This window comes from Microtus oregoni, unplaced genomic scaffold, assembly GCF_018167655.1.
Source record: "Microtus oregoni isolate MIOR12 unplaced genomic scaffold, Mior012 000004F_ref0000308, whole genome shotgun sequence".
Taxonomy (NCBI): domain Eukaryota; kingdom Metazoa; phylum Chordata; class Mammalia; order Rodentia; family Cricetidae; genus Microtus; species Microtus oregoni.
Genome location: NW_024543063.1, coordinates 26328772 through 27482204, shown reverse-complemented (window position 1 = coordinate 27482204; position 1153433 = coordinate 26328772). Strand labels below are relative to the sequence as shown.

Genomic DNA, 1153433 nt, shown 5'->3' with positions numbered 1-1153433 from the left:
TCCTCTCTTGTCCCCTCCCTCTCATCGCCTTTCTCTGGCTCTCCTAACTTCCATCTCCCTCTCTCTCCATGCCTGCATGCCCCTCCCTCCTCCTGTCTCCTCTGCATGCTCCCAAGCCTCCTCCTAAGCACCTCTGATTTAAGAGCCCAATCTTCTGGTTTCTTTCCTGTGCACATGCCCATCCCCACTCTGAGGCTGACCAGCACGGCCTCCCTCTGGGTGCCCCCTTTTCTTCAGACTCTCAGGAGTGCACTGGACCATCTGCTTGGTATGTCAGGTAGAATGTGTGTGAAGGAGTCCATGTCCAGCCCCCTAGTCTGTGCATCCCTGGGATGGGCAGCTCCGTTTTCCCACTGGTGGCAGACATCACTTTTCAACGCCCAACCTTGATCTGTTGGCAAATATTATTGACTGTATCTGCAAAAGAGATCCACACTTGACCCTGCTTCCACCCTGACCAGAGCCAACTTCTGCTTTGCCTGAATTGTTTCTCCAGTTCTGGGATCCACATCCCTGCTGCCATCACGTCCACTCCCCTCAGCCATGCAGCCAGAGGACGCTGCTAACGCTGGAATAGTGTCACATCTCCACGTAAGAGATGGCTGCCACCTCCGCCCAAGGAAGACCAAGGGCTCAGGATGGCTTCTGTCTTAATCCCTGTCCTGTTGCTAGGGAGAGACATCATGACCAAGGCAACATTTGATTGGGAGCATTTGATTGGGAGCCTTTTTACAGTTTCGGGAGCTTAGTCCATTGTCATCACGCTGGGGAACCTGGCAGCAGGCAGGCATGGTGCTGGAGAAGCAGTGAAGAGCATCATGCTGATCCATAGGCAGAGAGAGAGAGAGAGAGAGAGAGAGAGAGAGAGAGAGAGAGAGAGTCTGGCAAGGGCTTCTAAAACCTCAAAGCACACTCACCGCAATGACACATTTTTTCCAACAAGCTCACACCTCCTAATCCTTCTCAAATAGTGCCGCTCCCTGATGAGCAAACATTCCAATGTACGAGCCATTCTTACGCAACCTCCACAGCCTCCGTGGCATTGGCGACGTCCCTTACCTTCCTCCTCTGCCTGTTTCTCCTCCTCTTGGTTCCCTCCATCTCCAGCCGCTGGCCTGGCCCGGGCCTTTCCCCAGAAGTCTGCTGGACTGGATCTCTTTTTTGCCTTCAGGCTTTGGCTAAGCATCTTGTCTGCAGGTATTGCCTGTCTCACCCAGAGGGGAGGCTCTATGATTGCAGCCGTGTGTGCCAAGCACTGGTGTTCCCTCTCTGTTTACTGTCTGCTGTTGGAAATAGCTGTCCTCTGTCACCTGCTTCCTCCATCGTGATGTCAACTGCTCAGTCGCACCTCGCTGTGATGGACCTGTCTTCCAATGGTCTTTCCCCCACGGCCTCCACATGTACCGGTTCACGCTGCTTCCTGTCCTTTGGGTTCCATCTTACTTCCCTGAGTCTCTTCTCACCAGCTCAGCATGCTTATGAAACACACATGGGGTCCTCCCTGCAAGCCTCAGAGCACATAATGATGTCACTGATTGCAATGTCCCCTCCAAACGGTTGATTAGTTGTCTGATTATGATGCCTGAGCTCACCCTTCTGGATGAGGATGGATCTTCTACCCAATGCATGATAACGAAGACTGAGATGGGAAGGAGGGGACAGAGGGTCAAGGATTGTCAAGGAGCACTGGGTGGAGGCAGGAAGATGCTCCCCCAGCACTTTTGGAAGGGGTGTGGTCCTGTGACAGACTGGATTACCAGGCTCCAGAAAGATAGAGAATAAATACGTATTGTGATGTCATCCGGTTTGTTACAAATTCCTGCACTAGGTTTGGGAAACCACATGCAGCTTGAGAGAGACAGGCTTGCCCTCTGGGGTCTTCACAGCTCCCTAAAGACCCCAGGCCACACCTTGTACTGTTGCCGCCTTCCCTACCGCTCAGGCTCAGAGTCCCGCTCTAAGACTGGTTTGTCCCTGCTTCTTGGAAAGCACCTTCAGGACTGATTCAAAAATAAAGAAACAAGCGGTGAGTCCTGCGCTCAGCCCATTTAAAGCAAACTGCCAGCTCCAGCTCCAACAACCAACTGGAAGCTGCTTGGGTCTTAGTGACCCCAGTAGAACCTCCATGCACACACAGGCTGTCAGCCAGCTGTGGCGATCCCCCAACACATGGCTAGAGTGTTCTACATGCTCACCCGGTGGCTGCCTCCCCAACACATTGTCCCAGATGGGAACAGAACTGCCCAGTGTCAGACTGTGGTGCCCAAGCTGCTTTGTGGTAAAGATTAGTATCTTGGCAAGTAGGCAGGATCCGTTTGAACCTGAGGTGACTTCTATCCAGAAATCCCCAACCACTGGTTCTACCTGGGCTGAGGTGTCTGCGGAGCCTTCCAGTATCTTTTCAGGGAAGTGGGCATACAGGGCACTGGGCATACAGAGTCCATGGAGAGCTGAGATCTGGGAATAGAGCAGAAGGCTGTGCCTGTCTGGGGCTCAGCAGGAGCCAGGAGATTCTTTTAGTTCGTCGTTGGAATGGTGTCTTCAGTGGCCTTGGAAGATTGGCAGCCTGATACTTTGCTCACTCCTCTCCTCTCCTGTCCCCTTCCCTCCCCCTCTCCGTTATGCTCTTTCTTCTCTCCTTGTAGGGAGCTGTGAATCCCCCAGATCCTGAATGTCTGGTAAACAACTTGTAATGCTTGCAGTTGCTCTGAGCATGAGACCCTCAGGAGTTCTTGATGGCAGGAGAGTGGTTTCTGGTGTGTTTGGCTGGGGCGTGGCTGTTCCTATATACACTGCCCCTGGACACAATAAAGGGGGCATTTCTGTTTCAAGGATGACCCGTGTCTCTGTCTGTGTGTCTTTGTGTGTTTCAATCTCCAGCCCCTTGCCTGGCTCACAAACTGTACGGCAGTGCATAGAGTGCGGACAGGCGTGGTGCACTACATCACCCCTCCCTCCCCTTCCTTCCTTTCTTTTCCCTTTCCCCCCTTTTCTTCCAGAAAAGATCTTTCTATACAGCCTAGGATAGCTTTGAACTTACTTGGTACCCTCAGCTGGCCTCAAAGTTGAAATTCCCCTGCCTCAGAGCAAGTCCTGGAATTACAGATGTGTACTGCCATGTCTGTCTCACTTATCACACACGCTGAACCCATTCTTCATGAACAGTCATCAAGATAGGGAAGAAGGGATGGGTGGGCAAAAACAAATACCAGGCAGTGAGGGGGAGGGGCTTGGGGAGTGGGCGGGGCCAGACCGGGAGGAGCTTTGCTCCACACTTGGATTTTAAGTACATACTAAGGGAAATTACAAAGGGGGTTCAGTGGAGCGTGGAGGCGTATAGATAAGACACCTCTTCCCCCTCTTCTCCCTCTCATCTTCTATCTTCCGTCCCCCTCCCCTCTCCATCTCTTCTTCTCTTCCTCCTCCTTTTGTGGGTAGGAGCACATGTGGGGGGCTGTACCTGTGCACGCATGTGCACACATGTACACATATGTGTAGAGTCCAGAAGTAGACTTTAGATGTCTTCTCAATTTCTGTCCACCTTATTTTCTGACACTGAAGTCCATGCTGGTTAGACAAACTAGCGAACAAGACCCCAGGCTCTGTCTCTTTTCCCAATTCAGCTCTGTGGTTATTGGCGCACACCATAATGCCTGACTTCTACATGGATACTGGAAAGTAGCCTTCATGCTTACAAGCCAATCACTTTACCCACTGATCCACCTCCCCAGCCCCTCCAACCCTCCCTTTCCTCACTTCCTTCTCCCTTCCCCTCTTCTCTCTTCTTTTCCTACAACCCCCTACCTACACAGCTTGGTGGAGAGCCGACTACAGGTTGGGGGTGAGGTCTCATATGATAGGGCCACCTCTTCATCTTGTGATGACCAGGGAACAGTCAGTCCCTAATGGCTGGGATCTCCACAGGATGGACAGCTCTCAGGGCAGTGAGTACATGGTGGTGGTGGTGGGGGACCCAAGCCCTGACTGCAGCACGTGGCATTTCTGTGCCATAAACTCTCCCACCATGGCCGCCTTCCAAGCTGGCAACTGTGAATAGGCTTTGGAGTTGTGGTTGGTTAATAAAGTCAGTGTGAGACAAGGTCTCAAGAGGCTGAACCATCTCTCTAGTTCAGCTCCTCAGCCTGCATGGCCGCCCAGTTCAAAGCAGAGTACTCCCTTCTGGAAACACAGCTAAGGATTGGGACAATCCTCCCTGATTCGCCACCTGCTCAAGTGTCTGGGTACAGTAACCTCAAAGCTGAGTCTCGACACAAGCAGCTTCCCTACTGACCAGGGAGGCCAGCTGTCGAGACATCCCTAGGAGGAGATTGGGGGAGTAGGTAGAAAGCCAGGAATCTGGAAGTGTCTCTGGCTCTGCTACTAATTGGTTCAGTGACCTCAGGAAGTCTACCTGATGTCCCTGGGTCTCTCAAGATGAGGAGTGGATGACCTGACCTCCACTCCTCAGGAATCAGTTGGTTAGCAGGCTGCAAACTGGATGCACCCCCATGATTCCTGGAGAACAGGCTTCAGGCTGGGCACTGGTGCAGGGAAGCTGGTCGCTGTGACAGAAATATATCTCTGCTAAGCTAGAGCCAGCCGTCACTTGGCTCCTCTCCCTACACCATGACTCAGCTGGAATTCATGGGCACAGAGGAGAGGTGGACAGAGAGAATTCCAGAAAAACTGTGACAGTCAGTGGTGGGTGGGCCCAGACCCAAGGAATCGAGATGTCTGCCAGAGCCATGTCAATACCTCAGTTTACCACCGCATGGAAGGAAGGCTCTTTTTGGGTTCCTCTGGTCAATAAAACTGTGTTCAACGGCTGTAGAGTCTATGCCTTGCGGAGGTGCTGAAGAACTTCCTTGAGTGTCCCCCAGTGCCTCTCCCATGGGAAGTTCCAACACAGTTCTGTGACTTTGCCTGCAGAAGCTGGGTATGTCTAATACTTCAGACCACGTAGCATGAGAGGTCAAGAACGTAGTCTTTACCCAAGATGCTAGACCCTACACTTGCAGGTGAACAAGCCTGCCTTTCTTCGTTCTCCCCGCCCCCCGAGATGCCTTCCCTGACCTGTAGGCAGCATCCTCACATTCTATTTTATGGCATGTCTTCCTTCTATTGGGAGTCAGAGGCCAGGCAGGGTACTGGAGATATTGAAATGCCAGAGGCTAGGGAGCAGACTCTGTAGGTAAAAATGCCTACTGTACAAGTACAAGATCCCCAACATCCACGGAAAAGCTAGGCATGGCAGCACACATCTGTAATCCCAGCCGTGTGGGCAAAGGCAGGTGGATCCCAGGGCATCGTGGTGGGTGAGTCCGGTGTAGGCTTGATGAGAGACGTTGCCTCAAAAATAAGGTGGAGAAACAACTGAGAGAAAAGAAAGACATGTGATGTATGTGGACACCTGGCCTCCACATTCACATGTATGGGCAAGCACAGCTGTGTACACATGTGCACACACATACCATAGATCACACACTGCTACTACTACTAATTAATAATAATAACATTTAAATACCAGGCAACAAAAATTTCCGTCCTCCCTCCTTCCTTCCTCCTTCCTCCCTCCTTCCTTTCTCAGTCTGTCCTCCCTCCTTCCCTTCCTTCTCCTGGTGTTCTTTGGCACATACAAGAAACATGAGGTGTGGACACACGAACTACTCAGGTTCCTTTGTTCATGCCCTTGGCACCATATTTGGGTGAATACACCTTTTCTTTCTTTTTTATAAAATTTATTTAGAATATGCTTTTTGACGCCGAGAACTTCTGATTCATTTTTAAATAAAAAAATATGAAAATTTCCCCAAACAGAAAGGCATACTGAGAGTAATCTATAAACACAGCTTAAGCTGAGAAGAGAACCCAGACCTGAGGAGTCCCATAGAGAAGCTTGGCTTCCGTGAGACATTATTAAGACATGGGGCCCTGGGAGGTGACTGGCAAGGGGCCCAGCTGGCATGGCAGGGCACAGGAGGGGGTCATGCTCAGTGCAAACATCCTCTGGCATCCAGCATTTGTCCCCACAGGCCAGGATTCCAATTTGTTTCCTGTTTCCAGCTCTCCTAGGAACACATCTAGAAGACATTTTGTTTCCCTCTCCCACCTCAAAAAGCACAGATTTACAAGAGAGTCTTCCCCGAGAGAGGGACCCAGGCAGACCCAAGATCCACAGGAAGGAGCAAACATCCTCACCGGGAATTTTCCATCACCGCTCCCAGGATAAATGGGATTTTTACTTACAAGAATGAGGGCTCCATCCCCACCTCCCCCACCCCTGAATACTTTTAGGTGCTGCCAAGGAAGCAAGAAAATTGATTGTGCATCTGGCCAGCTGATCCAGCCTCAGAAGTCACCTGACCTCATCGTGAAAAGGCCCTCATTTTTCTCTCCTTTACCCAGCCTGCCATCTCCTCTTCCTGGTAGCCTTCCACACAGGTGGGGCAGGAATGGCAGACATGCAAATAGCCGGAGATGCCGGAAGATGCGGATGCAGGTGGCACTGTTTCTCCGACTGCCTTCTGGGAGGGGACCTGGAAGGGTCCCTACTCCTGGACAGGACTCCTGGGAAGGAAAGACATTTATTTAGGAGCCTGTGTCCAAGGCACTAAAGAAACAAAACAAAGCAGTACACTATAGCACAGATTTTCATATTTTTGCTTGTGTGTATACATCAAAAGACCGGCTTCTCAGAGGCATCTGGATGGTGCCTGCGAAGTTTATCCAAGTGAAAGCATTCTCACGTGCTTCACAGATGCCTCTATTTCTTCCTTCATGAGAGAGAGAGAGAGAGAGAGAGAGAGAGAGAGAGAGAGAGAGAGAGAGAGACTGTGGAGGTAGACCATATCAGCAGCTCCCTTCCTGAGGGTGAATCACAGCCCTCAGGCTAAACCAGGCAGGTGCTGTGAAATCTGACTGACAGGTCAAACCCAAGGTGATGAGCCTGCTGAGTCTCCTCTCACGCGGCTGGTGCCGCTGAGGTAAGTAATTATGACTAAGTGTGTAAGCAGGGGGGTCTGCACATTGTAATTACTCCTGAGCAAGCTCTTGCAGAGCCCGGGAGTTCCCCCAGAGGCCTGTTTGGGCCATCTCAGGAGGGGGCAAGTCAAGGTGGGTCTTCTCGATGAGGTCAACCCAGAAGAAACTGAATCAGAACTTGTGCAACCGCGTGGACAATTTTGGCGGGAAGACTCAAGTGAAAGTTCTCAGGATCTTAAACTATTATAAAAAACCATTTGAAATGTTCAGCACATCTGTAAACGCCTCAAAATATACAAAGCACCCTTACCTTAGAGCAATCCCTGTGTGTGTGTGTGTGTGTGTGTGTGTGTGTGTGTGTGTGTACTTGCATCCATATGCAGGTGTGTGTAAATGGGTGTGGAAGTCACAGGTCAATCCCAGATACTCCCAAGCCTGGGACTGACCCCATAGGGAAGGCTGGCTGGCCAGCAAGCACTGGGGAATTCTCCTGCCTCCACTCTTCCAGCTCTGTAGTCACAGAAGCACACAGCTCTGCCGGGTTTTTTCATGTGGATTCTGAGGATTGAATTTGGAGCCTCATGCTCACGTGGCAAACATCTTATGACTGAGCTATCTGCCTGGCTCTCAGTGTTTTCCCACAGAAATACAGCATGAACCACACGTGTCCGCTAAGATTTTCTAGAGGTTGCACTGGGAAAAGAGACATGTGAGGTTAGATGTCATGATATAGGTAGCCCAGCTGACCTCAAATATAGGACTTCATCAGTCGATCAATATAAAGGTTATTAGTTCTTTAAGTTTATTTCATTTGTATTAGAGATATTTTGCGTGTGTGTGTGTGTGTGTGTGTGTGTGTGTGTTTCCAGGGTCTTCTAGATCTGGGTGGGTATCACGCACAAACTGGTTGTGATTCCAAGGCTAGGAGCCACAGGCCAAGTGTGTGAGACACAGTGTAGCCCCGGAGGCCCAAGTTCCCCTTCGTATGTGTCGAAGCGTGTCTGGGACAAGGTTGGGTTCTCAGAAGTATGTCTGATGGACTGAACTTGTGCTATGGGAAGTTTGTTTGGATTTAAAGTTCTCGGCTGGATATGATGGTGTACACCTAGAATACTAGCTTGGGAGGTGGAGGCAGGAAGATGAAGAATAGGCTACATGGAGAGACCTTGTCAAAAAAAAAAAGAAAAATATAATGTTTTTCATAACATAAAATTTCCAAAAATGTTTTTAATTTTCTATGACATTTATTTATGTGCAGGGTGTGCATGTCACACCACGCAAGTGAAAGTCGGAAGACAACTTGTAGGAGTTAGTGCTTTCCTTCCACCATGGAGTTCCTGGGGACCAAGGTAAAATTACCAAACTTGGCAGCACATGCTGTTACTCCCTAGCCTTCTGGTTGCCCACCCCCCAAATTGCTTTCAAGTGGTCCCAGGTAGGTGTAAAGCCTAGACAAGGTGGGTGCTAAGGTGCTCTCAGCAGCACCCAAAACATCCTGACTTAGGTTAATAATTTATTGCCTCCCACAGTGGAAAAACAAATAAGATGAGATTCTGGTCCTGTTTGGGTCTGCTCCGCCCTTTAGGTCGTTCACCTCGGCGTGGGCGAGCATACCTGTGGTCCTGTGCACTCCACTCTGGGCACAAATACTGCCCTCAAGAACAGAATAGCCTGGTGACAGCCAAGGGGATAAAAGCCTCTGAGGCAGTGTGGACAAGGATGCTTCCTGCATGGGAGGCACTAGCCCTGGGTCCTGAAGAGTGGTCGTGAGCCCCTGAGAGAGTGGTAGCATGGCACAGTGGGTAGAGACGCCTGCAGCTGCCTGCAAGCAGGGAGACCTGGGAGATTAGAACCGCCTTCAGCAGGCCACACACTGGGAAGGAACCCTGCCACTGGAGACAGATGCCACGCTGCGCTGTCCAGATGAAATACTACACTAATCACATAGATGGCATTTTCTAGTAGCCATGTTTATAAAGGTCAAAGCACACAGGTGCAATTTATTTTTAGATCATATCTTATTGAATACGTTTCCTCCAGAATATTATTGTTTCAACAGGTGAGAGTGCTCACTATTTTTTTTTTTCTTTTAGGAACTCTTCGAAATCCATCCCACGGCTGGCACAGTTGTCGGGCTCCATTCGGCACAGCTGTGATTCAACTGCTCCGAGTCACATGGGTTTGAGGCCGCCACGTCTGGCTGCACAGGCCCATATGTGGGTGTACGTCATGAATAGTAACCTCTGCTCCAGCTCTGGGTCCAGAAGAGAGGGCGGGCCAATGGAACGGGAAGGGGCTGAAGATCAACAAAGGAGGCAAAGCTGCCCACTTCCTCCGAGGGACTGGAGATTGGGCAACTGGGTCCTCTAACCAGGGCAGGGCGGGAAGCAGAGACAGCAGTGCCCCTTCCCCCATGGTCCCAAGGGTGTCAGTGTGAATAGTGTAACCAAGAGAGAGAGCCCTGGGAAACATTTGCTAAATTCTGCCAAGTGCCTGGACACCAGATCACAAGGCTGACCCAGAAAAAGAGCAATTGTACCTGCAGGGGAGGCAGGGCTGGCAAGGCCACCCCAGGTCAGCAGGCGCCTCCCCCCCCCCCCCCGCCAGGGAGGCTCGCAGGTGGCCTAATGTGGAAATGTTTGAATGTGGGGCAGAGAGGCACTTGGGCTGGCGGGAGTCAGCCAGGGTGACAGGAACCAGTTCCACTGGGGCGGGACGGTGGAGGACGCTTGCCAAGACCCCGACAACATCTTTCCTAATAAGTCTGGCAGGCTCCAGGCCCCAGTCCCCCTCTGAACGACCTCTCCCCTCCACTCCAGTCTTCTCCAAGGAGGAAGGAAGGCCAGCCAAACAGAGCAGGAATTTGGACCCAGGCCTGTTTTCCCCCTAGCCTGGGCTCTGCGGCAGCTCTGCCAATTGCACGAGGGGGTTTTTTTCCACAATGCTACTCTGAACACTTGGCTGTGCTGGCCACAGTCCATCTGTTATCCTGGGTCTAACTGCTGCATCCCCATACCTGGAGAGACCTTGTGGGTGTACGCCTCCTCTCCCTCATCTCCCTCCTCCCCCTCCTCTCCCTCCTCCCTGTCCTCTTCCTCCTCCCCCTCTTCCCTCTCCTTTCCCTCCTCCCCCTCCTCCCCTTCCTTCTCCCCCTCCTCCTCTTCTTCTTTTGCTCCTTGGACAGAAGCCACCCCTTCGTTTTAGAAGGAGGTCACCTCACTGCAGTGGGAGCCTGGAATCACTGTGTCTAGAGCCACCCTGCTGGCTGTGGCTCCTGGCTTGTAGGCCTGCTTGCTCAGGAGAGGCTTCCTAAGTAGGATGTCCCAGCCCCACTCTGAAGGACAGGCACAATGACAACACATATGTGTTTGGGCTGGGACACTTTGAACTATGACTCCCAGAAAGAACAGCTTGTACAGTCACTATGAGTCTCCCAGCAACAAAGAATGTACCGTAGATTAGGCCTGGCTTGCAAAACATTTTTTTTTTAAAGAGGCACAGCCCAGTCCTTTTATAGGGTCCTGAAGCAACGGTGGCTAGGTTAAAAAGTACAGAACGCCAGCGTCACCCGCTGTTCAACAGTTGGTGACCTTTGGTGTCTCATGAGTTCTGTTCCTAAGGTTGGCTTTTTCGGCTCTCTAGACCCAGGTGTTGGTGGAGGTCAGCTGCTGTGGGGTGGAACCCTCAGGGGGAGCTTACCAAAGCTGGGAGATGATTAATACGGTTCTGGTAAGCAGAGTTAATCTTTGCTCGGAGCACCCTTTGATAACGGACGGCAACGAGAAAATGAACGTGTTAACCATTAATCATGGGAAACACCATGAAAATCGGGGTGGACAACAGTGGACTGGGAGAGGGATTCGGAGACTGGAGGGGTCAGCCAGAGAAGCCTGACCAGAAAAGGAGGAGGACAGGAAGCTAGGTGGACAGCTTTAATGTTCATGCGTGTCAGAGCTAAGGGGCGAGCACGTGCATTTGTGTGCTGGGGCACTCGCATGTGTGCACGTGTGTGGGAACACATACGTGTGTGAGCACATATGTGTGTGCTCAAGCACGTGTATGTGTGCTGCTGATGTTTGTTTTTCTTTCTTTGCCCCAGTTTCATTGCTCTGTGAAAATCCACTGGGAAAAACAGCATTAGAAGCATGGTTCATTGCAAGAAAAACTGATTTTGTTGGCCTTTTTGCTCCAGTTTCCCACAGCCGAGCCCAGGACTCATTCCTGTATAGGTGGTACTCTTTGGCTCCTCTGGAAAGCAGGGGGATCCCAGGCTGGAGGAGGTCACTGTTAACAGAGGTCACCTTGAGGCTGCTCTGCTGGGCCTGAGCACAGCCCCCTGGTTTCCACCCAATCACCTGCCAGGCTCCAGGGCTGCCCCTCCTCCAGGTTCTATTTGCTGTCCTGGAGAAATTCATCAGCACCTCAACCCCTAGCTTCCTGAAGCCAGTCCAAGAGTCAGGGGCAAAACTCCTGCCTGTTGTAGACAGTCCCTAGACTCCACCAGGGTGGCTTTATGATAACCATGGCTGGCACCACTGAGAGTCTCTGCAGGGCAGAGAGAAGCCTAGCTTGACAAAGGGCATCCCTGAATAGGCACACATTCTTCTTATATGCATAGCAATATGAAGAACTGACAGGGCCTGGAGGCTGAATCCTGTTCTCAGGGGGCTTATAGGCCATTGTGGAGGAAGAGGGGAAGTTTGTAATAGTACTAGAAATGTAGCAGAAACAAGAATTTTCAAAGTTGAGAGGACTCACAGTACCACTGATGGCTGAAGGGGTTCACAGGAAGGGTCTGTCACATCAGGGACTGACTCTGAGGCCAGGTTGGGGTTTTGCCAAGGACAGGTCTAAGTCATCTGGGATGACCTTGAACTCATTCTGCAGCCCAGGCAGGTCTTGGAGTTTTGGTCCTCTGCTTCAGCCCCCTAGGTAGTTGGAGATGGCCCAGACATGGCGACCTCCTTGGTGCAGAGACAGGAAGAAGTTGACAAGATCCTGATGAGGGAACCCAAAAGCCTGAACCAGGAGGGTAGCGTGGGGCAAGAGGAGAGACAAGCTGCCATGTACTCATGGCCTGGCCCAAAGGCTCTGCTGCGGCGGTCCATGGCAGGAGACGCCTGCCAGGCAGAGAGCGTCCATCTCTGAGGGGAAATGTCCCAAAGTGACCTCTGAAACTCTCTAGTACCCCAGAAATGAGATTCCTGGAGAGGAAGCTTACAGTGGTCCTGTCCAGGTGAACTCTCCCTTCTCCCAAAGTGTTTGTAAGTGCTTCAAACTGGAGATCTAGTCTGAGTTCCCTGACCCCACAGAAGACCACACAGTAGGGTTTGTGGACTGGCACCAAATGCCTGACCTGCTTGGTGGACTTGGGGACAGGACTGAACTCTCCAAGCTCCTGATGGGACAGGTGAGGTCTTCCTTTCCATGGGGTCAGAGGTTCTTGTTTTGACCGGAAGTAGGGTGAGGATCAGAAAAGCAGCAAGGCTGCTGCCCAGAAAACTCCCAATCCTGAAAGTTACCTGCAGGCAGTGACTATCTCAGCAGGACACCACTCGGCCTGGTTTGTAAAATAAGAAAGAATCAGAATAGAAATGACCCCGTGGTCCTGACTTCTGTTTCTGGGGATGACAGAGTTCCCCCAGCCTTTCCCACTTCTGCATTTCAAGGCTGGCGTTGGAAGCAGGGGCTTGGTGGGGCTGAGCACAGCCGGCATTTCAGCTGGCTTTAACAGTTCCCAGCCTGATCCACCCAAACATAGAGTCAGAGGTCCCCCCAAAGCAGGGGGAAGGGGCCTAGCTAACAAAGCCTCTGCCACTGTACCCCAGGATACCATAACAGGGACTCGGACCTACTGGGCTGTTACACCAACCAATGAGGCCTCTTCCAACTTCCAAGTTCTTGCATCCTGTGACTTTGGGGAACGGTAGGAAGACCCAGGTCTGCATCTCTGAGAAGACTGGGGAAAGCTGGGCAGATTGGTGCACACCTGGAATCCCTAGGGAGCCACAGGCAGGAGGAACCCAAGTTCAAACCATTCTTAGCTACCTATCAAGTTCAAAACCATCTGGGACCACCTGAGACCCTTTCTCAAAGAAATGCAAAACCTAAAAAAGGAGGGAGGATATGCCTCTAATCCCAGCATAGGGAAATATGTAGCCTTGCTGTGTAGTGAGCTCAAGGCCAGCCTGGACCACATAGTGAGGCTGTGTCTCAATCTGCCATGCTCAGGCTAACCCAATCACAGGGCAGAAGGTGGCCGTTTGGAGGCGGAAAAACGTAAGTGGTCCCCAGTGGTTTCAAGGTACAGTAACGACCTTCACTGGGCAGACGTGGCTGAAGTTCCTGTTGGGTCTGACTCCACCCTAAGGACTTTCGCAGCCAAAGCGATACAAAGTTGCCACATGATGAGTATGAGAGGCGCTCGCATAAAAGTCGTTTTATGACTTTGGCCTGGGTTTGTAAGCTGAGCAAATAGAAAAATCTCAGGAATAAAAGGGGCAATAAAATAATTACATAACACTTTGAACTCACTCTAAATACCACTTTTATTTCAAGGCTCTCCATGTGTTTTACAGGCAAGTTTAGAACTGTAGACCTGTCCCCCCTTTTTTATATAGCAGTGAGGAAACTGAGTCACTGGAAAAGTTGGGGATCTTACTGGGTTTGCATCCATGGAGAACTCTGGGAAAGCCACTCCAGAATACTTAAGGGAAGGGTCAGCTAAAGACTCTTCCAACTGCACCTCCTCCCTGTCCCACCCAGCCGGAGCCATATCTGGGTGGCTAGATTAGCAATAAGAATACCAGACAGAACCTTCCAGGTTTATTTTCCTGGTGGTGGCAGTGGTAGTGGTGGTGGTGGTGGTGGTGGTGGTGGTAGTGGTGGTGGTGGTGGTGGTGGTGGTGGTGGTAGTGGTGGTGGTGGTGGTGGTGGTGGTGGCAGTGGTAGTGGTGGTGGTGGCGGCGGCGGTGGTGGTAGTGGTGGTGGTGGTGGTGGTGGTGTGTACATGTGTGAAGTGTATGTGTGTTTTGTCCGACACATGTTAGAGCTGCATGCACACGCACACATGTGAAGGTCAGAAGATAACCTCAGGTATCCTTTTTGCTAGAGTCAACCACCATTTTGGTTTTCTGAGACAGGGTACTTCACTAGCTTGGATCTCATCAAGCAGGCTAGGCTTGGCGAGGCCTGTCTTTGTCTCCTCAGGACTGGCGTTACGGATGTGTGCCACAGCACAGACAACTTATTTTTAACGTGGGTTCTAAGGGTTAAGCTCAAGCCTTTGAGGCAAAGCAAGTACTTTACCAACTGTGCCTTCTGCTTCTTCTCCTGGCTAGCCAGCAGGCTCTGGTCCCCTGCACCTCACAGGGCCCTCTCTGTGGTTGGCATCATTGTCCTCACCCTGTGATGTGGAGAGTGAAACAAAAGAGGGAGCAATGCAGCGTTGCTTCTTAATTGGTTTTCACTATTCAGAATTTGAAAGCTAGTCTCTTGAATGTGCTTGCATGGGTCCAAGGTTGCACACCACCAGCCTGTCAGAGCTATGTGCTTGGCTTGTGTGGCACTCGGTCACCCCTTAGAATTGTCTACAGCGCCCCTAGCTCAAAGGAAGCTTGAATAGCTGTTTCCCAGTCCCCTGGGTCAGCCTAGCTCCACTCTGTCACCTCCATGAAGCTCACTGTTGCCTGGGGAAGGAGTGTTGGCCAATGGCATGCATCTAACCAAGGTGCATCCTACTGAGCTTCCAGGGCAGATCTTCGCTGTTGGCATTGGGTATCAGCACCCAGGACAACCTCAAGGACACATCTAGAAGATGGCAGACCCTCTGTCAGCCTGGACTCCAGGGGATGTATAGAGCCCCTCCCCCAGGTCAGGGCACTGACAAACCCAATGTGATGGATTTTGACACAGGTAGGGAATCTGATCCCTGGGGTAGCAGCTCAACATTTAACTACCTATAAAAAGTCAATCACAGTACAGATCCACTGGCGGTTGAATGTCACAAAATGTATAGCAACAGGCATTACCTTAACCGTTAGTAGCTAGAATACACCTTCTCCAAGCAAAGAGCACAGAGGCTCACAGTCACCCCCAACACCTAGTAGAATGAAACCCGAAGCCCAGAAATGCCCCCATCTTCTCCCTTATTAGTAGCCTGACATGAAGCTCGGCTCCTGTGAGCCTCTTCCTGGATTCTCTAGGCTGGGGGGTGACGGCTGATACTGACTTGAAGCCACCACCCACTGACTGGCCTTGGCTGCATACTGAGCACTCTGAAGCTACGTCAGCTTAGCAGGAAGCAGCATCATGATGGGCGGGTCTTCCCTGTCGAGTACACAGGGTGGGCATAGAGGGCTCTCCCCGAGCTTAGTCCACCATGTTGCCAGATGCCTACTACAGGGCAAGTCTTAGCCTCCCTTGGGATGCTGGCAGATCATCCAGGATCAGCCTCTTTATAGGTGGGATCCCAGAAATTCTGCAACTTTACCATTTTTTTTTTCATGGAATGTCACTGCACACTCACTGCCCCCCTGGGAATCACCCAGCATGAGCCTATTCTGATACTGTTGAAACTGACAGAAAATATGAGCTCAAAGTGTAACCCTTGGGGCTGGTGGCTGAGATAAGTCACCTCCCTTTAGTATCTTATATGCAAATTAGGTGTCACCCATGGCATCCTCTTCACAGGACATTAGGAAGACCAGATCAAATGCTATGGCATGTGTGGAAGGTCAGAGGACAACAGCAGGTGCCAGTCCTCCCCTGCCCCCTTCTTTGATGCAGGGTCTCTTATCTACCGCTGCACAGGCTAGGCTAGCTGGTCCATGAGTTTCTGAAGCTCTCTGGACAGATCTCCACTGTCTTCACCTCCCATCTCATGATAGGAGTGCTGGTCTTACAGAAGTGTGAGCTGCTATGTCCCGCTGTATGTGGGCTCTGGAGATCCAAATTCAGGTCCTCAGGCTTACGTGGAAAGTGTTTTATCAAAGCAAACCAATGAGCAGCATGCTTCCGTGGTCTCTGCTTCAGTTCCTGCCTCCTGCCTTGAGTTCCTCTCCTGACTTTTCTCAGTGATGGGTTGTGATGTGGACATGTAAGCATAATAAACCCTTTACTCCCTGCTCCCACAAAATGAAGTATCTTTCCCACCGTGCCATCTCCTGGGATTAAGGACGTCATCTTTCATCATCTCTATGAGATGCTTCATCTGAAGCTACTGGCAAAGGTACAGATCCTGTTCCCTTAATTAGTGTCCAGTACCGTGACCGGCACCATTCCTGCCTCTGCAGTATGGCGGTCAACAAAGGGCAGGGCCTCACTTTGTAATGACTGACACAGGAATTGGGGCTCCACTTCAAGTCCAAGCTGGGGAAGGAACCTGGATGGGAACCAAGGTGCTAAGAGGGGCCTGGGAGAGACGGGGGATGAAGCATGCTGTTGCTGTTTTGGCCATAACCATGAAGCCACCGTGTCTGGGATGGTGATACCATTGTGATGCAGGTACATGGTCGTGTTGTGATGGGGAAGCTGGCAAGCATCTCCCGGACCTTTCTCAAGTACCCTCCAGCCTCTCCAGCCATTCTAATGATGTAGTTGTCAACTCCGTGTCTGGCTCTGAAGACTCTCCAGGTAGTATGATGAGAGAAATGGGAAAAGGAACCCAACTTTGTGCCCTGTCTGATTACCACTTCTAGATAAACCAGCAGCTATTCTGACTCATGGCTAATACCAGAAAGGGGATTATCTTAGTTAGGGTTTCTATTGCTGTGAAGAGACACCATGACCACGGCAACTCTCATAAAGAAAACTATTTCACTGAGGAGGAGGCTTACAGCTTTAGAGGTTTACTCCATTATTATCATGTCATAGTGGAGAACATGACAGCTGGGAGTTATGGCAGGGTACAAACAGACATGGTTCTGGAGAACTCGACATCTTGTTCCAAAGGCAAGAGGAAGTGAACTGAGACATTGGGTGTGTCTTGAACATATATGAGACTTCAAAGCCCTCCTCCACATATTTCCTCCAACAAAACCACACCTCCTAACAGTGCCATCTTTTTTGCGGGGGGGGGGGGGGCGGCATTTTCTTTCAAACCACCACAGGAGTAAATTGAAATGGTTGCTGTAAACTCACAACTCAACTCAGGACTTTCTAATAATGAGAAAGTAAGCCAAGCAGGCTGGGGCACTACAGCCAAGGTCATGGGCAGGAGCAACCTGGGAACAAGATGGCTCTCTGAGACCCTGACTCAGGAGTCACCCTGTGTTCCCACAGGACCCTTGCTAACCAGAATAGCATGCTGACACCTCCACCCCATCCCCCAGAATCAGTGAGTTCCTATGCTGCTTCTTGTCATCACCCCCCACCACCCAGAGGTACAGGAGGGCTTTCCACCCGGCGGAGCTTGGGTTCTAGGCTTACAGTCTCCTGGAACAGAGGCTAAGGAAGCAGACAGCCTCTTCCATTTCATGTGAGTAGTAGAGCTCCATGTAAGAAAGTCGGAGGGCTGGGGAGATAGCTTGGCAGTTAAGGGCACTTGTTGCTCTTGCAGAGGACCAGAGTTCAGTTCCCAGCACCCACATTTCATGGTTCACAACCACTGACAATTCCAGCTCTAGGTGACCTGACGCCCTCTTCTAGCCTCTGGGCACCTGTTCTCACATGCACATACACACTCAGAGATACACGCAAACACATTCATAAAAACAAAACTTTTCAAAAAGAAAAACAAGTGAATAAGAGTGATGTGTTTACTGGAATCTGCTAACAGATTATTCTGAGTTGTTCTACGCACAGAAAAGCTGAGCTCCAGTCTCTTCTCAGTGTGTGTCTTTCCACAAGCCACTCTAGCTAGGCCCTGGAGCATGCAGCTGAGGAGAGAAAGCTGCAGGCAGATGATGGGCATCTGCTCAGCTGCTTCTTCAAAGCGGAGTCTTTGACCTTGAAGTGTGGGTTCCTGGAAACCAGGGGACCTCAGTCAATCCCAAGGAACCAAGTGAAGGGTTTCCCACAGAACCCAGTGACTGTGGGGATCTGGCCATAGGAGCCTAGATATGTCTGATCCAGCACATTCTATGGAACAGCTCACCCACTGAGGAGCCTGGAAGTCTGAGCTCCAGCTCAGGCCCTGCCCCTGCCCCTGGCATGACTTTGAGCAGATCTTTCAACTTTCGTGACTCAGTTTACTCACCTGCCAAATGGAGATAATCACGCAGGCCTCAAAGGATTCTTGTATGACTCTAATGAGTATTTATAAAGTGTTTGCAGGAGTTTATGGTTATTTGAGCTGGGAAAGGATTTACAAATTATTCAGAAGTAAACAGTATTTAGAGTCTGGGTTTCCAACAGCCAGCAGGTTCTCCTAAATGTTTACAAGACGGTTGTAACAGGACACGCCGAGGTCCCCCCACTCCCTGCCTGTCCTGGTTCCCTTCGCTAACTCCATGACCTGCAGAGTGTGGCTCAGGAGTCCGACAGGATGACTGGGCTCAGACTGTAAACCAGATGCTCCGAGTTTGTTTAACATTTCTTTCAGGGTTCAGGAATGAAGAATTCAGGCTTGGGGAATTGTTTTGAAAGCCTGGTAAACTCCATCTCTCCCCAACTCCCCTTTCCCAGATTTATGTCTGATGTCTGCTGCGTTCATCCAAGGGACTCTGTGTTGCATGTGAGAGTAGCAAACCCTCGTGTACAAAGGGATGGACATTCCTCACAGGAGTTCCGAGAGAAACACAAGAAAGACTAGTGTGCCGGGTGAGCCATCGTGCCGTGTTTCTCCTCATGGAAAAAGACAAAGGAGCAACCAGTGCTCAGGTACAGCGACTTCACGCTGTAACTGTGAAACTCAGGAGGCCGAGGCAGGAGAATGCTGCACATTTGAGGGCCAATGGGACCATGCAGGGGTCCCAGGCCAGCCGGGACAGAGTGAGATTCTGCCTCAGAACAAAACAAAGAAAAGATATGCAAAACAAAAGCAGGGACTGAGACTTGGTCAGTAAAGCATTTGCCATGCAAGAATGAAGACCTAATGTGATTTTAGAACCTGTGTAAAAAGCCATGTACAGTGACCTTCACTTGTAACTCAAGGGCTGGAGAGGCAGAGACAGGATTCCTGGGCTTGCTCACCAGTCAGTGGACCCTACTTGGCGAGTTCCAGGCTGGTGAGGGATACTGTCTCAAAACGAAGTGCACACTTTCAGAGTAAGCTTGGGTGACCTGGCGAAGGAGGGAGCTGTGGACAGAGCAAAGCTCCCTGGGCTGTGATATTAGTGGAATTCATCTCTGGTCTTTAGTCTGCTCTGAAAAGTGATTGCTGTTGGGGTGAATAGGAGCAGGGAAATCGGAGCCCTGGACTCTTCAGCATCCCCCTCCAATCATCTCGAAGGGATGCTGCCATGCCAAACTCAGAGAGTTGGAGCTTCTGAAACCAGAGAGGGGGTGTCAGCAGGAGGAGTGGGTTGCAAAGAGCTTCCCACAAAACTCCGCCAGGGGATGTCTGCCGAGCCACAGGTCTGCTCAGACTTACCCCCACCAGCATCTACTTGGAATCCCCGCCATATGGGTGTGGGACAGGATGTGAGGGAACCCAGCCAGCCTCCTGGAAATAATGATCTAGAGGGGAAATGGAAAATGACAGTCATTCCAGAGCGCCGCTCGGAGCACGGGATGAATAAAGAGCTCCGCAGAATGCTCACAGCCTCGCTCACTAACAGGACTCTGCCAGGCTCAGATGAGCACCACAGGTGTTCTGCTCCAGGCCAGGCAGCTCCGCCTAGAATGTCCTCCCTCTCAGTCCCCAGTGCTGAAGTCTCCTCTGCGGCAAACCACAGCCAACACCCCTGCTCCCAGAAGCCCCTCTGTCTTTGTTGCACTTCACACTCTTAGCTAGGCGCTCCTCCCTGGCACCTTGGATCCCGCCACCAGTTAACTTCCGTATTCCCGACCTTGCGCTGCCCCTCGCATGAGAGTGAGGGGTATATCCTGCACCCGGTAAGAGCTGTGCGGGTTCAATCTGTAGGGGTTAATTAAATCCAACTAAAAAATGTTATCAGTCAAAATAATGAAAGTATGCAGTTGTGTTTGCTGGCATGGAAGGAAGGGGTCCTAGAGCAATGGCAGCCACTCAGGAAGCTCACAGGGGATCAAAAGCTTGAGACCAGCCTGGGCCACTTAGGCAGACCAGATGTCTAAACGAAAATAATAAAAAGAGGAAGACAGGTGAGAAGGTGGGTAACAGCCGAGCCTGATAAGCTGATGTCGTCCCCAGGACCCTCGTGATGAAGGGAGAGAAGAGACTCAGGCCAGTTGTCCCCTGACCTCTACACAGGTGTGACAACACACACACACACACACACACACACACACACACACACGTTTTATAAATACACATGCAGAAAATAAATTTTAAAAAGTGAAAATAATAGCCGGGAGGGGTGTTGCTCAGTGGTAGCACGCACACGTGGTATGGGGGGGCAAGCTTCAGTTCTTAGTGCTGAGAACTACAAGGATCATGTCACGGAAATGATCAGTGTTAAAAAGCAGGCTGTGACCTAGAACGTGCCGGAAGGACTATTTGTGTCACTGCGGATGTGTCTGTTCCCATGACAGTCTGGACAGGAAGCACAAGCTCATCCAAACAGTCCATTGAAAGGTGTTTAGGTGAAAGGGGGCCACTTTATGAGCAGTGGCAGAGGGGACGGGCTGATGACAAACTTGCAAAGTAGGGTCCCACAGGCAAAAAGAACAAAAGGCAAGAGTGTTTCCAGGCCACACACAGGCTTGGATCCTTCTGCAGAGACCGAAGCCAGGACGAGCCATCCCTGCGGTTGTAACTCAGGGAGGCTCTTCTGAGCTCTTCCTGCCCCGCCTTCCATGCAGGACATACAGAGAGGCAGGCACTGGGACCACAGAGAGGTCATCTCTTGGGAGACCGGAGCAGACGGAACTTGGAAATAGGGACCTCAGAAGGACGCGTTCTACAAGGTCATGGAGAAGTGACTGGGAGAACCACTCGGTTCGCTCATTGCCCTTTCCACTTTGTTTTCTTTTCACAACGAGTGGATGCTATTTCTATAACCAGGGAGAAGGGAAATAGGCATTCCTCTTAGTTCTCTGACTCCCCAGAAAATCCACTCAGGGGAAACACAGCCTAACAGTGCCCCTTCACGTGTTTCTGCCTGCAACCTGCAAGGTTAAACAACTGTCCTGTTGACTGAACTCTTTGGGGCACATTCTAGGCAAGACCCCAGATGTGAAGCTGTTAGCTAATGAGACAGATGCAGGCATGGACCCCACAAAGCCTAAAATCCGGCAGAAAGCTCAGACACAGGTCAGGGTATCGCACGGCAGAGGGGAAAGACTGCGAGGGACAAAGAGGTAGAGTTCAAGGGTATCCTAACCCCCAGCGAGCGTGGCCTCTTCCCTCTGCTGAGAGGAGTCTGGAACTTTTGCTAACATTAGAATAGAGGTGTCACATTTCCCACCGGACAGACAGACCCACAAATAAGCCAAACCCTCCATTTAGTCCTCCAACTGAAGGCTGGGAAACGGAGGATGAGACTCAGCGGAAGAGCACTTGCCTACACACTTGAGGCCCCTGGCCTTCAGACCCAGCACCACAAAGAAAAAAGAAAAAAGAAAAATGAAAGAAAACAAGCAGGGACTAAAGAACATGAACATAAGTTTTGGTTAAGTTTCAGTCTAAAGACTCAGCCAACTGAATGAGTGTTTCATTCCCCGCCATGGTTCTGAGTTCTTCTATGCAAATCGGCCAAATGGCTTTGTATCCTTGACTATACCGCCATGTGGAGATGTGCCTTGAATTCTGCATAGCTTCAACTGTGGCTTTCTTCTGTATGAATGGCCTCCACATTCTCAGCTATGGGGATCTTTTTATGACCAGCCCCAAATATGGCAGACTCCCAAGTATCAATGGCTTTTGCTGTAATATTCCTCTAGACCGAGCAGAAGAGATGTCCAGGGGATAAAATGCTTGCTGCACTAGTCTGAGGACTGGAGTTCGGATCTCCAGCACCCACATAAAACTGGACATGGTAGCATGTGTTTGCAGTCTTAGTTCCTATGAAAACAGAGGCGGGAGAATCCCCGGAAACTCACAGGTCAGCTACCCCGGCATCCCTAGCAGCACTGAGACCCTGTATTTAATGAGGTGGAAGACAAGGACCAATGCCAAGGCTGTTCTCTGACCTTCACACATGTGTCTTAGCGCGCACACACACACACACACACACACACACACACACACACACACAGAGACATATCATCCGCATGCAAAGATTTTAAAAGTACATAGATGAGGACCTATAATGAATTTAGCTCTGTACTGAAATAAATATGCATTTTATTAATTATAGCCATCTGCAAATATTTAAAATAATAGCTCACATGAGTGGGAGGTGTTGCTTATTTAGTTTATACAAACAGTGCACAGTCTCATCTACCAGAGATGAGAGATCTACCCACTCTACCCAATCCAAGTGACTGGGTGGCCTGCCTAGGAATCTGCAAGAAGCCGGATCTTGAGTGAATTGAAGGAAAGCAGACCATCTGTCTAGAAGTTACCACAGGGCACACCAGTGATCTAGATCAAGACGAATGGAAACAGCTAGTCACTGCTTGACCCTCCTGGGTGTGTGCTTAGGCAAAAGTCGCCATCATAGCAAAACTGGCAAGGTTTGAATGGTGGGGTGGACATCTTAGCTCTGCATCCCTGGAGAACAGCTAGGGCTCTGCCTTCTGCCTTCTCACCCCCAGGCCATCAGAACTCATCATTTATACTCTTTGCCCAAGTGGTTGTCTAGGAAATGTCATGAAGGAGGATGCAAAGCAAGGATCTTGAGTCTTGGCCTTTTCTGAGTGACATTTCAGTGCGAACTGGGTCACCCGTGTTCTCAGCTTTGAAGGGCTGAAGTCACTTACCCTTGGTATCTGTTGAGTAGTATACAGGGCAGAAGGGAAAGTCAGTTGTGAGCTCCGTGTGGAGAGAACACAGACACCACAGGGCCCCGGTGATAATAGGGGAGCCGTCCTGACCCGAGAATGAGGTCCCTGTTCTATGTGGAAGCTGCAGTCTTCAGAGTGTATGTTTGTTTACACAGGTAAACATGCAAATTGTTTCTTGGTTCAAAATGTCTGCTGCAGGAAGGAAGCAACCAAATGCATTCAGGGGCTGGGGAGCCTTCTGCTTCTGAGGGAAAACTGGCTTCTTGGAAGTGTGGCAGGTTGGATGGAGTGTGGACACATCCCTGTCTGTGACAGAGAGGATTTGAATCAACACAGCAGGATATAAAGGATTCAGCAGACTCCACGAGAGTCACCCCCTCCCCAGGCCCCAGGAAGATGCTGGTTTGGATTCTGAGCATGAGCCAAGTGTGTTCTACGTTGATTGTCTGTATCAGTCAGGACAGTTAGATGCCTGCTGCTTCCTCTGTAAAAGAAGGCAGCCAGGGGCTAAGGACCTTGCTCAGTGGGAAATAGAACTTGTTGTGCAAGTAGGAGAACCTGGGTTCAAATCCCCAGTACCCATTATTAATAAAAATCAGGTGTGGCCACCTCTGCATGCCTGTAATAGCGGTGATGTTGGAGGAAGAGATACGAGAATTCCTGAGGCTTGTGGGTCACCAGCCCAGATCTGGGTTCAGGAAGAGACCCAGCCCCGTGGGAATAAGAGAGACCTCTGACATCCTCCTCGGGCCTCTGTGTGCACTTAGGCTCATGGACCTGCACGTGTACACATCCACAGACTTACACAGAAAAACAATAAAGGAATCAATAAAAATGAAGGCAGTGAGCACTGGAGCACAACCTTCGTGGTGTTAAGATCTGGAAGGGCAGCACCTTGCCTGTCTGTGCCCCTAAATCCACATTCTGAGTTTCTGTGTGATAACACAGGGTAACCCACTACCACTAACTGCAGTGTTGGCCTCAGCCTCACGTGGAGTCAAAGGGAAAAGATGCTGAAATGAACATAAAGGCATGTTTTGGGCCGGCAAGAGAGAAGGGAGGGAAGAGATGCTTGCCACCAAGAATAGTAACCTGAGCCCAATCCCAGGAATCCACACACTAGCACAAGAGAAAGAACTCCCATAAGTTATCCTCTGACCGTGGTACATGCATACACCTGTGTGCGTGCAAGGGCATGCTGTGTGTGTGTGCACGTGTGTGTATGCACGCACACCTCCTCCTTCTACACACATACACAATAAATACAATTTTAAAGTACATTCTCGCTCTAAGATATACAGCAATGCTTGAAGTGTAGCCAAGAAGGAGGACACATGTGAGTGAAGTGCTTACGAGACTGCTGACCCCATGTGGAAACGTGGCCCAGTGGGATCCCGTAACACAGCCCGTCCTCCGCCCACCAAGGTGTTAGGTGTCAGCATCTCCTCGTTGTAAGTAATTGCAAAGCCACCAAGATTCCCAAATTTCCACTAGGACTGCCAAGGACGCCAAACGCATATCCAAGTACTTCTGGATCCATCTCCCATAATCTGTCCTCTGCGCCCAAGCCAAAAAGGAAACCTATTCACAGACCTAGCAGGGATTTTTAGAAACTAGGTAACTACGCACCAAGGAGACATTGAGTGCGTTCGGCCTGCCTGAGAAATAACTGTGACAGAAAGGAATCAATTATGGCCCATCTGCAGTTCGTTAATACGATCTGTTGAAAAAGAGGCCAAATTCACCAAGTCAACCCAAACGTCTAAAAATAGGACCAGTGTGAGCCTGGCCCTGAGCATATTAGGCAATAAAAAGATCCCTACATCTGCAGGAGCGAGAGTCCCCGGACACTTCCTTGCTCTTTACGACTTCTCCACAGAGGTAATTGGGAGTGGAGACATTTTATTTTTCTTCCAGAAAAAGAGAAAAACATTCCATGAGGATCGTCGTGGCCAAAAATAGCATCCTGTGTTCATGAAGCCTCAGCTCAGAGACAGAGTTCACTCGCACAAGTCTGACGTGTTCCGGAGATCGCCAGCATCTCCTCTTAAATCACGCACAGAGCGTGTGTCCTCAGAGAGAAGCAGAAGGTTCTAGGGCAGCCATTCCCGAAGTGGGACAGAAGTACTGGCTTTAGGAGGTCCATCAACAGACACCCGCTCTGGGGGAGGGTGGCGGGTGTTGTCAAGAGTGTCAGAATGAAGCCTAACTGGCTCCCCAACCTGTGACTCCAAGTCACTCTTCAGGGTGACAACAGATCTAAGACACATTATGGTTTTCTGTGTGCAAGCTGTTCTCATTTTGTAGTGTGGGGGGATGGGGGAGAGCAGCGAGAGGGGAAGAGAGGCAGCGGGAGAGGGAGAGCCAGTGCACACGCGGAGGAGGGGACTGTCAGTGTCCTGTTCTGGCACTCTCCTCTTTATTCTCTTGAGACAGGGTCTCTCGCTGATCTAGATCCAGGACGGCAGCCAGCCAACTCTGGGATCCTCCCATCTTCTCACCCCATAGGTCGACCTAAGTATGCAGCTACGCCTCACTTTTTATACGGCTGCTAGAGACTTGAGCTCGGGTCTTCATTCTTGGTCAGCAGGTACTCTTACCATCGAGCCATCTCCTTGCAGTTTTCCAAACATACTGATAGATGTTTAGCTGGTAGGCAGAGATGCTAAACAGGATATCGGAAGGTGGCCCACACATAGTTAAAAGTTGGACAACTCTATTCAGGACTGAAACCCTAGGGTTCCTATGGCTCGGAGCATGGCAAATTCACCTTTGCAGACCAAATGCCCTCATAGCAAGGAGCTGGCAAGGATTTGCACACAAGTTAACCGAGGAAGAGCTTAGCTGTGTCTTGGGAGCTGTGTCTCCTGACACAGTGCTCCTTCAGGGTTACGGTGAAGCTCTGATAGGTGCTTCTTGATACATCTGAGACTAGAGCACCAGGGACAACGTGGACGATAAGTGTCTGCGTCCTCAGAAGTTGTGGCATCAATGCAATACCACTTGCATTGGGATTTTGACATCCCCTTCTTGTGGAGGTCATGGGGGAAAAGCTACTGTAGAAAGATACTCTGTTCAGCCTGATTTGGGGAGGAAAGAAGTTCACCTTGTCGTGATCAGGACACCACCCCTCATAATATCCACTAAAAACTTCTTTTAGGTCCACGAGACAGGAAGGGACAGCCCATCCTTCTCTCTGTGTTCCCTTCTCCCTCCTCTCTTCTCCCTTCCCTCTGAAATGTTTGAAATAAACTTCTTACATTGGTTGTGTCTCTTGACCCAAGTCTTAGTCATCGTCCTACAGCTGTGAAGAGACACCATGACCAAGGCGACTCTTAAGCAAAGCATTTAATTGGAGACTTGCTTACAGTTTCAGAGGATTAGTTCATTATCATAGCAGGGATCAAGGCAGTAAGCATGGAAGGCGTGGTGCCGGAGAAGTAGTTGAGAGCTACATCCTGATCTGCAGGGAGAGAGAGAGAGAGAGAGAGAGAGAGAGAGAGAGAGAGAAGAATAGAGGGATGAAAAGAGGGAAGGAGGGAAAGAGTTCAAGTGTCTGGGTCAAGCATAGGCTTTTGAAACCTCAAAGCCCACCCCCAGTAACACACTTCATCCAGCAAGGATACACCTAGCCCTAATCTTTCAAATAGTTCGACTCTTGGTGACTAAGTATTCAGATATATGAACCTATGGCAGGCCGTTCTTATTCAAACCATCACTACTGAATTATTTCCTTCAAAAGAACAGGAGAGTGTCCCCCCCCCACACACACACTAAAAAAATAGTAATAGTATTTGGCTAAAGCCTTTTGATGTTGCACAAGCCATGGATTTTTGCCATGTTGGGAGTCTAAACCTGAATAGACTCCACCCCAAAAGGAACGGCAACCATGTCCTTGAAGGGGAGCCAAGCATCTCTGGTGCCCTGTTCCTCCAGGGAGCTGAGGCTACAAGCACAGGATAGGGCTGTGTGACCCCTTGCTTGGTTCCTCCCATGACCTCACCTTTCAAATATACAGGGGCTTTGACACCACGCTTGTCCACTTTTTGGAACAACAGGGGTCTGATGAGAGGCAAGCAAGCTCTTCTCACCAACTCTGCGGTTTGTATGTACCTGAGAGAGGGCAGGGGCAGGTTCAAGGAGCACCCGTTTAGCCCACAGAGGAAAGGAGCAATCTGGCACCTTGGTAATGATCCTTAAACATCCTCGCTTCTGGGGAGAAAGAGTGCAGCCGTCCCCATCGTGGGTTTCTGCGTGGCTGTTAAAAATACCAAATTAGCCCAGACACCAAAATAGTGGAAAAGGAAAAGAAGTCAAAATAACATTTCAGTATGATTTGCTTTTGTGCAAAGCAGAGGCATTTATATAGCTTGTGTCTGAGCGTGGAATATTTCTGGGAAGATTTAGCCAGACTGTTCACAATGGTTACTTATCCAAGCAGGATGGAGGGCAGGGAAGTGGCTTCTAAATCCCACTTTATTGCCATCTGTGTGTTGGCCGTTTTTGCCATGACCTATATTACTTTTATAACAAAAGATATTTTGAACAATGGCAAACAATGAGGGCCACGTTTAAAAGCTTGGGTCACTGCCCCAGCAAGACTGAGTCTATGAGACACGTGTCTGAGTGAGCTATTCATTTGCATATACATAATAATCACAATAGATAACACATATCGCACTGTAATCACTATGAAATAGGCTTGCATTAGCATAATAATCAAAACACAGAATGCATATTGCATAATGGCCATTATGAGGCCTATTTAGGCAGAAGCGAGGCGTGGATACAGAGCTGAAAGCAGTTGGGGTGGGGTGTATCTGGGCTCCCCTGGCTCCAGATGGTGAGAGAGCCCCTCTCTCTCTCCCTTGAATGTCACGCCTACACATTGATTGTGGATCACCAGGACCTCCACACAGTAGCGCTGGAGCTCCCAGGAACCCCCAGAAGCAGACTCATCCATGTCCTCCATTGGACGGATGCAGAGGCTGAGGCTATGGAGGTTCACGACACTGTCACGGCGAGGAGGCTAGCTGTCCAGGCACACCCCACATAGCCCTTTACAGAGTGCAAAACTGTCAAGAGGTTCTATCTCCCTATCAGTCTGAGATGAGATAGCAATATGGACCACCTCTATCAGGTCCCACCTCTAGGCAGAGGTCTCTAAAGGTGTAGGGAGTGCAGAGCCACCATATAAAAGGAGCCTGGGCTCTTGAGCATCCTCCTAGCTAGACAAGGTACGCACACCATGCCATGAATCTGATGTAAAGTCTTGTACCTGATGTTTCCCTAAACAATGCAACAGGCAAAATGCTATGCTATTAGATCTGTTAGATTGTAAGAGCCAAAAAGTACCACTGAACATGGGGCTATTGCATTTCTATTGTGGAAGCTCATGTTTACAAACAAGACCATGTATCTCTTGTTTATTTATGGCCCCAGCTCCGGGTGGGACCCTGGAGCAAAGTCAAGTGTAGGAACAAGCAGAACATGGGCGCAGATGGCACCTGTCCCCCGTGTTTTCTCCTCAGACACCCTCCTTTTCACAGGGTATGAGCTGAAGGTGAGGAGGGCTCCCAGCCAGTCCAGTCTGTCATAGCCTGCAGTGACCAGTTTTGTCACCAGGCATCTCTGGGCCAGGGAGTACTGCGTGCCCTGGTTTCCCCTAGGAGTCCTCTACCACCTACCTGGGCAACTGATCAACCTGGGCTGACCTAACCCACAAAACACAAACCTTACTCTACCCAAACTACTTGCACGAACTTTTGGCTTACTGGTGACATCCTGCTTGCCTGACACAGTGGCTGAGGTTCGCTAAGCTCCACCCCACAGAGATGCCTACCCCATGTCCCGGCTCTAGCTCCATTGCCACCAATGGAGGATGTGAGGAGAAATTGGGTGGCCCGAGAAGGTGAGTGTCTATGAGAAAGTAGCTGAAGATGGGTGGCCAGGGGTCAGGACTGTAAAAACGGCCCACACTGGTCCCAGTTCAGAGAGCAATGCTGTCTTAAGACAACCAGGAGCAGTAGAGGAAGACAGTCAGACACGAGAGGAGCCTCTGACCTCTCCACACACTCCCCAGGCACCTACGATGCCCTGCACCACTCCCAGGGTCTCATACCTATGACCCTGTCAGATGGAGAGATTGGATCTGACAAAAGATTAACTAACCCAAAGTACTGTGATCAATCTCTAATCCCCTGTGGGTGTAGGGGGTGTAGAAATATCCCCTGTGGAACTGAGAGCCTGGCTCAGGAGATGAGAAACTTGTTGTAGAAGAAGCACAAAGACCAGAGTTCTGGTCTCCACTCTATATAAATGCACATGGTATGGCTTCCCAACTGTAACCCCAAACACAAGGGCATGTGGCCTTCCTTCTACCTGTAACCCCAAACACACAGACCCCCAAGGACCCAGTGTTAACCTCTGCTCTCCACAAGCATACATACCATACATCACACACACGTGCACGTACATACACATACACATGCATGAGCATACGTACACGCATACACACATACACATACACACTTATGCACACACACACATGCGCACACATGCACGCACATACGTACACACGCATACACACATATGCATACACACATACAATGCACACACATACACGCATACACTCCTTGGGACCAGATGTGGGATCTGTTTGTTCATCCTGCTGACCCCAGACCCTAGCACCTTCCTAAACTTTGCAGTGTGGAAATCAATTCTGTCAAGGAAAGGGTCCTCTTAGAGAGCCAGGAACAAGTGGACAGCCATCATCTTATACTTGAGGCTCCTAAAACAGCAAAACTCAAATGGAGAAAGCAGAAAGGTGATTGCCAGGGGCAAGGAGGATGAGCCCAAAACTTTGTTACAACTATGGATAGGTACAGTCTCACTAATCTGATTGGGTACAGAGTCTGAGAATTAAAAGACTTGTTTGGCTATGCCTGAAAATCCTTGGGAGGGGACCAGGAGTGAGATTTCGAGCGTCCTAGATGAGCAAGCATCAGCCTTTGGGTTTCCCATTGATTCCTGGTCTGATGACTGTCGCAGCACCCCAACACCGTCTCAGAGGTATTGGTGGTCGGTGCCACATCTACCCAAGGCCTCCAAAGGGTCAGTGAGAACCTTGTCATTGCCCACTGATGGCTCTGGTGAAGACAGCATGACTGGCAAGTATTAAAATACAGAAGTGAACCCGAGCCCCAGGGTAAATGAGGAACTGGCCGGTTGGCGCCAAGAATGGGCCGTTGGAGGATGAAAACCATGCACTTGTGTGGTAAGCCTGGAGGGGTATCTTTGCTGATGTTGTCCACGACCAAATGCCTACGCAAGAGAGTGTTACAGAGAAGCCTCTGACAGCAGGGCTTCACCAAGTTCTGACAGTTTGTAGAGAAATATCTGTTGGTGGGAACCAGTGAACTCAAGAATCAGGGAGGGGGCGTGGGTCATGTGATCTGGCTCCTTTCAATTGCAATTTCTTGGTTGATGCATTCATAAGACTATAGGAGACACACAGAGGCCTGCAGAAGAAAGGTTTTTCAGAAACATTATTTTGAGACAAAACAATGAATTAAATTGGCTGAGAGGAAAAGATGGACATGGCATCCCGAAGGGCACGTCTTGATTAAGTGGAATGAGGAGCTTCGTTAGTGGCGTCAGCTTTTGGTTTCCAGCCTAACTTTGTTCCATTCATTCATCCAAAGCTGTTGGCTTGCTCACTCCTCCACCAAATGTGGACGTTTGCCCCGGGTCCTGGACTCCTCCAGAGCCTGAGGATATAATGGTGAACACATAGTACTCATGCAGCTTACACTCCAGTGTGACGGGGGCGAACCCAAAGCACAGAGCTTCTGTGTTCACAACTCAGTGCAAGACGCTTATCTGCTGAGCCACACAGGCTAAAATCTACACTTCAGAGGGCAGAAATACAGTTAGAGTGTTCTTTCTGACTTCAGAATATTCCTTGATCCTGGTAGAGTGAGTCAAGACATTCACCTCCCAGCCCAGGGCAGATGTCAAATCCAGCAGGAGACTGGAAAGCTACTGGCAATGTATTGCCCTTTAGGGGTAAGGAGCTGTGGAGCCCCAAAGAAAGGTTTTTGCCAGCCCAGGTCTGTTCACATGTCTAAAGGGGATCTTTGGCGCCTGGGCTTCTTGAAGCACAGGACGGCGGGAAGAGCAGGGTACTGTCGGGATCTACAGAGAAAGGCCTCGCTTTACAAAGCCCCATAGTTAATCCTTTCTGTGAGTCTCCTATTTCATCGCCCTGACACACACCACAGAAGCAGGGGAGGACCCTCAAAAACAGCATTTATTCTCATGACCACACAATTGATAGACATCACAATACTGTGGCCAAGCCTTCCAAGACCCTTTCAGAAGGGCTGTACTATTGCCAAGATGAAAGCTGAGGAGAGTCAACCAGGTTTTCCTGGCCAAGCCAAGAAGGGAATCTGTCAGAATGCAAGGTCAGGACTACAAAAATGGCCTACTGCTTGCCAGTACTGGGAGGCAGAACCGGATCCCTGGGGCATGCTGGGCAGCCAGTTTTTTCCAGAGAAATGCTGTCTTAAAAAAAATAAGGTAGAGAGAAATAGAGAAAGATATTCAGACATGATGTGTATCTCTGGCCTCTACATGCACACTCTGTAGTGAGTGTACACACACATACACACACATACATACATCACACACACACACACACACACATACACACACATACATACATCACACACACACACACACACACACCTCACGTCACTCCCCCAAGATAAAGGATGAAAAACGCATCACAGATGAACCTCTTCAATGGTGCCTATGTGCTTAAATGTCACCTCTCTGGAATAAAGGAGTCCACACCAGGAGGTCTTGCAGTCCCCAGAGGGAAACAGGAACCATCGACAGTGGTTACAACTCTAACGTCCTTTTCCTGGGTACCTCCTTCCTGCAGGGTGAGGCAGGAAGTGGCCTCCAGCTGCCTTCCCTGCCGACTCAGCTGTGCAGCCTTCTGTAGTCCGACATCCTCACTTCCCCACTGTCCTTTGGGTGAAGGTGTTCTCCTTTCCTGGTAAAGCAGACATTTAAGGGGCAGGAAACTCAAGAGCACAAGAGAGGAACAGCAGAGCGGCCTGCGGGCATGGCCGGAGGCAGAGTGAGGGCAAGATACAGGGAACCGAAATGTCCCCTCCTTCTGCTTTCTTGTCACCGATGAGCAACACCCTCCGTGTCCACAAAACCCTCAGTGTTTGTTTTTGTAACCTCTCGCATTTCGTGCTGAATTAGTACGGCCACCGCACCCCACCATTTTTAGCAAGGGTACGCGGGCTGTTTCCTTTGCAGAACAGAAGCCAAGTTTCATCTCTACGAAAGCTGCACACAGAGAGAGATGGCATTTCCTGATCAGACCAGAAGAACTGCCATGAGCTTAGACAGGGCCTCTGGCTGACTCCCTAAGAAGTCTGCAGCAGCTAGGCAGATCTCAAAATACGCCATTACAGCAGGATCAGACATTCAGGAGAATTGTCGTCTGCGGACCTGCTGTGGGGGGAACAGAAACCCCTGGCTGTAAAAGAACCAGCTTTAGCATCAGGATAATAAATGTGGCTCTGAAGGTGCAGTTGGCATGAAGGGTGTGCTTGCGGGTAGTGAGCACAGATCACGGTGAGTACCAGAGGCTTTGGAGATTGCATGGGAAGTGCTGAAGGGAATGGGTTTGAAGCTTAAATTTACTCATGTGTACAGTTTAGACAAACCCCAAGCCAGTTAACAAAGAGTCTCAATCTGGTAACGCCACAAGGCACTTGGTAGCAAATGGAAAAACCCGCTGTAAAAACCAATTCTCAACCTATGCACACAAGATTCCCAAGGTGAGCCGTTTCTGAAATATTAGCTCTTAACTCAAATCTACAAAACACGAGTCCTCGATAAACAAGTCAGCAGACGCCAGGGCATAGCTCAGTGGTAGAGCAGTTACCCAGCTTCCACAAAGCCCTGGGTTCAACCCTCAACACTACCCCATCCCCTAAGTCATCAAAGAGAGCAGGACTGGAAGGAAGCTCCAGAGCAATCAAATACATCATATGATCATCCAACCATCAGAAAGAGGCCGCGAATTGTGATCGAAATATTAGAACTATAAAGGGGGGAACTAAAATTATGGGAAAAGGGGGCTGAGTCGGTAAAGTGCCCACCACAGCATGAGAACTTGAGTTTGGATCTCAAGAAGCCACGTAAAAGTTGGGTGAGGTCACTCATGTAGGTAGTGCCAGTGCTGGGTCAAGGAAGGCCAAGATAAGTGGATCATGGGAACTCATTGACCGGCCAGCCCAGGTGAAAGAAAGAGCTCAGATTCAGAGAGATACCCTGACTCAAAAATTACAGTGGAAATCAATCAAGGAGGACACCTGACGGGGACTGTTGGCCTCCACAAGCACATGCTCAGAACACATACATGCCCAGCCACCCATACACACCCCTACATGATCGTGTACCTACAGCACATGCGAAGCAAAACATTATAAGAAAATAATTAAATTCTTTTTAAAACACCAGAAATGTTTTTAAAGGGACCATACATAATTTCTAGAAGTGAAATATGTGCCAATTGAACGTTTAATATATAGGTAAAAGGTCAGATTAGGACTCTTAAGAGAATATGGGCTGGCTCGGAAGACTACCTGGAATGAAGCACAAAAAACCAGAGAGATCACTGAGACGGAAGGGAACCTCGGTGTGCTTTACACAGGAGCTCAAGAAAGGACACAGGGATCAGAGTCAGTATTTCCAAAGCTACTGCCTGAGAACTTTCTAGAACAGGGAGAAAAAAGAAATTAGGGAAGCATGGTTATCAAAGGAAAACATGAAAATCTGGACACATTGTAGGAAAAAAAGCTGCCAATGGCAAAACTCAAAAAAGAAAAGCAGAGGAGAAAGAAAGATGAAAAGAGACAGCAGTTCACTCAACGGCAGACTTTTCAGTCCCAACAAAAGGAGTCAGAAGTCAGTGGAACATGGAGGCTTGCAGAATGACCTCATCCACTTTACAAGCTAAAAATAGTGAGGAAACAAATAAAGGCTAAGCCAAAGAGCTTGCCTAGGGGCTACTCCTACGTAAGGGAGACAGGAAGAGCTGGACGCACAGGGTTGTGACCCAGGCAGTGACTCGGAGACACTTCTAATCCAACACTCTGATGTCACCAATTTGAGACTTTAATTTTTGAACAAGAGGTCCCATGGCTGTTTTTCACTGGGTCTTCCAAATCAGGTAGGCAGTCCTATATGTAAGGTCTGAGAAACTGGTTCAACTCGGGAGGGAGCGAGCACTTCTGTGCAGTGTGTGGGTGAATGCAGCAAACAGAGCAATTGTGCAGAAAATTAAAGACAAGCTTACGCAAACATGCTTGATGGGCTTTTCCAGTGGACGGTGCTTAGACCCTCGGTGCACAGGAAGGGGGAGCACGCCAAACACCTTTAGGGACAATGCCAGGAAGAAGTGAGAGTCACCCAGAGACCCAGAGCTCACATCTGCTAAGCCAGATGTCATCCACAGTGCTCCAAAGACCTGAGCATCAAAGAAAAGGCAGAGTCACCAGGAAGACAAACGTCTGTCTCAGGCGTGTTGACACACTCTCGCCATTGGTGTCCCTGTGGTGTCTGAATGTTAGTGTCTGTCAGGCAGCTAGAGACACACAAACACCAGCAGAAAAACATCCATAGGAAACCACCCTTGTGGTGCTTCAGATGGGACAAGGAGCTGGCGATAGGTACTGCAAGGAAAAGCTGAAGCAAGAACTTCAGTGGTGGGGCCTGAGATGGCTCAGTGTGTAAAAGGCTGCTGTACAAGCCTGAGGGCCTGGGTTCGGATCCCCAGCAGTGCAGGGGGTCCAGGGGTGCAGGGGCACGAGCTTGCAATCCCAGTAGTGGGAGAAAGAGACAGGGCTCAGGAGCCAGCAAGTCAAGCCGACCAGTGAGCTCCAGGTTCAGTTTTACCAAATGAATCTGGTAATACCGAGAAGGTGTCTTTAGAAACAGTATCTATATAAAGCTATCTTATTTATTATTTTTTCTAAAGATTCAATTTAATCTTAAATGGTAATGGGGCTGATTCACTAAAGCATTTTCTCACTATTGCCCTGACTTATAATGCATGGATAGTTAACGGATCCAGTTGTATTACGTTTGTGGATGTCTAGGTCCATCAGGCAAAAGGAAGTATTTACACTCAGGGAGTGAGCGTCATTTTTTTTGGACAAACCATTCTGAGCCATAAAATAGCCTTTTACTATGAAGGTTACAACAGAAACCTCTCACCTTCGGTTTCTGTGACTGTGCGGGGAGCGAGGAGAGCGGGTGGTCGGTTAAGACCCAGTGAAAGAGAGAGACAGAGACAAAGTGTGAGGGTCTCCGGGCTGTGCTTGGTGTCAGGGTCCCATTTGCTGCAGCTCTGCAAACAGATCTTCTTAGAACAACCCACAGAGCCCCATCGAGAGGGAAAGTGGAGACTTCCTAGCGAATTTAAGTACAACAAAACGGTAATTTATAAACAGAGGAGTTGGGCCGGGGACACAGCTCCGTTGGCAGTGTGCTGGCTTTATGATCACAGGGGCCTGAGTCTGAGCCTCTGAGCCTCAGAACCCAGGAGGAGAAGCTGGGGATGATGATGAGGGGTGCCGGAATCCCTGCAAAGTGGGTGGTGCCTTTGGACCAACACCCCAGGTTAACATCTGGTCTTTACATGCATGCGTGCACACAAGCACACACACATGCACACACATATACACCACACACATATACATACACACACATACACATATATACCATACATACATACATACATACACACCATACACACACATACATACCACACACATATACATACATACACACATATACCACACACACACATACATACATACACACCACACACACACATACACACACATACACACCGCACACACATACCCGCTCTTGCCAGTAGTAATGTGAGTCTATTTTGCACATGCAAGCAGGACCTCTTCCTTGAAAATCTATTAAAATAAATTCCCCCAGTAAACCGAGAGTGCCTTTTCTCAGTCAGGACATGAATGAGGTGCAGATGGAAGGGAGATGTTCAGAAAACCATCTTCAAATTTAGCTTTGCATGAGCACGGCCTGAGCCCTGTTCTCCTTCCTCTGCTTGTTCCTCACTCTCGTCACTGTGGTGACATCCTCTGACCACCTCTCTCCTGCCAGAACCAGCTGTGGTTCTCAGAGGTGAAGATACACGGAATGTTTCAGTAAGGGGCCGAGGTGTGGAACTTGCTAAGACAGAAGAACGGCCTTTGCCTCCGCTCCCCTCCGGGGTCCTCCAAGTCTTCTTCCTTAGAGGACCCCTTCGTGTTGGCTCTGATGGTCACGTGCCCACTCTCTCTCCCTTTAGGCTTTGCTCGGCATCTCAGTGTGCAATGACGCTCCTTCCCAGCAGTTTCTCCCAGTGTTTTTGACATGCACTCTTCGGGGAAATAAAAAAGAGAACAAACCTCTTTCTTTCCTCTGCTTCCCAGGAGAGGAGGCTGACCACAGAGGCTGGCGGGTTGGCTGGGACCCAATGCTCTGGATGAACCACATGGATGATTGTTCCCTCCATTTCCAGGAAACTGAACCCCATGAAACAGCCGTCATGCTTTAGACACGCTAGGCAAGCAATGGGCCTTGCAGACTGCAAAGAAAGAGGGGACCAGGGGGAGCCCTTCTGGAGCCCTGACTGCTGCCCGTGGGAAAGACCCGTGTCTCCTGCACTTCACACGGGGTCCAAATTTCCCAAGTGAAGACCTTCACATTCAGCTGGGAGATAGACTCACTGGACAGGGAGGTCAATTCTCCAGGTGAGACAGACGTTGGCTAGGCTGGGACATCTCCAGGTGATTACAGTAAACTAATCAGAGAGCAATTTTTCTCTTGCACCCACAGCTTGTTTCTACTCTGGGCACACCTGACTGGGAATGCTCACATCCAGGGTCATATCTGCGGGAGGAATGGTCATTGATTTGTATTATTTACTTAATTTGAATCAGAGTCACATGTAACCCAGGCTGGCCTCTCACTCACTGTGTAACCAGTAATAAGCTTGACCTTCTGATTCCCCTGTCTCCGAGAGCTGAGATTATGGATAAGGCCCACTGAGTCTGGTTTCCTTGGTGCTGGGAATGAAGCCCAGGGATGCTTCCTGTATGTTGGGTAAGCATTCCACCAACTGACCTACGCCTCAGCCTGGTTCTTTTTCTTTTTTTTTTTTTTTTAAGTAGAGGAAAGTTTCTGCTATTGGATCTGAAGTCAACCCCACGTTGTTTTAGGAGATGGTAAACTATAAATACAAAAGCAGAGACTTAACCCTAGTACGGGGCCCTCCTGGACGTGGATGTGTGACCACAGAGACACACGGTACTGCCTGCAGGACCTTGTGGAAGAGACTTCTGAGAACCCTGGCTCCTTCTGCTCCAGCTGTCCCCACTCTCTGAGCAGGCTCCTTGGAGAAGCTTCTCCTTGAGAAATCTGCACATGACTTTTTTATCCCAAAGTGGCTGCTGAGGGCTGGACATCACACAAGACTGTGGATATGCTGCCTCTGAAATTTCACACCTGACTCTCGGGTGCCTGTAAAGGCTGGAGCTGTTGGGGCTTCCAGTGTGAGGTAATGTTCCCACCCAGCACATACAAGTTGGTAAATGCCGGTCAGTGCACCTTATAATCCCCAGGCACTGAACATCGCAGCCTGAAGGCTGACAATAGGGCTTAGTGGTAGAGTGCACAGGGTTCTGAGTTCGAGTTCAAGAACTGTCAGCGATCAGGACATGAAGAGGAGGGAAAGAGAAGGGAGATGGTGGGGGGGGGGAGAAAAGAAGAAAGAAGAAGGGGCGGGGAGGACCTAATTATAATCCAAAACTCTCATTCATGTGTGGGAGTGGGATGTTCCTTCATGGTCAGTCAAGCCACACCCTACCCCTGGCCAGTGTCCCTCTGGTGAGGAGCACGCACGTTGCTCTAGCTGGAGAACCCGAGGGAACTTCACCTTCCCTCAACCCCTGATCACAATGCAAAAACCAGTTTCCAAACACCCAGAGGAGCAGCAGAACGGTGGGAAGACACACATTCTCTCAGCAGAGAACCAGTCGCCAGCCGGCCTTCCATCTTCATTTAAAGCTCAGTGTGATCTCGATGTTCATATAAACTCAGTCTGAAGGCACAGGCAAGGGCTGAAGAGGGCGCTCAGTGGATAAAGCCCTTGCCATGCAAACATAAGGACCAGAGTTTAAATCTAGAACCCATGAAAGGGCGCAGTGGGCATGGCCGCTTCTCTGTAGTCCCAGCACATAGGATGCAGAGGAAGAGATATGTGATCCCACAAGGAAGGTGGCCAGCCAGAGTTCTGGGTTCAGTCAGACACCCTGTTTCAATAGATAACATAGAAAACAATCAAGAAAGACTCCTCATATCAACCACATGCACTTACACACTTACACACATACACACACACACACACACACACACACACACCGAGGGGGGGGGAGAGGAGGGAAGGTGGTTTTAAATTTTATGCAAAAAATGAAGCAAGCATCAATACCCAGGACACTGATCACAATGGCTAAGACACAGCATCAGCCTCAGTGTCCAGCAGAAAATGGATAAATGAGAAGGATGTGGGAGGGGCTCAGGAGATGACTCAGAAGGCAAAGTGCTTGTTGTGCAAGCCTGAGTTTGGATCCTCAGAACCTGCATAAATGGCGCAGTGATGGATGCCGGCAGCCCCAGTGCTGGTGGGAGATGGTTAGAGAAAGGCAGAACCGTAGAGCTTACTGACTAACCAGGGCCGCCAAACCCATAATCTGCAGGTTCAGTGAGGGACCCTGCCTGAAAAAATAAAACAGGGAGCGTTGAGAAAGACATCTTTCATGGGCTTTTAGCCTCCACACACTCATGAGCACACACACGTGCTCACACACTCGTGCATGCACACACACATGCACTATTATTATACTATGCCACCTGGTTGTTTTTTTTTAAAAAGATTTACTTACTTATTATGTATACAACATTCTGCCTCAATGTATTCTTGCACGCCAGAGGAGGGTGCCAGATCTCAGTACAGATGGTTGTGAGCCACCATGTGGTTGCTGGGAATTGAACTCAGGACCTCTGGAAGAGCAGCCAGTGCTCTTAACCTCTGAGCCATCTCTCCAGCCCCCCCCCCACACCTGATTGTTTAAATACATACACACACAAACATAAACAACAGCCCCCAACAAAGAGCACTGTGGATCAGCTCACACCATTGAGAACCCAACCTTCCATAACATTTAAAGAGGACCCAGAAAATGTTAAGAAAAAAGTTCAAAGACCACTATGCAAGTTTAGTTGAGATGGGCAAAAGATACTGGGACAGCTCACAGTAAAGAGAAAAATAACACACACACACACACACACACACACACACACACACACACACACACTGAAACAGAGCCCCATCTTACTGAAGAAGTATAATGCAAATCTAAATTGTGATGAGTCCAAGCGGTGAGAGGACAGAGGGCTGGGCATAGCATATGACTCCCCCTGGGGTATCTGGCAACCTTATCAAAATATAAACACACTTCCCTTTTGCCCTAATTATCCTGCTTACTGGAATTTGTCCTTCAGTCGCAGTAGCAGCGTGGACGATCTGCCCTGGTTTACAGTTTGCGGTAGGAAAAGATAGGAAGCAAACCAAACACCTACGGGTAACCGGCGCTGGGCAAGATCAATTTATTGCGTGGCCGTAAATAAGATACTCGAAGGCTGTAAAGATGAGTGAGGACATCTTTATGTGCTGTGCTGATTTGAAAGATGTCCAGGATAGGCGGCTCAGTGAAAAGAGCAAAGTCCCCCAGCATTCTTCACAGAACGCTCGCTGGTGTCAGCCTTGACGCTGGTGACTCCATTATGGTCCCCACGTGCACTTCTCTGAGCGCTGCGAGACTGAGCCTCCTTCCATTATCCTAAGAGTCAGTGAGTCTCTCCATTTCTGTCAAAAAGAGGAGTCTCGAGAAGATCTCTCTCTCTCTCTCTCTCTCTCTCTCTCTCTCACACACACACACACACACACACACACATGTGTCTTGCCTATATTTAATAAAGGTATCCAAAAACCTACCACAAGAAACCCTGTTAGGTCAGAGCTGATAGGAGCAAAGATAAAATCCATGTTTCCTATCATTTTGAGCTATGAAATGAAAAAGATGAGTTATTGGTTCAAAACCAAAACTGAACTAAATTAAGCCACCCACCCCCCCTCCGTTTCTCACAGTAAGCACAGCATTACTTGTCCAGTACCCGTCCCTGGACTCCACAACTAACCCTGGGGAAAGGAGGCTGAGGTCAAGGAAAACCATGCAGACAAGGAGGCCCAAGAGATTCAGAAGGCTCCCCACACATGGACCAACTTCTGCTCGATTACAAGACACGAGGCCCTCAGAGGGACGGCTGTTCTTCCTTAACCATGGCCCATGCCCACTTCCAAATGACACTGGCCACTAGCAGGACCATTTATTCAAACCAGCTTTAACAGATAGCAGGTCCCTGTGATTGGCTGAGGAAACACAAGACCTCAGGCCCTAGACGATTTCTCTCCAACCGCCAGTGTGACAGCTGAGTCCACTCTAACTTGCCTTCCTTGTGGGCTGAGCTTTCCCCTGCGTTATAATGGCTTCCTTCCATCTTCTGTGGCTCTCTCAGCCTCAGAACTTAGACGTTTCACCCAAGGGCCCTCTGGCCAGAGCTTTGCTTCTCCCTCTGCAGAAGAGCAATGCTGGCCTAGACACTGCAAAACAAGAGAATGCCCCATCTGAAAGCCACAGAAAAAAAAGCAGCCACTGTCCCAGCAGTCCTGTGAGCTTGTAGCGTCTCCCTGGGATTCTTACAATGCTACCAACTCAGAGCACGTGTTGGAAGTTAGCAAGCAGCTGTCTCAGGAAGAACACGTGGACCATTGCTGCTGACTTAAAGGGGAGAGCTTAGATAGCATCATGGGGTGTAGGGAACAGGCACCAGGCCTCCGTGGAGCCTTCAGTTCCAACCAGCCTGAGCTCTCCTGGAGGCAGCAAGCTGAGTCGGTTTGATGACACTCCAGGTCCAGGGCTCTTGTAGTGACCTGGGGACAGTGAGTTTGTCTCAGTTGGCAGAGGCCTTGGGGTTCTGTCTCTTGTCCCAGCCTGCAATGCAGAACCTAAGCAAGGACCACTGTCCCAGGGACCCTGGCAGCATTACTGCCCCTTGGAAACGCTTCATGATAAAGAACTACAGGATCAACATGCCGGTGACATCACAGAGTCATCTCCTATGTGCGCAGGGAACATCTGGAATCCTTCCATGACAGCGTCTCGGCTTGCACTTCTACAAGGCCACTTTTTTTTTTTTTTTTTACAATTAAGAACTTCAGAAGAAATGACCCAGGTGTGACTCACAAGCTCAATGACCAAGAAAAGGATGAGATGAGTGGACCTCTGGCATTGGTGACTCACGCCCTTCCCAGGAGCGCCAGGGCTCTGTGATGTTTCCCTGATCTTTTGAAAATGTTAAATGTCCATTATATCAAGGAAGACCTTGCCATTTAGAGCAGCCAGACTGCACACAGAAGTCACAGTGAGCCTGCCGGAGGGCAGGACAGTCCCTCACCCGACACACTTGACATTCTACTCCAGGACCACAATAGAACACAGCCTCCACAGAGACCAGAGCCACTCCAAGAGGAACAGCTGGTCCCATACATGAGGCCCCTCCCGAGAACCACGTCCTGCCCTGAAACTAGCAATGTCCTCCTTCGGGTGGAGTTCACCTGTGTCCACCCAGGCCCCTTCTACCTCCTCAGTGCCTTGAACCAAAAAAGGGGAGCTAAATCCTTCTAAGCCAGGAATACGCGGCTGGTGACATCAGGCAGGACGTGCCTGCAAGTCCCCACTGTAGAGTGCCAGTCTCCCCTCCTTCAGCTCATTGCACAAATCCAAAGTTCCCCATCAGCCCTGGCCCCCACCCCTGAGGCCTGCTACACTTGCCCCGTGCAACTGAGTTAGAATCCTAGGATACCCTCACCTGCCAGTCCTCCAATCAGAGCAGAAGGAAAGAGACGCCTACTGTCTGGGTTCAACTGATGCACACACACACACACACCCGCTGGGTGTCAGGTCACGTCACCGCACAATGACCGTCCAGTAGCTCTCGAGCATAGTATGGCTCTGCTAGTTCCCACGGCCCACTGGCCCATCCATCTCTCCCACGGGGAAGCCTGAAACTCGAGAACCCCCACTTGTGACTGTTGAGACCTGCTTCTCATGGGTCTTAGATGAAGCCCCCCTCAAAAAAGATCCCCAAGGAAGGGAAGTCCCGTGCGACAGTTTCAGCCTGAGATACGCTTGACGGATGTCTTGGGGGCTCAGTGGCCAGCGGTGATAGCTAATATTGATTGCCAGCCTGATAGATCTGGATTTACCTAGGAGACAAGCTCTGGGCAGACATGTGAGGGATTATTTAGAGTATGTTAACCGAGGTAGGAAGAGCCACCCCAAATATGAGTGGCACATTGCCAGGGCTGAGGTCCTGGACTACATGAAAAGGAAAAGCAAGGGACGGTGAGATGGTCCCTGTGGGGAAAGGTCCTTCCTGTGCGATCCTGAGCACCGAGTTCAAGCCCCAGAACACAGGCGACGCTGACAGGAGAAAAAACGGCTCCGTGAGTCTGTCCTCAGACCTCCACATGTACCACGGAGGGGGCTGGCACAGTATGTGTGAGTGTGCTTGGGAGTGGGCGCGTACAGTGACAATTACAGTGATAACAACAATAGCAGTAATCGCAACAGCCGCAACAAGACGCACTGAAAGGGGGAGGTGCACTGAGCACCAGCATTCATCTCTCCCAGCTTCCTGACTGCAGATCCCCGGTGACCAGCTATCTCAAGCTCCCACTGCCATGGCTTGCCCTCCATGATGCCCCTGCACTGCAAGCCCAACTAAACCCTTGCTGCTTTAGGTTGTTTTTCTAGGTACTTTGTTGCAACAATGAGAAGTAGCTACTACACCAGCCGATGGGCTCTGGGGAAGAAATTCAAAGACTCTGACCTAATCAGTGGTCCATCCCTTCCTGGGTTTATAATTTGATGATACTGTTGGATGGTGCTAGAAAGTAGGAGGTGGGGTCTATTGGAGGACATACGTCCCTGGGATGTGTCCCCTGTCCTCTTCTCTCTGCTTCCTGCTGGTCACGAGGTGAGCAATGTCCCTCCACTAGATCCTTCTGCCACTCTGCTTACCCTATGCACACAGCCGAAAGCGATGAAGCTGGCTGTGGACTTTCATCCGTGAAACCATGACCCAAAATAAACTCCTTTCTAATTCTGTCTCAGGCATTTGTCACGGAGTCAAAGGCTAACGCCTCAGACAGAGACAATGAGACTCCGGAAGCCCATGTGCTGATGTGTATCCTCCTGGCAGCCTGCTGCCCCACTCTGCCCAGTGCCCATAGTGAGCATCCACTGCCAGAGGGCCCTGGGGGGTCCGCCAGCTTTTACGCTGCTCCAGTGGGCACTTCAGAGCCTGGGAACGAGCACCCCAGGTCCCTGTGATGACTCAGGTGGGAGGGATGGCCAGGCATTGAGTGCCTCTGTATGCCTGCTTGCCCACGCCAGCGTCCCAGGAGAGACACTGGATACAGCACAAGTGGGGTGAAGGCCCGGCAGGTGAGAACTGCAGCTGCGTCCAGGCTGAGTTGTGCCTTCTAGAGTAGCGTGGCTGGGTAGTGCGGACTCAGACTCTTCCGTGTGCTGCTGTGAGTCAAGGGTACCCTCATCTCAAGGCTTGACTGGGCCTGGAGGATCCACACCCAAGAGGCCTTCACGGTTGCCCACCTGACAGGTTGGCGCTAGCCCCTGGCAAGGGACTTTAAGTCCCTCCTACACTGGACTGTCCTTGTGGCGGATGGAGTGTCCTGCTGAGGCAGCAGCTAGCTTCCTCCGCAGTGACCCAAGCACACAGAGCGGAAGATACCACGTCGACATGACTCAGAGGTCACACATGGTCATTTCCAGAGTATCTTGTTGTTTACCAGGGTCACCCCTCCTCCATGTGGGAGGGGACTCATCATCTCAGTTCTAAGAAGCAAGAGCCTCTGGGGCCATCTCGGAAGTACTAGCTACCGTGGAATGTACTAGAATGAAGACCTTAGGCCAGCCAGCAATCATTCCACCAGGACCTTGTAGTTCCCACACTGCTCTGCTTCCTTATCTGTGGCTTTCCTTGTGCAACTCAGAAGTTATCAAGTGGTTGTCAAGGGACTCAATAGTCTGCTCAGGAGAGGAGTGGCGTCGGCCGAGTATTAAAGAATAATGGGTCCAACGTTCGCTTCTTCAAATAGATCAAACAGCACCACAGAGGGCCAAAGGTTACCTGCAGCCCAGCCTTTCTCCTTCCCTCTCCAAGGGCCCATTGCAATGCTCAAGCTTAATATAGACATGGTGGCCATGGTGACCAATTATCAGAGGGATGGGACAACTCAGGATATAAAAATGCTGGGGATTTCTCCACGTATTCTTTCAACCTGACCGCTTAGTCTTAGTCCTGAACTTGAGTAGCCCCAGGAAAATCAAAGGAAACAGGATGAGAGTGGATGGCAATAACTAGCCTACGTGATAAACCTGCATACGCAGCCTAGAGACCACAGGCCCCATGCCATCATTGTGTAAGGCACTGTGACAAAATGCCTGGCAAAAGCAACTTAGAGAAGGAAAGGTTCTCTTGGCTCACAGTTCCAGGAGACACAGTCCATCATGGAGGAGAAGGCAGTGGGGGTAGGGGGCTAGGGGAAGCAAGAGGGGATTGGTCACATGGCAACCATAGTCAGGAAGCAGAGGCAGACAGGTGCTGGCACTCAGATCGCTCTCTCCTCTTATTTAGTCTGAGACCCCTGTCCCAGCCCAATGGTGCCACCCACATGCGAAGTGGGTCCTCACACCTCAAGAAACCTACTCTAATCCTTCACAGACAAGCTCAGAGCCTTGTTTCCATGGTGACTCCTGTCAAGTTGATGATCAAGATTAATCACCACCAATGGACTCAGTGGCTGCCCATGGCCCAGGGCTAGGAGCTCTGGTTGGGTATATCCATGCACTTGGCCTCACAGAGGCTTCAAATCTATCGTTAGCTAAGGGACTCCCAGCTGAGAAGGGAAACAGTATTTCACAGAATTCCTTAGAGCCACAACTACTGTTGACTCATCCAACACCAGAGACCCTTCCTTCCTGGATCTCCATGTCCCCCAAAAGACCTTTCTACACGCCCCCACACAGGCTGCCCACAGCTGATCCCAGCAGCCCCAGCCTCTCCATCTCTCTTGGCCTCGTAGGCTGATGACTTACACCTATAGACACGCATCGGACTGTTTCCTCAGGGTAGGGGCTATTTTTTGTCCAGCCTTCCTTAGTCTCTGATCATGTGACTATACCCTCCACCTGGACTCACGTATCTCGGCTTCCCTCTCTCCCAGCAACTGAGAAATCCTCTCACCCTGAAGTAAATGACTTCTAAAACTCCATCCCAGTCCCACCTGGCTTAGAAGTGCCAAATCCTGACCCCAGCTCTGATGTCCACGAGCCCAGCTTCCCCGGCCTCTGAAAGGACCGCAGTGTGCTTTCCACATTGGCCTTGGCCTGCTCCTTCCTGTACCCCTCATCCCACCCAACCATCTTTTCATGCACAGGGGGCCCAGTCCATCATGGAGGAGAAGGCAGTAGGGGTGCGGGGTTAGGGGGAGCAGCAAGGGATTGATCACACAGCAGCCCCAGACAGGAAGTCACAACCAAACTCTAACACTGGCGTTTAAATATAAGATGTCTGTCAGGGGCTCCTGTTTTAAACACCAGGTTCCCAGCTGTCAGGGCTGTTGTGAGAACGGTACAGAACCTTTAAGAGGTGGGACCCAGCTGATGGAGGTAGGTCACCAGTGAAGAGGCATTGAGGGCCATAGCTTCCAATCTCTTCTCTGTCTCCTGGGCAGCTACCTTCATCTCCCGCTAACACAAGCCCCAGCCGCCATGCCTTCCCCACCATGGTGGCCTAAAATGTCCTAAAACCCTGAGCTAAAATAAACCTGGCATTACTGCAGCTGTGAGAAAAGTTACAAAGACATAGCAACAGCCTTTTCCTCTTCTCTTCCCTGTTTGGGGCAGAGTGCCTCGTGATTCACACCCCCCAAATCATGTGACACTCACAGCAACCCTGGGCTGGGCCAACAGTTCACAGCTCTATAGATTCATGACCCAGCTCCACAGATAAGGAAACGGAAGCCCAGGGTGGCTACGTAAGTCACCTTAAGCTGTACAGCCAGCGGTGGAGTTCACATTCAACCCAAGGCTATAGGCCAAGGCCTCGGAGGACAAACAAGCCTATGTGTGCAATTATCCGTTCTGTTCGTTAGCATTACCAAACTGTCTCATTGTGAGGATTTTGTAGCATAATTCCTTGGGGGGGGGGGGGGAGTTTTCTGACTGACCTTGGAGCCTGGGAGGGAAGATGAAACATTAAGTCATCCTGCCATTAAAATTAAGTTCAATCACCCCTAATGGAATGTCACCTCCAAGACAGCCATTAAAGACACTGGCCTAACCAACTGGCAGGTCCTGCGTATATCACCATTATCCCGTCCCTGTAACAGCCATTTGTCAGAGGCTGAGAGAGCCCCAGGAGATGCTAAGTGCTGCCGTCAATGTCGTGTGGAGGAGAGACATCTGCCATTTCCTCCCGTGTTCCATCCGGGCAGCCAGGGACGTGGCAGGAAGGCACAGTGCACTGACACAGATGTCACAGGCTTTGACCTTGGGCCACCAGGATAGGGAAATCGGGGCAAAAGAGGCTACGTCATGGTGTGCTGTGCACTTATGTGGCTCTCACAGATGCTACACCAGCCACCCAGCTATCAGCCCCTGCTGCTCTCCAAAGGCGATGGCTCCCGCCTGCCTGCGCTTGTCTGGCCCTGTGTCTGGGGTTTGAGGTGGGATCCCTACTAACCATCTTGCTCTGAGGAGCTCTTGCCTCTGTCCACGTCAACCTGGCATTGACATGGGTTCTGGGGACTCGAACTATGGTCTAAGGCAGCAAGTGCTTTAAATGCTGAGCCATCTCCCCAGTCCCCGTGATTGACTTTGATTGACCTTTTTCTAAGCTAGCAAGCACGAAATGACTTTCATTGTGACATTTGGGTGTGTTTACATCATCATATTGTGTTCTTTGCTTTATTGGTTTGACGCAGGTAGCTCAGGCTGTCCGTGAGCTCTTTGTTACCAAGGATGACCTTGAGCTGATCCTCCTGCTCCCGTGTCCTACGTGTTGGGATTACAGGTTCATGCTACCACATCCAGCTTATATTTTGTTCCTCTTTGCCCCTCCACTGCCCCACCATCTGGCTAATGCCTTTATTCCCCCAAAGAGCCCTCCTTCTGCTCCCATGCCATATAAATCCCATTCCCCTCTCCTGTCGCCCCTTGCCCCTCCTCATCTCTCCTCTCCCAGTCCCCTTTCTACTTCAATCCTGCACATCTAGAGAGTGCACATGAGAAAAACACGCCCTACAGCTTCCTGGTTTCCTTTGCAGGCCCTTACACCTTTAAAGCCCGGACTTTGTCCTCTAATGTAAATAGACAGGGAAGCTGAGACTCTACTAGGCTGAAGGAAGAGGCCATAAGCACACCTGCCAGCCACCAGAGGCAAGGCTAAGAAAAGCTGGCTTTCTCCTCACCACGGTGTGCTCAGACGACCACTCTTCGGCAGATTGCTTTCCCTCAGTGGACCCCCCCTCACCCACTAGCTAGAAACTCTGTGTCCCTAACACTACCTCCTCCTCTGAAGTAGGGTTTGTAAGAATTTAAGAGTCTAGTGTTGGACCGTGGGGATGTCTCACAGATAAAGGTGCTTGCCTCTAAGTCTAACAACCCGGATTCAGTCCCTGAGACCCGCTTTGGAAAATGAGACAACCAACTCCTGAATGCTGACCCCTGACCTTCACATGCAAACAGTGGCACACACAGCTCCTTCTGTGTCTGATGTAAGAGCATGTCTTTATGTAATGGAAGGTGAGTGTTGTCGGGGGGACACTGGGTGTCTCCCCCGAGAGTCTATGACGACCATTCTACACCTTCTTCCCTTTGAGCAGATTATTTAACGTCTATGGAGCATTGTTTTATAAGAATCACTTGTAGGGTACGCATTACCTGACCTGTCTCTGGGGATATGGCGGCCATGTTCTTCCCTCTTCCAGAAAACTCCTGTGTACTCTTCAAGATCTGGGGTAGAAGCCACCTCTTCTGGGCAGCACCCTGGCTCCCTAGCTGTGTGAGATGGATGTTCTTCTGTCCCCTGTAACCCTGGGTACTAATGGCGTGTCTCTGTAATTCAGTGGTGATTCTTCTGGCCACAGGGTGCGTCTTGGGCTCCTAGCTCTTGGGCAAGGTCTAACCCAAGGTAGAGTCTCAAAAAAATAAATAAATAAATAACCTCATTGGACAAATAAACCACAAAGCCAAATTTTGCTTGCGCTTCACAATATAGCGTATAGATTTTGCTTGCCCTTCACAGTATAACATATAGATTACGCCTCTGAAAATTAACTGAAAGATGACAAGGTTGAGAGTGAGCTGAGAAAGTGAATCACAGGGCAGGAGCAGTGGCATCCTGCCCTTCTTTGCCCTGCCCTGCCCTGCCCTACCCTGCCCTGCTTCAACCGCCTCACTCAATGACGCACCAAACTGGAGAGAGGAGGGCAGGCCTCCTACCCCAGCCAAGTCGTAAAATGTAACGGCTAGAAGCCTTGCCCTGCCTTCATGTCATATAAATCCCCACTGGGCCATGCCAGTTGGTGGACTTCGAGCAGAAATATCAATAAGCCTAGGAAAAAAACAGAGGGCAAAGGTGATGTCTACTGTAAGCCAGGTCCTGAGTGTCCAAATTACAGCATCAGGATGGGTGTCAAAGGTCATCTGGTCTACCCTCTGCTCTGTATACAATGCCTCCAGTTCCAGCAGTGACTTCCAGGCACCAAGGGGTTCAAACTCTTAAGGCCTGTGGTTTTAAGTGGCAAAGTCAAAATTTGCTCTGTGATCCCACTCAGGAAGTCATGCTATCAAGTTCAGAGGCGTGATACACCACCTTGTAGACCACAGAGGTTATTCGTGCTTCAGAAAGCCCATGCTCTGTTCCGGAGGAGTGGCAAACCTATTCTACAGTGGGTACAATTAAGGGCCCTTATAATAAAATGCTCTTCTGGCCAACAAAGTAGTTCTCAGCCATCTTTGGACTCCCAGATGTTAGGCGAGGCCTAGCTCAGGGTAGAGTCTCAAAACTGGCTTGCTGAACAAATAAACCATAAAGCAGAATTATAAGAGCGTAGATGAGAGGCCAGAGCCACACACAAGGAGTGGCCCAGGAAAACTGACCCTGGTCTTCAGTGGAATCCGACCATGAACTCGCTCCCAAACAAACAGTCATGAGAAATGACTGGGACAATTGGGTTTTGTTCTGCTCAGGTTTGTGATGTGCAATCATGTGTCCATGTTCAACGGGTGTCCTACCACTGAGCTACATCCCAAGTCTTTGTGTGTACGTGTGTGTGTGTGTGTGTGTGTGTGTGTGTGTGTGAGAGAGAGAGAGAGAGAGAGAGAGAGAGAGAGAGAGAGAGAGAAAGAGAGAGAGAGAGTCAAACAATACAGCCCAGGCTGGGCTCAAACGCTTGCCTCCGTCTCCTGAGGGTTACATAGTCACAACTGCCTGAGGATCTTCAGTGTGTACTGAGTGTTAGATAATAGCAAGGAATTGTGGTGATTTGGGGACCCTAATGACTATCAAACCTCTGTCTGTGAAATACGGAATACAGAAACAGACATGATGTTTTCAAAGGCTTTGGGGGAGGCAGACAGATACAGGTGACGCTGGACAGTAATACCCGGATGGCGTGGCCTGGCGGGGGCACACTGCTTTCCACTCCTGAGAACCTCTGGGGAGCTCATTAAGTAGAGAAGCTGAGAAACGCAATGTGGGGTGGCAGACAGGAGAGGAGGCCTTTCTATCTGGTCTTGGAAGCCAGCAAGATCTCAAGACATGGAAAGCCGGGAACGTCATGGAGTTCCCTAGACCCACAGAGGCCTAGGAGCAGGATGGGCCAGTCGTGGCTCAGAAACCCCAGTCAGACATCCAAACAGGTGCCCTGTGGAGACTGAGAGCCACCTGTGATGCTGACCTGTTTCTCAGGGATGTGGAAAGTGCCGACAGCCAAGATCCTGGCAGAGGACTCATGGGTACTGGGTACTTCGTGCAGGCCGTGGGCGGGTACTGCACAACCTCCCCAAACAATCTATTTGTTCTTGTTCCAGCAAGCCCTGACTCAAGGACAGACCCTTGTCCACTTCTGGCCTTGCACACAACCTTCTTCAAGCTCTGTGTTCCTCCAGAGAAGCCCCCTCCAGGAGGGGCAGCACTGTCCCTCTCTGGGCACTATGGTCATCTTGGGGTTGTCATTCCTATTGTCTTCTTCAAGACCCTCTGCTTATGAAGAGAAGGCAAGTCGGAGGAGGCCAGTCCAGAGTGGACCCTGAGACCCCCTGCCCAGTGGAGAATCCACCTGCCTCTCTCCAAGCCCCTCCTACCCATAACCTGAACCTCTCTTTTCCTAGCACTGTCTATGGAATAAAGTGGGGTTCCTGGGGAGTTAGCCTTTGCTACTGCCTTCTTAATGTGGGTGACTCACCCCAGTTCATCTTCCCAGAGCCCACCAGGGCCCTTTGCTAGGTGAGGGTGGGGCCTGAGAGCCTGCCACACCATACAACCACTCACTCATCTCTAGGACTTTAGCTTCTCATTTACCTCCTGAGATCATGGGGAAAAATGAACCTGACCTAAGCTACAGCACAGCCTTGGCCTTCACCTCTGGTGGATGACCAATGAAGGCCTAGAATCACTCAGTAATTGCCATGGCAACATTGGGTGAGGTGGGCGGTTCCCCTCCCACAAGCTTATCTCTCTCTACTCAGCAGTCCTGGTAACTCACGGCTCAGCATTGCAAAATCAGACAGAAAATATTTACAATGAGAGTTGATCCAAAAAAAGACTTCCATGACATCAACTTGACCTGACCTCCTCCAGGTGAGATGACTTCAGACAGGGGATACAATCTGTTCACGCCTTAGGGAGTCAGGGCAGAAGTGGGTAGGGCTTAGAAGGTGCAAAGAGCAGTAGCCTTGAAGTCATACCTGGGCCTGAATTCAAATCCTCCCATGCCCAACCCCACCCCTCTTGCCTGGATATTGGAATACAGAGTTCACCTCAGTTTGTGTTTTCACGTCATACCGTTCTACAGACTATAAGGGAACTCCTGGGCGGTGCTTCTCAAATGACCGTCTGACCTTTCAGGTTGGGGACAGGGGCTCTTGTGAACTTGACTTGGGAGGTAAGAGCCCTTGGACAGACACGGGGTACAACGGTGACTCCAAGGCAGGCTTCTGGGAAGTGCCCTCCCCTGGTCCCCAAGTTCCTACTGTCCTCCTGATGCACCCAGGTAGATGACACTCATTGTCTCAGCTCACTGTCAGCTCGACACAGCTTAGAGAGACCCGAAAGGAGAAGCCTCAACGCTCAGATTATGTAGGTCTGTGCGAGATCGTCTTTATGATGAACTGATGTAAGAGGGCCTAGCCCACTGTGGGTGACAACATGTCTCATGCAGATGGGACAAGGCTGTATGAGAAAACCAGCTAAGCACAAGCCAGTGAGGGGGGCGGAAAGCTGAGCCCCTGCATGATTTCTGCTTCAAGCTGGCTCTGGCTTGAGCGTCTGCTCTGACCCTCCCCAAGGGTGAACTGGGACATGGAAGCTTCCCTAGGTGGCTTTTGGTTATGATATCTGTCCCAGCAAGAAAATAAGACTAAACTGATCACGAATGCTGGAATTCTTTGTAGTGGTCAATAAAACATAACAAAGTGGTCAGCCAGCTTTCCGTGGGGAGCCAGTACATATCCTGTCCCCTGACACATTCTTATCGCCTCTAGGGTGTCTTCACGTTCCCTTTCCCCAGTTGACTAGCCCGAGCACCATGAATGATAGGATAGCCTTCTTCCGTCCCCAGGTGCAGCCTTCACAAGAGTGCTTGTGGTCACTGCGTGCCTAGGCCAAGTGGCCTCACTGCCGGACTGCCAGCTGAACATGCTGCATCACTGTGGACTGAGGATTTTTCAAGAAGTGTGGGACGCTTTAGACTTCAACTAATTTGAGCAGGTGTGACCCTATATTTCTAGTGGGAATAGCTTTCAAGATGACATTGCTAAAGTGGTCAAGAACCTGAGACTAGATAGGTCAGGAGATTACAAAGAAACCTAATATTACTATCCTGATAAAGGAATATAGCAACAAAACAACTCTTAATGCCATACAGATATAACCATAAATCAGGGCCTTGTTCCATATTCATCAGAGAAGCATCTTCTTGCCAGAGGTGGAAACCAACACAGACCCACAACTGGGCAGTGTGCAGAGAGTGAGAGACTGGGAGCACACCGTCCTACATGGGACATCTGCATCAACGCCCTCCCCTCAAGACTCGAGGATTTGTGGGTAAGAGGAGAAAGTTTTTAAGAGCCAGAGGTGATGGATGACACTAAGTCTTCCAGCTGCAACAGGACTGACGCGCGCAGACAGGAGCAACACACACAGGGCCTGCACAGGTTCAGGAGAGATGGGGTTCCAGCACTGAGAGGGGGGATGTGGACATGGGTTCCAAACCCTAACCAGGAAGATATCTGCAAGCAACACCTGTTGGCAAAGAAAAACATTGGTTTTCCATAATGGAGTCTCACTGGGCATTTCGACCACCCTCCAGGTTGATACACACCAGGAGTAACTGGCCAACACAAAACAAAGTCAATGATCATTTTCGTGAAATTTTTGGCTCATTTTGTTTGGACATTTTTGTCTTCTTGGTCTTTTGTTTATTTTAGTTTTATGTGTGTGTGGGGAGGGTTCTTGCTTTTCCTGTTGTTTTGTTTTGTTTGTTTTAAAGATAGAGGGGACACATGAAGTTGAGTGGGAAGGGATGTGGGAAGGACCAGGAAGGAGTTAGGAAGGAGAAAACATGATCAAAAAGTGCTGTATAATTTTTTCAATTTATAATTTTTTTTTCAATTTTGATGGGGGCTGTTCTTTGAGACAGGGTTTCTCTGTGTGTAGCCCTGGCTGTCCTGGCTGTCTACTTATCTGTAGATCAGGCTGGCCTCGAACTCAGAGATCTGCTTGCCTCTACCTCCCAAAGAGTGGGGTTAAAGTCCTGAGCCACCACACATGGCAAAAATCTTGGTTGTTGCTGGGTACTATATTATTATTATTAATTATTATTATTATTATCATTATTATTATTGTGGTGCCTGGATGAATGACAAGCTGAGCAAATGTTCTGGAACATTCTGGATATGTGACTTCATTGGGCAAGGGAACACAGCATGGAAACACTGTGCACGTCTATGGCCGTACCACCCTGAACGCGCCCGATCTCGTCTGATCTCGGAAGCTAAGCAGGGTCAGGCCTGGTTAGTGCTTGGATGGGAAACACTGTGCACATGCTCTTCAGCCCGCCCTTGTGGGCCATGCACAGGGGAAAGCCTCTTGTGCATGCTCAGAGGGGCCCAGTACTGGCAAAGATGCCAGAACAAACAGGTCTGTGGACACATGAAGCCTGGAGCCTGGCTCTGCTCTGCACTCCCCCCAGGGCTGGGGGAATAGTCAGTCTGCACGGAAGAGAAAGGCAAGAGCAGGTCCAGTAGGGCCCTTTCCACTTCCTCCACGCAGCCCTGAGAGCCCTGGCTGATGAGGTCAGACTTGCCATTTCACAGCCCTTGAATGCTTGAGTTAGCAGTTTGCGCATCACAAGACCTCATGGGACAGAGACCCCACCAGAGAGCCCTACTTCCTAGCCCAAGAAACTAGTGTGATTCTTCACTAACCTGAAGCCTCCTGCTGCTCTCCCCCCCCCCCCCCCCACCCCCCCCCCCCCCCCGCCACCAGGCACTAGCCCATGACTCTCAGGCCACCTGCCCTGAGCACTTTCCCTGGCTCCCGAGAAGCCCTCACATCTTCAGCCTTCAGCTAGTGAGTGACCTGTGACTGATTCCCCGTCTGCTCTTCCCTCTAGCTTTTCAGCTTCCTGCAGAGACTGCCTCTCCTACCCTTTGACTCCTTTCTCTACTCTAACCCTAACACAGAGGCTGGCTATGTGATCGTCACTGGCCACAGGTATGTAGACAAAGGGCCAGCCCTTCCACTCCGGCCGGGACAAAGCCTGACTAGTCTTACACGCTCTATTATTTTTCCCTTTGTTTGTTTGTTTTCTGAGACAGGATCTCATATAGCCAAGGCTGACCTTGGCTTTCAGCTCCTACTCTTCCTGCCTCCACCTCCCAAGTGCTGTGATTGCAGGCTTACCTGCAGATCTACAGAAGTACCCATTGGCTATGCCTGCTGCTGCCGCCATATTTGTAGCTATGCTGATAGCCAATGAGTGACCCAACCCCAGGTCTGGGACTGATCTTCCATTCTGGGAGCTACAAGAGACAGGGGGATACTGAGTCACCTTTGTTCCCCATCCTCCTTATTTCTTTCTTTAGGAGTGGGGGCAGGTTGTGTACATCTGTGCGCCAGTGCACATACGTGTGTGTGCAAGCGCGTGTACATGTGTGCACGTGCACTTGTAAGCCAGGGGACAATCATAGGTCTCATCCCTTGGTTATGTGTGTGAGGCAGGGTGGCCAGCGAGCCTGGGGATCTTCCTGTCTCCACCCCTGCTGACGTTACAAGCTGCACCCCCACCCCTGGCTTCGTGCATGAGCTCTGGGAATAAGACTGTGTCCTTGCCCTTTACCACCTGAGCTATCTCCTCTGCACTCTTACCTTCTTGCAACAGCTCAACTCAGGGCTCTCACCTGGGCCACTTTTCCTGAACATCTGAGAACACACAGATGGCTGGTGCATACTTCGAGTACTGTAGGAACCAGACCCACTTCCAGGGCCTCCAGTTCAAGGATGGCTGGCCACAGACACACTGGAGATGCCTCCTGGCACCCCAAGCAGAGGTACATCTAACGATCTGGCCTGTTCTCCACAATGCAGGCAGGTCAGGCAATGCACCCGGGACTGCTAGCCATCCTTCTGAGCGTGGCTCTAGCCCCCCTCCCTTCAGAGACGAGCAGCCTCTCTCAGAGACTGTCCACCATCATCAGCTGCCTCTTGGGCACCCCAAATCATTTTCAGTCTTTGAGACTGGCCTTTGAAGAGAGGCCTCGGTCACATGGACTTTTCTAGCAGAGTGGCAAGTGTTCTGAGAGAGCTGCATTGGCCAAAAGCAACAGAAAGCAAGAAAACCAGCGGAGAAGCAGAATTGCTGGCCAGCCAGCCATGCATTTGACATCTGGGCATACCCAGCCTCTATACCTCTTAGGGTGGGGAAAAGCTGAATACTTCCTGCCTTGGGGCTCTTCAGTCAGGGGGTCCATGGTACAGAACATGCGGTCCCTAGAAGGGACTGGCTAGCATGGTATAGGGGGGAAGGGGGACCTGCTGGGGGCCAGACCTTAGCTAAGGTCGGCCGCTCAGTTCCAGAGCAAGGTGGGTGGGCTCTGCCTGGAGCAGAGGGCAGCAGGGGCTTCCTTCTCCTTCTGTGACCCTCTGGGAGCCCATTCGCCATGAGAAGCCAGGAGAGCATAGTCCTGGCCGCCTCACACTGAACATCTGGGGCTCTTACAGGAGTCAAGGCCACTTCTCTAGAGAGTCACAAGAGATGTGATGGCCTGAGTTGCTGGTCCCCACTGCCTACTCAGGGAGAGCACCACGTTCTGAAGCTCAGAAATAAGAAGACCTTGACTCTTGGAGATAGCCCCACTATTTTGAAGTAGTTTAAAAAGAGAGATTGTGAATTACCTTTTACAATTGAAGGCCCTCTCTAGACCTCTCCAAGGAGGCTATGAAATAACCTTGGCAGACTGAAGACTCCTGGCTGCTTGGGCTCTCTCTTTCTCTCTCTCTCTCTCTCTCTCTCTCTCTCTCTCTCTCTCTCTCTCTGTGTGTGTGTATGTGTGTGTGTGTGTGTCTATCTCTCCTCTGTGTGTGCATGTGTGCAGTTATGTGTGTATACTTGCATACATGTAAGGAGCTGTGTCTAGAGAGATCAATGTTAGATGTCACCCTCAATTGCTTTCTACTTTCTCTTTTGAAACACAGCCTCTCCCTGAACCTGGGCCTCACTGCTTCAGTTAGAATCACTGGCCAGTAAGCCGCAGGGCTCCTTCTCTCTCAGCCCGTTACCATTCTATCCCCAGGACCGGCCTTACAGACACAGTCACCTCTCCAGCTTCTATGTAGGTCCCGGGGATTGAACTCAGGTCCTCATGTTTACACAGCAGCCACCTCACCCGACAGAGCTGTCTCCCCAGCCCCTGTGTCTGGTTTCTAAGGCAACAAACTGCACAGCATCCAATGTGTGTAAGGATGGCCTGGGCTTGTCTTAAATTATGAACTAAGCAGACGGCTCTGTGCAGTGTGGCTACTCAGTCCTTCAGGCAGCTGAATGCAAAACACACCATCTTGTTGGGTAATGCAAAAGGCTGTTGACTTAAACTGACTGCCTCCCACAGCCTGGATAGAAATGGAGGCACAGACCCACCCTGCAGAGACACAGAGCGTGAATTGGGCCTTACTGCAAGGGTGGCCTCCTCCCACCACGCTGGCTTCTCCACTGAAAGGCCCTAGCTGGGCTGTGGGTTTCAGAGAACAAGCCCCGAGGGTGAGTCTCCTGGGCATCTGGTTCATCCCATTCACCGAGAACCCCGAGGCCACCCCGAGCTTGGAGGGACATATTCCTTTTTGTTTTGATGCCGAGTTCCAGACACTGGGAACCAAATGACGTCATGTGAGGACAAGATCCAAGCCCTTCTTACCCGCTGGCCTGTGTCGTGCGGCAGATGTTAGCCTGATGACGTCATCCACCAGAGAGTTATGGAGAAGGCTATCATCTCTTGGAACCACGGGATGATCTGTCCCAAGGGGGCACACATAGCAAGTGCAAATGAAAAGCCGGGTGACATTTCGATTTAAAGCTCCAGTAATTTGCAGGTGATGTTTGAAGGATGTTTGGCACACGTAGAGGCCGGAGCGACGATACGATGGAGATTAACCCCTCAGCCTCCACGCTCGGTTAGCCATGACCTTCTCTGTTCCAACTGGCAGCAGAAGGCACCTGAAAGGGGGGTGTGAGGCCTTCCTTGCTCTGTGATCCAAGATGAGGTTCAGTCACACACATTTATGAACATCTTGTATGGTGTATCTCTTCTTTTAATCTTCTGTGCAATAAATATTGAGATGATTATTTGAAGAAAACATGAACAAGCATAGCGGTCTCATGCTGGGCTTATTTGAGGTCCTCAAGAGACTTCTGGTGGACAAGACAAAACAGACACACTCAGAGCAGAGCAACAAGGACAGAGGAAGCAGCATCTCTGCGAGGGAGCCTGGGAGGGTTATGAGGCCTAGTCTATTGCCCTCATGTTGTCCCTCCTCCCATTAAGAAGCTTAAGGCACACCCAGCCACATCATGCTTCTGACTGTCCTAAGATGCTCATGTGTACGGGTGGCCCAGCCTCAGCACACCGTGGCGGCCAGGACACTTCACACTGTACTGAGCTAGAATGTTATAGAAGGTTGTAACCCTGGGTTTAGGAGAGCTGAGGGTAAGGACACAGGACCTTTGTCCCCTCATCTATAAGGCTTATGTGCATTACTTTCCTTGTCACTATGGTAACGGACCTAACAGTAACATTTTAGAGGAGAGAGGCTTATTTCGGGCCATGGTTTCAGAGGGACTTCAGCCCATCACATTGGTGGAGACGTGGCAGAGGGAGCGTCCCGGTCTGTCTGTGTGTGTCCACATGACAGCTTGACCATGAAGCAGATACGAACTCAGAGAGGCCAACTTCTGTCAGCCAGGCCCTGCTTCCTAAAGACACCACAACTTTCCGAACACTACCACAAGCTGGGAACCCCGCACTTAAGATCTGAGCCGGTGGGGGGACATTTCAGAGTCAAACCATAAGAAGTGTATATGTCTCAAAATTCCCGGTGAACACTGAAAGCCTTGACTCATACCAAACCTTGTATCGAGGAGGCCCCTTTCTTATGTAAACATCCCTGTCAGTGTAGGGGTTAACAGCAAGCGCTGAGAGCGAAACAAGACAAATGTAACAATACTCTTTCAGATTCCTTCACGGGCGCTCCTCTTCTTTCTTCATGTGCACCAAGGGGACAAGCCCACAAAAGGAACAAAACAAGATGGTGGCACAGGTACGTTGCTGTAGAGCTGGGCTAAAATCAGCTTCAGCACAAACACTGTAAAACGGCAGCTATCGATCTGATACCCAACATGGCTACCGAAGGGCGAGTGGGCAGGCGGTGTCCTGTGTGGGAACACTGTATGAAGGGATGATGTGTGTGCCAAGTGGGGCGGCGTGGGACAGCCCAGGATTTCATCATGCCATTCAGAACACCGTGCAACTTAAAAACATATGAACTGTTTGTCTCTGGAATTTTCCACGGGATATTTGTGAACTCTAGCTGATTTGGGGTAGCCAGAACCACAGAGATCAAAAACACAAGTCAAGGCGACAACTACTGTCCTCAGAAAGCTCTGGGTGGAACAGGCGTTATGAGAAGGTCAGTGTGGTGGGGGCGGTGAGAAAGAGCTTTGAAGAAAACCTAGGAAAGACCCTGAAGGGCTGGGCTCTAACCAAACCCCAAAACAGCTCACTCTCCAGCTGGCCCTCCTCTCAATCCGGTTCACTTGACTTTGATAATACCTTTTCTTCGGTTATGTTCCATGTGGTGAGTGTGACAGTTGTCAGGACGAAGTGGGGTCTATTCACCCTCCCCATGGGTAGAAAATGGTCCATAAGTACTGGAGAGATGGCTCAGCAGTTAAGACGATTGGCTTTTTTTTCCCAGAGGACCCAGACTGGATTCCCAGAACCCACAGGGTACTCATAACAAGCTGTAACTTGAGTTTAAGGAGATTTTATGCCCTCTTCTGGCTTCACTGGGAACAGCATGCATGCGATGTACATGCAGACAAAACATTTAAAAAGACATAAAGAATATATTAAAAAAAAAAAGGAAGGAAGAAGTTGGTGGTAGCATTCTAAAAAACAAACAGGAAAAGAAAGTGGCCAATGGTGGTGCAGGCACGGGCCACAGTCCCACTGTGTGTTAGTCTTCCTGTCGTGACTCTCAGACCCTGTGCTGACTGAATCCAGAAGCAGAGCTCTCTGAGTCTTCAATCTTTCTGAGACGACTGACCCAAGATGTCAAAATACTCCCCAGATCAAATTGTCTTTTCATCCAGTTCTATGACCTTCTACAGAGGGGACCCGAGATGGCCCCTTGCCTGTGAGAAGGGTGTTACCCAGGGTCAGCCAGAATGTCCTGACTGAGGAGCTCAGCACTCTGCCAGCCTTGACTGCTGCCATCCCAAGGCCTTGCTTCCAACATAAGAGGTAAAATAAGCTGGGCCTACAGGGACGCCAGACTTTAAGATGGGGTTAAAAGGCATACTTCCCACTGTTTCCTCCTGAAGCCATATTCTCTCAGAAGCTACAAGGATGAATCTACAGAAGGACCCGAACTCAGACTGGGGGCTAGAGGGGACCCCAGAGAATCCAGTCTAGGCTGGGAAGATGGATTGGTCAGCTGGCATGAGGGCCTGAGGTTGATCCACTGACTGTGGTACTGCAGGGTTGTGGTTGTAGCTCTGAGAGCAGAGACAGATATATTCCTGGGCAGGCGGAACGGAGTGTCACTGGCCAGATAGTCTAGCTCAATCAGTGAACTGAAGGCAAACAAACTAAAATAAACAAACAAGCAAAACCAAGACAGATATCACCTTAGAAATAATACCTGCAAGACAGTGTGTGTGTGTGTGTGTGTGTGTGTGTGTGAGAGAGAGAGAGAGAGAGAGAGAGAGAGAGAACCAAAAGATACATACAGTATTTGCCCATCTGCCCAGGTTGCTCTTTCCCTGGTTTCTCTGGGAATGAGATGCTTTATAGATGGGTCCTCCCTCTGTGAAGACCTGCTTATTTAAATACAGCTCACATGACCTGCACCATTCTCAAACTGCATCAGAAGCAGTTGGTCAAATGTCCTTGTTCTGAAGGGAGAGCCGTCGGTCCCATTGATCAACTTGGTGACATCAGTAAACATGGATTCAAAGAAGTCAGCGCCAAGGTTGCTGGGTTGGGAATCATCCTGCCAAGGACCTATCCTCCAGGATGCTGAGGCGGAAGGACTCACAAAGAACAAACGTGGCCACAGCAATAAATCAAGAAACAGGAGCGACTTCAGACACCAGCGTCCTTCCAAGAGGCTGTCTCTAAGGCCTGCTTTCACGGGGCTGCAGAGGAGGGATGCTCAGATGGAGGGATGCTCAGACGGAGGGATGCTCAGATGGAGGGATGCTCAGATGGAGGGATGCTCAGATGATGGAGGGATGCTCGGATGATAGAGGGATGCTCAGATTCCCCATGTAGCAGCAAGAAAGCCAAGACCTCACAGACCAGTGAGTGCAGACGACAGAAGCCAAAGAAAAATCATGTGTGCCATCCACATGGGTTATAGAATGCAGCCAGAAGCATGACACACCCTGAGGGACTGATTTCCAGCGGGCTACCATTCTAGCACCTTTCTAGGCACCCCCAAAGTGTGGTCAGAGTATCTCTGTTGTTGGATATGTATCTATTTGGGGCTTGAGGCAACCCCATGACCATCAGCCATTTGAAACCTGAAGAAACTGAGACCTTGGGAGAGCACACAGACCACATAGCTGATGGTCATTGGGCCTGCTTACTGCCAGGGGCCCTTCCGGGACATGGTGCCTGGTGGTCTTCGCGCCTCATGGAATACCTGGTGTAAACAGTGATAGCCCCCGGGAAATAGAAGCATCTATAGGAGGTGCTACCTCGCCACCAGAGGCTTAGGTGGTCCCGACCCGTCACGTTCCTACTGCCACGGCACCCCACCAGAGACTGGGTCTCAACCCGTTCAGGGGCCCACCCCGAAGGACACCACAAAACCAGTCGCGTGCCACATGGAAAGCACCTCTGACTTACAAGTTACTTTACATCCATTTTCTCGCTGGAGCTTGGCAGCCGGGCCAGAAGTGATTAACCCTGTCTTATTGGTGAATAAAATGAAGACAGGCAGTGACACAGCAGGGCTAGCTGGCAGCCTTGGTCACCTCAGGGGAAGAGCATGTAAAGCTTAAAGTAAGGGCCTTGCCACCCCGTCCTAAGGGAAAAGTCAGATGTTATGAAAGCATGCCCACCCTGGGGTGGCCACATTCTGTTGTGCCCACCCTTCTGGGGTGGCCACATTCTGTCATGCCCACCCTTCTGGGGTGGTGGCCAAATTCTGTCATGCCCACCCTTCTGGGGTGACCACTTTCTGTTTCTCTGAAGTGGTCTCTGTCTTCCTACTGTCCCACCACACTGAGTCTCTGTGGAAATCTGCAGGCTGGGGGCCACAGTCCGGATTTTGAGAAAGCTAATCTGATGTGAGGGGCTTCTACACACAGCACTGGCCTGAGAGTGAAGTCAGTGTCCCTGAAGACATCACACAGGGACATAAAGGACAGGTGACCAGCCCTGGCTGCCTTGTGACACTTCCCAGACCTCCACACAGCTGTGTCAACAGCAGCCTAGGAAGAAGCAAGAGCCTGGGCGAGGGGACCCGCAGAGCTGAGCCTCCCTCAGCCGCCTTGGAAGGGAGCCACTTCTCACATCTACGACGAACAATGCTGCCATGTTTCTTTGTTTACGTGGAGGTTTCCAGTGAAGAACAACTGTCAACGACTCAGGAGGGCTCCCAAGTCCCATCCAAGGCTTTCTTCTTCACAAGTGGGCTTTTATAAACAGTCTATTGCTCATTTCACCAAGGTCAAAAAATTAAGGCATGAAGAAATATTCCAAAGATATTTCCACATGTGCCTCTGTGCTATAGTGAAGTCCAAAAGGCCAAACAGAGGTCTTATATCAAGGATAAAGCATCTTCAAACGCTAATATATTGCTAGAGTAGGGACGTAAGGAAAGACTTCCGTTACCACGGGCTTCAGGATGTAGTCTCCCATGGGGGCTGATAATGTGCCCCCAAGGTCAATGTGTTTGAACACTGGGTCTCCAGTAGACGGTGCTGTTTGGGGGGAGGGTTGTAGAAACTTTCTGAGATATGCCTCTGGAGGAAAGTGGGCCACTGTCGGGGAGGGCAGGACTTGAGGGCGTGAACTGTGGCCCCACTTCCTGATCTGAGCTCTCTCTTTCCAGGTTGACAGCATGGAGCAAGACTTACTCCCCCACCATCCCTGCCTCCCCACTGCGAAGGACTGTGTCCCCTGAACTGTGAGCCACAGCCAGGCCTTCCCCCCTTCTGTCGTGTCAGCCAGGTGTGCCGCCGCAGCCACTGGAAACATCAGGGCACAGCTTCTGAGTTTCAGCACAGACAGATGAAGAGTTTCGCTCAGTGGTGAGCATACAGAGCTGCAGAGTGTGTGCTCCCATCACAGAGCTGCACACCACAACTACAGCAGTTAAGGGGAAGGTTTCACAATGTATGTACTTTACCATGATCACAGAGAGGCAAAAAAGCTTCAATAGTTTTATTTATTTTTTTAATCTCATCAGCATGTTGAGAACCTAAAAGATTTTGTAAATTTATCCTGTTTTCTTTTTTTTCTGTTTAATACTGAGAAATAGCCTATCTGATTCTACCTGAAGTGTGAGCTCTGTATTCAGAGGGCCTGGTTTGCCCCCCACTCTTAGAAACGTCAGGCATGAGGATTGCTGTGGCTCACGTACCTGCTGGGGCAGGTCTTATAAGGGTCTGAATCATCCTCTCTCTGCTCCCTTCCCACTCTTCTTGGACTGTGCACAACACTCTGTGGTACGATCTCTGCTCCGTGCCCTGCCCCCTTGCTACTGTAGAGCCTGCGCAGAGTATTCTAGTGACCCACCTATGAGATCATATGGAAAAGCCAAGACCGGTTCTGGGTTTTGACTCATGATCCAAAGCTCTCAGGGATGTCAGTCAGCTGGTTCCAGACAAATGGTTCTTCAGCAAAAAAACGTTTGGCACAGTCCTCCAACATGCTGAGCAGTCCTATGGGCTGGGTGAAAGGCTGAGCAATTTCTCCAGGACACCGTAGCTGGGCCCTCCATCCCTCACTCACCCTCTGAGACTCATTGGTGTATATATAACTCGGCGTGGAGTATGAAACCAAAGTCCCCGCAGTTGCTGGAAGGGCCTCTGCTTTCTATTTCTGGAAGCTTCCATTAACGAGTGTGAATCACCCCTCCAGATACTCTCATGGGATCTTTACGATGTGTTGTCTTACTCAGAGGCAAACCCCAAAACAGTAACGAGCTAATGGATGCTTTTCACATGCCAGGCACCCAGCTATCCCATCTTGCATCCCAAGAGCCCTGCAAACTTTCCTTGGTCTCCTCGTGAGAGGAAGGAACTGAAGGCATCAGTGCTAAGCAATCTTGCCCAGACCACAGTGAGCATCAGAACCAGACTATGCCCTCCTACCCCAAAATCTCACTTTCTCCACAGAGGTGGGAAATAGAGACGCCTCATGTTGGCATTGAAGACACAGTTTGCAGCCACCCTCTCTCTAACTGCTCTGAGTCTCGGGTTCAGAACAGATTACGAAAACTTCTGGTCCAGGAACTGAACCTCCTGGCTCAGCGGTTAAGAGGACTTGCTGCCCTTCCAGAAGACACGGGTTAAAACTCTAGTTCCAGGGGATCTGATGGCCTCCGAGGACTCTGCACACGCGTGGTACACTGACATACATGCAGGCAAAACACCCATACACATTAAATAAGTTCCTATTTTAAAAAGAAACCTCTGGCCGGGCGATGGTGGCGCACGCCTTTAATCCCAGCACTCGGGAGGCAGAGGCAGGCGGATCTCTGTGAGTTTGAGGCCAGCCTGGTCTACAGAGCTAGTTCCAGGACAGGCTCCAAAGCCACAGTGAAACCCTGTCTCGAAAAACCAAAAAAATAAAAAAGAAAGAAACCTCTGATCCAGCTCTCCCATCAGAATCCACAATGTGCCTGCCCAATGAATGACGGTCAGCCCAAACACAAGACTCCATCCTTTAGGGGTCAATAGGAGATTGACCTGGTGGGTAGAAACTCCACCACCTCCTAAAGGGCTCTCTCTTGTACACAAGATCCTTAATCACCCACTGATGAGATAAGACCTATTAGAGATGGCTTGAGGTAAGCTGTGACCAGAGACAGATAAAAGACTCCCACCCTCCCCCACCTGCTCCCCTTCCTTGACCCCAGCAGGTGCTTTGCAGCTGAAAAGCCAGCTCCCAGAAGCACCTGTCAGGTAACCAGAGATGGAACTCAGCTTCACTTAACTTGTAAGGCCGAGGAGCTCAGTGTCACAAAGGCTGATCCAGGTGTAGTATATGTAGACAACTCTGCTTGAGCCCCAACCCCGGACACACCTTCATCTGCAGGTCTCAAGTCCCTGGGAGAGACAACCTTCCCTGGTACAAAAGTGCATTGTGCCAGTCTGTGCAGACAGCCCTGGCTTCTGGATCCCTCTCTGCCACCCTGTCTCAGGCAAATCTTTTCACAGGTGGGGCTTGAAAACTGTCCCCAGCACTTCATCTTTGTAGCACACTTGTCATCAAAGCAGTGAGTGTGTATGTCTGTGTGTGTGTCTGTGTGTGTCTGTGTATGTCTGTGTGTGTGTCTGTGTGTGTGTCTGTGTCTCTGTGTGTCTCTGTGTGTGTCTGTGTGTATGTCTGTGTGTGTCTGTGTGTATGTCTGTGTGTCTGTGTGTGTGTCTGTGTGTGTGTCTGTGTGTGTCTGTGTGTGTGTCTGTGTGTGTGTCTCTGTGTGTGTCTGTGTGTGTGTCTGTGTGTGTGTCTCTGTGTGTGTCTGTGTGTGTGTCTGTGTGTGTGTGTCTGTGTGTGTCTGTGTGTGTGTCTGTGTGTGTCTCTGTGTGTGTCTGTGTGTGTCTCTGTGTGTGTCTGTGTGTGTGTGTCTCTGTGTGTGTCTGTGTGTGTCTGTGTGTGTGTGTGTGTGTGTCTGTGTGTGTGTCTGTGTGTGTGTCTCTGTGTGTGTGTCTCTGTGTGTGTGTCTGTGTGTGTCTGTGTGTGTGTCTGTCTGTGTGTGTCTCTGTGTGTGTCTGTGTGTGTCTCTGTGTGTGTCTGTGTGTGTCTTTGTGTCTGCGTGTATGTGTGTCTGTGTGTGTGTATGCCTCTGTGTGTGTGTATGTATGCATCACTCATCAGATAACATCCGCCTGTTTTTTGTGACAGAGTTTCTCATTAGGACCTGGTTGGCACGCACCAAATTGGCTAGGCTGGCTGGCTGCTTGTTTTCACCTGTGAAATGCTGGGATTACAAGCACGTGCCACCAATTCTGGCTTTCAAGCCCAGAGAAGCTCTTGAGGGTTCATCAGTGAGAACTTCAAGCCCTACCTGAGAAATAACCTCACCAAATACCAGAAAGCCAAATATTTTGCTGCCATGGCCGAGTGAGAGCCTCCTCCTAAGTCCTGCCGCAGCTCATTGGTTCAGGGCGAGACGTGGTCTTATTCCCCACCATGACCTTCTGGTAGGAATATCTGCGAGACTAAATAACGGACTACAGCGCACGGCTGGGGAAGACGTCGCCCTCCCTGAGGCTGCCATCTCCCGCAGCCCAGTGTTGTGTCTGGCCCCTTCTGATAACAAGATGCTGTGTGTCTCCACGTAAACGCAAGCTCGGGCAGCATATGGCTTTGACGCACCGTCTCCGACTGCTAATGGGCACCAGCCTCTCGCTCCACCAGGGTGCAGTCATGGGGGTCCACCTTCCCCTCACCCTCAATCTGTCTGCCTCAGCCGTCACTAATGGAAGCGAATCGCGCGTCCCAGCATGCAGTGCTGCACAGACTTGAGCAATCATCCCCCGTGAAACGTGGGATGGAAATAAACCTGCTGTCTCTCGGAGATGTTTTCGGCTAAGGCCTTTTAAAAGTCAAATCCAATCAAAACATCTGCAAAACCAGAGGTGCGGATGTCCTTGGGAACGATCCTACCCCAGAGCAATTTAAATATATTCTGGAGGTGATTTTAGACTCACCTAGTTCTCCTGGGTAGCAGGCTCTATTTATGGAGATCAGTGAACCGTGTCGTAGCCACATTCATACACAGAGACCTTGGGACAGCCTTCCTCCCTGCAGGTAGCGTATAATGTTCTCTGGCGGAATCTCAGTGACAATGGACAGCCACCTGATGTGCCTCACCACCAACCACAATTGTGTGTGTGCGCGTGCACATGTGTGTGTGCTCACTTGTGTGGTGTATGTGTACACATATTTGAGTGGTTGTGTATGCCTGTGCATGTGCTGTGGAAGTCAGAGGGCAATGCTGGGCATAGTCTCCCCCCCCATATACATACATACATACATACATACATACATACATACATACATACATACAGCATAGTCTCTCACAGAACTTGCTACTCTCTGATCAGCTAGGCCGGATTAGTCAGCAAGCTCCAGGAATCCATCTTTCTCCTCTCCTCCAAGGCAGGGGTTACGGGTGTGCACCGCCCTGCCTGGTTTTTCACACCGGTGCCAGGGATCTGAACTTGGACACTTGGGCTTGCACGTCAAGCCCTTTACCCAGCTAACCATCCCCTCAGCCTGACTTTCCTAAATTATGTGTACATGCAGGCATCACACACACATGCATGTGAGCGCCGGTCCAGAGGCCAGAAGACGGCATCAGATCCCTGGGAGCTGGAGTTACAAGCGGTTGTGAGCTGCCCAGCGTGGGTGCTGGGAACTGAACTGTTTCGTCTTGGCAGCCCATTGACCCTTTTTAAAATAATATTTTACATTTTGAGTGTGCACTCATTGTATATGTGACTATCTCTTCGCATCAGATTCTTAGGAACCAGACTCCAGGGCCTCAGGTCTGTTTCTCTTGCCCGATCTCTCCATTGAGCAAAGACAAGAAGCACCTGTGCCAGCCACAATCACAAGAGAATCAAGAGTCCAGGGAGGTTATCAGGTGAGCTGACTGATGGATGGATGACGCAGGATGTAGAGAAAAGAAAGAAGAGGAAGGACAGGGACGCAGGCAGGAAGGCAAGTTCAGCATGGCTCAGACTTCATCAGGACCAAGACTGGCCTCCAGACAAAGGTAGCAGTCTCCCTGAGGGGTGAGTGAGTGTGCCGGGGGCCTGCATCCAAGGATTTAGCGGGCTATCGGAGGACACACTGCCTCATGGCCCAAGAACCAGACAGGACAGAATAAGCCGTGGAACAGGCCATGCCTCTGGAACAGATCCTTCTGAACCAAGCAGGGTACTGGTTCAGACCCAAGCCCTGGCTGAGCCAGGACAAATCAGCTACCAGAAGCCAAAAGGGTCACCTAGTGGGAAGTCTTCACTGGGACATTGTTCCTGACACTGTCAGCGTATCAGAAGACCTGAGCTGAAGGGACTATCACCATGTACTTTGTGGGTCAGACAACTCCACACTCAAACATGCACACACACACATGAAACTTCATCAGTGTCCACAGAACCCTGTCGGCACGTGGGATCCAAGCTCTGGTGTAGGCAAAGCATGAACACCCACTTCCCTAAGCACCACCTCCCAGGCCCAGGGGAACATTTCTCTGTATTCTCCTCAATGTTTTTCTTTTATCAGGGAGGGGGTGGCTGGGAACGGTGATTCCAAAGCCACGGAAAGTCTGAGTATTGTCCTACGTTTACCGTCAGAGGAGCTGGCATTCCGGGATGAGGGAAGGCCGGACGCAGCACAATGAAGCTTTTGCTCCATGCCATAGATGAACAGATGAGTCCTGCGTGGCCCGTGCCAGCGGGCCCGCCCCTCGGCCTGCATGCTGCCCTTCCTCTTCAGACTTCTGCTCATGGCGACGCCCAAGGAACAAGGGGGCTCCTGCAGCCACTCTACCCAGCAGCGGGGAACAGTGTGCTGTACTCAAGAAACCCCGTTGTCCTTGAACTGGTCTCTGTGATCTAAACGTGACTCACAGGTTGTAGATCCGGGTCCTGCCTTGCCAGCCAGGTGGGAGAGGAACGCTGGAAGCGTGAGCTGATTGCAGGATATTTAGCCAGATTTATTTAATTCTTACAAAACTAAATTTAAAACTCAGGTGCACCTAAAGAGTTCTCATTTACCACTTGGCATCTACGAGTTCTAATTTGTAGTGTTGCCTCCTGCTTCAGTTTCATATTTTATAAAGATTTGCTTTGAAAAAATACTTTTATATATACATATACCTTAAATTTTTTATTTATGTGTGTGTGTGTATGGTATGTGGGGGGGAGAGGTCTTGTGTGACACGATGTGAGTGTGTGTGTGTATGTGTGTGTGTGAGTGTGTGTGTATGTGTATGTGTGTGTGTATGTGTGTGTGTGTGCTAGAAGACAGTTTGTGGAATTGTCTCTCCTTTCACCTCTTCATGGGTTCCAGGGATTAAGATCAGGTATCCGGGCTCATACAGCAAGCACCTTTACCCACTGAGCCACCTGCCAGCCCCAGGGTATATATTTTTAACAGTGCTAGAAACTGAATACCAGTGCTTCACACGTACACACAAGGCAAGTGCTCAATTACTGAGGTTATCCTCACACCAGAGCCCAGGGCTTTTGGATGCTTTTATGACTTTTTACATAATTTTTTATGAAAATATATTCAAAATTTGCATAATTCAAAACCATTTACATTTTTAAAAATTCTTTAGATCATTTCTATAAATGCAATAAAATCATGTGGAAATGTTCATTGTCATGACAGAATTTTTGATCATGAAGTAATAAAGGAAAAATCAACTTAGTGAAATATAAAATAATTATAAATTCAATGTGTCTTTGCTTTGTTAGTCATTCAAGCAGATCCAAAATAATCCATTTAAACATATTCTATAATGATTAATTCAGTCATCTTTGTCATCTGCCAATTTTTAGTCTATGTTTTTCAATCTTGCTTTTAAAATATATGAATATATAAAAATATGAGTATGTATTTTTTAAAGTATGGGAACAGGGTAGACTTTGTTTAACTGTCTGCATGCTTAAACAAATTTCCAGTAGATGAAGAAGGTTCGCTTGTCCTCCTACCCAGGCCATCAGATGTGAGGGACAGATGCTCGCCCGCATGGTGTGAATCGGAAATGTCCCCGCTGTCCTCAGCTTGTGCTGCTTGAATCCTGCAGAACCTTAAGGCGACTCCTGGTTCAGAAGTGGGTCCCTAAGGATGGACCTTTGGGGTGATACCAGCCCTCCCCTCCTGAGAGCCCCACTCAGCTTCCTGTCTGCTGCCATCGTCTTCCTCCCACTGTCATGGAAAAAACTGTTCCCTCATGCCTTCCTGGCTATGACGGAGTGGAACTCCCAAAAACTGAGCCAGAATAATTTTGTGCTCCCTTATGGTGTTCCGGTCAGATATTTGATCACAGACACAAAACACAAACTGAAGTTTCATCTTCATAGGAAGGGCACTATCACACTGTACCTTAATAGTTTCCAGTCACCCTCGGTTCTTGCTTATACAAGTTTCTCCTGGACTTGGTGGAAACCCTTCTTTACTTTCAAGTCCTGTGCCCAGCACCCCGAAACAGAAGCAACCGAGTCAGCATTTTTGATAGACTTCACTTTAAAAAGAAAACTCCAAGTTTGTGCCAAGCACAGCCCGTAACCCTCACCCACACACACTGCCCTTGTAGGACTTCTCCTGTCTGGCACAGGAAGAGAACACAGACCCTTAGCATCATATTAGACACCTGAGCAGGTAGTGCCGACCACGTGGGAGTCACGCTGCCGTCAGTTACACAAGCTACTCTTTGGATGTGGTTTTTTGTTGTTTTTGTTTATTTGTGTTTATACTTTGAAATGACCAATTGGCAATTTAGAGAAAAATAAAATGGCAGTGTTTAAAAAATATTGCTTGAATGTAGCAAAAATATGTCATGCAAGAAACAAAAAATTATGAACAGTGGCATTGGGTCTTGAAATTTTTACCACCTCACAGAATTTCCAAGAAAGACAGAATGGAAGGAATTTGTCCTGCTTTTCCAGTTTGTCCTCAGCTGATATTACAGAATTGCTTTCTGTTCCTTTTAGAGAACTCTGTTCATGTATGAAGCATGTCTATGTACACGCACACACACACGCACATGTGGGTCACTTATTAAAATATTTTAAGTGATTTCCGTGTGGTAGCACACACCTCAAATCCCAACACTCAGGAGGCAGAGGCAGGCAGAACTCTGTGAATTCCAGGTTAGCCTGGTCTACATAGTGAGTTCTAGGACAGCAATAGCTACACAGAGAGACCCTGTCTCAAAATAATAATAATAATAATAAATGTTTTGCTCATTGCTTTGTTTGGCATTATTAGATTGTATGCTGTGTGTTATATTGTAATTCACATTAATGCATGTTGATCCTCCTCACTCCTACTCATGGTTGTATCATGTTCCATTCAGTTGCCACACATTTTCAGCTTTGGCGTGTGCGTACGATGTGTGCGTGCATCATTTGTGTGTGAGGGAGGGAGCACACTCACCACAGCACACATGTGGCAATCACAGGTGTCACTCCTCATCATCAGACTTCCCACTCTTCGTCCCTGAGAAAGGCAGGCTAGCTGGGCTACGACCTTCCAGAGAGCCATTAAAACTCCACAAACTCCAGCAGTCTGTTTGCCAGGGGAGGACCATTTTACCACAGACATCCCCTGTGTCCTGTGATGATAATTCATAGATTCGGTGTTAGGTTGGTTTTATTCTTGTTTTTAAAGCCTCTGCACCTATCGTTCCCTGGCCTCACCCCGTCTCAGTCATCACCACTCTTCTCAGAATTCATGGTGCAGGCTCCACCTCTGCAATGGTGTGGGCCGAATGGATTGTGGATGATTTGATCTGAAACCAGTCCACGTCTTCACTCTGCTTCCTCTACTCCAGCCCCTCAGTGTATGTTCTAGAAGCCAAAAAAAAAAATGTTTTATTAGCCTCATGGATGCAACCAGAGACTTGACTAAAGCAACTTCAAGAAGGCTCTGGCTCACCGTTTCAGGAAACACAGTCATGGCGGGAAAGGTGTGGTGACAAGGTCCTGGGCATAGACAAGAAGTTGACAACATTCCCATTTCCCAAGCAAGAAAGTTGAGACTCCAAGAGACGGAATAAATTGCCCCTGATTCAGATCCTCCAGCCCAGGCATCTCAGAGCCAGGATTAATCATGAAATCTCAACATCCTAGAATACATTTGTTCATTGACACTGTTGGATTTCCTTTCTTCCTTGGGAGATGTAAGGGGCCAACAGCAAAGACCTATCAGGAAAGGGGATTTTTCTTCCTTCTCCTGCCAGCCCCACTAAGAATGAGTCACAGGTTCGGGAGCTAGCTTAGTCAGTAAAGAGCTTGCGGGTAGGCAAGAGGTCTCCAGTGTGATCCCCCAAACCATCTAAAAACAGACTTTATGACTCACAATTATAATCCCAGCACTGGGGAAGGAGAGCCAGACAGATCCCTGGGGGTCTCTAGGGAGCAGTGGCCTTTTTTACATGGTGAACTCCCGTTAGTGAGAGACCTTGTGCTTAGAAAAAGTTGATGGTGTCTGAGGAACAACCCTTGACCTCCACACACACATGCTTGAGCACACACATACATACATACACACATACATACATACACACGTACACACATATACACACATACATACCAACATACATACACACACATACATACATACACACATATATACACATACACACATATACACACACAAACACACAAACAAAGAGTGAATCAGACAGAGAAGCCAGGAAATCACAAGAGCCCACGTGGCTTCCTCACCCGGGGGTGAATATGACATGTGCCTTTACTAGACGCTGTTGAACATCATCTTTACACCAAACGACCCTTTAGGGAACTTCTTGTTTCCGCTCTGGACGGCACTGCCAAGGAAAACGTCCCCATGGGAAGCCTGGGACATGGCTGGCAAACCCTGGGCCTTTAAGGACTAGGAGTCTACATGGAAAAACATCTGGCTACTCCTACCAGCTGAGGGAACGTAAGGAACTTGCTCCGATGACATGATTCCTCCCTGAGAATTCATTTTCCACCAAGGATGTACTTGGCCCTGGTGTTGGCTCGTTTGGTTCAGTGTTAGCCTGGTGGTTGTTATTCAGCAAGGTGTGGCCCTGACCGAACACGCTTCTTTCCTGAGCAGTTCTCACCCCAAAGCCTAGCCTCTTCCAGAAAACCTGGAAGCTCCCCCAAGCAGACCACAGCAGGTCTCTAACTGCTGTGGACCAGGTTCTCAAACTGCGTGGCCGCTGCTTTCATTGCTCCCTGAACCCCCTTGATCCCAGTCATTGCCACTTTGAGCTCCGCAGCCCGGACATGCTCCCCTTCCTAACTGGTCTCTGGCTTCTCCTCTCACCACAGTGTCCTTGGCAGGAATGGCCCACATCTTTTACGAGCAGATCATTGCATGGAAAGTTACGTGGCAAACCATGGCAACTGGTCACCTGGGTAAGTACAGGCCAAACACCCACTTGGGTCTGAGGTACTGGAAAATGGAGACTATAAAGCAGTTTGGGGACTTTGTACTTCCCCTCTTCCTCTGTCAGGGTAGTTTTATTTCAGCTTGACACACACCAAAGTCATCTGAGAGGAGGGAGCCTCCATTCAGAAAATGCCTCCATAAGATCAGGTTGTAGGTCATCCTGAGATACCTTCTCATGATCCATGCTATGGCCATGACTGCCCCTGACTGTCCCTCAGATAAGTGGACATGAACTGATAGCTTCATACACCCTATTTCCTGGATCTCCAGGTGTCAGGTAAAACTGGAGTCGGCGGTGTGTATCTGGATTCAGAGTACTTCTGCCGGGAGATGGAGGCGGAATTCCAAGAAGTGCATGGCCAACTAGCCTGGTGTCCACAGTGACCAATAACAAAGGAATTCTGCATCACAGAAGGCAGACAGTCAGGACCAACACACAGGTTGTTCTCCGACCTCCTCACAAAAGTCAGGGCACACTTAAGCTTGTGTGTGCTCCATGTACACACACATACCACCACCTCTCTATCTTATACTCACACACCCAAGCTCTCTCTTCCCCTCTTTTTACATACACACACACACACAGAGGAGGCAGGATTAGAAAAAGAAGAGTTGGGTGTGATGGAGCACGCCTTTAATCCCAGAACTCAGGAGGCAGAGACAGGTGGATCTCTGATGTGGGAGTGTCATATATCAATCTGTTGATTTCATTGGTTAAGGAATAAAGAAACTGCCTAGGCCCCTTGATAGGCCAACCCTTAGGTGGGTGGAGTAAACAGAACAGAAGGCTGGGAGAAAGAAGCTGAGTGAGGGAGTCGCCATGATTCTCCCACTCCAGACAGACACAGGTTAAGATCTTTCCTGGTAAGCCAGCTCGTGGGCTACACAGATTATAAGAATTGGGCTAGTCCAGGTGCGAGAGTTAACCGAGAAAAGGCTAGATATAATGGGCCAAGCGGTGTTTAAAAGAATACAGTTTCCGTGTAATTATTTCGGGGCATAAGCTAAGCTAGCCATGTGGGTGGCCGGGTGCTGGGGACGCAGCCCCGCCGCTCCTATTACTACAGATCTCTGTGTGTTTGTGGCCAGCCTGATCTACAGAATGAGTTCCAGGACAGCCAGGGCTACAAAAGAATCCCTGTCTTAAAAAAAGAAAAAGAAAGAAAGAGAGGAGGGGGGAGAGAGAGAGACCAAGAAAAAAAGAAATGAGGCTCCAAAGAGCCCAGACAGACCAGAGAAGGCTGGTCATGGAGCAAACCGTGAACAGATGGAGACTTGGTGCTGTGAAAGAGTCAGGACCAGACAGGAGGCCAAGGAGTGATGTCTAGCCATCAGTGGACCTGGTTGGAAAGCCTGCCCCACAGCTTGGACTGCCATTTGGGGGAAGTTTTGGAAACTTAGAGGATGGGGAAGTAAGTCTCTAGGTGTGGGTAGTCAAGAGTTCTCTCTTTCCTTCTCTATCTCCCTCTCTCTCCCCTCCCACCCCACTTCCTGGTCAACCACAAACCGTTCTCCTCGCCGCACATTTCCACCACCACGGTGTTCAAGTCCATCGAGGCATCAAGAGACCAGGTACCGAAGCCATGAGCAAAATAAATCTGTCCTTTCTTAAGTCTCCCTGTCCAATATATTAGTAACAGGGACAAGGAAAGCAAGAAATACAGAGGAGCAAAGAGAATCCAAGGCTTCTCCTTCCTGTTACCCCAAGGCATGGCTATGGCGAAGGCTTCAGGTGGTCAGATGCAGCCTGCACACTGGTCTCCATGGTAGCGGCGTGTTCACCTGGGCACATGGCCATGCAGAATGGAGAGGCATCCTCAGCCTCCTTTGCAGCTACGTAGCAGGTTCTAGTTAGTGGAGATCCATTGAGGCAATCCGTGACTCCACATCCCTTCCTCTGTCTAAAGCAAGGGTGCGAGCATCTTGGGACACTAGGATGAGATCTCTCCTACGCGGGGTGGAACAGTATGTTGGAGGAGACTGGAGCTCTAGAGGACTGAGCCGCTTCCTTTCCGTCTCTGCGAGAGATGTAAGCATCCACGGTGCTTTATTTATTTAGTTATTTATTTATATTTTCTGTGTTGGGTTGGCTATACGTTAGACCTGACCTGTCACCTTCATTACAACAGCTCTGTCCCCAAACAGAGTTACCTTGAAGATGGCTGGATTCAAGCAGCTCTAAGTCGCCAAGATCCAGCTACACAGACATCATCAATGCCAAAGCCTGGAAGCTCATGCCATCATGGCTGCCGGGGGCTTCTCTGGAAAGCCAAGGTACCATTTACCCATCAGTCCACACTGTCCTTAGTGGCAGACACTGAAAAGGACCCTAGCGATGAATCCACAGTGGATTTCCTATGAATTGCACTGCCCTCCCTGGGAGCACCCTCATCCTCACCGTCCGAGATGGTGGTACCCACAACTCAGAAAGAGAAAGTAGGAAGGGCAAACAGGAAACCTGAAATGTAGACACAGGTCCTTCGTGGGTCCTCACTATCTTGAGCCTCCTTACAAGGGTTCATCTTTCAGGGGGAAGCTGAGACCCCCCAGGAGTAAACACAAGACAGGCAGAGGCAATGAAGTGGGGGTGGGGCTCATGGAGACCTGTAGAAGCACAGTGTGGAGACACAGGCTGGTTGGGCTTCCATGTCTGTGCCAGCCCCTTCCCAAAGGGAAGCTTACAAGTACACTGCCTACCGGCCTTGCCCTCATGGGAAGGCGGAATGTTTATAGACTATACAAGTCAATAAGGCCAGCTGGAGGACTCGTGCGTGAGACCGGGAGGGCAGACATGGAGCGGTTTGCAGAAAGGCCTCTCCGTGACTCACCTGCTGTCACTGTATGCTTCATCACCTCTTTGTTGAGAGCAGAGGCTGCTCTCAGAGCCTCCTCTCCAAACTCACGGTACCTGTGTGGTGAAGGCCGCCGTTATCTCCTACCCATGAGAGAGGGACAGTCACAGCCACTGTGCCTCCGTGGGTACCACTTTGCCCTTAAATGCTCACCCAACTGCTATCTGCTGACCTGTAGATGCTACAGACTAACAGCTGAACAAGGCCCTAACCCTGCCTGGCCATCTTCACGAGGACCAACACTTGGCTCTGATCCCCAGCAATGTTCCTCTGAACTTGACCTGAAGATCTTCCAGGAGCTTCTCACATCCATCCCTTCCTGCTTTGGGTCTGAGACTGTTCTACCTCTCCTTGAAGGTCCTGACTCATCCCAGCATCCATGCTGTGAAATTTCAAGACCAGCTATAGATATCTTTAGATCTTAAAAGGCTACAGAAACTGCCGCAGTAAACGAAACAGGTGGTCCTGCACACCTGGCTAGATGTGACGATGAGTCTCCTATGCGACCGTTGCTAAAGCTTCTTAGGCTGCAGCACTGATGGTCCCACCTAACCATAACCTAGCAGCCAAAAGCCACACCAGAGGCAGGAAGGAGAAGGCCCCTTACACATCACAATGGACTGGACATGCTGTGCCTTTTGCTATTCTTGCAACTTTTCTGAGATGCGCATCTTAATTTATTCTTTCCACCAAAATAAATAAATAAATAAAATAATAAAAGGAAAGGAAAGAAAGCAGCAAGTGTATCTCAGCTGGTAGACAGGTGACTTAACAGGCAAGGAGCTCTGGGTTCGATCCCCTCACTTTGCGAATCTGAAGCAAGACTGTCCTAGCCCCAGGGAGTAAAGTCAAGAGGATCAGGAGTTCAAGGCCACCCTAGGCTACATTAGACGCTGTTTCAAGAAAGGTAGAGGGAAGAAAAAGAATATGCACAAAGCTTTGGAAGCCTAAGAAGGCACCCAGCACAGATAAGGGCACAGGAGGAGCAGCTGTGAGGACAGTGTGGACTCTTGAGGGCCCCTGAGAAGGTGAATCACTGTAGGGAAGTGGCCGGTGTTGGTTATCCCCAAGGCAGGGGGCAGAGAGAGCCCCATGGGCTCCTCAGACCGCGGTGACAAGCTTGTTGATTTGGTCTACAGAGCAGCCACTTCCCCATGAAAAGCCCCAATACCTTCCAGGAACTGCCTCTTCCCACTTCCCTTTGCCACAGGCATTCTGCAGCCTTGCCTATCTGACTTCATCCACAGGTCTTTGCAGGCACTTGCGACCCTGTTTCTGAGGAGCTGACCTCCCCCTGCTGTGAATGCTGATGACCCACAGTGGGCAAAGTGAAGGCTCTGGAAGGGGTAACACTGGTTTTAGCCTGTAGTGGAGGGATCCCAGGTGAAGACATGGAGGAGGGGAGGACCAAGGCTCCCCACTTCTGCCAGAAGCCCTGGGAATTGGTAGAAGAAACACATAGGATCTGCAGGCTATCAGGATGTTGAGTATGACCTTCACCGAGTGGTCACTGTCACTGGGCAGGCACACTTCTGACACCGTTAGGGCTTTTGGGCCCCGGAGACTTCACCCCCCTTTAATATTTATTGAATTGGCATACTTACTGTATGTATTTATGAGACATAGCATGTGGCTGTACCTGTATACATGGTGTAATGACACACCAGGCCACGGGCCCACTTATCACACAAAGTATTTTTTATTTCTATGCAACAGGACTCTTCCAAAACCCTCTTTTTAAAGCTATTTTTAAATGTCCAACACATTGTTTTCAACCATGGTCCCCTTACCACTCTACAAAACATTAGAAGTAATTTCTGCTACCAGCTACACCCTAACCTGGTTAACCACCCTCTGCTACCCTGACCCCACCCCCATTTCCCCAGCTGACCATAATGATCTTCCTACGCTCGATGTCCTTGAGAAGATGTGGTAGTCCTGACACTCATCTTTTGGACCTGATGTATAATTTGCCAGTCTGCTAGGACGGCTATAACAAATATCCCTGGAGCCCAGTAGCTTAAACAACATGAGGAGCTTATCCTTCATGGTCCTAGATAGCGAGCCCAAGACCACAGAGCCGGCTGATGCTGTTCCCAGCAAAGGCCTTGCCCCTGGCTTGCAGAAGCACCTGGTTGTTGTGTCGTTGTGTGTCGACCAAAAGAACGACTGCTCCTTGGCTGAGGACCTGGATGTGCTGGACGGGATGTCGGCCCTGGGAGCTCTTCACTGTCAACTGAGGATCCTGAGGGCCTGGCCCAGGCTCCCCACCCTCCCACGTGAATGCCATTCAGGTTTTTTGTTGTTGTTCATTGTTGCCTGCCGGACAACTGGAAGTGTTTTCTTTGGAAAGCCCAGCGATCCGGCACGCTACCCTTCCTCTGTACTGAACAAGTGTTGTTTAAACGGGCAGCCTCGATTGTTTTGGAGATAGGCGCCTTTTCGAGGGAGGAGGAGGTCTGTGCGCCTTGATTACTTTGGCGGCCTTCCTTTATTTTTTCTGGAAACTCCTCTCTGCGTATGAAGATGGTAGGTTTCACGGACCTGTAACAAACACTCACTTAGCGTGCAAGACCCTGGCCCTGGGCAGCCTAGGAAGACTCATACTAAGGTTCCTGAGGAGGCCCAGAAAGGGGGAGGTGGAGGCTGCAGGGCCTGGGAAAGTCACACCCCCTAGTGTGAGCTGAGCTTGCTGACTGTTTGGGACCTGCAGACAGAGGCCTGAAAATTCCAAACACAGTCCACAGCCCTTTGGCTTTCCTCAGGCCCCTTCCTTCCTGTCCTTCAGCCTGACCCTCCCCTCCTGGCAGGCCCTTCCTGTTTCGCAGAAGGTCAGCCTGTGGCAGAAGAATGGCCATTGTTCCTCCCTCCCCTGGTCCCTGCTCACATCCGGCCCCTAGTCTCTAAGTTCCCCTTCAGAACAGCCAGACTTTCCTTCTCCTGCAACCTGAGAGACTAGGGCGTTTCCTGCCTGGCCACCCTGGTTCCCACCTTCCGCTGCCTGCAGGCCTGCGGGACATCAGACTCTGCTTTTCTAGGTCCCACAGCTCTAACCTGTGACTGAACTTGGCAGCTCTGGGCCCTCTTTCCTCATCTTCACGCTCCACCTGCTCCAGGACGTATTTACTTGGGACCTCATGGGGAAAAACACAGGGCGAATCCAGTCACCCACACCTTCATCCTTCCAGGCAGGCATCATCCTGTTCACAGATCAGAGATGCCTCGCCTGCCTGAGGCCTGGGGGCTCTCTTCCGTGACTCCATAGCCAAGTGAGCTCCAGGCCTTTCTGACTCAGTGCTCTCTGAGCCACCTACTTGCCTGCAGCTGCTTCTGCTTGGGGGAGCCCTTTCTTTTGGCTCCTTACAGTAGGGACAGATCCAGGTCCCCTCTGTACTACTTGGGGACCCTCTTTTGGTACTCCCTTTAGTGCTCAGCCCTCTTCCTCCACTCATTTCTGCCACCGGCCACCCATCCACAACTCACAAAGAGACAGGATCCTCCCCAGTGTGGCCCGAGTGACCAGAGTCCCAGGAGATATCTCTGAGCCAATCCCCAATTCCATGATTTATTCAGAATTAGTCCCCTGAGCAGCTCATTTAGGAGATATTCCCCCCACAAATCTGTGTGAGCCCCTTTACATATGGTTGACACCATCTCCCTAAGATGGAGTGTCCCTGGAAAAGTAAAGAAACAGGCAGGAGTCCCAAGGGTCACATGAAGTCGGGGAGAAGATTTATTTGTGGTGGATCAGTGAGTCCCTTCTGCTGCTATTAGGGGCACGTACATGGTCACATACGTCACCTATGTAACCACAGAGGTCAGGATGGTTCTTCCCAGGCCTGCGGATGCTGGAGTCACTTATGACGACATGCATCAGGGGTTACAGCATACTCTACTGCACCATGAACCTTCACCAGCACACACACACATACACACACACACACACACACACACACAAACACGTCAGCCTTCCGCTTAGGACCAACGTCTAACAAAAATATTGTCTCTCTGGCTGCAGTGCGGATAAGTCAAGAGACGTGTTGACTGGCGTGATGGAGCACACAGATGTACTGTGAACACAGCCACTGCAGAGTCCAAAGTGCCCCATTGCTATTATTAGGCCGTGACCAGATGCAAAGCCAGGAAAAGTGACCTGGCTCAGAGGACCTCAACCTCTGAACGAATGTCGTCATCTCGCTGAGTTCCTGAATTCACCGCCACTAGGTTGGGACATTCTCTTCAAGAGCCAGCTCCACGGTCAGATTGTAGGGCATTGTGTAATCCGTGAAGTTCACTGGCAGGGGTGACTTGCGTCTTTTGCACATTGACCCTCAAGTTCCTGGAAGCTAAAAGCGATGAACGTTCTGTTCTTCCCCCTCCCCCACCCCACTCCTTTCTGTTCTCTGTCCTTCAATCAAACTATGTGACACCCACAGTGCCCAGGGGACCTGGCCAGAACCCAGCTAGCACTCACGTGTCCCTAGAGCCCGCACACATACAACTTGGGGGCTCTTTCCTTTTAAAACCATATACATGACCATTCTCTGTCAGAACGGCAGAAGCCAGAAGCCTAGCGATTAAGACTCAGGCCAGAAAACACACTGGCTGAACGATTCCTCAGGGACAAATGAACTGGTATCCCAAGGCTGGGAGGGAATGGGGACCACCCTTCCAGTATCTTCGGGAGATGCTGTTGAATGGCTAGGAATACGCTTCTCTGTAGATCCAGGGCAAAGTAGGCTGGATATGTACACTAGCCTGCACTAGATGTAGGGGTCACAGGATCACGATGGGCGCTGGTAACAGCCCGAAGGCGGCATGTGGCACACAGGGGTGGGCACAGGAGAGAAGTTCTAGGAAACAGCTCTGTAATGAAGGCCACTCAGCACTGTTGTGGCCTGTGGCTTCCTCAGTAAAATCTGTTTGAGAGAATGGAGCTGCACTTTCTCAAAGTGGCCCCGCTTCGTCCCCTCTGGCTACTCCCCTTTGGCTCACAATCTTTGTTAGCTTTCGGCCCCTAAATGAGAAACTGTCCAGATTTTTTTATTTTGCTTTGTTTTGAAGCTCTGCTGTGCCTACGCCCACTGGCCAAGCCCCTGACGACAAACTTCATCAAAACAACGTGCATGTGTTACAACCTCTGTCCTAGAAGCAGGCATCACTGGGGCCTGTGTGTGTTTGCAGAATGGTTTCCAAATTTGACCTGTGTCCCCAAAGCTGAGATCGCCATCGAGAGCTGTTATTACATCTCTGTCTTGCCTCAGGAGATACACAAAGGCCAGAACGCTGTGTACTGGGAGTCGTGCCATCCCCGATGCTCCTTTTGCCTTTGGGATCAATGCCCCCCAAAAACATGTGGTCGTTGGACACCAGAAACACAACATCCTCGTGTGTTACTGCTGGAGAGAAAAGAAACTGGGGAGGATGGCTGCTGAGATCTGCCTCTAGGCCCTGTCCACAAAGCCCTTCCCACCGAGATGAGACCTTCCTCCTTCAGGGGACTGACCTGACACTCTGGTGCAGGCCACCTCCATGGCAGGGTTCCTCAGTGTCTTTGCTGCTTCCCCACCACAACCTAAGATGGCTTCCTTGGCCTCAGTTAATTCTCTAGTCCACCTCGTCCATTTTTCACTGTTCTTACAAAATACCAGAGCCAGGGTACTTTATAATAATAATAATAATAAAAGTTTATTTCACGGTATTGCGAGTTCAAGAACGTGGTGTCAGCTCCGGAAAAGGCTCCCTGAGCCTGCCAGATCATGGCAGATTGCATTGTGTGACGATCACATGGGAGACAGTAAGTCAGGAAGAAGTGTGGGGGAGGGACCAGTCTTTCTCCTTTATCAAAAACCATCTCTCATGAACCAAGCAGGCTCTCAGGAGAAAGCCTCTAACCCCTCCCCCAGCAAGCACATTACAGACAGCTCACCTCGTGTGTGTTAGGTCAGGTCTGCAGGCTTGGACAGTGGGTGCGTCTGGGGTGAGGAAGAGAAGCCTGTAAGAACTGAAGTTGCGGGAGGACAAATAGTCTGCACTGAGCTCATCGGGACACATTCCGGCCATCATCATCATCTTGACTCTTCTGTATTGGTTCATTTTGTCCCCCAGCCTGCACTCTTCAATGACCCCCCCCCCATGCCAGCTTCACCTTCATCCTCCTCCTCCCTCCTCTCCCTTGGGTCCACCTGGCTCTGTGTATCAGGGTTGGGAGGGGCGCTTGTCTCCTCTCATGGACGCCTGCCTGGTCCACAGCAACTCAGGTTGAGATCTGTCTACAGCTAGAAGATCACTCGGCACCTGTTGCTGGGGCTGTCTGTGAGTCACGCAGGCCTCGGCTGGACGAAGGAGCAAGAATGCATTCCCACCCTGTAGAAGCTCGGAGGAAAAAATTTAGGCAGTTGAAAATATGGGCCAAATGGGGCCATCATCTGTTTTTGTACACAGAGTTTTACTGGGACACAGCCACACCACTCACCCAGGCTGTGTCACCACACAGAGAACACACTGGACAGTTGGGACCAGAAATATGATCTGCAAGTCAGAAAACACTTACTACGTGGTCCTACACAAAAAACCACCTGTAATGAGTCTTTCTCTGTACCACCAGTTAGCTCACATATGACATGGAGAGTTATTATTAATTATGAAAGCTCAGTCTATAGCTTAGGTTTGTTCCTAACTAGTTCTTGTAACTTAGATTAACCCACTTCTATTAATCTATGTTCTACCACATAGCGCGTGGCTGTTACTCTCCTCCTGCATATCTCACTTGCTCTGCATCTCCTGGTGTCTCTCTCCTAGGCCTCAATTCCTCCTCCTCCTTCCTCTCTCTGCCAGGAAGTCCCACCTACACCTCCTGTCTCGCTATTGGCCACTCAGCTCTTTATTAAACCAATCACAGAAATATATCTTCACACAGTGTACAAACAACCTGTCTGTCTGCTCTGCCCCATTTAGGGCGCTCCAGAAGATGGGCCCTTTGTCTTGTTGATGTCCCAGGGACTGCCACCCATACATCCCCAGCAGACAAACTCTCAAGGCCTGGAGACAGGTTCTCTGGATGGTAAACCCAAGGCACCTGAAAAGGAGAGGAGAGCTGGGCTGAAACTCAGTCAGTAGAAGGTTTGCTTAGCACACTTGAAGCCCTGGGTTCCATTCCTAGCATTGCATAAGCCATATATGGTGGTTCATGCTTCTAATCCCAGCACTTGGGCAGTGAAGGCAGGAACATCAGAAGTTCAAGGCCATCCTTGGCTATATAGTGAAGTCAGCCTGGGCTACCCGAGACTATGTTTCAAAAGGACAGCAACAACAAAATTGAAATGAGGCAGGTTGCATAGCATCTGCACCATCCTGTCAACACTGGGCTCTATTGCTAAATTACCTTAAATCAAAACTTCTATCCGAAACCACATCGCCATCCCCAGGACAGTGAAAGCCTCCTGTGTTGACAGGAGTCAGCAATTGTCTCGAGATGACCTCAAAGACCTTTTGTTCTCCTGTTCCAGGCATTGAGAGCTCACCGTAGAAACTGAAACATGAAGAAAAGGTCCTGGACAGGATAGCCCTAGACAGTCACACAACTGTGCAGGATGCATGCATATCTTCCGGAACTCTGCCTGGCGACTGCCCCACTCCCCTCCACCCCTGCCGTGTCCTGCCTACCCCACTCTAAAACGAAGACAGTTGCTCCCAGAATGACTACACAGCATACTGAGCCCAAACCCCGAAAGACTACACAGCATACTGAGCCCAAACTCCTCCATGGTTTTCTTTGTTCACACAAAGGATGTGACTGGTCTCTTGGCAGAGATGGCGGATGCAGAGAAGGGAAAAGGGGTCCTCAGGCTCAGTTCCTGTCTGCTACTCGGAAAGGTTTTGTTTCCACTGTACTTCTTGTGTGCGTGAAAGCCCCCTGAAAACCAAAACCTGCATTGAGAACCCCCACCACACCCCACCACACCCCACCACACCCATGACACAGGAGCACAGCTGTACCTGTGTCTGTTCCACCTCTGAATGATACTTCTCTGCTGCCCTGGTACGCTTCTCCTGAGCCCCTGCTCTGATCCCCTCTCCAAACACCTCTCCACCCCAGAGAAGCCACCCACTGGCAGCCGCCCCTGGCCAGGGTCACTCTGCACAAACAGCCCCTTTCCACACACCCCAGTCTGTCCTAAGGCCAGCTGTGTGGAGGCTGTCACTCCTCACCCCCACAAAGGCTCAGCCACGCAGCTCAACAAGGTGTCCCCCCCCCCCCCCCGGCCTCCTGGGTCTGCTGCTATCTGATCAGCTTTCATCTGACTCAAGGCCTCGATGTCCCTGAGATGTCTCAGGGCCCATTTATTCACCTTCAGAAGGTCTCCTCCCACAAGCCTCGCTGGTGGGGATGTGGAATGCTCCAGCCACTATGGAAGTAGGTATGGAGGGTTCTCGAAAACCAAAAAACAGGACTACCATGTGACCAGCTACATCACTCGGGAGGAGTCACCCAGAATGTGTTCTAAGTTAACACATCACAGAGACACCTGCACATCCATGTTTGCTGTGGTACGGCTTCACAGCAGCTAACTTAGCCAACAACGGAGAACTGAATAATAAAAATGCCGTACATTAAAATTCAGTACTTAAACCATAAACAGGCAGGCAGTTGACCCTTGAGTGACAGGGCGTACGTGCAAAAAGTTCATTACCGCAGCGGGTTGTGTCTACTAAAGTTGTTTCAAGTCTGACCTTGAATCAACAATAAACACCTGGGAATTCAAAAAGGAAAAAGGAAAAATGTCATATATACACAAGAGAGCTTTTTTATCCATGAAGAAGAGCAAAGCCCTATCATTCATGGGAAAAGAGAAGACCCTGGAGACAATAGGATAAGTCAGTCTCAGAAACACAGAAGCTATGTTTTTCTCTCGTATGTGACCTCTCCATCCTATATGACCGCATCTAGCCATGTGTGTATGTGTTAAATGAAAGCAGATATGAAATTGTAAGGAGATAGTGAAGGGAGAATGAGGGGTCAGGGCGGGGCAGAATAGACCCAACATATCACACATACCTGTAAGAAAATTTAGAATAACTAGGAGGCTGGAGAGATGGCTCAGTGGTTAAGAGCACTGGCTGCCCTTGCAGAGGACCCAGGTTCAGTTTCCAGCACCCACCTCGTGGCTCACAGCCATCTGTAACTCCAGTTCCAGGGAATCTGATGCCCTCTTCTGGCCTTCACAGACATTGCATGCATATGGTGTACAGACACACATGTAGGCCAAACACTCATACAAACAAAATAAATAAACATTGTAATAAACAAAGAGAAAACGTCTTCTTTCCCATGCCCAGGGCCAACTGCATGCCAGGCTCTGTTCTGGCATCTGTCCCTGTCCTCCTGAGCCTCACTGTCCCCTCTTCCTTCTGGAAGGCAGATCCCACCTTAGGGAGCCCATCACCCCCTCTGGACCACCCCCTGCCAGGCCTTCCAGGACTCTCACCTACCCAACCCCCTCCTAACCTTCCTTCCTGTTGCACTCCAGCAGGAAGTCTGGATGCCCGTAGACTGCCCCCACCCCTGTGACCATGTGCCCCTCCCACCTTCATGCCAGCTGTGCTCCCCTTGCTTGTCCCTCTCCTCTGCCCAGGCAGCACCTCCTCTCAGTCAAGCCCAGGTCAGTTCCTGCTGTCAGCCTTCCAGACTCACCAGCAGGACTGTCCTCCCCCCTCTGCTCCGCATCCCGTCAGCCCATCGTTCTGTGATGACATCTTCAGGCGCGAAGATGTGGCAGTACCCATTACCAAGGCCTCCCCGCTTGCTCATATGCTAACTCAGAACACGTTTCTCTTCCTTCAAAGCACCGCCTCTCCGATTAGTGCCCCAGTAGACACGCACATTTGTGATGCTAGGGATGAATGTGACCTCCAACACGGGGAGTGCCGACCTGTATGCATCCCGCCCCCATGATTTAAGTGACAGCATCGTTTCCTACACCAGCTCTCTGGGAGACCATGGGCCTGGCATTTGTCCTCTAGGCTGTCACCTGACTCTGCGCAAGCCAGCTGCTTCTCTGTGCATCCCTTTACCTCTCTGAGCCACTTTCTTCATTAATGAAAGGGGAAGAGGGGTGCTGCCTCGGTGGCCAGCTTCTGCGGAACAAGTGACGTGGCAGAGATGTGCCTCGCAGATGTGGGCATCGGTGTCCGTTCCGCTGGGGATGAAATGTAAGAGCGTCTTCCAAATTCCCGTATTGAGACCCAAACCCTCAAGGTGAGGGGAGGAGGAGGAGGCCTTTGGGCATGGTTAGGTTATGGGGGTGAGGCCCTAATGAGCGAGATTGAGTGTTCTGTGAGAGGAGCTAGAGAGAGGGACCCCACTCTGTTCCCACCATGTGGGGCCACAGCTGGGGGCTAGCATGTCGAAGATGCCCGCACAGAGCTGATCTATGCTGGCACACTGGTTCTTAGACATCCAGCTTCCAAACTTTGGGAAATAATGTCTTTTTTTCCCCCCACTTTCAGGTTTGCAGGACTTCATTACAATTGGGCTGAGACTGTCTGCCCGCTTGAGCAGGGACGGGGGAAATTGAAAGTCTGGGAGACTGGTAAGGTTCTATCTTCAATACACTACATTCTCAGGTGCTGGCTTGGGGGTTCCCAGAGCCCTTTGGTTCCTCCCCCAGTGCCTTGCCAGCTGTCTGACGGCACATGTTCTCACAAAGCATGACTCTCTAGCCCAGCCCCGCCGTCGTGAGTACAGTAACTCCAAAGCAAGTCTGCCGGCTGTGCCTATCTGGGTCCTCCACATACGCATTCATGTAAGAAGAGCCTGGAGTCAGGATGCTGACTCAGAGCTATTCCAGCCCCCGCTGGGAGGAAGGAAGTGTCCGACTCATACCAGGTCCCAGGGCTTGAGATGTGATCTCAAAGCATGACTGCCCCAGTCCACCCTGTTCCTCTAGCCATTGCTCTCCTCCGGGCAGGACTTCCTCCTCCATGGTCCTCTGCTCCTGTGTTTGTGACAGCAAAGCCAGGGTGACAGCAGCCTACACACCTTTGAGGTGGCTTTCACGTCATCGTGGGTAGACAGACAGGAGGGAGAAACAGGAGAGCCCTAAACACTTGCAAGTCAGTTAGCTTAGGATATGCAGCGCCAAAGGGACCCTGCTTTAAACACTGACACCCAAGGGTGTCCTATGACCTACACAAGAAGACCTTGGCAGCCCACCCACATGTACCATGCCCACAAATATTAAAAAAAAAAGAAAGAAAAAATGAAAGAGAGAGGGGGGACAGCCCCTTCCTCAGTCACTCAGCTGGAATGTTTCCACCCAAGACAAGTGAGGAGGAACCTTCCTGCAGAGACTGGAGGCCTCCGCAGAGCAGCTCCCCCTTTCTAAAGTTGCTAAGCGATGGTTCCCATCCATCAAAGAGAAGGTGTGCAGCGAAAGAGAAGAGACAAGAGAGGTGGCTGTGATTGCTACAACAGGAGCCTGAATCTTTCTGTGCTTCTGCATACAGCTTCATACAGGGGAGGACGTCAGCCTGCGTCACCACTGTCACCTAACCCCTCATGGATGCAAATGTCGTGTTCCCAAAGGAACAGAGCTGAGGATGTGTCTCCAGAGACACAGGCGAGCCCCGGGGAGGCCATGGAGCTGTGCTGGCCCGTTCAGGGAGCTCTTAGGGGAAAAAGACCTGTGTTAGAGGCTCCCATGTGCCTCCTCCCTGCTCTGTCTCTCATCCTGCAATCTGGAGCATTTGAACCCAGAACACTATGAGTCATCTGGAGACTCCAACTTCCAGAAAGTGAAGGCAGGCACGAAAGTCATCTTCCAGCCTGGGGGGGGGGGGGGGGGGGAGGGGTGGTGGTGGTGAAAGAATTAGAACTTTAGCCTTGTGGGTGGAGAGAGACCAGCATGAGGAAGTCCAGCCCCCACATAACCTTCATGGCCAGCTGACCTTGCCGAGTAAGTCAGCTCCGGGGAAAGACCCTGTCTCAAAAAGTAAGATGGAACCGGCCAGATGGTTCATCGGGTAGGGTGCTGGCCTCCAAGCGTGGATGACCTGAGTCTGTTCCTTGGTACTCATATAGTAAAAGGATAGAACTAACTCCTACAGACTGTCCCCTGATCTGCATACATGTCTCCCCTGCTCCACATACATACATGAAAAATAAATAAAACACAATTAAAAATGAAGAATGATTGAGGAGGGCCCTGATACTGACCTCTGGCCTTCATGTTCCACGTGTGCAGCTACACATATGTGTTCGTCCATGTGTGTGTGCACACACAGAACCTTCGCCTCTCAGAGAAGCTTGTGTTTACTAACATTAACCCTGAGCTAAATGGAACTCATGTTAGTTGAGTTACAGTCTTGGCGACTAAACTCTGCTTTGGATGATAGAAAACAGAAGATCCTGTGTACATGGCATCCACAGGGCATCCCAAAGAGGAAGGATGAATGAGTCCAGCAACTTCCACACACCTAGAGAGCAGGAGCTGGCCTCTGAAACCTGGGCTCCTACTCACCGAGCCGGACCCATCACCCTTAACCAGTGATCATCCCCAGGTCTCTCAAAGCTAACATTACGTCAAAGCCACTTCTATTTTTAACTCATGAAACCAAATGATGATTTTAAAGTCTCCCCCTTGATAGCAGGACCGTATGAGAGGTTTCCAGAGTGTGAGGAACACGCAGGCATCCTTGTGAGTCACGCTGTCACCCACAGTGGCCCGAGGCTGGCTTCAGTATTTTGATCTTCACTCTACAGTGCATAGCCTGCATGCTAGCTGGAGACCGAGGAATAACAGCGTGGACGGTGAAATACAAGTGCCCAGCTGTGCATGGAGGGGAGGGGCTTCTGCAAACTTCTCTCCAGGCTGCTTCCGCTAGAGCCTACATTTCTAGGACTTCACAGAAGGAATGAGGCTCGGTAGAGCAGGCAGGCCTGTAATCCTAGTACTGGAGAAGCGGGGCAAGAGGAGCACAAGTTGGAGGCTAGCCAGGGCTACATACTGTCATCCTGTCTCAAAACAGTAGCCAAAAAACAAAATGGAAAGAAATCGGTGTATATTGCTAGTTATAAACGGATTTGACTCTTTTTTTCTTACTAGTAAAAATTTTAAAATGCAATTATCACAACACAGGTTTCAAAAAAAACAAAATCTCTTGGCTTCTCTTGGCTACCGGGAACAAAATATCGAAAATTGTTATGAAGATATGATTGCTCTCATACCTGTCATCCAATACTCCAAGAGACGGTGGCAGGAGGTTTGCCAGTAAGAATTCAGGGCAGACCTGTTTCAAAAAAAAATCTTTTTTTATAATAGGCCAGTTTGAGTGTAAGATTTTAAGATTCTTAATGCCAGGAAAATAAAATGAGATATACCTCTTTTTTTATTATAAAATTATGAAGTACCGTATTCACTGAAAGTCATTCTATGTAACTGTATTGTGTCTCAGACTGGTAAACTCTGACATGCTATTTCTGCTCACTGAGGAGCTGGCTCTGGAAGCAGGGTAGACACCTCCCCATTTCAGACCCAAGAGTCTTTGTCTCAAAGTGTCCTCTGAGGCCCATGTTTGGGTAGAACTGGTCCCCTAACTCTGTGAGATCAAGAAAACAGCCCCCAAAGTAAAAACACCGCATCCTTGAGGACAGCCAGAAGGAAGCTATTTCCAGGAGAGGGAACTAGTGTTTATCCCACACGATAAAGACGCCCACAGTGGGAAGGAGAAGTTGGACACTCACCCGTGAAGAGGAAGTGTATCCAGGGATCCTCAGCTTCCCTAGTTGGTTTCTGCTGGATATTTTGAGCCTTAAATCAGATGATGTTTTCCTGTCTATTTGTCTCTTTAACTATTGAGGACACAGCAGCACTTGGGAGGTGGAGGCAAGAGGATCTCTGTGAGTGAGTTCAAGGCCAGCCTGGTCTACACGTCAAGTTCCAGATCAGCCAGTGCTACAGAATAGAGAAGTCTGTCTCAAAACAAAACAAAGACCCGCCCCCCCCAAAAAAAACACAAAGCAAAACAATAACAATGAAAAAATAAAAACTACTGGTAGCTATTTATTCTTTTTCTTTGTTTTTCCATAGACGTAATAAGCTCACTGGCTCAAATCTGGAAGCATAGCTATTGTAGACCATTCTCTGGCCCCTACAGATTAGCCGCGCTTCAGTTTAGTGGAATGTGTCATTCAAGAGAGGCAAAAGGCAAAGGTCGTGACTAGTCTAGACATAGCACAGAAAGAAACTCTCAGGAAAAGAATAATCTAGGACCTGTTTCACTCAAAAGTCACTTTTTTTTGAGACAGGGTTTCACTGGCTTCAAACTCTCTAAGTAGCTGGGGTGACCTTGAACTCTTGACCCACTGAAGGGCTGCGATTGTTGCCACACCCAGCTCAAAATCATACCTAAAAAAGAAAGCATGATTCTGGTTCATGGGAAGTTTTAAGAAACTTTGAGTAAGTCTGGGGCTGTGGTACAATGACAGTGGACGTCATGCCTTGGCTTTGAGAGATTGTGTAGAGGCTTTCCCTAAAAGCAGGAGAAAATTGACCTTAGGAAGACTCTCCAGATCCCAGTCCCAGTCTTATCTTCTCTAATCCAATTTGTGATTTTGTATGTATTTATGTATGCATGTATGTATGTATGTGCATGGAGACGCCAGAAGACATCCTTGGGTGTCATTCCTCAGGTTCCACCTCCATACTGTTTTGAGGCAGGGTCTCTCACTGTTCTACCTATAAGCTAGAATGGCCACTGATTTCAGTGATCTCTAGGTTTCCACTCTTTTATACGAGGGTTCTGGGCTTGAACTTAGCTCCTTGTGCTTGCACAAGTACTCCACAGTTGAGCTGTCTGCCCAGTCCTGCCTTGTGATTTATTCTCAAACAGTGTTATTTTTGGGGGTGGGGTGGGAGGCTTTTTTGAAACAGGGTTTCTCTGTGGAACAGTCCTGGGTGTCCTGGAACTCGCTCTATAGACCAGGCTGGTCTCTAACTCATAGAGATCCTCCTGCCTCTGCCTTCCACGTGCCAGGATTAAAGGCGTGCCCTAGCACACCCAGATAAATAGTTCTATTTTTAAGGACTGATATTACTTAACTTCTGTTCTTCCTTCAAATTTTTCCAAAGATGGAAAAAAAGAGCACGCCTTTAATCCCAACACTCGGGAGGCAGAGGCAGGCGGATCTCTGTGAGTTCGAGGCCAGCCTGGTCTACAGAGCGAGTTCCAGGACAGGCTCCAAAGCCACAGAGAAACTCTGTCTCGAAAAACAAAAACAAAAAAAAAAAAACAAACAACAAAAAAGATTTTGTTACTTATTTTTACTACAGTAGAACTCACTCGACATTATTAGCACTACATGCATCCATTAGACCCTTTTACATACCCAAGTTACTGTTAAGGGTCTTGGGTTCTTATTTTTCCTATACCTAGGGACAGTTTTGCTGTTTCATCTTGAATTAATTATATCATGATTATTGCCGATGATACTAAAAGAAAGAATGACAGAATGCCCTAGACTTGGATGCAATAGTGAACTACACCACCATGACCACATCATTCTTTACTTTCCTATTGCCTTGGCAGCATGGGGCACCATCTTTAAGAGGGTGTGAATGAAGAGTGGAGAGACTGTCTTTGTAGTGATCGTTAGCCTAGGTGACGTGGGTGGTCATTCAGAGAGAACCCTTTGTTTTTAGTCTATCGTTTTAAGGACAAAAAGGTAGAAGATGTTTCAAAGTCTTAAATGAATCAGAAAATGGACTCAGAGAGACGGCATGTCTCTATATACCCCCCCAAAACATTATTCTGTGATCTTCTCAGCTCTTCTATGGGATGCCACCTCGTGTACTCGTTCCTCTCCTCGTTTATTCTTCCCTGAAAGGACTTTCCTAAAGGAGGATCGTGGAAAAGGAGGGAAAGAGGAAACACACCGTAGATGCCAGACACCATCTGACAAGAGAAAGAGGAAGTGGGTGGGCCAAGGTATGGCCAGGTGGTCTACACTCAGCTGAGAGAAGAAATGAATTACCCAATTGCCAGAGAACCAGCTGAATGTCTTTAGCTGTGTCCAATGGGCCACGAGGGAGGCAAGGGCTTGGTGTGTCCCCAAGAGCACACAGGCACATTGGGCCTGATGCATGCTGGGAAGAGGGCTGCTTTCCAGCTGAGGGCTAGTTTTTGCGGACAACAATAGCTGGCATTCCCTACCTGTAAGACCAAAGAGGAGGAAGTAGGTCTAAACAAAAGTGACAGTAGGGGTAGACCAGATGGCTGCCTGGAACCCAAGAGACTGTTCAGTAGAGATCGGGAGGAGTGAAGAGTTGAAGCAGTGGCCTAGATCGATTAAGCAAAAATAAAAGGAGGTGATGGGAGCTGGTGACCCAGGACAACTAACTGGCCATTAAACCGCCAGACAGTTAACCAGACGGCCCAGCTTGTGGGAAAGCAACAGCAAGCTAAGACTGAGTGGGTTTAGAAACCCATGATTATTTCTCCCTTCTTAGCAGCCATTGGCTATGAAGTCAAGCCATTCAACCAGGTAAAAATAAAACAAGAGCATCGAATTAGCGGCCACTTGTTATCAGGAGGCATTAAATAGGACAAGACTGGCTGGGCTTAACCTTTCCCTTAGTAGACACAATGATGGCATTGGATATGAAATTAGGAAAATTATGCTGTATTCATTCATTCATTTGATCACTAGTCAGTGGTACTTGGGCTATATTGGTTAACTAGAATTGAGTCTTGCTCTTAAGGAGATTACATTCTGAAACAACATTTTCATTCATGAGCTGGGCATGGTAGACCATGCCTGAAATCCCAGCTCTCAGGAGACTGAGGAAAAAAAAAATAATGATTACTGTGAACTTGAGGCTAGCCTGTACTATATAGAAGACACTATCTCCAATATGTAGTGTGTATATTTGTAAATCATTTAATCCCATCAAAAACTGGTGAGTTAGCAAGTGTTGCACCCATTTTACGGCTGAGAAAAACCACATTCAGGATATGTGAGGGTTGTGTGTAGTGTCTGATGGGCCTCGACAGAACCTAGATTTGACCCATGTCTCTCACTACTGAAATACACTTTTTTTTCCTATATCCCTTTTTTAAGGTTTTGTTTTGTTTTTTAGAAAGAGACATTTGAATGCAAAGTCTATGGGAACGAAGAAACAGATATTAAAGGAAAAGTACCTGATATGGGGGGCAAAATGAGTGCAGGAATGTATCGTGATATTCACATGGGGGGGGCGGATTACAAGAAAGAGGAAGTTTGTGGGTGGAAACTATGAAATCAACCTTAAGAATAATTTTGAAGGGCTTCTAGGACACACCAAAGAAACAAACAGCGGTCACTGAGACACGTAAAAGTGGAACCCTACTGAGTGGCCTTGGCCAGAAAGCTGGTTCTGGGCATCAAAAGGAATGATGAAGTCACCATTAACAAAGGCAAGGAGTCCACAAACAGAAATGGGAAGAGAGGCCAAAGAACTTTAGGAAGCTCTCCCTCCCCTTAGAAAAGAAGCAGAAAGTGTAGTGGAACAAGTATTTGGAAGATCCTAGAGTCTCAAATTTCCCAGCACCCAGGAAAGGAGCAACGAGAGAGAGAGAGAGAGAGAGGGAGAGAGAGAGAAAGAGAGAGAGAGAGAGAGAGAGAGAGAGACATAAAGCCATTGCAAAGTCTTCAAAGGACTGGACCAGGTACGAACCAAGAGAAGCCTGTTGTAGGACTGAAACTGGCTTACATAGAGCCCCAGGTTCAATCCCCAGCACCTCATAAACCAGGCGTGGTGGAGAATGCTTGTAATCCCAATACTTGGAAGGTAGAGGTAGGAGGATCAGAAGTTCAAGATCACCCTCAGCTACGTAAGGAACTTGAAGGCCACCCTGAGCTACTTGAGACCCTGTTCTGTTTTGGTTTGTTTTTTTAAAGCCCTGTGTGGGTAAGTCGGGTGGTTCTCACACCCTTTAAATCCAAGTGTGTGCTTGAGTAATGGAGACAGCAGGGCTGGGTTGCCCAGTCAGATACTCTGGCAATAAAAGGGAGGAAAGAGGAGGAGCCAGGAGAAAGTTTTTATGGAAAGTTCCGGGCTGGGCTGCATAATTTCAAACATTATAAACCTCTTCCTGTGTCTCTATTTTTTCCATCCTCGCTCCCTCTTCACGCTTCTCCAGTGATGTGTAAACTTGTCCTGGCCAAGCTAATCCGTCAAGACAGGAACACTTAGGAGCACTGGTCTAAGCGAGCCTGCCAGTGTGGATCTGGAGTGGGGAAACAAAGCTGATAAACTGTTCCAGCAAGAACTTTTACCAAAAATAGCACCATCTAGATTAGTGATTACAGAAGGTGAAAGGCCATAGGGGGAAAAGTTGGCTGTGTTTGTATAGAAGACAGCTGAACATGTTTGTAGGAAAGGTTCTAGTGTCCAGGGATAAACTGAAGATTGTTTATAATTCTAGACAAGAATGAAGGCAAAGATAACCAGGCCATGACAGGAAGGGCCTGTTTGAGAGAGAAGCAGACCTTCTCTCCCCTGAAGGCTAAAGAAAACGAAGGCGATAAGTCTGTCCAAGAGAAACTTGAGACAGAAAACAGCAGACTGGGCATCTCGCACCAATCATACAAGTAGCACAAAATATAAACAGCATCCTCTGAGGTTGTAAAGTTGGTTCCGTGGGTAAGAGAGTTTGCTGCACAAGCTTGAGGATCTGAGTTCGAATACCCAGCACCCCTGTAAGAAGCCTAGCATGATTTACTCACCTATAATTCCCACACGGTAGAGGGAAGAAAGAGGAAGACCACTGAAGCTTGCCAGCTGCCAGTCTTGCTTGCTTCACTTTCAGTGAGAAAGCCTGTCTCGGGGTCATAAGCTAGAGAGTAACATACTCTGGGCCTCTACACTCACCCACGTGGGTGTTCGCACCCACACATGCTGACACCTCCACCCCCGTCTCATCTCCTTAGATGACTCACATAAGAGTGAAGGATTTAACCAGTTAGAATCTGGGGAAGGGAGAACCAGGAGGTCAAAGTATGAAGTCATGAGTCTTTCCAGGTGGCAATCAAGTTGTCTACGTTCAGGTTTCCATAGCTGTGATGAAACACCATGACCAAAAGGCAAAGGGTTTATTCAGCTTATGGTGCCACAGCATTGTCTGTCATTGGCAGAAGCCAGGACAGGACTCAAAAAGGGTGGACACCCGGAAAATAGAGGCTGATGCAGAGGCTGTGAAGGGTACTGCTTGCTGACTTGCTTGCCTTGGCTTGCCCAGGACCACCAGCCCAGGGATGGCCCCACCCACAATGAACTGGGTCCTCCCCAACTGACCACTGATTAAGAAAACACCTTACAGCTGGATCTTATGGAGGCATCTTCTCAACTGAGGTTCTGATGTGGGATTTCCCTCTGTATGCTGTAATTACCATTGGTTAATATAATAAAGAAACTATCTTGGGCCTGCGCAGGGAACAGAGCTAGGTGGGGAAAACCAAACAGAATGCTGGGAGGAAGAAGGCAGAGTCAGGGAGAAGCCATGGAGCTGCCGGAGACAGATGATGGGAACTTTACCTGGTAAGCCACAGCCATGTGGCAATACACAGATTAATAGAAATGGATTAAATATAAGAGTTAGCCAATAAGAAGCTAAAACTAATGAACCAAGCAGTGATTTAATTAAAACAGTTTCTGTGTGATTATTTTGGATCTAAGCTAGCCAGGCAGCTGGGAACCAAGCCGCCCTTCTCCAACAAGGTTCTCTCCTTTTAGATGACTCTAGCTTGTGTGTTAAGTTCACATAAGACCCGCCAGCACATTGAGACTGGGCAGCACTTCCTGAAGTGTCTATGACAAGAGGGACGGGTACTGGAGTCCAGGACTCACCAAAATGAACGCCCCGAGAAAACCAGGTTGTGAATTTAGATGAGAAGAAGGCCGGCTTCTGAGGCCAATGACCTTCAAATCACCTCAACCCATAAAACTGGTTTAAATTCATCTCAGGTTGCTAGTGTGCCCTGCCTAAAAAGAAAAGCAAATCTTTCTAAAGGAGAATGAAATCTTCTGAGGCCTCCAACTCTTCCCACTATTAGCTTTGTGAGCTTCTCCAAACCAGGAAGAAAGGCTTGCAAGACTTGTCAGAGCAATGGCCAACAGAACAAGAATAGACTCTATAAACTCCAAACAGAAAGCTATCAGAGACAGACTTTAAAGACATGCAATCTTTAATGCAAGAAGATTTGGGGGCCAAGGAGGAGAAATTCAGAAGGTATTTAGAGGGCTGGAGAGAAGTCTTAGCACTGGCTACTCTTTCAGAGGACCCAGGTTTAGGTCTCAGGACCCTCATGGTGGCTCATAACTAGTTCCAAGGGATCTAATGCCTCTTCTGACCTCTGTGGGCCTCAGCTTGCACGTGGTGCACCTACTTAGGCACAAACACATACACACATGTACACACACGCATGCACAATAAAGCAAATAAATATTTTGAAAAGGAAGATATGTAGAAAGCAGGAACAGGAACCAAGTGGAGATTCTTCAAACCAAAAACTAACAAATAAATATAACGTCACAGACGGCATCCAAAAGAGAGGAACTCGGGGTACAGCAAATCCATGGTGAAGCACAAATGAATGAAAGGGATGGAAAAGACAGAGGGGAGAGAGAGCAGCAAGGGAGCTGATTGGAGCTGGAGAGGTAGGTCAAAGGTTAGCAGCAGTTGCTGCTCTTCCAAGGGACCTGAGCTCAGATTCCCAGCACCCACACGAGGGGCCCCACAGCATCTATAACTCCGGCCCCAGGGGACCCGATGCTCTCTGCTGGCCTCCAGGGGACCTGACACTCTCTGCTGGCCTCCATCAGCACCACCCTTCCGTGGGCATACTCACACAGAGATGCGTGTGGACATGGAAAATAACTCTTTTAAAAGTAAAGCAAAATAATAACTCAGTGAATACAAAGCCAAGGCATTAACTAGGAACAAAGAACATTTCTTAGTCATAAAAATTCAATGTAGAATTATAAAATCGAACAGATTTACCTTGAAAATGTAGAAAACAAATAGCGATGAATCTACCCATAGATAACCCCACAGTCGCCGTAGGAGACACCAGCTAATCTCTTTCGATATTGACCATGACGCACAATCAAGTCAGCATGACCGGAAGGATTCCAACATGGCCAGCAGCCAGAAGCTAGCGGCCCATAGAGGCTCCCAAGCATCGGTTAGGAATAAAGCCGCAATGGGAATCTACTTATGTATTTATGTTCCTATTTTAATGGCAAAACAATATAGGAAATCAAGGGCATTTTCCTCTGGAGTTGGGATGGTGATATCTGCTGGGATGAAAGGTGGGACACTCAGGGAAGACAGTCCTAATTCTTGACCCAGTTGATAAGGACACAAGAGGTCATTATCTCTAGAGAGATCTCGGAGGAAGTACCGAGGACACCTGGCCTCAACTCCTTTCAATGGTGCATGAGGCAAGGCCTCCAATGAGATAAAGAACTTGAGAGCCCTGGGCTAGATATAGAATGACCCATGGGAACCATGGCGGGCTACCAGTCCACTAGAGGTGGGAAATGATTGCCAGGAGGTCTCTACCTTATCCACAGCAGAAACTAAAACGCTTCGCGGGAAGGGTCAGACACTCAGCCTGTAAGGTAGGTTAGAGGGTGAGGAGGGATAAGCCCACTAGGTAGTGTCTAATCCCCAGTTACAACGTCTAGCCAGACGTTCTTGGACGTAGTCATGGTGCAGCGTGGATAGCATGCTATGCAGGGGTGCTACCTCTTTGTGCCAGCCAATGGACACCCCCAAAGCAAGCAGTTACCCAATGGTGCTGCAAGGCAAGCTAAAAATGAATTGAGGAAAATTGAAGCCCATTTTATGGCCCAGGCGAGTTCTGTGAGGATGCTAGGTGAGACAGGAGGAATGGTGTGGAGTGTGTCCCTTCAGGCTGGACCTTTTCAGTAGCCACACCAGCATTCAGTATCAAATTTGCGGCATGAAAGGGGAAAAGAGGATCCAAAACTATAGGAAGGATCACTCCAATGTCTAGGACGGCATAAGGACCCAGGGTCCCCAGATGTAGTTTCTATGGAAACAAAAAGAAGCCAAGAGAGACAGGAAGGATAAGGAAGAAAGCTGGGAGCTGGTAAGGTGACTCAGCTAGTAAAGGGACTTGCTAACAAACCAGTTCAATCACTGGGACTCAGTGGGGGGAACTGATCCCCATGGTTGCCCTTACACACACACACACTACGCACACACACAACATACATGGCATATACACAATGAATAAATGTAATAAAAGTTAAAAGAAAGAAAAGAAGGAAAAGGAGAAAGAGGAAGAAGAGAAAGAAGAAGAGAAGGAGGAACAGGAGAAGGAGGATGACGAGGAGGAGAGGATGAGAAAGAAGAGAAGGAAGAACAAGAGAAAAAGGAGGAGGAGGAGGAGGAAGAAGAAGAGGAATATCTGAAGAAAGAGTTTCAGAACAAAAGGCTCCATAAATAAACCATTCTTTGTTACTATTGGTCTTCACTTTTATTACTGTCAACTCTCTCTGTATCTGTGTGTGTCTCTCTGTGTCTCTCTCTCTGTCTCTGTCTCTCTCTAACATTCTGCAAGGAACTTCAAGTGTGAGTCAAGCAGAGCTACCCTGGAGCCCTGGAACCACGCTGCTCATTCATGCTCGCCCCAGTGACTCCAAAAGTACCAAGCTCATCCATGAGTCTTTCTGGATACGTTGGTGGTGAGGTCAAGCCCAGCAGGTCACGGCCAGCATAGGACTCATATTCCATCTGCCTGGCCCCATATGGCTACCTTCCAAGAAGTGGGTGCTAGAGCTGAGGAAGCAGAGAGAGGTGTGGGGAGACTGGCCAACAGTCGAGCAGCTGGAGGGAGGCGGGCTGGGGAGCAAACAGCATACCTCAGGGAAATTAGGCTTTGGCTGAGCAAAGTTCAGTCTTGTTTTCTCAGAAAGCAGAGCTGGGCTGAGCCACCCTAAAGAACAGGGAAAAGAGCAATCGAGCTGAATATTGGCTTCCACGCTTCCCCGGCATGACAGGCTTGGCCACCCAACAGTGACCAGGGCTGTTGCTGGCAATGGCTCTGGGTGAATGGGAAGAAGGACAAGCAACCAAAACAAGACCAACCAGTTGGGGGATGGCTCGGTGGATTGCCATCCAATCATAATGGCCTGAGTTCTGATCCCCACTTAAACAATCAGCATGGTGGTGAGCATCAGTCAACAGCCCTAAGCAGGGAGAGAGTAGGCCAACCCTGAGAACTCAAGGGCCAACCAGTGTAGCGGATCAGGGAGCTTCAGATACAGCAAGACACCCTGTTTCAAAAGCCGAGGTGGAGATCCTGAAAATGACTGAGCAAAGATGCGTGACACCACACACTGAACCTGATTCCCGGGACCCACGGGGTGGGAGACAGCTGACTCCCACAGCATGACTTGCACTCCCTCCCCCAGTCCCAGCAGTTCTGGGGTTCCTTTGCTTTCCTCTCCCATGCTGGGATTACAGGTTGCCTTCTTCCACACCTCCTTCCTGTGTGAATTCTGGAGCCCCAAAGGCAGGTCCTCAGGTTTGCACAGGAAGCAGCCAGCACTTTACCCACTGAGCCAGCAGCCATGGCTCCAGCCCCCAGGGCTGTCTATTTTCAAGTGTTGTGTGTAGTAGGTTCAGTAGATGAAAACTCCAACGAGACAGGACAGCATGGCCTATTCCCCACTGGGTGTGCACAGCCCACCTCCACAGCTGCCTCTGTTACTCGCCCAGGCCTTAAACCCCATGGCATCCCCTCCCCCAACCCCTAAATCACGCCTGGACCCTTTGTTCCTCCCCTACAGCTGCTCAGCAAATTCCTTGATTTGAAATTATGATCACAGGTTGGAGAGCTACTTAAAATAATTTTGCCAAATGTTCCGTCTCTGCATTGATGAATATAATGGAGGAGGAATTTTGAAGAGGAAAAAAAAATTAAGAATTCACTTTGTTCAGAAAAAAAAACCACAGCTTACAGCACAATATTAGCAATATTAGCTCACATCTAAGGATTTTTTCCCCCCAGGAAGTTGGTTGTATGCTGACCTTTGGTGAGTCGGTGAGCCCTGTGCCAGCAAAGGTGAGAGAGGGAGCTGCTGGTGGGTAAGGCCTGCTGCAGACGCAGGGAGCAAAGGTCGGGGGTGTGTTTGGTTTGTCTAAGCATGAGTCAGAGGAGTGGGGGGTCGATCCCAGGTCTCCGATTTCCAATTTCCTGTGCAAGCCACTGAACGCATAGTGCCCCGTCCCAGCAGGATTTTCTGCTGCCACTCTTTGGAACAAAGGTAGATACTGTACGAGGCCACACGCACAAATAACCCAGTCAGGTCAGCGCTTCCTTCTCTAAGGGAGACATCTGTGGAACCCAGAGTCAGCAAGGAAACAAACTCTAAGGGGGACAGGGGGGAAGCCGAACACTGTCTGGCTTCTTGGTCATCAGAGGCCCAAAGCATTCCCTCCCTACTTGCTATTCCGTAGGAGGCCTGGGGCTAGCCATTCCTTCAGGACAGCCCTGCAGCTCAGGCTCCAGGCTGGAGGACACAGGGACTGACCGTGAGTCAGAACAAGGCTCCTAGGTCACTGCCTGCTCTCCTGCAGCAGCCTGGCCCATGAAGGACCTTCCCCCCATTTTCCTGGAGTTTCCTCAAGGCTTGGACTAAACCCCCAGAAAGAGTGGGTCTATACCTCAGTAGCTCCCTGGGAACAAGGAGGCACTAGGAAGAGTGGAGGCCAGCTTCCAGCAGGATCTGGGAAGCAGAGGGTCACCTTAGACAGACATTGTCCTAGGAGGCTCTGTCTGCCAAGCACACAGCCAGTGAAGCCCTGCCCTCTGAAGAGAGCGTCATCTCTAAAGGGTCTCTGCCAGTCTGGAGGGGCACACTTTGGGGTGTCCCATAGACTCAGTCAGGGTTATGCTGAATACACTCAGCTGGTCCAATGAGTGTGGGAGTGGGACCCTGTGCTCCCCCTAAATGACAGGGGAAACAACTCGTGCCACCTCGCTCAGCAGGTGTCACCCAGAAACTCCAGGGCCTTCGAGCCTCAGAGACCACAGACTCAGGGACTAAACGAGTCCACGATTCTTCTCTTCTGCTTCCAGAACAGAAAAGGTCGTTGGCCCTTGTTTGAGCCTCTGTTTCCCCATCTGTGGAATGGGCACAGCTCCAACCACCTCACCAGCTGATTGGGAGGATGAGACAAACCTGCCTCACGGGTCAGCACCAGTCTGCAGGAGAATAGCTCTGGAAGGGGCCCAAAAACACTGGATTGGGAGTGGGGTGGGCGGAAGAGATGAGCGTGGGCCTGGGTGGGGGAATGACGTCCTTCCAGGCAGGGACAGGGCTGTCTGCCACAGGTCTGCTAGCCAGCTTCCCTCCGAGGGGACCTGGTCTCAGCCCCAAGGCAGGCTCCAAATCCCTCCCCCTCCCTCTTCCTCTTTCTCATGGGACTCTTTGACCCCGGGAACCCCTGAGCACCTGTCTCCTCCAGTCTCTGCTGCTGGAGACAGGAAACAACTTAGATTCCTCTGTCTCTGGGCCTTTGCCCCCACTCACCCCTGTGCCCTGAGAGGGGCAAAAGGGCCAGCTGCCCAGAGGAGATTTATCACTAACATTGTTTGGAATGTCTAGTGCTTGGCAGTCTGAAGTCTAAAGTGCAGCGTGGCCTTGAGCCTGGGTTGTCATCATCTTCTGGACTCTGGGGGACAACATGGGTCTCATCTGCCCACCATGTCCACCTCTGTGGTTCTCCTAGGTGACCCCTCCCCTCTCTTCTAATGCCCTAGGCACAGGAGGTGATTGGCTCTCCTGCTCACGTCTCCGTGAGTCACCCTTAGTGCGTGGCAAGGGTCCTCGGGCCTGCTTTCTTCTCACGGTTTCTTCTGTTTTTGCAGAGGACTGGATTTAATGAGGAAGTGCTGTCAGCAGAAGAGAAAAGAAAGCCTTAGCCAACACCCCCTCCAGGCAACCAGTCCCAAATCCTTTCCCTGGGAGGTGTGAGGCCAGGGAGTGCAGACCGGTCACCTTAGCTCTTCCAGAAGAGCTGAAGTAGGAGGATACTGAGTTCAAAGACAAGAAAAAGCCTTGTCTCAGAATTAAAATAATAATAATAATAGTTACAGACACACACACACTCACAGAGACACATACACACACAGAGACACACAGACACACACTTCTTTGGTTCTAGTCCTTAAAAGTCCTTGAAGGTCCTGTTTTTCATCAGTCCCCAGTAATACACACACACACACACACACACACACACACACACACAGAGTTGGGGGTGCTCTTCGACTCTGGCTCTTGAAGGGAGACTGTAAATTTCTAGAAAGAAGAGGCGGAGGCTATATTGCACACCACATTAATGGCTTGTGACACCAATCCTGACGGCAGGCTGCTCCAGGCTCTATTGCACACCTATCCACACCAGCCCCTCTCATCCGCTCCCTTGGTTGGATATTAAAGCAACCTACGAGCTTGGTTTGTTTGGATTTTTTTATCTACTCTTATTTCACAGCCGAGGAAACTGAGGCCAGAGACATCTGAGGTCAGAGCCACTGATCTCCCATCCTCCACCCCAGAGGTGCTCACTGGGCCTTATGCCAGCCATGATGCCTTCCTACTTAGGATGTCACCACACCTAGTCGGCGAAGAACTGCCACCTGCTCGGACACGGGGAGACCGGCCCTTTGAACGCAAGCCCGCATCCAAACTCGGGGTTAATGATAAAGCCGACTAACGTAAGGACTGGCCTGCCCTCCCCTCTTTATCAACATGTGACTTAGATTTGAGTGCCAAGCCAACCCTCTCCAGAGCCACATCCTCGGCAGTGACTTGTTAAAGAGTAAATCAAAGTTTGCTGGAAGGGAAGAGTAAATACCCACACTCCGCATGCCAGGCTGGTCCTGAGCCCACTTCCTGGTTCCACTGTTGACTTGGGCTGTAATCCTAGATTAGTGAATATATTCACTGCCCTGGGCCTGGGGAGAGAGGCCAGGACGGAGCCTGCCCCCACCCCTTACACACACACACACACACACACACACACACACACACACACACCTGGCAAGATGCCGGCTCTCGTGGTTTGCCTCGGAGAGGAAAACCTCAGACAAAAGCCAGGCAGGTGCAGAGCTCCGCAGACAGCCGCTTGTCCTTGTGCCTGTGACTGTGGAGAAGTGGGTCACATCACCAATAGAACCCGACCATCCTTTGGCTCTGAGCTCACCGATAATTAGCGGGACCGAGGAGAGAAGAGCTGCACTTTGGGCCTCAGATGGCGAAAGAATCAGAGCAATGCTGACAAGAGTCAACTGTAATCACACAGTGAGCATGTTCAAAGAAACAAATAAAAATAGCCATAAGTGGGTCAGCATTTACAGGAAGGTCGCAGGCAGGAAACTGGGACAGACTTCAAGTCCCGCGTGGAGGGACAGAAGTTGTGTTTTGTGAATACAAACTTGTGCTATCTTTGGGTTCTCGCCCCCCCAGTGCTGCTTCCCCCTTCCCTGTCTTCTGACAGAAAGCAGAAGAAAGTCACCCATCCTGAGTGGTCTACTTGGGTCCCAGAAGGCTGAATTTGGATCTCTTCAGGGCACTATTCACACCAAGACCATGAAGTACCTGTATTCATGCATGTACACATTTACAGACGACCAGTGCCTCCTGTCATTGCTTCTCAGGTCTGTCGCATCTAGTGTGCTACACACACAGGAAGCATGCAAGAATGCGTATATACATATGAAGCTCACATAGCACACACAAGCAAAGCACATGCATATAGTACACCTTCCTACATGTTCTGAATACATGCTCATGTATGCATACAGGGGCACCCAGTGGACACAGGCAGTTGCAGTATTAGGCACAGTATCTCTTCGCACACGTGGTAAGTGTGCATTCATGCCATGTAAACACATTAAGCCCATGTACACATATCCAATATAGTTAGGACTCTGTAAGTTCTTTGGCCATGGAATTAACCAACTTCAAATGGGGAGATAGTTATGTCTTTACTACAGGCTTTTTTCTCTTGCTGCAATTCCTAAAACAATATAGTATAATAGCCATTACTTAGCATTTACACTGTTGGGCGCAGTAAAACTAGAGGTGATTGGTTTGCCAAAGGATATGACTATCATATGCAAATATACCATTTTATATCAGAGACAAGAATCTGTAGAACTGGTCTCCTGTGGGTCCCAGAAGCCCCTATACTCCTGAGCATGCTCAGTGTGCATCATGGACCCTATCTGCAAACACAGTAGGCCTGCATCCCTCCCGCCCTCTTTGTAACCTTAAGACTCTGGCAGTTGTTAACTTTCGCTCTTGGCAGGATTGCACTTCCTGGTGGCCTTGGTGATGGGAAGGGTCAGACTGATCAGGCACATGTGGGAGGGGCATGCAATCATCCAAGCTCTGGGTTTCAGGTTCCGGGTCCTCAGGACCAGCATGGAGGAGCTGGCAGTATGGCGTGCTTTGGTGAGAGCTAGGCATGCTCTTGGTACTTTTCTGGAGTCTTGAAATACACACCACTTCCAAATGTTGCCTTTAAAAGGAGTTCTGGAGCTATGCCCAGCAGCATAAAGAACACATATGTGCATGGAACAAAGCATGCAGACACCATGAATGCAGAGGGCTGGGGTGTGGAAGCTCTCTGTCCTTCCACTATCTCCTTCATGCAGAGAAGAGGGACAGTCACCCAGAGGCAGGTTCACGGGCTGTCTATGGGTCACAGGAGAAGCAGCCTCTCTCTGGGGATTAACTGAGCTGCAAAATGTCTGGGGCGCTCAGGCAGTCCCACACCTCTACCCAACAGAGCCTTCCTTGCTGCGGTGAGGGGGTTCCAGCCCAGGAATAGGGCCTGTTTCCAGTTATCCTGAAACTCCAGAGGCCCTGGAGCATTTGCCCTCAGGGGGAGAAGATGGAGGTTCCAGAAAGGCATGATGGGCTTCCCTTGTGCCCTCAGCCTCAGACCCCAGTGATGGCGTGGAGGTGTCGGAGGACGTCTTTAAAATATTGCATCATTTAAAAAGATTTACTTCTTTATACGTCTAGCCTGAGGAGCAGATTAACCAAACACAGACCCATGTGGGAGTAGGGTAAGTGTCTACAGGAATTTGTGTTTTTGTCTTTAAGTTTGGGTTTTCAGAGGGCAGGATTCGGGGGGGTGGGGGGAGCGAAAGGAAGCTACATGGGCCAGATAAACTTAAAACCGTAAGCAAAATTCCCTTTTAGCTTTTCAAAAAATGACAAAGTCACACCAGAGAGGAAATGAAAAGGGAAATTTTTAGACTTCTCATCTGTCCAGAAAGCCCCGGCTGGGTTTCAGAACCCAGTAGGGTAACTGTCGGGCCTGCGGTCACACAGCAATCCCAGGAGGCCTTGCGTCAGCAGCCATTATATCAATAAGGAAATACAATCAGCAAACCACAGCCCTGCTTTTTTTTTTTTTTTTTTGCCTAAGCCCACATGTTGCTTTAGGAGGGTTTTAAAACAAGAGACTTTCCTGTTGTCGAAACCTGTGAACCCACAGCTCTTCCAGGTTACTTAAATTATCCTACCCCTTACAGCTGCCACACAGTGGATTTCAGAACTTTCTCCTCCCCCTCCCCTGGCCGGCAGAAGCCCTGGACTCCCTGGAACCCTCCTGTCCCAAACCGTGTGGCTAACTGCTGACACAGGAGGAAACACTCGTTGCATATTAAGTTCTGCAGCAAAGCAGCCTTGCCAGAGGCTGTTCCGATGCATTTACTCACTGACCTGAAGGGGGACAGCCACAGGAAAAGAGGATTCTGCAGAAACGGCCCTGTGGTCACGGCCGCGGTGCTCAGCACAGCCAGGCTGTTTTTCTACACACACGCACACGCTGGCTTACAAACGTAAGCTATCACAGGAGGCTGTTGTTTATCATAGGACGTGCAATCAATCTGCTGGAAAGTTTGAACTACAACCTAAAGGCAGCCCCGACCGCTTTACGAGGCTGCTTGCCTGAGTTGCTGGGAAAAGCCAAGTAGGAAAGCGTAGGTGCAGGGCTCGGCAGGGGCCCTGGGTGAGCAACGTCAGCTCTTCAGGACTGGGCCTTTGTGCGCGCAAGATTTGTTTTTCCCTCGAGCCAATAGGAAGACACAAATGAAAGACTGCATTGTAGAGCCATGAGCCAAATCCACGGAGAAATCTCTCTCTTTCCTGCTCAGCTCAGCAAAGAGTGATTGTGCCAGACCCAACAACTGCGCTTGATAGCCGTCTCCCAACCTTAACTTCTGGCCTGGACAGGGGCCACTTGACGCTGCTCAAGCATTGCCTGTAAACAGCATCCATGAACCCTCGCCTGGCCTGAAGCATCGGTCCTTGTGAGTCAGGCCTGCAGCTAACACAGGGCTTCCCGAAGGTAACTCGTCCACTTCTGGAGCCAACGGTCCTGAGGATAACTGAGGGCGAACTTTATTCGGCAGCCACGAGCGGCTCCATCTTTCCGCCCCCTCCTGTCTCCACGCTGAGGCTTGAATCCACCCGGCAGTTACCTAACCTCACACTGTCAGCCTTTTTGGGTTAGAATCAACACTTAGCTCATCAGAAACACACACACATACACACACACACACACACACACACACACACACATCTTCCAAAAGAGAATCTGCTCTCAGTTTGAGCACATTGGGTGTTCTGTTTATTTTCTTTTATTTATTTATTTTTCTTCATCCCGATATATCTGCCAGAGCTGGAATGCTAGAACAGTTCTTCGGCCCGTGGCTCCAATGAACAGCACCAGAACGTCTCCCAATTTGCTTTCTGTTTTGTTTCTCACATTTTTTTTTCTGTTTTAAATTATTTTTTAAAAACCCCACATGGAAAAACAAATTCTTAAGGAGACAGCAAGACAACTCAGTGGGTAAAGACGCTCGCCACCAAACTCGCCAGCTTGAGTGTGTGAGCCGCAGGAACCACACGGCCAAGAGAGCTCAGGGATTCCCATAAGCTGTTCCCCACCCTCCTCACACTAGCCAAAGCACATACACCACACACACAAACATATAAATGCAATTTAATCTTTTTAAGATTGTGTTTTATGTGTCTGTATGTATATGCGCCATGTGTATATGTGCCATGTGTATGCCCAGTGTGTAGGGAGGCCAGAAGAGGCATTGGATCTCCTAGCACTGGAGCTACAGGCAGTTGTAAGCCATTGTGTGGGTGCTGGGAACTGAGCCTGGCTCATCTGAAATAGAAGTATGCTCCATTGCCCTACCGCAGCCCAGGTCTGAGTCCACAGCCGGGCTCCTGCTGCGGTCGCGGGCTGTGTGGTGGCCTGGAGTCTGGTCAGTCACCTGAGACTATGTTGATGTCTGAGGGCCTTACTGCAGTCCAGGCCATGCAGATCTGAGAGACTCGCACTGTCCCGAGAGCCGTGGTGCCGTCCATGCCCAGCTACTGCTGACAGTCATGCCTGGGTCGGTGGTCCTGCTGCAGCAGGGGTCTGTGTTGATGTCTGTGGCCTGTGTTAGCATGGGGGAGGGGGACATAACATGTATGTGTGATGAAGTCAGAGGGCCATGCTGAGCTAGCCCTACCTTCCCATGGCCCTGGGAGAGCTGACCCTATCCCTAGATGCTCACTGCAGCAGGAGAGCTGGCCAGACCTCACAGAAGAGCTGCCTCTGCCCCGCCCCCCACTCAGCACTCAGGAGAGGCTGCTCCACCCCTCACCACAGGTGTGGAAGAATTGGCCCTGACGTCCTGGGCTAGAAGAGCTCGCTCTGCCCCTCCACTGAGAAGGGTGGTCCCAGTGGCCAGAAATAACCAGCTCAGCTGCCACCCAGCCCCACATCCGAGACCATAGGTTGGCCCACCCTAATGTCTCCCTATCTTTAACCCGCTGGAGTGTGCAAAGGGACTGGTTCTACGGAGCAGAGCTATGCCAGCAGGATCTCCTTGCCTCAGGGCAGCCATGAGGTATCAGAGAGGAGTCTAAGCGAGTCTCGTGGTGATGATGTGCCGGAGGCCGCGAGCCCGACCAGTGGAGACTCATCGCAGAGAATGTTTTTGATAGGACAAAAGGGAACCCACCCGAAATGTGGGTTGGAGTCCTCAGAATGGATAAAAAGGAGAGAGGGAGCTGAGCCCCAGCCTTCATAGCTCTCTGCTTCCTGGCTGCAGACTCCATCTGAGTATCCACCTCATGCTTCCACCACTGAAGCTGGAGCCACCGCTATCACCCCACCTTTCCCATCATGATGGACTGTACCCCAACATCCTGAGCCAAAATAAACCCTACCTTCTTGAAGTTTCTCTTATCAGGAAACAAGAAAAGTAACTTTTTTTCCTTCTTTTCTTTCTTTCTTTTTTTTTTTTTTTTTTTTTGGTTTTTGGAGACAGGGTTTCTCTTCTTTTTTTTTTTTTTTAGCAATAGGAAAATAACTCACCAAGCCCCATGCCATTTTTCTCCTTCACACTTTCTCATACAACCTTAGCATGAGTGAGCATTTCCTGGTGCAGCCACACCTCACAAAGGTCCCTTTCCAAAGCAATGCAAGAAGATGCCCACTGTGGAAACCCCAAATACAGCAGGACTGTGGGGGCGGGGCTGAGACAACCCTTCTAGTGGCCACAGTGCACAGACCCTAAGAGTACTACATCTCAAAGACAGTGGGCAGAAGGATGAGGATGTGGTCTAGAAGACTGCATTGGGTCACTTAAAAGGAAGCCGGAAAGACTGGGGATTCACTTAGTGGCAGAGTATTTGCCTGGCCCTTAAGAGACCCTGTATTTGGACCCTAACACCACACATGCAAGCCGCTAGAGTAATAGAGGATCTGAATAGCAAGTGCAAACTAAGGCATATTAAAAAAAAAAAATAAGCGGGGGCTGGAGAGATGGCTCAGCGGTTAAGAACATTGCCTGCTCTTCCAAAGGTCCTGAGTTCAATTCCCAGCAACCACATGGTGGCTCACAACCATCTGTAATGAGGTCTGGTGCCCTCTTCTGGCCTGTAGGAATACACACAGACAGAATATTGTATACATAATAAATAAATAAATATTTTAAAAAAATAAGCATATTCATACATGTGTGCAAAATACACTTGATAATAAGAAATTTGACTATGTCACTTACATCTTCAAAAATGTAGACATTCAGGGGCCACTGATATGGCTCAGTGGGTAAAGAGCTTGCTGCCAACCTGGAAGACCTGAGTTCAATCCCTGAGACCCACATAGTAGAGGAGAGCTGATTCATACACACACACGCACACAAATAAATAAATAAATAAAACTTTTTAAAAGTTATATATTCATGCTAGCCCCCCAAAAAGACAGAACATTGAAAACTACTCATTGGGAAACAGGTCATTGCCTCATATTTGGGGTTTCATGCAGAACCTCCCACCCTTTGCCTACTGGGCCCAGCCGAGAAGACACCCTTGTGAGGGTCCACTAGATGCCAGGCAGACAGCTGGGCCCAAAAATAGACATCCTTAGGTACCCATGAGCCTTGGGAAGGACCCCCCCCCCCCCCCAGTGTTTCTCAGGGTGAAATCTGAGGCTGCAAAAAGGTGAATTATCTTCCCAAGGAGACAAAGACAGGGCACGGTCTGGGTTTATTTTGCCTGGTGCCCCCGCCGCTCTCTCAGTCCGCCTGCCCCAGAGGAACTGCTCAGATCTGCCCTCCATCATGTGGTGACCTCAGGTTCTGTTATGTACTTCAACTAAGGAGCGCTGAGAGGCCGGAGCACGGTCTAGTGTCTCATGATTGCACACAACCCTGGCTCCATTTCATCACGGCCAAATGGTGTCCCTGGCTGGAATAATTTAGTGATAAACAATAGGTGACATTGTCAGTGGGGGCTCCAATCCTGCCAAAAACAAAACCAGCTGAAGTCTAAAAAAAAAGGCTGATCCGTGGGACCAGTGACGCCCTTGAGTCCAATCACATACTTGGTGCTGTCTGACAGCACATCTTCCCGGCCAAAATTCCCATCTCCACTCGACAGCTGCTCTCATCACCTCCTCTCTTACCAGCCCACTATAAAACAAGGGGAAGAAGCCCAAGAGATCCTCTCTACCCAGAGAAGTTAATCCCACATGTGTAGGTTGGCAGGGGTTTCTTATAAAGGCGGAAAAATCAAATAAAATCCTTTTTGCCCCATTCAGCAGCAGCCTGGGTCTCTGTGTTGCCGGGTGACCCCCTAGCAAACCCTGTGGCTTAGCTGCACTTCCCTTATCATTCAGATGCGCTGTGCAAAGGCCGTAGCACAAAGGGCCAAATGGCATTCTGCAATTAAGGTGGAAACCATCACATAAATGCGGCCGGGGCCAAGGCTTAAACAGCCACATATGGTCTCCCCAAACGTACTCTGGAACATCAGACAGCAGTAAAAACACACAGGAGGGAGATGGCCTGGCTGGAAATGAGCTGCAAATTGATAAACATGTACTTGTTAATGCGGTGTTTATTATTTTTTTACTGGGATAAAAATTAGCTTGTGCAGCCTTGGCCAGCCAGCAGCTTGAACTCTACCATCTGGGTGGTGGGACAAGCTTGTTTCTGGAGCTCCAGGTTACAGGTTACTCTTGCCAGACTGCATTTGTGGACAGGCCCTGTATATCCAGACAGCAGAACTGAGAGAAACTTTACTGTAGCACCCGCCAGGGCAGCGGAGAGGACTCCCAGGAGGGAGCCGCTCTCACAGTGAGAAGAATGCTACTTCGAGTTCTGAATTTGTGTATGAACGTGTGTGTGTGTGTGTGTGTGTGTGTGTGTGAGTGTGTGTGTGAGTGTGTGAGTGTGTGTGTGAGTGTGTGTGTGAGTGTGTGTGAGTGTGTGTGAGTGTGTGTGTGAGTGTGTGTGAGTGTGTGTGTGAGTGTGTGTGAGTGTGTGTGAGTGTGTGTGTGTGAGTGTGTGTGTGTGCGTGTGTGTGTGCGTGTGTGTGTGCGTGTGCGTGTGTGTGTGAGTGTGTGTGTGAGAGTGTGTGTGTGTGAGTGTGTGTGTGAGTGTGTGTGCGTGTGTGTGAGTGTGTGTGTGTGTGTGTGTGTGTGTGTGTGTGTGTGTGTGTGTATGGGGAGGATGGAGGTCAACCTTGGCTGTCATCCCTCAGGAGACAATCATCCTGCCTTTTGGGCCTCTCTCACTGGCCAACAAACTCCAAAGATGAGCCTGTCTCCACCCCCCAGCGCTGGGGTTATAAACACAGGCCATGCACCTAGTCTTATGCGTATGAGAGTGGCACACTCCCCAGTACTCATTCTACATTTCAAGCCAACTTCCTGGAAAATCACCTTCGCTTCATGAAAAGAACCCGGCTACAAGGTGGCCTGCAAGGGATGTCTCGTGGAGGCTGTGGGAGAGGATGCAGCGAGATCATGAGGGCACTGGGGGCAAGCCTAAGCAAGTACAGCCAGTCATGTGACAACCTCAGCAGCTGCCCCAGCTGCAGAGCCTAGCTCTCTGTCCCCAGGGGCCCTCTTCCATCAGCTGGATCAATTTACGTTAGCTTCAGCGCCCTGCACAAGCAGGGACTGAATTATGAGTCATGGAAATCCCCTCTGTGTCCAGGAACCAGGTAGCTTTCAAACTCCCAACAATTAATGGCCCCTTTGGTCAAAGGAGAGTAGGGGGCGGGGAGGGACAGCCGGCAACACTATTGGTTTCCAAACAGGCTATTTGGTTTCTAGTAAATTAGGAGTGGGTGGTGGAGGGACCAGTAATGTTACCCTGTAGCATGTGGTCTTCTTTGACGTCAGCAAGATGTTTCCCTCCCTTTCTCCTCTTGCCCTCCTTTCTCTCTCCTTTCTCTTCTGGCATCCCTCTCTCCTTCCTCCCTTTCTACATTATGGAGGCAGGCCAAAAACAGCTCAGGAGTTTTGCAACACGGTACAGAAGAGTCCCTACACTGACACCAGAGTGGTGCGGAACAAGCACAGGCTGTGGCGGGAGGCGGGCAAGTCGGAAGACAAGCAGGAAAGTTCAGTGGCTCAGAGCAGGGAGCAGGACGTGCGCCGGGAGGAGGCGGGCACCACCACAGCATTCCTGCCTCCCCCCCCCCCCACCGAGAGAGCATTCCTCTGTGTCAAGAACACACTCTGGCCCCAGGCAGTCCTGAAATAGTATCTTGGAGAGCATGTGCCCTGTTCTGTGGTCACTCAGCCTGGCACCCTGCCTGGTTTCCTGGCTGCTCCTCCTGTTTCTTCCACCAGGATACGTTCTCCACTCACCAAAGACGTCACAGCTGCCCTCTTGTCAGCACAGAGAGTAGGACCACGAGGCTAGGCAAGTGCTTGAGGCCCAGCCTGGAAATGCTGTTATGTTTCCCTTAACCGCACTTGTGTGTGCTCTTACATGCATATATGCACGTGAGCACACATGTACATATGCGTGCACACCCACACATATATAGTTACATGATTGCACATGCACACCCATGCACACATGCATGACTGCCTCGACCTAGACATTCTGTGGATATTGGAATGGGCCACTTCCTGGCTGGCAAATCTTCGCGAGGCTACTTGGTCTCTGGGGTAAAATGACTGTGTGGCATTTTCCTGCCAGCGGCTTCTCTGAAGTTGGAATAGATAGGGAGGGAGTGGGGGAAGATAGAACATCACACATCTTCTCTCATATATGGAATGAGATTTAGGTATGTTCCCTATACACGGCATGAAAGCAGGGAGCCACTGAAAGGAGGGATCAGGACACAGGAAGGGGAACAAATACAAAATACACGTAAGAAAACGCCATCATGAAATCTGTTGTTTTGTATACTAAAAAATAATGTGATTGACTTTAAAATAAATAGTTTTAAAAAGACGGACAGATGTATGGGACAAGATCTCTACCCCATGGATTTGCCCTGCTAGTAACAAATGAGGTTCCAAGTGGGGAGGGGGGCAAAGGCAGAGAACAGGCCTGGGTGTGCTCCATCCTCTGAGCTGGAAAGGCCTCCGAACAGGGAGACTTTGAAAGCCAGCACCCCAGCTTCCCTCTACAGGCATGAGGTCGTGGGAAAAAACACATGCACAGAAAGAAGAGAGAGGATCTCTTCCAAAATTAGATGGGGAACGGGATGAGATGCGTGTACATATGCATCCTCGGTCTCAGGGAGCAGGGACTGCATGAAATTATCATGTATGAGGAACATGATGAGATGCGTATGTGTGTGTCCTCGGTCTCAGGAAGCAGGGACTGCATGGAACTGTCATGCATGGGGAACATGATGAGATGCGTGTGTGTGTGTCCTCGGTCTCAGGGAGCAGGGACTGCATGGAACTGTCATGCATGGGGAACATGATGAGATGCGTGTGTGTGTGTCCTCGGTCTCAGGGAGCAGGGACTGCATGAGACTGTCACGAGCAGATAAATCCATTCAGTAAGAGCTCAGGCCAAACTCAGTGAAGAAATATTTAATGTAGGGGATGAATGGATGGACAGACAGCTGAACAAAGAGGAAAGGATTGTCCTAGAAAACAAAGAAAGTAAGCATGGCTCTAATCCTCCTGGAGGGGCTGGACAACAAAGTGTGAATTAGCAATGAAGAACATTCTAGACCCTCTATCTTGAGGTGGATGGAAGTGGGTGTGTCTAACCAAAGGCAAATCTGTATGCCTTCTACACAGGTACAGTGGGCTCTTATGTGGTCCTGTGCCAGAGCCTCACCCCTGCTGTTATGACACCCCATTGGCTGTTGGGAGAGCATGGCTACCCCACTGCTCACCCACAATACAAAGACTCAGAGAGAACAGAGGACTGTAAGAGGCAGAGCTCTGAGGCAGGAAGTTAAAGCCAAGCTCCTCCCTCTGATCCTCCCTTCCTTAATTGGAAAAAGGGAGACACAAAGGGAGCTAGGAGGGTCTGTCCACCACCTGTGTTTACCCCTCCCATACAGCCCGAGAGCCCTGCATCCCTGGGGTGCACATGGATAGCTCAGTTGACAGCCGGGAAGTAGATGTCCTGGACGGAAGCAACCCACCAGAGGCTCTGATTTCTTCCCTATATCCTCACGAGAGTTTCTTCCTCACAGGGGACACAGCTACCTGTTTTGGGACCACTCCAGAGGTGCTTCACAGTCTGCCTCATAGCTCTGTGGGGCTCCTCTGCTTCCTTCCAAATACATCCGTACTGTGGCAATTTCCTCTAAATTCAACCATTTCATCTTGGAGGGAACTTAAGACTCAGAAAGCAAATGAAGACTTCAGAGCTCCAGAAATAAAAGGAAATCGCAAGTCTCACGAAGCTCCTAAAACTTACAGGATACACAGGAGGTATGAGCAGGAATATTTACTGGGGAGAAGAGACTCTCCCCCAGCCAAGCTGTCTGCAAATGGTGTGAGAAGCTCCAGAGAGGGCTTTTGGGAACCATCACCCACACTGGGATGACATTTCCAGGGCTGCAGCTGCCTCTGAGGCAGCCGTGATCCTATAAGTAACCCTTCCACACCTGCTCATTGCTTCACCTAGTTGGACTTCAGGAAATTGTTACTTTGGTCTGTCATTGGTACCCTACTCAGGGTGAATTTGTCCACATCGCTCTAGCAAAAGTCAGCACAACATACTAATGTCCTGACCCACAGATATGCACTAGGCAGCATGTTCCTGCCAGGGCATGTGTTCCCAACTCGTGTAGACATTTTCCTGCAGGAGGACGACACCGTGAGGGACCCACACAGAGATCCCGAATGGACAGCCTATCCCACAAACCACAGGGACAGAAGTCTCGATGCTTCCCACATCCCATGCAGCTCAACATACTGACTCTGCCCACCCACCTGTCCCAGTAACTCTTAGCAGTCGCGACACCCGCCATGAACTTCACAGGTATGCCATTCCCTGAATGGGGACCGGACACTCAGCTGCTGGCGGGTGTTAGAATGAGGGGTCCACAAAGCTGTCCGCCAACAACACGTGGACCAGTCTGTGTCTTTGTGATATGGGTATATATGAAAGCAGATGTTTCCATGGTCACCTGGCCCGGTTCATTGTCAACCTTACTCGCACAGAGACATGACTTAGAGTGTCTCTGCAAAGCAGCACCAATGACAGCCACATGCTGTGTGGCTCTGATCCTGGATGGAAGGAGTGGAGATGCTGGGCTTGTCCTCTGTCCAGTGAGGGTGATCATAGCTCTCTGACAGGCTAGCGCAACACGTGGAGAATTCACGGCTTGCAGCAGACCCTTAATAACTGGAGTCCATTTTTATTGCTAACAACCACGGTGTTCCCTGTGGTTTGGCCCTGAATAACTAACTAAATTCAATGAACAGATTTTATGAACCAAGGATACTAGGTACGTGTTCTCTACCCACACCGACTTGCACGGTGGGCGCTATGGTCTCCACCTCACAAAGGAAAAGTCTGAAACTCAAAGTAAGTAATAGGCCAGAGTCACACAGGTAACTGGTGACAAAGGGACAGCTTACAGTAAAGTTAACACAAGTCTTCTTTCTAAAAAGACAGGCCAGCATAAGCAGAGGAAGGTATCTACTGTAGGGGGATACAGAGTGGATATGCCACGGGCTGGCTGCTTGTGTGTGTCTGTGTGTGTGCCTGTGTATATGTGTGTGAAGGGTGTGTGTGTGTGTGCCTGTGTGTACCTGTGTGTGTGCGCTGTGTGTGTGTGTGTGTGGTGTGTATGTATGTATGTGTGTGGTGTGTGTATGTGTGTGGCATGTGCCTGTGTGTGTATGTGTGCCTGTGTGTGTACCTGTGTGTGTGGTGTGTATGTATGTATGTATGTGTGTGGTGTGTATATGTGTGTGGTATGTGCCTGTGTGTGTACCTATGTGTGTGTGCCTGTGTGTGTGCGTGTGTGTGTATGTGTGCCTGTGTGTATGTATGTGTTGTGTGTATGTGTGTGTGCCTGTGTGTGTACCTGTGTGTGCGTGTGTGTGTGTGTGTGTGTGTACACATGTGCGCTCTCCTTCATCCTTGAACTGTGCGTTTGGCTAGCATATTCATCTACCCAAGGCCCACAATCAATCCCCATCTACTAAACTGTTACCCTGAGGGGCCTGAAGGCATTGTCATTTGCCCCAGCACTCAGAAGAAAGAAGCACCTAGATCTTTATGAGTTGGAGACCAACTTGGTCTACACAGAGAGTTCCAGGCCAGCATAAGACATAAACCAGGGCCAGCGCAGTCATGAGGAGCATGATTCACGTGGTAAGTTACTTCAAAGAAAGAGTTCAACAGACAACCAAGGCCGTTGGAAAGCACCAGCAGAGAGATCTGGGTGAGGAAAAATTCATTCTGAGTCATTACAAATGGAGATCAAGGCAAGGGGCTGCCGAGGTAGCTCAATTGGGTAGTAATTGTCTTGCACATTTGAGGACCTGAGCTTGTCATCCCAGCACCGGGGAGGCGGCAATAGCAAACGCAAACCCCTGGAGCTCACTCTGGTTAGCCAGTCTTGCCTGTTTGGTGAGTTCCAAACTAGTGAAGAATGCTGTCTCAAAAAAAAAAAAAAAAAAAAAAAAACAAGTGAGAGGGAGTCAGTCAAAATCGTTGCTGGTCCTTCACACACATGCCAACACACGGATGCACACATACACGTACACACATGCCAACACACGGATGTACACATACACGTACACACATGCCAACACACGGATACACACATACACGTGCACACATGCCAACACATGGATGCACACATACACACGCACACATGCCAACACACGGATACACACATACACACGCACACATGCCAACACACGGATGCACACATACACGTACACACATGCCAACACACGGATACACACATACACACGCACACATGGAAAGGAAAGGAAAGAAGTGAGGGAAGAAAGATGGAAAAGAGAAAGGAAGGAAGGAAGGAGGGAGGGAGGGAGGGAGGGAGGGAAGACAGGAAACCAGGAAGACGCATGCTTCCATGGAGTGGGAACCCTTTCATTCCTTTCTCTGAGCCCAGCTGGAAAGCCCAAAAGTCAGCCCAGGAGGATCTCAAGCAACTATAGTTGAACTGCCGTCAAAATGGCTGTCGGGAAGTGTCCTTCTGCTATGTAAACTTGGTGTGCTCATGAATGCTACCTCAGTTATATCCATAGAGAACTCTCCACCCTCTGAAAGGAGACCCCCATGTTGCTTTCCCTTCTTGGCGAAGCCATCCCTGTGAAAGTCAGTATCTTAGAACCCAGATACCATCGTTACTGCAGGCCCAACTTCCTATCAGATAGTCAGCCGTGAGTCACACACAAGTAACCAAGGCCCTGGAAGGAAGCGAGACCATGGGGTGGTGTTTATCAATGGTGTAATCTCAGAAAATATGGATCATTTCCTGATCACTGGTCATGTTCCCAGGCAGCTCCTTCCAGACCGTTGCTGAAGCCTCTCTCAGAATGGTTTCTAAGTATCATTTTTATTGGAAGCAGGCACCTAGCAACCCAGGCAAATGGATGGGTTGTCTTTAAGGCTGACTCATGCCAAACAAAGCCTTTCGGCTAAGAGTTACTTCCTTGAGTCCTCACCAGACAGGGGAAGCTTGTGTGACACCCACATTAGATGAAGAAGTGCCACTCACTACACCTCGAGAAGACCGTGTTTAGTGGGAGGGAAAAGGGATTGCGCTATGCAAACCCCACCCCTAGCGTGCACACCGAGGCTGCCGGCAGCCCCACGGGCAGGCCTGTCGCTTTGGGACCCCAGAACTACACAACCCAGGACTGCTTAGTCAACAGAGCACCTGGGATCTCAGCTCCCTTTAAAATCAATGAGCTAAGTGAGCGTTGCGGAAGAGGCCCCTGAGAAGACACCTTCAAACCGAGCAGTGTGATGAAACTGTCTGCGGTCCAAGGTTGGAGATAATGCACGACAAAGCTTATGAGGATGTCCATAGTGAGTATGCTTCTAGATAGGCCAGCTTCTTCACAGACAGGACAGGCCCCAAGTGGAGAAATGTTCACAGAGATGGCCCTGCGATGAAATGAGCTCATGGTTCCCATCAACAGAAACCAAGGGACAAATTCGTGACAGAAAGAGCTGTTCTGACGTGGCCCTGCCAGCTGCAGCATAGTGCCACTGAGGCCCCTTTCCTAGATTTCCAGGCAACACACACCCTTGGTCACTCCTAGGGGCCATGCATATCTTCCGGCCCTGTACATGTGAGCTGGGGAGCCTGCAGGGAAAAGAAAGGAAGGCCCCCGACTCTGTGTTTAAGAGTTTCCATCTTATTCCAGAGCTTCTGTGGGGTGTTCCCAATGGGGGGCCTTGGGTTTTATCCCCTACCCACCCCCTGGTTTCTGCTTTTCACTGGGAATGGGGTGAAGAGAAGCTAACAAAGAAGGGGCTTGGAAGGAGAAATCGGAAAAAGGACGATGGACCGATTCCTGTTCCTCTTTCCTTTACTTCCCTTCTTTTGTCTCCAGATGTTTTAGAACACCTGACACTGGTCACGTGTTGGTGACCTATTGAGAGATGACTCTTCCCTCTTTTTAAGTATCGATTTTGTTTTTAAGTGTGTGCATGCGTGCTCACACACAAGTGCAGGCGCCCAAAGAGGCATCAGATCCTCCGAAGGTGACGTTGCAGGCTTTTGCTAGCAGCTTGTCATCGGTGCTGAAAACTGAACTGGGGTCCTCCGCGAGAGCAGTCCTCGCTCCTGGCTGCTGAGCCAGATCTTTAGCACAGCCTGACCTAGCTCTTCTTACAAAGACACCAGCTGGACTGCATGAGGGCTCCCTCCGAGGACCCTGTTACCTTGATCACCTCTCTCAAGACCTAGGAAGGCCACACTCTGAGGTTCTGGGGTCAGGGTTTGCACCTCCAACAAGAGAAAAGTCGGAAGACAGGTTCCTATTCACTGCAGAGCCCCTGCTCCCAGGTCAGCGCTATGCTGGGCAATAGAGACCAAACAAGCGGTCAGCTCTCGCTGTGGCTGAGGAAACACCTCTCCAGAGGCAGTGCGTGTCAAGCTGAAGGGTTATCCTGAAAAGCTTGACGCTGCCTCCAGGCTTGAGATAGTTCACCAGACTTGAACTAGAGGAGCTGGGTGCGGCAGTGCCCACTGGCAATCCCAGCACTAAGAGGTGGAGGCAGGGGACAGGAGTTGAAAAATTGTCTTTGGCTACTTAATGTGTTCCAGGCCAGTCCAAGCTACCTGGGACCTTGTTTAAACACGCACGTGCACACACACACGCCCACACACACACACACCATGGATCCCTAGCTGCTCAAAGCCACAGAGCAGAACCGAAAGCTCCCACAAACTCCATCCCAGGTAACTCTGCAGGCAGAGCTGCCAGCCACAGGCCGCACACAGCTGCTGCAGGGGACAGCAGAGTTCTATCCTTGGGATGTTGCTGCCTCCAGAAACAACAGTGAAAGTCACCACATCCTCCACTCCATCCCCTAGAGCAGTCTCTGAACCAGGCCCCAGTGAGGAAGCCCCTGAGGGGAACAGAAAGTCTGACGCTTGGCAGTCCGCTACATAGGTGCTCACTCTCCTTGCTTCAGATAACCAAGTGACATCACTCCGCCCTTATCTACACTGTGAGCGCTTACTTAATCTTCAAAGAGAGTTCCAGACTGGTATCTGGTGGCTGAGTGGAGGTCAGAGTTCCTCTGACATCAGGCGTACCCACAGGGGAAGGCCCGGTGACAGTTGCCAGTTCTCGGTGACCATGTGCAGATGCAGACTTTGAGCCTAGCGCCTCTCTCTCAGGCTCCTCACACGCCCTGGCCACGAGACGGCCTCCCGATGGCCACCAGTCACCACGCAAGCACAAACACACATGGGTGCTGCCGCTTATTGTTTTCCAGAACATCCTCTCTCAGGCCCAAACATTGCCACATCACCACCACCACCTCTTGCCAAAGCTGCCCTTTATGACCCAGCCCAGGCACCAAAGGCATCAGGCTGGTATTTCCTCTGCCCCGGAGGGATTTTTATGGGGCTTTTATTTGGTTTCGTTTTTGCTACACTTCTGAGAATTCTTCTTTTGTTCTTCCGTTTGGTTGTGACGTCCTCTCTCCAAGGAATTCTGCTCAGAAAAATCACACAGCTGTTACCTGAAGCATAGACCTCCAGAAAGAGAGCTGTACCCACCACCGCTACCACCACCACATCCTCCCGGGAAATAATGGCTCAAATGTCAAAATAAGTCCATCCTCGTTGCTGGGCTTGGGTAAGCCGAACAGAGGCAGAAAAGCTGCAACTTCATGCTGGGACTCAGGGAGAGCCTGGCTGTCTGGATTAGTGGCCCTAGCAACTGCTTGCTTGATGCAAGGATCTGTCTGCTCATCACACAGCCAGAACACAGGTGATTATTAGATCATCAGACCCCATGCCACCATCATGGAAGGGTCACTGACACTTGCCTGGCCCAAGCAGAGGCCATCAAGGCCATGTCTGGGACTTTGAACTCTTAGTCACTCCCTGGCAGTAAAGCCAGGGGCGATTCCAAAAGCTGCCATCTTGTGCATCACCTACCTAGGTGGAGGAAGTTTCTCAAAGACAAGTGATTGAAATCAGAGTTCAGAGGAAGCTGGAATGAGAGAGAAGGGAATCCCTGACCTGTCTGTAGTGGCAGGTGGCCTGGGTCACACAAAATCCCCATTAGAAACACCAGCTGCATCAACTCACACACTCTTGTGTGCGGCTACATACCCCTGCTAACTATGGGGTGACCAGGGTTAGTCTGAGGTGGTCCAACTGACCATCTGCCTTGTGTGCATATGGGAGGAAGAAAGGAGTGAGCGGAATGAGCTGTAAGAACACAACGCCATCTAAGATGATGGTGGGCGGACACCAAGGCCCAAAGCCACAGAAGCCTTTTGTAGAGGGTTCCAGGTCTCTGTCGGGTGGGTAATCTTAACACCAGGTGCCATTGGGCAGAGGCAATTAGCACCTGGACAGGCTGAATGCTCTTGAGACAGGTTTTAGATGACAGAAGTGATAGAAGCCCACTATGGTCAGCACTGGAGAGGCCTTGTCTGAGATTGTCCTAACCATGCATGTATCCTCCTAGTCCTGTATCATCAACCTAAGAGTTAAGTGAAGTCTGGGGATGGGGGTGACTTCAACTACATCCTCTGTCATTCGGAAGGGGCCCTCAAACCCAGCTGCCCCCCCAGAGCACGAAGATGTCCCGAACTGAGCACGGCCCCAGAAACCCAGCACTGCACTGTCTGTCCGCTGACCACAGGAAAGGCTCCCTTGAGTCAGAGGGGTGTCTGGCTAGAGGCAGGGCTGGAGAATCCAGTTTAATCCCCTTACTCATCTGAAAGGTCACAGGAGGGTCAGCAGCCTTCGCGGGCAGAGAATCCGCAGAAGGCCACACAGTGCCCCCTGGCTCCAACCTCAGAAATGGAGCTGGTCCTGACTCAGAAAGGAAACAAACGCTGACTCACACCCCCCCCTTCCTCCTCCAGCCCAGCTCAGCCAACACTGGAAGCTGCTTCCAGGACACACAGGTGACCATGACTTGGAAAGCAAGGCGGGGAGCAAGGGCCCACTTTGCCACAGACCCTCAGACCTCGTTTTCCTATGGCCCTCACCCTCGGTATTTTCTAAACACTGCCTAGCTTCTGACAACCCTGTCCTGTCCTGCCTTGACCTTGGCTGGGTTATTTTTCACTTCCTTGTTCAGAGCACAGCCACACTTTCCAAACATCATGAATCATCAACACGAAGCAACGGCCACTTAGTAAGGCAGGAAACCGCTGCACGCCAGGCCTGGACGGAGCAGGCCCCTGCTCTGGCCTCTCCTGCTGCCTGCTCACTCTCCTGCATACTCAGCCCCTCCACCATCGGCCCTCACACTGGGTGGCACTGGGCAGCATCTTCTGAGTTCAGCCTCCCCTGCCTGAGCCGTCTAAGGTGGAGCTGGTATCCCCCAGTCCCAGAGGGAGAGAAACAGGTCAGTTCATTCAAAACCCAGGCTGTTAGGATGACTGGATCCAGCAGACAGCAGAGCCATCAAGTGGGCATGGGCTTCCTCTTGCAGCCTTGCTGTTACGAACAGAAGTCACCTCTGTCATCCACGTTCCCCAAAAGTGAAACCCATCAATCAATCAATCAGCTAGTACTAGGGAGATGGCTTAGTTAGTAACAGGAATGACAAGCGTAAGAACCTGAGTCCAATCCCCAGAACCCACACAAGAAGCAAGTGTAGCTCTGGGCAGGCAGAGACTAGAAGATACTGACATCTAGTCTCTCCGATGTGAGCTTGAAGCTCAGCGAGAGACCCTGTCTCCAAAATAAGACGGAAGTGATTGAGGAAGAAACACCAATATTGGGCCCTGTCTTCCCCACACATATGCACACATCCCATCGTGTTAAAAAAAAAAAAAGCAACATGGATTTGACGTTTCTCTGACAGATCATATCTGTCATAGATAGGCTTTGAGTGTTCTCTGTCCCTGTGGTCTAAGCTCTGGTATTTTTTTTCTGAGTTCTAATGGATAAGTTACCCATGTGACTCATCTTAAGTCACCCCCATGTGGCAGCTAGAAGGATCAGGACAGACGGCCAGGGTCAAGAGTGTAGACAGGCACAGCAGAACTTTCTCCTCAAATGCCAAATATCCAACGTGGTAATCAAATCCCAGATTCCAGACATTGGAGAAATAACTAGATTAAGCACCACAGACCACTGTTCTGGGTAGCCAAGCAGATCCAGATGTCCTAAAAACATATAAATCACAACGCTCTAGCTCTTCAAGTCCGGAAACGAATTTTAGAGCCTCAAAGATAATAGAAGCATCTCCTGAAAACAAAACAGAAAACAGCCTGTCCCTGGGGTTGGCGCGATAACTCGGTGGTTAAGAGCACTGGCTGCTCTTGTAGAAGACCCAAATCTGGTTCCCAGGACCTACACAGAGGTCCACAAGCATCTACAACACCAGTTCCAGGGAATCCAATGCTTTCTTCTGGCTTCCAAGGTCACCAGGTATGCATGTGGTGCACTTACACACGTGCAGACCAAAACCCAAAACAAAACACAAAACCAAATAAAACCTCATCCACATAAGATAAAATAATTCTTAAAACAAAAATAAATAAATAAATAAGAAACAAGAACTATCCTGATATCCCATCAGACAGCAGGGAGAGCCAGGGTTCAGGGAAGTAAAATGACTTGCCGAAGGTCACATAACTTAAAGCAACAGAGCCAAGAGAGCTCACACTCTCTGGCTGGTGATTCAAGGTTGTTTGTATTTATCATAACTGTCCTTGCAGTGGGTAGGTGTGGAGTCAAAGCAGATGTCCTTCACGCCCTCTAAAGCTACTGTCCTGACGATCTAGAATATTCCCCATCAGTCCAAGCCTGTGGGAGAGTCTACACAGTGTCTGACATTCTTAGTCAGGAGGTCACACATTTCTTCGATAGGAATTTTGCATATATAGCTACAACCATATTTTCAAAGAAGTTCTTTATATATGAAAAGCAAAGAATCAGAGAATGGCTCTCTCTCTCTCTCTCTCTCTCTCTCTCTCACACACACACACACACACACACACACACACACACATCATCCACGGAGCAAATCTGAGAGAAGGGGGACTTTGGATGTGCCAGCCAGACACTCAGTTCTGCCCTTACACTGTGAAAACAGTATTGAATATATACAAGCACATACAGTCTGTGCCAATAAAACTTTATTAACAACATAGTGTGGGCTCAACCTAATCCAGGCAATTGTTTGTCCTGAACCGAAGTGTATGATCGGCTTTCTTCCCACGACATCAGATCCTGTAGGTATCAGAGAACAAATGGCCCCTAGGTTCCTGCCATAGGTGCAGCCCTCATCCAGGACCAACGGAGGATGAGACATGACAAAGAATTCGTTTCGTTTTACCATTAAACAATGACAAGTTCTTTGAATCTCTAATTGGAAACTTTCACACATCACTTGAGGTTGCTGCAACTTACTTCCTGCCACCCGCTTACTGTGTATTTTGAGCAAAACTGTGGGGAAGGCTGAGGCTGCCCTTTGGCCTCTGGCGGTTGTCTGGAGTGCACTGTCCCGACTCACGGGTGCACAGACCTCAGGAGAGCTGCTGCTATGTTCATCCCTCATGGCATAAAGCTCTGATTGCATTCACAACTGGGCTCTAAACTAAGATCTTGAGACCAAACGCAGCTCGGAAGGAACTGCAACTCTTCCCTCCTTTCTGGGTTAGGAGTTTGAACCCAGCCGTAGGGCATTTGTTCTGATCTTGGCTTCCTTCTTGTGGGAATCCCTACCCCCAAAAGTTGCTCCCTGCTCCCACAGACCTTTGGCCATCTATGCTTCTGACAAGTCATCCATTCTTGACTGAAGAGAGGGAAAGTGACAGCTCGGACTCTCTTGAGCTCCACCCACCTGGCGTCAGTGGCAGAGAGGCCATGGTCCGTTCCTCACACTGAGTGTGGATGTGAGTCCTTCTGTGGCTGGCATTCTGAATCTTCCCCTAGAGACCCCACTTCTGATATGGCTGCTTTTCTGTGTTATTGCACACCTACATTCTCACAGAAGCACCGGGGCATTGATGAACACAAATCTCCCAGTGTCCTCCCAGGAAAACAGGATGCAGGGAGATGAAGCAGGACGCTGAGGCCGTGGGCTACAGGCTATGTTTCCCCACCACGTCTCCTAGCACAGAGCTTCTGAAGAACCAGAACCTTCCTTTTTCTTCCTCTCTTCCTTTTTCTTGTTCTATCAGGATGCCTTTCTCAGCCTTCCCATGGAAAAATCTCAGAGCAGGCCACTTCCTGTTTTTGTTTTGTTTTCCTGCCCTACTGCTGTGCCCTTCGACCTTCTGTCCTGCATCAAGATCCTTGTCCTGGACTGAGAACAAGGCACAGGCATGTGTCCCAGCACCAAGGAGCTGGCTCAGCAGCTGGAAAGACCCAGTAGGCCCTGCTCATTCCTGCCTGCATGCCTGTGGGTTGAGACAATGGCTTCTCCCAAGTCCTGAGTCATTGCCTAAAAAAGGGGGGTTTATGGGGAAGGGTGTAGGAACCCAGACGGATCTGTAGGCAGTTAGTGGCTGCTTCAATAGTACAGCCACTGGTTAGCAGCCCATGCTCCTGAAAGCAACCCTAACGAAACTCTGCCTCCCACCAAATAAAAAGATGGGAAAGGAGAAAGGGGCTCAGTGGGAAGGGAGGGGGTGACCGTGATCAAAATAACATCATGTACATATATGAAAATATTTTATACGGGGCTGGAGAGATTGTTCCACAGTCACGCATATTGCTCTTGTAGAGGACCAGAGTTCTGTTCCCAGCGCCACACAGTTGACAACTCTCTCTCTCTAGTCCAAGGAATCTGGCGCCCTCTTGTGGCCTCTTGGAGGACTGCATTCACACTGCCTCACAGTCTATTCCCCAGGTAGATTAAAAATAAATAAATCTTTGAAAGGTAAACTAAGAAAATGTTGTCATGAAACCAATTAAAGTAGGAAATTAATATATGCTAATTCTAAAAACATTTTCAAAAGTCAGACAAGAATATAAAGATTTGGTTTTGGGCGTACCCCCCCCCCCACACACACACACACTAGACGCCAACGTAAAGTGAATGTTTGTTTTTGAGTCCTGACCCTTCTTGACTGGCTCACATTTGGTACTGTGCAATCTCTTTTCCTTGGCTGTCCCCACTGGCTCAGCTAGGAGCGTGTACATTCCTTCTTTTCTATGGCACTTGTCCATTCTTGGCATGCTTGGAACCTGCAGGCGCTGACCGGGGATCACTTCTGGAGACTGCTGAGGCTGCATTCTTTGCTTCATCTCTTCCACACCTGCCCCAGGCACAGCCCCGATGCAGATAGGACCGCAGAAAACACTCCAGCAGAACCCACAGAGGAATACCCCCTCCCCCCCAGGCAGCAACTCTTGCTAAGTTGGCTGGGAAATCCCAGAGGGAGCATGTAAAACAGCCCTCGGTGGGTTATACAGGGAGTTTCCATAATTTACACCAACCAGGAAAGAGAGCAGACAGGCCACCAAACTCTGAAGCCCTGCAGTTTGGGAAGGGTCTGCCAAGGGAAGCAGCAGAGGGAGGCCGAGCTTAGCTGCTGGCGGTGTCTGCAAGCATTTCCCTGCTGGAGACAGCCTGTCCGGTTCTTCCCTTCACATGGAAAGCTCCCGTTTTTGCTCATCATCTCCTGCGGTGGCTCTCAATAACACACTTAAACATCTAGGGGAAGAGAGGGTCAGTGCTCTTGGGAGGCACCAGGATCAGCTGCAGAGCCACCAACAGGGGACGCTCCTGGCCTCAGAAACCATGGCGACACCCTGTGTTGAGTGGACCTTTTCAGAAACAGGTCAGGCCTGCGGATACCCCTCAGAGAGACAGTGTCAGGTTCCCATAGGGGAAAGAGACCGATTTGTTCTGTGAATAAGAGCGAAGGCCTTAGTTTTCCACCTTGAACTGTGTAAACGTCCCCAGGAAGAAAAACAAACCAAACCAAAACAAAACATTATCTTTGGTTGAAAACATTGTCAGCCTTTTTTAAAAAAAAGTCAACTGGAGATAAAACAGACAGCCCTCTGGACAAACCTCTCTGAGCGCCACACCTTGAGATATCTGATACTGGCCTTCCTCTGCGAACTCCTCCCCAGCCTTCGCTTGCCGGAAAGAGTGGCTAGGAACAGAAAGCGCAGGAGGAATGACCTCAGCCCTTCTAGGTTTCTGGTGCTAGTGACCAGATCAAAGTAGTGCACCGAGAAAGACAAGGACGAAAAGAGAACTCATCTGAGGGGGATGGAGAGAGGGCTCAGTACGAAAGAGCACTGGCTGCCCTTGCAGAGGACCAGGGCTTGAGTCCCAGCCTCCACACGGCAGTTCACAAGCATCTGTACCTCCAGTTCCAGAGGCTCTGACACTCGGCTTTGGCCTCCGTGGGCTCCGCACACATGTGGTGCACAGACAGAGACAAAACACCCAAACACCTAAAATATTAATAAATAATGAATAAACAAAATTATGTTTTTGAAAGAATGCATTTAAGTGTAAAATTCACACAGTATAAATTCAGGGCTCTGGTTTCTTTCATTGGTTTCACACTGCAACTCGATCAATGTCCTCTTTGGAGGAGCGGGCAAACCAAAGACAGGTGGACATCCGCAGGCATCCTGTCTGGCCCTCTAACGCAAAGATGCCTGGCACCTGCTGCAGCGTGGATGGACACGGGAGACATTGTCCTGAGTGAAATAAGCCAGACCCAAAGGAAGAGAGTGATGCGATTCTGCTTACACCAGGGACCAAAAATAGTCAAATTCGTGGAGACAGAGAGAAGAGAGGCGATTTCCTGGGCTGGCGGGGGCTGGGGGAGGTTGTTTCATGGGTGAAGGTTTTCGGTTTTGCAAAATGAAAAGGTTTAGAGATGATTGGTGGGGACGAATGTGAATGTGTTTAACCCTTCCTAACTGTACCCTGAGAAATGCTGACCATGGTAAATTTTGTCTCTTCTGCATCTTACCACAATTAAGAATAACTATAGATTACAATTTTTGAACCATCTTGGGATAAAGAATGATGGAGGACTAGGTCTTGCCCTTCTGCAGTCACGGGGATCAGCACTGATACCCACTGGCAGTGCTGGCATTCAGAGCCTAACTGGGGTCTCGAAGCCACACTCCAGCTTTTCTGCTTCGGCGGTGTGATGCTGGGGCTCCTCTGTCTCCACTTCCATGGGGACTGGGGAACAGCTCTCTGTGCTGGGGGAGCAGCTCTCAACACTGTCTGACTGTCCCAACAGCTAAAGGTATGGAGGACAAGGAAGCAGCTCAAAGATTCAGGGTTAACAGACTCTGCTCTCTGTCTAAAGCTCCTGGTAGACTGGAGCATTCTGACCTCTGCATGTGGACGAGGCTGGGGGCTCTGCCAGTCCTCACAGGCGCTCACAGAGAGGATCTTACTGCTTCTTTGACCTCTGACTGGAGGTCCTGCAGGTGCTGACCTTGGACAGAACCAAGGTCATTGTTCCTCCTTTTCACAAGCAGCGACACCATTCACTCAGGCTGGAAGGGAAAGTGCCAACCAGAGCTAAAATGTAGGTGTTTCTACTCATTTCAGCTGAGGCCGTCTCGGCTTAAATCTCTCTGGGGCTTGAGGCAAGTCAGCAGGCTTCGGTGGGGTAGCATCCGCGTTTGTTCCTACCACGGTGCCTTTGTACAAATTCTTCACTATGTTCTTCACCTCAGCTGCAATCTCCTAGGTCTCAGAAGCAACCAACCCTTTCCATACCTGGATCTTGGACTTTCAGTCTCCAGACCTGAGACGGCAAATGTCTGTTGTTTAAGAAATGAATACTGGGAGGTGCTGAGATCTGTGGGTGGCGGCTGGTGCAGTGCCAGTGTCTAGCTCACATCGACTTTAGACTTCACTTGAATTGACAAGGCTTGGGATTTTTAATGGAGGTGAGGCTCAGATTCCCCCTAGGACCAGGAGGAACGGCCTTGCTGCTCATGGAGAGGAGGGACAATGACCTTGGTTCTGTTGGCCTGTGCTGAGAGAACAGCACCTGCAGAACCTCTAGTCCCAGGTCAAAGGAGAGCAGTGAAGCCCCCCTCTGTGAGGACTGACTGAGTGGAGGACACCCACCCCGAATGGCGGGTGGCGCCATTCCACAAACTGAGGGCCTGGAACAGAGGGAAGAGGAAGTCATTTCACAGGTGTTCTTTCTCTCTCTCTGCTTCCTGGTCACCACACGAGCTGTTCTACTTCTACTCCCCATGTCCTTGTCACCATGATGTGTGGAAATCTCTGGATCTGTGAAGTAAAATGACCCCTTCTCTCTTCAGTTGTTCAGTCAGCTCCTCCTGTCACGGTGACAAAGTCTGACTTAATGCGGTCCTGGGATCTGGGACTAAGATACCTTAAAGACGAGCCTAGCAAAGGACTCTTAGTGTGCGCTGAAAGGATGCAGCGTTTAAAAGAAGAACAAAACAAACAACTTAGAGAAGAGAAGTATTCCATCCTCAGTCACCTGTCCCTTTCCTTACGGCTTCCTCTTCCCACACTGCATTCCCTCCTGCTATCCTTGGTGGTGACATCTGTGACATTTCTGTTCCTTCATTTGTCCTCCACACTGTCCCCGCAGACTAGAAGGGAGACTGACCTCTGATCGAGGACCCTAGGATCCATGTCCTGTTCTTATTCATAACGTGGCTGAAGGGGCAATATGTCACCCACATGGAGTAAAACTCTGAGCGGGCTGGTGGGCAGACACATTGCAGAAACTCACAGGGAGATTTGGGGGACCTAGTAGAGTGGCTCCATGGGGGACAAGAGTTACCTGGGTGACTGACAAATCAACATCCCCCTCAGGCCAACATTGCTGGCATTCCAAAGATGACCAGGGTCCAGCTGTCCCTCTGCAGTTGTCCCCACAGAAGTGACATTGTAGGGATCAGCTGTCTCAAAGCCGGTATATATCCCGATCTTCAGAACCAAGGGGCCCTGGACCCTGCAGGCTGGCGCCTGGCTGCCCTGTGTTGTGTCCCGGGGTCTCATGTCCTGCCTCCTCCACTTCCTGGGTATTGCAAGTAAAGGGCTCTCTGGATGAGGTCAGGAGATGGAGATGCTCCAGATACTGTCACCATGTGTCAGCTTTTGTTTGCACCATAGAATATCCTGGCCTGTTACATTCTTCTCCCCAGCACCTTTAGTCCCCCACCCTGATGAAGTGAATTGCCGTGAAGTCTCTGCAGCTCCCAATATCCATAAAACCACAGCTTCCTCCCACCCAAAGGGTTACCTTCCAGCCTTGCCTTTGATCCCAGGCTGCCAGGACTCAGGAGAGTCTCTGAGGCTCACCTTGGCTTACAAGGTAACAAATGGGAAGTTGAAACCTCTGAGTCCCTTTCTGGATCTGCTCCCTTGGGCCTTGGTTCTTGGTGTGGAAGTCCAGACTTACAGCTCCCCCACCTACCTTCCAGGTAACACAGACCTATCACCCCAGTATTCAGGAAACTAAGGCAAGAGAATCAAGTTCAGGACTCAGGTTCAAGGTTAGCGTCACGCATTGAATGAAAATGGTTCCCAGGGGCTCACAGGGAATGACACTCTTAGGAGATGTGGCATTGGTGAAGGAAGTGTGTCACTGGAGTGGGCTTTGGGATTTCAGAAGCCTAAGCCAGGTCCAGTGTCACTGTCTCTTCCTGCTGCCTGCCAGTTCAGAAGTAGAACTCTTGGCTCCTTCTCCAACACCATGTCTACCTGTGTACTGCCATGCTTCTGGCCATGATGACAATGGACTAAGTCACTGAACTGTAAGCCACCTGAGTTAAAAGTTTTCCTTTAGAAGAGGTGCTGTGGTCATGGTGTCTCTTCACAACAATAGAAATTCTAATTAAGCCAAAAAAAAAAAAGAAAGAAAGAAAAAGAAAAAAAAGTAAGAAAAGAAAAAAAAGAAAGAAAACTGAAAAGCCAGGTGTTGGTGGTACACACTTTTAATCCCAGCACTCAGGAGGCAGGTGGGTCTCTGTGAGTTTAAGGCCAACCTGGTCTACAACAGCTAGTTCTAGGGCTACAGAGAAAGAAACCCTGTCTTGAAAAAAAGAAGAAGAAGAAGAAGAAGAAGAAGAAGAGAAGGAAGAAGGGAAGGAAGAAAGAGAGAGAGAGGGAGGGAGGGAAGGAGGGAGGGAAGGGAAGGAAGAGGGAAGGGAAGTGAAGGGAAGAAGGGAAGGGAAGGGAAGGGAAGAAGGGAAGGGAAGAAGGGAAGGGAAGAAGGGAAGGGAAGAAGGGAAGGGAAGAAGGGAAGGGAAAGCAAGGCTAACTCTCTTGGGCTACATAGTGAAACTCTGTTACAAAAGCAACAAAAATAACCTTACAAAAAGTAACCCAATGTAACCAGGTATTAACCAATCAGTCTGTAAGGTCTTTTTAATTATTAAGTGTGGACAGCTAGCAGGAGTCAGCTCTCTCCTTTCCCCCAGGGGAGTCCCAGGAATCAAACCCAATTCTTTAGCCTTAGTGACAAGTGTCTTGCCCACGACACCATCTCATTGACCCCCTACTAGTTTTTCAGTTGAGCAGGATGGTTTGTGCATATAATCCCAGCATTCTGGATGCTGAGGCAGGAGGACCACTTCCAGTTAGGTCCAGCCTGAGCTATATAGTAAGTTTGAGGCTAGTTTAGGCTACATGGTGAGATCCTGTCTCATAAAATAAAAAAGGGAAACTATCCTTTCTCTTTGAATGAACTGTGAGCTCCTTGCCCCCAAGTGGTTCACGTTCCTGGTCTGCAGAGTCTCCACAAGGGCCCTCCAGGATGCTCCAAGGGCCCAGGATCTCTCTTCACAACCCCCCTCCCGTGGGCTCCATCTCCTTCTCTGCCCACTGCAATTGTCTTTGCTGAGTTTCCTGCAGCTCTGACACACTCACAGCCTGGGCAAATGCTGTTCTCATTGCCAGATGAGCTCTGGGCCCTGCTTACCCTTCATACGAGGCCCCAGATGAAACTCCCTCCCTCCGAGGCGGCCTTCACGCTTTCCTAGCGTCTCCGGTTCACAGCCACCCCCTCACTGGAGCCTCTCCAGACCTTGATGACGTGGGCCACACCACAGGATGGTCAACCCATGGGGATAGCGAAGAGTGCCAGAAGCCACAGAGCTAATGGACAGCAGACAGCTCTCCCAGAGCCTGGCCTCTTGTGTCTGAGGCCATCACTCTGTTCTGCAGCTCATACTTCCACCGTGTCGGTCTACACGGCTGTGAGCACCGCTGCCCGCAGCAGTCAGAGGGTGTGGAGGGGACTGGCGGAGGCACCCAAGAGTTAGGAAGGCAGGAGAGCCTGCTCTTCATCCAGCCAGCTCATGGGGTAGCTGGATTATGGCATAGCCAGCTGCTGTGTCTTGAATGACAAATGTCCCCCATGGGCTCATGCATTCGAGCACTTAGATGCCGCTAGTGGTGATGTCTTGTGAGCTTGTGGGGCCTTTGGGAGCTGGGGCTTAGCAGAGGAACCAGGTCACCGGGGTGGGCCTTGAGGTTAGGAACCCAACTCAGCTACCCCACTCAGGGTCCACCGAGACGTGAGCAAGCAACCTGAAGCTCCTACTTCCATATGCCTTGATAGAGCACAACCTCAAACCAGGAGTCAAAACTAATTCTTCCCCCATCCTGTGACTTCAAGCAACAGAAAGAGGGGCTGACAGCACAGCTTCTGGGAACCTCCGTACTATCTATGCTCCTCTGTCCCCTCTGGCTTCTGCCCAGGGATCTGATGGCTGCAGGATGCTACTCATTCAGGTTGGACTGACAAGGTTTTGTATTGGCAGGGGGACCTGACAGCACCTTCTCATACTCCTGTCTCCACCTCCAGAGGCAGTACAGCTATTGTAATAGCATAAGATGTAGCAAGGGTGTGAGCCAGGGGCTTCCTCCAGCCGCTCGGCATACACACGGTGAGCCAGAGTCAGAGAGCCGAGGCATCCCCAGTGGTGGCCGAAGGTGACAGGCGATGTCTCCAGGGAGGGGCTCAGACGTCCACATCAATGCTAGCAACTGCCCTCATCAGCAGCGTACATTGTCACCCATCACTCCCGGGGGCCTTGTCTCTGCTGTGGCTCATATCCTGAAACCTACACACATCTCAAAACACTGGCATCTCTGCCACACAGAAATCCACGCAGTATCTGCTGCCAGAGGGCACAGGTTTTCTTTACTTAGGAGAACCAAAAGAGGGCCCAGAGCAGTCTTGACAAATTAATCTGCCTTGCCGAGTATTATTTAGAGAGAGAAATGAGATGAGGGGAGGGGAGAATCACAAAGAACAGAAGGGGGAAAGGGTGGGAAAGGCAGAAACATTGTTCGCCCACTTGTGTTTCTTGGCTTTCGGGAACACTCTTTGTGTCTGTCGTATAACTTAACGCGTGGTGACTTTCAGCTGGAGCTTAATGGAATGAAACGGGGTGTGTGGGGAGAAAGCTGTGCAAGTTTGAGGACCTGAGGTTGATCCCCAGAACCCACTTAGAAAAGGCAGTGGTGGCAGCAAGCATCTGTAATCCCAGCACTAAGTAGGTGGGCACAGGCAGATCCCCAGGGCTTTCTGACCAGGCAGCCTGATGTAATCAGTGGACTGAGATTTCCCCAAAACCACGAGCCAAAAGGCATTCTTCTCTTGAGTGTTTCTGCGAGTATCTGCCTACCACAGTGACAAGACCAACTCATACATCTTGCTGCAAGGTCTAAATCCTTGTGCATTGTTGGTGGGACGTGAGCTAACATAATCACTATAGAAAACAGTGCGGGCCAGAGTATGGTGTCCCATGGCTGTAATTCCAGCATTTGAGAGGCAGAGGCAGGAGGGACAGGAGTTCAGGACCATCTTCAGCTATACTGAGGGGTTCCAGGCCAGCCTGGGCTGCATGAGAGCCAATGGGAGATGTTTTATGTTGTATATTTTACCCTAGTTTAATTTATTATTATTATTATTATTATTATTATTATTATTATTATTATTATTATTATTGTGTGTATGGTGTGTATGTGTGTGGGCACATGTGCCACAGCATACATGTGGAGGTCAGGGGACAACTGTGGAGTCAATTCTCTTTCCACCTTTACAGGGATTCGGGGATCAAGTTGAGTCCACCAGGCTTATGCAACAAGCACCTTTAACAGCTGAGCCATTTTATTTAAATCAGGCCTTTACATTTTTTTTTCCTCTAATTCTTTACTTGATAACACCCAGGAAACCTCTTCATGTAATACGGTAACATCCATACCCTACACACACACACACACACACACACACACACACAGGACCTTGCAAGAAACACACACTACTCTCCCTAGACAAGCATAAGTTTATTACTTCCAGCCTTGCTGCTCTGTTTTGTTCCCTGTTTCACCCTAAACCCTAACAAACACCTGCGCAGATATCCGCGAAAGGAGAGGCAGGCGCTGATATCCACACCCCACACAGAGGCCTCAGATCCAAGTGGGCAGGAACCTGGGCTGTGCTCCAGAGAGCCCCTCATCAGGGGCCCTCACAGGGAGGAGGCTCTGGAGACAGCTGGTCCTGGGAGGGTAGCCACCTGCCACCTCCCACTCCTCCTCTGTGGGTCAGTTTTGCTGATCTACGAATTTGCTGATCTACCAATTGAACATGAATTTCTGGCTATTCCTGACATGAATTTTTACAAACACAGTGACATCATTAAGCGTGGTGGCAAAAGCCTTTAGTCCTAGAACTCGGGAGTTCAAGGCCAGCCAGGGGTACATGGTGAAATCCTGTTTCAAAACAAACAGCAAAAATCCCCAGAAAATTCTGAGCTGGGAATTTATTTTATTTATTTGTGTTTAGACTGTGAGTGTGTGTGTGTGTGTATGTGTGTGTGTGTGTGTGTGTGTGTGGTATATATGTGCCTGTTGTGTGTGTAGTGTGGGGAGGGTGTAGGGAGTGTTTGTATGTTTATGTATGTGCCAGGGCACTCATGTTGAGGATGACTTGCAGGAGTTAATTCTCTTCTCCCTCTAGTACAGTGGTTCTCAACCTTCCTAATGCTGAGACTCTTTAATACAGCTCCTCATGTTGTGTTGATCCCCAATTAGAAAATGATTTTGCTGCTACTTCCTGTCACTATGCTACTGTTATGAGTCATAATGTAAATATCTGCTATGCAGGATATCCAGTGTAGGACCCGCAGAGGGGCCATGACCCACAGATTGAGAACTGCTGCATCCATCCCTGGGCCGGCAGTCCAGTAGTTAGGCTCCACAGCAAGCACATCTATGCTAAGCCAGGTCTCCAGCTCTGAGCTGAGACGTCTAGTTATCATCCCCACTTTACAGGTGAGAAAGCCCAAATCACAGACACAGCACATCCCTTTATTGAGGTCATGTAGCCATACAGAGAAGAGCCTGGATTTGAACCCAGGCACCCTGGCTCCTGCTGGTCAATATTCATATTGCTTCTCTTTTTAACAAAACCCCAACTCCAAAGCTGACAGCAAAAGCCCTAAAAACTACTTGCTGGATAAGTTTTCCACAGTGCTGGGTGGTAGGAAAGGGGCCAAGCAACACAGTTAAAATCCCTGAGACATAGAGCCCCGGGTATGCAGCTCCCCAAAACTGTGACAGTTGATTATAAGACGCAACTGATTGGTAAGAACACATCAGATAATGACACGTGTTTCCAAAGCCGCCCAGGTGTTACTCCAGTAGTCTGGTTCCAGTCCACAGGGGCAGATCACCCAGCAGGAGCAGCACCTGAGGACTATTGGTGGGGAAGCACTTGGGAGGCTCGCTTGGGGAGAACCATCTAGAAACCAGTGACAGAGAAGGAGGGAGGAAGTTGGGGAAGCTGGAGCCTCGGACCTAGAGAAGATCAGAATCCTGTCCAGGGCTCAGGGACACATGAGAGGTGAGGACCAAGAGGAACCATGCCGAAAGGTACCCCAAAGTGTTCCAAAGATGTTCTCACTAGATGCTGGCTGCGCTCGGTGCTGGTAGCCCAGGAAGACTCTAGACACAGAGCAAAGATGGGACACAAAGGCTGAACTGCAGAGGTCTTTCCTGGTGGCAGACTATGTGTCCAAGCCCACCCTGTCTGTAAGAGCTCCTGGCCACCAGGGCTTAGGTAGGAGGGAGCTGCTGCAGAGTGTGAGTCCCCAGGGTGGGGTCCAGCCAGCACCACACCTTGGAGGGAAAGACCATCGTGAAACAGAAGTTTAGAACGACATACCGCAGATATCAAGTTACAAAGGGTGAGAATAAATGGCGGTTTCTTGACTGTCCCTGAGACAACGGGTTAGGGTTCTCTGGACTTGTATCCATGTCAGACTTGGCTGGGTCATCCTTTGGAATGCGTGGAGTTTATGTGTGTGTGCACGTTCATGTGTGAACATATGTGAGAAGGAGCACGGGTCCTCTCGTGTGTGGAGCTCAGAGGTTGACATTGGATGTCTTCCCCAATTGCTGTCCACCTTGCTATTCAAGACAGTCCCTCACTGATCCCGGATCTCATCAGCTGGATAGACTGAACTAGCTGACTAGCAATCTCCGGGCATTCTCCTGCCTCAGCCTCCCCAGCATGAGGATCGCAGACAGGTGTGTGCACACAGCTCTTTTTACGCGAACCCTGGGGAGCTGATCTCAGGCCCTCGCACCTGTACAGCAAACACTTCGCTGAGAATCTTCCCAGCCCATCTTGACCAATGTTTCTACTGCAACAAAACGTGGAAAAGATAAAACACTTACTTAAGAGAAAATATACCTTCTCGCCCATTGTGGAGAAAACTGTCTTCGACAGTAGGCGATACATATTGCTGCAGCACCGTCTCCGTAAAACAACCAGTCTCTCCCTCCAGCTGATGCCATTCACTCCCTTGACAATATACCTGTCCCAGCCCTGAAGTTTCTAGCTAAGAGCTTTTTTTAAGAACCCAAGATTTAATCAGGCAAGGTAGCTTACACCTGTAATCTCAGCTTTGAGAGGTAGGGAAGAGTAGGGCAAGTTTGAGGCCAGCCTGAGCTACATAGTGAAACTTTGTCTCAAAAGAAATATCAAATTAAATTAAATTTCAAATAAAGATGCTACGGAGATAGTTTATAAACTGTTTGCTATGCAAGAAGGAGGACCTGAGTTTGATCCCCAGAATCCAAACTTAAAAGCTGGGCATGGTGGCTCACACTTGGAAGCTTTGCTCTGGGAAGGAACCAACAGCTGGACCCCTGGGACTCTCTAGCCGGCCAGACTAGCCTTCTCGGTAAGGTCCAGCCTAGTGAAAGATCCTGTCTCAAAATAAGGTGGCCAGCACCCAAGGGATGGCGTTCTAGATTGGCCTCTGGTCCCTGACTTGCATGCACACATGTGTGCACTCAGAAACAGGAATGGTCACATACATGTACACAGACAAAAATAAGAATGAACAAACTATTTAAAGATGGCCTCAGCCGGGGCCTCTGCCCCGAAGAATGCTTACTGCAGCATTTTCCTGTGCTCTTTCTTTCTTTCTTTTCTCGAGTAAAAAGACAGAGGATGTCCAATGCATTGTTCCCCAAACCAGTAAGAGTGTGGGTGTCTCACAGAAAGCAGGAGGTTTTGGTGTAGTCCCATGGGTGACTGGGGTTCCCCCACCCCTGCCCTCTGCTTTTCCTCTCTCACCCCCTCCACATCCCTCCCTTAGTGAACAGGAGGCCTCTTTACTTTGCAGTCTGAAGGAAGGGCCCCCCATCTCTGTATCTCAAGTCTAGAAAAAGCTCCTGAGGAGCCCCCATGAGTCCACACTCGGGGATTCAGAGTGAAGACTGCAGGACGCCCCCTCACGCAGCAGCAGCAGCCCTGCTTTGAGTCCACGGCCCAGTGCCAGCATGCACGATTCTCTTCAGGCCCCTCTGAAGCCCTTGTCTGCACCTGCCGGCTTTCCAGACAGAAGTGACACTGTACCGTGAAGCATAGAAAACAGAAAGCCGTTAACCCCCAGTGAATGTTATTTTTAATGAAAGTGGTACGTTTTGAGTCACCGCGTTGAAACCAGGTCAGGAATGAATCATCAGAGAATCGACCACAAAGTCCCCTGGAGGTGATCTGCAGATGACTGCCCTGTCACCGGCTCTGCACACGCCTCCCTCAGACGCTGTCACACTGAAGCCAGCATGGGGCCACTGGGTGCCACACCAGCTCAAATGATGCTCTGTTGTCACCAGTGGGATTCCCCGGCCTGGTGACGCGGTGGTCCCACCCACACAAGGAAGCCGCCATCATCCTGGTATACCTCTGATTGCATCATTCTACTTCCAGGTAGTGAGTCTCAGATGCTGGAAAGAGATAGAAGGACCTGCTCCTCCCTGACCCGGACTCATCCTCCTGTCTTTGGAGAGGCAGCCCTGCTCCTCCCTGACCCAGACTCATCCTCCTGTCTTTGGAGAGGCAGCCCAGGGGCAGGGAGGTGGCTCAGTCAGTAACGTGTTTGCTACACAAGCATGAAAACCTGAGTTTGATCCTCGACACCTGAACAAAAAAAGCCAGGTACGGTGGCATGTGCTTGTAATCCCAGCACCGGAGAAGCAGAGATGGGCAGAAGCGGGGGTAGGGAGATCCCTGGGGTCAACAGTTTAGCCTAGTAGGCAAGCCTACGCCTTTGAGACACCCGGCCTCAATAAACAAGCAGAGAATCCCCTGAAAAGCAACACTCAAGGTCCAAACATGCATGCACACATATGCAGGGACACGAACGCTTACAGGACACCCACGTGAACACGCACACACACACACAGACTCACACTGCAGCAGCAGCATCAGCTCAGAATGGGCTACTGTACTGACTAATTTTATGTCAACTTGACATAAGCTAGAGTCATCTGAGACAACGGAACCCCAACTGAGAAAATGCCTTCATAAGATTGGGCTGTAAGCAAGCCTGAAGAGCATTTTCTTAATTAGTGATTGATGTGGGAGGGGTCAGCTCATTGTGGATGAGATCTTCCCAGGCTGGTGGTCCTGGGTTCTACAAGAAAGCAGGCTAGCCAGGTGGTGGAGCATGCCTTTAATCCCAGCACTTGGGAGGCAGAGGCAGGCGGATCTCTGTGAGTTCAAGGCCAGCCTGGTCTACAAGAGCTAGTTCCAGGACAGGCTCTAAAACTACAGCAAAACCCTTTTTCGGAAGAGAGAGAGAAAGCGCGATTGCGCAGGCTAAACAAGCTATGGGGAGCAGGCCAGTTGCATTCCCCCACGGCCTCTGCATCAACTCCTGCCTCCCCATTCTTGTGCTGTTTGAATCCCTGCCCTGACTCCCATCAGTGATGGGCTATGGATGTGGACATGTTAGTCAAATAAACCCTTTCCTCCCCAACTTGCTTTGGGCCATAGTATTTCATCATAGCAAGACAGAAATTGGTACCAGGGGAGTGGGACATTGCTGTGACACACCTGACCACGCTGTTTGGGGGAGATTATGGAAAGACTTTGCAGCTTTGTGGTAGACAAACCATTGAGTGTTGAGAGCTCAGCGGGCTGTTTTTTAGGAGCTTAAAAGATAAAGAGTGTTGAAAGCAATGCAAACAATGGTGGTTGGGCTGGTGAAGTTTCAGGGGGAAGCAAAGATTCTACCAGACCCTCTGTGTAACAAACAGTGGCTGTTGGGCTGGTGAAGTCTCAGGGGGAAGCAAAGACTCTACCGGACCCTCTGTGTAACAAATCTGTGGCGTCTGGTCTGCTGAGGCTGGAGAATCAGCTGTGATTAAAGAGGCCAGCATCAGTAATAGTGACCCAAACTAAGACAGCTGCAGGGAAGAGAACAGTTGAAAGCTGGAAGACCTGAGCTGAGGCCCAGGAACCTGGCAAAGCACAGGACAGAGACAGCATTACTTGTCCCTCCCTGGGGATACTGGGGTTATAGGAACAGCAACAGAGACCAGAGGGTTAATCCACACAAGTGCACCTGTCTGTCAACGCTACCAAGGACTGACCTGCTGCTGTGGGCTGCTTTAGGGTCCTCTACTGGGAGCTGAGGCCATCTGGTGAGAGGAGGGGGTCTTCTTGCTTCTGGGAAGGGCCCGAAACTGAATCCACTGGATCAGGAACCAGAAGAAGGGGAAAAATACCCTGACAGCACAGGGACAGGAGGGCCAGCCTAGCAGGACAGTGAGCTGTTGGCCCATCTAGCAACCTGGCCACCTGGAAACTCTGGGCTTTGAGGGTGAGAGCCGCTGGGAGGAAGCCATCTCCTGTGCAGGGAAAGGCTCCGCAGTGTGAGCTAAGGCATATGGCGAAATATTTCCCACAGAAGGCAATGAGCTCATGAAGTCTGAGCTTTTTGCCAGGTCTGGAGATGCAGGACCACCAGCTACTTGGGAGGCTGAGGCAGGAGGATAGCAACTCCAAAGTCAGTGTGAGCAAGTTAGTGTTACAAAACAAAAGGTGTAAAGGGGACTGGGGGTGTAGTGCAGTGGCAGAGGGCTTGCTTGGCATGGGAGAGGCCCTGGGTTCAATCCCTAGAAGCACAGCGGGGAAGGAGTGCTGTTTAGAAAAGTCCCACAGATGCAGCTTCTGTATGTCAGTTATGTGACCAGGCCCAGCAGTCAAAAGGAAAAGAAAAGCAAAAACAGAGCGAATATGTTGTTTTTCTGTCCTCTTAGTGGCCATACCTGAGTCTACTGATATTTTAACTACCATCGGTTCCCTCAGCCCCCACAGGCAGCACCCCTCTGCTCAACTGCAGCCTGGCAGGATTTCCAGTCCCACCCACACTGGCTCAGCCGTGGCCACCAAATGTAGGCTTTAACCAAGTCTCCATAGTTCTATTTACCAAGAAAGACTCAAGAGTCAGATGCTGGGGTGAAAACCTGCTAGATCAGAGAAGAAGAGAAGCGACCAGTTGAGCTAGCTTTTTTGGCCAGAGATCCAGAAAGAGAAGTGTCTCTCCATTCATTCCAAACCAAGAAGACCTCAAATCTCTAAGTCCCCTACTCCTTCCTGTGAGTCTCTCTGCCATATTCCTGGCTCCTCTGTTCTCTCTATGGCTAATTCCGGTCAACTGGTCGCTGGTTCCACCCCTTGATTCAAGGCTGATTTTATTAACATGGTCTGGCAGTTTCACAATGAGATTAACTACCCCGCAACACGAACAGGCTAGAGATATGACTCAGTGGCTTTCCCCTGCAAGCATGAGGACCTGAGTGTGAATGCCTACAAATCAAGCCAGGATTGGCAGCGGCATACATCTGTAATGCCAGTGCACTTATTACACAGTGGGGAGGTAGAGACAGGGTAATCCCCAGAAGTTCATGGCCCAGCTAGCCTGGCCTATGCAATGGCAAACAACAAAGAGACCCGGTTTCAAACAAAGTAGAAGGTGAGAACTGGCGCCCAAGGTCATCTTCTGAGCTCCATATATGAGTTGTAGCATGGACTTGCCAGCACACACACACACAAGCAGCCTCTGCCCTCGGGTTTCAAGTCCTTAGATAGGCAGAACATTGTCCCTGGCCACTGCTGCTTCAAATATCTCCTCCTAGGACCACACCAAGGGTCAAGTGGAACCCGCCGCACAGACAACCTAAGAGTTAGCTCCCTTCTGGAGGAGCTGCCACAAGTTACTCCTTGTGGCGAGCTGGCCGCTGGCACTCTCGGCAAGGACTGAAGGTTCTTTTGTGGACCTCTTTGAATTGGAGCCAGCCTGTGAGTTGCTGTGGATGAAGAAATTCCATAGAAATAACCCTGCTAGGAGTTGATGTGACAGCACCTGCCTGTAATCTCAACATTCAGGAAGTTGAGGAGGAGGACCGGATACTGGAGACCTTGAAGGCTACATAGAAAGACCCTGTCTCAAAAGAATGAATAAGGAACGATGCGGTAGAGCTACGAGACTTCTAAACCCTTACAGCTTCTGCCTGCGCCCTCCTAGAATGCTGCCTTGGGCCACCAGAAGGAAGCTAGGCAGGAAGCTGGCCTGGCTGTGGAGAAGTGGGTACCCTCAACCTACCTGCCAACACCAGCTCCACCACAGATAGGTCTATCCACCCCCAAATCTCTACCTGCCACAGCCCCAAGTGAGTGCCGAGAGAACAGGAAGTACCCAGAACAGCAGTTCTCAACCTGTGGGTCTCGACCTCTTTGGGGTGCAGCGACCCTTCCACAGGGATTGCATATCAGAAATCCTCCATGAAAAAAATGACAGTTATGAAGTAGCAATGAAGATAATGTTATGGTTGGGGCCACCACAACATGAGGAACTGTGTTAAAGGGTCACAGCTCTCGGAAGGTTGAGAACCACTGACCTAGAGGAAGCACAGAATCACAGTGAACAATACAGCACCTTCCGTTGATCCAGCAGGCAGCAAATTCCTCCAGAGACCCACAGGAAACACCCTCTCCAGTCTGGGGTGCTGTGCAGTCCTTGAGTACCTGACTGGGATGTGGAAGGCTCTAGGCTTCCTCCCTGGCACTGCAAAGAATAATAAATAGGAAGATCACAGTCCAGCTGGCCTTGGTGAGCTCCCCGTAGATCAGCTCCACTGTCTCAGTGGGTGGATGCACGCCTCGTGGTCCCGAATTCTTTGCTCATGTTCTCCCTCCTTCTGCTCCTCCTTGGGACCTTGGGAGCTCAGTCCAGTGCTCCTGTGTGGGTCTCTGTGACCAAAAAAGCATGGGATAAAACCAGACTCTCTGAACATGGTGAACAATGAGGGCTGATGAGACACCAAGGACAATGGCAGGGGGTTTTGATCCTACTTAATGTGCTGGCTTTGTGGGAGCCTAGCCAGTCTGGATGTTCACCTTCCTAGATATGGACGGAGGGGGGAGGACCTAGGACTTACCACAGGGCAGGGAACCCGGACTGCTCTGTGGACTGGAGAGGGAGGGGGGGGAGAGGAGTGGGGGGGAGGGGGAGAAGGGTGGGAGGAGGGGGAGAAGGGTGGGAGGAGGGGGAGAAGGGTGGGAGGAGGGGAAGGGAAATGGGAGGCTGGGAGGAGGTGGAAACTTGTTTTTTTGTTTATGTTTTTTTTTCTTCTTTTCGCAATAAAAAAAAATTAAAAAAAAGAACATTTGACACCTAAAATTATTAATAAATTTTTCTGAAATTAATAAAAAAAATAATAAATAAATAAATAAATAAATAGGAAGAAAAACTTCCTCTCCCTCTTGACAGTTGAGTTTCCCCTACCCCAGCCATAAAGACCTGCAGGTCAGCTACTTAAGATCAAACACGAAGGAGAATGGATGGGGCAGGTGCCATATAGGGGTGATAGCCACCGTCCCTCAACCAAACCAGCAACGTCTCCCAGCCTGGGCTGCTACTTGTGGTCTGCCCACGCTACCTTTGTCGAGGTCACAAATCCTGCCATTTAGCACAATTCCAGTACCCTCTCTAGGTTATGTTTCTCTCCTAACTCACTTCCCTGCTCCATTTCCTTCCCACCATCCTTCCTTCTCCCCGGTCAACCCAGAGGGTTTGATTTTAAAATACATGCCTACTGAAGTTGACATTCTGATTCACATTTGAAAAATCAGTGATTAGAATATGTGATAAAAGCTGAGAGCGAAAAAAAAGTAGAGCAGAAAAAGTAGGGAGCGGGGAATGAAGACAAGCAGGTAGGGCAACCCCAGAAGGTTCTAGAGATGGCAAACCAAGAAGGCACTTACAGCACCACCAGTGGGGCTATAGGTGCTATAGGGGGGCTATAGGTGCTATAGGGGGCTACAGGGGATATAGGGGACATACTCCCCGAGACAAAGCCTCTGCTGGAGTACTTCAGGAGAGCATGGAGGCCCGTGGGCTGAGACCTGATCAGCAAGGGGGTCACACGATATAAAACGAGTTAAACAAGAATCAGGGGTGGAGAGAAGCGCAGAGGGCAGTCAGAGGAGACGCAGTTCTGCCCAGAGGGATGAAGCCACAAGAATCACAAGAAGAGCACCACAGGATCTGACGTAGGCTTTTAAAGGACCGTTCTCACTAACACATTGAATACAGACTGAAGAGTATTCTGGGATGATGACCTATAGCATCGTTTTTAACATCTCCTAATTTCAACCAAAACATAGTACAACTAATAGAGACTAGCGAAAGCAAAACTTCATAGATGATATGCACTACATAACTAGCAGACGCGGGCAGATGAAAGGGCTGAGAGGGGTAGAGGCGCTTGCCACCAAGCCTAACGACCCAAGTTCAATCCCCAGCAACCAATGGCAAAAGGAAAGAACAAACTCCTCAAAATAAAATCTCCACACATAAAACATGTTGTACTCACCTGTATGTATCCAAATAAATAAACTGATATTAAAGTAATTAAAAAGAGTTCTTTACATTAAAAAACAACTTTAAACAACCAACAAGGGAAAGGCACGGTGGAGCACACCTGTAGTCCCAGCACTTGCCACACAGAAGCAGAAGAGTGGGAAGCTCAAGCCTGACCTGGGCTACCTAGCAAGACACTGCATCAAAGCTCTGAGGCCTAGGGACCTGGGTGAGGCTCAGGGGTAGCACACTTGACTTGCATGAGTGAAGCCCCAAGGAAGGGAGGGGAGACATCATAAATGACAGAAAAACTCAGAAGTAAATTTACAGAATCCAAGAAAGTATTAAGAATAAAGGGATAATAATATCCAAAAATAAGGATTAAGTTTTAAAAAGGAGAGTAAATCCAGAAGATGTTGACGTCAGATGAGCAGGAAGTATAAACATAGCAAATGGCAGGAAGAAAGGGAACTAAGAGGGATTTGAGAGAAAGGCCACATATAGACGATGGGCAGAAAAGAGCCAGGAGTCCCCCAAACAGAAAACTAAGCAAAGAGCAGAACAAATCTAAAACCACTCTGGGAACCCTTGGGGAAGAAATGCCCTAACTGTATAAAACTATGGATAGAAAGTAAAAATAAACACACCAGAATATTCTCTGGTAAAACTTTTAGATTTCAGAGAAAATAATGAAGCCACTTACATATGCAGGGATGTTTGGAGGACATATCTAGGCTAGAAATTTATAACTAGAAATGATCTGGGGAGGCAGAAACAGGTGGATTCCTAGGGAACTAGCCAGCAAGACTAGCCTGCTTGATGAGTTCTGGGCCAGTGAGAGTCCCTGTCTCAAAAAAACAAGATGGGTGGAGCATTAAAATTGACACCTGAGGTTGATCTCTTGCCTCCACACATGTGTGTACATGAACATACATACACATACACATGAAGAATTCAGACAGGATATAGCAGGGAGGGCTGGTATCTGACCACATATCTGGGCCTCAGTAGGGTAGGCTCAAAAGCCAGGCTGACTCCATAGATGGGGTTTGGAGTCAACTGGATACCCGACCTCTCAGGCATCTGGAACCTGGACTCCGCTGACTCAGAGGAGGCCTCATGTGGCTTCTCCATGTGCCTCAGCTTCCTCCCAGCACAGCCACAGCAGGGTGGTCAAACTTCCCTAGTTACAGAGACCGAGAAGTAAGCGATCCCAAAAACAAAACAGAAGCCATATGGCCTCATGAGGCCCTGCTTCGAATACCACATGATGTCACAGGCCCCTTATTTATTGATGAAACTCATCTCTGGTAGATGAAAAGGGGCATAGACCTCATCTCATAGGGGGAAAAGAAGCAAGAAGCCTTGAGACGATGCCCTGCACATGGCCAAGGACGCATGTCCCCACGCTGTGATGTGCTTGCCAACCCTGCCTGTTGTGGGGATCACCCCCTTCCTTCGTGTCCCTCTGTTGACCCATGCATATCTGGCTCTCACAGTCTTCTGCTTCCCTCCAGAGGGTTCTGGATTCTCAGTTGCTGGGGTAGATATGGAGTCTTTGGTGGATATGTTTAATGGCTACTCTTTATTGCCAAACTGATGGGAATTTTGAGTCACCTAGGAGGCGCATCTCTGGGCATGTTTATGAGGCCGTTTCCAGAGAGGCTTACCTTGGAATGGAAGACACACCTGGAAAGGGGATGGTCACCTCCCATGGGCTAGGACCCCAGCATAGAAACAACAAGGGGGAAAGAAGCTAAGCCGCAGCATTCACCTCTCTCTGGCTCCTGACTATGGGTGCGGTGCAAGCAACTCCCTGCTCACACTGTGTGTGCCCCTTCCACCATGAACCGTGGCCCGTCCACCATGAAGGACTGCTCCTTCAAGACAACCCCGCCTTTCCTTGAGTTGCTTCCCTCGGGCATTTTGTCACCGCAATGGGAAAAGTGTCTGAGACAGTTTCTAAGCCTGTCAGCCATCCCTCCGCCATGATGGATGGTCCACCCCTGTTTTGCAATCTGGTTCCTGTTAAGTCTCTACTGCTCCTTGTCAGGACTCTTGAAAGGGATAAATATATATTTCTGAACATTGAAAAACACACAAACACGCAAGCAGGGAGCTATAAAGCAAGTTCACAGTAGCTTTCTCACAATGCTACTTGATTGAAAATAATTGGACAAAGAAAATGATTTCCAGACCAAACAGAGTAGTTATTTTCCTACATGGAAAGACGTTCTTCTCCTCCCACCATCAAAGCCCCTACAAATGCCACTGAGGGTGTTGACTAATGCCCACTTGGGACAGTAACTGTATGACTTTACCCTACAGACTCACACCTTTGGCCTGAGCTTGCTGGACAGAGGATAGCAAGCTCCTGAGGTGTGATACACAAATTCTAGAAGCTTCGTGTGTCACTGGCAACAAGAAATTCTCTTGGATCAAGCCTGACGCTGGGCATGGAATTATACAAAAAAATAAAATAAAATAAAAGAGGCAGTCCCACATCCCAGAGGGAGACCAAACCAAGCTAAACAAAGCAAAAGAAAGGCCAGACCCAAACCCAGATCCCACCCACAGCTCAAATGTGATTCCGGCTGTCTGGAAGCAGTTCTCAGACAGGACCTCGGGCGATGAATCAGTTTCCTCGGACACTGAGGGGATAAAGCCACCGCTGTGGAGATGGAGTGGGCTAGTCGGGGGAAGGGCTGTGAGAATCCAGCAAAGCCGCGGTGGGGGCGGGGGTGGAATGCGCAGCGAGAAAAGCCACCGTGAATCCCCAGTCTAGACAGTGAGCCCAGAATGCCCGAAGAAAAGCAAAGGAGAAGAATGAAAAGGACAGGTTCAGAGGAGCCAGCTGGATGCACCTCCAAAATGGGGTGGGGGTGGGGGCATAGGCAAGACAGCTGTGCAGTCACGTTGCTCAAAAGCACAGAGAAGGGGCTGGGGAGATGGGTGGGCTTCTAGAGTGCTTGCCTTACAAGCATGGGGCCCTGAGTTAGACACACCTAGAACCCACATAAAACAAAAGCCATGGGTGGTAGCATATGCTTCTAATACCAGCCCCGGGGAGGTAGAGACAGGTAACTCCCTGCAGGTCTCTGGCCAGCCGGGCTAATCTGAGCAGCCCCAGGATCTAAGAAGAGGCCCCACCTAGAAAAAATTAGAAAAAGATGGCTCCACACCCATATATGTGGGAGAGTAAGTATCAGTGGGATCCCGGAGTAGGGGAGCAGGAAGGCTTTGGGTTGGATATGATAGAGATACATTGTCTACATGTACAATTGTCTAAGAATAGATTTTAAAACTCTGAAAAACTAAAACTAGGTCCTGTAGCGCTAGTTCAGCTCTTAAGAGCACTAGCTGCTCTTCCAGAGGACACAGGTTTCTATTCCCAGCTCCCATGTAGCAGTTTACAATTGTCTGTAACCCCAGTCCCAGGGGATCTGATTCCCTCTTCTGGCCTCAGAGGCAACAGGCATGCATGTGGTGCACAGACATTCAGGTAGGCAAACCACCCATGCACATAAAATAAAAATAAATAAATCTTTTTAAAAGATTGACTTTTAAAAACAAGGTGGACAGCATTTGAGGAATAACATCAAAGTTGCCCTACGGCCTCCACATGGCAAGCACACACATGCACATACACACATACACACAGAAAGATCACAGGACAAACTCGAGACAATAAAAAAAATAGAGAAACACACATCTCCTTCTCCATCCTGTAATCAAATCTACGTTCGTACAGAGGAAGATTTCCAAGCAAGTCTTCTATACCAAACTGTGCAGTGTTGTCAAAGCTCCAAAGCAAGGCTTAGACATACTTTGTCTAGCTCGGGGGGATGGTTTTGGGATTGACAGGACTTGGAGCTAAGAGGTTAAGGACTGACCCCCATGTTTCCTTATGCACTTCTAGGGTTGGAGGGGAATGATTGTCGTCAGATAGAAAACCTTCCCGACTAGGAGTGTGAGTACAGCAGCTTCTCTGTCCCCCTACCCAGGAAATGAGGGAATGACTCTTCAGAAGAAAGCAATCAGGAAAGTTCCTGAGCTAAAGGAGCAAATGGGAGTCTCGGGGGCTTATACCACCTGAGGTGGGGGGGTACAGTCCAATGGTCCATGTTGGCAAGCAGGCATAGGCCCCAGCAAGATGGACTGTTCTTCTGGGTCCGAGAATGTGAGTTCGGTGGCAGAAGTGGGGGGTGTGAGCTGAAGATCAGAAGCAGATGCTGGACTGGAGGGGGTGCTCAGCATGGAGAGTGCTTGCTACACATGTATGAGAACCCAAGTTGAGATACCCAGCACCCACGCAGAAGCCAGATGTGGCAGCTTGTATCTGTAATCCAAGTACTTGGGATGGAGACACGAGGATCCCAGGGGCTCACTAGCCATCCAGCCTGGCTAAATCAGTGAGCTCCCAGGTTCAGTGAGAAATCCTGTCTGGAAAAATAAGGTGAAGGGCAATAAACGGTAGCCTGTATCAACCTCCACACGAGGACAGACTCTGTGCTCGAGGCTGCAAGATCAGGAATAACACGGTGATGTCCTGGAAGGCCTTGAAACAAGTAAGAGCAGCAGAGGGCTTAGAAGAGTCCCCTGGGTGATGGGTAATTACCACCCCAGAACAGCAGGCTCATTGGTCAGGCTGGCTGCTATCCAAGTCCTAAGGGCTCCTGAGTCAGCTGCCCCTTCCTCCAGGAGCCTTTGGCCTATGGCCCCACGGGCACTGGGGTTTATGTAACAGCCCTCTTGACATGGTGAGAATCAAGTCTTTTCTCCAGTCCTTGGAAGTCACTGGAAGCCATCTGAAGTTTTCATGGGTCCCTAAATCAGAATGTTAGCCATGCAAGGTAGCTCAGAAATGGCCAAGGAGTTTGTTCTCCCTTCCCTTGTTCCTATTGTTCTGCACAGCTCCTCTTCAGTCGTACCTACTCGTGTGTGTTGCCAACACCCGAGCCTCCAGTGTGGCTCCTTACAGTATGAGATGGCTCTGGGGACTGAGGCCAGGGCAGGAAGCCACTGTCCAATCTGGAAGGCTGACCCTGGGACTGGATGCAGGTTATTTTTACAACAGCCTCTGCCCCTAGACACCCTGCCAACTCCTCTTACACCCCCTCCTCCCTATGCACTGCCCCCACCTGTGGGCTCTGTGTCACTGTCAGTCTCTGAGTGTCCCATGTCCTTCATGACGGGCTCCCTGTCCCTCAGCTGCTCACGGCTGAAAGTCAGCTGGCAAGATGACTATGGAATGTTCTCTTAACCTCTGTGGAATCTTTGCAGTGTACAGAAAAGTCCCCAGGGCCACTACCGGAGATCCCGGAGTAATGGCTTCTGAGGGCCAAAATAAGAACTGTGTGCAAGTGTTTTAGACATTGGCCCTGTGCCTTAATGGTCCCATTCAGCGTTTCAGCAGCCTGAACCATGGCTCTGCAGAATTCCCAATGCTGAGGTCATAGCCGAGCACCTCAGAGAGGGTCTACATTTAGAGGTGGGGTCTTCAACTCAGTGACTAAGTTTAAATGAGGTCATGAAGGTGGGTCCCCTGTCTATGTGAGTGTGGTAGGGACTCTTGTCTATAGAGATGGTGGCTGGGGGCGTAGCTTAGGCTTTGTCCTTTCCCCAGTAGAGAGATAGAGAGAGAGAGAGAGAGAGAGAGAGAGAGAGAGACTCATTGAAAGAAGCTAAAGAATAAAAATACCACCAGAAGTCTTAGTCAAGGACAGCGGGGAAGGGCAGATGTCAGGGCCACAGGGTAGGGTGACACCTCGCCTGCTGTGCCACCCCCTCCGTGCACTCTGAGGACAGGGACTAGGACCCCAGGAATCCTCGGCGGTAGTTGTTTTAGAAATACCTTGTTTTAAGCCTGACCTGGGGAAACAGGTTTGTCCACTACCCAGGAAGCTGAGCAGGAGGCTTTAAAGAGTAAAGATTGCCTAAGCTACAAGAGTGATTTCAAGGCCAGCCTGGGCAATTTAGTGAGAATCTACCTCAAAAAATATAAACAAAGAAAGGAGAAAAGACATCTAAAAAGGGCTGGGTAGCACAGTAGCCGAGTGCTCGGCGGCAGGGGTCTCTGCAACCTCCTGGGCCAGCGGAGAGATGCTCCCACGGAGGCGAAGAGGCAGATCAGCTCCACACAGCTCAGTAGCCAGTGCTGGTTCAAGCTTCTGGAGTCTGACGGTGAGTGGTTTATTTTAGGTATATTTGAGCAAAGCACAAGGGGCTGGAGAGATAGCTCAGTGGTTAAGAGGACTGGCTGTTCTTCCACAGGTCGTGAGTTCAATTCCCAGCAACCACATGGTGGGTCACAACCATCTGTAATGAGATCTGGCGCCCTCTTCTGGTGTGTCAGCATACATGGAGGCAGAATGTTGTATACATAATAAATAAATCTAAAAAAAAAAAAACACAATTTGATGAAAACTTTCCTGGTGATAATCAGCTCGCTACACTGTGTACAATAAAGCAGGCATAAACATCCCTGAGGAACAAAGCAAGCTCAATAAAGATTAGACCCGACTACATCAAAGCTCTTTGTAAAGTCCACGTGGACACCTTCCAAAAAGATGGCTTCTACAGACTGAGAGAAAAAGAAGAAGAAAACAAGCTTACTATAAGTGTCTAAGGGAGGATCTGGCGTGGTCTCCCACCACACAGATAGTACAAAGGTCACCAGGCTATTAACCATGTCTGTCCCCGTCTACTGGGCAGAAAACAGGTTATGCATTCCTTCCTTTGAAGGAGCAGCACGGTGTGTTTAAAATTCGATGTACCCCAGTGCTTATCTATGAGCATAAGAACCTCTGGGCCCCCACACTTGTCTCAGATGTTTGAGGCCTTAGCTCAAAGCCCGGTACATTGGGGTGAAGGGAACCCGCAGACAAGAAAGCCAGCCAGAAATTAAGAACAACAGGAACCCTGTTGAAAGATTCTAAAGGAGCACAATATGAGGAGAGATGTCACGAGCCTGCATTAGAAGACTCGATATTGCAAAACCTTTGTGTTATCTCCAAATAAATCTGCATGGCTTGAACAGGAGTTCGGAACAAGGGTGGGGGGCTGAGCTGCAGCCTTAGCTTTAGGGAGGTAAAGGAGCTGGAGGGAACTTTTAGAAAAACCCAAGGAAATGAGTGTGACTCCTCCCTCATTTTCTCTGAAGGTGTCCATTTCTAGGTGATTTCTTAGGTGCTTTTTGTCTCCAGGGTCCTGTGTTTTTGCTGGCGTCTTTTTCTCACCTTGGCATTGTGTGGTTTCTGGCAGAGTTGACCTCTCTCCAGGTATCACCTCTGCCTGAAAGCACAGCAGACTCCGGGACAAGACAGAGACCCCTACACTCAGGAAAGGTGGGAATTAGTTTCCATACGAGGCATCCTCTTCTGTGAGGCTCCCATGCTGAATCAGCGAAGATGTGTTTCCCCGCAACTCCAGAGACTGGAAGGCTGAGGCCAAAGTTTCTGCAAGGCTCCTTTCTCCCAAGGCTTCTCCCTGTGGCTTACAGACGACTGTCTTCCCCTCTCGTCTTTACACAGTGGTCCCTGTTTGTGTCTTTGTCCTATTCTCGTGTGTATGTGGCGAGGTGTGTCATGTTGGTGTGAGTGTGTGCACCTATGCATGCAAGTATCTGTGTACATGCGTTCACATGCATGTGGTGGCCAGAGGACAGTGGCAGATGTCTTCCTCAGTTGCTTGCCACGTCACTTTTAATACAGATGTATTTTTGTTGTTCAAGTGTGTGTGTGTGTGTGGTGTCTGTGCACATGTGTGTGTATGCACTCTCACATGTGAGTGCATGGGTCACAGAATCCAAAAGGGGGTGTCCAGGACACCTAGAGCTGGAGCTCGCGGGGGATGGTGAGCAGCCATTGGGAGCTGGGAACTGAATTCAGGTCATCTGATGAAGCAGGAGTGGCTCTAAGTGCTGAGTCAGCTCTCCAGCCCCGCTTTGGTTTTTGAGACGAGGTCCCTCACTGAACCTGGCACTCATCAGTCCAGATAGACCATGAGCTCCAGCTGGTCAGTGAGCTCCAGAGATCCACCCGTCTCTGCTCATCCCTTCCCCTCAGTGCTGGAGTTAGAAACACATGCTGCCTTCCCCAGTTTTTATGCGGGTGCTGGGAATTCAAACTCAAGGCACCTCCCAACTTCTAAACTCATTTCTTCTAAGGACAGCAGTCAGGTTGGGTTAGGAGGAACCGAATTTCAATGTGATCACTTCTTCAAGGCCCCATCTCAGCCCGGTCACACACTGAGACAGCAAGTGTGGGTTTAGACTCCTTACCCTTCTGGTCCTGAAGCCAAGCACATCACAAAGCAAGTTTTAGCAAAGAGGGGTTCGTTTTGGCTCATGCCCTACGGGAGGGCACACAGTCCATCATGACAGGGGAAGCATCAGATGGGAACTCCTCACATTCCATCAGAGCAGGACTCAGAGGTCTAGAGCAGGGCAGGGCTGGGTCTGCCCAGTGGCGCACTTTCTGCTGGTAGAGCCCACCTCCTAGAACAATGACGCCAGGTAGGGGCCAAGTATTCAAAAGTCTGAACCTATGGGGACAGTTCACATTCGAGTCACATAGCAGAGCTCATGAGTGTTGAGGGTGGGATTGGGGACAATCTAGACCCTGGCCCTTGAGAGCCCCAGACGTGAGCTTCACTGCGGAACTGCTCTGGTGCACCCTGCGGAAGGAGGAGGCACAGTGTCCTTCCCACTCAAAGGAATCTCGTTCTTCCGTGACTTTTGTTCCTCTGCCACTCCCCAGGCTGATTCCTGTGCCAGCTGGAGTCAGGATCAATGCTGCCCGTCCCCGTGAGCCTCCTCCGAACTTTCTAGATTCGCCTCTCCTTCACCTTCTGCGGAAGCGTCTTTCCGGTGCGCGCGGTGCGTGCCGAGGACAACTCAGGGCAAAGGAGCCCTAACGGTGCACTGGACCGAGAACGGGAAGGAACGTCTAGGGTTGACACGGCGTGGGCATATGACCCCCGGGGCTTTATTTTTAGCTAGCTTGTGACATGACCCCTTTCTCTGCCTCCCACCCTCTCTCGGCACCTCACAAGGCGTAGTCATCTGGCTTCAGCAAACAGTGGGTCCAACGGAAAAAGTGCAGGCTGAGGGACCCGCCCTGGGGTGACTCACCTCTCTGCTGTTTGCTAGTGTGTAGCCTTAATGAGCTTGCCTAATCTCTGTGAGCCTTGGTTTTATCGTCTATATCTATATAGATATAGATATGTGATATCTATATAGATACAGGTATATAGATATCTATATAGATACAGGTATATAGATATCTATATAGATACAGATATATATAGGTACATATATATATAGATATCATACACCTATATAGATATCTGTATCTATATACAGATATGTGTGTGTGTGTATGTGTGTGTGTGTGGACAATGTGGTCTAGCTCAGTATCACTAAAAGGAATACTTGAAATCACTATGTTAAATGTCTTGCCTGGTGTTAGAGTAGAATCATGTCCCCACCGAATTCCCATATTAATGTTCTGGACAATACCTAAGAGGTAATTAGGATTCAGTATGGATGGGCATGGTAGCACATGCCCATAATCCCAGCATTAAGGAGGCCGAGGCAGAAGGATCATGAGTTTGAGGCCACCCTGGGCTACGTAGTAAGACCATCTCAAAATGAGAAAAAAAAAAAAAACAAAAACAAAAACAAAGGGTTCAACATAGTGAACGTAATGAGGCCTCATTAAATCCGACCACCGTCCTCACAGAAAAAGGACACTAGGACATGACAGTACACAGAGACCAGATGAGGACACAGGGACACCACAGCTACTACCAAGCCAAAAGGAGAGGCCTCAAGAGAAACCAGCTCTGCCCACAAGTATAAGAGAATATAAATATTGTTTTTTTTTTAAATGGTTGTTGTTATTTCTAATGATGTGTTGATGTGTCTGTCTGTCTGTGGACATCAGTTCAGGGTCCAGGATGCTCACAGACGTCCCGTGGAGCTGGATTATAGGCCGCTGTGAAGGGATTGACATCAGGTTCTCTGCGAGAGCAGTATGCATTTTTAATCTCTGAGCCGTCAATGCTGTTTTTTTAAGTCACCTAGTCTATTCGGTCTTTCTTTAGCAGCCTCACTCCTAATCCAGTCTGACCCACTGAAGAAAATCTCCCCAAACCTTCCTCAGTTTCCCCCAGGATTACCCAAATAGGAGAGGTGTGGGCCCACTTAGACCAGACCCTCATTTAAGCCAATGGTATAATGCCTCAGAGATCCAGGAATAAGATGAGGGCTGGGGAGACAGCTTGGTTGGTAAGGTTCTTGTCATGCAATCATGAGGAAGTGAGTTCAATTCCAAGTACTCATGTTTAAAAAAAAAAAGTTGGGCATGGTAGCACATGTCTTTAATCACACCACTTGGGAGGCAGACGCAGGAAGACCTCTGTGAGTTCGAGCCAGTCTGGTCTACAGAGTGAGTTCCAGGTCAACCAAAAATGCACAGAAAAACCCTGTCTCAAAAAACAAAAACAAAAAACAAGGAGCTAGAACAATGGCTCAGCGGTTAAGAGCACTGACTCCTCTTCCAGAGGACCCTGGTTCAATTCCCAGCACCCACATGGCAATTAACAACTGTCTATAACTCCAAGATCTGACAACCTCACACAGACATACACACAAGCAAAACATCAATGTACATAAAATGAAAATAAATAAATTAAAAAACAAAACAACAACAACGAACCAACTGGGTCCAATGACGATGCATTCTTGTGATCCCCATGCTGGGGTGGTGGAGATCAGCCTAGCCCAGAGGCTCTCTGGCCAATATGCCTAACCTGCAGGGTGGTTCTCAGGCCAGTGAGAAACCCTGTCTCAAAACAAAAAGGCGGCCGGTGTCTGAGGGATAACACCTGGGGCCATCCTCTGGCCTGTGCACGCACACACACACAAAAGGTAAAACGAGTGTCAAGAGACTAGAAGAAGACTTGAAGTTCCTTTTCGAGCCATTGGTAGGTATCTATTGAGGTGACAGAAATAGCTCAAGAAAATAATAATCCAGGCATACTGCAAGCCCCTTGAGTGAGCTCTCTTTGACGACTGTCACTGGGAACGTCTCTGACGCTTCTCAGGTCCTCCTCTATGCGCTGCAGATTTCCCACAGAACCCTGGGGACAAAGGGCGCCCCGTCCACCAGTGTACCCAAGCGTTTAGGAATTTAGCTCAAGTCCGGTGTTTTTTCATCCCTCCTCCAGCAGTCCAGGGACTCATTTCCACTGCTAAGGTGGAAGAGGAGATAAAAGGATTTATTATCTGAGCATTCCAGGGCCTTCCAAATAAATCTGTTCCTCCCTCTACCCGTCCCCCCCCCCCCAAAAAAAAATGCTGGACTGAAGTCTGAAAGATAAGTGCCTTTTTTCTCAGGCCAGCTTGTCCATCTCTGTGGCACGCTCATCCACGCACAACCTCCTTATCAAACACTGTCTGCTAACTCACAGAGCAGCAGGGTTCTGGTTCAACACACCTCATGAACCGCAAGTCCCAAGAAGGATGCCTGCCTCGCTTGCCACTAGTGTCCCGTGATCACAGGGCACTGTCTGCATCCTCCAACGACTGGCAAAGAAAACAGAATGAGGTCAGCCACGAGATTGGTGAGAGATCAAGACATGTAGCTCAAGGAACCCAAAAATGCAGGCCTGCAAACTTAAGGGCCGGGCTTGTTGGGGAAGATGTGGCTGATCACAGCCCTCAGTGGCCCCTCTCTGGATTCCCTAGGGTTGGCTACAGTGTGCACAGCTGTAAAGGTTACAAGCTTGCCCTATCATCCGTCGCTAATATCCCCACAGTAAAGGTGACAGACTGGAGGCCATGATGCTTGCAGCATGGTAGGAAAGGATCTAGAACCTCAAACCTCCGTGCACCTTCCCCCTCCCTCGTACATGGAAGGTGTTGGCTGCTGGGGGGTCAGAGTTGAGGAGAGAATCTTCTGAGCAATAAATCTGTGGAGAAATCCATGCCCCCTGAAAGGAAGTGGGGACTGGCTTTGCTCCTCAGAATGTGACAGAGCTTACCCTGGGATGCCCTTTAGCTGAGAGCAGAGAGGAGTAGGCCTTTGCCAGCTAGGACTTCAGAGAGTCTAAATTGGGTTGCGGTAGGCTGGCAGAATCCCCCAAAGATGCCAGGTTCATTCCCCGATGCCTATAAATGTGAGGGGTTTGGTGGATTTTTGTTTGTTTGGTTGGTTTTGTCTTTAGGAAAATGGATCTTTGCAATATGATTAAGGACTGTGAGGTGCAGCAGTTATCTCAGAGGATCCAAAGCTGAGAAGGCAAAAGCCCTAAATACAATGACCTGTGTCCTTAGGAGACAGAAGCCGAGTGCACAGATCACTTCACTCATCGCTGTGACTAAGCACCTCATGAAAGTGGCTTCAGGAAGAGAAGGTTTACTCTGGAGTCCAGTTGAGAGAACGCAGTCCACCACAGCGGGGAAAGAAAGCGGGGTGGCAGAAATGGCTTGTCACTGTGGGATCACAGCATGGCCATGTCTCAGGGGCAGTCAGGGGGCACCGAAAAGACAGAGAGGAGGGGCCCGTTCCTAAAACGCAGTGTCCACCCAATCCCCCGCTCCCAACAACCCACTTCCTTCCTCCAGCTGGGCTAGACCTTCCAATGTTCTCACACTTCCCAAATAGTGCCATCGGCAGGGGACCAAGCGTTCAAGCGCGTGGGTCTATGGAGAGCATTTTACATCCAAGTCCTCACACGGCCATGGTGGAGGTGATGAGGCCACAAGTGAAGTAATGGCAGACCCCATGCCAGCTGGACCAGATCAAAAGTGGCTCCCTCCCTGGAGGAAACGCAGTTCCGTGGACACAGCCAAAGGAAAGTGATGTCAGACTTCTGTCCTCCAGAGCCGTGAGAGAATAGTTTGAAGACCTCAAGCTTGTGTCTGTCTTTCTGTCACAGCAGTCATGGGGACGTTGTGTCTTTCTGTCACAGCAGTTATGGGGACGTTGTACACAAGTCGACTGCTCTCTGTGTTAGTGTTAGAACCAGGAGCAAGTGTTGGGCCAATTTTCTGCCTCAGAGCTGTCAGGACAAGCAATTTAAGAGGGTCAGAGACAGTCCAGGTCCAGGTCAAGAGGCAGGCAGCTAGTGTGGGCTACTGAATGCCTGACTGATGGAGCTACCAGAAGGGGCAGAAACCCCACAGGGAGGAGCTATAGGTAAGCCACATCAAGGAACTCAGGCCTACCATCCCGGCTACTCGGGAGGATGAGGCAGGAGAATCATGGATTCGAAGCCTGCTGGGGCTACAGAGTGAGTTCCAGACCAGCCCAATGAGACCTTGTTTCAAAAGTGAAAGGAGGCTGGGAATTCAGGCCAGTGAAAGAGCCTGTTCCTAGGATGGTCAAGGCTTGGGTTCTAGTCCCAGGACAGGAAGAAGCTGAAGACAGACCGGAGGAAATAAAGTCTCAAGAGACCACATGGAGGGGGGTCAGAGAAGGGCCAAGGGCAGGTATCTACTTCAGCCAGGCTGAGACTGAAACTCTCTCCAATGCCCCATTCCCTAGGATTGCCCTGGCCCCTTGGCGCCCTGCCTACCTCCAACCTTACAAGCAGGGAAGTGGGAAACAGAGCCAGACGGGAAAGGGGGAGCAGCCAACCTCGCCCCTTTCCCATGCAGGCTTCCAGCCCCAAGCCGGCTCAGTTGGACCGGGTAAGGGAATGAGATGTTACAATTTCGAGTTTTGACTAACATTTTGGCCCAAACACTGAAATTCCAAATTGGGACTGTTTTCCATTTAAAGTGACCATTGGCCAGGCTGTTCCCTAAGAGTTGCAGAAAAGTGTGAGCCTGCCAGGGTTTCCAGCCCCGGGCCAGGGAACACGAATTTGGCTGGCGGACTCTTAAAGGAAAATGAAGAACAAAAGCGGAGGTGGCCTTCCAAACGTTTGGTGACTGGGGCTTGTTCAGCCTGCTGGCTGCACAGAACCCAGTGAAAACATCTCAGCGGCTCAGTGGCGCAGAGAGTAGCTGAGTTCCTGTGAAGGAAAAAAAAAATGCAAATGTGTCTTTAGTATCACTTCCAAGTTTCCCGAGTGGAGCCCTTGGCCTGGCATGGCTTGCATTGACGTCAGCCGAGTTCACCATATCAAGACAGCTGTAGCTCCTGCCTGGCGGAGGCCCCAGGGACAGAAAACACATTGGCTTTGTTTCATGGGAGATTAAAAACATTTGCTGCCTGGGTCATAATTCACAAGCCCTGTTATCACCAGGGCCAGGAATGCTGAACAGAAAAATAAAAAGAAATTTTTTTAAAAAAAGTACCACTCCACATCAAAACCAATGGGAGGCAGACCAGGTAGCATAGATCTGTCATCCTTGCCACTTGGGAGGCTGAGGCAGGAAGGTCATGAGTTCAAGGCCTGGCTGGGCAGTGTGCAGAATGGGGTCTCAGTCAGCTTAAACAGCTCGTGGAGACAAAACAGAAGGTAGGAACGGTGGTGAGCCTTTGACTCCAGTCATAGAGACCTGGATTCAACCTCAGAGTCACAAAAGGAGGGCAGGACACCAGGGAGGCTTCAGAGACAGAGGTCATGGCCAGACCTGGGTATTTTATCCTTGCCTGCTCTCCTGGAAGGCGACGTGAAAGAATCTAGGCTGCGCATGCCAGGGAGCTTGAGACTCATCTGATCCCAGTCTCATGCACAGCACTGCCCCGTCTTCTGACTTAGGCCAGGTGAACCCCCAGCCTCTGGACTCCCAGGGAAGGGTCAACAAGGAGGGACAAAAGGGTTGGATGGTGGCAACACTGACTGTCACGTGGCCTGTCCTGTGTCATCCACAACAGAGCCCCTCCACCTACTTTGAACTTGGAGCAAGTGTGTGTGTGTGTGCACATGTGTGTGTGCACATGTGTGTGTGCGCATGTGTGCAGGTGCATAGAGCCCTGCGTGTGTACATGAAGGCCAGAGGCTGACATCTGTGTCCTTCTCTGTAACTCTCCCACACTGTTATTTTAAGACAAGGTCTTAAACAACCTGGAGCTCACCCTGTCAGCTAGAATGGCTATCCAGCGAGCCCGGGGAATCTGTTCATCTCTGGCTCTAAGTCCTGGGGTTACTGTCAGACCCAGGTTTTCCCGTGGGTGCTGAGGACCCAAACTCAAGTCCTCCTAGTCACTTACCCACAGTGAACTCTCCCCATCCCTCCAGTGCCTTCTCGAGAGACCCTGGTAGGTAAAGCCCAACTAGGACATCAAAAACAAGTAATGGGGGCTGAAGAGATAGCTCACTGGTTAAGAACACTTGCTGATTTTATAGGAGACCCAGGTTCAGTCCCCAGCACTGACAGGGCAGCCCACAGCCATCTATAGCTCCAGTTTCAGAGGACTCAATGCCTTCTTCTGACCTTCACAGATACCAGGCACACCTGGACGTGTAGGCAAAACGAACAAGCATATAAAATAAAAATTAACTTTTTAAATATTTATTTATTTTGGTTTTTTGAGACAGGGTCTCTCTCTGCAGCCCTGGTTGTGCTAGCACCCAGCATGTAGACCAGATTGGCCTCAGATTCACAGAGATGCGCCTACTTCTGCCTCCTGGATGCTGGGATTAAAGGTATGCAAAAAAAAAATAGCTTTTTAAAAATTAAAAAACAAACAACAAAAAGGTAAAATCTAGCTGCTATGTATAGCTGTGCACACATACATAACTTTAATTCCAGATCTTGGGAGGCAGAGACAGGAGGATCTCTGTGAGTTTGATGCCAGCCTGGTCTACAGAGTGAGTTCCAGGAGAGCCAGGAACTTAAAAACTTAAAAAAAATAAATAAATAAATAAAAAAACAAAATCAAACACTCATACCCCAAGGTTGTGAAGATCTGTGGTAAATTATTGTTATTAACCCCTGAAGTGCCTAATTTGTAAACTAAACTCTCATGGGTGTGTGTGGAGAGGAAAACATACTCTAAGAGGCAGGTTGATCATACTATGCAGTTCGAGACATCCACGGGGTCTCCGTCTCCAGGGGATCAGGGGACTCCCGTATTCTTGCTATTTCTGCTGCACTGTGTTTAGCGGGGGTAATTCTATTCACCCCACTTCCCTTTCTGCAGTCTGAGGAAATCAGTTAGGTTGTGAATGGGGACTTTCCTTGGGGAAGACAGACCATGGAGAAAGAGCTGTTTTGCTGTTGTTACTGTGTGTGTGTGTGTGTGTGTGTGTGTGTGTGTGTGTGTGTCTGTGTGTCTGTGTGTGTGGTGTGTCTGTGTTGTATGGTGTGTGTGTATGTGTGTGCAGTATGTGTGTGCGTGGCGTGTACGGTGTGTGTGTTTCACATGCACACATATGTGCAGGTACATGCATGTGAGATAGACGAGGATGTCAGGTGTCCTGTTCTACCACTCCATCGCTCTCCGTAGTCCCATGACACAGGGTATCTCAGTGAACCCAGAGCTGTGCTGGTGTCCTGCCAGGCCCTGAGCTCCTCTCGTGTCCACCAGCAGCAGTTGGGTTTACAGACTCGAGTGGCCACACCCAGCTTGTTTATGTGGGTGCTGCGGATTCAAGCATCACAAGCGCTCTCGCCCACTGGGCCGTCTCCCCAGCTCTGCCAATGTTTCTCTCACCGCATCATTTAGGCTCAGCTCTAAAGCCTCGCTTAACTGTGGATCAACCACAAGATTTGGGGGTTTTGTTTGTTTGCTTTTTCGAAACAGGGTTTTCTCTTTGCAGTCCCAGCTGTCCTGGAACTCCCTCCATAGACCAGGCTGGCCTCAAACTCAGAAATCAGCCTGCCTCTCCCATTAAAGGCGTGCATCACCACACCCAGCTTCCGTAAGAATTGTTTTAATGCTAATAAATGCACGCCGGATGACCAAAGAGCAATCTGCACACTGAGCTAAGCACAAGTGGCCCGCGCTCAGCCCCAGGTAAAGCTCTGGTGGTAACCAAGAAGAGGGACTCTGAGGAAATCCTGCCACAACCATCAGCACGCAGCACAATACCGCAATGATTCGCATAAGACGGCAGCACATGCCAAAGCCCAAGGCGGCATCGCTGTTTACAAATGTCCACTGAATCTATTTATTCCATAAGTCAGGCTGCCTTTATAAATGGGGTACGCTGGCTGCACCCTGGAGTTCCCAGCCTCCAAAGGACAGACACTGTCACGCCACACTAAACAAAGAACGTTCAACCAGGCCTGCAGGAGGAGCTGTGCACAGAATCCATGCTGCTACAGGGCCTCGTGTGGCCAGAGCAGACACCACCTTACCTGTATATGACCCTTCAACAATGATACCATCTATGCCTCCTATATTGTCTCACCCCCAATCTTGAGTTTCATGGAGCCCAGGTCAGCGTACAAATCGCTGTGTAGCTGAGGAGGACCATGAACTTCTGACCCTCCTGCTTTTCCCTCCTGAGAGTTAGATTACAGGCAGCTCCCACCGCACCCGATTTTATGCAGTATGGAGCATGGAAGCCAGGGCTTCCCAGGCGTTCGGTAAACACTCTCCCTCTGGGCCACATCTCAGCCACTGTGTTAGTTACTGTTCCCTGACAGAGCCACTTAAGGGAGGAAGGGTTTTCCTGGGTGTCCCAGCTTAAGGGGACACAGTTTGTCACAGAAGGGGGGGGGGTGTGTGGAAGCTGGGCTGCTTGCTCTCCATGATGCTGGGAGCTCTCTAAAGACTTAGTTAGCCACACACACCTCCATCTATCAGGAAGCAATGGGAGAGGCCAGAGCCAGGAGCAACCTGGCCAGGCAATAACCCTCGAAGACCACCTATCCTCATCCTGCTTCCTCCAACTGAGTGATTATGAGGTAGAAAAGTCAAATGTGACATATGACTAAGTGACCAACTTGGGCCATTATGGAAAGGAAGTAATACGTTGGTATGTGTGTAAGAGGGTGTGTGTGTGAGAGAGAGACAGACAGAGAGACAGAGAGAGAGACTGAGTCCCACCCTATAGCCCAGCATAGCCTCAAACTCAATATGTAGCCCAACTGGCCTTGAATTCACAGCAATCCTCCTGTCTCGGTGTCTCAGATATTACTATTACAGGCATAAACCATGCTCAGCTTTTTTGTTCTTTGGGGGAGATGGAAAGTGTGTGTGTGTTTCATGTGTAGGCCCTTAGAAACCAGAAGGGAGCATCTAGTCCCCAGGAACTTGAGTTAAAGACAGCTGTGAGCTGTCATGTGGGTGCTTAGCATAAGACTCCAGTCCTCTGGAAGAGCAACAGTCTCTAAGCCATCTCTTCAGGCCCCAGAAAACGTTTTCTGAGAAAACAGTAAAGATGTTAGACTCGCCAGGCCACACTGTTTCTGTGGTGCCCACTAAACGTTCATTGCAACACAAAGCAGCCTTTGACAACACACAAAAAAAGCTCTAGAAAACCTTGACGTATGGAACAGGCTTCGGGTCAGATATGGCAGGTGGGTGAGATTTTACCTATCCCTGTTTCGGACAAAAAAAAAAAAAATCTGCCCTCCTGCTCCGCTCTTCACACCCTCCTCGTCTATACGCACAAACAGATCCTTCCCTCCGGCCCCAAAGCCCTCGGCTATTGAAAGCTCTCTGGTAACATCAGGGCTTCCCTTCATCTGATCTCCGGGGACTAGGAAGAGCACAGAGAATTTTCTCAGCTGAGTGAGAAAGACTTTGCTCAACAGCCAAGGATTTTAGTAATCAATCAGTCAGTCAGTCAGAGAGATGGCTTCTCAAGCACATGGTGATGCTACCCTAGAGCATTTGGGGGCTGGCTCCTCACCAAGAGCACGTAGGTGGGTGAGAAACCCCCTCCTCCCTGCTGCCCGGGTCCCAGTCTCAGTTTTACCCAGCTTCAGCTGTGTTTAATCCTTGAGAGTCACATTTTCCATTTGTCAATCTGAGCAATGAGGAAACTCTGCTAAGTGGCAGCATCTGTGTGTGCACCAGCAAGCATCTGAGCCAGGGCTTCTAGGAGACATTCAGAAGAAAGCCACGGGCATGAGGACTAGCCTTAGGGTCAGTCTGACTGTAGAAGAAAGGTAACCCACATGGTGACCAATGAACAGATAGGAAGGGGCATCCCTGAGAGAGAAACAGAGGGGACAGTTGAGTGCAGACTCTTGGTATTTTTGCTATTGTTACAAGAAGGGGATGATCCGGTGTGTGGTGAAATCAGAAGAGGTGATAGATTAGAGTCGGCTGGGGCTGAACTAGGAGAAGTGAGTCAGGGACTGGGGTTGCCACCAGGTGATATCCACTGGACTAGCAGGCCAGCGCAAACACCTGAGGGTTCTGGGACTCAGCTGACAGTACTGCTATCAAGTCTCAAGGGCAAATGTCAGACAACCAAAGCAAGGCTCAGTGGTTAAGAGTGCTTGCTGCTTTTCCAAGGACCCAAGTTTGACTCTTACACATTGGGAAGCTTACAGCCACCTGTAACTCCAGATCCAGAAGATCCAAAGTCCGCTTCTGGGTTCTGTGGACATCCACACACATGGCATACACACACACACACACATACACACATTTTTTTTTTAAAGAACACCAGGAACTAACCCAGACACCTGTTGCCAATAATCCCAACAAGCAACACTTGGCAGGTGGGGCCAAGGGGATCTCCAGTTGAAGACCAGCCTGCCCTGCATAGGAAGACCCTATAAGTTTGTTACTTTGAGGGGTAACACACTTGGGAGAGGCAACTTAAGGGGTGATTTTACTCTGGGTCACAGTCTCAGGGCACACAGTCCACAAAGGTCACCAAGGCAGCTTCAGTGGTGGTGGTGGCAGCTTGCTGCACAGCTTTGTCACTTCTCGGAGGATCAAGAAGCAGACAGATCCGCCTGGAACCAGAGGCGGACATCGCCTTCGAGGCCCACCTCCAATGACACACTTCTACCAGCTAGACCACAATGCCAAATGTTCCACAATATCTCAGCACCACCAGTTGGGGACCAAGTACCAGTACATATGAGCCTGTTGTGGGAGACCCTTCACGTTCAGATCATAATACACAAGATGAGGCAGAAACTAGAAATTCTAGATTTGTGTGTGAAGGTTCCTGATCTGTTTTGACGATCGAAAACGTCTTTAAATTTTTTTGAAATTTTAATATAATTTAATAATATAATTTTACACAATTACCTCCCTCCAAACCCTCCATAAGCTCTTCCCCATTCTAATTCAAATCCATGGCCCCTTTTTATTGTTATTGCATGCACATATGTGCATTATGTGTATCTACATAAATATTTCTGAATATAACCTGTTCTGTCTGTATAATGTTACCTGTATCGTGTTTTCAGGGCTGACGTTCTGACACTGGACAGCCGATTGGTGTGCTCGTCCCTAGAAGGACCATCTCTCCCACTTTCAGCTTTCCTCCATTGTCTAGAGTTTCTCATGTAAGGTTGAGGCCTCAAGAACTTTTCCCCAACCAGTTTGTTGTGTTTGTTGGTATCATCCTTGTTTAGATCATATTTATGCAGTCATGTTGGTGAGACCTTATGGGTGTAGCTTCTGACATTGCTAGGAGAAACAGTTCTCCAGCAAACTCCCTGGTCCTCTGGCTCTTACAAACCTTTCTTCCTGTCTTTCTCAGCGTTCCCTGAGCCTTAGGTCCCGGGAGTTGTGTTGTGGGTGTATCCACTGGGACTGAGCTCCCAGATCTGTGTTTTGACTGGCTAGGGACTTTGTAATTAAAATCATGTCAGTCAAAAACACAGCTGGCCAGATTCTACTGAGGGTGGAGTTGCCAATTTCAGGATGGGTTTCTGAGCTTCTGGGCAAAGCCCACTCCAGGGTCCTGCAAAGCCCGCTCTGGGGTCCTGCAAAGCCCACTCCAGGGTCCTGCAAAGCCCACTTCCGGGGTCCTGCAAAGCCCACTCCGGGGTCCTGCAAAGCCCACTCCGGGGTCCTACAAAGCCCACTCCGGGGTCCTGTTCAGCCAACGAAGCCTCCTACAGCATTTGGTCAGTTTCAGATTCACCTGGAACTACAAAAAAGTGCTCAGTGAGATTCGAATTTCAGCCAATAAATACTTTCTCAGTATAAATATATTAAATATTGTATTTTTTAAGATTTATTTATTTATTTATTTGTACAGTATCCTGCCTGTAGGCCAGAAGAGGGCACCAGATCTCGTTATAGGTGGTTGTGAGCCACCATATGGTTGCTGGGAATTGAACTCTGGACCTCTGGAAGATCAGTCAGTGCTCTTAACCGCTGAGTCATCTCTCCAGCCCCAAATATTGTATTTATTATATAAATATATTCCAGTGATCATACAGGACAAACTTTTATCCTCCCGAAAATGTTAGTTTTATATGAAATTCAATTCTAATTTATCTAGGCATCTTGCACTTTTAGTACTGTGACTGGGGAGGATTTGTACCATAGCACATGTATGGGGAACAGACCACAACTTTGTGGTGTTGACTCCCTCTCTCTGCCTTTATATGGGTTCCAGGGATGGAACTTCCATCCCCAGGCTTGCACAGCGAGCGCTTTGCCCACTGAGCCATCTCACCGCTTCATCTTGCTTGTTTATTGATCAAATCCTGTGCTCCTCTCCAGAACCACCGCTAGGCTCCAACAGGCTGCTGGCTCCTCTCAGGGCAGCAAGATCCCCCTTCAGAGACGCAGACAGATCAACGATACAGATGCAAAGAATAAAGAAGGCAGCTCACACCTCTGAGCATCTACTGGGTGGGTCCGAGCCACTATGTAGCCATGACAACTTGACGTCACCATCTACAAAGTTAACACTGGAGAACCACCCAAGCTAGCTGGGTAGACAGCTCAGGGGAGAGCTCTTCCTGCTCAAGCGTGAAGACTTGAATTCAGGGCCCCAACAACCCACCCAAAAGTGAGGTGCCATAGGGTGCTCCTTGTAATCACTGTACTCCTATAGCAAGACTACGGTAACTAGAAACAGGAGACTTCCCAGAACTTCATGAGCTAGCTAGCTGGATACACAGCAGCTAACAAGAAACTCTGTCTCAAACAAAATGGTAGACAAAGACCAATATCCCAGGTTTTCCTCCAACCTCTACACACATACATATTGCATACACACAACATACATACACACGCATACACACCAGATCATATATACAAAGATAAAAAAAGAACCTCATGCCAGGCGTTAGTGATGCACGTCTTTAATCCCAGCACTCGGGAGGCAGAGGCAGGTGGATCTCTGTGAGTTCAAGGCCAGCCCAGTCTACAGAGTGAGTTCCAGGACAGGCTCCAAAGCTACAGAGAGAAACACTGTCTCAAAAAACAAACAAACAAACAAACAAATAACCTCATAATTGAGTCAATAGAATCACAAAAATATAATAAATTACATGATAATATTTTAAGTAAATGTTAAGATGTCTTGGTCTGCCTACATAGCTACCTTCAGCTGCCTGTGGCCCTCTGGCCCTGGGTTAGAACTACCTGAAATCATCCTTGTCACTCTCTCAGAGACTCGTCACACTCTCCTTGATGTCTAAGGAAAGAGCCATTCTGGGGCTGGAGAGATGGCTCAGTGGTTAAGAGCATTGCCTGCTCTTCCAAAGGTCCTGAGTTCAATTCCTGGCATGGTAGCTCACAATCATCTGTAATGAGGTCTGGTGCCCTCTTCTGGCCTGCAGACATACGCACAGACAGAATATTGTAAAATAAATAAATAAATAAGAAATAGCCATTCTGCAGCCATCTCAACCACTTCCTGATTGTAGATTCTTTTTCTCGCTGAGTCTCCATTTCTTCATCTCCTGAATGGACAATGGGTTGCCCCAAATGCCCCAAGGCAGCTGGGTCACTGTGTGTGATTGATAGCTGATCCAAGGGAGCCCGTATCATCGCTGTTGGTGTGGAGGAAACCTGCAGCTTGGGGTCTTCCATCTGGAAAGAGTGGGTTTAGCCAGCAGGCTTCACCAGGCCTGTCTGTACCTGTAGGAAAACAGATGGGGACTCACTGCAATCCGTGTCTATGGATGCTGATCTGCCCATGTGTTCTCATGCCTGCGGAGGCCAGAGGTCAGCCTCAAGTATATTTCTTCATCACTCAAACCATGTCTCTAGCTCAGGGCTCATCGATTCAGCCAGGTTGGCCACCAGTGACATCCAGATATCCTCCTGTCTTCAGCTCCAGCCCTGAGAGTGTAGGTACACACACCATCGCATCCGACTTTGTATATGGGTACTGAGGATCTGGCCTGCGGTCCTTATGCCTGCATGACTGACATTTTGCCAACTGAGCCACCTCCATGGCCCCTTCTAAGTCTTTGAAGCAAGGAGGATCCGTCATCTTGTAGCTGCATTTCAGGAAGGTGCACCTATGGCCCCACCCAGGAAGACCACTGTGGGTCACTCAGTGAGCCGGAAGCAGCAGGAGATCGGTAGGCTAGATGGGTCCTAGAGGAGGGAGAAGATAAAGCCCTACCCTAAGGAGGTCTGACAAAGAGGCCATGGGCCTTCAGTCAGCTCTCTGCCCAAACAGGCTGGCACTATAGCCACCTGGGCGGGAGGGAAGCCATTCTGAAGACTCACCTGTACACCTGCTTCCTTTTGGCTAATAGGCTCTTTAAAGAGGCTCCCCAGGGAGTTGAGATTTACTCAGGTACCTCATACTGAGAAAAGGAAAAAGCTGAAGGCCAGGACCAGCCAGAGAGGGAACTTAGGTCTCCAGAGAGATTCCATACGGTCCTCAGGAGACCACCTTACAGGACAGGCTGGCTTGGCTGTGAATTAACTCTTGCCCGCCTCTATTTAAACCTGGACCTCAAATCTTCACCACGCGATGTCTTTGCTCCTCTTCCCATCAGGGCCTCATTGGATAAGTCTACTTTCTTCCCTTTTCGCTTAGTTTTGCCTCTCTGGATTGGCCTGCTTGAGGACAGCAGCCAAACCTGGACTTGGCGGGGCTGCCAGGAGCCAGACTTCAGCCTTACCAACACCAGTATACAGGCCCTGTTATCACCTGCATTCACGGAATCGCAATCCTCTGCCTGATGGCCTGATGGCTGAATCCAGGACTTGTTTATTTAATGATATTAGTTGGAACTGAACACACTCTGAAAAGCACGTCAGAGAGAGAGGGAGAGAGAGAGAGAGAGAGAGAGAGAGAGAGAGAGAGAGAGTGTTAACCTCCCCCGAGCTGCCGGCATCCGCCTCCTGAAAGTACACGGCCCTACAAGGTGCTTCAGGGTTAATTACTGCTGCAGAGGAAATCACAATTATCCGCATCAGCAGTGATGCCCGTCTGTCCTTCCTGCAGGAGCCAATCTGGTGCGGCCTGCGGCCCCCACTGCTTCCAGACGAGGACTCCGAGTTACAGGCTGCCTCCCCGCCCCCACTGATGACGCCTGCTCCCCTGGGTAATTGATCCCCCACAGTGACTCAGCGGCCTTGAAGCACCTGTAACAATCCAATTACCCTGTTCTGTACTGCACCCAGCTGATATAGTCCGAGCCTCTCACCTTCCCCTCCCGAGAGAGGCTGTGCCAGCAGGAGCGTCAGCAGAGGTGGTGGCTGCAGCTTGGGACCCCGTATTCAGTATGGCTCTTGGAGAAGTCCCATGTGTGTGGTGAACTCTCCCACTGCTATTAAAGCCACCTTTCCTCAATGTGACGCAAACAAGCAAACACGGCAGCTACGCGCTCCACAAGCACCTTTTGGGGCAGAACATATAGTAACGTCGTCTTTCCCGGGCTAGAATGGAACGGTTTCTGGAGGGGACATGCCGGGGTAGACACTTGCTGCCAGGGCTGGCCACCTCCTCAGGTGAGGATGAGACACATCCTCAGGCCCCAACTCCCAAAAGCTGTGGTCGGACAGAAGCCCCCTTCACAAAGGGCCTGGTCGGTGGTTGACAGCATCCTTTGGTGAGAAAGGCAGGATCCTCCCTTGCCCAGGCAAGGCGAAGACATCCTGAAACAAGGACAAATCCTGTCCTACAGCCTCAAAAGGCTCCGTGGCCTGAAACCAGTAGGTGCAAAGAAACAACACACCTGAAGAGATTCCGGAAGGAGACCATCAAAGACCCAGAACCCACTTTTCCTGTAGACGCCTATGGACTCTCATTGCTAGACCCGTTCAATTCCCGAGTTCTGATTTAGAAAGAGTGGCATTTTCTTTCCTGTTCTTCCTAAACCTGCCTGCCCTCTCAATCTCTCTCCTTCCCTCCCTCCTTCCTTCCCTCCCTCTCTCTCTCCCTCCTTTCCACAGCAGCTGCTTGGAGGCTTCCATTGCTTAACGAGCTTACTTTCCTGACCTCAAACTCAGAAAAGTACGAACTTTCTCTTTTTCCTCTTCTCCTCAAGGCAGCTGCTGGCCCTGCTGGGTGCCTGTCTATAATGCCAATAAAATTGTTCCTGAGATTTCTTTTGAATCCATTTTAAATTCTTTTATCTGTATGACTAAGACCCAAGATAAAACCCTTGAGTTACAAACCTGGCTTCAGGAGAGACAGGGCCCCTGCGCATGCCCGAAGCCGGGTCATCTGGGAAGGAGGGCAAGCAAAGCATGCCTTGCGACAACTGCAACAGACAGCGCTGGACCAGCATGGCCTTGGCCTCAGGCCTGAGGACTCCCAGGCCTCGGTTCCCAGGTTGCACAGGGTTGGAGGGTTCCCTAGATGTTTGTACACCTGTGTGAGTTAACAGGGCGCTGGCTTGTTCCCAGAAGGAAAACGTCTGTAATCCACACATTGATATGCAAATGGATGTTTACTCAGGTGGGGACCTTGCGGGACAGGCCTGGAAGAGTCCCCCTCTTTAGGTCACTTTATGCCAATGTTCCCATTTCTCTGAACCACTCAAGGGCTTTAAAGAGGACTTCTGGGCCTGAACCCCAGTGGAACACACACACACAAAATTAATTGGAAGAAAGGAAGGGGAAAAGGAGAAGTAGGGGAAGGAGGACGAGAGAGAGAATGAACTAGTTCTGGGTTCAGTGTCTAGCTAGAACACACAGAGAGTAGTAAGAGGAAAGTCCTGGGCTTGCTGTGCCTGGCCTGGAGAATCTCCCTCTAGGACAGTGGTTCTCAACTTTCCTAAGGCTTCGACACTTTGATAACTCATGTTGTGTAGAGCCCCTAGCCCCGCCCACCCCCCCACACATACCATAAAGTATTGCTACTTCATGACTGTAATTTTGCTACTGTTATAAATTCCTCCGAGGCTCCAGCACTCACATGCACCCCCACACACATATTTATACACACACACATACATATACACACACATATACACACACACACAATTTAAGATAATAAAAGTAATCCTTAAAAAGCAAACCTTTCACTAAGTCATTTTAGCACAAGCTATGATTACGTTTGCGTTAAGCAGGCATGAAAGATCATTGCATCTTTGTTTGCCTTTTGTTTTTGTTTTTTCAGTACTGTGGTGTGAATGCAGGGTCTTGCATGGGCTAGGCCAGCACTCTACTGAGTGACATCCCCAGGCCTTTTTCTAAAATCTGAACTTCAACGCAGGGTATCACCAGGGTACCCAGAGCACAGAACACAGAATTTGCACATCCACCTGAGTGGCTGAGATTACAGGCATGTGCCATCGGGCAGGGCGCTGAGCCTTGTGTCCAGGCAGCACCTGTCTGGGAGGAGCCCCTTGGTGCTTCACATTGGTATACTAAATACGTCCTATTGATTGATGACCGTCTGGATGAAGGCACACTTTCCCTAGGAAAGATACTGAGCAGCCCCTGTGGGCTCACATTGCCTAGAAAGTTCTCCTTGCTCTGCTAGTACAGGGCACTTAGCACCACCCAGGCTTGCTTATAAACCTCCAGTTGTTTTAACACCCCTAGACTTAGCAGAGTGCCTGACTTGGGAGGGGCTCGGTGACTTTTGAGGTGGGAGGTGGCTGGATGGGCCGAGGTACTAAGTTCACCCCTGGATAAAGCGAGGCTTGGGAACAGAGGCTACCACCACCGGCTGCAGCATTTAGGCAGGGGCACTTCCTGGAGGAGGTCAGCCTTTGAACCACCTCAATATGCAAAATACAGTCATGGACCTGCAAAGGAATTTGACACCAAACATGTGGCATATCGCATGACCTGTTTATAGGGATTGTTCTGGAAAACGGGAAAGACTCGGGAGGTGTCAGCAATGACTAACCCTGTCGGCTAGGGGGAGGAGTTACCCAACCTGGCTTTGGGGCAGTCAGGCCACCCACAAGTACTGTGGAGCCTGGCAGCTGTGCAGAATCAGGTCTTTTTTTGCCGAATGTCCAGGGCTACACTAATCCCATTCATTGCACAGGTAGTGACCACAAGATCTTAAGGAGTTGACATACCATTGGCTATGCTGTGACTTCAACAGCCATACCCAGGCTTCCTTTTGTCAGGGGTGGTGTTACTCCATAGTGCATTCCCAAGCCCCTCCCACTACCCAGCAGCTGCTGACTGACCAACTGGGCCAAAACAGAGCTCACTCCAAAGCCCTATAATATGTCCAACCTGAGACAGCACCAGAACAATATTCCAGTAGGAACACCTTTGACCATGACCCATGAAGGACACAGCCTTCTGGACATCATAATTTGTGTATACGTGTTTGTGCTCATGAGGACAGGTGTGTGAAACATGTATGTGTATGTCCGTGGAGGCCCGTGAGGGTGTCAGTTCCTCAGGTACCATCCACCTTATTTTTTGAGGCGGGGTCTCTCACTAGTTCGGAACTCACTCAGTCGGCCAGGTCAGGCTGGCTAGTGAGGCCCAGGAACGTGCCTGCCTACACCTCCCCAGCGCTGAGATTACACCGTTCCTGACTCCCCCACCTTGCTCCTGTGGGTTCTTGAAGACCAAGTTCTGGTCCTCATGCTTTTGTGGCAAGCACTTCTCCAATGAGTGGACTATCTCCCCAAACCCTGGTTTGTTTTTAAAAACAGTGTGTGCAGACCCAGGGCCCTACCCACTCCACACAGGCATGTCACACACCTGCACGTGGTGGGGAACAAGCTGGAAGAGAGCCCTGGAGTTCCAATGGTCAGCTGGGCTACTACAAAGCAAGTTCCAGGACAGCTAGGGCAGTTATACAGAGAAACCCTGTTTCAAAAAACAAAACAAAACAACATAAAATTCAAAAGCCAGTATAGCCCCCTAACACAAAAGTAGCTCCAACCACATGAAGCCAAGCGAAATTGCTTCTGGAGACAGACATCTGAGATCTTTTGAAGAATTTCAAGCCTGAAAACTCAAGAGGCAGCCGGGCGATGGTGGCGCACGCCTTTAATCCCAGCACTCGGGAGGCAGAGGTAGGCGGATCTCTGTGAATTCGAGACCAGCCTGGTCTACAGAGCTAGTTCCAGGACAGGCTCCAAAGCCACAGAGAAACCCTGTCTCGAAAAACCAAAAAAAAAAAAAAAAAAAAAAAAAAAAAAAAAACTCAAGAGGCAAGGAGACATAAACACATCCAGGATTTTAAAGACTCAGGAAACAGCCAAGCTTGGTAACAAACACCTTTAATCCCAGCACTTGGGAAACAGAGGCGGGAGAATCTCTGAGATCGAAGCCAGCCTGGTCTACAGTACGAATTCCAAGAAAGTCAGAGATACATGGAGTCAAAAGAAAAGAAAAAAATAAGAAAAGAAAAGAAGACTCAGTAATCCAGCTGCTCATCTGACCACTCGGGAAGTACAGAAGCATCAGCTGGCAGGTTGAATTCAACACGGCGAGGGGGTGAGCGTGGGATGATGGGTGTACTTTTAACCCATTGCACCATCAGTTCCCAGGGATATGGCCCCCCCTTCTGGCCTCTGTGGGTAATGCCTACACATGGTGCACATGTATGTGGGCAAATGTACCACACAAAAATAAAAAAATAAAATTTGAAAGAAGACATCAGCTGTGCCCATCAAACCCCCACCTGCAGAGTGAGGCAGACACACTACCCTAAACGGAGGGACCTCTCGACATCCAGGCTTGTGCTGGAGACAGATTACAGACCAGTGACAGGGTGATGTGTACCATCAATGCTGCGGCACATGGGCTGACAGCGCTTAGCCTAGACGCTTGTGGAGAATGGTCCAATCTACACACACACACACGCATGTACACACACACGCATGTACACACACGCATGTACACACACATGTACACACACGCATGTACACACATGTACACACACACGCATGTACACACACACACACACGCACACACACACACACACACACGGAACCTGTGCAAGAGGCAGAGCTTGAAAGGTGGGAGGGACTGGCAGAAGCTCAAGGATTAAGTGGGAAAGATGCCAGCTTGCAGAGGAGTAGAGGAAGTCCTTCCTTGCCTGGATTTTCTCTAATAGAGCACACAAAAGAAAAGCCTGCAGTATACGAACTTGGGAGAATCGGGTGCTATGAAAATGACCTAAGGAGGGTCGGGGTGATGCAGCCCAGAATTTTCTGGGCTCTTTCCTCAACTCAACACCCTACTCCCGTTCTTTTCTTTCCCTTCTTTTTTTCCTTCCTTTCTTCCTGCTTATTTATTTTAATTTTTCGAGGCAGTCTCACTGTGAAACTTCGGCTAGCTGGGAGCTCATTATGTAAAGCAAGCTGACCTTGAACTCACAGAGATCTGCCTCTTCTGTCTTTCTTTCTTTAAAAAAATCTTTCAAGATTGATTTGTTTTTGTGTGCATGGGTGTTTTGCCTGTGAGTATATCTGTGCACTAGCATACAGTGCCAGAAGAGGCCAGAAGAGGGCACCAGTTACCCTGGAACTGGAGTGGCAGATGGAGGCATGTCACCCTGTGACTGTTAGGAATCAAACCATCCTCCATTGGAGAGAAGTCAGTGCTCTTAACCACTGAGCCATTTCTCCCACCCTCTGCTTTTTCTTTCTTTCTTTTTTAATAAACTGTCTTTGTTTCTGTTTCTAACCATGTGTCCCTGGTGCAATCCTTTGCTCTCAGACACACGAGTCTGGAACTCGGTTCCTCTGAACTCAGCTCTTCAAAGCATGCATCCCCAATGCTCAGAACATCCCCCATTTCTCTGACCTCCAAACTGCAAAGGCCTGACTCTCCATCTCCCTTCTCCCCGGCCACTGCCAGGATTTTAAGTTTGCTTCTCCTCTTGTTTTCCTCTCAGGCTTTAACAAAACTGTTCTGAGTTCATCTTCGAATACTTTAAAAACATTTTTCATTACGTTCTCAGATTCATGTGCATGTGTGTGGGCCCACAGGTGGAGAGCAGGAGAGAACTTTTACCACTGGGGTCCTCAAGGCTGAACTCGGGTTGTCAGGCATAGAAGTAAGGGCCTTTACCACCGGGTCACCTCACCAGCCTTACAAAATCCTCCAAGAATCCCAAAGAGAGAACCCCAGTTTCCTAGTAACCAAGGGGCCTGCATATCACTTGGTATCAGGGATAAACTGGTCAGTGAGAGTCAAGACTAGGAGTCACACAAGCCTTTAGGTTTTGATTAAAATGTGTGAAGAATATCGATTCAGGCTTCTGTGGAGCGCTTAACAACTGTGTCCGGAGAGCTGCAGGGGAGGTGGGGTCTCTATGCAGTGGCAGAGCCTGGCTGCAGGGGTCTCAGAAAACATGGCTTCTTTGCAGGGCAGCTGGGGAGAGGGAAGGAAGAAGACATGGCCCTGACAGCCTTGGAGGGTGAAACTGTGGGGAACCAGAAGCTAATAAGGCAGGAAGAGCTATGGGAGCCAAAGCTGGGAGTGGAAAGTCCAGCCTCCAGGTCCCGGTTCCCTTCTGCTGTAGAAGACAATTCCTGCATCTTAGGACAAGGGAGACCTGGGCAGAGGGAAGTTGTCCCATGCAGACAGCACACTTGTCCGAACAAGCCACTCACTGGAGCACCTGGCAGGGAAGGGCCAGGAGCCCAGGCTCTTACCACAGTCCCCAGAGTAACTCCCCACTCTGAGTCAGGGCGCGAGCATCCTCACTCTTACCCGCGCTCCACCTCTACCAAAACAAGGCACGCTCTTCTCATTCCCACGCTCCTGGGTCTGGAAGCAGGTGTGGTCCAGCGGGACAGGTTGACATCAGTGCAAAACACATTCCTGGCTCCTCCATTTCTATGACACATGCAGTTTCTGAGACTGGGCTACTCCTGACCTCTTGGCCGGCCTTGTTTACTCACCCGCAAATCCCACTCCCTTGCCAGACCACAGCAGAGCCCTCAAGAGGTGCCTTCTGCTCAGCCTCAGGAGGAGTCTGCCCCCATAGGGGTTTCAGCTGCCCCTCTGCGAGAGAAACCTTAGGCAGCATCTACTCATGAGTGGTCTGTACCTGGGTCCATCTCCACCCCAGCTGCTTCCTCACACCCATGCATTGATGCCTTCATCCAAAGGATAGAGAGATGTTCTCTGTCCCCAAGATGTGACCCTATAACCTGGATCAGGCAAGATTCTGTCTCTCATGGAATGTGCCTTTCTGTGAGAAGAAACACTAGAAGCGAGCAACCCAATCAACACGCCAGGTCATATTAGCGTGATATCAGTGGATATCAGCAAGAATGGGGGCAGGGGAAGCTGACAGGTGGGAATGATGTGAGGATCACAGGAACAGCTCAGGGCTGAGGATGAGAGCCCGGGGGCAGCCATGATGGAGAACCTGGGTTGCTGGCGGGAAGTGTGGTCCTAGCCCGCTGGCCTGAGTGTGGGCAGCGTATCCTCTAGGAGTGGTCTGTGAGGGTTCTTCTGAGCCTGAGCACTCTGGCGTGCAGCTCCTATGGCATACCCTCTAGGAGTGGTCTGTGAGGGTTCTTCTGAGCCTGAGCACTCTGACGTGTAGCTCCTATGGCGTACCCTCTAGGAGTGGTCTGTGAGGGTTCTTCTGAGCCTGAGCACTCTGACGCGGAGCTCCTGTGCGCGGTGACAGGAACAAGAGGCAGCTTGTTCCGTCTTGGGAAATCAGGGAAGTAGAGGGCTGGATGGAATGCAAGGCTGGCCTGTAACCTTTGAGCTGACCTCTGGCAGCCTATACCTTCTGGTCCTTAAGTCCCACAGGTCCTGCAATGCCACACTTGCAGGGAGGGACCGAGTGTGTACATACATGAACCTGGGGGACATTTCACGTCCAAACTGTGCCAATAGGCCTGCCAAGCTAGGGAGAGAGGCCAGGTCTGAGGATTCTCCAGAAGCTCAGTGTTAACCTATTCTCAGGTAGCCCCTGTCTCAGTGTCCAGGAGCCCTTAGTCTGGGATGGTCACCAGCCAGCACCTGACAAAGCCCCCGTGGCTGCAGCAGGCACAGTTAGGTCCCCTGGCTCCGGCTCCTGACCTGGCCACCTTGCACATTCTTCTTTCTGGAAATATCCCTGCTTCCTGCCACATGGGATAAGCACCAGACCACACTGAGGTCTGGACTCAGATGTAGGTGCCTCCCTTCTCTCCCCAGTGTCACAGCTCCCCATGCTCCTATGATGACAAATGACCTTGATTCATACTGGTGAAGTAATGGTTGTTGGTCTCAACCCTCTCACCCATTAGTCACGTCGCAACACAGCCCCGTGAGCACAGAGCTGGTTCCCAGGAGCTCAGAGAGCGGCGGCACCTCCCAGCTTACCAAACTCCCGGTCACACAGTCTGTCCAGGTGCCCGGAACCACTCTGGCCTACTGCCACCAAAGGCCTGACAAGGGAGGCCTGGGAAAGCCTGAAGGCAGAAGCTGAGGATTGGGCTAATTCGCAGGTGTCCCTGTGCTGCGTGACTCTGGATTTACTCTCTGCTCACTCCTGCGAGTAGACACTGCCTATAATAATAGGAGGTACTAACAGAATGTCTCACTCTTTCTCTCTCCTTTTCTCTCTCTGTGTGGTGTTGGGATTGGACCCCTGCACCTGCCAGGCAAGCTCACTAACACGGAGCAACACCCTGCGCCTTCTGAGGTACAGAGTGGAACAAATGAGGATGTGATCATGGAAGCTATAAAGCCCTGTACACAGAGAAACAGGTCTGCGCCATCGACAGAGAAGGAATCTCTGGGTCTTTATTCACCACAGCCAGCTCCTAACTGCATTTTCTCGGTCTGTCAGCAAGCAAACCTCTGCACCAAATTGTGCAGCTTTCCACCAAGACACTGGGAGAACACACATATGCACGCACACACACACACACACACACACACACACACACACACACATCTCCCGCCCCCAATTCATGTCCTGGAGGAGCGACTTGGAAGAAATGTACAATGCAGGAGGGCTCTGAGCTGACCCTCAGCAGCGAGACAGGGCAGGCCAGCCACTAGGTGGGCCATGGGCACTTTTCTGAGGCAGTTCTTTTTTGACACAATGTCACTTGTCACTCAGACTGGCCTCAAGTTTGTGGTCCCCCTGCCTCAGTCTCCCAGTTGCTCCCATGGCAGGTGTTGCCGCGCCACATCCTGCTGCCTAGAATCTACACAGTGCAGAACGCCACCTGTGTGGTCGAGAGGAGCCTCTTAGATCCGTGCTGTTCACATTCACACAGGCACACACTCTTCTAGATGACTCTTTCCATAAGAAGCTGCTCCAGGTTTTGTGTGTGGGTACACGGGGGTACACACATGGGGGTATGTATGTGAATATACATGTGCATATATGAAGGCTAAAATACAATTTTGGGTGTCAATCCTCAAAAGCCACCCACCTTGTTTTGTATTGTTTTTGAGACAGGGGCTCTCACTGGCCTGGAATCCAACAAGTAGGTGAACCTGACTGATGAGCTCCGGGGATCCTCCTGCCCCTCCCTTCCCAGGGCTATACATGCACATCGCCATACCTAGCTTTTGTTTTATGGGTTCTGGGGGATCGAACTCGGGTCCTTTTACCTGCAGGGTAAGCACTGTACTGAAAACCCATATCCCATATCCTCCAGCCTCCCCTGCCCCTGCAGTCACGATCATACACACCCATGTCACCAGGTTCTCTCTGCTTTACCAAGGCCCTGCTCACAGTCCTCGGGTCATCTCTCACCACCATCTAAGAATAGAGATTCCCCTGCCTTTGGACAGGCTACCCTATTTCTTTCTGAGAACTCCTGCACCTGCCGCTCCCCCCACCCCCAAGCCTGTTTCCCGGGTCTGGCCCACCTCGTCCTTCTCTGAGCCTCTATCTGAAGTTTCAATCCTTTGCTCTTCCCTCTGCTCCCAGATGTAGGAGAGACCGTGTGTGTGTGTGTGTGTGTGTGTGTGTGTGTGTGTGTGTGAGTATAGGGAGGGTGGAAGCTTAGTGTGTGTGATAGTGTGGTATATATGCATGGTATATGTACACTTGGGTGTCGGGGTGCAGAAACCACAGGAGGACACTGGGTGTCCTGCTACGTCTTCACCTTCCTCTCTTGAAACAGGGTCTCTCATTAGAACGAGGCAGGCAGCCTGCCTACAGCTCCAGTAATCCTCCTGTCCTAGCCCTCCACAGCAATGGGGTTATAGACACGCATAACCACCCATGGCTCTCTACATGGGTACATGGGATTTGAACTTAGGCCCTCTTAAACAGCAAGCACTCTCACAACTGAGCCATCTCCCCAGCCCTGTCTTATTCCTTTGAATCATCCTTACGACACAAGCAACTCTCTGAAATGATTGCGCCATGATTTTACATCAGCTGGGATGCCAGTGGGCGCTGTAGTGGCAAAGTCATACATGACCCATTCACTATTGTGTCCCCCGTGCTGGGAATCATTCCTGAGACACGGGGAGGCACCCGAAAGGTCACTGGTAACCCCAGGAGCTTCGAGCAATCCAAGCAGGCCAGGGTATTCTGCTATCTCCCATTGTCACCAATAGCCAACATCAACACCGAGGGCCACAGGGTCCAGGAAGAGATTCCGCCACCGCTTCTGATGCAAAGAGAGGAGCCTGCCTTTCTTACCTCTCGCCTCCTTCCTCATACACCCTGTTCCTCCCTGCAGGAACTGGTGACTGGGCACAGTTGGCCCAGTCCTCCGGACTCCAGAGCCTAGGGCGGGACAGTGCCTTCTCCCTCCCTTGGCCTCCCCACCAGGCTAGGCAAGCTTTCCAAAGACAGGGACAAAGACACCCTTGTTACCCCACCTACTTCTCACGGTGTGAGGAAACAAGTGTTTGCTCAGAAAGCACTTTGGGCAACTTGGGGAAAGGTGCTTAGGGCTCCGATGACGCCGGCTGCATTTGATTCAGGCCAGAGAAGGCCAGGCCAGCCAGCCGTATGGTTACCACTGCAGGCCTGCCCCAGGGAGGACACCAAGCCCGTTGACCCAGCTCTCATCCCAGAAGCTGCCCATAGAGCTGGGCATGCACTCATGCTTTCAACAGGAAGCACGCTCTTCGCGGCTGGACAGTGGTCCCCAGCTGGTCAGTCTCCCCTCTCATCAGGCAGAGGAGCTTCAGGCTGCCTGAGTGACATGCGGGAGGGCCTACCCTTCCACGCCAGCCTCTCCAGCAGGGACCTGGCAACAAAGGCAGTTGGTCTTGGCTGCCAGCCTGGGACAGACAGATCTGACCTGCAGGTACACAGGTGCCCCTCATAGCCCCGAGGCTCAGGGCCAGCAGTAATAGCAGGAGCCAGCAGTAATGGCCCTGGCCGCCTCGTTACTATCAACTGTACTCTGGCCCCGAGAGGAACTGGCCCCAGCATGAACCACACGTATCCCAGGGATCCCTGGCACACAGGGGAAACTGAGGCTCAGGCAGCACCAAGACTGATAAGCATATCTGCCCCTTGGTCCTTGGAACAGCTTCAAAATAAAAGTCACTCCTGCAGGTGCCCACACACAGTCAGCAGACATCTGAACTGCAGGGTAGGAGAGTCAGCTCAGCTTGTTACTAATTATATTTTACAGTCAAATGAGAAGGGGAGGGGGAGTCCTCTGAAGATGAGTCAGGAAAACATCCTTTCTTGTTATGATGGTGGAAGTATTGTCTCCCGGGGGAGCCTGTGGAGTGACCACCGCCTGCCAGCGCAGAACCTGAGGTATAGACGGCCACGGGTAAACGCTGGCCTGGTGTCTCTTTGAGTTGGTGCCTGGATCGCACATAAGTCACAATCAATAGGAAGTGTATTCTCCAACAGAGGGAGGAGACTCTGGCCTCAGAGCCCAGCTGAGCGCTGTGTCCTGCACAGGGATGGCGGCCAGCGGCTGCTGCCACCTTAATGGGAGGGGCGGCCACACAGCAGAAGCTTTTTCCTCATGGACAGCAATGTTCTCCGCCCGGATAAGTGAACTAGAGAGCTTCATCCCCAGCCTCTGTACTGCCAGACAAGTTTTTAATAACAACCCCTTCCAACATCACAAATCACACTCAAACACCTAGAAGCCCCAAAGAGTCACCCCATGTAGGCCAATGTGTCTAGCCCGTGGAGAGGTGCTGACCACTTGCAGGTGGATGGGCCTCTGGCACACGGATGTAGATCCTTCACACAGCTCCCTCAGGACCTCCCCTGCCGCTTCCTACGGGACCCATGGCCGCCCTGCTTCTCTTCACATCCTCCTAGGAGGGGCTTCCTGAGCCCAGCATGCAGACCAGGCTCTTTAGTCTGTTTGAAGGCAGTCACCTTCTTTTGTTTTGTCTCCTCCAGGAAGGCATCTCTAGCTTGGAAGAGGAAGAAGAGGGAATTTTTTAAATTCTAGTTCATTTCCTGAGTGTTTTCAAATCATCAGGACCTACTGTCTGAGGAGAGAGAGGTCTTGGGCAGACTGCGTGCCAAATGGAAATTAGCGCCTGTCCCCCCACGCCTGTTCCATGCAAGCCGTCTGCAGGAAAGCTGACTTAGCAATCAGACAGTACTGAGGGATTCAGACAGCAGCGTCCACCCCTTCTCACCCCACCCCATCCTTTAAAAAAATGTTATAGTTGCTTTTTGTTCTTGGTCTTGTTCTACACAGCACAGACTGGCCTTGAACTCCTCCCACTGTGGCCCAGGCAGGCCTTGAACTCTCGTTGTAGCCCAGGCTGGCCTCAAACTCGGGCTCTAGTCTGCTGCCTCAGCCTTCAGAGTTCTGGGATTCCAGGTGTGCACCCAGCACAAATTTTTTGTTTGCTTGTTTTTCGAGATGTGATTTCTCGGTGTGGCCTTGGCTGTCCTGGAACTTGTTCTGTAGACCAGGCAGGCCTCAAACTCACAGAGATCTGCCTGCCTCTGCTTCCTGAGGTGTGCACCACCACCTCTAGGCTCGAAACAATATTTTTAAGGCCAGTTTGGGATGTGGGTTTCCCAGGGTGTTTGTTTTGGGACTGGATTATTAAATCAGGTTAGTCAAGCCACGCATGCCAGCACATACCAGAGCTCAGGGGACCAAGGCAGAAGGATTGCCATGAGTTTGAGGCTAGCCTGGGTTTCAGAGCAAGACCCTGTTTTTCAGTACAGACATCAGTATTCAGTATGGAGGTTCTTCAAAAAGCTAAGTTAGCTCTACATGTGGCTCAGATCGTCTACCCCCAGATGATCTGCCCAAAGCACTCCAGGCCAGCACACCTCTTAATCAACATTTGCTGTGCACTCGTCACAACTGGCAAGCTCAGAACCCATGTAGACATTCAACTGCAGAGGAACGGATAAAGAAAATCTGGCTAGTGTACATGGCAGAATTGTCCCTGGACATCATGAACACACAGCCCACAGGAAGAGGAAAAGTTACACCATCTGCAGGCAAACAGATGCAACCAGATAATCATATTAGGCAGATACATGTTCTGGCTTATAGTTTCTGGATGTACACAGAAACATAAACTCACGTATGTAAATGTGACGTGAAAACTGAGGCGAGATGGTTGAGGGGAACGGTGGGATTACGTGAGACACATGCTCAATGTGCAGTCTGTACGTGCATAGAAATATTCTCGCGTGACACTATACCACGTACATGGTGAAAATTTTTTAATTTAGAAATCAACCAACGAACAAATAAATCAGCTTATCAAAGAGAGAAAGCAGAACCAGACCCAGGAGCGGGATGAACAGGCACAGCCCAGAAGCCCCAAGGTTGTCACACTTCTCCCTGGCTCTTCAGGAAAACCCTGACAGCATCCCATGCAGCCCACTACACTGACACTGCAGACCCAATGGTGCTCTCAAAGTCGGCTCTCCTTGGGGTCTGTGTCACCCACGCACCGCGGCCGTAATTCTGTCCATCGCCTGCCCACTGCTGCCTGTATGATGGAGCACATACTTGGTGAGCTTTTTATTATCTTCTAGGTGCATGTGTGGGTGGTACATGTGAACATGCATGTGGAGGCCAGAAGTTGGTGCCCAGTGTCTTCCTTTAGCATTCTCCATGTTTTTGCTTTTGTTTTTGAGGAAGAGCCTCACACTGAACCTGGAGTTTACCAATCCAGCTAGGCTAGCCATCCAGCCCCAGGTATCCTTTCTCTGCCTCCATGTTGGGTGTCAGCTTTTACAAGAGTTGCTGGGACTGAACTCGGGTCCTGGTGCTTGGTCAGTAGTATTTCACTGAAAGACGTCTCTCCCAGGCTGGCCTCAAATTTTCTGTTCAGCCTCAACCTCCTCTTGGATACTAAGATTACAGTCATGTTCCACCTGATACATTTGAAAACTGACACTACGTGCCTCTCTGGTCTGAGCCAGCCATGTCTGGAAAGCCTGGCTCCTGGGCAGCTCGGGAAGTCCTCGCCACATTTTCCACCAAAGCATGGCGTGGGTGGTCAGGAAGTCGATCCTCTCATGTACCAAGTGTGGGGAGCCCGAGCCCCTTTGGACAGAGAGAGCATCTAGAACAAAGTGGGTGGTCTTATGGTGCCGTCAGCTCAGCAACTGGGGCAGAATTTGGGCCTGGACACACCAGTGCCGCCCTTAATGCCGGATCCAAAACAACAATCGAGCTTCCGGAGCAGCCATTCCAGTTCTGGCTCTGCTCACAGAGATTACTCCAGGCCAAGGGCTTGGGGACCTGGCCACCAAGAAAACCTTCCTTTCTCCCTGCCTTCCCCTGCAACCCTCAGCACCCCCCCCCCCCGTGGGGGTGGGGTGGGGAGAATAGTAAGAAGCGGGAGAGAGGTTGGAAAGAGGTGAGACCGTCCTCCAGCCTGGTGGTTGACTGAGCTCAGGCACCCTGCTGGGCTTTGGATTTTCCTGGTTGTTCCTAAGGCACAGGCATTTATAATGTCTGTTTGTCGTGTTCTCCGAGTTGACTGTTATTGAACCTGCTCGAGGAGATCCCAGTCTTCCAGGCCAGCCTCCAGTCTTCCAGGCCAGCAAAATGGCCAACCTGCTAGTCTCAAAGCTACGTGGCCCCTACTATTCCTGGCTTTTCAGCTCTTCCAAACGAGGGAGGAAGTCAGGCCTCAACAAATCCAGCCACTCTCTTTTGGCCCCTTGCTTGCTGCTCTGCAGGGCAGGGGTTGTGATATCGAAATCTTGCAGGAGGCTGCCCTACATGGCGCCCACTCTGTTTCTGGGCCACATGGAGCAAACCATGACAGCTTGGTGCATCATTGCCTCTTTCCTGTCAGGGAGGCCCTTCGGGAACGTCCTAGGCCAAAACTCCTGAGTGCAGGCCCACTCTAGAGCGCAGTGTGCAACACATACCACAAAGCACATGGGTTCGGTTCAGGGATGAAGGGGTATCTCCCTCCCACCAGGGCGGCTCTCCAGAGGCTTTCTGACACAGCCTACCATATGACTCTCCTTCTAGAGTTACATTTTGACTGTAGAGTTTAACAGCAACAGTGACTTCTGGCCTTCTGAAGTTGGCAGCAGGGAAATGAACTGGAGAAGTAACAGGCGGGAACCACTCTGTGAAGACATTCTGTATCCTGCACAATTTCTGTTTGTTGTTGGCTGGTTTTGTTTTTTCTTCTTCCTTCTATCCTTTTCCGAGCATGTGCATGTGTGTGCATTTGTGTGTGTGTATGTGTATGTGTGTGTTTTCAAATGGCAGAAGATATTTTCCGAATACACTGTGCTGGCACTGCCAAGCACATGCTGACGCCAAGGTTATAAAAAGCAGCTGCAGAGAGGCTTGATGGAAAGGCTTGTCCCTATCTGGCTTCCAGGACACAAACTTACCTTTAAGACTCTCGCTTTCTTTACCAGGCACCCCAGAGGGACACACGTGCAGCCAGTGTGCGGCTCCACCTCTTACTCTTCTAGGTTTCGCAATGGTGATGCACGAGGCACTTGAGCGGCAGGTCCTTATCATCCCAGAAGTCCCCTGGAGCCTCATGCTCAACTGGATTTGATGACGCACACCTGGTATCCCAGCGCTTGGGAGGTGGAGGCAGGAGGATCAAGAGTTCAAGATCATCCCAGACTACAGAACAAGTTCGAAACCAGCCTAGGAGATATGAAATCCTGTCTCCAAAGTTCCTCCCCGCCCCACCCCCAAAAGAATCTCTCTCACACATACACCCCAAAAACTGTTCTAAGATTTATGCTACAGATGCCTGGAAGGCTCAACGGGGCAGAGTAAGACTGGACTGCAATAGTGAGATCATGGTGGCCCCCATGGGTCAGTTATCCTGCCAACCTCTTCCTTCCCGCATGGTGTGTGTGTGAGTGTGTGTGTGTGTGTGTGTGTTCATCTCTGTGTGTATGGCTGGAAGTCAGACATTGACTCCAGGGCTCTCCCTCTATTGCTGACCACCTTATTTTTTAAGAAAGGCCTCTCATTGGACCTAGACTGTGCTGCTTTGGCTTGACTGGCTGAACAGAGAGCCCCAAAGTTCTCCCTGCTTCCATGGCCCCACCCCAACTCTAGGGTCACAGGCAGCTGACCCAAAAGTCCAACTTTTTATATGGGTGGGGGAGAGGTCCAAACTCAGGTCCTTACACTAGCTCAGCGGGAACTTTACCTGGTGAGCCACCTCCCTAGTCACAATAAAGACATTCTTCGCATGGAACCAAGACTCCCAGTCTGTAACCTCCCCCAGGTGTCACTCATTCCCATCCAGTGATCAGCTCCAGCTTCACACTGGGGATCTTGTCTCCTCCTGCCCGTCCTGAATCGTGGGACATCCTACACTGACTATACACACTTCCACTGATGCTTCTGGCCTGCAGGGATCCTCCTCGCTCCCCTCCCCCAGCTCAGGTCTAGTGAAGACAATGGTAACCTGTACTGTGGTTCCCTGGGGGTGACTAATTGGTTAATCCTAGGAAGGCCCTTTGAAGATGAAACACCGGTGTTACTCATAGGCTGAAGGTAAGCACCTGCCCTAGGCCAGGCCTGAGTCAGCTGAGAATGGCTTCCCACCTGTATACAGGCTGGGCCAGCCAGCCTAGGTCCTGCTCAAGGTCAAGACTGTCCCACAGGAGGGCACAGCAGTACCAACTAAGGGGGATGGAGAGGTCTTGGGGGCCTGTGTGGGGTAGGCTGTTCTGAGCCTGAAAACTCGGCCCTACTGAAATTCACATGGTGCGTGCGGAAGCCCTCAGAGCACGCTGCCAAGGAGACAGCGCATGCAGCAAATCTTGATCAAGACAGTATTTCCTGGCCATTGTTTGGGAAAACCATTTTTCCCACAGCAAATTCCTCGTGAGCCACGACCCATCTCTCTCTCTCTCTCCTACATCCTTAGCCATCGCTGGTGAACTGGAAGAAGAGCTGCCAGCCTAAGACTGGGGGAAGAGATACGGGCGGATTGTGCATTTCCTTGACTGTCCCACAGCTCTTAACGAGGGCAGAGATGATGGCTGAGACAGGGTCTCACTATTAACACCAGGTGGGCCCTTGAACTCACTGTCTAGCCCAGGCTAACCTTTCACAATCCACTTGCTTCAGGCTCCTGGGATGCCTGGCCATCCCATCTGTCTGTGGGAGACTCAGAAGCTAGGCCAAGCATGATGGTGGATGCCTATCATCCCAGCACCCAGGAGGGAGAGGCAGAAAAACCAGGAGATCAAGGGCTACATGAAACCCTGTTTCAAAAAAAGAAGCAGGAGGAAGGAGGAAGGAAGGAAGGAAGGAAGGAAGGAAGGAAGGAAGGAACGCAGGCAGGCAGGCCGGTAGGCTGGGTTAGAAGTTAGAGACCACAACAGAGATGGAAGGAGGGGAAGGCCCTTGTGACCATGCTCTGCATGCACCCTCGACCCTTCCAGGATTCTGACACCACATCTGGAAGCCAAGAACAGACCGCCTTTAAGATGCACCCCAGCATCAGATTCCCCACCTCCTGCCCGCCTGCACATTCCTATAGTGTCCTAGTGTCCCCTCTCCTCTCTGCACCCCTGCCCCACCTTCCCTCTGCCCTCTCACCCCTCCAACCCCACAACCCCCACTATGTCCTTCTTTCAGAAAACAACCCCAGGGCCAGAAGGATTTCAGGCACATCTGCATTTTCTTCTAAAGCCACAAGTTCCTAATAACTTATTCTGCACCTCTTCCCTCATGCCGACTGCTTGGGGGCCCAGAGACTCTGAGACACTGGGATTGTCACAGTTTAACAAATAAACAGCTGGATGTCCTGGTGCTTGTCAATCCCGTGCTCACTCAGGAGGCTGAGGCAGGTGGATCCCTGTCAGTTCAAGGTCAGCCTGGTCTACACAGTGAGTTCAGGGCCACAGAGTGAGATTCTGACTCCAGATTAAATTAAAATTAAAACAAATAAAAATCCACAATAAACCAGGAGGGACTGTTGGGAGCTTGACAGCGGGGGAGGGAGGAGGCAGAGGAGAGGGGGTGACTGAAGGCTTGTGTCAGGCCAAGGGGCAGGGCACAGCAGGGGACTGAGCTGAGAAGCCTTCTGTGTGTTCAGGGTTGCTGCAGAGGTGGAAGCAGCAATTTGAAACGCTGTCAGAGAGGAGCCTCTTTTCCCAATTCTTACACTGCCATCAAGTGGCCCAGCGAGGCAGTGCAGGAGGCCTAAGGCAGCCTAAGGCACCCGGAGGAAGAAAAGGGGTGGGGCCTTCTTTACCTAGGGGCCTAGAAGGACCCCTCAGGAACTGAGGAGCAGCCTAGAGCACTGAGCAGTGTGGTAAATGGCAATCCCTAGCAGCATCTGCAGAGATGTGTACAAGGCCTTTCCGGGCATATGCAGTGTGTCTGCTAGGCACATCCTGTGGACTTCCTGCCAGATGTGGAGACATCTCTGGATGCATCAGTACAAAAGCCACTGTCTCAGCTGGGCATGGTGACGTAAACCAATGATCTCAGTAGGCAGAGGAATCTTTTATGTTTACTGTATGGGTATTTTATGAGGCTTTTGCCTGCATCTATATCTGTGCACCATATGTGTGTTCATGGTAACAGGAAGGAGAAATCAGGTCCTCTGGAACTGGAGAGCAGACGGCTGTGAGCTGCCCTGTGGTGCTGGGAATGGAACCAGCCATCTCTCCAACCCCACAGGCAGGAAGATCTTGATCACAAGTTCAAGGCCAGCCTGACCTGTGTAACAAACCCTGTCTCAAAAATGAAAGGGAGGGGATAAGATGGCTCAGCAGGTGAACCACTTGCTGCACAAGCATGAGGACCTGAGTCCAGGTCCCCAGCACCCATGTTAAGGGTGTTTTGAAATGTCTTAATTTCAAAACACTAGGCAAGCCAGGTTGGCACACACTTATAATCCCAACACTTACTTAAGAGGTTGAGGCTGGTGGATCTCCATGTGTTCAAGGTCAGCCTGGTCTACATAGTGACTTCCAGCTCAGGCAGAGGTACAAAATGAGACCTTGCCTCAAACTAACAAAACACTAGGCAGACTGTCCTAAAGGTCTTCCCAGCTCTAAGGCATTAGATCCACCTGATCACACACAGTACACCTCATTTTCCAAGGCCACATTCTATTTCAGAAAATATAGGGTCCTTCCTAAAGAGACTGCAGTCTTATGAACTATAATGCTGAACACAGAACAGCACATAAAGTGTCAGCAAGTATGACTAATTGTTAGCTCTACCTTTTCAATCACTGTTCTCTGGGATGTCAGTTTTATCTCACACCCTGCTGATTACACCAATGCCTTTCTTCAGATTTATCTGTTTCCCCAAGATGAATGAGGCTAGCCAACACCCTGCCGTGGAGGGGAGAGGGGCTCATGGGACTGCACCCCGCCTCCCATGATTCTAGGATGCTAACAATGCTGGGGTGCTGATGCAGAGACTAACGAGGTTCTTATGCTCCTGTAAACAGCCCTGATGGCCTACAGAACACACATAAGACACGGAGGTAGAAGCGGACTAGCTGCGGAGAGGACCAGGAGTCAGAAGGGGACAAGAAAGGGTGATGGATGTTGAATCTGATCAAATATACTATGTAAGCATATTAAAATGTCACTATGTATAATTAATAATGTCCTAATAAAGCATTAAACACCTGTCTGTCCTAAACTTTTCACCCAAGGAAGTAAAGGTCTGTAAATGGGGGTGGTGAAATGGCTCAGTCGGCACAGGAAGCTGCTGCTGAATTGATCCCTGTTTGATGCCTGGAAGGAGAGAAATGACACCGGAAAGCTGTCCTCTGACCTCCACACTCAAGCCGTAGCATGTTCCCCGCTTCACATGCAAATAAATAAACATTCAAAAAAACTTAACTAGGGCTGGAGAGGTGGCTCAGAGGTTAAGAGCATTGGCGGCTCTTCCAGAGGTCCTGAGTTCAATTCCCAGCAACCACAGGGCAGCTCACAACCACCTATAATGAGATCTGGTGCCCTCTTCTGGCCTGCAGGTGTACACGCAGGCAGAGACTGTATGTGTAATAAATGACTATAAATGGCTCATTAGTATGACCATTTATCTATTTTTTCCTCTCATTTCACTGTTTATTTATTCATTTATAGTGTGTACGGGGCAGGGGTAACTTTAGGAGCTGGCTCTCTCCTTCCACCATGTGGGTTCTGGGGCTGAATTCAAGATTGCTTGGCAGCAAGAACCTCTTCACTCATGACCTAGCTCACCGACTCCTTTTCTTTTCTTATTTATTTATTTAAAGAAAAGATCTCATATTGCCCAGGTTAAATTCAAATTTTCTTTTTTTTTTTTAAACATTTATTTATTATGTATAGTGTTTTGTCTGTCTGTATGCTTGCTGGCCAGAAGAGGGCACCAGATCTTATTACAGATGGCTGTGAGCCACCATGTGATTGCTGGAAATTGAACTCAGGACCTCTGGAAGAGCAGTCAGTGCTCTTAACCTCTGAGCCATCTCTCCAGCCCGGATTCAAATTTTCTATGTATCTAAAGCTGGCCCAGGACTGAAGACGTGAGCAACCAAGTTTCGATTTCTCTACTCAGATGCTCTGGATTTATCAAAGAAATAGAAAATATTTGCCTGTTCATGCTAGTGCTCCCGTGGAACTGGACAGAGGGAGCTACCCAGAAGCCACTGCTCCTTCTAGCTCACAGGTCACGAAGGGGCACCAGGCATTGTCTGGGTGTTCCCTAACATGACAGTAGTGGCCTCTAGTAGTAATGGCCATGTCTAGGCAACAACAGAGAATTTATTTGAAAAATGTTTTGGTTTTGTTTACTAGACTCAAAATAACCATTTTATTTAACATTTAATGTTTTGTTGTTGTTGTTTTGAGACAAGGTCTTGATAAGTAGCCCTGACTGGCCTGAAGTTTGCTATGTAAACCAGGCTGTTCTTCAGAGATCACCTGTCTCTGCTGGGATTAAAGTTATATGCCACCATGTCTGTTTTGTACATATATGTGGTACATATGTGCTGTGGGATTCCTCACTGTATGCTGTGAATACCATTGGTGAATAAAGAAACTGTCTTGGCCTGTTGATAGGGCAGAACTTGGCCAAGTGGGGAAAATGAAACTGAACGCTGGGAAAAAGAAGGCGGAGTCAGGAGAAGTCATGTATCCTGACAGAGACAGATGCCAGAACTTTACCCAGTAAGCCACAGACTCGTGGCAATACACAGATTAATAGAAATGGGTTAATTTAAGATGTAAGAGTTAACCAGTAGGGGCTGGAGAAGTGGCTCAGGGGTTAAGAGCACTGCCTGCTCTTCCAAAGGTCCTGAGTTCAATTTCCAGCAACCACATGGTGGCTCACAACCATCTGTAATGGGGTCTGGTGCCCTCTTCTGGCTGCAGGCATACATGCAGACAGAATACTGACAATACTGTATACATAATAAGTAAATGAATCTTAAAATAAAAGAGCAACTCTAAAAAAAAAAAGGTTAACCAATAACAAGCTACAGCTAATGGGCCAAGCAATGATTTAATTAATACAGTACCTCTGTGGTTATTTCAGGAATCTGAGTGGCCGGGAAATGAATAAGCAGCCTCCTACTACATGTATGTTTGTATATACAGATATATACATATGCATGTGGAAGCCAGGGGACCACCTCAGGGGTCGTTCCTCGGGTGCTCTACTCTTTTATTTTTCACTGAGACCTCTCAGTGGCCTGAGACTTTGGAAGCAGGCTGGGCTGGCTGACCTGTGAGCAGTTTCCCAGACAACTCATTGTGCCGTGCTTAGGGCTGTCTTTGGCATGGCATAGAGTGGGTCCTGCTGTTCACGGCATGTAGAAGCCAAGAGCAGCCCTTCCTGGATGTAATATGAGTATCTGCCACCAGGTGGTGGTGGCTCACGCTTTAATCGGAACACTGGGGAGGCGGTGGCAGGCAGAGTTCTGTGAGTTCGAGACCAGCCTGATCTACAAGTGCTAGTTCCAGGACAGGCTCCAAAACTACATGGAGAAATCGTGTCTCAAAATCAATCAATAAATAAATAAATAAATCGTGTTTGCCATGAACAGGAACCCTAGATGACTACCACACATAGTCGGGCCTGGACAGGACTATCTGGCTAGAGTTACTCACTCACGGGTCTGGATGGAGCAGCCCCTCCAGGCACCCAGTGACGCTTTGATAGATCTCTGCTTGCCAGGACTATCTTCTGCTAGCTTCTCTTCCTACCATTATTCTGTCATTAAAATGTTTTGTACCAGGCTTGGTGGTACGGCAAAATGAGGTTTGAAAGCAAAGCTTTTCTGGGCTTTAACATAAACTCGAGACTAGCCTCGACTACATTTAGCAAGACCATCTCAAGTAAGTAAATAAATGGAAAAGTAATCGGGTATGGTGGCAAATGCCTTTAATACTGGGGATGTAGCTCAGTGTTTTCCTAGCTAAGTGAAGCTCAGGGTTCAGTCCCCAGGACCCTGGAGCAGTGGTATGTGCGTGTGTTGATATAATTTGGTTAGGTTGTGAGAGTGATGGGCCCCCTTGTTTCATGTCTTTGTGAAGCCAAATAAGATCAGTAACTATACCTCCTCTGCACTTTTCCTTTTTTTACCACATGTGGGGAGCAGCTAATACACGCAAGGTCAATAGAATCTTGTCCAACAGAAGGACCTTGTCAAATCTGGCGCCCTCTAAAGCAAAGGGGGAGCACCCATGCTGTGACCCCAGCACGTGGATATGAGACAGAATTAATTCAATGTGATCCTTAGCTATATAGCAAGCTTGAGGCCAACTTGAGTTATGTAAGATACTATCCCAGAAAGAAAAAAGGGCTAGAGATGTAGGGGAATGTGGTACAGTAGTGGTGATGGGATATCCTGACTTATCGAGAAGCCAGGATATACTCAGAGCCGTGATAGGAGAGCTCTAGAGGCTGGAGCTGCAATGGGACGGCTCAGCCCTGGAGGAAAGGTGTCCTGACTATCGGGAAGCTAGGCTACCTGAAGCTGGTATGTGGTGGGGGATGGTCTTCCCGAAGGATATATGGATCCTGTTCCTCTCCTGGAGAGCTGCTACAGCTGATTTCTGCTCTGTTCCTTTGGGGAGCATCTTAGCAGAGTTATCTGCTTCTTCTCCGGCCCAAGATGCTTCTTCTGCTAACTCTCTGCTAAAGAGAAGCCCCTGCAGAAATGTAGCAATCTCCTCCAGCTCAGGCGTCCTAGCAAGGATCTTCTGTTCTGCTCCACCTTACTGAGGCCCCCACTAGGGATCATCTCAACAAGGTTTTTCAGCTCGGTCCCCTAAAGGATGTCCCAGCCAGGTTCTCACCCAAGACTCTTGAGAAAGAGATTTGGGAAGAAATTCAGGAGGGTGGCTGCCTCTGCCAGGGAGGGATTAACCGCAGCTCTTAACTGAAGGGGTGGAGAGGCTTATATAGGGTTTCTTAGGGGTGGAGTTTTCCCAGGGAGAAGGGGGATTGGTCAGGGGCAGAGATGGCTCTGACCTCATGGTCAAACTGTTTCTTTTACTGGTCCTTTTTAGCTTTTTGAGTCTAATCTTAGGACCAGGACATATTTCTGATGTGGGAGTAATTTCTTATTAATAAAGAAACTGCCTAGACCCATTTGATAGGCCAACCCTTAGGTAGGCGGAGTAAACAGAACAGAATGCTGGGAGAAAGAAGCTGAGTCAAGGAGTCGCCATGATTCTCCCACTCCAGGCAGACGCAGGTTAAGATCATTCCTGGTAAGTCAGCTCGTGGGCTACACAGATTATTAGAAATGGGTTAGATCGATATTTAAGAGCTAGCCAATAAGAAACTGAAACTAATGGGCCAGGCAGTGTTTAAAAGAATACAGTTTCCGTGTAATTATTTCAGGTAAAGCTAGCCGTGCGGGCGGCCGGGTGCCGGGGACGCAGCCCACCGCTCCTATTACAACATATTTCTTTCACTGGCTCCAACTCTAGGGACAAAGTGTGTTTCTTTGACAATAGTTTCAGAGCCAGGGCTCATGTCTTTAGTTCTGGGTTCGGGGATAAAGATCTTTCTCTCCCTGGCCCAGGTCTCAAATACAGGGTGTTTCTTTCACTGGCTCTGGGTTCTGAGCCAGGGTGCTCAGTGATTAGTTGGTTTCCTGCTCCAGTTGTCTCTTTTACCCTACAAGAGAGGTGACCCAGTTGTTAGGTGCACTTCCTGATCCTACGGAGAACCAGGTTCCCGGCATCTACACCAGGATGCTCACAATTGCCTGTACCTCCAGTTTCAGAGGACCTCTAAGTGTGCCTGTACATGCATAAGTGTCCCTTTAAAGGAAGGATGCAGGAGGCGGCAGAGCATTTGGAGGGGCCTTACTGGATCCAGTAGCCCAGGCTCAAGTCCTAGACTGCATCAGTGAAACCCCCTGAATTCAGAACCAATCATTAGGTGTCTGTGGGCCCACCATGTACTTGGAAAACTTCAATGGCTGAACATGCCGGGCATGGAATCTTGAGGAAATGGACTCCATGTTTCTGCATAGGAAGTAAAAAGGCACACCTCACTGCAAGTCTTTGTCCCACCAGCCAGTTCCCAAATCACGACATGGAGACTTATAATTATGAAAGTTTGGCCTTAGGGTGGGCTTGTTTCTAACTAGCTAGCTAAATTTAACCCATTTTTGTTAACTTACCTTCTGTCTCCTTATTACCTCATCTCCGTAGTGCCCATCCTGATGGATCTAGTTCCTCGCGACTCCTCCGCATCCTGTGCCTGGAAATCCTGCCTAACTACTGGCTGTTCAGCTTTTTATTAAACCACAGCACACCCTTGTGGCTGCAGATCAAATACACCAAGCTTTGTCTTCTCTGACATCTGACAAACCCTGCCTGTCACACAGTGTGGCTAAGAGATGTTCCCTAAATAGATGGTGTTAATGATTCTGGGAGAAGGATGGGAGTGCCTGGTGCAAGGATAATTTGAGGAAGCCAGGGACAGTGGTACACACCAGCACTCATGATGCAACTACACACACACACACACATGAAGCCAGCAGCTTCTGGGCCTTGCTCAGCCACCAACCACCACAAAGGCCATGACCCATGTTTCCGTGCCCTGGGATTCTTAGCATTCCAGAGCCCTGCACACAATGGCAGTGTTTGTGGCAACTCAGAGCATGCTGGGAAACTTTTAAATGTCTAAATGGATTATGTGGAAAGATGAGGCAAGAAAACGAAGCCAAGAGGCAGAAGTGGGGTGAGGGCAGCCACCTGGGACTCTGCTGTCCTTTAACAAAGGGTTACTCCAAGCCCAAACATCAGAAGCTGTCAGAAGCTGAGAGTGGGTAAGAATCTGCAGACTCAGGAAGTCACAGCAGGAAGGCTAGATGTGGACTCTTGGTTTCATTCAGGAGCTCCCTAGCACTGGCTGGAGGATGTTGCCTGCTCAGCCCAGCTTAGCTGGTCAAGGAATCCCTAGAAACCAAGAAGTTTCCACACCGAAGGCCATGCCTGTCGTGAATGCCCTGGTTCTGTGGTTCCCTGAAGAGGAACAGTCCTCCCCAGCTCTTCCTCTGTGCTGCTACACTCATGGTACTTGCATTCTGTGTTGGATTCAGGAAGCTGTGGCATGCTCCCAGACCCTGACTTCCATCTGTCTGGAGCAGGGGACAGATATGATCCCACCCCCCTTGGATGGCAAGAGAGCAGCACCCCGGCTGGGGATGTAACTCAGGAGTAGAGCCTAGGACACAAGGCTTGGTTAATAAGCCAGAACAGTCGGGAAGGAGAGGCAAGAGGAACAAAAGACTAAGGCCATCCTCTCTTCCACATGGCAAGTTCAAGACTAGTCCGAGCTACAGAAGAGTCTTAAAAATAGATAAATAAAGGAAGCTCCATTTTGTGGTAAAGAAACTGAGTCCAAGAGGCAAATAGCAAGCTCTTATAGTGACTTTAGCGGCTGACTGTAAGGAAGGCCATCTTGAAGAGGGACAGGTAAAGAGTAGCCTACCCCACCAGCACGGAGGACCTCAAGCCAATCTGCCTGCCCCTTAGCACCCACCCCTTCTGTGACTTCTGTAGCCTGTGACATTGTTTCCAGCTCCTTTACCTTGAAGTACAGCGCCTGGACCCTTGAGTTGGTTCTGCTTCAAATCCTACCCCCACCGTCCATCTAAATTCCTGCATTTTATCTGCCCTAGTTCAGCCCTTCTGAGGCGGGACAACTGCTGGATAGCTTCATCCCAAACACGGATTACTTCCTAGGCCAGTCCCATCCCAGCCTTCCCCTTCCCTTAGCAGCCTGTCCTGGTAAGTGCAGGGCAGGGAACAGAGAAACGAGACACCGTCGTCCTCCCATGCCACTCTACCATGCACAAACCAGCAGTCCCAGCGCTCCTCTCCCTCCTGCCTGGTACAGCAGGGTCTGGTCACCTCCCAACACCCCGCCTTCTAAAACACCAGACCTTTGTCCCTTGTTTGATTGAAGCTTATGAGTGCAGGGCTGTCCCTTAGAAAGATGCTTTTGCCCAGGGCTACGGCCAGTCCCAAGCTCACAGCCTGGAACACAGCAAACAAGCAACAGGAACCACCTATCAGTCCCCCATCCTGGATCACCTTCTTCGCTCCTCATCGGTCTTGGCCCTGTCCTTGCACAGCTGGAATTAGCTTTTTTTCTGTCTCTAACTGTGTGGAGGGGCTGGGGGGGGGGGGGGGCGGGGGAACAGGACAAGGGGATGGGACACGAGACGACACAGCCCAATCGTCCACGAGACGACACAGCCCAATCGTCTGTGTGTCTGCTGCAATGTCCTGTGCATAGGAAGCTCTGTTAGGTAACTGAATAAAAAACAAAAGGTGCACCGAAATATGGACACCCACTATGTGTTTAGGTGTCCCTAAGGGATGGTAGGGAGGCGGGAAGGCCAGCACCCTGCAGTTCCTACAGGTGACACTAGGTGGCACAAAAGCACAAAGAATGTGTTGCAAGAAAGGCTTGTCATTTCCGTAGAGGGTTTAAAAATGGCTGTCAGCAGGACACAGTGTAATCACTAAGTTTTCCAGAGACAAACCCCGTGGGACATTCACTCATGCAGGTCCAGATCCGAGTGCCCAAAAGAAGGTGGGGCCTTCTAAACAGTGCAACCTGGCTTAGGGAGCTCTCTTTTTTCTCTATGCAGGCCTTCACTGGGTTGGATGAAATCCATCCACACTATGGAACAATCGGCTTCACTGTGCATGGCCAACCCAGTGAGATTCTCATGCAAGGACACTCTCCAGTGTGAGCAACTTTCACACTCACACCGGAGCTGAGAGGCCATGTCTTCTGCCTTCCCCTCTCCCAGCAGCACGAGGTCAGGTGTGCGCCGTGGCCTTGCACTTCCCTCATCTGCCCAGCAGATCAGTGGCCAGTCTCTTTCCCCTTTTCTCACTAATCACTGAGTGGGCAAGGCAGAGAGACCCAAGGGTAGCCTAAAGTGAACCTTTCTTAATTTATCTTATCAAGACAGTCTCACTGCTGGCCTGAAAATTGGGGTAATCCTCCTGCCTCGGTTCCAGTCAGAAACGACAGCTGCACACCATCACAGCCCACTAGGCAGAATTATCAAGGGTGCTATCCTGACCTGTGAAGATTCTGTACTTGGCAGTTTCAGTATTTTAAAATATTCAAGGTCTGTGAATGGAGGTAAGAGGTTTAGCTGAAGGAGAGGAAGCAGGTGTCGAAACTGCATTCCACCCTCCCAGCAAAAGACAGTGCTGCAGGCAGGAAACAGATAGGCAAATCTGCAGGCAGGAGTCACATTTACTTATACAGAAGCTTAACTTCCCACTGGCAAACCTGTTAACCCAAGAAATTTCTACATGACCCCAGGTACTGGGTCCATGAAAGACAAATTAAACATTACTGGTAATAAATCATAAAGGCATTTATTTCAAAACGATGAGGTGCATATGAATGAGATGAATGTGCTCTTACATTATATAATTTTAGGCAAGTATCATCTGATCCTGCAGAGCGCCTTTAGAATTTCACAGCTGGTCAGTATTCCAATTTTATAATTAGTTCAGAACACTCTACATAAACACAGCATGACATGGAAGAAGTGTTTAGGATCATTCCAAAAGTGCCGGAAATTCTGCTGTAACATCAAGTCAAAAACAAGTTTTTTCATGAAACTCAAAACTCTTGAAAAGCAAAGCATAGAGGCAAATAAATGCCTGTGGTCCCAGCCTTGGAAGTTACAGCCTCTTCGAGCTACTCAAAGCTAGCTATCTCAGGACCAAGACAAGATCCAGACCCATCAGTGACAGGGTCTGATCCTGGGGCTGACACTGAGCACTTGGGGGGAGGGGGCAGGGGAAACGACACAGGCATCTGGATCTACGTACTGGACTCCGTTTTAAATAAACAGGCATGGAAGCACACACCTGTAAACCAAGCATTCCATAGATGAACACAAGAGGATCAGCGTGAAAGTTATTTGAAAAAGAAAACAAATTAGTGAAACAACCCAGCTCCCTTCCAATGAGCTCAGCCTCATCAATTTATTCTAATTCAAATCCTTAACCTTCCAGCCTCCACAGGGTCCAAAGCTGGCCTCAAACTCACAATTCTGTCACCCAGATGATGGGAGCACAAGTGGCCCCCCCACGACAGATGGCTGCAAGGGGGCTGTTCTACTATGACCATGCACTAATAGGCAGAGTGATACATTCAGCAACTCCAGCACTTGAGAGGCTAAGGCAGGAGAGAAAGTGGAGACTGAAAAGGGGTTACTCTGCCAGTGGAGCCCTAACACAGGAAACGGAGGGCCTTAAGGAATATGATCCGGACAGCATCGCCAGCACACACTGTGCCAACCCTAGCCTCTGCAAGGCTTTATCCCCCTGGGGTTAAGTGTCATCCCCTAAACTGCTTTGAGGTGAACTCATCAAAGCCTGCAACATGGCCTGTACCCCAGCGAGGCCCAGTAAGTCCGTCTCCACTACGTTCAGATCGCACCTGCACATACCAGGCCCACCTACCCACCCCCTAACGAAGGCCTGCTAAACCATCCTCCAGAGTTCCAGCCCCCCTGCTTCTTGGTAAAATTTGACTCTGGCAGTTTTTGCATGAAGCCTCACCATGCCGCCAGGATCCTAATGTACTAAAACGGCCTGAAAAGGTTCATTTCACAATGCCGTCACTCTAACTTTTTGTGTGTGCCCCACCACCCCCACACACGCACAGACATAAGACAGTACCTTACTTGTATTGGTAGCAGTAAAATTACACAATTCTTGCGTCCCAAAGCAGAAAAAGAAACTGCTTAGTGCGATTTTGTAAATAAATCCATCAAGTTGAGCTATAGAAGTTTTTTTTAAATATTTCAAAAATGCTACTGAGTTGTTATGGTCCGGACTTTCAACAGTAACTAGGCATTGTCATCAAGTATCTGGTGTCTCGGTCACCAGGAAACATGGTCCCTTTTAGAGACAGCAGTCTAATAACTACTATCACTCTGGCTGCCAGACACCGCCCCCACCCCAGACTACACAGAAGCCCTCACCTACTGACATTAAGGCAGAGCTTCCTTGGAATTTGGATACTTTCCACACTGGAAGAAGTCGGGGAGTAATGGGCTTTTGAGGGGTAGGAGCGGGTGAGGGCACACAGCTTTTCCAAAAGAACGCTAACCTAAAAGGCTGGTGTGCTTTCTAGTCACCAAAATCAACCGCATTCAGCTCTGCAAATACATGCCAAGCCACATGCTCTCCAAACCCTTTAATACAGCTGAGTCACAAGCAATAAACACTTTCTCTGTTAGAAGGGAGATTCGTTGTCATGATCACACACCAAATTCCCCATTTCTTCAGCAGGAACACTGAAGTGGATGTTCTGGTCCACAGGTTGACTCAAGGTCATAAAGGCAGGTGGACAATGAGATAAAAGGAACACCAACACCTGGATTTTGCCTAAGTGTGCACACTAAGGGCATTTACACCACCTTCCAGGCAGTTCTATTTAAAATGCTTTTAGTTATGGAATAACAGGGGCACCCAACAATACACCTTTGCCCAAGGCAGCATGCCAACATGCTGTGACATGCTCATACCCAACTACCCCCGGCAACGCTCGAGCTGCAGTTCTAATACTACTTGTGTATCACTGCCTAGCACCAAGGCTTTCTGGCTCGAGAATAGTGTTCAACACTTGCTTCTGTAGAGGAAAGCAGTCCTTCACACACAGCTAGTGTTCAAAGGCGACAACGCTGATGCCCCACATCCATTATTTAAAAAAAAAAAAAAGGCCGCATCTCTACCCTCTCCACTGTCATTGCAGAGGAGCCAGCCCACCCAACACACACTGTAGGACACCTCTCCAGCAGTGCCCTACCAGTCCCATTCCCACCCCACCCTTCCCTTATCTGGGCTGATGCAGGACAATGTCTTGACCAGTCACCATTATGATGCTCATCCCTGGGGTGGCTCTATACCCTACCAGCGTACATGTCTACCTAGAAAGCACTGTTTTAAAAGGTTCAGGATCAAAGGCCTGGCAAGGGCTTATAGACAGGCTCAAATGTGTGCCTCTGGGCCTGGCATTCCACCAGAAACTACTAGAGCAAGGTTCTTACATGAAGGGAGTTGTCCAAAGTTGTTATGTACACGCCAACCAGAGGCAGAAACTAGTTAAGCTGAATGAGCGGACAGCAGGCAAAGCTACCTGCAGCCAGGTGCTTGGAATACTAGGAGTTAGTGCCCAAAAGACATTAAGCCACAGATGCAGACTAAGTTTTTAAGGAAACACGGGGAGGAATGGGATCGCTAACAGCACATCAGCACACTTCACATGTTCAAGAGTAAACAGAAAGAAACGGTCTCTGTAAGATTTTAATGCTCAGTTTTCACAAACACATGTTTCTATCCAATTTTATGACTTACAGTAGTAAAATGTACTAGTCTTTAAAAATGGGCATTATTCAACTATCCTTCTTACTCTCTTCCAATCTTTCAAAATTCATCACTGGGCGTTTTTATCTCAGTAATACACTACTTACTGTATTTACATTTGAATTCCATGTCATAAGAATAAACGAAATCCATGATATTTTGGTTAACTCAGTGTATTTATAAAATGAAAAGTCCTATCAAAATACTTTTCACTGGAAAAAATAAATAGAACAGACAATGGATCTACTCAAAGCACACATTCACTTTGGTAGACTTCAGTGTAGGACAGTTCATGACAAGCACATTTGCCCTTATTCCCCCAGAGCTGAGCAGCTTCCAAGCTAATGGTTAAATCATTTTTAACAAATTTTATAGTGTTGATATCTGGCTCATTCCACATCATCTTCAGCCAAGCTCTGAGCACTTACAATTCTCTGTAAAGAAAAAGAAAATTAATTGAGAAGTGTCTAACTTCAGCTTACACTAACCCTTGCTCGAGAGTTCCCCCATCCTGACACAGACCCCACACTTCACACACTGCTATCTGAGACAAGACCAGCTGGGCATGGAGACAGCCCTGCAATCTCAGCGCCAGGGCTGCTGAGGGGAGGGGACTGGTGGTGGTGTTGGGGTGTCACCACACAAGCTTCAGTTTCACACCAGAATCCAAGTGAATAGATGAAGTACAAGGCAGAATGCTCTGTCAATTATGTAGTAATCTACAGACTTTTCACCCCACACAAACCAAGGACAGCAGCTGGCGCTCTTACCAAGCTGTAAGGTCATTTCCTTTCCAGCCCCCAGCCATTACAAGAAGCAATACTGCATTCCAAAATTAACACCCTCCCCCTCAAATCTACATTTAACTGACAAAAACAGGTAATAGAGTAATACACCTGTTGAGAATTTAGATGCTAACCAGGCAAACCTACAACATTCTTCTAGGCTGCTTTGGCCTGGACTTTCTTTGTTCTCAACAGTCCCTGGACTGGAAGCTCAGGCGCCAGTGTGGTAGTACTGAGAATCTGGGATGGTAAGGCCTAGGGGACAGTGATGAGATCTGCCATGTACCGCTCTCCAACTCAGTTCCTGAATGAACAGTTAACCCAATTCCCAGCTCTTCACTGCCCACTCCACACCGGGCTGGTTCCCCTTCCAATTCTGTGTCACACTGTGACACAGCCAGGTGGCTCCTGGACTGATGTACAACAGCTAAATCCATGTCCAGAACGGGCTTTGATTACAGCATCACAAACTACAGAAGTTACCCCTTCAACAGCACGTAACGTTAACTGGGGTGTGGACAGAATGGAACCATATTCATCTAAATTTAAAACTTAGTTCAAGGGCTGGAGAGATGGCTCAGTGGTTAAGAGCATTGACTGTTCTTCCAGAGGACCTGAGTTCTATTCCCAGCAACCACATGGTGGCTCACAACATCTGTAATGAGATCTGGTGCCCTCTTCTGGCCTGCAGGCATACATGGAGGAAGAATGTTGTATACATGATAAATAAATAAAAATCTTTAATTAAAAAAAAACTTTAAGTTCTTGTAATCAGTTTTTTGTTTTGTTTTTCAAGACAGCGTAAGACAGGGTTTCTCTGTGTAACAGCCCTGGCTGTCCTGGAACTCACTATGTAGACCAGGCTAGCCTCGAACTCACAGAGATCCACCTGTGTCTGCCTCCCAGAAGGCTGGGATTAAAGGCGTACACAACCACTGCTGGGTGTAGTTCAAGTTCCTGGTATTCTAAATCTTCTGGAAATCTTGGGGAAATTTAATTTCTCCCCAGGCCTCTTCCAACCTAGCTGAGTTAACAATCGGTGCAAAGGAGCTACAACTGTGACTCAATGGTGAAGCCTGCGCCTAACTTGAGTAAGGCACAAAACCATGAAAGAAAAAAGTTGGAAAACTATTAAGTTACTGAAAAGCCTTGTGAAAACTTGCTTGCCATCATCACTTTGCTAACTCTGATCCATATGGAACTAGCAATCAGCACATGCAGTAGCTGATCTGAGACTCATTTTGGTCTCCTTAGAAAGAATGCATGGTAATGAAAGTTTAGCCAATTTGTACTTAATGTTTTGAAACAAAATCTCACTAAATAGCCATGGCTCAAACCCCAAAAGTGCTGGGATGACAGGTGTGTGCTCACACTCAGCTGTATTAACAGTTAATACATGCCCTTTGTCCCTCCCAGGAGAAATTGAGGAATGTATGTCACACAGCACCAATTCAAAGCCCACAGCAGCAGGAGGCAGACAGTACCAAGCCTGACACATGGAACCAGGATGGCCCAGGTTATGCAATCTTGACTTTCTGTATCCCCTATGTTAACTAAAAGCTTGATACGATGTCTGACAAGCGTGCCCAGAGCCTTGAGTACAATGGGCGAGGGCTCCAAAGCGCACTGCATCCCGAGCACGAGCCAGCTGGCCTGAACTTAGGGACTCAAATGTAAAGGCCTCACACTCAACACCAATCATGTACACTTATGAATCACATCTGATACAGGTCTGGATCTTATGCTACTCACCTGCTTAATGTATCATTAGGAAAACCATTTCCAGGTCTGGCATATCCAATATTATAATATGCTCAGTAGACTTGCCCCTGAGCATCTAGTCCTCAGACCAATCAATTCATGGGCTACTCTGAGGCACTTACCTGACTAATGGTTGGAAGCTTGGTCAGAAGCATCTGGAACACTGGTGGTGGGAGAGTCTGCTGTAACACTTGCAGCAGCTGCTGAGGCTGCCCACACACAGCAATCGCATTTGTCAGGTGGTCTACACCGTTCTCGTAGTCACCTGCAAGAGTGTACAGAACCACATGTTATCTGGGGCCGTCAAAACGTAGTCACCAACAGATCAAATCGGGGACAAGTAAAACAACCGGCACTGAATTTCCCTGCACCCACGGAATGGACGTATTTCACCAGCTGCCTGCTGTGGAGAGTGGGGCACCAGCACCTAGCGCTTCAGAACCTCAAGCATGGTCAGAAATAGCTCAGTCTCTGCCCTCGTGGGAATTATGGTTATCCCACCCGTACAATCAGGACACCAGCTGACTGCAGCCACCACTCTGACGTGCGAGACCAGTTCCTTTCCTAGGGCATGAGAAGATGTAATGGTGCCCATCAGGAGACCCTACGCAGGGCCAGGCCCCGAGACCGTGGGACGTAGAGCTGAAGCTGACTGGCTTACTCAGTTCCTACTCCAGCACACACCAGGCCTCTTCTGGACCAGTTCTGGCAATAACCTTTTCTGCCCATTTGTCAGTGCTGAAATTGCAGCTGGCCAGACCAGAGGAACTAATTCACTCCAGGCTGAAGCACCACCATGTTGCAAAGAACACACAGTGCCTGGGCCTCCCTAGGGCACCTTGGGAAAATCTATTCTTCTAAGTTTTCCTACTCAAATTGGTTTTAATCTAGGAAAAGTCTGGAAATAAGTTTGCTAGTTACTTGAATACAAACAAGAACATCTCTTGACTTTTGGTGAAATCTTCTCTTAGGAAAAAAATCTAAGAAGTTGTGGTCCGTGAGGTGGCTCAGCAAGTAAAACTAAAGTAAGCCTGGATACCTTAGTTCAATTCCCAGCCTCACCTAAGGGTGGAAGAGGACTGTTTCCAAGTTTTTCTCTGACCCTACACCAACACGTGGAACTCACATGCATCTCCCACAAACACATTGAATTTTAAAGGGGTTAAGATGATTGCCACCATAAACTCTCATAAAACACAATAACACATTATCATGAAATTCAACTCTAACCGAATCCAGTATAAAATTTGAAATTTTATTAATGACAGCAACAACTTCAAAAAGTTTTGAATAGGAACCATCCTTGTAGCATGAATAATAAAAACCCAGAGACAGATACTGGAGCTCAACCCGAAGATCAGAGGAGCAAAGCAGCCAACCACTAGAGACACCTTTTACCTCTACCAAATATTTAGACAGAAAGGGTGAGGTCCTGTCTCTTCCCCTTTATATTTCTTTCTCCACCCAGCCATATAATTTGTCTCCACCTCCCTAGTGCCAGGATTCAAAGTGTGAGCCACCAACACCTAGATCTGTTTCTGGATTGATCTTGTGTAGCCCAGGGTGGCCTTGAACTCAGAGATCCATCTGCCTCTGTCCCCCGAGTCGTGGGCCTAAACGTGTGTGCCACCGCTCCCTGGCTTCTAGTGACTTAGCTTTGCACTCTGACCTTCAGGCAAGTTGTATTTATACAAATAAAATATCACTACACATCCTATAGTATAGAACAAAATGTTACCCAATTAAGATATTTAGTAGCTGGGCATGGTAACAAATGCCTTTTAATCCTAGCACTCGGGAGGCAGAGGTAGGCTGGCTTACAAATTGAATTCCAGGATAGTCAGAGCTGCCACACAAAAGAAACCCTGTCTCAGAAAGGAAAAAAAATAAAGATATAGATAAGGATGAAAAATAAAACCAAACAACAAAAACAAACCTTCTGATTGAGTAAGTGGGCAAAAGTAATTAAGTATCTAAATTCTGGACCATGTAACTGATCAGATCTGAACCGAGATGCTAGGAAAACCTGGTATGATGACTAATCCTGGCTGTTAACTCGACTAATTGGAAAATTAACTGAAATCCAAGTAGCTGGGCACATCTGAGTTATTTTTCTTGGTGGGACTATCTAAGGTTGGAAACCCACCCTAAATCCTGGCCACACTTCCTGGAGGCAGCCTACAGACATGACAGAAAGCTGTGTCTGCTTGCCCTCACTCTCACCGGCAAATTCAGCTCTCCCAGGTCTTTTGACAGTGTTAGAATATACTTCATGATCACAACGTGGACTGAAAACCGGCAGCTCTCTAGGACAGATCCTTGGCCTTTCTGTGACGAGATGCCAGTGTTGGGACTAGTCAGACCATAACTGTTCCTGATGACTAGGTGCGTGCTGGCAAACTGGGATCACATTCAGTCACTATTTACACTGCACTACGGATGGGCGCCGGTGTGCGTGCGCGCACACACACACACACACACTCTAAATGACTTCAGAGTCACCTGTAAAAATGAAGCTCTCACCTAGCTCCACTCAACTCTTGCCTCATCCTCCACTTGCTCTGTGACAGAGCACGCGAGCCTAAGACGCGCATAAAACCCAGTGCTGAACAATGGCAGCCTATGGTCTGTCTTTCCGGAGTCAGCCTTAGTAAAAAGCACCAAGAAACTCACCTTGAAATGTTTAGAATCCTTTTTCTAACATCAACTATGCAAGAAAATCCTGTCATAAATTTTTATCAATATGAATAATTCACTCTACTTTCTCAATCCTGGAATGACTATTACCTTGTGCTAATAACTCTTCACCAAGCTGTATCTCCTCAAGGAAGAACTTCTGAACAGCTTCAGCATCCTTTAAGTCAGGTAACTGGAAAAGGAATATTTAGAAATTAAACCGAGAATACAACCCACACGGAAAGCCAATAAAATTTAAAAATGACAGTGGTAGCACAACAAATGAGCACCAATTCTAAGAACAAAAACTTAGTCAAAAAAAAAAGCTAAGAAATCTAAAAAGTACAAATATCCATATTGTCTATACCATCTTTACAAACCTCTATTACCTATATCTATCTCTGTCATCTATACGATGCTTTTTTGTAGCCATTATAGATAAACACTATCATCCATTCATTTGCTGGTTGGACTTAAGGCCAAACCCAGGGCCCCTTGCATACTAGAAAAGCGCTCTATTACTGAGCTACATTCCCAGTCCTCTTTATATTTGACAGCATCTTACCAGGGTGGCCACAAAGCTTCAAACCTCCGGCCTCAGGGAGCCCCAGGTCACCAGACACACCTCTGAGGGATGAGGGCAGACTCACTGTGCATTTGCTGGTCATCTCAGTTCTTTTTTTTTTAACCCCGCCCCCAAAATCTTTTTTTTTTTTGTTTTTTCGAGACAGGGTTTCTCTGTAGCTTTGGAGCCTGTCCTGGAACTCCCTATGTAGACCAGGCTGGCCTCGAACTCAGAGATCCACCTGCCTCTGCCTCCCGAGTGCTGGGATTAAAGGCGTGCGCCACCACCGCCCAGCTGGTCATCTCAGTTCTTATAATGAACCATAAGCAACTGACAGGGAAAGGGCAGAGCTCAGTGGTAGAGCGCGCCAGGCAGACAATGCCCAGCTCCACCTCTCCATTCTTAACCAACACTTCTCCCATCAGCCCCACACACTTACACACAATCTCAAGTTACCTCCCCATCTGTATCCCACAGATTGGAAAAGTAGTCTGGACGTAGCAGGAAAACAGCTCTCAGCTTCTATTTGCTAGAACCATATGCTAGCAGCTATGCTGATCACTTATCTGGTTCAAAATAACAAAGTCTAACACTTTTTGATCACATTTTCCCTGCCTGAATGATTCGTGATCCAACAGTTCACGTTCTACAAAGAAGTAATGTCAGCAAGAAGGAAAGCGACATGTAGCTGAACTAGCATTTGCTCAGTTCACTGACACAGCCCAGGTGAGTTTTAATCAAGTAGATTAAAAAAAAATCTTGGGGGCTGGAGAGATGGCTCAGAGGTTAAGAGCATTGCCTGCTCTTCCAAAGGTCCTGAGTTCAATTCCCAGCAACCACATGGTGGCTCACAACCATCTGTAATGAGGTCTGGTGCCCTCTTCTGGCCTGCAGGCATAGACACAGACAGAATAGTGTATACATAATAAATAAATAAATATTTAAAAAAAAATCTTGCGTAGTCATTAAAATTTAGTAACACGGGACCCAAAATGAAATTATATTCTACAAGTTACGATTTTTTTTTAAATCCATCAGAATCTGGTACAGTTCTGGTCCATAGGTTTAAAAACTTTAAAGAGCCTTGGGATTAATACACAGAGCTCCCTTTGCCACAGCAGAGGGTCCACTGGGCTGCCCAGGATGCCTGGCCTGTGAATTCCTCTCTCCACACTAGGGTTCCAGGTGTGGCTCTTTCCAAGGACACCAGAGGAAGGACTCAAATGCTGCATTTTAACCATTCTTTTTTTTTTTTTTTAAATATTTATTTATTTATTATGTATACAATGTTCTGCAGGCCAGAAGAGGGCACCAGACCTCATTCCAGATGGTTGTGAGCCACCATGTGGTTGCTGGGAATTGAACTCAGGACCTTTGGAAGAGCAGGCAATGCTCTTAACCACTGAGCCATCTCTCCAGCCCCATTTTAACCATTCTTAAGTGGCTGAGAACACAACTCTTGGCGCCCACATCTCTAGAGACCCCCATCTTGCTGCTTCTTTAGTAAGATATTTGTTGTCACCACCACCAAAGAAAATCTAGCAGGCTAGATAACCTGCTCTTACAAACACAAAGACCACGTTATTACCTTTGAAAGCCCAGCTCTCTCCTTAGCAAGCTTCTGTTTCTTTCTTCCTACAAAATAAATAAATAAATAAATAAATAAATAAAATTTCGCTTGGCTATCGTCAAAAGGATCAACACATCTGACTACTCAGCAATCATTAATTCACAAACCGTCCTGACCCTAGAACCCCTGCCTCGCTGGTCCATGGTGAGTGAACCGGCATTTCTGGACAGCAGCTCCCCCCCCATCACCAGGTCTAGCAATGCACAGGACAGAGACAGTTCCAACAGCTGCCCCCCAGCAGAACAAAGCTCCCTTTTCAAGGTAAAAGAATTAAGCATTTATTACTGAGTTATACTAGATTCTAGCTTTACTATTAAGCAGCATGATTTTGTAAAAATAAAATATTTGACTTCACTGGGTTTTTTTTTTTGAGACAAGTTCTGTGAATCCAGGTTGATCTGATCTGTTACAGTGGAGGCTCCTAACCTCTAGATCCTTCTGCTCCAGCTCAAGTGCAGGGATTACAGGTATGCAACAAGGTACCAAGGTCCCAGTAGCATTTATGTTTGGTCATAAAAGAAAGGGGTAAGAGGTCATGCTCCAAAATGCATTCTGCTGCCTATGGCTGCTTATTTAAAAATGACCTCAAGCCGGGCAGTGGTGGCGCACGCCTTTAATCCCAGCACTCGGGAGGCAGAGGCAGGCGGATCTCTGTGAGTTCGAGACCAGCCTGGTCTACAAGAGCTAGTTCCAGGACAGGCTCCAAAACCACAGAGAAACCCTGTCTCGAAAAACAAAAATAAATAAATAAATAAAAATGACCTCACTGCTCTGTAATGGTGTGCTCCATAAGAAAAGGCACTGGTGGGCTGGAGAGATGGCTCAGTGGTTAAAGATGCTGACTATTCTTCCAGAGGTCCTGAGTTCAAGTCCCAGCAAACACATGGTGGCTCACAACCATCTACAATGAGATATGGTGCCCTGCAGTCATACATGGGGGCAGCACATTGTATTGTATACATAATTAAAAAAAAAAAAAGAAAGGGCACTGGTGTGTTGAGATCACAGCCCTTTTTGTACTGACCTACACTAAAGTAAGGTACAATAACCTGGCACTCATTCAAACTGATCTAATAATAGTATCTCCATAATTATGGGGCTTCCACCAGGCTTGTGAGTTAACAGATGCAAACACCTGACAAGAGTGCCTGGGCTCATATTCTGCCCTTGGCACCTCAGTTAAATATTCAAACCTAGAAAGTAACAATCAACTCAATACTATGACCTGGACAATAACTAGGTGGCCCAAGTGAAGGGCTCTCTATGCACTAACTGGGTAAATTATAAATTAGAAAAATCTAACTTCAGCCGGGTGGTGGCGGCATACGCCTTTAATTCCAGCACTTGGGAGGCAAAGGTGAGGGGATCTCTGAAAGTTCAAGGCCAGCCTGGCCCAGAAAAGCTAGTTCCAGGACAGTCTCCAAAGCTACACAGAGAAACCCTATCTCCAACACCCCCCCCCCGAAAGAAAAAGAAAAGAAAGAAAATAAAAAAAGCCTCTAAAAACCTTAAAGTACTCTATGAATCCAGGACAACACATGACTACAGGACCTGTTGGTCAATTCCTACGATGTGAAAGCAGCTGTTCAAGATCTCCTGCCCTCAGACACTGTACAGACACACACCAGACAAAAAGTACCTTGAAAACAAAGCAAAACTGTGTAATAATGCAATGTTCTAAACCAGAATTTTGAGAAAATAAAAAGACTATGAACTCCATTAGTTTTCCACAGCCATCTGACTAACATGTGCATGGGCGTGGTTTCATACAAGGGTCTCTGTGACACAGGGAAAAACACATCAGGTACACATCCAATCAGCAGAATCAGGCCTTGCTTTTTACTTGCTGATATTAATCTCAAATGGCACTTGTAAACTTGCGGTAACTATATCCACTGGGTGCTGGGTGGCAGAGGTGGTGCACTCCTGCACTCCCAGCGCTGGGGAGGAGGAAGGATAGGGAGTTCAAGGACAGCTGGTATTAGAGACCTTGTCTCAAAACAAACAAACAAACAAACAAACACAACAACAACAAAAAAAACCCGTGCAAAATATAAGTTCAGACACACCCCAAATCCAAGACACCTAACTAAGTCGCCTCTCTAACACATTCCTCAATGGAGCATCTTTCACACCGTTTAGATGCCCGATCGAGCCGGGCGGTGGTGGCGCACGCCTTTAATCCCAGCACAGGGAGGCAGAGGCAGGTGGATCTCTGTGAGTTCGAGACCAGCCTGGTCTACAAGAGCTAGTTCCAGGACAGGCTCCAAAGCCACAGAGAAACCCTGTCTCCAAAAACCAAAATAAATAAATAAATAAATAAATAAATAAATTAGATGCCCGATCGAGCCTCTGGGGCGAGGAGTGAGGATCAGCTGCTTACAGAAGCATTAGTCTGGGTTAAGACACCTAATCCAATTTCAAACACTCAATTTAAGCTCCTTTTCATTAAATATCAAAAAGAAAACGACGGGAGAAACTAGTCTTTTACTGCAGATGTAAATGAGTCAAAACCAACTATTCAGATTCCTAAGGCTCACTCAACTGCAGACGGCTTTAAAGAGACTGGAACTACTCGCTATTTGTTTGCAAAAATTTAAGAAATTCTGGCATTCATTAATAGCGTTGTCGGCAGCAGTACTAGAGATCCGAAAGTGTGGATTCGTTCCTGCCTTTTATGCCACAGCTACAGTTACTAATTCACTTAGGTCCTGACTAAAGTTAGGAGGAAAAAACAGAACAAAACCAAAAAAACCCACCAACAACACAAAGCGGATAGAACAGATCGTGTAGGTACAGGCAGTGGTGGAAGACCGAGTCTGAAAAAGGCCGTGGATTCAATCGCCAGAAGGGCTAAAAGGAAATGCCGGAAAGGTTATTCTGAAAACAAGGCTAGCAGGCTCTGTGCCCCAAGCCTTTAATGTCAGCACTTGAGTCCGAGGCAGGTTGATCTCTTGACTCTGAGGCCACACTGGTCTACAGATGGAAAACCAGGTTCAAAACAAAAAACCCCAAACAACCCAAATTTCCCCGAAACGACAATTTACGATTTCTTCAACCAAAAACTATTTTCTTAAGATTTCCAAAGGAATTAACCCGCTTAGCTATCTCCATCCGGCAAACCCCCTAAAAGATGTCGCAGGTATGAAATAAGGCTGAACCACGTGAAGAGCGCAGCCCTTTGGACTCCCCCGCACTTTCTCTAGCATTCACTCATATCTTGGAAGCACCGGAGCAAAGCCGCCAAGAGGGTTTAAGAATGCAAGGATGATCCCGCAGAGTCTGCGGATTGAGGCTCTAGCGAACGATTGCGCACACAAGAGGCTACCATTTCGGGGTAAGGATTGGATTAGCCATGTGGTGGCGCCCGTCTGTAAAGCCAGCAATGGGAGGCACCACGAGTTCGAAGCCAGCCTCCAAACTGCAGCAAACACACGGGAACAATCTCTTCCAACAGTGAAGCAGGAACGATGGTTCGTGCCTGTTAGCACAGCCCTCGAGGAGCTGAAGGACGGCGGCTGCGCCACGAGGTCGAGGCTAGCCTGGGCTAGTGATTCAAGCCAGCCTCAACGACACGGCAGGCCCCGGTTTCAAACACGCACACACCGCCCACAAGTCTAATGGAGGCTGGGCGAGGTGGCTCATGCCTGGGACAATACCTGGAAGGCGAAGGCGGGAGGACTGCCATGACCTCCAGCCCATCCAGGACTAAAGACCCATCTTAAAAAGAAAAAAATTACAGACGGGTGGGAGGGGACACGGTTCCCCTCCCGGGAGCCAAGCGTGCCTCCATCCCGTCGCCTGCAAGATGGAGCCCAGGTCGCCTCCAAGATGGAGGCCCGCGGGCACGGGCGGGACCCCGGGCGCAGCGCGCGGCCGGGGCGGCCTGCGGAGGTCGCGTCGGGCGTCGGGAAGCGGGGTCGCGCGGGCCCACTCACGTTCTCGCAGCCTGTTCTTGAAGTTGGGGTCGCTCCGCCTTTTGCGGTCGAAGTAGATGCAGTAGCCGATGAAGAGGGCGCCGCACACGCCCGCGGCGATGGCACTGTTGCGGCCCACCATCTTCGCTCGTCCGCTCGCTCGCTCGGCGGGGGCGCGCGCGGGCCGGGGCCGGGGCCGCCGAGGGCCGCCAGGCAGCGCTTCGCTCCGAGCGCTCGGAGCACGCCAGCCGCTCGCCGCCCCGCGTCCGGACGGAAGAGGCCCGGCGCCAGCGCTTCCGGCGCGCGAGGACCCGCCCCCCTCCCCCCTCTCTCCCTACCCCGCCCCTCCCGGGGGCGTCCGCGGCGGTGCCTGCGCGGAAGCGCCTGGTGCGCAAGCGCAGACGGCGTCGCCCGCGCCGGCCTCGCTGGGGGAGGGGCGCGCACTGCGGAAGGGTTCGTGCGTCATCACGCGCTTCCTTCCACGAAGACCCGTGGCTTCGTGGCTGCACGTGGTGGTGGCGCGCTGAGTCAGGATCCTTTGTCCGCCATCGTCTCTGGTGAAGGACAGAGGTGCGAGCCTGCTAGCACAGCACCCCACCCCACCGTGCCGGTCAGGAAGCCCACGACGTGAAGAGCGTGCCTTCCCTTTTTCCATTTTTTGAGCCCGGCTCTCCCCTTGTGACTTAGCCAGGCCTGGGACTTGCAGTGTTGTCTGTCTGCCCTGGCCTGAAACCTGCAACCCTCCCACCTCGGCCTGCACTACTCGGCTTGGCTGCATTTGTTTTTTGAGCTGTGGCCGAACTTGGACACAGCAATTGATTTCAAAATAATTTTAGGGTGTAGCCCCATCTTAATTCGTAGGGAAGAAAAATGGAGTGATTCTTCAAAAAGCAAAACAAAAGTTAACCTTGAAGGAAGTAGAAAGGCAGAAAAAAAAACAGTATGGGGGCGGTTGCTCTTTGTGCCCTTGGGCTGTCATTAATTGTCATTAATCCAAGAGTAGCAATTCTTTGACGTTTTAAGTGAAATTAAATAATAATGGGGAAAGCCCCAAACCCAGGCTACCTATCTGTACTGCAGGGACCCACGCCTTCCCTGGGAGCTGGACCTGAGCTGAGCGCTATTGAATATTGTGTAGCTGTGTTAAACGCTATTCGAATGGGTGTTTCTGTGCGGACTTTTAAGTGAGTCTTAGTTGTAGACACCGTTCTGGGACTTTCTGTCAACGAAGCGAAGCCACCCGCACGCTCTAAACACAACCCTGCTACCCGTAGTACACACTGTAGCTGCTTGTTGCTGAAGACCGACTCAGCACCGGGAGGCTCTGTTTTAGAGCAATTGTACCGATCTTTTTACTATCCAAGAGCCAGAGGGGACTCTGGATGACTTCCCACCAAGGCTAGGGTGAGAAGCGTCCCTTCGTGTTCCAGAGTTAGTGCAAAGCACAAAGCTTCTTTTGCATGAAGAGTTATGATTGGTGCAAGCACTCACTTCATCCCTTTTCCTCTCCCACAACCAGGTTGTGTTTTTTAAATGTATGTGCAGAGAAACCAGGGGCTCAGCTGACCAGCCACCCCATGAAGCTGGGGCTGGCGTTTTCTCTAATCAGCCAGCAAGCCCCAGCAGTCTCCACTTGCTGCGGTTCCGGGTCTGCACCAGGCACCCACCCGACAGCTCCATTTTTTAGTCAGCCAGGAGATGCTGCCTTGTATTGGTGCCTAGTATTGCAACATTAGACCCGATAAAAAGGTTATTCCCAACTGATTTCTTTTAGCTAGCAACTAGAGGGGTGGCAGTAGAGAGTGACAGCGGTGACCATGCCCACACCACCACCCTTCTGTGGCAGTAGCAGCAAGCGAGAAATAGGATGACAGAGCAGAAGGTAGAAGGTTGTGGAGAGATGAAGGTGCTGCCTCTGGTCATTGCCAGAGTTCCAGGAAACACCCACACCTTACAGACAAGGATCCTGACACCCGAGACCCCAGAGCTGTAACACTGCATGAGGATGAGGGTCCCAAGGTCTGAGGTCCTCCCAGGGGTAATAAAAGGTGTTGCCGCCTCACTAGCCCTGGGCTGCTGGCAATCAGAAGTCAGAGCTATCTGGTTTGCAAGGCCTGAAACCCTAAATCTCCAGTTCTTGGGACTTGGAACTAGAAGCCTCTGGATCAGTAAGCCCCAGCTAAGAAGCTGTCTGCACTTCAGGGCTCAGAACTACCAACTCCACAGAAGCTATTCCTTGCCTAGTGGATTTCCATCTGAGCAAAAGAATGCCAGCCAGTTCATTAGCAATGGTGAGGCCCACACACCACACACTGGCTAGCGTTTGAAGGAAAGGCAATCTGGTCGAACACTGCACCCTTCCCTTATGACACTTGGTCTGAGTAGTTGGTAGACAATACCGGAAGATGTCACTGGAGGACCCAACACAGCCTGGGAAAGCCCTCCACCAGAACAGGAATTAGCCCTGAAGGTATGTGTGGGGGAAAGGTAGGGGGTAAGGATAGAGAAGTGCAGATACAGCAGAACCAAGGACCCAGACAAGACACATACAACAGAGCAGGAGCGCGGCTTTCTTATACCCAGCACACATTGTGATTTTCCTCATCCCTAAAACTACCTGTGAGCCTCAGCCGCCTGAGCCTTGGGTACACAGAACAGAAACCAGCTACTCAAATCCATGAAGTTGGCATGCGAGGCCTTGAACAAGGGACAGTAGGTCGTCTTTGTAGCTCTGACAGTGGGTTCCGGATGACTTGAATGGAAACCAGTTTAACTTGTGGTACTGTGGATTAAAGGAGGAGTGGCAGGCACGCTAGGTTGGTGCTCTGCCACATTACTGGTTTTTAAATTAAATGTCTGCAACACATACAGCCATGTGAAAAGTTCATTTTGGTTAAATGTGTCCATAATTATTAGTGAATTCTGCAAACTGAAGGTAATTCCATCAGACTCCACATCCAATCTCTTACATCAACCAACGGAGGGAGGGAGGTATTCACAGGGAAGTTGGGAGACGTGCTTAATGTTAGAGTCACTGACCTAGGTCACACTCCAGCTCTGCTGCCCTCACTCAGAATTGTCCGCAGTGACAAGGGTAGGCGGCCAGAGCTTCCCCACGCCTCTTATCCTGAGAACTCCTTAATGTGTAAGCCCAGCAGAAAGCATTTGAGGAAAAGTTAGGGAAAAACTGTTCATGAGGGGGAAAAAGTGACTAATTCTCATGATTAAAAAGCATGTATCCAGTATTTTTATTATAACTAAAAACCAACTTCTAACCGCTGTTGGCCACTCATAGTCTTGTGGCTGTAAGTATTTACCCAGATATAACAAGGCAAGTATTTGTCCAGGTTGAAAGAAGAGTTACAGAGCGTCTAAGGAAAATGTTCTACAAAATCTTTTTTTTTTCATGTTTTAAACAGTAAGTACCACACACATATTCTGTTTGTGAAAGGAGAGTTCAGTAAGTACACAGTAACAAATTCCGGAACACCTGGGCCTGTGAGCTGGCTGTGAATAGAAGTGCACGCTGTGGGAGAGAGCTCGAGTTCTCAGAGCTCTGTGCAAGCTGTGCACGCATGCACCTGCGTCCACGTGATGCAGGCCCATTTTCACCTTGTCTGACCGTCAGAGTCTGGAGATCGACAGGCCATAGTTGTCTGTCCCAACTCAGGATGTGATTGCTTGGTTCTCTTGAAATTAAGATAGCTCCATGCCACCCTGACAGGTGGTCAGGATATGCAAGTGTAGTTTCTGCTCCTTCTTTGCAACTATGAGGTCACCTGGGGAAAGGTAGTTGTCAGCATATGCGACCTAGAGCACCTTTGCTACCTAGACAACAGAATGCTGATTGGATGTCTCAGAGTGATAAAGCCATTGGCTGTGTGAGTTATCCTTTGTATCATGTTAATAAAGTCCTTTGTTACCTGCTTCCCCCACCCCCATTTATGTTAGGTATAAAAACTGAAAAAATAAACACGGAGGATTTCAGTCACTGGAATGCCCTCCCAACACTTTCTGTCTTATTATTTTTATGCAGCTTCATATTCTTTACTTACATTTCTTCAATTCTCACGCCCCTACCCTGGCAAGAGGTATTTTTGTCGAGGCCAGTCCTCTACAATATATGTATATACAATATCTACTATGCTTTAAGCTGTTCACTCACAGGAGTCAAAGTATGCATGTATGCACACAGATCATATATGAACACACAATCTATCTTTTTTTAAAATATTTATTTATTCATTATGTGTTGTAATAGGAGCGGCCGCCTGCTAGCTTATGCCCCAAAATAATTACACAGACACTGTATTCTTTTAAAACACTGTTGGCCCATTATATCTAGCCTCTTCTCGGCTAACTCTTGCACCTGGACTAGCCCCTTTCTAATAATGTGTAGCACCGAGGTGCGCTTACAGGGAAGATTCTAGCCTACGTCCAGTCCATCCTGGGTTGGAGCTTCATCGCGTGTCTCAGAGAGCAGAGCTATCACGTCTACCCGGGAGAGGGGAGCATGGCGTCTCTCTGAGGCGTCTGCTCCCGAGAGGAGAGCTGTGGAGTCTGAGCTCACTTCCTCTTCCAGCGTTCTGTTCTGTTTACTCCTCCCACCTATCTTCTAACCAATAAAATGGGCCAAGGCAGTTCCTTTATTAGCCAATGACCTTCCTCCATCAATTATGGATACAATATTCTGTCTGTGTGTATGTCTGCAGGCCAGAAGAGGGTACTAGAACTCATTACAGATGGTTGTGAGCCACCATGTGGTTGCCGGGAATTGAACTCAGGACCTCTGGAAGAGCAGGCAATGCTCTTAACCACTGAGCCATCTCTCCAGCCCCAATCTAATATATCTTTATATAATTTAGGCAGAAAGCTTAAAATGATCAAGTAACATTGCTGAGATTTAACTGAAAGGGTAAGGGAAACAAAGCATAAACTATCCAGACTTGGCCACAGGAAATGGAGCTTTCTCTGCTAAGAACTACACTTTTAACTGTATGTATATGTCTGTGCAGTTATATGCAGTTGTGAACTACTTGAGGTGGGTGCTAGGAATTGAACTCGGGTTCTCTGGAAGCGTGAGCACTGCATGCTCTTAACCAAGAAGCCATCTCCCCAGCCTCTAGAGCTATGTTCTGACACCCCATTAGATTTTCTACATGGCATTGTCCAAAGACAGAATTCTGAAAACTAAACGAGTGTCTACCTAAGTGATAGAGTGTGTTTTCTGTAGACAGCCACCTTGGCTTACACCTCCCCACAGTTCTCCATCCTGGACCCAGCCTCGGCTTGGTGACATCTGCATCATTGCTGTAACCAGGCCAAGCCCCTAGAGGATGCAGCCCGTGTTGTCCTATCATTCACCTTTAAAATTTGTGATTCAATTACCATAATTCATTGGGAAATATTGTCTTTAAACTTTCTGGGAGGACTGGAGAGATGGCTCAGAGGTTAAGAGCATTGCCTGCTCTTCCAAAGGTCCTGAGTTCAATTCCCAGCAACCACATGGTGGCTCACAACCATCTGTAAAGAGGTCTGGCGCCCTCTTCTGGCCTTCAGGCATACAGACAGAATATTGTATACATAATAAATAAATAAATATTTTTAAAAAAAACTTTCTGGGACAGCCATTTCATTCTGAGCGACAGTAAACCAGCTTTATAGCCAGCCTGTCAAGGACATTAATAATCAACCACGTTAGTTGCTGGCCATGGCCTAGAAGTCAGTCACACTTCTGGGTGTTCTTATTGGTTAGCAATTCTGAGATGGCTGGAATGAGATAGGAAGAGATGGGCGTCTATTATTGACAGCTCACAGTCTGTCTTCACGACCACATCTGGAATCGGTGTTCCCACAGTAATCAGTATTAATGTTTATTATTTTCTGTAAATTCATATCTAAGAATATGCTATTTTAAAAAAAAAAAGCCTTACATATGAGTACAAAACACCACTGTGTGAGTCTCCACATTTTCCACACAATTCGTAAAAAACCCAGACACTCATTCCAAGTGTTCAGCATAGAAACGAAGGAGGCAGCTTCTGTCTTTACTGCTGATTTTTTGGTTTCTTTGCTTTTACTTTTTTCTTTTGTCCTTTCTTCTTTTTCGTGAGAACTGCCTTTTCTCCAATAAATGCATTTTTGGAACATCCTGCATTTTTGGAAGAAAAAGTAACTTTTTGCTTAGGTTTACTGGCATTCTTCAAGCTTGGGTTTGAACTTGGTTGTTTTAGTTTTTCTTTATTAACAGAACGCATGACTCTCAATTTTCTTCCCATTAGCTCAGAATTATTTAACTTCAAAGCAAGATGAACAGCATCTGTATTCTGTAAGAACAAAAATAATAATAAAAAAACCCATTAATTTCCACCAGAAACTCATATGTAACGAGATCAGTAAAGTCTGAGTTCAATGGTATATGAAGACCTTCTACTCTGTGGTTTCCCAGCCCTGTGTGAGCCCCTGCTGCTCATGTCACACTCAGGTCACCTCCCCAAACGCTAACAGCCACAACCACGGGCTCACTTCTGTCATCATAGGTTTCTTTAAAACAGAAAACAGTTCAGAAGCCAACTTTCTGTAAAATTTCTGTTGTAAGTGGAAGACATGAAACTCTCCTATAGTCCCTAAGATGTGGGACTAGAGGCTCTAGAACGTTCTGTGAGTCCAAACTCCTATTCCAGCACAGAATGACTAATACTATTTTGAATGCTGAGATGCTGAAAGAACTCTACAGACTTCTCAAAGAGGTGAGTTACATCTAGACAGAGTAACAAGGTCAGTGCAGTAGAGCAACACAGACCTCACACACAAGACTTCTAACATCTCCCAGGGATACTTGCCAAGAGTCAGAGAGCCTGGGCACTGGACGGATGTCTCACTCAGTAGTTAAGAGTAAAGACTGCTCTTAAGGAGAATTGGAGTTCAGTTCCAGGCACCCAAGCCAAGTGGCTCATGACCACCAGTAACTCCAGCTCGTGGGGCACCCCCTATGCATGGCATGGGTATCTATACTCACATACACATTAAAAATAGTAACAATAAATCCACATACTATCCAGCAGAGGTATCCTCTACTGCTTAGGAATGTCAGGAGACAGACTAGTAGTCACTGAACTCAATGCAGGAAGCTTGTGTTTGCTCCATCTTACAGAAGGTAAGGTTCCTCTAACACCCAGCATCTAGAGTATTATACAGTACTGCTAGCATGCACAAACAAGGATGCTTGGAGAGCTGTAGCCATGGCATTCTGTTGTGGTGGTTATGAATTGAGCTTTCCTGAGTCAGAAGCCGGGAATTCGAATCACGACACAGCACTGACGACCTCTCCGGGGCACAGGCTTTCATTCCCAAGAGCAGCAGTGCTCTCTCTGGTCCCCGTACCTCAAAGAGCACATAGCCAAACCCTCTACCGACGCCTGTGAGGGGGTTTCTCAAGATCCGCACTGCCACAATGCTCCCACAGTCCAGAAAGTGTTTCTCCAAAGCAGCATCTTCAATTTCTACAAACAAATCCAAGCACAAATGAGGTGAACGTGTGGACTGTCCTTGTGTGATAATGCTTAGCGAAGCCCACGAGAACACAGCACTATACAGCCTGCCTCTAAAAGCTGTCCTAAGCAATCCTCACATTACTCGAGCTTTGTTTCTATGGTTCTGCTGTAAGGGAAGGGAACACAAAGCCGCACGAGCACCAGGGAGGAGCTCTGCCACTGAGCAACACCTTCAGCTCTTCCTAAATTTTCCCCAGAGGCAGCTAAAGTTGGCCTTCGTTTTCCAGTCTTCCTGCCTTGGCCTCAACTAGATGGGATTAAAGACACTCACTATGGCACCACATCCATATTACTCAATTTCCTTTTGTTCTCAACTACTGTACTTGTTACTGCTCTCAGGCATGTAGGTAAGCCCCTGGCCACGGAACTACATCCCGCTCCTTTCCCTATCATGTAGTAACAACAATACTTTTGTTAAAGCACACTTACTGTAAGGAAGGTTCCCCACAAACACCGATCTCTTGTCCCTCTGAAACAGCGATGAACAGAAACAGTCAGTACACTAGAAAACAGGAGCTAGCCCACCCCGCCCACCGCCGCATCCCCTCCACAGGCTGAGGGTCTCCACTCCCTGATTTGATCATACCCTGCCCTTGTCTGTTCCTATGTTCCTGCTACATAGTATGTGAGAACCAGGAGAGACCTGATCACAGCAGCACTCACAGGCAGTGGTTCTCAACCTGTGGGTCGTGACCCCTTGGGTAGTCAAATGATCCTTCACAGGGATGACTAAAACCATCAGCAAACAGATATTTATGATACATAACAGTAGCAAAATTACAGTTATGAAGTAGCAATGAAGATAATCTATGGTTGAGGGTCACCACAGCATGAGGAACTGCATTAAAAGCCGCAGCATTAGGGAGGTGGAGAACCACTCAGACTTAGAGCTTAAGGGCTACATGATCTCCACTGCAACTTCTCATCCGGCTTTATTTATTTATTTATTATGTATACAATATTCTATCTGTGTGTATGCCAGAAGAGGGCACCAGACCCCATTACAGATGGTTGTGAGCCACCATGTGGTTGCTGGGAATTGAACTCAGGACCTTCGGAAGAACAGGCAATGCTCTTAACCTCTGAGCCATCCTCTCCAGCCCTGCAGTTAAATTTATTAACAGATATGGCCCAAGCACCACAGCTTGCTGACCCTCTGTGGTCCAGCTAGAGGTTTGACTCTGACTGTTGCTCTCTCTCATCTAAGAGAAGCACACTTCTGCAGGCTAACTCTACAGTTGATGCAGCTGTCATGTGCAGTCTGGTCACATTGCTCCAGCACTGAAATGTTGAATGCTCCTGAACCCACACTGGACAAGACCCAGACACTGCATGAAGTGAGGCAAAGCAGGGTTTCATAGTCTGCCTGCCAACCTCTCTACCCTGCAGCTCTCTTAGCTACCGTACACCCACTGACCACACAAAGCTCTTGCCATACACACCCCTGATGTGGGGAGTCCTTCTATATATGTGCTGTTGTTATAAGTTAATGAATAAACAAACTGCTTTGAGCCTGTAGCAGGGCAAGACAGAGCTAGGTGGGGAAAACAAAATTGAATGCTGGGAGAAAGAAGGCAGAGTCAGAGAGAAGCCAAGTAGCTGCCAGAAGGGAAAGAGGTGAGCTGCCAGCTGGAACCTTGCTGGTGGGTCATGAGCCTCGTGGTAAAATATAAAATAATAAAAATGGGTTAAGCAAAGATATAAGAGCTAGCTAGCAATATGCTTAAGTGACTGGCCAAGCAGTGATTTAAATACAGTTTCTGTGTGATTAATTCAGTTCTGGGTAGCCGGCAGCAAACAAGCGGCCTCCCATAACACCTCACAGATATTGCCACTGTGCTTTGAGAATACTTTCCTGCCCAGGTAAATCTTTCAAGACTCGGCCGGGTGGTGGTGGCACACGCCTTTAATCCCAGCACTTGGGAGGCAGAGGCAGGCGGATCTCTGTGAGTTCGAGGCCAGCCTGGTCTACAAAGGGAGTTCCAGGACAGGCTCCAAAGCTACAGAGAAACCCTGTCTCGAAAAACCAAAAAAAAAAAAAAAAAAAAAAAAAAAAAAAATCTTTCAAGACTCATTGAATCTGTTCTCCTGCAAACGGTTCTTGTCCTTTCCTGTCGAACTGTCCCAGGGGCACCACTCTGAGTGGACAAAGCCCCCTGTGCAGATGACAGCACTTACCATAAAACAGAGCCACAGCCTGGCCCTCTGTGTCTCCAGCAACATACCAGGCACACAGAGTCTTCAGACTGCTCCTTACCTCTAACAAATAACAACTCTGCTTTTGGTTTCTGAGACGGGGTCTCACTGTACAGCCCAGCATTGCCCAAAACATGTGCTGCTCTTGCCTCTGCCTCCCCAGCTCCGACACAGGTATGAGCAAGCAGCCTAAGTGAGTAACAACTTTCCTGACTTTAGTCTCTGGTGACCTCTTACTTTCTCTAAAGAGCTGGTCATGGGAGAGTATCTTCAAATGGAAAGTGGCCTATTTGTGAAGATAATGTTCACCTGAGTCCTGTGACCCCCCTGGACACCAATACCGTGTCCCTAAAGAACAAAGGTTCCTTTTTCCCATTCTCCCCCTGCTCCCTCCATTGATCTACCTTTTCACAAGGCTCATGAAGATCTTTTTGTTGTTGCCTTGTTTTCTTTTCCACTTCTTTGGGACAGTCTCACACTGTCATGCCAGGTGAGCCTGTAATTCCTGTCACCCTCCTGATGCAGGAATGACAGGCATGAGCTACCACATCTAGCTGTCTTGTTAAGATCCTTAAACAAATCACATTCTACTTACAGAGGTGGTTTCAGAGGCGAGATCAACTCGAATACGAAATCCTTCTGCAATCTCGGCCCCGTTTCTAATAAAAGACAAGTGGGGGTGGCTGTTGAAAATCAGCACTTAGCTATGGGGCGTCTGCCGTAATGAAGCCCATGTAAAGCCCTCTCGGGAAGAGGCCAGCACCGCCCCGTCCCCCTGTCCCCGGCAGGGTCACCTCTGCAGCGCCTTTGCAGCAGCGTTCTCTTCCTTGAACACTACATACGCGTTAATGCTTTTCTGGTCAGGGTGAAATTTACGTCTGCAGAGAGAACAGAAGGAAAAACAGATCATGTAAAACTTGCTAACCTCAAACTCAGGAGAAAAATCTAGTTTTGTTTTCTATAACCAATACATGATAAAATTTGCAGACTGGAAGTTCCACATTTTCAAGAAAAGATCCAGTAGTTTGAAAAGGAACAGAGATATATAAAGATAGCAAAAGGAGCAACGAGCCCACATCATCTCAGGAGTCATCACTGTGAGGGAATGGTGAGAACAGGACTCCCACAAGTGTCAGCTAGAACAATGGAAGAAGGATCAGCAATGTCATCCTGGCTCCAACTCTGAACCTAGAAAAACTCTTCCTTTTCACTGTAGGATACACACCTAGGAAGTGCACATCGACAAACAGCTCAGCGCAGAAGTAAAAGCCCTAGCAGCCACCAGCCATCCTGCTGATGGGCACCACCATCCCGACTTCCACACGGATTGCTTCTCTCTCACGATACAGCCCTATCTACTGCTATCCATTACGCTTCACTTGTCCATTCAAACAAATCTGTTGGAACCTGCATTATTTCCAACAGCCTGAATGTGCTGTTGTGAGAAAACAGTCTTACGTGCGCCTCTGTCTTCTGTACCTGGTAAACTTGCTACTGGGTCTAAAGGTTTGATCTGGCCCAGACACGGCCCCTATGTCAGGACCACAGTAAGTGTCGAGGCTATTCTTTCTAAGCAAGACATGTAAGAGCTGCTCTTCACTTTTGTGTGTGTGTGTGTGCTTACACATACGTGCATGTATGTGTGGAGGCCAGAGTCAACCTCATCTGTCATCCCTCCAGTGCTGTCTACCATTTTTGTGTGTATTTTTAAAACACGTGTTTAGTTGTAGGTAGGGGAGCACAAACACTCATGTGGAGGCAGGGACAACTCACAGGAGTCAATCCTTCCCTTCCACTATGTGGGTTCCAGGGACTGAACCGAGGTCACTGACCTTGGAAGCAGGCACTTTTCCTTGCTGAGCCATCTTGCAGGTACTATCTACATTTTGAGACAGGGTTTCTCATGCCTAGGTCTCACCACACAGGCTAGACTGCATGGTCATTGTCTTACCTCTCCAGCACAGGAATTACAAGTGTGCCAACCACTATGCCCGGCTTTTTTACAAGGGATCAAGCTTAAGTCCTCATGCTTGCAAGACAACCACTTAACTGAGCCATTTCCCCAGGCTGGCTTTTCACCTTTAGTGATTATGGCTGCTGCTGCCCAAGACCTACACTTGCAAAAGGTAATATAATATGGATGCGATTCAGTAGAAAATAGCTACTAATGATAGTGGTAAGACAGACGAGGGCTGAGGAGATGGCTCAGTGGCTAAGAACACTTGTTGCTCTTGAAGGGGACCTGGGTCAATTCCCAGCACTCACAAGGCAGCTCACAACCATCTGCAACTCTAGTTCCGGAGATCTGTCATCCTTTCTGGTCTCCTCTGACACCACATACACAGTGCACATATACACATGCAAGCAAAACAATCAAATATATAAAAAATAAAAATAAATAAATCTTAGACAAAACAGTAAAATAGACTTAGTAATGATCACTGGTCCTTGCCTAAAGATGCCAGCCTGCTGCTGAGGTCATCAAAGGCAAAAACACGAATAGAACTGTTGGGAAGACACCCCAGTGAGCAGGGCCAGGCATGAACACAGCGTGCTGCAGCACACTGGAGTCTTTTCTTTCTTGTTGTTGAAAAAAATTATTTTTCAAGCTAGGTATGGTGGCACACACCTTTAATCCCAGCACTCAAGAAGCAGAGGCAGGAGGATCTCTGTGGGTTTGAAGCCAGCCTGGTCTACAGAGCAAGTTCCAAGACAGCCGGGACTTATACATCCTCCCCACCCATCCAACTCCATGCCTTTTCTCTCTCTCTTTCTCTCTCTCTCTCTCTCTCTCTCTCTCTCTCTCTGGAAAACAAACAGGCAAAAATAGATAAGTAAAGGCTGGGCAGTGGTGGCGCACGCCTGTAATCCCAGCACTCGGGAGGCAGAGGCAGGTGGATCTCTGTGAGTTCGAGGCCAGCCTGGTCTACAAAGGGAGTTCCAGGACAGGCTCCAAAGCTACAGAGAAACCCTGTCTCGAAAAAAAAAAAAATAGATAAGTAAAGCAAAACAGAAAAAAGAAAGAAAGAAAGCACGAGAGATGTGTAGAAACTATAATATATAAGCAAAAGACCAGTAAGGTAAAAAAATGCCCAAACAAAATAGAGACAAAAAAAATCTTCAAAGTACCACTGAGTTTGTTTTGTGTTAGCCACAGGCTCTCACTTAAATGTGGTATATCCAGTGAGACACCATTGGAAAAAAAAACAATTTTTCCTTTGTGACCAGCTGACCATAGACAGCTTCTGGGTTAGAGACGGGGCGCATGCCCGTTCTCCACCTCAGCACTGTCATGGTTTCTGTGACTTCCTATGCACAATCTGATACCTTCCTATTGAGGAAAACAGCTAGACACAAAACACTGCCCAGCACTAACCTAGACCTTTCACCTGGCGTGGGTGTTGTTTTCTGACTTCATGATGAAGAAACTGAGGTCTGAGAAGTGTTGATGGTGGTCAAAAAGCTGACAAGCTATAGGACAGACACTCAGTCAGTGCTCTCCAGCACCTAACTCGACCTACAGGACACAGCTGCCAACAAAGCCAACGCTGACCCCAGCAACACAGAACAGAAAGATCTTTGCCCCATGAATACGAGCGGCAAGCAGGTGGGTCTACTTCAGTGGACTTTTACATCAGACTAAAGGGGACTATGGACAGCTCATGTCAGGTAATGTTCTGTCTCCACTACAGCACAGAAGCCAGAAAGACCATCTCTCCTGTCCTTAGCAGCTAATCCACAGCATCACAACTGGTGGAACCCAGAGAGCAAGAGTCTTGGAGGAAAGCACCTGGACACTAAGGCCAGGCTCCTCTCTCCAAAGAGAGACAATACCCGCATGGTTCAGTCTCACTGATGCTGCAAGGGGACCATCTATGGGTGTACTCAGATCTGAGCTGGCATCCACAGAAGATGGAACCTGGACATGAGCCCCAGAGAACATCTACGCTGACAACAGGCTAGAGGAGAGTGTGCAAGCCCACCTGGATTCTCCTCCAGGTGAAGGAAAAGGTGAAGATGCTGCGGGGAGGAACAGTCAGCCTGCCACTGGGGCAGAGCCAAGACTCCAGGGCTAGAAGAGGAAAGGGAACCTCCTGTCAGCAACACGGTACGGGACATTAAGACCCATCAAAGGCAAAAGGCCAAGTCTAGCCTAAAAGATGGCTTGGTGGGAAAAGATGCCGGCCACCAAGACTGACAAGCTGAGTTTGGTCTCCAGTACCACTTGGTGGTAGAGAGCAGCTCCCACACACACACTGCACATGCACGCCCATACACACATTACAAATAAACATTACAGCAGGGGAGCCTGGGGACACAGCACAGCCTGGCGTCCTCATTCCCACTACACTACAGCTCACTAACAATGGCAGCCCTCCACACTGGATCCTCAATAAGATGTGAAATTTCTTATCCTTTTGATCCTTTAAAAGACACCAAAGCTTTTGCATGCAGAATATGTAACTCTCCCCCACGCCGTCCATCTCTCTCTCCCTCAGAAACAAGGGAAAGAAGACAGCAGTAAACAGGTGAAGTTTTCCAGTACTTGACCAAACAGTAAAAACCCAGTAAGTACATAAAAAGACGTTTGCTATCTTACAAAAGCATAGCAAGGAGTCTTCAGAAAGGCTGACACTAGTGTCCTGCGGCTGCGGAGGACACAGACATGTGGTGTTCTCACCGAGTGCTGGTGGAATGAAAACCATGCAAGACGATGGGCAGTAGGGGGCCACCTTTTAGGAAGCTAAAACACACTGACTGTACGGCAAAGACATTCTCCCTCAGGGACTTTATCAGGAGACATTACCTGTCCACAAATGGTTTTAGTCCTTTATGCATGAAAGGTAAAATCTGGAATCACTGAATGCTAAAGGGCTAGTGAATGACCAAGTTTAATGCTCACTTTCCACACGAGGAAACAGTATTGACAAAGAACAGATCACTGATGTACATAGCACAGATCTCAAAACTCTGCTGAGGAAAGTCAGACCAGGACGGAATGGGCTGGAGTGTGCTTAGAGGTAGTGTGAGTGCTTAGGGCAAACCAGGCCCCACGTGCCATCCCCAGAATCAAGGAGGAGCATCATGAAGTGTGGGGTCTGCTCACAAACACACTAGCACACGTAGCTCAGAAAGTAGGCGAGAGAGCACTGCCTACAGCAGAGGCAGACGCACTGCACAGGCACACCAGCAGACTGGGCTAAGGAGGCATTCAGGATGCAGACTGTGGCAATGTTTTCGCCAGGGTCAAATGTCACAGTCCTAAAAGTGGCCAGATGTGTGGTGCTCCCCTATATGCTCAGCACCCATAAACAAAGGCAGAAGAATCAGGAGTTCCATGCCTACTGAGTTACATAGCAAGACACTGTCTTAAAAACGTAAGGCCTGGCTGGGCCCGGTAGTGCATACCTTTAATTTCAGCACTTGGGAGGCACAGATAGGCAGATCTCTGTAAGCTCAAAGTCAGTCAGTCAGTCAGGGCTACATAATAGACCTTGTCTCAAAAAACCAAACCAAACCATTCCTTCACTCCACTTATTTATGACCACAAGATGAAAACAAACAAACTAGCCACGAGCAGGTATACTGAAATAAATCAGGGTAGATCTTATAGAACACTAGGATAGTCTAAAAAAAGAAAATAATCTAATTATAAACTTACTTTATTGCAGCCAATTTTTTGGTTAGTGTTCCCTCTGCTGGCATCTTTTAAGAAGAAAAAAAAAACATTACAAATTTGATTTTGGAGTATTTTTCAAACTGGTTAACACTTTTATTCCTCCCCTTTCTCAGGGCTGGAGACTGCACTCAGGACTTCATACATGTCAACATGTGGTCTACCTCTGCTACACCTCCAGCCACGTAAGTTACATTTTAGTAAAAGCCAAACTATGTAGCTAACCACATGTAGCTCAAAACACCTTAGGGAAATTGAATCAGAGACAATCATTCTAATGCGTGTGAGCCAGGAGCTGCGGCACACTCTACAGTCCTGTAATCCTGGCTCTGAGACAAGAAGATGAGGAATACAGCTACCCTCCTGAGCTGCACAGGGATACAGGAAGCCCTATCTCAGACAGAAGGGAGAAGAGACAAGGAATTCCCAGACAGCCTCACAGTCCACAGCTACTCGCAGACAACACAGCACAAGCACAGACACTGGGTGCCCAGACTGCAGGATGACTCCACACAGCGAAGAGTCACGAGAAACAGGATGAAAACAGTTTTATAAAGCAAATGGGGGGGGGGGGGGGGCACGACAGCATTTATAAATTAAACCTTCCTCTCCGCTCTATGTATTTAAAACGTCTGAACTGGTTAGGAGGAGATGTGATTTCCTTCGCATCTAAGAGATTATATATCCACCGGGCCCCCAAAATATTTTGGAGTCTTTATTTGTTTTAGACAGGGCCTTTGTAGCCCAGGCAAGCCGTGGACTCAGTGTGTATTGAGGATGATCTTGGTCCTGGGAACACAGTCCCAGAGACCCAGCAGCACAGCAATAAGCCAAGTGACAAGGGAGCAGCTCAACAGAACAAGTGGCTTCAGCTCAGGGCAGGAAGTGGTGCAGAGAGACGAGGCTGAAGAACCCACAGGGTGACCACTCATGCGGTAGACCATGTTGATACTCATGCGGTATCAACAAAGGAAGATTGAAGGGAGAGCCACAGCATGGTCAGCTGTTCTAACATGAGGAAATAGAATCGGTAAGATGGCTGCAGAGATGGCTCGGCAGTAAAGAACACTCACTACTTTTCCAGAGGACCCAGGCTGGTCTCCCAACACAAGCATGAGCCCTGGATCCCAGTTACTGCCAGGGGATCTGCTGCCCTCTTTTGGCCTCTACGAGCACTGCATGCATATAACTGAAGGTAAAACACCAACCCGCCCATACACATAAATCTTAAAGAGATTCCCAATAAAAATAAAAAATTTAAAAAGAAGCAATGAGTAGAGATAGGCCAGGAGAAAAGAAAGGAATGACTCAACGATGGAAAAACCCCAGGAGTTGTGGAACACTACAACTGTGTATTGCTCTCATTGGCTTATGAAAGCTGAACAAGGCCAGGAAAAACAAACAGGTGGCAGGAACAAACTGAGAATACGGGAGAAAGAAGGTGGAGTTATAGAGAGCTCCAGCCAGCTGCTGAGGGAACAAGAGATGCTAGAGGACAGGTAAAGCCACAAGCCATGTGGCACTATACTGATTAAAAGAAGTGGGTTAATTTAAATGTAAGAGTTAGCTAGTAATAAGCCTGAGCTATTGGCCAAGCATTTATAAATAATACTAAGTTTGCCGGGCGGTGGTGGCGCACGCCTTTAATCCCAGCACTCGGGAGGCAGAGGCAGGCGGATCTCTGTGAGTTCAAGACCAGCCTGGTCAACAAGAGCTAGTTCCAAAACAGGCTCCAAAACCACAGAGAAACCCTGTCTCGAAAAAACAAACAAACAAACAAACAAACAAAAAAACCCAAAAAACTAAGTTTCTGTGTGGTAATTTGGAAGTGGCTGCTGGGATGGGAAACTCTGCCTACATATGGCACTTCAAGATGGGACTGGAATTCCACATAAGACCTAACAAAGCTCCAAAAACAATCTTAAACACACAGAAACAGAGCCTGGAGCGACGCCTTAGCCTTGTAATTCTCATGCCTGCTGCAGTAGAGAGACACAGCTCCTGGTAACTGCCAGCTCACCCTGAGCTAAGTCGCATGGCCGATTTCCACAGGCCCACACAGGCTGTGGTACAGAGAGGCGTCTCCCAGCTGTGCACTGCCTGGCTGGCTTAGGGTTTCTGCTCATGCAGACAGAAAAGGTTACAGAGTTACAGATACACAATAAGGACAGACTCAGACAAAAAGATCCTCTAACCAATCTATTATGTGTTTATCAATGTGCATAGGCTTGGAAGGGAGAAGAAGAATATATACAGTCTTGGATTAAAAATATATTGTTTTGGGTGGTGGTAGCACATGCCTTTAATCCCAGCACTCAGGAGGAAGAGGCAAGCAAATCTCTGTGAGTTCGAGGCCAGCCTGGTCTACAAGAGCTAGTTTCAGGACAGGCCCCAATGCTACGGAGAAACCCTGTCTTGAAAAACAAAAGCAAAAACAAAGAAAAAGTTTTAAAATAAAGTCCTTAATAGAATTAGAGTAATAAAAAATATAAACCATGTAAATATGGGAAATACACAAAGTCTGGATCTGTATGCTACTGTGTTGTCATTAGCTTTTTTGACTGTTAATGAGCAAATAACTGCTAAAAGAGACTTGATTATGAAAACCAGTCTATATATTTTAAAATTATCTTGACTTCAAAATTTAAGTCAAAAGATATGTTGTTTTCAAGGAGAGGTTATACTTTTGTTTGTACAGGGAAAGAAAGGTTATGGATTTGTTCCAGGTTTAAAAGAAAAAAAATCAGGTTTGACCAAGAAAGACTCCCTGAAAAATCTCCAATGGGAGCAAATGGCCCAGAGAGCCTCTGATACAGCTCCCAGATTCAACGTCCACGACAGCTTCAAGGCCACTAGCTGAGATGATCCAGCTACACAAAATACTACAATCAGCACTTGATCATAACCCTAAATTTTCTCAGTGTCCCTCAGTGCCCCCAAAAGAACAGAAAGTAGTTTGGAGAATAATGCCAACATCCCTCAAAAATGAATTATGGGTATTTGTCATTGTTTAGGGGGTTTGGTTACAAATTGTTATGGGTCATAGTCAGGAAAAAAGCTAAACAAAGGAGTTAAAATTAAAGATCTCTTTCTAAAGGAAAAGGGGGCTAGGATATAGAAAAGATGAGATAAAACAGTAGATTAATAAATCTACTTTAATGCAAAAAACAACTGTTAATCTCAAAGTATTTCACATTATTATGGATTTTAGTTTATTAATAGTAACTATTATTATTAATTTAGTTATTTGTGTTATGTTTCTACTCTTGTTTGGACTATTGTATTTATATAGCTCATTTAAAAATGTAATGTATAATTTAAAAAATACCAGTTAGTAGTTAGTCACTTATTACAATCAAATGTAGTCAGGTGTGTTTTCAAGGTCAAACATACATTTTAGATGAGATAGGTGGTCTTCAAACACTTCAAAGACCTACAGAATATGGCATTTAAAATGTTCTAATAACCTAAGGCTTTCATGACAATGAGTCACCTCTGCTCCTAACAGCACGCATTTACTTCAAAGAAAGATGATGGGCACTGAAGAAATTCTGTATGACGTTTGTTTTGTTTCTGTCAAAACCTAGTCACATGGGCAAAGAAACTGCCCTTGCCTCAATGCTATAACAGTCACTGTTGAAACAGGACCAGCAGGACACCAAAAAGGCGACTGCCAAACTTTGCCAAGACACAGTTGGAGAGTCCTTCAAAGTTCCCTGCTTCACAGGAAAGTTTGTCAGATACGCTAGGCCTGTAGGCCAAAGCTGGCTACCCCACCATCTTCTGGGGTCTTTGACAGAATTGAAGATTGTCAGTTATAGTTTTTCTTAGTTATAATAAAAAATAAATTAGATATAAAACTTAAGACTCACCAAGATAAAATAGATAATAGAGTATTTTCTCTAATTTGCCAAATACAAATAAATAGATCGGATATTACTGTAATTCTTGCTTAATAACTGTTTTTTTTAAATATTTATTTTATTTATTTATTATGTATACAATATTCTGTCTGTGTGTATGCCTGCAGGCCAGAAGAGAGCACCAGACCTCTTTACAGATGGTTGTGAGCCACCATGTGGTTGCCAGGAATTGAACTCAGGACCTTTGGAAGAGCAGGCAATGCTCTTAACCACTGAGCCATCTCTCCAGCCCAATAACTGTTTTTATTATATAGTTTTACTATGTTAAAGTTAAAACCTCCCTTAATTAGACGAAAACAGGGAAATGCAGTGGAACAACCCTTTTCTACACTACTGATATGTATTACTCTCAGTGGCTTATAAAAGCTGATTGGCTAATGCCAGGCAAAATGTATAGGGGGGGTAATCAAACTGAGAATACAGAGAGAAAGAAGGATGGAGTCAGAGAGAGACTCCAGGCAGCTGCCAAAAGAGCAAGAGATGCTATAGGAGAGGGAAAGCCACAAGCCATGTGGCAATACAAAGATTAATAGAAATAGGTTAATTTAAATGTAAGAGATAGCTAGTAATAAGCCTGAGCTATTGGCCAAGTATTTATACATAATGCTAAGTCTCTGTGTGGTAATTTGGAAGCAGCTGCTAAGATGGGAAAACTCTAACTATACTCATGTGAAAAGCAAACAGAGTAAGTAACAGGCCAGGTGGTTCAAAGAAGTTAAAGGCAATGCCACATCTTGGAGGCTAAAAACAGGCATCCCATAACTAGAGTGTGGGCCAAGACACCCCAGTTAGTGGGTCAGATAAGACCTCCATATTGGGAAATGGAGCTCAGAAGAGCAGATAAAATAGGTGATAATAACTGTGGGGGGAAAAAAACACATCAACAGAAATGATGAGGACTGTCAAAATCTTAGACAATGTCTACTTTATTTATTTATTTTTTTTCATTTTTTTAGAGACAAGGTTTCCCTGTGTAGCTTTGACTGTCCTGGAACTAACTCTGTAGACCAGGCTGGCCTCAAACTCACAGAGATCTGCTTAACTCTGCCTCCCAAATGCTGGGATTAAAGATGGGCACTCTGCTCATGAAAATGTATACTTTTAAAGAAGCCAGTTTTTTCCCATGGGACACTTGGCATCCTTCAGGGATGCCTTTGTTGGATGGGGCAAGACTGCAGGCATTTAAAGATCATCCCAGGCAGCAAAAGGCAGCAGCAACAAAACTACCCAGCTCACACCTTGACAGTGGAGACTAAGAAACCACAGATGCTAGACAAGCCTCCCACTGCTGATCTACACTTTCAGCCCTGAGAAGCCCTGAGAGAATCGTGTAAGAAAGAATAACTAGAAAGAAGGTAAACACTACCTGTGCATGCTAACTACACTGGAAATATTAAAATACATATTACTGTTTGTGATGACTTACAGTTTTAATTTCAGCACTTTCTAGACCAGCCTGGTCTATGTAGTTAGAGTTCCAGGACAGAAGGGAGGAAGCAAACAGAAACAGAAACTATACTGTGTATTTCATCCTGAGAACGCTAGCATAATTGGTTGAGAATGAAAGAAGATACCAATGCCTTCTACAAGTGCCTAAGCATTGCCTATAACAGTCACACTCATCTACCGCACACTATTTTGGATTAATTTTTTTGTAAGTCTGTGAAGATATGTCTTTGCCAAGGTGCCTTCTGATTGGATTAATAAGAAATGACTGGCTGATAGCTAGGCAGAAAGATGTCAGGCAGGACGGCCAAATTGAGAGGACTCTGGGAAGAAGGATGGAGTTGCCAGAAGATGCATAGAGAGGCAAGATGAATATGCTGGGCTGAAAAAAAAGGTACCACCATGTGGCAGAGAATAAATTAAAAATATGGGGTAAGTTGTCAGGGTGGTTAGTAACAAGACTTAACTACTGGTCAAGCATTTATGATTAATAATAAGTCACATGGCTATCGGAAAGTTGGTGGTCCCGACAAAAATCTCTGGTTACACGACACAAGTCAGGCTAGCTGCAGTTTGAAGGAGACTGCCTGGTGAGGAGCAACCTTTCTGTCTACTTTACTGACAGCAGAGACAATCATCTGAATGTAGCAGACACTGGGCACCATGAGGCCATCAGTTTTGATTTACAGATAAAGCGCAGTGACATGCATTTTTCAGGGGGAGAAGACACTTACCACAGAACGAAATCGTACGGATTCTATCTGTCCATACTCTTTAAAGAATGACTTCAGCTTCTAAAATAAACAATAAACACATACATGTTAGTTAATACCTTGAACATCTGTGTTCACTGCTACACTTTAAGAACATTCCAGAACCAACTATAGTAGTCTACGTCTCTTATCCCAGCACTAGAAACACAAAGTGGAAGCGAGATTAGTGTTCACATCCGGCATCTAAAATCCAAGGAGCACATCAGAAAAGCAGGTGACTACTCAGCGGGATGGACAAGAAGAGTTTACAGAAACTTGGGGAGAAGAACACAACTGAGGTTGACATTAGCATCTACTCATGGTCGGTGCTAGCTGTAGGCTCCAGTGCTTACAGTCTGTGAGACACTTAAACTGAGGTCAGACTTGTGTCTTACACACATTTTCGGATCTTTTTACACTGGCTAACCCAAACTGCCTTTTAATGACGCCAACCCACAGGGAAATCTGCCAACTGTTTACTTCAGAACACTACTTCAAGAGAATCCCAGTCTCAAGAACATACATTGATGTGGGAGTGATTTCTTATTAATAAAGAAACTGCCTAGACCCATTTGATAGGCCAACCCTTAGGTAGGCGGAGTAAACAGAACGGAATGCTGGGAGAAAGAAGCTGAGTCAGGGAGTCGCCATGATTCTCCCACTCCAGACAGACGCAGGTTAAGATCATTCCTGGTAAGCCAGCTCGTGGGCTACACAGATGAATAGAAATGGGTTAGATCAATATGTAAAAGCTAGCCAATAAGAAACTGAAACTAATGGGTCAGGCAGTGTTTAAAAGAATACAGTTTCCGTGTAATTATTTCGGGTAAAGCTAGCCGGGTGGCGGGACACAGCCCGCTGCTCCATATTTCAACAATACATTTTTAAGGGGTAGGATAATAATCTCTATAACTAATTCTAACTTAAACCGTAGGAATATTTTTGCAGAGTACCTTTCCTTTGAGTTCTTATGACATAAAGGGGAGATCATAACCAACAGCAAAATGTATATAGGAGGCTAAGACAGAATGCCTGAGATCTCAAGGCTGGACCAGGGTACACAGGGTGACTCAGGGAGATGCGTACCCAACTGACAAAAAAACGACTGGGCCGGTGTCTCACCCTAGCACTTTGGGGGTGGAGGCAGAAGGACTGCCATGAGTTAGAAGCCAGAGTGAAGACATAAAGACATCTTGTCTCACAAACAGAAAGGAGGACTGGGGAAATGACTCAGTGGTTAAGAGCCCTTGCTACTCTTACAGGGGACCTGGGTTTGACTCCCAGCACCCAAATGGCAGCTCACAATCATGTTACTCCACCTTTCGGGGGATCTGATTATTACTTCTTTGACCACCACAGGCACATATTAGTACACATACATACACAAAATATTCATACACATGAAACAAATCTAAAAAGATTTTTTTAAAAGATAGTACATGATATCTTTATGAATCAAACACTAGGGGACAGAATAAAAGTCAGTGTTTCCTAGGCTGCTTTTAAGGAAGGAGACTATAAACCCATCCTTCCAAAGGTGAGCAGGATTTGGGCCTGAGGATTGCTCAGGCAGTGACGACCAACCACATGTTCATAGAAGGCAAAGGTACGGCTTCAGTGCAGCCTGCAGCACAAAAGGCACCTGGGTGCTCACTCTTCCACACAGCAGACATCACTGAGCCTGTGCTGTGTCAGGCGTCCTCTCCTGTGCTCCACAGAGCAGTGAAGAGAACGATCCAGTTTACATTCTAGAGGCGTTAACAGGAAGGAAGCAGAAGAGAAAAAAGCCAGGAAAAGCTACTGCTGCTTCAAACATGAATTAGACCACACACATACACAAACACACAGCCCAGATTGTGTCTGTGACTCTAGGATCAAGGAGGTGTCGGCACCATAACCATCTATGGTGTGGTGAGCAGGAAGCACGGCGAAGCTACAGCAGCGAGTTATCAATGATTAGCTCAATAAAAAAGTGACCTCAGCCGACAACTCCCCTAGGTTTAAACTGCCCCTCCCGCTCACCTTCTTATTACACGTCACAGGCAAGTTGCCGACAAACACAGTCCTCTCGTTTTTCAACCGCTCTTCTTCAGGGTTGAGTGGGATTTTTCTTCTTTGGTCTCTATCGTGGCTGAGGTTCACACCAAGTGTTTCTCCACCTGCGGCTTTACCATGAGACTGAGACCTTCTCCTTTCCTGCCCCTGATCCTGATGAAGCTCTTCTTCTAGGTCAGCACTTGCTAGGGCACTCTCCCTAGTTTTTAAGGAACAACCAAAGAAAAGAGTCAAAAACAAAACAACAAACCAAAAACAACAGCAGCTGACAAAGCCAGTCCTGCAACCACATGGTGGCTCACAAGCACCTGTAATGAGAACTGGTGCCCTCTTCTGGCCAGCAGGCACACATGCAGACAGAGCACTGTATACATAACAAATAAATCTTAAAAGAAAAGAAAAAGGAAGAAAGGAAGGAAACCCCTGCCCTAACTCACCTCCCCAAAACAGCAAGAAACAATAACTGGAAAAGTAGTACTGGTGTAGCTATCTGGATACTAACTCAAATATTCTATAAAAAAAAGTTTAAGCTAATGATGGAAATCTGGTTTCCACATGAAAAACCAAATTCATGTTTGATAGCCACCTGAAACACTGAAGACATAAAACACAGGGTTACAGTCATGGGGGTAAAGACCTACCAAGGATGGCCCAGACATAACAAGAGGCAGAGATGGAAAGGAAAGACCTGAAAGGCTGTTCACTTTGGATAAACGGGGTCTTTGTATTTTTTAACTATCTATGAGACTTTATATAATGTATTTTTTTAATTTGAGAACTATGCAATAAGAAAAAATTAAGATGAACATTAATTTTTCAAAACCGCCTGATGTTGTTAACCCAGTAAGGAGAACTTCACCAACCTGTTTGCCAGCCTCTCCTCTGCATCAGAGAGTTTCTTCACTTTCATCCTTTTGGCAGGGGTTGGCACAACTGGCCTTTTAATCTGGGATGTACTTTCTTCTTCATCATCGGGTTTTCTTTTCTTAGGGGTTTCCTTTCAAGAGTTTCAAGTCACACTTAATACGTCAAGCTCTTAAGAATTCAGGCCCTATGACTGTGTTGTGGCTTATGCCGCTAACTCCAGCAATCAGGATGTGGAGGCGGTAGGAGCTATGCCAGGCCAACCAGGGCTACATAGCAAAGTCCTCGTCTCCAAATCCCTGAGCAACACTGTGCTCTTTCTAGATTGATACTTCTTCTTCCTCACTGGTTAAAGAGAAGCAGAGGATTCTTGACATTCATTAGTCGTGAACCCAGATTTAATGGGCTTGGTCACACACACACCTGTGATTCCACTTTTCAGTGCAAAGTTGAGGCAGCAGTATGGCATCTGGGCTACAGTGTGTGCTAAAGGTCAATCTGGGCAACTAGTGAGACCCTTTCTCAAACTAAAAAGTAAAGTCAGATATGATGGAGCTGTCCTGTAATCTAAGCACAAGAAGCTGGAGGACGACCGTCCTCGGGTACATTACAGAATCTGAGGCCTAAACAGCTACAAGAGACCCTGTCAACCAATAAACAGGGCTGGGGGTGAAAGGCTTGTCTTGCTCCAGGGGCGGACAGACAGCTGTCTGTCAGGCGAGTTACCCTCTACACCTAGCTCTAAGGGGACACTCAAGCCGCAGTCCGGGGACTCACCTGGGGCACAGGCACAAACACGGGTGCAGCCTGTGACTCCGCGGCGCTGAAGAGAGCTGCCAGCCGCCCCGTCGAGCCTTCGGAAAGTCTCTGGCCGCCCCGCAGGCTGTCGGCGACCTGTCCCACCTGGTAGCTGGCGGCCGCGTCCCCCACGCCATCTTCAGGGCTCTGTCTGCAAACACAGGCACAGTCTCTTCCAGGCCGCGAGCCACTCGCCACCCCGCACCCACGCCAACACCGCCCTCCGCTCACCTCCGCTCCTGGCCCTTCTTCCTCTTGGGTGCCTTCCCACCCAAAGCCATGCTGAGACCTGAGCTTCCGGAACGACCGTAGAGTTAGTCCGCACTTCCGGGCTCCGGCTAGTCCCGCGTTCTCACTGGTCCCCGTTCCGGCCGCCTCCGAGTTCCCGCTACTTCCGTTCTGGGGCCTTGCTTTTCCGCTCAGGACCTTGCCCCTTCCTCTCCGAGCGATTTGCGGCTGCGCAAGAGATCTACGCGGCTTAGTATTGAGGATCTGTGGACCTGAGGGTTTAGGAGGAGACTTTGTCCCGTTTACTTCAGCTAAGGAGTGCACTCAGTCTAAAGAGCAGCCGAGTCCTCGAGTGTGAATGAGAGCCAGCTGAGGCTAGGCATGATGGCTGATGTCGTCTTCAATCCCAGCATGTGGGGGCCGAGGCAGCCGGATTGCTAGGAGTTCCAGGCTCGCCTAAATTGTACAGCTCCAGGGTAGCTTTGGCTACAGAGTGAGACCTCGTCTCAAACAAAACAAAACGCCCTGGTTAGGTTTGGTGTTCCACAGTTCACTGAGTTGAGGCTGCAGGGGTGTGTGTCGGCAGTCTGGGATCGGTGTGAAGGGCAATGAGTGCTCAGGCGGGGAGAAGGGTCTTGACGCTTTTTCTGAAATTTTACATTTCAAAGTAGGCAAAAACAAGAAGTTGGGAGCACAGCTCTAACCGGTCACATCCCTGTACTGTTCCCTTTTCAAAGCTGTCCAGCCATTCTTGCAATAAATACTTGGTACTTAAAATCTCTAATGGTGGCTCGTACTTGTAATCTCTATGCTCCAGGGCTTTGGCCAGAGAATGGCCTTGAGTTTGAGGCCAGTCTGGGCAACGTGGTCTAAGCCCCTCTGGACTGCAATGAGACCCCGTCTCAAGCTCTTCGCACCTATGCAAGCTGTCACAGTTGGCCCTATCTTCAGGGCTCCTGCTCCTTAACTTCCCCCCTTCAAGCACATTTTCTGACTTAGAGAAATGGTTATTTGGCAGCTGTGGGAATGAGAGGGGTAAATGGGTGAAGATGATCAAAATGTCTTATATACATGTACGAAATTGTAGGTCAATAAATCACAAGGTAACTACTTGCAGTAGGAACACAAATCCAAGTCCTGGCCGTCTTTACCACGATTGTCCTGTGTCTTAGGGTTGTTAGTCTCTTTAGACATAAAGGCTTGGAAAGGCACAAGGCTGCTTTTTCTAGTCAAAGCTCAGCTACCTGCCCTGGGGAAGCCACAAGCCCTTGGCCATCTCCTTGAGGGTAGACTGTGGGCAAATTGACACATGCACATCCTTACCAATTGCTATACGGTACACCCAGGTGTGTGTGTATTACCCCTAGCCTGTTCCAGCTGATTCTCACAGGTCTCAAGTTTGTGTGCTGGGTGTGATGAAGTTCAGCAGGTGTCAGGCGTGGGGCTCCGTGCAGTGGAACCGCTTGATCAGGTACATGCTTCCTATCCTGATTTCTTGGGCTGTCTTCACACAAGCCACATTCCTGGTTTTATCAGCCACCAGCATTGTGTGCAGTTGGAAAAATGAGTCCTGAAGAGGGAGAACAGGAGCCCTGCAGGACCTAGGTGAGACCACCCTTTGTAGGCCCTTCTTTCTTACTTGTTCAAGATGAACAGGCTGAGCTCTGGAGTTCCGGACTCTTCTGGGCCTGGATGTCAGCGGCATCTCATTGGTGCCAGTTGGCCACCTAGGCTTGCACTTTCTCATGCCTGCTGTAACCCGATGTCACCAGGGGTGGCCTGGGCACACCCGTTTACAGTCAGGCATCGTCCTGGCACTGTCACGTGGCGTTGAGAGAATGCCTGCTCATATGCCTTTCATGTCCCCATGCCACCACTTGGTGGCCTGAACATTCATGTTTGCATTCCTGCCACGTCTCTGCACCACGGTTCACAAACACGCAGCGTCTCAACATTGCAACACGCTGGCTTGGTTGCAGCTGTTTGCACACTCATGCCCCACCACCAAATACAGTTCAGGACACGGTGCTTGTACAGGGTCCTGGACTCCATCTTCAGCACCAAGACTGATGATGTAACTGCTCCAAGTTATGGGTAGCAGAAGGTGTTGTCCTTTCTTTCTTTTTTGGTTTCTCGAGACAGGGTTTCTCTGTGTAACAGTCCTAGATGTCCTGGAACTAGTTCTTATAGACCAGGCTGGCCTCGAACTCACAGAGATCCGCCTGCCTCTACCTCCTGAGTGCTGGGATTAAAGGCATGCGCCACCACTGCCCAGCAAGCAGGTTCTTTTATTGTAGATATGAAGATGAAAACATCCAGATGCATCTGGAAGAGTCCAGAGCAGAGAAAGTAGTAGATAAGATGGGGGTGCAACATGGTTATAAACATGAAAGAAAGACATGATCGCCATTCCTGGGACAGGCACGCAGAGCCATTTGTAGTTAAGGTGTGGCCCGGCCCTGGGGACTCACGCCTTTAATCCCGGCACTTTAATCCAGGCAGAGGCGCGAGAATCTCTGTAAATTCAAGGCCAACCTGGTCAACCTGGTCAACCTGGTCAACCGGTCTACAAGAGTGAGTTTTAGGACAGCCACAGCAGTTACACAGAGAAACCCTGTCTTGAGAAACTGAAGAAAAAGTTACAGGCAGAACATAGTTCTATCTTTGAGAAAGAGGGGTTTAATCATAAGCAGGCATGAACCTAGTTTGTCTTTACAATTAGATGACTTTTAAGCCTAAAATGGAAACAGTCTGGTTCTTCATTTCCTCGTTGTCTTATGTATCCCTGGCAAACCCTTGATAGGGTCTAAGCATTCTTTATTTGGGGGGAAACAAAAAATGCATCAAAAGATGCATTGCTCATCTGCAAATTGCACCTTTTGGTTGGCATAAAAAGAACAAATGTTAAGGCCTCAAAATCTTGGTATACTTAGAGCTAGCCATTTTGTCCCCTTGACCAGAAAATTTCCTTAGACCTAATATTCCAGCCCTTTGTTGAGGACAAGGGGTGATGTATTCTCCTCTGTAACTACCTCCGGCTGAAATTAGGATGGCTTTTTCAGGGCCCAGGAATGCTGGAATATCAGCCAACAACCAGGAGGGGATGTGGGCAATGGGGCATTCATCAGAAGCCTCTGGTTTGCTGACCCAGCTGAAGAGACAGGGAGCAACCACATGGACTAGACTGGCTTGCATCAGCTTTCAGGAAGTTTAGGGTTCCAGTTTCATAGGACTACCTGGGCGATGTAGATCGCATTTGGAGGTGTTGGTAGTTCGCAGGTGATTTCTGGATGGTGTCTGCCAGCTTAGTGGAACTCTGCAAGACAGATCTACGCAGGGACAGCAGTGAAAGTGAATGAATTAAAGGGAAACTTGGATGTGGAGTTTCCCCACCGCTGGAATCGGCAAGAAGCAGGGAACCTTAGACTTTTGATTGACAGGGCATTTATCTGGAGTCCATTCGACCTGTGAGAGGTGGATCCAAGTCTTATGGGTTTTTTTTTTAAGATTTATTTATTTATTATGTATACAGTATTCTGTCTGCTTGGATGCCTACAGTCAGGAAGAGGGCACCAGATCTCATTACAGATGGTTGTGAGCCACCATGTGGTTGCTGGGAATTGAACTCAGGACCTCTGGAAGAGCAGCCAGTGCTCTTAACCTCTGAGCCATCTCCCCAACCTGGGTTTTTTTTTTTTCACTCCATGAAGCTTACAATACCATTGTTTTTTTTTTGGTTTTTTTTTTTTTTTTGGTTTTTCCGAGACAGGGTTTCTCTGTGGCTTTGGAGCCTGTCCTGGAACTAGCTCTTGTAGACCAGGCTGGTCTCGAACTCACAGAGATCTGCCTGCCTCTGCCTCCCGAGTGCTGGGATTAAAGGCATGCACCACCATCGCCCGGCCCATTGTTTTGCTTTTTGTTTGTGTTTTGTGGGAGGGAGGAGTAGGTTATTTATTTATTTATTTATTTTCTGAGACAGGTTTTTCTCTGTGTAACAAAGTCCTGGAACTCACTCTGTAGACCAAACTGGCCTCGAACTCATAGAGATCCGTCTGCTTCTGGCTCCCAAGTGCTGAGATTAAGGGCATGTGCCATCATGTCCTGCTTCAATGCCATTGTTTTAACAGTATTTGCAAAATAAATTCCTTAAATAGTAAAAGTTATATCTGAAACCTCTTTGCCTTTAATATGGAGCCTGGTAGTAAGGCAAAGCTGTCTGAGAGTTTTCCTTTTTTATCAAGTGACCTAAAAGCTCTAGGAAAGTAAGGCCTTTTTTTTTTTTTTAAATGTGTGACAGTTGCTGCATTGATGAAGCTATAGTTAGCCATCAACCCAACCAAAGAACTGAAAAGGCTAAATTGTGGCAGGAACCATACTCTGACTGGCCTGTGTATCAGTTAAATCAACAGAGACCCTTTACCTACATGGTTGCCTTAGACTCGGGTGGTCTTGATGGCCCCATTGGGGTCAGTGGTTGTAGGACTTTTGCTGTCATATGGGACAACATTAAATCTTCAGCTACCACATAGGACAGTGTTGGCCTTTGGTGGCCAGACGTGGTCTGTGAAGAGGCCTAACTTATCATCAGTGAGGCCATGACAGGCTGCAGGCTGACCACACTTGGACCAGGCCTCACCGTTACAACAACCAGGAAAACCACAGACTGTACTCTGCAGGGAGCCAATCAGAAGTGAGACAGACAGGTACTATATGCTCCAGAACATTAAGAATAGCTTATCTAACTTCCCTAGGACTCAGGGAGGACCAAATGGGGAAGACATAAGCCCATTTGTGCTGTTCTCAGCCCCTGCCTGTTTCAGAGTCCTCCTGGATGGCATTCCCTGTCCTCTACCCTAAACTTCCCCTGCCCAGGGGCTGGGTTGCCCTCCCCTCAGATGCTCTTCCCTATATAACAAAAACATTTTGGCTACTCGGCCTTTTTGCTCTCTGACCGTCTTGGCTGCTGCTCCTGGTTCCCTCTCTCCCTTTCCCGCTCCCTGTCTCCTGGCATGGTCCGGCTCAGTTAGCCAGTCCTGTTCACTGTGAACTCTTCCAGATTCCTCTGCCTCTGTCTGTTTTCTTCCTCGTATCTATAATAAACCTTCACTTTCACCCCTTCGGAGTAATCATGTCCTCCCTTTTATTTTAGTCTCGTCATTCAGCTGGTTTGATAATTCACATTCTTTAGCCTCAGCCAGTAAGCTTAACCATTTGACCTCAAGTTCTTTGAGCTCCTGTTTTCCCAACCGTCTTCAAGCCTCTTATTGCCTAGGAAGGCATGACTGCCACCTAGTGGTGATCAATGCAAAAAACAAGCTGTACAATAGAAAAAAAAAGGCTTCTCTTTGCCTAAAATTTACGTATTACACACATATTTTAAAAATAGCATATTATTTGGCAGGGGAGACACCATGATCACAAAGGAGGTTTTCCCACGGCTAGGCTTATCCATTGCACTCTGGATGTGTTGACCCCTGCGATTTTCCAAAATGCGGGAGAAATGGCTCAGTGGTTAAGAGTGCTGGCTGCTCTTCCAGAGGACTCCGGTTCAATTCCCAGCAACCACATGGCGGTTCACAACTGTCAAACTATGGCACCAAGGGATTCGACACCCTCACATAGGCATGAATTCAGACAAAACACTAACGCATATAAAAGAAAATTAAATAAAATTTATAAAGAATAGCACTATAAAATATCCCGTGCACAGTGGCACATTCTTGTAATACCAGTACTCAGGAGGCTCACCAAACGTCCAAGAGTTAATGGGCCAAGAACTGATTTAATTACTACAGTTTCAATGTGGTTATTTTGGGACTGAGCAGCCGGGAACCAACAAGCAGCCCCCTTCAACAGTCTAAACCCCACTTACTTTCCACGTTTCCAGAAAACATTCCCATTATTGTCATGAGGCAGGTGTGCAGAGAGCGTAGTTAAAAGTGCCTACACACCTGACTTAGAGTCTAGTGAAAATGACCACACAGAATGCCAAGCACAGAAGAAACAGAAAGAAGCAGCAGGAAGATTTAAGAAATGAATATAGGAACACACACACATACACACTCACACTCTCTCACACACACACACACTCACACACACACACAAAGATAAAAAAAATGCTGACTGAACGGAACACACATTTAGAAGGAATTAAATTTAACAGGCCCGATCTCTTAAAACTATTCTAATTCTATTTGAAACATAGTATAGAAACTGCAGCGTTTTAAAGCAGGATTAAGACAATGAATGGGAAGTAAGGCTTTTCAGTGGGTAACCCTGGAAAAGAAAGTGGTCGGCCTTCCTGACTGTGTGTAGCATAGAAATATCATAATACGAGCATTCTGCAGAGCCTTTAAATTGTCCAGGGCATTTTGAATGGGCATCAAATCCATATGGCCAAAGTCCAAAGGAGGCAAATGCAAATTTAGAGAGAGTGAAGTATCTCTTTCCAACCCCATCCCCAAAACACAAATGCACTTTTGATTCTTCGCCTGCCTTGATAAATTAATTTCTAATTAGGAAATAATGACCTCTTGAACACTCATGTCTCACAGCTTAGCAGCTGGATTTTTCAGAAGTTCAACCAAGGCAACGTTTTCAAGAGAAGAACAGGCACACTGAAGGGGCTCGGGGTTGGCACAGAACACACTCCAGACACCAGATTCTCAGCATGAAGGAGATTTTATTATACTGGAGGGAGGGGGAGGATGATGCCATGCTGCCTGGGTGAGGGGTGGGGGGTGGGGAGTGGGGGATGCAGTGCTGCCTCTGGGTGATCAGAGACAGCAGCAGGTGTCTCGCAAAAGCAGGATTTGGGGGGGGGGGTTTAAGGATTAACTTCCAGAAGACAAAGTTAATCGCTCAAGTAATCGAGTAAGCAGGAGCTCACAACACCAAACCCCTGTCTGACCCCAGAGCTCTGTGATCTGCTACACTTTCCTGATTGCCAGGACGACTAACACACCATGACACCGATGACCATCATTCAGACTTGGTGACCAATGTATCAGCCGGTTTCAGCCATTCTACATTCCCCGGAAAACAATTTGATACCTCCAACCTAATGACGACCGCAGCCCAACATGGAAGACTCACATGTACAATTTGCCTGGAAAACTCAGAGACCATCACAATGGTTAGCGTTCTGTTCACTGTTAGGAGACTCAGAGACCATCACAATGGTTAGCGTTCTGTTCGCTGTTAGGAGACTCAGAGACCATCACAATGGTTAGCGTTCTGTTCGCTGTTAGGAGACTCAGAGACCATCACGATGGTTAGTGTTGAGGCCAGCCAGGATTACCCAGTGAATTCTAAATCAGTGAGGACTACACAGAGAGATCCAAACCACTAGATAGCAAGAAGTAATAAAGATAAAAGCAGAAATTAACAGATATTGAAGAAATCTTAGATGAAATGGTGGAAAACCAAAGGAGGTGTTTGGACATCCTCTTCCAAAACACGGATCATCATGCATTTGTCCTGAGGAAATGAGGAGACACATAGGAGACTGGTGTGTCACCTGCTGTCCATCCTTTTTGTTAAATGCCATCAGTTGCTTTAAGAAAGAGAGAGAGAGAGAGAGAGAGAGAGAGAGAGAGAGAAAGGGTAGATATAGATCCCAGTTCCAACCAAGATCCAAAAATCATTCCCTCAACAGAAAACTCGGAGTTTACCCAACCAGAGCCACAGAATGGCAGAATTATGCAGAATTATGCAGCCAATAAGAAGTACTCACAGCCTGACGCCACAGAAATGCCCTCATTTACGAAATAAGAATTGCTTGTTGGGAAACTGTTTGCCGTCATTCACCCTGACCTAAGAGGACTTACTCTTCCTGTATAAATAACCATAAAACCAACTAGACTGGAGTCTGTTTTTCCTTCTTCTGTGGTGGTGTGCGTCCTTGATTTGGGAGAAAGGCTTCAGGAGGCTGGTGTCTGTTTGTGGCCTGATGAATCCATGATGTAGTTCTCTCCTCAGATGTGACGATGAAGTTAAATCATCATCCTGATTCCCATGAAGGAATGACATGTGCTGTGAGCAGCTAGTAAGAGCTGCCTCATTTGTGCTTGTGGACACCAAGAAACACTCTACCTGGCATGGCAGTGCACATCTCTAGTTCCAGCCCTTGAGGGGGAGGGCAGGGGCAAGCAGATCTTTGGGAGACAGAGGCCATGTACTGTTGGTGTCTTAAGACACATGTAACCATGCTGTCAATAATGGGAACATGTTAATGTCTTTATATAGGAAGATATTGGGGTAGATGTATACAGTTGTTTCTTAGCAGAATGGGGCAATTTTATAATTTTTTTTTTTTCGAGACAGGGTTTCTCTGTGGCTTTGGAGCCTGTCCTGGAACTAGCTCTTATAGACCAGGCTGGTCTCGAACTCACAGAGATCCGCCTGCCTCTGCCTCCCGAGTGCTGGGATTAAAGGTGTGCGTCACCATCGCCCGGTTTATAATTTTCTTATTCCTCCTCATATTATTATAAATTCTATTAATGTGGCCCACAGAGTGCTGCATCTAAAACCATCAGTTTGTGGCCTTGACACTTTTGTATTAGTACTTTAGCCAATTCCCGTTAAAGTAGGTTATAACTGATTTCTGGGAATGTTCTTTGGCTCTGTCTGAAGCATGTTGTTGCTAGGCTTCCGAATTCGTTAAGAATCTTCTCTTGAAGCCGGGCGGTGGTGGTGCACGCCTTTAATCCCAGCACTTGGGAGGCAGAGGCAGGCGGATCTCTGTGAGTTCGAGACCAGCCTGGTCTACAGAGCTAGTTCCAGGACAGGCTCCAAAAACCACAGAGAAACCCTGTCTCCAAAAACCAAAAAAAAAAAAAAAAAAAAAAAAAAAATCTTCTCTTGGCATGATGAAGTTCGGCCTTACACTCTGCACCCAGAGCTCTTCATGATGTCTGCGTGACAAACTCGCCTGTGGTGCCACTTTACTGAAGAAGACTCTCCGGGACAGAGGGAGCTTGTTTCTGTTTGTGTTTCTGTTTAGAAGATGGAATCTTACTATGGCTGGCCTGGACCTCTTTATGTAAACCAGGGCTGGCCTCTGTCTCCCAAAGATCTGGTTGCCCTGCCCTCCTCCTCAAGGGCTGGGACTAGAGATGTGCACTGTCATGCCAGGTAGAGTGTTTCTTGGTGTCCACAACCACTGATTACAACACATGTCATTCCTTCATGGGAATCAGGATGATGATTTAATTTCATCATGCTATCCGATGAGAGAACTTTTAACTGGGCATTTGGGGGCCAATGTCCCATTGGACTATGTGCTGGCTAGTTTTATGTCAACTTGACCTAAGTTATAGCCATCCGAGAGGAGGGAACTCCACGGAGAAAATACCTCCAGAAGATCAGGCTGTAAGCAGACAAGCTGGTAGGTCGTTTTCTTAATTAGTGATTGATCAGAGAAGGCCTGGCCCCATTGTGGAAGGGGGTAACCCCTAGGCTGGTGGTCCTGGGCTCTATAAGAAAGCAGGTTGAGCAAGCCATGAGGAACCATGAGGAACAACGCAGTAAGCAGCGCCCCTTCATGGCCGGTGCATCAGTTCCTGCCTCCAGGTTCCCGCCCTGCTCCAGTTCCTGTCCCGACCACCTTCAAACGAACAGTGATGTAGATGTGAGCCAAATAAACCCTTTCCTCTCCAATTTGCTTTGGCTATGTTTCTTCACGGCAACAGTAACCCTAACGAAGGCAGATTAGACAGAAGACACTGGCCCGCCTGAGTTCTCCAATGACATTGGCACCCTGGGGTTCTGTAGCCGTGTCATGGGACTTTCGTCAAGGGGAGAGGTGAGTGTGGCTCTCGCTGGAGAGGGAGTGCATTCTTCTTGCCTGGCTAGCTCTGGATTTCCTCTTCCCCAGATACTTCCCACTGAGGTGGAGAGAGAAGAACTGTGTTTGTGTTGAGGGTAACCCATGTCCACCCTGGCTGCCGGTTTTGGAAAGACCAGGGTAACTATGGAAAAAGACGCCGCTGAGGTGCACTACACTCTTACTTCCACAAGGTGGCGTACCATACCTGCAATGCACATCTCATTCCCCCAGGACAAACCTTTCGCCAGAAGAGGTCGCAGAAACACCGTCTTTCGTTTCGCCGCCTGTTGACTGGGAACCTACACAGCACAGAACTGCAGTCAGAATGGAGGAAGCCCTGTGACTCTTCATGAATTAGAACTCAGCATGTGGCCCTCGTCTATCTCATAGAGTTACAGTGGAGGTTTTAGCCAGTTCTCCCTGATACAGAGACATACAAACAGACAAGATAAATCATTTTTATGTGCAGATGGTATGAGAGGTAATGTTTCTGAGAAGTACGGGTCATCAGTGAGAAAGCCATTATCAACACTTAGAAAAAGTCCCAAGCTGGTTGATCATTGATTAATATATATGAATTAACAGGCATTTTTAAAAAAGCATGAACATATCCTAATGAATCTCAAAAGACTGTTTGTATCTTTATTTTTAAATTTATTTTAATTTGTGTGTATGTGTGTGTGTGCATGTGCACGCTGGCACCTGTGGAAGTCAGAAGAGGGTGTTACGTCCCCTGGAATTGGAGGTACAGATGTGGATGCTGGAAACTGAGCCCAGGTCCTCTGCAAGAGCAACAAGTGCTCTCACTGACGGAGCCATCTCCTCAGCTCCCCAGTTCTAAATTTTAAACCACAGGAAGTATACACTTTGGAACCCCTCTTTCAGTCCCCACGCTTTTCCCTTGCATCTTTCCCTAGCCTGGGGACTGTGTGGCTTCTTCCTAGGACCTCCTGCCGTCATTTCACAGACCCAAGCCGAGCTGCAATGACCTGCATCCCAGCCTCTCTTTACAGGTGACAGCCCCCTACGATCACTCTGGGCTCCTTCCTTGGTCACGGATGCTGTCTCAGAACAGCCCTCTTACCTGCCTCTGCTTTGACAGTGTGCGTGATGAGGGAAGAGGAGAGTCGCTTTTAGAGGAAGACCCTCTCCCAGGTCCAGCAAGTCTGTTTCTGTACATGCTTCCCAGCCTGATGATGCTGGACCTGGGGAGGGGTCATCCTGACACTAGCATCCCACACTACCCTGTCCTGTGCCCTGGTGTGGGTTTCCAGCGAGCCAGGAACAGCTCTTCGTTCTATGCCTGTGAGTCACAACGTAGAGCAGAGGCATGTGTGGAGATGGAGAAATAAGAGTGTGCATTGCTGGTGGGAGGGAAAACGGTTGTAGTCACTGTGGAGATCAGTGTGGTATTTCCCTAGGAAGCCGGGAATAGAGCTGCCTCAAGATCCAGCCGTAGCACTCTGGGGCAGATGCACAGAGGACTCTAGATCCTCCTACAGAGATACGTGGTCATCCATGTTCATTGCTGCTCTATGCTTAATAGCCACAAATTAGAAACAGCCTAGATGTCTGTTAATTGAGGAATGGATAATGAAAATGTGGTACATTTACAGAATGGAATATTGCTCAGCTGTTCAAAAAATTACCATGAAATCTACAGGTAAATGGATGAAATGAGAAAAAAATCATGCTGAGTAACTCAGACCCGGAGGACATATATAGTCAGTACTCACTTACATGTGGATATTATCTGTAAAGTCTTCTATAAGCAGGTTACAATCCATATAACCGTGGAGGTTAGCTATACGGTAAGAGACTAGGGAGCAGGGAAGGGAAGGGAGACAGAACACTAAGGGCCACCTGAGGGGTCATATGGAAGCCCACTACTGTAGAAGCTTCTTAAAATATATACACATGCAAAGAAAATCTTTATTTTGTTTTGTTTTGTTTTTTGGTTTTTCAAGACAGGGTTTCTCCATGGCTTTGGAGCCTGTCCTGGAACTAGCTCTTCTAGACCAGGCTGACCTCAAACTAACAGAGATCCACCTGCCTCTGCCTCCTGAGTGCTGGGATTAAAGGCGTGCTTCACCACTGCCTGGCTGTGCAAAGGAAATATAAATGAAGTCACCAAATAATTGGGAAAACAATGCCCTAATTAGACATCTTTTATCACCAGAATCAACCTCCAGTGCCTCTCCATGGGCTCTGCATCAGCTCCCACATCCCAGTTCCTACTCTGCTTGCATTCCTATCCTCGTTCTGTTTGATGATGAACTGTTTTATGACACTACGAGTGAATAAACCTTTTTCTCCCCAAGCTGCTTCTGATCATGGTGTTTCATTCCAGCATTAGGAACCCTACCTAAAAGAGTCCTGTTTTGAAAGACAATACTCAAGACCTGGGGAAGCACAGGTTGTCAGCAAGGACACTCCAGCCCCTGGCAAAGCTAAAAGCCTCAGCCCCGAAGACTTCGGAGGCTCTTCAGTTAGAGAACAGTGAGGGAAGAGGAGTCAGACAAATTCCCTGACAGGCAGGCAGATAGGCAGAGGCGACATGTCTGGGGAACAAAGATGGCAGGCTTCCAAGGTGGCCGGCTGCTTCCTCCCGAGGCAGGAGCCTGGCAGTGCTGGAAAGCAAAGGTCCGGCAGGCTTCTCTCCCACCGGTAGGGCTCATCTGCTCATGGACCAGCCAGAGGTGTTCAAGACAGCACCAGGTCATGTTTGCATCACTGTATGAGCCGACCTGAGTCTGTTTAGACTGACCCTAGTTTGCGAGAAGATCCTTCAACGACTTAAAAACAAAAATAGCGTCAGCAGCAACAACAGAAACAAAACCCAACCCTTGAGAAGAGTCTGGATCTTAGGGCCACCAAGTTTTCCCTCTACTTTGTGTAGGGTCTTTCTGTCTTTGTGTCCTGCGCTCTCTCTCTCTCTCTCTCTCTCTGTGTGTGTGTGTGTGTGTGTTCTTACCTCTAATAAAGCGCTGTCTTCACTGTCTAATTCTGCTCGCTGTGCCCGATATTTTCTCCACGCTAACTGTCACACTCTGATTTGCTCCTTTTAATTCTGGTACTGGCTAGACCCAGAAACTCTCACACGTGACAGTTTAGTTATGACATGGCTTGGAGCATGGCGTCGGGGAGGGGGGGGGGCACGACAGCTGACCACAGAGAAAACAAGAAACCTAGGTTAAGCACTGGGAAATGACAAAGACTTGAAACCCTGAGCCACGTTTTCAACACCAGAGCTCCAAACTATTCTGGGGAGGAGTGTGAGCCGTGGGCTGTCTGGATAATTCGCTCCCCCATTACCTGTTTGGATATTTTTAATGATATATTGTAAATACCTCGCGCTGAAAAGGCTAATGCTAGATGACAAGGAGAAAGGGAACACAAACGTGGATCTGTAGTCTCCTGCCGGACACCAAGGAGGCATAATGAGTGTCAGCATCCTTTGGCACAATGGTATGCTGCATAGCTAGGAAGTTCCTTTCTGGTACAGATCGTGGGCCCTCCCAAGTCTGAAGAACCAGCGAGGCAGGAATGAAAACACAGTGACATCCTCTGACTCTCTTTAGAAATGGCCTGGCCCCTGGTCGGTGGGGTCCTTAGACGAAGACAGCGCGAGCTTCCCTTGCCTGGGCAGGGTCAAAGACCTCCTGCGATAGGAAAAAAAAAAATTCTGTGTAACATCTTGAAGGGAACAGCTGGGAGCCAGACAGGGAATGGAAACATGATATACCTGAAGAGGTAACGGAGGATGGCAGGGAAAACGATCCCCTTAAAGAGAGATGACTTATATAACCCAGGGGTCCCTTCCGCCATGCAGGTGCTGACTACACCTGCCGGGCCTGACCACTTCCCGCCTCAGAAAGCATAAATTTTCTACTGTCCTTTCTGTGTGTCCCTTTTGTGGACACCAGGGAAAGCCCAAGTCCACTGGTGCAGCTCTTCTCCCCGTCTTCCATCTCTGTGGAAACGAGGGCTGTTTCCATTTCCGGGCTATGATGGCTAGGGCGGGCGTGAACGTAGCGGAGTGAGTGTCTGTGAAGCAGGATGTGGAGGTCTCCGCGCAGTCCGAGAGTGGCGTGGCAGGGTCGTATGGCAGACCTGTTAGCTTTCTCAGAATTCTTCACATCGACTTCTAGAGGAGCCGAACCAGCTTGCAGCTCCACTCGCGGTGAACGAGGGTTCTATTTTCTCTACGTTTCCTCTGGCATTTGCTGTTGGTTGTTTTGTTGATCTCAACTATTCTGAGACATAAGTCGTCTGCTAATCGTTGGAATAAAGAGTGGTGTCTCAAAGGCTCGCAAGTATCCAATAGGAAAAAAATGCATCCTGGAGTGGGAGCAATCGTCTCTTAAAGTTACTCCGTGCCCTCAAGCCGCAGGACTGGAGTTGCGGGGAGGGGCAAAGAGAAAGCTTCTGGACGGAGTTCTTGCCCTTAGAAACTTAATGTCCCAAAATAAAAACTCATGCTTATTGGCTATTTCTATTTGATTTATCAATGTGGTCAATTGGTTAAACATACCCTTTTTGTATTTTGTTATTGTTTTGTTCCTTAAAATTTTAGGGTTTTGTGTGTGTGTGTGTGTGTGTGTGTGTGTGTTGAGACAAGGTTTCTCTGTAGCTTTAGAGCCTGTCCTAGAACTCATACTGGCATCAAACTCACAGAGATTCCCCTGCCTCTGACTCCCAAGTGCTGGGGTTAAAGGCATGCGCAACACTGAGTGACAAAATTTTAGTTTTATTGTGAGCCAAAAGGAAGCTGGGCCAAGTTAACAACCTGAATTTACTGAATTTACAAGTCAGTGTGGTACTAACTACATTATGTTTTTAAAAAATGTTTAAACATGTTGTTTTTAAACATCTAAAACAACATATAAACAGTTTTTATATGCATAATCATTCATAAGATATATTTTATAAGCCAAGATTTTGAATAGTATTGTTTGTTGAGATATTTTCTATAACCCTCATCATGAATAGGAAACAATGTATAGATTTTTCATGACTATATATGCATTTATTAATTTGTATATAGAATAGTGTTAATTTTAAAAACCTTATATTTAATAGTTTTATATTAAGAATTGTTGAAAAACTATGACTTTACATTATCCATTATCTGAAAGACATAAAAATTTATGTTAAGTATATATATTTAGAATCTTTTTTTGGAAGGAATTCCTCAGAAAAATCTCTATATATGTTAGATTAAATTTTAAAGCTTAATAAAATCTTATGACTCTAATGAATATTGCTTTATATAAACAATTAGCATTTTAAAGTTTTATGACATATTTTACAGACTCAAACATACCTTTTTGATAGATTTTAAGATGTTTAGACTGTCCAAATTTATATGATGGTGTGTGCCTATCATTTCTTTTAGTGAATGATCACCATAGCTAAATTTATAAATCATACACATTTTAATTGGACCTGACAAAAATCTTTTAGTACAAAACAATAATGAATTTAAGGATGAGAGAAATAATGTGCCCACGGTTTGTTAAGAAGAAGTTTTGGCGCAAAGAACATACGAACAACCAAAAGCAAATAAAAACAACTGTAGACTTGTGTGTATAATGCCACAATTATATGACATTAGGCATATTTTAGAAAAAAAAGGGAGAAAGTTTGCATCCATATCTCTTTAAAATGTAAGAAAGGCTTGGAGTAAAAGATGAAAAGGTGAATTTGTCCAGCAGACACTGCCTCCCCAATCACTCACCCCACCAGCTGCTCCTGCTCTACCCTTGACCTCGGACTAAAGCTGAAAGAGAAGTCCTTTTTCCCATCGCGTCTCTAAGAGACTGTTCTAGGCTATGTGAGGAAGTGGGTTCTATGATGCTGTTTTCTAGGAAAAAGTACGGGCTATGACATTATGACCCAGGAACGGAGTACGGACAGGCCTAGGAACTGTTTTTTCCTGGTGTCAGGAAAAATCCTTTAGTGAGTCTCTGGTTAGAAACACAGGAGGAAAGGAACACAGAAGCCATGTTTAAGCAAGATGGATCAGCCAAATGACAGATATGAACACTCACCAACAACGTGTGGAGATGAAGTCCCAGCACAAGTCCCTAGGGGAGCTGGCGAGGGGACAGACAGCTTGGTCATCTTTAACAGCAAGGTCAGAGAAAGATGAAGGTAAGAAGATATTTACAATTTATCTTCGGTTTTGATATAAACTAAAAACTTTGAAATCACTTATTTCATCTCATCCTAACTCGCCTGTGGCTTTTATTTAGAGCTCTTTATTGTTATGAATTGCTGATTTTATCAGTTTTTTAGTAGATCATTTTACATTCATTAAACCAGGTTGCCTATTCATGATTGACTTTTTTTTTTTTTTTTAAAACATTGTATTGCCCGAGGCTTTGTCAAGCACAAAGAACGAGCCAGTCTGGAGATAGTAAATGCTCCTGGTTGAAGGACAGGAACAGAGCAAGGTTGGTTTTAGGTGGAGCTCCCGGTTTTCCAGGATGCTTGCAAGTGGAAAGTCAGGAATGTCACACACACAAAGCAGGCTAGGGTGGCAGCTGGGAGCTGAACTCCAGACACCCCATCCATTCTGGAAAACTTTTCCCAAGTTTTTTCTTTTTCTTTTTCCTTTTTCCTGAAACATTACTTGCGTGTGCATGTGTTTGGGGCTTGGGTCTATGTGTTGCTTTTGGAATGGACTTCCTCAATTTTCACATCTTCTCCCACTGACTCTCAGGACTATTTTGCATCCTTATGGAAATGTGAGGATGATCAGACACTGGGTGATCAACCCCTCATCCATCTATCTATCTATCTATCTATCTATCTATCTATCTATCCATCTATCTATCTTCCCAATAAAGTTCCTTCTGACCCAGTGAGGGACAAGGGCTTCAAGAGATTCCCTGATAGGCAGAGAGATGAGGGGAGGGGCTGTGACTGGATGATAAAGACAGTGAACTTCCAAGATGGCTGCTTCTTCATTTTCCTGACCTAAGACAAAAGCTGGGCAGCTTAAAACAGGCCTTGTGGGCTTTTTCTCCCACCAGCAGGGCTTCCTGACTTTGGACCTTAATGACAAGGCCAAAGCCACACCAGAATGTTTATCCCAAACTTGGCTACCTGTCAACCTCCTGGTCTTTGTTGACACTGTCCAATCCTAAATTGGGGGAGGAAGACCCCCTCCAAGATTCTGCAGCCCCCCCCCCCAAGTTCTCAAGGAGAAGCTGTGCCCTGAGGAGGGTCTTTTCTCCCTGTGCGTCTTGTTGTGTGTGTTTCCTCACCCCCAATAAAAGCCTTGTCTTACTGCCTGATCACAAAACCACTTAGTCTAACTTAAAGAGAATTTAGGGATTTTGTTCTAGATGTTACTCAAAGATGAAGATCTTTTAAAAAATTTTCTCAGATCTTAGATAAAGAAAAGCAACTCCGGTCTTGTAAATGAAGGGCAGGCGCACATCTCTTTGTCAAAGTGCTTCTGTCTGATATTCCTGTTTTCCTAAAAGCTGGATAATGTACTGACGTGCAATTATAAAATCTGATTTCTTCTGACCATCAAACTTCTCTCCCTGAAAGCAAGACAATATTATAGAAGATGCCAAGATTTTGAATAGTATTGTTTGTTGAGATATTTCCTGTAACCCTCATCATGACACATGGTAAATGTGATAACTACTGGAGATTTTAATTTCTGAAGTATTCTATATAAATTTGAGTAACAGAAGGTATTTTGTTTAAAGCAGTCACTGCTTTTGGATAAGTCTAAAATACACCAAATTTTACGTCTGAAATAAGCTAGCTTACATAACACCCAAATGGGACAATTTTATGTCTGATCTGGCCATCCCTACAGCTCTACACTCTGGTTTTGGGAGAAATGCGGTGGTTCTCAACCTGTGGGTCGTGACCCTTTTGGGGCCAAATCAGGGTCACATATCAGATGTCCTGATTATCAGATACTTACATTACAATTCATAACACTAGCTAAATTACAGTTACGAAGTAGCAATGAAAATAATTTTCTGGTTGGGGTCCCCACACCATGAGGAACCGTATTAAAGGGTCGCAGCATTAGGAAGTTGAGAACCACTGCTGTAAGGTGTTAATTATGCTACAGGACAGCACCACAAACTTGCAAACTGTCGGCGCTCTATTACAGCCCTCAGCGGGTCATTATTTTTATGGTGGCTGCTTCTCATTCATTAGAAGAGCAGTAAATTTTATGATCATGAGTGCATTTTTGTAAGGTAATTCATCTCTGATCCCAGGTTCTAGGTTCAACACTTAGTTATCCACTGATAACTAAGATCATACAAAATGGCTCAAAATCACCAAGGTGTTTCCCTTCGCTCTCTGGGCGCCTCCGGTCTAGGAGCCCTTTAGGTGAGTGGTTTTGATTTAGTCTTTCACGGGCGGAGTTCAAATGTTAATCACAATGTAATCTCTTACCTGAGCTGCTGAAATTCCTTCCCAAGAGGAGGTGCAAATATCATCTAAGGTCCCAGGGACAAAGGAAGGCGCCATTCCACCAAAGTGCAGTTTGGGGAACCAGTGAGTTTATTGGGCTTCCTTGCAGAGCATAGCCAAGGGGTTTCTTAGGGGCTGTGGGAGCTCCTCCCCAAAAAGCCACACTGAAAAGCCTCTACCCGTCAGGGGTGAGGTCTTCCCAGTAGTCACCTAAATGGACCTCCTACCCCAGCCTGTACCCTCTGCTCCCTCCCAGATATCACATGCAATTAAGGCTAAGTTGAATCCCACAGGTAGTAGGGGTATGTGGGTATAATCCCAGCTTGAACAGAGTGATGTTACTCTTTCCTTCATCATAACCCATTTGTTTGTTTGTTTGAGGCAGTGTCTCTCTACGTAGTCCTGGTTGTTGTGGACTCCCTATGTGCATCAGGCTGTCCTTGAACTCATAGACATCTTCACAAGTCTGCCTCTAGATTAAAGGTGTACATCACAGATAACCTGTTTAAAACATCTAAAAGCAATTTTGATTGTGCACCATGAGCTTGTTGGTCTGGCCATCGTTAGGGCTTCCCCTTACGTCACCAGGCAGTGGCACCAACACTCACACAGGACGCTGTCATCTCATTGGCCAAGGGCTCTCACTCACTCTTTAGCCCTTTTGTGATATGGGTGGTCTCTTGCTCACTGATTAGTATTCTGTTGAGATTGGATGGTTTGGGAGACACCTATTAGGAGAGGCAAGAAATAAGGAAGCCAGGCTCACTGGGCTATTCCGCACCCTGTCCGGAATCGGAAGTCAGCTAGGAGCAGGAGACTGTGGGCAGTGTGGCATGGCCCTTAGAGTCCTAAGGAGAACAGGCTGTGTGCGCACTCTAGGACCCTGTGGCCCCCGAGTCCCCTGCTGGTGCTGCCACTTAGGCTCTTCTATGGTGCTGGGTTCCTCTGCTTTCAGAACCTCCACGTGGGTGCAGGGGTGCACGAAGGGAGAGGCCTCTCTCTGGCCCTCACTCTACCCATAGTAGGAGGCACTGTGGGCGGGGTTGTTGCCGCTGCTAGCGGTGGCCCAGACTTTGGCCACTCTCCCCAGTGCTGAGAGCTGCAGGTGGGTGCCAGGGGCTTGTCTTTGCACTGTCTTCCTGGGGATGCAGAGAAAAAGAAGAAGAAGAATAATTGGGAATGATGTAGGCTTTTGAAACCTCAAAGACCATCCCCAGTGACACACCTATTCCAACAAGGTCACACCTCCTAATTTTTCCCAAACAGTTCCACCAACTGTTGAACAAGCATTCACACATATGAGCCTATGGGGGTATTCTCATCTAACCCACACAAGCGGGGTCTGTCTGGAAGTATGGACATGTTTTGAGAGAACTGCCAGATGTCTAGAGGAGACACTGAGTAGCACATCAGGAGTGGAGGTGTCAGCTATTAACTGCACAGGCAACCCGGCTACTGCTATGGGTGATGCAACTCAGCAGTCTGAGGCCGAGAGGGCCATCCAGGGGGAAGCTGCGGGGATAATGGGAGAATTGCAACAAGAAAGGGCTTTGAGGTTGGGAACTTCAGCATTGGCCTCTGACCTAGTGGGTAAACTGGACAAAATGGAATGGGAACTTGAAGTGTTGCTTTGCCATTTTTCTCGGACAAAATAAACTCAAGTGAAATGAAAACTAATTCAGTTGCAACATCAACTTTGTTTTAAGCTGCTAAATGCCAGAGGTTTACCTGCCATTAGGGAGAGAGCAAATCTGTGCAAGGAGACAAATACTCTACACTGTCCTCAGCTAAGGGTTACTGTATCCATGTGCCAAGGCCAGCCCACAGTCATGACAGGTAGCTGACTCGTTGGGGAGTCTTGTTCATTCTCAGCTCCACTTCTGCAGCCCCAGGAAACCATCACAGCAGGGACTCGCCCCTCCCACCGTCTTGCAGCTCTTTGTGGCTCGGAGGCACACAGAAGCTTTGGTCCAGTTCGACTCATAGTGCCTCTTCGTTTATGTTTTGCAGGACCAGAGCCGTTCCCATGACCTGCGGTTCACCCAGGCAGAGGTCCACTAAGCAAACAGAGCTGGGCTAAAGCTTCTGAGCCACAGCACCAACTGCTGGTCCCTGGAGCTCTTGGTCTTGGTGCGCTCTCCTCTCTCCGACCATTCCTCCTTGCAGTTCCAAGTGGCCTGAGGGGGTCGCTCTGGCAGCTGGCCTTTCCCGGCTGGCTGCATTTTCAGAAACCATAGCTGTGAACTAAACACAGATGTCAGACTCACAAACTGCTCCAGAACTAGCCGGGCAGTTCCGCCTCCGTAATTTCTTGTTTCCATCAATGGGCGTCTCTGGGAACCGTCCACCTCAGCTGAGTAGGCAACCACATATCTAGAGAGCCAATCAGTCAGCAAGCCCACCTCAATAAAGAGACAATGAATAAGCGAGAGCTACCAGGTGCTGTCACAGGAGGCAATGAAAAGGCGTTTAATTAAGAACAGCAGACCCAACAAGACCCAGGCTTGGAACTGAAATTGCCCTTAGATATTTTGAACAGGTTGCAATGAAGAACAAGGCAGCATCATGGCGTCTACCCTGTGACTGCATACAGTCCAAGATCACTGTGAGTGCAACTTGGGAACAAAATGTCCCAGGAGGAACTTGCATCTTCAGCTGATACTGTTGCAAGACCAAATGACTGATTGGAATTTCAATGATCATGGATAGGTTAGAATGTTGCCGGTCTGGAGCCTAATGACAGATTATTGGGGTGATCTGTAGATCTCTTAATAGCCATTTCTTGCCCTCTGTTCCTGGCCTTACAGCTTTGTGACCATTGTGCAAGTCATTTGGAATGTGCAGTTGGTTTTACAACCAACTGAAAAGCTAGGACTGCCATCAGCATCTCAGAACCGCCAGTTTCCATTTCTGCCCTAGCTCACCTACTTAATGTTCCCACCAACTTACTTAAAAGGTGCCTTGATTTATGATGTCCTTGTTGTATTAATGAATAAACATCATCAAAGCTCATTGCAATGTGAAATTTGGGGTGGCTTATGTCTGTGATCCTAGGACACTGTCACTCAGATTTGGCTTCAGAATAAACTTTTTTCTCAACTTTGAGGTGAGAGTTTTCAGACAATGCAAAACTGTAAACTAGAGTTTTAGCTTGTTTGTTTGTTTTGTTGTTGGTAACTTGATTTTTGTGGGTATCAGTGTCATGTGACTATGTAAAAAAGTTGAACATGTCTGTTTGCCATATACAACCAGATACAACTGTCAAATAAAAGAAGTGGTGTAAGCCATGCTTTCTTTCCTGATGTGACCTGCCCCATATTCAACACCTTTACTCTAGAAGTTTCCTGGACTGAACAGAGATGGGAAATTGATATTGCTTTTGTTGTTTTGTTTGTTAGACAGGGTCCCACTCTGTAGCTTTTGCTGGAATCTCATTGGGTGGGTCAGGCTGGTCCCAAATGTGTGGCAATCTTCCTGTTTCAACCTTTGGAGTCCTGGGATGACAGACATGAGCCAAGAGCCCAGTTTAGGATCTTCGTGTTCATGGATCGGTGCAGCAGGGTACAGCATATTTAAATGCTGTTTCTTCTGTGAAGTATTAGATAGAATGAACCCAGATCCCCAGTAATGCCTAAGTGATCGTTGTGACAGATAACACCATTTGTCTCAGTTAGGGTTTTTATTGCTGTGGTAAAATGCCATGGCAGAAAAAGCAGTTTGAGGGAGGGAAAGATTTATTTGGCTGGCACTTCCATATCACTGTTCATCACTGAAGAAAGTCAGGATAGGAATTCACACAGAGCTGGGAGCTGAAGGCAAGAGCTGATGCAGCACTTGCTCATCGTGGCTTGCTCAGCCTGCTTTCTTATAGATCACAGAACTATCAGCCCAGGGATGGCCTTACCCACAGAGGGATGAGTCTCCCCCATCAATCACTAATTAAGAAAATGCCCTACAGGCTTGTCTATAACCCAATCTTATGGAGGCATTTTCTTAATTGAAGCTGCCTCCTCTCTGATGACTCTAGCTTGTGTCAAATTGACATGAAACTAGATAGGACGCCTTGGATTGTTAAAGAAACTTACTGATCATTTTAATCCTGGCTATATTTTCCCAGTGGGTGTTCAAGACCATGTAGGTAGCCAAAATTAATTTTTGTTTTTGAACCGTTAAGGCCAGTTGAGGATCCAGTCCTCAGTGGCCACTTGGACTTCAGAGGGACCTCTGGCTCCTCTGGTCTTTCTTTTGCCAATTAGTCGATCTATGTGAGGCTATCTTATGTTATGGTACAGATGCTACCCCACTTGCATAGCGTGGTCCAAGGACACACATTGTTATCAAATGGATGCTTTATGTTCTGGACCTTTGCTGTCTGTTAAGTTTTATTGTGGCCTATTACATCAGCCTGTTGTTTTTCCACTGGTTTATTGCTGCACCCGAATCTTTTGGTATTTTAACTACAGGCTGTGACTCCGTGACTCCGCAGTCCGTGCCCCACTGTTCAGGGTGCTGCCTGGCGCGACTTCTGGTTCAGCGGCACCTTCCCTGCTGCTGCTTCTGCTGCCAAATGTAGTGTTTAACCAAGTCTCTATCATTCTATTCACCAATAAAGACTCGGGAGTCAGTTGTTGGAATGAAAACCTGCTAGCTCAGAGAGGCGGAGAAGCAGCCAGCTGACCTTTGTGGCCAGAGACACAGAGCGAGAGCATCTCTCCAGACAGCCCAAACCAAAAAGACTGAAACTCCAAGGCCTTTACTCCTTCCTCTGCCTCTCTCCATCCATCTTCCTGGCTCCTTCCAAACTCTGGATGGCTAATTCCTGTCAACTAGCTGCTGGCTCCACCCCCTGATCCAAGGTTGATTTTGTTACAACAGTCTCCGGTTTCACAGCGCAATCGAATACTCCGTGACGTCAACCCTCTCCCGAGCAGCGCTAATGGCTGCCCCTTCGACTTCACCCCTTTGGTTAGCTTGGAAGAAATTAGCAGGGGCTCTGCTCCCAAACCCCTGCCAGCAGTTGGGTGACCTCTGAGAGGAGGCGGTGAGAGACTAGGAGTTAGACAGAGTCCCTGGTAGGCGGACAGGTAAGAGGAGTAGACTAGATAACTTCCAAGATGGCTGGCTTTTGGCTCACCCTCCGGACCTGAGACCAAGGCTTGAAACAGAGTCCTGATGGGCTTTTTCCCCCACCAGCAGGCTCCCTGCCTTACACCAGGGTGTGTTTATCCCAAATTTGTGGACCTGCTCAAACTGACAAATCTGAAATTAAGGGAGGAGGACCCCCTCAAAGATTCTGCAAACCCCCAGTTCTCAAGGAGAGACTGGGTCCCAGCTTCCCGAGTCCCCCACCTCCTCTGCATGGGGTCTTTCTCTCTGTACCACATTGTGTTTCCTCACCCTGATAAAAGCCTCAAACCCAATTGATTCTGCTACCGTTTGCTGTGCCTGAGGTTTCCCTCTACTGCTCCCCACTGCATTCAAGACTTTTCCTGCCTTTTAATTCTTTAACTGGCAGACAAAACCCAGTCACAACCCCCTGTATGGTGACAAGCCAATGCACTTATAATAAATTATGAATTGATTCTTGGTAACAGCTGCAAGTAATGACTGCTAAAGCTTTACAAAGAAACTTTAATATTATCAGAGATATAAATATTTAAAAAATTAAATCTCCTTTGCACATTTTAAATTTGTTAATGTTGTATTGATAACTTCATAAAACAGACAATTGTCTTGTTAATGTAACTAAAACTTTTATCTTTTTCTTTTTGGCCAACTTTAGGAAATTCATGTCTCTCATGGCATTCCTCATAACCCCCAGCAGCAGGACATTTATTGCTCAAGTTCATTACTACCTGAGCAAGCTCATTTATTACTCAAAAGTCAAACATATAGCTGGGTGTGGTGGCGCATGCCTTTAATCCCAGCACTTGAGAGACAGAGGCAGGTGGTGGATCTGTGAGTCTGAGGACAGCCTGGTCTGCAAAGTGAGATCCAGGGCATCCAGGGAATCCAGGGATACACAGAGAAACCCTGTCTCAAAAAAAAAAAAAAAAAAAAAAACAACCAAAAAACAAAAAACAAACAGAAAAGTGAAACCCAGAGCAAAGGGAGAATGACGGCTTAGAACTAGCAACTTTCCTCGGCAACTTTTACTTTAAAACTTAAAAGATGTTTCTTTAAATTTTCTCCTTTGATGACCTATAAAAAGAAATATAACACAAGGAGCAAGAAGTTTTAGCGAAAGTCTTGGTTTTCTCTAAACGTTCCTCGATGGTCTTCCCAATGTCTGGGTCTGGTTCCCCCAGAACTCAGAGCCTGGTCCCCAGACCTGTGCTTTCAGCAGCAGGCGTTCTCCAGATTCCAACAGGGCTGACACAGCTACGTCAGGATGACACCCAAGAGGGATTTCTTTTCCTGGACGTCCTGACGTTCAGCCCCACGTCACGTTTACTCTCCTCCCCTTGACCGCACTTCCTCTAATATCACTGTAATCCTGTCTCCCGCTCTCATTCTGAGACAAGAAGTCCGTGCCTGGATTCCTGTTCCTATGACTCAGCCGTGGCATGGAGAATGCACTTTTAAAACAACTCACGCTCTTGAATATGTGCGCAAAAATTCACAGGAGTCATTATTCCAGCTATCATGGCTGCCGCAGTTCTCACTGCCGTGGCAGCAGTAGCTTAGCTCAGCCTTTTCAAACCGCTGGTGTGTGGTCTATGCAATCACCAAGGCCAGCAGAGCAGTGATCCTCTAGGAAGCCAGCGTTGGTTCGAACACTGTGGGTCTGACCCAGAGTAGTTTACTGTAGGCATATTTAAGCACAGCATAATTTGGTCAGACTCTCCTGGTGACAATCAACTCAATCCCATGTGCACAACAAAGCATAAAGTAAACTAAATAAAGATCAGATGAGAAACTAGCTCTGTACTCTGTAGTACCAGGCTGGTCTCGAACTCACAGAGATCCGCCTGCCTCTGCCTCCCAAGTGCTGGGATTAAAGGCATGCGCCACCATCGCCCGGCTTCAAAACTCTTTGTAAAGTACATAGGACACCTTCCATAAAGATGGGTTCTATAGATTGTTCTAGAAAAACAAGCTTACAATAAAGGTCTGGGGGAGGATCCAGTGTGGTCTTGGCCACACAAACAGTGCAAATTTCATCAGTCTTTTAACCATATTTGCTCTGATCCTTCTGGGTGGATGACAGGTTCTGCATCCCTTCCTTGGAAGGAACAACCCTGTGGGTTAACATTCCAGGTTCCCAAGTGCTTATCTGTGAACACAAGAGCCCTGTGCCTTCTATACTGCAGCAACTATAAAGCTCTATTTTCAGAATAAACACTTTTAAATGGTGTGGTAGTTTGAATGTAATTGACCTCCACAAGCTCATTGGGAGTGGCACTCTCGAGGGAGATATGACCTTGTTGGAGGAAGTGTGTCACGGTGGGGGCAGGCATTGACGTTGCCTATGCTCAAGATCACTTCCTGTTGCCTGCAGGTCAAGATGTAAGACTCGTAGCTCCTTCTTCAGTACCATGTCTGCCTGCACGCCACCACGTCCCACTACGATGATAATGGACTAAACCTCTGAAAATGTAATCCATCCAATGTAATGCTTTTTTTCCTTTATAAGAGGTGCTGTGGTCATGGTGTATCTGGCCTAATGTAGGCTGGAGGTATATCAGGATGTATGCTTGCCCCTGATTGGAAATGCAATGAATTATGGGTTTTCCTTCTTAAGCTGCTGCAAACTGTGATTCTGGGGCCATATCCCAGGAACCTGGGTATGAACCTAGCCTGAGCCCATCCATCTGGAGAGTGTTTAATTAAAGCTTGCTTCCAATTTGGCTTTAAACTGTGGTAGTGGTCTTTTTCTCACTCAATGGGATTAATAATAGCTGCCCAGGAGAGCTGCTAATGGAAAGGAACCAGCCCAAGAGAAAGAAGTGGGGGGGAAGATAACAGTTGAAAGGAGTTGGAGATCTGAAGGTCATTGGGACATCAGACGTGGAGATACAGAATCTGGAGTTTATCCAGCTGGTTTTCAGTCTTGCTTTGGTCCAGTATTTCCTCACTATGCTCTCTTTCTTAAGTTTTGGAATGGTCATGTATATCCTGTGCCATTTTATATTGGAAGTATGTGATCTGTTTTTTGATTTGGATTTTATTTTATAGGGGGATTACAGTTAAGGGATTACATAAATCTCAGGTGAAACTTTGATCTTTAAGACATTTTTGAGACTGTGATAGATTATGGGACTTCTGAAGTTGGACTAAGTGTATTTTGCATTATGATATTGTTATAAGCTTATAGGGGCCAGGGAGTGGAATATGGTAGTTTAAATGTAATTGGCCTCCAAAAGCCCATTGGAAGTGGTACTATTAGGAGATTTGGCTCTGTTGGAGGAAGTGTGTCCTTGTGGAGGTGGGCTTTGAGGTCGCCTATGCTCAGTGTATGCCCAATGTCTCAGACCACTTCCTGTTGCCTATGGTCAAGATGTGAGACTCGCAGCTCCTTCTCCAGCACCATGTCTGTTTGCACGCTGCTACGTCCCACCATGATGATAATGGATGTTTAAACCTCTGAAAATGTAAGCCACCCTAGTGTTATTTCTTTAAAAGAGTCACTGCAGTCATGGTGTCTCCTCATGGCAATAGAAATTTTAACTAAGACAAACACTGTTTCATAATTAGCTGGATAAACCTTTCTAATTTGTTTTCAGGATTAAATATTATTATTATTATTATTTGTTTTATGGGACAAGCTTTCTCTGTGTAGCTTTGGAGCTGTCCTGGAACTCGCTCTGTAGACCAGGGTGTCCTTGAACTCACAGAGACCTACCTGCCTCTGCCTCCCAAGTGCTGGGATCAATGACACATCCCACTACACCTGGCTCGTTGTGAGCTTCTCAAGAAGGACCATCTAGAACAAAGTGGGGTCCTACAGTACACCGTTTGTTCGCCAGTGAGCACAGCCAGTGATGTGTTTCTTCTCTAATAGAATAAAAAGGAGGAATTGTGGCAAAGCATTATGATAAAAATGATTGCTTACGTCTTAGGAGACCGGAACTTCCGCTGAGCCCACAGCCAGAGTTAATACACCTTGAGATTACTTAGCACAGGGCTCTGCCATCCTGTTGAGTACTCAGCCTGTTTGTCTAACCCGCTTCTAAGAGAGAAAACTGTGACAACCGACGTTGCTTGCCCTGCATTTCCCACATCATCAACTTTTACAACTTACTATTGAAAAGCTGTAATCTTTTTTTTTTTTTGGTTTTTCGAGACAGGGTTTCTCTGTGGTTTTGGAGCCTGTCCTGGAACTAGCTCTTGTAGACCAGGCTGGTCTCGAACTCACAGAGATCCGCCTGCCTCTGCCTCCCAAGTGCTGGGATTAAAGGCGTGCGCCACCACCGCCCGGCTGAAAAGCTGTAATCTTAAATTGTGTAATTTTCCATGCCTTGAGTTGTGCATGTGTGTTTGTACATGTGTGATGATAATCATTTTCTGGAGCAGCAAATAGGCTAAAAGTAATATCACAAAGCAAATATTCATAAGCGTTGAAGACACTCTACGGATATTGTCTGATAAACAGGGATGTTTGTGCTACTGTCACTGGGTCAGCTGGGGTAAGTTGGAGCTAATTCTTAGACAACAAGCCCATGCCTGGATTCCTGCTACTATGACTCAGTGAGTGATGTAACTCCTTGTAAAACTCTGCTAGGATTTCTGTGGAGTGTTTCTCATTACTTCCACATGCTGCTTTCTGTGTTGTTCAACAAAAGAGCGAGCAAAGCTTTTTGGTATGGATACGTATGGACAGACACAGGAAAAGAGTTATCAGATGGCCCATAGACAGGCAAAGACTCAGACTCATACAAGAGACAGACAGGGACACAGAAGATACAGGGAGAGTGAGGTAAAGAATTCAAATCTGGATTCACTCCAGGTTAAATAAACGCCAAGAGGAAGTCCTTTGATTTTTGTAATAATCAATGTGACACCCAAGCCTTTTCAATGACATAGAACTTTACTAATAATGCATTCAAACCCTAAACCTATTTCTACCCCTACCCCAACGACAATGCTACCCAAGTTTTAAACTTAACTCTAACCCTAAAGGTAACCCTAACCCCAAATAAAATTTACTTCTACTCCAAACTGAATGTTCAGCATAGTCATAATGCTTACTCTAATCCTAATACTAAGACCTAATCTTACACAAAGACCCAACCCTAATCCCAGCCATAACCTAAACTGAACAAAAGGCAAACCTTATCTATAAACCTAAACCAAATCCTCACCTTAACCAGAGCCAAACACGAACCCTTCCCATATCCATAAAACAAATTACAAGACCTACCATGACTTTTACAGAAGATCAAACTCTAACACTAACCCCAAACCTAACCCCAGCCCTAGCCCTAACACTAACATATTAGCCCTAGCTCTGGCCCTAACCCTAACCCACTCCTAAACTAATTCTAACAGCAGCACTGCCTTTAATCCTAACCCTAACCCTAAACATAACATTCCTCCTACCCTATCACATGCCATAACCCTAAAGAGAATCCTAAACCTAATTCTAAAACCCTGAAAGGAGACATAATCCTGTGCAAGGTCTGACCCAACTCAAACACTAACGCTAGCCATATGCCTAGCTCTGACCCTGACCCAGTCTAAGCCTGCTCCTAGATACACCACGAGTCTTAACTTAACCCTCCCCCTAACTCTGACCCTAAACCCACCATGCCACTCCCCTTTAGAATAACCCTAACCCCAGCCTAACCCTAAATCTAGCCCTAACTTAATGCTAGATGTAGACCTATCCTTACTAATAAAACCTACACCTAATACCAACCATAGCCCTAAGAGTAGGGTCCTCCTTACCTAGCATTAACCATAAAACTGAACCTAACCCCCTCTTAATCACTAAGAAAATGCCCTACTGGTTTTCCAACAGCCAGATTTGTGGAAGCATCTCTCTCTGGAGCTCCCTCCTCTCAGAAGACTAATTTGTGTCAAGTTGACCCAAATCAGCCAGCACCTTGACTTTAACCCTAAACTAGTACTAACCTAATAGCTACTGTAGCTACAGACCTAACCCTAAATCTAGCCCTAACACTGTCCCTTATCCCATTCCTAGTACCAGACATGAACATCCTGGTCTTAACCCTAGTCAAACTAGCGCTAACATTAACCTAAACCTAACCTTAAACATACGCTAGACAAACCTTAACCCCCAAATTACTGAGCACCATAAATCTAATCCCATACTCACTATCTCTAAAACTAACTGAAACCTAGCCATAGCCCTATAGCTAGTACTACCAGTAACCTTAAACTAGAGCTAGTCAAAATTCTAACCTTAAATTGGGCAGTAGTGGCCCAGGCCTTTAATCCAAATATTTGGGAGGCAGAGACAGGTGGATCTCGAGTTCAAGGCCAGCCTGGTCTGTAGAGTAAGTTCCAGGACATCTAGGGCTACCTAGAGAAATCCTGTCGCAAAAAAACAAACAAAACAAAACAAATGAACAAAATATTCTAACCATAATGCTATCCCTAACCATAACTAGTCCTTCCTCTAACACACACCTAGTCCAAGTATTGACACACTCCTAGCTCAGACGTAACATTAATGCTGAGATTGGCACTAACAAAAGACTAACCCTAAGGCTAAACCTAACCATAATTTTTGTTTTATAATTATCCTTAGACCATGAAACAAGCCCTACCCTTAACCATTGTATCAGCTCTAACCATAATCCTAAACCATATCATAGCCTTCACTATAACCCTACCTAGAGCAGTGACCCCAACCAAACAAGAGGTCCTAATCATACCCTACCCCAATCCTAAACCCCAAACTACCCCTAAATCTACAGCCATTCCATTCTTATTCCTGATCAAAAACCTGGCCCATGCCAAAACCCTAACCTTAGTTGTATTTGTAGTTATAACCATAACATAGCTTACAGCTTGTTCTAGTATTTAATACTAGGTACAGCTCAAACCAAACCTAGCTCTAACACCAAACCCTAGCCCATACCAAACCTAGCCCACACCAAACCTAGCTATAACTCCAAAACCTTAGCCCACACCAAACCTTAGTCCACACCAAACCTTAGCCCAAGACCTAAACTTAAACTTAACCATAACCCTATCTCTCACCACAAAACTAAGCCGTGCCTCAACCCTAATAAAAGCTCTCCACCTAACCCTTATGTATCGTTAAAACAAATAGTCAATACAGGCCTAATATTAACCCAAGCATTAAACTTAACTGTAACCCTAAAACTCACATCACCCCAACCCTAGCACAGACCCTTGCCACAACACTAACTACAGAGTCAAACGTTCTAACCAAGTCAGTTCTAAACCCAATCCAAACCCTAATACTAACCGTGTCCCTAACTGTGTCCCTAACTTCTAACCATAACACTAAACCTTCCTGTGACCAATCCTAAACCTACTGTCCTTACCCCTAACACTGACCTAATTTTACACCTATTCGCTACCATAATCTTCATGTTAGCCTAAACCCTAACCACAGCACAAACCTTAAAATAACCGTATTCTTATCTCTACCCCTAAAAATAATTCTTGCCCTAAAGATTAATATATGGCCAACCCTAATCCAGTACCTAAACATAGCCCTAAATAAAATTTAGCCCTAAAACTAAAGCTAGACCATGCCATAACCCTACCATTTGACCAAGTCCTAGCCCCTACTATAGCTCTACCTGGATGCTACCCCAGTGTTAAAAGTAGCCTTGACCCTAAATCTAGAATTATCCCTAACCTTAACTCTAAACCTAAACATAATCCTAACCCTGACCCTAAACCTAGCCCATGCCAGAACACTAACACAGGCCTTGAACTTAAACTTAACCATAGCCCTAACGCTAGCCCAAACCCTCCCTACAGCTTGAAACTTATGACTAACACCAGGCCTGACTCTAAACCTGTCTGTATCCCCAGTCCTAGCCACAAGATCAACCCACACTGTAGCCACAGACATACAACGAACCCCAGCCTTACCCATAAACTTAACCTCATTTTTAGTTCTGTCCCTAATCCTGGCCCCAGACTCAACCCCTACCCCTAACTGTAACTCTGATTCTAACCCTAGCACTATCCCTACCCCCAGTCCATGCAATTATAATAACACTTTCTAAGCCAGGATCCTAACCCTACCCCTAGAACCGATGCTAATGATGCTAACTAACCACAGCTCTAAACTGAACTCCAGCCTGACGGGTTTGCAGCGTGCAGTCCCTTCCTCTTCCCACCCCCTTCCCGAACCCCCACAAATCTCCCTATTATTCTCTCAATGAAACATGAGATTTACGGCTTTGCATTTATGCAATTTGAAACTACCCTCTGATTTCTGTGTCTAACTGGTAGGACCTGCCACACCAGTTTGGAGTGAAGATTGATTCAGAATGCTTTACTCTTCATGTAGGAGCTGGCTCCGGCTTCCTCTTGCCAGGACCTTCTTTCTTGTCCTGGGCTCTCCTCCTTCTATCAAAGAGCCAAGGTACTTGGAGGTATAAGCTCACCTGGAAGGAGCCAGTCCTCTTCCTGTGGTTGCTTTCCACAGGTTGTTTGGGACAGGGTCTCATATAGCCCAGGCTAGCCTCCAGCTCTCTATGTAGCCTGTGATGGCAATCTCATTATCTTGATATATTTGACAAGAGTGAGATCTCCACCCTGTTTTTGAACTGCTCCTGCGTCCTGTGTTAGTAGGCACTGTACTCTGTCTGTGATGGGACTGCTCCTGAGTCCTGTGTTGTTGGTAGGCACTGTGCTAGGTCTGTGAGGGGTCACTATCCCTTGCTCCTTTACCTTGGGTTGGTCCAGAGCTCAGTGTGAAGTTCCTAGTTCTTCGTGGGTGGAGCAACAACCTGGCCAGCAAGGAAATGAAGACACATTCATATATTCATATATGTGGCTTAGGAGTACTTCTTATTTTATTTTATTTTATTTTTGTTTTTTTGAGGCAGGGTTTCTCCATAGCCCTGGCTGTCCTGGAAATCACTCTGTACACCAAGCTGGCCTCAGGTTCAGAGATCTACCTGCCTTTGACTAACAAGTGCTGGGATAAAGGTCTGTGCCACCAAGCCTGCCACAACTTCTCTTTAATTGGAAGAAAATTACACTTGCTCCCAAATAACTGAGGCCTTTCCTTGCTATAAACTGGAAGAATGGGGATGAAGAGATGGCTCCGTGGTTAAGGTCCCATGTTTCCATTATAGGGGACTCGGGTTTAGTTTCCACCCCCTTCAGAAGGCTTACAACTGCCTCCTGCTCTAGTCCTAGGGCACCCGGAAACCTGTTCCGGCCCCCTTAGACCCCAGGCATGCATGCATGCACACAGGTGCAGACACTCATACATACAACAACAACCTGTTCTGGCCCCCTTAGACCCCAGGCATGCATGCGTGCACAGAGGTGCAGACACTCATACATACACAACAACCTGTTCTGGCCCCCCTTAGACCCCAGGCATGCATGCATGCACAGAGGTGCAGACACTCATACATACACATAAAATTAAAATAATAATACATGAACTCTTTAGAACATTAACTACAAGAAAACATTTATACAGAAGCTCACTTCAGATTAATAAAGTAATTATTTCCATCTTTGTAGTACTTAGCAACTACAGTCTCCCTTCCTGGTTTGAGCCTCTATAAATCTGGGACTTTCCAGCTTGACTAGCAGATAGAGAGTGTTTAGTATTCAATGTATTTATTTAATAAATATTCATTGGATGGCCAACTGGGTTACTAGCCCTTATATCAGTGTACAAGAGCTCAAGGAGGCTAACATCTGCAGATCTACTAATTCTATTAAAATCTCATCACCTGTGGAGGAGCTCGTGTCTGTATCTGTGCAACTACACAGACATCTTTTTCTTTCAGTTTAGAAAACAGCCTTTTCCTTTGAAGTTTTGGAGAAATCTCAGACATTAAAATAGTAGAGGAAAGTGATACAAAAACATCAGGAAACTTACCATAAAATTGAAGAATAAAACGGAAATGAAGTAATTGGAGCTGTCGGGGAGCCACTCTCCCAACTTCCTTCCCACCACGGGTAGCCGTCGTCCTATCTGTGCAGATGTGCACAGTGCCTGATCTTGCCAGTTCCCCTCAAGTTACCATGATTAGCACATGCATGACAGAAGTGTCAGGTTCCTCCCGGGACTGAGAATTGAGGGCTTGAGCTAAGTTGCTGTGATGAGAACAGCAAACAGCTCACACACGTTTTAAGCCTCAGACATTTTGCAGGTGGCCATCATGGTCTGCGTGGAGGAACCCCGGAGATAAGATGAAGCTGAAGGTGTGCACAGAGGAGACAGAAAGGATAAAAGAGAGAAACAGATCAGGGAGCAGGGGAGGTGTGAAGTAGAAAAGAAAGAGGCTGAGTTTTCCTCTTTATTTCCACCCTAGCCCGCTAAGCCCGAATCATTTTCCTGCTTTTGGTTTGTGAAGGTTTATTGCTGTGCTTTGCTTGAATGCCCGTTCTTGCCTTTATTCCTGTTCATTCACTTTGGAATTGTGTCTCCACATCATCCTCTCACCTCCATTCAGGTGTGCTGATTATACTTAAACATCATGGTGCTAACCTTTCCAGCTACCCTGTCTAAACAAGATCAGGTTAGCATGTAGCTTGGAAGGAAAGAATAACGGGAGAGGGGAGTAAGATGCAAAAAAGAAAGAATTACTTTGTTCAAATATCGTGGCACATAACCATAGTCTCATCTATTCAAGAGACCGAGGCATGGGAATCACTGACCTCAGAAGCTTGGGAGTCAGCTAGGACAGCATAGTGAGACCTTGTCTTAAAAATAAATACAACCGAATAAATAAATAAACAAGCATCCAACAGCCACCTTGCTTCTATCTTGTATTTGCTTCGCATACTGTGTCGTGTATCTTTATACAGAATGTAGATGCCAATAGACACACAGAGGGTGGGTTTGTTTATTTACCCCTCTTAGATCATGAGCCCCGTGAGGGCCCAGGCCTTGTCTGTTTTCTTCTCTGCTATGCCAGTCCTTTCTAGAACAATGGCAGCCGCTCAGTGCATATTTGGAAACAGGATGAAGGAAACAGGCCAGGGGAGGAGAGAGGTCTGGTGTAGCCGAGGCACAGCCATCCCCTGACGCATCTCTTCAATCTCTCTTTGTCTCTTGCTGGCTGGGTGATACTCTGTCCTTGTGTCTTGGACAGTAATATCAGTCCCCACAGGCTGTGAGAAAACTCTAGTGGTGTTCTGTGGAGTCCCACCTAAATACTTAGCCCAGTGGCTCCGTGTCGGAGAAGAACCCAGGGACAGTAACTGTGAGGATCGTGAGTGATACTGGCGGGGCAGGGGAGAGGTAAAGCCAGCTCGGGCTGTTCTGAGGAAGCCAGTCCTTCTCAAAGAAGAAGTGGTGGGTGGTTGGGAGCTGGGGTGGGTGATGTTCTGACCCAGGAGGTGCTGGCTGGCAGGTGTCAAGCTGGGTGCACTTTGAGGAAGACACTGGGTGATGGCCTAGGACAAATTCTTCTCTGAAAATCTGTTCTTTACCTCTTGATCCCATAGGGTCTTTCTGAGGATCGAAAGAAACTTCTCCCTACACTATGAAAAGCTACCTTCTTCTCCTCCTCTTCCTTCTTCTTCTGCTTTTTGTTTGTTTGTTTGTTTGTTTGTTTGAGTCAGGCTTTCTCTGTGTAACAATCAGCTGTGGCTGTCCTGGAACTCTTGGCCTCTGTCTGCCTCCAGAGAGTCGGGGTTAAAGGTGTGTGTCACCTTGCTGAAAACTTCTCAAGGAATACACACCTGGTTTCTATTCTCTAAAAGTAGTGGCCTCAGGGGTAGATAAGAATAAACATCCCTGGCCGTGAACTTAAGGCTCTGCTAAGAGGCCCAGTTCCCCACAAGTTTATCTTGTGTTATTTCCACACCGGCTTTTTTTGTTTACTGTGCAGTGCTAGGGACAGAGTCTATCGGCTTCATGCATGCTAGCAAAGACTCAACACTAAGATGTAGCCCAGCTTCTTTGTCTTTTTGTTGTTGTTTTGAGAGAGAGAGATTCACTATATATATTCTTGGCTGACCTGGAGATCACAGAAAACTCTCTGACTCAGCCTCCCAAACGCTAGAATTAAAGGCACATGCTATCACACCTGACTGTCTATTTCATATGGATGCAGAGTAAATCAAATGTACTCTTACCAATTGTCATTGCTTTAAGAGCTGCAGCAGTCAAGGTTCTCTACTGGAACAGAGTTGATAGGACAATTCTCTCTATATGTATACAAATATATATAAAGGTGATTTATCAGAATGGCTTGCAGGCTGTGGTCCAGCTAGTCCAACAATGACTGTCTACAATGAAAGGTCCAAGAATCCAAGAGTTGTTCAGTCCATGAGGCTGAATGCCTCAGCTAGTCTTTAGTGCATTTCTGGAATCCTGAAGAAGCAGGCTGTAATGCCAGTGATGGAACGGACTTACTAGCAAGTCCTTCCTTCTTCCATGACTTCTATAGAGGCTGCTAGCAGAAGGTGTAGTCTGGATTAAATGTGTATCTTCCCACCTCAAAGATCTAGATCAAAAGTACATTTTCCCAGTTCAAATGATTTAATTAAGTAAAGTCTATCACAGGTCTGCCCAGCCACCCAGTTGGTTCCACATGTAGTCAAGTAGACAACCAAGAATAGCCATGACATATACTTTTTGGAAAATTCTAGATTTTTCTGGCATAAGCATTACATTGATCTTTGTTGAAATGACCTCTATATTACGTTCTTTAGGTTATCTGGGGCTTTGTTGTCATTGCTAGGTTTTTGTTTGTATAGTTATTTGGTTTTGTTCTTTGAGACAAAGTCTCAGTATGCATCCCAGACTGGACTAGAGTCTGTGTCCTCCTGTTTTAGCTTCCCCAATACTGGGATTACAGGCAAATGCCACCACACATACCACACACACACACACACACACACACACACACACTCACGTGCACACACACTCACACACGCACATACGCGCACACACACATGCGCATACACATGCACACACACACACGCACTCACGTGCGCACACACACATGCGCACACACATACACATGCACGCACTCACGCGCACTCATGTGCACACACATGCATGTGCACACACACATGCACACTCACTCACATAAGCACACACCACTTTGGCTCACTTCTGTCCCCGTCATCCCTCCTTCAGTCTTTCCAAAATGACCATGACATTAATTTGGGAAGTCTGTAGCCACAGTTTCTTTTAATAATTTCTGTCTGTGAACATGTGCTGAGGATTTGGTCTGTGCCAAGTGCTATTGCATCAGGATAATTCAGCAAGCTAAAGATTTAGGAAGAATTTGGATGAGAGTCAAGCAGTGACAGAATGGCTTTAACTGTCCTCATGAGGCTCACAGAGAAGAAGACCTCTTCCTAAAGACTTGAATTACAGAACAGGCCTAGTGTCCTTGGGAAGCGCACATCAGGAAATGGAAACCGCACATTCAGAGACCCTGCAGAGTAAGTTTAATGATGACAACAACCAAAAGGAGTGGAGTGAGGGCCAACAGTAGGAAAGCAGGGGAGATATATACCTAGAAAGACAAGTACTTATATGAAGAGAAAAGCAAGAAACAAAAGCACCATATTATAGAAAACCATTTTATAAGAGTAAATTATTATTATCTTATAGAAAAAAAAAATAAGCGATTTACCTAAGTAGCTAACTCTACCAGGCCATCTGCTGCCTTCCGTGGGGTGTTTGTCAGCTCCATGTTGTTGTCCCCCAAGCCTTCATGCCTGGGACACCAGGTGGCACTTGATGTAGCAGGGAACATCTTTTCAGATGGATCTAAGGTGTCTCCTGCGGGAGTAATGTTTTCTTTTGTCCTTCCCAGCAAGAGAAGTGCCTTGTTCCCTGGCGACAGATGCGCAGCCTTCTGTCAGGCCTGTTTCCTGGGCATTGGGCATTGTGTTTTGTGCCTTTCCTTAACACATTTGTTTTTGTTTTGTTTTGAGATAAGGAAGTCAAGGATGGCACACACTGGGCTGTCAGACTGCCCATAATCGTGGTGTAGATAGCAACAAATCCATAAATCATAAGACTGGTTGTGCATGATGGGGTGTTGTCCACATGCTGATATCCCTTACACCCTACAGCTGCCTTGAAGAGAGCCAGGAAATTCTAACTCCCACCCTGACCCAAAGAAATATAAGTGATACAACTACATTGACCCGGGGCAAGTATGATCCTTAGAAATTGGAAACAGGAAAAGCAAAAAGAAAAAAACCAGCTCAACATGCCTTTGTCTTTTTTCCGTTTTGCTTTGCACTCTTGGCACACTTTTATTGTTGTGGCTGCTTATGGCAAACTTGAATCACAACAGTTATGAAAAATAGAACGGACAACTATTCACAATGCCCACCTGAGTTCCCTTGAGCCGTTGTGAGGAGAAGGCCACCAGGCGCCCTCCACTGCCACATTATCACTTGGTAACTATTTTTTTTTTTTTTAATTTTCAGACAGGATCTCACTGTGTGCTTACTCCTGTGTAGTCTGGAACTTGCTATGTAGATCATCCTGATCATCTCGCTGAGATCAAACTGCCTCTATCCTGAGTGCTAGGATTAAAGGTGCATGATTTTTTTTAAAAAAAACAGAGTTTTACACATCCCAAGCTGACCTAAGACTCAGTGTGTAGCTGAGGATAGCCTTGAATTCCTCATCTTCCTGCCTTCCCCCTCAAAGTGCTAAGCTGCTGTCCAGCCTCAGTTTTTGTTATGAGACTCTTGCTATCCAGCCCAGACTGGTCCCCAACTCTGGGTCTCTCTGCTTCAGCCTTCTAAATACTGGGATGATAGGTGTGTGCCCCCAGACCTGGTAAACTTGGCCATGATGCACAAATTCTCTGAAGCTCAATTTCTTCTCTCATAGTCTCTATCATTTCTGACTTTCCCTTAGGGTTACTGTGAAGCCAGCACTTCCAGCAGAGGTGGAAAGAGGGACTCACAACTGGGTCCCTCATAGAACCTCGCAGGGATGCCAGGGATTTTGCTGAGAACTGACCATGGAAAGGTACTGGAACCTTCTAGCATGCCTATCTACCCTGCTTCCAGTCTCCAAACCCCTCTTTATTACAGAAAACAGTGAGCCTCCCAGTGAAGGCCTTGAATACACTACCAAGAGATAGGACAAACCAGAATTAATCAGCACCTCAGTGGATTCAACAACTCAATAATAGTTGAATTGTCTAAATGACATTTATTTTCTTTCTTTCAAAATATTTATTTGAAGTTGGATGGTGGTGGCGCACGCCTTTAATCCCAGCACTCAGGAGGCAGAGGCAGGAGGATCTCTGTTGAGTTCAAGGCCAGCCTGGTCTACAGAGTAGGCTCCAGGACAGCCAGGGCTGTTACAAGGAGAAAGATATGTGTGTGCACACATGTGCACATGTTTGTAACATGTGTGTCTACTACATGCACACATGGAGGACAGAAGAGGATGTTGCATGTCCTGTCCTCTTGTGCTTATTTCACTGAGATAGATCTCTTACTGAATCTGGAACTAGACTGGCAGCCAGCGAGCCCCTGGGATCCTCTCCTCTCTGCCCCGACAGCACTGGGGTTGCAAGCCTGTGTGGCCATGCCTGGCTTTTTCCATGGGTCCTGGGGGGTTACTGGACTCAGGTTCTCAGGTTTGCATGGCATCCCCAGGGCCCACACATTCATTTCTCAACCTTATAAACTAATGTGTTCCCCTTTGCTACCACAGTCGAAACTGCAAACCAAATTTAACAGCCTGAAGATAACCAAAGGACTCAATAAAATCGTACCTCTCCATTGTCAGACAGCTCCCCAACCTGAGAATTACCATCTTTCATCCGACGGCAATAAAGAGTTTGGGGAACTCCTCCTCTTCAGAGCTGTGTGATTACTGTAATCCCAGGGACCTCTTGAACCGAGAGTCTCCTGCTTCTCACACTCTCCTGTCCGTATCTTATTAGTAATAACTATCTTGTGGTTTTGCTGTCCCAGTCAGAAGGCTGTGATGAGGGAAACACTGAACCCACAGTACACATGCCTAGGTTTTGCTTTTGTTTTTACTTCTGTATTTGCAGTACTGGGTCTGGGTCCTGGGACCTCACACGTGTTAAGAAAGTTGAACTGTTATTCAGCTTCCACATCCTTACACTTAGAAAAGCAACAATGACCAACTCGGAGCAAGATGTGGTGGCTCATATCTATCATAGCAGTCCTCAGGACTGATTGAGGGGCCAACCTGAGCTACAGAGTATGCCCTTGTCTCAATAGAACAAAACAGCAGAATACCTTTGGCTATTTAGTTAGAAGTGAGAATTTTAACATTTGTTATAATTTTTTTTTGAGACAGTTTGATGTAGCCTGGGCTGGCCTGAATTCCCTATATTTCAGACAATGACCTTGACCTTCGAGCCCCCTGCTTCCAGCTCTTAAGTGCTGGGGTTGAGAGTGTATCATTGCACCCAGTTTAGGCCGGGCTGGGAATGAAACCCAGGGAGTGCTTCATGCATTCAGGATTATATCTAGTCCCTGCCCCTTAGTCCCTGCCATTAGATTGTATTTTTGATTTATTTTGTTTTATGTTTCCGAGGGTTTTGCTTATATGTGTGTACCACATGCATGCCCAATACCCACAGAGGTCAGAAGAGAGAGTTGGAGTACCTGGAACTGGAATATGGATGGTTGAGAGCCACCACGTGAGCGCTGGGAATAGAACCTGTGTTCTCTGCAAGAGCTCCTAACCACCGCGCCATCTCTCCTGCCCCCCAACCCCCTAGATGTTTGCTTGTTTGCTTGGCTGTGTCAGGTCCTAAAGAAACCCTGGATACAGCTCACTGTGATGCCCGTTAGTGTACCCAAGCACATTCTGGCTTCCAGGAGCTCTCAGCAAGTGCCTGCTACAGAGCCCATCTGGTACCTGCCTCCTGTCAGTTCTTTCCACTCCACCCCCTACCTTAAACTCCTCCGGTCCACGGTTATCACTTCTCCCAGCTTCTCATTCCTGTATAACCGTGCCGTTTAGGCCATGTGTCCCTTGCTTTGCTTGTTCCTCTCTCCATCTCCTTTACTCCCTCTCTCTTCTCATCTTCTCTTGATCCCCAGCCCCCTTCAGGGCCCAGTTCAGTCTACTGATCATGCTTAGTCTACGACTTTCTCTCCAATCTCTTCCAGATGCTGCTGGCTGTACCCTTCCTCGTAGCTACAATAAAAACCTCCACCTCAACCACAGCATGGAGTGGTCATGTCCTCATTTCGTTCAGGTTGTTTCTGTCAGGCTAGTCTACTAGAGACTCGATCTTCCTGTGACGTACTCCCAGGCCCAGAAACAAGCCAAGTCCTAATGACACAGCAGCCATAAAGGTCCATTAAGGGATGGCTTTCCTTCTGGCCAGCAGAATAAAATCTCTGGCCTGGGTAGAGATCTAACATAGCAGTTGGACCAATGGACAATCCTCAGGAAGGCAGGGCAACCCCCCGAGAAGGTGGGTTAACCGTAACCCATGCTAATGAGATAGGCAGAATGATTATACCTTTAATGAGATAATGTACTTCCTTCCCAGAATTCTCACCCCCTATTGCAGGGGGCCAAAGCCAAGGAGCTTCATAAATCTTCCCAGTTTGCTGATGTCTTCAGAAAAATATAACTTTATATTTCTCTCTATCTTTTATCCAGCCATGCTTTTCCTGACACATTGGGCCTTGCCCTTTCAAATGCTCCCTTCTCTGTCATACGGCTGGCTTCCTATCACCATGTGACTGGCACCATAGGGCTGGCTTCCTGTCACCATGTGGCTGACACTATCCATACTGGTACAACTCCCCTCCACAGATTGTCCTCCCTTCTCTTCTTCATCTTCCTCCTCCAGGCAGGCACAGATTTTACAGGTTGCCAGCCCTGGGTTTTTCTTTTAAGCTCGAATAAACTTGTTCCGAAGCTTACATTTAAGTCAGTCCTTAAATTCTTTTACTAATGAGACTGAGAACCCCAATGGGAAAGTCTGACCTCCCGGTGTCATTAACCAGTTCTCCACTTTAATGTGCCACCTCTTCTCTGTCCCGGCTCTGCAAAACTCAGGCACTTTGGGATTGCATGCCGTGTAGCTGCATGATGAAGAGCATCCGAAGATTCGTGAGCTCTTGTGCATCCACACTTTGGCCTTTCACCAGAAAGTGCTTCCCTCAGGCTTTTCCTTGGTAGCTTCCTTCTCAAGGCTTTTCCTGTGTATTCATTCAGAACTGCCCTTTGTGTCTGAGGGACCTCCTGAATCTGTATCCTAAGTGCCATTTATGGAAGGTGAGGCTTCCCAGTGAAGACCAGACCATTGTTGCCCCTGTGGCTTTTAGGCAGGAAACTGCCCTTATTTTGCCGATAGATCCTGACAGAGATTAGATTTACATTCTGATGTAGAGGGCAGATATGCCAGGATACACCCCTCATTACATTTACAGGTGCACTACTTCAGAAAAGGTATTGATTTGGCTGACCCTCCAGAAGCCATCCTTAACAAAAAAGGATCCCTTGTAGCTCCTGGGAATCCCAGACAAATGTGAGGTAGACAAGGACCTTGGACTTCCGCCCCTGCTGGGATTGCTGCCCAGAACCCATCTCCTTGGCATCTCAAACTGCCTCTTAAAACACTTAACTGTTTACTAGAAAATAGGGTGTCACTCACAGCCCCGAGCTTTTTTTTTTAAAAAAAATTATTTATTTATTATGTATATAATGTTCTGTCTGTGTATATGCCTGAAGGTCAGAAGAGAGAACCAGACCTCATTACAGATGGTTGAGCCACCATGTGCTTGCTAGGAACTGAACTCAGGACCTTTGGAAGAGCAGGCAATGCTCTTAACCACTGAGCCATCTCTCCAGCCCCCGAGCTTTCTTTTCTACCTGATTATTCCAGGTTACTTTCATGGTTTCTGAAGCCATGCATCCTAATTGGTACTGTACTGCTCTTGAGATTTTGGCAGACAGTTTTTTCTTTTTCTGTTTAATAAGACATTTTATTAAATATTTTAGTTAATAGTCACACATTCACATGATGTAGTTGGATCCGATCTACCTCCAATTCCCTTCCCTCCAATTTCTCCCTATCCTCTCATCTCCCCTCCCAACTTCATGTGATCTTTAAAAAAAATTAATAGACACTGAGTCCATTTAGAGGTGGCTGCATGAGCATGGTATGGACCATAAGCATGGAGGTCTCTCAGGGGCCCACCCCCCTGAAGGAAAGGTACCTACCTCTCCAAGTCACCACCAACTGTTAGTGTCTCCTCATGCAGGAGTGTGACGCCATGAGCATCTAGGATGTCATGTTGATTGGCTTGATCTTGCTTCCTCATGCAGGAGTATGACATCATGTGCATCTGGGATTTCGACCGGCTTGATCTTGTGCAGGTCTTGTGCAAGTTGTCTGAGCTGCTGTGAATTCACGTGTACATGTGTGTTGTTTGGAAAGCAGTGTCCTGTTATGGTCAGACACTTCCTTTGGCTGCGATGATCCCTTTGTTTCGGGAGAAGGATGTGTGATACAGATGTCCCATTCAGAGCTAAGCACTCCTTGGTCTCTTACTCCTTCACATGGACTGGCTGTTGATCTCTGTATTAATCACCATCTACTGAAAAACAAACAAAAAAATTCTCTGGTGTAGCTGGGCAGTGGTGGCACACACCCTCAAGCCCAGCATTCAGGAAGCAGAGGCGGGTGCATCTCTGTGAGTTCGAGGCCAGCCTGGTCTACAAGAGCTAGTTCCAGGACAGGCTCCAAAGCTACAGAGAAACTCTGTCTCAAAAAATAGAAAGTTATTCTCTAGGTTTTTTTGTTTTGTTTTGTTTTTTTGTTATTTTGACCCAATTAATAGTATCAGGCATGGGAACAATCCTATGGAGCAGGCTTTAAATCCAATCGGAGAGTGATTGGCTACTCCCATAAGATGTATGCCATTATTGTACCCATGGGAATATTTTGCTAGGTAAGTGGCTATTGTAGCTCTCGGTTTACATGGGGGCACAACCGATGCTTTTCTTTCCCAGTAGTGTGCACAGAACCGTCAAACCTTGTGAAAGCTAACCAATAGAAATGCAGCTTCCAAATCAGTACCTAATTGGTTTCTCCATGCCCTGTGACTCAGATAGATTATATTCTCAACAATAGGTCCTTTTGTTGTTAGTTATTTATTAGTTATCAGTTACTTTGTTTTTGAAACAGGGTTCACTATGTAGCCCTGGTTTGCTTGGAACTGGCTAAGCAAGCCAGGTTGGCTTTGAACTCAGAGATCTGCCTACCTCTGCCTTCTTATTGCTAGGGCTGAAGGTGTATGCCATCACACCTGGCAGAAATAGGGTCTTATAATCAAGTTCTGCAGGGTAACCAGAGCAATGGCTAAACCCTGTAGTGTTTGGGAGGGGGCATGTGGGATCCCACTGAGCAACAATGCAAAAAGAAATAACCCATACCTGGCATCAGGCTTCTTATTTGATGGCAAGCGCGTGTGGGGGAGAGGTAGTATCTTCCCATTAAAGGATAACTCCTAATTTAATATATTAGGACTCTTCTACAGCAGTAAGTTTCCGTATGACACTTCCAAAGGTTTTTAATGTTACTGATCCTTCCCCACACTCCTGCTTCTATCCTGCACTCCCATCCTGAACCCCTCCTAATCACCTATAATCTCCTTTCCTTGAACTCTGCCTTCACAGCCCCTTCCTAGTTTTCTGTCTTCTGTGGGTACTCCAGCTTAAAGACACACACTAAAGATTCAAAGCCAACATTAACTATGAGAGACAATGTACAGTGTTTGCCTTTCTGGGTCTGGGTTATCTCACTCAAAATCATTTCCAGTTCTATCTATCCATTTAGTGTCAAATTTCATTTTTTCCCTTCACAGCTGCATTTTTCTAAACATCCCCTTGTTCCCCATTATAGCATCAAATGTCCCCCCAAGAAGTTCTTTATCAACATACAAACTTCTCTCCTCCCCAAGCCCCCAGCTTAGAAAACTTTTCCCTCAGTGGTTAGAGGGTAGGAACGGCACTTCATCTCTTTTCATTGAGTTCCCAGGTGTCACAGACCTTGTGGCTGTAATCTGAATGCAATAGTCGGAATTCTGGACCACTGGAGCATCCCAGGATGCTGCAGGTTCCTTCCCACCCTGAACACATCCTCTCTCTTGGGAAGCAGAACTTCCTCTCTCAGATGCCCAAGGCCATGTCACATGGCCCACCAGTGAAGCCTTCCTTAGTGGACTGTCTGTCACAGCTCATTTTCATCCGTGGGGCCTATTGTCTTCTCTTTCAGATTTTAAATTCTCTAAAGGATCCCAAACTGGATTTTGCAATTGTTATAGATTTGTCGGATGGATTTTTCTCGTTTGTTTCTTGTACAAGGCTTCGGCAGTTTGGTGTCTAACAAATGAAAAGTGACTTCCAAAGTGTCTTCAGCCCCCATTTAAAGCAAAGACATCACATTTCAGAATAGATGAGGATGACTTATCTCTGCTCCTAAAATAACTCACTTTCATAGGGAGCTGAGTACTTGCTATTTGACAGTCTTACAGAATGTCATGCTGATTATAACCCCTTCACATTACCAAGAGGGAAAAGCAGCTTACATTTAAAAAGAGGGGGAGGCTGTTTTTCTGCCTATGATCCCAGTACTCAGGAAGTGGGGCAAGAGGATCAGGTATTCAAGGTCATCTTCAACTACAAGGCAAGTTTAGGCTATCCTGGGCTACAAGAGACCCTATCTCAAAGAAACAAAACAAAACAAAACAAAAAATAGTAAGAAAACAGTAAAAAACAAAGACAACAGTGGGGTACCAGTCAAACACAATTCTCAAAAGGTTTAGCTGAGCCAGTAAATTAGGAGATGAAGGACACCAAAACTTAAAAACAGGGTTATGATATGAATCCAAGAACTTCTGGCATCAAATTTTATTAAGACATTAAGGCTCCATTTTGAGCCTGAGCCTAAAGGAATGTGTTTCTTCTCCTGTTAAATTCTGAAGGATGGATGAAAACGTAAGAACTTTCAGAGGACAGAGAGGAGTCAGAGGGGGAGCCAACAGAGTGCATGCAGCCCACCAGAAAGAACTGTTGAGGGCTGGAGAAAGGAAGTGGTGGTTAAAGGAAAGGCTAGACCAAGGCTACAGCTCAGTTGGTGGAGCATTTGCCCAGCGTGTTCCATCCCTAACACCACACAAAACTGGGTCGACATGCCTATAAGCCCAGCACTCAAAAGGTGGAGGCAGGAGCATCAAAAGTTCAAGGTCATTCTCAGGCTAGTTAGAGAGCTTGAGACCAGGCTGGGCTACCTGAGACCCTGCCTCAAAGCAGAAAAATGAAAGGAACTGCTAGGAAAGGTCCAAATTTCTTCTTTTCTATTTTCCTCTCTTCCATTAGCCTGTCTTTGTTCTTATAGTTAAACTCCATGTTCCTAAGGAAGATTTCAAAGCTGTGTGGAAACATATCGAGTCAGACAATACCAGATGACAAGTAGCAACTTAATTCAGAGCTTTTTATTAGAGGAGCAGAGTGGGGAGGAGGAGCAGACAGAGAGGCTCTTTAAAGTCATGCTGTGCATGAGGCCAAACAGGGGTTGCTGGAGCTCTTAGAGAAATTATTTTAATGTTCTCATTAATTCTCCAGTTCATTTCACTGGCTTCATGGGCATCAAAGATGTTTTCTCTGCAGCAAACATTTGCGCAGGAGTTCTGCTGTGTCAACAGTGAGAGACTCTGGATTTCAACAAATTGGCTGGTGCCTCTCGGGGCATGTAAAAGCTGAAGGCAGGGCTTGCCACACCCTTGAGAAGGAAGCCAGCCCCTCTGTAGCTCTCCAGACAAGTCAAGTGGGTACTTTCTGCTGTGAAGATGCAGGACACAAGGCCTGGGGATGTGGCTCCGAAAGCAGAGCACTTCCTTAGTAATGGCGAGGAAGCCATGGATTCCATTTCTGAGTGGGGAGAGAAGAGGGTGTTGTTGGGGGCATCATAGAAATAATTTCAGGTGATAATAAATATGGTCTATAGGGGATTAGCCAGAGCTGAACTGTTGATGTTGTTATTAGAACTTTAACACCCCCTCCACTGTGGAAACCGCTGAGGTCTTAGATCTTCATCCTAGCTTGGTCCCTTATGAGGACTCCTGAGACTCAGATCAAGTCCAGACTAGAGTCTACTAACTTGAATCATCACTGGGAGTGTCTACCAAGGGAACTAAATATAAAGAGTGCAGGTACATGCAGTGGAGTGAAATGTGGGATCTGCGCAGTATGCCTCATGGAGATCCTCAACATCTGGGCAGTGTGTAACACCAACATCTGGGCAGTATGCATCATGGAGACCATCAACATCTGGGCAGTATGTTGATATAGGATTTCTCCTCTGTGTGCTGTGAATGTTTTATTACCATTGGTTAATAAAGAAGCTGCTTTGACCTGTGGGGGGGGGGCGGAATAGAGATAGGTGGGAAAACTAAACTGAATGCTGGGAGAAAGAAGGCAGAGTCACAGAGATGCCATGTAGCAGTCGAAGGAGAGAGATGCCCTAGAACTTTACTGGTAGGCCATAGCCATGTGGCAATACATAGAATAGTAAAAACAGGTTAATTTAAGACATAAGAGCTAATTAATAAGAAACCCAAGCTAATAGGCCAAATAGTGTTTTAATTAATAGAGTTTCTGGTGTGATTATTTCAGGTCTGGACGGTCGGGAAACGAATGAGCAGCCTCCAACTACAGTAACACGGAGACCATAAGCACAACAATCCAGATCTTCCCTTTTAGGTCCCCGTGTGAATCCAGAGTGTTGACTAGGCCTTTGCTTCTAGTCCCACACTATTGATAAGCAAATCTGCATTGTTCTAGTTACAGGAAGAAACACTGAGCCCTTGGGACAATTGGTGCCCATTTTCAGGGCTGTCTGTCTCCCCAAGAGTTTTATGAGGAGTTAGTCAGCCTTGTCAGCCTCTGAGCTCCCTACACTCTAGGTTTGAAGCCCTAACAGTATTAGGAGTGGGGGTGTGGGCACATGTACACATGCATCCCTACGGTGGCCAGAGATTCGCGCCTGGCACCTTTCAATAGTTCTCCACCTTATGTTTCGAAACAAGTTCTCTCCCTGAACCTAACCAGTAAGTACCAGTGATCATCCTGCATCTGTTCCCCAGATCCAGAACTGCAGGTGCACACCATCACATTCAGATTTTATATGGGTTCTGGGCATCAAACTCATATCCTTGTGTTTTACATGGCAAATACTTTACCAATTAAGCCATGTTTTCCAGTCATGGATAGTTTAAGGAAGATTAAAGACTTGCATTCTAGATGCTTGGGACTTAGCATCATGGGGTTAAATAAACTCATATACATATACATATATATATATATACACACACACATATATATTCATATATATATGAACAACACTTCACATGATCTTGTCTCATAGTGAGCATTAAATACATTTAATATTAATGTATCAGTGTCTTAGAGCTTCTATTGCTGTGACAAAACATCATAACCAAAAGCCACTTGGGGTTGAAAGTTTGTTTTTTTCCCCCCAATTCATTTATACTTGTACATCATAGTCCAGCACTGAAGGAAGTTGGGCCCGGAACTTAAGCAGGGCAGGAACCTGGAGGCAGGAAATAATACAGAGGACATGGAAGAGTAATGCTTATTGCTTTCCCTCACGGCTTGCTCAGCCTGACTCCTAACACCACTCAGGACCACAAAACATGGCTGGCACCATCCTCTGGCTGTGGCATGGGTTTACCCACATCAGCCACGCCCATCGCATCGCAGACTTTCCCACAGGACAATCTGGTGAGGGCATTTTCTCAGCTGTGGCTCCTCTTCCCAAATGACTCTAGCCTGGCTCGAGCTGACGTAAAAAACGGTCAGCATCAATATTATTTGCTTGTGATAAAACCTGAGACCTCTTTGTGTTTTATCCCTCAGTTAAGGACCACCCACCAAAACCGAAACTGCCCACGGTGGACTGGGCCCGCCCCATTAATCATTAATTTAAAAAAATGCTCTACAAATTTGCCACCGGCGATCTGTGTGGAAGCATTTTCTCGACTGTGGTTCCGCCACCTAGATCACCCCAGCTTTTGTCAAGGTGACAAAAAAATAATGTCAACCAGATGTAAAATCGGGACAGAGTCCACACCAGCACCAAAGAACTGTACCGCTGCGCCTTCCGACACCCAGCAGACAGGAGGAGAACATTGTAAACTCAACCACAGTGGTCATCGCCCTTTCTTACTGGATTGAGAAACCCCATCTGAACACATTCTACACGAATCACAAGACTGCTTTGATGGTGGCCAGGGTGTTGTTTTCTTAAGCTCTCATTTAGAAGTCTGTTTTTTCAGCTGGCTGGATTTGTCTTGGGCACCCTGGAGGTAGAAAGTGACATTCTGTTCCTCATTGAAAGCCTTTTGGTTAATACAGAAGAGTAACTGAGATTTCCGCTTACCCTTCTTTAACTCCGGCCGTCCCGATGTGCTGCGAGGACAGCTGGCTCCGCACTTTGTTTTTTAAAACGAGCTTTTCAGTCTCCAGGGCTGGAAGGATTCTGTTTAAAGCATGTACACTGTGGATCACAGTTTCAAAGGAAAACGACAAATACAGATCTCAGCCAAGCAATCTATAAGGCTGGATGGCTGACACAACTCCAGGAAACAGCAGAAATACAACCAAAGCAAAACCAGGGTCAAGTGCCTTGACATCACCCAAAGTGATGCAAAGACTGAACCCGGTCAGAGAGCAGGATGCAGAGGGGGAGTTGCTTTTGACTGAGAGGAGTCCAGATGTGTCTTGTGGGAGTCTGAGTGAGGAATGTTCCTTCCCATAGGCTTAGGTACTTGAATATGTGATTGCCGTGATTGCCAGTTGGTTTTATGGTTCCTCCTGCTTTGATAAAATATCATGAACAAAGCAACCTGGGGAGGGAAAAGTTTATTTCAGTTAACACTTTTGCATCACAGTTGAGCACCAACGAAAGTCAGGGCAGGGACTCAAGACAGAAACTTAGGGGCAGAAACTGGTGCAGACGCCATGAAGGAGTGCTGCTCACCGGCTTGCTCACCATGGCTTGCTCAGCCTGCTTCTATACCCCAAGACGGTGTGCCCGGCAATGGTACCGCCCACAGTGAGCTGGGTCCTCCTACGTCAATAATTAAGAAAATGCCCTATAGGCTTGCCTACACAGCCTGATCTTATGGAGGCGTTTTCTCAATCAAGGCTCCTTCTTCTCCAGTGACTCTTGCTTGTGTCAGATTGACATAAAAGCTAACCAGTGGGGTGATGCCGCTTGGGGAGGTTGAGTGACTTTTTTTTTTTTTTTTTTTTTTTTTTTTTTTTTTTTTTTACTGGTAGAAGCATTTCATTGGAGTTGGGCATTAAGTGTTTGTAGTCTTGCCCCATTGAATGAGAATGGCCCCATAGGCCCATAGATTTGAATAATTGGTCACCGGGAAAGCGTACTATTTGAAATGACTAGGGGGTGTGTCCTTGTTGGAGGAAGTGTGTCACTGTGGATAGGCTTTGAGGTTTTGAAAAGTCCATTCCAAGGCCTGGGTCTCTTACTGTGTATCAGCATGTTCAAAAGTTCTCAGCTATTGCTCCAGGGTCTGCCTGCATGCTGCCACGCTTCCTGCCATGATGCTAATGGACTAAACCTCTGAAACTGTCAGCCAGCCCCAATCAAATGCTTTCCTTTATTAGAGTTGCCTTGGTCATGCTGGCTCTTCACAGCAATAGAACTCTGACCAAGACACCCCACTTCCCGTTCACTCTGTTTGATGGTTGAGGACGTGAACTCTCAACTTCCCGCCCTGGCCACCATCCCTGCCACTTGCTGCCATGTTTTACCGACATGATACGTTCTTACTCTCCCGGAACCATGAGTCAAAACAACAACAACAACAACCACCAACACAGCCTCTTCTTTCTCCCATAACCTGCTTTGGTTACGGTGGTTTATGACAGCATCAGCAAAGTGATTCCTGCAGGTCTGAACAAGCAAGCGCCAAAGCTCTTCAGAACTGCTTGGTTTCCCCCGAGGAAGCCAGTTCTACACAAAAGCTGGTTACTTTTAGTAACACAAACCCACAAATTCCCTTGGCTCCTCTCGTGTATTTGATGACCCTTTACTTCTCTTTTATAGAAAAAAAAAAAAAAAAAAGAAAACTCAGACAAGGTCTCATAGGCCCAGGCGGCTAGCCCTGGACTCTGTGTAGGTAAGGGTGACCTTCAATTTTTAATTCTCCACCTTGGCAGTGCTGGAATTACAAGAATTCTCCACTCCTGCTTTCTGTGGTGGTAGGAATTGAACCCAGAGAGTCGTGCACACTAGTCAAGCCCTCTACCAATTGAACCATATCTTTGCCTTTTATGATCTTTTTATTTCATTAGTCACATAAAAACATCTGGCCCTTTTTGAGCTCCTGGCTTCAGAATGTATCCGTCGTGCTTCTGACTGGAGCCGTGTTCCCGCAGGCTGGCGTTGTGTACGTCTGTTCTAGTCACAGAGTTACACACCACAAGCACCTCCACTATTACAGCACCTACCAGGTGCCCATTACACGTTTGGTGAGCAAACACACACACTAACAAGTGCCTGCTCACACTAGTCAGGTACTCGGGGTGCTTCTGATTCATTCACCATCTTCCCAATCCCACGAGAAGGGCATTTATCATTGGGTCTGTTTTACCCCCGAGCAAGCTGTGTCCCAACAGAGTGAATTCATCTGGTCAAGGGTACCCAGCAGAGTCCACACACCCAAGCACTCTGGGTCTTAAGTCCACTTCTGATTCTGAGTTCTTCACCATCAGCCTTTAAACTTCAGGTGCACCTTGGCGGTGTTTCCCTGGTCACCTGCCTTTCCTGTCCTGGAGCAGCCTTCTGATGGACCAAAGCTTGTTATACAGAAATCTAAACGCAAAAGGAAGTCACTGCCTTATTTTGTTATTTATTTCAGGACAGGATTCTTTGTAATCAGGTTGACTTGGAACTCTTGGTCCTCCTGCTTCATCCTCCTGAAGGCTGGGATTTCAGGAGCAAACCACCTGGCCTTATTTCATTTTGCTCTTTTTATTCTTTTTTTAAAATATCATAATTAAATTTTTTTTAAATTTAGTCTTCTCTAATACAATAGATCCCGACCAAAATTTTCCCTTCTTCCACTCCTCCCAGCAGTCCCCCAATCCTCTATGCTGCCCCCCACAATAAAGAGCAGGCTTCCCAGGGACATCACCTGAACACAATACAGCAAGATGCAATAAGATAAAGAACAAACCCCTCACATCAAGGCTAGGCGAGGCAACTCAGTAGGAGGAAAGGGGTCACAAGAGCAGGCACAAGAATCTGGACACCCCCGTTCCCACTGTCTCCTCAAAACACCAAGTCAACAGTCGTAATATACGCAGAGGACCTAACACAGACCCGTGCAGGGTTGCTGCTTCAGTCTCTGTGAGCCCCCATTATCCCTGTTTAGTTGATTGGAGGCGGGGCATGCTCTTCTGATTCCCTTGACCCCTCCTTAATCCCACAATTCCTCCTCCTCTTCTGCTCTGCCCCCATCCCCACACCCAGTTCCAAGCAGGAGGTACCCGATGGAGACCTCCAACTTGGGCTCTTTCTGTGTAAAAACATTGTCATTTTAAAAATTTAGATGTATTTACTTTATGTTTAGTGTTTCACCTGTGTGTAAGCATGTGCCCTCACTTGCATGTCTGCATAGAGCAGAAGGTGATCAATATCCTGGGACTGGAGTTGCAGGCAGTTGTTAGTCACCACTGGGTTTGGGGATCTGAAGCTGGGTCCTCCGTTAAAGCAGCGAGTGCTCTTAATTGCTGAGTCATCCCTCCGGCCCCTCTGTGCTCTTTTAAAAACACCCGTTAAGCAATATTCTTATTGCTTATACCAAAGGACCTTGAATTGACTTAGCCGTTGAAAAGAAGCTAAGGCTGGAGAATGGAAATATTACTTCAAAGAGAATCATTAAATTTACATCTCCTTCCAATAAATGGTAAGTCATTACAGAGTTTTCATAAAAATTTATGCTCAAAAATTTACCATGTGGTAGCATAAAAAAATCATTTTTCTTTTCTTTATTTTCCTCCCTTTTCCCCTAAAACCATTTTGAAGAAGTAGGAATGAGGAACAGCTGCCCAGCCCACCAAATTATAAATGTCTTTTAACCCTTAAATTTCTAATCCAGGTCTCTATAGCTTTGGGCTTTAGGGGAGGACAATGAAGCTCCCCAGGCTTTAAGGAATATTTCCCAGTGTCTACACAGAATTGCGAGTAACGGGGCCTTTCCAAGGGTGGTCTCCATCCCCCAAGAGGACATCTTCTCTGATCCATGATCAGTTTCCTTCTATAGTACCCACTGATCTTCCAGCTTCTTTTTAGGTTCTTCCTCCTCCTCCTCCTCCTCCTCCTCCTTTTCTACTTCTTCTTCCTCTCTCTCTCTCTCTCTCTCTCTCTCTCTCTCTCTCTCTGTCTCTCTCTCTCTCTGTCTCCAATTTTGCTTCTTTTGAGACAGGGTTTCTGTGTGGAGCCCAGACTGCTCTAAAACTTAGAGATCTGCCTGCCTCTGGTTCCCAAGTACTGGGTTTTAAGGTGTTCTCCATCACACATGGCCTGTCTCATTTTTTAACATGAAAATCGCACAAATTGGAGTCCATGGGACATCAAAGTAAAAACAAAAAATAAGAGAAGACAAAGTTGGTGGGTAATGAGGAGGGCTAGATCTAGGAGGAGTTAAGGGGAGGAGTTGAGGGTGCATATGATCAAAATACACTGAGTGAAATTTCTCAAGCAATTAATATATTTTTTTAATGAAAAAACTTCAATACTTCGCAGACCAGTGAGATGGCCCAGCAAGTGAAGGTGCTCACCAGCAAGTCTGAATTTGCTGTCTTGACCCACATGGCAGAAGGTGAGTTCCAACCCCCACGAGTTGTTCTTCGAACTCCATACGTGTGCAGTGGAAACACATGCATGAGCACGGTTTAAAGTTTTAAAGATTAAATACCTCAGAGCTGAGGAAATAGCAAGTAAGAACACTGTGCAGGCATGAGGATCTGAGTTTAGTTCCACAGTACCAGCTGCAAGTGCTGGGCATGACTGTCAGTGCCTATCACACTAGCTTTACGAGGGGTGGAGACAGGAGGATGGACAGTTTGAAGGCTAGTAGCCTAACTTCAGATTCAATGAGAAACCCTGTCTCAAGGGAACATGGTAAATGAGAGAACAGAACACCCATCATCTTTCTCTGTCCCCATGAAGGAATAAGTATACCACATACAAATACATCATTCAATGTGTTTAATTAATTAAAGGGAGAGGGTACAGCAGGCCAAGTGCTTCCTATGCAAGCACGAGCCCTGGAGATCATACACAGAATGTAAGAGCTGTGTGGGTGTGGCAGCCCACTTTTAATCCCAGGGAGTGGGAACCCTTGGAGCCAGCTTTCTAGCCAGACCAGCCCAACCGCAAGCAAGGTCCAGGTTCATTCAGAGGTTCTGCCTCAGTATAGAAAGTGGAAACCCACCAAAGATGACACCCTACTTTAACTTCAGACACCACACCATGTAGGCATGCATATGCACACACACACACGTACACACACACACACATGCGCACACAACCACAAAACCCTGCATTCAAACACATGCAAATGCATATACACATGAATACATACCACACCTGCATATCTATGTAAAAACAGGAAATAAAATATACATTTTGTGCAACAATTTTCTCCAAAATAAAACCATCCATCTTGGAAGTAAGCTCCTTCCCTAAGAAGTCACCCTATGAAAACTTTTTGATTCACCAAGTTGGACTTTGATGGTATCTGCACTCTGTTCTGTTGTTGGCTCCATATCTGGGGTGAGTGGTTGGTTGTTTACAGTTCCCCGGGAATAGTATCACACAGCAATACACAACCTCAATAGTACGAATCCCCTCCAGTCCCTTTAACAAGCTCTAAGCTGCCTGATGTCAATCACAAAGTCCTAAAAGGAGGCCCCGTAGCAACACAATGACAACACCGCTTTTTATTTCACAAAACCCTTGGGGAAGTGACTCTGCACACTCACACTTAGCAGATATTATACTTTGGAAACACATAGCACATAGACAGGGGACACTGTCAACCCCACTCACGAAAGGTCATGAACATAAAGGAACAGAATTATCGGATCTCATTCTATACAGGCTCATGTTCTATCTAGGTCAAAACAAATCAAGTCTACCAGTCTGTCTCTATTACATATTTAATTTAAGTTGTTTTCTTTTAATAGTCCTAGGTGAGAACACTGTCTGCCACCAGACAGAATCCAAGAGTAACATTTTCCCCTCTCTCTCATCAACGAAAAACATGCTTGTGTGTCCTCGGTACCGCTGAAGAAATGTGGAAGAATTTCCACACTAATAACTAACTCCTTAAATCCCCAGGCTCGAACTGGTATCTTAAAACTAATTTCCACTGAATTATCACACTGTCTCCCTGGAGTAAGCAAGGACCCTGCAGGTTAATCCAGTCCTACAAGACTGCCCATGCTTTAGAGTCCAGTCTTTATCTGGCCATGCTGTGTATTTCCAACTGATTGGCTGCAGAGTAGGAGTTACTGTGCCCTCCCTTCATAACTGAACGTTTATAGCTGTGGCTCGTAAACTCGGGGAAACACTGGTCCTTATTGGTTTGTGGGAAGGTATGTCAAAAGGAGCCACATGACTGGCGGATGAGTAGACACACAGGGTGAGGTCCAGCAGGGCGCCAAGTGCAGAAACATCATCTACGAGATGATAAGAGCACTCCCGTCCTGTGAGCCATGGCCACGCCATTTTGCAAAGCTCCTTCATTTTGAATGGTGACAACTCCCTTAACTACAGCTGGGTTCCAGAACCAAAGTGACTTGTTTCTCTGGGCTCTCGCTGTCCCTGCCCCATGACCCTCAGTCATGGCCACCACGAGAGATGGCTATCTATGACCTGACATTGACTCACTGGTTATTCCCAGCCATGGCAACTCTTGGCCAAAAGGAGCTTTGCACCTCCTTTTATACTCCCCACTTCTGTCCTGTAGTGTGTACCTTGGTGTGTAGAGAAATGACAGGCTGATTCTTACGGCAGTTCCTCGGCATGTTTTCTCCAAAACAAAGGCATTGGCAAGTCACCTATCACCCAGGGGTTTTGTGGAGACTTCTTCACATAGATAATTGTTATGGTTTGGATGTTCATTGTTTTCTAAGTCTGTGTAGTGGAGGCTTGATTACTTGCTTGTGGTTCTATTGGAACCTTTAGAGGGCGGAGCCTTGTGATGGAAGGGAGTTGACTGGGGAGTAACCATGAAAGGGATATCAAGACTCTGACATTCTCTACTTCTTTCTCCTTCTATTCCCCAACCCCATTTCCCAGTCACATGTCAGGGGGCAGTTTTGTTCTGCCTCACACTTCTCTCTGGCCACTGAGCTCCTGCACAGGCTGCAGAACAACAGAACCAAACAGCAATGGACTGGAACGCCCGAACCAAGAGCCAAGACAGATCTTCCCTTCATATGAGTTGTTTGAAGAATTATGTCAGAGCATGGAAGTCTGGGAGTCTGAGTAGCTGAGGGTGGCTGATGAAATTATTGGCCACTGGTGACTGAACTCGGTCTCCAGTCTGTCTCTCTGCCCTTCAGATTAGGAGTCAGACTGAACATTTCAATCCTTCAGTCACATAATTGGTTCCTCTGTCAACTGGACCCATCTTGAAGCTACCTGGACCTCAGCCACCTGATAGCTCATTAACATACAAAGAGACAGCCACTGCGCTGGAGACTGTAAGGCCCCTGGAAGCTACTGGCCAATTAGCATTGTACTAAGCCAATATGAGTGACAAACTTTTTTTTTTTTTTTTTTTTGATTTTCCGAGACAGGGTTTCTCCGTAGCTTTTGGTTCCTGTCCTGGAACTAGCTCTTGTAGACCAGGCTGGCCTCGAACTCACAGATATCCGCCTGCCTCTGCCTCCTGAGTGCTGGGATTAAAGGCGTGCGCCACCACCGCCCGGCGAGTGACAAACTTTTACAGTGTCCCACAGTACTTTGCTTTTTTTCTTTTCAAAATAAGATGCTGAATCTAATCTCCTTTGTTTAGCTTTTTTTTTTTTCATGACCATTATCCATAACAACCTGTAACCAACACACTAAACAAAGACAAACATCCATAATCTATTTTTTGGGAATGTAGGTGTAGTTTTCCAGGCTACTTCCTGCTGATTGAGGACATTGATAATCTTATGGAGACCCAAAGAAAATTTAGGATTATGGTCAAATCCTGACCGGAGTATCCTGTGAGGCTGGATCATCTCAGCCAGCAGCCTTGAAGCTGTTCTGGATGTAGAACTCAGAAGAAACTGCAACAGAGGTGTTCTGAAATATCACTACAGCTTGGCATTCCTGGGTTGACTTTCTTTTCTTTTTTCTTTCTTTTTCTTTTCTTTTTTTTTTGTTTTTGGTTTTTCGAGACAGGGTTTCTCTGTGGTTTTGGAGCCTGTCCTGGAACTAGCTCTTGTAGACCAGGCTGGTCTCGAACTCACAGAGATTCGCCTGCCTCTGATGGATTGACTTTCTTAATCAGATTATTTGAAGCAGGAAGACCCAACTAGATGCTGGTGGCACCTTCTGGTGGCAGCCCAGGCAAAAGGACATGGATGAAGAAAACTTTGTTTATTGATTTTGCCTGATTGCCCTCAGTCTTGCTGGCAGCTCCACCTACCCTGTCGCTGTGGTTTCTTCACCAACCTTAGGACCTAATCCGGATTTCCATAGACTGAAGACCAGCAGCTCTCCAGGAATTCTCCAGGCCTCAGATCAGAATTGGACTGTTCAGACCTCCAGGCTTGGGAACTGAACAGTTTCAGGATTCTCTTCCTCTCCAGGGTGAGGCAGCCACTGTTGGCTTACCTGAATTGTATCCTGTAAGCCGGTCTAGCAAGCCCCCCTTTGATATTGTTGTCCTTCAGTTCTGTTCCTTTAGAGGCTCCCACGAGTACGCTCCTTTTATGTTGTCTTCATTTGATCAGCTTTGCAAACACCACTGTTGTAACCAGAACTCACCTAGCCGGTCACCAGAAAGGCTCCTCAGCTTTGCCGTCAGTGGGTGACGTCTTTCCCACGGTCAGCATGCAGTTGGGGCTATAGTCACTGCTCAGCTTGCATCTATCACCCATTCTCCGGAAGTGGACATTGTGTGGTGCTCCTGGTATTAGTTGCTTGAAGCAGGTGCTGGTTACTCATTCTACTCCAATCCAGGCTTCATGGACTCTTTTCTCCTGGTGTAGGCTCTTTGATGGACCTGGGGTGCTGGGAGCTTATTTGTATAGAAGAGATAGCATTCATTCAATTTAAGCAACAAATAATTCTGATCATCTACAGTCTTCTATCTGGAGAAATAAGAAGTTGGAACTCTGTAATTAATTTATTGATGTTATTATGGTCTAGCTATCAAAACTATAAAGATCAGTGTGAAAAAAAGCAAATTGCCACCCCATCTTATCTTACCTTTATGGATGCAAAAGTCCCAAACAAGGTGAAAGGGGACACTATAAATGTGATTAATACATTCACTAGATTAATGGATCAAAAGCCTAAGTCTACCCATATAGCTGCAGAAAATAGATTTGTGAACTACAACATCCATTCATGATTAAAAACAAGTACTTAGCAGCTGGGCTGCCACCCAGTTGGCAGAGGGCTGGCCTAGCATGCCCAACTTAATCCCCAGCACCTCAGAAATCAGTCATGGAAGAGCACACCCACAGTCCCTGTGTGTGAGGGCAGACGCAGCAAGATCAGGGGTTCAAGATCAACGTCAACTACACACAGAGGCCAGCCTTGGCTACATGGACTTCTGTCTCAAAACAACCAAAGCAAACAACCCTTAAAACCTAAACTCACAAATATCCAGTAAACCAGGAAACGCAGAGAACTTCCTTCAAGAGCAAAGTTAATTCCTACTATCAGCAGATTTCAAGCATTAACTTCAAGATCAGGATCAAACCACACAAATCCATTGTTGTTTCTAGTGACGTTCTCTAAAATTCCTGGCCAGGGAGGAATGAAAGTGACGGAAGGGAGAAAGCTACACAGAGAAACCTGTCTTGAAAAATAAAAAAAGCCGGGCGGTGGTGGCGCACGCCTTTAATCCCAGCACTCGGGAGGCAGAGGCAGGCGGATCTCTGTGAGTTTGAGACCAGCCTGGTCTACAAGAGCTAGTTCCAGGACAGGCTCCAAAACCACAGAGAAACCCTGTCTCAAAAAACCAAAATAAATAAATAAATAAATAAATAAATAAAAATAAAAAATAAAAAATAAATAAATAAAAACAAAACAAAACAAAAAGACAGTTATAGTAGCAGCAGACGTATAGGCTAACTAGGAAGAAATACTCCAAAATGAGCAAGCTCTACAGAAAAGCATTTTAAAGCGCCATGGGTTGGAAAAAGGATCAAATTCATGGATGGAAAACAATATATTGATGGTTTCTAAGTTGATCAGTTTGTTTGACTCAAGGGTCCTCCTTTGCTCTTCCCTACTTAGGGACTGACAGACTCTTTTCCAGATGTGTGTGGAGATCGAAGAACAAAGATTCCAGCTGGAGTAGTGACCTACACCTATGATCTCTGCCCTGAAAGGTGGAGGCAGTAGAACCAGGGTTTCAAGGTCATTGTCGTCTACTTAGAGAGTTCAAGGCCAGCCCGCACTACCTGAGACCCTGTTTAAAAACGCAAACAAAACCAACAGACAAAAACAAATAAAAACAATGTATAGCCTAAAAATTCCAGAGGAAGAATATTTGTTGGCTAATGTGGAAGTCATGCGACTGAACTGTGAAGACGGGATTATGATCTCACAGATCTGAGAGGGAAGAGGCCCGTCATCAGCCTCTGCTCTGGTGGGACGGTGCTGCTTTCTAAGTGGAAGATGCTCACTCTTGTTTATCATTGCTCAAGATATGAGATTTAGCCCTTTGTATCCTAACAGGAAATGACTGAACAGGGAGAAAAATCCTGATGAAAAGTTTGAGATGAAACCAGATAAGAAACGGAGCTTGGGCTACTGACAAGAAGCGACTGAAAATTCATCCTGAAGCCTTTGAAGTCATTCTACAGAATACATGTTAGTAGTCAGAATGGCTATGCAGAACCAGACATTTCTACTAAGCACACGGTGTAATCAAAGACTCGGCGGTTTTATTTGCCTTACTGAGACAACACCTAGATGACTATATAGAGTATATTTATTTGTTTACAGCTTTTACAAACGAGGAAGCGAGGCTTCCTGAGTTTAATTAACTCCACAAGTGCTCGCTCTGATTCACACGAAACTCGTGGATGTCAAAGGGCACAGACTCCCATGTAGCAACTTTCCTGTAGATGATTCTTCATGCTACGCTCCTCCTGAGACGTGCCGGCTGACAGCCTATGGGAGAGCCCGCCTCACTGCCCTCTTCGGAGGCTCGCAGCTCCATTTCCCATTGGAATCACCACATTCTCTCTCTATTTAAAATCATCGGCCCGGCCGACAAACCTGCTCTTTTCAGATGTTACCCGCTGCCTGAAAGAAAAGAGAAGGTCCTGTGGGAATAAACCTGGTCTATCCAGGACGAAGCCATGTGTCAGGTTATTTATCTTTCCTGTTCATGCTTATTTGAAGGTCACAGGTAACTGCACGTGTGTTCACGCTGTGATCTGCTCGGGAACATATAGTATGCATGGCCCTGTCTTAAATCTTTTTTATTTATCCCAAGACCTTGGTACACAGTAATAGTGCCCAAACAGGGGAACATCTGTGTGTTCACGGACACTGTTATAGGAAGCTCAGAGTCTTACTGTGTTTCCTCCTATCTGGGTCATGAAGTCCTCCTGGGAGTAAGAACGTTATTGTGCTGAGATGCTGACAGGAAAGGCCTTCCTTCTACTTTTAATACCAACTGGGGCTAATCAATGGCCAAACCTGAACAGTTCATTTGTCTTTGTGCATCTGTGCCATGTACGAGACCTGACGACCTGAGGGTACAAAGGTATTTTTCTGAATTCGCCTCCCTCTAGTGGGACATGTTATAGTAATTTTGAAAATACTTTATTGGAATTCATCTGGAAATCTGAAACTGAAAATATGAAAAATAATCTTTGACATTACTTCATTGATCATTCTTTAAGCATTTCCTCTGAAGATGGGTTTACTCTATTCCGTATGTGTGCACACCCTGATGGCATCGGTGTTTGCATGCTGTGCAGGTGCCCAGGTGCCCACACGATGCCAGGCGACACCAAGTTTGTGCTGAGTCTGAACCTAGGCTCTCTACAGGAGCAACAAGGGCTCAGAACCACCGAGCCAATCCTCCAACTCCGTAATTATTTCTTTATTTTTGCTTTGTGAGACAGGGTTTCTCTGTGTAGCCCTGGCTATGCTGGAACTCGCTCTGTAGACCAGGCTGGCCTTGAACTCACAGAGACCCACTTACCTTTGCCTCCTGAGTGCTGGGATCAAAGGTGTGCACCACCACTGCCCAGCTCCTAATTATTCTTTTCCTTAGACCACCCTAGCCTTGAACTCACTATGTAGTTGAACTTTTACATTTCTATTTAGGAAAATTGTAGTAAGAGGATACAAATACGATTTACAAAATAGTTTTTGTTTCATGGTTTATTTGACGATGTTATTCTAAAAATGAAATGTGTTTAAGAAATATCATCTAGTTGGATAGGTTTTCCCAAGGGCCTTTTCTGACCCATTAATTGTCAAGTTGCTCTCCCTGCCCCGCCACCCACGACAGGTTCTCGCTGTGCATCTCTGGCTGTTCCAGAGCTCACTTCCTAGACCAGGCTGGCTCTACCTCACAGATCTCCAACCCCCTCAGTGCGCCATCACCACACCCAGCTCTAACTGTTTTCTGAAGCACCTCTCTTGTAGAATTCCTTTTCTCTTCTGTTTCCCTTTCCTCTTACAAACAGGGAAGCCTCGGCCTCTAGGCAAGTGTTCCAGCTGCACCCAGCTCAATGCTCCTCCATTTTAAACACCCACAGGTCCTGACTTGTCTGTGGCTCCTGCTCTGACAGAACAGATCTTGTCAGAGGTAAGGTCCCCACGCAAATCACGGAGCTGCGGTCTGTTTATTTGTTCTGGATGCTCATGACCCCTGACAATCAGGTAATGAACTATCAGGACACAAGCAAACCATGAGTACAGAGAACACACAGAGAGCAGTTATAACCACCGTCTGGGTGCGTGCATGTGTGCATGTGTGTGTTTTATTTAAAAGGGTGTCCTCTGGAATTCATCTAGAAAAGTGCAACTGAAAATGTGGACAACTTAAAAGTTCTTTAAAAATATTGTGCTTAAGTAACAAGTTAATTTTTTTTTGTTTGTTTTTTGTTTTTTCGAGACAGGGTTTCTCTGTGGCTTTGTAACCTGTCCTGGAACTAGCTCTGTAGACCACGCTGGTCTCGAACTCACAGAGATCCGCCTGCCTCTGCCTCCTGAGTGCTGGGATTAAAGACGTGCGCCACCATCGCCCGGCTAACAAGTTAAAATTTTTATAAATAATGGGCATGGTGGTGCACATCTTTGGTCTCTGTGAGTTTGAGGCCAGCCTGGTCTACAGAGTGAGTTCTAGAACAGCCAGAGCTGTTACACAGAGAAACCCTGGCTCAAACAACAAACAAACAAACAAACAGGCCTACCTAGGATCCCTACCTTCAACAGTCTAGCTGGCAAACACGTCTGTGGCCCAGACAGAACAGTGTGGATGCGCGACACAGACGTCTCCACTTATCACCCACTCTGTGGTCACTTTATTTCCAACCACTTCCGCTCATGGTTACTTTACTTCCTTTTTAACTTGTTGCTCAGAGATGAGACTCAGGCGGGATGCCGGGGTCAGATTTCAGTCTCAGGTTCCATCTGCAGAACCACAGTGTCAGGAGAGGCCCGCGGAGGTCCATTCTGTTGATTGGCAGCCTCAATGACTGAGCACTGGGGCACAGGGCTTGAGGAGGAACCTGAGAAGGCCGAGGATGTTAATCGCAGCTCAAGCTCTGAATTGTGTAGCTGTGTTAGTTTTCCAGTGTGTGGATGAATGACCACACACCTAGTGGCTTGCAATAATACCTATTTCTCGTCACAGTCGTTGTGGGTCACGACTCCATGTCTCACAAACACTTACGTACGGTACTGACACAGAGAACACTGGCTTCTCCTCTACTGTGAGCAAACGCCGCCGTCCTAGTTTCTCAGAGGCCACCCCTGGTTCCTGCTCACGATCCCCTCCCACGGTCAGTTGACAGCGTGGTGCTTCTGGCCTGCTGTTGTAGAACCTTCCATCAGGGAACACAGTCACAGCAGTGACACCCTGCTGCAGTTTTCAATTCCACTGTGTATCAGTCAGGGCTCTCTAAAGGAACAGAGTGGGTAGAACGAACGTAGAGATTAAAAGGAGTTAAGTAAGCTTGCTTACAGGACAGGGCCTGGGTCATTGAACGACGACTCTTCTTTTCTGTGGAAAAGAAGAGAATAACACAGCCATTCAGCTCAGGAGGGTGGATGTCTGGCAGTGGAGTCCTGGAGAGCGGCCGGTCTTCAGTCCGGGTTGGAACCCTAAGGAAGTGGGATTTAATATTGCCAGCGACAGGATAGATGACCTTTGGAAGGAGAATGAGAGAGAGCAGCAGGGCCCAGGGTTAGGGAGTGTCCAACAGCTTGGGTTCTCATTGGTTCCAGATGTGGTCGAGTTGACCCAAATCAGGCACCTCGTATTGATTGGAGTTCAGCCCCAGGTTCTGTCCATCCAGGATGAGAGGAGCTGCATAGGTCCGCCATTGGGATCTCCCTACCACAACTGATAAAGACATGGAGGCTTATATCATTTTATGGTGGAGATCCCAAGGTTGGGGAGGAAGTCAAAGGAAGACACACTTCTCGCTTCCAAGGACTAAAGGAAATATTCCTTCTACCCTTTACAGTGTCTCACCTTAAACAAAAACAACAAAAGAGTTTGTATGCATATGTGTTGGGAGCCTGGGGGTGGGGAACAGTCTTCTCTCTAATATTTGGGTTCCGTGGACAGAACCCAGACTGTCAGGCTTGGTGACAAGTGCATTTACCCACGGAGCCATCTTGCAGCCCTGCCTTTACTTTTCAATCACTATGCCCTGCTCTAAGCTGGAGACCTGGAAACATCTGCCGCAAATGGTTGGAAAGATTTATGTTTCATAGACCATCTGCTCTTTGCTGTGAGTGTTCATCTGACGATGTATCGCACAATCAGCCAAGACAAGAAAAAATGAGCACACCATGTCCCAGCTAGCACTTATCTGCAACATGAGAATTGCATGCAAATTTCACATCACAAATTATTGTTGCTGTGACTTTTACACAGCCACTTGAAAGGGATAAAAACAAAAACAGAACAACAACAACAAAATCCACATTCTGATGCGGACTTCAGGCTGCAGCTGACCAACCCCTCTCTCGGCGGACAACTGCTGCACATGCTGCTGGCTTTCACTATTTTTAAAATAGCAACAACTGGGCCTGGAGAGATGGCTCAGCCACTAGGTACACCCGCTGCTCTTCCAGAGGAGCCAGGCTCCATTCCTAGCGCTCACAGGACAGTCCCAGGGGATCCAGCACTCTCTTCCGCCCCCTGCAGGCACTGCAGCCTGTGGTGCACAGATAGACAAGACAGGCAAAACACACTGTGTTTTTCCATTTGAAAATAGAAAATAAAATCAAATAACAATACTGTAGGTGTCATAATGGGGGCGGCTTAACAGAGCTGTTCTCCGAAGCAAAGGGAATGCCAGGATTCACTAGGCAAGAATGCTTCCGAGTGACAAACAAGACGGTCATCACAGGTGAGTGTGGGGTGTGTGTGCATTGTGTGCGTGGGTGTGCATGAAGGAGGTCAACCTCACGTATTTCTCAGGAGACATTGAACTTGTTTCTTGAGATCCGACCTCTCACTGGCCTGGAATTCTCCGCAGACTCCAAGAGTTTTCCGGCCTCCGCCTCTCCATTACTGGGATCACAAGCATGGACTAACATGCCTAGTGGTGTGTGTGTGTGTGTGTGTGTGTGTGTGTGTGCATGTGTGTGTTCTGGAGATATAACTCGGGTCTGCGAGAAACAACAGTCCCCCTTTCATAATGAGAGTTCTAGAGAAGCAGTTTTCCTTACAGCTTTGCAAGGCTGGTTGTCAAGACTTACAATGGCGGGGACAGTGAGTACAGAGGACAGTTTCTAAACCCTAACACCAGGCCCTTCCTCTTTCTATTTAACAACCAGAAGGGTCCAATATTATACATCTTCTAGGTCTTACTTCCTCTGTGTTGTTTAGTACGCTCTTTTCTTAACAACAACAGCAACAACAACAACAACATCAAGTGTGGCTTCGTTGCTACCATTTTACATCCTGTTCACTGTAGAACTTGTCAGGCAGATAACCTTACAGGTTAGCTTGCTATGAGTAATTTTCTACTCTACATTTCTAGATATGTGTGCGTGTTGTGTGTGTGTGTGTGTGTGTGTGTGTGTGTACGTGTTGGATAGCTGGGCTTGAAGGCATTAAGTGGAGTCTAGTCTTTTATATTCAGCAGCAACTGGACCTAAACTGGCTGGAGGCATCTTTGAAAATGAGCTTCCATATGTAATTTCTAACAGGTCCTCACGCTTATATAGCAAACATTTAACCTACTGATATCTTCTCAGTGCCATCAAGTCCTTTGTGTCTGAGGTTTGATTGTTGTGAACTTAGCAACTCAGGCACTACAGCAGTGAACAAAACAGATGAGATCTCTTCTCTCGCGGTTGCCGGCTTTTTGGAGACACATATAGCGAATTAATAGCCACCTAGATATTAAAGGGTGGTGAGTGCTAAGGAGCAGAATAAAATGACAGGCCTTGAGAGAGACAGGGAGAATTTACTATAGGTAGGAGGTCAAGAAATACGAAAATGATATTGAGTAGATGCCTGAAGGACATGGAACTAAGAACATTCTGGAATTTGGGAACAGCAAATGCGAAGGCCCCGAAACAAGAGTCCACTCAGTTTGGCTAGAGACCAGCACGAAAACTAAGTAAGGGCATAATGAACAGGGAGCTGGGGAGAAAGGAGTGGGAAATGGAGCATGGATCACCTGGGCCCCTGGGAATCACTGTGAGGATAGGGGTTCTGTTTTGGAATGGGGTACACAGTTTTGAATGGCTCTGAGAAGAAAAGTGACATTGCCTACTGTCTTAATTACTTTTCTATTGCTTTGATAAGACATCATGACAGAAACGATTTTAGAAGGAAGGGTTTAATGGAGTTTACAGTTCTTAGGGTTGGAGTTCATGACGGCAGAACCAAAGCGTGCTGGCACGAACAGCTAAAACATCTAAAATCCACACACAGAGGCAGTATGCACAGTAGGACTGGAAGAGGTCTTTTGAAACCTCACAGTCTTTCCCAAATGATACACCTTCAACAAGACAACACTGCCCAAATCTTTGCAAATGTTTCCACCAACTGGGGACCAAATAGTCAAACATATGAGCCTACGGGAGTCAGTCTTGTTCAAGCCGACACACTTGGCCTGCAAACTGGCCAATGGGAAAAGGGGACTGGGCCATAACAGGGAGATCTGTTTGCGGGTTCAACGATTACTTGCTGTTGGTTCTGGATCTCTGATGAGAAGTCTGCTGTATGATGTTCCCCCCAAGGATACCTTCATCTGAGAAAGCATGGAGTCTTTGATTGGGTACCGACTTCCCAAATCGAGAGATCCATGACAGCAAGCTTTGAACTCAGCAGGGTAGCTATCAGAGGAAGACAAACGAGTGTCTGACACTACATAGTGGTCATCCATAGGCTGGATGTACCCAGGTCCAGCTGTCAGGATCACTGCACAAGGTGCACTGGACTCCCTGGGACTGGAGTAACAGGTGGTCGTGAGCCTCACTACCTTATGGTTGTTGGGAATCCAACTTGGGTCCTAGGCAAGAGCAGCCTGTGTTCTTAACCGCTGAGCCATCTCTCCAGCCCCTAGTCAGCCACCTTTAATACATCATGTTTTACATGTATTGTGTGTATTTGCAAACATATACAGCATATATGTAGAGGTCACAGTACAATTTGTAGGAATTAGTGCTCTCTTTTTAGCATGTGGGTCCCTGTGATTAAGATTGGTCATCCAGCTTGGCGCTCTCTCTCTCTCTCTCTCTCTCTCTCTCTCTCTCCCTCTCTCTCGTGGTTGGTGGTGTTTTGAGATAGGGTTTCACTGTTTAACTCTGGCTGTTCTGGAACTCACTTTGTAGCCCAGGCTGGCCTCAAACTCAATGTGTAGTTGAGGACAACCATTGCATGTTTATTTTTATGTGTGTTGCTGTTTTGTCTGCATGTCTGACTGTGAGGAGTTACAGACAGTTGTGAGCAGCTGAGTTAGTGCTGGGAATTGAACTCAGGTCCTCCGAGAGAATAGCCTGTGCTCTTAACTGCTGAACCATCTCTCCAGCCCCTGACAATCTTGAGCTTCCAGTCTCCTTGTCTGAGATTATAAGTATGTGTCATTATGCTTAGTTTATGCGGAACCGTGGATCAAATCTAGGCAGGGCTTTGTACACGCTAGGCAAGCGCTCTGACAGCTGAGCTCCTGGCCCAGCCCCATCCTTGCTTGTTATATTCTGCACTGCTGTGCAATTTGCATGTCAGGATGACACTTGTCACCCACCCCTTCATATTCAGTCACTCACACACCCTCATCCAGTCACGAAGAATGAACTGAGCCCTCCTGGTGAAAAACAGTTTCTGTCTCAAGGAGTCCAATCCATTTGTGAGTCTCTTCTTTGACGTCACGCTGTGTCTGGGCTACTAGTGGCCCTGAACTCCAGAGCTATGCTGTCCAAGATGGCACCCACTGACCACAGGTCGCTGCTGAGCTCTGGAAATGTGCTCCACATCGAGCTGTGCCATGGGCATTAGTCACACACAGCATCAACATGATCTAGCCGAGAGATATGAATGCAGAGACTTACTAAACTGTACTCGGGCAACTGCAGCACTCCGAGGCTGGGGGATTGCAAGTTTGAGGCAACCCTGGGAATGCATTCGACTATAAAGCAAGACCCCATCTCATTAATGCTTCTATACATTGAGATGGCAATATTTGGTATCTTTCAGTGGGATCACTGTGAGTTTCTCTCCATTTAGTTTGATGTTGGCTGTTGGCTTGCTGTATATTGCCTTAATTATGTTTAGGTATGTTCCTTGTATCCCTGCTCACTCCAAGACCTTTATCATGAAGTGATGTTGTATTTTGTTGAAAGCTTTTTCATTATCTAATGAGATGATCTTGTTGGTTTTATTTTTCAGTTTATTTATATGGTGGATTACATTGACAGATTTTCATATGTTGAACCATCCCTGCATCTGTGGGATGAAGCCGACTTGATCATGGTGGGTGTTGGTTCTGATATGTTCTTGTGTTCGATTTGCCGGTATTTTATTTAGTATTCTTGCATCAATGTTCATTAGTGAGATAGGTCTGTAATTCTCTTTCTTAGTAATGTCTTTCTGTGGTTTGGGTATCAGGGTAATTGTAGCCTCATAAAAAGAGTTTGGCAATGTTCCTTCTGTTTCTATTGTATGAAACAATTTGAGGAGTATTGGTATTATTTCTTTGAAAATCTTTTTGAATTCTGATGACTGTTTCTATTTCTTCAGCAGCTATAGGTCTGTTTAATTTGCTTATCTGGTCTTGATTTAATTTTGGTAAGTGATATTTATCTAAGAAAGTTGCTCATTTCCTTTAAGTTTTCCAACTTTGTGGAGTACAGGTTTTCGAAATATGACCTGATGATTCTCTGGATTTTTTTCATGTCTGTTGTTATGTTCCCTCTTTCCTTTCTGATTTTGTTAGTTTGGATAGTCTCTCTATCTCTATGCCTTTGGTTACTTTGGATAAAGGTTTGTCTATTTTCTTGATTTTCTACATGCGTATAAAGCAAGACCCCCATTTCATTAATGTTTCTATAAGTCAAGATAGCAATATTTAGTATCTTTGGTTAAATAAACTACATTGTGATCATTTTATTTGTGGCCATTTGTTACTTTTAACACATAAATATTGTTACAGTGTATTTCTCTTCGAGGAAATTAGAAGGCCATTTCTGTCTCTGTTCGAGGGAGTGAGTAGTTTCTTTGATACCACCATAGTTGCTACTGTATAGCAGGCAGTCATATTTCAGTTGCTCTTCATTCCTTTCTGAAATTTTCACCAGACTGGGCTCCTCTTGAGGAAGAACCTTGTAAAGGTGTAGTTTAGGGCTTGATATAAAACGCATCATTGTTGCTACTCAATGAGCATGATGTATCTGTCAGATCCAACTCATGGGAGTCCAGGCATTTGTTTTTGGATATGTAATCTAAATGTAAGCATTGCATTGTATGAAATGCCTTGGAAATAATAATCTTCGCAGGATGATAGCATTTCAAAAATCTTTTACACCCTGTCTTTATTCTTTATGCGTGTTCATATTTGTTTGTATACATGTGAGTGTGTGCATGTGCACGTAGAAGCCAGATCAGCTCTGGATGTCACACACACACACACACACACACACACACTTTTTTTCGAGACAAGCACTCTCCAAGTAGGTCAGTAAGCTCCAGGGATCCACATGTCTCCTCCTCATCACTGATTAGGCACTGGGATTACAAGTACACTACAAAACCTGCCTCCTCCCAAACCCCACCAGATTTCTGGGAATTGAACTGAGCCATCTTCCCATCCCCCACCTCCCTTATTTTCAATTATTAACTTTCTATTAGCAAGCTGCTTGGTACAGTGATTTTCCTACACATGTGGAGTGCGTGAGCGTAGCTGGATAGCACTGACCTTATGTTCCGTGTGGTCATATGTGCCCACCCATACCTAGGCACAAAGCCCAGACAAAACCTAATTAATTCCTCAGAACCCCCTTGGGTGTTCATAACCCATTGAATCAATTAACTGTGAAACAGAAATACAGACAAAGGCCATGATTATTTTTTACCTAGAAACTCTAGAATTTAAGAAAGTAAGTAAATCTACTTTAAGATATTTACACAACATTTGACCCCTGACTTTGATAATTTTGCTTCTCTAGGAGACTGGGTTGCTTTAATGCTTACCTCAGACTAGAAGCTATTTGTTGAGCTGAATATTTTATTGACTTGAAGGTGGCTTGGCTATGATCCATCTTGATGGTTAGATGTTATCTGAGCAATATAGTGGTGAAAATAAATTAATTATTTGCCATAGAATTTTATGAATTTTTTTTAAAGACAGAAAAGGTCTGGTATCTAAAATTACAAAGCATTATTCTCATCAATTTTTAATATAAAGAAATTCACTGCATACACACACACACACACACACACACACACACACACACATGGGGCTAATGATATAGCTGAGTTGGTAATGTGCTTAGTCAGAATGCATGAAGCCCTACATTCTACCACAGCTTTGCATAAACCAAGGGTGGTGGCGCATGCTTGTAAATCCCGAACTCTGGAGGTAGAGGAATGGGATTCAGAAGTTCAAGGTCACTCTCCACACTGAGACACAAGGCTGTACCTCATTCATGGGAGTTCAATTCCATTTGGAGGTACTGAGGCTGCTGCAGGCAAAGCTCTAAGATGCTATAGAACTGCACAGGTGAGTTATGGAAAGGTTAGAATAAGATAAATACTCCAGTAGTTATATTTTAAATTGCTACTGCATCAAGACCTCAAGTTGAAGGTATCAGTATTTATGACTGTATTAGGGAGGGAAGCATGCTTTCAAGAGTGATAATCTCTTGATTGACATATATTTAGTTGCTAATCAAAGCTTGGGACATTTTCAGACATAAAATTAATGACAATCACATTCCTATTTAACTAGCCAGATAAAGTCTTAAAGTCTTACTCTCTCTCTTTTTCTCTCTCTTATCTGTCTGTCTGTCTGTCTGTCTGTCTATGTATGTATGTATGTATCTATCTATCTATCTATCTATCATCTATCTGTTTGTCTATCTCTCTCTCTCTCTCTCTCTACCTACCTATTTAACAATACACGGTCTCTTGTAGCCCAGGTTGTTTTGGAACTTGTTATATATTTGCAAATCACTTGCTACGTGCTGGGATTGCAGGTGTGGACTACCATACCCAGCTTTTATGTAGCGTTAGGGATCAAACCCAGGGCTTTGGACCCTAGACAAGCCTTCTCCTAGCTCTATCCCCAGCCCTTGTCCAGTTATTTCTCCAGCTTTGAGCTTCCCTCGCTTATTCCTCCCAGTCATTTGCTACCCAGTCTAGGTTTGGTTTCCTCATGGTCCACAGACTCTGCAATGTTATTACATGCTCCACACAGCAGCATGGATCAAGACTTTTAATACAGAATTAGTTTGATTTTCACACCTTATGGAATGAATCTCGTCGATTTCTTTCCTCAGCTGGTAAAGGCGAGGCTGGGGAGAGTGGGAACATCATACTCGAAGGCACTAGTGCTGAAACTTGGACCTGAACCAGCTCAGTGCCACGTTTACATTTTTGCTTTTTGACAAACCCACTCTCTACTTTATGAAACACCATCTCTACCTAATTATCCATAATTATTGTGGGCTCAAGTATTGTTTATTATTACTACTACTACTACTATTATTATTTATTATTATTATGTGTGTGTGCACACGCACGTGCGTGGATGTTGGAGGACAACTTGCAGGGGCAGTTCTCTTTCCACTATTGGGTTCTGGGGTTGGAATTTATGTAGTCTTGGTGGCAGGTTCCCTGGTGGGCTGAGCTATCTTGTTGGCCCATGGACGCAGGTATTGATAATGTCGGAAGCAATGTATCCTCAGCAGGAATTACTGGCATAGTCACTGGTAGACAAGTTCAACAATGTCGCCATATTGAGGTAATATGAGTCTTTCCCAGGGCTGTGCTCATTCAAGCATTCTCTTGTGGACTTGGGGGGGGGGAGTGACTTCTTGATGGACATCGGAGGGGAGGACACATGATGGCACCCTTTGCTGGAACCGGGATTCATCGGGTGGGTTGAGAGCCGCCAGAAAGGAGGAAACACGATGCTTCCTCTGACCTAGAGACACAAAGCCAAGGAGAATGTGCACGATTCTGAAAAGCCAAGGAACTTCTTTGTTTTATTTATTATTTTAAAAAGGGAGGAGGAATAGATGGACGACTCCCAGAATTGGCTTTAAGTGCTCAAGTTCTTCTGGGGCTCACAGGCTCTTTAACGGGTTCAAGGGAGTCCTGCAAATTACGAACAAATCCTGCCAAAATGAACTTTCTATATAGTGACAGACAAGCAGGCCAACAGCGGCTCTCTTGAAGTTTGCCATTCTTTGAAGACAATGGTACACATTTATTTAGGAACATCTTATAAGTCGGAGGCCAGCTTCAGTCACTTTTCTAGACTTGGTCCACGTAGTTTTTTAAACGTCTTAGAGTCTGCATGTCACCCACTCCCTAGGGAGCTGGGGGTGTGTCAGTGCCTGCCTGAGTTATGAGCCGTGAGCCAGCCTGGTGAGGGAATATCCTAGAACGGTTTTCCTCTGAGAGCATTTGGGCTTTATTTTTCAGAGGGTTTGTTAAGTTGCTTAGATTGAAGAATTTTCAAGAAACAAATGTATTTGAACTGGGTTTTAAGTCCTACTTATTTAAACAAGTGGCTCACCAAAAAACTTTAAGGTAAATAGTGGCCTCAAGAGGAAGTACCAGGGCGTCCAAGCGTCTCCAGCCTCTCTCGGGACCAGCCAATTAATCTCTGCTACAGAACAGCGCCGCCCGGCCCTGCACCGGAGCCAGGCACTTAGGACTGAGAGCCTGCCTGCCTCGCTGCGGACAGAAAGAGACTTGGTGCTTCCTCCGCAGTCGGGTCCCTATCCTCTCCGGGGCTACTCGGTGGCTGCTGGGCTCTAGGGGCGTCTCCAAGCCTAAACTGCTTTCTCCCAGGAAGGGGATTAAAAGTCACAAAGAAAGGGAGGGGACCTCGGTAGAGCCCTTGGGGGCGTGGGTGGGGCGTCCCCGAGTGGGCCTAACGCCACAGCTCTAGAGCAAGCGGGTTGGAGGAGGAGGACGCGCCCTGCCCAGCGCCGGCCCAAACCCAGCGCCGCGGGCTGCGATGCGCATCGCCGCGCGGTGACCCAAGCGGCCGGGCAGCGGCCGAGGCCTCCCGGGCGCCCCGCCCTGCGCCTCCTCCAGCCGCCTGCGCGCGGTGCTGTGCGCCCGGCCCGCCGCCGCTCCGCTCCTCCTCCCCGCCTCGCGGTCCCCTCCTCGGAGTCCTGACTGAGCGCGAGCGCCACACGGCCCCGGGCCGCCGCCGAGCGCGCCAAGACGCCAAGCCACCGAACAGGTGGCCGGAGGCTGCAGGCGCCCAGGCTGAGGCGAGGCGAGGCGAGGCCAGGCCAAGGCGGCCGGGCTGGACATGGTAGCCAGGCGGCTCCGTGCCGCCGCCTGCTCGCGCCCCTAGCCGCCGGCGCGCCGGCGCAGCGGCCCCACCGCGCCCTGCGTGCAGCAGTCGCCGGGCCCAGTGCCTCTCCGGCCGGGGCCAGCGAGGGACGGCGGCATGAAAGTGACCGTGTGCTTCGGGAGGACCCGGGTGGTCGTGCCGTGCGGAGACGGCCGCATGAAAGTTTTCAGTCTCATCCAGCAGGCGGTGACCCGCTACCGGAAGGCCGTGGCCAAGGTGAGTGGCCTGGGGCGCGCGGCGGGGAGCGGACGGGGAAGGCGCGGGGATCAATATGGCGCTTCCTGGAGACGGAGGAGAGAGACCGGGAGGCGGGGAAAGGGAAAGTGCGGCAGCCCGGCGGCCTTGTCTGCGCCCCCGGCCCGGACCCTGCGACCGCAAAGTTCTCGGCGCGCTCGGGCTGGGCCGAGATCGCCACCCGCACAGTCCCTGGACACGGTCTGGGTCCTCGGGGCTTAGGAGTGGGCGGCTCGGCGACCGGAGCCGGTACCGGGCGAGGCTGAGTGCGGCACGCGGGAGGCGCGGCGTTGCCTGGCGGGGCGCCTCTGCCCGGCCGACCGCGGGCCCTGGCAATCCAGCTCCAGGCCTCTCCTCGAGCAGGCCTGCCGCGGAGGGTTGGCCACGGAACTTTGGGGGGTGTGGAAAGAGTTGGGTGATCCCGTACACGCGGGAGCCACAGCCGGTCCAGGAACCTTCTGTGTTCTTGCGGGATCTCCAGGTCGCACAGGCAGCCCAGGTTGGGTCGACCTGGACTCATGGACTCCGGTGGGGGCGATGGAGTGGTTCCGACCGATGTTAGGCTCCTTGAAACATCTCAATTTGGACTCGCTTCTGGAGTCGGAGCTCCCTCCTGACCTCTACCCTTACCTCGCTGCAGAGGGCCTGGGGTCGGGGGAGCGTCGTTTCTCTGTTTTCCTGCTGGAGTAACATTGTCTCCCTTAAACCGCATTCCTCCATTGTGGGGCAGAAGTGGAAGGGCGTTTTGTTAGACTGTTTTACCCACTCTGCTTGACAACAGCCCACGCTGAAGTTTCGCTCCAGCACCTGAGGATATTTCCTTTGTACTAGAGTGGAATGTGTTCCCTTTGGTATTTCCCGTCTGCTGTCTGTTCAGCAGTGGAGTGGCCTGCCTTCTGTGACTTCGGAACAAGCGAGAGGGGGAAGGTGGCTTTGTCTGCCTAAGTCGCCCAACGCTCAGGGGCCACCCTCCATTTTTCTCTGAAATTAAGGAAGGGCAAAATGGTCACATTTTTGTTTTATTTTGCTTTTACTCTGTGTTGGAAAAAATAACAAAATCGTCCCTTTAAGGCAACTTTGGGGGGATGGTTAGGAATCTGATACAGGGATAGGAGATGCTGAGTTCAACAGCTGTGTTCTTCCAGTTGGTCGAATTCATTGAAAAATCAAACAACGTTTGTGGAAATTGGGCACCTGTTTATCTTGTAAAGCTGACAAGAGGGGAAATCCTCTGTAACTTCACACTTAAGTGTTTTAAGCATCCTTTCTGATTGACAGTTCGTGATTTAATGTTGTAATGTTGTCTTTGTACTCTGCAGACCAACATTGGTAGCTGTGGAAAAAGAGAAAAGAAAAATGGCAGTAACATATAGTGCAAAGAAGTGTGCCTAATTCCAGAGCAGAACGCATGGTGCCGTTGCTCTCTGCTGATTTTGTTTGTAAAACTAGCCGTGTTTCATCTTGCACACCACAAGTTGAAATGGTCAACTTGGTCAAATTGCCTGTTATGGGAATACACAGTGACTGACTGACTGGCTGAATTATTAATTTTTCCATAGAAATTTAAGCATTTACTATCCTAGGTCAAACTAAGCATTTATTGTGTTGTGGGTGCTAGGCATTTAAGGGACTGGTAGGCTTCTTCCTAGAAGAGGGATAGTGAAAATCTAAAGCAAGATTCCTGTGGCTCCTCAGTGGAGACAGCCATGGAGTGGCTTGTTTGTGCTGTGGGAAGAAGATGTCTCTGGGATGTTGGATGGAGGGAGTGGAACACCCTTGTTGATAGATGTGGCCTGTTCTTCACTGCCAGCAGTGGCTGCTCCGTGGTGAAGGGGCTGGGTGGGGAAGAGGTCATAAAAAGAGCAGGAGTAATTGTGAGATGACCAGGTGGGAGAAAGCAAGAAAGGGAGAGGGATTGCAGGAGATAAGAGAGTCAAGGGTGATTCACTGGTTTCCAGAAAAGCTCAGTTTAGGAGGTGGTGTGTGTGTGTGTGTGTGTGTGTGTGTGTGTGTGTGTGTTTAGAGATCAGAGGTATTTGTTGTGTGTCTTTCTCGGTCTCTCTGCACTTTCTGTTTTGAGACAGTCTTTCTGAACCTAGAATTTAAGGCCAGCCAGGGCACTTGCTCCCCCACCCACATAGTTGTTTTTTTTTTTTTATAGTATTCGGAGTTTAACCATTGGATCACAAGTTGACTCCTAAGTGTACAAAGGGTTGGACTTGGTGACACATAGTTTTATCCCAGAACTCGGAGGCAGAGGCAGGTCAGTCTCTGTGAATTCAAGGCTAGCTTCATCTGTAGAGTGAGCTCCAGGCCACCCAAGGCTAAAGAATGAGATCCTGCCTAAAAGAAAAAAAAATCCCCAAACAAACCAAAAACCAAAACCAATCAAGCAAGGGCTAGGTCAGCAACTAAGTGCTGCTCTTCCAGAGGACCTGGGTTGAATTCTCAACACTCTCATGGTGGCTGCTCACAACCATGTATAACTCCAGTCCCAGGGGATTTAATGCTGTTCTGGTCTCAGCAAGCGCTACATGAATGTGGTACCCATATATGCAGACGAACATCCATACACATAAAGTAAACAAATTAACTTAAAAGCTGTTTCATCCATTTGTTTTTCCTCTTGGATGGTTAGGCGATGGCTGAGATTCATCTTTAGGCTTTCACACTTCTCCCTTCTGTAACATGAAGGCCGGGCTGTTGGGGCTTCTGTCCTGCCCGGTACCCCACAGCGGCAAGACCCAAAAAAAATCACACAGAGGTCTCCATAAGATTATAAACTGATTGGCCCCTTAGCTCAGGCTACTTATTAGTTCTTGTAGCTTATATTAACCCATTATTCTTATCTATGTTAGCCACATGGCTCAGTACCTTTCTCAGAGGGGCAGCTCACATCTTGCTTCTTCAGTGGTCTGGGCAGAACTGTGGAGGGAGCTTCCTGCTTCCCAGAATACTCCTGTTCTTGTTGCCCCACCTCTATTTCCTGTCTTGTTGACCCACCTATACTTCCTGCCTGGCCAATCAGCTTTTATTTAAAACATGATTGACAGAATACAGACAATTCTATACCACCCTTCCCATTTAAGGTCATTAAGGAGCAAACATATTAAGGCTGTGAGTGTTGAGACTTCTGTTCTCTTATTTCTTTTGCTTAATAAGACAGGGTAGATCCTGTATGAAGAACTGGGTATCCAGGTCGTGGTAAAATCTTGCTTAGGTTGCTAGGTGACATGAGACATGATGAGCTCCCACCTGCTGGGGAAAAGTGTGGGCAGGCAGTGCGTGTTCAATGGATGCAAACCCATGAAGCAGAAGAAAAGGAGAAGGAAAAGAGCTGGCAAAGAAAAACCAGTCAAGTTTTCTGTGCACTAAGCACTTTGTGGTGTGGTGGGGTGAATTCTCTGGCATGTTGTTTGTGTTGTTTGAGCTGTTTTCTCTGTAGCTTGGACAAATCAACTTACGACCAGGAAAATACCTTGTCTTAGTACCAGAAATGTCCTTAAAAAGTCAGTATTAGATAGCTTACTCTTAGTCATATGCAATCTCCCTCCGTCCCTCTCTCCCTCTTCCCTCCCCCCCCCCCCCCCTCTCTCTCACACACACACACACAAATCTATCGGTTTTTCAAGACAGGCTCTCTCTGTGTAACAACTCTGACTGTCCTGGAACTCACTCTATAGACCAAGCTGGCCTAGAACTTAGAGATATACCTGCCTCTGCCTCCTGAGTGCTGCTGAGATTAAAGGTGTGAGCCACCCCCCCCCGCTGTAATCTATATTTTTACTCTAGTGTACACTAGCTGTCCTCATTTACCTACCATTATCAAGACCCAGTTTGAGCAGATGCTGTGCGTAGACAGGTTATGTGTATACTTCACCGAGTGTGTCCAATTGGAGGACCATTTGTGGCTCTGTGTGTGTTCAGAGCCTAACTTACCATTTCTGGCATGCACAGAACCTTAGCTTTAAGCATGGGGTTTATTGAAGGAAAGCTTTTTACTAAATGCCCTGCTCTGGACTTCACAGAAGGAGCCACCATTATGTAGTGGCAGGTGGTGGGTATCTTGTAGTCATTAGGGTTTGCAGTGGGCTTGGTGGGCGGGATGGCTAGCCATGTTTAGGTCCCTGCTTTCTAACTGAGAGTCTGAGTGACCTCAGAAAGCACCTTACTTGCAGTGGGAGAGTTCTGGGTCTGCAGGGCTGCAGTGGGGTCATGGTGTGGGAGCCTAGAGAGCATGTTGCTGTCCTCAAAGTGTGAGCGAGTGCACTGTGAGAACAGAAACTTTGGGGTTTTGGAGCACCGATGTTAGAATCTGGCTGTGGATGACAGGAAATGCCAGGGAGAGACTCTGGGATGTCTTGTGGTCTGGTGACAGCAAAGACAGGACACGGAGTTGATTGGATGAGCCTGGCTTAGTGGAAAGAAGAGCTCCTGTAGACAGGAGAAGGGATTGAAGACAAGAGTGCTGCAACCCCTTGGCTCACCTCCCTTCTCCTTAGAGCCTTGTTTTGGCGACAATGTTGGGAACCTCACTGTGTTAGCTATTTAACCTTGGGCAAGCTAACCCTCACTTTCGTCATCTCTTGCAGAGAGTGCGTGTTGAACTTGATGAATATGACTTCTTCTGAACTAGATCTAGTCTGTAGAAGCTGCTAGGTAAAGATTGAATCACTGATACATTTCACCTGCAGAACATGTTCAACTTTCCTCTATCCCGTAGTTCCTGCTTAGCTTTTGCTTCTTTTGTTTAGAGTGTTAGTTAATTGAAGAGTTGGTTGATTTCAAACCTGCTCATGCAATGGTGCAATCAGAAGGGCAGATTGATTCAGTAAGCCTAGGGAGCAGAGAATGCCAAGAGTGCTCTAAGTGTTTCAGATGGGCTGACTGGGTTTCTGCTTCCCAAACCAGTCTCCTAAGGGTGACCTAGTAGCAACTTGTTGTTTAGATACAATTTAAAGAGGAGGGGATGTGGGACATACCCACAATCCTGCAGTTCAAGCAATGGGAGTGAGAGGCAGGAGGACTGGTCACAAGTTCCAGGCCAGCTTGGTCTGAATAGTGAGTTCCAGGCCAGTTAATGTTTCAAAGAACAATGAATGAATGAATGAATAAAAAAAAATAAATAAAAACAATGTATGCTCATGAACATTCAAAAAATTACTTTCTTTTGGGATATTGTTAATTATTAAACTTATGAATCAGGGATTTTAGGAAATGCCTGGTAGTTGGTATGTTTTTTTCTTTTTTTTTTTCTTGTATGTGAATGAATGCATGGTAACATTTTGCCACACAGTTGCAAACTTACTGAAAACTTAATGGAAGTTACATTATAGCCGTAATTGAGAGAAGATATAGGCAAGACTAAAAAAGAACTAGTGGAGTAAAGGCATTTGTTATTATTTGCAACATTTTCTGTTGCAAAATAGAAAAAGGGAAAAGGAAACATAGTTAAACAAACATACTTCAAAATTCAGCTCTCTGGTGTCCTCCTCTCTCAGAGGTCCAAGGGTCTCTAGAGATCTCTTGCTTTCTTCTCTGGACTCCTTAGCCCATAACCCAGCCCCTTGGAATTCCCTGCACTTCCCTGCCTCTGCTCTGTCTTTCCCGATTTTCCTTCCTAGGATGCTTGTTCCCTCTTTGCAGGTTTTCTTTGACCCTCAGCTCAGGCCTCTTTGGGAGTGGGCTGTGTGTACTTGGCTGTTTTAGGCCCTCTTTTCTTTGTGCGTCTCCTGAGGACTTCCTATACCTCTTGTACCGTGTAGGACTCAAGGCTATGAAGGATGGAGCTGTGATTCTCCTCCAGGTGAGGTGCTGGTACAGATGCCTCACTTCAGTCTGGCTTGTTCAGCAAATGTCTGTCACATAGCCATCATAAAGGATGAGTAAACACATCACACAAATAGCACATGGGAAGGACCTTCTGAGAAGGCACTGATTCCCTCCTGCTAGTTAGAAGGAGCCTAAGGCCTGTGTGTTTGTCATGTGGCACACACAGCGTACAATCAGAACTAAGACTGAGAGAGTTTGGACAACATGGAAGGTTCTCTTTCATGTTAGCTATTTTCAAGGAGGCTAGTCTGCCTATGAGACCAAACAGTGCTTAGTCCTGGAGTTTGCGCTGGGTCAGGTTCAAGGCATGTGGCCAAAGCAGTGTGGGAATCTGGCCCTGACTCTACTTAGGCTCGGTCTAGTGCCTCCATGTCTTTCAGTGTGAATCCTTGGGGCTGGGCCAGAAGTGAACGCAAGTGTTTAGGATTTGAGCTTCACAGGATGAATCTGGCTGAGGAGAAGCTCTGCTTGGCTTATGGTGTTTTCAGTTCTTCATGGATGAGTTACTTGTTGAAGGTAATGTTTAAAGTCCCACATGGGCCATTAACCTGCAGACAGATCTTCCATCTGTCCTGGAAGGGTCTTACCTTCCTGTGGTGTTGGATGCATGTTTGTGAAGGCAGACGCTCAACAGATGACACACACACACACACACACACACACACACACTGTTTTCCTCTTTTCAAGGTTGGAAAGAAATGGGAGACAATTAGGTCAGTGGGTTCTTTCCATAGGTTATTTTCCACTGGGTGGAGCTGGCATTTTAGGCACACACAGCATCCTCCCTCCTCCATAGCCATCAATTCCACATTCCTGTCTAGACCTAGATCAGTAGCAGTAGAGCCTGAGGTCAGTATGCCAAATCTTTTTGGTGCCTTTTTTGTTTGACACAGAAAATAGAATATCTTTTCTTTTTTTTTCTTTTTCTTTTTTCTTTCTTTCTTTCTTTTCTTTTCTTTTTTTTTTTTTTGAGTTCCTGCTTTACTCTGCAGCTCAGGGTGCCTCAAACTTGTAGTGATCTCCTGCCTTTGGTTACATATGTGTACCACCATGGCATGTTAGAAAATCCATCCATCTTTTCTTCATTCCTTCTTTCCTGTTTTTCCTCCCCCTCCCTCTCTCCTTCCCTCTCTCCCACCGTCCTTTTCTCCCTCCCTTTCTTTCTTTTCAATAGGGCCTTCGTGGGTAGCTCTGACTGCCTTGGAACTTAATATGTAGACCACCTTGAGCTTGAACACACAGTGTTCTCTCTGCCTCTGTCTCCTAACTACTGTCTCCTAAGTGCCCGGATTAAAGGCCTGCTTTGCTTGCCTGCTTTCAGAGTCAAATTCTAATGAAAAGAAATTTAATGCTTAGTGACTAAAGGAGGAGAGGGTCTGCTATTTTTCCTCAGTTATTGTTTATTTTCTTTTCTTTAATTCTTTGATATATAGATAAGAGAAATAAAACATTTATATAAAAACTTAGACATAAATGTTCGTCGTGACACCAAATAGTCATGATCATGGGTGTGGGTCACCCAACCCTGCTTTCGCACGGGTGGGCGGGCAGGGACTGAGGGCCGCATGCTGTGTGCAAGCACATAACTGAATGCACACTATCTTTCTAACCCCAATTGTATACTTTAAATGGGTGAATTTTATGGTTTGTGATTATATCTCAATAAAGATGTTAAAAATAGATTACATAAGCCAGTATGAATAGGATTCCATTTTTAGGTATTTTATAGTTCCGAGAGTCCCATAAAACATGTCATTGTGTATCAGAGATAACCAGATACCCCAATTGGAAACAATTTTTTTAAGGGATTTTAAATACAATGGACTAAATTAACCCTTCTTCCTTGGGCCAGTGCAGTCTATGATGTTTGCCTGGGGAGCTCTCATCCGATGAACCTCTGCATCCTGTATGCTGTTGCCATACCCCCTTGGAAGACTTCTCAGCTGTTAAACAGATCCCTCAGCCTCGCTCCCCAGCTGCCTTTGCTAAATGGAGACTTGACTGGGATGCTGCAAAGATGCCTAGTGAAAAGAGTTTTATGTGTGTTTGCTTTTGGCTCTCTGCACTCTCCCCCCACCCTTCATGCTGTCTCACCACATTTGAGGGCTCGGCAGCTCCAGTTCCAGCCCTTGAGCTCTACCAGCATACCTAGTCTGCAGGTCACCATGCTGCTGGATTACCAGCATACCTAGTCTGCAGGATCACCAGCATGTCTACTCTGCAGGTCACCATATTGCCATGCAAGTGTGACATGCATGGGCTTTACCAGGGAACAGACGGGGTCCTGGATCTCTTTCTACTCACCTGTGTAGTAAGAGTCTGTTGCCTCTCTTAGTGGCCCTCTTGGACACATGCTGGTGGGAGTCAGGGTAAACGTAGTTTAGGGTAGCCTCAGAGTTCACTGTTTGAGGACATGCGTCTTTGAAGATAATCTTATGCTCAGAGATGATTTCCTCACTGTTCCCTTTGTGAGTTTTAACTAATATTTGCTCTGACCTGGTGCTAAATGGATGTCATATGTGTCCATACGTGTATGTGTATATGGAGGCAGCATTTTCATGGTTTATAACTATCAGTAGTTTTAGCAATGTCAGGGCAGTCATTTTTCTCACTTTCTGTGTTCTGTATTCAGTTATTGCAGAGTTGAGTTTTGGGCCTGTTGCATCTTTTCAGAATAGAAAACCAGAGTATGTTACAGGTATTGTGGTTCAGAAGATAGCCTGTGCTAAACATGAATGTTTTGGTACACCTGACAAAATAGCACACTGTCCATCCTGCAGAACAAAAATGGCCAGCTTGCCAAAATGTGGCCGGATTAAGAGATGAAAGCCTTGGATCAGAAAGTGCTGGTCTTGTGTAGGTGGTTGAGAGAACCGTAGGCTTTGTGTTGTACTTTTTTAATGTTTAAAATAAATGGAAATTGGCAACTCTTGCATGCAGGTGTTTTAATTGTCATTCTGTGTCCAATATTAAACCTACTTTTTGATGCAAGTTCTTCTCTAGGAAATATTTTCTCATACTACAAAGGCATTTCAGATAAATAATGTATAATTCTGAAACCCAGTGTGCAGCAGTGTCGTTGTGAGGGATGGCGAGAGGATTTCTGCCCAGCGGGGTATTCTTCAGTGAAGAATTCTCTTACAGCCTAGGGGAGAGTTAGAGGGGGCAGGGTGTGGGTTCCTGGTGGAGTGTGCAGAGTGTGACTAACCACTAAATCCACTGACGCTGGATGCAGGATTTGGGATCTTCACCACTTGATTGAAGTTCCAGAAAAATCTAGAGGCTTCGTTGTGAGAGTGCATCACATGGTCTGCTCACCATGGAAACAGTTGGGCTTGGAAGCTGGGCCATTCCAGTGTTCAAGTCTTGAAGAACATATTTCGTTAACGAAGGCACATCCTCAAAGGTTTTTATTTTTTTTTTCAAGGAAACTTGGAATGCTAATTAACCGCTAAGCATTCTAAGATGTTAGTTTTATGGCCCATGTTTTATGATCTTCTGATGACAACACAGATGTCTGCACAAACACATCCAGATTCAGCTACAGAACTGAACATCCAGGAGGAGGTGGTTTCTTCATTAAGCAGCAGACATGTCGGAGTGAGAAAAGGTTGAGGATGATCTGGGTATCCCAATCTTACTGGGCTGTTGCCAGGGATCAAAGGTAATGATTTTTGTTGTCGTTGTTAGATTGTGTGTTGGGCGTTGAACCCAGTACACACTCGTTAGGAGACTAGACTACTAAAGCTGTTTCCAAACAGAGGAAGGGTGAAGGCACTGGGAAGCAAATGTTGGTGGAGTTACCTGTAACCACTGCTCAGTTTTGCTTGGGTTGTCATTGGAAAGGACCATTCGCATAGACTTCTGTTTCTTCTCAGCCCGGTTGGAAATGGCCCTGGGTGTGGGCCATTGGGTGGGCTATATAAGCAGCCTTTCCTTTTAAACTGTTCTAAGAGACATTTTATGTCTCACTGGTCAACTGGAGGCTCCAGAGATGTTCGTCGAGGAAGTTCCCACTTTTGGCTCTGTGGGGCCCCTCTTACCAGCAGTGAAGTTTTCTCTTCTGTGCCTGGGATGCTGTCTTTCTTGGGCTTTCATGATGAGTTAGTGATTATGTATCATCTCCTTTCTGTGTGATAGAGTCTTAGTCCTCTTGAACCTTTTCTTCCTCCTCCGGTTTTAATTATTGGCTAGACCCACTTTTACTGACTAGTTTATTAATCAGGTCAATTTTTATCTTATTTATTATATCAGGTGTTGTTTTTCAAGATGGTTTGCTAAAGAATCACTCTTTCTTCTAAGACGTTTTATAGAAATTCAAGTTTGGTATATAAATCATCGGAAAAAGGAGAAAAACAATTCTAGGCCCCACAGTGTATAAACGCCAGTAGGTGCAGTGGGTCAGAGGTGACGATCTGCTCCTTGGTCTAACCTGTCTTCTGTTTTCATTTTCGCACGAGGCACCTGGGGCTAGATAGAGCGCAGTGGCCTGTCCACTTCCATGCTGTGCCCGCACTGTGCTGGGACTTACACACCCGTGGCCCTGTGATGGGTTTTCCATTAATCCTTGCTATTTTCTACAGCGATGGAAGCTGCCATACTGCACTGATAAAGGAAATTGACGGATGTGTTGTCCAAGGTGGCTTTCTGAGATAAAACACTGGCCAAAAAAGCCAAAACAAAATGAAACAACAACAACAAAACCAAACCAAAACACCAAGCAAGGGATTTATTTTCAGTTTTCAGGTTGCAGTCCATCATTACGGGAAGCACCTTAGGATTTCACCTGTAGAGGATGTGGCAAGCTTTCCCCAGGTGCCTGATCTTCAAGACTCCTACAGGGCCACTTACTGCTGCAGACCCTAGGACAGAGTAGGAAGGCACGGAGTCAGGGCTCACTCAGCTTCTGAGATCACTCAGGCTGTGGCCAGCTCCAGTTCCTTGTACCTGACCTCAGTGGGACTGGTAGGGCCGGTAGCAGGGCTCTGTGTAGGTTTTCAGATGTCTCTAGCCCTGTGGCTCATTCCGAGGCATGAGCTGAAGCACAGACCACAGAGGAGTGAGGCTTACTGACTTCTCCACATCTTGCTCAACTTGTTTTCTTACATAATACAGGACCACCTGCCCAGGGGAGGTACCGCCCACAAAAGGGCTGGGCCCTCCCACATCAATCATTCATCAAGAAAGTGCCTGACAGCCATGACATGCCACAAGCCAATCTGATGGAGGTAGTTCCTGTTCCCAGGAGACTGTAGTTTATGTCAACTTGATAAAAGCTAATCGACATACACCTGTCCTGTGCTATATTTGAATTATTTCTTTATTTGATATTTTTAAAGATGGTCTCACGAAGCCTGAGTAGCTGAGTGTGACCTTGAATTTCTGGTCTTCCTGTCCCACTCCTAGGTGCTTATCTCCTGGGTGCTTAGGTCTCTATGACACCCAGTTTCCTCTGTGCTGGGACTGAACTGCAGGGCACTGGAAGTGCCGTGTAGGCACCACCAACTCAGTCTCCTCGAACATTTTGAAAGGCACCAAGTCTGTATTTTTCACTTAAAAACCTTTTGAATCTTGGGGAGGATACACTTTGGAACTGCAAGTATAATCTATTTGTAACATGCCTGAGGCTTCTGAAGATCTTCCTGATTCCTTAACTAAACAGCTCTGAGACTACTGTAGGGCATAGAAACCACCTGTGCTGGATTTGGAATGGGAAAGGAGACCTTTTGTGACTACTTGGAGCCTTTGTTATCTAAGCTTCTATAACTTCTGTGCCCATAGCCCTTTCTTACCCTCCTGTGAACCTCAAGCTGGTGACTAGGAACAGCTCACATCAGCATATAGGAGCACAGAACATCTTTTGCTTGTAAGGGCTGGCAGATTGATTGACACCCCTTTTAAGACTTAGTTCAGCTAAGGGCTCCCATTGTCAACCACCTCTTGACTTCACCCAAGAATTGACCTATTTATTGTATGAAAAATAGGGAGTGGTATCTTGAGGGTGTGGTGAGTTTTGGGTAGGGCAGGAGGTGTTGTTGGGTTAGACTTACACATAGCTTTGTGTTCCAGATGACCCTTTCTCCCCATCTCCCCAATCTGGGGCACAGTGTGGGCTCCTGCACCGTGGAGGCTGTCTTCATGAAAGTAGTGCTCCCTCCTGTCCTCACAGAGACTTAGGAAGTTGCTAAGCCCTGATCAGAGTGATAAAGCTGCGTGGTTGGGCAATGTTATTTCCATGCTCCCTTCCAGCACTTTGTTTGTAAACATCGCTGCACAGGAAGTGTGCTGAAATGTAAAGCTTAGCTTCCGTATTTCTGATCTCCTTTGCTTTTTTGCGCTTTGCTGGTAAAACGCTGAGCAGTGCTTTAGGAAACCTTCTAGAACACTCGCGTGTTTGATAGACTTTGGCAGAAGCTGGGCTTGGTGGTACACACTTGTCTCAGCATTTGGGAGGCAGAGGCAGGAGGATTATTACTCCAAGTGTGAGGCCAGCCTTATCTACATAGTGAGCTCTGGGCCGGATGAGGCCATATAATGAGACAAGAGAATGAAGAGTTTGAGAGGAAAGCTGTACTGGAAGGGTTTTAGATGGAGAGTGGTTCTGTTGCCTTCCTGCCACTAACGGGAAGCTTCTTTCATGGACTCTACCCAGTCCTTGCTCTTGGCATCACAAGGATCCTCAGGTTGGAGCGATGGTGGAAGGCTCACCCAAGTGTTGTACCAGGGCATGAGTTGCTTGCCTGTTGACTTGTGGAGTTATGGGGACAGGGTCTTTCACAGGAATATTCATCGTATTTTCTCGGGTCAAGTTTATCTCTGTTCACCCCACAGAGGGTTGGCAGTGATGAAATCCTCACTTCCCCAGTGAGGAATGTTGGAATCAGGGACAAGGCTGCACAATGATGCATGTTTGTCTCTCATGCACAGCTCTGATGCTGTTGAGCCTGTACTATGACTCTCCCTGCACAGGACACACGGTGTGACCACACACTGTAGGATAGTGCAGTCTCTACTGTAGCACAGGACACACCGTGTGACCACACACTGTAGGATAGTGCAGTCTCCCTGCACAGGACACACGGTGTGACCACACACTGTAGGATAGTGCAGTCTCCCTGCACAGGACACACCGTGTGACCACACACTGTAGGATAGTGCAGTCCTACAGGAATTCCCCAGAAGAGCATATTCTCATCTGTCTTAAGTTAACGTGAATGATTTAGGGATTCAGGAAATGAGTTCGCTTTTGCTGTTGAAGATCAGTTGACTGTCAAAGCTATGGACCATGGTTTGTTTTGTGGTAAAGCTGGGGAGGAGGCCTGAGTGCTGGACTGAGTGCTCTTGGTGGAATTTTTCCTGTTTGTTTCCAAGTGTACAACTGTGTTAGACAGGGCACGGCAGAGAAGCCTGGAGATGCCTTTTGCCCGGCCATAGAGCATTCCATTTGCATAATTTTATGCTCTGCATCTTAGGACATTTCTTACCCCTGCCCCAAAGTACCATGGACCTGGAAACCTTCTCAGAAGATCTGTCTGTATCAAGGCCTGTTCTTTCATCAGCGTAACCACTGGTAGCTTTGCTTTACCTCCCCTCCCCTTCTCTCCACTTTCTTCCCCTCCTCTTCCTCCACTCTCCTCCCCTCCCTCCGTTCCTTCTCTTAATGCAGAGTTTCTCTGTGTAGCCCTGAGTGTCCTGGAATTTGCTTTGTAGATCAGTCTCAATTCAGGGGTCCTCCTGCCTCTGGCTCCCAGTGCCGGGATTAAATACATGTTCCATTATGCCTGGCTATTTAATTATTTTAACATTTGCTTATCTATTCATTTATTTCTGTGTGTATATGTGTATGGGCATACAAGTGCCATGGCAACACTCCTGACAGTTGGATGACAACTTGCAGGGGTTGGTTCTCTTCTCTCACTCTGTGCATTGTGGGTAGAAAACTCAGGTCATAGGGTTTGTCAGCAAGTGCTCTTAACCGCTGAGCCATCTCTCCAGCATGTTTGTGTTCTGTTCGCTCTGGCAAGCTGGGCTCCTAGTACAGCTCTGGGCCTGGTCTGGCCCTCCTTCCTTTAGCTTCTTCCTCTGATAGCTGACAGTGTGTGTATGCAGTAAGCCAGGGACCTGCGTGCGTGTGCGCAGTAAGCCAGGGACCTGCGTGCATGTGCACAGTAAGCCAGTGACCTGCCTGTGTGTGCACAGTAAGCCAGGGACAGATCTGGAGAGGGGCTGATAGTAGAGCAGCCTCCTCAATGATGCTTTCAGAGGGGCAGGTTGCAGTTCTTACTAATAGTAAAATAATATAATAAAATATTATCTTCAAATATGCTGCCGCTGTATGGCAGGCACTGTTAGCTAGAGCACTGTGTGAGGTGGCTCAATGTGCTGGTCCCCAGTCTGTTGTTGAGCATCTTAGGCTGTATCTCAGGCTCCTACAAGGAGTTCTGGATCAGGATGAGGAAGCTGCCACTCTTGAGACGGAGAGGCCAGCACAGCGGCACTGTCCTTGTATGTACGTAGTCACCAGATCTGTGCAGATGCCATACTTCTCAAAATCAGAGGTGTGCAGTAACTTTCGGCAGCTGTCTGTCCCCTGCTGTAAGTGTGTGTGTGTGTGTGTACATGTGTGTGCATGCATGTCCTGAATATAGAATCAAGCTTTCTTTTAGCTGAGATGTTTTAAACTTGCCCTTGTTTTGATCTAGGCGAGGGCTGTAAAGTCCACGTCCTGTGTGTTTGAGGCTGAACGACCTAAGTAGTAGTCTGTTTACATATTTCACGGGCCAATGACCTGCCAGCTTTCCCAGGCTACATGCTAGAGAGAGATAATGATAATCATAGCTTAGGTTTATGTGGCATCTTTCTCTGAGAGGTTCAAAGTGGCGGAGCCACTCGAGACTCCATTATGGCCATGTCCTGTGAGGTAAGTGATCTGTAGTACCTTCTGAGTTCCTGCACAGATGGGGGAAGTGGTGATTTCATCAGTTCACTTGAGAGCAGTGCCCAGAGGGTCACTTTTGCAACACTGGGCTGCTGAGAACCGCAGCACCAATCTGCCCCTTTGATATGCGGTTGTGTGAATGCTGGGCACTGACTGCAATCTTGGGGATATTTACACTTTGTAGAATTGATCGGAATTTCCTTGATACTTGTCTCGCAGGCTGGCATATCCTTGTATTTGGCTTGTTCTGGCCCCTCCCTTCCGCCCTTCCGCCACCCCTCTGTGTCGTGGGGGCTCACCCTTGCAGGCAGCTGCTAAAGCTGCTGTAGAGTTCTGCAGCTCTGTCTGCTGACTGTATGGCCTGGTCTGGTGTATTGGTGGCTCCCATAATACATCACCGTAAAGTGTAGGGCTGACTGTTTCATGTAGAATCAGGTTCTGAACTGCAGGGCTCATGACTGATGCAGGTGCTAATTAAGGACTAGTCCTCCAGGTTTGAGGAGCCCCTTGTAATTAAGCCTGAATGGGCGGTAAGAGGTACACTTCATGTACAGCGTGGAGTTAGTAACATGTTGGTCATGGGGGTATATGTGCTGCTGTCTTACTGGAAGGAATGTTTGACTTGACGTGGTTCTTGAATCATTAATTCATCATTGTGTGTGTGTGTGTGTGTCTATTTTTGGTGTGCTGGAATTGAACCTAGGGCTTTTATGAATACTAGGTTAATTATACCAGCAGCAGTAGCAAGCTAGATCTTTTATTCCTTCCTTCCTTTTTTCCTCCTTCCCCCTTCTCCCTTCCTTTCCCTCTGTTTTTTTTTTTTAAATAATTGCTAGAAGCCTGTGGACTATATTCTGTAACCTCCAGCCCCACTCCACTTGAAACATAGCCTCCTGGAGGGAGGAAGCGCCGCTCAGGAAGCTAAGGAACCTTACCGATATAAAGGTTGGAAAGCTAGAAGATTCACAAGGTCTCTGCCCACAGCTGTATAAGCAGTAAAAACTGGTGGCGTGGGAGATGCTTCAGTGGGATTGCCTACAAGCTGGGCAGGGTTGCAGCTCTCCCGAGTGGTCACCCATGCTGTGATGGGCTTTTTGGTGATGCAGCTACTCCTCTTTTTAGTCACCCATGCCCCTGAAGTGACTGCCACCAACCCAGGGGTTCACCAATCTTGACTTGGTTGGAGTCATTTCTTAGGTCTGTTGCCAGTGCCCTCCCTGTCTGTGGTGAATAAGTACATGCTTCTTTATGCCGTGCCAGAGAAGTCATACAGTGGAAGTTGTGGAAGCAGGAAGAACAGCAGGGAATTCCCGTGTGCCCAGCAACGGGGTTCTGGTACCTGGGAGCGCTAGGAGTTAGAGGAGGCATCATCCAACCGTTGGTGCCCTAAGAATGTGCCAGTGGGTGTAGGGTGTGCTGACCCACCTTTGCAGATATCCTTTGTCATTTCTTCCCAGGGAGACCAAAGCATTGCTTCCGTATACTCTTCTTTGAGTAGAGTTCAGCACTGCCAGAGACACCAGCTTTCTGGGCCCTGTGGTGGCTCGCTATCAACAGAGGACGATGCATTGTGCTGTGCACCTCAACAGAGGACGATGCATTGTGCTGTGCACCTCAACAGAGGACGATGCATTGTGCTGTGCACCTCAACAGAGGACGATGCATTGTGCTGTGCATCTCAACAGAGGACGATGCATTGTGCTGTGCACCTCAACAGAGGACGATGCATTGTGCTGTGCACCTCAACAGAGGATGATGCATTGTGCTGTGCACCTCAACAGAGGATGATGCATTGTGCTGTGCACCTCAACAGAGGATGATGCATTGTGCTGTGCACCTCAACAGAGGATGATGCATTGTGCTGTGCACCTCAACAGAGGATGATGCATTGTGCTGTGCACCTCAACAGAGGATGATGCATTGTGCTGTGCACCTCAACAGAGGATGATGCATTGTGCTGTGCACCTCAACAGAGGATGATGCATTGTGCTGTGCACCTCAATGGAGGACAATGCATTGTGCTGTGCACCTCAACAGAGGACGATGCATTGTGCTCACCTCAACAGAGGACGATGCATTGTGCTGTGCATCTCAACAGAGGACGATGCATTGTGCTGTGCACCTCAATGGAGGACGATGCATTGAGCGTGTCTGTGGTTATGGCTTGTGTCGTTTTCTCCAAGTGGAGCTGGCTTTTCAGTTTTAGGATGCTAACTATCCAAAGGTATTTATCTATGTGTCTACCTCATAGTGTGTGCATGCCAGCATGTCTGTGCGCCCATGTGTGCCTGTGGTGTGCATATGTGTATGTGTGCATTGTGGGAGCTCGGATTGAAGGGATGTTATTACCGCTGCTGGTAGGCTTCGGACTCATTTTAGAGTTACAGGCTTTCAAGTGTCTCTGAGGTAATCATTGACTCTGTTGTGTAACTCTGTGGATTACGGAAATGCAGTCAGTTTTTGTGTGACTCATAAATCTTAAAAAACATTCCTGTTGAGATACTTAGAATTTCCTGGAGTGTGTGTATGTGTGTATGTGTGTGTGTACGTATGCATATATGTGTAAACTTTGCAACAGAACTTTCCAAGTTTTTCATTCTTTTTTTTTGTTAACCCTGTTGTAACTTTTCACTCTGCTTCATTTGAAAGAGCACTGTATTATTTTCCCCTCTCTGCATCCTCCCTTCTCCTTTGCTTCAGTCACTGTGATGTCTGAGTCCTGCTGACGGTGGTAGCGGCGAGTAGGGTATTGAAATCAGGATGAGGAGGGACTCTGTAACTGAGGGGAGATGGAATCATTCCGGTTTCCCTCCTCTTGTTTTGCATTGCTGCTCTGCGCCGCTGGTGGTGGAATGATGCCAGCATCTTCTTCCCCCTTGTTTATCGAGCATCATTACCATGCCTGCCTCCTCAGGGACCTGACTGATTGGTAAATTAGTGCCGGCAGAGAAGGGGGAGACACCGTGGGAGTGGTGTTTTCTTTAAGCAAACACGCTCTACAGTTTTCTTGTTTGCATGTCAGTTTTGAGGTGCTAGAATAAATCTATATGTACATAGCATAAATGATCCAAAATCTAATGTTCTGGGTGTTTAGAAGACGGACCGCGTGTAGCAGGTGTCAGGAACGGGTCATGGACCTTGGGGAGATCTGGCTCCGGTCCTCAGTGGGAAGGCATGTTCTTTCCTTCCCAGTCCCCACATGTAGTGTGGTACCTCTGGGTATAGTTACTTTCCCCTGTTATTCATAAAGTCCCTGGTCTGTCCACCTTGGTGGCAGTAGTAGTCATAAAGTTATTCAAAATGGGAGAGGGTTTGGCCACTAATTTTCTGGCAGCCTACATATGCCTTCCCCTTGCAGGGGCTCTTCTGCTGTGAATGTATAGTTTTCATCACCGTGGGTTTTTTCTTTCCTTGGACTGCTACTTAGTGTCAAGGTGAAGGGTGGGTGGGTGTTCATTGGGTGACAGCCATCTTTGCATCAGGTAATCCAGCAGCGTGTCCTGCACTGGCATATTTCAGTTATGTGAATGTCTGCAGCCCGGAGCGTCCACATTGCCCTAGGGGAAGCCCAGAGAGAAAGGCCAACTGTTGGCGAATGTATTGCATGTGTAATGTCATTTATCTACCTCTGCCTGTTGACGTCTCACTGACTGAGAGTGTCCCCGCACATGCGGGTGTAGAGGAAGAGATGTTTAGGGTGGGGAGAAATGCCCAAAATAAGTCTTTTCTTTTTTAATACGGTGTGGTCTATAACATGCCTTGGGAGTGCCCTCTCTCGAGGATTATCTGAAGAGTATGGTTTTCAAAATGCATGGTATGGGAATCTTTGGAAAACAATGGGTTTTTGCTTCTGAGGTTATAAAAGCCCAGCTATGCGGAACGTGCAGGTTTCAGGAGATCTGGAAAATCGCCCGTTTTCAGTAGAATAAGACCGTTCACTCGTATGTTTTGTTAAAGATAGCCTTGCCACATGGACTGGAAGATTGGCAGCATTCCTAAGTGAAGCTGCAGCTACTCCTTCCCCCTTGAGAGCCCTACCACCCCATCTCATATGCAGCACACACTTCCTGCAGCTACTTGAGTCTATAATTGGTTCTGTAAATTAATTGGCACAAACTCTAGTATCCACTTTACTCCCAGCAGCTCCAAGGTAAGGAGACATTCAGATGGTGATTAGATTTCTTTCCTTTCCCTTTCAAATCTCCACCCTGTCTGTGTGTCTCTCCTGTGTGTGTCTGTGTGTCTCTATCTATCTCTCTGTCTGTCTCTGTCTCTCTCCTGTGTGTGTATGCTCCTGTGTATGCATTCCTGGGTACCAGTCTTCCCCTTGCACATTGTTTGAGAGAGTCTTTCTCACCAGGCCGAGCTAGCCAGCCCTTAGCATCTTGGGATTGTCCTGTCTCCAGCTCCTATCTCATCTGGGAGTCCTGGAATTGCAGACAGGTGCTGCCACATCTGGGTTCTGCAGATCTAAACTCAGGTTCTCATACTCCTATAGCACACTTTGCCCATGGGACTAACGCTTCAAGCTTACCATGGTTTCCTGCCTCTTGCTCTCTCATTCCCTCCCTGGATCAGAACCTAGAACTCCTGCCCAGCCCTCACCGCTTACCTTTTCCAAGAGTATACTGAGAAGTGAGAACAGGGATGCCCCCTGGGACTGTTACTCTGGCCAGTGGCTGAGACAAGCTTTGTACCAGAGAACTCAAGTGTCTCTACTTGATGATCTGGGACAGTTTACCGTACTCTTCCCAAAATTCCACAAGAGACAAAGAAATGGGAACAGAAAGGGGAAGAAAATGATTTTAAAACATGTTTGAGAATACCAGGAAAAAAATCTTACCTTCAGTTAGATGTCCCTGCATTTCTTAATTTTCCATCATTTTGGCTGAAGTGGGAAATCTTAAAACACAGGAGTTTTTTTTTCTTCTATTATTTTCACAAGAAACTTTACTTCATTTATTTTAAATTTTAAAATTCATCTTTAAGTGGGAGGGAAATGGGAGGAGGTGGAAATTTTTAATAAATAAATAAATTAAAAAATAAAATTCATCTTGATTTATTATTATTGTATGTATAGGAGTGTGAGTGTGGGCACACAAGTGCACAGCGCATGTGTGGTCAGAGGACAGTTTTGGGCACTTTTTCCTCTGCTGGTGGCTCTGAGGACCCATGTTGTCAGGCTTCACTAGCGTTTTTATACCCTGAGCCATTTCAGCTTCCTTAGCTAAAGTTTGCCGTTTGCATTTTTAGAATACTTTAAATAATCAAATTATGAGTTTAAACATGAACAGTTTCAGAAACTACGTATGAGATAAACATTATTTTGAATTGGTTTCAAAATAGTTAAAGACATGTATTCATTTAAATGACACAGAAACACAGGCCAGTGTTTATTTTAAAGTGATGGGATTATGACTTTTCCTGAAGATTTTATACTGTGGTTGGTAATATTTTTGTGATGGATCTAGACTATATAATCACTTGCTTTTATTTAAACATTCTAGTAGACAATAAAATAAGTGTATTTTAGAGAGCATATTTAGATGTTTAGATGGAAGTTGCAACATCTCAGTGTCTAATTCTTCCAAGTCAGTGCTTTTTTTTATTTTAATTAAAATAATCTTAGACTGTGGATGAGCTCAGTTGGTAGAGTGTTTGATCCCAGCGGGGTGTAAATTGGATGAGGTAGCATATGCTTTTAATCTCAGCACTGAGGAGGTGGATGTAGAAGATCCAGAGTTTACTACAATGAGTTCAAGACCAGCCTAGGAATCCTGACACCCTATTCAAAATAGATAGATAGATACAAAGATAGATAGATAGATAGATAGGTAGGTAGATAGTTAGAGAGATAGATGATAGATAGAGATGATAGATAGATTCATAAATAGATTCATAGATAGATAGAGAGATAGATGGATAGATGGATGAGAAGGCTTTGATGTCATCTCACAGATGAAAAGTTTGTTTAAAAAAAAAAGGGCTGATTCTGGCAGTTGGAGACTAGAGAAGAAGATGAAGAGTTTCTCACCAAAGGTTTTCCCGTATCCTCAGGTTGCTCTTACTGTACCTGGTTCTCCCAGGGTGTTTAGTAACCTAACTCTTGTTCAGATCTCATATGTCCCCTTTATAAAACTTGGCCCAGCACCCAGGACCAGAGGTAGAGGCTGGGCTCTGCCTTGTTTCTCCTAGAACTTTTCAGGATCCCCAAGGATGCATGCAGCTTTTCTTGTGCTGCTTCATAAAAAACATCTTTAAAATTAAAATTATTGTTAGCTTTTCTTTTGCTGTTATACCAGCATCTCGGTCCAGAAGCCAACTAGGATGATATTTAAAGCAAACAAAATGACAACAGAAAAATCTCCAAAACAAACTCATGTATATTTGAATCAGTATGTATTCTCTCATTTAAGTTCAAACATCTAGAATGCAGCCACCAGCCACATCACAGTTCCTCACAGCTGCTGGCTGTAGCCTTTGTCTTCAGAGTTGAAGGGCTGTGGAGGAAAATCCCGTTAATTAAGTAAGCCATCTGTCTCCCTGGCTGTGTGCTGTTGTTGGCGTGAGCCGTGTAGTTCAGGTGTGAACGATCTACACTATGGCAACCCTCTCAGAGCTCTGATTCTAGCTCACGGCCAAACTTCTTTTATTCTGTATGTATAGTCTGAAAGTGTTAATTTCTTTTGGTTCTCCTTTGCTACTGTTAGTTTTCTGTTGATTTTTTTCTTTAATAAAACATTATTTTGGTTGTGACAGCGTCTCACGTAGTTCTTGCTAGACTTAGGTTTGGTATGTAGCCAAGGAGAATGACCTGGAACTTGTGCTTTTCCTGCCTTCACGTCCCGAGTGCTGGGAATACAGGTGCACTGGCTTATTCTGGGCTAAGGATGGAACACAGGGCTTCTTTCGTATTGGGCAAATACTCTACCAGCTAAGCTATGTTCGTAAGTTACAGTAAAATTTTTTTACCCATAGAAAGAATGTCTTTTTGAAAAAAGGTTCTGTTTTATTTTTAACTATGTGTGCATGTGTGTGTCCTTGTGTCTGTATGTGGGTATGTGCACATGGGTGTAGTTGCCGTGGGAGGGGAGAGGGCACCAAATACCACAGAGCTGGAATTATAGGCATTTGTGAGCCACCTAATGCGGGTGCTGAGAACCAAGTGTGTGTCCTCTGTGGTAAGAGCAGTAAGTGCTCGTAAAGACTGAGCCATCTCTTCAGCGCTGAAGAATGTGTCTTCATGGAGCTAGTCTATTTGTGGATGAACTGACAGGCTGGAGAATTACTGAATAAATACCACGCTTCACACATGAAATAAAATGTCACACTTTGAATTAACTACTGCCTTTGGAAAATCCATGACTGTGTTTGCATAGGACTAACATTTTTATTTTGAAGCAATATCTTTAGTGAGTAAAAAAGAGAACAATCCATCGTGTTTCACTGGGTTTTGTGTGCTCCAAACGTTCTAACACTTCTGGATAGTTCCCAGTATACCTCCAGTTCTGTATAGGAGCAGCTTCCCTTTGCAGATGAGTGGAACCATCTGCAAGAAACAGAACCATCTACAACTGGCAGAACAGCCAGTCAGCACAGGATCTTTCTCAGCTGGTGCCACTGTGGAATCCTTTCTCTGGGCAGGAGAACCTGGCTGTTTGAATCTATGCTATACATACATTCATAGGAACTCATGGCGCTATAGTAATATATATGATTCAGTGTGTAATGCATCCACAGGAGATCCTGGCTGTTTGAATGTATGAGATGCATACGTTCATAGGAACTTCTGGCGCTCTAATAACATATATAATTCAGTGTGTAATGCATCCACAGGAGATCCTGGCCTTCTTTCACAGCTTATCATTCGTGCCTTTGCCGGACTCCCTGGGCCCTGTCCCATCTTGTATCATGCGTGTATTCACAGGAGACCCTGGTTTTGTTTCACCAAGTATCACGAATCCACAGGAAATGTTTTATTGTATATCATATGTGTATTCACAGGAGATCCTGGCTTTGTTTGAGTGTGTATCATGCATGCTAAGAAAGCATTTTACCAACTGAGTAACATTCCCAGTCCAATTGTTAACTGTTAAAAACAAGCAAGCAAACCATGCTGAGGTCTGGAGAGTCTGTTTCTTCTGTCCCATTTCTCCATATATGGAAACCACCAGAAGAAATCAATCAAAAGAGGATGGGAAATGACTGAAGAGCAGACAGGAAATGCCATCCCCGCTACCCCAAGCTCATCTAACGAGCATGGGCTCAGGCTACAGGGGCAAGTGAAATCCAATAGCTCCTTCCTGCAAGGACATCTCGGTCACCAGGGAAGAAACACCAACTGTGCGGTTGAGGATCCCCACCATGATATATATTCTTGATTTGTACATACATGCAGCCTTCAGGTGGACAAGGTGGGGCAAGGCTCCCAGTCCCTAAAGTCCCACAGCTTCCGTAGAACCTGGCTTGAACTGAGAAGCGTGGGAAATAAGCTTAGGTTACTGTCCCCAGGTCATAGTACAAAGTCAACGTAAACACACCCTTCACCCATAGGAACTCCTAGGTTGCCTTTATGTTTGCTTTTGTAGCTATGTTCAACAGCAAACAAACAAAACAAAACAGACTATCTTATGATTTAGCCCAAACAACAAGTTTCAGCTTCTTATTAAGCTTGATGCTGTGAGTGTTGTTTCTAGCATTTTCTTATTATAGTGCATTGTGTCTTCCTTCTGGACTGATTGTTGTTGTTTGTTCGTTTAGAAGTCTTGTTTCACACGCAGAAACAGAACAGAAAAATACCAGCAATTTGGGATAACAGCTATCTCCTCTTTTTTATTTAAGAAGCACAGCCTTAGGAAAAATGTTTAAGAGACTAGGAGTGTATTGCTGGCCCAGGGGATAAAGCAGGCAGGAGACCAAAGCCTAAGTTCCTCCTTTCCAATGATTTTATTAATGGCTCCCAGCAGACTTTTCACTGCAGAGCCGGATTTCCTCCCATTGTGTGTCCTGGTGACCTCTGAGAAATAATTCTGCAGTGCAGGGTGCATGTGGCACCTTTCAGATTACAGGCTTGTTAATAACGAGATGTTTATACCTGAAAATACTGCCAACAAAATTTTATTACCAGGGTAAGGGAAGTACTTATGCCTCCTATTATGTCAATTGTTGCTCTTTATATTCTGCGTTGTTCCGAAGCTATTTTGAAAGTGTTTTCCTTGAGTACCTTAGCCGTCAACCAGAACTTGGGCTTGACAGGGAACACTCTCGAAGTGTTTCACAGATTGTGACTCCAGCTTTGGAGAGCTTCCGTGTTTGGGGGCAAGAGATTGAAAAGCACAAAGGGTCTTGAAGACATATATTCCAGGTGATTTTTGTCAAGGACAAGTGATTTTTTTTTTTGGAACAAGTTTTGATAACTTCAAAATCGTTTGTAGAAAAGATGTAGCTGCTATTGTATCCATTGTCGTTTCCAGGGGGCTTTCCCACAGGGATACCGTGGCATCTGGAGACAGAGGGGTAAACAACAGGGTGATCTCAGGAAGGGTGGGTAGGGCGTCGCTGATTTCCGATCCCATCCAGAAGTCTTTTATTTATTCATTTAATTTTATTTTTTGTGTATGGGTGTTTTTGCCTGCATGTATGTTGTGTACCACGTGTGTGCCTGGTGCCCACGAAGGCTAGAAGAGGACATTGGATTCCCTGGAACTAGAGTTACTGATGGTTGTGAGCTACCAAGTGGGTGCTGGGATTCGAACCTGGGTCCTCTGGAAAGAGCAGCTCATTCTACAACCACTGAGCCATATCTCCAGCCTAGTATCTGGAAGTCTTAATGCCATTGGTTGCCCTTGACATTTTGAGGCCAGGTCTAGCTCTTCCAGGGCTGCCTTGAAGAACTAGCATTGTCCAGCCCTTCACTTCTCAGCTTTGGGATTCCAGGTGGGTGCCACCAAGCCTGGCTGGGCGCTAAATTTTCTTTCTTTTTTTTTTTAAAATTTATTTATTTATTAAAGATTTCTGTCTCTTCCCCGCCGCCGCCTCCCATTTCCCTCCCCCTCCCCCAATCAAGTCCCCCTCCCTCGTCAGCCCAAAGAGCAATCAGGGTTCCCTGCCCTGTGGGAAGTCCAGGGACCACCCACCTCCATCCAGGTCTAGTAAGGTGAGCATCCAAACTGCCTAGGCTCCCACAAAGCCAGTACGTGCAGTAGGATTAAAAACCCACTGCGATTGTTCTTGAGTTCTCTGTAGTCCTCATTGTCCGCTATGTTCAGCGAGTCCTGTTTTATCCCAGGCTTTTTCAGACCCAGGCCAGCTGGCCTTGGTGAGTTCCCGATAGAACATTCCCATTGTCTCGATGTGTGGGTGCACCCCTCGCGGTCCTGAGTTCCTTGCTCGTGCTCTCTCTCCTTCTGCTCCTGATTTGGACCTTGAGATTTTTGTCCGGTGCTCCCATGTGGGTCTCTGTCTCTGTCTCCTTTCATCGCCTGATGAAGGTTAATATTCAGGAGGATGCCTATATGTTGGGCGCTAAATTTTCAATCACTGCTGTTTGTCAGCATTTGGTCATCAGTGATGCTGGCCCACTTCATATTTAGGAAATGGGGAAGGTAGATTTAGAAGTATTAGAAGTAAAGCAAACCTGATCACTAGGAAGAAGAGCCTACCAGGTCCTCGCAACAGCAAACTGTTAATGTCATTGGAAAGACTGTTTGGGGCTGGGCAGATGGCTCATGCCATGTGAGTGTGAGGACCTGAGTTTGGAACCCTGACCCCCACGGGAAAGCTGATAAGTGGCCGGGGGGAAGGGGCTGTGCACTCGTAATGCCGGTGCTCAGAGGCAGAGGCCAGTAGATCTCTAGTCCTTGCTGGCCGGTCAGCATCTCTGAGTCAGCTAGCCTCCAGGTCCCAGTGAGAGACCTTACCTAAAAAACAGCAGCAAAATCCCACAGAAAACTACCACACCAAACCCCAAGGTAGATGGATGGCTGTCTCCTGAGGATGATGCCAGACTTTGACCCCTTTGCCTTCACGTGCACAGATAACCCGCGCCTGCACAGACTCAGACACGCCTACGTATCTGAACCCAAGATAATGGGTTTGTCATGTTTACCAGTGCAGCACCTGGTCTCTTAGTTCCCACATTTACATTGTGGGGTGTAGAGTTGCGAAATGGGGGGGTTTCTTCTAGGTGTTTAGATATTTTTGGGCACAATGGAGCAATGTCCCCGCAGCTTTGCTGGGGTGCCCTGATGCCATGTGCTGCAGGTCTGCTCTGAGGGGTGACATCTTTCATTAGGGCAGGAGTTTGCATCTTTTTTTTTTTTTTAAAATATTTATTTATTTATTTATTTATTTATTTATTTATTATGTATTCAATATTCTGTCTGTGTGTATGTCTGCAGGCCAGAAGAGGGCACCAGACCTCATTACAGATGGTTGTGAGCCACCATGTGGTTGCCGGGAATTGAACTCAGGACCTTTGGAAGAGCATGCAATGCTCTTAACCACTGAGCCATCTCTCCAGCCCGAGTTTGCATCTTTTATTGTGTTTCACCATCACTAATTTATGTTATTTACCCTGTAGCAACATAGACCTCATGTGCTCCCTTGCATCCGTCTCCAAAGGGGATGAACGTAGGGTACCGCGGCCATATTGCTGACCTTCTACTGTGCCCGTTCATTGAAGATAGCTATTACTTTCTGCCTGGGCCAGGTCCAGTGTTTAGAATTCAAGAAACTGAAACTCTGACTTAGAAATTGCAAGGTCCCAGGGTTTAGAATTCAGCAGACTGAATCCGACTTAGAAACTACTTCATCCTCTCACAGGGAAGCTGCCTTCTCTCAGCTCCCCACCCCCTCCCATCTCCCCTCCAGACAACACAGAACTTAAAAATGCTAGGAGAAACTGCACACATTGGCTCTAAGTTCAGGGAGTTTTATTTCAATTCTGGGTTCGATGATGAAGGATTTAATGTCCAGTCTGGAAAGGTGATAGCTCTTGCTTTATAGTGTGGTTTCTGCAGGTGAGACACTATCTAATTCACGGCTGGCTGCCTCAGGTAAGGCTGTGGTAATTCCTGGAAATATTTTTCTAGCATTTGACAAGTGTCTTCTAAACAGGCAAGTCTTCATGCTCTGGGTCCTGATGGGGTCAGGGGGTGCAGCAGTGTTCATTCTCCCTTTGGTTCTTCTCTGAACCTCAGGTTTCCCCTGAAACTACTGCTTTCCTCGGCTCCTGAGGCAGAGAAGCCTTCAGCCTTGCCTACTTGTAGCTGTGGCCATGTGAGCGTTGTTGGCCTGAGTCCTTGTGCAGGCCACCCAGTTGCTGAGCTGTGTTTCTCCCTTTAGTAAAGGGAATCCTGGAGAATAAAGCTTTAACCCCGCTCTGCATGGCCGAGGTTCAGCCGAGAGTCTTTCCTAGCCCACGTCTTTTGGGGAGGTGGCCAGTGTTTGTCTTGGTTTTCCTGCCCCAAGGAGAAACTATCATTGGTTTGAGGTAGGACTAGAAGGACAGGGAAAGGTGTTGAAAGCTTCTCACCAACTGAAAAGCAAGAATTTTGGCACAATTCGCTGTGCTGAAGTATTTGTTATGAAGGATGCTGACATAAAAATATTCCTTTATATATTTAGGTATTTTAAAACAACAGTGTGCCAGGCTTATGCCTGTGTATATATGACCTTGGGTATGACCTCATTCCTTTCTGCAGACTTCTGGGACCTCAAACAAAACAGTTAGCTTTGTTGATAGTGAAGATATCCTATCTTGGTGCATCCCAGTGTTAGACTTTACCTTATCAGTTGCAATCAGAGGTCCCTCAGCAACCACCCTCTGATCTCATTTAGGTTCCTTAGCAATCCTTTGAAGATGGTAGTTTAGAATCCTACCACAATTCCAAGGGCAGTTGTTGCAAAGATACTGAGTCTGGGTTATCTCTTGGGGAGAAAATCGTGCTCTTGGGTGGGGTGTCTGTCTTCCTTCTTAGTGCCTCTCTTTCTCTTAGCCCTGCTGCTTAAGTCTGTGTTAGCGTATCTTTGTTAAACCCTGGTAGTGCTCATACGACCTAGGCTGAGGATCTTTCCTGTACCGCAACCACAGATCCTGGTTTTAGCAGCTGAGGTTTCTAACATGTTAGAGAAGCCCCTCAAAGCACTGTGGTTGCAGCGTCCTGTCCCTGTCCTCTGAAACACTGGTGGGTTGATTAACCAAACATGAATGTCTCCTGCTGTGCTCCTGGGTCTGGCAAAGGAGACTGTTTTAGAACTCCCAGTCCAGGGTGAGATGGCCGTGCGGATGTCCACAGAAGTGGCCAGTGGGGTAGGAGATACATTCATGGTTCTACCTGGAGACACACGAAGGCTTTTATTTTTTTTAATAAAAATCTAAAAAGTATTTTAGATTTATTTTGTGTGTATGAGTGTTTTGACCACATGCATGTCTATACACTGTGTATGTGGTCACAGATGTTTGTGAGCCACCATGTGAGTGCTGGGAACCCGATTTGAGTCCTCTGTAAGAACAAGTGGGAAGTAGAAAAAGACAAGATCTTAGTAAATTGGGAGCGTGGGGATCATGGGAGAGGATAGAAGGGGAGGGGAGGGAGGGGAGTGGAGAAATATATATTTCAATAAAAAAGGAGGCTAAAAAATAAAATATAGATTCACTAAAAAAAAAAAAAAAAACAAAAAACAGCAAGTGCTTTTACTGCAGAGCCATCGTCTCTCTGGTCCCAGGAAGGCTTTCTTGACACCCCAGGCTGATGGCAGCTGTCACATTCTGCAGAGGCCTCTGGGGCAGATTTGGAGGCTTCTATCCATAAGAGGAAGAAGGTGGAGCACGGGCTTGCAGTGCTAACTTAGTCTCCGCCCGGTACTTGGGGGTGACACAAACAGCTGAGGTTTGGAAGCTTCTGCCTTCATTGTGTGGGTGTGGTGTTGGGGGTGAGAGTGTAAGTGATCTCTAATTTCCTGTTCACATAGTTGCTCTCTCTCTGGCTTGATGGTTCTTAGGTTGGCAGAGACAAAGAAGAGCCACAGGTTCATGGTGGCCGCATCCTCCACCCTGCAGCTTCTCCTAAAAATGTAATTTTCTTCCTCTGCTTGCTAAGAAACCATTTGCTCCCGAGCTTCAGTGACTCCTGAGGCTCATCTTCCCAACAGTGTTCTGTAGATCCTACCACATGTTTGTTTCCTCCTTGACCGTGCGCCCACTCTTGGGTTCTCAACTCACTCATTGCTTCGGCTGCTGCTGCTTCTCTTCCCTAGACTGCTGTATTTCTGCTTCTCCCCTGCGATGGACATCCCTTGCAAATAATATACCTGCTTCTGGAACTTCTCTAAGCTCTGGAGGCTTGTTACTGTATCCTGGCCTTCTCTGGTAGGTAAATGGCAAACTCTAATGCTGGTGCTGCCTCTGGCTCCCCTTCTTGTCCCCTCCCTCCTCTATTTTTTCTTTTTTTGTAGTGTGTGTATGTGTGTACATGGGCATGCGTGTGTACGTGTGCACATGGGCATGTGTGTGTATGTACTTGTGAAGGCCAGAGCTGATGTTGAGTGTCTCCCTCAGTTACTCTCCACTTTTTTATTTTTTGAGATGGTTTCATTAGGCTGTCCTGAAACTCACTATGTAGACCAGGCTGGCTTTGAATTCACAGTGATCTGCTTGTTTCTGCCTCACAAATGCTGGGGTTAAAGGTGTGCTATGACTCCTGGCTTTTTGCTTAGTGTTTTGAGATAGTCTCTCATTGGTTTGGATGGCTGGCCATTGAGCCCCAGGGATCCTCCAGTTTTGGCACCTCCCCGTCCCTCAGTACTGGGATCACAGGCATGCTCTCAGGCCGGGTTTTTACATGGGTCCTGGGGTTCTGAGCTCAGGTTCTTAATGTTTGCATGATAAACACTTCACTGACTGACTGCTCTTCTCCCCAGCCCCTGCTTCCTAGTTGAACCTGTATGTCTTCTTGCTCTCCCCTGCATGAGTTTTACAAACCTGAAGAACAGTTGAGTTGCTTGGCAGCCTCAAATTCCACTGCCTGCCCAGCCTGAGTCCTGTGAACATTTGTTCTCCTTGATGATCTCATTGGTTGAAAGCCACATCATTTAGAGTTCTGCTGGATTCTGAGCAGATTCTTTCTAACACACCTTCTTTGGCAAGCTCTATGCTGCTCCATTCTGTGGCAGATCTCTAAGTCAGAGGGATTTCTGGTGAGCCCAAGGTTGCTGTGTGTGGAGATGGGGTCTCGGGTGACCTGCACACTCAGGTACTTGAACTTGGAGCGGTACGAGAGGCGACAGGAAGGCCTCATAGCACCATAGTAACTTTCCACCTTCTCCATATCGAAGAGTCAGCTTCCAGGGCTTTCTGCAATTTAGTATTTGTGAAAGTAAAATATCTGTATCATTACATTGCTCTATTCAAACCCGGTACTCTGAAGCCTGACCGCTAGTACTTGGCAAGACCGCTAAGCAGTGACAGATCTGCACATGCTGCTAGCTTTAATCCACGTGTCTGCTGCGTATGTGAAGGGTGCGTGTGGAGCTGGTTGTGGTTTCGACTGCTGTCTTTGCTTGCCTCTATGTTCCCCGTTCTTTTACACTGCGTCATCTACACAGATTCCTCATTGACCCCACTCCCAGCATGTGCTTTGGTATAACCATGACTATTTCTCATACAGCATTCCTGTGTAGTGTAGGCCTGAGCCTCAGGGTTGTCAACGGAAACAGCGATGTCTTCCAGCACTGAAGAAGCAGCTTTTCATTCTGTGAGAGATGCATTGCTAGAAAAGCCGCAAGGGTCTCGGGTGTGTGCTGTTCAAATGGTTTCCAAGGGCAGTGGCATCTTAATGTTTGCCTCACGGCAGCAGCCGTGTCTTGTGCACCGTGTGACTCCAGGCAGTTCTGAGTTCTGTGGTCACATGCACAGCGCGAAATGATGCATTTTATCAGCAACAGTATTTAGGGCTATACTTTTCTAATGAGAAAAATCGAAGCCTAGTTCTTTTCCCATTACGTATGAATTGTCATTGACCCCATTTCTGTATAAATGCCATTTTCTGATCTCAGTTCATACGCGTTGTGACCATTGATTTTTTTTTTTTTATGATTGTGTTTGCAAGAATTGTGGGCTGTGTTCAGTCGCATGTGGGTTGTTGGTTTAAAGTCAAACACGTTTTATTTTGTAGGTATGGGAGTCTCTGGGAGTTCTGATGTCTTTACTTCTGAACATTTAACCAGCCGATCAGTCATAGAATTAGCTTTTTATTATTCTAAGATGAAAGCTTCTAGTTGAAAATGCAGAGCACTTACGGGCACTTGTTCTCCGCCATATTGATGAGAAGAATATTAAGAGCCCAGGAGTGTCTGCCTAGAGGACGCAGATAGGCAGTTTGCAGGGGAAGGATTTAACCACCGAAACACTATCCACAAAATCTTGACTGCACTGGCTGGTTTTCTGTTAACTTGACACAACAAGAGTCATCTGAGAGCAGAGAACCTCAGTTGAGAAAATCCTTCCCTAAGATGGGGCTGCAGGCAAGTTGTTAGGACATTTTCTTAATTAGTGATTGATAGGGGAGAGCTCATTCCATTCATTGGTGTTGGTGCCATCCTGGGCTGGTGGTCCTGGGTTCTTTAAGAAAGCAGGCTGAGCAAGCCATGAGGGCAAGTCTCTAAGCAGCACTCTCCATTGCCTCTGCGTCAGCTCCTGCCTCCCTGCTTGGTTTCCTGCCTTGTTTGAGTTCCTGTCGTAATTTCTTCAATGATGAAAAGTGATGTGGAAATATAAGACCAATGAACCCTTTCCTTCCTAAGTTACATTTGGTTATGGAGTTTCATTATAGTCGTAACCCTGACTAAGATATTGAAGAGAAGGCTAGGTGGGTGACCTGGACACGATTTCTCCCAAGAGGTATAGGACACAGAGAGCCCTGCATTGCTAGCCTTTGGAAGATAGTTCTGGAAAGGGCACAGCATCTCTAAAGGTCTGGTTACTCTTGCAGCGGTGGCCATGGAACATGCTAGCAATAAGCTGCAGCCTTAGTTGAGCACAAGGGTTTTAAGTCATCCTTCACAGAGGGATGTGCTCTTGAGAAACCCACAAAGGAGGCAGAGCTGTCTGTCATCCGGAAAGAACTTTGGCACCATTAAAGAAAAAAAAAAAAGACCCTCCAAAAAAGACCCTTTATTTATTTATTTAAAAAGTTTGTTTCTTTACTGGATGTGTGGGGACACGCACCTGTGGAGGTTGGAGCACAGTGTGCAGGCGTCTCTCTTTCCTCCCGCCATTGTGAAGGTGCAGAGCTTATTCCCCAGGCTTGGGGTGGGGCCTGAGAGCACACCTCTTTGCTAAGTTCTAAGGTGAAGAACCTGTTTGGCTGGGGGCAGAGGTTCTGCTGTGGGAGTGCATTACATCCCTTGATGGTGGGAATAGAGTCTTGTGCCTAGGTTTTCCTGCCCTTTGAATCCTACAGTGGGAGCAGACGTTTCTATATGCTTTCCTTGTTTACCGAAGTATTGAAAACAACCCGCCATTCTGCCCAGTGTTACAGATTCACAAGGGCTGAGTACTGGTTGTAAAACACAGTGTTTCCAAAGGACTTGGCAAGTTGCCATTCTGAGTAGACCCTGGAAAATTGGCAGAGTTTGTTTTGATGTTACACACACACACACACACACACACACACACACACCCAACTAAAGAAAAAAAACCAAAACAAAACAAAAATAAACAAACCAGTGCCTTCCTTTTATTTCAAATCTTGATATCACAAGGAGCAAAGTATTTTGTGAATGATATCAGGAGTGAATTAGTGTTTCTGGTTTTGTTAATTTGTTTTGAGTCATGGTCTCCCTATGGGTTAGCTTGGAGCTTGCTGTGTAGATCAAGTTGGCCTTGAAGTCATGGATATCTGTCTGCCTCTCTGTCTTTGCTGTCCTGCCATGGTGGTGTTTGACTGATAATCAATCTTATATTGACTGATAATCTTATGTATAATGTCACGTAAATATTCACTCCAGTCTGGTTCTAGTAGCCCTCACAGTTGGGTGCTCATGGTGACACACGTAGACTTTGCTACCAACTCCTTTAAGAAAGTTCTCACCCATGGGTGTGGGCAAGTGTCTGTTGCTACAATAAAACACCCACCAAACGCAGCTTGGGGAGGAAAGGGCTGAATTGGCTTATGGGCTGTGTAGTTCATCATCGAGGGAAGCAGAGGCAGCAACTGAAGCAGAGACTGTGGAGGAACTGCTCACTGGCTTTCTCCCCATGACCTTGCTCAGCCTGCTTTCTTTTAAATCCCAGGATGACTCTTACACAGCGGTCTGGGTCCTCACACATCCAGCATTAATCAGAAAAAACCTGATGTCTGGTACTCATGTGTTGCAGACTTTTCTTTTGAGCCACCAGCCAGCTCCCAAATCATGACATGGAGACTTAATGTTAGTTATGAATGCTCAGCCTTAGCTCTTATTTTATATGTTTCTCTTTACCTACGTTTTGCCTCAGGGCTTCTAACTTTTGTTCTATGTGTCCTGCTCTGTGTCTGCTGGCTGGCAGCTGCCTGCTGGCCTCAGGCGTCTCCTGCTCTTTCTCCCTCATTCTCTTCTTCTTCCTCCCTTCTCTTTCTTTTTTTTTTTTTAAAGATTTATTTATTTATTTATTATGTATACAACTTTCTGCCTCCATTTATACCCACACACCGGAGGAGGGCACCAGATCTCATTACAGATGGTTTGGAGCCACCATGTGGTTGCTGGGAATTGAACTCAGGACCTCTGGAAGAGCAGACAGTGCTCTTAATCACCGAGCCATCTCTCCAGCCCCTCCCTTCTCTTTCTCTCGTCCTACTTATTGCCTCTGCCTGCCAGCCGTGCCGTCCTTTCTCTGCCTAGCTATTGACCATTCAGCTCTTTATTGGACCAATCAGGTGCCTTAGATAGGCAAGGTGAAACAGATGCAACACATCCTTACAAAGTTAAATATACATCCTTACATTGTTAAACAAATGTTATCACAAACAAATATAACACACCTTTACAGAGTTTAAGTGATATCCTGCAGCAGGCCCAAACCCAGCACATCTTTGCCTAGTTAAAATGATGTTCTACAGCACTCATGATGTTCCGGGCTCCAAAGCGCTTAGGCAGATTGTTTCTTCAGCTCTGACCTCCACGAAATGCACAGCATGTCTCATAGGCTAAGGCTGGCTCCGCTCTTCACTTGCCGCCTTCCATTGGGGTCCCTCCAGGGTCCTGGCGTGATTAGTATGCTGGGGTCTCCGCTGAAGCCAAGGCTACACCGTCACCAGGACTCTGACAAGTTTCAGTTTCTCTCCATGACCCGGCCAATCCTGCATCCCTGATGCCACCAGAGCAAGAAGCGTGTGGTAGACTCTTACACAATGCCAAGTTCAGCTCCCAGATGGTGTTGCACCCTTGGCCCCCTCTGAACCACAGCTTATCTGAACAGACCATGAGGAAACACTCTCTAGAGCATTCCATAGTGTTTCTGCTCTTTGAGTAATCACAGCTGATTCTTCTGCCCCAGCTGACCAGCACTGACTGCCACAGTAAAGCAAAGGTTTCACTTCAGATTCTTAATCCAAAATATCACATAGGTGACCCCAATAGAGTCTTTGCTTTCCTATGAAACTTCACAAGCTGGGTCTCCATCATCTTTACTTCTTTTTCAACGTCGCTGTCTTCCAAATTTGTCACAGAACAGCCCATGAAGCACTGAGCACTCAAAGTCCCTTTCTAGCCAAATGCCCCAAAGTCCTCTCATCAAACATTTCAAAATCCTTGTGGTTCGGTCTCTCATAGGAACACCACACGTTCCTGGCACTGTTTGCTTTTTCTGTCTGCTGTAATAAAACACTGACCCCAAACAAGTTGTGGAGGACAGGATTTCATTTTATAATTCCCAGTTCACTCGAGAACGAGACCTGGAGGCAGGAGCTGAAGCAGAGACAGACCGTGGAGGATTAATGCTTACTGGCTTGCCCAGCCTACTATTTTGTGTGCCCAGGACTGGCACCACCCACAGTAAACTGGGCCCTCTTCCCCTAATCAGTCCTTAATCAAGAAAATGCCCCCACAGACATGCCCAGGGGATCGTGTGATGGAGACACTTTCTCAGCTGAGGCTCCTTCTTCTGAGGAGTCTCTAGTTTTTTTCAGGTTGACTGAGAACCTGCACTGGGGGCTTTCTACAGCATATAGAGATTCAGAGAGCTCAGTTGCCTGGATGGAGTGGGCTCAGAATGAGTGACAGCCCCCATGAGGGTCTGTTTGTGTTTATATCCAATGTTGTTGACTGTGGACTTACACAGAGTCTGCTTTATGCTTCAGGCTCAAGTTCTTTATTGAATGAGCAGTTTTGTGTGTTTGTCCTGAGGAGTTGTTAGAAAAGCCAGCACCCTTGACAGCTAGTGGAGATGCAGCTGGACGGTCTCGCCTTCTAGACTGAACTCCGTGGTACTGTGCTCTGTGGGGCATCTATGCTCTCTCTCACTGTTGCCCAGAATGAGGTGATGTGTCCATGGCGATCATCCTTTATCAGTTCCTTGGTATATTTTGGTATGTTCTTGTAAAACTCCAGGAAGCTAGGCTTGCGATTACAATGTTGAACAACTCCTTTGTTTCCCCCGAAAAGGACAGGATGTTCATTTCTATCTGAACTCCTAATATACCAGCCTGGACTTGTGTGTCTTTGACTAAGCACCTATTGCTTCATAAGGCACACCACAGAATTAGCCAAAGCCAGCGAAGAAAATGTTCCCTGCCTGACCTCAGAATGTCACACTGAAGAAAAGCCAGCAAGTGGTCTCAAGAACTTTGTGGGTTGGACAGCCCGTGTGGTTTTCCTTTCTCCATTTTTGTGACTTCTGGTTTTTTTTTTTTAAAACACAATTTTGAAGGTTTATTTATCTTAATTTTATGCGTGTGAGCATTTTTCCTGCATGCATATATACATAGCATGTACATGCTTGGTGCCTGTGGAGGTCAGATGAGGGCAGTGGATCTCCTGGACCTGGAGATGCATATGATTGTGGGCCACGATGTGGGTGCTGGAAACTGAACCCAGCCCTTGAGTCACAATCCCTGTGACCCAAAGATTTGCCATCCTCACTGCTTTTCCATGTTTGCTTTCGAAGGCCAGAACATTTAGTCAAAAAAGAGTTGTTTTAAAAGGATTTATTTTTAAAGTTAGGTGTGGGTATGTGTGTATGTACGTTAGCATGTGCGCGAGTGCAGGTGCCCATGGAGGCCGAGGCGTATCTTCTGGGGCTGGAGTTCCCGGCAGTTGTGACCTGACTAATGTTGGTGCTGGGGCCCACACTCAGCTGCTGCACAAGCAGTTTGTGCTCTCCATGTGCTAAGCCATCTCTCCAGCCTCAAGATTTATTTTTAAAATAAGAAAAATGATGTGTGTGTTTCTGTATGGCAGATTTGGTCAAGGAGTTGGTCAGGAAGCCATCCTGGTGGGTGGACTCTGTATTCTTAGAAATCCACAAGCATTGAGTATGTAGAGGGGCCGAGCTTGGCTGTGCCCACAACCCACGTCAACAGCTGAAGAGGGTGAGCGTTGGCTGATTGGAACATCAGTGTGAGGTGGAAACAGGGTAGACCAGTGGAATCCATGCAGTGTGGGTAGGAGGCAGAGGCAGAAACTGGCATCGTGATAGCAGGGCACATCCAGGAGCTTGCTAGGGAGGCCAGTGCTGGGAACTGGCTGTTTATCTGTTTAAACCCAGGAGTCAAAGCCCTGCCTTGGGTGTCACTTTGCCCAGGGGTGGAGCCACACCTGACTGTGCTCTGTAGCCAGGGCCATGTTCAAGGGACTCAGCCGTGTGTGTGTCTCTCTTATGTAGTGTTGAGGGAATAAGAGCAGTCCAAATGAAGTCAGGTGTTCCTTTCTTCCTTGACATGCTTGGAGTTCTTGGGCTCTGATGTGCCACCGTGGGACCCTGGGTAGCCTGAGAACGCTTGTCCATTCAGTTCTGTAATGTGCTGCTTTGGAAAGAAGAAAAGTTTGTATGTTTTATAAAACAAATTCATACTTTCAATAGAGAGATTGAAATTTCATTGCATCACATTTTCCATTTTTATTTCCCTCCTTGCTGCTAGGGAATCAAATCCAGGCCTTTCAAATTCTATTACCAATGACCCAAACCTTGAAAGCTCATAAAATCCCTTATGAATTTGAAGGTTACATTAAACATAATTATTTGCTGTTCTAAAAGTCATCATGTTTCCTTATATTAATATCTTTAACACTATTAATGATTAACATGTTTCTTTCCACGGATGTAACAGTATAATGTTTATTTGATTATTCTTATTAAATATTCAATTTGTTCTTCAGGATAATACCACACTAAAGTTATCTATGTGATAGTATTTATCTTAATATCCAATTTTATCCATTGATTCCGTGAGTGGGATTATTGACTCGAAAGGACAGTGCACTATGCCCCAGGGTGCTGTGGTGCAGTCAGTTGGTCTAAATAGCAGCCCTGTGTGAAGGCGCGTGCGTCCTCTTTGCTCATAATATATGTACTTTGCTATGAAATTGCCCTTTCTGACGTCCCTGTGGCTCTCTGCTTCCTGGAGTCGTATGGTGAGGGCACATTGCTCTCCCTGCAGCAGGAGGGAAGTAGTAGCTGTCTGTTAGGTGAACCCCAAAGAGAACTCAGTGCCACGGTCAAGATCCTAGTGCTCCTTATATTAATGACAAGTAATTTTGCATTCAGCCTTTCATTAGCTCAATTACAAGGTTGAATTAAAGAGATGTGGAGTCGGAGAGTCTCCCCGAGCTGCTGGAGGGGAACACAGCCCTGCTTGGGGGCTGGTCTGGTCACCTAGGCCTCCTGCTTGCAGAAGCCCACCCTTCCTGGAAGCCACATGAGCCACGAAGTAGCTAGCGTCCCTGAGCCTGGCATCTTGTTTCATTTCCTTTTACTTTCTTAACAGGTGAAGTTATGTCACACTTTTTCGACTTGGTCCCCCAGAATCCAGGCTCTATAACAAGCGCCATTTGTCAGTGGTGGATGCCCAGCTCCCTGCTGTCCCCTGCATCAGACTCAAGAGTTTCTTTAAGCTTTTAAGTACCTAAAGTTAGGCAAAGCCAGATTCTTGATTGACCCCAGAAAAGGAGGGTTTTAGGCAAGTCAGTGAGAAGCAGCCTTGGAGTTTACTAAAAGACAGTTTTGAAAGGCTCTTGGGAAGAAAGCAACCCAGGAATAGGTGTGGGCTTCTCGAGAGTCACAGCTGTGTCTTTATAAACCACGTAGAGGTTGGAACTATGGCTCAGGAGTAGAGAGCATGTGCTTTTTGTGTGAGAACCCGGGCTCTGTTATCAGACCCATACGGAGGTTCACAACTCTCTGTAACTCTAATTTCGAGGAACGTGACACACTCTTCTTACCTCCATGGCCACCAGGCACACATGCAGTCAACATCCATGCATGAAGGCAAAACACACATGTAAAAATAAAAAAAAATCTAAAAAACCTCTTAGCCATATATACTGTTTTGGATGACTTCTGACTCTACAGCTTGAAGATGCTAAGTAGCTAAACGAGATCCTCGGATGGTCGGTTTGCACTGGACAGGGTCACAGGTGATAAGGTCCCAAGTGTTAAAAGGGGAAGTTCATATCTTTACTGTAAGCAAAGTTTTAACCTTATATTTGAGATTTGTAATATCTAGGACAGAGTAAGGTCATATAGGCTTAGTTCTTAAACATGGATGAGTGTTATCTTAATGTAAATATGTCTACCTAAAAGGAATATTATTTCTCAAGGCATCCTTCCCAGTGAGCGTTAGCTGTGCTGGGATAGGTTTCTCACATTTATGTAATGTGTTTGAGGCCAGAAGAAAAGGCATTGGATCCCTGGGAAACAGAGTTATGGGGATGATTGTGAGCTGCTGTGTGGGTGCTGGGAACCTAGCCTGGGTTTTGTGGACGAGCAGCCAGTGCTCTTTTATCTGCTGAGCCATTGGTCCAGCCTCTGCTATAGCTCTTGACTCTCAGCTAGTCACGGGCTCCGCTCAGGCTCCAGAGTCTCCCAAAGGCCTGTTCCCTCCCAGATCTCCCGAATTTCCTGTCTTTGTATCATGCCTCATACTAGTTTCTAGAGCTCATACCCAGCTCCCAAAGACCTTCTCCTAAGAGGCGTTGACTGTGTTCCTTCCCGGAAGCCCCCAGAAGGTTCTATGGCCTGTGAACACAGTAGCAAACCTTCGTTCACAGGCTCCTCGGCTTGCACCGAACTGCTTCTCATGTTATTTGTGAGTCACTGGCCACTCCTGTCTTTCAGCTCCTGCTTAGGCTTGTGGCTGCTGGCCCGCTTGCTCCTATACCTGCCAGGGCACCTTCTGCAACTGAGGAAACCAGGAGGCTCATCCACAAATTCCTCCCGATGTTCTCGCTAGCTGCCATGCTTGATTGTATGAGTGCCTGGGGTTCATGCTAGCTGTTGTGCAGTATTGTATGAGTGCCTGGGGTTCATTTTAATTGACAGATGCCTTACAGTGCTTGTGCCTTGTGACCTGCGTGTGTTGTCTTTTTGGCTAGGGGCCCTTTGGGTGTAGGACTGTTTTTATTCTACACTGTCCCTGGCTGAGTGCCTCTGCTTAGGGAACTTAATGCCCCCAAGTCTTTGACTCAATGGTCTTTGTTTCTCCAATGCTTCATTCTTACCCCTGAACATTTTTATCAGCATCTCTTGTCTTATATCCTCAGTTTTTTTCCTTTTAATTAAATATTTAAAATATGAGAATTGGCAGGATTCTCAGCAGGTAACCACCCTCATTAGAATGTGTACCTGCATTGTGGTTTTGTGGTTTTTCCATTAACTTCTGCCCAGGAGTTTCTAATCTGCTTTGGGCTGGAAGCACATGTCAGTAATTGCTTTCTGATTAGGAGTCGCCTCTGACACTTGCTATTGAAATGTTTTACTGTCTGTGATCGGAAGCAGATGGTCGCATATGGTAGAACAGATGTCAGTGTTGAATCCCGGCCTTGAAAATCTGGTCCTGTACCTTGAAGTGTTTCCCTTGGCAAATACCCACTTAGGATCTGCTTGCTTCAGTGTTGGGTGACTTTCCCATAATATGTTTACCTGTCAACATTGCTTTGCATACACCAAGCTACTCTGAGGGTAGCGTTCCACTGTGGGATTGCTTGCACATCAATGGCTGGAGGGCAGAGCCAAAGCTGCTGGGTACCTGTCACTCAGTTTCCACAATTATCAACACACGCATGTGGCCATCCTGTTTTTCCTGTAACGTCTTTCTTATCTGCCCCGTTTTTCCATAGTTAGTTCTCCAAAACACGCCGTTATCAAAATCAGTTACTGTGCACATGCCACAGAAAGCTTTAGTGTGTTTATTATAAAGTTTTAATAATTCGAAATTGTGTTGTTGAGACAGGTCTCACTGTGTAGCCCAGGTTGGCCTCAGACATACAGTCCTGCTTCAGGTTACCAAGTGCTGGAATTAGAGGAATGTGCAGTTGTACCTGAGTTTTTATAGGAGATACTGTATTCATGGCCTGCGAGATTCAGACAGATGGCGTGCCGTGAGACGTTCCTGGGAAATCACAGGTGGTTTATTTCCTGAAGGTCTTGCAGACAAACTCCTAAGAGATCTAGAGAATTAAAAACCTGTGATATCATTTGATTAATGCCGGGAGTAGCTCATAACTTTCCAACCTCACGCAGGAGGGCGATCCCTTCTTGCTTCTAGGAAGGCCAAGTGTGGGCAGTCTTAGGGGTGCTGTCCACAGCCCATCTTCTATATGTGCTGTCTGATAAGGGTGGAGAGCTGAAACCTCGTTACTACTGATCGACATGTAAGTTGGAAGTGAAAATCCAACGAAGATCCTTTTTCTCTTTTTTATTTTTATCTTTTTTGAAAAAAAGGCCTATGTATTCCAGTTTGTTCTAAAACTCCATATATAGTTGAGTTATGATAACCTTGAATTCACCCATATCAGGTGGCTCACAAACCCATGAAACTCCATTTGCAGGGGATCCATTGTCTTCTGAGGGCACTGCATTCATATAAACATATATAACCATCATTAGAAATAAATAGTAATATAAAAATTATATGTTCAGTGCCCTTAGAGGCCAAAAGAGGGTGTCAGATCCCCCCGGAGTTGGAGTTACAGACAGTTGTGAGCCAACCAGTGTGGGTGCTGGGCAGCAAGCTCTGGTCCTCAGTAGGGGTGGTTTGTGGTTCTTACACCCTAGCGACTTTCCAGTCCCTGAATGTGTCCTTTCTCTAATGTTCAGAAAACAGTAAATTAGAATTAGAGTTCTTTCTGTTTTTTTAACGAGGGTAGATTATTTGTGTCCTGTTCCCTTTTTGATGAACATTATGTCCAAACAGTGATAGGTCTTCTGCAATAATTGAACTGTCTGTCTCATTCATGTAGTTTTGTGACTGTCGCACTATGGGACCTTCTTCCAAAACTTAGTGGCTTAAAAAGAAACCCAGACTTCCTGGACTCGTGGTTTCTGTAGCCAGATGACTCGGTGTGGTGCTGTTGGGTCTGCATGGCTAGCTGTGTCTTAGGAGGCTGTGGCCCTCCTGTGGCTTGAGCAGAGCTAAGGATTCATGCATGGCTCTCTCGTGGGCCTGGTTGGCAGCCATTCTTAGCCCCTCTTCACATGTAGCTGGGGACTTGAAGGGGAACCAGTGAGTGGCTTTGGTGAGCCAGTGTGGAGGTGACAGCACACCCCTTCTGTCATCGTCAGGGAGGGGATTGTTCAGGTATGTGAGCGTGAGGAGATGCAGCGATACAAGGGACTGACTGTCTGTAAACATGGTCTGTGACAGCAGGAGCTACATCAGCTTTGTCGCAGTGTGTATACCCGATGGCAGTGTGACAGATTTTGGTTAGTTAAATTATATTTGCAGAAATGAATGAAGAGGGCTGAGTATGTGTGTTACACCAGGTTCCATCCCTAGAGTGTGTGTGGGGGTGAGAATGAATGTGTTATTCCAAGGGAAATTAAATTTATTTTTGTTCATGAATTCTAAGTTGATTATTTATTGTGGAGAGAAAGTAGAACTCTCAGTGGTACAGGCACAGCTTTTTATTATATTAAAAATTAAGGCACGAGACGACTTTCTGTTTTATCACGTATATGAAATGCATTAACTTGTGAATTGCTCTCATGGGTGCCTTTATTCAGTAACCTTAATATTAGTTTTTATCTCAGCACGTTATGCTGGCTGAAGTCTTTGTGTTTTACATGACTTTTGCCGAGTATTTTTCTCTTGGCCTTAAGTGGTGGGCTGTGGAATTGGCAGCCCTAACCAATGCTCTGAGTTCCTCAACATCTCAAGACACAGGCTGTGAACCCCAGGCTGGCCTTCTGCTCCCAGCCACCAGGATTATGGACATGAATTGCTTTGTTAGGGTGATTTTTCTTTGCCTTCTTCACTTGCTGTAAATTGGAAGGCATGATTGCCAGGTACATATTCCTTAAAAGAACCATTGAAGGTCAGAATGTCTAGAAATTCTTTCCTTTCACTAAGAAATAGCTGTTGAAGTCAGACACTGATGGTAGACAGGCAGCAGAGAAATATAGATTGCCTTATAGTCATGTCAGAGAGTAACACAGGTATAACATAGTCATGTCAGAGTAACACAGATATAACATAGACATGTCAGAGTAACACAGGTATAACATAGACATGTTAGAGAGTAACACAGATATAACATAGTCATGTCAGAGTAACACAGGTATAACATAGACATGTCAGAGTAACACAGGTATAACATAGACATGTCAGAGTAACACAGGTATAACATAGTCATGTTAGAGAGTAACACAGATATAACATAGTCATGTCAGAGTAACACAGATATAACATAGTCATGTCAGAGTAACACAGGTATAACATAGACATGTCAGAGTAACACAGGTATAACATAGACATGTCAGAGTAACACAGGTATAACATAGACATGTTAGAGTAACACAGGTATAACATAGTCATGTCAGAGTAACACAGGTATAACATAGACATGTTAGAGAGTAACACAGATATAACATAGTCATGTCAGAGAGTAACACAGGTATAACATAGTCATGTTAGAGAGTAACACAGGTATAACATAGTCATGTCAGAGTAACACAGGTATAACATAGTCATGTCAGAGTAACACAGATATAACATAGTCATGTCAGAGAGTAACACAGGTATAACATAGTCATGTTAGAGAGTAACACAGATATAACATAGACATGTTAGAGAGTAACACAGGTATAACATAGTCATGTCAGAGTAACACAGGTATAACATAGACATGTTAGAGAGTAACACAGATATAACATAGTCATGTCAGAGTAACACAGGTATAACATAGTCATGTCAGAGTAACACAGGTATAACATCGACATGTTAGACCGTGACACAGATATGACATAGTCATGCCATTGCCGTCTTGGAGTCTGGTAAACCAATGAGCTAAGCAATACGGTGACTGATCTATGCAATGGAGCTTTTTACTGGCGTCCTCTAGCAGATGGAAGGAAGGATGGCTCAGAAGCCCCCCCACCTGGGATTGCAGCCGTTTCTCTTTCCCCAGCTCCATAGGGGTTGGGGATTCAGAGTTAACTAAAGGGGGTTCTGAGTTGCAGCTTCCATGAGGCTGTCATTCATGGCGATGCGGGTGTTTTGGGGTCCCCTTGTCCTGTAAGTAGCCCTTCACCCATGCTCTGTAACAAGGCCAATGAACTTACTAGTTCACTAGTTCGGACTTGGGTGAAGCCTTCTTTTGTCATTGGTCCTTATCTGGGGTCATAACATTTGCTCAAGTCTCCTCAGGAAAAGTTAACACAACATCAAGTCACTGGTGTTTGGACAGTCAGATGTGGCACCTGGTGAGGTCACAGCTGGCACCAACTGGCTCATTCCTGAGGCCCCCCTGGGGCCTGTCTGCCAGCTTCTTCAAAAGTGTCCTAGCTCATGTTGTGTTTTTCAGTTTGTCAAACACACTGTCTGGCCTTTGGTCATGGATTTTGACACAGGGGGATTAGAAGCTGAAGGTTATCCTTAGCTACATAGCCAATTTGAAGCTAGCCTGAGATTAGCAAGGTGGCCTCTGTGCGGCTATTAGTGCAGTGGAAAGCTGAGTGTGGGAATGCGCCACCAGTGACCAGATGCCACAGCATTTTACTAGATGGCCACACCACACGGCTCCCGTCTTCATGCCTGGAACTGGATGCAACACCAGATAGTGCCCACATCTGCATTAGTGCTCAACCGAAGTCACTGCCGGCTGCCACTCTTGGCTGGCACGGTGAAGGGCAGGCATATGCTGGGTTTTGTTGGCAGAGAGAGAGTGGGAGGAGAGAGAACCCGGCTTGAAGACTTTGATGCAGGTGAATCATTCTGCTATGGTGTGGGTGCTGGCTGGGGAGCGAGGGCAGGCAAGGGCACAGAAGGAACCAAGCAAGGGCTTGTAAAATATGGTGGGATGAGGTGGCGTGGATTGTGGCCAATAAGAGGTGGGCCCACCTGGCCACCTAATCCTAGATTTTCTATGTTTTCCGTGATCCAGACAGGGTAGAGAATAGTTAAACCTGAAATCCACAGTCCTCAGTCCAGTCCTGTGCTCCGTGCCCCATGAATGACTGATGATGATTCTCATTTAGAAAACCATGTCTTGTGGCCGTGAAGCACGAGTCCCAGGTTGTTCTATTCCAGTTAGCTGCCCCATGAAGACGACTGGGACCAGAGAGGTTAGGGCAGGATGTTACGTGAGCCGGTTATAGCGCTCACCGCAGAGCTGCTGGTACTTTGCCTCTTTCACTCACCTGGTTGTGAACCTGTTGGAATGTCTTTCACAAATGCTTCTCAAATCACGTTGGTCATGAAACCTTTGATGAAGCAAATTTTCATGAGTCAGCCTTTATGGGGAGCGCACAATAATTGTCTTTCTGGGCTGGACTAGCCCTGGAAACGCCAGGCCTGTGGCTTTCCAGATGAGGCACCAATGACAAAATAAGGCATATGCTCGAGTCCACGTTGGTGAGCTAATGTGTTTATTGGTCTTATAGAGCATGAGTGAAGGGTCACTGACAGGCGTGTAGGGGGCTCCCAAACAGCTGCGCCACCTGCACCACCACAGAGTTCCACCCTATCGTGGATGACAAAGAACAATTGGGATGTAAGCTTTTTTTTTTGAAATTGAGTTGTGCCTAAGGAATTGCTACTATAAGGACTGCATCTCTCTCTCTCTTTGTTTCTGTCTCTCTGTCTCTCATCTCTCTCCTTCCCTCCCTCCCTTCCTCTCTCTCTCTCTCTCTTTCTCTCTCTGTGTGTGTTTACATGTAAGTGGGTACACTCTGGTTAAATGTGTGTCCTACAGGTTGATGTTGGTTGTTTTGTATCTCTTCTTCTCCACTGTATCTTTCTGAGACAGGGTCTTTCAGTGAAGCCAGAGCTCACCATTTGGTTAGATGTGCTGCCTGGCAAGCCCTGGAGCCCCGTCCATCCCTGCTTCTACAGTGCTGCATTGCAGGTGTGTGTCACACTGCCTACTGCTCCGTGTTTCACATGGGTGCTGGGGTTCTGCACTCAGGTCCTTGCGCTTGCACGGCAAGCGCGTACAACAAAGCTACCTCAGCCCCTAGATACAGCACTTGTGATGGTTCATGTCGGCTGTTCACCTGAGAGGACCCAGAACCACTAGAAGACAACCTCCAGGCATGATTGTGAAGGGGTTTCTAGGGTGGGCCACTGGCACCGTCTGATGAACAGGGAGCCCTGTACTGAATCAAATGGCAGGAGGTAGATCAGCAACCTCCATTGCTCTCTCCTGACTGCATGCACAGTGTGCCCAGATGCTCACGCTGCTGCTGCCTTGCTTCCCTGTCATGTTGGATTGCCAAAGCAGACCCTTGCTTCCTCGAGCCTCTCCTCAGGTGTGTGTCACACTGATGAGATATGAGAACCATACAGTCAGTGTTTATGATTTGTCACTGTTTTCCAGTTGCTCTCTAAAGAGGGATGGGACTGTTTGCTTTGGATCGCAAAAGGGCAGATGGGCTTTAGCAGTTGGTGTCAAACCATTTTCTCTCTCCTTGGAACATGAAGGCTGCCCTCGGAAAGGGATGGTGTGTTTTACCGTGAAATTTATTTATTTATTTTTATTTTTTTTAAATATTTATTTATTTATTTATTTATTATATACAATATTCTGGTGCCGGAAGAGGGCACCAGACCTCTTTACAGATGGTTGTGAGCCACCATGTGGTTGCTGGGACTTGAACTCAGGACCTTTGGAAGAGCAGGCAATGCTCTTAACCACTGAGCCATCTCTCCAGCCCCTACCGTGAAATTTATTAATGTAGGTACAGATAGCTTAAAAATCCTTAATGTTTCTAAAACGTTTACGTTGGGCGCGCTCTCTCTCTCTCTCTCTCTCTCTCTCTATCTGTGAACTTTTAGAGCAGAGCTGCTTGGAAAAGTACCTTTAATAAACACACTTTGGCAGACCATTAAAGGAGACGATGTTTACTGTCCAGCTACCTCGATGGAGGATTTTGTATATAAGTCTTCAGCTCTTATGTTGTTGTTCCTATCATGTGGGTGGTATGACAGTTAGATAGAAACCTGGTGCCTTGCACAACCTCTCAGAGTTTGTAAGTGGAAGACACAGGTTTGGGTGTCAAGAATATCTGACTGCAGTTGCTGTCAGGAAGGAGGAGAAGTCCCATCTGCGAAAGAGCATTTTATAGAGGGGCTTCTGGCTGCTGCGGATGGGAGGGAGAGCCTGGGATTTTGCCCTGTTCTGGGAATTCCATCTCCCTCCCCCCCAACCATAGGTGCAATACTAGTCTACAGCAAGTTATTAGAGGTGTAATGGGCCACATGTGATCCTTTTCGGGCTGAAAACTGCAGATCCGTGTAAAGTAGGAATGACATTTGCCAATGCCAACTTAATTACAGCCAACACTCTGCTTCTTGCAGGTAATTTTTACATTGTGGGAAATAAAAAAAATACTTGATACTTGAAAAATAAATGTAGTCACCTTATTGACACATCAAGAGAACTCATGCATCCTGATAAATACAACAACATGGTGTTTTCAGGTGTATGCGATAATGTATTTCAGGACTGTAACCTGCTTTTTAAATTGATATGAAACTTGAGCCCCTCCCCCCACCAATATTTATTTGTTTCCCCTGATGGACCCGAGGACCTAGCCTCTGCTTTGGATGCTCTGTCGTGGTGAGTTCTGACCCAGAATGAGTTGTCCATGGTTGGAGTTCATACTGTGACAGAACATGCCTATATATGGGCTAACATACTGTCTCATTTGAAAAAAGTTAAAAATTTAAAACTGAAAAGCTAGACATGTAACTCACTTGGTTTATTGCTTGCCTAAACACTCCGTAAATCCTGGGTTTGAGTCCCAGTCCCACAATACTTGGGTGTGGTGGCACATACTGTAATCCAGCACTCGGAGGGTCAGAAGTTCAAGCTAGCTTGTCAACTTACTGAGTCTTCTAGTGTGGAGGCTCCTGTGAGGATGGCTGGCAATGTCACAGCCTTGCTGCCAGCCACATTACAGCTTCTCTGCCAGCCCATTAGAATGTTGCCGGTGGCCACGTCACAGCCTTGCCACTAGCCACATTACAGCCTTGCTGCTGGCCACGTCACAGCCTTGCTGCTGGCCATGTTACAGCCTTGCTGCTGGCCATGTTACAGCCTTGCTGCTGGCCACGTCACAGCCTTGCTGCTGGCCACATTACAGCCTTGCTGCTGGCCATATTACAGCCTTGCTGCTGGCCACGTCACAGCCTTTCTGCTGGCCATGTCACAGCCTTGCTGCTGGCCACGTCACAGCCTTTCTGCTGGCCACGTCACAGCCTTGCTGCTGGCCACGTCACAGCCTTTCTGCTGGCCACGTCACAGCCTTGCTACTGGCCACGTCACAGCCTTTCTGCTGGCCACGTCACAGCCTTTCTGCTGGCCACGTCACAGCCTTGCTGCTGGCCACGTCACAGCCTTGCTGCTGGCCACGTCACAGCCTTATTGCTGGCCATGTAATAGTCTTGTCTCTTTTGCACTAACAATCTGTAGGTCCAGAATGTGTATTGGTTTCTTAAGTCTAGATTTTTGAGTCAGAGTTTCTCATTTGCCCATTGTTTTTATTCATTCATTCCTTGGGTAGTGCTAGTTTGAACCCAGGACCTCACTCGTGCTGGACAAAGCCTCTACCACTGAGCTACACTCCCAGCCTCTGTTTTTCTCATTTGTAAGTGGTAAGGTTGGTTGCTATGTTGTTTTTGTTAGTTTTCTGTGTACAGTCGTCCAGAACCTGGGTGTCTGGGAGGGTCCAGAGGCCCCGGTTCCCCTTGTTGCATGTTGGTCAAGGATGGGTGGGGCAGCCCTGTGTTTTAGGTTGAGTGGCATGCTCTCAGAAGGTAGAAGAGGCTGGTGGGAGCTGACTCTGTAACTCAGGACTCCTGCCTGCATGTACTGCATACTCAAGTCCACTGATGCTCCTCTGACCCTAGAGGACCAAAGTGACCCATGATGATGATGCAGCTATGGAGAAAAGAGGCCGGAGGCATGCTTTACATCAGCATAAATAGTATAAGAGGCCACGCCCCAGTGGGTGGTTAACTTAAAGGCTATTGGCTCTATGATTTCCTACAGCACATCCTCAAGTCCACTGATGCTCCTCTGACCCTAGGGGACCAAAGTGGCCTGTGATGATGATGCACATGTGTCCAAGTTGCAGGCCATACATACGTGCTGCTAAAGATAGCTATGTGAGACCCAATAACAAAATCATAAACTTACTTGGAACAGTATGAGATCTTTTGTGTTTTATTTTTGGAACTCAACTGAACAGTAACGCTTGTTGATGTTCTCATATCACAGCAAAAGGTCGGACGTGTTGGAAAGACATTTTCTCAGTGTCCTCGTTACCCAATAGAGTGCCCAAATTATCTTGTTTTTCTTTGACATTTGGCATTCTGTTTATGTTGCAATTCATATATTGCTTTCCCTCTGTTGTTTTGCTAAATTTAGGCCTGGCTCCAATTACTGTCTTGCAAACTTTAAAAGTTCTTTATAGTTCTCATTGCAAAATACTGCATCAAAGCCAAGAACCCTGTAAGTTTAAGGAAGAGCTTCGGTGATAAGATAGCTGTGGACTGTGCCTGTTCATGCCCATTGCTGCTGTGCTTACGGTTGTATGAACCTAGCATGCAAACAGCTCAGATGAGTGTGCTGACACACACAGCTTTGATCCTGGCCCTTGGGAGGCAGAGGCAAGTGGATCTCTGTCAGTTCTAGGCCAGCCTGGTCTTATATCGAGAGTACAGGCTAGCCAGAGCAATATAGGGACCATGCCTCATACAAACAAGCGAACAAATGATATAGAGACCATGCCTCATACAAACAAGGGAACAAGTGAATCAGACTTATGGCTCGGAGGGTAGAAGCATGTGTTCTGCAAAGCATGCAGATCCCCAGAACCCGTGAGGCATGGCAGTCTGCACCTGCAACCCAGTTGCTCCTGGAGGGTGGGAGGTGGAGACAGGAGCATCTCCAGAAGCTCAATGCTGGTTCGCCTGGCCTGTGCAGTACTGAACAGCAAAGCCGAGACTCTGTCGCCATCAGTGTGGAAGGCAAGGACCAGCAACCCAGGTTGTCCTGTGTTCTCCACACATGTTCCATGGCACACGCTTGCGCGAGTATGCACACACACACACACACACACACACACACACACACACACCAGAGTGGTCAGAGAAAGTGTCTTTAGGGTAGGCAGATACTTGTTTAATCCCACATGGGAAATAAATAGTCATGGATTGAATTAATTTTAATTTTTTTTGTATTACTTTGAGACAGGAAGTGTGTTGTCCTGTTATTGAATTTCTCTTAATGGTGACTGTGTTTTAGTTTCGTGTTATTTAAAACATTAAATGAAATCGTCCTATGGCCGTGCCCTGTTTAGGAGTGTTGGAGGAAATCTGCGTGGTGGAACGGCGCTGTTTGGCTGATTGTTATCCCACCGTTGTCAGATTTGTGGCAACAGTGCGTGATGTCTGCTCGGTGCATTCAAGAGTGAAGTCTTTCCGCAGACACTCAGCTGAACCATGCAGCTCTTCCGAGTTATGTAGCCCAGCTACGAAAGCGTATCTTTTAACCAGCGTCCACCTTCATATTCCCACCTCTTCCCCATGCTGCTCAGCTTCTGGGAGCCGTCATGCTAACCCCTTCTGGAAGATGGATCATGGTATCTTCCAGTTTACACAGATCCTGTACATCTTGACCGAACATGGACATTGTTAGAGAACAAAGCTGCCTTGTTGTCTTTTAACTATAAACGACAGCCATGCTACTCACTGCTATTTCTCAGGAACCCAGGGAGTGCCACTGGGCCCTAGGGAGGTGAGGGGCAAGTTCCTCATTGACTGCTTTTAGCAGCTGCAGTTGCCACAGTCTGTCTGTCATCTGGGTCTGCCAGGCCTGCCTGTTTGCTGCTGATTTCACGAGGGCAGTGTCTAGGGATCTCTTCGACAAGCAGAGACACGCTGTTGCTCTGAGCCATTTTGCAGGCGGCTCTGAGCGCATAGGAAGTCTGCCAGGGGCAGTGCTGCTGCATGTGGCAGGGAAGAGGTGCAGCGGGAGGGCATTGCATGCTCCTAGCTGGGCACTGCATGCTCCTAGCTGGGCACTGCATGCTCCTAGCTGGGCACTGCATGCTCCTAGCTGGGCATTGCATGCTCCTAGCTGGGCATTGTACACTCCTAGCTGGGCAGAGCAGCTCCTGGCAGCTAGTAGCATGCCTGAGGCTTATACAGCCGCCCCATTTCCCTTCTTCTCCCTCCAGCCTTGGCATTCGAGGTGGCTGGTACACAGTTGACTCTTCACATTAACTACTACAGTCACTTTAGCTTCGATGCCCATTGCCAGTTGGCACTGAGTATAAAAATCTGTTGAAGCTTGTTAGGATGCCTTCGTGGCTCTGAGAAAGCAGATTCCAGGTTCTGGAGAGTTTGGCTGTTTGAGTTTGTGGTTCTGGGCTCTGGGTGAACTGGCAGAGCTGTGCAGAACTTGAAATTGCATGTAGAGTTCAGTCCGTTCTGAAGGCACATGCTGGGTGTGTGCGCTGAGGGACGGGTGCTAAGGTTCTGTCCTTTACGGACTTGGTTCTGTATCAGGTTCCAGCATAGAAGCCGTCAGGACCCATACCCTGTTGTTACCTCCACAGTGTCAAATCTGCGGGAGGCCATTTGTCCTGTTCCTGCCAGGAGGACTGTCACGTGGTAAACTCTGCCAGGTTCTTCAGGACACAGCCCACCATCTGGGGAGGACAGAGGCAGGCAAGCCTGAAGGCCTACAGCGCAGCCCTTCCTGGGTTTGGTCCTATCTGTGTTGTGTGGTCATCGCAATCCAGATATTCCCAGAGGCTTTCTGGTTGATATAAAAATAGAATGGAATTTTAATGATGAGGTGATGGTGATAAATTTTCAATGAATATCTACTTGTTTTAGCTATAATCCTCATCCCTCAGCACACTGTGGAGTGTGTGTGTGTGCGCGCGTGCATGTGTGTGTGCGTGCCTGTGTGTGTGTGTGGTGTGTGTAGGCTGAAGACAACATCAGATTGTCTCTTTCCATATTTTTATCCTAAATTTTTGAACTAGGGTCTCCCTGAACCTGGGATTCACTGATTGGCCAGATTGGCCAGCCAGTACATCTAAGGATCCTCCTGTCTCTCCATCCCCAGTGCCAGGGTTACAGGCATATACCACCACACCCATCTCCATTCCCGGTGCCACGGTTACAGGTATATCCCACCTTACCCATCCTTCTCGGTGCCACAGTTACAGGCATATCCCACCTCACCCAGCTCTGTTCATGGGTGCTGGGCATCCAAACTCAGTCTTCATGCCGGCACGCAGATACTTTCCCTCTGGGCCATCTCCCCAGATGCAGCACATAACCTTGTAAACTCAACCAATCCTATTTTTTCTTTGTTGCTTACAAAAGGTGTCTTAAAAAAAAACAAAAAACTATAGCTCTTGCCTCAAAGGGTATAAGAGATAATTTATTCTGGAGCCAGAAATGAGTGACTGTGCTCCAGGAGCACAGAGTTAGGTTGCTCCACATTCCCTGTTCTGATATGAAGCCTCACCGCCATAGGTTTAAGCACTTTGAAGACATGTTGGTGTTCTCGTCGGATGGGCACATCACACAGCAAAGCAGGGACTCTCTGCTGCCAGCCTCAGATGCTGTCTGATCACGTCCCTAGCTTTTGGGTTGGTGGATGGCAGGGATCTGAGAATAGCCACAGGATGTTAGGTCACCCACAGAGGCTGGCAGTAAATGACCAAGAGAGCAGGATAGCCTGGGGCTGGACCCACAGCAATTCCAGCTGCTCCACAACCACGGAAGCCCCAGCTAGTCCATCAGTGTGGGTACGGCTTCTTTCCCTTAGTTCACAAAGGTGCCCAAGAGCTTCAGGACTGTGGTGCTTCTGTGTGAGCCATGGTTCCTGGTGCTTGTGGGTCACTATGTCCTCTTGGTGGTTACAGGCTACTCTAGACAGAAGGGCCTGCTTGTCATCTTTCTTTTCTTCTTTTGAAAAATTGGTTTTCAGGTAGTAAATACTCTGTGAACTGGCAAGTGATTTGCTTACCTGCTTCCCTTCCTGGTGGTGAGTAGACTAGAGAGCCACGGAATCCTTATGGTCCGTACCCGCAGCATCCTTATGCTCTATACCTGGGGCATCTTTGTGGTCCGTACCCACAGCATCCTTATGCTCCATACCTGGGGCATCTTTATGGTCCGTATCCACAGCATCCTTATGTTCCATACCTACAGTGACAGTGCTGTGAGGAGACCATCCCACATGGCCAGGTGTAAGCTTGCTCTTTGTAATGTCATCTGCGAGGTTTCGCATGGGATAACTTTGACTTTATGGTGTAGTTTGACTGCCAGAGTTTTAACAAACAGGGAAGCCGAACTGAAGTGAAGAACTTGGTCTGTTCATGAGATCGAGGCTGTTCACACGTGATGTTGTCTGAAGTGTCAAGTCCAAGATCTGGGAGTCAGGAGATGGTCTGGTGTAGGAGAAATCTAATTAGTCTCTATCCCTGTCTCTTTAGCAGCAAAATGGGAGTGGTCACCTGTGTTTTCATTCTTCCAGGTTTCTAGATGGAACTGTGTAGACAGCGTAAGTCAGAATACTTTGAAAACTAGAAAGATGGTTCTTGGGCTGGGCAACATTGATGGGAAAGTGTTGTGCTGTTAAATATCAACACTGAACCCATGAGTTAGAAGTTGGCCTAGTTTTATTAGTTTTTATTTTGTAATCTTAATGTACTTTTATGGATTGTAAGTTGTCCTGTGAGTTTGTAAAAGCCAGAATACACACACATACACACACATGCACACACACACACACACACACACACACACACACAGTGTTTTAGCCTTCTTTAGCCTTTTCCTTTGGGCTGTTTTGATATCTGGTACTGTATGAGATCTTCCCGAAATGTAACACCTGCTGAATATCAGTTTGATGCTCAGTGGAACCGAGCCCGGAACTCTTGAATGTATGTGTACACAGTGCATAGTGATACAGCCAGGTTCTCTGCCCCAGGGAAGGGATTCCACAGTGGCCCTGGCTGGTGTGAGGAAAGTCCTGTGCTGACTGGCTGTCCTGTCGGTGTAGATGGTTCTGTTTCTTGCAGATGGTTCCTGTCATCTGCAAAGGGAAGTCACTCCTAGATAGATTTAGAGATATATTGGGAAATATCCAGAACTCTTAGAATGTTTGGAGCACACAAAACCCAGCGAAACATGAATGAATGGCTGTTCTTTTTCTTCAGAGACTCTTCTGAAGTCAAAATGTTTGTTAGTCCTGTGCATATGTTAGCCTGTACTGTGGGCTTTCCCAGAAGCTGTAAGTTATTTCCAAGTATGATGCTTTATTTCGTGTGTGAAGTGTGATATTAATTCTCTAGCTTATTGCTTTGCTCATCTGCAAATAGTTGCATTAAGACAATCTATTTATGTCAGGTTCTTCCCCTTGTGGCTGGGGGTGGATATAGCTTAGTGGAAGAGTACTCGGCCAGCAGGCAGGAAGTTTCATTTCCAGTGATACAGACCGGTGCTGCATGCCCCTAACCCCAGCACTAGAGAGGTTGTAGGCAGAAAGCCCAGAGGCTCAAGGTCACCTGCTGCTGTGAAGAGTTCAAGTCCAGCCTGGGCATCATGAGACCCTTTTTGTTCCTGTAAAAACAAGTTTTGCATTTTTTCTGGGATTAACGTTATTGGCATACTTTGCTCATGGCGTGTTGACGTGGTGCTGTTTGTGTACGAACTTACTAAGTCAGGTCTCACATTTCCACGTGTTTAGACCACTTTTTACTCAATGTAGTTAATTAATTGGTAGGCTTAGTCGATTTTATTATGTTGTGAAATGTTCGTCTCCAAAGGAAAAAGACCCATGTTGACTTTATTGTTCCAAATAAAGGTGCATTTGTTGAACTGGTTTACCATAGGGGAGAAGCATCGCTTGTTCCTATGGAGGCTGATCAGAGAGACGTCTTGTAGCTTCTGGACAGATTGACAGGAACAGAAGGAGGCCTGGGAGGGGAGAGGAAGGGAAGAAACAACATGACTTGAATGTATCACAACACCCTCTGCTCCTCTGGGTGCTTCTGGGTTCCTGGTGACTCAGTGAGCTGTGTGAGGAGACTGAGAATTGTGTTCCTCATTGCCCCGTTCCCTTCTCTGAGTCTTGTTCTCCTTGATCCTCTAAAGGAAGGGGATGATTGCTACACAACCGTGCTTCAAGAAACACTGCATTCCAGGTGCAGGGACCCTGCTAGGTATACAGTCTTCTGTAACCTTTGTGAAAAGAGAAATTTATGTGGGCAGTAGTCCTTGCTCTCACTGTGCGCGAGATCTCTTCAGAAAGATGCCTAGATTGTCACCATCACCACCACCTTCCTGCTCACAACCCACCAACCGCCTCCCTCCCCCACCCCATAGTGATAGCAGCGAAGAGGTTGTGTTTCTTCTTGAGTTAAAGCTGACACTAAATAAAGCAGTATTGAAACACAGCACATGTAGACTCCTCGATAAGCAGGGGGTGCTCATCTGTGTCTGGACGGCTGAGTGATTAGAACGTTCTGGTTGTGGAGAGTTAAGGTGTTGTCTATCCAAGAGCCAGAGTGTCTTGAGCTATCTTTTCAACAACCATTCACTGAGCATCCCTGTGTCTGACCTCACATCCACCTAACTATCAGATAAAACCTTTGAATTGTGTTCTTTGCATTCCTCTAAGTCCCACCAAGCCCAAAGCCAGGAATGCCCCCGGATGGTATCAGAGATCTGTAGCAGAGATTTCTTCTCCTTGCTATAACCCAAGTATCTGTTGTCCCCGCAATACAGTTGTAAATAAGTTATGATATTTTGGTGGGTAACTGCTTCCAGCGGTGACATTTGGGGCAATGAACCCGTGTCCCTGGGCCATGGTCACTCAGATTTGGCTCAGAGTAAACATCTACTTTCTTTCAGCTGGGAGCTGAGTTTCATACAATTTTATGAGTTGGTTAAGGATTAGCAAAAAAACAGAAGAGAAAATATTTGAGTTCATTCCATCAGTGGGACCCACAGATTGATGCAGAGCCTTGTCTTGCCTGTCTCCTCTTTGTGATTGTGCTTGGTGCATCCACTGGCCTGTCTCTGCAAGCCTCTGCGGACCTTTTCAGCTGTGGCCCCTGTGTTCCTGACTCCTAGCTGTGTACCCTGCTGCTTTGCTGTCTGTCTTAGGCTGTGGCGTGGCAGGGACAGAGACTCTGAGAACAGATGGTGTTTATAAACAGTGTGCTTTTATCTTCTCACTTCTGAAGGCTAGGAGGGTAAGCCTCAGGCTCCAGGTCTGGGGGAGGGCAAGTCTCTGTTTCCAAGGTGGTGACTTCCTGCTCTATCCTTACCTGGAGGAAGAGGACTAACAGGCTTAACTAGTTCCCTTTGGCCTCTTTCCAAGACACTCACCTACTCACCTACTCCTAAAAGACCCTCCTCCAGAGAGCCATTGATTTCATCTGTGCAGTTACTGATAAGGTGTCTGTGCTCCTGTGTGTGACTCTAATCACCCACCCCCCAAAAGAAGACATTAAAGGGGGGGCTAGTTGAAAAGAGGAAGGGACCAGTGGCAGTAGAAGGAGGATACAGAGGGCAAAGAAGGGCAGATTATGATCAAAATACCTTACGTACATACATGAACATGTCACTGTGAAGCCTGTCCTAGTGACCTCTCTATTGGCTATGATGAAACACCATGGCCAAGACAACTTATAGAAGGAAGGGTTTATTTTGGGTGTACACTTCCAGGGTCTACAGTCCACAATGACAGAGCAGAAGTGACAGTTGGTGTCTGGGACAGCAGCTGAGCCTTCACATCTGGACCCACAAACCAGAAGCAGAGAGAAGTGACTGGTATTGGTTCAAGTCTCTGGAAACCCCACAGCCCGCCCCCAGTGACATACTTCCTCTAGCAAGGCCACATTGCTTAATCTTTCCCAAACAGTGCCACCAGCTGGGGAGCAAGCATTCGCATACCTGAGACTTTGAGGGCACTTCTTACTCAAACCACTACAAAATCTGTTATTATGAATAGTTAATATATGCTAATAAAAACCAAATGGGCAAAGCTCCTGGTGGTGGGAAACCTTTTCTCTCTGTATTTCTCTCTCTCTCTCTAAACATTGTTGCTCTTTGGAATTAAGTTCCGACCAGAATCTTAGAGGGCGCAGAAACATTTAAACCGTAGCTTTGTGGTTGTATTTGCAGGAGGGGTGCTGTGACTTCGCTCTGTGGCCATGTGTGACAGACATCAGTCCCAGCCAGTGGAAGGGCAAACCTTGCCGGCAGAATTGCCCTAGTGCCCGGGAAAGCTTTTAGCTCTGCACTGTTGCGAGCTCAGACATAGGCAAGCCTGCTCGCCTGACCGCTTAATCAACTTTGGCGTCTGTTGAAAAGCAAAAGACAATTCATGTTTGAGGAGCCTTTGACTTTGTGGACTTACAGCTCAACCACACAAACAAACACTCTGTGGAAGGAATTCTTGGCACCATGTCGATGCTTCTTGCTCCTTCCCGTTGCTCTTTGTGCTCCCCTCTCTTCCCCACCCTTCGTGCTTCTGTGATTAGATCTTGATATTCTAGCTGGGATTTGGAACATACACATCAGAATCAGGGCAGCACGAGACTGCTTTCGAACTTCCAGATGACTAAAGGAACTCATTCCCAAAAATTTAAAATGACTTCTATTTCCTCGTGTGCTTTGGTTATCCAGAAAAGCTCTGGCTGTTCAGGTCTCTTTCCTAGGAAATCTGTGTTTTGTTTATATTGTAGCTTGCTCTGTTACAGGGAAGAGTGGAGTCATTGCTAAGCTGACTTGGACCACATGCATATTACACGTGTTTGGATCTCAGGAAAGGGACTGTTCCCTTCAGAGACTCCATTTTCCCACTCATTCACCCACCTACCCTCAAAACACCTACAGTCTGTGTGATCTTAGTCCTGGCATGCGTTCTTCATACTGGGGCTGCGCAATGTGTAGGAATGCTCACCTCACCCACTACACTAGCTCACAGTTTGTCTGTGTTGCAGGTTAATTTTTGTTTGTTTTTTCCCTTTTGCAATTATCGTAGCCATTTGTTATTGTCTCCCGCCCTCATTGATGCATTAATTAAAAACGAACCTTTTTGTTTTGATCATTTCTTCACCTCGTGGGCGAGGGAGCATTCCCACCTTAGGCTCATGGACATGACTGAACAGAAATGTGTGATGCAGTCTATCAGTCACCCTGCTTACGGCCTGGAGGGGAGGAACCTGTGCAGTGCAGGGCTCCTGAGGACGCCGTGAGCAAGCAGGAGTGGGAGAGGTAGCCTTGGTAGCACTTAGAGGTCAGGGTGGCCCCAGGTCTCTGTAAGGGTGTGACTGGTCTGTATGGCACAGCAGGGGGACTGGCTAACCTTGGACGCTGCTTACTTTTGGGGCAGGTGGGAACTGTGCCTGTCCTGTGATCACGTGGGTTAATGTCTGGTTCTAGGGGCCATATTCGTTGGGGTCTAGTGCAGAGAGGTCTTTGCTTTAATACCTTGAGAGCCTCCTGGTTTCCTCAAGTATGTAGGCATCATACAAAAGTAGGCCTTTCCTTCAGGCCTTCTGTCATGTGTTTTTATTAAAACAGTGCTTCGTGTTCATTTAGCACTGCAGAGGGTGGTTCTTATCACTTAGAAGGTAGGGGACTACTTGAGAAGCCAACGAACGCACAGATAGTTGCCATTTCAAATATAGAGGTGTCACGGCGATTGCAGGCTAGTCACGAGCCAGGCAGAGTCCATCTGGGCTCTTGAAATGTGTCCCCTGGGGCAAGGGTCAGAGGAGACACTGCTGGTTGACTGTCATCCCTGTGACCTGTTGGGAGGTAGGGGGTGGGATGGCTTTTGAAGGCAGCTCCCCATTGTGTCTGCCTGCTTGCTCTCCCTGGGTCCCTAAGCATCGGATGCTATTTGGGAATTCCCATGGAGGATTCATCCTTCCAGCTGTGGGCTGCTTTTCTTCCTATGATTTTAACTCGGGTTGTGGTGAAAAGCAAGAAAACATGCCTGAACAAGGCCTCGGTGTTCTAAGTATTGATCTCTAGTGAGTGCTGTGCACACTGAAGGGGTGAGGGGCAAAGTGCATGTGCCCTGTAATTTTCTTTGTAAGTTTTCCAACTTACAAATGGGTGGAAAGAGGGACTGGCGGATGGATTTGTGATAAGCAGTGATGGCAGAGTATGGAGCTGACTGTGTCAATAAATAAGTAGGTGGCTGTATTTTTTGGAGAGCGCTTTGACTTTCTCTGTGCTCAGATTGTTGTCTACTCCTAGGAGAGAGAGTTTTGGAGCGCAGTGGGCGCTGCTCCTTCACCAGTGAAGTCTGCATTAGGAGGGAGTTGGAAGCAGCTGAGCGCAGCTTGCATCAGGGCTATTGAAGCACGGATTGTCTTCCCTCTGTCTTTGTGTAGAATGCAGAATTTTGGTGTGAAAAATGTTACATTTGTAGTTTGACACCCCCAGCTTTATGCTTGTTTTTCTTGCAAGAGACAGGTCGGTAGTGTCAGGAGCCCTGGAGAGGACAGGACTTTTAACTCACTGGCTGTCTAAAACAAACAAAAATAAATTAAAACACGGAAAAAGATAAAAGCCCAACTGAGTAGATGAAATTTAATCTTACCTAGCAGTGAATTTATACTTAGGTGTTTGATTTGGCAAATTATTCCATATGGAATACAGCAAACTTTAGCAAAAGCCATTTATTCTTCTGGTTTTCAATTGTAAACAAAAGAAAGGCAAATTATCTCATAGATGGTGCAAAAATGTGACTGTCTATATTCTAGCTCATCTGGTGTTTGTATTTTTATATTTTAGCATTTATTTTTATTTTACATGCATCGGTGTTTTGCCTGCATGCTTGTGGCATCCTTGGTACAGAGTCTGCAGAGGACGGAAGACAGATCTGGAGTTACAGTTGTGAGCTATCATGTATGTGCTGGGAACGGAATCCAGGTCCTGTGCAGGAGTGAGTGCTCTTACAAATGGGTTATTTCTCCCGCCTGTTCATATTAAACAGAAGAGAGAAAAGGAGAAAAAGGAAAAGGTTTTCTTGGAGGAGGAGAGTGGAGGCAGCGGGAGCCTACACATCTACTCCATGGTGATCTGTTCTGAGACCCTAGCCGATGCCTGGAACCAGACAGACCACAGCGCTGCATGTGCAGTGGGCAGTCGTGACTGTGGGTCCTACAGCCACACCTCCAGCTAATCGTGGCTAGAGAACAATGAGGAAAACTGCTTTATGCGGAGCACGAATAGACTATTTCCTCTTCAGTATTTCCCAAACAACGTAGTGCAACCACCATTTTTTTAGCATTGGGTTGGGACAGTCATCTAGATGTGATTTACAGCCCATGAGAGGACCAGCAGAGGTTCTGCAGTGCAGACACTGCCGTTGTGTGAAAGAACACTGAACACTTGCAGATTTTGTAAGCTAAGATTCCGGAACCAGTCCTTGGGGATACTGAGGGATGACTGTAGGATCTTACACACCTCCGATAATGGTTAATTTGGGTTTAGGCACAGTATGAGATGAAGAGCCATAGGTAATGCGAGGGTAATTATTATAGCACGGTAGTCTCACGACTGTAGTCCTCTTTGTCTTGATGAAAAAAAAGTGGGCGCTCTCTCATGATGGAGGGGACTTCTGCAGTAATTCTTTTAGTAATAATATTAATGATTTCTGTTGTTTGCTGAAAATCCCACGGCATCTTCACAGCTCTGCGTGCAGCGGTTTTCCTGTAGCGCACACGTGAAGCTTGGCACAAGGATAAGCCGTGCTTCATTAGACGTTAGCAACTTGCACTGCCAAGGAAGTTAACTTTACATTGGTGCACACTGACTTGTCTGCCACCAGCTTTACCCACTAGATAGTCAGAAATGTCGCTGTTTTATGATCCCCTAGCCTGGGAGGAATTTGAGCATTTACTTAGGTTTATATTCATTTACACAGAATTGTCCGTTTGTCTTGTTTGTTTTCTTTTGGATTTTTCCTCTTTACTTAAGAAAAAGAGTTGTTTCATCTTTGCTTACTGCTTGTGTCTCTGAGTGTTGGGATTAAAGGCGTGCAACACCATGTCTTCCTTCCTTCTTGTAACTATTATTTTTCTCTTAGTCATTACAAACACACACACACATTTGCATTTAAATCCTTGCCCACTGGTAGAAAAGAAAACACTATTCTTGCTGCTCTCCCACTCCCGATTTAACCTTAAAATGGAAGCATGTTTTGGAAAGCAAGAGCAGTGAACTTGCAGAGATGATGTTCACCGTGATCCTGGGCTCCTGGGCAGGTTCAGGTCTAGTGTGGATTTCGGGACTAGATGGGCACCATCCTGCACTTTTTCCCGAGTAACCGGTGTTTCTGAACTTTGGTTGAAAGTCTGCTGTTAAATCGCAAGAAACTGTCTAGAGCATGAACACAACGAGTAAACTTGAGAAACGTGACCCTAAGTTATGGAAGCCATACACATGCACCAGATGAGTCCATTCATACAGAATGTCCAGACAAGGAAAAATCTACAGAGAAAAGTGGCTGCCAGTGTCTGGGTGAGAACGAGGATTAATTGCAAGTGAACAGGAGGGAATTTTCTAGAAGAACGAAAAGACTATAAAACTGATTTAAGGCCATGGTTGTCCTAACCAGTAAAGTTACTAAAAATCATTGAATTGTACTCTTGAAATAGGAGACTGTTATGATACATAAAACATACCTCAATAAAGTTGTTTTTTTTAAAAAAATAAAGTCTGCTGTTATAGTTTGATAATAGAATAGAGCTTCTTGTTGTCAGCTGATTGAGGTGTGACCAACACCTGGTGTTCTGTAGACACTATGTTTCCTTGTTAGATTTTGGTTCAGAACCCCAATTGTAGAGTCACTTCTGCTTCTATATTGGGTAAGAACGAGGGAGCTATCCACGGAGTGTGTATGTGTGTGTGTGTGTGTGTGTGGGTTGCAGATGAATTGGAGTCCCAGCTGTGCCTGGTGCTGACAGCTCAGGGGGTGGCACCAAGTTCACTCCTGGCCCGCTGCCTCTGTCCCGTGGCCTTCAGTGATGCGCTGCATCTGAGTGTGGGCCTGGCAGCAGCTGTGGGCCGGCCAGAGCTGGTTGCCCGTTCATCAGAAGGCTCGGCTTATATTGTAGAGGCAGATGTGAATTTTATGTGCATTTTAGTGACAAAGCCCAGGTAGCCAAGAGAGCTTTCACAGGGTGAAGGAACTGGGTAGCACACTGCCGCCTTCCATCTTCCGCCTTCCGCCGAGCTCCTGCTAAGTTCCTGTCAGAAGGCAGAGGTGGATGCGGTCACAGGCTTCATTGTGCCACTGTGCAGGCTCTCGGTAGCTGTCCTGCGGTGGGCACTGAACTGCGTGTTTCAGCAGCAGTGTGGGAAGCGTCCTTTCATGTCCACAGTTTAGGATGGGAATACCCTCTTTCATTTCCCAAGGAGAGGTTCCTCACCATGGTTCCGGTCACAGCCCTTCTCGAGTGCTGGCCATGCAACATCTTTTTCCTCTTGTGGTCATCGCATGTTAATGCCCAGACCTGCAGCCCCCAGGCCTTGGGGTCCTGCTTTGTGGTCCTTGTGTCCTGTCTTCCTCTCTTGAAAGTGTTTGCCGCTTCATGGCCTATTTGCTCTTCTGGTGGTTCCACTTAAAAACGCAGATTTAGGCAGGGACACGTGGCGTGCGGGGGACTCTGGGAAGGGAGGTGTGGGTCTTGCCGTCCAACTGTTTGTCTTTGAGCTACAGCTGGGGTGCTGTGAGATGGCCTCCAGTCCGCAGTCTCTTTTTTTTTTCAGTGACTTTAACAATAGCTTATCGCCTTATCTCCTTTTATAGCCCTGTGGTGGCTGGTTTGAGGTCATTTTGACACAACTAGTGTTATTGGGAAAGAGGGAACCCCAGTTGAGAACATGCCCCTCCCAGACTGGCCTGGCAGCAAGCCTGTACCACATTCTCGTAATTAGGACTTGATGTGGGAGGAACAAGCCCTTGCGGTAGGTGGTCCTGGGTTCTAAGAAAGCTGTCTGAGGAAGTCAACAAGGAGCAAGCCAAGTGAGCAGCATTGTGCCCTGGTTTCTTATTCTGGTCCTTCCTTGAGTTCCTGTTCTGACCTGTCTGGGTGATGGAGTACAACCTGTAAATTAGATAAACCCTTTTCTTCCCAAACTGCTTTTGGTTATGGTGTTTTTGGCCCAGCAATAGAAACCCTAAGACAGGCCCCGAAGAGGTGAAGAACCTTAGATTGCTGGCACATGCAGCTGTCGGTTTTGGGGCTGCTTTCAGGTGGTCGTGGAACAAAGAACTCTAGATTAGTGCTCTAGTCAGAGCTGGAGCAGGAAGGTCATCTGTGGCTGCTGTCTGTGACGGGTCCCAGGGTAAAAGATGGTCTGTGATCTAACTTTTGTCCGCGTAAGGACCGGCTGAAGGTCATGGGAGACCTGAGGATCTCATGCTGACGCGTGCTGTGTTAGTCCATGCTTCTTTATTTCAACCCAGACTTGCCCTAGTAGGAGAGTTCCTGAGAGATGATCAGGCATGAGTCTGTTTTTTGACTTTTGTCTGAATTGAAATCACCGTGAGTCAGGACACAGTTCAGAGGACAACGGAATGGTTCAACAAGTAAAGACACTTGCTTGTGACTGTATGAATTTGTTCACTGTCACCCAGGAAAAGGTGGGAGGAGAGAACTGTTGTCATTGAGGCTGTCCTTCGGCATCCACAGGTACACCGTACCCCTCATCCACACACCCCTGCATATACGCAAACATGATGATAATACAATCGAAAGATGATTTGAAAAGAGCCCAGAGCGTATCCTCTAGCTGACTGTAGCCATGATCCAGTGCCATGCACACATTTGGGAAGGCAAGTTTGTTTTGCCTATGGGAATTTACAGTCACAGAATCTTTGAGTGTGGGGAACTCGGTTATGTAATTTATGTTAATAGAGGTGTATAGCCAGATCAAGTTCCCCACCCTTTTGGCTTGCTTTTGGCAGCAGGCCACCTCTCTTTGATTGAGACATATTAAAATGAACATGTCTTTAAAACTCAAAGCTAGATTTATTTAAAAAATGGACCAAGTTTATGAGGTCCTAGCGACCGACCATTCTTGCTACATATGAACGAAAGAAATTCCTTGGTGGTAGTAGAAATGGTTGAGGCTTTGTGTTTCTGTGTTCCTCAAGGCTGCTAGAATCCTCCTGGCTCTCCATCTGTGTCTCTCTGAGAGACTAGCCATTTTCCAGTCCTTGCCAATGGCCCCGTGTGATCCAGATTTACAGCTGTGCAGGACAGTGTGCAGTTAGCTCTCTCCAGGCTCCAGACTCCGCTTGTCGAGTTCCACAGGCAAGTAGCTGATCGTTAGGGGAGAGAGAGAGCTGTAGCTGGCACCCCGTGCCTTTGCAGCGGACCCTGACTGCTTCTCTGCCTCTTTTACTTATCCCTGGAGTTGATCTGATAAAAGTTAGATATGCATCAGGCCTGGACTGAAGCAGGCAGTGAGTTGAGACACGTCCTGTGCCGGTGATAGAGCTGGTAGAAAATGGTTCTTTCTAAAGTGCACTCAAAAGTGAAGCCGCCTAAGCCTGGGGCTTTCAGTGTGGGAAAGTTTCTGATTATGAATGAACACTTAAAGACAAACAGGGTGATCCACATTTGTATATTATTTCAGTTATGGTAATTGGTGCACCTAATTTAAGTTGTCACATTCATCTGAATATATGTGCTTGTGATATTTCATTTTCAGCCTTTAACAACTTTATGATGGGCACTAATGCTATTAGTATTTTTAGTATTGTAATTTTTTGTGTGTATGTGTACATATGTGTGTGTTTACAAGTGTGTACAGGTATGTGTGCATATGTATGTATGACTGTCAGAGGGCCACCTGGGGTATTATTCTTCAGGCACTGCCTACCTTTTCTTAAAAATTAAAAAAAAAAATTTGTGTTTGAGACAAGGTCTCTCGTGGGCCTGGAATTTACCATGGATGCTAGGCTGGCTGGCTGGCTGGTTAACAAGCCCCATAGATCCTTCTGTGTCGCTCCCTCCCACACTGCTGGGATTACATGCATGTGCTTCCACCAAGCCTGGCTTTTTACGTGAGTTCTAGTGATGGAATTAACTAACTAACTAACTACTAACTAACGTCTTCATACTTGCAAGGCAAGCCCTTTCTGACCCACTGACTTTTCAGCCTATTATTACATAACTTTTTTCTCTTCTTCCTTGATTGGTTCAGCTGGGCCCTAACTGAGTTTCAGGGTGCAGCTCTGTCTGACATTCTACGACTCCATCTTCTAGGTAGTGAGCTTGCGGTTTGACCCATTATTCCCTTCCTTTCACTTCTTTTTCCTTAAGCGCTCAGGCGCAGACTTAGGTGATTGACTTTCGTTTCTTTGTGGTCCTGCCCTCAGCGTTTAGAGTTGTGGGTTCCTTTCCAGTTTTTAGCTGCCATCCACAACTTACGGTAGGCTGCAGTTTTATTTTCCTGCTGTCCAGAATATTTCTAATCTTTCTGAGTCCTTTTACCCGTGAGCTACCAGGGAGTACTTTCCAAACTTTTAAATATGTAAACAGCTTGGGAGATGCTCCTGGGATCCCCATTGCTGACTCTTAGCTTCATTCTGTGGTGAGACTGTTCTGGGTGCACTCAACCCTTTTTGCTTCTAATTCTAGTCAGAAAATGCGCTGGCTAGGCACGGAGCTCCGTCTCTGGTCAGGAGCAGAGGAGGCTTGCTGCTGGAGTCTGTGTTCTAGGTGCTTGGGGGCAGGGGCTGGCGTGGGGCTGGAAGGGAACGGACACACTTGTTTCTGGAAGCTTCCTTCCGTTCATGGCTGACTCTACACCTGTGAGTAAAAAGCCATAAAGCATGTCAACAGAGAGACACTAATAGTCCATGGAAGGAGGGAACTTAACTAGTTTCTTCCTCAGTCTGTAAATTCATTTACAAGCTTTGGGCAACTCAACAAAGAAACAAACAAATAAATAAACAAATATGGGAATTTGATTTAACTTCCTGAAAGTCCGCCTTCTACCCACCAGTAGTCTGTGCGTGCAGAGTCCCGGGATGATGGCTTCGCCAGTGCATGCACTCAAGTTTTGTTAGGAAATACCATTTTATTCACAAATTTTCCCATGGAAACGGCACTAGTCAGAGTTCTCTAGAGGAACAGAACTGGTGGCATGGATATATATTTGTATCAAAAGGGATTTATTAGAGTGGTATACAGGCTGTGTCTGGCTAGTCCAACAGTGGCTGTCTCCACACACAGAGCTCAGCTAGTCTTCAGCCTGCGTGAGAATCCTGAAGGATTTCTGTGAAGCTGTGTTACTGTGCCTGTCTAAAGCTCCTGGTGGTCCTAAGAAAGAGATGAATGGCCCTTAGTGAGGCAGGAGCAAGGATAGGAAGGGCTGACAGGCAGAGAGAATAAATAGGAGAAATCTAGGCGAAAAGGAGGAGGAGGACCTCTGGGGCCAGCCACCCAGCTACACAGCAAGCCATGGAGAAAGTAGGTTATACAGAAATAGAGAAAGATAAAAGCCCACAGGGAAAAGGTAGATGGGATAATTTAAGATAAGACAAGCTGGCGAGAAACAAGCCAACCTAAGGCTGGGCATTCATAACTAAGAATAAGCCTTCATGTGTGATTTAAAAGCCAAAAGAGCAAAAAGACTAATATAAGCAAAGGAATACCTCAGCAGCAGGGTGGATGAACTTGCCAGAGAGAGCAATGGCAAGCAGGCAAAAAGCAAAACACTTCTTTCAGGTCCTGTGATGTGGCTGCCACCAGTGCTTGGTCTTCTCATCTCAAGAAAATCCCCTACAGGTGTGCCCAGCGGCTTGAGTTTTAATTGATTCTCGATGTAGTCAATTTATAGCCGAGATTAGCCATCTGGAAACAACACCGAAGTTCGATATTTTGAGGCCATTCTGTTCTGCCTCATTCTGTACTGTCCCCGTGCTGAGGCAGTTTGCACACTTTGGCACAGTTAGGATCCAAGTCACCATGCCCCTCCCAAATAGAATTCATCCCCGTTAGGGCAGCAAACCACCTGGAAATGGGAATTACATTTAATTTTGTAAGAATAGTAATTAGCTGAATTTCAGTTAACTCTGGACCCCCTCCCCCATGACAAGGTCTGTGTAGCTCAGGCTGACCCCAAACTCTTGTGTAGCTGAGGATGGTCTTGAACTTCTGATCTCTTTCCTCTACCTCCTGGGTGTATTCCTATAGCAGGACCTTGTGCATTGTTGGAATGTACTTCAATGACTGAGCTATATAGTCAGCTTTGGGTTATCTATGTGTATATACAGACATATACACCAGTATCTACATATTTACGGACTATATAGGTTTTAAGTGTTCCTTGCACTGGGTTGTGATAGATTAAATATCATGGCAGATTATAACCACAACCCTGAACAGTTACTTCAGTAATAATGATAGTAATATATTCAGTCACTTTAGTTACTTCAGTAATGATGATAGTAATATATTCAGTAAGCTTACTTAGTAATATAAAAATTACCTTTTAGAAAAAGGCTAAAGAGAAACTTCTGTGAAAATGGATCTTCCCATGTCCTTTGGAGGCTGGTGGTAAACTAAATTCCCATCATCCTTGACGTAGCTGGATGTGTTTTCTATATGAAAAGGTCCTCAATTTGACTCTTGCATTCTGTTTTCCCATCTCCGTCATTACAAAAGGATGTGGTTTCTAAAAGATGCCCACCATGCATGGTACCCCAGGTTCCATTCTCAGGAGTCAGTAAACCAGACACTTGTGATCCCAGCCCTTGGTAGGTGGAGGCAGGAGATAGGAGAATAAAATCCTCTTTCCCCACAGAGTTTGAGGCAAGCCTGGGATACCTGAGACCTGTCTTGGAAGGCAAAAAAAAAGGAAAAAGATCTAAGGGTATGAGAAGTAATGGGACATCTGTGGTTCACATGTGGAGAAGTAGTTGCACATCTGTGGTTCAGGTGTGACAAGGTACACAGATGGTCACATAATCTCAGACCAGCGTGGGACTCTGAGGAGTTCCTGAGCATTTTAAGGCGAATATGAGCTTTCCTCTGACTTGCGCTTTGTTTATTGCTTAGGCTCTACATAGCTAAAACCCTCCAGGCTGTATGAGAGGAGCCCTGGTTCCCACAGGAGGGCATCCATAGGGTATTAGGTCCCACATGAGTGCAGTGCCCATCGAAAGCCGGAAGAGGGCAGCAGATCTCCTGGGGCTGAGCTGCCATATGGGTGCTGAGAATTGAACCTGGGACTTCAGGAAGAGCAGCCAATACTCTTAGCCACTGAGCTGTCTCTCCGGCCACCCCATCTCCACTGGATTAGAAGGATCATTGCTTCCTTTCGCCAACCCTTTTAGTTGTCATCTCTCTTTGAGGGCTGCAGCCAGGATGGAGGTTCCCTGAGTCCTGGTGGGTATAGATCACTCCGGTTCCTTTAGGACATTTTCCTTATATGATGAAGTTGATTTGCTGTAACTTCCTTAGTGAGTTTTTAGTTAAGTGCACTGGGCACTTAGTATTCTGATTTGTTTATGGCGTTATACCCTTCTGGGCTACAACTTAGGTTATGTAGAGACGCTTAGCTTCCATTTCATATGTTAATCCTTCTGATTCTCACAGCCTTTCTCTTCCTTGTGTTTTTGTATCTCCAGAGTAGACTGATTGGCACATTCTCAGGATTTCTCTATAGGGGTAGAGTGGGAAGCTTTCGTGGCAGAAAACTCCTGATGTTATGTCAGACACAGCAAGTTACTTAAATAATTCATATACTTGGCGAACATATGGGCCTTTTTATTTGTGCTTCCAGGGATTGAGAAAGGAAACTTCAGGAATGTGTATACTCTGCTCACCAGTAAACAGTCTCCTGCCTCTTGCACTGGCGATGCTAATAAGGAAGTTAAAGCAGGCAAGGCTACGTTGCCCTTAGCGTGGACCACGGCAGAGGGTGCAGTTTGCACATGTTGTCTTGCTTTCGCTGCTCGTCAGTTAGGACTGGATCAGGACCGAACAAATTCGCTGTGTCTCTGCAGTCCTGAAGTCGTCTAGTGTGGGGTTAACTGGCCACGAATGAGTCCGTCTTTCTATTCTGATGAATTTAAAAAATGATACTTTGTATCAGAATTAGGTATTTCACTGTGAGTAAATATGTGTGTGTGAGTGTGTGTGGGGTGCATGTGTACATATCCTGGCACACGTGTGTGTGTGTGGTGCATGTGTACATATCCTGGCACACATATGTGTGTGTGTGTGGGGGGGTGCATGTGCCCATATCCTGGCACACACATATGTGTGTGAGTGTGTGTGGGGTGCATGTGTACATATCCTGGCACACATATGTGTGTGTGTGAGTGTGTGTGGCACACATATGTGTGTGTGAGTGTGTGTGGCACACATATGTGTGTGTGAGTGTGTGTGGGGTGCATGTGTACATATCCTGGCACGCATATGTGTGTGTGTGTGTGTGTGTGTGGCACACATATGTGTGTGTGAGTGTGTGTGGCACACATATGTGTGTGTGAGTGTGTGTGGGGTGCATGTGCACATATCCTGGCACACATATGTGTGTGTGGGTGTGTGTGGGGTGCATGTGCACATATCCTGGCACACGTATGGAGGTCAAAGGTTGTCATGCTCTTATGACCACTGTCTTTATCTGCTGAATCACCTGACCCACTTTGAAGCACTATGTAGCCAATTGCCATGTTTGGGAGTGTTTTCTAAATGTATAGCCCAGGCTGGCCCTGAACTCGTGATCCTCCTGCCTCCACCTTCTTCAGCAAATCCTACTGGTGTGTGCCACCAAAACCTGCTGGAAGTGTTTAAGAGGCGATTTTGTCAACTGTAAGCTCCCTCTCTCCCTCTCTCTCCCTCCCTCCCACCCTCTCTTCCTCCCCCCGTCCCTCCCTCCCTCTCTTCCTCCTTCCTTCCCTTCTCCCTCTGTTCCTCCCTCTCTCTCTCTCCCTTCAGTGGGGATGGAGTTCTGCCACATGCCAGCTCAGGAGAGGAAATGAGAGTACCCCACATTTGAGTCGCAAACTGGAGAATGTTTGACAACAGTGCTGGAAAGATTTTTTTAATTTTTTTTTTTTTTTAATTCTGGCACCAATGTGTAGCATTTGGAATAGAGATGAGGCAAGAACAGAAAGAAAATCTTATGGACTTCCAAGTGCACATAAATCATCGTGTATATAATACAGACTTCCAAACGCACATAAATCATTGTGTATATAAACTTGGATCATTTTTTTTTCCCAAATGAACCCGGAGTTTGTTGACCTGCTGTGTTCAGGCTTGCATCAGTTGAACGAGTTTCAACCCTTTCCAAAGTCCAAAGAGGTCGCTCTGTACTTCCCGTGTGTGCAGTATAAAAGGGAATGACCCGCCAGTGCCTGGTCAGGAATGGCCTGTCCACAGAGGATGTTGACACATCAGGCCTTTCACAGTGCCTGTCACAGAGCCTGGGAAAGTGGGAAGATAGCCCTGTAGGTACCCTACGATTCCAGTCCCTCTTCTAGAGAGTTCTGATCCAGAGTAGGGACACACGCTTGCGCCACACAGCTTCCCAGGGTCCTCATCCCCTTCCTGACCCCGTGGCTCCCGTGGCTCCTGTAGCTATGTGTGCCTGTGGCTCTTGGGCCAAGGCATTTCTGCATGACAGACTTCGTGCACTACATCACATAAAGTGGGATGGGCATGTATGCGCTGTGTGTGTGTGTTTGAAAAGTAGTCCCATTAGAGAGCTTCTGTGGCAGCTGAAGCATGTTTTAGGCAGAAATCTGTGAGGCATACATTGATAACTCACGGAGAACTATAAAGACAAAGGACTCAGATATATTCCTGTCTTCAGAAACTGATGCTTAGATAATGCATTTTTATGTTTCGAGAGTGTGGGATCTCTCTTTCTCCCTCCTTTCCCACAACCCCAGAAGTGCGTCCCCAGGGCAGCAGAATTAACCCACATCAGGCAATCAGGCAAGAGCTGCTCTGGGAATTGTGGAGATGTTGCTTGTTTACACAGTCACTTTTGTTATTTAGACCAGGGCAATCTGACATCCATGGGCCCCACCTGAATTCCTCCTTTAGTGGGTTGGGGTTGGCCTGGGAGGTAAGTACTGGTCAGCCATCCAAGTTGATATATCCAGGGTGAGACCCAGCACTGCCTTCCTCAGTCTCTTTAAAGAAAGGTTGCCATCGAGTACTTATGTCTTCCCAAAAGATTTCACAGCCCAAGACCTAAGTTCACACGGTTGAGAAATGCAAGGACCCTTTTGAAAATCTTGGTTTGCAAAATAGCCCCTGGCCCTTCCTGAGCAGTGACTAATGAACCGCCCTGAGCTGTTGGAAAGTTTTAATTTATTTTGTAAAGCTTGCATCCCATAGTTGAGTTGCATGGATAACCATAATACCTTTCTGCTTTGTTCCTGTCTACCTGTCATCTCTTCGCTGAGGCAGGCCTTACTCTCAGACTGGAATCTCAACTCACTAGACTCCCACCCCAGCTTTTACTGTGAGGATAAGTGTGTGCCCCCTCTCCCATTTGAAATTCTTTAAATGTACTGGGTTCATCTAACCCTTGAAAGAGCTCTGTGAATCGGATGGTCTTGCTGCGTTTCTCTATGTGGAAAGTTTCTCTATATGAAGTGTTTACCTTCTGCACATCCAGTTTCATGCCTGAGAGAGCGGACCAGAAGCTTACAAAGCTGATCTGAGAAGCTCTGCCATGTCTAGCTCAGCTGTCATCTCCTTAGCCTAGCTTTGTCCCTGGGGCTGCAGCACCAGTAGACGGAGCGATGTGTTTTTAGTTAGGGTTACCATTGCTGTGGTGAAACACCATGACCAAAGCAGCTTGGGGAGGAAAGGGTTCGTTTGGCTTGTGCTTCCACATCACTGTTGGTCACTTAAGGATGTCAGGGCAGGATCCTGGAGGCAGGGACTCATGCAGAGGCCATGGATGGTGCTGCTTACTGACTTGCTCAGCCTTACTTAGAGAACCCAGGACTACTAGCCTGTGGGATGGCACTACCCATAGTGGGCTGGACCCTCCCGTGTCAATCATTAATGCCTGCAGCCTGATCTTATTGGAGGCATTTTCTCAGCTGAGGTTCCTCCTCTCAGGTGACTCTAACTTATGTCAAGCTGACATAAAATTGTTCAGCATTGTCTGTGGGATGGCTTGTGGGGAGTAGCCTGGGAGCAACACTCCTTCTATGTTCTGTTTTGAAATGACATATAGTAAATATGCAAATTAATATGCCATGCCTAATTTTTATGATTCCTGGTGTATGAAAACTGCCCCATTTCATTTGTAAGCATATTTTATTAGTGTGTTCTGTTGTGTGCCCTCTTTAATATTTTATTGGAAAGTTTAGAAAGTCATTTGCAGACTTAGAATTTTTTCTAACAAATTTAGAATTAAAGAAACAACAGTCAACAAAATTATGCCAGGATGGAGAGCTGAGTGGCAGCATTCCCGTCTGGCTGCTGGAGTCTGGGTTCCCCTTCAGTGCTGCAAAGAAAACGGTTTCTCTAGTAAAATGAAGTGTCAGAGAAACAAGCAGAACCACCGCAGAGGTTCGCTTCAGTTATCTTTTATTTCTTGACCGCTTTCCTTTTTAGTTTGTGAACAAGTGGTTGTAATTTTGCACACAGGTGTGTGCCACCGTGGTGTGTGGCAGCCAGAGGAAAACTTGCAGAAGGCGGCTCTTTCCTTCCATCATGTGGCTCTCCCCTCTGTCTTCTCACCAGCCCCCCGATTTTGAGTCAGGGTTTCCCACCCACGGAAGCTGGCACTTTCGCTTGGTGTCTGCCTTACCCACCCATTTCCCAGGATTTCCTGTTGCTGCTCTCTGGCACCTGGTTTCATAGCTTGCTACTCTGCCCAGTGTTTACCTAGGTGCTAGGGATCTGAACTCGGGTCCTCATGCTTGCACAGCAAACACTTTACACATGGGGTTCTTGTCTGGGCTCCCAAGGCCGTGGTAACTGCAGAGGGAAAGCCATAGATTATGATAGAGTTTCCTACCACAATGCATTGTTTTTTGGGTTTTTTTTTTTTGTTCTTAAAGTTACCTAGAAAAAAAAATCTTAAATAGTGTTACTTCCTTTTTGAAAGCTTCAAACTGATTTTTTAATTTTCTCATGAACATTTTAGTTATGTCTTTGGAGGCTAGTCACGATGTTTCCTTTAAGTGTGGTTTTTGGACACAAGAGCCCTCATTTTTGTGCCTGCAAGAATGGGACACATCGGCTTATGCTCAGAGAGCACCATCTGCTGGTGGCTTGGGTTTGGACAGCAGGAAGAGACCTGTCTAAAGAATTGCTGGAGCAGGAACTTAGCAACAGCCAGCCACACTGCAGCCTGAGCCTGTCAGGCTTTCTATGTGCCACCCAGAGACCAAGGAGCTCTTAAGGAAAAGGAACCATCCTTGCAGCCTGTAGGCTGTGACCAGGCCTGCAGCCCCAGTATCCATCCATCTCACTGTAACCAATACCCAAATTTGTCTTTAAAGCACCGTGTGCCAGGATAATGCAGGATGTATGAAGTGGTTGTATTTTCCTTTTTCTCAGGCTGGGAGCTCGCTGTTAAATGAAAGTCTAGAAGGTTTCTGATAAAATTAAGCTGAGATTATTGTGGTCTGATTAATATCTAATTCCATTTTGATTTTTAGGACATTGTTCAAAATCACCAGTAACCCAAGGTGAGAGATGCTTGTGAAACAAAGGCAGGTACCTGCCTGGACAATTCGGGGAACTCATAATAGAACCAGGCGGTATGTGTCTTTAAGGTACTAAGGCAGCAAGAAAGACAGGAAGTTTTAGAACATTCGAGGTTATACCAGGTGCATTCTCTCTCTCCCCATTCTGTGTATGTGTGTATGTGTGTGTGTGTACATGCACACATGTACACGAGTTGTTCCTCTGGTGCCAACAATCTTTGTTTGTTAAACACAGTATCTCACTTGACTAGGAACTGGATTATCTAGGCTGGCTGGCAGTGAGTTCTGAAGCTCCCGTTTCTGTTTCCCCAGCTCTGGGATTCTGAGCACTGGCCAGCATGTTCTACCTTGCTCTGTTTTCCGCATGGGTTCTTAGGATCTGTCTAATTCAGGTCCTTGGATGTATGTGTCAAACACCTTACCCAGCACTGATATCTGATGCTTGACTGTCATGATTTGTATTGAGTGGCTTCGGTCCCGGGTCAGGCATCAGATTCTGGGCCCAGTTGTCTTCTTTTTATGTGTTTTTGTTTGTTTGTTTGTTTGTTTTTTGAGGTAGGGTCTTGCTCTGTAGTCCTTGTGACTCTGACACTCCCTATGGAGCCATGCTGGCCTCAGACCCGCAGCAGCTTTTCTGCCTCAGCCTCCTGTGTCCCTACACCCATCTCCAGGTCTTCTTGAGGCACGCCTGGTACAAAGTTGTGGCCCTTGTGCAAGCTTGTCTTCGCGATGGTGTATTGCACTGCCATGCATACAGACAACGTCTTCTTAACTCCCTGGCTTTTATGTGCTTTTTGTCAGGGTTGGCTCGCTAATTACACCTTGATTGTGGTGACACCCGCGTTTGTTTTATTTCGTTGTGCCTGTAATTGGCAGAGATCCCTTGCAGAGCACTCGGCGGGAATTGTGATGTCACTTTTGTGTTGATTGGGGCAGTACTGCAAGGATGAATGGCAGGATTCTAGTGGGGAATAATATTTATATATGTGCTTGACCGCAGCTGTCGGTAGAACTGCCGGTGACCTCTGTCTTGCATTCAGGTTAGAGTGATACTTAGCGCACTGTCCCTCTGTGTGTCTAAACTGTCCTGTCTTAGTGGCCACACTGTCTGGTTTATCATAACTGGGGAGATCAGCTCGGCATCAGTGCCTCCAGGACAGGTGTGCTCAGCATTTCTGTCTGTGACCAGAGCTGTGAACTCACGGGTAGCAGATCTCAGGCACCTCTGAGGAGTACCCTCACCTGCCTCACCGGCTTCTTCTCCAGTCCTCCCAGTTCAGGGTGTTCACCCCAGCAACGCACCAGGGGCTGTGTGGTGGGAAGAGGCAGCCACCTGCCAGGAGGCCACATTCCTACGGGAGCTGGTTTGTCCTGCCTTCCTTTCACGGGGCTTACTTCACATGCCAGTCTTCCCACGGGGTGAGATTCTTTTCCGTGGAAGAATAGGGTGTAACTAAAGAAGCAGCAATTTTAGGGTTAGCAAGATTAGGTTTAGCAAGATTAGAGTTCACCCCCCTCTCCCCCCCATAAGTGCCTGGTTCTCAGGTCTGGACTTTGTTTCTTCACAAGTCTTTGTAAAGCCTAAAGCTTAGAGCCAAGTTAATTGTTTTTTGCCATGCTACACTGTCTGGTAGTTTTTCAAAATATAATTTTTCTTTTGATTGATGTTGATTTAGAATAAATGAATCATCATTTTCAAGATGCTTTGCCTTTATTGCCAAGCTGACAAAAAACTGTGTGTGTGTGTGTGTGTGTGTGTGTGTGAGGGAGGGAGGGAGAGAGAGAGAGAGAGAGAGAGAGAGAGAGAGAGAGAGAGAGAATATATCCACAGTCCTTTGAGATGTGGTATCTTGCTAAACCCAAAGCTCAGCAGTTGGCAGGCTTGCTGGCCAATTAGCTACAGGGATGTATCAGTCCCAGCTCTGTGTAGATGCTCTCTACAGCCCCTAGTGGTCGGCGAGTGCATTACGTATATTTATGGATGAGTGTATGTGTGTGCATGCCTGTGTATTCACAAAGGCCAGAAGAGGCGTCCCGTGTTCTCTGTCACTCTGTGCCTTTTCCCTTTGAGACTCTCCCTCATCCAGAGCTCCTGTTTTCTCAGCTTGCTTGTGAACTGGCAAACCCCAGGCATCATGACCTCTTATCACTCTCCATGCCTCCCTGCATCTCCTCCCCAAGTCAGGGTTAAAGAGACCCCTGACTTGGTACATGGGTGCTAGGATCCAAACTCTGGTCCTCTTTGATATTGGAGAAAGTGCTCTGGGCCATCTTTCCAGCTCCCAAAGGAGGAGGAGGAGGAGGAGGAGGAGGAGGAGGAGGAGGAGGAGGTCATCTTCACCATCTTCCCCACCTCCTTCTTCCTCTTCTTCCTCCTTCCCTCCTCCTTTTCCTCTTCCTCTTCTTCTTCTCCTTCTTCCTATTACTCCTCCTCCTCTTCTCCTCCTCCCCATCTTTTCCTCCTCCTTCTTCCTCCTCCTCTTCCTCCTTTTTGCCTTCTTCCTATTACTCTTCCTTCCCCTCCCCCTCTTCTCCTCCTCCTCCCCCTTCTTTTCCTCCTCCTTCTTTTTCTTCCTCCTCACGTTTCTCCTCTCCCTCCTCTGCTTTCTTCTTCTTCCCTCCTCCTCCTTTTCCTGCTCCTTTCTGTCTGCCCCTTCTTCATTTTTAAACAAAAGAAACCAGCACTAAAAAAAGAATGTCTGTAAAGCACTCTGGATTTGATTTCCTTGAGGGAGCATTTATTTCTAAGGTGCTTTGTGCCCCAACCCTGTTTTTTTTGAGTATTCAAACAAAAGAAAGACAAGTTTTTGCAGGAACGGCAGGTGTCCATGGGCAGGCCCATACAGGAAGAAACCTTGGGCTTCTCATAGAAACACATACACACCACAGTCCCTCAGACTCACCCCATGAGTGGGTCTCCATTCTGGATTACCAGTGCATAGACTCTGAGGTTTATGTCATATAAGTTGTGTGCTGACTTTTATGGTAATTGAGTCACTGGTGCATCCATATTATGCTGCTGGGACACAAGAGCTTAAATCTTGATGTTCCTGGGTTCAGGGTTCATGTCTTACTTGGATGGCTTTAAAGGTCTTCCCTGTGTGCTGGAGGTTGGAGGGCATGGGCTAGAGACCGCTGGAGGTGGCAGGGAGGTTCTGCTCGCAGTCACATGGACACTCTCTCATGGGTGGCTTCTGCTGGCTTCTCTGGAACTCCTAGGCAGATATTTGTGGCTTCGGTCGTCAAACAAGTTATGTTTCCTTGCCTAGTCTTGTTGGCCAGCTGGTTACTTTAGTCTTTTGATAAACAGGAAGAGCTACTCCAGGCCACTCAGGGAGTGCTTAAGGGACTGTTATGCACAGTGAAGGGCGGAGATTTCAACCAGAAAGACTTAACTCATTTAGGAGGAGTTCCAATAAAATATTCATGCAGTGTTTCCAGTTTTAGAACGTAAAACTTGTAGCTTGGGGTCTCTTGTGTGCTTCCCAGTTCTACTGTAAGTTGTGGGTTTGTTGTGCTTGCTGTTGCTGTCCCAGGCAGGCACCTCCCATGACAGTTGTTTAACACAAAAGTAGCATTGCTGATGCTCAGGGGCCAGGTCCTGAGCACTGGGCACGCCCCCATGAACGCCTCTGCCGTGGGCTCTTCCGGCAGGGGTTGGCCAGGGCCTGCTCAGCACAGCTCGTCACCATTTCCGAAAGAAGGGGAACTGGTTGTAGCCATGTGTCCTAAAGTGATGTCACTTTCAGACTGGTGACAGATTCTTTTTTATTCTTTGTTGATGCTGGGGACGGAGCTCAATGCCTGGCCCATGCTGTGTACATAGTGGTGTGTGCACACAAAATGCTGTTATCTCCAGCAGTGACTGAGGTTCAGTGAATCCTCTCTGAACGTGGGTGGGTGGGTAGGAGTTGCCGTGCAGGGGTTCTTCAATACATTTGCTGTTTTTACCTGGAGAGTCTTCTGCCGGGGTCTAGTGGAGCTGGAATCTCAGATTGGGAAAGCTTGCCTCGTAGCTGGTTGCACAGGGCTCAGACCCAGGTTGTTGCAAGTGTTTATGCTTTTACATGTATGTTCAATAGAGACAGCATATGTGGTGAGCTGGAGAAGAGGGACCCTTAGTTGAGGAATTGCTTTCATCAGATTGGTCTGTCGGAGAGTCTGTAGGAGCATTTTCTTGATTAAGGATTAAGGATGGATGTGGGGTCTAGGCCACTGTGGCTGCCACCAGCCTTGGAGAAGCGGTCCTAGTTTGTGTGAGGAAGGCAATTGAGCAAGCCAGTGAGCAGCAGTCCTGTGTGGCTTCTGCTACCAGGTGCCCACCATGGCTTCCCTTAATGATGGCTGTGGTTAGAATGTGTAAGCCGAATCAACCCTTTTCTCCCAACGCTCCTTTTGGTCGGTGTTTAATCACAGCAGCAGGGAAGCCAAACAGTAGAGGTAGTTTATTTTATTTAAATTTTAATATCGTATGTGTTTAGTGTTCCTCCTCCATGTATGTCGTGTACCATGTGTGTGCCTGGTGGCAGAGTAGGCAAAAAGAAGGCGTCGGTGCCTTGGAGTAGGAGTTACAGATGGTTGTGAGCAGCCAGGTGGGTGCTGGGAATGAAACTCAGGTCCTCGTAAAGAGCATCCGCTGCTCTTAACCTCCAGCCACCTCTCCAGCCCCTGATACACAGTTAAATTGTGCATTATGAGTCGTTTTCAGGATTAAAGTATGTATCGATGAGAACAGTTACCTCATTTATCCTTGTTTAGAGAGGGGAAAAAAATCTTCCGGGAGTGTGTTTCATTCAGACCGTAGAGCTGTGCTGTATAGAGTGGAGTGGCTCAGGCAGGGCCAGGGCGCTGAGCAGTTTCATTGCCTTATGGTGGTTACTGACAGGGCAGCTGCCCCAAGGATGCCCTGGTCATCTCGGCATTGCCGCCGCTCTCTGGCTGTGCCATGAAGGCCTTGTTCTTACCCATGTCTGGAAACTGCACTTCCTGCCCCGCCCCTCCCCGTAAAGCCCCTGCTCTGGTGCTGTCCCCTGAAGTCTCCACCCTGTTCTCTCTGTTCCTGTGTGGCTGGCACCTCTCCACTGTTTACCTCCATGGTGAAGCCTCACAAACCTGTTTTACTCCAGTGTTCTCCCTCCCTCATCTGATAAGGTTGCAGTTTCCAGTGTTGTCATTGAGGAAGTCTGTTTCCTAATTACCGGCTGTATAATTACATCCTTTGGCATTCCTACACAGCTAATTTGTTTCTTTGTTTCCAACTAGGATTTTATAAGGGACTTTAAGTGCGCTTGGGAGTGTCATTTCAGGGAGAATGGTTCTGTTTCTAGAGCCCTTGGTGTAGGTGATTACCCAGTATTTGTGGCTATCATTCTCTGGAAATACGTTGAGGCTGTTTCTTTTAAAAAATATTTAACCATTTTTTAATATTAAAACATGATTACAGAATCCATTCACCCTTCCATTTCCTCTCCTTTCCTCCCCCTATTCCTTATCCCTTGCTGTTTCTCAAATTCAGACTCTATTTCTTTAATTTTGTTGCAAATATACCCTTAAATATGTAACTGTAACCTCCTCAGGAAAGGCGTGTGGGGTTAGCCCTTATTTAAAAATTCCTGTTTCAGAGTAATTCCCCTATAAAAGACTAAGTGTTAATAGGCCAATCAGCCCACAGACAGGACATCTCTGCCACACTTGCCGCCAGGCTCAGGGACCGTCACAGAAGAGGACACAGAACAAGTGTATGAGGATTGGGTCAACACAGAACCTCCCAGGCGTGACAGGACCGGGCACGCATCAACTCAAAACAGCCAAGGTTGCAATCACAATACCCAAACATGCCAGCCAGTATTCCAGCAGGAAGGGCAGGGGTTCTCTAACCGGCACTCCAACACCTGATGGCTTCTGGAGGAAGGAGGGTCAGTTTTCTTTAGCGGCATGGCTCCTGGTAGGCCAGCCAGGTCCTCGTAGATGGTCCTATACCCAGGAGTCTGTGTGCAGTACAATTTGGCTAAGATGGGTTAGTTATTAAAAATAATAAAAAGAGGACATGATGTTGGGTGTGACAGGAAGGTGTGGGGGACGTCAGGGAGAGGAGTTGGGGCTGTAAACATGAGAAAAATACATATGAAAAATGAATGGGGGAAGAATGTTACCCAGATATTTGTCCGGGTAATGGACGGCAGCCTGTGCAGCAGCATGGGGCTTCCGTTCTTCCAACTCCCATGGTTGGACTGGGATAGATGAAGAGGGCTGACGACCCGGGTCTGGAAGAATAGATCTGTGCCAGGAAGTCAGGTGTGGGCAGGAGTGCCACAGTGGGCAGGAGAGAGCCTGACTTTCCAGGAGGTGCAGACAGGCACTCACGAGCCTGAGTAGGAGGAGAATCCATTTCCCTGTTACACGGGGCAGAGAGAGAGACAGAGAGAGACAGAGAGAGAGAGAGAGAGAGAGAGAGAGAGAGAGGCACTCCCTCTGCTCCGAAGGTGCAGTCACAGGAAGGAGTATCCACAGGAAGGAGTATCCCTGTCCTGGCAATCCTTTGAAGATACCATCGTAGATCCCTCCCTTGACTGAGGATAGGAGCCCTGTGGGAGAAGAGGGAACCCCACCTCTGGCATCAGCAGTCTCAGGGAGTCTCAGGGACCTCGGAGCCCAGGCCTGCCACTCTCCCTGGACTGTTCTGAGTTGCATGCAGAGCACCACAGTCTGGGACCCTCCCTGCCTGGTGCCACGTTGGTATTGTAACAATGTGGTGCTGTGGGGCCCCAACCCCAAGCCGGCACAGGGTAGGCTGGGCTGAGTTTGAATGGAAGCATCACAAGCTACAGTTGGCTCGCTGCTTGCCCAGGCTTCCGAGGTGGAAAGCAGAGGTAGGTGCTGAGTCTTCCAATGCTCTATCTCTTCCCCTCATCCCTTAGTTTGGGAGTATACCTTTGATATAGTCCTGGTTAGGGTATCCAGGTATATGGGATTTCTATGTAATTGTGATGGGGTAATCTGAGAGAAGTTGTTTTGTTGTTTTCTTTTCGGTTTCTCAGGAATAAGCCAAGGGGTGGGTTTGGATTAAGTGGGAGGAGGGAGCTGGGTTGCTTTATTTGTCTCAGAATTCTGAGTTGTTGTGATTGGGTCGTATTTCAGCGGGGGTGTTCTTTCCAAGGTCAGAGAGTTCCCTTTGGTCTGCTGCCTTGGGACTCCTCTTTGCTGGCTGGGGAGTCAATGTGTGAGTGTAGATTTTCTTTTGTCAGCTGATAACTGTCTTTAAAGATCTTCTAGGGAGGTTATTTGGATTTCGTTTTGCTGTGTATGAGAGAAATAGTTATTTGAGGTCCCTGATTCTATTTTGAGTTGATGGATTGTTTTTTTTTCTGCAGTTTGACTCCAGTGCTGATGGAATCATAGCCTACAACTAAGTGCAAAAAGCATTCTTTCTTTACACTCCAGGAAGTGAAAGATATTGTCTGATGCGTCGTGGTGGTTGTGTGTGTGTGTGTGTTGGCCCCAGATCAGCTTCACATGTTGTTTCTCAGGCTCTGAGACAGTTTCTTTTTTATAGTGGCATATTATTTGTATTTTAATAAATAAATCCAACTGGAAAACCAGAAAAGCCAAGCTGCAGGAGAAGTCTTTCCTCTACCAAGGCTGGATAACTGCAAACTAAGCAGCTTAAGCCTCTCTGAGACGGTTTATACTGAATCTGGAAAGAGAGGGAGAGGGAGGGAGGGAAGGAGAGAGAGAGAGAGAGAGAGAGAGAGAGAACGAACCAGCAGAAATCAAACTCACAGGCTTAGATGGTTCTTTACTGAACAGGGGGAGATGGCGGAGATCAACCCCACACATTGTTTTTCAGGCTCTGTCCATCCTTTTCTGAGCCAGTTTCTCCTTGAACCTGGGACCACCAAGTGTGTTAAGCTGGCTGGTCAGTGAGCCCCAACGCTGGAATTATAAATACACGCTGCCATGCCTCATCTCTTTCAAAAGCCGTGACCTCTGAAAACCAAACTCAGGTCCTTGTGATTCTGAGGCAAGCGCTTTGCCCACCAAGCTCTTTCGTAGACACAACACTGATAATTTGAAAAGACCCTTCTCTTGGTTAAGGTTTTTCTCTTGGTTCAATTTCTCCTTCCCATGTTGACCCTTTGACCTGCTTACTAGATCTTCAGGGAGAGATGGCGGTGTGTCCTGGAGGGAACGACTCGCATTTCCAAGTCTGTGGTGTTCCTCTGCCCTTCCGTTGGCTAGATGGTGATCACCTTCCTCAAGTCGTGTTTCTTAGTATTTCATCTCTTATACAAAATGGAGTGGAAGACTTAAGAGTAGCCCAGAGATATGCCCAGAGACAGGTGGCCCTTCACCCGGTGAACTCGGGTTGAGAGAGATGGGTGTACCACCTGATGCCACTCTTCAGGAGCTTACGGTGGCAGAGCTTCCGATGGCACTCTTGAGGCTGTCCTGAAGGCTGCTTTGTTAATTAGTACCTGACTTGGATGCCCTACACATCCAGGGCCTCACGTATTTCCTTTGTCTCTCTCACTGTCGGGTGGCAGTACTGGCCTCGTCCTGTCTCTCACACTCACTGGGACTGGAGGCAAGATGCCAGGGTGTCCTGACTCCTAGATGCAGCTAACCTGTGGGTGAGAGCAAAGGTGTCCAACTGCTGTCTGGTCTCCCCACCACATGGGGCATTGTCTGTCTGGACTCTAACAGCCTTAGCTTTGCTGTCGTCTGGACTATAAGACATAGTAACCAATGGTGACTTCTTAGCCAGGCTGGAGAACTGGAGGATGAAGGATGAGCAGCAAATTTGACCATGTACTTCTCTGAGCAAAGCACAGGACTGTGTGCTGACTACATTTCCCAAGAAGCACTTGTGTGAAGCCTTTTCTTTACTTCACACAGTTAGTCTATTTCTTTAGTATACAGCTTTTTTTTTTTTTTTTTTTTTTTTAAATAACACAGTGCTTTGTTCTCCACTTTAGAAAGCTTATACAAAGTCCCTTTGGGTATTTTACCAATAAGAAAGGCAGGATGCTACAGGAACACAAAGGAAGCAGGCTCTTTAGTACAAGTCAGTTCTAGATGAGTACCCAGGGCCAAGGGCCAAGCTATAGAGGAGCTTTTCCAAGCAGACATGGGAAGGTGAATACAACTAGAGGAGTTCAGAATTTGGCCGTGACAGCATCCGGTGAGGAACAGGAGGAACAGTTCTAGGAGGGGGAAGGCGAGCTGGGGTGTGTAGGATGTTGTGTGCTCTGCCCGTGACTGCTGTGGTAGCAGAAGGGGCAGGAGCAAAGTGAGATGAGGTGGCCATGATTACAGGACTGAGCAGGACTGACGAGTGGCTAGGAAGGGAGAAATGCATTCACCGGTTGTTGGAATGGTTAGATCAAAGATTATATCAACTTCATTAGGGAAAATCAGAAGTGGCAGGGGAAGAGAACCTCCAACTCATAGGGATCCTAGGGGTTACTTCTCTTGAACTAAGAGTGTCTGGGATTTTCTTTTTTCATTTTTAAAGACAGGGTCTCATGTAGACCAACCATGCTGGCCTGGAACTCACCCTGTAACCAAGGGTGAGCTTGAACTTCTGTTCTTCCTGCCTTCGCTTTCCAGTTGCTGGAATTTTTGGCATGTCCATTCCTACCTATGCTTCTGGGGATGGAATGCTGTCTTCATTCGTAACAGGCAAGCCTTCTACCAACTGAGCCACACCTCCAGTCCCGGGACAAAAGCTTGAATTGCTGTTAGTGTTCCACGGATTGGATGTGCTCAGCTTGTTTTAGAAAAGTGCGTGCTTAGCTGGAGATCAACCACATTATCTCTCCCCATGTTTGGTTACTGCGTCTGTAGGTATTTTCAATATTAACCCTTTAAAAATATCTATGTACTTGATACCAAATCTCTCCCCGCAGATCACACTAGTGAGCTGGAGATGCAGCTCAGTGGGTAGATGACTTGCCCTGCATGTGTAATGTTCTGTATTTCTTCCTTTGTACTGAGTAAAAATTTCCATTCTCCCGCCTCCCCTCTCACGTGCTTGATGGTTTTACACAGGCCGGCTTCCTGTGTTCTCATTAACTCAGCCACTGCCTTCGTTTACTCTGCTGTCAGCTTGTTCTGGACAGTCCATGGATAGTTGTGGGTTAGCTATAGCTGCCACAGCTGGCCAGGCTGAGCCATGGGAGGTTTGCTCAGATGGAAGTCACGTGATGATGCTTCACAGACAGATCCCAGCTCCCACCCTGGGCTCAGTCTCTGCAGAAAAGTCTCTCCTCCTTGGTGCTCCAGCACCTCCACACTCTGCTGGCCAGCTGCTGCCTACAGGAAAGGGCTATGCTACCATCTTTTTTCCTATGTCAGCATGGAGGACAGTGGCTTTCTCATATGTCTCTGCTTGGGAAACTCAGCTCTTCCTTGTTTTATAACCAATTCTCGGTTTACTTTCTTGGTTTAAAGACTTGGGGGATTTTTATTTTCCTAGATGCATGTTGCACATAGGTGCTTACTTGTGTATGCTTGTTTGTTTACATCTGTATTGAGAACAAGCTAGTTTCAAGTATGCATGGGTGTTTGTGTTGTTTGTGTGTATGTGTGTGTGTGATGCAGGATGACTCTGGGTGGCATACCATGGCATTGTCCACTTCTGTTGATAGGGCCTCTCACTGGCCTGGACACCCCCCCCCATTAGGCTTGGCCATCTGATCAAAGAGCACCAGGGGTCCTCCCCTTCTTGCTTCTCAGCCCTGGTATTATAAGCACACCCTACATCTTGGTAGATTTACATTGTTCAGGGGATTGGACTCAGGCTCTCTGGCTTGCAAGGCCACCTGAGCCCTCCTTCAGCTTGAACTAGCTATTTTAAAATAATAGCCAGTGTTACGATACTTCATTGATGAGTATTTCATAACATTTTCTCAGAAGGCTATTTCCTTCAATATTCATAAAACCATTATTACAATTTGGAAAATTAACAACTTCTAACAACTACTTGATACATAATCTATGGTAATGGTTTTTAAGCAGTCCTCAAGATAGCATTAAACTTTATTGCATGTATTAGATATGATCGCACAGGCCTATAATCCCAGCTTTCTGTTCAAGGCAGGCCTGCTTGGACTGAAGAGCAAATTTAAGGTCATTTTTTGAAGCTGAGTGAGATAATGTCTCAATATTAAGCAGGGGACATAGGTAAGTCAGTTAGAATGCTCACATAGCATGCAGAAAGGTTTATTCCCCAGTGCTACCACCCTTTTAAAAATTGTGTGGTAATTTTGGATGGACATTGGGGCCTGGTGTAATTAGATCTGAGCTCCATCATTGAGCCTCATTCCTAGCCTGATTTTCTTTTCTTTTTAAAAATTCTAACAAAAATTCAGTCTAGAACCACATTTGTATACTCTCATGCTTCTGTAGTCCCTTTTGATCTTGAAGAGCCCCCCTGTTACTTTAAAAGGACAGACTTCTAACAGCTCTTTATTGAAAGGAATTTGAGCCACCAATTCACCCATTGCCCAGCTTGTTAGCTGTTGACACCCAATGACATTCACCGTCCTCATGCCCTCACAAGCACATAACGACATGTTACAAAAATGCTGCCATTAGGTGCCTTTGTAGTACGCCACTCCCTCCCATACACGCTTCGGCAGGCATTCCCTCCCTTCACACAAGAGTGCGCTTTTACTTAGCTGCCGTGCATTACTCCCATCACGACTCACTATTTAATGTGACAAGTGTCTTTATCCTTTTCATAGGTTTTTGTCTTTAGCGTCCTGTGCTGTACTCAGGTTGGCAGAGGTGTACTTTCCTTCTCTAGATTTTATTCAGTTTTATGTATATAGCTGTTTTGCCTGCTTGACTGTGCGTTATGCTTAGTGCCCTCAGGGGCCAGAAAAGGGAGTCAGATCCCCTTTAACTGGAGTTAGAGACAGTTGTGAGCACCTTTGGGTGGTGGGAACCAAAGCTGGGTTCCCTGGAAGAGCTGTTTGTACTCTTAACTGAGCTACCTCTCCCCTAGCCATGGACTCTTGATTTTTTTTTTGAAAAATCACTTTAGTCATGTTTCTAAAAAGCACCTTACAGTTTATACTTGTCTAGTTGCTTACTGGGTTCTCTGTCCCCTAGCCTGCCATTGGGAAGGTTATGATCTGATTGGGTTGACTCAGGAAGGCTCCTGTTCTGCCAGAATGGAGATAAAAACTGTGTCATTGGCCCTGGCTCCTCCTTGGTGAGGAATGAGACTATCGTACCCGTCTTTATAAAAATGGCAAGGGAAGATGCCAATGACAGCTTCATCCCTGTGTCCTGTGAGAGACTGCCTGGTTCTAAAAGAACAAGACATGCAAAGTTATTTTCGTGAACTTGGAATTTACCTTCCCTCCCTGTTGCCTCTTTCGTTTTCATTAGCGAGAGACATGACTGCATCCACTCTCCTGTGGGGCAAGAGATTTGTGGTTCTCTTGTGTGCTAGGCTGGTGTTGAGGCTTTAGCATGGGTGTGGCTTGGGGTTGAGTATTGGGCCTGAGGAGCACATGCATTCAGTATTAGTCACTCCCCAACAAGAATGCAAATCTTTTCATTGTTGGATGTCAGACATGACATCTGACCATCCATGTCCTCCACCCCTGCTGAGAAGGCAACACAAGTGTATTTACTTGTATTAACTGAGTTACCACAGCAAACAGATAAACTAGTTCTTTAAGTTTTTGGTAAAGACGTGCATTTCTGAAGTGCAAATGTGGTTAAATCAGGCAAAGCCACATCCTGTCTTGAAATGCTAATGTTTCATTAAATAACTCCCCAAACAGACCCCGTGTTTAACTGTCTGTTGTGGCTCCCATAGACACATAATTACACCACTGCCTAGTGGCTTACATAGATGCATTATTATAGCTCTGTCTGGTGGCACACTTAGATACATAGTTACAGCACTGCCTCGTGGCTTATATAGATACATAGTTACAGCACTGCCTTGTGGCTTGTATAGATACATTGTTATAGCATTGTCTAGTGGCACACTTAGATACATAGTTACAGCACTGCCTCTTAGCTTGTATAGATACATTGTTATAGCCCTGGCTAGTGGCACACTTAGATACATAGTTGCAACACTGCCAAGAATGAAGACTATTTCCTTTGATTGGTTCTACCAGCTTTCAAAAGTGAATTGTTTTCTAATCCTTGTTCTGTCATTAGCAACAGTGACTTCATTATCTTAGGGATGTAATTACCTTATGGCTAATTGGTTAAATGTATGCTTAGTATTAAGTGGTTGCCTGTTATCATTGAAGAGAAATTCTCAATTTTTTTGTTTCTTAATATACATGCATACATACGGTACTCCAAGAATGGCAGTGAGTGGATCCTGCCCTCTCTGACTTAAAATCCATTCATTTGGAATCTACCAGAATATTTCTGCTTAAATTGCCTGTATTCTTCTTGACTCTTTTTAAAAATATATTCTCACTATTTTGTTGGTTGACCCTGCCCCTTGCCCAGTGTATGTTTTCCTTTTCCTCCATCTCAGAGAGCCAGTCTTGGTGTGTGTGTGTTTCTCTCTCATACACATGTACTTATTAACAGACTGCTTTCCACCAGATTTAGTTGGGGCTTGGTTAGGTAAGCTACTCTTCCTGGTGGAGTGCTGCCTGTAGCTGATCTGCACAGCCCTCTGCACAGCCCTCTTTCCATTCTTGAGCTGCCCCTGCAGCCTTCTGTGCTCTGACTCCCAACCCCGCCCCAGCCCCATCCTCTAGAAGGTGGTCTCGGTTGGTCTGGGTGCTTTGAGTGCTCTTTCCACAGCATCCCAAGACATTTCACTCGGAGATCCTGGTGGCTTCATTCTAAGTGGGGGCATGTCTGCCTCCAGCAGCTTTCTGGATTCTTGTCACTATTCAGGGTGAGTGTCCCAGTGACCTCTGTAGTTCAGGGAGTTCTCTTTCCTCACATGGTCTGCTTCATAAGTCATGTCATTTTTGTTTATAGCTTATTCCTTCTTTTGTTGGAACACATCTTCTAATACTTTCCGAGAAAGGTACAGTGAAGGTTACATTTTTCTTATCTTTTAAGTTTTACAAGTAGACAAGGCGGGGGCTTCCATGATAGAGGGTTTCTTGAGGGAAGCTACCGGAATACTGTCATTTGCTGCTTGCTGATGCTTTTGTTTTTCTTTTTTAATTTTTTAAAGATTTGTGCATGTTGGACTGGTGATAAGTCTCACCTGCCACCACACTTGACTGTCTGAGTTTGGTCCCTGGAGCCTACATGGTGGAAGGAGACAAACTACAAGTTTATCCTGTAACACGCGTGCACGCAAGCACGCACAAACGCATGCATGCACAGTGTTGTGTTTGCTTGTTCCTGGGGTGTATGCTCCTGTGTTTGTGAGGACACATACAGATGTATGCCTGTGCCTGTGGAGGCCAGAGGTTGACTTTGGGTGTCTTGTCTCAATCCACTCTCCTCCTCTTCTTTCCAATGAACACTGATCTCCTCCATTAAGTTATACCTGCTAACCAATGGGTCTCGTATCTGTGCACCCCAGCTGCAGTTCTAGACAAGCATGCCGCCACATACATGCTCTCCTTTTCCTCGTCTTTCTACCTCCACCTCAGGAGTCCTGGGATTATAGGCATGCACCACCACACCTGCTTTTATGTGATGCTGGGGATGGAACCAGGGCTTTATTCTTGCTAGTTTTCATTCATCCTGGCTGTTAGGTGCTCATAACAGTCAGATACCTGTCATAACCATGTGGCGTGTCTGACTGAATCAAGGCCCCTCCTGATGTGTAGTCTACAAGCCTCAAGTTCAGAAAGCCTTGCTCTGTTATTGGGGGATACAGAAAATTTATGGGCTGTTTCAGAGAAGAGATAGTGATTGGCAGTGTCAGATTTTGCTTGCAGACCAAGGACTGAGGAAGGACCAATTTTATGAAGCCCTGCAGAAGCTGCTGCTGACTTAATGAGCAGTTTTTGGAGTGTGATGGGAGGATGCCTGAGTACTCTGGGATTGTGGAAGATGAGCCCGAAGCAAAAAGCATATTGATTATTTAAAAAATATTTATGTGTGTACCTGAGGCGTGTGCATGTTCCCGTGCCTGCACATGTACCATATATATATTTGGAGGCTGGAGGAACCCCATATGTTGTTCTTAGAAATGCTATCCATACACTTTGAGCCAGGGTTGCTCATTGACTCGCAATTAACTATCTATGCTAGACTGGCTGACTGACTTTGGAGCCTCAGGAATCTCTAGTCTTCCTAATGCCAGTGCTGGGATTACACGCATGTACCACCACACATGATGTTTTTAAAAGATGCTGTATATGTATAACATTGTTGTATTTACCCAGTTAATATGCATGTATACTATTTTGACAACTGTATGATTTCTTAAAGGTATCTCTTATATATAAAACATTTGTGGAGGATATTCTTGAATTTCTTAAAGGTATTTCTTATATATAAAACATTTGTGGAGGATATTCTTGAATTTTGGGATGGATAACATCAGTTTCCCTCCCCCCTTTTTATGATTACTTTTAAAACATTTTTTAGAGAATATATATAATTATAGCATTTCTCTTTTCCCTTTTGTCCCTCTCTAAAGCCTCTTATATACCCTTCCCCTCTATCCTTCAAATTCATGACCTTTTTCATTAATTAGTATTGGACACACACACACATATTTGTTACTGCATGTATACATGTGTGTTCCCAGACATAACCTGTTCAGGAAACATATAACTGGTATGTATGCTTTCAGTGCTGATCGTTTGGCAGTGGCTAGTAATTGATGTGCTCAACCCTGAGGAAGAACATCTCTCTCACTCCCAACTGTCCTCGGTTGACTATAGTTCTTTGTTTAGGGTTGGGGCCCCATGTCCTTGTCCACTCTGGCATATCCACTGGAGTGGTCCTGTTCAGCTCCTGTTTGGGCAGTCATGTAGGTGAGCCTTTACGGACACAGCTTTTGACATTGCTAGGAGACGACAGTCTCACAGCAAACTCCCCGATCCTCTGACTCTTACAATCTTTCCACTCCCTTTTGGCAATGTTGCCCTTGACTTAGATCTGCAAATGTTTTGTAGATTTATCTGTTGTGACTGGGGCTCCACAACTCTGCATTTTGATTGAAACACATGTGCTTTTTACCTGGTTCTGGGCATCAAACTTAAGTTCTTAAGAGCATGCCACTGACTGAGCCTCTTCTCAATAATTCTTTGAAAAACATTTGTGGTTACGATGATTGCAGAATTGATTTATCAATTAGAGGATGAGAGCTATGTGTTTGGCACTTGTAAAAGCAGATCATTCTGAAACGGCTTTTAAAACCTCAAATGTAACATCTTGACTACTCCTGTGTGTGGGCGTAGGATTATTGATGGTAGGCTTGACAGAGACTTCTTGTCTGTCCTGGGGCATGATTGACAGGTAGATCTCTTGGACAGAGTGAGGTCCAAGAAGACATGTCAGGTAGACAGGGGAACCTGGAGAAAGTAGGAGTCCTGGATGGAGATACTAGTGCTTATGGGGCCTCCACTTGGTGGGCTGGGAAAGGGAGGTGTTGGGAAAGAGACTTCCATAGAGCAGACGGGCATATATGCCTGTGTATGTGTGTCTACGTATCTGGTGTGTGTACTGTGTATCTCTGTTTGTCGTTTGTGTGTTTTCATTCTAGATGCACAATTCCCTTTATAAAAATCTCAGTAGCAGAGGTAGTTTGCATGGTCCTGCTCTTGTAGTATTGATTAGTAAGGTCTGAACTGCTTGTCCCACTGGCTAAACAGTGATAAGGACAGTAATTCCCTGTCTCTGTGATGTGTGTTGTGTATTATGGGATCTGAGACATACCTGTGTGAGAGATGTGTTTGGGCAGCTTCCAGAAACTGCTCACCTCTGACCCTGCCTTGCATCGTCTTGGCTCATAGATCTGGTGGAATCTGTGTTTAAGCTAACACTCATCTTTTGTTTTCAAGATAGGATGGTGTCAAACATCCTTTCTTAGGGAAAGAAAAAACAGTGTTAACACAACTTTTGGGTAGCAGTTCTGTGTTTTTTTTGGGAAATCAGTTCATGACAGCATACAGTTTCCTGTATTTCTATATGAGCATCTGTATCAGAGTTATTGTGGAGTTCAGGGACTACTGTGCCCTTCTCAAATTACTTACAGTCTGTGTGTGTGTGTGTAAATACATTATATAGAATATTACTTTTTTTGTAGCTATGGTTGTCCAGGAGCTCATTTTGTAGATCAGGCTGGCCTCAAATGGACAGAGACCCACCTGCCTCTACCTCCCAAGTGCTGGGATTAAAGATGTGCGCCTCCACTGCCTGGCTAATATTTCAAAGTTTTAAGTGGTATCTTTTTTCTCCTTTCTCTCCATCTCCATTTTTGAGCTACAGGCCCTGCATCTTTAACGGGTTGCTTTAAATATAAATAGTTCATTGTGCACATGTCCACGCGGGCCAGATTTGACCTTTTGGAGCATAGGCTCCCAACACAGCCTTCTTGGTCCATGTGCTGGCTTGTCTGCTTCTCTGTCCATTTATTCAGGCCTGTTTGAGAGGAGCGCATTGACTCTGCAGCACATGCAATATGCTAGTTGTAGAGTATGTGTGAGTGACCTAATCACAGAGGAAGAGGAGGACTGACTCTACCGCGTGTTGATTCCTGCTTCAAGTTTTAATTGGTTGTAATATTATTGATATTCCCTTTAATGGTCAGGAAGTTATTAGAGTTTAAATTGTTGAATTCCCTTTCTGTGATGCTAACGTATTTGGCATTTCTGTTCTTTTGTCCAGGATCCAAACTACTGGATACAGGTGCACCGCTTGGAGCATGGAGACGGAGGGATTCTAGACCTGGATGACATCCTCTGTGATGTTGCTGACGACAAAGACAGAGTGAGTTCATGGCTGGGCAGTCTGCTCTAAAGGCAGTTTTCCAGGATGAGAGTGGCAGGGGGGAGCCCTTCCCTTCTGCGCTCGAGACACAGGTGGAAAGTCACAGAGGCCACCCACTCCCTTTTGATCTGTGTCATAACAGACACAAAGACCCTCACTGCCCAGTGCCAGACAGTAATGACTCTCCTGTCACTGGAGGTTTAACACTTATTCTTTAGAATTTTTACCCAGCAACTTTTACAATGAAAATGTACAAAGTATTCTTTGTCATCCCACCCTTATTTTTGCCAGACACAATGAAGATCTTGTTTCTAATCTCGTATGTGGCATCTTCCAGTTCTGGTTCCAGTGCTGGCTCAGAGATGGCCCTGTATGATGACTCACCCCCTTGAGCCGCTGTCTTGCTACGGATGGCTGTGCATGGTCCAGACATTTTTGTTTGTGCTGTGTGTGCTTTCCTCTCATGAAACTGCCCCCCACTGCACCCCCTGCCACCTTTCATCTGCGTTTCTTCACTACCAGCTTGAAGGTCGTCTTGGTTTTGCAGGCATAGTGGTTCATGCCAGTTTATGCTTGCTGACTGCGTGGAGGGAACAGGGAGGAGTGTAGCTCCTAGCATGATAAAAATGTGTGACTGGGTGCTGGGCTCTGCATATGAAAGTCAGCAGATTTTTTTTTTTTATTGCACTGAGATGATGAGAGTGGCTGGGCTCACAGAGCTTCTTGCCCGCACCTCCTGTTGTGTTTGGCTCGAAGTGAAATTGCACAAGGGCCCAGCAGCCACAGACACAGCTGTATCACCGCAGCTGTGCTGAGGTGGTTGCAGGTAGCCCTGGTCCTCATTACTCTCCAGTGTTCACACATGGGCATTTATGGTTAAAGCCAGGCCACTTTAGGAGGCTCTGGAGCTGCAAGATTGTTGGGACGCTCAGTTCACCGTGACTGGCGGTCTTCCCCACTCTATCTGTGTTGTTGCTGGACTGTGCTGGCGGGCACAGCTGCTGATGCCCTCTCAAGTCCATGTTTCTGGTAGTTGGTATCATGCCTGCTGTGAATTGGATAGAAATCCTACATAGTTTCTTGAAATCTCAAGAAAACAAACATAGCAGGTACAAGTATTAAAAAATTCAAGGAGGCCTGAATTCCCAGTACTTGCTATGGTAGGGTTTGTCTTTTTGTAGCTACCATGGGCCAGTAACATATTGTGTCAAAAAAAAAAAATAGAAATCTTTTAGGCCTGTTTGCAGTTTGATGATGATTTTCTTGGGTGCTATTTCTCCCATTAGGGGTTCTCATTTAGCAGGGCTCACGCTCGGTGATTTCCTTTGAGCACTGTGAAGGGTCCTGAAACTGTGGTTAGTTTGGTGTTGGTTCAGTTCTGAAGCTGAAAGCGACTTTGGAGACCTGAAGAATTGATGGTGCTTTCCCAACCACAATGCTAGAAATTCACTGCTATACTGACTGTTCTGGCATTCCTTTCTGCTCCTTTATTTTCCTTATTCTCTCTTTTTCTGCCACCCATAGTGTGTGCTCTGCAGTAGCTGGGTAGAGTATAGTCCAAGTCCACGAGGCTGAGATAGTTGGTGCTTAGATCTTTGGGACAGTTTGTCATTTGTCATCAATCGGAAACCATGTACACTTAACTGCATGATGACAAAGAACCAGGAACAAGCCGCTCTAGATCTGATTGTTAAAGGCTTTGCATATCTAAATCGTGTGATTAGTAAACTGCATTTTTGCTTTGTAATCTTGTACAAATCAGATGATGATAAAGCCATGTATTCATTAGTGTTAGAAAAAGGTTTGAAGTTTTAGGAAGTGTAATTGTTATTTTTAGTTTCCTATTATGATTCCTGAAATAGATTTCTAAGTAGAATGCTAAAGGATAGACTGGAACATTGTAGCGGGAGTAGGAACCATAGGCTTAGGGGCAGCTTTTCTTTCCTTGTGCCCTCCCGCCTCTTGGGGCATGGTTTCACACACACATACCAGTTCATTTGATGAATTGCTGCCCTGCAGATCCATCTCCATGATTTGGAGGATCAAATCATACCTAACTCCATGACAGGCAGTTCAGGCTGCACGGCCATTTGGTGGCTCATTGTCAAACGTCCAGTTTCCATTAAGGACTAAAAGCAGGCCAAGAGCTACCTCTTGAAGGGAGAATGCTTAGCAGTGGATTGTGATAGAACCTTGGTATAAAAGCCCAAGGGTTTCCACTGTCATTACCTAGAGGTGTTGGCTAGAGACTCCAAACAGCATCCCTATCTGCCACAGTCATGTTAGGGACCACTGTTTGCCACTGCCACCTCAAATACCATTGGATCTACTAGATCATATGACTTAAACGGTGGAGCAGCCTGAACAGCAGCTTGGACTTGTTGATGCTCTGGGCCCTCCTCAAAGTCAGAAGTTTTCTGAGTCACTTCGTAAATGGGCCAGAGTAACACACCCAAGTGAGGGATTTGCTGCTTTCAGAATCTAAATAGGCCACTGAGTTTCCTTTACTTTCTTGGTGCTGGGAAAGTCCGGATACTTGTCCTTCATATTAGGGATATCTCTGCATGCCCTACATCCCTGGACTCTGAGAAATTTCACTAAGGTAGAAAGCCCTTGAATTTTGGTTAGATTTATTTCCCCTTCTCTGATGCACGCTTGTGTTACCAAAGTGGTTGCCACCTCCTGCTCACCTGGTCTAGTCAGCAAAATGTCATCAATATAGTAGACCAGTATGATTTTTTGTGAAAGGGTAAGAAGATTAAGATCTCTTCAAACTGAAATTAAACAGATGGTTCAGTGGCTACGAGCACTGGCTTCTCTTCTAGAGAGCCCAGATAGTAACAACCATCTGTAACTCCAGTTCCAGGAGTCCAGTGTCCTCTGTTGGTCTCTTTTGTACATACATACATGCATACATACTAACATACATACGTACATACTAAAATACATACGTACATACTAACCTACATACATACATACTTATATACATACATACATACATACATACGTAAGGCAAACACACACATAAAATAAAAAGTAAAATTAAGACACAGGACTGAGGAGTTAATATGCCCTTGAGGTAAAACTGTAAAGATGTACTACTGGGATTGCCAGCTGAAGGCAAATTGCTTCTGGTGGTCCTAATTAATGGCTGTCAAGAAAAAGAGCATTTGCTGGATCAAAGATGTGTACCAATCTCCAGATCTGTTCAAGCAAGGACACCACATCTGGTTTAGTTGCTGCAGCTGGAGTCACTGCTGGGTTAAGTTTTCGGCAGTTAGCTGTCATTCCCCACGATCCATCTGTCTTCTGCACAGGCTAGATAGGAGAGTTTAGGGAGATGTGGCAGGGGCCTCTACCCCTGTGTCATCCAAGTCTTTGAGGCTGGCATAAATTTCTGCAATTCCTTCAGGGAGGTGATACTGTTTTGGCTTACTGTTCTCTGGTAGAGGCAACTCCAGTGCCTTCCTTATGACCTTTCTATAGGTCAGGGAGCCAGTGTGGGAAATTTGTCAGCTTCTAAGTGTAGCTATTCCAATTTTATACTCTAGAACTGGGGAAAAAGCCACAGGATGAGTCTGGGACCCCTTGGACCCACTGTGACCTTAGACTTCTGTCAAAGCTCCTTTGATTGCCTGACCTCCACAAGTCTCTAAGTAGGCCACGATGCTTTCTGGTGTCTCCTAGTGCCAGTGTCTGTTTAACTAGTGTTCAATAGGCCCCACGAGTCTGATTATCTCTCCCCCCCTCCCCCCACCACCACCAAGGTACAGCTGTCCTGGGAAAGGCCATAGGTCCCTCTGACAAAGGATAGGCAGAAGGCTTACATCAAAACTCTCTGGTATTGTAACAAGGTCCCTCCTCAAGTGGATCCACTGCTCTTCCCTTCCTTAAAGGGTTCTGGGCCTGTGAACCACACAAGTCTGGAAACTGGTTGATGAGCTGTGCTAGCCGATGCAGCCTTTATTTTGTTGGCTCTCCAGTGCCAACTGAAAATGGTGGTGGTGGGGGTTCAGGTGACGAGGTCTGCACTTGAGAAACAGACCCCTCCATTGGTGTGGAGAGTGGGTGACAGCGTCCGTTCTGGTTGGCATCAGGGGTCCCTGTGGGTGCTGGCAACCAAGCTCTCCACAAGAGCAGCCAGTGCTTTGAATTGCTGAACCCCATCTCTCTAGCCCAAATATGGTTTAATGTTAGTAGAAACAATTATGGTTGCTGGAAAAAGTTTGGGCGTTCAGCACAAAGTGTTAATGCTGCTTTTCCGAGAGGGGGCTGTATGATGGATTTGGAGGGGGTGTCTTCAAACTATCGACCTTAATTTGTTTTTCTCGGTATTTCTCTTTCTGCTTAATTCCAGTCGGAAGAGAGCATTAGGCGTATCTAAATATAGCTTTGGATGGGAGCTTCTTTTGTGATTGCAGCTTTTGTATGACTTAGCGTGGGAAAGGGATGATTAAAAAGTTTGATAATGTGAACTTGAAATACTTTCTATAAATGGAATTCTCTAACCAGCTGTCTTGATTAATTTCTTCCTAATGGACTCATTTTAGTGCGGCTCGGAAGGGAGCATTTAACTTAGCCACCCATAGGAAACCAAATGTCGGGCTAATTAAATCAAAGCGATAGTTCCTAGCATTTAAATATTTTCAGCCTTCTGGGTAGGGCACAGCAGTTCAAGTGTGGGCAGAGGCAGGGGTGGCAGGGAGTGTAAAAGGGCAGAGTCAGATAGGAAGAGGCTATGCTTCCTGCCAGGCGGTGGGGAGGTCACAGGCCTCTGAGAAACAAGTAGGGCCTTTGTGATTGGACACACTCTGGTTGGTGTAAGCTGGTCCCCAGCCTCCTCAGAAAATGATAGAGAAGCGCTCTCCAGGGCTTCCTAGTCAGGCAGGAAGAGCAGAGAGCCCTCTCCGGCTGTGCTCGTCATTGTAAGCTGATGGTCAGGCTTCTCTTGTGTTGCTTCATACACCAGGGGCATTTCGTACTGCGGTGCCTGGAGCCACACGGTCTGACTTTAAGCACACAGTCCATATTTCCCTCCCCCGTGGCTTTGCGGCACAAACCCGGGCAGGCTGCTTAACCTTAGTTTTCCTATCTGCAAGTGGGGATAATGATTAAGCCTAAGGATTGATCGAATGGTTTTAGATTGTGGTCGGTCCTGGGAAAGGTTCCTTGCGGGCACCATTGGCAGTTGATCACCAGCCCTGCTATCAGTGGTGCCAATCCTCTAACCCTGCTAAGGGTTCAAAGGCAAACAGTAACCAGGCTGTTCTGGACATTTGTTTTATATAGGTGATTAGCTTCGGTTTCCTTGGCCTGTTTTTACTTTTCTATCAGCTTCATGCAAGCCTGGACTGGCAATGGAATTCACCTGTAATTGCTGGACAAAACACACAGGCTTCTATATCCTTAGATTTTGATAGTTCCATATATATATTATATATATGTGTGTGTGTATACATATACACACATGTGCCATGACATCCCTCGCCTGAACTCATACACTCAGCATCAGCAAATCATACAAACCACTAATTAATTGGAAATTAGGATTTAATTAATTAATTAAAATTAAGGCTTCAGAACACACTCAAACCTAATGCAACGACTGTAAGACAGCACGTTTGATGTACAAAAGATGGCTTGGCAGGTAAAGGCATTTTTCCTTCCCACCAATGACCTGAGTTTAATCCCTGGGACCCACACGGTAGAGAGAATAAGTCCTGGGTCCTCCTCAGACCTCCACACGGGGGCCAATAGCATGATCCTTTTTAGTGTTTCATGTTATTTCCAGAAAATGTGCACGAAGGAGAAACTAACAATTACCTACTTAAATCTTTGTCTGTGTTGGCGGAGGATGAGATACTCGGGGGACAGAGGAACAGGGGAAGCTAACAGCATGATCTTTGTTCTCAAACACTGAAAATATCAACGTGGACTCTCAACTCCTTTCCTCTTTCAAAAGAATATATACACTTATGGTAAATATATAATATCTATGTGTTTGTGTGTGTATATGTCCTTGAAATGCGCTTATGGATGGTTGTGAGCCATAATATGGGTGTTGGGAGCTCCATTCTTCCACCACAGCAGTAAGGGCTTTTTACTCCTGAGCCATCTCTCAGCTCTTAAGTTGTTTGCAGTTTTCTTTTTAATCTTGGTATAATCACAATTTTGCTATAAATCTTCACAGAATCCATTGCTTTATAAAGTATTACATCTCCAATTTCTCATTATCTCGCCCCTCCCCTTACTCCTCCTAGAAACCCCGAGAATGCCCTTCAGGCCTGGCATGACTAGGCAAGAGCTCTCCCACAGAACATCCCCTTAGTCCTCATATCTCTTGCGTGACTCCTTGGAGAGAACATAAACAGAGCCTTCCTTCCCTTGCCAGGTCTAAGCGAGGGTGTCCCCTTGCCAGAGTGTGTGCTAATTGTGCATTCTGAATTCTGTATTTCTCCTAATCCAGTGTGTCCACTGAGCACCTCACATCCACTTCTCATTCATGGGGAGGAGAAGGTTCTCAGGGCTTCTATCCGGTGGCCCTGTGAAGAGACCCTGCAGTGTGGAGGGGCTGTGCTCGGGTGCCATCAGGAGTCCCTTGCTCTCTTGTTACCCATGATCTAGAGGCTTCTTTGACTCTGATGGGTCCAGTCATCCTCAGCCAATGCCAGGGTGTGTTGCTACACCCAGTTTTAGTCTTGACAAACTACCAAGCCTGTTTAACTGGTGAAGGGTGTTTTAATTTGGTGCGCTGGGGGCTGTCCCTGGATGATCCGGGATCCACGGTGCCCTGTGTAGTCTTGGTCAGCTTCCAGGGAGGACTGCGTGAATCAGCTGGAGCCCCTCCTCCCCTGTTTCAGGCCCATGTTCTTCCTGATCACCAAGGAAATTGCAGACTGGATGTTTGGGTTTTGAGGACTCTGGGGAACAATTTTGTGCTGTACCTAGCTTTGTGTGCTGGGACATCTTGGTTCTCCTCACCACCTGATGGCTAGAAATGGCAGACCAGTCCAGGCAGAAGCGTACAGGGAAGTATTTCTCCTTCTCTGGCACCTCCAGGAAGGACTCAGTGAAGGCCCTGCGGCTGTCAAGGTCTCTGAACCTCAAAAGAGCCACTTGGAGAGTCAGCAGAAGGCAGGTTGGTACAGACCTTTCTGATCCCTGTGAACTTCCTCGAGAGTTGGGAGAAACCTCTTGTTCTTCTCTGTGTTTATTCCTCAACATTCTTCGGAGAAAAGCTTCCGAATTAGTTTGAACACCTCCGCCTTCAAATTCTTCCTGATGATTTCTGTGCTCCGGTTTCTGTATGGATGGGTGTGATTTGATTCCTGACGATCTCTGTGCTCCGGTTTCTGTATGGATGTGTGTGATTTGATTCCTGACGATCTCTGTGCCCCGGTTTCTGTATGGATGGGTGTGATTTGAACGCCTCTTCATTTGTTACACAAGTGTCGATTTTGTGTCTTACAAATAACACTGTCATGCCACCAGAAGATTCTAGTCTCATGTGTAATCTCCCAAACATGACTTTAAGGGATATATTTATGTTACCAGAACATCCTACAAAACAGATTAGGAAACTTTTACATGCAACAAAACGCTTTACATTGTGTTCACTTTCGTAGAAGTATCTATTTCATAGAGTTGTAATATATAGTTCATTCCTTCTATTTTCAAAGTATTGGATGAAAATGATGGGAAGTGGGTGCGGCTGTGTTCTTGACGTTTTGCTTTACTGTTTGTACGCGGTTTTATAAGCTTAGTCTGTGCAAAGAGACGGGCTTGCTCTGCACCCAGCTCTGCCTGCTGTGAAGCTCCTCTGGCCCCTGGTTCCTTGCTGGGTGGGGTCTGTCTGTTTTGGGGATTGGATTCCTGGCATCCGCGGAGCCAGTGTTGCCTGTCTTCTATTCAGTCCTGTGTATTTTCAGTTTCTCCTTCCTGCCTTATTTTCCTTCTGGTCAGAGAGGTCACAGAGGCCATCTGTATGCGGGAAGCAACTCAGAGACATTCTGAGTCCTATTTATTTTACCTCATGAACAACGATCTCATGTAACCCAGGCTGACCTCAAACTCTATGTAAGTTGAGGATGGCCTTCAGCTCCTAATCCTCCTGCCTACACCTCCCAAGTTCTGGGGTTATGGGTGTGGGGCACCACTCCCAGTTTATATAGCTTCTTGTATCCTAGGCAAGCATTACCAGCTCAGTTATAGCCTCAGTCTTATAATTATTTTATAAATAAATTATTTATCTCTAAAATGTTTATAAATATTTTATAAACAAGCAGTTTCAGCAGGAAACACAATAGCAGATGTTTTGGACTTAAATATTTTTAGCATTCCGGATTTATTTCTTCTGATAATATTTTGATTGGATCAGTGTAATTTGATGAGTCCTAAAACCTGTTATTTATTTATTTAGATAATTAAAGCTTCTCCATGGAGTACATGGGATGTAACAGGAAGGAGGAGATCAAGGCATAGTCTTGAATTGTCACTGATCCACTGTCCGAGGTTTCCTCCTCTGGCTAAGCAGGAAGTGAAGCTGCCTGACCCTGAGGGTGCGGTTGTGGCCCTGGTATTTGACACCTGTGCGTTTTTTGGTCTCAGTCCAGGAGTTCACAGAAAGGAGTTCATAGTGACTTTGTGGCAGCTGGGTGTCAGCCTCCAGTCCTGTCCGAATCCAGTGTGTTAATTAAACTGTACCATGCACGTCTAACTCCCTGCCCTCAGCCTTCGCATTGCTCATCCCAGGGGTAGTGGTGGCGTTGTCTTGCTCTTGTAAAACACACCGATTAAATTCTGAGCTGTTAGCAAGATGGTGTTAATTCTCATCATAAATAGGAGATGTGGCTTTTGGAAGGTTGCATGAGGACATTGGTTCATGGGAAACGCTCACCTGTGTGAAGACATGTGTGTTTTGCTAATGACGGTTTAGAACACTGGCAAAAGAGAAAGGGAATTTCCTTTGCTCTGATGTGGGAAGCGCCCCTCTACAGAGCATGGTTTTCCTGCCAGGAGCCAGCCTGTGGAATTGTTTGTACACATTCTGGGGAAAAGGAGGTATGTTAGGAAAGTATAATGCTCCCTCGGGTTTGTCAAGAAAAATTAGGATCATGTATTAACTGGAAAAGATATAGCTTCCGGTGCTACTGGTCTGTAATCCTAGCATTCTGACGAGCACCCAAAGCCAGACTGGGCTGCATAGTGTTCTATCCACAACAGAAGTGGACCCCACCAACTCGACAACCCCACTAGAGATTAACAGCCACACGTGGGGACAGTCTACTGGGGGAAGACGCGATGGGTTTATTTTATATGATCTTATGGTAAAAATTCTCAGCAAAATCTAAAAATAGTTTTTTATTTTCAAATTTATGTGTATGAGTGTTTGGCTTGCTTTATTTTTTGGTACCTGTGGAGGTCGGGAGAGGACACTTGATCCTCTGGAACTGGAGTTTAGGATGGCTGTGAGCCACCATGTGGGTACTGGGAACAGAACCCAGGTCCTCTGGAAGAGCAGCCAGTGCTTTTGACCACTGAGCCACCTCTCCAGCTTCCTTACTGAACTTCAAACCGCTTTGTCCCAACACAAAGGAGGTTGGGGTTTTCTACTTGTATGTAAGTATACACAGACCGTATGAAGACAGCATATCCAAGTGTGTCTTATGGTTGTCCTTGTTCCTAAAGTGATATGAATTATATAGACTATAGAATTATTATCAGTTGAATTTAGTTTTGTACCGTAATTATATAATTTTTAAAGATTCATATCGTGTGTGTGTGTGTGTCTGCGTGTATGTCTTTGCACCACACTTGTGCAGTGCCCTCAGAAACCAGCAGAGAGCATCAGAACCTGGACCTGTAGTTACGGATGCTTGCTAGCTGCTGTGTGCTGGCACCTGAAGCCTGCTCCTTTAGAAGAGCAGCCAGTGCTTAGCAGCTGAGCCGCCCTCTGGCCCCCACACTGGTGTTTCTATGAGTCTTTATCTCCAGTGCGCATACTGCCTGCCACTTGATATGTGGACGAGTGGTTCTGCATGGCACCGCATTGCATGTCACAGAGCACTGGAACATGTGTGTGCTCTGGCTGAGAGGCCTGCTAGGAAGCCACTTGCCGGGAATATACACAAGTATGTTTTCTTGTTTTAGAAGGTGACAGTAATTTTATCTGCCTTTTTCATTTGTAAAAGGAATAATGACTTAGACCCTTACATCTACCATGAGCATGTGGCCTTGCTTCACTGGCAGGATTCCCTCCTGGTCATGGAGGAAGAGGTGGCACCAGGAGGATTCCCTGCTGGTCATAGAGGAAGAGGTGGCACCGGGAGGATTCCCTGCTGGTCGTAGAGGAAGAGGTGGCACCAGGGAGGATTCCCTGCTGGTCGTAGAGGAAGAGGTGGCACCAGGGAGGATTTCCTGCTGGTCGTAGAGGAAGCGGTGGCACCGGGGAGGATTTCCTGCTGGCCATAGAGGAAGAGGTGGCACCGGGAGGATTCCCTGCTGGTCGTAGAGGAAGAGGTGGCACTGGGAGGATTCCCTCCTGGTTGTGGAGGAAGAGGTGGCACCGGGAGGATTCCCTCCTGGTCGTGGAGGAAGAGGTGGCACCGGGAGGATTCCCTGCTGGTCGTAGAGGAAGAGGTGGCACCGGCAGCTGACTTCTCCTTGACCTCCGGGAGAAATATGTTCTTGATGAGTCTTGTGACACCAGTCATTGTGTAAACACCAAGATAATAAGAATCTTAGTTTCTACTTATTCATGTGTTGTACTTGGAGCTTTTGCTTCCTTAGCAACCTCAGTTAATGTGGTTTCTTAATTTGTATGCAACTTAATGATTCAAGGGTGACATCTCATTTTTTAAAATATTTAATTCTGGCTTTCTCATAGGCAGTTAAGTAAAACGCATGTTTATCAGCAGTATTCAGCTAGCTGAAGCCACAAACCCCAAACAATCTGGAATATTTGCCTCCCTCTGTTTCTTTGTGGTAGATTCTCTTTGCTCTAAACTAAGCATTCCTTGTTGAGAGTTTCCCAGTTTTTAGCCCTCATTGGAATGATCTACTTCTGGGGGTGGTGGTGTCTTTTGTTGTTGTTGTTGTTGTTAACTGAAATGGGATATAACAACACAGACTCAAAGGAAAAGAATAAGTAATATAACTTTATTCACTCGAAGCACAGTTTCCTTGCTTAGCGTATACAAACCTTGGACTCAGGCCCCAGCATCACATAACTGGCTGTGCAGGCACAGATCTGCCTGTAGTAGGGCTTGGAGCCAGTAGTTCAAGGCCACACTTGCTACACAGTGAGTCTGAGGCTAGCATGGGGTAGGTGAGACCTTGTCTCTAAAACAGAGCCCTCCACTTTGCCTCCAGAAATGATGATGTCTTAACTTCAGCATTAACCCTTCATCGCCTCACCTCGTGCTGCAGACCGTTGTTGACCTGGCTCCTCATCCCTGTAGCATCGACACTTCCTTCCTCAGCCAGGCCCTGAAAGGGAATGGTCAATACTGGCAAAATATTAGTAAACCTCACCCTGGGTGAGAGATGCATAGGGACTCACTGAATAACTGTCCTACAGAATTATATCATACAAGCTGAAAAGAAGGCTCACGGTCACAGTCATAATTTTAAATACTAGGAGGAGCCCAGGACTGGCGGCGTGGGATGCTCATTTTTCAGTGGAAGCAGCTTGAAGCCAGATGGGCTTGCCGGTAATGAAGCTTCTCCGGCCCCTGGTTCTTTGCTGGGTGGGGTCTGTCTGTTTTGGGGAATCAGATTCTCACATCTGCCGAGCCAGTGCTGTGTGATTATATTGCACTAATTTTATGAACAAGTGGGATTTGTGGGTAAATTCTAACCAGTCTAGCTGTGGAAATTAACAGATACTTTGAAACATCTGTCTTGCTAGGGTTTCTATTGCTGCAGTGAAACACCATGACTGAAAAGCAAGTTGGGGAGGAAAGGGTTTATTTGGCTTACACTTCTGCATTACTGTTCATCACCAAAGGAAGTGAGGACAGGAATTCAAGCAGGGCAGGGACCTGGAGGCAGGAGCTGATGCAGGGGCCATAGAGAAGTGCTGCTTATGGGCTTGCTCCCATGGCTTGCTCTGCCCAGGGATGGCACCACCCACCATGGACTGGACCCTTCCCCCATCACTAATTAAGAAAATGCCTTGCAGCCAGATTGTATGAAAACATTTTCTCCATTGAGTTTCCTTCGTATGATGACTCTAGCTTGTGTTGAGTGGACGTAAAACCAACCATCACATTTTAAATTTAACACCAGGAGTGACTGACTCAGGGATCACAATTTGACCTACTCGGTGCTCATCTCTACCCAAATCGCTTCTGGTATCATCTTTGTTTTACAGAGGCTTGAAGCTCAGTAGTCATGAAGTTGGATGAAGATCACTTTGTGGTTTAGTGCTTTGTGATCTCCTTTGCCGGGAGCGCCCCGGTTAGAGGGTGCTAGAGGGAGCCAGGCGGTAGGACAGCCAGGGTTGGCCCTGGCCTTTCTGCTGTTTAATGGTCGGGAAGTACCCCTCTTCCTAATCTCATCTTTTTTCTTTTTAATTTTCTTGGCGGCTTCCCTCAGGCTTTGGAGGTCTCAACACCAGCCTTTGGTACTAGCCCGACTCTCTTAGCCCCTCCCACCAGATTCTTTTGCTAGGCAATCCAGGTACAGCCCAACTCGAACCCTGTCCTTGAGGACTGAGCCCCTGTCTGGCACCTCTTCCAGCTGACTCTGGGGTTTGGATGGCTCAGCCTCGCTCCTTGCTCCTTCCGTGTGCGGCTCACTCCAGGCCCCTCCACAGGGCACTGGCCACCTTAGGTTTCCTGTGCTAGGGATTCTGTTTTTCCTGCTGGATCTTTACTGTACGTGTTCATCAAGTGGTATTCAGAGTTGAGTCAGTTTGACCCGAGATGACTTTGGAAAACTCTTCTCTGAGTACTGTTGTAATGCGACACACTGCTAGGTTTTAACGAACTTGTTTTCATGTCTTTGTACGAAAGGTTATACAATCTAAACTCTGTTCTTAAAAAGTGGATGTGGCTGGGTTTCTTTTTTTTTTTTTGTTGTTGTTTCTTTTTTTTTTCTTTTTTCATCTTCAGGAAAGTTAAATGAAGGTGAAAAAAAGGTAGCAGTGATGTGTTAATTAGCAAAAATCTCATGGTTTTTGTGCAGCTGGCATAAATAGTTATTGGTTAATTTAAGGACACAAAGTGAGTTTTTATTCGACAAACATTCTTTTATCACCGAATAAATCCCAGGCTCCCACAAGCATCTTTGAATTCCTACTTTTCTCTCTGTCTTTCACCTTGAACCTTAGGGAAGCCTGAAGTGGTCTTTGAAAGCGCTGGCTTGTTTAATGTGGTGTTTTGATTGCATCTCTGCCAATGCTCTGCCAGACCTGGGCACTGTGTGCAAAGGTTATAGTCTTAAGTTTGCAGCTGAACAGGATCCGTCTGGAGTGAAGTATAGGAAAGGCGACAGCGTGGCCACTGCACTCTCTAGGCACGGGCACGGGGGGGACGGGCACGGGGACGACTCTTCTGTAAACATCACTCCTCACGGTGTGGCCCCCTCTCCTGCAGCTCCCCTTCCCAGCTCTGAGCTTGCTGACAAGGCCTCCTACAGACAGCTGTGGGGACTCCTCCTGCAGCCTCCAGTTGGTTCATAATGCAGGTCCTCTTAGTTCTCACTCAGCATGCACCGTTATAAATGAAAAGGACAGTCCCAGCAAACTCCGTAGGCACATCTCGGTCCCTGTTACCAGATGTTTAATTACCGTCATTAGGAAGCATTTGAAGTACCTGCCTAGCTCTCAGAGAGGAACCGAGGGGGAAGCAACCCCCTTTGAGTCTTGTCAGGTCCGTCCTTCCGTGCGCTAGGATTTGGGGGACAGTGGACAGAGCGAGTCTTCCACCAGCTCCTCCTTAAACGGTCCTCTGAGGCCACGGTTCCTGCCATTACATTTGTCCTTTGATTTCTTTCATAGCGCCAAGATTTAATTAGTATGAAAACTTGAACATTGGTAATTGCATCTTCAGTAACAATATTTGAGCTCTTTACAGACAGTATATCATGTATTATTTCCTGGAATTTAGGTCCGTTATCTCAAGAAAATATTGAGTGGATTGTGCCGTAGACGGAGAGATACTTTATCTTAAAAGTGAAAATTAAATACTGAGTAGGAGAGGCCATAAAGAGCCCCATAGGGAGCAGATATCGGTCCATGAGCACTGTGGTTCTTACAGCTCAGTAGAAATTTAAAGTCATCCTTGGCTACATATAATGCCAGCCTGAGACTTTGTCTTAAAAACAAAGCAAAACCAAACCAAACCAAAATATTTCCCTATTTTTTTCTTCAACCTCTCATTCGTATACCATACATAACATTTTGCCTGTGTGAGAGGGCTGTTTCTAGGGTATCCTTCTCAAATACTTGATTGAGCGCCCATCGGAGGTTATCACCAGGGACTATCTGATGAGCACAGGGTGTCACTGTAATTAGTGTCTTGTTTTTCCACATCTCTCCTGACCCTTGATTTTGTCCATTCTCATTTTTGTTTTGTTTTTAAGACGGGTTTTAAGACCATGTAGCTCAGAATGTCTTGAAAGAGGTGGCAATCCTCCTGCTTCAGGGTCCCAGTGCTGTGATTAAAGGTGTGGACCGTGATGTCTGGCGGGGTTCATCTTTCTTCTGAGGCTTGTCTTTATGGGATGGTTAAATTCTTAGCAATCAAATGTCTTCTTAGGTTACAGATGACCATACTGCCCCCTGGTGTTTTCTATGTGCCTTGTTCCCAAGTATTTGGGTTACAGAGCACATGCATTTACTGCAACTTCATTCCTGACTTTGTATGAAAACGGCTGTGTCCTTAGACCACTGCCCAGACAGTGAGCATCTCTTTGTTTCCAGGGCTGTCTTTCCCTGTGCACTCTCTCAATGCATTCTGTTTTTTTCCCTTTCTTTCTTTCTTTCTTTCTTTCTTTCTTTCTTTCTTTCTTTTGAGGCCAGTACTTACGTTCTGCACACACTCTGTTCTCCTCCACTCCTGTCCTATGCCAGTTCCTGCCCTCTGTGTACCTTGGAGAAACACAGCTATGACACTGCCAGGTTGAATTTTATAAATCAAACACAAAGAGAAATCATTGGAAACTCAAATGCTACAAAGATATATAAAAACATATACTTTGAAAGAGCCAAGCAGGTGGTCCTAAAAGATACATTGTAGTACTATATTTGTATTATATACAATTCAGACACTTTTTTTTGTCAAGTAATGGTGGTTGAATATGGGCTACGGTTGTGTGTGCGTGTGAGTGAATGGACCCATCTTCAGATTGCCAGTATAGTGCAGGTAAGTTTGTAGAGTGAGTGTGTAAAAGCACTCAGCAGCTCTTGGTCATATACGGGAAGTAGGTTTCTTTTTTGGTTTTAGTTAAAAACATGTCTGAGTGGCCAATACAGCTAACCCTGAACATCTGTGAATTTTGCATCCATGGATTTGACCCCAGGTCAGAAACATTCTGGAAGAACAAAAATAAAAGCCAACCCATTAGGCATGTAGGCTTTCCTTTCCCTTAGTTCTTCTGTGAACAGTGTAACATGGCAGCTTTATCAGTAACACTCTAATGGCCTTGTTAGATACTGTGTGATGCAGACGTGATTTAATGTACTCAGGAGGGGGTCAGTGCCTGCCTAGCTTGCACCAATACAGTGCAGTAGGGTTTGTGTGGTAAAGTCTGTGAAAACATTGCACCATCTTTATACCAGTAGCTTGAGCAGCTACCCAGTCAGTACCTGTGGGATCCTGGGATCATCAGTCCCCCATAGATCCTGAGGACTGAGTTGGTACCTGTGGGATCCTGGGGTCATCAGTCCCCTGTAGATCCTGAGGACTGAGTCAGTACCTGTGGGATCCTGGGATCATTAGTCCCCTGTAGATCCTGAGGGCTGAGTCAGTACCTGTGGGATCCTGGGATCATCAGTCCCCTGTAGATCCTGAGGGCTGAGTCAGTACCTGTGGGATCCTGGAATCATCAGTCCCCTGTAGATCCTGAGGGCTGAGTCAGTACCTGTGGGATTCTGGAATCATCAGTCCCCTGTAGATCCTGAGGGCTGAGTCAGTACCTGTGGGATCCTGGAATCATCAGTCCCCTGTAGATCCTGAGGGCTGAGTCAGTACCTGTGGGATCCTGGAATCATCAGTCCCCTGTAGATCCTGAGGGCTGAGTCAGTACCTGTGGGATCCTGGGGTCATCAGTCCCCCATAGATCCTGAGGACTGAGTTGGTACCTGTGGGATCCTGGGATCATCAGTCCCCCACAGATCCTGAGGACTGATTTCAGTGCTAACAGTTTTTAATGGGCTCAATGAAGGCCCTTGGAGTTTTGGGTTCAGAAGAAGCGTTTGTCATGTACTCCAGTCTTTCTGTACCAGGAAAGAAGGATAGCCACTAGGTGCTTAAACTGGCTCTTGTTACTGGTACAGGAGGTACAGAAGGGGAAATTTTCAGCAGATGGGAATAGTCAGGATCAGACTGATTTTAAGGAAGCTAAGGCCAGAGTGTTCTGAAGATCTGCCCCAGGGAGGTCTCCCCCCACTAGGGGAGCATGTGGCCATCTCAGACCTAAGGTGATGTCTGGTTTCTAAGTGGGCAGGACATGGAAATGTGTGCTGTGTGCTTACGTGACAGCGTGGAAATGTGTGCCGTGTGCTTATGTGGAGTGTGGAAATGTGTGCCGTGTGCTTATGTGGAGCGTGGAAATGTGTACTGTGTGGTTACGTGTCGGTGTGGAAATGTGTGCCGTGTGCTTATGTGGAGCGTGGAAATGTGTGCCGTGTGCTTATGTGGAGTGTGGAAATGTGTACTGTGTGATTACGTGTCGGTGTGGAAATGTGTGCCGTGTGCTTATGTGGCAGCTCAGTACTCTCATGTTGATGAGCAGCTTGAGAAGAGCCAATGATGGAAGATCTTGATGTGAGTCTGATGAACGAGTCAATTAGTGACATCAAGGAAATTGTTGAATGATGATGATGATGATGATAATAATAATAAATTGTGTCTCCAAGGTGTGATTGGATCTGGCAACATAAGCACCCTCCTGACCCATGAAGCTGTCTTGGTGCTAGTCATTTGAACAGCAGTGTATTGCTGTAGATTCTTGGATGTTTTTCCAGTCAGGGAGCTTCTTGAATCCTGAACAGCAAAGTTTGGCTCATGTAGCTTGGCTCCGTGTCCTCCTCTCAGGACACGTGTGAATGTTAGCATTCCTGTCACCCCAGGTTGCTGTGAGGGAGAGTCATCTGGCGACAGTGTCACCTTACATACGTTATTAGTTGCTGGTATGCTCTTCTGTTTGCAGATCCTTTCCACGAAGTGAATAGTGGGGGTTCTCTGATCGTTCTTTGAAATATTTTTCACGATTTTACAGCACCCGGTGTGTTTATCCTCACCTAATCCTCATTAGAACCATACAGGCATGCCCATATTTTTTATTTTTACAAGGCTGTCAGTTTAATATTAAACCAATTAATACAGAGAAGGTGTGGATTGCTCTGTGAGCTTGTGTCTTGTGTTTCTGGGGCACAGCTTATGAGCATCCTTCTGTGACTATTGTTCAGACCCGCACACTGAGTGCTGTCTCTTCCGGGAGTCTGATTTTTGCCCTGACGTTGCATTTGTCTGTCCTCAGAGTCAGAGGGCAGAGACTGTGGATGGATACACTGTGGCTTTCTCTGCCTCATTGGCCAGAGACTGTGGATACACTGTGGCTTTCTCAGGGTCCTGTGCGCTGACTAGTCGGAGGCTAGGTATCTCTGTGCAAAGAATGTCGCTCTGGGCCATGGCTAGGCCATTCAGGCTATGCTTACTGCTCCCAGAATTCATTGTAGGAGCTGTCTATTCCAAAGGAAAGTTTGTCTGAACAAGGAAGAAAAGGAGTCCCGTCCTTTTAGGTGATGAGCACCAATCTCTGGGGAACCGAGGAAGTCATTATTGAATGTGGGGCTGGAAGCTGCTGGGATTCATCTTTGCTGGACTATGGCCTTACGAAGGGACAGTGGCTGTTCCATACTGCCGCGTATGAAATGAGGCTTTTCTGTTTCAATAGTTCCGCCCCCACACTTGGAACATACTTTGTTCTCTCCAAAATTAAGCAGCCTCGTTCTAGTCCAAGGCACTTCCCCCCCTTCATTGTCCCTCCTCTGAGCTCTGCCACGCGAGTGAGACTTTGTCTGTCACATCTCCACTTCACTGTTCCCATTTTCTTTAGCTGTCGACATTCAAACAGTTCCCCCACCAGTCTGCTCATGAGTTTGTACAAACTCCTCTCTATGTTTGGGGAGACTGAGTCATCACTGAGCATGGCTGTAGTTAGGCTTGGACTGACCTGGTCCCCTTCCCCAGAATCTGCCTGTTCGTTTGATGCTGTTTTGGAAAGCGGTGGACACAGAGGCACATCTCCTCACTCCATTTGAGTGAGGCCGTTACAGCTTCAGTGAGCAGTGCAGGAGATGTAGGTTGTTGGGAGGGTATCTGCCGGGATTTTCTGTGCCGTGGTTTTGCCTGTTCTTCCAGGATACTACCAGGCCTAACTCCTATTATTTCAGTTACACAGGTGCACCACGAAGTGTGAAGTTTGCAAGGGAGGGGTGGGAAGTAGAACAGAAATAATGGATTTCTGAGGAGAACCTGAAATGCATTCAGGAGGAAGGTGACCAGCTAGCGGCTTGGTTCTGTGCCTCCCCATCCCTAATGTGAAGTGCCTAAGGAAATGGACATGATGCAGCTTTCCCACAGGCCTCTCCTCGGCACACACTGTCAGATCTGTGCACAGCCAGGCCAGGTGGGGCTCTTAGTGCTTGCTGAATATGGTCTAGTGTGGAAGTCTGCTCTCTGGGAACACGGTGGTTCTGCACAGGACAGTGTTCGCTTCCTAGTGTGTCATGTCCCAGTTTAGAGCTGTGTGCTAGCCCTGGAGCTAGGGAGGTAGCCATGCTATGCTTCCGGTAAGGAGAGCCAAGTGGCATCTTGGTTTTGTGCTAAGCAGGGTCTGGGAGTCATCTTTGCTAGTGGGATTTTACTAGCGTCTTGAAGACTGTTGTCACATTTGGTCTGCTGAGGTGAACTCCAGGTCCACCGAGGCCCAGGCTGGTGGTTCCAGTGGTTCCTGAGGGTGGGGAGCACAGCTATAATGGGAAGGAACAGGCTTCTTCAGTTCCTGCTCTGTAGTTCTTTCTCATACTCCTGATTTTCTTTTTTAAGTGGGTTGGACCTCTGGCCTTATCGTCCCAGGTGCTGAGGTTGTGGGCCTCACCTTGCCCAGTTCCCCACACTATTTCTTTCCTGTGTGTAGGTAATGCCTTGACTAAACTTATAAATAACAGAGAAATAGCTGGCTAGATTCTCTTTCAGGAAGGAGCGTCAGGGGACGATTGGTGCTCAGCAGTAAGGGAAAGACACCGAAAGCAAGCGTATGTAGTGCCATTCTCCACACAGACCACAAGAAAGAATGTGTGAAAAGTGTTTATTGCATGGATTTTTTTCCCACTTGCAGTAGAAGCCTCTCTCTGTGAAAGGGAGAGGAGCGTGTCAGCATGCAGTCGTCCCTAGACGCCGTGCTCCCTGCCCATGGGTGGACACATAGCTTCTCCCATCTCACTGGATGGTGATTGAGCTACTTAGTCACTCCAGTGCACCCCAAGTATGGTTTTTGTCACCTCTCTTTAAGTGATTTTTTTCCCCTCTGTCTGATCTAATCAGTGGTAGCCTACTGACCTGGTTAGGAAGAGTTCCTGAAACCAAACTCTAAAGCCTCAGATTTTACTAGAATCTCTCTAACCATCAAGGAAACTTGGAGAAAAAATGGTGGCTTTTCTGGTTCTCTCTCTGCCTGCTGTGAAGTGCCCTCTGCAATGCTCCACCCCGGACCTCTGGAGATTGGCTTGGGACTGTTAGCTTTTGGTTGAAGTGTAAATATGAGTAAATATTTGTGCAAAGCCATGCCTGACCTGGCTGTTTGTTGGCAGCTGTAAGTGCTTTGAAGTCCTGGAAACTGCTGAACTTGGATCACCAGTCCCTGATTTTGTAGCTCCGTGGGCACATTTAAAACGGATGATGTTGCTTTCCTGTTCTTGGAAGGCTTGGCAGTGGCTATAAGAAGTTTACCCTGGCGACTGTCCAAGGAGCAGCAGGAATTCTGAGCTAGCCAGGAAGTGCTAAATGATAGGCCTTCTGAAACGGGTGCAGTTCTGTCAGAGTGTCTCAGATACACTATTTCCACAGTTTTGTATGTGATTTGGGTTGTGTAATGTCACAGGTGTCTTACCAAAGACACTGGCAGTACCCCCAACCCTCACTGCAGCTCTTGGCGGCAGGAGTAACATGAATTACATCAATATTAAAAGATAAACTATGAAACATTCATGGAAGTTGTTGGAATTTCTTTCAAGAATGTCTTTGAAGCTGACTTAATGTTGCCACATCTGTTACTGTGTTTGAAGACGAGAAAGGCATTCCACTAAACTTCAGTCTGTTGATATAAATAAGATGCCTTCTTCACACCTGTGCACAGGCCATGTGGAGACCCTGGGGTGAGTCCAGCTTGTCTGTTAATAAACATGTATTTGTGAGTATTTTATGTGAGATGTTCATGTTGGGCTTCTGTCTGGAAGTGACGCAGATCTGCATGCATCCTGAAAACTGTAGGAGCTCCTCTAATCCTGCCCCTGACAGCATTCTTGTGAAATTTGAATTTAGACTTCTGTCTTAGGGTTTCTGTTGCTGTGAAGAGTCACCATGACCATGACAACTCTTATAAAGGGAATTGGAGCTGCCTTAGAGTTCTGAGGTTTATTCCGTCATCATGGTGGGAAACATGGCAACACATGGGCAGAGGGGGAGCTGGAGAGGCAGCTGAGAGTTCTACATCTGGATCAGCAGAGAGCAGGAAGAAGAGTGAGATATTGGGCCTGGCTTGAGCATTTGACACCTCAGAGCCCACTCCCCAGGGCCATACTTCCTCCAGCGAGGTCATAGCTCCTAATGGTGCCATTCCCTGTGGTCCCATGGGGCCATTTTTATTGAAACCACAGGGTGGTGCTGAGGCAGCAGCTACCTTCTACTACAGGGGCTGCCATCTGCACTGCAGCTACACAGCTGGATTTTTAAGTGTATGCTCTTTCTTCCCTTTGTGGAGTGCTTACCTCGGCTCACTCACCCTAGGATTTCTCTCCAATGGGTCTTGTCAACTCAGTAGATGGCCCTCACTTTGCACAAAAGCTAAAATAACAAAGTAATTAGGGTGACGAGGAGCTGTGGAGCCTCTGAGCTCCGGCAGCACTTTGTGGTATGCTCCGAGGAAAAACATCTTTCAGAGTTTTCCCTTTCACTGTGCTGTTTGATGTGGTAGATTGCAGAGTCACTCCAGGCTAGGGAATATCTGTAAGTTTGCTGAATTTGCTAAAGCTTGGCCTGGCAGACTCTCACGGCCGCCTTCCTGTGCACTCACATTTTCCGTGTCAGTAAATGCACGCCGAATACCTGCCAGACGTGACGAAGAGTAGTGTAAAAGACAAGCTGGCCCTGCGAAGGGATGCAGCTCCCGGTTCTGAGCTGTCAGGTAGTAAGTCATAGGCCATGCATGATTATTCATAAAAAGGGATGAATAATGAATTGTTCTTCAAATGTGATGCCCAGATGCGGAAAAAAAAGTGATTTCTCATTGGGATGCTTATTGCTGCATTTAAAGCCACAAGCAAGGTGAAGGACTTCTTGGGACTGGCGGTGTAGGTCGGCTTGTGAGAGAGCGTGTACTTGTGTAGAGAAAGACCACCAGCAGAAGAGAAAGGACAGATGTGTAACTTATAAAGCCTTTTGCTAAAATAAAAGTATATGTTTTTGTATTTCTGAAAAATAAATACCTAGGTGTAGGTGGTGTGTTTCCATTATCCGGAGGACACAGGGGCTCGGGAACTGAAGAGGGGGGCAGAGCTACACCTGAAGAGGTAGTTACAAAGCCAGCGTGTGAGCGCCCTCATCTAAACACCAAGCAAGTAGTTAAGTGTGAAAAACATCCCAGGACAGAACAAAGTCCTAGCGTGATTTTGTTCTTCCACGACGATGCTGGCGCTGGTGTCTTATGCCACACGGCTGCTGTCTGCTCTAAAGTGTGAGGTGGCGTCAGTGACCGGCGGGGTGAGACACTGTACCTTCCGGTGTTGCTCTCACTAGGCAGGTTCAAGTACACGCCAGTGCAGAACCAGTGCCTAGGGAGCAAGAGGGAAATTTAGGATTGAAATGTGAAGTGTAGTTGGGAGATTATTTGGAGCTTAAGGGTTTCAGTTATAAAGTAAAGGTTTCAGTCCTAACGTAGAGTGTTTTGTAAGCCTTTCGTGGGGGAGCGGTGATGTGCCTGGGCTTAATGGTCGCCATCAGAAATGTCCAGCTAATTGCCATTTCTCGTCAGTAACAATCCAGAAACAAAGATGAAACATTGTTGTTAATCGTTATTTAGGAAAAAGACTTGGTTCTTGTGGCCTTACATCTTATAACTGCACAATTGCTTCCTGTTTCTTGCTCGTCTCTTTCATGGAGAGTGCTGTGTGTCTTTTTTTTTTTTTTTTTTTTTGCGCTGTGGGTACGTCCTATCTACCCTAGTGACTGGGGTCTCTTCTCAGGCCTAAAGACGTTTTCTTGACTATTGGTTTGACATCTCTTCCTCAACAGGATAATCCTACATCAACTTTATTACTCTTTAACCTCTGCCTCTTAATGTTCTAACTTTATAGAAACCAATGATCTGGAGGCTAGGTGACTGATTCCTGTCTTGTTTTTGAGACCGGCTCTCACTGTGTAGCCCTGGGTAGCCTGAAATTTACAAAGATCCCCCTGCTTCTGTCTCTCAAATGGTTGCTTTTTTTTTTTTTTGTCTTTGTTTTCCCCTCAGGGTCTTGCCTTGTATTCCAGGCTGACCTAGAACATGTGATTCTTTCCCATTTCTCCAGTGCTGGGCTGAGAGGACTCTGCCACTAAATTGGGCTTTTTGGCTTATGTCGCATTTTCTTTAAGCCTTGTTCTCTGTTGCTCAGGGTGTGACAGGTGCTTCCCTTTGGAAGTCAGCTAGTGTCTCAACCCCACAAGGAAACACTGCAGCATGTAAGCTTCAGTCGTGACAAAGGCGTGGCCATACTCTCACTTTACCCAGCCCGTTAATTTCCTCCAATTCTCGGCATTTCTATTGGCTGCACTAAAGGGATCCCTCTCCCGTTAGTCAGAGAGGACGAGGAGAATGTGAAGATTTTGTGTAGCTATTGTCCCACTTCTTAAATGACAACGTAGAAGCCAGGGGCAGCTCTCTTGTCCAAAAAGACAAGCTGGCTTCAAGAATGCCAGGATCCTGTGCACTCTGGTAATGTCTGAAGCTCCTTAGCATGTCTGGAATCATGACATTGACACACACTCTTTCCTCCCACTTTAAATCTCTCTGTTGACTCATGTCAGCCAGTATCGGCTGAATTGGGACATCAGAGACTAAGCCGACACATGTCACCATAGCCAGAGAGCTGCCAGAGTGCGTAGATGGCCCTCGGGATTTAGCTGTTACTCACACGAAACAGTTCTAAGGTATTGAAACGTGAACAGTCCCACTGAGCTGAGTGAAGGCTGTGTGTGTCCTCCAGGCTCCTCAGTAGGCTCCAGCTGCAGGGAGAGCGCTCCCCCAGGCTGCAGTCACGGGGACTAGGGTGTCGCTAGCAGATTCCACCCGGGCAGCCCAAAGGAGAAGGGAGTTTAAAGTTTGGATGTTCTCTCTTTCCTTGGCTTCAGAATTGAGTAGCCAGTCACTGTGTGTGTGTGTGTGTGTGTGTGTGTGTACACGTACACATGCATAGAATGAAAAGCTGAAGAAATGTGTGTTTGTTTGTATGTTTCCTTTCCTGTAGTCTTTCACCTCTGAACACATTAGAATTCTAGCTGGTGTATGTGAAGAATTTCATTTAAAACTCGCGATCAGAGGAGTTAAACCTGAGTTAAGAGGAGCCCAGAGAGATGGCAGTTAACTGTTAAAGTGTAATGTAGCAGAGGTAGGTAAGACCCCAGGTTTTCCATTTGTTTTCTATTTTTGCTATCTCCATCACTAGCCGAGAGGATAAGAGTGTCACCCCCCTTTCTCCTGTCCCTTAGTAGAAAGCTCCACACACCCATTGGCTTCCTGAATGTGTAGTCACATAAACAAAATGTCTTATTGTAGTTACTTTAATGATAGACCATGTTCATGGTAAGGAAGTCACCTCCCAGGGGAATCTGAGGAAGAAACGGAAAATGCTATTCACCTCTAGCTCTGGCCCACCCAGAGTTAACTGTACATGTTTGTACAGTTATATGCTAAATGGATGGAAAATTGGAGTTAATGCATGGGTGGTCTTAGGCAATTTTCTTTACAATTTTAGCATATAATTTGGGGTGTCTTACTTAGTGCATGAGCACTTCCAAGATAGGGGTTCTCTGTGTAACTCTGACTGTTCTGGAACTCAGACTATAGACCAAGCTGGCTCCCGAACTCATAAATCTGCCTGCCTCTGCCTTCTGAGTGCTGGGATTAAAGGCATGCACCACCACTACCGGGCCAAGGCTTCTCATTTTTATAACTTCATGATTACTAAGGTGTCATGTTCCCTTCCTCTTTTTCTTTTCCTTTTCATTAAAACAATACTATATTAAACTTGTTTAAATATATCTAACAATTATATAACTAGGAAAGGAATGGTGGGTTATATAGTGATAGATGTTGCCGAATTGTTTTTTATTAGAAAGCCATCTTCTTGATCTTTTTTCTTTGGGGCAAGGTCTGTCCATATATCAAAGACTATCCCTGAAGTCATGATCCTCCTGCCTCAGTCCCCTGAATAGTAGATTTACAGGTGCGCACTACCATACCCCTTTAAAGATATGTATTATGGAAAGTTCAGTTTCTTCAGGCACAAAGGCCATGCAAGGATCTTGGAGGATCCCTGTTTGCAGCCTCTGCGTCCTGACAAGAGCAGGGCTGCCGTTCCCGGGGATCCTCAACACCCGCTGGAAAGGCTCTCTGGGTTTCGGCTGTGTTATTTCTGTACGAGAGGAAGTCTAGCCCAGATAGAGTCAGAATGTACTTCCGCCCCTTACAGAGACTGTGGGAGGTTTGTGGAGGGAGTATCAGCCTGTTGGTTTTGTTTATGTATGTGATATGTGACCTCCCATCTTGGCAACCTGTGTACTTGATGGAATATTAAGTATGTTCTTTTTTTTTTTTTTCCTAGACAGGGTTTCTCTTTAGCTTTGGAGCCTGTCCTGGAACTAGGTCCTGTAGACCAGGCTGGTCTCAAACTCAGAAAGATCTGGCTGCCTCTGCCTCCTGAGTGCTGGGATTAAAGCACGCACCACCACCACCCGGCCCTATTAAGTACGTTCTTAAAATCCCCCGCAGGCAGGGGCTCCCCTCTCTACTTTGTGTTAATAGTTGGGTTACTCGAGGAGAAAAACTGCTTGTCAGGGTGAGGGAAGCTTGGATCTGTTTTTCAGCTCATACCCATTGTCTCAGGTGTGCTCCAGGCCTGGCTGTTCCTCTTCCTGCTTGATTAGGAGCAAGCTTTTCTGGATTATGTGTGTTTCCTGTGTTTTGTTAAAGGACTTGTGTTCATAACACACACCCATTTCATTTCCCTGGCACACTTCTGACAAAATCTTCATCTCCCTTCAAGCCTGGTTCCATGATGAGAAAGAATTTCAGAGCAGGACTGGAGATACTATACTGATAGTATGTGGACCCTAAGTGCAGATATAAACAACCATAGTTTGTACTGCTCAGAATTGGAAAAGAAACGTTTATAAAGCATGTATGTGGCAACAAGAGGAATAGGTTTTTTTTTCAGGTGGCCGAACTCGCGTCATAACTGATTTCCAAATCAAAGACAACGAGCTCAAAGCTTAGCTCTAGACTTGATTTTGGGACCTGAGAGTGACCTGGGCCGTTTTGTGGGTTTACCTGGGGATGGAAGCTTTGTCTTCTTGTTGGGGCCATTTCCTTGATGGACCAGAAGAGGTCGCTGTCTGTCTGTAATTGAAGGTTGTTGCTGGATGATAAGCAGCCCATGTCTACAAACTTTCCAGACGAAACTGGTTTGTTTGGTGAAGATAGGTTTTATTTTAAGATGTTGTTATGGAGGTTATTGTAAGTGTTCAAACAGCATTTGCGAGCCATCTCTGGAGACTCCCCTGTTTCCTGCTGCCTGCACATACTGACTGGAAGACACTGCTACTAAACCCATCGGGTGCCCGATTTTGTGTCTCTTCTATTGACTTGGTTTGACTTTTACAAAGAAAATCTTGCCGATATGAACTCATAGAGTGATTTTGATTTTCAGTGTGACTTTAATGTGCCACCCCTGCCGCCCTCAAAAGCATTGCAAGCTTGTTAAGTGCTTGCGCTCTCTCTCTCTCTCTCTCTCTCTCTCTCTCTCTCTCTCTCTCTCTCTCTGAATCCTGGAGAAAGAGCTGCAGTGCACCGTCCCCTTTTTGTAGACAAAATCTCACTGTTTTACCCACCTTGACCTGAAAATGCTATTCCAGAGCCCAGGCTAGCCTTGAACTTGTGATCTGTCCCTTAGCTTCTTAAGTGTTGGTATTGGAATTTGCATTGCTACTACAAGGAAATGGTTGCGTCTTCAATCACGCTGCCATCTTAGGCTTTCTCTGTCCTTGCCACCTTACCAAACATTGCATTCTGTAGACCTGGCTGCCAGTGTCCTCTTGCCTTAAAGCTGCCGTTCATTCGTGTGCATGTTTGTACACGTGTGCACTTGCTGATTCTGCCCTGGCTTTATTTATTTATGTATTTAAAGGTTTTTAAAGGGAGTAGACATGTCTGAAGTGACATGCCTGCAAATTTGTTTTATGCCAATAGAATAACAAGACACTACTGACTTTTTAGTGGTGATCTCTTTATATTTTTCTCTCAAGTTATCTCCTGTTCCAGCCTTTTCCTTTTCTTTGCTCATTTTTTGTCATGGTTCCACCCATTTCGGCTCTGTTTCGCGTGACCACTAGAGGGCAGCACAACAACGCATCATCCCCACAAGAGCCTTGTCCTCTCTCAGATCGCAGGTGTTGGGGGACAGTTTTGAGAACAAAGCACGCTATTACTGAACACCTAAAATCCAGTGGCAGAGTAGCACAGTGAACTCAAATACACACGATACGGAAAACTCCCAGCATTCCTGCGGCAGGCTCTAGGGTAAGGCTTCATCCACAGGGTCACTGGCAATCAAGAGCAGCACTTGTGGGTGGCGTGAGCTGCAGCATTAATGGATGCTGTCACTGTAGGCCTTCAAAATACGTGTCAGGCCTTTGATGGTGATGGTTTTATGTCATCTTAAAAACCATCCTCTGAGTCGTTTCGGGATGTCAGAATAGGAAGGGTTAGCCAGGAAAGAGAAGGCCTGCGCATAGCTGGCTTCCCCTTTGCTTTAGAAGAGAATGAAAAATCCACGAAAACAAAAGCACGCCAGCTAATTTATCCATCTCGTGAGAAGCCCTGTCCAGCAGGTTTGTTTTACTTACTGTTTTCTGGAGATAAAGCAGGCACAAAATGAGGCCACTCCCTGCAGAAGCCTTGGCAACACTCTGCTCAGCAAAGGAGCATACTTTAAAGTTTCTTTGTATCAGTGGTGCAGGCGGCTTTCTGCCTACCCCCTTGATCTTCAGTTCCTTGATGACTCTCGCTGCTGCTGTGTTTAGAGTTCAGAATGCTTAGCTTAGTAAGCGTTTGCCTCAGTGGCTTCTGTGTCGAATGACGAGTTACCGTCTTCTCTGTCACACGTGTGACTGATTTTCTCCCAATTGTGCTGCGGGCTGCTGTCTCACACCTGTGTCCCTCCTCCTCCATCCCAGCCCTAGGATGGCACCTGGCCCCATCTTCTACTTGTAGATCCTCTCTTCCACCACACGGGCAAATTAGCACAAAGCCCATTATGAGGCAAACCATTTATTCTACTAATTGGTTGGCAGCATTCGGTTTGATGGGACCTGGCAGGTTTACTTCAGTGGCGCTGGCTTGGCGATTTGAGTGATGATTTGGCCACTGTGTGACCTTCAGTTTTCAGGCTCCCCCCATCCATGTCCAGTTAACCTGTCTTATACTATGGCCTCTCGCCATGGGCCCTCTCGGACTGGATGGTGACATTTGAAGGCACAGTGATGACTACCGATCACAGTTTATGGTGGAGGGGTCAGCGGGACGGAGGGGTTCGTGTGAAGCTGGAGGAGGAAGCAGAGTGTGTGAGGGGCCCAGACAGGGTGGAGTGGAGAGGGTGAAATCATAGAGGTGAGTGTGGGAGAGGGCTAAAATAACACTCTGTGTGCTCAAAGGCCAAATCTCCATGGCCAGAGGGCAGGCAATGTATATAGATGTCCAGAGATCTGGGCTGACCACTGTCTTGGTTTAAAATGAAGACTTTCACAGACAAAAAGGCATAGATTTGTTTTTTTTTTTTAATGCTGGGGAAAAAAAAGCATAGAAGAACAATAACCCTTAGCACCCTGACACAAAATCTCACTGAGGGACTATGAGTCTAGATGTTCACAGGCTCTATGAGTACGCACCATCAGCCTTGTAGCCTTGGGTACTTCCAGAATTTCCCTCACTTTGACCACGGCTCATTTTGTTCCATCTCCTCCCACGGCAAGTGCTGTGGTTTGTGTTGAGGTCCCGCACCTGCCTGGTGCAGCAGAGAGCACTCATTCAGTCTCTGAGATGGAATCAGTAGAAAAGTAGAATGAAGTGTGGAAGTGTTTGAATCCCTTATGCATGTGCGTGTGTGCGCGTGCACGCGTGCACGTGTGTGTATGCATATGTGTGGCATGTGTGTGCATGCGTGTCTGTGTGTGCACGTGTGTGTATGCATATGTGTGGCTTGTGTGTGTATGCATGTGTGTCTGTGCGTGCACGTGTGTGTACGCATATGTGTGGCATGTGTGTATGCATGTGTGTCTGTGCGTGCACGTGTGTGTATGCATATGTATATGGCATGTGTGTATGCATGCGTGTCTGTGCGTGCACGTGTGTGTACGCATATGTGTATGGCATGTGTGTGTATGCATGCGTGTCTGTGCGTGCACGTGTGTGTACGCATATGTGCGTGGCATGTGTGTGTATGCATGCGTGTCTGTGCGTGCACGTGTGTGTATGCATATGTGTGTGGCATGTGTGTATGCATGTGTGTCTGTGCGTGCACGTGTGTGTATGCATATGTGTGTGGCATGTGTGTATGCATGTGTGTCTGTGCGTGCACGTGTGTGTATGCATATGTGTGTGGCATGTGTGCGTGTGTGTGCGTGTCTGTGCGTGCACGTGTGTGTATGCATATGTGTGGCATGTGTGTGTATGCATGCGTGTCTGTGTGTGCACGTGTGTGTATGCATATGTGTGGCATGTGTGTATGCATGCGTGTCTGTGCGTGCACGTGTGTGTATGCATATGTGTGTGGCATGTGTGTGTGTGCGTGTCTGTGCGTGCACATGTGTGTATGCATATGTGTGGCATGTGTGCGTGTGTGTGCGTGCATGTGCATGCACGTGTGTGCTGACTTCCAGGGCAGTTAAGTCGATTGGCTAGTGTCTTGAGTCATGGGAATCACAGCTCACCACTGACACTCCTTGACACTTCCTCTGCCCGTGTAAAGTTGAGTGCAGACCCTGTGACCTGGAAGAGAGAGCCCTTAGAGAGCTGCGTTTGTTCTCCGGTCAAGTGTGACCGTCATCTGCCTTCTTCAGCCTGGGTTCTGCATCCCCGAGTGGTGTTTTAAATAGGGGCTTGTGGTGCTTGTCTGTGCCTGTCCCGGAGCTGTAGGCAGCTGCAGTCAGTCTTCTGTGCAGCCAGGCACTCTCCACTCGGAGACCAGACTTTATAAAGTCTCTGTGTGTGTCGTGCCTCCCTCCCCCCCAGCTCTCCTCGTTCTCAGTGTTTCCCCCTAACCCATTCCTTCGGGGATGGCGCTTTTACTATTTATTTATTTAGAGATTTATTTTGGGTCTGTGAGTATTTTGCCTACATTTATGTGTGTGCACCACGTGCATGCCTGGTGCCCACAGCAGTCAGAAGAGGGCATCAGATCTCCAAGAATGGCATTATAGATAGTTGTGAGCCACCATGGGCGGTGCTGGGAGTTGGAACTGGGTCCTCTGTACGAGCACTAAGTGCTCTTCACTGCCCAGCTGTCTCTCCAGTCCCCACTGGGATGGCGGTTTCCTTTCGTTCTCTTCCTTTTTTTAAAAAAATTAAATGAAGGTGTTTATTTATCATGTATGTAGTGGTCTGGTTATATGTTTGCCTGCATGCCAGAAGAGGGCACCAGATATTGATGCCTAGTCTTCACTCCAGGCTTAGTCTTTACCAGAACTCACCTAACAAATTAAGGCTCTCAGTTCCGGAAAGGGTGTGCTGTGGCTTCCCTTCAGCCCTTGAGGCTCTGAACAGACTCGGGTGTCCCTGCAGATGCAGATGAGTCTGGGGCTCCAGGTGAGAGTTTCTGCCTACAGCCGAGCCCTGTGCACGGAAGAGCACTTTTGTCCTGCATGTTCCTTGCTTCTCACTACACAGTCTCTCTGTGGACCGTGTGAGTCCCTGCTGTCAGTGATTCCCACCCTGTGGGGCTCTCGCAGGTCTGTTTAGTTATCACGGTAGTTCGTGTTGATGGGCAGGGAATCCAGAGAAGCAGGAGCAATGCATTAGAAAAGTCCCCGTGAACTCAGTGCAAGCAGGATCAATGCATTAGAAAAGTCCCCATGAACTCAGTGCAAGCAAAGTCCCAGTGAACTCAGTGCAAGCAGGGCAATGCATTAGATAAGTCACATTGAACTCAGTGCAAAGCAGGAGCAATGCATTAGAAAAGTCCCTGTGAACTCAGTGCAAGCAGGGGCAATGCATTAGAAAAGTCCCAGTGAACTCAGTGCAAACAGGAACAATGTGTTAGAAAAGTCCCATTGAGTGTGTGGGAGTCAGTTGGTGCTTGTGTATCATGCAATTGGCTCCCAGGTTCCGTCCCCAGCACTGTGCAGCTAGACATGGGAGCACACGGCTGTAATCTCAGCACTTGGCTGGTAGAGAAAGGAGGATCAGACGTTCAGTTCTTCCTGTGTATTCATTGAGGTTTGTGGGCCAGCCTGGGCTACTGGAGATGCTGTCTCAAAAAGGAGGGAAGAACAAAAGTCTTAATGGAAATTATAATTTATTATATTTTTGCATCAGTGGGGGATGTTAGCGCTTTGGTTAAATTATAGCTGCTGGTTTTATTTTGTAGAGCAAGGGATTTTTTTTCCCCTCCAAGACAGGGTTTCTCTGTAGCTTTGGAGCCTATCCTGGAACTAGCTCTTGTAGACCAGGCTGGCCTTGAACTCACAGAGATCCGCCTGCTGGGATTAAAGGCGTGCACCACCACTGCTCGGCATTTTAATTTTTTTTAAGATTTATATTTTACGTATATAAGCATTTGCCTCCATGTATGATGTATACCACCTGTGTGCATGCTTGATGTCCTTGGAGGCCAGAAGATCACCTGGAACGGTTATGACGGTTGTGAGCAGCCACGTGGGTACTGGGACCTAAACTGAAGTTCTGTGCAAGATCAGCAAGCGCTCTTAACTGCTAATCCATCTTCTGATGGGTATTTTTAGAAACCCACATTTTAAATTATTATTATTTTTTAAACGAGCCATTTTGAATTTGTCTTCGAAGGCTGTAGTTCTGAGTCTTACCTAGGTGTGAATGCCACAGAAGCTGATGCTGGGAACTTTGCCTTTGCTTCCCTGTTCACCAGCTCCTCCCCACCCCCTTTTGTTCTGTGGTGTGAGTTTTGCTGGAGGGGTTGCAATGCCCTGTTGGCCCTGGGATAGGATGTGGGGCCTGGGCTTCGGAGGCTGTGATGGAGGCTGTGATGGAGGCTGTGATGGAGGCTGTGATGATGGGGGCTGTGATGGGGGCTGTGATGGAGGCTGTGATGGAGGCTGTGATGGAGGCTGTGATGGAGGCTGTGATGGGGGCTGTGATGGGGGCTGTGATGGGGGCTGTGATGATGGGGGCTGTGATGGGGGCTGTGATGGAGGCTGTGATGGGGGCTGTGATGGGGGCTGTGATGATGGGGGCTGTCATGGGGGCTGTGATGGGGGCTGTGATGATGGGGGCTGTGATGGGGGCTGTGATGATGGGGGCTGTGATGGGGGCTGTGATGGGGGCTGTGATGATGGGGGCTGTGATGGGGGCTGTGATGATGGGGGCTGTGATGGGGGCTGTGATGGGGGCTGTGATGGAGGCTGTGATGGGGGCTGTGATGGGGGCTGTGATGGGGGCTGTGATGGGGGCTGTGATGGAGGCTGTGATGGAGGCTGTGATGATGGAGGCTGTGATGGAGGCTGTGATGGGGACTGTGATGATGGGGGCTTTGGTGATGAAGGCTGTGATGGAGGCTGTGATGGGGGCTGTGATGGGGGCTGTGATGATGGGGGCTTTGGTGATGAAGGCTGTGATGGAGGCTGTGATGATGGGGGCTGTGATGATGGGGGCTGTGATGATGGGGGCTGTGATGATGGGGGCTGTGATGATGGGGGCTGTGATGATGGGGGCTGTGATGGAGGCTGTGATGGAGGCTGTGATGGGGGCTGTGATGGAGGCTGTGATGATGGAGGCTGTGATGGAGGCTGTGATGGGGGCTGTGATGGAGGCTGTGATGATGGGGGCTGTGATGGGGGCTGTGATGATGGGGGCTGTGATGATGGGGGCTGTGATGATGGGGGCTGTGATGGGGGCTGTCATGGAGGCTGTCATGGAGGCTGTGATGCCCTGAGACAGTCCAGTGAGCTCCATCAGGGAGCTGTCTGCTGAGAGCTTTGCTGATGACTTTCCTTTCTTAACTGACAGCCGTGTGAAATTTTAGGTCTCCCATGCTGATGCTTAAATGTAATTGCCTGGTTGTTTCATGCCAGATCCCAGCCTCTGCTCTATGAATTCAGAGTCGGAGCATCCATTGTGTGTTTTCTGGCAGTTTGTATGTTGTTCCAGGTTGGAGGCAGGCAGTGGGAGAGACAATGGGGCTGGACCCTTGCCTGGTCTCAGCTGTATAGCTGACAGCCACCTTTCTTCGCAGGGGCAAGGTGGGCTTGGGCTTGGTGTTGCTTGGTGCTCGCACCTAATGGTCTTCCTTCCTCCCCCGATTGTGCGCTGTCATCTGATACCACTGTTCCTGTCCTGTGTGATGGTGTTTTTGCGCCCAGTCTGGAGGGAGATGCCAGGTCACTGTTGAAGGGCAGGGGGTGTGCAGGTTTCGAAGACTGACTGTGGCATTTGCCCCAGCGGTGCCTGTAGCTGACGGTGTTGAGTTGTGCCTTGGGACTGGAGGACAAAACTCTCCATTCCTGCAGCTACACTGCAGCTTGGACTGGCATGTCGGGGTGAGCATGGATGTTGACTCCGCCATCTGAGGTTGGGAGCTTGCATGGAGATGCCTGCCAGGACACCAGAAGGGTGTTCTCAGGGTGTTCTGACCATGGTTTCTATCTCTACGCCATGGGGTCTGGTGGAACGGTAGAGGCAGAAGGATCCTGATTTCTCAAGGTGAGCAGGGCGGTTTCGTACAGATGGGAGCACAGGCAGTGTTGGTGTCTAGACTCTTGGGTCCCATTGCTCATCTGGAATTCCAGGTCATCTGTTGAAGTTCAGCTGAACACAGGAAGGAGGAAGCCGACGCACTCTGGTGGTTTGTTTATTTTAGTATTGTCGAGGCAGGACTTCGTGTAGACCAGGCTGTTCCCGACGTCTCCGTGTAGCTGAGAAGGGTCTTGAGCTTCACCTCCCCCTGCCGTCATCTCCAGAGTGTCCGAGTGGGTTTGCAGATGCACTCGCTCTTCATATCCACTTCATGTGCTGTGCATGATGGACCTAGGGCCTTGTGTGCAGTAGCCAAGCAGTCCGCCATCAGCACTAGACCCCAGTCTCTCCTGAACACATTGGGTGTTCATCTAGACACGTGCAGATGCTGAGACCCTCCGTGTTGAAGCACACACTGCCCATATGTTTCAGTGCGTGAATACATGTTACATATTGCTGACCCCAAACAATGACAAATCACCCCCAAATCTGAGGGTCTTGACTGTGCATGGTGTGTGTGTCTGTGTGTATGCATGTGTATGTGTGTACGTGTTTTCCTGGAGATTGAACCAGGATCATGGGCTCAATAGATAAGTATCCTAACAATGGGCCACCCTACACGCCAGCCTCTGGTTTTCCACAAGTCATACACAGGATTGTGTTAACTAGTTGAATGTTTTATCCCTGCCTCTTGATGCTGAGCCGTCTCTATGCAGTGCTTCCCCACAGCGCGGTCAAACATCAGTTCTAACCAGTCTGTGGGTATTTCTGGGCCTGCAGCTGATGTTGGCTCTGAGGGTTGTGTCCAGCAGGTAGATCTTTCTAGTGCTGTGTGGACACTGGGCAGCAGAAACGTTTGCAGTTCTATGCCTAGTGGCCTTGGCCTGTGTGTGCCGTGTGTGTGTGTGTGTGTGTGTGTGTGTGTGCAAGATGGCGGGCATCCCCCATAACGATCCCGGATGGCCTCTTCTGCACACATGCCTGGAAAGACTTCCTCTCTTTTTTGGCCAGGGCTGTAAAGAGATCATATTCGTGTAGCCTTTGACTCCTAAGGTGCGCATGAGTGACTTGCGGTCGAAATTTATTTTAGCAGGTTGTATCAAACTGCTAAAAGATATTGGGAATGTTGAATATGAGAGTCAGAGGCAGTAAATCACGCGTGGTTGTCAAAACAGATGTCCAAGGCCCATGGTGTGTGGGGCATGTGCCTGCACAGAGCCTTCGCCTGCATTCCTCCCCAGTCAGACCCTTTACGCTCACCTCGTAACTCTGCAGTAATCGACGCTGGGAGAGTGGGCCGTGGAGGAGGGATTTAACAGCCCTCTCTCCTTTGGGGGAGGGTTTAAAGACCTGTTCTTTCAGTGATTTTGTAGGTCTCTTGGCTTTTCATGGGGATTAAAAAATCCTATTTGAAGGACGTAGGTCACTAATATTCAAGCCACCCGTAACGTTAGCAGATGTCTTGTGACTTGGGTCAGCAGTATAGTGTTTATTCATTTTTCCCCTCTCTTTGGTTGGGTCAGGGAGAGGGCCTCTGTGTTCTAATTTTTAAGTCTTGCTTCTTGGAATTAGGCAGAATTAGAATGCAGGTGTAGTCCCACCCCTGAACCCCTGTCATTGGGGCGGGCCACAGCACTGTCTGTCAAAGTCATTCGCTTTCTGGTCTGTCTGTCATCTAGATGAGCTAGGGAGCTAGGGCTAGTCCCCCCCTTCCACCACTGCCTACTCAGCTCACGTGGGAACGGGATTCAGTTCTGCTGTTGGTGACAGCCACCATGATCTCTCTCTCTCTCTCTCTCTCTCTCTGCCTCCCTCCCTCCCTCCCTGCCTTCCTTTCTCCGCGTGTGTGTAAATAGGTCCATATGTCTGCACATACATGTGGAAGCCGGACGTTGTTGTCAAATGGTTTCCTTTATTGTTCCCTATCTTATATTTTTAAGGCAAGTTGGCTAGCAAGACCAGAGATCCTCCTGTCTCAGGGCTGTGGTTGCCAGTGTTCACTGTTGGACCTAGCTATTATGTGGGTTCTGGGGATTTGAACTTGGCTTCTTTTGCCTGTGCAGCAAACGTGACATCGAGACATCTCCCTAGTTCTTTTTTGTTTGTTTGTTTTGTTTTTTGTTCGAGGCAGGGTTCTCTGTATAGGCCTGGCTGTCCAAGAAACCCACTCTATAGACCATGCTGACTTCAAACTTAGAGATCTGCCTGCCTCTGCCTCGCAAGTGCTGGGACTAAAGGCGTGCACGGCCACTTCTTCATGCCCTACCTTTTTTTTTTGAGCAGTATCTGGCTCTTAGGAAGAGCTTCCTAATTCTTGATCTACTCTCTGTTGGCTATTCAGTAACTGTACATGAATGAACACATTCAAGTTTTCCCAGCAAGTTCCTGTTGCTGCATAAACACATCCCCTAGTCAGCGTCTGGCATGCATGCTCGTGTCTGCTTAAAACACCTCACTAGGGTTAAGTTTAAGTTAAGTGTTAAGTGTTTAGGTCCTCTGTGTCTGTCACCTTGCTGGCTCTCTTGGCATGTTAGGAACCTGGGATGGTCACAGGGTTGACATTGCTGCTCAAGCATTTAAACAGTAGCCGTTGGTAACAGTTTGGTGGCCTTGGGCAGGAGTTACTGTGCCTGAGAAGAGTCTGCCCTGGGCTGTGCAGCTCCTCTCCTGTGCTCTACCCAGTTTAGTTTTGGAGTTCTCTGCTCCTGCACTAATGTAAGTTTAGAACATCCCGTGCAATGCAGAAAACCCGCAGCTCACCTTCTGGTTACTGCTCCACCTGCCTAGAGGCCATTAGTGTCCTCCATGCATTTTCTGCTCAGGCAAGAGCGTAGGTTGGGGGTGGAACACTACAGGGAGGCTTTCACCAAATCAACAGGAAGAAGCCATGAACAAATCACAGCATTGTGCATCTGGTTATACCTGGTCTTAGCTGTAAATGGCTCTGGGCCGGGGATGCTTGGCAAGGAGTCCCTGAGAGGTGGGTGAGTGTTGGCGGAGGCGGTTCACGTACCTGGGGGAGGCAGAGCGGCTTCCGACGTTGAAGAGTAGGTTTGATGACTGCTTGCGAAGATACGCCCTTTTATTTATTTATTACTTATGAATTCCTGTTTGGTTGAATGTGGGAAAATACCAGTCTCCAAGGTTTCCCTCTCTACCCCTGTTTAGCCAACACAAGAAAACGAGCTGGCATAGAAATTTCAGATTCAAAAGCCTTACTTTCAATTAAAGTTGGAGATTTAAAGTGTATATCTGAACACAATTGTTGAGAGTTTGAAAAGGAGCTTGACAGCTTATCAAAAGGTATATAGAAAATTCCTGTGTCGGCACAGGGTTGCTGAAAATGCATGCGTGGCATGTGTGAATAATGGGGCGTGCGGAGTCAGGCCTGCGGCGTGACATCAGGGAGGCAGGTAGACGTGCGTGGGCCCCGACGAGAACAGGTTTCGTGCACACCCAGCACAGCGGTCATCTCGGGGCAAAGGATGTATCACCGAGAAACAGAACCTGCCCATCCATGCTTGTTACAAACAGACCAGTCGCCAGAGGCCCCTCCTGGTGTTTTCTGTACACTTTGTGTAGAAGTCGCTTTGTTTTCCCAAAGCGTCTTGTTTTTATGAAAGAAACTAAAATGTACTGGCTGAAGCTCAGTCTATACATTCATCTATCCTAATTTATTTTGTGTTTTTATGTCGCCTGATAGGGCTGATTGTATTTGGTGTCTTGCTTAGAAATCAAGCTCATTTTGGTCCCCGCAGTGACTCTGACTTCACCCATAGAAGCTGGAAGAAAAAGCTTGGGGCCCGTGAGTCCACACCACCCTCCATGAGCTCCAGGCTGCTGGGTGTGAGAGCACCGATCTGTTGTAGAGCTTCTTTCCTACGCGTCAAAGATGGGAACATGCAGTGTCCTTGCGAATGCATAATTTGTATATTTCACATTCCTTTCTCTGTTAATTCACAATATCTGGAGACTTTGGGTTTTAATTTAAACCAGCACCAACCTGCAAATCCCAAATCAATATTTATATAAAAATATAAGAACTGTGTCAAAAAATAATTTATTTCTTAGATGAATGATGATCTTTTCTGGGAATGTTTTCCAAATTAGGTTCTATAAATATGTTTCTTTTTGTATGTCTCTAAGTCAGTGGCTAATGTCACTCTGTAGCAAGGGCTGTCCTCAGACTAGGAGTACTCCTCCTACAGGAACCTCCCAAGTGCTGAGATTACAAACACGAGCCCCAAATTGTCTGCTTGAGAGCAGGGGCTACACTGGCTACCTTTAGGAGAACCTGCCTCTTGCACTGGCTTTTAAGATATACGTAAGCATTCGAGCGATCACATAGCCGGCATTTGTGTAGTGCTCGAGAAGCCTCCGACTGGAAAGAAATGTTAAATAACCTGATCACCATGGCTGGGTACTTTTTTCTCTACATGCATTATAAATGAAAGCAAGTCAGGTACACAGTCTAGGCCTTGTGCTGTTCTGTAGACTTAAGGAGAAATCTGATGCTTAACATATTGTAAACTTTGCATAATATGTGTGTATTTCTGTTCATTAGCATAGTCTGCCATAGTCCCCTCTAGACACCAGCAGAGTATTTATGTTCCTCCCACTGGAAGACGAGGTGCGGTTTTTACAAGGTGCCAGGGGCCGAGGGTCAAAGGTTGCTAACAGCTGCCTGGAAGGAAAGGGTTCAAGGAGGGGTAAATGGTGGGAATATCGTGGAAAGGTTCTGAGTGCTCAGTAGGGAGTTAAGGGAAGCTCTCGTCGGGTGCTGTGGATGGTTTGAATCTGATCATTTTCTGCGTCTCCAGTAGCCTGTGACTCACATGGGAGAGACTCACAAGGTAGGACCCTACATTCTTGATTCTGCTCCAGGACTTCTCAAGAGCCTTGCGATGGTAAAATGAAAAAGATTAAAAAAAAAAAAGTCGGCAGAGGAATCCAACACATTTAAGTCATTCACTGCTCAACAAACTGAAGTGCCAAACAAACCTCGTAGGTGCCAGGATCGTGTGTGCAGTGGTAAGAGCCGCAGAGACGTCTGGAAGAGGATGCAGTTGAACTAGACCATAAATGATGTTTAAGACTGTGAGGTAGACTGGACCTTTCACGAGCACCATGGCAGGGAAAGCTGAGTTATGGGAGCATTGACTTGGGCCTAGGGTACCATGAAGCAATCACTGACAGGAGCAACTGGGGAGGAGGCCAGAGTTACCTTGTGAGGTACGCAATATTACCCAGGCTTGTAGTGTAAACTGTGTGGTGCCTGAGCCTTGTGGTGTAGACCGTGTGGTGTCTGATCCTTGTGGTGTGGACCGTGTGGTGTCTGAATCTTGTGGTTTAGACCATGTGGTGTCTGAGCCTTGTGGTGTAGACTGTGTGGTGTCTGAGTCTTGTGGTATAGACCGTGTGTTGTCTGAGCCTTGTGGTGTAGACTGTATGGTGCCCCAGCCTTGTGTAGACTGTATGGTGCCCTAGCCTTGTGGTGTAGACTGTGTGGTGTCTGAGCCTTGTGGTGTAGACTGTGTGGTATCTGAGCCTGTGGTGTAGACCATGTGGTACTCCAGCCTTGTGGTGTAGAGCATGTGTTGTCTGAGCCTTGTGGTGTAGACCGTGTGGTGCCCATGTGGAGGGAGGGGCAGCCTTTTGACAGATGCCTCCCCACATAGAACTGTGGAGCAGGGGAGGATCAGTCTCATAGGTGTGTGCAGCTAGGCTGGTGAGGTACAGTTTAAAATGTCAAAGCCCTAAAGCTATTTGAAGTTTTGCGTGTGACTTGTCTGTTTTCTGAGTTTGAATGTTTTGTTCATTCTGGGTTTTTTTTTTTGTGTACATCCATTTTCTTTTAAAATGAACTCATAGATAGGTAACAACACCCTGACCACTGTGTAATTTTTCCACCAACTGTGACTCTGTCACCATCAGAGGAAGTGCTCTTATCTGCTGGCTTCGCCGTTGAAATCTTGTTAGTGGAGAAAAGCTATCTCAACTGTGGTGGCAAAGGAATATAGTTTTATAGAAGTTATATCAACCAAGAGTAAAAAGCATTCTAAAAGACCTTTTTGTACATCATCTAATGTCTGAAAGGTCTTTTTGTTAAAGACTTTATTAGAGTTCTTTTTTTGTAAGTCATTGTTACACTTAAACACAGGTGTAAGGTTCTTAAATCTTTCGGAATAAAGATTAGGAAGGCAGGAACTAGAGGGGTAACCCTGCAGTCAAGAGCATTGGCTATTCTTCCAGAGGACAAGGTTTCTATTCCCAGCACTACATGGTAGTTGGCAATCATTTTTAACTCCAATTGTACGGATCTGACACCTTCTTCTGGCTTCCATGGGCTCTAGGCATGCATGTGGTACACAGACATATATGTGGGTAAACACCCATACATCTAAAAAAAAATAACAAAAAGGAAGAAAAAAGAAAAAGAATATTTTAAAAAAGATTAATTAGGAAACTTGGGTTTTACTTATACAAACTCGTTTACTTATTTAGCTCTGGGGTCGCAGCATAGGATTGTTCGTTCTTGGCTGTCACTGTGCAATTTTTGTACGTGAATGTAGTTGAGAACATTTTACAGAAGAGATGCCTAGTCATTTTAAATGATTTCCTCTCAAAATCTCAAACCAGGGGATGGGAAGATGGCTTAGTCTGAAATACTTGCCGCACAAGCAAGAGGATCTGAGTTCATATTCCCTACACCTAAATAAAAGCCAGGAATAGTGGTTACAGGAGGATACCGAAACCAATACACATATCCAGGCACACTGTCATCCACACACATACACACAACACATCTTCATACACAGAAAAGCAAGCAAAAGCTCACAGACTAACTATGTTAAGAAATGAGGATGCCTTTGAACTAAGAATTGGAAGCAGATTTTTCTCCCTTGGGAGTTTCTGTAGTTTAATTCTGATGTGTCTTATCAGAAGGAAGAGATCTCAGTAATAGCTGTAGCTTTGCATTTTCTGGTGCCATTTGAGACCCAGCTTGAGAAGCAGGGAGCCCTACAGTGTCTCCTCTGGTTGCTCCAAGCCTGCCTTTCTTGCCCTCCTTGGTGCAGACGCCGAGAATACTTGTGTGGCTCTGGGATTTCACGTCTCCCCTCCTCTTTCATTAGGATAGCATCTCTGTGGAGGCTTTGCTTTCTTGTAAAATGTTTTTGCATTTCCAGAAGCATGGCCCCCTGGTTCACTTGTTTTCTTCATGCTTTTATTTCAAGGACTGCAGTTGCTTAACAGGGAATTAATTTAGCTGTTAACCAAGGCTGTGTAATGTCTCACTTCATGTACAAAGTCATGATGGAACCGTTTATTCATACGTGTTTATGTTTTATAAGTAATCAGCGAACACAGAGAACCTTTGGAAAGCTGTAATTAATGCTACAGCCACCACAGATTTTCACTTAATGTGAGCAGCAGAGCATTAACGAGTGAAGATAATAAACCCGCCGTGCTCTGCCTGGTTTTAGGTGGCTGGTTTCTGTGCTTGAGACTGAGTTTGGCAAGCTGCACAAGAAAGGACTCACCACAGCTTTTCTGAGTTGTTTGGGGACTAGAATGTTTTCATTAACAAGGTCTTTTTACAAGGATCTTTGGTTTTAACGAAACAAAGGAAAGTTACCCTCGTTGTAGCTGTACGAGTTTGGTTTTCTGAGACCTGCTTAGTTTCTGAAGCTATTAAAAGTTTAACATTTCTGCTTGACATAGATGTGCACATACATACATTGTTTTCAGGTTGGCTGTATTTCTCACTATAAACAGGCCTAGGACGCTTTCCAACAGTGAAAGCTCTGGATATTTTCAACGAGAAGGGGTACTATACTTTGCAGATCTTGGGATGAATCCTTATATGTAACATTCAGTAGTTTCATGTTGCTTAAAACAAATAAAAATACTAGAAGGAAATAAAATGCTACTAGCAACATTATCAAAGGAAAAAAAATCCTTGTGGCATGCCTGTACACCTTAGGAACCACAAATGTTCTTTAATGAGTACAGCTCTGATGTGGGAGTCCCCTCTGTATGCTGTGATCACCATCATGTGCAGGGAATAGAGTAGGTGGGGAAAACTAAACTGAATGCTGGGAGAAAGGAGGCGGAGTCAGAGAGAAGCCAGACACCAGAACTTTAGCTGGTAAGCCACAGCCACCTGGCAATACACAGATGAATAGAAATGGGTTAAATTAATATGTAAGACTTAGCCAGTAAGAAGCTAGAGCTAATGGGCCAAGTAGTGATTTAATTAATACAGTTTCTGTGTGATTATTTCAGGGCTAAGTGGCCAGGAACCAACAAGTGGCCTCCAACGTGGCCTCCATACCACACAGCTGTACAGTAACACTGCTGGGCCCACAGGGTACTCACTGTGACATACTTTGTGCCCACATTCTTCTGTCACTTCTTCAGTGGTTAGCACAGCCTTTCTGTGACATTCAGACATTCAGGCTCACCCTGAGGCCAAGATTTCTGTTAATACACTCTACACATCGAATCAGTTTTTTTTTTTTTAAAAACTGATCACCCTGGTGCCTGATCAGTTTTCAGTGAGCATTGCTCAGTTCTATGGTTTTTATTATCATTAGTTTATAGTTGACAAACAAAATAATTTTTAATGATCCTTTCATACATACAGGTCATTGTACTTAGTTCATATTCATATTCACCCTTCTTGATGTCTCTTACCCTCCTCACCCCGTCTCCTCCTGCCAGCCTCCTGCCCTTCAATAGTTCCCCTCTACTCCTGTGTCACATATATACACATGTGTGTCTGAATTCAGATCTAGATATGCATACGAGAGAAAACATGGTGTTTTGTGAGACTCCCCAATCAGTACCTTCTATTATTTTTCTGTTGTTTATTGAACAGTCACACAGTAGCATTGCCAAGTCTGTCTCAGTGGAGTATTTGAAGGGAAGAGTGACCACAGTCACCGTGTGGCTTGTAAGAGCACCTAATAGCTCTCAGTCTTGGGATGTTGTGCTAGCAACCTGGAGCGCATTAATGGCATGTGATTTTTCCTGGGATGGCCCCTACAGACTTATATAATAGAATTTTCCATTGTAGCCAACAGAAAGCACATTTGTAAGTGCAGGGGTAAAGGGCCAAACACTGGACTCTAGGTAATGGCAAATCTGTCCTAAACAGAGCTTCAGTGAAGGATGTTTTGTATAAAACCCTGCACGCCTCTGCCGTTACAGGATTCTTCATGTTAGGTGGTTTTTCACTATGTAGAAACTTCGTTAGTCCTAATGAAAGTAATAATTCTCCAGAAGGTCATCGTTCCAAAAGTAATTTTATATCACTTAAGTTTATCTCTCTTATTGCCCAATGCTTTGTAACTTCATAAGTTGAAAACACTGTACAGGTTTCAAAACTGTTCTCTTATCATGATCCATCACCAAGAGTTTGACATCTGGGAACCTGGCTTGGTCTTAGAGCAGGCTTTAGTGTTCAGAGCCTATTCAGTGTCTGTACTGATGCCATCCACTTTGTGTGGCTTAAGTTTTCTGCTTGATAAAACCCATCTGCAAACTCTTCCTTGCTTTTTGAGGCCTTTCAGATTAATTCACATTGAACTCTTAGAACTCGTCCTTACGCACTTCGCCGGGGCATTTTAGCTGGCTAAATGGTGGAAGGATCTTGCTTTAATATCTGAATATTAATTAGTGATAGATTGTTAAGATTCTTTGATGAGAAATAATCACAGAGTTGAAAATATGCCTGGAATTCCAAACTTATCTAGAATGACTGGTGTTTAGAAAAATTCACCTATCATATTAGAAGACATGCCAACTTGAAACAAAATTAATCTCTTAATGTTTATTTAGCTTACACACAGGTGTGTCTGGATTGCACTGTATCCCCGGTGGTTGAAATGTTACAGATCCAATGATGTGGTCACTGGAGGGCTGTCTGACGGGCGAGACTAAAGTGAAGATTCTAACTGGTGTTCTTTCGTGAGGAATAACACAGGCCATGGCTCTCAAGAAGTGAGGCTGCCTGGTGAGGCTGCCTTCTTTTTAATGACGTGAAAGGAATAATTTTCATTGATTCCTAGTTTTCATATTATCTCTTACTTGTGGGAGTTGGTTCCCCCTACCATTAAGATCCTGGGGATCAAAGTCAAGTCATCAAGCTTGGTGGCAAGCATCCTTACCTGAAGAGTTGTCTCACCAGCCCTGTGTATATATGCGTGCATTTCAGATTCTGCATTGCTTCCTTTGCATGGAGTGAAGAGAAGCCAGAAGCGTGGTCTGGTGGCCGCTGTGGTCACGTGAGGCACACCCCAGTTCCTGTTAGCATGAAGTAGAGCTTCAGCAGCCACCTCAAGATTTGCAAACACCCAACACCTAGTTAGGTATTTCCTCAGGACCGGATGCTCAATATTTTAGGCCCAATAAGGAATGATTGACAGGGCACTTTGTTCTGAACTTAACAACTGCTTCAGAATATTTACCACCAAGCTGAAGTGGCGAGTGTGTACAGGTGGACCATGTGCTTAAGTGGCGAATGTGTACAGGTGGACCATGTGTTTCTCACAAGGCAGGGAGTGGGTCATTCCGTTGCTGGGTGTGGGGCGGTGTGAAGAGGGGGTTGAGGTAGAGTTCCTGGAGTCAGAGTTGTCCTGGTCAGATGGCCTCTGGCCCTTCCACAGACTGTAAAATGCCCTCCTGGAGTCACAAATGGTGCATGCAGAGATACCTGCCAGGTGCTGAAAGTGGAGCTTTTCTCTCCCACCCCTTCCAATACATTGCAACAGAAAATTGAGTATAAAGAGCAGGCATCACCAGGGAATTTGTGTGAGACGTAAAATACCCCTTTACTTATCCATCCATTTTTGCCTTGCTGTTAACCTCCCCTCCCTCCATCACAAGGAATAACCTAGCTATTCAGCTGTTCTAGCTGATACACGATAAGATTCCCTGCTGTTGGTGCAGCATCCCTTGCTCGAGTCTCATCCTGGGAGCGTTGCCATCATTTTCTCTCCGCCGTGTCTGTGAAGCACGGTAGTCACCTGGAGGGATGTCTGTAAAAGTGATCACGAGCGTTGTACGTTTGTTGGTAAAAAATGGAATTTCTATGATTGTAATGCAGTGACATCATGGATGGGATTAGCTAACGATCTGTCCATTGGGGGAATTGTGTGAAATGAAGAAACCCAGGTGCCACCTTTCTATAATTCATATTGGCCTCTGGAAACTAAGAATGATGCTGAAATAGATTTCTCAACTTTGCTTCTCACCACAAAAACAATACATCTGTCTCTTAATCTGGGCAAATCTAGGTTAGGACCCACTGGTTTCATGAAACCCTGTCTCAAAAGCAAACGAAGACCAAAATACAAAATAAACACAAAACCACAGAGAAATTCTTGCAACGTTTTAGCACTAGAGGAAGCAGGCAGTAGATTGAGGAGGTGCACTTGCGTATCTCTTGAGTTGCTGGCATTTCCAGGCCTCCATGGCTGTTCTTGTCCTCTTGTTTCTGCAGAGCCACCACACCCTCCACAGCCACCCTGGCTTTTCCATGTTCACCCAGGCTTGCTACAATCCTCCCCTAACAACTCACCCCATCCTCCTCACACCCCAGGGTCCCTGCTCCTCCAGTGTGAGGGTTTCATTGTTCCTTTGATAAAGCAGACCCTTGAAATGGCTTTGCCTCTCTGGGGTTGTAAAACGTACCCACCCACTGTTGGAACTACAGCTGGCAGCAATTTCTTATTTATATGCCTGAAGCTCATTAAATCCCTGCTCTGTTTAGCACTCTCTCTCTAGATTTATTCAAGATTTAGATAATACATTAAAAATTGGTAGTGCAACCCCTAACCTCTCTCTGAGGTTGTTTTGGAAGGAGGAGCCCTTCCCTTCCCTTTCTCATCCCCTCACCTTTCAGAATTGCCTTTGACTTTTGTGGTGCACATGGGCGATTTCTGCAAGGCTTGAGCACCCTCGGTGTTTGTATCCGAAGGGAAAAGCTAGAGCTATATATGTAACTGTGCAGGTTCCCTTTCTTGCGCCGGAGCAAACATTTGGTTGTACAGATTGCTGTCAAACTTGAACACTCTCAAGGTTATGTGCAGGAATGTGTCATCTCCCCTGATCCATGGTGATGCTTTCCTATTTAACCTGCCTTAGAGTTCAGAAACTACACTAATTGGAGGTTAAGTCTGAATCTAAACGAGTAGTGTGTTTTTCAGTTGTTAAACTAGTAGATTTAAAAATAGCATTGTGGGTGTGTCTAGACTTGGGGACAACTTGTAGGAATGAGGTCTTTCCATTATGCAGGTTTTGGAAACTGAACTCGGGTTCTGAGGCTCAGAGAGAAGCATCTTTACCCACTGAGCCGATCTCTGACCCCTTAATTGCTTGCTAAGGGGATATGCAGCATGAGGACAACGTTAAGTGTTATTTTACTTCATCTTGTGAGTTGCAGTTGGGTTGTGAGACAGGGTTATACTCATGTATCCCGGAATAGCCCAGAGCACACCTACAGAGGAGTCCAGACTGGTCTTTAGATCATTGCAATCCACCAGCCTCCATTTCCCAAGGTTGGGAGTCCCAGCCACCATGCCTGGCTTTAAATTGGGTTTTTATCTCTGTCAGTTCCTTTGCACTTGAGGTAAGAGTAGAAAAGACACCCCGGAATTCTAATCTATAAACTGATACAGAGTCTTTAAACCCCACATAATGAACTTCTCATATTTGGATAGCTAAGTGTCAAGATGTTGTCTAGTTCAATGGAAAAACTTAACTTATACTACTGCAGGATATATAAACTTTATTCTCTCTCTCTTACCCCTCCCTCCCTCTCTCCCCCAAGTGATTCAGTTGTTTACTGGAGGAAAGCTAGGAAGGGGCTTCCATAACTGGCCCCGAGAACTCATGGTTGATTTCAAGGCATGCTGAAAGAGGAGAGAGAGGAGAGAAGAGGGTAAGGAGAGGGAAAGAGGAGGAGGAGGAGGAGGGAGAGTGAACAAGTCCGCCCAGTGCAGGAGGGAAGTGAATGCTGTGGCCCAGCCTGTGTCCTCTTTATTTGGTTCATGACCCCAGCTTACCGGACAGTGCCATTCACATTTAGGACAAGCTTCTCAGCTCAACTGAACCTTTCTAGAAACATACTCGTGGCCACCCTAGAGGTCTTTCCGTGATGGTTCTCAGTCAGCTCAGGTTGACAGAAAACACGAATGATCGGTCACTGTTGTGAAGACCTTTATTGCCTGACTGCTCACTTGAATTGGTACTGTGTGTATTACATATTTCCTTTTTTTTTTTTATTTGGAGGGTGTATCCTCCAGGGGCCATGTAAGCCTGGAGAGTCTTCTCCCAAAGATGGCACATGGAAAAGTCAGAACTGGAGAGGCTCACATGTTAAAAACCCACTCTTAATGTCTCTGGGTTTGTTGTAAGAACTGTTTATTTATTATGTGTTGTGTATGTGTGCCTGAGTGTGTGTCTGTGCACCATGTTTGTTGCAGATGTCTGTGGGGGCCAGAACAGGGTGTTGGAGCCCCAGGAACTGAGCTTACAGGCAGTTGTGAGCTCCCTGGTGTGGGTGCTGGAAATTGAATTCAGGTCCCCTGCAAGAGCAGCAAGTGCTCTTTGTTCCTGAGCCATCTCTCCCTCACCCTTCCTTGCACTTATTACAGCATTATTTACAATCCAGGGGCCCAACAACAAAGGAGTGTGTAAGAAAATGTGCGCACACACAACAGATTGTTTTCATCCACAAAGAAGAGCAAAGTTTTACAGAAAAATGTGTGCTACTGGAGGAAATCATATCAAGCCAACTAACTAAATCTCAGATAAATACCAGGCTAGTGAGATGGGCCAGTGGGGAGTAGCGCTTCTCATGCAAGATTGAGGCCCTGAGTCTGGATCCTAACATCACGAAAAAGTCAGTCATGGGCATTCCTGTCAACTCAGTACGGTCAGGGCAGAGGCAGTACTGTTGGCTTGCTGACTGCCGGACCAGCTCCAGGGTAGTGATAGATTCCGTCTAAAAGAACTGAGGTAGGAAACAGTAAGTGAGCAGAGCACCTGGTGTTCTTCTCTGGCTTCCCATGATACCCACGGTGCACGCACTGCATGTACACAGACTCCACAGAGACAAGTGTCACCTATATTCCCTCGTCTGAGGCTCCCATGTTTTATGTAGACACATGTGATCATGTGTGTACAGCTGTCATGGAAACCAGCGAAGCTGTAGGAAACAGGAGACCAATGGGACTGGGGAGTGGGCAAGTAGAGGATGTGGGCAATGTGATTTCAGTCTGTTATATACTCGCGTGAAAGTGGCCTTATATAAATAACCTAGTACAATAAAATAAAACTTTTTTAAAATCCCATTTTTCCCATTGTCTTCATTTGCCTTCCAAAAGGACTTGTTGGATGCAGTGATCCTCTCTGTACAACTCCTCTGGGGTCACTCACTCCCCATTCTGGGGATTTCTGGGGGTGCTTGTAGAGTCCTAGGAAGGGAGCGAGGAAGCGCTGGTCCTGTAGGCTGTGCGTGTAACCCATGGGCGACTTCAGACGCAAGCCAGAGAGTTCACTTCATACAGAAGTGACTCTGAGATTTTATTGAGACTTTCTAGTAGTTGGAAATAGGAGTTAAAAAGTAACTTTTATTAAATTGAGTGAATTGTAGGACATTTCAAAGACAGTGTTTTTGCAAATGGATGCTCCTATTCTGTGTCCTGAGAGCAGTGTGCCCTGACTGACCAGGAACTCTCCACTAACAGAATGTGCCTTCTGTGCTCTGACTGCCCCCAGGGCTTACCCGTGCGTGACAAGGAGTAAGCTTTTCTTTTGCTCTATCTGAGGCTCCGAAAGAAGCTATTATTCGATTCTGGGGAGAGGCATAAGTCATAACCGTAAGCTCCAATAAATGTAAATCCATGAAAAATGTTTGACTTTAAGTTGCTGAGATGCCTAGGCTTGTAAAACCGCACAGCTGCACAGCTGCTTTCCTCTCTGGAGCTCATGCACGTAAGAATTATCTGTCTTTTTAACAGGGAAATTTCTGCACCTTCCACGAGTCTCTGGTCTCACGATATCTAGCTGGGGAACAGAATCAAGTCCTGAAGAGCAGAAATGAATTCCTAAGTAAATGAGTTTTCACTGCTACATTTACGTACTCCTCAGAGAAACAGGGGCCAGGCATTCACTCCGGCAGTGATCCTGAGCTAACTGTGAAGTGCGTGCTCTATGTTTTGTTACCATAATCCATTCATTGATCTACATACCCAGTATAACACAGTCCTCAAGAAATACTGGTTGGATTTATGCCGTCCTTCAATAGGAACTTTGAATGTAAGATCCATGATTGTGTGTGTGTGTGTGTGTGTGTGTGTGTGTGTGTTGAGTATGTTCAAGGCCCTAGGTTCAGTTCCAATACCCCTGCCAAACAAAGGATGGGCAGATGCCCTTTAAGTAAATATGTACTTAGTGTGTGTGTATGTATATGTGGACATAGACTGGTTAATTTTAGACCTGTTATCAGATGATTTCAGTACTTAAAACTGATTGCTAAGAGTATGAAGTTCCGTCACGTGGCGTTAGTTTCCGCATCCATCCATCTCCTCTAGGGTTCCATCTGCTGTCATTCCTGTCTGTACCCCTCTCTTTCCGAGTCTTACTTTTGCTTTCAGTGCACACTGATAACACCCTGCGTCTTCCTCTCAGCCCACTCCTTAAAAAGGGGCCATTTTCTTTCACGTCATTCACGTTTGCTTCTGAAGGGTCCAAACAGAACCTGGTTCTAGATAGACTCCCAGCGGCTATTTCCTGAGTGCCTGTGCATTGAGGAGAAGCAGAAACAGTGTCCCGAGACCCTGTGATACCAATCCCTGTTGACCGAGTTTGTTTATGTTACCCGGTCTAGCTCTTTAGAGAGAGGAGACCACCCCTCCCCGCAAACAAAAAGAGTGATTTACAGCCTGACTACCATCTCCTATTGTAGAATTTGCTCGTCTTGTTGAGTAACAACAAATTCTGAGAACTGCTAACCAATGGTGCCGATCTAGGGGAGGACTATATCTTGTCCGCATTGTGGAGGACTCTGAATTAAAAATGGCCAATTTCTCCTTAACTTCATGAGCATTAGAGGTTTCTAAATTTGAATCTGTGCCACAGCTGAAGTCAGTAACTTGGGAGTGATGGGATTTACTCCCTCTGTCTGTGCCCAAGTCTTTATCTTTGGCGCTTTTTGTGATGGATCGCTTATCCATGACCCTACTTGGACCTGTTGCTGTTCAAGTGTCTCATTCTGTGGCCGTCCTGTTCAAGTCCTAAACTTGATCATAAAGCAGGTGCCCTTCACCCCCTCTGACGGCCCACATTCTGTCCGCACGGGCAGCACCTTCCCTCCTCTGAGTGGCTTTTGTTCTGCTTTGGTTCCCATGTGAGGGCCCTGCTCTTCCTTTCTTCTCTGCTGAGACTTTTCTTCCCCTACGCCTGTGGTCTTGATACGCAGAGCAGCTCTCCTGGGATTAACAAACCATCCTTATGTTGCGGTTTTTACTTTATTGTCTAAGGCTTTAGTGTTTTTATGTGGCCTCAGGACAAGAGGGTGTTTGTGGGACTCACTGTGGCGCCTAACAATGTGCGTGGAATGGGAATTGGTGTGTGATGGACACTCAGTGCCGGATGGGTGGGAGAGTGAGAAGGAGAGGAGACAAACCCTCAGCCTCATCCTGTGTCTCCTCTCCCCAGTCCTAGTAGAGGGAAAATAGAAAGATACGCTTGCTTATTACAAACAGTTGCCCAGAGCTACATGGTGTAGAAACTCAGGGCATACGCAGACATAAAGTAAATATTATTCATTTCTCAGAAGAAGCCATAGCTACAGAAGGTGGCATTCTACTTTCGAAGGCAGATGGTTGCTGTGACGTGTGGTGGGGTGAGTGGAAAGGGCCCGAGGGAGCCGCTGCTTGAGACTGGGAGCTCTGGCTGGGGACAGAATTGCTTCAAGGACTCGTTTTCTCTTGTTCCTGCCTGACCCTTCCCATCCAGGCCATTCTCTGGTCCTGACACAATAGTTTTAAGATGTGGATTAGGTCAGTGGAGTCGGAGGGGAGCTGTAGGTGTAATCAATAGCCATACAGAGACCAGAGGTTCTTTATTATTATTTTATGTTTTGTGTTTTCACAAGCTTTCCTCACCTCTCTCTGTGGCTGCTGCCCCTGGCCCAGCAGAGGGGAAGACATTTGCTCTCATACTTTTTAAAGAAACAGACTTCCCTAGAAGTTAACCAAAGATATACCACCCTTGTCTTTGGACACGCCAGTCCACTGTGTCTGCTTTTAGGAACCATTTTATTTTAGATCTAATTCCCCTCTGCAAGCCAGGAAGGTTGTCCTCCACTTGCTTCTTGATAGGTAGCGATCCTACGCTGCCTGAAGGAAAACAGCGCTCTCCTTCCGCTAATGCAAAAGTGAAAAGCTGTGGCCCTTAAGCCAAGTCCCCAATCCCTCCTCCCACCCCCAATTTAAAAATAATAAGCAGAATTGCACTGTGAATCAATGAAAATGTGATCATGGATGTGTTGTGTCTGTCACCCCTTGCAAATAAGGGTTGGTGTATTTCTCTGCCCTGTTTTCCCAAAGGGGGGAAATTGGAAACAAGAGGAAAACAAAAAACGTCAGGCAACCAGCACTGCTTATAATTCCATAAAGCAAGTAGGGGCAATGCCATACTGGGCTTGTCATAATTCTTAGGGTTTATCGAGTGCCAGCCTGAGTCCCACTCTTCCCTTGTCTTCAGGTTTCCACGAGATTTGCAGAGTGATTGGTAAGTGGTCCTCAGCAGCCATGCCCAGAAGCACCCCTGGCCGGCAGGGCCCACACTCCACTTGCAGTGACTGATGGACTCGGGAATGAACCGAAGTCACCTTTCATGCAAGGTCTAATTGAACTCATGTACTTGAACACCCACGAGAACGGTAGCTGGAATTTATGAAGTGGTTCTGGCTGATGGTGGGCGCCGTCTTCAGAGAAGCGGAAACAGGGCAGCCAGTTTTAGACCTGTGCTTCTTCTCCCCATGCTCACATTAGAAACATCAGTGTTTGCACCTAAGTGGTTAAGGTTTCAAATGCGCAACACCCGTGAGATGCCTTCTGCCATCCTTCTACTTCCCTTTCCTTTCAAAATCCTAGTGTGTGCAGGAATTATATAGGAATTATGAATAAGCATACCGATGTTTATTGGGTCTGTACAGTCATTTGGGGCGTCTTCCTCAATTGCATATTTTCTGAGAAGGGTTTCTCACTGATCCTCAAGCTCCCTGACGGCCTCAGCTGGCTGAGGAGCAAAGCCCAGGTTCTCCTGTTTTCCTCTCAGCTGTGGGTCTACAGCTGTGCACTGGCACACCCGGCTTTTTCGTGGTTTTGGGGATCTGAACTCAGGTCCTCATGCTTCTGTGTGAAGCCCTTTGCCATTCAGTCCTTTCCCCAGTCCCCAGTGGAGAATCTTTAGATCTTGGTTTTTCCCCCTTCCCCCTCATCAGTGGACCTGGAAACAGGAAGAAACATTGTGTCCTTTGATGTGTTTTGTTTTGTAGGTGCATTTAGGTTCATTAGGAGTACCACAGCCAGTTTATTTTCTCAGGGAGTCTGAATACCTAAGGCCAAGGTGCTGGCAGCGTTGGATCTTTCTGTAGTCTATTTTGCTTGTAAACAGCTACATGCTTCCTGGGTTCTTACATGATCTTCCCCTTGGTAAATGTCTGTGATCCCATTTCCTCAAGAATACCTGAATGTTATGAGAGTTACAGACCCTTGAAGGCTGAACAGAACCATTTGAATGCTAGGAAGTGTGTGCACCCTGCAACCATGGAAGTCGCACCTATGTGTCATGGTCACCTTATTCCTCTCATATAGATGGTGTCTCCTGAGGATTCCCAGAGTTTGTGGGGTGGGCATAGGGGGATGGTGCCAGAAATAGCAAAATGCATGACACAAATACAGCAGATTGTTTTTAAAAAGAAAAACTATCATCTAGCTGGTTTAATTTCAGTTTTCCTAATAGAGGAATGAAATAAGCATTAACAAGACTGGGTAAGCATCTATAAGATAATGGAAGACGACAGAAGGCTGGGAAGCAGCAATCATCACACAAACACCTGATTGCTTGCCTTGATCGCTTTATAGAATTACTTGATTAAAAAAAGGCTGTCGCTTTTTTTTAGATCTAATAATTCCGAGAAAGCAAAGTTTTTGAAATCCTACGTGCTAAATGAACTGAATTGTATAAAAGCGAGGGTGAGCGTAAAATGAATTGTCCAAGATGTATGATTACTGAAAACAGGCCAAATTGAGGGAAATTGCAGGATAATAGGTATGTTTTCTTTAGTAACCTGGAAGAATTAGGGAGGCAGTGTATTAATAAGATCTGCAGACAATGGCGAGTGAAGTGTTCTTGTCTGCTTTTAATGCATGCTAGCGCCAGTGGAGCAAGGGGACCATGCACGCGAGTGTCTGTAATAGAAAAGTGAAAAGGATTGTTCTGTGCGAGCAGATTGGTATCGTCTGGGGAGAAGTCACGTACTGCTGGGGTCCGCGAAGGAGACGTGGCTATGATCAGATGTTTCCAGATGTAGGGATCTGATGGCAGTTGATTCTGAATACAGACTGGAGCGCCTTGAGCTTCAAGCTCTCTAGTCTCAATAATGGAAACATACCAAGCAGATGCTTTGATGAACTGTACATTTTGTCTGATGGGTTTCATCCAATTATCAGCCATAATCAGATGGTATTTAGACTGGACAAACCAAGAGTTTCTTCAGCTGTGAACCTTTCCAACGGAGATGTGTTTCAACAGCAAACGTGAAAGAAAAAGGCCTTGAAGAAAAAGGTGTCCTTGCAGACCCACGAAACCTGGCCATGTCAGAGAACATCTGAGTTCATGTGGAAATTTTGGATACTGGATGCCCTATTCTTCTGTGGACTGGTCCCAGGTGCTGAAGAAGGGCACTGGTCTCTGGCGGCGTGGTGACGGATGCCCATCCTCCATGCTAGGAAGGGCGTTGGCCTTTGGTGGCTTGGTGGTGGATGTCCATCCTCCACGCTAGGAAGCAGTTAGGGGTATACATACCTGTATAAGAAGGGTAAGGTTTCAGTCTGCAAGCTGTAGTGATGGAAACACACCTTTGATGTCTAGTGAAATGCTTCTGTCTAGTTTGACCTTGGAGAAACAATAGTTCAAGAGCTCCATAAGGCATTTAGGGTGTCTCCATAGCTTCCCATTGTATCGTGTGTAGGTTTTGTAGTATGAATTGGAGAATTTGCCACACTGATTGCTTATATACACCCTGGTGCTAGTAAGCAAAGTATTTAGAAGTTATGGCATTCTTGGTATATATTTGTTAGAAATGAAAGAATTAAAATTACACTCTATTTTGTGTTCATTTTTATTTTCAAAGAAAAATGTCAGCTTGTAAAGAAAATATTTGGACTTTGCTCATTGGAGGGAAAACATCCCCTTTCCTGTCCTGATTACTTTATGATGAAATTAATAATAAAATCATTTGTAGGTGTTTACAAAAGACCTCTGGAAAACAAGATTTTCTAATTATGTTCTATTAATATCAGTTTCTTAGCTCCATGTCAGAGTTGATGGATAGGGTTCAATTTTTATCAGTTTAGAAGTCCAGGCTGATTAACTGTCCGATAGAGCATTCCAGAGGGTTGGAGTAAAGAGTGTGCAGAGGCCTCAGGTAGCAGAAGCTGTGCTGGAAATGCCTGAACACAGACCGTCCTACCTGTTTTCCTGTAAACAGGAAATGAAAACCCGAAGAGAATCTAGGAAGCTGGGCATCCTGGTCCTGCGACTTCTGCAGCAGCTCCCATGCTGTTGGGAGAACAGAGTAGCTCTGTTTTCCTAGTGATGCTTTGCTTTGCTGGTTTGTGCCTAGTTTGATTTAAACCTCATGTCATTCCAGGCTGGCTATACCTTCCTTGTTTAGTTAATTAAGCATTTGTGTGGAAATTTTGGTGCACCATTTGCCCTTTTACTTGGGATTAAATATGGTGATATATTATCCTAAGACTTTCAGATCTTAAGCAGCAGTTTAAACCCAGTTTCTTTTTCTCTTACGTCAAACAAGTCCAGCACCCTGCAGTCTGGGGTTGGTGTGTGAGCCTGTCAATACCCATCCCAATGTTGTCTCCTTTTAGCGCTCCTTCATGGCCCAAGGCCGCTCCTGAGTTCAGCCATAATGCTTATATGTCTGGAAGCAGAAGGGATGGACAGGTACAGGCCATCTGGTGTCTGCCGTGAGGCTTAGGGAAGCACTACATAGCATTTTAGCTGTCACCTTGTGCTACTCAGAGCTGACGTGGAAACACCTGCTGCAGAGTGATGCACAGGCGTCCTCACAGAGCAGGAGAGCCCAGAGGTGGGTGCATCTGTGGTCTTTGCAGTCCATCCGTTATATCTACATCTATCTATACCTACATCTACATCTGCATCTATATCTACACACACACACACACACACACACACACACACACACACACTTAAGTGGATATAATAGAGTGGAGAGCATCCTTGTTTTTTACAAATCATTTTTGAGCTAGTAAGGTTAAGATTATGTTTCTGTTCTGCTTCTGAGGTCAGCGCCACATTCTCTCCAGAGTCTTCGAGAAGAGATGCAAGCAGCTTCCCGTTGGAGCAGTTTGTGATACCCCGGCCCCCCTCACCCCATCTTCAGTAGACCTAATAATGGTCTGGAAGACAGTGGGCGAATTCCAGCTCACCGTTTTGCTAAAGTGTTTCGATTTGGTTTTAGAGAATGGAAGAACATTGTAGCAATGGCGTTAAGAAAGTCATCATTCTCCCCCCTCCCCCCCAAATGTTATTTTGGAACAGCAAAGGACAATATGTTTTATAGCACAACTTTTAAGATGACTGGATTGGCAATAAATTCACGTAATGGAAGTTCCAGCAAGCCTTTATATTCTACTGGGGAATTCCTTGGTTCTCGGTGTAAATTTTTAAACAGTTGATAGCAGATTTCTGTTCTTTTTGTTCCTTCCATTTCAGACGTAATGTGAAAATAGCTTGCTGTGATATAAGGAATGTGGTTTGTTAGTCAGTGAGCCAGCCATGCACGCCTCAGTTGGCAGGTATGCCAAATAGCAGCTGTGGGCAGCGGAAGGGTGACCTGTAACATTGTTACTGTGACATCACTCTTCTGACCCAGAACCAGCCAGCCAGATCCACCCTCAGCATCTAACTCACCGCTCCATAGTACACCAAGTCCAGGCTTTCCGAAGGGACTGTCCTCCCCCACCACCCACAGCTCCACAGTAAGACAAGTCCAGGCTTTCCGAAGGGACTGTCCTCCCCCAACACTCACGGCTCCACCACATGACAAGTCTGGGCTTTCCAAAGATCTCGTGGTTTCCCCACCCCATGTGTGTGTCTGTGTGTCTCTCTATGTGTGTATGTCCTTGTGTGTTTGCTGCTGGGTTCCCGAGAGGGACCCACACATGCTGAGCACATGCCATGCACTCAGCTATATTCTAGCCCACACGCTTCCTCTTGTATAGGTGGATTTCTTACATCTCATATTGTTAGCCAGTTTGTGCTGCCTCCTTTGCTAGCACCTCTCCCCATGAGCAGTATTAATTCAGTCTGAAATGATTTACAAGTGAAAAACATCAGGTAAGGGTGGAGGATGTGGTTCCCTTGCTAGAGGGCTTGCCTAGCTGCTGTGGAGCCCTGAATTGAATCCTCAGGAGTTTGTAAACTGGACGTGATGAGGTACATCTGTAATGCCAACACTGGAAATGACGAGAACCTCAAGGTGTTATTTACTCCACAGTGAGTTTCAGCGTAGCCTGGGCTATAAGAGACTCTGCCTTGAGATGGCTCAGAGGTTAAGCACACTGGCTGTTCTTCCAGAGGTCCTGAGTTCAATTCCCAGCAACCACATAATGGCTCACAACCATCTGTAATGAGGTCTGGTGCCCTCTTCTGGCATAGAGATGTACAGGAGGAACATTGTATACATAATAAATACATATTAATTTTTTTTTATTTATATAAACATCGGGCCTGGCGTGTTGCTTGAGGGACTGGTAACAGCGTCACCCTTAGGAGTATAGGACATACGTCCTTCCTCAGGTGCTGGCTCGTGGTTAAGTTCAGATCCCTCATGTGAGTTGGGAAGGGCGTACTGTTTAGACAGAAACCTGGCTCCACAAGCTTCTGTTGTGGCTGACCACATCCAGCCCACGGTGCCCTTATGTGATTGATACACAAGCTGATGGAACTTCCCTTTCGATTGTTAGGTGACAATCAGATAAGACACAGAGGCCAGCAGAGTGCTTACCTCATGACGCACGTTTTACAGTTCTGTGTTAAATTTGCACATGTGCGTGTGCAGGTTCATTTGTCTGTGTGTGCACGTGGAGGCCAGAGGTCAGGGTCTGCTGTCTTCCTCTTTGGTTCGCCATCTTACTTTTTTGAGACAGCTTCTCTCACTGAACCTGAACCTGAACTATTTCAGCTATACTAGCCAGCCAGGGAGACTCTGCTGTCCTCCTGCCTCTGCTTACCCAGCGTGAGGCTTACAGGCAGCCGCTGCCCTGTGTAGCTTATATTTGTGTCCTGAGCAGCTGAACTCAGGCCATTTTATTTGGCTTGAGAAAAACGGCATAATTTAAGAATTCTGTAAAGAAATGAAGATATACTGAACATTATGCGTATTATTATTATGGCTTATTTATTCAAAAATTCCGTGGGAATTGCTCATAACACGGAAGTGTTTACACGTCTCTACTGTGCTGTGAGTACAACTGGAAACGCTTTATTCTTCTTGAGATTAAAACAACTGGTGCTTCCTCACATGAACAAATTGTGTGCCGAGCACATTTCTCTTCTCCTCCTCCCCTCCCCTTGCTCTCTTTGCCCCTTTGCGCGGCTTTACTGAATGTTTCGCCTCCTGTATATGTACGTGGTTCATATACCTACACACAACCTGGGAATATAATTGTCTCCAGTTACATCCATTTTTCATGCTGAGACACATTCACAGGACAATAGTTGGAGTCTTTGAAGTTTATTGCCCCCTCCCTGTTGTACATATGTGTGCCTCTATAGTGTATATGACTGAAACTACCCACTTGTGTGCATAGAGGCCAAAGGCTGACTTTTGTGAGTTGTTCACTATCCTTCGAGTCCAGCTCTCTCAGTGAACCCAGAATTTAATGATTTGGTTAGATTGGCTAACCAGCGAACTCAGGGTTCTCCTGAATTCTTCCCTCCATTGCTGGGGTACAGACACCTGCCATTGCACCTGCTTTTAACTGGGTGTTAGATTTCCAAACCTCCAGCTCCAGATAATCTGTTTCTAAAACATTTGTTATAGTATCCCTTGGCATGTTGAATAAGTGCTTCACCTCCATAGATAGCATGAAACCCAGATATAACACTTAAGGACGGTACCCCCTTTCCCTGAGTCCCATGGGGATTTGTTGGGAGGTTATCCCCATTTTATTTCCCAGACAGAAAAAGAGGGACCTGCTGCTCTGCTGTGCACAGCCGTGGGGAGAACAGTCTGCCCAGAGCAGGAGCTGCTAATGGTTGTTGCATTGCCCGCTGGCTGTTCCTGCTGCCTTCTGCAGTGGGCTGGCTGCTGACACGGGCTCAGAGCTCCATTTCAGCTCGTCAGAGAGCTTTCTACACGCAGCTCCATACAAGGTCCCTTGCACAGGGATGCCGACTTAAGGACGAGGTCAGTTTACATGTTCTCCAGAGGAAATTCCACAGAAAGGAAGTGGATATATTTGGAACGTGCCCCACAACCCAGCAATTTCTAGAACACACACACACACACACACACACACACACACACACACACACACCCCAATCATTTGCTAAACTATCTGTACAGATGTGTTAATGAAGAGCACACTAACTTGAGTGGACAGACAGCCCCAGAATCTGTGTGTGCTGGGTTGACTCTATGACCGGAGTACTAATGTTTAATTAAAGTTTATTTCAACTGAGAGTCGTTCCCAGTTTGCCCACAAGGTCTGTACAGCCTGTGCTTGCCTCATCATTAGTATTCTGGGCTCTGTCATCCTGCAGTTCAAACTCTTCCCCTTGTTTTCACCGGGGAAGATGCTGGAACAGGGTTGCTTAGAAACACTCGGCCACATGCTCCCCGGGAATTATCAGCCTCTTCCGCACGTTCCCCTCCGCACGCACAGAGAAAATTGACTTTGGCTGCTGACGACGGATAATTGATTGCAGGTTGTTTAAGTGGAAATGCCAGGTTGAAAGTATATATCCTTTCATATTCATGTGTTAGATGCGGAGAAGCTGTGTGGTGGTGACACACTCCACAGAGACCAAAAATATCATGGCAGCAGCCAGGTCTGCCCTGGTGTGTTTTAGTATGCGGATCCTGACACCGGTCAGCTCACGGTGTTATCTTTGGTTGCTGGAGACCATTTCTGGAGTGATTGGTTTGGTTTCCAGTGAATGTCCAAAGCCACGTCTTCCAGTGGGGTGCTGCTGGTTAGTGCACTCAGTGGGTGACGCCCTTGAAGAGGAGCTGGGTACGTGAATGAAATGAAAACCAATGACTGTCTGGTTGTTGATTTATCACATATGTGGTCCAGAAAGGCTTTTCTTCTTTTCCTCATCCATTAGTTTATTAGAGGTATGGTCTTCCTGCCTTAGTCCCTCAAGAACTGCTTATACTTGCTCTGCTGTGCTCTGCTTTTCTCTCCCATTCTTATTAAATAATTCATTTAAAATATTTTTTGTCCTAACTTCTAATAAAATGAGTACAATGTGTGTCTATGAATTAATTAATTAGACTTAAATTAATTTTTAAAGATTCTCTGATTGGGCTGTCAAGGGTCTTTAAAACAAAAATGAATGAGGATCACTGAATCCACAGAAGCTGGCGCCAGTCCATGAAGTGTGCCCTGTGCACGCCACTAGACGGTCGGATCCAGAACTGCTGATGCGGTCTAGGTTTCCAGTGAAAGCATAGGGTTGAAGAAAAACAGTAAAGCCTGCCCCTAGCGGGGATGCTCTAAGATCATAACATTCAACGGGGGCTTGATGTTGGAATCCTAGTTACCTTTAAATAAGGTCATTTAAAAATTACTGCTTATTTTTCTTAATTATGATCCCTTCATTTTTGTGTAAATATATATATATATATATATATATCATAATCTCATAAAATAGTGTGCAGTTTGCAAGCTAATCTGAGTTGCATGAGTGAGTCCTCAGGATTTTGTTTCATTTCTTTTGACAAGTTTGTTGCAGATTTTTTACATTTATTTTGTTTTTATTTTACGAATATGAGCGTTTATGCATGTTTGTGCATCATGTGTTGCCAGTGCCCTTGGAGGCTAGAAGAGGGCACTAGGTCCTCCGGAACTGGAGTTACTGATTCTGACCTACTAGGTGTGTGTTGGGAACCGAACCTGGGTCTTCGGCAGGAGCAACAGTGTAGAGCTGTCTCTACAGCCCCTCTTTTAAAGGGCGGATCTCACTTTGCAGTACAGCTTTGTTTGAACTTGTGATTTCGCTGCCTTGTTCTACCCAAGTGCTGGGTTATAGATACGCACTACCACACCTGGTTTGATACACATTCAATCCACCTTTTCCATCCTGGTTGTCTTCCTAGATGAGGAGTCCCATGGACCCCCCCCCCCCCCCCACACACACACTTTTTCTTTTCAGTGTCCTGAACTGCAACTCTTTGAATAAGTAATTTACCCCTAAATACAATCCATGAGCAGAATTCGGAAGGACCTGAATTCTACCAGCATTCATTGTGCTGATCTATAATGTTAGCTAGAGGATACATTGTAGCATAGGTTAGTTAGCTACTAGGAGATCAATACATTGTAGCATAGGCTAGTTAGCTACTAGGAGATCAATGCCAAGATAAACACATAATAACTTATTTAATGAAACCATCTCTGGAGGAAACCAAATCTCTCCACACTATTGGAACAGTACCTGTTGTTCATTTCAGTTAGAAACAGTGTTGAGGTTGACATTATGAGTTCCTTCTAAGTCATGGCTGTAATATATCCCGAAATTCTTGACATGAAGTGCAGAGCCATTTTTAAATCTTTAATACACGGGAATACCAGCGAGTTCTGCAGGGGCCTCTCTAACATGTTAGAGAGGGGAGAAAAATACTAAGTGACCTCTTTAGGACATAAGTCATAGGGTCATTTGTGATTGTTCTTCTGCCTCACTTTATCTGACAATTTGACTAGCATTAATTTAAAAGGTGGTGGTTTCCAGTGTGTGTGTGTGTGTCTGTCTGTCTGCCTGCCTGCCTGCCTGTCTGTCTGTGTGATATGTGTGCAGGTGCTTGCAGAGGTTAGAGACATCAGATTCCCCACAGAGCTGGGGTACCAGCAGTTGTGAGCTGTGTGACATGGTACTGGGATGTAAATGTGGGTTCTGTGGAAGACAGAGCTGGCTTTTAGCTGCCGAGGCATTCCTACAGTTCCCATTATAATTGACCTTAAAAAGGTAAATTACATGTATGTATATATACATATATGTGTGGATATACGTATGCCATAGAGTATTGTGTAAGTCAGAGGACAGCTTGCAGGCGTCAGCCTTCCCCTTCCATGGCATGGGTCCTAGGGATTGAACTCAGGTCATAATGCTTGGAAAGCAGGCAGTTTTACCTGCGGAACCATCTTGCTGGCCATCATTAGTGTGTATGTGTGTTTATATATATGTATGTATAAATATATAATGTTTTATATTCTTTACTTTTAATAGCACAACTAGTAGTTAGATTTTTGTAGTCTACTTTTTTGTAAAGGGGAAAATTATCAATTCATAGGTAAGGTGTAAAAGCTGAGGCCAACAAAACCATGGGAAAAATGAGATGCTGGTCCGTCTGAGCTTCCTGCTAATCCACCTACACTCAGAGCACTGTTGTCAAGTTGCATACTCGGAATCTCTTGGCTATGTGAGTGGAACCCTTTCCTCTTTGACTTGGAATAGCTGGTAGTATTTTCAAGATAGGGAAAATGTGGAAAGCATTTAAAGCTAGTGGTTGTTTAGCAATTCCTTGCTTCAAATGTTCATATGTATCATAATTTGGAGGGTGTTTTTTCTCTGTAGAAATTCTAGTTGCTCGAATGGCCTGAGAGCATGTGACTTCCACCAGCTAGAGCCCAGTGGGATTTGTTTACATTCTTTTGCTAATCCAGACTCCTAGCTCAGTTTTACTAATAACTTAAAAATAAAAAAAAGCCTAGTATTCTTACTTCCCAAATAGCCAACCTTGTCTAAATGAAACTCACCACGTGACAACAAATGCAAAACCCTACATTTAATGAGGAAGTAATTTCACAAACCAGTGTACCAAAACTTGAATTGTTAGTTTAATCACAGTGTGGCCGCTCTCATTCTTAATTGGTTCAGGCCTTGCTTTCTTCGAAGCTTGCATTCCATCTGCTCGGTGGGTTTATTATTCTTTGGTGTGTCATTTGCTTTATTTCCCAGATACGTAAGATTTTATTTCTGTGACTTAGAGTTACTGCTAGCTCTGCAATCACACGCTGAAGGAGAAGCCTGCGACTGCTCATGTTTTATGGCGGATGATATACAAAGATTAATCCTGATTCACTGGGTTGTAAAATCCAAATAAATTATATATGGAAATGATTTAGAAGAATGCTTGCCCTCTACTGAGCTCAAAAGTTACTTGTTGTTATCTTCATTTTCATTTCCATTCTCATACAAAGAGCATCATCAATATATACATATATACACACACATGTATGTATAGTACATATATATGAAATGCATGTACCTATACATATATATGAAATATACATACTTATAGATATATTTCAAATTTTGAAATTATAGCTTACATTTCTCGTCCCTTCCCTTCCCTTTCTCACCACCAAACCCTCACATCTGACTTTCCCTGCTCTCCTTCAAATTCATACCTTTAAAAAAAAGCCTAATTGTTATTGCATTCATATATGCATATGTACATACAGTCTGTTTGGTCCATATAATGCTACCTGCATGCATGTTTTCAGGGCTGGTTGTTTGGCACTGGATAACAAACTGGCTTGCACTTCCCTGGGGAGGTCACCTCTCCTGCTGCCAGTGTTACCTGTAATTCTCTGTGTGGGTTTGAGGTTTTGTGGGCTTTTCTCTGTCCAGTTTGGCATGTTCGTTGGTCAGCTGACCTGTGAGCCATCATGTGGGCGAGGCGTTTTGCATGTTGCTTCTGATACTACCGGGAGACACAGTCTCAGAGCACACTTTCTGATCCTCTGGCGCTCACAGTCTTTCCACCCCCTCTGCGGCAGTGTTCCCCGAGCCTCATGTTCCAGAGTGTGTTGTAGATATCAGTTGGGACTGCAAGGTACAGCTCTGCATTTGATTGGTTGAGTTTCCTGTAGTTGACTCTTGCAAGGAAACAACAAAACAAACAAGGAAAGTTTCCTTGTTGAGGAGTGCACCACCACACCAACAATATTTACCAGTGCTCTTCTTCCAGTTGCTCATACATTTTATTATGCAGGATGTTGAATCTTTGCCTTAATTTTGTCGGTGGTGGGATTTTATTTTAACCTTGATGTGAAGAAAGACAACAGCTGTCTAACCTATTTTCCTCTGTTCCTGGTGATAACTGATGTTTCTTCTGATCAAGACACTTGGTACTTTTTGTCCTGTGACTCTTGTACTGTAGTGTGGGTAATTGGGACATCCTTGGAAGGGTTCTTGAGGTAATGGTTATCTTGTCTTGGTACATACATTTGCATAGTTGCTGTTGGTCCTTCCATTCTTTCCAGAATGTGCAGTGAACTTCTAGAAGCTTCTATCTGCTGACTGTGTGTGTGTACAACATACGCCTGTGTTTTCTGTGCTTCAAATTGTTCAGGTGGGTGGTGCTGGACTTCCTTAGGGTAACGATTCCTATGTCCTGTAAATTTGGTCTGAACTGGTGAGATGTGAGCCCCTTGTATCTGCTACCACAGGTGTATGGAACTCTTCAGCTGGTTGTTGGATAAAGAATGGAAAAATCTCATTGGGCGTGGTGTTGCATACCTTTTATTAGCCCAGCATTTGGGAAGGTGTGGAGCTGATGGAGAAACCCACACTAGTCTGGACAACATCATAAAACCCATTTTAAAGGGGGATTAAAAACAAACCTTCATTTTTGCTACCTTTCATGGAACTACAGAATCAGTATTTTAGAATTTAAAAAGATGTCAATTTAAGCTCATGTTTTCATACTGACCTCATCTAAGACTTCTTTAGGAAGTCTCCTTCCCAATTTGAGGCTTACTGATTTTCCCATTGAATTTTGCACAGGAACAAAGCAGTCTGTTACGTCTTATTTTCCCTCTAGTCTCCGCGCTCCACCTTCAGTGCTAAGGAAAGGACCATGCTTAGTACTGCTGCAATCCAGCCCCTCTTCTGTGTTTCTGAAGAGACTCAGAGGCTGGAGACCTGACTCTGGCTTACGGACGCTTGCTGCTCTTAGAGAGGTCTCAGGTTCAGTTCCCAGCACCCACAAGGTGTCTCACAACCACACATAGCTCCAGTGCCAGGGGATCCAGCTCTTTTGACTTCCTTGGGCACTGCCTGCCCTTGGCACACATCCATGTGTGCAGGCAAAACTCGTGTTAAATAAAAATAAACGACTCCAAAAAGAACCCACAAATCAGAATAATTTAAACGATCAGTGTGGATTTTAAATGCTTTACAGTATTTGAGGACTACTGACCGAGGACATAAACAGCTTTTTAGAAATTTAAGCTAAATTTTTTTATATGATTACATACATGCTTTTTCTTTATAAGATTACAAACATGATTTTTCCTTGGTTTTCCCATTTTTGCAAAAATGTCCTCTGGGCAAATCTTTATCTTTGCTTGAAGGAAAGGGAAAGAAGCATCTCCTATTATTTTTGGAATTATTTGTTCCTATTTTTATTTTCACAAGAAAATAGTCTAATAATGAAGAAGGATTTTGTCATCTAGTGTGTCTAGTTGTCAAGGTCGGAAGGAAAGGCTCGGCAAGCTGCTGTCGCTTGGTCTTCTTTGATAATGCCACAGATGACCTCCATTTTATCTGTTTTCTAATACTAACAGAAAAATGTAAATGTGGTTGTATTCCTTTATGATTTATGTTGGCTTCCTTTTAAGAACATTGCTTTATTTAAGTGCAGTCTTATCTTTAAGCATTCCAAATTTATTTCAAGCATAATTTCTCCCATTTTTTAAAATGGGAGGATCAAAATCATCTTTCACATTCCGTTTGAAGTTTCTTGTGCTGGGATCCAATGTTTCGCAGTCCTCTGTGGTCCCGTGAGGTGACTATGTTTTCTGCGCAGCATCCATAGACTCATGTGTGTGTCTCTGTGGAGTGTGGGTTTCTTCTTGGCTGGTGCTGTCTTGCTGTCTTTGATTGCTTGCAATTTGTTAACAATGATTTTCTTCTGAAGGAAAATTTAGTTATTCTTTTCATTGTTATTTATAAATGCTTGCTTGTGTGGGGAGACATTGTTTTGAAGGGGTGGAGGGTGTAGGTCCCTGTGTATGAGGAGGGTTGTAATTAGCTTGCAAGGGGCTCTCGGGGACCTTCATGTTGGTTTCATATTCTATCTAGAGATGCATGTGTGTTATCCATATTTGAAGATACAAAAAGCGTTCAAGACTTTGCAGAGTGGTTGTCATTGTACATGGCCTGGCATCAGGGTCTGGTGCCAGTTCCCTTATTCCCATCATAAGAATGGGTGACTCGGCCTCCGACCCTCGGAGTCCCAAGGAAGAGCTCCTTGTACTGTCACCACGGATTCCCCAGGATCAAGAGCCTAGCAGACGTCAGGTTATTCATTACCCGCTCACCAGATTCCATTTAATCACTGACAGATCAAGACGTTTCCCCTTTGTTCTTTTTTTTTTTTTTTTTGGTTTTTCGAGACAGGGTTTCTCTGTGGTTTTGGAGCCTGTCCTGGAACTAGCTCTTGTAGACCAGGCTGGCCTCGAACTCACAGAGATCCGCCTGCCTCTGCCTCCCGAGTGCTGGGATTAAAGGCGTGTGCCACCACCGCCCGGCTCCCCTTTGTTCTTGAATTTAACAAATGGGGCAAATTAGGAAAAGTCACGCATCACCATAATTCACACTTTACATATTAAGGTCCCCTTACCCACAGTAAAAAGCTCGATCCACCCAACCATTCATGCTCGTGCAGGTGACTTTAATTAAACACAGTGAACCTCTCATACAAGGAGACTTAAAAGAAGAGAGGAACTGCAGGGAGAGTTTGCACAGAGAGGAGAAAGAATAAGAGGGATGATGACGGTGTGACTATCAAAATGCACCTTATACATACGTGACTGTCCAATCGTATGTAAAAAACGGGTTTTAAAAAGCTGTAAAGAGCTACAGGCAGTTCATGGCCTCTGAGGGAGGGAGAATTGGTCTTCAGAGATGAGCCCCGATGGTTGTCCAACCCCAAGCAGTCAGCTCTAAACGCATCTACAAATAGACAACACTTAATGGCTGTATTTATAGAAACACGGATGTATATGTGACAGTAACTGAAGATGTGCTCCTGCGTTTGAGAGGGAGTCGGAATCAAGGAGGGTGGCGATGACGTCACACAGTGCTCAAATATAAAAACCTCCAAACTTTGCATTGGAGGCAAAGATTGATCCCTTTAGCGCTGCAGATTCCCTCAGCTGTTTTTTTTTGGGGGGGGGGCATGGCGGTGGGAGGCAGGGTCTCAAGTAGCTCAGAGAAGTCTTGTAGCGGAGGATCGCCTTGATTGTTCTGCCTCCTCCTCCCAGAGGCTGGTGGTGTATGTAGGCCGGTTCTACCATGCCCAGTTCTGTTTGCTGTTGATCAAGCCCAGGGCTTTGTGCATGCCAGGCCTGCACTCTCCCCACTGAGGTTCATCTGCCTGCCCTCCACAGGCCCTTTCATGGTTTGTTTTGTATTTCTTTTTATTTTAGCTTTTGAGGCAGGGCCTCACTGTTCCCCAGGTTGGCCTGGGACTGTTCTCTTGCTTCAGCTTCCATGGAACTAAGTTCCAGTCTGTCCCACTGTGTTCAGCTTCCTAGGAACTAAGTTCCAGTCTGTCCCACTGTGTTCAGCTTCCTAGGAACTAAGTTCCAGTCTGTCCCACTGTGTTCAGCTTCCTAGGAACTAAGTTCCAGTCTGTCCCACTGTGTTCAGCTTCCTAGGAACTAAGTTCCAGTCTGTCCCACTGTGTTCAGCTTCCTAGGAACTAAGTTCCAGTCTGTCCCACTGTGTTCAGCTTCCTAGGAACTAAGTTCCAGTCTGTCCCACTGTGTTCAGCTTCCTAGGAACTAAGTTCCAGTCTGTCCCACTGTGTTCAGCTTCCTAGGAACTAAGTTCCAGTCTGTCCCACTGTGTTCAGCTTCCTAGGAACTAAGTTCCAGTCTGTCCCACTGTGTTCAGCTTCCTAGGAACTAAGTTCCAGTCTGTCCCACTGTGTTCAGCTTCCTAGGAACTAAGTTCCAGTCTGTCCCACTGTGTTCAGCTTCCTAGGAACTAAGTTCCAGTCTGTCCCACTGTGTTCAGCTTCCTAGGAACTAAGTTCCAGTCTGTCCCACTGTGTTCAGCTTCCTAGGAACTAAGTTCCAGTCTGTCCCACTGTGTTCAGCTTCCTAGGAACTAAGTTCCAGTCTGTCCCACTGTGTTCAGCTTCCTAGGAACTAAGTTCCAGTCTGTCCCACTGTGTTCAGCTTCCATGGGGTCTTAGAGGAGCAGCTGCTGCCATCCAGCTGGATGAAGATGCACCAGCCTGGTACTAAAGGTAGCTTAGATTTGACCTGCAAACCGGATTAGTCCCCAGGTGCACTGTGTCTCCAGACCACCCCCTGAAAAGTGAAATTTTAAGACTCGGAAGCGAATGACCCGAGGCACAGGATTACTAAGAACACTTGCTTCTCGGGTTTATGTGTGCTTGATTCTTTTCCTGCCATGCATTTGATTTGACCAGATGGTCTTCAGAAGTGACCATATGAATTGTCTTGATAGAATTAAACTTACTCTCTTAATTGGATATAATTGCTCAATAAATTGCCCCATGTTTGCACAGTGATTAAGACCCTCATTGTTCTGACTTTTAAAGCTGTTGCTCTTGCATTGGAGGAGATGTTACCATCGTCAGTGCTTGCCCGAGCGTAATCGTTACGTGTTAATTTCCAATTAGTTCAAATAACTCGTATCAGTAGATTAGGAAGATAATATCTTTTGACACCTTTGCACTTCCTTCCAGAAAGGGATGATAGTTCATTTTTCTGAAGATACGTATGCCTTATTTGGCTTAAGACCCAAAATGTAAAAACAAGATCCTGTAAAACTTCTAACTTAATGGGACAGTAAGTACTCTGCCCAGAACTGTAGGGTCTAATCTGAGTACATTCGGCACCATGGGTGCAGAGAAGGGGGATGAGGCCCTGTGTCAACCTGCACTACAAGGTCACGGTGTGGAGTTGAGTAACTCCTCCTAGAAGATGCCTGGTGTCGTGACTTTCCTAACACCGCTTTGTTGCCGTCGGCTTCCGTGGCAGATGATAACAGCAGATGGTAACTCTAGAGGGAAAACGTATGTGGTTCACGGCTCTAGTTCGTGACTGGCGGGACAGCAAGCTCATTGCCATGAGCTTCTCCCCTCAAAGCTCAGACGAGCAAGAACAAGAGACTTGCACCTCTTAGCCATCGTTCAGTCCCCTGCCCCCCACCAATATGTGCAGCTTTGTGAGGTTCTCTGCCTCCAATTGCATCTCATTGAAAATCAAGCCTAGAACTCACAAGCCTTTCGGAGATCCTTCCGCCTACAAGAACAGCACAATACGCACCTGGTTTTAACGAGTATAATTTTGAGTAAGGATTAGTGGAAATTGGAACCAATTGAAAGGAAACTTTGTTGCAGCTTTGGTGAGATACTACAGTTCTCGAATTGTCATGGTAGTTACTGTTAGGTCAGCCAGAAACAGTTTAAATCCTTGGGAGCGATGATAAGCCGTCACAGTGAACTCCTGATTCCTCAGCACTGTTATACCATACTCTTCATCCTCATGAGACTGGAGTTAGGATGCTGTTTACATCAGATATTTTCAGTAAGCAAAGCTATGCTTCCCACCCCCTCCTGCCTTCTCTGGGTTGGAATTCAACTCTTCTGTGCTTACTTTAAGTGCCAGTGACACCTATTTACTGCCAGGAAAGTTTTGCTTTGAAGCGGTTGCTGGAGGCACAGTTCAGTGGCAGAGTATATATGTGTGTCCTGGATTCGTTCCCAGCACACAGCGACACATGCAAAAGAAACCAAACCTTGCTACAAGGAGTGTTTGCAGCATGTCCTCACCAAGTACATGTTCCGGGGAAGGATAGAGATTGTAGTGTGGTTCTGCTGTCCTTTCATGATCAAACCGTGTTAGTGCCCAGGGCTGCGGCTGTGACAGATCCGTGTGAGGTTCTGACCCTAGCTCGTGGTGGCCGTCTTTTGCATCTCATGAAAGTACCATCAGAATCTGTTGAAAGAATGAGGTTTAACCTAACTTAGTGGACTGTTTCTGCTTTCTGTCTTCTCTCTACTTCCTGTCACCCATGGGGACAACCCTGCTTCTCACAAAAGCATTATCTCCACAGAGTTTTAAAAACAAAGTCTTTATCTATTGATGTAAACTTCCAAGTATAGGAATTATGGTTCACACCAGAATTGTCAACCAAATTGAATTCTGAAAATGCAGTGTTGGAAGAACTAAAAATGCAGGTTTTTACGTAAGGGGGAGTTTTTGCCTCTTCTGACACTGTCCTTTCTTCATGATTGCATCCTTCAGGTTGAAAAATTACCCACCAAACCTTTGAACACAGTCGGTGTTAATTTGATGTATGCAGGCATACTTGATCATGAAAGATATCTTTGGCATTGTCAAGTCTTTCTGCATGACCTCAATTTGAATCATAAAACAGATTGAGGTTTGAGATGGATTACTGATGTGCACAGGTGTGCCCTTTAGAGAGTCTAGAAAAAATCCCCCCAAAATTCTCTTCTAGACCCCAATTCCTTTTCCAGTCGTCAGAGTAACCTGTGATATTTTTATATCCAGGTTTTAAAATTCAGTTGTTTCTTTTTTCCTGGGACGGCCAACATTTACCACTGTTTTGGATGTTACCTGGTGCTAATAAAGTCGCATAGCCTGTGGCCGGCTTTGTTAAGCCTTCCCAGTTCTGTTCTTAAAGAATAGATCAGTTTATCTTTCTCTGGACACATGTTAATGTCTGTTCTAGGTAACATGAGCAGTCTCAGCTCAGCTCCTGGAAACACCTTTGGTTCTTGAGCCTGGGACCTTATGTCTGCCAGGCATGCACTCTTAACCATCCAGGTTTCCTCCGAGGCAGCATCATTTAGGACGACATCTTCCTCCGTTGGCTATGTGATTGTCTGATGGACCTCTGCAGTCTGTTACCCATTGCTGAAGTCCTTCCTCCTAGACTGAATGAAGGCAGAGAGCATCCTTTTCATTGCCCGCTGTGCCTGCCTGTGTGTTCTCTTGGAGGAGTAATTTTGTTAAACCGTGGAGTCACGCACATGTCATTTACAGATGAAGGCTGACCCTGATAGGTATGTGTTCTCATGAGAACTCAGTTTGCCAGCTTGTTAAAACACGGCCACCTTGGGGCTTTAGTGTGTATTCCCCAACTGCTCTTGTGTATCTCAGGCGGAATTCCTGTCTCGGTGTCCAGTTTTCTTCGAGATGATCTTGTGAATGGCCTAGATGCTCACTGTTGAAAATAAATTGGGTTTTTAATAATAATCTATATCTGGCTACCTCCCCAGTACTTATTTATAACTCCTGCTGGAAAAGGCACAGGAATGTATTTATGATTCTAAGAGGCAAGTTTAGTCCACTGAGCACTTGGGCTTTAGAAAACCATAGCAGCTCTGCATCAATGAACCAACAAAGTCTTTTAAATCCTAGATCAATGAAAAATACTACTTTGCCAATAAGATCGATTCAGTCAAAATGAGGCCCTGTAAGACGCGAGCGCAATTAATTAAATACAAGGCAGACTATAGCAGTCACCTGTGTTAAAAAGACACACAGAAACACAGAGGGATTAGGAAGGTGGTATGCTTTATCAAAGGGTTTCAAAAGCGGTTAAAAGGACATCGATTTAGAGGTAAAATGGGCTTTCGACACTGAAGGGATTTACCCCAGCCTGTAAAGATAGAGGGGGCGCAGCTTGTGAGGAACACTAGCTCAGCATGGGGTCCCCAGAGTCTACCCCAGGATGGTGCACATACAACAGCAATGCAAGAAGAAATACATGTCGTGTGTGTACAGAATTAATTATTACTTCAGCGTAGTTAGAACTGTTTGATGTGTCTGGGTTGGAGGAAGGGAAGAGTGGAGCCAGAGGTTCCTTTGCTTTCTTTGTAATAGTTTAATGTTGGCCTCTTACACATTGACCAGAGTCACAGGCTGCCAGAAAAGAACTCATTCCCATGTTGTAAATGACTCAATACTTGATATTATCAGGAATGATAAACATTTCCTCAATTACTCTAAAAAGCAAAGCAATTGTAGTAATTTATTCTTCAGTTATTGCCTGCAATTCCATGATCCTCACACAGGGGCCAAATTTCTATTCAGAACAGAACTGTAGCTACTAGATTCTGTTGCAGCAACATTTACTTAGATTGGTTTTGGAATACGACAAGTCACAATAAGCCTCTGCAAAGCAATGCTAGCATTCTTTGTGGTGTAGCAAGGTGTGAGGTTTGTTATTTTGTATCAAAGCAATGATGTATTTTCTACCTGCAAGAGGTGAAGAAGCTGAGCAACATTTGGCTTCTTCTAAAAAGGAGCCAATTTGTCTCCCTTCGCTCTGTACACAACCGGACACAACAAATGTGCCTCAATCTTTAACGGAAAAGTAGCCTTGACTGCCTGCCGTAGTGATAATTACTTATATTGCTGCTGTGCATACACCACGGCCTCTGTGTGTTCTGGTTATTTGACTACTTGGTAGTTGTATTCTGGGTACAAGCCACACCCCTTAGGCCCTGCTGTCCCCTGAGCTTGTAGAGATGAATAAAACTCAATCTTGTTGGTTGAGTAGGTTTGCACCTAGCTTCCTTTCCCCAAGAAATTGAAGGTAAACACATATCCTTGGATAACTGAGTTAAACACATTTGAAAGGTAGCAGTAACCTATTTGGTAGGAGTGGCCCAAGGCAGATTGATCATAAGATCTTGAAATGATGCACAGAAAAATTCCTTACCTCCTGGACATTTAAAGGAGGAAATACTACGTGGCTTGGTGTGAGAGGAAGGGTTAGTAACCACCGTGTCCCGAAAGGCTTAGCGCAAGAGTGAACATAGTCTGTGTGCCAGGAATGTTCTTTCATAGATACTAGGATGTTGGTCTTCGAAGGAGGGCCTTGAGTTAGGGTGGAGAGAGACTCTGTAAGAGTCTGGCTCATACTCAGGGTTCACGATCAAAGCAGACGTGAACAAAAACCCCTAGTGCTCCAGTTTTGTTTACTGAGATTGACTTAAAGGAGCTGAAGAGCATAGCGCTCTTCCGTTGCTCATAGGATGTTGGTATTTCGTTTGCTCTCACTATGCTGCACATCACAGAAGCAGAGTCAGCTTAGCTTCATACAGAAGGGAAACCGTGAAGCTGCAGTGAAACAACAGGGGTTCTTTCCAGCTCCATGCAGCACAGGAAGCTGATGGGCACCAACCAGTGCAGGACTTGCTGGAAACTCTAGAAGTCCCAGTGCCGCCTAGCTCTGCTCTCCTGTCTAGTGCTCTGCCTTGTTCGTCTAGGGGAGCTTTCTCTGCCCTCGTCTTCTCTGCTGCTGGTTGTTTCACACTGCTGGGATTTCCTTGTAGCAGTTCTGCCCACCCAGAGACGTCCGTCTTTCTCCCCAAAGTCCTGTGGGAGGCAATCCATTGACTCATCTCAGGTGAAGCATGCAAGCTGGTTCTCATCAGATATGCCCAGAAGGGACTGTGTGAACAACTGTCATGGGTGGTAGGGTACAGTTACTCAGAACAACGTCTACCAGGCCTGTTTTACTCTGTAGGGTATGTGGCAATTGGGTAGTGTGTTGGGGGTACAGGTATCTTTCAAACAATGGCAAGTAGCACTGCAATAGAATGGGATGACCTTCAGGGTTTGAAATAACAAAAGGTAAAAGCATTAGCCGGGCAGTGGTGGCCGGATGCCTTTAATCCCAGCACTTGGGAAGCAGGGGCAGGTGGATCTCTGTGAGTACAAGGCCAGCCTGATCTACAGAGGAAGTTCCAGGACAGGCTCCAAAGCTACGGAGAAACCCTGTCTCGAAAAAACAAAACAAATCAAACAACAAACAACAACCCCTCCCCCAACAAACCTCCCCAAAAACATTAAAGACATGTAAAACTAGTGCAGACATATAAGATAGGTGTACACACACGAAAATCATGTGATCTGCCTCCTTGTAACTTCCCGTGACCGCTAATGCATAAAGAGAGGAAACATTCATGGTTCTGTGGTCCTGTGATTTTGCTTCTTTCACTCTGATTCAGTTTTTTTTTTTTAAAAAAATGTTTCTCCATGTATGCAATATTAAAGATTTGTCTTCTACCTGGATTCTGACATGGTAGAAACACTTCCTGCCAGCTTTAAAAGGAAATGTGGCCTCACGGCACGGTTCTGTTTGAATGAAGAGGGTCACATAACTTTAAAGCGTCCATCTAATTGCTCTTACTACAAACAGAGTGTGTGATGCCGAGATCTGATGTCCCCACTGCTCCTTTTGCCGTCCTCCCCACCGCCAGCATCTGCCACACACTGCGTTTGTCTCAGCAGCTGGATCTCCAGGTCCTATCACTCTCAGGAGAGCCACAGGGGATGCTGCACATTGTCTGGATTTGCACAGATTAAAACGATCTTGTTATAAACTGGAAAGTATAGTTCCACTGCCTCCAATTCTTTTCTACCGTTGCCTCACCCTCCTTGAATTAACCACTCAATTAAAATGATTCTTTTTGTGTGTTCATGTGTGTAGGGGTCAGGGGATGAGTTGTGGGACTCAGGCTTGGAGGAACCCAGTACAGTCACTTACTGAGGCCTCTCAGGAGCCCTTGGTTTACCAATTTGAAAAGACTGAATCTGTTTAATTTTAACTAGATCCCAAACACTGGTATCTTTGTTTAACTATCTGCCAGCTTTCTAGACTTTTCTTCGTGAATGAATACTGCTGGCGTCTTTTCTGATGCGAGAAATTGTTATGATTTCCATGAAGTATAACTTGTTCTATGAATAATTTTGACCTAGTTGTAAATCCCAACAACTTAAACACCATGTCCCAATAATGCGAGACTCTAATTCCAGATGAATAGCTGCTCGGTTTAATTGTGACCCCTTGTATTCTTTCTTTGGGGCTATATCACTTCTATGACAATTCGGGGTATATTTTTTAGAAATTCTATCTTTTATGCTATGGCAATTTTCTGTTCCTAGTTTACTTAGGAATAAGGCTTGCTTTTAAGCGTAGTGTTGGGCACTAACTTTTCCTATTGTTTAACAAAGGGCAGCCACTAAGAGCTAATACAAAAAATTCTGGAACTTTCCTTCGTTGGTACTGAAAGTGCTTGTCAACACTTCATCACCGACATGGCATGTGAGCTAATGATGCCCCGAGTTTAAACCTCTTACATTCAATTAGAGAACCTATTAGCTTTGGAAGTAGTAAACAATAATTGACATTTGCTGAATTTTAAGTAGAAGCCACACGTTGTGTTTTATTTCAGGGTGCGTGTACCGTTTTGTGTTAAGCTGTGAAAATGTGGAGTCTTGAGAATCAGCTACCTTCCAGCGTTTAACCTAAAGTCTCTTCCTGATTTTAATGTGTAATATTTCCTCCTTTTAATTGCAAACATGTTTCTCCAAATATTTACACGCAATTTTTAAGGTGCTAATTGGCGGTAGACTAGCTGATGGATAGTGAGCTGACATTAACTTAAAAGCACATCCACAATAAAGTTTTGTATCCTTTTCTGCAGTTGCCGGCATCTGTGTGTTAAGTGCACACTGGTCTAACAGCGAAATACATAAACCAGCAGTTTTACAGGCAACTCACCTCACCAGAGCCACAGGATGTGAGCCATCAGCCTGCCTCAGTAGAGTTCCTTAAAGCTTCTTTGGTTTTGATGAAGGTCTGAGACTTCATTCAGACACAAACAATGCTTGTTAATCTGCTCTGGCTGCTTTGGGCCACTTGGATTAAGGAAAACACACCTTCTTTCCTTCTGAGGCCCCCTGCATATGATGCATGGAAACCCCTGATATCGTGTTTCCGGAGTAATTGCTTGTCTCTTCTGTCTAAATTTTCTCATGTTGTGATGTGCTGTTCTTAGCATCCATCCGTACACGCCAGTGCCTGAGCATGTTGTCAGAGCAGGCACCCGCTGCACACTCCAGTCTGTTCTCCTCCACATGTTTGGGCCCCCCAAGATTTTGCTGTTGATTTAACATAACATTTAGAGTTGCACCTTCACGGGGCTGCATGTTCAGTGCATCGCTATGGGGAGACCTTTCGAGGTCTGTTTTCTCTGAATGCACAACGTTCCCAGAACAGTTTCTTTGTGCCTCTCTGCAGCCCCGTTCTGAGCTCCGAGATTTGGAGGATCTGCATGAACCTCTGGCTGCAGTGTGGACTCGGTGCTGCAGGCCATTCCTGACTCTGGACCAGTGTTGCTCACCGGTGTGGGCTATGCTCACATCGACTTCAGCCTTGTAGGACTCTGCTTGAATAGCATCACACCACATGTGTGGGCCATTTGACTGTTTGAAGTGGTTTAGAGTCCAGGTCAGCGAGGATACCGGTAAACACAATGCCGTCTTCCTATCTTAATACCTCTTCCTCCATTAATGTTCCTTAAAATGACATTTCTGCCGCAAGCACCAGTTAAACGATCCGATTCTTGATGCCTGAGATTTAAATTATTGTTCGCGTCCTTTATTCGGCGTTTCATTTACTTTTTTTTCCCTTTGTGACTCTGAAATGTCACTGTGGGTGTTTTTTGTAGCATGGTCTCCCAAAGGATGGTTCTGAGCATCCATAGTTAGATAGCAGCTTTCTTTTCTGTCCGGCCCTTCCCCCATTCTTTTCTGTTGGTTAAAGTGTGGAGACTTTGAAGAAGGCTGAATTTGCACTCATTTTCCTAAACAGGCATTTTTTAACTTTTTGTGATGTCCTGGCTAGCCCTGGTGTTGTCTTTTGTTAAGTCACGGTTCCTTCCACCTGTGGGGTCTGGCTCAGCACAGCAATCTTTGAGGAAAGACAGGGTTGGTTCATGTCCTTCCGCGTGGCTGCACCCAGTGTTCAGGCTGTGCCTCCCCTGTCTGGCTGTGAAGTGGACTAGAAATGGATTTAAGGAAAGGAACAGCTGTATTTAATTGGGGAAGAAGGAAGTTAACCCGGAAGACCAGCCCACCCAGCAGGAGTATGGCTTCCAGGACATTCCAGCTAGCTTCCCTGCAGAAGGTCCTCCTCCAGTCTGCACGTGCACATGAGGGGCGTGTACGAGTTTAGTCCAACCGCTTGGTTACACAGCAGTGATGGTGCAGTTGTGCTCCGTCTATGGGACTCACCCATGTTTCCTCGCGCCTGAAAATACGGACATTTCGGATTCTCCGAGTTCCACCCAGTGTCTTTCAGTTGATCGCTGGGGCAGAATGGGGTTCGCTGCTACTGCCCCCCGGATTCTCAGGTGTTGGGGTTGGTTGTGGAGGAAAAGCTTCTCGTTTCTTCAGGTCTGCCTCCTGGCACCCGTGTTCTTTGCTACTCTCCTATAAACCATGTGTACAAAGGAAGCCTGGTCACTCACTCTCCCTTGTCCTGCCTCAAGCCTTGGGGGTGGGGGTCAGTCAAAAAGAGGGTGTTCGTGAACTCCTAGGCTCGTTGATGCTGATGTATGTAGCCTGCTAGGTCTGCTACCCTTATTCATTTAAGATGGTTGTTCTCAACCTGTGGGTCACGGCCACTTTGGGAGGTTGAACGATGTTTCCACAGGGCTTGCTTAGGGCCATCAGGAAACACAGATATTTACGATTCGTAGCAGTAGCAATACTACAGTTATGAAGTAGCAACAAAAATAATTTTATGGTTGGGGTCAGCACAGCATGAGGAACTGTATTGTAGGGCCACAGCATTAGGAAGGTTGAGAACCACTGATTTAAGGGAATGTGCGTGCTGGGTCAGTTATGTGAGTGCATATGTCTGTAATGGCAGGTTGATGGTTTGTGTGCTAGCCTTAGCTGGTTAAAGATCATGGCATTTGTCAGGGTAGCAGGGTGCCATCCCTTTTCTCCCAGCATCTTGGGCACAGTTGACACCGATATACTTAAAATCAGGTTACGAAGAAGAAAGTGTGTTGGCTGGCTTTAGGGCAGCCATGTGGAAACATGATTGGAGGAGGGAAGATAGGATGGGCTGAGGACTTAGTTGAGGTAATTGCTCTGTGGCAGCTCATCCTTTCCCCAGGGGCGAGGCAGAGCTTCCATGGAACCACAGCCTCAATTCCTACTGCATACTACTTGTGGCTACTGTTTTGTGGCCAGGTCTTACACAGAAAGGTAGACAGAAGGTTTGAGAACTATTTTTATAGCCACAGCTGTCTCTGGACTAAGGGGTTAGTGTGTACCTTGTAGAAGAGGCTCTCTGGTTTCTGTGACTTGCCACTGGGGAGAAGGTAGAACAGGGAAAAGGTCAGTATGGTTGTATCTGAGGCCACCCCATGGTCAAAGTGGTCAGCCTGCCAAGAGGCATTGAGGTCATTGTGTTCTGAGACCCCAAATCTCCCTGGGTGTAGTAATAGGGGCAGTGGGGCTGCGTTCCCAGTACCCCAGCCGCCTGCTCGGCTAGCTTATGCCCCGAAATAACAACACACAAACTGTATTCATTTAAACCCTGCTTGGCCCTTTAAGCTCTAGCCCTTACTGGCTAATTCTGATATTCCGGTCAACCCATCTCTAATAATCTGTGAGAACCAGTTTTACCGGGAAGATTCTAGCCTAGTCCATCCTGGGTCGGAACTTCATGGCGTGTGTCTTCCCGGGAGCGGGGCATGGCGTCTCTCTCAGGCGTCTGCTCCCGAGAGGAGAGCTGTCGAGTCTGAGCTCACTTCCTCTTCCTCCCAGCGTTCTGTTCTGTTTACTCCTCCCACCTATCTTCTAACCAATAAAATGGGCCAAGGCAGTTCCTTTATTAGCCAATGACCTTCCTCCATCACCTGGGTGTGTGTGTGTGTGTGTGTGCACGAACTTTTGGTACTAGTGACCGAGCTTCTGACGTCACTGCCTTCCTTTCCCAGAAGTCCCAAGCTCGTCATTCCTGGACTGGAAACACAGACATTGCCTGCTTTCCTTGATGCATATTTGCGTGAAGTTCTGTGACTTTGAAATCTTACACCCAAGCCATGTATTATATCGTTTATCCAGAGTTTTCATTTACTGCTCCATTGGGTCCAGGGCCACTGTCTCTTACTTGCATTTTGTAGTAGATCCTCAGTTTTAACACGTTTGTGTAGCTGGAGCTCAGGAGAGCTGGGTTTCCCTTGTTTTTATGGGGTTACATTGGCACATGTAGGTGAGACTGTTCTAGAGCGCAGGACATGAGTCCTTCTCTTTGACGCTGTGGGTAGGGGCCGCACAGGCATGCTTTCCTCAAGAATAATGTGTAAGTGAAAACTGAGTAGATCATTTAAATCATGAAAGGCGTTCTGGTTTTGAAGGGGAACCTTTAATATCATAATCCTGCTGTTTTGTTTTTAAACTAATAGTTAAAAGATCCTAACAAAGTGTTTTTGCTGTTTTTTCTTCTGAGTTGGAAGAAAATCCTAATTATCTCCAAATATGGAGTGACTGTAGAGTCATATAGGGCCCGAGGGGAGACATCAGTTTTCTATTTTTTTTTTTCTACTAAAAAACAGAGTCTCACTTATGTAGCCCTGGCTGGCCTAGAGGTTACAGTGTAGAGCAGGTTGGCCTGGAGCTCCTGCCTCAGCCTCCTGAGTACTGGGATTAGAAGTGTGTGCCGTGGCCCGCCATTTTCTTACGCTTCTGTGAAGATCATTTCCGAGGTTTCTGTTGCACTGTACAATCCCCTCTGTACCCCCAAAAGCAAGGCTTCAGTTTCTCCGTGGAGTTTGGTGCCTGTACATTGAAGGTGAAACATATCTCCCAGTGCTGTGATTTAGCAGCATCACTGTGCACAGGTTTTCTCTTTCTTGCCATGGGCATGTGTATCCAGCTCATCCAGGACGTGGGGGATCCAGCAAATGGACCATGACTAGCTGAAGCAAGGTCTGAGAACGACTGTATTTGGAGTACTGTTCTTCAGAAGCTGGCTTCTTTGAGAGCAGTCATTGGGTTTGGGGTGTTGTGGAGACAGCATCAAAGATTTGTACAAGGTCTTTTATTCAAAATATTTGCCAAAGTGAAGTCAATGCTTCATGGGTGACCTTCGTTCTGCCCCAGTCTTGGAATCAGTGAAAGCGTTCCTTCATGTAGAAGACAGGAGTAGAGACCACTGTGTCCCATGAAGTGTCTTTAATGTAGGACAGTGAATATCTTGCCACTTTTATCAATAGAAATTTGTGTAGGAAATGTAGAACAAAGGAAGACCATGCCTATGACATATAGACCATCAAGTTTATGTGATTAGTAATCGCTGTCGGCCATAAACAAGGTTTTGAAAACGTAGTTGAGCTCGCTGATAGAAATGAAAGAATGAAGTGGGAGGATTGTGTGCTTGTTCAGGGCAAGTGGAGCCTGAAGAGGGTAGCTCCATTGTGTGGGTTACCTGTCTCCATCCTGGCTGGGTACAACACAAGGAAGCACAATTGTGGAAAGTCATGGCAGGTTTGACAACACACGCTAAGGGTCCAGCAGCTGCTAGAATCAATGGTCAAACGTTCTAGATTTAAACATAGTCATTGTCTTGAGTCTGTCTGTCTGTCTGAACAATGCATTCCTCTTCAACAGCAGATGTCAGGCCATGCCGTCTGAAGGACAGGGAAGTGCCCAGTCACAATTTGTCCCTCTGGGAATGCACCCCTGTTCTTATTGTCCTTCCGCCATGCTGTGGCTATTATTTCTGTGTAATGTTAAGACCTAGACGTGGTTTTCTTACCAAGCTTGGAAGCATGTGTCTTGATATGATACATCCCGGGATGAATTCTTGGCAGTGACACCTGTGTTTCGTTGTGCTGCGATGATTTCCAGTCATAATTATTTAATACACGTGACACATGTAATATTCGTTTTCTCCCAGAGGGAGAAACATGGCATGATCCTGGCTGATTACTTATGTTACGTTTAAAATATATGGTAAAAAATGCCGTGTGTTGGGTCTGGAAACTCCTGCTGTTCTATTTTTAGATGCTAGTGTGAAGAGTTCCGTCAGAGTGTGTAATCTGTTGTAAAATATTTCCTGTCACTTATTGCTAATTGCTGATATTCCCTTATTTGACCTGTTAATAGAAGAAGGCTGACAATGGGAGCCTACCCTTAAGTTTTGATGAACCGGCCAGTCATGTCCCCTATTCTATAAATTTGCATAAGGCCTGAAAGTTTCACTAGTCGCATAGACTATGAATATTTTTGTGTTTTTATTATCAAATATTGAATAACTAAGCTCCATGAGCTAATGTGCTAGGAGAGTAAGCTAAACATTTAGGATGATTTCTTGCTTTTGTGCGTTTTCAAACCCAGACAATGGGGCAGTAATTCCTGGCTGTTTCAGCTGGTTTCAGCTGTGTTCAGAGACTAATAACCATGTTTTATCTGCTTGTCAAGGGTCTAGGGTGGTCTTAAATTCTAATGCATTTGTTCATTGTTTGGAGCCTGAAGAATACATTAAACATCAAAAACAATGTGAAAGATGAGGAAAGCCAGCTCAGTAAATTTCACTGAAAATAAAAGCTGTCTCTATTCCCAGAGGGGTCTGGCATTTGTTGATGAGATAGGTATTGGTTATTGCTGTCATCTATGCAGCTGATTTCTTCATGTGAAAGTATATTTAGGATATGTCACATTTAAATTTTAATACAAAATATTAATTTCAGACATCAAAATCTTCATGCCTTTAATGCTAACATTTATTACGTTGATATTTTGCTAGGTTCTTAAAGAACATATATTTGTTATTTCTTGGTTTCACTTGACTATAACCATACTTTCATATTAAAACACATTTCTAGTATAAGGTGCTGAGGTGGGAAGGAGTGCACAGTACAAAATACCCCAGTACGATTCTCTAAGGCTAATTGTCTCAAGATATCACATACAGTTTGTTATTATTTGGTGAATTTTCTTGTTTCCCTCTCCACACTTATGCACACACACACGTTTTAAATAATATGGATATAGTATTGTTTCCTTAGTCTTATTATATGTGTGCACACACATCTACCTACACACTGTGGCATCTGGACAGGCTCTCAAGTATCTCAGGTGGGATGCAGAAGTCAGGAATGACCTTGAACTCTGGACCTTCTTGCCTCCACCTTCCAAAGTGTTGTGTTTATTTAAGTGAGCCACCACACCCTGCTTAATCAGTCTCCTTGTGTATATTTGAGGCTATTAAGATTCTTAAGTTAAAGTGATATATTTAACCTCCATTTCAGCATCTATGCTGGTAGATTTTATGCTTGGATGAGCCCCGAGCTCTACTGTTGATCCACATGCTTCACATAGCTTTTAGTTACTGTCTAGTTAGGGTTTTATTTCTGTGTAGAGACTCCATGGCCTCGACAGCTCTTATAAAGGAAAGCATTTAATTGGGGCTGGCTTACAGTTCAGGGGTTTAGTTCATTATCATCATGGTGGGAAGCATGGTGGCATGCAGGCTGATATGGTGCTGGAGACGTAGCTTAGAGTTCTACGTCTGGATCCACAGGCAGCAGGAAGAGAGTGAGACCCACTGGTGGGACCTGAGCATCTGAGACCACACAGCCTGCCTTCAGTGATACATTGTCTCTAATAGCACCACACTTGACAGCCACCTCTCCTAATAATACCATTCATTCCCTACAGCCTAAGTAAGTATCCACCTCAGTTACTCTTGTCCCTCCTCCCTGCACTTAGCTCTACAGAGGAGGCTTCAGGCCGTAAAGGTGTCTGGTCTTCGCATGATTTCCAGTAGGTTTAAATGGGATACCATTTGAAAGTCTACACCCAGAATGTCTTCATTCTGGTTCATTCTGGTTTGCTTGGCTCATGCTTTCAGGTGGGAGTGTTGGGTTTGGAATCTGAGGGAACCAATCATGGAAACTTTGCTTTGATTTTGGAACAGTAAGCAGACTGCAAAAGTAGCAGGGTGGGCTATATTCTTGTCCTGGTTATTCATTCTCTCTCTCTCTCTCTCTCTCTCTCTCTCTCTCTCTCTGTTTTGTTTTTTGACCAAATTGAAACCAAATAAAGTCATTTGGCAAGAGAAAACCTCAATGGAGAAAATACTCCCACCAGGGTGGCCTGTGGTACATATTCTTGATTAATTCGTGATGTGGTAGGTCTCAGTCCATTGTGGGCTGTGCCCACCCTGGGCAGGTGGTCCTGGGTTATATCTAACAAAGCAGGGTAAGCAAGCTGTGAGAAACCAGGCCTTCATGGCTTGTGCTTTGGTTCCTGCCTCCAGGTTCCTGCCCCGAGTTCTCCTATTTTCCCACAGTGATGGAATACGACCCGAGAGCTGTAAGATGAAACAGACCCTTTCCTGCCTAAGTTGCTTTCATTCATGATGTCTTATCCCAGCTGCAGGAAAGTATTCTAAGACAGTGTGTGTGAGTTTCTATTAATTGGCTTTTTGGTAAAACGCGGGCTGGATGCAAATGATGTCAAAAGGCAACCTAGATTTCTAGCTGCAATTCCGAAAGCATCTGTGCCTTGAGATCTCATTAGTGCCAGAAGTCTATGGCGGAGCTGCAGTCTAGAACCTCTTCACTCCCTTGGTGTCGTTTTTGAGCACATGGTTCCCGTGCGAGAGCAGGGTTGTGCTGTGGTTAATGGGAAACCCCAGCTTCATCATTATTGTGCCTTTGCTCCTGAGTCAGTCCCTGTGAATGCCTGAGTGGGGGAGCCACATCATTGGTGTCACTTTACACAACAGGGTTAAAAGGGCTCCAGTGATGCTTTGTCCTTGTCCTCCATCCCTACACAGTCATCTCTCAATGGAGGGCCAGGTCCATAGATTGACGCTTGCATTGCAGTTGTCTAGGCTGCAGTCCCGATGTTTCAGACTCGGGGTATGAATATTTGCATTTCTAGTGAATTCCTAGGCAGTGCAGCACCCACACTTGGAGAATTTCTTGGGGAGGGGTTATAAAGTTGGGTGTTATTTTGAATGTGTGTGTGTGTGTCGGTGTTTGCGTATTAACCACTATGTAGATAACATTTGAGAAAATGAAGCTTAGTACTTCATGGTGGGCAAGCCAGCTGTCATGGCAAGCACTCCTCCAGGCACCCGAGAGTGGCCTGTCTGGGATTGTCACAGGAATCAGCGTGAGGACAGCCTGACTGACATGAGGAGGCTGATGATGTAGGCCTTGAAGATTTTTGGTAGTACACATAGACTATTGACTTCATTTTATTGAAAATGACTTCAAGTTATTTTTCTAAAGTATTCACCCTCTGCATTCATTTCTAATGTATCTACTTCACTTGGGATTCCTATTTTCCATAATTAAAAAATTATTTCACCGGGAGCTTGAGTTAATTTATTCTTTGCTTCTCATGAAAGATCTATGGGGACTGAGTTCTTTTAATGGCGTCATCCCTACCAGATGTTGAAAACAACTGGACGTGCCAGCCATGACTGGGAGTCACCGATGATCGCTTGCTCTCATCTCTGAGACTTACCTTCACTCATGTAATTTTCTTGATGTGTGTGAGACGGGCCCTGATATCAAATGTATGGTGTTGACACACTTAATTTAGCGCTCTTTCCACAGAGCTGTTAAATTGACTATTAATTGGCCTTCTGATAAAACTTGTGCTTAATGCAAATGATTTCAAAATGCTTCTTAGGCTGCTAGCTGCTGCTTTGAAAGCATCCGTGTCCTGAGATCTCATTAGTGCCAATGTGTATATCCACTCTTTTCCCTGAATGTAATTAGAGTTCTCTTAAATATAATGATGAAGATTTATGAGGTTGTGATTAAAAACTATATTTTTTGAAGAAGTTCCTAACTTGGGACTTTGCAGCTTGTTCATCTGCAGATGAACATCTGTAGATGTTTGTTCTCCAGAGTTTGGAAGACAAAGAACAGCTGGTTTATTATGCTCAGTCCACAACAGCCTTGGCCTTGGCTCCCACAGTGACCCGGCTGCGGAACAGCAGCCATGGAAGATCAGCTTTCTCAGACAAAGTCCGGTCACCTCGTTGTCTGAATCAGCAGGCATGGAAAATAGCTGGTAGACATCTATATTTTCTGGTTTTCCCTCCCTCCCTCCTTCTCTCCTTTCCTTCCTCTTTCTTCCTTTCATATTCTCTCTCTCTCTCTCTCTCTCTCTCTCTCCCCCCCCTCCCTCTCCCCCTCTCCCTTTTTTTTTTTTTTTTTTTTTTTTTTTACTTTTTTCTTCCTTGCCTTCCCCTCTCATTAGTCAGCTAACAAGGTGAGGGGTGGTGCAGATTCATGTGTATTGAGGACAGAGTCAGCCTCAACTGCTGTGTGCAGGCACTGTTCACCCTTTTATTTTCAGACAAGCTCTCTCCCTGCTCTGGAGCTCATCCAGTAGGCTAGGCCCACTGACCTGCAGGTCCCACTCTGCCTCCTCCTCCTCCTCCTCCTCCTCCTCCTCCTCCTCCTCCTCCTCCTCCGTGAGCACTGCTGTGTCTGCCTGCCTGCCTTCCTGTTGTCTCTGGGCTCTGGGCATTGAACTCATGCTTTCATGCCTGCCAGGCAAGAACTTCTCAGACTAAGCTATATTTTATCCCCAGTACAAATGTTGGGAGTTTTCAAGTTAATTCCAACTTTGAAGATTTTGGCATGCTGCGATGATGGTAGTAACAGTTGTTTTATCATTACTGTTGTGTGAAAATGGTCAATTCTAAACAAAAATGATGAAAAACAACTTATTTACAATGCGCGTATCCCAGGAATGTGTCACTTCCTGGCAGGAGATCTAGAGATGATAGGTGCCGTTTCCCTTCTTAAAACTGTAAGAAAGCATGCTTCAGTTTTAGCATTTTCTCTCTGTCTGGGCCTCCCTCCCTCCCTCCCTCCCTCCCTCCCTCCCTCTCTTTTTCCCTTTCCCCTCTCTCTCTTCTTCTCCTCTCCCCCCTCCCTTTTCTCTCTCTCTCCCCTTCTCTTCTTCCCCCCTTCTCTCTTCTCTCCTGGTCCTATGTGGGTCCAAGGCATGTCAGGTTGTCGTTCTTGGCAGCAGGTGCCTTAGCCATCCAACTATCCCGCTTCATTCTTTATGGCTCCACAGTTCTTTGTAGTAATCATAAATAATTTTTATAGCTAGGGAAAATATTTTAAAAAATGTTTGGCCTACTGCAAGCCTGATGTTAGTTACTATTAAATATCAGCAAAGCCATATAAGGCGGTCCACATCTGAGTTCGTGTATGCTCTTGCAGTGGATACATCACAGAGTCTGAGTGATTCTTCTGTGACAGGTTCTCAGCCTCTGAGCTTGTGTGGACCCACCTGCTGTTGCCCGGCGCTGCTCTGGTCACTGCAGAAAGGTTTTTTGCCTCAGCACGCCGTCCTAGTTGCGACGCCCAGATGTGTGCCCAGACTTGGTTCATGTCCTCTATGAATGAATTAGCCCTTCATAAAAAAACAGCCCTCAAGTTAGAGACGCATTTCACGTTATAGCGCATGGAAAGTAAGCACACATGTGTGTGTGCACGCACACACAATACACAGACTTTGAGCAACATCACTGCCTGTCACATTGTCTATTTTACTAATAATTTCATTCTTTCTATACCATTTTATTTCAAAAAGATGTTATAAGTATTTTTTCTTCCCCATATGTGAAGTTCTTGGCAGTGTCTGTTTTCTGTTCGTTTTAAAGAGTTGTGAGATACAGGTGTTCTCGAGCCTGTCTGGGTCTCCTTACAGCAGAGGCTGCAGAGGATGACCCCTCCTACATGTCTGTGATGATTCTTGCTGCAGTGGAAGAATGGCCTGGCAGCCTTGCTCCATGCCGCTTGCCCTGTAGTCTGGAAGGCAGACTGCCTGCAGTGCGGCTTAGGTGCAGTCTCTGCGGGAAGAGGCTGCTCTGTGGGCCTCAGAGTTCTGACTGGGGCTTTCTGTGAGTTGGGATGAGTTCTAGAAGGAAGCCCGTCAGGAACGCAGCTGGCTTTAGAAACTGGAACTGTGGGTTAGAAAGTTAAGGCTGCCATTTCTCTAAACAGAGACTCTTGTTGTCAGTTGCTCAAGCTCTGGAAGTTCTTGCCTTCTTTTTGCATTGGTATTTCTTACATTTTCCCATGGATAAAATAAAAATTATCCTGGAATCGAGTGAAGGGTAACACTTCTTTACTTTGCCAGTTAAGAAGAAATCCTCTAAGCATCGTTCTAGATAACTGGTTGAAAGAGAAGCGTATGATCGGATGGTGCTGCGCACTCTCCATCACAGTGCTCTGGGAGGTAGAGGCAGGTGGATCTCTGAGTGTCAGGCCAGCCTGGTCTGCAGAGTGAGTTCCAGGACAGTCAGGACTACACAGGTAAACCTAGATAACTGGTTGAAAGAGAAGCGTATGATCGGATGGTGCTGTGCACTTTCCATCACAGTGCTCTGGGAGGTAGAGGCAGGTGGATCTCTGAGTGTCAGGCCAGCCTGGTCTGCAGAGTGAGTTCCAGGACAGTCAGGACTACACAGGTAAACCCCGTCTCAAAAAACAACCAAAGAAATAAAGAAAGAAGAAAAAGATGTGTATCACCTCCAGTTGATAACCACTTGAAAATGACAATTTAATTTCCTCCAGGGGGTCCCACTGGAGAAACAAAAAACTCTTCAGGGCAGCGGTGTGCTAGCAGTAGATGGCCACCAAAAAATGAGCTCGGTCTCACCTCTGGAGGTTTCTCATCTCCTAAGACGGTGTCAGAGCAGCAAGGGAAGCAGAGGGAGGGGAAGCCATAACCATGATATATTATGTGAGAAAGAAAATCTATTTTCATCAAAGGGGTAAAAGGCTTATTAATAACTTTACTTTCTAGAAGCTGCCTCCGCTTTCTATGGCGCTATTTTTGTGATCTTTAGCGGAATCTTTAATGGATGTTAATTTTTAATAGATTGTTATTATTCTGCTGTAAAGTTTACTGAACTCTTAAACCCCTGAGAACTTGAAAATGGTTGTTTTGGTTGCATGAAGCTCACATTTGTCATTGAGTAACAAACTGGTGTGCTAGCTCAGTTATTTAGGGTTTGTTATTTTCCTATGAATGAATATCACAGGTTATAGATTTTTGAAACAATAAAGGCTTTTTAAGCCCATGGACATGAGTGCCATGGAGATACTATAGAGTCAGTCTCTGTGGCTGTCCTGGGCTAGTTTCCCCCATGGGTTCTCATGCTACACGGGGCAGACGAGCAGATGGTCTGTTTGGTAGTTTTCTTGCCTTGTGAGGTTTGTGATATCGTGAATGTTGTCCCAGAACTTGAAAGGCAGAGGCAGGTGGATCTCTGAGTCTATATGGTCCGTGGTATGTTCCAGGCCAGCTGAGGCTACATAGTAAGACCCTGGCTCTAAGAAAGGAAATATATAAAGAACCTTTAGTAATTACTGACCAGCCTGCCCATGATGTGCAAGGCACCAGCCTGACTCTTACAGTGTAATGTGTCCCGCCTCGTTTGGACCCCGCTTGCTGAGTAGCTGACCCTCCCGGCAGAGGATCACGGCTCTACTGAGCATGTGCGTTTTTTCCTCTGCTCTACACAGGGTGGGATGTCCATTTCTGTTGTGACTTTTCTGCTTGTGATCACACACTTTTCTAAATGTATTTTATGGTCTGACACATTCGAATTGGGTCAGTCCCGAAGGGACAGCAGCTTACCAACAGTGCTCGTTTCCTGAAGGAAAACTCACAGCTTAATGGTTTGTTTAGATGAGGCGTGTTCGTATTTTTAGGCAAGCATTATGCTGACTTTTGAAATCAGGGTTGTGATACTCAGTGAACCACCTACAATATTTTAAGCTGCTATTTCTTTTCCTTTTAGGTCAGCACTGGTTTTGTTGGTTTTAAAGAGTTCAGCCAATTCCCCGGCTGGTTTTGAACATGCAGCACTTATTCTGCCTCTGCTTCCTCAGTGCTGGGATTGTGGTGTAATCCCACCCGCTCCGGATTTGACGTTCCAAGGTGTATGTGCTTCTGTGCGATCGTTACAGACAGCAAGCATTCACCTGCAGGCATGAAGTTAGGCAGTCTCGAGTGACAACATAGGAGAAGCACACTTGTCACCTCTAAGGGACCAGGCATTGACCATGGCCTGGGGACACAGGTCTTGGCTGCTCTAAACGCCATGCTCCAATGTAGCGACTGTCTCATGCCGTTTTTATAGTAATAGGTAAAGACATGGATGGATGCTTCTCAAGTTTGTTGGTAAGAAGGTTAAGCAGTCAGGATGCAGCAAGTGAGGAGTCACTGCTATCTACGGCCCCGGATGCTCTCTTTCCTTTAGGTTGGTGGAAGTTAGAGAATCTGTGCATTGTGAAAGGATTTACCTACAAGGATGTTAGGTCATCCCCAGAGGTGGGCAGTGCATAGTTAGTAGGGGGCTAAAGATAGCCCAAGATAATGTTCTTATTTCACTTGAATATTAAGATAATTTTTAGTGTGTGTATTTATGTACATATGTGTACACATGTGTGTCAGAACCTGTGCATGGGTTTGTGGTGGCTGTAGGAGGCCTTTGGGTATTTCCTGTTGCTCTCTGCCTTATTCCTCAGACAGGTGTTCTCATCGAATAGAAGGGTGCTGTTTTTGGTTAGTCTGGTTGTATGGGGTGGGGGCCTATTGTCGGTCTCAGTCCGGCAGCATTGGGCTTTCAGCACATGCAGCTGCTCCCGGGTTTTTACGTGGTTCCAGGGGACTTGAACTCATACCTTCCTGCTTGTACTGCACACGGTCTTCTGAGCCATCTCCCTGGCTCCCCAAGACAAGTGATGATTAAGCTCTGCACCTGTAACTACATTTCAGTTTCTCTAAAGTTCTCACGGGCCCCACAGCCTTGTAGGTGCAGAGTGTCTCAGGGAACTTTCACATCCTGTAAACAAAGCTAATACTTTGCTTTGGGAGCTACCTAGAAAATATTTAAGGTCAAATAAAGCCCTTACCTATAGGGTCCTACATATTTAGGCCCTCAACTTATTTTGTTTGATATTTGAACATGTCTTTGAAAATAGTTTTCTATAAAGACCAATTGTCTCTGTGTTGGCAGCTTGCACAACTAGTATTAATTGTGCTGTAAACTTGAATTTTAGCTGGCAGAAACTTCAGGCTGCGAGGCTACTTTCCCTTGTCATACACATGAGAATTATGACAATTCTTCCTTTTAGCTTTTCTATAAACCAAGTGCATAGTCAAGGGTTTGTCCTTGGACTTTCCCTCTGCCCCTCCACCCTATTGGGGGCATGAACCCTATGCGTCACTCCTGCCTCTGTGATGCCATCCACACCACTATGCCAACGCCTCTTAAATGTCTGTGCTCTGACTTTTCATAACTATACATTTTAATTGCGTTTTCCCTCCACTGCTTTCCTCTTAGTCTAGGCTCTCATGACTTCTTCATTATGGACTAGCCGGCTCTGAGTGTTTACCCTCTAGTCCCTTTTCTACACCCCCTTGAAACCATCCATAGAATAAATGCCAATAGATGGTGTGTCCCTAAGGAAGCCCTAGTCCTCAGACTATGGATCACTTGGCTCAGCCGTATTCCCAGTGCCTGTCACCACGCTCTGACCAGAGTCTTAGCTTCTCGAAACTTTCTCTAGAGTAAGAAAAGCGTATTCAGCACTTGTTGCTTGCAGTAACCAATCCATGCCTTCCGTCATCATTAACACCAGGTCCCAGGCCCCGACACTGAGCCCAGATAGGTGAAGAAGATGCCCAGGTCCATAGAACTAGCCACTGACCTTGCGGTCCCTTACTTACTCTGCCTCACCGATTCCAGGTCATCTTCGGGGAGGCAGAAGGCAAGGCAGAGGCTTGCTTTCCTCAGAATCCGCGTCCTTTAGAATGGGGTTTCTGAGTTCTTGTTCTTAGGCAAAGTCTCCGGGTCCCATGGCATTTACCTTTCCAGGAAGCTGCCTCACGCCAAAGCACTGAAAGTGACTCGTAGGCTGGAGGGAATCCATGTAAGCTATTTGGTGTTTTGTTTTTCGCTCATCACATATATGGGATGCTTGCAGGATATTGTCTTTATCCTTCCACCCATCACATGTGTGTGGGAGAGCGGATTGGCACACAATTAGTATTTACTGCGTGTTTACTTCTTACAGTACTGCAAATGGGTTGTACTAATGAAGAGTTGATTAAAATTTTTCATTATTTGGTTGCTTTTAGAATACACCTGCCAGATGATTAAAACGAGCCTAATTTAATCAGCGTGGTACTGTACACCAGAGATAATTTAAGCGAATGTCAAGGACATCTTCATCTATCCCGTGGAAGATGCTCAAACAATGAGCAGAGCAACAAACACTTCAGAAACTGTTTGAAGCTCCCCATCTGTGCCCCTGTGGATATTTCCAGTCCATGCTATGCTTTTTCCTTTTGTATGCAAATTAAACTGAAGGCCATTTTGTACTGTAACGTGAGGCTTAGATTTCAGAAAACACATTGATTGGATTTTGATCTTTTGCTAATATTGGCTCCTGTTTGTCAGCATGCACACTGACATCCATGTCATCTCCAACTTTGTTCAGAACTTTGAACAAAATGTATGTTTTTGGTGCATCTTCTGGAGCTTTGAGACTGGATCTGTATGGTACTGGCTTATCCATACCCAGCTATCCTCCTGCTTCAGCCTCCCGAGCACTAGTAGGATAGACTTGCCACTCACCACCCTTGATTAGTGCATTTGAACTGGAAAATAAACCATTTTTTCCCTTTTTATCTTCGGTCATCCGTTTTCCTTTTATCTGCCCATCTCCACATCCTAATAGAGTCATGTGAATCCCCTTTATCCTTTGAAGCAGTTAAACTTCTCTTTATTTTCTGGTCATGCTTTTAAAGGGAGCTAAGTTGCCAGTGGGTGTCTTGTTCAAACAGTGAACTCTGCACTTGCAGGCTTTACTGACTCCCAAGTGAATTTCCCGTAGATATGGCAGGTTGCCTTGGAAACAGGCTGGTTTCTGCACTGAAAGTGCAGTCTCCTATTAAGTGCGGGATGATGCTCTGCTGACCCCTGTTGTTTCATCCCAGGCCTGACACGGAGTCGGGATGTTTCTGTGCCTTCGTCCTTGTGACTGACTAGCGCTTCTTCTAAACACTGCCTCTGAAACTTGGAACTAAGCGATTCTTCTGATTTCTAATTTGGGGTGGGAAGTTTCTGAGCATTGATTGCCAATAAAACAAAGTTTTAGAGTTCACAAGACTTGACTGGCAGGAAATTTTAGCAACTTATCTCCTTCCTTTATTTATGCTCATGGATGGACTGTAGACTGTCTGAGTTCCTGGACTCCAGGGAAGTCCCCGATGCCCTCAGAGAGCCCTGGTCCAAGCTCCACTACAGCCTGCCAAGCACAGCTTCCAGGGAAAACTCTGTGGTGAGGTGAAGAAGGGAAGTTGCCCCTGGCCAGCAAGACAGGGAGGCCCTGGCTCCGTGGTCTCCACTAGTCAGGAAAGTAAAAGGAGCAAAGCAGCTCTGCTAACTAAGTATCTCAGCTTTGGTGGTGTGTCTCTCTCGGAGAGACAGAGCGCTTAGGGGCAGAGGGAGGCAGCCTGGGATTCTTTCCAGAGAGCACTGCTGAGGGAAAGCTGCGTCTTCGCTTCAGTCAAGAAGAGAATCTGAGGATAAGAGCATGGAGCAGGGTGGGGTTTGCTGAGAAAATGATTTAATGTTTTTGAAGTCTTTGAGAAAGGGCTTGCGTACTGATTGAAGCGTGAGTAGCGAGAGACAGCCTCATGGAAAGGACAGTGTATACCACATCTACATCTGGCATTCTTAATACAGGTGTATTTTAGGTGTATAATAGTTTTGTATATGATTTTGTCAGCCTTTGAAGTTACATTGTTCAAATGTTTGGAAAGGTTAAATAATAATGTTTTGGTATACACCGTAATATAGAGAATTTTCCTTTAGTGACTCAGATTGTGAGGTCTACATTATACAGTGCAATATGTAATGCAATCAGATTGCATTATACATGCTACAAATGCGTTAGACTTCAGATGAAAGAAACAGGGAGAGAAAAGGCACATGAATTCTTCCTACACTTAGGTTACAGAGAGGGAGGAAATGTTTTGACTGGAGACACGGTCCATGTCTGCTCATAGAGGAATATATGCTGCAGAGGCTGAATGTCAAAGTCACATGTTTCGCCTTCTTCATGGTTCTCTGGCTTTTCTGATACTCTTATTTGAGGCATCTCTTAGTAACAAGAGATGCCAGCAGTTTCTTTAGTTGTACCCCAGAATAAGAGGTGCCTTTCCTTCATGTGTCTGGATTGTCTCAGCTGTGTAAGGGATGGGCGTGTGATTCTGCCTGTGGCCATCATGGTCCTGGGTTTCTGGATGGAGTAAGGTGTAAGAGATGGGGGTGTAGAATCTCTCGGGTCACCACACTGCTGGCTTTCGGAATGCAGCGTCCTGTTGTGTGTGACACGAGCTTGTAAGGCTTGAGGGAGTGGAGGTTTAGACAGGCCTGGGCTTTGCCAAGGAAGAAGTCTGCATTGTCAAACACCCACACTTGCTTCTGACAGTTCAGTAATGTCATGAAAGGGACGGTAGGTGTGGGAAGTATGTCTTGAAATTGCCTCATAGGAGAGGGTCTTGAGAAGCGTTCTCTCTCTCTCTCTCTCTCTCTCTCTCTCTCTCTCTCTCTCTCTGTGTGTGTGTGTGTGTGTGTGTGTGTGTGTGTGTTTGAGACTTTTCTGCGTTAGGGTAGATTAATGGCGTAGCCTGTACTGTCCCCAGCACAGGCTAGCGCTGGTTCCAGTGTATTCTCTTCCTGTTGTCCAGCTTGTTGACTAGTTCAAATTTTGATGAAATGCTCCCTGCATCAGACATGTTGATGAGGCAAAAAGACAGGTTGAATTAGGGTAATTTCGGAATGAGCCAAATGTAAGCACACCCTACCCACTACCACACATTTCCCATTTTCTGAAGGTCAGGTTGTCTAAACTCCCAGAAACATCCCCACTCCAGACATGCCTAATTAAAAAAAAAATCTCAGAATGAATCTTAAAGACTGATTGAGTTCATGGATGGTGAAAATATGGAGTTGAATCACGTCTTAGAAATTTAAACTACATTTCTTTTACTTTCCGAAGGGCATGCAGGGATTTGAATCTGTGATGTTTTTATGGAAGTCTCATTTTCTTTTGCTGTGCTTCTATATGTATTCTTGGAGAGTAGCTTTTCTAAAATTATAAATCCTTCCCAATTTAACACAAAATTACTTCATGTCTGCACCTGGCACTTGAAGTTTGGTTTAGAAGAAAGCTGTAGAATTGTATGTTCTTGGCACAGTGCGGATCACCAACTGTGATTCTGCCCCAGGAGTTCACATGGTGCCCATTCACGACACAGTCCAGGTTTCTCAATTTTGTTCCCCCAAAATGGTGGAGATAATTATCGAAACTAATAGCCACATATAAGCATTTCCATGCTTGGCGTTTAAGGATGTGTTTGTGATTTTTTTCATCTCCATCTTCAGTTCCCAGAAAGGACTCCATTCTCGAGAAAAGATTCCATAGTTAATACCAAACTTGAATTTCAGTTATGTCCAATTAAACACCAAAATGTCAAAATCTGATAATTTCAAAATACATATTAAACCAAACAGCTTGCACAAAAATGTGGTATTTAAATTGATGTAGAAATCCTGTGTTCTGATGAGTGACTCAAAATGGATGTTGTTAGTTTATCTGGGTTACAAATGGACCTTTGCCTGTCTTCATTTGGGAAATTGAAGCTTTTCCAGTTGAATGATAGCAGAAAGTAGCATCTCTCGTCTGGAGAGCCATAAAGACAGTACTGTCTACCAAACTGGCTCTGCTGCCTGTTTTTATAAACAAAGAGTTAAACAGAGCCACGCCCCTTTCTTCCTGGGCTTCTCTAAGCTGCTCTCAGGCTGTCAGAGTAGCCAGGAGGATATCACCTGGAGCTCAGCGCCAGAAGATTTTATCTCTGTTGAGATTCCTGTGCCTCTGTAGCAGGGGCATCTGCTGGTCGTGCCAGGCAAACAGGACTCAGTGACATTTTGTGAAAACATGGGAGGACACCCACAGATGCTTTCTTTGATTTTGTAGCTGTTAAGGGTATCGTTCGCATTATGTATTCCAAGATGGAGCAGCCCCAGTTTTCATCCCACCTCGTATTGTCCTCCTCCTGGATTAATTACATATTTTTGTCCCCGCCGAGCTCTGCACTTCCTGTTGCGTGCGTGTTTCTGTGACGTGAGGATAGAAATTGTATTTGTTCAAGACGACCAAGCTAAGAAATGAGGAAATGCTGCTCCTGTTTTTGTGACTGTGTCTTTTCTGTCCTTTGATGACCGAGTGTGGACACTGCAAACCCTAAGCAGGGTGGGAGGACAGGTGGTTCCTTTCACCCCCAGCCACGGTTCTCCCATCCTTGGAAGGCTACTGAGTTGCAGGACACCTTGGTAGAGCTCAAAGAACTGCTCTGGTTCCGAGGAGAACCAAAGTGACTGCGCCTAACCATCAAAAACTCCAATTTATTTGAAATAATTTTAAATTTCATAAGAGATAGGAAGCAGCTACCGAATGTTTCTAGGTCCCTCACCAGCTCCTTAACTTCCGTATTGTCTATAATCAGAGGCAACAGTCATCATTATAAACAGTGTCTGCAGCTCACACATCAGCTGATTTTTCAAAGTTCACTTAGATTTTGCCTCTCTCGGTTAGGATCTTTTCTGGCCTTGTGTCCTGCCTCTGGAAGATCCTGTCACGCGTATTTCTTGTTTGTCTGTGGTTTCCTAGTTAGGTGATTTTTTTTTTTTTGTCATTGTCTTTGATTTTCATGACCATTGAACCCTGAATCCGAGTAACATTTGTTTTGTAGAATGTCCTTCAGTTTAGGTTTATCTGACTTGTTAAAATTTAGTTTAAGTATTTGGCAGGAATATAGCAGCCATAGAAATGGTATTTTTGTCCTTGGGGCTGGTGTTCCTATCACTGCTGATCTTATGTATGGGGAGTTGTACCTGCCGACTTTCTCCGCTGCAGAGTGAGCTTCCTTTGGTTGGAGCAATGATACGGGGCACGTTTGAGACAGGCGAATGGATTGTGTCTGTCTCTTTTCCCTCCATGAACTCTGGCAGCCATTACTATCTTTGTAACAATTATTTCTGTGGATTTTCTAATGACAGCTTTTATTTCCAGTATTCCAGACTCATCCATTGTTATTTATTTATTTATTTTTGAGACTGGTCTTACATACCCCAGGCTGGTCCTTAGCTTACCTGGAGCCAAGGATGAACTGTATCATTTGGAGAGGCCCTTTGAGATAGGCAATTATCCCCTTTTCTTCATCTCCTTGCCTATTAATATTGATATCTATTGGTAGATTTTCTGTGACAATTGTTTCTATGAATGTTCCTATTCATAACTTTTATCTCTGTTGTTTCTTATTTATTTATTTATTTATTTATTTATATTCATCCATCCATTCATTCATCTGTTTGTTTCTTTGTGAGGCAGATTCTCACATAGCCCAGTCCAGTCTCCAACTTGTTGGTTAGCCAAGGATGAGCTGGAATTTCTGATTCTCCTGCCTCTACCTCCCAAGTGCTAGGATTACAGGCTTTTGCCACAAATGTCAGGTTCATGCAATTCTGGGAATGAAACTAGGAACTCTGCATATTCTAGGCAAGCCCTCTACCAGATAAGCCCCACCCCACCCCACCCCACCCTGCCACTGTCTTCATTATTTGGATGCTACAGTGGAAGACAGCCATCAGCTTCGCCATCATGTTGGCCATCACAGATGTGCAGATGTGATGTTGATTCTGCAGTTCTGAGCCCTTGGTGGAGTTGTTACTTCTGCTGTGAGGGGTCCCAGCTTTGGTTGTGGCGACAGAGGGCATCGAGGTTGTATCTGCTCCCCTTCGCTGCCTCTTTTGCCGTTTGAACACCACCTTACTCTCAGCATCGCTAGGCATTCACACTCCACGTGTCTTTTCTCCGTTTCACTTTAATCAATTATCTTTTCAAGATGCCTTGTCTAGTCGGTGAATAACCTCAGAAACCTGGTTCTGGGCATGAGGTGTGCTCCCTGATCCAGGGATGCCATTGCTTCTCAGTGCTGGGACTGTCAGACTAGAGCTAGGAGATTTACATGTCTCCTCATGGCATCAGCACTCATCTGTACTGCCTGTTGTATGCCTGTACACCTGTAACCATGTACCACAGCGTGATCTTCCTAACAGGCTGCCCATTAGACTACAGTAGGTCTGGGGATTTTCATCGGCTGGGGTGAGATCATAGCACAATGCTTTCCTCATTTGTCAGTATAAAAGAACCTACTATATCGCCAGTCATGTAAAATTATAGCAATACATTGTACGTAGTACAGTCTATCATTATTGTATAGTATATTATGTCTAATAGAAAAGCTTAGTGTTCAGTGTGCCTCGCTGTGCCAACGATGGCCTCATCGATCTGGTGCTCACAGTGTTATTGATTAATGGCCTCCATCTAGTGATTGGCCACCACATGCAGGTCAGCGGCAGTATTCCTGGGATTGATTGGGTTACTCCAGCAATGGAGCAGTGTTGCTCAGGGTGGCTTACTCCCATGAGCCCCGAGTTTGTGCCGAGCCCCAATTCCAGTCTCACACCCCAGAGCTCATTGCAGCATCTCCTTGTCTGTAACTGCTGCTTCTGACAGTGAAAACATTGGCTTTCACAACCCAAAATATTGCCACTGTTTTGTTCATTCCTGATATGCGCGCTTGTAGCCGAGTGGGAGTCGCTAAACTATGTGCATGCACGAAGCAAGCTGACTCCCTGCGATACAGTGTTTACATGGCTGTTCTTTTATATTCAGCTTCATTCTAAATAGTGGAGACAGCGCTTTTCCCTCCCAGTGCATCTAGATGGTTTATTTTAAATAATGGAAATGGTGTTTCTTTCTTTCACAGTGAATCTAAATTGTTTCTGTTTCATCCCATTGAGCATGGGCGTGTATTTGTAGAATGACAGTGATTGTCTGCGCCATTGTGAAGTCCTCAGTGTCCCTGTCTCACGTTGCCTGCCTGTTGGATTTCAGTTAGTATTGGTGTTGTAGGTGATGAGTCACAATTATGCAGGGATCATCTAAAGTGTGTTCTTTCCTCTCATTGCCATCATCCAGTCCCCTCCCCTCTCTCTGTAAATGACTCATTTCCCTGGTCTTCCTTTCACTGCTACACAGCAATGAGGAGATGGTATGTCTTTTAATATCCCCATCCTCATATGTGAAGCATAAGATATATAGTGTTGTAGGGAGGCTTGGCAGCTCAGACCTGAAATATTCACACAGAAACCATATTATTTAAATCACTGCTCAGCCCATTAGCTCTTACTTCTCATTGGCTAACTCTTACATCTTAAATTAACCCATCTCCATTAATCTGTGCATCATCACGAGGTTGTGGCCTACCAGCAAAGTTTTGGCGCGTCTGTCTCCAGGGATGGCTCCTTAGCTTCTCTTTGACTCCACCTCCTTACTCCCAGCATTCAGTTTAGTTTTCCCTGCCTAGCTCTATTCTTTTGCCCTATCTAGGCCAGGACAATTTCTTTATTAACCAGTGGTATTCACAGCATACAGAGGGGGATCCCACATCAATATATTGCGGGATCAAGTACACATACAGATACACACATGTACACAATGCAAACACACACACACATAATTCTGGTGATATAGCTTAATTGATAGATCATCTACCTAGCATATAGGAGGGCCTGAGTTCAGTCTCCAGCATGATAGAAACCTGGCTGTGGTGGCTTGGATCTATAATCCCAGTACTTGAAAAATGGGAAGTGAAGATAAAATGATCAGAACTAAAAGACCACACCTGAACGTAGCAAGCTATAGACCAGCCTGGGTGACTTGAGATTCTTGTCTAATGGGAGAAAAAAGAAAGAAAGAAGGAAAAGAGGAAATACATGTATATATGCATGAACTTGGTGTGTCTCTGTACTTAGCAACATATCCTTTGTAAAGAAGATTTAAATTCACTCCCACCCTAGCTTTCTGCCATGCCGCTGTGTCTTACTGTGTTTTTACCCATGGAATTTTAGATAGGAAACTCTTTGTAGAAACGTGTGAATGGATCAGGCCCAGGCAGACAATGTTTCACTGAGATACTGCTTTCTACAAAGCTAGCGTTCTTGGATATATTGCTGTCACCATTTCCCCCTAGGCTTGTCCTGGTATGGAGGAGTTTTGGGGAGTTATTTCCTTTATTCACAAGTGCCCCTTGTCTGTCGTTTCCAGCTGGTAGCAGTGTTTGATGAACAGGATCCCCATCATGGAGGAGATGGTACCAGCGCCAGCTCCACGGGAACCCAGAGCCCAGAGATATTCGGCAGTGAGCTGGGCACCAACAATGCTTCTGCTTTTCAACCCTACCAGGCCACAGGTGAAATTGAGGTCACCCCTTCAGTCCTCCGGGCAAGTAAGTGAGCACTTCCTGTTTTCTGCATATTTTCCCTTAATTTCCAGGCACCCTGATGTCTTTATCCATCTCTGCTCTACAGATGGAATTCTTTGTGTCTATCAGACATTGGTTGCATTTTGAAGATAGACCCAAGAAGCCAGTTCGTATGTTCCTGTTCATAGATGGGCTTAGTTTTGTCTGTCGTTGAGACTTCTGCTTGCTCACTAAGGGCAAATAAAGATACTTTGCTGGGAAGCTACCCTGCACTCCCTTTGTGGGCAGAAATAACCAAAGGCTTCACATAGTCTACTCAGTTGTAGCCGTGACCCACAGAACATGTATTTCATGATCTCCACATTGAAGTCATCAGTGGGGTTTTGGGAGAGAGGCAGCTAGAACCTCAAGGGAAGTTAGGGAGACAGAGAGTTTGTGAGGGGTAAAGTGCCCTCTGGGAACTCCAGTTCCAGGACATTTGTGTGATGAGTTCCATAACCAGTTTGGGAAACTTTACTCTGGAAAGTGAAATATTTCTGCTAGAAATAATACTTGTCTGTAAAATTTCAGAGCTGAGCCGTTGTTAGCAGTGAGAAGGTGTTCAGGTGATTTATCATGTAGGTCAAGCATGCTGACAGACGCCTGCAATCCTGCTCTCGGGGCTGAGGAGGGGACACTATGAGCTGAGCCATAATGGGACTTTGTGTCACCCGCATTCCGTCCCAAAAGAAATAAATACGTTTTTAAAGCTCATTTATCTTTATACATCTCTGCTTAAGAGCCTTTCGATTTTCTTCAGAGTGAACACCTGGTCTTGTGTGGCTTTTACTGAGTGAGAGTCTTTGGCTGTTCATCCCCCCCCTCTCCCCTTAGTTGATTAATAACATGTAACTATATAATATCTAAAAGATGGCATAGGTAATTATTTAGAACGTGTCTCTTATTCTTCTTGAATGTGTTCTAATCCCTTGTTTCTCATTGGTGGTGGTCTATAGCATTTTAGCAACTTGCTTCTGCATGTCTGGAAGCTACATCTACTTCTTTTCTTGTTTGCTCCTTCCTTTTTTGTTTTATTTAGTCAACTAGGAATTTGAAATATGCAGCTCACTTGAACCTGAGTCTAATACTAAGCATCCAAAATACAAAGAGAGAAAAGATAAGACATTCTTATAATTCTCTCAGAGACTCTGCATAAGATAAAGGAAATATCTACATAAAAGAAAAAAACATAAAAGAAATATCAAACTCTTTACCAGTCTCTAGCCTCCTTGGTTCCCCACTAAGTCTTGTTTCTTTATTTATTTGTAAAGACTGTTGCTATGTGTTCTTTGGCACTTTTATACATATTTACAAAAGCAGCCAGCATCATAGATCCTTTCCATTCTCCACTGTTCCTCACGCTTTGACCCCCAAAACCTCCCTCTTGTTTCTTGCTCCTTCCTCTCCCTTTTCTCTCTCTCTGTTCCACTTTCTCTGTCCTCTTCCTCCCTTTTCCTCCTTCTTATTCCCTCCTTCTTCTTCTCCCCCTCTAACACAGAGTCCAATTAATGCAGCCTGCTGGAGGGTTTCCCAATCTGTTGACATGATCTAGCATTGTAGGTCTTGTGTAAGTGACCACAGCTTCAGGGAGCTCGTGAGTGCAACGGTCATGTTCTGTCCTGAAGACGGTGCTTCACAACACTTCTCTCCGTCCTCCAGCCCTGACACCCTCTCTACTCCCTGTTTACTGCACTACCATATAGCTGTAGAGCAGGGGACATCATGTGCCTCTCATACATTAGGCCCTGGATTCTGACACCAGCAAGCAAAGCACACTAAGTTAACATTTAACAATTCTGATAGGCCACCCGGAAGCTGCTATGAAGTTATATCACACATAGGGATAGAGATCCTGAAGGTACACCATGGGGTGTGTCCCCAGAGTGATCAGTTGCAGAATTATACCTGCACATAGAACGATGCTAACCAATTCCTTCAATTAATTCCATCCTCTGGAGCACAGGAGACCCAGGTCCAATGGAAATGTTTCCAAGGTTGGAGAAGAGCAACCCCTCCCACCTCCCCTTTTGTCTGGATATTCTCAAATCACTGCTCCCTTAGCCTCCCCGCCAGCTTAAGATGCATGCCGCTTTTCTGGGCTTTGTGCATATATAAGCAAATTTATTTTAAACCATTTTAAATAATTGGAAACAGCAGTTGGTCACTTCAAGGGTACATTATCCAGAAAGTCCTTAGCTAGATGTGGTGGTGTGCTCTTGTTGCCAGGGCATTTGGGAGGTAGAGGCAAGAGGATCAGGAGTTCAGGATCAAGCATGCCTATATAACAAGTTTGAGACCACTCTGGAGCTACTTGAGGCCCTGTATTGAAAAATACAAAGCAAAACTATCGTTGGATTTACTTGAGGCAGTCAGTGTTCTTGAAAATAGGAAGCAATGAAGGTGTCCGCAGGTTACCCTGTCTTTTTATTATCTGCCTTTGGTTTTGGCACATAGTGAAACGAAGGTTTACTTAGGTTGAGCCTGTGCATGAAATGTAGATTACCTAAGTTTGACTTAACGAAAATCAAACTATAAAATAGCACAGATGCTTAGGTGCCTGACATTTGGACATTATATCTCAAATGCACATGCTTAAATTGAGGGCCTTTGTTGTCTGGTTTGTGTAGCTTGTGTTTGTGTCTTGTCTAAAAAAAATAAAAATAAGTAAAATGTTGCCTGAACAGCATCTCCTGTGTTTATGTGGAGGAGCATTTTCATAACATACCTCCTGTTAATTTTTACTTTTCCCCCTTCCTTGGACCCAGCAGATTTCCTCAGGAATAGCCACTCCTGCTTGACTAGAAGTTGAAATCAGTTTTTAACTTAAATTGTCTCTTTAAACAATTTTAGAGAAGATGAATTTATATTTCAAGTATATGTGTTGTGTTATTAGTGGGGGACTACGTGTGACATTAGTTTAGATGTTATGCTTTGACTAGCCCCAGCAAGTAAGGAGTTAAGAATCTAATGTAGATAGTCCTCTTGATCACAGGACAGTCAGCCGTCACACCCGTCATCTGTGAATTGTTTTGTCAATGATATCAAAATACACTATACAAGATTGTCTGTTCTTGCCAATCAGTGTGCTAGGAACTGAGAGTCCAGAGAGAGAAAAGGAGACAGTGGCAGTCCTTGGCATCACAGAACTTTCTAGCAATCTTTCTTATTTACACATTTGGAGTATGAAGACACGACTTTATGAAAAGACTCTCTCAATGGAAAAACGACTCTAATCAATCACCATAAAGTTTGCCAGATAAATTTGTAATATAGAGTGAGGAGATTGCACACGCTTGTGTACAGAGATCAATAGAGCCAATACTGAGAAGCCCAGAACCAAAGGGATCATTGCCTTACACTCAAATCACAGTTACCTAAAAGTTGAGAGAACCTGCGAGATGGTTCAGTGGGCAAAGGAGTTTGCCACCAAGCCTGACCACCTGAGCTCCATCCCTGGGACCCAGACAGTGGAAAGAGGGTGCTGGCTCCTGCAAATTTGCCCTCAGATGCCACTCAGGTACTGTGGCATGTGCACTTTGTGCACTGACACACACATGTGCCTGCTCACAAAGGAAGAATTCCCAGACCTTAATGCGTCATCCCAAAGCATGAATGGGGAGTTGATGGCCCCAACACACTGAGTAACTAACTAATAATGTAGCAGCTGTTCAGCCTGATTGGAATGGCATGAAACTAGAGGTCAGCCATGCAAGCAGGACCTCTGAGAATATTGTTGGTCATGTTGGACTCTGTCACCCTTCTGGTCAGTGGCTCTCACATCTGTCTTCAAAGTCAAAGGAAGATTCCAGTAAACTTGGGAGTGCTGTACACTCTATTGATATCATAGCTTCTGGAAATGACACTGTTGGAAAGGGATTGACGAAATATCTGGTTTGTTACAAAGTATTGACAAAGTATCTGGTTAGTTACAAAGTATTGACTAAGTATCTGGTTACTTATAAAGTATTGACAAAGTATCTGGTTACTTACAAAGTATTGACAAAGTATCTGGTTACTTACAAAGTATTGACAAAGTATCTGGTTACTTACAAAGTATTGACAAAGTATCTGGTTACTTACAAAGTATTGACAAAGTATCTGGTTACTTACAAAGTATTGACAAAGTATCTGGTTACTTACAAAGTATTGACAAAGTATCTGGTTACTTACAAAGTATTGACAAAGTATCTGGTTACTTACAAAGTATTGACAAAGTATCTGGTTACTTACAAAGTATTGACAAAGTATCTGGTTAGTTACATTTTATTTTAGTAACTTTTAAGTCTTTACATCTTAAATTATTTTAAACTATATGAAGTTACCCAGGTAGTGGTGGCACACACCTTTAGTCTTAGCACTCGGGAGGCAGAGTCAGGCAGGTGTCTTTGTGAGTTCGAGGTTGACCTGGTCTACAAGCTAGCTCCAGAACAGCCAGGGCTGTTAATCAGAGAAAGCCTGTCTTGAAAAACCACTACTACTGCTGCCACCCCCACCACTCATATTAAGTCTTAGAACTATCATTTTTTTCTGAAACTTTTAGCTTGTAAACTATTACTAATTTCATATATTTTAGAATTTAAAGAGATCTAAATATTTATTTAAAGAGTATATCCTTAAGTAAATATCCCTCTTCCCCTTTTCTCTCTCTCTGTGTGTCTGTTTCTCTCTCTCTCTCTCTCTCCCTCTCTCTCTCTCTATATATATATATATACACACACACACACACACACACACACACACGTGTATGTACATGTGCCATAGCATGCACACAGACATGAGAGAACAACTTCCTGGAGTTTGTTTTCTCTCTTACCTTTTTGTGGGTTTTGGAATTGAACTCATATCACCAGGCTCACACAATAAGTGCTGTCAAGGCTCAGCTGTTTGGCCAGTCTGCCTTTTCCCTTTTTGATCTCAGATTTTTTCTTATTAAGAATATTGAGATCTATTTAAAGATTTGTTCAGAGATAGAGAAGACTGACAATGTTTGGTTTAGAGACCTAGCCTTTAACGTTTAGCTGATATTAGCATGCTGTTTCTTGGATCTGATTTAAATACACATTGAAACTAGAGATACTATTCTATTGTATTTCCTTTTGAGGTTTTAGACCATGGCATACAAATGCTATTCTTAGAATTTCACATAATTGCCTCCTCACCACGTAAGCTCCATTCAACATCCAGAGCCCTTCCAGTTTTGTTGTGGATGCAATCTGATTATTACATGTTGACAAGGTCATATATCTATTAATTGGACTGGAGATGGGATACAAAATTGCTGTAATTATTGTAATTTTCTAGCTAATTGCAGAGTTGGTGGTGAATATTTTACTTCTGCATAATGAAAACCAGTATTCCATCAGAATTTGTTTTATAGGCCATCAGACATTTTGTTTTCTATCTTTGGTGATTTTCGCCCCACACGTACCAATCCATCCTAAATGCCACCATGCTCCCAGGCTTGGGGCGAGGGGTTCTTAGAGTCTCTCCACTCTGTTAGTTTTACTACTGCAGTCTTTGTTTATAAATTAGAGCATTCTCCTTTCAGGCCTACAGCAAAGGTTGGATGATCTGTTCCATTGGGAAGAGGACTCTGGTGTCTCTTATCTTAACCTGTACCCACTTCAGCTACTCTCTGACATGAGCATTTTAAAGATGCCAATTCCTTTGGTTTATGGGTTCTGCTTCTGAGTTAAGAATTACATTTAGTATTGGTCCTATAGCATTGGCTTAAACAACATGCTCGCTTCTATGCTCTACTGAAGCTAGGCTGACTTCCCATGGTGGAAGCCAAATGGACATTTTAGAAACAATGTATGTACATAAGGCGATTTGGGCTTTTGAGGTATCGGGGAGAGGGTGCCGTGTTAACAAAGGGCTGTTAGGAGCTCACTGCAGAGATGCTGAGAGCGGAATGGTGCCTGTTCCCTGCTGGAATATAAACCGGAGGAGCAGGTGAAAATTGCCAAACCTAATGAGCAATTTGGCAGATAAGACAGGCTGTCAGGCGACGGCAGCTAGCTGCCTGCACCGTATTGTTTGTTCCAAAGGATGACGTTTAAATACCACAAGGAAAAATTATCTTTTCCTAGTGATACTCGGTATCACAAAGAAGTGTGCTTTATTTTTCAGATGTCAAATCCGCTATCAGCAATCAATAAATGATGATGATTAAGGTTGTAGAGTGTTTTTTATATTTGCCTGATTACCCATTTCATCTATAACAAATGGATAAAATACATTAGCCTACCTCAGAACTCAAGACAGATCATATACAGTTAAGACAGAGGTGGCTACTATGTCACTGGGCAGTAGCCTCTCATCTGTGCTCCTCTCACTGAAGCCCCCCAAAATTACATTGCAAACTTATCTGGGTGCTGTGCAGTTGGTACCCAGAAACACCTAGACATGTACACACGGGCCAACTCCTCTCCCCCGAAGCTGTAGATGCTGTGCTGTTTGAAGGACATTTGAAGATCACAGGCTTTGCAAACTGGAGCTCATAGGAAAATTCTCACAAGAGATTTCCTCTTTGTACCACTTGGCAGCAGGCTCAATGAGTTAAAATAACAGCATATATGTGTTTAAGTCAGAACCGTAGCTTAGGTCTGAATCTAAGAAGAGAAGCATTGTTGAAAATGCACGGTGACACACATTGTTAACACCCCAAAATGTCTTCATTGGTTAATCACTGCATTTCCACATATGTGATTCAAATGTGCCTTACACTTCCTGGCTAGCATCAGTTTTTTTTAAGTTACTTTTTAAAAAGTAGAGTGAATTTTAGGGTCTTGCTTTTAGTTATGTCTGGGAGAAACATCTTTTCTTGTTGCTTCAGATCTGGGGTTCAAACCCAGAGTCTTCTGCATTCTTAGCATGTGCTCTTCCACGGAACTACTCCGGTCTCAGAGCACTTAAGTTATAGAACACACACGCACACACGCACACACACACACACACACACACACACATGCGACATCTTAACATTTGTAATGGTATTTGACTCTGTGTGATCAGCAATCCAATAGCCTGAGGAATATTGTCTTCTTGAAAGTTTGTTTGCTTCATATAAACACAGGTAAACTTGGCCCTGTAGACTATCCTGATCCCCATCAGTACAGACTGACCTAGTGGGATTCATGCCCTTGACATGTATTCTGGACTTGAACCATAGATTTCTTCAGAAGCTGCTTTTGAAATTCGAAGCAAGCCATGTGGAACTGGACCCTTGTACGGACAGTTCTCTCTCTCATTCCATGTTGCTGCAGGAGTATGTTCTCAGAACCATGCTTTCTTTCTCTCTCATTCCGCATTGCTACAGGTGTGTGTTCCCAGATCCACCCTTTCTTTCCCTATTTGCACACCCACTTCTTGTCCTCAACGATTAAGTTTTTCTTGACTTCAAGGACTTGACTGGATCTCTTCCTTTTTTTTTTTTATGGGACTCTACTTGATATGTCTGACTATATTGTCTGTCTTTCAAATGTGGTCATGGGTATTTACACCTGGAAATCTGCTATGTTAGTGTTGCCATGACTATGTTAAGAAGTCTGTTGTTACACAGAAAAGGAATAGCTAATGAAAATGTTTTCAGTAGATACTGTGCAGTAGTGAATATAGAAAATGTCTTCTTTAGCTTCACCTTCTGTAACTTCGAGTGCTCAGTCCTCTTTTCTCTTCATTTCTGTCCCATACACATTGTGGATTATTTTGTTGGTTTGCTGTGCTTGACCCCCCCCCCCTCTCTGTTTCTTAAGAATATGTTTACTTATTTATTTTTTTCAAAAAATTTTTTTAATCGCTGGCAGTAGTTTTGTATTCCGTTTTATTTGATCCTGTTTGGCTCCTGTGGCCAGCTGGAGGTGTTGCTTCTGTCTCAGAGCCATTGAGTCAGTCCCAGTGATGGGGAAAAGCCTTTGAAGTATGACTTCGATGTACCCTCCTCTATGTCTAGATACAACTAATTGTCTCTGTGGGATGACATTTTAAAGGATGAAAATGTCCCTTAAAGTCAAAGTCATTTTGGTTTTAAATAATGTCTATTGATTTTCAATTATTTATCAATTTATTGCCTACTGTGAGAGCGAGATTTCCATCACTGACAAACGCTAAAGATAATCAAGTTTCCATAACTGATCAGATTATTTATTCTAGTCCATGGGTTCATTTCACAACCGCCTTACCCTGTTGTGCGGCCTGTGGTGTCACTGTGGAGCTGGGCGGGAGCGCACACTGAATTCTCCATGGCTGTCAGGAAGTAAACTAGAAACAATGAGGGGTTAGGTAATGAATGTCCTGTGAAGGCTCCCTCCCATGACCTGGCTTCCTCTCTGAAGTCTCGGCTTCTAGAAGATTCTGACACTTTCTGGTAGTGCTGCTGATTCTGGACTGTAACTCGTGGCTTCTGGGAGACATTTCTTGTCCAGATTGCAGCTCCCACAGGCAAACCTTCTGCTCCACAGAGTCTTAGTTATGGCATATTCATACGGTAAATGCAGAGTGTGGGTGAGCGCTAGGGTGCATAGACGCGATGCAGGAGACCAGTGATCCCCCCTCTTCAGAAAGTAGGCGCTTATAAGAAAGGTCTCCCCACATTCTGGATTTGAAATGTCCTTCAATGTCTTTACGATGCTGACCGTTGCAAACCAAGCTTATGCTACAGTTTTATGCAGGAGGTCTGTGCTTTGCTCCTCCCTCTCCCCGCTGTTTCTGCCTCTTGTTAGGAGTGCAAAGCATCGGCCTCATTTGTTCTTAAATCTCCTCTGACCATGGGTTTCCTGCACTGGCCTCTTTCCTCCTATGCTACTCTGAAAGGTCTGGAATGTTCTGCATCCTGCTCATCTGTCTGTTCTAGGGCTTCACAGTCACTTTTCTCAACCTTTTCTTTCTTTAGACCAGGTTTTTCTGTGTAGCCTTGACTGTCCTGAAACTCAGTCTGTGCTGGAACTCACTCTGTAGATCAGGCTGGCCTCAAACGCCAAACTCTGCCTGCCTCTGCCTCTGCCTCCAATGCTGGGATTGACTGGATAAGCCAGCACACCTGACTTAATTGTGAATTGGCAACCTTTCTTTTTTTAAAAAATAAATTTATTTATTTATTTTACATCCTGGCCTCAGTTTCCCCTCCTTCCTTTCCTCCAAGTCCCTCCCCCACCCCCACCCCCGTTCCCAACCCCCAATCTTCTACTCCTCCCTTTCTATTTCAGAAAGAGGAGGTCTCCTATGAGTATCAGCAAAACATGGCATATCGAGTTACAGTAAGACTAAGTACCAGCAGAGAAAAATGTAGAGCTCAATAAAAATCAATAAAAAAAGAAAAAAAGAAAAAGACTTAAGTACCTTCCCATGTATTGAGGCTGGGCAAGGCAATTCAGTATGCGGAATAGGGTCCCAAAAGCCAGTAAAAGAGCCAGAGACAGACAGATAACCAGGGAGCCTGCATGGCGCTGACCTAGGCACACTGCATATACGTTACAGTTGTGTAGCTTGGTCCTCTTGTGGGACTCCTAACAGTGGGCAACCTTATGTGTGAAATGGCAACACAGCTGTCTCAGGAGTAAGAGACACCATGCAGTTCTAGCACTGTCCACTAGGTGTCTTTTCTTGCCTTGTATAGTTGCCTATTTATAATTTTATACATGTATGTGTCAATATTCTAATATTTAGATAGACACACTGTAAATATACATTCATAAATGTGTTAATGTCTAAGTATATACACAAAGCTGGGGATGAGGTTATGTATGGAAACAGAAGTAGCCAGGGATTTTTTTTTTTAAGTTAATTCTCATGTTTAAAGATGGAAAATTACAACTGGATCAGTCAGGGCAGCTTGGATCAACAGTAATCTAGAAAAGACCCCGACCAAAGGGCGTCTCTGAGCTCTCTGGGTTATACAGCCTATTATCACACTTAATTAAAATGTCACTGTGGTCCGTGGCTGATCCATTGGCTAATTCGTTATTTAAATCAGCTGGAGCTGTATTTATTTTAAATATAGCGTTTGTAGTAATGACTTGGGAAAGAATATTACGTTGCTTGGCAGTGATGTTCCAGCTTGAAGATTTATGACTTTAGAACAAGGCAAAGCAGCTGGAGATTAGTTGCATTAATAAGGACTTATATTAGCTGAATGGTTCCGGTTGTCTTTTAACTGGAACCCGTGGGTTGGGAAAGGGAGACAGAAACAAAGTTCCTGATGGGTCAGATCTCAGGAGAGCAATACCGTTGTGAACTCTGCACTGGTCTCTGATCTGTGGGCTAGCCTCTAAGGAGAATCCTTAAGCTTGGGTGATGAGAAGCCAGGCAGCTGTTTTGGCCAGAGAAATGATCTGATCTTTGTTCCTCTTCTAACCTGATAGCCTTGTGTATATGCTTCTCGCTTTTATATAATATAATATTATAGTATTATGTGAGATAGTATGATGTGAGATAGAATTATGTAAGATAGAATCTCACACAATGGCCATTGAGGGTGAACCACGGAGTGTTTAGCTTGCACCTTGTTTTATTTAGATGAGTCCAATGGGGCAATATTTTACAAAAGTTTAATTCTGACCATTATTATATAATTCTGTTTGATAAAAATACTCCAGCAAAAATGTTTGTTCAGTTTTTAGCTTGTTTGCATAATTAGAAAAATTTTATGATAATTACTCACTTTTGTACTGTGCGAAATTTTGATTAGGAAAATCATGCACAGGCTGTGAATATTGAGCCCATGGGGTAGTTTCTCCACTCTCCCCTTTGCCTCCTTGTGGATCCTGGGAGCTCAGCAGCTGGGCCTGCTTTCCTCCCTGACCTCTGCCTCAGCTGCCAATCTTCCTCTCATTCAGTCCTTTCTGCTCTTGCTTTCCATCGAGAAGAAATGGCTGCTTGGGCATTTCCTAGTTTTTCAAAGAATTGAAAGTCATTTTGGCCATAGCTCCTTTCCTAGTTTGGCCTTCATTTTGCTTTTATTTTATAGCTAATTATGTGCATATCTCCAGAGCATGTAATTTTTTGTAGAGCCAGTGCTCAGTGGGGGAGGCCAAATCCTTGGAGGCCCAGAGTTCAAGGGCAGTCTCAGCAGCCTAGGGAGACCCTGCATCAAAAGGAGCAGGAAGAATCCTACCTTGTTTGTCTCTGTGTCAGCTGGCTTGGAGCTCCACCCTGCTGAAGTTCTGTGTTCCTCCTCTCAAGAGACTGGCAGGAGAATGATGTCCTTGGTCCGAGACTGGGAAGGGTCAGGGTTGCAGCACCTTCAACCACTGATCACACCACCTAGGTTTGAGGTTATACATTATCTGTTAATTTCACTGACCAAGTTCCTTTAACATGGATTTTTTATAAAACATGGAAGAGCTGCCTACCAAGGCCTTCCACTGGGTATTGTCGCTATATATCTTATATTTTCTAACTATTGCCTGAGATTTTAAATTTCGATGGGACTTTACAAGTAACTTCTTTTGGAGGTATAACCTGGTGTCTGACTCCTAGAGTATCGGATGACCTTGAATCTGATCCCTGAGCATCCATCTCCGTAGTGCTTGTAGCCCTGTGGAGCTGTGGATTCTAGTTGAGGCTTTGAGCACGCTCGGCCCTTACCAGATAAGCAACAGCCCCGTGCACACTTGTCTCCCTGCACGTGTATCCTGAGTCAACACCAGTGAGCATAACACTCTGTTAACACAGACAGCTGAGGCTTTTGGTTAGGAAATGCATCTCTGAAAGCCTGTTTCAGCGACGTTCTGTCCTTACAGTCGGGTCTTCCCCTGAAAGCCTGTCTCAGCGACATTCTGTCCTTACAGTCGGGTCTTCCCCTGAAAGCCTGTCTCAGCGACGTTCTGTCCTTACAGTCGGGTCTTCCCCTGAAAGCCTGTCTCAGCGACGTTCTGTCCTTACAGTCGGGTCTTCCCCTGAAAGCCTGTCTCAGTGACGTTCTGTCCTTACAGTCGGGTCTTCCCCTGAAAGCCTGTCTCAGCGACGTTCTGTCCTTACAGTCGGGTCTTCCCCTGAAAGCCTGTCTCAGCGACGTTCTGTCCTTACAGTCGGGTCTCCCGCGCTGTTCACTCTGTGTATCATCATGGCGTCTCAATTGCCAAAACTGTGCTCACGGTCTTAGGCTTTATTGCTCCAGAGAAGTTTGGTTTGGCTGTGGGCTTATATTTGTGGCTACTATTCCTTTTTTAAAAAGAAAGGTGGTGGTGGCATGTGCCTTTTGTCGCAGTACAAGTAAATGAATCTCTGTGAGTTCGAGGTCGTCCTAGTCTACAGAGCTGGTTCCAGGTCAGCCAGAGCTACACAGAGAAACTCTATCTCAAAAAATCGGGGAAAAAAAAATACTGTACTAAACAAACTGAGTGCATCAGAAATAAAAGTATTGATGAGCATTTCTTGTGAGTTGGGACTTGGGGGACTTCTCTTGGTGAAGTATCAGCCTTACTACATAGTCTCCTTGCCTGTTGTAAAGACAAGTCAAAGATTTGGCCTTTTGTCCACAGGCTTGTCTGGGATTGGAGTTCCCAGAGGTGAAGGCCTGAGAAGCTGGGCTTATCTGTGTGCTACTTAACCTGTGTTACAGTTTTGAGTTTTGTTTGCTTTGTTTTTAAAACAGAATGTCTTATATCCTGTGTTGGCCTCCAACTCTGTAGCCAAGAATGACCTTGAATTTTGACCTTTTTCCTTTACCTCCCAGTGCTGGGATTTCAGGCATGATTTATTTGGTGCTGGGTACCAAACCCAGGTTTTTTGTGTGCTCTGTTTTGCTGAAATTTAGAGGTAACTTGTGTCTTAACCCTTTGTACCCCATTCATTGTGCTTGGCCTCTTTGAGTTTCTGCCTTGCTTACTGAAACTCCTCTGCCCACCGGGAGACCTGGATTTACCCTTTCTGCTACTTCCGGGAGGCCAGAACTGTCTGAATAGTATCTTACTTGGTGTGACTTGACAAGAGGGAATTTGTCTAGGTTTTGTGTGTCTGCTGGTATGCTGGTAAGTTTAATAATCGGATTCTTAAGATCTAATGTGGTCTGTACTGAGCCCCACTGAAGTGGACCTGTGCAGATGTGAACAGCTGTTGCATGACTCGTTGTAAAGATGCCAGAGCTGTACCCGGCACAGAGGGCAGTGAGATTCATTTTGTTGTTTTTATATGTTGTTGGATGTTTATGCAGCTTAATTTTTATAATGACTTCATTTAAATAATCCAGTGATATAAGGAGTAGAGATGTGTTGGCCTGCCGTGGCCTTTGATGCTGGTGGGTATGGCATGGCTCTCATGACTAAATCTTAAGATGCCGATTCCTGTTGCTTCTCAGTAGACTGTCTCCTCGCTCTCTCAGGAATGCAAGCGTAAAAGGAGTTTGGTTTGTCAAAACATTGTCTAATCTTTGCAAATCTATTCCAATTGAGGCACGATAATTTATAATCACAGTTTGTTTTAGAGAGATTATGAAATCTGAGATTTCAAAGGGTTTTGAGTTTGGGGACATTTTCTTTTCCATCAAGGAATAGTAGTATTCGGTACCTGGCCTCCTGTGAATTATGGGATTTGTAATTGAAAGACGTTGCTCAGGATAAATTCGTTCTAATTAACTTTTTCTGCCATATACTTTTAAATCCACTATTTACTGCATGTTAGAGTTTATGTGTTGCTATATCACTATCATTATTATTCAGAATAAGTCTTGTATATCCCAGGCTGTCCTTAAACTTGTTGTATAGCCGCAGATGTCCTACCTCTTCTTTCTCTCCCTCTTGAATTCTGGGATGACAGGCTCATACCACCACACTCAGTTCAACCCCGGATGCTGTGCATGTGAAGACAAGCCCGCTGCCCACTGAGACACATCCCAACCCTGACTCCTGTTACTTGTGACACATTGAAGCTTCCTGTCCTTTGTTTACATATGTCGTTGATGTACAACATACCCAGAAGTGTCATTAATATCCTTCTAGTTGATTAACAGTTGTATTTTTTGTTGCTGTTGGTTTTTGTCTTTGATAAAGTGCCACACCCAGAAACAACTGTTAGAGGAAAGCATTCATTTTGGCTTCTTGTTCTGTAGGGAGGACAAGGCAGGTGGCAGTCAGCTATAGTGGGAAGGTGAGAGGTCATGTCTCCATTAGTACACAGGAAGTGGGGGGAGCTGGGAGTAGAGAGAGAGAGGGAGAGGGGCAGAGGGAGAGGGGCAGTGGGAGAGGGAGAGAGGGAGGGAAAAAGGGAGAGCGCCAGCCCACAGTCTGGACAGGGGACAAGGCAACAGCTCCTCAAAGTTACCCAGGTACTTTCCCAGCAGTGCTTCCCCGCCCCCCCCCCCCCCACAGTGGCAATGAACTGGGGAACGAGTGTTCAGACACCCCCACCTGTGGGGGGCGTTCTTCATTCAGACCACACCGCGTACTGATGTCTGAAATAACCGTCTTTTGGAAATTAAAAAAGGAAATGTGCAAAAGGAAAATCTAAAGTTAAAACTCTAAAAAAAAGAATTTTGCCCATATCTGATCAGACCCGGACTCGGGAGCGTGCTGTGCCAGCCCGTGGGGTGGGAGAACATTCAGCAGTGCCCTTCACCGTCAGCTCTGTCAGACCCCGGGACCTGAGTGGATTGTAGCTCATCCACCAGCCTGCTGGACTCTTAGGGAACACTTCATTTTCTTTTAAAAATACAGTCTCAGCATGTAGCCCAGGTTCACCTCTGATTTGAATCTATAAGTTGGTGTGGCCTAGAATATGAAATCCTTCTGCCTCAGTTTCCAGTGTGCTAGCGTTGAAGGCTGATGCCACCAAGCCCAGCTCAGATTTTTGTTAATAGCATTGCTGTTTACATTTTCCTTGAGACGATTTTGTGTGTTGTGTAGCTAAAGTACGGTGACTTCCTCTGTGTGTTTAGCAACCAGTAAGAGAATCCAGGGAGCTGGATCAAAAACACGAGAAGAACATGTCCGGGGCCCTGGAGCTATAAGAGCGTGCTCACCAGCATGTGTGCCTCAGCTAAAAGAGCATGCTCATCAGCGTGTGTGCCTCTGCTATAAGAGTGTGCTCACCAGCGTGTGTGCTTCTGCTATAAGAGTGTGCTCACCAGCGTGTGTGCTTCTGCTATAAGAGTGTGCTCACCAGCGTGTGTGCTTCTACTATAAGAGCGTGCTCACCAGTGTGTGTGTGCCTCTGCGTCTTGGAATTCTCTTCTCTAGTAAATGATCAGCTTGCTCCATGGCAGCTTCCATGCCTTCAGCTATTTTAGCTTTTATAGGAGAGCAAGCATAGATGAAAAGGGGAACACACACATGAAACCAGACCCCCAGGGTTGCACACTGATTCACAGGGACTCTCAGGTCACAGGTTGCACACTGATTCAGTGGGGCATGCAGATCACGGGGTTGCACATTGATTCCCTGGGGCACCCAGATCACGGGTTGCATGTTGATTCCCTGGGGCACCCAGATCATGGGGTTGTTCATTGATTCCCTGGGGCACGCAGATCACAGGGTTGCACGCTACCCCATGGGGCACCCAGATTATGGGGTTTCACGTTGATTCCCTGGGGCACCCAGATCATGGGTTGCACACTGATTCCCTGGGACACCCAGACCACGGGGTTGCTCACCAGTCACTGGCTATTAGCACCATTCTCATGATGCTGGTTGATTGTCTCTGGGCAAGGAATTGCAGCGTTTCTCCATTGCTTTGTGGGGTATACATAAGAGAAACAAATTTGTATTATTTTACTAATTATTATTGTTATTCTTACTACTACTTACATTTTATTGTTTATTAATTTACCAATCATTAGGAAGTAAATTACCAGAAAAACACTTGTAATATTTGACTACAGCTACAAAATTGATGACTTTGGCTGCATTCCTGGATCAGCTCCACCTAAGTTTTTAGATGGATGTGGTGAGAAGGTTGGTTCGGTGACAATACTGAGTGTCTCCTAGGACTGCAGTAACATTCCGTGTGGACTGAGGGCTTTCACCACACGCTTCTTCATCTAGGTAAATGCTCCCGGTGTAGAGACAAGACACAATGCTCCCCGGATATGAAAGCGGGTGAGATTCGACCTTTAACCTGCTGTGTGGCTTAGTGTTTCCAACGTGGCTTCCTCAGGGTTAACTGTCAGTTAAAGGTTCATAAAGAGAACTTCCATGCCTAGAACGTAGAACTGATTTCATCAGCAGGATTACAGGCCAGTCCTTCTGTCCCTCGGCTCTCAAAATCACAAGCTCAAAGTTTTGTGAGGTTGAATCCCAGGCCTCTGTGTTACAAAGAAGGAAACTGGGAGCAAGAGAGAATGTCCAGCCTGGGCTTGGGTTTCCCTGTTTTGCTGTTTGCTTTGCGCGCTCTGTGACCAGAGAACCTGAGGAGAGCAGCTGAAGGAACGAGTGGCTTATCCTGGGTTAGTTAGGCGCATGTAGTCCGTCACAGTACAGACGGTGTGTTTGCAGGATTGAGGCAGCACCTCTCTTCGCGTCTGCATTCAGGAAGCAGAGAGGTGAATGCCCTTGCTGCTTTCTTCTCTATGTTCCGATTTCTTTATATCCAGCCTGCCCATAGGACGGTCCCACTCACGCTTAGCATGGATCTTTTTTCTTCAGTTAACTTAATCTAGAGGCTTGCTCGCAGATGTGCCCAGAGGTGCGTCTCCAAGATGATCATAGACCTTGTCAAATGGATAATCAATATAACCATCACAAAGGGCATTCCTTTCGAATGAAGACCGAAGCATGCAAGGGGTCCTCTATGCGCCCAGAGATGCCCAGAGGCTTTAGCTAAACCACACAGTCTCCTCACCCTGGGTGATTCTTTGTGGAGTAAGTGTCAGCTCATACTTGCCTTAGGGAAATAAGGAGGCATATTAGAAATCTGTACTAATGTAGATAAATTTCATAAATTCAGACAAGATTGATGACTGACCCTACTTAATTCAGAATAAAGAAAGGGAATCTAATTTTTCTATTTCTCCACACCCCGTTTGCTACAATGAAAATGGCATTATCTTTTGAATCATTTCCAATGAAATGATTTTCAATATTGTTGTCTTTGTGACATTTGGACAATTAGAATGCATTTCTTAAGCCTGCTGGAAATGCCACAATGCTTTTTCTTGTTTTCGATTTTTTTTTTCCTCCCAGCGGTTCTTTCTCTGCTTGTTGCCTAGGAAACCACCATTGGGCTGAATTCTTTTTGCTTAGTTGTCAGGCTGGCAGAGTGATGGGTAAAGTTGTTTAGATTTACAGGTCTAAAAGTGCTACTTAAATATTAGAGATGTTTCATCCATATTAAAGCAGTTTATCTCCCCAATTAAAAAGCAGCGACTCCCCCATGCTCTCGACATACTAAACAGAGGATTGTATACGGCTTTGCTTGTGACTGGAACTTTGTTTTGTAGCAGAGAATGCTAACATTTGTATTATCACAGTGGGCTAGTGCTAAATATAGCACCTTGATGAACAAAATCATATGTAAACATTTGTTTACTTCTTTGGGGAGTCTAACTAGGAACTGTGATTCCTCAAGGTGCAAATATAAACATAAAATATGTCATAAAAATTCCGTTAGATGTTGGAAAATGCAGGTTCTTCTTCCCTGTGTCTTTTAAGTAGCCCAGCTATTCCATCCTTAGACATTGAAAGTTGAGAACTGGAACTAGCTCTGATCTTGTCCTTTATGCAGTAATAAAAGGTTGATACAGTGGAGAGGATCAAATCATACTGTTGGCGTTACACTTTCATCTAGCTAAGTTACCTGATCTACAGAATGACCAGGTGTTCTTAAAACATTTCAGAGACATGGCTCAACAGTGTAGTAATATTAATCACTGCCCCCTCATTGCTTCCAAACTTTGAAATAAGGTCGAACAGACTTAAGTGAAATAGCCCACAACAGTGGATCCTGTATGGGGCAGCCTAGCAACCTTGCTACCCAGGGCAGAACCTGGATGACTTGCAGGAAAACACATGCTTTTAGACCCACTGTGGTCATTTGCATTGGAACCTGTGTTCTTAGCTGGATCTCCAGTCCTGACCTATGGAATATGTCAGCATGATTCTGTGTCTTGGCTGCTCGCTAGAGTTGACTACGGTAATTGTGAGAACATGCCTAGACTCACCTTACACTAATTCTTTAACACTTCTGGGGAGCGCCCTCAAGCCAAGCATTTCATGAATTATGCCCACACTCTCTCTACAACTAACTACTGATGAATAAGAAAGATTGATGTTTCCCTCAGGGCATGCGCCACACAGACACACACACAGACACACACCAGGCAAGGTCCCTTTCCTTCAGTGTGGCACTCCTCCTCTTTCATACAAGTCTTCTAAGAAGCCCGTAAATTATGATAAATTAAGAGCCTTTGTTGTTTCTCAGCTTGCCTTGAAAAGGATCCTGTCTCATTCTTAATTCTTTACATGGTCCTTCTTTCTTTCTGTCAAAAATATATACAGATATTCAAGCCCCAGTCGGGCCATGAACTGAGGAACAGTGTCTGTCTATCCTTTCTATCTTGTGAGTATGAGGTCTGTTCAAATGCATTCGCTGCCCTTTGGTGATGAGGCCTCTGGATGCTGAGAACTTTGGGAAGAAGGCAGGGTTTCAGCGCGAGACTCTGGGATTCCTAGTCCACCCTTGTTGGGTAGGAGCCTATTTTCTTTGTGCTGATGAGTAAGATGTGGATTTATTTCCGCCATCACATGTAGAATGACTCTTGTCAGGTGTTCTTATTCTAACACCAAATTTCCCTACCTATACGATAGGGAAAGTGACTTTCGCTGTTTCCTTAGCCTTGCTTGGAAGAATTCCTTGTCGGTGTGTTAAAGTTCCTCTCACCTCAGCCACACCTGTGTCCAGCCAGTGGCAGTGGCGTCATCCCTGACAGCCTGTCACAGATGCCTAGGCGGTACTAACATGTCCATTACTCTCCCCTAAGGAGAAGAATGACTGTGTTAGATTATCAGTGGACGCTCTCCACACATTGAAGGTAATGCGTGTAGACATGGAGCCATGTGCTTCAGGACCACGAAGCCTCGCTCACTGCTTGGAGATGCTGACTGGTGCCAAGTGAGCTTATTACCAGCCAGCATGTACAAGGTGCCACCGTGGGGGATTGATCTGAAACTGGACAGCGTGTGTCCCGCTTTCACCCTCAGAAGACCTTTCCCTTCCCTGCGGTCCTTACTGCATTTAGCTTTCTGCAGCACCAATCCCAGGTGCCATGATATGTCCTGTAGCCCCCAGCAGCTAGCTGAGTGCCTAATGTATAGTGAGTCCCCAGGTTTCCCTAGTGAATACTCATTTTTAAGACAAAAATTCCCACTTGTGACCAAAATGAAGTGGAGACCTTTGGGCTGGAGTGTATTGTAGTGCATTTGCTTAAGCGGTTTGGAAGCATGTGGTCCATCGTCAGCACCACAAACCATACAAATCCAGTAACAACAGCAGGGTGCTTAACCGTGGGGACCCCCGGAGGGGTTAGTCTCCATGAAGCAGGTGGAGACTGCAGACACTAAATAAACCCTGGAGACTCCTGAAGAGACTAGCCTCCATGAAGCAGGGGATAGAAGCGTGGGCGGAGTAATTCTAGAACCTGTTGAAGACAGAGGCTCCCAAGTATGTCCACCAATAGAAAATCAGCTAGTAAAAGTCGTGGGCCCAGTCCCTATGTGAGCAAACATGTTACACTTGCCTATGGCAGGTTAGAGGTTAGAATAATAAAGCAACGGAAAACAAATGCTTCTCAAAAGTTAATCAGACAGTGAGTGACGCCTAGAAACCCTTAATAAGATAATCGAAGACAAATGCCCAAGGACAGCATTGAGCCTTTACAGAGAATCTCCCATCAATCAATAGTCAATGGCAATTTTTGAGAGACAAATTCCTCGTCAGACATAATTGATAGCTTTCAAAACTGATTTCCTGATTGCTGAACTGAACTGGTGAAGGGGTGGGAGAAGAGGGATCTGATTCAGAGAGAGCACACAGTTCTTATGGGTGTCAGCTCTGACCTGCAGTGTGCAGTGTGTGCCTCAGGCACTCCTGGAGGGCACTCGGCTATGCGTGAAGGACAGTTGTAAAGACAATAAAATGGAAGACTACATTGCTGGGATTCTATCTATTATTGGCAGTGTTTGAACTAGCAATTCATTTTTTTCTCAACAGTAACAACAACAAAAAAAATCCTTCCCCTTGGGCTATCTAGTATGGATCACTGTTTCTCTTTGATAAAGAGATTGACCTTCCTGTAATTGAGAAGTAGATGTAAAAAGGGAGAGATAGCTGGAAGCCACATTTATTCAGCAGTTTCATTTATAGGCCATTTTTGCAAACATTTCCAAGTACCATTTTCTGTGCTGGAGGAAGAATTTAATAATGAAGGTGAGCTCTAACTGGCGAAGTTCATATGAGCACAGCTTCCATTCAGCTGTGGGCACCTCCTAGAGCGGGTGGGCTCAGGAACACTTGTGGCATTTGGTACCTTCAGCTGCAGGTGGGCATGAGGCATAGAAGCGCTCAGATCTGTCTGTGCAACACACACACACACACACACACACACACACACACACACACCACCCCCCACCCCCACACACCTACACACACCTACCCCCCCCCCCCACCTACCCAACCACACCCCTCACCTAGGAAGGAATAAAGAGACCGTCTATTAGGGAGCCAGTGCAGATGACTGTGGCCCAGGACCACATATTCAGGTTGCTTCAAATTCTGCGCTCAGACATGGTGTCACTTTCATGAGTGGTTTTTTTTTTTTTTTTTGTAACAGAACAAAGAAAATTCTATGTCAAGGTACTTTTCAAATACATTGCTGGAAGTCCAGGTGGGCAGCTTACAGCCAAGCGGGAAATCTCAGCAGTTGGCCTCCGATGCTGTTTGAGGATATTCTTAGCCTTTGGATTGGTAGAAGCTAGTGCTCTGTTAATACATTTCAATGACTTACCTAATCGTCCAAGGACATTAGGTCACAAGAAGTGGGCAGTAAGTACCTCTTTGGTGGCTAAGATAGCCTAGGGTAATTCAACCCTGGACCTGCAACCATCTTGCTTGCCATATCGATGTTCTGATCAGTTAATTCTTGTTAGAAGGTTGACTATTGGAAGGACTTTTTTCCCCTGGGAACTTCCGCTCCGAGATTCTAGAATGCAAAGATCAGGCCTTGTTCTAATGTTGCTGGGATCCAACCAGACGGAGAATTCTGAGCCGCTGCTGCATTTGATTGGCGGTTTACGAAGGCATCACACAAGCGTTCCAAAGGATAGAACCAGGCTTGGAGTACTGTAGTAAGTTCAGCCAAACAAAAGCCCTGGACCTTTCCTTGCTTGCTCCTTTCTGAGCTTTGGGACTGTCTTCTTGCAGAGCTCCAAGGTGCAACTGCCAGTCAGGGTGACTGAGCACTGGGGCCATGACAAGTGAGATGGGAAATAGATTGGAAGGAGGCCTGAAGTCTTCCCAGGCCCTGGCTTGGTGCATGGCCATTGGAGGGTAGGTTTTCTAACATGGCACGTCCTGATAACTTGGCTTTTTCCACCGTGAGCTGTCTTCAGGAGCCGTGCCCTGGCCCTGGAGATGGAAGAAGTGGTTACCCTTTGTGTTAAGAGTAATTGTGCTGTTTGTCTAGCAAGTTCTCTAAGAAACCCTGTGACTGTAGCTATTTTTAGGTTTGATTAAATATCGTGCCAGCTCGTGCTTGGCTTTTTCGGAACAAGTTTGTTCATGGCCTCAAGTGGTTAAATAATAGATGAACCGGGTGAAAAACTAGAGAAGCTGCGATCGGCACGCTGAGGAGGAGGCGGCTGGAAGTCTCACTGAACACTTGCATCTCCTGTTTTAGCATTTGCTCGAGTTCCTTAGTAGACTCACCCTTTCTTCGCCTTATTTAAGAAGCACGCTACCTAGGAAAACAGATCAATATTTATAGTGCACGAGCACTACAGAGGATCTAGAGTCACGTGATGATGGTTTATTGCCGCTTTAGCTTCTTCTTCAAAGCCGCGATGACATCAAACGGCCTGCACAGCACCACCCCACATCCCTCTGAGCTGCAGCCAACAGCTTCATTATTAAAGATGCCTATCTTTGAATCTTCTTTTTAATGTTCCAGAGGCCAGACTTTGAACATCTATATATTAAATAAATCAGAAGATCACTTGGTTGGAAAGTTTTATTGTCGTATTTTTAAATAGTTCCATTTTCCTAAAATTAGGGTTGAGGAATTTCAGCCGATAAGAAACACCCATTATTGCTAGTTATTGTAATGGACATAAAGTACACCAGATTGTTAGCGAGGCTGCAATAGACCACTGGTCCAGGATCACTCTGTAAGTTGCGGAAGTCTTGTAATGGTTAGATTTTAGAATCACCTTGCAAGAGAGTGTCAGGGAGGGGTTGTGCTGATCACTTGGCCTGTGCGAATGACTGTGGGGCCTTGTCTTGATTAAGATAGTTCAGTAGGAGTAGGAGGACCCAGCCCTTACTGTGGGTAGAAGCATCTACAAGGGAGGGGTCCAGACTCTAAGAGTGGAGATCTTGAGCTGAGCATGTATGCTGATCCAATGCTCCATGTTCCAGACTGGATATGGTGTGATCAGCTGCCACTTTGATGTCCCCACAGTGATGGACTGGAAAATAGAATTGGGAGTCACATAGTTCCTCTCCTAAGTTGCCTTTGTAAGGGTATTTTATCAACAGGAAATGAATTAAGGAAAGATATTGCATTTATATTTTATTCCTCGATGGTATTCTGTATGTGATGCTAAACCCTGTTGCTGTGAGGAGAGAGATGGCAAGACTCTCGGCAGTCGTGCCTAACCACAGTCTAGATATTTAATTATCATCGCCTTCTAAAGTACTGATCTACTTCACTCAGATGCCCTCCTTCTCTGTGTGGGTACCTTTGTGGCGTCTTCACAGCTTCTGTTACGTGCAGGCTGTAGTGCCCGTCATATTGCAACACTGGTGGGAGGGAGACTTTCGTACTTTCTCTGACATGATGCTAGAGGTCATCGGTTCTGTTAGGACGGGGTTTGATGGAGGATTGGTCCTCAAGGGACCTTTTCAGCCATCATTGTGGGCTCTGTTTTTGTACCTGTTGGCAACTAAAGCCCTGAAAGAGGAACTAATTCCAGGGTCTCAGGACCAGGCCTGTGGCTCTGGCTCACGGGTTCTTTTGAGTCATTTCAGGGGATCCAGAGGATAAGACACTTTCATTATTATTAAGGTGAATCCCCTGGGCTGGGAGGGGTATAGTGGTACTAGGGCTCAGCCACCATGTGTGAGGCCCTGACCTCCGTCCCTAGCCCCAAGGACACGAGGAACCCTCACTGTATCGCTGACTTGCTTCACACCTGTGTGGGTGGGGGCAGTCCGAAGGTAACACGCTGGCTGCCAGACGTCGGCATGCTTTGTTTGCCCCATGCATACTCAGTTGAAAATGCCCTGCTTGTAACTCACACTGCTTGTCCCTTGATGAGCCAGGGAAAGCGATTACTTCAATCTGTCTTCAAGTACACAGCTTTTAAAATAGCAGAGTGGGAATCAGGCATAAAACATCACAGCTGTCTCAAAGAACCTGCTAGGCAATGGCTTGAATTGGGAACCTTTTAGATTTCATTCATTCATTCATTGTGTGTGTGTGTGTGTGTGTGTGTGTGCGTGTACGTGTGGTGCTCATGTATGTGTGTACATATGTGCGTGTGTGCAGGCCAGAGGATGATGTTGGGTGTTGTCCACCTTAGTTTAGACAGCTTCTCTCGCTGGACCTGCAGCTCACATTTCTGGCTAGGCTGGCTGGTCAGGGAGCCACAGGGATCTCTTTCTCTCTGCTCTCCCTGCGTCAGGGTGCTCATGCCTGCACAGCAAACCCTTTGCTCCCCTCTTCATCTGACCAGCCCGGCAGCATTCTCTTTAGTTTGAAAAAGGGCAGAAGGCCTGTAAATATTCAGAATCTGGTATCTGATGGTTTCCAGCAAGCGGATGACAGGAGCCTATCGCGCAAGGGTAACAACTGACAGTATTTGTTGCCAAAGATGAAATCCAACCTCGCAGTGAAAAGCGGGTTTTGGAAGCTCACACCCACCGTGAGCATGACTGACGTCTTCCCAACCCATAACTTGCTCCTGTTGACAACTTCCCACCCCATCACACGTTCCCAAGGAGATCAGCGGAGACGTTAACATATGTGATTTTTCTGATAGGAGAGAAAATGTGTCAACATTGAGAAGATTGGCATAGCTCAATAACTAATATTTTCCAGATGACTAATGCTGCAGCATTTTTCATAAGTAGATATGGTCCATTAAAAGGGTGAGATAGGCAAGCAGACTTTAGTGTAGTGGAAACGTTCACACCCATGTTGCCTCTGACCTTTGAGAAACCGCCGTTCGTCAAGTACGGACGAGGACTCTCCACAATTATCTCAGAAGGCAATTAGAATGTGATCTCGCTCGCTCCGGCTTCACGTTGGTAATGCCGGGTTGCTGGACTTTCCCATTTTGCAGCACAGTGCCTGCAGAAGCCGATACGGGATCCAGGTGTCTTCTATTGTGTGAAACACTCGGCAGGGGCTGTCTTCTCTGTTTCTCTGCTTTTCTTTCTATAAAGTCATTGTCAGAAACTCATATTGGTTCTGGAGCCTGTAGTGGGTTTATTATTGTTACTTAATAATGCAAACAGCAAAGATTCAGCACTTTTCATTCTCGCTTATTAAATGGTAACCACCTTCATCCACGAGCTGCACAAACCACGGCTATTTGAGGCACTCATTTTTTGCTGTTATTGTTTTGTTATACTGCAAAGCCCCGGCTTGGGCTTGGGACTCACTGTGCAGACCAGGCTGGCCTCAAACGCACAGAGCCTGCCTTGGATGAATTGGGGTTCACTGCATGCGTCACCACAGTGGGCTCTCACCTTTTAGGCTTGGTCAGGTCCTGAGGTGAGTGTTTGGGAACCACACAAGCCTCAGCCTGTTCTTCAGTACCATTCTTTATCACCAAACCATCTATGCATGTCCCCGCCACAAACCAAACAGGCCTTTTCTCCTCTGTGTTGCCAATTTTGCAGTGTAGCTGTGTGTTGTTACAATCTGCATTTGTAGTTAGTGTACTGTCCGTCTACTCCCCGATGGGAAAAGAGGCTATGAGTGGAGTATATCCTATTCGGGGTGTCTGATTCTGCTTTGAGGACAGCATTCTTCTCTTTAATAATTGATGCCAACATTTATAGTCATAGGTAGATAGGCATAGAATGCCTTTTCTGATACATTAGTGGATAATAACTTAATGATTTGTCTGGTCAATGATCCCTGCTCAGGAGCTCGAACCTTTGACTAGGACATTGATTTGTGACCGCAGCTGGCTGTTCCTGCGTTCTTGAGCCCAGCTTATCTGTGACGTAACTCAATTGCTTCTCCATTGTGACTGGTTCAGGGCCCATATTAAGAGTAAAATCATTCAGAACCTAAAGGAAGTCATTGGTTCTAATAGTCTATGCCTCAACCTTTGTGTTTGTGTAAGCTGCATAAAAATGCCTTTCATGTAATTATAGAACCAAGAAAAAAATAAACCACTACACCTCCAAGTGGGCATCATTGTAGTGAGAGAAAAACAGCTCCTGCCAGATCTGAATTTCTATGAGTCTGAATGCAGAGCTGTACTGGGATCTCTGTGTTCATAGTTACCATGTCTATTCACGGAGTACAGTGTGATCCTGCCCTGTGAGTATGATGTGTAGTGATGTATGTAGTTACTGTGTATGTTCACGGAGTACAGTGTGATCCTGCCCCGTGTGTACAATGTGTGGTGATGTATGTAGTTACTGTGTATGTTCACAGAGTACAGTGTGGTCCTGCCCTGTATGATGTGTGGTGATGTATGTAGTTACTGTGTATGTTCACAGAGTACAGTGTGATCCTGCCCCGTGTGTACAATGTGTGGTGATGTATGTAGTTACTGTGTATGTTCACGGAGTACAGTGTGATCCTGCCCTGTATGATGTGTAGTGATACTTGTGCACACACACAGTGCACCTAGCATCTCCCTCCTCTCACACATTCTTCACTTATTTGTCTTGGAAGTGTTTGAGATCCTTTGCTTTCACTGTTTTTAAACGCACAACAGTGACCACACTGCCCTATCTGGTTCCAGAGCATGCTCCACCATCTGATTGGCTTTGTGCCCCTTGCTCTTCTAGCCCGCAGCATGCATTTCTACAAGAGCAGTTTTGCTGGCTTCTACCTGTGAGCGGGCTGGGGTGCTTTTCTCCCGTGGTGTCTGGTGACCTTCAATCACCGTAACATTGGAGGCTCCCGTTTGAGGTCAGCCAAGGCTGCTTCTGTGTTGTGATCACCCAGCTCTTGTGGCCACTCAGAGCCTCTGAAACCTGAGCTTTTCACCTTGTTGTATGGTTTTGCTGAGACTCCCTAGTGAATTCACTGCTGACTTCCTCATTTAGTTCTGTAATTTTCTGACTGGCCTGGTTATTGTTGTTACTCAAATTCACCTTGTTGAACGGAACAGTGCACACACACACACACACACACACACACACACACACACACACGAGGATGCCAGCTGGCGTCCCACGGGATGCTCATTCAAAGGTAGCACAAAGATGATGCCCAGAGTGGCTTTATGGTGACTCCTTGGTATCCGTTTCCCTAAAATGCAAACATGGCTCTGACAACCGCGCAGGAGGGCTGCTATCTGTGTGTCCCAGCATCACCCTGTGCTTCTTCATCTGCTTGGCAGAAAACTTCCCCCTCCGACCCTCTCTTTCCAGAGACAGCTTTATTTACAGATGCAGCTGTGTAGACCGAACAGATGTGCATGGTGTTGGACGCATCCACAGTAGCCTCCGAGTACCTTAATGTGCCAGTGTCGCTTCAAGGGAAAGAGATGAAAAAGCACATTCCCCGTGGGAGTTCGAGTTCTCTACTTCTCTCTCCCCATGTTTCCCATCATTCCCTGTCTGTCTGGTCTGAGCCCGAATCTCTGTCTGCCCGAATGCGCTCTTGTGTTGCCCGGCCCTGTGTTTGCGCCTCCCTAACAAAGGACTTTGCTCCTTTTATTGAACAGCACAGAAAACATCACGTGAGGCGCAGAATGAAGGACACTTTGCAGAATTTTTAGTAGGGATTTACAAGGATTAAGTCACCGACTCCAGCAGACCCAGATAACCAAACAAATGCTATCTGCATGTTGTCTTCAACGTTTATGGTGGATATTCATTTTATAATGTTGCTTCCAGCATATTTGCTGTTTCCAGCATCTATTACCATAACATACATACATGTGCACGTTACTCATGGGTCGGAAAAATGGACGAGTGTATAATTTAAGATTACAGCTATGCATTAGTTTAGGGTATAAAGGTTGATTACATGGGAAAGGCAAGGCCTGGAAGGTTGGTTGTTCTTTTACCGTCAGGTTAGGCAGACAGGCGGAGTACACAGGAGGGCAGCAGTCTCAAGTCTTAAGTGACCTCACCGTGGATTATTAACTTTGGCTGTGAGGTCCAGGAAGAGTTTCAATCCCTTAGAATGTAAGGGAGATTTTCGTCGTACTGCTGATCCACAAGGGGGTGCTTTCCCTTTGTTCCAGATTAGGAGGCTAACCTGGTGCTCACGCCCAGGCAGACATGGTGGCTAGCAAGATGGCCCAACTTGCCTCCAAGCCCAGAGATCCGAATTCCATCTTAGGACCCCACATAGTAGCAGAAAGAGGCTCACCTTGTCCAAGTTGTTTCAGCTTGCCATGGCACATGCACACCCACATACGTACACAGACACAGCAAATATATGTGATCAAACCTTAGATTACAAGATTAAAAAAAGTGTTAGTCTTCGGTCGGTAGTTTTTGGATGAAATGCGTCTTTCCTAGTGTGGTGTTCATTTCTGCTAAGCCCAGTCCTCTCTTTGTGTGTCTAGATATGCCTCTTCACGTCCGCCGGAGCAGCGACCCAGCTTTAAGTGGCCTCTCCACTTCCGTCAGTGACAATAACTTTTCGTCCGAGGAGCCCTCCAGGAAAAACCCCACCCGATGGTCCACGACAGCTGGCTTTCTCAAGCAGAACACCACTGGAAGTCCCAAAACCTGTGACAGGAAGGTAACCACCCCCCCCCCCCCACACACACACACCCGTTGTCTCTGCAGCCTTTGCAGCTTCTGTCCTTTGGTGTCAGTCAGGTGAGCTCAGGCGTTCCTTGGGCCTGTGTGGCCCCGTGTGAGGGTTTGTGATTTTCTCAGCCGTATGTGTGGAGACTAATGGGCAGTTTGAATTTTCTGATGAAGTCCAGTGCTATATATGCAGTATGGGGGTCCATATTTTAAGGATATATCTGTGTGATTCAAAAGGCAGCACCCCCTTTTTCCTTCCCCTTTCTCATGCCCATGCCCCTCCCCCCTTTTTTCTATCTCAGTCCCAGGGATGGAAATCAAGGCCTTAAACATGCCAGGGAAGTTCTTTAACACTGAGCAATAGACCAGTCTCAGAAGGAAAACGTGAACAGGAAGTGTTGCCCTATAAAGTCCCTTTCTTTTTTTGTTTCTGGTTTCTGTCTTCTCTCTTTATAGGGAGTTTCTTCTTTGTGCTTTCTATATGACCTTCTGGAGATGTTTTATCCATGAGCGAGCACACAACCTGTATCGGCATAGGAAGTATATCAAAGAACTCAGAACATTATAGACTTAGAAGTACAAAAGCGTACTTCATGATATTTTTATTGTTTCTTTCATCATTTTTACCCTGTTTTCCTGGGGAAGGGAAGTGTGCTGCGTCTATTCTTAGTGCAACCTGTGTTTTTGACCCTTGTTACTCAGCCCAGTACTTACACGTTAGTACATTAACGTTATTCGCTGTGACCTCCATCACCTGTCCCTAGAGACCCCCACCATCCCGTTCTGCCATGCCTCTAGTCGCTGACCTAATGAGCTTCAAGCCATGACTTTTTCACGGTCGTATCTGCAGAATAAGACTTGGTGAGCGGGTCTTACTGGAGCCAATGGCTTCCCACAGCCTGTGGTGGGAAATGTGGAGGTGTCACCACACCGCTCCAACCACATTCATATCAGAACGGGCACAGCTTGAGGTTTGCCGTGACCTTCTTTTTATTTTGTTTTACATGCCAACAGTCTTGCCTTCATTAGTATTACTTCTAGTGAAATAAAAACCATGGGGTACATACATTTAACACGAGAAGAATCAGGCCGGAGGTATCGCTCCGAAGCAGAGTCCACGCGTGACACACAGGATCCAGGCTCCGCCCCCAGCCCAATGATAATATAATAATAGAACCAGAAAGAGCCTTAAAGGGGAAATGTGGAAGGCAATGTAATTTTGGGTTGTTGGCGCCTATTGATTTAGCTGTTAGCCTTACTCTCAAAGATTCTGCAAGGAGCCACATTCAATTGCTTTCTCCCCAAAGCCAGTTTGAGTCCTGCGAGGACTTGAAGTAAGCTGTCTCTTTGAAGAAGCAAAATCCACTTTTTAAATAGGTCTCATGGCATTTAGTTTTCGTCAGAATTAATCTGTATAAATATTTACAAATTTATAAACAGGTAAAGTTTATAGTTAAAAACTATTTTTTTTTTCCAAGTGGGCTTTCACTGAGTCACGTCTGGCAGGCTCGTGGTCTGAGCACAGCCAGATCTGTCTGTGACTCATTTAGCATCTTGGGTATGGGACTTAGGTGTGGTTACAGCACACAGATCTGTTTTGATCATATTTCAAACACGAAAGGGTTTAATACTTAGAATTCCTGTCTCGAAAATGATTGGAAAAGTCCGCACAACGTGCCCGGTGTGGTGCGCATCTGGCCCGCCTCGAAACATGCACACCCCAGCAGTCTGCACTCTAGACACCATTCTGTCCTCACAGGTGCTCGCCTTGCCTGCAGAATGGAGGCCGAGCCTCCAAATGCTGTGAGTGGCAACGGCCCAAGGAGCTTCCCTTCCTTTAATTACTGCCATTGAGAGCTGGAGTTTCCCACCAGTGGATTCATGCAGGCAGGCTCATTTGTATGCGGCGCAGACTCTGACGTGCCGAGGCTCTAGGGAGTGATCATCATCCTTCCCACTTCTGCTGCAGAGGAAGGCGTGCGAGGGGCATATTGAGACGCTCAGAGTAATTAACCACATGCACTTCTGCCTTTGTGGTAAATAATATGTATCTGTCATTGCGGAACACCTGGGAAACCAGAAGACTGGAATAATGGAAGATCACCGGTGTCTCTAAAGCCCAGCACCCCCAACATTGAGATGTCAGTGCTGAATAGCTCCACCACCTTGCAGGCTTTCGTCAGATCTCCCGAGCTAAGCATTTTGGACTTGATTAGTGTTTAGATGGGGATACTGGTGAAACACACACATGCGTTCTCTCTCTCTCTCTCTCTCTCTCTCTCTCTCTTTCTCTCTCTCTCTCTCTCTCACACACACACACTCATGCTCACACCTGCCTGCACACATACACCCCACCGTCTTAGCTTTACCTACTTGCTACTCAGTATTCCTACATTTTTCTTCTACTACAGAGATCTTCTCTTTGAATTTTGTTAGAGAACGTCGTAGACAATGTGAAACATTCCACTCTACAGTCTGCTCTGATGACCATGATCTGCTCACTGTTGGCCATTTTTGGTTTGTCTCTTTGCACATTGTAAATATCCATACTGGTGCCCAACCTTGAATATATTTTTTTTTCTTAGAAATGGGGATATAGCCAATAAGACTCCCCTCTGCTACACAGGTAGTATTCTATGTTGCCCCAGCCCACACTTTCCCAAAGGAAAGACTGGGGTTGATAAAAGCCCCTAGATGACTTTATGTCCTCACAGAGGGTACAGAAAGCTAGTGGGTAGCAGTGTGGTTTTGGTCTTTCCCTTGCTTAATTTCTCAGTTACTAATTTACCAATCTTGTCTAACATATATGCTGGGAACCAGAGAGGTAGCTCAGTGGGTAGAGCAGAACCCAGGTTTGATTTCCAGCACTCACGTGGCAGCTCTCAGCTGGGGTCTGTTAACTTCAGTTCTCATGGGTTTGATGCTTTGGGCACCATACATACAGGTGGTACACAGACTTACATGGAGGCAAAAACACCAATGCACATAAAATAAAAATAATAAATAAATCTTACATTACCTGTTGTTAGCACTGTAAAACATTGTCTGTCTGTCTGTCAATCTATCATCTATCTATCAGCTATCTACCAATCATCTATATGCCTGTCTGTCTGTCCCATTTCATGTTTTTGTGTTTGCAGCTATGAAAAGACCTCCCCGCCTTTTTTCCTATTGGGAAAGAGAATGGGAGAAAGATCGTTCACTGGTTGGTACAGAGCACTGAGTATATTTCTTCTGAGTGGTAAATGATTGTAAGATGTGCAGTCATTATCCGTTTGTCGTGGGCCCAAGTAGGATGGCCTTCGTGATGCTGAGTCTGTCAGACCTCTGAGAGTAGGTTTCTGTGGGATTCTGGGATTCTTTATAATTCTTATACTTTATTTGGGTGTGTGAGGTGGAGGGGAGGAAGGGATCTTGTCTGTTTTTAGAATTCTCTCAGTCCCTCAGTCCTGTGTGCAGCATTTCCTTGCTGGCTGCCTCTCCACTGTAGTAGAGGTGGCGTGGAAAGTGGCTTGTTAGGCACTGTTTTTCACCTGGGATTTCACACACATTTACCTTGGGGGCGGGGGGTGACTTTCACCTGTGTGGATGTGTAAGTCATTTCTCCACCTCCCCTGGTCCTTCTTACTCTGCCAGTACAGCTGTGTGTCCGAGCCTGTGACCGGGTCCCATAAAGAGCAGCAGGGGGCACTTAGCCGAGCCTGCTCTCTGGGAGTTCAGTGGGTCAGCCTGCACCGCCACAGTGTGGTGTCACCAGCAATGGTCTTCCCCCTGCACATTGACAGGTGACGCTTTGATGAGTCATTTACCCCCTCCCTTAGAAATTAAACTGTGGTAGCTTTAGCGTGAAACTACACGTTGGCAAATTTCCAAGAAAGATCCTTATCCAATTAGCGGAGGGGGAGAAAACCATAATAAAAACGCCTCACGATGCTGTCAATAGCTTTTAAGTTATTGAGAGGCTTTGAAATGTTTCTTACCCCATGGCTTTCTTATTTCTCTGTTTACTGGGCCTGCTTAGTGTGTTCTGAGACTCCCTGACACATGTCGTCCCTTGGAAAGGGGACTTTCTGAGGCCTCCACCACCTCTTTCCCTTCTTTGAGAATGGGGTGTGTGTGTGTGTGTGTACGTGTGTGCGTGTGTGTACGTGTGTGCGTGTGTGTGTGTGTGCGTGTGTGTGTACGTGTGTGTGTACGTGTGTGCGTGTGTGTGTGTGTACGTGTGTGCGTGCGTGTGTGTGTAGTGTATACTAGAGTTCATGCATGTGAGTATGTATGTGTACTTTTGTGAGTAAGAAGTCTAGAAGCTGGCACTAGCTGTCTTCCTTAGTTGTTCTCCACTCTTTTGAGATAGGATCCCTCACCAAACCTGCAGTTTCAGTACATGGGCTAGGTTGGCTGGCCAGGGAACTCCAGGGGTCTACCAGCCCCTGCCTCCCCAGCACTGGGCTGAGGATTCAAGCTCAGGTCCTTGCTTAGCTGACTGAACCATCACCCCATCTTTTAGATATTTTTTCCAGGATGTTCAAGATGAAATCTAGGGCCTAATACATTAGTGTTTTACCTGTGAGCTTTATTGTAGGTCTGGAAATTAATTCCGATTAGTGATTTCCTTTAGTAGGTTTTAAGGCACTGCTAGCATTTTTACTTTCTGTGGTGATACTCCTGTGCTTTTTATTCACTGGGTAATGAGAAGCATAAAGAGGCAGATGTGTCCTTGGAAACCAGGAGGGAAGTGTACAGCCAGGGCAGAGGTTGTGTGTGCATTCATGTAGGCACTGGCTGTCCACATCCCAGTGGGGAGTCTGTCAGCAGGATGGTTTAATTTCCAGCAAACTTCCTAATTTCTGTGGTATTGATTTTGCCGTCTCTCCAATATTTGCAGAATAGTTTATTTTATACTTGACTTTTTAGAGTTTATGCCTACTAATGTTATTTGGTGGGCTTTCTGTGGTTAACATTTATATTTTTACCTATATTATTTCTGCTAAAAGTAAAATTTTGCCTGGGTGGTGGTGGCTCACACCTTTAAACCCAACACTTGGCAGTCAGAGGCAGGTGGATCTCTGTGAGTTCAAGGCCAGCCTGGTCTACAACAACTAGTTCCAGGACAGGCTCCAAAGCTACAGAAAGACCCTGTCTTGAAAAATAAAACAAAAAAGAGTAAGTTTTAGGACTCTATTTCAGAGACTATCCCTAAATGTTAGCTTATGTTGACATCTCTTGCTTAATGAGATGAGCAGTTTTAAAGCCATTGCTGTTTCACTAAGTTCAGGATTAGAAAGTGTAAAGCACTTATGTGGAGTGCCGTGAGAATTCCCAGGCCTGCTGGAGGTATGTGTGCCCGAGACGAACGTAAGTGGAAGCGGTTTACTTTTCCAGTTCACGGCCTGTCTCTTGGAGTGTGCGCCAATAATACTTGTGGACTTAGAAGGGGGAGAGAGAGAGAAGGACAGATTAGGGGAGGAAGGGAGGAAGGGAGAGAGAAGATTCAAGCTCAGGTCCTTGCTTTATTGATGGATCCTTCATCCTGTCTCCTAAATCTTTTTCTGTGGTACTTAGAATAAACCCAGGCTGTCATGGTTGTAGGCTGTGCTTCTCCTTCCACTGGTCTCTAGAGAGAGGTGGGGAGGGGGAGAGTCCTCAATGCTTCTCTGTCTACTCCGGTGCTCCACCCTTTCTGTGTGGTGCCCAGCGTATAGAAAATGGATACTGTGCTTGCTGGGGAGGAGCCAGGAGCCCCTGCGATCACAGCACTGGAGAGAGGCTGAGACAGCTGAACTTCCAGCCCAGCCTGTGCTGCACTGTGTGACCCAGAGATAGGAGGAGAGGAGAGGGAAAGAGAAAAGTGTGTCATGGTTGGTCCAAGATATAATAACAACAACAACAACAACAACAATAGTAAATAATGATAAAACCATAACAAACAGAATCTGGAACATCTATTTGATTTTGTGACATTTAACTTCTTTTCATACCTGGATCGCACACTTAATCACTTTAAAATTGAAGTCAATTGAAGTCAATTAAAATGAACTTATTCCAAGTTCTTTGAAAATGCCTTATTGATAACTGTGGCTCGAAACACTGACTGTTCGTGTTCTGACAGAGCCAGAACTGGAAATAGCATTTCTGCTGTGCTGAGGGAAGGCCTGCGTTCTGGCTTTTCTACTTCCCTCGTTTTTAGTCTGCAGAGCACTTCAGTGCATGAGGGTCCAACTCCCAGCGTCAGAGATGAGAACGAGAGCATCATAGCTCATTCAGACCCGACACTGTCAAAATTTGCCTGCTGGGTTTTTAAGCACAGGAGATGCTTCCATTTGATATGTAGATTTGTCATTAACACCAAAACCTCTTGTTCCCTGTTCTAAAGGGTTCTCTGCTTACTACCTTTTTTCCCCTTTAAAGCTTTTTATTTTTATTTATGTGTATTTTGTCTCTCTGTGTATATTTGATTTGTGTTCAGGTTCCCACAGAAGCCAGAGAGGGCATTTGGACTACCAGGGGCTATTTTGGCTTGTCATCTCCTGGACCCCGGGGGGCTGGGAACACCAATCAGATTCTCTGAAAGAGCAGCAAGTGGTTCTAACTACTAGACCATCTCCCCAGCCCTTCTGCCCTTATTCTTCTATTTGTTTAGGATGTCCATATTTATCTTTCCCCTCTACATCCTCACCCATTTCAGAACCATTTGGCGCTCTGGTTTCTATTCTTTGTAATATATTCTTTGAAACTACGGGTCAAATTGTGAATGCAATTGGATATATTTTGTATTTTGTGAGCCTAGCCTTTAACAGCTGAGCCATCTCTTCAGCCCACAATTTGAAGTTTCAAAAGTGGAGGCTGAGGAGATAGTTCAGCCAGCGAAGTGATTGCTGTGTGACCACACCGACCCGAGTGCCATCCCCAGAATGTCCGTGGTAACAACCAGACGCAATGGCAGCGTGGTGTGTAACTCCACGCTGGAGGTGGGGGTGGTGCGCTCTTGGCTTTCCGGCCAGCTGGTGTAGCTGTGAATGGTTGAGCCCCTGGCCAATGAGAGGCCCTGTCTTAAAGGTGGATAGTACCTGAGGAGTGACAGACAAGGTTGACCTCTGACCTCCACACACGTGTGCGCCTGTCTGTATTCCAGTCCATCCTTACACACAGACACAAATAACACATGTGCGTGTACACACATATATGAAATGTAATACACTCATACCCTTGATGAGCTGGCTACCAAGTAGAAACTGTTCTTCGTTATTTGTGAGCTAAATGTAGGTGCAGGTGCTACAATAGCCAGCCCCACCCCCAGTCCTAAAGGAACAACAAAGATGGCTTCAAATGACCCCCATCCCACCCCATGACAGCTTAAATGGAGATCCTGCTGATTGTAACATTTTTCCCGTTGAAGAACTCCATGCCCATGAATTCCCTCTGTTTTATGTATTGAAAGACTTTAAATTGGACTTGGTACCATTTGGAGCTTTTAGTTCGCAGTGGTTATAATCATCAGAACAATAGCCTGCCTGTAAGTGCCGAGCTCACCTGGTCCAGGCTGTTAGCGTCCCGTTTCTTCTGTCTCTGTGATACATCTTAGATATAATCGGCTTCCATGTGCTCTAAACAGTACAATCTGTGCTCAAAACTATGGAGTCCAAAGGTGCTATTGGAAAAAAATTTGAGCTTTGATATGATATTCTTACCATTGATAAATAAAACTCCAAACTGACGTTGTGATCTCTCATGGATACTTTCAGAGAGGCACACACAGCACAGAGGGATGTGAGTTTATTAGGCCTGCTTTCTTAGCAGTGAGGACAAAGAAGTAGTCCTGAGTGGACAATATTTACTTCAGAATTCCCAAAGTCTTCATCCACTTACAAATATTTTGGCCTTATTCCATCTTTTAAATTTGGTTGGCATGTTAAGCTTTTGATGATTTTGCTTATAAATTTAACTGTTTTGTGTCACAAAGTTAGATACAGCCTCTCGTAGCCCTTCCGCTGATAATAGTTTCAGCTTGGGGCAGGAGCATCCTTGATCACATTGTGTCCAGGTGCCTTCTGAGCCCTGTGCTGCAGCCATGTAGGAACAAAAATGGTTCTCATTTGTCCTAGGCAGCTTTACTTTATGTAACAAGGAAGATGAAACAGTTCCATTTCTAAGGAATAAAGATTTGTTTTGCCTTCATACGTCTGGGTGGGGCAGATTTGAGCATGCAGGATGCTGGGAGGCCTGTCACAGCACTAGTGACCTCAGAGCTTCACAAAAGGCCTGCCTTCCTAGATATCCGTAGAACTTCTCCACAGTGCCACCTTCAGATCCAAGCTCTTAAGGATACATGCACTTCTTGAGGGGACGTTACGCACATTTAGTGTTCTGTAAAGCCCTGTGTGGTGCTCTGTGTGGTGCAGGCTATGCTCATGTATCGGCTCTGAGTTGTTGGTACTATTGATATTCCCCCCTTATTGATGAGAAGACAGAGGTTTGGTGCCTTGCAATAACTGACCTAATGGTTGAACATGGTGAAGTTGTAACATGCGTTCAGGTTGTTCACTTTTTAAAGGAGATTTATTTATTTTTTTTTAAGATGGTCCACTTTTAATTCTGGTTTCAGGTTTAAGCTGACTTAGTTGACAGAGCACTTGCATAAGTGTTTGGTGAGTGCTGGCGTCCACCTCCAGCACCACATACAATGATAATTACATCTCTAGTTCTTGGGAGATGGAGGCAGGGCAGTCAGGAGTTTCAAAGCCATTCTGCCTCCATAGCAAGTTCAGAACCAGCCTGGCTCAGTGTTTCTCACGAGTGAGAGGTATTGTGAGTTTAGCTCAGGGGTAGGATATATGTCTAGCATTTCATAGGCCATGAGTTTGATTCCCTGCATATTAACAGATAAATAGATCTGACTTGTTAACAGTGGGTCATCTTCCGATACACTCTGACATTTGACACACAGCCAAATACCTTTGAAGTTGAATATTTCCAGCTGTTGAATATTTCTTAATTTTTATAATCAGCTTTATTGAATGTAACAGTAATGAGCCCTTATTCACTAAAGCTGACCATGTCTTGAAAACCTCAGCAAGTCTGTTGTAGCCTAATGTTTCTAGTCTTGGGTCCCAGCACTCTGACATGGCGCTGAAGTGACGGGACAGCTGGTAGGAGCTCCTTTTCTCGGTTTGCTTTCTGCCACCCATTTGAATAGTTCACAACTCCAGCTCCAAGGGATGCGATGCCTCTTCCTCTGAGGGCTCTGCACTAACATATGCACCCCAGTCCCCACATATCCATAATGAAACAGAGTAATTTAAAAGACATGCTGGCTCCATTAGTATCATGACGTGTTATAATCTAGTTATTAGGTCAGCTGAGTTTTATGCTGCTTGTTAGTCTCTTTCCTCTATTTCTTAATGTTCTTATTAGTTATGTTTCTGAAAATGATACTTAGCGTCTTTCATCTGTGTGTATTACTCAAAATAGCTTAGGAACCAAAACTGATTATGTCATTGTGCTGAAGTTAGCTCTCTGTGAGAGAGTTATTATATTCGTGATTGAATATAGAAAGTAGATGGAACTGGAGACACATTTCTTTATAGAGCTCACTACCTTCTGCTTGAGGATGGCTGCTCTTGACAGTCCATCGCCGAAGAACAGAGGTGGGAAGAGACAGCTAGTGGCTGAATCATAGAAGAATGTGCTCCACTCACCAAAACCTAAAACCCAGGTATGCATCAGCCAGGACACTCACTGTGTTGTGAACCTACGACATGAACAGGGCAGGGACCCCACCTCTGCTGCTTTCCCGCAGAGCTTCCAGCAGAAACCACCAGTCGAACCAAGAGTGAGGGGTAAAGGTATCTGACCAGGATTCCTAGAGACGCTGGCTTGCGTTAACAAGACCATGAGAGAAGAAGACAGATGGGAGAGAGCAAGGTCTGTAGGTAACCCGTCCTTTGCTAGTTCTGCCTGGGGGTTTTCAGAAACATGGCGGCTTCCAGGGATGACGTCAGAGGAAGCTGGACAGAGAACATACTGAGTGCTGTCTTTGCAACTTTTCATGTAAATCTAAACATTTTCCCCTAGAAACATTGTACCCTGTCTTAGCACTGTGAGCATCACCCACCCACAGACTCAGAGGTGAGGTTAGCAGCCAGGAGACTAGAATGTGTAGGACCCGAGATCACCTGGTGTCTCTTTACTCTGCTCACACCCAGGCGCTACCTCATTGTCTATTTCTCTCTAGACATGAGATGTCTTGAAAATTCTTCCTCTGACTCTTTCGATTGCTGATGCATTGTTAGAGCCATTCTGTTGTAAGCCTACATTTGAGGTTTCAGATGGGGTGCATGGTTATGGCTGCAAACCCCCACGTCTTCCTCTGCTTTTTCTGAGCTGTCCAGATGCCATCTTTGGTTTGTTCCTAATTTAATCAAGGTCAAATTTTTGGTGGTAGCAAGATTTCAACAGAGAAACCCAAGAGTTTCTGCACCTCTTCCTTACTTTAGAGTTGTCCTCTGTCTTCCCCAAGTGAAGAAGGATGCTTAAAAGAAATCCCACACCAGCTCAGAATTGGGAATAATAGATGGTTATTTATTTATGGGTGGACTCACAGATCACAATCCTCTGCTAGAATGGGGACTAGCAACCGAATCCAGCAGCAGGAAAAGTGGCCGGAAGTGCACTTTACTTCTGCATATATAGTATAAGAGGCCACGCCCAAGTGGGTGGGTAAGTTAAAAGCTATTGGCGGTAGGAATTCCTACAGTGCCCGTGGACGTGTCTTCCCCCTAATGAATAATGTAATAATAATAATAAAAGAAGGGAATAGGTGTTAAAGTGCAAAATTAAATTCTTTTAAAGCTGTGACTTCCATGTCAAAAACTGCGTTTTAAGTCTTACCATCACACAAAAAGTCCTTGGGACTGTGTGATACAGGAGGGTGCAAATACAAAGTTTTCGTGGACTGTTTCATATTTTACTGTATTGTGAGACTTCGTGATTTTTAAAAATATCCATGAAATTGTAATTGCGTGTCCATCACCACCATGGTAGCCGTGAAGCAATCTGCATGTCCCCAGCATTGTGGATAAGGTGGGCCTCAGGTTTTCAGGAGAGAAAGCCTCTCCTTAGCCTGCTAGGAGTCAGCTGCTGTCAAGCACTGGATGCATCTGTGGAGTTTCCTCTTGTGGACTTGTGGTTGGCTGTCAGAGAGCTGTTGTGTGGTGTTGTGGGAATCTGTTGCCTGCCTTCCCTGGAAGAGGTCTGTCCCACAGGCAGCTTGCCAGGGACTTTCTGCACCTGCTGATGGCATCAAAGCGTTCAGGTGATAGCAGCCACACCTGCTTCTCTCTGACAAGAGGGACAGTCCTCCCGAAGACTCGTGGCTGTGTGGGACAGCCTCTTACGTGCAAATTTTATAATTAAAAATAAAGACAGTTGTTTCTCATTAATTTTCATATATAATCTTCTAGATGAAGTCCTAATTTAACTGTAATAAATCATTGCTTGTCATTAGCAAACGTAGTGGTCTTTACTATTTTATGATTTAATAAATCATTATGATATCTGCACCATCAGCTTATTTATTTAGTCATTCATTCATTCATTCATTCATTCACAGAGCATTTCCTTCTATAGCCCAAACTGGCTCAGACTGTGCTATGATCTCAGGCTGGCCTCAGACTTGCCGTGGTCCTTCTGCCTCAGACGTCTTTGTACCAGGATTACAGGCATGCACATACACACACTCAACAGCATGATTTTATGTCTAAAGGGAAATTTCTGCCAGTGTAAACTTTGAATATTTACTAGTGTATAGAATATTTGCATTACTTTGGTCACGGAGTGAAATAGATTTAAACGGATGTTTTCTAATATATTACTAATCTTTCGTGAGCTTTTACAAAAATATGAAGGAAAAGAAGATTTGATAGTTTGGTTCTCCTGCCTTTAATGTGTGCAATCTCAGGCCACAAATACTTTGATTGACATTTTCACATTTTTATGGTTAGAAATCTATAAATGAGCATACATAATCTGACATAGATAAGATTAAGACAACCATATTTTAAAATATTATCCCCAAACATGTTTAAAATGAAAATAGCGTGTATTATACGTACTTCAACAGGCAGTCATAACCAACCACATGTTGTGATACAACAAAAGCATTTCATATTTGATGCTTCTCCATATGCTTCCTCATAAATACAGAATATACTCCCAGGCACCTGTTCCCTGTGTGTACTTAACCCTAACTTTAGGTAAGCTTGTGTAGAAGAACATGTCTAAATTGCTAAAGCTTGCATGATATTATTAACACAATAAAAGATATGCTTCACAAGGATTAAAATATATTTTCAACATTTTTTCTCAATTTGTAATGGTTTGAGTGCTATAATTTGCAGGTCTTTGTGTGTGTATTAATGCATAGATTTACTGTTGACTTCACTCTGAACTGGGAATATTCCTATATTGTGGAAAAGTACTGTCTGCTTTACTTTTCTTTTCCATTAGCTCCTCAGAGTTCACTGTACATGTATGCAAAGTTGCAGAGCTTCTCAGAAAATTCTGAAAACAGGACAGGTCTTTTGATCTCTAGCCATAATCTCCTTATTGTGATTATCTGTCAGTCCCCTGTTGCCTGAATTATGTGGTAGCTGAGTTCTATGGAGAACCGAGCCACTATTTTTGGATGAAATTAGAAGCGACCACATTTTCTACAAGCATTGTAAACTGTCGGTGTGACATTAAACTGAAACCGGTAAATACAACTTTATTTGTATTTGAAGTCACAGCTGCTGCTTTGGGACTGAGGTTTGCCTGACAACCTCAACAGCAGCCCCTTAGCAACTGTAGAAGAGACTACAAGAGTTCTCCAAACCTGTGTGAAATAGGAAACAAAACATATTCAAGGAAGCTGTCCACATTAGTGCAGGTCACCATGCCAGGTGGTTCGAGGTGAATAGTGATCTTTTCTAGGCTTCACTGCAATCGGAGAAACAGCAACTTTGAAAATCAAACTTGTGTTGAAATTAGAATATCATGCTGACAGAAAGCATGGCATACTAGGGCCTGGGGCTTTCCTAGAGAGAGAGGCAATTGATTGGCTTTGAAGAACGGCACGTTTTTCCTCAGTAGAAATGTCTTTGAAATTGGGCTTAAGAAAGGCCAGAGCAGAGGTGGAGAGAGATGTGAGGTGCAGTCAGTGTGTCCGTCAAGGTCTTGTGGTCCTCCAGGTATGATCAGGCACGATGTATGTCATTAGCACATATTGTCGGAGTGGTGCAGAGCATGTCAGAGCGGATGAGGCTGGAGCACACGTCTCGCTGGCATCCAGCGCGGTAGTGTCACACGAGGTGTGAGTTCGTCCGGAGTAGAATCTTGACAGGGGATGTTGAGTCATCAGGAGTTGGCAGCCATGAGGATTGTGAAAGACGAGGAGAGAAAAGTCAGACCCAGAGCCCTCCAGGAAGGCCCGAGTCAGTGGAGACATTTTCTCATGCTGCCGTCTTCCTGGTCCTGCTCTTCTCCATCTCCTCGCTCATCATGAATGCTTTGCTTTGTCTCATACTGACCCTGCTGCTGGGGCTCAGCTGCTTTCTGAAGGGTCAGACGTACCGCCATGGGCCACCATGGGCTGAACTACACCCCCACTGAAGACACAGGATAGGCCTCTCAACCCCTCTGTTCAATGGCTCGTGTTCTGAGGAAGGAGCTGTTAACTGTTACCTCAGTGGTCACATGGTCGGGAGAGAAGAATAGAGCTGGCCTGCACCTAGCCACAGCCCCTCAATTCTCGATACGAAAATCAGACTAAATCACTCTTCTGCTTGTGGGCTTTGGCAGTTAGCCCCCAGCATGACCACCATTTCTGGTTGACTGGAATTTCTGGTTGCCATATTTATGGTGACTTTTCCTTACCACTTCCCTGAGTTCATCTGCCAATATTTAGTCATTGAGGGTTGAAAAGCATGTTACTTATGTTTTTACTTTATGTGTCTGTGTGTTTGCCTCTGTGTGTGTGTGTGTGTGTGTGTGTGTGTGTGTATGTATGTATGTATGTATATGCACAGTATTCATGTTTGGTGCCTGTGGAGGTTAGAGGGGTGTGTGTATATAAACAGTATGCATGTCTGGTGCCTGTGTAAGTTAGAGGGGTGTACATATATGTATGTACAGTGTGCGTGTCTGGTGCCCGTGTTGGTTAGAGAGTGCTGGATTCCTTGGGACGGGCATTGCAGGCAGTTGTTAACTGTCATGGTTACGAACTGAACCTGGATCCTGTGAAAGAGGAGCAAGTGCCACTCACCACCAAGCCATCTATTTAGCCTCAGTTAGCCACCAACTTTTAAAAGATAATTCATGAGTTAATTCTAATGAAGAATTTTCTAGATGTGTACATTAGAGTTTATGTGAATAAATGTAGGTCTGTTTATTTTAGTGAATCGTGCTATTAGATAAATCAAAGTCTATCATATGCTTGCTATATTTTATGGTAGACTTCCATAAGGGAAGAGGAGAACTATGTCCTGGCCCAAGCTAAGGACTATAGTGTGCAAGCCTCTTATCATATTGCTTTGTTTCAGTTTTGTGGTAATGGTAGTTTGTGTATTTAAACTGATGCCTGGGAAGGTATAGCAATGGGTAAGGTGTTTGCTGCACAGCCATGGTAAGGTGCTTGCTGCACAGCCATGGTAAGGTGCTTGCTGCACAGCCATGGTAAGGTGCTTGCTGCACAGCCATGGTAAGGTGCTTACTGCACAGCCATGGTAAGGTGCTTGCTGCACAGCCATGGTAAGGTGCTGCTAAAGTTGACCTCTGGCCTCTACACACATGCTTACTTGCAAACACACGAATACAACTTCTGTGTGTGTTCACACACGCATATACATGTACACACACATGCACGCACATATATGCATGCACACACACCCACACACACCCACGGTGGGGGAAATGAATAATAACAGTAAAAAGCTGCATCGAGTATTTAGTGTGTTCACAGTTACCATGCAGAGTGCTATAGCCCTTTAACTTCTCATACAACCCGAATTGAGCTGAGGGTAGAATTTTTAAGGCGTTCTTGTTGGAAATTCTTTGTATTTAGTTATTGACCCGAAAACCTTGACTTCCCCATTTCCTCTTAGACTTTTTCTTATCTTCTCAGAAAATTGAGATTAGTTTTTGCAGTTCAGAAGTTAAAGCCTGTTGCTACAATTTAGTCTTTGAAAGAGGCATTCTATATGACATTGCCTTTGGTACTTCTATGGTAAATTGAAAACTTATTGCGGAAATACTCATGTAAAGACATTTCTTGTCATAACCATGTCAGAATAAACAATATTTGTCAATCATGTATCCATTATCATGATTGGCTGCCATTTCCTTGATATTTTAGTTAATCCTGACAGCAGTCTTGTGATGTCAGTAACAGAAAAGCCCAGGGAGTCTTAAATCCTTTGCCCAAAATAACAAAACTTCAAGGACCCAAAGAAGAATAAAATGTATTGTATTTTTCTTGTTTTCAGCATTTTGATAGCTCATAATATTGAAAAAGAATAAAAAAGAAAAGCCTTGCCTGAGAGCATGTCTCTAGAAACTCATGCCTCTTTTTTGTATGTATATTTGACTAGAGATTGGTTTGAGTGACAGCGTGGGAGATGCACGTTCTTGGCCACGGCCAGCCTTCTCTGCAGCCTTCTCATGCCGTCCCCATTCAGTTTCCCTAGCCTGGCCTTTGCTGGCATCTCCAAGGTCCAACTTAGCGGTAATGTCTCCAGTTTCTTAGTTTGTATAGACTTGGGGAAACCTTTCACATGCGTAGGGTAAATTTCCTCGACTTCAGAAAACCCACATAGGTCATTAATTTGTGAGGTCTGTGTTTTCACAAAGATGCCCTTTTGTTTCATTCTGAATAGAGAGATGAAAACTACAGGAGTCTCCCGAGGGACCCCAGTAGCTGGTCCAACCAGTTCCAGAGAGACAACGCACGCTCCTCTCTAAGTGCCAGCCACCCAATGGTAGACCGCTGGCTGGAGAAGCAAGAACAGGTAAAGTACCATGTCCTTGCTCTGCGTCATCGTTTGACAGCCAGCACTTGGCTAAATGCGCTAGATGACATTTTTTGCAGTATGTGGAGAAAAATGGTAGCCTAGGTCTCTGAAAGGGAATGATTTAATCCCAGAGGTATATCTTTGGTCTCACAAGTAGCATCATTTTTCTCTTTGTGATTGTGGTATAAAAACAGTTTGTGTTTATCCGAAGGTATTGAATTGAGAAGCCACACACCTTCTCACTTCTCCTTAAAGACTGAACATCAATTTGCCTTTCTTGAGGCTATTTGAAATACTTGATAGGCAGGCTATGAGGAAAGTGGGTACCGTTCAGTCTTGAGTTTAAAGCGTCTTCCTCCAGAGGCTTGAGCAATGCTGAACCACACACTCAATCTGGCACCAACACGACTACACCTGGAAGAAGACACTGACACTTTCTCATCCGCAGGATAGTCAGTCACACCTGACTCCATTTAATGGGCCGAGAACCGCACAGAGAAAATAAACAAGTCAGACTATGATTTCGGCCAGAAGCAAGCGCTGTTGTCTCGGCAGAGAAGGAACAGATTCTTTTTCCGCTCTAACATCCCTTCCAGCTGTCCTCCTCCCCTTACGATTTGCTTAGTTAAATGTTCTCCATGGGCCCTCTAGGTTCAATGCCTCATATAGCTTCAGAAGCTTCCTCTTCTCTTTATTTTGGTATTGAGAATGCAATGAAGAGAATTGCATTCTGTGGGTCTAATAATGTAGGGTTGGAAAACAAAGTCAAATTAGTCTTCTGTTGTTGACCAAGGTTTCTGTCCCACCCAGTCCCTCAACCATTCCCATTCCAAAGAAACACACAGATGTCTACCTCAATCATAACTGATTGGCCTATTAGCTTAAGCTTGTCATTAACTAATTCTTACATCTTAAATTGGCCCATTATTCTTGTCTATGTTAGCCACATGGTTTGGTGCCTTTTATCAGTGAGGCATTCTCATCTTGCTTCCTCTCGGTCTGGGTGAAGACTACAAACTGAGCCTTTCCTCTTCCCAGAATTCTGTTCTCATTGCCCCACCTCTACTTCCTGCCTGGCTACTGGCCAATCAGGGTTTTATTAAAATACAAGTGACAAAGCTTTACAAAGTACAAGACTATTGTCCCACAGCATTCTGCTTTGGCAATTTGGGGTCACGATGAAAAAACTGTTGGCTGTCTTCCTGTAGAGATGTGAATTGAACTGAGGCAGTCTGGAAAGTTCTAGATCTTATGTCTGTGGTACTTTTGTCCTTGCGTCATTTCTAACTAAAGAGCTTGTTGCTGGTTCTCTCTCTCTCTCTCTCTCTCTCTCTCTCTCTCTGTCTCTGTCTCTGTCTCTGTCTCCCCCCACACTCCCCCAATTGTGACCACAGCAGCTTTGCCAATGATAATAAACACCAGGCATGTGTAGGACAGATGCCTGCCTTAATGCCGAGCTGGCAGGCCAATCAGAAGGTAGACGTCCTGCTCTTCATGGGGGACTGATCTACATAATGGAACATCTTTCCCTCTCTGGGGACGTTGGTGGGTTTTACTTCCACAGCAGAGCAGAGGTGGTGGACTCTATCAGAGCCCTGCACTAGGTCTCGGGCTAGCCTTGATCGCTGGGTGCAGGATCTGACTTTACAGCAATGGGCTCACCTTACTCAGAAGTCAGTCCCAGTCCTAAATACAGCACTCAGGGGGTGGAGGACTGTCTGTCCCTCAGAGAGAGTCTCTTTTCATGTTAATCTGGGAATCTCTTTCTTTTGAGCCTTCTTAGAGGAAGTGGAGGGACACAAAAGGACATGGTTTGTTGGGCTGCTCTGAGTTTCCTGCTTTGGATATTTTTACTCTGAGAAACCAGGAAACAGAACAAGAAACTCTTGGTTTTGATGTCAGAAAGTGTTTTAAGAAGTTTGAAATCTTCTCAACCATATTATTTTTCTGACTGTGCATAGAACTTTATTTTAATATTGGTAGATAATGACTGACTTTGTTCCTGTTTCTTTATGCTTTATTGCAACTGATAAAATCTATATATGAGTTGGCACAGACCTTATAAAGCTCCTGAGTGCAAGAAGTTAGGACTGGAAAGTGAGGGACAAGAAGGGGACGCAAGCTAATTGGGAGCCTGCCATTTTCTTTCCTTGTCTGGAACAAGCCTGAACCCAATTATCGGAGGCAGAGACCAGAACTACACGGCAGCTCCAGCTGCTATTTCCGGTCTGTGCTGGGAGTGACTGTCCTGACCTTTGGAGAAAAACCTATGTTTAGGGTTCTTTGCATTAAGGGGAACTTTGCCTAATTGGCTGAAGAGTAAAAACTTACCTAAATGTTTGATGAGGATACAATCTGATTAGCTTAGTCCTTCTCCAGCCCCAAAGAAATCCCACTACCCAGTGGAATTGCCTACGTTCTCAATTCCAGGAGTTTGGGAAGTGGCAAAGCTATGTTACATGCATGTGTGTGCATGTGCACATGCGTGTTTTACCTTGCTGTTGTAAGCTGGTAGGTGTCTTGTGTCTGCAGGCTGTGGCTCCTTTTCATACACAGTGAGCCACAGTTGCTTTTGTTAGCGAATCACCTCACCTTTCTACCCAAGTTCTTGCTGAATTTACATCTTCTCCGAATTAAAATAAAAAAAAAAAACAAAAGAAGTCTGATTTTACTTAGACCTACCACTGTGCAGATGACATAAAGAAAAATAAGTTTCCAGCATATGACATGATCTTTATTTTATAATTACAAAATTAGGAAATGGCTCCCTCAGAAATCTGATTACAGCAGCTGTGGACTGGCTAGCGCGCTGACTCAGGGGTCATAATATCCAATGTGGGAGCACTGTGGAAGCTCAGAGTGGGAACAGCCAGGGCTCTGCTGTGACCGCCATTCCTGGGAACCAAGGCTCAGTTCTGGTGCTGCCAAATGTTGGTAGAAAAAATGCAGGTCTTCAGCCACTAAGTCCTCAAATTGTGCTGTTTTCTATTAAAGCAAAACAGATTTATTAATATTGTTTCCCATTTGGCAAAGATTTGCAAAATTTGTGCAGAAGAAAAACGTAATTGTTTTTTTTCCCTAGCAACACCGAGCATAGCAAGTTAAAACCATCGAGACAGTTTTAAAATTAAATTTGGTTATTATTATCGAATGCTAGATACTTTGTTATCGCAGAAATCTATCCTGTTAAAATAAGACCAGCGTTTAGGAGCGCTGTCTCCCACCCTGCTGTTGCTCTATTGCAAATTGCTTTGTAGTACATTGCTAACAAATGAGTGTTATTATGAGTCAATTTTAAAATTATTTGTTTTAGGACGCAGTGATTGGTAGGCTCCGTGTCTAGGTATCATGCATTATTTCCCATGTTTCCTACATATTTTCTGTTTTTATCACCAGAGTCCTGTGGAGAGCAGGAATGGAGAAGGGCCCTGATGGAGCACCCTGTTCTATGCTCCGCTTAGAACTCCCTGCTTTCCTGGGGAAGCCTTGCTGGTCACAGGCAGGACACTTGGTTTCTCCTGAGGAGGAAAAGAAACATTTTTACTCTTTCACGTACTTAACAACAAAACCCACGGTGAATTCGTGACCTGTGCGCCAGTCTTGGAAGCCTGCACTTCGGGCAAGCAGGCGTGTTTTGGGACTCTCGGCCTGCTTGCTGTGTAGGAACTCTGTAGGTTTCACCTGTACCTGTGTAGGTGGGCACTGAGACCATTAGCTTTGGGTGTTGTGCATGAAGGTTGGGTGACATCACACAAGTGTAGGTCTGTGCTGCTGCGCTCATATGAGGCTGAGGCTGTCCCCCCTCTTCTTTTTAGGCAAGACGAGATTATCTATCGAAAAGTGAGTAACCTTTTAGAAAGGACTGTTTCATGGAGGGGCTGAGGCTAGAAGCCAGGGCCTTGCTCATGCACTGCCCAGTCCTGGTTTACCGTCTGGAGTCTCATTTTCTCCTTTCACTCTGGAAGTATCATTTGGGATGCTGAGCTGGCCCACCGCCATACCCAGTGTGCATCCTTTCAGAATTGGATTCTTGATACAGTGGCATCTTATCATAATTAGAATACAATTTAATCTTCTTAAATCATTTTTTCCTGAAGAATATAATCTGACATAAGAATTAATGTAGTATTAGTCACTGTGCCTTCTTTTATATCTGCTTTTGTTTGGGGTTTCTTTATGTAGTTGTGATGGGATTAAATGAAGGGCTCTATTTATGGATACTAGAATCCTACATGTCTTCTCGTTACTTCTGCTCAGTCCCTTGCTAAGAATATGGGCCTCTTTGTGATCTGATGGAGTTGGGAGGCAGCTGTCCATCACTTCTGAAGCTGAGCTGTGTCCTTCAGGGGCTACTTGTCAGGGCTGTTTTCTTTTCTGTCTATCATCTATCTATCTATCTATCTATCTATCTATCTATCTATCATCTATCTATCTATCATCTACCTCCCTATCTGTGTCTATTTGATCTTCCTGCCTTCGTTGCCTTATGGGATTAGAGGTATGTAACACCACATAGTGTGGGGACAGAACTCGAGCCCTCATGCTTACTAGGCAAGCGCTCACTAAAGGATTCTCATTACCCAGCCTCTGTTTTGTCCTTTTCACTGGCCCTGATTATTGCTTTCTGCTTCTTCCTTGATTGATGGAGCTGGAAGCCTGGAAGGAGCCAGGAAGTGAGTCAGAAATTCTGAGCTAAAGGGTAAGTCAGGCGATGTGTGGTGTACACCCATGGAACCTTGGTGTTTGCTGCTTTCCTGGCCCATGAATGCCCTGCTCCAGTCAGGTTGTGGATCCTGCACATTGGATAAAGATGTATCTATCATTTTGTTAGTCTTTGTCTTCCAGGTGGCTTTTCCTGTGCTCACCACAGTTAGCCTTAAAGCCCTGTGTTGAGCTTTGTGTTTAGATGAAGAGGACAGATGAGTCTCCATGCTGCACAGATCATTGTTCCCACCGTCTTTTTAACATTTGCTGTTTATTTCTGCATTTTAGGAGAGGGGGAACTTCCATTCTTTTGAGAAATACTACTTAAGACATTGCATCAATATTTCTGTCTAACAGTATGTTCTTTTTGGTACCCCTTCCTTCCTTCCTTCCTTCCTTCCTTCTTTCCTTCCCTCCCTCCCTCCCTCCCTCCCTCCCTCCCTCCTTCCTTCCTTCCTTCCCTTCTTTCTTCTTCTTCCTTTTCAAGACAGGTTTTCTCTGTTTAACATCCTTAGCTGGCCTGGAACCTTCTCTGTAGACCATATAGGCCTCTCGAACTCTCAGAGACCCGCCTGCATCTGCTTCCTGAGTGGTGGGATTAAAGGTGTGTGCCACCACCAACTGGCTCAATACCTATTTCTGATACCCTCTATGGAGAATATAAATCATTCACAAGACATTTTTTAATATGTGGTTTTGTGATCTGGGCAAGGGACACTTTTGTTTGTTCTTATTGTTGTTTTTGTTTGTTCGGTTACTGTGTAGGCTTTTCCTACCACCGTCAGCTTGGTCTTGGAACAGTCCTGAAAAATGTCCTCTTAATCGTTAATTTTTTTTTTTTTTTTTTTGCGCCAGCTGTGTGCCCTGGTATTTCTTGAATGATTCTGTGCTGGTGGGGGACTTTTTTCCCCTTTCCCTTCTCTGATGTTTGGGTCTGCTTCTTAAGAATTATCCACAGTGGTCTCTCCAGCACAAGCTGAGTCAGATCTTTAAGCAGCTGAGCAAATCATGTAGGAATTAAAGCGCTGGAAGGCAACTTGATTATTTCTACAACGTCCACCTGAAGGGATCGGTGGGCTGGGACTTTAGTTTCTTTTCACGTGCCAGTAACTTTTTTGTTCCCCTGTGCCAAGTACAGGCTACTTTGTTCCTGTTTTAATGAGTCAGTTTGCAAGGTTGGGGGATGGCCAATTCCCCCCTCTCGTTCTCTGCAAGAGCTACAGTTTCCAAGTTTGCGGAAGGGAACTGTAATGTCGGAGTTGGTGGTATTTGTTAGCCCTCTGGTAAACATGTGTTTACTTGTCTTTGCCGATCCCTTCAGATCTTAGAAGAAATTCATTAATGCGCCCTTCCGTGTTTTAACTTCTACTTAGAGGCTTTCCCCCTCAGGTGTCTTGATTTACCTGTGGGTGATCACATTGCCCCTGTTCCCCTAAAGGCATTCATTGCCTTTGGCATGCTAAGGTCTGCACTTCTGTCTTGTGTGCCCTGGTCAGTCAGCCTGGCTCCAGTCTGGGCTCTCTTTCTTCTGACTAGAGCTTCATCCTGGCTCCTCTCCGGGCTCTCCTTCAGCAGGTGTCTGTTCAGCTGCCTACAACCTCCTCTAAGCTTTCCTCAGACTAGGCTCTGACCCTCCCCAGTTCACACGCTTGGGTCCTCCTTGTCATGGAAAGGGCCCCTTGACAGACCTTCCCCTGCACAGGACGACATCCGTGTTTCTGCTCACCTCCCTTTCCTTGGTCACATTACTGAAGTGAACTTGCCTTGGCTTCTCTCAGTGTCCGTGTAGAAACAGTCCAGGCACTGCTTCTTACATCTGCAGCATTTATAAGAAGGCTTTATGTAAGTTTCAACAAATTGAGGGGGAAAGTTCATCACTTAGTTCCATGCTTTCCCAATCTTTTGTGTAATGGTGGTTTTGTTGAGTGTGTTATAGCAATAATTTTATAATGCCATAGGGATGATAACTGAACACCGTGGCTTTTCTGTCCTTTATTTCTCAGGCATGGTTACATGCAGCCCAGAAATCTCAGTTTTGGATTTCTATTGCTGTGGTAAAACACAAAGCACCTTGGGAAGGGAAGGGTTTATTTGACTTTCAGGTCCATCTGATGTAGGATTCCCCTCTGCATGCTGTAAATATGTTTTATTACCATTGGTTGATGAAGAAAGCTTTTTCTGCCAATGGCTTAACAGGGCAAAGTCAGGCAGAAAACCTGAACATAGCTATATAGACAGAGTAGAGAGCCTTGTAGCGGCCTAAGGAGGCAAACACCATATAGTTTCCCAAGAAGCAAGAGGTAACGAACCACGAGCCTCATGGTAAAATATAAAATAATAGAAATGGTTTAATTTAGGATGTAAGAATTAGTTAATAAGAAGCCTGAGCTAATAGGCCAAATAGTGTTGTAATCGACATAGTTTCGGTGTGATTATTCCATAGTCTGAGTGGCCAGGAAACAAACGAGCAGTCTTCACCTACATCTCTCTTCAGGGGAGACGTTAAGGCAGGAATCTGGAGGCAGGAACTGAAACAGAGACCATGGAGAAATGCCTGCTGCTTACTGGCCTGCTCAGCCTGCTTCTTATATGCCCAGGACCACCTGCCTGGGAGTGGCACTGCCCCCACAGATTTGCAAATAGGCAAGCTGAAAGAGACATTTTCTCCATTGAGGCTTCTCAGTTCCCAATAGTCCTAAAGTATTACGTTGACAGAATTCTAACCTGGATACTAGGCTAGCTGAAGACTCAGCATGTGGCCTGGAGGAATTTGAATTATGATCCCACTGTCCATCTCTCCTGAGTAGTGGGTTTGTGGTGTACGTCACCATCCCCAGTTCATGTGGCTCCAGGGTAGAACCCAGGACATCCATGCACACCAGGCTACAGTTCTAGCTCCCAGTGTTTCAGCTCATTGGTGAATCTAGGAAAAACTGATGACTATCAGGACCTACATTTTGTTAGTCAAAGTTCTCTAGAGAAACAAAACTGGTAGAATGAATCACTATATACTATCTGTCATCATCTATCTCTCTATCTGTTATCTATTATCTATCAATCATCTCTTTATGTATGTATGTATGTATGTATGTATGTATGTATCTATCTATCTATCTATCTATCTATCTCTACCTATCCATCTATCCAGTCATCTATCTATTGGTCGATCAAACAATCAGTCATCTATCAATCATTTGTCCAACCATCCATCTGTCTCTATGTATGTATGTATGTATGTATGTATGTATCATCTATGTATCTATCTATGTATCTATCTATGTATCTATCTATGTATCTATCTATCTATCTATCTATCTATCTATCTATCTATCTATCTATCTTTATTAGCATGGCTTACAGGTTATGCCCCTACTGTTCCAACAATGACTGTCTCCTGATGGAAATTCCAAGTGTACAGTAATTGTTCAATCCGGAGGCTGGATGTATCCATTGGTCTTCAGTATACAAAGAAATCCTGGAGAAGTCGGCTCTAATGCCAGTGAAGGAATGGAATTTCCCAGCAATAGTGAGAGAAAGCAGGCAAAAGAATAAGTGCACTCTTTGCACTCTTCCTCTGTGTCCTTCATATAGGCTGGGGCTAGATGGTGGGGCTCAGATTTAAGGTGGGTCTTCCCACCTCAAATGTTCTGGATTTCAGATGAGTTTGCCCACCTTGAAAGATACAATCTAGAATAATCCCTCAGGGGTATACCAGCAGCTCAGGTTTTAGTTACTTCCGGTGTATCAAGTTGACAGCTAAGCGCAACCATCACAACGTATATGTTTTAGTCAAGAGTTGTGCCTTTACACCGTTGATAATTCCTGACAGCAATGCGTGCCGTACAGCATCTGCCTGTGACAGAGAAGACTGAAAACATATTACAGACACAGGTGCAAAGGTTGAAGGGAGATGGGGAGCCTGTCTAGGCAAAGCCATGCTCTCGCTGGGAAAATGGATTGATGGAGGGCACTGCCTTTCCTGTCTCACGTTGGCCTGGTTACTTCCGTGGGGACCGCCTCCTAATTGAACTCGGATGTGAATGCTAAGCAGCGTGTACCATCAGCTGCTCCTGCTGGTCTCTGCGTGCCCTAATGAGGCCTGCTGATTGAGGACTGGCCCTGGTTAATCCTGGGAGAGCCCCTAGTCCTGTCTGAGCCCTGCTGAGCCGCTGTGACCCAGTTAAGTGAGGTTCTTAGAGGACACAAGAAAAAAATAAGTCCAAAAATGCTGTTATGAGCCGAGGCACCTGTCAATTCTATTAGCGTTAAAAATTTTACTTAAAGAATAAAATGCTTAATTATCAAGTAGATATTAAATTATTTCTAATGTTTATCACTAATGTGACATAAATTTTCTGCTTAATTTGCAAGCAGTAATTGAACAAAATATTTGATTAAGTTGGATAATTTATAAACATTAGAGTTGGATTTAACAGTTAATACTCTGTATACTGAAAACATTGTAAATTTTGTCTGAGAGCTTTTTCTTTTAGAGTCTAGGGGTTTCTTCGTTCTCATTAGACTGAATGCATTGCTCTATCCATCTATGGCTGCAAGCTAGAAAAATTTATCTTTAGAGGTGTTTTCTTTTCCCCCTCACTGTAGGGACAGTATATTTTTATGTCAGTATATATAAATTACAGATGTTATAAATTCTGGCATGGCATTAATATGCTACACACAGGATTTAGTCTCTTGAGATTCTTTTCTTTATTCAATCTCCCAAGAGACACTTCTCATATGTGTGGATATTTGATATGAAAACTGTTTTGGAATTTTGAAATTCCTTTCTTTTTATTTTAAAGATCCAATTGTTTTTAGTTGTGTGCATGTCTGCCTGTGAGTCTGCCACGTGGTGCAGGTGCATTCAGAGGTCAGACGAGGGCCTTAGTGTGGTGCAAAAGTGCATGCAGAGGTCAGCAGAGGGCCTTAGCGTGGTGCAGGTGCATGCAGAGGTCAGAAGAGGGCCTTTGTGTGGTGCAGGTGCATGCAGAGGTCAGAAGAGGGCCTTAGGGTGGTGCAGGTGCATGCAGAGGTCACCGGGAGCTGGAGTTACATGTGGTTGTGAGCAGCGAGCACGCTTAACCACGGAGCCATTTCTCCAGACCCTGGGATTATTTTCTAAACTTTAAAAACATTAATTTTATTTAGTGTTTTTGGATGTCTTCCTTCATTAAATTTTTGCATCGTGTTCATGCAGTGCCCAAGGAGGCCAGAAGAGGGCATCAGAACCCCTGGAACTAGAGTTAAGGTGGGATGTTAGCTGTCCTGTGAGTCTGGGAACTGAAACCAGGTCACCTGAAAGTGCAGACAACGCTCTTAACTGCTGAGACACCTTTCCTCCCTTGGAATTATTTTTTAATAGAAAAGAAATGCTCACTGTCCGTTATGACGTTCCACCAAAGTGTCTTAGTTAATTGAATTGATTCTGATACGGAAACGATCCCATACCAGTTTTAAGGGAGGTTTTTTGTTTTTTTTTTAATTATTGTTTCTATTTTGTTTCTTGTTGCCCTGAGTATCTATTACACATGTTGGTTAGGTTTGAGGTCTTCCCTCTCCCTCTGTAACATAGTACAGCATGCTGGACAGAACAGGATTAGCATGGACACACATTTACAGTTGTCATTGTTTGCATGTATCACATGTTACATGTATCACAGGTTGACTTCAAACTCACTATGTAGCTGAAGATGATGCACTTCTTCTAAAATCTCATCAGAACCTATATAGTTTTGTTATTTATTCCTCTTTTGGTGTGTGTGTATGTATGTGTATGTTTGTATGTATGTGTTTGTGTATGTACACGTATATGGAAATCAGAGGTTGATATGTATCTTCCATAACTGCCCCCTGCTTTATTTTACTGAGGTATTTTCCCTCCCTCAACTCAGAGCTGTAGGTTAGCCTAGTGTCTCTAGCCAGTTTGCCCAATGCATGGACCCCCTGTGCCTCCTGAGTTCTGGGGTTGCAGGAGGATCACCAGGACAACCTGGCTTTCCTGTGGTCTCAGAGATCTCCGCTGGGGTCCCAGTGCTTGTAGGACACGCACTTTACCCGCCGAATCGTCTCCCCAGCTCCGCTGTCTCTCTCTCACTTTTAATTATTTTTAAGAAGGCTCTCCCGTAGCTCCTGACGACTTCCCGGTGGTTGCAGCGTCGTCTGACCCTCCTGCTTCACCTCTCGAGTGTCTCTTACAGATGGATGTGGGTTTTTCGCAGATAATGAGTTCCTAGTTTGAAAGTCGGACATTGCTCATGGTATGAGAATGTTTGCATGTCTGTCTCTCAAAGCTGCCTCTCCTGCTTTCCCACTTGCAGCCAGGGTTAAGAGTTCCTGTGTTCATTCCAATGCTACCCTGCTTACATGCGCAAGTAGAAGGCAGCTTTGATTGTTGTTGTTTTTGAAACAGGGTCCTAGGAGGTAGCTGTGGCTGGTCTTGAACTCATAGAGATCTGCTTTTGTCTGCTTCCCAGGTGCCACTTTGAACGTTCAATACTGTTTGAGACGTAGTAACTGCTGGAAATTTGTATAAATCAAATTAAATGTTCTGTGGGAGATTTTTACCTTTGACTTTCCCTTACTTTCTTTTTTTTAATTTATTTTTTTTAAAACGATCTTTTCTCATTTTATATACCTATCCCAGTATCCATTCCCTCTCCTCCAACCCACTCCCCCCATCCACTCCTCAAGAGACTCCATGAGGAGTCAAGAAAGTCTGACACATGACTTTGAGGCAGAGCCGAGGCCCTCCCTATACTTAGGCAGAGCAAGGTATTCCTTCAAGAAGAGGGAGCTCACCACTGACTCTGAACTGACAGCTGGGGAACCTGCATAGGACCAAACTAGGTCCACTGAATGTGGGTGACAGTTGTGTGACTTGGCCAGTCTATGGGGCCACTGGCAGTGGGACCAGGATTTATCCCGAGTGCTTGAACTGGGATTTTGGAGCCTAGCCTTTTTTCATTCTTAAATCTCAGGCATTTGACTTTACCCCCTCTTTTAAGCTGGAATGTCCCTACAACTCCCCATTGTTGTCCGTTTCCATGTTTAAATCACACATGATTAACTTTTTTTTCTACTTTAAACTAGAATTATTCTGTTTTCTCCCCACCTCCATTCCTGCCTGCTATTAGAGGTCAATTGTTTTGGTGTAACTTGCTAAGGAATAGATGAGTTCTGGAGACAGAAAGAAGGGGGGGCCTTTTAAAGGTCAATAGCTCTTTAGGGGCTACTTTCTGAGAGATGAGGAGAGCCTGCTCTGACTTGAACCCAGGGCCTCACAAGTGCTGAGGACACAGCCTGCAGCTTAGCAACACCCCAACCCCTTAGAGAAGTTTAAATTGGGTCATCGGTATTATTTTAGGTACATACGTTCTATGTGAACAAATTAAAATGTTTTCAGTCCTCTTGTTATATCTATCATAGGGGAAGGTGCTATTTTAATCTATTTCGGTGTTAACAGCTCTTTCTGGAGACACTTGATCATGCATTATTTGGTCACATGGAAAATGTATATTTGAAAGAATTAAACTTTAAGGAATGGTGCAGTCTTTTTGCCAACTTTGCACACTGTGTTGTCTTGATGCAGAAATTCATTGAAAAGTGCTTCTCTTGAGGAAGAAGACGCAATGATCTTTAGACTGCAGAAATTTTGATGCAGAGATAGTGGAGTTGGCAATGGATTCTCTTTGTGTGGGCGTGGGTGTGTGCTCCTAACCCCCATGAGATCCAGACACACACTGCCTTCTCTTGTGTTTTCATCACTTGCTGGAGAAGTCCTGGGCTATAGCAATCCTCTGTCTGGAAGTGACCACACCTAGCGTCCCAACACCCCAGAGTCTGAAAAGGACCAGGACGTTGAGGCTATTCTGAACTACATCGTGAGACTCCTCATACAAACTGTTACATGTGGCAAGATGGCATCTGTTTGGAGCTGGCACTCTACTTTTGGAGTTCCATTCTACTTGGTACTGGTTCTTGGTTCTGGTTTTGGCACTGGTGTTCTGTTCTGTTTGTGGTTGGCACTGGGATGTTCTGGAATCTTCTGGATTTGGATCCTCCACTTTGTCAGCCGCACGGAACAAATCCTGGTCCAGACACTTCCCTGTCCTTGCATCCTCTGACAGTTAGCAAACTGGCTGGTTCTTCCCCTTTCCTCTGCCACTGGTGACATGGTCCAGAACAAATGTCTCCACCTTCCTTTTCCCAAGCTAGGCACCCAGAAGTGACCTGCTCCTTTTCTGTCACACCCTTAGGTGACTTTGATAAAGGCAGGTCCCCATGCCTTTCTCTGGGTGTTTTCATTAGTTTGTCTGGCTCTTGAGGGAAGAACTGGGTCTCTTTCCAGTACACCGACATGTCAGCCCAACCGTGCTTTTATTAAATACATTTGTTGTTGTTGAAGAATGTCTGCTTATAATATGTATATCTAAAAGTATCAATCCCTTTAAACATTTTGTGGCAAGCATTTTGATAAAAAATTTATTCCAAAGATAACATGTATGTTCTTACTTTAAATATGTAACTTTATAAGAATCTCTTTTAGCTTAAATTATAGACAGTTTGATGGGAGAGAGGAATGTTAGTTTGATTCTATCAGTAAGAATCTTAGGGTTTTGGATGTATTTGTATTTCAAGTCCCTAAAGGGACTAATTTTCCTGAGAACTTTGTGTGTTAATCATAAACAGACCCAGTTCAGTAATGCTTAAAACCTTTTGGCTGGGACTTTGGTATTAATGTCCTGAACTTTGAGAAAGAGAAACATATTTTTGTGTCTTGGCCAAGAATAACAGGTCTCAGTTCAAATAAAAATATTGTATTTGTTATTTCCAAGAGGTTTTTACCCCCGCTGGGTAATGTGTTAAACTCTTTTTGCTAATTGAATTGTCTAATAGCGGAGTAACACTGACAGTCAATATATTTTCTTTTTGTTTTAATATAGTTACTTTTTGAATTGAGAAGTCCTTGCTTTTAACTTAAGAATGGTGTTAGATAATACTTTACTGTTAACACGAATCCATTATGTTATATGCTTAGAATGGTAACATGTCCAGTGTATTAAGACAAACCTGTTTTGTTCTGATGTGCTTTTGTGTGCTTTGAGGGGCTTGCTTTATGGTTCATGTGTGGTCACTCAATGAGCAAAACTTCACAGCAGTCTCTGTGTGCACACAACCCTTTTCAAAGATTCGAAGAAGCACACACAAATGGTATGTTACCACGAGGTGTTATTCAAGAGCAAAGTACAGAAACAGGCACACTGCAGGGGAGCATGTGGACCAGAGGGAAGTGTGTTCAGGAGACCTGTTACTTCTTGGGCTTCCTTTAAAAGGCCAGGAAGAAGAAGGGCTGGTTGCTAGGGTACAGTGTGGGTGGTTTCTTGTTTTAATTGACAGTCTGGAACTGTGTAAGCCTTTGTAACTGTGCATCTCCTTTCCCGTGACTCATCTGATTTTAACTGTGTATATGTCTAGTAAGACCCCAGCATAAGATAGTAAGTTAGAGAATTTCCTCTAAAACTTCAGCAGACACTGTTTCCCTTTCTGGACATGCATAAAAAAATCAGTCCAGACTACAACAGTACAATGTTTCTAGTTGTAGCATAAGTTCTAGTTGTGCTTGGCCACAAAGGGTAGTTACGAGAAGGTTGCTAGGGTGCTATTAGGATCTGCTTGGGTAGAGCGAAGGTTGCTTTGTTTAGAGAGGCTGAAGAGTAGGTGAAGGGAACTTAGGTTGCTAAGCTATCCCTACAAACTACCTGTCTCCGACTAGCAAGTTGACTCTTGGGCATCCCTTTAGTCCTTCCGATGGTTCATTCCTGGGCTTGTTCCAATATCTGGCAGAAATCCCCTCTGCTTTGCCTCCAGGAGTTCAGCCCTGCCTGTGTTTGGGTTCTCTTGACTAGCTTGTCTCCTTCCATTCCTTCAGGCTCGTGAGAACCCACAATTACTAGGAAGCTACTTAGATTGAACACAGATGAAGGTGAGCGATCCTTCCCAGCTGATGGATGGGAGGTGGTGATCAGCGAGGAGAGCGATGCTTGCTCAAAGCTGCTCTCCATGTCCTGGCTTCCTGTAGAGCCACTCACCATAGGCCAGGCTCTGTGTGCAGTCACTCCCTTCCATGGGGAGCCAGGAGCACGTTCTTTAAGCGCTTCTGATAGTACAGCACGCTACAGTCCAGAGTGCATCCTCTTCTATATCCCGTGTCCTATCAAAGGACAAAGAAGCCAGCTCTCACACATGCAGAATACATAGCAGTACGGAGCACACACTAAAAAGCCTACAACACAAGCTTTGCCGTCAGAAGAGACTGCTGAGTGTAATTGCTTCTTACTCAATCCAGTAAGAACTCAAAGGTCCAATTGGAATGGTAAGGAGTTTCTAGGATCGGGATACTGGGAGAGGATAGCAATGCACATAGCACCAAACTTTAATGAGACCACCACAGTAATTAAAGTAATTAGCATTTATTAAATACTATTGTCACAATCCTTATAAGGAAAATCCATAACTTTAAAAAAACAAACAACTATATAAGAAATTAGTCAATGCCACCAAAGTCATCAGGCTAGGAGACGTAATCTCACAATGATGCAGGCCAGCAGTCCCCCTAGAGGAGAGGAATGCAAACAACTTGCTAATAGTGACCAGGGTGTTGCATACTGAGGAGGCATTGGCCACCACAGGAGAAAGTGTGTTTTGTGAAGAAAAGACTATTTGCTGAAATACTTTTCCCCAGAAAGTTTCAGGACAGTAATTTTCATGAAGGGCCTTTTTTTAATCACACACAGACTCTTTGAAACTTGAGGTCACGTAGCTTCCTTAAGATTCTAGTCAGTAGGCCGGGCGGTGGTGGCGCACGCCTTTAATTCCAGCACTCGGGAGGCAGAGGCAGGTGGATCTCTGTGAGTTCGAGGCCAGCCTGGTCTACAAGAGCTAGTGCCAGGACAGGCTCCAAAGCTACAGAGAAACCCTGTCTCGAAAAACTAAAAAAAAAAAAAAAAAAAAAAAAAAAGATTCTAGTCAGTAAAGGAGGATGCTGGTACCCAACAATCCAACCCCCTCCCCCCCCAGCAAAAGGCTATTATGGGGCAGGATCTGGTGCATGTGACCAACGACGTGCTTCGGTGCTAATGGCACAGCATTGGGTCACAGGGGCTGATGAGAGCTGGAAAGCCGGCAGATTGAGTTGAATCTTAGAGCAAAGGAACAGTTTCTTCACACTTAATCTTCTGTGAGGCAGTACGAGAGGCGGCTTTGAAGATTAATCAGCTAAGAGTATGTGGAAATGACTTTTTACAGGAGCAGATGGCGGAGTAAGACATTTCCATCAGCGCGGTGAGAAGAAATAAGGCTAAAATAGGAGCAGGTGCTATGCAAGTGCAAAGATGTGCACACACAGAAGAGCAAAACTGCAGTGTTGGTGACAAAGTCAACACACAGGAGACAGAAAATCAATTACTACCACAGAACACATGGGAAAATCAAAAGAAATGAGAGAAGTATAGCAATTGGAATTCCATGCTGAGCAAACGCTGGGAAGTGTCGACTCCTAACTTCCCAGGTGAGGAAGTCACTCCACATAGATGCTGGCAAGTGTTGAGCAGCTCCACAGAAACCGGGTCGTGGAAAACAGCTGACACCAACCGTCAGCACCAACAGGGACAGCGGCCGCTCTGAAAGTTGCTTCCTTCATCATTTAGACAGAAATAATTAGACTTTATGCAGAAATCTATTATTATTATTATTATTATTATTATTATTATTATTATTATTATTATTATTATTTAGAAACAAGGTGTGGCCCCAGGATAACTTTAACTTTGAATCTTTCAGTTCCCACTTCCAGGGCATTCGGACTGCACAGGGGCACCCAGTGGTACTGATAATTGATCTCACTGCTTTGTACTCCAAATTTTCAGACTGGCCTGAGCTATATATGAGATTCTGTCTTAGCAAAAACAAATGAATCTTTACCCCACAAACTGCTTTAATTCCAAATACTTCCATTTATAAGTGAAAAGACAGAAAACTCATTTACGTAGAAGTTTAAATTAATGACTCAAAGTACTGATGAAACCCTTGAAACCCTTCACTGAATGGAAGAAGACTTCTGTGTCCCCCAGAATGTTCTCCGCTGGGACAGAGAACTAGGAAATGATTATAAAGCCCGTAATCTTTAAAACTCAAGCAATTCTTGTGGTGTAGTGGAGTCAGAACTGTCTGTACGGTGTTATAAATTGAAGGGAGCCCCACAGAAACCAAACGGCTTTGTGCAACCGTGTTCTCCAGATACAAAATCAAAGCAAGCGTGGGAAACTTGGAGGACTTTGATAGAAGTATAGAATGGTGGAGAGAAGCAGCGAAGAGCCTGGCTGGAGGCTGCGGAGCAGGAGCAGGAGAGGCAGACTTCCTTACAACCCAGGAGACAGAAGTCACAGTCCCCGGCTCCAGAAACAGCGGCATCATTAGGCATTTTAAGCAGAAAATTCATTTCACTTGTATTTTGAAACCCAAAGTAGTTTGAGTGTAGAGTCTGTCACTGCTCCTGAGAGAACTGGGTTTCAGTCCCAGGATGCTGCTGCTGGACTCAAGCTAGGGTAAGAACTTAAGCAAAAGAAGGATGAGCCTGGATGGCAGATAGGGCAGCCACAGCTAGAGGTTGTGCAAGTATACAAATAAATATAAACCTGCCTGCCCTGGAAGAGAGGCATCCAGAGGCCCACCCTGTCCTCAGCACTCAACCTGCTGCATTCGATTCCCAGACCAGATGAAAATATTCTAAGTAAATATACACAGTTTGCTCTTTTGTTTTCATTCAATTAAATATCCCTTTCCCTCTGATATGGGTGAATAATACCAAGAAAACCATTCTGTTTGGTCTCAGACTCCTCACGTGGGTATCGGAAGGCTGGAACCCTTATTCCTTTGATGGAGGGTTTTATAGTCGGACAGAGTTGCCAAACCCTGGGATAAGCAAGTGATACTCTGTTTCACCTGGCTACCCTGGAGAGAGATGACCCAGAAGGGACCGAGTCAAGGCAGACAAGCATTAGAATAGGCAGAACTTGTTGTAAATATTCTAGTGTGCCACGAGGTTCCGGGATGATGAGCGGCTGTGGGGAGGGTAGCGTTTAGACTGTGAAGTGTAGATATTTGACGTCAGGAGACAGGTTGGTGAAAGACAGGACTGAATCCACTTGGTGTTAAGTGAGTATTCCTTTCACCAGTGAGTGTGTTGAAAGGGAATTTGAGAACAGACAAAAAACAGGGCAAAGAGCAAGCAATCAAGGCAGATGAGAGGCCATGCCCCAGTGCAGGCCTGGTGCACGTGTGTGAAGAGAAGCAGTAGTTGGTCCTAGTGGGTGAAGGTCCTTGCCATAAAGCAGCTGGGAGTTTCCAAGGAGACACTGAAAATGGCTCCCAGCAATTCCAGTGGGTCTGGAGGTGATGCTTCCAGTTCTGGAGGGCTGGGGGGATCTCAGGGATTCTGAAATTTGGACTGCTAAGAAGTAGAGGGTGGTGATTTGTTTCATTCTTGATGGTAGATAAATGGCCGCCCCAATGCTCACTCGATAGGGCTGTTTGTTCAAATTTTAAATTTAGAACATTGATTACTCACAATAATAGGTCAAATTTCATCATGTTTTATATTTGATTAGTTCCTTCTGGACTCTTTCAAAGCCCCTGCTGTTTTCTCCTGACCTAAGTGGTTTCGTGTTACTAGAATCCATCTTGTCTGTTTCTTCCAATAGATTATTGTGCCTATAGGAAATCACATTGGTCTTGGTTTTTATCCTGAGGGACGCTAACACTGCAGTCTGTTCAGGCTAAGAAACTCTGGATGTTTGTTTGCTACAAAGTGTGGTAGAGATGGTAACTCCACTGTGTTCCTTGCCCTGTGTGGTGACTGACAGATGCTTGTCTGCATCTTCCCCTGTAACTTTTTTTTAAATCTGTGGGTAGGTAGAACATTAATCTGTGAGCCACAATTTAATTCAAGGGAACTCTTGCAAACATAGACCTTTATTCAGGGAACCCAGGACTAGTCTTTGCTCTTGGGTCATCTCTTTTGCTGTCATAATACCACTCCGGAACTTGCTGTGAGAAAGAAGGGAGACACTGGACCACAGCGTCCTGGTTCATTTCCCTTAGGAGTATAAATTTAACAGATTGTTAATATTAGAATATTAGAACTTTGAATGTGTTTTGTGAATTGAAAAACACCACTGTGGTTTTTAAGGTGGTCTGGAAAACTGGAGTAAATTGGTATGTAATTTAAATTGCCATCTTAAAAGTCAAGTTTTAATAAAGCCCATTTTGATAATGATAAAACCATGGCATGTGTGGTCTCCCCCAACCCAGAATTCAGTTCTGCTTTCTTTGTGCCTTTGTGAATCTTGGTGCTCTATTTAGAATTATTTTCAGTTAATCTTAAAAGAATTGCCATTTTTTTCTAATTTGTTAAATGAACAGATTACTATTTTATAAGTATGTATACAACGTTGGTTGAGAATATACATACAGCTGAGTTGATGTGTATTGCTTTTCTTCTCCTTTGTCCTGAAAACCTTTACATTTATTGTCTTTGCATAATTTGTCATTGACTTTGGCTGTGTTATACAAAAAGTCTGATCTGTTCTTCCTTTTGACTCCTGTGGCTTCCCCATCCCTGTATGGTTTCTTTACATTCTTAGCGTGTGCAGTTGCTGAGAGATGACATTCCCATCTTTGTGTGGCTCATTTTATTCTGTTCTCTAGGGTTACCCATGTTGTTGCCAGTGACAGCCAGACTTATGTTACAGATGACCAGGTACATTCTAATGTACTGAATTTTCTGCTTTCACCCCTGGCTGGGCCCTCTTGGGGCTTCCAGAATCTTGAGGGCAAGCTCTGTTTCCCACATGCCGATTCTCTTTGGTTATGTGTTCATCCAGCAATGGGCTTGCCAGACCACCATCTCTGGCTTTTATAAGTTTTCAACCTCCTTTTCTCTGGGTCTTCAGGGGTGAGGTTTGATGAAGATACCCCATTGAGAGTTGAGTGATCTGAGGTCTCTCTCTGCACATTGTCCACCCATGGTTTTTGGTATTAATTCCTTTATAACACTAAAGAAAAGTTTCTCTGACGAGGGTGGAGTAATGCAGTGTCACTAGGAGTTGTTTTATTGCTGTCTTCCTTTATCAAAATAACAGTCATAGGTTTTCCTCTAGGGCCCATGACCAACCTGTCTACTCTCAGGTTGTTGACCTAATTAATAGCGTTCAGCATGGATTCTCTCATGGAGATGGCTTTCAAGCCAAGCAAGACGTGGTTGGTTTCCACCCTAACATCTATGTCACTACTGCACCAATACATCCTGCAGTCAGGTTCCAATGTAGGTTACAGGGTCCATCGCTGGGTGAGATTAATGTTAGTCTGCTAAATGAATTGAAGGCTTTTCTGAAAGTGGATTTCACTCTGTGCCTCTGGATTTTCAATTTTAAGTCTAGAAGATAGCATATAGAAACATTGGCCTAAATACATACGTATTAGGAAAGAAATGGCCAAATCAGTTATTTTTTTTAAAAAGAAATTGTAGTCATAAACCTCTGTCCACTTCTCAGATTCTTTCCTATAAAGAAGCACTTTTTCAAATGATAGGAAATAGAGCCAAAATTACAGATTCCCAGAGAGGAGCAGAAATGTCCGAGGATGCTTAGCTTGCTGGGAGCCACTAGTGCATCTGCTTCCAAGGACTACCAGGGAAAAAAGGGCAAGGTTCTGGGGTCGGAAGACAAAGAGTTTTGGATATTGTAGAGATTTCTCAAATTACTGAAAACAAGGCAGCTCAGACCCTTAACAGAGCGGGGCTGACTGCACAGGAAGCTGTGTAGCTGGGGAAGAAGCTGACTCTCTTCTGGGGTACAGTTAGTTAGTTGCCCTGGGCTTCCTCTTTGTATCTGGAACATGGCTGCATGTGTCCACGCTAGGAGGGGCATCCATATCCTGCCCCCCTTATGAAAAATAATCATATCGTCTTGTATTCTAAGTGTTTTTCCCTTGTCAAGCACCACAGGACCTCTTTTCCTGTTGCTCTCAGCCCAGCTCACCTAGTCTGTTAATCTGGCAAACGATCAGAAATCCACACCCAGAGTAAAGCAATTCTTGTCATTGCTTGTGACCTAACTAAATACTTATGTCAAAGCTTCTAAATGATGTCTGCTATATTTTGTGTTTCTTAATTGTCCTGTATATTTTATTTAATCATTTCCTATTAAAAATTGCAGCGAGGTTCTTTTATGAAGACCTCTCTTCTGGGATATACCAATAAGAAAAAATTATATATGATATGAGCTAAAGATGTTCAGTCCAGGTAGGGATCTTAAATTTGGACTTAATTGTACCCCCAGGGATAGCCCGAGGAAACCGAAAGCAACAACATAATTGGACCAATTGTGTAATCAAAAGCAAATGAGATGGCTATGAAATAATAAAGTGATTTCCCAGCCTCAGGACTTTTCTGATGTAAGAAATTTTAGGGATAGACGGTCGTGGCGAATTGGACCTTCTGGATGTGTCCTCTTGAGCAGTGTTGCCACCCAGACCCCAGTTCTTAGTTTGGAAATCCCTCCTCTGAAGCAGACACTACGGGAGCTTCAGTTGAGGGAAGGTGTCAGGGGGCCAACTGTGGGTCCCAGCTAGAGGTGGAAGACATTATTAAATACAGGCATGAAGTTATTTTTGCCTTTATGTTTTTTGCTGCCAGGGATGGAGATCAAGGCTAGGAGCAGACTTAGGGTGGTGCCTAATCGCTGAAATGCAGCCGCAGCTCAATTGTTTTCAAAAGTGTGACCCTTTAATGCCAACACTTCCATTTTATATGGAATGAAAATACCATAAATTGGTGCAGTCTTTATTACACCTAAAGAGGTAATACCACAAGTTCACTAAGACTCATAAAAAATGTAAATTCAAAAAAAATGTAAATTCAATATCAATGAGATAAAGAGATGGATCTGTAGAGGGAATTATGATCCTTTCACATGCGTGGTTTTGTAGTCTTGGGGAAATACCCCAACACCTTCCGCAGCCTGTCTGGTGGTGGAGCCTGGGGTTTCTCATGCTAAGCTGCTGAACACACACCGTATGGTGGAGCTGTGCACCCCAAGAGGAAAGCTTCTTTTAAGCAATTGCCTGGCGTGGTTATAGAGTTCGCAGATTCCCCAGACATCCATGGAATTGGAGCCCACCCCTGACCCTCTGCTATTTGTTTAATTGCCTCCCTTGACTACAAGCTCAAGAACCTAAACAGTTCAGTCCAGAAGAGACCAGTGTGTCTCATTTCCCAGAATGAGCAAAACACGTTCCCTCTTACTCAGCTTTTTGACTCTATTGGTTCCAACCATGCTAAGGAGAGTCTTCTTTTCCTCAGCTTAATCATTTAAATGCTGATATCTTACCCAGAAACATTTTCATATAACTCATCTAGGGAACATTTGGCCAGCTGAATGAGTAACCTATACAACAAGTGTTGACCCAGACAATCCAAACCTCTGTTCTCAGGGTACACAAACATGCAGGAGGCCGGAGGATGAGTGTGGAGAAGTGTGGTTTGCTGTGAAGCCGGTAGACACCGGTCGACTTGACCCTTCTAGGAGTGACCTGTCACTGAATAACTAGAAAGGACGCTGTAATTCTTACCTGGAGTATTCCCAATGGCCCATGTTTCACAGGCTTGGTCCCTTGTGCTGTTTTGTGTGGGAGTTAAAAGGGAAGCGGGAAGAAGGAAGTATTGACTACATTTCTATGATGTGGATAATACTGCCCAGCCCACCCTCTGTTTTCCTTTACCTCATGTGCCGCGCACCGCGCCCCCGTGTCTGCTCTCTGTGTGCTGGCACCCAGTTCGCGAGCTTCGGGCAAGGGGCTGGAGGTTAAAATACACAGACACACACAGACAGAGAGACAGCGACACGGGTCATCCTTGAATTCCCCAAGAATGCCCCCTTTATTGTGTTCAGGGGCAGATTATATAGAGGTAGCCATGCTCCAGCCAAACCCACCAGAAACCACTCTCCTGCCATCAGGAACTCCTGAAGGTCTCGTGCTCAGAGCAGCTGTAGGCACTCAGATCAGGGGATTACAAGAAATTCAGGATCTGGGGTCTCACTGCTCCTAACACTCATGGCTACTCTGGAGTGAGAATCCTTACTTCCTGTTCTGTCCCTTGCCATGATGTCTCAAAAGCCACAGCCACCCTTCCTGCCAAACTGTTCACTACAAGTCCTTCCTCTGTTGGGATGGCTGTCTTAGCTGTCTGCTCACCATGCAGGAAACCTCCCTAATACAAATTCTCATTTATTTGAAAGTCTTTTATAGATGTCCTCCCAGGAAATTAGTCTTAAATATTTAAATGTTTTTATTGATGAATAATCCTTTAATTACTGTAAATATAATGTCTTGTGACTAGCCTAGAGTTTAGTTCAGCAGAGCTTTTGTCAAGTATGTCCAGGCCCTAGGCTTATTCGTCAGCAGTATACAAGGGAAATCTGTCCTTCAGCAAATGACTTGTTGATTGATGATTGCCTATTATAATAGAAATTACCAAAGTTATAAAATTATCTTAAAAGTTTTATAAAGGTGCTAATAAAATTTTATATTATAGAAAACATACTTTATTGTTAACCTGCAAACCACAAAGAAGTATATGATTTCAAACACTAGATTTGAATGGCAATATATATTGGGAAAGAGAAGCTATGTCTTTTCATGGTAACAATAAAAATGGCATTGTACCAGTATGTCTCCTTCTCGGACAGCTTCATCTGTGTTAGCTGCTGTTACTCCAGTGTGTTCCACAGAGGTTGGAGGGCATTCACTTGTTACAAGTTCATTTTTCATCCTCATGTATCTAGAAGGCAGTTTTAGCTTACTTAGCATCTAATAGTTACAAGGCAATGTTCTCAGAACCTCGTGTTAATTACTCCCTTTAACCTCATACAAGCTCAAAGAAGCAATGCCGTTACTTTCTTTATAAATGAGTGAGTGAGGCACAAGCCTTCCTGCACGCCGAGCCTAGGCATATCTACCATATGGACCAGCCACGGCAAGCACAGCAGAGTTAATAGTTATTGTATTTAGCTTGACATTTGTATCATATTCTGGGAATTATGAACCACGTAACCATGGAAGCTTACTAATATTAAGTTTTGAAATCACACTTTAAAGTGAAGCCTTCACTTCAGTCATTGCTACATTCTGGCGACAAGCAACATAGTTCCTGTTTGATTAGAGATAGTATAGCTCTCTGGGAACTCTCACTTCTAGCCTTTGTCACATTTAATTCAACTAGAACATTGAGAGGAGAGGCTCGCTTCAGTTTCATTTCCATCTCCTTCATCTCTTTACTAGTTTTCAGTGTAAATCAGTGGGTACCATTCACTTGTTAAATTATCACACTGTACCGGAGAGTGGTAACTCCGTGCATGTCTGAGTGTATGTCTGAGTATATGTTTGCAGGAGGATTTTGGTCTAGGACCCGAGCGTGGCTCTTTGTTGGATGACTAACAACTTAAAACAATGAAATGTAGGACTTCTGGAAGGAAATGTTTCTCTTAGTGTTTCCTAACGGCACCTTCATAATGAGTAATGACCAGAGCATGCTTGCTGTCAGGAGATAACTGTTGGGATTGCATCTCCCTTAGAAAGCCTGTTGCTTCTTACTTCCCTCCATTCGTGTTCCATTCTTTTCATTTGTAGTTTCTTCGGTTGTCTAATTTATTTGATGAGGACCTGTCTTAGTTCCTTTTTATTGCTGTGATGAAACGTCTTGGCCGAAGCTCCTTTTAGAAGGAAGGGTGTTATTGGGTCACTGGGATAAGAGGCTGTCACCAACATGCAGAGAAGTTTGAGGCAGCCAGGCATGTGACTGTAACATCAAGCTGAGAGCTCACATCATAGGGCACAAGCAGGAAGCCAAGAGCACACTGGGAAAGCCCCGAGGGCAGCCTTGCGTGTATTCCACTGCAGGTTCGACCTTAGTCTCCTCTTCTCCTTCATCACCAGGCTTGGCTGCAACATTAAATTTCCTGGTGCTCTTTTTCTCTTCAGACTGTAAAGTGTGTATTTTGTTCTGCCTCGCTTCCTCTTCTGCATTGTAGACCAGCACGAACGTGATTATTAACCACATGGCAGAGTCAATATTTGACTATCTTGAAATCTCCACCACCAAAGAAATTCCTAGTCCGTTACTTTTTAATTCAGCCTCAGGCAAGTTCTTGGGACTAGAGCCGAAAGCAGCCACATTCTTTGCCAAAATATCACATGAACTGTCTCTAGCCACTTGTAAGTGTTGGCCACTGTAAACTCTCTTGAGCCTGGATTTATGAAGGAAAAGGAGGAAGAGGAAGGAGGAGGAGGAGGAAGAAGGAAAGAAGAAACAGCTAGTATGTTGGGGGCTGGCACAGCAATAGCTCCCATCACCACCTCTCCCTCTCTTGTACTAATCTCTGATGGTAGTGCTCACTCCACCAATGCCCCTTCCCAGTCAACCCGTGTCTCCTGGTCACTAAGACAGTGCCAGGAACCGTCCTCCCATGCCCTGCTTACTTTCTGAGTCTTGGATTCTTAACAAAGTTGCCCTCCTGAGAAATTACAGGGCAGCCATGTCTGTGTGTGAAAAGAGACTTGTGTAACTATTGTGTACTGTAACAGCAAATATTGGGAAAACATATGCTACAAGATATAGGAAACGTCCCTTGCAGTCCTGCCATGATGCTCCAGAACACTTCCTGGACTACTCCTTCTGGTCATTATTGACTGCTTTCTTAAAGTGAAACCCCTCAAAGACAAGTTAATAGAAATTCTCACTTTATATAAAAATAAATATATGTTCAGAACTTAATTTTTTTCCATCATAAATTTTATTTTCTCACAAGTCTTCCTCCTGATACTAGCCCTTCTCCATGGGTCATGTTTACTTCTTGATGATGCTGGGTCGCATCCACGTGTAGGAAATGATGGAAAAGCCTGGTGAAACTGAAGAACTTAAATGCAGTTCTCCAACCTCAGATAAGACTAGCTCATCACTGTGAGGATTAACCAACATCCATGGTGTCCGCAGCTCTCCTCCAAGGCTGAGAGAATGGGCTCTCCTCTCTCTTTCCCATGTGGTGATTTCCACAATTTCATCACTGTCAGATCATGGTGGAATTGTTAAAGCTTTGTTTCTTGTGGTCAAATTAAGAAACAGGATTTAGGGCTAAAGATGTGTGCTGTCTTTAGTGTGCATGGCAAGGCCCAGGGTCATCAGTATCACAGGGTAACAGTTGGGAGGCTGGAAAAGAAAGCAGAAATTTGGACTCAGGGAAGTAAATAGGGCAGGGCAGAGGCAGGATTTCCCATGCAGGTGTGTTGTTCACATCTACCACCATGCAGTTTCATATAGAGTGTGCAGAAAAATGTCAGAAACAGTTCAGCCATCCAGAGTACACTCCGCCCAGATGACCACTGGCTTGCCATGTGGTCTGCAGTCAGTCCTGCTCTGTAAAGACACTGTGAGCTGATTTTTCTAGCTACTGTGGAGGGCTGTGCTGAGGAGGATACGGGGGTCGAGAATGACAGCATTAACGAGGGCTGCCAAGTACGCAGTACATGTTATCTGTGGTCCTTTTAAGGTTTTTGTTGTATATATGTACGTGTAGATTGTGTGTGTGTGTGTGTGTGTGTATTAGTATGTGTATATGCGAGCACGCGTGTGTCTGTAACTTTGGCACTCTGATTGAAACGCGTTTTTAAATTTTGAAGATTTTGTTTTCGGGAGATACCCTTATTAGTGTAAATATTTTCCTTAAGATTCTTTGTTACCAATTTAAATATTTTACTGGTTTTTATTTTTATTATGTAGTATGTATGTATGTGGACACACTTGTGAACATCAGAAGATATTGTGGAGGAGTCTCTCTCCATCACCATGTGGGTTATGGGTGCGGACTCAGCCTGGCAGCCTATCTTTATCCGCTGGGCCATCTCCCAGCCCTCTATTTCATTTTGTTTTCTTTATGTTGCTTTAACCTCAGTCTGTAAAATTTCTACTTTTAAAGGTTATTTATTTATTTGAGACATGGTGTGATATATTCTGGGTCAGTTTCAAATTTGCTGTGTGGTGGAGATAAAAGAACTTTAAAGGAAGAAAAATTTGACATTTTGGAATGAAATCCACACTCTGAGTAAATAGGGTGTCTGCCATGTGTATCTTGCTCCCTCCAACAAAACCTTTATAGTATTTTTTATATAGATTTCTTTAGTATATATGTCTGTTTCAGAGACTGCTCGTTTATTTCCTGGCCGCCCAAACCTGAATAATCACACAGAAACTATATTAATTACAGCACTGTTTGACCAATGACTCAGGCATATTCCTAGCTAGCTCTTACATCTTAAATTAACCCATTTCTATTCATCTGTACATCGCCATGAGACTGTGTCCTACTGTCCACGTTCCGTCATCTCTCTCCTTCGCCAGCTTCATGGTGTCTCCTTGACACTGCCTACTTTCTATATCTCTGTTTGGATTTCCCACCTGCCTGTATTCTGCCTTGCTATAGAGCAAGGCAGCTTCTTTATTAACCACTGGCAGGAAAACATATTCATAGCATACAGAGGGGAATCCCACATCATAAAAGTTTCATTTATTTAATTTATTTATTTAAAGAAAGGTTCTCACTCCATAGTCCAGGCTGCCTGGAATTCACTGGGGTCCTTCTACCTCTGCTGTCCAAGTGCTAGGATTACAGGTGTGTGCCACTATGTCCTGTGGTCAAATACTTTTAGGCATTACCTTAATGAAAATTAGATGCTATTGATAGAAGGTGCGGGAGGTCCTTCTGTCTGTGTGTTGCTTTTATTGGTTAATGAATAAAGACCTGGCTTGGCCTCTAGCATGGGAGGAGAAGGGCAGAGTTGGGGAGACACCATGGAGCTGCTGCCAGAGTCATCAGACATGCCAAAACTTTAGCCGGTAAGAAACACCCTCATGGCGATACACAGATTAATAGAAATGGGTTAAATTAAAATGTAAAAGTTAACCAATAAGAAGCTAGAGCTAATGGTCCAAGCAGTGTTTTAATTAATACAGTTTCTGTGTAATTATTTTGGAGCTGAGCAGCCGGAAACAAAACAAACAGCCTCCACCAATAAATTGGCACTCAAGGCCAACAGAAGATATCTTTAGTCATATTACAAAATGCACAGTTCCCAGCTATCCCCAAGTAATTGTACTTGTCATTAGTGTTCATCAGAAAGCCAGTGGGTCTTATTCTAGTCAGCTATTGAAAGTTAACTGTAGGCCACTGCTCACCTTGTTCCAGTAGATAGTTTCATTTTTACAGGATCTTACAACTTTGTCCTGTCTGTGGAGAGGGCTTTTGAATTAGATTTTTGTTGTTGTTGTTGTTCTATTTTGTGTATTGAAAAACCTTTGAGAGAGAGAGGGAGAGGGAGCACTCGGTCCCCCAGATAATAAAATTAGTAAGTAGCCATTATGGTAGATGCTAATGACATTCAGAAAAGTATTGTGAGAAACCTTTAAAACATATTCCACTAAATTGGAAAATCTAAGCAAAGTGAGGGGTTTTAGCTGCATATGGCCTACCAGGATGAAATAATTTCTGCTGCCCTCTCCTCCCATCCCCCAGTCAGGGTGGTTGTTGCTCAGTCTGGCTGCAAACCCGCCATCCTTCTGCCTCTCCTTTGGGAATGTTGTTCTGACAGCCCCCAGCTCCTACCTAGTTTCATGTTGTTGTGATTTGGTCTTTCCTACCTTTCAATACTCTTTTGTAGAAAGCAGTGGCCATAGGGTCACTTTGTATCACCTACTTCCTTCTTTTGTCTCTTTGGAAGGGTGACATGATTTTATCACTCTGTTGTGAAGTCTGGTCACAGACATTTTCTCTGGTTCCCCTGCGAACTGGCCAGTTTGTCAGGGAGCTGCATACTTCCTTATAGAAGCCCCTTACACAAACACCTTATGGAATATTTGTCACAATTCTCAAAGGACTTGACAGTCATGTCCCTCTGGAGTTATCTATCAAATGTAATAAAAAGTATAGCTTCTTTCATTGTGTCTACATCCAATAAAATATTTTCTCTCAGATGCTGTAGTTTATTAAGTAATATGTCTTTCATTGAGTTGGGAAAATTATCCAATTACTGTCAAAAGTGTGAGAAGGAACAGTTAATAGACATTTTTTGTAGCATAATTATTAAAAATTTTTGATTCTGTTAAGAGTAATGAGTATTTGAGAGAACATGTTGTAAATTTGAGTGCTAACCTCAGGCTTACCTATTTCCTCTTTACATTTAAGCACAAGTTAGTGATAGGCAGGTAGGAAGTGTGCAGAGAGAAGTAAAATTTTAGTGTTTCGTGAAGTGAATTTTTTAAATGACAAATTACTTTTTACCATTGTGGTTTTTTATTTTCAAAACATCTAGTTGCTTGGAATACTGTGTGTACAAAGACAGGTGGTGATTGAGTCTGTTTGGATGTAGATAGCACTGTGAAGTAGACAGAGTGCTGTTGTTTCCCTATCCTCTAACAATCTACTTTTTCCGTACACAGCAATGGATGAAGGCAGGATTCAAGTCCTAACTTTTCTAATTATTCTCATCTATCTTGCAGTGGTATCCACCTAACTTTTGGGGCTTCAGACATTTTCTTCTTCGTAGATCAAAAGCTATTTAGTGCTCAAATAGAGGGCAGCTGGAACCGCTTTTTAAAACTCTTCACATTTAGATGATATTTACCTAGACAGCGTTAGTTTTTCTTGCTGCATGGCTCACTTGAGTGCTTCTCACCCAAAGGTGAAGGGTGTAGCCGTGCTCTGAGGCACTAACCCCAAGGTTAGCCTCTGTGTTGCTAGCTTAACAAGAGCGTCAGAACACTGATGTTTCACAAGAAGCTGGGCAAGGAAGCTTCACAGAGTGCTTTCTGTTCTGTGTAAACTGACCTCAAACATCTCGCTCTGCTGTGTGTATCAAACGCTCACTGTTTTCCCTGTTCAAAGACAGGCTGGTTAAATACAACCTAAACAAATAAACAAACAAAGGTTTATTTATATGAATAAAGATTCTAGAACCTGGCGGAATTCCAGAGGAAGTATTCAGAATGCTGAATGAGTTATTTTCATAACTATAAAGAAAGGAGATAAAGTATAGAGATTGCAACTCTGGGTTTTGCCCAAGTTATTTTTTTTATTTTAAAGTATTTATTTTTATGTATAAGTACTCTGCATTGCAGAAGAGAACAGCAGATTCCATTATAGATGGTTGTTAGCCACCATGTGGTTGCTGGAAATTGAACTCCAGGCCTCTGGAAGAGCAGCTGGTGCTCTTAACCACTGAGCTGTCTTTCTAGCCCTGTCCATGACGGGTTACCATTTCTCTTTCCTTGAGACTGCTTTCCAGATATCATCAGCCTTCTGCTCCAGGGTGAACATGAGCTGCTCCTTCACCTCCATCTGAGACTCCATAGGAGTTCCTTGCTTTGTTTGAGTTTCTGGGATTTTGCTGGGGTGCAGTCCTAAAGAAGACTGTGCATGTCTGAAAATGTATTCTTTACACATGCTCACTTGACTCTCACGCTTTTATTAGTATGTTCTCTGTAATGCTCTTGCCTTAGTTAAGTGTCTCCTGATGTGGAGAAACACTGATCAAACAGCAAAGCTGGGGAGGAAAGGGTTTCTTTGACTTACACTTCCACATTGCTGTTCATCACTGGAGGAAGTCAGGGCAGGAACCTGGAGGCAGGAACTGATGCTGAGACCATGGAAGGTGCTGCTTACTAGCTTGCTCAGCCTGCTTTCTTATAGAACCCAGGACCACCAGCCCAGGGGTGGCATCACCCGCATTGATCACCAGTTGAGATAGTGCCTTGCAGCTGGGTCTCAGGGAGGCATTTCTTCAACTGAGGCCCCTTCATCTCCGATGACTCTAGCTTGCGTCAAGTTGACACACAAAAACCAACCTGTACAGGTATGTGACCTAAGGACACTTTGGTTCTGATGGGTTCCTGGGGTCCTCCACTTTGTACGGATTTGTTTCGAGGATATTTACACAGTACAGAGCGCTGATCATAGGCACAGTCTCTTATTCTGCAGCTGCGGCAATCTTTCCTTTTGTCCTTGGTTCTCTGCTTGCCAGGTCCCCCTCTGCTTGCTGTCTTGTGAAAGCTGGATGGGAACTCTGTGTGGAAGGAGCAAACTGGCTTTGGTGTTGTGATTGGTTTTGGTCTGTCTTCCCCTAGCCCTGCATCTTCTGCAGAGTCTGTAAAGGTATTACAGGCTCACCCATAAGCTCTGGAGGAGCTAAGATCACAGAAGCCACAGTTTGGTAAGATGTGGCATGTCATAACTGCATATATTCATGATGTCATCACAGTTGTTGGCATTTGCTTTCTGGATATTTCCTTAGCTGGTAATCCACAGTGTTTTCTTCTCCCACCAGATGTTGTATGTGTGCATATATATATTTGATTTTTATCATCCTAGAGGCATTTCACAATGAAAATCCTGTGTGTTCAGCAAAGCACAATAAACATCAGGTGTTATATAAGTTTCTCAAGTGTGGAATTTTCATGTAATTGAATGGGTAGTATGTTTATATTAAGCTATTTTGCAAGGCATGCAGAATCTAAAAGGAGAGTAGGCAAGTTTGCCATTACTGTATAAGATACATTATATTAGGAACTGGAACGATTGTTCAATGTTAAAAGCACTTGCTGCCCGTGCAGGGTACCTGGGTTCAGTTCCCAGCATCCTTATGGATGCTCACAACCACCTATATCTTTAATTCCAGAACAACAAATGCCTTCTTCTGGCCTCTATGGACTCCTCCACACATATGGTACACACAAACTCATGGGAGCACACACTCATACATAAATACAATTTTAAGTGTGTTCTATTGGTATAGAATCACCTTAAAATATTTGTCAATGTGTATTTCCTTTGTCAAATTCTTGGATTTGGGGTTTTTTAAAGATTTATTTTTGTTATTTTATATATTTGCCTGTATTGGAGTGTACATGAGTGTAGGCGCCCAACATGGCCAGAGGTTTCAGATATAATTCCGTAGCTGGAATTATATATGATTGTCTAGCCATGAGATGTGTGTGCTGAGAGCCAAACTCAGATCCGCTGAACGAGGTGTGCATGTACTTCACCATCTCGCCATCCCCAGTACTTGCTTTTGATGACATATGTAAGTTGCCAAGTTTTGCAGACACAGTGTTCCAATGCCTTGCTCCACCGGGGTATGGACTGTCTTACTCTCCTCCATTCCAGAAAGCAGCATGTCTTTCTCGTCCCCGTTTTGCAGAAGGCATAGAGACAAAGAATGTAGTCACCAGACCGCCCTCAGCATCACCCTCAGGTGCTTTAACCCCTCAGCCTGAGCTTTTAACCTCTGCGTTCTTAAATAACAAAGAGGGCTGGAGACTGCTCTGTGCCTGACCTGTGCGTTTTTTACTGGCATCTAGCTTAAATTAATACTGCCATCCTTAAATACTGATTGTATGATAGCAGGGCTTATTTTTTATTATGGTTACAGCGGGATGCAGTATTTAGTTTTGCTGGCAGTAACTGTGTGTACAAGCTTTTAAAAGACAAAATAGACGGTGTAGGAACTGATGCTGACCCATGCAAAAAAGTTAGAGATGCTAATCCGTGGTTCCCTCGGCAACTGCGTGCGGTCTCATGAAATGAAGTATTGTGGCCCAAACTGACCACTGTACCCAGATCTCTAGAGTCTTTTCCATGCTTGAGAGCCTGGGTACCCACTCTAGGGAAATAGTCTGCAAATTGCCTCTTCCTGGTGTGTCTCTGTATTCAGGGCATCATTTATGTGGCTGTGTTCCTGGTGCCACATAATTTCGGCAGGGGATGTGTGACATTTCGGTGGGACTTAAATTATTTATATATCTTAAAACAAAATGTCTTTAACCTGTACAATCTTTTTTCTTTTTTTTTTTTGCCTTACATCTGGCTTGTAAACGATCCTGCCATCTCTCCACCCCCAACTCCCAACGGAGAAGCATCATTTAGGGCGTGCGTGTTTACATTCAAAGTGCTGTTCTTAGGCAGGTTCAAGATGCTGTTAACCTTTGAGATGCATTATGTGCCAGTGCTTAAGAGAGATAGATGGCTAAGAAGTGTGTATTAGAGCCTCTCGAAGCACCGGAGCATCAATCTTCAAGAACCCAGCTCCTCAGCATAGGGCATGCAGGATGCGTGGGCACGTCTGCCCCTCCCAGGTTGTGTGTCACAGCTAGAACCCTGCCTTCTTAGGAGAGGACAGTAAGGGCTGAAGTGTCTGCCTTTCTCAGTGCTCTGTGTCATTTGTCCTGTTACCATTTTGTTAACTGGTCTCTCTCTCTCTCTCTCTCTCTCTCTCTCTCTCTCTCTCTCTCTCACACACACACACACACACACACCCCATAACTTAAATGTGAGGAAAAATAAGAAATTTGCCAGGCATGGTCATGTGCCTATCCCATCATATGGAAGGAGGAGGAAAGGGAATAGAATTTAATGTCATCCTTAGGTACAAAGCAAGTTTGAGGTCAGCCTGCACTATGAGATCCTGTCTCAAATAAGATAAAATGTTCTTTACTGGTGGGCTGCCTTTCTCAGAATAAATGATTTAGTAAATTTCTTGTGAAACAAGCAATAAAAAATAAATAGAAATAAAGGAGAAATAAAATAAAGTTATATATATACCTAAATTATTTTATAATCATAGATGTAGATTAATTAAGATATTCTTAATAACTAGACAACTCTAGAAATTGCTGAGGGGTAATTTTGCTTTGATTAGACAGATTTTACAGTCTGTTCTTGTTGCCAGATAGTTAAAGTTGAAATACACTTGACCCTCTGAACCATTGTATTTGGAAAATGAGTCTTTTGGAAATATGTTGATTTAGTTATGAACATTGATAACAATCAGGCATGTTCATCATTATTCAAGTGGTCTAGAAGAGCCAAGTAAGGATTGATTAGTGAACTCCTTAATGAAAAGACATTAGGCAAGATGATAAACTAAGGTATGCTCTTGGGTAGGTTATATTTCATTTATTTATGCAAGCAACATTTATTGCACCTTCATCTTCTGGAATACCAACATCCTCAGTAGTATCTGTGACATAGTAGTGCATTTTCCAAGGCAGTGTGCAAGTACAAGGGACGTACACATGAGTGTGTTTGCTTTCTCTTATCTTGGGTCTTGTTGTGTTCGCCGAAATAGATAAGAGTTTTTGTAGCCGAGACTTTGATCCTGTAAAAGGCATGAGGGCCTCAGTTGCTTAGCGTTGCTCTTTGGGAAACCTCCCTGGAGCAAGGACTTTAGGCTTGGAATTTCCCCTACTACATTCTCACTTTGACAAGCTGAATGGGTCGGTAAAGAGGGGGGACGTCTTTGGTAGATGGTCATGGTTTATTAGAACCACCTCTTCTGGCCTTTGATGTATTTTAGGCTGTAATGTCCAACATAAAGATGTTCACTTCTGAATATATCACATCACTGCAGCATTTTATAACTACTAAACCATACATTCGAGAAATGGTGTACAAATAAAGAGATAAACAATTTTGCCTCAATTGCAGTTCATTTTCTGTCCTATCCTGGGAGTGTCTCTTAGGACATGCTGACTCTTGAGACCCTTGCTTACTGAGGAAGACATTCCTGTCTTATTAACCAAGGACCCCTCCCTAGACACAAGACCTCTTAACAGGGTCATCATGCTGTCCAGTTTCTGTCATAACCCTGCACGCTTTTCTTGTCACACACTCTAGGATGAAGAAGGCACAGAAGAGGACAGCAGTCGAGTGGAGCCGGTTGGACATGCTGATACTGGCTTGGAGAATATGCCCAACTTTTCTCTCGAGTAAGTTCCTGGGATTTCGCCTCAATCTGTGCTGTGTATGTGGAGCATTGTGTCCGCAGTTAAGTGTTGCAGAAGCATATGGCGTGCAGAATGTTTGTGCTTCGGTCAAAGCCATGCCTGCCTCGCTTCATTTTCCCCAAGAACATCTTTCTTGGTTCATGTGTACCTGCCCTGGGTTTCATGCCTTGGCGAAAACTACCAAATTAGACTAACAGAGTTTTTGATGGAAAATGTCCGTCATGTTAACAGCTCTGTAAACTGTAACTGTTTTCAGATTGCTTCATCTGTCTGTGTATTTATCATTTGCTCAAGTTTGCAAGTTAAAAGATAACCATATTAATCTTATTCTAAATACTAGTTGGATAAAGTGTTCATTGGTCTACCCCCCCCCCCTCACATTTTAGTCAGAGAAACAGGGTCTATGAAGATACTTGATGGGATGATGAATGCCATAGCGTAGACATGCAGGGCATGACTTTAGGCTTTTCCTACCTCACAGGTTGAGAGTTGTATTGGTCATTACCATGTTTGCAATGGTGGCTGCTCTCAGTACTCCCCCCTGGTAGACAAGAGCTGGGAGAACAGTCTACTGCTCTTTTCAGTGTTCTCTTGGCTTCTGAGGGAGGCTGCTAGAGGCATGCACAATGGGGTCAAGCAGGCCCAGCTAGGATGGGTTTACAGCTAAGTGGGCAGCATTTGTGACACTTCAGTTTAAGAGATGATTGGCACACCATCATTTTTTAAATGGAATGTAGAATAAAATAAAGCTATTCAAATTATGCATTTCTTCATTAAAGAAATGCCAGCGTTCAAATAGTATCAGCAGTTTCAAAACAGGATTTTTTAAAATAATGGAATAAAAAATGATGCATACATAATGTTACTTAAGTAAACATTTTAGTTGTGTGGACAAATATGTTTGTTTAGAGAAAGATCTCACTGGATGGCCTAATTTGGTCTCAAATTTATAACAGTTCTCGTGCCTAAGCTTCCTGGATTCTGTGATTATAGGCATAAATCACCACACCTGACTTTTAATTAGTCTGTACAATTAAAACCTATGTACGTGGGCCTGGAGAGATGGCTCAGAGGTTAAGAGCATTGCCTGCTCTTCCAAAGGTCCTGAGTTCAATTCCTAGCAACCACATGGTGGCTCACAACCATCTGTAATGGGGTCTGGTGCCCTCTTGTGGCCTGCAGGCATATACACAGAATATTGTATACATAATAAATAAATATTAAAAAAAACCCTATGTACGTGATTCTGTTTTGCTTTGTTGACTGTCCCTTTCACTGATTGCGTTTAGTCTCTGTATTAGTGGGGCAGTCATAGCACACATGTTATCACCAACTACTTATATAAGAAATTTGTTAGAAAATCAGGCATTTCATATTATATAAAAACTACACTATGGTCTTTGTCAAACCTAATGGTGGTCACTTGTGATTTTCCACATTGCTTAAAATAATTATTTAATTGAAATCCTATTTCCGAATATTAATCGCTATACATACAGATCTCTGAAATTGTGTGTGCATGTTGAAAAATCTGCCCAAAAAGCAACATCTCTTAAGTAGTGTAAAAATTTACCCTTTGTCTACTATAATTTTCATTAATCTCAAGGCAGCACTGATGATTAAGATTCATAGAAGTGACTATAATAATATCAGTTCCTGGCCATCACACCAAGCTTAGTTGTTCAGAGGCACCTGTGTGTTAGTTCCTGGAATACATTTCATAATTTTAAGGATCAGCAGCAAATACAAAGAATATTTGGTTTTAGTGGGTACATTTGAGGGATATGCTCTATAGACCCTTCGAAGTTCTCTGTAGCTTCGGAATAGGGATGGATCATCAGAGTGAGCCATAAAGGCATTAGTGGAGTCTGGTCAGTCAGCCTCTAGGAGCAAAAACTTTGACCTTATTGGGAGAATGGATAAACTGACATGCATTGGAACACTTTGTAACTTCTCATGAGCTGTGTGTCCACAATGCCTGTATTTAGCTAACCTTAGACTTCTCAAGTTAGACATTTGGGTGCTGAGTGATCACGAAGTCATATTGCTCAGAAGAGCATGGTCCAAGAGGACCCCTTCTGTGCCCTTTGTAACTCAGCTGTCTCCAGACTAGCATCCAGGTAGGCGTCCTTCAGTGCTACCTCTTCATCATGCCTGCGCTCCTGAGTGTGTACTTGGATGCCTATCACCTGGTGGGGTTTTCGTTTGGTTCTCTTCTGTCGTGTGTGTCTGTGTTTTGGTGGCTTTTGTTTTGTTTCTGTTTTGGTTTTGTTGACTGTCCATGTTCATGGTCCCTCATTCATCCATTGTCTCACAGTGATATGGTAAAGCTCGTACAAGTCCCCAACGATGGAGGGCCTCTGGGGATCCATGTAGTGCCGTTCAGTGCGCGAGGCGGCAGGTAATGTATCTTGCAGGTTTTTCATTGATCATAATGTCCGCTGTTCTCTGTGTTGACTTTGCGCATGCGTAACGGAAAGTTTACATGGGGTCAGCTGCTGCTTCCTTTATACATACCTACAGAGTACACATAGCCTGGCCATGGAAGGTTCTGTGCACAGGAAGGACACACATGATCAGCTTACCTTAACAAACATACCATTAGTGCATACTACGACTTCCTGGACTCTGTCACGAGCTAACAACTCTGCCTGGATTTACAAAACCTGAGGAAGCTACAGCAATTATCTGGGGAAAAGAAATTGTGCAATTAAAAAATTACCTGGATATCTTAGGTAGGAATATGTTTTAAGTTTATATTTGTTAGCTCACTTCTGCAATTAGGTAAGATACTGGTGGTTTTTTTTTAAAATTCCTTAGAAAGTTGGGCAAGCCGACTTGAATCTCCAAATGCTCACAGCACCAAATGTTATGCTGTTATTTTCAACCTCATTACTGCAGAGAATATGATTCCTTAAAGTTTACAAATGTCAAGTAAGTTTTCTTGGTTCTCCCCCGTAACCATGCAATAAAATTGTTTTGGACGTTTTATTATATTCCAATAGTGTTGGTTAATTTTGGTATTAAGGCTTGCTTGTTGGGCAGATGCCTTGGCCAGGTGGGGTGTTCCTTCTCTATCCCTGGGTTTAGCTCTGTGCATATGTGACTTCCCTTCCTTTTGTTCACTTTGTTCTTACCCAGAGAAGCATGTTTATGCCTTAGTCCTTGTAGTGTTTTTACTTTATTCTTTTAGGAAATACTTAGGCGTTTGGGAGGAGGGGAATTGGCAAGTAGCCTTATACTCATATTGGAGAACTAAGGGACTGGGAGCCTCCCTCAGTGACCAAAACCTAGACCAGCAATAGAGAACCTGGAACACAGACAAGAAAACTTCACTTGTCAGTGTAGACAGATAACTAAGAACACAAAGCCACGGCTGAGAACCAGCGTCACTTAGGAAAGCTGAGAACGGACATTGTGAGTCAAGGCTAGAGCCTGAGGCTCTGCATGTGGAACAGTGAGATCCCAGATCAGTGACAGGGCACCAGCCACATGTGCTAAAACTACTGTGCAGCGTGTTCTGGAAGGCGGAGTATGAATTACCACATAGCCAAACATGGGCTGTTGTAGTCTTAAGTCTTTGAGTGATTGTACAGCTTTCCCTGTTAAATATGGTGACTGCAAGCCCAGATTTCTGTTGTTCCTTTGGTTAAAATATAGTTTGTGGATTTACTTGTAGTTGGAAAGTGAATTTATGAAGATTCTGTTGAAGCACCATGAGTCCAGGATTTTGATGTATATAAATTCACCTTCAGTTTTGGAGTAGTGTTTTATTCCTTCCATGATTTTCTTTCTCTTTTATTTTTTTCTTTTAACTGTGGAAAAACATTAAAATATCTTCGAGCAACTTTCACTTAAATATATTTCAAAGGTATCTTGGCTTTTATTTCTTTTAAAGATGTTTAGAATTTTTTCAAAAGAAACTTCAAGTTAAAATGCATGGGTCATAGCTTCCCGGTGCTGATGTATCTGAAACTTCCTGTGAGCTGGAATTTATCACAAATAAGATTATCGTGTATGTGCCAACTTTGAACCAGTGTTTTTATCGCAAACATGTTACTTTCTCTCCTGTATCACACATTTCCTACCTCACTGTGAAAAGACATTAGGATAAAATAAACAGATGACAAGCCTAAAGCAAATGGAGGAAACAGAAATAAACCTGCCAGTAGGGTGAATTCAGAAAAATATTGTAAAGCCTACCACAGTTGGTGGTTACCATGGTGTTGAGTTTGGATGCACAAAGCCCATCCAAGTAAACAAATTCTCCTTTAGAACCAGCAGCTCTGGAGCTGGGTCCTTTTTATTCATTGTAATTTGACTCTTCATGAGGAAAATCATACACAGCTTTCCTGTATAAAGAACAAAGTCTTTGATCTACAAAAAGCAGACACTTCATAAACCCTTTCCCATCATCACCACTCTCCTGTGGCAACAGAACAGAAGAACTTGGTTGTCACTCAACGTGCGTGCTGGGTATCATAGGGTTTCTGTTGCTGCAATGAAACTCCACAACCAAACAAGAAGTTGGAGAGAAAAAGACTTATTCAGTTTACCCTTCCACGTTGCCGTTTATCAACAAAGAAAATCAGGACAGGAACTCAAGCAGGGCAGAAACTTGGAGGCAGGAGCTGATGCAGAGGCCAGGGTGCTGCTTACTGGCTTGCTGCTCATGGCTTGCTCAGCCTGCTTTCATATATATATATATATATATATATATATATATATATATATATAACGCAGGACCACCAGCCCTGGAATGGGACCATCCACAATGCAGGAGGCTGGGCCCTCCTGTATTGATCACTAATTGAGAAAATGACTTACAGCTGAATCTTATGGAGATATTTTCTTAATTGAGGCTCTTTCCTCTCTGATGACTTCAGCTTGTGTTAAGTTGGCAAAACAAACAAACAAACAAAAAAAAACTAGCCAGGATCCTGGGTCTTCAATAGTTTGCATGAATCTGATGCTTCTAGCTCTCTGGAGTTGAGTGGACATTGACCCAGATGGATACTTTTGCTTAGACTCTGTCCCATCTTCAGGAGACTAGAGCCTTCAGAAACACTTGGGCATGGTCCTTTCTGTTCTGTCAGAAATCCTGAGAGGCCCCACCTTGTGATGAGGATGCTGGGTGCCAGAAAACAAAGATCAACAGAACACTGTATTTCACCCTCATAAATTCTGAGAGAAACTTTTTTTTTTTTACAAAATAGAATTGGATATTTATTAGTTGGGTTATACAGGGGCAGGAAAAAAGGAAGAAGGAGGTGAGAGAAACTTTTCATTGGAAAGGAAAGTGGACATCAGAAAACAAAGTGAACAGTACCCCATTTTTTTTTCCTCTAGGGACTTGCAGTATAGGTGGAGCAATAGCTAGGAAATCATTCATTATACTTTTGCATAAATTATAATTATATGATAATGCTTACTGTAGCTACCTGGTAGATGATCTGTGAGCTGGTTGAAGAGCAGTATCTGAGTTTTGAAGTCATGATGGAACCACATGTCCTTTAGTGGGAACACAGCAGCACAAGTGTGCACACTGAAATCTCCAAGAATACTTAGCATGAAAACTTTCTCAGTCTTGAGCCATCTCAAATTCAGAGCCATACCTAATTGAATAATTCCCCCAGAATTTTGATTTTTTGATAGAAATGATAAGTACATGTAATCTTTGCTTTCTTGTTTAGAATATCACAATCTAATTCAGAATGAGAATTTTGCATAGAGAAGGGACATTTGTGGACTGCTTCAGATGTCACATGTAGTGAGGGAAGACAGGAATTTAAACTCAGGGAGTAGGGTGGGAGAGGGCTTTACAACCGCGTGGCTGTGGCAGCTTCATTTCTGACCTTGCCAGGGCTACTCTTTGGTAGGCTGTTTTCTCTAATAAGTTGAACTTTGTACCTTCATTGGCAGCATTAAGGAAGGCTGATCTCCTAGCTCTGCCTTGGGTAACTGACTCTGTCATAGACACAGGCAACAGGAAAGTTCACAGCATTGTCTTCTCTAGGATGCTGTGTTGCTTATGTCTCTTTGTAGACGTTTCAAAAAGATGGTGAGCTAATTCCACTCAGAACTCCTCATCTGGCTTCATTTCTTTGAAATACTTTAACTTTCCATCTGTTACTTCACTTTCCTCTCACATGACAAGCAACTTTATGTCACAACCGCAAATACTTTCAAGACACTTATAACAAAGAATTATGACATTGTTTGGTGGAATTAGGGTAATTTACCTTCTAAAAACTATCCATAGCTATTAGTTTGAAATAAAATTGTAGGCTAACTGTACTGGCAGAAGGAGGAGGATCTTAAATTCAAGGGCAGTCAAAATTAAAAATAAAATAAAATGGTAATGACATATCCTGACTGTGGTAATATTTGACAAATTTTCTGAGGCTTTCCAATGATACAGAAATATGATTATAGTATAACCTTGGGTCAGTACAAAACAAGATGTAAAATCATTTACCAAACTGGGGGCCAGAGGTATAAAATTGTTAGAATGTGTATTTACTTTGATGGACTTGAGAAGCATGTATTTTAAAAGATATTCTCCACATGCTGCAGGGCTTCAAGAGACTTGTGTCTATGGAATGTTGGCTGCTGTGCAAGCCCCTGAAAAGCACTATATGCCTGACCCATTCTTTGAAGGAAATAAGTGCTCTGTCCTAGAGATGTTATTCTGGAAAGGTAGCGATTCCTGGAGCACATTCCCACGGAGGATGCTCACACAAGTGTGCCCAAGTTGGTTGGGAGATGGTCTGTCGTTGGCATCGCAGTACCACCGAAGATGATACTGCAAAGGTTCTGCCTGACTCCAAAGTCTATGTCTGCAGTACAGGTTCTAAGTCTTTGCCAGTAGACACAAGTGTGCCTAACATATGCCCATAGCATAGCACAGTCTGCTTCCAAGGCTCTTCCTTCTTTTATTACTAAGTATTTTCTTTTATACTCCCTTTTCTTATGCAACTTGTAATTAGATGCTTGTCAGTTTTATTTAAGGAGATTTGTTGGGTATTATTATTATATTTATTTAAGATATAAAGTCTTGAAGTGATCTCTAAAGACAGAATCTATCAGTCCCACTCCTACATGAGGTGTGGACATCAAAGATTTGCACACACCATGGAAGCAGCTGTTTACAGTGGTGTGAAAACATTCATCAATAAATTATAGCCAGGAGCCAAAAGCTCGGCTCAGCAAGGAAAGCTGCTAACCTGAAGCCTGAGTTCCATTGCTGGGTCTCCCATGTTGGAAGGAAACCCTGACTGCACAGTGTTCTTCTCTGACCCCCACAACCATGTTGTAGCATGTCCATATATGTATACACATGCATAAATAAGATGCCACAGAAATCGAGCCCAGTGTTCTGTTCCCAGCATCCACGGCAGCTGTCCTGTAACTCCAGCTCCAGGGAATCTGAGCCCTCTTGAGGTAGAGCATGGTTCATGGCCTGCAAGGGGCCAGCCATTGTCAGGAGCTCTTCCAGGTACCTGGGTAGAACCTGGCTCCATCCTTTTTATAGTTTTAGAAAATTTGTGTTTTTGTCAATGCAGTAGAATAATGCCTAATTTCTGCTTTGATTTAAAGAAACTCCCCATGTTTATCTGCCTTTTTGTCCAGTTCCTGCACTTTGTGGTTGCGCCGGGCATCCTGCCTAGGGCCTCACAGATGCTGGCAAGCCCTCTCCCAGATTCTTTACAAGAATTAATTAAACCTTTTTTATTATAAACATTCTTTGTATAGGGTATTGTGTTACATAAAATCATTTTCTACTTGTCTGTTGAACATGATCTCCTGTTTACCAGTACTGCTGTTTTAACTGAAATCCCTATCATGTTTGAACTGCTCTTCTGTGGCCATGACCGTGGTTTTAAGTCATGCACAGTTGCTAATTCCCACTTGTAACCCCTGGGGAGCCGACAAGGTCTTTCTTGCCAGGAAACCCATTCATCCCCTGCTTTCACTGTCATGTTTGTGCCGTGTCAGCATTTACCAAGATCAACTGTGATCGTCCTCATAGAGCTGGATGACAGTTGTGGGAGTGGAGATTATCAAAGCAAAACCCACACTAACTCAGCCAATTTAAATGTCAGTTAAACATTTGTTACTTATTTTCAGTTTTATCATTGGTTATAATTTATACTTAGAATTAAAATGTTAACATGTGCAACTGAGTTTGTTTGAATTAAGTGTATAATTAGGCTAATGAACCTTGTAAAAATGTAGTGGTGAATCCTTAATATAATCTGAGCAGTTAAATTTTTAATTATGCAACCAAAAATCACACACAGAGATGCAGCATCGAGCAGCTTGCTTTCTGAGCTTTTCCTTCCTCCTGTTCCCCAGAGAGACTGCTCAGCAATTCTGAGGGAAGGCTTTAAAGAGAGAGAGATGTAAATGTCTATTTTTGTTTTGTTTTAATTATTCAGAATTGAGATTTGTACCTAGTGGGCATAGGACTTTCATCCCTCCCTTCCCTTCCCTCCCTCCCTTTCTTCTTCCCTCCCTCCCTCCTTCCCTTTTCTCCTTCCCCTCAGTGTTTTCCCTTCCCTTCCCTCCTCTTTCTCCCTCCTTCTCTTCCTCTCTTCCTTTCTCTACCATAAGAGGGGAAAAGCATTATAGCAAACAGTTAAAGAGTAGGTTTAAGAAGTATTTCAGTCTAATAAGATAAGAAAATCCCATTGCTTGGGCAAGCCTGTGATTGATTTAAGATCTGTCTGAGGTTCCCATGGGAGGTGGAGGAAGAGGTGGAGTCAGAGGTGGAGGCTGAGGCAGAGGCGGAGGTGGAGGTGGAGAAGGAAGAGGAGGAGGCTGAGGCAGAGGTGGAGTCAGGGGTGGAGAAGGAAGAGGAGGAGTCTGAGGCAGAGGTGGAGGTGGAGGAAGAGGTGGAGAAGGAAGAGGAGGAGGCTGAGGCAGAGGCGGAGGTGGAGGTGGAGAAGGAAGAGGAGGAGGCTGAGGCAGAGGTGGAGGTGGAGAAGGAAGAGGAGGAGGCTGAGGCAGAGGTGGAGGTGGAGAAGGAAGAGGAGGAGGCTGAGGCAGAGGTGGAGGTGGAGTCAGGGGTGGAGAAGGAAGAGGAGGAGGCTGAGGCAGAGGTGGAGGTGGAGTCAGGGGTGGAGAAGGAAGAGGAGGAGGCTGAGGCAGAGGTGGAGGTGGAATCAGGGGTGGAGAAGAAAGAGGAGGAGGCTGAGGCAGAGGTGGAGGTGGAGGAAGAGGTGGAGAAGGAAGAGTAAGAGGCTGAGGCTGAGGCGGAGGCAGAGGCGGAGGCGGAGGTGGAGGCTGAGGCAGAGGCGGAGGTGGAAAAGGAAGAGTAAGAGGCTGAGGCGGAGGCGGAGGTGGAGGTGGAGCAGGCCTTTCCACAACACTCCACCCCGCAGTCTTTTCTTCACCCATCTCCCTAGCCTCATTCATAAATTACTGTTCTCTTCGCAACCTGGTGGCTCAGTGCAGACAGCATGGGGCATGGGTGGTTGGGATTCTGGAACAAAGCCCCCAAGAGCTAGCCCTCCTTTCTTCCCCAAGATCCTTCTAATGGGGATTGGTCGCCCCTAAGGAACTCTGGTAGTAGTAGCTCCCCAGAAGTCAAGCACATTCTGTACCATGAAAGCCCATAGGCCCTGGGACCTTCTTAGCTCTTCTAATTCTTCCATATGACAAGATAGGTCTGTTTGTTTTAAATTGCTTCAGAATAAGCTCTAGCTGATGAGTTCAGTCTACGAGATACAAACCCAGGGGAGTGTGGTGACTCCTTTACATCCGTTAATTGGGAGGCAGAGGCAGGTGAATCTCTGTGAGTTCAAGAACAGCAGCCTGGGCTACACCGTGAGACCATTTAAACAGAGCGAGAGCGAGCACCACAATGTGCTCTTGTCACTGCAGCCTTAAGACAGGTGTGGTCAGAAGGAGCAGACATGCAAATGGGTCTTGTCTATCACCCAACTGCTTCCAGGACAAGCAGAGTGCCTGACACTTCAGCCTCTGGTCCATTGCCACCCATCTTCCTGCCCAAGATAGTGACTCCAGCGTTGAGGATCATAAAGTTCTATCACCCCAGTACAGGCAGTTCCCGATTTCCTGGTCCCGTGTGTCACGTGTCTCCTGTAGCCCCCTGCCCGTTATTACCTGGGAGAGGCTGCTGCCGCTTAGATCAGTACACTTCCTTCCTCCCGTTTTTCACTACGGCCAGTCACTTGTTTACGATGTTTAATTTATTTCATCCAAGACAGGGTTTCTCTATGTAACAGCTATAGTTGTACTGGAACTCGTATAGTGTAGATCAGGTTGGGGTAGAACTCACAATGAACCTCCCACCTCTGCCTCCTGAATGCTGGGATTAAAGGCGTGTGCCACCATGCCCTGCCACTTGCAATGTTTTACTGTACATAGCATGACGAATGCATTTGATCACATAGAAGGACAATTTAGAAAGACAGTCTTCAGTAAGATTTCATGATTTAGCTCAGTGCTTGCCCAGCACTGAAAAAAATAAAACAACCTCATTAAAAGGGCAGAAATGAAGCTGGTAACTCTGAATCATTTTTGCTTTAGATCTTATCTTGGGATTGCTATGTAGAAAAGCCCATGAACTCTCTTTTACAAGTTGGATGCTGAGCTGGGTGGGGCATGGGATGGCCCAGCAAGCTCTGCCTGCGGCCCTCAGCTGCTTTTCTACTCCAGAGTTCTGAAGTCTTCCCCGTCCCTCCTAAAGTCAGCACGGCCAGGTTCTTCGCAGCAGTAACAGCTGTTGAGTTACTTTCCCATGGCTGTGATAGAAGCCCACGAGAAGTGAGTCATGGTAAAAAAAGGAGTCCATTGTGGCTGTGGTTCCAACAAACTAGGAATTCATCATTATAGGAGGCTTGGCCACAGGCCACCTGAGCAAGAAACCCTGAGAGCACAAACAAAGCCACAAACACAGAGGGGTCAGCTGGAAACAGGCCAAGGTTATCGACCTCAAAGCCTGCCCCCAGCCATGTTCTTCCTCCAGCAAGGCTGTAATTTCCAATGGTTCCAGAACATCCCCTGAAGACACCAACCACAGGGGACTAAGTGTTCAGTTACCTGAGCTTGTAGGGTCATTTTCATTCAAACACCACAAAGGATACTCATCATTTTGTCTTTTTACTTTGCTGCCTTCCCCACAGATTTCCTTACATGCTCTGTCTTAATCCTTGAGTACCTATGCGAGTGAGGGGAACACTAAGTTCTCTGAACTGCCTTCCTGCTTCTGGTGTTCTTCAACCGGAGCATGGCAGTGGATCGCCCACTTAAGGAAGAGACTTGCCAGGTTTTGGAATTCTGAGTGTCAGACCTGTTGTTGATTTCACAACTCACATGCAAGGGAGTCCCTTCTCTGACTCTCTCTGAAGCCCTGCTGTTTTCCTTCGAACCCAAAGCACAGGGAGGATAGGATTCCTCATGACCTGTGTGCGCTGTGAAGGAACCAGGGGCTGCTTCCAGCAGCGTGGCCCCCTGGCTGAAGCACAAACCTCCCACTGCTGTCTATCAGACCACCCATGTTCAGGACCGTGACACTCACTGATACCCGCAGCAGGCTCCAATGTCATCTTTGGAAGCAGACTTAGTATACACTTAGTTTTAGAAGGGTGATAATGGCAAGTCAGAATGTGATTTCTGTTACTTATTGAAAGGATGGGTTTCTACACATCATTTAGACCCTTGGGGGTTTGCCTCAGTGTTCACCCTAGTGCAACCGCTTTTAAGGGAGCGTGTCATAGAGCTAAAGCACATGGAGGAAATAGTACCCCTGTAATTGTTCACTCTTGATGTTCCAGAACACTGGGGTTGTTAGTAAAGCGCTTGGAGAAAGGTGGTAAAGCTGAGCAAGAGAATCTCTTCCATGAGAACGACTGCATTGTGCGGATTAACGATGGAGACCTTCGGAACAGACGATTTGAGCAGTAAGTGGGTCCTCCCCCTGGAGACAGTGGGGTCCTCTCCCCTGGGGTCAGTGCAGTCCTCTCCCCTGGAGACAGTGGGTCCCCACCCCTGGAGACAGTGGGGTCCTCTCCCTGGAGACAGTGGGTCCCCACCCCTAGAGACAGTGGGGTCCTCTCCCTGGAGACAGTGCGGTCCTCTCCCTGGAGACAGTGGGGTCCTCTCCCCTGGAGACAGTGGGGTCCTCTCCCTGGAGACAGTGGGGTCCTCTCCCTGGAGACAGTGGGTTCCCACCCCTGGAGACAGTGGGGTCCTCTCCCCTGGAGACAGTGGGTTCCCACCCCTGGAGACAGTGGGGTCCTCTCCCCTGGAGACAGTGGGGTCATCTCCCCTGGAGACAGTGGGGTCCTCTCTCTGGAGACAGTGGGGTCCTCTCCCTGGAGACAGTGGGTCCCCACCCCTGGAGACAGTGGGGTCCTCTCCCCTGGAGACAGTGGGTTCCTCTTTCTGTTGACAGTGGGTCTTCTCCCCGGCGATGTGATGGGGTATCTTTGCCTATAAGTGGCTTTGACACTTTGTTGAATACTGTACCACAGGAGAGGGTTTTATGCAGTTACCTACTTTTTATCTAGAATTTAATCAAACAGTGTAATTACCCCACCAGGCTATATCTTAGAGCACCCTCTAACCAGTCGAGCTGTTCCCACATGTTCTGGACCTGATGTTTTATAGCATTGTTCCGTGCAAGGATGTCCAACCTTCTGACATTGTGATATGTCCTAGCCATCTACAAGTGTGTTGTACTGCATTCATAGCTATACTGAATGTGTGTGCCCAAAGGACTGTGTGTTTGACACACCTGTGAGGGAGAAAGACATGTATGTGTTCTCTGTCGGTATTAAACTAGAGTTAATGTTCCACTTAATCCTTATTGATGATTTACAGAGAAAGGCACGCTATTTTACTACATCATACATAGGTTTATCATTTTTATTTACAGAATGAGAAATTTATGTTTGGAGAAACGGTTCTGCCTTTATTGGAGCCTCCAAACATCGTTCATAAATGGTTCCAGCCGTCTGTTGGTTCTTGTTGCTTAATTAGCGTACTTAATCAAGCTCATGTTATCTTCTGCCCTGCTAGTCTTCGTTTGCTAATCTCCCCGCTCTTTGTCAAATCCAGAGCACAGCATATGTTCCGCCAAGCCATGCGTTCGCGTGTCATTTGGTTCCACGTGGTCCCTGCAGCGAACAAGGAGCAGTATGAACAACTCTCCCAGCGAGAGAAGAACAACTATTCCCCTAGCCGCTTCAGCCCTGACAGCCACTGTGTGGACAACAGGAGCGTGGCCAACACTGTGCCTCATGCCTTGCCCAGAGCAGCCAGACTGGGTCATCCGCTTGAGCAGCTGGATGCTCACCCCCGACTACCTCAAAGTGCTCATGTCTCCTCTAAACCTCCCGCGGCCCCGGCTTTGGCTCCACAGAATGTGCTTGCCACCAACGTGGGCAGCGTGTACAACACTAAAAGAGTAGGCAAGAAGCTCAACATCCAGCTTAAGAAAGGTAGGACGCCCTTCGTGTCAGATGGGGTGAGGTGGGAGTCCCCTCTGTATGCTGTGAAAACCACTGGTTAATACAGAAACTGCCTTGGGCCTGCACAGAGCAGGTCAGAAGTAGGTGGGGAAAACTAAACTGAATGCTGGGAGAAAAAAGGCAGAGTCAGAGAGAAGCCATGGAGTCACAACGAGGTGCTGAAACTTTGCTGGTAGGCCACGTCCTCGTGGTGATGCACAGATTAATGGAGATGGGTTAAATTAAGATGTGAGAGTTACAAATAAGAAGCTAGAGCTAATGGGCCAAGAAGTGATTTAAGTAATACAGTTTCTGCGTGGTTATTTGGGGGCTGAGCAGCCAGGAACCAACAAGCAGCCTCTTACTACAATGGAGCATCTTTTGAGATAAGCCAAAGAGTCTTTGTGTGTGTGTGTGTGTGCTCTTTCATTATCTATGTCTATTAAGTGTTGCAGGACTCTCTGTTGGCTTGCTAGGCACTCTGCTCCATCCTTACCCCTACCCTATCAAAATTAAAATGGAGGGCTGTGGAGATGGATCTGGTGGGAAAGTGGGTGCTACATTTGCATGAGTATCTGAGCTCAGGTTCCCAATATAGACATGAAAGCCAGGTGGCTCTCTTCATGGCCAGCCCCAGTCTAGACAAATTGACAAAAAAGCTCCAGGTTCAGTGTGAGACCTTGTCTCGAAACAGAAGCCAGGGAACAATTGAGGAAGGCACTTCTCACTAGCCTCTGGCCTATACACACGGGACACAGGTGCATTCACACTTTCACATGGGACACAGGTGCATTCACACTTTCACATGGGACACAGGTGCATTCACACTTTCACATGGGACACAGGTGCATTCACACTTACACACGGGACACAGGTGCATTCACACTTTCACACGGGACACAGGTGCATTCACACTTTCACATGGGACACAGGTGCATTCACACTTTCACATGGGACACAGGTGCATTCACACTTTCACATGGGACACACATAGGTGCATTCACACTTTCACATGGGACACAGGTGCATTCACACTTACACACGGGACACAGGTGCATTCACACTTTCACATGGGACACAGGTGCATTCACACTTCCACACACGTCTACGCACAAATGCAGAAGAAATCAGATTAAAATGTCCAAGTTCAGAATGTGTCCCTGCATGTGTTTGTAAGAATCAGCTGTGATTCCTAGGGTAGGCTTTTTTTTTTTTAAATACTAAAAGCGGGTCACCGGTTTTCCTTCAATATCTAGAACAATAATGGAGGTCTGACAATCTGAATTGGCACCCACGCCTTCCGCAGGGAATTAGAGGTCTCTGTAGTTTCAGCATGCCACGGAAGGGGCACCCATGTTTGAGGCTGTCAGTTTCAGATATCTAAGAAGCCCAGCGTTTTCTGTCCCTTTTCCAGAATACAACTTCATTTCCTTGGAGCTGACAGACCATGACGATGGGTGCCATTAAGTCTTCTCCACACTTACTGATTTATTTGTGGGTCCCCTTCCCGTCAGTGTCTGTCCCACGCACATCGGGCACACACTTGCAGTTGGTCCTTTGCATTGTGTGGAGTGATGGCCACGCTTGGCCTTCAAATAGCCAATGGCGTTCTGCCGAGGACAAGATACACTTGACCTTTGTGTCCCTTTAGCTAAGTATTCCAAAATCATGCCTTTCAAATTATGGCTTTACTCAGAAAAGAAAAATGACTTCCTGAGTTCCGTCAGCTCCAGCAGTGGCTGGAGAGCTTTCCAGAATGACTTCCTTGTGTCCAGCAGCTGTGGACAGCGAGTCCTTGCCAGCGTCTGTCACATGGTGCCATTCATTGTTCTCCTTGCCGTTGAGGTAGTGCTCAGATGGCTGTGTGTCTGCACCTGCTGTTCTCTTCCTACCGTCATTCTTCCATTGAGCTTTGTGAGAACCACAGCTCCTGATAGTCGCTTTTAAGCAACGAATGCTTAGTTGGCACAGTCAGGCCCTGACAGTGTGCTGCTTCACTTTGCACGCTGTATGGGGAGCCCTCTGTTTCCTGTCTGTTCTCAGCTAAGGGAAGATCTGATTCCCATTCTTCTCTCACCACTCAAGTGACAGGCTTTGGTGTTTTACCAAAAATACGTCAAGCATCACAATTAACAGTGTATGAAGAATAGCAGTCCCGCTCACGTTCCCTCTACAAAGGCACCATATTTTTCTTGACCAGTGTTCTACTAATGTTACTTCATAAACAGCATTATTTATAATATTATGCTTGCCTTTATACTAAGGGAAGAATATTCATTTAATCAATTGTGGTTTTGTATAAATAATAGATGTGACAAATTATGATGTAATATGACCTTATTCCTGAAGTGTTGCTTGCTATTAAAAGACCCTCTAGAAGCACGAGCAAGGAACTCAGGACCACGAGCGGTACACCCACACACTGAGACAATGGGGATGTTCTATCAGGAACTCACCAAGGCCAGCTGGCCTAGGTCTGAAAAAGCATGGGATAAATCCGGACTAACTGAACATAGCGGACAATGAGGAATACTGAGAACTCAAGAACAATCGCAGTGGGTTTTTGATCCTACTGCACGTACTGGCTTTGTGGGAGCCTAGGCAGTTTGGATGCTCACCTTACTAGACCTGGATAGAGGTGGGCAGTCCTTGGGCTTCCCACAGGTCAGGGAACCCTGATTGCTCTTCAAGCAGATGAGGGAGGTGGACTTGATCGGGGGAGGGGGAGGGAAATGGGACGCAGTTGCGGGGAGAAGGCAGAAATCCTTAATAAATAAATAAATTAAAAAAAAATTTAAAAAAAGACCCTCTAGTTTTGAATGCAGGAATGAGTAGTTTTGCTTTAGTAAGATTTAGACATGTAAAATTCTGTTTATTTACCTAATTCAGAAGTATAATCTTCATCCATGAAAGAAAATTAGAAGCGGTGGTTTTCATTGAAATATTTCTCTCACTTTTGGTAATCTAAACGACAGAGAGTCCCTTAGATTTGTATTGACTTCAGTTAACTAGCAGGGAGAACACCCAACACAAGCACCTGCTGCCACTACATCAGTGCCCACAGATGTTTTACACAAATAGATTGTGTTGACTATACTTAAGAAGGACAAAAATGTTGATTGTCTTTGATTAGGACTGAATACAGATATGGTAATAATGCTTGCATGAGAATTAAATAGTTCCTTGTAGCGGGAAGGTAATATTTTTACCACTTCTTGTAACATTGCAGGTTATTTTTTTTTTAAGAAGTCCATTATAAGCATAGTGCGATCCTGTTAAACATATGTTCAACTCGAAGCAAACTGTTGTGCTCTCTGTGGTATTAATTTACAACCCGGGGACAATGCTTTGTACGAAAATGAGACTCTTCCAGGACAATAACTCACTGAAGTAATTTTGGAACTCTGTCACAAGATGCTACACAACAGAAAAGCCCCAACTCACTTGCTTCAATAATTATGATTTCTTAATATTTATTACCACTCTGGCATTCTCAGATCTCCTACTCTTTTGTAGAAATTAGCTTTTTAATAAAGTCAGAGGAGAAGGTCAATAATCTGTTTCAATCAGAGCAAAATATTTTGTTGGCTTCACCAAATGAAAATTGACATCTATTTATCTGTCTCTTAAAGGTCATTGCCTGAACTTCTGGCTTGTAGATTTAGGGGTTATTGCTGATATTTTAATAGAATCTTGGTTCCATCTTTGTAGTTTATACAAATTAATATTGCAAAGGAGAATAATTTAGAATCCTTTCTTAATAGTTGTTATTGCAAGTCATTAGAGTTTCACGAAGGCACAGAGACATATGGGACAGCCTCAGAAGAATAATTAGGAACGTTCGTATAGACAGCCTGCCAGTCAAGGCTTCAGCACAGACAGCAGAACTAAGAGTCAATCTGGAAGCGGCTTCCCATTGGGTATAGATGTGTGTTTTGTTTAACCTGAGAGTGTGTGCGGCAGGTTTGGCTTCAGGAATTACTGAGCATACATTTCTTCTCCTTTCTGTTTAACTCATGTTTTATCTACCTGTCTTAGTTTGTCATGCACTCCATTTTTGGTTCATTTTTACGGGTGCCTCACGTCCTGCTGAGACGCTCTTCATGGCTCACCTTGAGGATCTCTTCAGCCTTCTCACGGTGACCATGCATTTGCCATCCCATTAACTGAAATGTTGCACCAGCAGTAAGCGAGCCCAGATAGAAGAAATTGCTCGTTAGAAGTGCTGTCCGCTTCTGCGACTCAGTAGAAGTGTGTCAGGCTGCGCACGCTGCAGCTTGGTCTGTTTTTGTTCATTACTTTTGGGTTCTAGTGGGTTGAGACTCCTTTCCACAACACACTGGCCAAAGAAGATGGCTTGCTAAGAAGTCTACCAAAGATGACGTTATGTCAATCAAGAAAGTGACCTACTGGGCTGAAGAGATGGGCTCAGCAGTTAAGAGCACTGGCTGCTCTTCCAGAGGACCTGCGTTTAATTGCCAGCAACTACATGTGGTTCAAAACCATCTGTAGTGGGATCTAATGCCTTTTTCTGGCATAAGGTCATACATGCAGATAGAACACTCCTATACTCCTATACATAAAATAAATAGGTAAATATATCTTTGAAAAAATAAGAAAGTGACATAGTGATATCCCATTAATCATGGTTCCTTTAAACATGGTGGGGTGACCCTAGGGTTCAGTAGCCCTGATTTCCACCTGACTTGCCCTGTGGTGGGAGATGGGACCACACATGGGAGGATTTCAGTTACTCGGAAGGGAACTTGACAAAGGTAAGCAGCGTAGTTCATGTATACAAGAGGGTTGTTGTATGTATTCAGAGTATGAAGAGGATTGGTTACTTAAAATATTAGTTCCACTGTTCTCTTCTTGAATATTTTCTTTTCCTGTTGTCTTGCCTTGTGCTCTAAATCTTGGACCATTATTACTAATACTTGATTTTTTGGTGTTTCATGGAATTTTCTACAATTTATTTTACACGTGTAGGTGTTTTGCCCACATGTATGTCTGCTCTCCACATGCATGCTGTGCCTGGGGAGGCCAGAGGAGAGTGTTGGATTCTCTGGCTCTGGAGTAGTTATGAGCCTTCATGTTGGGCTTGGGAATCAAACCCATGTCTTTGGCATGAGCAGCAAATATTCTTAACCACTGAGCAATCTCTCCAGACCACAAAGGTTGTATAGCTTTTAACAGAAGTGTTTGTTCATGATTTCTTCAAGTAGAGCTGTTAGGTTCACTTGGTACCAAAAGACCTAAAGTTGACATATGAGTTCATTAACTTCCATCTGTGTTTGATAAGACCACCAAAGGAGATTAATGACTTCTAGCACTGAACCATTTGTATCTTCCAAACTTTGTCTAGTTTGAAGCCTTCGTTGAGACTTTTAAAGCATTAAGAGAAATGTAGGCCACTGGACGTTACAAGATGTAAGGCTAACGCTGAATATAAGGCAGTCATTGTGTGTAGCACACGTGTACAGGTCCAGTATGCTGCAGCACTTGCAAATGTCTCTATTTCTGGCTTAGGTACCGAAGGACTGGGGTTCAGCATCACTTCCCGAGACGTTTCTATAGGCGGCTCAGTTCCCATTTATGTCAAGAACATCCTTCCTCGAGGGGCCGCCATTCAAGATGGCAGACTCAAGGCAGGAGACCGGCTCATAGAGGTGAGTGGCTTCCAGGCCAGGGCTTCTGGCGTCCCTGAAAAATTCCTTTCTTTGGGAGTTAGTTTGAAAATGTTTTCATAAAATAGGAAATTATGTGTTTTAGCAGAAATGCTGCATCAGAAAACTATTTGTTTTACTTTATATTCTCCCATGTTATCTGATGAAAAATTACCTTTCTGTCTAGATTATTTATAGATATTTAGCTATACAGATACTTGGTTTATGACGTGAAGGTATTTTGACATCAGGCACGCGCAGACCTCGGTGACTGCAAATTTAGATAAGTTCATACTTGATGTGTGGCACTATAGGCAAACCAGCCCTGTAGATACCAGAACCAAGGTAGAATAAGTCAATGTGAATGTGTCTTGAAAGGAAGGCAAAGGTTAGTGTGACTGCCTGGACCGTGAAACCAAGACACAACATTCAATGTGAACACAAAGGAAAACAGGTGTCAGAAATTTTTTTTTGAGGCTTAGGGTTTGACTTCCTGGTATGTGAGGGAGTTGTGGAAACATACACATGGACTTGGTCCCTGACGTGAGCAGCTGAGGGCATTTAAACAGTGAGGGCCAGCTCAGAGCGTAAGACCTAATTTTCAGTTTTCTTCTGGGATTAAAGAAAAGAATCTGTATTTTGATTTTTACTCATTTATTTTTCATTGGCATTAAAGATGAAGCCCAAGTCCATATGCATCGTAGGCAATTGCTTCTCCACTGAGCTGTGTCTCTGTGCACTAAGCCATAAACTCACAACTGAGCTGTAAGCAAGTGCCCTCTCTTGGGAATTCTGGGCAAGAGTTTCCCACCAATCCAGGATCTTGTCCCTGAACCACGTCCATTGATGTACTGTGCCCCTCATCACTGAACTGTGTACGCCCTCCAAGCCACACCCCCACTAATGGGGCATCATTTCATCCCTCATCACCCCTTCTTAGCAGAAATCATGTTTCATTAACAGTTCTTGAAATATGGATAAAATGAACTTTTATCACCACTCCCTCTCCCATGCAGCTTTAACCCCTCTGGGTTGCACTTTCTAAAAGGGTTCTTGAGAAGTACCAGAGCTAAGAAACCACTTCCTTTTTTCCATGACTTTATTTTAGAAATCTCCCTTAAATCTTATGCCATTTCCTTTTGTCCTCCCCATAAGGCAACATGTTTCAGAGGACACTGAATCAGTCTATTTACCAGAAGGATGCACCCCCAGTTTGTATAAAGGGAACTGTTTTTAGAAAGCTCTACTCTTTCTCGGATATAAACTGAGCAGCTGTCAGCAAGCCGGTCGTTATGGCTTCTTTTATTTTGAAGTCTCAGTTGGCTTCTAACTTCAAAAAACGTTTGTCTTTCCATTTCCTCTTTCCTTTTCCCTCCTTTCCTGGCTGTGTTTCTGTCTCTGACACCCCCCCGCCCCCCGGGCTTGGGATGAACCCAGGACCTTACAGCAGGGCTCACCTCCTTTTGCTTATATGCTTGCCCTCCTTCCTGCCCTCCTTCCTTCCCTCCTTCCTGAGCATAAGCTCTGTCTTCGTCCCTCTTTAGTCAGATAATGGCTTGACTTGCAGTGACTCAGGAGCACCTTCATTTTCTCTCTAAGAGGTGGGAACACTCTGCACCCTGCCTTGCTCCTGAGTCCTGTATAGTGCTTGTAGCTGCCCGGTGGGTCTCAATTCTGAAGCTTGTTCTGTGTATTTCAAACCTAATGCTGCAGTGTCCATAGAGTTCAAAGACTGTGTACAAGTCAGTCCACAAGCCTCCTTAGCATCTGGACCATAAGAAGAACAAACAGAACAGAGTACCACATTAGTAGTGCCCGCCCCTTTCCGTCTGCAAGCTTTTCATTGGTTGGAACTGTTGCCAATCGGCTGGCATCTCTGCATTAGAGCATGCGAAGCTCTCTGACAGTGTTTCAACAGAAAGCCTTGGTTCTAAAACAGAGCTTCAGGGAAGTTTTGATATTAAAATTTAAGTATTATATTTAATATTTGACTCATAGAGAGAGAGAACAATATATCATTCTTTAAAAAAAAAACTGTTACGTTGGTGTGGTGGTGCATGCTTGCAACCCTGGCACTTGGGAGCCAAGGCAGGAGAATTTTGAGTCAAGGCTTCCCCAGCTATGTGGTAACTTCAGCCTTGCTACACACGTAGCGAAACTGTGCCCTTAAGAAATAAGTGAATAAGTGATAAAATTAAAAGCATCTTTCCTTGAAACCTGGAAACTAACATTTATATAGTTCCCATGAATGAAAAATGGTAAGAGTGTTTAAAAATGTATTCTTCCCAAATTCTGCCTGGCTGAATTCTCTTATCCATAGAGAAAAACTAAGATGAAGCATTAGTTCCCCTCCCAAACTGTTACTATTTTTGTGAGTCAGTTTGATGTTATTGTTTACCTTTTAAGGATACAATGTCTATTCTTCTTCATTTTCACTGAAGCTTAAAGCGTTTATACTAAAATATTGTTGCTCTATTTTTCCAAGAACAGCGCCTCTCTGTTCTGCTGTCGGAAGACCTGTTATGCACCAGGGCTCAGTTCTCTCTGCTGCTTGGTGTTAACTTGACCTTATATGGTTTCTGTCTGTTTACCACATGCTGCCTGTTAAGGCCGGTGGTTGCAGCTTCTTGTTTATGGATGAACACTAAAGGATTTATTACTTCCTCACTGGCTTCTGGCTATCTTGTTGACTTCTTTTATGAACCACAAATCTTCCCTGGTTACCTGGTCATGACCTAATTTTGCATGGGAAAAGTCTCATTTAGGAATAGATACCCACAGTTCTGGGTCTCTGGCTTTTTTTTTTTTTTTCCCACTGCCTGTCTGGACATGGTTGTAGCTAAATATTTCCTCTTTGTTTTAGGTCAACGGAGTAGATTTAGCAGGGAAGTCCCAGGAGGAAGTTGTTTCCCTGTTGAGAAGCACCAAGATGGAAGGGACCGTGAGCCTTCTGATCTTTCGCCAGGAAGACACTTTCCACCCAAGGGAACTGGTGTGTAACCCTAGTGCAGGTGGAAGACTTCTCATGCACATGAAGCAGTGATCTAAGCCACCTACTCACTGGCGAGTGTTTATGGAGCCTTGTCCTGAGAAGGGCCTATATAGTTTTTATTGACTCTCAGTGTAGATATTCTTAACTATGCCAGTCTTAGCGATAGATGCCTCAACTATGAGCGAATGCATGTTTAATAAGCAGCTTGTAAGGAGGGTTTCAAGACTCCTGGGTTTGTCACTGTACACTCCCAGCTAACTGATTGAACCACAAGATGTCCATTATTTCATAACTGTCACCTTAAGGGCTATCATTGAAATACTGCCACCTCTTCCTCTCATGTGACAAATTCTTGGCTTTCAGAGTTTTGTAGTAAATACAGCTGCGCAAAGTTAATGGTGCTTCCTGTTTGGTGGCTAGGAAAACTAGCAAAATTATTGTTATGAAAATAAAGAAAGATGTAAGAGGAAAGACGTCACAATCACAGCATAAGTGATTTTTTTTTTTGTGTGTGTGGAAAAACATAACCAATGACATTGTTTATAGCTCATCTTTGCCCTCTATACTGACATCCATTAGGCAGGGATAGTGAAATGGTATTGGTTGGAGTAAGATGTAGAGAGTAAATGTACTTCTGAATACTCTTTTGAAAAGGAGTTATTTTTATTATATATATGCAAATTATATATATTTATATATAAAATTGACTCATTTAGAAGCATAATCTTTATATTTTTGTGTGCTTAGGAGGTTGTTTTGGCTCAAACACAAGTTAGCATCTTAAATATTCCAAAGCAGATTTGACCTGAGCCATCTCAGAATGTTTGACATCTCCTTCAGCTAGCTGCAAGCTTTGTGTAGCCATGACAAGTAACGAGGTTCAGGACTATAGTTCATAAATCTGTCACATAGATCTGATTTTCTTAAGTTATGCAAGTGCGATACATCATAGTTGATGCATCATAGAAATTATTTATTTAAATAGTTATTAAAATAGAGCTGAATTTCAGTCATGGATATCCAATCCCTTGGGTTACACACAGACCTGGAAGTCTTCCATGGTTTTATGGGGAGTTTTAAGACTGTGATGGGGTGAGAGGCGAACACTTGTGTTTTAGATTTATTTTGAATAAATTATGAAAACTTCGTCATAGTTAACAAATGTTTAATGCATTATTTCTCAATTTAAATTCAGCTTTTCCATTTCCTCTACTCTTACTCCAATTTCATGTTTAAGATGCCACCTGATCCTAAATCTGGGATGTCTCTATTCGATTGCAAATGAGCCCTCAGCAAAGCACCAGCCTCTCCTGGGCAAGGCAGGCAGCTCCCTCTCTGCCTGGCACTCTCAGGCTGCCTGTTGGCTTTCCCGAGGTGCCAAGCTGCAGTACAGCTCTTCAGCCGTCTCCCAGGGGAGCAAGCGCCAGCCTGAGGTTATGCAGGTTCTTCTGGGCCAATTCAGATCTCCCAGGCTTCTGTTTCTCCCGTCTGCTGCTCTTGTTCCCCCTCCCCTTTGGTTGTTTAATTTATTGCTTGTGAGCTTTTCATTAAGGGCAGGGCCAGTAGGCTGTCAGTCTGTTATGCCTGCTGCAGCTGCTTTTTTGAGACTTAAAATAATAACGTTCTGAAAAGTCAAAGGGAGTGTTTAAAAATAATTCCTAACTCTGATTACTACAGCTCTCTCTGGTTGGGGTGTCTCTGTTTCAGTTCTTTGGGTCTTAATCTAAATACTTCTAAATTGGTGTTTGTCTTTCGTTAAAAATTAAATAAACTAAATACCAGCCTTTCATGTTCTATATTATGTGGGAAGAATTCCATTTGTTCCCTGCGGAACACACTCAAGTATCAAGTTGTGTTTCCCACTGCAGGACTGACGACTTTTATTCATAGAGCTGTCAAATGGCCCTGTACTTTAAGACTGAGGTTTGGTGATGGAGACTGGGCAACGCATTTAGAGATAGCGGCATGTTTAGAAACACAGTTTGTGAGGTTTCTTTTCCTGTGCATGAGCCGGTGGAAACATGTATCTAGAAGAACTAACTGCTGAAATCTCTAAGACCGGACACAGTCTGGAGGACAATCATGCGTCAGCTGTCTTACAGTGACCCTTCACGCACAGTTATGGATATTATTATTATTATTACAGGGTAGCCCTGGTTGTCCTCGAACTCACTCTGTAGATTAGGCTGACCTCAAACTCTGAGATCCACCTGCCTCTGCCTCTGCCTCTGCCTCCGGATTGCTGAAATTAAAGGTGTGCGCCACCACTTCCTGGCTTACTTTATGGCTTTTAAAACAACCTAATCTTCCTTAATAAAATATTGTTCCCTTGGACCTTGATGATGAAAATCTTAATGATGTTTTTCTTTAATTCTTCTAGAACACTGAATCAGGCCAGATGCAGATTCCAAAAGAAACGGTAAGAGATATTCCTAAAATAAAGAGCCCACCTGCTAATCCACTATGATAACCTTTGTCCCTTCTCTTTACCAGATAACTTTTATTTACTCCATATTAGGGGAGGGGCCTGGAACAGGGATTTATCAAACAAGCATAAAATGGGAGATGTTTGAATTTTTTGCTATTCCTCCGTATGATGCAGTGAGGAGGGAGTATAATATAAAGTATAGTCTGGAGAGATCAGGTGATAAATAGGATAAGCGTAGTTGTCATAATAAAGGGAGGGAGCCAGTCAGGTGTTCTTGGCTCAGGTTCAAACGCAGACACAGCTCAGCCACGTCTGTTTTAGAAGACTAACCCTGATTCACTCTGGGAATTAAGGGGAGGGTGCAGTCTGGCTTGCACAAAGAGCACACTGTCTGTAGTAGGTGTTGTGTTGGTCTCTGTGTGGATGTGCGACCTGGTGGAAGAGAGGGGATTCCATAGTGGCAGATGATAGTCAGTTCATAGTCAGGATCTTTGCATAGCAAGTCATGCAGAATAAAAGCATTCCCGATCTCAGGTAATCCCACCACCTGACCGGCAGGTGTTGGTTGTACTCTGTGAAGTTGAGGTCATCTTAATCTACATAGTGAGATCTAGGATAGCCAGGGCTATATAGAGACCCTGTTTCTGAAAAACAAAATAACAAAACAGTATTAACAATGTAACAATACTGTTCCTATCTGATTCCAAAATTTCTAACCAAATAGGTAAACCAAAATCATCAGATAAGTAATCTAATTAACAGTTGATTTTTTAAAAAAAATTATAGGTACATAATCAAGCAACTTCAATAAGTAGAATGCTACTTTCCAATATTTTGTCGTTTTAAAAACTGGATGGCAAATAAAATTAGAGCAGAATCTGGAAGCAGCATCAAGAATATGCCACACCCATGGGCACAGGTTAGGAAGAGCCACAACCTTGAGTTCTTGATGGTAGAACAACTCAGCCGTGACGGTCAGTGAAAACCTGTAGTGGTGGTACACACGGAGGATGTTGGTGGGAGAGGGCAGACGAGGAGATCATTCTGTTTGAAAGGACAGTCACTGTGGCAAAGATAGTGGAAAACTCTGTAACTTGGACCAGTAGGGATTGCCAAAGCACAGGCAAGCAGGCCACCTAACACTGAGGAACAGTTCTGGAAACATACATTTTGCACATGTGTATGGACATATGTATATATACACATATGTATGTTTGTGTCTGAAGATGGCATTTCAAATTGGTAGTGAACTGTGGTTTGTGTAGCATTTAGAACAAGGACCTGATATTTACTTAGTGCTGGGCTTGACCCCATGCAAATGCTGAGCAGTCTATCACAGAGCTGAACCCACAGCTGGTCATCCCCCTTTAAAAGGCTGACCCCCTTTTCCCTTCTCTCCCTGTAAGTCCTAGTTGGTCATCAATTTAAACCTCAAAAGTCCTTGAAAATCTTGACCAAAAGATAGCGTGAAGCATTTGATTTACTTTGAATAAAAACAACAACAACAACAAAAAAAAACAAAAAGAAAAACGCCTATGATAAAAAAAGTCTGACACATGGGCAGGCCCCAACTTACAGAGTGTCAAAATACCAGTGTTTAACTTTGAGACTATGAAGTATACATATAACATCCACACTCTTGTCTCAGTTTCCACGAGAAATCAATAAATGACTAGGGATCTTGAATGCTTTATTTGATAATAATCTTTGTGGTAGGTAGTTTACCCAATAGTCAGCTAATAAAAGTGTCCTGAAGGGTTAGCTATGGCGTTGGGTACATTGGGTTTGCTAAATGCATTGTAGGTTTGCAGTATTTCAGCCTAGAGTGGGTTCATCTAGGTGTAATTCCACAGTGAGTCAAGGGACATTTATTTATGTTCTCATACATCTTGATGTGTACATATTTATTTTCATCTTCCTTATTATTAGTATTATCCATAGCCATAGCCAGATCCTGAAGCATTTGCAATATAAATACTGAACGAAGATTTGCAGCACGGCTGAGGGATGAGTGACATTTCTCTGTGGCTTTGGCTCTTACTGACTTCCGTGGTTTCTCTGAAGCATAATGTGATTAAATCCTTCGTCTGCCCACACTGATTTTATCCAGTCTTTGCAGAATGTAAAGGTGTTGGAAATGCAAACAGAGCTGACTCACTAAGGAATTGAGTTGACATTCCTTCCCTGCAAAAATGACTGCTTAATGTTTTCGGCAGATTTTCCTTGAAATATTTTCATCCCTTGTTGTCGGTCATCATCTTTGCAGTGCAGTGATATACTCGGTCGCTTTGTAATATGCACATTTTTAATTTTAACGCTATTTTCTGCTGAACTCTGTATGCTTTAATGTAGACTTAGAACGTTGCAATGCTAGTCTGAATAGATCAATCACTTTATGTAATTTTTTCTTTACTGGCAGAATTCCAGGAAGTTCTGTTCACCTACCTTCTCCATTGTTAGCATTTTACTATATTCAAGATAGTTTTCACCCTCTTCCCCTCACATAGTCTTCACAATATTCTCTCTGTAACATTTTCCTGAACTAGCAGAAAATTATTTATGTGATTCTGCTTTACTCCTAAATATCTCAATGCAAGGACATTTTCTTATGCAATAAGAAACTCTTGTGATCAAACCAATAAGCTCCATTGATTTCCTAAGTACCCACAGTTGTTATAAAATAAATGAGCAATAAGTAAGACAGGACCTCTCGGCTACAGTCCGAGTCAGGCCATGGTGTGGCATGCAGTTGTCATGCATCTGTCATCTTCTTTTGGATTATTTCTTCATTGTATCTTGGTTTTACCTTTTTGAAAAACTACTCTGAGAACCATTATTATTACCAAACAAAAAATTAAAGTGATAATAATGGTTATTAACTTCTAGTATCTTCCCAGAAAAATATCCAAAGAAAAATCAGAAAAACCCAAGTTATGATATAGTCTCAAAATAATGTGCCCTTTAAAAAATGTTCTCAGAGTAGTTCAGCCAGGCAGAAGGAACTGATAATCACCTGCAGCTCTGTGGCCTTACTGTCATGATATTGATGTATTTGCTCATAATCTCCAGTTTCCATATAGCTAACCTGTGTCCTGTCCCATGTGCCTGTACTGTAGAGAGTGAGCAGCGGTCCTTCTCCCAAGACTGGCATCAAGCCCTCCCCTGTGATGCTTCTGGCTGATACGTAACAGAAATTAATCAATTTACAAAAGACACTGTCAAGGCCTTGATGGACAAAGTACTACAAGTTATGAAAGACTTAATTTCCACAAACTTGAATTCCCCATCATAAAAATACTTTTATCTCCCTAAATGCTTTATGAAGATACTTTAAGTAATAATCTACTTATTAGCTTTCTGTCAGTCTGTGTGGGACGGTTGTGATAACGGCAGTCAGCGTCCCTGCGGATCTCTGCGCATGGCCACACTCAGTTTTAACGTAATACACAATGAACTTAGAGGCTCTGCAATTGTCTTCTGAGTGCTGTTTGTGCATGCATTCACCATTATTCCAGAACATTCCCCCCTCCCTCCCCTCTCCATCCTTTTCTCCCTTCCTTCTCTCCTGTTATCTCCTGTTTAAAGACAGAATCTCTAGTAGCTCAGGTTTACCCTGACCTCAGGGTCCTTTAGACTCAGCCTCCTGGGTTCTAAGGTTCTAGGTGTGCTCCACTATGCCCAGCACAAACACATCCAGATCAACACATTGCCAAATTTCTTCATTGTTCTGAAGGATGCCTTTAATACTCAGTAATTCCCAATCTCCTCCTCCTCCTCCTCCTCCTCCTCCTCCTTCCTCTTCCTCTTCCCTTCCCCTTCCTTTCTTTCTTTCTTTCTTTCTTTCTCTCCTCCTTCCTCTTCCTCTTCTTCCCCTTTCTTTTAATTTGAAGTTTGGAGACCAGGGCTTACCTATTGCTCTGTTCTTTCTTAGTGATTGACTAGCTCACCTCTCTTTTGAATTTGATGTGGAGGTATGTGTCCTTCATTAGTAATCTACCAGGGACATGCATACTATAGATAGGTAGCCTCCTATGTGAGAACCTTGTCCCTGGAGTGTAGTATGCGCAGTTGCTGAATGATTCTCCCATCTCATGGTGCTCTGTGTTTACATTTTCCCTTACAATATTTTACTCATTTTTCTCTACCAAGGCCCAGAGTTTTTTCTTCTCCCTTTCTTCAGGAAAGGTAGATAGCTTAGGGTTCAGTGTGTATTCACAGTCCCTTGTAGACAGCCAGGGTCGTAGAGCTGCTGGGACTGTCGTAGACAGAAGAAAAATCACTAGGACATGAGGAAGGCTCTTGACTGTTTTTCTCCCTCACTGGTCATGGGAGATACCCTTCTGTTTCTCTGAGAGTACCGGGAAACTAGATAGCTTTCACGGGACCGATTAGGTAGGGCCTGTTTCTAATATGCTGGCAAAATGCCCTTTGTTCTCTGGGCATTAAAAGTCAAAATTGCCAGTGGAGAAGTTGGCAGGGAAGAACTTCAGTCAAGTTTGATGGGTAACTTGTTCATGCTCTATAGACCGACAGATAGACAGACAGACACACAGCAGAGATACCCAATGTAGTTTGATGAGATGAGAAAGTTGTTTCAGTTCTACACACATACATACACACACACACACACACACACACACACACACACACACACCAGTAATACTCATTGTTCAGTGTACTTGAGGGATTGAGCAGCACGAACGTTGTGAGCACGCTGGAGACCGTGTTAGCATTTGTTTCTGAAGCGGGTAGTCGAATCCATTGGTTGAACAGGCACAACTTCAGTGACATAGCAAGAAGGTGGAAATACCCTATAACCAGCCAGAACACGGAGATGCCTGTGCAAAGCTCAGCCTTGTGGAGATTTTATAATGTTACTTCTCAAATGGTCTTTGAAGAGCAAACTTTTAAAACTCATTGCCAAAAACTGATTTCTAAAAGCTGGTGTTAATTTCAGTCTTGTTCAAGAGCCAAGTGGGTTAATGATGAAATGCTAACAAAGCTCACTGTGTCTCCCTTCAATGTTCTTAATGATAATAAAGTCTCAGGGTTCGATAGGACTGTAAGAGACAGCCCCGCCCCCACCCTGCCGCCCCTGGCAGTTTTCATAGTCAGTGGGGAAGCGAGCCCACCTTGATTAGCCCTTTTCTTCATGAATTTGCTCAGCTTCTTGTCTTGATTTTTCAAGTAGGAAAGAAATGAGAGTTTTAAGCCTTTGTAAAAACATTATGGAAATGTTGAAATCAGTAAACAGGGAAACACCAAACTGAAGGTCTATATCAGTCAGTGAAATTCAGATCCCTTGATTTGAGGGAAGGAACAGTAAGCGTGGGTCCTTGTGCTCACCAGATACAGCTGTGATTCCTTTGTCTTCACAGAAGCTTGAGAAGTTACGGCTTCCATGGCCCCTCAAATGTAGTATTCTGGGTGATTGAATTACGGATCGACAAAATCCATTATATCTCTTAATTTTTTCCGGATTCCAGATACAAAGGGACAGTGGTGTGGCTTGGAGTTACTGATGCAATTTTTTTTTCTTTTAAATATTGGGATCTACCCATGTGGAATGTTCTTCTAAGTATTATTGCTTTGGTTGTCTGTAGTGCTGGGATGAACCTGGGTCCTTGCATGTGCTTGCGAGGCTAATGCTCTTGATTTGAGCTGCTCTGAGCCTCCAGATGGTATAGTTTTATACTTATATTAAGTCTATAATAGTCATTCGCAGAATAATTACTTAGTGTTTTAATTGTTTTGATACAGATAAAGCAATGAAAAATGAAATGAACATTCATATTTATAGAGCATCACACGATTATAAAGATGTTTCTGTATAATAAAGGTGTGAAATATTTAATATTTTGATGCAGTTATTTGATCTTGGTTTGTCTCCAGTTTGTTGGTTTTGTTGTATTGAATTGTAGTTATTCTCTGGGAATATTATAAAGTGTTTTCAATGAGTCGATAAGTTCAATTTAGTGGTAAATATTTACATAGGCCGTGTCTTTCAAACATTTATTTTTCATTTTTTACTGCATACTTTTTATGTTCTAAAAAGGTTGTGATTTGATGTCACTGAAAACCTCTTCCTCCTTGCTCACTGTCAGGCTATTCTTTGATATGTTTCTAAGATAACACTCTGTGTGGCTAGGCGTATAGACCAGCATCATACGGCTTCCAGATTGCCTTTCAGAAGGCCCCTGCTTTATCATCAGTGACAGATGCACATGCGGCTGTGTGCATGTGCGCATATACAATACACACACACACACACACATAACACTGAATGTCAGCAAATTAGAAATATTGCTTTCCAGGTAACATTTTGGATTTTAAGGTCTTAATATAGCACATTGTTTATATTATTCTTTTTTAAATTACAGTTAACTACTGTTCTTCTGAAATATTAATTTAAGAAATCAAGAATACATTTGGGAAAGTCACAAATTCTCTTTTAAATTATTTTATCATTATTTATTTTGCCTTATAATTTTTCAAAAATTGGGCAGGGAACAAAGAGAAATAAAGAAATCCATCGTGTTTCCATCCTCTATAATAGCCCCGTTTTATGAGCAATCAAGAATTGCTGTCCGTTTAGTGTAAGTTCATCATGCTGTCATTGGCTGTAATTGAAGATGCGTTTCAAATGGCTGAGTGGATGTTGGACGAGTGTTTCAAAGTTGGGGAAGGAGAAGGTCTACGTTGCAGTCCTCACTGGGGTCCACTCCAAAATTGATGCTTAAGGAAAATTCTGGTTTATCTTGACTTCTATATTTTTCTGTGTTTCTCTTTTATTTTATAATATGTGACAGAAGAAAGACTTTACATATTAGTCCTAGACTCTAGGGGTCTACATATCCCTTCTGTATTATTCCTGTGTTTCTTAGAATTAATTGCAACATTGATGTAAGTAGAGCCTGAAGGTGCTCACAGTAAGGGTTGGATGTGATCTTGGAGGACAGCTCTACCACCATCAGATCCTGTTGTGGGGTAGCGATAATCTGCTGGTGTTGGCCAGAGGTCCGTGGTGCGGTGGCTGAAAGAGGCATTCCTAGTTTAATACTCTGTGTGATTCTTTCCCCTTTCAGAAACCGGAGGATGAGGAGGTTGTTCTCACTCCTGATGGGACCAGGGAGTTTCTGACCTTTGAAGTCCCCCTTAATGACTCAGGATCTGCGGGACTTGGAGTCAGCGTCAAAGGGAACCGTTCCAAAGAGAACCACGCAGATCTGGGAATCTTCGTGAAGTCCATTATTAATGGCGGAGCTGCATCCAAAGTAAGCTCTGTTCAGCCTGATTCAGTCCGCACCTGCTGCCAGGGTTTCTCACTGCCACCTTTCTGATTTCTACACATGTTCTGTTAGTGACGGTTTTTTTCCATATAGACCCCCTGCCTGGACCCAACACCAAGGAAATGGACGTAGTGATATATTGTTTGGGGATAGAGCCCTTCATTCCAACTCCTCATCCTAATCTCACATGACCCACAATTCATAGTCTTCTTTGTTCAGTAGTATTTGTGCAGAGGCTTAGCATGGGTCCTGGGTTGGGGGGAAGGCTCTTTTTTTTGTTCCCCCCACTGGTTTGTTATTGGCTCCTTCTGACCTACGGTAGATAGCACTTTCCTACAGTTGCCCCCATCTTCATGGATCTTCCTTGTAAATCAGCTTGATGGGTATTTCTGAAAGCACACGCGTGGTGATCACTCTGTGTTCTTAGAATTAGCATTCCAATTTCATTAACAACTCAGGAATGCCTAAAAGACTAAAATAGAGGCTACAACAGCTACTTGCATTGTGTTTAAAGCCCCCAGATATTTTTTTCCTTTTTTGTTTTAATGATGTAAACTTAGGGAATAGCAATCTCTTTTGCAAGCTCTTCAGCAATCCTCACATTGCTTGCTTTCCTCCCAGGATGGAAGGCTGAGAGTGAATGACCAGCTGATAGCTGTAAACGGAGAGTCGCTGCTGGGCAAAGCCAACCAGGAAGCCATGGAGACTCTGCGGAGGTCCATGTCCACCGAGGGCAACAAGCGCGGCATGATCCAGCTCATCGTGGCCAGGCGGATCAACAAAGGCAATGAGGTGAACCGGGGTGTCGCCTAGAAAAGCCGTCCCGTGTCTCTGTGGCTTGCTGGCATGGTGTGGGCGTGTTCGTAGATGATTAATGTTTTTCAAACGTCGTCTCCTGTCACCCAGCATAGTCTGAACTTTCTATGGAAGACGACTTCAAGCTTCTGATCTTCCTGCTTCCACTTCTCCTGGGCTGCAGTTAAAAGTCTGCATTGCTCATGCGATGCAGGGGACCAAACCCAGGGCTTCACACATGCTTGTCAAGTGCTCTGGGTTCTGAGCTCCAGACTCACTTGTTTCATTGTTTATGTGGTCAAAGTTTTTCCAGACTTAAATGGCTATTCCTGTACTACTCACAAGATAATGTCTCAGAGCTCCCTGTAGCTAGCTGAATGTTATATGGGAAACCGGACCCACAGTAGCCTTGCTGGGTCTCTCCATGGAGTGAGAGACCCAGCAGGAAAGAGCTGTTTGCTCTTATGTGTAGTGGATGCCTTTGTCTAATCCTATAGTGGAGAGGACCTGCTTTTATCCATGTTCTTTTGGGGTAGCCAGTGAAGAACCTTCATCTCCTGGAGATGAGAGGGAGATAGCTGCTCTCTCTTCCCTCTGTGGAGCTGATTCTTTTGAAAATACCGTTTTCTAATAGATCTCAACTACAGAATGTGTGGCAGGCATACAGAGATGGCCGCACCATGCCCATCACCCAGGGTTTGTCGCCAACGACAAAATCAAATGCCCATGAATGGGATTAGCAGGGACTGTAGGGCCAGGGCATCCTGTTTAGAAAGGTTTGTGCCTTGACTTTCGTAAGTGAAAGGAAAGGAATTTTCTCACAGAGCAGATCATTGGTAAGTTAAAAATAAATGATACATAGATCCATTTATAAATACTAACAAGCCACGGACTGGATTTTCAATGGTGTAGCATCCATAGATAATGGGCCGATTTCTAAAAAGGAACGTATTGAAAATGTAAGGTTGTTTGTTTGTATTCTCCCTGTGCTCCAGTTCCCATATTCAACAGAAACTAAATTACTGTAGAGTCATAGATACTAGAAGTTGGGCAAAGCAGCATGTTCCTAGAATCCCAGGGCTCAGTTGTTGAGATGGAGACAGAGACAGAAGACTCTGGAAGCTTGTAGGCTAGGTAGCTTAGTATGTGCAGTAGCAGGCATTGAGCAGGACCTTCTGTCAAGCAAGTTAGATGGCAAGGACCACATGCCCTCAGAACTACATCCATACGATGGCCCTCTTGCACCCATGCTCACAAAGGTGTGTACACCATACCCATGGAAACAATCAGAAAAATACATTAAAAAAATAAATGGCTTGTGTTCTTCATCTAAAAGCAACATCATGGTCACTTATTAGGGCCTACATTACACTCTTATTTTGTAAAGCGAGTGTCTCTGGAGTGCAGGACTATCAGGTAGAAGGAACTATCCTCAATAAGAACATTGACTTATGCTTTGTCTTGGTCACGGTCCTATTGCTGTGGAGAGACATCATGACCAAGGCAACCCTTCATAAGAGAAAACATTTAATTAGGGACTTGATAACAGTTTCAGAGGCTTAGTCCATTGTCACCACAGCAGGGAGCATGACATCTGCCTTGCCAGGCATGGTTCTGGAGAAGGAGGTGAGAGCTACATCCTGATCTGCAGGCAGAGAGAGTCTGGACCTGGCATGGGTTTTCAAAACCTCAGAGTGACACATTTCTTTCGACAGGGCCACACCTCCTAATCCTTCTAATCCTTTCAAATGGTAGCACTTCCTGGTGACTAAGCTTCAAATATATAAAGCTATGGAGGGCATTCTTTCTCAAACCAACACTTGCTTGCATTATTTGTATTTGCTGAGTGTATTGGTTGCTACGGGAAGACAATGAGCCAGACTCAGAGGTTCTGTAGCTTTGCAGGATGGTTCCTCATTCTTCATTAGTGGTGCTGGGGTAGACCCAGGATCTCCCACTTGCTGGGCATCTGCTCTCACTGACCTGCGTCTCAACCGTCCATGCCTTGAATGGTAGTTATTTTGTTGTCAAGTCATTGTGTGCTATTTTTATTTTAAATGTGCAGGGTACTAAGTTCTCAGGATGATGTACAATGCATGTGCCTATATTAGATAGCTCCTTTAGAGACATGAGTTCATTTCAATTCCCAAGGGCAGTAGTCAAGTGACAGATGTATATTGAGCATCTACTGGATGTCACCAAATGTGTTGGATGCTGGGTGCACAACAGTGTGTCTTCACAAGTAGATTATCTCCTTGACCTCCTTAAATCAAGATCTGAAGCCTAAGAGGATAACATGGTGGGAAGATGCTGCTTCACAAGTGTGAGGACCAGAGTCTTGTTCTCAGCACTGGGGAACATACAGACTGAGTCTACTTCTCAGCACTGGGGAAGGGAACAGAGAGATAAAAGAATCTGTGGGTTCTGGAACTCGCTGGTCATCTATCTATGTGAATCGCTGGGCTCCAGGGTTAGTAAAAGATTCTGACTCAAATAAATAAAGCAAAGAGCTCACACACAAACACACATGCACGCACACACTGTGGAATGTCATGGAAGATTCTTGCAATCAGGAATGACAAAGCAGGCTATTTATTCTGTAGGACTCTGATTCCCCAAGAGGAAGGCAATCCTGCACCAGCTTGAGCATGTTTTGATAAAGGCACTGATTTATTCCATTTTGCCCTATGAAAGATGTAAGTCTAGAATTCCCGCTGAAATATCTCTGTCACGTTTGCTTCTGCATTTGAATTTATCTGAATGAAGAGGATTTCAGTGCGGGAGCGACTGCCGTCGACACAGCTGACTCTGCTTCCCTGTGCTGCCATTTCCTACGTGCTTGGTTCTTACTGTTCCATAGGACACAGTAAGCTTATAACACACTTTTATATACATGTAGTATATATCTTGTCATATGTGCTGAGCTTTCTACGTAGGGTAACGGGGAAGCTATCTGTACTGAGAGGATTTTGGACCACACGTGTGCTTTTGCTGGTGTGGCATTTCTATCCCTTCACACAAAGTTTCTGAGTCCCCGGGAGGGATTGTGTAAATTATACAGTAAATATGAACATCCTCATAGGCCCTCTTGCTGGCGTGAATGAGCCTCAGTCTACAGTAATGTGCTTTTGCATACCCTTGTAGGTATGGAAATCTAGTCTGAGATCACAGCATGGTGTCTCACCTACTCTTCATGAAGCTCAAGGCTTCAAGATGAGAATCTGTAAAAGGAAGCTTCTCTATTAGGCCTCATAGCTCCTTTCTTCGTGTGTTGTGGGATTCTATGTGTGTGTGTATAGAACACTCGCCTTTTTTTTTTTTAACTTATTTCTGTTATTTTATATACATAGTTTGCAGATTTGGCTGGACTGGCTGGCCTGTGAGTCCCTAAGGTCTGCCTGGAACCTGTCTCTCCTGGCCCTACTCCCCAGCACTAGTGTTTACAGACAAGTAAACGTGGTTTTTCACAAGTGCTGAGGCTCTGAACTTAGGTCCTCAGGTTTGTGCAGCGAATTCTTTATCCACGGAGCTCTCTCCTCACCACCCTTCCCTCAAGTGCTTCCCTAGCACCCACAAGACCCTGGGAAGCCTCTTCCTATTTCTAGAGCCTCACTGTGTAGACTGCCTGCCTGTTGACAGGGTCTTATAAAAACTGTGCTTATTCTGAAATGCATTGATACAACCCGCTCAGTCCATGTAATGTACGCATATGTCCATGATGTCAGGGCTGCTCAAGTAAGCACAGTTTTTAAAGCTCATGAATTTCTGAGGGGTGGGAGGGAGAAAAGAGGAAGAGGAAATTTACGTAATTAGTTTTTAATGTCAAAAAAATTTTAAAAGCCAAAAACCTCCCCCTCAGATCGGAAGCATACCTGTTTATAATTCTCTTCAGGTTTCCTGACCCCCTTGAACATTAGAGTTTTCCAAAGTGGACCTATAATCTAGGTCTACTGTCATGTCATGTTGAACCAAGCATTAAAGACCACTGCCATATAAACTAGTGCGCCATTTTCGGGAGAATCGGGCCATCCGCTTTTCTTCAGCTAGTCATTTAACCAGTATCTGCTTCGTGGTAAATAGTGGTGATGCCGTAGAAATGGATGTGCCCATAAGGTGAAATTTCAGCTAATAAGATCTTCCAGTTAGTGGGTGAGGGGAGGTTAGGGCTGTTTCTGTACTGGCTTTTCTATATTCCAGGCAGAGGTGGTGGGTGTCAGCGGTTCATTGTCTTTATGGGAAAAGCTTCATTTGGCATGCTAGTGAATTCTTAGAAAAGACAAGATTTTACAAACACACACCCCAATTTGTATTATTATCCTTATAAAAAAGAGTTTTTTTTATAAGAAGAAAGTATTTCAAATATTTAACAGCATAATCATTAGATAATATCCAGCTGATTATTATTTAAAAGATGTCACTGCTGTTTATAAAAGCAACATATCATCTGAATATCTTTTTCAGAATTGTTATGCAGTTTTTTGTATTATTCCCAACTTACATACTTACAAATAAAAGCGTGATAATGGTTCGTAGGGCTGTTATTACTGACCTTGCCTGTTAGTTCCTTTGCATTGTGACCACAGAGAGAAATAAATTCTTGGTCAATGAGTCAACAAATGGGATGTTTTACATCTTGCAGCATGGGCCCTGTGCTGGAAAAGCTGCTGTTCTTTGCTCGGTTGATTGACAGTCTGTCCTGCAGACCAGTGGACGGGGTCCCAGTTCAGCCCTTGGCCCAGGTGGATGAGAATGCAGATTTCTGCTGTTTGAACAGATGGAGCAGCCCGAGAGGCTCAGCTGTGCTCACACTCGTTTTTCTAGTTTTATTAATTTCAAAAATTGTATCTTATTTGTATTTAATTTTTATTAATTTTAGTAAGGTGCTAGCGGTAAAGGCTGGCAAGGTTTGGGCTAGTGGGGAATGCTCTTCATGGGTGCCTTCATCTTCCGCATGGCCAGCGGACCACCTGACACCCTTCGATATTTGTTTTCCTGCATTAAATAAAAAAGAAAACAAACTGTTTTCAAATCCCTTCTCTTAAAACTGGATAGATTAGCCTGGTGTGATGGTGCATACCTGTGATCCCAGCTCACAGGAAGCAGAGGCAGGCGGATCTCTTGAGTTCAGGGCCAGCCTGGTCTACACAGGAAGTTCTAGGGTAGTCAGGGCAACACAGAGAAACCCTGTCTTGAAAATACAAACAATACCCCATCCTAAAAACAAAGTATAAACAAGCATACAAACAAACAAAAACAAAAAGAAACTTGGAGAAATTGCCAGTGTGGCCCCAGTACTCAGGAGGTGCAGAGACAGTCAGATCTCAGTGCCTTTGAGGCCAGCTTGACCTCTACACAGTGAGTTCTCAGTTAGCTAGAACTGCTTAGTGAGGCTCTGTCTCAAAAAAAAAAAAAAAAAAAAAAAGAAAAGAAAAGAAAGAAAGAAAGAAAGAGAAAAAAACCAAGGAAACCACAGTAAAACTGGATAAATTAAAAGGCATTCGAGGTTCTGTTAAATATTTATATAGTAGACTATAGATGGCATCATTTAGCTCTGTCTTTTCATATGTAAATTAGACTTGGTTGAGGGGAGAGTGTTTACATGTGTATTCCTTAGGAACAAGCATCTTAAGTGATTTTCTCTACAAAACCTGCCCATTCTTTTTTAATGGAATTTTATTTCACTTAATATAATCTTAAAATATTCCCTTGGCATACTTAATTTTTTTAAATAAAGAATGTTTATAAAGGGTATTTTTTTCAACAGAAAATTGCAGAATTGTATACTTGAGCTAAATTTATTTTTGAAAGCAAATGCAAAGACCTTTTTTTTGTCTACTGATAATTTTATCATCATAATATCCTGTAGCAAATGGAACTTGTTTCTAGAGATTTACATGGCAAATGTCCTTAATGTATATTGTCATTTAAAATTAACAAGGCTTTGGTTTTGTTACTCCATTTTTTCTGTGTTTTTTATGGAGTCTAGGGCCCAGGGCATGCTAGGCCAGCACTCCACTACAGAGCTGCCCATCAGGTCTAAATGTTCAGTTTTCAGATAGCACACATGTCTTTAGAGTACAGAGTACTGGTTTTGTTTTTATTTTTGCTTTCCCAATGGATCTTAGAATTGAGGTATCATAGTTCTTTCAACAGTATTCTTTTATGTCTTTATATCAGAGACCTTAAATGTCTACTTTTTAATGAAGCTGTCCACCGTAATTCATAGTTCCAAGGGAACACTAGTAAAGCAAACCCTGATTTCACAGTTTAATCCTTATTAATCTCGTTCGCCACACTGCAAGTTTATTCTCCTGTAGCTCGGTGGCCCCCAGTTGTCATTGTGTTGACCCTTTAATGGGTTCCACCTCTCTGGTGCTTCTCATACTGGGAGCAGTAAACCTACAGTGTGGACTTCATTAACTGTCTCACTATCCAAACTCCGGATAGTTTCTAAGGAGAAGTAGTGATCTGTTCTGTGGAAGGCAGCACACCACCATAGCTGATAGAATGGTGTAGACTCTCTGCTTGGCTGAAGTCCCTGTGTCTCAAGCCCTTACTGCCTGGCTCTCTGCCAGCAGCTGCACCCCAGGGAGCTAGTTCACATGGCTCCTCATGGTTCCTGTGGTGCCTGACCCTTCACCAAGGACAGTGTTTAAGTCCTTCTTGCAAAGGACATCATCTTCTGGCTGTTTCTATGGCAAAGATGCCTCGTAGGATGCATCTGTGGTAAGGATGACAACATACTCTTTCAATCCATGCCATTAGAGATTGACTGTTTCCTAAAAGACAAACTTGTTTTTTTCTTTTTTTAATCTTTTGAAACTTAATCTCCAGGCTGGCTTCTAACTAATTCTGTTGCAGAGGATGACCTTGAACTTCTGAACTACCTGCCTCAAGGGCTAGGGTTACAGTGTGAGCTACTGTGTTCAGTTTATTCAGTGCTGGCATTGAGCCCAAGGTCTCAGAGGCTAAACAAACACCATAGGAACTGAGCCCCATTCCCAGCTCCTGACTTGTTTCTTTTTACTTAGTAGATTGTACGAATTTGCTTAATGTTCATATCATTATGTATTTCATCAAAATACTTGGTCCTAAGCTGGGAGGGTGTGATTCAGTAGATGATGTATTTAAGTATTAATGTCGTAATTTGCACCCCTAGAACCTACCTCAAGGTAGGCAGGCATGGTTGCTGCCCATTACAACTTTTGAGGTACAGGTAGGGGGTCCCCAGAACAAGCTCCAGGTTGAGTAAAGAGGATCATGAAGATACCCAAGGTCAACCACAAGCCTCCACTTGCATGAGTACTAGAACACATGAGCCAGTACACATTTGAAACCTATACATATGATACGCACCCTATGCACACACATGCAAAAAAATGTCTGGGTCTTACTTTCATACACCTCTGTGCATGCTTGAAGTGTTTCTCAGCCATTGCCTTAGACTTAGCGATGTCTTGCAGTTATACGAGTCTTGATTTCTGCAGAACATAGATGCAATGTGTAGCTTACGATGCCTAAGTTGATGCATGGAGGAGGCAAACGTGCTTCTGTCTCTTAGGCACACAACTAGCCAAGCCTAGCGTCTTCTCTGACAAGGCCTGCCTTCCACAGAGTGACAGGTAGCGGGAGTTTTAAATTAAACAATAATTTGTCTTGACCTCAGTACATGCTTACAGTCAAATTGAAAAAAATAAAGCAATAAGGTGAACTTTAAAATTTTTTTTATTTTAATGTACATATTTTTTTCTCCCGTGGTTGAAATCTGACAGGGCTTCATAGGAGGTGTTGGATAAAGTACCACGGAAAGTTGGTCATTAGGCCAAGTTGACAGAACAAATTATTTTGGTGTAGGTTGAAAAGTTCTAGTTCATTTGAGGCCTGGTAGGATGCCAGCCTTAGAAAGTTGTTATAACGGCCCCATGCTGCTAACCAGCCTCCAAGATTCACGTTCCCCTGTCCCTTTCTCCGTAGCTTCGGTCTCCTGGGAGCCCTGCGGCCCCTGAGCTGCCCATCGAGACAGAACTGGACGACCGGGAACGCAGGATCTCACACTCCCTCTACAGTGGGATTGAGGGGCTGGAGGAATCGCCCACCAGGAACGCAGCCCTCAGCAGGATAATGGGTGAGTCAGGTAACGCTCTCTCCTCCTTCATCTCATCTCCTGTGTGCGCTCATCCTGGTTCATGGAGAGGGATTAATGCTATATTCATGGAAAGGAGGCCCGCGTTTCCGAGAGAGAAGGGAACGGGTTCATTATGGTCACGCAGGAAACATGAATGTGAGGAGTGTCTGCATGAACTGAATGGCTAAATAAGCTTCAGCCCCCAGCTTGATGATGAGGAAAGAAAGAAAAAGGATAGGGAAGAAGTGTTTCCAATAATAAAATTACCCTTGGCTTGTTGAGGATAGCAGGAAAAGCTGTGTTCTAACAAATGGCAAGGCCCAACGAGGCAGCTCAGTTGCTAAAATCCTTGCTGTATGACCATTAAGAATCTATTTTCAATCTCCAGAACCCAAATGAAAATGCCAGATGTGGTGGCCCATGTCTGTAGTCCCGGGGCTGAGACATGAGACCAGAGGACTGGAGTTCACTGGCCAGCATAGCCTAATGGGCAGTCTTCCAGTCCCAAGGAGAGACTCTGTCTCAAAACAGTGGACAGCTCCTGAGAAACAGTGCCTAAGAATGACATACATGGGCACCTACACACACACATCCACTCACACACACATGCATGTGCACACACACACTAATGCATGCAGGCACACATGCACATGTACACACGCCAACTTTAGAGATCTAAAAGTTGTCACTCAGTTGCACTACTGGGCCACAGATTAAAAATACATGTTTACATGAAATATTCATTATTGTCACATTTCTGCTTTATCAAAGGATTAGTCTTGCCAGATATGCTAGCTCATACCTTTAATCTCAGCACAGGGGTGGAAGGCAGAGGCAGATCCCCAAACTTGAGGTCACTTGGTCCTACAAAGAGAGTTCTAGCCAACCAGGGCAACATAGTGAGACATGTCTTTAAAAACACCAAGAACAAGCATCCTGCTTTATTCTTTAAATCCTTAGCTCGTCTTCTGTGCCTTTGTTTGATCCGCCCGATGCTACCTTCTGGGTCCCAGTCGGTGCAGTCATTATAAGTTCCCTTCTTGCTGTAGCTCAGCCCTGTCCTAACAGACCCTGGAGGGGCTGGGTTTACAGAACTGCTCATTTGGCGTTAAATTGAGACAACTTTCAATTTAAAATATAAAAAGTTTTCTTGACACTTAATGATTTATGTTGCAACTCTCTAAAGCAAAACTCTAAATTTAGTTGCATTTTTTTTTTTTAGTATATTCAATACTGATCTAATACAAATACATGTTTCCATTGGGATGCATCATAGAAACAGTGTGGTTAATTGGTTGGGGTTGGCAAGGTATGGTGTTAACAGTAGACGTGGTGGGTTAAGGAACAGCCTCTCTAGTCAAGGAGTTTTCTATGGAGCACTGTAGAGAAACAATATATGCAGATCCGCATGAGGAACACCCTCTCTCGTTAAAGAGTTTTCTACGTTCTACGGAGAACTGTAGAGAAACAATATATCTAGATCAGCATGAGGAACAGTCTCTCTAGTCAAGGAGTTTTCTACGGAGCACTGTAGAGAAACAATATATGCAGATCCGTATGATTAGTGCAATTTTCTGTCATTTTTCTCCCTCCCCATCGAGCTTCGGAGAAATTGCTAAATTCTCAGTTTCTCACCTTGGTCAAAGAGATCTGGGATGTATTCTACCAATATTTTTCTAATCATACATACCTGGCATGAGAGAAACCAGGGAGGCAATCCTCGCTTATGGTTTGAGCCCTGCTTAGGTGTAAAAGGCATTGTTTCCAGTTCCTTCCAGTTTGGTAGTCCGTCACTGCTGCTGGGTTAACCATGCTGTCTTGGCTTTGCTAGATAGCTGGATTCTTACCTGTGGACAGAATTTCAGACCCCCTGAGAAAGAATGTGTGCATGTGTCCCTGGATCTTTGTGCATACAAAGTGATACGCTGTAATCTCCCCTTTATTATAGGAACATAGGATTTGCCATACTGATCAGCCCACTGACACAGCAGCTCCTGTAACCTGCATCCTGCCTCCACTCCCTGGTTCTTCAGAGGAAGGCGGAAACCTAGCACTCAAACACATACCAGCCCCCACCCTGATTTTTCACCTAGTGACTTGTTGAAATGGGTGACATGGGTTGTGGAGTACGTCATCTTCTCCATGTTCTGTCACCCGGTTTTGTTAGCTTTGATGGGTTAGTCTTTTTCAGCGGGTAACCGGGTCGGCAGTGTTTCCCCTCTCTCTGCTGGGTATGTAATGACCCCTCATACTTAAGACAACTCCCCTTGCAGACTAGTCCCTCCTGCTATGCTTGGTGCTGCTCTGCATAGTCCTGGGACATAGGGGCTGGGGGATGATACCATACTTAGTAGGTCAAGTTTTTACAGTAGAATACATTTTTGGGGAAGGGACAATAGGGTTGATCCAGGGCTTCTCAATGACTTCGTTTGTCCCTGTCCTTAAGAGATGTTTTATATGCTGTACTGGAAACTAGGGGTCCCATGAGGCTTTTCCTAGAGAAATATATAAGCTTAATTCAATTTATCTTGCTGTTTACAAACTTCAGATTTACGCTTTTTTATTCTTATTATTATCCTTATTCTAGTATTATTGACCTTAAGGATTGCATGCTACTGGTGAAGTTAGATAGCACTGAGATTAGGAATCTTGCAAAGGATGCTACTTTGCCACTGGAGGTGAAACAATGCCCACTATCAGCGTGCTGTGCTCCCCGCAGCCTGCTGATTTGTGCTGTCTGGTGCTAAGACATTTCTCAGCCAGGACTGTCTGCTGGGTCTTCCATCTCACTTCTGTCTAGACCCAGGTTTCCCATGGTAGAAAGGGAGGTGCTAAAATTCTTGATGATAACACAAAGAAGTGGTTAATTTTATGTGAGCAGGGCAGGTTTTCACAGAGAATATTCGTATGTGCAAGCGAAGGAAGTTTTAAGGTCTGTGATCATTTTTGAATGGGTATACATCCCAGGAGAGAGACTTCTAAACTGTACACCTCAAAAGAAACATCATTTGTAATTGGAAAGATGTCAGATATCCTCAGTCACACCGCCTAGCTCACTTAGCTGATAAAAGAAATGTGTCCCAAAACACCATGTTGATTTTGTTTTGTTTTTGATTTCGGCTATTTCCTCTTCATAAACGTAGCCCTCGTAGCCTTCTTGGGGAGTGCCAAGATCTTGTGATGGGTTTCAGTGGTACCACCTCAACTAAAAGTCACCAAAGTCTCCACAGCCAATCCCCTTGCCTCCCATTGTGAACCACAGTTTGAAGTGTCTCCACAGCCAATCCCCTGCCTCCCACTGTGAACCACAGCCAATCCCCTGCCTCCCACTGTGAACCACAGCCAATCCCCTGCCTCCCACTGTGAACCACAGCCAATCCCCTGCCTCCCACTGTGGACCACAGTTTGAATGTGTGGTTTTCTGGGTGGTGGCTTCCTCTTTAGTGACAGCTGATTTATCTCCAGCTCTTTGGATAGATCACTCAGAAATGTGACCAAAGTCCAGAATTTGCCCAGTCATATTTTGACTGGATTCCCACTGTCATTGATGTTAGCAGAACACGGCTCCTAATTTGTATTAGAAGGCAACTTCTAAGGACTGCGGGTGTAGCTAATAGCACTTGTCTAGCCTGTACAATGCCCTACTCCCAGCACTACAAAAATAGGTAAGTAAGTGAATGAGCATAGGTAGATAGATGGATGAACAATAGCAGATCAGGCCAGACATATCCCTTAGTCAACCTACTTAGGAGTTCTCCTTTGACAAGCCTTGGAAGACCTTTCCAGCTATTCAGCAGTGGAATATTAGGCATAGTTTACAAACATGTTTACTTCATAAAATGCATCACAGAGTCATGTTTGGGAGCATAGAGCATCATTTTTTAAAAGTTTTTATCTGGATAGTTTTGTTTAAAGCAGTTTATATTTTGAGCTAAAATTTTATTTCATTTTATTGTTTATCTCGGTGGTTTCTATATTCCTACTTCTGTGGTGAGTTTAAATAATTATGTTTAGACTATTTTCATTTTGTTAACAGTTTGACATCTAAAGCTGAGACACTGATGTTGGTTTCATGAGTCTTACTGCTGACAGTTTTCATTTCTTTTATTCCTGATATCATGCATGTTCCGTCCCATGTAAATTCATCAATGAATAAATGTCTAGTAAACAATCATCTTGTATGTTATTGCTTCACTCTATCAGATCCTGAATGTTCATTTTGCAGTCTGTAAATAGTTGATGAAATATTGGGGTGGAAGGAATTTAGTAGCTGAAAAACGGAAGCCACATTGAATCATGATTCAGAGTCTTGCCTGTGATGTGTCGAAGGCCAACAGAGGTTATTTAAAAGGTCCTGCTGTGTCTCGGTGGAACATGTAGCTTTGAACTGGATATGTCTGGTACCTCTGCTGGTTTCTGGGACCAGATCCTGGATCTCCTCACATGCAAGCTAAGAAGAGGAGAATGTGTGTGTGTGTGTGTGTGTGTGTGTGTGTGTGTGTGTGTGACAGAGAGGGGGAGAGAGATAGATTATGAGATTATGTTAGTATCTCACATATATTTCAACATAAAACAATGTCTCACACACATTAAAAGAGGATTGTCCACTCCAGTCAGTGTTCTATAGTTCTCATGCTTTCACTGAGAATATACATGCCAATGCAAGGGGTTGCATGTTTCATATTAAAAGTTATGCAATATGATTACTGTGTTATATTTTCTTGGTTAAATTCTTACTGCATGAGAACTTGGTGTTTAATAACATGGCATATGCCTTTCCAGTCAGGGGAAGGAACCCTTGCTTTATGAATTCAATATGGTCATTTTGGAGACAAACTATGTCTTAAAAAAATACATTTCTTTGCCGACGGGGGTTCAATTTATACCTGATCTACAAGTGACATTTTGCTGAGCAGGTTTCTACTCTAATATCCTACAGCTTGAGTGGAAAGAACCTGGCGGTTTGAGAGAGAGAGAGAGAGAGAGAGAGAGAGAGAGAGAGAGAGGAAGTTTTCCTAACTGGTGTGTTGAGCAGGGGTTTTAGTGAACATGCATGTTTCTGTCAACAGACCCCTTGATGCTAAATAATGATGCCTTTGTAATTTCTGGCAAGTTTCTTTGTAAGGACTGAAGACAGACAACAACGTAAAGAGTTTTCTTTCCGTTTTATTTTATTTTTCACTGAAACAGGCCGAGAAAGATGTATTGTGCTTCAGACTCACCTTTCCAGTTTATCAGTGCATTCCTGATACACTGATGCATCCTCCGTTTTAAAGCTAGCTCTAAGACTAATACTAAAATGCTAACACCTGTTGGTTCAACTGTTTTGAAAACTCTATTTTGATGGGCAAGAGCTCGTTGCATAAAACAGCAGTGAGTGCAGAATATTTGGTGTTCCAGCAGAATTGACTGAGCAGATTTGGACATTAGACTCACAGGGAGTGTTTTCTGCCATTCCGTGAGGAAGGAGGCAGATTATCGTGGTTCCTTGCTTGCTTGGGAACACGCTTCCATGTGCCGTGTCCTATGGTGGTTGCCCTGTGAGTCTATCTTCTTACAAGGTGTGCATCTGAACCAAGCTGTTGTGAGTGTATCTGTGTTCAGAAAACAAATGACGCAGATTTTGGAAAGAAGTTGCTGGAATTGTAGGTGATTTGGGATAAGGATGCCATTTGTATCCCAGCATTGCCTTTAGGGACTCAGGGACTGGAAACACAGCTTTGTCCCAGAAAGGCTGTGATGTGTGGATGCCATTCTGAACTATGAACCTCAACACATTTGTCTGCAAGGGACTAGACAGACGACAGAGATCCGTGGAGCCTTTCCAGACTGAGTAACCTCATTTGATGTCCCCTCCTCCCAGGGTAGGCCTCAGAGCCTCGAGGCCGACCACATCTGGATCTATGTTAAACTGTTCACTTCTAGGCCACTCTCATTTCAAAGCCATTCTCCCTGGCTTGTGTGCCGGGCTTTGCCAAGTGGCACCTGAATTCATCACGGTTTAATTTTGTTGCCACTTTCTGGGAGAAATGCCATCATTCTGTCTAGTAAAAAAGTCACAGCTGCCACGCCAAATCCCGCTCAGCTAACTTTTGGTGACCTTCTCAACAATCCTACCCACCCTGCCCATCATCGCCCAGGTGGACACAATTGGCACATTACCCACACTGAAGCTACCCTGTTCCGTAGGTACTTTCCCCCTCACATTAGGATGTGACACACTAATTACAGAGATGACGTCACCTAGTGCTTGCCTGCCCTGTGGGAGTTGAATGAGTGGATAGACAGATCACTTTAAGATTATGGGATTTCCCTTCAGATTTGCTGGCAAAACTTCCCAGAGGACACTCACTCCTAAGAAGCTGTGTATCAGTCATGTTCACATTAAGACATTTTGGGGGCTCATCTCTGTCTTTGGGATACTTAATACCAGAGAAGTCACATGCCCTACCGCATGCTGTGTGACCCTGTTGCAGAAGCGGTCATGTGGACCTGAGGTTTGTGTTTGACAATGCTTTATGAGAAATAAACTAAATTCTTATTATTCCATCAGGTTGAGAGGGCGTGTCAAGACTTGTTTGGTTTTTTGTTTTTGTTTTTAATGTAGCAAAATTTTTTAATTACCAGGCTTGGCCCCTGCACTGACGTCCAGAATTTCTCCTTTTCACTGGTCAGGTAAATGTCAGCTGTCCCCCACGGTGAACATGCCACACGATGACACCGTCATGATCGAAGATGACAGGCTGCCTGTGCTTCCTCCTCACCTCTCCGACCAGTCCTCTTCCAGCTCCCATGATGATGTGGGCTTCATCATGACGGAGGCCGGCACGTGGGCCAAGGCTGCCATCAGTGACTCAGCCGACTGGTGAGTGCAGCTCAGGGCTGGGCCTGATTATTGGGTAAATACGATTTAAGCAAATTCCTGAGTTGATGCTGAGAATTAGATACAAAAATTAACATGCAGTGTGCTTGGGAACTAGAGAAGACCTGTTGGAGGTGTTTTTTTCTTCTTGCTTTGGAAGTATCTGCATGTATGTCATATGTTTTGGGGTATGCTCCCTGTGAGTGTGCATGGAGAAGCCAGAGGTTGGTGTCCTTGTCAGGGTTCCTATTGCTATGATGGAAACACCGTGACCAAAAGCAACTTGGAGAGGAAAGGGTTTCTTTCCTGTATACTTTCACATCACTCTTCATCGTCAAAAGCAGTCAGGACAGGAACTCAGACAGGACAGAAACCTGGCAGCAGGAGCTGATGCAGAGGCCACAGAGGAGTGTTGCTCACGGGCTTGCTCAACCTGCTTTTTTATAGAGCCCAGGACCACCAGCGCAGGGATGGCCCCATCTACAATGGGCTGAGTTCTCCCATGTAAATCACTAATGAGGAAAGTGCCCTGCAGATGTACCTACAGCCAGATCTTAGCTTCCCTCCTCTCCAGTGTTTCTGGCTTGGGTCAGGTTGACATCAACCTAGCCAACACAGCCGGCGTCTGGTGTCTTCCTCAGTGCTGTCCACCTAATTCTATTGACAGCATGACAGTCGGCTTGTCTGCCTGTTCAGTGCCTAGGCTGCATGCTGGGAATCTCAAACTCGGTCCTCATGCCTATGCAGCAAGCACTCCCTCCACAGAGCCATCTCCACAGCCCCAGCTTTCCTCTCTCGTGTTGTAGCACTCAGTATGCTAGGCTTGGAGCTGCTTCTGTCAGGGCCCAGAGACTGTGAATGTGCTCCAAATAATTTCCCCCTCTGTGACAGTAAAAGAAAGCATTTGATACTGTTTGCCTTGTCTGGTCCTCATCCACCCCTGCCCCGTTCTTTTAGCCTGCATGCTTGGTAGAAAAGCTTGCTCTCAAGCAAAACTTGTTTCGCTGCACATCTGTCTACCCATCCTCCACCTGTCACGTGACGCATTAGGTTGGAGTTGCTAAGAACTGACATTTTTGCATTAGCACTTTTATGGTGATCTTAACCAAGTAAACCACCCCAGGTCTCCTCTCCTCCCCCTCCTCCTGCTCCTTCCTATTCTCTCCCCTCCCTTCCTCCTCCCTCCTTCCATCTCTTCACCCCCATTCCTACCCTCACTCCTCCTTATGTGAGCTCAGGAAAACACGGTTAATACATTTGCCAGCTCTGCTGATTTTCTCTTGAAAGAACTTGACCTGTTCCCGTGCCTTTGCAAAGTTCATCACTAGCTTTTGTTTCTTTCTTTTAAATTCTCTACTGGAAAATACAGGACATCATCCCAGAGCTGAGCGCGAGAGCATAGGATAATAGCTGCACCTTGAGTAGCTGAGTGAGTCTTCTGTTGTGTTCTTGCTGTGGCTGCAGCCTCAGTCTCCCTGGAAGCAAGAGCAGAGAAGGAGTTCATGTTTCACTCCCTTCTTCAAGGAGGCAAAAGGCCTTGCGCCTCCCCCACGATGAGACACCTTGAAGGGGATTACAGGAGCAGAGCTACATTGGGAAAAAGACATAGTTGGCGTTAGGGAATAGCTTGGGGCATTAATTTCCCTGAGGTGGCTTTGATAAAGAAACAGCAAAGGTGCAGACATCTGTGATTTTTCCTTGGGAAATGTTGGGCAAAGGAAAGAATATCAGGGAAGGGTTATCTAGGCATGCATGCCAGCTCTTCAGCCTCAGAGCTGAGAATGTGAGCTTGGCCAGTCTGACAATCTCTCCCCCAGCTCAGAATAAAATGTTAGAAAAGCAGTCAGTCAGGCAAGATTAATAACTGGAATTTCAGTAATGGGGGAAAGGGTAGATACGGCTTCTTCAGGGTGTCATCTGACAGCCTGGCATTCTGTCTTGATAATATTCTAGTGTACTGTTTATTGTGTCTGAAATAAATTTAATGAGTAGATTAATCAGGAAAATTTAATTATGTCACATTTTAAGAATATTTAGTTATTTTAAGTCTTATGAATTTGCAAGCTCATTTGACATTTTAAATGTGTACATTTATAGTTGGCTGCACAGTTCTGAAAGGCTAAGTGTGTCAAATGGCTATACTTCTAATTTGTTAACTAAGAGAATGCACTTTTCTCAGCCCAGTAATCAATGCAGCGGCCGTTAGCCATGTTATTTTAACGAAGGAGAAAATATAACAGCAAATTCTAATTTTGATAATTGCAATATTTGGGAGGATACAAAGTGAGTGTGAAAGTTTGCTAAGGAGAGGTTTTAAGCAATGCTGGCAGAAAGAATTTAAATCACTTTAAAAATCCTCCACTAGGATTTTCTGTTAAAGCTGCGCTTCAGTAGGGCGCAGACAATGTACATCTGCAATCGCAGTACACAGGAGGTTGAGGAAGGAAGGCAAACGTTTAAAACCAACATGGGTAAAAACAGGACTCTCTCAGAAATAAACCAAGTAATGGAGCTGATGAAATGGCTCGGCAGATAAAGGGCTTGCCCCACAAGCAGGACAGCCTGAGTTTGGATCCCCTGCACCCACATAACTGCTGGGCAGATTTAGCACCCTGGAGATGGAAACTAGGGGTTCCTAGGAACGAACTAGCTAGTTTAGACTAGCAACATCTTTAGCTCTGGGCTCAGCAAGAGACTGCTTCAGGAAATAAAGTAGAGAGCACTGTGGAAGACACCCACATGCGGGCCTCTGTCCAGCACACGCATGCATGTGCACCTCCACAGGGACCCCCGCACAGCTGACCAGATGCAAGCCCATCACACACACATGTGTAAATAAATATCTAGATTTCAAATTCATTGTGCCTACAAATTTAATGCCTAATTGCAGCTTTGAAAGTGTTCCACATGTTACCCCACAATTTCCTTTCCTTTCCTTTCCTTTCCTTTCCTTTCCTTTCCTTTCCTTTCCTTTCCTTTCCTTTTCCTAAGCAACTACAAAATCCATTTGCAGAGAGAGACAAATGTGTTTGGTGCTACTAAATTGAGTCATGGTTATCTTATGGATAACATGTTGTTAGTTTGCCTGTTTTTGGACTTGTTTTTGAGAGAAGATATTACTGTAGGCCTGTTTTGCCTACAAGTCATATGTAGACCAGGCTGACTCTACCCCCTGCCCTTCCCTCCTAAATGCTGGGGTTAAAATAATCACCACGACTCCTGGCTAATTATTGTGCATCTTTGTCAAAGGCTGATCCTAGTGTTTAAGTTGACACACCAGATTCCTGGATAGGTATGATACTACTTTTTGGAAATTTAGGCGGTCAGAAGTTTTGCAGAGCTTTGACCCTGGATCTACAATGAAAAGTTTGAGTCTGCAGTGCTAGCAAAGTGGCGGCATGCACTGAGATCCAGGCCAACAGTGTAAAAATACGAGCTAGAGATCATCTGCTGCATCTCCCGAGGACTTGAGTTCACTTCCCAGCGTCCACATCAGACAAACCCACTGCTCACAGCCACTGCAACTCCACCTTTAGGGGGTCCAGTATCTTCTTCTGGACTCTGGGGGCACCCCAACTCACAGGTGTGCTACCTCCAAACTTGTACACACAGTTCATAAATAAGAATAAATCCTTAAAGAAGAGTAATAAAATAAAGCTAGAAACTCTAGCCTTGCCCTTTGCAGGTCTCTGGGGTTTAGTTTTCCCGCTGTGTTCCTGGCCCTTGGCTGAGGTGAGACCTCTGAGATGGAGGGAGGCAGAGCTAAGGACAGACTCAGTGTCTGTCAAGGTGCCTTCTTCTCTGGCCTTCCACGTGGACGCTCTACATTCTGACTCTGACCCCCGCTGTGCTTCACGTGTGCATCCCACTGACAAAGAGCAGAGAGGCTGTCCGTTGTTTTATGTGTCTGTTAAAGACCCCAGCATCGGTATCACCAGGATAATCTGAGTAGCTTGTCTTCCCCGAGCGGTAATAATAGCTTATGGCTGGCAGTATGCAAAGGGCTTTTACCCTTATGTTCTTGAGTTCTCTCCTTAACTGTATGAGATGAGTGAGCCAGCTGTTCTGTGCAGCCCATGAAGGCAGAGGGCTCAGAGCAGGCCATGCCCTCCTTCCAGCTGTAGGGTGTCCAGGAATCCTTCCTTCACCTTTGGCTCAGCACTTAAGAACCACCTGACATCATGTCATTTGGTGAATTGCAGTTAAAATTTTGCTCTATTAAACCAGATCACACCCATCTACCTATGTGTTGTTTCACATAATACAGTGCAGACCCATTGTAGCTTGTCGGCAGGAAAACATGGAGGTCTGGTAAATTCGGTAGAAGCAGCCCCCTCCCAGCCCCATGTGGCATGTCAGTTAGCCGAGGGGAGGGGTATATTAGATGGTGTTTCTTGCTGTAATCAAACACCATGACCAAAAGCGGCATTTGAGAAAATGTTTATTTTGGCCTTCAGTTCCAGGGGCATAGGTCCATTATTGCAGAAGAGGCATGACAGCAGGCTGCCGTAGCAGGAAGCTGAGAGATCACATCTTCAAACAACCACATACTAAAAGGGGGGTGGGAGTTACAGACTCTTCAAACCCTCCCTTCCTATGGCATACTCGCTCCAGAAAGGCTTCCCTTCATAAGCAACCCCCTCACTGATGTCCTTAAGCAAGTGTCCACCTCCTAAGCCCCCTCAGTGACACCCTCCTCCAGTTCAAGATTCCATAACATCCCCAGAATATCACCGCCAACAGTGTTCAAATACCTGTGCCTATGGGGACATTTCATATCCAAACCAACACAGACAGTCTTCTACCTGGCTAGGGAGGCTTTGTTGACTGTATCCTGCAAAGGAGAACTGTTGTGTTTGTTTATTTAATGTGTTGAACGAGGAGAAAATCCACTTCCATAGTTGGAACTCTGTAGGAGCCTTTAGTAGTACTTGTAAATAGAGACTGCTTGTTCTTTTCCCTGCCACCCAGCCCGGAATAATCACACAGAAACTATATTAATTAAAACACTGTTTGACTGATGGCTCAGACATAATTCTAGCTAGCTCTTATATTTTAAATTAACATTTTTCTACTAATCTGTGTATCACCACGAGGTTGTGGCTTACTGGTAGCATCTTTCTCCTTAGCCAGCTACGTGGTGTCTCTCTGACTCTGCCCACTCTATCTCTGTTTGGATTTCCCCACCTGGCTTTACTCGGCTGAGCCATTGGCCAAAACATTGGCTTTGTTCATTATCCAATAAAAGCAACACTTATACAAAAGGGCTTCCTACTCAGGTACCTGTTAGAGCGGTCACTGATTGTATAGGGGAGAACAATCCCACATGGTCTTTATGGACTTCCCCTGGGAAAGGACTGAAGCACACCTGGTCACCTGCTGGTCACGCCTCCTCTTCTCTGGAGCCACCCTGTTGGTGCCACCAGAACCAAATGTCATCTAAATACAGCCATGCCTCTGCTGTCTTTGTCAGGGCTGTTTGTCCCCTCTCGGCTGTGTATCTCCAGTGTCTGTTCTGTACATTAGAGGGATGTTTCTGAAGAACGTGCAGAGAACAGGAATCTCTCCTTCTGTGTGAGCGTGAACTGGGTCTAGTTGGCACAGAACCTTCACCAGAAGAGGTCTTGTTGGAAATTTACTGAGTTGGGGTCTTTTAGCTGATTGGTGATTTCGGAGAGACTACATACTCATGAAAGTACCCTCGCTACTTCGATTTTTTTCTAAAATACAATTTAACACTCACAAACACACACACACACACACACGTGTGCTCACAACATGGTCAGAACACATCCTTTTAAAAAAAATTTTTTCATGCAATATTTTCTGTTCATAGTTTCCCACAGCTTCTTCCAGATCCTTCCATCTCTCCACCCACCCAACTCCATGCCCTTTTCCTCTCTTTAAAAAACAAATAGGCAAACACATAAAATAAACAGCCTAAAGGAGAAAAGAAAAATACAAGAAACGCATGCAGACACACAACAAAAAAACACAAAATCGAAAATAGTAATGTATGAACAAAAGACTCAATCAAGATAAGACCAGAATTCTCGAACAAATATGAGAAACGAACAAATATGACGGAAACTAACAGAGAGACCCACAACTGGACAATATGAGACCAAAAAATATCTACAAAAATGCCGTTGCGTTGGTCAAATACTGCTGGGCAAGGGGCCCATCCTCAAATGTGGTTAATATACCCTATGAGACTCTATTGGAGGAAACTACATTTCCCTTTGGGTGTCAATTACAGATAGCTTCTTGGTTCAGCCTGGGAGCTCATGACTGCTTCCCTCTCCCAGTTCTGGGACCCTCTGTGGCTCAATCCTTTGCTTACTGCCACTGTCTCTGTGAGCTCATCTGTCCATCAGCCCTGTTGAATGTGGAAGATGCTGTTTAGTTAGAGTCCTCCATCCCATCCGGTTCTTACCGTCTTTCTGGCTCTTTTCTGCATAGCTCCCTGAGGGGAGTGGTTTGACGAAGACGTCTCATTCCATATGGAATGTTCCAGAATTTCTCCGTGTCTGCACCTTGTCCAGTTGTGGGTCTCTCTGTTAGTTTCCGTCAGAACATATCTTGTTTGAAATTGCTAAATTGCGATTTATATGGTTACATGTTGCAGTGCAAGGCAAGTCTTGTCAAATACTCAGCGTTTCCAGTGTCTGACAAATAGCAGACTCATTTTAAACAATAAGAGAAATAATGATATATTATCAAGTGCAATGAAGAGCCAGGCAAAAGGAAATAGAAAAGAAAGTCTAAACCCACAGAGTTGCTTTAAGGTCAAATCAATATTTATTTTTTCTCTTACTTCCATTTAGTGCTCTTGTAAAAGTGAGGTATACTGTGTTATTTCAATCTTTAAATAAAATGCATTTATGCGTGTACTAAAGGACGTGCGATCTTTCCTAAAGCTTATGTCTCCACTCTTTAGTAAGTACTTTCGTGTTTTTTTTTCTCTTCACTCAGCTCTTTGAGTCCAGATGTTGATCCGGTTCTTGCCTTTCAACGAGAAGGATTTGGACGCCAGAGTATGTCAGAAAAACGCACAAAGCAATTTTCAGATGCCACTCAATTGGATTTCGTTAAAACACGAAAATCAAAAAGCATGGATTTAGGTAGTGAGTACAATCTCCATGAATCTTTATCTAAATAAGGCGTGGGTGCTGCGGGATGAAACTGAAGGTCCCCAACACATGTCTGCTTATTTTGAGCAGTAGAAAAAAATAAATAAATTTAACATGTGACAATTTGTCAAAAATTAGTCTACGTTACGTTTGAGATGCCCATGCTCCTCACAGCAGCGTGTTGTCGTGATCAGCCGTATGTTGACGTGTGTTTGTAGATGAGAGGAGAAGCAAACCCATGCTGTATTCTTCTTGCTTCATTTCAAAATGAGATGTTTTATTTACTACTCTGTCCATTTGAGCAGCAGTTTCCTTAGAGATTACATTTGGAGAGATTTTTAAGCAGAGAACATTTTGGAGAGAACCCATTATCTCAATCCATGTCTAGGGCTTCGTTGCCAATGCCCTTCTTGATTGCTCTTCTTGAAGTGCTAATTGATAGACCTTCTTGTGCTTTAACAATTATGGCCTGGAATCAGATTAATAACTTGAGAATATATTCTAGAACAAATCTGGGAGCAAACGAGAGGAGGAAAATAGCCATAGTTGTTCAGCCAGGCACCAATCAGGTAGTCTCTCTCTTTAAATCAAGATCTACCCCCAAAAGTAATTCAATTAATACAGGTATAAACTAAATGATTTTTTAAATCTTTGTTAGTCAATCATAACTTATGCTGTTTTCTGGTGGCTGTTTGAACTCCAAGACTAAAAGCATTAATGTGTCAGAGATATGTAAATATGTAAATTTAGACAGTGCACTGCCTTGGCTAATGATGTCACACTAACATACAAATAACACGTGACCGTGAAACGAGATGACTGGCATACTGCATGAAGAGACTGCTTATTTTTATCCTTTTAATTTTTGATTATGAACGTTTGCTTGTTGTTTCATTCATTTATTTGTTTTTGCATGCATGGAATATTGCCTAAGAGTTGTGCTCTAACGGTCAAGACCGGGGGAGGGTTACAGCATGTCGGGCCTCGGGGACTAACTGGGCTAACCATTATACATTTACCTTTTAACAGTAGCTGACGAGACTAAACTCAATACAGTGGATGACCAGAGAGCAGGTAAGAATGGACAGTTAGACTGTTGCCATAGAAACTCCGGTTCAAGGAGCTTATCGTGATTATAGAGCTGCCAGTCAGGCGGCATGGAAGCCCCGGTATTCCAGTCTCACTCAGACACTTTCGTTATGGGAAATCGAATGGCAGGAGAAAATACATTATTTTTCTGTTATGAGAAATTTATCAGCAAATTGTGTAACAGATGGAATGGAATGAACTACCTTTGCCGTGTTAAAAACAACCTTAGATTTTTTTTTAATCTTACTTGCATAGGAATGTTTTTGTGGTGATAATTTTTTTTAATGGTAAATCAAAATCCTAAGAAAACCGTTTCTTATTTGGACTCATAAGATCTTTAGTCATTGTGTGATGTCTTAGTTTCTGTCAGTGATCCACGCAGTGATTTTTTTTTTATTTGAAAAACAACATCACCTATCTTAGCAGTTCTAAGCCTGCGGGACACTACCCCTTTAGGGGCTGAACGACCCTCTCGCAGGGTTTGTGTATCAGATAGATATCCTGCTGCATGTCACATACTTGCATTGCAATTCATAGCGGTAGCATGGTTACAGTTACGAAGCAGTAGTGGAATAATTTTGTGGCGGAGGTCACTGCAGCATGGTAACTGTATTAAAGGCTTGCAGCATCAGGAAGGCTGAGAATCCCTCGCCTATCTGAACTCTTTTCTCTAAATGACAGAGTTTGCCCTTGCTGCTGATACTCTTGATTCTCGTCTGCTGTCTCCTGTGTCTTTTTCAGATGCGGGAATTAGCTCATTGTCAGCTCTGACATTAGTTTGAACTATATGATACATATGGCTTCATTAGCTTTTGTAATCTGTTCTAAATTTTACTGCTTAATCATCTCATAGGAATAATGGGCTGCATAGACTAGGTTAGCAGTATACTGTATCTTATTTTTTCATACTACTACATGGAAACAATCAGTGGAGTCTGTCTGTGTAATTAGGCGGTGTGCTGTGTGCAGTTGAGCATGCATGATTTATTAGTGTATTCTGGAATCTTGTTTTAATTATTCTAGATCCAGGATAATGTAATTATATCACTTAGCACGTATTAGCTTTAATTTGCCTTTTTAACCTGCTGTAGTAATTAGTCTCAGCCTGTGTGTTCGACATAGATGCATAAAGATTACTGTGGATGTACTTGGCGTTACCATATCCTATGAAGAAGTAAATGATAGATTATAATATTGCATTCAATAAATTATAAGTTGGTCGTGTTCGGGGCAATTAACTATAGCCTCGGATCTTACTAAGTAGCTATTTTTCTGGTAAAGCATAAAATTCGTTGAAATTCTGAAGCGGAAGTGTAGGGCAAGTCTTGGTCGTCTGCATGTGTTCAGTGGCAGTTGGCAGTTAGACTCCCTAGTTCGCAGTGCTGGGTGTTGCGCCAGGCAGAGCTGCACACCTCCACAGCGGGACACTGAATGCTGTCCGTTATGTGTAACTGAAACAACCAAAGCTACCGTGAGTAAAAATTAACTTACAGATTTTAACTGAAAACGTTATATAACTTTCACGATGGCAATTCTCTTCAAGCCTGTGTGTTTGTAGGCCATGTGTTAGGTCTTACAGGAGAAGGGCACTTTCTGGTTTTGAGTATACATTCTGTCCTATGCATATAAATAAAGTGGAAAGTTTGAAGAGGAACTTTATATGGTCACCAGGATGCCCTTGGTTTGGGGGGTTTTAATCTCCATTGACACATTCCGTAGACTGTGTTCTCCCCGCCCAGTGTTAGCCAGTGAACGGAGTTTTCCGTTGCCTTGCTTTCTTTTTCCTCATTTCAGGGCTGCCTAGATTCTTGGACAGGTTAGCCCAGAGCTTTGGACAAGGCATGCTGACATTTTGGTCTAGGTACCTGTCTCATTGTAAGCCACTTGTTATGAAAACAGAATTCTTTCTCCTTTTTGCCCCTTGCAGATGATTCCTTCATTATCACCTTTTCCCCCCATGAGGGACATTTGTAAGCAGATAGCAGTCAGAAGCCCCGTGGTGTACACCCTTGATCTCAGCCCTCAAGAGTCAGGGACAGGTGGATTTCCTTGGTCCTGGCTATTGAGTTCTGGGTTCTGGGCCATCCAGGGCTGCACAATTATACTCTGTTAAAAATAAAAGTAAAAAAAAAAAAGAACAGACCTCAGGGCTAGGGCTGGGGTGCAGCGTTGGCAGAGCTGTCGCCCCGCGTGTGGAAGGCAGTGAACAAACAATGCTGCTCTAGGAAAGATCGTCTACATATGATTTCCTTGGCTTAGGGATGTAGGAGTCTTGTATTTTATGTTTTTGCAGTGCCTATACCTTTTTTCAAAGATAATAATGAGAGCATGAAATCTTTCAGATTTCTTAGAGGTAAAAATGCCTGTAAAGATTTAAAAGTGAAATCTTTAAAATACTGATTCTAAATGAGAAAACACTGCAGCCCGTACTGGTCGTGCGTTGTCTTTTGCCCATGTCTTATTTTGAAGACGCCGTCTCAGGTTTTGTCATAGGAAATGCTGAGCTTATGGCCTGTTGTAGTGGGACCGGAGAGCCAACCAAGCCTTGTGCTTCCTAGCAAGCAGCTGACCTGGAGTTCCATCTCCAACCCAGCATTCTCAGTATATCACTTAAAGCCTTTGTTCTGATGGATGAGATCTATGTTACAGGGGCAGTGAGTTCTTTCTGTTAAGAACAGATAATAAGCAATCCGGGCTCAGAGGCCATGGGGTCTCTGGCAGCTGTGTGATTTCACAGTGGTGATATGAAAGTCGTCACGGATCATATGTAAATAAGTAGGCAAAGCCGTGTTCCAGCCATGTCTGGGTACCTTTGCTGATCATGCTTATAGATTAACTTTTTGTAGACCTTTTTACTGTTCCGATTTCATCCATGCATGAGCACACTGCAATTACCAGCATTAAGATAAAATGTTATCCACAGTGTTATAATTTAGGGAAGGAGGATTCTAAACTATGTAGGCTGTTAATTTTGTGTGTTGAGAGACACTGGCACACTTGTGGAGTTTTCTTGCTGATGCAACTGCTCTGCACCCTTCCTTGTCTTCTTTGCAGAGTTACTTTATATGCTGAAGGTCCTCAGATCATTTCTTAAATTCACTGTCAGTTTTTGTTACTTTGAGTACTTTAAAGTTTCAGCTGACTCCCCTAGAAGGAAAGGTTATTGTATACTTGGATGTGTAGAATATGGGTTTCGTTAACAGTCCCTGCAGGAAGTGTGAAATCACAGCTGGGTGTACACACACACACACACACGTATAGATGTACGTACACACACATACCTTCAGAGATACTCATATCATTGGGGATCCTTTGCCTAATTCATGTTTCACGTGGCCCTAATGCAGATAGGGAAGTTTGAAATCTCGCAGGCATGATTCATTCAGCAGTGAAGTTCTTGCTGCTGCTGTTGTGATGTGAAGGTGGCTGACCTGCCAAGGGGGACGTGGCTCCCACTGCATCTGACTCCTTGACATCGTCCCTTTTGGTTTAGAACACTGTTCATTTTCCTTCCTGTGGCGTCAACTTCATGAATCACGTCAGAAGTGTCAGCCACTCGCTGTGAGGAGTCAGAGTGACGTGGTGCCCCTTGTAAAAAGTATTCAGAGTGTGCTTTAGTTACGAAATAAGTGATCGAATATACACAAACCTGCCCCCGAGAAAGCAAATACACCATTATTTGCTCCTGAGACTGATAGCTTATATAATAGTTTTTTTCCCACTGGTTAAATTTGTGCCATTTTTCTCTGCCTGTATTGTGAGCACCTCTCTGCCCTTCCCGAGTACTGGTAGCCCGTGGTGAAAATTAGGTAAAATATGTAATATAAATGGAGCATTAGAAGATAATTCTAATTTTGACACTTCCAGTTAGTTTTCCTTGTGTCTTCCCACTCTGAGCTGTGGTGGGCTCTCATCTCAGCCATTCGTCTTCCAGGTAGTAACAGGGAAGCTGCTACCTAATTATTGATCAACATATGTGTGGGTGACCCCGTGTGGAGATAGGCTGTTTAGTCTCTCCACCGTCTCTTCTCTTTTTTCCATCTGTCTGTTTAGGAAGATGAGTGAGGGGCCAGCCCTGTCACCTGGCCCACCCAGGTGGAGGTGTCAGCCTTGAGAATCTGCTGACGTCCACCCCAGTGTGCCAGGTCAGACAGTGATGGATGGGACTGTCTTCCTTGTTTAAATAAAATAGTTCAGAATGCCTGCCAAGTCGGGCGCGCTGGGTATCTCAATCTTTTTTGCCTTGGGTCTTCCAGAAATAAAAGCAAAAACTGTAAATCCCTGGTGTGTGAACACTTCTGTCTTTCAAGGAGAGAAGCCCACATGGGAGGTGTCTTTATATCTGTACTGCACTTTGTCTAGAACATTCTGTTCCCAGAGCCACCTTTCTGCACGGTGCCCTGGACTGCTGCGTTCATGTTCACATGGCAAAGAGCAGATGAAGCCTGTGACATTAAGGCCCGCCTTCTGCTGACCATAAATTTGCATTACAGCAAGGTGCTGCAGTTAGGTTGCAGAGATGATTCTCCTGCAGCCTCCTCACTGCCTCTGCATTTTAAATGCAATTATTCATCAATCTTGTTGTTTTTGTGTATAGATGTGTTACACTGCACAATGGTTTGATAATGACTTCATCTGTTCTGATCAAAATTAATAAATTAGAATTTTTTCCAAATGGAAATGGATGTAAAAACGTAATGTTTTTGAAATTAACTACTGCTGTTTGTATTTTATATATTTCCACCCACATTCTAGAACTTACCACTTAGCCCCTCACTTTATCCCCACAGGTGTCACAGTGCATAGATTCTTGGATCTGAGATTGTCGCTTCGCGCTCACTAACCCTGTATTGTTCTGACCCTCCAAGGCTCCCCCAGTAGAGATGTAGGACCATCCTTGGGTCTGAAGAAATCCAGCTCCCTAGAGAGCCTGCAGACTGCTGTAGCCGAGGTGACCCTGAACGGGAACATCCCCTTCCACCGCCCCCGGCCGCGGATCATCCGAGGACGGGGCTGCAATGAGAGCTTCCGAGCTGCCATCGACAAGTCCTATGATAAACCCGTGGTGGATGACGACGACGAAGGCATGGAGACTTGTGAGTGTCCTGGCTCCCGTGATCCGTGATCCTCAGAACATCCCCAGGTCCTTGAGGTGCCTCTCTGAGGTCTAGAGTGTTCAGAGCAACAGGGGTCCTTATAGCCATTTTCTCTTTCTGGCCCCTATGTGGGCTTTTATACCATGTGATATTGGACTCAATGAGAAAACAAGGTCTTTTTAGACTGGGGTCTGCTATAGAATAGCTCAGGTTGGCCTCGAGCTGAAATCCTTTCTTAGCCCCTCCAGTGGCAGAGAATGCAAGCCTGTAGCACTCTGCCCATCAAGGAGCTGTCCTCTTAGCCACTGTGAAAGTGACATCGGAGGATAGGAAGGAGAAAACCCAAAACAACTGCTCTCACAAACTTATTTCAGAAAATACAGAGTATATTCTATATATATATATACAAGGTATATTTTCTCTCACTTATTTCTTTTTATAATGCAATTTTCTTTTAAAAAATGAGTTTTAAATTGGTATATATTAATAGATATAATTCACTTTAAAAATATTGTTTGGATTTTTTAATAACTCATAGAGTAGAGCTATCCTTATACCAAAATCTTTGAAATCCATTCTGTGTATTGTCTGCCAGGTAGCATAGCCAATAAGTATATTTAATAGCTTATTATTTTAAAGACACATTTTTAGACTAAAACAGATGTGTCTAATTTTGTATTTTCCCCAAATTACTAAATATTTTAAGCCAATCTGAGAGTCATAGTTTAGTATGAGTAGATTTTTCTATGAATCATTAAAGGGGATATATGTTTAAACATTTATTTAAATTTTTTTGAATAATAAAGTACTCATTTAGAAGATGAAGAACTTAGGAATTATAAAGATACATATTATTGATTAGTGTATTCAATAATTACTATTTTACAGTTTATATTTTTAATTTATTTTATTAGTGTATTAAGTACACAAAATAACAGGTTTCCCCGTGGTATTTTTCATGCATACATACAGCGTGCTCATCATATCCATCCCCTCATTGGCCTTTTTCCTTTTAGTTTTGTTTGTTTCTGGTCCTGGGAAAGAACCTCAGACATTCAAGGCAAGTGCTCTACCACTGAGCTACAGCCCCAGCCCTAACTGTCTGCCTTTTCTTGTAGTTTTATGTCTGGCGTTTCTGATTGCCAGGCTCCTGGGGGCTCACGATAACCACACTTGTGCAGTTAATCACACTGTGTGGATAGCATGGAGACACCCTGGCCGTGCAGTGTGGAATCCAGAGAAAGAAATGTGATTGCATTTTAGATTTTAACATCAAATATGACTACCCATGTGCCTTATCTATAAAGCTGTGGACTATACAGCCTGAAGTTAAATCCAGGACCAGAGAATGTTTCCAGGGAATATAAATTACTTTCAATTCCACATTTGGATAGACGACTCCCAGCACACATTCCTAACACAGCTAGTGGTGGGGAATGGAGCTTTAATAAACAGTGCATCTTGAGATTTCAAGCAAAATGACATAATTTTTGCCTGTAGCATATAATATGTTGGAGACATGAGTGTTTCTGGCTAATACACAACGCAGAACTTAGGGAGAGGATTGCTGTGTCCCTGTCCTTTGTCTATTATGTAGACAATTTTTACACTATAATCAGCCTGTGATTTCAAATATATTCATCCCCTTCTTGCCAGATGAAGAACATATTTCCTAGTTTAGCTGCCAGGCCTCGTCTTGAATTTGGTGAGTCACAGGGTCGTCACTCCTGCGGTCATATGTAGCATGGCAAGGCCATGTAGGTCTTTCTGTTGTGTCCACATGGGCCCTGGCATGTGCTAGCCTTCTAGTGCTTCATAAGAACCCTTGCTTTCCTCCAAAAGAATCAGGGGTGCGTGACTACTGTTATCAGGAGATTCTCACTTTTACCTAAGAATAGGGAAAGAGGGGCTCGAGAGAAAGCTTGACAGTTAATAGCACTGACTGCTCTTCTAGAGGACCTGGGTTCAATTCCCGGTACCCACATGGCAGCTCACAACTGTCTTTAATCCAGTTCCAAAAGCTTTGACATACGTGCAGGCAAAACAGCAATGCACATAAAACAAAAATAAATAATTTTAAAAAATAGAATAGAAATAGGAAGGGTTTCTCTGGCTTCTGGTACAATATAGGTCAGTGGAATGGTCTCCTCCTCTGCTTTCTAAGCCCTGCCTTTTCCACAGTCAGGCTTGTGTTCTTTCTGTCATGACAGCCCTGGTCCTGCATCCTGGCCTCCGACGGCCTAATCCTCAGTGCCTCCTTGTATGCATCCATGTCTGGTAAAGAGTGGGGCAAAAGGTACCCCTTTGTGTGATTCTATGCTGTCTTAATTCCCCCTCGTGAAATCTGATGTCATTCCTTCCCACTCAGCTCTGAGCCCTCTTTATCTGATGCTAGAAATTGTTGTTGGAGGTCTCTCTGTAAACCCTGGCAGCATTCAGTTTTGATCTGGGGTTATGGGCATGCATCACCATGCCCATCTATCCATTGCCCTAGACAACTTGGACTGCCCACGCAATCTGTGTTGTGTAGCTCATGTCTCTTAGTGATGGTATCTATTTCCTTCTAACCTTTCTTGTGAACACTACTGACCCCTTCCTTCCTTCTTCAAGGGCTTTTCCCCTAAACAATCTACTTCCTACTTGTGTTTCACATGCTCTGACCATCAGGTAGAATGTATTATTTTCAGTACAGTTTTTTTTTTTTTAATTGTTGCTGTTGTTTCTGCTTTGCAGGACTGAGTATAGGGACCTGGAATTCAAGGCAAATGCTCTACCTCAGAGCTGACCCCAACACCAAAGTTTTGTTTTAACATTAAGGATATCCATGCATTCTCTGAAATGTGTCATATTTCCTAGATGTTAGAAACACTTTCTTTTGGGAGACTGGCATTCTGATCTCCTAGAAAGGGACAAACATTCACAACCGCCTTTCCAGAGTGTCACCAGCCTTCACTTAGCAACCCATCTGCACACTTTCATATTGGTTTTCATTTATGGTCTGAACCATGGCTGAAATCTCCTCTTTGACACAAATAATAATAGTAATTTGTGGGTTATTAAACCATATATTGGTATTAAGCTCACTCATTGCTTAAACTCAAAAGAAAAAATTTGAGACAGAATCTCACATGTCCAAAGCTGACCTTGAGCTGCATTATAGCCAAGGATGGCCTTAGCTCTCTGATCCTCTGTCTTCCAAAGGCTGAGATCACGGCCGTGTGCCACTGTGTCCAGTTCATGGGGCACCAAGGCAAACACTGCACCAATCCACTTCCAGATCTGTATCCACTGCCTCAAGTGAGATTTCAGATGACAACTCCCACCGTGGAGCCTTCACAGATTCCACGTGGTGAGAATCGGTGACAGGCAAACCTTTATTGTCGTGACACGTTGTTTCTGTCGGTGGAGAGGATGCATGACCAACGTCACTTTACTGTGAAGATCCCCTGGACACCAAGAACGAATCCGCAAGCACTGAGCATGTTGAGTGTGTGGGCCTTGTGGTGCCTGTTCAGCAGGGTACATTGGAGGCGGGATGACCAGCTGTGTAATCAACAGTCTGTTATCGTCTTTGGAACATCGTGGAAGATGGACGAGAAAGGCTTAGAAATTAGCGAATAATAAGGAATAAGTCATGAGCTCCTTCCTCACTCTCTACCAATATATACCTTAAGCTTTTTCATTTTAACGAAATGAGCTGCTTTAAGTATAGAGTGTCTGTGGTCATTCATTCCAACTCTTCTCCTTTGTTACCTGTTTCGTTGATGTCTTGCCCCTTCCCAGCCATAATATTGGCTCTTTATTTTGTTAGTTGTTGTTTGTTTGCTTGCTTGTTTGAGAAAGGAACCCATATAGCCCGAAGTGACCTCAAGTACTGGGGTCACAGGCATGTGGCCCCAACGCTCAGCCTCTGTCAGTGACTTTTCCCATCACACACCTCAGAAGAACTACTTCTCCAGGCTTCAGAGTTCCTTTCCGCCTTGAACATGTGTGCTCCACCCCCCCACCCCCACTGCGCTCAGAAGAAGCCAGCTATTTTCTTTGCCAAGAGCTCATCATTCTGATGTTAAAAGTCAAGAGTCCAGAACGGCAGATTGTTACTTGACACCATCTGCATCTCTAGCTGTTCATTTCCTATATCTTTTCTCCCGTTCCTGAAGTCAAAGTAGTCAGCTAAAATAAGAACCAATGGTAATATTTATGTTCTCAGCGTGTTCAGTTCCTGCAGAGGCTTTGCGGGGCCTTGGAGTCCAGTCCTTGATGATTTCTCTTGCAGCATTATTTATCTCCCACTCTTCCATAGAAAGTGGGCGGACAGTTGATTTGCCAAGTTTAGCAGAGTTTTTCCTTCCTTGAGTGTGCGTGTGCATGTGTGTGTGTGTGTGTGTGTGTGTGTGTGTGTGTGTGTGAATGCATTCACATGTGTGCATCTGAGTGTCTGGGACGGAGGGTAGCATCAGGTGTTTTCTTCAGTCCCTTTCCACTGAGGCAGGGGCTCTCACATAACCTACAGCTTCCCAAAGGTGGCTGTCAGTGAGCACTAAGGACATCTTGTCTCCCTGTCTGCAGGGCAGAGATTACCAGTGTGCGTCACTGCAAACAGCTTCTTTATAATCAGACTCTTCTGGGGCTTGAACTCGTATCTTCATGCCTACACAGCAACCACATTCCTCAGTCCCAACTCTGCATTCCGACTACCTTGTTTTTAACTTATTTAAGGCAAGTTTAACTTGTGATGCTAGGGAGTCCTCCAGGAAGAGCGTGATACTTTCCCTCTGTTTTCCCGTGTGAATTTAAGTCGCTTAAGAACCCATGTCCTTACTGTAAAGCTTTCCTATACTCTGCGTAGATCTTCATACATGACAATAGGAAATGGCTCCCTAATGCAACAGATTTTATTTGCCAGTGCTCTTTAGTCCTGGCCCTCGGAGGAGTGTGTCTGATGAGTGGATATAAAATTATAAGACGGATGTGGTAGTGTGTATCTTTAATCCCAGTACTTGGGAACCAGACGCAGGTGGATCTCTGAGTTCAAGGCCAGCCTGGTCTACAAAAGGAGTTGCGGAGTGGCCAGGGCTACACAGAGAATCCTTGTCTTGAAAACCAACAACAAAAAGCGTTTTAGTTTTAGTTTGGGATCTCTCTGTTTATGAATTTTCAACAATTTGTCTAAACCTAGAAATATTTCCAGAACTGCCTTAACTAGCCTTACGTTTTTCATACATAACTGTAGCTATTTTACAGCTATTTTAATGTCTGCCTTATGCCGTGTCCACTTGCTTTTAGCTATATTTAATAATAAAGTTGACTCCACAACTTAAATGATAAAGAGATGCAGTGTTTTGTACAGCCAGTGTCTTTCCTCCCTGTCTGCCCCTCGGTCCACAGGGTACTTTCACAGTTTCCCTTCCGTACCCAGCAGAAGCAAAGGATTCAGTGTGACAGGGCCATGCCCAGTGTGATGACCTTGGTACTCCCGTGTCTGCGGGAACATAGCTTCCTTAGGCTGCTTTAAGTTTAATGAATCCACCCCTTGGTGCTTGGTCACATTCTGGGCACAGTCCGAATTTGTGGAAGCAGAAAGGGAGAAATGGATTTTGAGTAAGCAACCAGCAGCGCTTGTGACAGCAGCAGCATTGGTTTGGCTGAGAGGAAACGGTGGTTGTCAGCCGTGTGCTGGGAGTCAGCCTGTGTTCACTGCCGAAGCCAGAGAACCCGGAGCTCCCTCTCAAGCCTGAGGCCTCTTCTCCATAACCATTAATGCTCAAGTGCTTAGACTTTTCTAGACTTTGCAGTGACCCAGTCCTAACACGCTGCCTTTCCGAATTGAGGAGCTCAGTTTGTCACATGGCCTAGAATTTTAATTGTGCCGCATTTGCATCTGCTGAAAACAGAGTGATTAGGTGCGTCTTAATTCCAGAATGACTGGCACATCAGAGGGGATGAACAGCTCCACGGTTTACCTTTTTAAAAAAGGAGTGAGCAAGTGTCGTCTTCACAGTAATCACCGAGGAAGGGGCTGAGAGTTCGGTGCCAGGGCACAATCAGACACAGGACTATGAGGAGTGCAACAGGGGTTTCTGCCTGTTCAGGAGGTAGTGTCTTCCCTTGTACCGGCTGTCTGTAAAGGTCTGTGGAGATGGGCAGTATCAAAGTGGGAAACAAAAGCATTTATGCTGCATTTAAAATAGTGCATTACCTGAATATAAATTCATGATTGATCTTATACCGAGACATTATAGGAGCAGAACGGAGCAAGTTGCTTGTGCTGGTGCATCGCTGGCGTTTTCTCAGTAGAGTTACTGTTCACATGAGTATTTCTTTATTGCATTTTCTTAGCTTAAGGGAATAAAATATCTCATAGCCCTTACTTTATATAAAGCTAGTCCTAAATATGCAGACATAGGTTTTAATCTTACCATCTAATACATCTGTGTCCTTAATCACATATATGTTTTTCACAGGTTAAACACACATAACCAGTTTCATCTGAGCTTTTTTTTTTCCTTCAAGCGTTTCCACATAGGAACCGGGTATAGTGGGAAACTCTTTTTGTTCTGAGTTTAAGTGTATATAATGTGACTCCATAAAAGAACATCTTATGTTTGTACATATGAAATTCCATATTGCTAAATATTTTTAATTAGTTGGCATTCAAAGACATTGGTGAGATCGTCATGCCCCCAGCAGCTTTTCTGTAATGAGATATTACCTAAATCTGAATGTTTAGAACAAGAGTCCTCAGATGTGCGAGGATCAACGGTGTGTTCGCTTGGGGCAGCAAAGTGAGGTAGGAGTTTTCATTTCATAAAATGAGATTACGAGAGCGGAGTTAATAAATCATTTAATACTTTCTCTGTTTCATCCAATTTAGGAAATAAGTTGTATTACATACATGAGAAAATTATTCCGAGTATGGAAAGAATTGGCACAAACATTCCCTCAGCATATAGTGAGTTGTAAAGGCACCATGTTTATTCTGTGATGGAGCCAAGAGAAGACATATGCCCCCTGAAGTCCTGCCAAAACTATTAGGCAGAAAACCGACCGTATTCCTACTATACTCCATTCATGATTTATGATAATGGTTGCTGTGGAAGGCTAAATCATTTACATTTATTGAGTTCTTCTTTTGTTTTAGACATTACAGAGGGTCGTAAAATCTGTCATATGATGTACATAGTTCAAATGGTGATAGCACAAAAATATACCTGAAACCAGACAGAGGTAACTCAAGTACACTGGGTATCTATGCCATAGCTTGATTATGGCTCATTTTATGAGGCTTTGTTGGAGGAGAAGAGGCATTTTTTTCTGCTGGCAGAGGAACTGTGTTCTGATGTTGGATCCAGGCGTGCTTGGGAAGTCAGTGTTCAGGGCCAGTATCTTTCATTTCTATTGGCCTCGCTTTGTAGCTATTGCCTGCATCTTCATTTCAGGAGTGAAGAGGATGGGAGACAGGCGTGTAGGGATTGCATTTGAGAAGTGTGATGATAAAAGATTGTGCATGGGATGGAAGTTTTACTCACGGTTTGTTCCCAAGCAGGACTCACAGAAATAGCCACTGGCTTCCATTCAGCCTGTTACAGTATTCCAATATATGTAGGTTTTGAAATTCCTGAAAATTATTTGCTAGTCATTTGGTCAATTATCACAAATTTGGGACCACACCCATTCCCAAAAGGGTTGAAGTGCAATGGTTCTGTCCCTAACACCAGCATAAAAAGGTGTGCTGTGCCTGTGCGACCTCAGCCGGGGAGATAGGCAGGAGGATTCCCCGGGACTTGCTGGGTATCCATCTAGCCTGTTTAGCAAACTCCAGCCCAGTGACAGACACTGTCTCAGCATACAAGATAGTCAGCGCATGAGGAACAAGAGCTGAGGCTGACCTTTGATCTCTTAACATGGGCACATATATCCTCACCCATGCTCTCTTGTCTACTCACGTGAACCTGGACACACACACACAGATGTGTGCAGTGATTGTGTCCACTATATAATGTCACACTCACTCACTGTAGCACTTACACGTGGTGCTAGCCTTCCACAGTAACCACATGAGGAGAGCCTGAAAACCCGTTATCTCCAGAAACCACAAAGTCTACTCTTCTGTACTCAGAAACCATAGATAAGTGTATCAGGAAGCTTGGTGCTGGAAGTTCATGCTGACATGGTTGTCGCCAGTGAGCAGGTTTAAGATGGGTCCAGGGGTGTCTGCAAGATCTTTAACCAAGAGGGAAAAGCACAGAGGGGGAGCAGTTTTGTTGAAATAGGAGCAGCGCGGCTGCGTCCCCGGCACCCGCATGGCTAAGAGTGGCGGCGGGTCAGGCTGCATCCCGCCACCCAGCTAGCTTTACCCGAAATAATTACACGGAAACTGTATTCTTTTAAACACCGCTTGGCCCATTTCTATCTAGCCTTTTCTCGGCTAACTCTCGCACCTGGACTAGCCCATTTCTAATAATCTGCTGTAGCCCACGAGCTGGCTTACCAGGAATGATCTTAACCTGCATCTGTCTGGAGTGGGAGAATCATGGCGACTCCTTGACTCAGCTTCTTTCTCCCAGCATTCTGTTCTGTTTACTCCTCCCACCTATGTTTTAACCTATGAGGGCCAAGCAGTTTCTTTATTGCTTAACCAATGAAATCAACAGATTGATATATGACACTCCCACATCACAGTTTGCTTATTTGCTCTTCACTTTGCAAATGTGGAGCATGCCATCCTGCTGGGTCTGTGAGTCCCTGCTGGGCAGACTCTGGAGCAGTGAAAGCACCATGTTTGCAGGCCCCGCCAGGAAGCTGTCCTCTCCTGCCCTAGTGTCCCATCTCTCTGAAGGACTTGTCAGTGCACTGAAATCACCATAACACATGTCCCTTCTGATTCTGCATGTGGTCCCAGTCAATAGGAGGTGCCTTCTGCTGTAGAAACTGGGAGAGTGATGTGTCCTTATGTTGTTGCTGTGGCTCACTGTATTCTTTCTCTTCTTTCCCTCTTTCAAGTGGAAGAAGACACAGAAGAGAGCTCGAGGTCGGGGAGGGAGTCTGTATCCACCTCCAGCGATCAGCCTTCCTACTCTCTGGAGAGGCAAATGAATGGGAACCCAGAGAAGAGGGACAAGACCGATAGGAAAAAGGACAAAACAGGAAAGGAAAAGAAAAAGGACCGGGAGAAGGAGAAGGAGAAGTTGAAAGCCAAGAAGGGAATGCTGAAGGGCTTGGGAGACATGTTCAGGTAAGTATTCAAAGACAAGCAGGTGCAGTCCTGGGCAGAGTCTTCAGCTGCCCAAGAATGGGATGCGTTCCAGTACATACCTACTCAGGAGGTGATGTGCGGTGGCAGGGACCCAGCTGCTCTAGCCTGCTACTCAGGGTACACTTCCTTACAGTCTGGCACGTGACTGTAGGTGACTGAGGTTGACGGGAAGCACCTCTCTGGGTGAGCCTGAACTCTTATCTCCCTTCTGGTCTTAGCTGCTGCATTTTCCTTCCTTAGCGGTTGCACTGTGGTTATTTTGAGCTCTTTTAGCCACCTTCATCATGGTATCTTGCCAACCTACAGTGGTGGCGAGGAAGCAGGGACTCTTTCTTCCTCCCTCTGCCTGCAAAAGGCCCTTGGAGAAAAGAAAGCCTATTAAAGTGTTGTTTGTTCTTTTTGTGTGGGAACAATGGTTCATTATTTAAATTTAACACAGAGCTCAAGTTAGTTGTAGCATTTAAAGCCTCATTAATAACAAGTCTAATAAAAAAAATGTTACAGATAGAGCTTCAATTAAGCTATGTTGATTAATTTAATACCTATTACATCAGTCTGTAAAGATTTCATTAGATGTAGTCTCTGGCTGTTTCTTGACAGTTGGTTTTGTCCCTAAATTATACTCTAGGGTTACTTAGCATATCATGCCTTACAGCTTGCTGCTATACACCACAGTCCCATCGATGTTCATCTTAGGCGAATTCAGAGACTCGGGTATCTAATGTTAAATGTGGAGGCGGTGAGTGCTACATACAGCAATGCCGTGTTTCAAATTGAAGGTGTCCCATGCACACAGCTTCCGGCTTTTCAACATATCTTGTCCTGCATTGCGATTCCCTTCCCTTTAATTAGTTTTTAATTCTAAAGCGCGAATATGAGTCTTTGCTTTCCTAGAATTTCTCGATTTATGGTCCTCAGATCGGCCTCAACCCAAAGGCTACAGATACGGTCTGTGGTCCTCATGGCGGTGTGTTCTGTGGGTGTCTGATGGGTCAAGCCTGGGGAAGAATGAAAGCAGAGAACTCACACTGATTCTGGCTGGCCTGTCAGCGGCCTCCGCTTTAATGTATAGCAAACTGCGTGTTTGCCTTCCACCCCCGGAACCTTGGCATCGCCATAGTTTTCCATGCAAGTTTTTCTTGTTAATAGGATGCTCTTCCTAACTGTGTTTTCTCCCTGATGATCTTTCCTCATTATATTGCATAGTGCATGCCCATACATATTTATAGGGTGAGATCGTTCTAGCTGCTACTAGATTCCAGCTCCCATGATGCTGCAGGGAGCAGGGGGTTCGTTCCACTTTTGCCAAGAGGCAGCTCATGATCTGGCACCCTCACAATACACAGTAATGAGGCTGCCACCTATCAGTACCATCTTGGGGAATCTGCACTGCCGTCTTCCTCAGCGAAACAGGAAGAGGTAAAAGAGACCTGCCCCAGGTGTCTGACCCATTTCAGCCTGCAGCGCTCCCCTGAAGTCTCACTGAAAACTAACAACAGCCTGTTCATGTTCCTTCATCACCAACATTCACACAGTAGATCCAGGGTCATATCCTCTCACACTCTCTCTCTCTCTCTCTCTCTCTCTCTCTTGAGTCACCATGTGGTTGCTGGGAATTGAACTCATGACCTCTTGAAGAGCAGCTAGTGCTCTTAACTGCCCAGGGCTCTGTTCTTAATGGAAAATAACAGAAGATGTTATTCTGAAGGACTTGAAGGACTATTTTCATTATAAATGTCCTTTGTCTGCAGCTTGTGGCTTCGGGGATAGGGCTCTCCACCGTGGGTCTGTGGAGGGGATGGGAGCCCGAGGAGCAGCTTCTGTGAGGGGAGGCTGACATGCTGGCACTAAAGGTTTTTGTTTTGTTGTGTGAAACTGAGCTCACATTCTCCCAGTGTTTAAGAATGGCTAGGAAGACAGTCGGTCCCAGGCACATGGACTTTCATGGGTACCTGTCGTTGACGGCTTATGGGGTTAGTCCCCATTGCCCAGCTTTCAGAAACTGCAAGACACTAGAGCTCAACCACTATTAAAAAGCAAATTACATTTGAAAATCAAAGGTACTGCATGTTCAAAGTTCATCACTTGTTAATTATTTTAATGTATACTACAATCCCTGCTTCTGAGATGACTTGCAGTAGGCATGTCTGCATGCTGTGTGTTCCATGCTGCTGCAATGTCCTGCCTGGCTTATGGACAGTCATAGCACACACCTCTAAATCAACCACGTTGGGAGGCTACCCTAGGGAGGCCAAGGATCTCACCGTAGAGTTGGTCTCACTTCACATGGGAGGATACAAATGTGTCTTTGGGTAGGATCGCAGCATCTTTTCTGCCTGGAACATGGATGAGTTCTATGTCTACACTACTACTTCAGCTCTTTCTTGATTATGCTTGCATAATCATAACAAAGGCTTTGTGTGTATGTGCTATGTGTGTACATGTGCACACCTGCAGACATGTGTCCTCTTAGCTTGCCTTCTCTCTGTTATTAGAATTGTGGAGCCTCATTAGAGTTTTCAAACATTTTATTGCTTATTTTTAAAGATTCATTTTATGTGTTATGTTTTGCCTGCGTGTATGTATATGCACTGTGTGACTGTCTGGTACCCATGGAGGTCAGAAGAGGGTTCCTGGATTCTCAAAAACTGTAGTTATGGAAAGTTCTGAGCCACCATGTGGGTACTGGGAATTGAGATCCAGGTCCTCTACAAGAGCAGTAAGTGCTGTTAACCACTGAGCCAACTATCCAACTCCAAGTTTTCAAGCATTTTCAATGCTTTCTGTGCCTGCTGGAGACTACTCAGCCCTTTGGTTCTGTGGGATTCCCTAGGCCCTGCACCCTGTAAACACCATATTGAATGTGGTAAAACCTTGAAATGAGTTTCTTTCTTTCTCTTTTTTCTTTGAGTGAGGCAGGGATACAACACCCTTAGCAGTACATGGCACTTCTAAAGAATAGGTCAGAACTTGTGTGTATGTTTTCTCTGAAGCTTACAGAGGTTCGGACGCTCAAATACGATAGCGCATGCAGGACTCAAGCGCAGTGCAGCTGCAGGTCTCTGTACTGTTCTTTCTGCTGTCTTGTGGTTTCCAAAACAAAAAGAAAAGGCTTAGAGGACAGGGACATTAAGGTGGGAGTTCCCATGGAGGCGAGAGGGCAATCTGGAGGGTCCGTTGTAACGAATTGTAACGAATTCAGACAGATTGTAATAATATATACAGCTTTAATGGGGAAATAGACTTACAGAACCACCGGTTCCTGTGGAGAACAGGGAAGCAGAGAGGGTGGCGGGCTCCTGCTCTCTAGATTTATAAGTAAACATTAGCCGAGGCGAACACGCCCCCTAATGGGCTGGGCTTATCCCTACAGTCCATGCTGCTGGGGATTCTCCATCACTGCCTCCCATCTTGCCATGTGTGCACCGGGATACACACAACTGTACCTGACTCTCCATGGGTTCTGGGAATCTGAACTCTGGTCCTTATGCTTGTACAGCAAATACTATACCTGCTAAGCTGTCTCCTCAGCTCAAAAGTCCAGGTTTTTACTTGATGAAGCTTCTTTTGTTCTCAGTTTAATTAATGACATATGTAAGCGTTCCTTTACAGTAAGGAGGCTCATAGTTCTCATCTGCCCATACACTCTCATTTTCTCTGTCTCCCTCCTCTTCTCACACACACACACACACACACACACACACACACACACAGGACACACATACTCATGTACATGTATACATCCCCACACACACAGGACACACATACTCATATACATGTATACATGCATACATGTATTCTTCCTACCCCGAGTTGCCTAACAATTTTTTTAAAGATTTATTTATTTATTTATTTCAAGTGTATGGGTATTTTGCCTGCATGCACAGATATGTGCGCCACATGCGTGCATGATGCAAATGATCTTCTGCAACTATAGACAGTTGTAAGCTGCTATGTGGTGCAGGGAATTGAACCCAGGCCCTCTAGAGGTGCATCCAGTCTTCTTAAGCACTGAGCCATCTCTCCAGACCCAGTTTTGATTAAATATAATGTAGGTCAAATTTAGGGACTGTGAGTCAAGCATAGTAGCATATGCCTTTAATCCCAGTCTTTGAGAGGCAGAGGTAGGCAGGTGAATTAGAGGCCAGTTTAATCTATATAGTGAGTTTCAGGACAGCCAGGGCTCTGTCGAGAGACCCTGTCTTAGAGCAAAACAACATCAGAGGGGCTGTGTTTTAAGAAGCCACTTGCAAAATGGATGGTGGGTCTCCATCACCCACTGCCATGTCCCAGCCATATGGTCTCCTGTTTCTTATATCGAAGGATCACAAGTATTCTTTAATTGTTGACAATTAGCTCCACGAACAACTGTTGAGTCATATGAACCCCTCCTCAGTTTGCCAGTCGTGGAGTTTGTGAGATGTGACAGCTAGCTGCCTTGAGTTAGTTTTAAATCTCTAGTTTAAATAAACGAAGACTCCAGTAGCAGGCATGGGATGCCTCGTGTTTGTGCTAGCTTCTCGAACACATGAGTGGAGCTCCCCTGCCTCGATGCTTATGGCTTTGTAGGTGAGAGGCCTGGCTGAGCAGGTAAGCCGGGCGCCTGAGTATAACAGTCCTGAGGACGAAGTGCCCAAACCAGGGCACATTTGAGGTTTAGAGGAGCTGAATGTTGGACTCTCAGATTCCACACCTTAAAACATTCCTGAGAATTCTGCTACTTCCTGGGGTTTCACTGTAGAAGGAGCGAGGGAGGCGGTGCTGTCCCGTGAGTGGGAGGCGGTGAGTGCAGGGGTGGCAGCAGCATTTTGAACCTTATTTTGACCTTGGTCTCCATCTTGACAAAGACATTAGCATCTAGCTACTGAAATCCTGTCTTGCAGAAATTAATAATTAAGGGATGTGTTGCCCTTTTTATCAGTTTGGTATGCTTTGCTGGAAAATTGGATTTGTTATTATTTGCCTGTGGAAAACTGTAGCTGTCCCCAATGGAAGGTTCTTGGGAACAATCTGACCAGACATGTCTTCGTGTTATTACTTTTTGTGTTGTTTGTTTATTTGTTTTGCATGGACATGCAGGAAGGCTTTGGTGGTCATATGCATGTGGTGTGTGTGTGAGAGAGAGAGAGAGAGAGACAGAGACAGAGACAGAGACAGAGAGACAGAGAGAGATGGGGGGAGAGAATAGGGGGGTTCCCTTTGTATGTGCATACAGAATCAAAAGATCAGCCTTGAGTGTCTTCCTCAATAGCTTTGCTACACTATTTCTTCAATATCCATATTGAGACAGGGTCTCTCACTGAAACCAGGAACTTGCTGTTTCAACCAGACTGACTGGCAAGTGAAGCCCTGAGATCCTCATTTCTTCCCTTCCTCGGCACTGGGATTACTGGCTTGTGTAGCTATGCCCAGCTTTTTACATGGGTGCTGAGCTTACATGGAAAGCATGTTGTCCACTGACCCATGTTCCTGGACCCTTGTTTGCTTTGTAAGACAGGGTGTTGCTTTGAGGCCCAGGTTGGATGTGAACCTTTGGAACCTCCTCTGCTTTCTGTTTCCACCTATCCTTGTGGGAAGCAAGAACAATGCTTCAGTGTTTCTTTAAAGTTTTAGACATTTATTTCTCTCGTCTGTGCACATGTGTGTACTCATGCGTACAGTGCACATATGTGGAGGTCGGAGGACAACCTGTGAGTCAGTTTTCTCCATGTGCGTCCTAGGGATGTAATTTAGGTCATTGGGATTGGCAGCAGCCAGCACTTTTGCTCACTCAGCCATCTCACTAATGCCACAATTTTACTAAACCTGAATCCTCTCGTTCTAGTTACAACAACCACACATAACGTGTCACATTGCTTGACTTGAATCTGGAAGAGAGCATAGGGAACCAGGTTTGAGATGTTTGGGTAACATCAGATCCCCTGCTAGAGCTAGCTCCTAGGACTCATCACTTAGGATCCCAAGAGCAAACCTCAGACCTCATTGGTGTGGCGTTGATGGCCACATCGGGCTTCTCAGGGAATGGCAAGTGCATGCGGCGGCTCCCTAACTGTGCTTACTAACCTTGTCTGTACGTGTTTCTCACCCAGCCTGGCCAAACTGAAGCCGGAGAAGAGATGAACAGCATGCCAGATTCAGACTGTCTTGAGCAGCACAAATTGTTATTTAAAAGCTTGGTGGCCGGGCTGTGGCTCAGTCTAGAGGGCCTGCCCTGATTGCACAAAGCCCTGGCCTCAACCCCCAGCACCCTAAAACCTGGGTGTGGTGGTACGCGCCTGTCCTCCCAGCACCTGGGACGAGGAGGCAGGAGGATCAGAAGTTCAAGGTCGTCCTCCACTTCATAGTGAGTTCGAGGCCAGCCTGGGATACAGGAAACGTGTCTCAAAGAAGTTTTTTTTTAAAAAATCCAAATAATAAATTTACTTTCAATGAATTCTTAGTGGCTGTTGACGAGTTTTGTTTATGCCATCAGTTTGGATGATTTAGTGATTTCTATTATAGTTAATTTGGAACTTTGATGATGATTTCATGGTTGGGGGTTTAAGTTGCTGTTTCAGAAGACAGGGATGTGAGATTTTTTCCACCTCTCAGGTTATTTTGTTTTGTTTTTAAATTATCCACTTTTTTCAGTGGATGCAGATAGTCCTGTGTCTTTAGACATCAGGAGTGGGTACCAGTTGGATGGTAGATCATTGGCTCAGAGATGACTGGTCTGCCACATAGCGTGGCAACAAGGGGGACCCTGGACTGTGTTGGGGAGCAGAACTGGATTAGGGGGTGTGAATGGCAATCACCTCCCCACTGGGGCTGAAAGAAAAGTGCGAAGATCAGTAACCAAATGATTGGGACTGAAGGGACCTCTTGTCATGGGTCAGCCCCTTAGTTTGTTAGAGGCTCCAGAGAAACAAAGCAGTTGATGAAAGGGTTTTTAGGGTGGCAATATTGGCAGCTTCCCTCAGTACTTTGAAGGAGACCCACTTGTCCACACATGGGATTGTGAAGGGCATATTGAGTAAGGATTGCTTCTAGGAAGAGCCACCTGGCCTCACCCTCTGCCCCTGTGCTGGAACCCAGCTGTCTCTTGTTTAGGGTGAGCTTGGCTGCCTTGTAAGAAGCTTTGAGTCTCCGTTCACCCTACAACTCTCAGATACAGACTCTAGCGTCTGTCTCCTGAGGATGTGAGAACTCTATGTCCCCATCAGACGTGAACATGAAGACGGAAGCCCTTCAGGAAAGGCTGGCCTGGAGTCAGTTTGGGTGGGTGAGGCCTTGAAGCTGCTCTGCTTCCATGGATGTGTATAGCCCCCAACTCGCCCAGGAAGACCCTCACCTGGACCTTAGAGAGCAGCTAGTGCAGGAATTTCACCTTTGAAAAACCAGCAAGGCCCGTGGACGTTTAGGGCACAGGCCCAATCGCCGCATGGATTAAAGGTGCCAGGTTCACCTTAAGGACTTCAGTTAAAATATGTTCCTGCAGGGCTGGGCTAGCTCAGTTGGTAGAGTGCCTGCCTAGCATGCACGAAGCCCTGGGTTCAATCCCCAGCAACTCATAAACCCGGCATGGTGGCACACACCTGTAATTTCAGAACTCAGGAGTTAGTGGCAGGAAGGGTAGACGTTTAAGGTCAGCCTTTCCTACGTAGTGAGCTCAAAACCAGCCTGGGATACATGAACCCCTGTCTCAAAAAGATAAAAAAAAAAAAAAAAGAACAGAAAATAGATTCACAAAACCATCCCTGTAAACAAAACACGGAGTGGCGCATTGAAATGGAAAGAACTAGAACATAGACGTTTTTCATTGTATTTTTGTTTGTTTTTATTGCCTCCACAACAGCGAATAACCTTGTTTTATAATTGTTCAAACTGGGGAGGTTTTCTTGAGCTAAGTTCTGAATCTGTAAATCCCAAGGACTTAGAATGTGCTGCTTATAATTCTAATCAGAACAGTGTTTCCCATTTCTTATCCCCGGAAAGTGTTAGATTGGGCTGTTAGCAATGGTGAGTTCAGGGCGCTGATCCTTATTTCCCAGGTGTCCTTCTCCTCATTAGAGCATTTAAATGGCACCCTCTAACACCACAGTGCCGACAGCTATGGAGCTGACAGCTGTTGTCCTCTGCAGACCTACAGTGTGAACATAGTGTCCGCGTCAGGAGGGTGGCACCTGCTTTGTGGTCTCTAGACAGGAAACCTTTCTGTAAAAGGAATTTTTTGACAGTTCTGAGATGCTAAGTCAATTTCAGTCCTAGACTCTATAGAAAATGGAATCTTTTCCCTTCAATTGATGTGAAAATTGAGGGCTAGTGACTATTCACTTTCTAATAACGCGGGGTAAATAAATGCTATCACACCACTGAAGGATGTGCTAGAGACAGGCTTTGTGGCGTTCACATCCGTGTGGTGCTTTTATCCGTGCCATTGGAGGCCCTTAGCTTTACCATTTAGCATGATAGATCAAGTAGACTTTATTCCCAAATGTGTATTTTTCCGAGCCACAAATTATTACATAGAGTAATTGTTTTGTCCTCTCAAAGTACTTTTAAGGAAGCGTCTAGAAGCCCAATGTCCTGCATAACTGAGCAGGCTTTCTTCTGATGTGTGTTTAGTAATATCCCCTTTAAAAACCAAAAGTTGAATTTCCCATCATAGTAAAATAGCCCCGAGACTACTCTTTCTTTTGTCTTGCTCTAGGGTCCTGTAACCACCCATGCATTCAGTGGTGGTGAAAATCCTGGAGCTGGCCTGTTCCTTGTTAGCCTGCTCTGGGCTCCAGCGCTAATGGCTCTTTCTCCTTTGCCCTGCATCTTTCTTGCCTCATCACTGACACTGTTCTGTATTCTACACCTGCACTGTCCTGCATTGTCCTGCATTCTGCACCCGCATTGTCCTGCATTCTACAACCTCACCGTCCTGCATTCCACACCGCATTGTCCTGCATTCCACACCTGCACTGTCCTGCATTGTCCTGCATTCTGCACCCGCATTGTTCTGCATTGTCCTGCATTCCACACCTGCACTGTCCCGCATTCCACACCCACATTGTCCTGCATTCCACACCTGCACTGTCCCGCATTGTCCTGCATTCTACACCCTCACCATCCTGCATTCCACACCTGCACTGTCCTGCATTGTCCTGCATTCTACACCCACACTGTCCTGCATTCTACACCCACACTGTCCTGCATTCTACACCTGCACTGTCCTGAATTCTGCACCCGTGCTGTCCCGCATGCTGCACCCACGCTGTCCTGCATTCTACACCCACACTGTCCTGCATTCTACACCCACACTGTCCTGCATTCTACACCCACACTGCTGCATTGCACCCACACTGTCCTGTATTCTACACCTGCACTGTCCTGCACTGTCCTGCATTGTCCTGCATTCTGCACCCGCATTGTCCTGCATTCTACACCCTCACCGTCCTGCATTCCACACCCGCATTGTCCTGCATTCTGCACCTGCATTGTCCTGCATTCCACACCTGCACTGTCCCGCATTCCACACCCGCATTGTCCTGCATTCCACACCCGCATTATCCTGCATTCCACACCTGCACTGTCCTGCATTGTCCTGCATGCTACACCCTCACTGTCCTGCATTCCACACCTGCACTATCCTGCATTGTCCTGCATTCTACACCCACACTGTCCTGCATTCTACACCTGCACTGTCCTGAATTCTGCACCCGTGCTGTCCCGCATGCTGCACCCGTGCTGTCCCGCATGCTGCACCCACGCTGTCCCGCATTCTACACCCACATTGTCCTGCATTCTACACTGACACCATTCTGCATGCTACACCCGCACTGTCCTGCATGCTACACCCTCACTGTCCTGCATTCTACACCCTCACTGTCCTGCATTCTACACCCTCACTGTCCTGCATGCTACACCCTCACTATCCTGCATGCTACACCCTCACTCTCCTGCATGCTACACCCGCACTGTCCTGCATTCTACACCCTCACTGTCCTGCATGCTACACCCTCACTGTCCTGCATGCTACACCCTCACTGTCCTGCATGCTACACCCTCACTGTCCTGCATGCTACACCCTCACTCTCCTGCATGCTACACCCTCACTGTCCTGCATGCTACACCTTCACTCTCCTGCATGCTACACCTTCACTCTCCTGCATGCTACACCCGCACTGTCCTACATTCTACACCCTCACTGTCCTGCATTCTGTACACGCACTGTCCCGCATTCTACACCCTCACTGTCCTGCATTCTGTACACGCACTGTCCTGCATTCTACACCCTCACTGTCCTGCATTCTGTACACGCACTGTCCCGCATTCTACCACTCTCGTCCTGGAGAAAAATCCCTTGACTATACCTCCCCATCCAACTCCTTGTTTCTCTTCACAGCAAACTATGCTGTCTCCATTTTTCCCACACACTTCTCCCAGTCCTATGTAGCCCAGGCTAGACTCCAACTCCCTGTGCAGCTAAGAATGACCTGGGACTTCTGAGCCTCCTGCCTTCTCCTCTCTTGAGTGCTGGGATGGCAGGTGTGTGCCACCACTCCCCCTTTATGTGGTGCTGGGGACAGAGCCCACAACCTTGTGAATGTCAGTCAAACATTCTCCCAAATAAGCCACATTCTGTGCCCCTCCCATCCTCCTTTGAACCCTTTCACTATGTCTCTGTCTGACCCTGCTCTGCACAACCCGCCAGCAGTCTCCACTCGCTCTCTTCCCAGCTGTGCTGTCCCAGCTGCTTTCTGCCCACTCTGCTCGCTGTTCTTCCTAACCCCATGTCATCTAGTCCTCTAGTCCTGGGCTTCTGCAGGACCCGTCCTTTCTCCCCTTCTCTATACTGTTTTCGTCCTTCCTTTCTTCCTTTTTTCAGGAGCACAGAGAGCTGGAATTTCTGGAACAGAGCCTTCGGGTTCTCAGGCTAGGCAAAAGACTCCCAAGCTTGTTCCTCTAGCTGGGGCATCGCCTTTGAGTTCTGGTTGGGCAGTGTCCTCTTTGACATTCTTGTTTGGTATGGGCTGGTGGCTGCAAGGTCCCCTCTCTGCACCCAAAGCTGTGTGTCCCCCTTTCCCTATTGTGACTCTCTTCTTCACTTGATTGGCTCCAGCACCTTAGACCAGTCCTTGACATCAAACACTTGACTTGTGAATGTGCGGAGGCTCATTTGGTCCGTTCTAGCTCCCTATCTATTGCCCTGGCTATGCAATGCCTGTACTGGTTCCACAGTGGTCACGGAAAGCAGTCTGTTAATGACCAGCATCAGAAATGGAGCCTGGGAGGTGTCTGTGGGACAACCTTTGGAGCTGACTGGAGAGTGGAAGTAGGGGACCTGAGTGTCTGTGACCTTTTGGCCCTGCTTGCAGCCAGTGTCCTTCCTGGCTTGTGCAGCAGCTGTCCTGTGTGTCCTTGCACTGGAAGCCAGAGCTGTAGTGTGTCCTCCTCTGCTCAGCACCACCCCCATAGATTTCCACATCACCTAATTCCAAGTGAAAATCTGAGTCACCATCGCCAGAGGTGCGGGGGTCTTTCTGCCTGCCATCTGTTGCTGGCTTCCTCTTCTCTGACATCACCTAGCCACTAAAACCTCTCTCTCTCTCTCTCTCTCTCTCTCTCTCTCTCTCTCTCTCTCTCTCTCCTTGAATCTGTGATATTTTTGCTTCACAGGGTGGTGGGGCCAAACTGCCAAACTGCAACCTGCCCTCTGCTCTATGGCACTTCCTGCCACACTTCTTGTTATAACGGGTCTTCTCTCCTTTTCACTGGTTGTTACCCGTCACGATCTACTTCCTCGGGTTCAACCTGACAATGGTGGGAAATGTTAGCCTCTTTGCCCCTGTATCCTGGGCAGGCTGGTGCCCAGTCAGCACCCAGAAGTTCTTAACGGAAGCCAAGTGTGAATAAGCTGTCCCTTGACTTCCATCTCTCCCTAAGGCCTCTTCCACAGCCTCCAGGGCAGCTCCCCCTGGCTCTCTGGGACTGTTGGGAGTGCCAGGCCATAACATCACCTCAGTGGAGCCATGAAACATTGGCCCAGAAGCCAGGATAAACATAGCCCGGGTTCCTGGGCCATTTACTCTAAGTGGACTTTTACACCCTACGCCATAAAGGGTAGCCTTCCGAGCAGGATCGTTACAGAACCATGACCTGGCAGAATGGCAGAGTCATGGGCATCAGAATCCCAGTGCCCGTCACAGACAAGAGGGCTGGCTCTCCCTTCTGCATTCCTGAGCTGGTCCTTGCCCACACAGTGATGGCCTGGAGAGACCCTCCTTTTGGCTGGCTTCCCAGAATTCCCTCTGCCATGTCTCCCTTTCCATGGCCAGTGTTTCCTAGCAACTTCCTAGATACCGCCAACCTGTTCCCTCACCACACAGTAGGTTGGTTTTTTTTAAATGCAGGCAGTGGTAGCAAGCATTGAGCAAAAGTGGCCTGTTTAGTCAGCAGTAGACAGGGCAAGAGGGACACTCCTGACTGTCTGAAGGAGCTGTGCGCTTCGCAGCAATGCCGCTGCCCCACTTGAAAAGAGGATGCCATGGCCTTACCTACCTGGCCCCGAGCCAACATCATACAGGGTGTTCTTCTCATGCTCTGTAGGCCTAGCACATGTTTTCTCTGTTGTCAGTAACCCTAATTATATGCGTGTTCTCCAGCACAGCAGCCTTTACACAATGTATCCCGGGCATGGTCCTTCCTGTTGGGCTGTTCGCAGCTCCCCAGGTCTGAGGCTTGGATGCTGTAGAGTTGATCAATTCAAGCACGGTGTTAATGCTACCTTCACCATGTGAGGGTCTTTCTAAGACTCAAAGCATCAGAATTCAGAAGATGGGGGTAGGATTCTTCCCTTTAAAAAGCCAAAAACCCTTGCTCAAAGTGTATGAACAGCCCTTGAGGAATATGTTGGCATCAGGCCTGTCTCCCTCTGCATGGATGTTCACACATGCAGGCATGCGTGCCTCAGCAACAGGGGGTGCTGTGGAGCTGGAAGACTCACTGCTGCTGTGTGGACTCAGCTGGGCCCTAGCCCCCTTCTGCAGCCCAGCATCTTCTGGCACTCCTAAATGAGGTGTGGTTTGACAGGGTGATGACAGCCACACCTCCTTAGTCTCTCTTCCCATAATATTTATAATACTTATATTGTAATTAACGCTCCCCGCCCCCAGGCGCTCTGTCTCCTTATGGAACAATCTTTAGCTGGAAGAGGAAAGCAAAGGGGACCCCAGATGTTGTGGCTTAGTGAACCGACGTTGCGTAGATTTAGCGTGATGGTACACTTGCAGGGGGCCGAAGGCAGAGGGCTCAGAAGTTCAAAATCACCTTATGCTACATGAACAGCCTCAGAGACCTTATCCCAAGAAAAGAAAGACAATTTCATAGTCTGGGTCTACATAGCAACAGAAGGTTGAGAAGACAATTTCATAGTCTGGGTCTGCATAGCAACAGAAGATTGAGATTAGCCGTATTGACTGTAGATACCCTTCCTAGCCGTATCCACTCATCATGGTACTGTTTCTTATCATCCTTGCTCGAGGACCCCCATTTCTGGCCTCGTGGAAATGCAGGCCATGACTTCTGTTCCTCGCACAGCCTGCTGCAGCTGGTGGACATCTGCTGAGAACATTGCTTTCCCTAACCCGCTTAATCCTCACCATAACCCTGGAAGGTGCTATTTTTAGCTGTGTTTTATGGCCAGAGAGACTAACAACACCCAGGATCAACGAAGTGACCTAACTTACCTGCTCACAACGTGAAGTGAGAGTAACGCCACACTGAAATCCGGCATTCCGCCCTGGAGCTAAGCCAGGTGCCAAGCTGGCCAGCCTTTTTGTCTCCTTTGGGGACCACGCTGCCGGATCTGTGTTTGGGCCCCAACTGTTATGAAATCCACCCCAGTGCGACAGTGCTATTGTATGTGCTGCCAGAAGCACACACTCCTGTTGCTGGCTCTGAGATACAGAAGTTTGTGCCCTTTGGTCCAGACAGTTGAGTTTCCGTTTCTGCCTAATTTCTGTACTGTTCTCTTGGTGCCTCCTTGATTCTTTGATTACTCCTAAATTCCTCCTTTCTTCCCCCCTCCATTTCCTTTGTAGCGTTCCCTGGGATAGGGTCCAAGGCTTTCCGTTTGTCAGGCGAGCACTCCACAGTTTGGCTGCATTTCCCCAGCCCATCCTCCACAGTTAACCTTAAGGGTTCTGTCACTGAATCAAACATCGCCACCTGGACATACCTCCTCTCCTAAGTGACTGTACTTTGTGTGATGATGGCAAAGTCCTTTCGCCAGCACGGAAGGGAAGCCGAGCCAGCTTGCTCCTTTTCTTGCCACTGTTCAAGGTCGTCCCACAGTGCTCTGGCTCCCGTCACGCTTCTGCCTCTGCGTGGTGTTTCCCCTTCTTCCCTGCATGCACCTGCCTGTACCTCAGACCACACTCCACCTCTGCCCGGTCTTCACTCTGCTATTAAAGCAAGTGTGTGCCGTCATCCCGGCCTCCTCACAACCTGTCTGCACGCCTCCCTCCAGGGCTAATTCTACCCTGGCTGTCTCCGAGTCTGCCCAGCTGGTGCTGACGGTGCAGGAGCCCATGGTTCTCCTCTCATGCTCTGCCCCGAACAAGGTGCTGGGCTCAGCAACTCGTCTTCCGCCTTGGTTCTCTCTGGGATCTTCCGTCCTGGCCTTCAGGGTCCAGGACTCTGGCTCGGTGCTGGAGCACTTTTCCCAGCGCGTGTGAAGTTCTGTCTCCGGCCACTGTCTCTTTATGCCACAACTCTTAGCCATTCCCCACTCTCGCTGCTATGACCCACATCTTGAGGTGAACTTTGAAACCTCAAGAGTTTCACATTATTTATTTATTTTCCTCCAAAGGGAAGGAAAAAGAGGTTTAGGCTCAGTTCTGAGATGACCTTGCACCTGGTAGGCATGCACTCTGCCACTGGACCACAAAGATGACATCATCTGTCTCTTTTGGAGGGTGGATTCTGACACAGCTACTTTACAAGCAAACCTGCCATGGGTGCCAAGAGGACTGAGTTCTTCTGCTTGTTTCTTGTTCGTGTTTTTTGGGGGTGTGTGTTGTAAGTTCCAGGCAGGGCTCCTGGAACCCAGCTAGCCTCAAACTCTTTATGTAGCCTAGGACTTGAAACATCTGAGTCAGTACCTTCACAGTCCTGGGATTCTGGATGTGTAGCAGCCAACACTCCTGCTTCTGTTCAGTGCCAAGGATCAGCCCCAGGGCTTTGTTCTTGCTTGGAAAGCCCTTCACCTGCAGAGGCATGTCCCCACCCCTGGAAGTTCCCCAGAACATCGCAGCAACTCCTGGACGTCCCTTGGAGTACAGTGGCGACGTAGAGGTTGTGTATGTGTGTATGCAGGCACAGTCAGCTGCCACTGCGTGCTGGCCACACTGGCTAGGCGTGGTTAGGCACCCCCTTCCCAGGGGGTGTGGCTTGCAAATGCGCAGGGACCACTGAGCAGGAACCCTGGCTGAGCACTGCCTGCCAGCACTCCTGAGGAGTTCCTGTTGAAGATTAACTTTTACTGCTCTTCTGTGATTGGTCAGTCCCTGCTCTAGCTCATTCCCAGTGAAGGAAGTTGGTGAGGCCTGATCCAGCACTGTGAGCAAGTTCCTGCCACAGGATCCCAGTGCCTGAGGCAGGAGGCTGCTGCTAAGGAGAATGCCTTCCATCCCTCTCCATGCCCAAGCTCCTCTCCCTCCGCCCCCTGCCAGCCATACTGTTAGGATGACTTCAAAATTAGCACAGTGCATAGCTGAATCCACATAAAATGTCACTGAAAAATCCTGAGCCTTTTATCGTCATCAGGTGGGAAGAGTTTCTCATGGGGAGCAGGTGAATGTGACTCCCCAAGCCTCACCCTAACATCCATGATCTTAACCACAACTGCCGTTTTCACATTTTCAGCAACATTTAGAACAGGGCCAACTCTGTCCTAGACACAGTCATAGGCTTCAGGGATCGAGAGCAAGGACTACCAGTCCACGTCAGCCCCTGGCTTTGTGGAGGGGGCCCCACCCCAATGGGGTGCCTGAAACTATGGCATGGACTCTGTCCCAGGAAGTTAGAGCAGAAGGGTCTAGCCTGGACTAGCAAGTCTGTCTCATGTCAGAAAATGACGGAAAAACTGAATAGACTGTTTTGCCTCTGTGGGATTCCGGGGTTGTTTATCTCCATCCTTGGTAATGAATACGCTCAACTGTGCCGCCTCTTGTCTGCATGACACACACAACTGCCAAGGTCTCTCTCCCTGAGCATCACACACAGTCGGCTTTGATGCTCTCTGGTCATGCTAGGTGTGCAGCCCTCGGGGAAGGGAGAGTGTTCTGTGGAATCCCACCTCGGTAGTGCGCTCTGCACACCATTTTCGGTCGTGAAGCACAACAGCCCGTGCTTCCTGCCACACGTGCTCTGAAACAGAAGCCAGTTCCTGTTTCTGATCGGAGATTAGACAGATGCTGGCCACCGACGCTGTTTTGTTTGTGAGACGGGATCTCGTGCCGGTCATCCCAAGAGTAGCAGCTGGAATCAGGTTATGGGCTTTGGGTTGTGGGGCACCTGTTTTTAGTGAAGTAATTCCCAAAGTACAACTTGTAGGAACAGTGAATTAAGGCACATCTTGTCAGTGATTTGTGTCTTAGGGGAGCTGAGAGAGGAGTTCTCACAAGCTTACTGGGTTTCGTTTTAGCACGTGTTGGGAGCCAGTATCAGCTGTCCATAGCCTTCCCAGAGGTCTTGGATAAGAGTTAAAATTCGTGCCTGTCTCTAAACTTCTTCATGTTTATACACTGAGGAAAGTACCAGGTCAAACAAATAACTTGCTTCATCAAGACACAGCTTTATTTATTTATTCTGTCTCTCCCATCCCCCTCGTTTCCTCCCCTTCCTCTCTTGCCCTTTCTATCTGTATCTTTCCTTTTCTCCCTCTTTTTCTTTGGCAATGGTTGGGATCAAACCCCAGGCTTTATACAAGCTAGGCAGGCGTTCTATCAACGGAGCTATATCCCCAGTCCACTTATATGAGTTTGTTTGTATGAAACTTTCTTTTATAACGTACGACCATCTACTGTGGCCTCACCTGTGATCTCAATATCTTTTATTCCCAGAGTCCTCTTCTTTTCTTTTCTATGAAGACCTCTGTTATTTAGACTCGAGAAACCACTTTTAGCCGTAATTTTTATTGTGAGAGGAAACTTTTATAATTCTTTTAGATCGAATTTTAAGATTTCATTTTTATTTTTGTTTGTGTATGTGGGGTCCCATCCCCGGGAGCTGGAATTGCAGGTGCTTGTGATATGGGGAGACCTGAACTCGGATCTTCTGGAAGAGTGGCGAGCAGTCCTAGCTAGCGAGCCGTCTCTCCAGCCCCACAGCCCCACTTTCTGTTAGTTCTGTAAGGAGTCATGCCTGTATAAACAGCATTTCCACCCTGTTTCCATGTAGCACGGGTGATTTGGAAAGGGCTTTCTTCTCTGAGAAGCGTCTCCATCCTTCCAGCAGCGTAAGTGATGAACCGCAAATAACTACGGAGAAAGCACAGCAGGATCCTAGAAGGATGGGTGTCTCCCCTCTCCCTCACCACTCAGAGAAGACCCTGACCACAGCAGAAGCAATGAGAAGAAAATAGAAAGCATTTCCAAGTGTTATACTAAAAGCTTTAGTCAGCCATGGCAGCGTGGGCGTTTTAGGGAGAAGTTGGTTGTCGAGAACTGTGGGTGCCACCTGCAGGCGGTGTGCCCTGGAGATGACGTGTGTAGAGAGGTTGCAGAGAAGAGCTGTCCCTTGAGGCAGAGTGGCGTGTGAAACAGCATGCCTCATCTTCTGTCTTCAGGACAGTATTTCCCTGACTGCGGCCCAGACCCGAATAACTGCTTTGAACAAGCCCGGGTGAGAGGTTGGTTGTCTGGCCCCCTTTTTATGCAATCATTTCTAATACATATTTTATCACACTAATTTTGTTATTGATGTTGTTATTTGATTTTTTTAAGACGGTCTCTTATAGTGCAGAGTAGCCTAGGATTTGCTATGTAGCTCATGACAACCTTGAACTTCTGATCCCCCTGCCTCCACTTCCCAAGTTCTGGGATTATGGGTTTGCACCCGCTATGCGGTGCTGGGTATGAAATGGTCTTCGTGCCTGCTAGACAAGCTCTCTACCAACTGAGCTGCTTTCCCTGCTCATATCCTGTTGTTTTTTGTCGAAATATAGATCGAGTATGATGTTTACTAGCGTGACCATTCGGTATACTGTGTTCGTCACACACCTTCCATCCCCAGAGTTCCATATGTGTGCACAACTGGCGTTATAAGCCTGTTGAACTGTGGCTTCTGCTCTGTCCTCTCTCACCCTCTCTGTGAATCTGACCCTTGATGTCCCTCACAGAAAGGGCATCATCCAGCTTTTCTCTTTCCCCCTGGTTATGTCACGTGGTATGATGTCCCCAGGATCGTATTGATATTTACTGTGTGTCAGATTCTCGTTCCTTTCAAGTCTCAGTATATTCCAGAACTTGTGTTCACACTCCACTCCGCTGCTCTGGCTGTCTGTCCATATGCTTGTGTCCTGTGTGTCCTCCGTGTCCTGCGTGTCCTCCGTGTCCTCCGTGTCCTCCCACTGTTACAGCTCTAGCCACCTCCTCAGCGTTCTTATCAGGAAGAAGAGGGGAGGGCAGGAAGCTCAGTCAGCTTCCTCAGGCTATCCATTCTCAATCATTTCTATGAAATGGAAATTAAAAGCAGCCATGATATAAAGAGTTAATATTTAGCGAGTGCTTATTGTGATGGTCGTTTCTTGTAGCCCTGACATTTGCATCTTGGCAGATAAGCAGTTGACCAGCTCCCTGTAGTCACACGACTTCATAGCATAGAGCAAGCGAGGTGGGGAGACCCAGGCCTCTGGCTCCAGAGCTCACATTTCCCTTTGTTTGTATTTTATGCGTGTGCATGTAGCACACCTGTGCGTGTGTTTGCTGGCAGGTGTGCACGTTGTGGAGCCCAGAAGCTGACATCAGGTGTTTTCTACAATGGCTCTCCACTCTCATTTTTTGAGATGGAATATCTTCTGGGTTTAAGTGCACAGATTTAGCTAAGATGTCTGGCCATCAAATCCCAGGGACCCTACTGTCCCCACTTCTCATGTGCCAGGTTTACAGGATGTGCACTGCAGGTGTAGACATAGGTCTTGGGGATCCAAACTGCTCTTCATGCTTCTGTAACAAGAGATGGCCACTGAGCGATCTCTCCAGCCCCAGAGCCTGTGCTTCTACTGGCTTTTATCTATTCCTTATACTTATTCTCAGGGAATTCTGGGAAATTATTGCTAAAATTCTTTCCTTGGGGAGATATAAATGTCTTCCTCCTTCCTAAGGTCCCCGCAGCAGACCAAGGTACAATGCCAGCAGAGTTCACTCTGGAGCACCAATGAGCTTATGGAGCATAAGCACAGGAGTCCAGTGTTCCCTGCTCCCCAAAGGTTCCTATAGAGCATTTTTACTCTACAGGGTTGATAGCTTTTCTATAGTTGAACAGCCTCTCCTGTCCTTCCCCACCTGTATACATCTCCCCGAGACCCCAAGAGCGTGCACAGTTAGGGCAGATTGCATGCAGCTGATTGGGAGAGGGGCTAGGTACTCAGGCGTGCCATGACCCTCCCCACCCACTTCCTACGAGAGTAGCTGGGATGATGTCTGGTGATCAGATCTGTTGAACTCTCAAGGATGGTGGTGGCAGTTTGACTTGATGACAGTCCTGTGTCGCTAGACCAAAGTCTGATGTATTTCCTCACCCAAGGAGATCCAGACTCTGCCAGAGGGAGGAGGGTGGTGAGGATTGGACCAACAGTTCATGGTATCTGCTGTGGACACTGCCTCTCTAGCCCAGTTTTTAGAGCCAAGTGGCCTCAAGGACTCAACATTGTATCTGCTGTGGTGCTGGGCTGCCATCCACCCCAGCCTCTGTGGTGGCACAAAGACCAGAGGCCATGAAGAGCCTTATGTTCACCACGTAGGGGTTTTGGTGGTCTTCCAGGTAGAGAGCAGCTCCTGCCAGTGGAAGCAGAGGTATCTAGGCTTGTGGGAAACAATGTGCATTGTCTAAGTGACTATTTCAGTTAGCAGAGTGCTACATTCTTTAAACGGCTTTAAATATTTGCTAACCACCCAGTCCCCCTTTTGAGACAGGCTACTGTGTAGCCTAGCCTAGCCTTAAACTTGCTGTTTAGCCAGGGATGACCTTGAACTTTTCTCCACCTTCCAAGCTCTGAGATCTCAGAGCCACCATGCCCAGTTTAAGCAGTGCTGGTATTGAACCCAGGAGTTCCTGCATGGTAGGCAGGCACTCTGCCCACTGAGCCACCTTCCCTGCTCTAGCCACCACTATTGAATAGCACACTCTTGAACAGTGCGTGTGTCACGGAAGTAACCTATGATTCTCCGCTGTGACACAGAGTCTTAATCACAGTGTGCCAGTGTTTTCTCTGCTGACCCTGGCATCTTCGGGAGGCATGACGGCATTCTCATTCTGGCAGGCTGAGGCATGCTCCGTGTTGCTGTTCTCCAGCTTGCTAGATATTATCCTCCAAATGTGGGCAGCCATCAGCACTCAAGCAAACCTTCTTTCCAGGAAGTGGCTTCCTGTTTCGGTGTTAGTAGGTCCAGAGAGAGGCCCTTTTGCAGGGCGTGGGGTGAAGATCAAGGATTTACCAGAGTCATTTCAATCTATGTCCTTACAGTTTGTAAATGCTGGCACAGGCTTGACCCCATTTGTCTGACACCGAAAGTGATTCCAGAACCCTGGCTCTGTTCCGTTAGTGGTGAGTGTCACTCTCTGGTGTTTGGTTGGCAGCACAGAGGAGCGGAGCTACTGAAATCTAGTAAGTCCTGCTGAATGTGCCACCAACCCCCCAAGATACATCAGAGACCCGAAAGTCACCCAGCTGTCCTGTTGGTCTGGAGAGGATTGTAATCACACCACTGATATTCGGGTGTTTGCCCCACACTTTTGTGTGAATCACTCTTGCCAATTTTGTGTTGAGGAATCCCAAGCTGTATATTTTGGTGGATGCCCAAGGATTGTAATTCTAGTAATGTACGTATCTTGCAGTATAGTCAGTTTAACACTGACATACGTATCGTGTTATTTTTGAGCTCTGCCAGTTAGCCCAGTTGATTAAAGCACAGAGGACCTGAGTTTGATCCCAAACCCCACACTAAACAAACACACACCAAGCAAACGAAGCTAAGCACTGTGGTTACTCACACTTGAACTTGTAATCTCAGCACCACAGAGGCAAGAATTTGCACATCTCCGGGACTGACTGGCCAGCCAGCTTAGCCTAATCCATTAAGTGAGGGACTCTGTCTGAAAAAAAAAAATCAAAATCAAGATGGGTATCACCGTAGAAGGACACCACAAGGTTGCCCTCCGGACTCCATATACCTCCACCAGAACACACATACATGCACATATGCACACGCACACACATACTCACATGCACACACAGGTGTGTGTATATTTTACTATAAGTTGTGTAATGAAGAAGGATTTGCTTTGTGAACTCTTCCTTTGGTCAGAGGGTAGAGGTCCCCGTCTCAGGGACATTTTTAACTTAATACTTGGAGTGTGCCTTTCTCAGGAACACTGACCAGCACTTAGAGGGCTTGCCTTCCTTTCCTCATTATCTCGTTTCTCCTTTGTTCACACTTAAGCTCGAGAACCTGATGGAAAGCGTGTGCAAAAGTGTTGGGAGGTGCCTGATGGTCAGTTGGGGTGATGCGGGGTGATTTTCTTATCCTTCTTGCTTAATCGTTCCTGAATTGTTTACCATGTCCACCCTCTGAGTGTTTTCACTGAAGCTGTGTAGATGCTGTCTACCTATGAGATTCCTGCACACGCTGCCCTCAGCAAGCCAAGGCTTGCTCACACCCTGTGACTACCATACACTCATTAAGAACCTGCTGTTTCCGGCTTCAGACAGGGACACCCATGTGGTGATTCCATGCAGAGACAGCTATAATGGTGGCAGGGCCTCTTGATAGCATGGGCAGTGCACTGTCTGGTCATAGATCATCCCTTTTGCTTATGATTGCTAATGAGGTACCCTGGCATCTGAGAGCGCATAGCACAGACAGGCAGAGGATGAGAGGAATTCCACTCGGTGTGCCGATACACAAGTGTTCTGCTTACACACTTATTCAACTGATTTCACACTCTATTCATAGGCAGGGCATGTGGAATAGGAAAAGGGACAGTAAACACCTGTCCTTGTTCTGACGCCTCGTGACTTCAACCCTCAGCCCTACCAGAACTGGGACCTTTACCAGTAGCTAGATCCTTAAGCAGCTGAGTTATGACGCCTTGTGTTGTGTACCCTGGGAAATGAAGCACAGCATGGAACGGTCAGGGGTCTTGTCTTTGGAAAAGAGCCACTGTGGGCATTTGGTATCACCCTTCAGTTTCTGTTGATGCCAGGTTTCCTGCACCCTGGCCTCTTACTAGCACCCTGGCCTCTTACTAGCAAATGCATACGTTTGGATCCTCAGCCTTGAGAGGAGGGTGTTTGGGGAAGTTAGTGGGTGTGCTGTCCCTGCTGACTTCTCTGGGTTCTCAGAATGGAGCTTGGCCTCTGGTCCTTGGTTCCTTGCTCCCTGAGCAGTCAGTCAGTCTGTTTGCCTTCAAAGACACCTCAGCCCTTTCAGATCTGATCTTACTATGCAAATCAACCTAAAGATAAACCGTGATCATCCCCACCTCTTAATCTGCTGTGTAGGGAGCATCCTGGAAGAAGTGTGAATCAACAGGAATTGTTGCCTGCCATCGGCAGAAAAAAGTGTTGACTGATGTCGAACTTGGCAGATAATGAGATCTTTAGGGAAGTCTCTGTTTTCTAAGTTCCAGAAGATAGACCCGGAAGTCCAAGGTGGTGTTTTTGTTTTGTTTTGTTTTTTGGCTTTTGCTTGTTTGTTTATTTTTGTTTTTTTTGAGCGTCAGCAACCGCTATTATTTTTCTTAATGGCCTTTGTAAACATGCAAGGTGAGAGAGAATTGGTGGAGGGAGTTCCAGCAGCTGGAACTGGTAGGCTCCTCCGAGTCAGTAGGAAGGACGCAGACTCTGCCTCAAAGTGTGGATTTAATTGAGGGTGAGTAATCTCAACTCAACAACAAATGTCTCCATATTGTGAGTTTTTGTTACTATTGGTGTTTTCGACTGTGGTACCTATTCAAGTATTGGCTAGGCAGATAATAGAGGCACTCTCTGTTCTGTTAGAAGGGATGGGGTACATTCTTCAATCGTGTGTGTGTGTGTGTGTGTGTGTGCGCGCGCGCGTGCACACATATAGTTTAAATGGAGTTATGCCACAGGGATGACAATGCTACCCCCAAATGCCATAGACTGTCAAAATCCCCAGTGTCAGGTATGTAAAACCTCTCCTTTCCTTGAATTGTTGTTGGTTACGGGAGTCCAAAAGACTCCCAAAACAGTGTTCCATTTGCGTTGGGGGTGGAGATGGAAGTGGGACTGCTGTGCTGGTCTGAGGCTGAAGGGTAACCATGGAAACCAGATGCAGGGTGTGATTATTTGCCTCTGACCTGGCAAAGTGTTGGGTTTGACAAAAGACGGTTAATAGAAACACTCAAATTGACCCTTCTCATCACTCGGCTGCTTCGAACTCAATCAGGCCCTCATTATTATCAGCGTGGTGTGAGCAAAGGCAGCCGGGATCGTAGTTTTTCATAATCACTCCTTGAGCCAAATGTAATTTGCAATTTGTGGTATTGTATTATGAAACAATAATGCATTAAGAGGAACAGAGCAAGAATTAGGAGCGTGGCAGTGCAAAAGGACCCAGAGAAGGAGCTGGGAGGGAAAGACACCCTCGGAATCACTCTGAGTGGACGTGACTGGCGTCATTGCAAAAGAAAGCATAAAGCAGAATCAGATTCCTGCTTTGTTTGCCCGTGTTTAAGTACATGGGAAAGTGTGTACATTATCATAAAGTTGGTGTACTTAGAGAAGAAACAAACTGTAATTTGCATATCATTTGCATTTAGATGGTAGGGGTTATAGGGTTAGTGTGGCTTGATTACTGGTGTGGGTATGATATAAAAAAAAATTAAGGTGTAACAAGACTTATAAACATCTGGTGTGGGGTAGTGATTACTAATTGACCTCTTTTTATAAGTCCCAGAGACCATGACTGTGTTCTGGGAACTGGTGGCTAGGCTCACACCTTGTGATCAACGCGGACCTCAGCCACCCCATGCCCTCAGATCCGCCCTACATACGGGTCACCTGTGACGCTGGGGTTATCGACACATTTGCCTTTTGTCTTCTGGGTTTTGTCCCCCTCTTACATCTTTCTGTCTGTACCCCAGCTTTTATGTATTCGGTGTGTTCTTCCCCCCTCAAGATCTTTTATTCTTAGGTCAAGATTGATTCCGGGCTGACCTCGCTTCCCTCGACCCTGTTGTTTTCAGTTGTAGCTTTAAATAGCTCCTGGCTCCACATGCATCTAGGGTTGCTGAAGCATCAGGTTGCCTGGCGTATCCGTGCGTCCTCGATTGGCTAACAGCTGTGGCAGGATGGCGGGCACTCACGGGAACATTTAGCCAGGACTTGGGAAAGGGAAATGACTTCCATCAAAGCCACATTGTACATCTAAGGCGAGGATAGGGTGGTTACATAGACGCTGTTTTTTCTTTTAAAGAAACTCATTTTTCCCTGCATGCCAAGCAGCGCACATTTAGTTTATTAAGCCAATCAGACTAGCGCTGATGAGAACTGTACACAATCAAAAATAATGGCTCTAGAGTTTGTGAAGCTGCCCGTAAAGAGCACCCCTGCTACCCTCCATCACGGGGGGAGCCACACCCATCTTACAAAAGCATTGTCAAGTTGCCTTGTGCCCTTTCTCCCTGCCTCCCTTCTCATCATGGTTGATTGCCGACGCCTTTCCCCCTCCAAATGGGAGCTTTCTGCTTTCCATAATCAGCCCCCTCTTCCTTGATTTCCCCGTCATTTTCACAATCTACTGCTGAGCCAATCAGCCGCTTTCATAGTAGTGATTTCTCAAAATGTCACAAAACTGCACAATCATGACAAGAAGGACAGATTACAGATGACCCCCACAGGAAGTATGGATGGATACCATGAACACTCTGTTTCCAACGAACTTGTGTTCCACCCTCCTTGAAGTTGCCCCTCTCCATCACGGCTGATCTTTGACGAGCCCTTGGCAGCGTTTGCATATGCCAGACTGAACTTTTAACATTTGTGTGCCATTGAGGATGGAAATGTTGGCAGTGCCCTATGAGTGTGTATGCACAGCTTTTATAATCCTCTCCAGTGCATTGGGCAGCTCTTGACCTGGCCTTCAAACTCCTGGTCTTCATAGACAAGTTCTTCCAGGGACCCCTGTCCAATAAGTCACAATGGTGTAAACAGTACAGGATTATCACATGTGGAGTGTGTGTAATAACATGTGGGGGGTGTGTAATATTAGCAAATATAAGTGTTTTGTGCATGTTTGTGTGTGTATGCACACGTGTGTGTGTATGTGTGTGTGTGTGTGTGTGAGTGTGTGTGTGAGAAAGGACGCATATATGGATGCCTACTCTGGTTTTTGGAACAAGGTCTCTCACCAGGATTGGGGCATCCAGTTTTGCTAGAATGGCAGCTGGCAGACCTCAGGAATGTTCCTGTCTCTGTTGTCTCAGCACTGGGATTAGAGTTGCAGACCAGGGTTTTTGTGAGTGTCCTGGGGCTCGAACTCAGGCCATCACGCTGGCACGGGAAGCAATTTACCCAGAAAGTTATCTTCCAACCCTTTCTTGTGTATTTTTAACGAGGAATCAGTTAACTGCTCTGTACATAACAGCATGGAGGCCATCTTTGGTTCCTCGCGCCCTGGGTGTTGGGGTTGGGTTGAGAAAACTTGGGTGAGAACTTGGGTCATGGTGCTGCCTTTTTGTCAGTAGATTCCCCTGGGCTCCCGGCTCAGGGTCCCTCCTATGGGAGAATAGCACTTTTCTCAAAAGCTGATGTGGGAGCCATTGAGACAAAGTACAGCGTAAGAACTCAGTCAATTCCAGTAAAATGTAATTACATACTAAAACAGGCATCATCAGGGCCGATTGTGTGTCTCACTTAGGAAGAGCCCAGAGTGTACTTCCAATGGATGCTAGATTTTATTTTCTTGGGAGTGTCCAGTTCAAGACTCCACCCCCCAAACTAACCATGAGGTTTGCCTCTCTCTAGTCCCAGCCTACAGTGTGGCTTTGGACGGCTCCCAGAGACTCCTGGGCCTCTGTTTCTTATAGCTTTTCATTTCCAGAAACCTATCAATGTCTATCTGCCATGTTAGGAGTGTAAAAAACAATCTACAAAGATGTATGTCTAGAGTTCTGTTTTGTTTTGTTTCTCCGTATGAAATCTAGAGAGTGAGGTGCTTAGTCTTGCAGCAGTTTGATAGGCTGTGCTCTGTTGGTATTCATGGGACACCGGGCCTTTCCTAAATAGAAATGGAGGAGGAGTGGATTGTGGAGGGGCAGAGACAGAACTGGGGTGTGTGTATGGAGGGGGGAAACTGGGAAGAGAGGAGGCTGCCGGAATGTAAACTAAATAACTAAATTTATATATTAAAGAATATCTAGAGAGGTTAGGGTTTTAAACACAAGGAAGTTTACAAGTTGCGTTCAAGACTACAAGGGCACGTCAGGTACTTTTCTCATTACTATGACGAAACACCTGGGAAAGTCCGTTTAAGGAAGGAAGGACGTCTGTGGCTCACCCTCCATCATGGCAGGGCAGGCAGGGTGGCAGGACTGGGAGCAGTTTGTCATATTGCATTCACAGGCATTTCACTATGGAGCCCCAACAAAGCAATACATTAAAGGAAGTTGATAAATCTAGGAGGTAGAAAAATACATTAATATCACCAGAATCAACTGGAAAAGGTTTTCTAAAACAACTTAAGGCAAAAACAGCTCCAGGGGACCATGGCCTCAGCATTTCCCCAGCAACAGTGGAAGCGGTGGTTTGTTTTGACGGGGCAAGCGTATGCATGCATTGCGTGGGGACTAGGCTGGTCTTGTATTTTGCTGTCTGCGGTCTTCAGCTGGCTCTCTGGGCAGCTGATATTCCTGAGGGGTCTTCAGAGCAAGTGGCAGCATTGTCACCCCTAGCAGTGTCCAAAGACGGTATACATTGCTGGCCAGGAGCCAGCTAAAACAGCTGAGAGGTTCCAGAACGAAAAACTGAATCCTCAGACAAAGGAAGTGATAGGCTGAATCATGCAAGGCCAAGGGTCTGGAAATGATGAGCAGAATACTAGACCAAGTCTTGTAGGGCTTCGCCATGGTGCCTGGTTGGAGGTCCTAGTCTCTGGGGGCTGAGGCCAAATTGGTATTTGATCCAGTTAAGACCTCTTCCACAGCAATACAGTATCATTTGCAACACACTATCGTTTATTCTAACCTGCGGATTTCCTGAGGTAAATAGTCAGACACATATGGCAGAGTCCTCCTGAGTCAGAGAACCCTGGTAATTAGCAGTGAAATATTAGACTTCAATGACATTTCACTTGGGTTTTTTTTTTCAAAGAAAATATTATTTTAAAACCTATTCTTCAAAGACTATAAAATAATTGGTTCTGGAGATGCTATTTTCATATATGGCAGCTTGTTGTTACAACCTTCTCTTTCCTGTTTCATATTTTAAAACACTGTTTTGGGGGAGGCCCTCTCGGTGCAACCGATGGGCGTTTTTATTTTATCTAGAGCAGAGCACTGTGTTGTCATTCAGCATGATTTTTCTAAAGACTTCTAAATTTAGAAGCAGTAGAATTATCACAGTTTAAATGGCACGCTATTTCAGCAGGGTTTATGCGCTTCACTAAGAACGAGTACGGTGGGTTAATATCAAGGAGAACGTAGCAGGCGATAATTGTTAGTGATGGTTCTTTCTGCATAGAAATGGCCGTTTCTGCATCCATTGGGGTTGTTTTACCTGCTTTTGGCTTTTCTCTTCATGACCAAAGGCATGCCTTACCCCACCTCTTTCCCATAACCACTCTCGGGTGACCTGACTTGCGTTGTGACTCTCCGGTCCCTTGTCTAGCTGATCTGAGGTCAGTGTGACATTGGAAAGTGGCCATTTGTCAAACACTCATCCCTGGTTTATAAAGAAGATTACATACACAGCTGAGTCTTTCCAACTTTGTTAGTTCAGTGGTAGAACATTTGTGTAACATGCATAAGGCCTGGCTTCAAAAACATGCACAAATCAGTCAACTTCGGTTTTCCCAATAAGGTTACTCAGTGCACAGACAGACGTGGTCTTCTCAGTGACAGTAACTTGAGTCACTATGATAACAGCGTGTCATTCGAGGGACATTTACAAACTGAAGAATAAATGCCTGTAATCATTTACCTTTTTAGCTAATTACAAGTAAACACAATATGTATTTATTTGAACTTAGATCTTTTGATATATGTGTGCATGTATGTTTGTGGGTCGTGGTCAAAGGACAACCCCAGGTGGCATTCAGCCACCAGACATCGCTCCTCCCAGCCCTATGTGTGCCACTGGGTAGCAGCTCTGTCTTCCAGCCCTTAAAGGCAACAATGATCTTCTGTCATGCCCGTGGCTTCCCGTCTGCAAACCCTAGTCTTTCTGTCTGTTAACCTCTCCTGCCTGCTCTGACCCCCGGGACACCTACGTGTGCCACAGTCTCTGGCATCCCCCTTCAAGGACTCAGCTTCTTACACCATTAGTATCAGATGCTGCCCTGTGTCACTCCTGGGTTGGTGGCCCTTGTGATTCCTCATTCTATCTTGCCTCAGGTCCCTCGTGCCAACTCTTTTCCTCATGTTGTCTTTTAAGACAAGGTTTTATACATTCCAGGCTAGACTCATACTTGGTATGAAGCTGAGAGTAACCTTGAACTCCTGTTTCTCCTGCCAGTGCCTCCCCGGAGCTGGGATTACAGGTGTGTTTGTGGGTACTGGGGTGGAACCCAGGCCCAACAGTCACGCTCTTTGCCCACTCGAGCCCCAGCCTCAGACTGTCTTGCTGGCTTCCCAGCGTGGCTGGCTACCGCAGGCTCACTGGTCTGTGTTCAATGTCATCTTCTCAGGAAAGCTGTCTTCAGTTCTCTAACAGAAAATCTCTGGCTCACTTTGTCCATCTTCTTCACACGCAGCTCTGTGTGCTCCCTCGCCCAGCTCATCCTGCTGCCGGCTAAACGCAAGCCAGAATGGAGGCTCCACGATGCCACAGCAACATGGCATGTTTTCTGGGCCGCGTGTAGCTCGGTACTATAGATAAGCTCGTTCTTACGCAAGCAGATGCTGAATAGCCTTGATGAGTGACTGAACGTGATGCTTGAGATGACGTTTCCTAGGATGCACGTCTCCTATTTGCTGTTTGATTTGTTCGTTCTATAAAGTTTAACTTTGTAGTGCTTAACTCCCAGTCTTCACATGTGTGTGTGTGCGCACATGTGTGCTTTTATAAAGACACATGTGTGTGTTCATTCATGTGTGTGTGTGTGTGTGTGTGTATAAATAAGTTTTAAAATCCCAGTACATTTTTTGTCCTTTGTGAAAAGTGGGCTGATTCTAGATTAATCAAGTTTTTTCTTCTTCCCTGTTTTCACTTCCTCTTTCAGTTGTAGTTACTATCTACTTTCCAACTAAGATCAAATATCAAGGACCGATTTGCTTTACAGAATTAACTTGTAGCCAGGTTTGATCATTTTTTTCGCATTAGAATATACGATGTTAGTAGTGACAGCATGTGGAGTTTTTCTGGCATAATGCTGTCATGGTGTTGCTTTGACAAACACAGTGCACCTGAGGTCTGATCTACGTCGTTCATGTGCGGCCGGGTGTTTCAAATGAGGTTTATACTAATAAGAAATGATCTGTGCCACTAACCAAGCCGCGGCTTGAAATCTTTTTCTCTTATCTGTCGACTGTGCAAGGCTTTGCCCCTCTCATTTTGATGTGGGTTTGTCTCTATCAACCTCATTCCTGGTCCCTCTGCCAGCTGGCAGCGTTAGAGAGGGAGCCATAGGCCTGCTCTGTCATCACCAGCAACGTGAAAGGCTCCCCTAAGCTCTGGGTGAAACCAGGTCCCTTTGGCTCTGATGCAGAAAAGAATTTGAGGATGAGCAAAGCGCTGTTTATTTAAAAAGCAGAAAGACATTTGGGGAATGGATATGGCACCCCTAAGAGGGCGGGTATAGGTTCTCATTAAAGGATCCTTTAAACAAGAATTTCAAACATGGCGGGGCAAAGGGACTGGAAGAACATGGTTGCTCAAGGGGAGGAAAAGACACACCCGGATGCAGTTAGAGGGTTCTCCAGGGAGAGCACCTCTTCAAATGTCCCAGTGATAACTGTGGGCAGAATGTGGGAACTCTGGGGATGTTGTTGTTCAGTGGCTTTCTCAGGAGCCTTGTCCGCCTCTAACTGAGATCATAGGATGGCTCCAGAGGTGGCTGGGATGCAATTGCAGACTGATAAATTTGTACAAGTGTTTAAGATAGGCCCTTTTACTGTAAAGAGGGTTTTGAATAAGATTCCTAAGATATCGCAGGTTTGTTATTCATGTTCATTTCTCGATTCTCAGCTAGACAGAGGCTTCAGGTACATGGGGATGAGGAGTTTTCCGTCTCACATTCATGGTTTTGCCCCTTTCTGCCCTGTGTCGCCTCCTCAGATAGAAACCCAGCTCTCCCCGCATCCCCCCTTTTTATTATTAATGAGCATTTCTTTGTGCAACTGTGTGCCTGAGATTTCCTCTTTGAGACAGCTGGTAACTTGACAATCCTCATGCATGAATCTAGGCGACCATGGAAGGCAAGCGTCGCGGGGCACACAGGCTTTTTATAGAGGAAAATAACAGCAGGAAAAAGAGTCCATATGAAGCTGGAAGCATCTGTGATGTTTTGCATGCCAGCCTAGACTAGCCTGGCATTTTCTTCAAAGCCCTGGGGTCGGCGTCTATCCTCAGCAGCGTGTAGACCAAGGCCAGATCACATGTGCATTCCTTGTGTTTGGTTTCCATCCAATGTGGGTTTCTGAGGGATGGCAACCTCCTGCCGCTGCTCACTGGACTGAGGAGGGTGTTTGGTGAAGACGCCCCCAAAGCTTTCAGTTTCATAAGCTCTGGTCTAGCAGCGTGAATTATCCTTGGTGCTTTAAACCCTGCAAACGTTTGTCAGGTTTTAAACTATGATGAATGTTCCCAATAAGCCTGCCCGTTGAAAAGAGAGACGAATCATTGCTTATGGAGAGATCATTAGCTACATGATTCTGGATCCTCAGTCTTCAGTCTAAGAGGAGCTCCCTCTGTGCAGACTTCTTTCTTCTTCTGGTGTCTGAAGTGTTCAGCCCGTCCTTCTGCTCATTTATTTGCTTGTTTTGTGGGATCAACTGAGAGTCTTTCTTCTGTGGTGTTCGAGACAGAATCTCTTATAGTTCAGGTTGACATTGAGCTCTTTCTGTAGATGAAAATGACCTTGAACTCCTGGTCCTCTTGTCTTTTTTGTGTGTGTGTGGGGGGGGGGGGGGAGAATGCTACATATGGAACCCAGGGTTTCATGCATGCTGGCTAAGCACTCTGCAAACTGGAACACTCTTTAGCCCTTCAGAAAAATAAACTCATTAGCCTTGCTCAGTTTATTATTGTTGTTGTTTTTATTATTATTATTTGTCAAACGGCACAAAACACAGATATTGAGGGGCTGTGGATGGTCCTTTAAAAAGGTTGCCTGGAATAGTCTAATTAAAATTTAATAGAATTTTTTAATTGAAGGTGATCCACTCAGGAGCCATCTGGCTGCATGACCTAGCATCTCAGTAAGTAGCATGCCTTCGTTTGAGGAAGGACAGCTCACTGTGTATCTGTTCACCAACAGGTTTGGCAAACATCGAAAAGATGACAAGGTGGAAAAAATGGGCCGAATTAAAGTCCAGGACTCCTTCACATCAGAAGAGGACAGGGTGCGCATGAAGGAAGAGCAGGAGAGGTAGGTGCCAGCCCCTGCCCCAGGGAGAGGAGCCGCCCTCACCCAGGGCTTCCTGCCTACTGCTTTTATCTTAAATGCACTTGCTCTAATATCTGTGTGATGATTGTGAATTAATGGAGCACAAAGGAAGGCTTTTAAAAAGAAAAAAAAAGCAGGCACTTTTATATTCATTTGAACCTAAGTGAAATTTTATGGTTTTAGTTAAAGATTTTTTACATAGTGTATGGGTACACATTGATACTAAACTTATTTATTTATCGGGTCTCTCTCTCTCTCTCTCTCTCTCTCTCTCTCTCTCTGTGTGTGTGTGTGTGTGTGTGTGTGATGTGCAACAATACATGTCCATGGGGATGAGCATCTGTGTGGAAACATGGGGTCTTCCTCTGCTGCTCTTTATTATTCTGTTCAGTTTGTTTTGTTTTTGTGTTTTAAGGAAGGGTCTCTCACTGAACCTAGACCTGACCAGCAAGCGTTATCTCCACCTCCCCGGTACTGGGATTACAGGCACATACGTCCAGCCTTCTGCCTTGCATTGCCTTTCCTGAGTGCCCACAGCCGGGTACCCTGTGCCTAGAAATAATTTGCCTTTTCACATTTGCACTTGGAGTGGGTTCATTTCATCCTTAGCTTGTATAGCACCTGTGAGAGCAGATGTGTGTTTACACTTCGAGAGATGGGCTATCTCATGCTACGGATTGAGTAGGAAAACTGAAGAAGTAGCTCTCTCGAGTCTGAAGGTGGTTCTGGTTTTATTTTGCAGTTCTGGGGATTGACTTGAAAGTTTCACACGTGTCAAGCAAGCTCCCTTCCTCTGAACTGTACCCCAGCCCAACAGCTTCTTTTATACACATTAACTTGGGGCCATTTTCACTGACCATTCTCTGGGGAATTTTGCTCCTCGTTTGTCTTTGTTCTAAATGGATCAATCATTCTGCTCTCTACCTCTCTAGGAAAACAGAGACATTGAGCAGGGCTTGTATAATAAAACGCGGCGTTTGAATGTGTGGTTCCAGTCAGTTCTCTCAGGATTTGTTTTTATTTATGTCCTATGTATTTCCTCACTTCTTTATCTTTGTTAGGTCTAAGAATGGAGCCCAGGGGCTTGGGCACGCCAGGCATTCTATCGTTGAGTTGACTTTGGCCCTCCGATTTTCCTGTGAGCTCATTGCTGTGCTGGGCAGGACTTCTTCCACTTTTCACACTTCTGTTTTGTTTGTTTGTTTATTAGTGTGTAGTGGTTGTACAGACAGAAGGTTTCGTTGTGTTGCTATCCCATGTGCTCATAGTCATGCCTCCTGGTCGTCTCTTGTACCTCCTTCCTCTGCTCCATTCCTCTTCCCTCACCATCTTCATCACTTTCGCCCTAAAAGTGCTTCTTTCTCCCAAACATAGAGCATACCAGGTCAGTGTATGGACTCATGTCATCCACAGATGTGTGGGTTACTCATGAGCAGATGCAGTGAAGGACCTGCTTTGCTTCCATGCCTTGACATTGGCCAACACTGCAGAGGCTGTCATAGCCTAGACATGCTTGCTCTGTACTTTCTGCAGAGTTCAGACACTCTCATAATATATTGTCGAATGCGTCCGATGAAACCATGCCTTTACTGTCACAGCTTCATTTATGTCAATGATGTGCCCAAAGCACAGTTCATTTCTTAGTTTGGCTTCTAATCTATCTCTGTGCCTCTGATGGTGCAGAGTCCTAGGAACTCAGTTGGACACAGTAAATTCACAGTGTACATGGGCTTAGTACAAAAACCTTTCGAAAGGTGACTGGTCCATAAAGAAACCAGTTGCACTCAGGAATTGGAACAAGTTATGGGTCCTTATATTTCAGTACTTTTAAAAGCCTGTTTTATGTTATGTTTTATGTGAGTTGTGGGTGTATAATAACTGAGTAACAAACTGGTGCTGGTGGCGGTACACTGGGCATTGGTATTGAGGATGGCGCTGAGTCATGCTGTGTCCGTAAGGTTTTGATGGATGCCAATCACGCTGCGTGCTTGATACTCATGGTGGGGTGCTAAGTCCCATTGTGTATTTTTGGCGCTCGTGATGTGTGCTAAGTCTTCTTTAGTCTGTTTTCCCTTCTGTGCTGTTTTTGTTATGAACCCTAGGAGGGATAATATAACTTCCTTGGAAAATGATTGGGATGGAAGAATAGATAGAAAACAAACCAGAAAAGAGCATTCTCCCCATACCCTAACCCTGACCTAAATCTCCCACCCACTCAGTGGACTAGTAGGGACACAATCCTTCTATGACATTATTTTATACTGGAGCTATTTGAGTCTCTGAACTTTTGGTTAATTCTACATAAAATATAAAACCTAAAATTCCTTCATTAAGGATTCATGACATGTCCCCCAAACTGAATATTTTCTTGCCTGCACACTCATTTGAAACCCCTTACGAAAGACGTAAATATTGGAAAATGGAAAGGACTGTGTCTATGACGTTTAAATGCTCTCCCTAAATGCTGGTCCGTTCTGATGCCGGACATGAGTTCGGTTCCTCTAAGCGGGGCTTTGTTTCATGGGGTTTCATTCTTGTGCACATCTTCTTGTCCTGCCGCCCACCCTCTGGATGAGTCTCAGCATTAAATCCCCCTGTTTTGGAAGTAGGGGCATTTTGTATGTAGCTAGGAGACTTCAACACAGCATAGCCTTTATCTGTGTTCCGTCACAAACGTGTTCTCTTCATGTTTCTCTGCTGCAGTTAGCACTGAAAGCCATTTATTATAAAAGCACAACTCCTAATGAATAGAAATGTTATAAGAACAAAATCTTGTGTGCTTCGTCCCATCACACTTCATCCATTTTAATTAGAGAGAGGGGTGGTGGGCACTGTGGCAGAGTCTGGAGTTAAAATCATTAATTGATGTCAAGCCGGAGAAAGACAGTTAGCAAGAATCCAGCGACAGCAGGAGCGGAATTTACCTTACCGCTTTATTTAGGATATTACATTATCTTGTGTATTTTTGCTATGCAGCTTCAATGCAATTTCATTGTAATGGAGAATAATCTCTTTTTTTTTCCCCCTGCAAAAAGAGAGGTGTGAATATGTGTTTGAAGAAAATAGCTTATCAAAATAAGTTCTTTCCTTTTGTTTCTCCAAAATCTGATAAATCTGCCGTTTTAATTTTTTTTTTCCCTTGCATGTAAGTGATGGGGAACAGTGTGAGATGGTTTTGTAGCTGCAGCTGCCTGGTTCATTTAAACCCCGAGCAGTCAGGCGGGAAGGATGGTCAAAGGTGGATAAGGGAGAGAGGGTGATTGGTCGCACTGCGTTTGGGGGCACCCGTTGCTCCACTGTAGCTGATGGCTAGCCTGAGACAAATGGGGTGGCTAAGGCTGAACAAAACCCAACTGTTCAGAAACATGAATAACCCCTACATCTCAGAGATAATTCGTGACCCCAGGGCCTCAATAAAAGAATAGAGGGGCATTCTTTATAGCAGTGACCATCTGGAGCTGTTAGGGACTCTGCTGCCAGGTAGTGGGCTTTTTAAAAAATTTTCATAAAGAAACCATGATGTCCTTATTAGGACATAGAAAATATTTTTCTCCCCTGAGACAAACATTTTTTTCTGAAGTAAGTTTCTCCCCCAAGAATGAATCTGTGTAGCATGCAGATATAAGGAATGCTGCAAGCCCCTCACCATGAATGGTTTGGGGATAAGCTAGACTTGAAGGGTGAATTTTAGAAGTGAATAAGAAAAGTCATATTTGATTTTCTATTTTAGAGTTTGGTTTTTGTTTTTGTTTTGCCTCTTAGTTTTTACTTGGCAGGCTTTCACGTAGCTCGGGCTGGCTGGGCTGGACAAACTTCTGGTCCTCCCTCCGCTGTTTCCTGGATGCTGTGTTTGCAGGGGTGCAGCGGCATGCTCTGCTTGTGAGGGGCTGGGAGGAGAACCCTGGACAGGCATGGCACCAGCTCAGCTGCATGTCCAGCACGCTCATGCTTTTCACAGTCATTTTGCTTGTACGTTCCCCACAAAGTACACAGACGCGTGTGCCACACACGCTCACACACACACACACACAGAGACAGACAGACAGACAGACTAACTAGGACTGATTTTTTTTTTTTTTTTTTTTTTACTAGGACTGATTTTTACTGTTTTTTAAAGATTACCTTTCCAGTACCGTTTGCACAAGAAACTGCCTTGGTGCTATTCTGTAGAACAGGCTTGGAGATACACAGCAGGGGTCCTGGCCAGACCCATTAGTCAACGCATAGGTGTGCTGACACTTTCACACTGAGGTTATATCACCAGCATGAGCTGCCAGGGTGGAAGGAAATTTGGGGCTAAAACACACAAGTGACAACAAGATTATCAAAAAGAGTAGTTTTCCTGATTGGAGCTGAGATAGGGAAATGGGTGCTCTCAGAGCGGACGGTTGTTCTCTGAGTTGGATGGCCGCTGGTGCTCAGCCACACGGTGCAGATTCGGGTTCAAGGACAGAAGTAGTGAAGCTAGGTCTTATCGATAGTACCTCGTGCTGATAAACTGAGAAACCGGCCTCTTAGAAAGTGTCCCCTGAGGTTGGGACGATGGCGCAGTGGGTGAACCTCTTGTCATGCAAGTATAAGAACAAGCGCATGGTCTCCAGTGTACCCATAAGAAGATGGGTTTGGTTCTGCATGCCCGGAATCTCAGTGCTAGGGATGGAAAGAGAATCAAGGGCCCTCACTGCATAGCTAGTGTAGCTGACTTGGTGAGCTCTAGGTTTGGGGATGGTGGAAAGCAATTAAGAAAGGCACCTGACTGGGTCATCCCTGACCTTGTACACACACAGGAGCACACCTTCCATCCACACACATGCAATGGAAAATGGCTCCCAGTGAATATTAATTTCTCTCTAGTTTTGACAGGCCATTCAAATCCAGGCACCATCAGCAGCGTTGAGAAAGAGATGTGCTGGCAGACTGGAGTGGCAGTTTAGATGCGGGACTCCTGGAGAGCCTGTGTGTGTGCTCTTCCGGACGACAGCTTCTCCCAGAGCTCCATAGCCTCGCTTTTAATGGCCCGAGGCTCTTGTGCCATTGCATACAGTTCATTTATAAACCAACGGGAGCCATTCTTTTTCAGTTCTGAAGGCTCTAAATTTAAACTTTAGCTTTGTGGTTTTTTGGTTTTTGTTTGTTTGTTTGTTTGCTTGATGATTAATTGATTGATTTTTCAAGACAGGGTTTCTCCATGTAACAGCCCTAGCTATCCTGGAACTAGCTCTTGTAGACCAGGCTGGTCTCAGATTCAGAGAGATCCGCCTTCTTCTGCCTCCCATGTAATAGAATTAAAGAGTGCCCAGCTGCTCTGTGATTTGTTTTCCTCCCCAACCCCCCACCAAAATTTTAGCAGATTCTGAAACAAAAGCCTTGGGATAGCAGAGCTGGATTGCAGCCTCTTCAACTTGGGAAACCAAGGCAGGACCTTTGTCCGTGCAAGGTCTGCCTGCATGTTTTAGCAGAGTGTAACAGTGAAGAACGGGCTGGGGAAATGGTTGAGTGGCAAAGCCCTTGCCCAACATGTGTGGGGCCATAGATTCCATAACAGCACCATGAGACGTAGACAGACAGATTGACGTGAATGCCCAAACCCGGGCTTTTGATGAGATGATTATCTAAAGTGACCTGATATTGTCTCATAGTAAAGTGGGTTGTTAGACGTAGTAATTAAGATTCAGACTAATAGTCTGTTAAGCTTAAAAAAATGGCTCCTTTCTTCCTGTTGTTTAGAGTCTTTGTTTTGATTTTTTTTTTTTGGTTGAACCTGAGTTGAGAAAATAGTTATGATGCAGAGAGTAAAATTATCTCTTAACTATGCAGCGCTTTCATTTTGGATACCCAGTAGTAATTGATTTTTATGATTATGTCCTTGACGATCATAACTGTAGCAGGGAATGTAGAAAAAATCTGCTCTTTGCTTTACTAAACTGACATTAGAAGTTATATCCCGGTTTCCCTTGTGACTATTCTACAGGAACCCTGCTATTAGAATCTAGGTCTTTCCCAGGAGAATTCTTAACTTCTGAGTATAGAGCATCTCTAACAAGGCCCTGGTTTCCAGCTCAGGAGGTTAAGATATTTCTAGGGAGTCTGGTTACCTTGGAAGTGTCTTGGCGATTTCTCTGCTGGGAACAGCTAAACTGAAGTCTTGTCAGACATCGTCAGGTGCTGGCCCCTTTTCAGAGGGTCTTCCCAGGAAATGCTGAGTGGGATGCATTAAGTACTTCCGTCTCCTCGCTGCAAAATAAGAAAAACTAGGCCAGTAAGAGGACTCAGCTTGCAAGAATTTGGTGCCCATCTCTGACCACGTGAGCTAGATCCCCAGAACCCGTGACAGGCAGAGAGAAGCAATCACAAGTTGTCCCCAGCCTCTACGTGTGTACTGTTGCATTGAGCACATACACATACACACGCCCGAGAGCACGCGTGCACACACTAAATAAGTAAATAAAATTTAAAGTTAAAAAGAAAAGAAAAATTAGAGAAATTTGATCCTTTGTAAACAATATTTGAGATATAGTTGGGAAGGGAGGAAAGTGAGAACTTTGGTTGTCATGTGACACTCCTTTAGCTCTGCCCCATACATATACATAAAAAAAATTTATTTTGATTTACAGTAAGTGACAAAGAATTTGTAAGGCCTCATGTTCCCTTCACCCGGATTCTTCCCACGGGTCACTCTGGTCAGCACTAGGTACAGTAGGCACAGCCAAGACACGGACCAGAGACAAGATAGGCCCGTACCTTCCAGGAGCATGGAAGGTCTTGACCACTGTCAAGAAAAGAAGCTGCACCTCAGAAAGCCCCTCCCACTCCCCAGGCCCCCCAGCTGAGCCCTGGAAACTGGAATTCTCTTCCTGCCTCTGGGCAGTGTTGAGGTTGTACAGAAGGAAATTGTGGGGGTGGCTGTTCACTGTGTTGCCCTGGGGTGATTCTATCTGCTCTGTGTAGCAACCGTTTGTTCCTGGGAACTGCTGAGCCCAGGCATTCTGTGACATGGACATGTCAGAGTTGATGAGATGATTATTCTTTTGTTGTTATTTTCAATTTTTAAATAAATTGATCCCAAACAGTAGGCACGTACTTTTGCATGGATGTAGGTTTTATTCGTGGTATAAATGCTCAGGTGTTCAGTTGACAGGTCTTATGTGCATTTAGTGTTTTTTAAATTATATAAACCTTATTTTTTTTAGTTTTTCATTTATTAAAACTTTGTTATAAATAACTTGCTGATAAAAAGCATCTTGAAGCCAAATTAACCAAACCCATGTCCACAGTTCTCGGTGGGCGTCTGTACTTAGAACAGCTGTTCTGGAGCAGGGGTACTTCATGTTGAATTTACGTTTTCACTGTCAAATACAGTTTTATGTACTTATTCAGCACTGGAAGTTTAAGAAACACGACAGAATTAAAACTAGAAAAACAGCTAGCTTTATACCCTCTTCCATGACTTGAGTTTCTGTTGCCTCCATTTTGTCTTTCCTCATCACTCAGTATTTACCTGTTCCTGCTCTCCTTCTGTGTGCTAGAATGTGCCCTCACGCACCTCTGTTTACCTAAACTCTGTCTGTCTCTGTCTGGCTGTCTCTCTCTCTCTCTCTCTCTCTCTCTCTCTCTCACACACACACACACACACACACACACACACACACACGTTACAAAAGAGGATCTGCCTATGAAGGAGACCATGCATTTATTTTTAATTTTACATATTCTGTTTGTCCTTGTCCCTGTAAGTTTTGTCATTTCTTTTTTCTTTGGTATCCAGCTTATATATGTCCTGGATTTTCATTACCCATTCATCCATGTTTGGGCAATGGGATTAGTTTCATTTCCTTGCTGTGGTAAAGCAGCAATAAATATGAGGGTGCAAATATCTCTATCATAGGGTGTGGAGGTCTCTGGGTGTGCGCCCAGAGAGGAATGGCTGGAGTGAATGGTGGATCCCTCAACAGTGAATAAGGATTCCCCTTTCTTCACATCCTCTCCAGCGTTGATTCTCGGCTTTCTTGATGGCAGCTGTTCTGACTGGGGTGACAGGGATCTCAGGGTAGTTTTAGTTTGCAGTTCCTTGGTGCCTAGGATTGTTGAAGACTTTCTAAAATTGGCCATTTCCATTCTGTCTCTCTCTCTCTCACACATGTATACATACCCGTGGCATGGTCTCCACATGATCTGGGTATCTTTTCTAGGTTCTTTTCAATATATAATGCAGGTGTCGTTTATGCAAATATGAAGAAAGGAAAATGGAATAAAGCATTACAATGAATCTGAAGTACTACTCCACAGAAAGAAGTCTTCTGAGTTTCCCATTTTTATTTTAGCATGACTGTGCTTAGGTCTGGGGCATGGTATGATCCTTTCATACGTGGTGTAATGATCAAGTCGGGGAGATGACTGTAGCCGTCTGCTCAAACACGGCCTTCAAATCCTGACTTCTGTTTCTGGGTGCACATTGCTGCTAGCTGAGGTCACTGCACTGTGCAACAGAAATGAGATTCCGACCTGGCTTCATCGCTGTGACTTTGACCTCTCTGCAACCTCTCCCCATCCCCCATGCAGCCCCGCACAGCCTCTGGCAGCCACTGTTTGACTCACTGCTGGGAGATGTCCGTCTGTGCATCTGGCTTCTGTCACTGGGCATGATGTCCTCTGACCTCATTCACGCTGCCCTCACAGAGAGAGTCCCATTCTTTACATGGCTGAATAGTACTCATTTGTATATATATCCCACATTTTCTTTAAAAATCTATCCATTTTTGACCACTTAGGTTGAATTCCCCATCAAAACGATTGTGAAAACTGGTACTGTAAACACATGGTTTTTGTGGAATATTTTGGTGCATAGCTTTTTAACAAATCACTTTTTGTCTTAAAAACATCCAAAGAGTTAGTACTGAGAGATGACTCAGTGAGTTCAATTCCCAGCACCCTCATTGGTTGGTTGAGAGTGCACCTGTGGGTTCAGCTCCAGGGAGTGCATGTTTCTGGCTCCTGTGGGCTCCCATACGCACATGGAAATGCCAAAACAGAGACACGGAATTGAAACAGAAAGATGAGGATAAGGCATCACATGTATGTTCAGGCATGGTTTCCTGGATTTGTACCCATGATGGCCTGCAGGTGTGTGCACGGTGATTCTGAATGCTTCACAGAGCCTTGCAGGGTTTGCCTTGAAGTCTCATACACATCCATCCCCAGGAGAAGGGTACTTTCCCCGCTTCTTTGCCGTGGCTCCACTACTTTTAGATAAGCAGTTCAATTCTAAGTGTGTAATGGAAATACTTCCCTTTCCAAAATTATCAAAATTTAACTGAGAATTATTATTTTTTAATTAGGGCAAAAATTAATATCAACATAATTTGAAGGGGGTCTCTGTATAAGCTAATTTAGTAAAATCTTTAAGTCAGTAAAATGATCATGTAAGATCTTTTTCTAGCTTTAATGTAGGCAGTTTTATGTCAGGAGTTGATTGTGCGGGTGTCTTTTCTGTCTTTAATCGATACTGGAATTCCATTCTGTCTGAAAAACTTGAAATCAAAACTCTGATCTGGGGGACTCTGCCACTGTTGCAGTAGGATAAGCGCTCATGCTGAGGCTTCACAGATCTCCATGTGGTGTGGTTTTTCTCTGAGCAGCGTGTATTTATCACACCTACACATCCATGCAGACAGGTGGCAGATGTGTATCCATCACAGCTACACATACATGCAATTACATGACAGATGTGTATCCATCACACCTACACATACATGCAGTTTGCCACCAAGTTAAATGAATAAAACAACAGTAGGTAATGGCTTTGAAGCTCCGATGACCTTTCCAGCCTCGGGCTTCTGACAGGTTTATAGTATCAGGCATTAATTTTTACCCATGGGGCAGGATTGAAATTCAACCAGAAAAGTAGTTGGCTATACGTGTCATCGTGTGCACAGGCATGCAGATGATGCAGGTGCTAGCGGTCACCATGAGCTGTCCTCCTCTGTCACTCCACATCTTTATTTTTGATGCATGCTCTTTCACGGACACTGCAGCTCACTGGTTTGCTGGCCAGCGAGTCCTAGGGCTTATCCTGTCTCCTCAGGGCTGGGACTATAGGTGCCTGTACCACTGTGCTTGTTGTGCGACCTGGGACTCAGACTCAGTCCTCAGCAGCAAGCACTTGACCGTCTGAGTTGTCTCTCAGGCCCTTGTTTTTATTTCTTGATGTCAGCTAATCAGTGCGAGATCACTTTATCACCGAGTCTAATCGACATGCACAAAATGATGACGTTTAGTGTGTATGACATTAAGTGAGACTCTAAAATGTGTGTAAGTCATCGCTCATCACACACCTCCCCTAGAACTGCATGAAGCAAAGTACATCCCACAACACAGCTCGATGAAGAAGCCTGCATCGCTTCATAGAAAAGGAATAATTTCTCCTGCTTCAGCATTGTTCTGATTTTACAGGATTCAAGCCAAAACGCGCGAATTTAGGGAGCGGCAGGCTCGAGAGCGCGACTATGCTGAAATCCAGGACTACCATCGGACGTTTGGCTGTGACGAGGAGATGCTGCATGGGGGCATGTCATCCTATGAAGGCTGCTTGGCTCTCAATGCCAGACCCCAGAGCCCCAGGGAAGGGCATCTGATGGACACACTGTATGCACAAGTGAAGAAGCCACGGAGCTCCAAACCTGGGGACAGGTAGGTGCTGGTTGTCAGGGTTCCGTCTGCGCCAGCCCTGCTGGTTCTGGGCAGTGGAGATGGCTTGTCGGGGCCCGTGATAAAATGCTGCTTATTAGCGGCCTTTAAAAGGCTGTTGCGTCTAAAGGTATTAAGTTGGCACAAATCAGTGGCTGATGGGATGAAGAGCGAGAAGTTGTGATTGCTTTCCTTGCAGTCCCAGCCGAGCTCACCCTGCTCTTCATGACCCTTGGACTTGGCCTGCCTGTGGCTGGCAGCTCAGATCAAAGCCAAACTGGAATCATAAGCAGTGTGCAGTGTGTTCTTGTCTTGCTAAAAGGGCTCCTGGATAGGATAACTAAATGCATTTGGACCCTCAATTGGACTATGACTTAGAAGGGCCACTCTGGGGGAGGCATAATTTTATACTATGAAAGAATTAGTAAATGGGAAATATAGCACATCTATTCTACAAGAGGCTTGTTAGGCACCATAGGCTTCAGGTCGGATGTGTTTATCAGTACAGAGAGAAATGCCAATTGTGTTTGAATAGCTATCTGGTTATTTAAGCATCTAACCGAGTCTGTGAGCCTATATCACTGACATACACTTAGTAAGCTCTATGTACTGCTGATATACTTACTTGAAATGGTGATATACATATTTTCAGATTTTAGCTGAAACAATCTTGAATGGATCTTTCCCCACCCCTCCCTTTATAGACTCAAACACCATATGGAGTTTAGCTTCGAAGAGAATAATTCTCGTTTCCTTTCATATCAAACATGTGCACGCCATTGTCATAAACAATACGCCAATCGTGTTCTAAACGTCGCTTATCGCTCTCTATGGCAGCTGGGCTTTGTAAATTATAAATGGTTTTCCTTAAAAACAGTGTTTCTGAAGCATTTATGTGCATTGGGCTCGCCTGAAAGGCTTCTCCAAACACTGGCTGGCTACTGTTTAGATGCAGTAGGTTGAGGGTGAAGTCCAAGAACTGGGATTTTTTTAGGATCCCCCTAGGTGATGCTGGCCCTGCAGGTCATGGCTTCAGAGTCCTCGGCAGGATGCAGGCTGTGGGCTCTGCTGATGTATCCTCCCCTCCGTTTCCCAACAGCCCTCTTTGTAACAACTGGCTTTAGCTAATAGTAACAGAATCTTGCAAACACAGAAAGCAACTTCCGACAATTACAGAAAGAAACATTTTTAAAAATAGCAGACCGGAACAAAGGCAAGCACAACAGCTCCGGAAGGAGCGCCTCCCACGGCAATTGTCCTGGCCCTGCACCTTCCTTGTTTAGACTTTTGTCCTGATTGTCTCAGAAAATCTATTTGACATTGAATATGAGGAGTGAATCCTCTAACATGAACACTTAGGGTGGCTCTGGCCTCATCCCCATGTCCCCAGAAGGCTCCTGTGTGTATTAACAGATGCATCAGGACTCAAAAATGAAGTTCTCAATGGTGGCAGGGACATTTTCTCTAAAAGCTTTTTGTCTCATTTCTGCCGTGATTGTGGAAGCTGCCTGCAGAGGTTAAGTGGCATTCGAAGGTGCCTTCTTGAGAGAAAGGCCACCCAAACACCAGCACTCTGGTTAGTGACTCCTGGGAGAACAGGGGAAAGATGGCCTGGAGATTACTGATGGCTGATAAGAAAGCCAAGCATTTCTACATCTGAAAGCTGTGGCCGGGCTGCAGCAGTGACCTTCAGAGAGGGCCGCCCTACTCTCGCTGACGCAGACAGCTGCCTTAAACCAACCAAGTGCTCCCCAATAGCTGCCTTCTCATCTGAAGGCTTCTGCAAGTGTTCAAAGGGCGTCGTGTTTTCAGGGTGCTCTCCCCTCCGGCTTGCAGCATCTGGACCCGCGGTCTCCCTGCTCTGCTAACCCAGATCCGAATCAGGCCCCTGCTCATGCCCACCCACAGTCTGCTTCACAGGGAGGGCTTACGCTCAGCAGAGATCAGAACCACGCCTTTGACACCGCTTTCCTCCAAGGCTACTCAACTTTACCTGGAAACCATGCTGCATTTTTACCAGGGAAACAAAAGATTATAGACACTTGTCAAATTTTTTAATCCTATTTTTGCAGAGAATGAGGTATCCATTAATGACTGGTGGTATTGCTGCTTTAGGCGCGGCCTTTGTTCTTGTCAAGCCCTTCCTTGCCCACCTGTTGTTGAATATGGATTTGGCTTGGGAGCTTGGCCTCACTCCGTTGTCTTTCTTGTTGCAGACAAAGCTATGGAAAAGCTGTTCACACTTGGGTAGTGTAGAAGCCCTTTTCTTTCTTTCTTTTTCTTTCTTTCTTTCTTTCTTTCTTTTTTCTTTTTTTTAAAAAAAAACAATCTCTTGCTACTTCCCTACTGCTGTAAATTGTTGTGATTATAACAGTTCTTAAATACATAATAAAGACAACATGAGACTGGACTCCTGTGTAGAACCATCGCATGTCTGATGAAACTTTAAACTTTACAAAGTTAGATATAGACAAAAATGACAAACCAGTTGGATTCCAGTGAACTATGTTAGCATAGCCAGTAATATTTTTTCCATTATTTTATTTTATTGGTGCATTTTAACCAGAGCCAATAGATGGAGCAGGTGTGATGGTGCACGCCTGTCACGCCCATGCCCAGGAGCAGGTGTGATGGTGCACGCCTGTCACGCCCGTGCCCAGGAGCGGGTGTGATGGTGCATACCTGTCATGCCCAGGCACTGGAGCTGGTTTTGATATGGTTGTGAGGTGAGTGCGGATTCACCTCACCCCTCCCTCTCCTGATTCCGTTAATGCTTTTGCGAATGTGTGACCCGTGATCTTGGACTGGAATATGATATTGACATAGCAGACAGAGACTTTCACGAGCCTACAAGGCGATCTAGGCTATGCTTATATGAACTTTAAAAAGTAATCGTTCTAATGGAAATATGAAAGCTAAAACCACTCAGAGAGAAGTTTCCTCTGATGGATAATGTACAGATGCTTGCTGACTGACTAAATGTCACCAGAATTTGCCATGGGTATCTGTTGAACTTTGCTGTTCAGATCTCTGCATTTTGTGGGAATGCAGGCACTGCTGATAAGCTGACGTGTACTTCTCCGATTTCCTTTGTTCGGTAAAAAAGCAGCCCCCAGGATGCCTTGCTCAGTCATTCTGATGGATCTCACAGCCAGAAGTCCAGAAGCAACCTGGGAAATATATTAAAAGATACAAACTTGGTGTTACAATGGGCACGCTTACCCTGTTCCACATATTGTGTGCACAGTGGCTTTCTAGCATGCATGTGTTTAGAGATAGACTCATGCCTATGTGAGCGGGTCCACAGGTGAATTTGGTCACCTTCCATTTATGTCTGTTTAGTTTCATGTGTGTTTATTCTGTCAGCCTTCCCAGGCATGCCTAGCTGTATCAGAACATGTATACTGTAGTCGTGGCACCACCTTCTTTTCGTTATCCGTGTCCTTGGTAACGCTTTGATTTTCACATTCGATATATGCTACATAGGCAGTGTGAATAGTTAGGCTTAAATGCACCGGAATGTTAGTAGGTTTCTTAACGAGTCTGTGTTTAACTAGGGACTTGGAAGACTTAGGCATGGCCGGTGGTTCGTAAGCTCCTATATTACCATGGCTAAGGTAACTTCTTTGGCCGCTGTGCCCTGGTTGGCCAAGAGCCCTGTTTCCGATGCAGTGTGCATTGGAAGACACTAGCAGTTACCTCCCTACCCAGTACCTCTTCTCTCCTCTCCGCTGTGGAGTAAATCCTCGTTTACTCTGATAGGCACGTGCTTACCTAGGTGTTTCAGTTTTTAAACTCCTAGTGAGCCATGTGACGGAGTTCTAACTAGTAAGCACTGGAAGCAGCTAGGCAGATGGAACTTCCCACAGAGCTAGGTTTTCCCCCCTTGGTTTTTGTATGTGTATAAGGGTGTGTGTTCATTTATGCATGTGCATGCGTGCATGTGTATCCTGTGACTGAGGATCTTCCTCGCACAACTGAAGCTCTCGATCCCATCCCTAGCACATTAGAATCACGAGTTTGCTTGGTATTGCACTTTCGGGTTTTCCGATTTTCTTCCAGAATCTTGGATAGGTGCTCTAGGGGAAAAAAGCCTAAAAGGGAAGGCCACTTAGAATCTGCTGAGCAGTGGCAACTCGTTCCTGACTTGCCCTGGCCCTTTGTCAACTTGAAAAAATCAGTCTGTTGCTAAAGTTGCTTCCTTGAGATTTCTGTCTCAAGAGGCCAGATGCTAGGGTGGATGTAAGGAACTGTCTACAGAAGAGCTCAAAGAGAAGCCCTCTTTTCCTCTTCTCCTCCTCTTTCCTCATCCCCTTTCCCCTTCCTTCCCTCCCTCTGTAGCTGTGCTCCTCACCCCTGCTCTTCCTTCTCCTTTTTAAAGACAGAATCTTACATATCTTGGCTGACCTCAAACTCACTACACAGCCAAGGATGACCTTGAACTTGTCACCCTCCTGCCTGCACTTCCTCAGCACTGAGGCTATCTGATTCCTGCTGCATTTTATTCACTGGGTGTAGGCCTGCAGAACCCTCCTTAACTGTTTAAGAGTCTTTTAGATCCTAATAACTCCCACCTCCGTGGACGATTCTCCTACAAGATCAGAGGCAGTTGAGATCAGGAACTTGAACTATGCCAGCAGCATGCCAGAGTTTGGGTCTGTGCTCTTTCATTGTGAGCTGAGCGCTCTGTCTCGTTCATTTCACCTGTGACATGGGGTTCAGAGGCATTGGCTCACGAGGCTTGGCAGAGACCAGCTCTGATAAGAGTAAAGTGTTGAGCTCTGTGCTTGGTGCATCCTAAACACCATTCCAGCGCATCCTAAACACCATTCCAGTGCATCCTAAACACCATTCCAGTGCATCCTAAACACCATTCCAGTGCATTCTAAACAAACACTATTTCAGATTCCTGTTGCAGTTGTCACTTACAGAACAGGCTTTAATTCCAAAGAGGGCACGGTGTCCCCACACAGGTACAGAGAACAGTGACTGAAGTAGAATCGAGGGGCGACAGCTCATAAAGTGTTTCCTCCAGCAGCAGAAATTTAAAGACTGGGTGCCTCCGGCTCATCTGTGAGCTGGACAAGGGAGGCAAGTTTCCGTCAGGGTCTCTCTGTCGGTGTCCTGTGTCTCTTTGAGTCGGATGCTCTTCCTTTTGTACCTGTGCATGGAATCCCTTGGATGCCTTCATGTTCTCTTTTCATGGAATTCCTACTGATCCCTAGCCCTTCTGCAGAGAATCTTCAGCTGTTCAGGCCTCACCATATACTCTTGACAGTTCTGTCAAATTTTAGAGGATGCACAGAGAGCCCAGAGTCCCCACTCATCTCACCACAGCGTCAACAAAGTGGAAGAGGGTTCTTTTTCAAGGTGGAGCTCATTCCCCGAGCTGACTGGGTAGGGCGACTGCAAAGGAACCCACCGCAAGAACCTCTCCCGTGTGTGCTGAGCTCGTGGGAATTCTAATCCTATAGTTCTGGCTGAGGAGTGCCCACTCGTGTCATTGATGCCTTTCCCAGTTGACTTTTCTGCCACTGACTCTTTCATATCGGGAACACAATGTTCCTAGGCTGTCGGGAAGAGAAGCATGGGTTCTAGCCTGAGCGAGTCACGAACGTCTTACCTGTGGAGTAAGGATGACCATCACTGGACACGGTCCATTGCATTTGCAGCTCACCTTGATTCAATCGTTTTATTAAGCGACTGTCTCGCATTTGTGATACTATTCCTGTGTTTTATTCATTGTTTCTTAGCAGCCATAGCTTCCTTTCCATACAAGTTACATGACTCTGTGTAGGAAGTTTGGAGCGCCCCAGATTATAACAAAGGTGTGCTGAAGTCATACTCAAGATTGTACACCGTGCATCTGTGTTTGTATTCAGACCCTGGCCTCCGAGGCAGCTCGGATGGACATTTTCTGACTGTCGTCATGCAATCATCTGCCACCAAGAATGCATTGTCCTCAAATATAATTGAAATAAAGCCAGAACTGTGCTGTTACAAATCTAAATGCGGAGAAATAGTAGGCTAGACTCCCCGAGCTTGCCCAGGACGCCTTAATGGAAGCATAAATACCATAATCATATGCTTTTTGCATGCATTTCACCATGAAGGGAAAGTGCCAGTTTTAAAAGAAAAGACCTTTATGAACTTGTTCCCCCTTCCCCACTAAAACTGGCATCCTGTGGAGTCCAAAAGAAGTCTGACAGACACAGAACAAAACTAATTTTCTGAGATGCAGGCCGTTATTAAACGTGTGCCCTTTGGAAAATGTTGGGTCGTATAACAAAATCGCGTTTGCTATTCAGAGAGTCAAATACTCTACCTCCACTCATTCCTATTGTGTATGTCTGCCTTTCTTGAAACATGAGAAGGTAGTTTAGGAAGGGGGTGAAAACTGTCGGACCCAGACCACGCGTCTGTTCCACCTGCCCTCTGTCCATTTCTGTCACTGGCTGCTCCTATAGCACGACCCTCTGTGAGTACTGTCTGCTCCATCACTCTCTTCCAGCTGCTCCTGGCTCTGGAGTGAAAAACTCTCCATTCCTGCATTTGACTTCCTGCTCGCCCTTGGCTGGAGTTTACCAGCGCCCCCTCCCGGTGGAGTAGGCCTCACTCTGAGAAGCAGAGGGCTTGCACCATCACGACCATCTTCTTCTAGAGACAGGATCCTTTGGTTGTAGCATGGGACAGGTGCCCTCCAGTTTGCCAAGCTAAGGAATTTTGAGTCTCTTTCTCTTCTACAGCACTGCTTTCATGACCCATGGGAGTCTCCCAGCATCCTCCTTGTCTCCAGGCTTGTTACTGACATGTCCCCACTTCAACCACTACCTGGGTTTTGAACTTAAAATTAAATATGCCTACGTCTCACCTTGACTTAAAATTATCCTTCAGCTTGTGTTCAAGATGTAACCTATTGCCTTAACACGGGACTTCTGGCTTCCCCAGCTTCTCAGTTCAGGCCCCTCTCCTACATATCATGCAGTGCCCATTGATTCATGTCTTTCTGCTAACTCTTTATCAGGGTAAAAGTGTAAGCCGAATTGTACTAGATACACAGGCGAGCCATGCAGCTGTTGGTGTTACAAGTTCTGCAAATGGTATATTTTGGTGAGGATGGGTGTCCTAATTAGGGTTTCTATCGGAGCAGTAAAACACCATGACCAAAAGAAACATGGAGAGGAAAGGATTTATTTGGCTTATACTTCCAGGGAACAGTTCATGACTGAAGGAAGTCAGACTAGGAACCTGGAGGCAGGAGCTGGTGCAGAGGCCATGGAGGAGAGTGCTGCTTACCTACTTGCTCCCCATGGCTTACCCAGCATCTTTGTTCTACCACCCAGGCCCAGCATTGCAGGGGTGGCGCTGCCCACAGTGAGCTGGGCCCTCCCAGATCAACCGCCAGTCAACGCGATGCACCACAGGCTAGCCCGTCTGGTGGGCAAACTTTCTCAACTGTGGGTCCCTCTTCTAAGATGATGCTAGCTCGTGTCATGTGACCTAAAACTAGCCAGCACATGAAGTCCACAGCCCCAGTTCACCAAGCTGTCGGGTACAGTTAGAGACTCCGCAATTGCAATAACGGCTGAGCGAGGTGACAGCAACAACCCAAATAATGAAACTGCGAACGTAATGAAGCCATAAATAAGGTCATGGCTAATCTCAAAGACATTTTGTTTAATTCCTTTGGTTGATTAACGTTGCCCGAAACTACAATTTGTTGAGGGGGGTTGTTTATTTATATATTTATTTCTGCCTCGGGGAACACTTACGTATTCTACAGAAATGCGGGCTAAATGAAAACTATTTTAGTCCCTGGTAATCATCAGCAAATTGCCCCCAGCAGAGCGTACTCATTCAGTCTTAATGTCTTTCTTGTCACACGGCCCTGAACTTGTGAGTCTTTGCTGATGAGCTGGCTTTACTGCCTTGGCCAAAATCTCCTTCATCTGTGTGGCACAGAGTGTTATTTTAGTGTCCAGCAAATCTCAAGCCCTGCTTTCCGTGCACTTTGGTACAGTAAGCCACCTCTCTCTTTCAGTCTACCTACCCCGTCTCCCCGTCTCTTCCACAATCCAAACTCACAGCTTTAAGTGCCAATCTTATTGGTATTTAGTGATCTTTGGCTGGTGTTATTTCCTTTTTGGCTCCTGCATAAGGATGGAATATCAGCCTACTATTAATATAAATTCATGAGGATTTATGTAGAGCCCCGTGGTGAGATGCATTTTCAGCTTCTTGGGAGACTTTGCCGAGCCCTGAATCCACAATCCATTTTTAAATTAACTCCCCAGCTGTTTTAGGGCCCTTCTGTCGGCACCCCGAGTCCTCCCACGAATGTTTGATTACCCTGGATTTCATTTTGCCTTCTTGCCTTGCCCATATTTTCTTCATTGGCTGATTCTGTCTATCTGAAATGATAGCACTAATTGGTTTCAAAAGCGGTTCTTTCTTTTATAATCAAGGAAATAGCTGAATTATCCCAAGCTCCTTTCACTGCCTACATGAAGATGTGGGAAGGAACGAACTTTCTAGATTGTTACAGAACAGACGAATAGAAAAGTATTTGAAGATACATTTGAAATGACAAAGAGACCCACATGTTAAAAGAAAGCATGTATGTTAGTGCACAGAAATGTTCCTTTTCTCTCTTGAGATAGGGTCTCATGTAGTCCCAACTGACCTTAAACTAGCTATATCTCCAAGGATGACCTTGAACTCCTGAGCCTCGTGTCCCACGGGACGGGAATCCATTAACTACCTTGGCTAGTTTATGAGTGGAGGGAATCAAAGCCAGCCCTCTTGCATGCTTTGTCAGCCCGGTACCAACTGAGTTACATCTCCAACCCCAGATACACATGATTATACAATCAGTATTTTTAAACAGAATTTTTATTGTTGTTTCTAACCCATAGTTATTAAAAAGACTGTATCAGTGAGTTATTAGGGATACAGAAGTGTTCCCCCATTCGATGGTTATTGGCTGTCAGCTCAGCAGGATCCAGAATCACTCCAGAGACGAATCTCTGGGCGTGTCTGTGAGAGGGAAGACCCACCGTAAAGGTGGTTGACACCATGCCCTGGGCTGAGGTGTCAGACCGCACTCAGGAATTCAAGCAGAGTATTGGCATTGTCCCTCCTGACTTTCCGTCCTGACTGTGGATACAGTGTGACCTGATATCTAATCTCTCTGCCACCACGAGTTTCTCACGTGGTAGACTCGTAAACTCTGAGCCCAAAGCAACCCCTCCTTCCTTCAGTTGCTTTTGTTTTCACTCACAGCGAACAGGACAGTAACTAATACACAAACAAAACACCCGAGGGTCATAGAACTGTCTGCCGAGAAATTCCTTTAGGAGGGAAGGAAGACGCTGTGCATGTAACTCTACATCAAACCACAGGGGCAGGGGCCTGCACACAAGTTCTCACCTCTCCATCGCTTTTACCGGCTCTTCTGCCGACCTCACCAGAGACACCTGCTGATCCTGCCCAGCTCGGGGCAGGTAACCTCACTAGGATCCTCACTGAGTGTGGAGCAAAACCCAAAGGGAAAGACAGCCAAATGCAGCTCAGAACCATACTGTAAGACAGTCCGATTGGTGCAGAAGTACTAAGTTTCTGACATGGTTACGTTTACCTGGCTGAGTGTGAATCCAGGCTCAAAGCCTGGACTGTGGAAGTTAGGGGCGGGGGTGGGTAGGGTAGCTGGTGCATGTTTGAAAAACGCCTCTGTAACAGAAACAGAAGCTGACTGAGAACAGACTCATTTCTGGTGATGCTTCTGTTCCCTTCTTTCCTTTATCCAATACATCTAAGCTCTGATTATTTAAAGGCTTCAACTCTTTGAACAAGCCCAGGTTCTAGGGCTTTAGCTGACAATTCCCAGGGGTCCAGGCAACTCCTCAAACGCTATTCAGTCCTGGCTGCGTACCAATAATTGTGATGTGGACAGAAATGAATAAGAACTGAAAATAACTAAATAATTCATATATCCTGTAGATAATAGATTTTTTTGAGGATGCATTTGAAATTGCATGAGACGGACTTGAGTGTTGGAGTGCACAGATTTGCTTCCTTGTTCAGAAATGCACATTTCATACATGCGTCTTTCAGCTGAACCTTCAGTGTTTGATTTTGTAACAGGCTCCCAAATTGTGACACAGAGACTTATTATTAGTTAGGAACACTCAGCTCTAGTTTAGGCGTGTTCCTGGCAAGCTTTTTAAATTAAATTAACCTGTTCCTCCTTCTCTGTTTTGTCTTGGGGCTTTTTACCTTTCTTTCATTCTGTACGTCCTGCTCCGAGGCTAAGCTGACTGGTGGCCCTCCTGGCTGGCCCCGGTGTTTCCCTCTCTTTCTCCCTTGCCCACTCTTCCTTTCTTCCCAAGCCTAGATCCCTCCTCCTACTTATTCTCTCTCCTCACCAATCCCGGCTATCCCTCCTGTCTAGCTATTGGCTATTCAACTTTTTGTTGCACTGTGGGCTGGAGGCCACGCCTGTTAAGATGTGGCTCTTGGGTGACACTCATTCAAACTGCTGCCTCACTGATACAGCTAGGCTGGCTGGCTAGTGAGCGTCATGGCTGCTTCTGTTCCCATCTCCCAGGAACTGGGCACTTAGCCCCTCCACCACTCCCAGATTTTACGTGGGTGCCGGGGATCTGAACTCAGGTCTGGCAGGCAGCTTTCCAGCTGAGCCCAACCAACCTGTATGTCTCTCTTTTTTAACCTGTATGTTTTTCATCTCCCCTACCCACCCCCACTTCTTTAGCTTGGATCTTCCAGTAGCATTGACCTTGTTGATGGACTGATCCTGATGGGAGCTGGTCTTTCAGAAGGTCCAGTGGCTCTCTGGTTGTGTACGTGGACTTCTTTAGGGCTCTTCCGTGAAAGTATCCCTTCCCAACTTCCATATCTTGTGCAGTCTTGGAAATGACACTTATATGCTCGTGAGTGGCGAGAGACTGTCCTCTCAGAGAGCAGAGATCATGATAAAATTAAGGTCTCCGCTTTCTGCAGACCCTGCGAATAACCCTCACTGCCATGGGAGGACCCAGGATTGACACACAGGGAAGCCAGTCCTGCTGTTTCCTCAGCACAGCAGGGATCAGCGTGCACCGCCCAGGAGCGTGCTTCCTGTGAGCAGATGCTTCTCTTGGCCCTCTCTGGATCCTTCCGATGCTTGCTCAGTGTGGCCATATGAACCAGAGGTGTTCTGTTTGGAATTCTGCTCGAAACCCTGTATGGCTCACAGAGGTCAGAAGGGCAGCTGGTGAAGTAGCCAGGGAGATGAAATTAGTGCAGGCGACGTGCTGGTGGGCCTTCAAATCCTGCCATCACAGAACTCAGTCCTTGAGAAAGAAAGAGCCCAGGTATTTTGACACAGAATGCAGTGTTCTCTAAAGCACTCTCCTGGAGCATGATTGGCTGGCTGGCTGTGAGGGGCCGTCTCTGTGGCCACAGCAGCTTTAGGAGTAGGCAAGCAAAGCCAACAGGCAGTGTTCCAGGACATGCAAATGATTTCCAGTTATGTGTTCGCCCATCCCTTGTCCACCGTCCCCACATTATATTGCCTGCTGGTGTTCTGACGTCATGCCAAGCATGTGATGTATTCCTATGGTTTTATCATCTGTCTTCAATTTGAATTAAGTTGCATTAAAAGCAGAGGGTTTGTCTATTTTTGTTTACTGTAATATTCCAGGCTCTGGTATGCTGGCATCCGTGTATGCTTGTATAAATTAAGGAATTAAGGTCAGTGAGATGGCCTTTCTGTTAAAAGCACTTTCAGCCAAGGCCGATGACATGAATTTAATCAGCAGGACCCCTACGGTAGAAGGAGAGAACTTACTGTCTCAAGTTGTCGTTTGACCTCTCCTTGACCAGTGTGGTGTTTGCACGCGGGCACGCGCGCACACACACACACACACACACACACACACATACACACACACATACACACATACACATACACACACACATACACACACACATACACACACATACACACACACTCACTCACACACACACTCACACACACACTCACACACACTCACACACACACACACTCACACACTCACACACACTCACACACACACTCACACACACACTCACACACACTCACACACACACTCACACACACACACACTCACACACACACTCACACACACTCACACACACACACTCACACACACTCACACACACACACACACACTCACACACACACACACCTTTCTTAGTATAGCAGTGTCAGTTCCTGTAGTGTGCCATATATGACTACAGAGTGCCCGTTTTAGACCCATAGATGTTTTAATTGTTAAAGTCACGTTTTATGCATGCCAATGCATGCCATCAACTTCAGCTGCTCATGAGGCTGAGGTGGGAGGGGGTCTTTAGAGCCCCTGGGTTGGATATGAGTCTGGACAGCATAGCCAAGCCCGACTGCTTATTGGGAGTCAAGTTTGTAATCCCAGTTGGCTTTGCGGAGCCTGTTTAATTGGCAGGAGGTTGGATGCTGTTCTCTCTGCCATGGGATGCGATGTGGCACACCACAGGTCCTGAGTTCACATCCTTGCATGGTGCCTGACTCAGAAGAACTGTAGTTTGTCTCCAGCTGTCTCCCACTAGCTGTGCGTTATAGGTGTGCTCATCAGCCTGAGTGACATTGGGAACTGGAGGAAGTTGGGTTAATAGCATAAGTCTCTTCTTTTCTCTCTGGTCTTCCAGAGTGCCGTGAGCTAATCCAACCTTCTGCACTCTATGCTGTTGTCATGGTGTGCTCACGAGCCCAGAGCGCAGGGCCAAGGTTTCATATCATGTATTGAGGTGAGCCCTGAGTGGGTTCTCTCGGGCTTGGAGTCAGAGAGATGGAAAGCTGTCTGTTAAGGTTGTTGGACATCCCCCACTATCGCCACCAGCAGCACAGCTCCTTCATCCTTGGGTTCTAAGCATTTAGAAGCACAGTCGTTGGCTGCGTTGATTGCTTGCCTGTGTGATATATGATGACCCCTTGCGTATTTTTAGCGTCTTTCTTGTGTAAATGCTTGTTTTAGATTTCTCCGCGTTGAGTTTTGCTGAGACAATTGACGTCTGCTGCTCTGTACCCAGTGTCCCCGTATCGAACACTCATTGCTGTGGACATTTGATTGATCTCTGCAATTAGGACGCAACATAATCTGCTGTAATTGGTATCGTCTTGAACTTGAATAGCCTACAATTAATTTCCAAAGCAGGAGGCTCAGGTGCACAGGGTTTTGGTGTTAGAGGATGCTAGCTAGCAAAGGCTGCAGGGCCGGCTGCTACTTGCAATGCTTCCTGCATGCCAGGCTTACTCGAGTCTCTTCGCTGTGTCTCCCCTGGAAGTGCGGAGTGGAGCAACAGCTCCACGGTGTAGCTAAATGAAAAGTGCCACTAGATCCCATATCACTGTTGCGGATGCCTGCGTTCATTGTATGATCATCACGCGAAAGAACATTGAGTGTTAATAGTAGGAAATACCCTACCATCGATATCTTTTCTGATAAACAGGAAGGGTTCCAGCTTGAAAATGACACTCAAAATGTAAGAAGGCCACTCTGCCTTCTCATGACCGTGTCTTTGCTGCCACTCTTGGTCCACGTGTGTGGGTTCAGCTGCCTTCACGCCTTCTAAATTAGGCCCAGAACAGGCTAAACACCCGTCAAGGACTAAATGAATGGATTTAGGTTGTTTTAATTAGCTAGGTGTGATTTAAAGGTTTCTTGAAATCAAAAAGGCTTATTCATTTTTCATCAATAATCATTTGCCTTAATATTTCATTAGAACCTGCTGGCTTGCAGGCTTCCTTCTGCGCTTTGATTCATTGTGACTGCAGATAGCTGTCCGCTCCCCGTTTCCCTCCCCGTTTCCCTCGTTCTGTACTGCGCTTTCATCCCAGAGAGGCCATGAAGATGTTTCCAGGATTCACAGGCCAACTGAGCAGACTTTAAAAAATTCTGTACTTACTGTACTTTAAGAATTCTAGGTTCTCTGTGTGTGTGTGTGTGTCTGTGTGTGTCTGTGTGTTTGAGTGTGTGTATATGCCTGTGTCTCTGTGTGTGTCTGTGTGAGTGTGTGTATATGCCTGTGTCTGTCTGTGTGTGTTTATGTGTGTATTTGTGTGCTGGCAGTATCCTTTCATCATTTGAATGGCTAATAATGTGTGAATTTTCTATTTCACTTGTCTCGAGAGCCAAGACTGAGTCTTTGTTCATAAAATCCAGGGAGTATGACTAGGGATTCGTGTTTGGACTTTGCCATCAGTGGAGAAGAACGGAGCATCTCGTGTGTGACTGAAGGGACCTCTACCTGCACATGTTTTCATGAGCGGCTAGCTTGCCCATGGCTACCCATGGTTGGCACAGCTGCGTTGCTGCCTACAGAGGGAAGCGTGAGATGGGCTGCAGAGTGGCGATGTCTGTACAGAGTGGAACCTTCTTCCGGAGTCAGGCGACTGTGTGAACAGTGCATTCAGAGGCAGGGACAGGGCATCTGGGCCAGGGAGACTCTTGTAGAAACTGCTTCAAGTTCCAAGTACTTCTTCTTTTTTTTTTTTAATGTTTCTACTTTTTTTTTTAAAGATTTATTTATTTATTGTGTACACAGTGTTCAGCCTCCTTGTATGCCTGCAGGCCAGAAGAGGGCACATGATCTCATTACAGATGGTTGTGAACCACCATGTGGTTGCTGGGAATTGAACTCAGGTCCTCCGGAAGATCAGCCAGTGATCTTAACCTCTGAGCCATCTCTCCAGCCCTCCAAGTACCTCTTAAATGGCACGTGGACAGTAATGTCTTTGGCTTGCTGGGAGCAGCTGACCTGAAATGCAGACCCGCACAGGGTAGACTGAGGTTCTGGCTGAGAGAACAAGAGGAAAAGTGGGCCAGTCCACAAGTGCTTCCCATTTCCTCCAGACTGACCTGCAGTGCCTGTGTCTTCACAGCCACGCTGGCAGTGTTGTGTAAAGTACAGACTGTCAGCTGCTGGTTGAACCAGTCATGGTGCTGAGTCACAATTGCAGACTGTCCCAAAACAAAGATTCCTATCTTTAAACTTCTGGTATGTGGGTCCACAAGTACACATAAATACTCAACTGTACTCTTCTGTTTGCTTTTTATTAAATCCCAGAAAACTGAACACTGGTCTCCCATATCCAGATTCCTGTTCCAGCAGTATGTCTAAAAAAGTTACTTTTAACCCTAACACTCAGGAGGCAGAGGCAGGTGGGTCTATTGAGTTCCAGGTCAGCTAGGACTACATAGTGTCAAAAAAAAAAAGACAAAGAACAAAGCCTAACTGAGAAGAGATAGCTTATAGCTTAACTGATGAATTTGCTTGCCTTGCACGTGCAAGGGTTTGAGTTTTATCCCTAAAACCCCCACAAAAGCTTGTGTGTGCCCATATAATCCCACCTTGGCCAGCCAGCCAAGTCCCTGTGGCCAGTGAGAGGCCTGATCATTGAAAACAAGGTGGAGAGTGTCTGAGGTTGACCTCTGGCCTCCACATGAATGCCCACAGGTGCATGCACACCTGCAAACACAAACATGTTCGCACAACATGCAAAATTGAAGAGCTACTTAGAATGAGAAAGACAGTTTAGTGGCTGTCCTTTCTGTAAAGCAAATGCTTCATTCTCATCTATTAGAGTTGGTGTGTTGGACGACTGTATACGTTGTAATATTTTTTTTTTCCTGTGATGATGTTTGTGATTCCTGGGAGAAACTGTAAGGCAGCATATAAAAGTGAGTGCCTTTTCTTGGGCTGGGCCTATGTCCTTGTCGGCCTTTCCTGCTTGGCAAACAGCGAGGCGTGCGCTCTATTGGGTTGGCTTGGGACTCGGATCCAGCTCTGCCCCTGTTTTGGATACGTGGCAAGTTCTTGCCCTCTCTGGGCCTTGCTGCAATCATCTCCATTTTCCGTCCCTTGTCCCATTGTTGGAGCATATGTCAGCTGTGTCCTGCTTTTTATATTTAGAAAATCTGGTCTTTCTAAGCCCTCATTGTGAGCACCCTGGACACTAGCAGGCTGGAAGAGAAGTACAGACAGCGTTTCTGATGGTGGCGCTCTCCCAGTCTTCTGGGAGGACAGCAGACGGGCTTAAATAACACAACCAGTTTTATTGACCATGCTGTTTATTTTAATAGCTGGGCCAGAATGGTTTGATTGACTTTTTAAAAATCTGGTATGTGTTTTGCCATATGGACAAAGCCATATCTGAAGTGCCAAGCTAATAAGCCTTCTTTTCCCTGCCAGTGAACCATGAAAGTTGTTAGCAAAATGTTTTATCTTGAAGGGATCCATTTTCCAAGCTCTTGGTAATGTAAACACCCATCTGAAGGGATAAAGTGCAGCTTATCTTCCATCAGTCACTGAAAATGGTTGCTTGGAAGAACCGTAGGCAAGCGGCGTGTGCACTGGTTGGGCTTTGTCTACTGCTCCCCAAAACTGCTCCTGTCTCTGCTTTGTGGGGTTCTCTTATTCACTCCCAGATTAGTTGATGAGAACCAAAGTGGGCTCACAAGGAGACACTGGTGGTTCCTCTGCAATCACATGACCACCTTTGCACCCCCAAGTGTAGAGTGCAGCCCCTTCCATGTGGTCTTAGTTCTCCCCTTCGCCCTGCAGAGTGGGAGAGATCGCCAGACCGGAGCCCTCGGCTCAGGAAGTGTGGTCAGATGTGTGTCTCATACTTGCTTTCTTCTTCAGAAGAAACAGTTTTTTTTTTGGCCATCTAAGTTTTTAAAAGTAGTTGGTTCCTATATTTTCTTTGATTTTTCCAGTTGTCTACACTTTAAAGTTAACTCTGGATCACTCTTCCTATCGCCAGACTTGGTAATTCCTTAAAATGGTTTGAGTACCTCTTCTGCCAAAGACATCTTTCATTTGTTTACTTCGTTCTCACCCCATATTTCCCCCTTGCAAATGGTTTCGATCCTTTTCTACTTTTTAAGGCTTTTGTCAGATCTGTCACTAGGAGGTCATCTTTGCCGGAGCCACCTTCACCCGTCGGCACTCTCTTCTTTTTCGCTAGTTTGTGCTCTCCCTGGTCGCCAGTGCGGATTCACCTTTTGGGGGGGGGGGGGTGTTTGTCGCTGACTCTTATCTCAAATTCTCCCCTCACTCAAAGACAGCTGAAACCCTCTGTAGTCGTTGGTCCATTGTAAGCGGCAGACCTGGCTTCCAGTATAGCAGCTCCCTTATCTGCCCTGACATATCACAAATTCAGAAGGAAGTCATCTCTGGTGTTTCTTACTACTGTGGCCGTGACTGCTCCCATGTCCCCTCTCCCTCAGTACTTTCCAGCATCCCCCATTTCTTTGCCTTTCCTCCTCCTTCCTTTACCCCCCGCTTAGTTATGAAGTTTCACATATTCTGTCTATGCTATTTCTCTGTGAATTTTAACTCAATTGTCTACCCCTTGTCTGGCATAATATATAGTAGTCTGGTGTGTTTCAGCGCTATTATTGGCCAGCTGTGTGCCTGCCCAAACAGGCCTGTCAGCACGGCCTTCTTGAGTCTAGCTACAGAGGCAAATACCACTCTCGCCAGTGTGACATTCTTACCTAGTGAACCTTTGTGGCCTTAGCTCTCACCTAGTCTCAGTCCAGGCTGTTTCCTGCCTAGGCTCTGTTGAGGGTTTTCCTGCCCTTTACTTGTGCAGAGGGCTCAGCTGTAGGCTTAGGCTTGTCTTCCAGCTGGGTGAAGGCTCGGGCCTCCAGTGCCCCTGTCTGCACACTGAGAACTGATCTGTCCACTTTTGTGGTCCCAGAGCTGTTCCAGTGATTTCCTGGTCTTCACCCCTCTCTTGTACAGCTTGAATTTTTCCTGTTTTTTCCTTAGTATGTTGGGAAATCTACAGGTGTTTCTTAAGGGCTGGTTTTAGGACTTGTTTGTCTAGAATGCAGTCTCTGGCCTAAGGAGCAATGTCAATGGTGAGTTTCCTTCAAGGGAAGAATAGCTCATATCAAGGAGATGAGGACACTGGACCACTGTGGTCCCTCAGAGCCTTTTCAAAGTTTTTAAGAATTTAAGATTGATGTGTAAGGAGGAATGGAAAAAGTAACATTTTAAATGACAGGTTGCTTTTTCGAGATCCTTTTTATGAAATGGGACCCCAGCAAGTAGAAACGGTTCCGTTTCAAGACTGGTGCATGAAATGGATCAGAATAGATCACTTGATACCCATTGTTATACTGTGATGATTGCTACAACTTTTCAAAAAAAAAAAGCCAAATTTAGAAACGATTGGGGCTTAAGGATATGGCTCAGTAGGTAGAATGCTTGCCTAGCATGCTTACAGCCCGGGATCCAGTCCCTAGGACCACATAAACCCAACATGGCAGAACACATATGTAATTCTAGCAGGTAGGATGTGGAGATAGGAAAGAGCAGCAGTTCTAAGCCATGCTGGGCTATGTCAGACCCTGTCTCAAACAAACAAAATGCATTATAATGATGGGCACACATGTATTAGAGAAGGGGTCTCACCCCTCTTCCTCTTGGCGCAGTTGGTTTCCAGTCCACATATGGAAAGGAAACAGTACAGGGTATTTTGGGGACCCTGGCAGATTAGCATTCTCCCCTCCTTTCTCTTCCTGTGCAGATGATCAGGCTCCGCTGGGCACTGTGTTTAACCAGACACAATGTTTTGCTGATTTCCTTGAAAACTTTTCCTAAGTAAGAAACGCATTATTCCTTAATCAGCTTCTTTTGAGCTCTCTGTTTCTACTAAACAAAGTCTTATTCCAATTAGTTTCGGCTTCTAAGCCGAAGCCCTGGTAATTAAATATCGTGTGTCGGACTACCCTGCCACTGGGCTGTAATATCGTGTTCAGGTGCAGGAGAAACAAATATTAACATTAATTAGCATGGCTGTCAATTAATTGTCTTAGTTGATTAGCCGTGTACAGCAACACGGGAATTCCCTCTTGCTCACACGTAAGCCTGATGTGAACTTGGTACACTGTGTTAGAGACCCTTCTTGTTGCTCTGACAAAAAAAAAAAAAAAAAAAAAAAAAAAAAAAACCACGGCAAAAGCAACTTGAGGAAGGAAGGGTTTGTATGGGCTCACAGTTTGAGGGCGTGACTTATCACAGTGGGAAAGTCAGTGGGCAGGGGCTTGGGGCAGCTGGACGTGTGGGCTCCGCTCTGCAGTCAGGAAGCAGAGAGAGATGACTGCTGTACACAGCACATTCACGTCCAGTTCTTCAGCCTGGACCGAGCCTTTGAGGATGATACCACCCACGTGTATAGTGGAGCGTCCCACTCCAGTCACCCTAATTGCGATAATCCCTCCCAGCCGTGCCAGCAGCTTTGTTTCCATGGTGATCCTGTCTCATCAAGTTGACAGTAAAGATTGAACTAACATAGACACCAAGGGTATCTTCTCTCTGTAAAATGAGATAACTCTGTACAAATGGAGAGGATAGAGATTTTGTAGGATAAAGGGGGTACTGTAAGTGTAACAAAGAGTGTTGGATGCCTATGGAGTTGTAAATCCATCTGGTTGTGGTGCAGGGCAAGCCGTCATGATAGAAGCCACGTTTGCAGATTCTTTGGAGTGTGCTTGCTTCTGAGCGATCCCTGACGGTGTCCTGTAGAGGGTGGGGACGTTATGATTAAAACCAAATCCTTGCAATAAATAGATCGGAACTCAGTGTGTAGGATAGTTACTTAGTTTTCAAGCAGCATGGATCTTTAGACAACTCTTGGAGGTGATTTGAATTGAAATTTAATCTAAGAAAACTGCTGGTCTAGGTAGAGCCTAAAGAGAATCAAGTAATGTCCAATCGCCGCACACCAGACAGTGTAATCGACATGGGTTGCATGTGTCTAATGGTGATTGCTGCTGTCTGAGTCTTATGTGAACATCAGCTACTGAGAACATTTCAAATATGGGCAGCTGGTCCAGGAGCGACTGTTAATGTTAATTGGTGAAAGAATTTATCTCATAATGTACATGATCTGTTGCGGTGATAAAATAGATTATATTTAGATTTCCAGTATAAAATTGTTTTCTCACTAGATAATTATAATTGGCTCTGTGTGTAACACAAATTTTAAATATTTGATGTTATTAGTAACACCAGTGTAACGGGAATTAATGAGATAGACATGAAAACATATTCCCCGGTTTCTTTCAGTGTGGCTGCAAACTCCTTTGAATGCGCGGGCCTCCGGAGAGAGCCGCAACAGGCATGGAGAGCTTTTGATGTGCATCTCCCTACGTTTGTTTTGATGAGCTATTGGGTTTTGTTAAATTTGATATTCATAAAATATATTCAGAACCAGATTGCTGCCATTTTGTAGCTCGAAGGAGCCCAGATTGCAGCTCCTAAAGTTAGGGGAGTAGGGTGGACTGGGAGGTATAGATGAAGGTGGCCATTGCTGCCACCATCTGTATGGCCTGACATTTCTTTGTTACATGGAGGCTAGTGGTTCTCTGCCTGAATCCTTGAACAAGCCCCCAGTTATCAAGAACCTTTTGTACAAATTCATCAAGAGAGGTCATCATTCCTCCATTGCCAGTTAGAAAGGAAGATATTCTGGTCATGTCATAGGTCAGAAAGTTGCTTCAAGCTCCTCTCCCTCCTGGGCCAGCTGTGGTCCCTCTGATGACTTCTGCACCACATAGTTACCCTGTCCTTCTCTAGAACCTCTGGAATGCATGGCATGCATCCACCTCCGTGTCCATGACACACCAACTTTGTGTCTGTGTACCTGGATTCAGGCATTGTTTTGTTTTATTTTCTGAGCATAAAATAAATCCATTCATCTATTCCAAAATTTCCTCAACCTAGATATGTAGCTGAGAATGATCTTGAACTTCTGATTTTCCTGCCCAAATGCTGGATTACAAGTGTGCTGCTCTGTGTCAGACATCTCCTGTATTGGGAATCAAGGCAGGCTTCATGTGTGGTAGGCAGGCTCTCCACCAACAGAGCTTTATTTCAGCCCTGGGTCTGGGTGTTTCTGTTGTAACTTATACTCAGTGAAGGGTTTTCCTTGGTCTTTAAGAAGGAATTTTTCAAAGACACATTTTAGGTGCACCGCACGTAGCTATAAAGACAAATCTGAAAGAACAGCAGACCTGACTGTAAGTGGATTTGCAGATTTAACTGTTACTTTTTAATTGAAAGCAGTAAGTAGCTATTGAAAAATCATAAACTTACAAAGAACCAGGCATGGTTTCAGCCATGCATATAGCATGAGTGCTTGGAGATGTTGTTTGGGATGATGGAGTGTTTCTGGCGTTCAGTGAGGCTGACTTTTCTGGGCACCAAGTTTCCTTTATGTGGCAGTACCCACCATTGCTTCTGTTAAGAACCCTGTGAGGGTACTCTGGCTGCAATGTCCAGGTGTGAAGCAGTTTCCTCTTGTGGCAAGATCCAGTCCTTTTCCTCCCGGTACCCCAGTCCTCCTTATTTTACTGCCCCTGGCCATCTGATGCCCCTAGCTTCATCTGTGGCACACCCCTAATGATGCACACTAAATATGCATGTACACATGTGACCTGCCTGCTCCTCTTCCTGTCCTATGTTGTCTGGTTCCTGCCTCTGACTGTTATGGCATGATTTATTTTCTGATCCTCAGAGAATTCTGCTATGGGGCAGGGGGAAGCACATAGTCCTGAGTTTGCCACCAAGATGTTTGCCATCTGAAAGCAGAACAAGCCTCTCCTCTCAGGGATCCTACTTTCTGTTTTTAAAGCACCCCTTTCTCCAGATTTCTTTCTTTATAAGGCAGTACTATTTAAAAAGCCGCATAGGGCCGAAAGACGGTCTTAGTGGATGAAGAGGTGCTGGGCCCAGCAAAGATGGAGCAGTGGGTAATGGTGCTTGCTGCCAAGGTGGATGATTTGAGCTTATTCCCAGGATCCGTGTGATGGAAAAAGGAACTGATGCCCTCAGTTCTCATGGCCTCCACAAATGTGCATGCACACACAGACACACTAACATATACAACGTAATAATAAAAATAGACAAAAGTTATCAGTATAGGTTTTGCTTATGAACTCTCTTACCTTCTAGAACCTTCTCTTTTAATAATTTGTATAGAATTTCTGGAAACCATGACTATGGACTACTGAATCAGTGTGTGTGTGCACGCATGTGGAAGTTAATGCATGTGAGAATCAAAGGTCAGCCTCGGGAGCGACAGTTCCTGTCTACTGTATCTGTGGTGACATGGTCTCTCACTTAACCTGGAACTTGCCACTTAGGCTATTCTGGCCCGTTAGCCCCACAGGTTCTCCTGTCTGTCTCTGCTGCCCCAGTGCTAAAATTACAGACCTGCCCCACCATGCCCAGCTACTGACACGGGTGCTATGGATTTAAACAGGCTCTCGTGCTTGTGTCAGACGTTTATGCACTGAGCTAACTCCCCAGCGCCAGCATACACTAATATGATTCTTTTGATCAAACACTTAAAAATTGTCATAGTAGTGAAATAATGCTTTTCATGCAAAATAGAAGAGGAATAAATCATCCAACCCCAAACAATAATTGTGAACATTTTCGATGTGTTCTTAGTGTCTTAGTTTCTATTGTTGTAGAGAGATACCATGGCCACGGCAACTCTTCAGTCGAGGTGGTGGCTTACAATCTCGGAGGTTTAGTTCTTTATCGTCATGCATGCAGGCAGACACGGTGCTGGAGAGGTAGCTGAGAGTTCTCCATCTTGCAGGCAACAGGAAGTGGACTGTCACACTGAGCGGTGTCTTGAGCATATATGAGATCTCAAAGCTAGCCTGCCACAGTGACTGCTTCAACAGTGGCAGTCCAAATAGTGCCGTTCCCTCTGGTGGCCATTTTCTTTCAAAGTTCCCTCACAGTCATAGTGGTGTGTGCCTATTGTCCTAGCCCTGGGGAAGTAAAGAGACAAGGACTCCCGGGTCTTACTGGCCAGCCCACTAGCCAACTGAGCCTGATCTTAAAGCCCAAGCTCAGTGAGATCCTATAAGCATGACTGAGGAAGACACCCATGACCACTGGTGTGTGTGTGTACAGCAATCTAAAAATACATTTAAAGAGACCATTTCTTCTCTTACCACTGTTTCTCAGAGAAAAAAATTTAAAGCTGTTAGCATTGTATAACCTTTTTAAAAGCTATTTTCTTGTGTTTAAGCTGTTTTCATATATATAAAACATATATATAACATATATGTGTATATATATATATATTCCATCTTTTCTGTGTGTTTTCTTTTCTGTGTCTTCTGTAGTCAGAAACCATTGCTGGATTCCAGCTTCTTTGTCCTTAGCTGCGGCTTGGGGAGTGGGTTACTCAGCCCTTCTGACCTTTGTATTATCCACATGGAACTGGCTGTTTCAAAAAGGCGACAGAAAAGCCTGGCCATTCTTCATCAACTAGGGAGGACCCTGCCCAGATTAAAACCCAGGAGAGCCTTGTGGAGCCTGACCGTGTCAGGCTATGAATGAACCCTGGGCTCTGAGAAGGAACACATTCATAGCTTTAGGGACTCATTTAGGATTTTACATTCTGTTGCCAAGGCCGATTATCAACAGCTTTGATTGGAAATCGGGAAAGCCAGTTGCTGAAAGGCAGAGCGGGAAGAATTGTATTGGATTAGAGAGGCATTGTTTTGAACTGAAAGAGAAGGGAGGCATCTCGGGGAGCATCTGAATATGCATTTATTGTAATAACCCACGGTCAAGGCGGAGTGCAGTGGAGTGGCTTCGTTATTAAATTAAGTGTCTTTGTTCGGTTGTCTGGATTCGCCTGTTGGCAGCAGCCCCCTTCTTGCTCATTTAGCTCCATTTTGATGCAGTGTTACGTTCTGATTTGTGGGTTGAAAGATGTCAGTATTCATAAACCAAATTCATGAACCATCTTTCAAATTATTTGGGCTGATGAAACATCATTTACCAGTATGAAGCCAGCCCAGGAGAGGCTGTGAAATAAATGCATTCAGATGCTACCTTAAAAAAAACAGTATCCTTGATTCCCAGCCCCGCATGCAGGGAAAAGCACTACTTTAAGCCTTATTATTTTAACAATGTAACGTGGGATTATAACGAACATCAGAGCAATGTGCTCGAAGCTGGAGTACATACGAATCTCAAAGCTAAATGCACTTTCTGTGTTCAGAGTTTATAGCGTTAAGCTATGTCAAGAAGATACATTTCCTGCCATGGGAAAACTGTTAGGTATTGCGTGGAAATTAACACACGGCCACTTTTCCTTAACTTTAGTTTAGTCTGTGCGCAGGAATTCCACAAAGTATTCAGATCTGTCACACGCGCAGTGTTCATGGCATAGCATGTGTTTATAGTCTTACATTTATGCCAGTATACTAAGAAACTTCTCGAATGCTGTCTCTGTGTGCTCTGGCTTCCAAGTTAAAGCTGAGAATTTCCACCCAGTTATTCAACCGTGAGTGGTGTAATGCTTAAACAAAACAAAGATAGCATTCTGTACCTACACAATAGATCAAAACAGCCTCTTTCATCTCCACTGTGGACCATATGTCTAAAAAGGAAGGAGAAGCCCCAGGAAGCAAGTGTGCAGTCTGTGGTTAAGTTTCAAGGTGTGGGCTCCTTCCCACAGCCTAGCAATGTGCCCAAGGACTGTAATGGGTTTGAGTTGTCTGGGAGGGGTTACAAGGTTTGACCTCTACATCTGTCCGTTAGAGCTTTCAGATTCTCACTAGGAATTTTAAAATTCTGGCTGAAGAGGATTCAAATCTGTTATTTGAGCATCAAGTTTAATAACTATTGGAAATAATATTTTCCAACAGCTAACTTATTCTGAGTTTTTGGATGTTCCATTGAATGGTAATTCTTCCTGTCCTTACACTGGTGTGTGTGTGTGTGTAGGCTTGAAGACAAGCTCATCTGTTGTTCATCTGAATGAAATGTAAGGGTCACAGCCAGCGTCTCAAATCAGGTCTGGCCACCATCCTCAATAAACCAAATAAAAGAGTCACGTCAAAAGTGGAAAGCAAGAAAAGAAGATTCATTCAACACGGCCACAAGGGGGACAAAGGCATCCAGCGAACCCCCAAGTCCTTTGGGGGTCCTGAAGTGAGATCAGAGTTTAAACAGAGGCCCAAGGGCATGCACCTCTAATCCCCAGTCAAGGGGTGGTCCTGCCCACCCTGATCCATCACTGTCTGAGCTCCATCCTGTGAGGTGGTGGACAAGCTGTTAGAACCCTGTGAAATCTTTCAGGACACAAATTCTCCTTTCTCTACTGCTTTTCCCTCCCCGCAGTGGGAGAGTCCTGGGGAAACTCCCATTTCTTTGGGGTCTTTTGTTTCAACAGTCTGATAGTCAGATCACGTGGCATGCTGTCTCTTTGTAATATCTTCATTTCTGCCAGGACGGTTGCATGCACATCTGTCCACTTTGATGTTATTTTTTTTTTCTGTTTGTTTGTTTAGTTTGGGTTTCAGTGATGTGTGTGTGTGTGTGTGTGTGTATGTGTGTATGCATGTGTGGATGTATCTCAGTGTGTGTGTGTGGCACCAGTGACTTCCTATGTCCTGGAAGTCATTTGGACCAGCTGGAGAATGGTTCTGACTGAACCAGGACGGTGGTGCAGCATTTCAGCCTCTTGCTCTTCCTTCTTGAGCCACCTGACACTACCGACTGCTGACAGTGGCTTCTGCAATCTGGGTGTTTGTTCATTTTCAGCACCATGGGTCCTGGTTTATCAGTCCTGTGACCGAGTTCTATGATACACTTGATAGCATTCTTTACACAACACCAACAGGGGAAAAAATCCCAACCACAAAGTGGTTGCAAAAAACAAAAGAATGTTTTTCATAATGAAATTAAATGCTTTTGGTTACTCTTTACATTCTCATTGCCTTATACTTCCCATGGTGTATCACCTGCTTTTTCTAAGCGCCATCAGCACTTTGTACAGACGATAATATTGAAGTAGTCCTGATCAGGCAGCCGTGGACTGTGAAGTGGGATGCAGCCGTGGAGTGAACATAATATTCCGTGTGGGGAAGCTAAAATAAGCAGTATGTGTGCTAGTTTTCTGTTATTGTTAGTTACCAAAGAAAACTAACTTATAAAGAGACGTTTGGTTGACTCCAGAGCTTTGGGGTCTGTGCCAGGGTCTAGTATGGCACAGCAGAATGCATAGCCTGGTGGATCGTGTGTGGTCGATCACTGTTCCACAAACAGGGGGGTCCCGACAGGCAGAGTCCCGCCAGCCTTTACGCATTTTGCCCCAGTGACCTAGGACTCCTCTGCCACCACCTTTAAGTTAGCACTCTTCCATGACCATTGAACTTGGGACTAAGGAACTTCTGGCTTTAGTTGGTTGCTGTCACACAGCCGGACAAGGGAGTGTGGATTGCCGAGGGTCGGCACCAGCCTTTTAGTGAACAAAGCTCTATCCTGGTTTCCTTGGGTCCTGCACTGTAGATGACTTGTTTTAACGCAGCTCTCACAGGCCCATAAACTGGCTTCAGTTTCACAGATGATGAATCCTACACGCTCTTCCTCCAGCGCCATTCACAGATGTAGCCAGTGCTCTTCTGCTCTGTGGTCTCCATAGGCTGTCTCCACTGATACCAGTAAGAGTGTGTGAGTGCCCTTAACATAGGTTCTTAGTCTGTCTCTGTCTCTCTCTGTGCATGTCTGTATCTGGTATCTGTCTGTCTGTCTGCCTGCCTGCCTGTCTGTCTATCTCTGTCTTGTGCATTCAGTCTTAAAAGGAGTACTAGAATCAAACCTAAGGTCTCACATCCTAAGCATGTTTTCAACCAAGCATCCCTGTGGGTGTGTGTGTGTGTGTGTGTGTGTGTGTGTGTGTGTGTATATATATATATATATATATATATATATATATATATATATATATTCCAACTTCTTTTCCCCCAAATCAAGATCAGTTGATGCTATGTAAAGAATAACAGCTGAGCAGAGGCCAGTGCTAGACTCTTCGCTCCTATAAATCCCATTGCTGACTCTGTTCAGACCTGTAAGGCCACAGTGGTGCCATTAGTCAGCGCTACCCAGGACCTCATTTCATGCCAGTCACACCACACAGACACATGTTTGTTTCTGTTAGTCATTAGAGCTCAGTAAGAAAACAGCACCCGTAGTTAATGTGGCTCTTTATAAATCCATCGTCAATCGGGAAACAAAGGAGAAGCAAATTATCCGTGAATAGTGACCAATTGTATGTCTTGCCACGCCGTCTCCAAAATACCTACTAATGAAAGAAGACCTTGCAGGGGCAAACACTTTGAAGGAGGTGGTTCCAAAAGATCCTGAACTGTAGCCAACCTCGGCCCCTGCCCCACAGCTCAGCGCTCAGCACTTAGGCTGTAGCCCTCAGTGCCCAGCCCTAGCCCTCAGCTGCTGGCACCAAGCCATTTCTGTGCAACAGTAATGCCAGCCTGGCTCCAAGTCTCTCCTTGCCCTTCTTTCCCCCTCCTTACCTGAACTTCCAGGGAAGCCTGCTTTGAACTCCAGCCTCAGAACTGATTGAAGGGATACTGAGAGCTGTGCAGCCTAGTCGGCCTGTCTCTTAAAAGACACCAAGTAGCAAGAAGATAGCAAAGCTATACCGTTCACAGTAAGTGGGAGAGAGGCCTCACCCGGTTAGTATCCTGGGTTATATAGCATATCTTCAAAAGAATAACAGGAATTTAACTACGTTCAGACTCCTCAAGTCCTTGGAGAAATTATCCAATTTAATTGAAAAGAAAAATTAACAAATGGCACAGAAGTTGTTGAGAAAACAGTGTCCTCAGAAGGGCTGCTGTGGGCTGGTATTCTGCAGTGTTTGCTCCCTGGAGGCTGTACGTAGTACAGATTTGTCTGTACAGTCTTTCGTTACAACTAGTAAAGGGAGATATGTATGATGTTTTCCCCAGTGATCTATGGTGTGGAAAAGCCATTCACTAACTCTGGAGTGTAAAGCTGCACACTTGTAATCCCAGCATTGGGGAGGCAGAGATGGGGCAGTCCTTGGGATGAGGTCACGAGAGATTCAATCTTGGAAAACAAAAAGACAAGGTCAATAATAGTGTCTGAGGGACAGCCAGAGTTGACCTCTGACCTTCTGTGTGTGCATGTGCACACATGCACGCACGCACACACACACACACACACACACACACACACAAATAAGTCAATGAATGCAGTAAACCTTTCCAGTTGGAGTATCTTTCACACTTTGTCACAGCCATTGTAAACTCTTTCACACACTGCCCTGAGGCAGAATCTCCACTCGCCCTCCCAAGTCGCCTTCTCTACCCAGTGTTCACATATTTGGACCTTCATAGAGTTCTCCAAGATGCCGGCTAGTCAGTGAGAATCTGAGCTATTATGTTTTGGCCCATATGTTATCTTTGGGATTGCTTTGCAGTCACAATTAGAGAGATAAGAACTGAAAACCTATTTCTTGGCCAAAGTGCTGTTTCCTGGCAGGACAAAGATGTATTGTCTTACCCCACTTATCAACAGAGCACAGAACTATTCACTAAGTTTGTGTCTGAAATGTGTTCTCCCGACCGGAATGTCACATGTGTCCAGAATAAGTTCAGTAACTCGCACGGCTTGATTATATTCCTCCAAATGGTTCTCATTGGAGAACTCAAACACGTTAATGGAAAATTCAACACTTCACATCATCTCTCAAGATCAGGGCATTGAAGCAAGAGAGCTTTGGAAGGAAAGGGGAAAAAACAAAGACTTGACATCTGTCCATATGATAGCCAAGGGCAGCTGCTCAGGACAAGGGCAGACTTTCACCGGGAGACATTGCCTTGAGCCAGCCTTGTGTGCTTCTCTGCCATGCAGAGCCTGTAAATCAGATGCTAACCCCAGAGGTGGTCTCCTTTAAGGCACAGCTACCACTTACTAAATGCATCACCTTAAAGGGGAAAACCATGTATTTACACACATGTGTCTTTCCTGTAAGTATGGGATATAGAATCCATCTCAAGGAACGAACCTGGGCTTGTGTATGTGCCGGTGTCTAAATCCAATTTGAAAAGCTTAGACAGACAGTCGTGACTACAGTGAGCCTCTGCTTTAAGGGACAGAAATCTGGAGAATGTGAATGTGTGCACGGGTACCACTCCCAGGAAGCCAGCCGCCTCAGTTTCTTCAAAGGGGTCTCTCAATGCACAGTGAACTAGCTTCTCCAAGCCAGGGAAGCATCATGTCATCTGAGCCACCTCCCCAGCCCCTGGAGTCTTTACAGTTGCTTCTTTGACAGGTATAAAAACAGGTTTGGCATGCTGTGTTGAATCCAAACAAAGATGAAAATATCTTCATGGAGCTGAGGAGGGAGGCGGGGACCGAGGACAGAAGGAGATGGAGGTGGCACTTGGATGCTGTCTGTGAGGTGTCTGGACTGTGCCCTGGGTTTCTCTGCCCTGTCCCCAACACTGAAGCTTTCCTGGTTTCTATGGCTAAGCTGATTCATGCTCTCTTCACTGTTTTTGTTTATTGGTTACAGCCTTTGATTTGTGATTGCCTCATATACTTTATAGAATCAAAGGACAGATGGTGTCTTTAGCCCATGGGTTGTGCAGGTGAAGTGGCAAGAAGCTTCCTTACTGGGCATTACCATGTGTGGCTTTTCCACCTTCCCTCATAGCCACCCAAGCCCAAAAAAGAAAACTGAGGCTGTGTTTCTCAGTTGTGGGGACGCAGCACAATGATGGAGAGCCACAATACACAGACAAAAAGGCCCTACTGAAACTTCTGTGTAACAAACGGTATTAAAAATTGATTGAGTAAAATGGAAGAAAAAAAATTTTTCTATTTCACTAGCATTTCTCTCCTGCTGTTATTTGCTCATTTCTTGCCCCCAAACAAAAACAAAACCAGCAAAAATTAGTGAGATGTATTGAAAGCCTAAGAAAAGTGTGGGAGAGAATGGAACCACCCAGGGTTTTAATTTTCTCGACCCCTCCCAGCACTGGTATCCAACCAGAGGAAAATCCCGAAGGGATTCATAAAGAGAAAGATGCCACTGGAGAGACCCTCAGCTCCTTTGTCGAGGAGTCAATTTAAAGAAAGAGGTTCTAGCCACGTTAGGAGGAAAGAAGTACCAGGTGTGGAAACCGTGCCTAGCAAAGGCAGAGGAACAGGCTCAGTGAGCTCGTTGGCCACATGTGTCCATGGAGTACAGACTGTTTTAAGCCTGTTGGCCATGCGTGTCAGTGGAATGGGGTCTCTGTGTTGAGTCCATTGACCATGTGTATTCATGGGATGGTGTCTCTGCTCCAAGCTTGTTGGATGTGTGTATCTGTGAAGGGAGTTTCTGTGTTGAGCCCGTTGCCCATCTGTGTTCCTGGGATTGAGTTGCTGTTTGGTGACTGCCCAGTTACTGAAGGTCTTGAGGCTGAGAAATTGGGGAACAGTGAAGGGTGCAGGGAGCCATTCTCATCTCAGCCACTCAGAGGACTTGAATAGTTTGGGTTGAACAGGGAGAGCATGCAGTCACAGGCAGGTAAGCTGATTGTGGTGATAGAGCAAGGAAGGAGAGCTGAGGGTGACTGGAGCTCCCATTGCACAAAAATGTGCCCCGTGTAAATGGAGTGAGGAAGGTTCTCAGGGCTGGGCTGTCCTGCAGCATGTAAACTCATCCCTTCAGCTCTCTGTCTATCTGCTTCAATCGTGTTGACTACCAGCCTAGTCAATTCTCAGAAATGTGTTAAACTAAGTGTGTTGAAATCTCATTTAATAGTGGGCACTTCACTTGCCTTCACCATACAAGTCAGTTCTCTTTACTGAGTTAATGGAGTTGTTCAGTCATTCATTCAGCGTGTTAAGACATATATATTATCGTCAACAGGTCTTTGTGCATATTACTTGGTGTAACTCCTGATCCCAGGTCACTGTGCATCTGAATCTACAGATTTAACTATTCTTTGAGTTGGAAACACTAGAATTCTTTCTTGCTCTTGGATCTTACCCTAGTATCTTACTAGTGATCCTTCTTTTCTGTTGCTTCACAGTATTGCGTGGTGGGAAATCGTATTCATTGTTTATCCGTTCACCTGCAGATGGAAGCGTGGGCTCTTTCAATGTGGAGCAGTTGTGAGCAGTGTGGTCCTGAACGTGCACATTAGGTTTTAGTGTAGCTGTGCACTCCGTTCCTCAGAAGTCAACTGCCAGGGCTTGCGGTAAATTTTTGTGTGACTTTTTAAGAAACGCCGTGGTTTTTCAGAGCGTCCGGGCTGCCTAGTGCTCCCACTTCCGTCATTAATCAGTTGTGGCTTGGGCTGGGGCCTTCTTGGAGGGCAGGAAGTGCTGCTCAGGACTGAGGTCTGCATCTCCCTCATAGTGTGCTCTTTCCCTTTCCTTGGTAACCATCTGTGTATCTTCCGGTTCCCAACAAACCTCTAACCTCCGGCTCCTGTTTTATAAAGAAGGTTATCATCTCCTTGATGAGCTAGAACACACCTTTATACATCTGGATACAAACCCTCTAACAGATATAGGATCTGCCTATATTTCTTCAGTCTGTGGTTTCTTGATTAATTTTCTCAATTATGTCATATGACATGCAAGCATCTTTTACTTTGATGAATGTGGCAGAACAATTTTACTTGTTTTCCTGTGTGTGTGTGTGTGTGTGTGTGTGTGTGTGTGTGTGCGCGCGCACATATGTGCACGCATGAGCTGGTGTGAAAGGCGTGTGTGGGCGGGTAGATGGATATGAATTGGGGGTATGGGAACATGTGTGGAGACCAGAGATCAACCTTAGGTTCTCTTACTCAGGAGCCTCCACCCTTTTTTTCCCCCAGACAGATCTCTGTGATAAATAGGTTTCTAATACTGTAATAAAACACCATGACCAAGGCAACCTGTAGAAGGAAGAAATTACTATTGAGAGATAAGCGTCTGTAATGGCAGAGTAGAGGAATCATGGCTGGAACAGGAAGGTGAGGGCTCACATTTTGAAAGGCAAGCATGAAGCAGGCAGACAGAGAAAACTGGAGGTGACATATGGTTTCGAAACTTCAGAGCCTGCCCCCATACTTCTTCCAGCAAGGCCACACCCTCTAAACCTACTGAAACAGTGCCACCAACTGGGAACCAAGTATTTAAACATCTGAGCCTGTAGGGAACATGCTTATCCAAACCACTAGAGTCTCTCTAAGGAGGCTTGGCTGGCTAAACAGGGATCCCTGACTTTCTGCCTGTCTTTACTCCAGCACCAGGATTCTGAGTGCACAACATTGCTCCTGGAAGTTTTATCTGGGTTGTAGGGATTGAAACCTTTTTACCAAAAATGTGAGCTCATTCACATTGTAACTATATTTAGGGCCCCTGTTATTCTGTATAAATAAATATAGTAGAACCTGAAATATTTGGTATTAGATTTAATTACATTCTGTGATCTTTGACGGTCTCCTCCCTCTCTCAGTGTTTGAAACACACTAGTATTTGGAACAACAGAAAGCCAGGTGGGAAACTCGGTGTTCAGGAAGATCAATAAGTGTCGTTACTTTTTGAGATAGGTGGAAAGGAACAGTGATTAGAGAAAAAACTAGAATCTAGAACACCGGGAGCCCCTCTGACACAGGACAGGAATCCGGTTCCATGTCTCATTGACCACTCCAAGAACTTCCCATCCCTGACCATCCCTGACGTTCGTTCTGTCTCCCTTCCTGTGCACTCCCAGTGGGTCACCTGACACACCTCTGCTCTCGTCACCCTGTGGAGCACAGGCCTTTCACTCTGTCCCTCTCTACCTGCCCCCTGTTCCCAGGGGGGGATTTCCATATGTTTAAAACATTGATGAAAGAAGAAGAAATATTGCCCAATTCCCTCTTGTGAGATTTCCCCAAGTTGAGCTGAAAGATAATCTCCTCTGTCAACCGAGTCAGGATTCAGTGGGGAGAGCAGAGCACCTGGGCTCAAGCCTTATGAAACTGGTCTTCTGGAAGGCTCTGGAGTCCAGCTCTGCTCATCTGTGATGTTGAAATGGGACTTCAGAGACCATGGTTGTAGGAACAGCAGGATTCCTGAGTCTTGACGGTGTCTTCCATTCAGGTCTAATGCTGTCTGTCTTTATTCAAAGGGCTGTACAATACAGAGAAAGGAATCTTGATTCATTCTGGGGAAGCCTCAGTGTCCCTTGTCACGCTGACCACTGGCACACACAGTAGAGCCAACTCCCTGCTTAGGAGGCTTCAGTCCATAGGAAATGCTGAGCCTTTGTTCAGAGCAGCAATGGGAGAAAGAAACTAGGGAGCTTCCTCCTCTCTGCAGTGGCTCCATTGTCAGCTCGTCATGGCGTCTTCCTTGGGTTGAATCTTGTTCTACATAAAGAATACTTTAAATTATTGGATCAAATTTTACCATTGATCTGTCTCTCTCTTTCTCTGTCTTTCTGACTCTATCTTTCTCTCTGTGTTTCTCTGTGTGTGTGTGTGTGTGTATGTGTGTGTGTGTGTGTGTGTGTGTGTGTGTGTGAGAGAGAGAGAGAGAGAGAGAGAGAGAGAGAGAGAGAGAGAGAGAGAAGTGCCTCACCAAGCTCATTTCCTTATGGGGTTTTTGTGTTTGTGTGGTTAAAAACCACATAACAAAATGTACTACCATAAGCACCCATCGGTGAACCATTCAGTAGCTTTAGCACTCTCGCATGGCTGAACCCATGCCAGTGCCACTTTAGAAATAGCTGCAGTAGGTTTGGGGTGGGGGGGTGGCTCAGTTGTCAAAGAGCCTGCCGTTGAAGGTGTGAGGACCCAGGATCCATCCCCAGAACCCACATAGAAAGCTAAATATGGTGACACCTGCATTCCCAGCGCTGGGGAGGCAGAGGCAAGAGGATCCCTGAGTGTTGCTGCTCCGCCAGTCTAGACTCCTCAGTGAGCCCCCGGTTCAGTGGGATACCCTGTCTCAAAAAGCAACGGTGGTGGTGGAGAGATTTAGTAATAATAATACTGATTGCTCTTGTATCGGCCCCAGGTTCAGTTCCCAGGACCCTCCCAGTGTCTCACAGTCACCCATAACTTCAGTTCCAGGGCATCTGATGTCCTCTTCTGACCTCCGTGAACACCAGGCACACACGTGGTGTACATCCATGTGTGCAGACGAGACTCATACATAAAATCATTAATGAATCTTAGTTTAATTTATTTATTAATTTAGATTAATACATCCTCAGCACACGTGAGCACTGACACAGAAGTGGGAAGTCTGACTGGAGTGTGGGCTCCTCGGGATCACGGCCTTTGCTCTCCCAGCTTATGCTTTCTCACATGCTGTTCTCCCTTCAGGGTTGCACAGAAGTAACTCAGCTGTTCCTGTCTCTTCTCATTGCACCCGCTCAGCTTGCCTATAGATGAGGAAGGCTAGGTGGCGAAGGAAAGCAGCTCCTGCATGCTGAGCTCCGTTCTGTGCTTTTGTCTTTAGCCTAGTAGTTGATTAATTCAGAGACATGTGAGGCCCTGAAAAGGATGCTCCTGAGGTCAGGCATCTGCAGGCTCTCTCTGCACTTGGCAGTCTCGTTGCGAAACGAGCAGTGTTCACTGATCCTCGCCTAGAAGAAGTATGTGGAGCAGTATTGAATACTTGTTCTCGCTGCCCTGCAGTGTAGACTATAAGAATATTTTACTGGCAATCATAAATACACACACGTCTTATTATTCAGTTGAAAACCAAAACAAGTTCTGGTTTTCAGGAAAAGTGGTCTTAGGGCCTGTCTACTCTCCCTCACCGTGCCTGCTTCCTGGATCCACTGGGATTCTTTACTCCTGGATTGTCAAGGATGGCAAACATCAATGAGGTGACAGAGATGTGTGGCAGATACGGTCACTGCCAAGATCTCCTTGGCTCATGCACTGCGACTCATTAGAGCCGTCATACTTCACTTACGTAACCCGGGTTTAGAGAGACGTTACCAGTCCGTTTCTGAATGACCGGGAAGCAGAGAGACTGGAGCCACACTGCTTTGGATAGCTCTTCAGTCAGATCCCTTGGGATGGTCCAGTGCTCCTCCCTGAGATGGCCTGTCTCCATTTCTGCCCTTCTGCCCTTTGGTGGCCTCCTCCCAGGTGTTGTCACTTAGAAGTGGTAGGTTAGGAGTCAGGGTTGGAGAGGCCTGGGTGGGTCATCACTCAGGAATCATCACTCAGTCAGTCAGAGAGCCACCATGTTATAAAAGGCACAGAACACAGGTGCCTACAAACAAGGTCCAAACAAGGTCCTAGCTGCATCTCTAACCGGAGGAGTCCTCCTTGGGAAAGATGGAATCAGCTTCTTCAGTTCCATGGCTGTCGCCTCTTCTGGTGTGGAGCATTGTGGGCTGAAAGAAAACTCTGCTCCTGGTGAAGTCCGTCATCAGTCCTTCTAAAATGGTTAAGGTTTGCACAAAGCCCTCCCAGTAGGACGGATCCTGGGTACAAGATGCCGCCTGTGCCCGCGTGGAGAGCTGTGCTCATTAGTCTGAACATTGCAAGGAGATTTTGTAGGTGGAACTGAGCCTCTGGGTTACTTCCAGAGATGAAAGCTCACATCTTTACAGCATATTGTTTCAAAAGCTTCCACAAGCTTCATATTTTTAAAAGTAAAAAAAAAAAGAAAATTAAGAAAAAAAATACAAAAGCAGGCTGCCACTCCCATGGTGGGTCCCCTGTGGCAGAATGTTTTAATCAGCTGGCCCTGTGCCGCAAAGATCTCCTTTGATTTACAAGTTGTAGGAGTGGGGCTGCCTTGAGTAATCGCTGGGATGCCAGAGAGGACAAACGGAAGGTGAAGTGTGTTAATAATTTACTCTCAATAACCTTAAAAGGTTTACTGTTCACTTTTAACCTTCTATCCCCCAAAGCAGGCTACCATACCGAGCCATGAAAACGTTTCTTTTAATTTGCAAGTCATTTATCTGACTATGCTTCCAGTCAAGGGGGCTCCCAGCTGCCTCTGTGTTCCCTTGTGGCCATGGGAGGTCGCCTCACCTCTGGTGGGGACGGTCTTAGGGTGGAAACAGTACTGTTTTGCTTTCAAATTGTGTAACTCATTGCCCTGCCAAATTCTTAATTTAAGAACATTGTAACCACTATTGAGTGAGCCAAGAGGCTCACAGAGACAGGAAGCAATTCATTTGTGACCTTTCAATGGGGACAAAATGATTGACTTAGAGGTGATAGTTAAGGCTAATGTCAAAGCTAGGGGATGGCTGGAGACAGGCTCAGGGAGAAGTTTCAGATTGCTGCCTGTTGGAGTGCCAACCTCTCCAGAGACCTGCTATGAACAGGGACTCTGTTCTCCCAGCTCCCATTGCTAGCCCAATTAAGACAGTCCCTGTTGAGCTGTGTACCTGCAAAGGGGCCTTTGTTTTGTAATGAGGGGTGGGGCAGCTTAGTTCATCCATGAAGGAAAAGGCAGCGAAGATGGATTTATACTGGGCTTTCTTAGTCATCAATTAAGAACATGTGCCCTAAAAACGCAACCATTGCCCCTAGAATCCATGTTTTATTTCCGCTAATGAAGTTTGCTCCTATTTTGTTCCTTTAGGGCAGTGGCTCCCAACCTTCCTAATGCTGCTGCTTGTTGATACAGTTCCTCACCTGTGGGGACCCCCAACCAGACAATGATTCCTTTGCTACTTTGTGGCTGTCACCTTGCTACTGTTAGGAGTCCTGATGTAAACATTTGATATGCGACCCTCAAAGGGGTTGTGAACCAGGGGTTGGGAAGGAGACTTAATCAGGAGAGCTTCCCTCCTGGGCCCTCTCCATAGGTGGGCCACCAGCCCTCTCTTGTAACCTTCTGTGATTAACCTTGAAGAGAAGGAGAAAATGAGCTTACCTGGAAATCCAGAGAGAAAAACAACTGTATTATTATTATGATTTTTTGTTTCATACAGATAGTCTTACCTGAAAAAGCAAAGCTAAGAATGTACGATCCTTTGATGGATTTTGACTTGTGGTTGTGTTGTGTTGTTTTGTTTTTGAGACAGGATCCCATGTAGCTCAGGCTATCCTTGAAATCCCGTAGCCAAGCATGACCTTAAACTCCCGTTCCTCCTGCCTCCACCTCCTAAGTGTTGGGAGTCTAGCCTTGCAGCACCACACTGTGCCCACATGTACCCAGACCCTGTTCCATAGACTTTTCCAGAAGAGTCTGGTGGGTGGGAAGCTGACTGTGCATGGAGTCTTCCCTGCTCTTTGTTCTCCTCTAGGCGAGCCTTCAGGGAAGCACGTGAGAGGATTATACAAGTTACACATGTGAGGTTGCCTCAGACCTGGCCCAACTGTCACTTCTTCAATCCCCACCCCATCCCTTCATAGCTGTGCTAATGCTCACGGCGTGGTCTGACGCCATGTGTTAGCTTTCTGCTGGCTCAGTAGTCCCTGTTTCCAGGGGTGGGTCCCATGAGGCAGGATGGAGTTTGTTCTGATCACTGCCGTGATCTGGTGCCTGAAACAAAGCCTGACCTCTGATAGGAACTCAGTGATGTCTCCAGAACTCAACACGTCTGCCCCGTGACCACACAAATGTGGGACTCCTCTTCAAGGCTTGTGCCCTATGGGACTCCCTAGGGTAAATTCTCCTTCTGTGCTCTTTGTCTGTGCATCCACCCCTCACCACCACCATGCCCCTCTTCACTAGCCTCGACACTTGCTTCTGGCATGGGCTCAGGGCCCCCCTTCTCACAGCGTTTTGCACACGGTGAAGTCATGTTATCAAGGACAGATAGATACCTCTGTGACGTCTTGTGAAGGCAGCAGTGGTAAGGAACTATCCTTTTCAAAGGCTTGTGGGAGCACTGAGACTTGTAAAAATGGGTGTTTTCACAGGTGTGGGAAGTGAGAACATAAACCCTTCCTTCATCAGTAATGGAAGCCCAGCTTGTCCCCAGGTTGCTAACAGTAGCAGAGACAACGTGCACCCAGGTGACAGATAGAGACAAGTGTCATCCTCCAGGTGATAGCAAGGAGCTCAGGACCGAGGAGACACAGACAGAAGCAGACTTGCTCTGGCCCACGATTGATAGTGTCTTGGGCGAAGCCAGACTCGGTGGCTCTCAGTCATGATGTGAGCCAGCCCACAGTTTCTCACCCCACTCGAGGCTGAGGACGCAGGACCGAACAATGATCGTAGACTTCCTGACTGGGAAAGGCATTCATCCAACACGGTGTGGAAGAGAGAAGTCCTTCTTTTAAATGCGGAGCCCTTCTTTCTCGGAGAGATGCCAAGGGATGGGAAAGGAAAGTTTAAGGATGGAGTTAATTCTGAACCTCAGAATGCAGGGCCCGAGCAGTTTCCCCTATAATGTGTAAGGTCAGGAAGGACGAATAAAATTCAAGGTACAGTCTATGAAATTCTCAAAGAATTTAAAAAATATTACTAAAAGGAACAGGTTTTTGTATAATATACATTGTATATATGGGGTTGGGGGAGGGTCACCTGTCCAGTTTTCCACATGAGGGAAGTCCAAAGGCCTGTTTATATCTCTGCCATTTAAAAGACATTTGAGACCTCAGTTCTGCGATGTAAATACCCAAGAGCCCAGAGGATAGGCATTGCTGCTTAAGCTTCTGAAGACTAAACCTTCCGAACCATTTCCTGCCAGGAGGACCTAACAGCAGACGGCAGACTCTGGGCCCCGAGATGAGATAGGCTGAATTAGATTAAGCGGCTTACCGTTGACATGTCTATTGATCTGGGCTCCACACAGCTTCCTGTCTCGACCAGCCGTGGGATGGCTGCAGACAATAATGCAGCGGCCTAGTTGATGTGAACCTGGGGGCTCCAAGCATCAGTCACTGCAGGAAGCCAGTGGTCCTGGGAGATAAGGTTAAGCTGCTCGCAGTGTTTAAGATGCATTCCCATCCCAGCCGTGTGCATACACCAGAGAAGCTCCTCGTAAATTGCACGTGTCCTACCTGTAAAGCTCCCGATGACCTCATCCGTGCTGCTCTGCAGGTCCGCCTACAATAAATAGTTAGGGAAGTCTGCTAGCATGCTGAAGCCCGCTTACTCAGTTTCCTGTGTGTTTCGTCGATATTTACATACAAATATGGAATTGGATGGAGGACCTCCAGGACAAGAAACCTTCCCAGATGTCCGCCGTGCCCAAAGGAGTGAGAATTGATGAGAGAAACAGGGCTCAAACCACTTGAATACGTTGGATTTTCTTCTTCTCCGAGACCCACCAGATAGATTAGCGAATGCCTGTGTTTCTAGCCTCCACTCCCTGATGGTGGTGGCCGATTATAAGGTGTGGCTGCAGAAAGCATGCTGGATACAGAAACACAAATAGAAATTACAGTTACTCTGAGGTTTTTGGGTGCAAGTATTTTAGAGCTTTTTTAATGGTGAAGGAAGGTGACGACTTATTTTGTGTATTTTTACTGCACTAATAATACAGATTTTGCATTTTAAAAGGTTTTTCATTAACATATATTAGCAATATATAATAATGGATTTCATGAAGACTTTATACAGGCATATGTTTTTTTTTTAAAGACTTGTTTTATGTTATGCTCTCGAGTGTTTTGTTTGCATATGTGTTTATGTGTACCACGTGCCTGCCTGGGGCTTGCGGAGGTCAGAAGAAGACCCAGATCTCCTGGAACTGGGGTTGCAGGCAGTCAGGAGGCATCCTATGGATATGGGAGCAGAACCAGGTCCTCGTGAAGAGCCACCATTACTCTCAGCAGCTGAGCCACCTCTCCAGCCCCATGTAAACAGATCCACTCCCAGGGACCCTCTCTAACCCCTTCCTACCTCCACCTGTGTTCCCGTTTGGTTTGATTTATGGTGGAATTCCATTGGCGGTGCCAATGAGTACAGGTGGAAGGTTACTTTTAGAAGCATGGAAGCCTTACCAGTTAGACGTGAGTTCTCTGTTTTGTTTTGAGATGAGGTCTTACTTTGTAGCTCTGGCTGATCTATGTAGACCCTGCTGGCCTAGAGCTCACAGAGGTCCGGTGCCTCTGCCTCCTAAACGTTGGGATTAAAGGTGTGTGCCACCACACCCAGCTAGATGATGTTTTTAAATATAAGCCCTCTACCTGCTCACTCTCTTCAGTACTACAAACTCCCTTGACAATATGGTGGATTATTTTCATGTGTTTGGTTAGCTTGCCCTGGAACCATCTTTCCTTTTACCCTCCGTCTTTTTGGGAAGAACAGAAGACGGGTGTTCTTGTGGCTCCTGAAGGGGTGACAAAGAGGTATTTCTACAATTCAGACTGTTCAGCTTCTCAGTTGTTGCTGCTTGTATTTTGAACACTGTGTAGCCTAGGCAGATCCGGATCTGGTAGCAAGCTCCTGCCTCGGTTTCTTGGGTGCTGGGGTGACAAATGGGCTTCATCATGCCCAGCTGGCTGATGTCATGATGCCTCAGCGTTTTACAAGTGGGTACACGTGAGTTCCTGCTGAAGGGGCAGCCTTGTAGTCCTAGGAAGCGTCCCTGAGCAGACCCAGGATTCCTTGTGAAACATGCCTGCTGTGGTCAGAGAAAGGCTCTTTGACTGACATTTGTTTGCCTGTAAATGATATTTTATGTGTTTTCAATACATATTTATCTCAGAAGCACTTTCCGTATTTGCGACAGGAGAATCTCAGGAAGCCTGTGAATTCAGTTCTGCAAACTTGAGTCTGGAGACATTTGTGACTTAGCTGTGTTCTCCTTGCTGACTTCCTGAGGATGGAGCCCTCCCTCCCCATCACTCTCAACCACCTTTGCCTTTTTATACCCTCAGAATGGGCTATGAAATGAACACAGTTAAAGCCCAGTTAGCATTTATTGACATAGTTTTAGGTTTTATCTTTTAATGAGAATTTTAATTGGTTTATTGCAGGATTTATGTAAGTGCCTAGAATGGCAATAAATGAGGGGACCTGATAAGCAGAATGAGCCCTTACACTCAGACCTGAGGCAGACACTTCTACAGACCCTCAGGCAGCGAGCTCCTGCTGGTCCAGTGCTGGACTGATGATTTTAGATTATCTCCTTCTAAATTTGAGCCAAGATCTCCTGTAGCCCAGGATCCTCTCTAGTTCCCTATTGAGGGTGATCTTGAACTTCTGATCCTCCTGCCCCTCCTGTTGAGTGCTAGGATTCTAGGTCTGCCCTGGGGCAGAGACCCTGCACGTCTAGCCCTGGGGCCTAGGATGCTCCAAACACAGTGGTAGCACCCTGGGAATGACTTCCCTAAACAAAGGCCTTTTCCGGGTTTTCTCTGCTACCCACAGAGTCCAGCAGCTTCCTGTCTTTTGAGTGATAGAAACAGAATGGGGCTGGGGGTGGTAAAGACAATGGGGTTACTGGAGAGTAAACACAAAGGGATGCTGGCTTATTTAGGCTACAATGGATAGTGGTGGGGGGGGGGGAGGGAAGGGGAATCCAGCTGGAAAAGTAAGAGGTGATCCTTCCTAGGGAGGTGTTGGCAGTCTCAGGGCCTTCAGTAGCTTTAGATGACAGGACCTCATGTTCAGAATAGATTTTATTACTGATATTTTTAAAAATATAAACAAGGGGACTGGCAAGATGGATCAGTGGGTTAAAGCACTTGCCATCCGACCTCAGGACCTGAGTTTCATCTCTGGAACTCACATGGTAGAAAAAAAAATCTACTCCTCCAAGTTGACCTCTGTCTGACCTCCCTGTGTACATTGTAACATTTATACACAAAAATGATGAAATGTAAAAAGAAATTGAGAATTGAGAGATGGATAGATGGATAGATGGATGGATAGATAGATGGATAGATGGATGGATGGATAGATAGATAGATAGCTGGGAAGATGGCTCAGTAGATAAACTGTTCACTGAGTTCAGTCCCGAGAACCCACAAGAAAAGACCAAGCATCTTGGTGTCTGTCTGTAACCCCAGCAGGGGAGACAGGAACTATCTCTGGGGCTCCCTGGACTGACAAGTAGTCTAATGAGTGAGATCCAGGTCAGTGACAGACCATGCCTCAAAGAGCAAGGTGGTTGGTGCCTGAAGAATAATAGCCAAAGTTGAACACATGCACGTACGCACGCACGTGTGCGCACACATACATACACACACACACACACACACACACACAAAGAGAGAGAGAGAGAGAGAGAGAGAGAGAGAGAAATGTAAGTTATAGATCATAAGAAAATAAAGCCCTAGGAGTGAGAGGAATCATAATTATGTTTGATTTTGCCGAAGCAACTTTCCATAGCTCCATAAATTAAGTTAGGGTAATAGTGATTTCAGCACTTTTCAATTAGTAGACCTGGGGTGGGAGGGATGGAGACAGAATATGGTGTGGAGAGAGATGGGAACTGGAAAGACAGCAGTGTGCTGCCACGTTTACCTCCTTTTACACTGAGCCCAGGGCCTCACACACGCGGTTGCCATGTCCCCAGTCTAGACCCTTTACATGGGTTTCACAGGATATACTCAAGAAGCTAGAGAGATCCCCGGCACAGCCTAGAGATGCCCGTAGACAGTGAGGCTTTGGGATGGAGGGGTACCTCTGCTCCTCTTCCGAAAGAGAATGGAGCATCCCTTCCTGCCCTTCAGATGCAGAGTCTACCTTTCGCTGTGCTGTTTCTCCCTCCCAGACACTGAATTTCTCAGTGCTCAGCCACAGTGCCACCTGCGACCTTGGTACTGAAAACACACAGGGGAACAGGTGTCTTGGTAGAGATGAAAAGTCCCACCCCAACCTTAAGTTGAGATGATCTGAATCTGGGCTCAGGCCCTTTGCAGCTGCTTCCTGTTGCCTCTTGTTTGGGGTGACTGTGCTCACCTCCCAGAGAAGTCTTTAGAGGCAGAAGAGAATAAGTATGTACCTATGCGGATGATGGGCCAGTCCCAGTCCAGAGGATGATGCATCTGCAGAGGGGCCATGTCTGTAGAGGACATGTGTCTGTCGGAGGGCCTGTTGCGGAGTGTGGAGAGGTGTGTCCTCAGAGAGGACGTTTGTGCTGGGAGGGGGATGTCTGTAGAGAGTGATTATCTACGGAGGATGGCATCTGTGTTAGATGCGTCTGTGTCTAAGGAGGGGGTGCATCTGCGGAGGAGATGTGCCTTTTGGGGAGTGGGTGTATATAGAGGGTGAATGTCTGCGGAGGAGTGTGTTTGTAGAAAGTCTGTCTCCAGAGGATGTGTGTGTGTGTGGAGAGCAGTGTGTCTGTGAAAAGGTGTGTCCCTCTAGGAGTGGTGCCTGCGAAGGGGCGTGCCTGTAAAGAGTGTGCCTGTGGATGGTTGTATAGCCGAGGAGGGTCGTCTGTCCGCAGATGGGTGTATCTGTTGAGGAGAGTATGTGACTGGAAAGGGTCGTCTGTGGAAGGGACATGTCCATCTCTGCCCAGGCTACATCTGGCAGTGGTGACATAGCGAGACTGCTGTCTCACCGTTAGGCCACCTTCATGGACAGTGAGCTGTGTTATCATCTGTGATGCTACCCACAAGAACCCTGGTGAATGCTCTTCCCCTCCTTGAGAGCAGAAAAGTTGTAAAAATGGGAATATTCTGGGTCTGTAGGAGCTTGGCTTCCATGAAGGAGTGCGTGTCCCACAGGAGGACTCTGGTCCACTGTCCCTGCCCAGTGTATCCTGCAACATTCACATGCAAACTTTGTGGGGCCGTCTTCCAATGAGAGCCTTCATGATTTCTGTTAGTGTGTGACCAAGGAAGTGCATCAGAACCTTACCAGCCAGAGGAAAGAAATTCAGCTCAAATAGTCCCCATTATCCTCCTCCAGTTCCCCTGCACTACATGCCTGCAACCCACAGACATGACTCCCTTGTATATGCATGAGGGTGGCAGAGAAACTGCAGGGAGATAAACTTGGTGTGTCTGTGCAAGTCCTGACCTTGCACGGAACATTCTCCAGAAGCACTGTAGTACACCAGTGCTCACAGTTGGTGCCAATTCTGGAAAATCTCCCTACCCTTGAGATATATTTATGGCTAACTTTGCAGGGAAAAAAAAGTCTTGGAAAGTCAAAGAAACTAATCTCCACAGAGATTTCTTTTAGTAACTGAAGATGGGGTTTCCATGTGAATGATATTCAGAAAGCTATTTTGGGTTCCTACCCATAAATATCATATTCTGGCGCAGTTTTAAAACCACCACAACTTTGTGATAAAAATAATGGTGTTAATTATAACTAATAATAGCTAACATTTATTAAATGCTTTCTCTTGCAAGCATTTGCATGCAGTTTCTCATGTAGCTTTTGCAGGATGCCTGGAAGCGGGTCCCTTCTTCTGGTAACAATTTTAGCCTGAGAATACACAAAAAAGTGAATCAGCCAAGACCCCATAGCTGGCGTGTAATGGAACTGGAGACTCCTTCCCCAGTTTGTAAGAGGCGCTGAGTTCCCACTCACCCACATCCTGTTTATAGTCACCGTTCCATTGGCTGCCTAGCAAAACGTCAGGCAGTGACCTGAAGCTTCTCCAAGTGCTCCCAGGCTCCATTGTAGCCCAGGGCTGCCCCTGGTGATGTCTCCATGCCAACCCCGCCCTTTCCTCCTAGATTTAAATAGCGCGATATTAAAAGATGCTAAATAATCTGGAATCCTTTGGGCGCCTCGTAATCAGATGATTCTCCTCCTGCACATTCCGTTAGGCTTCTGATGAGAAAGCGCTTCCTGTGAAATGAGGTTTATTCCTCATCAGAACAACTAGTGTTCTCATAAGTGCCTCGTCTCTAAACCCAAGAAATGGATTTTAAGGCATAAGAGGGTCTTGGGTTATTAAAGTAGAAAATCTGAAGTCATTTTCCCTGGTTTGACTAATGTAAAAACAGCGAGATTAAATTGTATGCTGTTTCAGTTGTTTTCTCGGTTAAATATCCTATATAAAAATTCAGTTTGCTCTCAAAAATCATTCTCATGTATTACTTTCCCCTTTAGCCACAGTGTGTGTGTGTGTGTGTGTGTGTGTGTGTGTGTAAAATACACAAGTATATTTCTAAAAGTTGAAGGAGCTTGAGATGTTTAAATTATTAAGGAGGGAGGTTCTAATGTGTGTGTTTGTGAAGAATCTAGACATCGGTATCTGGGGAAGCAGTGGAGGACCACCTTTGCTGTCATTACTCGTGTGTGAGTTGATGCTCATTCCGTGTATATGTGTGCAGGAGCGCGTGGAGGCCAGAGGACGACCTTGGGTGTCATCCTTCAGGCTTCAGATACCTTTTTCTATATCGGTCTCTCGTGGGCCTAGAGCTAAGCTGGCTGTCCAAGGAGCCTAAGGGTCCCACATTGCCGCAGCCTTGGCCCAGGGTTTGCATGCCTACAACACCTCTCGCAGCTGGAATTGTAGGTGCATTCTGCCACACCCTGATTGTGCAGTGTTGTGGCTTGACCCCAGTGCTTCGCAGGCGTGGTGTAAACTCTCTCCTAAGTGAGCCACATCCCAGCTCTTAAATGTGAGTTTTTAAGCTTCTATAAAGACATTTGAATACTTTACAGATCTGTTTTCGGTTGGGTTAAAATATTTTCCCCTGCTCCAGGAGGCATTCTAGAACAGTCTAGGCCACTGCAGAGGTGGTTTCCCACAGTAACCAGGTTAGCAATAGAAGATACTAAATATAAAGATATCAGATGGGTTCACCGTGCAAGTGTGAAGAAGCTCAGACTTGGCAAATTCACACCCGCCAGTTCTGATGACTCCGTATCAGATGCCTTAGCTGAGAACAAATAGCAACCCTGGCTTCCCTCCGCTGTGCCTGCCCTGCCCTCACAGCTGACTTCCAAGACCCCCAGACCACCCTCCAGGGAATGTGCTTGTGGCACAAAGGTTCGCCGCATGGCTTTGCAGTTGTTTTGAAGATGATCATCCCCAGCATCAAGTCACACCTTTCAGACTGCTGTGCTGATACGCATGTAATCAGTTTGCTTGATTATGGCTGACTGTCGAAGACTACCTTCCCTGAGTCATTAGACATTTTATTGGAGGTCTTTAGTATGATTATAAAAATTAATGAGCTTATAATTAGGAATAAGAGAAACAAATACAAAGTTTGCCTCTTTAACAATTGTTCTAGTTCTGAAGCTGCAAATGTCTACAGAGGAGGCTGTAAGATAGATGGCGAGACCCGGGGATCTGAGCCTCAGTGGTGTCTGCATCAAGAAAGACTGTTTAAGTCGGGCAATGGTGGTGCACACCTTTAATTCCAGCACTTGGAGGCAGAGGTGGGAGGATTTCTAAGTTTGAGGTCTACAAACTCGGCCTGGTCTACAGAGCAATTCCGGTATAGTCAGGTCTGTTGCACAGAGAACTCCTGTGGAGGGTGTAGGTGGACTCATCCTGCATCTGGCTGTCTTCTCCACCATTCTACTTCCCAGTGTCCTCTGTGTCTAGAAATCCTGCCTAGCTATTGGCTGTTCTGCTTTTTATTAAACCAATCACAGTGGCATATCTTCACACAGTGGAAAGAAATATTCCACAAAAAAACCCGTCTCAAAAATTAAAAAAAAAAATTGAGATCTTATAACTTTCATTTAGAAGTAATTTTGATAAAAATCAATAAATATGTCTACGTCTAGCTTTCTACTTTCTTTAAAACATTTTATTAGTTTTATTTAATTGTGGGGGAGTGTGTGTAATGTCATGCATGTTGAGCTCAGAGGACGCTTGAGTCAGAGTAGAGTTTTCTTCTACAATGAAGGTCCCAAGGATGGATTGAACTCCGGAGGTCAGGTTTGGCATTGGCAGCAAGTACATTTTCTGGCTGAGCCATCTCACGTGTCCGAGCCTTCCATCTTCTAAATATGATATCGGCTCAGCTGACAGGTTCACTCTTCAGAACCTTCTAATCATGTGTTCGGATTCTGGGCTGTGGATTACCTAGGTACGGCTTAGCTGCTCTGGATTTCTAATCCTCAGGTGCATCTTCCAGACACTTAGACTCTCCCTTGGCGTTCAGCTACCTCTCCAGCTTGGCTTGCCTGTATGAAGAGTTTTCTCACACTGTCTGTTATCTGACTTGGGTGTAGTCTCCACTATCACAAGCTCCTCCCCAGGCTGCAGTGTGGAGTTCCCGGCCTTTGTTTCTTTTTTTTTTTTTAAATTTATTTATTTATTAAGGATTTCTGCCTCCTCCCCGCCACCGCCTCCCATTTCCATCCCCCTCCCCTGATCAAGTCCCTCTCCCTCATCAGCTCGAAGAGCAATCAGGGTTCCCTGACCTGTGGAAAGTCCAAGGACCACCCACCTCCATCCAGGTTTAGTAAGGTGAGCATCCAAACTGCCTAGTTTCCCCCAAAGCCAGTAAAAAAGAAGAACATGGGATATACTCACTCATATTTGGTTTCTAGCCATAAATAAAGGACATTGAGCTTATAATTCGCGATCCTAGAGAAGCTAAATAAGGTGAATCCAAAGACAAACATATAGGCATCCTCCTGAATATTAACCTTCATCAGGCGATGAAAGGAGACAGAGACAGAGACCCACATTGGAGCACCAGCCTTTGTTTCGTCTCAAGTTTCAGAATAGTTTGCAGACTACAGAGAGTGACTAGTCGTGATGGGTGTGTCCCAGCACCGGTGCTGCCATTCAATTTGTATGAGCTGCTGGCGATTGCTTCACTTTGCCATTATTCTTCAGGGATTTTTTGTGTGTGCCTATAAACCAGTGGTTTTCAACCTATAGGTTGTGACCTCTTTGGGGGTCAAATGACCCTTTCTCAGGGGTCGCATATCAGATATTCTGTATACTAAATATTTACTTTATGATTCATAACAGTAGAAAAATTGCAGATGTGAAGTAGCAACGAAAATAATTTTATAACTGGGGTTACCCCAACATGAGGGACTGTATTAAAGGGCGATGTCCTTAGGAAGGCTGGGAAACATGGCTATAAATGTTTCTCCATGTGTTGGCAGAGGCAGGTAGACGTAGCTCCCTCTCAGTATTCCTGCACTCCAGAACGCAGACAAACCACCTTCAGACCTAATCCGTCATGTTTTCTTGACCCAGGCAGAGAGAAAGAGGAAGGGGGTAAGTCACTGTGCCTTAGCTGCTGGAGGGTTGAGTGGCAGGGAGGGCCATACTAGGCAAGGCGGGGGCCCCCTTGGCCATGCCGAAGCACAGAGCTCAGTGGATCCACACTGGGTACCTTCAGCTCTCAGGAATGGCTTTCTCACCTCAGACGCAGCCTCTCCAAAGGACATTGCCCCTGTGAGTGTGTAAGTAGTCTACTTTTTTCTTACGTGTGGCCCTTTATATTGCACGTGTGCCAGAGGAGGTGATATTAAGTTCATAGTTTGTGCCTCAAAGTCTGCTAGGAAAGTAGCACACAAAGTATATATATATATATATACACACACACATATATACACACATATATATGTATATATATATGGCTTATGAGTATATACATATATATGTATATATATGCAATATGTGTAATATTTTATATAGAGAAATATATAGATATATGCATTATCACCCTTGCTCCCCCATTCTGGTGTCTCTGGCTGGGCCCTCTCTGCTGCTGTGTAGGGTATCGGTGGCTTCTCTGACTTTAAGCCTTCCATCTGTATGGACTCACGCATCTGCACCATAACGTTCAGCCAAGCCTGCCAGCGAATTCAGCTGCTGGACTGTCCCTCCATATTTACCTTCAGATGGAGTTACTATTTTTGACAGATTTGTAATCCTGTAAAGGGGGAGCAAGGGCTATTTATGCTCCTGATAGTTCTTGTAAAATAAATGACAGCCAGTGAAAATATTTGCCAAAGTGGAAGAATTTTAACTTTGAGATGATAAAAACGGTATTCGTTATGGAAATATTAAGATACAGAAAAAGTAAATTACCCCACGTTCCATGACAGCTGGGGCCTAACCTGCAGGTGCTTCCGTCCTGTCCCACGCCCGCCAGCGAATCCAGGCATGTTCTTCTGGACGATAATTAATTTGTGCTAAGGTTGGTGTCCAGGTGGAGCTTGTTGAAATACTACAAACCTACCATTTCCAGTGTCCCCAATTGTATGTTGACTAATTACCTACAAACAGACAAAACCATGGGAGTCATAATCACCACACAAGTGACTTTCATCTTTCGCAGCCAAAGCTGGCCTTGAACTTGCTGCCTAGAACTTCTGACCCTCCTGCTTCACCTCCGAGTGCTGGAATTACAGATGCACACTACTAAATCCAGTTTATGCCATGCCAGGGGTGGAACCCAGGGCTTCACGTGTGCTAGGAAGTAGTTTACCAACCCAGCCACATATACAGCCCTACTTCACCAGCCTTTTCAATTACGACCTGTGTATAATGTGGTTCTAAAGCGCTGTTGAACTGGACTAAAAGTCATGCATTTGTTTGACTGAGACTTTTCTCAGAACTTTTAATCTCGACACCGGCTTCCAGAAGATTGCCACAGTCATTAAGCTAGCACACCTAGATGCTTTTTCTTTTCATGAGATTACAACCAACTCATACCCTGTAGTGGGAGTGAAGGTTTCCCCAGAACAGCAGAGAATTCAAGTGGATAACCAGTTGATAGATGTTAAAAAATAATTGACGTTTACCTAGAGGCCTGAATTTGCTGATTTACTGAGTGTTTTCTCTAAAGGAACAGAACTGATAGAACGAACATATGAATACACGTACACACACGCATGCGTGTGAACACGCACACACAATAAGATTCATTACATTGGCTTACAGGATGCAACCCAAGTAGTTCACAGATGGTTGTCTCACACCAGGGAGACTGGGAACCCAGTAGGTTCTCAGCCCATTTAGCCGGATGACCGAACAGTCCCCATCTAACACTAGAGGAGGCCTCGAGGATTCCTGAAGAGTTGCTGATCTGCCGTCTGTGATGAAATCCCGAAGAAACTGATTTTACTATCAGTCAGTGAGGGACTGCCAAAGCAACTGGTCAGCCAGAGTGAGGGCAAGCAGCAGGCAAAAGGCAGCTTCCTTCTTTCCTGTCCTTTCATCTGGACTGCCACCAGGAAGTGGCACCGAAATGTCCCGTCCACATTTAGGGTGGGTCTTTGTGCTTCAAATAATCTGATGAAGAGAATCCCACCCAGAGTTCCCAGCAGCTTTTGATTTAGTTGGTTCCGGATTCAGTCCGGTTGACAGCTAAGATTGAATGTCGCGGACTGTTAAAGGCTTGGCTCACAAGGAAAACATCACGCGAGGTGTGCCCACACCTGGTTTGAGCAGGAAAGAAGGGTGAAAACCATGGTTGCGTAAGCAGAGATGTGTGACGCTTGCACTGTGGGAGGTTAGTCGTGCAGGAGATTCACGCTAAGACGGTGGAGGTGGTGACGGGAAGTCGGTTTGGTTGGAGTGGGCAGGCAGTCTGTTTGGGATCTAAGAGGGAAAGAATATCTAGCCCTGATCTGAAATGAAAGCTAATGAGACAGAAACCAGGAGGCTTTAGGTTTAATTCCAGATCTGCTGCAATCAGTCCATCAGAACAAGTAATTAAAGCATTAAGACCATCTGGGAGAACTCAGGAGCCAGCTGAGTGTCGAAAAACAAGGCCATGTTTCCTAAGAGTGGATGACATTTGGTCTCTCGGAGAACTGGTGAGGAGTGTAGGTTGCTGGGGAGACAGATAAGTCTACAAAGCTTGCTGGAGTACAGTGACCCTAGTGACCTCCAGAACCCATATAAAAATGCTGACCTGGTGGAACTCACGTATAACTCCAGAGCTGGGAGACAGACCCAGGAAGATCCCGAGGCTCACTGGCCCGTCAGTCCAGCCTAATTGATGAGTTCCAGGCCAATGAGTGATGTGACTCAACACAAGGGAGACAGAGCCTTGGAAACAACACCCAAGATGGCTTTTTACCTCTGTGTGCACACACAGGGACCTGTACTCACATATACCCCCCCACATGAACACACATATACACATGCATATGCTGAGAAAAGCATGAAGGACACTAAGTATGCATGTGTGTGCATGCACACCTGCACATAGAAAGTTAGTTTTGGGGTTTTTGTTTGTTTTTTAACAGATACTTCATGAAATGCTATACGTTCTAATGGGTTACTTTATGTATGGATAGATACTGTATTGTTTTTAAATCAGTTTGAAATATGCATGTTCAGATGCATATATTGTTCTTTTCTGTTTAAAGCATTGATAATCATCCAGCCCTTTGAGATGCAGGAGGCATTGTTTTTGCTTACAGTCTGCAGCAGGACCAGAAGCTCTCATTCCACAGAACCGTGGCTCAGTACCACTGATCAGCCTTTGTCCTCCCTCACACACCCTCGTGTTCCCTGGACTCTCATAAAGTTCTATGAATTATACTTTCAGTGCTCCATGTGTGAGCCTGCCCCATTGCCCCTGCTTGTTTTCCTTAGCAGCGGTCTCTAATTCGTGGCAATTGTTGAGATCTTCTTTGTTGGTCTGAGCGGTATTCCACAGTACACATGGGCTGTGTTTTCTTAATTCTTCTGTCAGTAGATGGACACAGATTGTTTCCATTTCTGAGCTTGCGTACACTTTACACGAAGGTCAGTACAGGGATTTAAATACTCTTCCCGTTCACATCCCTTCATCCGAGTCCCATAGCAGCTTATCTCCTCAGGGAAAGTGGGGAAGAGATGCCCTCCTGCATCCAGGCACCCCCAGCTATCCCACGCAAGTGCATGGTCCTTAGTATCACCAGAGACTCAGCATCAGTGGCTCCCCGTGGGGTATGAGAGAGATGGGAGATGAAGATTTCAGATCTGGCCTTCCTATTAACTGAGTTAATCCCCAGAGCAGCAAGGATACAGAACACTTGTGTTGCACAGGTACCATGCAGGTCAAAAATAATTAACAAAAAATGCAGGTGTCATTAAAAAAAAAAAATCTGTGTCAAGAAGGGATTGTAAGCCCCAAGGGGAATCCATTTATTTTGGCTCTTTTCTGCTTAAGATGGGAGGTGGGGACAGCCCTGTGTTGTGTATCACTGAAATGAGAACCAGAGTGTGGGAGTATGGGAGTCAAGGAGCCAGACATCCTAGTACAACCTGTAATCCCATCACCCTGGAGACCAGGCAGGAAGACCCTGGGTTCAAGGTCAGCCTGAGCTGCATAAAGAGTTGCAAGCCAGTGTTCACTGCAAGAATAGCAAAGACTAAAAGTAGTTTTGGGCCTGTCATTTTTTAAGTGAATCTCTGATGATACTCTTTAATCTATTTGATAATGTTATTAAACTACCCATATTGGAGGTATTCTCCTTAAAGGTTTCCTGTCACAAGTCTGGGCTGAACTGGTGTTGTGTGACCCTGTGAAGTCTTTATTCGACCGAGCTAGATGACTTAGTATGGCTGAGCTCTCACCAGACGTGTCAGAACTGATATTTCTAGAGCACACATTCCACACGCCAGGCGGCTCTCTCTAGTCCATTGCACAGGGCACATCCTGAGCAATTCTGTAGAGTTTCGGCTGTTAGTCCCATTGGCACACGAGGAAGTGGCCACAAGTTAGAGACACAGCGTGCCTAAGTTTTCATAACTCAGGTTGGTGGTTTGGGGAATGTCTGTGCTGTGTGCATGACTACAGCCTTTCCTGTTCTATTTGGTTATGTCATGTATAATCACATGATTAAAGACATTTTATGTGTATTATGGGGAGAATGCACATAGGTGTGTGTGTGCCATGTGAAAGCCAGAGGTCATCATACACCCACATCAGAAAGCCAGGAAGGGTGGCATATCCTTCTCTTCCCAGTTGTGCCTACTCGGTAAGTTCCAGGCCAGTGAGAAAGCCAAGGTTGACCTCAGGCCTCCACACACACTTACACACGTGTTCATAGACACACAAAGTTTAGCACTAGATAGGACAGAAGTTCAAGAACAGCGTAAACATTCGATTAAAGTTGTGTTGAGCTGTTTTGGCAACTCATTCTATCCGTTAATGATAAATTGTGCTTTCCTTCAGGAGACATGGTTTGGCATATTTATTTGTGAGATCAGGCAGCTTGTTGCTCTTGTTGATTCACGTGGAGAAACTGTGTTGGTTTATGGTAAGATAGTGAAAATCAGGTTCTGGTGGTGCGGCAGGAGGGAAGGCATTCCCCATATCAAGTGTCAGTAACCCAGGGTGACATTCTCAGCAGTACAGATTGGCGCCTCCGATTTGACTTCCTTTGAGGCATGTGATCACATTCCATGTAAAAAGTCTATTTCCGGTAACCAGAAGCAAGTGTTCTGAAACAGTACGCAGGTGTACTAATTGTTGTCCATGGTCAGGAGTGAGTATTTTTTTAAAGCATATATTTGTTTTTGGTGGCCACAGTGCTGGGCCAGAACCAAGGCCAAGTGTACACCCATTTTAAAATACTTAGATAGGAACGATCTTTTTTCATCACAAATGTGTTGATCCCCTTTGGGGCTACCAGTGATCATTTGAGGCCCGCTTCCTCTTCAGAGTCCCCGTCTCTGTCTTCTATTCAGCAGTGCCTTGAAGATATTTAAAAAAAGAAAAAAGTGTTTACCTATGTAAATTAAAATGTTGAAACTCTTGGCACATGAGACGATGCTCTTGAAGAATTAAAAAAGAACTCAGCCCCCAGTGCCTGGTGACTGGATTAGCCTGACTCGAATATCATCTGGTTACAGAGACCACATCCAGAATATCATCTGATTTTCTTCTTTCTAGAAGCCTCGGTTTTCTGTCAGGGAGCTGGAGGACTCAGAAAGCTGCATGACAGCCGGTGGGACCTGCCATGCAGGGACCACTGCAGCACAGGTGTCCGAGCCTCTGTCCCACCCCTGCTCAGCAGGGGCAGCTACCACGTCTGGCTCCTCATCTCCTTTTCAGGAACAAACTCCATCTGCCAGAAAACATGACTGTTCAGCTAGAAGCATGTCAAAACTCACATTTTGCTGAGTGTGTCTTATTTTGGACAAGCAGCTTGCTTCAGAGCCGGAATTGAAAATTGCTTTCAATATGTAAAGGAGGGAGCACTCTGGAAGCGGGATGGTTATTTATGAAGCTTGGTTGGGGGGAGGAGCCTTGCACCACGTTCAGCGAAATGAGAAAGATAAAATGTTAATGTCGAAGGCTCTTATATTTTAAGTATGTTCTCCATTCTGTTCCCTCTGTGGTCCTCATAAACACAGCTGTTGCCACGACAGTCTCTGAGCCCAAGCCCAGGGAGTAGTGACGATAGTGATGTCAGTTCAAATGCAGAGCATTGGAAACCTGGAAAGTATCGACTGCCTGCATCGCTGATGGAAAGCCAGACTTCGGCACCACTCTGAGAAGCTCCTGCAAGGATAAGCAGGGTTTTTGTGAACATAAGCCCAAACTCAAGGGGATAGGCTAATATGGAGGAAATCAAGTTAACAGGACCGAAAGTCTCACGAATGATCTGCCCATCGCCAAAGGATGGGTCTGAGAGGGAGTGCGTCTTTAGGGCAGAAGTGATCAAATGCACCCTCCTGGTGGAGGAAGATGCCCTTTTCCGATAGTGTATTTTGGGAAGTATCATCGGCTTGAGTGTGTCTCCTCTTATAGCAGTTAGAAGTTGGGAGCCTTTGCATGAATGTTAACTCTGCTGGGGGGGGTCTTCCTATCCCAGCCTTCCTTAAATAGATCTTTTTATGTATACACATATTAAAAGTCATCTTGAAAATACCGTAGTGGGCTAGGAGCTCGGAAAAAAATTAAAAAACTACTGTTTGTTTCCTTATAGAACTGACATTTTTATTTGGAGAAAAATCCATGAATTTACAATCTCTCCCTTTCTAGGTTTTTCAACATTTCTTGCAAATTGTATGTAAATGAATGCAAATAAGCAGTCCTCACTAGTGCTGCTTAGAAGTGTAAAATGCATAAAATTAAGATGCGGAGAGGAACTTGCATCTAATTAAGGTAGCATGCAAAGAAATGTTCAAATTCAAATTAGATACTTCAGTAGGAAGAATTACGCGTTTAACCCAAAAAGATGTTTTGTGCGGTCCAGGGGAGGCTTGCCTACAACTCCAAACTCTGTGTTAGGTGCTGAATTAAACTCAGTTAAACTTTAAAGCTGGGTTTAACCTGAGACTTAAGTCAATCTCAGAAAGACAAATGACATGTTATTTGTGGTTCTTAGATCTTCTGTCGATACATAAAATTATATATGTGTATGTATATGTGTGCATGTATATATACATATATGTATACATATACATCATATCATATACATATACAGATCACATAAAACAGTCCGGAAGGACAAAGGGGACTAAGTGGAGATGTCAGGGTATAAGAGGAAAGGGGATGGAATATGATCAGCACACAATACAAACATGGCCAAATCTTAAGGTTAAATAAGTAGAGTGATTAAAAAAACAATAACAAATATTTAGGAAGGAGAGAATGAGGTAGTGTGTGTCTGTAATTCGAGCATTCAAGAGACGAAGGCAGGAGGCTGAAGAACTAGACCAGCCTGAGCCACGCAGTGGGACGCTATCTTTAACAACAACGAAACCCAGCGTTCACAAAACACACTTGTATCTGAACGCTTGCATCCTCCAAACAGGCTAGAAAGGCGGGTGACCTCAGCTGAACTGGGGGGACTGCCAGCCTGTGCACAAGAAGCTTTACCTTATCTCCTCCCTCCACTTTACACCCTTCTAACACTGGGACCCTAAAAGAGCTTCTGGTTGAGTCTTTAGATGAGGACTCAATTATTAGTCACTTACCATATTTCCAAAAATCAGAGAAATTCAAAACTAGCGATTCTTTAAAATCAGCAATGCTAAGTGCTTATAGCTCTGTCAATGGTCTATGGTTCTGTATGACTAAAAGTCCCCCAGAGAGGAGAACCGTCATGATTGGAAAGTCTGTGACCTCTGGCTTAGGAGTAGCAGGTTGTTTCGTCTGTTTTTCGATTAGCCCAGCTGATTGTGGTGCTTTAACCCTGGTTGTGGATTTTCATCGGTTGCCCTAAAGTCTGGCACATGATAGATTTGGACACTCTAATGTAAAGTGAGTTCTGAAGCCTTTGGGATGAACATGACACACTTCCGTTAGTCAGCTCCTGTTACCATAAAACACCCGAGACAGTTCACTTACAGAAGGACGGTGGCTTTTCGTTCATTGCTGTCCAGGTTCCATTCTGTGTCCTGTCCACAGTGGGACTCTGGACTATGCTGAGGTAACAGTCACAGTGGGCATTCGGGACAGAGAAAAAAACAGGTACCTCCCTGACCAGGGACAGAGGAAGAGGAGGCACTAGGGATCATGTAATGTCCTTTGGGTGGTACATCCCTGCTTATCACGTGACTCCCAACTAGGCCACATCTCCTAAAGGTTCCCTCACCTGTAGAAGTCCCATGTGTACACCAAACCTCTAGTACAGGGAGCCTTAGGGATAGACCACTGACCCAAGCCAAAGCTGAGAATGCGTTTTACATATGATTTCTTTCTACCGAGTGTGGACGTATATATGATAGTACACAGACCAAACATATGTGTAGTAAGTCATGAAGAGGTTGATTTTCAAACAACTCTTTGATATACAAATAATATTACCATTTATTAAAGATAAAAATAATTTGTACGCCAAGGAGATTGACATGCCTGTTAATTTAATATAAATAATTACATTTTGGTTGAGTATTTGCCACTGCAACATGTAGACCATCTTCAACACTTTTCAGAGAGAATATTTATAATGGCCAATTTGGCGAATGCCATTTCTTATAAGTAGGTAGTACAGAATGGCAGAAGCATTTTTACTTCAGAAATCCCAAGCCAAAATTTAATAAAAGTTTGTGAAATTCATGGCAGAAATACATGCAACTACATTTCAAATCAGACTTTCTAAGACAATAGAACGGGGACATGTCCTAATTCCTTCGTGCCGAAGAGCAGTGCTAGGTTGGCAGTAAACATCTTGGTGTTAAACAATTAAATGATTATGTTTCCATGAGAGCAGGACCCTTTGTCCATACAGCAAAAGCACTGCGATTCAGGTTCAATCCGGCAGTGTTTGCCAGTGTTGTGTGGGGCTGGCAGCGTTCACAGTGTGCGGTGCGCATGTGTGTTCTCAGGAGTTAAGGCAGCATTGAAACCGTGTGATATAACATGGGTAAACACCATGAGAGACGTCCCAGGCTCATTGCTTTTGGTTTTCAGTTATTTCTGGATGCTCTGAGTTCAGAACCATCTTATTATCTGTTTATCACTGCTAAAAAAATATAAATCTTGGGTTGGGGAGATGTTAAAACCCTGTGTCGGTCTCCAGCCATGGATAAACCTGGCATTGTGGCACACACCTGTTATCTCAGCACCTGGGAGGTCGGAGAGAGGAGAATCAGAAGTTCAGGGTCTTGGCTGGGCACGGTGGTGCAAACTTTTAATCCCAACAGAGGTACGTGATCTCTGTGAGTTTAAAGCCAGTCTGCTCTACATAACAAGTTCCAGGACAACCAGAGATACATAGTAGAAACCTGTGTCAGAAGAAGAGAAGGAGGTGATGGTGAAGGAAAAGGAGGAAGGGATGAGGGGGAGGAAGAAGAATGAGGAAGAGGAGGAGGGGGAAGAGGAAGAAGAAGTTTCAGGATCATCAGCTTCTGTTGTATGAAATCTTGTCTCAAAATATACATTTCTTGTTTCATCGTTGTCACCACACAAATGGATATGATTAAATCCCAAATTCTTAAGACTTTGCAGTGATGGTTTTATTTAAAGTCACATTCAATTGCAAAATAAACTGGGCAGCAGTGTTTTATGGGTGTGCTTTCTTCTATCCTGTGATGGAGTTTAGGGAACGCGCATGCACGCTCACAACACACACAGAGCCATATACTCGAGATGTGAATGTACGTGTGCCTTGGATCCAGGCCTGAAGTCATTCCTTCCTGGCCCTCCTGTGTTTCCTTGTTCATCATGCACTTCTGGGAGAGCACACGCTATCACGTGCCATGGTGCATTTGTTTACCGTAGGGAGCCAGGCACAGAAGCATGGAAGACTCACTGCTCTGTTCAGAGGTCTAGGTCAGCGCGAGGAGCCTTCCGTCCAGACCAGTGGCGCTCGCCTGGGACTCCATCGAGAGTCTGCCTCTTTGTTGGAAATACCGAGCCAAAGATCCAGCTGATCCCATTGTGATTGACCCACGCCAATTTTTAAAGTAATTGATGATATTGCCTTCGTTGAGTCTGTTAGTGCAAATAATTATTAATCAATATGCTCTCAGCCCTTTCTTCAGAAGATAATGCTCACACATGGCTATTCTGAGCATTTCAATTGAGCCCCTGGAATCAATTATCAGGCACTCTAAGGCACTTGAATTATGTGCAGCTCCAGTTCCTTTCTCTACCGTGTTTACCCAGGCAACTTTCCCCATCCTGGCAAGGGCGACAGGAAGTATTTCATTCCCATGGTAGAGACCAGGCATGCTGTGCACCTCGGATTGACTAAGTTGATCTAAAGTGATTTAGCTAAATGCCTGCCAACGAAAGCATTGTGGGTTTCCTTTGGAGACTATAATTAACCCCATGCTGGAAGGAGGAGCATGGTACTCATTTCAGTTCTGTGGGAAACAACTAGCTAATGTGGACAGTAAAGGTTCCCCAGTTCACCCCAGATGGACAGACCGGCAAGAGTTGGGAAAGGAGATTCAGATGAGGAGCATGGTACGAGCTATGTGTATGGTTCTCCCCAGATGTCACACGTGTGCGAAATGCCTTGTGTCTTCTTTATGTCTAGGCTGTCTAGCCTTGGAACTGTTATTTTTGTCCCGTTAGGCAATATCTTGACGGATGCTGTAGTTTGATCTTATTTACTTTTTTCCCCTCTGAAAGAAGAGATGCAGAGAAGAATAATTCCTGCTAGAAGGGAGCCTGCCTTTGTTACAGGCGGCATGCTGAGCATCTGGTTTTGCTGCTCTTGAGGAGGGCACAGGAATGTGTGGGCCCTGGCCTGAGACATTAGACATGAGAATAACAGATGGGAAATTTCACTGCTGGTCTCCCAAGCTGTCCCTCTGGATCCTCCCACAGTCTCCCACCCCTCAGTGGGCACGTAGCACATCTTCCCACACAGTTCTCCTTGCCGTAGCAGTGAGACCAAGTGGTGACCCCTAAGGTTCTTAGCAACCTGTCCAGCTAATTGTTTGGCTATTGGAAATGGGTCTCGGGTTCAGAGAAAATGACCACATTATCTAAAGTATTTCTGCAGGGCAAAAGGTATTACTTCTGCAAAAGGATGTGTTGCTATATGAACTCAAGCGAGCACACCCAGTGGGTGTCTCGCTAGATCTTTAAGTCTTAGCTCCGAGTGGGCAGAACTTGGCCTCTCATCCTTACGTGATGGAAGCAAGAGGCCTTCCTTAGAAGATATGGGTGTAAATCAGGAATGTTTTTATTTTACTACTGTTTTTCAATGTTACCTGTGTGTGCATGTCTACATGAGTTCACATGCATGGAGAGGTCCAAGGTCAACCTCATGTCATCCTCAGAAGTAGTCTGCCTTGTTTACAGTGTCAAAGCCTCTGAACCTGGAGATTGGCAGGAAGGCCAGCTGGCTGGTCACTGAGCCCCACGGGTCATCTGGTCTCTCCCTCCCAGGGCTGAGATGACAGGTTCAGGCCACCATGCTTGGCTTTCCATGGGTGCCGGGGATTCAAACTCAGCTCCTTGTGCCACATGGCAAGCATTTTACGGTTTCTCTGGCATTATGTCTGCTTGTCCAGCAAAATGCAGAACTCTCAGAGCTGTGGAGCCCCGAGTGTACTGTCCTGTCTACTGTCAGACACAAAACTACATCTTCTAACTGATGAAGTAAGAACTGTGGCTGGTCAGCTAGTTTAGATGATGCCGTCTTTCGCATGTCTCGGGGCTGGGCTAGATAGCTCATAGGAGTCGGGGTGGTTGAAGATCTGAGCCCTGGCAGTGCAAGTGACTGCTGCAGATTCTGTGCGGAGCCCAGGAAAGGAAGGACCCCCGTGTTCTGGGGTCACTATGGCAACAAGGGGAGTGGAGATCCCTCAAACTGTCATCACTCTTGAAAGTCCCTGTGATGTTCCGTGAGTCCAGGCCTTCTGCTCTTGCAAGGGGATGCCTTGATCTTACCTCGGAAAGTGGGTCTCTTACTCTAATTGCCCGGTGGGGTGAGGTCTGGGGACAATACACAGATATCAGAGAGAGGTTAGGCTTGAAAGAAAGTGACCTGGTGTGAAAAGCAAATAGGGAGGGATGGAGGGCAGCTGTTTCTTTTTTAAATAATATGGACTAAGGCAGAATTTCTTTCTTAAATATTTTACATCTGGTGGGTGCAGTGTCCAGGTGGCTTGGGGGTGCGCCTACAATCCTTCATCTCATTCCGTTGGATGATGGGTGAAAATCCCAGCTTTAAAAGACAGTCTAAGTGTGCTCCAACACAAAGACCAGAGATTCAGGGGCCGCCTCAGGGCCACAATGCTGTTCCTCCCTGGGACCTTCAGTGGCTGCCATCTGCAGCTCTATCTGACATAGCTGCCTCATATTTAAAATACTGCCCAGGGCCCTCAGTCCTTACCTTTCATATGGCTGCCACCACTCCCCAGTGCGAGGTGTGATGTTAGGGATGGAGCCAGCCTCACACAAACTAAGCAAGTGCTATATTACTGAGTTATATTGCAGAACTCTCAGAGCTGTGCAGCCCCGAGTGTACTGTCCTGTCTACTGTCATAAAATTAAATATCCCTAATAAAGGCAAAATACATAGCGTCATACAAACCATCAATGAGAGGGCATGGTGTCCATCCAGTCCAAACCCAAACAAATTACATACATGCATGTGCCCACCTGGGTACATGTGTACACATGCAAACACGCATGCTCTGCTCCTCCTAAGGAAGGGTTGTTGAATGGAAGACAACTCTGTTGTGTCCCTAGCTTCCTGTGGATAGTACCCAGCCTCATAGCCAAGGAAAGCCCTATGGCCTGGGCTGCTTTGTTAGGAGGGTTTGTGTTTGGCTGACCCTTCTCCTCAGTGACACTTCCCTCCCACAAGCTTGTGTCTTTTCATGCTTAACTGAAGTCATTGTCTGGTCTGATTGCAGCAGCCTCTGCCACTCTTGAGTGCTTTCAGCAGAAGTGGAGGCCACTTCCCAAGTTGCAGCTCTTCAGACGCAACTGGCGCTGGGCTGGGGAGGAGGTGGCAGCTCGAACAGGTGGCAGGAGCACCCCAGAGACACGGCAGCACCGCTGGGGCCGTCGTTTTGGTTAGAAATACGTAAGAAAACCTTTCCTCAAACTGGGAACAATAAACAAATTATCCACGCCCACCAGTCACTAACCGAGACTGTTCCTCGATAAGCGCTGATTTCCTTGCTCCTCACGAGCTCTTGACCTGCTCTAACTGCCCTCCCTGTCTTAGTTATGATTGCCTCAGTTTCTCTAAACAGTGCTGTTTCTCACGATGCTGCAGATCCCTATTTTTGCATCCGCTTGGCAAATGAAGTCCATGGCTGTCATTTGGTTACAGGACAGGTTTTTGCTTTTTAAATTAGAATTAAAATTAAAATTGATTCAACTATTTATTTCCTGGGCTTTTCTAAATGAAAGAAGTGGCAGCCACCACAGCGTCTACACACTCAGGACCTGGTGATTTCAGTGGCCTGCTAATGGCTTCCTTTTAAATAATAGCACTGTATTGTAAGATCCCATCAAGAGAGAATAATGACCCTTAGCCCAACAACATGAAATGAAGTTTTAGGGAAAAATTTCTTGTGCGCATCTGAGCTCCTCCGACTGGGCGTATCTGTGTATCATCTTTCTTTCGCTCCAGTCTCTAGTGCACAAGGAACCGTGGGTAACCAAAGGCAGCACGGGAGAGACTGTCTTCTTGTGGTAAGAGGAAGCGGGAGGGCAGTGTGTGGCAACTGAGGGCTGCCAGATCCTGGCTCTAAACAGATCGACTGTGGGCATTTCATAGTAAAATTGCTGATGTAGCCTTACTCCACAATTCTGCATCATGCCATAAATACGCTCTGTGCACCTTTTTCTCCAGCCCTCGTGTCCGTCCCTACACAGCAGTGCCTTCTGACGCAAGAGCAAAAATTGTCATTTTATCAGGCGTCTTACAAATCAGAGCACTCATCCGTTCTCTTCAGCCCTGAACCTCTCAGTACAATATCTCTTGCTTGCCCAAGGAATATTTGTTCCCCAGCTGAAAATCTGTTTATTTGATTGTGATAATAAAATTGCTTAATAAACCGTTTGAATAAAGTGTGCATGTGGACGATTTCAATGTACACATTTAGAATCAAGTTTCTGGGTCCCTCCGTTAGCATGTGGACGCTTATTTAAGTTTATCTTTTAAGTTTTTATTTATTTAACTTATTATTTAAGTTTATTTTCATTCCTTCTGTGGCTAGCAGGCTTTCTTTCGGCCCAGACACTCTCAGGAGCGTAGATGTAAACATGCACATGCTAGCAGATGTATCAACGGGGCTTTCCCAAGTGATCCAGGCCGTTTTATGAATGGGCTGAAAAACAGACCTGGATGTCTTTCTTTGGAGTCCTCCTTGGCCCCTCCTGCTCTGTGCCCAGCTCTCTAGAAAACTGTTGTGGGTTTTGTGTGTGTGTGAGGAGGAGGGATTAGGAGTGGGCGGAGCTAACTGGCTCTTCTTTACCGTGCACAGTTAAATCCCATAATGCTGCAAGCTCCGATTTAATTAGTTCTCATCATAGAAGGAGATGCAGCCAGATTGATCTAGTTAATTACAGTGATGTCAATGATAATCTCCCAAGACACAGACAGGGGACTCCAAGTGTCAAATTAAGCATTTGTATTGTTTTAAAAATACAAGGAACCATTAGTTATGAACTGAATTTTTATTATAAAAATTGCTTTAAGCTAATGCCTGTATTAGTGAGAAATCCACCCCTACACATTGTTCCTTTTGTCGTTCTTGTTCCAGTAAAATCATGGATGGAAACTTACCATTTAAAATTTTCATCCTTTTTGCTAAGTGAAATTTAACAAATAAAACTGATGACAGAATTGTTTTTGACCAGTGTAGATATTTTTCAGTCAGTGATTCATGTGTTTATTTTTTTATTTAGTTGATTTCCTTTGGTTTTGTGTCACATTAAGACAGGGTCTCATGTATCCTGACTTGGCCTCAGACACATTGTGTAGCTAAAGAGGACCTTGACGGTCAGGTCCTCCTTCCTCTACCCAGAGCTGGGATTGCTGTGTGTTCCACCTTGCCTGGTTCCTTGGATTTGTGTAGCATCGGCCTTTGAGGCAGGTAAGCAGCTCTGGGACCCTCAGAATCCAGAGCAGCGTTGTGCACACATCTGTGCGCTGGGTCAGACTCAAGCTTGATTTGCTGATTTTCTCATGAACCCACAACCCAGATGCTCACCTGAAGTCTTCTTGATGCCAGCCAGCCAGATTGACTCACTGTATCCCAAACACAAGGGCTTCTTGAGCCCACATTCCAGATACAAAAGTTTCTACCCCCGTTTTTTCTTTTTTTGGTCTGACCTTCAGCATATAGCTTAAACATTCTTCTCTTGCATTTAATGCCACTTTACAACATATCTTGCATTAATATACCTGGTTCTGCAAACTATTAGGGTGTATTACACACACCATCTTCCCATCTAGACTGTAAATCTCTTTGGTAAAAAGGAAACAGGGAAATTGCACCCCACTTAGACAGCCTCGCCTGGAACTAATGCATGTAATTGCTGCTCCTTACCCATTGCATTAGGTGAGCCATCTTTGCTCTGTGCACTCCTATAGAACAGGAGGTCCTAGGGGTCTTCTCCAGCTACACACAAGTCTGTCAGAAACATATTGGACATGGTGACAAAGCTGGTCAGTACCCACTCAGCTCCTGAGGCATTGTTGTCCTCTCCAGTCCTGAGCCTGCTGATTGGAGGAAGTGATTCCCATCCTCGCCTGAGGGGCGCAGCAGAGTCCAGGGACAGTCTCTTGCTGACAGGTATTCAAGTGAACTGTTTATAACGGACAGCCCAGACACAGGTCCCGTGAAACTTCTTCTTTTTTTGTCTCATGAGAAGGAAGCCCTTTACGCTCAGTTTGCTGAGATACTCCCATATAAAGGGCATTGATAAGGGGACCCCTTCAGTGGCAGAGTGTGCAGATTGGTGACCCCAAAGCTGGTTCCGCCAGATCTTGGAGAAACAATCGGACATATGTTAGAAAGCTGGGAATGGTGGTTTGGAAGTTGAGGGGCTTGGTAATCAACTCCCTGTTTCACAGCCCTGGAGTACACAGTGGTGGACATAGGAAGCTGATTCTGTACCTGTTTATCCAGAAGGACAATAATAATAACAATATAATTCTTCACCACAAAGGCCTGTTAGGTTGCAGGTATCAAAAATGGGAGCATTGCTAATAAATTTAGAGTATTTCTTTAGAACATTGGGTGTCTTCTTAGCCAGCTCATACTTGAGTTACGCCTTCCGCTGAGACACAGGACACCATGAATCCTAATACTGGAAGTGGGCTTTCCTCTTTATCTGGCCTTTACATGGTTAAACACTGAGATCTGCCCCATAGGGTTACCCAAGGTGTGCAGTGTAAATCAGAGCGTGTTGAAGGACTCCGGGGTATTCCGGAACAAGAACTCTTGGGCCTATTCTTCACCGAAATTGAGATCTGCTTGTGAAATCGGGTGTGCGTGTGCGGATTTAATGCATACAATAGGATTAGCCAGTTCCTGACTAATTAGTCATGTGGTAAACAAAGAAGAAATTGAATTCAAAGCAGGCAATAACCCGATGTCTGAAGTGATTTGTACGGTTTCCTGAAAGGATTCCCAGTTGGAGTGAAACCTAAAGAGGTGGCAGAGCCAGCCATGCTGGGTATTTACCGTTTCTTATTTGTTTTCTCGTTGTTCTCCATGTAATAATGAATACATTACTCATTACTTCCAATTACTGCATGTTGTTATGTAAATTCCGCAGCAATTATCTATACCTTTGTAGCAGGGAATTTTGATTCCCATTCATGTGATTTAGCTCTTTTTTGGCAGGGGGACCAGCAAACACATATGAATTTTAGGAAGCCCAGAGTATGTAGCGTAGAACAAAGTGAGCCTGTGTGCTGGATTATGGCCCGCAGCACAGGGTTCACCTCAATCTTTGCTACTCAGAGTGTGGTTCATGAACCATCAGTTCAGCCCCAGTGGTGTCCTGTGGAAGGAAAGTTCCAGTAACATACGTGCGTGCTCCGTGGAAGGAATCAGCTGTCTCGCTCGTGCGTGGGGAGTATTAAATGCTGTCTTCTCGCCCTGTGCAGAATCGTGCAAGTGGGTGTTTGATCTCTGTGCAAGCAGTTTTCTTGGCTCATGACACTGACTATTGGATGACGTTTTGCCACGTTATAGATGAGTGATTGTGGTCATAGTTAAAGGTTAACTGAGTACCTACGCCATCTTCCCAGCACTTGGAGGTTTTCAAAACTCAAGCCATGTTTGGGAAAACACAGTTTTCCCCTTTGTATCAAAGCCCATATGAATTCAATTTTGAGGGAAATTTAAGCCACGTGTTTCTGATTCATTTACACTTAACCCTTGAGAAGGTTGTGTTCCAACAGTAATTGCCTGTCCAAAAAAATTTCATTCTTTTAGTAAATCCTTCCATCAGGCCAGAGATGTAGGGGAGACCCTGGGGGGCACGGTTGGGTCATGGCTCCTTGTCTGCTGGCAGCCCCTGCAGCTCTGTGAACACTACCCTGCTTCTTTCTTAGGCGCAGCTTTGGCGAGAGAGCTGGGTGATGCTTGAATAGTGTCTTCCGAGTTGAAAACCAAAAGACAACAATTCTTTAATCTCAGGGATCCAGAGACGGGCGGATCTCTGTAAGTTCAAAGCCAACCTATGCGACATAGTGAGTTTCATGCCAGCCAAGGCGCCATCATAAGATCATGTCTCAAAACAAAAAATAAAAATTGAAGGGCACAAAGAAAAGATAAGAGGTCAGACTTGAGTGTCTGTCTCAGTGACTTGCCGCCTTAGTGCTTGAGGCAGGCTCACCTAACCTGTCTTTCTCGATGATTCGATTATCCTGGCTAGCGTGTAAGCCCCCTGGATCTACCTGCCACCCCCACCCCAACTCTGAGATTACAGGTGTGCGTTACCATGCTTGACGTGGTTCTAGGGAATCTTAACTCAGGTCCTTGAGCTCTTTACCCACCTAGCCACTTCCTAACCCCAAATTAAGTTTAGTTTTTGATTTATTTTTGGTAAAATTCAGATGCTTGTTTGTCAAATTATACATTCAATGAAACTTTTTTTTAATTGTTGTATTATAAATACGAGACTCCGTGGCATCGACAGTTTTTAGAGTGGGAGAAAACAGTGACCAAATCCTGTTTTCTTTTTTTTTTTTTTTTTTTTAATAATTTTTTTTATTAAGAAAAGAAGAAAAAAAACATAAACAAAAAACAAGTTTCAACCTCCTCCCAGCCTCCCATTTCCCTCCCCCTCCTCCCACCCTTCTCCCCCTCCTCCCACCCTTCTACCCCTCCCCCCACTCCTCTCCCCCTCCCTCTCCAGTCCGCAGAGCAGTCCAGGTTCCCTGACCTGTGGTAAGTCCTAGGTCCTCCCCGCTCCGTCCATATCTAGGAAGGTGAACATCCAAACTGGCTAGGCTTCCACAAAGCCAGCACATTAAGTAGGATCAAAACCCCGTGCCATTGTCCTTGGCGTCTCATCAGCCCTCATTGTTCGCCATGTTCAGAGAGTCCGGTTTTATCCCATGCTTTTTCGGTCACAGTCCAGCTGGCCTTGGTGAGCTCCCAGTAGATCAGCTCCACTGTCTCAGTGGGTGGGTGCACGCCTCGTGGTCCCGACTTCTTTGCTCATGTTCTCCCTCCTTCTGCTCCTCATTGGGACCTTGGGAGCTCAGTCCAGTGCTCCAGGGTGGGTCTCTGTCTCTGTCTCCATCCATCACCAGATGAAGGTTCTTAGCCAAGAGGATAACTATATGTTTTTCCTTGGGTTCACCTTCTTACTTAGCTTCTTTAGGTTCACCTATTGTAGACTCCGTGGCCCTAATTTATGGCTAGAAACCAATTATGAGCGAGTACATCCCATGTTCATCTTTTTGGGTCTGGGACACCTCACTCAGGATAGTGTTTTCTATTTCCATCCATTTGCCTGCAAAATTCGAGAAGTCATTGTTTTTTACCGCAGCGTAGTACTCTAGCGTGTATATATTCCATACTTTCTTCATCCAAATCCTGTTTTCTATTCAGACTTTCTCTCTATGTTCAGTGTTTAAACTGGACACAGCCTTGGTCGTAGCCTCTGAATGAAAGTGCTTTCAAATTTTGTGCCCAAAGTGCTGTACCCATCATGAGAAGCACCGAGCGAGGCTCTACATACAGCTTAATAGCTTGCAAAGCAGTGTAAGCACGAGAAGGTGGTGCAGCCTGCACCTCTATTCTGCCAGCACCCCCTCAGTGACTTTCCCTTGAAGTCCTGATGTGCAGTGCCTGGCGTGTTTGTCCAGGAAGACAGCTTCCCTCCATCTGGTCCCTCTAACCACAGGGGCTGCTGGGTATGTGTGGAGGACATCCTGTGCATGTCTGCTTGTCACCATGTGTCATCCCCACATACCATCCTAGGTACTGTCCCTTTGCCCCCGTCCACAGTCAGCGCACACGATCTGTACCTCAACATTTTCCAGCTCCTGTCTGTCCTAACCGTCTCTCTCGGCAGTTAGCTTTTCATGGTGTTTTCCCAAGGACTGTACCTGTTCGTTTTACTGACCGCTGACCCTACTGCCAAGGTCAGATAGGCTACGAGGTGAAGTTCCTGAATGAATAAACCTGTGACTTAGTCTACTGAGCCACCTCTGAAGAGCTAAATGACGTTGGTGAAGCTGGCTGTCTTTGTTTTGTGACAGTGTCTCATGGATCCCAGGCTGACCTGAAACTATGTATCAGAGATGATCCAGAACTCCTGATTCTCTTGCCCCTGTCTCCAGAATGCTTGGTTATGTGTCTAAACTAAAACCACCCCATGTTTATGTAGTGCTGGGGGCTGGACTTCCAGAGTCTTGTGTGCGTGAGGCCAGCACTCCACCTGCTGAGCTACATTCTCCACCTAGTGAAGCTGTTGAAGGAATAAAATCCATGACTTAAAATGTCTCCCAGACGAGCTTTGAAAATCAAACCACATCGCAAAACACCAGACGTGAGCTTGTGGATGAGCCTGGGATTTTTCTAAATCTATCTAGTGCTATAGGTACATGATTCTCAGCCACAGTCTAGGTTCCTCTTTGCCAGGCACCTCCCTGGCTGTGCCATAGGTAAGGGGGGGCTGTGGGAAAGACTATGTTGGCTCACTGGTCTTTCAGACTGGAGAAAGATCCTGAGCAGCAGTGTCCAAAGGCCCTGGGCAGTCGCCACAAGCTTTGGCTGCATGGTTCCTTGGACTTGGCCTGGTCTACCTGCTAGTCCATTCTTTAAGTTGTTGGGAGCCTCTCATTTTATATATTTACGTAATATTCCCATGGCTCCTTTCTGTAACCCCAACCCACCATGGTTTACTGCATCTCACTGTCAAACGTATCCCTGATCTTTATCTGAATCCTGGTTTTCCTCACTTGGTCCCCAGTACAGAGGAGCCACAGCCGGCCACCTTCAAGGTTGTTCTCTGTCCACCCTGGGGATCACGAGTCATCATCCTGGTGGTCGAACTTTCACCCCAAGTTTAGCACCAGAATCTTAGCTTCCTCTGCAACCCCTCCTCCTCTCTCTTCCCAGCTGCCCTCCTCCTCCTCTTTCCCTGTGCTCTGGTTCCAGTTGTCACCACCGCAGGAACCTAAACCACTTCTTTTGCCACAACTGTTGTGGTTCCCTGCAACTGCAAGCTTCGGTTTGCCTGGCTCTCCTTTGTGTTCCCTGCAGTGCACAGCAGGCAGAGTGGAATTTTCTGGAGGCTTTGCTTCTTGTTCACATGCTAGGTTCCCGTTTGAGTTGATTGAGTAATGCAGTCAGTCAGCCTATTGAGCAACAATTCCTATTCAAAGGGAAATTCTCTGTGTGCAGAGAAGAGAAATCGTAGAAGAAAGAAAGCCAGATCAAAACTTTAACTTGAAGAGCCTAGCACAGGACAGAGTAAGTTTCTGCACCTCACACTTAGGAAGTTTTTTGCTGGGTGTCATGTCTCACACCTGTAATCCCAGTATTTGGGCACCTGAGGCAGCGGGATCACCACAAATTCCAGGCTAGCCTGGACAACAAAGTTAGACCTCGGTCAGTCTAGGCTGTAGAGTGAGATTCTGCCTCAAAACAAATAGAGCTTCTACATATGCAGAAGGCAGAAACTGAGCTCGGTGGCTTTGAGTGTTCCCTTCTGGTGCAGGTCCAGTACAGGAAGTGGATATGTTGGTGAGACAGATAACTTAGATAAGGTAGCACCAATGATTAGCGTGATAGGATTTTATATTGCATAATTAGTGTCCTCAAACTGCTCAGAAATTCTTGGATGAAAGAAAATAAGGATTTGGACTTGGGTAGTTAAAAGACAAAAAGTTTGTTACATTGTGTTTTATGAACACAGATTGGCAAAGTATCAGGACACAGCTGTTGATTATAGAAACTCTCCTCAGTAACCACCTCAGGTCCATGGGCCCTGCATGGGAAGAGTCTGTCAGACAAGATCAGAGTGAGGCGCGTCCCCCTCAGGATGATTTACCAGCGGCGTGTCTGTCCTGGAGGTTCCCCGCAGCATCTGAGGAAGAGTGCAGCTAACTGGAACCACACAGCAACGTGTGCACTTGAATATATTTAACATCAAAGCCAGGCTCCGGCGAGATGTTTTGGCATTCTCATAAACACGTGCTCCATTCTTTGCATTAAAGAAAAAAGATAAATCAGAGAGTCACTTCGAGATCAGCGTTTACTAATGGCATGTTTTATGTTAATATAATTTTTCGGGGGATGAAACACCATCTTAAGTCAAAGGACTCAACGAGGAAGTGACTCTAAGCTTTCACATCAAACACAAAACTATCACCAAATAACTTTGAAGCTTGGTGTTGAGTTTATCATATTTTAAATTATTAACATTTATGTTGGAGGAGACATCTTTTCATAAAATATTTAACTACATATCTTATAACTCTCTCTTCACCTCTTGACCCCAAAAATTGCAAACAAAGATAGCTCACATGTTGTAACGCCGTCCAACACACAACCTTTTCATTAAGAAAAGAGGGAAAGAAAGAGAAGAAGAGCCACCCCAGCCATTGTGATGGCCTGACCTTTGTCCAGACCCATCTGTTCCTCCTGGTAATCCTCTGTGCCTCTGGGAATGGCCGGGGTCAAAGGGCAGCCCTTTCTGGCAAGAGGGGTACATGATTGGGGATGCAGAGTCAGTACTAGGAGTCTGGTGCAATGATGGCCTTGCACCAAGGGATGTAAATAAGTCGCTATAAAAATATCAAGTTAAAAAACAAACTGGAAATGAATGTCTTATAACACTGCCTTCCCTTTCCAGAGTGGAGACAGGTTCGAGCATAGGCAGGGAACTCTGCATGAAGGAGGCAGAGCAAACTCAGGAGATATATCGGGAGAGACGCTGTGGAGGAGCTACTCTCTGCCAGGCCATCCTCTGCGTTTTCGAACTTGGGTTTCATTTGGGGTTTTGGATAATATTAGTTTTGCCATTTTTGCTGCTGATCCAGGGAGGCACTTGTCCTGACATTTTAATGTTTTCTATTTCTTTCGTACGTATTCATGTGGAGACACGTGTGTTTGCAGGTGCCTGTATGTGAAGGCCAGACATTGATGCTGTTTCATGTGATAGGGTCTCTCTCTGGCCAGGAACTCACCAGCTGTCTAGACTGGTTGTCCATCATGCTTTAGGAGCCTGACTCTGCCTCCCTAGCTCCAGGAGTATAAGCACGTGCCACCATGCCCAGCTTTTAAAAGTGTAAATGCGATATTTATGCTTTTGTCTGTGTGGATGTGAGCACAGGTACCCATAGAGGCCAGAGGATCCCTGGAACTCGAGTTATGGTCAGTTGTGGGTCACCTGGTGTGGGTTCTGGGAATGGAACTCAGGTTAACTGCTGCGCCATCTTTCTAGCCGCATGCCCCGCTTTCTTCCATGCCTCCTGGCGATCAAACTCAGGTCCTCGTGTCTGTACCACCAGCCGTTTACACACCAGAAGCCACTGTTCCTCATATGAACTTGTTGTGATGAGGGTTATTCCTGGGCCCAGCTGTGCCTGGTCTTCCTAAGCAGTAGAGTTTCAGGGAGACTGGGCGTGAGCCTTCGGTGGTCTAGCTGGCAGGCCAACCATGCTCCTTATCTTTGTTTTTGCTGGCCACACTCTTCACTGGCACAGTGGCTTTGTTTCTCAAGTAAGGGCTCCAACAGAGTGTGTTTTCGGATAAAATAGACTCAAAGTTCATGTAGAGATCACTAACCATCTGTCTTTAATCAAAAATGGAGGTTAACGAACATAGCTTTAAAAGACATTAAAAGTTAGCTTCACCCCCACCCCCTTAAGACATGATCTCATATATCCCAGGCTGGCATCAAACTAAGAATAACCTTGAACCCTTTAAGTACTGGGATTGCCAGCATTTACCACATCTAATTTACACAGTGCTGAAGGTTGAAGCCAAGGCTTTGTGCGAGCTGGGCAAGCGCACTGCTAGCTGAGCTACATCCTGGGCTGTTAGGTCAGCTCTTGACTAAGTAAGACCCTGTCTCAAAAAACCAAACCCAATCAAACACACACAGACACACACAAGGAATTTAAAATTTTTTAAGGTGACTCTCAGTTTGTGTTCTGGAAAAATAAATAGTTAAGGAAGACCGTCTGGGATTTTGAGCTTTGTGGGGCACCTGCTAGATGTTTCTGACAGAACTTCTTCCTAAAAGAGCACAGGGCTGTTTCAGCATGGCTTAGAGTCCTCGAGTTCTTTCTAACGCAGGTGAGATTTCTGGAGTTTCTGCCTGTCAGTGGCAAGTGGCAGTTTTGTCTGCAGAGTCAGGGAAAGAAGCAACATCCATCCACACTAACAACCCAAGCTTTGGTACCCCATCCTCACTAACAACCCAAGCTTCAGCATCCCATCCACACTAACAACCCAAGCTTTGGCATCCCATCCACACTAACAAACCAAGCTTCCGTACCCCATCCACACTAACAACCCAAGCTTCGGCATCCCATCCACACTAAAAACCCAAGCTTCCGTACCCCATCCACACTAACAACCCAAGCGTCGGCACCCCATCCACACTAACAACCCAAGCTTTGGCATCCCATCCACACTAACAAACCAAGCTTCTGTACCCCATCCACACTAACAACCCAAGCTTCAGCATCCCATCCACACTAACAACCCAAGCTTCGGCATCCCATCCACACTAAAAACCCAAGCTTCCGTACCCCATCCACACTAACAACCCAAGCGTCGGCACCCCATCCACACTAACAACCCAAGCGTCGGCACCCCATCCACACTAACAACCCGAGCTTCCATACCCCATCCACACTAACAAACACTACTGATGAAGTTAATTTTGTTTTTCAATTACTTTTCTCCAATAGACAACTTTTTCAAAGCTTCGTATGTGATCGGCAATTAAATGAAATCCCTTATTCCTGCTTCAGATCTTTGAGTGCAGCTCATTGAATTTGAGTGGGGGATGAGAGAGGAAATTAAGAAGGGACTGGTTTGTAAAGATGAAATGATGATGTTACCATTGCAGAGATAGCAGAGGTTGTGGGGGGCCTGGAGAGCAAGACGCCTCATTTCCACGTGTCTAGCTGCTATGGACAGGTAGCTAAAACAGTGTTTTGTTTCGTTTTTAAGATTTTATTTTTATTTCTGTGTATGTGTGTTTCTGTGTGTGTGTCACATCAATTCAAGGAGGTGTCGCGTCCCCTGTTCCTAGAGTTACAGGCAGTTGTAAGCTACCTGATGCGGACGCTGGGAGTCAAACCCACATTCGTGTTTTCTGAATGAGGAGCAAGCACTTAGAACCAGTGGACCACCCCTACTGCCTGAGATGCTGTTTCTGTACAAGAAGTGTGTTAGTTTAAAGAACGGACAAGAAGCAACTTAAGAAGATTGACTCTAGTGTACAACCAGAGGGAAATTAGTCCAAACATAGACTAGAAACAAGTCCCCACAGTGCCTTGCCAAATAACAGATAGTCAGAAAAGTTTTGATCCTTACACAGGTTCAGCTTTTAAATCTTCAACTTTATTGACTTAAATATTTAAAAAAGATGTGTGTGTGTGTGTGTGTGTGTGTGTGTGTACTTGCACAATTAGAAAGAGAAACTAAAAGCAGTACTTAGTGAATTTTAAAAAAGGACAATTTTGCCTACAATTCTTGTTTGGGATTTTTTTTTTTTCACAGTAAGGCTACAAGCTACTTTCTGCTGTGGCTGGGAGGGAAAAATGCATCCAGGCCAATTGGCTGCAACTTAGGCTCATAGCCTCATCCTAAGGTCTTCTGTTCCATGTTCTGCAGAGAATAAGTGACGAGATCCTGCTTATGAAGGCTTCACACTATCCCTTTCTAGACTATTTAAATCATAGGTTTGCGGCAAATATACTTTTGTGGCATTCAGTGCCTTGAAATTGCCCATTCTCGGTTAACTCCTGGAGATTTCAAGGTTGGAGTATGTTCAGGTTGCATGTAGTTGTGCACCCTACAGCGACCCGTTCTGTGTGTTCACTAACGTTGGCAGCACACGTGAAGAATCCACACTGGAGATGAATGGAAACTTTCCCACTCAGTCTTTCAAACTCGTCCCAGAAGGGGAAGAATTTTTATGGCCATTCCTTTCCTCCATTCCTTGGCCCTGCTTCTGGGTTCCCAGGCCTGTGCAAAGCATCTGTTTACTTTGGCTTTGGCAGAGGTTATGTTTGATGCACCTGTTGTTGTCCAGCTCAGATAGATCGTAATGAACCAGCTCGTTGCCTGTGTTCATGCTAGATGAACTGAGAACAGTGATTGTCTAAGTCAGCCCTGCTTGGCTGCTTTGTCCTCGTGACCCCTTTCACTGGGTATTGATGGCTGTGGAGCTTGTTGCTGTGGATAACAGGAACCTTAGAACCTCAGAGTCCTCGTGTGAAGTTTGTTGCTGTGGATAACAAGAACCTTAGAACCTCAGAGTCCGTGTGGAGCTTGTTGCTGTGGATAACAGGAACCTTAGAACCCTAGAGTCCTTGTGAGGAGCTTGTTGCTGTGGATAACAATAACCTTAGAACCCCAGAGTCCGTGTGGAGCTTGTTGCTGTGGATAACAAGAACCTTAGAACCCCAGAGTCCTCGTGCTTCACCCTTGAGCAGAGCAGATCTGTCTGCGGTCCCCTAGCATGAGGCTCTCTGCAACTCACAGCCAGGTGCCACTCTTTGCCTGCGAGTTCTTTTCCACGGAAGCAGTCAGAATGTGGTGGCTGCAGAAGATGCTTCAGCCCGTAAGACTCAATGCACAGAGGCATCTGCTAGTGGTTCCCGTCCGTGCATTGCCGTATTCCTCATAAGCTTCCTTATTTGGCATCCTGATGCCCAGCCCAGATGGCATCGTTGGTGAATCTGATCACACCTGCCCTGTACCATCTTTCCAATCTCACCCTCCTTCTTCGTCTTTTTCAAGTCCTACCTGGCTTCCATGGCTCCTTGCCGAGGAGAACTCACCAGTTGGAGTACTTGTCATTAATATACCTGGCCATTCCACGTTAGTGGATGCTTCCAGTTCTGGTCTGTGCAGGGGACTAAACGTCCAGGCAACTCCCCAGCTGTAACTTACCATCTACGATAAGACTCGGCCCCTCTATATTCCAGCAAGGGTGCTGGGATCGCAAAGACTAAGCTTACAGTGGATATATTGTAGATATGGTTGCTTTTCTTTGTTTTTTAGGAGCTGCCTTGATCAAGGCGTTTCTTCGCAGTAATAGAACACTGACTAAGACAATTGGTTCTTATCACATATGAAAGGTTTCCTTTCCACAGGGTTAGTGCTGAAGAGGCTTCCTTCCTACCCTGAGTTGGGTGCACTGGACTCTCCTATTTTCAGGGCTGTCGATTTTGGTATCTATCGGCTTCCATAAAGTTGCAGTTGGATGAAGTTTCATTTAGAATGAGGAACTCCATTTTTATCTGATCTGATCTACTGGATTAACGGCAACTCAATACAGAAAGGTAGAGTCGAAAATTTCTGTTTGACAAACCTAAACCCCTATTATCTAACAGGTGGCAGACAGCTCGTTTATTTCCGAGATCCGATGAACATGAACATTTAAATTAATGCAGAGGGTGCAAAGCCTGTCCCCATCAGGAGAAGCAGCCATGCTGCTGCACCAATGCATGCATAGCTGGGTCTTAGCTGTGTGTGTGTGAGCCTTCTCTCAGAATCAAAATGCTGTTGAGAGAAGTATCTCTTGTAGGAGGAGAGCCCGGGGCTGCTTGTTTGTCCCGACCACCCAGAACCGAAATAACCAGACAGAAACTATATTAATTAAAACCCTGCTTTGGCCCATTAACTCTAGCTTCTTATTGGCTAACTCTTATATTACTTTAACCCATTTCTATTAATTTGTATATCGCCACGTGGCAGTGGCTTACTGGTAAAGATACTAACCAGCGTCTCAGGTAGAGGATCCATGGCGTCTCTCAGACTCCGCCCAGCATTCAGTTCTGTCTCCCCGCCCACCTAAATTCTGCCCTATCAACAGGCCAACAGTTTCTTTATTCATTACCCAAGAAAAGCAGCACACAGACAGACGGACCTCCCCCACCAATCTCTAGCTCTGAATTGTAGAGCCTCAGGTTCCCCTGTGGTGGTGTCAGCATGCTGTGTCCTTGGAGAGAAGAGACAGGTCCTGTCAATCTGAGAAGCCTAGTTAGATACCGTAAAACCCATTCAAGGAAGCATGCTCCTAGCCCATTGGACCAACTTCCAAAGTCCTTTCCTTTCTAGTCTCTGCACCTTGTTGCAGTGGATCAGATTCGGAGTGTGTGATGAGTGTTGCAGCTGAAGTCAATTAAACTGAACCCTTTTCTTCTTTCAAATAGTGTGCTTTTGTTTAATTTGCTATGGCACCATTTCTCCCAAGCCACAACTTTATGCCTAGCACACTGCCGCTGTGCATCTGACCCCACGCTCCTCCCACTCCAGTGGAAACGGCTCCTTCATCTCTTTCCTCTCCTTAGACATAACAGGGGTTCTTGTCCTCACTCCTCATGTGGATGGTGTAACAAATCCAACACTTACCCTCTGAGAAGTCAATTTCAACCACGCATCCGCTAGTTATACTGGCCTAAAATCTCCCTTGTAGTGAAACAGCCTCTCCCAGTTGGCCCCATACTAGGACCTGGGTGGAAACCCATTTTTGGGTTCTGCTTCTTTACAGATCTCCGTCACCAGGAGATGATGGCTGTCAGATACTTTGGGCCGGCTATCAATAATAACTGTTGTGATAGGTCAGAGTTCATGCGTTCTCACGTAGTCTGGGGGTGTATGCCATTGTTCTCTGGCTTGCTTCTCCCCGAAGGGCAATTGCTTTGAACACCAAAAGAGAAAAGATTACAGAAGATTATACCTCTAACGGGCAATCGCTGCGTCTGCGCCAGTAGAAAAAAGTCTGACGGGAAGAGTGTGACTTGCTCAGCAATTACTCACCTTGTTAGGTCTAATTTCAGAACACTTCGGTTGCCCATTACTTTAACACTTTTTTTTTTTTTTTTTACAAATACCCAACGTCAGTGTTGGAACTGCAGTATGTTGACTCTTAGAAGATGCCAAGATCCACCCCTTCCTCCTTTGTTTCATGAAAGTCTCTTTAGTTCTTTGTGACTGTGTGAAGCATTCAATACGGTGAATTGCCCAAACAACCAAAGCTTAGTGCCATTATGAAGCAAGTAGTTCTAAGTTAGAGCTAATGACCCGTGCCTGCTCCAGCAGCTTGTTCAAACGGTGGTTGAACCGCACTTGGGAGTCCTTAGCCAATCATTTGTATTAGGGTTTAAGAGCTGATTGCCCGTGTGTTAACTCAAAACTGTTAAAATATTTGGGTCTGTTTCTATAAAGCGCTAACCTCTTCTTCCACAGGCATATGGTTTTCTTTTTTTTTAACCAGTGACACTTGATGCTATGAAATATTATCATGTTTTAAAAACAAGTTTATGGTTGGAAATGCTGAGATAACTTTATCCCATGCAGAATCCACTCCTTGTACAAGGTCAGTTGTATGTAGTACTTAAAACTATGTTTGATCTCGGAGAAGCCACTTAGGACTTCCAGTCTGTCACTCCCGTCTGGGAAGGTGGCATAACAGGACTCGGCTTTACCGTTGGGACGTGTGGGTACACACAAAGAACCTAGTGCCACAGGGATGGTAGAATTGCTGTGCTGGAGATTCATCATGGGTACACAACTCGGTAAGGGGCTCGCTAAAGCCGTCTGGGAGCTCAGGGGCTTGGGTTATGTCCATCTGTGCTCTGGGTTAGGCCTTAATGGCTGCCTAGGTTTGAGAAGTTAGGGGTTTGCTGTTCTTGTCTGTCTCCCACAAGTGTGTGGTTCTTCTGTTCCTGGGATTGCACAGATATAAAGTGAATAAAGGCAGCCTTCCATCTTTGTGATGTAGCTGATAGTTATCCCGAGCCACAAGGAGACCCTCTTCTGCACAGCTGCCTCCAGGGGCACACCTCCTGCGTGCTGTCCATCACCACCTCTTCCAATCCCGAAAGAACGTGTAGCTTTTTATATAAAACCTTCACCCAAAGGTCTAGTTAGAAGAGATTACTTATTAGGCGCAAAAACATTGTCTCAATTGAAATTCTATGATTATTTTGTTCCAGAAACTCTGTTTCATTTTTCGGGGTTTGCGAATATCAGGTGGCAGGATTCAGTCCTTGTCCGTGAAAGTCTGGGCCTGAATGGCAGCCAAGATCAGGATTTTCATAGTCCTACCTGCCCCAGAGCATCTCATCTGTGCTTTCCACCTAGGCTGGATGTGTTCTTAGGCTGCGTTGCTCCCCGTGGAAGCCACAATTGTCTCTTAGCTTTCAGTTCCTCAAAATTAAAGGAAAAGCTCAGTTCTTCCCGGAAGTGGCCTCAGGTGAAGGGATCTGTAGCTACTTGAGGCAACCACAATGGACAATGTGATTTCTGCTCGAGAGTTGTGTTGACCAGTGTTGTGGGACAGTACAGCTGCCAGCAGTTGGCACATGATCCTTATGCCTAGCCGAGTCTGGTGGTCTGGTTCCTTAGCTGGTGTGAGGTACAGCATTCATAGTCTCAGGTTGCTGAGCGACTTCTGCCTTTCAAGGTAAAGGCCAAGCGCAGCCTTCCTGTTCTGACCGTGCTTCTTGCTTGGCCTTCACCCTGTCTAAATCGTATGGGTAACAAGAAATAGAAGCAGATAGACAGCAAACACAGGGCATTGCAACAAACCCCAGAAGCAGAGATTCAAAAACCAGAAGAAACCCAAGAAAGATCACTTCAGACGGTTCTGAGTTCATGGAAGTTGACTCCTATGTAGTCTTAATAACTCTATTTTGCATTGAAATAATATCAACACTTCTGTCCTGAAGTTAAGTGGTGTGCAGGTATCTTTTAGGTGACTGCAATTCTAAACCCATGACATTCTCGGGCTTTGGGTTATACAATCTTCTCAGGTTGGGCATCAGCATTTTTTGTTTTTTTATTGTTGAGACTAGAATAAATAATAAACATCATTTCTCTCTTTCTTTCCTCTCTCCAACCCCCGCCTATACCCATCTTTGCCCCTTTTCAAGTTCACATCTTCTTTTTCCAATAATTGCTATTATATTCGTATACATGTACATATGTGTGTATATGCTTGTATGTGTATATCCATATATTCCCAAATATAACCTTCTTGATCAATATAATGTTATCATAGGCATGTTTTTGGGCCTGACCATTTGTGTATTTGATTCGTCTTCTCTTCCCTGGAGAAGATTATTTCTCTCATGCTCAGCACTCATTAGCAGGGTTATAGTTTCTTCTGCAGGGTTGAGACCGGGTGGGTTTTCCTTCACCCACTTTGGCATGTCTGTTGGTGTCATCCTTGTTCAGCTCATATTTATTCGGTCATGCCTGTGAGACTTCATGGGTGTAGCTTCTGACATTGCTAGAGGCACAGACTCACAGGATATTCCCCAATCCTCTGGCTCTTTCAGCCTTTCCACCTCCTCTTTTGCAGTGTTCCCTGAGTCTTCAGCATGAAAGTGTTTTGAAGGTGTATCCGTTTGTCTGTGCTTCCCAATTCGCCATTTTTGTGGGCTGTGATTTTTTGTAATGGGCACCGTCTGTTGCAAAGGGAAGTAGGGAAACTTTATCAGGGAAGTGAGTGGCAAAGGCTGCTACCCCTATGGGTGGACATAAAGAGAAATATTTGGAATGCCATCAGAATTTATGCTGGTTTAGTAAAGTGGTGGCTGTAGGTTCTCCGGCAAGATCCATGGCTCACCAGCACTGAGCAGTTGGCTAGGTTTCCAGTACCAGACATGGTTTCCCTCATGCTGAACAAGGGGAACAGCAGTTTTTATAGAGGATGTGGGATTTGGGCAGCTGCTTGGTGGTCATCCCATACTCAACATGTTCAAGGCCCTGGGTTTGATCCCAGCCCTCCTGCCTGGTGCCCTAGACAGGGGAAGAATTGGTAGACAAATAGAATAGAAAATAGCAGATTGCATCGAAAGTGCTTTTATTTCATAATCTGTTTCAATTTTATACTTACATGCGTTGGCTCTGATTACTACATAAAACGCCCTTTTTATTGAGGGTTGTGGTTAAAACATGAAAAGTACTCGGTTAGAATTATAGTTAACTGACAGAGAGAGTTCTTCCTCCAGTGTTGTGATGTCTGTTTCCATGGCACCGTTAGCTGGCTTTGTCATACACTGTCATGCTTTTACAGCGTCAGAACCCCAGAACACTAAGGTACTGCTCTGAGCGTGAGAGGCTGGGGGACAGAGGACCCTCTGTGGGGGGCAGGTGATGGCCTCAGACTTGAAGTATATGCCACACAACTTTGATGGAAAACTCAAAAGCCCTTTTATAGTAGGAAAACTTTGGATTCGGAAAGAGGAAATCCATTCAACGGAGGGGGGTAATGCATGTGAACACGTGTTATTCCGTGTTGGAAGATGCAGACACAAAGTTTCAATGCTCGTGTCATGGTTAATTTTGATTGTCTCACTGGCTGGGTGTAGAATCAGCCAGGAGACACACTTCTGGGCATGTCTTTGAAAGCATTTCCAGAGAGGTGGGACTAAAGAAACCTTTGGAATGTGGACTACACCATCCTCCAGCTGACATCCAGCATGAATAAAAAGGAAAAGATGATGTGGGAGTCCCCTCTGTATGCTGTGATTATCATTAATGAATAAAGAAACTGCTTTGGACCTATAGCGGGGCAGAACTTAGGTAGGTGGGGAAAACTAAACTGAATGCTGGGAGAAAGGAGGCGGAGTCAGAGAGAAGCCATGGAGCCATGCCAGAACTTTAGCTGGTAAGCCACAGCCACATGGCGATACACAGATTAATAGAAATGGGTTAAATTAATATGTAAGAGTTAGCCAATAAGAAGCTAGAAATAATGGGTCCAGCAGTAATTTAATTAAGACAGTTTCTGTGTGGTTATTTCGGGGTTGAGCTGCCGGACAGCTGGGAACCAACAAGCAGCCTCCCAACAACAAAAAGAGGAGAAAGGTGACCAAGCAGGAGCATTCCCCTTGTCCTGCCTCCTGGTCCTGATCACAATCCAAGCATTTCTCACCATGCCTTCCTGCCACCGTAGATGGGATTCCTCGGAAGGGTAACCTAAAATACACCTGTCTTCCCTTAAGCTAATTATTAAGTCACAGAGGAGAGAAAAGCCGCCCAACTGGTAAAAGAAAATGGCAGCAAACAGGAGAAGCATGCATCTAGGCAGCACATCTTCGTGCTTCTCATGCACTCCACAACCTTCTGCACCTGTCTGCAGCCAGATGCCTGCCCTCAGCAAGCTCAGTTCTGTTTCCTGGGGGTCACAGGCCCAGTAACCGAGCCACAGCAAGGCAGCATACAGTACATTCCTAATCTCCAGACGTTAGCTAGTCAACTCCGCATGCCCCCGGGACTCTGGCCTTCCTCCAGGTGTGGCGTTCTCTGCACACTCTCTGACTTCCCCAAGGCTGGCGCAACTCTCCACAGGAGTGATTCTTCACCGCGACACACAGTTTAGGAACTCAGTTGAAATCTTGTCATAGAACAATGGCGTTCAGGATTCAGCACCAGCCTTTCCGTGTTTGCCTTCATCCTCAAGGGCTGGTTTCTTTTTTCTTCCCCTTGTTTCTACCGAAAGATTGCCAACAGAAATAAATTGAGTGGGATGCACTTCCGTTGCCACCTCTCTGCTTTTACCTAGGTATTTATAGTAAGATTAACTATGCAGAAGCTGTTCTTCCTACTGATGTGAAGCAGAGATACAGGCGCTTACCAAGCTCCTGGGTGGTGGTTTGGTCTAATGAGAAGGACATGCCGATATCTAGGGGCTAGCTGAGTCAGACTGTCACCCTGGGAGCCTGCTGCTCCCAGCAAGGTCTCTAGAACCATCAGCCATGCTCAGCCATGCTCTGTGCCAAGCCTGAGCTGGAGGCTGGAGTGGGAACTCCCCAGGTAAAACCTTGATCCAGGCTCATCCGTCACCCCTGAGTTTTCTCATGGGAACACCTGCAGCATAACTCTTCGCTCCTTACTCCATATATATTCCGCTGCTCCAACTTAAAACGTGAAGTGGCGTTTGGTCCAACTGGGAGCCATCTGTCTAAGTGCAGAGGCAATGTGATATTGTCTGCTGTTTCAAAACCCGGGTGATGGACTGCTTTAATTACTGCACCCGTCCTTTCGGCCTCTCTGTCACATACCTGCCCAAGTCTGGTGCTGGTCGGCTGAGAGACCCACCTTGAAGTCATCAGATGGAGGAGCAGCTTCTAGCCCACTGCGAGCCCCGTTGGGCTGTGCTGCCGGGCTCCTCTCATTGCATTAAGTGTTGTGAAGGGGAGGACTTGGCATCTGCATCTCAGTATGCTATCCTAGCAGGCACCACTCGGGTCACGGCAGCTCTGCCTGTCAGCCAGAAGTCACTGCCTTTCCTGTGAACTGCTCTCATTGGTTCTAGTACTATTCTCACCAGGAAGGGGTGTGTGTGTGTGTGTGTGTGTGTGTGTGTGTGTGATGTGTACCTGCAAATGGAGGCCAGAGTTGGAGGTTATTCTTAAAGGGCCATTCACCTTGTTTTTTGAGGCAGGATCTTTAACTAGTATGGAATTTTCCAGACAGGTCAGGCTGACTGGCAATCCCCAGGAGCTTCCTATCTCTGCCTCCCCAGCACTGGGATTATAAGCATGTCCCACCATACCTATCTTTAAATGGCTTCCGGGAATCAAACTCAGTTCTTCATGGATATGTGGCAAGCATTTTGCCCACTGAGCCATCTCCCCAGACTGCGTTCTGCTCCTTATTCTAGCCTTGTTTTCACACAGACTGGTTTGCCAGCCTCAAATGAGCCCAGCTTAGACTCGGGCATCGGAAGCTGAAAGTGGCCCTGTCTCCGCCATCCCCTCGAGCCGTGGTCACCCCTGCTTTCGCAGCGATGACTACATCTAGTTGTACGCTATCTACAGAGCCAGGAACCAGTTTTTCATCTCCGTAGATTTGCATAGTGCAAACAAGTTTTATATAAGTGTCTGGCATTTAGTAGCATAATAAACAATTGGGTAACTGCAAACGACATAAAGATGTTAGAGCCTTTTTAAGTCTCAGCCTTCCCAAATTAACTAGGGGAAAACCATTCTCAGCCCAAGTCCTAGGGTACTTACAACAATAAGCAGGGGGTGGGATGGCTGCAAAAAAATAAGGCCATTCTTGCTGTCATTCCAAAAGAGAAGTGTTATCTGGAGTGGAAAGGGGAACTTGGGAAGATGGCTTTAGTTCCCACCAGGAAGAATAGCCCTGGCATTGAGCAGCCGCAGGCACACACACACTCTGCTACTGGCGATGCTTGTCTGTAGCTAGCATCCCTGGCATTGAGCAGCCGCAGGCACACACACACCTGTCTGCTACTGGCGATGCTTGTCTGCAGCTAGCATCCTTGCTGCACTCACCTGGCTCGGAGTCCACGCATGCTCACCTCCAGACGTTGCTCAAGCATAGCCAGGGAAGCCGTGCGGCACTAGGAGGTTTATCCATAACTACAGAACATGGAGCTTTTTTCTTTTCCTTGCATCTTTGGAGGCAAGAGGTTCACTTGTGGTTGTCCAGCATGTGTTACAACGATGGCGGTTTTGCATTTCTTAGAGAGTGTTCATGTGAGCCTTCTGCTGTCCTGTCAGGTTTCCTGGTCTATTTCCGCCCACCACAACCCCACCACCATTCCAACACGAGTCTGTCTGTCAGAAGACCCTCATTGCTTTATGTGTGAGGACATTAAACCGCAATAAATTTACGAACACAGCTGCTCCATTACCAGAGAACAAGTTTTATCTCCTAATAAATTGATGTTTCTTTTTAGTGTCAACGAAAACCAAAATTTACACCCGAGGAAGTGAACCTTAACACTGAATAATTACTTCAGTGCCGCCAGTGGTGAGAAAGGGTTTCCGCCACCGAGTCCCAAAAAGGCCAGAGCAGGAAAAATGGTTTCCCCCGCTAATTGTTTCTTGAAAGCATCATTTAGAGATGGCTTTAGCTGAAATAGGAGCAGAAGGCTCTGGCCTCTGAAGCAGCTACCAAAAGAGTAGCATCGTTGGTATGAAGTTATCCGTGAGACACTGAGGCGTATTCATGGCGAGGGGCGAGGGGCGAGGGGCGGAGAAGAGGTTTTCTTTAGTGGTTTGTCTCTCTAGAGCCGCGGACTAAGTACTGGAATAGCTGTTTAAAAGTCCTCAGACTTCAGCGCATGTCAAATCAATCCACCTTTCCTACTACAAAACATTAAGTTGGTGTTAGTAAAAGATACAGCTTGTACAATGAAATTGGGTATGTTTTAGAAAGTCCGAACTGAAATATCTGCATTTGCTCCTTTTCTGCGGCTGACAACATACTTGATAGAAGCCCCTTAATGGGGGGAAGGATTAATCTTGGCTCATGGCACTCAAGTCAGAGAAGGTATGGCTGCCAGCACTCCATTGTGGTGGCAGGAATTGAGGCACGGCTTGTTACATCTTGGTGAGCCAGGAAGCAGGGGAAAACTGAAGTCCAGGATTTAACCCCTCCTTTCCTTCATGACCCACTTCCTCTAGCCAGGCTCATGTGTCAGGTTCTGTACCTCCCAGAACAGCATCACCAGGCAAGGACCAGATGCTCAAATATGAGCCTGTGGATACAGTTCACATCCAGATGCTAACAATGGCCAGTGTCTGGCTTTTATTCTCCTTGTGTGGAGGTGGAGTTCAAATGGGTTCAGGTGTGTCACACACACACATGAGCATGCATCTGGAAGCTAAATCTCAATTTCTGGTGCCATTTCTCAAGGTTTTACATCTCGTCTATTGAGACACAGTCTTTTGCAGAGTCCTGGAGCTTACCAGGTAGGCTTAGAAGGCTAGCTAGTGAGCCCCAGGGCTTCCCCGTCTCTACCTCCCCTGTACTGAGATTAAAAGTATATGCCACCACGCTTTGCTTTTCACATTGGTTCTGGGCATGTCCCCAGCCCAGCGGCTGATTTTAGTCTTATTTTTGTGTACGATGCCTCGGTTATGTATAGGAACTTATGTATGGGCTTGGTGTTTTTTTGTGAGGCACGGGCACACATTTTACCCATCTGCCCAACCCAAAGGATGATTTTATTCTTACTTTTGTGTACGATGCTTCCATTATGGCACTCATTTTGGAAATGTTATACTGAATACCTCCAGCTTGTGGAGCCTGGGTAGAATGAAAAGTATTGTTTGATTACTTTCCATTCATTTGTGCAAAATAAATATTACACACAGGCGTATGCACACACACGCTAGCACACGCACACACATATGCATGCATGTGCATGCACACATGCACAGAGAAAACTGCTAGCGAGACAGAGCTCTGGTGATTCCCCCTCGTTCACATCTGGCACAGACTGGAAAGTCTCTCCCCAGTTGCAGTACATGATGGAGACTTTCAGTGGAGTCTGCCTACACATCGGCACTTCACAGTGTATAGCCCCTGGACGTCGGCACTTCACAATGGGTATAGCCCCTGCACATCGGCATTTCACAGTGTATAGCTCCTGCATGTCGGGACTTTACAGTGTATAGCCCCTGCACATCGGTACTTCACAGTGTATATCCCCTGCATATCAGCACTTCAGTGTATAGTCACAGTGTACATACACTTACTTCATAGTGTATAGCTCCGAATTGTCAGCCACACCTTCAAATCCATGTAATCCATACTGTATTACGTTTTCTCCAACTTTAACTGGATGCTCTGCACTGTCCACAGCCAAGGTCTGAGGGAGACTACAGGAAAGCCATCGGACCAGTGTGGCTCAGTGACCTGTGTCGTCTTGTTTAAAGCTGGGTTCCTTCCTTCCTTCCTTCCTTCCTTCCTTCCTTCCTTCCTTATTTTATTTATTTGTTTGTTTGTTTTGGTTTTTGGAGACAGAGTTTCTCTAAAACCTGTAGTTTTGGAGCCTGTCCTGGAACTAGCTCTTGTAGACCAGGCTGACCTTGAACTCATAGAGACTGCCTGTCTCTGCCTCCCAAGTGCTGGGATTAAAGGTGTGCACCATCACCGCCTGGCTATAAAAAACAGGTTTCTTTAAATGACATTTTAACGATGGTGACTTGATCAGCTCATACTCCCGCACTCCATTGAACAATCCACGAGCTCTTGCCACGAGCATCTTGGGACAGTTCTGGTGCTGATAGAGTGACTTTTATAAAGTCTTACTAGCTGCTGGGAAAAATTTCCAAAGTGAAAGGAAGATCCTTTGGGGAAAAAAAAAATCACAGAAAAACGCACAAGGTCTCAGGAGCAAATTCATCAAAGGTTTAATGAGAAAGTCTCTTTCTCCTGGAGAAATGTGGACTTAGTGCTGGAGAAAGCTTTGTTATAATTGAGGATTATTATAATATTGAATGATTGGCATGCTTATTTAATGCCAAATTTCTCAGAAATTCCTTACTGACATGGTGGGGTATGGTGTCCATGTAATCTAAAATCAGGGGTCCTCTCATTTATATAACAGAGCGAGTAGAAAGCCCTTCTGTACTTGGCCTCTCACTACTGAAGTTACTTTGAAGAGCTGCTGTTACATTGTCACAGCTTATACAATCCTCTTCTCTTGCACCATGGAGCCCAGCCTCCCCCCTCCTGTGGGAAAACCCAATACCCAAGTCATGCTGTGGTTTCTAGAAACACATTGTGGTGAGAAGTCGAGAAAGCCACATTTTCTCAATGTAAGCCCTCAGCCCCTATAGCCTCGGTTATGACTTGGCAGGGCAGAAACGATGCCTTTGATGTTGAAGGTCGTTCACGACTCAGTTTGAGTGTGGTCTCAGGTATACAACAGGAATGAAGAATGTATCCACAAACCCTGAGTGTTAAGAAGAAATCTGCAGTTTATGTATAAGCTTGGTGTTTTTAAGTGGGGATTTTATGTATCTATAATGTGTTTTACATTTTTTAAAATTTCTGTCTCTGCTTTAGATTATGACAAAGGCCATATTCTTTGGAATAGGGACTAAAGTTGATAAAAAATTTATAGGCTTTTCTCTTTAAAAAAAAATCAAAGTTCACTATGTGTCTGAACATGAGAATTTGTTACCTGTCTACATCTGTAATTTTATAGTCACCATTAAGACCCTTCAAAAAGTCATAGTCATTCGGTTCGAAGGGTTTGTTTGGAAATCATCTAATTAAATTGACGATACCCAATCAATTTTTTTAAAATCTCTTTAAGGTAGCCGGGCGGTGGTGGCGCACACCTTTAATCCCAGCACTCGGGAGGCAGAGGCAGGTGGATCTCTGGGAGTTCGAGGCCAGCCTGGTCTACAAGAGCTAGTTCCAGGACAGGAACCAAAAGCTACGGAGAAACCCTGTCTCGAAAAATCAAAAAAAAAAATCTCTTTAAGGTAGTTCTATAGCTCTGTTGGTAAAGTATTTGCCTAGCATGCACGAAGCCATAGGTTTAGTTCCTAGGACCATATACACTGGGTGTGGTGGTGCATGCCTATAATTCTCAGTACTCTGGAGGTGGAGGCAGGAGGATGAGGAGTTCAAGGTTGAATAGTGAGTTCAAGACCAGCCTGAGATACATGAAACCCTGTCTCAGCAACAGAAATTTCATTTAGAATAATATTCACCGTGCTTGGGAATTATAAGTGTAAGAAGTGAGAGTTCACTGGTCGATGGACACTGAGGACATGGTGATCCATAGCCTGGTGCCCAGAGCAAAGCCAGCCCACAGAAAGTATGATGAGAGTGTCTAACAGAAAGTCTTCATCTGTCAAGGGAGGACAGTGAACCTTGGAAACCTAGAGAAAGATGACAATTTCAAGGGTGCTGTACAGCCAGCAGAGAGCTCTCACTGACAGACCACTTCCTAGTGGGTGTGAGGCTCTGGGTGCACTCCTCATCACGGGAAAAGTATGATGTGCAGATGGTATGTAGGTAAGTAGGTGTGTGTGTGTGTGTGTGTGTGTGTGTGTGTGTGTGTGTGTGTGTAATAGAGAGAAAGAAACAGCAAATAGAATAGCAGTTTTAAATACAGTGTTAGAAAAAGCACAGAGATGTTCATATCAGACAACCACCGGCTTTCTGTCAGTTGAAAAAACACCACTCTATCTGTGAGAATCTGTCTCTGAGGATTAGAGCTGATAATCTAGGAGTCTACAGTGTTAGGGATCGAGGTTCCTCATCTTATTACAGATCCTAAAATGTTTGTAGACAAATTAGTTAACTCAAAGGGAACAGAAGAGGAAGAATTTTCTTCTTAACCCTCTTAGGACACTCGCCATCGAGTAATTCCTACCTAAAACTACACTGAGCTTAAAGTGACATCCATAATATGATTTGTTTTAAAAATGCTTAAACTATGCTCATTTATTTGTGATTGCTTTTCTAGTAATGTTGATTTGATCAAATGCCAGGCTTGACACCATTTTCCTCCATCATAAGGTACCCCATTTGTTTGTTTGTTTGTTTATTACAGTTTGGCATCTCTGATATTTAGATACTCTTTGTAGCCAGCACTAGTTTAAGCGGCATCGCTTTCTTTCTTTCTTTCTTTCTTTCTTTCGAAGAGATGTATGGACTACTTCATAGCCTAGAGCTTCTCAAGTTCAGTGATGATAGGAAGTTATCATTTGTTTCACACTCTCTTCTGCAATTCTGCATCATCACAGAACTGAAACCATGTTAATTTTTAAAATAATTTAATTCATTCATCGAGGGACTGGAGAGATGGTTGACTTGACACGTGAAGGAGATTGTTGTGTCTCTGTTGACTACGACTGTAGAGAATTAACCTCCTAACGGTATCCACACTGTCATGAGCCCTAGGGCTCTGTGGAAGCAATTTTGTGAGCCTTCCATCGTGTATATATCATATACATTCGTTCTCACCAGAAGGGCCTCGAAGTTTATTAAACATTCTGCACGACACCACTTCCGCCATCTGTTCCTTGGGCCATGCTCCTCATCCCAGCATCCTCTAGACACTATCAACCAAGACCGTGGAGATGGTTTTTAATGTCAATACAAAACAATGTAACAGAAACCTATAGAAACCCCGTGGCGCTGACAAAATGAAATGTCAGAGGAGGTCTGTTGTAATGTCATACCGGAACAAAATGTCAGCCAAAATCCAAGGAGGCACCACTGTGATGTGAAGATGAAGCAATATCTGTGCCAGCCTTAGAGACATGGCCGTGTGAGAGAAGAGGAGCCGAAATGGTATCTGCAGAGGCTCCGACTTCACGTCTCTACCCGGCTTTGGTTAGTTGGCTGTCTTGTGGAGAAGAAAAGTCCTACATTGTGTTTTCTAATTCATACTTCTTCAACTGGAGATACCCCCAAGGTTGACGAATGCCTGGCTTCAGAAGTCACTGCTGTTTCACCTAGCTCCCCTGTGTCCATATGCCACTATGGTGTCACCTGACTCCCTTTCAGTGTGGCTAACCTTACCTTTCGTCCTAGCGGGTGCTGGTATAGCCTCCCTGCACACTGGTCCTTGGGCAACGGCAGATGGTATGGAGTACAGAACTGCAGGTGGGTCTACTGGTGGAGGCTCTCACTGGCGTTACCACCGGATCCATTGTTTTGCCCTCTGTTTCATGTGGAAGCGGTCACTGCCCTGCCTCCCTGACCTTCGTATAAGGCTGGTTTTGAAATCTGTGTCTTTGCCCTTATACCTGGAATATATGTGGTAGTCCCTTGACTAGGTGGTGGGTCTGCCTGTTTCCTAAACCCTCTCATATTAATGGAGGAAAGATTATATGTATAAGGAAAAAATGAAATTTTACTAAAATCTGTGATGATGTTGACCAGTTTTGAAACATACCTATGTATGAAAGTTTCCCTGTAGCAAACTGAGTTGGCTTGTATCCATTCACATGTAGCAGTCACGAAAGCTCAGTACTTTCCGAAAAAGTAAGGGGGGGTGGTGTTTAGTAATGCCAGAACCTATAACTGTGTCCTCAGAGCTTCATAATGGTGGGCAGGCTAGGCTGTGAGGAAAAGTACCACCCACTCCTTACCACCCACACTGGGAAGCAATTTGAAGAGTTGTGAACGAGGGACTGTGAGTTTCCTGGTAGGACAAAGTATATGTAGGAACCAGGGTCGGGGGGGGGGTGGGGGGGATTGAACGCTGTCATCACTATGGCAACCTATGCATTACAGCTAAAGAGATGTCAGAGAAGGGAAGGCTTCTTTATGCACAAGGATGGAATGTGAAATGGGGGAGAGGGGTAGGGTCGGAGGACTCGGCTGAACCCTAAACATGGGTTTATCTTTGGGGCCCTATAGGAACACGTTTTCTGTTGTAGCTCTACTTTTGAAGCTGGTGGTGTGATGTGTACAGGTCATCCCAGCACACGGAAGGTTGGGAGGATAGCCTCAGGTTCAAAACCAACTAGGGGCAGAGAAATTGTTATTTAAGTGTTTACGTAAAGTGTGTGCCTTTCTTTGTAAAGGCGTACAGACATGACTGTGTCATACCCGTGTCATAGACAGCTGTCCTTTTTAGCTTGTAGCCACATAGTCCGTATAATTAAATGTTTTTCTAAGAACCCATGTGCCTAGTTTAGTCTTTTTTATTGTTATACCGAATTGGAGTATTTTCTCATTTTTTAAATTTGAGAATTTCATAAATACATATTACACATTTTATGCAAATCCACCCCCGTTCACTACCCTCCGGTTCTCCTCCTTTTCCCACTTCCCCTTCCCAGCTCTATGTGCTCTTGTAATTTTTAACCCGCCCACTCCACACGTATGAGCATGGGTGCAGGACCATCTGTTAGATCATGGGTAGCGTCAGAGATGCCAAGTCGCCTAGGAAAACCGACTCTGTCCTTAGCACCCATCAGTTGCCAAGAGCTCATCAGATAAGGGTTGGACTTGGTGAGCCTCTCCACCATCCTTGCTGGGGTTTTGGATGGCTTGTTCTTAGACAGGTCCTATGCAAGCACTCACAGCAGCTGTGTGGAATGCTGCTGTGACATTTTCTACGCTGATTTCCATGGTTTGTCTTCTTTGTCTTAAGCCCATGCAATAGTACTCGGCATGAGTTCCTTCGTGTGGAGGAGCCTGCGAATCTAATCGGGAAGTGGCTGGTTAGTCCCAGAATCTTCATACAATGATGACACAAGTGGGCATAATTAATAAGACCTGCCGTTAGTGTGGCTCACAGCGTTTACAGCTGAACAAGACAGTTGATCCTTGTTCTCCCATGTCGTATACAGGGCCGTCCAGCGCTTCCAGGCTGATTGTTGAAATGATATTTGAAAATAGTTGAGAATTAAAAATAACATAAATCAGAAAGTCGAAAGAGCAGAAGGGGTGTGTGTGTGTGTGTGTGTGTGTGTGTGTGTGTGTGAAAAGGGGGCTCTTTACGACCTTATCCATGAGGGTAGAAAGGTTTCTTGGTTCTCCTGGGTAGATCCTGCAATGGCTTCAGAGAAGAGTCTTTTTATGGTAGAGGACATGGTCCAGGCCCAGTGACTGATCTGCTTCTCCGGCACCCTTCATAAATAAGTAAATGAAACAAGAAAGAAAGAAAGAAAGAAAGAAAGAAAGAAAGAAAGAAAGGAGGGAGGGAGGGAGGGAGGGAGGGAGGGAAAGTCATAAAAGAGAAATGGTATCCTCAAAGCTTCCTGTTGGAATGAACAGTGAACAATATTGGTATATGCTGGAAAAGTATTATGCTGTTACTGTAGGGGAGGGCAGGAGGGTGGGGATTGGGAAAGCTGTGCAAGAGGCTTGTGCTTGTCTGCCTGAACGGGAAGTTGACAGTTATCCTCAGTACATATGAGAGAGCAGCTATGGGCATATCATTCAGAAATGTCTAGATACGGGAGGAACTTAAGAGAAGAGGATCATTATAGAATCCCAAGGTTTTGTTTTATTAAAGAGCTCATGTAGATAACCCATGCTGTATTGAGTTATATTGATTAAAATCACAAGTTAAAGGATGGGAAGTAAAGCGAACCATGGCAGCCCTTGATGAGAGAGTAGCGAACGAGGAATCAAGATGGATGCATCTTGGCTATCCCAGCCTGAGTGGAAGGAGTTTCACGGGACTCGGTGGTCACAGCACTGACTGTCGTGGAGCAGGATTGCTGGTAACCAGCCTTTCGGGTAGCATTTAAAATGTAGACGGTATAGATGTAGGGACTTTGGAAACATGCATGCCACTCAAACTTTAACTGTTTATCAACAGTCCCAAATGATTCCAGTCACTGTTGTTTTCTCCTCGTGTAGCAAGAAGGCCTGAGGGAAGAGGCTGAAGGGACGGACCAACGTTTGTGCTCCAACCCCCATGCAGATAAAAACATTTCAGTTGTAACATGAGCAATTCAGAAATAGAAATACTTAACTAATACAATTAATAAAAGGCATAAAATAAGCAAAAGTAAAAACAACAAAGGAAATACTATCAAGTTCTTTACAATATTGAGAAACAGGGGCACTGTGTTAGTTTGAGTTAAGAAATGCCCCCGTAGGCTCATGTATTTGAAGGGCACTTGGTCCCTGGTTGGTGTTGCTATTTGGGAGGAGTTTGGAGCTCTTGGAGGCATGGAAGAGGCTCTGAGGATAGGTAGGCCTTTCCAGTTTTTTCTCTGCTTCCTGTTTGTGGCTTGCAGATTCCTGCTCCCCCCCCCCCCCCCCCCCCCCCCCGCCACCTGCCTCTCTAGCTGTCCTGCTGTCGCAGGCCCTTCCTCGGGAACGGTACACCAACGTGGCCCCACTGTGAGTTGCTTTTTCACATGGCATTTTACCACCGCAGGAAGTAACGAATGCAGACATCTAGGAAGTTTCCCATCGTATTTGGGCAAACCCACACTACTTCCATTTTCTGTTTGGCTTTCTTTCTTTCTTTCCTAAGAAATATCTCCCTGTTCTGATTTTAGTTTTCAAAGTGATGTCTATTATGAACTGTAGAGGCGGTGTGTCTCTTACTATATTGCTTCCCGTTTTGAATCATTTCAGGGAACTCATATAGAAATTACCTACTATTTTAAATTAAAATACTGCGTAGCAGCAAGGCCTGCATTGCACTGGGATTTTACCTTTAAACAGAATGAAAGACACAGCTCGCTCTCTTTTCTATAGCATTTTGCAATTACGCTATCATTAAAGACAAGAGAATGCAAAAACAAAGAAAATGCTAGCCCTGGATTCTATGTAATCATGTCATGATTAAAGAATTAAAATAATGGTTCGATAATTAGTTTCTATGCTTGAGTGATAAGACCTCTCTAATACAAAAAAGAACATGATAATCATTTTATTTTGTCATTGAAATCTATCAGCTTTTGTAATTTAATTTCCATTGCTATTTTTTTATTTCAAAGTTCACAACATAATTCTGATTATTACTCTTTTTTCCTCTGCTGTTGCCTTTTTCTTCTTCTTCTTTTTACCCTGGGGATATTGAAGTCTGTCCGCTCTTTCCTCAGACTCCTGACTGTCTATCTCAGTTTGAAGCACAGACCTTACCTCTGGGTCACAGCTGGCTAACCTTAGCCTCCCTGGTGGATTTATTGAATGAATAGCACAACCGTGAGCTTCTACCAACTCTCTCACCCACTGAAATGCCTTACAAGCTCTTACTGTTTATTGGAAAGATTTAGCAAGCCACCTCCCCAGGAAAAATACACTCCGAGTGTTAACCCCAGGTTATAAGGACTCCTTGAGTTGTATGGAGGAAAAAGGAAGTGTTGTGTGCGACTTCTTACAGGTGTTTTCCAAGCTGCTCTTGGATTTGTGGCTGAGCCTGAGCTCATTTTCTTCCCTTCACCTGCTTTTATGGCTCCGTAGGGTGGCTCGCTGGGGACCCAACTCTGCCCAGACCCGGCTTCTGACTGTTGCCTGCCCTTCGCCCATTTCCTTCAGTAAGGTGGGTGAGTCAGGGGGTGGAGCTACAAGGTCATTCAGTCTCCCTCTCCCTTCTGTCTCTGGGGGTTTTCGCCCCATCCGGTTCTCTCATCAAAGACCATCTGTTTTAAAAATTCTATTCAAATATGACTTTTTCCATCAAAACTTGGGTAGCTAGTTTTACATTGATATATTTTTAAGATTTTGTTTTATTTTGTTGTTTTTGTCAAATGTTTTATTGCATTCATTTATTTTTCGCATCTGTGTATACTTGTGTGGGCAGCACTGTATACAGTGGAAGTCAGAGGATGCCCTGGACATTCTCTCCTTCCGCCGCCTGGGATGCTGAGCCATGGTGATGCCTTAAGCCTAGCAGGTCAAGGGCAGCCTGGGCAGCTCCATGAGACCTCCTCAATTAATAATAATAATAATACTTTGTTCTGTGACTTAGGCAAGTTCTTCCTGTGAGGTGGTAGTACCCCACAATCAATAGTCCTAGCCTGAATTGTGTCTGACTCCAGTCAGGGAAAACCAGTGTGGGCTCCAATGAACCCACTCTGTGTGCTTATCCTTGTGTCCTGAAACTCTGTGCGCCTGTGTCCATGTGCGCTCTGCAGCTGAAGGAGTTCCCCTCAAAAAGTTCAGCTAAATCCCCTCACTCCTGTTTGAGACCACTGACAGGCTAGTAAGGAAGAGTGATGATGGTAATAAAGCCAACCGCTTATAAAATGATAGGGCTGTTACCAGGGGCCACAGAGGACGGGCGCAGCGTCCATTCCTGCGGCTTCCCACGGTGGAGACTACCTCCCTGTGATCCACAGAGCATCCTGGGACGCAGAACTACCTTCATCGGAGCAAACCTGGGATTCGCAGTCTTGATGACTAGCTTTTTAACCCAGAGAGTATAGCTATAAGGTTTTAATTTGTTATGATTTATTGTACTGAAATTGGTGTGAAATGGACAACAAATCATGGGTGTCACAATCTGGAGATGAATTTTATCAGCTGAGCAAGGGGAGCGCCTGTGGGATTTGCACAAGCATCTCATAATTCTTTTCATATCACAGATGATGAGGAAGCCTGTAAAAGGAAACCGAGGGTGACGTGGTATTCCCTGAGTAGCCAATTTCACGTGGACAGACAGGCACATATAAATAGAGCTACTTGGTCTCTGCGTAGATGCCTCGGTACGATTTAAAGTGATTGATGTGTACACAGGCAGAGATCTATTTAAGGTGATTTGTACACAGGCAGAGATCCATTTCCTTGAAATCCATTAGCCCAATGCTGAGTCCATGGCCACCTCACTTTTTATCTGGGTTACCTACAGAAATAAAAACATTACAAGGTATTTACTAGTCATAATTTATTTCATGTTTATATTTGAGTGAATTTAGATTCACCCACCAATAGGAAAGTGCTGGGATAGGAGAAAGAGCTAACCCAAAATATCAAACACTATAAATACCCTCCTGCAACACACACACACACACACACACACACACACACACACACAAAATCTGCCCCTGTTCAACACTAACTTGCATGCATAATTAATTGAAGCATCACATTCTTGCTTCACAGCCTGAAGAGAAATTGAATTCAGGTGTTTGTGGAACATATGGGGGGTGTACTGCGAATTTATGACCTGCAGCTTGAGTGTAAAACCCCAAGATATTTGCTGTTAAAACTTAATGAAGCTTGTGCAGGAGAGCTATTTTTATTTGTAATCTGGTAGCTGGTGGATCTCTTGGTTTAGCCTCCCCACTCCTTCTCCCAGTTCCTCATCGTCCATCTTGGAGCCTACGAGGTGGTGGAAATCTCATATGCCTGACCAGCCTGCTTTCCCGTTCAGCCAGCTTGAGAGTTAAGTTTGTTCCACATCATTTTGGTCTGTCCAAATTTTAACTCAGCAATTTGGGCACTGACACTTGGACAGGTGACTGAACCCAGGGCAATAACTAAAAAGAAACACTTTCTTTCCACCAAAAGAAGTTATGTGTTCGGGGGGGGGGGGGGGAGAGATTTGACCTTTGTGAAGGAAGCAGAGATGCAGTGCTGGAGAGAGGGTTGAGTTCTAAGTGCTTGTCGCTAGGCAGACATGAGCATCTGAGTAGATCCCCGCACTCACACGGAAACCCAAGCATGGTGGCCCATACCTGTGATTTCAGTGCTAGGAAGGCAAGGACAGCAAGAGCCCTGAAACCCGGAGCCCAGTTAGTGAACTCCAGCCTTACTGAGACCCCGTCTCAAATGATAAACCGGCGTCAGGCTCTAGTCTGGACCCTCTCACACACATCTACGAATGCTCACAGGTATCACACGCACGCGCACACACGATATGGAGGCCTCAGGTTCATCGTCAGCTCTCTCAGAGGACAGGCCTCCGCTACACCCACCTCCGCCTTGCTACTTGTCCCTGTGATTGAGCGGAATGCTCCAGACTTGAGCGCCAGGAGGGAAAACAAATGCAAGCATTCCCTGCTAACAGACGGGTGCAATGAGTTTAATGAGGAATCTGGATTTGCTTACTAATTTACAGCAATTAAGAACTTACTTCTGACATCTGTAGATGAAGACTAGTTCTCTGGCAGTGGCAAGAGCAGGGACTATGTTATGGGATTGCTAATCAGCACAGAACGCAGTTCAGGATGAGGAGGGTGACTTCCTTGACTCTGAGTTGGTGCCCTACTCCAGTGCTTCTGTCTGGGTCCCTTGAGTGCAGAGACACTTCATCCATGATTTGCCATCTCTGTTTAAGAGTTTATTTCTCCCCACTCTGTCCTGCTGCCGGTCTGTCCTGAAAGGCTTACAGCCCCTCACACCCACGCTTGACATCACCATGAGACATTGCTAATTGATGTGAGGTGTTGCTGGGTGTCGAGGCCGCCTGTTTCCAAGACTGCTTGGCAAGGATGCCCCACATCTGTTGTGCCTACATGGCTCTCTGTCTGTTCTGGTGTAGCTTGTGCTCCAAGTGACATCCTTGAGATACCTGCACTGCAGACTCTGTGTTGGGATAAAATCGGAATTGTGAAAGTTGAACACCAGAAGAAGGGAGCCCCACGAGGAAGGGAATTCACTCATTTGCCCAAGTCGACATGTTTTCAAAGATAACAGTATTCGGGAGTGGGCAGATGGCTCAGCCGTGCAAGCATGAAATCCTGTGTTTGGTTCCCCAGAACCCATGCATAAAAAGACGCATGGGCGGTGCATACCTGTGATCCTAGTACTGGGGACTTAGAGTTAGGAGGAGCCTCAGGCTTGCTCACCTGTCCAGCTCAGCAAAATAGGTGAGCGTGAGCACCAGGCTCAGTACAGGAAGTGAGTGTGAGCACCAGGCTCAGTACAGTAGGTGAGCGTGAACACTAGCTCAGTGCAGCAGGTGAGTGTGAACACTGACTCAACGCAATAGGTGAGTGTGTACACTGACTCAGTGCAGTAGGTAAGCGTGAGCACCAGGCTCAATACAGTAGGTGAGCGTGAGCACCAGGCTCAGCACAGGAGATGAGCATGAGCACCAGGCTCAGCACAGGAGGTGAGCGTGAACACTGACTCAACGCAATAGGTGAGTGTGAACACAAGCTCAGTGCAGTAGGTGAGTGTGAGCACTGGCTTAGTGCCAAAATCAGCAGAGGACCCTGTCTCAAAAAACAAAAAATGGAGAGTGATCAAGAAAACAAATTTAACATCATCTTTGCACACACACACACACACACACACACACACACACACACACACACACTGTGAATAGTATAGCTGTCAAGGTGATGGAAACGTCCGAGTAGGAAAATGTTTGATTGAGTGTGGACTGCATTCTTTCCAGGATCTGAGATATCTGGAAATTAACTTCTTGTGTTTTAATTAGGAATAGAAGCATGGCTCTTTGGCTTCGTCGGTAATTGGGTGGCAAGCACAGGTGTGAGATTCCCTAGCACTTGGAATACTGCTTTGAGCTCAGGCCAGAAAGTAAATTGCTGGGGCTGGGGATGGAGCAGAAGTGAAGAGGCTGAGGGTGGAGGCCGAGGCTGGCATGGCTAGCGAGCATTTGCTGAGCAGCTACCCTTTCGTAATTGGAAGCCAGGGTCCTTCCAGACAGTGGGGACTTGTGAACGAGCTCCCAGAAGCCTTTGGGTCTCCTTCAGACATGCATACTGGGAACAAAGGGCTCTTGAGCTTGGCAGGTGTGTTTTCACCAGGCTGTGGGGAGACAGCCCCATTTCCATGATGACTGGTTTCTCAGAACACTGTTATAGTAGATAGCCATCTCCCCAAAGGAAGAAGCAAACAGTTGGGAAGCTATCTATGGAACATTCTTGACCAAATGCTGCTGTTCCCTGGCTTTACTTGTTAGGGTATATAGTAGATAATGATTTTTCAGTTATATCTTCTACACCAGTGTTTACTTGGTGCACTTTCTTTCACGTCCAAACTTTGCAGTGACCGTCTTTATGCATGGTAGTGTCAGAATTCCGTTATACAATAAGAACCTTGTTTCCCTTGTCTTTTGACCAGCCTATTTTTTGCAACAGACCATATTTATTTGGTTTTTGTATAAGGACAGTGTTGTGTGTACTATTAGGTCATTTGAGCAAGTAAAGTAATCACATGCCATTCCCTAGAGTTGGGGGGGGGGGGTGGGCGCATGTAGGTTTGAGGGAGACGGGGTGGGGGGGGGAGTGCTATGAGGGTGGCCATCTAGCAAGAAGCATGTGTCTTCTGCTCTGTTCTAGGCTGGGGTCCTTCAGCCTTGCCTCAAAGATTCAGACTTAGTTTAACTCTGTTCCCCCCCCCCCGTGTGTTCCTTCCTGGACCCTCTTTGTATGCGTGTGTGCATACAGGTGTAGTATACGTGTGTGTGTGTGTGTGTGTGTGTGTGTGTGTGTGTGTGTGTGTGTGTGCCTGTCTGTGTGTCCTTCTCACTCTCTGTCCACCTTGTTTTCCGAGATAGGGACCCTTGCCATCCTGACTAGCTTAACTGACCAGCCAACCACAGGCTTCTACTGATGTCTACCTCCCAGACTTTGCTGGTTGGCTTTTATGTCAACTTGATGTGGACTCAAGTCATTTGTGCAGAAGGAACCTCGATGGAGAAAACAGATTGCCCTGTCAACAAGCCTATGATGCATTTTCTTAATTAGCAATTGAGGTGGGAGGCCCCAGATCACTGTGGGCGGTGCCACCCCTTGCCTGGTGGTCCTGGCTGCTATAAGAAAGCAGGCTGAGCAAGCCATGAAGCAAGCCAGTAAGCAGCACTCCTCCAAGTCCCTACCCTGTCTGAGTTTCCGTCCTGACTTCCCTCGGCCGCGGAATGTGAGCTGAGAGTTGTAAGCTAAGAGAAACGCTATTTCGAGCTGTTTTATCACAGAAATAGAAACCCTAACTAATGCACAGACTATACGCATGTGCCCACACGCCTGACTTTTTCTACAAGGGTTTTAGACATCAAATTTGGAGCCTCATGCTTACATGAAGATTACAAACTGAGATATCTCCCCAGTCCTTTTTCTAGTCTTACACCGTGGAAATGTTCTCGTCAGGACAGCCACGCGTCAAGTTCTTGCTTGTATCCCAACCGTAGACCCCATCTCGGACAGAATGAGTCATCTGGCCTCGACCACCGTCCGTGAGCGATACGGCTTCTTTTTCTGCCTGACAAATTCCGTCCCTTCAAACAGCATACTTGCGTTTCCGATTCTGAGGGTCTGGAGTTGAGACTTGGCTCAGGGTCTCCTAGTGGACAATGGAGAGATCGGCCAGGCTGGCTGTCACATGGAGGCTCTGCTGGGGAGTCCCGGCCTCCTTGCTTGTCCTTTGCAGTCGTGGGATTCAGGGCAGGGAACCCCATTCTAGAGTAGAGCAGGATGGATGTCACCTTCTTAGGTGGTCATGGAATATCGCCGCATACACTCAGCAATGGCGACTGCAACTTTTTGATCAGAGGCAAATGTGGTTCTTAGGCACACTTGAAGATAAGTTCCCGAAAGGCCACACACAAGAAGGTGAGAGACGTGGGGGCCACTTTAAAATGTGCCCTTCACAAATATTTGCTGAATTATACACTGTGTCACAAGCCACTGGTGGTGACGATCATGGCCCCCGACTGAGATCATTCTGAGAGGAACAGGAGCGCAGGACTTATGTCAGGGGATAGCTGGGGAAGAATTAAGTACGAAGTTGGCCTGGGAAATCAGGAAAGTCTTCATGAGGGTGGAATTTGATTTCCTGGTAGAATTTTGAAAGCTGAGAAAGAGAAGATGGGGACAAAAGAAAAATCGGGACAATTGCATCCTTTTTCCCGCTTAGCTGTTCTATATTTCAGGATCAGATCTAGAGAGGGCTGGCTGCAGTCTAGTAAGGCCTGCTGTCTACCTCCATACTGGCTTCTTGTCTTCTCTTCCTTCCGTGCGCATGACCAGAGGCACCAACGTGGTGCTGCCTGTTTAACCTCTATAAATGTATGGTTGGCTCTCCCTCCGTTTACATTTTGGGTCTCAGTGCTCTAACCTTGCTTCCGGCTTTCCAGATTCCTGTTGCATAATTTAAAATGTAAATGTTAAGGTATTTTTAGTCTGTAATGAATTCATCAGTCCCATTACAAGTTCTTGTCTCTCTGCAAATTCTCTTTGCTCCTCTAAGAAGATAGGTCAGAATTCAAGCCACAAGAGAGTGTGTCCGGGCTCAGTTTGAATTGGAAGGAAAGGTTGGATCAGGACAGTGGGGCTCTGGGGACAAAGTTCACCTGTGGAGCTGCAGGTACAGTTCAATAGCCCCCAGACATCCCCTCTGAATACCAGGATTTGTGGGTGCCGAAATTCCGGGCATTTGCATAGAAGTCTGTGAGCATATGCCATATACCTTAAACCCTGTCTAGATTTGCAACACCTAATGACGTAGGAGTGCTATGCAACTTACCGCTATGCTTAGTCTTATGTGGGGAAACAATTTAAAAATTACTCATGGCTTGGTGAAATGGCTCAATTGGTAAAGGCACTTGGTGTCGAGCAAGCAACCTAGGTGGTGAAAGGAGAGGGCCGCCTTCTGCAAGTTCATCTCCACGCATCATGCACACACACACACACACACACCCCCCCCACACACACACAATAAAAGGGCAGCGTCCCAAGTGCCAGCAGAGGCTGCATTCTTGTGATTTTAAGGAATGGCTTGATAAAGTCCCATTTTTTAGTAAGTTAAAGGGCTGGCAGGATGGCACAGTGGTAAGGCACACCGGCTCTTCTTCCTGAGAACTTGGTTCGATTCCCAGCACCCACATGTTGTCTCAACCTTCTGCAACTCCAGCCACAGGGGGGTCTGACGCCATGCTCTGACCTCTGTAGGCACTGCATGTATATGATGCATAGATATGCATGCACCCACACACATAAAAATATATAGTAAAACATATTTAAAGCTATGATCTTAACAACTCCCCCTCCATCCCTGTATTTCCTACCCAATGACGGTTGAGCCCAGGGATGAGCTCTGTGTAGAACTGAGCGTGTCCGTTTCTCAGGACTGCCGTTCAGAGACTATGGGCCTCCCCTTGACTTAGGGAAACAGAACAGAGCAGCTGTAGAACATCGAGTAGAGGTAGCCACTGGCTGCCAGCTGCCCTATTGTGGTTTGGCTTGTCTCAAATCAAAAAAAATAAATAATTAAAGTCAATGATTAAATTTAGGATGAAAACTGGATCTATAATTTCTCTTTTAAAAATGGAAGGGGCTGGGAATGGATAACTCAGCTGGTGAAGTTCCTACTGTGCGCTTGTGCGGAGCTGAGTTGGACCTCCAGCACCAGTGCAAAAAGCTGGGCGTGGTTCCAACACTAAAGAAATGGAGACCGGTGGATGCTGGGACTTGCTGGCCAGCTGGCCTCGTGGAACCAGTGAGCCCCAGGCTGTAAGGCAGTGTCAGATAACACGAGTTACACGACACCTGAGAGGCAGCATCCAGATTGACCTGTGCCCTCCTTGTGATCTGCACATGGCCTGCACCCACAGAAACATGAGCATACGCATTCCCACACACCCCAGAGGGAAACTGGAGGGCATCCGTGGACCATATCCCCTGGCTGTCTCAGCCTTCACAGGCAGCACATTTACCGTCTTCTCTAGGATGGCCGTTCTCGGTTCAGTGAGTGGGGACAGGCATGGCTGTGCAACCGGTTCCCTCACCCTGTACACCAAGAGTGTCCAGTTAGCAGGCCTGCAGAAACTCCAGTTACTCTTAGCACAAATGAATGTATCAGCCACCATCAGGGAAACAGGTAAGACCTACCAGAAGGCTCCATGCCATGTGTCCTGTGCAGTCTGCTTTGCACAGACTTCCAAGTCCTGCCACACTGTGCATGCACAAGGGGCCAGAATTCTCAGGACACGACACAGAATACAGCAGAACAAAACCCTCATCATTACTGAACCAAAGGCAATTTTTTTTCACATAGTACACACACACACACACCATACATACACGTACTCACGCACGCATGCGCATCTATGTACATATACAAGCATACACACATGCCCACACATGCAGAACAGTTATGCTACAAAAGCCATTATGGCAAGAGGAGGCCAAGTGCCAGCATTTGGACCAAAGCTGCCTTTTGTCTGTTTACAGAGAGCATCCTAAACCCCCATCATCTCTGTTCAGATCCCCATGATGTGGGGTCTCTGGAAATTGGCATTTCTTAGTCTCAGTCATCCCTTGAACTACTTCGGTGGTGTTTTGATTTATTCCTCACCAACATTACGGGTGGGGAGGGAATAGGAAGCAAAGAAAAAGACCAGCTTTAAATTGGCACCAGCCCTAATCTAGGTTGACTGCGATGCGTAGGGATTAGTCACTATTGCTAATGAATATTTAAATCTCCTTTGGCTTTCTTGGCAAAAGAGGGCATCAGAGTTTTCAAAGCCCAGATTTGAATGATTGGCCCGTCACAGGCTGGCTTGGGAAGCGAGTAAGCCAGTGCAATAGTTCTCTCTTGCAAAGCCAGGTCTTACCTCCACGCTGCCAATGCTTATTCCCGAAGGGCACCTGATGGCCTTCCCATCCTGGAAATTGTCATCAATCATGAAACCATTGCAGCCTGTCTTCAGTGTAAGCCAGGAAAGTGCCGCCAGTTCAGCTGGTCCAGGGCAAGCTGGGCTAATTCTCTAGAGCCGGGCTGAAAGAAAGCAGAGGAAAGGAAGGGAAAGCGGTTGGGAGATTAGGAAACCAGGGCCCAGGTGACTGCTGGGGCTGATCCTAGAAAGCCACTGAGGCTACCCACAACTGGAATTAAGGACATTGGGTCAACCACCTTGTTGAGGAATGACCTTGACCTCATCACAGACAGTGGAAGGTTGGTTTTCATCACTTGCTTGAATTTCATGACCCATAAATATGCAGTTAATGTATGGGAAGAGCTGAGCGGAGATCCTGCTGAGGCCGGAGCACTTTGTAGCTAGTCTGGCCTTCCATCATCCTCCCATTGATGTCGGTTGAGAGCAACAAAACCACGGTTCCTTTCCTTGCTGCTCAATTTCTGTCACATTATGCTGGCAACTAGACCATCACATGCCCAGGTAGTCACTGGTCCCGTGGGAAAGAGTGAGAGGTCGGTAACCAGTGCTAACTAATGTGCTGGAACAAGGTATGGCTATATCTGTATTTTCATAAGCCAGTGGGAAAAGCGGCTTGCATGTCTCAGAAGCATGGAAGGAACTTTTGAGACTGCGTGAGATGTTGCATGATTTGAAATGGCACATTTACAGACGCGTTCACTTTCATGTTCTCGGACTGGTCAACCCAAAACATTTGCCACTCAGCTCCTTAAAATGTCAGTTTCCACACTTGGCGGGATGAGGGGCCATGCTGCCTTCTCTACCAGGCTTGCAGCTGTTCCTGCTGCAGAAGGAAGTTCGGGGCGATACAGAATGCACGCATCCTTGTGTAAACAAGTGGTTTGCTCAAACAACACCTTAACTTGATTTTTCTGTTTCTCGTTATACCATGGAGATCACGTGTTGTTCATGGCCTAGATGAAATGTAAATAGGAAGCTGATGAAATAGCAATATGATGTCATCCTGCAAATCTCACAGGATGTGTGCACTTGCATGTACCACTCACATATGTACATCCATATATTCACAGACACATATACACATAATAGTGTTGTTATTATAATTCTGCATAACTGTAAAGATATACACATGTATTCATGTACGCTGAGACAGAGACCCATTACATAAACCATATACACAGACACATGACATATATGTACATCACACACAAACATAGGTCCACAGACACACACACCATACACCAATACATACGCACAGACATCTAATCATGTTTGCACAGAGATTCCCACACGGATGCGTGTACATTTTGTTGTTTGCCGCTCTGTAGAAAGAATATGCCAGACCAGCGCTGTACCAGTGAGCTGCATCTCCAACTACATTTTAATTTTTGGTTTTGATTTTAATTTGAATCATGTAGGGGGGTGAATGGTATCGTCTCACTTGATTGCAGATGGTATCTCTGCTTCATTTGTAAAAGTGTAAGGAAAATGGTGTGCCCCGGGCTAGGGAGCTGGAGGAGCTAGTCTGGGCCCTGATTGTTCTGGGATGTTCAAGGCCCCATCTTTCAAACCGTCACTGCCAGCGCCTAACCAGATTATGGAAAGGAAGCGAGACTTTGAAAGGTCACCCCATCAGACCTCTGCTGGAATAGTCACAATGAACTAAAGCCCTGAACAAATGAACGTTTCAAATGCCCAGATTTGGTTGTAAGAATTCACTTCCTGTTTGAGTAACAATCCACAGCTCGCTGCCCTTCCCCCCAGCAACTGCCATTTGTGGTTACTGTTTTCGAGGGTGCTCACGGCTGCCCCTTCTCTTTTAGCAATCGATCCACTCCTAGCAACCATGACCGGATACAGCGTCTACGGCAAGAGTTCCAGCAAGCCAAACAGGATGAGGACGTGGAAGACCGGCGCCGCACCTACAGCTTTGAGCAGTCTTGGGTGAGTGTCTGGTTCCTTAGCCCAGCGAAGAGGCTCACAGCTGCCCCCATAAGAGACGCCCCTGAGCTATGACCTCAGTCTTTTATGAGATAAGACAAGATGGAGCCAAGTCCCTCTGACCTTTAGCATTCTGACCTTTCCCTCATTCCCATCTGGGTTTCATCATTGCTAATTTCATTTTATATCTTGTTCCACCATCTGTCCACTGTGTAATAGGTTCAGATAGTCATACGACGAGACACGGCCCAAGAATGTCTGCTCCCAACCACGTTTGTTATTAGGCTCACTCAGTGCCTTTTAGAGCAGAGCCAAAGTAGCTTCAGCTCCTGCTCATCTGTGTCTGTGAGACAGAGACTGGTAATTCTTGGCTCTTTATTCTCTAACCCCCTTGATATTTCGTTTTGCTCTGTTTTGCTTTATTGAGACAGGGTCTCATATAGCCCAGGCTAGTCTCAAACTCACATATAATCAAGGATAACCTTGAACTCCCGATCTCCTGCCTCCCAAGGGTGGTACTACATGTGTGCATCCTTATGCTAGCTTTCTCTGGTGCTGGGCATCAAACCCAGGACTTCATGCATGCCAGGCAAGATCTTTACAGGTGTGGCTACCACTCCTGGCTTCTGACTGCTGACGTTGTACCCACATAGTGAACTTCAAGTTCGAGGCCAAGTGTCTTCTCCGTGTAGGGTGTTTTCACTGAGAGAGCTGAGGATTTTATCGAGGTCTGAATGAGGAAGTGTCTGTGATTTGGACGTTTCCACGTTATCTCTTTAATAGGAGAAAAGACCATGAAAAAAAAAAAACAAACAAACCTGTACTTTGGAAACCCAGCTATCAAAGGTCAGAGGTCAAATTACCAGATGCCCTTGAAACGGTGAGACAGACAGCGTGGCCTGTGTATTGTTTCCTGTGGTGACAGAGCAGGCAATCACTTGGATGACAAATTGGTTACCTTAGGCACAGAATGGTTTCCCCAGTTGTGGATCAGAAGTTGACCTTTTCCTTGCTTTTTCTTTCTCATTTGCAAACGGTTGAGGTCTTGCTGAGAATTCTCCCCCTGGCTGGTGGCACAAGTGAGCTTATGGTTACTGTCATTCTGCTCCGCCCTCCCGTCTGCTCTTCCTCCTCCCTCTGTGAGAGCTGCTAACTTCTCCAGAGTGTAACCTCACTGTCTCTTCCAAAGCTAGGAATGTCTTTCTTCCCACGTGTCTGCTGGTCCCACGATGGAATGGTCCACACTCATCTTATTCCAAAGAACCTCAAGTTCATCTTCAGGCTGTCTGGGAAACATAGCACGTATGAGCTGAAATGAGCATTCACAGTACAGCCAGATGCGTTGCGTAGAGTTTCCTAGCCAATGACTCCATCTACAGATGTATCACATAGAGAGAATCCTAGCCAACAACCTCATTGACAGAGCTGCCTGTGGCAGAAATGACTGCAGGTAGCCCTAAAATCTCATCTATTTTGGAAACGTTCACTGTAAACCCTAGCAGTGTGGATGCACCTGCTCACGGGCCTTTGTTCAAGATAGAGTCTGGGTGGGAAAGACCTGGTTTGTGGCACAAAAGGCCTTTAGAGGAGCTCAGGCCCAGAAAATTTCTGAGCTCTAATTGGAGTGCGTTCTCTCCCAGGTTGAGGAGGAGGAAAAACAGGTTCTTACTCCTGCCCCGCCCCCATGCAGGTGTAGTCTACACCAAACAGCACTCTGCTTCAACCCTTCCCTGAAGTGACACAGGGCAAGTTCCTGAGCAGTAGCTGGAACGCTCATTATTATGGGGTACTCCAGTCTGGATGGAACCGGCAGTTGCTCTTCAGGAATTAAATTGCAGGCTGTGCACACAAGAGTTCAGCATGCTGACGGAACCCCTCAGACACCTAGCGTTGCCCACAAGGGATGCTCTGACTGACCGAGGCAACTGAGATATGGGATAAAGGAGACTTTAATGGCATTGCTAATTCCTTCCCATCCCCGGTCAGTGGAGACTGAAAGTACTTTAGTCCTTCAAGGAGAAAATTGACCCTGTGCCGTGTGAATGTCCTCATCTTTCCTGGGCTTTTCTTGTTCCTTGCAGGCTTTAAATGAACAGTAAAAATCTACCTTTTCCTTCATCCTCATGGTGTGGGCTTACAGTGGGACTTTCTGTCCTTCCAGGGTATGACCTGGTCTCTTCAGGAGCCCAGCTCAAGACAGGGTTATTCTGCCTCCCCTAGGCCAGGGGATTTGAGAAAACAACAGTTTGCTTTTATTGTCATTGTTTTAATCACTTGTGAGGCCTCTGCTGCTGTTGCTTCCTCATTGCTCCTTGTCCTTGGTTCAGAAGACATCGCTTTCATTTAAGGCCCTGGTTGTGACCTCAGCTCACACTGCCTGGAGATTGCTTTCCTTGGAAATTTCCCCAGAGAGAGCTGTTTTGCAGCAGAGGGGTGTCAGTTCCTCATGGAGAAAGCCTACAGCAAAGTAGACCCCTTGCTTGGCACTATTATCATCCCCTAGACAGACTTCTGAGCCATGCTACCTGAAGAGGGGGTGTTGGGTGCTGTGAGCTGCTGATGCGCATGGCCTGCTCTGTAAATCTGCACGTCATTCTCAAGGTACCAGGTGCTTCACGAGCACTGACGAGAGAAACAAACACAGTATCGGTGCCAGCGCATGCCTTTCTAAAGATCAGGGGAAATGGGGGTTCTGAGGCCTATCCAGCCTAACACAGGTTCTTAGTAACACTTAAACTTTTTAGCATTCCAATAGTTTGACAGAATGATAGGGCAGAGGCCTGAGACCCCAAAACAGAAAAAGTTGTCTCAGCTCTACCACCTGAAGGTCCCCAGCCTTGTCTAATCCGGGAGGTGAAGAGGGTTCTGGTCTGGTTTGTATTTGGAAGGGAGATTGAGAGAAGATAGTGTCACCAAGATTAAAGCTGTCAGTAAGGGAACGACAGAAGATAATGGCAGAGCCACAGTTAATCAGTGAATAATTTACACTCTTTACATGACTTAATTAGATAAAACTTCTTTCTACCTACTACCAGAGCTTTAAACTGTCATTTTAATCGGTTTGGACTCCATATGAGAGTTACGTGTATTCAGCTTCTAAAGAAGGACCCACCATCTTAAAGGGCTATCATTTTTGTCATCATTTTTATCTAAAAAACACATACTGTTATGTTTTACTTTTGTTTTCTGTATGTGCCTTGGGCATATGTAAAATTTAGGAAATTTTATTATGCTTATTCAGGTAGAAAAAGGAACCTCCAAATGGTCATGTATGTATGTATGTGTGTATGTATGTGTATATGTATGCATGTATTGTGTATACACATATGTGCGTATATACATACTTTCACACTATTTTATCTCTTTGAAGTTAAGTGACTGCATGTGTTTTAAGTTATAGAATTTGTATATGAATAAACTAACAAATTTATTTCTACCTCTATAATCTGTAAAAAAAAAGTTGTAGTATTACCTAGTTCTAAATACTACTGAAACTTTCTATTGTGTCTACACAGTCTTATTCATGAATCTGTTGAATATCTTAGCTATTTTGTTTTGTATTTTTATTTTTGTAAAAAAAAAATGATCAAAGACTAGTTTTAATTAGCCAAGAGAACTCCTGCTTGATGCAAATCCAGTGGCGCTCTGAGGCGGCGTTTCTTCCATTTTCTCCCACACTGGATGAAGTTAGCGTTTTTCCAGCCAGCTCAGTCCTGCAGAGGATTCTTTCTAATCATCATAAAGACCAATACTCTGCAGTTCGCTTACAAAAGCAACAGGCGGATTTTTCTCTTGTGGCTTCTAAGAGATCCCATTGTGCTTAGGGACAGTCGTATACACACCTCTGTCTTACGGTGTTTCTTGTCATTCACACCTGGCACTGGGGTCTATTTTTTTTTAATTTAAAAGGTCACTTCTTATAACCAATTTCTTTGCACACAACACCTAGGTGATTTTGTAATTTGCATCTAAAGCAGCTGCACTTCCTTGCCCGAATTCCCAGTGTTGTGACATTTTCTGTACAGCTGCTTGTTTTGTGTGTTTCGTACGCAGGTGTGGGGTGGTGTGTGTTGTATGCAGATGGTATGTGTGCACGTGTGCACACGCCAGAGTTCACTGTGGAATGTGTCTTCCTCCACAACTCTCTACTGTTTGGAGACAGAGTCTTTCCCTGACCCGGGAGCTGCAGATGGGTGCAGATCTGAACTCATGGCTTCATGCATGTGCAACCAGCACTCCGTCCACTCTCCCTGCCCACTTGATTGTTAGAGAACATGGAGGCCTCTGTGGGATAACATGTTCTCTCTTCCTCATGTCTTTATTCATGTAATTGTTGATTCAGATGCATGACTGTGCTCCTTGGGTGTCGTCTGTGCTCTCTATGCTGAGACGTGGTCTCTTGTTGGACTTGAAGCTCCCTGCTCTGGATGGCTGGCCAGTGAGACCCAGGTGTCTCTCTCTCTCTCTCTCCAGCACTAGGATTACAATTGTACCCACCATACCTGGCTTTTGGCTTTTGTTTGTTGTTGTTGTGGGTTCTGGGTTTGGAACTCATCAGCGGAGTTGTCTCCCAAGCCTGCATTATGGTAAAGTTACTTTGTTGTATTTGGGACTAATGTAAAACTTGCCAGAGTGATTTTATGGACTTGTTACTACGAACTAGTCACGTATACAATCTCCCGTAAGACCCATGGCTGGTTAGAGTTATCTGTAAAAGATGAAGGCACAGGCATGACTGGCATGCCCTTTTGCAGGCTTGAAGAGAGAGAGTAAAATATGGATGGCGAGCCTGAAGCGTCTGTCTGGTTATAGGCGACGTCTGTCTGTCAGCCCCTGTCATCCGTATGTGCGGGCTGAAGCCCGTCATTCCTGAAGCCCGCGAGGGTTGCAGTGGATCTGAACAACTGACGAGGTTTGAACCGTGTCAGAACGCACACAGTTGAGGAAACAAAAGCCCTTCAACTTATTTTTCCCCCTCTGTCAGAATCAAATCTTTAGGCCGCTGAGAGAAACAACTTAAAAATCTACCTGCATTTCTGTAAGATCTTACATTTTCTTTTCACATCTCCACAAGCAGGGTGTCAAAAGACAGCGTGAGTTTAAATCACTGGTTACCGAGTCTCGTCGCAGAGTGCCAAAGCCTTCCAGACAACCTGACATGTGTAGGAGCTTACAGTGCGTGAAGGGGAAGGAAGCAGGGCAAACCATGCAGTTCTCGCGTTATATTTGCCTGCGCAGTGACGCTCCCCAGGGCTCCTTCAGGCTCTCAGCCACCCAGTAGTGCAGGGCGTCCTGCCTGTCTTCGTTAGTGTGGAGGATGCTGTGTGCATAAAAGCAGGGGCTCACTGGGGAAATGCTCTGTCATCCATCCGTCTGTCTGTCTGTCACCTACCTACTTACCTATCTATCTACCTATGTATCGATCTATCCATCCATCTATCTATCCATCCATCCATCTATTTATCTATCATCTATCTATTTATCTCTATCAATTATCTGATCAATCTCGTGTGTTGTGTGTTTGTGTGCATGTGTATGTGTGCAAGTGTGCACACACGTGCTCATATATGAAGAAGGCATGTGGACACCAGAAATCAACCTAAAAAGTCAGTCGTTAGGAGTCACTTGCCTCTCTTTTTTTCTTTTCCTTTCTTCTTTTTTTTTTTTGTTTTTTGTTTGTTTGTTTGTTTGCCAAGGTTTCTCACTGAAAATAGAGTTCACCAATTAGGCTAGGCTGGCTGTCAGCAGTGAGCCACAGGGCTCCTCCTGACTCACTTCCCCTCCGTAATACCCAGGTTTCAGGCAAGTCCTAGGGATCCTAATCTAGGTCCTGTGCTTCCACAGCATGGCACGTTACCCACTGAGCCATCTCCCAGGCCCCTCAGTGCTCTTCATCCTGAAGCTACCTGATGTATTGTTTGAACTGCACATGTAGCCTCTGGCACACATCTGTCCCAGCTAGTATGGTGTGAACACCCGCCAGTGCAGACTGGGGTACCGCATCCGTCCCAGCTAGTATGGTGTGAATACCCGCCAGTGCAGACATGGTGTGAACACCCACCAGTGCAGACATGGTGTGAACACCCACCAGTACAGACATGGTGTGAACACCCACCAGTGCAGACTGGGGTACCGCAAAGCCCACTCACTTGCCGCAGCATTTCTGTGTTGGGATATTTTTTGAAACATGTGCCGGCGGAGGACATCTGCCTACAGACGTTTGTCCTAGACGTTGGCTCTTTATCACCTAGCAGCACAGAAAGTGCTCTCTGACAGACAGAAGCCAACCAGAGGGGCGGGGCTTCAGGAGCAGGACTCATGTTATCTTAACACTCTCCCCTGAATACTAAAGCCATTACTTTACAAAGCCGTTATTGAGTCATGGCCTGCCATGGCTTTCAGCGCTAAAAGAGAAGTCAGTCAGAGCTTTTTAGCAGATGGTCTTCACCTAGAATGTGTACACATTGCAGTGTCACAGGGCACAAGGGACACTGAAGTGGATGAGTAACAGGACAGGTATCTTGGGGTGCCCACAGCAGTGCAGCAAAGAGACATCCCTGGGGAGTCTGCAGAGTTGCTATTTTGATCTACACAGCCTAGTATATAATTTGATAATTCACTGTGGGTGATAATGCTGGCCAGAGTGTACGGTCAGGTGGAGTGAAGATTTTCTCAGACTGGGTTCACGTTGGCCAATTACTGCTTCCTGTGACCAAGGGAGTGTGTTGCTTAAACTGGTACAGTCAGTATTCATTAGCTGACAGGTCTTTGCTGTTGGTGAGGGTTCCTGGTCCTCTTTGGCTGGCATCCTTGGGGACAGAAGGCCTATCTTTGGCCACAGTGTCTCATTTAAACTATTCTTTATATTTCAAAATTGAGGTGTCCCTTTATAACCCAGGCAGACCCTCCATATTGTTGGCCTTCAGTCACAGGCCCGTGAACGCCTGCCTTTGTGAGTTACGCTAGCAAATTTTTAGTTTGTCTTTGTTGTGGTGGTTAGTTGGTTGGTTTGAGACAGAGTCTTAGGTAGCCCAGACTGGCCTCAAACTCACTATTTTTTTTTTTTTGATTTTTCGAGACAGGGTTTCTCCGTAGCTTTTTGGTTCCTGTCCTGGAACTAGCTCTTGTAGACCAGGCTGGCCTCGAACTCACAAAGATCCGCCTGCCTCTGCCTCCCGAGTGCTGGGATTAAAGGCGTGCGCCACCACCGCCCGGCCTCAAACTCACTATTGAGGGAGACCTTCACCTTCCTATCCTCCCTGCCTCTACCTCCTGTGTACTGGGATCAGAGCTATGTTCTATCGTGTGCATGTTAGTCAGTGCAGGGGATAAAACCAGGACTCCCTTGCTGGGTGAGCATCGTACCACCTGAGCTACGTTACCAGCCCTGGCTTTGGGTCTTAATTTCCAATGCTCTGAGCTTCATGTTTGCTGTGTAAGGGATGTCAATTAGCGCCTATGTCAGCATTTACCGAGCCTCGCTAAGAAACACTTGCAAGTTGGCTTCTCCATTTTAAATGCTGTGCCCAAACCAAAGTCACTGCTTAAGATGTCATGTGTAAAGACTCAGCCGAGCTATGATATGGTTCTTCCGTCAAAACCCTAGTGAGAGCCGGGCGGTGGTGGCGCATGCCTTTAATCCCAGCCCTCGGAGGCAGAAACAGGCAGATCTCTGTGAGTTCAAGGCCAACCTGTTCCAGGACGGGAACCAAAAGCTACGGAGAAACCCTGTCTCAAAAAAATTTTTTTTAAAAAAAAAACAAAAACAAACAAACAAAAAAACCAGTGAGAGGGGAGCTGAGAGGTGGCTCAGTTGGCGTAGAGGTTACCTTCATGCACAAAGCCTTGGGTTCCATACCCAGTGCCACGATAAACCAGGCATGCTGATCCCAATGTTCAGGAGGTAGAACAAGGAGGATCAGAAGTTCTAGGTCAGTGTTAGCTGCAACACAGTGAATGCAAGCCCAGCCTGGGTAACATAGATGCTGTCTCAAAATAATGAGGTAGAATAACAAGTAAACTTGATGTGGATAAACGAAATCATAGAATCTGCAGAATGTTTCAGAATCATTTGGTAAGAATCACAAATCAGAGGCTTGACAGCATAATTCAGGCAGAACCCTCTCCCAGCGTGTGTGGGCACTAAAGAAGACCCAGAATTGAAGCGGCATCACTTGAGGCCTGACAAGGCAGGTGTCATTCCCTCACTGACAAGCTGTGCATCTCTCCCACAGCCCAGCTCACGGCCGGCGTCGCAGAGTGGCCGACACTCAGTGTCTGTGGAGGTTCAAGTACAGCGGCAGCGGCAGGAGGAGCGAGAGAACTTCCAGCAGGCCCAGCGCCAGTACAGCTCACTGCCAAGGTGAGCCGCCCTCAGCACTGCAGAAACAACCTTCTCTACCTGGACCGGGGTCACCAGGAGTGGGAGTGCGAGCATGCTTGGCTTGGGAGCGCTACCTCTCGTCTGGTGGCAGCCTGACTAAGAGAGCCAGCATCTGTACCCGTAATCCCTAAAGAGAAATTTCCCCTCTCTGAAAAAAGGGCATACAGTCATGCGCTTTTGCTTGCCTGGCCCCCACGGTTCTGGGGTGACCGTTGCTGTGTGCACCCCAGCTCTGTTACTGCAGGGACGAATCCTTTATGCACATCTGTGGACTGGCGGTCACAAACCTCGTTCTAATTGCCCTCTGTCTCCTCTGTTGCTCTGTGTGAGAGTGCTAGCCTCTCAGGGGTGCTTGGTCATTTACTGACAATCAAACAAGAGAAGCTTAGGTGTTGGGCTCATGAGGGACCTCTGCTCTGGGTGTCTTCTGTGAAAGGTCTAAAACTCTGTCGCATGACTGGCCACACTGAATTCACCCCCATTTTTCCACCAAAGTTTCGCTCCCAGGAACTAGATAGTGCAGAATAAACGCATTGAAAACCCTGCAAGTTTTCAGCCGCCTCTAGACAAGCCGCATGACAGTCGGCAGACATTTGTTTTTCTGTCTCAAAAGATGCATGAATTTGAGCAAAGCAGTTTGGGGAAGGTGGTGCTTATCTGTGCATTGGCTGAGCCAGGTGAAAATGAACTTGCTTCACCTTCTGATAAAGGCAAGTCCCTCTATAGTCCAGTGCTCTCCGTGGCAGCCTCAAGGAACCCAACACTCCCAGAGGTCAGACAAGAGGGGTGTGCAGCAACTTTCCACCACCGCGCACGGTTGTGATGCGCCCACCAGTTCATTTGGTTGTCTTTTTACATCTGTGAGGCTGTACATCCCTTGGAACACTAACCGCCTCTTGCGGCTACAGAGGGATTAGCTGCTGAAGTCATTTAACCTACGCTGGCTAAGAGGCATGGAGGTTTAAGTCTGTAGAAAGTTCTTTGGAGATTTCCCATCTTGTCGGTAAACAGCTCCAACAAATGAAGGAAGTGAGAGTCACAGTCAGTCAGTCCTTCCAGAATACTTGAAGTCCAGGCATGCAGGCATCCTCCACTATTCGTGACTGGAGCCCGTAGCCACCCCGGGGTTCTCTCCTGGGATTCAAAGTGTGAAGCCCGCTGTGGTGCTCTGGGAGGGGTGTTTGGAAAGGGCCCCTATGGGAATCTATGGGAATGCACCTAACGAGTTGAAGGCAGCTATTGCCGTCCACTGGCTGTGTGACTGGCGCTCTATCTCGAGGCGAGCATGATTGGGATGGCTCTACACACCTGCCGTAGTCCTGCCTCCATGGTCACATTGCTGGGCCACAGCACATCAGACCTGTGTGGGAGAGCACTAGGGGCTGAGTTCTTGTTTATATTGGCAAGATGTTGCTTCCTGTATTTCAAGTGGGTTTAAGAGTATCCTTACGAACTGAAGGAGAACTTTAACACAATTTACTTCATAAGGGGGGGGGGGGGAACCTGGGCTAAGGAAAAGAGGCAGAAGATGTAGGAATGGAGAAGAACATTGAAGAAAGACATATCGGAGGGCCCCTGGCCCTTGGAAAGTTCCACTGGGGCCCCCTGTCCATATTAATTGGCTCATAGTCTTATTACTTATTACTTGTGGAGGGGCCATCAGTGGGCACCAGCTCTTGGATTCTACCCCACTTCGTCTCTACAAGGAAGGGACCAGCTGATATTACTCTTCCTACTAAGTAGCCTTGGCTCCAAAAGGTGGTCCTCATTCTCCACCCTAAATCCAGAAGCTGATATTTGACATCGACTTGCTCCACAAGTCACTTGAAGAGAGCCAGGCCCTTTTCTAAGCATTTTGCATGTAACGTTTCCTTGATTTCTCCCCAGCACCTTACACAGTCAGCTACTACACCCCATTTGACCCGCGAGGTAGCTTAGGCCTGGAGAACACAACTCCCCCAGACTTCACAATGACCAAGTGACCGTCTGAATCTGTGTTCCTAAGCTGTTTTTCCCTATGCCAGGTGCTTAGCTGTTTAGTTTCGTGTGTGTGTGTGTGTATGTGTGTGTGTGTGTGTGTGTATGGTGTGTGTGTGTATGTGTGTGTATGTGTGTGTGTGTATGGTGTGTGTGTGTGTGTATGGTGTGTGTGTGTATGGTGTGTGTGTATGGTGTGTGTGTATGTGTGTGTGTATGTGTGTGTGTATGGTGTGTGTGTGTATGGTGTGTGTGTATGGTGTGTGTGTATATGGTGTGTGTGTGTATGTGTTTGTGTGTGTATGTGTGTGTGTGTATGGTGTGTGTGTGTGTATGGTGTGTGTGTATATGGTGTGTGTGTATGTGTTTGTGTGTGTATGGTGTGTGTGTGTATGGTGTGTGTGTATATGGTGTGTGTGTATGTGTTTGTGTGTGTATGGTGTGTGTGTGTATGGTGTGTGTATGTGTGTGTGTATGGTGTGTGTGTGTATGTGTGTGTGTGTATGTGTGTGTGTGTATGATGTGTGTGTGTATGGTGTGTGTGTGTATGGTGTGTGTGTATGTGTGTGTGTGTGTGTGTGTGTGTGTGTTTTCCCCATACCCCATTTCTAACCTCAGGATTTGCTTTCTTTTGTACTCGTTCATCTAAAGCTAACTTGAGCTTCAAAACAGTGCCTCCTCCCACAGCATCTTCTCATCCAGCCCTGAGAGGGCTCGGTGCATTTTCACAGATCTGAATGCAGAAAGAACCTGCGTTTCCGGAGTGACTGCAGTACACCTTTCTATGCAAGGGACACGCAGGGTCGGGGAGGAAGGCGGCTCTAGGTATCCGGAGACCACGGATGAGGAGGTGACCATGTAAAATCCCAGGCACTCTCATCTGTCACATCTCTGGTCAGATGAGTCTGTGACCTCTTAAATGTAGATAATCAGTGCTGTAGGCAAAGAAAACTGCTCATCCCGTCTGAGGATTCTGCAGTGCTCCCATGAGGAAAGCCAGATGTGTGTCACCGTTCTTCTCGGTGGCTCCCAGAGCCTGTGGTGGCACTGAGGGTTTAATTCTCTCTTCGTCTGCAGTGTCTCCCCAGCTCCAGCTCCAGCCATGTGGAAAATAGGCAGGTTCTTCCCTGGACCATATTGCAAGCATTCCAGAACATTCAAATGCCGATCGTTCTGTTCCTTTGGGAGGTACAGTGGCGTCCCACGGTCTCCTCGTGAATGTGCAGTGTTGTGTTGGCTGATACAAGAGGCTGAGCCTCGCCTCTCACCACCCACGATTTTCTTGCTGATAAATGGAGCAATAAGACATTTTCTTTATGAGTGTCATCTCTCCTCCCTCTCCCATTTTCAAGGGGAAAAATAGGGCACGTCTTCCTTCCTGGCACACAATTGATACGCTTTATCAGAGGCAATCTTACTGCAAATTCATAGAAGTATTCAGTGCCTTGATAGTAAATTAAAGATGTCTCAGAATCATGTTTTCTGGAAACTGTAGCAAGTCTCTTGCAGAAGTGGTAGGATGTGAAGTTTCTGTGTGGCTTGGGTTTGTCTCCCTATCCTAGGGTGATAGGAAATGGGTTATCTAGTGAAGCACCTGGTCTTTGGTGAAGGAAACCTGTGAGGTGGGATAGTGTTTCCAAACGGGAAGTTGTGCACAACCCGTGACAGCCACTGACACACAGGACCCCAGAGAGCCAAGCTGAAGAAGGGGCTGCCTGTTGCATTATTTGCTGTGTTTTGTGGCTTTTGTGGCTGATCTGTTGTCTTTCTGAGACTGTCTCCTGCCTTCCAGGCTAGTCTCAAACGCACTATGTAGCTAGGGAGAACCTTGGACTTCCCATCCTCCTGCCTCTACTTCCCTAATGCTAGAATAATAGGCATGCACTCACAATACCTTGTGTATGTGGTGCTGGGGATGCAACCCAGGACTCCTGCATGCTAGGCTAGTGCCCTAGCAGCTGAGCCCACCCTAGCCCTCGGACGGCTGTACTTCCTTCTTATCTGAGTGATACTGTAATCCATCACTGGGGTTGTTCCGACTTGAACAGTAACACTAAAGTGAGCAGCACTTTTTACGCAGCCTGACCTCTAACACTTACACCCTTGTATCTGTGCCCACACTACAGGGGACATGGTCGCCCTGAGCAAGAGGGCACCACACGCTAGGAGAAGCACCTGTGTCTCAGTAGCTGCTGAGTCTGCTTCTGTCTTTTGTTCTGTCTGCGCTGGCCAGTTAACTGAAACTGAGGACTCGCTGAGGACAGTCATTGTTTGTGGTGTGTTTGCATGCTCAGTGCAGGTGCATGAGCGTGTGTGTGAGTACATGAAGGCCAGAGCACACCCTCTGGCCTCATTGCTCAGGAAGCCCCATGGATCTCTTCTCTCCTCTCCCTAGTGCTGGAATTACAAATGTGTGCTACCCCACTCAGCTTTTTACATGGGTACTGTGGATTGAGCTCAGATCCTCAAGCTTGGGCCTCAAGCAATGTCAATTTTGAGATATCCAGCCCCACTATGGTACCTGGTGAATGACCAGGTCATGGTGATAGCTGCTAAAGCCTGGAGATTCATCTCTCTCTCTCTCATGCCTGACTGACTTCTTTGCTTTATTGCTAGGCAAAGCAGGAAGAATGCCAGCTCTATATCACAGGACTCCTGGGAGCAGAACTATGCTCCTGGCGAAGGCTTCCAGAGTGCCAAGGAGAACCCCAGGTACTCCAGCTATCAGGGCTCCAGGAACGGCTATCTAGGCGGGCATGGCTTCAATGCCAGGGTCATGCTAGAGACCCAGGAGCTCCTCCGCCAGGAGCAGAGGCGCAAAGAGCAGCAGCTGAAGAAGCAGCCCCCTGCTGATGGAGTCAGGGGGCCCTTCCGGCAAGATGTGCCTCCGTCTCCATCTCAGGTGGCCAGGCTAAACAGACTGCAGACCCCCGAGAAAGGGCGGCCCTTCTACTCCTGAGCCCCGATGAAGACGGCAGCGCGTCACGTCATGCAATAAAGGACATTTTCCTCAGAAGACTTGCGTTCTCGGAGTGTGAAAACCCTCCAGTGGTACTACAGAACACTTCTGTCGCTGGTATCAGTGCCTTTAAGCAGCTCGAGCAAAGAAACAGAAGGCCTTAATGTCTTTGCCACTGTGTCTCAGTGTCTCTCTCATGGAAGGATGCCCCCTTCTAACAATTCCAAGTGCAAGGCACCACCCACCTGCTTCTCCGCAGTACTGGAAGCTTCATCTCTGTGCCGCGTATGAGATGCCTATGGCTTGGGTGTCGCAGCTTCACCTTGGAGAGTGACCCTGAGGCTGCAGGTGCTGCTGAGCCCTTTCTCCCTGGACTCTCCGCTAGGGTGGCATCTCAGCCTCTGGTAGATGACAGGGAGGATGGCATGCACCCGGGACAAGGATGCTCCAGGACCTGGCAGCAGGGTTGTCCCTGTTCGGGGACTCAGTCCGCGTTTCCTTTTCTGTCCTTGGAGAACAAAGGCTCGGGGCGGTAGTGAAGAAGCTAAACCATGAGTCAGTGCCATTTGGCTGTCGTTGGTTCTTTCCAACTGCCTTATAACTACATTCACTACCCATGTCACAACGATTCTAGTCTGTGTTTATGAATACACTTGTTCAGTCACCTTCATGATGCTTGGGAACAAGGGGCAGGGGACACTGCGGAGGGAGGCGGGAACTGACAGAGGAGCTCTGACCGATCTATCCTGTCCTTGTTTTACTTTATTTGCCTTGCAATAGGTTGGCCAGGAAGACACAGAGTGGGTAGGACAAGGAAAAACCAGCTTTGGGTTCTGAAAAGGAATCTCAGTACAGTGTTTGAGACTGGAGTCAGTATTTGTCTCCTGTAGCCATGTGATGTGTCCCTTCCCGGCGAGACCACATGACCAAGTCATTCTGCCGTGAAGCATAAAACACATAAAAGGAAAGCCATCCCACTTGAGAACACTCTGACGTCCCGGAAGAGCGCTCGGAGTCACATTTCCATGCATGCCTGTGTCACGAGGCCCTTGATACTCCCGCCGTTCATCTGTCGGTCTGAACATCATGTATTGTAAACCAAGGCTGGGTTGCTAAAGTGCCTGCAATTCTCGATGTGAAAAAAAAAAAATCTTGAGAAAAAAAGCTCAGAGTACCGTGTATTAACAAGAAAAGAAAGAAAGGAAAAACAGACACCTATTGATACACCTATTTTTTTTACTGGCACATTGTATTTTTTGTGTGGACTTGTTTTTAGGAAATACGAAAGTGTCCACAGCCCAGTGTCTCTTTGCATCTGTGTGTAATGGCTTTATCTGTTAATGACTCGCCGTGGTGTTTAAGTGGTGTTTCCCATGTAAGTAAGCGTGGTGACCTTGGACGGCGGTGGCTTTCTCACAGCCTCCTTAGGCTGTGAGGAACAGCTGTCCCTGTACATATAAGACTTCTAATAAAAGGCATATTTCTTCCTGTTCTCTGAGTGTCTCTAGTTTTCCTGTCTAATCTCTCCTAGCTGCCTTTTGAAAGTATATTAACAGATGTCCTTTTTTTTCATATTCAGTGAAAGTGGAAAGTTTCTTCCTATCTCTGCAAACACAGGATCGAGTGGGGGAGCATTTGACCACCCAAGGAGAGGGAATGGGGAATAGGAAAGACTGCAACCCCATTTTTTTAATGTCATTTAAATTTTTTATATTTTTTTCTTCAATTAAAATTTATTATACCTTTTCCTCCCTTCTTCCTCCAGCCCCTCCTATACCCCTCCACTCCCTTTCAAATTCATGGCCTCTTAGTTTTTATCATTGTCACATGTATATGTGTATATGCATAATAATGTATAAATGGAGCTATTTATTAATGAGGATCGTGGAAGTCCTGGAGACCCCGAAGGAGCCCCTGGGAGGTGTGGCCTGAAGGACTTAAATAAAGGGAGGGTCATGCAGGACACCACATATGTCCATGGCTGCCTTTGGTGGTCGTGGCCAAAGACTCTTACTGAGATGAAATAGACAGTGACAGGTGAGCACACCTACCTATGGGTGATTACTGACTCCCACCGCCATCCCCACCGCACGGGCAGTAACCAACACCCACTCCTGTGGGTTGTGACTGAGTCCCCTCTATGGACGATGGTTTTTGCCCGCCTGCCATGCATCTCTACAGGAGGGCTTCTGATGAGTGACCAGGAGGTGGCCTCAGTGCCCTAACCCTGTGGCTTCCCAGCCAGCTCCCCCTATGCCTGGGACTTCACTCGAAAGTGCACCTGTTAGCTACACTGTTGCAGGCACAGGCCCACAGTGAAGACACCTGGGATTCAGTTTGTGCATTTTAATATGCTTCTGCCTCATTCTGCGAGTCCTCAGAACTGCACACACACACACTTAATGCACACACACACTCATACACACACACACAAATGCACGTGCACACACATACACGCGCACACACACTCATACACACACACAAACGCACGTGCACACATACATGTACACACGCACAGTCAAAGGCAACCTATGACTAAGCAGGTATGGCGTGATCCCACCTAGGTTTATCGTCACAGGAAATCCCGTTCCTTAGAAAGCATAGTGTACCCAAAATTCAAATATCTGTTGGACACTCCCTCTTTCTATTTTCTCCCCCCCCCCCACTTTGAACAAAGATTGCTCCAGCGGTGACACATGAAGTAAGGAGATAATCTTCTTTCCACTGCAGAGACGGGCTAGCATCTTAATACGGCAGCTAATGAGAGTGTCCCAGGTCAGAGAGTGCGCGTGCAGGAGAGGTGGCTCTGATGGAAAATCACCTTCGGTTCTGAGGAATGACTGGATCAAGAGCTGATGGGAAATCACCTTAGGTTCTGAGGAATGACTACATCATCAGCTGAACTAACGCAGCTTTAAAGCCATGTGAGGGTGAGGGGTGATCTGAACATAAACGTTCTTTCTCTCTTTTTAAAAGCAAGGGGCTGCTAGCCTCGAAGTTCTGGGCAAAAGGTGAGGCTGGTCCCCACCATACAGAGGACTTCATACTAGATGGATTCTTGTCACCAGTTACCTTTCCATCACACACACACACACACACACATCACACACACACACACATCACACATTTGGGGCAATGTAGGAATCTATAGGTGATCATAGTCCCTAAATTCAATTTCTTTTTTTCCTCCGATGGTGCTGAGTACGGAACCAAAGGAGTCCCTGGAAGCCAGAAGAGGGTGTGGGATCCTCTGGAACTGGAGTTTGGGGCACTGATGAACTGCCATGTGGGTGCTAGGAAACACACCTTAATCATCTGGCTAAAAGCTCTTACTTCCTGGTGTCTTGCTAAGTTCCCCAGGCTAGCCACTACTTTCTCCACTCTGTGGCTGGGGCAGGGTTTGAAATTGCCAGTCTCCTGCTTCAGCTGGGATGACAGGTTTGCCTTCCTAAGCCTGGCAAATGTGGTTTCTTTACATTACACCCTATACTAGTGAATTTCACTGTTGCAGGTCTCTTATGATGTCTGTAAGCTTTGCCAAAGAATCATTCTGTCATACCGCTACCCTCCCCGTGTCTGTCTATCTGTCTGTCTCTGTGAGTGAGAGAGAGAAAGACAGAGAGATGACTCAGAGGGTAAGAGCACTGACTGCTCTTCCGGAGGCCCCGAGTTCAATTCCCAGCAACCACATGGTGGCTCACAACCATCTGTAATGAGACCTGGTGCCTTCTTTGCCAGCATTGTATGCTAAATAAATAAATAAATAAAAAAGAGACAGAGACAGAGAGACAGACAGAGAGAAAAAGACAGAGACAGACAGACAGACAGAGACAGAGAGACAAACAGACAAAGAGACTGATTTCGGCTCTAAATAATCTCTTTTTATCTTCTCATTTGCTTCTTTGCTTTTCAGAGCAAGCTCTCCAGCTGATACCCAGGGTCAGGGGCGCTGGAGGGCAGTGCAGGAACAAAGCCCTCTGCCCCACACAGAGCTGTGGGGAATTGTTCTTCCAGCCTCCTCTTCTGCTCCTAGGATCAATTAAATGTGTGAAAAACACCCTTTCCCTGAATGGCTCAGCGAAGTGCTGGCTCATCTCACACCTTCGCTGGCTTCCAAAAGCCTTTTACAGCTTGGTCCCCGTGGAGCTAGGGGTGTCTCCTCCTGAGCCATTCTGCATGGAGTCACCAGCCTCCTGGAGCATGCTGAGGCTTCTAGCAAGGGTTTTATGAGGTAAATATTTTAAGTACAACTTTGAAGGTTTTGCTGTTTAAACAGTCTAGCCTGGCTCAGGGCCCAGTGAACTCCTAGCTACGAGTGGGAAAGAGACGTATAGTATCACTTGCAAATGACAAGGAAATAAACAGCCGAATATCTGAACCAACCCTGACCTTGGCTAGTGGCCTGGTTTTAGAATTCAACTCATGTGGGATTTGCTTTCATTGAGACCCAATGGCAGCAGCGGCGGTGGCAGCGGCTCACTTCTCTCATGATTCAGTGCAAACCCTAACTTCAATCCACCCTGGTGCCGCAAAGGTTTCATCAAAAACAAAGACCTGGAGCTAGCCTGATGGGTGATCGCAGCCACTCCTCAAGCTGGAGGATCACAGTTTGAAGGCCTGCCTGGACTCATGAAGAGAGGATAAGATAATAAAGTATTTTCCTTAATTTGTCTAATGTAAATGGACTAAATATTGTAACTGTAATTGTTGCTTGATACCTGTTTTGTTACATGTAATTTTACTATATTAATGTTAAAACTTTCTTTTTCATTTAGACAGAAAAGGAGAGGTAATGTGGGATTCCCCTCCATATACTCTGAATATATTTTATTACCATTGATTAATAAAAAAAGCCACTTTGGGCCTATGGCAGGGCAGAATAAAACCAGGCAGGAAATCCAAACAGAGATATAGAGAGAAAGTAGGTGGAGTCAAAGAGATACCATGTAACTGCCAAAGGAGACAGATGCCCTGGAACCTTACCGGTAAACCACAAGCCTGGTGGTAAAATACAAAATAATAGGAATGTGTTATTTTAAGATTTAAGAGTTAGTTAATAAGAAGCCTGAGCTAATAGGCCAAGCAGTGCATTAATTAATACAGTTTCTGTGTGATTATTTCAGGTCTGGGCAGCAGGGAACAAACAAGCAGCCTCTTCTTACAGGAGGGAACTTCAGAGAAAGAATCAGGAAGCCCAGAGTACCAGAGAAAGCATACCTAGAGACAGAAAGGAGTGAGAGATGAACCCTTTTCTGAGTAACCAGAAAAGAGGCAGACTTACAAAGTTGTATGGCTGTGGCCTTGTAAGAACTGTACTGTGGATGGAGCTTCAGGGGAGGAAAACATGACATCAGAGGCATAGCTATTCCTCCCCTCCATGTAGCGTGGCTTAAAGTGGTGCTGCCTTCCTGAAGGGTGGACCCTTAGTCAGGCGACTGAGCTGCCCGGCTACCAAGCCAGAGGTTCCATTCTCGGGATCTGAGGGTGGGCCTTTACCATGACTGCGACCTGTTGCCCTCCAGTCAGGATTCTGTGTGTGCAGGATCTGCTGCAGTCCCTTCTGAGTGACTGTAGCTCACCACCCGGCTCCGGTGAGTCAGTGTTCATGACTAGCAGACCAGGAAGTGCTCCTTCCTCTTAAAAAGCCCAGCTCCCTCTCATTACAAACAGAAGAAGCCTGACTTCCTTTAGAGGCAATTATGAATAACCATGGCCGGGGAACATGGATTGATTAGATTACCCCAAATACCCTTGCTCTCGTGTGGTAACCAAGAGAATAATAAACCAAAATGCTTTCCAAAAGCAGTTCTGGGGGAACATCATCAGCTAGGTGAGCTACAGCAAAGTGGGGGAAATCGCAGATCCAGGCCTCAGACGCTAGCTGGCAGCATTCTTAGCTTTGGGGTTGATGGGCGTGCAGAGCCCGTTCATATATATCTAATCTTCCCAGGGATGTTCATATCTGTCTAATCTTCCCAGGGATGTTGGATCTCATAGTGGAGGGCAACAGATGGCTATTGACAAAGATAGCCCAAGACAGCCTGGCTCTGGACCTGCAGTATACCAACCAGTCCATGGTCACTGAAGTTCTGACATGTCAATCACCGTGTTCAATGTAGATGTGGTTTGCTTGTTTCTGGGAACTTCCATGAACTTCCAATTCAGGCTATTTAACGATGAGAAAATAAAGACTCAAGAGACTGGAAACAGTGGGTTTGCTTTGGAAAGTGGGCGGGCCACAGCCCTAGGGAAGCAGAACACAGCCAAGCATAGGATGCTCATAACAAGAGCCAGCCCCAGCAGATTCTGGAGAAGCCTTTAACCCCTCTAAAATAGAAGAGACACTGGGAGATGGCGGATGCAATGTAGATTTGTGCCACATCATTGGCACTTTCGGCACAAAGGGCCAGAGCCGGCTAGATGTAAGACATTTGCAGCCGGCTGTGAGCTGAGCACACATTTAAAACATCCTCCAGCTTTTCTCCCTGGGAACAAAAATGTAAATTACTTTTAGAAGAATTTATTCTTTACCAATCCTTTTTACTTTGTATTTTACTTTGGGCAAAGAAATGACATAGCAATAAGCAAAAGGGAAATGATATATTAATAGTTGGGTAGATAGAATTTATCTTCAAAGAGGTAGACTATTAATTATGCATGGAAGGAAACTTTTAACTCTGAGACAGTCTAAATGAAGCCAATGGCTTATTTCACTCAAGATCTTAATCAAACATATGTGTGATATCTCAAAGAGGCTGTCAGTGCCGAGACTGGCCTCCCTTTCCGAGGATGGGGAGAGGAAGGGTAACTGTCTGGAGCCCACTCTCCCCTGGGAATTTCTCCAGGGCTCCTGTGTGCAGAGCAGTAAGGATGTGTCCATCCGTGTGTGCAGCACAGGCCTTATTCAAGGGTCCTGAAAATGGACCACAGGGCCAGGAGGCAGGTAGAGGCCGCAGCTGGTCTGCAACCTCACGCCCCTAGAGAAGACAGCAGACAGCTATAGGCTCCCAGCATCTGGGAGAATGACTGGCTAAGGACCGAGTTTCCAGTATCTAATCGTTTGAATGAGGCGCTTCCTTTGGCTTTGGCTCTCCTTCCTGTAAGCCAGGAAATGTGCTCCCCTTTCATTAGGGGACGCTCAGCAGGGACCTAGAATCCGGCTGGTTGCTGCAGACGCTGCTGCGTTAGTGTCTTCAGCTGTGTATCTTAAGTCCTTTTAGGCATTCCCTATGGATTAATTGAAAATCACGGACATCCTGTTTGTGTGATTCGTTCAAGGTAACAGGAAGGCCATGAAGAAACCAATATTGATTTTCTAAAGAAAGAGGCCATTTTATATGGCCTGAAAAGGACCCAAAGCAAGGTTGGTCAAAGGATGCTTGGAATTGGATGACTGCTGCCTGCGTGAAGGAAACATGGGAAGGAAAGATTCTGACAGTGTGCAAATTATCTCATGTTTACCCATCCATTTCCTCATTGACCGTATAGCTCTAGGTGCCGGGAATGGGTTAGAGAGACACACATCCAGACTGGTACTTAGCGTGCTGAAGACAGCACAAGTCGGGAACAAGAGGTGGAATGAAGAAAGGGTTATTTCACCCTGAGTTGGCAGAGATGGTTGAGCGGAGGGCTGGATGAGGTGTGCATGCCTCCAGGTAGCAGCAGAGCCACAGCGGCAGCTTGGCTGCTCCGTTCAACAGTCGAGAAGGGGGATGAGGGGATGGCACAGTCAGAAAGCACCTGTGAGCAAGCATGAGGACCCCGGTTCAATCCCCAGAACATTTTATATGTATGTATATATATATGGGTTCCCCTCCACACACCCAGGAGGCACGTGTGCATTTGTGCCCCAAGTGCAAGGGAGATGGGATAATGAGGATCCCTAAGACTCAGATGATACAGCCAAGCTGGTGAGCCTCAGGCCAGTGAGAGATCCTGTCTCAAAAGCTAAGGTAGGTGGCTCCTAAGAATGATGCCTAAGGCTGTCCTTTTGCCTCCATATGTGTGCCCTGCCCCCACATACACCTGCACACCTGTGAACATACTAGAACAAAAAAAAGAAAAAGAAAAAGAAAAAATGATGAAATGTTTGTCTTACATTTATTTTGCCAGGTAAGTTTGCCTGAGGGAGTTTATTACGAGAAGGACCAAAAGTAAGAACATCAACAGGAAAAAGAGACCTGAAACAAGGTGGGTCAAAGGGCGTTTGGAATGGGAGATGGCTGTTCCTGAGGGCATGTTTATTAGGTAGAGTGTGGAGGAAATCTGGGCAGGCATGATCCCTGTAGGTGCTACTCCAGGACAAGCTTCCTGGACCCAGGCAGTTCAAAAGCATGCGCCAGTGTGTTAGAAGGGTCTTCTCTGAGTGTCGAAGTCAGCATCAAGACAAAGGTACCGGGCTGGAGAGATGGCTCAGTGGTTAAGAGCATTGCCTGCTCTTCCAAAGGTCCTGAGTTCAATTCCCAGCAACCACATGGTGGCTCACAACCATCTGTAATGAGGTCCAGTGTCCTCTTCTGGCCTGCAAGCATACACACAGAAAGAATATTGTATACATAATAAATAATAAATAAATATTAAAAAAAAAGACAAAGGTACCTGCAAGATGGTGGCTCAGGTATTCCATTCTTCACGAATGAGCTAGCAAAGATTGCGTAAGGAGTCAAGAAACACAGCATAGTTAACAAGCCACAGAGAAGGCGTGTGGGTGCATTCCAAGAAAGGAAGAGAAATGGTCCACAAGAAACAGACATACCTGGTTTCCAAGCCCAAAATGTGAGTTGCATAATTAAAACCTAGCCACTCTGGAAAGCTATGGGTATCACTTAGAGTGAGAAGGGAGTGATCGGTGATTGATATTTGAAGCTTTGGGGATGGGGGACCTCTTAATGAGGGTGGTCTGGAGGATTCAGGCTTCTAAAAGAAAACAGGGTCGTGACACTGAGTTAGTTCTGCAGTCTCTGGGAGAGATGGAAGTTCAGGGCTCGATATCCATTGCCTGTTCTCTCAGAATTTCCTGGGCCTTTAAAAAATGGCAAGATGCTATAACTCCAGGTCCAAAACCTGCTTCCTGCCACATGCATCCATCCATCCACCCATCCACCCACCCATCCATCCATCCACCTACCCACCCATCCACCCATCCATCCATCCACCCACCCATCCACCCATCCATCCATCCATCCACCCACCCACCCACCCATCCACCCATCCATCCATCCATCCATCCACTCACCAATCCACCCACACATGCATTCACCCACCTATCCATCCATCCATCCATCCACCCATCCATCCATCCATCCATCCGTCATCCATCCATCCATCCATCCATCCATCCACCCATCCATCCATCCACCTATCAATCCACTCATTCAAAGCCTTCTGCATACCAGATAGTATGTTTGCTTTGTCACTGGCATTCAGTAATAAATTGTGAGACTATGGTATTCCTACAAAAATGACAGTCTAAAAAGGCAGAAGCATCATCTGCTGACACACACATACACTGGCAGACCAAGACCTATGAGAGCATAACGGGAAGGGACTGAACTCAGAGTGGGACAGGGAAGGTGTGTGAGGAATGGCATATAAGCTGAGCCTTGGAGAATGCTGAGAACCCAACAAAATTTGGAAGGGTATTAGGAATGCAGAAATTGTATACCTTATGACACTTGGGTTTCCTTTTTGTAGACATGAACTAACAAACCCAAAGATAGCCAGGTTTATTCTTCGAAGATACTTAAAAATTATAAGAGAAAAATATATAAGTATTAAAAATGTGGAAATTATCAAGTAAATTAAGGCGCAAAGTATATTAGTATGTGTAGGTTATTAAAATTAATGTTGATGAATAGAATATATCAATATGAAAATATAATTATATGGATTATAGCTTGCTTATCCAAGATTCAACAGTGAAAATCTACATATAAGCAAATAAATACCATATTTATGTTTCTGGGTCTGGGTTACCTTACACACGATGGTTTTTTTCTAGGTCCTTCCATTTACCTACACACTTGATGATTCCAGTTTTCAAAAAGCTGAGCAATACTCCATTGTATAAGTGTACCACATTTTCTTTATCCATTACTTTGTTGACAGATATCTAGGTTGTTTCTAAATTTTGGCTATTATTAATAAAGCGGCAATGAACATGGTTGAGCAAGTGTCTTTATGATGGGATGAAGCATCTTTGGGTACATCATTGGGCTCTTGAGGTAGATCTATTTCAGCTTCCTGAGGAACCACCACCCTGATTTCCATAGTGGCTGTACAAGTTTGCAGTCCTATCAGCAGCAGAGAAGTAGTCCCCTCTTCCCCATTTTCACGGGTATTAGTTGTCATTTGTTTTATTGATCTTGGTCATTCTGACTGGTATAAATGAAATCTAAAAGCAGTTCTGATTTACATTTCCCTGATGACACCGAACATCTCTTTTAAGTGTTTCTTAGACGTGTGTTTAATTTTTCGAGAACACTCTGTTTTAGAGCTGTATTCAGTTTTTAAGTTGGGTTGTTTGTTCTCTTTATGTCCAGTTTTTGAGTTCTTTATGTATTTTAGATATTAACCCTATTTTGGAGTGCAGTTGGTAAAAATGTTTTCCCATTCAGTAGCCTGTGATGGTGTCTGCATGACAGTGTCTTTTGCTGTGCAGAAGCTTTTCAGGTTTGTGAGGACACATTTGTTAATTGTAGATCTTAGTGCCTGTTCTATTGGTGTTCTGTTCAGAAAGTCTTCTCCTGTGTCAATGAGTTCAAGATATTCCCCCACTTTCTCTTCTATGGGATTCAGTGCATCTGGTTATATGTTGAGGCCTTTGATCCATTTAAAGTTGAGGTTTGTGCAGGGTGATAAGTATGGGTCTATTTGGATTCTTCTACACACAGATGTTCATTTTGACTAGCACCATTTGTTGAACGTACTGTCTATTTTTCCAATGATATTTCTGGCTTACAAAAACCCAGGGGTCCATACGTGTGTGGATATATGTCTGGGTCTTCAGTTGACTGATCAGCCTATCTGTTTCTGTATCAATACTGTGCTGCGTTTTACTACTCTAGTTCTGGAGTACAATTGGAGGTTGGGGATGGTGATGCCTCCAACAGTTTTTTATTATTTACGATTGTTTTAGCTATCCCGGGCTTTTTGTGTTTTCATATGAAGCTGGATATTGTCCTCTCATACTTCTATGAAGAATAGTGTATAGTGGCATTTCAATTATGTCTTAATAAACAAAGACTGCCCGAAGATCTGAGAGTAAAACAGTCCCATTGTTTTACTTACAGACCAGATTATCGTAACACACACCTTTAATCCCAGTAGTCACACTAGTTGCCATAGAATCTGGGCGGTGCATGCCTTTAATGACAGTGGTGCATGCCTTTAATCCCAACCCTAGAGAGGATTATAAAATGGGAGGAAACAACGCTCAGACTCACAGTCTCATGCTGAGATTCCTGGAGGCAGGATCTCCATTTCAGACTGAGGTCGAGGTAAGAATCAGTGGGGCTGTTTTGCTTTTTGGATCTTTGTGTTAAACCCCAATTTCTGACCCTGAGCTTCTTATTAATCATGCTTTGAATTGTGGTAGAATTTTGCTTTAGTTTACACTGGATCTGTAGATTGCTTTGGATAGTGTCTTAGGGTTTTTACTGCTGTGAAGAGACACCACAATCATGGCAACTTTTATAAAGGAAACCATTTCATTAGAGCTGGCTTACAGTCTTAAAGGTTTAGTCCATTATTGTCATGACAATATGCAAGCAGGAGTGGTGCTGGAGAAGGAGCTGAGAGTTCTATGTCTTGATCTGCAGGCAACAGGAAGTGAACTGTCACACTGGGTGTGGTTTGAGCATATATGAGACCTCAAAGCCCACCCCCACAGTGCCACACTTCCTTCAACAAGGCCACACCTACTCCAACAGGCCATACCTCCTAATAGTGCCACACCTTATGGTTCAAGCATTTAAACCCATGAATCTATGAGGGTCATACTTATTCAAACCACCACAGGAAGGATGGGCAATTTTACTATATTAATCCTACTGATTCATGAGTATGGGAGATTTTTTTTCCATCTTCTGATATCTTCTTCAGTTTCTTTCTTCAGTGTCTTAAAGTCTGGTTTTTTTTTTTTTTCATGCAAGGATTTCCCTTGCTTGGTAGAGTTACCTCAAGAGGTTTTATATTATACTTGAGGCTATTGCAAAAGGCATTGTTTTCCTGTTTTCCTAATTTTTTCCTCAGTCATTTGTATTTAAGTGGGCTACTGACCGCTGTGTGCTAATTTTGTAGCAATTACTTTGCTCTTTGTGTTTATCAGCTATAAGAGTTTCCTGGTGGAACTTACAATCATATTGTCTGCTATAAAAATACTTTGATTTCTTCCCTTCTTCTTTGTATTGTCTTGGTCTCGTTCAGTTGTCCTATTGCTCTAGCCAAGACTTCAAGTACTAGATTGATTTTAGTGGGAATGCTTTGAGTTCCTCTCCATTGAGGTTGATGTTGGCTATGGGCCTGCTGTGATTTGCCTTCACTATGTTGAGATATGTCTCTTGTATCCCTAATCTCTCCAGGACTTTTATCATTAAGGGGTGTTGGATTTTGACAAAGACCTTTTCAGCATCCATAGAGATGGTCATATGCTAACCCATCCGGGCATCTTTGGAATGAGGTCTATTTAATCACGGTGGATGATCTTTTTGATATGTTATTGGATTCAGTTTGCAAGTATTTTATTGAGAATTTCTGCATCCCTGTTCATAAAGTAAATTGGTCTGTAATTCTCTATATTTGTTGGACTTTTTGTCTGTATGTAATTTTGGTGTCAGGATAACTGTGGCCTCAAAGAAAAAAATTGGTCAATGGTTCTTCAGTTTCTATTTTATGGAATAATTTCAGGAGTATTAGTATAAGTTCTTCTTTGAAAGTTTAGTAGAATTCTGTGTTTAAACCATCATGTCTTAGGCTCCTTTTTTTGCTTAGTAGACGTTTAATGACTGCTTCTATTTCACTGGGGGTTATTGGTCTGTTTAAACTTTTTATCTGAGCTTGTTTAACTTTAGTGGATAGTATATATCAAGAAAATTATGCATTTCTTTTAGATTTTCCAATTTGGTAGCATATAGATTTTTAAAGTATGTCCTTATAATTCTCTGGATTTCCTTGGTGTCTGTTGTTATGACCCCCTTTTCATCTTAGTTTTCTTAATTTGGATTCTTTTTAGTTATTTTGGATAAGGGTTTGTCAATCGTACTGATTTTCTCAAAGAATATATATATATATATATATATATATATATATATATATAATGAATGAATGAAAGGGTGACAGCCGAAGATGTCCTAAAACTAACTCTGTAGACCAGCCTAGCCTCGAATTCACAGAATTCCACCTGCCTCTGCCTCTTGAGTGGTGGGATTAAAGGCGTGTGTCACCATGCCTGACTCATTGTTTATTTTAATGTAGGCATTTAGTGCTATGACTCTCCTCTTAGCACCCATCTCCACTGTTATGTTTTCATTTTTAAATCAACTCTTAAAGGTTTTTCATTTCCTTGTCAATTTCTATGTTAGTCCATTCTTCATTCAGCAGTGTCTGTTAGCTTGTAAGCTTTCCATTGCTTCTGTTGTTGTGGTTTGAAATCTTTCTTGTCAGGTATTAAAATGGCTGCACCAGCTTGTGTCTTGGACCCATTTTCTTGGATCTTTTCTCATGCCTTTACCCCGACAATGTCTATCCTGGATGTCCAGATGTGTTTCTTAGATGCAGCAGAAAGATGGATCCTGTGCTCATATCCAATCTATCAGCCTGTGTCTTTTTATTGGGAAGTTGAGACCACTGATGTTGACAGTAATCAACGGGCAGTGTTTGTCGATTCTTTTTATTTTGTTGTTGTAGTGTGGGCTCCCCTGTCCCACACTTCTGATTTCCTGGTCTGATATATTTATTCTTTGCTTTTTCTTGGATATGGTTAAACTTTTAAGTTGGGATTTTTCTCTTAGCACCTGCTGTAGAGCTGGGTATATAGACAGATATTGCTTAAATTTGGTTTCACCATGCAATGCCCTTCTCCATCTATTGTGACTGGAAGTTTTGCTGGTTATAGTTGTCGAGGCTGGCATTTGTGGGCTCTAAGAACTTGAAGAACACCTGTTAGGGCTGTTCTGGGTTTTCAAGGCTCCATCGAAAAGTCAAGTGTTATTCTAATAGGTCTGCCTTTATGGGTTGCCTGTTCTTTTTCTCTTGCAGCTTTTAATATTCTTTCTTTGTTCTATTTTAGGCAGATGAACGGAATAACACATGTAGATAAAATGGGCAGAAAGTTAGATAAAAGAAGGATATTAGTAGCAATATTATGAACATCAGAAATTCTAAGAGATGTGCCTGAACTTCCCAGAACATAGCTAAATTACTTATGGACTGTGTTGTTGGCTGCTGTAGCAGAATCTTCTCTTGATGATATTATGGATGTTGGTCTGCGTTTTCTGAGAAGTAGACATGAAGATGAGATCAGATAAGCAATATACTATTTCAGAGCTGTGTATTACTTTCCTATTGCTGTGATAAAACATCATAACCAAAGGCGACTTAAGGAAGAGAGAATTTATTTCAGCTTATATTTCCAGAAAGATAAGCGTCTATCACATCTAGAAGGCATGAAAGCGTGCAGCGAGTAGCAGGCATGGTGGCAGGGGTGGGAAGCTGAAATAGCGTTTTTTAAACCACAGGCATGAAGGAGAGAGAGTGACTTGGAAGTAGACTCACCACTCCTAACCTCCCCGGTGTCACCGACTGGAAACCAAGTGTTCTAAGGCCTGAGTCCCCGGGGGCTAGTCTCATTCAAACCCAATACACAAAGTGTATTGGAGAGGCCAAGCAGGGAGAAGACAGAGCACAGAGGCTTGGGGCTGTCGTGACTCCAGTGGAAAGGACATGGAAGCAAGACCATGGGCTGTTGTGAAGATTGGAGAAAACTTGATAGGATTAATAGGAGTCCCCGAGCCAAAGTCACCTCAAGGAGGCACGCCAGCATGGACTACCTCAATGATCCTGGGGCCCTAGGTCATCAGATGAGAGAAGCTCACAGAACTTACAACCACAGCCTAAAGGGAACGATGAAATCAGAGGATGGCATGGGAATCTGGTCAGCTTCACTTCCAGGGAGGAATCCTGACCACTCCTAGTCATGACAGACTAATCATGAGGTGACTTACCATAATGATCCCTAAGGCATCTGTGCCCCGTCTATTGTCCACAGACAGAGTGGTGGTTCGGATGAAAATGGCCCCCATAGGCTCATAGGGAGTACTATTATTAGAAAGGATTAGGATGTGTGTCCTTGTGGGAGTAGGCGTGGCTGCATTGGAGGAAGTGTGTCACCTGGGGGTTGGGGGTTGAGGGGGGGCTTTGAGGTTTCAGAAGCTCAAGCCAGGTCCAGTGGCTCTCTCTCTTCTCCCTGTCTTCAGATCCAGGTTCCAGTCTTGAGCTCCTGCCCTGGCTTCTCTCAGCCATGGACTGTGACCTGACCTGAGAGTTCTAAGTTGAACAATTCCTTTCCTTCCCTAGATGCTTTTGGTCGTGGTGTTTTGCCCCAGAAACAGAAGCCCTAACTAAGATACCGTGTGAGTGTGGTCACATAGTATTTGTGTTATTTAACTTAACACAATGCCGTTTAGGCTTCTCTGTATTGTTGCGGATGACATTTTTTGACTTTGGCACAAGTAAAACTCCATTGTGAATTCCTAGTCATCACACACACATACATGTGCACACATCATACCACACACACACACATATAATACACACAGAGAGACATGCATATCATGCACACCACTACACACACATATACATTACACACAGAGACACAGAACATACATATATATTACACACACATGTATACACACACACCACACACACATATATTACACAGAGACACAGACACACACATATACACACATGCACACACACATGCATATGCATGCTCACATGCACACCACTACACACACATATTACACACAGAGAGACACAGACACATGTATACACACACCACATATACACATATATATTACACACAGAGAGACACAGACACACACAGGTATACACACACACACAGACACAGAGACACACACACAGACACAGACACACACATGTATACACACACCACATATACACATATATATTACACACAGAGAGACACAGACACACACATGTATACACACACAGATACAGACACACAGACACACACACATGTAGTAATAAGAGCGTTCCCAGCACCCCGTCCGCCTGCCCAGCTAGCTTATGCCCCGAAATAACAACACACAAATTGTATTCATTTAAACACTGCTTGGCCCTTTAGCTCTAGCCCTTACTGGCTAATTCTGATATCCCAATCAACCCATCTCTAATAATCTGTGAACACCGGTCTTACCGGGAAGATTCTAGCCTGGGTCGGAGCTTCATCGCATGCGTCTGCCCAGGAGCAGGACATGGCATCTCTCTGAGGCGTCTGCTCCCGAGAGGAGAGCTGTCGAGTCTGAGCTCACTTCCTCTTCCTCCCAGCGTTCTGTTCTGTTTACTCCACCCACCTAAGCGTGGGCCTATCAAATGAGCCTAGCAGTTTCTTTATTGCTTAATCAATGAAATCAACAGATTGATATATGACACTCCCACATCACTTCCCCTTTTTCGGTATAAACAAAAAAGGAAGGCTTTAACTTTAACATAGCAAAGTTACATATAGCAAAACAGTTATCAAGCAAGAATTACAGTTACAATATTTATATCTATTTTATCTTTTATCATAACTAAGGAAAGCTATAACTATCTATTCATTCTTCAACTCCATCAAAGACTCCAGAAGGATATAATACTACCTAAGTAAACAAGAAATAAGAAAACTCTAGAAATGACAGAGACATCTCGCCGCCTGGACAGTCACCCAAAGTTCCTCTGTATCGTTGGGGCATCCATCTTCAGCCTTCAGGCCCATGGTATCCAGCAGACATTTCCATAAAGCAGGAAAATTCAAAGTCAGTTCAGTCACTATCTCTTGTGTCCTGCAGAATGTCTCGCAGACTCTTTCATGAATCAGGAACCCCGAAAGATCATCTCACCTTAGCCAAGTTCAGTAGTCCTCTCTCTGTGGGTTCTCTGTGTCCAGTTTATGCAATAGTCCAGGCAAGAGCAGTTTCTTGCCCAAATGGCTATCAAACTCCATAAGGATCCTCTTCGATGCCCATCTTCCTCTTGAAGTAGATTGGTGCTGCCAGGAGCAGAGTGTCTCATTGTCATGAGAAGTCCTAAGTTATTAAAACATTAAATAGCATATTCTATAATCTTTGAAAGATATAAAGAATGCCTATCTAAAATATATCTATGTACATCTAGAAAATCTTAACTAACATGACTGCAAGCTTGACTATTACTGATGATTATCCATTAACCTATTTCTTAATTATACATTACATTTTTTAATGAACTACACAATCACAATATCTTAATCAATATCAGAAATACATATACATATAACAAAATTGACCGTAAATCTCTATCAATAAAGCAAAATCTATACTAATGCAAATTATTCATACCTATATCACACACAGACACAGACACAGACACACACACAGTCTTTCTGCCCTCTCTTCCATACACTGCCATTCTCCTAACAACTCTGACTTGTGTGTTCTAGCTTCTTGAGGTGTGAAGTCAGTTTGCTTATGTGTGGAATGTGTTTTCTTGCTGACACAAGCGTTTGATGCTAAGCCCTCCTTAGCTCTGTTTCTTCATTTCCCTCTCCCAGTGAATCTTCACAATAGGACTTTAGTCCCTTTCTTTGGCCATCTGTGTAACTAATAAGTTCTTTCCTGTGAATACATGTGTGTGCCTGTGTGGTGGTGGGGCGGGGGGAGGGGCCTGTGGAGGACAGAGGTCAGTGTCAGGAACAGTTTCTCAGTGCTCTCCACCTCCGCTCACCGACTGGCGAGGGCAGCCCGGAGGCCCTGGGATCGGCCTGTTTCCACTCTACACTGGGATGGCGGACACAGGCCTTTCACACGCGTGCTGGGGATCCCATCTCAGGTCTTCAAGCTTTCACGGCAAGCACGTTACTCATCAATCATCTCTCCAGCTCCTGGTTTCCTTTATGATCACCACAGGTCATGTAAAAAAAAAATACACTTAGGTCAGGAACCATTTAATTTGTGTGTAAAACCGGCACGTTCACCTCTCACACATTTTATGCTGTTAATGTTGCGCTTCCCCTTTTAGCGTTTTGTATGTTTAACAAATTACTGTAGCTGTGATTATTTTTAATACATTAATCTATTAACCTAATATTTGAGTTAAAAGTGGTCCACAAGCCACAATTACACACTAATGCTTCTGAATCCAAACGGCTTATCTTCACCGGCAAATATCACGCTCTGATGCGCTTCCACGCAGCTCTTGTGGGCCTGGAAACTTCTCAGCACTGTTCTGTCCTGAAGGACATTCTTACCAGGTCCGGTGTTTCTGACTGGCAGTTTCCTTTCGTTCTTTCTCTTCCTTTTTCCAGGTTAGCATACAAAGCAATGGGCCTGATTATGGCATTTCATGTAGAAGTCATTATGCATTGGAATCTTTCATCCCACTCTTCTGCACCAGGTGGCCTCTGCTTCTGCTTCCATGTCTCTGTTACTCTCTCTTTTCATCCTCCTTTATAAAGTATCTCCTTTAACCACTCGTTCCCTTCCTAATTCCAACACACACACACACACACACACACACACACACACACACACACACACACATCTAATGTTGTGGAATGATGTGGTACATTTCTTTATGCTGTGGAACATTTGTTTAGTGATGCAAAGATGTGTTGCATTCTTTGATGTTGCATTTGTTTAACTCTGTGAAGCTGTGTTGCTTTGCCTGTCTAAAACACCTGATGGTCTAATAAAGAGCTGAACAGCCAATAGCTAGACAGGAGATAGGATAAGTGGGGCTGGCAGGCAGAGAGATCAAATAGAAGGAGAAATCTGGAAAGACAAGATTGAGGAGCAGGATAAAGAGGAGGACTCCAGGGACCTGCTACCCAGCTACACAGCAAATTATAGAGTAAAAAGTAAGTAAAAGTTATACAGAAATAGAGAAAGATAAAAGTCCAGAGGCAAAAAAATAATAGACAGGATAACTTAAGAAAAGCTGGCTAGAAATATGTCAAGCTAAGGCCAGGCATTCATAAGTAATAAGTTTCGGTGTGTATTTACTTGAGAGCTGGGTCATGGGCCCCTCAAAAAGTAAAGAGTAAAAAATAACCAACAATAATCTAATTTAAATTGATATACTTAATATGTACATGAGAGAAAACATGCAGCCTTCATTTTTCCTGAATCTGGTTCCTTTGCTTTCGAGTCCTTGTATGATCCTGCAAATGCCACGATTCCATTTGTCTTCACAAGCTGCTAGAATTCCACTGCGTGTATGCACACGTTTTCATCATCCATTCATCTGTTGATGCGCATACATCACATGTATGCTTTGATTTCTTGCTTGTTGTGAATAAACATGGATGTGCAAGTATGTCTGTGGTATGTTGTCGTGGAGTTCTTGGAGTATACACCCAGGGATGGCAGAGCTGGGTCATATGGTAGCTATACTTCTAGGTGTCCTTCAACAAATGTCTTTTCTACAACTATTGGCATAATCGTATTATATCCATCCTTAAGTCTATTTATATGACATTACATACTCCTATATGTGTGTGTTGAACCATGCTTACATACTCATATCCTTCTATCCTTGGAATAAAACTAAGATGGTAATGGTATATGATCTTAATGCATTCTTGAATAAAATTTTCAAGAACTGTCCTAAGAGCATTGCATCTATATTCATTAGGGAAACTAGTCTACAGATGTGTGTGTGTGCCTTGTACTTTTATTAAGTTTTGATATCTGGATCATATTGGCTTAATGCTGGGCATTTAGTGGGGACACTGGTTGATGACTCCTGGGTTGTAATCACAGGTATCGATATTGGAAGTTTGGGGGTGTTTTGTTTTAAAGCAATAAAACTCTTGGTGAGCCTAGCTTGGGAGTTAGGGTGCTGGGTGCTCACGGTCTCAGAAAACTTATACTGAGCCAGTGGCTAGTGTTGGGAATATTATTTTAAGGTGTGTGACTTTTGTTTACGCTGCACTTGTTTAACTCTGTGAAGCTGTGATTCTTTGCCTGTCTGGAACTCCTGATGGTCTAATAAAGAGCTGCATAGCCAATAGCGGGGCAGGAGTAAGGATGGGCAGGGCTGGCAGGCAGAGAGTATAAATAGGAGGAGAACCAAAGACGAAGAGGAGCAACAAGAGAACAAGAAGAGGAAGATGCTAGGGATGAGCCACAGAGCAAGAGTGACAGTAGGAATACAAAACAAGCGAAAATGTAAAAAAAAAAAAAAAGCCCAGGGTTAATTTAATTTAAAAAAGCAGGCAAGAAACAAGCCACGCCAAAGCCAGGCATTTCTAATTAAAATAAGCCCCTGAATGTGATTTATTTGGGAGCTGGATGATGGGCCTCCCAAATAACCAAAAGATTAAAACATTACACAACAGTTTGTCACCCAACATTGGGCTATATTTCCATGTAGGGTCGGAGAAAGCTGGAAAAAAAAGTATACAGTTTCTTTAAGAGTTTATGCTGGCTGGGGAGTCCTTGAGCAGTCAGTATGTTAAGTAGGAACAAAAAAAAAAAACGAAGTAAAAATGCCTATCACAGCGCAAGCATGGGTATTCTTGCGCTCTGGGAGGGTTGGATGCAGTTCCAGGCCATGCACCTCCGACCTGCCTGCAAGCTTTAGGCTTGGCTTTCATGACCCAACCCAAGAGAGGGCGGAGCCAGTCTATGGAGCACAGGTGTAGCTTAGTCTAAAGTTTGCTTGTGTGGTCTAAAAAGACTGGAGATACGCAGTAATAGAGATGGGAAACCCTGTAAACACAGGTGCCAGCGTGTTTTACAATGGAGCAGGCTTAAGAAAGAAAGAAAATGGGTGTAGGCAGCTATAGAAAGAAAGAAATAGTTAAAAAATAAAGTATTTAAAGAGAGTAAAAGACATAAAAGAAAAAAAAACAGCATAAAGATGGGAAACACACAGGGAGTCTGGATCTTGGATGTTACTGTGTTGATTTTGAATTTTTTGATTGCTGAAAAGCAAAGGACAGCTGCTAAGAGGCCTGGAATTGAGAGAGGGACTGTGAAAATAAACCAGCCTGGATAATTTAAGAATGCCTTAACTTTAAAGAAGTCAAAAATGTATTTGTCAAATGGAAATAAAAAATGCTTTGGAGAAGTGGTTTTGCTTTTGCTCCCATAGGAAACAAAAGACTGGATTTGTTCCAGGTTGATAAGGACCTGGTTTGACCAAGGGAGACTGCCTGAAATTTGACAGGTGATATCTGTCAACACAGGGTTTAACTGGTCTTCCAATGATGGTCATTATCTCAAATTTTTCTCAGGGACCCCTGGGAATGTCTTCACCCATAGCAAGCAGGAAGCAGTATGGAGAGGACTGTGCCCACATTCCCAGGAGTCAGGGGTGGGGGTGGTCTTTGGTTACGTTATGGGCCCTGGATGTTTGCTATAATGTAGGTGAAAATAAGAATATAGGATAAAAAGATCACTATTAATCTCAGATATTTTGCATTGGCATGGATTTTGGTATATGGATACAAATTCAAAGTCAATTTTGTTACCCTGTATATATGCTTTTGCTCTTGTTTAAAGAACTTTTGTATAAAGATACAAATTCAAGGTCATTTTTGTTACAACACATTGTTTATATGTTTCTGCTTGCTCTTGTTTAAGGTATTATACCTATGCAGTTCATTTTAAAATGTAAGATACATTCTAGTTTTTTGAAACTATTGTTATAACTACTTAGAATAATCAAAAAACACAGACCAGTAGTTAGTCAACTGTAACAATCAAAATTTGTAGATATAATCAATCAAATTTGTAGGTATGCCAGGCATGCTTTCCAGATCATGTAGAAATGTATTTTAGACAGGTCTTTGAATCTTTCAAGGACCTACAAGATATGGCATTTAAAATGTTTTGTTGATTTAGAGATTTCATGACAGTGAGCTATATCTGTTCCTAGCAGCAGCAATTTACTTCAGAGAGGATGATGGGCATTGAAGACAGTCCATAGGAGTTTGTTTTCATTGTGGCAAGGTTAGCCACTGTGCAAAGAAACTGTTCTTGCCTTTGACTGATGGCAGTATGCTGTGCAGACCAGATATGCAGGACCCATAGGAAAGTGATAACTTTGCCAAAACAAAGTGGCACGGTTCTTCGGGGTTCTTGCTTCACAGAGGAAACTGCCAGACATTCTGCAGGACACAGAGAAAGTGTCTGACAAACTTTGCCAATATGGCAAAAAGATTGAAGGACAATCTTTCCTATTTCCTGCTTCATTGAAAAGTCTGCCAGATGCTAGGGGTCTGTAGGCTGAAGATGGATGCTCCCAATGTTGCAACGGAACTTTGGGTGACTGTCTATCGTCAGTCAGACGTCTCTGTCATTTCTACAGCTTTTGGAAGTCATTTGCAATGCACTTTCTGTTTATGTAAATATTATTATCTTCTTCTGGTGTCTTTGATAGAGTTGAAGACTAGATCATTATAGTTGTAGTTTTCCCTACATATGTTAGAAACTACGTTAGGTATAAAATTTTGGATTTGCTAAGATAGGATCGATGTTGGAATATTTTCTTTAAGTTTTTAAGTTTACCAGACACAAGTGAATTGGAATTCAGTGCATTGTGAATGTAGTCTTTACTTGATGATTGTTCTTATTGTACACAGTCTTGCTATGTTAAAGTTAAAACTTTTCATTTTTGTTTGGGAAGGAAAAAGGAAAATGTTGGGGAATATTATTTTAAGGTGTGTGACTTTTGTTTATGCTGCATTTGTTCAACTCTATGAAGCTGGGATTTTTTTTGCCTCTCTAAAACACCTGAGGGTCCTAATAAAGAGCTGCATGGCCAATAGTGAGGGAGGAGCAAGGATAGGAGGGGCTGGCAGGCAGAGAGAATGAATAGAAGGAGGAGGGAGGAAGAGGAGGACTCTAGGGGCCAGTCACCCAGCCAAGCCATGGAGTAAGAGAGTAAGATACACAGAAGTAAGACAAAGGTAAAAGCCCAGAGGCAAAATGTAGATGGGTTAATTTAAGAAAAGCAGGCAAGAAACAAGCCAAGCTAAGGCCAGACATTCATAACTAAGAATAAGTCTCTGTGTGTGATTTATTTGGGAGCTGGGTGGTGAACCCCACAAAAAACCCAAAAGAGTAAAATATTACATAAAAGGCTAGGTTCCTGTTCTGCAAACTTGAAGAAAGAAATTCATGGATCACAAAGGTTAAGGTTTGTAAAGAAGCATTTTATTACAGGCAGGGTAAGGGACAGAAAGAAGGCAGAGCTCCTGGACAGCAGGCACAGGTCTCAGGAAATAGGGGCCCATCAAACTGCTGGCAGAGGGATTTCTAAAAGACTAAGGCAGAAACCAGTGTGAGACCTGGGGAGGAGAAAGATCCGGTCAGTCCGACTGGCCCAGTCATGAGGTGTCCAAGTCCCACACCTCAGTTTTAGTTAGGTTCTCATTCATAACTTCTGAGCAGGAGATAATGTGGAACCAGGGAGCAATATTCTCTTCCGGTATTCCTGGCCTTCATGGAGTCCAGTCTTGAAATGGCTGCTTCCAGGTCCCTGCCCTACCTGACCAGTTTCTAGCTCTTGTTTTCAATCAGGATTTTGTCTAGTCCTGGAACACACTAAACTGTGTTCAAGTCCTTGGTCAAGTAGGTTAATGACGGGGTAGGGCCTGCTTTGGTGTCTGCTGACACCAGCTCATTGCTGAGAGTGCAAATGGCTGTTGTTTCTCTGGGATTCTGAGTTGGTTGCTGAATAGGCACACTGCTGGTCCTGGACCATGGCTGAAGAGGCGAAACAGCCACTGGGTTGCTTTGGGGTCTCCGAGGTCTTGGATAGCTGTATCTACAGAGGTGACTTGGCCCAAGTGGAGGTACAGGTGGTTTGGAAGGCTGTTTGAAGAGCCTGAGTTGTGCTGTGAACTGCAGACTTTCCCGAGGCATTAACAGATGCGCCCGCTCTACTGCCTGGACCAGCCTGTCTGGTTTGGGGTCAATATGAAAATGTATGGAAAGGAGTTTCAGGTTTTGCTGGGGAACAGTGCACAGCCAACCTGCCCCAGGGGCACAAAGAAGGCAGAGGGGTTTGAGAGAGTTCTGACTTTATTTTATTTTTATTCTTATTTAAGATGAAATCCAGCGGCAGGGAAGATGGCGCATTGGGTCAAAGCCCTTGTTGAGCAAGCCCAGCAACCTGAGCTCAATCCATGGGGATCCCATAAGGTGGAAAGAGAGAAGCAGGTACTGAAAGTTGTCCTCTGGCTGCCACATGTATGTCATAGCTTGTCCACATGTGTACACATACAGTCACATGTACACACACACACACACACATACACACACACACACACAGAGAGAAACAAAGATATTTTTAAGGTCTAGGGGTGTAGCCCAGTTGATAAGAGTGCTTGCTTCCGTGCACAAAGCGTTGGGTTTAGCACTGAGAATTCCCAGCTCCACAGAACCTGGGTCTGGCAGCACACAGGCCTTTCATTCCAGCACTCGGGATGGATTAGGAAGACCAGAAGTTCAAGGTGTGTTCGCTACATAGAGAGGTTGAGGCTAGACTGGGCTGCATGAGACCCTGTCACAACAAAAGAAAACAAAGCTGAGAGAAAGAATCTCTCTTCTGAGACTCAGTCTTGAGCTAGGGAGAGTGACGCATGCCTATGACGTCAGCACCAGGAGGTGAAGGCAGGAGGGTCTGAAGCTCAAGGTCATCCTTGGCAATTTAGTGAGTCTCTGTCAACACCCAAATCAAAACCCCGGGTGCGCGGAGGAGGAGACTGGGAGTTCTGAGCATCTCTCCTCCGGGGGAAGCCCTGCATTCCATGTGTGCCTTTTGTTCTGTATCAATTTGGAGGTAGAAGGGAGTAAATGCTCTCTGACAATGACAAACTCTTGGTCTGATTGTTTCTGACTGACCTTTGCTGAGAGACCTTACAGTTTAATCAGAAAAAGGATTGTTTTTTTTTTTTTTTTTTTAAAGTTCAGCTGCCGGGGCTGGAGAGATGCCTCTGTTAGTAACGTGCCCACCTTGCAAGCCCAGGATGTGTTTGAGCCTCAGAATCCAAATCTAAGGACCTGGTGTTGTAGTGTGTGCTTATAGCCCCAGCACTGGGGAGACAGGGATAGGATTCCTGGGGCTAGATGGCTAACTTAGACTACTTGGAAAGTTCTGGACCAGTGAGAGAGGCCCTATCTCAAAACACAAGGTGGGGTCTGGGGCAAAGCCAGAAAATTGCTTACTGTACACAAGCATGAACACCTGAATTCGGATCCCCAGCACCCCCATAAAAGCTCAACATGGCAGGGCATGTCCGTATTCTTTGTGCTGAGGTGGAGAAAGGCAGACACAGGTGAATCCTAAGGCATTGTAAGCAGTCACCCCCACCAGGCTGGTCTGAAACTGTCTTAGAGACAAAGTGGAGACAATAGACTGACACCTGATGTTGACATCTGACCTTTGCACATGCACCAATGGGTGGGTGCCCCCCCATGGGTGCCACCCCCCCCCCCCAAACAGCTTAACTGTTACAAATTCGTTACTGAGTCTCTTGCAGCTGCTGACTGGGGTCTGGGAAGGAGAAGTGAGATCCATGGAGGGTGACCAGAGCTCCCCATAGAATCCAGATGTATTCTCTAAGGGAAAACCACTGAGGTTGTCTCCTCTGATCCAGCCCAGACTGTGTTTCCAAGACGACAGTTTTTCACTAGAGTTCAAATGAGGGGGATTCAAGGACAGAGTGATATAGCTTCCCAGGGATGTTAGGATACAAGCTTCCTAGTGCACCCTTGGAAATGTAAGCCAGCTGGAACAGGAATTGGGAGCCTGAGATGGGCAGAGCTGCAGGGGTCTTAACCATCCTGGCTAGTCTCTAACCACATCAGTCTTTCTGATCACTAGTGCCAACTTCCATTTGAGCTGTGGCTTAGCATATGGCCCCTTGGCACAGTGTGGTATTGATCACCCTTGGAGGGCTGGAGCCTACTGTATCCTCTCTCATGGAATGTTTCCTATAGGAGAGAGAGAGAGAGAGAGAGAGAGAGAGAGGGAACGAGCCAAGTCCTAAGATGACTGACTGGCTAAAGCTGGATTAAGGAGTCTCCACTGAGAGCTTTCTGACTTGTTGCTGCAGGGTACAACCTCACCGCACTTCCCCATCCCCTTTCAGAAGCCGACTCCTTACTCGGGCTCGATCGCCATGCATTTTGCTGAGTCCTCTTTTTTATCGTCTTCCTTCCCCCTTCTTGACTCCATCACCCCTCTCTTCCTTTCTTTTCCTTTCCTTTCTTTCTTTTTGTGTGAGTGGGGAGCAGACAGGGTCTATAGCCTAGGTTAGTCTCAATATACTGACTATGTAGCTGAGAATAGCCTTGAATTTCTTCTCCCCCTGCCCCTATCCCCAGAATGCTGGCATTACAGAGGGATTACAGATATACGCTTTGATGCCTGATTCATGTGCTGTTGGGGGATGGAACCCAGAACTTTTTCAACCAATTGAGTCACATCCCGGGTTCCCCCCACTTTCTCTGTATTTTAAATTTAAATATATTTTGATAATATTCTTCCCCTCCCTCAAATCATTCCAGATCCTCTCCTCTCCTTGCCCACCCAACTTTAAGTTCTTTCTCAAAAATCAAACAAAAACACAATACAAGCCCCCTCCAAAGAAAACAAAACACCACCCCCAAAACACCAAAACTGTAACCAAAATCCCTGTCGAGTCCATTATATATTGGCCAACTATGTTTGAACATGAGGCCCTTCTTAGTCAATGTTCTATTGCTTTGAAGATACTATGATCATATAAAATAGTATTTAATTGGGGCTGGCTTACAGTTCAGAGGTTTAGTCTGTTGTCTTCATGGCGGGGAACATGTCAGCATGCAGACATACACAGTACTGGAGAGATAGACGAAAGTTCTACATCCTGATCCACAGACAGCAGGAGGGGAGGAGGGGCTGGCTTGAGCATTGGTTGGTTAAGCCCACAAGCTGTGTACCACTGTTATTCTAGCATATCTTGCAGGCAATGCGTCACTGTAGATAAAGTTTTGCGTGTGTTCCAATACTCTTTTGATGACATGCAGAGCACCTGCCTGCGCCAAAGACACTTAGACATGGGGGTAAAGGCTCTGCAGACACCAGCTCCATGTTCCGTATAAGTGTTGTCTTGTGCAATGGCTCTTGCTGTCAATTTGTGAACAAGCTATAATCATGGCCTCAGCCCGAGTTCCTACCACAGAGACACTTGCTCAACCATGTTAACTGTTGCTCTGTAGGCTGACCTGAGCTTCCAGTCCAGCCTTTCAACTTCTCAGCTAAGTGATTTAACCCTTCCAATTTCAATTCTTCCGTTTGTGAGTTGGATAGAATAGCAAGCTGTGTCTCTTCATGTTGATAGGATTACCTGAGACGGCCACGGCTTCCAGGCATGTCCAGTGTTTGGCACTGTGATGTGTTATCTACAACTGTGCTGGACTGCATCCGTAGCTATCCTGGGACACACACAGGCCCACAAACTGTAGATTCGACGTCTGGTTTACGACATAGGTGTCATCTTCTGTCACTGTTCCTAGTCCATTTCCCCTATAAGAACCCACCCTTAGACTTCCAATTTGTCCACGGGGCTTAGGAGAGAATGTGGAGGATTGTTCCGTTCACTGTACTGTTATTTATTTTCCTGTCCCTCGGCCTTTCTTGGAGCCCCCTCCCTGTACCTGAAGCATTAGGTACAGACACTCTGGAGGGCATTTGTCTCCTGTTCATCTCAGGCATAGAGCCTCCTGCACCCAGACTAGAATCCCACATTCCAGAGTTTCCAGGGTCAAGGACTTGACTCCTACTGCATAAGTGGAGCCCACCTCTCCTGTCCTCAAGAGTCCTCTCTGCTAGCCAGGCTTAGCCGTGACCAATAGCTCCATTGTATCCTGAGGATTATGGGGACATCATCAAGATATTTCCCTTAATTCCTTTCTAGATTTGCTCAGCTTCTGAGGGAATTTCCTGATGTGTTCCAACAGCAGTCGCATAAATAACTTCAAAATCACAATTTGTTTTTTAAGCTCATTATTATCTTTAAGTTCTTTAAATTATTAAGATTTCTGGGTTTCTTGGGATGGCTTTGTGTTTTAGAGTAATTTAATTTCATGCTGTAGGGAACAGTTGGCTACTGTCTAGGGAGACACAATAAAAAAACCCATTAAGTCTATTCATTCTTTAATTTTCCTGATCCTGCAGCTCGTTGAGAATATGGTCCCAGGTAGAAGAATATTTACCCACTGCTCGGCTTGCACAGATGTTGCAAGGACTCTCTGATGACTCTTTGTGTTTGTTTCTGTTTTGCTTGTGCAGCAAGCAGGGCTGCCTCCGCGGAAGCCGAACACAGAAAAGCATGCGCAGCAATGTTCAGCTGTGCGTGAGGAACATCGGAAAGAAGTGTCGCTGAAGGACACAGGTGTTCTGACCCTGAACAGGTCCAGATCCTGTTGGTCAGAGCCGGGCTAGCTTAGGACCAAGGGATAACGTTCCAGAACTTTCGGTGCCCGTGATGCCAGATGTTTTTGAAGTTTCTGTGGGATATTTCCTGAGGTCAGGCCAACCTTTCGTAGAACTGCCGTCAAGGTTCTATACCTCAGAGTTTTTGCAGACTCTCATGATGCATGCTGCGATGTCCAATGCCCGTAGCTCTGATTTCAGGATTTCTATGACCCACGTTTACTGTTCTATCTTTTCCTCACTTGAAGTCTCTGCATCTATCTGTTCCAGTCTGGCACAGTAGGAAGCTTCTCTGAGGACGACTCTTGGCTAAATAAACCCTTTCCTCCCCAGTTTGCTTTTGGGTTGTGGTGTTTCATCACAGCAATAGAAATCCCAAGACAGTGGGTATAGAGTCTCTCGTGTATATGCCCAAGAGTAATATGACTGGATCATATACTAAATCTATTTTTAGCATTTTGGAAAACCTCCGACCTGCACTCATGCGAGCAGTGAATAAGGGTCCCCCTTCCCCATGTCCATGCGAGCAGTGAATAAGGGTCCCCCCCCCATGTCCATGCGAGCAGTGAATAAGGGTCCCCCCCATGTCCATGCGAGCAGTGAATAAGGGTCCCCCCCATGTCCATGCGAGCCGTGAATAAGGGTCCCCCTTTCCCCATGTCCATGCGAGCAGTGAATAAGGGTCCCCCTTTCCCCATGTCCATGCGAGCAGTGAATAAAGGTCCCCTCCCATGTCCATGCGAGCAGTGAATAAGGGTCCCCCTTTCCCCGTGTCCATGCGAGCAGTGAATAAGTGTCCCCCTTTCCCATGTCCATGCGAGCAGTGAATAAGGGTCCCCCTTCCCCATATCCATGCGAGCAGTGAATAAGGGTCCCCCCCATGTCCATGCGAGCAGTGAATAAGGGTCCCCCCCCATGTCCATGCGAGCAGTGAATAAGGGTCCCCCGTTCCCCGTGTCCATGCGAGCAGTGAATAAGGGTCCCCCTTTCCCCATGTCCATGCGAGCAGTGAATAAGGGTCCCCCTTTCCCCGTGTCCATGCGAGCAGTGAATAAGGGTCCCCCTTCCCCATGTCCATGCGAGCAGTGAATAAGGGTCCCCCTTTCCCCATGTCCATGCGAGCAGTGAATAAGGGCCCCCCCATGTCCATGCGAGCAGTGAATAAGGGTCCCCCCCATGTCCATGTGAGCAGTGAATAAGGGTCCCCCCCATGTCCATGCGAGCATTTATCTGTCTTCATTTCACTGTTTTCAACACAGCCATTCTAATGTGGGACAAGATAAAATCACAAAAGACTTTTAATTTGCATTTCTCTGATGGTTAAGGTTGTTGAACATCAACATTTTTTCTCAGCAATTTGTATTTTATCTTTTGAGAACTCTGTTTTTTTCCATTTCTCAATTGTGTTGCTTGCTTTTTTAAAGTTCAGTGTTTTGAGTTCTTTGTATATTCTAGATACCAATACTAGGCGAGATGCGTAGTTAGTTAAGCTTTTCCCACCCTTTGGTAGCATGCCTCTTCATTTGAATGATGGCGTTCTTCACTGTGCAGAAGCTTTTAGTTTTGTGAGTTGCTTATATTAATGGTTGGTCCTAATTCCTCTGGTATCACAGGGTCCTGTTCAAAAAGCCCTTTCTTGTGCCAGGGAGCTCAAGTGTGTTCCCCACTTTCTCTCCTGTCAGATCCCATCTTATGTTGAGGTTGTTGATCTGTTTGGAGTTGTGGTTTGTGGAAGATAAGGATCCAGTTTCATCTCTCCATTATTCTCACAGATTTATCTGTGCCCTGGCACAAAGACAAGATGGTGCTCCTGGGGGCAGAGACGAGGAGATGCTGGCCCTCCTACTGTGATTTGCTCACAGTGACTTCCCCCTGAGATGTTCTTCACTTGTTAATTAATTGAAAGCTAGCTCAGACTCCTTGGGAGGCTGTCAGCTCAACCATCCTGTAATTTCTCAGCCCTCAGCAACCAAGAGAGGCAATGTAATAGAAAAGGTTCACTGAGGTTGAGGGTTGAGATTTAGTTCCCATCAGTCAGTATGTGTTAAGCTGGTACTGTGGCACACACAAACTATTTTGTATGTGTTCCCTGGTGTGTGTGTGTGTGTGTGTGTGTGTGTGTGTGTGTGTGACAGAGGCAACATTGAGTGTGTTCCTCATGAAACTTCCACTTGTTTTTCTTTGTGAGGTAGCCACCTGGTAGTGCCCCAAGTAGGTTAGGCCGGCTGGCTAGCAAGCTTCAAGGATCCTCTTGTCTTTGCCTTTTCTGTTCTGGGATTGCAAGTAAATATGTTCAGTATGCTGGATGGTTTTATGTCAAATGTAGACAAACTAAAGCCGTTTGAGAGGGAATCTCAGTTAAGAAATGCCTCCATAAGATCTGGCTGTAGGCTAGCCTGTAGGACATTTTCTTAATTAGCAATGAGTGGAGGAGGGCTCAGCCAGGTGGTGCCATTCCGGGGTTGGTTCTCTAAAAAAGCTGGCCTAGCAAGCCATGTGGAGCAAGCAGTGCTCGCGGCCTCTGCATCAGCCCCAGCCTCCAGGTTCTCGCCTTGTTTGAGTTCTTACTCTGACTTCCTTTGATGATGGAAGGTGGACAGAGCAGATCCTGGTGGAACACTATGCTTTCCTTCCTTCTATGAGCCCCCTCAGCGCCCTCTCCCAAGCCATCCCCATTCCTAAGTGTCACCTCCAAACACATAGAAACACATTTTCCATGGAAACCCCAGTTGTCACACCTGGTAGGATACCAAAGCCACCACACCCTCCTAAGATCCAGAGACGGCAAGAGAAAACAAAAAACAAAGCATTCACCCAACAAATACAAGACCAAATATCAACACCTAGAATTACAAGCATCCAAAATACAGATGCATAGATGTCAGCAGAGAAACACAGTCAATAACAGCCAGGACTATGTGTCTCCACCAAAGCCCAGCAGCCATACCACAGCGGGCCCTGAGAATCCAGCACAGCTGAAGCACAAGACAAAGGCATTAAAGTAGCTTCATGAATATGAGAGAGGTCCTTAAAGAGGAAATGAATAAATCCCTTAATGAAATCTATGAAAATACAATCAGGAGATAGAAATGAATAAAATAGTTCAAGACTTGAAAGTGGAAATAGAATCAGTAAAGAAAACCCAAACTGAGGGAAATCTGGAAATAAAAGATTTAGGAACTGAAACAGGAACTTCATAGGCAAACCCCACCAACGGATTACAAGAGATGGAGGAGAGAATCTCTGGCATTGAAGACATGATGGGAGAAGTAGATATCTCAGCAAAAGAAAGTGTTAAACCTATAAAAACTCCTAACACAAACATCCAGAAAATCTGGGACACTGTGAAAAAAACAAATCAAAAGAATAATAGAAATAGAAGAAAGAGAAGAAACTCATGTCAAAGGTACAGAAAATACTTTCAACGAAAGCATAGAAGAAAATTTCCCTAATCTAAAAAAGGTGATGTCTATCCAGGTACATGTAGCATCCAGAAAATCAAATGGACTGGACCAGAAAAAAATTCCCCTGGCACATAATAATCAAAATACAAAATGTTCAAAACAAAGAAAAAACATTAAAAGCTTCAAAGGGAAAAAAAAGTAACATATAAAGGCAAGCCTTTCAGAATAACACCTAACTTCTCCATGGAGACTCTAAAAGTCAGAGGGACTTGAACAGATGTACTGCAGACTTTAAGAGACCACAGATGCTGGCCCAGAATACGACCTAGCAAAACTTCCAATCACAATAGATGAAGAAATTTTTTAAAAAAAAAAATCCATCCTAAAATCAAATTTAAGAAGTATCTATCTACAAATCCAGCCCTCCAGAAGGCAATAGAAGGAAAACTTCAACCTCAAGATGTTAACTACACCCAAGAAAACTTAAGAAATAAAACCAACAGAGGGAAACACACACTACCACAACAAAATAACAGGATCATTGATAGCGCAATAACATCAGCAGTCTCAATTCCCCAATAAAAAGACACAGACTTAAAGCATTTACATAAGTTATTCTTATATCAGTAAAAATTCAGGAGTCAGATATTAGGGTAGAAACCCGATAAACCCACAGTGTGATGGAAAAATCACCAGTTGACTCTGCCTCCCCACCCTCCCAGATCAAAGGTGACGCTTTCTAAGCCCCTCCCTATGTGTTCTTGTGTCTCTTTATCTTAATCTGGGTCAGCCAAAAACTCAGTGGTTTATTCTGGCCAGCTGAATGTGGATTCCACCCTTTGATTCAAGTTTTAACTTTATTTGCAGCCTTGGAGTGACAGTGAGAACCGATCCCCGCAACACTGACTAAAATAATGGGTGCAAAAATAGGATTCATTCTTCTGTTGCATTCAAGTAAGACGCTTTAACATCATGGATTGACTCCACTTCAGGGTAAAAGGATGTAAAAAGATATTCCGAGCAAATGGACCTAAGAAGCAAGCTGGTATAGCCATTTTAGTATTTGACAAAATAGACTTCAAGCTAAAACTAATCCAAAGAGATCAGGAAGGATGCTGTATACTTACCAAAAGAGAAATCCAGCAAGAGCAATCTAATTCTAAGCATCTATGCACCAAACACAAGGGCACTCAAGTTTATAAAAGAACTATTATTACTATTAAAGCACACAGGTATGGGAGTCTTCAATATCTCACTCTTGTCAATAGACAGGTATTCAGACAAGAACGAAACAGAAATGCTGGAGCTAATTGACATCATAAAGTAAATAGGCCTAATAGATATTTATAAAATGCTTAAAAAAAAAAGAAAAGAAAAGAAAAAAGAAAAGAAAAGAAAAAAGAAAAAGCTTTCATATAGGCAGCTCATGGAACTTTCTCCAAAACTGACCAAGGACCGGGACACAAAACAAGTCTCAACAAGAAAACCGAAATAACTCCCTGATTCTGTCTGACCAGAGATTAAAGATTAAAACTAGGTATAAACAACAAAAAGACTAAATCTGGGTAGACACAACAGAAAGTTCATAAACTCAAACTCATGGAACTCGGACACTCACTACTGATGAAAAGTGGGTTAAAAAAGAAATGAAAGGTGTTTTAGAATTTGAAAGACAATGAGTACACAACACACCCAAACTTCGGGGGCAACACGATGAAGGCAGTTCTTGCGGGGAGTTCACATCACTACACATGTTCATGCCTCGCTGTCTTTCCTGCGGTTGGAGAGAGTTCATAGGATACTGCTGCTGGGGTCCGCTCCACAGAGGGGACCAGCCTCCAAGACCAATGTTCTGCCTCGACCCTTGACAACACCCAATCACAATGAAGAAAATAAGGCTCTCCTTGGTCCCAGGATCATCCTGTGTGTGAGCTGCAGGATGGGATTTCCCTCCTCGGTAGCATCTTTCTGCCCAGTAGCTGATGCTCCAGGGTCCTGTCTTACAGTGTTCCTTCCAAAAATCTTGTACCTTTTGCCGAAGTCACCATCTTCTGTTCTCTTCATTGAGACTCTGTAGTTGTATGACTTCCAGCCCCACACACTCAGGCTTCCCCTTGCTGGAGATGTCCCTGGGCATTCTGCCTAAACCGGAGCCCACTAGGCAGCTTTCTGCTTAGCACAGTGCTTGGGACTCTGGGAACCAGCCCTGGAGAGCTGTCCTCTTGTTCTAGGTGGTCACCCAGCACCTGTGTCTTTGAACAGAATTTGGCCAGAGACAGGTAGCCACCAACAGGAAAGGAGGCAGATTATGAAAGCAGACACATACTTCTGAACTTGGAGATGGGCCAAAGCAGAAGAGAGGCCAAAGCTCAGAAAGACGAAAGTTGGAAATGTTTCCATTTTTCTGCTGGTTATGTCTTACGAGTCATTTACATGTTACCTGCATTTGGAGAGCTCAGGCTTTCCCTCCATGATTGCTGTCCCTTGCACAGATCCCTGCCTGGTGAGGAGAGGCCTCGGCTCTTTTGCCCACTGGTCCCTTTCATGTGTTTAGTCTTGACGCCTTTCTCCATGACATTCTCCCCTATAGCGTTCTCTGCAGGGTCTAGTCTCCACTCTGCCACATCCTCATGCAGCTGCATGAGGCAGGCAGATCTCTGTGAGTTCAAGGCCAGCTTGGTCTACAAGAGCTAGTTCTAGGACAGCTCCAAAGCTACAGAGAAACCCTGTCTCAACAAAAGCAAATAAATAAATAAATAAATAAAACCCTATGGCGAAAGATTTTTCCTGTTCTGAGCTTCAGTCAGGAGAAGTAGAAAGCAATTCTTTGGTGGATAACCATGTACAGCTTTTGACAGTTGTTCCCTGTTGATTCTAAATGTCTTTTTGCATGAATAATTTTTTCATCTTTATGCGGAACTTTTCTTTTACATTTTTGTTGACTAAAATATTACTAATCTAATTTCCTATTAAAAAACTAATTTCCAGCATTGCAGAGCTGAAAGGTGCCACCAACCATTTAGTTCGCAATTTACATGCAGCAAATCCTGTAATCGGATGGGGGCTTTACACACGGGTGGCTGCAATTACACAGGCAAGGAAAGGCTTCAGTCCGTGGCTGTGGGCTCTGTTCTTCCCATCTGCCCAGCTCCCATTGAGATTTCCCCTATTGTCAAAGGTCTATTGATGTGGATTTAGAGGCGAGAGTCCGTCAGGGGAAGGGCACACATTGTGTGTGCTCTAATATTCTCTTTTTGACTATAGTTTGTGAAAATGGGGCCTAATAGAGAGCACATAGGCACCGGGCCGGAATAGGTTATTCATGCCTCACTCAGCCCAGTGACAAAGAATATTCCAGCTGAAGTATTCATTTAGGACAGCTTGAGGAAAGACCTCACATCCACAGAGACTGAGCCAGGCGCTGGGGTGTCAGGACCTGGGCATGCAGGGTAGGTTGGAGGAAGTATTAAGGGTCTAACCTGGGGCACCAGAGGGCTGTCCATCTAAAAAGGCTTGGTGCACTTTCAGAGCTTACTCCTCCTTTCAAAAGGAATGGTAGCTGCTGACTCAGCTGAGGTCAGGCCAACACATCCCTGTCTGGTTGACTGTCTACCCACCTCTCCATCTTCCCATCTACCTATCCATCTATCATCCACCCATCTGTCCACCCGTCCATCTGTCTATCACCCATCCACCCTACTGGTTAGGTATCTATTACATCACTATTTTTTCATTCATTCAGTTAACACTCTGTGTATCCATGGGAGGACTTACACCATGATGATGTGTGCCAAGGGCACAAGATTTTATGTTATCATAAAAACATGGACTCATGTTGTTATATGAATATATGTTCATCTGTATAAGTTATATATAAGTTGATGAGTTCAGACCATATACAGCACATATTCATATATAAGCCTCACATATTCATATATAAGATATATGTTAATATTGCATATAAATCATACACAAATCATTTATTATATAAGCATATATATAGGAGCCATATGTATTCTCTAAATATGAATCACATATATGTTCACAAGATGGGCCATATGTCTAATATATTTAATTTTGGTGGTTAATATTTTTAAATTTTTATTTTTGAGAATTTCATATTCGAGTACTATATATCATTTTCTCTCTTCTCCCCCACAATTCCTCCTATGTCTCCCCATTCCTCTCGAGTTAATGGCCTCTTTTTCTTTATTATAATTATATGTACATGATACATACATATTATCTGCTGAGTCCATTTAGTGTTGCTTGTATGTATATGGTTTTTAGGCTGAACATTGGATTGGATAACAAATTGGGAAGCTTACGGAGAAGACTGACCCTTCCTCTCTCTGCAGACATTAACTGCCCATGGCTCTTCATATCAGGGTGGGACTTTGTGGGATTCCTCTATCTATGTTCACATGTTACTTGGTGTCTTGCTTTGGCGGCTATGTTGTTGAGATGTCACACGTGTGACTTTCCCATCATGTGTCCTAGTTCCTTGCCTCTAACAGTCTTCCCACCCCTGCTTCCCCGATGTGCCCTGAGCCTCACACGGAGGGTTGCATTGTAGATGTCCTGATGGTTAAGCTTGATTACCATCTTGACAGGGCCTAGAATCACCATAAGCAAGTGTCTGGTTGTATCTGTGAGGGATCCTGGAGACAGGTTTAACTGAGGTAGGAAGACCTAGAATCACCATAAACAAGTGACTGATTGTATCTGTGAGGGATCATGGAGATGGGTTTAACTGAGGTAGAAAGGCCCACCCTGAATGTGGGCATCAGCATTACCTGGGCTAGGCTCTGAGCTGCAGAGAGGGAAGACAGTGAGCTGAGAAGGAGCATTCATCTCTCTCTGCTTTCTGCCTGTAGCTGCACCAGGACCAGATGTCTCAGACTCCTGTGGCCATGCCTTCTCTGTTATGATGGACTGGGAGCCAGAATCTGCTGTGGGACAATGATCTGTACCCTGCCAATTGTATTTTAATAAAATGCTGATTGACCAGTAACCAGGCAGGAAGTATAGGCTGGACAACGAGAACAGGAGAATTCTGGGGAGAGAGTCAGTCTGCAGTTGTCACCCAGACACAGAGCAAGCAACATGTGACTGCCTCGCCAAAAAATGTACCAAGCCACATGGCTAACACAGATAAGAATTATGGGCTAATATAAGTTAAAAGAGTTAATAAGAAGCCTGAGCTACTAGGCCAATCAGCGTTTTATTAAAATACAATTGACATGGTACAGACCATGGTCCCACAACACTCCTCCCCACTTTTTTTTTTTGCAAGAATTAACCCTGCTATTTTAGTCACAGCAACAAAAAAGTAACTATCGCAATATTTATGCATATAGACTATATATGTCAGATATTTATATGTAAGGTATATATCATATAGATTTACATTAACTATATCATAGATAAGCCACATGCATCATATATTCACACATATGCCACACATAGATCATATTTATTCTGTTTATATATAAGCCATATCATATATTCACATATAAACTATATAGATTTATATTCATATACATGAAACACAGACACATATGTTCTTATCTGTAAAATAGAGCTTTTTTCTCCAAAGGGTGCCACAGGACTCTATCTTCTCTTGGCTTTCCTGTTTGAAGGTAGACCTTCCTCCCTCCAGAGAGCCCTCCCTCCCCACCTGGATCCTAGAGGGAAAAACTCCATGCTGAGTAGAATGGAGTGGTGAAGTTGTTTGTGAGTGACTGTGTCTCTGGAGGTGCAAGTCCATGAGCCCCAAAAGGACCTCTCAAAATGGTCTGTCCTTTACTCTAGGCCTTAGCCAAAGTTGGTTGCTTCAATGTTGCAAATGAGGCTTTGGGTGATTGCCCAGGTATGCCCAAATGTCTTTGTCATTTGTTGCACATTTTGGAAGTTGCTTAATTGCAACTCAATTAATTATTTATTACTCAAGTAATATTATTTCCCCTTTTGGGTCTTCAATGGGGTTGAAGACTAGATTGTTGTAGTTACTTTCCTCTCGTGACTTGGCCAAGTTATTTAATATAAGATTTAAACTCCTTAGGATAGGATAATTATTGAAACATTTATCTTGTTTCTTGCTTGATATTGTTTATGCTGATTGTAATTTTAATTTTTATACCTGATATTTGTTCTTATTGTATATAATTTTGTATTAGGCTTAGAACTCTCTTATTTAAACAAAAGGGGGAGGTGCTGTAGGAATTCCTACAGCCAGTAGCCTTTAAGTTACCCGCCCACTTAGGCGTGGCCTCTTATACTATAAATGCTGATGTGAGCACACAGTTGCTCTCTCTTCTGCCTGTGGGATTTGGTTGCTGTTCCCCATTTGAGCAGAGGACTGTGATCTATGAGTTTACCCCAAAATAAATAATTCTTTATTATACTCACTTCTGAGCTAGTGTGGAATTTCTTTTTAGCATCCACCGTCAGGACTCCAGTTACAACAGGCTGGTCAGAAGGACAGAAGACATGGTCTGAGCTTGTGCTCGGCACCCAGGCTGTGGGGAACAGACTTTGGGCTGATCCCACCTCCAAGCAGGTCAGGAGACCCTGACTGGTGTCTGCCAGTGCTCTGAAAACACATCTTGAAGGAGATGGGAATTCAGAGATGGCTCAGCTGGTAAACATCTGCCTTGCAAACACGAGGACTTAAGTTCCCTCTCCATGACCCAGGCACAGTGATACATACCTATAGTCTCAGTGCTGGGAGACAGAGATGAAGGATGGCTGGGACTTGCTGGCCAGATGACTGAGCCTAACTGGGGTGTTCTCAGTCCCAGTGAGAGACCCTGCCTCAAAAATAAAAAAATCAAAGTGGGGAGTAATGAAGAAAGATGACTGTGTCCACTTCTGGTCTCCAAATGCACACACACACACACACACACGTGAGAATACCTGTACATACACATGCACAAATACATATAAACATACAAACAGATACACACATGTGCAGATACCTATATATACACCTGCATACATACACAAATACATGTATATATGTAAACACATGCAGATATATGCAGACACCTGTACAAACACATGCAAACACATAGACAACCCCATTCCAAATGGTGGAATTCTCTGCAGAAACACAAGGTGTGATTCTCTAGGAAGCAAGGCAATCTGCTATGCCACTTGGCAGTGGCTTCCAAGACTTGAGCTAAGGAAAGATGATTTTCCCATCCCCCTCCACCTCCAGCCTTTCAGGTCCCTCTTGTTAACATTTTTCCCAAAGCTCCTTGGTTGGTCTGTTGAACTGTGGCTCCATTTGGGTTTTTATGCTTCTTCCATGCATGTTCCAGGGATTGGGGCTGTAGGAAACAGGCTAACAGGAAATCAGAAAACTGGAAACTGATTCAGCAGCCACACATTCCCAGCAAATAGTGAGAGTATCCTTTTGATCTCCTTTGTTGTTTTATTGCTCTAGCTAGGACCTCAAGTACTATATTGAATAGATATAGAGAGAGTGGACAACCTTGTCTTGTTCCTGATTTCAGTGGAATAACTGGGAGTTTCTCTCCATTTAGTTTGATGTTGGATGTTGGCTTGCTGTATATTGCCTTTATTATGTTTAGATATGTTCCTTGTATCCCCGTTCTCTCCAAGACCTTTATCATGAAGGTGTGTTGTGTTTTGTTGAAGGCTTTTTCAGCATCTAATGAGATGATTGTCTGGCTTTTTCTTTCAGTTTATTTATATGGTGGATTACATTGACAGATTTTCATATGTCGAACCATCCCTGCATCTCTGAGATGAAGTTACTTGGTCATGGTGAGTAATTTTTCTCATGCGTTCTTGGATTTGGTTTGCCAGTATTTTATTGAGGGTTTTTGCATCAATGTTTGTGAGACTAGTCTATAATTCTCTCTCTTAGTAGTGTCTTTGTGTGGCCTGGGTATCATAGTATCTGTAGCCTCCTAATAAAAGTGTGACAATGTTCATTCTGTTTCTGTTGTTTGGATCAATTTGGGGAATATTGGTATTAGTTCTTTGAAAATCTTGTAGAATTCTGCATTGAAACCATCTAGTCCTTGTTCTTTTTTTTTCCATTGGGGGACTTTTGATGACTGTTTATATTTCATTAGTGGATATAGGTCTATTTAATTTGCTTATTTGGTCTTCATTTAATTTTGGCAAGTGATATTTATCCAGAAAATTGTTTATTTCCTTTAAGTTTTCCAATTTTGTGGAGTACTGGTTTTTAAAGTAAGACTTGAAGATTCTCTAGATTTACTCTGTGTCTGTTGTTATGTCCCCCTTTTCATTTCTGATTCTGTTAATTCTCTTTCTGGTTTTTGGTTAGTTTGGATAAAGGTTTCTCTATTTTGTTGATTTTCTTGAAAAACCAACTCTTTATCTCATTGATTCTTTGTATTGTTTTCTTTGCTTCTGTTTTGCTGATTTAACCTCTCAGTTTGATTATTTCCTGTCATCTAGTCCTGGGTGAGTTTGCTTCTTTTTGTTCTAGAGCTTTCAGGTGTTCTGTTAACTCACTACTGTGGAATTTTTCCAACTTCTTTATGTAGGCATTGAGTGCTATGAACTTTCCTCTGAACACTGCTGTCATTATGCCCCATAAGTTTGGTTATGATATGTGGTCATTTTCATTGAATTTTTAGGATACTTTAATGTCTTTAAATTAATTCTTTATTTCTTCCTTGACCCATTGGTGATTCAGGCTCAATTTCCATGTCTTTGTGGGCTTTCTGAAATTAGTGTTGTTTTTGAATTCTAACTTTAAGCCATGGTAATCCAATAGAATACATGGGATTATCCCAACTTTTTTTTTTTATCTGCAGAGGTTTGCTTTATTACTGAGTATGTCGTCAATTTTTGAGAAGATTCAATGAGGTGCTGAGAAGAAGGTATATTCTTTTATGTTTGGATGAAATATTCTATAAATGTCTGTTAAGTCCATTTGAGCATACTATCTGTTGGTTCCTTTATTTCTCTATTAAGTTTCTGTCTGGTAGACCTGTCCAGTGATGAAGAGTGGGGTGTTGAAGTCTCCCACTATTAGTGTGTGGGGTTTAATGTGTGACTTAAGCTTTAGAAGTGTTTCTTTTACATATGAGGGTGCCCTTGTATTTGGGGCATAGATGTTCAGTATTGAGATTTCCCCATGATGGATTTTTCCTATGACTAATATGAAATGACCTTCTTTGTCTCTTTTGATTGACTATCATTTGAAGTTAATTTTCTTAGATACTATGATAGCTACACCAGCTTGTTTATTAGGTTCATTTGATTTCCCAACCCTTTATTCTGAGGTGATGTCTGTCTTTGAGAATGAGGTGTGTTTCTTGTATGCAGCAGAAGGATGGATTCTGTTTTTTTTATCCAATCTGTTAGCCTGTGTCTTTTTATAGATGAGTTGAGTCCATTTATATTAAGGTATATTAGTGACCAATGATTGCTAGTTTTTGTTATTTTAGTCTGCACTGTTGGTGATGTTATTGTGTGTGCTTTCCCTTTCTTTGTGATTTGCTGCTGTGAGATCATCTACTATCTGTGTTTTTGAGGGTGTAACTGACTTCTTTGGATCGAAGTTTTCCTTCTAGTACTTTGTATAGGGTTGGATTTGTGGCTAGATATTGTTTAAATCTGGCTCTGTTATGGAGTATCTTGTTTTCTCCATCTATGATGATAAAAGTTTTGTTGCATATAGTAGTCTGGGCTGGCATCTGTGGTCTCTTACTGTCTGCCTAACGTTTGACCAGGACCTTCTGGCTTTCACTGTTTCCATTGAGAAGTCTCAGGCACTCTACCAAATGAGCAACAGCCACCCCCAACTTTGGAGCATGGATAAACAACTTTCGAGCATCTCCACCAAATCCTATGCCCCTGAGTCCCCATCTCTGTCTTCAGCCACAGCCTCACTTCCCAACGGTAGCCTTTCCAGCGTGAGAACACCATTGCACCCACCATACAGCTCTCCTGTGCTGTGTGTGACCTGAACTGAATTTGTTCCCCTCCTTTCCCTGCTAAGGACAGCACTGCATTATGATTGGCTCACAGAATGCACACATCCTGGGCACTACCAATACATGTCACATGATCAGTGTGCTGTGTGGCAAAAATCCACAGTGTTTGGGGTCACCCTACTACTCAGAGAAGTGTTGCAAATTTGGGGCCTGCTTGCATCTGAATGTATAGTTTAATGAGCCCTATCTCAAATATATATATATATATATATACACACACACACACACACACACACACACACACACACACCTACATGCATGTAAGCATAATGCACTCACTCATTTTTAAGGGTTGAAGATAAAGTGCAGTAATAGAAAATGTCCCTAGCGTGCATGAGGCTATATGTCTTATCTGATATAGAAAGAAAAAGGAAGAGATGGGAAATAAGGGGAGGGAGAGACAGAAAGAAAAAGATGGAGAGAGGAGGGAAGGAAGGAAGGAAAGAAGGAAGGACAGGAAGAAGGGGACATAGAGACACATGGGTTGTTCCGAAAGCATCTGGAGGCAGCAGTGTAGTTGGTCCCTCGTCCTGGATGTCTTTCCCAAATCCTGCTATTGGGGATAGGGAGGAGCGTTCAAGCTCTCTGGGAATCAGAGTGCACACACATCATGTTGCACCCTCTAATGGATGCAGTGTGGGCCAACACTTGAGGTTCCTCCATGGAAAAGGCAAAAGGGGGCTTGTTCATACAACCGTGTGCACCTGTAGCCTGAGGCTGGCAGGGACCGTGCAGCTGAGACAGCCCCAAGTATGGGACCCCACAACCCCACCAGTGAATTTTAGCTGAGCTTTTCTCCAAGGCTGTCACAGCCACTGCAGCTTTTAGTGCCTGTGATACCCAGGCAGCCAGGAAAGCCCCTGGCTGACTCAACTTGAGTCAAGGGTTGATTATATATTTGGCCAGAAGTCCCAATTCACTTCTTGGCCTCTGAGTTTTCTGTTAATCTGATATATTTTTCTCCAGCTGCACAATAATATTATCTGGGTTGCTAAGAAACTTCCAATTTAACACTGGGTCAAAGAGCTATAGGACCATAATATACTGCACAGATGTCAAGAGAATGTGGCACATTGGCCAAGTCAGTGTAGACACGGCTCTCAGCAGGTATGTCAGACACACCCAACATTTCTGCAGGTCTTCCTCACAGCGTGCCAGAGTCTTGACTTGTAATTGCACAGGCCACGAGCCATCCCCAGGTCTGTGATCACCTCTGCAGCATGCCATCCATGCCCATACCAAGCTCAGCTCTATTTTCTGGGCTGGCTCTCCATGGGTTGCTAGCCTGAAAGAACCACTCTGAGATCAGATAATCACACTCCCGCGTCAGTTTACATCATGACACAGCTTATGTCACCTCAAGAGCTCCCATGAGGGACTGGAGTGAGTGAAGGCCTCACTGGGCAGAGATGCGAGGACCTGAGTTCAGATTCCAGAATTTGAATAGGAAGTTCTGGGGTGCCAGGCTTGGTGACTGGCAAGATAGTGCATGTCTGCCATCCTAGCATGGGGACACAGAGACAGAAGGACCCAGGAAGCCAGCCTACCCAAGCTGATGAGCTCCAGGCTGGTGATAGACAATGTCTCCAAAAACAAAGTAGAGAGTAACAGAGGAAGACACCCAGCAATGACTTTTGACCCCCACCGTCATCTGTACAAGTGGACATGTACACATGCCTACATCTCTGTCTCTGTCTCTCCCTCTGTTTCTGTCTCTGTCTCTCTCTCAAACAGATGGTAGTGGGAGTTTAATATTCCTAATATTAATTCTGTATCAATCAAGAGCTACTGCTTGGCTAAATTCTCTAGAGGGAGGTTGTGGCAGTTTGAATAAGAATGGATCCTATAGCCTTATATATTTGAATGCTTAGGGAGTGGTATTAGGAGGTGTGGCCTTATTGTAGTACGTGTGGCCTTCTTGGAGGAAGTATGTCACTGGAAATGGGCTTTGAGGTTTCAAATGCTCAAGCCAGGCCTAGACCGTCTCTCTTTCTGCTGCCTGCCACGACATAGAACTCTCAGCTTCTTCTCAGCACCGTGTCTGCCTGCATGCCACCATACTTCACACCATGACAATAATGAACTAAACCTCTGAATATAAGCATGCTCCAACTAAACACTTTCTTTTATAAGATGTGGCCATGGTGTCTCTCCACAGCAAAAGGACATCAACTAAGACAGAGGTGAATGAAGTAAGCAGAGTTCCAGTTCTAATCGTCCCAATAGAATTGCTACATGTCTGTATTTTAGAGTCCCAAAGAGCCATATGCATTTTATGCCAGGCAGTTTTCTTGTTGGCCTGTGGGCTGGACTGAAAGACTGGATTCTTATATATTTTTTGTGGACCTCAGGGTACTGACCTCAACTGGGTGTTTTATTTCTCACCTTGAGGTGTTGATTTCATGTTCCAAACATGCTCTGAAAATCCCAAGAATTATTCAATTATATAGCTTTTAAAAATCTTATTGCAAGGCCTGGGGACATAGAGTGATTGCCTAGCTTGACTGAAACCCTGAATTCTAGGTCCAGCATCACATAATCTGAGCATGGTGCCACATTTCTGTCCTTGGGAGGTGGAAGCAGGACAGTCAGATGTTTAAATCCATTCTTTGTACAGAGCTCAAGATTAGCCTGGACTCCGTGAGAATCTGTCAGAAAATAATATCTTCTACTGAGTATAGATAAATGTGTGGTTGTATAAAGTATTTTATACCCCCTCTTCTGAACAAGAGGCACCCATGATGTCTATTGGTGGCAGCCAACATGTTCTGGTGGCAAGCTCCCGGCACTCGACTGTGGATCTGGATGCTAGTGTTCCATCTTCCTCCTGAGATGGAAAGATGATGTATTAGGTACTTTGTCACTCTGCTGTGACAAAGTACCAGACAAAAGCAGCTTAAGGAAGGAAAGGTTTGTTCCTGCTCACAATTCGAGGGGGACAGTCCATCTTGGCAGGGTAGGCAGTGTGGCAGGAGCATGAGGCAGTTGGACACATTGTATCAGGAGCATGAGGCAACCGGACACATTGTATCAGGAGTGTGAGTTGGCTGGACACTTTGTATCAGGAGCGTGAGGTGGCGGGATACATTGTCTCAGGAGCGTGAGGTGGCTGGATACATTGTATCAGGAGCGGGAGGCGGCTAGACACATTGTATCGGGAGCATGAGGTGGCTGGATACATTGTATCAGGAGCAGGAGGCAGCTAGACACGTTGTATCAGGAGCGTGAGGTGGCTGGATACATTGTATTAGGAGTGTGAGGAGGCTGATCATATGCTATTTACAGACAGGAAGTAGAGAGAGATTAATGCTGGTCTTGAGCTTGCTTTTTTCTTTTTACTCAGTCTAGGACCTCAGCCCATGAATCTGACTTCTCAGCAAATAGATGGGGTCTCCCATATTCATAGGGGAACTTCCCATAACCTCTCTGGAAACGCCCTTCCAGAGAAGGCCAGAAGAACGCCTCCATGGTGTTTCTAAATCCTTACAAGTTGACAATCAAGATTAAACCTTCAGAAGCTGAGAATATTCCATTTAGTGACTCTGAAGGGCAAGCCTGGAGTTTCTGTGGGAGAGAGACTCTCAGGGCATAGGAGATAGGTCTTGGGTATGGTGAGGGTCCATGAATTCGGGCAGGCACAGCTTTTATGGAGGAGAAAACAAAAGATGTGTGGAAACATTTTAAGTGATTTGTAAATCTTTTGAATGACTGACGTCATTCCCTAGTGCCAAGATTACATGCCCCCCATTGGCTCAGGACACCTTGACAGTTCCTTCAGGATGGCATAAAAGTTAACTAGATTCTGCCTTCCACTTTAATTCTGTGGGTGACTTCTCATGAAGTAGGGTGGTCCCAGGGCACAGATGTCTTCTGGGTGGACACCATGGGCTATCTGTGCAGAATCCGCTATCTTCTGTCTACAGCTATTGTGGAGGAGAGGGTCAAGGTCAAGGTATAACATCAGAAAACACACTGTGGCCGGCTTAAGGCATTGTTACTCACTGTCCTGCTGGAGTAGGCAAACCTTAAGCAAGCTGCATTGAAGTCTCTTGCGGTGGAAAGGAGTAAATACTCCCACATTTTATCTAAATTTGAATTGTTGACTAGTTGTAGAACACACAAGGATTTGTTTCTTGCAGCTCTGGAGGCCAAGGAACCCAAGACCAAGACTTGTGACTGGTGAGGGCCCGTGTCCAGCCTTGTGTTCTTGCCTTGTTTTCTATGGTAACTAGTGAAGTCATGAAGTCCTCACTCCTGATCTCACCAATTCCCAAAATCCATCTGCTAATACCACCACATTGGGGTTTAGGTTAGCACGAGAATTTGGAGGAAGGAAAATGAATGATCTGTAGGGTTGTTTTCATAGAGTAATGAGAGCTATCTCACAGGTAGAGACAGTGCCTTGCTACCTGCAAGTGAGCTCATCCTTGGAACGTTAGAACAGGGGGACCGCAGGGGAATCCTCCACGGAGCCCCAGGAAGCAGCGGCTTCCCTTACCAGACCTATCCTCTCACCCCACTGAGCAGCTGGCAACTCCTGATATTCCCTTTCCTCTGACTCAGCCCTCTTCTGGGAAGGGGTCAGGCAGGGACGCAGGCTGAGGGGTCCTCTCACAGCTGGCTACTGCAGATCTGTCCCTCTTTCAGAGCTTAGTTTCCCATCACCACACAGGGGTGGGAGCAAGTCTGATCCCTGGCCTTGGCTCTCTGTTTCAGAGTTCTCCCACAGGCTTCACCTTGGCTGCAGCCCCTTTCTGCCCACATGCTGGTCTCCACCCTCGTCTCCAAGCCAGTCCGAAGTCCAGACAAGAGGGCTTCAGCACTTGGCATCCCATCAATTTCATTGTACAACATTTTTGACCTTGGGCCACATGTGGTCCTGATAACTGTGTTTTTATTTGTTCCTGGAACTCCTTATGGTTTGGGATAGTTGGATGTTGTGCACTTCCCTGGATAGAGTCCCTCTGGCCATTGTGACTGGCAGGATAGCATCCTGGAAGCATGAAGACAGCATGAGTGGGTGGCTGGAGCCTTGTCCGCCACGACCTGCACCCCTGGAGTTTCTAGCTGCTTCCTGATGGCCTCTCTGTGTCTCTTGTGTCTCTTGTCCAAATACTCAATTCTCTCCCTAGTCTGAACGATAATCCTAGTGCCGACATATCCCAGGCTCCTCTGTTTGTGTAAACACAGCCTGGAGTTAAACTGTCTGGGCCTCCAGCTAACTTTCTGTCCTTCTACTTCACCCCCCTGAGAGGGATCCTCAGCTCTCATCTGATCCTTGGGAAGGAGCATCCAGGAACATCTTCATAGTCTCCCCTGGAAGAAAGGAGTAGCAAACAGAGGGGGCCTTCCGCACAGGCCCAGTTTGGTGATTTCCACTCAAGCCTCACTTATTCGCTCTTGGCTGTGAGACTGAGAGGAACAGATCCTTCCATTGTACACTGAGCAGGGCTGTAGAGTGATGTGGGATCCCCTCTGTATGCTGTGAATATGTTTTATTGCCATTGGTTGATAAAGAAGCTGCTTTCGGCCAGTGGTTTAACAGAAAATAGTCAGGTTGGAAAAGATTTATACAGAGAGAGTAGGTGGAGTGAGGGAGAAGCCATGCAGCCGCTGCAGGAGACAGACGCCAGACAGAACCTTACTGGTAGACCACAACCACTTGGCGATACACAGATTAATAGAAATGGGTTAATTTAAGATGTAAGAGTTAGCTAGAAATATGTACAAGCTAATAGGTCAAGTGTGGAATTAATACAATTTCTGTGTAATTATTTCATGTCTGAATGGCTGGGAATGAACATGCAGCCTCTGCCAACAGTGAGACTATGGTGGTCTGTGGCATCTTGTGTTATTTGCTTTTGGTTTCTGGACAAGATCTTAATGTAGCCCCCACACACTCTAGAGTCAGGGATGGTCGGGAACTTCTAACCTGACTGCTCCTCCTGAGTGCTGGGATTATATGTATCATCCCGTTTATGCCAATCTAGGGATGAAATTCAGTGCTCCCTGTGGGCTGGGAAGGTGCTCTCCCTACAGATCCGCATTCTTAGCTCGATCTGCAGCATTTGGCTTTTCCCATCTACAGAGACAGAAGCTGACCTCTGACTGGGGGGCAGCCTGCTTTTGCCTGTGAACGCTGAGCCCAGAGTGGCTTTCTGTCCCTCTGTAGCCATCAAGCTGTGAACATAGGGTCCCAAGCTGCTCAAGGCATGGAGCTGCAAGCATGAACCAGAGAGCCAATTGGAAGTGGGGTGAAGCTTTTCACCCCAAGTTCTACCCCCGTGATGCACTTCCTTTACCTCCTAAAGGTTTAAAAACCTCCCTCAAATGGCACCTCCAACTGCAACCAAGTGCTCAAACACACGAGCCTACAGGGATGCTTCTCATTAAAACCACTAAACCAGCTGAGACCCCCTTAAAATATCTTTGGCCTTACCACTGCGCACAGCTGGCAGAAAGGGGGTTATTTCTGAGTACATTCACATGGGTGACATGGAACCCTGAAAAGACTGACCTTGAGACTTGACCTTGTAGAAATGAGAGTGGATCTTCATAGTTTGGGGGCTGAGAGATGAGCTAAATAATAACCTGTGTGCTTAACATAAATGAACCTGGGTTCTCTGCTTAGTACCAAACAAATACATTAATTAAAAGTCTGCTTAGGGTCCTGGAAAGAATCGCCTGAGAGGTGAGGCATGAGAAAAAGTCTTCTCTAGTCAAGCTGGGATGTGAGACTGAGGGAGGGTGGAGGAAATTCACAATGGGAATCAAGGTGTCCTGTACTTAGCAACACTAGCCTGTGTCCCACATGGGCTTGGCCAATACACAGAAGACAAGCGGGAACCCTGGCCCTCTCCTTCTAGGCCTGCTACTGTTTCTTACTGACTAGTCAGCATGTGCTAATATTTTAAGCCTCTTTCTGAGAGGCTAGAATTGGTTCTTAGCCACTTTCAGCGCACACAGTATTAGGTGACCGTGAACTAAGCGCAGGCGCACTGTGTAGCTCTCAGTAGTGAGCATTGCACCTGGCCACTTTGAGTCCAGCCTCCCAGCTACCCAGGGGAGGAAATGTCTAGCTCCTCAGGAAATGAGATTCTGGGGTCACTTGTCCTTTCTCCCTGTTTCCTGATGAATGCGTGTCAGTAGAGGCCTAGGAATGGACTCCCAAGCTATTCTGAGGACTGAGGACAGAGGAGTCAGCAGCTGATGGCTTGGCACGATGCTGAGGATGCCCTGGGGCTGGGATGTGGGCAGCTTCATCCAGGTGATACTATGGGATTCCTCCCCTCACCCCGGGGCTGCTAGCCCAGGGGTCATACTTTAAACCCTGGTTTGCTTGCATATTCTTTTGAGATTCCTGCAAGACTCACACTAAATTTTCTTCTAGTTTAAATGACGAAGCCTGAAATTTGTTACTTCTAAGCATGAACTGCTGGACCCTGTGAGGTTGCTCGCTTGACAGAATGCAAGCATGAGGACCTAAGTTCGACTCCCAGATTCTATATGAAAAAGCTACCATGATGGCATGGGCTTCAAATCCCAGTACTGCAGGGAAGACAAAGATAGGAGGAGCCCCAAGGCTCACTGGGCAGCCAGGTCTGCTTGCTGAGTTCCAGCCCAGACAGAGTCCCTGCCCACTTACCCTCCACCCCTCAAAAAAGAAACAAAGAAGTAGAAAGGTGGATGGTACCTGAGGAATATCATTTGAGATTGACCTCTGAACTCCACATGCATACATATATGTGCACTTTCATCTATTCACTCACGAACACACACACACACATACACACACACACACACAAACACACTATCCATAGCCATGTTGATCTGGGCTTCCTGTGTTGGAACAGCTTTTCTTGTACCACTTGGCACTGTGAATTGTGAATTGCTTTCTCCCTTACTGTGAATGTCTATTTCTACCTGAAGAAAAGTGCAGAAGCTCCCTTGGATCTTGAGGGAAGACAGGAAAGTGTCCAGAGCAAAGGTAGTTGGGGATGTTGCTCAGTGGGAGAGCGTTTGCCTAACACATGCAGACCTGTGTTGAAAACCTAACTCTGCAACATAACAGTAGCAGGGCTGGGAGATAGCTCCGTGGTAAAATGAGAAGCTGTGAACACACCAAGAGACGCACAAGTGGACGACTAGACTTTGGGGCACTGCGTCCTAAATGGGATGTCTTCATTACCCCTCCCCCACAGCTCTGGGATCTATGATGAAGAGGAGGCAGATGACGAGGAGGTGGTGGATGACTCCAAGGTGACAGTGTCTTCCAGACACAACGGGGCCGATCACACTTGAACTCTATACAACACGTGCCAAATCTGCAGTTCCAGACAGATCTAGCACGCAGAATGGGAAGTGGATACAAAGACTCAGCCGTAATTAAGAAGCTACCTACAAATGATACCTTCTAGAGGGAAAATCAGACTTCTCCAGAGGAGCGGCTCAGGGTGTATCAATACTGCAGGGCAGGCCCCACGCCTAGGAGCAGCTGGCCAACGTAACATGGACTCCTTTTTGGGCTTTTTCTGTGCCCCCTTTTTCGTATAATTTATTTTCAACTTCCTTCCTTCCTTCCTTCCTTTCTTCCTTTCTTTCTTCTTCTCCATCATTTTTTTTAGTTTAACTGTTTTGATTTTTTTTCACTTTTTTTAAGAGAAAGACAAAACATGAAGTTGAGTAGACAGAACTGGGAGGATCAGGAAGGAGCCGAGGGAGAGGAAACAATATGATCAAAATACACTGCAAGAACAATTATTTTATTTTATTCTTTCAACTATTTTATGTAAATTCTTTTTCTTTTTCTATTTTAAAAAATTATACACTATGTTCCATCATGTTTTTTCCTCTCCCAACTCCTCCCAGATCTTTCCCACCTCCCTACCCACCCAACTTTGTTTTCTCTCTCTCTTTCAAAAAAAAAAAAAAGGCATAAAAACACAGACATGAAAACAGCACAAAGAAAAAAGAATGAAGTCAACAAATGTCCAAATGAAACAAAAGTCTACAAAAAATTCATGGAGTTCCTTTTGAGTTGGCCAACTCCTCCTAGGCATGGGGCCTGCCGGGCAGTGTGGCTGATAGACCAGAGACACTGCAATGGCTCAGTCTCCTTCTCCTTTCCCAGAGTGTGGTCTGCCGGGCAGTGTGGGTGGTAGACCCAGAGATGCGGCACTGGTGCAGTCGCCTTCTCCTTCCCCAGCAGGCATGCACTGCAAACAGCTTCTAGGTCATGGGTGGCGGGAGGACTCTGTGTCCCCTTCCTCTTCTTAGTGCTGAGATTTTGTTCGGTTTGACCTGGCACAGGTCTTGTGTGCACTGTCACAGTCTCTCTGGGTTCATACGAGTGTCTGTCCTGAGGTGCTTAGAAGACAGTGTTTTCCCAGAGTCTGGGTTCATATGAGTGTCCATCCTGCCGTGCTTAGAAGACAGTGTTTTCCTGGAGTCGTCTGCATTCATACGAGTGTCCGTCCTGCCGTGCTTAGAAGACAGTGTTTTCCCAGAGCCTGGGTTCATATGAGTGTCCATCCTGCCATACTTAGAAGACAGTGTTTTCCTGGAGTCGTCTGCATTCATGAGTGTCTGTCCTGCCGTGCTTAGAAGACAGTGTTTTCCTGGAGTCATCCAGCACATCTGGTTCTCACAGTCTGGGCTCACAACCTCTCTAGTCTTAGTCTTGGCTACATTAGCATAAAAAATTTAAAAACTGCACATGGTGGTGTTTACTTAGTACCTTGATGCTGGGAGGTGCAGGTAGGAGGATTCCTGGGACTCACTGGCCAGTCAGTCTAGCTTATTAGGTTAGATGCAGGTCTCAGACGTTGTTACAAACAATGAGGTTGATGGCCGCACTCAGACACACAGACATACAGACACACACAGACACACATAGACACACACACAGACACACATAGACACACACAGACACACACACACACACACACACACACACACACACACATCTTCACAAATAATAGTAAGAGAAACACCACACAGAGGTCAGAAGAGAGACAGCTAGGAGAATGTCTGAATTCTAGTGACTGGTCTCGGGGAGGGGAGGGGCTAAGAGGTAAAGGAGGGTGAGCATGAAAAAGGCTAGGGAGGTGATGGAAGAAAGCCAGGCTGAGGGCGTGAAACCCAAAGGCCCCAGGGAACAGTGAAATTCTGAGCGGGGATATCTCCTGAAGAGATCAAGCTGAAGAGAAGAGTCTGGCAGTCTGCTAGTCAGAACTTCACCTCCCAGGTCTCACCAAGCAGGTCCCAAGGGTAGGAAGGTGCCTGCAGGGCTACTGGTATGTCCGGTGCTGTAGCAGAGCTGGTTCAGAGTGTGTCCCGGGGCCTCCTGGGCAGCACTATTGTCCTGAAGAAGGAAGGAAGTAACCACTTCGGCCACTCTGTCACCCAAGGCCAAGGTTCCCACTATGCAGTGTTCAGATAGGCCAGGCCATTGGCCTGTATGATGTAGACTATGGGAGAATGGGTGGGCTTGTCAAAAGTCAGTGTGCTTTCCATGAATCACAAATCACCCAGGTTTGTGAAATCCACCAGACAGCACCCACTGTACACCTGTACACACGCAGGAATGTACACCCTGTAAGGCAGAATGCGCCTGGCTATTGCTGGGGAGGAGGAACTGAGAGCCGTGTGTGCATATAAAAGAGAATAAATACCTTAGTACTGGGAGATGGGGAAGGGAGATGAGGGCAAATATTTAGTTTGGATCCTCTCACTAAAGATCCTGGGGGATGTTTCTGATTTGCTTGCAAGAATTGGTTTCTTAAGCCCCCATGGCTTTGAAGTTTGAAGTTGTCCTTTTGTCCTGGGACACAGTAGAGTTATTTACGAGAATGCTCACACAGAATCCTTGGTCCTGTGGCGTTCCACCCTGCTGGATCCCTGTCTGAGCCATGATTTCTGTCGGCAGTGTTTGTTTTCTCTGGGTGCTCCTAAAAACGCTGACGAGAAAATGCAGTCGATTCTGAAGTTTGTTTTGGGTAGTTTTCTGAATAGATGAGTTTCTCAAGTGCTTTTTCACAATGACCTCTGCCATCTACGGATGACTGTGTGTGCTGTGTTTTATTTTAAAAGAGGAGGGAACTCTCTCTTTCTTCCCCGCCCCCTCTTTCTAGTGAGATACACTGTTCCCACGACACAGGACAAGGTGGGTTACAAATCCTGTTTAATGAGCCGACCACTAACTCAGCTTCGTAATCCTTAAAGGGAGTTGTGAAATGGTTCCAGTGTGAAATACTCAAGGTTCCGAGCTGGTGTGTTCGCAACAAGACCAGCCTTCACAGCGCACCCCTCCTGGGGGTCAGTTTCTTCTTATCTGAAGCATTTCCTTTCACAGCTCCCTGGAAGTCTGGAGGATGGAAGCTGCCAGTCTGCGCAGTTTCTAGTCTAACCCTGGATACCATACTGGCATCCCTGAGCTTCCAACGGCAGTCAGTGTACTTGACTTGCTGGACAAGCTCCAAGAGAAGTCCAAGTCAACAGCAGACTGGAAATGGACACATAGACAAAACCTCCAGCCTCCTCATTTGCTCCTGGAAGTCAGAATGCTGCTCTGGGTTTTCTTTGAGACAGTGTAGCTCTGGCTGTCCTGGAACTCGCTCTATAGACCAGGCTGGCCTCGAACTCACACACGTCCCCCTCCCTCTGCCACCCAAGTGCTGGGGTTAAAGGTGTGTGCACCATCACCACCTGATAGAACAGGCTCTTCCGTTTTTCTTTACCTAAAATTCTAATTTTAGAACTTAGGCATACTGCCTATACATGTCCATTCCTAAATGATATTTTCCCATTGTTTTTCAGCTTTGGGGACACCTTTGAGAACTCAGCTTTTGGCTCTAACTGGACCCATTTTCAGGCTTTTCTCTTTGACATCATTTTCCATGGTTTCTCTATGTAGTGGGAGAGAGCTGGCCAGTGTGTGAGTCAGTGAGTGTATATGAATATATGTGCCGGCCTAGTGCCACATAGCCATTACGTAATGGCCTATTGCCCCAGGCTACATTGAAAGCACACACACACACACACACACAAACACACACACACGAATGAAGAGGCACAGTAGATTAAAGCTGTATGAGTCTGTGCCTGGTGTAGCACAGCGTGGTGCTTTCCAGGAACCTCTCATATGAGAAGGAAGGCGTTCTGACATAACGATCAAAAAAATCCAGTACAAGAACACTCAAGCCGGTGCTCAGAGGTTATCAAGTGTTATGCCTTGCACATAGCACACTATTATACTCTGTGTGTGAATCTGTGATAACGCTTGTGACCTGTGTGTGTGTGCATGTATACACGTGTGTCTAAGTGTGGAGGTTAGACATCACTCTCCAATGTCATGTTTCAGTTGCTATAGATCTTGTTTATTTATTTTAAATTAAAAATTTGTTTTTGTGTGTGTACACAATGAGGCGGTGTGGATGAGAGTTCCGCAGTGTGTGCGAGGTCAGAGGATGGCTGTGTGGAGACAGGTCTCGCCTGCCACGTTTATGTGGCTTTATGTGGCATGTGGAAGTGAGAGGACGGCTGTGTGGTGTCGGGTCTCTCTGCCACCTGAGTGAACTCGGGTCTTTATGCCTATGCTGGTCTTTACAGCCAGCACTTACTGACTGACACATTTACCTCCCTCGCCCTGACCACAAGGTCTTTTTACGGTTGGCAGCGCACTGAGGTTGTCTCAGCTTGGCCACACACATGTGAGCAGCTCATTGAGCAGTAAGTGACACTAAGACAGCGGGGATGTGACTAGGCTGTAGGGATTGTGCAGTCACAATATAACCCCGAAGGTTCACTATTATATATATGGTCTGTTGTTGACCACAGTGTCAGGGACTCTTGACTAAAGCTCCTTGTCCACGCTCTGATGTTCACGGTGTAGAGAAGGCAGACAGCCCACCGCCAAAGTGTTTCGGGGTCAGGGGGAAGCAAACACAAATGGTGTGAGAGATGGGGGAGGCCACAGTGTCATAGAAGAGGACCTCGGTTATACCATGGCTGAGAGCAAACTCCATGCTCGGAATCGCTAGGTTACACGATTGTACTGCACCATGGATAGCACGAGGTGGGATAAAACAGCCCTTTGGTGATGTTCAGGTGGAGGAATTTGTGGATATTTTTTGACCTAGGAAATATTTTAAAGACAATTGAGGACCTCCATACACATTAAAAACAAAACAAACAAACAACCCCACTCTTTTTTTCTATTATTTATTTAGACAATCGGTCTGAAAGGGATATCAGAGTCACCCATACCCTACTCCTCTCACTAGCCAGTCACGTGACTGGTTCATTACAGTTTTGGACAGCTCTGTGAATAAACAAATTTGCAGAGCTAACAAGTCACCAAATGTTACATCACATGAACATTTACACAACCATGTCTGCTCCCCACACTGCAGTCCCATGGAGACGCTGACAGAAGGGACAGTTGTGGGCCACAGACACTGGGTTGTGAATGTGCTCAGGGCCACTGGGTGACATTGGCCTCTGCCTCTGTGATCCCTGGCTCCAGGTGCACACCACGCCCATCCCGGCAGCCAGATTATCGTCCAGCAAACGTGTGAAGTCAGGGTACCTCACGGTGCCCTGTAGAAGCTGAACCCTGAACACAATCCTGCTGTTCTTTCACCAAATGGATGAGGGTTTTTCTTGTCTTTTGTCTAGTTAACAGCTGTGTTTTATCTCCCTTATTTATTCCTTTGTGTTTGGATGTCCATGTGATGCTTGTTTGAAAGCCGTGTGTGCAGATGTTGGGTGGATGACAGGCTAACATCAAGGGTTTCCCCCATTCATTCTCTGCCTTAGATTTGGAGGTGGGCTCTTTTATTGTACCTGAAGTCTAGTGACCCGGGTTGATGAGCTGACTGGACAGCGCGTTACCAGGACCCTCCTGTTCCCACCTAGTCAGTACTGGAGCTACAAACATGCAGACAGGGTTTCAATGAAGCCCAAAATGGCTTCAAACTCACTATGGAGCCCAGAATAACCCTGAGGTTCTGTTCCTCCTGCTTCCACCTCCCAGGGCTGGGGTCAAGGGTTTGACTGTGCTTGACTTACAATCTTGATTATTTTATTTATTTATTTTGCATACCAATCACAGCCTCCCCTTCCTCCTCTCCTCCCGTTCCCTCCCCCCACTGCCCTTGTACCCCACTCCGTCCACTCCTCTTCCATCTCCATTCAGAAGGGGCAGGCCTCCCAGGGGAGTCATCAAAGCACGGCATGGCAAGATGAGGCAAGAGCAAACTCCTGACTTTGCTCATCATCCACTCCCTCCATCTTAAACTCTGCTTCTGCTAGGAAGTCATGCTTATTTTAAAAGGACATATCATGGATTAAGATAGATAGGTGTAGGGGGGAACAAAGGGAGGGGGCAGTCCTTGCTCTCGTATGAAGTTAGACATGTCATTTTAGGAGCTCACTGAGCAGCCCAGAACAGGTCAGCAATAGAAAATAAATTAAGGTCTCAGAGTCAGTGACCAGCAGTCCCAAGCAGTGGTGAAGGTCCCTGTAACAGACCCTTCTAGGGGAGGCAAAAGTAGGTCCTGACTCTCTCCTGGGTCTAGATGAGCAGGTAATTCTTCAATGACAGGGTCCTCAGCGGGATGGCCAGGAGATGAGAAGAAAAGAAAAGGATAGAGAAGCTGGAGCCCGGAGGTCTTGCACACACTGTCTTATGCTAAGCCAGCTGATTAAGAAGCACAGCACCCTGTGTGATAGTTCTAGGAGAGAGGTTCTAGGGATGACGTCAGCAGGAAGCTAATCAAATGAGGTTTCACAGGAGGAGTACAGGATGTCTCCAGAGTGATAATTGTGGCCACTTAGGGTAAAAAGGGTTGAACTCTTGGGATCTGAAGCTGCAGCACCCCCTGCCCCTCGCCCTAGCTCCAGGCCATTACTAGCTCTGCATATTACAAGGTACTATGTGCCTTCTCTTTTCATCAAGGACTCAGGGAAAGCCTTGGATCAGCCCAATCCTCAATAGAATCCCTCCTTAAAGAAGATCAGCCAAAGCCGGGCGATGGTGGCGCACGCCTTTAATCCCAGCACTCGGGAGGCAGAGGTAGGCGGATCTCTGTGAGTTCGAGACCAGCCTGGTCTACAGAGCTAGTTCCAGGACAGGCTCCAAAGCCACAGAGAAACCCTGTCTCGAAAAACAAAAAAAAAAAAAAAAAAAAAAAAAAAAAAAAAAAAAGAAGAAGATCAGCCAAATCTGAGGCTCCAAAGAGCAAATCCGTACCACCCGCCAACTCTGTCCCTGCATCAGAAGGCAGGGCAATGTCGGCTGGAGCAGGGAGACTTTGAAGGAGGATGTGTTGAGCTTTAGGTGGCACCTCCCGGGATATATCTGCTGAGTCCCAGAAGAGACCATGCATTGGTCAGGTACTCTAGGGACCAGAGTGAATGCTCCCCAAAACACTCCACTATATTAGTATCACCCCCCATTTTAAGAAGAGTCCCCGCAGCTCCGCATCCTCCTTTTCTTCCTGTCCTATGCACCTGGAGGTCAGATGTCAACTTTAACGAGTGTTTCTACAGCACCCTTCACCTTGGTTTTTGAGACGCATTTTCTTGTTGTCTGAGAGCTCACCAATAAAGCTGGGCTGCCTAGCCAGTGAGTCCCAGAGGTCCGTGCTTTACAGAGCCAGTTCTCAGCCCTAGAAGTCCCTGCTGAGTAGGGAGTTTTCAGATGTGCAATCATCACCTAAACCTGCGAGGCTCAAACTGTGGTCTGCATAGTAGCGATGCCAACATCACCTGGCGGGCTTCTTAGGGGTCCACCTAGACACCCAGAACCCAAACCTGAATCACAGCGCTATTCCCTGGTAAACACACACAAATAGTATTTAAGGTGTGCAAAACAGAGCAGGGACATCGTTCTAAGAGAGGGTGTTCTTCTTCCTTCGGGACCAGGAACCTGACCCTGTGTCTAGGCCAGCAAAGTAGATGAAGGCTCTTGATGAACTTGTCTTTCCCAAGACAGAGGACTTGCAAAAGAAGCCCGAGGCTCAGGGTGGACGCTACATCTGAGCGCTCATGCCTCTGTGTGTGAGCTGGGAGTTGCTGGAAGTTTTTTTCACTTTGATGTAATGAGATAAATATATCATTTGGGATTCTTTCACTCCCTCTTCACAAGATAGTTCCAGAAATAAAGAGTCATCCATAAGCCTTAGGAGGGCTGAGACAACTTCTGGGACATGGAATCTTGGTCCAAATGGGATTTGTGCTGGTGTTACTAATTAAGAGTCTCTGCGAAACTAGGCCAGCCCCACGTTCTACAGTTGGCAGTCTGCTCAGAATCTCTCTGTAAACACGCAGTGGCTTCTACAAACAGGGAGGCTTTACTTTCCCATCCTAAAGAGGGCCTGAAATAAATCCCAGACAACTCTTGGAGTTTGCCTTGCTATAAAAATAGTGGAATTCATTGAGAGCCGCCTCATACGGCTCAGACAGGCTGGGCGGCTAATTGGCCCTGGACCAGCTTGGGGTACTTGGGCTTGGCCCAGTCTGTTCTCTCCCGTCTGTCCTCACTCTGCATTCTGGGCAGTCAAAGATTTACATTGAGGAGATTCCGCTGTTCATAGAGTGAAAGGAGACTACACGGTATTCAGTCAGGCCTGGGCCAATCCCAGATCTGTCCTTGACTTTGTTTACAGGTGTCTTCACACTCTTAGGGACATGATTGTCAGGACTCTGGCCTCGGTATGATTGATAGAAATAATTATCCAGCTCTCGTCTGTTGCTACCAGGAGATGTAGACATCGTGATCATTCAGACTAACTATGCCTGGAGAGCTGGAAGTGACTCATCCACAGCTCAGCCGTGGGCTCTGAGCCTGAGCCTTGTCCTGAGTGGGTAAACAAGGCACTCAGCAGCATCACCTGACGGCTTCCCCATCCTAGCCGGTTGTTTCTGAGGGAAGGATTTCCACCTTTCCTGTTGGTCATGTTCCTCTCTGCAGATTCCGAAGGTAGGCCAGTGCCTGCTATACAGTGTGTGTTTGCTACATGTGTGATGACCGAATAAATGGTTCAGATCCTGCATCTTTTGTAGCAACAGATGGAAGTATGTCTACTCAGACTCGCTTGCCTCCCCACCTTTCTGCCTATCTTACATCGTCTGCAGCTCCTTGTGCTGCATCCATTCCTTCATAGTTTCTTCCAGTACCTGAGCTGATCTAAGCACCGTGGCTTGTACTAAGAGTAACTGCTGATTGGTCAAATCAGAATATGGAGACGGTACTACAGCTGCACCCAGGTTATAGACTTCATACGGGCACCATTAGCTGCTTCTCCCCGGTGCGACCAACTGCCAAACAAAAGTAATGTCAGGAATGGAGCAGGAAGGGTATCTTCATGCTGGTTCCTAGTTTGGAGGAGTCGTCTGTCATGACCAGAAGCCATAGGGGAGGACACGAGGCAGCTGAACCCATTGCCTCAGCAGGCAGGAGAAGAAAGACACTGGGGTTCTGGTCTCTGGGTCCTTTTTATTCAGTCGGGGACCTTCACCTGCAGGATGCAGTTGCCCATATTCAAAGGGAGTCTTCCTTGATGAGAACTTCCCCCATAAACACACCCAGGGGTCTGTTTCCATGGTGATTCTCAGTCCCATCCAATTGAAAATGAAGATCAACTATCAAAGCAGCCACAGGGATCGCCACTTGGAGCGTTGAGAACCTCTGGTATACTCTGACTCCTCTCCCAGCGCTGCAAGCATCTTAGCTGAGATGTTCGGCACTGCTCAGGGACCACACACTTCCCCTGTGTGCAGATGTTCAACGTCCTCACATAAGGTGGCGAAAGAGGCAAGAGGTCCTCAGATTTTGTTCAACAACACTGGCTATGAAAGGGAGGCAGTTCTACCGTTGTGTTACGCGGGGAAGGCAGAGAGCAATGTTACCTAGGCAGGTACAGCAGGTGTTGCTTGTGTCCTCAGTGTTCACTGTCTGTGGAACAGGAGGATGGGGGGTCACCCTATGCTGGAATGCTTGTTATTGCCGCTCTTTCCATCCAAACCTTGGAAGACGACATGGGGGTCCATGTGCAGGGCAGGGTTCCACCCCTGATTCCTTCCCAGAGTGGGACAATGATGTCCTGTCCAACACTGAAGGGCTCTCTGGGGGAGGGGGCCACCTCCTTCTGACCCTCAAGACACCCATCCAGACTTTTCTGCCAGGTCCTTCTTGCCAAGATGACAGACTGTTCTATTCTGTGATATAAAAAAATGTCTATTTTGTGTATGTATGTGTATTGATGTGGTGTGTGTGTGTGTGTGTGTGTGAGTGTGTGTGTGAGTGTGTGTGTGTGTGTGTGTACATGTGGAGATGAGAAGACAACTTGGATGTTATTCCTCAGGCAAACTCTGCCTTGTTTTCAGTCTCTTACTGAACCTGGAGCTCCACAAGCAGCCCAGACTGGTGACCACAGAACCCCAGGGATCCACCTGTCTTTGTCTCCCCAATGTTTAGATCACTACTGCCCTAAGTTACATTTTTGTGAGTTCTAGGGATCTGCCCCAAGGCTCACTTTACTGACTGAGACACCTCCCCAGCTCCTAAATTAATTTCTTTAAAAGCTGAACATTTTGCATCTCTACCAGGCATGGCGGTACATATAAGTAACCTCAGAAGGAGGATACTGGGGATTGTGAGACTGCGGGTCCTCTGGAGGCTCACTCCACATGGAGTGAGGGAGGAAAACTGCATCCCTGCTGAGTGAGCGTCCACAGGAACCTATCCCCTGACACCAACCCCTTGTCCTGAAGGTGGGCAGGTCACTGTCCCTCGTGATCACTCCGTCTCCTGTGACCGTGATAAAGTGTGGGGACCACTCTGAAGATCTCAGACAGCACATTCAGCACAGTTCACAGACTTTGACACATGGTAATGACAATCGCTGGGGTTTACTGCATCTACAGATGTGAATGTTTAAACAACTTAACAGTACAGGTTAGGAAAGGGACATCGTCCTAAGGTGCTGACCAGGTGTGACGCTAACATGCATGGTCAGTTTGAGAGGAACTAGAGTCTCCCGAGAGACAATCTTCCAGACACACCTGTGAAGGATTATCTCGGCTGGATTAATTGAGGTGAGAAGACCCATCCTAAATGTAGACATCACCGTCCCATGGGGTGGGATCCTGGGTGGGATACAAAGGAGACAGCAACCCTTCCCCTCTGCTTGCTGACTGTGAAGACCATGTGACCAGCCACCTCATACTTCCGCCACCAAGATTCCCTGCCACAATCCACTACGCCATCAATAAGCCCAAATGACGCTTTCCGTCCTTAAATTGCTTGTCAGGTATCTTGCCACAGCAGGGAAAGTAACAAGCACAGATGTTCACGGAGTGAGGAGGTGTTCACACTTCTAATGATTCTGCTCAGAACATTAATTGATTACGAAGGGAAGCATTGATGTGTTAGGGAGGCTGGGTGGTACTGTCATCGAGATGGTGGCAAGCCTCATGTTAACAGGAGCATGGGAGAGTGGAGATCCCGGTAGGATGCTCAAGATTCAGAGTCATTTCTGTTATATCCAGCCAAATACACACTAGTCTAGTCAGGGAGGTGGTCCACCCATGTGGAGGGATGTTCTATGCTTAACTGGTCCACCACAGTCCAGAGTATTGGGGTCCTGGAAGTCAGGTGAGGATGGAGAAACACCCAGGCTGAAAGGAGTCATTCAAGCTGAATGTGAATGCGGCTGTGTCTGAGCCAAGCCCTTGCTATCCAGGCTTCCTCCTTCCCTCCCTTTTCTCTTTTGCATTCAAGTTCTTACTTTAGCATTGGCTAGCCTCAATTTCCCATTTTTCTGCCTCAGCCTCTTAAGCCTGGGACTACATATACCACCACACTCAATTAGAAGCATAAAATTTAATACTATGAATTTGATGAGCATATATATATTGTCTATGTAAGAAATATGGGGAATGCAAATCAAAATGCTAACCACGGGCCTTCTCTGTGGGTAACACAAATTAATACATCAGAAATAATGGAAAATGAGGTTTGTGACTTGGTCTCAAAGAATTCTCACAAAGGGGAATATACTTCGACTTTGCTGTAATTTTGAGATCGTTTCAGATTTTCCTTAGAATCTGTGTGGGAAGGTAAATTCTACAAGGGTGCTGTAAATTAATACTCAGCATGGCTTTCTAGAGAGTGGTTCTAAGCCGAGCGCTTACAGAATCTTTCAGGGATTTTTGCAAACACACACATCCAGCTGTGGCCTCAGTTGTTTGTGGAGAGGCCTCCAGGAGGGAAGTGTGGAAGTCGAGACCTAGAACAGCCTGCGGTCATCTGTCTCTGATGAACGTTTAGTGGGACAGTCGCTGGCTCGTCTGCAGTGACAGAGTACCTGACGCATTAGCTCCTTGTCCCATTGCTGCAACAGAATACAGCCGAAGGAAGGAGAGAAGGAAGAAAGGAAGGGAGGGAGAGGAGGGAAGAAGGGAGGAAGAGAGGGGTTTGTTCTGGTTCCTCTCCACCTTTACAGCGGTTAGAACATCCGACCCAACCTCACCAGGGCATTTGTGACTAGTTCCGTGCTAGCTTATCTTCACCACTAGAATCACCATGGAAACACACCTCTGGGTGTGTTCGAGCATCTCCAGGACAGTTTATCCAAGGAGGAAAGATCCATTAATGTTGTCACCATCCCATGAGATCGAGTCCTAGGATGAACGGCAGAGCCACTACAGCTTCCTGTGCTTTGGACAATAAGGTTTTCCTAAACCTCAAAAGATTGCTTCAGTTCAAACCAGCCCTGAACCTGAGCCGGGATCAACGCTGCTATGGCCCTGTGGGTCCCCTCCCCAGGTCAGCCCCAAGCTCAGTCACAGACTTCATCAGCTCCATCATTTGTTGCTTTCGACAGTGTCCTTTGCTTTTTACTTCTGATTCTCAAACCAACCAACCAGCCAGCCAACCAACCAGCCAGCCAGCCAGCCAGCCAGCCAGCCAGCCAACCAACCAACCAACCAACCAACCAACCAATCAGTCTGCAAGACTTCCACCACCTTTAGCGTCCCTACTATCGGAGTAGAAAGCAAACACACATCAAGGTATCCCCTAGAACCACTAGGGCACTCACCCACTTCTGGTGCTTTCCTTAAGCCTATCTTTCCTGCCCATCCCCCAGAGACCTCTCTGCTCTGCCACTGAAAAGCCTGGGGCCCTTTGGTTCTGTTTCTAAGGAACTGGCTAGTCTACATGGGGGAGGGTCACACATGGTGTTAAGGACCAGGACCGTTGGTCTCGGAACCCAGAGCATGGGCCACACTGACGCTTGCTGTGCCCTAGCCCCTCCTTCCTGGACCACTCCACCATCCACTTGAGAACAAGGTTGCAGTGCCTGGTGCGCTGATGTGAAACCAAAGTATAGGGTCAAACTTTCCTCAAAAGGTAGCAGTCCTGGACTGTTGTTTTCCTACTGTTTCTTCCAGAAACAGTAACAACCTACAGGTAATAGTCATCAGGTAGGAGAAGTGGTAACTTTGTAAATACAAGACCCTCTTCACTGTTGAGGTTAGCTCCTAGATACGTATTTTTTTTCCTTTTAAACAAAACATTCTGAATGCATCTGAAACAAAAATGCCACCTACACTAGCCCCCAGGCATCACACTGACAAGCCTAAGTGCTCCTTTTCCACAGACACCCAGGGTTGACTCATAAATCCACCATCCTCCCTATTTTCTCTGGCCCCACGTCCAGTGAGAGCCCTTCCCCTGCCCAGGCCCTGCACCTCGTCTTAGCCTCCCCTCAGCCTGTGGCATGACATCCTGAAGGAAGAGCTTCCAGCGACTGAATTTACATTATTTTCCCTCTGTGCTTCAGATGTCATCTTAAAATTCCATCCATGCTGTGAGAGGAAACAGTTTTGGTAAAATAAAGGGGTGGAAAAAGTCTATTTCCTCCACGGGCCTGTAATTCCCCCTCTGCCAATTCTCAGAGAATCAGAGAATCGGCTCCACAGACATTAGCTGGAATGACCTCTGGAGCTTTCAAAGACGACGTTCTAAACACAACATTACATGTCTCAAAATGGCCAGAAGAAGGAATTTTTTGGATGAACTTACCATAAAGAGGGGACTGGAAGTTTAACATGATAGATGTGTTTTGCAGTAACTACTGTGCATCGTAAGTTTGCACACCGTTTGTCGTCGAGGGGTAAAGAAAAATACGTGCACAAACGTACGTGTGTGCATGCGTCCGTGTGTGGAGGCTGGCGGACAACTTCATGGTGTTCATCAGGTAATGTCTGTCTTGCTCCTGAGGGCCTCTCAATGGCCTGGGCTTGCTAACAGGCTAGGCTGGCCGGCCATGCAGAGTCAAAGATCCATCCGAGTTCGCCTCCCCGGTACAAGCAAGTGCCACCACACCTGACAGTTTTTAACTGGGTTCAGGAGATTAAATTCAGATCCTGTGTTTGAACAGCAAGTACTTTATACTGACCACGCTTTCACTTCATCTTCTCATACATACATACGCACATACATACATAAAGCCAAAGATGTGTTTGGGAAGTTGGGCTCATAATGGTCTCCACTGTCCCATTGTTACCGTACACTGCCGCTGGCCAGGGAGAGAAACCAGGTAGCACAGAGCAGGACTGAGGACTGAAGATGTGCCAGCCGTTTAGGGTGCACCCAGAAAAGCTTCACGATGGTCCTGTGATCCCAGTACCTGGGAAATGGAAGTGGGGGAATGGAGAGTTCAAGGTCAGCTTTGGCTTTGCAGAGACTTCAAGGGAGTCTTCCCTTCAGTGGAGAGACACAGGGTGTCAGCCAGCGTCGGTCTCTAGGGAAGCTGGTCCTCAGGTTCATAATTTCCAAAGAGCAAAACTGATAAAAACTGTGGGTAGAAAAGTGCTCAAATTAAAGTCATCTCAGTCACCAGTGTCCCAGGAAGCCCCTGGAGAGACTGTTGGAGTTGTCTGTACAGTGTGATCACAGTTCTCAACAGCTCTGATACGTCAGCATGGCCGGGCAGTGTAAAACAGACGGTCTGGATTCTGTCTATAAACAGCAGTGGTCAGCGCAAGCTGGCTCAGCAAGCAGGGTTCGGCCTTGGACATGTGGCATATTCCTATTCCTGCCGGCTGGGAAGATCAGGCAATGTAGTCTTGTCCCTGCCGTCTGCTTCCTTGGAGTCCTCTCTTTGTGTCTTGTCATTCCCATTTTCAATGGGAAAATCACATGATCTGAAGACAAATCCATTTGGAATCACCCGTTCCATTGTTCAAGAGGAAATAAAAGTAGGGGCCATGGGGACAGCTCAGTTGGTAAAGTGCTTGCCTTGCAAACCCAAGGACCAGAACCCATGTGAGAACGCCAAGTGTGGTGGGCGGTGTACACCTGTAATCTCAGTGCTGGTGATGCAGGCACAGATATCTGCACCTTACTGGCCAGATATCCCGGCAGAATCACCACATCCCAGGCTAACGAGAAACCCAGATCCTGAGAAGGGATACTTAAGGTGGTCCTTGTGTACACGCACAGACATGAGCACCTCCATACACACACGTGTGCTTGCACACACACAACACAAAACATGCCAGATAGACAGATAGATAGATGATAGATATAGATAGATAAATAGATAAATGATAGATTGATAGATATAGAAAGATGATAGACAGATAATAGATAGATAGATAGATAGATAGATAAATGATAGATTGATAGATATAGATAGATGATAGACAGATGATAGATAGATAGATAGATAGATAGATAGATAGATAGATAAGAATAGTTAATGCTCATCTTATCTCATTGGTAGTCCTCCTCTTGGCCAGCACACCGACCTGTTCTTCTGTTTTTGGAAAAGACTTGGAAAGTTAAGATACTTGAGGATTGCATTCAACTTCTACCGTGCAACTGAACCTTGACACTTGGTGATAGCATTCTCTGTGCTAACTGGTTGCATTACCTATTAAAGTAGACACCAGGAAGAGAACCCAGAGGAAGGCATATTTCGGTCTGGAAGAAGTAGCAGAGCACATCCTCTGACGAGATCCCAGGGGCCCAGCCTTCCACAGAAGACCTCCATAGAGACCCCAGGAGCCTGCCTTTCCTCAGAGGGCCTCTGAGTTGTTGTCATCTTCCAAGCAACATCTTGGTCGCCATGGCTGCATCATAATGACTGGAGTCCTCACCCCACGTCATCTCTCATGGACTTAGCCAACCTCCCTGCCCTCTGCCCACTCCACCTCTCTGGTTCTCCTTGGCTGGAGAAGAGCCCTGCAGGGACAGGGAGGAAGCAGCCAAAGAGTGCCTGGACATGTTCTTGCACTTGGGTGGCCTCAATGGCTCTGTGGGTTAAGGTGCTTGCATCCATGCCTGGTCATTTGCGTTCAGCCTCTGGGCCCCACAGGGTGAAGGAAGGCAACGGCTCCTGCGAATTGTCTTCCCACTCCCACTTGGGGCCTTCTACCTCAAAAAAACAAATCAATCACTACTTAGAAAATCAATCAATACATAAAAAAGCAAATGCCTCTAAACTTTAGGTTTCTAATCTCCATCAGGAAATGAAAGCCAGGGACAGTGATGAAGGCCTGTCTGGATGGAGGTTTTCTACAGTGATCACACATGGTTCATCTCCCGCAGAAGAATCTCTTGTGGATCTAAGCAAGGAGGTGTGTAACGTTTTGCCTTCAGGGGTCTTCATGAAAGGAAGTGCCTTGTAAAGCCTTTGTTTTAGTCATGATGGCTGTGACTTTGGGGGAACCAGGCAGCTTTGGTGAGCAACCAAGGGGTAGGGATGCTGAGGCAGTGAAACTTTGAGGCTGGAGGAGGAAGGAATTGTGAACATGTTGGCACTTACATAGGGCTGTCTGTGTTTGTCTTCAGAGTCTGGAGTAGGAGCTGTTTCATTGGAGATCTGAGATGGAGACTCATGGGTTGAATTCCTGGAAAAGTTTTGAGTAAGATAGAGAAGGGGATGTCTGGATGTTCCATTGTCTGGGTATTGTCAACCTTGTCCTGTTAATAATACCTTGGCCTTTCTCTGCATGTGGGCAGCAATAGAATAGTAAAGACAAGATGGCTTTAAAATACGGTATTGTTTTGTTGTTGTTGTTGTTGTTGTGATAAGACGCCAGGAGACATGCAAGGCTCAGAAACTCCCTTCTGAGATCTCCGCATGCCCGAGTGTGTAAGATGGGGGCAGAGCACATGGCGCTGGCCCCGTCTCCATCTGTGATGCTGACTGAAGAGCTGAGGCCCACGCTGCATGTGTGGCAGATGGCCAGACGGCTCTCAGAGTGCAGGGTATGTATATGGTATTTACATAACACAAATGTGCCCCGAGCAGCTGTCTGCCTGTCTCCCTGACAAAGTGGGAGACACAACCTCCTGAGGTCAGCCACCTGTGGTATTGCTGTGTCACCCGCTCTGATGTCCGCTGACGTAGACGGATCACCAGGTTCTAGTCTCAGCTACCTCTGGGCAACCCTTGTCCTAAGGATCCAAGAAGGCAGCTTCCACTTACGTGTTTCTGGTGCTGGGAGTGGAACCCAGAGCCTTGCACAGGGCGCGAGCACTCTCTCTCTAAACCACACCCCGTCCCCCAGCCTGCTCTCTTTACTCTTTGATCACATTGAGTCACACAGTTGCAAAGACAGATTGGAGTCAAAGAGGTCTGGGAAGGAAGGGCGGCTATTGATCTCAGTGAATTGAATATGATACTCCCAAGAATGTAGCCAGATGCAAGGTCCTGCACCCTACTTTCAACTTCAGGGGACCAAACCTCCCTGACACCCACTCAACTTTCTTCCAGACCACAGAACTGTCATGTTCGTGGATCTGATGGAAAAACAACATTTGACAAGAGGCTTTGTAGGAGGAACTTTTACTGAGAACTGAAATAAGTGAGATGCATGGCCAAGGGTTTCTCTTAAGAACGTAATACCCTCTATAGTGTATTACTGTATGTACACATACTGCACTATGCATACTACAGCGTGTATATACTTTAGAGTCTACACAGATATTGTAGTAGGAAAGACTTCGCCAGTGTCCCTTGGTGGAAATTCCAGAATCAGGTGGTTGTCATCCTCTGTGCAGACATGACAATGACAATCAGGGCTCCCCAGGAGTGTGAGGGTAACGACATGGATTTTTGGCATGTGTGTTAATGAGAACACATTAAAATATCAAACGGTGAATATGCACATGGCTCTTTGGCTCTCTACTAAGCTCGTAAATGCGCTGACATCTCTCTAGGCGTGTGCATCTCTTGGTGAGTTGGGTAGTTGTAAGAGCTCATCACTCCATCTAAAAAGCACGCAGAGGCAGAGTGAGAGAGCCAGTCAGTCTCTCACTGTGACTTCTGTGATCAGGAGGTCACTGTCACCTGGGAGAGTGGTCTTGTACTGTCTAGCGGAGACTGGTTTCTCTGTGGGATAGAAAACAACCGGCCTGGCTTTCTGGAGTATATAGTCATAGTATCCCTGTTGATCGAACCCCAAGATTCCTGCCCCTTTCTTAATTTTAATTCATCTTTGCATATCTCTCTCTCTCTCTCTCTCTCTCTCTCTCTCTGTCTCTGTCTCTGTCTCTCTTTCTCTGTGTGTGTGTGTACACATACACATGTGCATGCCCATATATGTGAAGACCAGAGGTTAACATCAGGTGTCTTCCTCGATTCCTCTCTACCTTATTTTCTTTTAGACAGGGTACCTGGAACTCCTTGATTTGGCTAGACTGGATAGCCAGCAAGCCCCTGTGGTCTCCCAGCCTCTGCTTTCCACGTACTGAGAATATAGACATGGCATGTCCAGTTTTCCATGCGTGCTGGGGATCTAAACTGGGATCCTTATTGTTGTGCAGCAAGCACGTGACAGACTGGCCCTCTCCCCAGCCCTGCTCCTTTCTTTATGCTCGTGCACACATTTTCAGAGACTTATTCTGTATTTCTCAAGAGCTAGTTCTGCTGATCTTAGGGCCTGAGCTAACACCAGGGCTATCCTTGGCCAGTGTTGGTCTTAACATGACTCTTAGGCCCTTGGCTAATCTTTGGTCACCAGGACTAACTTCCCACCTCATGAAGACTCTCTTGGTGTACTGTTGTGTCTGTGTGGCCCTCAAACTTCATGGTCAAGAGTCCTGGACAGTGCCCCCTGCCAAGTCCACTAAGAAACAAGTGTCTACCCTGTCCAGATGTAGCATCTCTTCTAGCTCTTTCTGTCACAATTTAATTCTTGCCTTTCCCTCCCCATGGACTCCTTCTTTCATGTGGTTCTGCACTGAGCTTTTGGTGCATACATCGTTCAAGTGCATTTAAACACAGCACTTATCATATTAAGAAAGATTTGCTTCCTGCTAATACACGACTAAGTTTTACTTCCTGCTTTGTTCATAAGCAGCTTGGCTGTGGGCCCCAACATCTCGCCTTTCTGCTTGACTTGGAACCTTCTGGGCCTCTTAATCTCTCTATAGCACTACACTTCAAGGAGATTGGGAAACTCACAGGCAAATGTCAAAGCCAAGAGGCTTCCTGGAACATAGTTAAACCTCTCCTTTCAGAGTTGGCAAGAGGGCTCAGTGGATAAAGGCACATTGCTGTGAAGGTTAATGACCTGAGTTCAATCCCTGGAATCCACACAGTTGAAGGAGAGAAACCATTTCCACAAGTTAACCTTTGACCTCGGTATACACACTGCAGTATTTGTGGATATGCATGTACTGCACACTGAGGTGCTGCTTCTGATTTTCTTTTATCCTGACCACCTGGACCCAAACAAACACAGAGAGGCTTTACATTAATTACAAAATACTTGGCTGAAAACTCAGGCTTATTATTAACTAGCTCTTACTTTTAAATTAACCCATTTCTATTAATCTGTGGATTGCTGTGTGTCTCATGGCTTTCTTTACCTGTGCTCTTGTATATCTTGTTCCTTGGTGATAAGCTGTACCCCTGGAATACTGTCACATAGCAAATGGCTTCACTGGGTAGCATCTCATCTCACAATTGCTACTGCTTGCACAGCCTGGGGATGGGTTGTGGATGCTCAGCCTTTGGAGTTTCCTGTATCTTATGAGTTTCCTTAACTTCCAGAGCACTATGCTGCTCCTCCTCCTCCCTCCAGCGCAGGGTGTTTCACTTGGGGAAATCATCACAAAGCAGAGGAAGAGCAGAGCTTCCAGTAATGAGGGGTGGAGTGGTAAACAAGGTGCATGAGCTTGTCTGGACCATCTGGAACCATCCACAGGATTACATCCTTGGTTGCCCCTGTTCCTGCATGCTGCTGTGCTTAAAAAGATCCTCACCAACCCCACATTGGACAAACAGCTGATCTCCAAAATATACAAAGAACTCAAGAAATTGGTCATCAAAAGAACAAATAATCCAAAGAAAATGAGGAAGATACTTAACATTTACTTCTGACCTCCACATACACAGGTATACATACACGCAAACATGCACATATAATACATACATACATACACACATACATACACAAATGTGTGCATATGCACATATATATTTAAGATCCAAACATTTACATGAAATCAAATATTTCATAGATTAAAATCACCTTTTATTAAATTAATAAATCTATGCGTATGGTTTTTAGACTAATCTTTACCTTAAACATGTTTTTAAAGTGCCATACTTTTATTTTTCATTTATATAAAGTCAACCAAACATGTCTTTCACTCATTTGCCTTTTATTTCCGTCATTTAAATCTATATTTTAAGTGTAAATGTTTAACCAGTGCAGAAAATAAACTATATCTAGGCATTGGGAAAAAAAAAAAAGAAATGCTTCTTGGAAATACTGATAGTCTCATTGCAAGGTAGAAAATCTTACCTGGTGCTGGGATTTCGGACAAAGAACGAGAGTAGGAAAGCATCATCTTGGGAGGAGCTGGGTCTAGGGACTCCTTCGTTGCTTCTATTGCTTTTGAGGAAAACATGACAAGGGTGACACCCGGGGAGGAGGTGACAGGTGGTCCGGGATGGCTGGCAAGTACTGGTCACGGCCATCTGGGAGGTGGAGAAATAGAGATGAATATGGGAAATGGGGAGAGCGCAGGAAGGGAAACAGAAAGAGAACTGCTTTCCCAAGCTTTTTATTTAAATCTACTGAACAGTTGGAAGATAATTATGCTAAATACTTTCTGTTTACCAGTTATTGTCACGTGGTCGCGATTGTGCTCTGCCTCCCTTTCACACGCACATATGTGGTTTTCATTCTTCTATCTGAAGGACAGCATCATAGGACACATTCATCTCTTCAACCAACCAAAGGTTTCTTCTGTAGCTCTTATTTTCCAACACACGAGAGAGGAGAAACAACGCAACAGTTTGCATTTTTTTCCTGTGAGAACAGGAAAATTGTAGGAGCAGGGGCACTGCCTGCAGATAATTAGAAGCTTCCTGGTGCAAATCATCCTCTAAGAGGTAGGTTTGCCATCCTCGTGCTATCTCCTCTGCGAGAATTTATCTATGGGTTGTGGTGTCAGAATGCTGTCCTGAGTGCAAATCTACCCAGAGAGTATCTCAAGGAACTCTGTGGGATGTGTGTGTGTGTGTGTGTGTGTGTGTGTGAATGTGTGTATGAGTATATGTTTGTGTTTATCTGTGAATGTGCAAGAATATATTGTGTATTTGAGTGTGTATATGAGAATGTGTGTGTGTGTATGCATGAGTACATGTATGGAAATTACAGGAGCTAGACTTTGAATTTTAGTGTTCTTAGGAATTATCACCAGAGACACAGATGTCTACACACACACACACACTCACACACACACACACACACACACACACACACACACACATTTTATCCTTTACTTTTTTTTTCTGATTGAGTCTTCCACTGTAGATCAGGCTGGCTCTGGCCTCAGAATCTTCTTGACTTAGCCTCCTAAGTGTTAGGATGACAGATGTAGGCCTGACAAAATGAACATAATTTTGATTTGAAATGAATGATCCATTAACGATGATTTTTAAAGATGTACTCATAGGGTTGGGGATCTGGGGAGGACCTGTGGGGAAAGTGCTTGATGTCCAGGCATGAGGACCGATGTCAGAGCCCTAGGTCCCAGGTAAGAAGCCAGATATGGTAACAGGGATCCGTAATTCCAGTACTGGGAAATGAGACAGCCACGTCCTGCTCAGCTCTTCTAGCCAATCAGGTGAGCTCCAGCTTCAGTGAGAAATCCTGTCTCCATCACCAAGAAAGAGATCAATCGAGAAGAAGATATACCTAAGGTGGGTTGACCTTTACCCTCCATACACACGCTTGAGGGCATGCACACACGGACACACGGACATGCGCATGCACACACACATGCACTCATGGATGTGGACACACACCTAGAGGCCTCCACTCACTTGTTCATCTGTAATGTCGGTATGTCAAAGGCTGTTCTGTCTGCTTCCAGGCCACGTGACTAATCTCATATCCAGCCGAGAAAAGGCTGCCTAAGCTAGAAAATAATGGGGTGTGTTGCTCTTTAACTCCAGTGCAGGGGGAAATGCATGAAACCCAAGTCAGAACGGTTGTACAGACCATGCTCCTTCTGACTGTCAGAGGAAGAAGCCAGCACTGGAGAGCCAGGCAGAATGGTGCATTTTCAAAACTATGTGTAATAGGTCTGAGTCCAGGGGAGGCCCAGTCAGTGGAACCCTCCCTTGCAAACATGAGGACCCAAGTCCAGTTTTCTGACCCTTATGACAAGCCAGTCCCAGTAGTGCTTGCCCTGCGATCTTAGCTCTGGAGAGATGGAGACAAACGGTCTTGGGACTCGCCCCTCGGCAGAATAGTACAGCTGGCAAGCTCAGGCCAGAAAGAGACCTTAGACAGATTGAAAGGGGCCCTAGGAGCGGTGCCCAAGGTTGACCTCTGGCTTTCACACATGTGTGCACACATGTGCACATGCACACACACATGTATACACATGTGCATGTGCACACACACACATGCTTGCACCATACATACAGAACACAAAATAAACTCAAGCAAGAATCTACAATAAACTGCTTCCATGCTTTCAGTTCTCCTCCTGGAGGCGAACTTCTGGAGCTCTTAAAATTTGCAACAATCCGGGATAGGTCTATCTAGCACCAAGCCGCGCCTTGGCCACATGGCAAGCACATCCTAAATTCAATCTTGCCCCATCATTCTGGTCCACATTGTCCATCCCAGAAAATTAAAAAACTTCCAGAACTTTCTCAGGGACCTAAATATGAAATAACAGTGTTACAGTACCTGCTAGAGGCTTTCCGGGAAGGGGCCTTGGGAATACAACAACATCCTGTCCATCTTTCCAATGGCTGGGTCTATAATGATGTTAGGAGTCCAGGCAGAATCCAGAGGGCCAGGCGTAGCACCAGGACATTCCTCAGAGCGAGGTTTTTTTTTTTTTTTTGCAATACACGATTAGAATGCACGCATGCCTTCAGAGGCTGTTTAAAAGGACACAGGCACATAGCATGTGCTGTGCTTGGAGCACATGTGAACAGTGGGACTTATCTCTGCATCTTCAGTTTGGGTTTGTTTGTTTTTACGAAAATATTTGACAGGCTAAATGTCTCAGAGTGCTGGCACCGACGTGGGGAAAACAGCTCGCTGGCTGAATGACAGTAATGAACTCTTTAAAGTTTTGGCTGTGTGGCAACGCAGCTGTATTAGTTAAGACTCAGACAGATTTACTGATGTCTGTGGGTCTATTAATGCCTGTGCTCCTTTGGTTTGGATAAATTAAAAAGTCATAAGAAAGCATTTGGTGAACTCCAACAATTTCTCATAGCATGTGGGTCATAAGAAGACATCTCTAAAGCCCAGGACTTTCCAACAATACTTTCTTCATAGCGTATTATTTTGAACTATGTTAAAGTTTTCTCTGTATTTTATTTTATGTTTTCATTTTGAGATAGACTTTCATATGTCCCAGGCTGGCCTTGAACTCTCTATGCAGCTGAGGTTGGCTTTGAATTTCCGATCCTCCTACCTCCTCCTCCTCCCGTGTTCTGGGCTTACAAATATTCACCACCACATCAGGTTAATGCAGTGCTGGGGACTGAACCCAGCTTCCCTCTTTGTCCGTTTCTCTACCAACCACGCCCCAGGCAGAGCCAGCCTTCCTTTCTTCCACTTTACTCTTTCTCTCATTAACGCTGTTGGGGAGCCCTGCAGGGGACAAGGCTTGTAAAAAGTGCGAGGCCTGCACTGTCCAGAAGGTTTGTCGGAGGAGGCAAGCCTGCAGCCTGCTCAGAGACCCTCACGGGGAAGGGCGAGGCTCTCCGTTTCCCACGGCCTCTATAACGTGCTTGTTGGCGCCGTGACAGCTAAGAGAGAGGACACGTGCCAGGACAAACGTGAGGCCCAGCGTTTGGCACCTGAGCTTCCCGTGTTATTGGTAAGGTTTATGCAGACACATAGGCGTTGGACGTGAGTGGGCAGAACTCTATCTCTTGTAGTTTATTACGTGGCAAAATAAAACCGCTGCCAGGACTTGTTTTTCTAGAACGGGGATTATGACGGCACCGTTTCCCAGGCAAAAGCCTCTGGGGGTTCCCGCCTGCCTCCAGGACACCCTCTCTAAGAACCATACAAAACACCTCCCAGCTGTGCTCTCTGCTCAGCATTACAGGGCCCCACGGCCTCATGTGCCAGGAGACTTGACCTCAGGGTGATGATGTTGAGAGGTGGCAGGCCCTTTAAGAGGTGTCTCCTAAAGAGAAGTTGTTACATGCTCACTCTTGTTTCCTGTGATGTCATCTGTCATGCATGACACCTTCATCCCAGCTGCACAGATGCTGGGGTCATGCCCTTGAGCATCTATAACCACGAACAAAACAAATCTCTTCTGTATAAGGACTGGGGATTCCAGGTTTCCTGTCATACCTGTCACAGTCACACACACACACACACACACACACACACCTGCCATTGTGATGTCATCTGTCATGAATAACATCACCAGAACTGTGAGTCCATTCCTTGAACCTCGACAACTATGAATTAAATAATGTTTTTTTTTTTCTTTATAAAGAACCCATCCCTGGGTCCTTTGCTATAGTAACAGAGAATGGTCTCGTTTGATGTTTTTAACAGATCCAAGAGTTGTAAGGTCCATTAGCATTTTTGAGTTGGGGGTGAAAGAGAATGATGTTGGTCTGGGTTTTGCTTGTGGTATATGTAAGGAGGAAGCCAAGGTTGAACTTTCCGGATGAAGAAAGAGCATAAGCAAGGACACAGAGTGAAGAAATACATGTCCTAGGTGGAGTGAGCTGCAGTGGGGCACAGTGAGGCACAGTGGGCGTGGTGAGGGGCAGTGGGGCACAGTGAGGCACGGTGGGTGTGGTGAGATTCAGTGAATAAGACACAATGGGCATAGTGTCGTATTTCCTTCCATTACTGATTGCCATGATCAATTGGCATAAAGAATGTGGCATTCTTTTTCCTGGCAGTGGGTACAATATGATTAGATTCTTACTCCCCTGTTGCCATGTCTTCCCCCAAACAATGGACTGTCCTTTCAAACATCAAACAGAAACCTTTCTTTCCTCCCTCCCTCCCTTCCTTCAGCTGCTTTATCAGATACTTTGTCAAAGGGATGGTCACAGTAACAGTATCTACATTACAATGTAAATGTCACAGTGACAGGATCCCCAGTATTTGCAAAGTGAAACCCTCCAAGAAAAGCAGGGGGAACCAAGACTAAGAGGTGCATTGTAGCAACCCTAGCTTAGTGGGAGGCCTTTGGGGATGAAAGGAGCTTCAGATTCTCCAGTGGTTTGTCAGCTGGCCCAGATGTTGATGCCTGTCCTTACTTATAGCACAAGGGGATCTTTTGTGTACATGGGTATTTGTGTGTGTGTGTGTGTGTGTGTGTGTGTGTGTGTGTGAGAGAGAGAGAGAGAGAGAGAGAGAGAGAGAGAGAATTTGTGTATGTGCCGGTGTAGAGGTGTTGCTCAGGCATAGGCTCCTTATTTTTTATGGCAGGAGTTCAGGAAGTAGGCAAGACTGGCTATCCAGTGAGCTCCAGAAATCCTCCTGTCTCTGCCTCCCCAGCATTACAGGTGCACACCACCATGCCTGGCTTTTATTTATTTATTTATTTATTTAAATGTGGATTCTGGGGATTAAATGCCGGTACTCAGGTTTGCAAGACAAGCACTGTACTAGCTGAGCCATCTCTACAGCCGATGGGGAATTTTTGAAACACAGTTCCAGGAGATATCTTAGAAGAAAACTCCTTGGATATGACTTATCTCCCCCAGGCTCAAATCTGGTCCTCAGTGTCATCGTGTTATGAGGTAGTGGAGCTGTTACCAGGCCTCTAATGACAGGAGGATTGTCCTTTATGAGTGGATTCATGTTTTTTTTTTCCACTTATTTTGAGAGTTTAGGCTTCTTTCCATCTCTTTTGCAGTCCCCTCTACCTCAGGGTACAGAGCAGCCTGCACTAAAATCATTAGTCAAAGCAGACCTCTTTTCTGTAATAAATGACCAGCTCATAGGTATTGTTACAGTATCAGAAACAGACTGGAGAACCATGTGGCATCTTGGGTACTAACCAGCCCATAGGCTGCTGACTGTTTCTACCACTCAGCAGAAGATCAGATGGAATCAGGCAAGTACTGAAGGACACGCATGACGCTTGGCTACATCAAGTCCTCGTCATTTCTGTCCTATTCCCAGGACTCCCAAAATATTCCAAGGTGAGAGGCAGCTTGGGACTGTCCCCAGGGAGCAGACACCGTTGTGCAGAAATCTGTGGCCGTTGGCATGCCAGAGTCCTCCTGAGCTCATGCCTTTGTGCATCTGAAGGGAAGGTCATCGCTTCTTCTGCAGTGTTGGACACAGGCAGCGAGAGCCGGAACTGTGTGCCTCCATCCCTTGCTTGGCTTCCAAACGTGAAGAATGTTCCAGGTCTTTTGCTCAAGACCCGATTGAGTCATAGTTGGCCAGAGAGAAGCCCTGCAGCATAGACAATTCTGGCAGTAGCTTACACTCCTTTACCACGAAGGGAAGTTGAATTTCTGTACATGGAGGTCATTGGAGGAGATACCCAGAGCTAGGGAGAGGGCTCAGTTTTGCACACAAGCATTAAGGCCTGAGTTTGGATTCTGAACATCTCTATGAAAGGGCCAGTTATGTTGATGGGTGCCTGTCTCAGCACTGGGGTGAGATGGACTGATTACTGGAGCTTTGTGGCCAGTCAGTCTCTCTGAATCCATGAGCTCTGGGTTCTGTGAAAGATCTGTCCCAAAACATAGTGGGCAGTGCCTGAGGATTGATACCTATGTCAGCCTCTGGCCTCCATACTCACACACATGTTCATGTATGCCTCTAAGAACTTATTATCACACAACCAACATAATAGACTCAAGTCCTCTGTGTGTCAAGTCATGCCTGACCTCCAGGCTTAAGGAAACACTTCTTTTGTTGGGAGCTGGCCAACGGCTGGAGGCTGTGAGAGAGAAGACATTCTTGGGATTGCTTGAAGCGTGGTGGGCACATGCCCAGTGGGTCTGAAACTGCGAGGGCTATGTTGTGCCCAGAGAAAGGCTGGTGGGAAGGACACCATTGTGGATATTTGGGTGATAATTCTCATCCTTCTGCGAGGAACTTCTGCCCACTCTGTGAGGGATCTCCAGGTGGATGATGCATCTTGCACACATAACTTTACTAGGCTGTATCTGCTCACAGAAAACAACCTCTGCCTCCCTCTCCATCTGCCTTGGTCTTCAGCCTGCTCACTTTTCCTGTGCTGTTCTGACGGAAGCACTTTCTAGAGAGTGATAGTGACCCTTGACGGTAGACAACAGTGAATGGAAGGGATAGGTTTTATTTATTCATACAGCTCCCAGAGAAAGACTGAGATGATCACTGGGGTAAAATCATGGAGATGCTTCTCTTTGTTTTAGTCTAGGACAGTGCTAGCAGTGAAGTTCTGATGGGACATGGTAATCTGTCCCATCTCTGGGGAATGGATGCCATATTTATAAGCTTAATAGAAATAAGGTTTTGTTTCTTTTTATCTGCTTTTGGAACCCAGTGCTGCTCCAGTTAAGGCCTGATGGCTTTGTCCCAGGGTCTGGAAATTCTTTCCATCAGAGACTTCTGGTGGCATTCAATCCCTTGTCCCTCCTTTTCCTGCTGGTGGCTGCTTAGCACTGAAGACCTTTTGGATCCTGGGATGGCAGCCCAGTCCTCTGGGTGTGACTTGGCATAGATACCCTTACCTAGCCTTGTCTGCTGCAGGTACATCTCAGGGACTCAGAAGCACAAGCTTCCTTCATGGGGATTCTTCTTGTAAACACCTAAGATGTCACTGGAAGAGAGGAGACAGAAAGATCGTGTGACAGGGGCCTCATGCCAGGCTTTCAGCCTGTCACAGAGGCACTGAGCACAGAATGGAAAGGGTCGAATTGGGCTCTTTCTGCTTCAGCAGCTGCAGACACGTGAGACCTAGAATGGACACTGGGTGTGCATGGAAGACAAACACCTCTTACACGTTCACCCAATGCCTTCCTCATGGCAAAAGTAACAAGGGAAGAAGGGTTTTCTTTTCTTTCTTTTTTGAATGGAAATAATAGTATTTATTTATTAATTTTTTAATTTTTATTGATTTTTATTGAGCTCTACATTTTTCTCTGCTCCCCTCCCTGCCTCTCTCTTCTCCTTCAACCCTCCCTCAAGGTTCCCATGCTCCCAATTTACTCAGGAGATCTTCTCTTTTTCTACTTCCCATGTAGATTAGATCTATGCATGTCTCTTTTAGAGTCCTCATTGTTGTCTAAGTTCTCTGGGAGTGTGGTTTGTAGGCTGGTTTTCTTTGCTTTATGTTTAAAAGCCACTTATGAGTGAATACATATGATAATTGTCTTTCTGTGTCTGGGTTACCTCACTCAAAATGATGTTTTCTAGCTCCATCCATTTGCCTGCAAATTTTAAGATGTTGTTATTTTTTTCTGCTGTGTAGTACTCCATTGTGTAAATGTACCACATTTTCCTTATCCATTCTTCAGTCAAGGAGCATTTAGGTTGTTTCCAGTTTATGGATATGACAAACAATGCTGTTATGAACATAGTTGAGCACATGTCCTTGTGGCATGGTTGAGCATCCTTTGGGTATGTACCCAAAAGTGGTATTACTGGGTCTTGAGGCAGGTTGTTTCCTAATTTTCTGAGAAATTATCACACTTATATCCAAAGGAGCTGTACCAGCTTGCACTCCCACCAGCAATGCATGACTGTTCCCTTTACCCCACAACCTCTCCAGCGTAAGTTGTCATCAGTGTTTTTGATCTTGGCCATTCTTACATGTGTAAGATGGAATCTCAGAGTTGTTTTGATTTGCATTTCTCTGATGACCAAGGATGTTGAACATTTCCTTAAGTGTCTTGCAGCCATTTTAGATTCCAATGTTGAGAATTCTCTATTTAGGTCTGTACTCCATTTTTTATTGGATTATTTGTTGTTGTTGTTTTTTTTTTTTTGATGTCAAGTTTCTTAAGTTCTTTGCATATTTTGGAGATCAGACCTCTGTCTGATGTGGGATTAGTGAAGATCTTTTCCCCTTCTGTAGGCTGCTGCTTTGTCTTGTTGACCTTGTCATTTGTACACTGAATGCTGGAGGTAGGATTTGAATCCAGGACTTCTGGATCTAAAGCCTCCAACTACAAGTTGTACACTCAGTGTGCTCTCACCATGCCGAGTACTCGTGATCTCACAGTATTTGCTGTGATACTCTCAGTTCTCGGTGTATTCACGGGAAGCTCGTTACTCAGGCACTCCCCATGGCCGTGGATGGTAGGTGGAACACGGTGCCAAAGATGCTCTTTCTTCATGGCAGGGCCCAGTTGCTTCCAAGAAGAGGATTCCTGCAAACAGGGCAGGTGTCAGTACACCTTGAGGATGGGACTCTGTAATGCCCAGATGAGCCGATGGAGCCCTGCCTATAGAAACATCTCAGTTCCTTGATCATGTGGATGGATGGGAAGCTGTGCTCTGAAACTCAATAGCAAGGTTGATTCAAACACCTCATTATCCACCTAGCCAATAAGTCAAGGAGTCAGAATACACTGCAGTTTGAGCCCCAATTCAGGTCATAGTGAGCCTTGCTGAATGACTCACTGATGACCTTGGCCAACCCAAAATGTAGTTCTTACTCTGGAGGGCATAAGAGAGTTTATTCTGGAGCCCAGTGTGAGTACCCATGGCCTGGGGACGAGGTTCCAAATTGTTCCAGTTCCCATGTCCCAGTGTGAAACCACTTGGTAGAGTTTTACCCTGAAACAAGGCATCCTTTCCCCATTTCCATCCAACAAGTGGCTTCAGGGCAGCAGGCCTCCGTCCAGACAAGTGACACGCTCACCAGTTCCTGTCAGTGACAATGACAGACACCTGGATGAAAGAAATGGCTCCAGTTCCTCACCCTGGGTACACAGAGATGGTCCTGGCAAACTTTAGTGCTCCTTGCTGAGGGAAACCCGAGGCCCCGACAAGTTCACAGGGATAGAGGATTTCCTTTCTGTTGTTTCTCCGAGAGAATGTTTTGCTTCATCTCCAGGCTAGCCTTGATCTTGAGATTCCTCCTGTCCCAGACCCCCAAGAGTTGGATGAAGACGGTTGTTCAAGTAAGTTTAATATCTTTACAGAAATACATTTTGTGTTCGTCTTGCTGGACATGGCTAACAGACATATACTGGCTGAGGAGAGAGCCCATCTCCACCCTGGAGTGACTCAGTGGGTTGATGCAGGCATCCTGGAGGTTAATAAGGAAAGCAACTCATAAAATTCCAGACAGAAGAAAGGAAGCGAGCTAACAATAAAAAATGGCAGGAAGCTTCCCGGCCCATCTGCAACCCATTAGAATGATGAGAAGGAATTTTCAGGGTCTTTTCCTGGAGTTGTGTGTAGCTTCTGGGCTTGTTAGAGGAGCTCATTTGAGAACGAAGGCCATGCAGTTCCACAAGTAAACTTCTTTTAGGCACCCCAGGCTCTGTGCCTTTCTTTGGAGGCTCTTTGAGGGTTAGTTGTTCTTAAAAAATGCATGTCAAATAAGCCACTGCTAATGCTGTGTGCCCTCCGACCAACTTCCATGCAGGTGACTTCCTAAAGATGAATGTATGCACTATTGGCAATGAAGCTCCAAGGGGACCTTGTGAAGAATCCTCGTCTCAGGAGAAGTTATCTAACCCTTGTCCCACCAGAGGGCCGAATGTGCTGGGTGGGCGAATTCCAATCTGTAATATGGGGCAAAAGTCTTTCACAGATTTCCTGTGTGGTGCTAACTTATATCTTGTCTAGAGGTTCCTACGACCCCTGGCCTAAGATCAGGGCATTATGTTCACAGCTGGGACAGTTTCTCTGAAATTCACCCGTGTCCTTTAGCTATTTCAGAGTTCAGAGGGAGAAGTCATTAATGAATATTGGATCAAGCTTGTGTTTCATAGCTAGAAAATTTAAATCATATTGTGTAAAAGATTTAAAATAATAGACAAAAATGAAACAAAATAGTTCTACTTTAAGAAAAGCCCCGAATTATTTGCTAGGTGGTCCAGCATGATGCTCTTAAGAAGGACCTGAAAAAATGGTTTTCTATTCCTGTTGACAACGGTGTGTCCACTTAAAGTGTGTGTTAAGATTCATCCTGTGGGAGCAAAGGGTGTGTGGGGGGTCATAGTTTAACATGAAAAACTCGGGAATGACATTGAAGACTGTACCGTTTGAGAGAGAGAAACTGTCCCTAGTTTGAAGACCTTCTAATCTACTAAGACCTCGGTCCTCGCTCCCCATTCCTCCATGCCCTAAAATTCTGGTTAGAGACAACCATCTTAGGTGGCAGGGGAACTGTCAACAGCTTGAGGGGGACCTAGGGAGATAGCTTGGTTGGTAAAGTGCTTGCCATACAAGTGTTAGCACTTTGGTTTGTTCCCTAACCAGCTACGATGGCACATGCCTGTAATCTCAGTTCTGGGGAGGTGGAGACAAAAGGATCCTCAGGATTCTTTGGCCAGACAGTGTATCTGAATCAGTGTGATCTAGGTTTAGTGAGAGTCTGTCTCAAAACATAAGCTGTAGAGTGATTGAGGATTGCAACCAATATCAACTTCTGGCCTCTATATAGGTGCATGTGTGTGGGTGTGTATGCATGTGTGTGTGTGAGTGCATGTATCTGTGTGTGTACAACGTGTGTGTGCGTGCGTGCATGTGTGTGTGAGTGCATGCACATGCACCTGTCAGTGTTTGTGCGTGTGAATGTGCATGCATGTGTATGTGTGTGTGTGAGTACATGTGCGTGTGTGTGCACCTGCCAGTGTGTGTGCCTGTGTGTATATACATGTACTACACACACATGCATACATGCATGTATGCTGAATAAAAATAAACAAGAAAGCACACCGAGTTGAATTTCTGCCATTTCTGCCCATGCCAGCAGGAGTGTGCTGTTGCTCAGTAAAGCCCGGTTGCTCCTCACCTTGAACCACCGTCTCCTCACCTGGACTGCTGGGCATGCTCGGGATGCATGTGAGGATCAGACAAGGAAGTGTGTGCTGAGTATTTGATCCCAGAGATTTCCAATCACACTGTATGGGTCACCGTGGTGACCATTCCTGGAAACTAAGAACTGTATAGATGGGGACTCCGCCGCCTTGCTGAACTGGCTGCTGACATCACTCAGGAGCTTGCCTGGCCCTTCCTGGACTCGGAGTCAGCAGCTGCTCTCCACAGCATGGGGAGCTTCTGAAGGGAGAGCATAGAGCTTGTTTTTTCCTTTTTGCTGTCTACCCTCCTGTGTGGCTGGATTGGGAACAGGCTCCCCCCTGCCACCTGTCAGGGGAATATCTTTGCCAGAACAGAGGGGCTGCTCCGGGCACCCACAGACACGGGCCGTCAGCTGCTTCCAGTATTTCTCACTTGAGGGGCTTTTAGCCAGACTCACCAAGGCCTGGCATGAGCCCTGTGAGAAGAGAATAGAAGCATCTGGTACCAGGCAATCCGCTGCCGGCTCATTGGAGTGTGTCACTCCTCTGAGCTCCTGTTCAACTGCCAGCCAGCCTTTCTTACACTCAGGTTAGAGCCGTCTGCCTCTCCACACCCCTGTGATCTGCGACAGCAATCCCTTACAGCCTTCCCTTGGATGCTGAATTTTTTGATTTTTATACCTGCCATTCTGTAGTATTTGCTTATGCTGCCTGGTTCTGGGCCCCTGTGCCTGTCTCGTCCTCCAACCTTTTGTCCTATGCAGAGAGAGGGAAGGAAGGACACAGTGAGTGTGTGCATGAAACACAAGAGTACAATAGGCTCGCCTGGGTCTAAAGCCTAGCTCAGCAATGCCCTGCCCCAGGCACAGGAGCATCGCCAGCCCTGCAGCAGCCAGAGCTTGTCCAGGGTGAGCAGAAAGTCGTGTTGGTGGAGAGGAAGCTGCGGACGACCGTGCACAGCCATCATGGCTCCATCGCTCAAGCCTCTCCGAGTGGTCCATGTTCAGGACATTTCACTCTTGCCAAGAATTCTGTGACCACCACGTTCAGGCCCACAGTGGAAGAAAACAGACATTGGAGAAAAAGAACCTACAGGAGAGGTAGATGGATGATAGATTAAAAATAGAATTTTTTATATGACCTCTGGTAGATAGGCACATAAAATAGACAAAATCAAATGTTTTATGATAAAAAACATCATGGAAATTTTTATTTTAGAGCAAATCTTTGATACACATTTAATTTTACCATTTAGTAAAGATGAAGGGACTCTGCACACTGATGGGATGGGTGTACTTGCTCACATAAAGAGTTAAATCTCGGCAGGATCCCTTCGCACTGCAAGACTTAGAGCATCTTCAATGTTTCTCAGAGTGGATCTATATTTTTTACAATTATCGATGTTGAGAACACCATTCATGTAAATATGCAGCCAAACATGGCAGAAGTTTGTCTACGGCCAATTCCGAAGCTGTGGGAGATTCTGTCCTAATCCCAAGACAAAACCCATTGAATTTTTTTTTTATTAAGCTCAAACAGCAATTTTAACTGTCTGCCTGTTTGTCTGTCTGTCTGTTGATTTTTGCATCCCAGGCTAGCCTCCAGCTTACTGTGAATCCAGGGATAACGTGAGCTTCTGACTGCCCTGTCTCTGCATCCTGGGTGCTGCATCCCAGGTGAGCTCCACCACGCTCAGGTACTCAGAGCTGCTGAGGGCGGAGCCTAGAGCTCTGTGAATGGCGGAGAAGGGCTCTCCACCCTCAGCTACTTCTCTAGCCCCAAAATAGCCATGAACATCCCAAAGACATTCTGATTTTATCCTTACCTGCTGGACGTTCTAGGGAAATATTAAAAGTTTTCATTTTCGTAATTATCCAACTCCATGTCTGTAACAGGTGAGAGCTTTGTACAGCAAAGATGCTGCCGTCTACGACCCAACAGTGAAAACCTAATCAGACTTGATGTCCTGTAGCTTTGTTGTTGCTTCATGGTGCTAGGTCTCAAGTCAGGACAAATGGCTAACAGGGGTGTCATTAACATATCTCAGTGAACCTGGTTGCCAGGTTCTCCCTGCATCCCTCAATCCTTACCAGTTACAGGGTACAGCTGGCATAGCCCACTACTAACCTAAATTTGGACTGTCTTCCCCCAGCTGCCCTTCCCTATATAATCCAACAATTTTGGTTATCTGGTCTTTCCACACTCCTGGCGTTGTGGTCTGGGTCTTCCCTCTGCCCTGTGCTCATATGGCCCAGCTGTCGTCTGGTCAAGTCCACTCTGGGCTCTCCCAGGTGTCCCTGCCTCTGCCTCTGCCTCTGTTCTCTCTCTTATCTAATAAGGATAAACGTTCTTCTCTACCATACCTGGGAACAGTAGTGTCCTTTTTATTTCTCTTCTTTCATTCATCTGGTGGGAGTGGCATAAATGAGCTCCCATCCAGGGACCTCAGCTGCTCTGAACCAAGGTGCTCTTCTGACTCTGCTAAGGTGTGTACGGATCCTTTGTTTCTGTGGACTTTGGTTAGCAGCGACCAGATTCCATTCTTGAGTTCCCCTCTTCAGCCGCTTCCTCCCTTCACCTTATCTATCCATCCATCTCTGCCCACCTACTCAGCAAGCATCCTCTCTTTGGCTCCTGGAGCTCACTGTGACACCCTTGGGGTGCCCACCACATGGGCAACTTTCTGCTTACTAAGACATTTGCCCCCTCCCCCCGTTGGAACCATCCCTTTCCCAGAGCACCCCACTGCACCTCCTTGGCTGCTGCTCCCCTCTGCCCGCCTTCTAAGCATTTCTCTCTCATCTCTCTGGACTCTGGCCTGCTGTGCCTCCCACCTGTGATGACAACACACATGATGCATAGTGTATCTGCTGTGTGTTCTGAAAAAAGCCGCAGGGAAGTCACATGACCCAACCCAGGCAGACACTCAGCAACACCTCAGATTGGTTTTTTGATTAAATTTGGTTTTGTAGGTTTGGAAATATTTTATTATGGACTAGTATTTTGTGGTGACCACATTCAGATCTGTAAAAGAAGCTGGACTGCAGGATGAAGGATGAAAAGGAGAGAGGCATAAATGACACATGACGAATGGAAGATACATAGATGGATGAATGGATTGATATTAGATGGATGAACATACAGATGAATGAAGTGATATATGCGTATATGTATGTATAGATGGAGAGATTGATAGAGGGTGGATAGATAGATAATGAATGGATAGATAAGTAGATGATAAGGGTTGGATAGCTCATAATGAAGCTACTCACACACTGTGAAGGTTAAGAAGTCCCAGAGCGCTAGACTGGAGGTACAGTGGACAGATGGTTCCAGGTTCCAGGTTGGAATACATGTCTGGAGGTTGAAGACCAAAATCCCATCAGGTAGAAAAAACCAATTTCTTCCATGGTCAGATTTTTCTTTTTTTCTAGTTAGACCTTCAGTGGGTTATCCAGGGCCCACTCACACTCAGAAGAGCCTTCTGTTGATTCAAATGTTGATCTCATCCAAAAATCCCTGGCAGACATGTCCGGAGTAGCACTGACCAAATGTGCGGATAACCTATGGCTAAGCCATGTGGTATATGAACTCTCTGTCACCGAGATCGGATCTATGTCAAGAGAGGCTCGAACAGCAGATTGACAGGAAGATGATGGGTGACGTCATCCAAATCCAGGAGTTTTTATTGTAGTTGCTGCTGTCCAGCAAACACTACAGTTTCTTCCATGTCCTCTGTAAGGGTCTGCTCCTTTTCCTGTGAAGCCAGCCTGAGGTTATGACCCAGGAACGTGAGCCAAGTAGTGTGTGGCCTTTGGGTGCGGACTGTCCACCAATGGCCTCTTTCCACCAATGGGGCACTCACAGAATGCTGCAGAAACATCCGCCAAGGCCACAGATTAGGAAGGTGAAGAACACGCTAAGCATTTTCTTTTGCTCTTTCCTTAAAATTGTACCTTATTTTATGTAGCGGTCTTTTGGCTGTAAGTGGGCCAATTAATCTCATTTGAACATTTTATTCAATACAATCACTTAGCAATTGAATTGTGGTCTACCAAAATCCCCATTACTTTAAAAGGCATTTAGAATGAGAATCGAGACTTCCGGCTTTCATGACTTCAGTGCCCTTCTGTGTCAAAACATTCTGTGTCATACCAGCCCATCTAAGCACGGCCAGCGTCCTTGGGATTGCAGGACCTAGAGCCTCACCACGCTTGCCCCTAGCCCTGGTTATTAAGACAGCCCTTCCATACTTTCCAAGGACAAGGCATGGCTCCTGCTCTTTTCTTTCTGTCTCTGAGACCTTAGCAACAGGACTTAGATTGCGTCTTAACTCTGACCCCAGATCCCCACGGCAGTCAAGCACTAAACATGGAGTCACTACCCAAGCCTGACTCTCACACACAGATACTGACCCTGTCCCTGAACATGGCACTCTCTCTTCAAAAAGGAGGCCCTGGTTTCCAGGGCCCTGGGCTTCAATGGCACGGAGGTGTGATCTTCCCTCCGCTCTGGCACCGACACAAGAAACCACAGATGATATCCCCAAGCCCACTTCTGGCAATGGTCTCTTTTAGGATCAACACCCATAAAGGTCTCCAAAAGCCTATCAATGCAACTTGATGAAAGTAAACAAGACCCTGTTAATCACTACTTTTAGAATTTTTGTAAGCATTCTTTATTATTATGTTTTTCTGTATTACATGTTAATTGGTGTACGTCTTACATGTATGTATCTCTGTGCATATCCATGTGTGTGTGTGCTGTGTGCCTATCTGCATGATTATGTATCTGTGTGTATATCCGCACATACATGCACATATGTGTATCTGTATAAATATGATGATGGTGTATGCTAGTGGCGGGCATACCTACCCATCCTGGTCCATGTATAATCACTAGTTGTGACAAAATGCTTATTTCTCAGCTCGGAAGGAAAATAATGGTCTGCCATTGTCCTAATTTAGCTCTGGAGATCTCAGAGAACAGGCCACATGGCTAGGAAACCGCAGAGAAGGATCATGGAGCCTTGGAAATGGCTTCCATGTGAAGGGTCAGTTTTGACTGTCCTGATCTGTCCCACCCTTTCCTTTCATGCAGACTCAATTCCATTGGCTCCCACCTGTCAACTGCTAGCCATTGTTGCTTTTGGTTGCACCAGCTGGAAGCCCCGGGAACCCTGCAGCCCTGGGGAACCCTGCAGCCCCAGGGAACCCTGCAGCCCCTGGGAACCCTGCGGCCCCAATTCCGCAGATGCATCGGCGTAAATGAATTTAGATAGATTGTAATAATATATACAGCTTTAATGGGGAAATAGACTTGCAGGATCATAGGTTCCCTGCAACGAACAGAGAAGCAGAGCCTGCACGGCTCCCGCTCGCCCGATTTATAAGTAAACATTCGCCCGAGGTGAACACGCCCCCTAAGGGGCTTGGCTTATCCCTACAAGCAGACAAGTCTCACCCATATCCTCTGATGACAGTGGTCAGGCACACTGCCAGGGCCCAGCCTTTTGACGACTCCTCAGATAACCTTCCCTTTGTTTGCTTTCTAGCTCAGATCTCAGGACCTCCTAGGGGAAGGTGTGGCTTTCCTTACTACTCCAGGCTTGGGTTCTGAAGTTACTGCACATCGTCAGAGTCTTCCCCACATCCTGCCCAGGCTCCTTCATCCCTCACATCCATGCCCAAATCCAGGAACCAGAACAGCAGACCAGGGCACTTACAGGTGGCTTAGCTAAGGGCGCAAAGCTGAACAGAGGAAACGAGCACCCAAAGGACCCTGCTTGTGCAGATTGTCACCCAATGCTCTCCCAAATCCCGGGGAGATTTCCAGAAAACAAATATCCCCGAGCCCTTCCACTGACCCAGCGTGGCAAGATCAGGGTTGAATTGGCACTTTGAGCTGTGGCATGAGGACTAGGGATGTTCTGAGCTATGTGTGTAACAAACGGAAGCCACATGACAGTCTCATGCCTTCACGGTTCTCTAACATGCATATATATGACCAGAGAGGGCGTGCAGAGCCAAGAAGAATGCTGGACAGCAATTTGGTTTCAGCACTTCTTCTTTAAGAGGCCTTTAGAGGGAAGCAGAGAACATTCAAGATGATAGGACTTCTAAAGGCTCAGGGCCATCACTCTGCCCAGGGGGTGACATCCCTATGAAACCTCCCAGGATGTCTGTGATGGCGGCATCACAAAGGGCTCAGCCATCTTTTCAGAAATGCTGTCCTTCCTGCGAGTGTGACCATCGTTTCTTCTCCAGTCTGGACACCCTTACTCTGCTCCCTTTGATTTTCTTCTGCGGCTTTGCCGTCTGCCTGCCCAGCCACACAGATGCACTTCTTCTGTGTGGAAACAAGTAGAAGGCTCTTGGTGTCAACCGCACATGGAGAACAGGGACACTACCCCGTCTCTTGATGTTTCAGGGGGACCTGCTGTATTTTTTCACCTTTTCAGTTAAAACCAATGGAAGTTACTAGTCTTTTTCTGGAGAACTGACTTTTAAGCCATTTTCTTTTTCTGTTTTGTCTCTTTGGGGACAAGAAAGCAATCTCAGGCTGTTTGTGGTATGCAGGGCGTTGGCTACAAACAGCCACAAAAGGTTTCCTGAAGCGCTTGATTGGATTTCCGAGGAGTCTTTGGTCCTAGCCAAAGAGAGATCTGTGACTCAGATGTGACTTTCCATAATGTATGTAGTGTGTATGATATCATCCATAATGACTATCATAGCTACACTCTACAGGAGATGCTTTCCTTCTTGTTTCAGTCAGGTTTTAGGATATATTAATCATGCTACTTGGATTAGAAGGCACACGCATTTCGATGCTGTGGGAGAGTCTTTCAGTTGGAGGCTGATGATGCGGGCAAGTGATGCTGAGGTGTGTCCTGCCACTGGGAGGGGGGCAGTGTGGGAGCAAATTCACTCACTCTTACTTAGAGCAACCTATGGTGGGAGAATGGTCGGCTAAAATTCTAGATTCCGCCCCCAAAAGGTGCTTTAAGGGTGCATGCTCCAGATACTCTAGGAACCCCAGTGAACTATGCACATGGCTGGATCTTAGGGTGACCTGGAAGGTTCCTGCTTATACCAAGGGGCCTAGTGGGCCCCTCAGCCTCATACATTCTCTGCCAGAAATGAGTTTGGGCTCAGGATACCAAAACAGTCACTTTTTATAGAAAAGCTGGAAATCTGGCATTTTGTGTAAAATATTCCATTTAAAAATGTTGACTCAATTAAAAAAAAATCTGTGGATTCAACAACAGACATCTGTGGACCAGATCCCCACCTCCAGCAAATGCAGCATCTGTCTGGTGGCGTCTCACTCAGGCGTCCCAGCCCATGCTGACGGCCCACCAAGACCCAGGTGAGGCAGGCATTTGGCCCTAGAGGGCCGGCGTGGAGGGTGATCACTCCAGGACACAAGTGTCTGTGGTTGTACAGGGAGAGGCCATGGAAATGTGTGGGAACACAGGTGGGTGTGTTGAGGACAGAGGTGACCGTGCTGGGGACAAGGGTATTGTTGGGGTGCACAGGAGGCTGCTCTGAGGGCAGGAGCAGCTGTGCTGGGGACAGGAGTGAGCGTGTGTTGTAGACAGGGGAGGCTGTGGTGGGGAACCAGAAGGAATGGGAGGCAGGGGAAGGCATAAGGAGGGCTGGGGAAAAAATGTGGTTTCTGAATACAGGGGATGCAGAAGCCCAAAGACTTAAGCGGAGATGTAGAAACAGAGAAAGAGGAAGGGGAAACAAGGACAGGCTGGGGACACTCCTGTCTGGGTTATCTTCAAGTCAAGGCATTGGCTATGGTGGTTATTCCCAACCAGGCCTCCATCAATCTGTCCAGAGCTGTATGTATGTATGTATGTATGTATGTATGTGTGTGTGTGTATGTATGTATGTATGTATGTATGTATGTATGTATGTATTGCATGTGGGGGCTGAGACAGGGTCTCCTATGACCAGGCAAACCTCTAACTCACTTTGTAGTGCATACTGTCATGGTATCAGCATACATGTGAGCTTCTGCTTCCATTTCCTGAATGCTTGGATTACAGGCCTGTGCCGCCCATCTGGCTGTATATAGTGCTGGTGTTGTGGCTAATCTTGACTGTCACTTGACACACCTGGGGGAAGGGAACTTCAACTGAGGAAGTGCTTCTATCGGATTGGCCTGTGGGCTGGTCTGTTGGGGCCTTTTCTTGATTGCTAAGTGAGGTAGGAGGCCCAGCCCATGGCTGGTAATATCACCCCTAGGCAAATGAGTCTGCCTAGAGTAGAAAAAAAAATCTGGTCCTGATCCCGTGAATGAACCAGTGTTCCTCCATGGTCTCTGCTTCAAGCTTCTGCCTCAAGGATGGACTGTGGAGTGTGAGGTGCAATAAACCCTTTCCTCACCAAGTTGCTTTTGGTCGTGGTGTTCATACAGCAACAGAAAAAAAAAAAACAGTAATAGCTGAGGACTGATTTAATCTAATTAATTAATTGGCTTTTTAAAAATTATCACCTATCATTTGCACTGGATACCCCCACCCCCCATATGGTTTTTCTTCTTCAGATGTTCTGCTCCTTTGCTTTGGAGAGACCACACACTCAGATTCCCCTTTTTTCTGCCAGCAGCTCTTGCTCAATCTTCTTTTGAGCTTGTCCATCAGTCACTGTTAGATGTAACTGTTAATTAACAGTTTGTTCTTTTTCTCTCTTGAGTTCCTGCTCTCATCCTCCAATGACTCAGTCACCATGGTCTTCCTAACGACACCCAGAGCTGTTGTCCAAGGCACATCTGTGTCTGGCAGAACTCAAAGTCACAGTCTAACAAACATCCAAAGTAATCTAGCTATTTCCCCACTCCTGCCCCCAAAGCACAGTCATAGTGACTAGTGACAGGTATTAATGGCTCCTGTGAACGGCACTAGTTGCTCATGGACCCGTGTTAGGTCTCACGGACCTTGTGAATGGCACTAGGTCCTACAGACCCAGTAAACAATGGGACCCGTGGACAATTTAAGGTACTCACGGGCCCAGCACATAGTTTCTGGACTCACAAACCCTAACCACAGCTCAAACTCTTGCAGGCCAGTTCTTCTTCAGTGGCTGGGAAGCCTGAGCGGACTCCTTCCTATCTTGCCCGGCTTCACCATCCCTGCCTGCACCTAACTGCTGTCTTTAAGTCAAATCTTGATCCTCTTCCCATGCTTGACATGATGGCTCCACACCAGTGGATTCTTTACTGAAGTGTCTTAGGAGACTGTTATGTCCAAATCTGCGGGGTCCCACAAAAGCCAACGAAGGAGACCGAGTCCCATATGTAAAAGCAAAAAGCCTTTATTTTAATCAAGTTTGCAAACTTAATCTCTCTGCATGTCCAACGTATTGGAATATTTGGAGAGCCCTGAGCTCAATTAGAATTTGGTTTTTATAGTAGTAAAGGTGGGGGTGAGAGGTCTCTGAGGTTCAGGACCCCTGATTGGCTCACATTTGTCTAGGGGTGTCCTGTTGAGGTACGCTGGCAGGTGACGTCTACTGCGGTTGGATTGGAATGTCAAGCATTTCCTTTAAATGGTCTGCCCTTGGGTAGGGGTCAGGTTATCACAGCTTGTGGTTCTTTCCTGCTACCAGGTATTGCTTCAGGGTAAACTACAGGGACTCAGGCCTCTTATTTGAGTTTATGGTTGGCCAGAGTCCCAGGTGATAATGGTTGGAAGTGAAGAACTTCCTTTGGGTGACCTGCCCAGACTTAGATTATCACGGCTGCCCCAACACCCAGATCAGCTCTAAATACCTTCCACACCCGTGTATTCATAGGGCTTTGACATTACCTTCCCTTTCTGCTCTCTCTCTTCTGCCTCTCTACCTCTGTTCTCCTTCCTTCTTCCTCTCTCAATCCCCTTGTTTCCCTTTCTGGCTTGTTTCTTCCCTTCCCCTCTCCCACCCTCCCCTCTTCCTTCTCTTCCTTCTGTCTTTCCTCTCTTAGTTCGTACCCTGTACTATCTAGGTCAGCCTGAACTTGTTCTACCTCCTCACTTTCCCACAACCAGCCTCTTCTGGCTGGAAAATAGCCTTGACTACCGCTGGCTTCTTACCGGGTTGAGGGCGGAACCCCAGGCAGTTTTGTGCCTGTCACCGAATTGCAGCCCCAACCTCAAACCATTACTTTTCACTTGAAGCTGCTGCAGCCCCCTCGGCTTTCATCTGGGGTGGGTTTCCTTTGGGAAAATCTTTCTGGAGCTGGGAGAACATTTATTTTTCTTTAGCTGTTGAGTCACGCTTGCTTTCTGAACTCTAATCTAGGTCACAAGTTTAAAGCACCACTCTGTAGGTTGCTGACTGACATTTGGCAACCTCTTAACAAGTATTTATTGAATTTCCTATGAATAAGCCAAATTTGGCAAACAGTAAGTCGATGGTGGCTGAGGAGAAGAGGGGAGCCGCACACAGGCTCCATGACAATGTTTGTAGGGTTGTGAGGCGTGGAGAAAAATGTTAACTGGTGACCTCCAACTCTGCTGTTAGACAGTCAGGCAAAAGCAATTACAGTACGCCAAGGCAGAGACCCATATAGTATATTTTATACAAATGTAGTTGTATTATTTTCAAGTATCAAAATGTTAACAGAATTAATATGGATGAAGAATTTATATTAATACACCAATTTTCATCAAGGATTATCTACAGGGCTGAAAACTCCTCCAGAGCCTTTGTCCAGGCCTCATTCCAGGAGTTGTTTACCTGTTCTGCTAGTGTGTCAGGAAGCTCCTGCTTGGCTCATGGGCTGTGCTAAGGTCCACATTCCTGGGACATTTGACAGCAAATCAGTAGATATCATTAGAGGCGTGAAGCCCTTGGGGGATTTAAAGACTGCCTACTCTGGTTTCCTCCCTGCTTGTGGCTTAGATAATGGGGTCTTTGCCTATTCGGCCTCGAAAACCAACACCTACTTCATCAACACACATTTCCTGCTTACTGTCTGTCTGAGTTACACATTTCCTGCTTACTGTCCTGCTGTGTGGTCTGAGGGTTACAGGCGTGTGACATGGGTCCCTTTTGTGGTCTACTCAGTGGGCTCCTGTGCTGCCTTTACCACCCGCTCTTAGTGCACAGGAAGTTGACACAGACAGACCATTGACCCTGTCAGGCAGAACAAGTACCAAGTGAACACTGGTGCTGAGTGATGGAGACCAGGAAAGAAAGGCAGCTGAGCTGATGAGGCGGGAAAGAGATCTGGAGATACTGATGCCTTTTTACCCCCCCCCCCCCCCCCCCCCAAGACAGGGTTTCTCTGTGTTGCTTTGGAGCTTGTCCTGAAACTCGCTTTGTAGACCAGGCTGGCCTCAAATTCACAGAGATCCACCTGCCTCTTTTTTTTTGAGTGCTGGGATTAAGTGCTTGTGCCACCACTGCCCAGCATTGTCTCACAACCAAAGCTCTCTCTCCTGACTGTTTCCTTTGAATATCAAGCAAGCAGCTCTATCCTCCTCCTCAAAGCCTAAGACGCAGGAAGATATCTGATATGGACCTCTGGCCTCCACACATATGTCCACACAAGCGTGTGGATATATAAATAAAGAAATAGAAAAGAAAAGCTAAAAGATGCCACCATGGTTAACCCTGTTTAGAACAGCAGACATGGTTAACCCTGTTTAGAACAGCAGAGAAAAAGGCTTGGATGCATTTCTCACCTGGTTTACTAATCCCAGGTCTTCTTGCTCTTCCTCTAGCTGATCATTTGGGTTCTCCAACACATCAGCTTTCCAGCTGCCAACCTTTCATTACCCACTTTCCCCACATTACCTAGAGCTAGAAATATACACTCAAGGAAGTCAGTTCCTAGCAGCTCCGCAGGGCTACAGTTTGAGTTAATGAGGATTACACACACATCTGGAGTGTCCCATTGGCTTTGGTTTCTGGGATAATGTTCTAAAAAATCTGCAATTTGGGAGATATGTTCCCCCAGCTTGTATGGGAGTGTGATGCAGTTCATTGGCCCAAGACAGAGAAGCAAAAGCCGTGTTCCTGTATCCATTTTCTACACGAGTTGTCAAGGGCTATGAAGTCTTTACGGAAACTGCAGCTTTACTTCTGTGCGTCCCCAGATTTATCACAGACTCTTCCATCAGGCATATCTCACATGTTAGGAAGGGCTTTCTGCTGGCCACATTGGACTGAACTGCTGGTGTTCAGCTCAACTGTCATTCTAATGATGGTTCAGCTACATGGGTCAGACCACTGGTCCTTTCCTCCTAACAGAGTGAAGGGTGTGCCTGTTGTTTACCACAGCCGGCAGGAAGACAAGGTCTAAGGATATTTACTGAAAGCATAGAAGTCCCAACTTGACTTATTCTTATCTATTGGATAAGAATCTATTATCTATTATCTTTGATCCAGCTGTGTCAAAATAATTTGGTTACCAGGTACCAATAAAAGAGACTTGCCTTTAGAAGTGGTAGTTAATCTTAAGCAAGATGCCAATGCATATATGTAAAAAAAATCACAATAAACAAGTTACTTTGGAACTTATTGTCTCTTAAGTGTCCAGTTGTGTCACATAGTTATACTTCTGTTAGAATACCGAATCAAAGGGTAAGACCATGTATCATAAAGCTTTTCTCCCTGGACAACTGGAGAAGGGGCTGTGAATGGATTTTGGAGTTAAGCGAGGTGAGAGACCCAGCCATCTGTAGAACTGCTCCCACTGTAGCAGCCTTCTACAGAGTTCTCCGTCTTCCCGGTCGGGTCTCTCACAAATCTATTTGTTTAATTTACTTTTTTAGACAGGGTCTCATGTGTCCCAGACTTGCCTTAAATTCATTGCATAACTGACAATGACCTTGAACTTCTGGTTCTCCGGCCTCCACGTCCCCAGTGTTGGGACAACTGGAGTACCTCACCCTGGTTTATGTGGTGCTGGGGATTGAACCGGGGCCTTCAAGCATTCTGGTGAAGCTCCTCCCCAGCACTAGACTTTTATTTTTGACAGGCATTCTCTTCTTAAAGCAAGGAGTCTTCAGATCCAGCATTTCCAAATATATCCTTCTCTGATCTCTCTGGCAAAACAAGACAAAATAGTAACTATTTGTTTCCTTTTGGATTCTGGGTTGAGGAGGCTGTTCTCTGTCTACCGCATTGGGCCACCCTAGGTACAAAGAGTAGCTATCCTTCAGCTGGGTTTTCAGAACTGTAAATAGGTTTGGGGGAAGTATCAGGGCTGGTTCCTATGACATCAAGGACATTTGCTGCTGAAGCCAACCATTCCTCTCCAAAGACAGTGAGCTCATATAGGGTTTGACTAAATCAACAGAGCCACAAAATTCAGGGCTTTGTTATGCTGGTTCAATTGCCTTAGAAAGGAAATAGCTTCTGCTCAATTGCCTGTGAACTGCAGCCCCTCTGATTAGTGAGGGGGTCATGGAGTCCCTCCTGGTCACTGACCTCTTAATTCCTCTGCAAGGTCATAACTTGTGGGCTAATTTTGTCCCTGGCTTACAGACACAGGGATGACAAGATTAGGAAACTTCCCGAGTGCTGAGATTTAAGGTGTATGCTACCCTGCCTGCCATCTCTGTGAGTTTGAGAACACCCTAGTCTACACAGATTGCTCCAGTCCAGCCAGGGATACACTGTGAGACCCTATTCCAACACCAACCAACCCACCAACCAACCAGCCAGCCAGCCAGCCAGCCAATCAACCAACCAAACAACCAACAAAACAAGCAAGCAAGAAAGCAAACAAGCAAGCAACCAACTAACCAACCAACCAAAAGACAAATAAAAAACCAAGAAACTTTCTGATCAGTTTTTATGCCCCTGGTGGATTCAACAGAGAAATGAATTCCTATTGCCTTATTCAGATTAAGGTGTGTGTGTATGTATGTGTTTTAATCCTTTATTTTTATTAATTCAGAAATGGTTTTTGGCTTTTCCTTAAGAAGTAAGAGAGCATGTGTGTCTTGCTATATTTGGTAGAATTTAATGCCTTATTATAATAGGCTTTTTAACTAGACCATCATATAACTCCATTTCGATCATTATACTCGACAGGATTGCTGAAGTTGAAGAAAGCTGTTGGATTCAGAATGCTTGTTTGTGGAAACAAGCTGTGTGTGTTTACTCCTCTTAGCCCATGCAAAGCTTTTCACACAAGACCCAGATGGTCCACCTCAGAATGTGCTGGGCAAAACAAGGGAGAGATGAAGACATCAAGGACACAGCAGTGGCCTCCGTACTTTTGAGGTCTCCTAGGTGAGTTACAAACTAGGAAACAATAGAAGAGTCTGTGTCTCAATCTCATCGTGGGGAGAACGAGGCCAGTGCACACAGTCCAGCTCAATAACTGGGCTCCAGGCCCAGGACCTGTAAAATGTAGCTCTGGAAAAGATCAGTTTAAGCTAAACCTCCCAAGCACCCCCAAGGACAGTGACAACATCCGCTGGGGTGTAGTTGGGAGCCACGTCCCAAAGGAATGTTTGGTTCTGTCAAACAGTTGTGAGGATGATCTGCCCGGTGATGAATCACTCCCCACCACATTGCAGATTAACCAGACATTCTGCCAAGCCCAGTTGATTTCTCCGGCTGGGCACATTCTCTCTATCTCCCCATTGATCAGCGTGGCAGCAGTGTTCTTGTTTATCGTATGCTGTTCCGTGCTGCCATTTAGAAATACAGCCTGGCCCAGTGGATATGGATTGGATAGCTTCAGAATGAGATAAGCCGTGATAAAGGGAGCCTGTCCTCGTGGTGTGATAAAGAACGTTAGGGTACATGATAACGTGTAATAAAAACCAATGAGGCTATTATGGAGAACGGTCTGTGGTGTGCCCTACCCGCAGGGGTGGGGGCCGAGATGACACGCTTAGTGTTTGGATCTGCTCTTTGAAATATTTGGGGCTTTTTACTTGGAAATCTAAGGGGAAAGCTTTTTGAAGGTCATGTTTGAGCTAAAAGCTGCGTCTTTCCACACAATCTATTTAACAACTGCTTATCTAATTTGGAAGCCCCGGTACCTCCTGAAGGTAGCTATTTCCTAATTCCTCTTTTTATCCTGCCCTCTGGTGCAGTGCTTGCTGGTGCTGATAAAGCAGGAAGAGCTACCTGACTAACATTATTGTCCTTCTTTCCTGTCCTTCTGGCTAGTCTGAAATGGTTATTGCCTCTGGACCCCCGGCTTCTGCTAAAGATAACACGGTTCCGGAGGAGGAGCCCCTCCTCCGTGCCGAAGGATGGCAGGTTCAGGGATCACCAGTTCCTGGGCATCCTGGGCATTGTGCAAATAAGAAAAGGAAGGGAGTTGAGAAGAAGATTGGGATGGAAGCGAGTAGGGAGAGTGCTATTTTTATAGCCAAACTCTGGGAGTTTGCTTCTTGCTCTATTTCACAGCACACAATCTCTCTCTCTCTCTCTCTCTCTCTCTCTCTCTCTCTCTCTGTCTCTGTCTCTCTCTCTCTCTCTGGAATGTGGCTGCTTGGCTGAAGTGCTCCAGTTATGATAGGTACAGGAATAGGTGGGCCCAGGGCCAACGCAGCATCCTTGAGCTGACCTCATTATGGAAATATCATCTAAGTACTTAATACTTAAGTTTGGGAATCTGAGAGAGAACCGGTAATACTAATGTATAGCATATAATATTTATGGAGAGTTTGCTATGTGCCAATGGCATGGATTGTGCTAAAATCACCACCTTCAAGGTGATCCATAGTCCCCAAGGTCATACGGTGTGGCAGAGGTGGGAACCAAGCATGTAGGGTTTTGTTGTTGTGGTCACAGGGATTTTTCTGCATTGATTGGGGCTCACACAAAGAACCAGGTGTCTCATAAAGAGCAAGTATTTATTTCTCACCATTATGGAGAGTGAGCTATCTCAGGTCTTGGCCCTGCTGCAGAGCCTGAGATATCTCAGGTTGTGACACTGGAGAGAAGAATCCCTGGCAAGGACAGAGCTGCTTTCTGGGTCATACATGACCTTGCTTTTCCTGAGTCCTAGCACGATAGAAGGGCCATAGGAGAAGGTTCCTTTCTCTGTGTGTGACAGTGTGGCATGCCAAGTGTACACATGTGCATGTGTGTCTGGTCCCTTGTACTCTGTTCATCTTATTTTGTTTTGTGTGTCTAGTTAGCCTGGGCTTCACCAAGTAGGCAAATCAGCAAACCCCAGGAAATCCTCCTATCTCCACCTCCCCAGACTCGGGATTATAAACTACTCCACCTGGCTTTTTCTTTCCTTTTTGTGGGGTGGGGGTTGATACAGGGTTTCTCTGTAGCTTTGGAGCTTGTTCTGGAACTAGCTCTGTAGAAGAGGTTGACCTCTAACAAACAGAGATCCACCTGCCTCTGCCTCCCGAGTGCTGGGATTAAAGGTGTGCGCCACCACCACACAGCTGACTTTTGAATGTGGATTGATCTCCGTCCTCATGCTTGGAATGTAAGCACTTTACTTACAGAGTGGTCTCTTCAGCCCTGCCCACCATCCCAGGGTCCCTTTCTTAAAGGTACCCATGCATGATGGACTAACCTTTACGACCTAGTCACCTCCTGATACCTCCAACTGTACTACCAGCAGAATTTCAACATGCAACCTTTCTTCAAACCATGGCAGTACAGAGGCATAGAGAGGAAGAGATTTGTTGTGAGACTTGGTTACGCTGAGACATTAACAACCTTTCGCTTGAGAGCTGGAAGCCCAGCAGCAGCGGTAGCAGCAGGGGCAGCAGGGGCATAGCTCCCATGGAAACTTCAAGGCTGGAGAACGAGGTGCCTGATGGTGTCCAGTTCCAGCTGACAGCTGAGATCCAGAGGTGCCTATGACTAAACACAAAAGCCCTAGTTTGTGTTGTAATAAGAGCGGTGGGCTGCGTCCCCGGCACCCGGCCGCCCGCACGGCTAGCTTTACCAGAAATAATTACATGGAAACTGTATTTTTTTAAACACTGCCTGGCCCATTAGTTTCAGTTTTTTATTGGCTAGCTCTTACATATCGATCTAACCCATTTTTAATAATCTGTGTAGCTCCACAAGCTGGCTTACCAGGAAAGATCTTAACCTGCATCTGCCTGGAGTGGGAGAATCATGGCGACTCCTTGACTCAGCTTCTTTCTCCCAGCATTCTGTTCTGTTTATTCCACCCACCTAAGGGTTGGCCTATCAAATGGGCCTAGGCAGTTTCTTTATTAATTAACCAATGAAAACAACAGATTAAAAAGAAATCACTCCCACATCATTTTCCCTTTTTCTGTTTAAACAAAAAAGAAAGGCTCTCAGGTTTTACGTGGAGTTCATTAGCACGTTGGGTGCCACTCTGTTGTAATAAGAGTGGTGGGCTGCGTCCCCGGCACCCAGCCGCCCGCATGGCTAGCTTTACCAGAAATAATTACATGGAAACTGTATTATTTTAAACACTGCCTGGTCCATTAGTTTCAGTTTTTTTATTGGCTAGCTCTTATATATCTATCTAACCCATTTTTAATAATCTGTGTAGCCCACAAGCTGGCTTACCAGGAATGATCTTAACCTGCGTCTGCCTGGAGTGGGAGAATTATGGCGACTCCTTGACTCAGCTTCTTTCTCCCAGCATTCTGTTCTGTTTACTCCACCCACCTAAGGGTTGGCCTATCAAATGGGCCTAGGCAGTTTCTTTATTAATTAACCAATAAAAGCAACAGCTTAAAAAGAAATCACTTCCACATCAAGTTTGTTTTCAGAGAGCAATCCTGTCCTTTACTGTTTTTACTGTTCTTCTGTCATTCTGAAGGTTATATGAACTCAGTTTGCCAACACAAGTGCTAACTTCTTCCGGGAACATCCTCTGTAGGCACAGCATGTTTACCAGTAATCTGGGCATCCCATAATTCACTCAAGTTGGCACATGAAACTAACCACAGTCAGTATCTCTTGGTTTGAAGAAAGAATGTTCTCTCTCTCTCTCTCTCTCTCTCTCTCTTTCTGTGTGTGTGTGTGTGTTTATGTATGTGTTTGTATGCATGTCCATGTTTACATATGTGGAGGTCAGAGGTTGATACCAGGTGTGTTCCTCAGTCACTCTTTGCTTTATTATTTTAAAATATTTATTTTGTGTATGTGTGTTTTGCCTGGTAACTGTGTTGCCAAGAGAGAACACTGATCCCCTGAAACTGGGGTTAAGGACCATTCTGAGCTGCCGTATGGATACTGAGAGCCAAACCTTAGTGCTCTGCAAGAACAGCAGTGTGTTTATCTGCTGAGCTGTCTTTCCAGCCCCTGACTTGTTTTGTGAGACAGAGTCGATCTCTCTCTCTTTCTCTCCCCCTGAACATGAACTCTCACAGACTGGCTGCGCTGGCTGGCCATGGAGCTCCAGGACTCCTCCCGTCTCTGCTTTTACAGGGCTTGGATTATGGCTCTATCCCCAGATTTGTATGTGGGTAGTAGGGGTGAAAACTCACGTCCTCACTCTCCACCCGGTGAGCCCTCTCCCCAGCCCAAGGATTTTGCTTTTAATCCCACCCTTCCATAACCACTGGAGCAACCTGGACAGTCAACTATAGGTGGTGAAAAGTCCAGAACAGATCCCTCTCGAGATCAGGAATGTATTGTAATCCATCTGTCTTTCCCCCCATTTCCCTTGTCCAGTTCCCTATTGTGCTGAGGGATGCTGCTTGCTAGCCCTGAAATCCTGTGGTGACATTGTTAAGACAGCTGTGCCTCTCATGTCTCACGATCTCCATTCTCTGTGTTTTCCCTTGATTATGGTCTAGAATTAACCATTCATGCAGAACTGTTGTTGAGGGCTGTGTCCTGGGCCACATTGTCTAGCTGAATGCCCATTTTACAGAAGCAAAAATTGAGGTCAACCAAAGTTAGGAGGACTTTCTCATATCTGAAAATGGGAAACCTGACTCCTGAGTCCGACCCAGGCCTCAGAGCAGCAGCCGGATCACCTCGGCAGCAGAGCCAGCCAGCACCGTGCCCCTGTGTGTTTGAGCTGTGGTCAGACAATAGTCGCTTTGGTTTTGTTATTATTTCTGTCCCTCGAAAGTGCACTTACATAGAAGAATGAATGACGTTTCTGTGACCTTGGTTGAGAGTTTAAAGGAACACAGATTCTTACTAAAGCTCTGCAGGAAAAGGCACAGTCACAAAATGCATGTCTTCGACTCTGCACAGTGTGCTGCACAAGCAGACCAAACTCCCCTGCGCACCACACTGGGATGACTAGGCTGTTTCCCAATCCTGTCTGGGCAGAGAGCTTGCACAGGTGTGCTCCTCACCTTCCTGTCCGGGGAGAGATGATGCTGGGCAGGAGAGGAGGGCATTCCTTCTGAGACACAAACACATGCACACACACGCACACACGTGCACACACACATATGCACACACGTGCATACACACACGTACACACACTTGTACACACAAACACACGCACCACACACACATGCACACACATACACGCATGTACACGCACACACGCACGCACATGCACACACAAACACGCACACACACATACACACACCACAAACATGCACACACACACACACACACACACACACACACACACACACACACACCTTGGTCCCAGAGCACTTCCCTTGCTTGCTCTGGTTTCCAAGGGAATTTACAGGGAGAAAACCCAGTGAGATAAAACATCTTCAAAGAAAACCTCGTTCTCAGAAGAACAGTCGAGAGAAAAGTGAGAGGTGAAAAAGATTTCTATTTTTCTACTGGTTTCTACGTGTGTGTGTGTGTCTGTGTGTGTATGTCTCTGTGTGTGTAAAGCTACTGAACCCCCCTCCGCCCACCTCCCTTCCTGTTTATTGCAATTATTTATGAGTTTCCCTTTGATTCTTGGAGTTTTTAGGTATGTGGTGTCTTAGACCAGCTAAGTATTCATGATTAGTGTTTATTATTCCTGCTTTTTAGATTATTAAATAACCTCATATTTATCTTGTTTACGTATTTTCTGCTATCACTTCATTTCCGCTTTTCTGGTGGTTTTGCCTCACAATTTGCTTTGCCTGATCCTTTGTACTGAACGCATGACTTCCATGAAAATTGGAAATAATTTCTGCACCGACTCAAGAAGTTGTCTTTATTTCTCTCAGAGCAGCCGCATTTCCTTGTGAGGTAAGATTGTTTTAAATGGAGTGAAACCCCACAAAGCTGTCGGCGGTACGGCAAAGTGACATGCCGTGAGCGCGGAAGCTGCATTTCTGATCGGAATCAAAACATTGAGTATATATTTTGCTAGCCTTGAGAATCATTTCCACAAGTTCCGCCAGGAAATTCCGGCTCTCCTCGCTCCTCCCTGGGACTTCTCTGGGCACTGAGACCAACACATGCGATGCTGAGGGAGTTTGTACAGAATGTGAACAGAACAAAGTCTGAAAAGAACATTTCCATTCCAGACTGTTCTGGACACTCGAGTCAATTAAAACAGTTGTGAGCACAAGCTTGTCTGTATTTGGCCTTGTCTGTTTATTGTGAACGTGGAATATAGCTGACTCTTAGGGTAGGGGCTATAAAATGAATTCCATTAAAACACAATACACAGATGGGTGTGGTGGTACACACGTCTTATCCATTCCAGTACTCAGATGGAACAAGAGAATGTCAAGTTCCAGGCCAGCCTGAACTACATAGCAAAACCCTGTCTCAAACAAACAAACAAACCACAAAACCATGAGTAACTCAATGGTACCGCAGGTCAGAGACCCTGTGTTGAACCCCAGAACCCCAAGAATACCCTCACACACATACAGTGTTTTAGTCTATGGAGAAAACTCATTTAAAATGTTCATAATTGTTGGCGAAGGCTGTTGTTCCTTTCCCCGTCGCCCAGACCTAAAATAATGACACGTAAAACACCTGCTTGACTTATTAGCTTGTGCATATTTCTAGCTAGCTCTTATATCTTAAATTAATCCATTTCTATTAATCTGTGTATAGCCACGTGGTTGTGACCTGCTGGTAAGGTTCCGTCCTGCATCCTGCGGCAGCTGCATGGCTTCTCCTTGACTCCTCCTACTCTCTCCTCCTGCTTGGAATTCCCACCTTGCCCTATTCTGTGCTGCAATAGGTCCAAAGAAGCTTCTTTATTAACCAGTGGTGTTCACAGCACACAGAGGGGAATCCCACATCCCATAATGGCTTGTGATAAAGTGTAAGAAACATAGGCATGTTCCGTCAAATAAGTTCATCCATTTGCTTTCCAAGGAATGTTTGTCCTTCTGTTCAGATTATCTTTAGGTATGGACGATGAAAGGCCATGATCTGGCCTAAACCTAATCACTCAGACATGGAGTATGAGTATGGAGATAAGGAAAATAGAACCACATTGCTTATTTCAGTAAGGAGTGGGGAGGTGGACCAATGAGTTCCTAGACCTTTTAGCTAGTGTGCCAAAGAGTAGGTTTCATTATAGCTTTGTCTTTCTTGTTATTGTAATAAAACCCCATGAACACGGCGAGTTATAGAAGGAAGGGCTTACTTACCACTTACAGCTCCAGAGGCCGAGGGTTCCAGGGCCATCGTGATAAGGAACATGGCAGCAGGCAGGCAGCAGGCAGGCGGCAGGCAGGCGGCAGGCAGGCAGCAGGCAGGCAGCAGGCAGGCAGCAGGCAGGCAGCAGGCAGGTATGGTGCTGGAGCAGCAGATGGACGTTCACATCCTGACCTGCGTGCAAAAAGGAAGCCAAGACCTTACTGGGAATCGCGTGAGCCTTCTCAAAGGCCACCCTGGTGACACACCTCCTGCAACAAGGCCACTTCTCCTAGTTTTTCCCAAATAGTTCTCTGCACTGGGGACCAAGTATTAAAACACACGAGCCAGTGGGGCCATTCTCAATCAAACCATTATACTTGAATTTTATGTACTTTGCTCAGGTTTATTCCCCTATAGCCCTTCTTTGTTCTTCCAGCCTTCCCTGGTTCTTTATCTCTGTGTAGTCGCTTTCTACTTTGAAGATGGGCAAACATGGAGAATAATTTAGCAACCTGGGATTCCATGCACAGGCCCCTCTTCTAACAATGTGGTTAGCTTCCTGAGACCCTTACCTATATAGGTGCTATGCAGATGCACCCCTCTCCAAAGAGCGCACCTAGCAACGATGAGCAATCCAGAACTCCTGTGTGCATGGAGCTACAAGCACCTCTTTAACTCTCTCTCTCTCTCTCTCTCTCTCTCTCTCTCTCTCTCTCTCTCTCTCTCCCTCTCCCTCCAGGAGGGATGATTTGGCCTAAACTGATTTTGTTTGCTGACACAATAAGCCAAAATTGTGTTCCCCAAGTAAACTTTTAAGGAGAATCCCCTATTTACCATTTTATGTTTAAGGACAATTGGACACACAGGCTTAAAATCGCATATAGTATGGAAAGGGACATGTGCATAGAGAAATGTCTACATAATCTAATCAAGATAGAGAACTAAGCAATCTACAATTTAGCAACCAAACACCTCTTGAGCCCCATAAAAAGAAGTCCCGACAAGCACTGGGGCCCTGAAGCATCTTCACTCTGCAGACAGCTACTATCTTGCAGTGTTGTGATTTTTAACTATTGCTTTGGCAGTGTGTGGTAGTTTGAATGTAACTGGCCCCCATAATCTCATAGGGAGAGGCACTATTAGGAGGTGTGGCTTTGTTGGAGTGGATATAGTCTTGTTGGAGGAAGTGTGTCACTATGAGGGCCGGCTTTGAGATTTCCTACGCCTAGGACACTGCCCTGTGTTACAGTTGACAACTCTGAGGTTCAGCAGCACATCTGCCTGCACACCACCAAGCTCCCCATCATGAAGATAATGGGCTGAACCTCGGAAACTGTAAGCAAGCTGCCCCTATCAAATGTTTACCCTATAAGAGTTGCCATGGTCATGGTGTCTTTGCACAGCAGTAAAAAACCCTAACTAAAATAAGACACAGTACTTTACATCTGTACAGGATTTTATGTCATTCTTGAATAAGAAGCCAAGAACCTGGAAATACCCAGGCTAGACACCAACCACCAGTAACACTTCAATGCCATAAATATATAGATTAAACTTGCAATATTGTCCTTCAGAGTTTGCCTTAAGTTGTTTATCTAATTCCGTGAGTTTTCTTCAAATGACATATTATTATGGGGAGTTAGATAAAACTCTCTGTGTAGATGAAGCACATTGTCTTTATCTATTCATCTGCTCAGGGGGTCCATACCTTGGCTATTGTGACTTCTTCAACCATGAACATAGAGGTGCAGGTGTCTCTATGTATGCTGATTTATTCCTTCAGGAGATTTTCAGATCATATGGGAGACTTATTTTTAGCTTTCTTAGGACTCCTAGATTGGCTGTGCCCACTTAGATCCCCACCAGCAGTGTGTAAATGCCACCTCCTCCATCCTCACCATGTCTGCCATCCTCTGTTCTGACTGGGACGAGATGGAAGGCCAGTGCGGTTTTAATTTGGATTTGCTAAGGATGATGATCACTTTTCAGGACTTATTGGCTATTTGGATGTCTTTTTGAGAATTATTGTTCAGTTTATTTGTCCATTTATTGATCGGATGATTTGTGTGTGTGTGTGTGTGTGTGTGTGTGTGTGTGTGTGTGTTTAAGTGTTTTGTGTGTATTCCTCCATCAGACACATAATCAGGCATATGTTTCCCGCCATTCTGTGGTGTGTCTTTCTGCTCTGACAATTGTTTCCTCCTTCTAACTTTCAGGCAACCTCTTTGTCAATTCCTATATTTTATTTTTGTTTATTTATGTGTGTCTATGTACACGTATGTGCATGTCAGTACAGCACTGGCAGAGGTCAGGAGAGGCACTGCATCTCTTGGAGCTGGAATTATTAGTGGTTGTGGGGGGCCTGACATTGGTGTTGGGAACTGGACTTGGGTCTTCTGCAAGGGCAGGAGTCAGTCTGAATAGCTAAGCTATGTCTCCAACACAACTGTTGGTCAATTCTTACTATTTCTTCTCTTGCTGTTCCTTTTTTTGGCAATAGAAGTCCTTTTGAGAGCCTCTGCCTTTGCCAACACCTTGAAATATTTCCCCTGTGTTTTATTTTAACACTCTCATGGTTTCAAATGTCCAGGTCTCTCACATGCAGTCCTTTGGAACTGATTTTTGTGTAGGGTGAGAGATAGTGATCCAGTTTTATTCTTGCGGTTAATGAAATTTCAGGAGGATCGAAGGCAGCTGTAACCCTCTTTGGTCCTTAGGGAATGATGAACTTGTAGAAACACCTCAGCTGGAGCTTGGGAAGAGAAAGTTCAAAGGCTCCAAGACAGGGACCAGAGAGATGGGAGAGATGGCTTCTGAGCCCTGCTTTCCCAGCCTAGTGTGGGCAGGGCCACTCTTGGGTGTGTTGTGGGCCACCATGAGGTGAACGTGAAGGGATTCTCAGAGGGCTGATTTTCCTTGGCCCAGGAGCATGTTCAGTTAACATGGAGAGACAAGAGTTGTGATTTGGTCTGATACGATTTAGATGGCTGAAGCCAAGGGTTCTAGATGGGGATAAGACATGGGAGGGGCATTACGGGCAGCCAGGAGTGGCGGGGTTCTGAAAGTTACTTATAAAGTTCATGCCACCAACCTCGCTGGAGATCTCCTTGGCATGCACAGCTGTGAATCAACACAGGGCGAAGTCAACTGCTCGTTAGAATGCTTCCCGTGAACTCGATATTGCCTTGCATTATTGTGTTCAACTTCGCTCGAGTACGAGGTGGGGGCATGTTCTAGATAAGTGATCAGATTTATCTCAGATAAATACTCAGATGACCCACACCGCCTGCTCATAGTCATGTCGATCAGAAAACTACAACTCAATGTTATTCTACTTCGTATGTGCTTGGTAGCAAGAAGGCAGTGATTAAGGCGGCCATTTCAGGTTCAAAGAGAGTCTTGGTGACTGGAGAGAGGGCTCAGTTGGTAAAGTGCTTGCTGGACAAGCATGGGGACCTGAGTTCAACACCAGCACCTATGTAAGAAAAGGTGGTGTAGTGGCACTTGTCATAATCCCATTGCTGGGAGGACAGAAATGGAGCGTGCATCCCTGGGACTCACCATCCAGCCATCATAGTCTAACTGGCTAGCTTCATGCCACCGAGCAATACTGACTCAAAAAAGCAAGGTCACTGGCACCTGTGGGGCAATGCCCAAAGTTGACCTCTAACCTCTACCTGAATACACGTGCGCGTGCTGAGACATACACACACACACACACACACACACACACACACACGCACACGAGAAAGCCGCACTTAGTGTTTGATGGCTGACTTTCTGTGTCAACCACTGACTTCATCACATGCTTGGCATTATTTTGAGCAAGATTGGCCTTAATATGATTAGCCCCGTTCAAATTCTATCCCTTAACTAATGGCATTCTAAAATATCTTTTGTGTCCGGTGTTTGGAAAGCCAATTCCGTATGAAGTCTGTGTATAAAACACAACTAAGAGCATTGATTTGCTCATTTGTGCACCTCCGGAGAGCAATTCATAAGGCAGGGAAGTTCTAACTAGTCAATCAATAGTCACTACTTAAATCAGGGACCCGCAGAGCCGTCCGGCGTTCAACGTGTGCATCTCAAGATGGTAAATGAAAATAAGGAACCAACCCAGTCCGTGATCTGCATTTAGTTTCACGACGGCCTGCAGGAAAGAGCCCTGCTAACCATATTTGAGCTTTTCCTGTTTTTGGATCCTGCTTGAGGAGAAGTAGGGAAAATCCAATTTCTCAAAATCTACTTAGCTATTATTAGGCAATTCATGGAAATCGGGCTAAGCAGTGCAGTTAACAGGGCTTCCCCCTTGATAATTGCACACACCAAAATGGTATTCATCTGTCTCTTTTGGGCCCCTATTTGAGTACAGAATAAACATCTGCGTGGGGCTCACCCTCGGAGGCCAAGACAACCAGACGCATTACCCGCTGGAAATGCCATCATCTTGCCCATCCTGTAATCCTATTTCAGGAGTTAGTTACATAATTTTACCCCACACAGAAAGGGCAGCTCTGACCTGAATCACATTAAAACCCGGACCTTTCACTAAATCAGGAAGAGAGGTTTTTTTTTTCTTAATTAACCATGATTGGAAGACTATGACAGGTGCGTGTGTGTGTGTGTGTGTGTGTGTGTGTGTGTGTGTATGCGGAGAAAACATAAGAACTCCATTCATCATTTCAAGTCATTGGAACACTTAAAGTCGTACTTTAACCTTGCAGGGTGGGGCTTGAATTACACGGCTAGTCCTCCTATTTGCCTGCTGCTTTACTCTGTGTGTGTGTGTGTGTGTGTGTAAGTGTGCATGGTGTGTGTGTGTGTGGTATACGGTGTGAGTGTGCACTGTGTGTGTGTGGTGTATGGTGGGAATGTGTGCAGTATGTGTGGTGTGTGTGAGTGTGCATGGTGTGTGTGTGTGAGTGTGTATGGGGTATGTGTGTGTACGGGTGTGTGTGTGTGTGAGAGTGTGCACAGTGTGTGTGTATGGTGTGAATGTGTGCAGTATGTGTGGTGTGTGAGTGTGCACGGTGTGTGTGTGTGGTATACAGTGTAAGTGTGCACTGTGTGTGTGTAGTGTATGGTGTGAATGTGTGCAGTATGTGTGGTGTGTGTGAGTGTGCACAGTGTGTGTGTGTGTGTGTGTGTGAGTGTGCACGGTGTGTGTGTGGTGTATGGTATGAACGTGTGCGGTATGTGTGGTGTGTGTGAGTGTGCACGGGGTGTGTGTGTGGTATATGGTGTGAGTGTGCACTGTGTGTGTGTGGTGTATGGTGTGAATGTGTGCAGTATGTGTGGTGTGTGTGAATGTGCACGGGGCATGTGTTTGTATGGGTGTGTGTGTGTGTGTGGTGTAATGTATGGTGTGAGTGTGTGCAGTATGTGTGGTGTGGGTGAGTGTGCACGGTGTGTGTGTGTGTGTGTGTGTGTGTGTGTGTGTGTGAACCTTAGCCCAGGAGCCACCCATTTTATGATCTAATACCAGGTCTGTAGCCATGACTAAACCCCAAGGACAGACCTGTCTTCGGCCTCCCCAGGGCTGGAAATACAGTCAGGCACCGCAAATCCCAGTTGTTTTTAAAAAGTGTTCTCTGGTGACCAAGCTCAGGTCCCTGTGCTCCCAAGGCAAGTGCTTACCAACTGAGCCACCTCCACAGATCCTGTCTGTCACTTCAATCTTAAGGATTGTGACAACTTGTTCTCCATCTAGAACCCAGATGAAACTGAGGCTCATGAGGGTGCAGACGGCTTGAGGCCCCACCGAGGCTGGAGTGTGCATTGAACTGGCAACCTTGGTCCTTACTCCAGCATCCGGGCCACTCTTCACCCCTCTTTCTCCAGGAATGGTTCTGAAGATAGGGATTTAATCTGGCGTTGGGGTTCATGTGAGCTCCGTTGTTCTTTCTCGTCAGTAGAACAGCAGTGCTGAGAACCTGGGCTGGCAGTCTGCAAGTTTCCTCTCTGCTTTAGGCCATAGGCATTTCTTTCAGGCAAACAGATAACAAAATACGTTGAGTCCTGCTCCATGTATTTTGAAAGTGCTGGAGGACAGGGAAGCTCACAGTCATAGGCTGTAAAGTGTACCTGATGTGGCATTGAAATACATAAATATATAACACACATATATGCATATATATACATACATAATCATGGTTTATTCACGTTTAAAATTTATACCTTTGTTTTTATTTTTATTAACTATTCAATTAATTAATATTTGAAGCTGGTGATTACACTTAGGGCCCCATGCATACCAAGTACATGTTCCACTCCTAAACCTAGTTTATCATCAGCCTGTGTCCTGTAGAGTATGGAAAACCCTTCATGATTGGCCCTGTGTCCCACAGAGCATGGAGAACCCCTCATGATTGGTCCTGTGTCCTACAGAGTGTGGAGAACCCCTCGTGATTGTCTCTGTGTCCTCCAGAGCGTGGAGAACCCCTCGTGATTGGCTTCTCACTAAACTCTGCTCTGGCTGGACTTTAGGCCCTGGAATCGTAAAGTCAGAGAACCCTGTCCCCCTCTCAGGAATGTTAAGAATTCCCTTTCAAGGCTCAAATATCTTAGCACAGGTGGCACAGAAAAATGTTTCTTCCTGAGCTATAAGCAGGTTTCTCCACTGGGGGTAGTTTTGGCCGCATGGGGAGGCACCAAAGTTAAGTTTTGCCTACTTAACAATTTTGCCCGCAGCAGAGCTTGAGTATTACTAAGAATAATAAGTGAAAATAGCTTAAACTCCATTAGTAATGTGATTCCAGCCAATAGTCTCCAGACCAGGAGAAGACGCTATTATAAATCATTATTATTTTATGTTCCTAAAATGAATACTCGAATGTTTACAGCAGAGGAAATGCAGGCCGGCGCTCGCTGTCCTCCGCGGAAATGATGACCAGGCAGGCACCTGGGAAATGCTGAATGTCTTCTCCTCTAGGCAGCCTGCCCCTCTAGCCGTACATTTGCTGAGCTTAGAAGACAGCAGGTATGAAAATATGCTTTATCTTTGAAAGAATCCAGGGAGGGGGAAGGTACGGGCATATGCGCTGTCTGACTTACTGGAAGCGCTTTGCTTCTTTCAGAAATGTTTCCCCTCTCCCTCTTTACTTTTTTTTATTTTTTTGGTCTTTTGTTTTTCTGTGTAACAGCCCTAGCTGTCCTAGAACTAGCTCTTGTAGACCAGGCTGGCCTTGAACTCACAGAGAGCTGCCTGCCTCTGCCTCCCTAGTGCTAGGATTAAAAGCATGCACTGCCACCACCTGGTTCCGTTCCTACTTTATTTTTAAAGCTAACGCCCCCAAGTTCACTTGTGCCGCCCACCTGCTTCCCAGCATTCCTCTGTCAGTAGAATCCCAGCAATGGATAAACTGACATTGTCAAAGGATGGGGCGGCAGCCATTTTTTTTTTAATTTGGCCTGAACTCTTCTTCCTTCCCAGTCCTTATTATTTAGAATGTGATGAATCTGATCATTGAGCTCACCATATGATAAATTTTTGAGTTCATTTTTAAAATGTGGATCTTTTAAAATGATGGAGAAAAGTTAATAGTATTTTATTCCATTGGCTAGGGAAAACTTATGAAACATCATGGATAAAGTTGTTCAGTGATTCATTTGTCAAAATATGCAAGACGTTAAAATCCCAAAGCACTTTACTATCTTGAAGCCTCTATACACACATAAGAGGGAGGAAACTGACCAGCTGCTGTGTGTCTTTTTATTCTGAAACTGCAGGACCTGGTAAAACTGTACAAAAATCACAAGATCAAGAGACATGAGTAAAGTAGTATTGTTTCATGAACATATTGCTAAACAACATCAAAAATGCGCCTGTCCTTAAGGCCCTTCCCAAGTTGCACAAAGCAGAATAATGTATAACACAGCTTCAGTGATTCCTTATCACCGCCCATAAAGCACACGGCCACGGGCAGAGGTGAGGCCCTGTTTGTAACAGCACAGCATCAAGATAAAAAGTTCTTCATTAGGGTATTTCATAAGACGTTTCCATCAAACACAGACAAGAGTCAGTTGCCTCAGAGTCATGGGGGTTAGAGGAGACCGCCCGTTTCAGTGGTGGGGAGGTTAATATGGGGATTAAATTGCCTAAATGTGTCGTCAGCTCAAGGCCAGACAACCAGACTGGGAAGGGGTACCAACTGGCCGAGACGCTGTTCCTGGATGATAGTTGAGGAAGTGAACCAGTCCTATTGATTTTATCCACTTCTGCCCATAGATCCGGTCCTCATAAATCATCATTATCATACCAGCTAACACAGCATCCTTAAGATGCACAGGGGAGAAGGAGTACATGCTCTTATTAACAGTTGCTTTTGTGGCAGTGGCTTCTACACAAGCTACAGCATTCAACAGTGAACAGTGGTACGGAATGATGAGACAAATCCTTCTTCTCAGAGCACTAATGATTCAACTGTCATGAGCAGAGATGGATATTTCAATGTGGCATTGAAATATATAAATACTTATATATGAATATATAGTATCATGGTTTTATTCATGTTTAAAATGTATCCCTTTATTGTTTTTAGTTTTTATTCACCACTTTTGGCTTATTTGCATTCCTATAAAGCCATAATATCATAGCTTCAGCTTTCAGTGGGTTTGTGGAATGTAATGTTCACAGTTCTACCATGGAAGGGAAGGGAACTGACTTAGGGTGACCTGAGAACAAAGGGCAGAAGGAGGCTCTACACACCGCCCTCCAGCACTGTGTTGAGGTCCTGAATTAGCCACGCCTTTCCTTGGGGTCATGGATTAGGACCACGCCTTTTCTTAGGGTCATGGATTAGAAACCACACCTTTCCTTGGGGTCCTGGATTAGGAACCCCATCTTTCTCTGAGGTCCTGGATTAGGAACCACACCTTTCCTGCCCTTCCTCAGACCTTAGAAGCAGGAGTTGAAGCTGGTCATCTGTCACTCCCCGTGACAGGTCTATTTTGGGAGATTGTCTAGTAGCCAGATCACCTGCTGTGATCTGACTCCCCAGCTTGACAAGACTTCTCTATCCTGCTCAGGCAGTTCTCCTAAAACAGTCTTCCCTGGGTACCAGAATGACCAACATCATATATTGCTTTATTTCATATTGACTCTGAACTCTGCTCAGAATCAGATGGTTGTAGGGGAACTGAGAGAAGAGGACCGAGTGCTATGTGGACGGAGTTAATTTGTTAAAAATAAAAGGGCAAACATTGATGCTCAGGCTATTCCTTCCATACATGTGTTTTGTGAAACTTATAGACACACACTCACACACACGCATATGCATAAACAGGCACATGGACACTCATGCACACATGCACACAGATGCATGGCTTGAAAACTAGCTAGAAAGTTAGATTGGAGCTGATGACACCTTCCTTTAATACTCTACTCTTTTATTTTATCTTTCTAAACCAGTGCTGGAGCTTGTGCCTGCCAAGGGAATGTCCTGCATCCCAGCCTTGTTTAACTGAGCTTTGAGGAACGTTCACTGCCACAAAGTAAGCATCAGGAGAGTGTTTCTCTTTTGTTGCCTGGTTCCCATGGACTCAGACCTGCATTTCATTGAGAGTGAAACCGTGATGTGTGGGATCTTTTTAGTACCCAGGAATTTTGCTGCTGCTGATCTGTTTGGAGGCAGTTGGCAGCTGTGTATCTGTGGCCAGGGTTCAGGAAGGACATCTCCTCATCACTAAAAGTAGATGCTCTGCTGGACCCAAACATACTTGGTTGAAAAAAGAGTGCCCGCATCGGCTTCTAAACTGTTCCATCTTCCAGAGGGGAGGGAAAAGGACAATGCTTTCAGACTTGAATGACATTAAATGTCTTCTTGGGGAGAGTCCCTTCAGTTTACAAAGATCAAAACAAACATCCATTTTACTATAAAAACATGGATTTTCCCCTTTTTTGAGTCATGGTCCCCACCCTTCATAAAAATGGATTAAGCTTCAGTGTCATGGCAAGGCAGGCTTTGCTTCTGTCACTGGGTCTGATAGAGATGGCCCAGGTAATACAGTTTAGATTCCCATAATGCCCAAACACTAGTTATCAGGGCTTAAGACCGGTTGATTTCACTGCTCCAACTTAGATAACAATAACCAGAAATAAACATGAATAAAAAGGTTTTTTTTTTTTTTTGGCGGGGGGTACGCTATCTGTGGAATAAACTCCTGCAGTGAAAATTGCCATTGAAACTCATCTTCAATTATAGATTACATTTCCGAAATGATGGTGGACACCTTCAGGTGTTCTTCCTCAAAGAAATCCCACCTTTATTTTTTGGGGGGGAGGGGCACTGTGTCTTTCTGAACCTGGAGTTGGATACATAGGCCAGTTGGTTGGCCAGGGAGCCCCAGATGTCTGCATCTGCCTCGTCAACACTGAAATTACAGACATGTGCTGCCATGCCCCGCTTTTCTGTTTGGGTTCTGGGGACCAAACTCTTTTCTTCATGCCTGTCCTGCGGACATGGACAGCCATCTCCTTAGATCTGAGTGAGCCTTAACAGGAGAAAATATGTGGATTTCGGTATCAGACTAACAAGGTTCTCTCCTGGTCTAGAGAAGGGTCGGGAGAGGTGTTTTTTCACTGAGTGGTCTCTCAAGGCCTTCTTAGATCCTTTCTCTTTCCCCACAGCCTGCGTGGTTTTTTTTGGAGCCTTCTTTCGATAGTTTGTTCCCACTCCAGTTTTTCTCATTTGTCAAGTGCCTTCAGAAGCTCCCTAAGCGAATACTTGTCACTGGTTCTGGTGTCTGCCCCATTCCTGGACATAGTCTCTGAAACCTGCCTGTCCCTCATTGTTCTTCCCGCTCTCCCCAAGCTGCTCTCGTGTATTAGCCAAGCCCCTTAACTTGTGTCTTTAGAACATTCCTTCTGTGTTCTACAGGTGGAGTACAACTTCCGCTTTAGCAGGCTCGACCCCTTCCAGGGTCAAGGAGCGCTGTGCCTTGTGGAAGACACAGACGAAGTGGATCCTCTAGAGTTGCTCTTTGGTGAGGAACTCCTGGATGAGGGAGTAGATGCTAGATGACTGACCCCCTCACTCTGAAATCACGGTACCATGGATTGGGGAGATGCTCAGCCAACAGCATACATCAGGCAAGTTCCCAGAAGTCAAGTCCAGGCCCAGGTAGTGTGGGGTGGAAACGGATCCCAGGGGCTTGCTGTCCTCCCAGGCTAGCCTAGTTGACGAGCTCCAAGCCAATGAGAGGCTTTAGCTCAAGGGAGATGGCGCGGCTGATTTGACCTTCCGATCCTCAGAGGCGCACATCCATTCACCACCCACAAGGCTGATTTCTCATTCACAGTGAGTAGCTGTTCCCTCCTAAACCAAGGGAGACGATGCTCTCCATGGTCACCTGTGTGATAATTTCCTGGACTCCTGACGAGGACAGGTGTGCCGCCTGGATTCCCAAGGGAACGTGAGGTAGCGTCAATGCTCCGAGGAACTGTGTTTGCATAATTTTATTTTTCTATCTTACAGCTTTGAAATTCAGTATAACTGCCATAAATGCCTATTTTTGTCCTATAGCAAGCCAATTAAATTTTCAGCTAGACCAATTCAATAAAAATGAATTTAGAAAATATAACCAGTATAGAAAAAGGGACATTAAATGTGCATTCAGTTAAAAAAAAAAGTTACATGTTTTTCTTTCTCTGCTTAGAGACATGATTGGGATAGGATATTCTTGGCATTTGTTCATTTAAAGATAAGGGTAACTCCCTTCTTGCAGCCTGAGAACAGGATGCAATGAGAATTTTATCAAAGGCTGTGTAATTCGGCAAACATGTTCTTGGAGTTATAGAAATTCTTACCCATCCTCATGTAATTGTGTGTGCACCCTCCACGGAAGAGTCTCCTAATTTGTGTTGGATGAATGATGTCTTTTTCTAATTAGGCAGATGCTTCCATTTTCACTGAGAAGTAGAAGACAATGTCTAATTGAGCTTCCTTTTTATTGTTGTGTTTGTTTTTGGACAGGGCTAGAATTAGCCTTGGAATTTGGTTTCCCAATTGATTCCTATTCTAATTAAAAACCCAACTGGATTGATCCAGCCTGTGGATTTTCAAAGGAAAGAGGCCTCCACAGTTCATAGCAAGTGCAATCATGGGACTCCTTCCTCTGGCTCACCTACTGTCTCCTGATGCCTGGATGCGTCAGCTGGGATCCTGTCTGCAAGCCAGTGCTCCTCTTCAGCGACACTGGGGACACATCCCCACCTCTCAGAACTTTGTAAAAACATGCATTCTAATGAAGTGGTAAAACAAGAGCTTGTGGAATCATCACACCAACAGGGACAGTTTTCGTCATCTCTTACATATTTTTGGTTGCGAGCCTAGCTCTAATGGTTGACTCAGCTCTCCAGCCCTCCTTATCTCGATAGTTAGACCAGAGAGAAAGATCGCTCTCATCATAGGGCCAGGCCAAGATGGGTGTTCTTCCTTCTGACTTCAGCTTTGAAGATCTCGAAAGTCCTCTTGTCCTCACAACGATGTGGACTGGGCAAATGCACACAGATGGCGATGTTTGGTGCTAGGTACAGCTGTTCCCTACACTCTCACATGAAAGAGGCTGAAAGTACCAGCCGCTTCCTGCAGCATACAGTACGGGAAAGGGAGGGAAGGACCAAGAGTTCCAGCAATGCCCCTGCCTCATAGAGTGTGGAGCTTCATGCAGAAGGGGAAAGTCAGGCTGATGGAATCACATCTGCGTAAAGTAAGATGCCTTTTGTGAGAAAAAGGGTTTTGGTATGACTCATGATCCAGGCTGTACGCTTTCCATCTCAGGGAAACAGCCAACCTGTGTGCATTTGAAAGTGGTCATGAAGGCCTCGCACTTGAGGAAGGCAAAGACCCAATGCCTGGAGGCAGGTATGTGGCTAGAGCCTCCCCAGCATTTCATATTCTGTAGACCCGTTCATCTGGGGCTGGTCAGTCTTTGGTAACTTGACACAGGCTAGAGAAATTGGGAAGAGGGAATCACGATTAAGAAATGCCTCCATCAGATTGGCCTGTGGTTTGTGGGCAGGCATTTTCTTGATTAATAATTGATGTGGTTGGGTTCATGCCACTGTGGGTGGTGCCACCTCTGGGCAGGTAGTCCTGGGAGGGCCATAAGAAAGCAGGCTGAACAAGCATGAGAAGCAAGCTTGTAGGCAGCATTGCTCCGTGGTTTGAGCTTCAGCTCCTGCCTCCAGGTTCCTGTGTGAGCTCCTGTCCTGACTTCTACACTGATGGACTATAACACAGAATGTATGACGAAATAAACTCTTTCCTCCCCAAGTTGGTTTTGGTCAGCGTTTTTATCCCAGCAACAGAAACCAAACGAGGATGTGTCCTCTAGTCCAGACAGAACCAGTTTCTCTCCTGAGAACCCAGATATTTTTTTTTGAGGTTTTACATCCCTCCAATGTATGCCAAATTTACTTTTTACTATCAAATCATAAGATTCTTTCCTTGTTTTCTTAATGTTGGTTAAGAGTGTCTGAGCAAAGGCTGCACTTTTATAACTAGGTAAAACTATTTCCCCAGCATCTTTGAATAATGTATATGCTGCATACATTGTTATGGTTAATATGAAGGGACTTAAGGTGTCTAGGATGGTCTAACTGCTTGCTGCAAAAGTCTAATGAATGCAAGGCTTCCTATGTAGTTCAAGGTTGTCTATCATCATTAGGCGATGCAAATGAACTTGAACAGAGATGTGACCACACACCAACTGAGGGAGGGGAGTGGTACCAACTTAGCTATCACCTCCGCCAGCTCACTGTGGGATATTCCCTGAGTTTATTTGTTATTGTGCAAAAGCTTGCCTTGCTGGATGGAGACTGTCAAGGAGACCAGCTAGCTTCTCCGGAAATCTGGAAGGAGGCTTGTGTGGATGGCTTGGAGACAAATGCTTCTTAAGTCTTGTATAGATATATTTTGGCTGTTTTTCAAAACTGCATTGAGCCAAGTCAATAACCACAAAATAATCTGTTATTAATTATTCTAATTTGAACGGAAGTTAGAATGGACTCCATTGATCTGGCCTGGCAGCATTAAGACACTCAAATTTTTGGAACTTGCCTTAGCCCTTATCACAAATGTTTGATGCTGATCAGAGGGGAAGTTTCCTTTGAAGAGAACTATTCAGACCAGTACAAGAACTGTTTCAGGAGAGGCAGTGGAGAGAGAGAAAGAGAGAGAGAGAGAGAGAGAGAGCGAGAGCGAGTATATGTGTATGAGTATGCTTGGGTGTGTGGTATATGTGGAGGCCCTAAGTTGATGTGGAGATTCTTCCTCAGTCACTCCTCCACATCTTTATTATTTAAGCACAGGGTCTTTTATTGAGCCTGGAACTTACTGTTTTAACTAGACTATGTGGCCAGTGAAGCCCTGGAGTCCTCCTATATCTGTGCCCACTGCTAGAGTTACAGAGGTGCACCAGTATGTCTGGCTTTGGCTTGGCTTCTGGGGATCTGGACTCAGGTCCTTATACTTGCACAGCAAGCATTTTGCCCACTGACACTGCTTCCCCATCCTCACACCTGGACCTTTTGTTCATGTGCCGGAGATTGGACTCCAGTACCCCAGCTTATCAAGGAAGCAGTCTACCCAGTCAACGTTGGAAGAGTTTTTTTAAAAAATGCTGTCAATGGAATCTTGTTTTAAAGTACCCAATGAACATCCCTCTATAAAGAATTCACATTCTGTGGCCTATAACAATTTGTAAGCTTGGCTTTCCAAGTATCAATTTTACCTTGAAGTGACACACAGCTGTACTTGAAGATAAATAACTGTTTGGCTACAGACAGCAGCATTAAGTAATTTTAGAAAATGAATTACCATAGTGACCTTGTGGAGCCCTGGTATGATGGCTGGCCAAGATGGGGCTATGGCCAACTTCCCGTCTCATTTATGTAATTTAGATACCACCTATTCTTCTGATTTATGATCAGCTTGCTTTAATAAAACAGATTGTTCAAGTTACGTTTAATGGAATGTTCGTTCCTCCCACCCTTCCTGTAAGTGCGGGGAACTTAAGAAATCTTGCTGGGGGTTGAAGGTCAAGGGCGCGGGTTCTTGAGCACCGGCACAGGCTCTAGAGTGAGAGACCAAACACATTAACAGTGATGCACAGAGTAGAAGGGTGGGAGCAAGAGCATCCTTGTGAACCCATGCGGTGCTTACTTCAAGGTGCCCAGGAAGAAAGGAGGATCACGCTGGGTGGAGGGCCTCCGTGTTCCCTTAAAGACACTCGTGTGAAATATAAAATAGAATGGACCTGCTATAACTAAACTTCTCTGATGAGGTCTAAGAGCTGCACTCATCTAGGGGGAGAAAAAAGTATCATTTCAGAGTGCAGTTTGATACTGTGTCCATTTAGTAGACTAATAGCAGCGGCTTCACCTTGGGGCCTGTGAGCTCTCCAACCATGTATTACTGGCCAGACTTAAAATACCAGCCATGTGTTTCCTCCTGTAGAGCGGGCTTAAATCCAATCAAAAAGAGGCTGGTTACCCCCGGTAACGCTGATGTGACTGTTAGGCCCATGGATCTATATCACTCGTTAGTCCAGTTCACGGGGTTCACAGCTAGGGACGACTGTTGATGACTTCCCCCACCCGTTCCTGGCCCCAGCAGCCTGCATAGCACCTTCCAGTGCCCTGAGAGCTAATCAGCAGAAGGAAGCTTCTTGTTCAGCTCCAATTTGATTTCACCATATCCTGTGATATGTGTGGTGTCTTCCACAATAGGATCTTACCATCACGTTCTGGTGGGAAGTCAAAAGCAATGTCTGTACTGTTTGGGGGTCTCTAGGACACTTGAGGGGAGGGGTGGTATCCCACATATGGCCCTGGGCTTTTAGTTTGGCAACCTATGGCTTCCGGGAAGGACATAATCCCTTGTGAAGTGTAAATCCAGTTAATCTCTTTTATGTGATAAACATAGATATCAGAAGCTTATAAAATAGTAGGTTTCCATGTTGCTTTTTCATGCTTTGTGTTTGTTACTCTTTGCCCAAACCCCTCCTCTACCTTATGCCTCCATTCCTCCCCTCTTAAATCCCCTCGTTGTTCCTCTTTTTCTTTATGGACATCAAATTTGAAGGCTTAGAAGGCAGAAGACACAGGGGCATGGAAGATTCTGGAATTACAGAGGTCAGAGGTGCACAGGTTAGGACACTGATGCCAGCCAGGATGGTGGAGTAGATGGGAGGTAGAGCAAGAAAGTGGGTGTAGAAATGTCCCACAAATGCCCGAAGATAGCGGAAAAGTCAGCAGACAGAAAGGACGGAGGAGACACATTGCTTTTGCCATCTCTAATTTAGAGCATTCTCCTTGTTGCCTGGTTTCTGAGACTCACTCTTGTAAGGGCTAGGTCTATCTGTAACTGGAATGGAGTTTATACACACTCTGCAGCTTTTAAATTGTTTCTAGTTTTTCACTATTAAATATAATTTATCTCCATTTGTATTTGCATGTAAGTTTGCAAACAGAAGTAAATCCAACCATTGCTTTGCTTTTTAATATACGCACTGATCAAACTCATGCAAATCACTTTGCGGCTGGCTTCCTAACAACTTTCCTCTCTGCTATAACGAACTATCTGATAAAAGCAGCCTATGGGAAGGGAGGATTTATTGGCTCGTGGTTTGCCAGTACAGTCCAACATGGTGGCCAGCGCTTGGCAGCAGAGTCTGGGGCAGCTGCTCCCATGGCTTCCACAGTCAGGAAGCAGAGCAAAATGAATGCAGGGGTTCAGCTTGCTGGGTTCTTCATACGCAGCCTAGGTCTTGAGCCCATGGTAGGACGGTGCTCATATTCAGGTGAGATCTTCCTACCTTGGTCAAATCTCTCTAGAAACGTTCTCATGGATATAGCCAGAGTTTTGTCTACTAGGTTGACTTAGGGTTTCTATTGCTACGACAAAATATTATGACCTAAAAGCAAGTTGGGGAGGAAGGGTTTGTTAGGTTCACACTTCAGCATTGCTGTTCATCACCAAAGGAAGTCAGGGCTGGAATTCAAGCAGAGCTGGAACCTGGAGGAAGGAGCTGATGCAGAGGTAGTGCAGGGGAGCTGCTTCCTGGCTTGCTTCCCCTGGCTTGCTCAACCTAACTTTCTTAAAGAGCCGAGGACCACCTGTCCCAGGACGGCACCACCCACCATGGGCTGGACCTGCTCAATGGTCACTAAATGAGAAAATGCCCTACAGCTGGATCTCATTGAGGTATTTCCTCAACTGAGGCTCCTTCCCCTCTGATGGCTCTACCTCATGCCAAGTTCTAAATCTGAATCTAATCTTTGTTGACAAAGAAGATTAACCCTCACACTGATGAACTGCTTTAAGTTCAGGCACTCAGGAATGAGTCCCCACCCTGGGTATGGACCTAGATTCCCATCCTTAAAGACGAGGTGGCGCAGAATCGGGGAGGACAGTGTCTTTCCTCTGTGTCGTACAAGACAGTTTGGGTCCTTTTCCCCAACTTCAGAAGAAGGCTTCCTGGTGGGGAACTGGAAATCTGTCAAGTGTGTCCAGCAAGGGCTTATGAACTGCATATGAGGAGAGCTTCCAGCTCTGAACGGGTGATAGCTACAAGGAGCAACACATAGTGAGTATCTGGACGATAAATACGCTGAGTGAATCTTTGAGCTAATTTTTGGGAAACCTGGAAATGATTATGATATCTCTGAGGAAGACCGGGGGCTTGGCACTCCCAGTAAATCAACAGGGACCTGGGCTTGCAGGTAGGAAGCGGGAGAAGTGGAGGAAGAAGGAAAAATTTATGTGCAAAGATAAACTGCCGAGATATCAGAAAACTCGACAACTGGGAGGCAGAGGAGGGGGTTGTTGTGGGTTTATACTACAAGGAAAACAAGAGAGGAAGGGTCTGCAGAAGTCAACCGACTCTGGGCACAAGAATTGGATGCCATTATGTAAGCGAGGACCTTACCTTCTCAGAGCCTGCTCTGTGCCAAGCACATTCATAAATCATATTATTCTCACAATGGCTGTATAAGAAGAACATTCCTATCGATTACAACCGGGCTTGGCCGCCTGTGAGAGAAAACTGAAAACAATGCTGACTTAACTCCTGGTGTTTATTCCCTCGGCTAATAAAGTATAGAAGGACACATTAGCCTTAGGGCAACATGGCTTTCTGCTGGTGTCAAGAAGGTTCTAGCACTCGCCTTGTTTATTTTTTAGAATATTTAGAGTTTGGCTTCCCTTTCAGACCCTGAGGTGACAGCTGTCCCAGCTATCACCCTGCTTTCCAAAAGCTAGAACGGCGGGGCACACAGAAGGGTTCTCTTACAACCCCCTCAGCTTTGAGGAAGCCTTCCCAGAAGTCCCACAACTGTGTTTCTCTTCCTGCCATGATTAAATTCTGAACTTCAGTTCCCATCTGTTTGTAAGGGAGGCTGGCTGTGTCCTAAAGTGAACAGAAACAGTTCTGAGTGGCTGGGAAGATGGCTGAGTCAGGAAAGTACCGCCTGGGCGATACCCAGGACGCATGGAGAGGCTGTACACGATTGCATGTCTCTGTAAGTTGCACTTTAGAAGCAGGGTATTGAGACAGCGATACATGGAGCTTGTGGGTCAGTTAGTCCAGCTAGTCAGCAAGGACTGGGTGTAGTGAGAGACCCAGGCTCAAAAGATAAGGTGGGGAGTGACAGAGGAAAGGCATCTGATGTCCACAGTTGGCCTTCACTCGCTCGAAAGCACATGTACACACACACACACCCCACACTACCCATCTATGCAACAACACATATACACACACTACACACACATCACATACATTCATGCATACACATACACACATACACAGCACAGATCTATACACATGCACACACATTTGCACACACATCTATGCAATACACATATACACACATCCCATACATTCATGCATACACATATGCACACATACATACCACAGATATATGCACGTGTGCACACATGCACACAACACACACACACACACACACACACACACTATAAAAACACCGATTGTTAAGGAGGTCAAATACATTTTGGCCAGACAGCAGCATTCTCAGGTGCCATAGTCTCTCCTTTGGCTTTGGATGTGAGTGAAGCCAGGCTGTGTGACAGCCACATATGCCCCACAGGACAACGCTTGGAAGCGGTGAGACCATCCCTGCTTCTCTCTTGAAGCAGTACAGTCCTCCTCTGGGCCGCATATCACTTCCCAGTTTCGAAGGCATCCTAATTCCTAGTGCTAAAGAGTTCCCTCTCAGAAACGAGTCTGACAGTCTCATAGTCTTACGGAGGCTTTGATTCCCAGCAACCGTGAGGACACTCTGGGGACGGGGCAATTATTGGTTTCTCTCTTTCTCTCAACTTCCTAGGTTCAGTTTCCCTCAGTTTGGGGTCAGGACTGTAGGAACGGGAAGACCTGAGAATGTACAGGCTTTATATTAAGATGGCTTCGGATGTGTGGACAACCAATGGACAACCTTCTGTGTACATTATTTAATTTTTTATTTTTATTTTTGTTTTAAATATTGAAGATTAAAAAGTATTTAACATTCCCCCCCCCCCGGTGTGTGTGTAAGTGTGTGTAAATGTGTGCTAGCATGTGTGTGTGGGAGGTTGGAAGGTGAAGTTGAAAGACCACGAAAATTGTGGAGGCACCCCCGGTGTGTGTGTAAGTGTGTGTAAATGTGTGTTAGCATGTGTGTGTGGGAGGTTGGAAGGTGAGCTTGAAAGACCACGACAATTGTGGAGGCACCCCCGGGTGTGTGTGTAAATGTGTGCTAGCATGTGTATGTGGGAGGTTGGAAGGTGAGCTTGAAAGACCACGACAATTGTGGAGGCACCCCCGGTGTGTGTGTGTAAGTGTGTGTAAATGTGTGCTAGCATGTGTGTGTGGGAGGTTGGAAGGTGAGCTTGAAAGACCACGACAATTGTGGAGGCAATGGTTGTTCTCTTCTACCGCATGGGTTCTGGGAATCAAATTCAGCAAACACCTGTACCTACTGAGCCGCCTCACTTGCCCCTTTTATCTCCTCTTTCCCCTTCCTCTTTCTCCCCCTTTCCCTTCTCCCCCTGTTCCTTCTCTTCCTCTTCTTCTTCTTCCTCCTCCTCCTTCTCCTAAGGTCTCATATGTCCCAGGCTGGCCTCAAACTTGTTAAGTAGTCAAGAACTGCCTTGAACTTCTGATCCTCCTGCCTCCTCTCTCTGGCCCTTTCCCCAGGTGCTGGGATTATGGGTGCGAACACCGCCCTGTTTATGCCGTGCTGGGTATTGGGCTTCAGGCTTCTGTTCGACAGGCAAGTAGTCTAGGCGCTAAGGCTAAGCCACAGCCCCCTCTGAAGGCTTTAAATTGTCTCTGGATGATTTCCAGTGTGTAGATGACTGTCACATAGAGTTGTTTAGGAAGAAATGACAAGAAAAACGAAACAAAACAAAACCCAGCCCAGCCCATCCAGTGCTGAGAGTTTCCAAAAGCAGCACAGCTGTAGCGGGGTCCATCTGTACACGAGGAACCCGTAGGCTCTCTGCTCCAGCGTGGACGGATCAGAAAGGTCCTTTGCCCAGCTATACACGTTCCTGCCTGGATCAGAAGGAGGTATTGCAAGCAGTGGAAAAACGCTGGCCCTCTGCAGGCCTCGGTCCCAAGCCAGATCTGACTCAACCAGTGCACTTGGCGGGAGTGGGGAAATGGCCAACCCTATCCTGAGTCCTTCCTGGGACACTATGGGGGATGGGAAGTGGCCATTGCTTCCTGTGTCAAGGAGATGACAGGTTGACACACATTTCCTTTTATGAGCTATTTTTTTAAAAAGGGATCTGGTTTCAGGGAACACACCATACCTGTCTTTTTAAAATGTCTTACACAAATAATTTAGCAAAGCTACTACTCTGTTTGATACCCCCCCTTTTTTATTTTTCTAAAAATAAACCAAGCCCCCTTTCAACCCTTTTCCTCCCATTCTTTCCTACAGGAAATGAGACCATATGTGTTTTCTTGGCTCTGGCTTTATATCTTCGGTTCCTTTTTGCAAAAGCAGAGCAGCTTCCGGTGAGTCTCAGAGTCCAGGCACGGTCCAGACCCTTACCTGAGGCCAAGGGGCTGAGAGACATCCAGGTTTGAGTTGAGCACAGATGTACTCATGCTCCCGAGAGGGGCTCTGAAGTGGGTGCCCACTGGTGGTGACAGTCACCAGGGCAGGAGTCAGGCAGTCATCCTTATGAGGCCCAAATGCCCCCACTGCTAGCTGTCATGCGGCCTTCGAGGGAGCGCTTTGGTTGTGCTCAGATAACATATTCATCTGTTGTCCGTGGAGATCTCTCATAGGACTCTCATGAGGGAAACTGTGGACTATGGCCATGAGTTCAAATTAAGGCTCTGTCCCAGTGATTTATTTCCAAATGTAAGCCATTTGGATGAACTTTGTAGTGGGACCCTGCCCTCAACAAACCAAAAAAAAAAAAAAAATAGTAAAGGAAAACTCCAAAAAAGCCAGACTTTGAACTGGTGATGGAGTTCAGTTTGCTTATCATGTACTAGGCCCTGGGCATAAGCCACAGCACCCCATAAGCAACTGGGGGTGCTGGTATATGCCTATATTCCCAGCACCCTGGATGTGAAGTTAGGAAGACATGAGTTCAAGGTCATCCTCGGCTGCTGTCTTAATTTGGGTTACTGTTGGCAATGATGAAACACCATGACCACTAAGCAATTTAGGGAGGAAAAAGTTTATTCAGCTTCCTTATTGCCACCCACCAGTGAAGTCAGAGAGGCCCTCAAACAGATCAGGAACCTGGAGGCAGGAACTGATGCAGAGGCGGTGGTGGAGGGCCGCTTACCAGCTTTCTCCTCATGGATTGCTCAGACTGCTTTTGTGTAGAACCTGGAACCCAGGGATGGCCCCACCCACAATGGCTTGGGCCCTCCTCCATCAGTCACTAATTGGGAAAATGCCTGCAGAAGATGCATTTCCATCTTTCACATCAGTCTAGCTTCTGACAAGTTGACATGAAACTACCAGCACAGGTACCAAGATGGCAAGTTTGAGTCTACCCTGGAATATATGAACCCCCACACACACCTGAACACTTGTCATTTTATTGACTTCTTTGGTGGTTGAAAAATACTCTGTATGCTAACATGAAATTTTGTGTATATCCTTGATGCTTGACAAGATGATAGCGTCTGGGGACTTCGGTTTCTGGCAGACACCCTCTTTTATTTCTTCCACCTCGTAGAATCTGGAGATCCTGGACTAGTTAAATGGAGTCCTAAATAAATTGTTCTTACAGGTTCACCGCTGCCCCTCTGTGGTAATAGGGGCGGCGGGGCTGCGTTCCCAGCACCCCGGCCGCCTGCTCGGCTAGCTTATGCCCCAAAATAATTACACAGACACTGTATTCTTTTAAGCACTGTTTGGCCCTTTAGCTCTAGCACTTACAGGCTAATTCTCACATCCCGATCAACCCATCTCTAATAATCTGTGAGAACCGGTCTTACCGGGAAGATTCTAGCCTAGTCCATCCTGGGTCGGAGCTTCATGCCGGGAGCGGGGCATGGCGTCTCTCTCAGGCGTCTGCTCCCTAGAGGAGAGCTGTCAAGTCTCTGAGCTCACTTCCTCTTCCTCCCAGCATTTTGTTCTGTTTACTCCTCCCACCTATCCTCTAACCAATAAAATGGGCCAGGGCAGTGCCTTTATTAGCCAATGACCTTCCTCCATCACCCCTCCCCAACAATCTGCAAATATACAACCCCAACCTGTCTTGCAGGTGAGAAGGTCTCCTGGGCTTCTCCTTAGCATCACATGGGGACTTGGCGGCTCTGCCCGAGTGTTCAGCCCAAGACTGCAGCCTATGCACCTCAGGTTCCAGGAAGGGCAAGCAATCCTTCCCAAACTAAACTGGAGCTGATCTCGCCTGGGAATTGGAGGGGTCTTTATTCAAAGAGGTAAGTGGAGTCTTTCTTGATGGGTTGTGCTTTGGAAAATGTGGCAGTTCTCTGTAGGGGTTAAATGAACCTTTGATCGGAACCATTTTGTGTTGTCCTGTAGCCAAGTGTCTTGTGCTGTGTTCCGAACCAGAAGGAGGGAAGGAAAGGGGGAGGGTAGGGACTCTTCCAAGCTAATTTCGGTGGAATCGGCAGCACATGGCGTTCTGGGGCACCATGTGGCTTGCATCACGGCTCAATGGCTGTTGGCGCCTTGCTCTTTCAGGCTGAATAGCCCATGTTTGTGTGGGAGCGTTTGGCACGGAGCTATTCCAACACATTTGTTTGAGACATTTCAAATATTGCAATTTAATGAGTAGAAATTAAAAAAATCTTTTTGTTGTTGTTCAAGCAACATCTTTGGTTACTGGTGTAGCGTACGGACAGATCGGTATTTCGTGGCTTGCTGCGGAAAGGGCAGGCCTGTGCACCATGGAGACGCCGCTGGGGAAGGGAGACTGGGTTACTCTGAGAATGTCACGCCAGATGGGCAAAGCCTGCCAAGCATGCTCGTGTGTGGTTACAGGTTACGGTTCTGGGCCTACCACCCACCCGTGAGGTTCCTCAGCAGGAAGTAGGAGAATGGAAGGATGTGGATTTCTCTCAGACACAATCATCCGACCTGGGCTGTACATTGACCTGTGAACTGTAGGCTTTCACATGAGATCTTTAGAAACTATTAGGGGAAGGGAATTTTAGGGAACTATTAGGGTGAGGGAAGACTATAATCCGAATGTATTGCATGAAAAATCCTATTTTCAATTTTTTTCAAAAAAAGGGAAATTCTGGAAAAAAACTTGTTAGGAAAAGGATAAAACTGTGTTTTTGCTTAATTGTAAAAGAGAAGGCTAAATTTTAGGGAAATTACCAAATATACACAAGGATGTCAGTAGAGTCATGTCATCACTAGGGAGGGGGATATATTTATCAGTGGCGTGTTCACTGGGCTAGCCCTGCAGCTGAAGAAGGTCATCTGGAAGCTGGAGGGGGCCACAGATGCAGACCACCAGGGAAAGCTGAGGCAGCATCTCGGTTCTCTGTGAGTCCTGTTGTTTGCTGGAGATTTCTAGATGCCTTCTGAGTAACGTCCAATGTCGTACATACATGCATGGTGACACAGACATGGTTGGCTAGCAGCTGAGGCAGCAGCAGGCAGGGAGGCACAGCGCCCCTGTCACCAGCAACCGTTGGGCACTTTAATTTAATCTTTGAGGAACCTCAACTCAGGTAGGACTGGGTCTTTGGCTTTGACACAAAAAGTGCTTTCAGGAAGAGCTCATATGAAGCAGAGCTGGGCTTATTAAAGATATGAAAATATAGATTTAAAGTGAGAGTTAAGAAGGAGAAAGGCGCTTGGAGAACTCTCTGAGGAAGAATGGCCCTGCTGCCTTTGTGATGGTCAGGTATGGGTTCCTAGTAGATCTGATGGCTATCTTCAGAGGGTGGCTATTAACCTAAATGAGGCCACAGGGTGGCTCCTGGGGGCACCTAAATCATGGGGTACAGGAAGGTAGGACCTCTTTACTAGAGACAAGGTCAAATTTTATACGATTCACAGAAAATGTCTGGGGGAAGGAATGAGGTCCTCCCTAAATCATACATTTAAGTCTGAAGCCAGGGTTACTGTTATTTTAACATAATGTCTATATACAAAGAACTACAGAATTCAGAGCACTGAGAACTGCCCCTTCTCACCTTTGGGGTGAGCTCAGCAGAGGCTCAAGGATAGGACTTAGTCCTGGGAGAGACAAATCTCTTGTGCTAGTAGGGCCAGAAGGCTGCTCTCTGGGGAACGGGTAGCTAAGGAAGAACTCTCATGAGCATTATGGTTGTTGGAACCAAAAAGGTAATAGTGGCAGCGGGATTCTGTCATTTTCCAAATTTGTCCGACTATGAGGTCCAGACGGTATGGGAAAGAGAGAAAAGGAGTAGAGTCTATGTGTTCTTGTTGGTATTGGAAAGGCTGTTTGGGGGGGCCATTGTATAGGTAGAAAGATGAACACATTGAGAGGCAGAGAAAGCAGATACAATAAAGCAATCTGTGTTGAGCTGGGTTTGGAGACACAGGTCTGTAATCTGAGCCCTCAGGAGTCTGGGTCTGCAGAATTATGAGTTCCAGCCCGGCCTAGACCATGCTAAGATTCTATATCAAAAGCAAACAAACAATAAATAAACAGCCCAGTCCCACATTATTCAAGTTGGTGTTTTCCCCGATGAGTTTGGTCTGGTAATGCTTTATTTGTGTAACCCCGAGTTAGAGCGCTATGGAATGTTCGTTGGAAAAGACAGTGTCTTGGTGGTCGTAGAGCTGGGAATACGGTTAGACATTTGTAATCACGTGTTGAGCTTCTTGCCAACATTGGTGGAGGAGGTTCGGGGCTTGGAGGGAAGCAAAGCCTCTGGGAAGGAAAGGTCAAGTGAAGAGTAATTGTAGGAAATCGGGCTGCAGCTCCATTGGCAGAGTGCTCGTCTTGTCTACATGAAGCCCTGGGTTAGACCCCAGCACCTCTTAAAGTTCTCATGGCAGCGCCTGCCTGTAATGCCAGCACTGGAGAAATAGAGGCAGGAGGATCAGAAGCTCCAGGTTGTCTTATCCACATAGTAAGTTCAAGCCCAGTCTAAGGTACAAGAGACCATGTCTCAAAGAACCAAACGAAACAGAAAGCCCAGAGAATTTCCTAGGAAAGAGTTTTAGTACTGGATGTGACTATTAGGGTGTGGATTACTGTATACTTACCAAGGTCAGAGGCTTCTTTTCACACCAGGTATCAAGGCAGCCGGATAAAAACTCTCTGCAAAAGGGTGCAATACATAGCCATGGCAAGACAGGACCCTCAATAGTCAGCCTTCCAAAGAGTGTGTCAACAAGGGACAAAGGAAATGATTCCCGGTTAGATGCAACACAGATCCCGGGAAGCAGATAGCCCACATATCTCCCTGTAGCCCACATATCTATCTCCCTGTAGCCCACATATCTATCTCCCTGTAGCCCACATATCTATCTCCCTGTAGCCCACATATCTATTGCCCTGTAGCTGGTGCATTTTTCATCCAGATCACCATGAATTTGGGGTTCTGAGGTGATCGGGGAAAATCCTACAAATTATCATAAGTAACTGCTTTTCCCTTGGGAACGTCTTGCATATTCTCCAAGACACCATCCTGTCATCTCTTTGGCAAGCCAGGCAACTGGCATTTCTTCGGTTGCTCAGTTTCCAATTCTTGTCCATTGTAGCCACATTTCCATGATTTAATAAATGGAATCAGAAGGAGTATATCTGCAATCGTGACATTATTATCTGAAAACTCTCCCACAGTTTCTCCTTATATTTAAATAAAACTAGACTCTTCCCTGTGGTCCACAGGACTCCCTCACTCTGAATGCCGGCACCCAAGGCTCTCTTCCTAAGTGTTCCTTTCCTGAGCAACCAGGCCACAGTCTCTCACTTGCTTACAGTGTGTGCAACAAGGCATCTACTCTTCCTTCTGCTTAATTTTTTTTCCGTTTCCTCTGCTATTTCTTTCTTGTCATTTAAATATCAATTTCATACACTATATTTAAGGAACTCCTAAGGATGTTCTATCAGTTTAGTTCTATGGCTCCATACTTCATAGAATATCTAAAAATTCAAATTGCCAACGTGTGCAATTCGTTTTGTAGTTAACCAATATAAATACCAGGATTTAAGTCCTGTGGTTGCAGACTTTCCTCTTGGCTGTGCCTCTCTGGTGCTTATCATAATTCTCTGCGTTAGTTGCCATTCTAGTTTTGTTCAATATGGGAAGGAAATAAAAAAAATGGCAAAGGACTCCCGGTGACAGGGAAGTAAGCAACCCACTGCTCGTGCTGGAGCTGAAAGAGCAATCAAAGCGTGAATAGACCTCAGAGACAATCCCTTGTATAGACTTTTAGAAACGGCATCTGATAAAAAACAATACACCAAACAGCTAAGTGAGATAAAACATGTTCACTGTGTGAAACAGGACAATGGGGGCTGTTTTGGATGAAAAATATAGATCTTCATGTCCCGGAAAACAAAATAAATGCCAATTAGAAGAAAATGGTGTTTCTAAATGTGTCCGAGGACCACTTGACTTGTGGGCTATTAATAGGGTTAACACAAAGACTTGGTTTTCTGGCTATGTCTGAGGAGTTCCCGTTAGCTTACTGGCTCCCCCAGCTGAGACGTCCAGGGTGAAGCTGTGAGCTCCTAAGCTGCAGTGCAATGCAGCAGTTGGCACAGACAAGAAGGAACTATTTTTATTTTCGAAGTGTAACACCAACTTAGGAAATTTGGATTAGAAACTCTAAACAGAAGATGTGTGATTCTGAGAGATGGCTAATTCTGCTGTCTGGAGACCTTCTAAACATACCAGGGGTAACTCTGAAGGGAAATTTGGAATGAAGCCTCTTTCCCCAAAGAGAGACTGTTCCAGCCATGCTATAAACGCTGAGGAGGTGCTTGCATTCACTAAGGGTAACCGACAGGAATGACCGTCTGGAGCATTTGCTTAATCTCCATCCACAAGGGTCCACTATGCGTCCTCTGCAAAACTTTGGCTTGGCTATGTGGGCTGGTTTTACTGAAGAGAAGTGAGCAGAAGTCACTTTGGCCCAGAATGTTTAAGAAAGTTTAACTGGCTCTTCCTCACCCTGTCACCGAGGATGGGCAGTCTATGGAGGCTGGAGACCTGTTGCTGGGGGCTTCCTAAGGAGAAAGACCTCCCACTAGCCTAGATATGAGCTGTGGTGAGGTTTGCTGGCTCTTTTGTTTCTGGGGGCATCAACTTGCTTCTCTTGTCTTGGGGCTCCTATGAGGAGCTCGCGGGGACTAACATGGGAGTGGCTAGAGACATTCAGGAACTGCCAGGTTTGGAGAATGGTGCTCACCATGAATTCTTTGGATACTAAAAAATAAAAATTACAGAAATGATTTTATAGCAAGAAATTAAGATCTGTCGACTGAGCTTACCTGGTCTCTTTATTGTTATTCTTCCCATTCTTCTTTAGCTAATTAAGTATCAGTTTGTGCATGTTTCACGTGTTTACGTTTGATTGCGTTGGCTCAATTGTTAAGAGCAGCTTTCTCCTTACAGCTCCCCTATACCTGCACAAGGCTGGAAAAAGCACATGGGAGTCCTGTAAGGAGAGAAAATAGGGACTAGAGAGATGGACCAATGGCTAAGAGTTCATGTTGCTCTTCCTAATGCCTGTAGCAGGTGGCTCACAACTGTCTAACTTTAGCGCTATGGGAATCTGAAGTCTCTTAATTTCATTGGCACATTCTCTCTCTCTCTCTCTCTCTCTCTCTCTCTCTCTCTCTCTCTCTCACACACACACACACACACACACACAGAGAGAAAATAAACAAAACAACAAAAAACAAATTCTAAAAATAATAAAAAATTAAATATTAAAAGAAAATAAATGTCAGAAACTCAAATTCAAATGATTGCTTTGTAAAAATCAGATAGATTTGACCCTTAAGAAATTCAGTGGCTAAAAGAAGAGAAAGCAAGCGAAACTATTTATGACCCGTGTGTGAGAACGAAGAGCTGATATCCTTAATATAAAAAAATATACAAATGGAAATCAGAAGGAGAGCCAGACATGGGATGGGGAGGAGTCCAAGGCAACATACAACTGAGAGCTCCCTTCCAAAGCATAGAATGTAAACTCCAGTAAACTGGGGGGAAAATGTCGTTTATCAGGATTCAAAGAAATGCAAATTAAGCCAAGATATTTTTCATCTGTCAGAATTCTCAAAATAGATTATATTCTCTTTCTAAAGGGGAAGCAAACTTTTCACAGGATAATGTCAGATCCCTGGGAAAATAGTGTTTTTCTCATCTGCTGATGAATTTAAATTGCTTTCTATAGAACCGTTTCATAATGTGTACTCTCCGAGCCCTACTGGGCTTATACATTTTGACTAAATAATTCCTTTTTGATGAATTTAGCTTCATTCCAAGAGATTTGGGCAATTGATTCATATTTATTTTAGTATAAAGAATGAAGTAAATGACCTATAATCCAGAATTGATAAAGAAGTTATGACCTATCTAGGTATTGATGCACCCATGAGAAATGATGTCTTACAAAACTCTTTAACGGGGCAGTAGAGATGGCTCAGTCTATCACCTGTTACATGCTTGCTACAAGCCTGTAAAAGGCCCAGCATGGTAATCCAAGCTTGCTGGTCATCCAAGCTCTGGGGAGTAAGAGACAGGCGGATCCCTGGGACTTGCTGGCAAGACAGAGTAGCCTATTATGTGAGCTCAGGGTCCCCTGACTCAAAAGACAAGGTGGATGACCCTGAAGAATAACACCTGAGATTAACCTTCAACCTCTACAGACATGTACACCTGTACAGGCACATGCAGTATGAACTTCACACACACATACACACACACACACACACACACACACACACACACACACATACACGAACATGTATATGCACACACATAACCTGGAAGACCACTGAAATATTACTAATTGTGCTAAAAAACATGATCTAAAGAGGCCAACTAAACAGAAAACTCCAGAATCATATGATAAAATGTTATCAGTGAGTTCATTTAGGCAAGGGTTTAAATTTATTTTTGTATGCTTCTGTATGTTTTGAATTGTTCTGTGATAGTTATAACTTTATCTGCACAGTGTAATCGACCACAAGTTAGTAAGGTGTGTCCTTGTAGGACATTTGCAGATTTTAGTGACAGGCTTTGCACTTCATAGTGTGTTAGTAGAAATACTGATTGTCACAATTTTCCTTTGTGTGCATAACCATTATGGGATAGTTGAGGTGTTTCTCGTTACTGTCATCCACAAATCTGCACTCAGTGAGAGATTCTTATGCAAAAGTTAGGCTTAACAAGTATATTTCAAGTGCTCTGATAAGCTTCGGGATCATGACAAGGCTCTCCTGAAAAACCCAGAGCAGGAGAATGGGTTTCACTGAACAGAAGAAAATCTGTTCTGGATGGGAAAGAAGCCTCAAAGAAGCTGCACCCAGAGAACTGGAATCTTCAGTTCACCGTGGAGCGAGTTACCCCACACCCTTCACTGTCTGTGTAGAGGGCAACCAACTTCTTCATGTAACATTCATAGTGCATAGGGCTGTGCTCACCAATTTTATTTTCAGTTGGTCTCTGACCCAAGAAACTTTGCAGACCAGGGGTCAAATATCATAGAGAAAGACTGACTTCAAATCTGATGTTAGCTTGGAAGTTGCCTTCGTTTTTGAAGAATATGTTAGGCTAACACTTTGGCTATGACCGTACGCTGGCAAGACTTCTACCTTGGATTTGACAACTGCATGGTAATGGGTATTTCTCTAGAAATTTCTTTTCAGGTCACTGCTTGAGTCGTTATTAGTCATGAACAAATATGGAAAAACATGGGCTACATTCTATAGTCAGTTCCACTGTGTTTATTGGTATGTGTGTGTGTGCATATGTTTCATGTACAGAAAGGAAACAATGGGGCTGAAGATGTAGCTTAGCTGGTAAAGTGTCTACATAGCTTGCCTGAATCCCAGGATTCAATCCCCAGTACCACATAAACCAGACACGGTAGCATATACTTATGTAAATCAGAAGTCCAAGATCATCTTCCTTAGTAGAAAAGGAGTTCAAGGACAGCCTGGGATGCCTGGTGTCCTGTTGTAAAGAATGGAAGTGAGAAGAAGGAGGAGGAGGAGGAGGAGGAGAAGGAGAGGAAGGAGGAGGAGGAGGAAGAGAGGAAGGAGGAGAAGAAGAAGGAGGAGGAGGGGGATAGAACGAGAGAGAGAGAGAGAGAGAGAGAGAGAGAGAGAGAGAGAAAGAAAGAGAGGAAGAAAAGGAAAGGAAAAGAAATAGATTGCACAAGGTTCCGTCTGATGAGGTGTTGGGGCTATTGCTAACCAGAGAAGTTGAGTGATCAGAAGAGATTTTAAAGACCATTGCTTTACAGTACAATTTCTGTTATAAAGACAGAATAAGCCATATGATAAATCTACATTTAAAACTCCATTCTCAAAAGCCAGTGTTCTGTGGATGGTTCCATAAGTGAGCCATACCAGATAGGAGTAATTATTTCAAGTAATAGTGCAGTCATGAAAAGTCAGGTGAATGAAATCTCCTCAACACCTGCAACTTTATCATAATCCTCGAGCTGCTGTGCTAACCGAAGTGTGGATTAAGAATGGAGCCAGTCTCTGTGTGTGTGTTCCAGCGGCTGGATGGCTGCTGTGATGAGCACCCTGAAGAAGAGCAACTTGGGGAGGGAAGTGTTTTCTTGGGTTACAGGTTACAGTCCATCACGAAGGGAAGCCAAACCATGGGCTACTCTAGCAGGATGGGAACTTGAAGGACAAACCCTAGAGGACCACTGCTTACTTGCTCCAAGACCTGTGCTTAGCACCCTTTCTTTATATAGCTCAGGTCCACCTGCCTATGCATGGTGCTGCCCATAGTGGGCTGAACCCTCCTATGTCAGTTAGCAAGTTAAGAAAACACCCCAACAGATAAGCCCACCGGCTTCTCTTGATTGTGCCTGAGATTTTTGAAGTATAGGTTCACCTCCTATTGTGTGTGTGAATTATTCCACACTGTATTTTCTATTTGCAGAGCTTCTCTGAAAACTATTTTAAACAGCTTTAATTTTTGAGAATATCATCCCTGTACATAATGAAATATGACCATATCTGCCCTCCACAGCTCCGTGTCTTTGTTGTTGTTTGTTCATTTGTTTTTTTAAAACCACTAAGGACCATGAAGACTGCTCATATGTTCATGGGTGTGTGATCATTGGAAGCATAGCAAGCCTGGCAGTGGACACATCTCAAGAAAGACAGATTCTTCTTCCTTCCATCAGCAAATATTCACTGCCTATCTGTGGTGGGGCCTGGAGGTCAGTGACTTCATCCATCCCAGGATTTCTGGCTTGGTCTGGTATAGATCATGTGCAGGCGACTATAGAAGTTGTGAGCTCATGGCTGCCATGGCAATGCCATATACAAAAGACAGCATTTCACAGCCCTCTTCTCCACCCTCTGGCTCTCTCATTCCTATGCCTCCCTGAACTCTCCTGTGAGGTATAATCACCTCCTACTTTGGTTCCAGACTCTGACACCCGAGATGTCCTCAGATACCATCAATCCAGTTGTCTGCAGAGCTAAGACTATGAAGCCTGGCGGTAGCGCTCTGAGGACAACCCTGATGGGAGGGGTTCACCATGTGCTGCCTGTCATCTGATGAGGTGCTAAGCCCTTGGCGTGCACCATCATATGTGACACACACAGCTCAATGAGCTGGCCTCACTTTAGTAGATGAAGACTGAAGCGGTGGGGTGTCTTCTCGTGGGCACAGGCCATCCATGATGAGGGTTCTGATCAAGCCAAGGTCTGTCACAGATACAAAGTCCGTCTCTTGGCTCATTCCATAAATAAGCCATGGATTGGTATCTGAAACTTGGTTTTCCACAGTGAAGCATTTCTGTGGCAGATCTGTTTCCTGGCACGTTGGCGTTGGTGTATGCAGCCAACCCTGGTGGTGAGAGTTGTGCTGGATCAGCTGTTCACACAGCCCTCATCTATTCTGCGTGGTCTAGGAATAACGTCTTCATAACAACGTCAGTTGGCTTTTGTTTACATGCCATAAAACCACTGTTCTTCAGAAGCTGGGTGATTTCAATAGTTGTGCCATATAAAGACTTCAAGGTGGCTGTCGCATGGACGCAGGCTACACAGGGCTGTTTGCACACAACGCACACTGAGACTCAGCACAGCCTGGGAAGGCGAGCAGAAAAGTTTTTCCTTCCTTGCATCACTCAAGAAGCCCTTTCCTCTTCTGAACGACTGAACAGTCTGGGTATTTTTGCAGTCGCAGTAAGTAGCATTCGAAAGCAAGGAGATAACATCAATAGAGGCACAGTGCGCTAATGCAAGATTAATGAGCAAGATGGCAGTCTCCTTTCTAGGCAACTAGTGCGTTGTAAATACAGGATGTCTTCTCCATTAAAGTCTCATCTCAGGAGCCAGAGAGTATGATTTGCATGGAGGAGGCGTGGACCCAGTACTGTGGGAGTGGCTAGAGAAGATCACTTTGATTGATTGACAAGGGCTGCACATGGGAATGAATATCTATGCACTGAAAAGAACATATCACTCTTTTTATGCTTATGCCTTGCTCATCTCACGGGTCAGCAACATGGCTGGAAAGTAACCCGTGTCATTGATTTGTATTTAGCAAGATAAAGTAACTCAGTCACAACAAGGTAGGTCAATATGTGAGCAAGAAAGCGCTGTGAATACCACTCTGAATCTGATGTATATTCAATGATCATCAGGGCCAGCAGCATGTATACGACTCTAGCCTTGCTTGCTGTAGAAACTGTCATTTTAGCACCAGGCTAAGCTTCCGATTTCTTCGACACACATGGAAATCCACATTCTTAATAAACACAGAGCTAAATGAACACGAAGGGGCTACACTGCTCATTCAGACACAGTGTACACAGATCTGGGAACTGTAAGAAGCCAGAGATGGAGAGGAGTCTGTAAACTACCCACACTGCCTGAGTTGCAGACAAGTCGTGTGTGGCCTCAGACAGTCCTAAGTGATGGTGGGCGCAGAGTTCTGCCCTGGTTTGGGCGTTGTCTTTTCCAAATGTTTGTTGAAATGTAATGGCCATTGTCACAGGGCTGAGATTAAGGATCATTAAGGGCAGTGGGAACAGGGTTCTCACCTATGGGTAATGACATCATCAAATGGGTTCCTTAGAAAGGGAAGCATCCTCACCTCTCTCTTCTTGTGTCCCGGCCTTTCCCCATGATGGGACCCAGCGACGGCAGCAATTTGATCTTGGATGTTACAGACTCCTAAACTGTGATGAAACAAATTTACTTTCTCTGTAAATTACCCAGTGTCCAGCATTCTGCTATAGCACGGCAGAGCAGTGTGGGATGAACACACAGAGAACTGTGATCCATGCTCCCTTCAGACTTGATACATCCTGGGAAGTGCTGCTTGGTGGGGCTTGCCTTGATGGCCATCCGGTCTTCTTCAATAGAGTTTTAATAGACTAGTGAGTTCACAGAGAAAGGCGATGGAAGTTGTTAGCACGCTTGCTCAAGAAGCTTTTAAATGCTTCCTACCAAGTTTTATATGGGAATTGTAGGAGACAGGAAAACAGCACTATGTGCACATGTGACAGACAGGGTTTGTGGCGGCGCTGCACACAGATCTGTTAGCTTCATGGAATGGAGTCTCTTAGTAGCAGGAGGCAGAGTGGAAGGGGACATTGGTCAGCTAAAGCATCCTTGGCTAGCCAGGGTCTAGACATAGTCATGAGCTCATTTCTCTTTAATAAAGATGAGCCCATGAATATTTTTATCCTAAAACTAAGTTATTGTATGACTACTGAGTTTAAACATCCTTGTAAGTCTAAATAATTCACATAAAAACATAAACATGAGAGCTGAGATAGCTCAGTCGGTAAAATGCTTGCCCTGAGATTGGTCTCCAGCAGCCATAAGAAGACCTGGCTATAGTAGTAAGTACTTGTATTAACATGGAGCCCTGGAGCTCACTGGCCAGCCGGTCTAGCATAGTCAGCAGGCTCCAGGTCAGTGAGAGACCTTGCAGCTCAAAGACAAGATAGATGGCTTCTGAGGATTGCTTCAACCAAAGCTGACTTCTGCTCCACACACGAGCACACAAGTGCTTGCACATCTGCACATACACACCCATGAACATGCTCATGGATCTACACACACACACACACACACACACACACACACACACTCACAGAGACTCATAAAACTACCACAATAAATTCTAGGCAGGTTTTGTGAGATTTTATTGCCCTCAAAACATCTTTTGCCTGCTTCACATGCTGAAACACAGAAAATAGTTGCTACCTGAGAAATTACCAGTTTGTTGTTTCAAGACCTTTAATGCTATGCAAAGTGTTAATATCGAGCTGAAAGGAGGCTTTATTAGGTGTTACTTACAGCCGAAGAATTGTTTTGTGGCATCAGATGTGGAATGCTCGCAGCTGCCAGAATGGGCATGGGAGTGTGGCTCAGTTGGTAAAATGCTCACCTAGCATTCACGAAGCAGTACACCCTCCTGCCTGGTACCCAGATCTCTCTACTTCTCCCTGCCAGGGGGATGCTTTACCTGAGGTTGGACACCTGAGGACAAGGTGCTTTCTCCTCTCTCGGGTACAGTCCTCTTCCTTCGCAGATCCCTCCGAGATTCTTTGAGCTAATTATGAAGAGACTGCTCTGGAAATGCAAAGTCTGAAGTAAGCAGAGACAAAAAACATCTGGGGCTAAGGCAATGGATGGCTTGATGATATGACAAGACACTAGAGAGCACTCCGTGTGGAGACAGAGAGAGAATAAAGAGGAAAGAGTGACCAACCTTGAGATCACAACAGACTAAAACAAAAACGAGAGGAGAAGGAGCTGGGCAAGAGATGAACTTCGGTGTAGCCAGACAGAGTGAAAGCCGTTAAAGAAGGCAGGGGGAAAGGGCTGCAGATAATAAACCGGAAGGTCTTTGGTGCTCTTCTGGGCTTCCTCTTCACAGGGTGACTTAATTATCTTGTCAGATGTCGATTCTAGACCGTCAGATGTAGCGAGGTGTACTTCCAAGGGAGTGACCGTGCTGTACAGCAGAGCAGAAATGGTTTCTTGTTTTCAATTGCAGTTTGTCTCAGTATATAGTCAACCATGTCGCCTACCAAATGTTAAGTATTTGGGTACGACAATGTAGTTACCCTGATATAAATGCATATCATCTCTAATGATGTTGACACTGAGGCTATGAATGTGTCATGTGGACTTGTTTTTGCTTGCTGTTTTGTTGTCTTTTGAACGGATCCTCCTGCCTCAGTCTCTGTTCTGCAGCCGTACGTGAGCATACCGTACCTAGCTGTGTGCTTTTACAGGAGCGGTCCCTGAGTTTCCATGTAGACCGAACTAAGAATGAGCCCCTGAGAGAAGTAGCCCAGGGTTGTGGCATATCATCGGAGGACAGACTGTTGATTATTTCATTTCAACACGTACTGGGCGTTCCCTTGTGTCAGAGAGCTTTGCATCAGGATAGCTCGAAGAAGCAGCAACTCTGTTTACTGCCAGGCTTTCACTAACACTATAGAAGATATCACAGTTCAGAAAGAAGGAGCTTCCTGTAGTTTCTGAGGTGATTTCCTACCTCTTCCTTCCTGGCATGTAAATCTCAGCCTATGACTAACTAAGTCATTACCTTGTCTTATATGAATGAAAATGCTGTTAGCACAAGAAGCCTGAGGTGATAAGGTGCTTTAATTTGAGGCATTCCCTAAGGCAGCTCCGAGAAGAAAAAACTGAAAAGCTAGCCTCGGTGATCTTGCTGCATGGCCCTGTCACTGTAGAGTTGCCAGCGCCGTGATTGACCTCATGAGGGACTGCAACCCGCAAACTGAGAGCCAAACCCTTCCTCCCTTCAGTTGATTCCGGTGAAGTGTCTGATCACAGCACGGAGAAAGTAACTAACACACAGGGATATTACATCTAGTAGAAGGCCTGGCACCAAGCAGTGCTTACTGTCTTTCCTGCCCCAAACTGGCATCCCTCTAAAGGGCATGCCGAAGCTGAGAGTTGTATCAATGCCATAATTGTCTCCCCGACTTTTGCGGAAAATCCCCTCCTTAGCTTCTTAGGCAGTGTGGTTTTGGAGGTTCAGTTCCTTCCTGGGCTGTCCCTCCTCCAAGACAGCACACAACTGTGCTAATGCTCACTCAGGATGCTGTGCTCAGAACAGGCGTGGCTTGGCCCCAGGTTCTGCTGCTGTCATGAGGATATTCCAAATCATTTTTGGAATGACCCCCTTCTTTCTCCATTTTGGTTTGGACCTCCCAAACTGTGTAACTGCTTTAGGCTAGAGCACCTTCCCTGGGTGGCATAGTCTTGCCCTATGTGGAGAAACAGCACTTTCCTCTGCGTTCCAAGAGACGGACCTGGAGTACATCACAGCCCGGCCAGCGGCTTGCTGGGGAAAGGTGAGGGTGGGCCAGACTCTGAGAACTCTGATTTCTGCTGAGAGGGAAGGAATACAGGATCAAACACAGTCTCTACTAGGTGAGTTACTTTCTTCCTGCTCTGACAAACACCTGGCAGAAGCAGCTGACAGAAGGAAGTGTTTATTTTGGATCACGATTTAGGAGACAGTCCAACACGGCCACAGGAGCATGAGAGAGCTGGTTACATGGCTTCCAGTCAGGCAGCCGAGAGAGACAGATGCTGGTGCTCAGTCCACTTTCTCCTTTCTGTTCAGCCTGGGGCCCCAAACTGTGGAATGGTCTCTTGGGTGATTCCAGATCTTCTTCACAGGACAAGGAATATGGACCGCCACCTCTGCGAAGGGCTCATTGGTCAGGGAAAGCATCGAGGCACGTCGGGATGAATATCTAAGTGTCTTCTTCCTCTACTTTGTGTTACGTATTTGGATTCTCAAAATATCCATATTCTCATATCCTTCTACACAAACCAAATAATACAGCTGCCAAAGGACCAAGATATTTTGGGACACATTTGTTTTTCTTACAGTTTGTTGATGTCTAAACACAGTCCTTTCAAAGTGAGCATTTGCTTAGTTGAAGTTAATTTATTCACGGTTTTACATGGACTCTCTCCATGATGTTGATGACATAGGATGCAGAAGCTCGATTTCCAACATCTAAAAGCAAAGCTCAAGGCCCCGCAGAGTGGGGGTGGGGGTGGCTGAGACCGGTTGAGAGGTTGAGACCAGGAGACAGGGAGATCAGGGACTGAGACCAGGTGAGGAGCTGAGACCAGGGGATCAGGTGAGAAGCTGAGACCAGGTGGGAGGCTGAGAACAGGTGGGAGAAGTTTGGTAAACTGTGCTGTATTTGGTTCTAGCTGGTACAGCCTCCTGAGCAGTTTCCCACTGACATAGATTTACAAAGAATGGGAATCTGTCTTTACCAAGTATGTGACACCTCACATAGCCCCACAGTTTGGGAGTCCACATGGAAGCCTATACCTAGAACTAGTTAGTCAAGAAGGGATAGGACTCAGACTAAGAACCTCGGACTGATTTACAGATGATATGGGTCACGGTGACATCCACAGCAATGGTGCTGTGACATAAAGGAAGATTCCCTTAGTGTGGAAAAGTTCTCAAGACTCTGAATAGCAAGAAAAAGGCATGGAGATAACGGTGCACGAGGGGCCTCCTGGTGGCATATTTTAAGCTTTCTTGCTTCTGAGCGGCAGTGTTCTGTAAGAGACCCACGGGGAGGGAGGAGTGGCGTTTGCTTGGCTTTCCAGTCCCTGAGACCTGAGAGCTCAGACTGATCACCCTGACGATGGAGCTGGCTGGAATGAAAGGAAAAAGAGCAGATGAAAGATTTTTGCTTTTATTTTTCCTTCCGATTTCTTTTCAGACTGAAGCGCTGGCATGGCATTACCTGGGGAAGCGTACACTGGGAGAGTGTGCCCCACATCAGAGCTACACAGCCAAAGACCTTGCAACTGTAATTTAGACGGTTTCGAGCTTGGATCCATAAACCCATGGGTACATTTGCATGAGTGCTGAAAATTTTAATTCAGTGTCACGAAACCTGCTGCCATGTATCGGGTGCCATTTTCCCGTCCGGTGTTGTCATTATTAATTAAACCTATGAAACGCCATGTGAGGCTGGAGGCCTTTTAGGAGAGAGATGAAAATTGTCTTTAGATATAGTGCTTAATTGGAAGATAAAAGTAGTTTTCTTTGGGGAAGGAAGGGAATTTGGAATCAAATGAGAGCCAGGGATTGGGTATTTCTATAAAATTTAGAGTCAACACTGAATGGTGGTTAAAGTCAACTCCTTGAATTCTCCCTTCTCTCTCTCTCTCTCTCTCTCTCTCTCTCTCTCTCTCTCTCACACACACACACACACACACACACACACACACACACACACATACACACACACACACACACACACACACACCCCCCATTTCGAATTTAAATGGGGGAGTGAAGTTTCACTTTGGAATCCTGACAAACCAACAGGAGGCTGGGAACCGGTTTGGAACATGGAGAGAAAGTTAGTTGTGTTGCTAGGCGACAGATTTCGGAGCCGGAGCTCTCCTTTCTTAAGGACTGGTGTGAAGCCTTGGTTCTGCAAAGAGTCACTATTTACCGATTCCTGGTGAATCAGTGGCTGTTGGAAGAGTGAGATTACTCAGCCCTGGGGAGCTCAGTGCAGCTAATTAGAGCACAGTTAGGAAGCCAAAGCTTGGGTGCATCCTAAGTACTTACCACGCTGGAAAAAAATGGCTGCCAAACATTCCATATTCCAATATCACTCCTAATTAGAGCTCCCTTTCTTAGAGAGTTGTGGATGACCAATGAAAATTTATTGTAACAATGAAAATGGCTCACGGAAGACAAATGGCTTTGAGGCCAACTAAAGAAAGCAAAAGGCCACCCCCAGTTAAAGGCCGTGATCTATGTGCAAGGTCGTGCCCTGGGTTAAAGGTCATGATGGGTGTGCGAGGACACGCCCATGTTAAAGGATGAGATTTGTGTGAGGCTACGCTCCAGGGGTGACTGTACTCCCACGCCATTTCTTTGTACACACAAGGTGGGGTGCTGCCTATTTTGGGGTGCAGGGGTGGGAGGGGTCAGTGAGACCCTAGGTGATGACCAGGGAAGGGTTAGGGAGTGTCTCCGTTCTCTGTCCGGAAGAAGGGAGGAATGCACTCCCAGCCCTTGAGAGAAAGGGGAGGATTTGATTAATGGGCATTGAGAAAGGAATCTTTGATCATGGGATGAAGGGGATGCTTCCAGCCCACCCCCCTCTCCCGGGCACTTTGAAAGAATAAAAGGAAGCACAATCAGGGCACAGCTGTTGTTATTTAAAAACAAGACTGAAGAGGAAGAAAAAAAGGACCAGGAAAACTGCAGATACTTTCTCAAGGCGGGGTGTGGAAGGAGAAAGAGTGGAGTCTCTCAGAGCTGGGGACAAAGTCGAGGCTGCTGTTTGGGGTGCAGAGATGAGAAGACTGTGCCAGAGCTGGGCATGTGTCTGGGAGATGGGTACAGGACTGTCAGCTATGAGTGTGGAGACTGGCTCTTGTCACATGCCTGCTGTGCGCGGGCTCTCCCCTCCATGCTCCTGCTGTGCGCAGGCTCTCCCCTCCATGCTCCTTCTCTTAATTCTCTTTAAAGCTTTCCTCGTATCAGCACGTCGTAGATACGGCTTTATGGCTAGATGCTCTTGACACCTATTTTTTTTATTTTAAATCTATCTTTAAATTAGCATATGAAGCATTCATTATGGCATTTCCATACATCATTTTTGTTGGCCTTCCTCGCCCTTCTTCTCCCCTGTCCCTCCGTGTCCTTGTACATTGCACACGCTCCAGAGCCGCCTCCCACTTTCGCGTTGCATGTCCTCTCGTGTGCCTCCATCTCCTCAACCCTGCTGTCCCTCCTCTTGTGTCCCGTTTCCTAGTGTGACAACCCATACCCACCCTCACCTCCACTCAGATACAGACGGGACCCACCTGAGAGAGAGCACCTGTGATGTTTGAATTTTTGAGTCTCGGAAACTGGTTCGAATTAATATTTTATGTTGAACTCATCTGTTTTCTTGTGAATTTCATTTATTTTTCTTTGTGGCTGAATAAAATTCCATTGCGTACGTATGCCTTCTTTTCATTGTCTGTTCATCAGCTGATGGACATCTGTGCTGGTTCTACTTCCTGATTATTGTGAACAGTGCAGCAATAAACACGGATGTACAAGTGTCTCTGTGATAGGCTGTGTAGTTCCTTGGGAATCTCCACTGGAGTGGAAGAGTTGGGTCCTATGGCAGTTTTATTTTAATTTCCCAAGGAGTCTCCATACTGATTTCCATAGCGGCTATACTGGCTTCTACTTCCCCCAGCAGTGAGCAAGGATGCCCCCTTCCCCACATCCTTGCCAGCATCTGTTATCATCTGTTTCCCGGTGACAGGGGATCTCTATTATAAACAGAACAATTTCCCTAGAAATTCATAATGTATGAAGCCGCAGAGAGAAAGGTGGAGCTTCCCTGTCCCTATCTGAAGGGCTGTCAGGCAGATGTGCTCAGAGGGTGAGCGCCTCATCCCACATACTCAGCATAGCATCATCCCAACTGCAAAGTGAAGGCAGACTCGGTTCCTCCTGGCTGCTCCTTCCAGAAGTGTGTTTGCTTCTTGTCTTTCTGTTTGGGGTGTTAATGTGAGCAACCAGGCGTCCCCTTTTCCTTCTGAGCCTCCCTGGAGCACAGAGGAGGTGGGGAGGACTCTGCTTTGACTTTCTGCAGATTCTCTGAAAACAACCAAAGCATAAAGTACGGGAATGCCTAGTGGCTAATACACCACATGTATTTTCTCTTGAACTTGTTTTGTGTGCTTTCATTTGTGTGTGTGAGTATGTGAGCATGTGCATTCATGTGTGTGAGTGTGCATGTCTGTCTTATTTAGGGTTTCTGTTGCTATGGTCAATACTGTGACCAAAGTAACTTGGTTAGGAAAGGGTTTATCTGCCTTATACTTTCACATCATAGAAAATCCATGGAAGAAGGTCAGGACAGAGACTCAAGCCGGGCAGGGACCAGGAGGGAGCAGCTGATACAGAGGCCATGGAGGGGTGCTACTTACTGACTTGCTCCCCATTAGCCTGATTCCTTATAGAGTTAGGACCACTATTCTGGGGCGGCCCCACCCACAATGGGCTGAGCCCTTTAGTATCAATTACTAATTAAGAAAATGACCTCTGGTCTTGCCTACAGCCTGATCTTATGGGGACATTTTCCTCACAGAAGTTCCCTTCTCTTAAATGCTGTTAGCTTTTATCAGGTTGACATAAAACTAGTTAGAACAGTGTGTGAATGTGAGTGTTTAAGTGTGTGACTGTGTATGTTGGTGTGGGTTCATATGTGTGAGTGTGTATGTATATATGAAATGTGAATATTCACGTGTATATGTGTGTTCATGTGTGAATGTGTGTGTGTGTTCATGTGAGTATACCTTCATGTGCCTGAGTGTGTATGTAGGTAAATATTACGTGTGTGATATGTGTGATTATATTATGTGGGTGTGTGCTCATATGTGTGATTGTAAACGTGAATATGTGATTGTTTGCATGCTTGTTTATGTGTTTCTAACTGTTTTTCTGTTCCTGCTGCCTGTGTACTTGGGAAGCTAGATGTCAACCTTACATGTCCTTACCTGGATACTGTGCACCTTGATTTTTGGGGACAGAGTTTCTTACTAGCCCAAAACTCACCAACTAGGTTAGACGAGCTGGCCAAATAGCCCCAAAGATCTTCCTGTCTCTGCCTCCCCAGTGGCAGGCTTACCACCACATGCCAACACAGAGAGCTTTTCAACATTGGTTCTGGGGGTTGCACTCAGGTTCTCAAGAGAGTGCAGTGAGCACTTTACTGCCTGCACCAACTCTCCAGCCCTTCGTAAGCTTTTCCTTAGGGCCTGAATATTGTGACCTTCTGTTTTCAAACGTTTAATGAACTTCCAAGTTCTCCAGTTACGTGGTATGATATTTGGAATTCCCTTTCTATCCTGTCACTTAAACGCAGGGCATATGCTTGCATGGCTGCACACCTGTCTACTGAAATACATGAGTAGGACTGTCACATTGGAAGGTTCTTGGTGATAAGGACTTGCCATTGCTAATTGCTGCTTGTCCTTTTGGGATTTGAGCTAGAGCTTCTTAGAATTCGTCCAAGTACCTGGAAGGCTGTCCTTGCCATAACGATGCGGGTCACAGCTGCCAGTCAGAGCCATCTGCAGGGTAGGAATGGGGAGTGCAGAGAGAATCGCCTCCTTGATTAGCACCCCTGCAGCTCTTGACTGGGAAATACTCCCTAGCCTGATTCCAAGAGTGTCCCTGGTGGCCAGGGAACTTCTTTGACGTAGGAGATATAGACAGAGTCCAGATTCCACAGCAAATCCCATGGGCAGCGCCGGGGCTCTGTTCTGTTGATTTTTGGCTAGGACTCCTGGCCACGCTGGCCAGCTTCTCCCCCAGGACCCCTTGGCTGGCTTCATATGGTTTTCTACTCTGCTTTGTGGGGCATCACCTGTCAGGACACCACTGTGAAAGCATCAATCACCCAGGGGCCTCAGCTCTTTATCTCCACTGAGTATCTCTGGCTGCAAGGCCCTCTGGTTCATAACCAGATGTATCGATCAGAGCTGTCTGGGGGCTGGCCCTAATGGACACACTGACTAGAGTTAGCCATTAAGCATGGAGCTAAATAGTTCATTTTCTTCCATGAGACAGAATAAGATTGCTCCGAGGAACATTTGATATTGAAATTACAATAGCTAAAATGCCACAGAACTTAAGAAAAAATTAAGTTTTCAGAATTGATTATAATATTTCTAAAGAGATTCTTTACCTTTTCACAAAATCAAACTTTGCACTTGGACTTGTCAAGCACCGGCTTTTAGAGAAACCTGTTTTTATGGCTCTGTCTGATTAATGGAAAGAGTCCTATTCTTCGCTGTAATAAAAACCAGGCTGTCTTACGGTGCCCTTCGAAACAGAAATCAAGAGATGATTTGAGCAGAATATTAACACTGCTCCTTTAGACTTCTGGGTTTTCTCCTATTTTAATAAACTAATTTAAAGCTGATCCCTCTAAAATGCAATCTACATTTGTGGAAACGTGAATGTTTATCACAGGGTTGGATGGTGATCTCCTGACACCCCTTATTCAGGGACAGCAGGGGAAAGGCAGGCAAACAACCATATCTTTTGTGCACCGTGTGTGCTTGAATGAGCCAGATGGATGCGTGATTAGATGAATTTGGGTTTCTCAGTCATTTTCTTGCAGCTATTGTTACACTGTAGAATTCATGGGGCATAATTTTTAATTCAAGAACAGAGTGGATCTTGTCTTTTGGGCGGTTTCTCCGTATCTGGTGATAAGTAAGGTCTTTTTAGAATAAGGCAGTGATCTCAGAGTATGGGACGACTTCTTTTACTATGCATCGGTTTGATTTAACCCCACCCTATAGGAAATCTTAACACTTCTGTTAATTAGGGTGTTTCCCAGCAGCTCTGTGGCCTCGAAGCTCCACAGGCATCAGAATTACTTTAAAACCTGCACCTTTAAAATCCCCAGTGAGCTGGGAGCCTGAGCTACACTGCTGAACTCCATCAGTTAACTCTACCAAAACATTGTTCCTGTCCATCATTCCCACCTCTCCCATGCAAGAGTCTTTTGGGGTATTTCCCCTTCATTGTTCCTTTTTCTCACAATATTTCAGTACTTCTCACACACTACAAAAATCCCTACCACACCTCATTGTGTGAGCTCTGCACCATGCTTCCAGGAAGCAGACCTTCAACCTCAGTTCCACATAGTTAAGCTTGGGTACCAGAGAGGGGGTATGCCAATGAATGGGAGCAAAGGGGTAACAGAAGGAAGGAAGAAAGGACCAGAGAATAGGAGGAATAGTGACGTCTGATAAGAACCTATGAGATCATTTCTTCAATGGTGTAGCCACCGTAAGTTGCCCAGGCTCTTGTTAGTAACCCCTCACACACACTACCATAGGAACCCCATTAAACTTACTGAACCACACACACACACACAAAGACGTGGACGTTGAAAGGAGGCTAGTTGGGAAGAGGAGGAGGTTCAGTGGGTTGGAAGACTGATGAGAAGTAATGTGTGTGAATGTGATTGAAGTACATAGCATACTTGTATGACTATGTCACAGTGAGAGTCAAGATCAGCAAGGCAGCTAGGGGGGGAAAGTCACTAGCCACCAAACCCAGGGAGCTGAGTTCAACCTCTGAGACATACATTGTGAAAGGAGAGAACTGGTTCCTGCCTCCATACTCACAGTGCACACACACACACACACACACACACACACACGAGAAGAAGAGAAGGAAGAAGAAGAAGAAGAAGAAGAAGAAGAAGAAGAAGAAGAAGAAGAAGAAGAAGAGAGGGAGAGGGAGGAGGAAGAGGAGGAGAAGACGATGATGAAGAAGAAGGAGGAGGAGGAGGAGGAGAAGGAGGAGGAGGAGGAGGAGGAGGAGGAGGAGGAGGAGAAGAAGAAGAAGAAGAAGAAGAAGAAGAAGAAGAAGAAGAAGAAGAAGAAGAACTGTGCTTCATCCATCTAAGGTTTGGATGAATTCAGAAATCTAATGATTTCTGAAGTTACAGATAGTTCTAAAGATCTTACTGTGTCCTAGCGATTAGCCCAACAAACTTTAGCTGACCACCGCCATTACCTTACAATGTGGGGTTTATGAAGAAAACATCTACAGGAAGTTGAGTGTGACTGGCCCAAGGCCAGGCAGCCAATAAGGAAGGAATCTAGGAATGGAACAAAAGGAGGTTGGTCTTGGCAGCCATAGTCCCCATGTGTGCTCGGCAGTTACACTATAACAATTATTTTTTTTCCCTGACAGCTCTCTTCTTCTGGGTCAATTCCCTGGAAATTCTCAGTGCTTACCACTTGCATCAGTGTTTTTCAAATTATCCTTTTTGGAGTTCTTGGGTGTTATTGCCTAATTTTTGGTATTGCAAGAACTCCTTAGGAATATCATCTAAGATGCAGATTTGAGCTGGGAATGTTACTCAGAATGCTTGCTCAGCATACAGGAGGACCTAAATTTCACCCACAGCCCTACACAAACTGAGTGTGGTATCACACCCTTATAATACCAATGATTTGGAGGTAGAGTCAGGAGGATGAGAAGTTCAAGTCATCTTTGGCTACATCAATTGTTCCAGGCCAACCAAGAAAATGAGACCCTGTCTCAAAAAGAAAAGAAAAAATACAAATTTCCAATCTTAATACCTATAACTGAGAAAGAAAATTTGGATTTTTTTTAGTTTGTGTCTTTTTTTATGATTTTTGTTTTTTTTTAGGAAATCTTTTTTATTGTTTTTATTGAGCTATTTACTTTTCTTCACTCCCCTCCCTCCCCTCTCCCCTTCTACTCTCTCCCATGACCCCCACACTCCTAATTTATTCAAAATATCTTGTCTTTTTACCTTTCTATATAGATCCATGTATTTCTCTCTAAGGATCCTCTTTGTTGTCTAGCTTCTCTGGGGTTATGGCCTGCAGGCTGGTTTTTCTTTGTTTTTTGTCTAATAGCCACTTATGAGTGAATACATACTATATTTGTCTTTCTGGGTCTGGGTTACCTCATTCAATATGTTTTTTTCTAAAGCCATCCATTTGCCTGCCTTTCAAGATGTCATTGTTTTTTTTAACTGCTATGTAGTACTCCATTGTGTAAATGTACCACATTTTCTTTATCTATTCTCCAGTTAAGGGGCATGTATGTTGTTTTAAGGTTGTGGCAATTAAAAATAATGCTGCTATGAACATAGCTGAGCACATATCCTTGTGCTATGATTGAGCTACCTTTGCATATATACCCAAGAGCTGTATTGCAGAGTCTTGAGGTAGATTGTTTCCTCACACCAAACTTATTTGCAAAGCAGCTGTACATGTTTGCATTCCCACTAGCAATGGAGGACTGTTCCCTTTACACTACATCCTCTCCAGCATAAGTTGTCTTCAGTGTTTTTGATCTTGGCCATTCTTACAAGTGTAAGATAGAATCTCAGAGTTGTTTTGATTTGTATTTCTCTGATGGATAAGGATGTTGAGCATTTCCTTAAGTGTCTTTCAGCCATTTTAGATTCCTCTGTTGAGAGTTCTCTGTTTAGGTTTGTATCCCATTTCTTAATGGGATTCTTTGTTCTTTTGATGTCATTTTGGAGATCAATCCTCTGTTCAATGAGGGGTTGATGAAGATCTTTTCCCATTCTGTAGGCTGTCGTTTTGTCTTGTTGATCGTGTCCTTTGCTTTACAGAAGCTTCTCAGATTCAGAAGGTCCCATTTATTAATTGTTGCTCTCAGTGTCTGTGCTGCTGGGTTATATTTAGGAAGTGGTTCCCTGTGCCAAAGTGTTTAAGTGCACTTCCCACTTTCTCTTCTATGAGGTTCAGTGTGGTTAGCTTTATGTTGAGGTCTTTGATCCATTTGGACTTGAGTTTTGTGCATGGCAATAGAATGGATCTATTTGCATTCTTTTACATGTTGATATCCAGTTATGCCAGCACCATTTTTTGAATATGCTTTCCTTTTTCCATTTTATATTTTTTGCTTCTTTGTCAAAAATCAGGTGTTTAGATTGATATCTGGGTCTTTGATTCAGTTCCATTGGTCCTTCTGTCTGTTTTTATGCCAATACCAGGCTGTTTTCAGTACTGTAGATCTATAGTAGAGTTTGAAGCCCATCATTGTGATGCCTCCAGAAGTTCTTTTGTTGTACAGGATTTTGGCTATCCTGGGTTTTGTTGTTTTCTCATATGAAGTTGAGTATTGTTCTTTCGAGATCTGTGAAGAATTTTGCTGAGATTTTGATGGGCATTGCATTTAATCTGTAGATTGCCATTTTTACTATGTTAATTCTACCTACCCGAGAGCATGGGAGATCCTTCCATGTTCTGTTGTCTTATTCAATTTCTTTCTTCAATGTTTTAAAGTTCTTGTCATGCAGGTCTTTCACTTGTTTGATAAGTGTTACCCCAAGGTATTTTATGTTATTTCTGACCATTGTGAAGGGTAATGTTTCTCTGATTTCTTTCTCAGCCCATTTAACATCTGTATAAAGGACAGAGACAAAGGCAGTGACGCAAACATAATCCAGGGGAGGAGTCAGTTCTCCCATGGCCACAGACACATTTAAAGAACGTAGACGATAGGATGGGGGTCAGCAAACTATGATCTGTTGGTTAAATACATTTTTAAAAGATTGTTTTTCAATTGATTACTAGAGGGAAAGTAAAAATACTTATGGCATATAAAAGTTACCCAAAATTCAAATTTCAGTGGCCATAAATTCCATCAAAGTCCATCATATTCATTTTCACATGACCTAAAGCTTTTTGGACTGTGCCAGCATGGCATACAAAAATTATACAAAATTCAAATTTCAGTGTCCATGAATTTCATCAAAGTTCATCATGCTTATTTTCATATGACCTAAAGCTTTGGGGACTGTGCCAACAATTTAGGTCATTGTGACAGAAACCATTTGTTGCATAAAGCCCAAGTCTAGATTCTCTGGTCCTCACAGACATAGCTTCCTCCTCATTCTATTAGTGAGAAGGGATGAGATTCAGTCCTGTCCTTCTGGGCTGACCTTTGCTTGATACACAGAGGTGACAGGTAACATGCCAAAGGTGAAGACCCCTGACACATGTGTTAGAGAAGAAGCACTATTTCTTTCTCTATTAATGTAGCAACCCGTTCTGAAACAGGCAGCAGAGCTGTGTGTGTAGGGACATGCCTTTATGCTGGAACACAGAGAGCATCACCGCGTGTGTTCTATGTGTATGATAGCTGTGGGCACACACACACGCCGAAAGAAACAAGCTGTTACACCAGCAGGATCAGTTAGCAGCACTGTCCTCTGTCTGCCAACTTCACGTCTATCTGCTCCTTTGCCAACCAGCTCTGACGGACAGGTGAGGAGCACACGCCAGAGGTTTAAGGACAATCTATGTGGAAAAAGCAACTACTTGATAGTCATCGATTGGATCTTTTTCTAGGAATGTTTGTGTTTGACGTGGCTGGAATATTTTCCCAGCTTAAAATCCCACCACTTTATGTAAGCAGTTGGAGAGTGGCCAGTGTATAGCTGAAGAAAATTTTGATTCTGTACATATCTGGGGTCTGGAATTTCACAGGACAGGAGAGGGGTAGCCATGACTCAGTTAGCAACCAGCATCTCTATAAATCTGATCACGATAACAAACCTCACGCAGTCTGGTGTCTGCATATGTGTGCTCCTTAAAAAGCAAGCTGTCAGCATCACTCACAAGGCTGCTTTCAGTTTGCTGGAGGCAGCAGGCAGCAGTTTCCTGAGCATAGGTGTCCGTGGAACAACAAAAGTCTTAAGACGTTCTTCAAAGTTTTTTAAAAACAATATATCAGAAAGTTGGATAGAGTAGTTGCCCCCTAAAGTCCAGAGGAGGCTGTCCTGGTATTGGCTGTCAATCCGTGTTTCAAGATGTCACTGATAATTCATAGTCAGCAAATGCCTTCCTGCCTGTGGACCCGTGGTGCGAATCGGACCCACTGATCCCTGTGAAGTCCTTGCCTGTCATCAGCTCAGCAGCAGATGATGCCGGAGTTCCGGCGACCCTAGTGTAGTAACTTAAAAGAGCCGTCTGGCATCTTTCTGTTTCAGTGCTAGGCAGCGATTCGGAGGTTTCGAAGGTGGAACCCAACTCTTTTATGGTCTCCATAGAACCTTGCACTGGAAGGCACATCCCGTTCTTCTAATAAAGCCACTTAGAATTCAACTACTCTAGCAGGTGGAGCTGCTCTAGGAGCTCCAAGTCGAGCAATTCTGGGACTCTCGTTCCCTGAGAACTGACACGGTTCATACCTGCTCTAGAAAAGGCCATTTCTGGAATAAAGACCCCATCTTTGGGATGAGGGGCCCATCTCTGGAATGGAGATCCCATCTTTGGAATGGGGAGCCCAGCCCTGGAATGGGGAGCCCATCTCTGGAATAGGGATCCCATCTTTGGAATGGGAACCCATCTCTGAACTGGCGAGCCCATCTCTGGAATGGGGAGCCCATTTCTGGAATGGGGAGCCCGTCTCTGGAAGGCAGAGCCCATCTCTGGAATGGGGAGCCCTTTTCTGTAAACCAAGTTAGGAATATACAGCACAGATCCAGCTGTGAGCTGCCAGGGGCACTGGCTGCTGCCTGCAGCCCTGTTTTCCTTGGGGCTGTTTTCTTAGTTGCCTTAGCTTGGGAGCTTGGTGTTTGTCCTCACAGTGGGAGATCCTGTGGTTTTAGAGCGCAGGCCAGGCCCCTGGCAGGGCCCTGACCTCTGGGAAATGAATGCAGTTGGATGGACTCCAGCACGCCTAACGTTGCGGTTCTCTGAGAGCAGGAGGGAAGTGATCAGTGTCCTTTCTTACCAGACCACACATCATACCAGGAGCCGTGGCAATGCGGGGACTTAGGCTGCTCCTAGGTCTGTCAACATGTCCAGCTGGGCTCAAAAGACTGAGGAAGCTGCTGGATCTTTGTCTGAATAGTCTCGTGCTCACTATGACAGGAAAACTTAGTTACATATGCACACTTCACAGCATGTAAGAGCAGGAGAGAGTGTCCTTTCCCAAACACAGCTCCTCACTGACCTCAACAGGCCACAAGGACCTAGAAGTTATGACAGATTGTGTCGTGATTGAAGTGGTGGCAATGGTGGACTTGAGTTGGCAAAGCAAAATTTCGGTGGCATCCCAGCACACCTCCGCCCTCCCTGGCTGTATGCCACTCTATTCCCAGGGCCATAGTACAGTGAGCAGCACTGGGGTGATTTTATGGATGCCATTCTGGTTCTCGCAGCTCTTGGGTCCACACAGTAATTTTTATCCAGGCACCAAAGCAGACAGCGAGGAAGGACTTGTGAAGTCTTGCAGCTCAGCCCTCTGCTCCTCTGGTCCTGAGACATGTCCCTCCTGGGAACATCTTCCTGATGCCCTGACTGGTTCAGACTGGAATAATGTCTGCAGCACGCTTCTTCCGATTTTTTTAAAGGTTCCTGCAGACATTAAGTCCCAAAGAAATCACACAGAGGCCTACATTAATCATAAACTAATTGGCCCATTAGCTCAGGCTTCTTGTTAACTCTTATAACTTACATTAGCCCATTATTCTTATCTGTGTTAGCCACATGGCTCAGTACCTTTTTCTTCCTTCTTCTGTGTCTGGACGGGACTGCAGAAGGAGCTTCCCTCTTCCCAGAATTTTCCTGTTCTCATTGACCCGCCTTTACTTCCTGTCTGGTTGTCCCGCCTATACTTCCTGCCTGGCCACTGGCCAACCAGAGTTTATTTAAAATGTAATTGACAGAATATAGACAATTGTTCCACAACAATAGACAGTGCTGTGGAGGAGAAAATGCAGATCGCTGGATGGAACCCTTAACTTGAATTTATTTCCTTTTGGGTGGCGACTTTGCTCATCTCCATGGCGACATTTCTTTCTCATCACCACCAACCAATCAGGACTGGAAGACACCTTTCAAATCATCTCCCTTGGCTTCTACAAGTTTGATAAGAGGACCCTAGCCCTCGAGAGATCTTTCCCCTGATCTTCAGAGGACCTGGAGCCAGATGCTTTTACCAGGATCCCAGGCTAAGGCTGTTCTCCAGTGGACGGTAGGAGAAGGCTATGGAATTCAGCAGATGACAAAGTCTCTGGAGGCAGCTGCTTCCATGAGTGAGCAGACAGTCAGGTGTGCTCAGTGTGCCAAATGGCAAAAAAAAAAAAGAGCTTGCAGCACGAGAGAAGAAATGAAAGATAAACCTTCAATTACTTTTCCTTTTCTGGAGGAAAATGGAAATTAACATAGCATGCAACACCAAATTAAGTGAGTTGATTTGGAAGCCGCAGTCATCAGCAGCTTCTGGGATTCTCCGCTGCAGAATCCAGGCTGTTCCTTCTACTCTCTTATAAGCACTAAAAAGCAAAGTTTGGGGCTGGCAAGGCCCTCAGGTGGCAAAAGCACTTGCTGCCAAGCCTGATGACCTGAGTTCAATCCTTGGAGCCTGCCCACAGAGAACAGAATTCCTCAAGTTGTCCCCCTGCCTTCTACACAGGTGCCAAGGTATACAGACACAAACATACACACGTGCACACATATGTGCATACACACGCACACATACGCGCATACACACACGCACACATATGTGCATACACACATATGTGCATACACACATGTGCACATATGTGCATATACACGCACACACATGTGCATGCACACGCACACACATGTGCATGTACACACATGTGCATACACACGTGCACACATACACACGTGCACACATACACACGTGCACACATATGCGCATACACACATGCGCATACACACGCACACATATGCGCATACACACATATGTGCATGCACACACGCACAAATATGTGCATATACACGCACACATATGTGCATACACACACATATGTGCATGCACACACGCACACATAAGTGCATATACACGCACACATATGCGCATACACATGTGCACACATATGCGCGCACACACATGCACACATATGCACACACACGCACACATATGCACATACACACGTGCGCACATATGCGCATGCACGTGCACACATATGTGCACACATACATGAACAAAAAAGATAGTTAAACACCTGAAAGCAAGGTTTTGAGACAGATGCACACCCACTAGGGAACATTCCCTGGTTGGGAATTTCTGGGCTTATGTTCCTGCTCCTAACTTGCTGTTGAACTATCCTGTGGAATACGGCTGAGTCACTGCCATTTCATCACTGTGTATGTGACAAGAGATTGTTTTTAAAAAAGAAGTGGTATCTGTACAATAAGACTCTTCTCGACCATACATGATTTTATCGGCAGAGGCCTGTGGACAGTGGACTCACCATGGGAGATGTTTTTTATGCTATGGAGATGATCTGGAATGTGTGATCTTTTGCTATAAGAGATTTCTATCTACATTTGGTCCTAATCCCTTTGTGCTTATACACAGCTCCTAAAACCTGTAGAATCCCTAAATTGTATCTAGGTGCCTAATAGCTCTAGGAGCTATCTTGTGACTAGAGGTTTGGACTTTCTGGTTTCCTTCCTACTATCTGAAGTCACTGTCATCAACCGAGTGGCATTGTAGATTTAACTGACCACCCATGACCAATAACTTAATCAATCACAATGGAGCCTCCTCAACATGCAAAATGAGGGACTGATGGAGCTTCTTGGTTGTTGAACCTATGGGGTGCTGGAAGGTTAGTGGCTTGTAGGGGGCATGTATATCTGACACCCGTTCTTCATACTTTACTGTAATAAATGAATGTGATATGTCTCCTAAGGCCTATGACTTAGAACTTTGGTCTTCAGCTGGGTGCTAGTGGGTGTTAATATTAAGAAGTAGTACCTTGTGGATGATCTTAGGTCATAGGAGGGTGCTTTCAAGGGGGATTAGGGGACCTCAGTCTCTTCTTCATTCTCTTTTGCTTCCCAGGTATTGTGTGAGTGGTTTTACTCCACCCTAAACGCCCTTCATGAAGTACTATCTCCCAGAACCACCTGATGGTAGATTAAACCCTCTAAAATCATGCGCCAAGAAAGCCTCTCTACACGTTCATCGTCTCAGCCGGGTGTGACGGAAAGCTGACACACACGGTGTAGGCGTGGTTCATTCGGATTTTCTCTTGTATCCTTTGTTGTACTCTCTGCAATTGGCCAGCATGAATGAAAATAATGCCATGGATAACACGTGGCCACCAAGGTTCTTTTCTCACCTTTGGTTTGGTTGCCGAGTAGGCAAGTCCTTGATGTATACCTGGCACTCAGAAATGTTTTTGAGCCATTGCTTTGACCTCCCCATATTATAAAGTGTTTCCAAGTCGAATACCAGGAAGCAATATATATCTCACACCCAGTGGAGAAGACAAAAACGATAAGTCGGAAGGGAAGCTTCAGCACAGTAGCTTGTTGCATAGCTCTATAGATCACAGGTAGGGCCTCCTTGAAGGTGGAGTATGTTAGAATCTGATCTACTTTGTTGGACTCAAGCCCCAGAGGAGTCAGAGGTGGATATATTTACTCTGCTGTGAATTGGGTGATAACTCATGCCTGGCCCATCTCCTAAGTCAGTCCTCCCTGAGTATAGGGACATCAGTGAAGAGCAACAAGGAGGTGATACACACTCAGGTCCAGGAGACAGCAGTGGGGAATATCCAAAGGAAGAGGGTCAGAGAGGTGGGTTGAATTAGCCTGAGGTCTGTGGGCTGGGTGGAACTGTCCAACTTGGAGGGAGGGAGGCAGGAAGGAAGTGCAGGCGACTGCTCCTTGGCAGGAAATGAACTTTCGAAATCTCCATTATTTTTTGATTTTTCTTTTCTTCTCTCCAAGACCTTGCTGTCTGACTCGGGCGTTTGTTCTCTCAGTCCCGTAAAGTGAGGCCACCTGTGAGTGTGGAGAACATGTGATTGGAATCTTCTTGAAGTTCTGCTTAGAACCAACAAAGCTTCCCAGAGTGGGGTCTGTCCAAGAACCTCCAGCTACTTGGAGAATATGTCCACACTTGGCAAAGACGGTTTTTAGGCCGAGCAGTGACCTTGCTCAAGGACAACTCAAAGTCAGGCTTATTTGATGTTTAATACTTCTCCAACATGGCGATTCACTTCTCTAACTGGAGGCTCCTATCTTCAGGAGGATCTTTCCTCAACTCGTGGCTCCTTGCATCTAAATTACGCTCCTGTCTGACCTGGGCAAAGCGTGTAGCGAGAAGGGTAGTTCTGCCATCTACAGTCGATGACCAAGAATGAATCATCAACCTCCACACACACACATCTGTAGAGAGTGGCTTCTGCTGCACGCTCCACATCTGGAAGCTTACCACGAGGACATGGGGACTCCAGATGTGAGCACTGATACCAGCTAGGCTCAACAAAGCTGTCTGAGTTCAAAGGAACAAGAGATGCCATGCATTTTCTTGGTGACCCACGGTCTAGTTCAGTTCCGTACCTTGACTGCCTGTGTTGATTCCCACTCTGAAAACTTCGAACCAGTATGGATGAAAACTGACAAGGGACAAAGCTTAAAACTGTCAAAACAGGAACGGCAGCAAACCCAATAAAACACTAAAACCAGTTTGAGCTGCCGTGAGAAGGCACAGGGTGGTCCCTTATGGCTGATTAGAACACACACTCCCAGAAAGCGAAAAGGCCAGAAAGCCAAGTGGGATCGAAAACAGCGACCATCAGTTTAGACTGGAAAACACCTAGGGAGGGCCTTGCTGTAGCCCAGATGTTCTTTTTCTGGGCTGCTCCACCAGGATGTAATTGTGGTCTAGTGGGTTTGTATCCTGTGCTAGTATGTAAATACACAGTTGTGTGTGTCAGCGTTCCTGTGATGATGTCACAGTTGTGTGTGTCAGCGTTCCTGTGATGATGTCACAGTTGTGTGTGTCAGCGTTCCTGTGATGATGTCACAGTTGTGTGTGTCAGCGTTCCTGTGATGATGTCACAGTTGTGTGTGTCAGCGTTCCTGTGATGATGTCACAGTTGTGTGTGTCAGCGTTCCTGCGATGTCACAGCTGTGTGTGTCAGCATTCCTGTGATGTCACAGTTGTGCGTGTCAGTGTTCCTGTGATGTCACAGTTGTGCGTGTCAGCGTTCCTGTGATGTCACAGTTGTGTGTGTCAGCGTTCCTGCGATGTCACAGTTGTGTGTGTCAGCGTTCCTGTGATGATGTCACAGTTGTGTGTGTCAGCGTTCCTGTGATGATGTCACAGTTGTGTGTGTCAGCATTCCTGCGATGGAGGCCAGAGGTCAAGCTTAGCTATCATTCTTTGGGGAGTATCTACATCATTGTTTTTAAATTTTAAGATTTATTTACATATATATATTTTTTTTTTTTTGATTTTTCAAGACAGGGTTTCTCTGTAGCTTTGGAGCCTGTCCTGGAACTAGCTCTTGTAAACCAGGTTGACCTCAAACTCAGAGATCCAGGCACAGATCCTGTGCCTCCCGAGTACTGGGATTAAAGGTATGCGCCACCACCACCCGTCTTATTTACATATTTTCACTTTATTCATATGAACATTTGTCTGCATGTGTACATGAGCGCCACTTCTGTGTCCGGTGAGCACAGAGTCTGGAAGAGACCGCCAGCACCCCTGGAACTGGAGTCATAGACGCTTGCAAGCTGCTGTAAGCTGCCATGGAGTTCTGGGAATCAAACCTGGGTCCTCTCTAAGAGCAGCAAGTGCTCTTCACCAATGAGCCATCTGCCCAGCACTCTATCCTGTCTTTTGAAACAGAGTCTTTCATTGGCCTAAAGCTTGCTGATTGGGTTAGGCAGGCTGGCCAGTGAGCTCTGGGGATCTTCCTGTCTCTACTTTTCCGGCACCGGAACTTAAGCACCAGTCATGAAGTATAGACTGTGGTTCTGGGTGTCAGCCTCGAGGTCTCATGCTTGCGCGACGATCACTCTATATACTGAGGTATCACTCCAGCCCATCCAGGCGACTTTTGATTGATATTTAAAATCCATTTCCTAGAAATCTGATAACTAAAACACATTTTCATTCCTGGATGGTAAAGGGAATACCTCCAAGATCCGGGCACACATCCTTTGTTCACTCATCGTTTCGTTTGAGGCTGCGTCCTTCCCATTGCCTTGGTTTTCGCCCCTTGTCCAGACCCGCCTGTTTATTTAGAAAGCTCGTTAAATGCTGGAGATGTGCACAGGCTGAGCGGCTGCAGAGGCGGGGGAGGGACAGAGGGGACGAAGGACTCTCCAGGCTCGTCTTCTGTCAGGAAAGCTGTCATGATTTCTCTCTTGGAATCTTAAGCTCACGTGTCAAGGGAGGGAAGAGACCCACCCAGCTCCTCTGTTTCCACATCACAGATTTCTGAGCAAGCCTCCATTGGCCCAGGCGCTTCTAATTTCCTTCCGATATGCATTTTTAACAAGATTTGGTCCATTCTTAAGTACCTGCATTCCATCTTCCAGTCAAGCACTTCGTCTTGAATCTGTGTAGAAATGTGTAATGGAGCTTCATATGATTTTAATATTTGAAAGATTTTTAAATTTTAATTTTTGAAAAGATTATATATTGCACATTAAAATATTTAAAGGCTATATATGAAAAGTAAACCCTTCCCATCCTCTGACCCTTGTCCAGCTTCCAGTTCTTTGTTAAGCACCCTGGAGGAGACCAGCACAGGCTACATGCCCAACAATCTCCTCGACCCTTCCCCTTGCATAGTGTGGCACACACTTCTATATTTTATTTTGTCCACACATCGACATGTGGCAAAAGATGTTCCCAATTGATATGTATGGAAATATTATCTTATTATTATTGTAACTGCACTCTTTTCCACTATATGATAATATTGTGATATATTTTAATATCCCTCTTTGAATGAATATTTAGACTATTTTTAGCATTTTTCTATGACCCTCAGTTCTGCAATCACAGCTCTGCTTGTTGGTTTTGTCAGCCTTACTCAAACCTAGACATAGCTGGTAAGAGGGCATCTTAACTTAGAAAATGCCCCCATCAGATTGCCTGTGGGCGTGTCTGTAAGGCCTGTCCTTGGTTAATGATTGACGTGAGAGGGACCAGCTCACTGTGGCAGTACCACCTCTGGGAAGGTGGTTCTGGGTGGCATAGGGAAGCAGGCGGAGTAAAGCCATAGGATCAACACAGTAAGCAGCTTTCCTCCGTGGTCTCTGCTTCACTTCCTGCCTCCACGTTCCTGCCTTCAGTACCTGTCTTGGCTTCCCTTGATGATGGACCAGCCGTAACCTGGAAACCAAATAAGCCCTTTACTCCTCACATTGTGTTTGGTCATGATGTTTATAGAAATCCAACACAGACATTTGGAAAACTACCTGCAGAACAAAGTATTAGACTCAAAATTCTGGGCCCAAGGGAATCTAAGCAGAGTCAACGTTCCCTGCCACAGGGTTTTCTCAGGGAATGCTCTCAACACACAGCTATGTCAAGGCTGTGGCCTCCTTCCCCAGCTGTGCACTGTTTACAAAGAGAGGTGAGTTTGCTCAGCATTTGCCGCTATGTCTTGCAATCAGGAGCGAAGTGAGTCTTGTAGACGTCAAATATAATTAAGGGCGCATTAGAGTTGCTAGTGAAATTAGTTGGGGTAATGTGCCTCCACTCCTTCCCCAGCTGATTAACAGTGTGCTTGATAGCCACGCCTTCCTGGCATTCTTGAAGATTCATTCAGCCCAGCTACTCACACCCACACAAGAGACTCTGGTTTAAACAAAGTAAAGGTCAATAACGCAAGCCTTTTTATTTTAATTTGTTGTTTTGTTAAATAAGTATTTAGGCTGTGATTTTGTATCTCAAAACCAGAACAATGGTCAAGAGGACGGTGGATTTGGCAGGTGTTTGCTATTGTTGCCAGTAACTGTCTGCATCTTTGACGTTGGCTAATCAGGTATTTTAGACTCAACCCCAAACAACCCTGCCTACTTTATTTAACACGTCAGTGCAAACTAGAAATGGCTTCAACTGCTGATTTTAAAATTTGACATTTTTTAATCTTCTTGGAATCATTATTTTATAATGGCTTTCTTATAAGCAATTACATACACACCTCTTAATAGTGCATAAGTCTCCTCCACTCCCTTTGATTTTGTTATTTCTATGTCCAATGTCTTCTCTGAGTGGCAACTGAGTTCTTGTGAGTTATCCTGTCCAATTGCTTCTATGACAAATACTATTTATATCAATGGTCAGAGTTTCATTGATAGACTGACAGCTTATGACATAGGAAGGAGCCTTATAGTGTGGATTGGCAAATTTCAAATAAGGAAAAAATATCTACAAGTAAGTCATTATAAAATGTCTACTCCAGTGCTGGGGGCTGTAGTTCAGTTAGTAGAGTTTTTGCCTCTCTTTCAGGAAGCTCTGGTTCAATCCCCAGTACTACATAACCTGGGCATGGTGGTAAAAGTCACTTGGGATATGGAGGCAGGAATATCAGAAGTTCAATGTCAGCCTTAGCTACAAGCAGAATTGGGGGGTCTAAAGTAGATCCTATTCCAAAGAAACTTAAGAAAAAAACCTACCCATACAATTTTTTAACATGCCGTATTCTAAAACCAAAGTTGAAGGTGTTTTAATTTTTTTGAAATATGAAAAGCAGTCAGCATTGGGCAGTAAAACTTCTGCGCTTCCAAGTGTCAAATAAATGCCTCCCACAAAGGAGAGTAGCAGCAATCCACGGCATTTCATGGCAAGGCAAGACTGAAATTCTCTTTTCTCTTCCTATTCTTTATGGTCAACTTTCTTCTTCCCATTTTTTCCTCTCAAACTTATCTTTTTGACTCTCACTTCATAATCACTTACCCTATTAAAATCAAGTTGTGCATATTAAATACATCTCACCCCACACCAGTTGCTCCTCTACCATTCCCTAAAGAACTCAAAGCATCCTGGTGCCTCCATCAATACTTGCCCCCTCCTCGGTCTATCAGTCACTAAAGCTTGGTGGTCCTGTTTCTTATGCACCTCTGGAGTCTAACCACTCCTGCCCATCTCAATTGCATCCCCCAAGCTGATTTGGATGAGAAAATTCCCCGCCCCTAATGGGCTTCTCTACATTTGCTCCTGTTCCTCCCAGGGCCCCGTACTTCATTACAAACATGGGAGTCACACCGCTATCTCAGGCCAATATAAACGGACAGGTGTGAAACTTGCCTAAAAAATGAGATACTATAAGGAAAATGTGAAATCAAATCTCTCAAGATATTAGGTATCAAGTTACCAGGTAAAGAAGGATGAAGATAACCGGGTCAAAGGGAAGGAATTATGTCTAGTGATTGATTGAGCTTAGCCTGTAGAGCCAGTTCTCAGGGATAGAGCTGTATAGAGTCCAGCTCTCAGGGATAGAGCTATATAGAGTCCAGCTCTCAGGGATAGAGCTATATAGAGTCCAGCTCTCAGGGATAGAGCTATATAGAGTCCAGCTCTCAGGGAGAGAGCTATATAGAGTCCAGCTCTCAGGGATAGAGCTATATAGAGTCCAGCTCTCAGGGATAGAGCTATATAGAGTCCAGCTCTCAGGGAGAGAGCTATATAGAGTCCAGCTCTCAGGGAGAGAGCTATATAGAGTCCAGCTCTCAGGGAGAGAGCTATATAGAGTCCAGCTCTCAGGGATAGAGCTATATAGAGTCCAGCTCTCAGGGATAGAGCTATATAGAGTCCAGCTCTCAGGGATAGAGCTATATAGAGTCCAGCTCTCAGGGATAGAGCTATATAGAGTCCAGCTCTCAGGGATAGAGCTATATAGAGTCCAGCTCTCAGGGATAGAGCTATATAGAGTCCAGCTCTCAGGGATAGAGCTATATAGAGTCCAGCTCTCAGGGATAGAGCTATATAGAGTCCAGCTCTCAGGGATAGAGCTATAGAGTCCAGTAGTGGGAGTTGAGAGAAGGAGAGTGGCTCATTAGTGGGATCAAGGTGTTTGGACTTCACAGAAAACCACACCAGAAAAGGGAGAGCTACCAAGAGAAACCCCCAGAGACCTTGGCGTCTGCCCTCCTTAGGAATTCAACTGGATATAAGTCAGTGTTTTGCACCTGAGGAGTGACCCCTGCTTGAGGAAGAGTCAGTGTCAAAGGTGGGAGGAAACACCCACCGCTCCATCCAGGTGCCAATAAAACCCTCCCTAGTTGTCAAAGTGAAGCATTCTGTTGCTTTTAGTTCTTCAGGGACAGTAATCAGAGGGGGTCTTGCCTAAGTAAGGAGGAAAACTGTCCCCAGATGTAATGTGTGATTGCTCCTGCTTGACAATGCTTAAAAAGCAAGACCCAAGAGAGTCAAACTGTGCCCAAGCAATCAGATTACAACTCAGAAAAAATCTTGAGAAAATTGATTGTAATACAGAACTTAGTAGCAGCCAACAATATAAGAACCCTGATATTGGCGCCTAACTGAAATGAGCAGTTAGGGGGAAAATCAAGAAAGTAGGACACATCAAAGATGGCTGATTTTCAGAATTGACTCAATTCACAGACATGATAGAATTCACAGATACAGACATTAAAATAGTTATTAAAGCTTCATTTGTGCTCAAAGAGCTGGAAGAAAGAGTAAATGTTTAAAGATGGAGAAAATTTGAAAAGATGGAAGTCAAGCTGTCTGAAGGAGTCAGCAGCAGATTCAACACCATAGGTTGGTGACACAGCAACAGGAGCTGTCCAAAACAGAACCCAGAGAGAACAGAGAGGAGAACAAAGACATCAGTGAGCTACGGCTCAAATGTCAGAATGCCAATATATGTGCAGTGTGATAGGAGAGATAATCTACCTCAAGTAGACCAAAAGGTTTGCAAACCTGCTTGATTTAATGTGCAAGACAACAAACCAAGAAGATTTTGTGAAGTTCAGGAATTGTTAGAGAAACTACAGGTTACATAAAATTTAGTTTAAAACTAGCAATACATAGAATTGAAAGCAGCTAGAGAAAAGGACTTATTAAATATAAGGAATAAAGAAAGATGCCCATTCCTCAGCGTCAGAGCAAGTGAAAAGACACAGAGCCCATCTCTTAAGGCTTTAGAGACCAAACTGTCCGTTTAGATCCTTCACCAGGCACGTGTCACTCTTCAAAGACGCTCAGTAGGGACCTTCAGTCAGATAAAGGAAGATGCTCAGTAGGGACCTTCAGTCAGATAAAGGAAGCACATTTGCACTTCAAGAAAGTTAAAAGTCAAGGATTCCAGAAGATTCCAATCTGCACAAAGGAAGAGGAAGCCCAATGGATGGCAAGGAGGAGAGTGACACCGTTACCACCTGGAAATCTCTGGAAATGATAACCCGCTTCTAAAACAGGAACACTGCCCTGCAGAATAAATCTCACATGGAGATATATACAGATGGCAAAAAATCATGTAAGCCTGGGGGCAGGGAGTAGAATTGCATGGTAGTGAGATGCTTGTATTATAGGTGAGGAGTTTGAAACAATTATTTGAAGGTAGATTTTGAAGAGGTAACAGTATAAACTGTAAGATGATCATTAAAGTAATAATATCTTATTGCTGGGGCAACCAGCCTTCTCAGCATTGTGGGTGGATTATGGAGTACTTGATGCCAAGTATAAGAGCTCAAAGTTACTCAGGGAGGAGTGGAAGCAGAGGGAGGAGGCAGAAGGAGGAAGGGAGGGAGGAAAGAAAGGAGAGAAGAGGAGGAAGGAAAGGAGAAGGAAGAAGAGGAGGAGGAGAAAGAGGAGGAAGAGGAAGAGGAGGAGGAGAAAGAGGAGGAAGAGGAAGAGGAGGAGGAGGAGGAGGAAGAGGAGGAGGAGGAGGAGGAGGAAGAGGAGGAGGAGGAGGAACTTGGGACCTAAGGAGAAACAGCAGCTGTGGGTCTTGGGATGTCTCAAACAAGAGAAGACCCAGGCTAGGGGTCATTTGCCTGGCAGACTGGCAGAAAAAGGTGGCTTGTTTTTTTTTGGCAGTGGTTCCCTTGACTGAAAACTTGCCACCAACAGCAGACAAGTTCAGGGTAACTGGTTGAGAGTCCTGCCAATTGTAATGTCCCACCTCCTGGGGCCCAGGGACACCTGCAGACCTGCATAAGCAAATGGCACAGCCCAGAAAGCATGCTAGTTCTCAGCCAGGCTTGGAACGTCCTTCCTCCTTCTGAGACTCCAAACCCTGAAAGCTTTTTTGGCCTTTCTCTGTGGTTGTCTGGATCTTAAATGTCCCCAAGGTTCCTGTGCTGGAGGTTGGGTTGCCAGCTTATGATATGACTGGGAAGTGAAGGAACCTTTAAGAGGGGGAGCCAATCGGAGAAAACTAGGTTTCCGGGGCACGTGCTTGAAGTGGATGTTGGAAGTGTGGCTCCTTCCTGGCTTACTTTACTTTCCAATTTCCTTGAACTAAGCAGTTTCTTGTACCACACACTCACCACCATGATGCTCTTGTTGCTACAAACGGAATAATTATGCTGTTTTGGAGCTGGGAGGGAAAAGAAAATGCTCTTTATGAATTGTTTTGTCGTAGTAATGGCCAAAACTGGCTAGCACAGTCCTCTGTCTGAGAGAATCCATTTTCTTTTTGAGAAACCCTAGATGTCCTGTTTTGTGACATCCACCACTACAGCAGCCCTGACAGGGACCAGAAGCCGGGCTAACAGAACCAGAGAAAGCAAGGAGATAAGATGGCCCATGTGGGTCTGAGTAAGAACCACAGCCCACAGCACTAGCATCTCTCAGCTGAAGCTAAATGAGCTGACTGCCTGCGATCACAAATATCTACACAGTGTTGAGTTCTCTGCTAAAACCAGAATGTCCAAATATAAGAAAATCACCTGCACGCTAAATATCTGGATTTTAAAGCTGTCACCATAAAAAAAAAGTCCTCCGTAATTCTCTTGAAAGAAAATTTTAAAATAGAAGTGATCTTTTGAAAGACCAAAGGGAAATTATGGGGCTGAAAATACGCAGCAATGGAAAGAATGAGTTTGCTGAGTGAGCTCAGCAGCCAGGCAGGTACGACAGGGTAGAATTAGCCAGGGGGAGGACACAGTCAAAACAAAGGCTGTCCGGTCTGAACAACAGAGCAGGGAGTGAAGGAAGAAGCAATGCAGACCTGGGGAGAGCAGGGCTGACTCAGTCTGCAAGAAGCAGCTAAGGAGCTTCTAGTCTGGGTGGACAGCAAACATCTCAGCGATGCGGAGTGGGTGTGCAACCCCGAGAAATCCGTGTCACCACCGAGCTCCATCCTGGTGCCGCCAGAGAGAAGCCCTGTGGAAGCTGTATCTGAAGAAGCATGGATTCAGAGTCTGGAAGAAATGACTGTAAAGAACTGTCAGCTGCAAGCACAGCTGCCGGAACTGTCCTCGCGGAATGACAGGAACAGACAGATTTTCTCAGAGGGAAAACAGAAGGACGGAAAAGAAAAGAACAAACCTATAAGAGTGTCAGCAGTGGAATGCTCCCTAAAGAATGATGGAAAAAGTCCCCAGCAGAAGAACACCCGTAAAAGAAACAATAGACACGCCAGAGTGGACGGGAAAGCCCGTGAGGCCCTAACCTCATACAAAGAACTACAGTAACCAAGGAACACTGAGAGTGGGAGAAAGTCTTCCCCAGGGAAGTGCACTCCAATTGGGTTTTCAGTACCACATGGCCATCCCTGAAGACACACGCACACACACATTCACACGTGCACATACATGCACACACATGTGCACACACGCATGTATAGACTGAGCAGGTTATATTTAGGAATATATGTCATACATACAAATACAACATACTCAGTCTGTGTGGTGTTACTTGCCTGTCTATGATTTCAGTGCTGACTACTTGGTATTGGATAACCAAGTGAGGAAGATTCTTTCTTATTCTCAGCTCTCCTTTGTTGCCAAAAGTTCTTTGTCTGGGGTCAGGGCACTGTGAGATTTCCTCCCTCCACATTAGCATGTCCATTGGTGTCACCCTTGTTCTGTTCGTGTTTAGGCAACCATGTCATTGAGGTTTCATGGGTATAGCTTCCCTGATATTTCCAGGAGACACACTTTTTTAGTAGATTCCACACCCAACTTCTTGGTGAATTTTATAAGTCCTGTCTGATGGCAAAAAACAACGTCATATAACCCGAGTCACAAATGCACAAACACCATTCCCTATCCAGAGAAAGAGTGAGCCCTGCCATGGAGCCTCTTAGGTTTTCTTTGTTTTCCCACCTCAGTCAGTCAGTCAGGTAGCATAGACGACATATTAACGGAGCCTCTTTCCTCATGGTTCAACCCTCCCCTCCCCAGCACGCACACATTCAAACCTAAAAGTACACTTTGCTTCCCGAACCCCAGCCTGTTGTTCTACTTCACACTCCTGCTGTATGGTCAGCATTAATTTCTTATGCCTGCAGGGTCTTCATGTTGAGTCCCCAAAGCCTGACAGGAGGAGCCTAAGTTCAGGGACGACCTGGGATAAACGACGAACACAGTCTCCATACACAGGACAAACAAAGGAACAAAAGCCCAATTCAGAAGAAGACAGAGAGAAATTTTAAAAGAGACAGGGCATCTATGGAACAAGTGCAAATAAATAGATAATAGGTATAATTTAATCAAATTGCAATTGTAGCAGATTACAAAGGCCTAACATCCAAATTAAAAGGCGTAAGTTGTCAGATGAAGAAACAACACTGAGAGCAAGGAAGCCCCCTCTGCGGAACCCTGTCCGCCATGAAGACACAACTGGGCTAAAAGTCTAGAGAAACGGATCGCGCGGGCACTAATTGCAAGCAGGCTGCAGCGGCTGCATTAATATCACACAAAGTGGTTTTCAGAGTAAAGGACATTAGCATGATAAAGAAGGTCATTTGATAATGATAAAGGGTCAATTCATTATAGCGTACAGCGTTGCAAACGTTCACACACCTAATAGCAAAAGCCACAAGAACCGCGAGGATAAACAAGCCCACAAGAGGAAACCCATTAACAAACACCTGCAGCTAGACCCCGTGAGTTTCTTAACAAACTTGGAAAAACAAGTGAGTGGTAAGAACGGCCATCACACCAAATTGCAATGAACAATTGGACAGTGGTACATCCAGCAGTGAATGCAGGCTTCACTACATATGAAATCAACTCCATGTGGGTCACAGGCCTAGATAGAAAACCATAAAATTCCTAGAAGAAAACAGCCCTAAATTCTTCATCATCTCTGAAAAGACCGAAGTATTTTATATGTGAGGCCAGACGCATGAACTATGAATGTAAAAGGTTTGATAAATTAGTCTTCATCAAAATGAAGAACTCTACTCTCGGAAAGTCATTATTAAAAAAGAACGAAAAAAATGGGCAAAGAATCACTTATCAGCAAGGGAATTTGTACATGGAAAATGTGAGGATATATCTAAGACAGTCATAGGAGAGCAACACACACACACACACAAATACAAGAGAGAGAGAACCCCAAACTCACAAACTAAACATGAACACGTATGTTAGATACAGGTATGGCAGATAAGTCCATGGAAAGATGCTGACCACTGTTAATCACAGGAGACGTGTGTACCGCAATCACCGTGACGGATCAGTGCACAGTGCCTGGAGTGTCTGAAACTCAAACACACTGACGACACCAGCCTTGGCCAGGACACAGAGCGTGCAGAACCCCCAGATGAGCAGGTGGTGTCCTTGGGGCACCCCTCCTATGAGAACCTATCATGTCCCTGCGATGTGACCCAGCTGCTCTTTGCCTAGAAACGTTTCACACATTCCCGGTGCTCCTGGTTGCAGCAATGCCAAGCTGGAAGCAACCTCACCCCAGGGTCCAGTGTCAGATGAAAGAGAATCTATCTACCATTTCCCACGCAGAAATTTGTGCATGTGGGGGAAGCAATCCAGAGCTGGGGAGTTGGCCCAATAGGTAGGGAAATTCACTTCTCGTGCAGAAGATCTGGGTTCAGTTCCCAGGGCCTACATAGCTGCTCATAGATGTCGGTAACTTCGGTTCCAGAGGGTGCAACGCCTCATTCTTGCCTTAGGCACTAGGTAGGCACATGGTGCACGTATATACATGCAGGCAAAACACAAAATAAAAACAAACATATCTTTTGTTTAAGAAACAACCTGTCAATATTTGTAGGTACATGAATGAATCTCAGAATTATTCATTATGCTGAGTAGAAGAAAGCCAGATCAATAAATTCCTATATATAACATGTAATATTATATATGTACACACACACACACATATAAGTTTATTGGTAGACTAAATCAGATACATGGTTCCTTAGGAATTGGAGAGTCCCATGGTTCCTTGGACAGTAGAGGTTAGAAGATAGCATGGTTAGAGTACAAGACAAATTTATTTGGGGACTGGTGAGATTGGTCAGTAAGTTAAAAACACTTGTTCCCAAACCTGACGGCTCAGGTTGGATCCTAGGGAACCACACGGTAGAAAGAGAGTACTGACCCCCACAACTTGCTCCCTTGTCTCCACACATATGCCATGGCATGTGTATGTCCACGTACAATAAATAAAGGTAAGTTCTAGAAGAATCTTTCTGGGTGAAGAACGTGCGCCTTATTATGGATGGGGCGGTGATAAAGAGAGACGTATCCACACTGTCCTACTGCGCACTTGAATCACATGTAGGTCTGTTATAGGAGCATAGCTGAGCTTGGAGGGAATCCTCTTTTAGGTTCTAAGTTCTTGTGTCCCACAGTGAATGGTTAGACCTGGAACACAAGCAGGCTCCAGAGCGGGGAACGGTATGCTCATCAAGGCTCTGAGCCTCATGCCCCCGTGTGGACGTGTGCACGGCACTGCCTCTCCTGTCTGCAGGTTTGGGTTGTTTTCTGCACCTGCTGTTTGTTATAGGTAACCAGAGGCGGACGGGTTTTTCAGTCTTTCCTCTCGGCTGGTTCTTTCAGAGGTTAGTTTCGCCATTACCCTCTGCCACCCTTACTCTCCTGCCACAGCTCAATGTGTGCCAATATATGTTTGCAAAAAAAAAAAGAAAGATTGTGCCATCTCGCTCAATCCACAAAATAAAAATAACTCTGAGGATGTGGCCACTGATGTATTCCCAAAGGCACCCGTGAAATCTATACTAAAGAAACCTTAGGGTGTGTGTGTTGGATGTATTTACGTGAAGGAGTTAGGTCACGTGGGGGTGAGCCAACCTGTGTCCGAATTAGGGAGAATACTGTCCACATAAGCTAACTCATCCACATAAAAGGACGCGTTTCTCACAAACCTAAGTCCAGAAATACTTCATGAGCTGGTTAATAATGTTGACCTCACGTAGTCTCAAACTTGACTCTCGCCACGGATTGAAATCTGTGTACAGCACAAAAGGACAGTTTTGTCTGACCACAAACCTTGGTCAGAATATTTTGTTGTATTCAGTAACCCTTGCTAATGGCTGCCAGCGAAATTAATTGGACACATGTGCAGTATTTGCTTTGGTGTAGAGTAGGAAGGGCACAGTTTCCTGAGGGTCGCTGCTATCCACTCTGAGAGTTGCCGCACTCCGCTGAAGTCTGAGGGTTCATCTGAGATGAAAGCATTTGATTCCATGTGCTGGAGAATGATCTAGATAAATAAAGAAAACAGTGGAGTCCCGGTAGCTAATTAGTCACGTGTCTTGTTGCTATGACAAAATGCTTGACAAAAGCCAGTTAAGAAAGGTAGAGCCTATTTTAGTGCACGGTTCTAGGAACCATTCATGGCTGGGAAGTCATAGCAACGGGAGTCAGGGGCAGCTGGTCACACTGCATCAGCCGTCAGGAAGCAGAGAAGGATGAGTACTGGTGCCCAGCTTGACTTCATCCCTCTTTTTGAGGTCTGGGATTCCAGCCTGTGGATGGTACTACTCACTCATAGTGAGGGTGGGTTTTCCACCTCAGTAAATCTAACCTAGGGAGCCCCTCAATGATGTGCCCAGAGACTTGTCTCCTAGGTAGATCCTAGGTCCCATCAACTTGGTTACTAATATCAACTATCACAATCGCACTTTCCAGAGGATTGCAGGGATGGATGACATTTTCAGATAATGGAATGACCTTCTCATTTATTAGAACATCTATCATGGTTTCCAAAAAGTCAGTCAAGTATTGCTAAGCTAGAAACATTTACCCTCCTCGGCTGGTGAGCCAAAGTGTGTTCTCATACCAATGTACAGAACTCACTTTGTTTATGTTGGAAGTTTTTATGCATTTGTAAGATAGAGACAAGATCTTTCTCTTGCCGTCATTCAGGATTAGTGTTTTAAACCTTATCTTTTATGAGGCAAATACATGTAAATAAACAAGCTCAACAATATTTTAGTAAAACGATTACAGTAATATTCTTTTTGGTCTAAGATGACTAAGGATGAGGTAATGGTGGCTCGGCAACGTGTATTAGCTGAGACCGCACTCGGGAGAATTTGGGTTGCTTCCCAGCTCCATAGTTGGGCCAAGAAAAGTAATTACAGTGATTAATAACAATATTTGATTTTCAAGTCCCAGAGCCCACTCCTCAGAGCTGGTTTTATCTGGGGGCAGAGGAATAAATTGCAGGAAGGAAACGAGAAGTGTGTCCCATTTGAATTCTGTGACATTACACAATCCCAAAGCTACACTCTGGAGTAGTGGCCCATGGATTTTTACACATGGGACTTGTATGAGCTTGTTTTCCTGGTCACCCTAGGGCCAAGGGCAGTGCAGAGGCGAAGGTTTCACACCTTAGGGACAGATTCCAATTAATATCCCTCAAAGAGCCCCTCTTCATGTCCATACACGCTGGTGAGTGAGGACGGAGGTGCAGCTTTCAGGGAGCCAGGACCTAGAGTTTGAAACCTGTAAAAACAAAACGACTTAGAATATCTTCTGTCCTTCAGAGCATCTCATCTCTGGCAGGGTTCTGAGGTCAAAGCAAGGTGTAATGGTGTCATATAAACTAACAGGTAAAAAGAAAAACAAGAGAGAAAAAAGAGAAAGAGGGAAAAATCCCTAAGCAGGGCAGGGCTGGGTTTCAAGACTGTAATAGCCTTAGGCTCTGCCACTACCCGGAGGAGTTGCTATGGGAACCACTGTAAAAGATTAAATATACTGAAAGTACATGCTTGTGAGAAATGTTAGGGCAGGGAATTACATTAATGCGATGATGGTTCTTCTGTTTGTGGGGTTCCCATTCTCCTTCCCTACCTTGCATATAAACACCCCTTTTCGTTCATTAGCACACAATTCATTAGCAAATAATCCTTTGTAGTGTGCTACACAGGGAAAAGAAAAATGTTTATCTTCCATAGTTGAAAGGCCTTTTTTTTTTTTTCAGTCTTGTTTCCTGACCCCAGCTTTGCTTTTGGAATAAACTGTCAACTTCCTGTAGGGCTCAAACTCTAGAGCATGTCAACTTGGGGCTTTTAGGTTTTTCTCTCATTTTGCCCTGTGTATCAGGTCTGGAAAAATACTTTGTTTTGTTTTCTAACCCTACCTGGCATCTGTTGTAACACTCCTAAGAGAAACCCTTCTTGGATAGGCAAAGCAGAAACACTGAGTCCAAAAAAGTTCCTAAAGGGGTGCTGTGATTTCAGTCTCACCTGGGTACCGAGGTCAGCATCCTTCCCTAGTGGCTTTACCTGTGTCCTTCTGTACATGTTTCTACGCCCATGCGGTTGTTGAATATCAGCTCCCCGAGGGGGAGAAGCTGGACTACAAAGGTCCTGTGATGGCCCAACTCTGCACTGCCTGTCCCAGTCCAGTGTGTTATGATTGGTTCGGTCCTAAGCACATTACTCCTGGTCTTTCTGGAAGAATTCGTTTACTTGAAGGAATTAAACTGTATGTTCAATGGGATGATGTTCTCCCAAGGTTTATTCCCACCACACCTCCAGCACCAAGAAATACATCTGTAGTCCGAAGAGTATGTCCCATGCATAAAAGCATTTCACCTGAAGTTTTTAAAATTAAGAACTAGACTCAGTGGTGAGTCTTCTTAAAATATAGTTTCATGTTATTACAGGTGTCGAAAATTATCAGTCAGTAAGGGCGGGAATGTAGCTCAGTGGCGATGGTTGAGCACTTACTTAGCATGAATTTGACCTTCAGAACAAAGCAAAACCCAAAACACCCCCCTCCCCCTTCGAGATATACAGGGCCTGGAGATAGCAGTCAAGAAATTAATTTCCTCATGAGCCCAAGGACCGGAGTCAGATCCCCAGAACCCATGTAGACTAGCTGGACATGCTAGCACATGCTTAGAATCACAACACCAACACTGGTGATGGGGAGAAAAGAAGGTCCCGGGGGTGCTGGCCAGCTGTGCTAGCCTACTTGGAAAGCTCCAATCCAGTGAGTGACCCCGTTTCAAAAAATGCAGGTGGGCAGCACTAGAGGAGCAACAACCAAGGTGTTCCTTCAGCCTCCATGTATGCACACACATCAGACTCTCAGGGAAAGGACTCTGGGATGAATGGACCCAAGGATGAGGAGCCAAGAACCAACTTCCTCAGCCTGCCTGCTGCTAGGTCTCCTTGGACACGTGGGAGCAGGGAGAGAGAGCAAAGACTCTGAAACACAGGCCCCTTTGGTAGCGCATGTCTCATTGGGTTTTTGAGAGTTTGAATGATAAAAAAATTTTAAGATTTATTTTCCTTTAAATTGTATGTAGGCGTGTGTGTGTGTTTGTGTGTAGGTACGTGCATGTGACCATGGAGGTCAAATGTGTCAAATCTCTGGCGCTGAAGTTACAGCTGATTGTAAGTAGCTCAGAAGGGTGCTAGGAACTGAACGGAGACCCTTTGCAAAGACAGCACACATTCTGGGCGCCAGCTCCTAGATTATTGTTTTAAGGGGGAAAAGTGATCCTCAGCTTCTCTCCTCTTAATAAGTAACATCAACAAGTAATACCAATCCAAAACGAAAAGGGGACTACCGGTTTCTCGCAGAAGCATTCGGCTCTTCTTAAAAGGCATTCAATGACACCGATTTCCATCTACACAAAAAGCGCATGGTACATACAGACTGTGTGGCTCCCTACAAAAGAGGACTGGCAAGTGGTCCCCTTACTTATGACTGGACAAAGCATCAAAAAGCACAGTGATGTTGGACGCTCTCAACCCCCTACTAGCGGAGGACATTTTAGAGCACGGGCCAGAGCAGAGACATTGGTATTCCTCGGATGTCATCACGTGTTCGATGAATCACTTGTTTTTCCAGCCCTACAAGCACGCCCATACTTATCGGAAAGATACACCACTCTGTAATTATGGGATTCCTCCGCCACCCTGTGCTCCAGGGCTTCAGAACGAGAGGACCTTTAATGCGTACACCTTGCTCCTTCATAGCTCTCTGGAAGGAAAGGGTACATAAAGGCACATTTTAAAGCATTTGAGAAGGAGGTTTATAACCACCACGCCTCCGCAGCATTTATAGACATCTTCTCCTGAAGGACCGGCAGTTCATCTGAGTCCTTTCAAACGCAGCTTGGCAGGACTGCTGACCACAGCGATTCCGTGTTCTCTTTGTCTGACTCCAGGAGAGCCGGCGCTGTTTCATCATAATGGGGTCTAGCTCTCCCACGATTACGGGGCTATTTTGTTCTGATAAACCACAGTGCTCTGTGGTGTCCCTCTGCCCATAATGGCTGCAGGTATAGAGCCCAAGGGACTCCCGAGGCCCCACACTTCTCTCCTAAGTGAGCTATTGTCCTTTGCACAGCTGCCCGGGCTCAGGGTTTTCCCAATTGTGCTGTGCTCACCTGTGGCCAGAGCTCTGGTTACCAGCATGAGTCATGGGCTCTAGGACGTTCCTGCTTCCCATGAAGGGTCACAGAGAGAGTATTTTTCTCTTGAGGGGTGTAAGGAAGGCCAAAAGAGGTCTATTTTCTTCCCTAAAGTCTGACTCAAATAAACAAGAAGTTCCGAGAGGAACAAAAAAAAAAAAAGCAATAACAACTTATTTTCTAAGAAAATTCAGCAAAAGAAAATTTGGAAATGAATATTGATCCTCCAGCTTCCCACAAACGCTCCTTTAGTGTGAACTGAGTGCTCACACTGGGACAGAGAGGTTGCTCTAGGAGCTGTATGGGTAGCTACTGGTCTGATTTGGGACCTGGTTTGGGGTGTGAGCAGAATCAGGTTTACAAGTGACGGAAACGGTATTCACATGGACATGGGGGTTTCCAACATATGAATGGAATAAGGATGTCTGGAAAGACAGGTTAAGACTGGAGCATTGTGGTTTATTCTGGTAAGTAAGAGCAGGACTTTTAAGATCAGAGGTATAAACAGGATTCTAAATGGTTCTCTCCCTCAAACAATTTCAGTTCTCCTTGACCTGCTCCAGAGTGGCACAGAGTCTGGCAATTGCAGCTGAGCGCTGGGGCAGTCCTTCCTGGGCCAGTCACAAACACCTCCAGGAGGACGATTGACTAACACGGTGGCAGGGTCAGAGAGCAGGGACAGTGACTCTGCGTAAGTGGAAAGGTTCTGAGGACGACGGGGATGATCCGGAGGAGATGGGGGTTCGGGAGGCAGCGCAACTGTAAAGCGGCTGACTTGAAAGTATGGTATCTGAGTTTGACCTCAGGTATCCTCACAGAATCTGGGCATAGTGGTGTTTCCCAGTGCTGTGGAGGGGAGGTGGAGACAGGAGGATCCCCTGGGATCACTAGCCAGGCAGCCTTGCCAACCTGGCAAGCTCCGGGCAGTCTGTAAATGACACCTGGTGAATGACACACAAAGTTGTCCCCTGGCTTCCACAAACTTGTGTGTGTGTGTGTGTGTGTGTGTGTGTATGTGTGTGTGTATGTATGCACACATTTGCACGCGCGCGCACACACACACACACATATGAGAGGGAGAGAGAGCAGAGGATATGAGGATTGTAAGGTATGTGTAGAAAGATGGCTGACAGGCAGTTGAAAAATGTCATTAGAGAAAGACACTTTTAACAAAGTAATTCTTTGATGAGATCGTTGAGAGCTTCTCTCTGTGTCATTAAGTGTGAGACAGGAAAGTTAAGAAAGGCTCACCGGTTCTGAGAGATGAAGAGAAAAGAGACAGGAACAAGAGGCAGTGTTAAGTAAGAAGGCCCAGGAAGAAGCACACTGGTGTGGGTCTGAGGGTCCTGCACTGAGCAAAGCAACCGATCTTCACCCTCCAGAGAGGCCCGAGGGAGGCCCGAGGAGCTCGGCCAAGCACGACACCTGGATGTCAACTCCGAGATGCTCCTGTGTTAGACTTAGGTTTGCCCAGTGCTCCATTGTTAAACTCCTCCAGGTGACAGGCAGGAGGAGGAGTAAGGGGTGTCGTGCAATGTTTGCCAAAGGTTTAATTTGAGGCTGATACCCAGAAGGGACCATCTGCTTTCTAGATCTTCTAGATTTTCTCTTTGGAGTTGGCCAGTGCTGTGCTTTGCCGTTGTCTGAGCAGAACTGCGCTGTCTTCATGAGATCAGTTGGGTTTACACATGTGAGTCCATCACGCAGGCCTGCGGCCGTTCACATGCACTCACAGAGAGCAGGGCTGTGTGTGTGGGGGGGGGGGTGGACAGAGGGCAGGGCTGTGTGTGTGGGGGGGGCGGTCACCAGATCCTCACCTGACTATCAAGAAACCTTTTCCATCCAACTGTATCCATTTCTGCCCTAAGTGCTCGTGGCCTTGGGTTTCAGGAAGGCGTAAGAGGAAACAGAGGACGGGGAAGGATAACAGAAGGGGGCTCCAGCTACGCAATCCAGGGAAGCCATCATCCCTGCCGAGTATAAAACTCTCTGTGTGGTTTCTTTAGAATTGCCCGTGTTCCTGCCATGACCTCTACCGAGAGCTCTGTAAGTAAGCCCAATAGACTCATTGGTTCCCCTGGGAGAACTTTGGTGGATTCTCCTTGTTTTGCCGTTGGGAGCTTCTGAGGAGAGTGTAGACATGGCTTATGTCTCTCCAGGGAGAGCGTTCTCACAACACTCAGCTAGGGGCTCAGGGGATGTTTCTGAACTATTCTATTCTCCCCTTCCTTACATTGTGTATGTGTGTGTGTGTATGTGCATGTATGTGTGGTATGTTGATGCACATGAATGTGTGTGGGTATGCAATTATGTATGCGCCGGTGTGTTGAGGCCAGAGGACAATCTCAAAGGTCCTCAGAAGCCATCTCTGCATCTTTCATTGGGTTAGAGATCTACACATAGACTGGGTGGATCATCCAGTGGCCCCAAACACCTTCCTGCCTCCACCTCCTCAGTGCTGGCAGCATTACAAGCATATACGATGCCACTTGAATGTGTGTGTGTGTGTGTGTGTGTGTGTGTGTGTGTGTGTGTCACTACTGCACCTAGGTAGACACCACAGGGCAATTTGTTGGAGTTGAATATTTCCTTCTATTTTGTGGGGTTCCTGAGGAATTGAACTCAGGTTGTCAGGTTGGGCAGCCGATGTCTTTACTCGCTGATCCATCTCACTGCCAGTTAGACTTCCTTCCTCCTTCCCTTCTTCCCTCCCTCCCTCCCTTCCTTCTTCCCTCCCTCCCTCCTCCCTCCCTTCCTCCCTCCCTCCCTCCCTCCCTCCCTTCCTTTGTGGATTCTGGGAACTGAACTCAGGTCCTGGTGCTTGAGAAGCCATCACTTTATGGACTGAGCTACCACCTAGTCACCAGTCCAGTCTTTTCAAAATCCTTTGTCTGCCTATGTCAAGTTTATCCTGTTCTTTCATCCTGGCCTTAGAGCCTAGACCGCATATACTTCTCTTGAACGAGTTTTCCCTACTCATTTTCAAAAGGAGTCTTTCATATCCTCGGTCAGCTGCTGAAAACTCAGGTCTCTGCAGAGCCAACCACTAGATAAACAAACGGCAATTAATTTTTCTTCTTTCTCCCCGTTTTCTTGGCTTGTTTGAAAATATCACATCTACCCTCATAAGTCACAGCAAAGTGTTTTACTAGTAAACCATATCTGAAAATGTGAATTACAGAAAACGTTTAATTTTTCAAAACGTTCTAAGCAAGCCCCTGGACTTTCTCCTCCTTTGTCCCCCAGGGCAGAGGCCCTGAGTCACAGCGGCCATTCATTACGGGAATCTATGGCAGACAGTGTTTGGGAATCTTCTAGCCTTGTGGAAGCCAGATTTGTTCCCAGATCATATTGTCTTTTGGCATTGTCTGTGTGACCAGCTTCCAGAGAGTTATTTAAAGAAAGCTCTCAAGCTCAAAGATGAACCAGGAAAGAAGCAATTTGGCAACTTTGGAACTCAGGAATTCTAAACAAAAATGAGACTAGAACATCGAGTTCTTAAGAAGTCTTCTCATGCAACATGACTGATACATAAAAAAAGAAAATTCTTTTCCGTCCTCTTGATAGGCACACACAGGGGACCGTCCTGCCTTGCACGATCAGGTTCCGGTTTCCCCCTTCAGCAGGATTTGGTCAGAACTTTGCATACACAATTTCTCCTGGAAAATATATACATTAATCCTGGGCTTGCAGACATCTGTAAGTAGTTGAAAATCAAACAGTTCATGCCACTTACTCCGCTGAAGTGACACCCCATTTAAATGTTTCCTAAATGTTTTCCAGATTTGCAAATCCACTTTGATGTTTTAAATTTAATGAACAAGTGTTGAAATGATTTTGCTGTAGAAATGAGGCCTTTCAGCAAATAGGTGAAGTGTCTCTGTGGCTCAGATCACCGCGATGGGATCCGAGGTGACCATTGGAATCTACCTGCCTGAGGGTCACGTGCTTTTCACACGCGCCTCTGGGATCTGCCCTTGAGAGAGCCCAGCGCCCTTATCACCAGTGTGTTTTGTAATCTCAGCTCCTTCCAGCATGGATGTACGTCTCAGGTGTTCAGAATTCTCCAGTGACTTTTAACCAACTATACCTGTGAAGAAGGGGAGTGAGATTCCGGTAATATGCAGAGACGTCGCTGGTTCAGGCTCACAACTGTTTTTATTTAAATATTTATTTATTTGTGTGTGTGTGTGTGTGTGTTCACTCTCACAAGTCTGGTACACACACGTGTGCATACATGTGGAAACAAAAGCTCAACCTCAGGTGTCGTTATTCAGGAGCTTTGTGTTTTTGAGACAGGCTCTCCCCAGGGACTTGGTGCTCACTGATTAGGCTACAATGGCTAGCTAGCAGTTCCTAGGGATCCTTGTGTCCCTGCTCCCCAGAGCTAGTTGCAAACTCATACCACCAAGCAGGTTGTAGGGACCCAAATCAGGCAGTTTTCCAATTGAATTATCTCCTCAGCCTAGAGTAGAGTCTTGACAACTGAGAGCAGAAGGGCCTATAATAACAGAACAAGCCTTTCTCTTAATTTAGAGAGCAATTTCCCCAGTGTTTCTCAGTGGGATCCTGGACATAGATGCTTGCTGTATTATTCCACATAGAACAGACCTCCTTCATGAATCTTGGAAGGCTGGATCTTGCTGGACCGATAGATGCTCCCTACCTTCAAGCAAGCCTGCTCATTCTGCTAAATGGTCTCAGATAAGGCAGTGTACTCACTGCTCAGCAAAGAAGTGGTTATGGAGTCCCCATGTCAACCATGGAGTCCCCCACATCAACCATGGAGTCCCCCACATCAACCATGGGGGTCCCCTACGTCAACCCTTGAGTCCCCCACATCACCAATGGAGTCCCCCACATCAACCATGGAGTCCCCCATGTCAACCGAGACCCTGGAACAGTGTTTCCACACATTTGTCACCCCCCAGCACCCAGGCACTTCCTGTGGCTGCTCTTGGACCTGCAGTGTCAGGCTCTGGAACAGTAGCATGCCCCACACACGACTGGTGGCTCTCATAGACTTTAATCATGACAGGAAGACACTTGCTGCATGTAGGCTCTCCAGGCTTTGGCTGCTGTCCTCTGCCAGGCACCCTGCTCTTGGCTGTCATCCTTGTGAAGCCTCTCTTGTGACTGTTCCTGCAGATGCCATTCAGCTGTTTCCTTCTAATTGTGCATTTCCGCCATATATCTGTGATACCACACGGGGTCCACTGTTTTTTTTTCTGGTATTGGGATTGTTTCTGCGTATTTTATTCCTAGTGAGGGAGGAGGTGGACACCTCACCATTTCGTGGAATGGCATTTTCCTTAGTTATTTATACATTCTAGATATTAGCCCTCTGTAAAATGTGTACATAGCAAAGATTTTTCTCCCATTCCATCAGTGGTCATAATGTAATTTTATATAGCCATAAAGAATAAAATTGTGCCATTAGCAGAAAAATGGATACAACTAGAGATTATCATATTCAGCAAACAAAGTCAGATTCAGAAAGACACATACTGTATTAGATCTCAGTTGTGGATACTAGATTTTATATAGGTGTATAAAATCATGTATTTAAATACCAGGAAAATAGAAGCAGTTGTGTCTGGGGAAGCTAAGGGGACTAAGGAGACGTGAGGAGGAGGAGAAAACAAGAGAGGAAAGGTGACTGGGACATAGTCAAGGTAGATCATATATATATGCATAAAAATATTCCATGAATCCTGGCTTCCTGAAGCCTGAAAATATGCTAATAAAATAAAGTTAGGATCACTCCCTACTAGGTTTTCCCTTTTATTTCCCCACTGCCAATATCGTACATTTCACTATTTTTTCTCATTTGGTCTTATCATTAGTCACAAAACCTGAGTAGGTTGGAGGAGCAGGACAGAAGGGCCTTACATATGAGGAGCATTCAATGATATGTCCCTGAAGATCTAGGAAACTCATTGTGCTGTGCACCAGCTGAATGAACCTTAAAAACTCTTGAATAACTTCTGCCTCTCAAGTGGGGTGAGTCTGCCACCTAGTTTAAACACTGTACGGGGTTCTTGGCGAAGGGTTCAGGATTCCTGGGCTCCCCACAGTCCACCCTTGCATGCCTGTTGCTGCCTTTCTTCTGCTCATGTTCCGGCAGTCACATTGGTGAGACTTTCTGGGTGTAGCTTCTGAAAAGCCTAGGAAAGACAGTCTTACAGCAAATTCTCTGTCCCTCTGCTCTTGCAATCCTTCTGCACCCTCTTCCAGAATATTCCCCAAGCCTAAGGCGTGGGAGGTGTTTTGTAGACGGATCATTTGCAGCTGGGAGCCACAACGCTGTATCTTCATTGGTTATGGTTTTCTGTCTCTGTCCACCCAAAGAATGACAGGCAAGGAAGCAATACTGAGAGGCAGAGAAATAGTGTTCCCCATGGAAGAACATCTAATACCAAATGGTTAGCCCTGAAAACATAGTACAGTCTGAACAGGTTGTACTTATGTATTTATGCACACATTTGTAAGCAATAGCAACTAATGAAAAAGAGGCCACAAATTTGACAAAGAGCGAGGAGGGGTATATGGGATTTGCAGGGAGAAATGATGTGATTATATCAAAATCTCAAAATCAAAAGAAATAATTTTAAAAATTGCACTTAAAATGTCACCTTTAATATTTTGCATGGTTGTCATGGTGACTATTTTGACAGACGCAAGATCATGCTCCCTGGTGCAGCTGAGGTTTGTGTCCAAGTCACAGTGGAGGGACAACCCTGAATCATCTGTTTCCTCTTTGTGCTCCTGAAGGATGACGTGCCCGTCACCTCCGCGTGCCTGTCCCCTCTGCTTTTGGCTGCTCTCCTGTCTGGTCGGCTTTTTTCAGGCTTCCGGGTGGAGTTAATGTCCCTGTATGCCTTGGGTTGGAAAGCTGGGTAACAAAATGCGGAAACAAGCAGAAAACTGGGCAGTCTCCGCAGCAGGAATCCCAGTCACACACACTGTGGTTAGCCTCTGAGTCTTCAGAAGTGAGGAGTGGGCTGTGGGATGACGCTCAGCCTCAGGCTAAAGGTTGCTTCCTGACCTTCCATCCCAACCTTGCGATCCTCCTCGTTGTTTCACTGCATGCTTCTAAGCAATTTTTTTGAGATTCTTAAGGAATTTACCTTCCAAAAAGAAAATGTTGAATAAGGTCAAAGGATTAGGTGCTGTCCCCACTTAGAATGTACAAATTAAAGAATTTATTTCCCAGGGGCTGGCTTTCATTATTTGTCGTGTGGAAGACTGGGCATCCTGACTCTAGAATCAGGATATTACATCATCTTTCCAGAAGAGTGTTTTGAACCTTCACACACTGATCCAATTAATTGCTCCTTCCCACTTCTCGTTGTCTTTGTGAGCCATTAGCCCCTCTTTTGAACTCGGCTTCCTGCTCACTGCTCAACCTTCACAATCCCACACAGATATTCTTTTTCTGCCCTCCCCTTTATCTTCGTCTCTGTTTAGCTGTCTTCCCAACCCTCTGAAACGCCGCTTGACTTGCACACAAGGCTGTCACCTGTGGACTGTACAACTCAGCAGGACGGGGAGTGGAGGGGAGGGTGCGGGACTTACCTCTCGCTGAAGCCCTAGCGTGAACTTTCTCTGGCCATGATTAGCTCAGTTGCCAAGCGCAATTAGAGCTGTCATCTTGGTGCAGTGCAGAGCAGCTCACAGTGGAGCCTACCTCCCCTTCTGCATTTCCTGAGACATGTTCAGCCATGTTTGTCTCCTCTAGAACTCTGCCAGACTCCAGCAGGAAAAGTGCAGTTTTCACCCTGCAGGCTAGCCATAAATGCACAGGCTTCGCCCTGCTCTCACACGGACAAGATCTAGGACAAGGCTGCTGGTTGCCACAGAGGTATCTGTAGAATTTCCCATCATCCTAAGGTTCCTCACACGAGCCAGGATGTAGGGAAGAGACAGCAAGCTCCAGTGACCCGCTTCCTCTAACTTGTTCTATCCTCCCCCTCTTGCTCTAGTTCATTCAACGATGAACCCATCAGGAGATTAAGACACGGATGAGGCCAGAGCCCTCTTGATGCAGCCACTGGCCTCACAGCCTAGGGTCCCAACAACGTGCTGAGGACCAAACCTTCAGTGAAATGAGTCTGTAGGGGACACTTGGTACCAAACTTTAATGAACAGAGAATGATGAAGAAAAAGACATTGTTTGAGGATTGTGTATTATTATGCGGTTTTGAGAGAATTAATGCACGTTCTCAAAATATGCCTAAGCATCTGGGGAAACTGAACAAAACCGAGATAGACGAAGGAAGAAAGGGTGCTGCTAAAGATAGATGCCCTGCTTCCTCTGCCCTCTCCCTCTCCCTCCCTTCCGCCCCTTTCCTGTGAGCACAGGATTACAAACCGGTGCTGCCACACTTGGCCAAATTACGTTTCATTTCTCTTTTTTCTCTTCTCAAAATAGCCTCCTTTGATTTTCCTTTCAATCAGTCTATGTTCGTTATCTAAAATAATGGGTCTTATTTTGGCATGTTCATATGTGTAGGCTACATACTTTGATCATACCCAGCCCTACCCTCATTTGCCCCACCCCCACTGGGCCGTTCCTCTTCCCAGATAGCTTCATTTCTACTTTCTTAGAACCGAGACTCTGCCTAGGCGGGAAAGCATGCCATACTGGTTTTTCTGAATCCGTCTTATTTTGTTTACTATAATGATATCAATTTAATCCATTTTCTTATAAATGGCGCTGTTTCATTCTTTGTGGTGGAATAAATGATTGTGTAAATACACCACATTTTCTTTTGCCATTCATTTGTTTATGGGCATCCTCAAGAAGTGTCCTATGGAAGGGACAAAGACCTGTGCCATGGTTGTTCCCAGACTGGCTTTGTTGCCTTTCTTTCTTCTTCTTTTTCCTCTCCCTGGTCTACTGACCTTGCACTCACGATGCCTTCCGTGAGCTCCTCCAGCCCCACCCTGCATGTGCTTTACACTAGTGAATCCCAGCCCCAGATACCTGTGTGTGTGAGACACTAATTTGCGTGTGCTAGTGCACATGTGTTGCATGTGTCTATGGCGGCCAGAAGTCAATCTCAGGTGTTCTTTTTATTCAGGTGCTGCCCACAAACATTGCTGGGGGGAGAATGAATTGTAGCAAGGAGATCGCTTTTTTGTTCCCAGCTGCTCAGAACCAAAATAATCATACTGAAACCATATTATTTAAACATATTATTTAAAAACACTGCTTTGTCCACTAGTTCTAGATTATTATCAGCTAAATCTTACATATTAATTTAACCCATTTCTAGTAAACCGTGTATGGACACGTGGCTGTGGCTTTACCAGCTAAAGTCCAGGCATCTGTCTCCAGTGAAGCTACATGGTGTCTCTCTGACTCCGCCCTTCTTTCTCCCAGAATTCAGTTTAATTTTCCTCGCCTACCTCTATTCTTTTGCCCTATAACAGGCCAAGATAATTTCTTTATTCATTAACCAATAAAAACAACACATAGACAGAAGGACCTCCCACACCAGTGGAGTAAGACAGGACAGACAAAAGTTGCTAGAAGGCCCTCTAGCTCAAACTCGACTCTTGCTCTTGGTCAGTGAGCTCCCTCCAGGTCAGCCATCATGAGGACAAGGAGTTCAGGTGAAGTCTAGACTGTGCACAGCTAGAAAGAGGCCAGGAAGACCTTCAGGATTCCAGTGTTGCTCTTGACTTGTGCCTCTTTGTGTTTGCCATCCCATTAAATGATGCACTGAAAATAAGGTTTGACTTAGGGCCCTAGCTGTAGAAATACTTTTCTTCCCTAGAGCTAGCCACCTAGCTGGCCCTTCCTTTTTGTGATTTTATTTTGTTTTGGGGTGTGTATGTGTGTGTGTTGTATGCAGCAGACAAGTGTGCAGAGATGCACACCCATGCATGCATATTTAGAAGCAAGAGGAGGCTATTGAGTGTCTTGTTCTCTAGATCTGTGAGTTATTCCCTTGCGATGGGGTATCTCACTAAACAAGAAGCCTGCTGTTTTGGTTAAGTTATAAGGCCAGAGAGCTCCCAGGATCTGCCCGTTTCTACCTCCCGATGTTGGGGTTAGAGGCACAAGAGGCTTTTGATATGGACGCTGGGGATTCAAACTCAGGTCCTCATCATAGCACAACTGCTCTTACCCACAAAGCTGTCTCCCTAGTCCCTCAGCTGGCTCCACTCCCAAAGGTCTCATTGGATTGTTCTTTCCAGTCCTGTCCCAATGTGTCACCTCCCCAAGTCTATTCTGCCGTGTGGATGAAGCCATTCGCATGCTACAGAAGATGCCCGCAAAGCCATGGCAGTAGGAGAAGCCGCAGCGGCAGATCGTGTGAGTCTTTGGTTTAGAAAGCCAATGCTTCTGGGACATCAACAAAGAGAGAGCAGCGTAAGAGGTGGCAGTATCAAGGTGGTAGGTTCGAGACCTGCCTGGGCTGTATATCAAGATCCTGTCTCTAAAGACAAAAGGAGAAGGAACAGAAAGATCAAGGAAGCAGACAGACGTTTTAGGAAGATGAGGTAGAGCCATGGGAAGGCAGTGAAAGGCTTCCTAGCTTCTGAAGCGTCACTGAATACCTTGTGCTTTGTGTTTGATACACTGCATTCGAAGGCTACAGGCTTTCATGGTTTCCTCATTAGACATTTAAGGAGCAGTATAAAGGCTAAAATATTTATGTGAGTTTTAGGGCATTGTATGAGAATTAGAATAATTACGAGATGCCTCCTTACAATCATATCCCAAGACTAAGGCTGTTGAAAAGATAAGTTGATTCTTTTTCTAACTCATCGCAGTTCAATCTTCACGGTATCCACAACGTCTTTGTTATCCTCTTTCTTTGGAATATAATGAAAAATGTTGTCTCTGGTCCTTTTATGTGTAGAAAAATGAATTGTTTTGCATAATTATAGCTTAAAAATTTCTCTGCAGCTGATTCCTTAACACACGCAGTTTGGTCGCAGCTCTGTGAACTTACCATCTGAAACCGATCCTCAGCCAGTTTGAATCTGGGTTCAAAGTTGTGTTGTTGAACAGACTTTTCTACGGAGATGTGAATGAATGTCTTCTGCCATTCAGTATGGCTCCTGGGCGCTTGTGATCACTGGGTCCTTGAAATATGGCTAGATTGATTGAACTCAATTTTAATGTTCATTTAATTTAAACCATTTTAAATGTCTTTATATTATTATTATTACTACTAATATTATTATTGCCCTTTCAGTGGTCCAAATCAGGTCCTTGCATGCAAGGCAGCCACTGTTTCTGTGACAGACTTAGCACCACAGCTAATTTAATGTTAAGTGACCACAAGATGTTATTCATCAGCATATTAGACATTGCAGGTTTGGATATTGGACACTGATATGGCCTAATATAAAAAGAGCTACCTCAAAAATATCTTGAAAGACCTCTGCTCCAAAAGTATAGCCCTACTACTAGCAAGCCTCAGGTCTCGAAAGCTTAGAGCAACATAGCTGTAAGAGCAAGTATCAGTGATATTTAAACTCCTTATGAAGCTAGGGAGATGGCTTAATAGTGACGTGTTTGTGTGCAAGCATCCAGACTTGAGTTCAGTTCCCAGAGTCCAAGTAAAAAGCTGATTGTGATGTCTCATGCTTATGATCCTAAATCTGGGGAGGTAAAGATAGGCTAAGCCTCAGGGATTAGCACACGCACACAGACACATAGGCAAGCACACGCACACACACACACACACACACACACACACACACTAACACATGTATGCTGCAATACGCCCCCCACTACCACAATTTCTACTGAGTTTGGCAGTCGGTGACCAGAAAGTATTGGGGAACATGCCATTCCAAAGTCATCTGAGAAAAACCACTTCCTTCCTTGAGTGGCTTTTGATTGCAAGCAGAAGTCCCACCTATCCATGTCGTTGGCTGACTCTCACCTGCCAAGAGTCAGGTGGGAATGAGAGGCGGTGATTCTTCAGTACATGGATCCTGCTTAGCTATGTAGCCAAGGGCACTTTAGGGAGAATCATTTTGGATGATCTGTTCACAGCAGACGTTCAGGGAAAAAAATTGACCTTTCATGAAAAGAGGACTCAGGTTGAAGAGCTGACATCTTAATAATATCTTTATTGGTTGAGTACAGCATATTCTATTGACCACGCTAAAAAATCTATAACGTTCATGCCATCATATTTCTCATGTACCCTGGTGTAATGAAATAGTTCCCAAGCTCTCCCAAGCTCTTTCAAGTATGTGTGCTATAGGAACACTACTGATGGCATTATAACGGTAACCTACTCCATCTCAGCCAATAACACTATCTTCCATCCATCTACCACAGCACCTAAATCTCAAGATAGGAGAGGAAGGGGACCAAGTCTTTGAAAAAATGTCCAGGGTACATCACTTTTCTCCTGTAACATGTTGCTGCTTTTGGGAAAGGAAACAACATAGAATAAAATTCTTTACAGCAATAGAGAAACTGAAGGGTCATCCTCTACCAGGGTCTCCGATTTCTAGACGTGCCTACCACAAGCCCCTCTGGTAGCACTGTGCCAGGGGGCTCGGACTCAGAAGTTCCTCTGCCTTTGGGTAATGCCATGGGTTTACCTTGGTTACCTGACATTCCTGGGTGTTGTGAGTGACTGTTTCACCTCATTGAGTAAAACTGTACCACATGACTTATGCTACGCCTAATTTACGAAGCTGATTCCATGGGGCAGACATGGTTTCTAGTTAACCTTGTGTTTCAAGAGCACCCACTTTACTGGGTTTTCACTTGTTTCTGAATTTCACTGCATTTTGTCTTTGCCCTGTGGGAGCAGTGAGCATCTACTCTGACTTTTCTCCCTTCTCAGCTATTGTTCAGTTAGGAATACCTATACAGTGGGCATTATATGAGCAGTACCTTGGGGTACAGTCATCAGTCCCTAGAATAATTCCACTACCTCCTACCTGCAGTGTGTTTCTCCAATTCAACCTAACGGTGCAGTCAGAGTCCTCCTACTAAAGTCCTATCCTGCCATGACAGCATTGCTCACAGACCCTCAGTGGCTACCTGCCATCCACGGAATGCCCAGGCTTCTATCTTGCCTATCCTCCTGACACCGTCCCAGCCTGTCCTCCCAGACTTTCTAGTCACAAATGACCATTTCCCATTAGGTTCCAGTGACACCTAACATTGAATTGTTGGATGTATCTGAATTGAAGCATTGATATTTGATCAAGACCCAATACAACTCTAGTGTTTTGTAAACCAACACTCCGTCATTCTGTCCAGAGCCAAAGCTCACACCGGCCTCTGGTTTTCCCAGCCATTTTAGGGAGATGATGTTTACTGCCTGGGATTGACCACTGCATGAAGGGAGTGTGTCTCCTTCCATCATCGTGACTCTCTGGGTAATGGTCCCTTGGCAAGTTGCTGCATGGACTGTACTGTGTGCAGACTAGAACTTGCCCCACATCTGAAGGCAGGAGATTTGGGTAGCCAAAAGCATGTGACTGGTGAGGTCAGGCTTTCTGGCCCCTCAGCAGACGTGATAATAAGGATCTAGGCGGGGTGGTGAGGTCCAGCAGGTGCAGAGAAACAGACTCCTATAGAGGAACTTTGAGGCCAGTTTTCGGGAACAAGTTTCCCTCTTAATGGGAAACATTTTCGTTCCATCCAGGGATTTGGGACTACATCTTCAGCCTTTAACAAGAACATATTTGATTTGTTCATTTTCTCCTCCTACTTAATTAAGAGGTAAAAATCCTTCTCAAAATGACTAAGACTCAAGGGCCAGATGTGGTGGTAATGCCTGCCATCTCAACATGTGGGCTTGAGGCCAGCCTGTACTGCATAACAGAAGCCTAACATAAAGTCCACGGTGTGTGTGTGTGTGATTTTCTTCATTCATTTTATTTAGCTATAAGGACCCAAAATTACTTCATGTACAAAAAGGATATAACCAGATGTAATTATATGAAATAAATTAAGACACTCATCACTCATAAAAGCAAATATCTCACTATCTCATTTGTAATACATAAGTCACACATTTATATTTATGTACCTGAATGTATGCATGTGTATGTTAGAGTAGTTGATGGTCTTGATAAACCTTGATCAAATATTCTGAGTGCCTGGGCAGATCACCTTCTGAGAGTTGCCAGAGACCTGATGAGAATGCACTGGTCCTCAAATCGGCAGTGCCCAACTGTGCCCAGAGCCTGACCTCACCTCCCGTCAATCTGAAAAGTCCTCTGGAAGGTGAATTTGAAAAGAAAAACAAACACTGGAAACGTGGATGTGCCTTTATCTGCAGCAGGAAGCGACGGGTGCATGGAATTAACTTACGAAGAGAGTTAAGGGTTCTGTTTCACAAAGAGCCACCATGAGTTGCCTCAGAATCATCCGTCTCCACAATTACTTCAGTTTGAATGAACTGCCTTCATGTTAGACAAGCTTCGCTAGCATCTATGGTGTGAAGATCCTGCTCACTTCCCAGTCACTGGAAGCACTGTCTTGGCTAGTCTCATTGACATTGGCTTTCTGAAAGGTAACAAAGGAGAGCTAATCAACTAAAACAGAAAAGCTGGGGCATGGGGAGTGGGGATTTCAGTGAGCTCGGTGTTGATTGGGTGAGAAAGGCTTTGTGTTTATGTTTTATTTAGACTCACAGTGTTGGTTCCCTTCGTGAAGTCTTCCTGCTGTTGCTTTTGGGTTGTAGGGAGTCTGCACATCACTGCAGAGAGGTACTTTCTGTGCTCTGAGCCTGGCTTCTCACAGTCCCTTAGAGGCAGCACCAGTTGACCCAAGGACCTCCCATTAGGCCCCACCTCCTAAAGGTCCCATGACCTCCCAGTAGCAAAAAGCTGGAAGAGAAGCCTTCTCAGGGACTTTTAGGTCCAATCTAATCTAGAGGCGCCCGTAAGCCCCTGCTTGTAGTTAGCTTTCCTACCGTGCGTTCTATGGCTTTGACATTTTCTCTAAAGGAAACACTTTTTAAAGATGGAAGATTTTTGGTGAGGAAACGATGTATTTATCATCGGATTTCTTTAGTGCAATAAACTAAGCTCTCTTTTAAAGAAGGAAAAGGAAGGTTTGGGGCACTTCAAACCTCATCAACTACATTTGATCCCAGACATTATCTAGGCTTATCTCGAATAGAAAACTGCTAGCGACTCAAGTGTTTCAAGGCTCTGGAGCTTCCTCGCTCATCAGGAGGCTGATTAAGCTTATTATTTAGTGTCCAAAAGGCTTCCAGGCGTTTTGACCAGCCCCACACGTGGAAACAGTGCATAGAAGAGTGTGCACCTATTTTCAGAGCCCCGAGGAACCCAGGTCAGCAGACCAGGCATGGCCCTCTCATCCTGCAGCATGAGCTGGGGCTCTGGCTTTTTCTGCCAAGAGTCTGTGGCGTGGGCAGGCTCGTTTCTACGCTCCCCTGAGAGCAGTGAGTCCCAGCCCCACATTTACAGAAGCCCAGCCATGTTTTCACACCTGGTTATGTGTCCATATTTCCTGGTGTCCAAGCAAGAAGTGAGTTTTATAACGTGTCTTTTCACTCAAAGACTTCACCTCCCTGGAGAACCATTCTGCAGGCTGGTTCTAGAGTTGCTGAACCTCAAAGCTCGGATTTATTCAGTACTGTCAAGGGTCCTGGTGCTTGCCAAGGAAAACAGTGTGGCAGCTGGGTCTTTGCGGGTGTGAAACAGCCATGGGCCACTCTGAAACCGGGGCTCGGGAGCAGCAGAGGACTTTGGGCCTTGTTGCTGTTTTCACAGGGTGGGGGCTGAGTCCCTTTTGCCCCCCCCCCCACCAGGCAGATTGTCTTCTTTTTCTTTAAGCCACCATGTCCTTCAAATTTTTATAGTCCCTAACCACTTTGATTTTCCTACACTGACCAGTAAAAGAAATGTGGATGCTTCTATGAAGAGATAATCTGCTGTGTTTATTAGTTTATTTACAACCGGGTATTCCTGATAGGAAAGATAATCAGCTCAGTGTGTTAATTCAGTAAAAAGAAAGAAAGGCTTTTAATTTTTTTAAAAAAGAAGCTGAGTGAATGGCTCATTGGAAAAGCACTTGCTTGGCTTATCTGAGGCTCTGGGTTTGATTCCCAGCACTGACATATAAACAAAATCAAATCAAAAGTGGCAGTGTCCTGCATGATCGGCCAGGGGGTGCTAAGAAGCTGGCGTATTAAAGAGCGTCTCCCCCGCTCCTATCTGTTGAGTCAGAACGTGTTTTCTTTATTCTGAAAGGCACGTCTTCTTATTTCTTCCATGAATTCGGTATCTTTTACCCCAAGGGAAGGTAGGGGCTGACATGTGGGCTGTTAGTAGCCAAGATCAACAGTCCACTATGAAGCTCAAGTGTTCTATCCTGATGGCTGCCTCCCTGGCCCCTTCCTGGGAGGTTCGGGCAGGGAGGGTGGGAACCGTGAGGGCAAGCCACCGGGGAGTTCTGACTTGAGCTTCTGCCAATGTTTCTTTTGTATCAAATGATTATAATTCAGGGGTTTTCAGCCAACTACAGTCACTAAATTATTCTATTGTTGAGCCTCAGGCGCACACTGCACGGTTTTCTGTGCCTGTCTCCCAGCGCGGTCTCACAGCCACTGCTTCGCAGTGGGCCCCTCAAGATCCTTCCCTTTTATTGTTGAGGATTTGCACTGTTGCTCTGTGCTCTTGCAGGAGAGACATTGGTGCTGTTAGACTATCCAAACAGTGGATCCCAAAGAAGCGATATTTCTCCAGGAATCCCGTGCTTGGGGGCGGGGCAGGGAAAGGCTGGACCCGCCCCTCTCCCCCGCTTCTGGTGGAATGGGAGCAATAGTCCAGGAAAATGTTTAACACAGTTCTGACCACTTACTAGGCTGCTTTCTAGGGAAGAGGGAGCATAGACAACAATGAATCCGTGATGGGTGGGGCCGGCTTTGGCCAGGACTGCTTGGTGCTGGGTACCTCCTGCCTTGTTTTAAACCCAAACCTCTTGTCAGTGCAGTGAAGACAGACTTGGAGGTCATGAGGGTTCTTTATTTGTTCCTCATCCCAGCGTGCACACATTGATTATAATTTGTCTCTTTAATTGGTGTACTAGAGACGGATTGCTGACTGAGCCTGGCTTGTTGGGGCTGCAGGGTCCCAGGTTCTGACCCCTGCATCTCTAGTAATGAATTTCTCAGTCCAGCCAGGCACCGTCTCACACTCCCAGAGGTCTCAAGAGCACAGAAGTTTTGCTGTTGTTGTTTGCTTGTCTCTTTTCTTTTAGGTCACTGTGTCTCTATCAAATATATGTACCTTAATAAGCTGGAGAATTCCAAAGTCAGGGAAATCTAGATACTGAAGTCTCTCGCCAGCAGCTGCAAGCCGGGTTCTCCTAGCCTGGTAATTACCCAGCCAGCCCTTCCAGAGGTGGAGAGAGACTGGATGGAGACCTGAGCTTCTGGCAGAACCATCTACTGCCTAAAGGGATGACGGCAGCTTGGCTCCTCGCACCAAGAAGTTCCAAGGAAGGAAGGGCACGGAGGTCTCTGTTACTCTCTTCCACCCCCGGCACAGATAGGTTACTGCTGGTCTCCATTCAGGCTGGCTGCTGCACTTTTTCTACAGCTTCGGGTCATAGAACTTTCTAGTTTGCGCACGCCAGCTTCCCTTCACTGCTCAATGTATTTGTGGAATGTTCTGAGAAGCCATGATCTGCCCTCATCTCCTTTGGCTTCACCCTCTGCAGAGTGCAGAGCCTTTTTTTCCTGAGGCGTGTAGAAGCACAGGCCACAGTTAGGAGACCTGATCTGACGTGCAGTAATAGCTGGCTGGGGAAGTGGCTGTGAGCCAAGTTACAAGAAACCTAACGGGGAGAGAGCTGACCGGGAGTGGAGACAGGGGCAGTGCTAAGACGTGCTAGTGAGAGAGGGTCCATCCGACAAGGAAATTAGGGGCACGGGAAGGTCAAGGCACAGTTAGGAGGCTACTGAAAGTTAGCAGAGGAGAAGCAAATAGAAAGTTTAGGGAAAGCCACTGGAAGGACACAGTCGGGTGAAAGAAAATAGAAAAAATTTTTCATTGTTCTGTTACTCCAAGGTAGGCATGATAATGCCCACATTCTGAATATTTTACCAACGCTGGCCTCCTTGAACTTTGTGTGTGTGTGTGTGTGTGTGTGTGTGTGTGTGTGTGTGTGCACATGAGTGGTGGTCCATGAAGAGGCCAGAAGAAGGTGCCAGATCTTCTGAAGCTGGCGACAAAGGCCCTTGTGAGCTGCCCAGCGTGAGTGCTGAGAGTCAAATGAGCCCTTTCCAAGAGCACCAAGCCATTCTAACTACTGAGCCGTCTCTCCAGATCCTACCTGAGAAACTTTTGCATGACCCCGGATATATAAAATGGGTATGCAGGGCTATTGAGGTGCCTGTAGGTAAAGATGCTGTGTAAGACTAACAGATAAGTAGGATTCTTAGAACCCACATAAAGGTGGAAGGAGAGAGTCAGCTCCTCAGAAGTGTCCTCTGACCTCCATGTGTGCTGAAGCACACACATGCTAATTTTTAAATTCCATATAAAACTCAATCATCCACTGTTAATAAATCATAAAGAAATTCTATTTTAGAATAATTTTAGTAGGCATGTAATTTTATAATTTATGCAAACAGATTTATATACTAATGAGAAACATGTGCTTGCTTACTTTTAACATAAGGAATTAACCCTCGGGGACTAGAGAGGTGCCGCGGTGGTTTAGAGCAGCACTTAGTGCCCTTGCGGAGGATGGAAGCTTGGTTCACAACCCCTACCTACCTACACTGGGCAGCTCACAAATGCTAGTAACTCCAGTCTCACAGGATACAACACCCTCTTCTTGCCTTTGAAAGCTCCCACTCATGGGTACACACACACACAGGCATGTAGTCAAAAATAGACAAAGTCTTTTTTAAAATGACTTAAATCTTTGCTGCTGAATATTTGATATTGCAAGAAGAGCATCATCATCAGTTGGAGAGGGTGTTAACTGGTGTCTTATAATCATCAGCACTAGAATGCTGCTTCACATAAATGACAACACAAAATGGCAAGATAGAATTCTGTCCTAATCCCAAACCATAGTTTCATTGTAACATCTTTATCTTGTAACTCAAATAGCAACAGGGTTTCACTTTGTAGCCCTGGCTGACCTATAACTCAATTTGAGACCAGGTGAGCCTGGAACTCACAGAGATCTACCTATCTCTGTCTCCAGAGTTCTGGGACTAAAGCTACTATGCCTGGCCTCAAACATCTATTTTGAAAGTCAAACACATACAATAAAATCCGAAGAGATATTAATTTGATTCTTACATGTGGAGGAATGGTGGTGGAAAAATATTTAGGAGTCTTTTCTCTGTAATTAAACCATGAGGTTTCTATAAAAAGAGAAAACTTGGTGTGCATAGTTAAGAAAAAAAATCGCTGCAGTTCATAAGACAGAATGGTCTTGAACCTGAGCTCAGGTGTTTCAAACAGTGTGGTTTCAGGGTGCAGTGGCATGCACAGGGGAAACAGTGTGGTTGCAGGGTGCAGTGGCATGCACAGGGGAAACAGTGTGGTTGCAGGGTGCAGTGGCATGCACAGGGGAAACAGTGTGGTTGCAGGGTGCAGTGGCATGCACAGGGGAAACAGTGTGGTTGCAGGGTGCAGTGGCATGCACATGCACAGGGGAAACAGTGTGGTTGCAAGGTGCAGTGACATGCACAGGGGAAACAGTGTGGTTGCAGGGTGCAGTGGCATGCACATGCACAGGGGAAACAGTGTGGTTGCAGGGTGCAGTGACATGCACAGGGGAAACAGTGTGGTTGCAGGGTGCAGTGACATGCACAGGGGAAACAGTGTGGTTGCAGGGTGCAGTGGCATGCACAGGGGAAACAGTGTGGTTGCAGGGTACAATGGCATGCACAGGGGAAACAGTGTGGTTGCAGGGTGCAGTGGCATGCACATGCACAGGGGAAACAGTGTGGTTGCAGGGTGCAGTGGCATGCACATGCACAGGGGAAACAGTGTGGTTGCAGGGTACAGTGGCATGCACAGGGGAAACAGTGTGGTTGCAGGGTGCAGTGGCATGCACAGGGGAAACAGTGTGGTTGCAGGGTACAGTGGCATGCACAGGGGAAACAGTGTGGTTGCAGGGTGCAGTGGCATGCACAGGGGAAACAGTGTGGTTGCAGGGTGCAGTGGCATGCACAGGGGAAACAGTGTGGTTGCAGGGTGCAGTGACATGCACAATGCAAACAGTGTGGTTGCAGAATGCAATGGCATGCACAATGCAAAGGACACCTGTCCTGTGCTCAAACCAAGGCTGTGAGGAGGCTGCTCAGTGCAACATGGCTGATCACTGCCCAGAGCACCTTGAGTTCATTATATTTTTTATTTTTTCATACATCTGCCATGGGTGTGCCAAGTATTCCACCTTCCCCACATTCTGTCACTTAGCCCCACCTGGAGTCACACCCAGCATTGAGAAAGCTGAGCCTTAGGCCACTGGAACTGTCAGCAGAGCAGCTGGGATCCCATCTCTCTTTCCTCCTACCCATTATGATTTTCCTTTTTAAATTATGCACAAATATTGATTAGATGGGGGAAAAAAGACCACGTAGCACTGTGTTGTGCACCAGGCACTTTTTAATAACTTTACCTGAATTATTGCTCCTAATTCCCACATAATTATTGCATAAAGCACCTTGCTTTCTGCATTGAAAGCTCTGAGGCAGCAGTCTTAGGAAAATACGGATGGCGGATGTGAAGGAGCTTGCTCAAGGTTGGCTATGGACCCACAAAGTTGATTCCAAAGGCTTTGCCGTTAAGGACTCCAGTTATCGACTTTGCATTATATTTATGTTGGAGTTAAGATAGCTTGCAACTATATGCTTCAGTGTATCAATGTTTCATGAAGGCAAGGGCCTAGCAGATGCAATCAAACTGTTTAAGAAACTTAAGGTCTAAGCTGATTGGAGACAAGGCACAGAAAAACAAGAGAACAGACCGCTGCAAAGAAGCCCAGGCTCAGTGGGCCCCTTGCCACCTCTTGGCTAAAATGCCATTTTGGAGCCAAGACACCAAGCAGAGTTCAGGAACACACAATCCTGTGATTCTGGTATCTGAACGGCTAAATGAATGCGGAAAGATTCTGCAACTTCTTTCAGGACCATGAACTCACCTTAGAAATCTTTGGTTGTCTCTGTGGGTGATTCTGACGAGCTGGCAATGAAATGGGTGTGCACTGTAGCACTGATCCCAACTGTGCACTGAGTGCAGACTCAGAAGCAGTGTGCAGTTGTTCACTTGTTTACTTGCATCTTTTTGCAAGTAATTTTTAGTAAAGTTGATTTCCTTTCTACTTTGACCACATCTGCATAACTTGACTGTAGGAGTGAACGCACTACGAATATCACCTTGATCTTAATCGAGAGCCTTGGTTCTCTGTCTAGAACCAGTTCCTTTTCTGCTGCCGGCTGTTTCAGGTTGAAAGTCAACATGGTATGAGCATTCCCTCCTGCAAAGGCAAGGCGAGAAATGGTCCTGTTCTTGGGGTCCTCCCTTCTGTGTTCTTGGGAAGATGGAAACCTAAGCAGCCGGCGTCATGTTGTAGAAATCGGATTATAAAAACTTTATATACTGTTGGTGCCTCTTACTCTATAAAAGTCAGTTTTCATGCCAGGCTAGGATTTGGCATCAGCAAGGAAAGGCTGAAACCGAGTACCTGGGGAGCCCTTTTGACATCTCAACCACGGGCTCATGTCAACTGAAACCTTATTAGAAGTGGCCACAAGCAGTCTGGTTTCCATACCTGCCAACATTTTCCTGCAGCCATCCCTTAACCACTTTCATAATTCACTTAAAACTACCCAGTCCTTGTAAGTCAATGAGATTAAGCAGTGTCAGCTGCTGGCTTCCAGCAGCTCCTCGGTCGCTGTATTAATATCTGTGTTCTCACCTCTTTCCCCTGAAGGCAGGAGCTTGCATGACGGCTGCCATTCGTTCCAGCCAAGATTTCAGGCAAAGGGGAAGCCATGGGCAGATGATGTGGAAGACAGATGTTTTTGAAACCATCTCCATACACTTTAGCATTTATCAAATACGCAAGGACAGAGTTATTGTGGTCTCCGTGCGTACACTGAGAGTTTGGATTTAGTCGAAGTGTGAGCCGTAGACACGCTGCCTGCCCATAGATAAGAGAATATTCTTTTTTCTTATCTCTCTGCATGTCTCCATTTCTGCTTATTGCATCATTTTTCTTTCCATCTTAAGGGGAAAATAGCTCAAAACCGAGATGTTTTCACAGGGTTAGCTTTTCTCCTTCGTATAGTCTGAGTGACGACGAGCTCAATTTCCAGTTATCTTAAGTTGCTTCGCCTTGGGTCAGCCCTGTGTTAGTTTCCCAATACAGTAACAAACACTGTGGTAGTGAACTCAAACAGAGGAAAAGGTTACACTTGGGCTCAAGGTTTTATCAGACCTAGCACTTGACCGATTCAACACCTTTGCCTCACCATGGTGAAAGTGTGTTGCAGAGCAGTGCAGCTTACCTGAGGACCAGGAGGCAAAAGGAGGGGAAGCAGGTGGGGGCAAGGGTCCCACTACCCTCTTCAAGGCATACACACAATAACCTAAAGACATTCTTCCACGCTCTAACTCTTTGAGGTTCCAACTTCTAATAGCACCTCCCTGGGGGTGCAGGATGGAGTGGGGGTGGGGTGTGGCTTTTGCATAAGGAATTGAGCAGATGTTTAAGATCCAAACTATAGTAAAGATTGTGGCTGCATGTAAACCCTGTAAACCACACTATTAAGATGGTAACTCAAATCACATGTACGGATTTCTCCCTGTAATAAAGAATCCAATGCCTGGGGTCCAGAGACAATTCTCTTAGTATCCCACATTGCTTGAACTAACCTTTCCCTAGTGGTAACTTCCACATAGACTAATAATTTGCATTGCCTAGCTCTTCCCCCCAGCACTCTTTCCAACAGAAGAGGGCTGGATCTCTGGTTTGAGACTCGAATCACCTGTTTGGGTAAGGCTCTGTTAAGGTTTAGGTTGAAGCATCCCTACACTCCTATGTGGAAGGCTAGCACAGCAACAGTGTTTAGAGGCGGGGCCTGTGGAAAGCAACCAGATTGCCCTGCTCTGCATCAGTAAGGGGGGTCCAGTCTGCTGATGGGTTCGGAGCTTCCAGGGAGGTGGTGGAAGCTCAGTGGGGCCTCCTTGGAGGAAGCAGACAACGAAGAATTTGTCTTTGAAGGAGATACTTATCCTTGGGGTTTCTCTCCTCATCTTCTACTTCTCTTCTTCCCCCCTCCTCTATTTTATCTCCCACTCCGTCGCTTTCTCTGTGTAAGGGGACCAGTCTCCTCTGCTGCTTGTTCCCTCTGCCAGCACATTCTGCCTGACTCCAAGCTCCAAGCCTACTGGCCAACCATGGACCGAATGAAACCTATGAAATTACGAGCTCACATAAATCTCTCTTTTCTTGAAGTTGTTCAGCTCAGGCATTTTGTCACAATGACGGAAAGCTGACACCGGCTCGAGGCGGAAAACCTAGCTTTCTTTGCCTTACGAGTCCTGGGTTCCTCTCTTCATCTGCAGACCAGAACCCAAGCTGCAGGAAGGTGCACAGGGGCCCGCTAATCTGCTGCCCGTAGCCAGGGCTCCATTTGAGCTGTGAGAGTCTCGCTACAGAAGTCTGCTCATTTGTTCCGCAGCACACTTTATTTTATATGTGCTTGTGGTAAAGATAACCATCTTAACTCTCACCTATTCTTTCCCGTAAAGAAAGCTTCCCTATTAGTGCAGATGTACTCGCTTAAACAAGCTTGAGGAGATCTATCTGCTGGCCTATCACTTCTAAGTGTTTATATTAAATCTTTCCAGGGTCACTGGCTCCCAACCCCTCTGCTATGCAACCCCTCTTTTTTGCAGCATCCAGGGTATTCAGTGTCCTGTGCTGGTAGATGGTGACACTCTGATGGGCAGGGAGGAGCTCTCTTATCTGAGAACAAGGGCATATGAAGGAGGAGACTGTGCTACAAGGATCTGGGCCCTGATTTCTCTTCAGAGAGGCCTTCTAAACCTTGATGTTTGTTTGCAAGTGAGAGCCACTGAATGGCCTCTCCGGTGGAGCATGGGGCTGTCTGGGAAGCTGGAGTGTTAGTGTAGGAGGGTCCAGTGCTGAACCCAGTTTTGCCAAATCTGTTCATGCTTCTCTTGGTACAGGAGGAGGACCACGGTGCACCAGCTGACAATATACAGCTGTGTGACTGCCCCCATCTCCTCTCAGATGGGAAATAAAATCCATGGTAGGGAAGAGTTGGGCCAATATAGCTCAATTGGGAGGGTGCTCGCCTAGGGTGACTGTGACCTGTGTTGACATGCATGCTACCCTAGAACTCAGGAAGTGGAAAAGTTAATCCTCCTCAGCATATTGGAGGGTTGCATGACTATCTAAGGACAAAGGGAGGATTGGGAAGGGTGAGCAAGCAGTAGGGGTGGTCCTTGGCGATTAAGTCCCTGAGAAGTGCTGAAATTCTGTTCCCAATCCTTTATTCCCACAGCCCTGATGGGCCCCCTACTCCCCTCTGCTGTGCTGACCCATGTCCCAGCAGCAGGGTCAGATGAAACTCTTCAACACTGTGGCTAAGGTCTGTCCTGGTGGAGTTGTTGCTTTCCACTCCCAACTCGTCTGTGCACCATCCCGGTCCCTGATCCCACATTGCTCTTAGCCAGACCTATCAGCTGCATACACTTCTTCAATGTACTCTCTCTTACCTCCAAGGTCCTATAAGACTTGATTTTTCTTCTCTTCTTGAGAAGAGTGAAAGAGAGAGAAAGAGAGCCCAGAAAGCAGTCCCAGAGTGAGCAATATTCTCAGATTGGTTGAAAATTCCAAGGGAAAATTTTCTTGGCTACCATGTGTTAATATTACTTCCCAGAAATTTTTCCTTGTTTGACCTCTGCCCCAGACCAAGTTTCTCTATAAACTGGGACAGCAACTATCTTCAATTGCATGGCGAGCCCCTGTGTCCAAAACCATGCACTCTTTGAGGGCTACGATGCTGTCTGACTCCCAAGTAGCCCATGAAACGTCTCCTGAATAAAAGCAAACTCTGGGAGAGGGTGTTTTCTGTCTTCTTCTCCTTTCTCGCTCTTGTTAAAACACAAGCGGATCGTTTTTCAGTTAGTTTTTATTTGTTTGTTTTTAGAGAAGCAGAGTTCAGAACAAATAAAATGCAATAAAAATAACCAAAGTAGAAAAAAATAGATTCTCAGAGACTGGTGATATTGCGTCTGGTTGTTGTTTAAATGTGAATAGCGGCAGCCCACGCTTGCTTAAACTTGCTGTGTTTTCTGTTTTTTTGTTTTAAGAGAGTTATGGCCATGAAGTCTCTGTTTCTCATTTCACCAGCCTTTTATATTGAGATGTGGAAGACATTATGTCTCCCCTGAGAACACACAGAAATGAAAGCAGAGAGTGTGAATCCAGGGGTGGAAAGGTTTAAGCCGGGAGGGGGAGAAGGGAGGGATATGAGAGGGTAAGATGGGGGAGGGTCAATCAAAACAAAGTGGGTCTTGAGAAAAGCACATGGAAGCCTACTATCTTGTAATCCAATTAAAGTATGAAATAATTTTTTAAAAAGTTTGAAGGAACATGCCCTGCATGGTTGGATAATATTACTTCTGGAGCTGTGGCTCTGATGTGGGATTTCCCTTTGTATGCTATGAATGTTTTATTGCCATTGGTGAATAAAGAGGCTGCTTTGGACCAATGGCTTAGCAGAATATAGCCAGGCTGGAAAAGATATATAGAGAGAGTAGGCAGAGTCAGAGAGAAGCCATAGAGCCGCTGCAGGAGACAGACACAACCTTACCAGTAGGGCCACAACCACGTGGTGATACAGACACGCCAGTACCACAAGTGGGCATGTTACTTACTTATGCTCTATTAGTCACAGAAGCTCCAGGCCCCACCCCCACAAAAGACAATACAGGATCTTGGCATTTCTCTTGGTTACCCACCACAATTAGATGATAAGGTCCTATTGCTGAAGATACCACACATTGTGGTTGATTATAGAGAAATCAAGCTGCAACCAAGGCGGAAACTACCTCTCTGTTGGCAAGCTTCCCTTTGCCAGAAGGCACACTGCAGCCTTCTGGGAGAGAGAAGGCATCAAGGGTCACACACAGCCATGAATCCTACTGACTTCGATACCAACCTGTCAGGTAAGATGTGCCTCCTTGTTGAACAGTGGCAAGACCAAGATGGGTGATACAAACACTCTCTGATTGTGTGTAGGCCCACTGCACCGGTGGGAAGTTATGCCCTGTACTATAACCTGATCACAAACACATGACCGGGAAAGTCATAGGCCATAGAGGGGAACTCGCGACTACTGTTTACTAGATTGACAGAGAGTGAAGCTGCTTTTGAAATGCCTGCGTTTATGCCCCAAGACAAATGCTAATCTCCACTTTAATCAGAGAAGCCTTTCTTAGCAGTAAATGGCTGCTCAAGGAGCTGAAAACAGTGGTGGTTTAGTGCTCAACCCAGTAAGATATTTATACCGTTCCTTCTAACGTTTAGTGAGTATGGTAGAAGGGGGGTGGGAAGAACATAAGAGCCAGAAGGTGGGGAGGAGAGATACGAAGTGCCATGTTTGGGCATGACATGCTATTGTGATCATGAACTGGGCCTATATAAAACTGGCCCTGTCAGCAATCAGTCAGCAGGTGTCAGCAGGGCTCCCAGAGCCCCACCGTGTCCTGATAGTGGCTGCTGATGGAATCTGGGAGAGGAAAGACCTTGTCTCTAGTTCTGTACACACGAGTGAACTTTTCAGGCTCCAGTGGGTGGCTCCAAGCTCATGGTCACACAGATGGCCTTGGTGAAAGGCGTTTGATCACACAACAAAAGGACAGATGGGAAAGGGATCTGTAGGAAGGTGGTGTTGGCAGAGGTGAAAGGGAGATACGAGGGAAGGTGGGTTGAAATAATATGCAAGTATGAAATTGCCAACAAGCAAGTTTAATTAATAATAATAATAAACAATGTGTCTTAGTTTGGGTTTCTATTCTTGTGAAGAGATGCCATGACAATAGCAGTTCTTACAAAAAATACGTTTAACTGGGCTTGGCTTACAGTTTAGAGGTTTAGCCCATTATTATCATGACAGGAGCATGTTGGCATGCAGGCAGACATGGTGCTGGGGAAGGAGCAAAGAGAGGAGAGAAGGAAAAACAGGCAGGCAGCATTTGGAAAAAAGCATGAGACACTTAAATCCACTCTCAGATATGAGGAGCTGCTCCTGGCTGTACTCCATAGAGAGGAGCATGGAGACTGCAGGGTGTTACACCCCGAGCATCAGGGGCTTTGAGGAAAGTCCCTAAGCATGGGAGGCCGGGTTGGAAGTGCTTCATACTTGTATAGAGACACAAAAGAGAACTTACCACATGGTTTGGCAATAACTTTGTTCTGAAATTTTTCCTCCAGACTCTCAAGATGGGAAGGTTGTTATCACCATAGATTAATAGAGGTTTGGAAATTGAAGGAAAAGAACTTTTTCACTTGGCCGAGATAGTCTCACTGAGCCAATTGGCGGTCTTCATGTTTTCGGTAACAGTCTGCCATGCATAAGACACGTCAGGGCATTGGAAGGGAGCATGGACTGGGAAGGAAACGTTATTAGAGATAGAAGGTGGAAGAGAACACAAGGCTTTTTGTTCAGTTCTGTGTAAAGTGAGGATGGTTGGAATCCCGTGTGAAGCCTTTTTCATTGTTGGTCCGCTTCTTCTCTCCATCCTTACCCCTGACAATTCCCCTTTCCTAGGAGCTAAGCCTGGAGGGTGAGGAGGGCCAGTGTTCATCCTAACGAGGTACACTCTTTCCCAATTTTAGAACCAGTGCTATAAAACATAAAATTGTGTGTGTGTCTGTGCATATGTGTGTGCATATGTGTGTGTGTGTGTGTGTGGTATATAAATTATGTACATGCATGCTTATGGATATAGATACAACATTTCTCATGTAGTGTCCACTTTGTCTTATGAGACAAGGTCTCTCAGCCACTCGCTGGAATCTGGAACTTGTCAGGATATACTGGCTGGCCAGCGAGCCAGGAAGGTTTGCCTATCTGCCTCCCCAGGCCTAGATGGCAGGGGCACAATACTATAAATGGGTTCTGGGGATTGAACTCAGGTTGAAGTCTGTGTGGAAAGCACTTTATACACTGAGCTAGGTTCCTATCCCCAAATGTAAACTCTTTAAAGGAGAACATCTTTCATAACTGTTTTGGGGGTGTCTGGTGGCCCTAGGGGAGTCTCTGATGAGACTGCCCCATGCTTCTGAGGAAACACGTTTTCTTTATTGCCTAAGATACTCCTTTCAGCACCAGCCGGCTTTGCCTGCCACATCCATGGTTCCATTCTTCCTTCTCCTTTATCAGGTTCTTCTTTGCTGATCTTTCTTTCAGCCATCTGGAGAGATCTATGTATCTGAAATCTTCAAAGTGATGCGATTGTTAGAGATGACTTATGAAAGATGCTCTCCCGCAATTCCACAGTAATTTACTTTATAATGTTATAGTTAATTGCTGCCTCTATATTTTCAAAAATGAGGCTCTTGTTACTGGCACGGAGACTTTTATTTTTGGAGTGCACACTATTGAATCAACCCAAAAGTCTTTGTCCCTGCTGAGCTTTCAGCTCTGTGAGGGCTGGACACAGACACTATGTCTTCCACTAGGGAGTGGGTTAGCCCAGGAATGAAATGATCCTGCAGTTCATAATCACAGAAGGATGGCCTCTTTTGATGTCCCTCAGCAGATACACGGTTCAGGTGCCTGGCAGACCTCCTTGTACTATTAATTCTGTGACAGTCAAGGCAGGGACGGAGGCCATGAGGCTTTTACTATCCTTAGTGAGTCAAGGTGGAGACTCAAAGGCTAGCTGTACCAAAGGAGAGAGGCCTGGTCACTCATGAGATAGTCCAGAGATGACAGCTGTACTCCTAACCTCCCTCACTTCACTCAGTTTGACACTGGGTCAAACCATCCATCACTTCTGTAGAGGAGAAAAGGTGAATGGACGTTTGGTATCACACAGCGCAGGTATCATGATAGTTTGGGGCTACTAGGATGCAGCTGTGTGTTTTGTTTATCTGTGTGTGTATGTGTATATTTGAGTGTGTATGTGTATGGTGTGTGTGTTTGTGTGTATATGTGTGTATATGTTGTGTGTGCGTGTGTTCCTTTTCCCATTGCAATGAGAATGTACTTTACAAAAGCACTTAAGGAAAGAATGGGTGACTTTGGATCACTGTTTGAAGGCAGAGTCCACCATAGCAGGGAAGTCATGTCATCAGGAGCATGAGGAGCACACTCAGGTCACACTGTTTTCACAGTCAGGAAACAAAAAGCTCTGGACACTAATACTCAGTTCATTTTTTCTTTATTTAGCTCAGGACCTCAACCCACACTAGAGTAGGTCCTCCCTCTTTCATTAATGCCTCCTGGAAACAACTTCAAAGATACACCCAGAGGCCTGTTTCCATGGCATCTCTAAGTCTAGTCTTGGTAACAGTGAATATAAACATCACACATAGGTAGGGTGTAGCTATATGCTGGCTGAGTCTTCAAGGCCATTCTTACCTTCCTGCTCCAAAAACTTGGGCGCTCAGTAATTGCAGTTTACTGCTAAGTTTAACTATCTTGATATTTTGCTAAAACAAAACAAAACACACACACACACACACACACACACACACACACACACACAAATCCTTGGGGTCATCCAAATGCCTAGCTGTCTAGGGTTGGGATGTAGCCCAGTAGGGGTAGAACTTTCTTAGGATGCGTGAGGCCCTGAGTTCAGTCCCCAATACCTTGAGAACCAGGCATTGTGGTATGTATCTCTAACTCTAGTACTTGGGAGATAAAGGCAGGAGAATGAGGAAATCATGGTTACCTTTGGCTACCTAGTGAGTTGGAAGCCAGTCTAACCTACTGATGACCTGATCTAAAAAGTAATCAAATCAAATCTTGGGACTGGGGAGTTGGCTCAGCAGTTAAGAGCACCTGCTGCTATTTCAGAGGACCTGGGTTTAATACACATCACCCTACACACGGTTCACAACCATCAGTAACTCTAGTTTCAGGGAATCTAATGCCTTATTCTCCCTCCATGTGCACCAGGCAAGAATGTGGTGCACAGACATACATGCAGGCAAAAGACTTCTACACAGAAAATAAAAATAAATAAGAGAAAAAAATTATCAAATCAGAACCACTGCTACTTTTTTTAAATATACCCATGCAGCTGTCCCTGTGTGAGCACTGGGTTTCCTTTCCCTCAGCATCCTTACTGACTGCTCTAGGGTCCTCTTCACTGTACATCCTCTCAAATCCCAGGGGCTGAAGCTGGGGTTACATTACTGGATCTGAAATACCCCTGTGGGCTCTTGTGTTTTAACTCAGTCTTCTGCTGGTGGAGCTGGTTTGGGACGGCTATGGGAGCTTTGGGACGCAAGCCTTTGACTGGAGGAAATAAACCCCTGGATGCAGCCCTGCTTCCAGCCCAGCTCTGTCTGTCTTTCTCCTCTGTCCTATCTAGGAGCTCTACCCCATCTCCCCATGATCATATTGTTTCCGGGCCAGCCTTTCCCACCATAGAGACTGAAGTATTCAGAAGTCAGGAGGTGTTTTGCGAAAGTGATGAGAAGGTTACTAATATAATGAACTTCTTGGTAAAGAACACAGAGAAAGATCTCTGTTTGTGTCCATGGGGACACCTTGTGGCCTAAATCCAAGACCTCATCACCAGGATTGGTTTTCTCCTTCAAGTGGTTCCCGGTGGCCAACTTAATGAGTTTTGGCTGTGGGAAGGGCTGCCTTCCTGGAAAGGACATCCTCAGACCTGTGCCTTACACTGGGACCTCATTTGGAAATGAGGGCCTTGTAGCCATTATAATGTTACAACGAGGTCATGAAGTCACAATGAGGTCATGAATGGCGATGAAGTCATTATTACAATGTCATGAAATCATAATGAGGTCACAAAGTCACAATGAGATCATGAATTACACTGTGGTCTGGAACTCATGATATGGTTATGATTACAATGAGGTCATGAATTATGATGAGGTCATGAATTAGGATGAGGTCATGGATTATAATGAGGTTATAAATTATGGTGAGGTCATTATTGTGATGATGTCATGAACTATGATATTATGAATTATGATGTCATTTAGGCTTAGGGTGACCTTTAGTCTCATGACAGGTGCTATGAGAAAGGGAGAACACACACACACATACACACATACTTAACACATATGTACAAGCAGTGTCTGAGGAGTACTACTTACTGCTGGTTCTTACTGAGTGCTCAGCGAAGCACAGGACATAGTCCTAAGGAGACTGGAAGAATGTATGAACGAACAGTAATCAAGTGAAGAACTAAGTAATGCCAGTGTAGACCGAGGTCAGAGTCAGGGAGAGTGATGCCAGTGTAGACCGAGCTCAGAGTCAGGGAGAGTGATGCCAGTATAGACTAGGCCCAGCATCAGGGAGAAATTGAGCGAGGGTGGGGATCGAGAACAGAAGACTAAGAGAAGGTCAGATGGTTTGGAAAGATGCCTGGAAGGGAGCAATATGAGGAAGAAGGGAGCCACGCAAAGCTCTAGCTGAAGCATCTGCCAGGCAAAGGGAATATCTTGTAAAAGCCTTGGGTTGGGAGGGACTTGATGTAGGTGAAAGACAGAAAGAAGCTGAGCCTTGTAATGGAAAGGTGGTTTCAGAGAGTTGGGCCCCAAAGCTCAGATTATGGAGGCCTCCCAGGTATAATGAGTTTGACATTTACAATTCTGATGGGAAGTCTTTCACTAGCAGACTTTGTACATTGTGAATGTGAGTCTACGTGCCAAGGGCAGAACCAATTGTTGGTATAGTTTCCATATAGACGCAAAGATTTGAGATAAAGGTGAGGATCCCAAACATAATTGTAGATCTTGAAGAGGACTAGCAGGCTGCTGTCCCTCAGTGTGCTGTAACTGGGGATTCCTGAGCAGCAGGACCCCTCCCCATAGAAGTCGGGACCCTTCCCTTACTGTGAGTAGGGGAAGACTCTGCCCAGCTGCCTCAGCCTAGAGGAGTGTCTGGTATGAAGAGAACATGATGCCTTAGGATTCCCACTGCCAAGAGCACAGTGTAATCAGTAGCAGCCCTGCCCTGAGGAGCTCATGGTCTCAGCATTGTGTGAGCAGCAGTGTGTCACTCAGTAAGTGAGAAGCACAGAAAGATCAATGCCTGGAGTAGAGCAATCCTGCTTCTCAACCTACACGCACTCGAATGACCTGCTCCCACCCACCAGGATCATCTCCAGAGAGGCCAGCTGAGAAGAAAAACTGAGAGTTGTTTAGGTAGCAAAGGGAGACCAGTCTGAAGTGGACCACCAAGTCTTCCTGATACTTTAGCTTTGAAAATGAACAGAAGATCTCCCAGCAATTGAATTTTGATATACACCACCTGGGCAAGCCTTCTATTAGCCTAAAATCATGTTAGATAGAATGGGGAACCCATCTAGTCCTCCATTAGCTGATAAATCTGGTATTGGGATATTTCTGCAACACTCTTTCCCCTTAAGTTAGATTTTTCCTTTTCAGGTCTGTGGCAAAGTAGTTTCTGGTACAATGGGATGAAACTTGAGCCTTTGAAATTTTTTCCAGTGTTAAATTATCAACAGAAGGATTCAGGAAAAGATGTTGAGATCCGGTTCTTATTGCATGTGTTCAACAAGAGGATGGAAGGTGGGCTGCTAGTCCCAGGTCCCCAGCAGAGGGATCAGGGAAGAAATCCAAGCCGCTCTGCACCTCTAAGAGGAGACACACTCAGCTCAGATAGGTCATGTTCCACTTAGACCGCCCCTAAGTGCATTGCTCTTTCAAACTGCCTACTCAGCCCTGAGAGCTGGCTTAGCTCAGGAAGGCTGGAAGGAGGAGTCTGAAGACTGTTCTTCCAAACAGGACCCTCAGGGAAGAGGAGGCTGAAGAGTGTTTAGCTGAGGAAATGGGTGACCGAGCATGTGTCTCTTCAAATGGGCTGATGGCTCTGCAGACAGTGGACTGGAAGGTGATTTGTCCGACTGCATGAGGACAGACATGGAGAGTGAGAGCAATGTCCCCGAACACACAGACGTCTGCAGAGTCCTTTGTTCTGCGGCAGAACTGTGCAGTACCTTTTTGAGGCTGGGGCATAGGAGGCAGTCACAAAGCCTGTGGCAGATTCAGACACCAGTGTGGGCCCCAGTTGGCTCTGCCTGTTCCTTAGCTTCCTCAATGTTCATCGAAGAACAAGAGACCATTAAAATGTGGGCCTGCAAGCTCTTCGAAGGCAGGCTGTGTAAACAAAGAATTCCCCAAAGTCCTTGAGATGTTCTGTGTTTTCATATCAGCCACAGAACCTCAGTCAAACTGTAATGGGTTTGGCAGAAATGAAAATATTGTAAAGCAACATTTGTGTCTCAATCTGATGACCAGACCTCTGAAACCATGGGCCCCAGCAGGTGGAAATTTCCCCAGGAATCTCATGCTGGGAGAAGGAAAGGGCTGTAGCCAGAGGGAGAACTTGTCTCCCAGAAAAATCATTTCACAGAGTTTTAACAACCTGCCAGACCACCTTAGATGATGAGACCAAAAGTCCACACAATGACGGGACAGTGGCAGGGAGGACCACACAATGACCTTGGCCTGCTTGGATGTGTGTGTTTCTGCTCCTCTGTTTCAACTCTTTGAGTCATTTCAAACTCTGAAGATGGACTTGAGGAGGTCAGTGAATCTCTTTGCCCTCCTCATTGTGGCCACATCGTTATGTCTCCTTTTCGCTATTAATTTTGCTTTTTCAAATTAGTTTCTCAATGAGTAGCTGAGCTTGGCTTCTCTGGGTAAGGACTGTGACCTGAGTTCAGTAACAATATTAAAGAAAAAACTCCGAAACCTCAGTAGGATCTGTCATTTTTGTTTTAAGACAGTAGCTTCACAAGTAACTGCTGCAGTGATAGACATTAATCACTGTGCCTAGTTTAAGTTCCAAAAATGTTAAAAATGGAGTGGGGAGGAGGGGAAGAAGAAACAAGGGGTACATCTTGTCCAGGCATGTATCTTTTTGTCCCAACCACATCCAGTCCCCAGAACTCGTGTGACAGTACACCTGCTGACTTTGGTGGTAGAAAGAAAGAACAGAGCACATGGCAAATGCCTCTGACGGCATCTGAAGGGTGTTCTGCCTTCGCCTTTGATGGCATCTACCTGAAGGGTGTGCCACCTTGATGGAGGAAGGTCTTTGGTTAAATAAAAAGAAACTGCTTGGCTCTCATCGGTTAGAAGATAGGTGGGAGGAGTAAACAGAACGGAACGCTGGGAGGAAGAGGAAGTGAGCTCAGACTCCACAGCTCTCCTCTCAGGAGCAGACGCCTCAGAGAGACGCCATGCTCCCAGCTCCCAGGCAGATGCACGCGATGAAGCTCCGACCCAGGATGGACATAGGCTAGAATCTTCCTGGTAAGCGCACCTAGGGGTGCTACACAGATGATTAGAAATGGGCTAAATTAATATGTGAGAATTAGCCTAGAAGAGGCTATATAGAAATGGGCCAAGCAGTGATTAAATGAATACAGTTTGTGTGTTGTTATTTCGGGCATAAGCTAGCCAGGCAGCCAGGGTGCTGGGGACGCAGTCCCGCCGCCCCCTATTACTACACCACCTCCTTCACCTCTGACGACATCTGTCTGAAGGGTGTGCTGCCTCCTTTGCCTCTGATGGTATCTATCTGAAGGGTGTGCTGCCTCCTTCGCCTCTGATGGCTTCTGTCTGAAGGGTATGCTGCCACCTTCACCTTTACTGGGCAGAGCCTATTCTGTGGCTACATCCAACTTTGGGAGAGGAGAAAGTGTCACAATTCTACCCAAGGTTCAGAGAGAAACCAGATGATATTCTCAGTGGCATCAATGACTCCCAAGAGTATGAAAACAACAACAACAAACAAACAGAAAACCAAAAAACAAACAAACAACCCTATGTCAGTAACTAAGGACAGCCAGGGGAGGCAGCAGCAACATTCTGGGTGACCTTTTCCTAATTCCTTGTGTATAAGGTATGTTGTGTGTACACTCATGTACATACATGTGTGCACAAAAATAGAAGACAGGTTGAATATAGACAATTCTAAAAACAGAAAACAAAGCTCAACAATTCCCTACCCCACTTACTCTTCCAATGAGCCTGGAAAGCAGGCAGACAGGGCTGTCTGCTTTGCTTGTTCAGGACACCTATGCTAGGCTGGAAAGGGATGCGGGTGACTCTGGGTAGAGAGATATGATATTTTCCTGACCCAGAGAGATGGAAAAAGAAACAAACTGTCTTGCTCAAGAAGCCCCATGTCTGAAGTGCATGGTGCCTTCAGCAATAGGGAATTATCCACTTCATAGGTGTTCATAGGTGATTATTTTGGGGTTGAGCAGTCAGAAACATAACAAGCAGCCCTCCTGCAACACCTATGAAGTGGATAATTCTCTATTGCTGAAGGCACCATGCACTTCAGACATAGGGCCATGGAACCGAGCTGAAAGCCTCCTCCCTGAGTGCAGCTTCCAAAGAGGGAAGCAACCAGCAGTCCTAACCAAATATGATGCCTATATGTTGTAGAATTTCCTTCTATATGCTGTGAATATCGTTGGTTAATAAAGGAACTACTTTGGGGCTATAGCAGACCTATAGGGGAACAGAGCTAGGTAGAGAAAACTAAACTGAATGCTGGGAGAAAGGAGGCAGAGTCAGAGAGAAGCCTTGAAGCTGCTGCCAGAGACAGACGTACTGAAACTTTGCTGGTAGGCCACAACCTCGTGGTGATGCACAGATTAGTGGAGATGGGTTGAATTAAGATATAAGAGTTAGCTAATAAGAAGCTAGAGCTAATGGGCCAAACAGTGATTTAAATAATATGGTTTCTGTGTGATTATTTTGGGGTTGAACATCCAGAAACATAACAAGCAGCCCTCCTGCAACACCTATGAACAACAACTACTACCATCATGGCAAGGTGACCCTAAGGTACAGTATGGGCATACATACCTTGGCAGAAACCAATAGCTCTCTGGATTAAAGACCAAATCCCCTCCCCCACTCCAACAAGAAGGAAACTATCCCTGTACTGGAAACCTAGCCAACTTCTCAGTACAAATGAGGTCCTGGATCTTAGAAAAGAATCTACAATCACCTCCTCTCCAAACGAGCAAAGTCCCAACTCTATTCTAAATATTTGTCTTTGTACCCCTAGATAAGTGTGGTCCCCACCTCTCATCAAGGAAGCTTCTCTTTGCAATAGATGAAAACCATTTCAGAAAGCCATGACTAATCAAAGCACATAACTTGTGGATCCCAGTCTTACAGATGCATTTGCAAAACAACTGCCACACCTAAGGATCACTATGGATCACCTAAGGATCAGAGAACACTGTGGGAGATGGAGAGAAAGACTTGTAAGAGCCAGAGGATCGTGGAGTTTGCTGTGAGCCTCACCGACATGGCTACCCAGACACAAGCTGATCAAGGACAACAGCAGACATGCTAATGTGTGCAGGGGAAAGCCCATGAGGCCCCAACACTACACAAGAACCACAGACAATTAAGGAATGCAGAGAGTGGGAGAAATAGTCTTCCTCAGGGAAAAGTACAGCAGTTGGTTATCCAGTCTAAAATGGTTAGACTTGAAAACATACATACATACAAGTAACATGATTCAGACTGAGGAGGCTGTATATAAGGAATACATATGCATATACATCTATGCATGTGACAACAATTAATGAAAAGAGATCATGAAATGGTGTATCGGCGTGAATAAATGCAGGCAAATATTAAAGAATATATACAACTTTAATGATTAAATAAAACTTACAGAACCAAGGTTCCGGCGTAGCACAGGAGGTAGGAAAGAAAGGGGCGAGCGGCCTCCCGCGCCCGATTTATTCGTATGCATTTGCCCGAGGCAAACCGGCCCCCTAAAGGGGCTGGCTTAACCCTACAAAATGGAAAGGGAGCATGGAAGGTACACGGAAAGATTTGCAGGGAGAAAGGGAAAATGGTGTAATTGTATTTAATTTCAAAAATATAGAAAAATAATTTTTAAAAAATGAAGAAAGAGCAGGGAGGTGCCCACCCCTCAGGACAATAGCAGGATGGCAGGAGGATTGGAACAAGCACAGAGATTTTCCTGGTAGGAAGGAAATATGGACTTTTTGAACTTTGATTCTTATGTGATGAGGACAATGAGGGGTATGAGTATCCTCACTTTTCACCCAGAGAGCATGTGTGTGTATGTGTGCACATGTTCACTTGTGTGTGGTGTGTATCTGTGTTCATGAGGGTGAGAGTAACTGATATGTCTGTGTGTGTGCAGGTGCAATGGACTTGGTGTGTACTCCTTTGTGGAATGGCTGGACATCAACAGAATGTGTTCCTTGATCACTCTCCACCTTATTTTGTGAGGCACGATCTCTCACTAACCATGGAGCTCACTGATTGGCCAGAACTAGCTGGCCTGTGAGTCCCAGAGAGCCTTCTCTGCTTCTTCAGTGCTGGCATTGTGCTAAACTACCTCCCTCGCTTGTAATGTGAGCACTGGGAATCAAGGATCTGAAATGGATTAGCTGTGAGCTTGCCTGCATTCAAAGTCATTTCCTGGGTTTAAGGTTTCCCATCCAGAAGCCCATTATTAGGTGCAAGGTCCGAGATTTGTTCCTTGGATGTTTTTTTTGAAGATAGGAAAAAATATAAAGGAAAGACATAAAGCTTTAAACAGATCAATTTCTAAACATCAGACTGATAGGGTCTCCCTTCAGACTGTTGATCAGACTTTTTATCTCCCAAGAACAAAGCTTATCCATTGTGTCTCCTTTGGTGTGAATCATATCAGTTGAAGCCTGGTTATATCAAATTTTAATGATTGCTCATTAAACATGTCTGACTGTGATGAATGTCAAGTTCAAATATACATGAATCAGCCCTAAATGATCCCTAACTAATTAGAAAAATGTTTCCAAGTTACTGGTCATGTCCTCGGTCGTTCGGAGAAAAGAAGCCTCTGAGATGACTTTAATGTGACTATGTTTGCCCAGATTTGTCAACACATCTGAGTCAGGGTGGTGACTCTCATCCCACACAGGAACCCACCTAATGTGATGATAGAAGCGGCTACCGCTCCTTCTTGAGACTTCTTCATTATATTCGTAGTACTCAGTCTTTTGCCTGACTCACAGAGTTGATCCAAAAAGAAATGTTTGTTGACTGATTTGGAAATAATGCCTTTCTAAGAAAGAGCTGGAAACCAGATACACTTGGGAAGACCTTCATAACAGCTGATGAAGGACAAAACCACCCAGCAACTGATGACCCTAGGAAGGAAGACAGAGGGAAAACAGACACCAAGATTCAACAAGTTCAGAAAGGGGAGAGTGAATAGAACCCACAGTCTTGGAGGATAGCAGAAGACCCATCTGTGATGCTTCAGGTGACTTTGGGGATAATCGCTCCCCACAATTATCTGTAGAGAGAAAGTCCTATAACCTTCAAGATCTGAACCCCAGATCAGAACATCAAAGTCCTCCTGTCCTTTAATTCTATTTCCCACCCCTGAGCAGAGTTTAAGGTTAGGCTTCACAGGTGGTGGTCACTTTTAAACAGTTTTAGACAGGGAAAGCTTGTCTTAGAGATGATAGGCAGAGGTACAAACTGTGAAGATCGGTAGGTAAGGCCATGCCACTAACACTCAGAATGCCAGCAGGAAATTTCTTGCGTGATTCTCGAAGTATGCACACCACCAATGAATGCACTGGGTCAAACATACACGGTGTTATATAATATTAGAGATTGGACACAGCTGTGGGCATATTTCTTCTGCCCCAGCTGCTCAAGAGGCTGAGACAACAGGAACACACAAGCCCAGGACAACACTATAAAAGCCCTGATCAAAACAAAGCTTATATTTAAATTGTAATTTTAAAAGATCCATTTTGTATAGCTCTCTACACAAGAACTATGGAGAGATGTCTTTATACCCCAGCATGGGAAACACTCAAGCTCTTCTCCCGGTTTATACTGGATTTATCTGTGTACCCGTCTTTCTTCCTTACTAGGGATTATGCTGTCTGAGGGCAAAGACTACAAAGTCTTGTTTGAAAAGTTTTAAAATCTATCAGAAGTAGTAATGAGAATATGATTTTGATAAGCATGAAAAATGAAAGAGAAAACAAGGAAATAACGACTTGGGCGTAAGAAATCACATTTACATTGACACTGGCAGTGAAGGCATTTTGAAAAAAAAATTTTTTTTATGAACTCCCAGAAGCCAATTTTTGTTAAGTGAGTTTACATCTAAATTTTAGTTATGTTAAGAGTTAATGCAAAGGTCTTTTATCTGTTCCTAATGTCACCAGCCATATCCTGCCATCGATTTATGGGGAGAAGTCCCTATTGGAATCGATGGGAAGTTCTCTGTGAAAATCAATGGCAGGATGTGGCTTTTGAGAATGTGTGTGGCTGTAAGTTTGCAGCTGCAACTTCGGGGCAACCCTTTATGCTGCATTTAAAATCAACAATTGGAAAACATTGTGTTACTTTAGGGAGGGAATAAAATGGGAGGAAGGAAACGCACATTTGTGTGGGACAATCTGTCATGTTCCCACAGAGCAGAAGGCTTGCACCGGCTTTTCGATTCTTAAAGAAAAATTCATGGAAAAGATCAAGGTCTTTAAAACAAAAAACAACAAAAATATAAATTCAAAGGTCTCATTTCGTGAATGCACAGTAAATGTGTGTTACCAAGTAAACAACACAGGCGGGCCCCCCTGGGTGGGTGGCTAGCTCCTCTTCATTGCTCCCTAGCCTGTGGCTCATTGTCACACACTCTGGTGACAAAGGAAACCAGTCAATGTTGGGCAAGACAAAGAGAGAGAAGTAGAGAGGACAATCACAGTCATCGTTAGGGACCCTGCGTTTTCAAGGCAGGGAATGTCCAAATCCCAGGATGTCTTGAGAAAAGATTAGGATAGATACGCACTTGTTCTGCATAAAGTAAACGATCATAAACTTTTGTTTTCTGTTTGCATGAATGCAGCCTGAAAAAATGAGTGATTTCTCTTCATGGAGAGTAATGGCCAGACAGTATAGGTCTACCTTCCCCAGCAGGGGAAGCGTTCACATCATGGACCCGTGGTACTTTCTCACTATTCTCTTTGGGTAAGATCTCATGTCTCCATGGCTTGTCTTGAGATTTTTTTGTAGCTAAGGATGACTTGAAATTGAACTCATGAACTCAGTAATATGTCTCCTCATCATCTCTGCTTTGTCTCCATCCTAGGTCAAATCTTTGCACTCAGTGGCACTGCAGGGCCCATAGGAGATGCTGTCAAAGCCCAGGGAAAACAGGGAAGGAGATGTCTAGTAAATGGAGTTCTCTCACACTTCATAAGGGCAAACAAAAGCTAAGCACACTAGAATTTATTAACAGTGCTGGACTGTGTTTTAGACACCACACAAAGCACTGGGATTTGGACAGGAAAGATCCCCACCGTGTCTCTGGAGCCTTTCAAATGAGCCATGAAACCATGATGAAGATGATCTTAGGAAGCCAAGTGTGTGTTGGGAGGAAACAGGGAGGCTATCCTCTGTGAGACAGGGCATGAGGAGTTCCAGAGGACTGGAACCTAAGAGGAGGTTGGGTTTACTTCGGAGAGAAGAGCTGTGTGTGGAGGAGTGGTTGTTTTCAGCTGCGTATAATTAACAAATAAAAATAAGATATATTTTTGGTATACACTGATCTTTTAATTTAGATACACATTACGGAATGATTAAATAAATATAATTAATATATCCATCACCTTGCATACTTGTATGTATGCTGAATTACTTTGTAATTTTCATATATATATATCTATACACACACACACACACACACACACTCATTCCTTTAAATTAGTTTGACAAAACATTCAGCATAAGAAATTGAAGAAAGGAAGTTGTGGGGGTTTGAAAGAAAGTGCCCCCCAAAGGGAGTGGCACTATTATGAGGTGTGGCCTTGTTGAAGGAAGTGTGTTATTGTGAGGTCGGGCTTTGAGGTCTCTTTGGCTCAGATTTCACCTCAGTGTGACTGTCAGTCAATTTCTTATTGCCTGCAAGATGTAGGACCACATCTGCTTGCAAGCCGCCATGCTCCCTGATGATAATAGACTAAACCTCTAAAACTGTGAGTCATCCCCATTAAACGTTTTACTTTGTAAGAGTTGCCATGGCAAGCAGGTGAGAGACCTGTCTCCAGGCCACATTATCACTGCCACAACCCACTAGACTCTGTTCCCCCAAGATCCATGCAGCTGCTCAACCAAATGAACCTGGTCATCCTCCCAGTGGCCAGCTCCTCCCCCCATCCCGCAACCCCAGCAGACTATAAAGGCACAGGCACATCCCATACCAGTTGGAAGAACAGGTGAGTTACTGGGTTCCCAGCTGAACTGCCCCAAAGACAAGACCCTAAACCCCAGGGCACATTCTGTGACTCACCCTCTTCTATGTCAGCACAAGCAAGGCAACTGGGCCGTGCCCCCAGTTCTGGTGGAACTCCACAGCTCTGGTAAGTCTCCAGCAGCCAGCAGACAGGTGAGAGACTTACCCTGAGGCTGTACCACTGGACTCCCCTAAGACCCACTCTGCCTCCCAACCCCATGAACCTGTTTATCCTCCATGTAGCCAACCCTCCCCTGCAACTCCAGCAGACTACAAAGGCGCAGGCACAGAGCACACCAGTTGGAAGAACAGATGAGTTAATGCCAGCATAAGACTACATTCAACAACAGGAAGGACAATACAGCCCCACATGAACCCAGTGATCCTAGAACAAGACCCGAACATTCCAGTGTAGCTGAAGCACAAGAAAATGTCCTTAAAATAATGTTATGAAGATGATAAAAGCCCTTAAGGAGGAAATGAAAAATCCCCTTAAAGAAATTGCAGAAAAGACAAACAAAAATTGGAAGAAATCAGCAAATCCCTTCAAGAAAATCAAGAAAAAAAAAACAATCAAACAGATGAAGGAAATGATTCAAGATTTGAAAATTGAAATTGAAGCAATAAAGAAAACAAAAACAGAGAATTCTGGAAATGGAAATTCTGGGGAAGTGAACAGGAGCTACAGAGGCAAGCATCAACCACAGAATACAAGAGATAAAATAAAGAATCTCAGGTGTTGAAGATACAATAGAGGAAATAGATTAATTTGTCAAAGAAAATGTTAAATCCAATAAATTCCTAACACAAAACATCCAGGAAATCTGGGACACCATGAAAATACCAAACCTCAGAATAATAGGGATAGAAGGAGGAGAAGACATAAAGACACAGGAAATATATTCAACAGAATCATAGAAGAAAACATTCCCAACCTAAAGAAGGACATACCTATAAAGGTTCAAGAAGCTTACAGAACACCAAACAGTCCCCTGCCACATAATAATCAAAACACTAATCATACAGAATAAAGAAATAATATTAAGAGCTACCGTAAAGTAAAGGATAACCAGCCTACAATTCACAGCCCCAGAAAAGCTAGGTAATAAGGAGGGCCCAAAGAGAGACATGAGGATTTCCCTGGGAAAGGGACATAGAAGAGATCTCCTGGGTAAACTGGGGGTTGGTGTGAGAGTGGAGTTATGGGAACATGAGGGATCAGGTTGGGTGGGTTGGGGACAGGATGAAGGGGAGAATAAAAAAAGAGATAACCTGGAATTTGGGAGAAACATGGTGCTCTCATGATCCCAGCTAGGACACCTAGCAGTAGTGGAGAGGATGCCTGAACTGACCTTCCCCTGTAACCAGATTCATGACTACCCTGATTGCCGTCAGAGATATTCTATTTAGTAACTGATGGAAGCAGATGCAGAGATTCACAGCCAAGCACTGGGCTGAGCTCTGGGAGTCTTACTGAAGAAAGGGAGGAGGGATTATATAAGCAAGGGAGCAAGGTGGAGTCATGACATCTTGGGGGGACCCACACAAACAGCTGACCTGAGCTCATGGGAGCTCACAGACCCTGGATCAACAGTGAGGGAGCCTGCATGGGGCCAACCTAGGCCCTCTGCATGTGTGTGACAGTTGTGTAGCTTGGTATCTTTGTAACACTCCTAGCAGTGAGATCAGGACCCGTCCCTGGCACTTAGCTGGCTTGTGGGAACCTGGTCCCCATGCTGGATTACCTTTTCCAGGCTTGATGCAAAGGGAGGAGCTCCATCCTACCTCAACTTGATATGCCAGGCTTTGTGCAAGCCCACGGGAGGCCTGTTCCTTTTTGAATGGAGACAGCAGAGGAGAGGAGATGGGGAACACGTGGGTGGACAGGAGGGAGGGGAAACTTTGGTCAGTATGTAAAATAAGTGAAAATAAAATTAATTAAAAGTTTTAGTTGCTTGGTCATGATTTCTTTTCACAGCAATAAAAATCCCCTAACTAAGTCAGAAGTGCTTAGGTCAGCTCACAGTTTTAAGAGTATGGTCCATCGTGATGGAGAAGGCACTGCAGCCTAGTGTAGGTCACACGACCCCTACACACAGGAAGCAGGGAGATAACAGATGTTTGGTGCTCACCTCACTTTCCCCTTTTATTTAGTCTGGGATCCCAGCTCCCATTCAAGGTAGGTTTTCCCAACTCTAATCAACCTCTCTGGAAACACAGACCGGTCCACAGCTTTGATATTAAATCATGTCACATCGATAATGAAGATGAACCACCACACTAGACACCACCATTAGCTCCCAGTTTCCATACGATGTGTTTTATTCCCAGAAGCCGTTCATCCTGTCCGACCGAAAGTATATTTGCTATGACCCCACACTCTCCCTTCCCCAGGCTTCTAGCTCTGATGCCCCCACCCCACCCAGTCTCTCAGTTTTGACAGATTTTTAAAAGGAGGATAATTCATTTTTCTTGGGACAGACACTCAAGAATTCCAGGCTTTCCTTGAACTTGCTGTGTGCTAGGAATGACCTTGGACTTTTGGTCTTGGTTCCTCCATCTCCCAAGTGCTGGGATTATAGGTATGTGCCACCATGCCCTGCTTATATGGCGCTGGGTATGGGGTCCAGAGCACTGCGTACGCCAGACAAGCACTCTATCACCTGAGATGCAGCAGCAGCGGAATTCATCTTAAAAACTGCTGGAATGTAGATAGGAGGCCATTACCTGTAGGGTTTTTCTGTGAAGGGAGGCCTTTGTTTGCTTTACTAATTTAGTGTCCTTGGTTGTTATGAATTCGTTCAGATTTTTCTATTCCTTTAAGAGTCCATCTTTGTAGGCTTGTGCGTGTCAACCACGCTTCCACTCCTTTTAGGCAGCCCGATTGTCCGGTGTAATTGCTATGGTCATTTCTTTGGCTGGCCAACTCTTTTTTTAGCGTAAGGATTTGTCGGTATCATTTGTTATAAAAATATTCTTAGTTGAGCTGAACTTTATTTTAGTTTTGTTGACTTTTTTCAGTTTTTTTTTGTTTTTATTTTTGGTTGTTTATTTTAGTTTTGCTTATCTTTTCTTATATCTACTTCTGCTCTGGCCTTCGTTATTTCCTTCCTAACTTTGGGCTGAGTTCCAGCTCCTGGAGGAGCAATGTCGTGTTTGCAGGGGTTGTTTTGGACAAACCCTGTCTTCAGAGCTGCTCTTGCTGGCTCCCATAGAAGTCACGTGATGATTAGATTTGATTGTCACTTGATGGGACGTACAATCACCAAGGGAACAAACCTCTGGCCATGTCTGTGAGGAAACTTCTACACTGTAAGAATCGCGGTAGGAAGACCCGCCCTAAGTGGGGACAGTGCTGTCCTATGGAATGGGGTCTCACACTGAACCAGGAGAGAAAGCAAGCTGGCTCTTCATCTCTCTCTGCTTCCAGCCTGGAGAAGCAATGAGAGCAGCTGCCTCAAGCTTTAGCCTCTGTGTCTTCCCCACCAGCATGGACTGTAGCTTCACACCGGGAGCAGGATGAAACCCCTCCTTAAGTTGCTTTTGTAGGTTCTTTTGTTATAAAAATGGAAGTAATGCATGTGTCTCCACTCCTATCTGTCTCGATATACGTTTAAATTCCAATTTTAGTTCTTATTAACCTCTTGAGTGTTCAGGAGTTGATAAATGTCTGTGTATTTTGGAGAGCTCTCATTCCCTTCATGATCCTATTTCTCATTTCACACACTCTAGTCAGAAGCCTGTGTTTTGAGCCCTGGTTTCTCGTGTGGCTGGGGCAGAGGACGTCATACTAGAGGAGTCTTATGCAACAGAAACTTACAGAAGCTAAAGAGTTCAAAATCACAGGGCTGCCATATGGGAGGGCTCCCCTATGCTTCTTCCATCACCAGAAGACAGACAAGGAGGCGGCAGAATTGTGCGTGCGAAGGATGGCCAAAGGCCGCCTTGTAGGATAAATATATTCTGGAGCCAATTCAGTCTCATTTGATGGCCTAATTACATGTGGACCTAGGGGTCCAACACGTTCCAACATGGTCCTACACATTTGCGGACAGTTCTATCCACAGTGGGCCAGCACATGGCTAGTCTTGAAGAGCATTCTGTGTGTATTCAGAAAGTACTGTGTGATGCAGTTGTTAGGCTAAGTGGCAAAATGAGCAGAATTTGGCGATGGGGCACTTGAGAGTGAAGGACAGAGCAATGTTCAGTGTAATTTAGCAGAAGAAACCCGAGTCACGTCCTCTGGGGCCTTTGAGTGGTAGGCTGTGTCTAGGACTTACAAGAGGCTTGGAACTTTGTAAACGAAAGGGCTGAGTAGGTCGGCCGAGCGGTTACCTAAGCAGTGATGTCAGTGTTGGGCGCTGATCTCAGAACAATGGAGTCCCTGACATAAGACAAGCACGAAGTCACATGCCTTGATGTCCATTTCTCATGCTGCGTTGTTGGGAAATACAATGACATTGGCGAGACTGGGACAGAAACAGTTAACAGAAATTTCTCCAAAGAGATACACTGAACTCAGCATTGGAAGGGACTCCGTGGGAGACCAGCGTGGCAAGGATCTTAGACTGACTCCTGTCTTGACTGTCCAGGGTGAAGGGTTGTCATGTGGCCAGCACCCAGAGAGAAGGAGACAACCTTAGAAGAACGGGGGGGGGGGGGGGATATTTTTAAGATCGCATTATGAAAAGTAGTCCTTGTCTTTGCTCTGCCTTTGGGGGCAGTGAGTCAAATGCTGAGGTCAAGGAGTTGATAGAGATGGAGAAACATAGAGTGTGGAGACACCAGTTCTCTGGGTTCATTCACAGTACACAGACCAGGGAGGCAGCAGGCATAAGGCTGGGCTGATTCAGGGCTAGGGGGGTGCAGGAAGGCACCGTGACTAGATATTAGATAAATCGCTAAGGAAATCTGGTAAACTGTGGTTGTGGCAAGTGTGAGTTTTGAATCAACAGATTTCTAGGTCTCTGTCTTTGGGTCTGAGCAGAGACGGCCTCAGTTACCCTACGTTCAAACCGGAGCACCGAAGCTCTCTCGTGTGACTGGCATAAGTAAGAAGACAAATCCAAATCAACAAGCCACATAGATCTGCAGCCTGGGGCTGGGCTGTGGCTCATGCAGCAGATGCTGGCCCAGCATACATGGTGGCCCAGTTTATTCCCAGAGCTGTATGAGTCAGATGAGGAGACAAGTGGGAAGCAGGAGAAGCCAAAGTTCAAGATCTGGCTACGTAGCGTATTTGAGGCCAGTCTGGGGTAGACGAGACTGTCTCATATTAAAAATTAAAGGAATACATTTTTAAAACAGAAAGGAGATGAAGGAAAGAAATGTAGTGATTTGACATTGTGTGCCAACATATGCCCAAAATGTTTATAGGTAAATGTATTTCAGCCTGAATGAACAGGATAACATCTCCGAATCTGAGAAAACATACTCTTAAGTACCACTAATTGGCAACTAACGCTTGTATAATTTGAAAGCAAGTGCCTGCCCACTTTTGGCTTATTATTAAGACACCATGATGATGATGATGAAGGTCTAGTGCCAGCGAGCACTCACACGGACTAAAGTGAGGGCCCTCGTGTGATGCCCCATCACCTATGTATGTAGAGTCTCTGCTGTACACAGATTTCCCCAGCTATCAGCTGTGAGTGTTGCCTTGATGTTTATAATTTGGTTGTACCCTTTAACGGCTGTGCTACAACAATGATGAGAAAAGAATTAAACCTTCGCAAGGTGTGACATAAAATGTGCTCTTTCTGAAAAACCAACTGAGTTTTTGTTGTGTGCGAAATTGACCCAAATCCTGTGGTAATAAGCTTCATCTTAGGAAGCTTGTGTTTGAGTTTGTGTTGATGTCAAACATGTAGATAAACACAAATTAACTTTGCTATAATAAAGTGCTCTCATTGAGTTGAAATGATTATGTTTTCCTACCGTTACGTTAAGATACAACTGCAGATTCGATTTTATATCTAATATACTGTTTGTTATTTTAATCGGCCGCTTCAGCTAATGGTGTTATGTTTACATGAGCCCATTCCTTCTTGCTTCCAACACTGTGTTTGTAATGAATCACAGCCCTGGGCTTCCAGGGCAGATTAAAACCCAAGGCCATCTTCCTGATATTGCCACATCCAGGTCCTTGGGAAGTAGGAAGGACAAGAAGAAGTAAATAAATACATGCTGTTCAACATCTTAGTAAACATGTAAAATGTTCAATTGAAAAATGGGTATTTTATCCTCATACTGCCAAATGCACAGCTTTTTGGCCTTCTTTGAAAGTGGGTGGGCGTTTGGAGATGTGTTCTCGGCAGAATCTGTGCTGGTTTTGTGTCTTTTCTTTTCCTTGGGTTTGGAAAATGCGGGAACGGTATTGGGCCACAGAGGGCAGTGACTATGGCGTGCTGGTGAGCACCCTTCTCGTATAGACCCACCAGCATCTCCTCCTTCCTGAAATCTGCTGCCTTGCCGCCAGGGTTTGGGAGGGCTCCTTGTCCTTTTCTGCAGCTAGAGAGTAGGCACACACTGGAGACTCCTCTCTCACAGTGGATGCAGGCAGATGCTTGCCTTCAAACCAAACCACTGAACCAAGCACACACCCAGATCAGAGGCGTCTCCATCTCGTGTCTGTAGCAACTGAGTGGGGCTGGGGCTCTGTCTGTCAATTGCTTGTCCAGCATTTGTGAAGATCTACGTTCGTGCCCAGTTCCACATAGACTAGATGTGGTGGCACCTGCCTGTGACTTCAGCCCTCTGGAGATATGGCAAGGAGGGTCAGAAGTTCAAGGTCATCCTTAGCTATCTAGCAATTTAAAGTAATTTACAGGGAACAAGAAGGAAAAGGAAAGTTTGGAGAACTTAGGAAGCCCAAAGATAGTCTGCAGTGTTCTGGATGATGGCTGTGGTTCCAGCTGGAGTCCACTCTGAACATTCTGGGCCTTTCTCCTTTTAGACATTATTTTTTTCCCACAGCTTTCTTCCTATGAGACAATGGCTACTAATTGGGTGCATTGTGGAAGCGCTGAATTTGGGCTTTGGCAAGGCTAAATAATTTGTCACGGATCACACAGCTGAAGACTGCCAGCAGTAAGGACACAAGACAGATCTGCCCGATGGCAGGCCTGCTGTGCGGACGGAAGTCTGTGACCTGTCCCCGGCTCGCAGTGAAAGACAGTGCACTGCTTGTGGGCACTTACGGGGAGTTTCTTTCGTGTTTGTAAAAGAAAGGAAAAGAGGTTGTCCCTCTCTCTGGGATGGTGCTTCACGTTCCCACTGAAAGAGTGTTTACCGTGTCCCTGACAGTCACCTCTGCCCATCAGAGGTCCTTGTGGACTTGACTTCTTTCCAGAGACTATCACCAGAAATGGTTTCCCAAAGTATAGGATTATTTCATGGTTTTTAAAATTACACCTAACTTCTATTCTCCATTCTAACTTTCATTCTCTTTCTTTGTGTGTGTCTGTGTGCTGTGCATGGCCACCATGTATGTATAGAGGTCAAAGGACAATTTGGTGAAGTCAGCTCTCTCGTCCTGGGGCTGGAACACAGGTTTCCCTTACCTATTACGCTGTCTTGACGGTCCCCTTAGGTGTTTCTTAATCCAATTGAGTGGAGTACGGAAATGATCCAGTCCACAGTAACCTCGGAGAAGAGATCTATTAACCTAGTGATGACTTATCCCACGTTATGGAAGCTGGGCACCAGGTAGTTTGCTTTTGGAAGACAGTTGTGCAGAGGACAGACCTCCTTCTGGCTCCATGTCAGAGAGTTTTGAATAAACAATGGGTAGCCTAAGATCCCTGGGAACTAAAGCAGTGAAAGGAATGGGAAGGGCAGAGTCCAGCTTCCTTCTCTGGGAACTTGGCCTGGGCTCCACGAGCAGTCTTCTCCCGCTAGCTCTTGGCTAATCTCTGCAAAGCTCTCTGTCTCATTAGATTTCTCTGATGGAATACTGATGTGAGGAGCCTGGGCTTCTATGCTCAGGAAAGGAAAAGACCTTGGGATTTAGAAGTGTAGGAAGTTGACGTTATTAAAAGCTTACTTGAACAGTACTATTTGACAAAGCCTTGACACGTGATTAAAAATGTCACAGCCCTGATATTTAGGAGGGGCTTTTGAGTGTCCTTGGCAGTTGAGTATAAGCTTCATGGAAGTAGGTTCTGGTTATCACTAAGATCAGTATTGGCTTGACCTTCTCTGTAGCACTCCCAGAGATGGCAAGGCAGCTTAGTATTTTCCCATGAGGTGCCTGCTCTTCCCTGGAAACTATGGCTGCAAAGAGCTAATCCACATGGCCATAGTGGGGCATGGCATTCCCTGAGATAAACTCCTGAAGGGGATACAGGTGCATTGTGGGAAAGAGTGTGCCTGATCTTGGTTATTTTATCTCATTGCCCATTGTGTGTGGCCTGGAGTATTTGTTGTTGGCTTTAGACTGTATGTGACCAAAGTGATTGCATGGTAAGGTGTTTGCATTTTATGTGTTGAGTGTCAATAAAATAACAGAGGCTGCAAAAAAGAAAATAGCATAAGTAAGAACTCTATGTCAGAAGATTTCCCAATAAGAACAAAGGGACAAAAGGTCAACCATCTCAATGTCTAAATAAAATTAATGCCAGAAGCATTAATACTGATTGAAAGCTTGTGCTACAAGCTGGAAGATAAAAGGGTATATTAGCTGATATATGAACCAAAGAAATAGCAGAAGCCTGGCTCTCTGACTGTGAGACTGGAACCACTTATGTGTCTCTAGATCTAACAGCATAACTTTGTGCCTGTAGTCCATGAGAAGAGTTTACAGGGCGTGCCAACAGCTCAGCAGAGAGTGTAACACTTTCCTAATACGGTCTGAGAACTCGCCTGGAATTCCTCCCCTTCACTCCCACTCAATTCAACTTTTATATCCTCATGATCTTTAGTTCTAACCAAGTGTTAGACTCAATTTCCATACTCCACTCCATTGGAAGATGAACCTCAAGCCTGGAAGAACCCAGAACACAATGACCATCTGCATGCTAGAGAGGCTGCAAACAGGTAGTTGCTACTTAGTCCGTGAGGTTTGATGTCTCAGTTGTCCCCGTCTGGTACTGAAGGTCCAAAGAATTCTCAGAGAGTGGCTGATCTCCAGTCTTCCCAGGAAAGAACGTGGGTTGGATGTCAGCAAAGGGTGGGAGGCACATCAATAGGATAGTCATGGTCCCCAGCAAGAAGTGGAGGCAGGCACATGTAAGCAGCCCTTCTTTCCCTCAGATTTCCTTATAAGTGGGCTACTGATGGCAGGGGCTGCCCATTGGTGAAGGTCTTCCTCCACGTCAGTTAACTCTGTCTGGAAATGCCCTTGCAATCCTACCAAAAGGCATGACTTTTAGTTTGAGACTCACAGATCCAATCAAGGTGGAAAACAAGAGTCTTCGTCATGACAGCTCTCTCTCTCTTCCCTCCCTCTTCCCCTCTATGTGTAGCATGTGTGTATGCATGTACACATTTCCCACTAGCCCATCAATACACACATATGAACATACAATGTGTTTTTCCTAAAGTCGCCTTCTCTGGTTAAAACAATTCACCTTCCACAGTCCAGTCCCTGGGGAGCTTCCCAACCTGGAAAACCGAGGCCCGCATCAGAGACCAGAAGCTGGCATTGAACAAGAATCACCCAAACAAACACTCATGAAGCTAGCATATCTTTCCTGAAAGTCATTTGTTTACCCTCAAATGCCCTTTTCCCAGTTCCTGTCTTTCCTCTACTAAAATGGTATACAGCTTCAAATTTTAGTCAGGTTTGAGTCACAATTTTCTGTGAACTCCAGCATATACTTGGCTTTAAAAAGAAATTCTTTTCTTTAATCTTTGGATATTTTAAGCATTTAAATTTATTATTATTATTAATTATTATTAATCAGTGGGTACATGTGCCACCACTCACCTATGGAAGTCAAAAACAGCATTATAGAACCTGTTTCCTTCTTCTACCTATACATGGAGTCTGAGGATGAAACTTAGATTTTCAGGTTAACACTTTTACCTGTGAATCATCTCATTGACCTGGTTTTTCCTGCCTCTCCCTCCTTTCTCTTCCCCTTTCTTTCCCTCCCTTTTCCCTTTTCTTTCCTCTCCTCCCCTCCCCTCTTCCCCTTTCCTCTTCTCTTTGCCTCTCCTCTCTTCTTCCCCTCCCTCCCTCTCAACCTTCCCTTTTCTTACTCTTTTCTGTCCTCCTCTCCCTGTCTTTTGGCTGTGACAGTAAGATCGTCAGAACCCAGAGCTCTGCTCATGAACGCTCTCTACGCTGAGCCTATCCCAAGCCTGTCTTTCTTGTTTCTTGCCAACAGTCTCACCAGTTTAGCTCACACTTCTCTAGATATTAAACCTAAGAGAGCAGAGGGAGTTTTTTTTTTTTTTCTTTCCTGAAATCCAAACTCATTCTTCCTATTCCGATGCTCTCTGGCAGTTCTGCCCCCCCCACCCCCCATGGGAGCAAGAGAGCGTGGTCTAATGAACGCTGGTGACATTTGGGAAGTCAAGGCTTTTAACACTGGACTTCAGAGACTCAAGAAACCGCCTCTCTACAACAAAAGGGCTCCACGCGGAGCTTATTCTACTGCAAGTCACACAGAGTGACTCCTGGTCGACAGGAGGAAGAGCTTGAAAATCACTGAAGGCGATTTCTTCCCGAAATAAGGAAGGCTAATTTGTGATAGGTGACAATGGCTGGAAGCTGCACACGCTGGAGGAAAGAGCAGACTTCCCCACTGGTCCCAGACACAGCCGAGTTCTGTGCTTGGATGTGCAGTGTCTGAACCTTCTCCCAAATCTTAATGGTGCTGCTAAGCAATTCGCTGCACAGTGAAGGTAGCTCACCTTCACAGACTCCCCACTCGCTGGCTGAAGTAAGTTCTGGAAATGAGTGCCTGTGGACAAGCTTGATTTCTTTTTTTTTTTTAATTTATTTATTTATTAAGGATTTCTGCCTCCTTTCATCTGGACTTGCTGAACATAGCGGACAATGAGGACTACTGAGAACTCAAGAACAATGGCAATGGGTTTTTGATCCTACTGCACGTACTGGCTTTGGGGGAGCCTAGGCAGTTTGGATGCTCACCTTACTAGACCTGGATGGAGGTGGGTGGTCCTTGGACTTCCCACAGGTCAGGGAACCCTGACAAGCTTGATTTCTGTTTTGCATGCTCGACCTGCACCACCTGCACTGCAATGGCAAATAATGAAGATGGTTTTGGCGTGAGGAGGAGCATTGGCCCTTGTCTCCTCCTCAGAGGCCTGAGAGAAGCAAAGGCTGCTGTGTGCTCTAGCAAGTTATGTATTCCCGGGTTTCCTGGAAATGGGTGACAAAATCTCTCAACCTTCTTCAACCCTGTGACAATCATCTGTTGGACATTGGGCTGCATTTTTTGGTTGTACTAGAGTGAGGTGATCGCCTAGTCTTTCCTGTAACATCAGTGGTGTTATCTCCACATGAGAAGGGCAACCTCGGTGCTGGAGAGATGGCTCAGCAGCTAAGAGCACTCACTGTTTTCCTAGAGCTCCTGAGTTCAATTCCCAGCAACCACTTGGTGGTTCACAACAATCTATAGTGGGATCTAGTGCCCTCTTCTGGCCTGCAGTGGAGGAGGACATGTAGGCAGAAAACTGTATACATAATGAATAAATAAAATTTAAGATTAAAAAAAAAGTGTGTGGGTGCACCCCTCGTGGTCCTGAGTTCCTTGCTCGTGCTCCTATTGGGATCTCACCAAGGCCAGCTGGCCTAGGTCTGAAAAAGCATGGGATAAATCCGGACTAGCTGAACATAGCGGACAATGAGGAATACTGAGAATTCAAGAACAATTGCAGTGGGTTTTTGATCCTACTGCACGTACTGGCTTTGTGGGAGCCTAGGCAGTTTGAATGCTCACCTTACGAGACCTGGATGGAGGTGGGCAGTCCTTGGGCTTCCCACAGGTCAGGGAACCCTGATTGCTCTTCGAGCAGATGGGGGGGGGGACTTAATCGGGGGAGGGGGAGGGAAATGGGAAGCGGTTGTGGGGACGAGGCAGAAATCCTTAATAAATAAATAAATTTAAAAAAAAAGATTAAAAAAAAAGAAGAGTAGCCTCATTCCCAAGCCAAAAACTGGTTGCTCCATCAGATTGTTGCAGAAATAAATTGTATAAATAAAACAATTATCAATTGGCCATTATAATTAAAACTGATTACGCAGAAGAAAATCCAGAGACCACCATTTCAAACTGAGGATTATTTCAAAGTTCACTAGAGACCACATGAACTGCTTAGCAGGCCATATACAGCAGTTAACAAAACTGATCACAGTATGAAATGAGCAAAAGGAAAATAGGATGAATTCATATTATGTGAAGGGCATGGTTAAAATAGCATTTGACAGAGACATATCAACTCCTCTCAGATTATTTTTCAAAAATGACTTTAAAATATCCAGGTGTTTTGTACGATGGTGAACTTCATTCACAAGTACAATAAAGACGATACAAACAATGTTAAGAGCAGTTAAGTGGCAAGAAATGATATAATACAGATAAAGAAAATGAGATTATGGCCTTGTCAGATTCGATCTCAGGTACCTTAGAGAGTTGGCACTCAGGCTGGTTATCCGGCTGAGGACGGGTAAAATTGCTATCAGGAGGCTGTTCCGCATGGAAACCCAAATGACATCAAGCCTCAATAATTCAATTATAGGGAAGGCTCAGGGTGATGGGTTTGTTTCCAGTACAACACAAGAAGAGCTCTGGTTGGTGTCTTAATTGCTGTTTTACGATAATAAAGAGGACAAAGGGAAAAGAAGAAGAAGAAAATCCAAAGTCTCTTTGTATTTGTTCCAAAACACAAAGCACTGAGAGATAGCGTGGCAAAGTCCAGCATGAGCATTTGGTGGTGGCACAAAGAGAGCTTTGTTTGGGAAAACATCACAAGGGAGGCAGCTAAGGGCTGGGATATAACACTCGGTGGATTCAAAAGAAGAAAGGAAAAGAGGGGTGGACAGGAGCATAGCCTAGATAGTGGCAAGGTAAGCCAGACGCAGGGATGCTCTCTTTGTCTTAGGTCACCTGCAGGTTTGATGAGTAGAACAACCCCATCCTCTCACGTAGTAGCAAGTCAGAAACGCTTTCAGGGAGAGTGATGGGTCATGACAGCAAACTGTTGGCAGATGAAGCTAATGAACAGTCATTTCCTCTCATGTGTGAACAGGACAAGCCAAGGCTGTTGCATTGCCAACCTTAGGGACCATCCCCTTACCTCCATATCAGAAGACTCCAGAGAGGAAGTCAAACCTTGCAGCCATGCTTCTCTGAGCCATACCACCAGGAGCCAAAGCATCCTGTCCCAGCGAAATACAACCAGACCAGTTGAATTTTCGATTGAATTTGACTTAATTGTTTAAGTGGCAAACAGATTCCATCCTCCTACATCCCCTGGAACCCAGTGTGTTTAAGCTGAGTCTCTCATATGAAAACGGGCGTGAACGGGGCATTGGGGAAATTCACGCTGTGTGTCTGATTCTATGACAGATGGTTCTGCATGTTTGATGCCTGCTCTCAGGGTTATCCCCAGGTAGAAGCACTGGTTTTCCTTCAAATAAATGTTGCTTCTTGGTGGCAAAGAACTATGCCTTGTTTGTCTATAGATTATCCCACCCCCGTACTGAGCTTCAAAACTTTGGATGGCAGCATTAATTATTTCCTTCATTGCTATGGCAACACCCGACAAAAACAAGGTAAGGAAAGAGGCTTTCCTGTAGCTCACAGTTTGAGGTTACAGTGGTACATCATCATAAAGGAGGCTGCGGGAAAGTGATGTGGTTGGCATCCTCAATCAGAAAGCTGAGAGAGGGGAGCGCTGATGCTCAGCTCAGGACCCCAGCCGACGGGATACCACTGCCTGCATTTAGGGTGGGTCTTCCCATGTCAACTAGCTTAATCTAGAAACTACCTCACAGACATGCCCAGTGGCTTGTCTCTCAGGTAATTTTAGGTCTTACAAAGTTGACAGTCAGTATTAACCACCGCAATAAATGAATAATGGAAAATTATCCCAGTAAGGATAAGAAAAGCCCATGAAAAAAAAGTAACACAAAAGTCAGGACATGAAACTCAGGTAAGTCTCTAAAAGGAGCCCAATCTTGGACTTGAGCATGGCAGGGTAGCCAAGGCATATGGCTGGGGCCATGGGTGGGTATGTGTGACTGTGTTTCTTGGGGACAACAAATTGATTCTCATACAATATCTCTGAACTTCCAAATGTCATAGATTTTTAAATAAGAGGAATACCGACTGTAATTCTGTAAGATCTCCCTCATCAAATCTTCAATACAGCCTGTTGAGAAAGTAAAGCTGAGGTTTTTGTTTGTTGTGTGTGCTACTAATGTTTCTGCCACTGTGATAGTATACCCACGACAAAAGGGTTCTAAAGGGGAGTCTGTAGAATAATCCTTCTGTACACAGTGCAAATTACGTTGTGATTGGTTTAATAAAGAAGCTGACTGGCAAATAACTGGACAAGGTAAGGTTAGGCAGGAAAACCAGACCTAGGACACTCGGAAGAAGAAAGGCGGAGTCAAAGGAGATACTACGAGACACAGAGGAAGCAGGCTGAGAGGTAAAAACCATAAGCCACATGCCGCCGTGTAGATAAACAGAAATGGGCTGATTTAAGTTGTAAGATCTGACTGGAGACAAGCCCAGGCTATCAGCCGAGCACTTATAACTAATATTATGTCTCTGTGCAATTATTTGGGAGCAGCTGCCGAGACACAGAGAAACTCCGCCTGCAGGGGAGGGTTTTGCTCCAGCACAGGGCTTCAGAGCTTTCTGCATCTGGCTGCTTTGGCTGCTGCTTTTGATCCACAGTGGAGCAGATGATCATGTCAGAGGTAAGTGACAGAGCAAAGCTGCTCGCTTCACAGCTACCAGGAAGTGGAGACATAGAAGAGCCAGTGCTAGACCTCGGGTCCTCCAGGGCTGCTGTCTCACAGGGTCACAAACCCCTGGGCAATCTCCCAGCTCCAGGTCCTGTTAGGAAGAGCAGCTGGACCACCCACTGTTCTCACAAAAAAAGCCAAATACTTTTTCTGTTTTGGCTGCTGCAGGCAGGATGGGACAATACTTAACCACCTTGCCCCTGGGATTCAAGGCAGCTTTGGCTGTCATCATCCTTAAATATCCCAACTCTCAACCCGGTACCTCTGTGACTGCTATCATATGGTGTAAGTGACATTTGCCTTGCGACACGGGTCACTTATTAACTAAGTCTGCTTTCCTGAGGTACAAGGACAACCCTGTCTCTTGGAAATATTAAGAGTTAAGATGTCCTCAGTCTGTCAGCCCTAAGAGGCTACATCAGACTCCTTCTATGTGCAGTCAATGTTATTAAAGACTTCTTGCCTGAAAAAGATAGTTTCTCACTATATTTCTTTCAAAATTCCAATCCCTGCTCTCTCTCTCTCTCAGAATGATCTAACAGTTGGAGACAATTACTTAGCAGTATTCTCTTTAAGAGCATGGCTCTGTCTCGTAGTTCATCTTGTTAGGCTTGATCTTCGGAAAAGCTCCCCACTTGACAGAGCTTCCAACAAAGCAGGAGCTAGAGGCTTGGGGAGACTCTAATGAACGATCAGGTTGTTGGAGTAGAGTTTCCTAGAATAAATAGTAATGATACTGAGGGTTGGGGAGATGGCTCAGTTGATAAAGCACTTGCTTCATAAGCACGAGGACCTGAGTTCAGATCCCCAGCACCCATGTAAAATGCCAGGCACAGTTATGAACATCTGTAATCCCAACACTAGGGAGGTAGAGACAAGATGACAGACGGAGCTTACTAGGCCGCCAACCTAGGTGAGTTGGTGAGCTGATGTGGGATTCCCCTCTGTATGCTATGGGTATGTTTTATTACCATTGGTTAATAAAGAAGCTGCTTTGGCCTATGGCTGGGCAGAATATAGCAAGATGGGAAATCCAAGCAGAGATAGAGAAGGAAAGAAGGCGGAGTCAGGCAGATGCCATATAGCCACCCAGGAAGCAAGAGGTAACAAATCACGAACTTGGTGGTAAAATATGAAATAATACAAATGGGTTAACTTAAGATGTAAGAGCTAGCTAGGAATGTGCCTAAGTAATTGGCTTAAAGCAGCTTCTTTATTAACCAGTGGTAATAAAATATAGTCTCAGCATACAGAGGGGAATCCCACATCAATGAGCCCCACGTTCAGGGAGACTTTGCTTCAAAAAATAAACTGGAGAGCAACTAAAGAAGACACCTGATCTCAACTACTGGCTTCTATGGGCTTGCACACCTGTGTACCTGAGTGCAGGGCTGGGGGGGGGGGAGTGGGGGGGGGGGGAGACAGAGAGAGACAGAGAAAGAGAGAAATGATAATGCTGCCAGAACAGCTCACTCTGCCTCCTCTCAGCTCTCTGGTTTTTGTAATCTCCATAGATTTATTTGTTTGTTTGTTGAATTTCAAGACAGCATTTCTTTGCATAGCCCTGGCTATCCTAGTAACAGCTCTGTAAACCAGGATTTATGAACTCAGAGATCCACCTGCCTCAGCATCCCAAGTGCTATATTAAAGATGTGTGCCACCAACAGCCTGGCTCCATAGATGGATTTAAAGCAAACACAGAGTACAGTGAAGAAGACAGGCAGAATCTATTACAGAATACCATGAGATGTGCTCAAGCATTATGGCTGGTAACCACAGGGGCCATTTCAGGGGGAAACACTGCTAAGTTGAGACTCCATATCAGCTTGAATGCACAATGGCCAGGGAGACATTGGTGCTCACCCACATGCTGAGGTGGGCTTTGGACCACTTTCAAAAGTCTCTAGAAGAGACAACTTTCTTGTGTTCAGGTGACTGTCAAGTCCATTTAGATTTATACTGAGGGAGAGGACAGTGGTATGTCTTTGACATTAAACAGAAAGCTTCCTGTTAGACAGTCATGTCTCCTTTCAGGGCCATAGAGACAACACGGATTCTACTGTGGGTTTTCATTTGTTTGATTTTAAAGGTTTATTTTTATTTATGTGCATATATTTTAGTTACGTGTATACATTACTTAGGGTTTATATTGCTGTCACGAGACACCACGACCAAAAGCAACTTTGGCTCCACCTCACAGGCTATCACCGAAGGCATTCAGGACAGGAACTGAAGGCAGAGACCATGGAGGAGTGCCGCTCTCTAGCTTGTTCCTCATGACTTGCTCAACTTGCTTTCTTACACAGCTTAGACCAACTGCTCAGGGGTGATGCTTCTCACAATGAGCTGGGCCCCTTTTCATCAATTAACCAAAAAAAAAAAATGCCCCTACAGACTTTCCTATAGCCCATCTGGATGGGAGAGTTTTCTCAGTTGAAGTTCCCTCATCCAAAATGGCTCTATCTTGTGTCAAGCTGAGGTAAAAATAGCCAGCATCACTGACTGGTCAGTTCGACACACAAACACGTCGCTATTAAACTATAACCTTTCCTCTATTGTTCATCCCCAAGATCTCATATTAGCACTGGAGTTACAATATAAAACTTCCCAGCTTCTAAATGTCTTTAAAAATCCAAACTCTTTAAAAGTACAGTCTCTTTAAAACATCCAACGTCTCTTTCAAAATTCAAACTTCTCTAAAATATCCAGAGTTTCTAAAATATTCATAGCCTTTCTAAAATACACATACTTTCTATAAAACTCCAAAGACTCTTTAAAAGTTCAAAGTCTCTTAACTCTGGGCTTCTGTAAAATAAAAAAATAGGTTAAATACTTTCTTACTTCAAGAGAGAATAACTAGGGCACAGTCGCAACCAAATAAAAAAGAAACCCAAAGTTCAACAGTATAAATACTTCAGCTCTTGGCATCTGGGCCCCACTAACGGCCTCTGGCAGAGGAACTTCTCTTGTTGTGCCACCCACAATGCATGTGGTTTGTCTCCTAGGCTCCGGGTGGCTCCACCCCACACTTGCTGTCCTTTACAGCTATCCTATGGTTTTGGTATCTCCAACATGTTCAGGTGTCTGCTCACTCCAACTTCAAGTCAACTTGGACTCTCTTTAGGGTTTCTCAGCCCTCCACATGGTACAAATCCACGACTTCTCTTTATAACCCCTTCAATCCTGGGGCTTGTATGACAACCGAGGCGGCACCTTGACCAGTGGCCTCTCCCATCCTCGACTATGCATGATGGAGGAAAGTCATTGGCTAATAAAGGAACTGCCTTGGCCCATTTTATTGGTTAGAAGATAGGTGGGAGGTGTAAACAGAACAGAACGCTGGGAGGAAGAGGAAGTGAGGTCAGACTCGACAGCTCTCCTCTCAGGGAGCAGACGCATGAGAGAGACGCCCAGGATGGACATAGGGTAGAATCTCCCCGGTAAGCGCACCTTGGGGTGCTACACACAGATGATTAGAAATGGGCTAAATTAATATGTGAGAATTATCCTAGAAGAGAATGGGCCAAGCAGTGTTTAAAAGAATGCAGTGTCCGTGTAATTATTTCGGGGCATAAGCTAGCTGGGCAGGCGGCTGGGGTGTTGGGGACGCAGCCCCGCCACCTTTATTACTACAGTTGGCACCCCACGTGATGGACTAAACCCACTTAAAAAACCTGAGAAGGCTTAAAAATAAGGGAGAGAGAGTTTAACACAGATTTTTGCTGTTTGTTGGTGGCGTGCTGTAGAGAGATTTCCTGATTCGGCAACAGTAGCAGAAAAAATGCTGTGTCATTTTAAAGTGCGACTTCCTGGGGCTGTGCCGCCATTGCGATCTCTGTCTGGCTCCTGCGGGAGACAGAGCTTTTGAATAGAGCATTTGGAGTAAAGTGCTACGATTTGTTTGATGGCAACTAGACTCGCTGTGTTCTCGGGTCTGCTCTGCTTGTTAGAGGCAAGCATGCACTTTCTTCTAAGAGAAGCTTCCTGACTCAGCTTTAGCTGCAAAGCCTGCAGCTCATTAAGAGGTCCTGCCACGAAACACTTAAATGGTGTTGACGAAAAGCTGAATGCATGCTTTTCGGTTTTCAGCCGTAGCAGGAAAAAAGCTGCGCCGTTTAAAAATGCCGGCTTTCTGGGCCATCCTGCCAGGGCAAACTCTGACTGTTTGAGGCAGGAGGGCCGGCTACCGAGAGAGGACTTGAGTGTTGTCTGTTGTAGCTCACTTGCTGGCAGGGACCTTGAAATGCCATACAGTTGTTGCAGTAAACATGGCTACAGCCTGTATATCCGCCATGAGGCTGGAAAGCTAAGGAATGGACTGGATCTAGCTGGCAAAGCCACGCCTTTAGTCCTACTGAGATTGCTTGGTAAATTAAAGATTCATGTGGTCAGAAAAAGAGAGATATACAGTAAAGAGAGATTCAAAGACAAAGAAAATTTCTAAATGGTTTGAAGTGTGTTAAAAATATATGCAGACTAAAATTTAAAGTTCTTAAAGTCAAAAAAAAAAGGAAGAGAGTTGTTGTGTGCGGTACACACCTTTAATCCCAACACTTGGTAGGCAGAGGGAGATAGACCTCTGTGACTTCAAGGTGTGGTAGCACATGCCTTTAATCCCAATGCATGGGAGGCAGAGACAGGCGGATCTCAGAGAGTTCAAAGACAGCCTGGTCTACAGAGTTACTTCAGGTCAAAGATACAGAGAACCTGTCTCAAAAAGCAAAAAGTTAAAAGTAAAAATAAACTAAATAGAGGTTAAAACAAAGGTGTACAAAGATGGAAAATACACAGAGAATTTTGATACTGTATGCTATTATGCTCTCTTTGAATTATTTGAATGCTGAGAAAGGAGCAACAGCTGCTAAAAGATATTTGTTTGTAAATGCTGCTGAACTAATCCAACATAGATATTTTGAATTTGGATCTAAGGATATGATACTTTGGAAAGGAGTTTCTTATTTTGTTTTCACAGAGGATGAGACACTGTTCATTTCTTCTCTTCCGATTTGGTATGATGGACCACGCCCTCCTGAAGGGTTGTTGTGAACATCTTCAGAAAATTGCTTCGCTCAACTGCCAACTGAGATGAAACTAGCACACAGGTTATACCATGAAAGACCTAATTAACGGTGCCCCCATTCAGCAGGAAGCAGTTTGGAGAGAAAAAACTGTGCCCATGTTCCCAAATATGGTTTATAAATGTTCTTTTACATTTAAAGGGGGATATGATATAGATATGAATAATTTACATTAGTAGAGATTTTGCTTTATTGATAGAGATTTAAGGTCAATTTTGTTATATATATATAAGTGTTTCTGATTTTGATTAAGGTATTGTGATTGTGTAGTTCATTTAAATATGTACTGTATAATTAAGAAATATAGGTTGTTAATGGATAATCATCGATAATAGTAAAGCTTGTAGTCATGTTAGTTAGATTTTCTAGATATATAGAGATATATTTTAGATAGACATTCTTCATGTCTTTCAAAGATTACAGAATAGGACATTTAATGTTTTAATAACTGAGGACTTTTCATGACAATGAGACACTCTGCTCCTGGCAGCACCAATCTACTTCAAGAGGATGATGGGCATCGAAGAGGCTCGTTATGGAGTTTGATAGCCATTTGGGCAAGAAACTGCTCTTGCCTGGACTATTGCATAAACTGGACACAGAGAACCCACAGAGAGAGGACTACTGAACTTGCCTAAGGTGAGATGATCTTTTGGGGTTCCTGATTCATGGAAGAGTCTGCGAGACATTCTGCAGGACACAACAGATAGTGACTGAACTGACTTTGAATTTTCCTGCTTTATGGAAATGTCTGCTGGATACCATGGGCCTGAAGGCTGAAGATGGATGCCCCAACGGTACAGAGGAACTTTGGGTGACTGTCCAGGCAGCAAGATGTCTCTGTCATTTCTAGAGTTTTAAAAGTTGCTTTTTTCTTGTTTGCTTAGGTAGTATTGTATCTTTCTGGAGTCTTTGATGGAGTTAAGAATAGTTAGTTATAGTTATAGTTTTCCTTAGTTATGATAAAGATTATTGTAACTTTTACTTGATAACTGTTTTGTTATATGTAATTTTGCTATGTTAAAGTTAAAGCCTTTTTTTTTTTGTTTAAACAGCAAAAGGGGAAATGATGGAGGAAAGTCATTGGCTAATAAAGGAACTGCCTTGGCAGCCGAGCAGGCAGCTGGGGTGTTGGGGACGCAGCCCTGCCGCCACTTATTACTACATATGCAGACCTCAGCTGTTCCCTATGGCCCCTTCATGCCTTCAAGAACCAGAAAATTACTTGTGTGGCTCTTAAACATTACCACGTTTGGCTGCCAGCATCACATGCAGCCACGGCCTCCCCTTGGCCACAGCCTTGTCCTCCTCTAGACCACAGCCTAGGCCTCCTCTGGACCAGCATACTGACCCCGAGGAAATACTCCTAGAATACTTCCCCTCAGTTATGCTGCTCTCTTTATATCCCCAAGAGTTCTGTGGTTTCAGCTAACCAGCATCAATTGTCTCACTAAACCAAGCTTGCACTTCAATGATCTCTTCAATCACAGCTGACTCTTCATTCCCACTTACCATAGGTTCCCAGACACTATAGATTCTTAACCCAGCTGGCCCTGGTAGAGTCCTAGCTTCCCTCTGAAAGCTCACCAGCCAGGCCTCTATCATCTGGGTCAGTCTCAATATTCTTATCTTCCAAGCTCTGAGCTTTTCCAGGCCAGAGTTCAAATGCTACTACTACCCTACCCAAAGCACATGGTCAGGTCTGCCACAGCAAATCTCCTGGTGCCAATTCATTTCTTAATTAGAGTTTCTGTTGCTGTGCTAAAACACCATGACTAAAGAGAACCTGGGGAGGAAAGGGTTTATGTAACCTTATAGGGGCATCAAGGTAAAACTCAGAGAAAGGAACCTGGGGAAAGGTTATAAAGGAGTACTTTGTGCTCTCTGGTTCCTTATGGCTTGCTCATCCTGAATTCTTAGAGCACCCAAGGCCACAAGCCCAGGCAGCACTGCCCACTGTGGGATGGGTCCTTCCACATGAATCGATGCTTAAGGAAATGCCCTACAGATAACCCCATAGGCAAATTTGGTAGAACAGTTTTCTCAATTTGAGGCTCCCTCTTCCAAAGTGACTCTATATCATGACAAGTTGACATAAAAATAGCCAGCACAGGTGGCTATGGGCCACCCACTGTGAGCTCTGGGAACCAAACTCTGAAAGAATTTCAAATGCTGTCTACCTCTGAGCCATCTCTTTAGCCCCTCAGATTCCATTCTTTTGACCAAAAAAATCATATAACAGGGTGGACTGAAAGAATTAAAGATATAAAACAATGCTTTAAAAAAATCTATGCACACAGCTCTTCTACACCAAAAGGAAACAGCCTCTCCACCCCTCCATCTTTGTTTGTGAGGTAGCGTCTCTTAAGCGCAAGATGACCCCAGGTTCTTTATGTAGACAGGGATGACCTCAGGCTTCTAGTTCTCCCATTTTTACCTCCCAAGTCCTGGAGAGTGTACCATCATGCCTGCGTACGTAGTGCTAAGATTGTGTGGTGGTCTGAACAAGAATGGCCCCCATAGGCTCACAGATTTGAAGGTCACCAGGGAGTGCCACTATTGGAAGGTGTGGCCTTGTCGGAATAGGTGTGGCTTGGTTAGAGGTGTGTCGCTGGGGATGGGCTTTGGTTTGCTCCCCCCCCCCCCCCCACTCTCTCTCCCTTGCTGCCGGAACTCTCAGTTATCTCTCTAGGACCATGTCTGCCTGTTTGTTGTCACGCTACCTGCCATACTGATAATGGACTAAACCCCTGAAACTGTAAGCAAGCCCCAATTAAATGCTTTCGTTTATAAGAGTTGTTCTGGTCACAGTGTTCTTCACAGCAATAGAGCAACGGACTAAGACAGAATGGAACCTTGTCAAGGCCAGTCAGATAGTCTACTAGCTAAGTTACATCCACAACCAGTAGCCTTCACTTAGCGGGGCTCAATAAAGCTCGGCTAAGAGCAACTTTCCCACCTTTGTCTAATCTCTAGCTATTCTTCCACGCGGTATTTCAAATTCTGAGAGTAATTGCAAAACCTCCTCCCATTTAAAACTAATGTGTTCCTCGAGGCGTATGAGTCTGATTATGAGGTAAGGGTCCATTATTGATGACCTTAATGCCTACTGATTTCTAGCTAGCGGCCTAAAAACATCAAGCAGATGCTCTTGGAATCCAACTGCAGCACCAGGGGTTGCACTGAGAGCTTTTACAGAAAGGATGAAGATGAACTCTACACGTTGAGGGAGGGATTGGGGAAGGTGAAGCCGTAGAAGCTCCTGTTGGTGAGATGGAGATGAAGAGTGGTTGTGGGGTCTTGGGGGCAAGCTTAGACAACTGTGGTGCCAATCCCGACTCACGCATTTCCTTTCACGTTTTGCTCAGGGTATAGTAGGAGAAGCAGTGGTTGCCGTATTGGCTGAGTTCATCCCCTGGCACAAACAACTGCATGACTGGAAAAGACAGAAGACCAATCCAGGGGAAAGGGAAAGTAACAGCTTTATAAATTCAGGACTTTATCCACTCATGACTGGAGGAGACAAAAGCTGGGAGCCTGCTACACAGATGCTGGTTTGGATATTTTATAGGCCCTGGTTCCTCCCCTTTCCCATATTGGTTCTGTTTAAAAACACATCCCCGGGCCTTCCTGCTGTTTCTTCTTGCAGAATCTTCCAGGAACAGGAGGCAGCCACCTCAGGGAGATTGCTAGAGAAAGCAATCCTATGTCTATCTATGTCCTTCTACCTCTATTTCAAGGGGATCTCAAACTCATAACAACCAAATGTTATTTTGAGACCAGCAGGCTGCAGTTGCTCATGTACAGCCTTGGTTTAAGCTAAGCCAACCACCAAAAGACACTATTTTAAGTCTATAAGAGCCTGGAGAGACGACTCAGTTGTTAGGAGTGTTTATGTGCTGTTCTTCCAGAGGACCCAAGCTTGGTTCCTAACATGGATGTCAGGTGGCTTACAACTACTCACTCCAGATGCAGGAAATCTATGCCCTCTTCTGGCCCCCAAGAACGCTTGCATGCATCTGGACCCACATTCACATACATGTACTCATACAGATGAACACACACGCCTAATCTTTTTAAATCAATCAACCAATAACTTTATCATCATTTTGCCTCAACTTATCTCCATTTCATTTGGCAACACACTATTAAAACAATAATGATGATGATGATAATGGTAATTATCATCTGTTAGGCACCCACACTGTACTCGCCTTGGTGTGTAGTTTTGATAAGAACACCTTGGCAAGCAAAGAGACCTGCCAGTATGGCGTTTTCCCCACACTCTTCTGACTAGACAGTCTGGACCAGGACCCTAGGCCCCCACTAACACCTCTGGCTCTCTCAAACGTGCATTGGCTTGCCACACTTTCCCAATCAGTCAGGACTGAATGCCTCCTTACAGAAATTTCCAATAGCTTCATCAACTCATCTATGAAAATTATCAAAAGACAACATCCTAAAATTGTTTGTATCCTTGGGTGGTTGGGTTATAATTTTTACCCAGCCTTGCCGAGAGACAGTTTGAAAGCTATCTTTTTTTTTTTTTTTGGAAAAACAAAGCTGAAGTAATTTTTTATTTTTTTTTAATTTATTTATTAAGGATTTCTGCCTCCTCTCCGCCACCGCCTCCCATTTCCCTCCCTCTCCCCCGATCAAGTCCCTCTCCCTCATCTGCTCGAAGAGCAATCAGGGTTCCCTGACCTGTGGGAAGCCCAAGGACCGCCCACCTCTATCCAGATCTAGTAAGGTGAGCATCCAAACTGCCTAGGCTCCCCCAAAGCCAGTACGTGCCATAGGATCAAAAACCCACTGCGATTGTTCTTGAGTTCTCAGTAGTCCTCACTGTCCGCTATGTTCAGCGAGTCTGGTTTTATCCCAGGCTTTTTCAGACCCAGGCCAGCTGGCCTTGGTGAGTTCCCGATAGAACATCCCCATTGTCTCAGTGTGTGGGTGCACCCCTTGCGGTCCTGAGTTCCTTGCTCGTGCTCCCTCTCCTTCTGCTCCTGATTTGGACCTTGAGATTTCTGTCCGGTGCTCCAATGTGGGTCTCTGTCTTTGTCTCCTTTCATCACCTGATGAAGGTTAATATTCATGAGGATGCCTATGTGTTTGTCTTTGGATTCACCTTCTTATTTAGCTTCTCTAGGAACATGAATTATAAGCTCAATATCCTTTTTATTTGAAAGCTATCTTAAGTCAGACTTGACACTCTCAGTGAGATACAACCTTCCCTTCTCCCCAGCAGTCCTCACAGTAAGCTACAAACCTCACTCAGTCTCATCAAAATGTCCTGTTCAGAGGCTGGGGTGTAGCCCAGTAGATAGAGTGCCCCATAACAATCACAATGTCCTTGGTTTTATCTCCAGCTTCTGATGAACCGAGCATTGGGGTGCAGGCCTACAATCCTGGTACTTGGGAGGTGGGGGTAGGAGGGTGAGAGGTCCCAGGTCATCCCAGCTACATAGTAAGTTAGAGATCAACATGTAGAATACATGAGTCCCTGTCTAGGAAGAAAGCAATCCTCATGTAGATAGCATGAGACACACCCATAGCTAACAGGCATTATTGAAACTGGCCTCTGCCACTGCTCTGTTTCTTAGACACATGGGGCTTCCCTTTAAAGGGTGTTGGGACTAAGACTTCTGGGAGAGCTCTGAAGAAAAATCAAGCTTTGTGAATTGAACGCAAACCCCAAATCGCTAGAGTAAAAGCAACACCCGAAAGTTAGCCCACCCAAGGCAATTTTCTGTTGCATTAGAAACAAGTCCGCGTGATTATGTAACTGGAAATTGACTCTGCAAAATCACTATAATTGCAGCATCTGACAAGTACATGACATGGGGAAGAGTGAACTCCCTTTAAATGAATACCTTGTACAGGAAAGATGGAGCTAGATGCACAGGACCAACTTGCAGTTTTTGCTGACGACTGCCCTTTGTCTGCCCGCTCTTAGCAGCACTTCATTTTAAAAGGCAGCAATGTTCTCTTTGTTTCCAGCCTGTTTGCTGCCTAGTACAATTACAGAGTAAATTAAGCTGAGAGCCTTGGTGTGTATTATGCTGCTGGTTCTAGGGTAAGCCTTCCCTGGGCTTGTAAGAAAACTCCTTTTTAGATCCATGTTTCACACCACTGGAGCTTTCCAAAACATTATCCTTTGGGGTTAAAATCTTTATTTCTTCCTTTGAAGCCAGATACATATATTATTCTTCCTTGGAACACAAAAAGAAGATTGCCTACAGCTGCCTCTGAGTTACTGGTGAATTAAATCAAAACGGCTATTTCCATTGTAAAATACTTCATTTTATAATCTCCGCAAAACTCGGTGGATGAAAAGTTACCACAACAGAAACTCATCATACTCAAAGATATGTGAAAGACACATTCATTACTCTTGTCTGGTCATTTTGTCATAGTTAGAAAAAATAAACAGAAAACAATTGCAACCCATTAGAATAATAAACTAAATAATCAATTCAGTACATCAGCTTATTGCTATCTATTTCCTAAGTGTTGGGTGTGCCAAACCTCTGGCATTCCTAGGGATGAGCCTTCCATGGCTCTGGCAGGGTGGTAACCATTTTTCAGATGAAACTATTGAAGCACAAAGAGACACAAATTATAAAAAACAACCAGATAATGTTAACATCCTTAGACTACACAAATTAATATTATTAATTCAATGACATTTGCCCAGCATCTGTTGAATACCATTGGGACTACAAAGGCCAGTCAGACAGATCTGATACCTACCTTCCAAGACCTTACAAGCACTTCAAATGCAGAGGTCCAGAGACCTGTCAGTGGAAGAATGTGTCTGCACCCTAATTCTAAGATTTGTTGTAGGAAAGCCACAGTCTTATTAGCCAAGGCCAGGAGGCAGGAGACCTTCTGTGATGAAGGGAAAAGGAATTAGAAATGGGAACCAAGTATCTAAACACCCTATGATCTGCTAATTAGAAAGGCATAACTGTCTGAAAACTGAGGCTAACCCAGGAAACACAATGCTAGTTTTAGAGCTAGAACTGATGAAAAGGGCAGCTAGTCCAAGTTTGTGCCCTTTGGCAGCTACGTCTGGGTGTGTTCAGGTATGCCACGCCTGGGAAGGAATGGAGAGAGAGAGAGAGAGAGAGAGAGAGAGAGAGAGAGAGGACAAAAAAAGCTTGTTCCCTGAATCCCAGCAAAACCCCATCTGTTTTCTCTTTTCTATACTGATTTCTAGGGTTATTAGAAGAAAGGACTCTGCTGAGAGAGAAGAGGATGGCATTTCCAGATCTATTGCTGTGGTGCTGGTTCATATGCGGAGTGTGTCCCACAGGCTCAATGAGTTGGAATACTTGGTCCCAGCTGGTGGGGCTCTCAGGAGGTTGCGAACCTAGGAGGCAGAGCTTCACTAAAGGAATACAACCATTGGGGTGGGTCTTGAGGTTTTAGAGCCCAGCTCAATCACTTCTTAGCCTCTTTCTGCTTCCCTTCCTTGTGTAAGTTGCTTCTTCTCAGGTGCTCTGTCACAGAAATGAGAAAAGAAAGAAACCGATAGGCATACCTGATCTAAATCCTTCTCCAAATCCCCGTGCCCACTACATTACTTTGTCTATATTGAGCTGTGTCGAAAGCCAGCATAATTAGATTAGTGTACGGTCAACACATGACTTTGGGGTATGACTAAAATTGATGCAAAGTGTCGTATCAGACCATTAGCCCAAGAATTAATTTCAATGTTGAAGATGTCAAGGGGATCATACAGTTGAAGAGGCCTGGGCATACATTTCATTAGCAGAGGACTTAAAATTGGAGATGGAGCTGTAAGATAAAACATTATCTAAGGAAGACCTGGAAGAAAGAAACTGCTTTCTAAACAGGAAGACCTCCCCAACACGTGAGCCACTGAATGCAGGATGGTCATTTATCTTGTTCAGGAGCAAGAATGGAAGCTAAGTAGGACACTCTTCTTTTTTTCCCACAAAAAAGCACCCACTGTGTGAATGGGAGCCCTTTAGGTCAGAGACCCCCTCTGTCTGGTGAAAAAGATATTCTCAAATCCACATAAAGAATGCTCAAGACTATGGAGGCAATAAATCAAGATGGAAAAGTGATCTCTAACTGAGTAAGCACAGATATTGAAAGAAGCCATTCCCTCCAGGGAAAGTGGAACTATTTCTTCTTAATATTTTGCAGTTTGGGAAGTAATGCCAGCTGTTTATTAATGAACACAGCATCTCAGTCACAAGGAGGCACATGACAAGCAAGGACCACCTGTCCTGGGTCCTGAGAAATCCACTTTACAGCTGACCTGGGTTGTTCAACCTTGCCTGGAGTTTAGAGGTCAGAGGTCTTCAAGCAAGACTCATTTGTTTCCTATCATTGACTTCTGTTCCTTGTGCTTACAATGGTGCTACTAATAAGTAGAAACTTAATAAACATTTACTGAATGTATTTAGCACATAAATGCAACTCTAGAAAGCATTATAGACCCTGCTAAAACTCAACAGATGACAAAGGTCATGGTGGAACATTTGGGTGGAACAAATGGTCAGAGTAAAAATGCTCACAGGACATATCATATGTAAGGAACAGATAAGTAAGGCAAGATCCACATCCCTTAAGAAGCCGTTCATGTATACTGTATGTTTAGGGAAAGCTATAACGGTTTTCTTGATCATGCCCAATATGAGTTGATTCCTAACAAGAGGAAAATCCCAAGATTGGAGACAAGTGAGCAACACAACATGCCCATCCCACCCACTGCTAAGCTAGTGGTGATGAACATATTAGATTATATGCAAGGATCTGATCTAGCTGACAGAGGTCTTGATGGAATGTATTCAGCTATAATAAAAAATATGGAAACAATTGACAATTGGAGCTAAGTTCTGCCACGGACAGAGGTTGTGCATGTGTGATGAATTAGAGCTGTCCTTAGAGGACCGCTTTACAAAGTGCCATCCCTATTCCAACCTTTCATCTGAAAACCCACCTTGCGCAGTGATGAGATAGAGAGAGCATTGCATTTGACACTGAGTAGTTGAATCTTCCCATCAGCGTCGCTACATTGAGCAATGTTTGGGGGTTTGTGACATGTAGCTCTGGGTATGTGTCATGGTTAGTATTACCAACTTAACGGTATTCAAAATCACATAGGGAAAAAAGCCTGTGAGAGATTTTTCTGGATTTGGACATTTCTGTGAAGGATTGTCTGCATTAGTTAATGTGGGAGACTGACGTGAGAGGAACCATTCCTGGGCTCGGGTCCTGTACAGAATGAAAAGGAGAAAGAGATCTGAGAGCTGCCAGCACTGCTCTGCTTCAGTCCCTGGGCAGTGGTCAGCTCCTGCTGCTGTGGTTGCCCCCACCACCATGGACTTCCTGTTGAACTGTAAGCTTCAAATAACCTTCCCTTCTTTATGGTGTCACTAGGTATCTTGTCTTGGCAACGTGTAAAGTAGCCACTTGTCAAAGTTTGCTTGCTATGGCTATGCTAAAACAGAGACCAAAAGTCACTTGGGGAGAGAAAGTGTATTTGGCTTACACATCCTGATTATAGTTGACCACCGAGAGAAGTCAGGGCAGGAAGTCAAGCAGGAGCAGAGGCAGGAGCCATGCAGGAAAGCTGCTTACTGACTTGCTCATGGATTTGAAGGCTTTGTCATCAGGGAGTGGCAATTCTTGAGAAGAATTAGTGGGTGGGGTCTTGTTGGAGGGAGTCTGTTACTGGGGGTGGGCTTTGAAGTTTCAAAAGTCTAAGCCAGGCTCAGTTTCTCTTCTGTTGCCTGATGATGTAGAACTTTCAGCTCCCTCTCCAGCACCATGTCTTCCTTAGAAGGCTGTGCTCCCCACCATGATGATAATGGACTAAACTTCTGAACTGCAAGCCAGCCCCAATGAAGCGCTTACTTTTATAAGAATTATCATGGTCATGGTGTCTCTCCGTAGCAATAGAACACTAAGTAAGACAGGGTACAAGGAATGAAAGGTTACAGCTTAAAGCTGATGTATTTGGATATGAAGTTGACAAGGGTGGGCTTATAATGTGGACACTGACATGCTCTAGACTCCCTTAGGAGATAAGCTTCTGAATAGGATTTTCTAGATCAGGTTAGCCTTTAGATTTGGTTAGTTGAGGTAGGAAGACCCACCCTGAATGCAGATGGCACCATCCCATAGCATCGGGTCCAGGCTGAGTAAAATACAGAAAGCTTGGCACCAGCATCAACCATTGCTTGCTTCCTGCCTGTGGGCAGACTGTAATCAGGAGCCTCTCATTCCTGTTGCCATGCCTTCCCTGCTGTGATGGCTCTTCCCTCAGACTGGGAGCTAGAGCAAGCCTTTCCCTCCTCAAGTTGCTTTTGTGAGGTGCTTTCTTCCAGGAACAGGGAAACTAGTTAAAAAAGTTTCTGTGAAGGGTGTTTCCAGACCATTATATTCTGGGAGCTTGGTTACTAAAATCTTTAATCCCCCGATGGACTAAAACATGAGGGTAGGGTCTCTAGGAGTGTGTTGTAGGGCAGAATACTTTCTGTTGCCGTCCTGCTCTGTTTCCTGTTCATTGTGGTGTGAGCTGTTCCACCTTGCCCTGCCCACCATGATGAACTGAAACCACGTGCGGAGTATATCTTTCTCCCTTTCTGTTGATGTCTCAGCAATGTAGAACATGACTAACACAACCATCAACATACATGATGCCAAGTATTCTGGAAACTCAGATACGCCAGCTGTTCAAATGGGACAACTTCTTTACCTCTGCACATTTTAATTCATAATATTTGAGGATATTTTATGTTCTATTTTGGCAGAGAGTATTTTCTATTTAGTATTATGAAGGGTGGGTAAGACAGTGTATGCAAATTCCCTGACCCATGATGGCTATTCAAGCCTTATTGCTATTGTCATGAATTTGCTCCTTGAGATGACAGTTTGGGCTACAGGGGCTCTGTGCTAAGGTCTGAGAGAGGTCAATGCTGAGTCGGCACCTTAGCCAGGAGTCCTCATTAGCAGACAGGAACAAAATACAGGTACAGACCTGGAATGACCCAGAGGCAGACAAGATATTTCACGTGTGTGTGTGCACGCGTGTATTCACATATATGTGTATTGGTGTGTGCTGGTGCTGGTGGAAGCCAGAAATGCCTCTCTTGATCAATCTGCACTTTATCGTATTTTATTTTTTAATCCACAGTCCCTCACTGGCCTGGAACTCACCTGGTAGATTAGGCTGCTTGACTGGCACGCCTAGCTGTCTCTGCCTCCACCTCTGGGATTGCAGGCACATGGTCACACACATGGTTTTTTTCCCTGAATGCTGGCTAACAAACTCAGGTTCTCCTGCTTCTGTAGCAATCGGCTTTAGTTACTAAGTCATCCGGTCAGCTCAGACAAAACATTTCTGATTGGGGATTCCCCATTTTGACTTCTTCCCCCTTGAAGGAGCTAGGTACCATCTAGATGACTTTGCTTACTTCTAGGCATTGGGAATTTTATGAACTGAATGAGAAGCTACACTTGAAGTATCCCAAGCTGCGTGTTCCTCTGAGGCTGACACCCTAGTTGCTGAGAATCCTCTGCATATTCTCCTTGGCTGAACACCTTGCATCAATTTCCGTATTTCTAAAACCTAACTGAAATTCTTCCTAATTTCATGTTTTCCTAGATGAATTAAATCACCCAGAGTCACTGTTAATAAAATGGGTAAACAGAATTAAGGTTGTCAGGCTAGGTGGGGCAGCTCAATCAGTAAAGTGCTTTCTATGCAAGCATGAGGGCCTAAGTGTGACCTCCAGAGCCCACATCAAGATTTGGGCATAGTGGGGCACGCATACAGTTCCAGCGCCGGGGAGACCGAGCCAGGAGGTTACCTGGGGCTTGACTATCAGCCTGTTTAGTTTGATTGGTAGGCTCCAGACAAATAAGAGAATCTGTTTCAGATAGGGAGCCATTGAGGGAGACACACGACATCAACCTATGGCCTCTAAATTTAAGTTTACATATGTGCATGCAAACCTCCAAGTACACGGGCACACCCATATTAGCATGCATGTCCATTCATGTGCACACACACACACACCATGTTTCTGTCATACTAACCACAGAACTGTGTTCTGCTCTTCATTTCTTGAGTTTAGAGATCTTATAACATCTTCCTCTTCCGTAAGATTGAAACGTGAACTATGCAGGCCACCTGAGGATCACATCAGCTCTTTAAGGTTGTGTGCCAGGCCTGGAGGACCATCATCAGACACAGACCGAGCTAATAGGACATCTGAAAACGTTTGTCAGTGCGTCCATATTTTTAAGAGATGTGAGTGGATTATCTACCTGTCAGTATCAACCCAGGAGTCTTCCCTTAATAATTAAGGACAGATGGATGAGTCAAGTACGGGAAAACAGTAATTTGTCTTCCGTGATTTACATCAGAAAGGAACTCCTGCAATTAAGCAAGCGCCAATGCTCATGCCCCAAGAGTTCTGATGCTCTTTTGAGAAACTTTTGAGCATTCTCTAATCATTAAACTTAACAAATGATATATTGTTTTATATCTTAAATGGACTCATAACCACCTCTAATGCAAAAGAATAGAACAGAGTAATCTGTGTGTGCCATGTGTGTGCACTTGTGTGCCCAAGTGCACATGCAAATGAAGCTAGGGGTCAATGTCTACTGACTTTTCAATCACTCTCCGCCTTATTTTTCAAAACAACGCCTTTCAGTGAACCCGGCATTTGTCATGTTGTCTGGACTGGCTGACCCACAGGCCTCAAGTGCTGGGGTTGCATGCACACACCACCACACCTGGCTTTTCTATGTGAGCGCATCTAAAGCAAGATGCTCCTGCTTGCACAGCCAGTGTTTTCCTGCCAGAGCTATCTCCCCAGACCCACACAGGACAATCTTGCAGTGAAACTGTTTTGAAGTCTACTAGGGAATGGGGTCTGAAGAGCTGTGTCTAATCAACATTGGAGAGAAACCGTATCTTTCCTGAATTTTTGAATTTATAAATGACATTTAAAGCAGTCCTTGGGAATAATATATAAAAATAGATAGCTTATCTTTTAATTGCACTTGAGAGATGTTATAAGTGAGGTCTACTTGAAAGAAGCAAACACTTTCACTGCTAGTTTAATTTATGCATTCAGACTTTTATTATGTATTGTAACACCATGCAAAAATAGGAATAAATTTCTTTGTACTTAGTGGATGTATATGAGTAGCTCCATTCTAATGGTTTTTATATCTCTTCATTATTTCCCCCTCAACTTGTTAATAAAAAAAATCACTGTGATTAATTGAGACTGGAAGTTGGAAGTGACCACGTGATTCTCTACATTTTGTCTTGGGGTTATGTTGTATAAATATTCATTATTTCATTATAGGCAGAGCAAGAACAATGGCAATCCTTTCATTGTGTGGTTTTGAACTCAAATTTTGTTTGATTTCAGATATTATCTTTTATTTTGCAAGGCTAGTTTTTCAGCAGGTGTTTATTTAAGATGACTTCATTGTGGGTGACTTTTTCTTTTATATAATGTAAAATTAAGCTTCCAAAGCAATAGACTAACAATGTTTGACTTCAACAGTCTAACTATTGCAATTATGTATTTTAAATGGGTTTAAGGGTAGTTAATTCACATTTGACCAGAACAAATTTCAGGAATAAACATAAAACCAAGTCTGAAAGTCCTCTCGCCAGTCACTGCTGTGAGTTAAGTCTTCCCCAAACACAAATAAATATACACCTGTGGATAAAGAAACCCAGGGTCCATAGTCAGAGGGGAAATGGCATTATTGTAAGAACAATACATAAATATCATTTCATTCTCAAATTAGTGTAGTAGCTTCCATATTCTCCATTTATTTTAAAGTGCTTTTAAATAGGGCATTACTTACTTTTTTACTATGACAAAATATCTAATGCAAGCAACTTAGAGAAGAAAGGGTTTATTGTGGCTTACAGTTTGAGGGGGGGGGACAGTCCAGCATGCTGGAGAAGGCATGATGGCTGTAGTGTGAGGTAGATGGTCACATGACATCCGCGGTCTGGAAGTAGAGAGATGCATGCTGGTGTTTTCTCCTGTCTTTTCGGTGCAGGGTCCCAGCCCACAGGTGGTGCTGCCCACACTCAGGGTGAATTTTTGGTCCTTCATCAAACCTTTCTGAAACCCCCTAAAGGCAGGAATAGAGGCGTGTTCTTCCGTGGTGATTCATTCTATATGGAATCAAGTTCACAATGAAGATTGCTCATCATGAAGGCTCCCTTCTTTTGGTCTTTGGGTCAAAATTACATAGTCATACAGTAGGCACCTTGGGCCATGTCACAATGATATTTTTGCAACTTTAAGTTGCAAAACTTTAACTTTAACTTTAAGGGGGGATACAGGATGCTGGGTTAGTACCTGTAGGCTTACATAATCCCTGTTCTCACCTACATGTATTCTCAGAGCTTGCAGTTCCCTTGACTAATCCAAACATTAGACCGATCGAAATACAAAACCAGTGTGGCTATCCATTAGGTAGTTGTCATTTGCCTCTCCTCACAAGAAACAGATTTGCTCTGCAGTATGCAACCCTTGTGACCTCCAGCATGGCGGGAGACTTCCGGAGCTTTGGCTTGGGGCGTCGTCGAGAAACGGTGAAGCCTAAGTGATGTTCTCTACCTCAAAGGGGTAGGAGCACTGGTGGGCCTATTCAGCATCATTTGTCACGGTACGATAATTTGCCTGTCTCCAGGATGAACGTGAAGAGCGAGCCCACAGCTGCTGCTCATTTAGAGCGTCTGTGAGACCCGAGATGCCGCTCTGAAGGGTGTTCAGCAATCAGCGAGGAGTCGGAGAATCAGAGCCCGGCCCTTAAAATTAATGTCACCGAAGTTTCCAAACCAAGTGCATCTCCTCCGCACCGAGACAGAAACGACAAGTGCATGCTCTCCTTGCACCCAGACCAGGATTCTGGGCTTTGTCTGACAAGAGAGTGGAGAAGGAGCTGTTCTGACATCCAGGAAGTCTCGGACTGGAGCTGCTTATGTAGGCTGGTGATCGCCCCTTCTTGCCAAACAGCCTAGGGTTCTCTCTGCTTTTTTTCGTTTCTTAAATTGGAAAATGTATTTTAACATCTGTGAGCCATTTGTAGCCAGCAACTAGCACCAGGTTTTCTTGTATCTTCTGTCATTGTTTAGCCCATGACAAACACACTGATTTACCATGACAAACTTCAAAAAAATGCCTCTCCCTTTGGCGGTGACTTATGACAAGTTCCAGTAACAGAAAATTCTTCTTGACACCCTCAGTCTGAGTGAGAGAAACAAAGTTCTTAATTTTACTTTTCTGTTTAAGGCCATTAAAACAGGAACTTGAAGAGGCCTTCAACAGGTATAGCCATTGCCAGTCTAATATATACACGTGCGTATGTGCATGTGTACATGTGTGTGTGTGTGTGTGTGTGTGTGTGTGTGATCAATTGTGGATGGTCATTCCTTGGTAGCTATTCACCTTGGCTTTAGAGATTGATGTTTAGCCAGTCAGCAAACCCCAGGGGCCCTCTCCAGGTTACAAAGGCATATCACCATGCCGAGCTTCTCTGTGTGGGCTCCAGGAATGGCACTAAAGCTCCTCAATTGGAAGCACTTTACTGAAGTGCAGTCTCCCAGCCCTGAGAAGCTAGTTGCTGTTATCAGTATTCTTGTTAAGGTGTCGCAGTCACGTTTATATTTATCACAGAAAGCCATGAAATATGGTTCTTAAAGTTTTACAAGCCCGGAGCTGCCTCTGTGTGCTGTGCATCTAGCCTACATCGTGGTGCTGGACTGACTCTGAGCTAATTAAGTTGGGAAGAATGGCAGACACAAGACGCCTCTCAAGGCAGCAGGTTTCTTTTCTGCCTGACGTTTGATGCAACTTGTATCCCAAGTGCGTCATGATCCTTAATGTAGTTACGCGTAATTCGGTGTAGTTACAGAATTAAAGGTCACGGCAGAAAAGGAAAAGGAAAATAGATATCAGAGAATTTCATGGATGTGTAAATAATGATAGCTGAAGTTAAGTCACCAGAGGCAAGAAATGTGAGCTGGTAAGGAGGTGGGCAAGGAAAGATCAAACATTACGGGTGATGAGTCTCGCTATACAAGGTCTTGAAAGATGAACCCAAGACACGAGGAAAGCAAAAGGTGAGATAGAACACTTTATTCAGTGATGGAAGATGGCCAAAATAACTCAACGGGGAAACTTAGACCATCCAGCTGAGAGAGTGATGGGGAGGGGCCTCCCCCCTGGTCGTGATGGTAGGGCGGATGAATCCGAGACTACAGGCTGGAGATAGATGAAGCAGATGTTGTATGCCTTCCCTTGGGTGAGAACTCAAGGATACTACGAGCAAACCAGAAAACCCAAGGCGCAAGCTCTCTGCCCAGGCGGCTTGTGCCTTCAGGGGGCTCCCTTCTTTGTCCACGGGTAGCTTTTTTTTTTTCTTACTTCCTTTTTTCCTGTGTTGTTTTCAGGGTCTCTAAACTGGATTCATGTGTTTAATTTTTTTCACCTCCCCTTTCACATTGGTTTCAGGTGGAAAGGGGCGAAGCTGGAACAGGAAATAGGAGTCCCACAAGCTGGCAAAGAGCACAAGGGACAGTCCCCTTTGAAGTGGCCCGTGACAGTGGGACACTTTTAGGTCTGCTGCCTCTAGATTTGCCTTGCCTCGAGAGCAATGTGATTAACATCTGGCTGTGGTGTTCCTGTTCATCTTCACTGCACACAACAGTCAGAGAGGTCATGTTAATTACTCAACACCTATGACAATAATGCTCGCATGAAGCACAGTGTGCATGAGTTAAACACAAACCTCCTCTTCCTCTTTGTGTGCATACAGACATGTATCAATGCATATATAAGCATCCCCATAGACTCACATACATAGAATTACACCCAAAACTTTTCTTGTTGTTTCTCACCATCTGGAACAGCCAATCTCCTTGTAAAGAATTCTAGCCAAGAAGTCCTCACTTGAAAGCACTTCGCTAATAATGCCAAATGTTCATGCTTAAGGGAGGGGGAGGACTCTCCAGAAACAAATCTTCCTACAGCATGGAGCAGCCAAAATGGTTACCTTTCATGTCATTATAGTACCAGAAGCAAGAGAGAACTCAATTCTTCCATCTTGAGAAAAATGACTGAGTGACTCTCTTTTTATGGTTTTGAAGGGGTCCTTTGCAGCCAGAGCTACCTTCATCGTAGCGAGGAATAATCATCCACGCAGCGCTATAATGTCAAACGGGTATGAAGACTGTTGAACGAGTGTTGAAAGACTGGGTTCACCTGGGCTCCTGGAGCTGGGAAAGTAGAATTCCCTTGACATATCACAGACATCTATTGTATCTCTGCAGTTTCTGGAAGAAGTACGAACATGATTAGGGTGGACTCATAGGAAGTCATTTGGAGTCTTCTATCTGAACTCTAATAAGATGTGTGAGAAGCATCTGCCTGTGGGACTAGACTTTTATTGCGTTAAAATTACCCATCAAGAATGACTCTGCCCATCTCTGGCTTAATGGTTTATTTCCAGTGTCTCTGTTTCAGCACACGGGAGATGGCAGGTAGCATGAGGCTCACTTTTGGTGTGTGGCCATTTCTGTTGGTAAGAACTGCATCCTGGCACCGGGGTTGCAGCTCGGTTAGTGGAATGCTTTCGTAGCTTGTGTAAAGCTCCAGATAGAGTGTCCACAGTGAGCAAACTGGCTGTGGTACACAGCAGTAATCCTAAGACCCAGAAGGCAGAGGCTGGGGATCAGAAGTGTGCATTCATTTCTGGCTACACGAGTTTTAGACCAGCTTGGGAAACATGAGACTGCTTAAAAACACAGGCTAGGGATCACATTCTTTTTATAAAATATGTTCTATGATTTGTTAATGTATACATGTATGCCCGCATGTGTCCAGCTGCTGACATAGGCCAGAAGAGGATATCAGATCTAGAGGGACAGGTGGTTGTGAGTTACACAATGTAGCTGGGAACAGAACCTGTCTTTACCCCTGAGCCATCTCTCTCTTCTCATGTACTGTCCCACAGACTGTCGATTCCATCAAGAGGTCATGAGGCAAATTTGATTCTGACCTATCCCAGGATTAGGTTAGCTTTGCTTTGCGTCTGGCTAAACAGAAATCTCAGTTTGTTGCCAGGCTTCACAGAGTTCAAAGCTAAATCCCTGCTCCTGGCAGCTGGATACTGACCAGCCATGAGTTTCCTGGAGCACCAGAAGCTGGTTTGTGGGGCCTGGGAGCCACAGAGGGAACGACGACACCTCTTTTCACCTCAGGTTGTTGGCACCCAGTTGTGCAAAAATGCTGAGCAGGCCGCTCAGCTGCAGCTTCCTCTTGAGGGGCAGAGATTTGGAGGTCAGGCTGTCCTAGCCCAGGTGGGTATCCCTGCTGTGGGTGAAGAGCCGGTGCCTTGGGATGACTTCTCCCTCTCACCCTTTCAAGTTCTCTCATTCCTAACTCAACAGGATGTCAGCCCTGCCTCCGTCTCTGACTTCCGACCACTTTAAAGTCTTCATTCCTGTCACATGGAACAATAAAACTTGAGAAGACCTTTGTGGTATGAAAACCAGAAGTTTCCACCATAGGAAACAGGCTTCACTCAATATTGTGTCTCACACAGTGCGAATTGGCAAGGGACTCTCTGCTGCCGAGAGCAAAGCAAGACCGAGGATATGGCTTGGTTGGCAGACTGCTTGCTGGGCATGCACAAGGCTTCAAGGGTTCAGTTCCCAGCGCTGCACAAACAGAGTGGGCTGGCAGAAACCTGCAATCCTACCTTAGGGTTGTCTTCTGCTGCATAGACAATCCAAAGCCTGCTTGGGTTATGTGAAACCTTGTCTCAATAAATAAATAGAAGAAATGAAAGAAGGTGAGAGACCAAAAATTTCCTGCTCACGGGAAATAGGAAAAATGAAACTCAAGTTGAAAAAAAAAAGTTTCAAAAAAATTCAGAAGAAGGACAAGAGATGGAATCTTCTCGTCAAGAAGTACAAAAATAGCACTTGGGACAGAGGGTCATGATCACGACATCTTTGATTTAGTTTAGGCCAGTTAAGATCTTTCTTTGCAATTTCACAGTGTGTGTGTGTGTTTATGTGTGTGTGCATGTATGTGTGTGTGTTTATGTGTGTTCGTATATGTGTGTGTTTACGTGTCTGTGTGTTTATGTGTGTATATTTGTGTGTGTTTGTATGTGTTTATGTGTATGTGTTTTTGTGTGTATTTGTGTGTGTGTGTTTACGTGTGTGTTTATGTGTGTGTATTGCTTTGGGAATGTCACTAAAGCACTCAGTTACACATTTTGTACATAGCTTCTTAGCTAGCCTTTTACTTTCTATAAATAGAATTCAAAACCTGTCAAAAACTGCAAGCAAGACTTGAAGAACTTAAAAGCTAATTCACTGTTATTACTATTGTACATGCGCATGACGTGTGCAGTGGGGGCCGGGAGCTGTGGCTTGCTGTGGAGGTCAGAGGACAACTGTGTGGAGCTGCTTCTCCCCTCTCAGCTCTGTGCAGGTTCTGGGGGTTGAAACCCCAGGCTTGAGCAGGAAGCGCCTTTACTCACTGAGCCATCTTGCTGGCTCTTGAGTAATGCATGTGTTGTTTTTTTTTTCTATTTTTCTTTCTTGAGTAACTTTTGCACGTATTTTTCTTTTTTTAGTTTTTTGAGACAGGATTTCCCTGTAGCTTTGGGGCCTGTCCTGGAACTCTCTCTGTAGACCAGGCTAGCCTCAAACTCACAGTGATCCACCTGCCTCTGCCTCCTGAATGCTGGGATTAAAGGCGTGCGCCACCACCACCTGGCACATTTTTTTTTTTCAAGAGTATCACTTACTAAATTTCCAATTGACTTGGTCATTTCCCCAACCACTTCTATCTTTTGCTGGAGGATCTTTTGGGAGTGAAACACAGACGTATCACGTTGACCCTCAATACACAAGAGCGTGCTTTCTTAGCTGAATGTTGTGGTACATGGTCGGTATCCAGGAACCCATGAGCTCTTAGCCAGCCATATATATCACACTACCAATTCACAATCCATAATGAAATAAAAATTAGTGCAATCATTTCCTTTCAAAGGGTTTTTCTATTTTTGTATAAGTTGTAAGGCTTCATCTCAGTTGGATTGAGAATCACCTAGGAGATTAAGAAAGCATCTTCCCTGGTCTGTTTGTAAGGATACCTACAGACAGAGAGGAAGACCCGCCCTGAATGTGGGTAGGACTTCCCAAAGGCTAAGGTTCTGATGAGGAAAGTGGTGAAAGCCACCAACACTCTCTCTGCTCACTGGCCATCAGGGCATGAGGTACACACTCTATTCTGCTTGATTGACCACTATGACACCCTGAACCTTCTGAGTCCATGACCCGAAGTGGAGCATTCGTCCCTCCTTCCTGTCTGCTGAAAAGTCCAACTGATACAAAAGTCCAGCCTAGGTGGTAACTCCTGTAGGTTTGCCGTTTTCACCTTTCCTTTCTCCTAAGATGGATCCTCAGTTTCCCTCTGCTTTTTGTTTGCTCTGGTTTGGTTTTAATTAATTTTCCAGTGATTTTACTATTTTTAGAAATCCTAGACTTGTTGCTTTGTATGACACCCCTCACGGTATGTCACTGGGTATCTGTCTAAAGGTCACTCCTGTGCAGAGTCAGCAAATAATTTTTCAGCAAAACCTCGAAAGGGATATTGCACCTGCTTATTGCATTGTGCAGGGGACATGTGGAGAGTGCTGTCCCGTTTTTGGTGATGCTGAGTTAAGATTATTTGAATGCTGTGTTAAGAAACAGGTTTCATCTCACTATGAAATGTTTGTTGAGGGATCTTCACAAAATAATACAGGTTTTGTAGACACAGCTGAGGGAATCGATGCTTCAGAAGGGAAGCTTGTGATAGAGTTAGGTCTTTCAGTCCTTTTAAAAGTTAACTCTAAAATCAGCCCTTACCTAAGGCAAGCCAGAAGAGCAGGCAAATAGCTAGATCAAGCCAGGCTGGCTGTGGCCAAGTTCCTCTGAAATTGCTTTCAGTCTTGTGTCATGGCCTCTGTTCAGTGATAAAGAACATGTCTGGTTTTTGTCCATGGCTCTCGGTTGGAGTTTCTGAGCCCCTGGGATTTGCAAGGTGCCAGGGAGTGTCTTTGCTGTCCTAATTCCCTTACATCCTGCCTATGTTTGCCCTCAAAAGTAGCCCAGGATCCAGGCAAGTTATCAGAAAGGTGAACCCTGGGATTCTAGGACTGGGCCTGTGAAGCAGACTTAATAGACAAGCAGGGCTTGGGTGTTTGGGTATCGATTGCAATGTGATTTTAGGTGTTGTGTATGTAGTTCCGAGATTTCATGTTCATGTAAAGAAACCCCAGTGAAAACTCTACATGCAGAAACTCAGTAAAGCTTCCAGGCTGATGAACACATCAGCAGGCCAGGAGGATGCATGTATCATAACAAGACCTTTGAGGGGAAGAGCGTCAGTGAGGAGAGACCTATTGACCTTGGTCTTGGATGAGACAGTGTGGAGTGGGAGCTAGTGGCACAGCTCATTAGCAGTGTGGTAGATTGGAGCCCAGTCAGACCTAGATCCAGGGGTGGGCTAAACCTGCAAAATCACCATGACCCACATCCTTCAACCGTGCCCCACCTTCCTGAAGGTTCTAACCTCCGCACAGAGTCCTACAAGCTAAAGACAAAGCACTTTCCCTTGCAGCTGGGATTGCAGACCTGCGCCTTTAGGCCCTGTTTTGATTTCCTCACCTAAGGTTGGGGAGTCGATTTCTTCAATCACTTTGTTCTTTTGTGTATTAGACAAATACGTAATGAGTACTTACTATGTGCCAGGTGCCGAAAAGAACTGGGAACTCACAGCTTTGTCTTTCTGAATGTTAAGATTTCATCAGATTTCAATTAATGTAGCCATAGAATAGTTCCAAACTAAATTAATCTTGGGGAGGTATTAAATAAAATATGTATCAGAGACAGAGTAGAATAGAAAGGTTTGGTAAGGCCAAGCAGTGGTGGTGCATACCTTTAATCCTAGCACTCGGGGGCAGAGGCAGGCGGATCCCTGTGAGTTGGAGGCCAGCCTGGTCTACAAGAGCTAGTTCCAGGACAGGCTCCCAAGCTACAGAGAAACCCTGCCTTAAAAAAACAAACAAACAAACAAACAAAAAAGAAAGAAAGAAAGATCTGCTCTCTCTCACTTTCTCTCTCTCTCTCTCTCTCTCTCTCTCTCTCTCTCTCTCTCCCTTTCTTCACCTGAGGCAAAGATTCTGATGTCCTAACTGTCCCCAGTAGACCTCTGTCACCTGATATGCTGGCCACTGACCACTGTACTTAATCAGACTCCAGCGAACTTTATTTCAGTATCAACCCGTCTGCTATGCAGGCCTGAGTTCCTTCCAGGCTTCATATGGGAAATGTCAGGCGTCCTGTCAACATCCCTAACATTTAAATTCTTGGGATGCCGGAGACTGGCCAAGTGAACAGACAGGGCCGACTGTATACACATCACTCTCTGCCCTGCTGGCAAGGGTGCTCCTCAGCAATGATTCATGGTAAAGGGGGCCAGCGAAGAGGATTGCAATAGAAGCCATTCCCCCCCTACAGAGCTTAGTGGACATACTTAAAACCGAAAGAAGCGAAGTGGAAACTTATCTGATTGTTCAGCAATTATCAGCCTGAGAAAGAAATTCTTAAGTCCCAGACACATGGACTGAGCTGGAATTCTTGACTTTGGAGATGATGGGATTTTTTTTTTTTCAGTTTATCAGCAAGCTGAACCCAAATCTGTTAAGACAATCAAGGCCGTCTTTGTGGCTGTGCTTTTGGATGCCCCCATGAGGCCTTGAATGGAATTTGGGCAGCTCTGCATGTGCCTAACCCTTTAAGACCATGACTGGCTTGGAATGCATTGCGTGCGTGCGTGCGTGTGTGTGTGTGTGTGTGTGTGTGTGTGTGTAGGCCTAAAACTATTCTAAGTGTCTTTTCTCGGGTGCTGCCCACTTGTCATTTGAGACATGCTTTCTTATTGGTTGGGGTCTACCTGTCTCCACACAGCACTAGGTTTACACATGTGTGCGACTCACCCAGCTTTTTTATTTTTTATTTTTCTCATAGGTTCTGGGGGATGGGACTTGGGAATTTATACTGGGGAGGCAAGCAGTGTACTGACTGACCCATGGCCCAGCCCTGAGACTATGTCTCTACAGAAGTCTGTCCTTCCATGTCACTGTGGCAGTCAGGGAATAGGCTCTCTTCCACATCAAGTGACCCTCCCTGTGCACCACCGTGCTGGAGCGTGTGAGTGTCTTGTGATTCAGCGTGCTGAGATGCTCCTTAGTTGACGCACAAGAAATGTTTGATGTGTTTTACTACACCCTGAAGATTCATCTTATGTCTGGCCAGCGGGCTGCGATGAATGCTTTGAACTGATTAGCAGGCCTTAGTGTCCATTTCAGAGAGCTAAAATTAAGCTTGGCAGCAGATTACCAGGGTTGGTGGATTTGTCCTGCTGACCTGGTGCTGCAGAGAGAACACAGACAGGCAGGAGACAGGTGAAGCTGGACTTGCAGGATGATGCTCTTTTAGGACTGACAGTAGAGATGTCCAGCCCAGGTTACGAGGCTTCGGAAGGGGACGGTGGCAGCCTGAACATTTGATATTATGGAAAGACTGGAAGTGGGAGGGAGCTGCTTTCTCAAGAGAATGGGACCTGAGATTGCTGAAGAGATACTGTATTTGTCACAGCAAGAATAATCAGTATGCTGGCATTTGGGCTCCAGTGACAGGGATGAAAATGAGATTCTGCAGAAGACATATCAGAGTCAATAGTCAGGGCTTGACTTCGGCGACAAAGATGAAACAGCCAAATTGAGACAATTTCCCGAAGAAAGTGAGCTCGCCAATAATTGCCTCCCATAGAATGTGTGCCTGTGGGAGTAGTGGGGTGATCTGCTGAGAGGGAAGGCTGTGATCTGCCTTCATTGTCTTTACTTGGAGGAGCAGGAGCCTCTCAGGGAGAGCAGCAGGGATAATTGGATAGATTACTGCCCTGCAGGAGTTGGAGCTGGGACTTGAGGATCTGTATGAGGTTCGTGGGACTGCTAGACCCTGCATGGGTACCTGTTTTTCTTTTATAGCTTCTTTTACAGAAGGTCACATGATTCAGTGTGGCCTTCACACCTCGTTCCAGTAGGAGCAAGACCAAACCACTATGAGAGATGGAGTTTGTAAGGTTTGCCCTTTGAGACACCTTTTAAGTAAGCTCTGTTAAATAAAAATCAGGGTGGGCGTGGTGGCTTTCATGAGGCCAGCCTGCCTGTGACATCTGGGTGTCTATTTATAGCAGACCCCACACTGGATTGGCTCTAGGGAACTGGGTCTTAATATTTACACGTCGGCCTAAGAATGCCCAGCTCACCAGGGAACTGGTAATCATCATATCATGATAACACCAGTAATTCTTCCATTTCTAAGTCGAGTTCACAGGCCAACTCCAAAAATACCATTTAATCATCTACATGAAGCTCCTAAGGCAGGCAATGTGTGACCGTGAGTTTTGCCAATTTGTCATACTCTAGAATCACGTGGGAAGAGAAGAGTCTGGGGAGAAATCGTCTCCAACAGGTTGGCCTGTGGGCATGTCTGTGGGTGATTACATTAATTGTGGTAATTGAGGCTGAAAGACCCATCCACTGTGGGTGGCACCATTCCCTGGGCAGGGAACCTGCACTGTGGAGAAAGTGAACTGAGCAGTAACATGTGGGCACTAATGGTCTGTTCCCTGCTCTTGACTGTGGACGTGATACGGCTAGCTGCTTCAAGGGCCTGCCACCTGACTTCCCCTCGGTGACAGATTGCCACCTGGAACTTGAACCAAGAAAACCCTTCCTCGCCTGAGTCGCATTCGTCAGAGGATTTTAACCACAGCCACGGGAGCTGAGATCAAAGCAGGAGTAGGAGCCCCATGCTCTGTTATCTGGGTGGACGGTGAGTGGGAAACAAAGGTTGAGTAAATTGCCCAAGGCCAAATATGAAGGACAATCTGATTCCTTTCACTATGAGAACGGGAGTCTTCTTAGATTTGGTCTTATTTCCTACACGAATGATGTTTCTTTATACTAACCACCTGCTCAGTCTCAATATCATGGCCATACTAAAAAGCATCAGGTGAGAATAGAACCCCCTTCAAGGTCCAGAAACCCTCCAGAAAGGAAAATAAACCCCTAACCCAAAGCATTCCCTGGGGCCACTGCTCCTAACCCCACCCCAAAGCACAAGCTCTCTGTGTGATGCTGAGATCTGCAGGGACCTTGGCTCCTGTGTGATGTCACACAGATGCACGCTCAGCGCACACATGGCTTCCTACTTTAAAGTTGTTCGTGTGCCCACACAGAGCCAGTAGAGATCACATGCAGCCCCTCAGGATTGCATCTCCTCGGCCACCTTTTACGTCATTTGCGAGTAGATTTTAAAGAGCTGGCTGCAGGACATTGTGTGGAGCTCTGAAGAGAGGCACAAGCCGGTCATCACCAGACAGCCACAGGGATACAGGATTTGGAGTGAGAAGACATGGCAATCTGCCAGTGCCTAGAAGAACAAAGGATGCTGCAGTTTAGGGCAGAGAACCCTGGGGCCATGTTAATGGGTAATAGAGAAGCCACTATGCCAGTGGGCTATCATCCAAATAAGATTCGATTTAGCGTGGAGGCAGTAAGTAAATGCTACACTCATTTCTAAGAATGAGCTTTCATGTACATATATTCTGAGATAAGATCAGTATCTCAAAACCTTTTTGGAAAACAGTACCCATGATCGCAAACAAAATGCTATTTCCATCATTTTAGGTTCATTTTCTGATGTTGTTTAGAAGACTCATTGGAATATCTTTCATTTATCTTCCTAGATCCCTATAAAGAGGCACTGTGATCCCACTCAGAATCTTAGCATCAACATTAACTGATATTGACCCTAATAATCTTTAAGGAAATAATGAACTTACTTTTATGGGAAAACAGTCTTAAAAAAAACAAAACTCTTGGGCCAAGGAGGTTGGTGTTTCTTATTCTTATTAGAAAACTATGCAGAGAGCACACAGATCCCCCAAAGATTAAAATTTGTTTCTCAAAGAGAGCCTTAAATTCCATTGTTTTTTTGCTTTTACTTCCTGTTCTTCTTTTGCTATTTATTTTGGCTACCTAGGGAAGTTAGAGCTTGCACAGCCCAAGTTGTCAGTGGACAGGGAGTCAGCTTAGTTGAGAAAGTGCTTGAGTTGAAGTTCCGAAGCTTTGTAGAAAGACTGGGCAAGGTGATATGTGCCTGGACTCCTACCACTGCAGAGGCAGAGACAGGCAGATCCCAGGGGTTCACTGGCCAGACAGGCTTGCTTATTTGGTGAGCTGCACGACCAGTGAAATCCCAAGAACTGTTGGGTCACAGGACACCAAGAAAGCATCTCGTCAGGGTGTAGCCTCTCTCCCAGGCACTGTGGCGGCCTTCTGTTGGCTGTAACAGGATTCTTCTTTTCTTATCTGCAAAAAGCAATGGAACAGAGGAAAGATTTATTTTGTTCCCCGGATCAGTGCGTTGTGGCAGAGACAGGATGGAGTCCCTCATGCTGGGCTTGAAACGGTAGCTCTGAACTCCGTGACAGACCAGGAAGAGAAGCTCTTGGGCCAGGTCTAGTGGGCTTTGAGCTAAGCTCTGCACCCTCAAGATTCCACAGCTTGTGCTCTGTGCTTTGAACATGAAATGTCCTCTTCAGCCTCCTGCGCTTGAATACTTGGTCTAACGACTGTTGGTGATCTTTCCAAAAAAAGGCTGTGGGACCTTCTAGAAGGTGGAGTCTCACTGGAGGAAGGTGGGCCTTAAGGTGTATAGCCTGGCAGCTCAAGCAAGACTTGTGAGCCCCAGTACCCACAGAGAGCGCCAGGCACCAGCACCGAGGAGGCGGAGGCAGAAGGATCCCTGTGGCTCCCTGGCCCGCCAGCCTATGGAATCTGTCAACTCTAGATTATTCAGTGAGAGACCCTATTAAAAGAGAAGCAGAGAGCAATCCAGGAAGATAACCAAGTCAGCCTGTGGCCTCTACATGAACATACATGAACACACATGTGTTTAAGCACCCACATGAACACATGCACCCATATCCACACAAAACAGGAAGGGTTGAACCTTGGCTCACAGTGGAGCAGTTTCAAGCCACATGTGTGGATCAGCTTGGCCCTAATGATTTTAGGCCCGTGGTGGGACAGCCATTCCTGGTGAGAAACAAGACACACCATGGCCGGGATGCAAAAAAGAGGAGGAGCTGGGGTCCTCTTCAAGGAGCTCCTTCCCACCTGCTGACTTCTTCCCACTGAGCCCGACCTCTGAAGGTGCCTTCCCTTCCCAGCAGCACCTCTCTGAGGACCCAGTACTGGGCACACTGACCTCTGTGGGACATTGGAGATACACTATGTAGGGAGTATCTACCACACAGAGTTGCTAAGATACGATGGGATATGTGGGTAAGAGGTCTGGATCATGGGGACGTTCTCACATGCTCATCTTAGTCCCCTTGTGTAGAACTGAGGCCTTGGGATGCTGGTGATTAACCCCAGCTAGATAGCGGGCTGCATTCTCCATGTGACAGCCAACAAGGAGAAGTCAATCCCCAGTAAAGTCCCTTAGCCATCCCCATCCTTTCCAGAAAGACAGAGAGCAAGGTTTGCTGCATGACAGTTACCATTTGACCCCAAGGAAAAGAACAGGAGCAACCGATTGGCAATGTCTAACAAATTACGTAATTTCATGACAACAGTTACTGGGCTGTGGCTCGGGATGAGATGACAAAATGCATAATTTTCATGTTTCAACTTCCATGGGCCACATCATTATCTCTAAACAGAAGCAATGCTTGAGCACAATGGCTGGGTGCTCTTCCCCCACGCCACTGCTGATGGTCTATTCAGAACTCCATCCTCAAGTTCTGCGGAAAGCGCCGCTGCTTTCAGGCACAAAGGGCCAGCGTTTCCCCAGGCCTCTTTCCCCGTTCTCCTGTTATTTACAGGTGCTGATTCTGAATGCAGAAATTCCAATTTACTAGTGTAATTACCCAATTTATATGCACAAAGGAGGGCTGCCACTCACAAAAATTAATGCTGCCCTAAATAGTAAGTAAGACCAGCTCAGATGCGACTCCCCTTAACACATCAGACCTGCCTGGGAACTCTGCACACTGAATAACTTTCGCTGTTTCACTTGCTGCATTTGGCACAGCACCTCCATAGGGGCATCCCAACTGAGTGCCCAGAGGGAATCTGGACTCGAAATTGCCAGGTTGTGGGCGACTTCTGTGAATTCTTCACAGAGAAAATATAATGGTGGAAGTTGTATGAAATGATTGGTGGGTTGATCCCCAGGCCAGATGACAGGCAAGGAGGCTTTGCCATCAGAGCAAGGAGTGTGCCTGTGGGTCTGCGAAGGGCAGGTGTTTGTTGGGGAGGATTCTTATATATGGAGATGGGCTCTGGGCAAGTTCAGTGTTCACGCTGACTAAGATTACTCTAAGAGTCTTGTGTGGCCTGAGAAAATAATCCTAGTGGCCCCTGAGTGAGGGAAGAAGGTGATTCAAGAGTTCCTGCTTGGAAGGAAACATGAAGTTAGGTAAGGGTGTGGCCTTTGGCAAAGGGACCACATCTTACACCCTACAGAGCCGTTACAGTGTTCTTACCATAGAACACAGATACTCCATGAACACTTGGTGGATAATTGATGACCACTGCCTGACTGGCAACAGGGTCAAAGCAGACCCAGGATGGCTGCTAGGGGTGTTGGTACTGAACGATTTTAGCTAAATGAACTGGCAGTGTATTAACAGGTAGTTCCAAATCCAGATAATGTGGGCCATGTCTGTAATTCCTGCACTTGGGAAACAAAGGTAGGAGGATGGAGAGGAGGTCAGCCTGGACTACAGCATTACACTGTCTCCAAAAGCAAACAAAAGTTACTAATAAAGATGAGTAAAAGAACCCATTGCCATTGTTCTTGAGTTCTTTTACTTATCTTTATTAGTAACTTTTGTTTGCTTTTGGAGACAGTGTAATGCTATAGTTCAGGCTGACTTCCTCTCCATGCTCCTACCTCTGTCTTTGTGGGAGCCTAGGCAGTTTGGATGCTCACCTTACTAGACCTGGATGGAGGTGGGTGGTCCTTGGACTTCCCACAGGGCAGGGAACCCTGATCACTCTTTGGGCTGACGAGGGAGGGGGACTTGATTGGGGGAGGGGGAGGGAAATGGGAGGCGGTGGCGGGGAAGAGACAGAAATCTTTAATAAATAAATAAAATTTAAAAAAAAAGATAAGTAAAAGATGTGTTAAACTAGTATGGCTCTTTGGCCTCAAACTCCTCATGCTGCTGAGGATGGTATTGAGCTCCTGTTTGCTAAATGCTGGAATGACAGGCATGAAGTACTGTATCCAGGGAGGGGAGGGCTAGCCATGTAAGCGCGAGGGCTGCAGGCTTGGTGAGCACTCCGCTAACGCACACCCTAAGATTGAGGAACTGCATATTTGAAGGAATGCTTTCTTCTGATAGATTTCTCCTTTTCTTTCTCGCTTGGTCTGATTTGTTCTGTCTGAAATGCTGGCATGCCCTGGTTCCCTCTCCTATGCAAACTACAAGAGAAAAGTGGAGGCCTGGCTCTCTAAAGTGGGGGCCCTGGCCTTTCTAAAACTGGGTAAGTACCACAGCGTTAAAGCAGGAGAAAAATCCATGTCACCAGGCAACCACAGACGGACGTGTATGAAGTCAGATTCATGAGTTCTGTTAAAAACGGGTCCTGTTTTCCTTGGTTGTCCCCCGCCAGGTCTGTACTCACCAGGTGACCTGGCTGTCCCTCCCATGACAGCTGAGCTGATGTATGCTCCTGACATGATGCAATGCTCCTTTCTGCCTCAAACTTGCAACTGTTCGAAGCTGCTGGAGACTACAGTACGTTTCTATCTTTGTGCCTGGCAAGATTTTCCAGGCTCTTAAAATGACTTGCCATTTAAGTAGGCAAGAATCCAGGCTTGAAATAAACATGACTACTGGCTTCACGCTTCCAGTGGCCTGCTGAGGAAATGGCCTCTCTTCTTCCTGCTCCCAGCCCTTGGCTCCCTTTGCCTTTGCTTCGCTGCATGTGGTCTTAGCACTTCTGATTTATTCAACAATCTGTATAAATTTAACATCAAATGATTAATGACTTCCTTGCCAGATTCCAGGAGAAAATGGTGATAAGATCCCTCTGATATCAATAGCACATTTAAAAGTCTAATGTAGGGTAATAGGAGTGGCTTTTGGGTTCCCTTTGATTTGTTTTCCCTCCATCACTTTAAGAGATCTTTTGGCTACCGTAGTCTTCTCTAAAGAGGAGATGGTGGCGAAGGAGAGAAGGAATAACACGAAGTCTGAATGTGTCCTTCTTTGCCCCTGGCCAGGCAAGAGTATAAACATGATTGGCCCTGCCTAGGAGCAGCTCCCGAGAGCCTGTTCATCATCACTTCTCACACTGAGAAATTTTATCTGTCCTGCTTGCAGATAGAGAAAGCCAATCCTGAACCCAGTGTTTTCAAGGTTATGGGAAAAGAAATGCGTTAGTGCCCACGCTTACTCTTTCCTGCCACAACACAATGTATGAATTAATAAAGTAAAAATTGGTGTCCAGATTTCGTGAGGTAACAGAAAATACTTTGTACCAAAGCTCCGCCGCAGTGGACGGTGCTGAGCGGCTGTAAAGGCTATGTGAGGGACAGAGGAAGCCGGGGGTGAGTGCTTGCTCATGAGTTATAGAAACTGAGCCACGGTATCTGACAGGCTTTCCCAGCGGGTGTGTGCAGATGCCATCCTATGCCAGTAGAGTCCCCATTATGAAAACAAACGAACGAACGAACAAAACCAACCTAAGACTGTGGTGGGGAGATGGTTCAGTCAGGAGAGCACTTGACTCGTCAATGTGAGGACTGGAATTTCATCCCCAGAAGTTATTTAAAAAAAAAAGAAAAGAAAAGAAATATAGACCTGGGTGCATGTGACTGTAATCTCAGGGCTAGAGAGATGGATAGATAGGTAATGGGTCCCTGGGGCTCACTCTTCCGTTGGCTTAGCCTTCTTATTGTGCTCCAGCACAAGAGGGACCCTCTCTCAACAATAAGGTGAAGGTCTGAGGAGCGGCACACACTAACTCTCTCTCTCTCTCTCTCTCTCTCTCTCTCTCTCTCACACACACACACACACACACACACACACACACACACACACACACACTAGCAAATGCCGATGGGCTTATCCTGCCGGTAGGAATGTAAATTGGTATAGTCACTATGAAATCATTATGGAGATTCCTCTAAGGCTAAAAATAAAACTCCCATATGATCTAGCTATAGCACCCTAGGAAGAATCTAAGTCAAGCCACAGATAGTACTGCATTCCTGTGCATCTGTGTTTATTGCTGCACCCTTCAGAAGAGCCGAGAAAGTGGAACCAGAGTAGACATCCCATCCACCAACAGACAGCAAAGAGAAGGTGGCTTGTATAGAAAGCGTAGACCCTGTCATCTGCAGTGATGGCCTAGGGTCAGAATTAGCAGTGTGACGAGAGAGAGAGAGAGAGAGAGAGAGAGAGAGAGAGAGAGAGAGACAGCAGGATTAACTTATGAAGGAAGCCAGTTGGCAGACAGAGACTGGAAACCCCAGACGACCTGGGCTACATGTAACAAACAGAGCCTGGGAAATAGAACACAGGAGATGCAGGTACTGTACAGTAACCTCCAGAGATCAGAACTCACATGGCACTGGACTTTCGCAAGGCACTGGAGTTTCACGTGGTACTGGCCTTCGCGTGCCACTGAACTTTCGCGTGGCACTGGCCTTTGAGTGACTGTCTTATCAGCTCATAGGTCTACCTCTGCTAAGAGCATGGTTTTGGTTTTATTTCCCTCTACAAACTCCCCCTATTTCTATCGCTATCCATGTGTCTCAGATTCATTTCATTTTTTGGAAAACATTGCAGCCTGAATATTTCAACAGACACTCCACAGACTGCTGATCTGCAGCCATCCCAGCAGGACACACAGAAACCAATATTACACTCTCCCTTTCCACTATGGACGAGAAAGACAGGAAGAAAGGAAACATAGATGACTCGGAAGTGAAACAGTGAGGGCCAGTAGTGATCACGTATGTGATGGAGGGAAAGACAGAGTGGTTCGCTTTGATCAGAGTGTGATGTGAATGAGCGAACCGATCTCAAGGACCCTAGCTGATCTATGTTAGTGGAAACTTCAAACTGGGCTGGGCATGAGACTTGGCAGAGTGCTTGCCTAGCCTGCGTGAAGCCCTGAGTTCAATCCCCAGCACTACATGAGCTAACTGAGCGTGATGTTTCATACCTATAACCCCAGCATTCAGGAGGCGGATACAGGAGCATCAGGAGCTCAAGTCCACTCCTGCCTGTACACACAAACTCCTGAAAGGAGGCTGTGTTCGGAAAGGCTGACTGATTCAAACTTGGGACGTGTGGCAAAGCTGAAATATTGGCAGTCTAGATCCAAATCATCTTCCAGAATCCTTAGTCCTTCGACAGCCATTTACCACCCCTGAGTCTACATAGCCTTTTGTATGCTGACCATCAGGTAAATCTTTAGGAATCTATGAACACAATTTGTACCCATCAAAGGGCTAAGAATGTTGCTAGGTTCACATCTGAACACAGCACAGCGTCACCTTCTTTGTTGTGGCTTTCCTAAGTGACAGATGCAGGGTTCTTTTTGAAAAGCTTGTTATTTTATGACTTTGTTTTGTAAATATAAAAGGCTCATGAAATTGCTCCCTCATTGGAACACGGAAGTTGAGGCAGCCTATGTCTGTGTTCCCAGGCCATGGTCACTCACATTTGGCTCCAGTGTAAACCATGTCTTGTATTTCTGCTCTGTGAGAGTGATCTTTCATTAGCACCTATGCAGTAAATGATATGGCAGCCTGGACTACAAGAAACACTACCCACAACAACAGCAAACTTTAAAAAGAAGAAGGAGGAGGAGGAAGAGGAGGAGAAGGAGGAGGAGGAGGAGGAGGAGGAGGAGGAGGAGGAGGAGGAGAAGAAGAAGAAGAAGAAGAAGAAGAAGAAGAAGAAGAAGAAGAAGAAGCATCTTTGCTTTCAAATCGTGGAATAATATGAAATATATTTGGTCTTTGTTCCTGGTTCCCATCATAGTTCTTTGAGCCCTTGAGGCTTCCTGAGTGGCAGAAGTACCTTTTGTTAGTGATAATGAGCCCTTTGCACAGCACCTCAGTTTATGCAAATGAATGCCTTCAAGGCTTCCAGGTGGGCAGGTAGGTCAGGTCACCAGAAAGGCCAAATCATTAGTTGGAATCTTTAGCCTCCTCTGGGAAGAGTCCAGGTGAGGGTGGAAATGGAGTTGTGAAAATTACTGAAGCAGATCCCATGAACTTCTGAATTGCTGAATGCCTGCAAGAACTGGGGGCACTGGCTGACCAGAGAAGGCATGGACCCCCCCCCCCCTCACATCTGCTTTCCTCTTCAGTGTTCTCTCTCTCTCTCTCTCTCTCTCTCTCTCTCTCTCTCTGTGTGTGTGTGTGTGTATGTGTGTGTGTGTGTTTTATGACACACTCTGTAACAAACTCACACAAGTAAGTAAAATTTCCTTGAGTTCTGTGAACGAGCTGGCCCAGCAAGTATTGAGCCCCTTCTAGGAGGCTGTAAAAACCCCAGGGGTTTTCAATCCATTGAAAGTGGATAATGATGAGCAAAGTATTTTTCGAGGTTAGGAAAAGAGGAGATCCATTCCCAGAATGACAGTCAAAGTTCAGGGCCAGTAGCACCAAGAGGCAGAAGGAATGGCTAGGGGTTGAAACCAAATGCAGGAGAGTAACCCAGTGTCCTGGGTACCCTAGAGCAATGTCAACAGGCAAAAGCAGGAAATAGAAAGAGTAAGGAAGGTTACAAGAAAGGCGAACACAAGAAACACCTTCCAAAGCATCCTCTCCAGGCCCAGGAAGCTGTCAGTTGAAAAACCCTGCAATTCATTTGAGCACTCAGTTTGAGGTAGTACCTTGTATCGGTTTTTGTTATGTAAGGCAGTCGGGAACACCTCTGCCTGGAGAATTTAGTATTTTAATGAGCAAGGTTTACTCAGAAGAGTCAGAGCCAATAGTGATTTTGAATGGCTCCTTGTAGATTTTGATGAAGGTCTTCAACTGGACGAGCAACATTTGAGGAACACTTATTTGAAGGGATAGAAGCCCCAACAAGCATAGGTGACAGTCCCAGAAAGCAGTTGCTTAGTGTTTATTCTAAGTCACGCACAAAGTCAAGGCTGAGTGTCTACACAAAGCCACACCTGTAGACGTTAGTCTCACTGTGTAGCTCAGTCTGGTATTGAACCTACAACCTCCTAGCCTTAGTCTCTCAAAGGATAGGATCACAGATGTATACTAACACACCATGTATGCGTTTATTTATTTTTCATGATACTACATGGGAGCTGTGGCTTATCAAGTTCAAAAGCCTGAGATTAGTTAGCAAGGGTGGATGGTGGCCCCCGAGGAAAAAGGAAAGTATAAAACACTGTGTTTCAGGACAGCCCCTTTTGAATTTTCCATTTTAGTTTGGTGTCCTTGTGGCACGTGTGCCTTTCTCCTTTCTTATCACGGCTGTGCAAGCCTTTTGTTTTATTAGTGGTCTGGTCCTGATGAGCAATAAGGGGATATTTGTAGACACAAACCTCTTAGACGTGGAACCACAGCCCTAATGAGTATCCTCACCACAGGCACAATTTTAAACTCAGAGGCATGTGGCAGGTGCCTACTTGACTGTCTTCTCTCCAAGAAACAAAGCTCAGACAGATCTGAAATCCTGAGGGGCAGGGCTTCCTTGCATGAAGCTCAGGTTTGCCCAGTTTCACTGCAAGGCAGGGGACAGTCACCTCAGAGTAACCATGCAGCAGTCCCCAGTATATATGGCATAGCCACTGCCAGCCTTTGGCCCCTACCATGGCTCTGTTTCCTTCACATCCTTTTCTTACTCATGGGTTGATTCTGCATTCGGGACCTTTCTTTCCTTCACTGTCCTTTCAGTGAATTTATTTCACAGCTTTGCGCATACATGCGTGTGTGCATGCGTGCATGCGTGCATATGTGTGTGTATGCATACATGTGTGCATGCGTGTGTGCATGTGTGTGTATGTGCGTGTGTGTGCCCCAGAGAGCAACCTCAAGTGTCACTGCTCAGGCATTATCTACCTTATCTTTAATGTTTTTATATTCATCTATTTTTATTTTAGGTGTGTGAGTATTTGGCTTGCACTTATGTCTGTGTACTACATGCCTGCCCAGTACCCACAGGGAGCAGAAGAGAGCATTAGGCCCTCTGGAAATAGAGTTATAGATTGCTATGAGCCACCGTGTGGGTCCTTGGAATCTAACCCAGGTTCTCTGGAAGAGCAACAAATGCTCTTACACTGAGCCTTCTCTCCAGCCCTAACCTTCAGGGTCTCTCACTGTTGTGAAGCTCAAGTGGAGTGTGCTGGCTGGACTGAGTACAAGCAATCATCTTCACTCTGCCTTCCCAGTGCTGGAGTTAGAAACACGTCTCAGTACCTGGCTCGTCTTTGTGGGCTTTGGGATCAAACTCAATCCTTTGTGCTTCCATGGCATGCTCTTTCTTCAGCCCTGTTTGCTTTGTTACTGTTGTTCTGTGAGCAAAGTTTGCATGGCACTTGACAGGAAATGATGATGAAGACTGTAGTAGTGACCAGGGCCTGGAGGCCCATGACAGGGTTCAGCAGGGTAGGACTGGGGGCTCTGAAGGAAAAGTGTGTCCCTACCAACTCTATTGAGGCCAGCCTTACTACTGACTAAGGGAATGTTTTCTCTTAGGCCCAATTTTGAACTCAATTCAGTGAGATGACTCTTTAAAAAATGAGAAAAAGTTGGAGGAGGAGAAAGGTGAGAAGGAACAGAAAGGTCAAGAGGGAGAGAAAGGAGAGGAGGGGGGAAAGGGAGGAGGAAGAGAAAGGTAGAGGAGGAGGAAGGAAGAGGAGAAGAAAGGGGAGGAAGAGGAGAAGGAGGAGGAGGGAGGGAGAAGGAAGAGAAGGAAGGGGAGAAGGAAGAGAAAGAATAGGAAGTGGGGAGAGAGAAGAGGAGGAGTAGGAAACAGGGAGAGGGAGAACCAGGGAAGGAACTGAGTAATATATTTAGAAATTTTGCTCTTTCCTTCCTTCAGAAATGACAAGAAGGCTTTTTTTGTTTGTAATTTTTTGCATTTTGTGTTGGCCTAGAATTTATATAATCATTATAGAAATGATTGCTGTTGTACATGGATTTGAAAGAGGAGTTTTTATTTAAGTGAATAGTATCCAGTTGCTATAAATCCAAGTTCTTGGTCTCAGCAGGATTCTGCAGGGGAATTGTTATTGGAGAGGGAATCTGGGGGACCTTTCACAGTGCAATATCCAAGTCCATCTGTCTTCAACAAAGAATTGAGCAATACATGGAAGATCAAAAGCCTAGGTATATTAAGGTGGAAGTAAAAGCAAAATGTATGCTCCATAGGGCAGAGCAGGCTCTACACCTGTGTGTCTCAATGCTCCTAGTTTCCCAGTCTAGGGGCTTTTAATACAAAAGAGAGTTTCCTGAAATGGGTGATTGACATCTCTGTGTTCTATGACCTTCAGTTTACTGTGTGTGCTAGTTCAGATAAGGATGGCCCCTGTAGGCTCATACAATTGAATGGTTAATCACAAGGTAGGGGGACTCTTTGATAGGATTGGAAGGGTTAGGAGATGTGGCCTTTTTGGAGGAAATGGGTCATTGGGGATGGGCTTTGAGGTTTCAAAAACTGAGGCTAGGCCCAGGGTCACTCTCTTCCTGCTCCCTGAAGATCCGAAAGTGAAACTCTCAGCTACTTCTCCAACACTTTGCCTGCCTGAATGTTGCCATACTCCCTGCTATTATAAGAATGAACTAACCTCTGAAACTGTAAGCAAGCTCACAATTAAATGCTTTATTTTATAAGAGTTGCCTTGGTCATTATGTCTCATTACGTAAACATATATTAACAGTCTTTAGGTTGTATGTGTCTGTGTGTAGACAGGTAGGTCATTTTCTTGATATAATGACTGGTAAAAGAATCACAAGGTCAAGGCTTCACCTACTTGTAGGTTTATATGTGTTTGTGTGTAGGGGGATTGATTTCCTTCTTGGGTTAATATCTAGTAGAAGAATCACAAGGGCAAGGCTTTGCTATGTAGGCTCATGTGGTTGGGTGGATAGATCGTTTTAAAAATACTATCGAATAGAAGAAACCCAAGGTCAAGACTCATGATCATCTTTCCAATCCATACTTGGCTCCTGGGTAAGGTTTTCAAAGTCATGTGTGCCAGGAGCTGATGGTGTGTAGCCAGGCTTTTTTGGCAAGTGTGTAGACCATCACAGTGGGCAGTTCCAATTTTTGCAATTTTTGATAGTACTATCCCAACTGGCAGACACAAGGCTGTGAGAGTTTGGCTGCACTGAGTCCCATCCTGGGCTGATTTTACCTCCACCTGCCCAAGACTCATTAAGGACCCTGGAGGAAGGCCCATCGTCCGCAATGAGCTCCCGGGGGCAGAAGGAACAATGATGGCCATGGAGATGCTGGTGGACCAGTTCCATGCAGACAACTGTGCCTCTCTTGTTGAGTTCACCAGCTGCCCTTGAATATCCCAGAGAACCAATCATCCCTCACACGTCCTTACGATGATGGGGAGGAGGCTGGAGGATAATGAATACTTGCTAGATTAAGCAATTAATCTCTAGAAAAATAAAGACCTATGCAGAAGGAACATCTAAAGAGTTGTTGCACTCTGGTTTTGGCAAAATGTGGTGAATATGTAATGATAAATAGTGTCGTCCACAGCATCACCAGGTTTCAGCACCTGCACATTTAATTTACTTAGTACCTAGGTACCAATCTGGGTAATATGCTTATTTACAAAGATATGGTCTGGCTACAAAGGAAGCTGGGTTTTGTTTTGATTTTCAAAGTAAATATTCACCCACCCTCCCACCCCCCCCACAGAGACAGAGACAGAGAGAGAGAGAGAGAGAGAGAAAGAGAGAGAGAGAGAGAGAGAGAGAGAGAGAGAGAGAGAGAGAGACTCAACACATATTTGCAGAGATGTAGACTGTCCTTCTTGAGGCTGGTCCGGTTTAAGGGAGGACAAAGGCTTAGAGCACTTGCTCACTTTGTACACAGAGTTGCTTTCTTCAGGATTGTTAATTTTTGACTGCTTCTCAGGCACGGAAAGAGCCAGAGCACCACCCGCTGCTTCTTCCTCCAGCGTCCCAAACTTGGATCTGCTGTGCAGTGGAGGGAGCACCCTGTGTCGACTAAAGCATCATCTAGGAAGTGCGTCCGAGAGCGAAGCAGCTGTCAGTATCTACGGCCTAAAATGTATATGTTAACATTCTGGTTGCATAGAAATGTGCAAAGGAAGGCCTTGTTTTGCTTTAGCAAGACAGACCACAGCAGGAAGCACAGCTTATCTCCATGTGGTTTATACCAGAAAGCAATAGGCTCTTGCAATAGGCTGGGCTTTCTTCAGGGAGAGCTGCTGCATGTTTACGCCTTCTCTGCCCTGGGAGCTCAGTAGTTGGCCTAGGATGTACTGCAATTTTTCATTCATGGGAAAAGGGCCTAAAATTAATACGTATTACCCATATCACTTAAATTCACACTAAAAAGAAAAATCTCCAAAGAGATGATTCTGCCAACTAATGTTGACTATCCTGCCACTGATGCAGTGTTAGTTTCCTTCCATGGATTTGCTTCTGTCTGTCATGTAAGCATATATACATTACAGTAATAGTAGCTGCTTTCAACACCTGCCCAATCGGCCAATCTTCCTGTGGAATATCAAGCAGAAGGCTCTCATCCACTTTCACTGACTCAAAGTATCTCTCTGCCCAGGAGAGATCTTTCCTCTTCTTTGCCTTCAGTAAACGTCATAGTTAGGATTTCTATGGCTGTGATAAAACAAGGTGACCAAAAGCAACTTAGGGAGGAAAGGGTTTATTTCTTTTTATGTTTCTACCTTTCTGTCTATCCTTGAGGGAAGGAACTCAAGGCAAGAACCTGGAGGCAGGAACTTAGCACAAGCCATTGAGGAAGGCTGCTCACTGGCTTGCTATTCCTGTTTTGCTCAGTTTGCTTTCTTATACACCTTAGACCCACTGCCCAAAAGTGATACCACAGTGAGCTGGGCCCTCCCACCCAATCATTCATCAAGTAAACACCCTTACAGGTTTGTCTACAGGCAATCTTGATGGAGGCATTTTCTCAATTGAGGTGGTTCCCTAGTGTGGGATATCCTTCGTGTATGTGTTGCTTTTATTGGTTGATGAATAAAGCTGTTTGAGCCAATGACTTTGCAGAGTAAAGTCAGGTGGAAAAGTCGAACAGAGATATAGAGAGAAAGTAGGCAGAGTCAGAGAGATACCTTGTATGCAGCTGCCAGAGGAGACAGACACACCTGAACCTTAGGAACCTTACCTTAGGAACAACCTCGTGGCAAAACACAGACTGATAGAAATGGGTTAATTTGAGATGTAAGAGCTAGCTAGGAATATACCTAAGCTATTAGCCAAACAGTGTTGTAATTAATATAGTTTCTGTGTCATTGTTCATGTCTGTGTGGCTGGGAAATGCATGAGCAGTCTCCTTCTACAGTTCCCTCTTCCCAAGTGACTCTGGCTCCTGATGGGTCAGAAGACTAACCAGGACGGCAAACGAAAGCCCATAGGAGAGAAGATGAAGATACCCCAGATAAAATCAATTTCTCTGTGACATTGCAGGTGTCAGTGGACAGTTTCAGCACCATGTATAATAGGAAAGAAATTAAAACAGCCTCAGTCTCTATAGTCAGGGAATGCTATATTTAGATATGCATTATGGGGTATTTTGCAAATGGCAGATCAACACAGACAGATGCAGAAAGATCAGCAAGATGTTTATTTTTGAAATGACAAATGATAAGAATAGATCCATGTGTATGTATGATGGTATCTGTCACATGTACTGAGAAATTTGCCTATCAGATATATGTGCTGATGGTGCATGCAGCGTGCGTGCATGTGTGTGTGTGTGTGTGTGTGTGTGAATCAAAAAGCTGGTGGAGTGGTACACACTTGTATCAGTACACACTTGAATATGAGTTACATAGTGAGTTCCAGACCACCCTGGACTACAGAGTGAGAATCTATTAGCGGAAACAAAAAACCACAAAGAAACAAAAGCGAAATTGAGGGAGAAAAGAACAAAGAAAGGCAAGAAAGGACAAAGCACAAAGGAGGAAGGGAGGAAGGAAGAGAAGAAGAGGGAGTTTGGAGAAGCACAAAGCAAATGGCAGTGTGTTCTGTGAACCTTTTGAAAGGACCTAAGGAATGCCAGGGAGGTAGTCTAGAAGAATGTCAACTCTGTCTGTACTGTTTAAAGTTTGGATAAGCAATATTTGTTTGTTACAAGTTCTATTGTGTTGTTGTTGTTGTTATTATTGTCTGTATTTGTTATTTACTCCATTCCTGGAATGCTAAGCACAGTGCTCCATCTCTGAGCTATGCTCAGCTCTGTGGCATACCAATTACTTATTCCAGTGTTATCATTTATTACTGTGTATTCATTTGCTTATTAATAGTATACTTTAAGAGGTAGCAACAGAGATCTTTAGGAGGAGGGCACATACCAGCCCTCATTCTGCTCCACCCCTCACTGATAAATAGCTCTCCCCCGCAGGGTTCCCATCCAGTGTTTGTTAAACTTTGGTTCACAGACCTCCTCCTTCCCTCTATCAGCTGAACTCTTCTGTTTTCCCCAAAGTTTGTACTTACACTTCCCTGGCTATGCCCTCTTTTCTGAACTTGGAAAACTCAAAGATGTCAGCATTTCCCACACTGTCCTAGCCTTGAAGCAGACCTGTTCACAGTCTATTTCCTCCGCACCCCAGGCGGGAGAAGGATCTAGGCAACCAAGTCTTGCCGCTCCTGGGTCCTGGCTGTCCTCATTGAGGAACCTTTAGAGGCAATCCCTGCTCAGTTAGAGCAGACACACAAGAGCAGGACCTGTCCTCATCTTATCAGTAGATGATAGGAGGGGTCCCACTGCAGGAAGGGAACACTCCAGATTTATTATCTCCTTTTAAAAAACGATTGGTCCAGGGAGAGAGCGTCCACGCTGAGCGCGAGCCGGAAATCTGCTCTGTGCAGTTAGACTTTTCCAGGTCCAGGTCATCGCATATCAATGAGCATCTGAAAGTTCAGAGACAGAACAACTCAAGTCAGACATCCTCCCTCCCATCCTCTGGTCCCACAGAGAGGGACCAGGCTCACAGAGGAGTGTGCTAACTGTCAGGCCGAGTTCATTCCAACACATGAGAACAGCTGTCTTAGCTTTCTCACAAGTCAGCGGTCTGCAGAATTCTATTACCTGAGTCAAATTCAACATAATTTATATATAAAAAACCCTGATGGGCCTTATGATGAAGGAAAACAGCAGCAGAAGATTCCTATTCAGACGGGGGCAGGGACAGATGAAGGGATCTGTGGGAAGCTATTCAGACAGCAATAGTGGAGTCCGGTTTTCTCTTTCCTTATTTGGCTTTGTTGGTTCCTAACATCAAATCAGGATTTTAGTCCCAATCCCCTGCCCACCACCGGTTGAGCCTCAAGAGGACACAAAAGTGACGGCTGGCATCAAGCTCTAGGAGCTTCCCATCCTTGGGGAATGTTCTAGCTTTTGAAAGATATCCTTCTTGGGCACATTCCACCCAGACACATGATAAAAGGCACGTGCTGAATAGAAAAATGTGGTCCCAGAAAGCAGTCGGGGGGCAGGAGTCCCCAGGAGTAAGATGCTCACTCTCCTAGTCCTTCTGCCCAGGTTTATTGGCGATCCATGTCCACCCTCTGAATCTGGTTTGAATGCTGGCATCTCTAGGTGAAGCTCCACCTCCTCCCCTCACAGCTGGAAGATCTCCTCAGCGCTGTACTCTCTTCCGTTCAGCGCCAATGCCCACTCTCTGGTCATGTTTCAAGAGAAAGAATGTAGTGCATGGGGAAGCAAGTGGCCACAGGGAGGGACTGACAGCCTTGATAGCCCTTCACCCTTCAGTGGAGGCTTTTCTCCCACCCTCGCTCCCAGAACAACAGATCAGGGGAGAGGAAGCCTGGGGCTGATGCTCTCCAGCACCGTAGGTTTGGGGGTGTGTGTGTGGGGAGTTGGGGGAGTCAGTCCCTTTTCCTCACACTGTCAGAATAGCAAGTGCTTTATCCTCTATTTTGTTAGGAAGATATTCTTTTCAGAAATCATAATGAGTTTTGTGTTCATTAAGTTGTGGACTTTTTGAATTTGCATATTTCTGGGTTTTTTTTTCAACCCTAGTCTATATCCATGGGATTTGTGGAACTAATTGGAAACACAATTTCTGATATTTAATCCAGTCAGCTTTCTCCTGCATGATTGCTTTCTGCAGAGGGATTAGAACTTTCTGGTTCGTGGACGGCACAACTACAACTTCAAAATCACAATTAAATATTCGCTTCCCATTCCAGCTGGCTGCATCTGTGACATAAGCGGTGTATGCCAGCCTCACGACTCTTGCATGCCTGTTTCTGAGCTGTGCGGAGACGACCATCCACAGGTGCATACCAGCACACACAGGAGCATAACCACATCTATGCACGTGTTTGTGTTTGCATGCCATGGTGTGTGCGTGCGTGTGTGTGTGTGTGTGTGTGTGTGTGTGTGAGAGAGAGAGAGAGAGAGAAAGAGAGAGAGAGAGAGAGAGAGAGAGAACAGCTACCTGCTCTCCACCAGGAGGATCCAAGAAGAAACCATGAATGGCAGGCTTGCTAGCAAGCAACCTTTCTTCCTGAGCCATCTTGCTGGCCCCAGTGGTTCCTTTTAATCTGAAATATCATTTGCATTTCTATGCCTACGGTGAATGTTTGCGTTAATGTTCATATGTAAGCAGGCAGACAGGCACATATTCGCACAGTGACCTGAAGTCTGTTCTTATCATTCTCATTGTCTTTTAAGACAGGATCTTCCAATGAACCTGTAACCCACTGACTCAGACCAGCTGCCCGGTGAGCTCTAAGAATCCACACATCGTGGGTTCCCCATCACTAGGATTATAGAGGTCTATCAGCTCACCCTGCCTTTTAGGCAAGTGATAGAGCTCTGAACTCAGATCCTTGTGTTTGTGTTCCAAGCACTTTCCAGACGGAGTTATCCCTCCAACCATGCCAGAACTTCTTTCTTATGGTCACTTTTGAACATAAGCACCCGGAGGCAAGCCTGATGTATTATCTGATTATTTACGGAACTACAGCAACTCAATCTGGAAGCTGCTTGCTTCCACACGAGGGAACTTGTTCTCCCCCAGCACACAGGGGTAGGCGCAGGCGCACAGCTGAGCAGCCGAGAGTATTTCCTGTTGCATTTGCTGCTGATTTCGAAAACAAACAAATGTGTGCTGACATAAAGCAATCTTAAATTCAATCCAGGCATACTGACTTTTTCACACTTAGACATCCCAGTGTAGCTGAGAACTGAAAGATTCCACCAATAATGGATGCGTGCCAGCCCGTGGTAGTGATGCACATTTAAGGGCTTCTTGGCTCAAATGTCTGTCACAGCATTTGCAAAGAGAGCACTCAACCTTGAAAGGGAAGGGAAGAGGGTGAGCACAATGCTTGTGCCTGTGGGCAGTGTCTCCTCCAACCTTGTCATGCCATGAGGACACACACACACACACACACACACACACACACACACACGGAGTTCCATGCAAATTCTGTCCCCACATCTTTTGTCTGTTGTCCCTTCCTCAGTGTGTGACATAAACACCTGAGAAAGCACTTTGAAGCAGGGAGGGTTTGTGTGGGCTCACAGTTTGAGGGTGCCACCAACCCTGACCAGAAAGCGTGGTGGGTAGGAATGAGACAGCTGGTCACATTGTAGCCACAGTCAGGAAACAAAGAGGGATGACTGCGGATGCTAAGCTTGAAGTCTCCTTTCCTTCAGCCCCTGGATCCTGCCCATGAGATACTCAGGGTCTTCTTCCATGAACTCAGTATTCAAACTCTTGCAGACACAGCCAGAGCTTTGCATCCCAGGTGACTGCAGGCCCTGCCAAGTCAGTGTTAACTCTCACACGTGCCGTTAGTCACCAGACAGTTGAACTGCATTTCCTAATCCACTGTAGACTGTATTCTGGGGTAAAACCAACAAGGGGAAACTTGAGAAGTCACTGATCTTCCCCCCAAATCTGCTGCCTTTTGATGAATGAATTGTGCCAAAATTCCACATACTTAAATCTCGTCACACTCTGGAGCTGGGGTTGTGGTTTCCTCAGTCATCCCTGCCTTCCAGGAGCTTACATTTGAGTCTTGCGAGCTAGAATGTCAAGGGAATCAGATCATTACAGACGAGGCTGTGGGAGACATGTGAGCTTTCTGTGTCGCAGACATTGGAAGCTTCTGTCTCCCTACTGTGTAGGAAGAGGTGCCCTTCTTTACAACTGGGTATTGTTCAACACAGGTGCCTCTTTGACCACACACCAAACAGGTATGATCCCCAAATTGCAGACATTATTTAGTGCAGACCCAAACAAGAGTAATTAAAGTTTTCGAGAGGATGGCCACTGTGGACTTAGGCTGCCTCTGTTTGGTCTTTCTGTTCACAGAGGTGTTTTAATTTAATCTTTCACGGCCTGGGATTCACGGGAAATGAAGCGGGCAATCTATTCAACACTCTTTCTGGGAGTACACCAGTTGGCTGCATTGCCTTCGTGGAGTGATACAAAGAAATACTAGGAAGTCTAAAAGTACTTCAGTGAGTTACTGGTCTCTCTGAAACCAGCAGATTCCAGCCATGCCCAGTGCGTAATATTTTGGGGGCTTATCAAGGGGTGTAGTATTATACCTGTGTTCAGCGTCCGAGATCAGAAAGACGGCGTTCTCATGCTGGCTATTGTAGTTATTGTAGTCATCTTGACATAACATCAAAAACTCAACTCTAAAACAAAACGAGAACTGTACTCTTGGCATGTTCATAATGGAAAATACCTTAAAAGCATTGTATTTCACCCAGATTTTTATATCATTAGGGTTTTAGAAGAGTATGATTTTTCATGTAAGTTTAAACACCCTTCCTGTTTCTCGAGTCAGGTGGAATATATGGTTAAAGAAGCTAAGAAAAGATGTGATGCCGCCTACAAAATTAATTTTCCTTTTACATTTGATGCATTAAAAAAGAAAGGATATTTTGAAAAACGAGGATAGTGCTGACTGCCTTCTGGAGCCTTCTCTTACTGTTTATCAAAGGCCAACCAGTCAATCAAATCTATGAGGCAGGCATTTTCATGGGCAAAAGTGGGTCAAACTAATTGTTTAGCTTTATATAGATAAAATGATTGGTTAAGTGACCTAATTTCTCACTGGCCAGCAGATTGTTACAATGCCTTGTAGCTGTGGTCAAAATTAGTTTAAGCAGCAGAATGGACAAAGGAGGGAAAACTTTTGAGAATACTGCTTGTTGGCTGGATTCCGTATAATTTTCTAGTCTCTCTGTCTCGGTGAAGACAATGTGATTTTTCCACGCTCAGGAAGAAAGTGTCGGCTCTTTCAGTTTCAGATGCAAAATGGTGAGGAAAAAGTGAAATTACACTTCATATTATACTCTTCCTTGTACCAGGAGCACCTAAATATCTGCTGTACTTTTTCGTTGGGTGTTTAATGTCGTTTGCACAAATCTGAACGTGAAGGCAACATGGAAGCAGTATTCCATTCAAAACCTCGCGTTGTGAGCCAGGGCCAGAAAGAACCACACTCAGGGGGCTGCTAAGGTAACCAACTGCCAGATGCCTGAAGGCAACTGCGTGTTCACAGAGCCAGGATCTCCACCTAAATAAAGCATACTGTGTGAGAATCATGGAGGGACATCGTCAAAGGCTTTGTTGAACATGTGGTCCCTAGGTGGTGGTACTATTTCTGAAGGTTGCCCTAAACTTGAGGAAGTAGGACCAGGCTGGAGGAAGTGGGCTATTGTGTGTGTGCCTTTGAAGGTTATCCCGGCTCTCTTGTCCCTGCTCCTCTCCATGCTTCCTATTAGTGTAAGGTCAAGAACTTCTATGACCTAATCTGCTACCATGATGGTCTGCTCCACTACGTGGAACCTACTAACCACGGTTCAGAATTCTCCTTCCTTCCTCAAGATGTTCTCCTAGGTCACCACGAAGGGAAAGGTAACTAACACGGGTACCGTAGCATCCATCTGTCACCCTGCCTTCACTTACCAGAGGCCCCTGGGCTCACACAGCAGTGCCAGGAAGAGGAAACAACATTAAAGGGTCAGAGGGCAGAGCTATTCCCAGGATCTCTAAAATGCACCCGAGGGATACAACGTGTGGCCTCCATAGCAGCGCAACTCTCGTGGGGATGGCGGACACTCCTCCTTTCTAGTCACCCTTAACCTGGGGAGCAGTGGTAGACAAAGTGCTTCTGTTACACCACAGTAACAGTGACATATGTGGCTTCATGTAGATCCGTTCCCACGGACCATGATGTTGTCTTCAGGACGGCAGTGGCAGCTCAAGCATTGGTGGAAGGGTTGGTCCCCACGGCAGATATTACCATAGCACAAGTAACTGTGTCAGAGGCAACTAATGCCATCCTGATAAAGAGGCAGAGAAAAGGGTGGTATGGGTCCCATACATGAACTTAAAGGGCCCATTGCTGTGGAGCACTGTTCTCCAGCATGACAGAGCTCTTGAGCTATCAGGAGCTGTAATTTCCCATAGGACACCTATCTCGAATTGGACCCGTTCACTTTCTGTCGTGGAGGAGGGAGAGGCTCATGAGGGCTCTCCCCACATTATACTCGTTGGGTCAGCCAGCTAGACTTGAGTGGAATAATTTCTTTGGTCTATGGTTGGTGCCCTACCTGGAGCAAACAGATGTTTGTATGCTCTCCCTCAGGAAAGTTGAGGCAGCAGCCATGCAGGAAACAACCTCTGGGACCTTCCCCATGCCACCCAAGGACCATGGAGGCTGACAGAGATTGACTGGTTGAGGAAAATTAGCTTAAAATGGGTTACATTCACTTATGCTGTGAAACATTGGTTTAATGAGGCAAAGATGTGTTGCGTTCTTTTATGTTGCATTTGTTTAACTCCATGAAGCTGTGTTCCTTTGCCTGCCTAAAACATCTGATTAGTCTAATAAAGAGCTGAATGGCCAATAGCAAGGCAGAAGAAAGAATAGGCGGGGCTGGCAGGCAGAGAGAATAAATCAGAGAAATCTAGAGGACAAAGTGGGAGGAGCGAGAGGGAGAAAGGAGGGATGCCAGGGGCCAGCCGCTCAGCTGCACAATGAGCACTCACATAAGAAGGAAAGCAAGGGATACAGAATAGAGACGGAGAAAAGCCAACCCAGAGGCAAAAGGTAGAAGGGATAATTTAAGGAAAGCAAGCCAGGCTAAGGTCAGGCATTCATAAGTAAGAACAAGTCTCCGTGTATTTATTTGGGAGCTGAATAGAGGGACCCAGAAGAGTTAAGAATAAAAATAAACCAAAAAACAAAACAACAAACAAAAACAAACCACCGATATTGTTCTCCACTTACAGGTGGGCAGAGCAGCCTGGAAAGAAGAATGTCATCAGACACCTGAGGGTGTATCTCATCAATCTCCCAAGCAGGTGTGCAGTCACAGGACATGAGCTCTGTCTCAAGATGGCCCTGACAGGATATAGCTTTCTTTCCTGCCTACCTAAAGCCAAGAACCACTTTTCGGAAAACTACATAGGGAATCTTCTAATACACAGCTGCGGTCAAAACTGAATCGCCTTGCCAACCACGCTGTGAATGGAACTGGACTGGAAGGAGCCTGCTCGAAGGTGCCCTCCATCTACAGCCTTTCGGAATCTCGAGCCGCAGTTCTCTGCAGACAGTGTGTGCAGTTTCTCCCCCGAAACGTGAGAATGGGAATCATATGTTTTGCCTTTAGGGAGGTGGGGGGACTCGTGGTTTCCAGGAGCGACACTGTTTTTCATTATCTGGCACATTTCACGTCTGTTTTTCCGTGCAATCCGTTGGGTTTCCCCTTCCAGGCTGTTTGCAGGCTGTGGTGGATACCTGCCTCTCCACAGGCTGTGAATGGGGGAAGCGCGTATCCATTTCTCTGAAGAAAATAAGACAAGACAAAATTCTCTATTCCTGTCTTTTCACCTTTCCCTCTGCCATCTCATTTCTCTGGGTGACAAGCGCGTTAGCTCAGTCTTGAGAATCCCTCCCCAGGAATACAGGATGTCCACTGAGACAATGGACAAAGGTACAACATCCTGAGCATTCTCCTTGCCATAATTCACTATTTAGAAAGCAACTTGATTCTTAAAGGGATTTTGCAAAATAGAATCTCCCGGTACATTTCAAGACAGAAGGAGGCCATATGGTACGTCCGAGCCATCCACCTGCCTGTCTCATGTTTGTATCGTGGATTTTTTTTTTCTTCCTTGTCTGGCTCTTCCTTGAATATACTGACAGTTGCAAGTTTCATTGTTACCTCTGGTAGATCATTTCACACATTAATTATTCTCTGCATAAAGAAGTGGAGCGAGTACTATTTGTTTCTTCCTAAAGGCTGAAGGGGAAGGGCTTACTGCGCCTAACTTGAATCTCGTAATAGCAGGTGGGCAGTTAATTGGAAAACAAGAGCAACCTAACAGTCATTTGCCGCAGCGTTCGGGTTTCATGAGTAATTGCCATGTAAAAGGTAACTTGGCGGCGGGCTCAGTGAAGCCGAACAACAGACAGCGTCTGAATAGGGCGGTGGCATTGGTGGCATATGTTCCTTGCCTAGAGGTATAGCAAAAGAAAGGGAGGTGTTCCTGATGTCAACTCTGAATCAAAAGATGCAGGGTGCTTTTCCAAAGAAAAGTGAAAGGAAGTGGGGGCAGGCATTCACAATGGAGCTTGGTACTCTGTTCAAGTTGGGGGTCACTTTTTCTCGCCATGGGTTCGATGGAACTCAGGCACGGCCTGGGGCTGTCTTCCTCTCCCTTCATTCAAGAAAGGCTGTGTGTCTTCATCCTGAGGACTCTGCCTTTAATCACTGTGTACACAAGACCCAAGAGAGAGCGCCTTAGCCATACCGGTTCTCAGTGAGAAAAGGGTTGTTTGTTAAAAAAAAAAAAATATGGGATGCCTGACCCTTCCAGGCCATTGTGAAGGCTGTGTGCAGACTGGGTCTTTTGAGTTGGTATAATCAATCAAGCCCAAACTCCCAAGTGAAAGACAAACAATAAGATTGACTTGGCATTCCTTCTGTGTGTCACCGTTCTCTCTCTCTCTCTCTCTCTCTCTCTCTCTCTCTCTCTCTCTCTCTGTGTGTGTGTGTGTGTGTGTGTGTGTGTGTAGGTGCATGTACGTATGTGTCCACATTCATATGGAGGTCAGAGGGCAACCTTGGGTGGTGTTCCTCCTGCTCCATTCATTTTTTTTTTTTTTATTTTGAGACAAGGTCTCTGATTGGTTTGTAACTTGATAACTACACTAGGGTGGCTGGCCAGAGAGTCCAGTGAGTCTGATCGTTTCTACCTCCTCATGCTGGGGTCATGGGTGAAGCCACCACACCTGGTTTTTCACATGGATTCTGGGTACTAAACTTCAGTAAGGCAAACACTTGACAAACTGAGCTATTATCCCTAGAGTCCAGCCCCCCATTTTAAATCTTGGATGTGTAAAGTCTCCCCTCAATGAAGGAACATAGCTAACTTAAATTTCCAAGCAAAACTAGGAGCCAGAAACAGTTTAGCTGAATCCTGCACCAGATGCTGCCTCATAAGCAAGAAAGCCTACAAAATTAGCCTGGGGACCCAGGATTAGGGGTTGGGGATATGGATCTTGTAGATGGGATATGTTCCTGAATGCAATTTGGATGAAAAGCCCAACAGCTTTGGAGCCCATACTGTCAGAGGGCCCTGAGGCATATTTGAAGTCTATTGACATCCCCTCGAGGGTGAAGATGGAACCCACAGCTTACAGTGCCCTATAAACAACTGGTGTACTTGGCTAGAGAGAGGGCCCTTGATCTTCTGTGTGGTGCCAGGGGCTCTGACTGAGCTGTAGCCAGGGCAGGACGCAGAAGCACCAGGAAAGCTCTCTTTCGGGAGTAATAAGGAGGTCGTGGAGTCTCAGAGAATGCTTTAGATAGAAAGGGCTGACTTCAGTGGACACTGCAGGCTTATGGGAAAACACCTAGGAGAGTCAGTTTCCAAGAGGGCTCCCCACGTTCTTACTGGGAAAAGTCAGCCTAGGTTTCTTTACCGCTTGTGAATTGTGAGATAAACGTGCCTTGGATTGCATGCACAGCATCCGTCTGTACTGATGCTCCTGGGGAGGAGTCACTGTGGACACCCATGATTTCAAAAGTAGTTGGGATTCCTACCCCTCTCCGAGCCCTCTGACAGCTGCAGGTCCTTAAATAGCCACATTCCTTTTAAAAAGAGGCATTTCTTCATTCTGCCTTTCACAGGCAACTCCCCTGGGGTCAGCCAAGTGTGTGTTTAGTGTTGAGAACACTGACAGGACAGGGACACCAGGAGGCTATTTACAGCCACATGCTTGAGTAAATGCTCCTGCGGACCGACCCACCTGGCCTGGCACTTGGACCCTCCCCATTTACTGATGATTTACTCACCGCATTGGCTACCCTGCACCCTTGGTTCCCATTGTTCTAAGTAGCAGAAGCAAGCTGCCAGCATATCATCTGTGTCAATACCAGGCACAGAAGCATCCCCTCTCCTTTGGCAGCATGCCGTCTGCAAAACATGAAAGATAGCAGTGAGGGACCCAAGCAAATTGTCCTCCCCAACTCATTTAAATATGTTTCCCCTCATATATGCAAAACTCCGATGAATATTTACAACATCCAGGAATAGGTACCGTAGGAAAGGAAGGAGGGAACACCCAAGCCAACCCTGCAAGCCCAATCATTCTCAAATTCTCCCCAAACAAATTGGTCTAGCTGCCGTTGCCCAGCAACGGTCCCACTGTAGGATTCTGCCTGGGTACACGGGAGGTGGAGCTGTCCTTTCTGCTCAGAATGTGAGCAATTGCAACAGCCACAGAGATGGAAAGTAAGACTCCGGAGGTTAAAAGTCAGGGTCAGAGGTTCAGGTTTCTCTGACCCTAAAATCAATTTCAAGCACTATTTACGGGATCTTTCTGTGTTCTGCAGCTTGATTTGAGTCTTACAACGAACTGCCTAATCAGACCTTAGGGATGCTGGGAGTCTGGGGTTTCAGAGTGTCGGGTCAATTCCTTGCCAGGAGTGCACCATCACCTATGAATGAGGCAGATCATTATGGAGGCTTTTGAGGCAACTAGGCTGCGACTTCACATCGGAAGGATGTAGATGCTAGGGTTTCCAGGCTATGGGGCAGCCCTCCTCACAGCTGGCTCTGCGCCTTCAGCTGTTTGCTCAGGGAGTGATGAGACCATTAGAGAAAGCCTACCTGTGCAACCGCATCTCTCCCAAGGAGTTCTCCGCAGAAATCCTTCTTCCTAACAGACACAACAAATAGGACATGATCTCACAAAGCAGCACATCTCTGTGGTCACCCATCCCCACAGACTCACGGACAGGAGGAAGGGATTCCATTGAACTTCCAGGCTAAATGAAGCCCTGAGCGCTTCCAAGGTCCTTATTATTTTTTTCTTTTTGGTTTTTCAAGACAGGGTTTCTCTGTGGCTTTGGAGCCTGTCCTGGAACTAGCTCTGTAGACCAGGTTGGTCTCGAACTCACAGAGATCCGCCTGCTTCTGCCTCCCGAGTGCTAGGATTAAAGGCGTGCGCCACCATCGCCTGGCATCCTTAAGACCTTTTGTATACTTCTAGATTTATTTGCTTTAACTTTTTTTCTTTGTGTGTGTGTTTGCACATGTGTGTGCATGCGTGTGGAGGCCAGAGGTCAGCATCAGCTGTCTCCCTCATTCATTCTTCTCTCCTTGTTTTTGGAAACATCTTCTCTCACTGAACCTGGAGTCTGGAGACAGACTCGGCTAGACTAGCTGGCCACCGAGCTCCAGGAATCTGCTGGTCACCTCTCCTGTCACTTCCAGTGTGCTGCTGTCCCTGGCCTTTTCCTCTGGTCATGGCTGATGGTGCAGCCACTATGCGCCACCAGGGCCACCAGTGTAGGAGGGTGGATCCCAATGCAGTGCACTTGATATGGCTCACCAGGACTTGGTGCTGGGCATGGTCGCTCCTCCTCTCTCTCTCTTCTTCGTACACAGGAATGTGGAGTCACTTTGACTTCATGATCTCTCTAAGTCCCACCCCTCCCCCAGACTGGATCCCTGAACTCTCTAAGCCCCACCCCTCTCCCAGACTGGATCCCTGAACTCTCTAAGCTCCACCCCTCCCCAGACTGGATTCTTCTGACTGACTTAGTCTCTAATTTCTCTCATTGCCCAGCGGAGCTTCTGTTTGCATTTTGTATAGTCATTTCTGGTGTGAACTGATTTCTCACTGTGGGATGGGGAACTCCCTCAGGCTGAGAATAATCTGCCTGTGACTGCAGAGGTTACTACTAGGAAAAGGGCGGACATTGGTATAAATGTTGAGCTCACAGTTACACGGATGTCTCCTGTTTGCTCTCTGGTAACTGAGCCTACACATCTCTTTACGCATCTCTTTAACAGCTTCCCTGACGTTCCAAAATGTGAAAGCTCCTTCTTTGCCCCCCTAAGTCTCTTTCAACTCTCTTAACATAAAGCAATGACCCCCATCCTTGGCAGTGGTATTTTGCACATTGCGTATTTCACAACGACTGCTTTCCGTATTCTGAAGCACTTGCTTGCTGTTGCCCGGGGCGATGTGCAGCGGCCAGTCTTTAGAAAGTTGGTTTCCTTCTACATTGGCTATCACTAATAATCCTGGTTTTATTAACACCGGACTTGAGTTTGCCATTCAGGGGTTTTTTTAGAGCATCGTAGAGAGGTCATTCAATGTCTTGGCCACAGAAATGGAGAGACTTCTTTGTCTTTTTGTCACCAAAAACCTGCTTCCCTTCTTGTTTGTTTAATATTTAAGGAAATAAAGCAAGATGTCACAGTGACATTATAGAAAATGTCAGGACAGGCATTTTTAATAAAGGAACTCTACACGGTGCCTCCATAGCTTGTCCATTTTATTAGTCTTACAGGGACAATTCAGACCAATTTTGGTTCACAGAGCAGCAGTGTTAAATGGGAATGGTTCTAATGGGAATGGCTTTGGAAAACTGCTGAGACAAGGTGCCTCTCTGGCCAGGAACTCGGAGATTCAGATAGATTGACTGGGCAATGAGCTACAGGAACCCACCTGTCTCCACCCATGGTCAGTCCAGCCAACTCCTCCGTGGGTTCTGGTGATCCAAACTGCCAGGAGGAGGCTAGGCATGCATCTTAGTTAGGGTTTCTATTGCTGCAGCAAAACAGCATAACCAAAAAGCAGGTTGGGAAGGAAACGGTTTATTTGGTTAACACTTCCATATCACTGTTCATCACTGAAGGAAGTCAGGACAGAAACTCGGGCAGGGCTGAATCCTGGAAGCAGGAGCTGAAGCAGAGGCCATGAATGGATGCTGCTACTTACTGACTTGCTCAATCTGCTTTCTTATAGAACCCAGGATCGCCAGCCCAGGGATAGCACCACCCACAATGGGCTGGGCCCTCCCCCATTGATCACTAATTGAGAAAAATGCCTTACAGCTGGATCTCAGGGAGACAGGCATTCCCTCAACTGAGGCTCCCTCCTCTCTGATGACTCCAACTTGTGTCAAGTTGAGACACAAAAGCAGCCAGTACAGCATGGATGGTTAGGGAGACCACAACCTCTCTTCAAATCCTCATTCACCCTCTGATGCCATTTGCTGGTTTATCTCTTTGTGCTTTGGGCTAGGCGAGGAGCAAGAGGAATCTCTTAGCTTGGCCATTAAACTCAGTAGATGCAAACAGGTACATTTCCCACCAGGAAAATGCTAGTTCCGCCGCCATGTTCTCCAGATGACCTGGTTGATGAAGAACTGTTATTCGTAGTTCTGCTTAGACGCCTCCCATGCTCACCAAGACTTCAGCCAAAGCTATTGCTACATGTCTTCGTTGAGCAGAGAAGTTCAGAGCGAAACCTGAGACTATAAATAAGTGAATCTATTGACAATAAGCAAGAAGCAGGTTTGGATAAGTATGTCACAGTCCACTGGGGACTCACAGAGCTGATCAGACTCCTTTAGCAAACGCCTTCCTTCCCTATTGCAAATACCAGGAGAACCAAACCTCCCAGGGCTGTTTATCCACTATGCTTCTGGCTGCAAAAGAAGGTAAAATAGAGTTGTGCAAGTTCTTAACCAGAGACGGGGGACGGTTTGGTCAGGAAAGTGCCTTCTGTGAGTCTGGTGCTGAGTAAAAGCAAGAGACTCAGTGTCCAGCCAGTCTGGCTGAAGAGATGAGCTTTGGGTCGGTGTGAGATTCCATTTCAAAATATGAGTCAGAGAGCAATCAAGGAAGATACTCAACAGTGACCAATGGCATCCATAGAAATTTACACACACACATACACACATCTTTAAGTGCTTTCCATGCAACAAGCAGTAGTTTGTGTCAGCCTCAGGTTTTAATTACATAAGCTGTAACTGACCACACTCAAAATGACCTTCCGCCTCCAAATCTTTGAGGCCAGAAGGGTCACTGGAAGGACTTTCAGGATTAACCAGCCAGTTCCTAGGGGGCACTTGTGTTCCAGGATACCTACAAATGTGCTCCTACATATCTGTGGACCCCAGTGTCATGATGCAGGCTCCAAAGGTTTGCTATCCCTAGGAAGGATGCACTTGAAACATTGTGGGGTCAAATGGGATGGGAGCAGGTCTGTCCAAAGAGCCATTCCTAAGTTGTTGGACTTGTGATGTGTGTACTAACCTGGTTCAGGCATGAAAACAGGGACTCAGAACGAGTCATTTTTCTGGTGGTGGGAAGTACAACTGTATGTTTCTACTAGGTTTAATAGCAAAGTTGATAAAATCCCAACTCCTTTCGCTGCTGAAAGCACTGAGACGATCTGGCAGCACAGGGCCACTGAGGCTCTGGAGAGCCGCAGGTCCCTAGTCATGTGTGCTCTGTCTCCTAGCACTGATGCCTAGAACTATCTATCATCGAGGAAAATAAAATGTTTGATCTGTCTCTTTCCAGAAGGAACTGAAGACGAGGTCATTTCTCACAGTTTTCCTTACAGGTTGCTTTCAAGTTTGCCCATAGAGTTTTACTACGACTGACTCATCTAGACTTCAGTCTGTTCTGCTAACAGAAAGCAACGAGATCTCAGGAACCATAGCAGGCAGCAGGCAGAGACTTGTCTAAAGGATAGTTGTATCACACTGCAGGTAGAGTTCAGTCACCCAGTAACTGACACTGGGGGCACCCGCCCTTCAAAGTCTATTGAATTTAAATTATATCTAGTCTTTTTTAAAAATATTTTTATGGTTTATTTATTGTGCATTGGTGTGAAGGTGTCAGATCCCCCCTGCAACTAGATCTTCAGACAGTTGTGAGCTGCCATGTGGGTGCTGGGAATTGAACCCAGATCCTTTGGAAGAGCAGTCAGTGCTCTTAACCACTGAGCCATCTCTCCAGCCCCCATTATATCTAGTCGTTAGTCATTAAATCTTCTTTCACAGGCTTGGAGTATTTATGAGTACACACTGCTGTAGCAGAAGACCAGAGTTCAGATCCCAGCACCCATGTCAGGCAGCTAACAATTGCCTAGGACTCTAGTTCCAGGGGATCTAATGGCCTTTTCTGACTTCTGTGCTTATTACACTCATATGCATATGCCTACACCCACACCCACGCATATACACATACTTTCAAAAAATGCAATTTTTTAAAAAAGAGAAAAAAATCAGCACAGTAGAATTGACCCAGTTGGTGGGGGTGGGGGTGAGCTAGTCCAAGAATGTGAACATGGGAGAGCTGGTCGCGCTTCTTATCTGCCCTTTGGTGGTTTGGGCAAGAGAGTTGGCCCTGTCCCTCATTGACTGCAGCACTAAGGAGAGCAGGCCCTGTACCTCTCCTGGGCAGCACAGTAGAGCTGGCCCTGGAGATGTGGGTGTATACATGCAAGGCAGCCTGTTCTAGCGGGTGGTATAAAAGCAGGAGAACTGGCTCCTCCCCTTGCTGCCCACTCTATTGGGTGAGCCCGGTGGTGAAGTACTGCAGAGCTTCCCCTGGTGGTGAGGATAAAGGAAAGCTGGTGGGCTGACCAACCTGGTCACCACCCAGGCCCAGAACCAAGGGTCTAAGTGAGCTCACCCCAACATCCACCTCATCTATGGATTGCTGGAGCATGTGAAGGGACTGGTCCTGCAGATCCAAAGCTGCATGACACAGGGCTACAACAGGATATTCAAGAGGAGTCCCAGCGAGGGCCCACTGTTGAGAATGTAGCAAAAGCCAGAGGCACTGAGCCAGACTCACTGCAATGAATACTTGTAAGTATAGATAGATACATGGACTCAAGAGTATACTGGGCACACCACAGCTTCCACAATGAGTGTGTGTTTGTGTGTGTGTGTGTGTGTGTGTGTGTGTTTGTGTGTGTGTGTGCGTGCATTGGGGGTGGCAGAGATTGCAAGTGCAGAGAGTAGATACGAAAAGACGGAGATGAATGGGATCAGGATGCATGATGTGAAATCCACAAAGAATAAAAAAATAGTCCTTCTATATAAAATTGCCAGCATTCTGTGATGAGTCACGGTGGTCTCCACCTAGAGTGCTGCCTTGTGAAAACTTAGGCCCAGGTGGTAAGAACCCCAAACTCCCATGGCAAAGTCCCCAAAAGTTATTGCCTTGCCTTAAACTTAAGCCAAATGTTTGACCATCTTCCTCTGCTGTTACCTTCTCCCAAATGTTGGTGTGGATCTGTGCTGTTCCCAAATGACTCCCAAGTGTTCTGCCTTCTGCAAGGTCTAATCCTCCTCTTCGGAAAGTGTCTCCTACTCCTCTGGACTTTTCACATCGTCCCTTTTTTTCTTCACCCTAACGTGCACCCTGCCCTTTCAATCTTGCCTTGGCTGTACCCATCCTCAAAGCTATCCACATCGTCTGGACTGGTTCTGTTTTGTTTGGTTTCACAGAAGAGAAATTCCCTGCGGATAGTTCACACAAGAGCAGGACTGTGTTCACAAGATGGTGGGCTACCTCACAGGATTCTAGAAAGAACTGAGCAAACACAATTTCACAGAGAATGTAAAGGCTGTGGCTTGGGTCTTAAATATCCTCCTGAAATCCCCTCACTGAATGACTGCTTATTAACCTACGGCATTCCTGGAAGATGGAACTCTTCTAAGAGCTGGTTCTTGTGGAGGAACTTTAATTAATGCTCCTGAGGGGTTATTGGGCTACTGGTCTCCCCACCCTTTCTGCTTTCCAGATGCAATGAACTAAGCAGCTTCCCCTCATAGTGTGTTCTCCACCATCACGGATTGTCTTACTCTAGACCCACAGATACCCCAGGTTCACCAACTGACCATGGACCAAAGCATCTCGAATCATGAATGAGAACAAAAAGTTCTCTGTCTGTTGACTGCCTTTGTTTCACAGTGAGAAAACACTGCCTAGCACAGGAACAGCTCTAGGAACTCAGCAATAAGACAGAGACCCTCTTTTTAGAGCATCCGCTGCTCATGCTATTTCGGTCCAGTGACTCTTCCCCCAGCATGAGAGACTTCGCTGATAAATCTCTTCTTTTACATCATAGAATCCGAGTGGTCTAGTTACGATTTCATTGAACAACTGCCTAGTCCCACATGAATGTAGGGTACAAGGCATTTCAGAGACATGCTTGTTTTCTCTAGAGGTTGCGTGATTCCTTGTTTTTCTTACCGTAGGAACAATTTTCACTGAAAAATTACCCCAGGAGGGCAACAAACTATCTGTGTGGTCAGAGGTGAGACCCAGTCTGTACAAACTGATTTTAAGGAGGGACACCTTAACCCAGGGAACAAATACCATCTTGACTCAGGGAAGTGTAACATGAGAAAGGATTGGACTTTAATGTTATTCCCCCAGAAGAGTGGTTGTCATGAGCTGAGAAGTCCTTGGCATGGCTAGATCTCACTTGAACTTTTGAATATTTGCTTTATATAATATAGCTTTAAAAAACGTGTTTCTCTTTCTTTGGGATGAAATGCTAGGGTGTTGGATGGTGCAGTGGAGCTGCGTGTCTTTGTGATCCTTCTCTACTGGGTAACCTCCAGGAGAGACCAGACCAGCCAAGCGAAGTAACACCATGCCATCTCTACAGCAGCGATTTTACTGTGTAAATATTCCTGCTGTCAGCCTGATGCTCAACAGCGTGCTATTCACCTCCCTAGGCAACATTACTGTTTTCTCCCTTCCACCTACAGGTTTACTCTAGAGTCGTGCTGTCCTGGTGCTGTAAACATAGAGGCTTTACTCTGATGTGGATACCTTGTAAATAGGTAAGAAAAACGCTAGAGTAGAAAGGGACTGGGGTGTTCCAGGCTTAGCTTTAAGGCCTGGCTTCTGACTTATTGGTTTCATCACGTTGGGAAAGTTTTTTACAGAGCCTTTATTTCTTCATTTGCCATGTGGCAATTCCTGAGGGTGCACTGACTCCAGGCAGTTCAGCTCCTCTTTTCAGAAGAGACGACTCCAGTCACAGAGCTGAGTCTTGATGGTGGCTGGACTGTCTCTGCCGTCTACTGGGGCTTCCAGACAGGTCATTTCGACGCTCAGACAGACATGCTTGACGTAAGGTACTACCACAGGCTGTTCAATCGATGGCTCACTCCTGGCTCCTATTTTTTAAACAGCGGATGAATGAACAAAGTTGGCCTTGGGATGCCATTCAGCTCAGAGCTGGTAGCAACACAAATGGCTTTAATAAATGAAAGAGGTGCTTTGGCACAGCCTACAGAGGCAAAGGAAGGCTACTGTTCTTGCCAGCATCATAGAGCATGTTAGACACTTCACTTTAATTGCTTCTTATGAATGGAAGATGCAGGAAATGGAATTTTAATTTGTACATCGACTGAAGGAGAAGGACTTTGTGACCTTACAGATTTGGGAAAGAAAATGCTTTAGAGGGCATTTCTGAGTCTGTCACCAAAGTTCTGTCTCATGACTGTTGTTTGATGCTTGCTGTCATATTGTGGAAAAGCAAGACGTGAATCTCAGAATGACTTCTCTCATATACCTTTGACAGCGGATCAAGCTGAGCCTAGGCAGAGCTTTGTGTAGTTCAAAAATAGTAGAAACAGTATCAATGCGTGTTGTGGCCTTGAGTGTGAGTTCCAGGGCTGGGAGCAGCTTTAACTCTTCTGGTGCCTCCTTGGTAATGAGGTACAGGCTGGATGTTCTACAGACATACAGATATTCTTTATGTCAAGCCTTGAGCGAAGGTTTTCCAGATGAAGTAAGATGAAGTTCTTAAACCGGTATTGACAATCTATTTTTTAAAAAGCATGGAGGAGGCAGGAGCATGGCTGAGTGACAGGCTGGGCTGACTCTTCACTTCAGCTTGCTGATGTCTTCTTCCCCAGTCCAGCGGCCACTCAACTCCCCAGGTATTCTCTGATCACAGAGTTTTCTCTCCACGTTCAGGGTGTCCCTGTGGTGTGTTGTGGTGTTGCCCTCACTACCCGATGCCGGCTCTGTGGCCTTACATTTTCAGTACTGCAAACTACACAGGCTATCTTGGTTACTCACTGAGAAGCAGCTTGATTGATGTATCCAGCAATGCAATCTGTGTTCGTGCCTAATTGCTCATAAGTGACTCATTCCTCATAGTACATAAAGAGAGATTTGATGTCTATCTGACATGTCATAAGCCTGAAAAATCGAATGTACACATAGGACAGGTAAGAGACTACCTGCACAGTTCAAATAAGAAATAATTTGAGAAGGAGAGAAGGGGGACATAGTATTTTACCCCCCCCCCATTTTTTTTCAGGCAGTCTTGCTATGTAATCCTACCGGGCCTTGAACTCAACATCCTACCTCAGCCTCTGGAGCGAGGTACCACTGCATTGGGCTAATCATGAATTATATAGTTCTGAATAAATAAATGAGTATCTTTGAACGTTCATTTCTCATCTTTAAAAATCGATAAGCCAGGGAGAGAAGGTTCAGTGTTAAAAGCACTTGTTGATCTCGCAGAGGACCCACCTTTATTTCTGAGTTCCCTCTTGGTGTGTGACCAACACTCAGAACTGTAGTTCAAGGGGAGCCAGTGCCCTCTTCTGACCTCTGCGAGCAGCAAGCACACACTTGCTGCATGTCCATGCCTTCAGGTAAAGCGTTTACACATAAAATGAGAAAGAATCAACAAACCCACTATTATAAAAATGGGATGGGATCAATAAAAAGCGTTTGAAAATTATTGAGGCCCTTAGAAATAGGGAGAAAGCTTTGCTCCCTGTTTAAATGGAAAGCACCGTTGCTCACTCAGAACTTTAGATGCTGCCTGCTCTTGGGGGACTTATCATGATCACATGAAAATGTCCTGTGTGTATATAGAATTATAAATGGCATGCAAACCCTTATAGGTAAATGCACGTACTATTGGTGGGATAGAGTACATCATGGTAGCAGTCCAGAAGAGCTGAGTCCCTGTAGGCTCTGAACTGCACAGCATAGGATTCCTTCATTGTGAGCATGGTCTCTATCACTGAAGTTCCCCATCCTATCAATTCTCCAAGAGATTATCTCTGTTATCTCTTTTTTAGCTTAGGCCCAAGTTAAGTCACAAACAGGGAATCTCTGTCTTTCAAAACAAAATTTGTACTAATATAACCCATCACCTAAGATAATGTCTCAAGGAGAATCATTAAATGGATGTATGCATGAACCTCTCGATTTATGAGAAAACAAAGTGCTTTGAATTTGAGTCCTATGTAGGTGTTCTTAATTGTGGAAGAAGGGAAAGAAACGGTAAATGGAGAGGTGTACTCATGAAAATGAACGTGTGGGATATAGGAAAAGTATGGACATACCCATGCACACATGATCTTAATCATATGGGACCTGAGAGAGTTTGGATACATGCATACACAAGTGCGCTGATCATATAAGACATGGAGAGTAAAGACACACGTGACCTTGGCCATATGAAACACACAAGAGATGTAGACACACACACATGCACACGTGAGCTTGGTCACATGGGCCATATTAACATCCAGAAGGAGAAAAGAAAGAAGAAGGTAGAGATGAGAGTTCCTTGTGTCATGTCTAACCCCTGCTGGCACTGTGGCTGCTTCACTTCCTTGGACATCTTCAGAGAGTTCTAAGAAGCATTTAAGAAAAAAATAAGACCCTAACAGAACCAGAGTCTGTCGTCATCTCCAAGAGCCAGGCATTACAGGGTGGCTGACATCTCCAGCTAGAGAGATATAACTGGAAATCAAAGCCGCATTTTAAAAAAAAAAGCAGTTAGCAAGAATATGGTCCATTATGTGGTAAGCAGAGAAAGATGGCTGGACACAGAAAAAGAACAGAGGGCACATCCTCCTTGGACTACTAGGGGACATTTGTCATCATGGGGTGGGGTTGTAGGGAGTTCACTAAATCTAGTTTCTGCCCTGATGAGACAGGAAACACTTGATCAATGTTGTGAAGCACGCATTTCCAGCCTTCAGAACACAATCCACGACTGTACTTACTTTACAACAGAAGTTTTCCTTACTTCCCCCTCCCCCATCAATAGTTTACTGGGGGCTGTGACAACAACAATGTACTTTCCATGTACAAAGGGATTGTAAGCATGTAAGAGCCCAGGACACCGACTGACTCCCAAGTCAGGGCTAGGGACTTTGTGGAAAGTTTAGGTTTGTCTGTGACCTCACCCACAGGGGTCAGAGCGGTGTGTTTGTAATGAGAGCATTCCGCCAAGGCAGCCCAGCCTGTGGACTGAATTGTCTCCATGTGGCAGACTATATTTGTGAATGAAGTGCCTTTCAATGAGGGAAAGTCAATTTTAACAGCTCATTTATTGATAAAAGCGAGTCTAGTCTCGGCAGTGGAAGTGCTTCTTGGAACAAGGACTCCAGGACGCAATTGCCTCGTCTTAGCCAGGAGAAGAAAGCCTCATAAAAAGTGGTGCGGCTCCTCTGACACGATGCTCGAACGAGCTAATACTGGATGATTCGTTAGATGAGGAACATTTTCCATCCTGTGTAGCCGGGATCTTCCAGGACGCCTGAAAAATGAGTCCCATGATGGCAGCGTACTGGCAACACTCGTCTCTCTCACTTTGTTGAAGCTTTCCTGGCTTACTCAAATAGCGGTGCCAGGTGCCTCCCCATCTCCAAGTCAAGCTTATGCACAGACTACAGGAATGCTCCCTATAGAGGTCAAAATTGGGTGTGCTGGGCCCAGATGGCTGTTCCCTCCTCCCTGGTGCTGGGCATGCCTCATCCCCAGCCTTCTCTATTGTTGTACTGCCACATGGTCTCTGAGCTGTAGCCTCTGTGAAGCCCTCCTAACAGATCCAGTCACAGCTCCTCTCCTGCAGCTTGAGTGCCATGAAATTGCCTGCCTTTTGACAGTTTATAAGCATCTACTGAAGGTCAAGAATCGATTGAAAGTGTCAAGGCAGCGTCTGAATTTCCTCGTGTCCTGTGGCATACTTGGGTTTTACTCCTTGATGAGGGGCACCAACTCAAATATCTGGGCATCTTTCATGGCCTCTCTCTTTATTGCCTGCAAATATCCAAGAAGAGTGAGTCCAGTCAGCTCCAGCGCTCGGGGGCTTTATAGTCTAACCTACGTGCACCATGTTAGTGGCAATGACCCCTGATCAGACCACTATTCTTTGCCGTATTGGTGGCTGCTGCATGCATTCCCTGGCTGGCTTCTGGCTTTTATTCTCTTCTCTCCTCACAGCTTGCAGCTTTTCCCTCTACACTTGTTTAAAATATAACAATGGGAACAATTGTGCCTATCCTAATTAGCATAAAACACCAAAGCTGAGTTATTCATATCTGGCATTTTTTAGGTGTCTCAATGAGAAGTCCCCTTTCTACTTGAGTGGGTGATCCTTATTCACAGTATTAGTGGGAGGTAGGGGCTTAACCACTTTACTGATTGGATGATCAAAGCTCTACTGTCCAGCCGGTCATCTTAAGTGATGTAGAGACAGGATAAACTTCGTGAAGACCCAGTGTCAGGAGAGGATGGAAAGAAGGCTCAGTTGGGAAAGTGCTCCAGGACCCAAGTTTGAACCCCAGAACTAATGCCAAATTTTAAAAAAAATTAAAAAGCTGGGCAGGGTGGCATGCACTTGTAATTCCAGCACTGTCAAAACAAAGACAGGCTGTCACCTGAGTTCTCTGGCCAGTCAGTATAGGAAGCCAGGGAAAGACCCTGCCAATAAATAAATGTAAAATGAACCAGCACTGTTGGGGCCTCCCCATGTGTGCACACGAGGGCACGTGCAGTGTAAAGAGCTCATTCAATCCTAGCAATGCTGCAGGGGGTTATTCCTGTCAATTGTTTCAGCCCCATCCTGCTGAGGAGGTCAGTGTCTAACCTCTGACACTGAGATACAACACTGTCATCTACAATGCATTGAACTGCCTGCATAGCTACCTTGTCATGCACTCAGCTTGCAGGTTGGATATGGACCTTCTTCATTAAGACCTCGAGAAAGATGTTGCCCAGAGGGCACCACCATCTTTGAAAAGCACATCAGCTCCTGTTTGCGCTGAACTCTCCAGGGAAATCACACCCCCTCACTTCAGTGTGCCTGGGAGAAGCCAGAGACTGCAGAACTAGAGAAACCATGAGCAAACTGCACAGTGGGGTGGGGGGCGGCTGTGGTAGGCTGTGCAGTGTGGGGGCTGTGGTAGACTGTACAGTGTGGGGGCCTGTGGTAGGCTGCAGGAGCTGTTTGAGGGATATGGGACACTAGTTAATTGTTGATGACACCTAAGGCTGGATAGGAGGAGACAGGGGAGGGGACAGAAACAGAGACATTCACAGACAGACCAACAAATACACACACACACACACAGAGACAGACAGACAGACAGACAGACAAAGTGTTAGTTGAGGTTTTACCTTATATTAAAGAACCAATTATGTTTGTCAGAAAGCCTCCTCCAGGACTCCTGGAGTCAGTCTAGAATGGATGGAGCGAAAGGCCCCACCTCACTCTCCGAGCTCTGTTGGTTCTTGGGCCTTAGGTAAAGAGGAGAGAACATCCTTGGGATACATGCTATGAAATCACAAGCAGGGACAATGAAATCTTCAAGCTTTCCTGGAAACGCATCCAACTGTTAATTAGAATGAGTGTGTGCTAAGACAAAGGAAACACCCAGCATTCCATGGGTCATTAGACCCTGGATTGAGCAGACATTATTTCTGGTGCCTAAAATAATGACAGAGTTTCCAGAGCAAAGCCCAGAATCATAGCGGGTGAATAATTCACTCAACAGATACTTATTGAACCACTGGTATGTGGTAAGCACTGTCTAAATGCAGAAAATGAAGTGATGACCATGAGAGACTCCTCACAACATTTAAAGAGGCAGCAAATAAGTACACAAGCAAACACATTTCTCTCAAGAACAAGAGCTGCTGTGAGAAGGGTGAGGTGGAAGGTCCTGTCTGGAAAGGAGGAGCCAGAAGAATGTAAGACCCAGAAGGCAGGGCTGGCATGAGAGGCTAACCTACAAGCCCACTGTGTCTGTCACACTTGAAATCTCAGCAGCCATGATTACCTGCAAAAGACCCCAAGGAGACTGGGTCTTTCAATAGCCTGTCATGAACGGAGGGTGGGCTTCATCCTCCCTGAGGACTGATATGGAGTTAATGTTGATGAAAAGGGAGAGAGACATGGTCTTCACGGCTGTAGTCACTGACAAGGTGTCCATGGTCCTGTGAGCAACCATAATCAATCTCATTGGGGGACACATGTGCAGGCACTGCATTTTGCCTACACACACACACACACACACACACACACACACAAAGAGAAAGAGAAAGAGAGAGGGAGAGGGAGGAGAGAGACAGACAGACAGAGATTAAAGCAGAAGGGAAATTAGTTGGAAAGAGGACAATCAGGAATAAGAGGAAGAAAAAAAGGTGATGGGGCTGAATGTGATCGAAATAAATTATGTATGTGTAAGAAACCCAATATTATAAATAGTTAAGGCATGATAATAAAAACACATTTCAAAAGACGGAAAGGTTCTGAGGAGATGTGCAGGAGCTATTGCTGAATCCTGAATTCAGTAACATGAACTTTGGGGACGAAATCATCATGAAGGTTACAGATTGAGGACCTGACATGTAAGAGTGCCCAGTCTGCAGGAGGAAGATCAGGGACCTGAGACAAGAGTGTGCCCAGTCTGCAGGAGGAAGATCAGGGACCTGAGACAAGAGTGTGCCCAGTCTGCAGGAGGAAGATCGGGGACCTGAGACAAGAGTGTGCCCAGTCTGCAGGAGGAAGATCGGGGACCTGAGACAAGAGTGTGCCCAGTCTGCAGGAGGAAGATCGGGGACCTGAGACAAGAGTGTGCCCAGTCTGCAGGAGGAAGATTGGTCAACATAGACCTCTGTGTTTTAAAAGTGGTAGCGAAAGCGTGGACAGACACAAGAGCTTGGCAAGAGCAAGAAGGACCTGGTGAATTCAGATGAGGCCTTGGGATTTTCTTCTGGTTGAATTTAGACATGTGGCACACTTCCAAACACTTCTGTTCAGAAAAATTTCTCTATTTTTGGTTTAAAAAACAGAGCAGGAAAGTGTGGTCGTGGTGAACATTGCCCAGGTGCTCATTACACTGACTGGGGGCTTAGCAGAGTGTTGATGGGGGGCAGACAGAGACTGGAGACTTCCGCAGATGGTGCTGCATTGTGGAAGAAGAATTGGTAGAGCCTGTGGACTATTTGGATGGGCATCTGGGACTGGGGCCAAGGTCAGAGTAGCAGTTAATAGCGAATGCCAACTTGACAGAATGTGGACCCACCTAGGAGACACACCACTCACACGCTTATGAGCAAGCAGCAAGAAAAGTAAATTCTGTGTGTGATGCTAAAATTTTTGAGTTAAGAGACAGGGCAGGCAGTAGAAAAAACAGGTTTGCTGTTTAGAGAATAGAAATATTCTTTAATTCAAATGCATACTAACATTCAAAAAGAAATAAGAAATACCCAGAATACATGTGAATCCAGTGGGTAGTTCAGACATGCAGTTTTCCATACGCATGTGGGTGTTGCTTATGTACAATTACATGTAAAGCATGTATATCTTCATGCCAGGAACACATTTTGAGTGGTAAGTTAGGTTTTGTGGACATGTGAACATTTAAGTCCATGGATTAAACGGCGCATGGACATACATATATATGATCATATAAGGTAACACTCCTATAACTATGCTAGGCAAAGCCACGTGAGACAAACTCCAGCAATAGATGAAGGGCATGAGTCAGGGGCTGTGGCCATCATGAAATGATCAAGTGGCTTCTGGGTTAACCCAGCACACCGTCTTTCTGTGATCATCATAAAACAGGCCACGCTAAAATGACCATCAAGAAAAGCATGGTGAACACACAGGGCACAGGGAACGAACGGTCTTCATCGTCTGCACTGTGTGCTGCTCGTGGCTCTTCATGCTTACTTTTGTACACCTGCTAGGAGCACAGTGCATGACTCTGATGTGACCTCACTCTCAGTTGCCCCAAATGAGCTCTTCCAAGAGCAAATTTGTACATCCCCAGCATGTAGCAAGGAGGCTGATAGTTAGTTCCGGCTGCCCAGAACTGAAATAATCACACATAAACTATATTATTTAAAACACTGTTTGGCCCATTAGCTCGAGCTTCTTATTGGCTAACTCTTACATCTTAATTTAACCCATCTCCATTAATCTGTGTATCACATCTGTCTCTGGTGGTGGCTCCATGGCATCTCTCTAACTCCTCTTCTTCCCAGCATTCCATTTAGTTTTCCCCACCTAGCTCTGTTCCCCTATAGCTCTGCAATAGGCCCAAAGCAGTTCCTTTATTAACCAATGATATTCACAGCATACAGAGAAGAATCCCACATCACCAGCATGTAGTCCTTAGTACCTGGTTTTAAGACATACTTAAATACATGCTATTTAATATATATTAAATATATTAAATACTTTAATACATGCTATTGGTAAACAGAGAACTCAAGAATTAATTTGCTTTTGACCTACAAGGAACTCCAATGTACCTTCACAGTTCTGCCTCAGAATTACGGCTTTAGCACCAGACACAGTTTTCCACTCCTCTCCATTGGATGGTGGTGTTCTGCTGCCATGGATTAACATATCGTAACATAACATAGGCTACAAAAATAACATATTTCATCACACACACACACATGCACTAAAACACACTTAGGCACTGCATTGCACACACATACACACATACTAAAATGCATAAAAAATCTCAAATCCCAAACACCTGTGGTCCAAGGACCGATCAGATGAAAAAGAAACTTAACTGGACAGGATAGAGTTAAGTATGAGCGGCATACGTATCTTAGGTGAAGCAGTAGGACTTGAGCATGAAATCTTCCATGACTTACATGGTCTGGGTCTAGAAACATGACCATGGGTGTCGAGGGAATGGAGAAAGGACAGACACAAAGATGCACTTACAGAAGAGCTGGGATCAGGTGGGCTGTGCACACTGCGATGGAGCCATCGCTACTATCTCAAACAGAAGAGTTGGGATCAGGTGGGCTGTGCACACTGCGATGGAGCCATCGCTACTATCTCAAACAGAAGAGTTGGGATCAGGTGGGCTGTGCACACTGCGATGGAGCCATCGCTACGATCTCAACAACCTGGAACCCCCAGTGCATTTGTGAGGTACAGCACAGAGAGGAGGAGATAGCCAGGCTTAGGAGGAGATGGCTGGAGACAAGCAGCGTCTGGTGGTTAATATCCACCCCAGAAGAACAAACTATGGCTGCTAGTTCACACACACACACAAATACACACACACACTCACACACACACTCACACACACTCACACACACACTCACACACAAATACACACACACACACACACACACCCCTCTCACAAATTTATGCAGATTCATACTTGGGACAGAGGAAGACTTTGCCACTTCTGAGCCTGGCCAGTGTGGGTCTGAGACCTTGGTCCTCCACATGGCCACACCCGAGTCAACAATACACACTCACCAGGGCTACGTCTCCTTACACATTCTCTTCTTGGCTCCCCACAGAAGTCTCAGGTCAGAAGTTCAGCCTGGTGACTCACTTTTGACTTGATACTTAAACATTGGCATGACTTCAAAGAGGAGAGAAGGCAAAAATTTAGCAATCAGTAAGAAGTGAGAATGCTAAGGAGAAGGGTCAGGCCTGCCCTGGCCAAGATGGCAATGAGTCTAAGCCTGAGGAACTCCGGCCTTCTCCTGGGATTCACAAGAGCTCTGAGCACCATGGTTACATGAAGAGCTCTTGAAATGAGACACAGGAGGAAATAAATAGCACATGCCTGCTCTCTGCTTTCCCTTTCTTCACTGGTCTGAGCTGTAGAACATGATAGGGAACATCCCAGAGCTCCCACACCGCACATAGGTAGAAAGGTCTCTGCTCTTGCTATATTCCTTGGACAATTACTTCCAAAAGAAAAAAAGGAACAGACAAAGAGATAGCCACAGCATGTATTAGGTCTGTTAGTGGAGGGGACTTCATTATTTTTAATGTCCCAGTAAAAAAATCTTTCTCCTCTCTACATTTACCAGACCAATCCCGATAATGTCTTTTAAACAATTAATTCTACTTTCAAAAGCATTCTACTCCGCAGTTTGTCCAGAATTAAGTGACCATTAGAAGGCATTAGCTTAGAAATGAGTGCCCTAATTACTTCTGAAAGTTAGTAATAAAAAAGAAGAAAAAGTTCAAATTTCCGAGACACCAGCATGCCTGCTGTCTGGCGGCATTGCACAGACCCCTCTGTCTTCTTTCTGCTCTGAATGTGGGCCAGAGGGAAGGGCCTCTGGGTTCTCCAGCCTCTCCATCTGATTTCATGTTATGCAAGAAGTGACTTGATCCAGCCTCAAGTCTAGAAAATACTTCAGATATGGACAGTTCCCTCTGATCTCATGTCAGTGAGCCACAAAAACAAGACACGGCAGTTGCCCTCCAAAGGTGCATGCCCATGGAGTTGGGCTGTGGCTCAGAAAGAAGCTGATGGGCACCATAGTTCTTGGTGGTAAGCAGGCTTGGTACAGAGTGCCGTCTGACGTTTGATTCCATAGCTATTTGATTTGAGTAGCCTCAGTGGATACCCTGTTCCTAATGCAGTGGAGGATAATGGAAAGTTCAGGTTGCTAGCACATTCTTTTTGTTGTTTGTTTGTTTTTTTATTTATCTTAAAAAGAAAACAATCCTTTTTTTCCATTTTACATACCAATCCCAGTTCCCAATCTCTCCCTTCCTCCCATTTCCTCCACCTACCCTACCCTCCACCCTCCATTCCCTCCTCAGAGAGGGTAAGACACATTGCCTTGCAGAAGGTCCAAGGCCCTCCCTGCTATATCAAGGTTGAGCAAGGTATCCAAAGAGAATAGGTTCCCAAAAAGCCAGTACATACAGTAGGAATAAACTCAGCTGTCACTGCCAGAGACCCCTCAGTCTGCCCCAGCCATGCAACTGTCAACCACATTCAGAGGGACTAGTTTGATTCTATGCTGGTTCCTTCCCTGTCCAGCTGGAGTTGGTGAGCGCCCATTAGCTCAGGTAAACTGTTTCCATGGGTGTACCCATCATGGTCTTAACCTCTTTGCTCATATTCTCACTCCTTCCACCCTTCAACTGGACTTTGGGAGCTCAGTCCAGTGCTCTGATGCAGGTCTCTCTGCCTCTGTTTCCATCAGTTCATGGATGAAGGTTCTATGGTGATATTTAAGATATTCCTCAGTCTGACTACAGAGCAAGGCCAGTGTGGTACCCTCTCCTCTATTGCTTAGGGTCTTAGTTGGGGTCATCCTTGTGGATTCCTGGGAATTTCTCTAGTGCCAGGTTTCTTGCTAACCCCATAATGGCTCCCTCAATCAAGATATCTCTTTCCTAGTTCTCTGTCTCTGTCCTCCCCTATCTTGAATATCCCATTCCCTCAAGTTCTCCTTCCCCCTTTCCTTCTCCCCTTGTCTTTCCCTTCCATCCTTCCAACTCCCTCCACCCCCATGCTCCCAGTCTTGTCAGGGGATCCTATCTATTTCCCTTTTCCAGGTGGATCTATGTATGTTTTTTTTTAGGGTTCACCTTGTTGCCCATATTCTCCAGGATCAAGAACTATAGGCTCAATATCCTTTGCTTTACTGCTAGTATCCACTTATAAGTGAGTACATACCATGTTCATCTTTCTGGGTCTGGGTTACCTCACTCAAGATGGTTTTCTCTAGTTCCATACATTTGCTTGCAAATTTCAAGATGTCATTGTTTTTTTTACCACTGAGTAGTGCTCCAATATGTAAATGTGCCACACCTTCTTCATCCATTCCTCAGTCGAGGGGCATCTAGGTTGTTTCCAGGTCCTGGCTATTACAAACAATGCTTCTAGCACATCCCTTTTCCAAGGTGAGAAGGTAATGGCTGCCAGGCCTCCTGCACAAAAGTACCCAGATGGCCAATGAGATGGATCTTTCTATTGAGAAGGGTTTTTGTTGTGTCTGTTTGCTATGTTCATTCCTCTCTCTCTCTCTCTCTCTCTCTCTCTCTCTCTCTCTCTCTCTCTCTCTGTGTGTGTGTGTGTGTGTGTGTGTGTGTGTGTGTTTGTGTGTGTATACATGTGCCTACGGAGGCCAGAGGACAGCTAAGGTATCATCCACAGAGTGGCATCTTCTGTTCTTGTTTTCTCTTGAGATGGGATTCTCCCAGACCTGTGGTTCACCGAGTAGGCTAGACTGGCTGGCTAGCAAGCTCCAGGATTGTCCTGTCCGCACTTCTTCAGCACTGTGATTGTGAACAAGTGTCACCACACCTAGATTATTTTGTGTCTTCATGTCCTCGTCATCTTTAATGATTTGTAGCCCACTTGCACTTGAAACGGAAATGCTGGCACAGATGGCAGCCTTTCTGTGTGCCATACACGGTGGCTTACTGTGCCCATGCTCATCCATGAAAATGCAGGCGTACCCTCGCACTGTGGGGTTGGATGCTTTTGTATTGATTGCTACTCCTTAGGGGAACAGAGTGGTATTTGGAACTCTTCTGAGCAGGAAGGTGAGGAACTAGGGTTCATTCCCACCGGGTTCTGAGGTTTGGGATCAGAAAGAGGCAGCCATCCTGATTTAGATTTTCCCTCACTAACAGCTACTCAATCTTGGGTCAGCATAGCTTTCTCATGTCTCCTCACTGAAGAGCACTCTCAAGGCTGTGATTTGAATGATGTCACAGAGAAGTGTGTTCGATGGGGAATTGGAACAGGAATAACAGGGTCCAAATTCCTGCTAGGGGACACTGCCTGAGCCTTTTCCCTTCTGTGACAGTCAGCAACTTCCTTACTGTTATAGTTTATCTGTGGGAATCTGTAGTCATGTTGTGATCACCGAATGTGATACGGTCCACAGAGGGATTAGGACAGTGATGATGAAGATACGGTAAATAGAGGGATTGGGATGGTGCTGATGAAGATACGGTCCACAGAGGGATTGATACGATGCTGATGAAGATACGGTAAATAGAGGGACTGGAACGATGTTGCACGCAGAAGGAAAGAAGGCTGGCCTTTGATGACAGCAGCAACTCAGATGGGAAAAGAGGCAAAGAAGAAGGTTCTAGAGGGATTGCTATTGACACGTGAAAGGCCCAATAGCAGGGGAAGGGTAGGAACCCTTTGGCTTGAGCTACTTGTAACAAAACAGCATGTATGTAAAGCACCCCACTGCCTCCCAGATGGAGAAAGCAGGTGATATGGAAAGAACCTGTGGAGGACCGGGACTCTTAAGGGCCCAGGCCTTTGAGCCCCAGACCTGTACCAACCTTCTAGTTACTTCCATTCTCGGGAATGTTTTCCTTTCCCTTCACAGGTAGTCTCCATTTCCTCCCACGTGTCTCTCACCCAATTATTTGTTCTGTTGTACAAGGACCTGGGAATGTCAGCAGGGGCCCTCTGGACTCTGATCCTCACCTAGAACACAACCGCAGAATGAGAGAGGCTCCACGAAGAAAGGCAATGTCATGTGGTCGAATGGGAAGCCACGCAGACGGTAGTGCCACTGTCTCCACCTGCCTGTTTAGCTGAGACTCTGGACTTTAATCAGACCAGAGTGTATTAACTTCAGAGCATCGTGTAGACATCCACAGTGCCGTACCTGCTCGCCTAACGAAGCCTTTGATGTGGCTCTTGCAGGTTGCATAGGTAGCCTACCTTTAATCATGGGAAGTCAACGACAGACAGTGCCCCACCAGGCTCCCTTTCATCTCCAAGTATTCCTAGGGCCTGATTGGAGAGGTAAATACCTAGGCAGATTATCTGCCTTTAGCCCAAATGAGAAGCAGGTGAGCGAGAGCTATTTTGTAGCCTTTGCTACGAGAAAATGACTAGCCCAGAGAAAGAAAATATATATTCTTCAAAGTCTTTGAGTTTTCTGAACTCCAGTGGTTTACATAAGAGCTGAGGGCTAGAAAACTGAAAAGTTTGGGAAAATCTGCAGGTACTGCAGTCCTGGAAACCGGCTTCAGCTCCTTCAGGGAAAGTTGTCAAGTACAAGAGTGTTATGAATTCATCATACATTAATCATTTAGCCCCACTAGGGAATTTTCTGTTCTTTGCTTTATCCATCATTGAAAAAAAACTCACAAGACCTACATTATTCCATTTATTTTATGGTTATAAATAATCAAATACAATTTGCTGCTCTGTGGTTCGTAATGCATTCACACTGGCTCAGGAGCTGATGGAAAAGCACTGGCTTGGTTTGTACTTGGGGCTTTCTTAGGACAAGAATTCTCCCGGTGGTTCTTCTCTCATTACGGAGGGCACAGTCCTTTCTGCAAACCCAGAGGAATGCCTCCCCGTGATTAGGCGTGTCCTGGGGAGCAACACTGATGGGAAGATGCCTCGCTCAGGAGCTGCAGGCTGGGAGAATGGAGACCTCAAAGAGGAAAATCTTTTGAATCATCTCGGCTAGAGATGTTTTTTTTTTTTTTTAAAAGACATTTCTAAATCTTCCCATGCAAAAAAGTCGAGGCTGCTAACTCAAAGCTGAAGGCTGTTGCTGTGAATTTGAAGAGACAACAATATGGCCAAGGTCTGTTTTTCACACTTCGGCTCACACTTATTTCAGGGCTGGGGAAAAACCATGTGCTTGTGAGAAATCTGAACTCATTCAGAAATGGGAAGCCCACAGTACAATGACGGCTCTTTCTTGAAGAGATAGAGAGCCTCCTTCTGGACCCAGTTTCTCCATTGCTTATTGGGGACACTCTATCACACAGAGGAGGCTACAGGCTTGTGCTCCCTGGCATTTCCTTTGATCTGCTTCCCAACAGACCTCTCACTGGTTCCTGCTGACCACCATGTTCAACTAAGAGAAAACTATTTTATATTCAGGCTGTCTCCTTTGCTGACAGAGCCACTCCCAGGGAGACAGCTGTGCCCACGACATGGAATGGTCCTCAGCCTGTCCCTGGCATCTTGACCACTTTGCTCCTGGCCGTTGCCTTACCTAGAGCCTGTGGTCTTTGCTCCTCTGGTATTCATGTGGGCAGGTGAGTGCCCCGAGGAAACTGCTGCCCTCATTGAAGCATTAGTGAACTCAAGGATAACCTTCACTGTGGGCTCTAGTGCAGCTGCGGGCAAGCTCTCCTATGGCTGTGAAGTCAGATGAGAAGGCTAACGTTAGAGGATTCAGGCCATACTCCATTGCTGAGGCAAGAGGACAACTCTGGGGTTCTGGGTTCATCTTCTGGCTTCCAGTTTTGAGTTGGTTGGTTCCCTTGTACCTGGAGTATACACGCCAACCCATCCTGTTGCCAGGAATGATCCAGATCCTTCTCTACCAATGAGCAGCTGGATGCCCAGTCACCTGCTTCTGCTCATCTTCCTTCCCAGTTCCCCACATCCTTGCTTGCTCGCTCTTCTTGAAGGGACATCTTTGTGGTCTCTCAGAAACTCGATCAATCACTTTCTTCATTAATGTGACAGAAGTATCAAGAATCAATGAAGGGAGGAAGGGTTTGTCTTGGGTAACAGTTTGTACAGACACAGTCTCTCGAGCAGAGAAAGGCACTTAAGGCAGATGGTTGCCTCGAATTCACAGTCAAGAAGCAGAGAGAGGTAAATGCTGTTGCTTAGCTCACTTGCCCCTTTTATTTAGTCTCGGACTCCAGCCCAAGTGCCAACACTGAGTATGGGCTCAGTTAGCCGAACATCCCTGGGCACACCCTCCTGCTCTCACTCAGAAGTTTGTCTTCTAGGTGCCTTTAAATCCAGCCAAGATGGCAGTGGAGACTGACATCACAACCCTCCATGCCCCGTTGGGAGAACTGGAGCCCAAGTCCCCTCATCTAGCATTCATATTTCATGAACATATCTTTGTCCTTGCTACATTCTCAGGCAGACAGAGACTGGGTCTCCATGACTTTGGACCTCCTGTGTCCTGCAGAGAGCTGAGTGTACTCTGAGTTCATGCTGGCCCTCTTCTGTTTTGAAATGAAGTAGAGAAAATAAAAAAAAAAAATAGGTGGTGATGGCTCACACACTCGGAAGGCAGAGGCAGGCGAACATCTTTGAGTTTGAGGCCAACCTGGTCTACAAAATGAGTTTCAGCACAGAGCTACACAGAGAAACCTTTTCTCAAGAAAACAAAAGCAAAAACAAACAAACAAAAAGGCAAAATAACTCATAGACTCTTCTAATACAAGACTCTCCTAAGCAGGCCTGTTACAGGCCCCCTGTCTGTGTTAGAATCCTTGGGACCAAGAGAACATCGACTCCTTTGAAGGCTGGAGAATGTACTGAAGAGATCAGGAGACTTTGGAGATCCAAGCAGCAGGCACACATGAGCTGGCTGCTAGGCCCAGGCTGCTGTCACTGGGGCCATGGACACATTTGCAATGCAAGAGCTACACGTTGTCTTTGCTGCTTTTCTCATTCCTGAAACAAAATACCTGACAAAAGTGGTGTGGGAAAGAAAAGGTTGATTTAGGATCAAAGTTTGAGAACACAGTCCACTGTAGTAGGGGAATCATGGTGGCTGGAGAGTGTGTGTGCGTGTGCACGTGTGTGTGCACGTGAGTGTGTGTGTATGCACATGTGCATGTGAGCGTGTGTGTATGCACATGTTTGTGCACGTGAGTGTGTGTATGCACATGTGTGTGCACGTGAGTGTGTGTATGCACATGTTTGTGCACGTGAGTGTGTGTATGCACATGTGTGCACGTGAGCGTGTGTGTATGCACATGTTTATGCACGTGAGTGTGTGTATGCACATGTGTGCGCGTGAGTGTGTGTGTATGCACATGTTTGTGCACGTTAGTGTGTGTATGCACATGTGTGCACGTGAGCGTGTGTGTATGCACATGTTTGTGCACGTGAGTGTGTGTATGCACATGTGTGTGCACGTGAGCGTGTGTGTATGCACATGTTTGTGCACGTGAGTGTGTGTATGCACATGTGTGCACGTGAGTGTGTGTATGCACATGTTTGTGCACGTGAGTGTGTGTATGCACATGTGTGCGCGTGAGTGTGTGTGTATGCACATGTTTGTGCACGTTAGTGTGTGTATGCACATGTGTGCACGTGAGCGTGTGTGTATGCACATGTTTGTGCACGTGAGTGTGTGTATGCACATGTGTGCGCGTGAGTGTGTGTGTATGCACATGTTTGTGCACGTGAGTGTGTGTATGCACGTGTTTGTGCACGTGAGTGTGTGTATGCACATGTGTGCACGTGAGCGTGTGTGTATGCACATGTGTGTGCGTGAGTGTGTGTATGCACATGTGTGCACGTGAGCATGTGTGTATGCACATGTGTGTGCACGTGTGTGTGCACGTGAGTGTGTGTATGCACATGTGTGCATGTGAGCGTGTGCGTGTGCACGTGTGTGCTCGTGAGCGTGTGCGTGTGCACGTGTGTGCTCGTGAGCGTGTGCGTATGCACGTGTGTGTGCGTGAGCGTGTGCATGTGCACATGTGTGCGCGTGAGCGTGTATGTGCACATGTGTGTGCGTGAGCGTGTGTATGCACATGTGTTCATGTGAGCGTGTGCGTATGCACATGTGTGCGCATGAGCGTGTATGTGCACATGTGTGCACGTGTGTGTATGCACATGTGTGCGTGTGAGCATGTGTGTATGCATATGTGTGTGCGTGAGCATGTGTATATGCACATGTGTGCACGTGTGCACGCCAGCTGGTTGTATAGACAGACAGGAAACAGAGGGGTGTGGTGTTTGTGCTTGACTTCATCTCTCCCTTTACTCTGTCCAGGACCCCAAGCATACATTCATGATGGGTCGTCCTACTCCGGTCAGACTCTCTAGAAGTGCTTCACAGACATGTCCAGAGGTAGGACTACGAGGTGGTTTTAGATGTCCATCTGACAGTATTAGCCACCATTCACATTAACACTTAAATAGCTACCTTCATTTCATCCTCTTAGTTTCCGGCTTTAGGGACCCTTCTGTAGGGCAGCAGAATCACATTGGCTCCTAGTATTTGAATCCCATGACTGACTGGGGGACCAGAGCACTTTAGTTCTTCTGCTCAGGGGCCACTCCATTCCCACTTGGGAAGTTACCATCTGCTGACGTCTTTGCCCAGCTTCCCTTTCTGAACTGAAAGACGGAGTTTTAATAAATTTATAAACTCTCAACTTTCTATCATGATAGAAAAACCTTTGTCTGCTTTCTTTGGGGAGTCTCATGCTCTTTTGCTGACACCCCACTCCAAGCATGCTTCTATTCCTCCGGGAAATTCCAAGGGTGCAGCTTGGACAGAAGGCTGCACTTGGCTTTGGGAAGGTATCTCCCAAGGATCTCGTAGATCAGATGACTTTTGTAGTATAATTTTCAACACGTAAGCACAATTTTATTCAGTTGAATTGTGACTGAAGAAGAAAACCCAGTCAACCCTGAGGGGAGAAAAGGAAGACTCTCAGTCATCAATATATTTGAATCACATTTGTTGGTTTCTATTGCTTCTCTGTGGCAACCAGGCTCATTAGCTTTTGTGCTTTCGGAAGCTTGAATGAGTTAAAATGACTGAAAGACGTTTGTTCCCTTAGCTCCCGGAGTTTAGGGAAATGAAGTTTCTTTTGTGCAGGGTGTCTAAGCTCTGAGAGTGTGAGGAAAACAGTAGCATCTATGTCAGAAAGCCTGCACATGTGCCTGAAGGAGAAACCCATACAGCTAACACAGGGCAGACATGGCAGCAACCTCTGAACACGGAGCTCCCGGATAGAACTGGCGCTGACAGGTCTGTGGAGGGCCAGGGCCTGCATCCCTCGGCTATGTTAGCATCTCCAGTGAAACTCTTCCCACACGTAAGGAGCTTCTCCGTTTTTCTTTAGGGAGTTGACTTCCAGATAGCAGGAAAAAAAAAAGGAGAAAAAGACATGAAAATGGTAAATGGTTGTTGCATAATTTAGCCTGAAACGGGACTCAGGCCAGAAGTTCACACCAGCAAAGTGATGTCTGCAAGATGGGGGTGTTTGGATATGTCGTTATCTAACCAGCCAGAGGAAATGGTGATGTAATGAACATCAACCAATAGCTAAAGTGTCATGTAACACTAGCACAGGATTTCCCCGTCTCGGGGACTGTGGGAACAACTTCTGGGCAATCAGGAGGAGTCAGGTCTGGGTCTAGAGACTCAGCCATGATCAGGAATTTGCCTTGTTTTGATTTAGCATTTGTGTTAATGTATTCAAGCTTGTCTTTGAATATTAAAATAGCACCTGGTGCACTCGGTGCAAATGCTTCTGTGCTTCAGGAAGAAGCAAGGAGGAGGGGAGATGGGAGGCTGAACCTGAGACTTCATTCCAGACCATAGGGGACAAATGTCCATGGTTTCTAGGAACAAAACAAGGCACAGGGGAGGAGGCAAACACAAACCTATATCTCTCAGAAAATCCCATCCTCAGAAGTTTGCTTAGTCACAATTTGTGAACCGAACCAGGTTTTCAGTGCATATCTTTGCTTTCATGCAAATGCCTTACACACACACACACACACACACACACACACACACACACAGAAGTGTGCATGTGCTCACATGTACGCAAACCTAATGCTAAAAGGCTTACGTTCACAGGTTTTCTTTTGCTGATATGCCAAGGCTGTCAACAGGCGGACATGCCTTTGCAAATTATGTCTGCCTGCACAGGGCACATTCAGGCTGTGGCAAGAGTGCTCTGAAGACAGCAGTGTTGACTATAAACTCTTTGAAGCAATTGCTCCAACCCTATGCTGGCCTCTGAGACCAGCAAGTCTTTCTTTCTGTGACTGACTGTGTGTGCCCCTCACACAGGTAGGCCAAGAAAGACAGGAAGAAGGCTCTCTTGGAAGACTTAAGGGTGTAGCATATATATGGTGAGAAAAGCCATTCGGTGGCTTTAAACATAATGTCCTTGCCACTTTTCTGTTTGTGACTAAATAGCTGGCAAGGGGCAGAAAGATTTCTTTTGGCTTGCAATTTAAAGATGCCTCCCATCACGGCTGGGAAGGCACGGCATTTGAGGTAACTGGTCATTTCCTCACATTAGTGACTCAGTCAGGCAGATAACTCTCTCAGGCAGCCTGCTTTGTTAACATACCTTCAAAATAACCTTTCGTTTATTTTAACTACATTTTTTGGTAAAAACTGAGCATGTGTAGGCATTTGGTCCTAAACTGAGCTTGTGGAAGAATGGGCCCATCTCTGTGCAGGCCCTCTGGATTAAATTGCCTTGCTGGCTTTGTTTGGGACACTGATCTGGATTTGATGTGGAGTTCTCCTTGTTTCTGCAGGCAAGAAGTCTTTCTCCACACTTCCATGTCTTGGTTGTGCTTATTTTGGCTTTAAACTCACTAAGATGCGAATTCGCCAAATTGTATTGTTTGTGCTCAGGAGGCAGAGAGCAGACTGGAAGTGGGGCTGGAGGGTGGAGCCTCAAGCCCTCCCCCAGTGACTCACTTCCTCAAACCAGGACCCACCTCCTAATGCTCCCACAACCTTCTAAAACAGGGCCTCTAGCTGGGAACCAAACTTTCAAACCCATGAGCCTATGGGGGACATTTCTCATTTAAGACACAGCATATGGCATTTCCTAGACCTTCATCGAATACAATAAAGATAGCATAATTTTTTTTAAATTTGACTCTTGTTAAAAAATATTCAGAACCTATCATTTTTTATTTCATTTTTTTCCTTTTGTTTTTTTCTAAGCTGCTAAGCTTATGAAATCCGGGTCTAGATTGTCCCTGTCACCTCCGTTAGAAGTCGTCACCCATGAAGTGTTAACGGATCACACCAGGCCATTTTCATTTCCTTGTTCATCTTATAAATACATGGGTGATGCTGATGGGTGTGGTGGCTAAGATGCAACAAGAGTAAAGGAGAGTTTACCCCTGACTGCCTAGAAGGCAGGTGGCTCCCTGTACGCCTGTCCAGGGCTGGTGAATTCTGCAAGAAAACCTCGGCTTCACTGCGAAGCAGACGGAGCCTTGAGTTCACTTTATGTTGAAGATATCCATTCTGGCTCAGTGCGGGTTGTAAGCATTCAGCTGAATTTTCAGGTGCACCAGGGAAACTCAGTGGCCTGTAGAGCTCACTTCGGACAGATTAATACTCTGCTAAATGCTCGCTGGAGCGCTGCCAGGAGGGATATAAACAGTAAAAGAACTCACTCTATGAGGATCTGTCTTTTTGCCAAATCGTACAAGGAAAATGTGTTTAAGGGAAAAAAATGATAGGAGGATGTGTTTTTATTACATGTATGCTCATCAGATCCCAGCTCTGGGAAACCCATTAAAAACAACACGAAGTATTTAAAATCAGCTGCAATCACTTTGCTTAGTTACTGATTTACAAGATTAAAAACGTTCTGAACCGAAGAGGAAAAAAAAATGTATTAATAAACACTGGATTCTGGAACAACCCTCAGTGATTAATGCAGGTCTCTACAGTGTGGGGTTCTGTCTTCAGGGCCGTGAGAAGGAGGCGTTAATATTCAAGGGGTCCCTAGAAACGAGAGAAGAGGGCTTAATCTCTGAGCCCTAAGCAAGTCCGCGGCTTGTTTAAACTCTAGCTTGCCTTGCTCAAGCAAAGACAGTCTTCAAGCTCTGCCTGCGTTCCCAGAGCTACCTGGTGTGCAGGAAAGGTGTGCCCTTTGCTCCGTCTGGTGTGCAGGAAAGGTGTGCCCTTTGCTCCGTCTGGTGTGCAGGAAAGGTGTGCCCTTTGCTCCGTCTGGACAGTTACATTTCTTGTTGCTTAGAATCCTGGAAACCCTCGGCACCACAGTACCTAGAGCGGGACAAGTGTCCATGGATGGCCTAACATATCCAGGTCTTACCCTCTGGGCTGCTCATCTTGAACTGATTTGTGTGCCCTCTTCTAAGATGTATCATTTTACGGGGAAGAAAGAAAGCTCTATTTCCCAGCGATGGAGCTTTGTTGGCCTGTACTGTAGATAGCCATGACAAGTTTGTAATAAACTCACTGGGAAGGAGACTAGGAAGAAAAAAAGGACGAGAGAAGGCAGGCTGTGTTCAACCTTCAAGAACAGACACCTGAGCAGGGCGTCTTCTCTCGAGACAAAGGCAGGATCAGGTGTGCAGCGTCATCTTTAAATACACAGCAAACTTGGAGATAGCCTGAGCTACATGAGACCCGATCAAAAACAGATAAGCAAAACCCCAATCAACAAGAAGCGAATAAAGAACATGGGGTCTGAGCAAACTCTCCCATTTCATGCACATGAAGCTGAGTAGGGTGAAGGGCCAGCGATGTCTAACCCCTGCAGTGTTTCACACAGGGGTGCAGCTGGAGGACACAGAAAGGTCAGGCAGTGACGTTAGGATAGGAACATATAATGTCTGTGGTCTGACGCTCCTGGAAAATGAGGCCAATCACCTCCATGATTGCCCCAAGGCCGCAGGGACTCCCTCATGGCACAGGGTGGTGAGAAGAGATGGCCTGATAAAGCCCCCAATATGAAGGTATACACCCTGGGTTAAAAGCTGCAAACCATGCTGCCACGTCTCCATAGAACTTTTTGGGCCACTACACTTGAGTTGGGCCTTGCCTGAGCCTGTAGTAAGAATGTCAAGGAATATTATATGAGAGATATGGGAATGCACTCAGAGAGACAAAGAACATGTCAGAAAGCCACTCTGGACTGCACTTAAAGTTACTGTACACGCCACCATACAGCTTAAGCTAGTATTTTCCTTTCTGTTTTTTATTTGGGGGGGGCGGGGGGAGAGGACTTGTTTGGTTTGGTTTGGCTTTCTAAGTGGATTTCCAAAAGAGAACCCGTTGCCAGGTGAGAAGGAGGAGCTGTGTGAAGCTCCTCCTGCCACCCTGCTGCCGCATCCTCACAGCTCAGGGGATCACTCCCAATGCACTTTTAGCCGTGCAGAGTCATGGATTTCACCAGGACGTTTTCAGCTTGTATGTATCACATCCATTCATCGATCTTTTCTTTTTTTATTATTACACAAGCAAGACAGCACTTATCTGCAGGAAGAGCTGCTAGAAGTCACCCTAGAATCACTGGGAAAACACAGGGTAGTGTAATAAAGGGATAGCTTGGTTTCCGTGGCCTCTGCCCATCCCTCCTGAGTTCATTGGCCATCCCCTGTTGCTGGGCAACCTCCTGATTCTCTCCCTCTCCTGGTACTGCTGTATCTCATTCAGTTGGATGCTGAATTTCCCTCACTGCCAATAGCAGAGAGCAATGAAAATATCTCCTGATGATCCTTCCAGACTGCAGATCAATACTTACACTCTGCCCAGATGGGAGAACCTTTGCAGAACTGAGGGACCGGTACGGACATCTACAGTAGACAGTCTGATATTTTAAATGTTAGTTTCAAATCAATTCAGATGAAATGTAAAAAAAAAAAAATGAGTGGAACATGGGGTCCTATTAGGGAGGGATTTGGGGAGCAGACATGGGAGATGGGCCTGCTTAGGAGCTAGTGGGTGAGGTCAGTGGCAGCTGACTCATAGTGATGACTCAGGCATTTCTGTCCTTGCAGAGCAACCCAGATCTAGTGCACGTTAAGCCCTGAGCTGTGTCTTTAATCCTGCACTCGAGTATTAACCAAGAAATCCAGGGAAACAGTGATGTGGACAAGAACATTTTCCTGAGCTCCATGATTGCCCTACCACAGCGGCTCATGCTGACCATCAGTGATGAGCCTGGACGTCGCCCACCATTCACATTAATCTTCACGGTAATCTCAGGGGTGGTCAGCGCTCATTAGCAGGGTCTCACGGAGAAGGAAATGTGGACACGGAGAAGCCATCTGGATAATGGCAAGCCAGTCGTCCAGTCACAGACTGGCCCTGTTCTCTCTGTTTCAGCATCCTCACCTCCAGCACTGACACCCACCTATGTTGGAGATCTACTCAGATTTCAGTTGTAGCTCTGGATGCTACGGGATGGAGAATTCTCATGTGGGTTTAAGAACCGTCAGTCACCACAGGCCTCCTTAGCCACGCAGGAGCAGTGAACCCAGACTTAGGAAGTAAAGAGGGTTCTGTTCTTAGGTTTTAGGGCTGGTTGGCACCCAGTCACCCTGTGTAGGATGGAAGATCCCCTATAGCATGACGTTTCATGAGCTGTAGTAATCAATTTTCTCCATACTGTAGAAAGTCAATGGAAGACGGTAGACCCTTCCTTCTTCCTGTCCCTGAGGCCAAGCTGTGAGTGTGTGTCTTTGTCTGCCTGTTAGAATACCCTGGCACCCTGGCTAAGAGGGAAAATATAACAAAATTGACCTTAAATCTCTATCAATAAAGCAAAATCTATATTAATGCAAATTATTCATATCTATATCATATCTCCCTTTAAATGTAAAAGAACGTTTATAAACCATATTTGGGAATATGGGCGCAGTTTTTTCTCTCCAAACTGCTTCCTGCTGAATGGGGGCGTCGTTAATTAGGTCTTTCATGGTATAACCTGTGTGCTAGTTTCATCTCAGTTGGCAGTTGAGCGAAGCAATTTTTTGAAGGCGTTCACACCAACCCTTCAGGAGGGCGTGGTCCATCATACCAAATCGGAATAGAAGAAATGAACAGCGTCTCATCCTCTGTGAAAACAAAATAAGAAACTCCTTTCCAAAGTATCATGTCCTTAGATCCAAATTTCAAAGTCAAGGCATCAAAATATCTATGTTGGATAAGTTCAGCAGCATTTATAAATAAATATCTTTTAGCAGCTGTTGCTCCTTCCTCAGCATTCAAACAATTCAAAGAGAGCACAATAGCATACAGTATCAAGATTCTCTGTGTATTTTCCATCTTTGTACAGCTTTGTTTTAACCTCTATTTCATTTATTTTTACTTTTAACTTTTTGCTTTTTGAGACAGGTTCTCTGTATCTTTGTCCTGAAGTAACTCTGTAGACCAGGCTGTCTTTGAACTCTCAGAGATCCGCCTGTCTCTGCCTCCCAGGCATTGGGATTAAAGGCGTGTGCTACCACACCTTGAAGTCACAGAGGTCTATCTCCCTCTGCCTACCAAGTGTTGGGATTAAAGGTGTGTACCGCACACAACAACTCTCTTCCTTTTTTTTTGTTACTTTAAGAACTTTAAATTCTTAAAGTTGGGCGCCATATGAAGTAGTAAGGGCGGCAGGGCTGCGTTCCCAGCACCCCGGCCGCCTGATCGGCTAGCTTATGCCCCAAAATAATTACACAGACACTGTATTCTTTTAAACACTGCTTGGCCCATTCTCTTCTAGGCTAATTCTCACATATTAATTTAGCCCATTTCTAATCATCTGTGTGTAGCACCCCAAGGTGTGCTTACCGGGGAGATTCTAGCCTAGTCCATCCTGGGTCGGAGCTTCATCCCGGGAGCGGGGCATGGCGTCTCTCTCAGGCGTCTACTCCCGAGAGGAGAGCTTTCAAGTCTCTGCTCACTTCCTCTTCCTCCCAGCGTTCTGTCCTGTTTACTCCTCCCACCTATCCTCTAACCAATAAAATGGGCCAAGGCAGTTCCTTTATTAGCCAATGACCTTCCTCCATCAGGAAAACAAAATCTAAGGGCACATGAACTATCTTGATTGGAGGATATCCTGTAGACAACAGTTTCTCAGTCTCTCTCTCCCTTCTCTCTCTTGGTGTATGCGTGTCTATTTGTGTGTGTGTGTGTGTGTGTGTGTGTCTGTCTGTCTCTTTCTCTGTGTGTATGTTTGTGTGTCTGTCTTTTTCTCTCTGTGTATGTGTGTGTCTGTCTGTCTGTCTGTCTCTTTCTCTGTGTGTATGTTTGTGTGTCTGTCTTTTTCTCTCTGTGTATGTGTATGTGTGTGTGTGTGTCTGTCTGTCTCTTTCTCTGTGTGTATGTTTGTGTGTCTGTCTTTTTCTCTCTGTGTATGTGTGTGTGTCTGTCTGTCTTTCTGTCTCTTTCTCTGTGTGTATGTTTGTGTGTCTGTCTTTTTCTCTCTGTGTATGTGTATGTGTGTGTGTGTGTCTGTCTGTCTCTTTCTCTGTGTGTATGTTTGTGTGTCTGTCTTTTTCTCTCTGTGTATGTGTATGTGTGTGTGTGTCTGTCTGTCTGTCTCTTTCTCTGTGTGTATGTTTGTGTGTCTGTCTTTTTCTCTCTGTGTATGTGTATGTGTGTGTGTGTGTCTGTCTGTCTCTTTCTCTGTGTGTATGTTTGTGTGTCTGTCTTTTTCTCTCTGTGTATGTGTGTGTGTGTGTCTGTCTGTCTGTCTCTTTCTCTGTGTGTATGTTTGTGTGTCTGTCTTTTTCTCTCTGTGTATGTGTGTGTGTGTCTGTCTGTCTCTTTCTCTGTGTGTGTTTGTGTGTCTGTCTTTTTCTCTCTGTGTATGTGTATGTATATGTGTGTGTGTGTGTCTGTCTGTCTCTTTCTCTGTGTGTATGTTTGTGTGTCTGTCTTTTTCTCTCTGTGTGTGTGTCTGTCTGTCTGTCTCTTTCTCTGTGTGTATGTTTGTGTGTCTGTCTTTTTCTCTCTGTGTATGTGTGTGTGTCTGTCTGTCTTTCTGTCTCTTTCTCTGTGTGTATGTTTGTGTGTCTGTCTTTTTCTCTCTGTGTATGTGTATGTGTGTGTGTGTCTGTCTGTCTGTCTCTTTCTCTGTGTGTATGTTTGTGTGTCTGTCTTTTTCTCTCTGTGTATGTGTATGTGTGTGTGTGTGTGTCTGTCTGTCTGTCTCTTTCTCTGTGTGTATGTTTGTGTGTCTGTCTTTTTCTCTCTGTGTATGTGTATGTGTGTGTGTGTCTGTCTGTCTGTCTCTTTCTCTGTGTGTATGTTTGTGTGTCTGTCTTTTTCTCTCTGTGTATGTGTATGTGTGTGTGTGTGTGTCTGTCTGTCTGTCTCTTTCTCTGTGTGTATGTTTGTGTGTCTGTCTTTTTCTCTCTGTGTATGTGTATGTGTGTGTGTGTGTGTCTGTCTGTCTGTCTCTTTCTCTGTGTGTATGTTTGTGTGTCTGTCTTTTTCTCTCTGTGTATGTGTGTGTGTGTCTGTCTGTCTCTTTCTCTGTGTGTGTTTGTGTGTCTGTCTTTTTCTCTCTGTGTATGTGTATGTATATGTGTGTGTGTGTCTGTCTGTCTGTCTCTTTCTCTGTGTGTATGTTTGTGTGTCTGTCTTTTTCTCTGTGTGTGTGTGTCTGTCTGTCTGTCTCTTTCTCTGTGTGTATGTTTGTGTGTCTTTTTCTCTCTGTGTATGTGTGTGTGTGTGTCTGTCTGTCTCTTTCTCTGTGTGTATGTTTGTGTGTCTGTCTTTTTCTCTGTGTATATGTGTGTGTGTGGACATATACATGTGTGTACACGAGTGTGGAGGTCTGACGATGATCTTTGGTGTTATTCCTCATGCACTGCCCACGTTATTTTTTGAGACAGGATTTCTCCAGCCCCAGGGATCTCCCTGTCTCTACCTGTGGGATTGCAAGCACACGACATAGACCAAGATTTTCACAGGCTGTGTGGGTTGAACTCAGGCCCACCTGCTTGCCTTGAAACTGAGACATCTCTGCAGTTCCCAGACTGGTTTTCTCGAGAGGCACTGCTTGGGCTTCCTCAAACACCTCTATCTCCACCCTTCTAGAAGTGTCTCCAATCCCTCTGCTAAGCAGCCTCCAGCATCCTTCCAAAGAGTTCCCCTCGTTTGTTTTGATGTTTTTTCTCATGTCAGCATTTTCTGTAGCTTAACCAAAAAGAATGGGTGCCTTCACCCCTGTCGGGCTGGAAGGAAAGATGACTTTCCCACCCTCAGACTCCTGAAAATGTGTTCTCGCTTGACAGGGTGTGGGTTTATCTACAATCATAGATTTTCTTATTTTAATTTTTATTAGAATACATTGACTATACATAATAATGGGTTTACGGTGAAATTTTCACACAGGCACGTAGTTTATTTTTAAAGTTATTTTTAATTATGTGCACGAATGTGATTGTGTCTGTGTGAGTGTGGGTGGGGGGTAAGTGCACATGATTGTGTCTGTGTGAGTGTGGGTGAGGGGTTAGTGCACATGATTGTGTCTGTGTGAGTGTGGGTGAGGGGTTAGTGCACATGATTATGTGTCTGGTGAGTGTGGGTGAGGGGTTAGTGCACATGATTGTGTCTGTGTGAGTGTGGGTGAGGGGTTAGTGCACATGATTGTGTCTGTGTGAGTGTGGGTGAGGGGTTAGTGCACATGATTGTGTCTGTGTGAGTGTGGGTGAGGGGTTAGTGCACATGATTGTGTGTCTGGTGAGTGTGGGTGAGGGGTTAGTGCACATGATTGTGTCTGTGTGAGTGTGGGTGAGGGGTTAGTGCACATGATTGTGTCTGTGTGAGTGTGGGTGAGGGGTTAGTGCACATGATTGTGTGTCTGGTGAGTGTGGGTGAGGGGTAAGTGCACATGATTGTGTCTGTGTGAGTGTGGGTGAGGGGTAAGTGCACATGATTGTGTCTGTGTGAGTGTGGGTGAGGGGTAAGTGCACATGATTGTGTCTGTGTGAGTGTGGGTGAGGGGTAAGTGCACATGATTGTGTCTGTGTGAGTGTGGGTGAGGGGTAAGTGCACATGATTGTGTGTCTGGTGAGTGTGGGTGAGGGGTTAGTGCACACGAGTGCAGGTTCTGGTGGAAGTCAGAGATGTTGAATTCTCGTGGAACTGGAGCTACAGGCAGTTGTGAGCCACCCTGCATGGGTGCTGGAAACTCGGGTTCTCTGCAAGAGCGGTGTGCACCCTTAGCCTTCTCTCTAGCCCAGCATGTGTGTGTGTGTATGTGTGTGACACACTTTGCCGATAACCACTCGCGATGCATGTGTGACACACTTTGACTATGTCCACTCCCAGTGCATGTGATGCACTTTGATGATATCCACTCCCAGTGTGCATACACACACGTGTGTGACACACTTTGACTATGTCCACTCCCAGTGCATGTGATGCACTTTGATGATATCCACTCCCAGTGTGCATACACACACGTGTGTGACACACTTTGACTATGTCCACTCCCAGTGCATGTGATGCACTTTGATGATATCCACTCCCAGTGTGCATACACACACGTGTGTGACACACTTTGACTATGTCCACTCCCAGTGCATGTGATGCACTTTGATGATATCCACTCCCAGCAAGCGTGCATGCATGTGTGTGTGTGTCTGTGTGTGTATGTGTCTGTGACACACTTTGATGATATCCACTCCCAGTGTGTGTGTGACACACTTTTACTATACTTACTCCCAGCCTCTTTACTTTCTCTGTTTCCATCTACTCCCATGGAAGAATCTGAATTTTCAAATACAAATTATTTTGTAGAGAATTATGTCCTTTTAAACTTTATTTTCTCCAAGTAGAGAGTTATATCAACACAGAAAATGTTGACTTTTTACATTCTCAAGTGACAGAAAAGAAAACTTCAAAGCTATAAAAATCACTCCATGGAGACTTGAATGATAAGAAGCCAAAGCTGCAGTGAACTCAGACTTCCTTGTTTTGCCTGAATGTCAGTATTCTGGCATCGTCTTGAGTTCTGCCATCAGAGAGAAAACTTAAGAAATAACTTGTCTTACTTCTTGTAAGTGAACAACCAAGGGACAGTGTGCCGTGATGGGCGGTGTGCTCTTCACTGCCCAGCAGCTGTCCTTTAACTTTGAAAGACTGCCACGGTGCCCAGAAATATTACTACTAAGCCAGGCAGAGAGACACATGCCCAGGGCAGAACAAGGGAAGGGACCAATCAGAACAAGTTTAAGAAAGGAGATTTATATGCACGTCGTGTGCGCAAGATTTGGAATTACCTAGGGGACACACTTCTGGGGTGCTGCTTATGAGGGCATTTCCAGAGAAGGAGCACCCTGGATGTGGTGGCCTGACACCATAGGCTAGGGTCCTGGGACTGCATTACAAGGAGAAGCAGAGGAAAGGAGAAGCTCAGCTATGCGTCCTGACTGTGGCCAGTGTGCCTGGCTACCCCATGCCTTCCCCATCACGATGGATGGTGCTCTCAAACTGTGAGCTGAAATAGACGCATCCTTCCCGTCTTTTGTCAGGTATTTGGCCACAGCGATGAGGGAAATAGTTAATACAGTATGCATATATAGAGATGTATGATACGAATCTATAGGCTTATATATAATAGATACAAGTTAACTATCTGATATCCATGCATTTTTAATATATATTACAGGAAATCTGAGTTGAAAATGAGTCTGTATTAATACAATAATATGTCTTAAGTGTTTTTATCCCTGGGGATGTCTTGCTCTTTAAATCACCCTCCTCCAGAAACTACTGGCTGGGCATAGCGCTGGTCTGGCTTAACTCTCTGAAGGCCTTGGCTAATAAACTCACGGTGCATCCTTGCTTTCCACACTCAGAATATAAGGTGGGGTTCTCAAGGCACCTTGACGCTGTGAAATGATAACCCACATCTTTCTGAAGATATAGTAGAAGCAAATGGCCCACTCTCCGCTGTTTAGTGGGCTCAACTGGTCCTTTGTGGAATAGAACCATGATACGACAATGAACCTTTCTGTATACCCTCACTATGCTTTCACTGTGCATGCTGGGAGAGCCCAGGCTCTGTGGGATTCTGGGTAGTGGTGATGTCATCAGTCTTTTCCTTCCCTGCCACTGATGTCTTCCTATGCTGAACTGATCTACCCACCACTTAAAACCTACACGGAAAAGATGAAACACCAAAAGCAGAATGAAATACATCTTTTAGGAAAGCAAGGAGCACGTGGATGTCTGATATTAGGAAATTTAAAGACTAAATTTTAAATTTTTTTAAATTATTTTTTTTCAGGATGTGTGTGAGAGAGAGAAAGAGAGAGAGGTAGCAGGCACCTGAGGGTCAGAGGACAACTGGTGGAGTCGTTCTATCTCTCTATCTGCACTCCTGTATTAGAGAACAACTTAGGCTTCTAGGCTTATACAGAAAGGGCCTTTAATAGCCGAGCAATTTAAGAAGGTTTGTTTAAAATGTCTACAAAAATAAGGGAGGCAAGAGGGACGAGTTTTATAGTTTCAGCATATGCTTCTCGTCTTCAAATCTACAGTGCGTGCTTTGTAGGGACAGTCCGGGGTCCACCTATAAACACCATTCTTTAAAAGAAAAAAGAATACATTCGTTCATATATTTTCACTTAATTTTTAAAGTCTACTTAAGTTTTAAGCTCTGCTGAATTTTAGATCCGTGGTTCTCAGACTGTGAGTCGGGACCCCTTTGGGGGTGGAACAATCCTTTACTTTCACAGGGAACAACTAAGACAGTTAGAAAATACAGATTTACATTATGATTCGTAACAGGAGGAAATTTAAAGTTAGGAAGTAGCAACAAAAGCAATGTCACAGCATTAGGATGGCTGGGAACCACTGCTTTAGAGGCTCCTGGAGATGATGTCTAACTAGGAAAGCCTCCAGAGCTCAGCCTGTCCACAATAAAGACAAACAAGCATGACCATCTAGAAGTCTGCCCCACACTTGAGACGGATCTACTTCTCTACATGATTTTCTCTCTTTATACTTAATAAACCTGTGAGTTTTGTACCACTCTGGCTTGTCTTGAAATTCTTTCTTGGGTCATAGTTCAGGATGCAGCTTCGCCTGAGTGGAGGTCACTAAGGATGTAGGGAACTTTCTAGGCTGCTGGTGGCTTTGCTGGGCTGTGTCTCTTTGCCGCTGCTGACAGTTAGGGCTGCCTCTACTAAGCCCAAAGGTGATCTGGGTAATTTCCACAGCACACTACTGCTCACGCTGCATGTACATTGGAATCACCTGGAATCTTCTAAAGTCTTATGTTCAAACATAGCCTAAATTAATTGGATACACATTTGGGGTCAATTCTTGACACGTGTGCAGGGTTAGGTACTGCCAGCAATTCTCATGTGCATTCAGGTTGAGAAACTGTAGTTGCTACAGAGGGCTGAGAGAGAGAGAGAGAGAGAGAGAGAGAGAGAGAGAGAGAGAGAGAGTTCGGGTTCACATCTTTGTGGAGGCCAGAGCACAATCTCAGATGCTATACCTCAGGCCAAGACACCTTACACTTTGTTTTGGCAAACAATTTATCTCAGGACTGGAGCTCTCAAAGTACCAGCAAGCCCCTCTCCACCTTAACTGAGCCAGGACTGCAAGTGTGTTATCTGTCTCACTTTTAAAGCAAGAGTTCTGGAGATCAAACTCAGGCCTTGGTGCTTGTAAGCCACAAGCTGCATTTCCTGAGCCATCTCCCCATCTCCCTAGAGAAGAGTCCCTCTGACTCACACAAACACAGAATCGAACCTTTCCTCCCACCTTTGCACGGCGTCCTGTGGTGACTTTGAACTTACATTGAGAAAGCTGTCTTAGCCGTTAGTGCAGAAAGAGAGGAAGCCCCCGAAGCAGGGAGCGGGGCACTGTGTTTACTCAAGCTCTTCACCAAAGAGCAATTACACACTATGAGGACTTGTGTGTGCTGTCTCACCTGCAGCACGAAGGCACCGGCTTTGTGTGCTCTGTCCCGTGAGCCCAGTGGCATGCTTTGATGACGTGGTTACATGCGATTGATCCGTGAGCTACACACCGTGCAGTGTCTGGGGACGAGGAGCCCTCTGTGCACAGCAGGTGTTTACTCGAGCTGGGGAAAGGAGCGGCTCTTCTCATGGGTTTCCACTGGGCACCGGTGAGCTAATTATATGGACAGAGTGAGCAATCTTGTTGACATCAGGGCAGTTCAATGCAGGGCAGACTCTGAGATAGTAGCTGCTTCTCTGCCACCTCTGTCCCTATTAGCGAGAAGTATCTCATCTCAGACACCTGGCAGCGTATGCTCTGAGCATCAGGGTGAAGCCTCCCTGGGCTGTGCCTCTTTGGAGTCGGTCCGGAAGCAGGCAAGGTGCCCCCCACCCTTGGCTCAGGATATAGGTGCAGCTGTGCCAGAGCTGAAGGCGTCGAACTCACTGCTGCCTCTGGACAGTGAGGATAAGATAGAGACAGGGGACAGAAGCCTCTGCTTAGTGGGACATCAGATAGCCTTTTGAGTTTTGGACACAAAACTTTTTGTGTATCAGGGTGTTTTTTAAAATTATTTTATGTCTCTGTGTGTGTATGTGTGAGTGTGTGTGCACACGTAGATCTTCACCGGTTTCTCCTTAGGTGCTGCCCACTTTGCTTTTTAAAACATATTTTCTTCAGTGGCCTGGAATTCTCCATTCAGGCTAGACTGGCTGGCCAGTGACTCCCAGGGATGCCCCTGTCTCTGCCTCCCCAGTGCTCAAGTCATAGTGTACCCTCACCAAACTCAGACTGTTTGGGTTTTACATGGCTTCTGGGATTTGAACTCTGGTCCGTGGCCTTGCATGGCAAACACTTTACTAAGTCCCCATTCCCCAGCTCCATATAGGTTTCTTATCTGTGAAATAAGCTACATGGGTCTTGGGGTTTTCAAATCCTTCCCCATTCTAACAGCATAGGCGAGGCTGTTTTTTTTTTTTTTTTTTTAGGTAGCTGTGGTGTGGCAATTGGACATCCTCTTTTTTTTTTTTTTTCCCCCTTAAGGTGCTTGGGAATAGATTTAATGGTTTAATGGTTGTTTTTCTGAGCTTTTCGTCTCTAATTCCCCGTGTAATGAAGTTAAACAGGAGGCCAGGGCTTTTCAGGGTCACACCTTTTCCACCGAGAGAAAGAAACCGCGCTGCTCTATTTCTGCTTTGGATGAGTAGTTCGCCCTACTAAACGTCTTCAGAATGATGGCTGATGGTACTGAAATCACTCTGGGCATCATCTTAGTGTTTATAGTTCAAGTTGTTCAGACCTGGAATGGGTTTTAACCATTCATGTTATTGTGTCTCAATTTCTTTGTTCTGTTCTGAGGCTCCCCGACCCACTCCTCTACAGACTGAAGAATTGATTAACTTTAGGGTGTCACCTGTCAGCAGTTTCTCCAATTTCTTAAGACAGCACTTCTCAGAGTGTGGTCCATGTCCAGGTCTCAGAGTGGGAACCATGTCAGGGAAGGGAAGACTGGGGAAAGGGGAAGGATCAAGAGAGGGAATTGGGAATGAACACAGTGAAATTGCACAGCAAACATGGACAATATTGTCACGAAACCCATCGCTTTGTATAACGAACCTATAATAAAAAAGAAAATGAAATGAAAGACAGAGAAAGAAATGAAAAACGTTGGGCCGCCCTGCACCAGAGAACCGTTATTCACCTTTTAATAAGTTTCACTGTAATTCTGAGACACACTGCGTTTGATAATTTCAGGAGTACTTCACTAATAAAAGGCATTTCCCCCTCCTCCTTGAGTCGCTGGAGAACGGAGTTCCACTTCCTGCACTGGCTGTCCCTGTCACACCACACACGAGCCCGCTGATCTCTCTTCCTTGTCGAACAGCTTTCTCTCTCTCTCTCTCTCTCTCTCTCTCTCTCTCTCTCTCTGTCTCTCTCCCTCTCAGCCAGTGAGTTTATCACTTGGCATGAATTGAATGAAATGCAACCGAATCGCTCAAGAGTGAATCATGTTCTTAAGCTCTGGAGTCTCCCACTTTATGTGTGGTCTCAACACCCTTCCCTGCGAGCAGATTGGTCATGCAAAATTGCTGGCTTTTCTCGGCCAACATTCCAGCCCACCCGGGCCCCCACTTTAGCCCCCGTCCACAGCCAGGCAGGCCCCACCCAAACCCCCACACAGGCCTCCACTGTGGCCCACCTGGCCTTTTCTTTGGCCCCCAGCCCAGTCCAATCCAATCCTCTGAATCTCTATTCTAATAAGGTCCCCAAGAGATTAAGCTACCAATTTAATTTCAAATGTTTTGCTCTGCAAGAATATTCCAACCCTTAAGCCAGAGCATTGTTTATGCTTTATACATCAGAACGAAGTTGCTTAAAATTTTAGCCAAGAGTTCCAGATTTTATTTCCAAAGTAAAACATTATATTTGGAAATGTGAGTTTTATGGTTGTATCAAAGAAGAAAGATTTCACTTTATCTCAAGTAAATAGATTATGCATACAATAATCCATTTAAATAAAAAGCATTTCCATTCCTCTGCCCAGAGGATGGAATCACAAAAAAGAATAAGGAGATGTAGGTAAGAGAAAGAAATACTTTACCACCCTTACAGTACAGACCACTCAGCCAGGGAAATGTCATAGATATTACAAGAGAGGACTGTAAAGTGGTTTAAGGAAGCCCTGGTCTTAGGGAAGCGCAGCTGTGCTAATATCAGTGGATGCTAAGGAGGGAAGGCCTCCTTAGACTCTGAGTTTAAGGATATGGTCCATCATGGTGGGAAGGCCTTGCAGCAGGAACGTGAGAAAGCTTGCAAGAGAGAGATGGATGCTGGGATTCTACTGGCTTCCTCCATTTGCCCCTCTTAGTCGCAAACCCTAAGCCCTGGTATGGTGCGGTCTGCATTCAGGGTGAGCCTTCTCTTCTCGTCGAATCCTCTTTGGAAATGCCCTCTCTGATACACCCGAAGGTGTGTGTCCTATGTGATGCTAAGCCCATTCAACTTGATCACGGATAGTAAGCACTGTGCTGACAACAGCTCTGGATATGGAATGGCATGGAGGGAAGGACGTTTTGATCAGCTCCCATCTGGTACTTTTCAGAACAAGCTGTGGAGGGCGGGACTGTGCCAGATGAGCCACTGTGGGGTGTGTCAACATTTAAATATGCCCAGGACATGTTAACTAAAAAGAGCAAGCCCTCCTGAAAGGAATGACCCTTCTGGATTGGATGGTCACCTGTCTATGTCTAGTAGTGAGTTCAGTTATGTAAAACAAGAAAAACTATGTTAAATAGTTTAGGGCATTTGTGGTTCTTCTTTTAAAAATGATCTGTTTCATTAGCCCCTTTGCTGATTGTCATTTTTATTTTCTTGACATTTTATTTCTCCAGTTCTTTGTACATTCTAGATATTAGCTCCCTGTTTGAAGAATGAGCTGGTGAAGATTTCCTCCCATTCTGTGAGCTGTCTGTTAGCTCTGCTGATGGTTTCTTTAGCTATGAACAGATCTTTCAATTTCGTGTGGTCCCATCTGTTACCACTTGCAGGCTAGTTCCTGAGCTATTGGAATCCAGTTTCCATGTTCATATGTAAACAGTTGCAAGCATGGGCATTACGATAGCAAGATGTACCTTTATTATTTTCTAGTTGTATGTGTGTGTGTGTGTGTGTGTGTGTGTGTGTGTGTGTGTTCATGCATACAGGAGCATATAGAATCCAGAAGAAGGCATTGGAAACCCAGGAGCTGGAGTCACAGGCAGTTGTGAACTGCACAATGGGTTCTGGGTCCAAACTTAGATCTTCTGGAAGATCACTATGTGGCCTTAACCACAGAGTCATCTCTCCAGCTCCTTGTCTAAAATTTAGAAAAAGACCAGTAAAGGGTTGCATCAAGTGATAAAGGATGAAATGCAAGCAGAAGGACATGTCAGACAATAGAGAAGAAAGAAAGCCTACTGTTTTCTATTTCAGTTCTTTCATTCAGACTGTTTCCTTCCTTCCTTTCTTCCTTTCTTCTTTCTTTCTTTCTTTCTTTCTTTCTTTCTTTCTTTCTTTGTAATGGGTAAGCCCATAAAAATGCAATTGATACTGAAAGTATAAAACCCTAAGTGAAGCTCCATGGCTTCAGAATGACCCTTCTGATGGTAAGGAAGTTCACTGAGATGCATATAGTTTGGGACTGGGCAAGTGTCTGTTTGAGTGACTGCCTTGATCTTCTGTGATTGTTTGAATTTATTACAATGAAGTGATCTTTTCTTTCAAAAGGAAGAACAAAGTAATGTATAAAATCTCGAGATGCTCCCAGCTTTCTCCACCAGTTTCTCTTTCTGGTGAGGAACCAAGGTGCTAAGTGCGCAGCTGGTGACTGGGAGAGGCAGGGCTGTGTCTCACAGGGTTGCAGCTCTGCCTGCCTCGGTTGCCTCTCTGGGTAGAGCCGCATGGAGGTTGTCATGTCTACAATGCATGGTACCTCCAGGGGAGAGACGCTGCCGACAGCTGGCCTGGGAAGAGACAGCCCTGATGTCAACTGTCAACACACCCAGTAGTCAGCACTTTCCAGCAGGGGAAATAGAATCACACTGTAGCAGCGAGATGGCAGACAATATGTTCGGAATTAACACACACTTAAATAAGTTCCTTAAATTTATATGAGGTTGAGAATTCTTTGGGGCAAGCCAGGGTAATCATCATTAAGTTGATTGTCAAAATTAATGCCGCATTATTAGTGTAACTGTAAATATTGTCATTTTTTGATTGATCTATATACCCTGAGGGCTGCTGTGCTATTCCTATTCACTCTTCCTTAACTACAGTAAATAACCATTGCGATTCCTTCCTGCCTCTGGTTGCTAGGGTCTCTTATTCTAGGCGCTGAAATCAGATAAGACAGGAATTAGGAAACCAAATGAGCGCTTCTAAAGTAAAATGTCAAGGTAGATTGCATCTATTTTTCAAAGACCCCAAACACTGAGCTGGAAGGCGACACGAATGAGCCTGTGAAGGCAAACGCACACCCAGTCTCCCCCACAGGCAGCATCCGTCTCAGAGCCCAGGCTGCTTGCCCTGCATTTGAGCCTGATTAAAAGCTACTCACTGCACATGTCTTATCCCAGGTTTTCCTCTCCTGCTTTCCTACAAGCTGCTTAGGATGCCATAGGATTCTGAAGAGTCCGGTTAGTTATGCATCTAGTCCTGATACACTGCATGGGAGCTGGTCAAAGCCCTCAGTATTTGTTAAATTAACAGGCAAGGGATTGATAAATTGTATCTTTTCAAACAATTGGACTCCAGATCATCTCCATCCTGTCAAAGAAACTCAGTAGCCAGTGACTGCTAACATTAGTCAGCAGTTTTTATTTTTAGCCATTTATTTTGTTTTATAAGTATGAATGTTTTACCTGCATGTGTGTATGTGCTTCATGCACATGCCCCATGCCTATGGAAGCCAGAAAGGGCATCAGAGTCTCTGAAACTAGAACTACAGGTGGTTGTGAGCCGCCATGTGGATACAGGGAATCGGGCCTGGCTCTTCTGCGGAAGCAGCAAGTGCTTTCAACTGCTGAGGCATCTCTCCAGCCCCAAGAAACTTTATTTTTAATAGATCCATATTGATGGAAGACAATTTAGACGTTTGATATGTGTATTCAAGGTGCAGTGGTGTTCCTGGGGCCACTAACACCCCTCTGCATCATCTCTGCCAAAGCCTCTGTTTTGAGACATCCACTATTGCTCTACAGGCTTCCTGCCTACCTTAAATGATTTTACTATGACAATTTATTTCTTGCATTCATACAATCTATATCACCAGAACTGTCTATGCACAGTGGTCACAATATCGTGAGACTCCTGTGTAGGACTCTCATTGTTTTAGTTAGGGTTTTATTGCTGTGAAAAAAAAAAAAAACTCCACAAGCTTGCCAGCTCTTATAAATTAAAACATTTAATTGAGACTTGATGTGGGCTGTCCTTCTGTATATGTGTTGCTTTTATTGGTTGATGAATAAAGCTGTTTCGGACATTGAGTAAGAGATAGAGCAAATAAAGCCACCTTCTTTGTCTTCGTCTAAGAAACCCACCCACCACTGGCTTGAGAGAGTCCAGGATTTGGTGATGGACTATGAGTATATCTATCTGTCTATCTATCTATCTATCTATCTATCTATCATCTATTTTTTTTTCAAATCACTTGGTTGGGGACTGGAGAGATAGCTTAGTCATTAAAAGGCTGCCTTTTGAGAATGAGGACCCTAAACCCACATATAAAACACACAAAAACAACAAACAAGAAAAGTGACAGTGTTGGTTTATATCGGTAATTCTAGTACTATGGAGGTAGAACCTAGGCTTCCCTGGCCAGCCAGCTTAGCTGAGCTTGTGAGCTCAAGATTATAAAAACCTTATCTCAGAATACAAGGTGGACAAACATCCCAAGGAATGACACAGAGATTGACCCTACACATGCACACACCCACTCCCACACAAATAGACACATGCACACATGTGCACACACATGAGCGCGCACGCACACACACATGTACACACACACAATCATTTTATCAGAATTATGAAGTCATGTTCACTTTTGCAGTTCATCTTTCCCCTTCAATGTTATTCCTCACATAGCTGTTATCTATAAATGTCCTAACCTAAAACAACAACCACTTTACTCAGGCACTGTGGGTGATGGGTCAGGAATTGGGACAGGGCACAGCAGGGTGGCTTGTCTCTGTTCTGTGATGTCTAGGGCCGCAGCTGGGAAGGCATGGCTAGCCAAGGGGAACTCAAGCAGTCAGGGGGGCTGTTATCATCTGGAGGTTCCGCACCCGCTAGTCTGGCGCCTGGACTGGGATCACTCCCAGGCTGGGCTCAGCTGGGGCTGTCAGGCTGAGCACTGACATGTGGCTTCTCTGGGGAACTTGGGCTTCTCACAGCATGGTGTGAGTGCATACAGATCCTGAATGTTCCAAGACAGTCAAGAAAGACTTCACAGAGCCTTTTCAGACATGGCTTGGGAAACCACATGACATCAACTTATTGTAGCAGTTAAGGTGGTTACAAACTTGCTCAAAGATGAACCGGGCACCTACCCCCAACTCTTGAAGGAAACTGTGTCCAAGAACTTGGGAACATTTATTGCAATGCTTATCTGATTGACATGTGATTGGCCGGTTTCCAAATGACTTTAATCTTAAAAATACAAGAGCACATTTTTGTTAGTTTTTCTCCTAGGGTAAAAGGCAGCAATAAACACACACAAGATTTGTATATTTGTAGCATTCTATCCATCAGGTCTTTCTCTTTTTGCTTTCGATGGCTTGCTTTGGGAGGCACATCTAAAAATGTGTAGAAAAATTTTGAAGAGGGCTATGCTTGCTAGGTTGGGTATATGGTAATGCCACGTGATGTTCAAAGCCCTAATGAGGCATGAACAGAATCCCCATGCCTCATTAGTGTCTCAACGGTGGCTTCATTCTCAACCCCAAATTCCCCACTTAGCTCATTCACTGGCTCATCCTCGTGCCCAGTTGCTGCTGGAACTCCTGCTAACAGGAACCCACAGGTAGAGGAGCTGTTCTATTCCCCCTCCCCCAGGGGTGGACACAGTGTAGACACATGGCTCCAGGCCTCTCTCAAGCCATCATAGCTTTCTGGTTTGGCTGTAGAATGTCAAACATCAAGGCAGACAGTGAGCAAGCTGGGAAAGGAGAATACAGGAGAAGGCGAAGGTCATATTTCTCTGTAATGTTTGTAAGGAAAGAGTATCATGACGGAGAGCTGGGGCTGCTGCTTGGGCTGGCAGAGTGCTTGCCTGGCATTCACAAAGTCATGAGCTCGACCCCCAGTAGAACTTATACCTGGTATATGTCTGAATCCCAGAACCTGGGAGGTAGAAGCAGGAGGAGCTGATTTCAGAATCTCAAGATCATCCACAGGTACACAGGGAGATGGAGGTCAACCTGGGACATATGGCTTCTTGTCTCAGACAAAGAAAACAAACACCTTTTTAATGTTACCTAAGTCTTTGATAGATATATAGTTTTTACTTTTTAATGTATATATTGTAAATATGTATTTATATTATATTGGGGTATATTTATCATCATACTTCTCTCAGGTGTGGTAACATATCCTGGAGACCTAGCATTTGGGAAGCTGAGGTAGGAGGTTCTAGAATTTGACCTCAATTTGAGATACATAGGGAAAACCCATCTTGAACACAAAGAACCCAGCCGACCAGAAGAAGCACATGGCTACTCAGGATCCTTGTTCCCTAGATAGACTGAGCCCCACCACGATGTCCGACCACAGCACGGTGACAGCAGAGATAATAAGTACCAAGAGGCTGAGGAGTCTGTCTGCCTACCCCAACAGAGAGCAGCTCCTCATGCTGCACCTGACTCTTGGACACAGTGGGGACTCAGGTAGCTTATGGGTTAGCCAGTTTGGACTGGCCAGACATCGGAAACACACACGCTTAAATTTCGGGCATGTGAAAACCCATTTTCATTTTCCTCTCAGTTCGTGAATCCCCCGTCCCTCACAACAACCTAGATGCTTCTAGACAAATAATACCCTTGGGACATATGTTTCGGAGGAAAGGCGTATGTCCCGGTGTTCTATGAGGAAAATGTTGTTGAAGATTGCAGAGCCTAAGAGCTTTGAGCATTTGCAGAGCATTTTAATTAAAGTTTTCTAGACAGGAGGCAGAGGAACAGGATTGCCTGAGATGAGCGTAACTTGCACACAGAGGTGGGAGGAGACCCATGTGGAGCCACACGGAGTTACACTAAAATCAATATGGACACCATCAAAAGATGAAGTTAAAAGTACCATGCCCATCTTGCCGTCCCAGGCAGGTGTAGGTGTGAGAACGCATCTCTGTTGCTTCTCCAATTCGCATCTACTGGAGTCTGGTATTTCCACCAAACAACATGCTGATTATTGTCCTGTGGTTTTCAATTAATAAATTCACAGTTAACAGTTTTTAAGTACACTGAATCATGTAAATTTCCATATCACAGCAGCTAATTTATTTGTTTATAGTGGTAGATCAGGCACCACACGAGTCGGGTTTTGCAGTCATTTTCAAGGGGAGCAGATGAGCTTTGCTGGGCAGACTGAATGCAGACGAGACCCTCAGACCTCCCTGAGTACGATGGAGGCAAAGATGGGCTTCCTGCTGCCATGCCAACCAGAGGGGTGCATATCCAAGAACACAGGTCCTGACTGATTGGAGCAACGCGACTGGCTTCTAGGACTCTGCCTGGGATGTTGGGCTATCTTTTATTTATGATGACATGAGGCTGTTTCTTTTGCTTTGAGAGTCTTTAATGTATTCACAGACACACAAATGCAAGGTTCATTAAGTTCCAAGCTGGGTTTATTTACCGTTTGCAGCTTGTTCAGATGGCTTGGCACTACAGAACAACATTTGAATTCCAAGATTATGTTATATACCCACACCTCCTCTTTCCTGTGCCCATTCCAGCCCTGGACATTCATGGAGATTTCAGTTCTGGCTTTACAGAGCTTGTACTCCATAGACACTTCTGGGTTAAAGAGGGGCTCTTTGAAAGACTGGACACTGAGAACGTTCTCGGAAGTGAGCAATAGGAAATGCCTAGGGCAAAAGATGTCGAGATAGAGGAGGCAATGGGTTTTAAGGACAGAAAGTAGATGGAGAAACAATACAGAAAAGAACATTAGAAAGTTCTTGCATCATTTCTTCTAAAAAAGAAAGAAAGAAAAAGGAAAAAGCCATAGTGATGATCCATTCCTTTGAAATGAATAAATGAGTCGATGTCTGAGCATTTCAATCAGTAAAATGCACAGACCTTGAAGAGAAAGTGACACAAAGCACTGAGAGATAAAATTGAGTGAAATGTCCCCAGTTAATTTGAAAATTTCCATCCACTCTTGAGGTAGCTGGCATCCAACAGGAACCTCACACCCATGCAAATTGCAAAACTCTTCCTGTGCATTCACGCTGATGGGGTAATTGCATATCTGAATGTATGCACTGGTGTTTATAATGGCCTGGAACATGTTGATCTTGGACACTTGTCTTATGTAACCTAGTAATGCTAACATTTTCTCCTAATGCAATTTAAGCTACCCTAAGAGTCGCAGCCCTCAAACAGCTTAATTTCTTCATATCTGGTGTTCCGTGAACATAATGAGGACCGTTCATTTTTGTCCTTCACCAGAGCTGTCACTGAGAGCAGCCCCCACCTCCCACATGTTTGCCCATCTGTCTCCACTAAGTCTGCTTTGTTCTTCAGTGGGAAATAATGGGCAAAGCAGAGATTGAAAAAAGGGAGCAGAAACCACCATAGACTGAAAAACATTTGAATGATTCCTTTAAAAGTAGTTTGATCTTGAGAAAACATTCAGATGTAAACAATCTAATCTGGGAGATCTTCTTGCGACATAGGGACTAGCATTCTTAGAAAGATGAACACTTCCATGTCCCCCTACCCTCCATGGTCGGGAACTGGAGGGTTAGGCCAAGGCCATGGCCATTTTTCTGCAGAGCATCCTCACACAGGGGAGAGCAGTTGTGGCTTGCATGAGTGCACTTCTCTGTGGCTTGGGAGCAGAGACTATTACAGAGACCCTGTAACGGGACTTCGTATTTCTTCAAGTAAATACACCAGAACCCAACATAAAACTGATCATTTATTAGCTATTTCTGCCACACATTCCAACAGTCTTAGAAAAAGAAAACACAATGCTGCATAGAACCATTTGGTTTTCAGGAGGCTGATACTAGCAAGGGATTTGGGAGGCCATAGGAATGCCTATAAGGTTCTCTGAATTTAGTTCCCAAGAGATGGGAAGTCCCTTCTTGGGTGTGATGGCACATGCAGAGGCAGGCAGATCTCTCTGTGTGAGGTCAAGGCTACTTTCCGTTCATGCAGCACAGAAGAGCAAAGTCGTGTGCCAGCTTGCAAGACGTGTTGCTCAACCTTCCATTGCTAGGGGAAACACCTGTGCTAATGAAGTTACTGGAATAGGATCGATTTTGGTTCATGGCTCATGAGTGGTCACTTATTGGTCATCTGGTTCCATTGTTTCTAGTTTAAGGTTCATGGGGATCTTGTGGCAGTGGTGTGTATAGCAGAGAAAGTCATCTATCTCGTGGTGGCCAGGAGCAGTGGGTAGTGGCTGGGGACAAGCAAGACCCTATCATATGATGATTGTCAACTTAACAGAATCTAGAATTGCTTAGGAGACAAAGCTCCTGGAATGTCTGTGAGGGACTTTCTAGATTGAGTTCCAATGGGAAGATCCACTCTAAATGCGGGTGGCATCATTCTATGGGCCAGGGTCCCTGATCCCTTGAAAAGGAGAAAAAGAACTGAATGCCTATCCTTGGCTTCCCAACTGTAGATGAAGGTCGACCAGCTGTCTCACTCCAGCAACCCCTGTCCCAGGGGGCTCGATTTAAATTAGGAGTCAAAATGAGCCCTTCCTGAAGTAGTTTTTGTCAGCGGTGCTGTCATAGCAACAGGAAACGTAACTAATACATGACATACATCCTATAATAGGCCTCAAATCCTAACATCCCATTAAGGTACAACTGCATTCATAGACTCAGGAGGTTCACGCCTGCCTTGTCCAGTCACCTCTCAACAGGGTCACCAACTATTGACTCCATCTTCAATAGGTGAGCCTTTAGAACCCATAACACATGACACTTAGCATGTGCCCACACAGCTTTCTTCTCCAGAGTGGTTTCCACTGTGGATGAAGGTGGTCATTCATGGAACCTGGCAATTGGTTGATGTGGGAGTGTCATATATCAATCTGTTGATTTCATTGGTTAAGCAATAAAGAAACTGCTTGGCCCTCATAGGTTAAAACATAGGTGGGTGGAGTAAACAGAACAGAATGCTGGGAGAAAGAAGCTGAGTCAAGGAGTCGCCATGGTTCTCCCACTCCAGGCAGATGCAGGTTAAGATCATTCCTGGTAAGCCAGCTTGTGGGCTACAGCAGATTATTAGAAATGGGCTAATCCAGGTGTGAGAGCTAGCCTAGAAGAGGCTAGATAGAAATGGGCCAAGCGGTGTTTAAAAGAATACAGTTTCCGTGTAATTATTTCAGGTAAAGCTAGCCGTGGGGGCGGCCGGGTGCCGGGGATGCAGCCCCGCTGCTCCTATTTCTACAATTGGTCACTTAGTGGTTTGAATGAGAATGTCAACCACAGTCTCTGGAATTTGAAAGCTTGGTCCCCAGCTGGTAGTGCTGTTTGGGAAGGTATAGACTAGTGGCCTTGTTGGAGGAGGTATGTCACAGGAAGTTGAAAAGTTTAAAGACCTTGCCAGGTTGTTTTTTGTTCCTTTGTTTGTTTTTTTTTTGTTTTTGAGACAGGGTTTCTCTACGTATCCCTTGGCTGTCCAACAATCCACTCTGTAGGCCAGGCTGGCCTTGAACTCACAGAGATCTGACTAAAGGTGTGCACCACCACTACCCAGCAACCCCAGGGTGTTTGTTATCACAGTAACAGAAAGGCAAATTAAAACAGCTTCCACTCCCTTCTGAGCATGTAAAGTAGTAAGCAAAATGTGGGATCTAAAAGTGCCTGGTTAGATCTGAGCGTGGTAAAGATACCTTTAATCTCAACCCTGGGGAGACAGCAGAAAGAGGAGCTCTCTGTTAGAGGGCAGCCTGATCTGCATATTGAGTTCCTGGACATCCAGGGTTACACAGGTAGTGTTTTAAAACCCAAACCAGAACAGAAACATTCATTTAGGTGCTGGGGAACCTCCTTCAGCCAATGGCCTTTGAGATGCTAGACCAAGTTGGGCGTGGCCTTGGGTACCAGAAACGTGCACACTTGTGCAGCACCCTCCCTTTTCTCTCTCTCTCTCTCTCTCTCTCTCTCTCTCTCTCTCTCTTTCTCTCTCTCTCTCTTTCCTGCTGGATTCTGTTCCTGTTTCCCACCCATGCAGAGGACTGTGATCTGTGAGTCTGCCCCCCTAAATTTATTATACGCAATTCTGAGATAGTGTGGGATTACTTTATTCACGTTCACCTACAATTAGGGGATGGGAGATGACTCTGTAGGTAAGAGCACGTACTGTTCAAGGATGTGGGGAATGGGTATGCGCTGGGAAGAATATCAGAAGGGGAACACAATATAAAAAGTAGCTAAAAATTGACAACGCCTGCCCGTAAGAAATTTTCGGTGAAGGGGACCCTGACAACCAGAAAAGACAATTTTATCCTAAGCAGCCCTAAAATTTTATGTTCAAAATTGGCATCTGCTTCAGGACGTGAAAAAAAGAAACCACAAAGCCCTGCATTCAAATCAAATTCACCCCATCTTGCAATTAGCTCCTTCCCTAAAATGCAGCCACCTGTCTATCTCCCACCAGCCTGGATCCTTGCGCCTTTGTTTGTTCTCTTTCTCATCGTCACGGGGTTAAGGTAGCTGCTGAGTCTAGTGGATCGTCCATCTGCAGGGTCTGTCCGGAACCAAAATCTCTTTCTTCTTCCTGACTGAACTATCCTAACTCCCACCCTTCCGGCTTCTGTCCCACTCCAATCTCCCTTGTGTTTGCTCCAGTCCCTGCATTTCCTCCAGCTGCCGCGACCATCTTTCTAAGAGATCGATCTCAACATGAGCAGAAGGGGAGCCACCCTTCGGAAACCAAGCAGTCAGTGTCCTGCTATAAAAACAGCTCTTGAAAATGGGATCTCGGAGGTCAGCTCAGCAGAGCTTTGTCACCCTGAAGGGACAGACGAATCCGAGTTTCTGGACCTGCGTTGCATGAAATATGGTGACCCCATTTGAAGATAGCAGTGTAAGCCTCTAACCAGGACACTCTTGCCCTGATATGATAATAGTAGGGGACCATTTCCTGAGAATTTTAATATCAGAGTAATAAGCACTTGGGCAGCAATCAGAAAGAGACACACTTACTGAGGAGCATAATCCAGGGGGTCAGAATTAATCCCCAAATCTACTGTCACTATTCATAAGATGTAGGCTGGGGGAATTCTGTTGAACTTACTGAGTTGCTTTTGTTATTTTTCTAAAATGTAAAAGAGGAAACTTCTTGCTTGTGATCTGTCTTTAGTGAAGACAGTGTGAGTGTTTGACCCACCTATGTGCTGGATGGCACAGTGCCTATTTAATAATGATTACCAGTATTAATATTAATAAAGATAGTATCTTTATTATACTCAATTTTTTAGATAATATCCTTCCTAACTTTTTAAATTAATTCCTGAAACTGTAATATCAAGTGGACCTTTCTCAAAATGTGGTTCCTTTCATGTTGGTTTTAAATAACAATTTTTCGTTTGCTGTGATCCAAAAACCACACAGACCAGCAGGAATCTCATTCAAGGCAGAGACTCCCAGACACTGACCTTGAAGTCACCTTCAGCATTTTCTTTCCAGGGGAACAAACACGGGAGTAGGAGGCAGGCTCCTGGAGGACACGTCTGGGCTTGTGCCTGTTACCTCTTTCTTTCTATTAGTAAGCATCCCTTTCTCTCCAGAAAAAGAGTTGTGCTTGAAAAATGCATTAGGGAGACAAAAAGACAGCTATCTGCTTCTTTTTCCTTGACCAAAGGCACTAGGTCCTGCCTGAAAATCTAAGTCAGTGCTAAGGCAACAGAAGAACTCCTGTCCCCAAATGAGCAACTTGCAGATGCCATTTTAACTCACCCGAGCCATTTTGCACTTCAACGAGTCCCCACTATGAACCAGGGTTCCATCATTCTCCCTCACCCTTTTCTACGCAACCAGGACATGTTTTCGGTGTGTCTTCTTCCTACTGTGCTGATGTCAAGGCTTCCTTGTCTCTGTCCAAAGTCCATTCCCTTGCTGCCATCTAACTGATGCTGTTCTAGAGAAGCTGAAGGGATGGGGGAGGAAAGGCCATACCAGGGAAGAGGAAGCCAGCATTCTGATTTCTGCTCATCATGGGCACTCATGATACTGTGAGCGACTTCCTTAGCCCTAAGCCCCGCCCCACTCCTACCCCTGTCTCCCTGTTTGCTGCAGTGGAGATAATAGCAAGCTCCTATCTTGCAAGTGGGGTCTCTGGGGAAGGCAAAGGAGGTGACAAACGTGGGTGTCACAGGGCAGACAGGAATCATCCTTATGACATTCTTGTCCTGCAGCCATGGGCTTCATCTTCTCTCCGGTGGAACTGATAATATGAAGGCACATCAGGGGGTGTGCTTCAACTAATAAACACATGATTCACCCCCTAATGAATAGGGTAGGAAATGTGTGGAGTAATCAGGTCTGAGCAAGCACAGCTGCTTGGGCAGGAGCCTTGACTCTAGACACTGCAGGCCTCTTTAATAAATATCTTCCTAATTGAGCAATTGAAAAGCTTAGGCAGTGGAGGAAGGCTGTGGATCCATGCTGGGATATGAGAGGGGATGGCCAGGGAACACTGGTTTCTGAAGGCCTGTTTACAGTCAACATCATGTTTTCGTGGCCAGATTATAGACACACGAGATGCTGATGATGCTGAGGCAGGAGGAACAGAGTCAGGAGCCCAGATTTGCTACACACCCAGAGAGGAGATGAGACCAGATGGGGTCCAGGGCCTGGACGAGCAGGCCCTCTACACAGGGCATCAGGCCTGAGAAGACAAAAGCAGGGATCTTGAGGCCGGCTCAGGGAAGGTTCTTTCTCCTCTAGAGAATACTTGCATTTAAAGTTTTAGCTCTCTCTTTAGATTTCCTTTGGAAAATTCCTTTTCAAAATTCTAATCTGGGAATTCTCATCTCCTTCCTCCATTTATACAGTCCAAGATCCTGCCTAGGGAATGGTGCCGCCCACAGTAGTTCACTCCTCCAGACCCATGAACACAATTAAGATAATCTCCTAGAGGCGTGTGCAGAGACCCATCTCCCAGGTTGTTCTAGATGCTTCCAAGTTAATGCTTAGCTTTAACCAGCACACCTTTCTTCTCATGCTTTGTTAGATTAACTTTCTAAAATAATTGCAAACTAAAGTAGCATTAGGAATGAGATAGGAAGATCACCAGAGAGTGTGACCAAGAGCAAGCAGGCCTGGATGAGCCCAGGCTAGTCCTCTGGGGAGAGCTAACACCAAACTACAGCGTACAGGTGATCGGAGACGTTAGGGGTGGAACTCATTGTCATTCTGCTGCTCAGCAGTTTCCTAACAGGAATAGAACAGAGTCTAATGAATAGACTCGCTAAGTGTGCTTCACAGCAGGGACAAAAAATCCAGGGAGAGCAAGGTGTGAAGAGACGTCCTCAGATTCCGCAGTGCTTCTCTGCAGAACTCTGTGGCTGAGCTATGTGCTCCAACCCTCGGCGAGGCAACACTTCTAGTTCACGCATGTTCATGAACGACATCGACTTCACCCGGCGGCATATGTGCTTATAAGATATGAACCTCCAGACAAGCGTGCTTCCAGACTAGAGATGACGTTAGCTAAGCTGGGAGGAGCTTATGAACGTTACAACTAGCCCCTGAGAGAGCAGGAGCTGGCCCACAATGGAAACCATAGTTCAGAGAGTCAAGTCTGGGAAAGGAGACCGCCTCCTTCTTTTGTTACTGAGCATGCTCTGTGGTTTGCAGGCCTTGGCCAGAAACCCAAACGTGGAAAAAGTCAAGCCACAGTTGAGCTGGGACAGAAAGGCCGGGAAATTATTGGGCGTAGGAAAGGACGTTAACTCTGACGTCTAATTGATGTTTTCTATCAGGTGAGAGGCAAGAATTCTCTCATAGTTAACATTTTGCTGAGAAGGACCTTAGGTGACTAAGTTGGTCAGTTTTTTTGTTTTTATTTTTTGTTTTGTTTTGTTTGAGACAGGGCTTCTCTGTGTAACAGCCCTGGTTGTCCTGGAACTTACTTTGTAGACCACACTGGCCTTGAACTAACAGAGATCAGCCAGCCCTGCCTCTGCTTCCAGATTGCTGGGATTAAAGGCATGTGTTCCACTGCTTGGCAAGTTGGTCAGTTTTGACAAACATGTACACCAG

At 46.0% G+C, this 1153433-nt stretch overlaps 3 protein-coding genes, 2 long non-coding RNA genes and 2 other non-coding genes across 24 annotated transcripts; 2 read left to right on the top strand and 5 right to left on the bottom strand.

Moving 5' to 3' along the window:
* Window positions 1-70865: 70865 nt before the first annotated feature.
* On the bottom strand, window positions 70866-88822 carry LOC121447408. Its single transcript, XR_005974175.1, has 3 exons — window positions 88770-88822; window positions 75518-75597; window positions 70866-71095 (listed from the first exon to the last, which is right to left on the bottom strand). It is a non-coding gene; the product is annotated as an uncharacterized LOC121447408 (long non-coding RNA).
* Window positions 88823-166745: 77923 nt separating this feature from the next.
* LOC121447424 lies at window positions 166746-168798 on the bottom strand. The gene is made up of 3 exons (XR_005974178.1): window positions 168654-168798; window positions 167681-167872; window positions 166746-167275 (listed from the first exon to the last, which is right to left on the bottom strand). It is a non-coding gene; the product is annotated as an uncharacterized LOC121447424 (long non-coding RNA).
* A 29773-nt stretch (window positions 168799-198571) lies between these two features.
* Window positions 198572-210282, bottom strand: Tomm20 (translocase of outer mitochondrial membrane 20). The gene is made up of 5 exons (XM_041649993.1): window positions 210001-210282; window positions 206021-206067; window positions 203979-204060; window positions 201314-201456; window positions 198572-199079 (listed from the first exon to the last, which is right to left on the bottom strand). The coding sequence occupies exons 1-5, from the start codon at window positions 210119-210121 to the stop codon at window positions 199035-199037; spliced, it is 438 nt and encodes a 145-aa protein (XP_041505927.1). The 5' UTR covers window positions 210122-210282; the 3' UTR covers window positions 198572-199034.
* Window positions 209194-209327, bottom strand: LOC121447723. Its single transcript, XR_005974247.1, has one exon. It is a non-coding gene; the product is annotated as a small nucleolar RNA SNORA14 (small nucleolar RNA).
* A 5244-nt stretch (window positions 210283-215526) lies between the features above and the next one.
* On the bottom strand, window positions 215527-235610 carry Rbm34 (RNA binding motif protein 34). Its single transcript, XM_041650167.1, has 11 exons — window positions 235475-235610; window positions 235223-235394; window positions 234445-234578; window positions 233549-233780; window positions 231509-231568; window positions 225391-225434; window positions 220523-220606; window positions 220324-220387; window positions 217962-218001; window positions 217363-217481; window positions 215527-216305 (listed from the first exon to the last, which is right to left on the bottom strand). The coding sequence occupies exons 1-11, from the start codon at window positions 235522-235524 to the stop codon at window positions 216027-216029; spliced, it is 1278 nt and encodes a 425-aa protein (XP_041506101.1). The 5' UTR covers window positions 235525-235610; the 3' UTR covers window positions 215527-216026.
* Window positions 235611-240858: 5248 nt separating this feature from the next.
* On the top strand, window positions 240859-241020 carry LOC121447681. The gene has a single exon (XR_005974214.1). It is a non-coding gene; the product is annotated as a U1 spliceosomal RNA (small nuclear RNA).
* Window positions 241021-307978: 66958 nt separating this feature from the next.
* Window positions 307979-809272, top strand: Pard3 (par-3 family cell polarity regulator). 18 transcript variants are annotated; one of them, XM_041649744.1, is made up of 25 exons: window positions 307982-308604; window positions 399605-399706; window positions 498102-498282; window positions 526212-526390; window positions 542310-542441; window positions 576983-577074; window positions 579410-579493; window positions 588897-589022; window positions 590182-590564; window positions 596103-596242; window positions 599103-599231; window positions 601612-601650; window positions 608745-608933; window positions 609570-609740; window positions 617718-617877; window positions 624544-624733; window positions 631706-631767; window positions 632893-632937; window positions 637821-638048; window positions 647052-647283; window positions 679215-679325; window positions 689793-690029; window positions 794344-794464; window positions 802696-802823; window positions 807438-809272. In XM_041649744.1, the coding sequence occupies exons 1-25, from the start codon at window positions 308485-308487 to the stop codon at window positions 807778-807780; spliced, it is 3924 nt and encodes a 1307-aa protein (XP_041505678.1). In that variant the 5' UTR covers window positions 307982-308484; the 3' UTR covers window positions 807781-809272. The 18 variants fall into 18 exon arrangements, with proteins under 18 accessions (XP_041505686.1, XP_041505684.1, XP_041505688.1 ...); XM_041649738.1 differs by having other exon boundaries at window positions 631706-631857; XM_041649745.1 differs by having other exon boundaries at window positions 307983-308604; window positions 617718-617868.
* The last annotated feature ends 344161 nt before the right edge of the window (window positions 809273-1153433 follow it).

Bases quoted from the DNA above. Each gene is read 5' to 3' on its own strand.
- Tomm20 (XM_041649993.1), bottom strand. From the start codon at position 210,121: ATGGTGGGCCGCAACAGTGCCATCGCCGCGGGCGTGTGCGGCGCCCTC. The intron at 204,061-206,020 runs GTAATAACGTGG...TTCCTTTTCCAG, and splicing joins AGAGAGCTGGGCTTTCAAAG to TTACCTGACTTAAAGGATGC. The intron at 199,080-201,313 runs GTAAGTGCCTCA...TTTTCTTTACAG, and splicing joins AGCTTCCAACCATTAGTCAG to AGAATTGTAAGTGCTCAGAG.
- Rbm34 (XM_041650167.1), bottom strand. From the start codon at position 235,524: ATGGCTTTGGGTGGGAAGGCACCCAAGAGGAAGAAGGGCCAGGAGCGG. The intron at 234,579-235,222 runs GTGAGTCCCCGG...AACTCTTGAAAG, and splicing joins TGTTTGTGCCTGTGCCCCAG to GAAACCCCTAAGAAAAGAAA. The intron at 218,002-220,323 runs GTAAGTAGAATG...TCGCTGTTTCAG, and splicing joins TCGCCTCTGAAACCACCTCT to AGGGACAAGAGATCGGTGTT.
- Pard3 (XM_041649738.1), top strand. From the start codon at position 308,485: ATGAAAGTGACCGTGTGCTTCGGGAGGACCCGGGTGGTCGTGCCGTGC. The intron at 596,243-599,102 runs GTGAGTGGCTTC...TCTTTGTTTTAG, and splicing joins CAGGAGACCGGCTCATAGAG to GTCAACGGAGTAGATTTAGC. The intron at 609,741-617,717 runs GTGAACCGGGGT...CTTTCTCCGTAG, and splicing joins GGATCAACAAAGGCAATGAG to CTTCGGTCTCCTGGGAGCCC.